The following is a 1,012,132-nucleotide window of genomic DNA, read 5'->3' as shown; positions in this document are numbered from 1 at the left end:
GGTAAGAAATAAAAAAAAAAAAAGAAATGTTAATGGGACTTCTTTAAGAAGAAGAAGAAAAAAGATTAAAAATATGACTAATAAACTGCAATAAATACATATCTATCAACAATTTAATTTTTTTCTTTCTTTATTATTCCATTTTTTATTTATTGGAGTGACACTGGTTAACAAAATTACACCGGTTTCAAGTGCAAAATTCTACAACACATCATCTGTACACTGTATTGTGTGTTCACTACCCCCAGTCAAGTCTTTATCACCATTTATGCTCCATATACTGTCCTCAACCTCCCCTCACTTCTTCCCCCTGCAATCACCACACTGTTGTCTACGTCCATAAATTTGTTCTTTTTTTTGCTAAATCCCTCATGCCCAATACACCCTCTGACAGCTGTAAAAACACAAGATCCTTACAAATACTGTATACAACAGTCTCACTTCATATTGAAAGACAGACACATACTATAAAGGGAGGGAAAATATATTTCATTAAAAGGCAATTTTTAAAAAGTTGGTGTAGCAACAATTATACCAGATAAAATAGACTTAAAACAAAGGCCAATACAAGAGACAAAGAAGGACCCAGCAATTCCAATAGAGCTGAAGAAACCCAAAACACTAATTAAAAAAGACAAATGCATCCATTTATTCACTGCATCATTATTTACAATAGCCAAGATATGGAAGCAACCTAAATGTTCATTGATAAATTAAAAAACCAGATAAAGACACTACAGAAAAGAAAACTGTAGGCCAATATGCCTGATGAACATAGATGCTAAAATCCTTAACAAAATATTAGTAAACCAAATCCAGCAATACATTAAAAAGATTATACAGCAAGATCTAGTATGATTTATTACTGAGATGCAAGGTTAGTACAATATCCACAAATCAATAAATGTGATACACCACATAAACAAAATGAAGGATAAAACTGATATTGTTGAATCTCAGAGGAAAGGTGGCAGTGGTTGGGTGGGAAAAGATCAATCAAAAACTTGTATATATATATTCATTCCATGGACACAGACAATAGTGTGATGAAGGCCTGAGGCAGGGCAGGGACAGGCTAGATGGGGTCAATGGGGGAAAAAGGGAACATATGTAATGTCAACAATAAAGATCTTTTGAAAAGGAAAAAAAATATTATCATATCAATAGATGCAGAAAAACATTTGACAAAATACAGTGCCCATTTATGATTAAAACTCTCATCAAAGTGGAAATAGGGGGAACATATCTTATATAATAAATCCCTAATATGCAAATCAACCGAATGGTGGAATGACTGGCAGAATGACCAGTGGCTATGATGTGCACTGACCACCAGGTAGCAGATGCTCAATGCAAGAGCTACCCTTGGTGGCCAGCGTGCTCCCACAGGGCGAGCACTGCTCAGCCAGAAGCCAGGTTCATGACTGCTGAGTGCAGCAGTAGTGGTAAGAGCCTCTCCTGCCTCTGCTGCAGGTGGGCAGAAAGGATCAAGGGGTCCCGGACTGCGACAGCTCTGGACCGTGAGAGGGATGTCTGACTGCTGGCTTAGGCCCAGACTGTGAAAGGGCGCAGGCTGGGCTGAGGGACCGCCCCCGCAGTGCAAGAATGTCATGCACCGGGCCTCTAGTCTATATATATGAAAGCCTAAGTGACCAGCCGACTGACTGACTGACTAGCCAACTTGTAGCTATGATGCACACTGACCACCAGGAGGCAGGCACTCAATGCAGGAGCTGCCAAGTTGAGGTGACTTGGCAGCTGCGGTTCTCAGGTGATGCACCCAGAATCAGAGAGGAGGGAGCTTGATTCCAGGGTGCATCACCCAAGAACTGCCCTCTCACAATCTGGGACCCCTTGGGGGATGTCAGAGAGCTAGTTTCGGCCTGATCCCTGCAGGCCAGGCTGAGGGACCCCACCAGTGTAGAATCCATGCACCGGGCCTCTAGTCAATAATAACCTTAAATGTAAATCACTTAAATGCTCCAATCAAAAGCCATAGGGTAGCTGAATGGATAAGAAAACATGACTCATATATGTGCTGTCTATAAGAGACCCACTAATGAAAGTGAAAGGATGGAAAAAATATTCCTGGCAAATTGAAATGAAAAAAAAAAAAAAAAAGAAAAAACACAGGATGGGAACACTCATATTCAACAAAATAGACTTCAAAGTGAAGGCCATAATGAGAGATAATGAAGGCCACTTCATAATACTAAAGTGATCGATACAACAAGGGGATATAACTCTGTTAAACATATATGTACCCAATACAGGAACATTCAAATATAAAAAGCACCTCTGGAGGATTTTAAGGGAGAGATAAACAGAAATACGATCATATTATAGAGTTTATCACTGTGCTTACATCACTATATAAATTGTCCAGACAAAAATCAACACGAAAACAGCAATCCTAAATGACACACCAAATCAGATGGAATGAATTGACATTTAAGAATATTTTACCCCAAAGATACAGAATATACATTCTTTTCAAGTGAACATGGGACATTTTCAAAGATAGATCACATTTTAGGACACAAACTAACTCTCCACAAGTTCAAAAAGATTGAAATCATATCTAGCATCTTCTCAGATCAAAATGCCACAAAATTGGAAATCAACTACAATAAAAATACTCAAAAACATTCAAACACATGGAGGTTAAATAGCATGTATTAAACAATGAATGGGTTACCAAAGATATCAAGGAAGAAATAAAAAAAATATTCTGGAAATATGGAAATGAACATACAACAACCCAAAATCTATGGAACACAGTGAAAGCAGTCCTTAGAGGGCTATCTCAAAACAAGAAAAACTTATAATAGGCTATCTAATTCTATAACTTATAGAATTTGAAATAGAATAACAAGAAAAGCCCAAAGTAGGAGGAAGGAAATAATAAAGATTAGAGTAGAAATAAATGACACAGAGTCTAAAAATATATATATAAAAGATCAATAAAACCAAGAGCTCATTCTTTGAAAAGATAAATAAGGTTGATGAACCTTTTGCTAGACTCATCATGAAACAAAGAGAGAGGACCCAAATAAACAAAATCAGAAATGGAAAATGTAAAGTAACTACTGATCCCACAGAAATACAAAGGATCATAAAAAAATGCTATGAATGACTATATTCCAAAAAACTGGATAACCTGGACAAAATGGCCATATTCATAGATAAATACAATCTTCCAAAACTCAGTCAGGAAGAATCAGAAAACCTGAATAGGATGATAGCAACTGAAGAAAATGAAGCAGTAATAAAAAACATTCCCAGCAGACAAAAGGCCTGGTCCTGATTTCTTCACAAGGGAGTTTTAACAAACTTTCAAAGGAGAACTAATACCTATCCTCCTCAAACTATTAAAAACATTTCAAGAGGAAGAAACACTTCCAAGCTCTTTTTATGATGCCAGCATTACCCTAATTCCAAAACCAGATAAAGACACTACAAAGCAAGAGAATTACAGGCTAATATCCCTGATGAACATAGATGCTAAAATCCTCAAAAAATATTAGCAAATCTATCCAGCAATGCATTAAAAAGATCATACACCACGACCACGTGGGATTTATTCCAGGGTGCAAGTCTGGTACAATATTCATAAAAAATAAATCTGATACAGCACATAAACACATTAGAAGACAAAAATCACATGATCTTATAATTGATGCAGAAAAAGCATTAGACAAAAGCCAACACCCTATTTTGATAAAAACTCTCAGCAAAGTGGAAGTAGAGGGATCATATCTCAACATCATAAAGGCTATATATGACAAACCTGCAGCCAACATCATACTCAATGGGCAAATGCTAAAACCATTTTCTTCTAAGAACAGGAACAAGATAGGGATATCTGCTTTTACCACTCTTATTCAACATAGTACTGGGAGTCCTAGCCATAGCTATCAGACAAGAAGAAACAATAAAAGCCATCCAAATTGGAAAGACAGAAGTAAAATTGTCATTATTCACAGATGTTATGATATTGTACACAGAAAACCCCAAAATCTCCATAAAAAACTACGAGATTTAATAAATCAATCTAGTAATGTAGCCAGATACTAAATTAACACCCAGAATTCCAAGGCATTTTTATACACCAATAATAAACTCTCAGAAAGAGAAACTAAAAGACAATCCTGTTTACCATTAGAACAAAAATATTGAGATATTTAGGAATAACCTTAACCAAGGAGGTAAAATACCTGTACTCAGAAAATTACAGAAAGTTGAAAAAATTGATAGAGAAACTAGTGTAAGAATATACCATGTTCACAGACTGGTAGAATCAACATCATTAAAATGTTCATGCTACCCAAAGCAGTCTGTGGATTCAATGCAATCCCTATTAAAATACCAAGGCATATTTCATAGTTCTAGAACAAACACTACAAAAACGTATATGGAATGAAAAGAGACCCCAAATAATTGCAGCAATCTTGAGAAAGAAGAACAAAGTTGGAGGAACCACAATACCAGATATAAAGTTATACTACATAGCCACTGTACTCAAAATATCCTGGTACTGGTACAAAAGCAGGCATATAGATCAATGGAACAGAACAGACAATCCAGAAATTGACCCAAGCCATTATGCTCAATTAATATTTGGCAATGAAGGCATAGACATACAATGTGGTAAAGGCAGCCTCTTCAGTAAATGGTATTGGGAATATTGGACAGATACATGGAAAAAAAAAAAAAAGAAAGAAAGAAAAAAAGAAAGAAAGAAAGAAAGAAAGAAAGAAAGAAACTAGACCACCACCTTGTACCATACATAATAATAAACTCAAAATTGATAAAAGCCTCAAATATAAGTTGTAAAACCATAAAAATCTGCCCTAACTGGTTTGGCTCAGTGGATAGAGCATCGGCCTGTGGACTGAAGGGTCCCAGGTTTGATTCTGGTCAAGGGCATGTACCTTGGTTGCAGGCACATCCCCCATAGGAGGTGTGCAAGAGGCAGCTGATCGATGTTTCTCTCTCATCGATGTTTCTAACTCTCTATCCCTCTCCCTTCCTCTCTGTAAAAAATAAAATATATATTTAAAAAAAAACAACATAAAAATCTTAGAAGAAATCATAGACAGCAAAATCTCAGACATCACTTGTAGAAATATGTTTGTAGATACATCTAGGGCAAGGGAAACTAAGGAGAAAATAAACAAATAGGACTAATGCTAATATATAAAAACCCAGGGTCCGTAACATCACAAAGACCAGAGGCTCAACCAACTGGAAGTCAGTGCTGGGTTGCCGTGGTGACCTAGCACTGACTGCCTTGGCTGCGGGAGCCTGGACCCAACACTGACTGCCAAGGGGGCTGCAGATCAGGCCCAGAAAGAGGCCTGGAAAGAGAGAAGCTGGGTCTGATCTGTAGCCTCCATGGCAGCTGTTGATCAGCACTTGCCTCTCCCTTTCACTCTGGGACTGGCCAGCAGCTGCACCTCTCTTTCTATCTGGCCTCCTCTCGGGCTGCTGATCAGCCCCACCTCTCTGATCAGGCCTGTTGATAGGCCTGAAGATGCTGACTGGCATAGAAACTGACCAATCATAACCAAATCTGGGTGTACTGCAAGGAGCCAATGGCTGCCTAAGAGGCGGAGCTTTTGACTCTGATTGGCATAGAAACCGACCAATCAGAACCTAATCTGGGTGAACTGCAAAGGCAGAACCTAAGGTGGGGGCTGAGGAGGGGTTTTAAAGGCAACAGCTGTTTGGTGTAAGGTATAAGAAAGCGGTTCAATTTTTTAATGACAGGTTTGGCAGTATACTTCATATGGCTGGCTATCAGTCCAGATATAGGGATTATGTAGTTTTGTCTGCCAAAAGCATCTCTTACTGATGAAAAAGGCTCTCCCCCATTTAAGCAATCCTATCCTATATAATCTATCTATACTACTAAAAGGGTAATATGCTAATTTGACCAGGTCGACCGCCCATCTTCCGGACATCCGACTTCCTTCCAAAGCCATGGTGGTAGGGGCCAAGGCAGAGGCTGTTAGGGGTGACCAGGCTGGCAGGGGAGGGCAGCTGGGGGCAAGATCAGGCCAGCAGGGGAGGGCAGTTGGGGGTGAGATCAAGTTGGCAGGGGAGGGCCATTGGTGGTGAGATCAGGCTAGCAAGGAGGGCATTTGGGGGCAACCAGACCACCAGGAGAGGGCCGTTGGGGGTGAGATCAGGCCAGCAGGGGAGGACAGTTGGGGGCAACCAGGCCAGCAGAGGAGGGCAGTTGGGGGCGAGATCAGGCCAGCAGGGGAGGGTAGTTGGGGGTGAGATCAGTCCAGAAATGGAGGGCAGTTGGGTGGGAGATTAGGCTGGCAGGGGAGAGCAGTTGGGGGCAAGATCAGGTCAGTAGGAGAGGGCAATTAGGAGCGATCAGGAAGGCAGGCAGAGGCAGTTAGGGGTGATCAGGCAGGCTGGCAGGTGAGTGGTTAAGAGCCAACAGTCCCAGATTGTAAAAGGGATGTCTGACTGCTGGTTTCAGGGTCCCCCATTGGGTCCCCAATTGGAGAAGGTGCAAGCTGGGCTATGAGAACCCCCCCCCCACACTGTGCATGAGTTTCATGCACCGGGGCACTAGTATCAATATAAAAAGCCTTTACACAGTAAAAGAAAACATCAATAAAATGGAAGGAGAGCCCACTGCATGGGAGGACATATTTGCCAATGATACATCTGATAAGGGATTTTTTTCCAAAATATAAGTAACTCACATAACTTAACAAAAACAAGACAAATAATCCAATTTAAAAATGGGCATATGACCTAAATAGACACTTCTCCAAAGTGGACATATAGAAGGTCAAGAGATATGAGAATGTTCAAAGTCACTAATTATCCTAGGAATGCAAATTAAAATGACAATGATGTATCACCTCACATCTGTCCAAATGGTTACCATCAACAAATCAACAAATGGCAAGTGTTGGTGAGGATGTGGAGAAAAGGGAACCCTACTACACTGCTGGTGGAAATGAAGACTGGTGCAGCAATTGTGGAAAACAGTATGGAGTTTCCTCAAAAAATTAAAAATGGAACTCCCATTTGACCCAGTAACCCCACTTCTAGGAATATATCATTAGAAACCCAAATCAGTAATCAGAAAGAATATATGCACCCCTATGTTCATAGCAGCGTAATTTACAATAGCTAAGAATTGGAAACAGTCAATGTGCCCATCAGTAGATGAGTGGATATAAAGTCTGTGGTATATTTACACAATGGAAAACTATGTGGCTATGAAAACAAAAGAACTCTTACCATTTGCAACAGCACAGATGGACCTGGAGAGCATTATGCTAAGTGAAATAAGCCATTCAGAGAAAGATAAGTATTACATGATCTCACTCATATATGAAATCTAATGAGCAAAATAAACTGATGAATAAAATAAACCCAGAAACATGGAACAGACTAAAGAATTTCAGAGGGAATGTGGGTGGGTGGGGTGGGTGGGGAGTGAATAATCAGGGAACTGATATGAACATATGCATAGCCCATGGACACAGACAATAGTTTGTTGAAGGCCTTGGAAGGACGATTGTGGGGTGAAGAGGGGGTCAGTGGTAAAACAAACAAACAAATAAACAAAGAAAGGGGATATCTTTAATGCTTTCAACAATGAAGAGAAATTTTAAAAAGAAATAAATCAGAGAAAGGCAAATACCATATGATTTCACTTATATGTATAATCTAAAGAACAAAAATAAAATATAAACAGATTCATAGATATAAACAACAGACTGATAGTTGACAAAGGGTAAGGTGTTTGGGAAAATGGATGAAAAGTTTAAGGGATCAAGAAGTACAAATTGGTAGCTACAGAATAGTCACAGTAATGTAAATTACAGCATAGAGACTATAGTCAATAATATAGTGATAACTATTTATGGGGCCAGGTGGATATTTGAAATATCAAGCAGATTATAAAGTATATAATTGTCTAACTAGTATCCTGTATACATGACACTAATACAGAACAGTATTGAATATAAACTATAATTGAAAAAATGTTAAAAGAAATCTTTATCAAGATATGAATGGATAAATAGTGATGCACAGAGATCCAATGTTGTGGTAGAGTAGGTGGAAGCTACACTCATCTCCTCCCAGCACCTATCTGGAATTACAACTAAAATATAGGGAAGTCAACCTGAATAACCAACTGAAGACTAGCTGAGGAGAATTCTTATAACCAAGTATTTTCAGAAGAAGCCACATTGAGACAGGTAAGAAGTGTTGAGAAGCCAAATGGGCTTTCCCCACTCCCACAAAGGCAAGTGAAATTCTGGAGGGATATCTCAGCTGTGGGGGATTCCCCTGGGAGGCACTGAGTCTCAACTCCAAGCCAGGCTCCTCAGCCCAGCACACCAGAACTGGGAAGAAGCACCCGTGTAACATCTGGCTATGAAAATCAGCTGGGATACCATTTGCCAGGAAGAGTTAACAGTCTGCTAGAGACACAGGGGCCATTTTAAAGGGACAATGAACAAAATTTTGTTCACAGCTACTCACCTTGGGCTCTGTCAGTGGGAGAGTGAACCAGGCTAGAGTTGCGCATGGAGAGTTTGAGGTTTGTGGATTTGTGAAGAAAATTAAGAAGAGAATTGTTGGGACCCCCTGTGCTGAGTCACTCTACCTCACTTCAGATGCCATCTTTCTTGGGTGGAGCATGCAACTCCGTAGAGCATCAGTCTAGGGGAAAACGATAGCCCTACCCTGTGGAGCTTTTACCCTGCTAAGGAGTCAGCTGCTTGAGCTGGGATATAGAGGTCTAGGCTGACTCAGGGGGTGTCAGTGACTGAGTTGTGAGGCTTAGGCATGGGGGCCATACCCCTACTTTCTTGTGAAACTGACTGGTGCAGCCCCCACATGGGAGATCCTCTAGCCCCACTCTCCTGTCTCAGGTAGCCTCACACTCTTGACTCTTGGTGTCTCTACCCTGATGAAATCTGAGCAGACTCCAGCACAGATTAAGTTATGTGCCTCTGGATGGGGTACCACACACTTAAATTCCCCCAAACCTGACCAGTACTTTCCTCTCTTCCAACTCCCAGTGGCCCCACCCTACTGAGATTGGGCTCCTGGCAGAATCTGGGACCATCTCTGTGGTATGGCTCTCAGTGGGGGAAATTTTTTCCTTATATGTCTGACAGATGCAGAGCCTTCCCTTCACACAGCCAAATCTTGGTCTTTTGGGGCCTGATAAACTGTTGGCCTCACACTGACGGATCCCAGAGTCCCCACCTTACACAAAAGTGTGTGAGAACCCATCCGGTGGTAGCTAGACATGGCATACCCTGGGACATTTGCTGAGTGATCTCAGACTCAGCACTGGCACCATTTAAACCTGTTTAGATCTGGTGAACACCTCTTTCCCCTACCTGCTAACTCACTAAGAATTTGTCACATGCAACACGAGTTCTACCAGAGGTTCTTTCAGTTACTTAGCCTAATAGGCAGCTGGCAGATAGAGGCAGGTAAAGGCAGACCTCAGGATTCCTAGGCACTTTTGGGGAACTGCCCCTGGATCCTGTACTGGTAAAAAGCCAATATTGATGTACAGCTTTACCCATCCCACACAAACTCAGGCCCAGCAGAGGCAGTCACAAATTGTAGATCCCTGTGTAGGTCCAAACAGGTTGCCCAGTGTCAGTCACAGGCAGCATCTGACATTGGCCGGCACTAGAGGCCCAGAACCAACACACTCAGTGGCCAGCTTCAAAAAACATCAGAGGAGGATCCAATTAGCTTCACAAATGGCATATCCAAAGGGATATATCATCAGGCACCAAATCCTGCTGAGGCAAATATTGCTTTGTGTGGTCAACACCCACACAGCAGTTTGTACACTGTGATCAGGGTTGATCTTCACAATCAGCCAGACTGAGGGCAGAATCCACACATGGATAGACCAGTAGCAATCAAGTCTCAATTACAACAAGAGAGTCAACAAAACCTACACAAGGGACATTTCTGGATCACCCAGCACAGATGATCAAGGAAACTGTAACACAGGGTCCCAGAGAACTCTTACTACATAAAGCCACCCTACCAAACCCTGGGTGTCTTAGAAGATCTATCTAATATGTAGAAACAAGCACAGAAAGGCAACCAAAATGGGGAGACAAAGAACAATACCTACAAGAAATGAACAAGAGAAATCTACATAAAAAGAGCTAAATAAAATGGAGGTAAGCAATTTTCCAGATATGGAGTTCAAAACAATGGTCAAAAAGATACACAAGAAACTTAAGGAAAGACTGGAAGAAATCAATGAGAATGAAAACAAAGAGATAATAAGCATAAAAAGGGACATAGACACCATAAAAAAGAACAAGTCAGAAATGAAGAATACAATATCTGAAATGAAGAATGCACTAGAAGGAATAAACAGTAGGTTGGATGAAGCAAAGGACTGAATCAACAATTAGGAATACAATGTAGAAGAAAACACCCAATCATAGCAGTAAAAGATGAGAATGGTTTAAGGGACCCTTTGGACAACATAAAGCATAACAACATCTACATCATAGGGGCACCAGAAGGAGAAGAGGGAGAACAAGGGATTGAGAACTTATTTGAAGAAATTATGACTGAAACTTCCTTAAACTGGTAATGGAAAAAAGCACAAGTCCAGGAATCACAGAGTCTCAAACAAGATGAGCCCAAAAGGGCCCACAACCAAGACACATAATTATTAAAATGACAAAGATAAAAGACAAAGAGAGAATTTTAAAAACATCAAGAGAAAGAGAGTCAGTCACCTGCAAGAGAGTTCCATAAGACTGTCAGTTGGCTTCTCAACATAAACTTTCAGGCCAGAAAGTATTTTGGCATAAAATATTCAATGTGATGAAAAGCAAGGACCTACAACCAAGCCTATGTTACCCAGCAAGGCTATCATTTAAAACTGATGGACAAATAAAGAGATTTCCAGTGAAGAAAAGGCTTAAATAGTTCCTTAACAACAAAACAGTATTATAAGAAATGTGAAAGGGTCTTCTTTAAGAAAAAGAAGAAGAGGAAGAAGAAGAAGAAGGATACAAAGAAAAGGAAGGAGCAAGACGAAGAGGAAGGAGAGGAATATAAAAAAATAAAATAGCAATAAATACATACCTATCAATGCAACTTTAAATGTAAATAGCTTAAATGCTCTAATAGAAAGAAACAGTATAGCCAAATAGATGAAAAAAAAACACACCGAACAAACACAAGGACTGTATATATGTTTTCTATAAGAGACCCATGTCAGAACAAAATATACACAGACCTGGTGAGGTGGCTTGGTTATTTAGAGCATCATCCCATACACCAAAAAGGTTGTGGGTTTGATTCCCAGTAAAAACACATGCCTAAGTTGTGGGTTCAATACCTGGTCAGGGTGTGTACAAGAGGCAATCTGATCAATGTTTCTCACATTGATCTCCCTCTCTCTCTAAAATCAATAAACATATCTTCAGGTAAGGATTTAAAAATAAAAAAGAAAGATACACACAGATTATATGTATACGGATGAAAAAATATATTCCATGCAATTGGGAATAAAAAAAGGTGGAGTAGCAATACTTATATTTGACAAAACAGATTATTAAACCAAGACCATAGTAAGAGACAAAGGAGAACACTACATAATGATAAAAGGGGCAATCCGACAAGAGGTATAAACCTTCATGCACCCAACATAGTATCACCTAAATATATAAAGCAAGTCTTGATGGACATAAAGGGAGAATTTGACAGTAATACAGTCATAGAAGATAATTTTAACATACCATTAACATAAATGAATAGATATGTCAGACAGAAAATCAACAAGGAAAGGGAAGGCTTAAATGACACACTAGATCAGGTGGATTTAATTGATATCATCAGAGCATTTCACCCAAAAGCAGTAGAATATACTTTCTTTTCAAGTGCACATGAAATAAATAAGGCTTAATAAATTCAAGAAGATGGAAATCATATCAAGCATCTTCTCTGAACAAAATGGTTTGAAGCTAGAAATCCTATCTAATAAAAGGGTAATATGAAAATTAACCATCACTCCGTCACAAAGATGGCAGTGCCCAGAGCCACAAGACGGCAGCGCCCAGTCCTCTCAGCCCCACAGGAGTCCTCCAGTCCTTGGAGGCAGCCGCTGAGAGCAGGCAGTGTGAGCAGCCTGGCGGAATGCTTGCTTTGTCATTGCCGCTGCAGAGACTCTGACAGTAGGGAGGAGGAAATCCCACCCCCACAGAATCAGCCAGAATACAGCTATCACTGGCCTGACAGCAAGAACTCTCATTCACCTGCATCTCAGACTGTGACAGCAGGGAGGTGGGACTATGTCTAAAGAGCAGCTATTGATACAATGTAGCTCTGCAGCCCAAAGAAGCCAGCATTATCGACGGAAAATGTCTGAAGAACAACGTGCGTCTGATCTTTAAAGAAGGAGGTGGCAACGACAGAATATGTCTAAAGAACAGTCATCAACAAGTACTACCAATACTGGTAGGAACTGCCTTCTCAGTGAAAATGGAGTACATGAGGATGCAATTCTCAAACATAGAATACCCGGCATATTTATTTATTTATTATTTATTTATTTATTTATTTATTTATTTATTTAATGTTGTTGGCTCTACTGTATTTAAAAAAAAAATCTTTATTGTTCAGATTATTACAGTTGTTACTCTTTTTCCCCCCCATACTTCCCCTACACCCTGTTCCCACCCCACACCCATGCCCTTACCCCTCCCACTGTCCTCATCCATAGGTGTATGATTTTTGTCCAGTCTATTCCTGCACCCCCAAATCCCTTTCTCCCCGAGGATTGTCAGTCCACTCCCTTTCTATACTCCTGATTCTATTATATTCACAAAATTATTCTGTTCATCAGATTTTTTATTCACTTGATTTTTAGATTCACTTGTTTATAGATATGTATTTGTTGTTCATAATTTTTATCTTTACCTTTTTGTTCTTCATCCTATTCTTAAAGAATACCTTTCAGCATTTCATATAATACTGGTTTGGCAGTGATGAACCCCTTTAACTTTTTCTTATCTGTGAAGCTCTTTATCTGACCTTCAATTCTGAATGATAGCTTTGCTGGGTAGAGTAGTCTTGGTTGTAGGTTCTTGCTATTTATCACTTTGAATATTTCTTGCCACTCCCGTCTGGCCTGCATAGTTTCTGTTGAGAAATCAGCTGACAATCATATGGGTACTCCCTTATAGGTAACTAACTGTTTTTCTCTTGCTGCTTTTAATATTCTCTCTTTGTCTTTTGCTCTTGGCATTTTAATTATGATGTGTCTTGGTGTGGTCCTCTTTGGATTCCTTTTGTTTGGGGTTCTGTGTGCTTCCTGGACTTGTAAGTCTATTTCTTTCACCAGGTGGGGGAAGTTTTCTGTCATTATTTCTTCAAATAGATTTTCAGTATCTTGCTCTCTCTCTTCTTCTGGCACCCCCATAATTCGGATGTTGCTATGCTTGAAGTTGTCCCAGAGGCTCCTTACACTGTCTTCATATTTTTGGATTCTTTTTTCTTTTTGCTTTTCTGGTTGGGTGTTTTTTTTTTGCTTCTTTGTATTTCAAATCTTTGACTTGATTCTTGCGATCCTCTAGTCTGCTATTGGATCTCTGTATATTATTTTTTATTTCAGTCAGTGTATGCTTAATTTCTAGTTGGTCCTTTTTCATATCCTTGAGGGTCTCACTAAATTTCTCGGAGGTTTCTAGAAAATTCTTGAAAAACCTTATAACTGTGGTTTTGAACTCTATATCCAGTCGTTTGCTTTCCTCCATTTCTTTCACCTGTTTCTTTGTCTCCACATTTTGGCTGCTTCCCTGAGTTGATAGAGTGGCTTTGTGTGCTAGGTGTCCTATAAGGCCCAGAGGCTCAGCCTCCCCAGTTACTTGAGGTGGACACTCTTGGTGCACCTATTTGTGGGCTGTGTGCACAGTCTTGTTGTAGTTAAGCCTTGATTGTTGTTGGTATCACTGGGAGGAATTGATCTCCAGGCCAATTGGCTGTGAGGATCAGCTGTGTCTACAATGGGAGAACTTCTGTGCTGGAGACACCCTTATGAGGCAAGACTTGCTTCAGTGGGGCTTTGGTGCTCACTGATTCTTCACTCTGAGTGTGTCCCTAGTGGATTTGAGGAGTTGTAATCTGGATGGTCCTACTCTGACCACTTGGTACACTGGCTCTTGGATCTCCAAGGAGGTGCTAATTTAGCCTCTGCCTGAGGCCACCCAGCAGGAGCTATGGAGAGATCTGCAGATTCCCCTTCTTTGTTTGAGTTTAGGAGGTTCCCAGATGAGGCCCAGCTGTGAGGCAATGCAAGCTGCTGTGGGGCCTTGGGCCTTCTTTTGGATGTTCTGGGTCTCTCTGACTCAGCTGCAGTTTTTTAGGTAAGTTTAGATTTGAAAGGACAAGGCCATTCATATGCAAAAGACTTTGTGCACAGCTTGGATGGGGTGGAGTCTTAGGGCAGAGCAAACAGCAATGGCTTCCCGTCAGCCCTTCCCTAAGAGGCCCTCAGGTCTCAGTGTCCCTTGGTAATCACTGCAAGCATCTCTGAGGGAAAGCCGCCCTTGAGTTCTGCTCACTGCCAGATAGTCCAGTTTCTCCCCGTATGAGTCTGGGTCCCCAGAGTTTCACCCAGATCTGGAGTTCAGAGCAGTTGGGAGCTTGTGTCTCCCTGTGGATTGAAAAAGCCAACCATGTACTCAGTGCCATTCCTCTCCACACATGCATGCCTCCGTACTTATGCACTTCCGCAGCTCCTCTGAGTTTCAGTGTGCTTTTCTCTTTTCTTCTAGTTGTAGAATTTCCACTTAGCCATCCCTCCTGTGGTTGTGGATGATGTCCGTTTTGTCTTTTAGTTGTAGTTTTGAAGTGGTTGTGTGAGGCAGCAAGTTCAGGTGTTTACCTATGCCACCATCTTGGTTTCTCATACCCGACATATTTAAAAAGATTAATGACGAAGATTCTAACAGTAAAAATTTCATGGAAAATATTCATTTCCTTAAGTAGTTCTTTTGCTTTTGCTTCCATGGGTGCAAATATTGCATCACCATCAGGATATGGGCCATACTGTTTTAGAATACACAGACAAGTTTATCACTGTACTGGAACTTTACATCCTTCAGATGGTATTTCTTGGAAGCAGGGGAGGGCAATTGGGGGGTACCAGGCCTGCAGGGGAAGCCAGTTGGGGGCAACTGGGCCAGCAGGGGAGGGCAGTTGTGGGCAATTGGTCTGGCAGGGGAGCAGTTAGGCATCTACCAGGCTGGCAAGGGAGTGGTTAGGGGGTGACCAGGCTGGCAGGCAGAAGTGGTTAGGGGCATTCAGGCAGGCAGGCAGGCAAGCGGTTGGGAGACAGCAGTCCTGGATTGGAGAGGTTGCAGGCTGGGCTGACGACACCCCCTCCCAGTGCATGAATTTTGTGCACTGGGCCTCTAGTCAATTATAAGAAAAGAACTGAAAAATACATGACAGTTAAATAACATGTTACTAAACAATAATAGGTCAATAATGATATCAAGGAAGAAATCAAGAGTTAAACTTGAGACAAGTGAAAATGAACAAACACAACCCCAAAATCTGTGAGACACATCAAAAGAAGTCAGAAGAAGAAAATTCATAGCAGTACAGGCCAACCTAAAGAGGCAATAATAATCCTAAATAAAGATTAAATAAACAATCTGACCTTACACTTAAAAGAACTAAAAAAAGAACAGCAAATATCATAGTTAGTATAAGGAGGTAAGTAATAAAGATTAGAGTGAAAATAAATGATACTGAGACTAAAAAAATTCAAAAGTTCAATGAAACCAAGAACTAGGTCTCTGAAATTATAAATAAGATTTAACTAGCTCATCTCGGGAGCAAACCAGGACACTACAGCCACCCTGGTAGAAGACCTGCCACCCCAGCTGCAGGCGAGAGGACCCTGAGACCTTCAGCTCCAAAAGCGTGCCGCTGAAAGCAGTAAGTACAACCTCCCCTCCCCAGCGCTGGAACTCAGGATTCGCCGCATTCCCAGCCTGTAGGCACCCAGGCACTCCACTACCCAGGCAGTGCTTGGGAACCACTGAGAGCCCCCGAGGGTGTGATTCTGCACAGACAAGGGAGTGCAGCCCTGCAGTAGAATTTCTGAACTGCCTCTTCCTAAATAACTGCCCATGGACACCCCGGCTGTGTAACTTCAGTGCCAGGGCCCCTCAGAGTGCATCAGAGCTCTGCACAGGCAAAAGCAACGCCAGTTCGCACGCACATTTCCAAAGCCTACAAACTCATGGCCACAGACAAGGGAAGGCACCCTGAGCCCATATATCCACAGGGTCCTCTGGGGAGCTGCTTTGAGCCCCTGCTGGGTGTGATTCTGTACAGACAAGGATGCGCTGCCCCACAGCAGAAACTCTGAACTCCTTTCTCCTGAATAACTTCCCACATACACCCTAGCTGTTTAACTTTAGTGCCAGGGCCCCTCAGAGTGTGTCAGAGCTCTGCGCAGGCAAACGCACCACCAGTTCATGCGCACACTTCCAAAGCTGGCAAACTCATGGCCACAGACAAGGGAAGGCACCCTGAGCCCATATATCCACAGGATCCTCTGGGGAGCTGCTTCAAGCCCCTGCTGGGTGTGATTCTGTACAGACAAGGTCGCACTGCCCTGCAGTAGAAATTCCGAAACCCCTCTTCCTGAATAATGGCCCACATTCACCCTAGCTGCTTAACCTCAGTGCCAGGACCCCTCAGAGCACATCAGAGCTCTGTGCCTGCAAACACACCTCCACAGAAGCGAATTTACAACAAGCAGGCACCCTGAGCCCATCTAAACACAGGGCGCTAGTGGGACCCACTGTGAGCTCTCCCAACAGATGGTTCCTGGGTGCCACTGTGAGTCCCCACTGGACACGCATGATTTCAACTAAGGGTGCAAGACAGCAAAAACTGGGACACTCCCCTCCATAGCTGCTGACTTCTAGACACCACAGTTGTGCCTCTCAAGCTTGCAGGCCTACATCAAGAGAACCCAAATAGCTCAAGTAGGGAGCTACACTAGATTACCAAGCCCAGAAGAACTGAGAGATTATACCAGTAGCACCATCACCAAAAGATCCTAGGTAGCAAAGCAATTGGAACTACAATTAAAAAATTACTTGTAGAACTACAAGGAAAACATGGGGAGACAGAAAGGAAATTCTCAAAGGAAGGAACAAGAAGAATCACCAGAAAGGGAGTTAAATGATATTAAGGCCAGCAGCTTATCAGAGAAAGAATTCAGAGTAATGGTTATAAGGATGTTTAAACGGATGGATGACAAATACAAACAACTCAATGACAAATACACACAACTCAATGAGAACTATAAGGAGCTGAATGAGAATGTCGCCAGTATGAAAAAGAACCAAGAGGAGATAAAGAACGACATAGCTGCAATAAAGAACACAGTGGAAGGCTTAAAAAGTAGAATAGAAGCAGCTGAGGACTGCATCAGTGAATTAGAAGAAAAAGTGGGGAAAAACTCACAAACACAGCAGCAACTGGAAAGAAGACTTAAAAAGCAAGAGGAGAGCCTAAGGGAGCTTTGGGACAACACAAAATGAAAAAATATTTGCTTAATTGGGATACCAGAAGAAAAGGAAGAGAAGCAAGCAATAGAAAACCTGTTTGAAGAAATAATGACAGAAAAATTTCCTGATATTGGCAAGAAAAAAACCATGCAAGTCCAAGAAGTGCATAGAGTCCCAAATAAGTTGAACCCCAAAAGACCGACACCAAGACACATCATAATTAAATTGGCGAACACCAATGACAAAGTAAGAATCTTAAAGGCTGCCAGAGAGAGACAGAAAGTTATCTACAAGGGATCTCCTATTAAAATATCAACCGATTTCTCAACAGAAACACACCAGGCCAGAAGGGAATGGAATGAAATATACAAAGTGATTCAAAGCAAGGGTCTGATTCCAAGAATACTATACCGAGCAAGGCTATCATTCAAAATTGAAGGTGGAATCAGGAGCTTCACAGACAAAAAAGGGCTAAGAGAGTTTACCAATACCAAGCCAGCAATGCAAGAAATGCTAAAGGGACTGCTGTAAAAAGAAGAAAGAGAAAGGCAAGAAGAAACACAAACACTAAGGAAAAATATGACAACAAACATGTACTTGTCAATAATAACATTAAATGTAAATGGATTAAATACACCAATCAAAAGACATAGGGTAGCTGAATGGATAAGACAACATGACCCATATATTTGCTGTCTACAAGAGACCCACCTCAGAGCAAAGGATTCACACAGACTGAGAGTGAAGGGATGGAAAAACATTTTTCAGGCAAATGGAAATGAGAAAAAAGCTGGGGTTGCGATACTTATTGCTGATAAAATAGACCTCAAAGTAAAGACCATAATAAGAGATAAGGAAGGCCACTACATAATACTAAAGGGAGTAATTCAACAAGAAGAAATAACTCTGGTAAACATATATGCACCCAATGCAGGAGAACCCAAACACATAAAAAAAACTCCTGGAGGATATCAAAGGAGAGAATAAAAGCAATACAATCATAATAGGGGACTTTAATACACCACTGACATCACTGGATAAATCATCTAGAAAAAAAATCAGCAAAGAAACAGCAATTCTAAATGACACACTAGATCAGTAGGTCCTAATTGACATCTTCAGAGCATTTCACCCCAAAGCCACGCAATATACATTCTTCTCAAGTGCACATGGGACATTTTAAAAAATAGACCACATATTGGGTCACAAGCAAAGTCTCCCCAAATTCAAAAAGATTGAAATCCTATTAAGCATTTTCTCAGACCACAATGGCATAATATTAGAAATAAACTACAATAAAAACATTCCAAACAAACAAAACACTTCGAGGCTGAATAGCATGCTACTAAAAAATGATTGGGTTATCAATGAGATCAGAGAAGAAATTAAAAACATCCTGGAGACTAATGACAATAATAACACAACATTGCAAATCCTGTGGAACACAATGAAAGCAGTCTTGAGAGGGAAGTTTATAGCTCTACAGGTCTACCTCAAAAAACAAGAAAAAATGATTATAAATAATCCAACTCAACAACTCAAAGAATTAGAGGGAGAGCCACAAGAAAAGCCCGCAGTGAGCAGAAGAAAGGAAATAATAAAGATCAGAGCAGAAATGAATGACATAGAGACTAAAAAACAATACACAAGATCAACAAAACCAAGAGCTTGTTCTTCGAAAGGATAAACAAGATTGATGAACCTCTAGCCAGGCTCACCAAGAAGCAAAGAGAGAAGACCCAAATAAATAAAATCAGAAATGAAAGAGGTGAAATAACAACAGACCCCAACTAAATACAAGAGATTGTTAAAAAATACTATGAAAAACTCTATTCTAACAAACTAGACAACACGGAGGAAATGGACATATTCCTAGAAAAATACAACCTTCCAAAACTCAATCAAGAAGATTCTATAAATCTCAATAGGCTGATAACTATGGAAGAAATTGAAGCAGTCATCAAAAAGCTTACAGCAAACAAAAGCCCGGGGCCAGACGGCTTCACAGGGGAATTTTACCAAACATTCAAAGAAGAACTAAAACCTATCCTCCTCAGACTATTCCAAAAAATTCAAGAGGAAGGAAAACTTCCAAGCTCCTTCTATAAAGCCAGCATCACCCTAATATCAAAACCAGATAAAGACAACACAATGAAAGAGAATTTCAGGCTAATATCCCTCATGAACATAGATGCCAAAATCTGCAACAAAATTCTAGCAGATCAGATCCAGCAGTACATCAGAAAGATCATACACCAGGACCAAGTAGGACTTATCCCAGGGATGCAAGGATGGTACAATATTTGCAAATTAATAAACGTGATACATCACATAAACAAACTGAGAGATAAAAATCATATAGTCATATCAATTGATGCAGAAAAAGCATTTGACAAAATCCAACACCCTCTCTTGATAAAAACTCTCAGAAAGGTGGGAATAGAAGGACCATACCTCAACATAATAAAAGCTATATATGATAACCCCACAGGTAACATCATACTCAATGGGCAAAAACTAAAACCATTTCCCCTAAGAACAGGAACAAGACAGGGACGCCCACTCTCACCACTCCTGTTCAACATAGTACTGGAAGTACTAGCCATTGCGATCAGACAAGAAGAAGAAATAAAACGCATCCAAATTTGAAAAGAAGAAGCTAAACTCTCCTTATTCGCAGATGATATGATACTATATTTAGAAAACCCTAAAGACTCCATCAACAAATTATTAGACTTACCATATTTTCCGGCATATAAGACGACTGGGCATATCAGATTTTCCTGGGTTAAAAAGTTGTCTTATACGCCAGAAAATATGGTAGATTGTTGAAAGAGAAATCTACCCTTCCCCCAAAAAAGAGCTTACAAAATACCATATTTTCCAGAGTATAAGATGACTTTTTAACCCAGGAAAATATTATACGCCCAGTCATCTTATATGCAGGAAAATACGGTAATAAATGAATTCAGCACTGTAGCAAGATACAAAATTAACGCCAAGGAATCTATGGCATTTCAATACACCAATAGTGAACTTACAGAAAGAGAGTCTAAAAAAGCAATCCCATTTACCATCATGCCAAAAAAATTAAGATACCTAGGAATAAACTTAACTAAGGAGGTAAAAACCTATAAGTGGAAAACTATGCGACACTGAAAAAAGAGATAGAGAAAAACATAAACAGATGGAAGAACATACCATGTTCATGGATTGATAGAATCAACATAATCAAAATGTCCATACTACCCAAAGCAATCTATAAATTCAATGCACTTCCCATTAAAATACCAATGGTATATTGCACAAACCTAGAATGACCTCTCCAAAAATTCATCTGGAATAAAAAAAGACCCCAAATAGCTGCAGCAATCCTGAGAAAGAAGAACAAAGTAGGAGGGATTTCAATACCAGATATCAAGCTGTATTACAAAGCCACTGTTCTTAAAACAGCCTGGTACTTGCATAAGAACAGACACATAGATCAATGGAATAGAATAGAGAACCCAGAAACTGACTCAAACCACTATGCCCAATTAATATTTGACAAAGGAGGCATGAACATAAAATGAAGTCAAGACAGTCTTTTCAACAAATGGTGTTGGGAAAATTGGACAGATACATGCAAAAAAATGAAACTAGACCACCAACTTACACCATACACAAAAATAAACTAAAAATGGATAAAGGACTTAAACATAAGACGGAAAACCATAAAAATCCTAGAGGAATCCACACGCAGAAGAATCTCAGACATATGCCAAAAGAACTTCTTCACTGATACTGCTCCTAAGGCAATGGAAACTAAAGGAAAAAGCAAATGGGACTACATCAAAATAAAAAGCTTTTGCACAGCAAAGGAAACCATCAATAAAACAACAAGAAAGCCCACTGCATGGGAGAACATATTTGCCAATGATATCAATGATAAGGGTTTAATCTCCAACATTTGCAGGGAACTCATACAACTTAACAAAAAGAAGATAAACAACCCAATCAATAAATGGGCAACTGATCTAAATAGACACTTTTCGAAAGAAGACAGAAGGAAGGCGAAGAGACATATGAAAACCTGCTCAAAGTCACTAATCATCAGAGAGATGCAAATCAAAACAACAATACGGTACCATCTCACACCTGTCAGAATGGCTATCATCAACAAATCAACAAACCACAAGTGTTGGAGAGGATGCGGAGAAAAAGGAACTCTTTAGCAATGCTGGTGGGAATGCAGACTGGTGCATCCACTGTGGAGAACAGTATGGAGTTTCCTCAAAAAACTAAAAATAGAACCCCCATTTGACCCAGTGATCCCACTCCTAGGAATATATCCCAATAAACTAGAAACACCAATTAGAAAGGATATATGCACCCCTATGTTCATAGCAGCACAATTCACCATAGCTAAGATTTGGAAACAGCCCAAAAGGCCATCAGCAGATGAGTGGATTAAAAAACTGTGGAATATCTACACAATGGAATATTATGCTGCAGTAAAAAAGAAGGAGCTTCTACCATTTGCAAAAACATGGATGGAGATGGAAAGCATTATGCTAAGTGAAATAAGCCAGGGAGAGAAAGATAAATATCACATGATCTCACTCATTTGTGGAATATAATGAGTGACATAGACTGATGAAGAAGAACAGATCTAGAGATTGAGAAACATCGATGAGAACCTCAAACATCAGGGAAGGAGGTGGTTGGTGGGAGAAAGGGGGAGAGATCAACCAAGGGACTTGTATACATGCAATAAACCTAATCAATGTGCAAGGACAACAGGGGGGTGGGGCACGAATTGGGGATGGGAGGTAATGGGGGGATAAGGACACATAAAAAATAATAAAAGTAAAAAATTTAAAATATAAAAATAAAAAAGAAATTGTGAGGCAACCAGAACCCCAAGGATGCCTGTGAACATCTTGCTTGCCTTGCTAGCAGTCATCAGCTGTACAGGAAGATTACCTGGGGCAAATGGGTAAGTATTTTGTACTTATGTTCCTGACTCTTCATGGGTAAGAGCCCTTACGAGGGCTGATCCCCCTCCTAATGTGGTCACCAATAATACCAAACACCTTGGTCATCCAGGAGGACCATGGGTGGGGCAAGAAAGTATAATTACACAGGGGTCTACACCCAGCTTCCCTTTTGTATGACACCAAATCAAACCATTGCTCCTTTGTATGTAAAATTAAAGAGAGGTTTTTGGCTTGTGTGGATACCAAAGAAAGGGACTATCACTACTTGCTCCTGGGAGAGGTATAGAAAATGTAGCTAAGACCTTGTCTATACAAAAAGAAACTGGCAGCCAGTTTGAAATAGAATTGCCATGGCCTAGAGCAAAGAATATCCTTACATGATATTATTCTACAATGTCATTATAATTTTTCCCAGATTTGTGTTACCCCCATTACCTATAATAGTACCTCGCACCCTTGGGGATCAATAAAAAATCATCTTTTTTGTGCTTGGAGACAAAAGTAACACATCTCTGGATATTTTAGAATTACAACAGCATAATATACAATTATCCCAAACAAACCTACAAACTAATTCTTTGAATGTCTGTCAGCAATTTAAAAAGGACATGAAAGGGTTTAATCCCTTCCAATGTGTAGAGGGCCCCCTGAGAAGGCATCTGAGCATTCTATATTGGTCCCTCTTGCCCTTTTGGCCAAGAGGGGCCCTCTTCTCACAATCCAATTGCCCACAGCTGTTGCCTGAGCTTTCTGTTCATGCCGAGGTTGAAGCCTCGTGATGACTGGTACCATGAATCTGTCTCTCGCCCAGTGGGGTGAGCTTGGCCTCCTTGGAGAAGAAATCTGGGTTCCACAAGATATGTGATCAGTGCTGGGACCCTGCCAGTAGGCAAGGGGATCCCAAAGCAGGTGCTGGGCGTGGAGGCCATGGCGGCATAGGCAACCAAGGAGACATAACTAAACCTCACATAACCCTGCTTGGCCCTGGAGGATGGCTGGTTAACCAGAGATGGGTAAGATTTCTCAGAGAAGGAACAACCTAATACAGGCACAGTCGCAGAGGGGTCATCAGGAGAGAACTTGGGGGTCAACAGGGGTGGGGCACAGACCTTCACCCCCCCAATTCTGCATGGGCCTGAACCCTCACCCCTGCTGAGGAAGGTCTCCTGCCCCCATGACTGCTTTGCTTCCCATGCCCAGCTCAAATCTGCACCCAGGTAACAGAGACTTGGTCAACAGCAGATCTGGACCCAGGTAACAGAGACTTGGTCAACAGCAGATGCCCTCTCACTGCAACAAGACTTGATGGGGATGTCTTGCACCCATGATGCGGGGAACTGGGGTCTTTGATATCTAAATCCAGCCTAGCACCAGGAATGCTCAGGGCCTACTCAAGAAGGCAAATAATCCTCTCCACTAATATTTACAGGGTAAAATAAGATGGTTGTTAGAGTATAAAATTTGACAGTAAAATAGTAGTCAAGTTTTCAGGCTAATTTAAATTGGCCAATTGAAATAAGCAAATATTCTAGAAAAATCAATTATACTGGAGAAAAAAGCTGTTCCTAAAGTTTTAACTAAAATTTTTATTGGTAGTTCATCTCATTGTAAAATTGTATAACATATAATGAACCTAAAGCAGTCACATTTTAGTGCAAAAAGGTAAAATTTAAAAGCTATCAAGATTACAAGATAGCATAAAATTTCCAAAAGCCTCCTAATATTTAAACCAAAAAAGGGGAGATAGTAGAAGAATATCATGTAAGGAAAATTATCCTGTAAATAAATTACATCTAGAAAATTTTTACTTTAGAAAGTTAACTTTCATATGTAATGCTAACAGCAAGACACCCATGTAAAACATACATGGTGTCAAAACAAGCCAAAGGAAAATTGTTTGGGCAAAAAATGAAAAAGGATCGCAAGTCAAATCTATAGAAAAGATTCCTTTATTAACTTTTGGTCGAGAATATGTTTGTATATTTTCAGAAAACAACTCTGAGACCATGTGGATTCCTGCAACAGAGAAGAATTGACAGGAGTCCTCCAGCCTTGAAGACAGAAGAGAAACAGTCCAGAGATGGAAGATGCTGACGATGCCTTGCCATACTAGCAGTCAGCAGATGTGCGTCACTGCAGATTGCCCAGGACCAAACCAGAGAGGGTTGGACCTGCATTACCACCATTTGTCCACCATCCAGAACTGAAATATCATTGCTGTTATGTACACATAAAGAACTGTTGGACATAGAAATTGGGACTCAAAAGAACTGTTGGCCCAGAAAGAAGCTCACTATAGACTGATTCATTTGCCTCTCAGCATAACCGTTATTGCTTGTTTCATTTTTGATTCCTTTAAGTGTATTCCTAGTATCACATGGGCTCATTCATCTAGGGGAAATGATGAACAACATAGACTGAAGAACAAGAACAGCATCGATCAGACTGTCAGACCTCAGAGGGAAGGTAGGGTAGGGTGGGGATAAGGGAGAAAGATCAACCAAAGGACTTGTGTGTTTGCATATGAGCCTAACCAATGATCACAGACAACAGGGGTGTGGGAGCATGTGTGTGGAGGGGTTTGGGATGGGAATGGGGGAGGGTTGAGGACAAATATGTGATACCACAATCAATAAAGTAATTTAAAAAAAGAAAAAAAATAAGATTTAACTAATTTAAGAAGTCTTTAAGAAGACTCATCAAGAAAAAATAGAGGACCCAAATAAATACAATAAAAAATGAAAGAGGAGAAGTAACAATGGACTCCACAGAAATACAAGGGATTGTAAGAAAATATTGCAAACTACTATGCACCAATAAATTGGACAATTTGGATGAAATGGATAAATTTCTAGAAAGATACAATCTTCCAAAACTCAATCAGGAAAAATCAGACAATCTGAATAGATTACAACTAGTGAAATTGAAGCAATAAAAAAACTCCCCTCCAAAAAATACTGGACCAGATATCTTCACAGATGAATTTTACCAAAGATTCAGAGAAGAACTAACACCTTTCCATCTCAAACTATTACAAAAAATTCAAGAGAAGGGAAGACTCCCAAGCTCTATTTATGAGGCCAACATTATTCTAATTCAAAAATCAGAAAAAGATACTATGAAGAAAAAAATACATAGGTCATTATTCCCAATGAATATACATGCTAAAATCCTCAACAAAATATTAGATGCAGCAATATACTGAAAATATTATACACCATGATCAAGTGGGATTTATTCCTGTGATGCACAGTTGGTACTATATCCACAAATCAATTAACATGATATACCACATTAAAAAATGAAGGATAAAAATTATATGATCATATCAATAGATGCAGTAAAAGCATTTGATAAAATTCAGTGTTCATTTATGATAAAAACTCTCAGAAAAGTGGGAAGAGATGGAACATATGTCAATATAATATAGGCCATATAGACAAATCCATAGCCAACATCATACTCAATGGGCAAAAACTAAAAGCATTCCCATTAAGATTGGGAACAAGACTGGGATGTCAACTTTCACCACTCTTATTCAACATAGTACTGGATTGTTAGCCACAGCAGTCAAACAAAAAGAAGAAATAAAAGGCATCCAAATTGGAAATGAAGTAAAAATATCATTATTTTGATATGACTACTATATACCCATAATTAGCTATCAGAAAGTGAAACTAAGAAATCAATTCCATTTACAATTCAAAAAAAATCTTCATTGTTGAGAGTATTACATATGTCCCCTTCCCCCCTAACTTCCTCCAGAATTTACAATTTATCAAAAAATAAAATATCAAAAAAAAATCTAGTAATAAATTTAACCAAATATTTAAAAAGACCTATGCTTGGAAAATTATAGGACAGTGAAGAAAGAAATTGAAGAAGATACAAATAAGTGGAAGCATATACCATGCTCATGGATAGGAAAAATTAACATCATCAAAATATCCATACTACCTAAAGCAATTTATAGTTTCAACATGATTCCAGTCATGGTACCAATAGTCACCCTGGCAGGTGTGGCTCAGTTGGAGCACTGTCTCATACACCAAAAGTTGGCTGGAACATCGACTCATACACCCAAAGTTGGTTGGTTGAATTCCAGGTCAGGGCACATATCTAGGTTGCTAGTTTGATCACCGGTTGGGGCATGTGTGGGAGGGAACAGATAGATGTTTCTCTGTCACCTCTCTCTCTCTCTCTCTCTCTCTCTCTCTCTCTCTCTCATCATTTAAAAAACAAAACAAGAATATTTAAAAGATACCAATGGCATATTTGACAGAAATAGAACAAATATGCCAAAAATTTATATGGAACTACAAAAGACCCCAAATAGCCTCACTCAGCAATCTTGAGAAAGATGAACAAAGTTGGAGGAACCAGGCTAGGTGATATCAAACTATACTACAGGCCATAGTGATCAAAAGAGCAAGGTACTGGCATAAAAACAGACATATAGATCAATGGAACAGAATAGAGAGCCCAGAAATAAACCAACACCTTTATGGTAAATTAATATTTTACAAAGGAAGTAAGAAAATACAATGGAGTGGGGGATAGTTTATTCAATATATGGCATTAGGAAAATTGGACAGGTACAGTATGTGCAAAAAATGAAACTAGACCAACTTCTTATACCATACACAAGAATAAACTCAAAATGGGCAAAGATGTAAATATTAGACTGAAAACCATCAATATCCTAAAGAAAACATAGACAGTAAAATCTAGGACATTTCTTTTAGCATTATTTTTTTGCTATGTTTGCCTTGTGCAAAAAAATAAAAATGAACAAATAAACAAAGAAATGGGACTACATCAAACTAAAATATTTATGCACAGCAAATGAAACCAACAAAATGAAATGACAACCCACTGAATGGGAGAACATATTCACCAATGATACATCTGATAAGGGGTTAATGTCCAAAATTTATAAAGAACTTACAAAAATCAACACCAAAAAAATAAATAAAAACCAAAACACCCCAATCCAATTTAGAAAATGGGCAAAGGACCTGAATACTGTATAAACTTCTCCAAAGAGGACATACATATGGACAATAGACATATAAGAATTGTTCAACATCACTAATCATCAGAGATATGCAAATTAAAACCACAATACGAGATCACCTAACACTTGTCTGAATGGCTACCATCAATAAATTTACAATTGACAAGTGTTGATGAAAAAAAAGGGAATCCCTGTGCACTTTTGGTGGGAATGCAGACTGGTGCATCCACTGTGGAAAGCTGTATGGAGTTTCCTCAAAAAATTAAAAGTTTAACTGTCTTATGACTCTGTGATTCCACTTCTGAAAATATATTGGAAGAATCCCAAAACACTAATTTGTAAGAATGTATGTACCCCTATGTTCATTGGCACATTACATAAATAGACATGATCTGGAAACAGTTTAAGTACCCATCAGTAGATGAGTGGATAAGAAAGATATGGCCCATCCAGGGGTGGGAAACATCTGGCCTGCAGGCCATATAATGCCTACAAAATCATTTGGTCTGGCCTTGCCAAGGCATTAGAGGTGAATTAATTAAATGTTTGACCAAATATAGCAGGCTAATATTTAAGTGAGTAATTTTGTATGGCCCACAAATGATATTATAAATATCCAAATGGCCCTTGGCAGAAAAAGGTTCCTCACCCCTGAATGGAATACTACTCAGCCATTAAAGGAAGAAAATCTTATCTTTTGTGACTGCTTAAATAAACCTTGAGAGCATTATGCTAAGTGTAATAAGCCAGTCAGAGAAAGATAAGTACCATATGATTTCATACAATAAAATAAACTAACAACCAAAATAGAAACAGATTCTTAGATACAGAGAACAGATTGATAGCTGTCTGAGGGGAGGGTGTGGGTGACTGGGTAAAAAAGGTGAAGTGATTAATAAAATAATAATAAAATAATAAAATAAATAAAACACCCCAAAACAACTTCATAGGCAGACAACAGTATGGTGATTACCAGTGGGAAAGGAGGATGCAGGAAGGTAAGAGAGGTTAAAGGGGGAGATGGAAGAAGACTTGACTTTTGGTGGTGAACACACATTACAGTATACAGTGATGTATTATATAATTTTATCCCTGAAACATATATAATTTTATTAACCAATTTCACCCCATAAATTCAATTTTAAAAGATGTGGTGCACATCCTATGTAATAGAAGGCTAATATGCAAATTGTTCCCTCTGGAGTTCCACCCACCAGGAGTTCCGTCAGCACACATCTTGCTAGGATGTGTGCTGACCACCAGGGGGCAGCAAAGAATGAAGGAAAGCCTCTGCCAGCAGCCAGAAGGCCCCCGATTAGCCATGATCTCAGGCCAGGCCTAGGGACCCTACCTGTGCATGAATTTCATGCACCAGGCCTCTAGTATATAATGAAATATGACCCAGTAAAAAAAATGAATGAAATCTTTCCATCTGTAACAAAATGGATGGCCTTAGAGGGCATTGTGCTGATTGAAATAAAAAAGACTGCAAAAAAAAAAAAAAAGTCATATAATGTCAATTATACTGTATGTGGAGCAAAAAACAAAACACCTAAAACATAATAAACAAACAAAACAGAAACAAACTCATAAATATAGAGAACATTTTGATGATTTCCAGATGGAAGGGACATTAAAATAAATGGTTGAGCCTTAGCTGGTTTGGCTCAGTGGATAGAGCATTGGCCTGTGGACTGAAGGGTCCCATTTCGATTCCAGTCAAGGGCACATGCCCGGGTTGTGGTCTCGGTCCCCAGTAGGGGGTGTGCAGGAGGCAGCCAATCAATGATTCTCTCTCATCATTGATGTTTCTATCTCTTTCTCTCCTCTCCCTTCCTCTCTGAAATCAATAAAAATATGTTTAAAAAATAAATGGTTGAAAAGGGGGAATGGATTAAGAAATGCAGATTGGTAATTACAAAATAGTAATGGGCATGTAAAATGTAGCATGGGAATATAGTCAATAATGTTGTAATAACTATGTATGGTGTCCGATGGGCACTAGATTTATCAGGTGATCTCAGTAAGTTATATAAATGTTTAATCACGATGTTTTGCACATGAAACTAATATAATATTGTATGTCAACTGTAATTAAAAATTATTTTAAAAAGAAAAAAATATGTGGAGTCTATTCCTCTTCCCCTTTAATCTGATGGGCCTTGTGACTAGGTTTGACTGTGTAATAATATAGCAGATATAACATTGTGGGCCTTCTAAGCCAGACCTTCAGAGGACTGGCAGTTTCTGTTTCATCTCTCTTGGAAGCCAGCTGCCTTTTAAGTCTAACTACTTTGAAACTACCATGCTGGGAGGAAGCCAAAGCTTGTCCCAAGGAAAAGGAGAGCTCAGCGGCTCCAAATCTCCAAATTGATGAACAAAGCCTGTTTGATCCTTCTGGTTCAGTTCAGATGCTGGTTGAATCCAGCTGAGTAACTACCAGATGATGATATGTGAAGCAGAACTACTAGTCAAGGCCCAACTAAATGCCTGACCCCCAGAATCATGAGAAATAAATCATTGTTGTTTTCAGCCACTAAAAAGAAAGAAGGAAGAAAAGAAAGAAGGAAAGGAAGGAAGGAAGGAAGGAAGGAAGGAAGGAAGGAAGGAAGGAAGGAAGGAAGGAAGGAAGGAAGGAGAAAAACAAGAAATGTGGAGGTAAATACCAATAGAGATTACCTAAACATTTGAAAGTTGTTCCCTTTGAGGAGGAATTTTGAAGGTTTGGGAATGGATTGGCCAATGGAACTATTACTTATTGCGTGTCTTTTAGCATTATTTGGCTTTAAAAATTATATTTACTTTCTACTTTGAAAAAATTAAACAAATTCACCTGGGCATTTAATTAAGTGCATATCCCTGAGCCCATTTCTGGATATTTGGATTCATTTCGTACAGGTGTAGGAATCTGCATTTTAAATAAACATCACAACTCTGAAAAACACATCATTGCATCCTTTTTTTGTTCTTATTCCAAATAACTTTTTTAAAGGGCATTTTTGTGGTTTTAAATTTTTCTACTAATTTCACAGTTCTCATCCCTTCCTTGGCTTCAACCTTCCTGATAGTGTATAAATAGGCATATATGTGCCATTTAAAAATATTTATTCTTTAATGTGGGTATTTTTCTATCTTTTGTGTGCCTCCTTTTATAATCTAAGCTTATCTGAAAAGTCACATCATCTTCTTTATATTCACTCCCCCCTTTCTTTTTCTTTTACTTTATATTATTTTTTAGTTTTTGAATTTACAGTTGCCATGCTTTATTAATTTCAGATGTACAACATTCATGGGGATGATGATGATGATGATGATGATTACTTTATGTTGTTTTTAATCCTCACCTGAGGATAGTTTTTCCATTGATGTTCAGAGAGAGTGGAAGGGAGGGGAGAGGGGCAGAGAGAGGAGAGAGAAAAACATGGATGTGAGAGAGAGACACATTGATGGCTGACTCCCACACGTGACCCACTGGGATCGAACCTGCAACCCAGATACCGCACTTGAACCTGTGACCCTTCAGTGCACTGGCCTGTTCTTACCATTGAGCCACACCGACCAGGGCACTTGGAGGTTATTTTTAGCTATACAATAAGAGTTTTTATTTTTGAGCACTTTCCACTCTCCTAATATAGTGTCTCTATCACCATCTTAGTTAATGGGTTCAGACCATCTTCTCTGAACTTAAATGCCTCAGGTTACTTAGACCAGGGGTCCTCAAACTACAGCCCGCGGGCCACATGCAGCCCGCCGAGGACATTTATCCGGCCCGCCTGGTGTTTTTGCCGCCACTGCCTGTCCTGCTTAGCAGCCGACTTAGCAGTGTGCATAGGAATTTGTTCATAGTTGTTTTTTTAAACTATAGTCCGGCCCTCCAACGGTCTGAGGGACAGTGAACAGGCCCCCTGTTTAAAAAGTTTGAGGACCCCTGACTTAGACAATCAGAGTTGCCTGATTTAAAATTTTTGTCTTTGTCTTAAATTTAAGAATTACCTTTTAGTGTAATTCTTGCCTTATGATGCTACAGGATACGATAATATCTAGGGTTTCACTGCTCTTCCAGAATGATACAACAAAATTTCCCACTTCAGAGTTTACACATGGGAGGTTTCCCTCTGATAAATTCCTGTAGCCTAACCCCTAACCTAAACACTGATTTTAAATAAGAAATGTTGAATAAATTAAAAACATGCATTTTAATTTGGAAGCAAAATAGCTCAGAACTGAAGGTGATAACATGCATATTTTGAGAAAGAAATATTTTCTTTAATTATTGTCCTTTAAATTTCTGCTAAAATATTCTCACTGATGATTTCTGGACAACCTGAAAAAAATGTTTTGTGTCTAACTAAAGCAAAATATTGCTTCTAGTTATTCCTCTTGCTGTATTAATATTTTAGAAAATGTTATTCTTCTTTAAAATTTAAGATTCCCATAATGCAGATGAAATAATAGACACTTAAAAAACCCAGCTGAGAAAATGTACTTCTGATGTTTGAGGTATCTGTACTTATTCAACTTAATCGTAATGTCCCATTATTTTCACATTAAGTATAAAAGAATTTGGGTTTTCCTACTGCTAAAACATCACAATTACTATTGCATAATTTATTTGCACACATTAAAGCAGTATTATATTATATCCAGGTTACAACAAGGGCACTCATTAATTATTTCTCGACTTAGATTCCACTTTTGGGGTAAAATCACGAATATGAAAACAGAGAAAGAAGACAGGAACAAAGACTACATTGCCTTTTAAATAAGAAATATAAATTTTTATAATTCTCAAATAAAAACATAATTGAATCAGCACTGTATGTATTTTTTCAAAATAATTTAAAACATACTCCAACCAAATATTCTGATCAATTATTAGATGTCTATTTCTTAGGCACCAGCTGATTTTTTAAATCATTACATTCCTAATATTATGACTCAGTAATACCACTATGACACTTCATGAATTAAATTCTGATATTAAATTATAGGAGAACTAAGCCTCAGAAATCTACTGTTATTTTTGTTTTCTATCTCAGAGAAACCATTATAACACACACATTTTAATATGACATTTATAACTTTTTACAAGACATAGATTAATGAGACTTGGTTTCAGTGACTCTGGGAAATGAAAGTGGTTGCTAACCTAGAGACTCAGAATCTACCCATTCATATTTAAGGATTTTTCTTACTGGCAGAGACAAAAGAACTGTCCTAAGCACCTCAGCAGTTCTTCAATGGAATAAAGTGATCAAATTGCCCATTTGGAGTAGTCACTATCCATTTTTTTCTGTTCCATAGGGAAAAGTGAATTAACTAAAACACATTAAATGTAATTCTTATATTTTTAAAACTCAAGACAGATTTTTAAAATAAGCACTATTTGACACTAATTACTAGTTATTTACAAAATTTAGCCATTTACATGGAAGTTGTCATTTGTAGTCAATAGGGCTGCATTTGATTCTTAAGAAGAGTGAACTAAAATTCTACAGTATTTCTGTGTTTTCTACTTTAAACACAAAGTCACGTTCCACCTTGAGTTTTCTAGTATGTGCATGATCCTAAAAAATGATAGGAGAGCACTATTTAATAAAAAATCTTTGTAACTCATACATGGATATACTTTTATAGATATATTTAGCATGTTATTTAATACCCTATTTCTAAAAGAATCCTAAAATATTTGGACAAAATGTTAATACATTTTTCCTTCCAGGCAATATTTATGTAGTCATGAATACAAGGAAATCATTTGTGACAACATCACAGGAATCTGCACTCACAGAAACTTCTTAAGATAAGAGCTACAGTTGTAAGCAAATAAAAATAGCAACTTATTATTGAAAATAATTGGTAAGTCAATGACAAAATATTTTTCAGCATGGAATTTCATTGAATTTAAGGTGGAGTTATATAAAGAAATACATAATTGTATAGTTCGCATTTTTATCACAAAGTAAAATGTTAACATCCTAAAAACCTGGACGAAGTTCACTTTATTTGAAAACAAAAATAATTACCTTAATTCACAATCAAACAATGTTGTAGCAGATATATTGTATACTGAAGAGTTCTTTACTTTCTTGTTTATTTTCACTTTATTTTACTTTTTAAAAAAATGCAGTTTACTTTTGAAAAGTAAAAGGATTAAATACCCCTACGTGCCACTAGATGGAGGTAACTCCTGGGTGGGTCTCTAGCAATAGAGCAGTAAAATGGAAATTTTTGTTTGCTTGCACCAAAGACAAAGATAGTAGTAACGCATGATTGATATTTTTGTGGTAGTGGTGGAATGATTGTGTGTTTGTGGGGGAAGGGAGTATGGAGTTGTGTGTGTAAGAGCAAATATTTTTATTTGTGTTGAAGACATTGTTCATGACTTACAAGAGAACTGAAACTATTCTAGATCCCTTTTTGCATATGTATGAATGGAAAAACAAAGAAAGAATTAGAAAAAGATAAAAATTTCATATGATGAAACACAGAACATTTTCATTTTCATACATTTAGAGGCTTGTTATTTGTATTCCAAACAGAATGATTTACAAGTCATTGTTAATGATAATAGTACCACTAATCCTCTCTAATAAAAGAGTAATATGCATATTAACCATCACACCACTACATAAGCCACGCCCACCAGCCAAGCCATGCCCACCAGCCAATCAGGGCGAGTATGCAAATTAACACCAACCAAGATGGCTACCAGAAGGGAGGCTTGGGTTTCCCCGGCAACAGAGGAAGCCAACCTTTCCACACACTCTGGCAGGCCCAGGCCTCCACTCAAGGATACAAAGTTTTAATTATAGAAGCTAAACAAATCCAAATGGTGGCAGCGACGGAGCTGGAAAGAGTGGGAGGCTTGGGTTTCCCAGGCAATGGAGGAAGCTAAGCTTTCTGCACACCCTGGCAGACCCAGACCTCTGCTTAAGGCTACAAAGTTTCAATTATAGAAGACACATTAATCCCAAGAGAAATGGCTGCCAGCCATGGAGCAAGCAGGAGGCTTGGCTCCGCTCCAGGCTACAAAGTTTCAATTGTAGAAGGTAAATAAATTCCAGATACCAGGGCCTCTGCTTGGGTCCCCAGGGGCGTGGCCGGCCTGCAAATCACCACAGGCCCCTCGCCCAGGCCTCTCCATGCCCCAAGGGAACCCCACCCTGATCCAGGACACCCTTTAGGGCAAACCAGCTGGCCCCTACCCATACACCAGGCCTCTATCCTATCTAATAAAAGAGTAATATGCAGATTTACCATCACTCCAACACACAAGATCAAGATAGCTGCCCCTATGTGGTCAAAGATCCTGCCCCCATGTGGACACAAGATGGCCACTACAAGATGGCCAGCAGGAGAGGGAAGTTGGGAGGGACCATGCCTGCAATGGAGGTCAGTTGGAGGTGATGGGTGACCAGGCCGGCAGAGGAGGGAACTTGGGGGCAAACAGGCTGGCAGGGGAGCAGTTAGACATCAATCAGGCTGGCATGGGAGTGGTTAGGGGGTGATCAGGCTGGCAGGCAGAAGTGGATAGGGGAAATCAGGAAGGCAAGCAGGCAAGCAGTTGGGAGCCAGCAGTCCTGGATTGTCAGAGGGATGTCTGGTGGGATCAGGCCTAAACGGGAAGTCGGACATCCCTCGAGGGGTCCCAGATTGTAGAGGGTGCAAGCTGGGCTGAGGGACACCCCCCCGCCCCATGCACGAATTTCGTGCACTGGGCCTCTAGTTTTGATATAAAAGCAAGTCTCATCTTCTACTTGAACTTTTCTTTCTTTTCAGACACTTAGGGCTCAAATTGTATCTAGTTAGCTCTATATTTTAAGTAGATTTTAGATAAATTATTTTAAAATGCATGACATTCATTTTGAAATGAATTTTTGAGACTCCTTATGATGAGTGATATCTATAGGAATTTATACTTTGTATGAATAACCCTTCAGGGCAATAGGAGTAAATATAATTTGCCACAGTAAAAGCCTCATATTGAGAGGTTCTAGTGAGTAACATGATGAACAGCAGTTTATGCCTAGAACAAAACTTTTCAGAAGTCAATATCCAAACAGCATACAAACATCAGTTTATATTAAAGGACATTTGGTTCTACCATCAACCATCAGTTATTGGTGAAAAAAAATTTTTTAGGAGCACTCAGATTTTCTACTCCAGCCCTAAAATTACATTGAGAGCTGCCAACCAGACAGGTGGAAACATAGAATGTGTAATGTGACATTTTCAAAGAAAAGAGAAATGATCAGATTTCTTACTGGAGAAAATCAAAGGCCGATTAGCTCTCACAGAGCAGGGTGAAACCTGTTGAAGTTTCTGAAAGACAAAGAATTTTGGACAGAGCAGAATTTTGTTTTCTTTTATGCAACCGTTTTATATAGCTGCTGCTGTGTTTACACCTGTCAGACTTCACTGTGAACTTGGAGAAAAGGGTTAGAGATTCAAGTAGAATAATGACCCTTTTATCTGTCATCATTGTGAAGTTAGAAGTTAATTTTGTAGATAAACTGAAGGGCTCACCCCTATTTTTTATCACTCTCTGACTCTCTCACACTCCTATCCTCCAGCCATACTGATCCCTCAACTATTTTATTCATGCCTCCTCAAATTCCTTTCTCAAGCCTTCTACACACTCTCACCTAGCTAACTTCAACTGATCCTTCACCATGGTTCAAGTACCACCTCACCCTGGAAGCCTTCTCTTATTCCTCATATGTAGGAGTTATTAGGTTATCAAATAAAGATACAGGAAACAGTTAAATTTGAATTTCAGATCAGTGATGAACATTTTTTTTTTTGTTTAAGTATGTCCCAAATATTGCATACTGTATTTGCATTTGCTAAATCTGGCAACCATACCTTGGTTAAAAGCTTTTTAATGACTTACAAAATGCAATGTTTCATTGACCTTATCAAACAATTCCAAATGAGAATTTCTTCATCATTGTTTGCTTTGTATAATAACGAAATACATGAGTATGGTTTTTGTGAAAGGACTGATTACAAAATATTACAAATTGGCCTTCAGCACAAAATTCTTTCTTTCTTTCTTTCTTTCTTTCTTTCTTTCTTCTTTCTTTCTTTCTTTCTTTCTTTCTTTCTTTCTTTCACTTGCCTGATTATACTATATCTCTACTCTGTAACTTCTAAGCGTGGTGGAGGAACAGCTTACCATTGCCAATTGATAAACTTTCAATGAGATAGAGCAATGTAACAAAAGGAGAGTTTCTCAATTAATTTCCATAGAAAGAAAGGGTTTAAGTCTGAGTATTGTTACTCAATAGATAATGGATTAAAAAATAGTTATCATAAGAAGTATAAATGCCTTTATTAGATCTCCTTAAAGATACCACCATAAATGCCCATCACTGAAAATATCTCTAGTAACTCCTTCTTTTACTTTATAAGGGATATACTATCTTTAAAACATTAAAAACAGATGTTACTGCATTACTTCACTGCTGATGTATGTAATAGAAATGACACACTAATTAATTTAATGCAGTATAAATGTACTATGGATCATGGCTGACAATAAAATTTTGAAAACATTCAATTATAATCAGTGGTAATTCATTATTTATTGATTTTACATTATGCACACATTAATACAATGCACTTAATTACACAGAAGAGGGGATCGTTTTTCTGTTGATATGCAGACATTTGAATTCATTAGTTTTATTTAAAAAACAAAAATAACTAAGTTTGAATAATAGGAGTCGATTCAAACTACAATAAGAATGCACTTGGGATATTAATAGTAAACTGATATTAAGTCTCCTTTTAAAGAATGCCTAAGAAATATGCACTTTCAAGCAAGATTGCATTAATTTTAATATGTTGCTCAATTATATATCTTGGAGGTGTTCAATGATTCTTCATTTTCTAGAACTGCACAGCTTTCAGCACTGAAACACATATCCTGCACAATGCCTAATGGGATGTCTTGGGCATAGTAGGAATGCAACAAATATCTGCTGTCTAAATGCTTATCTTAAAGAAAAAAATTTAAAAATTTATAATGGAAATGTATTCTATAGGTTTCTGGAAAAGGTAGTGCCATTTCTGCCTGTGGCAGTCAAGGAAGACTTTAAGATAGACTAAATACTTGGGAGATAGATTTTCATAAACTGAGATATAATATTTTAGGCAGAGGAATGGCATACACAAAGGCTTGGAAGCACAGAAGAGAAATGCAGGCTTAGAGGATATTGACTAACAGCTTGAATTGTAGGAAAGTAGTGAGAAAAAGGTATAATGATTCACTGGGGCAAGACTGGGAAGCAGGATGGAATAAGTGGGGTGTCTAGAAGATAGGAGTTCATAGTAGAATCAAGTTCCGTTACTTAGCATCATTACCCTAGATATTTGCTCTTCTTACTAGTACATTCCCATAGGCCCCAAAGCAGTCTCTTGCTTTGGTATGTAGCTCAACCTAGTATTTTATATATAAATACATTTTTAATACATTTTTACTGATTTCAGAGAGGAAGAGAGAGAGAGAGAGAGATAGAAACATCAATGGTGAGAGAGAATCATTGATTGGCTGCTTCCTGCATGCCCCCAACTGGGGATCTAGCTGCAACCCAGGCATGTGCCCTGACTGGGAATTGAACCATGACCTCCTGGTTCATAGGTCGATGCTCAATCACTGAGCCACGCTGGTTGGGCTATATAAATATATTTTTAAGCGCAAATAATTCTATTTGGTGTAGGCAATTAGAGATGGCAGGAGTCTTATTTTTTTCCTTACAATGTAAGATTATTTCTCCTACCTTTGTTTCCATTAAACTGAGTTTGATTTCAATAACATTAGCAAAGCCAAAATCATAGTGACACTGCTCCCAATATAATTACCTGAATTCCACACCACAAGCCATAGTTTCCTTTTTTTAATTCTGAGAGGAAATTATTTTCATAATCATTTTAAGAAAAAGAAAATGGATGGCTCTGAATGTAAGCAAAAAAGGAATCAGCATTCTAGTTGACAAAAGAAGGGAAGAAAATTACAGCCTCTCTTTCCTATATTTTTCCACTACTTTTGGAGGTATCACACTTAATTGTAAAGTTGTATTGTTCAGGTTTCCATTATTTGAACAATCTTTCTGAAGGCCTATTTCCTGTTAGTTTTCCATGTGTCTTATAATCTATATAAATTATTATCCATGGAAGTGCAGAAAATGTATGAATCTATAGAAAATTCTAATGGGTAATGTAATGTATATACCTTAGGATCTACTTGGTTTTCCAGTCCACTATCAATATTATCAGTTCTACTTCAGAGCTGGGGAAAATTTAGATGTTAAACAATATTTCATGTGCTACATTTAAATTGAGTTCTTTAATGGTCTGGGCATATATATGGCTTGTTTGTTTCTACAAATAGATTTATTCACTTGATAGAGATGAATGCAATATTAGAACTGGGTTAAGGAGAAGTAGTGTAATAGGTAAAAGCTCTCAAAATATGTCTCCTATCTCCTTTGTCAGCATCCTGGGCATCTCGAGGGTGGGTTAAGTATGTCTACAAGAAGAAATAGTAGAAATAGGAGCTGGTGAAAACTTATGTGTGAGTAGAGCTTCATAGATAAAATTGATCGTTCTATTATTGATATGAAATCAGCACAATTTTGATATCCAGACAGTATGGAGGAATACAGCAACAGGTAAGGCTTCCTCTTTATTTTCATGGATAGGGCCCTTTAAAATTAAGTAGTTGAATGGTAAACAGACAAGATGAAGCCCAGTCAGCCACCAAATGAAGCCCAGTCAATAACCAAATTCTGGATACATTTATTTTTTGATATAATGTATTCCTAGAGAATATATTATTTAAATTCTTTACCATAACTTAAACATCAAGAAACTTTGTAGTTTTCCCTGAATAAATATGTAGTACTACCATCATCTCATCTAACATCAGTGGAAATCACTGATAATTAAAGTAGGCAAGAAGTGTAATAGGTGGGTTCTTCCCCAACCATGAGGGGAAGGCTCCTCAAAATCTCTATAATAAATCATATTTGAAAAACTTACAATTTTAAACACCCAGATTTAGATAGATTGACCCCATGAGTGTACCTAAAAGCCCTTATAAATAGATTTTTAGCTGCACTAAACTGAGACGATGAGTCTGGCACATTAAGAGACAGAGTTACAAGGGCTTTTTCACATTGTAAATGACCAATGATGAAGACTGGAAAATTAGTGTTCATTTGTGATACTTTGCTCATTAGAAACTGCTCAGGGTTCCCTTTTTTCTCCTTTCCCCTCTTGTGGTTTCAAGGAGAAATTTATCAGCTTGTTTCACTTTCATGATGGTTGTATACACATTAGTAGATGGTAACAGTGTTCCTCTGTATCTAGTCCACCATCCAAATGCTCAAGGCTTTCCAGGTGTTATGATTCAGTGTTTTTTTTAAGTTGCAGATCCTAGAGAAGCATAGGCCCCTGAAATTTGAGATGAAGAAAATCTTTATGGGAATTTTCAAATGGTCCCATTTAGCTGAGTTAGTATGTTCTTCCCACAAAATATGCTGTCAGATCCTCTTGATTGTATCTCAATTCCCTCCTTCCTCAGATACCTGAATACAGTTCTAAAGCTTGGTTACTTTCCTTCCGCTTTTTGTATCTTCTCTAGCTTGCACTGCAGAAATGTATACAGTTGTATCTGTCCCTTGGTAACTAGAGGGGACTGGTTCCAGGACCCCCTGAAGATACCCAAATCTTTGGATGCCCTTAGCTAAAAGGTATAGTATTGGTATAGTATTTGCATATAGCCTACATAAATCCTCCAATATAGTTTAAATTGTCTCTAGTTACTTATAATTCCTAGTTACTTATAATACAACTAGAGGACCAATGCACGAAATTTGTGCAAGGGGCTTGGCCCTCACAGCTGTGACAGCTTGTTTCAACCTTCGCAGCCCTGGCTTCGTCTGGAAGGTCATCCGGAAGGACATCTTGTTTAATTAGCATATTATGCTTTTATTATTATAGAAGATATAAATGCTATGTAAGTAGTTGTTTTACTGTAATATTTAGGGTATAATGAGAAGATAAAAAGTCTGTACTTGTTCAGTGCAGACACAACCACTGTAGGCCTAACTACACGTCAGCAACAATGTAACCTTTTTTCTGAATATGTTTGTTCAACAGTTGATTAAATTTGTGGATATGTTTGTATGGATGCAGAACCCGTGGATATGGAAGGCTTACTGCACTTTGGCTTTGTTTCCTATTTTCCCTTTTCTATTACCACTAGTCAGCATCCCCATTCCCCCAACTTCTCTAATTATTCTCAGTTAGGGGAGTCAAGTTTGTATATGCTGAAACTGAAATTTTGGAGGAAAAATAGTTAAAAGATAAATGATAATAGTTAATAGGAATAACACTTATTCTGTGACAGGCACCATTCTAAGCATTTTACTTATGTTGTATATATTAACTCTTGCAATTTCACAAAAACCTATGAGGAAGTACTGTTGTTATTATTGTTATTTTTATTATTATTTTACAGATCAGGAAACTGAGGCGTGGCGAGGTTAAGTAATTTGCCTAACATCACCCAGCTGACTAAATTGTGGAACCAGAATTTGGACCCAGGCATTCTGGCTGCAGATTCCACTCCCTTAGCCACTCTGCTAGACTGCTTTCTCAAAGAGGAATAACTGAATTTTGGCCTGAACAGAACTAATGGTTGTGGAGGAATTACTGTACAGTTGAATGCTAACTAGGCAGCAATCAATGAATAAAGCAGTGAATTGTAAAGTAACAAATAGCAGTACTTCTCCTGTGGCAATGGGATGTCTTGGGTTTATATTCATTTTTTTATAAAGTATTCCTCTTCATTGGTAGAAAGTAAGGCAAAAATTGTAAATGTCGAAAGTTTCTCAATAGTTTGGAATATGAAAATATATTTTATGACTTTTTCTCTCACTGCAGAACTTAAAGATTTTAAATGTAAACTGTGAAAGTTCTTATATTAACACTAGAGGCCCAGTGCACGAAATTCGTGCACAGGGGGGGGGCGTGTCCCTCAGCCCAGCCTGCACCCTCTCCAATCTGGGACATCCCTCTCACAATCCAGGACTGCTGGCTCCCAATTGATCACCTGCCCGCCTTCCTGATTGCCCCTAACTGCTTCTGCCTGCCAGCCTGATCACCCCCTAACCACTCCGCTGCCAGCCTGATTGATGCCTAACTGCTCCCAGCCAGCCTGTTTGTCCCCAACTTCCCTCCTCTGCCAGCCTGGTCACCCCTAACTGCCCTCCCCTGCAGGGTTGATTGCCTCCAATTGCCCTCCCATGCTGGCCATCTTGTGGTGGCCATCTTGTGTCCACATGGGGGCAGGATCTTTGACCACATGGGGGCATCCATATTGTGTGTTGGAGGGATGGTCAATCTGCATATTACTCTTTTATTAGATAGGATAGAGGCCTGGTGCATGGGTGGGTGCTGACTGGTTTGCCTTGAAGGGTGGGGGTTCCCTTGGGATGTGGGGCAGCCTGAGAGAGGGACCTGTGGTGGTTTGCAGGCTGGCCACGCGCCCTGGCGACCCAAGAGGAGGCCCTGGTATCTGGAATTATTTACCTTCTACAATTGAAATTTTGTAGCCTTGAGTGAAGGCTTAGGCTGGCAACAGGATGGCTTCTTTTGTTACACGGAAACCCAAACCTCCCTCCCGCTCTCAGTGGCTGTAGCCATCTTGGTTGGGTTTATTTGCATATTTGCTCCTGATTGGCTGGTGGGCATGCCTTGGATGGTGGGCGTGGCTTAGGCGTAGCAAAGGTGCCGTCAATTTGCATATTACTCTATTATTAGGTAGGATTTCAAAGAAACTTAAAACTGCAAAGAGAGACAAAATGGCAAGAGAACAGACAGATGTGTCCCGAGCCTTGTCCTGGAGCAGATAGAAAGAACAGCTGAAATGAATAACATTCAATCTGAACTGGCAAAGGAGACTCAGTGGGTGAGACAGTTTGCAGTTGGGAAGGGTAGAGGATCCCTGGAAAAAGGTAAAATCAAGGAGCGAGGCAGGCAAGTCTGCCAGACCCCTGAGGGAACCCACACAGCACCAAGCCACATCCCTGGGGTCAGGCACAGCATCTGACTATGGAAAGAAGGTCCACGGGACTGCTGAACTGCAGGGGATTCTAGAACTGGGTCCACAGTTACAAAAGGCTGAACCCAGAGGGTGCAGCCTGAAGGGCTGGCCAGACCGGGCAGCACTTGCAGGAGAGGAGCATGCAGAGGCCCAGTCTTTCCCCTCTCTGTGGCCTGAGCCTTCCTTCACTGAACCTAGTTCATAGGACCTTTCGGATACAGACAATTACCCGTGACTGGGGTGAGGGAGAAGATGCAGACCCTTGGAGTCTGGGGAGAGTAGGGGGTTCAGGAGAAGTGGCAGCATGTATGGCACTGAGTCACACCTGAGCCCAGGACACGGGCAGCCATTTTGTCCTGAAGAGATAGCCCCTCCCTCTAGTTTCCAGTCAACCAATACAGCCACACCCAGATCCCACTCTGAATGGCACAAAGGATTAAAAAAACACATGAAATAGTGCCTGAGAGTCCAAAGGGACTTGCCTAAAGACAGTACAGAAGACTGGGATCTTAAGCCAGCCAAAGGAACGACACTTCACTTTTTCATTTTAATTTTTATTTATTATTTTATCTTTCTTCTTCTTTTTTTTTTGTTTCCCTGTTTTTATTTGTTGCTTTATTTTCTATTTCTTTTCCCATTATTTTTCCATCACTCTATTTTATTTTATTTTTATTTATTATTTTTTATACCAATTTTGAAATCATTCTTTTGTAAATTTATTATTATTATTATTTCTTCTCAATCTATTTCTTCTTATCCACCCATCCCCTTTCTACTTCCTCTACACTGAACTGAGGACTTCCCCATATTCATCCAATTCTTAATTTTATTTTCTGTATATAAGCTCAACCTCTGCAGATTCTGCCCCCACCCTCTTTGCTGGGTATTTGCTGTTTGTATTCTTTTGGTTTATCTATTGGTTCTGTGGTGTTTTCCATATATATATATATATAATGTATATGTATAAATATATTCTCCTTTTTCTTCCTTTTTCTTTTCTCTCCTATCTTTTTCTCTCTCTTGGATATCATTTGTGCTCTCTTTTCTCTCCCCTAATTCTCTTTTCTCAGGTGGTTACTTATAGCGGGGTCATTCGTGTTTTGAGTATATTCATGCTTTGTTCCCTTTGTGTTGTGTCTTGTTGAGGTGAATTTTATCCTGTCTGATCAGGAGCTAGAGAGCGAGCCACATTAACCAGACACCTGGAGAGGAAACTTCATCCATGAATGGGTCAATAACATCCCAGATGCAGCTACAGAGGCAGGAAGAAGGCGGCAGTGAGGGAGAGAGCATGAGTGAGTGAGGGAGCAAAAGAGGAGTGTGTGGTCATGTGGGGTGTGTATGTGTATGTGAGTAAGGCAGTTAGATCCCACAGGACCTTCTGGGGCAGGCTAACCAGCTCGCCTAAATAGACAGCCTCTGCTACCATTGCAAACAGTACTGGGAGGCTGGCTTGTCCTCAGAGCCCTAGCCTTTTCGAAGGGGAGAGCTGCTGTAACTGGGAGCCCTGCCTCACCTCCACCCAGGGTGCCCTCAGAGAACACCTGGGACTCTACAGCCACACTTGCCAGGGTCCTGCTACCTCGACTGTGGTCCCACAGTCAATGAGTATCCAGCTAACCCGGGTGCAGGCTCCTGTGAGTTCTGAAGCAAGCTACCCTCTGAACGGCCCAATGCTTTAGCCCAGAGCACTGCAACCACACGAGCAGCAGACACTTGAGCGGTGCACTCCTGTCCAAGGAACAGCAGCCCTGCAAGCAGCCTGCCCCAGGCCTAAGAGCAGCAGCCTCATGTGGCCTGCCCACATTTGAGGAGCAGCAGCCCTGTGCAGCCTGCCCCCATCCGAGGAGCAGCAGCTGTGTGCAGCCCGTACCCTGCACCTGTCCGAGGAGCACCAGCGGGCTGGTTCGACGTGAGCAACCTGCCCCCTTTTGAGGAACAGCAGCACCGCCAGCAGCCTGCACCCATTTGAGAAGCAGCAGCCGCGCAAGCAGCCCACCCACTTCCAAGCAACCCTGCGCAGCCCGCACTGGTTCAAGGAGCAGCAGCTGGGTGAACGGCCCACCCCCAGCCAAGGAGCAGCAGCCACACGTGCAGCTCTCTCCTGCCTGAAGAGCAGCAGCCACGCAAGCAGCCTATCCCCTGTCCAAGGAGTAGCAGCTGTGTGAGCAGCCCGCCCCTGTGTGAGGAACAACAGCACCACGAGCAGCTCACCCCCATTTGAGGAGCAGAAGCTGCCCAAGCAGCCTGCCGCTGTCCGAGGAGCAGCAGCCACACACAGCCTGCACCTAACCAATGAGAAGCAGCTGGGTGAGTGGCCTGCCTCTGTCCGACGTGCAGCTCACTCCCACCTGAGGAGCAACAGCCAAGCAAGTTGCCTGACCCCCATCCAAGGAGCAGCAGCTGCACAAGGAGCCTGCACTCATATGAGGAACACCACCCAGCAAGCAACCTGCTCCTGTCCAAGAAGCTGCAGCCTCATGAGCAGCCTGCCCCATCTGAGGAACAGCATCAGCGTGCAGCCAGCCCTGATCTGTGGAGCAACAGCCATGTGAGCAGTCCACCCCTATGTGAGGAGAAGCAGCCACATGAGCAGCCCACTCCCTGTCCAAGGAACAGCAGCTGTGCGAGCAGCCTTCCTCACCATCCAGAGGAGACACCACTGCTGTGAACAGCACCCACCGAAGGAGCCGCTGCCAACTGAGGACCAGCCACTTCAATGAGCACCTGAGGAGCAACCGCAGCCCAAGGAGCCACTGCCACCCAAGGAGCAGCCCTGCATGACTCAACATCTAGATCAGTTGGTGAGACCAAAAATAGGTAGACAAAGAAACCCCCAAAGGAAAGAAAAGGAGGAAGCGCCAGAAAAAGCAGCTAAGTGAAACAGAGGCAAGCAATATGTCAGAAAATAATACAGAATGAGGGTTATACAGTTCATAAAACAGATGGAGGAAAAAATCAACAAATTATGTAAAAATCAAGAAGAAATGGTTGAAAAAAATCAATAACTTATGTAAGAATCAAGAAGAAATGAAGAGTGACATAGCTGCAATAAAAACAACATGGAAAGTTTCAACAGTAGACTAGGAGAACCAGAGGACCAAATTAGTGAATTAGAAGACAGGGAAGCAAAACACACGCAAACTGAACTGCAATTGGAGAAAAAAAATAAAAGGCAGGAGGAGAGCCTAAGGGAGCTATAGGACAACATGAAACGAAGCAACATACGAATAATAGGGGTGCCAGAACAACAGGATGAGGAATACGGGTTAGAAAAGTTATTTGAAGAAACAATGTCAGAAAACTTCCCTGATGTGGGGAAGAAAAAAGTCACACAAGCACAGAGAGTCCCAAACAAGATGAACCCGAAAATACCCACACCAAGACCAATCATAATTACAATGACAAATGTTCAGGACAAAGAGAGAATCTTAAAGACTGCAAGAAAGAAACAGAAAGTTATATAAAAGGGAGCTCCCATTAGATTATCAAATGATTTCTTAACAGAAACACATCAGGCCAGAAAAGAATGGAAGGAAATTTACAAAGTGATGCAAAGCAAGGGACTGAATCCAAGAATACTCTATCCAGCAAGGCTATCATTCAAAATTGAAGGGGAAATAAGGAGCTTCACTGACAAAAAAAGGCTAAGGGATTTATCACTACCAAGCCATCAATGCAAGAAATGCTAAAGGAACTGGTGTAAAAAGAAGAAATGAGAAGATAAGAAAGAACACAGGCACAAAAAATAAAAATGGCTACAAACAATTACCTTTCAATAATAACATTAAACGTAAATGGACTAAATGCTCCAAACAAAAGACATTGAGTGGCTGAATGGATAATAAAACATGACCCATATATATACTGTCTACAAGAGACCCACCTTAGAACAAGGGACTCACACACACTGAAAGTGCAGGGATGGAAAAATGTCTTTCAGGCAAATGGAAATGAAAAAAAAGCTGGGGGAACAATATTTATATCTGACAAAATAGACCTCAAAGTGAAGGCCATAACAAGAGATATGGAAGGCCATTTCATAATACTAAAGGAATTGATACAACAAGAGGATATAACACTGATAAACATATGCACCCAATGCAGGAGCACCCAAATACATAAAAAAGATATCAAGGGAGAGATTGACAACAATACAATCATAGTAGGGGACTTTAATACACCACTGACATCATTGGATAAATCCTCTAGACAAAAAATCAGCAAATTAACAGCAATCCTAAATGACTCACTAGATCAAATGGACTTAATTGACATATTCAGAACATTTCACCCCAAAGCCATGGAATATATGTTCTTCTCAAGTGCACATGGGACATTTTAAAAAATAGACCACATATTGGGTCATAAGAAAAGTCTCCCCCAATTCAAGAAGATTGAAATCATATCAAGCATTTTATCAGACCACAATGGCATAATATTAGAAATAAACTACAATAAAAACAGCCCCCAAAATTCAAACCCTTGGAAGCTGAATAGCACGCTATTAAACAGTGATTGTATTACCAAGAGATAAAAGAAGACAGTAAAAATATCCTGGAAACTAATGACAATAAAAACACAACAATCCAAAATCTATGGGACACAATGAAAGCAGTCCTGAGAGGGAAGTTTATAGTGCTACAGGCCTACCTCAAAAAACAAGAAAAAATAGTAATAAATCATCTGATTCTACATCTCAAAGAATTAGAAAGAGAGCAACAAGAAAAGCCCAGAGTGAGTAGAAGGAAGGAGATAATAAAGATAAGAGCAGAAATAAATGACATATAGACCAAAAAACAATACAAAAGATCAAAGAAATCAAGAGCTGGTTCTTTAAAAGGATAAACAAGATTGACGAAATTCTAGCCAGGCTCACCAAGAAGCAAAGAGAGAGGACCCAAATAAACAAAATCAGAAAGGAAAGAGTAGAAATAGCAACAGACCCCAAAGAAATACAAAGAATTGTTAAAAATCAAACAAACCATGAACATCTCCATTCCAACAAACTAGACACCCTGGAGGAAATGGACATATTCCTAGAAAAATACAACCATCCAAAACTCAATCAGGAAGATTCTAAAAATCTTAATAGGCCAATAACTATGGAAGAAATTGAAGCAGTCATCAAAAAGCTTCCAGCAAACAAAAGCCTGGGGACAGACAATTTCACAGGAAAGTTTTACCAAACATTCAAGGAAGAACTAAAACCTATCCTCCTCAGACTATTCCAAAAAATTCAAGAGGAAGGAACACTTCTAAGCTCATTCTATGAAGTCAGCATCACCCTAATACCAAAACCAGATAAAGACAACACAATGAAAGGAATTACAGGCCAATATCCCTCATGAAAATAGATGCCAAAATCCTCAAGAAAATTCTAGCAAATCGGCTCCAGCAGTACATCAGAAAGATCATACACCAAGACCAAGTAGGATTTATCCCGGGGATGCAAGGATGGTACAATATCTGTAAATCAATAAACGTGATACATCACATAAACAAATTGAGAGTTAAAAATCACATAGTGATATGAATTGATACAGAAAAAGCATTTGACAAAATACAACACCCTTTTTCAATAAAATCTCTCAGCAAAGTTGGAATAGAAGGATCATACCTCAACATAATAAAAGCCATATATGACAAACCAACAGCCAACATCATACTCAATGAGCAAAAAGTAAAACCATTTCCAATAAGAACAGGAACAAGACAGGGATGCCCACTCTCACCACTCCTGTTCCACATAGTACTAGAAGTACTAGCCACTGTGATCAGACAAGAAGAAGAAATAAAAGGCACCCAAAATGGAAAAGAAGTAAAACTGTCCTTATTCGCAGATGACATGATAATGTACATAGAAAACTCTAAAGACTCCATCAAAAAATTATTACACTTAATAAATGAATTTGGCAATGTAGCAGGATACAAAATTAATGCCAAGAAGTCTATGGCATTTCTATACACCATTAATTAACTTACAGAAAGTGAGACTAAAAAAGCAATTCCATTTACCATTGCACCAAAAAATTAAGATACCTAGGAATAAACTTAACTAAGCAGGTAAAAGACATATATGCAGAAAACTATAGGACACTGAAAAAAGAGATAGAGAAAGATATAAATAGGTGGAAGAACATACCATGTTCATGGATTGGTGGAATCAACATCATTAAAATGTCCATACTACCCAAAGCAATCTATAGATTCCATGTACTCCCCATTAAAATACCAATGGCATATTTCGCAGACCTAGAATGAACTTCCCAAAAATTTATCTGGAATAAAAAAAGACCCCGAATAACTGCAGCAATCCTGAGAAAGAAGAACAAAGTAGGTGGGATCTCAATACCAGATATCAAGCTGTATTACAAAGCCACTGTTCTAAAAACAGCCTGCTACTGGCACAAGAACAGACATATAGATCAATGCAATAGAATAGAGAACCCAGAAATTGACCCTAACCATTATGCTCAATTAATATTCAACAAAGGAGGCATGAACATACAATGGAGTCAAGACAGTCTCATCAATAAAGGGTGTTGGGAAAATTTGACAGATACATACATAAAAATGAAACTAGAGCACCAACTTACACCATACACAAAAATAAACTCAAAATAGATAAAGGACTTAAACATATGATGTGAAACCATAAAAATACTAAAGGAATCCATAGGCAGCAAAATCTCAGACATATGCCGAAGCAATTTCTTCACTGATACTGCTCCTAGGGCAATGGAAACTAAAGAGAAAATAAACAAATGGGACTACATCAAAATAAAAAGCTTTTTCACAGCAAAAGAAACCATCAGCAAAACAACAAGAAAGCCCACTGCATGGGAGAACGTATTTGCCAATGTTATCATCGATAAGGGCTTAATCTCCAACATGTACAGGGAACTCATACAACTTAATAAAAGGAAGATAAACAACCCAATCAAAAAATGGGCAACGGACCTAAATAGATACCTTTCAAAAGAAGACAGAAGGAAGGACAAGAGGCATATGAAAACATGCTCAAATTCACTAATCGTCCAAGAGATGCAAATCAAAATGACAATGAGTTACCATCTCACACCTGTCAGAATGGCTATCATCAACAAATCAACAAATGACAAGTGTTGGTGAGGTGCAGAAAAAACCGGAAACCTTGTGCACTGCTCCTGGGAATGCAGACTGGTGCAGCCACTGTGGAGAACAGTATGGAGTTTCCTCAAAAAACTAAAAATGGAACTCCCATTTTACCCAGTGATCCCACTTCTAGGAATGTATCACAAGAAAACAGAAACACCAATCAGAAAGGATATATGCACCCCTATGTTCATAGCAGCACAATTCACCATAGCTAAGATTTGGAAACAGCCTAGGCGCCCTTTACAGATGAGTGGATTCAAAAACTGTGGTACATCTACAGAATGGAATACTGCATTGCGGTAAAAAAGGAGGAGTTCTTACCATTTGCAACAACATGGATGGAACCGGAGAGCATTATGCTAAGCGAAATAAGCCAGTCAGTGAAAGATAAATATCACATGATCTCACCTATTTATGGAATATAATGAACAACATAAACTGATGAACAAAAATAGATCCAGAGACAGAGAAGCATTGATCAGACCATCAAACTTCAGAGGGAAGGTAGGGCAGGGTGGGGAGAAGGGGGAGAGATCAACCAAAGGACTTGTATGCATGCATATAAGCCTAACCAATGGACACAGACAACAGGGGGGTGAGGGCATGAGGGGTGGATGGGGGTAATGGGGGAATCAGGACACATATGTAACACCATAATCAATAAATAAATTTAAAAAAGAAACTTAAAATTGCAATTTATGGTTTGTACCACCATATGGAGAATGGCTTAAAATCTGAGATAAAAGCCTTGTCTAAGACTCAGATGAGACTTTTTTTTCTAATACTACAACTCTCCCCCTAATTCTTAAAATATTTTCCTATCTTTTTTATTAAAGAAGCAACTGTATTTAAAACATCTGAACTTTAAATTGTATTTTACATTTAGTGTAGAGCAATATTTTTTAAAGAAAAATCTAAGAATATTGCAATGGTTAAGATTTGGGTTTCTAGGATAATACCTGAATTGTCTTTCCAGCTCAGACACTTCATGTTGGTATAACTTTGGACAAGTTAATCATTGTAACCATGGGTTTCCTCATCTGAGAAATGGGCATAATAATAGACTCTACTTCACAGAGCTGTCACAAAGATTAGATAAGATGATGCACAGACACTTTTCAGCACAGTGCTTTCATAAAGTAAGCATTCAAAAATGTTAATAACTTTATTATGAATATTTTACAGTTTATACAACTCACCCAAGCCTCAGATGGCATATATATATATATATATATATATATATATATATATATATATATACTGATCTCTGAACACATAATAATCTGGACACTCAGTGTATATCCTATATAATAAAAGGCTAATATGCAAATTGTCCCTTCCACCAGGAGTTCGACCAGCAGATAGGCCAGCTAACCGCCCATGTCCCCTCCCCCTGTCCAGGCTGGCCGGACCCCACCCATACACGAATTCATGCACCAGGCCTATATATATATATATATATCACACACACACTGAGTGGTCAGATTATTATGCTTTCAGAGATCATAATAATCTGGCCACTCAGTGTATATATATAAACAGGTGTGTGTGTATATATATATATATGTGTGTGTGTGTGTGTGTGTGTGTGTGTGTATGTGTGTGTGTATGTATATGTGTGTGTGTGTATATGTGTGTGTGTATATATATATATATATATATATATATATATATATACACACACACATATATATGTATATATATTACTGGGAGTTGATTGTTAACTTTTAGATTGGCTTGGTGAGAAAGTGCCTAGAGCTGCTTTTCTATATGAATTCAGTCAAACATGGTTCAGTTACTTTTGTCTGGTTTGTTCCAGCAAAATGCAGGGAAGGTCTTAACTCTGTTTTCAATAACACAGCACTTAGAGTTATTGCTTTCTTCTTTTTAAATTTATCTTTGTTGTTGAAAGTATTACAGATATCCCCTCTTTTCCCCCCTTGACCCCCTTCACCCCACACTTTGCTTTCTTATTCTTTAGAGAAGAAAAATAACAATGACAGAAGGCAGTAATTGCCTAGTGTTCTGAAGCTGCTGGGAGTATAAACACACTCAAGTTTATATTTTCCCCACATTAGCAAAAGATATCTATTTTTCTCTTATTCAAGGTGAAGAGGGGTATTTTCTCTCTTTTCTCTCAAGTCAGTACTTGTTATTTTTGCATATTTTGTAAATTTACTCATTAGCTCTGTATAGTTTTAATATATCTCAGCAATGATTTGAAATAGTCTCCTCAGTGACATGCTCACTCAGTTAAGGTACTCTTACATAAAACAAAATATGTAGAATAAAAATATTTAATAAGGTTTCAAACAGATTAAATTTTTATTATAATTTCATAGTACATTCATTACAAATGTATTACCAATAAATTTCTTAGTGTTCATAGAAGCAAACATAAAACAATATTAATTTATCACACTTAAAATAAGCTTTTGGTACAGAATTTCCTCAAAAAGTTAAAAGTGGAACTCCCATTTGACCCAGTAATCGCACTTCTAAGAACATATCCCAAGAAACCAGAAACACCAATCAGAAAGGACATATGCACCCCTATATTCATAGCAGCACAATTTACAATAGCTAAGATTTGGAAACAACCTAAGTGCCAATCAGCAGATGAGTGGATTCAAAAACTGAGGTACATCTACACAATGGAATTTTACGCTGCTATAAAGAAGGAACTTTTACCATTTGCAACAGCATGGATGGAACTGGAGAGCATTATGCTAAACGAAATAAACCAGTTAGAGAAAGATAAATATCACATGATCTCACTCATATGTGGGATATAATGAAAAACATAAACTGATTAACAAAAATAGATCCAGAGACAAGGTGACACTGAACAGACCATCCAACCTCAGAGAGAAGGCAGGGGAAGGGGGGCTGGGGTTAGAGATCAACCAAAGGAGTTGTATGCATGCATATTAGCATAACCAATGGACACAGACACTGGGGCGGTGGGGGCTTGTTCTGAGGGGTGGGAGTGGCGGGGGGGTCGATGGGGGGAATAGGAGACATATATAATACTTTAAACAATAAAAAATTAAAATAATTCCTAAGTAATCAGAGAAACCAGCCATCACTAAAAAGATCCAAAAATTACTAATGAGCAAAATCATCATTCTTTTTTTTTTTTTTTTAAATCTTAGCCGAGGACATGCTCATTGCTTTCAGAGAGAGGAAGGGAGAGAGAGAAACTTCAATCAGTTGCCTCTTGCCTACACCCCAATTAGGGACTGAACACAAAACTTAGGTAGATATGTGCCCTGATCTGGAATTGAATCTGAGACCTTTTGGTGCAAAAGAAAACACTCTAAACAACTGTGCCACACTGGCCAGGGCAAAATCATCATTCTTTTAACAAAAAATTTATTTGATGTATATCAATCCCTTGGATTCTGCGTCAGATTTGGTAATAATGAATATTTATATATCTTAATAGCTTATAGATGACTATTCTATAACCATTCATTTAATAAACATGTGTGAGCTAGGCGCCATGGTTGACACTTGAAATAACATATTGATTAAGATGCAGATGATCTCTGACCTTACTGAATTTATTTTAGGAGAGGACCAAAGATTATAACATAAGGCAACATGTTTTAATTGCATTAAAAAGAGGCCCAAAGTGCTATGAGAATTCAGAAGAGAAAGAATCCATTCCTGGCTGGGAAAAAGAGAATGATGCGGATCTTTGTGGAAGTTAATTGCAGTATAATCTTAGGATGGTTAGGAATTGGATGGGTGGAGATGACTAGGAGTGCAGCAACATATTCAATGTGGAAAGAATGACAGAAGTATTAGCACCAGGGTGAGAAGATATGAGAGGTTTGAGAGTAGTGCAAAATAATACTCATTTGCTAGTACACAGGCAAAATGTTAGACTATTGCAGGAAAGGATGAAGGATAAATAATAGAAGGAGTAAATGTCACTCTAAAGAGTTTAGCATTTATTTCCTAGCCAGAGGAGTAGTAATATAAAGATTTTTAAATAGTAGAGGGAAACTTTAGAAAAATTAACCTGACATACTAGCTAGATTGGAGAAAAAAATGCCTTAGATATATTAAGATGCAATTGTGGTAATAGTACAAACTGAATAATGGACAAAACTAAGGTAGCAACATTGAGAATGGAAAAGAATTAAAGTGAGAAATATTGCTGACAGAGATTTCACAAAATTTACTGACTAATTGGTTGGGGGTATAATGGGTACAGAGAAATAAAAAGGTGTCTCCCAAGTTTCTACATCAGGTGACTAGATGCATGAAGAAATAATTATGACATATCAAAAATGAAATAACAGAGAACAGATTTGAAGGGCATAATATAATCAGTTTTGGGCATGCTGAGTTTGAGGTGACTATGGGACATGCAAGTGGAAATGGTTAATTCTCCAGAATAGTTTTAAGAAAGTTAGAAATAAGATTTGGGGTAATTTGTAAAGTGGTGGTTGTTGAAACTGTAGAAAGTTGATGAAATTGCCACAAGTAAGAGTATAGACATTAGGAATTTTAATATTTCAGTTTCAAGAGCAAGGATATGAAAAGGAAAAAGTGTAGGAAAGAGGAGAAACATTGTTAGGGAGTCATGAAAGCCAAGGGATAGGTGTTCAAGAATGATGCTAGTAGTGTAAAAAGCTGCAGAACAGCAAAAGATGAGGATTTAGAAAAAGGCTTTGGATTTGGCATTTAAGAGATCAATGATTACCTCTGTTAAAGTAGTTTCAGCCAAGTACTCAACTTAAAAACCCAAATGCAAAAGTTATGGTAAGAAAGTTTGTTTGGTAAGGATAAAGAGAAACAATTGAAGATTTTCAGAGTGTGTGAAAGGTTGTTAACTGGGTCTGAAAATTTCACTCACATCAGAATCACCAGGGCTTGTTAAAATGCAGATTGCTGGGCCTCACTCCTAGAATTTCCAGTTCAGTAGGTTTTGGGACGGAGCCGCACAATTTGTATTTCTATTAAGTACTAAGGCAATGGTGGTATTGGTGATCCACACTCTGATAGCCACTGGTTAGGGTTGAGGAAAGTTTGTGTTTTTTTTTTGTCTCAAGAATTCTTAGCCTTGAGCATTTTCAATAATAAAAAAGGAAAGAGCAAGTAGAGAGGGAGAGATTTGAGATGCCAAAGACAGTGGTAGGAATAAAATTGCTAGATTACTGCCTTGGAGGAGGTGAGAGGGGTCAAGAGCATTAATGAAGGGAAGTAGGAGAAGATGAGAGAGGAAATGGAATAGGTTTTTGTAGGAGGAGAGAAAGGAGGTTGAGGGAGCTCCTGTTGAATAACTGTGGTAAAATCAGAGAAGTGAGAGGCAATAGCTGATGAGAGTGAGGGGCAGGGTGACTTGCAAAGAGTAGAAAAGAGTTAGAGTAGCTGCTGCAGAGAATTCAATGGGGAGTGAACAAAATGAATGAAAGGATAGCAGTGGGAGTCCAGCTAAAATTAGAATGGCTTGAATTTGAACAGTTAAAAGCCCAAGATTTAAAAGGGAACAATACATTGAAAGACATAGATGGAATTTAAAGTCTACATACCTCCTTTTCCCCTAGAACTGTGCATATTGGGGTATGATATATTAAGTGTTGGTATGTGCTTATATTTTATTAGGTGTTTTGAGTGTTTCTTTTAAAATATTTAATTAGTAAAAGTTCATTGTTCATTTAAGAATCTGACTTTAATGTTACTCCTTGGGTTTTGACAGTTTTTTCTCACTCCAGTGGTCCCACATTGGGTTTTAATGCAAAAGAGAATTTATTTTGTAGAAGGTCATTTTATACAGTTTCCTAAAATCCAAAACAAAAAACCCCACCCCTACACCATATATTCCATTGAGTGGGCTATATCTATAGGCTTTAGCCAGTTAAATTCTTGATTATGTGAATGCTTTTATTTCACATTTATTGCCTTGCCCAATTAATTTCCTTTTATTGTTTATCTAAAAATGAAGCTAAGAGGGCTCCTAAGAAGTACTGATTAGAGGCCATATTACAGGTTTTAACCTCAGTTGGCTGCTGGTTTCAAATAATTCTATTAATTACCTTGGGTTTTGCTTGAATGCCCATTCTGAAAACCAGCTCCTTCAAATGGTTCTGGATATTTTGTAATCCCCCATAAGATTGCCAATGTATTTATTTTTAATTAGAAGAGTATCTGTATTTAATTGACAATGCCAAACAGTGGAATATTTTGCCAAAAGTCACAAATGAGGACAACTCTCCATTCAAATTGAGTATGAATTAGGAGAATATGTCAATTGCTAATTAAATCCCGGAATATTACAATATTTCAGTGTATGAGAAGCTACACTTAGGCCCGAAATCACTCTGCCGGAATTGTGGCATCTAGAATTTCTTGTTTTGATGAGACATGATATCAACTTGTACTAATTTTGTTCTTATTTGCTGGGGTGCTTTGCTCTTATCTGGAAATAATTCACAAACCTCGAGTAGTTTCTAAGTTCTAGTGAAGTGCCTCTCTCCACTTATTTTTTATATTGCTTCATGCAATTCTAACTTACAGAGTGTTGGCACACAAGGCTTCCTCTGGCCTTGTAGAAACCCAATCTTATTTAGAAATATGTTTGGCTTATGGACGATATTTAAGTGAGAAGAGATATAAACAAATTCTCCATGTGTAATATGATTGTGTCAATCTCAAAGCATAGAAATCTCAAAGAGTAGAAATAGCAATAATAGAATTAACATAATCAAAATATGAAGAAAACCCAAAGAGGCAACACTCGACCTCTTAGATCTAAATGACTACACCTTTAAATTATAAGTATATCTTAAGACAATTACCAGGTTTATTTTGTAGAAGGCTGAAAATGGGAGGGAATTCAAATAATGAAACCAAAGGTCTTTTGTTTGCTGAATGCTTGAGCTTTAACATTCAATGATCAATTGCTAATTTTAGTCTCTAGTATTTCTACTAGAATTTGAACCTTAATCTCTGGTAATAATTAAAACATTACTACATCTCTGATAGATCATGTTAAATATATAAGACATCTAGTCCTACCCTTTTCTAAAGTTGTCAAAGTACATTTGTTTTTTCAGTAGAACAAATAATGATTGCAGCTAGAGATATTCTACCTTTCCTTTTTATATTTCAGAATTTCTTAAATTTGAAACATCAAAACATCTATTTAATGTCCTATTTCTGAAAGCTCCAAATCATGCTGCAAATAAAAAAGGATTTGATAATGTGAGCACAGCAATATACTGTTGTTTTTTTAAATGCAATCAATTTCAAGAAACAAACAACCCTTTTCCTTTAAAGTCAAACTTATTCACCTGGAAATTACAATAATAATAAATTATCAGAGGTAAGTTGCTTCAACACACAGCCTTATATACATTACTGTCAACACACCTGTTGAACACAATTTGGGATTTATCTTTAAAAAAACTGGTAAATACAAACATTGCTGTCAGAACTTTTCTATTCTCTTTTGAAAACCTCTACTTTTTGTTGAAGTTTTTCCTGCTATCTCTTCTCAATTGTGCCTTTTTTGCTCCTTCTTATTCTCTTCCCACAATAGTAGCAAACTAGCAAAAATGATTTAATACCTTTCAAAATATTTTTTGTTCCTGGCTGTATGTATTGCAGTCAGTTATGTTAGAGTTTCTTACCATTCTATTCTAAAAGCAACCATCATTACAATTTCTTAGCATTCAACTTCACACAACTAAGAATTTAAACAGTATGAAGGGTCTTAAAGGGTAGTGCTTACTATTTGGTTAATGAAATGTCAAAAGGAGGAAATATGTTGGAGAGAGAGACAGAAAAATCCAATTTTAATATTGATGTCTTATTAAGGGAGAAAAGAAAATCTCCTCACTCCTCTTTGATACTACTAAGTACAAGAAGAGCTGAATAAAATTTAATAATTTTTCTAAAATTATTTATATTCTGGAAGGATTGCTTTATCTATATCGTTGGTAATGTTTTGTAAAGAAATGAAGCATGGATTTAACTTTCTGAGTAACAGCTTCTAGAGGAGTGAAGCACCGGAAAGGAAACAACTTTATTGCAGAGAATCAAAGTTGGGCAAGGAGTATTAAAACAAATTTGCTACAGTGATCTAACCACCACATGCCATGTGGAAAAGACCATGCCTTTTCTCTGGAATGTACTTTTCCTAGACATTTTGCTTATTATCATCTCTTGTAGTGCTTTCAGGCACTTGACAAGTGAGAGGAATCTTGAGCTCAGGACAAGGATTTCTAATCATCATGAAAGCCCATAGTCTAGAGAAGAAAATTCAATATGAAAGAGCGCAAATTCTCCCCCTTTTATCATATTCTGTAGGGAGGGTCTTAACGTTATAAAGGAACTTTTCCTGTCAATTTTAGTCGGGGCAGGGCAATACTGAAATTAAGGGACGGTGACACAGAAAGCCATCTCTGTGCAGGACAGTGGCGGAAGTGCTGTACAATGAGGTGTCTGTCACCCACAAACCAAGTCTCTCTGCCTGCTTTCCAAAGTGTTCACAGGGTCACTACATCAGCTGAATATCAGTGCGTAGGGCCGAATTAGCAACCCGCAACACTGATTTTAGTGCGATCTTGAATGCTGGTTCCTCTGTGCGCTGGGTACGGGAGAATTTAACGCCAAACGCTCTAGATGGGCTAAACAAGGGCTGAACTGATTACTTCTGAAGTCACTGGAATCTTTCTCCTGGAAGCTGGGCGAAACCATCTCTTAAATTCCCGCGTTTGAGAATTAAATGTAAATGGAATTTACATATATAGGAGTTCCTATTTCCCTTTCCTCAACTGAACCAGGGTGCAGGGTGGTGCGGGGTTGTTGGGAGGCACGTTTTAAAGTGCTGCTTTGTGTTCCCACGTCAAGACACTAGTGGGGCTCGGAGGGGAGGGGTTCGTAGCCTAGGCCACTTTGAGAGTTCTATGTGAAAATTGTATTCTTTGGTCAGATTGCTAGGCAATAAGCAGAGGCACCACACCGCCCCCTTCTAAGGTTCCATCCCCACTCACCCCCAACCCTCAGGGCCTCAGGTAGCTAGGAGGCTGACCAGGGAGTCTCCACCTCCTCGAGGGCGACAGCCATTTGGCGCGCTCGGAAGCCGAGGGGCTGCAGCACATTGGCTGGGGAACGCTGCCAGTCTTGGGAGGGGGTGTGGCAGGGGTGGGGTCTCGGGCCGCTGTGGGTAGGGGTTGTTCACTGCTTGCTGGGTGGTGGGTGAGTTTGAGCGTGAGCGAGAGCGTGAGCCCTGCTACTGTAGACTTGCAAACAGTTCTGAGCGAGCTATAGCGAGCCTAAGAGAACGAGAGTGAAAGAGCGAGTGTGAGGGGACGGACCTAGAGGAGACAGGACGAGAAAGCGAGGGCCCGAGGACCTATAATTTGAGACTGAATGACCATGGCTGTCTCCGCACCTCCGGTGATCTCTGCAACTTCCAGTGGCGCCGGCGTCCCTGGGGGCCTTTTTCGGGCTGAACCAATGTGTTTGACTCCTGGAGAGCCTCCTCGTCTCACCCCCAATATGATCAACAGTTTTGTGGCCAATAACCACAGTGGCAGCGCAGGGGGTGGCGGGGTCGGTAGTGGCAGTGGAGGCAGCGGCAACACCAACGAGTGCAGGATGGTCGACATGCATGGGGTGAAGGTGGCTTCCTTCCTGATGGATGGCCAGGAACTGATCTGCCTCCCGCAAGTCTTTGATCTCTTCCTTAAGCACCTGGTGGGAGGGTTGCATACAGTGTACACCAAGCTGAAGAGACTGGACATATCTCCCGTGGTGTGTACTGTTGAACAGGTCCGGATCCTCCGTGGGCTGGGGGCCATCCAGCCCGGGGTGAACCGCTGTAAACTCATCACCAGGAAAGACTTCGAAACTTTGTTCACTGATTGCACCAATGCCAGGTGAGATTCTCCTTTCTCTGCTCGCTCTTCCCCTTTTGCCCACTTCTGCATGTTTCATCACCCTCATCCAACTTAGTAGAGAGTGAGTCTTAACTAGCTTGCCTCTACTTTTCACGCTGTAAGTCTTTGGGGAAAGAGGACTAGAAGGACTTTAATTAATTGTCAGTTCCTTCTAGTCTGTGCTCAGTGGTAGGGCTTGGGTCTAAGAAAGTCCCGCACAAACTTTAGTTTGCGGTTCTCTACTGAAACTTTCCAGACTTCCGCCCATATCTTGCATGGCTTTTTGGCTGCTTGTGGTTATTTGTTAATTCCTCTATTTGGTTTTCTTTCCTGCTCTTTTGTGGCCATACGGGTCAGAGAAGTTTTATCCTGAACAGGGGCACAAAGGGCTTTCTGGGATAGAGGGCTGGCTGAGCTGTACACTGGGCTTCTAAGCTAGCAAACCAAAACACAGCATTTGGGGGATGTGGAGGGTCAGAAGTCTAGAATCCATCCCAGAGGGTGATTCGTTTCCCATCCTGTGTGTTTGTTGTGAGAGTGCCTAGCCGTATGTGGTGGTGGTGGTAGTGGTGGTTTCTGTGTGTGTGTGTGTGTGTGTGTGTGTGTGTGTGTGTGTGTGTGTCGAGAGAGAGAGAGAGAGAGAGAGAGAGAGAGAGAGAGAGAGAGAGAGAATGGGTGCTCAAGCCAACTAAGCAAAGCTCCCTGTACAGGATACAAGAAAGTCTATGGATCCTATTTAAAACAAAACAAAGCAAACAAACATGACAGATGTCACTTTCCTGGGATCGGCCCTTTTGGGTCATCTGTAAAGGGCAATGTGGTCATAAAACGCTGGGGCTGGGACCCGGTTTGGGGGGTTGGGTAGAAGTTGGCAGGTTTTCTAGAGAGGATGCTTTTAGCTTTTTCCCCCAGGCAAACAGCTGGGAGGATCCCATTTCCCCAAAGAGAGGATTCCTTAAATTATGCTGGCCAGCTTCTCTGGTTGTAAGCGTACCTCCTTCACATCACAGTTTAGAAGTACATTATAGAACAAATGTCTATTTGTGTATGTGCATAAAATAAACTGTATTCAATATTTCTGAGTTTAAAAAGAAAAGTAAACTGTATTCAAGGTTATTTGACCATTTAAAAATTTAGTCTTTTTAGTGTTTATTCCATCTGTAGTCTACTAATATCTGTTCGGAAAGTACATATTTGGCAGATGTGGTTAGCATACAAACCAAGAAATCATCATCACCAGATTAAAGAGAGCAAAGGGTTTTGTTGTAAAGCAGCACTATTGTTGATTATTTTGCAGAAAACTTCTGCAGAGGTAGACTTTCTCATAACACAACTTTAAATAATAAGATCTCTGGGTTTATGAACTAAAACTAATTTAGTTGTCACATCTGTCATAAAATCCAAATTGCTCTGTATAGTTGAAGCACACTGACACCTTGCAGACAAACTGTTGCTGACTTCTCCAATAAGATAATGCTACAGAACTTACAAAGAAACCTTTTTTTTTTTCTTTTTTCCTTTGAGCACTGTTCTCCTGTGTTCTGGCAATTAAATGGAAACCTGTTCATATGAGAACTCCTTCCTGATTCATATCTGGGGCTTCCAAACCTGGTTTATTAGATTGGATTTTCTTAAGGAAGATAGGGGGCTTTAAAACACAAAGGATAACTGCCCCCTCAATAAAATAAGTAATTATAGGTTGTAGGCGTAGAAAGGACATTTTATTTTGATCAGAAAGCATTTTACTAATACACAAATTCAGAGGGTTACCAAGGACTTCACATGAGGGCCTTCTATGTCCTTTGTTGCCATTTGAAAAAATTAGCATTTAAACAATTGCAGATATGAAAACCCATCTTCTAGCTTTCTCTTTCCCCATCTCTCTTTACTCCTCCCCCTCTCCTCCTCTGTCCCTCTTCTCTCTCTTACAAACACTCATATCTAAAGTGGAACAATCATTACACATAGGAAATTCTTCTTTTCTTAACAATTAATTTTCACATCCTTGAGCAAAATCTATTATTTTCATTTAAAAACAAATATATTAATATTTTAATGTGATTTGACGCTTTCTTCTGTAAATAGAAACTTTTCTTTAATTAATTTTTATTAGAGCTACTTAGAAGGGAAAAGTGAAAATTACTCTGTATCCAGTAGCAGGTGTTCATATACTATTTTGGGGCCTTGTTATATGATGTATTTTTAAGTTATTATTTTAATTCAGTAAAGTTTTATTTACTCCTTATCACAGCATTTACAATCTAACTTTTTTTGGCTTAAATTGTTCTTGTGTATATGCATAAATGTGATAGAGAAATGTTAAAAATGTAAGAAGAAATACATCTGAGGTATGCTTCATGTGCCTCTTATTGAATTTTTTCTTTATGGGTATTTTATTTATTAAATGCATTTTATATAATTGTGTTATAAGTGTTATAATATTTAATTGTAAAAAATTATGAAATTCAGTCCATGAATGAAGATGAGGAAAACTAGAAACACAGCTATATTGCAATTTCTAGATAATTTTTTTAAAAAACTCACACTTTCTAGAAAAAAATATAACTAATAGTAAAGTAACATTACCAAATTTTACTGATGCAAATGCTCTCATAACCATGTTGTTAAAAACTATAAAATATGATAGTGTTTATAATGGATGCTTTATGACTTTAAGTAACATTATTTACAGAAATGTGTACCTTAAATCATTCCCAACATCTGAGTGATTTAATGAAATTGTGAAATTAGTATTTAGATCAACATAATTTCTAAGACTTTTCTATTCAACAAAAAGAAAAGAAAGGTGAGGGATGGGATGTAAACAAATATAGCCCAAGGAAAACAAAATAAGGTAGATGAGACATGAAGCCAGTAAGAGAAGACAGATGTAGGATGTATCAGAATGATGCCAAGAGAGTGAGTGAAAGATATATCAGAAGAGCTTATAGAGATGCCCCAAAAAGATGAGTGACTTGATGTACAAATGGAGAATTGGCTAAAGAGGATTGTCATTCAGGACCCATAATTTCTTAGCATTTCTAGGTAAAAGGTGGGGAAAGTACAAGGAAAAAGTATATATTCAATGAGTGGATACTCCTACATACTATTCTTATTTGAAAAAAAGAAATTCATCTTCATCTCCTGATAGATACATTTCCATAATCCATTTGAAGGCCTATTTGTAATGGTGTCATTCATAATTTTATTTTCATATATAATAAACATTATTTCCCCTCTCTGTCAGATAACTGGGGAAGAGTGTAAGTCCTGACTTTTAGGATATTTTAATTTGAAAAGCTTCCTACACTATTCCAAAACACATAAAAATGGACCGTTTTCAATTTGATAATTTTCAAAGACTAACATATTGGCATTAAGTGGCATTTTGATTTGGCTCAGAGCACATTTTATTAATGTCTACTGAAGAAAAATGAATAAGTAAAATACATACATGATTGTTTCTTTGACAGCACTAAAAGTCACAAGAACTCTATCAGTGTCGTATATTAACTATTTTATTTGCTAATTATCAAAATATTCAAAGATGTCTTTACAGAAAGAAGTTGGAAAATAATACTTTCCTCAGGCACCAGAGAATAGTAAGACTAAAACTCTTTGACTATTCATTGTTCTATTAAATAAGACAAGTTTTACACCATTTCAATTTCAAAGGGCTATACAATATTTTTCCTTGATGCCTTTTTTAGAAACTAATTTCAGATAAATTATTTTGAGGATTATTAAGAAAATGATGATAAAAGACCCAAAACAAATGGGAAAAGATGTTATCTTGTCTTGGATCTTTGTTTTTGCAGCTAAAGAGCTGTGATTATTTTTTATTTTTTGTATAAGAGAAGTCGGAGTTTTTAATATAAGAGCGAGAGGAGGCATATTCTGTAATACTTTCAACAATAAAGATAAATTAAAAAAATAAAAATGTCTAAAAGTAAAAAAAAAGTACCATTGTCAGATTTCATGATCAGCATTTAATTTCATTTGAGGAACAACTGATTAAATGTTACTTGGTCATTTACATATAGTTAAATGGATGCTTGAAATAACAAGAATGTATGACTAAGAAAACATTTTAAGTCATTTGGAGACATGATTCCACGTATATTCAAATGAATAAAATTCAGGTTTTTTTTTAAATTAAAGTTTTAAGTGGTTTAATTGTAGTTTATTGTTATTTTGACTGTGTTAAATGGAACATAAATGGGTTTCCATAGTAGAAAAACTTTATGTGAATTATCAAGACTTTTACAACAATTTAAAACTACTTTCAAATACTAGAAATACAATTATTGTAAGCACTCAATGGGTTTGGTTTTGCATTCACACTTGATAAATATATTTCACAATCCACACAGAATAACATAATTTACTTTGAAAATTGTTTGTATTCATAGTGAAGTTAAGCAAAATCAAAATTTAAAGAACTTGCATCACTTACCTTGGCTAATATTTTGTAGGACTTATATTTTTATTTTCAGAAATGATAAAAAGGTCTCAGAAATTAATGTAGGATATAAATACAGACATTTTATTTCATAGGGTAATAAGGAGTAGTCATATTGTCTACTAAAAGCAGTCACGTAGTCAACAATGTTGTGTCTTTTATTAGAAGAGTTATGTCAAGATTATAAATAAAACAATTTAGTCATGTACCAGTGCATAGAACTTCCACATGTACATCTATTTTAAATGTACACTTCTGAATAACCAACATTTTTGTATTTATCTAAATATTTTAGCTGGATTTTATATTTGTACCAATGCTCATTTATTAGGTGGTGGATATTACATTAAAGAAATGATGCATGACATGATGGAGAATATCCTTGGATATTTATGTATATTACCCTCCATGTATGCCAATAAAAAATTAGGAAGTGATAGTCTTCAGACATTAATGTTTTATATGGTTTCATACAGGAAATCCCTAATATCTGCAGAAAACATCAAGTCTGAATTATTTGATGCTTTCCTAATCCCTAGATGTTTTAAAAGTGCTTCTAACAGGCAAATATAATTGTGAGAAACCCTAATCATAATATATTATATTTCAATTGGCGATCTAGATCTCCAGTGGTACTTTATCTGGTGCATTTAAAGATACAAATGATGTAGGTTTATCCACTCTATATATTTCAAATATGTATAAAATCTATCCTAATTGACCCAAATTGTAAATACTCTGTTTTCAAAGAAAGGACATCAAACCTTTCCCCAAAAGAAAAACAATTCAGTATTAATGATATTCTTGTTGCATATTCAAAAGGTCTTTGGTAGCATTTTTTCCTTCCTTTTCTTCCCTTTCACCATCTCAACCTGCAAAACTCTTCACTGTCACTTCAGATCACACAATTCTAAAAAGATAAAACAACATTTAAACACATTTGCTTTGGAAGGGAAATTGAGCATTTGCACCCAATAAGCCTGATTGTGGAACTGCATGCAAATTGTGTTTTGATTTATCTCTTTTACACTTTTTTCCATTTGAATTGATCTTGCATTAATTTCACCAAGCGGCTCTGTGAGGCTGCAGATGTTGCCCTGTGTTTAATAAATCAATGAGACAGATCTGAATGAATCACTTCAGATGGATTCTCTGCTCGGTTTGATGTCTAGATGTTATTCTTAGCTTGTTATCATGACAGATGCATTAATGTTCCCATACACTGCCAGCAATGTCAAAGAGATTGAAGCTTTTAAAGTGGCGGCATCCCTTTTTCCATTTTCTGCTAGAACAAGAAATCAGAGAAAAATATCAAACCCATCATAAGTTTATTCATGGGCAAGACTCTTAATTTTCATGATATATTAACTATTCTAAAATGGTGAAAATCAATATAACAAAACCTAAATATAGTGTAGTACTTCATAGTGTCTACACATTAATATTTAATCATAGTAGTAAAAATGAGAATAAGTAATATATGATTGGGACACATTGAAAGTATCACTATAAATAGAGTAATGCTGTATCCAAATTGATTATAGAAAGGTGTTGGTTTTTAAATCCTTACTAATAAACTTCTTGTTGGCTTAATACAGCTGCAATATACTCTTACTAAGGGATTTAGAACTCCTACAGGATTTAATATTTCTTTTTAGCAGGGAAGGGACAGCCAGTCCATTGTGTATTTATCATTTCCTCACTTTATAATGCTGAAAATATTGGAAAAGTTTATTTTATTTTAGTATATTTCAGTTATTTATATTTTGGCTAATTATTGGTAAATCAAAAATAATTTAGTAACAATGAATGCTGCTTTTATAGTTTAATTTCTTAGACTATAGAAAAATATATACACACCAAAAGGAACTTTGTGATAACTAGTGAAATCAATTAACTACCTGCATAAGTACCATACTTCATTTCACCAATGATTTCAGTATGTTTGTTTTAGAACCGAAACGATTATGTCAACTGTGAAATATTTTGAATTTAATGTTGTAGGTGTTATAATTTTTTAGTTAAACTCTGATATTTGAAAACACAAATTTTAAAAAGGAGATTCAATTTTTCTCTTGTTCAACTTTCTGAGGGATATATTTTATTTAAATATCAGTTTTTAGAGGTAGGCCTTTACAGTATTCTTTCATCATAATTTTATTGTTACCTTTATTGGGATAGGAAAATAGGAAACACTGTTAATGGATACTGTTGAGGTCTCAAATTCTTCAGGAAATTTTTAATCTCTAGTGTTAGGCTAATCTTGAAAGTTTAGGGTACATGCTATGATCTACAGTAGAGTTTAAAAGGAAGTTTATAGTGAAGTTCAATAAAGTTATGGAGGAGTTAATTTTTTTCACATTTTGCTTAAAACATGCGATATCTTTTCACAGCCTTCTTTACAGCTAAATTTATATATTAGAATTGGTGAAATTATTATATTGAGAATGTGAATATAAGGTATAATCCACATTTTAATGCAAAATTGAATTTAATATAACTAAAGAACAAATTGATATATTTATCACTACCTATAATGATATCCTTAAAAGAGAACCAAATTTGTTACATAAATCAAAACCTCAGATTGTAATAATAATTTCTAAGGAGGAATTTTTAACTTATAATGTTCTAATTTATGTTCCAATGTTATGAATAAGCAGGTTTAATAAAACAAGCCTACTACCATAAAATGATACTCAGTTATTTAGACTGATACTACTAGATATCAGCATTAACCCTGGTGACAGTCAACTTTTGATTCTCATTCAAACAGTAAATGCATATTTATCCAAAATGAGTTGGTGAGAAAAGGGTTTTCCTCCTTTTATCTATAGCTTGTGAATAGAAACACAAATACTTAAGCTTAATTATTTACTATTTTCCTGGATAATATCAAGACCCATCCAACTGCAACATAAATTTGCATGAATTATTCTCCCCATCCATTTAAAGGACTAACTTAGGTTTTTGACTGTAATTAACTTTGAAAAGTAAAATTAACTTTCATCTAGGACCCCTGAGGTTGAAACTACTCAAATGTATGTACTATTTTGATCCATTACAATTATTTAGTTTATTAGAGCAAATTGTGGTGAAAACTTTGTAATTACACTACTGGAAAAAAATATAGTACAGGAAAGTTTAAAAAATAATGAACCACGGTATTTTTATTGCTATATAACCTTTTCATTTTTAAACAAGTTGACTCTTTAATCATGTGTAATGTAGTGTGTATATTAGGGTATAAAACATTCAATCGCAAGTGTGTCCAATAAACTTGTCAGGTTGCTGGCAACAGCTACCTGGTAACAGCATTTAGGCTACATTTAGTCTATCTTCTATTTATGTGATGGGCTAAAAAGAAAAAAGTAATATTGATCTGTCTCTGGATTAAAGTTTGAAATGGGTAACAGCCTGAACACAAAAGGTTTTTTTTTTTTTTATGATTTCTCAGCTTGCCATTGATCTCCTAGTTTTATTGCATTCATTATTTATTAAAAGAATTTGCAAGCTAAACATAACGTTAAGCTAGTTTGCACACAGGGACCGCACTTAGGAAATTGAATGGAAATTGCATTAGAGATGAACATCTGTGCTATTTTTCCACTCATGTGTTTATGGGTTTGTATAAAAGGTGTATTGGATTAACAGTTATAACGATTATAGCTTACAGCAATATGTTAGATTCTGAGCTTTCAGTTATTTGGAAGAAGTCTGTCTCTCATTTGTGTCTCTAAAAAGTATTATAATATCATCACAAGGAATATTTATATAAAATGATTTTTACCATTATATTTTTAAATTCATTATCTTCATTATGTATCAATTGTGAGATACCATGCTGTATTGGAGTAAAAACATTAAAAAAAACACATAGTTATATAAGAGCATACTGTCTCTTAATGGCTTTGGTACTAGGGTACATAGATGCAATTTACTCAGTACCTAATTTAAGAATGTTAAGTTTAATGCCATATTAAGGTACACCAAATTCACAGAAATTATATGAAAACTTTAATATGACCATTCATAAAAAGTTATTAGATATTTATGTTTGGCCTTGATCCTTCTGAAAAGATAATGAACATACAGACTCTGAAGACTAGCTCTAATAATACTATGGGCAGTAGGGTGGGGAGCTTTATGATATGGTTCTGCTCTTGAATTCAATCCAAAAAAGTTTAATTACAAAGACTCAAAAGGACCTCACCAAAAACAGTTCTCCAAAGGATGTAAGTTATACCCCAGTGAGTACCTTCTTTCCAGTATTGTCTTTAATCTGTAGATATTTGGAGAACTCAACCTATTCACTTAGTTATTGAAATTTCAATAAAATAAAAACCTCTTTACAATAATTTTGATCTCATGATTAGATTTGTTGATAGTGTGTGTGTTTGTAGAGTGTGTACTATGTGATGCCAGGTGTGTGAATAGAGTGAACAAAACAGTCTCTTCTCTCATGCAGATTACATTCTAGAATCACGCTGTCTTTAGCTTATTGTATATAAACCATATATCTCCTCTATAATATTTGTTAAATTGTGAAATCTTTGAGATTACAATTTTTGCCATATTCATTTTTTAATAATGTTTACACTTCCTTTCTCATATCTGCTTCATGTGTTATATCAGTAAACACTGGTTTTTTTTTGTGTGTGTGTCTTTAGAAATTATACCAGAAAGGTTCAACTAAAAATAGTCAGAGGCCCGTGTGGGTCAGTTGGTTGGGCATCCTCCTGTGCACTGAAAGGTTGCCAGTTCATTTCCTGGTCGGGGCACTGCCCAGGTTGCAAGCTCCATCCCCAGGGCCGGGGGGGGGGGGGCATGCAAGCAGCAGCCAATCAATGTTTGGCTCTCATATTGATGTTTCTCGCTCCCTCTCCCTTTCTCCCTCTCTCAAAATCAGTAAAAATTATTTTAAAAAGTCAGTTATTGAAATATAAAATATTTTAGTTTTATAAATGTAGAGAATTACTCATGTCATGAATAAAATACACATCAAGAGGATATTGGAATAAAACAGGTATTTCCCCTTAAGAATAGCTGTAGTTAATGGATTTCAGTATCTTTTCTCTGACATATACTCATTGCAAGGGATATGAGTCTTCAAAAATTTATAAAATTAGTTATTCTAAAGTACATATTAAAATGTGCAACTATGGATTTAAAAAGCGTGGGTTTTTTTTCATGAAAAATTTGCTCTCATTTGTGTTAGAGTTTTAAATAGGTCCTCGAGCTTAGCGTTTGATTTGCTTTGCATGTAGTTCTATATAATATTATATGGCAAAAAATAAAACAGAGACAAGAAAGAGTTGCTTGTTTTTATTTGTTCAGAATACATTGACCATTACATGTATTATATTTAGACCTTAAGTAACTTTGGAAAACAAGATTATTTGCAGACATGTATAATTACATGTTTAATGTTAAGCTTGCTGCTTTGAAAATAGCCTGTGATCTGTTAAACTTCTAAATTTATTTTGTGAAAAGATTTATGGGTACCCTCTAGGTATTTATTTGAAGAAGAAAAAAGGGAAGTTCATTCATAGAAAAAATTATGGAATAGTGCATTTCATACATAGTACACAAGTTTCAGGTCTCATTTTATAATCCAAGTAGAATATTCAGCTTGAATATCATATATATATATATATATAAACACCCACACACATACATTTGTCACTTCATTTCAACAAATCTCTATATATAAAAGCCTAAGCGACCAAATGACCAGTTGACTGGTTGCTATGACACGCACTGACCACCAGGGGACAGACGCTTAATGCAGAAACTGCCCCCTGGTGGTCAGTGTGCTCCCACAGCCAACGTCCCATGGTCCCTCCTCCCGGCCAGCCGGCCCCAGTCAGCCCCGATAGGGCTGGCTGGCCAACCTTCCACAGTCCCTCCCTCTAGCTGGCTGAACCTCCCGTGGTTTTTTCCCCTGGCTGGCCCCAATGGCCCCGATTGGGGTGGCTGGCCAACCTCCTTCAGCCCCTCCCCCTGGCTGGCCTATCTCCCGTGGCCCTTCCCCCTGGCCAGCCAACCTCCCTCGGCCCCTGCCCCTGGCCAACCTCCCGTGGCCCTGATCACTGGCCCTGATTGCTGGCCAGGCTGAGGGACCCACTCGTGCACGAACTCATGCACTGAGCCTCTAGTCTATATATATAAAAGCCTAAGCGACCATTCAACCATTCAACTGTTCCACCGGTAGCTATGATGCGCACTGACCACCACGGGGCAGATGCTCAACACACAAGCATGGAAACATGGAACAGACTGATGAATCTCAAAGGGAAACATGGAACAGACTGATAAATCTCAGAGAACAGGCAAAACCAGTTCTCAATCCCATAATTATAAATTAAGAATCCCAGAAGTAATCTCAGAGGGCGGGAAGAGATTAACAAAAGATCTTGTATGCATACTAGAGGCCTGGTGCACTCTGTGCTCCTGTGGGGTTCCTGTGCCTGGCCTGTGGGGATCAGGCCTAAACAGGCAGTCTGACATCCCGTGAGGGGTCCCGGATTGTGAGAGGGCACAGGCCAGGCCGAGGGACCCCACAGATGCATGAATTTGTGCACTGGGCCTCTAGTCCTATCTAATAAAGAGGTAATATGCAAATTGACCATCACTCCAACATACAAGATGGCCACCCCCATGTGGTCAAAGATGACCGCTCCCATGTGGACAAAAGATGGCTGCCACAAGATGGCCAGCAGGGGAGGGCAGTTGGGAAGGACCAGGCCTGAAAGGGAGGGCAGTTGGGGGTGATCAGGCCTGTAGGGGAGGGCAGTTAGGGGTGACCAGGCCAGCAGGGGAGCAGTAGGCATTGATCAGGCTGACAGGGGAGTGGTTAGGGGGTGATCAGGCAGGCAGGCAGGTGAGCGGTTGGGAGCCAGCAGTCCTGGATTGTGAAAGGGATGTCTGACTGCCTAAATGGGCAGTCCGACATCCCTCAAGAGGTCCCAGATTGGAGAGGGTGCAGGCTGGGCTGAAGAACACCTGCCCCCCTTGCAGGAATTTTGTGCACCAAGCCTCTAGTGATTAATAAGTACCTACTATAAGCCTGTAAAAGGGTAAAGTAGTGATCTTAATAACTATCCAAATTCTTATTTTTCTCATTTCCACATTACCTAGGTAATTGTTAACATGGTTAACTCTTAGCTAATCTACATTAATGCAAAAAAACAGCAAGTGACGTGTACAGTTCAAAATCATGGAACATTAATTAGGCTTTGCAGTGCATTATAAAATGTTTACGGCATACTTACCTGTCTAAATATATTTTGCTTATTCTACTATGAAATTGTGTTTACAGTTTATCAGTATTCACTGGTGGGAAGGAGAGATAGCCCAGAAAAATGCTAAGGTTGAATTAAATCTGAAATTAAATGCTTCATGTAGAAAATATCTGAAGCGAACAAAGCATAAGCAGGCATAGAGCTTATACAATATAGCTAATAACAGTGTATTGGAAGATGTTAGTTAGTGGTTAACTAAATTAGGATTTTGCTTAAATTTATTTTTATGTTGTCTATGAAAAGATGTATGTACTTAATGGATACAGTACTCATTAAAGCTGTTAGCAGATCAAAACCTGGCAAATTGCAAGAGCCCAGTTGTTGACTTCATTACACTTTCCTATGCTTGGGACCTCTAAATAGCCATCTTTCCTAAGTTAAACATTTGTTGATACCAGAGGAATTGTGGCTTTTGGGTTAAAACACATTGATGAGTATAGAAGTAAATGAGATTTTTGTGAAGCATTTCTACTCTATAACGGTAATATTTAATAGATTTTCAGCTTGCAGTTTAAAAATGCAACATTATATTCTTGAGCAAATCATGTACTGCAAGAGTGGCCATTTTGACAATGGGAACATGTACATTGTGAGCTATGAAATGGGTAGTAACTGCTCAAGAGCTTAATTGATACTAGTACATTTGGTATAGCTCCTTTCTTATATTTGCATTTGTCTTAGCTTGATCCTTGTCATACTAGAAGACTGACAGGTTTTTTGCTATTTTAAGGGCATGTTCTTTTTCATGAGGTTGTATGATGTTTACATAATCCCCATTCTGCCAGAGTCTAAAGTTCCTTGCAGCTTAGTCTCATTGTCCCATTGAATTGAATTCTGACCTTCTGAGTATCACTTTTCTTCAAGAGGGTTCTCAGTTTTTAAATGTATAGACAACCAAAGAAATACCTTTTTTAGATCTTTTTCTGTATTAGTGGGGAAAAATGTAAAAGTATTTTTCCACATAAATTTATGTTCCATCAAAGAAGGGGGAGTGGAGCTCAATAATTTACTTTTCTATCCAATTTGAAGCCTCTTTTAAAAAACTATTTTTTAGTATTTTTTATTGTTGACAGTATTTTTATTTTAAAGACAGAAGGACTATAATTTGGGTCATGTTAGCATTGATGTAGTTCCATTTGGGCATGGACAAAGGAATAAAGTTAAATAAGGGTGGAGAACACTTGAGAAAATAGTTCTCATGGAAATATTGAATGGACTAGAAACTAGCTGATAGATGAGAGGTAGACAGTATCCTGTGGGCTGATGAAAGGCTTTCCACAGAGCTTTTGAATGAATTATTTCCTTTAATGGAATTTATTTTATTTTTGTGGTTAATTTAAGCAGATTAATTAACAGGATCAGAAAGCATAAAAATATTAGCTGTAAATATGAACACTAATGGCAAAATGTGGAAATGTTATGTCATTTGAGATGAGCTGGTAGCAGTTGAAACTATAATAACACATTTGAATATGTGTTGTCAGTAAAATAGTATTTCTTTATTATGGTAGTAAATGTTAACTTCAATTTTCAAAATCTTTTATATGGTATCATTTACATTTCTTCTGTAAGTTTCCTTACTATTATTGGTCTGTTAGTCTGATTCTAGCTTGCCATAGCACATTTTAAAACTCATGTTGAGTATGAATTTTTTAAAAAGGGTTGTATTTTGTCTTTGGCTATGTGTGTCAAGTTTTTATTGTATTCAATAATAACTAAGTTTGCATTTTACAGAGTGGTTTGAACCACAGCCTTCAAGATTATTTAATGAACATTAAAATTTGAATTAAAGAACATCAAAGTGGCATTTTTGTCATTTTTGTATTTAATAAGTACAGTAAAGTTTAAATATTTCCTTCATGCCTTCTACCTGAAAATATGTCTGGAAATTTAAAATTACTACCTAGGTGTAATAGTAAAAACTTTATATGTATATACTGGGTTATATTTATATAGTGCTTCCACATATATTAGCTAATTTAATCTGATACTTAGGAAGGTATGCTTTTATTTTTTAAAAATATAATGTTTTAATTTTGTTGTAAAATTTCTAAATTTTTATAAACAGATGGCTGGCTTCTTTACAACATGTTTTTTCTGGGGATCACTTAATCTCATTTAGATTTTTTTCACTCATTGCTAAAGGAGCATCATCCATAATTATAATGAAACTTACAATGCTTCTAGAGAATAATAGTACCTTATGTTCATGCAGAAATTCACAGGCTGCAAAGCTTATTCATACAGTATCTCATAGCAACTCTAGGAGGAGGTCACTTGCCCAGGAATTTTAAGGAAGAAAATTGAAAGGTAGGCAAGTAAACAAATTGCTTCAGGCCATATAATCTAGTACAGGCAAACCAGTTCTTGAATACAAACCTTCTTGGGTACACTATATTCTCTATGCTGTCTCTGAAGTAGTAAGTCTTGATAACTAGATGAGCAAACAAGTTTAGTTAGATGGTGGATTGTTCCAGGTATTCAGGAAAGTTTGGAAAACCTAGTGGTGGGAAATAGAGATAAACTGGTAGGAGAGATAAGCACTACACAGGAAGGAGCTTTCATATAATGTCTCCAGGGTACATGCCCTGATAGAAAATATTGCTTTCTAATGATGATGTTTTCAGAAATATAGTAACTAAACTCCCTTGGTGCAGATTCAGTTCCATATGCATGTACAGATAGGTTTGGGGAATCAACAAAAACTTAACATTTTAAATGGAAAAGTGAAAGGAATAATAACTCAAGCAAGTGTGTAGAGATGGCAATAGTTCATCAAAGGGTAATATTGAAAGAATTTATGAAACTGGGACCTATTTATTAAAAAATATGAATTGTCTCTTCTGTCCAAAATACTATGCTAGGATATGTAGGTACCTCCAAAGAGCTTTAAATCTCACTGTAGAGACAAGGCATGCACACATAAAAAAATTACCAGTCATTCATTTATTCTGCAAATAGTTATTAGATGTCTATTCTATGTCAGGAACTCTTCTAGGTACTTGAGATACATCTGTTAAAAATAAACAAAGATTCCTGCTCTTGAAAAGGGAGTTATATTCCAAAGGATGGAGGAAGTGGGAATAGAGGAGGACAATAAACAATATGTATAATAAAGAAGTAGATTATCCTAATATATAAAAACCCAGGGTCTGTAACATCTGAAATGACTGAAGTCTCGACCAACCGGAAGTCAGTGCTGGAGTGCCCGCTGCTGCAGGCACCATGACCCAGCAATAACTGCTGAGGGAGCTGTGGATCAGGCCTGAAGAGAGGTCTGGAGATAGAAGCAGGGTCTGATCTGTAGCCTCCATGGCAGCTGTTGTTCAGCCCTTGCCTCTCTCTTTCTCTTGGGGCCTGGCCAGCAGCTGCCCCTCTCTTTCTCTTGGGCTTCTGCTGGGGCTGCTGATCAGCCCTGCCTCTCTGATCAGGCCCATTGATAGGCCCAGAGACACTGACTGGCATAGAAACTGACCAATCAGAACCAAATCTGGGTGAAGTGCAAGGAGCCAATGGCTGCCTAGGAGGTGGGGCTTTTGACGTTGACTGGCATAGAAACCAACCAATCAGAACCTAATCTGGGTGAACTTCAAAGGCAGAACCTAAGGTGGGGGCTGAGGAGGGGTTTTAAGGGCAACAGCTGTTTGGTGTAAAGTTTAAGAAAGCAGTTCAATTTTTTAATGACCGGTTTGGCAGTATAGCGCATATGGCTGCATATCAGTCCAGATATAGGGATTATGTATTTTTGTCTGCCAAGAGCATCTCCTCCTGATGAAAAAGGCTCCCCCCGACCCCATTTAAGCAATCCTATCCTATATAATCTATCTATACTACTAAAAGGGTAATATGCTAATTAGACCTGGTCGACCGCCCATCTTCCGGATGTCCAACTTCCTTCTGGATAAAGCCATGGTGGTGGGGGCCCAGGCAGAGGCTGTTAGGGGTGATCAGGCCAGCAGGGAAGGGCAGTTGGGTGTGAGATCAGGCTGGCAGGGGAAGGCATTTGGGAGCAACAAGGCCAGCAGGGGAGGGCAATTGAGGGCGAGATCAGGCCGTTGGGGAGGGCCATTGGGGGCGAGATCAGGCCGGCAGGAGAGGGAAGTTAGGAGCGATCAGGCAGGCAGGCAGAGAGGTTAGGGGCAAACAGGCAGAAAGGCAGAGGGGTTAGGGGCAATCAGGCAGGCAGACAGAGACAGTTAAGGGCAATCAGGCAGGCAGGCAGGTGAGCAGTTAGAAGCCAGTAGTCCCAGATTGCGAGAGGGATATCTGACTGCCGGTTTAGGCCCAATCCCCAAGGGGGTCTCCGATTGGAGAGGGTGCAGGCTGGGCTGAGGGACCCCCCACACCTGTGCACGAATTTTGTGCACCAGGCCACTGGTATTGTATAATAGAAGGTGGTAAGTGCTATGGGGAAAATGGAGTAAGTAGTCAAGGTAATGATATGGGGGAATTGCAGTTGGTTGCCATTTTAAATAGAATGGGTATTACAGGCCTTATTGAGAATGTGAGCTTTGTTTACAAACTTGAAAGGGAGGAGTCAGCCATGCCAAATCTGGGGAAAGAGTGTCACAGGCAGAGGAAATAATTTGACCAAAAGCCCTAAAGCAGGAACATGCCTAGCAGGTGTGTACAACAGTGAGAAGGCTAGTGTGCCTGGAGTGGAGTGAGTGAGGGGAAGAATAATAGGAATGAGATCATAATGGTAATATTGGGGGGATTATAGGGCCTTCTGGGCCATTTTGAGGACTTTGAGTTTTATATGAATGGAATGGGGAGTCATTGCAGAGTTTTGAACAAGGCTATAACAGGATTTGACTTAGGGTTTTTTAAAAATTGATTTTAGAGAAGGAGGAAGGGATATATCTATTTATCTCTATCTCTATCTATCTATCTATCTATCTATCTATCTATCTATCTATCTATCTATCTATCATCTATCTAACCTATCATCTATCTATATATCAGCTGCCTCCCATATGCACCCCAACCGGGGATGGAACCTGAAACCTAGCTATGTGCCCCAACCAGGAATTAAACCCGAGACCTTCCAGTGCATGGGACGGCACTCCAACCAACTGAGCCACACTGTCCAGAGCTTGACTTAGTTTTTTAAAGAATCACTCTGGTTGCTAGTATAATAGCCTTCAACTGGGGCAAGGGTAAAAGCAGTTAGGATGCTTGTTATTGTGGCAAACTTGGAGAGCAATGGTGGTGGCTTAGACCATAGTAGTAGAGTAGAGGTGGTGAGAATTGGTCAGATTATGAATATGTTTGATGATAAAACAAGTAGGACTTCCTGATAGATTAGACACTACATGTGAGAGAAAGAAAAGAGTAATGGACAAGTCCAAAATTTTTTGTATGAACAACTGGGAGGATGAATTTTCCATCATTTGAGAAGGGGAAGGATGTAGGTGGAACAGGTTTGGGGAAAAAGTTTTGGAGTTCTGTTTTATATGTATTAGTTTTCAGGTATCTTTTACCAGTAGCCTTTTCATCAGAAATGTAGAGTAGTCATTGGGTATACAAGTCAGGTGTTTAGGAGAGACATCTGGACAGGAGATAAAATTTTGGACAGGGGTGACTGCAAATATATAAAAGGAGAATTTTAAGGACTGAGTCCTGGTTCACACCAACATAAAGAAATTAGGGAGAAGTGGAGGAATCAGCAAAATTGACAAGGAATATTCAATAATGTAGGGGGGAAACCAAGAGAGAATGTTGTCCTGAAAGCTAAGCAAAAAACAAAACAAAACAAAACAAAAGTATCAAAAAGGAGGGAGAGATCAACTGTATCAAATGCTACGAATAAGCATAAAAACATGAGGACTGGGAATTAGCCATTGGATATGGTAATTGAAATCACTGGTGACCTTGATGAGAGCAGTTTTGGTGGAAGAATAGGAATTAAAAGTTTGAATGGCATGTATTGAAGAGAGGAAAAGAATTGGAGACAGTAAATATATACATGATACTTTTGATGGACTGGCTGCAAAGATAGCAAACAATGTGGGAGGGAGTATCTTGAGAGCAAGGAAAATGGATTATGAAGTTATTATACTTTATTAAGATGGAAGAAATAACAGCATGTGTTGTTAAAAATAATCCATTAACTTTTTTTTTTCAAATTGATGTAGGAAAGAGAGACAAGTATTGCTGAAGAGATATTCTTGAATAGGAGAGAGTAGATAGGATCCATTGAAACAAGTAGAGGCATCAGGTAGGAGTAAGTTAATAGATGGGAAACCTGAGTATGAAGGTAGAGATTCTGGTTGATCTGGTATCAGGACTCCATGGAAGTCCTCATCTGCCTGTTTCAATTTTCCAGAAAAGTGGAAAAAAAGTCATTAGATGAGAGTGAGGATTGGAAAACAGGTGTTGTAAGTTTGAAGAGAAAGAGAAAATGTAAAATAGCCACTTAGATGAATAGAAGAATAAACTATTTTTAAAAGTTTAGTATGATTGCCTGGTAACATTAAATATCCATTGGGTTTTATGATAATAAATTCAAAATAATCAGTGTGGTTGTGATTTTTAATTCCATCATGTAGAGCAGCTTTGGCACTGGTTATTTTCCTAAATGGCATAAATATAAAAAGACATAGGGGCAAGAGAGTTGAGGGTTTATGCAAAAAGTGATTACAATGAATGACAATGTGTTTTAAACTGGTAAGGAAAAAAAGGATATCAAAGATGAGAGATACAGTGAAAGAATGGTACTATCAATGAATTCAAGTTTTCAAGAAGAGGTCAAAAGACTGTTGGAGTGCTAGAAGGAGTAAACCAGAAGTAGTAGTGTTAGAGAGTAGGATGCACAAAATTAAGAGTATGAAAGAGTTGCAGTTACGGGTAAATACAAGGTTTAAGGCAGGCGTCTTCAAACTACGGCCTGCAGGCCACATGCGGGTGTTTTTGCCGTTTTGTTTTCTTACTTCAAAATAAGATATGTGCAGTTTGCATAGGAATTTGTTCATAGTTTTTTTTTTTAAACTATAGTCCGGCCCACCAACGGTCTGAGGGACAGTGAACTGGCCCCCTGTTTAAAAAGTTTGAGAACCCCTGGTTTAAGGTATGACCATGTGTGTGAGTGGCTGAAATCAAAAGGACAAGATCTGTGGGGGAAAGGAGTTCAAGAAATGAAAGAAAGGGTGTTGGTCTATCATCTATGTGTACATTGTTTGTTGAAATTGCTAAGGATTAAGAGAGGAGTCCTTCTCTTACCCTTTGGGACAGCATGGAGGGACTTGGAGAGTATTATGATAAACAAAATAAGCCAGTTAGATTAAGACAAGTATCACATGATCTCACTCAGATGTGGAATCTAATGAACAAAATCAGTTGGTGAACCAAATAGATCCAGAAACATAGAAGCATGGAACAGACTGATGAATTTCAGAGAGAAGGTGGGGATGGGAGCAGGGTAAGATTAACCAAAGAATTTGTATACACACTAGAGGCCCCATGCATGAAATTCCTGCAAGAGTAGGCCTTCCTTCCTCCAGCTGCCAGCACCGGCTTCCCTCTGGCACCTGGGACCCGGGCTTCCCTTGCAGCCCCAGTTTCATGCAGAATGTTGTCTGGAAGGACATCTGGAAAGACGTCCGGTATAATTAGCATATTACACTTTTATTATTATAGATGTGCATAACCCATGGACACAGGCAATAGTGTGGCGAAGGCCTGGCAGGGAGAGGGGCAGGTGCAAGATGGATAGGGCCAATGGGGATAATAAGGGAACACCTGTAATACTTTCAACAATAAAGATAAATTTAAAAAAAGAAAAAGAAAAAGGAGTCTTAATGCATCATATTTCAAATTTTGTAGTACATATTGTAATGCTATCAGTTGCATTTGTTAAAAAACTGTTAACTTGCCCTCACCAATTTGGCTCAGTGGATAGAGCATCAGCCTGTGGACTGAAAAGTCCCAGGTTCGATTTGGGTCAAGAGCATATACCGTGGTTGTGGGAACATCCCCAGTAGGAGGTGTGCAGGAGGCAGCTGATCAATGTTTCTCTCTCATCGATGTTTCTAACTATCCCTCTTCCTTCCTCTCCGTAAAAAATCAATAAAATAAAATGAAAATAAAAAAGACACCTCTTTTAAAAAAAACTATTCATTTAATTTCTAAAGACTTTAACGTTACTGGAATTAGGATCTCAGGGAAGTAAACTTGACCAAAGGTATTGTTTAAGAAATAATCCAGGGAGCACCCTTCTAGTTGCTAGATGGGATGCTGCCTGATTCATGAATTGCTTAATAAAGCCAATTAGATCATCAATTAAAAAGCACACATAATCCATTTATTATATTATGAAGGTTTGAAAATTTACTATAACCATCCCTGTTTTGCCATAGGCATGCTGTGCTTCTGTTAAGCTGTTTTGAAGTGTATAATCCTACCTAATAATAGACAAATATGCAAATTGACCACACCTTCGCTACTCCCAAGCCACGCCCACCAGCCAAGCCACACCCACCAATCAGGACGAGTATGCAAATTACCCCAACAAAGATGGCAGCTAATTTGCATATCAAGACAGCATAGAAATAAGCCAAGAGATGCTGAAGGGAGCAAAGCTTCAGAGAAGCAAGCAAGCCAGGGGCGGGGAGGAGAAGGGAGGATCGGAGGCGGGGCCGGGGGAGAAGACGGGCTGGGGGACAAGGGAGGAGCGGAGGCGGGGTGGGGTAGAGTGCAGCAGGAAACCCTATTGCAGGATTTTTCCTGCAACAGGAACGCTAGTAAAAAATAACTTTCTAAATAATTGAAATAATGTTTGGTTTATTTAATCTATTATTAACATTATTTTACAATATATGATGTGCTTCATTTTATTATGAACTGATCTTATACCAGGAACATTGTCTGTCTCAGGATGTGTGTTTGTTGATCTTATTAGTACATCATATATCCATGAAGAATAAATTAATTTCCTATTTTCATGTCAACACATGGGTATTTTATAGACAGAGTACTGCAAATATGCTAGACACAGTGCAGAACTAAGAAATAGTCAGTTTTTACCTATAGGTGGTTCATAATGCATTCCACGTGGGAGAAACCCAATCAATATATGTCTATTTTAACACCTGCTTTTCTGATTCATGCATTATTAACCTCAAATGGCAGCTACTTAAACAACTCTTGCTGTAGTCATCACATCTCCTAGCTACTCTTTGACTACTCTTGGGATTTCTGTGACCTTGGATGAAGAAATAGTTAAAGCTTTAAATAGGTTCTCAGGTGAAATCATTGCAGAGCAAAGCTAAGAGGCTGGTGGTTTCGATCTTAAGTCCTTGCTAATTACCTAAGTAGGACTGTCCTAAGAAATGAAGTTCTTCTGTCAGGTGTTGCCCAGCCATTCACCTGACATTTTAGTAGAATGGTTGGAAAGAAGGATTTGGTCAACATTTGCAAACCACCATTAGGTTCAATCACTTATTAAGACATATTTAATTTCTGCAGCTGGAGAATAGCAACAGAAGCCAAATGTAGTAACATCTGCTATTAAGACACTTCCTTTAGGGTGGGAAAAGTCAGTTGCATTGTTAAAATTTTATTTTAGCTCTGTTGGGTTTGTTGTAAAAAATCTTGTTTTTCTTTTTTATATAGCACTGAAAAGAGACATATGTATACACCAGACACTGGGTTATCTCAATCAGGCTACACTGTCCACTGTCCAAAGTGTTGTAGAAAGACTACTTTAGGCACTATAACCCTAGTATCTATTACACAGTATTTATCTGATGAGATTAGAACCTCAAATGAAGTTTTTATTCAAGTAGGAATCATCAGTAGGTTTGTTAAAACTGAATGAAAGGTACTGATGTAATGTAAACTGCCTAGGAAACTGATATCAGAAAATGATGAGAATTCTTCCCAGGAAGAATTTCCTCTGCTAAAATCTTGTTGAAAACAAGTTTCATTTCTAAAGATATAGCTGAATTTTTACATCCTCAATGAGGACTTACCTCATCACCTGCAGTGAACTCTTGATTCTCTGAACATTTATCTACAGACAACCTTTCTCTTTCAACTTCCTCTTCTTTTTCTTCTCTTGTTCCTCCGCCTCCTCCTTTTTTCTTCTCCTCCTCTTTCTTCTTCTCCTCCCTCTTCCATTTTCTTTTTTATAAATGTTAAGTTTTAAACTGAATATGTTTTTTTTTTTTTTAGGGATATACCACATTTTGTTTATTGATTCATTAGTTGAACATCTGGGTTAATTTTACTTTTTTTTAAATATTTTTTTATTGAGGTATTATATGTGTACATATCTTACCATTACCCCCCCTACCCCACACCCACACATGCCCTCCCCCCCCCAGAGTTTTGCGTCCATTGTTTATGCTTATATGCATGCATACAAGTCCTTCGTTTGATTTCATAACTCCCTCACCTCTTCCTAACTTTCTCCCTGTAATTTGAAAGTCTGTTTGATGCTTTACTGTCTCTGTATCTATCTTTTTGTTCATCACTTTATAATGATCTTTACTATCCCTAAATGAGTGAGATCATGTGGTATTTTTCTTTCATTGACTGGCTTATTTCACTTAGCATAATGTTCTCCAATTCCATCCAGGTTGCTGCAAATGATGAGAATTCCTTCCTTTTTATGGCAGCATAGTATTCCATTGTGTAGATGTACCACAGTTTTCCGATCCAGTCATCTGCTAATGGGCACCTAGGCTGTTTCCAAATCTTAGCTATTGTAAATTGTGCTGCTATGAACATAGTGGTGCATATATCCTTTCTGATTGGTGTTTCTAGTTTCTTCGGATATATTCCCAGGAGTGGGATTACTGGGTCAAATGGGAGCTCCATTTTCAGTTTTTTGAGGAAACTCCATACTGTTCTCCACTGTGGCTGCACCAGTCTGCATTCCCACCAGCAGTGCACGAGGGTTCCTTTTTCTCCGCATCCTCGCCAACACTTGTCGTTTGTTGATTTGTTGATGATAGCCATTCTGACAGGTGTGAGATGGTACCCATTGTTGTTTTGATTTGCATCTCTCGGATAATAAGTGACTTTGAACATGTTTTCATGTGTCTCTTGGCCTTCCTTCTGTCTTCTTTTGAAAATATTCTGTTTAGGTCTGTTGCCCATTTTTTTATTGGATCATTTATCTTCCTCTTACTAAGTTGCATAAGCTGCCTGTAGATGTTGGAGATTAAACCTTTATCAGTGATAGCATTTGCAAATATGTTTTCCCATGGAGTGGGCTTTCTTGTTGTTTTGTTGATGGTTTCTTTTGCTGTAAAAAAGCTTTTTATTTTGAGGTAGTCTCATTTGTTAATTTTCTCTTTAGCTTCCATTGCCCTAGGGGCAGTGTCAGTGAAGAAGTTCTTTTGGCATATGTCTGAGATTTTGTTGCCTGTGGATTCTTCTAGTATTTTTATGGTTTCCCGTCTTATGTTTAAGTCCTGTATCCATTTTGAGTTTATTTTTGTGTATGGTGTAAGTTGGTGATCTAGTTTCATTTTTTTGCATGTATCTGTCCAGTTTTTCCAACACCATTTATTGAAGAGACTGTCTTGACTCCATTGTATGTTCATGCCTCCTTTGTCAAATATTAATTGAGCAAAGTGGTTTGGGTCGATATCTGGGGTCTCTATTCTGTTCCATTGATCAATATGTCTGTTCTTGTGCCAGTACCAGGCTGTTTTGAGAACAGTGGCTTTGTAATACAGCTTGAAATCTGGTATTGAGATCCCACCTACTTTATTCTTCTTTCGCAGGATTGCTATGGCTATTCGGGGTCTTTTTTTTTTCCAGATGAATTTTTGGAGAGTTCTTTCTAGGTCTGTGAAATATGTTGTTGGTATTTTCATGGGAAGTGCATTGAATCTGTAGATTGCTTTGGGTAGTATGGACATTTTAATGATGTTGATTCTACCAATCCATGAACATGGTATGTTCTTCCATCTGTTTACGTCTTCCTCTATCTCTTTTTTCAGTGTCCTGTAGTTTTCTGAGTATAGGTCTTTTACCTCCTTAGTTAAGTTTATTCCTAGGTATCTTAATTTTTTTGGTGCGATGGTAAATGGGATTGCTTTTTTAGTCTCTCTTTCTGTAAGTTCACTATTGGTGTATAGAAATGCCATAGATTTCTTGGCATTAATTTTGTATCCCGCTACATTGCCGAATTCATTTATTAAGTCTATTAGTTTTTTGATGGAATCTTTTGGGTTTTTTATGTACAATATCATGTCATCTGCAAATAAGGAGAGCTCCACTTCTTCTTTTCCAATTTGGATGCCTCTTATTTCGTCATCTTGCCTAATTGCGACAGCTAATACTTCCAGTACTATGTCAAACAGGAGTGGTGGGAGTGGGCATCCCTGTCTTGTTCCTGTTCTTAGGGGAAATGGTTTTAGTTTTTGCCCATTGAGTATGATGTTTGCTGTGGGTTTATCATATATAGCTTTTATTATGTTGAGGTATGATCCTTCTATTCCCACCTTGTTGAGAGTTTTTATCAAGAAAGGGTGTTGGATTTTGTCAAATGCTTTTTCTGCATCTATTGATATGACTATGTGATTTTTATCTCTCAGTTTGTTTATGTGATGTATCACGTTTATTGATTTGCGGATATTGTACCATCCTTGCATTCCTGGGATAAGTCCTACTTGGTCATGGTGTATGATCTTTCTGATGTACTGCTGGAGCCGATTTGCTAGAATTTTCTTGAGGATTTTGGCATCTATGTTCATGAGGGATATTGGCCTGTAATTCTCTTTCATTGAGTTGTATTTATCTGGTTTTGGTATTAGGGTGATGCTGGCTTAATAGAAGGAGCCTGGGAGTGTTCCTTCCTCTTGAATTTTTTGGAATAGTCTGAGGAGGATAGGTTTTAGTTCTTCCTTGAAAGTTTGGTAAAACTCTCCTGTGAAGCCATCTGGCCCCGGGCTTTTGTTTGCCGGAAGCTTTTTGATGACTGCTTCAAATTCTTCCATAGTTACTGGCATGTTGAGCTGCTTAGATTCTTCCTGATTGAGTTTTGGAAGGTTGTATTTTTCTAGGAATATGTCGATTTCCTCTAGGTTGTCCAGTTTGTTGGAATAGAGTTGTTCGTAGTATTTTGTAACAATCCTTTGTATTTCGTCGGGGTATGTTGTTATTTTACCTCTTTCATTTCTGATTTTGTTTATTTGGGTCCTCTTTGCTTCTTGGTGAGCCTGGCTAGAGGTTCATCAATCTTGTTTATCCTTTCAAAGAACCAGCTCTTGGTTTTGTTGATCTTTTGTATTGTTTCTTTGGTCTCTATGTCGTTTATCTCCGCTCTGATCTTTATTATTTCTTTCCTTCTGCTTACACTGGGCTTATCTTGTTGCTCTCTCTCTAACTCTTTGAGTTGTTGAGTTAGGTAATTTATTACCATTGTTTCTTGTTTTTTGCAGTAGGCTTGTAGAGCTATGAACTTCCCTCTCAGGACTGCTTTCGCTGTTTCCCATAGATTTTGGATTGTTGTGTTTTCATTGTCATTTGTTGCCATGATGTTTTTTATTTCTTCCTTGATGTCTTTGGTAACCCAGTCATGGTTTAATAGCATGCTGTTTAGTCTCCAAGTCTTTCATTTCTATGGGTTGTTTTTATTGTAGTTGATTTCCAGTTTTATGCCACTGTGATCTGAGAAGATACTTGATATGATTTCTATCTTCTTGAATTTGGAGAGACTTTGCCTATGTCCTAACATATGGTCTATCTTTGAAAATGACCCATGTGCACTTGAGAAGAATGTATATTCTGTGGCTTTTGGGTGAAATGTTCTGAAGATGTCGATGAATTCCATCTGTTCTAGTGAGTCATTTAGGATTGATATTTCTTTGCTGATTTTTTGTTTAAAGGATTTGTCCAATGGTGATAGTAGGGTATTGAAGTCTCCTAGTATTATTGTATTGTTGTCAATCTCTCCTTTGATATCTTCCAGGAGTTTTTTAATGTATCTTGGTGCTCCTGTATTGGGTGCATATATGTTTACCAGAGTTATTTCTTCTTGTTGGATTTCTTCCTTTAGTATTATGAAGTGGCCTTCATTATCTCTTGTTATGTCCTTCACTTTGAGATCTAATTTGTCAGATATAAGTATTGCTACCCCAGCTTTTTTTCATTTCCATTCACCTGGAAAACCTTTTTCCATCCCTTTACTCTCAGTCTGTGTGCATCCTTTTTTTTTGAGGTGGGTTTCCTGTAGACAGCAGATATCTGGGTTTTGTTTTCTTATCCAATCTGTTACCCTGTGTCTTTTGATTGGGGCATTCAATCCATTTACATTTAAAGTTATTATTGATAGGTACTTATTTGACGCCATTTTTATTCTATACCCCTGTGCCCCTGTGTTCCTTCTTTGCTTCCTATTTCTTTCTCTCTCTTTTTTTTTTTTTTTTTTACAGCGGACCCTTTAGCATTTCTTTCATTGCTGGTGATAAACTCCCTTAGTCCTTTTTTGTCTGTGAAGCTCCTGATTTCACCTTCAATTTTGATTGATAGCCTTGCTGGGTACAGTATTCTTGGATTTAGACCCTTTCTTTGCATGACTTGGTATATTTCATTCCATTCCCTTCTGGCCTGATGAGTTTCTGTTGAGAAATCAGTTGCTAGTCTGATGGGGGTTCCTTTGTATATAACTGTCTGTCTCTCTCTGGTCGCTTTTAAGATTCTTACTTTGTCGTTGGTGTTTGCCAACTTAATTATAATGTGCCTTGGTGTCGGTTTTTTGGGGTTCATTTTGCTTGGAACTCTGTGAGCTTCTTGGATTTGTGTGGGTTTTTTCTTCCCTATATCAGGGAAGTTTTCTGTTATTATTTCTTCAAACAGGTTTTCTATTCCTTGCTCAGTTTCCTTTCCTTCTGGCACCCCTATTATCCTTATGTTGTTTTGTTTTGTGTTGTCCTGAAGTTCCCTTAGGCTCTCCTCAATCTTTCTAATTTTTGTTTCTAGAAGCTGTTGTAATTGGGTATTTTTTTCCATCTTGTCTTCTAGCTCACTTATGCGGTCCTCTGCTTCATCTAGTCTACTCTTGATGCTTTCTATTGAGTTCTTTACAGCAGCGATGTCATTTTTCATTTCTTCTTGGTTCTTCTTCATTTCTTCTTGGTTCTTACTCATATTGTCGAATTTGTCTTCCATCCTTTTCAGCCACTTTATGACCATTTCTCTGAATTCTTTCTCTGATAGGTTGTTTGCCTCTAAATCGTTTACTTCCATTTCTGGTGATGCCTGCTTCTCTTTCTGGGAGCTATTTCTTTGTCTCCTCATGGTCTCTCTTCTCCGGATGTCTGGTTATATAGATTTCTCTCTCTGGTGTTGATTTAAAGGTATAAAATACAACACAACCAGGCACAACAGACAAGGCACTGAACAGAATTGTATTCGTGATATTAATAATCTCCAATAAAGGTAACCACCAGAGAAAGACAAATTAGGGAATAGGAGTGGAAGAGGGTGAGTAAAAAGAAAGAACAACAACAACAAAAAAAACCAAAGAGTGTGAATCTGAACTTGGGAAAAGAGCAGAAAGAAAGAAAAGAAAAAGAAAAAAAAGGAAAAGAAAAAGAAAAGAAAAAAAAAGTAAGAGAGACAAGAACGATACTAAGAGAGAAAAGGGGAACGATCTATATATATGGGGAGTAAACTCCACTAGAACAACCACTATTCCCAGCAAATTCCAGCAACACGAGCCTGGAGATTAATACAAACTGCAACACCAGCTAATATCAAGTGAGGCAAGGGAAAACAAAAGTAAAAAACAAACAAAAACAAAGCAAACAAAAGAACCAACCAAACCAACAAAAAGAATAATCAAAACAATCTCATAAAAAAGCATAAAAATTCAATCTAATCAACATTCAAGCCAACAACAACATAAGGCCAAAGAGAAAAATAATTTTTTTAAGGTAGCGTAGAGAGAGGTTTGTATGGATTTGGAGCAGGGGGTGGGAATTAGATATATAAGTAGGGTGAAGTTTTAGCAGAGAGTAAACTGAAAAAGTAGGGAAAATCTAAAGCCAGAAAGGGTTAAGATAAACTGGGGACCGAAAGGGGAAAGGTTAGGAGGAGAGTGATGGCATAATGTTAGCTTTGAGATAGGGTAAAACGATTGTAAGGGAAAGATGCAAATCGAATGTAGGACACTAATCCAAAAATAAAAGAAAGAGAAAATCAAATGACATTAAAAAAAAAGTAAAATAATAGTAATAATAGTGCTGATTGAAAATAAAAATGTAATAATTAAAAAGGTGAAAATCAAGTGAGGAAAAAGAAAAAAAATAGTTTCTTAAGTAAAAGATGCAAATAATGAAAATAAAAAATATGAGAATAAAAAATTTAAAAAATTGAAAAAAGAATTGAAAATTAAAAAATAGGAAGACTAAAATGTGCAGTAGCGGCTGTCATTCACTTCCTCTATTATTCTGTTTGGTACGCCTTTTTCCCAGTCTGGGCGGTATTTCAGTTCAGCTTCATTCCAGGGCTCCTCAGTGTTGGAAGCCAGTCCTGCTTTTTAAGCCAGCCGTGTCTTAATTTCTCGTATTTATTTTTTATTACACCAGAGACAATTAGCGTTTCAGCCCCTGGGTGGCAGTGTTTCTGAATTGACTTCCGGGCCTCTCTAGCTCTTTTTTTTTTTTTTTCCCCTCTATGGCACTCACTACTGGTTTGTGGAGGTGTGTGCCTCAGAGCTTGTGGAGGTGTGCACCTCAGAGCTGCCTCTCTGATGGTCACACGCAGCTCTGGTCCCCAGGTTCCGAAAAAACACCTTCCCCCTGCAGTCTTTCAGGGCCCCTCCACCTGGGTTTTTCTATGTATTGGGCTTAGCAATCAGAGTCGGAAAGAGCCCAAGTGTGCGGACAGTGGGTCTGTGCGCCAGACTGAGGATACTGCACTCCTTTGAAAATTCTTAGTCTGACCCTCCTCTTCAGATTAAAATGACTTGCTTTCAAGAGGTCACTTCTGTTAGCAGCTCAGAAGACCTCATTCACGGACCACGGCAGTTCCAACTGCCACAGATTTTTCTAGGCACAGACCTCCAGGCTCCTGCAGGTCCTGTGGCTGCCGCGCTTCCCTCACCCAGCGCTTCCCTCACCCACCACGGGGATTAGAAACCACACCTTATTTCAGGCGAAATCTGACCTTTCCATGGTGCAGTGAAGAGTTTCTTTGAATCCGAATGTTTGCGCTGATAGGGGACCGGTGGTCTGGTGATCGCAGCAGTTCAGTGTTTGCAGTTGTCGCAGAAAGTCAGGTTTCCAATAAAATCCTCCTTTCCTTGCAAGATGGCGAGGCGCCCTGTGAGCCCGCAGCTCCGGGAGGGGACCCAGCCCCTGTTGGTGCTGCGTGGTCAGAGGAACACTTCCCAGCACTCCCCCGCCTTCTCCTGGAGTTTAGCTGTCCCTTGGCTTGCCCACATACACTCCCCCTGCGAACCTCTGCTGTTCCTACTCTCTGCCCCAGGAACAGACTCCAAACCCGACTCTATTCCGTTGCCATTTTTTTTTCCAGAACCTAAACTGTATATGTTTTATCACACCCCAAACTAGCTTCTGAATTAACTTCAGGAACATTCTGATGTGTTGTTTTATCACTCATAGTGCCTACCATAGTATATGAATGCAAGTACTCAAAATGTTTTCAGTTTGTTGGTTTGACAGTGTAAGCATGAATTAATACAATTCATTGTATTTACTTTGGGAAATGCTCATATTTTAAGGAAATTTTTTTCAATACGTAATTGGTGTATTATTCTGTTTTGATTGACAGCTCTTCTTAAACAACAGAATCCTAGAGAATTACTATTCCATCTCAGAAAGCCACATTTGTCCTGAGTCCAAAGCTTTCTAGAACATTTAATCCTCAGTTCTTTTTCATCTAAAAATGGGAATATTATTAGTTACCTAACTCGTGGGATTGTTCAAAAAGATTGAGATCATGTACATAATGTGTTTAGCACATAATAGGAACTCAGTCAATGTTAGCTCTTATCACTCCTGACAGTGGTATCACACTAATATGTGTGAACACACATGTATGCATACATTAAGAACATAAGAGAACAAATATAAAACAACATAAACCAGTTTTTGAAATTAACTGGTTGATTATAAGTGACACTATATGCACTTTATTTTCTAGGAAATTCCTATACATTGATTTTCTAGGTTGATAAGGCAGCTGGTAGGCCATTTATTACTAGTTCTATTTTGGTGGAAAATTCAGCATTGTGTGTCAGTTAGAGTTTGTGACACAAGTGCCCTCCCAAGGCTTAATGAGTTGTCTGCAGATGGGCTGTTATTTATTACAGTCATGTAGAATAAAATTGATTGTCTTCTAAAATTAATTTTTCATTTGCCTCCAGCCTTGCTTTAATAAAGGACACACAGTTGCCTGTTTGCAGAAATACTGTTTAATCACATTAATATCTCAGCCCCCCAGGCTGAAGAAGATAATTGTGCAAACGAACAACAAAATCTGTATCTTTAACTTTGTTTTATGATTATATTATGCAAATGACTTATCTCCTGCCCTTCCAAGCACTAATCATCTAATTAGGAATGATGTGTTAAAGGGATGGGTTTGAATCAGGAGAGAGACACATTCAGGAAGCAGAAAATGGGAACTGACAATGAAACAGTAATGTTTACTAGATGCATCTATGTATTTGCTACAAAAAAAGATAGGATGGCTCATATATACTATCTATAGATCTAACATGTATCACGTTTTGGCAAGAAATATAATTTCTTATCTCTGAGGTCATATTTTTCTTTTATTTTTTTGAGTTACATTAAACACTTTTTATTGAATTTATTGAGGTGGCATTGGTTCACAAAGCCATATAGGTTTCAAGTGTACAACTCAACAAAACATCATCTGCATACTGCATTGTGTACCCTTTGCCCAAAGCAAGGTTTCTTTCCATCTCCATTCCCCCCTCTTTGACCTCTCCCACATGCCCCAACCCCCCTTTACCTCATAATTCCATCACCTTCTTTCATCCAGCTCCCAAACCCCTTTCCCTTCAAACAGCTGTCATTCTGTTCCATTTATCCATATCTCTGTTTCTATTTTGTTTGTTTTTTCAGTTTATTTTGTTTATTAGATTCCAGATATAAGTGAAATCACTTGGTATTTGTCTCTCTCTGACTGTCTTATTTCACTTAGCATAATTATCTCCAGGTCCATCTGAGTTGTTGCAAAAATTAAGATTTCCTATTTTTAATGGCCGGGTTGTGTTCCATTGTGTAAATGTACCATAGCTTTTTTATCCATTTATCTACTGATGAGCATTTGGGCTATTTCCAAATCTTGGTCATTGTAAATAAAGCTGCAATGAATAGAGGGGTGCATATATTCTTTTCAAATTAGTGTTGTAGATTTCTTCAGATATATTCCCAGAAGTGGAATCCCTGGGTCCTAAAACAGTACCATTTTCATTTTTTTGAGGAAACTCCATACAGTTTTCCACAGTGGTTGCAAAAATCTGCATTCCCCCTCACAGTGCACTAGGGTTCATTCCTCTCCATATCTTCACCAGCACTTGTTCTTTGTTAATTTATTGATAGTAATTCTGACAGGTGTGAGGTGATATCACATTGTGGTTTTAATTTGCATTTCTCTATTATTATTAAGGATTATGCTGAATATCTTTTCACATGTCTATTGGCCATCTGTATGTCTTCTTTGGAGAAGTGTCTGTTCAGGTCCTTTGCCCATATTTTTAATTGGGTTGTTTGTCTTCTTGATGTTGAGTAGTATAAGTTCTTTATATATTTTGGAAATTAATCATTCATCAGCTGTATCATTGGCAAACATGTTCTCACATTTAGTGGGTTCCCTTTTCATATTGTTAATAGTTTCTTTTGCTATGCAAAAGCTTTTTAGTTTAATGTAGTCCCATTTGTTTATTTTTTTCCTTTTTTTCCCTTACCCAAGGAGATATATCGGCAAAAATATTTCTATGAGAAATGTCTGAAATTTTACTGCCTATGTTTCCATCTAGGACTTATATAGTTTCACAACTTACCTTTAAATCTTTAATCCACTTTGAGTTTATTTTTGTGTATGGTGTAAGTTGGTGGTTTAGTTTCATGTTTTGCATGCATCTGTTCAATTTTCCCAGAACCATTTATTGAAGAGACTGTCTTTACTCCATTGTATGCTCTTGTCTCCTTTGTCAAATATTAATTGACTATAAAGACATGGGTTTATTTCTGTGCTCTCTTTTCTGTTCCATTGATCAATATGCCTGTTATTGTGCCAATACCATGCTATTTTTATTACTATGGCCTTGTTTGGTATCAGGTAGTGTAATACCTCTAACTTTGTTTTTCTTTCTCAAGATTGCTAAGGCTCTTTGGGGTCCTTTTTGGTTCCATATAATTTTTTGGAATATTTGTTCTTGATCTGTGAGGTATGCCATTGGTATTTTAGTAAGAATTGCATTGAATCTGTACATTGTTTTGGGTGGTATGGACACTTTAATTATGCTAATTTTTCCTATCCAGGAACATGATATATGCTCCCATCTATTTGTATCTTTCTCACTTTCTTTCTTCAGTATCTTATAATTTTCCAAGTACAGGATTTTATCTCCTTGGTTAAATTTATTTCTAGGTACCTTATTTCTTTAGATTAACTTCAAATTCTTAGTAAGGCAATTGCTAAGTTTCCTGTATTCTTTTTATTTCAACAACATTGATTTGACATTTGTATACCTCATGAAGTGATCACCCTGATAAGACTAGTAAACATCTAACATCATACATAACTGTTATATTATTGACGAGGTTACTTATGTTGTACTTTATATCTCTGTGACTAGTTTTATAAATGAAAATTTGTAATTTTTAGATTGAATTTGTTGAACTGACATTGGTTAATAAAATTATACAGATTTCAGGTATACAATTCTATAATACATCATCTGCATATTGTATTGTGTGTTTACCATTCCAAGTCAAGTCTCTATCCATCACTATTTATCCAACCTTGACTTTCTTCTACCTCCCTCCAACACCCCTTAAACTCTGGCAATAATTCTTGAACACTAAAGGGACCTAGGATTTTTGTTATCTCACCCAATTAAGGAATTGGCTTCCTCTTAATCCATGGAGGATGATCCACAGCAAAGGAGTAGGGCTGTACCTTGATCATAAATATACACTATTTTTTCCAGACTATCTTTTTAACAAAAGCAGTTCCCTCTTCTCTAAAAAATTAAAGTCAGGACATGCAAACCCAGAAAAAATCTAGTCTTCCTACTGGGAAACTCTGGTTTAAATTTTAAGCAACATTCCAGATATGTATTTGCAAGATCTTACTTTAGTTTTGTGTTTCTCTTTCCAGACATTGATTGTGAAGAGTTTCTAGCATAATACTCCTACTTAGTTGTCACCATAATTATTCTATACAATATAGACATAGCTTCTTTATCAATAATACTTATTATGTTAATAATTAATAACTATAATAAGAAACTTTATTAATATTCCATAGCAACCAGGTCAAACTTCATGCATTATTATAGTTGTTAAAATAATATAAAACAAAACATGTAATAACTAAGGTCATAGAAATAAAATAAGTCTACTGTGGATATTTTATTTTATTTTATTTATTTATTTATATATTTTTAAATATATATTTTTATTGATTTCAGAGAGGAAGAGAGAGATAGAAACATCAATGAGAGAGAATCATTGATTGGCTGCCTCCTGCACACCCCCTCCTGGGGAGGATCGAGCCAACAACCCGGGCATGTGCCCTTGGCCAGAATAAAACCTGGGACCCTTCAGTCCTCAGGTCGACGCTCTATCCACTGAACCAAACCAGCTAGGGCTACTGTGGATATTTTAGAGTCTTCTAACATTCTTTCTCATAGATACATTTGTGGGAGTCAGAAATTATAATGTTTATGTCCTTAGTTTTTTATTAATTTGAATTCTGCTTTAACTATTACAGTGATATTTTCCTTATATACTACTAGTATAAAACATTTCCTAATGCACTTGATAATAAAATCTTAAGAACATAATTTCAATAGAACAATAAAAATTTGTGGATTATGCCAGATTAGTTTTCTCAAATTCTTGAGATTAGTGTTTTCATTCTGTTATGATTTCTCATTGAGCGTATTCTGCTGCATGTGCTAGTTCAGTTCACTAAGAAGATCCACTGGTCACCAGCAGCTGTTAATGTCTGTTGGAGTGTGACAGGTCCTTACTGTATTGATGCCAAATGGATATAGGCATTTATTTAACTTCTTTGCATCTGCTTTAATTGGGAAAATGTTTAAGCTATTTATTTGGACAATTGAAGCCAATGAGTCTTATTAGACTTTCCAAGGTTGACTTTTTAAAATTTTGTTCTGGAGATTTGACATGCATTCCTGTGGAGGACATCCATTCATAGGTTTTTTACAGTGAATAGACCACTGCCTCCAGGATTGCATCAAATTCTGAAGGGCCAAGTAAGCTTGTGGAAGTGAAGGGTGAATCCTTTAGAACTTATTCCAGTGTCATCCCATGAAGCTTTATTTCTCATTCCTCTTTAGAAACCAACAGGATTATTACCCCCCCCAAATGTGGTTCTTTACCATATCATATGATAAAAAATAAACTGTATATTCCCTTGTTAATACATTATTTTTTTGAGATTGGGTTAATCCTCAAAGTCATTACTGTGGTTTTCCAATAAGTCTAAATACATTTAACAGATATTTCTTTGGTTTTAAAGGAGCTAGAGAAGAATGGTTTGAATATTTTGGAAAAGTAGTAATAGATTTTATAATCTGGATTTTAGTAAGTTTTCACAACACTTCATTTGTACATGACACTAAACCAGTAATATTTAAACTAATTTTTAATAAAATACATATTTTATAATTAATCATTTTATTTTTTACATACGTTAACAAGAGATCTGCTTTAGTTGATTGAGAGAATTCCCACATCTTCACTCAGTCACAACATGAAGTGCTACCCATACCTCCTGGACTTTTTTTTTAAAAAACATGTATGGGACATGTTTTTTTTTTTTTAAGTATATTTTTATTGATTTCAGAGAGGAAGGGAGAGGGAGAGAAAGATAGAAACATCAATGATGAGAGAGAATCATTGATTGGCTGCCTCCAGCACGCCACCTACTGGGGATTGAGTCGGCAACCCCGGCATGTGCCCTTGACCAGAATCAAACCATTCAGGCCACAGGTCAATGCTCTATCCACTGAGCCAAACCAGCTAGGGCACCTCCTGGATTCTTAAAGCACCTCTAATAGAATTGTAGGGTTATTGAAAACAGATTTTAAAACATAGTATGGAGCAATTAAGTGCTTTTTAGGCATTATCAACAAAGTTAGAAAATAATTTGAATCTGTAACTCCACGATTTTTCTTCATTTAAGGGCTAGAATAAGGGATATATAAAGCAAGCTGATTATCCACCAAAAGGGAGATTAGGTACCCTTTACATAGGCAGCTTATCTTCTCTGAGAATTGGGGAAAAAACCTCAGAGAAGTTAATCATCTGCTATTGCATTATAGCCAGAATTATGAGAACACTTCCTTAAAGTTCCAAACTACACAGCTGGGCTTATAATATACTTCAGAAGAACTCAGAAACATAAGAAGTATTATATTCCGCCCCCCCCCCCCAACTGTGCTACTGTTTTATTTCTCCTATTCAATTACTGGGAATGGTGAGTGATCTTTTGAGAAACCTGATTGGCATGGTTTTCATGTATGGCAACTTTTTATATGAGAAATGTTAGTAAGTAATTTGGTGGGAAAGAATATATGACTCTAATGAACGCTACCTGTAAGAGGCAACCTTCTCAGCTTCCTAAGAATATAGGGAAGCACAGTCTAATGAACAAAATAAACTAACAAACAAAATAGAAACAGAATCATAGACACAAAGAACAGACTGATAGCTGTCAGAGGGGAGGGGTATTGAGGGGCTGGATAAAAAAAGTGAAGAGATTAAGCAAAAAACAAAAACAAAAACAACCCCCCCCCCCCGCAAACCATATATGTATATGACACATAGACCACAGACAACAGTACTAGGTATAGTGATAGTCAGAGGGAAAGGGGCATTGGAGGTAGGTGGAAGTGGGCAAAGTGGGGATAAATGGGGATGGAGAGAGACTTTATTTTGGGTGACGGGCACGCAATGCAGTGTGCAGATGATGTTTTATTAAGTTGTACACTTGAAACATGCATGGTTTTGTTAACCAATGTCACCCCAATAAATTCAATAAAAATATTTTTTCTCAGTGCTTCTCTCATTAATGTGACTTTTTCTTTTCTGCAACCCTTTATTCTGTGTAGTGATAAGGAATCTTAATGAGATAAGACAGGGTCTATCCCCAGGCTGTAATTTCTAGGTAATTAGTTTAAGAGGCTGAGGCAGGGGAAGAACACGTCTTTTGGTTTGCTAAAGGGCCCGATTCCTTCTCCAAAGCATGCTTAACCTTCTGGCATGTTCAGTTCTCAAGAATCTTGCCCTTAGTTGATACCAGTTTGGTAGTACTGGTTAATTTCTGTCTTTTTTTGTACGGGCTTTTGTAGTTTGCTAATTTTCATATCTCTAGTAAACTATCCAGAGTGACATTTGTCAGATATATAGCATTATATAACCTTATTTCATATATATTCTATATATAGTGGTTACTTAATATATTTTGAGTAACTTTCTAACTTCTCATAATAATATCTAGTTTAAAAGCCTGATTTATTAAATGGCATCCAATACCATGCATGTATCTATACATAAACACAGACATAGCTGCTACACTGTAATTAAATGAATATTCATCAATTAAAGTTTCTAGGAAAAAAGAAGCCTGTTATCTTTTTAGAAGGTTTGAAGTTACAATAATATCCAATTATTGACCATCATCTGTGAGCTAGACACTGTGCTTGGAATTTCCCACTCACTAACCAACTTAATCCTCACACTTTATGAGTTTGCTATTTCTAGTCTCTTTTTGCAGTTGAGAAAACTGAAAGTAAGGGAAATGAAAGAGCTATTCAATGTAGAGCCAGGAATTCCCTGACACCAGTCCATGCTCTTTTGACTGCACAATACTGTACTAACTAAAATAATGCATTAATTAAACATTTATAAATAAAGGCACCAACTGCATCAAGCTTGAGAAAAGGATATTTGAAATAAAAACACAAAATTGGAATGATGTATTTTGTTGCTTAAAATAAAGAACACATCTGTTTATTTTTGTTTTAATCTTTATTATTGAAAGTATTACATATGTCCCCCTTTTTCCCCAATGACTTTTCCTAGCCCAGCCACATTCCCCACCCTAGGTCTTTATCACCCTATTCTCTGTGTCCATGAGTTATGCATATATGCATACAAGTTCTTTGGTTGATCTCTTCCCACCCACCCCCACCTTCCCTCTGAGGTTTGACAGTCTGTTCCACGTTTCTATGTCTCTGGCTCTATTGTGTTCATCAGTTTATTTTGTTCATTAAATTCCACATATAAGTGAGATCATGTGATACTTGTCTTTTTCTGACTGGCTTATTTCCACATCCATTCATGCTGATGCAAATGGTAAGAGTTATTTCTTCTTTACAGCTGCATAGTATTCCATTGTGTAAATGTACCACAGTTTGATAATCCACTCATCTGCTGATGGGCACTTAGGCTGTTTCCAGATCTTAGCTATTGTAAATTGCGCTGCTATGAACATAGAGGTGAATATATCCTTTCTGATTGGTGTTTCTGATTTCTTAGGTTATATTCCTAGAAGTAGGATCACTGGGTCAAATATGAGTTCCATTTTTAATTTTTTGAGGAAACTCCATAATATTTTCTACAGTGGCTGCACCAGTCTGCATTCCTACCAGCAGTGTACTAGGTTTCCTTTTACTCCACAGTCTCAGCAACACTTGTCCTTTGTTGATTTGTTGTTCTGACAGGTGTGAGGTGATACTTCATTGTCATTTTGATTTGCATCTATTGGATGATTAGTGACTTTTACCATTTTTTTCATATATCTCTTGGCCCCTGTATGTCCACTATGCGGAATTATCTATTTAGGTCTTCTACCCATCATTTAATTGGATTGTTTGTCTTCCTTTTGTTAAGTTGTATGTTTCCTGCATATTTTGGAAATTAACCCCTTATCAGATGTGTCATTGGCAAATATGTTCTCCTATGCATTGGGCTCTCTTTTCACTTTGTTGATGGTTTCTTTTGCTGTGCAGATGCTTTTTATTTTTGATGTAGTCCCATTTGTTTATTTTCTCCTTAGAAAAATAATACATCTGCCTCAAAGATGTATCAGTAAACATATTACCACAGGAGATGTCTGAGATTTTGCTGCCTATGGTTTCTTCTAAGATTTTTATGGTTTCACTTCTTACAGTTAAGTCTTTTATCCATTTTTAGTTTATTCTTGTTTATGGTGTAAGTTGGTGGTCTACTTTCATTTTTTTGCATGTACCTTTCCAGTTTTCCCAACACCATATTGAAGAGACTGTGTTGACTCCATTGTATGCTCTTGCCTCCTTTGTCAAATATTAATTAAGCATAATGGCTTGGGTCGATTTCTGGGTTCTGTGTTCTGTTCCATTGATCGACATGCCTATTCTTGTGTCACTACCAGGCTGTTTTGAGTACAGTGCTTTGTCGTATAACTTGATAACAGGTATTGTGATTCCTCCAACTTTGTTCTTTCTCAAGATTGCTGTGGCTATTTGGTATCCTTTTTGTTTCATATAAATTTATGTAGTGTCATTTATGGACCTGTGAAATATACCGTTGGTATTTTAATAGGGATTGCATTGAATCTGTAGATTGTTTTGGGTAGACATTTTAATGATGTTGATTCTACCAATCCATGAACACAGTATGTTCTTCCACTTGTTTATATCTTCCTCTATCATTTTTTCAACATCCTGTAGTTTTCCAAGTACAGATCTTTTATATCCTTGGATAAGTTTATTCCTAAGCATCTTAATTTTTTTTGTTGCAATGGTAAATGGGATTTTTTTATTTTTTAGTTTCTCTTTCTGAAAGTTCATTATTGGTGTATAAAAATGCCATGGATTTTTGGGTGTCAATTTTGTATTCTGCTACGTTGCCAAATTTATTAATTAAATCTAGTAGTTGTTTTGATAGTCTTTAGGGTTTTCTATGTACAATATCATGTCATCTGTGAATAATAACAGTCTTACTCTTTTTCAATTTAGATACCTTTTATTTCTTCTTCTTGTTTGATCACTATGGCTAGGACTTCCAGCACTATGTTGTACCAGAGTGGTGAAAGTAGGCATCCCTATCTTGTTCCTGTTCTTAGGGGATATGGTTTTCATTTTTGCCCATTGAGTATTATGTTGGCTGTAGGTTTTTTATATATGATTTTTATTATGTTGAGGTATGAGCCCTCTATTCCCACTTTGCTAAGAGGTGGTTGTTTTTTTTTTTTTAATCAAAAAAGGGTGTTGGATTTTGTCAAATGCTTTTTCTGCATAAATTACTATGATCATGTGATTTTTGTCTTGCAATCTGTTATGTAATGTATCACATTTATTGTTTTGTGAATATTGTACCAGCCTTGCATCCCTGGAATAAATCCTACTTTGTCATGGTATCTGATCTTTTTAATGTATTGATGGATCTGATTTGCTATTATTTTGTTGAGGTTTTTAGCATCTATGTTCATTAGCGGTATTGGCCTGTAATTCTCTTTATTTGTAGAACTTATATCTGGTTTTGGAATTAGGGTAATGCTGCCCTCATAGAAGAAACTTGGAAGTGTTCCTTCCTTTTGAATTTTTTGGAATAGTTTGAGAAGGATAGGTGTTAGTTCTTCTTTAATGTATGGTAAAACTTCTCTGTGAAGCCATTTGGACAAAAAGCCAGGGCTTTTGTTTGGTGGAAGGTTTATTTATTTATTTACTTACTTACTTACTTATTTATTTATTTATTTATTTATTTATTTATTTTATTACTACAGCTTTAATTTCCTCAGTAGTTTTCAGTCTATTCAGGTTTTCAGTTTTTTTCTGAGTTTTGCAAGAATGTATTTTTTGCAAGTATATGTTCGTTTTATTCAGGTTGTACAGTTTGTTGAAATATGTTGTTCATAGTATTTTTTTTTACAATCCTTTGTATTTCTGTGGTGTCAGTTATTATTTCACCTCTTTCATTTCTAATTTTATGTATTTGGGTCCTCTCTCTTTCTTTTAAAATATTTTTATTGAATTCAGAGAGGAAGAGAGAACGAGAAAGGGAGAGAAAGATCAATGATAAGAGAGAATCATTGGTCAGCGGCCTCCTGCATGCCCCACACTGGGGTGGAGCCCAAAACCCAGGTGTGGGAATTGAACCATGACCTTCTGGTTCATAGGTCAATGCTCAATCACTGAGCCATGCCAGCTGGGTTCTCTTTGTTTCTTTTTTTAAATTAAGGTATTATATGTGTACATATCTTACCATTGTCCCTCCCCCACCCCACTCCCATACATGCTCTCACCCTCCAGAGTTTTACGGCCATTGGTTATGCTTATATACATGCACACAAGTCCTTAGGTTGATCTCTTATCTTCCCCACCTCTCCCTAACCTTATCGCTATAATTTGACAGTCTGTTTGATACTTTACTGTCTCTGTATCTATTTTTTTGTTCATCAGTTTATAATGTACTTTATTATCCATAAATGAGTGAGATCATGTGTTATTTTTCTTTCATTGACTGGCTTATTTCACTTAGCATAATGTTCTCCAATTCCATTCAGGTTGCTGCAAATGAAGAGAATTCCTTCTTTTTTATGGCAGCATAGTATTCCATTGTGTAGATGTACCATAGTTTTCTTATCCAGTCATCAGCGGACGGGCACCTAGGCTATTTCCAAATCTTAGCTATTGTAAATTGTGCTGCTATGAACATAGGGGTGCATATATCCTTTCTGATTGGTGTTTCTAGTTTCTTAGGATATATTCCTAGGAGTGGGATTACTGGGTCAAATGGGAGTTCCATTTTCAATTTTTAGAGGAAACTCCATACTGTTCTCCACAGTGGATGCACCAGTCTGCATTTCCACCAGCAGTGCACAAGTGTTCCTTTTTCTCTGCATCCTCACCAACACTTGTTGTTTGTTTATGATAGCCATTTAACAGGTGTGAGATGGTACCACATTGTCGTTTTGATTTGCATCTCTCTGATAATTAGTGACTTTGAGCATGTTTTCATGTGTCTCTTGGCATTCCTTCTGTCTTCTTTTGAAAAGATTCTATTTAGGTCCATTGACCATTTTTATTATTGGATCATTTATCTTCCTTTTATTAAGTTGCATAAGCTGCCTGTAGATGTTGGAGATTAAACCTTTATCAGTGATAGCATTTGGAAATATGTTGTCCCCTAGAGTGGGCTTTTTTGTTGTTTTGTTGATGGTTTCTTTTGCTGTAAAAAACTTTTTATTTTGATGTAGTCTCATTTGTTTATTTTCTCTTTAGCTTCCATTGTCCTAGGGGCAGTGTCAGTGAAGAAGTTCTTTTGGCATATGTCTGAGATTTTGCTGCCTGTGGATTCCTCTAGTACTTTTATGGTTTCCCGTCTTATGTTTAAGTCCTGTATCCATTTTGAGTTTATTTTTGTGTATGGTGTAAGTTGGTAATCTAGTTTAGTTTTTTTGCATGTATCTGTCCAATTTTCCCAACACCATTTATTGAAGAGACTGTCTTGACTCCATTGTATGTTCATGCCTCCTTTGACAAATATTAATTGAGCATAGTGGTTTGGGTCAATATCTGGATTCTCTATTCTGTTCCATTGAACTATTTGTCTGTTTTTGTGCCAGTACCATGCTATTTTGAGAACAGTGGCTTTGTAATACAGCTTGAAATCTGGTATTGAGATTCCTCCTTCTTTATTCTTCTTTCTCAGGATTGCTGTGGCTATTCGGGGTCTTTTTTTATTCCAGATGAATTTTTGGAGAGTTCTTTCTAGGTCTGTGAAATATGCTGTTGGTATTTTAATGGGGAGTGCATTGAATCTGTAGATTGCTTTGGGTAGTATGGACATTTTAATGATATTGATTCTACCAATCCATGAACATGGTATGTTCTTCCATCTGTTTACATCTTCCTCTATCTCTTTTTTCAGTGTCCTGTAGTTTTCCGTGTATAGGACTTTTACCTCCTTAGTTAAGTTTATTCCTAGGTATCTTAATTTTTTTAGTGTGATGGTAAATGGGATTGCTTTTTTAGTCTCTCTTTCTGTTAGTTCACTATTGGTATATAGCAATGCCATAGATTTCTTGGCGTTAATTTTGTATCCTGCTACATTGCCAAATTCATTTATTAAGTCTATTAGTTTTTTTATGGAGTCTTTTGGATTTTTTATGTACAATGTCATGTCATCTGCAAATAAGGACAGCTTTACTTCTTCTTTTCCAATTTGGGTGCCTTTTATTTCTTCTTCTTGTCTAATTGCAATGGCTAATACTTCCCGTACTATGTGGAACAGGAGTGGTGAGAACGGGCATCCCTGTCTTGTTCCTGTTCTAAGGGGAAATGGTTTTAGTTTTTGCTCATTGAGTATGATGTTTGCTATGGGTTTATCATATATAGCTTTTATTATGTTGAGGTATGATCCTTCTATTCTCACCTTGCTGAGAGTTTTTATCAAGAAAGGGTATTGGATTGTGTCAAATGCTTTTTCTGCATCAATTGATATGACTATGTGATTTTTATCTCTCAATTTGTTTATGTGGTGTATCACTTTTATTGATTTGTGGATATTGTACCATCCTTGCATTCCTGGGATTAATCCTACTTGGTCATGTTGTATGATCTTTCTGATGTATTGCTGGAGCCGATTTACTAGACTTTTGTTGAGGATTTTGGCATCTATGTTCATGAGGGATATTGGCTTGTAATTCTCTTTCATTGTGTTGTCTTCATCTGGTTTTGGTATTAGGGTGATGCTGGCTTCATAGAAGGAGCTTGTAACTATTCCTTCCTCTTGAATTTTTTGGAATAGTCTGAGGAGGATAGGTTTCAGTTCTTCCTTGAATGTTTGGTAAAACTCTCCTGTGAACCATCTGGCCCTGAGCTTTTGTTTGCTGGTATCTGTTTGATGACTGCTTCAATTTCTTCCATAGTTACTGGCCTGTTGAGCTGTTTAGATTCATCCTGATTGAGTTTTGGAAGGTTATATTTTTCTAGGAATGTGTCCATTTCCTCCACGTTGTCCAGTTTGTTGGAATAGAGTTGTTCGTAGTATTTTTTAACAATCCTTTGTATTTTGGTGGGGTATGTTGTTATTTCACCTCTTTCATTTCTGATTTTGTTTATTTGGGTCCTCTTTCTTTGCTTCTTGGTGAGCCTGGCTAGAGGTTCATCAACCTTGTTTATCTTTTCAAAGAAACAGCTCTTGGTTTTGTTGATCTTTTGTATTGTTTCTTTGGTCTCTATGTCGTTTATCTCCGCTTTGATCTTTATTATTTCCTTCCTTATTCTTACACTGGGTTTTTCTTGTTGCTCTCTTTCTAATTCTTTGAGTTGTGGGGTTAGGTAATTTATTATCATTGTTTCTTGTTTTTTTGCAGTAGGCTTGTAGAGCTATGAACTTCCTCTCAAGACTGTTTTCTCTGTGTCCCATAGAATTTGTATTGTTGTGTTTACATTGTCGTTTGTTGCCATGATGTTTTTTATTTCTTCCTTGATCTCTCTGGTAACCCACTCATTGTTTAATAGCATGCTGTTTAGTTTCCATGTGCTTGATTTCTTTGGATTATTTTTATTGTAGTTGATTTCCAGTTTTATGCCACTGTGATCTTAGCAGATGCTTGATATGATTTCTATCTTCTGGAATTTGAAGAGACTTTGCCTATGTCCCAACATATGGTCTATATTTGAAAATGACCCATGTGCACTTGAGAAGAATGTGTATTCTGTGGCTTTGGGGTAAAATGTTCTGAAGATGTCAATTAATTCCATCTGGTCTAGTGAGTCATTTAGGATTGATGTTTCTTTGCTGATTTTTTGTTTAGAGGATTTGTCCAATGGTGATAGTGGGGTATTAAAGTCTCCTAGTATTATTGTATTGCTGTCAATCTCTCGTTTGATATCCTCCAGGAGTTTTTTATGTATTTGGGTGCTCCTGTATTGGGTGTGTATATGTTTACCAGAGTTATTTCTTCTTGTTGGATTGCTCCATTTAGTATTATGAAGTGGCCTTCCTTATCTCTTGTTATGTCCTTAACTTTGAGATCTAATTTGTCAGATATAAATATTCCTACCCTAACTTTTTTTTTTCATTTCCATTTGCCTGGAAAACCTTTTTCCATCCCTTAACTCTCAATCTGTATGTGTCTTTTATTCTGATGTGGGTTTCTTGTAGACAGCAGATATATGGGTTTTGTTTTCTTATCCAATCTGTTACCCTATGTCTTTTGATTGGGGCATTCAATCCATTTACATTTAAAGTTATTATTGATAGGTACTTTTTTGTCGCCATGTTTATTCTACACCTCTGTGTTCCTTCTTCACTTCCTATTTCTTTTTTTTTTTACAGCAAACCCTTTAGCATTCTTGCATTGCTGGTTTGGAAGTGATAAATTCCCTTAGTCCTTTTTTTGTCTGTGAAGCTCCTGATTTCACCTTCAATTTCCATTGATAGCCATGCTGGGTACAGTATTCTTGGATTGAGACCCTTCCTTTGCATGACTTTGTATATTTCATTCCATTCCCTTCTGGCCTGGTGAGTTTCTGTTGAGAAATCAGTTGCTAGTCTCATAGGGATTCCTTTGTATGTAACTGTCTGTCTGTCTCTGGCCACTTTTAATATTCTTACTTTGTCGTTGGTGTTTGCCAATTTAATTATAATGTGACTTAACGTCGGTCTTTTGGGGTTCATTTTGCTTGGGACTCTGAGCTTCTTGTATTTGTGTGGGTGTTTTCTTCCCTATATCAGGGAAGTTTTCTGTCATTATTTCTTTAAACAGATTTTCTATTTCTTTCTCAGTATTTTTTTCCTTCTGGAACCCCTATTATTCAGATGTTGTTTTGTTTCATGTTGTCCCAAAGTTCCATTAGGCTCTCCTCCTGCTTTCTAATTTTTTTTTTCTAGAAGCTGCTCTACTTGGGTATTTTTTTCCATCTTGTCTTCTAGCTCACTTATGCAGTCCTCTGCTTTTTCTAGTCTACTCTTGATGCTTTCTATTGAGTTCTTTACAGCAGCGATGTCATTTTTCATTTCTTCTTGATTCTTCTTCATTTCCTCTTGGTTCTTACTCATATTGTTGAATTTGTCTTCCATTCTTTTCAGCCACCTTATGACCATTTCCCTGAATTTTTTCTTTGATAGGTTGCTTGCCTTTAATTCATTTACTTCCTTTTCTGGTGATGCCTGCTTTTCTTTCATATGCGGGCTGTTTCTTTTTCTCCCCATGGTCTCTGTTCTCTGGATGTCTGGTTATGTTTTCTCTCTCTCCTGCAGTGCTTTAAAGGCACAAAATACAGCACAACCAGGTACAACACACAAGGCACTGAACAGAATTGTATTCATGATATTAATAATCTCCAATAAGGGTGACCACCAGAGAAAGACAAATTAGGGGGTAGGAGAGGAAGAGTAAAAAGAAAGAACAAAAAAAAGAGTGTGAAAATGGACTTGGGAAAAGAAAAAAAAATTAAGAGAGACAAGAATGAGACTAATTGAGAAAAGGGGAGCAAACTATATATATGGGGAGCAAACTCCAATAGAACAACCACTAATCCCAGCAAATGCCAGCAACACGAACCTGGAGATTAATACAAACTACAACACCAACTAATATCAAGCGAGGCAAGGGAAAACAGAAGTAAAAAACAAACAAAAACAAAGCCAACAAAAAAAAACACACAAACAAATAAAGAATAAGAAAAACAATCTCATAAAAAAGCATAAAATTTCTATCTAATCAACATTCAAGCAAACAACAAAAGGATAGAGAGAAAAACAATTTTTTTTTTTTTAGTTAAGATAGCGTAGAGAGAGGTGTGTATGGACTTGGAGCTGGCGATTGGAAATTAGATATATAAGTAGGGTGAAATTTTAGCAGAGGGTAAACAGAAAGAGTAGGGAAAATCTAAAGCCGGCAAGGGTTAAGATAAACAGGAGACCAAAAGGGGAAAAGTTAGGAAGAGAGTGATGGCATAAAGGTAGCATTGAGATAAGGTAAAATGATGCTAAAGGAAAGATGCAAATAGAATGTAGGACACTAATCCCAAAGTAAAACAAAGAGAAAATCAAATGACACTTAAAAAAAAAAAAGGTAAAATAGTAGTAATAATAATGCTGATTGAAAATAAAAATGTAATAATTAAAAAGGTGAAAATCTAGTTTCTTAAATAAAAGATGCACAAAATGAAAATAAAAAATAAAAAAAATAAATAAAAATAAAAAATAAGAGAAATAAATGTGCAGTAGTGACGGTCATTCACTTCCTCTATTGTTCTGTTTGTTACGCCTGTTTCCCAGTCTGGACAGTATTGCAGTTCCCTGTGTTCCACTGCGCCTCAGTGTTGTAAGCCAGTCCTGATTTTTAAGCAGGTGGTGTCTTAATTTCTCATATTTATTTTTGCTTACACAAGAGACAATTTGTGATTAAGCTCCTGGTTGGCAGTGTTTCTGGATTGACTTCCGGGCCTCTCTAGGCTTTTTTCCCTGTGGCATTCACTACCGGTTTGTGGAGGTGTTCGCCTCAGAGCTGGCTCTCCGATGGTCACTCCCAGTTCCGATCCCCAGGTTCCAGAAAAACCACTTCCCCCTGCAGTCTCTCAGGGTATTCCCCACCTGGGTTTTCCTGTGTATTGGGCTTAGTAATCAGAATAGGAGAAAGCCCAAGTGTGCAGACAGTGGGACTGAGTGCAAGACTAAGCAGCCTGCACTCCTTTGAAATTCTTAGTCTGACCCTCCTCATCAGATCAAAATGGGTTGCTTTTTAGAGATCCCTTCTGTTAGCAGCTCTGAGTACTCCCTTACACATTCTTGCATCACGGCAGCCCCGACAGCCAGGGATTTTTCTAGGCACACACTTCCTTGGTCCTCCATCTCCTGCTGGGACAAGAAACCTCACCTTATCCCTGGTGAAATCTGACCTTTCCGTGGTGGAGTGAAAAGCTCCTTTGAATCCGCGTGTTTGCACCGATTGGGAACCCGTGTTCAGGGGCTCACAGCTGTTCAGTGGTCACTGCAGCTATGGGTTTTCAGGCCTCCAATAAAATCCTCTTTCCCTTGCAAGATGGCGAGGTTTTCCCCTCCGAGCCCGCAGCTCCAGGAGGGGACCCAGCCACTGTGGGTGCTGCCTGGTCAGGGGAACCCCGCCTAGCACTCCCCCACCTTCTCCTGGAGTTTAGCTGTCTCTTAGCTTGCTAACAAACACTCCCCGTGTGAACCTCAGCTGTTCTTTCTTTCTGCTCCGAGACAAGGCTCGGAACATGTCTCTATTCTGCCGCCATTTTCTCTTTTTTTTTCTTTTTTTTCTTTTCTCTCTCTGTTTTTTGATGAGTCTGGGTAGAGGTTCATCAATCTTGTTTATCTTTTCAAAGAACCAGCTCTTGTTTTTATTAATATTTTTAATTTTTAGTCTCTATATCGTTTATATCTGCTCCAATCTTTATTATTTTCTTCCTTCTACTTACTCTGAGATTTTCTTGTTTTTCTCTTTCTAATTCTTTAAGTTGTAGAGTTAGATAACTTATGAAAAGTTTTTCTTGATTTTTGAGGTAGGCCTCTAGTGCTATGAACTTCTCTCTCAGTGTTTTCCATAGATTTTGGGTTGTTGTGTGTTCATTTTCATTTGTTTCCAGGATGTTTTTTTATTTCTTCTTTGATCTCTTTGGTAACCCATTCATTGTTTAGTAGCATGCTATTTAGCTTCCATGTGTTTGAATGTTTTTGATTGTTTTTATTGTAGTTGATTCCTAATTCCATGCCATTGTGATCTGAGAAGATGCTTGATATAATTTCAATCTTCTTGGATTTGTAGAGACTTAGTTTGTGTCCTAACATGTGGTCTATCTTTGGAAATGTCCCATGTGCCCTTGAGAAGAATGTATATTATGTAATTTTGGGCTGAAAACTTCTGAAAATATCAATTAATTCTATGAAGAACTTACCTTGATCATTGGTATATACTAGTGCATTTTAGAGGGCTAATATTATTGGAAAATGCTAATTTAAAAAATATTTTTTATTGATTTCAGAGAGGAAAGAAGGAGAGAGAGATAGTAACATCAATGAATCAATGATGAGAGAGAATTGTTGATTGGCTGCCTTCTGCATGCACCCCTCCTCCCCAGGGGATCAAACCCACAACCTGGTCATGTGCCTTGACTGGGAATTGAACCATGACTTCTCCTTCATAGGTTGATGCTCAACCACTAAGCCACACTGGCCCGGCTTGGAAAAATGCTAGTTTTATTCAAATATACTTCCATCAAGCCCTGATTATAAATGGCTAGATATTTTAATGTGTATAATGAATATCTGTTTATTTTTTCACTTTACTTATTCATTGAACTTAAATAAACGTTTCAATAATAAAGAATATATTTTAGGGGAAAATTTAACCTACCATTGTTCTGTTTCTCTTGTCTACTGCCTTTAAATGATAAAATGGTGTTTTGAAGACAGGTAGTAAAAATCCTTTAAAAATAATTCAGGCTGTTGAATATTAGGTGGGATGTTTATAGGGAGCTATAAAGTGGAAAAGTCTTACATCTCTACTGCAAGGACTTAATTATGCAATTTACTATGACTTCAAGGGCAATGAAAGACCACATTTCATACAATAATGCAAAAGAAGCATATTGGTGAAAGAAATAATGAGAATCCACAGATACAGAGGTCCAGATGCCAAGGGTATAGAATATATAAGTCATTTAACATTTTCCTAATAATAGTGGTGATCTAAATTGTGGGACATGGGTGGACTTCATTTTTCATGCATATATTTTCATGACTCCTTTTTCAAGTTGGTACTACCTCATTTTGTGAATGACAGATCCAAGTCCCAGAAGGAGTAGGTGTATTATCAAAGCCAATCTGACAATGATGGAAAAGAAATGGCAATGTACTTACTTTGAATCCTCTGGTCAGTGGACAGTGTTTCCTATAATATCATTTTCATTGCCATATAACTCAACTTACTTAGGGATCTTGAAATAGCTTATTAACAGTAGTTAATGAAGTATTGTGGTTATATAGAATTACAGTAAAATTTAATTAAAGGCATTAAAAAAATCCCAAAAGGGCTGAGACTCAGAAGGGCATCGATGGAGAATTAGGAAAGATCACCCAGAGCAAAGATGTGTCATTAGAGACTGAAGCTAAAATTGTCCATACCCTCATAGTATCAATTACTATGTATGGATGTGAAATTTGGGCAGTGAAGAAGACTGATAGGAAAAATAAATAATTCATTTGATATATGGTGTTGGAGGAGAGCTCTATGAATACCCTATACCACCAGAAAAAACAAAAAACAAGTGGGTCCTAGAGCAAATTAAGTTTGAAATATCACTGGAGGCAAGATGACAACACTGAAACTGTCCTACTTCAGGCCCATAATGAGAAGGTAGGGTTTTTTGGAAAAGACAATAGTGTTGGGAAAAACTGAAAGCAGCAGAAAAAAGAGTAGGACCAAATATTAGATGGATTGACTCCATAAAAGAAGCCATAACTCTGGCTGAGTGGCTCAGTTGATTGGAGTATCCTCCCATATACTAATAGGTTGCAGGTTTGATTCCCAGTCAGGGCACATACCTAGGTTGTGGTTCAATCCCTGGTCAGGGCACATATGGGAGGCAACTTGATGTTTCTTTCTCACATTTATGATTCTCTCTCTCTCTCCCCATCCCTCTCTCTCTAAAATCAATAAAGACATATTCTTGGGTGATAATTTTTTTTTTAAAAAAAGGAGCCATAAACATGAGTCTACAGGAGATGAGCAGGGCTGCCGAGGACAGGACACTATGGACATCACTCATTCATAGGGTAATCAGGAGTTGGAGCCATTTCAATGGCACATAACACAGACATTTCATGAGCAGAGGGATAATTTTGACTGGATATTGTGAAAATACGGTCAGAGGTGTCAACTACCTGGAAATTATAATTGATGCCATCAGAGGAAAATTTCTCCTCAATTTTTGGCAAGGAATAAACAACTATAATAGTGTTTTAAAAAGGTTTAGTTTTGGTCCTAACTGTCAAATCTTGCCACATAAAGGAGAACCTGCAAGATATTTTAGTTGGCACGTAATTCTTTTTTTTTTTTTACTGTAAAAAATGAAAATTTAACAATAATAAGCAACAACAAAAGCAAAAAAACACCCCACATTCCATTCAAATGTTAATTGGCTCAGAGCACCCCATTACTGAATTGGCATGTAATTCTTATTCAATTGTAATGAATAAGGTAACTTGCTATCTGACTTACATGGTTTTTATGAAAAATAGTTTCACAAAAGTCTTATAATTTGAAGCTAAGAAGGACCCAGAATGAAATTACACTATGAGAAAGAAGGAAACTCTAGGACATAGAATGTCAAAAGGGTTATATAGTTAGAGGAAAGATATATCAAAAAGATATAAAGAGATTCCTGGGGACCCTGGGATGGTGACTGGCAGGAAGGGAAGGGGGGAGGGAGTGTGAGAGAGTGAAGGAGCGATAGAGGAGTGTGTGGACGTGTTTGGTGTGTGTGTGTATGAGCTAGGGATAGTTAGATTCTGCAGGTCTTCCAAGGAGCTGCCAGACCTGGCAGTCTTAGACAGTGGAGCCCCACTTCCACTGCGGACACTCCAGGGTGGCCAGCACGGGCACAGATACCACGCTATCTTGAGAAACAGAGCTGCTTGAGACTAGGATCCTGGCCTCAGCACCACCCTGTCTGGTCTCAGATGCAAACCAGGACCCTGCAGCCACTGGGGACAGAGACCTGCAACCACAGCTTCAGGCGCACAGACACCAAGAATCCAGACATCCCTGCCGCAGATTTCTGTTAGTCACAGAGCCTATCCCCCTCCCCACAGGCTCACGGGTAACGCTATAGTAACTGATAGGCCCTCCACTCTCGTGGGCCTCAGTGCCGCTACAGAGGAATTTGAGTCTGGAAGTGTGAACACTGGGAATCTGTTCCCTGCAACACAATCTGGTGACCAAACCCCATGCCCATGCAGGGCAGCAGTGCCACGTGACTTCGATTCTGGGAAAACACAACACACAAGTCTTTTTTTAACAGCGCAGGAGTGGACCTCCTGCTGACACAGTGCGATTGTGCAACCCAGATCCCCAAGCTGACCGGGACCCCTATTCTCCTGGCAGGAGGCAGCACTGAGCACCAGTGACTTGAATCTGTTTCTTATCACATGTGCCTGGGATCCCTGATTCCCAGTTCATTCACACTAAGAGCCAGTTACTCCAATTCTTGGTGCATGTGGACACAGGGACCCTGATTCTCAGCGCGAGGCCTCACAAAGCAACAGAGATTCTGATACTCAACTCTTGGTGCAGACACAGGGGAACTCTGACACACTGTAGGGGACTCTGATTTTTGTCACACATCAGTGGGGTATCTGTTTCAGTGCGGTGCAGGCGGGGTCCCTGATTCTAGGTGTGCACTCGAGGCCACACTGAGCGCTGGTAACACTTACCATGGGCAAGCCTGGTTCCCACCAACCCACAGCAGCCACATGTCTTGGTGTCAGAACTCTTCAGTGACACTTGGGTGGTGCGAAGCTCCCACTGTACATGGCCCAGGCCCATGCAACTCGACATTTGAATCTTCTAGTGATAGTAAGAATGGGGAGATGACACAATCCCCAGAGGAAAGAAATTGAGGAGTTGCCAAGAAAGGAAATTAGTGAAATTGAAGCATGCAACATGACAGAAAAAGAATTCAGAGTAATGGTCATACAATTCATACACCGGATGGATGAGAAAATCAACAACCTATGCAAGAATCAGGAAGAAATCAAAAGTGATATAGTTACAATCAAAAACACCATGGAATATTTCAACAGTAGACTAGAAGAAGCAGAGGACTGAATTAGCGAGTTAGAAGATAAGATAGAGAAACAAGCTCAATCTGAACAGCAACTAGAGAAAAAAATTCAAAAGCAGGAGGAGAGCCTAAGGGAGCTTTGGGACACCATGAAACAAAGTAACATACATATAATAGGACTGCCAGAAGGACAAGAAGAGCAGCAAGGATTAGAAAATCTATTTGAAGAAATAATGACAGAAAACTTTCCGGATATGGGGAAGAAAAAAGTTACACAAGTACAGAGAGTCCCAATCAAGATAAATCCCAAAGACCCACACTAAGACACATTATAATTACAATGGCAAATGTTAATGACAAAGAGAGACTCTTAAAGGCTGCAAGAGAGAGACAGAGAGTTACCTACAAAGGATCCCCCTTCATATTATCAAATAATTTATCAACAGAAACACATCAAGCTAGAAGGGAATGGAAGGAGGTATACAAAGTATTGCAAAACAAAGGACTGAATTCAAGAATACTCTTTCCAGCAAGATTATCAATCAAAATCAAAGGGGAAATCAGGACCTTCGCAGACAAAAAAGGATAAGGGAGTTTATCACTAGCAAGCCAGCAATGCAAAAAATGCTAAAGGGAATGCTGTAAAAAGAAGACATAAAAAGGTATGAAGGAACACAGGCAAAAAAAATAGAAATGACTACAAACAAGTACTTTTCAATAATAACTTTAAACGTAAAGGGACTAAATGCTCCAATCAAAAGACATCGAGTGGCTGAATGGATAAAAAAACACTACCCATATACATGCTGTCTACAAGAGACCCACCTCAGAACAAGGGACTCACACACACTGAAAGTGAAGGGATGGAAAAATATCTTTCAGGCAAATGAAAATGAAAAAAAAGAGAAGGGGTAACAATACTTATATCAGACAAAATAGACCTCAAAGTGAAGGCCATAACAAGAGATAAGGAATGCCACTTCATAATATTAAAGGGATCGATAGAACAAGAGGATATAATTCTGATAAACATATGTGCACCCAATGCAGGAGCACCCAAATACATAAAAAAAAAAACTCCTGAAAGATATCAAGGGAGAGATCAATAAAAATAAATTATCATAGTAGAGGACTTTAATACACCAATGACATCCCTGGATAAATCCTCTATACAAAAAATCAGCAAAGAAACAGCAATCCTAAATGACTCACTACATCAGATGGACTTGACATATTCAGAACATTTCACCCCAAAGCCACGGAATATACTTTCTTCTCAAGTCCACATGAGACATTTTCAAAAATAGACCACATATTGGGTCACAATCAAAGTCTCCCCAAATTCAAGAAGATTGAAATCATACCAAGCATCTTCTCAGACCACAATGGCATAATACTAGGAATAAACTACAAAAAAAAAAAAAACAATTTAAAAAACTCAAACCCTTGTAATCTGAACAGCTAGCTATTAAAAAATGACGGGGTTGCCAATAAGATCAAAGAAGAAATTAAAAATATCCTGGAAACTAATGACAATAAAAACACAACAATCCAAAATCTATGGGACACAATGAAAGCAACCCTGAGAGAGAAGTTTATAGATCTACAGGCCTACCTCAAAAAACAAGAAAAAAGTGGTAGTAAATCATCTAACTCTAACTCAAAGAATTAGAAAGAGAGCAACAAGAAAAGCCCAGAGTGAGCAGAAAGGAGATAATAAAGATCAGACAAGAAATAAATGACATAGAGACCAAAAAACAAAACAAACAAACAAACAAAAAAGATCAATGAAACAAAGAGCTGGTACTTTGAAAGGATAAACAAGATTGATGAACCTCTAGCCAGGCTCACCAAGAAGCAAAAAGAGAGGACCCAAATAAACAAAATCAGAAATGAAAGAGGCGAAATAACAAAAGAACACACAGAAATACAAAGGATAGTTAAAAAATACTATAAACAATTCTACTCCAACAAACAAGTAAACCTGGAGGAAATGGACATATTCCTAGAAAAATACAACCTTTCAAAACTCAATCAGGAAGATTCTACAAACCTCAATAGGCTGATAACTATGGAAGAAATTGAAGCAGTCATCAAAAAGCTTCCAGCAGCCGAGACCGGTTTGGCTCAGTGGATAGAGCGGACTGAAAGGTCGCGGGTTCGATTCCGGTCAAGGGCATGTACCCTGGTTGCGGGCACATCCCCAGTGGGGGTTGTGCAGGAGGCAGCTGATCGATGTTTCTCTATCATCGATGTTTCTAACTCTCTGTCCCTCTCTCTTCTACTGTGAAAAATCAATAAAATATATTAAAAAAAAAAAAAAGCTTCCAGCAAACAAAAGTCCGGGGCCAGATAGGTTCAAAAGGGAGTTTTACCAAACATTCAAGGAAGAACTAAAACATATCCTCCTCAGACTATTCCAAAAAACGTCAAGAGGAAGGAACACTTCCAAGCTCATTCTACGAAGCCAGCATCACCCTATAACCAAAACCAGATAAAGACAACATAATGAAAGAGAATTACAAGCCAATATCCCTCATGAACATAGATGCCAAAATCCTCAACAAAATTCTAGCAAATCTGCTCCAGCAGTACATCAGAAAGATTATACACCATGATCAAGTAGGATTTATCCCGGGGATGCAAGGATGGTACAATATCCACAAATCAATAAACGTGATACATCATATAAACAAATTGAGAGATAAAAATCACATAGTCATATCAATTGATGCAGAAAAAGCATTTGACAAAATCCAATACCCTTTCTTGATAAAAACTCTCAGCAATGTGGGAATAGAAGGATCATACCTCAACATAATAAAACCATATATGACAAACATACAGCCAACATCATACTCAATGGACAAAAACTAAAACTATTTTCCCTAAGAACAGGAAAAAGACAGGGATGCCCACTCTCACCACACCTGTTCTACATAGTACTGGAAGTACTAGCCATTGCGATCAGACAAGAAGGAAAAAATAAAAGGCTTCCAAACTGGAAAAGAAGAAGTAAAACTGTCCTTATTCTCAGAATACATAATATTGTACATAGGAAACCCTAAAGACTCTATCAAAAATTTATAAGAGTTAATAAAAGAATTCAGCAATGTAGCAGAACACAAAATTAATGCCAAGAAATGTATGGCATATATTTACACCAATAGTGAACTTACAGAAAGAGACTCTAAAAAAGCAATCCCATTTACCATCGCACCAGAAAAATTAAGATACCTAGGAATAAATTAAGGATGTAAAAGACCTATCAGTGTAAAACTACAGGCCACTGAAAAAAGAGATAGAGAAAGACATAAACAGAGGTAAGAAATACTGTGTTCATGGATTGGTAAACTCAACATCATTAAAATGTCCATACTACCCAAAGCAATATAGATTCAATGCACTCCCCATTAAAATACCAGCGGCATATTTCACAGACCTAGAATGAACTTTACAAAAATTCATCTGGAATAAAAAAAGACCCTGAATAGCTGCAGCAATCCTGAAAAAGAAGAACAAAGTAGGTGGGATCTGCATACCAGATATCAAGCTGTATTACAAAGCCATTGTTCTTAAAACAGCCGGGTACTGGCACAAGAACAGACATATAGATCAATGCAATAGAAGGCAGAACCCAGAAATCAACCCAAACCACTATTCTCAATTAATATTAGACAAAGGAGGCCTGAACTTACAATGGAGTCAAGACAGTCTCTTCAATAAATGGTGTTGGGAAAACTGGACAGATACATGCAAAAAAATGAAACTAGAACACCAACTTACACCATACACAAAAATAAACTCAAAATGGATAAGGGACTTAAACATAAGACGGGTAACCATAAAAATACTAGAGAAATCCACAGGCAGTGAAATCTCAGACATATGCCAAAACAATTTCTTCACTTGGTACTGCTCCTAGGGCAATGGAAGCTAAAGAGAAAATAAACAAATGGGACTACCTCAAAATAAAAAGCTTTTTTACAGCAAAGGAAACCATCAACAAAACAACAAGTAAGCCCACTGTATGGGAGAACATATTTGCCAATGTTATCACCGATAAGGGATTAATCTCCAATGTTTACAGGGAACTCATACAACTTAACAACGGGAATATAAAAAACCCAATCAAAAAATGGGCAATAGACCTAAATTGATACTTTTTGAAAGAAGACAGAAGGAAGGCCAAGAGACATATGAAAACATGCTCAAACTCACTAATTATCAGAGAGATGCAAATCAAGATGTCAATGCAGTGTCATCTCTCACCTGTCAGAATGGCTATCAACAAATCAACAAACAACAAGTGTTGACGAGGATGTGAAGAAAAAGAAACCCGTTTGCACTGCTGGTGGGTGTGCAGACTGGAGCAGCCACTGTGGAGAACAGTATGGAGTTTCCTCAAAAAACTAAAAATGGAACTCACATTTGACCCTGTGATCCCACTTCTAGGAATATATCCGAAGACGCTAGAAACACCAATCAGAAAGGATATATGCACCCCTATGTTCATAGCAGCACAATTCACCATAGCTAAGATTTGGAAACAGCGTTAAGTGCCCATTAGCTGGTGAGTGTATTAAAAAACTGTGGTACATCTACACAATGGAATACTATGCTGCAGTAAAAAGGAAGGAATTCTTACCATTTGCAACAGCATGGATGGAACTAGAGAGCATTATGCTGAGTGAAATAAGCCAGTTGGAGAAAGATAAATATCACATGATCTTACTCATTTATGGAATATAATGAACAACATGGAATAATGAACAAAAATAGATCCAGAGAGAGAAGCATCGATCAGATTGTCAAGCCTCAGAGGGAAGGTAGGGGAGGGTGGGGGTAAGGGGGAGATATCAACCAAAGGACTTGTATGCATGCATATAAGCCTATCCAATGGACACAGATAACAGGGGGGTGAGGGCATGAGTAGGGGGGGGTTGGGGGATAATGGGGGGATGAAGACACATATGTAATACCTTAATAAATAATTTAAAAATATATATAAACTGAATAATAATGGGCTCCTATGTTTGATTTATTGCCATATACTTGTACTATGATTTGCAGACATCTACTGACCTGTCCTCCAGTGACTGCTAATAAGTAATGCTGTGCTAGTAGTGAAAGAGGTTATTTTACTGGTTTGATAGTGTATTTAACCCAAGAGAAAAGGGACTATTAAAATTTTATGTGACCTGGTATATTTTAGGTATTTTTATCTATGCAATTGATAAAATAAAAGGTATCCTCCAATTCCTCAGCATTATGCTGAGCAAAACAAGCCAGTCAGAGAAAGATAAATATCACATGATCTCATCCATTTGTGGAATATAATGAACAACATAAACTGATGAACAAAATCAGATCCAGAGACAGAGAAGCATCGATCAGACTGTCAAACCTCGGAGGGAACATAGGGCAGGGCGGGGGTAAGGGGGAGAGATCAAACAAAGGACTTGTATGCATGCATATAAGCCTAACCAATGGACACAGACTACAGGGGGGTGAGAGCATGAGTGGGGCAGTGGGGGGATAAGGACACATATGTAATACCTTTATCAATAAAGAAAAAAAGGTATCTTCAATAATAACTCCACACCAACCAATTTCTGCTATGAGTGTAAATGGCTTGAGTTGTCAAGTCCATTTTCTTATCTCAGGTCTACTGTATAATTGCTATAAGTCAGCAAATAAGGGAAGATAGTGATTCAAAATCAGGGTGAGTAGTAGTTGGGAAGAGTTGTGTTGCCCTGTTCTCCCAGCTTTCAGTTTTGTTATAGGTAAGGAGCTGTTTTTTTATAATCTCTATGATAGAGTATTTTTTAAAAATCTTTATTGTTCAGATTATTACAGATGGTCCTCTTTTTTCCCCCCATAGGTCCCCTCTACCCAGTTCCCACCCCACCCCAGGCCCTCGACCACCACTGTCCTCATCCATAGGTGTACGATCTTTGTCCAATCTCTTCCTGCACCCCCATACCTCCTCGCCCTGAGAATTGTTAGTCCACTCCCTTTCCATGCCCCTGATTCTATTACATTCACCAGATTATTCTGTTCATCAGATTTTTTATTCATTTGATTTTTAGACTCACTTGTTGATAGATAAGAATTTATTGGCACTTTGTTGTTCATAATTTTTTATCTTTACCTCCTCCTCCTCCTCCTCCTCCTCCTCCTCCTCCTCCTCCTCTTCCTTCTTCTTCTTCTTCTTCTTCTTCTTCTTCTTCTTCTTCTTCTTCTTCTTCTTCTTCTTCTTCTTCTAGAATATCCTTCAGCATATCATATAATACTGGTTTGGTGGTGATGAACTCCTTTAGCTTTTTCTTGTCTGTGAAGCTCTTTATCTGACCTTCAATTCTAAATGATAGCTTTTATGGGTAGAGTAATCTTGATTGTAGGTTCTTGCTATTTATCACTTTGAATATTTCTTGCCACTCCCTTCTGGCCTGCATAGTTTCTGTTGAGAAATCAGCTGACAGTCATATGGGTACTCCCTTGTAGGTAATTAACTCTTTTTCTCTTGCTGCTTTCAAGATTCTCTCTTTGTCTTTTTCCCTTGGCATTTTAATTATGATGTGTCTTCGTGTGGTCCTCTTTGGATTCCTCTTGTTTGGGGTTCTCTGCACTTCCTGGTCTTGTAAGTCTATTTCTTTCACCAGGTAGAGGAAGTTTTCTGTCATTATTTCTTCAAATAGGTTTTCAATATCTTGCTCTCTCTCTTCTTCTTGTACCTCCATAATTTGGATGTTGGTACACTTGAAGTCCCAGAGGCTCCTTACACTATCTTCATATTTTTGGATTCTTTTTTCTTTTTGCTCTTCTGGTTGGGTGTTTCTTGCTTCTTATTTCAAATCTTTGACTTGTTTCTTGGGATACCCTATTCTACTGTTGAATCTCTGTATATTATTCTTTATTTCAGTCAGTGTATGCTTAATTAATGACTGGTCCTTTTCCATTTTTTTTTTTTTTGGCATTCTCACTAAGATCCTTGAAGGTCTCACTAAGTTCCTCGGAGATTTCTAGAAGATTTTTGAGTAACCTTATAACTGTGGTTTTGAATTCTATATCCAATGTTTTGCTTTCTTCCATTTCTTTCATTTGTGACATGTTTCTTTGTCTCCACATTTTGGCTGCTTCCCTGTGTTTGTTTCTATGTATTGGGTAGCTGCTAAGTCTCCTTGAGTTGATAGAGTGGCCTTGTGTGGTAAGTGTTCCATAGGGCCCAGTGGTTCAGTCTCCCCAATCACCCTAGACACTCTTGGTGCACCCCTTTGTGGGCTATGTGCAAAGTATTGTTGTAGTTAAGCCTTGATTGCTGTTGGTATCATTGGGAGGACTTGACCTCCAGGCCAATTGGCTGTGAGGACCAGCTGTGTTTACAATGTAAGAACTGCTATGCAGGAGACACCCTTATGGGGCAGGATTTGCTTCAGTGGGGCTTTGGTGCTCACTGAGTCTGCCCCCTGAGTGTATCACTTATGGATGTGAAGAGTTGTAATATGGTATGGTCTCACACTGACCACTGGGTACACTGGCTCTTGGATCTCCAAGGAGGTGCAAAGTCAGCCACTTCCTGGGGCAACCCTGCAGGAGCTACAGAGAGATCTGCAGGTTCTTCCTCTTTGTATTGGGTTTGGAAGTGCCCAGACGAGGCCCAGCTATGATGCAAGGCAGGCTGCTGCTGCAGGCCTTGGGCCTTCTTGATAGCTTTGGGGCTCCCTGATCCAGCTGCTGCCTGTTTGACAGGTTTTAGGCTGATAAAGGACAGGCCATTCATATGCAAAAGCTTTTGTGCATAGCTTGAGTGGGGTTGTAAATTGGGTAGGGAGGGGTCTCAGGGAATCTCCAGGGTGGAGCAAACAGCAATGGCTGCCAGTCATCCCTGCACTGGAGAGGTCCCAGCACAGGAACAATGACCACTGCAAGCACCTCCGTCTGGAATAAAGCTGCCCCCACATTCCTTCCCCTTGCCAGACAGTCCAGTTTCTCCCCGTATGTGTCTGGGTCCCCCAGAGTCTCGCTCATAACTGGAGTTCAGAGCAAGTGGGAACTTGTATCTTTCTCCCAATTAAAAAAGCAGTGCACCTAGGTGCCAGCCCGTCCGCTCCTCCACACCTCCTACCAGTCTCAATGCGCTTTCTTCTTTACCTCTCTGGTTGTAGTACTTCCACTCAGCCAGCTTTCCCACCATTCTGGATGATAGTTGTTCTGTCTTTTAGTTGAGATTTTGATGTGGTTGTGAGAGGCAACAAGTACAGGTGTTTACCTATGCTGCCATCTTGGTTCTCCTCGCTGATGGAGTATTCATGTGTGGCTACATCTCTGATCTTACCAGATGAGATATTTGACATCATTTTCTATCTTTTAAAAATGTTGTGCCCTGTGGTAGGTTGAATACTTGGTCCCCAAAGATGTCCACATTGTAATCCTTGGAACCTGTGAATGCTACTTACATGATAAAGGGATTTTGCTGATTTGATTAAGGTTAAGAACCTTAAAATGATATTCTGAATTATCTGAGTGGACTTGATGTAATCACAAGGGTCCTTATAAAACCGAAGTAGGACGATCAGAGCCAGTAGTAGGGGATGCAACAATAGAAGCAAGAGGCTTGTGTGATGTGAGGAAATAGCCATGAGAAGGCAGGTAACCTCTAGAAACTGAAAAAAGGCAAGGAAAAGGATTCTTCTTGCAAGGAACAAGATTTGCTGATATTTTTAGTTGAGATTTCTGCCCTCCAGAACCATAAGAAAATATGTTTGTGCTATTTTAAAGCACTAAGTTTGTGGTAATTTATTATAGCAACAATAGGAAACTAAAACATACCTAAAGCTCTGTTGTCTCCCTCAAACTATTTATCACATGACTTAGTACATGGTAGACAGCGAACATATTTTGCTTGATTATCTTACCAGAAAAAATAGGAAAATATTAAATAGAAATGACTCTGATAATCTTTATATGAACAGAGGTCAGTTGTTGAAAATAATTTGGAAAATCTTCAATGTTTCTATAAAATGCTGGGATTGGTACTGAGAATATTAAAAATTAATGTAGCTAAATTCTATGCAAAATACTATAAGTCTCCATAGTCATACACAAATCTTTATAAAGTATAAGAAGTTAAAAATAATTTGAAATTTTGATTTTTTTATCATTAACTAGCAGAAATGTCTGAGTGCGATAGGCCATTCCTATTGTTATTTTTATCACTGGAATTAAAATTTAATTATATTAAGTAAGAAGAAAGATAATTTGGGGTGCTTGGGAGACTGGTTGCATTCACCTTCATAAACCATCATAATAACCAAATGTCATTTATTTAATGGCTTATTAAGACTCCATCATATTGATAGGTTCAAGCAACAAACAAGAACACCACATAAACAGGCGTGTTTAAAATAACAATAGCCTCTATGGCTCTATAACAGCCTCAGAATGGGTTATATAAAGTGTTATGTTTGTTAATTCAGTTTGAAGGCCCTCAAGTAGGGTATGTTAGCCATCAAGCAGCAAACCAAAAGAATATAGATAAGACTTTTCTTAGGCTATGGTACCAAACTTCTTAGTAAAAATGTTATCTAGGTTATAGCTGGATAAAGAATACACAAAATATTTACATAAAAATATTCATTTTTGTATGTATTTTAAATGCCCTGATAGCATTGAAACATCATAAAATGAAATTTATCATTTTCTCATTATCAGATAGTCACTCTTTCTATTTTTTTCATCTTATTAATAGTGTCACTGGATCCCCTACACTGTTAATCCTATCCAATAAAAGAGTAATGTGCAAATTGACTGTACCTCCACTACACCCACAAGCCATGCCCGCCAGCCAATCAGGAGCGAGTATGCAAATTAACCCAACCAAGATGGCTGAGGCCATGGGGAAAGCAGGAGGCTTGGGTTTCCCTGGCAATGGAGGAAGCCAAGCTTTCTGCCTGCGCTGGCCTACCTTGGCCTCCACTTAAGGCTACAAAGTTTCAATTATAGAAGATAAATAAATCCCAACAAAAATGGCTGCAGCCAAGGAGCAAGCAGGAGGCTTGGCTCCGCTCAAGGCTACAAACTTTCATTTATAGAAGTTAAATAAATCCCAGATACCAGGGCCTCCACTTGGGTCGCCGGGGGGTGTGGCCAGCCTGCAAACCACCACAGGCCCCACACCCAGGCTGCCCCATGCCCCAAGGGAACCGCCACCCTGATCCGGGACACCCTTCAGGGCAAACCAGCCAGCCCGCACCCATGCACCAGACCTCTATCCTATCTAACCCTCCTATCCAATAAAAGAATAATGCAAATTGACCATCACTTCAACACACAAGATGTCTGCTCCCATGCGGTCAAAGATGACTGACCCCATGTGGACACAAGATGGCAAGCAGGGGAGGGCAGTTGGGAGGGACCAGGCCTGCAAGGGAGGGCAGTTGGGGGTGCCTGGGCCTGCAGGGAAGGGCAGTTGGGGGGTGCCCAGGCCTGTAGTGGAGAGCAGTTGGAGGGGACCTGGCCTGCAGGGGAGGGTAGTTAAGGGCAAACAGGCTGGCAGTGGAGCAATTAGGCATCAATCAGACTGGCAGGGGAGTGGTTATGGGATGATCAGGCTGGCAGGCAGAAGCGGTTAGGGGCAATCAGGAAGGCAGGCAGGTGATCAGTTGGGAGCCAGCAGTCCTGGATTATGAGAGGAATGTCCAACTTCCCGTTTAGGCCCGATCTTGCCTGGATTGAGCCTAAACGGGCAGTAGGACATCCCTCGAGGGCTCCCAGATTGGAGAGGGTGCAGGCTGGGCTGAGGGACACACCCCCTGTGCACGAATTTCATGCACCGGGCCTCTAGTCTTATAATAATTTTTTAAAATCTTCACATTTTTTATCTTTCATATTCAAAGTACCAAATCCTCTTGATTCTTTCTTCTTAATATCTCTGAGACCATCTTTTCTCTGGACTCTTATGCAAATCTCTCATTTCATTATTTTCATAATGTTATTGGTAGAAGTGTGGTCTTGGGGTACTGTTGGAATATGATTTTCTGGAGGCCCCCATGGGAAATATTGTAGAAAACTTTATTTCTGTGGAATCAAACTCTTGAGTTTCCAATGTCCCAGAAGTGTAGCTGTGGCTTCAGCAGAGCCAGAATCAGAGGCACTGTCCAGAGTTTCCATTCCATGTTGGGCCACAGTATAATCCAGCATTAGGCTAACTTAGTTTGTGTTGCCAGCTGCAGTTCGTTAGTCCATTGGGTGTGGGATTCACATGGCCACATGGCCATTAAGGCAACACAGGCAAATACAAAGAAGCAGGAACAAGAGAGTCCCACTAGCCAAGAAAGAGAACTCCTTTGGGGGATTATGTATCCCCAAATTTTCATGGGCTTGCAATGGCCCTCTGCCAACTCTACCCAACCCATGGTTCCCCAGGCTTGACTAACAGGCATTTTCATGGTGTCACCCTGATTTATTACCTATGTGCCCATCTTCCCCTTTTCTGGACCCCTTCCCTCAGTCACCTGTGAGGAATGGGCTGGTGGTTCCCTGGGGAATGTAAAATTGCAGCTTCCTGGTGAAACTGCCCAAATGGCATGCCTATAATGTCTGGCCTCCCTTTTGCTCCTTTCCTATTAACTAATTAGAATGGTATTAATAATACCATTAAATACTATATTAACTCCTTTTTTTTCATCCAGTGTATATTTATTTGACCAATTTCATTACTCATTATTCTCCATGATGAAGGGTCTTCTGCAGACATTTTATTTATTTATTTTATTATTTTGTTTTTAATTTCTTTATTTATTAAATTATTACTTATGTGTCCTATATCCCCATGGCCCCACCTCCCCACTCATGCCCTCACCCCCGTGTTGTCTGTGTCTATTGGTTAGGCTTATATGCATGCATCCAAGTCCGTTGGTTGACCTCTCCCCCTTACTGCCACCCTCCCCTACCTACACTCTGAGGTTTGATGGTCTGATAGATGCTTCTCTGTCTCTGGATCTGTTTTTTTATCACTTTATATTGTTCATTATATTCTATAAATGAGTGAGGTCATGTGATATTTCTCTTTCTCCAACTGGCTTATTTCGCTTAGCATAATGCTCTCCATCCATGCTGTTGCAAGTGGTAAGAATTCCTTTTATTTTATTGCAGCGTAGTATTCCATTGTGTAGATGTACCACAGTTTTTTAATCCACTCATCTGCTGATGGGCACTTAGGCTGTTTCCAAATCTTAGCTATGTTGAATTATGCCACTATGAACATAGGGGTGCATATATCCTTTCGATGGGTGTTTCTAGCTTCTTCAGATATATTCCTAGAAGTGGAATCACTGGGTCAAATGTGAGTTCCATTTTTAGTTTTTTGAGGAAACTCTATACTGTTCTCCACAGTGAGCTGCACCAGTCTGCACTCCCACCAGCAGTGCACATGGGTTCCTTTTTCTCCCCATCCTCACCAGCACTTGTCATTTCTTGATGATAGCCCTTCTGACAGGTGTGAGATGGTACCACATTGTCATTTTGATTTGTATCTCTCAGATAATTAGTGACTTTGAGCATGTTTTCCTATGTCTCTTGGCCTTCCTTCTGTCTTCTTTCAAAAAGTATCTATATAGGTACATTGCCCATTTTTTCATTGGGTTGTTTATTTTCCTTTTGTTAAGTTGTATGAGTTCCCTGTAAACGGTGGATATTAAAACCTTATCAGAGATAACATTGGCAAATATGTTCTCCCATGCAGTGGGCTTTCTTGATGTCTTGTTGATGAATTCTTTTGCTGTGTAAAAGCTTTTTATTTTGATGTAGTCCCATTTGTTCATTTTCTATTTAGTTTCCATTGCACTAGAAGCAGTATCGGTGAAGAAATTGCTTCTACATATGTCTGAGATTTTGCTGACAATGGCTTCCTCTAGTATTTTCATGGTTTCACATCGCATGTTTAAGTCCCTTATCTATTTTGAGTTTATTTTTGTGTATGGTGTAAGTTGGTGTTCTAGTTTCATTCTTTTTACATGTATCTGTCCAATTTTCCCAACATCATTTATTGATGAGACTGTCTTGACTCCATTGTATGTTCATGCCTCCTTTGTCAAATATTAATTGAACATAGTGGTTTGGTTCGATTGCTGGGTTCTGTCTTCTATTGCATTGATCTATATGTCTGTTATTGTGCCAGTAGCAGGCTGTTTTTAGAACAGTGGCTTTGTAACACAGCTTGATATCTGGTATTGGGATCCCACTTACTTTGTTATTCTTTCTCAGCATTGCTGCAGCTATTCAGGATCTTTTTTTATGCCAGATGAATTTTTGGAAAGTTTGTTCTAGGTCTGTAAGATATGCTGTTAGTATTTTAATGGGGAGTGCATTGAATCTATAGATTGCTTTGGGTAGTATGGACATTTTAATGATGTTGATTCTACCAATCCTTGAATATGGTATGTTCTTCCATCTGTTTACGTCTTCCACTATCTCTTTTTTCAGTGTCCTGTAGTTTTACACTTATAGGTCTTTTACCTCCTTATTTAAGTTTATTTCAAGCTATCTTAGTTTTTTTGGTGTGATTGTAAATGATATAGCATTTTTAGTCTCTCTTTCTGTAAGTTCACTATTGGTGTATAGAAATGCCATAGATTTCTTGGAGTTAATTTTGTATCCTGCTACATTGCCAAATTCATTTATTAAGTCTAATAATTTTCTCATGGAGTCTTTAGAGTTTTCTATGTACATTATCATGTCATCTGTGAATAAGGACAGTTTTACTTCTTCTTTTTCAATTTAGATGCCTTCTTCTTGTTTGATCGCAATGGCTAGTACTTCCAGTACTATGTGGAACAGGAGTGGTGAGAGTGGGCATCCCTGTCTTGTTCCTGTTCTTAGGTGAAATGGTTTTAGGTTTGCCCATTGAGTATGATGTTGGCTGTGGGTTTGTCATATATGGCTTTTATTATGTTGATGGATGGATGATCTTTCTATTCCCACCTTGCTGAGAGTTTTTTATCAAGAAAGGGTGTTGGATTTTGTCAAATGCTTTTTCTGTGTCACTTGATATGACTATGTGATTTTTATCTCTCAATTTGTTTATGTGACGTATCACGTTTATTGATTTGTGGATATTGTACCATCCTTTTATCCCATTGATAAATCCTACTTGAGTATGGTGTATGATCTTTCTGATGTACTGCTGGAGTCGATTTGCTAGAATTTTGTTGTGGATTTTGGCATCTATGTTCATGAGGGATATTGGCCTGTAATTCTCTTTCATTGTGTTGTCTTTATCTGGTTTTGGTATTAGGGTGATGCTGGCTTCTTAGAATGAGCTTGGAAGTGTTCCTTCCTCTTAACTCTTTTGTAATAGCCTGAGGAGGATAGGTTTTAGTTCTTCCTTGAATGTTTGGTAAAATTTCCCTTTGAAGCCATCTGGCCCCGGGCTTTTGTTTGCTGGAAGCATTTTGATGACTGTTTCAATTTCTTGCATAGTTATCGGCCTACTCAGATTTTTAGATTCTTCCCGATTGAGTTTTGGAAGTTTGTATTTTTCTAGGAATATGTCCGTTTCCTACATGTTGTCTAGTTTGTTGGAATAGAGTTGTTCAAAGTATTTTTTAAACAATCCTTTGTATTTCTGTGGTGTTTGTTGTTATTTTGCCTCTTTCCTTTCTGATTTTGTTTATTTGAATCCTCTCTCTTTGCTCTCGGGTGAGCCTTGCTAGAGGTCATCAATCTTGTTTATTCTTTCAAAGAATCTGCTCTTGGTTTCATTGATCTTTTGTATTGTTTTGTTTTGGTTTGGTTTCTATGTCATTTATTTCTTGTCTGATCTTTATTATCTCCTCTGTTCACTCTTGGCTTTTCCTGTTGCTCTCTTTCTAATTGTTTAAGTTGTAGAGTTAGATGATTTACTATCATTTTTCCTTGTTTTTTGAGTTTGGCCTGTAGAGCTATAAACTTACCTTTCAGGATTGTTTTCATTTTGTCCCATAGATCTTTGATTGTTGTGTTTTATTTATATTAGTTTCCAGGATGTTTTTAATTTTCCTTTGATCTCTTTGCCAACCCAATCATTTTTTAATAGCATGCTATTCAGTCTACATGTGTTTGAATTTTTTGGATTGTTTCTATTTTAGTTTATTTGTAATACTATTCCATTGTGGTCTGAGAAGATGCTTGATATGAATTTAATCTTCTTGAATTTGGGGAGGCTTTGCTTGTGACTCAATATGTGGTCTATTTTTGAAAATGTCCCATGTGCACTTGAGAAGAATGTATTTTCTGTGGCTTTGGGGTGAAATGTTCTGTATATGTCAATTAAGTCCATCTGATGTAGTGAGTCATTTAGGATTGCTGTTTCTTTGCTGATTTTCTATATAGAGGATTTATCCAGTGATGTCATTGGTGCATTAAATTCCCCTAATATGATTTTATTGTTGTCAATCTCTCCTTTGATATCTTCCAGGAGTTTTTGTTAATGTATTTGGATGCTCCTGCATTGGGTGCATAAGTTTTTCAGGGTTATATCCTCTTTTTGTATTGGTCCCTTTAGTATTATGATATGTCCTTCCTTATCTCTTGTCATGGCCTTCACTTTGAGGTTTATTTTGTCAGATATAAGTATTGCTACCCCATCTTTTTTTTTTTTTTCCATTTCTATTTTCCTGAAAGATATTTTTCCATCCCTTCACTTTCAGTCTGTGTGATTCCCTTGTTCTGAGGTGGGTTTCTTGTAGACAGCATATGTATGGGTCATGTTTTTTTATCCATTCAGCCACTCACTGTTTTTTGATTGGAACATTTAGTCCATTTACGTTTAAAGTTATTATTCATAACTACTTGTTTGAAGCCATTTTTATTTTTTTCCCCTGTTCCTCCCTCCTGCCCTTTTCCTCTTTTATTTGGAATAGTCCTTTTAGCATTTCTTGCATTGCTGGCTTGGTAGTGATAAACTCCCTTAGCCTTTTTTGTCTGTGAAGCTCCTTATTTTCCCTTCCATTCTGAATGATAATCATGCTGGTTAAAGTATTCTTGGATTTAGTCTCCTGCTTTGCATCACTTTGTAAATTTCCTTCTATTCTTTTCTGGCCTGATGTGTTTCTGTTGAGAAAATATTTGATAATCTAATGGGAGATCCCTAGTACATAACTTTCTGTCTCTCTCTTGCATCCTTTAAGATTCTTTCTTTGTCCTGAACATTTGCCATCATAATTATGATGTGTCTTGGTGTGGGTCTTTTTGGGTTCATCTTGTTTGGGACTCTCTGTGCTTGTTTGACTTCTTTCTTTCCCACATCAGTGATGTTTTCTGACATTATTTCTTCAAATAGGTTTTCTAACCCTTGTTCCTCTTTCTGTAGTTGTGGTACCCCTATTATTCATATGTTGCCTCATTTCATGTTGTCCCATAGCTCCCTTAGGCTCTCCTCCTGTCTTTTAATTTTTTTTCTCCATTTGCATTTCAGTTTGGGTGTGTTTTGCTTCAATGTCTTCTAATTTGCTAATTCAGTCCTCTGCTTCTCCCAGTCTACTGTTGAAACTTTCCATGGTGTTTTTTATTGCAGATATATCACTCTTCATTTCTTCTTGATTCTTACATAAGTTGTTGATTTTTTCATCCATCTGGTTTATGAACTGTCGGACCCTTATTCTGAATTCTTTTTCTGACATATTGCATGCCTCTGTTTCACTTAACTGCTTTTCTGGCAATTGCTCCTTTTCTTTCCTTTGGGGATGTCTTTGTCTACCCATTTTTGATCTTACCAATGGATCTAGATGTCGAGTCTTGCAAGGGCTGCTCCTTGGGTGGCAGTGGCTTCTTCAGATGTGGCTGCTCCTTGGGCGGTTGTGGCAGTGGCTGCTCCTCATTTGGCAGGGGCTCCTCTGGTGGGTGCTGTTCACAGCAGTGTTGACTTCTCTGGCTGGTGGGGGGAGGCTGCTTGCACAGCTGCTGCTCCTCGGACTGGGGTGAGCTGCTCACCTGTCTGCTGCTCAGGTGGTCCACAGTGCCCCGGGCTAATGTTTTGGGCTGGTCAGATGGTTGCACGTTTCAGAACTTGCAGTAGCCTGCATCTGGGGTGATTGGAGACTTGGTGACCATGGGAACACAGCCAAGGCAGCAGGTCCCTGGCAAGGGTGGCTGTAGAGTCCCATGTGTTATCTGAGGGAACCCTGGGTGAAGCTGAGGCTGGGCTCCCAGTTACAGCAGCTCTCCCCTTCAAAAAGGCGAGGCCTCTGAGGAAGAGCCAGCCTCCATGTAGAGTTTACAATGGTAGCAGAGGCTGCCTAGTTAGGCATGCCCGGTTAGCCTGCCCCCAAAGGTCCTGCGGGATCTACCTGTGCCTTACTCACATACACACACACACACACACACACACACACACACACACACCACACGACCACACACTCCTCTTTTGTTCCCTCCCTCACTCACGCCCTTTCCCTCACTGCCACCTTCTTCCTGCCTCTGTAGCTGTGTCTGGGGTGTTATTGACCCATTCGTGGATGGAGTTTCCTCTCTAGGTGTCTGGTTATGTGGCTCACTCTCTAGCACATTGGCCGGAAAGAATAAAATTCACCTTGACAAGACATGACACAAAGGGAACAAAACATGAATGTACTCACAACAACGGTAACCCCAATATAAGTGACCCCTTGAGAAAGAGAATTAGGAGAAAGAAAAGAGAACATAAATGACATCAAAGAGAGAAAAAAAAAAGATAAGAGAGTAAAGAAAAAGGAAGAAAAAGGAGAATATATATATATATATATATATATATGGAGAGAGAGAGAGAGAGAGAGAGAGAGAGAGAGAGAGAACACCACAGAACAAACAGATAAACAAAAAATAATGCATACACCAAACACCCAGCAAACAGAGTGGGGGTAGAATCTGTAGAGGCTGAGCTTATATACAGAAAATAAGGTTAAGAATTGGATGAATATGGGGAGGACCTCAGTTCAGTAGAGAGAATGTAGAAAAAGAATGAGTGGATAAGAAGAGAATGAGAAGAAAATAATAATAATAATAATAAATTACAAAAAATGATTTCAAAAATGGTATAAAATAAAAAAACAGCAAATAAAATAGAATTATTGAAAAAGAATGCAAAAATAGAAAATAAGTAACAAACAAAAAAGGAAAATAAAGAAAAAAGAAGAAAAAAAAGAGATTAAATAATAATAAAATAAAATTTAAAAAGTGAAGTGTCATTCCTTTAGCTGGCTTAAGATCCCAGTCTTCTGTACTGTCTGCAGTTTCTCAGTTTCCTGTTGCTTGGACCAAAGGCCTTTTTTTAGGCTAGTCCCTGTGGACTCTCAGGGACTATTCAGATTTTTTTAATCCTTTGTACCATTCAGGGCATATTCTAGGTGTGGCTGTATTAGTTGCCTGGACACTGGAGGGAAGGGCTATCTCTTCAGGAGAACGGCTGCCCAGGTCCCAGGCTCAGGTATGACTCAGCGCCAGACTCACTGCCACTTCGCCTGGACCCTCTCCTCTCCCCAGCCTCTCCCCAGTCTCCATAAGTCTGCACCTTTTCCTGCACCTCAGCCACGGGTGAGTGTCCATATCAGAAAGTCCTATGAACTAGGTTCAGTGAAGAAAAGCACAGGCCACAGAGAGGGGAAAGACTACCTCTGTGAGCTCCTCTCCTGATGGCACTGCGTGGTCTGTTCAGCCCTTCAGGCTGCCCCCTCTGGGCTCAGTCTTTTGTGACTGTGGACCCAGATCCCCTGCCATCAGCAATCCTGCAGACCTACTTTCCATAGCCAGATGCTGTGCCTGTCTCAGTGCTGTGCGGTTTCCCTCTGACCCTCTGGGCTTAGAGGTCTGGCAAATCTCTCCTGCCCAGATCCTTGATTTTACCTTTCTCCAGAGGTCGTCTGTCCTTCCTGGCTGCGAATTGTCTCCCAGACATTTTAATCTGCTTCAATTTTCCTCACTCAAGACACTCATTTCTGGAGAGAACTTCACAGTTTATTCCACTAATACATGTCTATTCCCCTTTCAAAATGACTTAAAAGCTTATGTTTTAAAACAATCTCTCTTAATTAGTCTTAATCAGTTTTGATTCTTTAGTTTTACTTTGGATTTCAACACTTAATAGCTCCCTGACCTCTTCTTTGTAGGTGAGGCAAGGTTGGTCCATATTCATTATGACACACTTATCACTAGGTGCTCACCTTTCCTCTGTCAATATCCCAGATGTGTATAATGTCTGTTCAGTGTACTTCAATGCAGTTTCAGATTTATACACAAGCACATTTTCATAGAAAAATATTTAAAAGGATTATTCCATCTTCCCAATAATATGAGTAGTGTTGAAATGAACAATTGTGTTTGGGAAAAATCTCCAAAAAAACCTAACTGTAGCTAAAGAAGAGAGCATGTTGTTCATTTAATTGCTGCTTTCTAGGTTTTCTCCTTGAAATCAGTAACAAGGCTTGAGTATTTCAATTTTCCACAAAAAAGAACCTTATAAATTGGAAGTGTTTAATTGAAACATAATGAATATTTTATTAAAGTTTGAAAGACCCAAATAGCTTCTTCTGGTTTTACTATTTAATCTGTTTGCATGACTTTAGGAGTGAGAAATTTTGTCCAAATCATGTGATATAGTGAAAAAAAAACCCACAGTATTTTTATAAAGTGTGTGTATGTGTTCATGTGTGTTATATGGCTTAGCACAGGGTCTGTCACACAGTTAATGCTCAGTTAATTCTAATTAACAAGACTAATATTTTAAAAAGATCCAGTCTTCCATTATGGGATATGAAATAGAGGTTTGGTGGATTGTCGTTCTAAGTTGTTATCATGGTTAACTCTATGTAACATTTTAAAATAAATTTAAGTAGTGTTCGAATATTTTCAGCACTAGGGCAGATGTGGTGGATTCCATGAAGTAAATGATCTATTTATTCATATTGGGTAAACAATATGTGCACACATGAAATAACAAAATCATATAATTTATTGTCAATACATGTAATACAGAATCTTTAGCTTCTGTAGATGTTTGGAAAAGGAAAGAGTCTGGATGTTTTTAGTACTTTAAAAAAAGTAAGTTTGTTTTCCATTTATTTTGGGATGGTGTGGAAAAATCATAGCCTCCTTATCTTTACACATTTAAACTATACACTGAATTTGGCTTATCTGTTTTTATGCAGTATGGTGCCCTCTGGTGAATGTTCACTCCAGCATAAGCATTCTATTCCACTGAGTTGTAAAATTATTTACTCTGCGAAACATTACTGGAAAGTACATTCTATTTGCTCATTAGTTTCTAGAAAATAATTACATGTAGAATAAAAGGAATATAATATTCTGATTTATAACTTAAAATTTAAAATTATTATAACTTAAACCCATGTAGATTTCTTTTACTCAGTACAACAAAACTTGGTCTTTTTCTCCATTACCCTCCTATGTGAGAACTAGGTTAGACTTTCTGCATTTATTAGAAGTGCTGCCAGTTATTACCTTTGCATTACTTTTAAAATGTTTTTCTTTATTGATTTTAGAGAGAGAGGAATAGGGGAAGAAAGAGAGTGAGAAACATTGATTTGCTGTTATACTCATTTAGGCACTCATTGGTGCTTGTATATGCCTTGACCTGGGATCAAACCTGCAACCTTGATATATCTGGACAACACTCTATCTAACCAACTGAGCTACCCAGCCAGGTCCTACTTTTGCATTTCTTAAAGATAAAGAGGTTGTACTAATACTAATAATTTAATATAATACAACAGAGTCAAGAATGGTGTTATTCTACAGGGGAAAACATTTGATCCAAAAGTTCAAATATCACAGGTCATACCTGAGTTGCATTAATTTTTCTCCTTATTTAAACTGTGAATTTTCTTAACCTTCTAAAAAACATGTTTGCTTAAAAAGGTAGAATCTACCTTTTTCTGGACATAACTAGAAGCTTTCATGTGTTTAAAGTGGTTTGTAACAATATAGCAAGTCAGGACTAATGGATCTTTTAGACATACGTATTTTAAGAATTTTCAATATCGGTTGTTTATGACTTCAGGCCAATTCTTGACTTTTATCAAGTAGTAAACTAAACTTCAACCAAAAAGAAAATGAAAGAAAAGAAAGGGAAAGAAAAGGAAAGAAGAGAAAAGAGTGAATATCTTTAAAAGACAGTAATTATACTTAACAATTATTTTTTCTAGATAATAAGAACTCCCTTAGACAGTGTATATAATAAGAGGTATGTGCTGTTAATCACAAGACAACTAAGTATAGATTCCATATACCATTTGTGAATGACTTTGTTGCTTTCTTTAGAGACCTGTGTATGGCATTGTGTCATAAAGATATTAATATATTTTTGTATTATTAAGTGGACATAGGTCAAAGAGAATACACTGTGAATTCTGCTAATTATTCATGTCACCTTTGCTGTTTATGACATTGTGATGTGATATTCCTGTCCCTCTAGTAACCTCTATGTATATCACTTGAAACTGCCAGATTGATGGAATTATTTAAAATTCTGTGTGACATAGAAAGACACCAGACAGCCAATTCAGCTAATTTGACTGAGGGTGACTAATTAGCATTGAGTTGATTTTTTTGTAAAAATAACAAAGCCATGGAGGTGTTGGTTAAAGTGAATACCCACCCATTTTATGTTGGGGAATTTAGTGCATCTTGGGAAAAACCCTGAATATTCTTCATGAACAAACCTAGAAACTCACTAAAATGTAGTCTCTTTTCAAGATATAGTAAAGTGGAAAAATTTGACAAATAGTCATTTTATGTGCTTCAAGTTATTTATTTCAGTTGGTTGTTCATTCTGAATACTTACCATGTTATTGTGGTTTCTTAAATGACTCTTCAATGGAACAGATATTAAATATTAAGTATTTAACATTTATAAGGTAAAAATGAAAAATTAATGAATTATTAATAAATAAGATATATAACTTATTCAGTAGTATTTTTTTTTTACTAGATTAAGGTATACTTTATTTGGGTAGGCTGAGATAGTACTTTTACTGTGATCCACATTAAATTCAGTCTAAATGCATACAATTTGGTCAAGTGATTGCTATGATTTTAACTTCTTCAGACTAGAAGTGTTTTTACTGTGAGTCAACTGACTGAGATTCCAGTATGGTTCACTCCCAATTTATTATTTTTTCAGTTTATTGAGGGGTAATTGACAAATAAAATTGAATATATTTAATGTGCACACCGTAATTTAATATATGTTTACAGTGTGAAATGATTACCACAATCAAGTTAATTAGCATCCATTCACCTCACATAGTTAACTATTTATTTATTCATTTTAATTTAATTTATTGTGACACTGGTTAACAGAATATTTACACAACAGAATACTACTTGGTCTTAAAAATAAGGAAATCTTACTCTTTGCGACAGCATGGGTGGACCTGGAGAGCATTTTGCTAAGTGAAATAAGCCAGTCAGAGAAAGACAAGTACCATATGATTTAAGTTTTTTATTTATTCCACATATAAATAATAACATAAAACACTTGTCTTTCTTTGATATATTTCACTTACCACAATGTCCTCCATGCTTATTCTCATTTTGTTTCAAATGGCAGGAATTCTTTCTTTTTGAAGGCTGATTAATATTCTAGTGTGGATATATATTTGTCTTTCTGTGTATATAATCACATATCCTTTATCTATTCATCTGTTGGCCAACACTAAGGTTGATTTCATATCTTGACAATTGTGAATAATGTTGCAATGAAAATGGGAGTGCAGGAATGAAAGATACAGATTTCATTTCCTTTGGATTCATATTGAGTAGTGGGATTGCTGGATAGTATGCTAGCTCTATTTTTTTAAAATATGATTTTATTTATTTACTAGAGGCCTGATGTATGAAATTTGTGCACGGGGGAGGGGGTAGGGGACCAGAGGGGGCGTCTCTCAACCTGGCCTGTGCCCTCTCGCCATTCGGGAACATTCGGGGTTGTCCAACTGCAGGTTTAGGCCTGATCAACTGGCAGTCAGACATCCCTCTCACAATCCGGGACCCCTCGCTCCTAACTGCTTGCCTGCTTGCGCCTAACCGCTTGTCTCTCCACTCCTTAGCACTGCAGAGGAGGTAGGATAGGCTCCCAACACCGCTGCTTTGCTCACCAGCCGTGAGCTCTGCTTCTGGCTGAGCGGTACTCCCACTGTGGGAGTGTACTGACCACCAGGGGGAAGCTCCTGTATTGAGCATCTTCCCCCTGGTGGTCAGTGCGTGTCATAGCGACTGGTTGTTCTGGTCTTTCAGGTTGTCCACCGTAACAGCCGTTGGGCTTTTATATATATAGATAGATTTTATTTACTGTCAGAAATTTATTTACTATGTATATTTTTATTTATTTATTTTTAAATCTTTATTGTTGAAAGTATTGCATAGGTCCTTCTTTATCCCCCATTAACCTCTTCCAGCTTACTCCTGTCCTTCCCACCCCCAGGCCCTCACCACCCCATTGTCTGTGTCCATGGGTTATGCATATATGCTTATAAGTACATTGGTTGGTCTCTTCCCACCCACCCTTCCCAGCTTTCCATCTGAGGTTCAATAGTCTGTTCATGCTTCTATGTTTCTGGCTCTATTTTTGTTCCTCAGTTTATTTTGTTCATTAGATTCTACATATGAGTGAGACCATGTGATACTTATCTTTCTCTGACTGGCTTATTTTGTCTAGCATAATGCTCTCCAGGTCCCTCCATGTTGTTCCAAGTGGTTAGAGTTCTTTCTTTTTTATAGCCATGTAGTATTCCATTCTGCAAATGTCCCAGGGCTTTTAAACCACTCATCTGCTGATGGGCACTTGGGCTGTTTCCAGATCTTAGCTATTGTAAATTGTGCTGCTTTGAACATAGGGGTGCATATATTCTTTCTGATTAGTGTTTCTGATTTCTTGGGATATATTCCTAGAAGTGGGATTACTGGGTCAAATGGGAGTTCCATTTTTAGTTTTTTGAGGAAACTCCATACTGTTTTCCACAGTGGCTGCATCAGTTTGCATTTCCACTAGAAGTGCACTATGATTCCATTTTTTCCATAACCTCACCAACTCTTGACATTTGTTGAGTTGTTGATAGCCATTCTGACAGGTATGAGGTGACATCTCATTGTCGTTTTGATTTGCATCTCTCAGATGATTAGTGACTTGAGCATTTTTTCATATGCCTCTTGGCCTTCTGTATGTCCACGTTAGAGAAGTGTCTATTTAGGTACTTTGCCCATTTTTTAATTGGATTGCTTTTCTCCCTTTTGTGAAGTTGTACAAGTTCCTTATATATTTTGGAGATTAACTCTTTATTGGATGTATTATAGGCAAATATGTTCTCCCATGCAGTGGGCTCCCTTTACACTTTGTTGAAGATTTCTTTTGCTGTGAAGAAGTTTTTATTTTAAATTAGTCCAATTTGTTTATTTTCTCCTGAGTTTCCATTGCCCTAGTAGATGTATTGGTAAACAATTTTCTACAAGAGATGCCTGATATTTTGCGGCCTCTGCTTTCTTCTAAGATTGTTATGCTTTCATGACTTACACTTGTCTTTTATCCATTTTGAGTTTATTCTTGTGTTTAGTGTAAGTTGGTGGTCTAGTTTTACTTTTGTGCATGTACCTGTCCAATTTTCCCAACACCATTTATTGAAGAAACTGTCTTGACTCCATTGTATGCTCTTGCCTCCTTTTTCAAATCTTAATTGAGCATAATGGCTTGGGTCAATTTCTGGGTTCTCTGTTAGGTTCCATTGATCTATATGCCTGTTCTTGTGCCAGTATCAGGCTGTTTTGAGTACAGTGGCTTTGTAGTATAACTTGATATAAGGTATTGTGATTCCTCCAACTTTGTGTTTCTTTCTCAGGATTGCTGTGGCTATTCCGGGTCTCTTTTGGTACCATATAAATTTTTGAAGTGCTTTTTCTAGATCTGTCAAATATGTTCTTAGTACTTGAAAAGGGATTACACTGAATCTATAGATTTCTTTGGGTAGTATGGACATTTTAGTGATGTTGATTCTATCAATCCATGAACATGGTATTTTCTTCCATTTGTTTATATCTTCCTCTATCTCTATTTCAATGTCCTGTAGTTTTCCTGATACAGGTCTTTTACCTCCTTGAATAAGTTTATTCCTAGGTATCTTAACTTTTTTTTTGCAATGCTAAATGGGATTATGTTTTAGTTTCTCATTCTGAGAGTTCATTTTTGTTGTATAAAAATGCCATAAACTTCTAGGTGTTAATTTTGTATTCTGCTACATTGCTGAATTCACTTATTAAATCTAGTAGTTTTTTTGATGAATTCTTTAAGGTTTTCTATGTACAATATCATGTCATCTTTGAAAAAGATCATTTTACGTTATCCTTTCCACATTGGATGCCTTTATTTCTTCTTATTGTCTGATCAGTATGGCTAGGAATTCCAGAACTATGTTGAACAAGAGTGGTGAAAGTTGGCATCCCTGTCTTGTTCCTGTTTTTAGTAAAAATTGTTTTAGATTTTCCCATTGAGTATGATGTTGACTGTAGGCTTTTCATGTATGGCTTTTATTATGTTGAGGTCTGATCCCTCCTTTCCCACTTTTCTGAGAGTTGTTGTTGTTGCTTTTAATTTCTTCTTTATTGATTAAGGTATTACATATGTGTCCTTATTGCCCCATTGCCCCCTAACCTCCCCTGCTCATGCCCTCACCCCCTGTTGTCTGTGTCCATTGGTTAGGCTTATATGCATGCATACAAGTCCTTTGATTGATCTATCCCCTTTACCCCACCCTCCCCTACCTTCCATCCGAGGTTTGACAGTCTGATCAATGTTTCTCTGTCTCTGTATCTGTTTTTGTTCATCAGTTTATATTGTTCATTATATTCCATAAATGAGTGAGATCATGTGATATTTATCTTTCTCTGGCAGGCTTATTTCGCTTAGCATAATGCTCTCCAGTTCCATCCATGCTACTGCAAATGGTAAAATGTCCTCCTTTTTAATAGTGGCATAGTATTCCATTGTGTACAGTTTTTTTAATCCACTCATCTGCTGATGGGCACTTAGGCTGTCTCCAAATCTTAGCTATTGTGAATTGTGCTGCTATGAACATAGACGTGAATATTTCCTTTCTGTCTAGTGTTTCTAGTTTCTTGGGATATATTCCTAGAAGTGAGGTCACTGGGTCAAATGGGAGTTCCATTGTTAATTTATTGAGGAAACTCCATACTATTCTCCAGAGTGGCTGCACCAGTCTGCATTCCCACCAGCAGTGCACAAGGGTTCTGTTTTCGACATATTCTCACTAGCACTTGCTGTTTGTTGATTTGTTGATGATAGCCATTCTGACAAGTGTGAGAAGATACCTCATTGTCATTTTGATTTGCACTTCTTGGATGATTAGTAACATTGAGCATGTTTTCATATGTCTCTTGGCCTTCTGTATGTCTTCTTTAAAAAGTGTCTATTTAGGTCCTTTACCCATTTTTTATTGGATTGTTTATCATCCTTTTGTTAAGTTGTATGAGTTCCCTATAAATTTTGGAGATTAAACCCTTATCGGACATAACATTGGCAAATATGTTCTCCCATGCAGTGGGCTTTCTTGTTTAGGTGATGGTTTCTTTTGCTGTGCAAAAGATATTGCTCTGATATATGTATGTTATTTTGCTGCCTGTGGATTCTTCTAAGACTTTTATGGTTTTCCACCTTACATTTAATCCTTTATCTATTTTGAGTTTATTTTTGTGTATTGTGTAAGTTGGTAGTCTAGTTTCATTTTTTGTATGTATCTATCCAATTTTCCCAGCACCATTTATTGAAGAGACTGTCTTGACTCCATAATATGCTCTTGCCTCCTTTATCAAATATTAATTGAGCATAATGGCTTGGTTTAATTTATGGGTTCTCTGTTCTATTCCATTGGTCTATATGTCTGTTCTTAAGACAGGTTGTTTTGAGAACTGTGGCTTTGTCATATAGCATATAATCTGGTATTGTGATCCCTCCAACTTTGTTCTCCTTTCTAAATATTGCTGCAGGTATCAGGGATTGTGTGTGTTTTTTTTGTATTCCAGATGAATTTTTGGACAGTTTGTTCTAAGTCTTTAAAATAAGCCATTGGTATATTAATGGGGATTTCATTGAATGTATTGATTGCTTTGTGTAGTATGGATATTTTAATGATGTTGATTCTACTAATCCATGAACACTGTATTTTCTTCCATTTGTTTATGTCTTCCTCTATCTCTTTTTTTCAGTGTCCTGTAATTTTCTGAGTACAGGTCCTTTGCCTCATCGATTAAATTTATTCCTAGATATCGTAATTTTTTGGTTGCAATGGTAAATGGGATTGTTTCTTTAGTTTCTCTTTCTGTGAGTTCATTATTGGTATATTAAAAAATCCATAGATTTCTGGATGTTAATTTTGTATCCTGCTACATTGCCAAATTTATTTATTAATTCTAGTAGTACTTTGATGGAGTCTTAATGGTTTTCTATGTACAATATCATGTCATCTGCAAATAATGACAATTTTACTTCTTTTCCAATTTAGATGCCTTTTATTTCTTCTTCTTGTCTGATCACTATGGCTAGCACTTCCAGTACTATGTCAAACAGGAGTGGAGAAAGTGGGCATCCCTGTCTTGTTCCTGTTCTTAAGGGAAATGATTTTAGCTTTTTCCTATTGAGTATGATATTGGCTGTAGGTTTCTCATATCAAGCTTTTGTTATTTTGAGGTATGATCTCTCTCTTTCCACTTGCTGAGAGATTTTATTAGGAAACAGTTTTGGGTTTTGTCAAATACCTTTTCTGCATCAATTGATATGATTATGTGATTTTTGTCTATCAGTTTATGTATGTGATGTATCACGTTTATTGATTTGTGGATATTGTACCAGTCTTGCATCCCTGGAATAAATTTCATTTGGTAATGGGGTATGCTCTTTCTAATGTAATGCTGGATCTAATTTTCTAGAATTTTGTTGAGGATTTAAGCATCTATGTTTATCAGGGATATTGGCCTATAATTCTCTTTCTTTGTAGTGTCTTTATCTGCTTTTGGGATTAGGGTAATGCTGACATCATAGAAAGGGCTTTCAAGTGTGCCTTCCTCTAGACTTTTTTGGAATAGTCTGAGAAGCATAGGTTTTAGTTGTTCTTTGAATGTTTGGTAAAATACTCCTGTGAAGCCCTCTGGTCTAGGGTTTTCGTTTGTTGGAATTTTTTTTTTATTGCTGTTTCAATTTCATCAGCCTCTTGAGATTTTTTGATTCTTCTTGATTGAGTTTTGGAAGGTCGTATTTTTCTAGGAATATGTCCATTTTGTCAAGGTTGTCCATTGTGTTGAGTAGAGTTGTTTGTAGTATTTTTTTTTTTTTACAATCTTTTGTATGTCTGTGGGGTTAGTTGTTACTTCACCTCTTTCATTTCTGATTTTATTTATTTGGGTCCTCTCTCTTTGTTCCTTGGTGAGTCTGGCAATAGGTTCATTAATCTTTTTTATCCTTTCAAAGACCCAGCTCTTGGTTTTATTGATCTTTTGTAGTTTTTTCTTTTTTTTCTCTATGTCATTTATTTCCACTTTGATCTTTATTATTTCCTTCCTTCTGCTTACTCTGGGCTTTTCTTGTTGCTCTCTTTCCAATTCTTTAAGTTGCAGGGTTAGATTATTTATTACCATTTTTCTTGTTTTTTTTGAGGTAGGTCTGTAAAGCTCTGAACTTACCTCTGAGGAGTGCTTTCACTATGTCCCATAGATTTTGGATTGTTGTGTTTCCATTGTCATTTGTTTCCATGATATTTTTTATTTCTTCTTTGATCTCTTTGGTAACTCAATAATTATTTAACAGCATGCTATTTGGCTTCCAAGTGTTTAGTTTTTAAAATTGTTTATATTGTAGTTGATTTCTAATTTTATGCCATTGTGATCTTAGAAGATGCAAGATATGATTTCTATCTTCTTGAATTTAAAAAGACTTTGCCTGTGTCCTAATATGTAATCTTTCTTTGCAAATGTCCTGTGTGCACTTAAGAAGAATGTATATTCTGTAGCTTTGGGGTGAAATGTTCTGAAGATGTCATTTAAGTCTATCTGATTTAGTGAATCATTTAGGTTTGATGTTTCTATGCTCATTTTTTGTTTAGAGGATTTCTCCAGTGGTGTCAATGGGGTATTAAAGTCCCCTACTATGATTTTATTGCTGTCAATCTCGCCCTTGATATTATCCAGAATTTTTTTTGTGTGTGTTTGGCTGCTCCTGTATTGGGTGCATATATATTTACCAGAGTTATATTCTCTTGTTGAATTGCTCCCTTTAGTATTATGAAGTGGCCCTCATCTCCTGCTATGACCTTCATTTTGAGGTCTATTTTGTGAAATATAAATATTGCTACCCAAGCTTTTTTCTCATTTCCATTTGCCTGAAAACTTTTTTCCATCCCTTCACTATCACTCTATGTGACTCCTATTTCTGTGATGGGTCTCTTGTAGACAGAAAATATATGGGTCATGGTATCTTATCTAGTCAGCTACCCTATGTCTTTTGATTGGGGAATTTAATCCATTTTCATTCAAAGTTATTATTCATAGGTACTTGTTGGTCACCATTTTTATTCTTTATGCCTGTATTCTTTCTTCCCTTTCTATTTCTTATTGTTAGAGCAGTCTCTTTAGCATTTCTTGCATTGCTAGCTTGGTGGTAATAAACTCACTTAGCCCTTTTTTGTCTGTGAAGCTCCTGATTCCACCTTCAATTTTGAATGATAGCCTTGCTGGCTATAGTATTCTTGGATTCAGTCCTTTGCTTTGCATCACTTTGTGTATTTTATTCCATTCCCTTCTGGCCTGATGTGTTTCTGTTAGGAAATCAGCTGATATTCTAATTAAAGATCCCTTGTAGGTAACTTTCTGTCCCTCTCTGGCAGCCTTTAATATTCTTACTTGGTCATTGAAGTTTGCTAACTTAATTATGATGTGTCTTGGAGTTGGTGTTTTAGGGTTCATCTTGTTTTGGACCAGTGATGGACAACCTTTTGAGCTTGGTGTGTCAAACTTCGCCAAAAAACTGAGCATAACTCTGGTAGTGTGTCACTTTGAGGAAAAAACATTATTTTGCAAATGTTTCATCCTCAGCGGCCGCGTGTCATCAGAAATGGCTACGCGTGTCAGTGCTGACACGCATGTCATAGGTTCGCCATCACTGTTTTGGACTCTATGTACTTCTTGGATTTGTGTGACTTTTCTCTTCCCAAAGTCAGGGAAGATTTTTGTCTTTATTTCTTCAAAAGGTTTTCTGTTTCTTACTCAGCTTCCTCTCCCTCTGACACCCTATTATGCAGATGTTGTTTCATTCTGTGTTGTCAAATAGGTCCCTTAGGCTCTCCTCCTGCTTTATAAGTTTTCTTTCCAGTTGCTGCTCTGCTTGGGAGGTTTTTTTTACCTTGTCTTCTAAATCACTGATGTGGTCCTCACCTTCTTCTAGTCTACTGTTGAAACTTCCCATTGTGTTCTTTATTGTGGCTATGTAGTTATTCATTTTCTTTTGATTCTGCTTCATTTCCTTTTGATAAATACACATGTTGTTCAATTTTTCTTCCATCCTTTTCAGTGTCCTTAAAACCATTGCACTGAATTCTTTCTTTGACAAATTGCTTGCCTCAGTTTTGTTTATTTCCTTTTCTGCTCATGCCTTCCTTTCTTTTGAATGGTGGTTGTTTCTTTGTCTTCCCATTTTTGCTTTTCGTTTGTGATTGTTTCTACATATCAGATCAAACTGCTATGTCACCCAGATTTTTTGAGTTTGTCTTATATAGTCAATATTTTGTGAGACCCAGTGGTGCAATCTCTCTGGTCTTCTGGGATGAGCAATCTAAAGATGCCTTCTACTTGGGGTATTTGGATTCTCTTGGTATAGTTGGGTCTTGAGTGTTATTGTCCTATTCGTGGATAGAGTCTCCTCTCAGGGTGCCTGGTTATGTGGCTTACTCTCTACCACATTGACCAAACAGCTCAAAATATAACTTGACAAGACACAACACAAAGGAAATAAAACATGAATCTACTTACCACACCTATAACCCTAATATAAATGACCACCAGAGAAAAGAGAGTTAGAGGAGAGAAAAGAGAGCAAAACTGATATAGAGGAAAGAAAAAATGGTAAGAGAGATAAGAAAAAAGAAGAAAAGGGGAGAAAAAGAAAAAAATTACATATATGGGGAGAAAACACTATAGAATAAACAGATAAACCTAAAAATGCAACAACAAATACCCAGAAAAGAGGGTGGGGGCAGAATCTATAGAGGCAGAACTTATAAGTAAGGTTAAGAACTTGAATTTTTATGTGGAGGACCTTGGTTCAGTATACAGGAGGTAGAAAGAGGAGGAGTGGATAAGAAGAAAAGAAAGAGAAATAAAAATAAGATAAAATAACAATAAAAATAAAAATAGAATGAAGAAATAATGTGAAAAAAATAAAAAAATTAAGAAATAAACAAAGAAAATAAAGAAAAATTTTAAATTAAAGATAAAAATAAATTTAAAAAAAGTGAAGTGTCATTTGTTTCAGCTGAGTTTTAATGCTCATGGGGGCTGGTTTAAGATCCCACTCTTCTTTTCTGTCTGCCACTTCTCAGTTTCCCGTTAGGCAGTGAGCACCCTGTTGAAGTTCCAAGCGATCCACCACGTCTCTGTTTGTGTCTATCTCCACAGCCTTGCCTGCCATCCAGCAGGACCAATCTGCCCACTCAGCCTGTCTGCCCACTGTCAATCTTAATTTCTCAAGCAGCTGTTTCTTACAAGGCTAGGGAGGTTGCTATAGCACTTTCTGACACTGAATGGCCTCTCTTCAACCCAGTCCCTGAGGGCTCTTTGGGGCTATTCAGTTTGTTTGTGTCCTTTGTTCCACTCAGGGTATAGTCTGAGTGTGGCTGTATTGGTTGTCTGGAGACTGCTGGGAGGGGCTAGCTCTTCACAAGAAAAAATGGCTGCTTAGATCTGGAGGGTCAGGAATGCCCCAGTACCAGACTCCTGGTCACCTCTCTCCAACCTGCTCTCCTCCAGTGCCTCTCCCCAAGTCTCCACAAGTCTGCACCTCCACCTGCACCTCAGCCATGGATGAGTGTTTGTATTTGAAAGGTCCTATGAACAGGGTTTAGCAAATAAAAGCAAAGATCAAAAAGAGGTGAGACAACCACACCCCTGTGAGTTTCTCTCCCCTGCCCGCACCATGTGGCTTGGGCAGTTCTTCAGGCTGTCCCTTCTGGGCTCAGCCTCTTGTGGCTGTGGACTTAGATCTAGAATCCCCTGCCATCAACATCCCTGTGGACTTCCTTTCCACAGTCAGTTGTTATGCCTGTCCCCAAAGGAAAAGGAATTCCTTCTGACTCTCTTGGCTCAGAGGTCTTGAAACTCTCTCCAGCCCAGATCCCCAATCCTACTGTTCTGCAGGTGTCTTTTGCCCTTACTTCCTGGCTACAAATTGTCTCATGAGCTGTGTCTACTTTGCTAATTCTGGATGGATGTTATTCAATTTAGTTGTTCTTTCTATCTGCTCCGGGAAAAGGCACAGGACATATCTGCCTATTTGACTGCCATTTTGTCTCTCCTAAATAGGTTTCTTATTAATGAGAGCAATTACAACCTCTAGCCCCTAAAATGCTAATGTTAATCACATTTATGCAAATCTAAGTGGAAAAATATAATAGAATTTTCTAAATTTTTCTAATTATAGAACACCTGTCTTTTCACAGAGCCTATCCTGATATTGGTATTTCTCAGTACTTACTTTGGGAAATGCTGTTTCTATTCTTTCATTTTTGTTGTTGTTGTTGTTAATCCTCACCCAAGGATATTTTTCCATTGATTTTTTTTTTTAGTAGAGTGGAAGAGAGAGGGAAAGACAGAGAGAAACATAGAAGTGAGAGAAGCACATCGATTGGTTGCCTCCTGCAAGAGCCCTGATCAGGGCCAGAGCCAGGGAGTAGCCTGCAACCAAGGTATGTGCCCTTGACTGGAATCCAACCCAGGACCCTTTGGTCCACAGGCCAATGATCTATACACTGAGCTAAACCAGCTATGGTGGAGAATGCTGTTTCATGGCCTTTTTCTCAGAGGGCTGTCAAACAAACAAACAAAAAGCATTGTCATGGTAGTTCAAGTTATTACTTCTCCTAGAGTTAGTTGACTTGTATTTTTACAGGAATTTTGAAGATTGAAGTATTCCGGGTCCAAAAGGAAAAAAATAAGTTTCTTAATGCAAGAGTTTTTAACAAAACCAAGAAGCTGGGGGAAGCATATGGGGAAAGAGGCATATCCTAAATACCCCTCAAAATATATTACATAAACAACTGCCTATACCATATACATTACAGACAGTACAGACAGTCCTTGGGTTATGTCATTGATCTGTTCCTATGGCGTGACGTAACTTGATTTTTGCCGTAAGTCGGAACCCATCTACATAAGCACCTGCATCATTCACATGGAGCATGTACACAGCAGTAATGAAATGAAACAGTAAAAAAAAATTAAAAGAAAGATAACAATTCCTGACCTTTACTTGTAAATAAATAATAAACAACATAAAGCACATATGTACATAAGTCGAAATGACGGAACTTTTTTTTATATATAAATACTGTAAATTGGCCGAAACCGGTTTGGCTCAGTGGATAGAGCTTCGGCCTCTGGACTGAAAGGTCCCAGGTTCGATTCCGGTCAAGGGCATGTACCTTGGTTGCGGGCACATCCCCAGTACGGGTTGTGCAAGAGGTAGCTGATCGATGTTTCTCTATCATCGATGTTTCTACCTCTTTATCCCTCTCTCTTCCTCTCTGTAAAAATTCAATAAAAAAAAAATACTGTAAATGGGAGATGGCGACATAACCACGAAATGGCATAAGTAGAGTCTGAGGTAACCCAAGGACTGCCTGTACTTGAATGGAAGCCCTATGTAGATGACCTTGCTAAAAAAAATAAGGCTTTTGCATAAGGATGACACATATTATAACATAGTTTTTCTTTTCCTCATTAATAAGGAAGACAGTCCATAAATGAAAGCAGAACTCTATATTCTAGTTCTTAGATACATTAAAAATAATTTGAAAATGATTTTAAAAGTACTAGAATGGTATCCCTGGGGAATAGAGAATGACTTTTCTTTTTGTATTTTATTTAATTCAACTTAGCATAATTTGTAATTAGAAAATACTATAGTTCCTAATACAAGGTCCAAAAATATCACCAAAATTTCCTGATTAAAAATAACAACTTTTTGAAATTGAGAACACCTCAGTGGGGTTTTGGTACTAGGGTTAATTTTCGTTGTTATTTGTAGGTTGTTATTTACAAAACTACTGGGTAGACAGTACAAATACACTGTAGAGGACTTTGAACTCCTACCAGGAAAAGTGTTATTAGCTTTATTATCATCACACAGGCATTATAACTGATACAATTGGTTGTATTAAGCATTGATAATCAGGGTTCACAGATTACATTGTCAATGTTGTCATAAACTTCCCATTTGACTGTGAACATCCAACTTCACACATTTTGCTCCTGAATTTACCTTCTGTAAAATGTGGATAATAATATTTAACTATATCATACAAGATGTTATGAAGCTTAACTTTACTTTTTTGAGATTGTCACATATAAAAGACCATAATAATTATTTGTACTGCTTTGTTCTGTCTGGCATCTTTGTGGACAGTCTTAGCATAACATGTATAAAAAATTGGAGAGATAAAATATCCTTCTCACTAGTATGTAATTAAAGAATTTTGATGTATATTTCTCCTATATTCCTTCTTCCCATTCATGAACTTGAAGGAGAGATCTTGAATTTGCTTGACTTTACTCACTAAACAAGTATCTTTTGAACAATTACTGTGTGTCAGGAATTGGGATTTGAGCTGGGAGTTAAAAAATGGTACTTCCCTACCCCTGTTTTTGGGAGGCTTACAAGTATAGATCACAAGTTTGTTTAGCTGCTACCTGCTGTTACTTCAGGGACAGCACACACAAAAAAAACCCAACAAGTTGCTGACAGGGCTCAAGAAAGCATGCTGGGCCGAAGCCGGTTTGGCTCAGTGGATAGAGCGTCGGCCTGCGGACTGGGGGGTCCCGGGTTCGATTCCGGTCAAGGGCATGTACATTGGTTGCGGGCACATCCCCGGTGGGGGGTGTGCAGGAGGCAGCTGGTCGATGTTTCTCTCTCATCGATGTTTCTGGCTCTCTGTCCCTCTCCCTTCCTCTCTGTAAGAAATCAATAAAATAAATTTAAAAAAAAAAAAAAAAAAAAAAAAAGAAAGCATGCTGGCTGAAACTATTAATGATCATGTCTATTATTTAATAGGACTGAAGCTCAGAGGTCTGGGCTCTTGAATTCCACCATTCATCTAATATCTAACTGTGTGACCTTGGGCTCTTCAGCTCAGCTTTTTTTTTTATCTCAGTTTTCTCATCTGTAATCTCTAAGACCTCATTTAGTTCTGCGTTTCTGTGGCTTCTGTCTTTCAGCTATAGGTAAGATGGCAGTTTACAAAGACAATGAAGTTTGTTTCTTTTGCTTGGCCTCAATAGCCAATGATGATTGGAAAACAGTGTCTGGGATGAAAGACCTCCTATCAACCCTTGAATAAATAAGACCTTTCTTGGTATGTTTAAAGGGAAATGATGAGACTGTTGATCTTATCTAGCCCATCATAAGCACAAATTCTCAGGACAGGCTTAGGGAGGAGGGACGCTTTAGGTGATTATTTCAAAACACAATATATTCAAACTTTGGCCTCTGAGAACAGAATAATGAGAACACAACACTGATAAATATGGAGTTTTCATAAAGGAAAAGAGTATATCCTCCTATTTTAAATCAAAGTTCAGAAAGTGATCACAGCATTCACACCCTACTATGTGCTTTAGTTTTATGCTTGTCAAGAAAAAAAGGAACAGACAAGAAGTTGGCAGTGTTACTTTCAAATATTATGTGTCATAAAGTAATGTTTAATATATGCCAAGAGTGAGCTCCACTAACATTGTGACATTAATTTAATGTGAGTCTCTCTGAGCCCTGCATAATTGCTGCCACAAAAGTTAATGTAACTCAGTGAAAAAATGGTTTGTGCAGAGCCACCCAGAATTTGTCAGCTGGAATAACACAACTGTTATGCAGGGGCCTGATGCGGCGGGGGCCAGACATGGCGGGGATCTCTCTTTTCTGCATCCAGCGCGGAAAGAGAGATGAATGAACCGGTCCTAAATGGAGGCGGCCAGGGATTGAGAAATAATAGAAATAAAGAAAACAAGACGCAAAAATAGATTCATGAAGCTGGGGCTGGGTGGGACGCCATCTTTCCTCTCTGATGGAGAGGTAGCATGACCATGACCCTCCAAAAATCCAGGAAGTAACACCAAAACTTAGGATCAAAGGAGCTTATTTGCATTCTTAACTAGGCCCCAGCATTACTGGATTTACATATCTAGACCCGCCCCTGCTGACACCTGGGCTGCTAAGAAGTCAGAACTGATTAACATGTCCAGCCTTATTGGGGAAGCATGTTTCCAGGGCGTGACTCGGCCTAAGCCCTGAGTTCAGCTGATGAATAATTAAGGAAATGCCCAGGTGGCTCCCAGGCGGCCCTCTACACTGTTACAATTTCTAGTTTTATTTTTCTTCAGAGTATTGGTTCATTTGTGAAGATAAAAAAGGGGGCTCTTTAAAAATGCCAATTTTGTTCAAAAGCATGATTACTATCTATGTTTTCCTCAAATTGCTTATTATACCATTTCACAAAAGCTTTTTGTATTAAAATGCATGAACTTTTGCATTTAGGTTGTATATAATTTTTTTCAGTGTGATTATAACTTTTTAAGAATAATAATTTAAAAAGCCTCCTTCTTCTAACCTTATGATGGTTTCTTCTTTTAAATATCAAAAAAGCAAATGAGTGAATTAGTAGTAGTTTTATTGTTTATATTCTATGGACTTTGGAGCTGCAACCTATGTTTCAGATTCCTTTGATAGAGAATTAAATTAATAGAAAATAAAAGAAAGACAAGAAACACTGACATCAGCTCAAAAGTTTTTTTTGCTGACTTTTAGTTAACAAAGCTCTAAATGGTTACTAGTCTTCCACCTGCAATCAAATGTAATAAACCTTCACAGCAGAAGTCAAATCTAGGGGAAAAAAGTTGGAAGCTCACACTTACACCATAAAACCTTGTTTATTGCAACCATCAGTCTTCTAAGATATGCCCCACAATGGGATTTGGTAAAGCCATTACAAGGTGCCATATGAGTTCCATTTGCCTACAGTAAATAGAATGTCAGAAGTGTCAGGGGGAAATAAATATCAGGCTGGTTAAAAGGGAGCAGAGATGGCTCAAAGCATCATTGAGAGGATTGATTTATCTGGTGTGCTGTAATGACTGCAGATGTGGATCTGTTATTCTAGATGAGCAATGAATTTGATGAGCTGATAACACAGGACCAGAGAGGACTGGTTTTAATTACTGATGTGGAATTTATTTGTGAAGTACAGTGATTTACTGAGGGTTTGTTCCATTATTGACAGGTGACCTTGGGGCTTTTCTCTTCTGATGATTCTAAAAAAAGGAGCTTTTAAGAGAAATATCAAACAAAAAGTATTTTATCTGTACTTAGAACATAATGAAGTCATTTGAGATAGTTGGGGTGGAAGCTACATTCTTGCTACACAAAAAGTGCTGTTCTGGTTATTTGCTGCTTATAAATTACTGTTGATTTTTACTCAAGTATATCTTTATGTTTTCCTTTTAAGTAAGCCTTAATTTTGTAACTAGAAGTTGGCATTCATTAATGTGCTTATGTATTTAAAATACACTATTGAGGCAGATTTGGATGGAATCCTGGGATGCCTAGATACTACTTCATTAAGTGATAGCTAATTTGTGTACTATGAATTGGGAATTAATGGGGAGTTTATGGGCCTGACATAGTTCTGATGGTGACCTGCAGTTTCTTGTTTTTATGAATGATACAGAATATTAAAGTTAAAGAAAGGTAGGTCAAAAGAACAGTGATCATTTGTACCACCCCCCTCTCCTTAAAGTTACAGAATTTTCCTCAAGGTAACTAAATGCCAAATTTTGAATATTTGTAGTGTTATCTGTATATATTTCATCTTGGTAAAGTAGTGTTGAGTATGGTAATTCTATGTATTTTTTAAAATAAAAATGTAGAACTTTTAGGCTTTTATCTAAATTACATTTTATAACTACAATAACTTACCTGCAATGATTAACCCAGTAATTTATATACATATATGCATAGCCCATGGACACAGACAATAGAGTAGTAAAGGCCTGGGAGGGGCAGGTGGAGGGTGGAGGGGGGCCAATGGGGAAAAAAAACAACAAACAAAGGGGTCATCTGTAATATTTTCAACAATAAAGACAAATAAAAAAGGAGGTTATCTTCAACAATAACAACAACAAAAACCCAGCAGTTTATCAAAGTGATTCTGTAGTGATTGTGTGGCAAATAATACCTGTTAGAATTCTTTGCCAAAAAAAACTTACCCTGTCCAGTTTATACAGTCAGTTGTTTATGGGCTATTTAAAAAGTGACTAAAGCAGGAAAACAGCTGGACTGAAAAATTTCCTAGATTTTCATTAAATGGTATTTATGCCTTTAAAACTGTTACTGGTTTGAGAGAAAGTCAAGAGTCAACTATTTTCTTTCAAACTTTATATCTTAATAGAGGCCCGGTACACAAAAATTCGTTCACTCGGGGGTGTTCCTCAGCCCGGCCTGCACCCTTTCACAATCTGGGACCCCTCGGGTAAGGTCCCTAGACCTGGCCTGAGATGAGGGTCTATCGGGGTTTTCCTTCCCCCAGCTGCAGGCAGCTGGTCCCACCCCCACCACTGCCACTGTTTGCCATCTATGCAGTGCTGTCCCCCCTCCCCTGCCACTGGTGGCCTCCCTCTGCAGGAGACAGGCTGGGTTGTGATGGCTTGGATGGCCTGGGACTCCCTCTTTTTTTTGCTGGGGTGCGGGGCCAGCCCAGGGAGGGGCTGCCTGCCTACCTGATCACCCCTAACTGCTTGCTGTGGGGCGGGGCCAGCCTGGTGAGGGGCCATCTGCCTACTTGATCCACTTGCCTGCCTACCTGATCACCCCTAACTGCTGGTCTGCCTACCTGATCACCCCTAACCACTGGTCTGCCTACCTGATTACCCCTAACCACTTTGCCTGCCTGCCTGATTGCCCCTAACTGCTTGCTTGGGGGTAGGGCCAGCCCACATGGGGGCGTGGTGGTCTGGTCTCTGGTCGTTCCAGTTGTGATGCCTCTGGCCTTCTATTATATAGAATTATTATTGTATCTCTTTATCATTTTGTGATTATTTTTGAAAAGTTAATAGGTATTGCAATATTTGTGAAGATTGCAATGATTTGTGTAAAAAATATACAATCCAGAATGTTGAAAATCTTTACATATATAAATAGGCTGAGGTTTATATGTCTTTATTTGCATGATTTTATAGATCAACAACCAATCAAACTATTTTATTTGTACTGGATTTTATTAACTAATCTCCTGAATGTTTTGGATGGGGGAATTTATAGTTAAATACAAATGTGACTATTTGGGAACGCATTTATGATTTAAACTAGAGGCCCAGTGCATGAAATTCATGAATGGGGGGGGTCCCCTCAGCCCAGCCTGCACCCTCTCCAATCCAGGACCCCTTGGGGGATGTCCGACTGCCTGTTTAGGCCCGGTCCTGTGGATACTGCCCCCCCCCCCTGCTGGCCTGTTTGCCCCTTAGTGTTCCCCCGCTGGCCTGGTCGCCCCTTACTGCATCCCCTGCTGGCGTGGTCACCCCCAACTGCCCCCCTGCCAATCTGATTGCCCCTCAATGCCCCCCTTTGCCAGCCTGGTCACCCTTCACTGCCCCCCCCCCTGCAGGTCTGGTCACCCCCAACAGCTCCCCCCTGCGGGCCTGAAAGCCACACGAAGACTGCTGCTCAGTTGTTTGGTCGCCCCTCACTAACAGGCCTGCAGGGGAGGGCAGTTAGGGGCGACCAGGTTGGCAGGGGAGGGCAGTTGGAGGCAATCGGGCTGGCAGGGGAGCAGTTAGGCATTGATCAGGTGGGCAGGGGAGTGGTTAGGGGATGATTATGCTGGCAGGCAGGTGATCGGTTGGGAGCCAGCAGTCCTGGATTGTGAGAGGGATGTCCGACTGCTGTTTTAGGCCGGATCCCACCAGCAGTTGGACATCCCCCGAGGTGTCCCAGATTGGAGACGGTACAAGCTCGGCTGAGGGACACTCCCCCAGTGCACAAATTTTGTGAACCGGGCCTCTAGTTAATATATAAGCTTTAAATTCGTTACTAATGATAAAACCACAGAAAATGTCGCTTCATCACACATAAATATTTACAATGGCAATGAGACATTAATAAATATTTAGAGAATGAAATCTCAGTTTATTTGAATAGTATACTACTATTTCAGAGAACATATCAACACATGCAAAATGCACAAAATATTAGTTCAGTCAATAATTAAATCTGACAGTGAACCATGGGACTGGATTTGATAATGGTGGATAATGTCAAAACTACAAAAATAGAAATATTGAGATTGTTAGCATACATAAAACTAATTAATTATTACTATTTATAATTTAAATTCTTTATTGTTTAAAGTATTATGAGTCTCCTTTTCCCCCCATTGACCTCTCCTGGACCACCCCCAACCCCAAGCACAAGGCCTCACTCCCCTACTGTCTGTGTCCATTGGTTATGCTTATATGCATGCATACAATTCCTTTGGTTGATCTCTTACCTCCTCAGCCCTCACCTTCCTTCATAGGTTGTACAGTCTGTTCAACACTTCTATGTCTCTGGTTCTATTTTTGTTCATCAGTTTATGTTGTTCATTATATTCCACAAATGAGTGAGAGCATGTAATAGTTATCTATCTCTGGTTTATTTTGTTTGGCATAATGCTTTCCAGTTCCATCCATGATGTTGCAAATGGTAAGAATTATTCGTATTTACAGCAGTGTAGTATTGCATTGTATAAATGTACTACAGTTTTTGAATCCACTCATCTGCTGATGGGCACTTAGGCTGTTTCCAAATCTTATCTGTGATAAATTGTGCTGCTATAAACATAAGGATGCATATAACCTTTCTGATTGGTGTTTCTAGTTTCTTGGGATATATTCCTAGAAATGGGATCACTGGGTCAAATGGGAGTTCCATTTTTAGTTTTTTGAGAAAACTCCATACTGTTCTCCACAGTGGATGCACCAGTCTGCATTCCCACCAGCAGTGCATGAGGGTTCCTTTTTCTCCTCATCCTTGCCAGAACTTGTCTGTTGATTTGTTGATGATAACCATCCTGATAGGTGTTAGATGGTACCGAATTGTCATTTTGATTTGCATCTCTTGGATGAATAGTGACTTTGAGCATGTTTTCATATGTCTCTTGGCCTTCCTTCTGTCTTCTTTCGAAAAGTATCTATTTAGGTCCCTTGCCCATTTTTTGATTGGGTTGTATATCTTCCTTTTGTTAAGTAGTATGAGTTCCCTGTAAATGTTGGAGATTAAATGGTTATCAGAGATAACATTGGCAAATATGTTCTCCCATGTAGTGGGCTTTCTTGTTGTTTTGTTGATGGTTTCTTTTGCTGTGCAACAGCTTTTTTATTTTGATGTAGTCCCATTTGTTTATTTTCTCTTTAGTTTCCATTGTCCTAGGAGCTGTATTGGTGAAGAAATTGCTTCAGCATATGTATGAGATTTTGCTGCCTGTGGATTCCTCTAGTATTTTTATGGTTTCCCAAGTTATGTTTAAGTCCTTTATCTTTTTTGAGTTTATTTTTGTGTATAGTGTAAGTTGGTGGTCTATGCCATTTATTTCTGTTCTGATCTTTATTATCTCTTTCCTTCTGCTCACTCTGGGATTTTCTTGTTGGTCTCTTTCTAAATTTTTAAGCTGTAGAGTTAGATAATTTATTAACATATTTTTGTTTGTTTGTTTGTTTGCTTGAAGTAGGCGTGTAGTGCTATCAACTTCTCTCTCAGGACTGCTTTCATTGTGTTCCATAGGATTTATATTGTTGTGTTTTTATTGTTGTTAGTTTCCAGGATGTTTTTAATTTCTTCTTTGATCTCTTTGGTAACCCAATAATTGTTTAGTAGCATGCTATTCAGCTTCCAAGTGTTTGAATTTTTTTGTTTGTTTTTATTGTAGTTTATTTCTAATATTATGCCATTGTGGTCTGAGTAGATGCTTGATATGATTTTAATCTTGATTTGGGAAGACTTTGCTTGTGACCCAATATGTGATCTATCTTTGAAAATGTCCCATGTGCACTTGGTAAAAATGAATATTCTGTAGCTTTGGGGTGAAATATTCTGAAGATGTCAATTAAGTCCATATGATCTAGTAAGTCATTTAGGATTGCTGTTTCTTTGCTAATTTTTTTGTCTAGAGGGTTTATACAGTGATGTCAGTGGGGTATTAAAGTCCCCTACTATGATTGTATTGCTGTCGATCTCTCCCTTGATATCTTCCAGAATTTTGTTATGTATTTGTGTCCTCCTGCATTGGGTGCATATATGTTTATAAGGGTTATATCCTCTTGTTGTATCAATGCCTTTGGTATTATGAAGTGGCCTTCCTTATCCCTTCTTATGGCCTTCACTCTGAAGTCTATTTTGTCAGATATAAGTATTGCTACCCCACTTTTTTTTTTTTTTTCATTTCCATTTGCCTGGAAGATATTGTTTCATTCCTTCACTTTCAGTCTTTGAGTCTCTTGTTCTGAGGTGGGTCTCTTGTAGACAGAAAATATATGAGTCATGTTTTCTTATCCTTTCAGCCACTTGATGTCCTTTGAGTGGAGCTTTTAGCCCATTTATGTTTAATTATTATTGACAGGTACTTGTTTTTAACCATTTTTATTTTTTTGCCTGTGTTACTCTTTCCCCTTTATTTTTCTTCTTTTTTTATAATAGTCCCTTTAGCATTTCTTTCATTGCTGGCTTGGTAGTGATAGATTCCCTTATCCTTTCTTTTTCTGTGAAGCTCCTGATTTTTTCTTCAATTTTGAATTATAGCCTTTCTGGATAGAGTATTCTTGGATTCAATCCCTTGCTTTGCATCACTTTTTATACTTCCTTCCATTCCTTTATGACCTGATGTGTTTCTGTCAATAAATCATTAATCTAATGGGATATCCCTTGTATGTAACTTTCTCTCTCTCTCTTGTAGCCTTTAAGAATCTCTCTTTGTTGTTAATGTTTGCCATTGTAATTATGACTTGTCTTTGTGTGGATCCTTTTTGTTTATCTTGTTTGGACTCCCTGTACTTGTGTGACGTTTTCTTCCCCATATCAGGGAAGTTTTCTAGCATTATGTCTTCAAATAGGTTTTCTAACCCTTGTTCCTCTTCTTGTCATTCTGGCACCCCTATTATACGTATGTTGCTTTGCTTTATCTTTTCCTAAAGCTCCCTCAGGCTCTCCTCCTGTCTTGATTTTTTTCTCCAATTGCATTTCAGATTGTGTGTGTTTTGCTTTCCTCTCTTCTAATTCGCTAGTTAGGTCCCCCGCTTCTAGTTTACTGTTGAAAACGTCCATAGTGTTTTTTATTGTAGCTGTATCACTCTTTATTTCTTCTTGATTCTTACATAGGCTATTGATTTTCTCATCCATCATGTTTATGAACTCTGACCCTTATTCTGAAAATTTTCTGACATATTGCATGCCTCTGTTTCATTTAGTTCCTTTTCTGGGGCTTACTCCTTTTCTTTCCTTTGGGGGTTGTTCTGTCTCACCATTTTTGCTCTCACTGAATAATCTAGGTGTCAAATTGCACAGGACCTATGGCTGTGATGGAGGGCCTGGTGGCAGGTCACATGGTTGCAGGTGGCGGCTGCTCCTCTTGTGGTCACGGGGTGGAAGCTGCTCCTTGGGCGGTCACAGGCTGTGACTGCTCTTCTGGCTGTTGCAGGTGGCAGCTGCTTCTCAGGTGATTACAGGGTAGCTGCTCCCTGAATGTGGGTGGTGGCTGCTCCCCACGTAGTCCCAGGCATAAGTTTCTCCCAGGAGGGTGGTGGTGGCAGCTGCTCCCCATGTGGTCGCAGGTGGTGACTGCTTGTTCCCAGTGTGGTCACAGGCAGTGGCTGCTTTTTCCCTTGGCTGCTTGCTCCTCACATGGTCCTAGGTGGTGGCTGCTTGCTCCACATGCAGTCACGGGCAACAGCTGTTCGCCTGGCTGCTGGTGCAGTCACAGTGCCCAGGGATAAAGCAACTGGCTGGTGAGAGGGGAGCACACTCCAGAACTCACAGTAGCCTTTAGCCGGGGAGGCTAGAGTCTGGGTGTTTATAGCTTCACACCTGAGGCAACAGTTCCCTGGCCGGTGTGGCTGTAGCGTACCAGGTGGTAACTGAAGGTCCCCTGGGTGGAGGTGAGGTGGACTTCCAGTCACCACTGCTCTCCCCTTTAAGATAGGGCAGGCTCTGTAGCAGATCCAAGTGCTCCAGGAGAGATTACTGCAGTAACAGAGGCTGCCTGGTTAGGAGAGCCCAGTCCACCAGCCCCCAAAGTTCCTGCTAGATCCAGCTACCTCTCACTCAGACACACACACACACACACACACACACACCACATCCACACACTCCCCTTTCACTTCATCATTCACTCACACTTTCTCCTTCACTGCTATCCTCCTGGCAGCCATCTTCATAATTTACAACACATAAAACTAATTTAAAAAAAGAAATAGTACCTTCAAACCTCAGAGGGAAGGCAGGGGATGGTAGGCAAGGGGTTTGGGAGGTAAGAGATCAACCAAAGGACTTGTATGCATATAAGCATAACCAATGGACACAGACTATGAGCGTTGGGTGGTGTATGCTGGGACTAGAGGGTGGGCACAGGCTGGGAGATGACAATGGGGGAAAAAGGGTACATATGTAATACTTTCAACAGTAAAGAATTAAAAATAGAAAAAAGAAATACTAGTGTTTAGGAAAAACAAAGACTTTCATATTAATAACATTATAGAAGAAATCAGGTAGATGAAGAAAAAATATATAGAAAGCAAAAGAAACAAAATGGTTAGAAATTTTAATCAGAGTGAATACAGGCAACAAATATAATATCATGAAAACTTTCAGGTTACATATACATAGGTGGACAGATCCAAAGTTTTTCCAACTGTGTTTCTTCAAATCCCAAGATCGTGTAGAGTTGCCTCAGGGCCATTAAGCAGGGTAGGGTCTGGTGGTTTTAAAGGGGCATCGATTAGAGCAGTTCTACTACATGTTGGACTTCCAAGTAAATTGTTTATAAAACAGACATATTTTCTCAAATTCTCTCTGCCTGCCTTTGTCTTCCACTTTTGCTTTGGGTGATTGCTCAAGTTTTCACAGTTAGTATGAGAAGCCATGAACATCATGCTGTATATTACAGCTAGGATAGTGTGTATATAAAATTCCAAGAAGAATATACAATTCATTGCACCTCAAAAACATTTAAGTCTTAAAAGTTACCTGATTTAAATATTGCTAATTTTATAGAAAAATGTTTATTAATATTTGTTTTGTTACATTGTATTATCTTTAGCAGTTATTATTCAAATGGTTTCCTCAAAATAACTGTTAAATTACCTATTAATTCCCTCCCAATTTTTGAAAATATTTATCCATTTGCTGATTTTCTAAAATCATACATCAACGACAAGTTTTCTTGCTATTCATGAGAATTAGTGAAATTCTACTGCATTGGTTAACTTTTAAATAATGGTTATCAGCACTATCACATTTATTGCATAGTTAATGCTTTCTGATTATTCTTGTATTAAAGCTTGATGGTTGATAGTAAAACTGGAGTGTATAATTACCTGAATTCTAAATAAGAATAAAGCACAATTCTATGGCTTATAAGCTACAGTTTACTTGGGAAACTAAAGTTTGTAAAGGCCTCCACCATCTCTCCCCTTTTATTTCTTTTGTGATTTCCCATTAGGATCTACACATTATATAAATTCAGAGATTTGACTACGGACAATTTAAAAAACATATATTTTTATTGATTTCAGAGAGGAAGGACGAGGGAGATATAGAAACATCAATGATGAGAGAGAATCATTGATTGGCTGCCTCCTGCACAACCCCCACTGGGGATCGAGCCCACAACCTGGACATATGTATGCCCTTGACCGGAATCAAACCTGGGACCCTTCAGTCTGCAGGTCGATGCTCTATCCATTGAGACAAACTGGGTAGGGCTAAGGACAATTATTTTAAGATTATTTATAGTCCATATAATATGATTTAAAATTTCATTTTATATAAATATGTGCTTGAAGGGAAATTATTCCCTAGTTCCACAAAGCCTGAATCCTTATCCCTGGATTGTAGTTATTGACAATATGATATAAAAATATTTAAAGAAATACATACCTGGTTGATCTGCTCTCATTTTTTCTTTGATATTCTGATAGAATTTGGGAAATAGTTTGAACATCAAATACATATTGATTTAGAAATAAAATAGCTGATCCATTTTTATATTTTTCCTTTAGTATGTGATTTTAGTAATAACTGGCACTATCATGAACTACTTAATATTAGTTTTCTAATGAAACATCTGTATAAAATCAGAATGTGAGATGATGTATTTAAAATGCATGCTCTGGGTTTATGCATAATTTTTCAGGGAGGACACTTCATGTAAATTCTCCTAGTAACAACTGCCACAAAGAGAGTTTATGACCCCTAGGGAACTTTCTATAAAATCATTTTTTATATTATGTTGTTTAGGGAAAATAGATTATAACCAAATTATTTTTAAATAAAAATATTTGTTAAGTTGAAACATGAATAGTGGAAATTACTATTTTAACACAACATTAAATCTTATATAATGGAATTTGTGGACCAAGTAAAGTTATAGAATATCATTATATTAAAATAAAAAGTTAAATGAGAGTATAGCACTGTACATATTTGTAGTTATTGTTTCATGGGGAAAACTGAATTTATGCTCACTGCTATCCAGTGGTTGGTGTATTTATATTCATATTTTAATATAAATAGTTATTAATATAAATAGCAAACTGGAGCAATACAAAGATGCATAAAGTCAGGTGTATTTATCTACCTAGGCTACTATAATAAAATACCACACACTGTGTAGCATCAACAAAATTACTTTTCTCACAATTCTGAAGGCTGGATGTCCAAGATCAAGGTGTTGGGAAGTTTGTTTGTTCTAAGGCCTCTCTCCTTGGCTTGCAGATGTTCACTTTATCTTGGTGTCCTCTCATGGCCTTTCTTTTCTGTATATGTACTGGTAAAAAGAGAGACCTCTGGTATCTTTTCATCTTTTTATATTTACATAAGTTATATTGGATTAGAATCTCTCCTTTATGATCTCATTTAACTTTAATTACATGTTTAAAGGCTCTATCTACAAATATAATCACATTGGTGGTTAGAGCTTCAATATATGAATTTTAGGGGCCACATTTAGTTCATAACATCAGGTAAACTCTTCTTCCTAGCTAAGACAGAATTTGCTGTGCATGTAAATTATGCATTAAATTGGGTTAAAATATGAGAGAAATATCAATAAATTATTACTTCATATCATAACAAGCTGGAATAATGGAATTGTTCTTTGTGTTATGAAGCATAAAAGTAAGGATCTGCACATATATTGAGAATATAATACTGGAAGTACAGGATGGGCAAGATCTACCTTACCAACAGCAAAGGAACAAATGACCTAAAAGCCAATGGTACAAGAAGGGAATCAAGGTTGATATCAGTTAGCAATGAGTAGATTCCTTTGGGAATTGGTTTCAAAATAACCATATTGACACTAGATGTTGAAGAGAGTTCTGGGGCATGGGATCCGTTATTGGGTGGGAGGGTTTAGGCAGTCAGGGATAAGAGAAAGACACTGGCACTAGTACTGGGAGGGAAACACTGTATAGTAAAATGGCAGTTGAATTTCTCAAAAGGCTGACTTAATTTCACAAGTTTACACAAGAGTGCTAAAAGGAAGTCTAATGAAGAGAATGCAGCATTATGAATGGGACACAAAACAAACTACTTAACCAAGAGAGATGGATGAAGGAAAATGGCTACCAACCAGGAGAGCATTGGAAGGGAGAGAAAAGTCTGAGAATATGACATGAAAGACAGGAGGGAAATTACATGGGTCCTGTATGAAGGTAGTCCAATTTATAAGGGCCAACGTTGTAAATGACAAGCAGGAGAAGAAAATGCATCAGAATGCACAATAAAAAAGTGATATGAGTGGGAGCAGGGAGAAAAGTTTAATGTCTGAAAAAGAGGGTACAAACTTTGTGTTATGATGCAATGTGAACTTGCCACAAAAATACCAACAAAATACCTACAGCTCCTGAATATAAAGTAGGGGATATACTCAAAGGCAGCATGTTATTAAATGGTCACAGTGTAACTCTGGATGAAATAGTAATTCATTGCTTTGTAAACAATAAGAACTCAATAATACCTAACTGACATTCAATCATAGGCCTTTGCACTCTAGCCATTTATCCTGTCCATAATAAGAAATTGAACTATAATCACATTGTTGAGCTTTATACTTTTTCATATACAATGTAATGTCCTTATTAGAAATCTTAGCTTCCCTTTACATCAATCCTCAAAGATAGGTTTTCTTTTCTTATCTCTAAATTTTGGTTTCTGTTGGTACCTATTAAAATTTTAGCCCCATACCCTTTTTGTTAAATCTCCTACATTAGCTAATGTTCAAGCAGTGAAGACTTCTCCCCACCTCCTGAGCTCAACTGTACTCTGCATTTTGGTTCCTACAATTAACCTTACATGATTATGTACATTATGTAAATAAAATGAAGATTTTTATGTATATAAAGAACATCTTTTTTTTCTTTTCATCATTTGTTTGGTGCCAGATAAAACAAAAAACTTTTTCTTATACCAGAAAATAGAATTGTGAGATGTCTTTATAATGACAACCTTACTATCAGCTCATGGATCATCCTGACAACTTTTGTTTCTATAAGAAGGTCCAAGCAGAAAGGGATATCACAGTTTGTCTCCCTGCCAAAGGAAAAGATAGACCTGAGCTTTAAGGAGAAATAGACTTTTTCTGTTCATTTGACTGTTAGTGTTGCAGTTATTTATCTTTCACTGTGCACACATTCTAAAGCATTGAATGCTGGACTAATGTTCCCATTTCTAGATGCTAACTCTCTCTTGAGAAGTAGGTCCTTGGTGTATCACTGTGTGGCTTGTGTGTGTTAATGACATGGAAAGGTGTTTCTTCATTTATCAAAGAGAGTTCATTTTGTAATTCTAGTTTCATAGCTTTCTCCATCAGTCTTTTCTCTGTTTGGAATATTGTGTCTGTTTTGTCATGGGGTTATTGATCTGGTCTTTGCCCTTTCCCGGAGGAAGGAAAGCTGTCATTTAGAAATAATGTAAGTTTATGGTGGTTTTTTTCCCCACTTGGGAATTGAAAATGGGCAGAGGTATATATACAGAGAGTTGAGTGTACTTCTATTATGTTATTTAAGAACATATACATTTTTGTGAAATTTTGTTCATTTATTTTTTAAAAAGCAAAAATATTGAGAAGTATCATGGAATTTATTTGATTCTTGTGCCTGTATTTGCTGGTGTGCTCACTATCTCTCGTCTGAGAAACATAGTCCACATATATCTGATGCTTAACACTGATGCATGTGCATTCTGTAACTTAATCACAGCCCTAACCGGTTTTGCTCAGTGGATAGAGCATCAGCCTACGGACTGAAAGGTCCCAGGTTTGATTCCAGTCAAGGGCATGTACCTTGGTTGCAGGCACATCCCCAGTAGGAGGTGTGCAGGAGGCAGCTGATTGATGTTTCTCTCTCATTGATGTTTCTAACTCTCTATTTCTCTCCCTTCCTCTCTGTAAAAAAAAATCAATAAAATATATTTAAAAAAAAAACACCCAGCACCTTCCACACTGAATTGTACAAATACTAATAGATGACCCCAAATTACCCAGAAATTTCTGAATAAGGTTCATAATCATACTTATTTTTCTACTTGAAATGGTTGTTAATAACTTATAAAGTGAGGTGGCTCATGACAAGTATTTTTTAAATTAGGGGTTTTCTTCCTACATTAAGTAATAAAAGATTTATAAGACGACACAATTTTCTCAAATGCTGAGAACAATTGGATTTCAATTAGTTCTGCATTCTGGTAATCATACTCCTGAAATGATTTAATATGCAACATTTTTTTAGTTTAAAAATAGAAAAATGCAGTCCTCAATAAAACCTAAAGAGTCCCTCTGTTATTGGCATAAAAATAATGTGTTTTCCAAAAAAAGCTGCTTTGTTGTTTTTAATGAAACCCCCAGCTCCATCGCCTCCCTCCACCCTCCACCTTATTCTTGGAGAGTCAGTTCCTGCATGTGGTACGTAGCCTTCAGTGAGGTTCTAAATGATGGGCTAGAGCTAACAGTACTGACAAGGAATGGAGATATTTTTTGTTAACAAATCAAGGATAACTTGCTTGTCATTTCATGGTGAGCTCCAGCCTTAATATTTCTCTAATAAAATTGTGAATTTCACATGCACTCTCTCTTAAAAAATCCATGGATACTCCAAAATCAAAGCTAAGTTGTATTTCCAAATATGTATGTTGATCACTTTCATTCAGAAGTGTAGTGAATTTAGATATACCATTCTGGATTTAAGTGCCAACAAATAATTTTATTGCAATTTTGTTTCAATTCAATATTGAAAATATTAAGTCTCCCTTATTGCCATATTAGGAGACTAGTGTTCTTAAAATCTTTTTTGAACTAGCTAATTTTCATGACTGGTGACTTGGGATGATTTTGTTTCCAATACATATACAGAGTTACCTAGTTTCAAATTTTACCAAATACGTTTCCCCCTGTTATTTCTTTTGTGCACAAAGGGAGTCTCAATTTACAAAATGTGATGCAAAATTCTTCTCAGTGGATATTATTTTGAACTTTCTGAATCTGAACTTGGTCTATCCTTTGCCTCACAAGGTTTGTCCTTTGAAAAACCAAGTCTGGAGCTATAACGTGGCTTATTTGTCCCAAAAATTATGAAAAAGGAAGGGGGAGGGAGTGTTGGGCCCATCTTGATAGCAAAAATCAGCCTTTGTAAGGTTTCACTCCAGGCTAATGGCTGGTGAAATTGTTCTGGATAGTTAAAATGAAATGAAATGAATTAAAGAACATGAAGGAAAGCAAGCAGAATGGTTTATTGCTTTTCTTTGAAGGCACAATAGCTATGCTCTGTCCCTTTTTGTTACTCATATCTATGTGGAGGATATTTGAAGCTAGGGTTTTGAATATCATGATGGGTAAATGAGAGCTATAAATCTAGAACTATGGTGCAAAATTCTACAACTAGTGGGTACTAAAACAGGATGCCAAAGACTCCAGTCCTCTAATTGTTTTAACTGATGAGTATTCATAGTTGAAGAAAGGAACCAGCATACTAGTAATTTTTCCCTCTCTCTAAGAAACATATACTAGAAGTGAAAGAACTGATGCCTGGCTTAAAAAATACAAGAAGACAAAGCCCTGGCAAAGTCAGAACTGGTGTTTCTTTCAGAACTGTTAAAAAAAATTTCCTGGAGCTTTTTAAAGATGAAGGTAGTTTCAAATGTATGAAACAATCAAGTGATATATTATTTATAACTCAATTAAGAATTAATCAGCTAGGTGACTTGGATCTCTCAATGAACAAAAATCGGGCTTTTAAATGTCTGGTAACTTGCTGCTATCAATACAAAAGTTCATGAATTGGTATAATGCAGCTTAAAAAGCACTTGCTTTTATGGTGTTGTTACACAGCTGAAAAAATAAAGTGTCATATCAGGTTGGGGTCATATTTATCTTAGAAAAATGAACAGGAGGTTTTCTTTTGTCAACACAGGAGATGAGCTGTATGATAAGGGAAATTATACTCTCTGATCTACCCGTCTCTTAGGGAAGTGACTAGAGATTAAAGTCTCAGTCTGGAGTTGCATTACTTTTATACATTTTTCATGTAAGGCAATTTTTGCAAGGGAAAATTGTGGGTAAAAAATGTCCAAATTTATTTACAAAATCAAGTCCATTTGGGATTATCATTTTTCTTTCTTTCTTTGGGGTTATGACAAAGGGACTTAGAAGAAAAGAAAATTCAAGTATTCTGAGTCAAGAAGTTGTTTGTATGCATATTATGTGTTTCTAACATGTCTGTATTCATCATAAGTTCAATGTGAAAAATAGCTTACTTATATTCATTAAAGTAATGGAATATATACATTAGTGATAATATAAATTGTCATTGGAAAATTATACTATTTTTTCATTAAACTATACTTTAAAATTGTATTTAATTTATTGGGGTGACATTGGTTAATAAAATTAAATAAGTTTCAAGTGTAACAATTTTATAATACATAGCCTGTATATTGTATTGTGTTCATCACCCATAGTCAAGCCTCCTTCTGTCACTATTTATCCCCCTTTACTCTCTTCAACCTGCCTGTACCTCCCTTTCCCTCTATAACCAAACTGTTTTCTGTGTCTATGGAGGTATTTTTGGTGTTAATTACCTTTTTCACCCAGTCTCCCAACGGCCCTTCCCTCTGAAAGCTGTCAGTCTGCTCTCTGTATCTATCAGTCTGTTTCTATTTGGTTTGTTTGTTTATTTTGCTCATTAGAGCCTACATATAAGTGAAATCACATGGTATTTGTCTTTCTCTGACTGACTTATTTCACTTAGCATAATAATCTCCAGTCTATCCATGATGCTGCAAAAGGTAATATTTCCTTATTTTTTATGGACAAGTAATATTCCATTGTGTAAGTGTACCCCAACTTTTTATCCACTCTTCTTCTGATGGGCACTTAGGCTGCTTCCAAATCTTGGCTGTTGTAAATAACTGCAATGTATTAGTGTTTTGGGTTTCTTCAACTATAGTCCTAGAAGTGGAATCACTGCATTATAAGGCAGTTCCATTTTTAATTTTTTAAGGAAACTTCATAGTTTTCAACATTGGCTGCACCAACCTACCAATAGTGCACGAGGGTTTCCTTTTCTTCACATCTTTTCCAACACTTGTTTGTTGATTTATTGGTGATAGTCATTCTGACAGGTGTGAGGTAATCTCTCATTGTGGCTTTAATTTGCATTTCTCTGATGATTGTGACAGTGAGTATCTTGTCATGTAAAACAACCCATTGAATGGGAGAACACATTCTCCCCTGATACATATGATAAGGGGACAATAGCCAAAATTTATAAATAATTTGTACAACTCAACACTGAAAGAACAAACAATCCAATTAAAAAATGGTCAAGGGACAGAAATAGACACTTTTTAATACTATATAATTTTATTGATTTCATAGAGGAAGGGAGAGGAAGAGAGAAATAGAAATATCAATGATGACAGAGAATCATTGATTGGCTGCCTCCTGCAGGCCTCACACTGTGGATCCAGCCAAAAACCTAAGTATCAAGCCCACAACCCAGGCATGTGCCCTTGACGGGTGACCGGATCGAACCTGGGACCCTTTAGTCTGCAGGCTGACACTCTATCCATTGAGCCAAACTGGAAGTTTTAATGTTAACTAGGTACAGATCTTGTTATAAAATATAAAACGATCTTATTTTTTGAGAATTTTGGCCCTTGTCTTTTGGTTATAGAGATAAACTTAGTCATTTAGTCTGTGAGAAAATCTATTCTACCCACTCTTTCAAATGCGGATATCAGTATTATTTCAAATATATGTCACTATTAAGATAATTTACTAGATGAAACTAGACACTTAAAACAATGGTTTGCATTTATTAAGCATGTATTATGAGCCCAATACCAATATTATAAGTCTAAGCTCAATCACCTGATTGGTTGGTAGGCGTGGCTTGGCCGGTGGGCGTGGCTTAGGTGTAGCAAAGGTGCGGTCAATTTGCATATTGTCTATTATTAGATTAGATGATAGTGAGCACTTCTTCATTGTAGGTATTTGTGATTCAGGAGAGTAGATTAACATCTCTGTATTTGACTTACCTAGGCAAGTATTTTTTAGGAAGATGAACTTAGGGGATATATACTTTGAATCAGGACATTTTTAAAAGATGGTAGAAATTGTATAATTTGAAACCTGTGGACAGTGACATGTGCATATAAAATAAGTGATGTGACCTGGTCAGGAAGATTGAGTATAATTTAATATGTTTTGAGAAATTTCAAGCTGGTTCAACACAGTTGGTATTTATTCTATATTTCCAGTTGCTGTTATTTCACAATATGAATTCTGCCTACAAATTAATTTGAAGTACTTAACATGTCCATAGATACATACAGCCTTCTACCAAATTTTTACTTTGGTCACCTACCCCCCTTTTTAAAAATAAACTTTAGTGTTTAGAACAGTTTCATATTTACAGAAAAATTAAGATGATAGTACAGAGAGTTCTCATATACACTGTACCTCACTTCCCCTAGTGTTAACCTATTATACTAGTACTGTATATTTGATACAATTAATGGACCAATATTTATGCACTAGAGTCCTGGTGCATGAAATCCATGCACAGGTAGGGTCCCTAGGCCTGGCCGGCAATCAGGACCGATCTGTGGGGTGACTGGCGGGGTGACTGGGGCCCCCGCTGGCATCCGCCTTGGCCAGCCTGGTGCTGCCCACTCACTGGCCCTACCCCCACCGCTGCTGCCAATTACCTTCCACAGAGGGCAATCGGGCCCTGCTCACCTGCTAGCCCTGTCCCCTGCTGCTGCTGGTTGTCTCCCTCTGCCAGGTGATTGGGGCGGGGGGCCTCCTGCTGGCAGCTTCCTTGGCTGGCCTGGGGCCTGTGGGCTGTGGGCAGCTCCTGCATTGAGCGTCTGCCCTCTGGTGGTCAGTGTGTGTCATAGTGACCAGTCATTCCACCGGTTGTTCCGCAGTTCCGTCGATTTTCATATTACGCTTTTTTTATATAGGATTGTTTTAAACTAAAGCCCACACTTTATTCAGAAATCCATGGTTTTTAACCTAGTGTACTTTTTCTGTTCTTTGATCCTATCCAGGATGCTACTTCACATTTAGTTGTCAGGTCTTTTTGAGATTCTCCTTGTTTGTGACAGTTTCTCAGAATTGCCTTATTTAATGACCTTGATAGCTTTGAGGAATATTGGCCATGTGTTTTGTAAAATGTCTTTAGTGAGATTTGCCTGATGTTTTTCTCATGATAAGCCAGGGTTATTAGTTAATGGGAAGAATACCACAGTGGTCAAGTTCCATTTTCTCATCACATTGTATCAAGGACACATAATATCAACATGATTTATAACTGTTAACATTGACCTTTTAGGAACAGTTTTAACTCATTGGTTTGACTTCATATATTGTTTTGTTTTCCCCCATTTTCTGTCACTAGCCATCACTGAAGCCATATTGAACTACATGTATTTCATGCTGTTTCACCTCTTCCGACATGCTATTCACAATTTTTACTTACTCATCTTCACCTAGGTCATTCATTTATATTTTTCAGAAATACTGCCTTTCTTGGAATGCCTCTGCTCAGTCAGATTTAGATGAACCTTTTTTCTGCTCATATAACACTGCCCATATTTGTATATAGCACTTACTAAGTATTTTGCAACTGTTTTTACTTGTTTGACTTTCCCACTGGATTTAAGTCCAGGATAACAACCATGTTTTATTTGAGTTGGTATTCTCAACCAACAAACAGCGTCTCATAATTTGTGGACACATAATAAACGAATACATAAATGCAGGAATGAGTGAAAGAACTATGAAGTTGAAAACACAGTTATTAATGTAAGCCCATATATTATATATCTCATATAATTATCTTCCCCTATAATCCATTATTAAAAGGAAGACTATTTAAAAGGAGAAAAAGTATATATCAGATATTTAATGGAAAGTTAGAACAAATAACTTTGATGGACTATCCTTTGGTAGTGCATATTTTGTCCTCTTTTTTTTTTTCTACATTTGATGTGATTATTGTTGTGCAAAATTATGATATTGTTGTCTTGTGAGATCCTTATTATCATTTTAGATTACTTTTGTTTAAGTTTTGAAACAAAAGCAATTTTTACATTAACCCCGAGGTACTCAGATTTTCCTAAAACAAAAAAAATCAATTTTCTGATCATTCTGGTTAGTTGAGGTTTTATTATATTTTTACTTGATAGATTTTAGCAGGATCATATTTACAATAATAAATATTTCTTAATTCCAATGATTTGTCCTCAAGCATTCTTTTTAACTCATTGGCCTCATTTTTTGTGACAGTATCTTTAGATGCAATTTGGCAGGTTTTCCTTCACAAATGGGATCAAGTTTCTCCTAACGATATGGAAAGCATTTATAATATGTTTCGGGCAATCCACGTTAGGGAAAAAAATAGATGGGGAGGAACATTAGACTTGATTTAACATTTAGCTCTGCTGACCAACTTAAAATATAGCTTTCCCCCCATCCTTTGAAAAACTTAAAATATTTTCATGACTATCTGGTAGCACGAGACACATGTGATATACAGTATTCTTGTAAGGAAATAATCAAGTCCTTAATAGCAAAGAAACAAATGCTGAACTAGCAGTTTTTTATGGTTATGAGACTTATTCTTAAACTTTGAAAATGATGTATATGTTGGTAAAAATACAATGCTTCAGCAAAAGTGATTGCCCATTTATTAAACTCTACAACAATACTGTATTTTCATAATGAAAACTCAATATTTGGATAGTATTTACTTTAATAAAATTGTTCACTGCTTCTCTCTGATTATATATGTACTTGGATAAAAGAACAATTCAGTTATAAGAATAGTTTGCATGGCATAATGAATGTGTATCCCTACAAGTACATAATTCAAGAATATGAAATTAATCAAAACATAAGGATATTTTAAAAGTATTCAATATTGGGTATCTTTTGTCATGCATTTAGTTGATTAGTAGGAAAACTGAATTTTATATTAAAATTCAATAAAGAGGGTTTTCATTCAAACATATTAGCATTGTTCTTTAAATAAAACAAGCAAATGTAAATCATGTTAAGACAATACAATTCAGCCATGGCAGGATGGCTTTAGTGTGTGTATATATATGAGGATTAATGGGGTGACTGTTAGAAAGTGAGAAGTACTAAAAACCAAAGGCAAGCAAAGATAAATCTTTAGGATTTGCATTTTTGTTGAAAACGAGCCACTACTCTGCTGATAAAAAAAAAACAAAAAACAGTAAGGTCACCAAATCTTATCTATCCTAGTTTATATCATAATTAATGCAATATTATTTTACATAAGAGTGTGGGATAAAATAGTTACTGGTGTGAACTTTGAATCAACTAATTTAGATTGTTAGTTTTTTTCCTTTTAATGAAATATACATATAGGGGAGTACCCAAATCATAAGTATTCAACCTGATTAATTTTCTTTTTTTAAATAAATCTTTATTGTTCAGATTATTACAATTGTTCCTCTTTTTTCCCCCCAAGCTCCCCTCCACCCAGTTCCCACCCCACCCTCTGCCCTTACTCCCCACACTGTCCTCATTCATAGGTGTATGAATTTTGTCCAGTCTCTTCCCTTACCCCCCACACCCCTTTCCCCCGAGAATTGTCAGTCCACTCTTTTTCTATGCCCCTGATTCTATTATATTCACCAGTTTATTCTGTTCATCAGATTTTTTATTCACTTGATTTTTAGGTTCACTTGTTGATAGATATGTATTTGTTGTTCATAATTTTTATCTTTACCTTTTTCTTTTTCTTCCTCTTCTTAAAGAATACCTTTCAGCATTTCACATAATACTGGTTTGGCAGTGATGAACTCCTTTAGCTTTTTCTTATCTGTGAAGCTCTTTATCTGACCTTCAATTCTGAATGATAGTTTTGCTGGGTAGAGTAATCTTGGTTGTAGGTTCTTGCTATTCATCACTTTGACTATTTCTTGCCACTCCCATCTGGCCTGCATAGTTTCTGTCAAAAATCAGCTGACAATCATATGGTTGTTCCCTTGTAGGTAACTAACTGTTTTTCTCTTGCTGCTTTTAATATTCTCTCTTTGTCTTTTGCTCTTGGCATTTTAATTATGATCTGTCTTGGTGTGGTCCTCTTTGGATTCCTTTTGTTTGGGGTTCTGTGTGCTTCCTGGACTTGTAAGCGTATTTCTTTCACCAGGTGGGGGAAGTTTTCTGTCATTATTTCTTCAAATAGGTTTTCACTATGTTGCTCTCTCTCTTCTTTTGGCACCCCCATAATTCTGATGTTGGTATGCTTGAAGTCCCAGAGGTTCCTTACACTATCTTCATATTTTTAGATTTTTTTTCTTTTTGCTTTTCCAGTTGGGTGTTTTTTGCTTCTTTGTATTTCAAATCTTTGACTTGATACTTGCGATCCTCTAGTTTGCTGTTGGATCTCTGTATATTATTTTTTATTTCAGTCCATGTATGCTTAATTTCTAGTTGGTCCTTTTTCATATCCTAGAGGGTCTCACTCAATTTATCGGCCTATTCTAGAAAATTCTTGAAAAACCTTATAACCGTGGTTTTGAACTCTATATCCAGTTGTTTGCTTTCCTCCATTTCCTTCATTTGTGACCTGTTTCTTTGTCTCTGCATTTTGGCTGCTTCCCTGATTTGATAGAGTGGCTTTGTGTACTAGGTGTCCTATAGGGCCCAGTGGCTCAGCCTCCCCAGTTACCTGAGGTGGACACTCTTGGTGCACCCCTTTGTGTCCTGTGTGCACAGTATTGTTGTAGTTAAGCCCTGATTGTTGTTGGTATCACTGGAAGGAATTGATCTCCAGGCCAATTGGCTGTGAGGATCAGCTGTGTCTATGATGGGAGAACTTCTGTGCTGGAGACACCCTTATGAGACAAGACTTGCTTCAGTGGGGCTTTGGTGGTCACTGAGTCTGCCCCCGATGTGTCCCTTATGGAGCTGAGGAGTTGTAATCTGGATGGTCCCACTCTGACCCCTGGTTACACTGGCTCTTGGATCTCCAAGGAGGTGCTAATTTAGCCTCTGCCTTAGGCCACCCAGCAGGAGCTATGGAGAGATCTGCAGATTCCTCTTCTTTGTTTGGGTTTTAGAGGTGCCCAGATGAGCCCCAGCTGTGAAGCAATGCAAGCTGCTGCGGGACCTTGGGCCTTCTTTTGGGTGTTCTGGGTCTCACTGACTCAGTTGCAGTTTGTTAGATAAGTTTAGAATTCAAAGGACCAGGCCATTCATATGCAAAAGCCTCTGTGCTCAGCTTGGATGGGGCGGAGTCTCAGTGTGGAGCAAACAGCAATGACTTCCTGTCAGCCCTGCCCTAAGAGGCCCCCGGGTCTCAGTGTCCCACAGTAATCACTGAAAGCACCTCTGAGAGAAAGCTGCCCTCGAGTTTCTCCCGCTGCCAGACAGTCGAGTTTCTCTCTGTTTGAGTCTGAGTCCCCAGAGTCTCTCCCGGAACTAGAGTTCAGAGCATTCGGGACCTTTGGTCTCCCTCCCAGTTGAGAAAACCTGCCGCATACTCAGTTGCCAGCCCTCCCCACGTGCGCCTCCGTACCTCTGCCTTCTGCAGCTCCTGTGAGTCTCAGTGTGCTTTTCTCTTTCCTTCAAGTTGTAGAATTTCCACTCACCCAGCCTTCCTGTGGTTCTGGATGATGTCCGTTTTGTCTTTTAGTTGTAGTTTTGAAATTGTTGTGCGAGGCAGCAGTTTAGATGTTTATCTATGCCACCATCTTGGTTTCCTCAACTTGATTAATTTTCACAAGGAAAGCACATCTGTACTTATAAACCTAGCACCCAGCTCAAGAAGTAGAACATGAACCTTTGCCCAGTTGCTCAGTTGGTTGGAGTGTTGTCTGTTATACCAAAAGGTTGCAGGCTCCATTCCAGGTTAGGACACATACCTAGGTTGCAAGTTTGATCTGATGTTGGGGTGCATATGGGAGGCAACATATCAATGTCTCTTCATCTGTAAAATGAGGAGACATAGTCATTGTTACCACCTTATATATTCATCAAAAGCACTGAAATGACTTGTAAATTTAAAGCACTCTGTAAGCATAGTACAATATTAGTAGGATTTTACAAATCTAAGATAGAGAGATTACCACTGAAAGTTGTTATTATAGAAAGAAAGGAAATCTTGGCTTCTATCAAGTACACATTATATATATTAACTGGTGAAATATTGAACATAAAATAGAAAAATACATTAACACCTTATATTATGTATATTATACAATCTTAATTATTGAATAAGGTTTTGTACTATCAGTAAGATACAGTCTGATAAAGCATTTAAGGCAGGGTTGTAAGAAAAATTAACATTATTATAGAAAATAATATAGATATCATTAATAAAACTAATAAAGCAAAGATATTGGTATAACTGTCTTACTTTGAGAAAACATTGAAAAAACTCACCGTGAATTCTTTACCACACATTCTTCCCACCGGTGTTAAAGAACTTAAAAGTAAATGTGAAAAGTCAAGATAATAATAAAAAAAAAACCTAATTAAAATGTCATCAGTGGGTTGGATCATGTATATGTACTGGCTGAGTATATTTGAAAACTGAGTCTTATTTTGGTAGTAGTTTAGGAAGAATATCAAATACTTGCCTATCCCTTGGATATTTCTAGCTCAATCATAGAATTTTTTTTCTTGGGCAATTGGTCCATCTTTTTTTTTTTAAATATATTTTATTGATTTTTTACAGAGAGGAAGAGAGAGGGATAGAGAGTTAGAAACATCGATGAGAGAGAAACATCAATCAGCCGCTTCCTGCACACCCCCACTGGGGATGCGCCTGTAACCAAGGCACATGCCCTTGACCGGAATCGAACCTGGGACCCCTCAGTCTGCAGGCTGACGCTCTATCCACTGAGCCAAACTGGCCTCGGCTGGTCCATCTTGTTTTATGGATGCATATAATGTTAGAGTTATAAAAATATATCAATAATACTACATATGTAATGACAATTTGTACTATTACAAAGTACTTTTTATATCATTACTCATCTTTTTCATGTTGTCATTATAAATTCTGAAAATCTTTTTAAGTTCTAAACATTCTTATTATGCACTGCCTTTGTAAGTAACTATGAAGTTCCAAGAGTAGGGAAATTAGGATATACCATTTTAAATAACATTTATTTGATTTTTAAGTTAATGTCACTGAAAACCCTCTGCTATATAATAATTCAATGAGTCCACAGTAATTTAACACCAAATAAAGAGCTTATAATATTGATCTTTCTGGGTTATTACATCTGCTTTTAAAGGTAAATGAAGCATTAACAACTGTGACTACAGCATTGATCATAACAGTGTCATTGTAAAAGCCTCACTGCTGTTGGTTTACTTCTAAGATAAAATAAAGTGAAGCCTACCTTTAAATCAAGAGATTAATTTACTGAGGCTGCACAGGGAGTTTTCAGTCAGTTTCAACAAAGCATGTTTCCCTGTAGGAGTTTTGACTTCTTCTTTTTTCTTCTTCTGAGAAGCCCGATAATAATCTAATGGCTTTCCTTTATAGATTACTTTCTTCTTTTCCTAATTTCTAATTTAGCTGCTCTGGACCTCAAATGTTTGATTTCCTTGTCTTTCTAGTAATATAATGTATCCCCATCTTCTCTGACTATTAAATAACTAGAGGCCCACTGCACAAAGATTTGTGCAATAGGCCTTCCTTCCTCTGGCTGCCAGCACTGGTTTTCCTTCGGCACCCGGGACCCAGGCCTTTGCTCTGGCCACAGCAGAGAAGCCAAGCCTCTTCTGTCTTCAGTCTTCAGTGGTTTTTAGTCTTCAGTCTTCAGTCTTCACTCAGTGCCTGCATATGCAAATTAACCCACCACCTTTGTTGGGTTAATTTGCATACTCACTCCTGATTGGCTGATGGGTGTTGTGGAGGTATGGTCAGTTTGCATATTTCTCTTTTATTAGTGTAGATATGTTCTTAGAATATATGTAAAGCAAAGTTGTCCATTAAAAATAGACATATACACGCCAAAACCGGCTTGGCTCAGTGGATAGAGCGTTGGCCTTTGGACTGAAAGGTCCCAGGTTCGATTCCAGTCAAGGGCATGTACCTTGGTTGTGGGCACATCCCCAGTAGGGGGTGTGCAGGAGGCAGCTGATCGATGTTTCTCTCTCATTGATGTTTCTAGCTCTCTATCCCTCTCCCTTCCTCTCTGTAAAAAATCAGTAAAATATACTTTAAAAAAAAAATAGGCATATACATTAAATGACCCTTGGGAATTGTCTGTCTTCACAGTCACATGGAAATATGAAAATGTAAAAGCAACAAATTTCATCTAAGTTTCATTAAATGAAGAAATACTTTAGCTGATTTGAAATTTCTTGGTCATTCATGACCTTCTTATTTCCTTTTAAATGGCTACTTTCTAAATTTCCTTCTATTATCTTGTCATTGCCCAAATGATGAACATGCATTGCCTTTTCACAAGTTGATGTGCAAATTCAATAATTTCTTTAAAAACTTTCAAACAAGACTAATCAGATTCAAATTTAATATCTAAATACTTCTGGAAAGAGAGTTCTAAACAAATTTTAACACAGGAGGTAAATAATAGACTTTTATGTCTTCAGATTTAAGAATTCTGAGGGGTCTTAGTATGCACACGTGACTCAGAGGAATATAGTACTTGTCTACAAAATTGTTTGGCTCTACCTTCTATTTTCATTTGTCTTTAAAGAAACATATGGGTTTTGAAAAACAGGAAGCTTGGGAACAGAAAAAGATGAAGAAAGACTAAGTGCATAAATGCCATATAAGGCATCCAGAGAGTTGGTTAGACTCTTCATGTTTATTGTATTAGGAGATGATACCAGAAAGGAGGTGACAGATATTTTCAGATTATGTTATCTGTACTTTTGACACTCCAGTTAATATGCCTTTCATATTTACATAGGAATATATTGAATCATAATAAATATTTTGTATGATTTATTGGATTGTAAAATGCTCTCCATGAAAACTATAAATTAGGGAATACCAAATTAAAAAGAATTAGTTGCAAGAACAATATCTGCATACAAGGGGGCATCAAATTGTCAGGTGAAAATTGGCTAATACTTTCTAATATGTTTAAATGAATTTCAGAATGTATTATAGATGTGTAACAGTGTCACTTTAATATTCTTGACAGAATATTGAACAGGAATGTATAACAGTGTCACTTAATATTCTTCCATCCACTGCAGAGCAAGGCAAATTTAATCTTCAGAGTTGGTGCTGGCTACCTAAACATATAATACTATTTATTAATCTTCCTTCTGTTTCTTTTATTCATTACCTTTTTGGAAACTTGAAAATATCATATGATGCTTTCTCCCTCTCTTTTGTTTGCTCTCAATTTTTTGTGAAGCAAAAAACACTTATTTCTATGTTGTCCCATAAATGAAAAAGTTGTGGGTTTGATCCCCAGTCAGGACAAGTATGGGAGGCAACCGATCCATGTTTCTTATCTCCCTCCCTCTCTCTCTCTCTCTCTCTCTCTCTCTCTCTCTCTCTCTCTCACACACACACACACACACACACACACACACACACACACACACACACACAATAAAAACATATCCTTGGGGGTGAGGACAAAAAAAAAGACAGCTAAGAATAGAATTCAGACCTAGCAAGGAGGCTTTTAACAAATGATCCATGCATCTACCACAGTGAGTTCCCAGTAGTAATGAAATCATTTTTGATTCACCATATCTGCAGTAGTCTGTAAACGAATCTTTCCTACCTACTTTTTGTTTTTATAAGAATTAAAGAAGCACTCATAAAAAAGGGAAGGAAGGAAAACAAGTACAATTTAAGATATATTGCCAAGTATGTGGTATGTCATTCAAATATATATGTGAGGGAGGTTTGTAAAACAAAAATTGTGAAAAGTATATTTTCAGTTTGTTTAAAAAAGAACCCACAAAAGAAGTTTTTATGAGATAAAAATGAAAAATGTACATTGGGGTAGGTGGTGCCATTAGCCCTGCTGTTAGTACTGACAGATCAGTACTGAGGTGGCATCAGGGCAGGGAGGTATCAGCTTCAGTAATGGAGAGATGTCAGGGGGAAAGATTGCTCTATCACAGTGATGAGTTCCTAGCATGTTATAAATCGAAGATTGTTCTCTCCTGCCACTGAGATGAGCAGCTCTTTCTCCTTTCCAGAATGAAACGTCTGACAGAGACAAGGAAGAGATGAAAACAAAAAAGTAGAAAGTTTTATCTCTTTAACATAAATCTCCAGGAGGGACAGAAAGTCAGTGTAATGCCAATCTCCAGCATAAATGTGAGGTGAAGAAAATGAACCCTTTGAGCAATTCCTTCTCAGGCAAGCATGCATCACTGGTAGATTATGATAACAATTCTCCCTTGGCTTGATGTAACTTGGTTTTTAATTATAAAAATTGTCTTTAAAATGGATTCACACTTTTGCTTTAGCCTGAAAACAAACATATTGAGCTGAGATGATATTCAGTTAGAAGATACAGTCTGTAGTAAAATATCTCTTGATTTCTGAACAACTGCAATTCTTTGTGAGTAACCCTGTGATTTTAAGCAAGATATTTACCTCTTTGAGTATAGGCCTCCACTTAAGTAAATTGTGAATAATAATATTGATCTCATAAGTTACTAGCAAAAGATATGGGATGATATATGAAAAGAAGTTAGCACAGTGCCTTGTGCACAATAAATAATTGAAAAATGTTAGTTTCTTTTCTTTCCAACCAGTCTATTGACTTACATAGGCAGCATTTGCCTTTTCTTAGAATTATTAAATGGGAACAAAAACTATTTTTCTTGATTATTTAAAAATATCACTGTCATCAAGATGATAGTACCAATGAGTTCGACCAGTAGGCAGGCTGGCCAACTGCCCATGTCCCCTCCCCCTGCATTATAGCTTTTGGTTAATATAATTTATCATGGGGCAAGCTAGATTCACTTTAAAAAAAAAGTATGAGAAAACTAAACTACAGTTAAAGAAACATACAGACTCAGATACCTCTTTTAAGGAAACTGTAAGAGCATCAGTGAAGACACTAATTGATCTACATACTAAATAATAATCACACTTGTCAGCAGTAAAATGCCAAATTCTAAATCCTTGAAAAGCATCATGTTATTCCATTACCTACTCTATTTTGACCAAAATAATAGAATTCTTCCCAAAGAGAGAGATACCACAATCTCCAAGATGAGAATTAAATAAGAGTATATAAACAATTCTCACAAAATAGGATGTTGATTAAAGGCAGCAGTTTTCAAAGTATGGTCTAAGAGGTATTACTCGGGGCCTCTAAGATATTCCCAAGCAGTCTGCAAGGTCTCTTCCTTTTCCAATTACACATTTGTATAAGGCTGGATTTTCTCCCTGTACTTCAACCTAAACAACATAGTGCATTAGATTGAATTCAGAAGTAGATAAGAGAATCCAACTGTTTTCCAGATTTATAAAAATGTGAAATAATGCCAGTCTTCAATGTTTTCTTTGTTTTTGAAGATAGTTTTTTTTTTTTCACAAAATGAGATATTTTTGTTACTATATAGTTGTTTTATTACTCTTTTAATGAATTAAATAACTTAGAATGGGATCTTGAGACCAAAACCCTTGAAAACTACTGGATTAGAATATAAGGATTTTTATTTGTGTTTAGAGATTAGGTCTTCATCACACACACACACACACACACACACACAGAGAGAGAGAGAGAGAGAGAGAGAGAGAGAGAGAGAGAGAGAGAGAGAGTCTGAATGTAAAATATGTGTTAGAGAACATTTGGGAATTTATATAAACATAAATATTAACCCCTTATATTCCACTCATAGAAATTCATTGAAACAGACATATAGATCAGTGGAACAGAATAGAGAATCCAGATATTGACCCAAACCACTATGCTCAATTAATATTTGACAAAGGAGGCATGAACATACAATGGAGTCAAGACAGTCTCTTCAATAAATGGTGTTGGGAAAATTGGACAGATACATGCAAAAAAATGAAGCTTGATCACCAACTTACGCCATACACAAAAATAAACTCAAAATGGATACAGGACTTAAACATAAGACGGGAAACCATAAAAATACTAGAGCAATCCACAGGTAGCAAAATCTCAGACATATGCCAAAAGAAATTCTTCACTGACACTGCCCCTAGGGCAATGGAAGCTAAAGAGAAAATTAACAAATGGGACTACATCAAAATAAAAAGCTTTTTCACAGCAAAAGAAACCATTAACAAAACAACAAGAAGGCCTACTGCATGGGAGAACATATTTGCAAATGGCATCACTGATAAAGGTTTGATCTCCAATATCTACAGGCAGCTTATACAACTTAATAAAAGGAAGATAAATGATCCAATAAAGAAATGGGCAACAGACCTAAATAGAAGCTTTTCAAAAGAAGACAGAAGGAAGGCCAAGAGTCACATGAAAACATGCTCAACGTCACTAATTATCCGAGAGATGCAAATCAAAACAACAATGCGGTACCATCTCACACCTGTCAGAATGGCTATCAACAACAAATCAACAAACGACAAGTGTTGGCGAGGATGCGGAGAAAAAGGAACCCTCGTGCACTGCTGGTGGGAATGCAGACTGGTGCAGCCACTGTGGAGAACAGTATGGAGCTTCCTCAAAAAACTGAAAATGGAACTCCCATTTGACCCAGTAATCCCACTCCTGGGAATATATCCAAAGAAACTAGAAACATCAATCAGAAAGGATATATGCACCCCTATGTTCATAGCAGCACAATTCACCATAGCTAAGGTTTGGAAACAGCCTAGGTGCCCGTCAGCAGATGACTGGATCAGAAAACTGTGGTACATCTACACAATGGAATACTATGCTGCCATAAAAAAGAAGGAATTCTCATCATTTGCAGCAACCTGGATGGAATTGGAGAACATTATGTTAAGTGAAATAAGTCAGTCAATGAAAGAAAAATATCACATGATCTCACTCATTTATGGGTAATAAAGAACATTATAAACTTGAACAAAAAGATAGATACAGAGACAGTAAAGCATCAAACAGACTGTCAAATTACAGGAGGAAAGTTAGGGAGAGGTGGGGGAGATAAGAGACCAATCAAAGGACTTGTATGCATGCATATAAGCATAACCAATGGATGCAAAACTCTGGGGGGTGAGGGCATATATGGGAGTGGGGTGGGGGGTGGCAATGGTAAAATATGTACACATATAATACCTTAATAAAAAAAATTAAAAAAAAATAAATTCATTGAATGATTTTCTTTCCCTTTTCTATGCATATGTCTACATATTTATTTAAACAAATTGAGATAAAAATATATACCACCCTTATTCTTTAATTTAGCTTTATATAATAATTTTTTGCAATGTTCTTTTAAATTATAAATGAAAGTAATTTTTTTTTGGTGAAATTATATTAAACCATTAAGCTGGAAGAAAAATAGAGGAAAGGAACAGAGGTAAGAAAAATACTTAAATGTTGACAGATCTAGAAGCATCCTTAAGAGTTTTTAAAATGTTAAAATTTACTTCAGTGGAATGTTGTTTTTAATTTTGAAAGAAAGTACCAACAATCTAAGGCCTGAGTGATGTGTTCATATTCTTCAGAAAAATGCTATTTAATGATTGTGTAATGATTCTTTATATTTAATTTTAAGCATTCTATTAAAGGGAATATAGATTATATTCTATTTTTAGACAGTTATTTGCATCTTAATCATCATCATCACTCTTGTCATTATATCTAACATTATTGGGTTCTATTTATGTTCTAGGCATTGTGCTAAACTCTTAGCATGCTTTAACACATTTAACCTACTTTTGGGGTATATAGCTATTTTCTCTGACATAGTCTTTCTCTTTCTTTGAACACTTTAATTCTTTCTATCATGGCATTTAGTTGACAAGATCATAACCTAAAAGCAATGAGATATATTGGACCATTGCCTGAATTTAATATATAAGAACCAAAGGAAACAGTGTCTAATTATTGCAATCTAATTTCTTCTAATGAACACTACATAAAAATATTGTGATTGTGTTTTTTTTTATTTCTTCTGTTTGATGTGATTAGCTAAGATCTCTCTTATTTGTATGTTCAGGATGCTTGGGGTGGGGGAATTTGCTCTAGTTATTTTGGATAGAAATGCCACAGATATGGGTCCAGATCTGATATTGGACCAGGTAGCTTTAAACTCAGAGAAATTATACCTCACAGATATGCAGTGTACTCTATATTGCAGTGTAATTCCAGTTGACTATGTTATTAATGTTTGCTACTGGTTATGAGGACATCAGGCAGGAGAACTTGGATAGATATCCATCAGGATGGTGAAGTTTTAATGATACTTCTTGCATATTAAACAAAAATATTTTCCAATATTAGATGCCCATGGAAGAATTATGAGTATTGATTACATCATTTTGTATCGCTCCAATTAAATTATTTTATCATAAAATTGTTTATATATTTTTAATGTTTTTTTCTTATTGATTAAGGAATTACATATATGTCCTTATCCTCACATTGCCCCACCCACCCCCCACTCATGCCCTCACGCCCCCTTGTGCCTGTGTCCATAGGTTAGGCTTATATGCATGCATACAAGTCCTTTGGTTGATCTCTCTCCCTTACCCCCACCCTCCCCTACCTTCCCTCTGAGGTTTGATGGTCTGATCGATGTATATATTTTTTAAGCATGGCTTTGTATATGATATGTTTTGAACCTATTGAGGCACATTCTAAATGGCCTGGACACAAGGGAAATGAATGTATGTGTATATTGAAATGTAAAACTATGGGAAATTGTTATCTTTAGCAGAATTTAAAATTTGTTCTATTCTGCCATTTGTAAATGTAACCAGTGTGTCTGATTAATTAGATAAGAAAATCAGGTTTTAAATCAGATTTTGCCTCTCATCTGCATGTGTAACACCAATGGAAATAAGTGATTATTTTTCATTACAATTAATATTATCTGTGCTCAACTGGAGTGGCTTATTTGGTTGAGCATCGTCCTGTGCATCTAAAGGTTGCTGGTTCGATTCTAGGTCAGGGCACATAGAGAAGGCCACCAATACATGTTTCTCTCTCATATATCAATTAATGTCTCTCTCTCTCTCTCTCTCTCTCTCTCTCTCTCTCTCTCTCTCTCTCTCTCTCTCTCTTTCAGCATATCCTCGGTCATGATTTTTAAAAAGATTATCTATTATAAATATTTTAAATGCCATATCCTAAAGTTTATGTATATATGCTTTTAAAATATAGCATTTTAATAGAAACTCAGGTTATAAGTACAGCAGCTAGCAGTGAGAATATAAATACATGAAGAGACAAGAATACTTAGTCTAATACATTTTCCTGTGTACATATTTATGTGCCTTGTTTTATTTCAAATTTGCATTCTTCAAATAACTTGTTATTTAAAGAACAAAAGAATTTTTCAGAAGGTACCCATGTTGATTGTGACAAGACTCATTAAATATTAAAATAGTGTTATTCAGTAAAATCATTAAAATACATGTAGAAATAGTTTATTTTAGGTTGTTCATCTGTATATACCCTGTATATAAAATGTTATTAATGTGCTGAATTGAGGAGGTTTTTGCTAATCTTTGAATGAATTTATTGTCATCTCACCTTTGAAAATATTTTCTTTAAGGAGACATATTAAAGGGAACTTTATTTCTATGGATGATTGTGACATGCACATGCAAAAAATGAAATGTTCAATGCAATTATGAATTAGTGAAAACAGATTCATCTGTCAAAAATTAAATAGCAGTGTTCTTTGACTAGTATCAAAATCTAATCTAAAATAGGTTAGCCATTTCATATAGGTGACATCTGTGCTTAAATATAATTTTCTCTCCCTGTTCTGGCATGACTATTAATTACTTACTCAATGTAGTTCAACATTTAGTTAATAAATATGTCAAGCTTTTACCATGGTGTTCTTTTTGCAGAGTTGTGAATTTGCAATTAGTTTTAGATTTACAACATGGTGACAGACAGTGCTGTATAAATAGAGGTTAAATACACAATTTACATATTAATTTCATGATTCATTTATTCAATGATTTATGTGGCTATAGATTGTATTTAATCTCTTTGCTGTAGTTGTTTCAGGCATGACGAACAGAATCACTATTCTAGCAGAGAACTAATGATGTCTGTATTGAACTCTACAGGAAGTTGAGAGGAAAATAAGAAAGGTTCTGAAACAATGATTCATTATCTTTAATACTCTCTCAGAGGCAAGTGCAGACAAATAATGGATTTTAAAAGGACCACATCTTATAATACAAAGAGGGGGATGAGAGAATTTAACAGGCTAGCACAGTGCCTTGCACATAGTAAGAACTGTAAGATTTGTTAAGTTCAAATTGACTTAAAGTTAGCATCATCATATATTTTTAAGTTTGGATAAAACTTAAACTTTGGGAAGTTTTAAGCAATTACCTTTAATAAACTTATATTAATTAAACTTGTATTATCATGACAAGCACCACCATATTTTTAAAAAACATTTATTTATTTATCATTATTTATTTTCAATTACAAATGACATACATTATTATATTAGTTTCAGGTGTACAACCCAGTGATTAGACATGGCATAGCTCATTATATGATGATCCCAATAAATCTTTTACCCATCTGACACCATACATAATTTTTAGAATATTATTAACTACTAGTATATACCTTATTCTGTACTTTACATCCCTTTCAGTATTCTGTAATTATCAATTTGTACTTCTTAATCCCTTCACCTTTTTCACCCATTCCCTACACCTCTCCATCTGGAAACTGTCAAAATGTTCTCTGTATCTATGATTCTGTTTCTGTTCTGCTTGTTCATTTAGTTTTTTTTAGATTCAATTTTTTATAGATACACTAGGGGCCTGATGCACGAAATTCGTGCACTGTGGGGGTTTCCTCAGCCCAGCCTGCCCCCTCTCACATACTGGAAGCCCATAGGGAGCAGGCCTAAGCCGTCAGTAGGACATCCCCTGAGGGCTCACAGTCTGGACTCCCTTTGTGAGAGACAAAGCCGCAGTCTGGCCTCCCTATGTGAGAGACAACCAGGCTGATCAGGGAAAGGCACCTGCCCCATCACCCCACTGCTGGAACCACTGCCAGTCACCGCAGCCACCAAGGTGTTTTCATCAACACCGACTCCAGTCCCTTCACCAAGAAAAAAATGACAACTTTCTTTAGGCATTTTCAAGATGTGTCTTTCATAGAATATGACATTTCTTTTTTTTATTTTTTTTTTTATCCTCATCTGAGTATATGTTTCCATTGACTTTTGGAGAATGTGAAAGAGAAAGGGAAAGACAGAGAGAAACATCAAAGTGAGAGGAATACTTTGATTGGTTGTCTCCTGCATGAGCCCTGACCTGGGCCCCAGCCAGGGAGGAGCCTGCAACTTAGGTACATGCCCTTGATCAGAATCTAACCTGGGCTCTGCAGTTGGCAAACCTAGGCATTATCCACTGAGCCAAACCGTGTAGGGCAGGTTATGACATTTCTTAGCCCTCTAGCAGCAGACCTTCATTTTTTTCCCCAGGAGTGTGGTGGAAAAGCCCTAGATCACCTTTTTGGATTCTTCTACCCAAGTTACTAAGAATATTACCAGTGGCATACAGGGAGCTTAGCCAATGAGCGGTCAGAAATGGTATTTCCTCTGTAGTTCACACCTATCTCCTCTGATCTCCGGCTCCGCCCCTGCAAAGGCCTAAAGCCTCCAGCCCTTGGCAGGGGACCCCCAGCTGGCTTGATCGCCAGGCTCTGCCCCTGGCCAAGGCCTAGAGCCTCTGTTTGAGGCTCGGGCCCTGGGAAGGGACCCCCAGCTGGCTCTGATCACCCGCAGGGACCCCCAGCTGGCTTTATCACCCGGCTCCATCCACGACCAAGGCCACAAGTTCTGGCCAAGGCTTGGGCTCTGGGCAGGGACCCCCAGCTGGCTCCAATCACCTGCAGGGGACCCCAGCTGGCTCCGGTGGCCTGCAGCGACCCCAGCTGGCTCTGATCGCCTGTGGGGGACCCCAGCTAGCTCCCATCTTCCCCTCTGATCTTCGGCTCCACTCTCCCAGTTCCAACCATGGCTGCTCTCCAAGGCTGCAGCCATCTTGATTGGGTGTATTTGCATATTCACTTTCTGATTGCCTGGTGGGCGTGGCTGGGGCATGGCTGGTGGGTGTGGCTTGTGAGTATAGTGGAGTGATGATTTGCATATTACTCTTTTATTAGATAGGATATTTATTGCCATTTTATTGTTCATATTTTTTCTCTTCTTAAAGAAGACCCTTTAACATTTCATATAATAGTGGTTTGGTGGTGATGAAATCCTTCACGTTATCTTGTCTAGAAAGTTTTTTTTAAAAATTAAAATCTTTATTATTTAACTAGAGGCCCCATGCGCAAAGATTTGTGCAAGAATGGGCCTTCCTTCCCCTGGCTGCCAGCACCACCTTAGCTCCGGCCTTTTTGCTCTGGCCTAGAGCCGCCTTTCAGCCTTCCCATGCTGCCCAGAGGCCCTGAGCAGCTGGGGCAGTGCAGAACACCTGCGTCGCCATGGCAACTCTGCAAGTGTCCCTGCCACTCGGCCTCTGTGTATGCAAATTAACCCTCCATCTTTATTGGGTTAATTTGCATACTCATTCCTGATCGACTGGTGGGCATCGTGAAGGTATGGTCAATTTGCATCTTACTGTTTTATTAGTGTAGATGTATTACATAATTCTCCTTTTCCCTTCATTGACCTCTCCCCGGCTGCCTCTAACCCCCAGTACATGCCCCAAGCCCCCATCCCCAGTCTCTGTCCATTGGTTATGCTCATATGCATGCATACAAGTCCTTTGGTTGATCACTTACCCCCTCACTCCCCGCTTTCCATCATAGGTTGGATAGTATGTTCCATGATTCTATGACTGGTTCTATTTTTGTTCTTCAGTTTATGTTGTTCATTATATTCCACAAATTAGTGAGATCATGTGATATTTATCTTTCACTGACTGGCTTATTTCACTTAGCATAATGCTCTCCAGTCCCATCCATACTGTCGCAAATGGTAAGAATTCCTTCTTTTTTTACAGCAGTATAGTATTCCATTGTATAGATGTATCACAGTTTTCTAATCTACTCATCTGCTGATGGGCACTTAGGCTGTTTCCAAATCTTAACTATTGTAAATTATGCTGCTATGAACATAGGGGTGCATATATCCTTTCTGATTGGTGTTTCTAGTTTCTTGGGATATATTCCTAGAAGTGGAATCACTGGGTTAAATTGGAGTTCCATTTTTGTTTTTTTGATGTTGAGGTATGATCCTTCTATTCCCACCTTGCTGAGAGTTTTTATCAAGAAAGGGTGTTGGATTTTGTCAAATGCTTTATCTGTGTCAATTGATATGACTATGTGATTTTTCTCCCTCAATTTGTTTATGTGATGTATCACATTTATTGATTTGCAAATATTGTACCATTCTTGCATCCCTGGGGATAAATCCTGCTTGGTCATGGTGTATGACCTTTCTGATGTAGTGTTGGATCCAATTTGCTAGAATTTTTTTGAGGATTTTGGCATCTATGTTCATGAGGGATATTGGCCTGTAATTCTCTTTCATTGTGTTGTCTTTATATGTCTTTGTTATTAGGGAGAGGCTGGCTTCATAGAATGAGCTTGGAAGTGTTCCTTCTTCTTGAATTTTTTGGAATAGTCTGAGGAGGATAGGTTTTAGTTCTTCCTTTAATGTTGGTATAACTCTACTGTGAAGCCGTCTGGCCCTGGGCTTTTGTTTGCTTGAAGCTTTTTGATGACTGCTTCAATTTCTCCCATAGTCATTGACCTATTGAGATTTTTAGAATCTTCCTGATTGAGTTTTGGAAGGTTGTATTTTTCTAGGAAAATGTCCATTTCCTCCAGGTTGTCTAATTTTTTGGAATAGAGTTGTTCATAGTATTTTTTAAAACAATCCTTTGTATTTCGGTGGGATCTGTTGTTATTTTGCCTCTTTCATTTCTGATTTTGTTTATTTGGGTCCTTTCTCTTTGCTTCTTGGTGAGCCTGGCTAGAGGTTCATCAATCTTGTTTATCCTTTCAAAGAACCAGCTCTTGGTTTCATTGATCTTTTGTATTTTTTTTTTATCTCTATGTCATTTATTTCTGCTCTAGTCTTTATTATCTCCTTTCTTCTGCTCACTCTGGGCTTTTCTTGTTGCTCTCTTTCTAATTCTTTGAGTTATAGCATTAGATGATTTACTACCATTTTTTTTCTTGTTTTTTGAGGTAGGCCTGTAGAGCTATAAACTTCCCTCTCAAGACTGCTTTCATTGTGTCCCATAGGTTTTTGATTGTTGTGTTTTTTTTGTTATTAGTTTCCAAGATGTTTTTAATTTCTTCTTTGATCTCATTGGTAACCCAATCAATATTTAATAACATGCTATTCAGCTTCCAAGTGTTTGAGTGTTTTGGATTGTTTTTATTTTAGTTTATTTCTAATATTATGCTATTGTGGTCTGAGAAGATGCTTGGTATGATTTCAATCTTCTGGAATTTGTGGAGACTTTGCTTGTGACTCAGTATGTGGTATATTTTTGAAAATGTCCCATGTGCATTTGAGAAGAAGGTATATTCCGCGGCATTGGGGTGAAATGTTCTGAAGATGTCAATTAAGTCCATCTGATGTAGTGAGTCATTTAGGATTGCTGTTTCTTTGCTGATTTTTTGAATAGAGGATTTATCCAGTGATATCAGTGGTGTATTAAAGTTCCCTACTATGATTGTATTGCTGTCGATCACTCTCTTGATATCTTCCAGGAGATTTTTTTATGTATTTTGGTGCTCCTGCATTGGGTGCATATATGTTAATCAGGGTTTTATCCTCTTATTGTATAGATCCCTTTAGTATTATGAAGTGGCCTTCCTTATCTCTTGTTATGGCCTTCATTTTGAGGTCTATTTTGTCAGATATATGTATTGCTTCCCCAGCTTTTTTTTTCATTTCCATTTGCCTGGAATATATTTTTCCATCCCTTCACTTTCAGTCTGTGTGAGTCCCTTGTTCTGAGGTGGGTCTCTTGTAGACAGCATATATATGGGTCGTGTTTTTTTTACCCATTCAGGCACTCGATGTCTTTTGATTGGAGCATTCAGTCCGTTTACATTTAAAGTTATTATTGAAAGGTACTTGTTTGTAGCCATTTTTATTTTTTGAGGTTGTGTTCCTTCTTACCTTTTTGTTTATTCTTTTTACAGCATTCCCTTTAGCATTTCTTGCATTGCTTGCTTGGTAGTGATAAACTCCCTTAGCCTTTTTTTGTTTGCGAAGCTCCTGATTTCCCCTTCAATTTTGATTGATAGTCTTGCTGTATAGAGTATTCTTGGATTCATTCCCTTGCTTTGCATCCCTTTGTATATCTCCTTCCATTCCCTTCTAGCTTGTTGTGTTTCTGTTGAGAAATCATTTGATAGTCTGATGGGGGATCCATTGTAGGTAACTCTCTTGCAGCCTTTAAAATTCTCTCTTTGTCAATAACATTTACCATTGTAATTATGGTGTGTCTTGGTGTGGGTCTTTTTGGATTAATCTTGCTTGGGACTCTCTGTACTTGTGTGACTTTTTTCTTCCCCATATCAGGGAAGTTTTCTGTCATTATTTCTTCAAATAGATTTTCTAATCCTTACTGCTCTTCTTGTACTTCTGGTAGCCCTATTATACGTATGTTATTTTGTTTTGCATTGTCCCAAAGCTCCCTTAGGCTCTCCTCCTGCTTTTTAATTTTTTTTCTCTAGTTGCTGTTCACATTGGACTTGTTTGTGTACTTTATCTTCTAACTCACTAATTCTGTCCTCTGCTTCTTCTAGTCTACTGTTGAAGCTTTCCATGGTGTTTTTGATTGTATCTATATCATTTTTCATTTCTTCCTGATTTTTGCATAGGTTGTTGATTTTCTCATCCATTTGGTGTATGAACTGTTTTACCATTACTCTGAATTCTTTTTCTTTCATGTAGCATGCTTCAGTTTCACTCATTTCCTTTCTTGGTGATTCCTCCTTTTCTTTCCTCTGGGGTTTGTTTTGTTGTCTCTGCATTCTATCACCAGAAGGTTCAAATGTCAACTTGCGGGGGCCTGGGCTGTGTGTAGTGGGAGTTTCTCACCCCCAAGTGTTACTGAAGAGCTCTGACACCAAGACATGCTTCTGCTGTGGGCTGGTGGTAGCCACGCTCACCCTTGGTCAGAGTCACAGGCACTTAGTGTGGCCTCATGTACGCACCTAGAATCAGGGACCCTGCCTGTGCCATGTTGAAACAGAACCCGCTGGCATGTGCCAAAAATCAAAGTCCCCTAGTGTGTGTCAGGGGTCAGAGCCTCCCTGTGTCCGCACCAAGAATCGAGTATCAGAGTCTCTGTTGCTTGGTGCTACCTCGCACTGAGAATCAGGGTCCCTGTGTGCACATGCACCAAGAATTGGAGTCACTGTCTCTTAGTGTGAATGTACTGGGAATCAGGGATCCCAGGCACACTCAATGAGGAACAGAGTCTAGTCACTGGTGCTCATTGCTGCCTCTTGCGTGGAGATTCAGTCCCCAATCTGCTTGGGAGACTGGGTTGCACAGTTGCACTGTTTTGGCAGGAGGTCCACTTCTGCCCTGCAGTAAACAGCCTTCTGTGTGCACTTGCCCTGAATCAATGTCAGGTGGCACTGCTGCTTAGTGTGGGGGGTCTGGTCACACGGGTGTGCACTGCGGAAAACAAACTCCCATGTCCGTGCACCCAAGCTCAAATTCAGTGCTGCCCTTCTGTGTGGGCACCGGGTCTGGTTGTGGGGAACAAACTCCCCGGGTTTGCACGTTCAGGTTCAAATTCAGCATAGTCTCCCTGCTTGGGTGCAGGGTCTTGTCATGGGAAACAAACTCCCTGGGTTTGCACCCCCAGTCTCAAATTCAGCGCTGTCTCCCCGTGTGGGGGTGGGATTTGGTCACGGAAAACAATGTCCCCAAGGTCACATACCTAGGCTCAAATTCAGCACAGCCTACTTGCCTGGGCATGGAGCCTGAGTGAAGAAACAAACTCCACGAGTTCGCACATCCAGGTTCAAATTCAGTGCAGCCTCTCTGCTAGGGTGCAGGGTCTGGTCATGGGAAACAAACTCCCCGGGTTTGCACCCACAAGCTCAAATTCAGCGCTGTCTCCCAGCCCTGTGTGGGCGTGGGATCTGGTCGCAGAAAACAATCTTCCCAGGGATGCACAGCTAGGCTCAAATTCAGCTCAGTCTCCCTGTCTGGGCATGGAGCCTAGTTGCAGGGAACAAATTCCCCAAGTTCACAAGTCCAGGCTCAAATTCAGTGCTGTCTCCATACCCTGCGTGGGTGTGGGATCTGGTCACAGAAAACAATCTCCCCAAAGATGTGCACTTAGGGTCAAATTTAGCAGTCTCCCTGCCTGGGTGCGGAGCCTGGTCGCAGAAAACAAAACTCCCATGTCCAACACCAAGGCTCAAAGTAAGGTCAAGCTGCGGCTGCTTTGTGTGTGCAGGAAGCCGTATTGTGTGGCCAGGGTCTGGCAGATCCTATGCCACTGCTGCCTGAGCAGCAGGGGAGGGGGATTGGCTTTGTGACTCACAGAAATCTGCAGCTGGGTGCCTGGAGTCTTGGTGTCCCTGGGTCTGCAGCTGTGGTGGCAGGTCTTCTACCAGAGCAGCTGTAGCGTCCTGGTTTGCTTCCGAGACCAGACTGGGTGGTGGCGAGGCTAGAATCCTAGTCTCAAGCAGTTCTGTTCTTCAAGATGGCGTGGTCTCTGTGCCACCGGTGTCCTCCCTGTAGTGTTTGCGGTGGCAACGGGGTTTTGCTGTCTAAGACTACCCGGATTGGCAGCCCCTTGGAAGACCTGCAGGATCTAACTGTCCTTATTTCACACCCACACACATCCACACACACCTCTATCGCTCCCTTACTCTCTCACACACTCTCTCTCTCTACCTTCCTGCCGGTCACCATCTAGCCTCCTCCCCAGGATCTTTTTTTTAATTCCAGATGAATTTTTGGAGAGTTTGTTCTGGGTGTTTGAAGTATGCCATTGGTATTTTAATGGGGATTGCATTGAAATTATAGATTGCTTTGGGTAGTATGGACATTTAATGATGTTGATTCTACCAATCCATGAACATGGCATATTCTTCCACTTGTTTATGTGTTCCTCTATCTCTTTTTTTCAGTGTACTGTAATTTTCTGAGTACAGGTGATTTACCTCCTTGGTTAAGTTTATTCCTATGTATCTCAAATTTTTTTGTTGTTGCAATGGTAAATGGGATTGTTTCTTTAATTTCTCTTTGGTGTATAAAAAAGCCGTAGATTTCTGGGTGTTAATTTTGTATCCTGCTACATTGCTGAATTTATTTATTAAGTCTAGTAGTTTTTTGATGGAGTCTTTAGGGTTTTCTAAGTACAATATTATGTCAATCTTACTTCTTTTTAATTTGGATGCCTTATTTCTTCTTCTTTGTCTGATCAATATGGCTAGCACTTCCAGTACTATGTCAAACAAGAGTGGTGAAAGTGGGCATCCCTGTTTCACTCCTGTTCTTAGGTGAAATGGTTTTAGTTTTTGCCCATTGAGTATCATGTTGGATGTAGGTTTGTCCTATAAGGCTTTTATTATGATTAGGTTTGATCCCTCTATTCCCACTTTGCTGAGAGTTTTTATCAGGAAAGGGTGTTGGATTTTGTCAAATGCCTTTTCTGTATCAATTGATATGATTATGTGATTTTTGTCTCTCAGTTTGTTTATGTGATTTATCATATTTAATGATTTGTGGATATTGTATCATCCTTGCATCCCTGGAATAAATCCCACTTGGTAATGGTGTATGATCTTTCTAATGTAATGTTGGATCTGATATGCTAGGATTTTAGCATCTACTAGTATGTTCATCAGGGATATTGTCCTGTAATTCTCATTCTTTGTAGTGTCTATATGGTTTTGGGATTATGGTAATTCTGGCTTCATAGAAAGAGCTAGGAAGTGTGCCTTCCTCTTGAATTTTTTTGGAATTGTCTGAGAAGTATAGGTTTCAGTTCTTCTTTGAATATTTGGTGAAACTCCCCTGTGAAGTCGTCTAGCCTTGGGCTTTTGTTTGCTGGCAGTTTTTTGATGACTTCTTCAATTTCCTCCTTAGTTATCAGCCTGTTGAGATTTTTTGATTCTTCTTGATTGAGTTTTGGAAGGTCATATTTTCTAGGAATATGTTCATTTCCTCTAGGTTGTTTCCTCTAGGTTGTTGGAATAGAGTTGTTCATAGTATTTTTTCTTTATAATCTGTTGTATTTCTGTAGGGTCTGTTGTTATTTTGCCTCTTTCCTTTCTGATTTTGTTTGTTTGGGTCCTCTCTCTTTGCTTTTTGGTGAGCCTGGCTAGGTTCATCAATCTTGTTTATCCTTTCAAAGAACCAGCTCTTGGTTTCATTGATCTTTTTTTTTTTTTTTTTTTTTGGTCTCTATGTCATTTATTTCTGGTCTGATCTTTATTATCTCCTTCCTTCGGCTCACTCTGAGATTTTCTTGTTTCTCTCTTTCTAATTTTTAAAGTTGTGGATTTAGATAATTTATTACCATTTTTCTTGTTTTTGAGGTAGGCCTGTAATGCTATGAACTTCCTTCCCAGGACTGCTTTCACTGTGTCCCAAGATATTGGATTGTTGTATTTTCTTTTCTTTTGTTTCCAGGATGTTTTTAATTTCTTTTGATCTTTTTGATAACTCAATCATTGTTTAATAGCATACTATTTAGCCTTCAATTGTTTGGATTTTTTAATTGTAGTTGATATCTAATATTATGTCATTGTGGTCTGAAAAGATGCTTGATATGATTTCAATCTTCTTGAATTTGTTGAGATTTTGCCTGTGACCCAATACATGGTCTATCTTTGAAAATGTCCCATGTGTACATAAGAAGGATGTATATTCTGAAATGTTCTTTAGAGTGAAATGTTCTGAAGATGTCAATTAAGTTCATGTGATCTAGTGAGTCATTTAAGATTGCTGTTTCTTTGCTAATTTTTTTTTTTTTTTTTTTGTCTAGAGGATTTATACAGTGATGTCAGTGGGGTATTAAAGTCCCCTACTATGATTGTATTGCTGTTGATCTCTCCCTGATATCTTCCAGAATTTTGTTATGTATTTGTGTCCTCCTGCATTGGGTGCATATATGTTTATCAGAATTATATCCTCTTGTTGTATCGATCCCTTTAGTATTATGAAGTGGCCTTCTTTCTCTGTTGTTATGGCCTTCACTCTGAGATCTATTTTGTCAGATATAAGTATTTCTAACCCAGCTGTTTTTTCATTTTCATTTGCCTCAAAGATATTTTTCCATCCCTTCACTTTCAGTCTGTGTGAGTCTCTTGTTCTAAGGTGGGTGTCTTGTAGATAGCATATATATGGATCATTTTTTTTTTCTTATCTATTCAGCCACTCAATGTCTTTTGATTAGAGCATTTAGTCCATTTACCTTTAAAGTTATTATTGATAGGTACCTGTTTGTAGCCATTTTTACGATGTGTCTTGGTGTGAGTTTTTTTTTTTGTTTATCTTGTTTGGGACTCTCTGTGCTTGTGTGATGTTTTCTTCCCCATATCAGGGAAGTTTTCTGGCATTAAGACTTCAAGTAGGTTTTCTAACCCTTGCTCCTCTTCTCATCATTCTTGTACCCCTATTATATGTATATTGCTTCATTTTATGTTGTCCCTAAGCTCCCTCAGACTCTCCTGCTGTCTTTTGAATTTTTTCTGCAATTGCCATTCTTTTTGGGTGTGTTTTGCTTCACTATCTTCTAATTTGCTAATTTTGTCCTCCCCTTCTCCTAGTTTACTGTTAAAAGCTTCCATAGTGTTTTTTATTGTAGCTATATCACTCTTCATTTCTTCTTGATTCTTACATAGGTTGTTGATTTTCTCAACCATCCAGTTTATGAACGGTCTGACCCTTATTCTGAATTTTTTTTCTGACATATTGCATGCCTTTCTTTCATTTAGTTCCTTTTCTGGAGATTCCTCCTTTTCTTTCCTTTGGGGGTTGTTCTTCTGTTTCCCCATTTTTGCTCTCACTGAAGTGTCTAGGTTTCAAATCATGTTGGCCTGTGACTGCAGTGGAGGGCCTGGTGGTGGGTCGCATGGTCGATGGCAGCGGCTGCTCCTTGGGTAGTTGCAGGCAGTGGCTGCTTGCTCCTCACACAGTCCCCGTCAGCAGCTGCTTGCTCCTCGCTTTGTTCCAGGCTGTGGCTGCACATGCGGTTGCAGGCATGGTCATGGTGCCCAGGAATAAAGTTTCTGGTTGGCAGCTGGGGAGCTTGCTCCAGTACTCACAGTAGCCCTCAGCCAGGTTGACTGGAGTCTCAGTGTTTGTGGGTTTGCAACTGACGCAGCAGATCTCTTGCCAGTGTGGCTCTAGTTTCCCAAGTGGTGTCTGAGAGCACCCTTGGTGGAGGTGAGGATGAGCTCCCAATCACAGAAGCTGTCCCCTTCAAGATGGCGTGGCCTCTGCGGCAGAGCCGGCACTCTGGGAGAGATTACTGTGGTAGTAGAGGCTGCCTGGCTAGGTGATCCCGGTCCTCCAGTCCCCAAAGATCCTGTGAGATCTAGTTGTCACACACACACACACACACACACACACACACACACACACACACACAGTGTCCACACACTCCCCTTTCACTCCCTCACTCATTCACACTTTCTCCCTCACTGCCATCCTTCTGGACACCATCTTGGAATGTGGGAAGCTTTTTTTTAATGTTCTTTTAATGATTCTTTTTGGCTTTGCTGCATAGAGTAATCTTGGTTGTAGGTCCTTGTTTTCATCATTTTGAATATTTCTTGCCAATCCCTCTTGGGATCACCTTATTTGGGACTCTCTGAACTTCTTCAACTTGTATGTTTATTTCCTTCACCAAGTTAAGGATACATTTTGTCATGATTTTTTTTCAAATAAACATCAATTTCTTGTTCTCTCTCTTCTCCTGTCACACCCATTATGTAAATGTTTGTATACTTGAAATTGTCTCAGAGGTTCTTTACACTATCATAATTTAAATTTGTCTTTTCTTTTGACTGTTCTGATTCAGTGTTTTTTGCTTCCGTATTTCCAAATCAATGATTTGATTCTCAGCTTCATCTACTCTACTGTTAATTACCTATAAATTATTATTTATTTCACTTAGTGTATCATTCATTTCTGACTGCTCCTTTTTTATTCTGTTGAGTTTCTCACTAAGTTCATTGAACATCCTTTTAACCAGTGTTTTGAACTCTGCATCTAGTAGGCTGCTTGTCTCCATTTTGTTTAATTCTTTTTCTGGAGTTTTGTTCTGTTTTTTTTTTGTTGTTGTTGTTGTTGTTGTTTTTTTTTTTTTCATTTGGGATATGTTTCTTTGCCTCCTAATTTTAACAGCTTTCCTGTGTTTGTTTCTACCATGTATTAGGTAGAAATGTTACATCTCTCAGGCTCAATAGAGTGGCCTAATGCAGTAGGTATCTTCTGAGGTCCAGTGTACACTCAATTACACAGGGTGGGCACTCAAGGTACGCCCCTGTATGGGCTGTGTACACCCTCCTTTTGTAGTTGAGCCTTGATTTCTGCTGGCTCATCAATGGGATAGAGTTACCCCTGCCAATCATTTGCAAGGACTGGTTGCAATCACTGACCACTGACCTCCGACCACTGTGGAGGATCAGCTGTTCAGGGGCTCACCCCACGTAGCAGTACTTATTTCAGCAGGGGTTTGGTGACCCATGAAGCTGCCTATTGAGTGTGTCACTTGTGGACATGGTTGGGTAGTGCTTCAATGTGATCTGAAGCTGTCCACTGGCTGCACTGTCTCTGAGGCCTCTGAGGAGGTGCAGGCCAATTTAGCTGCCACCTTTATTCTGCCAGGAGCTACCCAACATGAGTTACAAAGTGACCTGCCTATGGCTGGTACTTGTCCTGGGCTTGGAGGTGCTAAGGTGAGGCCATGCTGGGAACCAATGCTGGCTGAAGCTAGTGCTGGTCCTGATACCACCTAGTGAGAAGTACAGAGCTTGCTGAGGCCAGATGCTGCTTGTTTGAGAGATTTTAGAGAAATTTGAAGCATGAGCCAAGACAGGTTATTTGTATGCAAAAGCCACTGGAAACAGTTTTAGAGGGCCTAGAAATTGGGTGGGGCAGAGCCTCAGGGATATCTCCAAGGTGGGGCAAACAGTGTGAGTCAGGTTGTTAGAGCTTCAGATATGGTGCCTGGCTTGGGCTCTGTTGGGGAAGGGCTCATTAAAGGGGCAATGGTCTCTTCCAGCACTTATGTCTGGGAAAAAGCCCCCCCGCCCCTACCTCTGGCACTGATGATGGATAGTTCAGTCCCTCCTCATATGCCTCTTGTGCCTTTCAACCTGCTGTACCTGCACTGGAACTTAGAGGGAGATAGTCTGTGTTAGTGCATGGGCCCTTTAAGAGGAACTGTCTGGGACTCTTCTTAACCATCCATGTGTTTCATATTCTTGGTCATATTGATGCAAAGTTAAATATAGATTACAGTAAAAAAGAAATTTTTTTCACTTATTTGAATTTGAAATACTGAAATATCTGAAGGGTTTAAATAGATTATGTCACATTATGAAAAAAAACATAACTTAATTTTGTGGTGGACATAGGTCAGTTTTCAATTGATCTACTTAAATTTTTCAACATATTTCAAAAAAGATCTATTTAAGATAGAAACATTCTGTAATATATCTCTTTTTGTAATACTAAATCTTATGATTAAGCAGTTTAAACCAGATAAAACTTAGTAGTTTTGATGATATTCCTGGAGTAACTTGTGGTCTTCAAACTGATCTTATTTCACTCCTTTTAAATTGGAACCATATTATTGTGGATAATCCTTCACTTAATGTTCAAGATTGACCTTGTTTTGTTCTTGAAAAGGACATCATGCTTTACAAATCTGATACTCTCAACCCTCTCCTATGTGAAGGTACATACGTAAAACCCATTATTGCTCAGCAAGAATTGTGGAATGCTTTCACAGTCACTGAGTTATTCTCCCAATAAGTAAACTACTTTGGAAATTTTAGCATTAAGCATGTACTTTTTCAAGACACTAGTGTTAACATTTTGTGTAAGAATTAGAATTTTTGAAATGAAATTCTAGTGGCTTTAAGAAATAGCAAAACCAGGCAGCATTTAATTTAATAGAATAATTTATGCAATATGCATACTCAAAAAATATCATTTAATCTTTTCTCAATAAGGTATTATTAATGTCTCAATAAGGTATTATCGATTCATGTTTTCAGATTAAAAAGATGAGCCTCTGATAGATTATGTGGCTTGCTCCATGGTTAATTATGAGTATTCAAATCCAAATGTGGGCCCTGAAGACTTACTTTTTATTTTCACATCCTGCTGTTTCTTGTTTGCAAAGGTACCAAAAATATCCCAAGAATTAAAAATGGAGTATCTAACCTAGGGTGTTCATTCTTTACTCTTAGCAACATTGGTTGCACCCTTACTTAATGTTGCCCAATCTAAAGTGTCTATGATGATTCCAATAATTTTAGCTGGTTTACTTAGTAGACAAAAATGGCTACTTCTGTTTTCTGCATTGTCCTTTGTTGGTTCAATTACAGCTCTTTCTTTTGTTTGTACTTCCCATATACTTCAGAAACAAGGAGGCATGGATCAGACTGTCGGGCCTCAGGGGGAGGGTAGGGAAGGGTGGGGGTAAAGGGGGAGATCAACCAAAGGACTTGTGTGCAGGCATATGAACCTAACCGGCGGTTAAGGACAACAGAGGGGTAGGGGCATGTGTGGGGAGGGGGGTGGGATGGGAATGGGGGGACGAGGACAAATATGTGATACCTTAATCAATAAAGAAATTAAAAAAAATAAATAAATAAAATAAAAAAAAGAAAAAAAGAAAAGTTCTAAGAGCCAAATAGCTAAATGTTATCTCTTTTTTACTCAGTAATGTCTCAGCGGTTTTATTTTTTTTACATTTTATTTTATTGTTTAAAGTATTACATATAGTAGTAAATATATCTCCTTTCCCCCCCCATTGACCTTCCCCTAGCCTCTGCTACCCCTTGTCACATGCCCTCATCCCACAGCATTTTTCTTGATTGCAGAAGTTTCTTGTGATTTCACTCAAAAGAGATGAAATCTTGTTTTCATTAGAGATGTAACATACAGATCCATGGCATGTGTTCAGTCTCTGGGGTAATCCAATGACAATACAAGGAGATTTAGTGGAAAATAAAGCCATAGCATCAAAACAATTGGTGGTAAAGGAAACAGAAAATTTCACAAAAGTATTCTTTGGTTCCTTTTTCACAATGTTTCTTTCCTTTTTTTAAAATTGCAGTTTCTATTAAATATTATTTTGTATTAGTTTCAGGTGTACAGCATAGTGGTTAGATAATCATATAGCTTACAAAATATTCTCCCCAATATTTCTAGTAATCACCTGGTGCCATACATAATTATTACAATATTATTGACTATATAGTTCCTATGTCATACTTTATATTCCTATGACTATTATGTAATACTAATCTGTACTTCCTAACTCCTTCATCTTTTCCACCCAATTCCCCAACCCCTCTCCCCTCTGGCAATCATCAGTCTCTTTCAATTTTGTTTGTTTATTTTCTTTGGATTTCACAAATAAGTGAAATCATATGGTGTTTGTTTTTCTCTGACACTTATTTCACTTAGTATAATACCCTCTAGGTCTATCTATACTGTCACAAATGCTAAGATTTAATTCTTTTTTAAAGTGCTGTTACATATATACAGTGGAATATTATTACTTAGCTAATGGTTCTTATCTCCTTTCTTTTGCACTCCATTTTTTATAGTCATGATGCTTTCCAAAGATTGAGGTAGGGATTAAGATTTTATTTCAACTGAAGACATCTTCTGATTACTTAAAATTCACAGCCAATAGTGCTGAATAAAATTATCAAAACTGATTGATGGGAGTGAAGGATGGAGAGGAATTCCTGGAGGAAAGTGTTTAATGGAGTGTATTGCATTCTGTTACCTGTACTTGAAACAACAACTATTCTCATTTCCTGAGCACTTAATAGGAACTTCTGAACTTGAGAAAATGGAAGTGAATAAAATAATCCTCTTTTTATTACGATAAGTTTGTTTATTATAGCCTTCTGTTCTGCAAGCTATCTTCTCAGCCAATGAGCAATACCACCCAGAGCATGCATATGGAAGAAAAGTTAAGAAGTAGAATAAGTGAAGTGGTCATTTTCAACAGTGGAATGACAAAAAAGTCACTTTAATGAATGAACAGGCAGATATTCTTGGCAAGATTTCAAATATGATCTCAAAAATAAACATTTGAAAGCTAAGGGCAAGAAAGGGTGCCAAGGCTTAAATGTCCTTCCATATAAACCCACAAAACTGAATCCATTGCATTTCCATTTATTTAAATAATTTACATACTTAGCAGTGTACTCTCTTCTTGGTTTATAAATGAGTTTCTTTTTTCTTACTAGACATAGAGTTAAATATCACTTTTAAATCCCTTAAAAATGTAATGTGATGAGTAGCTGACTATAGGGAGCAGGTGTCAAACAATATTTAAATGACATTCTTAACAAAATAAATATTGAACCACCCTGTCACTTTGGTGAGGGAATAATTTTCTCAAAAATTCCATTCATTGTATACTGCCTCTGACATTTGTTCTTCAGGAATTATTTGTAGTTTGTTTTCTGAAATGGAGACTTTTATCAGCACAGCAGTTGAACTACAGTGTAAAAATCTGGTAATTGAGTGTTTTATCAAATGCTTCTAACAAAATGACTTTGCAAATTGTAAATGAAGATTAAAACTATTGCTTGCAGGGATGGACAAATTGGAATGATTTATTATCTAAAACATCAATATGTCACTGTTCAGAAATAAAAGAAACAAACAACCCTAGTTCCCCTACACATTAGCACTGTTCCCCAACACCCTCACAGAGATATACACTCTTAGTTGCTGCCAAAGCAGTGGAAGGTAAGTACATTTTAATTATTTGTGCTAGAGAGACCACTATAGAAAAAGGCAAAAAGGCATCATCATAATAGGCCAGCTGCTGCAGGACATTATGTTAAAAAAAAAAAAAGGACAGTAATAAAAGAACCATATCAAAGAATACCAACTGTGATTGTGTACTTCAGTGCTCCTGATTACAGAAAGATGATTAAATACAACAAATGGGCCAATTTAGAAAAGTGCATTTAAGGGCTTATGTTTAACACTTAGGTAGCCAATGCTTTTAAAATGGACTTTATCTCACTTATCTAAAATAGCTTTAAAGAATGATGTTAAAGAATATGCATTGTTGGAGCATTCTGTTTTAATTATTTTAATCTTGGGATAATTTAGATTGAATACAGCATGTCTGTGTATTCAGACAGCAGCCACAAAGTAGTGTAACAACAGGAAAATCATTTCTAGGAATGATATGTTTTTCTCAAATTTTACTAAGTTAAATATTAAGGTTTCCTTTTTCTTTTTTAAATAAAAGGTCAGAATTAAGCTGAGTAAAAGAAAAAAATCCCTTTTGTGTGATTGTTGAAGCTACTAAAAATGGTGTCATGACTTTGGGTATGTCATTGAATAAGAATGTTTAGCTTCCTTCAAGGCTGCCAGCAGGATATCATTGTCCTTGCTGTTCATTCTCTGTGTGAATCTAAGAGCTTACTACCCATGACTACTCACTAAGTCCAAATCAAGCTTACATCAGGTAGAAACCCAGGCTAGGATCTTTTTAAGGCATATGAAAAACAATTAGGTACAGCTCTTTTGGTTTGCATAAAGGAAGCTTTATTTTCTTCTCACATTTTCCCCAAACTTTCATCTCTTTCACATTTTTTGGATATAAAATTCAGGAGGCAATTGCTTGTTACACACAAGGCACAGGGTAATTTTATGTCCTAAGTGGTTGAATGATATTTTAAAAAGCAAAATATTTTTCTTCTCTCTTGCATTTCAGTCACAGGGAAACAAAACTATTTTCTGAATATGTGTGTGTGTGTGTGTGTGTGTGTGTGTGTGTGTGTGTGTGTGTGTTTAAAATATTTCTCTAATTTATATGTTGTAAGCAACTTGAAAAACTGGGTTCTTCTAGAGAGATGCACACACATTTGAGTAAAGCTAGCAAGTTTGTCAGCCCTTGGCCCTGTGGTTCAGTTGGTTGTTTTGTCATCCCATACACAAAAAGGTTGTAGGTTTGATTCCAGGCCACAGCATATATCTAGGTTTCGAGTTCAATGCCTCCTTATGGCATGTATGGGAGGCAACTGATGGATGTTTCTCACATTGATCTCTCTCTGTCTCTCTCCCTTCCTGTGCCTCTAAAACCAATAATAAAAACAAAACAAAACAGCAACCATATCCTCAGGTGAGGATTAAAAAAAAAACCCACAAACTACCAAGTTTGTAGAAAAAAAAGATAAAATCTGATGTACTGTTTAGCACCTGGGAGAGGACATTTTAAATGAATGAAAGTTTGATTCACAGGACATTTCTTAAAATTGTAATTATTGAAAAACAACAAAAAAGGACACAGGAGATTTTTGGAGGTGATGGGTAGATGTGTTTATTCCCTTGAATGTAGTTATAGGAGCACAAGCTTATATGTATGTCCAAACTTACCAAATTGTGTACATTAATTATGTGCAGTTTTTTATATAACAATAAAGCTGGGAGAAAAAAAAGAAACCATGTGCTTCAAATAGAAACAAGCAATAATATGTAAACCTATTGCAACTTGAGACTATATATATAAATAATACTAGTCAATTCACCATATTAATTTGTGATTATGACAATTTTGATATTTTCAAAGAAAATTTTTATCCATATAACCAAATGACAAGGCCAACAATTCTCAAAAATATATATTTTATATTTTATTACAAGATTTGTAACTAGTTAAGATTAAAAGTATATTTTGGGCCCTAGCTGGGATGGCTTAGTAGATAGAGCTTTGGCCTGCGGACTGAAGGGTCCCGGGCTCGATTCCAGTCAAGGGCACATGCCTGGGTTGCTGACTCAATTCCCAGTAGGGGGTGTGCAGGAGGCAGCCAAACAATGATTCTCTCTCATAATTGATATTTCTATCTCTCCCTGCCTCTCACTTCCTCTCTGAAATTAATATTTTGGGCCCTGGCAGGTGTAGCTCAGTGGTTTCATACATAGCCCTGATCAGAGCTTGTGGGGGAGGCAACCAATCAATATGTCTCTCTCATATCGATGCTTCTCTCTCTCTCTCTCTCTCTCCCTTTCTCTCTTTTTTTCTGCCTCTCTACGTCCCTCCCTCCCTTCCACTCTCTCTAAAAAAATAAATAAATGGAAAAAATATCCTCAGGTGAGTATTAACAACAACAACAAAAGTATGTTTGAGTTATCTGTATGTCTTCTTTGGAGAAGTGTCTGTTTAAGTCCTTTGACCATTTTTAATTGGATTTTTTGTTTTTTGGTGTTGAGTTGTATAAGTTCTTGATAAATTTTGAATATTATCTCCTTATCAGATATACCATGTACGAATATGTTCTCTCATTCAGTGTGTAGTCTTATATGACAAGATGCTCAATGTTACTAATCATCAGAGAAATGCAAATTAAAGCCACAATGAGATATTACCTTTCGGAATGGCTATCATTAATAAATTAACAAACAACAAGAGTTGGTGAGGATGTGGACAAAAGGGAACCCTTCTGCACTGTTGGTGGGGATGTAGACTGGTGAAGCCACTGTGAAAAAGTATGGAGTTTCCTCAAAAAATTAAAAATGGAACTCCCACTTCTGGGAACTTATCCAAAGAAACCCAAAACAGTAATTCGAAATAATATATGCACCCCTATGTTCCTTGCAGCATTATTTACAATAGCCATGATTTGGAAGCAGCCCAAGCTTATAAAAGCAAAAGCAATACATATATATATACACACATACACACTGAGTGGCCAGATTATTATGATCTCTGAAAGCATAATAATCTGGCCACTTAGTGTGTGTGTGTGTGTGTGTGTGTGTGTGTGTGTGTGTGTGTGTATCTTACCTAATAATAGGCAAACATGTAAATTGACCGTACCTCCACTATGCCCACAGCCAATCAGGAGTGAATATGCAAATTAACCTGACAAAGATGGTGGGTTAATTTGCATATGCAGGTGCGTAGCGGGAGGGAGCTACAGGAGAAGTGCTCTGGCCGGGAGCGAAGCCAGGGGAAGGAAGGCCTACTCTTGCACGAATATCATGCAATGGGCCTCTATTATATATATATTAGAGGCCCGGTGCATGAATTAGTGCATGGGTGGGGTCCGGCCAACCTGGCCAGGGGGAGGGAACATGGGCGGTTGGCCAGCCTGCCTGCTGGTTGAACTCCTGTTGAAGGGGACAATTTGCATAGTAGCCTTTTATTATATAGGATAGGATACACACTGAGTGGCCAGATTATTATGCATTCAGAGATCCTAATAATCTGGCCAATCAGTATATATATCCACTAAGTAGATGAATGGATAAAAAGGGTGTTACATTTACACAATGGAATACACTCATCCATAAAAAAGAAGGAAATCATAGAAATTTTGCATATGATTTTCCTTAAAGGCACAATACCAAAATTAGTTCTATTTCTGTTGAGGAAAAAATAGCTTGAAGATTTTAATGCTAGCTGCTCAACATTAGTAAGTCTGACTAAAAACTACATTCCAAAAATATTGGTAATAATGTCAAATGTGTTTTTAAAAGTTTCATCTGAAGTGATAATAGTTTTGTGGACACTGATTATTAAGTTATTTTATTGTAATAGTTTATCATGCTAAATAGACAAAAATAAAACCCATAGAATAGTGAAACAAAAAAAGGCATTTTTTTTTCCTGTACATTCAGTAACTTGAGTTTCTCATTTCTGGCAGTTATCACAGAATATTCTAATAAATAGATATTTGCATACATCTGGTGTGGGAATGTTCTGTATCTTGTTTTCTCAGATGGGTTAAATAAGCTCACCTATTACTTTATTTGCATCTTTAATGAGGTTTTTTAACCCCCAATTTTGTTTGATAGAACAATGATATATAGCATTTTGTCTGAAACTGCAAAATTAAATCCCCTGTAGTTCTAACTCATGAACTTTTATATATTTATTTTTAATTATGCTCTTTTTTTCTTTATGGTTGAAAGTATTACAGATGTCCACTTTGTTTGTTTGTTTTTCCCATTGACCCCCTCAACCCAGCATCCGCCCCTCCCAGGCCTTTACTACTCTATTGTCTGTGTCCATGGGTTATGCATATAAGCACATAAGTTCCCCAGTACCGTGGTTGGCAAACTGCGGCTCGCGAGCCACATGCAGCTCTTTGGCCCCTTGAGTGTGGCTCTTCCACAAAATACCACGGCCTGGGCGAGTCTATTTTGAAGAAGTGACGTTAGAAGAAGTTTAAGTTTAAAAAATTTGACTCTCAAAAGTAATTTCAATCTTTGTACTGTTGATACTTGGCTCTGTTGACTAATGAGTTTGCCGACCAGTGCCCCAGTATATCACTCTCCAGCCACTTTCCCACTCCTGTTTTCCCTCTGAAATTCCTCAGTCTGTTCTATGCTTCTATGTCTCTGGATCTACTTTGTTCATCAGATTCCCCATATGAGTGAGATCATGTGATACTTGTCTTTCTCTGACTGGCTTATTTCACTTAGCATAATACTCTCCAAGTTCATCCATGCTGTTTGAAATGGTAAGAGTTCCTTCTTTTACAGCAGCATAGTATTCCATTGTGTAGATGTACCACAGCTTTTTTACCTACTCATCTGCTGTTTACAAATCTTAGCTATTGTAAACTGTGCTGCTGTGAACATAGAGATGCATATATTCTTTCTGATTGGTGTTTCTGACTTCTTAGGATATATTCCTAAAAGTGGGATCACTGGGTCAAATGGCAGTTCCATTCTTAATTTTTTGAGGAAACTTCATACTGTTTTCCACAGTGGCTGCACTAGTTTGCATTCCCACCAGCATGGTAGTAGGGTTTCCTCTCCAACACTTGATTTTGTTTATTTGTTCATGATAGCCATTCACACAGGTGTGAGGTGATATGTCATTGTCATTTTAATTTGCATCTCTTGGATGATTAGTGACTTTGAGCATTTTATCATATGCCTCTGGGCCTTCTCTAAGTCCACTTTGGAGGAGTGTCTAAGTCTTTTGCCCATTTTATAATTGGATTGTTTGTCTTCCTTTTGTTAAGTTGTGTGAATTCCTTATGTATTTTAGATATTAACCCTTTATCAGATGTATAATTGGAAAATATGTTCTCCTATGCAGTGGGCTGTTTTTTCACTTTGTTGATGGTTTCCTTTGCTGTGCAGAAGCTTTTTAGTTCGATATAGTCCCATTCGTTAATTTTCTCCTTAGTTTCCTTTACATTTGCCCTAGGAGATGTATCTGCAAACATATTGCTATGAGAGATGTCTGGTATTTTTCTGTCTATGGTTTATTCTAAGACTTTTATGGTTTCACAACTTACATTTAGGTCTTCTATCCATTTTGATTTTATTCTTGTGTACATTGTAAATGGTGGTCTAGTTTCATTATTTTGTACAGTCCCATTTATTGGAGAGATTATATTGACTCCATTGTATGATCTTACCTCCTTTGCAAATATTAATTGAGCATAATGGCTTGGGTCAATTTCTGGATTCTTTGTTCTGCTCCATTGATCTATATCCCTATTCTTGTGGCAGTACCGATCTGTTTTGTGTACAGTGTCTTTGTAGCATAACTTGATATCTGGTATGCTGATTCCTCCAACTTTGTTATTTTTTCTCAAGATTTCTGTGGCTATTTGGGGTCTTTTTTTGTTTCCATATAAATATTTGAAGTGTTTGTTATAGATCCGTGAACTATGCCATTGGTATTTTTAATAGGGATTGCATTGAATCTATGGATTGCTTTAGGTAATATGGACATTATAATGATGTTGATTCTACCAATCCATGAACATGGAATATTCTTCCACTTGTCCATATCTTCCTCTACTCTTTTTTCAACATCCTGTAGTTTTCTGGTTAAGTTTATTCTTTTATTTATTTATTTATTTATTTATTTATTTATTTATTTATTTTTAAATAAATTAATTGATTAAGGAATCACATATTTGTCCTTGTCCCCCCATTTCCATCCCACCCCCCTACCCACACATACCCCACCCCCCTGTTGTCCTTAACCGCTGGTTGGGCTCATATGTCTGCACACAAGTCCTTTGGTTGATCTCCCCTTTTATCCCCACCCTTCCCTACCCTCCCCCTGAGGCCCGACAGTCTGATCCATGCCTCCTTATTTCTGGGTCTGTTCTTATTCATCAGTCTATGTTGTTCATTATTTCCCCTAGATGAGTGAGATCATGTGCTATTAGAAATACACTTATAAGAACCGAAAATGAGACAAGCAATAATGGTTATGGTGACAGGCAAATGAATCGGTCTGTAGTGAGTTTCTTTCTGGGCCAACAGTTCTTTTGAGACCCAATTTCAATGTCCAACAGTTCCTTATGTGTACATGTTAGCACTGACATTTCAGTTCTGAATGGTGGACAACTGGTGGTAATGCAGGTCTGACTCTGTCTGGTTTGGTCCTGGGCAATCTGCAGTGATGCACAGCTGCTAACTGCTAGTATGGGAAGGCTACATCAGCGTCTTCTGTCTCTGGACTGCTTCTCTTCTGTCTTCATGGCTGGAGTAGTCCTGTCGATTCTTCTCTTGCTAGAATCCACATGGTCTCGGAGTTGTTTTCTGAAAATATACAAACATATTCTCGACCAAAAGTTAATAAAGGAATATTTTCTATATATTTGACTGGGGATCCTTTTTCAATTTTTGCCCAAATGATTTTCCTCTGGCTTGTTTTATCACCTTGTGTGTTTTTCATGGGTGTCTTGCTTTTAGCCTTACAATTAATTTTCTAAAGTATTAATTTTCTAGATGTAATTTACTTACAGGATATTTTTCCTTACATGATATTCCTCTACTATCCCCTCCTTTTTTGATTTAAATGTTAGGAGGCTTTTGAAAATTTTATAATGTAGTCTTGATGGCTTTTAAATTTTAATTTTTTGTACTATAATATTACTGTTTTAGGTTCATTATATGGTACACAATTTTATCGTTAGATGAAGTACCAATAAAAATTTTAGTTGACACTTTAGGAACACCTTTTTGTCCAGTACAATTATTTTTTCTAGAATATTCACTTGTTTCAACTGGCCAATTTAAATTTGCCTGAAAACTTGACTGCTATTTTACTGTCAAATTTATTACTCTAACAATAATCTTGTTTTACCCTGTAAATATTGGTGGAAGGGATTATTTGCCTTCTTGAGTAGGTTCTGAGCATTCCTGGTGGTAGGCTGGATTTAGATATCATAAACCCACTTCCCCACAACATGAGTACAAGACAACTCAAACAATTCTTGTTGGAGTGAGAGAGCAGCTGCTGTCGGCCAAGTCTCTGTCGGTCACCTGGGTCCTGATCTGAGCTGGGCATGGGAAGCATGAAGCAGCCATGGGGGCAGGAGGCCTCCCTCAGAAGGGGCTAGGATTCAGGCCCCTGCAATGTTGGGGGGTGAGGGTCTATGCCCCACCTCTGTTGATCCCCAAATTCTCTCCTGATGGCCCCCCTGTGACTGTGCCTGTCTTAGGTTGGTCCTTCCTTGAGGAATCTTACCCGTCTCTGGCTAACCAGCCATCCTCCGGGGCCAAGCAGGGTGACGTGAGGTTCAGTTTTGTCTCCTTGGTAGCCAATGCCCCCGTGGCCTCCATGCCCAGCTCCTGTCTTGGGATCCCCTTGCCTGCTGGCGGGGCCCCAGCACTGATCACATATCTTTTGGAACCCGGGTTTCTTCTCCAGGGGGGCTCAGTTCGCCCTACTGGGTGAGAGACAGATCCATGGCACCAGCCATAACGAGACTTCAACCTCGACATGAACAGAGAGCTCATGCAACAGCTGTGAGCAATTGAATTGTGTCAAGAGGGTCTCTCTTGGCCTAAAGGGTAAGAGGGACCAATATAGAATGCTCAGGTGCCCTCCCAGGAGGCCCTCCACACAGCAAAAAGGGTTAAATCCTTAAATGTCCTTTTTAAATTGCTGCCAGACATTCCAAGAATTAGTTTGTACGTTTGCTTGGGATAATTGTATATTATGCTGTAGTAATTCTAAAGTATCAAGAGATGTGTTAAGTTTGTCTCCAAGCACCAAACAGATGACTTTTTTTTTTTATTCCCAAGGGTGCGAGGAACTATTATAAGTACTGGGGGTGATCCAAATCTGGGAATAAATTTTAATGATAGTGTAGAATAATATCATGTAAGGATATTCTTTGTTCTAGTCCATGGGAATTCCCTTTCAAACTGGCTGTCCATTTCTTTTTATATAGACAAGGTCTTAGTTACATTTTTTGCACCTCTACCGGGGGCACGTAGTGATAATAGTGACACCCTTTCTTTGGTATCCACACAAGCCAGAAACCTCTCTTTCATTGTACACACAAAGGGGCATTGTTTTGATTTTGTGTCATACAAAAGGGAAGCAGGGTGGAGACCCCTGTGTATTTATACTTTCTTGCCCCACCCATGGACCTCCTATATGTCTAGGGTGTTTGGTATTATTGGTAACTACATTAGTCAGGGGATCAGCCCACGTAAGGGGTCTTACCCATGAAGGGTCAGGAACATAAGATCAAAATACTTACCCTCTTGTCCCAGGTAAAATTACCGTACATCTGATGATTGCTAGCGTGGCTAGAAAGGCGTTCTCAGGCATTCTTGGTTTCTGGTTATCTCACAATTTCTTCCCTGAGGTTTGACATTCTGATTGATGTTTCTCTGTTTCTGGATCTATTTTCTCCCCATCAGTTTGTGTTGTTTATTATATTCCACAAATGAGTGAGATCATGTGATATTTATCTTTCTCTGCCTGGCTTATTTCACTTAGCATAATGTTCTCCATCTCCATCCATATTGCTGTAAATGGTAAGAGCTCCTTCTTTATTACCGCAGCATAGTATTCCATTGTGTAGATGTACCACAGTTTTTTAATCCACTCATCTGCTGATGGGCACTTAGGCTGTTTCCAAATCTTAGCTATGGTGAATTGTGCTGCTATGAACATAGGTGTGCATATATCCTTTCTGATTGATGTTTCCAGTTTCTTTGGATATATTCCTAGAAGTGGGATCACTGGGTCAAATGGGAGTTCTATTTTTAGTTTTTTAAGGAAACTCCATACTGTTCTCCACAGTGGCTGCACCAGTCTGCATTCCCACCAGCAGTGCACGAGGGTTCCTTTTTCTCCACATCCTCTCCAGCACTTGTCATTTGTTGACTTGTTGATAATGGCCATTCTGACAGGTGTGAGGTGGTACCGCATTGTTGTTTTGATTTGCATCTCTCTAATGATTAGTGATTTAGAGCAGGTTTTCATATGTCTCTTGGCCTTCCTTCTATCTTCTTTCGAAAAGTGTCTATATAGATCAGTTGCCCATTTTTTGATTGGGTTGTTTATCTTCTTTTTGTTAAGCTGCATGAGTTCCCTGTAAATGTTGGAGATTAAACCCTTATCATTGATATCATTGGCAAATATGTTCTCCCATGTAGTGGGCTTTATTGTTGTTTTATTGATGGTTTCCTTTGCTGTGCAAAAGCTTTTTATTTTGATGTAGTCCCATTTGTTTATTTTCTCTTTAGCTTCCATTGCCCTAGGAGCAGTATCAGCGAAGAAGTTCTTTTGGCATATTTCAGAGATTTTTCTGCCTGTAGATTCCTCTAGTATTTTTATGGTTTCCTGTCTTATGTTTAAGTCCTTGATCCATTTTGAGTTTATTTTTGTGTATGGTGTAAGTTGGTGGTCTAGTTTCATTTTTTTTGCATGTATCTGTCCAATTTTCCCAACACCATTTGTTGAAGAGACTGGCTTGACTCCATTGTATGTTCATGCCTCCTTTGTCAAATATTAATTGAGAATAGTGATTTGGATCTATTTCTGGGTTCTCTATTCTATTCCATTGATCTATATGTCTGTTCTTGTGCCAATACCAGGCAGTTTTGAGAACAGTGGCTTTGTAATACAGCTTGAAATCTGGTATGGAGATCCCAACTACTTTGTTCTTCTTTCTCAGGATTGCTGTGGCTATTCGGGGTCTTTTTTTATTCCAGAAGAATTTTTGGAAAGTTCGTTCTAGGTCTGTGAAGTATGCCGTTGGTATTTTCATGGGAAGTGCATTGAAATTATAGATTGCTTTGGGTAGTATGGACATTTTGATGATGTTGATTCTACCAATCCATGAACATGGTATGTTCTTCCATCTGTTTATGTCTTCTTCTATCTCTTTTTCAGTGTTGTGTAGTTTTCCGCGTATAGGTCTTTTACCTCCTTAGTTAAGTTTATTCCTAGGTATCTTAATTTTTTTGGTGTGATGGTAAATGGGATTGCTTTTTTAGTCTCTCTTTCTGTAAGTTCGTTATTGGTGTATAGAAATGCCATAGATTTCTTAGCATTTATTTTGTATCCTGCTACTCTGCCGAATTCATTTATTAAGTCTAGTAATTTTTTGATGGAGTCTTTAGGGTTTTCTATGTACAGTATCATGTCATCTGCAAATAAGGACACTTTTACTTCTTCTTTTCCAATTTGGATGCCTTTTATTTCTTCTCCTTGTCTGATTGCAATGGCTAGTATTTCCAACACTATGTTGAACAGGAGTGGTGAGAGTGGGCATCCCTGTCTTGTTCCTGTTCTTAGGGGAAATGGTATTAGTTTTTGCCCATTGAGTATGATGTTGGCTGTGGTTTTGTCATATATGGCTTTTATTATGTTGAGGTATGATCCTTCTATTCCCAGCTTGCTGAGAGTTTTTATCAAGAAAGGGTGTTGGATTTTGTCAAATGCTTTTTCTGCATCAATTGATATGACTATATGGTTTTTATCTCTCAATTTGTTTATGTGATGTATCACGTTTATTGATGTGCGAATATTGTACCATCCTTGCATCCCAGGGATAAATCCTACTTGGTCGTGGTGTATGATCTTTCTGATGTATTGCTGGATTCGATGTGCTAGAATTTTGTTGAGGATTTTGGCATCTATGTTCATGATGGATATTGGCCTGTAATTCTCCTTCATTGTGTTATCTTTACCTGGTTTTGGTATTAGGGTGATGCTGGCTTCATAGAAGGAGCTTGGAAGTGTTCCTTCTTCTTGAATTTTCTGGAATAGTCTGAGGAGGATAGGTTTTAGCTCTTCCTTGAATGTTTTATAAAACTCCCCTGTGAAGCCGTCTGGCCCCGGGCTTTTGTTTGCTGGAAGCTTTTTGATAACTTCTTTTGATAATTTCTTCCATAGTTATCAGCCTATTGAGATTTTTAGTCTCTTCCTGAGTCAGTTTTGGAAGGTTGTGTTTTTCTAGGAATGTGTCCATTTCCTCCAGGTTGTCTAGTTTGTTGGAGTAGAGTTGTTCATAGTTTTTTTTGACAATCCTTTGTATTTCTGTGGGGTCTGTTGTTATTTCACCTCTTTCATTTCTGATTTTGTTTATTTGGGTCCTCTCTCTTTGTTTTTTGGTGAGCTTGGCTAGAGGTTCATCAATCTTGTTTATCCTTTCAAAGAACCAGCTCTTGGTTTTGTTGATCTTGTGTATTGTTCTTTTGGTCTCTATGTCATTCATTTCTGCTCTGATCTTTATTATTTCCTTTCTTCTGCTCACTGTGGGCTTTTCTTGTTGCTCCCTTTCTAATTCTTTGAGTTGTTGAGATAGATGATCTATTACCATTTTTTCTTGTTTTTTGAGGTAGGCCTGTAGAGCTATACATTTGCCTCTCAGGACTGCTTTCATTGTGTCCCATAGGATTTGCAGTGTTGTATTTTTATTGTCATTAGTTTCCAGGATGTTTTTAATTTCTTCTTTGATCTCACTGATAACCCAATCATTGTTTAGTAGCATGCTATTCAGTTTCCAGGTTTTTGAATTTTTTGGAATGTTTTTATTGTAGTTTATTTCTAATATTATGCCATTGTGGTCTGAGAAAATGCTTGATATGATTTCAATCTTTTTGAATTTGTGGAGACTTTGCTTGTTACCCAATATGTGGTCTATTTTTGAGAATGTCCCATGTTCACTTGAGAAGAACGTATATTCCCTGGCTTTGGGGTGAAATACTCTGAAGATGTCAATTAGGTCCATCTGATCTAGTGTGTCATTTAGAATTGCTGTTTCTTTGCTGATTTTTTGTCCAGAGGATTTATCCATTTATGTCAGTGGTGTATTAAAGTCCTCTACTATGATTGTATTGATGTTGATCTCTCCCTTGATGTCTTCCGGCAGATTTTTTATGTATTTGGGCGCTCCTGCGTTGGGTGCATATACGTTTATCATAGTTATATCTTCTTGCTGGATTGCTCCCTTTAGTATTATGTAGTGGCCTTCCTTATCTCTTATTAAAACCTTTACTTTGAGGTCTATTTTATCTGATATAAGTATCGCAACCCCAGCTTTTTTCTCCTTTCCATTTGCCTGAAAAATGTTTTTCCATCCCTTCACTCTCAGTCTGTGTGAGTCTTTTGCTCTAAGGTGGGTCTCTTGTAGACAGCAAATATATGGGTCATGTTTTCTTATCCATTCAGCTACCCTATGTCTTTTGATTGGTGCATTTAATCCATTTACGTTTACTGTTATTATTGATAAGTACCTGTTTGTTGACATATTTTTCCTTAGTGTTTGTGTTTCTTCTTGCCTTTCTCTTTCTTGTTTTTACAGCAGCCCCTTTAGCATTTCTTGCATTGCTGGTTTGGTAGTGATGAACTCTCTTAGCCCTTTTTTGTCTGTGAAGCTTCTGATTCCACCTTCAATTTTGAATGATAGCCTTGCTGGGTATAGTATTCTTGGATTCAGTCCCTTGTTTTGCATCACTTTGTATATTTCATTCCATTCCCTTCTGGCCTGGTGTGTTTCTGTTGAGAAATAAGTTGATATTCTGATAGGAGACCCCTTGTAGGTAACTTTCTGTTTCTCTCTGGCAGCCTTTAAGATTCTTGCTTTGTCATTGGTGTTCGTCAGTTTAATTATGATGTGTCTTGGTGTCGGTCTTTTGGGGTTCAACTTGTTTGGGACTCTGTGTACTTCTTGGTCTTGGATAGTTTTTTTCTTGCCAATATCAGGGAAGTTTTCTGTCATTATTTCTTCTAATAGGTTTTCTATTCCTTGCTTCTCTTCCTCTCCTTCTTTTATCCCTATTATTCGAAGGTTGTTTCGTTTTGTGTTGTCTCGAAGCTCCCTTAGGCTCTCCTCTTGCTTTTTAAGTCTTCTTTCCAATTGCTGCTGTGTTTGTGTTTTTTTTCCTACCTTGTCTTCTAATTCGCTTATGCGGCCCTCAGCCTCTTCTACTCTACTCTTTAAGCCTTCCATTGTGTTCTTTATTGCAGCTGTGTTGTTCTTCATCTCCTCTTGGTTTCTTTTCATGTTGGTGACATTTTCATTCAGCTCCTTATAGCTCTCATTGAGTTTTGTGTATTTGTCATCCATTCGTTTAAACATCCTTATAACGAATACTCTGAATTCTTTCTCTGTTAAGCTGCTAGCCTCAAGTTCATTTAACTCCCTTTCTGGTGATTCTTCCTGTTCCTTCCTTGAGAATTTCCTTTCTGTCTCCCCATGTTTTCCTGTAATGTTTTAATTGTAGTTCCAATTGCTTTGCTACCCAGGATCTTTTGGTGATGGTGCTACTGGTAAAATCTCTCAGTTCTTCTGGGCTTGGTAATCTAGTGTAGCTCCCTACTTGAGCTACTTGGGTTCTCTTGATGTAGGCCTGGAAGCTTGAGAGGCACAACTGTGGTGTCTAAAAGTCAGCAGCTTTGGAGTGGAGTGTCCCAGTTTATGCTGTCTTGCACCCTTAGTTGAAATTGCGCTTGTCCAGTGGGAACTCACAGTGGCACCCAGGAACCGTCTGTTGGGAGATCTCCCAGTGGCTCCCACTAGCACCCTGTGTGTAGATGGGCTCAGGGTGCCTGCCTGTTGTATATTCCCTTCTGTGGAGATGTGTTTGCAGGCACACTGCTCTGACGCACTTTGAGGGACTCTGGCACTGAAGTTAGACAGCTAGGGTGTATGTGGGAAGTTATTCAGGAGAAAGGAGTTCAGATTTTCTGCTGTTGGGCAGCGCGCCCTTGCCTGTACAGAATCACACCCAGCAGGAGCCCAAAGCAGCTTTCCAGAGGACCCTGTGGATATATGGGCTCAGGGTGCCTTCCCCTGCTGTGGGCCTGAGTTTGCCAGCCCTGGAGTGTGCGTGAACTGGTGGCGAGCCCGCGGGTGCAAAGCTCTGAAGCCCCCTGGCACTGAAGTTGCACCGCAGGGGTGTCCTTGGGCAGTTATTTAGGAAGAGGCAGTTCAGAGATTCCACTGTAGGGCCGCACACCCTTGACTGTGCAGAATCACCCCCTCAGGGGCTCTCAGTGGTTCCCCAGCACTGCCTGGGTAGTGGAGTGCCCGGGTGCCTATGGGCTGGGGACTCGGCGAGTCCTGAGCTCTGGCACTGGGGAGGGGGAGGTTGCACTTACCGCTTTCAGCGGTGCACTTTTGCAGATGGAGGTCTCAGGGTTCGCGCTTCTGCTGCTGGGATGGCAGGTCTTCTACCAGAGTGGCTGTAGTGACCAGGTTTGCTTCCGAGACCAGACTAGGTGGTGGTAAGGTTAGGATTCTAGTCTCTAGCAGTTCCGTTCTTAAAGATGGCGGGGTCTCTGTGCCACTGGTGTCCTCCCTGGAGTGTTTCAAGTTTATTCTTAAGTATCTTAATTTTTTTTCTTACTATGATAAATGGGAATGTTTTTATAGCTTTTTTTTTTTTTCTGAGAATTCATTATTGGTGGATAAAAATGCCAGAGATTTCTGGGTGTTAATTTTGTATCCTGCCACATTGCCAAATTCATTTATTAAGTCTAATAGTTTTTTGGTAGTGTCTTTAGGATTTTCTATGTACAATATCATGTAATATGCAAATACTGAGATTTTTAGTTCCTCCTTTCCAATTTGGATGCCTTTTATTTTTTCTTCATGTCTGATCATTGTGTCTAGGACTTCCAGTACTATCCTATATAATAAAAGCCTAATATGCTAAGTGTCCAGCCGTCCAGTTGTCCGTTCAACCAATCAAAGCATAATATGCTAATGATATGCTAAGGCCGCTCAACTGATCACTATGATGTGCACTGACCACCAGGGGGCAGACACTCCGACTGGTAGGTTAGCTTGCTGCTGGGGTCCAACCAATTGGGACTGAGCCAGATGGGCTGGACATACCCTAGAGCCCTCCCAAGGTCCCTATCTGGCTGGCCGTCCTCCCATGTCCCTCTCCAGCCCTAATTGTGCACCAGTGGGGTCCCTCAGCCTGGCCTGCTTCCTCTCGGAATCCGGGATCCCTCGGGGGATGTCAGAGGGCAAGTTTTGGCCTGATCCCACTCAAAACAGGAGCTGGCCCCCTGGTGGTCAGTGCATTCCCACAGGGGAGTGCCACTCAGCCAGAAGCTGGGCTCATGGCTGGTGAGCTCTGCAGTGGTGGCAGGAGACTTTCCCACCTCCATGGCAGTCAGACATTGCGCAAGGGCTTCTGGACTGTGAGAGGGTGCAGGCTGGGCTGAGGGACCCCCTCCCCTAAGGGCACAAATTTTGTGCAGCGTGCCACTAGTGTTGAATAATAGTGGTGAAAGCAGACATTCTTGTGTTGTTCTTGTTCTTAGGGAAAATGGTTTTAGTGTATGTTTTTTTATTTAGTATATTTTATTGATGTCAGAGAGGAAGGCAGAGGGAAAGAGAGATAGAAACATCAATGATTAGAGAGAATCATTGATTGACTGCCTCTTGCATGCTCCACATTGGGGATTGAGCCCACAATCCGAGCATGTGCACTGACCGGTAATCAAACCATGACCTCCTGGTTTATAGGTTGATGCTCAACCACTGATCCATGTTAGCCGGGCTGTCTTTAATTTTTGCCCATTGATTTTAATTTTTGGCTGTAGGTTTATCATATAAGGTCTTTATTATGTTGAGATATGATCCCTCTATTCACACTTCGCTGATAGTTTTTACCAAGAAAGGTTTTTAGATTTTGTCAAATGTTTTTTCTGCATTAATTGATATGATCATATGATGTTTGTCTTGCAATCTGTTTATGTGATGTATCACATTTATTGATTTGAGAATATTGTATCAGCCTTGCATCCCCAGAATATAACCCATTTGGTCATTGTGTATGATGTTTGTAATGTATTGCTGGATCCTATTTGCTAATATTTTGTTGAGGATTTTAGCATCTATGTCATCAAAAATATTGGCCTGTAGGCCAAAACCGGTTTGGCTCAGTGGATAGAGCATCGGCCAGCGGACTGAAAGGTCCCAGGTTCGATTCCGGTCAAGGGCATGTACCTTGGTTGTGGGCACGTCCCCAGTGGGGGGGGGGGTGCAGGAGGCACCTGATCGATGTTTCTCTCTCATTGATGTTTCTAGCTCTCTATCCCTCTACCTTCCTCTCTGTAAAAAATCAATAAAATATATTAAAAAAAATATTGACCTGTAATTCTCATTCTTTGTAGTGTCTTTATCTGGTTTTGAAATTAAGCTAATACTAGCCTCATAAAAAGAGCTTGGAAGTATTCCTTACTCTTGGATTTTTTGGAGTAGTTTGAGGAATATAGGTGTTATTTGTTTTTGAATGTTTGGTAAAACTCCTATGTGAAGCCATCCAGACCAGGGCTTTTGTTTGCTGGGTTTATTTTATTTTTATTTTTTATTACTACTTCAATTTCATCAGTAGTTATTGTTCTATTTAAGTTTTCTGCTTCTTCCTGATTGAGTTTTGGAAGATTGTATTTTTCTAGGAATATGTCCATTTCATCCAGGTTGTCCATCTTGTTGGATATAGTTGTTCATAGTATTTTTAAAAAATATATTTTTATTGATTTCAGAGAGGAAGGGAGGGGAGAGAGAGAGGTAGAAGCATCAATGATGAAAAGGAATCATTGATTGGCTGCTTCCTGCATGCCTCCTACTGGTGATCGTAACCTTAATATGTGCCCTTGACTAGAATCAAACCCGGTACCCTTGAGTCTGCAGGTTGACACTCTATCCATTGAACCAAACCGGCTAGGGGTTGCTCATAGCATTTTTTAATGATTCTCTGTATTTCTGTGGGGTCAGTTGTTATTTTACCTGGGTCAGCTCCTATTGAGACCTTGCCATTCCTACTGATCTCCAGATGTTTTCTGTCCTTCCTTGATATAAGTCTCCTCCTTAGTTGGACTTCAGTTGTTATTTCTAGGTGAATTTTCTCCAATTTAGTTGTATTTCCAATGTGGCCCTGGGATGAGAAGGAGGATGGCAGGTCTGCCTATTAGTCTGCCATTTCTCCTCTCTTGCAAATTGTCTTCTAATTCATTGATTGTCAATTTTGCCAAATGTATTATTATATTTGGATAATGGGAAGATAGGGTGTAGACTCTACAGTATTTGAAATATAGTTTTCCATTTGATTTGCTGGTGTGAAGACTTTATCTATGATTCACTTTTAATGTGTAAATCATACAGATATTCTTTTTGGTTGCATATAAGTCCCACCAAAAGGGAGATAGGTCCTATTTAAAAAAAAAAATCAAATTAAATTAATATGTAGGCAAATGTTTATAAAACATTTTATATGAATCAATCAATCAATAAACTATTTCTTGAATGTTTTTGGAATGTTTTGTGTCCACTCCATAAAAAATATTGTAGGGGAAATTTACAAGAAATCTATAATAATAAAAGTGTAATATGCTAATTAGACCAGACATCATTCCGGATGTCCTTCTGGATGACCTTCCTGATGAAGCCAGGGCTGCGAGGGAAGCCCAGGTCCCAGGTGCCATAGGGAAGTTGGTGCCACCAACCAGGGGAAGGAAGGTCTACTCTTGCACGAATTTTGGGCATTGAGCCTCTAGTACATAATATTTTTGCACTTATATAGCTTACATTCTCCTGTTGGAGTCAAGGCATACCAAAAAGAATAAATGAGAGCTCTACAATAAGGAAATGCAAAATTGTATACGGTATAGAACCAGAGCTATAGGAGGTCAGGGAGAGACTGACATAAGATAATTCTATAAAGACACTTCAAAAAGTAGCTTGTTTGACTCTCTATGTTAACTCTGTTCTTTCAGCTTTATAATTTGGCTCCACAGTGTTCTCTGCCCCCCCACCTTCTCAAATTTCTACTTGTAAGATTTTAAGACTAATTCAAATTCTACCCTTTCCATGAGTCACTGGTTAGATTTGTTTTTTTCTCTTTTCTGTTCACAGAATATCATAACACAATATTTCTATTATTTTATTTGCCTCTAGTGCCTATCACAGTGCTTTGCTCATAACAAAACCTCAATATATGTTTATTCAGTGGAATTGTTATTAACAATTATAATTGTATAGAAGCTGAGCCATAAGAGACGAATAGAAATAGGTTAGGTGGAGAGAAGTACGGGAGTGCAAATAAATTTGGCAATGTTAGAAGCAGTAAGAAAAATGCAGTCTAAAATATGCACTTTGATTTTAATGTAATGAAGACATTTTTAAACTTTTCATTATATATTCCCCAGAAGCAGTATATATTAATGCAAGATTTTACCCTGTTACCTTACATTTTATCATGCTTTTGTTAAAATAGTTTTTTAATATATTTTATTAATTTTTTACAGAGAGGAAGGGAGAGGGATAGAAAGTTAGAAACATCGATAAGAGAGAAACATCGATCAGCTGCCTCTTGCACACCCCCCACTGTCAAGGGCACATGCCCTTGACCGGAATCGAACCCGGGACCCTTCAGTCCACAGGTCGACGCTCTATCCACTGAGCCAAACCGGTTTCGGCAAAATAGTTTTATAAAAAGGTTTGGTCTGTTTCCAATTATCCTTCTTAAAATAATGCTTACTATGTAAATATATTGTTTTAAAAATAAGGAATTTTGAGAAAAATGGGAAAAAATACAAAATAACATTTAACTCAGATTCAAAGAGAACTGAAGAGTAAATGGTAAGAATGTTATTAACTTACTGCAGAGGTCACTCTCTGAAAGTAGGTAAAGTTTAGAGATAGAAAAACAACCAAAAAATGAGGAAAACAGTTTTGTGTGAACATTAGTAATACAATTTGGATTGTGATAGATTGAGCATGATTAAAAGGTTGGAGAGATCTTTAGGTATTTCTCATGTAGTGTGAAATGATATAAATCAGCACCATTGAAGAGCAACTAGGTTTAGATTGTTATTGAGTTGAATTGTATGTATGAATTAATTCAGAAATCAACTCAAATGAAGTGGTATACATCACATAAAAGTCCCCACAAAGATTTACTTCATGATTCCATATCATAAAATTAGTGGAAATCCTTTATTGAATAAATAGAATATTTCCCTAACATTATAAATACTGAAAGAATCTTACTGGATAACATGGCTTTTATCAATATATCAGCAAGTCTATGGCTCTCTTGGTTTCATGTACCTGTTGATTTTGGTGCAATCATTTTTTTGGGTGGAGAGGACTAAAGTTTATTAATGCTGACAGGACTAGAAAAGAGCTTTGCTCTCTCTACGTGGTTGTCTCCCTCTGTAACAAAGATAATATTCAAATGGGGGGCATGCTGATAACCTCATGTCACTCAACAGACAAACCAATTATTTGATAATGGAGGTTTATTTTTTTTAATAATGCATTCATGTTTCTGTTACCATTCATAGATCTTTTCATAGTACTCCAGTTATCTATATGGGTATATTAGGAAAGCAAAACTGTAGAAATAAAAAGTTATATATGGTTTTTACAACAATATATAGATATGTCTTTCAGAAGATCTTACTCTACTTTTACTTTCAGCAAGCCTTTTACATTAATTCCCTATGTGTTTATAAAATAATGACAAATATTTTTGAAATCTCCTAATTTATTTGAATAGGATGCCCAGCCAATCTTCTTAAGATTTTCATTACTTATTGGTTATTAGTTACATTTTGATTTATTTTTTCAACCTTTAGTACACTTAAATTGTTATATATTAAGTGATGCTTTAGTTAGTGTTCTGAACGAATACACATATTCTTGTTGGTCCTTAATGAGAATGAGAACTATGGCTATTATGGGGGAAAAGGTATCCTTCAAAACAAATATTCCATCAGGTAAAATGGAGAATTACTAAAAAAGAATTTTAGCACATCACTATTTGGGTTTTCTCCAGATTAAAAACAACAGCATGTTTTTATATAAATTTAGTCAATAAAGGATGTGATGATTTTTTTAGAGATCTATGGTATTATAGTATTTTGGGAAATAAAATCAGATTAGTTCACCTGAAAACAATCCAGGCTCTTGATATCGTAACCTTTGGGAGTATCAGAAATACTTAGCATTTCCAAATTATATGATTCTGGTCTAATGGGATTATACCCAGATTCATATTGAAGAGAAACCCAGTGGGTCATGGAAATATTATGCTTATTGTTTTCAGAATTGATTTTAATGTTGAGAGTATTTTCTTTTGATATTTACAGAATGTACATTTTAGTTCTAGGTATCCTATTTCAGTATTTTTATATTTTTTCTTTAGGGAGCATTATTCGTGTGCACCCTGAGCTAGAAGTCTCAAGGTCAGCATTGCTTCCACAGTTGTAATAGTCCCAACAGAAAGATAAATATATATTTTCTGAGGCTGGAGTTCCAGTTCTTTCACTTGCTGAAGGTCAACAGCCCCTTAGAGATACTCTCCAACCTTCAAATGTCTATAGGTTAAATTACTGATGAATCACTGCACTTTTCTAAATGGAAGAAACCTATATTATACAAAGAAGCAGTCAGATGTATTCTGTCTTTTATCTGATGTAATTTTGAACAAGATGGGAAGCAATATCAATCCAGGCTCTGTTCCAGAACTTTATGGAAATGATTGTAAAATTGACCACTCAGGCTGAATGTACTGGCCAAAAAAGAATTAGGGGCACCATTTTTTTTCTTTTCAAACTTGACTTGTAACATTGTCTTAGGATTAATTTAGAATGAGCTGACACATTAAGTTTTCAATCATGTTAATATCTTAAACAATGTAGGTCCTGAAGACATACAGTGTTGAAAAAGCTGGGGGTGTTGGGAGAAGAATTAAAAACAATAAAGGGCATCTCAAAAGAAGATAAAATATGAAAATCATCTTCAATGACGATAAAATTGAGACTTGAGGTAATCATGTAGTACCGAGTACATATTAAAAGCAGCACAGCAGGACATTGTAAAACCAATGAGTTGACTTTGCACATTTCTACTGGAATATTTTAGAGACTGTGTTCCCTGCATGTCAGGGTTGAAAGAACTAAACAGACAGAATAAGGAAGAATGCATGGCATCTGCTATTTTTTTACATAGAATGAAGTGATATACCACAAAAGGTTTATACCACAAACTTTATTGTATAACTTAAAACTTCTTTGTAATTCAGTTAACTTTCTATTACAGATAATTAATATCATGTTTTGATATTGTCCTTGCAAAATTGATTTCATGTTTAATGACTTACATTTTAATTATAGTTTAATACGAATTTAAAATCCTTTAATTAAAATGTTGGATAGAATAATAATTTAAGATAATTTTAAAAAAAATTCATTGTAGAAGTTATATGTGAAATGTCCTAATACATGATGAATTTGACATAATTTGTGACAAATGTATTACCTCAATTATATAAGTTAATTTTAATTTTTACTATTAGTACATCATATGTGTTCAAGTTCGCCTATAAAATGTAAAAATTAATGGCAGTGTTTTATGTGCATTTATCAGAAGAATAATTTGCCTCTTTTATTATTAATCTTCTTGTTATTAGACCCTCTTTGTGATACGTTCTTTTGGTTTGTCTAGAAACTGAATAAAAATGGAATCCTTTTTATTTAAAAAGGGGGTTTTGAGATTTACAAATATATATCACATTGATTAAAATATTTTGTAAAGGGATCTTAATTACATATATACTGGAGTTATTACATTTTACTGAGTTTAGTAATTTTATTATACTGGATTATTCTTAAGAATTTAGGTTGTGGGGGATCTGTAGAGAGTGCACACAGAAGATAATAGGTGTTACTGTCAGTATCTTGTTGGAAGATAATGAACCAAGAAACAGGGATACAGCATATGTGTATACACACCCATTTACAAACATACTTTCTCTGGCTTCAGAGTTACATACAGAAACATAATCTGAGTTGTTAAGGCAATGAAAACCTTACAATTCTACTCACACGAGGTGTCGATCTGCTAACCTTATAATAGGGTGATAAGTAGCTCAATTTCCAGAATATTGAAGAGTTAAAGAAAAAAAAATTTCAACCGAGGGACAAACAAGACACAGTTCAGTCCATGGGTCACATCTGGCTCCCAATATGATTTCATACAACCTATATCACCACCCAGTGATAGCAAGTGCCTTTCTGCTTTGTGGTGTAAAATATTAACTTGTCAGTTGTATTGGTCTGTGAGCAGCTGCCTGAACACTGACACAAATAGCAACACTATCATAGGAGGTTAGTTGTACTAGGAATAGGTAGTCCTGTGATTGAATGCTTTCATTTTATGTAGAACTTTTCTGAAGCCTTCCAAATGAAATCTCTTTCTGACAAGAGTAATGACAAAAGGAGAATTTATTAGAATTCAGTCAGATTGTATGAGGCTGTTAAATTATTCTACTATAAGTGAATCAGGGGCTAAGTGTGGGAAATTGGTGGTAGCTGAATTGTGAGTGATAATACTCAGTGGTCACACCATATTTCATTGGCTTGGAAAATGTTTCATGCTCTGCTGTCAGAGATCAATCTCTGGTCAAAGGAAGAAAGTAAAGATATTTCCTCTAGTATATAATTCTATGTATTTATATAGGTCAATGGTATGTTAATAGGGAGACCTATAATTTATCTTCCAAATCAGATCATGTTTGAGGGTGGAAGGGGGGACTATTGAAAATTATTACATCGGAACTACTGGAATAAACCAAAAAGATATGTGGGATGCACAGGTAGCCTAAGAAAGTTATAAACTTTACAAGATAGTTTCACAGGTGACCCAGGACTGAGCCTCCAGTGAAACTTATTGTCATCTGCTTAGCACTGAAATGATGTTTGCGTAAATGAATGATTTTCATATAATAGCTAATCCATTTTATAACATGAGGATAAGTATGGCTCATGTGCATATTGTGTGTGTGAATTTTCCTTCTGAGCTCTAAAAAAGTTTAAAAGTGGTAGGGCATTGCAGCATCATTAAATAGAAATGCCTGATACAATGGCTGCCTAAAAAATGATATGATTTCATAATTTCCATTATTATTTTGACCTTTTTGGTCTACTTCCAGTTTATATCTCTTTCATAGAATTTTTGTTTGAGGCTGATTTGCAGTCTAACAAAACAGAGCATATTTTATTTATTTCCCCCTTAAACCCTATTTCTTTCAGCATATCTGACTAATATGAATATTGTAGTTAAAAGAGAGTCTTGAAAACCCTGGCTGGCTAGTGTTGCAAGGTAGTTAGAGTGTTGCCCAGTGCACTGAATGGTCTTGTGTTCAATTCCAGATCAAGGGCATGTACCTGGATTGCAGTTTCCATCCCTGGCCCTGGCCAGGGCCTGTGCAGGAGGAAACTAATCAATGTCTTTCTTTCTCCTCTCTCTCTCTCTCTCCCCATCCCCAATACCCATCCCCCTCTATCCTTTTCTTCCACTCTCTAAAAATCAATGGAAAAAAATCACTGGGAGTGAGAATCAAGAGAGAGAGAGAGAGAGAGAGAGAGAGAGAGAGAGAGAGAGAGAGAGAGAGAGAGAGAGGCTTGGGAAAAACACTCATGATTCTCTTGTTTGCTATGATGCTATTTTACTGTGGCCTCTTAGGTGAATGACCAAGTGATTTTGTTGATGTCTTTATGAAGTTTTATAATAAAATAAGCCATGTGAGTGCATTTTATGCAGCTTACTTAGGTTTTTAGCTGAAAGACAGTATAGCTATGTGGAATGGTGTTATCAAAACAGAACCATAAACTAAGTTCTTTGCAGGTGACACATTCATCCACGAGTCCCTAAATCCTGTTGAAAATGCTGTTGTAAAGAACATCTTTCCAATTTGGAAAAGGCCTTATTTGATAAATTGCTTCAGTGTCTCTGAATTATTGTCATAGAAAAATATTTCAAATTTCAGGTGCAACTTGCAAAATGATGGCAAACATTATTTTACCTGCTGAGTTGCTTGGTTAATTCATATTTGCTTCTGTACCTTTGATATCTAAACTAGATTTACTTAATTTTTTAAAAATATATTTTATTGATTTTTTACAGAGAGGAAGAGAGAGGGATAGAGAGCTAGAAACATCGATGAGAGAGAAACATCGATCAGCTGCCTCTTGCACACCCCTTACGGGGGATGTGCCCGCAACCAAGGTACATGCCCTTGACCGGAATCGAACCTGGGACCTTTCAGTCTGCAGGCCAATGCTCTATCCACTGAGCCAAACCGGTTTTGGTAGATTTACTTAATTTTTATACTATTTTGAGGAAAAACAGTTCAGTTTAAAATAGTTTTGTGATTGTGTAACTGTGCTGTTGAAAAATAAGTATACTTCACCCTTTTAATTGGCTGAGAGGAAATGAAATCATCAATGTATTCTCATTGTCAAGTTGCATTATTTCTTCATTTGTATCTTTAGAACTTAGATACGTTGAATTTAGAAAGTTCCTCTTTACTCTATAAACACCTTTCTTTCTTTTAAAATAATTTCCACTTTGTATTTTATTAGCCTTAAGCTTTACTTTTTGTAAGCTACACAATTGTTTTTCCTGAAAATGCAGTCTATTTTTTTTTTAAGGAGAATAGGAAATGCTGTTTGCATTTTATAATTAAGTTGCTCTGGATCAACCTTTCCATAATAAATAAGAAGAAGTTTTATTATGAGCCTTATGTTACATAGCAATGGAGTTCACCTCTCTCTATCTCACCCCACCATATACATGGAGATTTTTGTTTTATTTCTGCTTTTTAAAAAATATCCAGTGATATGTGCATATAATGATTATGTTCAGCTATGCTGTGACTATGAAAATGCTTAGCACAAAGTAGATGCTTAGTATTTCTTAGTTGAATATATTTGGGCATAAAATTTATTTTTGTAACCCACAAAGATTTCTATGTGATATATGATCACCTAAGGAATATTGAGGAAAACTGGGAATTATGATGGTCCCTTTAGGCTAGGTTTTGCCTATAGTGGGGGAAAAGGGTGACGACCTCTAAAAAAATTGTTTCACATTCTGAGAAATCAGGTTTTTTCATAAGTTGAAATAGATGTCATTGCTTGTTCAAATAAAGAAACAATTTTTTTTCCAAATAATATGCATCCATCTAGAGCTCATTTGTAGCACATCTCCCCATTTGTCTTCCTCCAGCCTTTTGAGAAAGGGTGTGTTTGCATATGAGCAGCCTTTCCATTAAATGATATTCTCATTCTGTATATTTTAATATACATTCATCCCAGATAGAACACTTAATGAAGAAACTTAAAGGAACTAAATTTAATTCCTATAGTAAAATAAACTTTTACTTTGTAAAAGAAAATTGCATCATGATGATTAAGAAAAAGGTATTTCTAATTCCGTACTGATAATGGTTTTTAATGGCATTTCGCTTTACTGGTATAATTTCTCAGTCTACGTTACTTTTATTTTAATCATGAAAGATCCTTATTTTAAAAAAAAGTTTCCTTTATAAATGCCATGTTTTTTAAAACTAAAATTTATATCACTATAATAAAAGTAACCAAAATAAATCCAAGTAGCTCATCTTAATTAACTTCTCAATGACTTTATACTTGAATATTTGACTGTACAATTTATAATAATCTTAGGATATGGTACATGAACATTCTTCTTTGCTAGCTTTGCTGCTCATTCAGTTCTTATGATTTAAAAATTATTAAAATGAAATATTTAGCCTCATCCAAGAAAAGTTTTATTTCAATCTGAAATAATGGAAATGTTAATGACAGTACTGTGAGCAATGTGATATGAAATGGATTCCTTTAGTGATCCATATATTAAGGAAGGTAACAGAAAGAAGGAGAAATAATACAATGTATGTTATATATGATATATCCTGTTCTTAAAATGTTGATCTAACATTAGATTCAAGAATGGTAATAGGAAAAATGATCATAAAGCACATACAAGCATCCATTACTGGTGACTTTTAATGAATTCAGTCATGGAAAATGTGGACATGGGATAGAAGAGCACTGAAATTATTTGATATGTCCCATAATATTAACAAAAAATCATATAAATTTCTTAAGGTTTCTATTGCAACACAATGAATTGGGCAACAGATAAACATAGCAGCATAATTTTCTTTGTTTTTATCAGTGACAAATATAGATTAATAAACATATTACTGAAGGCATTTTAATTTTTAAAACCTCATCTTCTTGCTTCTGTGCTAAAAAAATATTCTTGAACTCTAAAGATATTATTCTTGAAATATAAAGAAACTGCCCTGTGGTCAATGATAGTCTTAACTACCTGTCAATCAAAAGCAGAAGTTTGTTGAGACATTTAATTACAAGATAATATAGTCATCAAATGTCTTTGTGGTACATGACAGACTATTTTGTATTGAAAGCTTGCAACTATTTTCCCTGAGGTCAGAGATGTTCAGAGGTTAACTTAGTCATGACAAGTCCTTTATTATCATATTATAACATTGAAAAAGTTGCAATTATCCTAATAAATTAATAAAAGTAATAATTGCATAATATAATTGCATAATATACAAGTTGTCAACTGCATTTTTGTTACATGGTTGGAATTTTTATTTTACCAATATACCTGCACTATGTTAATTGTTCCCAATAAGGCCTAGACAAAGAAAGATTCTGAAATTTTTCAAAAGCCATGTCTGTACTTATATGAGGCCAGTGCTAAAATAAGTGGTCTCAATTATTTTTCTTCCCTCTTTCGCCTCTGCTGTTTTACAAAGCCTTAAAATAAATAAAGAGGATTACTATGTAGTTAACATCCTTATTACTTCACCAAGTTTTGTCTTTTGTCTTAAGTTTTGTTTTTGTTTTTTTTTTTTGGCTTAAATGTCTTCTACTTAATTCATTCAGATTAATGCAGAAAAAAGGACTTGGTTTTACTTTTTTTTTTTCTCTTTTCTTTTATTCTATAACCCTCTTCACATTCTGGGAGAACACATTATGTTTAGTCAAACATTTTGCACAATTTTGTTTTAGAATAGATCCACTTTTTATGTTAAAATGAATGATAATGTCAGTAATTACTTTTAAATAGCCAAAGATACAATTTTAGTATTTAGATTAAATAGCTATGGACACAACCTTTGATTTCCTAACTTTGCATAAATCTAGAAAATAGATCTATTTAGTATCCATCTTATTTTTGCTGCCAAATCTTCTAGCTAACCTAAGTTAATGAAGGATAGACATCTCCATGAGTAGATTAAACATCATTTTATTTGTAGAATGATCTGACCATGAGTTTGAACTTAGTGGTTGCCATTTATCTTCTATATACTAATAATAGAGGAATATACAAATTGTCCAGGATGCCGTCACAGTAACAACTGAACAGCAAGCTGCATGGGGTGACCAGGCCCGCAGGGTTTTAGTGAGGGACGACCAAAACAACTGAACAGCAGGCTGCGTGGGGCAACTAGGCCGGCAGTGGGGGCAGTGAGGGCAGTGGGGGGGGCAGTTAGGGGTGATCAGGCTGGCAGGTGGGCAGTTGGGGATGACCAGGCCAGCAGGGAGGGCAGTTGGGGGCAACCAGGCCAGTAGGGGAGCAGTTGGAGGCGACAGTTATAAAAGATGACTACATTAAAAATGGATTCAAAATTATTGTCCATGTAACTAAAACTTTATTAATTCAATATTCAATAAAAGCTGAGCCCTCCCAACATTAAATCACAATTCAGTAAGAGGATTTTCAAGGACAGTCAGATAATACTTTACAGGTACACTTTTGAGTCATCCAACTTGATATTTATTAAAATGGCATTGAAAGAACCTAGTTAATACATCCTCCTTTCTCTCTAAGTCTTTATCTATCATCTATCTTCTATCTATTTATCTTCTCTGTTTCACCCATTTCTCTTCAAATTTTGGTGGAATCTGTAGAATATTCAGTTAAGCATGAGCTCTCTGGCCAGTGCCTAGAGTACAGATAGTTAGTGTATACTGACGTGAAAGCCATATGATTTAAATACTAGATATTCCTGTAGTAATATCCTATATAATAAAGAGGTAATTGACCCTCACGCCCTCACATCACAAGATGGCCGCCCCCACATTGTCAAAAAATGGCTGGCCCCATGTCGTCACAAGATGGCCACCACAAGATGGCCACCCCTACATCATCACAAGATGGACGCCCCCACATCATTACAAGATGGCCACCACAAGATGGCCACCCCCACATCGTCACAAGATGGCTGCCCCCATGTTGGCACAAGATGGCTAAAAAGTTGTAGGAACTCATTGGTGTTATGGCTGTGAATTGACAGTGTTTTACAAGTTTGAAAAGGAAAGTAAGGATAAAAATAACCACCAATATTTACTGAGTAAAGTTTGCTATGTTCTTGGCACTGATTTAAGAACATCATATACACAAACACATTTAGTACACCCAAAATCATATGAGGGAGGTGCTACAATTACCTCCATTTTGTTGATGAAGTAACTTGCCTCATGTTACACAACTAGTGTGTTTAAAGGTGAAATTTAAACCCAGACAGGCTGACTCCAGGGTCTATGTTCTTAAACCACTAAGGATATCATAGAGCAGTGTACTATAAAGAGCAATTGTATGGGAATTAGAAGAGCTGGATACTGGTCTTAATTTATTGATAATAAGTAGTCCCATTATGTTGCACAAAGTTATTCACTGGTCCAAAGTTTCCTCATGCAAGAATTGGACAAATTCAAGCTTTACTAATCTGGGTTATGAGACCTACAAAAGGAGACTAATTCTTTTTGGTATTCACTCCTTGCCCACCATACTTTCTATTTCAATGTATTACATTTGCTATGTTGACTATAGAGGGTAAACTTAAAGGAAAAGAGATTTGGGTTCAAATGTGAAATAGGACTTAATAGTCTGAGTTGCCCAAAGGTAGAATAGGCTAATTTAAGCATATAGTGTAAGTACCATAAAATGAAGATGTTCAAGCAGAGATTGGATGACCGCTTGTTAAGGTGCTTAACAGAGCACTAAGGTATCAATTGTGCAGTACATAGGCTGGATGACTTACTTCTCCAGCTTTACTGAGGTATGATCGACAAATACAAATTGTATATATTTAGGTTGCACAATGTGATATTTTTAAGGCATATAACATGATTGAATATATGTATATACTGACATTTTTAAATAGTTTTATTTATGTTTATTATATTTATTTATTATTTTAATTTTCATTGTTGCCATTTGGTACTGTAATGTTGTTATGCAATCAACTTGGTGTCATTTTAATGATGTCAGTTAATACCCATCAATATTTTGTCATTTGCAACTGGAAGCTAGAAGTAAAATCTTTCACACAACATTTTCAACTCAGTGGAATTGTCCTTATTTTGAACTGATTGGGTAAAATCCTAGGTTTAAATAAATAAAATATTGTTGTGTTTAGGTAAATTATTTAAGTGAAACAGGTGACCAGAGTTTTTTGCCTTATAGAAAGACAATTACAGGATAGTGGGAAAATGGAAGCTTTGAAGTAAATAGATTTGGATCTAAACCTTGCTTAGACATTCACTCACTGCAATTTTGGATAAATTAGTTTTACTCAGCCTCAATTTTTTTATTTTTTATTTGTATTAAGAATATCTTCCCTACAGAGTTCGAGAATTTCACCACATAGAAAACTGTGGTACATCTACACAATGGAATACTATGCTGCTGTAAAAAGGAAGGAACTCCTACCATTTGCAACAGCATGGATGGAGCTGGAGAGCATTATGCTAAGTGAAATAAGTCAGTCAGAGAAAGATAAATATCACATGATCTCACTCATTTGCGGATTATGATGAACAACATAAACTGATTAACAAAAACAGATCCAGAGACAGAGAAGCATCGATCAGAACATCAAACCTCAGAGGGAAGGTAGGGGAGGGTGGGGGTAAGGGGGAGAGATCAACCAAAAGACTTTTATGCATACATATAAGCATAACCAATGGGCAGAGACAGCAGGGAGGTGAGGGCATGTATGGGAGTGAGGTGGGGGACAATGGGAGGATATGGACACATATGCAATACCTTAATCAATAAAAAATTGAAAAAAATAATACATGCAAAATATATATTGAGTGTTTGTATGTGGATGGCCATTTTTGAAGAATTTAATTCCCCACCTTGTCAGACTGCTCTCTCTCTTGAACTTTTCCAGGGGTCACTTTATGCAAAATGCAATGTGAACGGCATTCCCTGGAATTATGCACTCTTTGGCACTTGTTTAGATTTTAAAATTGTATTTCTTAAGGGTCTTTTACTTTCTAGATAATAAAGAGGTAAATTTCAGGTTTGATGCATTCAGAGCAATTCCAGTAGCACTACTTTTGTGAGCAGTGAAGAAGCCAAGTGAAGGAAATAACAATCAATCCATCTATCATTCATTCAACAGATATTTTTCAAGAGTTGGCTGTGTGCCAGATACCATGATAACCACTCAAATCTGTGTAAGTGCATGAAAATAAAGTACATATTTTAACTTAAATAAACACTCAGGGATAAAATTAAACAATTGCCTTTTAAAAATTAGGGCTTTCTGCAATTAAATACAAACTCAGTAAGAGACCTGGAAATCTTTGTTCCTTCCCTTCACTCAGGACATCTGCCCAATATTCCTTTAGTTGTCACTAAGAAATATTGAGCATTTTAAACATGGATGGTGAAACTTAAAAGGAAAGGAAATGTTAAACATAAATACCTTATTTCTAATCACTTGCAGAGTCTTGTAATTTCCCCACCTCTGGTTTTCCTTTTCACCAAGACACACATATCATTTCAACCAGTCTTTCACCCTATGCTTTGAGAGAAAAAAATGTTAGATTGATATTCCTATTTAATTTTCAACTGATTCGTAATTCTTAGTGAATCAATGTTATTTACTAAGTGACAATATCAAATAGTAGTGAAGTTGTCAAGAATGAATTACTTTTTCCTCTGCTGCTGTTACAGAATAAAACTATCATGAGTGTAAAAACAAGATAGGAAAAAAATCAGTATGCAAATATTAAAGATTTTCAGTGGTTTTGGTTATCTCAGAATATTTACTATTTAAGAGACAGAAGGGACATCATAGATAATTTAGTTTGACATTTCATTTTACAGATGAAGAAACAAAATCTAGAAAAATGAAATGACTTGCCTTTGGTAGCTCAGATATTTATTTATTTACTTATTTATTTTAATATATTTTATTGATTTTTTACAGAGAAGAAGGGAGAGGGATAGAGAGTTAGAAACATAGATGATAGAGAAACATCCATCAGCTGCCTCCTGCACACCCCCTACTGGGGATGTGCCAGCAACCAAGGTACATGCCCTTGACCAGAATTGAACCTGGGACCCTTCAGTCCGCAGGTCGACGCTCTATCCACTGAGCCAAACCAGTCAGGGCATAGCTCAGATATTTATTCATAGAACCTAGATTTTTGAAACTTAGCCCAGTATTCTTTCTGATGCATCAAGCTTATTCTCTTCAGTTTTCTATTTTATTAATTTATCTTCATGACTATAAGGGATAATGGGCACAAGTGTTTCTTTTTAAATCACATTAAATGATCATTTTAGTATTTTTTACTTTCCTTTCTACCTTTTTCTATTTCCCAATCTTCTTTATAATATACTGCCTTTTCCCATTCTTACAATACTTTTTTCTTCCTTCCTCCTTCATGACTTTATTCCTCAGTAGGTTTTCTTCTTTTTTTCTTTCCTCATTGAAAATATTTACAATAGCTATACATTAAAACAAAAATAATTTCATTCATGCCCAGCTATATTAACGTTGTCATTTTAATCTGTCTCTGTATTGAGTAGTATTTTCCTTTTGGGAATGGATGTTTACAAGGACTGAAGGGTAGAAATCCTGGTCCATTTATATCCTGTGTGTTAAGCTTCTTTGGAGAGAAGCATGCATTGCACTTGTGAGATTATTAATAATCTAATATGATATTAAGACTATCTCATTGGGAGTCATTTCCTTGAATAATTTCACTTTCATAAGTGACCATTAACCAGAAAGTGAAAATTGGAGGTAAAATAAGGAAAAGTGCTCAGTTAAAATAAAAATTTCAAGTAATTATAAGAAATCTATTAAAGTAACTCATGTGCAGATTTGTCTTTTTAAATCAGAAAAATCTTTGACCTTTTTTCTCTTTATCAAGATGAACAAAACTGTGTGAATGTGTCTATTTCAACTGAAGTTGGGAATAAAAAAGAAATTCAGAAAGAAAAATGGCCTTTGATTTTGAGGCCTTTGCTGTTCAGCTATTTCTTCAGGCTCTAAACATAGTGTGTTTTGTAGTCTGTTTCCATTTAATTTCAGAGGAGTTTGCTTATACTTAGCTTTCAAGTCATTTGCCTTTAATTCTTGAACTGAAATTACATATAAAATTTTTTCCCTTGCTGCCACTTCCTTTCTTGCATTTTAGAACAGCAATTAGGAAGGTTTCGGTGAATAGGTTACCATTTTCTCCATTTCTATTACTCTGACTGATAGAGCTATTAAATACTAGTAAAGGCAAACTGTAATTCTTTATTATCTGCTTACCTCATTTCTGCTCTTTGCCCTGAGAATAGCTGCATTAAAAATCAGTGTTATTGAAAACTACTGAAAAATAACAACTTGTTTAGCCACTCAAACAATGACACAATTCCTTAGAAAAACAGGTCTATTGTGTATGGATGGATGAGGAGGGGTATTCATCTTGAAGTATTGAAGTGGTGTGATGGGGGTGGAGAAATTATACAGAAATTATTGCTCTAACATAGTAGAAACAGTGGTATTCATAAAGAAACACCAAGAACATCTATATGGATAAATACACTTATAATTAGTGAGGTCATTAGCATGGACAAGGTATACTTTAATATACACGTAGAAGTCTTTAAACTAAGCAGTTAGCTACACTATGAAGGGAGTAAAAACAAAAAACAAAATGAGCTCTATACAGCTGAATAGGCTTTTCAGGGTCTTCAAGGAGGTGACTTGTCTGTTGATGGCCAGTGGGAGTAGACAAGTGAAATAATTACTTAACAGCATGTAAATAATGTGAGATGTGAAGAACGCTCCCCCCTTCTCCTCTGCCCCCTTTTTCATTGAGAGAGTTCCTTCTTGTGATGGCTCCAGTGGGACAGGCAGGAGAGAAATTTGATTAAATGGATGCCTGGGGTCATGACCCAGTCTAAACATGGTGCAGCTCTCAACATTAATCAAATAAATTTTTTCTTAGTTAAAAAAATTCTGACCTTGCTATATATGAATATTAGTGAGCTTTGGACTTGGTTGTGGTTGAGTAGGGAGGGGTCTGTGTAAGTCTGTGTAAATACTGTGTATAGAAAAACAATAGAAAAAGAGGCTGTCTTCAAGGAGAATAGAAATTATAATATTATCTTAGATCATGTTAAAGGACTTTCACTTGATGATAGCCTATCAATAGCCAGTGGGATTTGGAGCTCCGTTAGAATTCACTAAGACTCATTTATTGCAAATCACTGTTGACATTGATCTGAGTGTTTACAGGATATTTATAGTTTTGTAGTTGCTGTGGGATTCCTCTGTTCCAGAACACTCTTGGGATGATTTTATTTGAGACTAGTGTTTGAAAGCTGATTGGAAATAATTTTCTTGGAAAATAGAGAAAAGTACATGTTTTGTGAGAGCACAACTAAAATAGTGGTCATTGGTTACTCAGATAAGAATAAAAATATGGAACTTTGATAAGTAGGCACATGCCATTGTATTAAGGAGAATATTTGCTTCAATATTCTTGTTATTAATCTGTTTTAAGAAAGAGAACAAACTTGATACCATTTAGATTAGCTATTTCCCTCATAGGAATTGACTTAGAGTATATGACTGATTTTAGATAATCAATATCTTATTTGTTCCAAATAAGAATTCTTTTATGGAATGTGGACTTGCTTACATCAAAAATTTTTATTATCTAGAAAGATCAGGTAAGGAGTTTCCAGTTAACTGAAGTTACTAAAATATCTTGGCTGTCAATTCTTGTTGAACTGTTAAAAATAATATTGCCCTATTTTATTGCCTGTTTTAGTTAACATGATTCAGTGAACATAAATATAACATTATTTGGGTGATTGAACTCTTAAGGCTTCAGAATCATCATTCTACTCACCAATTTTTATTGTACAGCAATACAGATAAAGCTAGAGTGATTCTATATCCATATAGAAGCTTGCTCTTACTGTGTCTTGGAATATGGTTGAAAGTTAGTGATGTTTTACAAAACAATACTTTTACAATAACACTTCTTAATAATTTAAACATATTTTTCTCTTAATGGCAGGATATCCTATTTAATAAAAGTCTAATATGCAAATTGACTGAATGGGGGAATGACCTGTCACTATGATGCCCACTTACCACCAGGGGGCAGACGCTCAATGTAGGAGTTACCCCTGGTGGTCAGTGAATTTTAGTCAATGAAGATGTTTAATATGGGTTTTCTCTGGATGGCAGTTGATCAAGGATATCTTTACATGTTTTGATGAAGTAAGTAGACTTGTTACAGTACTTTTAGACAATAAACATATGGGAACTTAAGAAATACCCAAGCAGAAAGCACCCCTCCCTTCAGGTAAAAGTGTTAATTTAGTGGCTGGAGGTGAATTATTTAGATTGATTAGACCATGACCATGTGGATTTAATTTCTAGTTCATGAATGGAACATCTATGAAGAACATGATTTCAAATGTACAGAGATCATTCAAATTTAACATACTAATTACACATGATTTTTTACTAACAAAACCATGATTTCATGGTTACTCTGAGGGAAAGTGTATTTTTCCCTCTAGAATTATGATTCAACTGGTTGTATTGTGCAAAATAAAACAGCAGGATTGTATCTGAACTTGGAAAGCTCCTTTCAAAGCCTGTCCTTTCACCATGGAGTTTGCACAAATCAATGCAAACAGTTTCTGTTGTCATACATCATTGGATGAATGGTTTAGCAAGTAACAAGAGGCAAGGGATAGTTACAAGAGGCAAGGCTGTTGCTGTCAGTAAATGAAAGGTTCATCAACAAAAACTAACCAAATGCAGTTAATTGTACTGCTTGATGACATCTGGACTTTAAAATTACAGCAAGGTTACTTGCATAACATTGCAGACAAGAGTCCTTTTATAGAACCTTTATATTATCGCTAGCTTAAGAATATTATACCTGTATAATTTAAATGACAATGTAAATTCCTGAAGAAAAAAAATCCAAACAAACCAGAAACATCCCTAGCCGATTTGGCTCAGTGGATAGAGTGTCAGCCTGCGGACTGAAGGATCCTGGGTTCGATTCTGGTCAAGGACACATGCCCGGATTGTGGGCTTGATCCCCAGTAGGGGGCGTGCAGGAGGCAGCCAATCAATGGATTCTCTCTCATCATTGATGTTTCCCTCTCTCTCTCTCTCCCTCTCCCTTCCTCTCTGAAGTCATATATATATATATATATGTATATATATATATATATATATATACACACAAACAAGTTGGTCTGCAGTCTAATTATCACTGACTGATGCCTGCCCTCAAGGTTGACATTGTTATCGTATAGTAGATTTTTATCTGCACTCTACTTTTACATAAGTTTGTACATAACTTTATGTACTATCAAATGTCTACTTCCCCTCACAGTTAAAAGTCATAGATTAATATTCAAATATTACTATAATAGGTGTCAAATCTTTCAAATTCCCATGTGTGTGATGGGTGTGATTTGGAGAAGGAGGAATAGAGACATAACACAATTCCAGGATGTAATCCTTTCATTCACGAAGGTGCTTGCATTAGTGATGATACAGATGCAGAAAAAGCTCTCCAAAGCACCGGTAGGTCCTGAGCCACAGGAAAAAAGAGGTTTTGAAACACATTTCCATTTTGAGCTTATATGACTCCTTTTGAAAAAAATGTAATTGAATTTATTCAAGCAACATTGGTTCTCAAAAAGGTACAGGTTTCAAGTGTACAACTCAATAAAACATTATCTGCACACTACATCATGTTCCCATCGCTGCAAGCAAAGTCTATTTTCATCCTCATTCCCCCCACTTTGCTGTTCCTCCATATCCCCCACCCTCCCTTTCCCTTAGGCCCATGGTCGGCAAACTGGGTCTCGCAAGCCACATGTGGCTCTTTGGCCCCTTGAGTGTGGCTCTTCCACAAAATACCACGGCCTGGGTGAGTATATTTCGAAGAAATGGCGTTAGAAGTTTAAGTTTAAAAAATTTGGATCTCAAAAGAAATTTCAGTCCTACTGTTGATATTTGGCTCTGTTGACTAATGAGTTTGCCGACCACTGCCTTAGGCTATCACCATACCATTGTCTGTGTTTATGTATTATGTATATATTTTTTTCTGTTTAACACTTACTTAACTTGAAAATTAAGCTTAAGTGAAAATTTACATTTGCCTGAAAAATAAGGTAACTAAGATTTCAATTTAAAATGTTGATAAATTATTTTAAATGTATGCCTATATAGTTACTGAGTTTGAGAACTAGAAAACCATACAAGTGGTAGGTAAAATATTTATGATATTTTGGTATATGTACCTTACTACTCTGATCTATTTATTTCTCACCATTGTTTTTGTACAAGTAAAGTGATTTTATTTGGAAAATGCTTTGATTCTTCAAGATTAATGGTGTCTAGTTAATAAATATTTTTCAGGATATAAATTGTATCTAAAGATCATAATTGTTGGTATGGCCTCAGACTAACAGGTATTATATTTGTATCTGATTAGATATAGTACTTAGCAGTGCATTTTAGTACTTTAACCTCCAAAGAGTAAAATGAGGCAAGTTTTTATTGCAATTCCAACTTTACTAATGAACTCAATTTCTAAATGAGAGTTAGTCAGTCTGAAAATTAATGATTATTGTATATGTCTTCGGCAACTATTTTGCATATGTGTATTAAGGTAATAGATTAAAATCAGTTTAAGTTCTATAAGGAAATGTTAAAATAGACACATAGCACCAACATCTCTAAATATAAGTACCTAAGAAAACTGTTATCATCAGAGGTTTATCTATGATAGTAACAATTATGCTGAACTGAATGATTTTTAAAAATATGTAGATCTGAATTCTGTATAGTTTTCTATCTTTTGTGTTTAGGAGTAGAATACTAAAATTCCATAATGACAACTTAGATAATTCCATCAATGAAACATACCATACATAAACTATTTGTTTTATCCCATCAAATTTACAAGATTATATTACAGGAAAAAATACATTGAGATTAAGAAAAGCATCTGTGTGCTGATGCATGTGTTATATTTTGCTTAATGGTATCATTTTAAGCAAACTTTAAGTAATTTATGCTTATTAGTTTTTCATTGATGTGCTGTTATGACTAGTACTTTATAAATTAATATTATATCAACTTTTTTGCAACAGAAAGAAAACATTATACAGAAAGTAACATGATTTAGAATAGTCAAAATCCAGAGATAAACCACTCTATGATTTAATGACTCCAGTTGTATATTTCTAATATTTTTTATTTTTCTTCTTGTATTTTTATCTCTAATTTTTGAAGTATTTATATTTAGCAATGACCATTTAATCTCATTTCATGAATCGTCAAATGAAATAAAACTAAAAAATGAAGTAATTACATATTTTAAAATCATGTGCACTTAAGAAAACAGTGAGTTTGCTGGATAATTTCAAAAGGCTGTGTCATCAAAAGCCCGCATTTTATTGAAGGCAAAATGCAATGGAGGCTTACTCCCCATCATTGTGTGAATTCTCCAGTGAGTCTATGGGAAGGAATGACCTTCCTGACCTCACACTCTTAACAGTAGCAAGGGTGGCCATTTAGTCCAAACTGGAAGCAGAGTGGTAGTGAAGAGAGCCTGAAAGCTAACAATGAGAATTAGTAACTAGTGGACAAGTCTAAACATAGACAAAAAATGCCCTTTTTGACTTAAATCAAAGAAGCCTGACATTCCTTTATGTACCACTCTTTTCTTGATATTGATCAAAGTGTAACAGTTATTTGGGAGAAAATAATGAGATATACAATTCTGTAAGGTTAATATCGATAAACATTTTGCTCTTTGATAATTATTTTTAAATTAAATTGAAATAAATATAAATATGAATTTTATTAACTAGCATAATATGAAGCAAAACATATCTTTAAGTTTGGTACTATTTATCAAAGAACAATTACAGTGCCTGGTAGAATAAGAACTTATTCCTTATAACATTGTTTCACAAGAAATCAGAGCAAGGGAACTCACTGGCCCAGATTTTTAAACTTTGAAGTTTCATTTAGTAAATAAAGTAGGTTTTATAGACCTTTTATTCTCATATAGCAAATAAAACAAATCTCCTTTAATCTTATTGTAATGAGACTTGGTTTATCTGAATAATTATAGCAGATACTTACATCCCTTAGTATTTGCTAAACATTAACCTGAGAATGTGAATCTATTTTGAACTCATTGGATGAAGGAACAACCTTATGAAATAAATGCCATCATTATTTCTATTTTACATTTGGGGAAACTGAAACACAAGAAGGGTGAATTACTTGCTCAAATTGCTGCATATTAAGTAGTGGAATTTTCTAAATGAAGTTCCTAATTCTGGCTTCAAATTCCGTGCTCTTTATTGCTGTATCATAGTGCCTGTTAGGTTTGGGGCAAATTTGCCAGGAAATAAGAAAAAGGGAAGGAAATAGTCTGAAGATCTGCAATAGTTTAAAAAAAATTTTTCTGAAAGATTCTCTAAAATGCTATATGATGCAGATCCACTATGTGTACCTATTTTTCTTTCCTTCATGAGGTTAAATGAAATTCTAGAAAATAGGAAATAAAATACCCTGATAGTGCAATATTACATTTTTTCCACAGGGATTTCTGCATGCTAAATAAAAAACTTGTTGGCTATATAAAGTGCTTTAACAAATTTTGTAACCTTTTAAAAATCCTTTAAAAACAGATTTGAAATATTTTTATCACCTTATCACCTGCACAGTTCATATAAATCAGTAAAAACACTGATTGTTTTTGTGTTGTTTTTTATATTTATTTACCTTTTACCCAGCAAACATTTGTAGCTTGAGTGATGGTCCTAGGATGCCTTAGACTATTGTTGGATTTGGTTGCTGGCTTATTCTTTATCCAGGAAAGTAAATATCAACCAAGTATCCAATATTGGATGGAAAAACCAATATTGCTTCTGTTGGAAAGGTTATTTAATTTATAACTAACTGAAAGTAGTTGTGGGGGGAGTTGTTAGACATTTTTCTTCTACATCAGATAGTAAGTTTCTAAAAGAGTAGTTAACCTGGAAACAGGAGACTTAGTCCTAGCAACTGCTGGTGTGAGTATGTTTATAGCCTCAATTCCAATTTGTATCATTTGTGCCCAGAACTGCAGGGTGAGTTAGAGCCTAGTAAATTCCAAACATAGAAGCTTTGAATCATATCCAATGGAAGAAGTATCCATTTTTTAAAAGGCAGTATTTTGCTGTAGTCACCTATCATCTACAGGAAAAGAGAGAATGTAGTCCACGTAAAGGTCAAGAAAAACAACTAAAGTGACAATAGTACCCTTGGCATGTTAGGCATTGTAGTTTGGAGTTAAAGACTTCAAGAATATAGGTAGAGGCTTTAAAGATTTAGCTGTAGATTGAGAGTACATCGCAAGGATTAACAAATGAAATTATTTGTGAAATATTGTTCATTATATTGATGTCCTCTGAAGATACCATTTTTTAAAAATTCTGTAATCTATTATGTATAAGATAGTGGAAACTCATAATTATTATTTAAAATTCTAGAATTGGAAGAACATATTGGAAAGAAACAACAAACAGCAAGGTCTTAATGATATAAACCCATTCAAAAGATAATCAGGAGTATATATGTCTATTAAAATCTGCATCACATTGAAAATTGAGATTATCTTTGGTCCCCTTTCCCATTTTCCCTATATTATTAATTTTCTTGTTTTGTAGGTTGAAATAGTATCTTTACTCTCCTGTCTTTATTCTCAGGCAGTAAAAATCGACAAGATCTGCCAACTTTTTTTCTTCAATATGTTTTAGGGGAATCTTTTTTTAAAAATTTCTTTATTGATTAAGTTATTACATATGTGTCCTCATACCTCCTTTAACCCCCAACCCCCTCCCCCCATTCATGCCCTCACCCCCTTGGTGTTCATGTCCATTGGTTAGGCTTATATTCATACATACAAGTCCTTTGGTTGATCTCTCCTCCTTTCCTCCACCCTTCTCTACCTTCCCTCTGAGGTCTGGCAGTCTGATTGACGCTTCTCTGCCTCTGGATCTGTCCCTGTTCATCAGTTTATGTTGTTCATTATATTCCACAAATGAGTAAGATCATGTGATATTTGTCTTTCTCTGACTGGCTTATTTCACTTAGTATAATGCTCTCCAGTTCCATCCATGCTGTTGCAAATGGTAAGAACTCCTTCTTTTTACTGCAGCGTAGTATTCCATTGTGTAGATGTACCACAGTTTTTTAATCCACTCATCTGCTGATGGGCACTTAGGCTGTTTCCAAATCTTAGCTATGGTGAATTGTGCTGCTATGAACATAGGGGTGCATATATCCTTTCTGATTCGTGTTTCTAGTTTCTTGGGATATATTCCTAAAAGTGGAATCAATGGGTCAAATGGGAGTTCCATTTTTAGTTTTTTGAGGAAACTCCATACTGTTCTCCACAGTGGCTGCACCAGTCTGCATTCCTACCAGCAGTGAAAAGAGTTCCTTTTTCTCTGCATTCTCGCCAGCACTTGTCGTTTTTTGATTTGTTGATTGCCATTCTGACAGGTGTGAGATGATACCGCATTGTTGTTTTGATTTGCATCTCTCGGATAATTAGTGAAGGGGAATCTTTTTAAATTTAGCTTTTATTTAAGTATAGTTAGCATACAATATTATATTGGTTAGATTAGTTTTGTGTGTATAATATAGTAATTTGACATTTTTATACCTTACAAGGTGACCATCCCACTAATTATAGTAGTCATCTGTCACCATGAAAACTTATCACAATATTGTTGACTATATTCCCCTTCCCCTTTTCACCCATCCCACCACCCCTCCCTTTTAGAACCATCCCTTTGGTCTCTGTTTTTTAGTGTGCTTTTGTTTTGTTTTGTTTTGTTTTAGATTCCACATATAAATGACATCATATGGTATTTTCCTTCTATGTATGACTTATTTCACTTAGTATAATATCCTCTAGATCCATCTATGTTGTTGCAAATGGCAAGATTTCATTCTTTTTTGTTGCTGCATAATATTCCAATGTACATATCACATCTTTATCCATTCATCTAGTAATGGACCTTAGAGAAATCTGATCTTTTTATTTTCTACTTTTCATAATGACTTAGGCTTTTCCCCCTTTATATATGGAACTTCTTTTATCAATTGCTAGTCATGATTGTTCCTGTCCAGTCATTTTCCTTCCTAATCTGGTTGAAAGATACATTTGTGTGAACATCATTCCATCATATTGTTTCTATGTTTAAATACTTGTGGTGACAAGTCCAAAGGCTCCTTCCTGACCTTCAGGGCCTTCCCCTCCTTTTCTCATTGTTTCAAAGGAATGCACACATACACTTTGACAAACTTCCTCTCTGCTTAACTCCCTTTTATAGGCTTTCATTTCTGGGTCCGTAAATACTAATTAAATGCAACCATATTCAATGAATTTTGCATTTTATTTATTTATTTATTTTAAAAATCTTTATTGTTGAAAGTATTACATATGCCCACTTCTTTTCTCCCATTGACTCCTTCTAGCCCACCCCTGCCCAAATATTTTAAATACTTCTGTTCTGGATTTTATGTTACTAATGATGTCCTTTGGACACTCTAGAGTAATTATTGACCAGAATTCCAGAGACTTATCTGAGTGAGCAGTATTACATTACTTTTCCTTTCATCTTAAATCAGTAAGTCTTTTAAGCTATTCCATATTTTCCTATAAAATTTATTTTCCCTCTCTTTGAAAACATAATTCAGAGGCTAAATTCAACTTTAATTAACCAGTCAGGTTTGCTGAGGATCAATGTCCTTATTCCAATGAAGTTGATGTGTCAGGTGTGGTTTCTTTATCCTTATTGGTTTAGACCATGGGAATTGTTGTTGATGTGTAACATATTTTTTTTTCCATAGCCAATAATACTATATTTTAATAGCTCTGTGAGTTTGTTATGTCACACAAAAAATCATGAAGGTAACAATGTAGGCTTTTAAAATGTATAGATAGATTTCCTGAAAAGGATTAGATTGTGTTTTTAAAATTGTTGCAGAAGAAATAAATAAAGAAAGAAAGAGGAAAGGAAGGAAATAATAGAAAGAAAAAGTAGAGGAAAGGAGGGAATAAGGAATAAAGGAAAGAAAGAAGGAAAAGAGAAAAACAATCATTTAAGTAACAGAAGGAAGAAATTAATTATTTTGAATTAAAGTTGTCACTTTCTAGAGGTAAAGGCAATTCTTTATATTATTCAAGTTATATTCAGTATTACTTAAGAAATTAATCAAGTTTCTGAGAAAAATGAAATGGACCACATAGCCACAAGTTAACTGACTTACTGACAAGGTAAAGTGGGATTTATACAAGTCTCCTGTTTACCCAAGAATTCAGACATTTCTCTTATGAAATGAGACAATCTTATAATTATTATTCTAGTGAATTTTAGTTTACAGTTTGCTGTAAACAATATTTCATAAGCTTATTTCAAGAGTCCTATTTAATGAACAGGAAAAATAAGGCTCAGACTTGACAATTTCATATATTACATGATTGATATAAAATATTTCTGGATAACAGAAAAATAATTATCAAATAATAGTTCTGTTTTATTATGTCAAACCTATGTGAATAACAGAAGATAAATTGGACTGCTGAAAAAAATCTTGTATATATATATATATATATATAATTCAAATAGCACATGTATGCAATGAGTACTTATTATTTTTTAATGTATTGTTGATGCTATTAAAGATGTCCCCATTTTTCATGTCTTTGTCCACCTCCACCCAGCCCCCACTCCCTTCCCGATAGCCATCACAGCACTATTGTTCCTGTCCATGGACTATGAATATGTACTTTAGCTAATCTCTTCAACTTATTTCATCAAGACACCTCCCCTCTGACAGCGGTCAGTCTGTTCCATGTAGCCATGCCTCTGTTTCTATTTTGTTAGTCAGTTTATTTTGTTCATTAGGTTCCACATGTAAGTGAGATTATGTGGTATTTGTTTTTCTCTGACTGGCCTATTTCACTTAGCGTAATATTTTACAGGTATATCCATGCTGTTTTAAAGGTTAAAAGTTCCTTCTTTTTTATGGCCCCATACTATACCATTGTGTAAATGTACCACAGCTTTTTTATCCATTCATCTACTGATGGTACTTGGGCTGTTTCCAGATCTTGGCTATTGCAAATAATGTTGCAGTGAATATAGGGTGCATGTATTCTTTCGGATTGGTGTTTCTGGAAAGCTGCTGCACAGCAAAGTAAAGTACCAACAAAATAAAAAGGGAACCCACTTAATGGGAGAACATATTTGCCAATGATACATCTGATAAGGAGTTAATTTCCAAAATATATAAAAAACATATACAAGTCAACGCCAAGAAGACAAACAATCCAGTTAAAAATGGACAATGGACCTGAATAGACACTTCTCCATGGAGGACATCCAGATGGCCAATATACATATGAAAAAATTGTTTATATTTTTTAAAAATGCAAACTAGACTGAGATAACTTTGAAACTCTAATGCCCAGTAACATCAAAGAAGACACTCCTCATTCTTTAAACTAATATATGTCAAAGTTACTGTAATGGTAAAACATATTTACTTGAGTACTAGTATGCAGTGCGCAAAAATCTGCTCAACCTCTAGTCATGGCACAAATTCATCCTGTTCCTTTCTTGTGCAGACTGAAGGGCAGAATTTTATTTACTATATAAGCATTCCTTGGCCAAAAACAAAAAATCTAATTTTAATTGCACTCTCCTACCCCTGATACTCACAGGAAGTGTCAGTTCCATATCTCAGGTCAAATTTAGAGTCTCTCTGTTTATAGAAAACTATCCATTACATGTCATCTAAAAATACCATAAACTATAGCTGAGACTATTATTGGCTTTTAAAGATGAAATTCTATAAAATAAAGCAGTCATCATGGGTTGGAGTGGTATGTACTTCTTTCAACTTAAGATAAAACCCAATAAAATAAAACAGCTTATTTGAGCTGGAACAGGGTGTGCTATCTTTATACTGCAAATCTCTTATTTTTCTCTATATCTGAAACCTTAATTTGTAAAGTTTTTACAGTGTTCTCTTTTCCCCTTTCAAATAACATATTTCCCTTGGTAAAAGTTAATTAACTTTTAGATTCCCTATTGAATATTTTTGTGCTGGTTTGAGCTCTGAAAACTTATGGGAGAAATTTGACTGTATATAATTACTGGGGATGTAGGCTATTTCATTTTACAATTCAGGATATTATGTGTGCCTTACAAATAATCATTAGTTTTTCAGTATAACATAGGGTTATATAAATGAATACATATTTTTTTAAAAACATTTTTATTGATTTCAGAGAGGAAGGGAGGAGAAAGACAGAAACATCAATGATGAGAGAGAATTATTGATTAGCTGCCCCCTGCATGCCCCCTACATGGGATTGAGCCAGCAATCTGGGCGTGTGCCCTGACCAGGAATCAAACTGTGACCTCCTGGTTCATAGGTCAATGTTCAACTATGGAGCCACACCAGCAGGGCAAAATGAATATACTTTTATTTTATTTCACATTTTAATGTCTTCAGACATAATGTTTTCAGGGAGAACTTGTCCATGATTTCAAACACAGAGCTGCATTTGCCATTTTCTTTAAATAATAAAGAATTATCAGTGTGAAAATAATAATAGAAAATTTTGGATAGTTATTCTTTTGGTAGAAGTAGTTACTAGTCAGCCTCAAGGATTTTATTATGCTCAGTGTTAATTTTTTAATTTAAGAAATTCTAACTATTGAAATTGCTTAAAATAATAACAAGTGTGGGAAAATTATCAATATTTAAATAATCATTATTCCATTAGTATTGCTTATTATGTCCATTGAAGTATTTTATTGTGATTAAGCATAATTTTTAATTTCTGAGGCCATATAATAAGCAATGAATCACCCACAAAATTGTAGCTGAAATATTCAGAAAGGACAACTTCATCTCCCTATTCTCCACTCAGCAGGTGGGTACACTTGCACACACATATACACAAGGGCACACACATATACACAAGGGCACACACATACTGTTTCTTTAGTTTTATGATTCACTCATTCTGGTAAGTTTGTCCTTCCTAATTAGATACACAGAATCCATTCATCCCATTTGTAAAGCTCACAATTTGATTCCCTCTGGCTCTTTCTCTTGTCTTTGCAGTCTTCAACTAGACAACAAAAACAAAGATACAGTAAAACTCATTTTCTTGTTATTGATTTCATGCACCAGCTGCCAGCTGTTTTAGAGTGTTCATTTTTATAACCCTCTGGGAAACTTTTTCAAAGTACTTTTCATAGACCATCTGCTAAATACGGTTAGTTTAATAAGTAAAGACTCACCATCATCTTTAAAGAAACATAAATATTGCTCTTGCAGCTGAGATATCAGCATTTTGATTTAAATACACAGACACGTTTCTTTCTATGAATCAGTATCAAACATTTTGAGAGACTAGTACTGCATGCTTCCCCCACCCCTGGCACCTGCCTGCCATAACATAGTTTATTCTAAGGCGAAAATTTACAACTTGAGCTTTCTGTTTATGGTCTTCTTATTTTCCTCCTCATCGTTGTCTTCCAAATATTAGGGATTTATACATAAGCCTGTTGAACTATCATTTTTATGAATACACATGTAGTTTTTTAACATATATTTAGGAAGGCACTCCAGGCAGATGCACATATAAGACCACCTATTATAATGAATGCGAATACACTAATATTTCCACAGAGAATCAAGTTCATGGTATCTAATGTGGAAGCACTGTTTAAAAGTCAGGATTCCAACATCTGTCTTTTACTTAGTTGAAGACTATCTCATGTATAGGCATAATCTAGGAACAAACCTACTTAGACCCTTATCATTTTGGAATGTTAAAATTGACATGCTTTCTTAATGAGTGATATTATTATTTTTATTTACTTAACATGGTAGATCCACACTTTGTGATACTGATTTAAGATGTGAAGGTTTTTCAAGGAGGTAAAATACTTGTACTCAGAAAACTACAGAACATTGAAAAAAGAGAGAGGAAGATATATGTAAACAAGTGGAAGAATATACTGTGTTCATAGATTGGTAGAATTTACATCATTAAAATGTACACTCTACCTAAAGGAATGCAATCCCCATTAAATCACCAATGGCACATGTCACAAATATAGAACACATACACCAAAAATTTATATGGAATCAAAAAAGATACAGAATAGCTGCAGAAATTAACTCAAGCCATTACGCTCAATTAATATTTGACAAAGGAGGCAAGAGCATACAATGTAGTCAAGTCAGTCTCTTCAATAAATGGTATTGGGAAAGCTGGACAGCAACATGCAAAAAAAAAAAAAAAAAAGGAAAAAACTAGACCACCAACTTACACCATACCTAAGAATAAACTCAAAATGGATAAAATACTTAAATGTAAGACATGAAAACATAAAAATCCTAGAAGAAACCATAGGCAGCAAAATCTCAGATATCTCTTGTGGCAATATGTTTGTGGGTTCATCTCCTAGGGCAAAGGAAAGTGACAAAATAAACAAATGGGAATATACTAGTATAAATGAAATTTGTGCACAGGTAGGGTTCCTAGGCATGGCTGACGATCAGCACTGATCTGTGGAGTGACTGGTGGGGTGATGTGGGGGGCCGCTGGCACCTACCTTGGCCAGCCTGGCACTGTCCACTCGCTGCCCCCCTCACCCCGCCTTGCCGCCACTGTCAGTCACCTCCCTCTGAGGGGCGACCTGCAGGGTGATCAGGGGTCCCCCGCTGGGCTGGCCTGGGGCCTGAGGTCTGGGTGGGGGGCAGCTCCTGCATTGAGCATCTTCCCCCTGGTGGGCAGTGCACATCATAGCGCCTGGTCGTTCCATAGGTCATTCCACTTTTCAGTCGATTTGCATATTAGGCTTTCATTATATAGGATCTACACTAATAAAAGAGAAACATGCAAATTGGCCATACCTCCGCTATACCCACAAGCCAATCAGGAACGAGTATGCAAATTAACCCAACCAAGATGGCTGCAGCCATGGAGTGAGCAGGAGTCTTGGGTTTCCCTGGCAATGGAGGAAGCCAAGCTTCCTGGCTGGCCCTGGCCTCTGCTCAAGGCTACAAAGTTTCGATTATAGAAGATAAAGAAATCCCAACAAAAATGGTGGCACCCACAGAGCTTAAGCAAGCAGGAGGCTGGGGTTACTCCTGGCAATGGAGGAAGCCAAGCTTCCTGGCCGGCTCTGGCCTCTGCTCAAGGTTACAAAGTTTCAATTATAGAAGATAAATAAATTCCAGATACCAGGGCCTCTGTTTGGGTCACTGAGGGGCATGGTCTGCCTGCAAACAACCACAGGCCCCTCGCCCAGGCTGCTCCATGCCCCAAGGGAACCCCCACCCTGATCCGGAACACCCTTCAGGGCAAACCAGCTGGCCCCCACCCATGCACCAGGCCTCTATCCTATCTAATAAAAGAGTAATATGCAAATTGACCATCACTCCAACACACAAGATGGCTGCCCACATGTGGTCAAAGATGGCTGCCCCCATGTGGACACAAGATGGCCACCACAAGATGGCCAGCAGGGGAGGGCAACTGGGAGGGACCAGACCTGCAAGGGAGGGCAGTTGTGGGCAATCAGGCCTGCAGGGGAGGGCAGTTAGGGGTGACCAGGCCAGCAGAGGAGGGAAGTTGGGGCGACTGGGCTTTCAGGGAAGGGCAGTTGGGGGGGACCCAGGCCTCCAGGAGAGGGCAGTTGGGGGCAATCAGGATGGCAGGGGAGCAGTTAGGCATCAATCAGGCTGGCAGGGGAATGGTTAGGCAGTGATCAGGATGGCAGGCAGAAGCGGTTAGGGGCAATCAGGAAGGCAGGCAGGAGAGCAGTTGGGAGCCAGCAGTCCTGGATTGTGAAAGGGATGTCTGACTGCCCGTTTAGGCCAGATCCATTAAGGGGTCCCAGATTGGAGAGGGTGCAGGCTGGGCTGAGGGACACACAGCCTGTACATGAATTTCATGCACCGGGCCTCTAGTATATATATAAAGCTCCTGCACAGCAGAAAAAAAACATCAACAAAATCAAAGGGAACCCACTGCATGGGAGAACATATTTGGCAATGATACATCTGATAAAGGGTTAATGTCCAAAATATATATGAAACTCATACAACTGAACAAAAGAAAACAAGCAGTCCAATTAAAAAATGGACAAAGGACCTAAATAGGCACTTCTCCAAAGGGGAGATACAGATAGCCAAGAGACATGAAAAAATGCTCAGTCACTGATTATCAGAGAGATGCAAATCAAAACCACAGTGAGGTATCACTTTACACTTGTCAACAAATCAACAAATGGCAAGTCTTGGTGAGGATGTGGTGAAAAGGGAACCCTAGTACACTGCTGGTGGGAATGCAGACTAGTACAGCCACTGTGGAAAACAGTATAAAGTTTCCTCAAAAATTTGAATATGGTACTGCCATTTGGCCCAGTGATCCCACTTCTAAGAAACCAGAAACACCAATCAGAAAGAATGTATGCACCCCTATGTTCATAGCAGCATAATTTACAATAGCTAAGATCTGAAAACTTCCCAAGTGTCCATCAGCAGATGAGTGGATAAAAAAGCTGTGGGACATTTACAGTATGGTATACTATGCAGCAGTAAAAAAGAAGGATCCTGCACAGCAGAAGAAAACATCCTGAGACAACATGGGAGGATCTGGAGAGTATTAAGCTAAGCAAAATAAGCTAGTCAGAGAAAGACAAGTATCACATGATGTCACTCATATGTGGAATCTAATGAACAAAATAAATTGTTGAACAAAATAGATCCAGAGACATAGAAGCAGGGAATATACTGATGAATCTCAGAGGGAAGACAGGGGTGGGCGGGAAGAGATCAACCAAAGAACTTGCATGCATATATGCTTAAGCCATAGTCACAGATAATAGGGTGGTGAAGGACTAGGATGGGAGATGGGGGCAGGCTGGAAGGGGTCAGTGGGGGAATACAGGGGACATATTAATACATTCAATAAAAATTTAATAAATAAATAAATTAATTAATTAAAGATCCGAAGGTTTTTAGTCTTGAGTATTAGAAGTTTATTTATTGGGTATTAATAGAAGGACATCAAACCATTATTTTGAATGGCATCACCAGAGTTTAATGCATTTATGGAGATGTATGCATCCTCAGCTTGAATTTTTCCTTAAAGCTAAATATCCTAAGATATTTGCATTGCTTAAAATGTTCTTTTGAGACCTTTTGTTTATAAAAACATGTACCCTTTTTTTTCCAGTGTATCTTGGACCTGCCTGTAAAATGGTTGTGTAACTAGAGGCCTGTTGCACGAAATTTGTGCATTCGGAGGGGTCCCTCAGCAGTCCAGGAGCCCTCGGGGGATGTCCTACTGAAGGTTTAGGCCTGCTCTCTGTCTGTTGGACATCCTTAGCGCTGCCACAGAGGCGGGAGAGGCTCCCGCATTGCTGCTGCGCTTGCCACCTGTGAGTCCGGTTTCTGGCTGAGTGGCACTCCCCCTGTGGGAGCGCACTGACCAGCAGGGGGCAGCTCCTGCATTGAGTGTCTGCTCCCTGGTGGTCAGTGCACGTCATAATGACCAGTTGTTCTGCCCTTTGGTCGATTTGCATATTAGCCTTTTATTATATAGGAATAGGATCAAAAGTGTATTTCATTTTTATGCCACTTCTGTACTATTATCAATGTATTTAATGTTTTTATAGAATCATTTGTGCAGCTCTATACATTATTGCTTCAAAATTCATATATGTTAAATATTCATGTTTGTTAAATTTAGTAGAAGAAAAATTGTAGTACATTTTATATTTTTGAGGTAGAGGGAACTTTTCTTTTTGGGAAATCAAATGAAACCACCTTTTACAAAGTGGATAAAAGAAATGATTCCTTTATAAGATGAGCACAAGATATATTAGTTTCTGTGAACCTGAGAATTTGGACTTTGTTATTATAAAAAGCAATTCCATGTTTGATATTTTTGTCATTATAGACACAGTTCTGTTATAGTTAGCTTTGAAGTCTGGTCCTGTTAATTTTTGAAATGGAAAAGAGCCAGTTGACTTTTCCAAGATCCCTAGTTAAATATTCTTACACGTTAAATTGATTTTATTCAGATTAAGGTATTAAGTTTGAATGGGATGCATTTTTACAGTAATATTTGTTTTCTGGTGAATCTTCTCATCATGGTTCTTATGCATCTCATGCCCCATAATCATTTTTAGAAACATAACCAAAGTATAATGAACTATGGAAACTACTAGTAAGCTAAAGAGTGGTCCTCTCCGTTGATTTCCTCTTTGTTTTTCTTAGTTATATTAACTTGTTTTATTATGTTTAATAAATGAATCCATATTTATTAAAACCCCAAATTTATTATTTTTATTATGTACAATCAGGATTACAAATCATTTGGCACTTGGTTCTTTGTTTTACTTTTAGGGCATAGACAAAAAAATGCTCCCTGCCATTTACAGCTTTAAACTGGACACAAAATGTTTAAACATGTGAAGTAATCTTAGCTCTGTCTAAGGAAACATATACGTAGGTTAGTGTTCTCCATATAGAAGCCAGTATAACTTATAGGGTCAGGTCAAAAATAGTGTTCTTATCCTTTGAGTGAAATTATATTATGTGACAGTCTTCATATATTTACATAAATTGGAACAGTAATACCATGTTAACTAAGCCTTTTTATGGCTTTCCTAAACAAAGTCTTAATAATATAATGTTTTAGTATTACATCCATGTTTTAATTTTTAACTCATTCCTGCTTTCACCTGCAAACAAAGGGTGAAATTGAATTGCTACACAAATGTGTGCTTGATTGAACAAGTGAACTGATGAAAGGATAACAATAGAGATCCTGTTTATGTATTGCTATGTATTTTGCCTGCATACCCTTCAAGCAAAAGTATTGATAGCAATCTTCTTTTTTCAGTACAAAAAAGGGTTTAGGTCAGTCCTGTAAGTACAAAGGAGGTGACACTTGAGATGAGATTTTAAAGATGTTTAGGAGTTTGCTGGGCAGACTAGGGGTGTGTGTGTGTGTGTGTGTGTGTGTGTGTGTGTGTGTGTGTGTGGCGCGCGCATGTGTGGTGAGGGGATTAGAAGTAGTGAGGACACTTGGCTAATGGATTACTCTTCTTCTGCTCCTCACGCACCCTATTTTAACTTTCTTCAACATCTCTATCAACTCCCCCCTCCAATCCCCTGTTTTACATTTGCAGATTTTTGTTAATTTATAATTTAAGTAAACTCAAGTTAATATTTGCTTAACATCAATATTTCTACATATAAAATATATAATTGGGTCTAATAGTTTTTTGATGGAGTCTTTAGGGTTTTTTATGTACAATATGATGTCATCTGCAAATTAACACAGTTTTATTTCTTCTTATCCAATTTGGATGCTTTTATTTCTTCTTCTTGTCCAATCACAATGGCTAATGCTTCCAGTACTATGTCCAAGAGGATTGGTGAGAGTGGGCATCCCTGTCTTGTTCCTGTTCTTAGGGAAAATGGTTTTAGTTTTTGCCCATTGGGTATGATGTTTGTTGTGGGTTTGTCATATATGGGTTTTATTATGTTGAGGTATGATCCTTCTATTCCCACCTTGCTGAGAGTTTTTATCAAGAAAGGTGTTGGATTTTGTCAAATGCTTTTTCTGCATCAATTGATATGACTATGTGTTTTTTAATGTCTCAATTTAGGTTATTTATGAAATTTATTGATTTGCAGATATTGTAACATCCTTGCATCCCTGGGATAAATCCTACTTGGTCATGGTGTATGATCTTTCTGATGTACTGCTAGTCTGATTTGCTAGAATTTTGTTGAGGATTTTGGCATCTATATTCATGAGGGATATTGGTCTGTAATTCTCTTTCATTGTGTTGTCTTTATCTGGTTTTGGTATTAGGGTGATGCTGACTTCATAGAATGAGTTTGAAAGTGTTACTTCCTCTTGAATTTTTTGGAATAGTTTGAGGAGGATAGGTTTTAATTCTTCCTTGAATGTTTGGTAAAACTCCCCTGTGAAGCAGTCTGGCCCCAGGCTTTTGTTTGCTGGAAGCTTTTTGATGACTGCTTCAATTTCGTCCATAGTTATTGGCCTATTGAGATTTTTAGATTCTTCCTGATTGAGTTTTGGAAGGCTGTATTTTTCTAGGAATATGTCCATTTCCTAAAGGTTGTCCAGTTTGTTGGAATAGAGTTGTTCATAGTATTTTTTAACAATCCTTTGCATTTCTGTGGGGTCTGTTGTTATTTCTCCTCTTTCATTTCTCATTTTATTTATTTGGGTCCTCTCTCTTTGCTTCTGGTGAGCCTGGCTAGAAATTCATCAATCTAGTTTATCCTTTCAAAGAACCAGCTCTTGGTTTTGTTGATCTTTTTTTTGTTTTTGTTTTTGTTTTTTGGTCTCTATGTCATTTATCTGCACTCTGATCTTTATTATTTCCTTCCTTCTGCTTACACTGGGCTTTTCTTGTTGCTCTCTTTCTAACTCTTTGAGTTGTTTGGTTTGGTAATTTATTACCATTGTTTCTTGTTTTTTGCAGTAGACTTGCAGAGCTATGAACTTCCCTCTCAAGACTGCTTTTGCTGTGTCCCATAGATTTTAGATTGTTGTGTTTTCATTGTTGTTTGTTGCCATGATGTTTTTTATTTCTTCTTTGATCTCTCTGGTAATCCATTCATTGTTTAATAGCATGCTATTAAGCCTCCAGGTGTTTGTTTTTTTGGATTGTGTTTATTGTAGTTGATTTCAAGTTTTATGCCATTGTGATCTGAGAAGATGCTTGATATGATTTCTATATTCTTGAATTTGAAGACACTTTGCCTGTGACCCAATATATGGTCTATCTTTGAAAATGATCCATGTGCACTTGAGAAGAATGTATATTCTGTGGCTTTGGAGTGAAGTGTTCTGAAGATGTCAATTAATTCCATCTGATCTAGTGAGTCATTTAGGATTGATGTTTCTTTGCTGATTTTTTGTTTAGAGGATGTGTCCAATGGTGGTAGTGGGGTATTAAAATTCCCTACTATGATTGTATTGCTGTCAATCTCTCCCTTGATATCGTCCAGAAGTTTTTTTTTTTTTTTTTAATGTATTTGGGTGCTCCTGTATTGGGTGCATATATGTTTACTAGAGTTATTTCTCCTTGTTGGTTTGCTCCCTATAGTATTATGAAGTGGCCTTCCTTATCTCTTTTTATGTCCTTCACTTTGAGATCTAATTTGTCAGATATAAGTATTGTTACCCCAGCTTTTTTTTCCATTTTCAATCGCCTGAAAAACCTCTTTCCAGTCCTTCACCATGAGTCTGTGTGCATCTTTTTTTCTGTGGTGGGTTTCCTGTAGATAGCAGATATTTGGGTCATGTTTTCGTATCCACTCAGTTATCCCCTGTCTTATGATTGGGGCATTTAATCTATTTACATTTAAAGTTATTATTAATACCTACTTGTTTGTCACCATTTTTTTTTCTTTACCCCTGTGTTCCTTCTTTGCTTCCTATTTCTTCTTTTTATAGCAGACCCTTTAGCATTTCTTGCATTGCTGGTTTGGTGGTAATAAACTCCCTTAGTCCTTTTTTGTCTGTGAAGCTCCTGATTTCACCTTCAATTTTGATTGAGAGTCTTGCTGGGTACAGTATTCTTGGATTCAGACCCTTCCTTTGCATGACTTTGTATATTTTATTCCATTCCCTTCTTGCCTGATGTGTTTCTGTTGAGAAATCAGTCGTAGTCTGATGGGGGATCCTTAGGTAACATTTATGTCTCTCTCTGGCATCTTTTATGATTCTTATTTTGTCATTGGTGTTTGCCAATTTAATTATAATGTGCCTTAGGTTCGGTCTTCTGGGGGTCATTTTGTTTGGGACTCTGTGAGCTTCTTGGATTTGTGTGAGTTTTTTATTCCTAATGGTATTTATATACACCAATAGTGAACTTACAGAAAGAGAGACTAAAAAAGAAATCCCATTTACCATTGCATCAAAAAAATTAAGATATATAGGAATAAACTTAACTAAGGAGGTAAAAGACCTATATACGGAAAACTACAGGACAGTACAAAAAGAGATAGAGGAAGACATAAACAGATGGAAGAACAAACCATGTTCATGGATTGGTAGAATCAACATCATTAAAATGCCCATACTATCCAAAGTAATCTATAGATTCAATGAACTACCCATTAAAATACCAATGGCATATTTCACAGACCAAGAAAGAACTCTCCAAAAATTCATCTGGAATAAAAAAAAGACCCCGAATAGCCACAGCAATCCTGAGAAAGAAGAACAAAGTAGGTGGGATCCAAATACCAGCTTTCAAGCTGTATTACAAAGCAACTGTTCTCAAAATAGCCTGGTATTGGCACAAGAACAGACATATAGATCAATGGAATAGAATAGAGAACCCAGATATTGACCCAAACTACTAGGCTCAATTAATATTTGACAAAGGAGGCATGAACATACAATGGAGTCAAGACAGTCTCTTTAATAAATGGTGTTAGGAAAATTGGACAGATACATGCAAAAAAATGAAACTAGATCACCAACTTACACCATACACAAAACTAAAGTCAAAATGGATACAGGACTTAAACATAAGACGGGAAACCATAAAAGTACTAGAGGAATCCACAGGCAACAAAATCTCAGACATATGCCACAAGAACTTCTTCACTGACACTGCCCCTAGGGCAATGGAAGCTAAAGAGAAAATTAACAAATGGGACTACATCAAAATAAAAAATTTTTGCACAGCGAAAGAAACCATTAACAAAACAACAAGAAAGCCCACGGAATGGGAGAACATATTTGCCAATGTTATCACTGATAAAGGTTTAATCTCCAACATTTACAGGGAACTCATACAACTCAATAAAAGGAAGATAAATGATCCAATAAAAAATGTGCAATGGACCTAAATAGATACTTTTCAAAAGAAGACATAGGAAGGCCAAGAGACATATGAAAACATGCTCAAAGTCACTAATTATCCAAGAGATCCAAATCAAAATGACAATGTGGTACCATCTCACACCTGTCAGAATGGCAATCATCAATAAATCAACAAAGGACAAGTCCTGACAAGGATGTGGAGAAAAAGGAACCCTCATGCACTGCTGGTGGGAATGCAGACTAGTGCAGCCACTGTGGAAAATAGTATAGAGTTTCCTCAAAAAAACTAAAAATGGAACTCCCATTTGACCTAGTAATACCACTTCTTTGAATATATCCCAAGAAACTAGAAACACCAATCAGAAAGGATATATGCACCCCTATGTTCATAGCAACACAATTCACCATAACTAAGATTTGGAAACAGCCTAAATGCCCATCAGCAGATGAGTGGATTAGAAAACTATGGTACATCTACACAATTAAATATTATGCTGCTATAAAAAAGAAGGAATTCTTATCATTTGCAGCAGCATGGATGGAATTGGAGAGCGTTATGCTAAGTGAAATAAACTAGGCAATGAAAGAAAAATACCACATGATCTCACTCTTTTATGGAAAATAAAGAACATCATAACCTGATGAACAAAAAGATAGATACAGAGGCAGTAAAGCATTGAACAGACTGTCAAATTACAGTGGGAAGGCTGGAGAGTGTTGGGAAAGAGATCAACCGAAGGACTTGTATGCATGCATACAAGCACACTAATGGACACAGACACTGGACGGGGGGTGGGATGAGGGCATGCGACAGGGGGTAGGGGAGGCTGGGGGAAGGTCAATGGGGAAAAAAAAGGAGATATATGTACTACTATGTGTATTACTTTAAACCATAAAATAAAATTAAAAATATATATAATTGGAAATCATTCTATCTTCCAAACAAGTTGTAAGAGGTGAAGAAATTCACTTTAGAAGATCCCTATTACTAGTCAGGTTTCTCTATGTTTTGTTTATTCCAGTTTCTCCATTGATTAGACAGGCTTTTTTACAGTTCTAGTCAGAGATGACTTAGTTGAGACAGAAATGTGTTGTTCAAATTTTCCCCTCTGAGCCTCCCCAAACACACACACACACACACAACACACACACACACACACACACACACACACACCAGATCTGGGTAGCAATTATGGAGTTGTGGAAAGGCTCTTCCTATTCTTATAAATGGTAATCTTTTTTCTACCCTCTTATCATTTGGCTTCCTGAAAATTCTACTAAACAGACTCACTATGGGAATCTCAACCAGAAGGAATGCCTAGGGGGTTGGTAGCAATAAGTCCCTCTTAGGAGTTCTTTCTTCCTTTCAGTTCACTTTTGATTATTCTTGGTTGAAAAAAAAGAAAACAATTATAGTCTCAGTTTTGCAAATGACTTTTAAAGGTATGCTATGAAAGTACTGTGAAGACTGAACCTTAATGCAATTTCAATAGAAGGCCAGTTTTAATTGTTATATATCTGTTATGTGCTAGAAGCAATCAAATTAATGAAGGTTGGAAAGAACCTTGAACTCCTTGGATTAGTAGTTAGAATTGAAGAATATCTTTGAAGTTTTGAGTTTTAAAATTTTCAGATAAGATTTAAAAATGTTGAGCTGGTGTCACAGAGCATAGTTGCATAGCCAGGAGAAAGTGAGGCATGTTAATGTTCATATATGTGGATAAAGAATGTGCCATCAGAGAAAGGAAGAAACAGGTCCAATATATTTTGTCTTGTGCATGCTTGCTTAAAAACGATAACTTTAGCTTCTTACAGGTAATTTTATTATATTTAATGTACATTGATTCTAATTGTGAATATCAATACTATTATCACCATTAAAAATGACATGTAAAGCCAAATTAAAGTTAAGATGAAATATATTGCAATATTTGTCCCAAATGGAAATATCACCTTTGAGCTGAGCTACATTTTGATATACAATACATTAAAAATATCTACCCTCCATAATCTGTGACATTTTGTATTATTCTAGATAACAACGTTTCCTAATCTTACTAGACCAGGGAATGAAAGCATAAACTTGTATGGCTACATACAACACTAAGAGGAAGTTAAAAAAGTGATCAATTCTAATTTCAGCAGATGAGAACAATTCCTTCTGCCTGTTGAATGGGCATTATTTAATGCATTTGTTCATTTTAGATTTATGGTTTCTCTAAAATTGTTTTTCTCTAATTAAATATTCATTGTTGATATAGTATCCATGTATTGGTGTCCAATGTGTTATACATCTACTAGTATATGTATTCTGCTACTACAGGCACAATAAGCATTAATAGGATAATAATATAGAATCAGATATTTTCATATCATGATCATTGCCACCCTGCAGAATGATCTCTTTCCCAAGGGTGCTCCTCCTCTTCTGTACACTTCTATTCTATTGGCATCTTCCTATAAAATGTCAGAGGAGTGATAGATAGAGCAAACACACACACACACACACACACACACAAGCACACACACAAGCAAATGGATTAAATTGGATATTTCTTTTTTAAAAATAAATCTTTCTTGTTCAGATTATTACAGTTGTTCCTCTTTTTTCCCCCCCATAACTCCCCTCCACCTAGTTCCCAACCCACCCTCTTCCCTTACCTCCCCTCCACTGTCCTCATCCATAGGTATACGATTTTTGTCCAGGCTCTTCCCGCACCCCCACACCCTTTTCCCCCTGAGAGTTGTCAGTACACTCCCTTTCTATGCCCCTGATTCTATTATATTCACCAGTTTATTCTGTTCATCAAATTTTTAATTCACTTGAATTTTAGATTCACTTGTTGATAGATATGTATTTGTTGTTCATAATTTTTATCTTTTTCTTCTTCTTCCTCTTCTTAAAGACTACCTTTCAGCATTTCATATAATACTGGTTTGGTGTTGATGAACTCCTTTAGCTTTTTCTTATCTATGAAGCTCTTTAGCTGACCTTCAATTCTGAATGTTAGTTTGGCTGGGTAGAGTACTCTTGGTTGTAGGTTCTTGCTATGCATCATTTTGACTATTGCCACTCCCGTCTGGCCTGCATAGTTTCTGTTGAGAAATCAGCTGACAATCGTATGGGTGTTCCCTTGTAGGTAATTAACTGTTTTTCTCTTGCTGCTTTTAATATTCTCTCTTTGTCTTTTGCTCTTGGCATTTTAATTATGATGTGTCTTGGTGTGGTCCTCTTTGGATTCTTTTTGTTTGGGGTTCTGTGTGCTTCTTGGACTTGTAAGTGTATTTCTTTCACCAGGTGGGGGAAGTTTTCAGTTATTATTTCTTCAAATAGGTTTTCACTATGTTGCTCTCTCTCTTCTTCTGGTACCCCCATAATTCTGATGTTGGTATGCTTGAAGTTGACCCAGAGGCTTCTTACACTATCTTCAACTTTTTAAATTCTTTTTTCTTTTTGCTTTTCCAGTTGATTGTTCTTTGCTTCTTTGTATTTCAAATCTTTGACTTGATTCTTGTGTTCCTCTAGTCTGCTGTTGGGTCTCTGTATAATATTTTTTATTTCAGTCAGTGTATGTTTAATTTCTAGTTGGTCCTTTTTCATATCCTCAAGGGTTTCATTAAATTTATCAGCCTTTTCTAGGAAATTCTTTTAAAACCTTATAACCGTGGTTTTGAACTCTATAGCCAGTCACTTGTTCTCCTTCATTTCTTTCGTTTGTGATCTCTTTCCTTGTCTCCTCATTTTTGCTGCTTCCCTGAGTTGGTAGGGTGGCTTTGTGTGAGAGGTGTCCTATATGGTTCAATGGATCAGCCTCCCAGTTACCTGAGGTGAACACTCTTGGTGCACCCCTTTGTGGACTGTGTGTACAGCCTTGTTGTAGTTAAGTCTTGATTGTGGTTGGTATCAGTGGGAGGAGTTGATGTCCAGGCCAATTGGCTGTGAGGATCAGCTGTCTACGCCGGTTGACAGCCTTATTCGACTAGACTTGCTAAATTGCAAAAGCCTCTGTGCTCAGCTTGGATGGGGTGGAGTTTCAGGGTGAAGCCGACAGGCTTGGCTTCCCATCAGCCCTGCCCTATGAGGTTTCTGGGTCTCAGTCTCCCTCAGTACTTGCTGCATGCATCTCTGAGAGAAAGGCGCCTTTGAGTTTCTCCCGCTGCCAGACAGTCTAGTCTCTCCCCCAATGAATCTGGATTCCCAGATTCTCGCCCGGAACTGGGGTTCAGTGCAGTTGGAGCTGGGGTTCAGCACAGTCCAGAGCTTTTGTCTCCTTCCCACTAGGGCAATCCAGCAGCACAGTCAACAGTCCTTCTGCTGTGTGCATTCATGTGCATGCCTCTGGAGCTCTGCCTTTCGCTGCTCCCCTGAGTTTCTGCCTTACATCCCAGATTCCCCCCATATGAGCCTGTGTCCCCAGGGTTTCGCCTGGAACTGGGGTTCAGTGCAGTTGGAAATGGGGTTCAGCACAGTCTGAAGCTTTCATCTCCTTCCCGCTAGAGAATGCCAACTAGGCACTCAGCCGCCCCGTCCTCTCTGCAAGCGCGCCCGTGTCTCCGTACCTCAGGCTTTTACAGCTCCTCTGATTTTCCTTGTGGTTTTCTCTTTCCTTCTAGTTGTAGAAATTCCAGTCAGCCATCTTTCCTGTGGTTCTTGATGATGTCCATTTTGTCTTTTAGTTGTATTTTTGAAATTGTTGTGCGAGGCTGCAGTTTAGTTGTTTACCTATGCCGCCATCTCGGTTTGTCCTCTAAATTGGATATTTCTTACTAATATTTTTTCTTCTGTTGTTTTTTTTCCCAAGAAAATAAGATAAACAAATTTTTCAGCATTTGAGGAACCTATAAAAGTTTAAGGAAAAAGCACCCCTTTACATTTTATAGTATCAACAAAATGAATACTTTCAGCCTATCATTAATAGTTCAGTGTTCTAGTTTATGTGATTGTATGTCATTCTTCCAAAGGCCTGCAATTAGTGGATACTTTTTTTCTTTTTTAGCATCACTTGGGCATTGCTTTTATTTATTTATTTTTATTGAAGTGTAGTTAACATATAGTATTATATTATTTTCAGATGAAACAACATAGGTTTCACATTTTATATACCTTATGAAATGATAACCATGATAAGTCTATTAAACATATATCATCATAAAAGGTTATTACAATATTATTGACTATATTCCCTATGTTGTACTTTACATCATATTTATTTTATAATTAGAGTTTGTATCCCTTAATCCACTTTTACTTTGCCCATCTCCTTTGGGGACCATCACTTTGTTCTTTGTATTTATGAGTCTGGTTGATTTGTTTCTTTTGATTTTTAGATTTTACACATAAGTTAATTCTTATGGTAGTTGTCTTTCTCTGTCTGACTTATTTCACTTAGCATAATTCCCTCCTGGTCCATCCATGTTGTTGCAAATGGAAAAAAAAAATGTTTTTATGGCAGAGTAGTATTCTATTGTGTATATGTGGGAACCCTGTGCAGAGTACACCGGATGTTTAAGGCCAATTGGAGTGTGTGTGTAGGGGGTCCTGTCCAAATTACACTGGATGCTCAAAGCTAATTTTCCATACTTAGGTGCAAAAGCAAGGACACAGCGATTGCACTGTACAAATGCACAGGTGTACCTTTCTGTAGCCCAAATTGAGATGTCACTATTTGGCAAGAAGCCTCTTTTGTCTAAGTTGGTAAAAAAATGTGTTGTTGACTAGCTGGTGCATGGCTTCTTGGTATGGCTCCTGTGTTTGCTACTGTATTAGCAAGGCCAGCTTTGTGCGCTGCTTTGCTGGGCCAGTGAACGGCTACATTGTAATGCTACTTTGAAGAACTGTTTTGTCTCATGGCTCATTGTTACCAATTACTACTTGGTCTGCAATAAAGACTCTCTCCTATACACCTATGACTTCTCCTATCTTCTCTGTCCAATACCTGAAGTACATGAAGTTCCAGTTCCTAGCAGGGGAACCAAGTCCCTGTGTATCCCCACAGTATATATACCAAAACTTCATTATCCACTCATCTATAAATGGATACTTATGTTGACTTCATACTTTGACTATTCTATATAATAAAAGTGTAGTATGCAAATTGTCCCTTTGACCAGGAGTTGTCCAGGAATTTTACCAGGGGGAAGGACCAGCCGGGGGAAGGGAGGGAGGCCTTGGCCAGTAGCACTGGCTGCAGGAAGCCAGGGGAAGGGAGGGAGAACTCAGCTGGCAGCCACTAGGGACCCTACCAGTGGATGAATTTCGTGCACTGAGCCTCTAGTAGTGAATAATGATGCAATGAACATAGGAACATATATATCTTTTCAAATTAGTGCTTTTGTTTTCTTTGTATATCTACCCAGAAGTGAAATAGCTGTATCATATGGTAGTTCTTTATTTTTTTTAGTCTTTTAATTATTTTTATTATTTATTTATTTATTTATTATTTATTTATTTATTTATTTACTTTATTGTTTAAAGTATTACAGACAGTAGTACATTTGTCTCCTTTTATTTTTCCATTTGACCTTCCCCCAGCCTACTCTACTCCCCGGCACATGCCCTCACCCCCATCCCAGTGTCGCGTCCATTGGTTATGTTTATATGCATGCATACAAGTCCTTCTGTTGATGCCCCCCAACATTCCCCAGCCTTCCCGCTGTAGTTTGACAGTCTGTTCAATGCTTATCTGCCTCTGTATCTATTTTTGCTCATCAGTTTATCATTTTTTTATTATCCATAAATGAGTGAGATCATGTGGTATTTTTCTTTCACTGACTGGCATATTTCACTTAGCATAATGTTCACAAGTTCCATTCATGCTGTTGCAAATGGTAAGAATTCCTTCTTTTTATAGTAGCACAGTATTCCATTGTGTATATGTACCAGTTTCCTAATCCACTCATCTGCTGATGGGCATTTAGGCTGTTTACAAATCTTAGCTATGGTGAATTGTGCTGCTATGAACATAGGGGTGCATATATCCTTTCTGATTGGTGTTTCTAGTTTCTTGGGATATATTCATAGAAGTGGAATTACTGGGTAAAATGGCAGTTCCATTTTTAATTTTTTGAGGAAATGCCATACTATTTTCCACAGTGGCTGCATCAGTCTGCATTCCCACCAGCAGTGAAGGAGGGTTCCTTTTTCGCTGCATCCTCTCCAGCACTTGTAGTTTGTTGATGATAGCCATTCTGAGAGGTGTGAGGTGGTACCTCCTTGTTGTTTTGATTTGCATCTCTCAGATGATTAGTGACTTTGAGCATGTTTTCATATGTCTCTTGGCATTCTGAATATCCTCTTTCAAAAAGTGTCTATTTAGGTCATTTGCCCATTTTTTGATTGGGTTGTTTATCTTTCTTTTGTTAAGTTGTATGAGTTCCCTGTAAATGTTGGAGATTAAACCCTTATCATTGATAACATTGGCAAATATGTTGTCCCATTCCGTGGGCTTTCTTGTTATTTTTTTGATGGTTTCTTCTGTTGTGCAGAAGCTTTTTATTTAGATGTAGTTCCATTTGCTTATGTTCTCTTTAGTTTCCAAATATATTGCTATGACAAATGTTTGCTATTTTGCTGCCTTTGGCTTCTTCTAAGATTTTTATGGTTTCCCATCTCATGTTTAAGTCCTTTATCCATTTTAAGTTTAATTTTGTGTATGGTGTAAATAGATGTTCTAGTTTCATTTTTTGCAAGTATATGTCCAGTTTTCCCAACACCATTGATTAAAGAGACTGTCTTGACTGCATTATATGGTCTTGCTTCCTTTGTCAAATATTAATTGAGCATAATAGCTTGTGCTGATTTCTGTGTCCTCTGTTCTGTTTCACTGGTCTATACACTGAATGGCCAGATTATTATGCATTCAGAGACCATAATAATCTGGCCACTCACTGTATATGATGTCTACAGGAGATTCACCTCAGATCAAGGGACTCACACAGATTGAAAGTGAAGGGATGGAAACATATCTATCAGGCAAATGGAAATGAAAAAAAAGCTGGGGTAGCAAAACTTATATCTGAAAAAATAGACCTCAGATTGAAGACCATAACAAGAGATAAGTAAGGCCACTTCATTATTCTAAAGGGATAAATACAAAAAGAGGATATAACTCTGGTAAACATTTATGCACCCAATTCAGGAGCACTCAAATACATAAAACAACTTCTGGAAGATATCAGGGGTGAAATTGACAGCAACACAATCATAGTAGGAGACTTTAATGCCCCATTAACATCACTGGATAAATCATCTAAACAAAAAATTAGCAAATAAACATCAATCCTAAATGACTCACTAGATCAGATAGACTTAATTGACATCTTTAGAACATTCCACCCCAAAACTACAGAATATACATTCTTCTCAAGCACACATGGGAAATTTTCAAAGATAGACCACATATTGGGACACAGGCAAAGTCCAAATTCAAGAGGATTGAAATCATATCAAGCATCTTCTCAGATCACAATGGCATAAAATTAGAAATCAACTATAGTAGAAACAATCACAAAAAGTCAAACACTTGGAGGCTGAATAGCATTCTATTAAACAATGAGTGGGTTACCAAAGAGATCAAAGAAGAAATAAAACACATCCTGGAAACAAACGACAATGAAAACACAACAACCCCAAATCTTTGCTACACAATGAAAGCAGCACTGAGAGGGAAGGTCACTGCATTAAAGGCATACCTCAAAAAACAAGAAAAACTAATAATAAATCATCTAACTCTGCAACTTGAAGAACTGGAAAGAGAACAATAAGAAAAGCCCATAGTAAGCAGAAGGAAGTAAATAATAAAGATCAGAGCGGAAATAAATGACATAGAGACCAAAAAAAAAAAAAAATACAAAAGACCAGTGAAACGAAGAGCTGGTTCTTTGAAAGGATAAACAGGATTGATGAACCTCTAGCCAGGTTCACCCAGAAGCAAAGAGAGAGAACCCAAATAAACAAAATCAGAAACGAAAGAGGTGAAATAACAACAGACCCCACAAAAAATACTAAGAATTGTAAAAAAATACTATGTGCAACTCTACTCCAACAAACTGGTCAACCTAGAAGAAAAGGACGTATTTCTAAAAAATTATGACCTTCAAAAACTCAACCAGGAGGAATCAAAAAAATCTGAATAGGCTGATAATTATGGAGTAAACTGAAAGAGTAATCAAAAATCTTCCAACAAACAAAAGCTCTGGACCAGACAGCTTCACAGGAGAGATTTATAAAACATTCAAAGAAGAAATAAAACCTATTTTCCTCAGACTATTCCAAAGAATTCAAGAAGAAGGAGCACTTCCAAGCTCTTTCTACAAAGCCAGCATTACCCTAATCCCAAAACCATATAAAGAGAATACAAAGAAAGAGAACTACACACCAATATCCCTCATAAACACAAACGCCAAATTCCTCAGCAAAATTCCAGCAAATCAAATCCAGCATTACATAAGAAAGATCCTACACCATGCTTAAGTGGGATTTATTCTGTGGATGCAAGGATGGTACAATATCCACAAATCAATAAATGTGTATAAACAAACTGAGAAATTAAAACCATATCATCATATCCATTGATGCAGAAAATTCATTTGACAAAATCCAACACCCTTTCTTGAAAAAAACCTTCAGCAAGATGGGAATAGAAGGATCATACCTCAACATCATAATGGCCATTTATGACAAACCCACAGCCAACATCATACCCAATGGGCAAAAACTAAAACCATTTCCACTAAGAACAGGAACAAGACAGGGATGCCCACTCTCACCACTCCTGTTACACCTAGTACTGAAGGCACTAGCCATTGTGATCAGACAAGAAGAGTAAATAAAATGCATCCAAATTGAAAAAGAAGAAGTAAAACTTTCCTTATTTGTAGAAGACATGATATTGTACATAGAAAACCCCAAAGATTCCATCAAAAACTACTAGACTTAATAAATGAATTTGGCAATGTAGCAGGATACAAAATTAACACCCAGAAGTCTATGGCTTTTCTATGCTCCAATAATGAACTCACAGAAAGAAAATTTAAAAAGCAATCCCACTTACCATTGCAACAAAAAAACTAAGATACCTAAGAATAAACTTAACCAAGGAGATAAAGGACCTGTACTCAGAAAATTTCAGAATGCTGAAAAAAGAGATAGAGAAAGACATGAACAAATGGAAGAATATACCATGTTCATGGATTGGTAGAATCAACATCATTAAAATGTCCATACTACTGAAAGCAATCTATAAATTCAATGCAATCCCCATTAAAATACCAACAGCATACTTCAACGACCTAGAGCAAATTCTCCAAAAATTCATCTGGGATAAAAAAAGACCCCCAATAGCTGCCACAATCTTGAGAAATAAGAACAATGTTGGAGGGATTGCAATACAAGATATCAAGCTATACTACAAAGCCGTTGTTCTCAAAACTGCCTGGTACTAGCACAAGAACAGACATACACTGAGTGGCCAGATTATTATGCATTCAGAGATCATAATAATCTGGCCACTCAGTGTATATGGGTCATGTTTTCTTATCCATTCATTCACTGGATGTCTTTTGATTGGAGCATTTAATCCATTATGTTTAATGTTATTATTCATAGGTACTTGTTTGTAGCCATTTCTGTATTTTATGCCTGTCTTCCTTCCTCCCTTTCTATTTCTTCTTTTTAGAGCATTTCCTTTAGCATTTCTTGCATTGCTGGCTTGTTAGTGATAAACTCCCTTAGCCATTTTTTATCTGCGAAGCTCCTGATTTCCCCTTTGATTTTGATTGATAGTCTTGCTGGATAGAGTATTCTTGGATTCAGTCCTTTGCTTTGCATCACTTTGTATAACTCCTTCCATTCTCTTCTAGCTTGATGTGTTTCTGTTGATAAATCATTTGATAATATGATGGGGGATAATTTGTAGGTAACTCTCTGTCTCTCTCTTGCAGCCTTTAAGAGTCTCTCTTTGTCATTAACATTTGCCATTGTAATTTTGACATATCTTGGTGTGGGTCTTTTGGGATTCATCTTACTTGGGACTCTCTGTACTTGTGTAACTTTTTTCTTTCCCATATCAGGGAAGTTTTCTGTCATTATTTCTTCAAATAGATTTTCTAATCCTTGCTGCTCTTCTTGTTCTTCTGGCAGCCCTATGATATGTATTTTACTTCATTTTGCATTTTCCCAAAGCTCCCTTAGTCTCTCCTCCTGCTTTTTAATTTTTTTCTCTAGTTGCTGTTCACATTGGGCTTGTTTCTGTACCGTATCTTCTAACTCACTAATTTGGTCCTCTGCTTTTTCTAGTCTACTGTTGAAATCTTCCATGGTGTTTTTGATTGTAGCTATATAACTTTTGATTTCTTCCTGATTTTTGTGTAGGTTATTGATTTTCTTGTTTATCCGGTGTATGAACTGTATGACCACTACTCTGAATTATTTTTCTGTCATATTTCATGCTTCCATTTCACTTATTTCAGTTCTTGACAATTCCTCATATTTTTCCCCTCTGGGGATTGTTTCCTTATCTCCCCATTCTGACTATCACTCGAAGGTTCAAATGTCGAGTTGTGGGGGCCTGGGCCATGTGCAGTGGAAACTTCACACCCCAAGTGTCACTGAAGAGCTCCAACACCAAGACGTGTGGGTTCTGGGGTTTGGTGGGAGCCATGCTCGCCCAGGATCAGATTTACAGGCGCTCAGTGTGGCCTCATGTGCACACCTAGAATCAGGGACCTGGCCTGTGCCTCGGTGAAACAGAAACCCCACTGGTGTGTGCCAAAAATCAGAGTCCCCTAGCACGTGTCAGGAGTCAGAAACCCCCTGTGTCCACGCCAAGAATCGAGTATCAGAGTCTCTGTTGCTTGTTGCAGCCTTGCACCAAGAATCAGGGTCCCTGTGTGCGCATGTGCCAAGAATTGGAGTCACTGGCTCTTAGTGTGAATGCACTGGGGATCAGGGATCCCAGGTGCATGCGATGAGAGACAGAGTCAAGTCACTAGTGCTCAGTGCTGCCTCTTGAGCAGAGAATCAGGGTCCCTGGTCTGCTTGGGGGACCAGGTTGCACAATCACACTGTGTCCACAGGAGGTCCACTCCTGCCCTGCAGATAACAGCCTTCTGTGTGCTCTTGCCCTGAATCAAAGTCAGGTGACACTTGCCGTCCAGTGTGGGCATGGGGTCTTGTCCCAAAGGTGTGCACTGCAGGAAACAAACTCCATGTGTCTGTGCACCCAGGCTCAAATTCAGCGCAGCCCTTCTGTGTGAGCGCTGGGTCTGGTCAAGGGAAACAAACATCCCCTGTCCGCACACCTAGTATTAAATTCAGGTAGAGACACTGCTGCTGTGTGTGGGCAGGAGGCCTGTTGGTGCAGAGAGGGTCTGGCAGTTGTTATGCCACTGCTTCGGGCCAGCAGGTACGGGGATTGGCTGTGTGACTCAGAAATCTTTGGCCGGGGTGCCTGGGGTCTTGGTGTCCATGGGTCTGCAGCTGTGGTCGCAGGTCTTTTACCCAAGTGGCTGTAGGGTCCCAGTTTGTGACTAAGACCAGATTGGGTAGTGGCGAGGCTAAGATCCTAGTCTCAAGCAGTTCTGTTCTTCAAGATGGCATGGTCTCTGTGCTGGCGGTGTCCTCCCTGGAGTGTTTGTGGTGGCAGTGGGGTTTCACTGTCTAAGACTGCCTGGTTTGGCAACCCCTTGGAAGACCTGCAGGATCTAACTGTCCCTAGCTCTCACACACACCACACATGTCCACACATGCCTCTATTACTCCCTTACTCTCTCACACACTCTCTCCCTATCTTCTTGCTGGTCACCATCTTGGATCTCAGTAGCTCTTTTCGAATTGTTTTTCAGGATCCTTCAATACTATTTTCACCATGACTGTACCAATTTACATCCTACCAACAGTGCATGAGGGTTCCTTTTCTCCACATCACCTGTTATTTCTTCTCTTTTTTATAATAGCCATTCTGACATGTATGAGGTGATATTTCATTGTGTCTTTTTGTAAATTCCATTTATTTTTATTGAATTTATTGAGGTAACACTGGTTAACAAAATTATACAGGTTTCTGGTGCACAATTCTACAATATATTAGCTGTACACTGTATTGTGTGTTCACCACCCCAAGTCAAGGCTTCATCCATTATCATTTATCCCCCCTGTACCCTCTACCACTTCCCCTACCCCATTTCCCCTTGGCAACCACCACACTGTTGTCTGTGTTCATGAGTTTTATCTCCTTTTTGCTCAACCCCTCCTTCCCCACTCCCAAACCCCCCACCCAACAACTGTAAGCTTGCTCTCTATTTATGAATTTGTGTCTATTTTGTTTGATAGTTCATTTTGTTCATTAGATTCCACATATGAGTGAAAGCATATGGTACTTGTCTTTCTATGGTAGGTTTATTTCACTTGGCATAATACTCTCCAGGTTCATTCATGCTGTTGCAAAGGGTAAGATTTCCTTCTTTTTATGGCCAAGTGGTATTCCATTGTGTAAGTGTACTGCAGTCTTTTTATACACTCATCTACTGATGGATACTTGAGAAAGTTAAGGAGACCTTTAATATTAGATTTTCCTTTCCTTACTTTTCTATAATTTTCCTTTATGTATTCCCCTTTGGTTTTCCAAGCCAAACATTTTGTGGGGTTCATCTTTCTTATACAGGTTTCTAAGGGTCAGCATCCCTGATGTGGAGCTCAAATTTCTTGTTCCTCAGGGAAAAAAAGTTCTATACCTTTGAGTATGCTAAGGGTAGATACTCTCTGTATCACGAAACACTGTGGTTGGAGTGTGTTGTTTTTTCTTTTTTCATTTTTTTCTTAAGGGGTCTTTATCTCTGCCTCTTCTACCCTTCTTGATGTTTTCCTTGTTGTGGAGGCTTTCTTCATTCAGTTTCCAGGTATTTTAAAAAAAAGAATTATTCCATATGTAGTTGTAGATTTGTTGTATCCATGGGAGGTGGTGAGCTCAAGATCTACTCAAGCCATGACCACTGTTCTGGGCTTAAAAAGCTCTATATATTGCTTTTTTATTAAAATGCATCTCCCACCTTTTCCTGAGAATAGATTGAATCTCTTTTTGGTAATAAAAACTTTTTCACAAGTGAATTATAAATGATTTTCTAAACAAAATATTTGAACTCAGATATATGACCAATACAGGATGTCCCAAAAACATGCATACACATACTAACAGCTGATAGTTCAATTGATATTTCTTTACTAGAGGCCCGGTGCATGAGACTCATGCACTAAGGGGGTCGCTCAGCCTGGCCTGCACCCTCTCGCAGTCCAGGACCCCTTGAGGATATCCTATTGCCGGTTTAGGTCCAATCCTCCCTCTTCCAGTCTGGGGCTCTTGCTGTCTGGGACCCCTCACTCCTTATGGCCCACCTCATGTGCTCTCCAGCTGTGAGCATGGCTTTTGGCTGAGCAGCACTACCCCTGTGGGAGCACACTGACCACCCGGGGCAGCTCCTGTGTTCTTCCCTTTGGTCGATTTGCATATCAGGCTTTCATTATATAGGATTTTCAGCCAAACTAAGCTTTGAACAAAGGGAATTTATACTAAAATGCCACTGGAAGTGTGAAAACGCAGTTGAAGTACAAACACTGCCTTTATAATTATTCAAAGTGTGTATACATTTTTTGGTGCCCCCCCCCCAAAAATATATACACACTTTAACAGCTGATAACTCACTTAATTTTCACTCCTTTTCAGGTTTCATTGATTTGAAATACTAGTAATGGGTGAAGCAAGACTAAGCTTTGAACAAAGAAAATTTATCCACTAGACTTTTTTATGGAGATACATAAAAGATAAAGTTTACAGTACAAAGCCACAACAGTTCACAAATTGAGGCTGCACAAATACCAAATGAAATGATTCTTGATGTGTGCAAATCCATTACTTTGTGTGGACCAGCACGGTCATCAGTTTGAAAACAGGTATTGGCAAAGAAAAAAAAAATTCACTTCTGTAGATTCCTTTTTATATATAAATTTTTTCTTTATTGATTAAGTTATTACATATATGTCCATATCCCCCCATTGCCACCCAAACCCCCACTCATGCCCTCACCCCCTTGGTGTCTGTGTCCATTGGTTAGGCTTATATGCATGCATACAAGTCCTTTGGTTGATCTCTCCCTTACCCCCACCCTCCCCTACCTTCCCTCTGAGGTTTGAGGGTCTGATCTATGCTTCTCTGTCTCTGGATCTGTTTTTATTCATCAGTTTATGGTGTTCATTATATTCTACAAATGAGTGAGATCATGTGATATTTATCTTTCTCTGACTGGCTTATTTAGCTTAGCATAATGCTCTCCAGTTCCATCCATGCTGCTGCAAATGGTAAGAATTCCTTCTTTTTTACAGCAGTGCAGCATTCCATTGTGTAGATGTACCACAGTTTTTTGATCCACTCATCCGCTGATGGGAACTTAGGCTGTTTCCAAATCTTAGCTATGTTAAGTTGTGCTGCTATGAACATGGGGGTGCATATATCTTTTCTGGTTGGTGTTTCTGTTTTCTTGGGATATATTCTTAGAAGTGGTATTACTGGGTCAAATAGGAGTTCCATTTTTAGTGTTTTGAGGAAACTCCATATTGTTCTCCACAGTGGCTGCATCAGTCTGCATTCCCACCAGTAGTGAAGGAGGGTTCCTTTTTCTCTGCATCCTCGCCAGCACTTGTTTCTTGATTTGTTGATGATAGCCATTCTGACAGGTGTGCGATGGTACCACATTGTCATTTTGATTTGCATCTCTTGGATGATTAGTGACTTTGAGCATGTTTTCATTTCTCTTGGCCTTCTTTATGTCTTCTTTCGAAAAGTATCACCAACTTACACCATACACAAAGATAAACTCAACATGGATAAAGGAGCTAAACATAAGATGGGAAACCATAAAAGTCTTAGAGGAATCCACAGGCAGCAAAATCTCAGACATATGCCAAAGCAATTTCTTCACTGATATAGCTCCTAGGTTAGTGGAAATTAAAGAGAAAATAAACAAATGGGATTTCATCAAAATAAAAAGCTTTTTCACAGCAAAAGAAACCATCAACAAAATAACAAGAAAGCCCACTGCATGGGAGAACATATTTGCCAATGTTATCAATGATAAGGGTTTAATCTCCAACATTTACAGGGAATTCATATAACTTAACAAAAGGAAGATAAACAACCCAATCAAAAAATGGGCAATGGACTTAAATAGATATTTATTGAAAGAAGACATAAGAAAGGCCAAGAGACATATGAAAACATGCTCAAAGTCACTTCTGTAGATTCTTTTAAATTTTGAAAGTGAACTGTATGTTAATAAACACTGACTTTATAATCATTCAAAGTGTGTATACATTTTGGGGAACACGCTATATATAACATTTAAAAAAAAACACCACTTTTACCCCAATAGCATGAAAAGAAACATAATTTTAAAACTAAATAGTATTTTACTGGTACTTTAATATGTTTTTCTGAATGATGATACTGAATGTGCATTCTTTTGTTAATGGGCATAATCTGAATTACAATATACACTTCATTAGTCTGAAGGACCTTGTAAATTCCATAATTAATCCTAATATTATTAAGTGAAAACACATATAAAATTTGAAATAATATTTCAGAAATGAAAGAGCAGTTTGTCTTTTATTCTGCCCCATCTGGCAATTTGCTAAAAATTTAAAAACCCTTATGGCATATCTGCTTTTTAAATATTTTTTAGCAAAAAAATTGGTAAAATTGTACCTACTGTTATTGTTTTGTGGGTAGACATACTGTTGTTGCTTTTTTATTTGATATGTTAGATTGCTAGAGGCAAATTGTGAACTTAGAATTATAATTTAAAAAATGTGATTGATATCTAAGGATGGTGGTTATTGAAATAATATGTTTTTCAGTTTACGCATGATTTTTTTCTGTTGGATAATTATTTCATTATTCAATTCCAATGTTTCAAAAAGAGAACTGAAATGGTTTTCTTGATATTTTTTAACAGAATCTCACCTTCAAGAGATTTATGGCATCTGAGTTTGTATAATCACAGCAGGATTATTATTTATTTTGGTAAAAATTCCCTTCAATGTAAATTAAGATAGTTTTATAATTAAGTACAGTATTATTTGTAAGGTGGTGATACAGAGTGAACTCAATTGGTGTACTAAGGATTTATAATTTTTTATTTAGTATATATAAGCATACTTGTGCTATTTCAAAAAGATATGAGCTTAATAAAATGCTCCCTTTTAGTAAAATATTTGCAACAGTGTTGAAGTAATATCCTTTGACAGAAAAATAAATATATTAAAAAAATCTTTATTGTTGAGAGTATTACAGATGTCCCCCATTTTTCCTCCCATTACCCCCCTGAACCTGGTTCCCGCCCTTTCCCAGGCCTTTATTGTCCATAGGAATGTATATATGCATATAAGTTCTTTAGTTAATATCTTCCTGCCATCCCTCCCTGCTTCCCTCTGAGTTTCATCAGTCTCTTCCATGTTTCCATGCTTCTGGTTCTATTTTATTCATCAATTTACTTTGTTCATTAGATTTATTGTTTCTTTATTGTAATTTTTAGATTAAATTATTGATAGATATGTATTTATTGTCATTTTATTATTCATACTAGGTGTACCAGTTAATTATACATATTTTTTTCATTAGATGGAGTTACACATGTGATGATATATATGCGATTTGATATGTATGCTTTTTTTTGTATTGACAACAAACTTCAAAACTTCATAGTCAAATTTGCTGAAGGTGTTAATATAGATATTTTTACACTTAAAAATGTCAAATTTCATGCCCCCAAAAAAGAGCATTTGTGGGAAGTTACAATTCATTACTTTATTTTGAAAAAAAGTGCTGCTGAATACTTTGGGAAGCTTATGATGAACATGCACCATCTCAAGATACTTGTGAATGCTGGTTTAAATGCTTTAAAAGTGATGACTTCAGTGTGAGAGACAAAGAACGTCCAGGTCAACCGAAAAAGTTTGAAGACCAACAATTACAAGCATTATTGGATGAAAATGCATGTCAAACTCAAAAATAACTTGCAGAAATATTAAACGTTGCTCAACAAATAATTTGTGATAGTTTACAAGCAGTGAGAAAGATTTTAAAGGAAGAAAAATGGGTGCCATATCAATTGAACGAAAGACAAATGGAAAACCGAAAAGTCATCAGTAAAATGTTGCTTCAATGGCATGAAAGAAATTCTTTTTGCATCGAATTGTGACTGGCGATGAAAAGTGGATTTATTTTGAGAATCCCAAATGCACAAAATCATGGGTTGATCCAGGTCAACCATCAACATCAACTGCAAGGCCAAATCGCTTCAGAAAGAAGACAATGCTCTGCGTTTGGTGGGATCTGGAAGTTGTGGTGTATTATGAGCTTCTAAAACCAGGTGAAACCATTAATACTGATCACTACTAACAACAAATAATCAATTTGAACCATGCTTTGATCATGAAACTTCCAGAATGTTCCAGAAGACACAGCAAAGTAATTTTTCTTCATGATGACACACCATCACACACTTCAAAACCAGTTAAAGACACGTTAAAAGATCTTGCCTGGGAACTATTAACCCACACATGGTATTCACCAGACCTTGCTCCTTCAGATTACCACTTGTTTGGATCGATGGCACACGCACTTTCTGAGCAGCACTTCAAAATGTACATGGGGATTGAGGGGGGGGAGTAATGGGGGGAATAAGGACACATATGTAATACCTTAATCAATAATAATAATAATAATAATAATAATAATAATAATAAACTTACGAAGAAGTGGAAAATTGGGTCCTCGAATGGTTTGCCTCAAAATAAGAAAAGTTCTATTGAGACAGTATCCACAAATTACCTGAAAGATGGGGAAATGTGTAGATAGCGATGAACATTACTTTGAATAAAGCACTTTTGATATTTCGCTTGAAATTATCATGTTTTCTTTGATTACAAAATCTGCATTATTAACCGGTACACCTGGTATTTTAAAACTTTTTTCCTTATTATTAACTACTTTTCTCTTGTTGCTTTTAAGATTCTCTTTGTCTTTAACCTTTGACATTTTAATTATGATGTGTCTGGTGTGGGCCTCTTGGGTTCCACTTGATTGGAATTCTCTGTGCTTCCTGGATTTGTAAGTCTATTTCTTTCACCAGGTAGGGGAAATTTTCTGTCATTATTTCTTCAAATAGGTTCTCAATATCTTGCTCTCTCTCTTCTTCTTCTGGTACCTCCATAATGCAAATGTTGGTACGCTTGAAGTTGTCCTAGAGGCTCCTTATAGTATCTTCATATTTTTGGATTATTTTTCCTTTTTGCTCTTCTGATTGGATGTTTTTTGTTTCCTCATATTCCAAATCACTGATTTGATTCTCAGAATTCTCTATTCTACTGTTGCATCCCTGTAAATTATTTTTTATTTCAGTTAATGTATGCTTAATTTCTTACTGGTCCTTTTTCATGTCTTTGAAATTCTCACTAAGGTCCTTGAAAGACTCACTAAGTCCCTTGAAGCTCTCATCAAGACCCTTGAGTATCCTTATAACCATTGTTTTCAACACTGTATCTAGTAGTTTGCTTGCTTCCATTTCATTTAGTTCTTTTTCTGGAAATTTCTCCTATTCTTTTATTTGTAACTTGCTACTTTGTCTTCCCATTTTGTCTGTTTCCCTGTGCTTGTTTCTATGTATTAGATAGAGCTGCTATGTATCCAGGAGTTGGTAGAGTGGCCTTTTGTAGTAGGTGTCTCTTAGGGCCCATTGGCTCAGCCTCCCCAGTCACCTGAGCTGATCACTCTAGGTTCACCCCTATGTGATCTGTGTGCACAGTCCTGTTGTAGTTGTGCCTTGATTTCTGTTGGTGTCACTGGGAGGAATTGACCTCCAAGCCAATTTGCTGTAAGGACCAGCTGCAACTACAGTGGAAGAGCTGTTGTGCAGGAGATATCCCTATGAAGCACAGGGCTTGCTTCAGTGGGGCTTTTGTGCTCACTGAGTGTGCCCCTTGAATGTGTTGCATGTGGATATGTAAAGTTGTAATCTGGTATGGTCTGAAGCTGTCCAATATGAGGAGGGGGTGGCGGGAGGGAATGGCTTGTGGACCTCCCAGAAGATGCAAAGTCAGCCACTTCCTGGAGCCACCATTCTGCAGATAGTTGCTACATGTGTTGGGCTTGGAGGTGCCCAGGCAATGCTTAGTTCTCTTGGGCATCTTATTGATAGGTATGGGGAATGCTGATGCCAACTACTATTTGTTTGAGAGATTTTAGGAAAGTCTGAAGCCTGAGCCAGGACAGGCCATTTAAACAGCTTGGGTGGAGCTACAGATTGGATGGGGCATGGTCTCAGGGAACCACCAGGGTGGAGCAAACAGTGTGAGTCAGACTGATGGAAATTCAGATATGGCTGCCAGTCAGCTCTGCCATGGGGGAGACCTCAGCATAGGAACAATGACCCCTGTGAGCATCCCTGTCTGGGAGAAAGACACCCCTGAGTTCTTGCTCTGATGCCAGACAATCCAGTTCCTCCCTGTATGTCCCTGAATCCCCACAAGCTATTGACCCAGTGCTGGAACTCAGAGGAAGCAAGTCCATGTAAGTTCATGTGCTGGCTCTTTAAGAGGAAATGCCTGGGTCTCCAGCAGCCTCTGTGTCACTTAGCCACAATCCCTGCTGCTTTGTATAGCCCAAAGATATGAGGACTTCTCTTTCCAGTTCTGGAACCCTGGACTGGGAGTTTGGTGTGGAGCTGGACCCTTGCTCTTCACAGGAGGCCTCCATAGCCAAGATATACCTCTGGATTAAAAAAATGCCACATGTTGCCGAAACCGGTTTGGCTCAGTAGATAGAGCGTCGGCCTGCGGACTGAAAGGTCCCAGGTTCGATTCTGGTCAAGGGCATGTACCTTGGTTGTGGGCACAACCCCAGTAAGGGGTGTGCAGGAGGCAGCTGATCGATGTTTCTCTCTCATCGATGTTTCTAACTCTCTATCCCTCTCCCTTCCTCTCTGTAAAAACTCAATAAAATATATTTTTAAAAAAATGCCACATGTGGGTGTCACACCAACCCATTCTGTGCTTCTGACCCTCTTATTAGTCTCATTTGCTTTATTCTTTACTTTTCTCATTGTAGGACTTATATTCAGCCGGCTTTTGGGTGGTTCTGAACGATGGCTAATGATGGTCATTCTGTATGTTAGTTGTGATTTTGATATGGTGGTGAGTATTATGTTTACCTACACCGCCATCTTGGTTCTTCTCAGAAAAATCAATATTTTGTAGTGAAAATTCAGTTAAACAGAAAAATACAGAATACATTATATCCATTTTTCTCCTTTAGGTATTGAGTTAAATATGACAGATTCAAAAAGATTTATTTTGCAGCATTAAAAAATAATAGAGAACCCTATTTAATTATTAAACATTTATCTTTATTGTTATATTACAGATGTCCCCTTTCCCCCTCCACCACCTTTACCCTGAATCCACCACCCCCAGACCTACCAAAATATTGTCTATGCCCATGGGTTATGCATATATGCATATAAGTTCTTTGGTTCATCTCTTAAATTCAGAAATGAGAAAATTAACTTACTAGATGTTATCTGGATGGATACAATTGTAATACTTATGGAAGAATAAATAACCATTTAATTCATATTAGTAAATCCCTTTAATACCTACAAATGATTATACCTGCAGCAAAACATACTGAGATTATATCAGAAAAATCCTTAGGTAACTCTTGAGTTTTATTAAGCAAATGCTTATTTTGTATTTAACAAATGCTAGTCTTTAGAACAATGCTAGATACTGTCTAAACCTAAATGTTCAAATAAGAACCCCACTCATAGTCTTACACAGAAGTCTTAATGACCCAAGGCTAAGATATATGTAGAATTTAGAGTCCAGGATTTCAGTTATACTGTGAGGTATACATTCAGAGAGAGAGAAATATAGCATTCTTATCACATTAATTTAAATAAAAAAATTATTAAATTACATAAATTTGTGTACTTACATATACATATATATATTTTTTTGACAGAAAAATGCAGATAGCCAAAAAGTATACTTAAAAATTGGCCAAAGTGTAAAGGTGGTAAATTTAAACCAAAACCTTTAAAATTATTTAAAATAAATTTAAGATAACATACTAAATAAAAAGTTTAAAAAGAAAAGTTGTTTTGAAAAAAATATTAATAAGAAAGGCACAGTTAAAACAAATGGGTAACCTGGGAGAATTTATTTGTGAAAGACAGAAAAGCCCCTAATTTCTTGATATTCCCTTTATGCTAATAACTGTCTTTAGTGATAGGAAAACATACTTACATGTTTTCTAAGACACTTTATTCATTTTCTAGAGCCAGTGCAAACAGAACTGTTTATCATTCAGTGTCACCAAGTTACTGAAATTTGGAAAAAAAAAAGAATTCTAAAATATTGAAGATTTGCCCATTGCTAAATAGATTTTTTTCAGTACTACATTGTAGTTTTAACAGTTGGGCTTAATTTTAGTTGTGATAATACTTGTATTCTAAAATCCACAATAATAGTTTAGGAACAGTTTATCAGTGTTTAGCAAGAATCTTTTGGTAAATTGGCATAGACTTGACACTTGGAGGTTCAATTCTGTTTTCTGGCACTTTGGCTACTTCAAATGTAGGAAAATAAGACCAGAAGCTAGTATATGATACTGGTCAATTTTCAATCCAAAAGAAAACTGGTTAAAGAGAAAAATTATTTGTCAAGAAATTCAGATTTTTTTTCAGAATTTATTCCTATAACATTATTTCCTTAATTAAAACTGTACATTTAGACATATATGTTTAGATTATATTTTAAGTCTAGTAAGTCTCCACTTAATATCATCAACACATTCTGTTATTTGACGTGAAAAGACTTATAATGAAATCAATTTTACCATAGGCTAATTGATGAGAGATAAGTTTCTAAGGCATTTCATCAACACATTATAATGAAATTGAAAAAAAAAACACCCCACAAACAGTGTTATTAAAGGACCTGCTGTATATGAAATAATCTAGGGTTTCAAAGTCAAATTTAGGTGCTTTATTCAGAATTAGATTTTCTTAAGGGTTTTTGTTTGTTTGTTTGTTTTGTTTTTTGATAGTGATTAGAGAAGAAGAAATTGACTTTGGGACTATTTCTCCTTTTTAGAGGTGTTTTTGATGCTTCAAATAAATTTAAAAAAATTTTATTTCATGGTGATCATTCTCCTTACAACTTCATATCCTTTAAAATTTTGTATTAACATATGATATGGTTAGCATTTTAAAACACTTTGATCATGTAAACATCCTGTTTATATTGTCATGTTACAATATGGTGAGGTAAATTTCTATATGCTGTGGCAATGTACTTTTCTTAACCACAGCTTACTCCTAACATTTAAGCAGTTGTCAAAACTATATTATAACTGATTTTTAAAACTCTTGTATGAAGATAGCTTGCTTCTATTTCATTGTAAATGTACATTGTTGCTTTCACTAGTCTATTTTTCCTTTTAGCTAGACATCAAAGTTGAAATTTAAACAATGGTATTTAAACATAAAATTATCTTTTTCCCCTGAAAAATAGTTTGGAAAAATGATGTGATTTGGTATTTAATATTTTGTTTATCTGGGTGGAAAACATATACATTTATATGTAGGTTTATATTCTATACACATATTATGGTCAGCAGAAGAAATGTTAGAATTACAATAGTATTTGAAGGATCTAAAGAAACTCTTTGATTAGCAGGCTTTTAAAGTTTACAAATGAATGTTATTTTCTACAATTAAGACACATTTATCCTTTTGTTACACATGATTTTTATTTTATTATTTTAGCACTCAAAGATTATTGAAGTAGGACATTAGTTTCTTTCCTATTAAAATATTTAAATAAAATGATGCTTTTAAAAGAGTCAAGGCTTTGACCATCTTTGAGTTTCCCTCCATGCCTAAAATGCTCTACAATTTGTATATAAAAAATTTAGACCTGTCTGCTTATTTTGTGTGACATCCTATTGATTTTTTTCAGTTTTGTTTTCTGAAGAGTGTAATAAGTAAATGATTAGGGTGAGGTAATAAGGACATGGTATTTTTGAGTAAGGCAAAAATGTATTGTTTTCAAATACGAAGTCACCTTCAGGAATAACTGGGTGGTATTTCATTGCCACTTGTGATTTTTAGGGGGGAACATTCACAGATACAAAGACATTCTTCAAGATGTGATTGCTATAAGACCAAGAGGTTTACACGCAAGCATCGTAAAGGTCTAAAGATCTCATATAGGAGGATTGCTACAATAGTATGAAGGGGAAAAAAAGAAAGTCCAATAGTCCTGGAGAGATGAAGAGGCAGTCTGAAATCTTTAAATTTTCAGTGTGAAAACATTAACATTTTCTACAGCTTGGAAGAGAACAAATGTAATGATAAGGAGTCCTAATACAGACATCACTATAGAGACAATGGGAGATGCATGATGGGATGGGTAAGAAGGATCTACACATGCTGGGGAATATTGAATCATTTCCATTAGTGATGATTTCTATTCACATAAGAGGAGAGGAGAGTTCTTTTCTTATTTTCATTTTTCATTCTTTTTAAATTTTGTTTTACTCAAGAGATAGTGATAGGAAGAGTTTTATCCAAAAACCTGGGGCAGAAAAACAACAACAACAACAACAACAACAACAACAACAACAACAAAAAACCTGGGGCAGGATTGTTGAAGAACCTTTAGGAAAAAAATGCATGCCTGGTAAAGTTTTAGACTTAAGAGGGCATGTTTTCTAAAAAATGGATATACATATAGCTATGTTTGAATAAAGGAAATGCTTATGCATTATTTGAGAAGACAGTTATGGGAGTAACCTTTAGTAATTGATAAAGTGAAAAGGGTAAATATACAAAAGGAATAATACAGACAGCTCCTGAAAAGAAGAAAAAACAACAACACACTAAACACTTAAAGAAAACAGAATGGCCAAAAAATATATTAGGTCAGAAAATAGCTAAAAGCTTTCATGGGCACTCATTTAATGCTAATCATAACCCTTGTGTAAACTTAGCTAAGAGATTTATATTTTAATAAGTCACCTGGATAACCATGCATTGGAAATTTTATTTAGAGACTTGTTGGTGGGCCTGTTTGGTTTTGCTAAAATATTAAAATTGACACTTAAAATCGAAGACAATGTCAATATGTTGATTTTCACCAAGGGGATTTTATTATTTTATTTGATTGGGATCAAGAGACAAAGACCAAAACTTGGAGAAAAAACCCTGAAGTGGGATGATATTGAACACTTTTGAGACAACAAAAAACTAACTATAGAAACTATATAAGGAATACCCCAATAATCCATAGGGAAGGAAATTTCAGTTGGAGGAGGAAATGTTCTTTTTTTAAAAAAATTATCTTTTTTGTTGAAAATATTACAGATGTCCCCTTTGTTTGTTTTTTTCCCAATTGACCCCCTCCACCTCACACCTGCCCCTCCCAGGCCTTCACCATTCTATTGTCTGTGTCCATAGGGTATGTATATATATATACATGAAGTTCCTCAGTAAATCATTCTCCACCCACCCCATTGATCCCCACCTTCCCTCTGAAATTTGTCAGTCTGTTCCATGCTTCTATGTCTCTGGATCTATTTTGTTCATTAGATTCCACATATGAGTGAGATCATGTGATACTTATCTTTCACTTAGCATAATACTTTCCAGGTCCATCCATGCTATTGCAAATGGTAAAAGTTCTTTCTTTTTTACCGCTGCATAGTAATCCATAGTATAAATGTACCATAGCTTTTTTATCCATTCATCTGCTGATGGGCACTTGGGCTGTTTCCAAATCTTAGCTATTGTAAATGAAACTGCTATGAACATAGGGGTACATACATTCTTTCTGATTGGTGTTTCTGGTTTCTTAGGATATATTACTAGAAGTGAGATCACTGGATCAAATGGAAGTTCCATTTTTAATTTTTTTGAGGAAACTTGATACTGTTTTCCAAAGTGGCTGTACCAGTCTGCATTCCCACCAGCAGTGCATGAGGGTTTCTTTTTCTCCACATCCTCACCAAGACTTGACATTTGTTGATTTGTTGATGGTAGCCATTCTGACAACTGTAAGTTGATACCTCATTGTGGTATTAATTTACATCTCTCTGATGATCAGTGACTGAGCATTTTTTTCATGTTTCTTGGCCATGTGTATGCCCCCTTTGGAGAAATGCCTATTTAGGTCCTTTGCACACTCATAATTGGATTGCTTGTCTTCCTTTAGTTAAGCTGTATGAGTTCCTTGTATAGTTTGGAAATTAACCCCTTATGGGATGTATCGCTGGTAAATACGTTCTTCCATGCCATACCGTGGGCTCTCTTTTCATTTTGTTGATGGTTTCTTTTGCTGTGCAGAAGCTTTTTATTTTGACCTAGTCCCATTTGTTTATTTTTTCCTTAGTTTTCTTTGCCCTGGGAGATGTATCAATAAACATATTGCTATGAGAAATGTCTGAGATTTTGCTGCCAGCAGAGCATCACAGCCCTTTTAAATGTTCATTGTAGCCATTTTGTAAATAACTGCTTTTTTGTACCTGGTCTTTTGCTAGACACTTCAAAGAGATACCCATTAGTTATGGTTCTTGCTTCTAGTTGTTTAATTCCTAGAAATATACAATCTTCCAAGACTGATTCATGAAGAAATAGGAATTCTGGGTAGAGTGATTACTAGTAAGGAGATTGAATCAGTAATAACAAACCTCCCAAAAAAATAAAGGTCCAGGACCAGAAGGCTTCACTGGTGAATTTTAATACCAATTTTTCTCAAACACTTCCAAAAAATTGAAGAGGAAGAAACACTTTTAAATACATTTTATGAGGCCAGCATTACCTACCATGTTTGCATATTAAATGATAAAATAAAGGACACTCATGTTCTTTCAGTTTTATCTATGGAGGATGAAGTGGCTGTTACACATCAGTCAGGAGTAACATGTTTTTCTCTGTGCAACTGTTAGGCACACTATGTAATTCATTCTCTCTATTTATAGGAATTTTCCAATCAGGAAGCCTAAAATAAAGCTAACTGCACAGAAGAGAAATGAAAGTAACAGTGACTTTCTTGACAAATGACAGCTTATTTTTACCTGCATACATGTTATAAAAAAGATCTAAAAATCTACTGGCTATATAATGAGACCACAACATTCCTATAAACCCACTTAGAATATTATGTTTAGTTCCAGTTACCATATTTTAAAAAAATAATGTGGCATTTGAAAGGGAGAATTAGATTGACCTTAGGACTACAAAGTATGAGCTGTGAAGACAGGATAGAATCCTGAATTTCTGTAACATTTAAAGAGCATGGTTAAAGAAGATTTAATTGGAAATAAACTCACTTTGATATACATATACTAGATAGATAAAGTCAAATTTGTTTTTATTATAATAGAGATTGTTGTAAAAGAGATGTATAAATGTCAATGGAAGTGAAACTTGCTGTAATAAACATCTACACTCCAAATCTATCATTCTGTAGCATGCAAACAGAATAATGCCCTACTATTTTTTCTGTGAAGTAAAATGTCTGAAGAATTTTCAGAGTCCTTTTCTGAAACAGGAAGGATATGCCCCTTAGCTGAATACTACTTACAGACATTGCAATAAGTATTTATAAATCAACGGAATAAGAGTATGCCTCAGGAATGTGAACTAAGCTGCACTAACCACTCATTTATCAAAAGGAATTTAATCTACCTGTATTTTTGCTATGTAGTTGGCAATTTAGGAACCAGAGAACCATACGATATTTGAGTTATCATTGATTAGAGAGGTCAGTTTATCTAATCCTTGTTTTACAAATGAGTATACTGGGATCTAGAGAGGGGAAGACATTTGCTCATGGTCACACAGCTAATTAGTTGTGTAGTTCGGGACTAATACCCAAGTCCCCTTATGCCTTATTCAGGTGTTTTTGTTTTGTTTTGTTTTGTTTTGTTTTCTGAAGAGGTTACTGTTTGAAAATTCATTTATAAATTAGTTTTATGAAACTTGGAAAATAATGTTTCATGGACAAAGTCGTAAGGTCAGAGTTCTCCTTTGCTCCATTCTATACTTTGTTTCCATGTTAATTTAAGCTTTAATTTATACTAATACTAACTTTATACTTTCCATTGTACATGTTCCTTCCTTTTGATCCTCATCTCTATCAATCTGGTGATATGCTGAGGATATTGCAGTAATTTCCTACCTGGTCTTACCTACAAACTTTCTGGTAGCAATTCAATCTGTCCATCCTGTGAGTATCTCAATCATTCTTGTTCTCTTTCTGTCTTTGTTCTTCAAAACCTATCTATCCTTCAAGACTTAAATTTCATCTCTTTCATAATGACTTCACTGTTCACTCTAGGTAAAAGTGATACTTTCATCTAAATTCTTATAACAGTTCATTTATATTACTCATGCATTCAACATTTATTTATCAGATATTTTTGAGTGCCACCATGATGCCAGGAAACCATGTGGAGTTTATCACTCAAAGCCTTTCAATGTAACAACGTGCAACAATAATATTTTTCATTTTATAGATAGTAATATTCTGATATCAGGGGCCATGCCTGAAGATCTTTGTATTCTCCATGGTTCATAGCAAAGAACCTTTTGTACATAGTTGAGAATCAGTAAGTATTTGTAGAATAAATGTTGAATTAATACGCAGTTATGGTAGAATGAGGAGAAAAATGTGGTCTCTATAGGATCAGTATACAAACTACTAGTATCAGTTATATAATACTAGTAGCCTGGTGCACAGATTCATGCACATTGAAAGGAAGTTAATTAGAAAGTGGACGGTGGGGCAGGACTGGGAGAGACAGGCTGGACACGCCCTGGAGTCAATCTCCTGCTGTCCCTCCCCATCCTACAGCACCTGGGGTGGTGCCACAGTTCAAAGGGTGTCTGGGGAGTGAGCGGGGTCCCTCCAGCAGGTGGGGTCCCTCGCCTGGCCTGCAAGGTTAGGGCTGAAACTGGCTCGCCAACATCCCCCAAAGGGTCCTGGAGTGCGAGAGGGCACTCTGCAAAGTTTTTGTCGTACAGGGTGTGGAATGCAAATGCAAGTGTATAGTAAACCAGATTCAGGTTTGACAGTGCCCCAGCAACAATATAATTCAGGACCAAAGGTGAAATCAGGCTCCCTCCTATCTGGTTCCAGTGTGTGTCACCCAAGGACTGACAACCACTGCTGCCCTGTCACCTTAGCTCTGCAGCTCCTGCGTTGAGTGTTTGCCCCCTAGTGGTCAGTGCACGTCATACCTACCAGCCAGTCAGATGGTCACTTAGCCTTTTATATATATACTAGAGGCTCGGTGCACGAAATTCGTGCACGGAATGGGGGTGTCCCTCAGTCCAGCCTGCACCCTCTCCAATCTGGGACACCTCGAGGGATGTCCGACTGCCTGTTTAACTGGCAGTCGGACATCCCTCTCACAACCCAGGACTGCTGGCTCCCAACTGCTCACCTGCCTGTCTTCCTGATTGCCCCAAACCGCTTCTGCCTGCCAGCCTGATCACCCCCTAACCACTCCCCTGCCATCCTGATTGATACCTAACTGCTCACCTGCCAGCCTGTTTTCCCCCAACTTCCCTCCTCTGCTGGCCTAGTCACCCCTAACTGCCCTCCCCTGCTGGCTTGATCACCCCCAACTGCCCTCCCTTGCAGGTCTGGTGCCTCCCAACTGCCCTCCCCTGCTGGCCATCTTGTGCTAGCCATCTTGTGTCCACATGGGGGCAGCCATATTGTGTGTTGGAGTGTTGGACAATCTGCATATTACTCTTTTATTAGATAGGATAGAGGCCTGGTGCACGGGTGGGGGCCAGCTAGTTTGCCCTCAAGGGTGTCCCGGATCAGGATGGGGGTTCCCTTGGGGTGTGGGGCGGCCTGAGCAAGGAGCCTGTGGTGGTTTGCAGGCCAGCCACGCCCCCTGGCGACCCAAGCAGAGGCCCTGGTATCTAGAATTTATTTACCTTCTACAATTTAAACTTTGTATCCTGGAGCGGAGCCAAGCCTCCTGCTTGCTCCGTGGCTGACAGCCATTTCTGTTGGGGTTAATTCACCTTCTATAATTGAAACTTTGTAGCCTGGAGTGGAGGCCTAGGCCGGTCAGGGCTCTGCAGCTTTGTTTTCTCTGTTGCCAGGGACAAACCTGGCCTGCTCATTCCAGCTCCGTGGCTGCCGCCATTTCTGTTTTGATTTGTTTACCTTCTATAATTGAAACTTTGTAGCTTGAGTGGAGGCTTAGGCCAGGCAAGGGCAGCTGGAAAGCTTGGATTCCTCTGTTGCCTGGGAAACCTTGCTTTCTCTGGCTGTAGCCATCTTGATTGGGTTTATTTGCATACTCGCTCAGATTGGCTGGTGGGCGTGGCTTGTGGGTGTAGCGAAGATACGGCCAATTTGCATATTACTGTATTATAAGGTAGGATAGACTAGGGGCCTGGTGCACGAAATTCGTGCACTGGGGGGGTCTCCTCAGCCCAGCCTCCCCCCTCTCACATACTGGAAGCCCTCAGGGGATGTCCTACTGACGGCTTAGGCCTGCTCCCTGAGGGCTCCCAGTCTGGCCTCCCTTTGTGAGAGACAAAGCTGCAGTCTGGCCTCCCTTTGTGAGAGACAACCAGGTTGATCAGGGAAAGGCACCAGCCCCATCACCCCGCTGCTGGAGCCACTGCCAGTCATCGAAGCCACCAAGGTGTTTTCATCAACATCGACTCCAGTCCCTTCACCAAGAAAAAAATGACAACTTTCTTTAGGCATTTTCCAGATGTGTCTTTCATAGAATATGATATTTCTTTTTTTTTTTTATCCTCATCTGAGTATATGTTTCCATTGACTTTTGGAGAATGTGAAAGAGAAAGGGAAAGACAGAGAGAAACATCAAATTGAGAGGAATACTTTGATTGGTTGCCTCCTGCATGAGCCCTGACCTGGGCCCCAGCCAGGGAGGAGCCTGCAACTTAGGTACATGCCCTTGATCAGAATCTAACCTGGACTCTGCAGTTGGCAAACCTAGGCATTATCCACTGAGCCAAACCGTGTAGGGCAGGTTATGACATTTCTTAGCCCTCCAGCAGCAGACCTTCATTTTTTTCCCCAGGAGTGTGGTGGAAAAGCCCTAGATCACATTTTTGGATTCTTATACCCAAGTTACTAAGAATATTACCAATGGCATACAGGGAGCGTAGCCAATGAGCGGTCAGAAAAGGTGTTTCCTCTGTAGTCCACATCTATCTCCTCCGATCTCCGGCTCCACCCCTGCAAAGGCCTAAAGCCTCCAGCCCTTGGCAGGGGACCCCCAGCTGGCTTGATTGCCAGGCTCCGCCCCTGGCCAAGGCCTAAAGCCTCTGTTTGTGGCTCGGGCCCTGGGCAGGGACCCCCAGCTGGCTCTATCACCCGGCTCCATCCACGACCAAGGCCGTAAGCCTCTGGCCAAGGCTTGGGCTCTGGGCAGGGATCCCCAGCTGGCTCCAATTGCCAGGCTCCACTCCAGTGGCCAAGGCTGCAAACCTCTGGCCGAGGCTTGGGCTCTGGGCAGGGACCTTCAGCTGGCTCTGATCGCCCTGCTCTGCCCCAGCCAAGGCTTCAAGCTTCTGGCCAAGGCTCAGGCTCTGGGCAGGGACCCCCTAGCTGGCTCTGATGGCCTGCAGGGGACCCCAGCTGGCTCTGATGGCCTGCAGCCACCCCAGCTGACTCTGATCACCTGTGCGGGACCCCAGCTGGCTCCCATATTCCCCTCTGATATTCGGCTCCAATCGCCCAGTTCCAACCATGGCCGCTCTCCAAGGCTGCAGCCATCTTGATTGGGTGTATTTGCACATTCACTTTCTGATTGGCTGGTGGGCGTGGCTGGGGCATGGCTGGTGGGTGTGGCTTGTGAGTGTAGCGAAGTGATGATTTGCATATTACTCTTTTATTAGATAGGATGTCTGAAGAGCTTCCTTTAATTCTTAAAGAAGTTGTTTTTTTACATGTCATAAAAGTGGCAAGATGATCACGAAAAAAAACCATCAAGGAAAATGGGTATTTAGTCATATTTGGATAGATAAATATTATAAACAATAAGAAGTAGAAGAACACTGAAGCAGATTAAAAATGTTTTAGTTCCAGTATCTCTCTCTATAAAAGTGGTACAGTGTTTCAAACCCACTTTTGTAGACAAAATATTGTACTTTATTAGTTAACAAAGAAAAATGCCGTTCAGTGTAAAACTGTAACGGTAAGGTGTTATCATTTAACATGATATTTTGGACATGTAAATGAATTATATGTAGTGTTTCAAAAAGTAATCATTTGTAATTTTAATTATCTGCCTCTGGTATCTTAATCGATAAAAAACATGCTTTTTTATTTTATTTTACTTTATTTTATTTTATTTATAATAATAGAGTAGTTCTTGTCAGGGATTAACTCAAGGGATGAACATATGGATTTAACAGACTTTCAAATAAATAATCCTCTTCATTCTCACTCCTGCCTCTTATTAATACATTGAGAGTGTGTCCAGCTCAGGATTCCTTTGCTCTGACCTTGCTTAATTGTCTTCATCTGTAGCTAGACTAAGCCAGATAGGATTACCAGAATGATCAATTGCCAGATGAACTCATTTTCTTAGAAACAGCTTAGCTGAGTTGTGCTTACAGATCTGTGTTACTCATCCGACTTCACTAAACCAATGTTAGAAAAAGGGAAGGTATAATTAAAATAAATTTTAGAATATTCTTTCTCTACATGAATAATTTTATAATGGAACTACATTTTTATATACATCAGAAATTCAGTTTATTTGTTGCCATCAACTAAGTTTGGCCTTATAATGTTTCTAATCAACTTTAGCTACTCAGTGAAAGTTTACTCAGATTCTAAAACACCATGGCTGTCCTTATATAAACTAAGCGCCATCATCAATGATGCAAAACAGTGCTGCATAGTAGAAACAGGTTCTTAAAACATGTTATATGTAAATGAACTTGAAGACTGAATAGTGATGCATATGAACGAGTAAAGTGCACCTTCACATATTTAATGGTCACTTTATCTGACAGATATTCACTGAGCATCCACTCCATGCCATCTCTGTTTTGGAGTGAAACAATGAACAAGAAACCTAAACCTATTATTTCACAGAGATTGCATTTTTGGAGGAGAGATAGATCTAAAACAAGTAAATAGATAAAATATTCACACATTGTTTTAAATGTTATGAAGGAAACACTATTTTAATTAACCATTCAGAATTGGAGGCTGCCACTAGTTCTCTTCATAAGCAGCATACTATTTAGGAAGTAGGCCAATATCCTATCATTTGAGTGTGATATCAAACCCAAAGGTAACTAAAAGCTGATAAAGCAGCAATTGTGCCCATTGCCTCAAGGGCTTTAATGTATATCTACCATAAATGACTCATTTGATCTGGCACATTTTCTTAGTGGTTTCTGTGAGTCATTCTGAGCATATATCAGCAAGACATGATCATCAATGGGAAGACTTGAAATATAAGGTGTGTAATAAGTGTTTTAAAAATTCCCTTATAAAAGGCTGGCTAAACCCCCAACCCCCATAGAGATCAAAGGATGAGATTCCACGGGTAACTCATGTGTCTTTGGCCAAACCTAAGAACTGTTAGAGACACATTCCCAACAGAAATATTGTGGCCAAAGATTCCCACAGCATTAAGTGATTTAACTTTTATGAAGGTTTTGTGAGATTTTAATGTTTAAAGCTTTAAATAATATAAATGATTTCATGTAGGTTATTTAATAATCAGAGTTTACTTATGTGTCTGTTATTTAGTGAGTTTGAATATACAGAAGGATATTATTGAAAAAATATTTGGGATAGATTGATAATATGACTATTTAATGGTCCTCATCCTTGTTGAAACTTATATTCATATTGTACATACTGAAATAATTATTGTTGTGTTGTGAGAACAAGTTATTCTAATTTTTTATTATCATTGCCTTGAAAAACACATTTGATGCTGTGAACCATAATCCTATCTCTGAGATTTTTTTGTTATTATAGGACATATGAGAAATACCATTGAACCACTGAGGTTCCTCAGACTGGACTGACAAAGTACTGTTTGTATAAAGGATCATCTGTCAGAGATAATTGGCATAGAGTCTTGCATTCTTTAAGTTATATTGACAGCCTATGTTAAATATATACATGTATACTGAAGCCCCTCTTTTAAAAACAAGTGTAAAAATTGCCATAGACTTATTTATCTTTATTATCACCCCATGCCATTTTCAATTTTCCTTTACATTTCTCTCTGGACTCTGACTTTAAATATTCCTGACCTTTTAAATAATCAAGCTTATGCACAAATGCCTTTCAGAAGAAACAGATATTTAATGTAACCAAAGTTTTTTTTATTCCCAAATAATTCTAAGAAAAATAAATTTCCAAAAGAAAGAAAATGATAGTTTTAATTGTTTGAGCCTTGAACCCAAAAATCATGTTTTTGAAGACTCAAGTGATTAATAGTTTGTTTGGATGCCCTCTGAAAACTTAAATAGACCTAAAATATTATGGCCTTTATTTTTATAGTTTTATAATGAAATATATTTTCATTCCCTTTTGACATACTGAGCTTATCGAAGAAATTCCAGGATTCCTAACATATGCTGTGGAGCAAGAGGTGACATATAAAATGAATAAACTTATTAGCAAAGAGTAGGGAAAGCTCCCTAAAAGCTCCAACAGTGGAAATGCCACAGTTAGCATGATTTAATAAAGCCTCCAAAGATAACCTAAACCCAGTTTTACTAACACCTGTTTACTGGCCATTTATCCTTTACATGCAAAGTTGGGGGAGGGCAGGACATTGCTTGACTTATGTGTTATATATTTATTAAATATTTGTTCTCAAAATGAACACTTCGTTTATTGTATTGGATCACAGACACAAATTACACGATTAAAAAGAATAGTGTAAGTAAGAAACAACTAAAGCCCAACTTAGCAGTTCCTGAAATATGGTAGTATATGTCAGGTTAACAGTTGACTCTAATTTCAAAGCATAGGAAACATCTTTTCCACCTTTATGGAGGTATAATTGACAAATAACAGTTATATATATTTAAGGTGTGCAATCACTTGACAATTTTTTCATCTATCAAAGCATAGGAAACATTTTATAATTTTTTGACTTTTTAAAAAATATAATGAACAACATAAACTGATGAACAAAAACAGATCCAGAGACAGAGAAGCATCGATCAGACCATCAAACCTCAGAGGGAAGGTAGGGGAGGGTGAGGGTAAGGGAGAGATCCATCAAAGGACTTGTATGCATGCATATAAGCCTAACCAATAGACACAGACAACAGGGGGGTGAGGGTATGAGTGAGGGGGGGAGGGGGGGCGGTGGGGGGATAAGGACACATATGTAATACCTTAATCAATAAATAAAAAGAGACATAAGAGGTGTAATGAAAATAGCATTAAAATAAAATATATTTTTATTGACTTCAGAGAGAAAGAGAGATAGATAGAAACATCAATGATGAGAGAATCATTGATTGGCTTCCAGGATCCTGCACGCCCCTTACTGGGGATCGAGCCTGCAACTTAGGCATGTGCCCTTGACTGGAATCAAACCCAGGACCTCCAGTCTGCAGGCCAACACTCTAGCTACTGAGCCAAACCAGCTAGGGCTCAATCTTTTGGTATCTTAAATTTATTGCTACTACACTGATTGAATAACAATGTTTCTCTGAGTGTAATCAGAATTCATTTTGTATTGAATCTATTTTCATCTAACACAATTTTCTTTAGATGCTTTTCTGTACGTAAATATATATATATATATAGTAAAGTGGCATCTACTTCAAGGGTCAAAGGCTTGTCTTTCCTATTAAAGAAAGTGCATATGACCTTTCAGGTAAACAGTCTAGCACTTTTAGCTTAAGTTTCTTTGGGTAAATTGACTAATATTTGAGTAAATTATACCCATAAACTTTAAAATAATGGTCATAAAACTCAAATTCCTACTAGACCCAAGGAGATAACAGAAATTCATTTAAAGGGTCAGGCATAAGATCAGAGTAAATTATGGGATCTGTAGGGAACATAAGAGTGTACATATATACTGTCTATGGGTAAACATTGCTCCTCTACTTCCTCTAGTTGTGCTGTGTCAGTAAATATGTGGGACCAGATTTTCAAAGTTCTGGGCAGACCACATTATATTTGGCAGGTCTTATTTGCCAGTTTGTAGCATCTGTCTTAAAAGATCACATCACAAGCATTTAAATGTTGAATTACTATGTTGTGCACCTGAAACTAATATACTATTTTATCAACTGTATTTTAATAAAAACAAAATAAATGAAAACAGTGTAAAAAGAGCAATGGCCTAGAGACCAAGGTAGCCATGGATCTTGTCTTGTCTCTTCTACTTTCTAAATGTGTAGCATGCCTATTGACCTTATTGTTTCCATGAAGATAAAGCAAATATTATAATCTTTGGGGGGTGGTTCAAAAAGTGGTCCCTAACATGCAGTAGAGAAAGCAGGGTGGCAAATTCAGGGGCAGCAGCATAAATTAGGTGTAAGGAGACTTCTGAACACTAAACTTGGCCAAACATTTGAACACATAAGGGGCTACTTTTCTCATCTGATAAATGGTGGTGGTGGGTTGTAAACTAGAGCAGTTCTGACAATACATCACATAGGAAAAAGACAGCTTCACTAATTAAAGGGATGAAAAAGAGTGGCTCCTTCTTGTCTTTCCTTCTACCACCCATCAGCACTTCAAGTTCTTTAGAGTAAAAGTTTGAAATCCATCTCAAAGGTTGACTGTATCTTTGAAATGCTCTGTTTTAAGTAAATTCCCCTGCATGAAGAATTAATAAAAGTAGCATTCTAGTAACCTTCAGTTCAGAGGTATGACTATGTGATATTTGATAGTGAATTTTTAATTTATCTTCAAAATGACTAAAATACTTAAATCCAATGAGTCTGTGAGTTCTTAACTGGACTCCTTACTCTGTGATATTTTGTTTTCTCTTGGCATGTGATCTGTATGCTATTTCTCTATTATTAAATGTGATTTTATGGTCTACGTTTAGGTTTCAAATGTAAAAATTCCATATCTCTGATTCTTCTGCTGAATTTCCTCCAATCAGAGAAGAGCATGCTGGGCAACAACCATTGCCATTAACTTTGTGGGTTTGCATTAACACATTACAACTTAGAAAAATCTAAGTATGAAAATTCTTTTATAAGTGGTACAGGATAAAAATGATATTGAAAAATTAAAATATAGCCTGCTCTGCCTGAGTCCTTGGGTCTCAGCAAGAGCAGAATTACCTTCCAGGTATACCCTGTATGTTGGAGGAAAGTATCCTTATTATAAGGATAACCAGTGTCTTAATGTAGTGCAGCAATGATTATTAGAACTGGCGAGCTGAGTAGAGACCCTAACTACTTACCACAATTTGTTGTAGGGCTTCTGTTGGTAATAGATCTATTGGCTGTCATGGTATTTTGAGAATAGTATTTGACCCACTGTTCTTGAATATATGTAACCCCTTTTGTGAATCACTTTGTAAGAATGTAGAAATAGGTATATTTCAGCCACAAAATTAAATTTTAGTTCCTATGTTCATCACTTTAATTTCATACCCATACTTAGAAGTGGGAAGAGGTAGCAAAATGTAACTTCAGGAGACAAAGAGGAATTTTAGGGGATATAAAACATTCTAGGCCAACTTGAGGAAATTCAGATGAAAGCTGCTCTATACTGAGCTGATAATAATTGTAGCATCTGCTTGTCCAGCAAAAATTACCAAAATATTGATTATTTGGCAAAGTGTAAAGAAATCTAAAATAAGTTAGTTGACATCACAGAAGGAACAAATTCAGAAGTGTAGAAGTCATATTATATTTTGAATATAAAAAATAAAGTATGTGTATTTAACATGTAGCCCTTGAAGTTCTAGAGTTACAGTTATAAACAGTACTATAAAATACATCTTACATTTGATATTTTTTCAAAAGTCAAGGTAAACTCCTGAGAAAGTTTTAAATCCTTAATTAAATAATAGTTAGCTCATGGACACATATTTATTGGATACTACTAGCAAGAATGTTTCAATACTTGGTAATTTTGAAGTCCTAAACTTAAATAATCTATGAGTCTATGAAGACCTTAGAAGATTTAAATGGTTTTATTTGTTTGAACTTAGTATAATTATGTACATATGGTGACAGCCAAAAATGTTCTGGTGAGTTTAGAAAGTTTTATAAGAAAAAACATTGGGATCGATGGTAAAAGGGAAAAAAAAAAGTCTGGTGATGTATAGCCCATTGGTTTAAGAAAGTATGGACAGACATTGACTTGGTATGTAATACTTTCAACAATAAAGACAAATAAAAAAATAAAAAAAACTGGGGGAAAGGGAATGTATGGATAAACATTGACTTGGTATGTATGAGTATATTCTACTTTAAGAAAGTGTCATTTCAAATCAGGGTGGGTGAGTGAACTATAAAGCAAAATCAAATTGTTCTGTCAGTCAAGTGACAGAATACCAAAGTAGGTGAAGTAAAGGCTCACTTTCTTTCACTCCTACTTTCTTTCCCCAGCAGCCCTATATGCTTGCATTTGTGGTTTATTTAGAAACTACAGGCAGGTGACCCGGTGATCAGGGAAAGGTGATGCCCTCATCACACCTCTGTTGCTGCTACTGCTGGCAGCACAAGCCTCAAACAGCCCTGGTTACCTGAGCCTTGGGCAGCCACCATCCAAGGCTTGCCTGCACCTCGGGCTGGCCCTGGGCGGCTGGGGAGCTGAGGGGATTGGGGAACTCAGGAGGCAGGCCTGGGGGTGGGTCCAGCCATGCCATGCACCTGCTGCCCCAGAGTGGCTGAGGGGACTGGGCCCCACCATCTTGTGGCTGTGGGCACTGTCATCTTTGAGGGTGTGACAGTCAATTAGCATATTCCCTTCTTATTGGCTGTGGGCGCTGCCATCTTTGTGATGGTCAATTAGCATATTCCCTCTTTATTAGATAGGATCTTCTACAGACCTTTAAGCAGGAAAGCAGTTGCCTTTCAAAAACAAACAAACAAAAAATACATGAAGGGAAACTTTTAACAAAAAGGCTATTAGAAGGAAAGATTCTAAAGGGGTGATGAACAACCCATATATATTTGTACTGGATGTTATAGAGAGGTTCCTGTTTCTGTACTAATAAGTGCACTAAGGCTCAAAAGGGCCCAAGTTACAGTCCTTATAGTGTTTTTTTTTTTTTTTTTTAGCATGGAATTTTAGATTTTATTGTTCTTCATTAAAGGTCATGGGAATGCTGGGAATCATAATACTGGAAAGAATGGTTATATTATTAATGCATTTAATTATTTTTTATTGATTTTTTTTGTATGTGCTTAACTTATTTTGTTTTGATGTGTGTATGATTGTATGTTTGTGAGTGAGTGATAGTGTGTGTGCACATGTGCATGTGTAACCCTTTGGAGGAAGATGTAAGATAGTTACATGTTTCTACAGAAATAAGTATAGAGTGAACTGAGTGATTAATGGCTCCATGTTTGGGAAATTAAGGCATAACATTTATATTGGCTTATTTTCATCACCCTGTTGGCAAAATAAAAAATGTGAAAAAATTGGAAGGGGATTTTTCTATAAAAAGTATTGGAATACCCGATGGGATGGGAAGAAAGCTCTTGAGAGAAAGGGGAAAGACACAATATTGCTGAAGCCTTTTTGGAATTGTTATGACCCGAGGCCATTTTCTTCAAGAGAAATCTATAACTTTATTTCCTTGCCTTCATATATGGAAAAGCCCTAAACCACATCACATTTCACATTATTCTTTACTCAATGGGGATTAGACCAAAAGTTTAATAACATTATCCATATATTTAAAATACTATCGAATAGCAATTAAGGCTTTCCTACCTTCTTTGTGCTCTTCCCTGCTGCTGTTTCATTGTGTGTAACTTATCTAAAATTTCTACAGATTTTGAGAAGATTTTTTTTGTAAAATATAATAAAGGCTTGATTAATTGGAAGCTAACTAACCAGAATTCTCAATTAACCGGTTTTATTTATTTATTTTTTGCTACACTCTCCTTTTAGAAGGAAGAGGCAAATGACAAGAAAACAAGCTGTTAACAGGTATTTATGTATTTATTTTTTAAAAATCAACTTCCTGGGAATGTCCTGGAACCTGTACAGATTCAGCCCAACTTCAATAATTTTGTTACCTATACTATACTTACTAAGGTAGGAAAGCAGAGCCATTTAAAAATTTCAGCAGCAAACATTGAATTTTGCTTAACCATTAGTTAATAATAAAATAAGAAATCGAAATAGCTAATTAGAGCTAGTCTGCACATTTGAGGGTTCTAGTTAATTGGAGTCCCCATGATTTCACTAGTGTTAGTTTGTGACCATTCATATTTGTTAACTGGGAGTAGATATCAGAAACATGCAGTGGAGAGATGACTTCTAGCCACAAGAAGCAACTTCCCTGGTAATTGAAGAAGTTAGAGAAAGGCTGTAAAATTGATGGGGTTTGAGTGAGGGTCTCTGACATAAAAACATTGACACCTATGTAAAATAATGGGAAAGTAATTCATCTACCTTGCCCCATGACTCTGAATGCTTAGGAAGGTACATTCACTTTTGCAGGGCAGCAAAGGTTATTAAGTGTGCTACAGCAACAATTTGGGGGGAAAAACCCACAATTCTAATATTTTGGAGTTCTAAGCATTAGACATAGATATATTTTGTAGGCATGTCAGTAGTTCTAAAATTTTTGTTCTTCTGAAAATACATTCTTTAAGTATTTGGAAATCTAAGAAGATTCATACTTGAAACTTCCTAAAATGTCTATGACAATTTTAGTTAAATTGCAATGAGAGATACCATGTTGCTTCAGGCTTTATATCTTTTAGGTTGTAATGGGGAAAAACTGGCAGTTACTCAGAGAGGCAAAAGAGAAGGAGAGCAACCCATGATACTAAAGTAGGTTTTGCTATTGCCTGCAATAGTGCTCTCTCTTCTCTTCCAAACAACCATCTCAGGTTAAATCACCCTGTGCTGACTTTTCCCCTTCCTTCTAGTCTGTAGGGGAGATTGGGATCACTCTAAGTGATTTATCCTGAGTTTTCAACATGGAAAATGAAAATTGTTATGGCAGTGTTTCTAATATCTGGGATATATTCTATCTATCTATCTATCTATCTATCTATCTATCTATCATCTATCTATTACCTATCTATCTATCTATCTATCTATATCTATCATCTATCTATCTATCTATCTATCTATCTATCTATCTATCTATCTATCTATCTATCTATTATCTATCTAATCTATCTATCATCAAAGCCCAGTGACTGAAAGGTGGAATGACCAGAGCGACCAGTCAACCAGTTGTTATGATGTGCACTGACACCCAGGGGGTAGACTCTCAATGCAGGAGCTGCCCTCTAGTGGTTAGTGCGCTCCCACAGAGGGAGCAGACGCTCGGCTGACTGGGATGAGCAGCGCTCCCACAGTGGGCCGATCCCCTAAGGCCATGCCCCCCACCAGTGCACGAATCCGTACACCGTGCCTCTAGTTTTAAATATTACTCTTAAATATCATGCACACTAAATAATACCCTAGTGACCTGAAGCTGTGGATGTGCCTCCTTAAGTGTCAAACTTTTTTGTTAGACTGTGACTTCAATGCTGAAGAGACTGAAACCCATGAAATTTCATTAATGAATTTTTTTAACTAAAAGACTTTAAATGGATTGAGTTTTGAGTTTTAGATTTGGGATATTGAAAGTAAGTGTTTTTTATTGTATATGAATGAAATTGAATTCAGGCATTGAAAATAACGTACATTTTATTTTTATTTTCTGAATGAAGTGCTATGCAAATTAATGTTAACCTTTCACTTTTAATTAAGTACACAATAGTTTAATACTGTGTGTATTTATTTCTAGATTAATCATAACACACATTACTTATGTACATATATACATAATGAGTTTTTACATTTACTGTAATCTGAGGTAAACCATGAAATGTTTTCAAAAGTATATGTACCTATTAATTCCCAGAAACTACAGAAAAACAGGAGCATCACAAATTCTAATGCTTACTGAGTCAAGGCTTAGAAAGTATAAGAAAGAACATAAGCAATAAGGAGTAGAGGGGATACTCTGCTGAATTAGAGAGTATATATTCTTTCCAAAGGTGGCAGCTATTACTAGGCTCAGCTGATTGGAATGCAGGCCCAGTGTTGTTAAGATCTGACTTTTAAGAGAAGCCAGAATATCAGATTTTTATGTGAAATTTACCTAATTCTTAACTGTTGGTAACTAATTGAAAAAAAAAAAAAAGCAAAAAGCTACATTATGCAGGTAAAAAACAAAACAAAACAAAAAACTAACAAACAAAAGAAACACGCAAAAACAACCATTTGTGGTCTGGATCTAGCCCAAGGGCTGTCAGTTTGTTACCTCTGCTTTAAATTGTAAATCCTCTACATACTGCAATTAAAAAAAAAAATCATAGTATGTTAGAAATGCACCTGAAGATCTTGATGACGGCAAATTCATGTAAAGTAAATAAATTATAAGTGGAGTGCTTATAAATAATTCTCCTGGTACTCAAAATAATGATTATGCAGTTTGTGATTTTTTTTATTACTGCATGGAAATAACCAAGACAATTTTCCCTTAATGTGGTTTGAAAATTAAGACAAAATTATGAATTTGGGGCTTTCATATTTACCAATAAAACACAGTATGAAAACTAATTACTGCCATGTCCAAAAGAGAATATTTAAGTATAGGTTTTGTCACATAACATAATTAAGGCTTCTATTTAAAGCCCAATTAATGGTGCTTTAATCGGAAGAAAGCCATGCATATATTGTTTTATTTTAGATTGGCTTGCCTTTAAATGCATTTCTAATTTTATCTAGTGAAATTCCTTTATTTTTACAAATAGTTAAAATAAGAAATAAGAGAAATGTAAGTAGTTAACACAACAAAACTTCATTTGAACTTTTGATAGGCATTGGCAAAGGTAAAACAAGATTTGGTCATCTGAGATTTTATTAAGAGTTAACTGTTTGACTGATCTGAGACTTTGCTTGTTTGTCTGTCCTTCCCTGGACCTTAGCACATAATCCCACTGTGCTACAATGCTTTTGACATATGTATGCCCTTTTCATTGCCGGCAATCCAAAAGCATATTTGTCTAGCAAGGAAACAATTAAATTTCAATCTCTCTAGGAAAAAAAGAAAGAAAAGTAAAACACCCCACTGCTAAATGTGCTTTAATGACCTGTAGGATCTGCACCATAAATCCTTAGTCAGGATGGTAAGTTAACATTGTCATTTCTGCTGAGAAACTTACGAAAGACTTCTTTAAAAAGAAAAAAAAAACTGAAAAAGAAAGAGAAAGGAAATAATGCACAATCTCAAATCCTAAATTAACTTAAAAAATGCCCACCCTCATCTTTTTTATTTTATTTTTTCCATCACCATTTATCCCCTCTATTCCCTCTTCCACATTCCCCCTCTCATTATTCTAGCTGCAGATTTAACACAGATATATGAAAGATGATAAATTGTTGGACAACTTGTTAATACATATGACAGCGTGCAAAACAATTGATGTCTACTTGAATGAAATTTGGATAAAAGAAATTTAGATAGACAGGGCTGCCCTTAGATCATCAGATAGATCTGATCACAAGTAATCTGTTATATGATAGGGATGAACTATATTTAAATGTACTAATAAATTAACTGTTCCCTAAAAACTCTAACAATTGGAGATTCTTAATTGGTTAATCCTCAAAGGAGAGAATTTAAAAAATGAGTTATTTGATGCATTTGACCAGTGCAGACATATAAATAAGGTAATTAAGGGTAAACTTTGATGAATAGTTAATACTATTTTTGTCAGAACATTATAATATCTAACATTTTTCAAACATGATATCCCAGGTGATTTTCCATGTATTAGTTAATTAAATCATCATAACAACTCTACAAGGTAGGTGCTGTTATTGTGATCCTTGTTTTACAGATGATGATACTGAGACACAGAGAAGGTTAAGTTACTTATTATGGCCATATAGTCTACAGTACCAGAGCCAGCAGTTGAATCAAGGCAATCTGATTTCAAAGCTCATATACTAGTACTTTGGATCAATACATTTTAATACCCTGACAACTGGAATTATACTATATACTAGTACTTTGGATCAATACATTTTAATACCCTAACAACTGGAATTATACTTATTACCAAAACCTCATATTTAAATATATATGACTGAAAATGACATTTCTATTCTGAAATCAATTTGGTAACATGATTTCTATCATGTAATAAATTAGCAAGATTAATTATAATGTAGTTCAAATAGAAAGAGTAGAAAATAATGAGATAACTGTTGACTAATAATATGTCTATGTTTTGCTACATTTGATTCATGAATCAATTAAAAAAAAGATGTATCTGTAAAGCATTAATGATATGACTAATACTAATCTCCTTTCAACTCACCCTCCACTAGAGGTAACCACTATCTTAAAATTGGTGTGTAGTGCTGCTGTATGTTTCTTTTATTATATGTGTAAATATGCAGTATTAATTTTTATATTTGTAAAAGTGTACCTAAAATGGTTTGAAACTATAATATGTTTTTATAATTATTTTCACATTACATTTTAGAGATATATCTAGGTGGATATATGTAGATCTAGTTCATTTATTTTTTAATTTCCACTGTATTATTTCAGTGTTTGAGTATACAGTTTGATAATTCTTTACTATATTGATTGACATTTAGGTTGTTTTCAATTTTTTGTTGTTACAGTGTTGTAACAGACACCATATTTTCTTGTGCCCATGTGGGAGAGCTTCTCTAGGATATAAACCTAGAAGTGAAATTGTCAAATTGTGGGCTATGTGCATCGTCAACTTTAATAGTTGTTACCAAATTGCTCTCTAAATAGCTTCTGATTTATACTCTCACTAGCATTATACAAACACTCCAGTTTTCACACATTCTATCTTGCCAGTATAGTAGTTAACTTTAACAAATAATTCCCTTGAATAAAAATATAATTCTTTTAATTTATTATCTTTCATGATTATACATACAATTTAAAGATTGGTTCCCATCACTTAATACTGATACTATTTGTGTCATCATTCATTTAAAAACATATCTAGTTTAGATAAGCATAAGGATACTACTTAAAATTTGTATTTTCCTTGGTTATAAGTCATATTTTCATAAAGCCTCATTTGATATGAGATAGTGGGACAGGAAAAATTCTGGAAAAAAGTCAGAAGTCCATGACTTAAAACAGTGCTGTAAATAACTGTGGGTTGAGACCTCAGTTTCTGTATCTGTAAAATTAGGATTTTGGACTAAGCAAGTTCTTAAAAGCATGCTATAACCTTTTATCTGTGACACATATATTCACTTTACCTTGAATCTATAATTTACTTATTGTGCATAAAATATAAAGACAAAATTGAATTTTATCAACTTGTGAAAACTGTTATAACACCTTCTAGCTTAGTTAAGATAATAAATTTTACTATTTATCTTTGTGTTTCTCATAATTCAAGGACAATTGGGGGGTGGGAGATTGGGTAGAAGAAGGGAGCAGGATCTCAGCATTAGAAGAACTAGGCAATGGCAGCACACAATCTTGAATTCATCTTCAATGTTTCCCACTCTGAAGCATCACATCACAAATGCTGAAATACAGTGGGAACTCAACTACTCTTTGTTATGGCTTTGTGTGTGTGTTTTTCAAGATATTTTTATGCACATTTCAGATTCAGAGAAGAGACTATTCAGTATTTTCAGCTCACTTAAGATTTGATTCCAACAGTGCTTTGATGCCACTGCATATAGTTACTTGAAAAGGAGGGAGGACTCAGGTTGACTTTTCTGTATAGTTTTGTATTTCTTTTTGGACGATGGGGCAAAGTAATTGGATATTCTTTTTGCACGTATTTTTTTATTAGAAAGATCTGGATCTTTACCCTGAGGTTTAACAAAGAGCTTATAGGTTTTGTTATATTCTATGTGCACTGGAAAAAAACATTCAATTAGAAACTTGTTCAATATTGTAAGAAATTAGAGTATAATACAGAGTCAGTTGAAACTGATTTTTATTTAAACTCCCATAATTGCAAATATATGACACAAACACACTCACATACACTCACACATTCGCACACACAAGTATATCCTATCTCTAGTACAGAGTACCTATTATTTTAAATGACTTTAAAAAAGAAAATTGCTTATCTATGAGTATATTGAACATAGTTATATTTTTAATATAGCCTCTACTATGGAAGATGACAATTCTAGCAAACAAAATAGAAATCAGTTAATCTCTTGTGATGAAGACATTTTTAGGGGCTTCTCTTTTTAAAAATATTTTTATTTATTTAAGAGAGGAAGGGAGATGGAGGGAGAGATACAAACATCAATGATAAGAGAATCATTGATCAGCTGCCTCCTGCACACTCCCTACTGAGGATTGGGCCCATAATCTGGGCATGTGCCCTGACCTGGAATCCAACCAGTGAATTCTTGGTTCATGGGTTGATGCTCAACCACTGAGACACGCTGGCCAAGCAGGGCTTTCTCTTTTTATAAGTAGCCCTGGAAAAACTTTTTTACTATGGCACTTCTAGAAAGTGAATTGACCTCAAATAGAGTTTCAACATCAGAAAACACAAGAAAATTGTGGTTCACACACTTTGTTCAGATGATCTCCAGATTAATACAGTTCACATATGTATACCTCATTTATCCAAATGTGATAATGGGCCTAGAGAATCCCACATAAGTGCTTTTGAGGGTTTTTACCCACTTTGATCTATTTGTGAACTGACCGTGAGACACATATTTAAGAAGTTCCATTGCTACCTTTGTTAATTGGCACTATGTTTCACAGTTTAATCATATTCTAAAAATCACCATTTTGCTTTTTGTATCACTTCACTAGTTCAGTGAAGAAGAACTTGTGAGCAGTTAATTTAGATTATTTTTGGCTAGATCCTACTTATCCTTATGTGGAGATTTCATCAAGTTTTCTAACATTATGAACAAGCACTATAAATCACTTAAAATACAAGGTATCTCAGTCTTTGAGCTAGTTTTTATAGGTCAGAAAATTTTCAAGATAGCACTTCTTAGACATGATATACTAAGTGGCTGACAATAATATTAAGAAATTAGTATTCTACTTAAAAAATAAATATTATGGTTGCTGAGTACAAAAAAAAGGAAAGGAGGAAGATAAGGATTGTTGTATTGCCTTTATCATCTGCTTTTCTAAAAATCATCATTTTCATTTGAGATATTAATGAATCTTTATTTACAAAACCATTTGCAGTTGTTCTATGTACTACTCCTTACTGAGTATCTATACTTTTGTTAGCCTGAACGAAGCCTTAGCAAAGAACATTTATCCACAAAACATCAAAATAATGGACATTTCATCATTATCATTGCCTCCAAGAATACCCATGTGCTTTGCCATGGATGCCCAACATGCATTAATATTATATGTGCACAGAAAGTATTCTTTTTTGTTTACTGAAAATCCAATTTGAAACTTGAGCAAATAATTTACATTATGTTTCCTTGGGATTACTTACATTATTGTCCACTCTGGTGTAGTAATTTTGCTCACAGTTGGAAATGTAATGCAGAGTGACTAAGATAATGTTGTTTACATAGACTTTAAGTGGAGTGACATTACAGTCAAGCAAGTGTCACATCACCCAAAGAAAATGAAAACTTAATTACCATAATCCCGTGAATACTAAAATTTATTGGCCATGTGTAGCATAGTAATGTAAGGTTCTGCATGTTACATTTAATGATGTGAAGGTGCAATACATTAGGTCTCAGGTTGTGTGTTTCATTAATATAAATGAAAGAAAACTGACTTTTGTAGTAGGGTACCTGTCTGAATGTTCAGGTGAAATTTGTTCTTTCTTTTAAACTTAGAACAGTTGCCTAGTGATGTAAAAATTAAGGGACTGTTAAAATATTTGTACATCTAGATACCAGTGAGTAGGATGACAGACCATGAATTTCTCTGGAGAACTCAGTGTAGAGTTAGTTAAATGGCTGAGACAGGATGAAGAGGAAAGGCTGATAAACTACCTACTATTGTGCAATGGGGAACATATCATTAATTTACAAAGGGAGTGGTGACATTTTCTAAAATTGCATAGCCCTATTCTTAAAAGTTTATTAGTGTAACTAATTAGTTGCTAAAATGGAGTTGATTTGAAGATCCAATATGAATGCATTTGAAAAGGCAGCGCATGGTCCCTAAATTGGGAGGGTTTGCAATACATCTTGATGAATGCAACAAAATGTTAATAAATGGAATTATTTTGCCAAATGGCTGTTCTTTTATTTGTAGTTCTTAAAGGAACTATGTTTCATGGCAACATGCTCTAAAGTCCTGAAGATATATGTGAAGTGCTCTAAAGACATGTCCTGCTTCTGTTTTTGATAACACCAAATTTTCAATACAAATAATAAACTTGCTCAAAGGGTTCTCCTCCTCCCAGCATATTAGGACTCCAAAGATGTGCTTACTTTAGATTGTCCTTTAGAATTTTTATTTTCTAACTGGAGGCCCAATGCATGAAATTTGTGCAAGAGCAGGCCTTCCTTCCCCCGGCTGCCAGTACCAGCTTCCTTCTGGCACCTGAGACCCGGGCTTCTCTCTGGCCGCAGGCAGGCACCCAGGACCTGGGCTTCCCTCTCAGCCCCGGCTTCGTAAGGAAGGTCGTCCAGTCTAATTAACATATTATGCTTTTATTATTATAGATTCTAATGCTCAAAAGGGGGCAAGTATAAAAATGGTCTAGCTATGAAACGTAAAAATGTTTAAAAATAAATCCATTAGAAAACAGAGATATAAAAATATGTTCTTGAATCAATAGATTTATATCAGTGATATCTTATTCATAATTTTTGATAGAAAGTGCTGGATCATCTGATAAATACAGTGATCCACATTTCTTTAAATGTGTAATGTAAAAGCTGCTAAAACATATAAGATACTGAAGCCTGGTCATAACAGCAGCCATGCTTTGATTTGTTGCAATAAGGAGAATTTAAAGCATTTTGTAATGATTTACCATTACAAAGTACTCTACTGATAGACAATATTCTATTTAAATATATAAACAAAATTATTATTTGATAAAATCAAATGATTTACACATTTTTATTAAAAATGGCTAGTTCTAGCCATATTGCTGTAATATAGTTGTTCAACAGATCTGTATGGTTATGCTGCATGAAATAAAATTAGCCTAAATAACAAAAAGAGTGATTTTATATTCTTTGTGCTGTAAGAGTTTTACAAATACCCATTAAATCACAAATTGATATATCTAAAATGTTAAGTATAAAAAAGATAGTGGTACTTGTCTTTCTCTGACTGGCTTATTTTGCTGTCTCAAAGAGTAAGAGAGCCTTCCTTTTTATACCTGCATAGTATTCCATTCTATAAATGTACAACAGCTTTTTTATCTACTCATCTACTGATGTGCACTTGGGCTGTTTCCAGATCTTAGCTATTGTAAATAGCACGGCTATTAACATAGGTGTGCATGTGTTCTTTCTGATTGGTACTTCAGGATTCTTAGTATATACTCTTAGAAGTGAGATCACTGGGTCAAATGGCATCTCCATTTTTAATTTTTTGAGGAAACTCCATACTGTTTTCCATAGTGGCTGAACCAGTCTGCATTCCCATTAGCAGTGTACTAGGGTTCCCTTTTCTCCACATCCTCACCAGCACTTGTCATTTGTTGATTTGTTGATGGTAACCATTCTGAAAGGTGTGAAGTGATGCCTCTTTGTTGTTTCATTTGCATCTCTTTGATGATTAGTAACTGAGCATTTTTTCAAGTTTCTCACTCATATGTAGAATCTAATGAACAAAATAAATGGATCAACAATATAGATCTAGAGACACAGAAGCATGAAACAGACTGAGGAATCTTAGAGGGACGGTGGGGGTGAGTGGATGGAGAAAGATTAACCAGAGAACTTATATATGTAACCCAAGGATGCAGATAATAGTGTGGTGAAGGCCTGGGAGGCCTGGGGCAGGGTAGAGGGGTCAATGGTTAAAAAAAGGCGACATCTGTATTATTTTCAACAATAAAGATATATTTTTTTTTAAAAAAAAAGAAAATGCAAAAGTAAAAAAGTGATTTCATTTTTTTCCACTTAGTATAATGACTTCCAGATTTATCTATATTGTCACAAAGGACAGTATTTCCTTATTTTTATTATTATTTTTTTACTTTAAATATTTTTTTTATTTTCAATTACAATTGTCATTCAACATTATATGTTTCAGGTGTGCAACTCAGTGATTAGACATTATATAACTTACTAAGTGGTCACCTGATAAATCTAGTACCCATCTGATACCATACATAGTTATTATAATATTATTGACTCTATTCCCTATGCTGTATTTTACATCCCCATGACTATTCTGTAACTACTAATTTGTACTTCTTAACCTTTCACCTTTCTCACCCAGTCCCCCAATCCTCCTCCCATCTGACAGCTATTGGCTTGTTCTCTGTATCTATGAGTCTGTTTCTGTTTGTTCATTTATATTGTTCTTAAAATTCCACATATAAGTGAAATCATATAGCATTTGTCTTCCATTGTCTCAGTTATTTCACTCAGTACAGTACCCTGTAGGTCTATCCATTATGTTGCAGATGGTAAGATTTCATTATTTTTTATAGCTGAGTCATATTCCACTGTATATATGTACCACTTCTTTATCTATTCATCTACCAATGGACACTTAGGTTGCTTTCATATATTTTCTGTTGTAAATAGCACTGCAATGAACATATGGATGCATATGTCTTTTAGATTTAGTGTTTTACATTTCTTTGAATAAATACCCAGAGTGTAATTTCTTGTTCCTTTTTTGTCTTGTATATAGCCTTTGTTTTAAAGTTTATTAGGTTCAGTATAAATATTGGTACCCCAGATTTTCCTTTGTTTGCTTGTTTCAATTTTCACAAAATATCTTTTTCTGTCCTTTTACTTTCAGTCTGTGTGTGTCTTTCAATCTGAAGTGCTTCTCTTGTAGACAGTATATTATGTAGGTGTCTTGTTTTGTTATCTATTCAGCCTCCATATGTCTTTTTATTGGAGCATTTTATCCATTTGTATTTAAAGTAATTGTTGATAGATATGTAGTTATTGCCATTTTATTATTCACATTTTTCTCCTCCTCCTCCTCCTCCTCCTCCTCCTCCTTCTTCTTCTTGAAGATGCTTTAAAATTTCAGGCAATACTGGTTTGGTGGTGATGAGCTCCTTTAGACAGGTTTATGGAGACATGGATGGTGTCTGCCTGCTGCCTATATGTGTGTGTGTGTGTGTGTGTGTGTGTGTGTGTGTGTGTGTGTGTGTGTGTGTTGTGGGGGGGGGCTCAGAAAAGGAACAATGGACTCTGCCAGCACTTCTGTCTGGGAGAAAGATGCACTTCCAGCCTTCTACTTGAAGCCAGACAATTAAGTTTTTCCCCTTATGTCCCTACTGTCTTTTAAGCTGCTGGTCCAGCAATGGAGCTCAGAGTGAGTGAGTCAGAATAACTACATGTGCTAATTCTTTAAGAAGAACTGCCTGGTACTCCAGCATCCCTTTATCTCATTCAGCCTTAATCCCTGCTGATTTTTTTGGGACTTCTCTTTCTGGCATTGGAACTCTGGGCTGGGTAACCTGGCATGGGGTTAAGACCCCTCACTTCTCATGGGGGACCTCCACAGCCAAGATATCTCTTTCAATGGGTATAGGACCAGCTTGTTCTATGTTTCTGCCCCTTTACCAGTGTCAATGTAGCTTTTTCTTTATATCCTTAATTTTAAGGCTTCTTTTCAGCTAGATTTCAGGCAGTTCCGAGTGATGGTTGTTCTTTAATTTAGTTGTAATTTTGATGTGTTTGTGGGAGGATTTGAGTGTGACATTTATCTACACCAACATCTTGACCGACTCCCTGTGGTTTTATTTTTTAACTAGAGGCCTGGTGCATGAAAATTAATGCACTCGGGGCAGTGGAGGGGGGTTCCTCAGCCCAGCCTGTGCCCTCTCGCAGGCCAGGATCCCTCCGGGGATGTCCACCTGCCCCTTAGGCTCACTCCCAGGGAGATTGGGTCTAAGCTTACAGTCAGACATCCCTCTGGAAACCCAGGAGCCCTCGGGGCATGTCCACCTGATGGCTTAGGCCCACTTCCTGTGGAGAGCAGGTCTAAGCTGCAGTCAGACATCCTTAGCACTGCCGTGGAGGCAGGAGAGGCTCCCGCCATCACCACTGTGCTTGCAACCATCAGCCAGGCTTGTGGCAGAGTGGAACTCCCTTTGTGGGAGTGCACTGACCACCAGGGGGCAGATCCTGTGTTGAGCATCTGTACCCTGGTGGCCAGTGCGCATCATAGCACTGGTCACTCCCCTATTAGGATCAATTTGCATATTACCCTTTTATTATATAGGACAATGATTTACACTTGGCAATAAAGCTCCCACTGTATTACATGAAGGGATTTGGGACATCTGTTTGAGGCAGCCCATTTAAAAATTGTATATACACGTTTTACTCTTTTGTTGCATTAAAAATTGTGCTTTCCTTATTTTGTCTAAATATCCTTTTCAAAAATCATTGCTTGTGATTTTTGTAACTAAGTTGCACTCCAATTTATGTAGAGATAAAGCAGTTTTTGTAAAAGTGGGCTTGGCACAAAGATTATTAGAGGCAATGGTTTTGACTAGCGAACTTATTTTAGAAAGAGCTTTAGCTTTACAGAAAAAAATGCAAAAGTAGTACAGAAACTTCCCATGTACACTGTAGCCACTTTCCCTGTTGGTAACATACAATTAATGAATCTATTTGTCACAATTAATGACACAATGTTGATATACTTCTATTAACTAAAGTTTATACTTTGCTCAGACTTCCTCAGTTTTTCCCTAATACCCTTTTTATTTTTCCAGGATATAGAATACCACCTTATATATAGTCATAATGTCTCCTTAGACTTCTTTTCACTATGACAGTTTTTAAGATTTTCCTTGTTTTGAATGATCTTGAGAGTTTTGGGGAGCACAGGTCAGCTATTTGTAGAATGTCCCTCAACTGGGATTTGTCTGGTATTTTTATTATTATTAAATTGGGTTTTTTGGAGGAAAACTACAGAGGTAAAGTGCTATTTTCATCAAATCTTATTAAGGATACACCTTATCATGACTTATCATTCTTGATGTTGACCTTGATCACATGTGTCCTGTAGTGTTTGTCAGTTTTCTCCACTATGAAGTGACTCCCCACTTCTATCTATAATATGTTTTTTGGAAGATTTTGGAAGGAAGTCACTATGTGCACCGCACAATTAAGTGGTGGAGAGTTATGCTTCATATTCTTAAGGGCAGAGTATCTTAGTATCTTCAGAAATTAGTTGGAATTTTTCTACACAGTAGATTTATCTCTTCTCCATTTGTTTATTTATTTAATCATTTATTTCAGTATGTAGTAAGTATTTGTTTTATACTTTGTTTTATACTTTATACACAACATAAGTATTTCTTTTATACTTTGAGTTATAATCCAGTAGTACAATATTTATTTTACTGCTTAAAATTTCCCAGCTTTGCCTATTAGGAAATCTTTCAGTTGGCCCCTTTATACCTTTACATGACTCCATGATTGTGGATTTTTTAAAGCACTTTCTTACTTTTTAGCACTATAAGGTGCTCCAGGTTCATCTTCTGTAATTTCTACCCTAGTCCTAGAATCAGCCATTAGGTGAAGTTTTGGTTAGAGCAAGCTTTGATCTTCTCAATGCTGAGCAAGTGTTACAGGTGGCTGAGAAAGGGGGTCAAAGGAATTATCTCAGTTCCATTTGTTTGTTGGCATCCTAAATTTTTCATCATCTTGATAATGTACATAGGCCTTATTCTCTCCAAACACATCTGCCCATTTCTATAATAACATCTAGTGAGAAGAGAATAAAAAGCCTCTTGGTCTTCTACAGACACACACATTCATGGTCATGCATAGATTTAGAAATGTACTATGCAACTCTCCAACATATATCCTTTCTGTAGCCTCCACACCCCCTACCCTGCAGCCAATGTACTAGTTTGTCACAATTTCCTGAAGACCCTGTATTCACTTTTCCACCCACAGAGATGATTTGGGGTAGAAAAGTTTTGGGAAACATAAGGTTAATAAAAAATTGTTCATCAAATTTAAGCAAATTTGTCTTATAGCCTATAAAGTTTAAATTGGCTCTATAAATCTAGAAGGAAAGATATTTCTCTGTCTTTTTTGATTAAAGAAAACGTTTTGTTCAGAGAACTGGTAGTCCATGCAACACACTTTTGGAAATGCTGCTATGGTGGTAAGAGTTCTGAATCTGTAGTCAGAAATCTTGTGCTTAATCCCTCAGTGAAGCAACAAATAGCTCTAAGATTATAAGCAAATTACTTCACATCTATAAGTCTCTTTTTTCATCCATAAAGTGGAATTATGAATGTCTCTCACAAGGTTGTTGTGAAGAACAAAAAAATGAGCAAAAGTATGTAAGAATTTTTTGGAAATGCTAAAATGCTGTGGTAATTTAATAAGCATGATGTAGGTGGGGCACCATGCCTTTGTTTTGCTGACCACTGTTGTCTCTTATATCTAGCATGTATTACTGTCGTTTAGTATTCAATAACTATTTATTGAGCAATGGAATTATATTATTACTACTTACATTATGTTTTATTTCTCTTCAAGTGCTGTATAGCAGCTTATGGCATTTTATGAATTGTTTATGAAATTAGGAGCGTGTGCTCCCTGCCAATGACTGGCTGCGTTCAGATTAGTTTTTATTGCTTCAAGCTGACCAGATTTCCTTTTGAAATAAGGGCACTGGAGCTTTCACCCAGACACTGCGGTGAGGTAAAATTCCTGCTGCAGAGTCACTGAGTTGGTGCTTGAAAAAGAGGAACACCTGTGAACCCAGGCTGTCAGAAGGCCTATGGCGTCTTTAGAGTGTAAGGCTACAGCTGCTAGATTGAGAAGCAGTTGGAAGCACTTTGTCATTCCTTCTTGTGCAACCACAGGAGACCAGAACCACAGGGTTTTTATTTTATTTGGACTTATAATTTGTGTTGATTAACAGGAGTTATGGGTAGAGCTGTGATGAGCGTGGTAAGGCAGGCCCTGTTAAGCAATTTATTTTGGTGGGAATAGTAGTGTCCAGATAGTAGCAGGAACAGAGACCTCACATCATCCATTTTGCTTAATCCCGTACAAAACAATGCATTCTGTAGGCATTCCCAGAGGTAAACTTTCTGTGTTCCAGCTTATTTTTAGAGAATCAACTGGAGCATGTTTATTATATTTGATTTTGATAAATTGACAACCTCCCTAAAAATGCTACGTGATTATTTGAAGTCTAGGAAGAAACCATTCAGCTTTGGAAATTGTAAAAATATTTATGTCAAATTCTACTCTTGTGGGTTAGTTGATGAGAAAATAGGCAAGGTCAGTTTAGGGGTCTTTCCTTTCTTAATATTTAAATCATAATGATACCCACTAGCAAAGCTTTTTCCATCATGTACTAGGTAATGCATTAACCTGGAAAATAGAAGTGCTTTAATTAAAACACACACACACACAGACACACATATACACACACAGACACACACACACATACACACAATAACCTCTGTATGTGATAATGGTATCCTAACATTTTTCACAGGTGTTGGTTAGAGGTACACATTTTTTGAAGATAGTTTAACAATTTGTAGCTCTTGATCACACTCTGGGATAGTTAGAAATTCTCCCCATCTCCATGAACTCAAAAGATGAAGTATAGGCTTCACCTTCTCCTCCCACTCAAAAGATGAAGTATAGGCTTTAAGGCTTGTATAAAATGTGTGTGTGTGTGGAGAAGGGGAAGGGAAAGCTTAATGTTAGAGTATACAATAGTACTATAGCTGTATTGCCTGATGGATTTACTATTTCCCCCTGAACCTTCTGCTTTTTTTGAAAAAATAGATTTCCCATTTAGAGTATCAACTGGTACCTTCACTAAATCATTTATTGCAGGTTGTAACCAAATATATTACTTCTTTATTTAATTGAAATGAATAGATTGTGAGAGAATACATTATTCCACACATGTTCTTAAAAATTTTGCAACTTATATCTTAATCAATAAAGAAATTTAAAAAAAAATTGCAACTTTCCTAGGATACATATAATCATCTTTAAAATAGGCATTTCGGCCGAGACCAAACCAGAGGGAGTCGGACCTCCGTTACCGCCATTTGTCCACCATCCAGAGCTGGGGGGTCAGTGCTGACATGTACACATAAGGAACTACTGGACATTGAAATTGAGTCTCAAAAGAACTGTTGGTCCAGGGGGAAGCTCGCTACAGACTGATTCATTTGCCTGTCAGCATAACTATTATTGCTCGTCTCACATTCAGTGCTTATTAGTATATATCTAGTGACATATGATCTCGCTCATCTAGGGGAAATGATGAACAACATAGACTGAGGAACAAGAACAGAACCAGAAGCAAGGAGGCATCGATCGGACTATCGGGCCTCAGAGGGAGGATAGGGGAGGGTAGGGGGAGGGTGGGGGGGAGGGGGAGAGTTCAACCAAAGGACCTGTATGCATGCATATAAGCCTATCCAACGGTTAAGTTCAACAGGGGATTGGGGCATGCGTGGGGAGAGGGGTGGGATGGGAATGGGGGGATGAGGACAAATATGTGACACCTTAATCAATAAAGAAATTAAAAAAAAAAAAAAAAAAGAAAAGATTTCAAACTTAATTCAGAAATTACATTTATGAATTTTTCCTTGCACTTTGCAAATCCTTTGAGTTTATAGAATTTGTAGCAAGTGCAGCTAAATTCCAGCAACTGCAAAAATAATTAGTGAAATTACGTTGGAAAATTTTGTAAGCAAGTGAAGTTATTATTCATTCTTTACCACACTACACATGTGGGAGGACATGTTAAATGATAAATTAGGCATGAAGTGCTTTAATCTGCAAACTGAACATGTTAGCAAACGGCTTGTGTTTGTAATTAGTATTTAGGGCCACGTGAGAGTGCCTCTTTTAAAACAGTGACAGGAAATTATTCAGTTTAGGTTGTCATACCAATCAAAAGAGTTCCATTGCTTCTGTTGGGTTGAGCCTATTATGCTATATACTTATGTTTGTGAACTATAAAAATAAACTATTTAATAATGCAAAGGAGGTTGGGATGCTGAAATGCCGAACTGACAAAGTCCAAATGAATGCTTGAAAACTCCATAACAAGCTTAAAATGTTCCAACGTTGTCATGACATTTCTTTTACAAAGCAATTGATGTCTGGAAAAAAATTCTTAAAACTAGATGAAAATGCAAATCCCTTTATGACAGTATGTGGCTGTCACATTCATAATAACAGACAATAATTGATGATTTATGAGATGACACCATGGCAACAAAGTCTTTCATCATTGGCACCCCTTGGCTACTTTTATATCAGGGGCTTTCCAATGCTTGTGAAAGGTTTCCAACATGACATACAAGAAAGACTACTTGTATCTTAATCCATTAGATCTCATTTAATGCAGGTTGGAAGTGTTGCAGAGATTTTCAAATCACCTGACAAAGTGAAAGCTAACAATGTCTTTAGTAAAAAAAAAAAAAAAAAAAAAATCCCTGTTAAACTAGTGAGCATATTCAGGAGCTGAAAATGGACAGATTTCTTTCTGTCACTTAAAATTTCAAAGAAAACCCATAATCCCTCTCTCTAGTTTGAGTGCAAGCTGTTAGGTTGTTTAAAGTTATGGTGTCTGATATCTGATAATATTCTTATATAAGAAAGTGGGATAAGAAGAATGGAAGTACCCTGTGCATTGACTTGCTTTGAACACAGAGCAAATATTTCTTTTTCTATTTTATTTTAACATTGAAGTTGTTATAAAAATGGAATAAATGTATAATTGGATATTCCAGAATGATGCTTATATGATTACTAGACTGTGGAATAACATGTTATCATTACTTAGAGGAAATCATCGATCAGTTTTTTATTGTAAATTATTTAAAATATTTAAAATATAAATCTCCTGCCTTTTTTATTGTCAATTTCTAAAAAGTAAAATTCTTTGATATTTGGACCTCTAAAAAGTTTCTTGAGATATTTAGCCATCTATTTTATTGAAACAGAGGATAAATCAGATGATTATTTTGAGGTTCTTTCCAGTGGAATTAGTCTAGGATTTATAAGGAGTTGTAGAAACATCAATTGGAATTTTGAATGTAAAATACTGAAACTATCCAATTTAAATGAGATAAATACAACATAAGCATGCATATCAGATTGAACTTAGCCTTTATACATGAGGTTTTAAATAATATGGATGTAATGAATTTTCCAAACACTTATATCTTCTCTAATTTAAGCCTTTGTAAGGATAAAAATTAATAATACCAGTACACACCTTTCCTTAGGAGGATCAGTTAAGCCAGTTATATAAAGTAGTATCTCTGGCATATATTCATTAATACTTCTTATTTATATGTTTTCTACAAGGCTGTGGAAGGGATATAAAATCTTTAATTAAATGACTTTGCTCAGAGTTAGTAATTTTAGTCCCAATTAATAGGTAAGAACATGGAATTTACCATTCAATGTCATAATGATTTATTTCAGTTAATATAAGAAAATAAGTTAATTTTAATTCTGAATATTTTTATGGCATCTTTAGGGTGTCTCAAAAATGTATACACAAACTTTGAATAATTATAAAGGCAGTGTTTATCAAAATACATTTTATTTTCAAAATTGAGCCATCTTCTGTTAAAGTGTGTCTACATTTCTGGGGGACATCCAGTATCTAATTTCATTGTTGAGATTATATAATACATATGGCTAATATCTTTTTTCTTTTTTCTTTTTCAATTACAGTTGACATACCATATCATATTAGTTTCAGGTGTATACCCAATGTGATTAGACATTGTATAACTTACTAAGTGATCATACCAATAAATCTTATACCCATCTGACACCATATGTAGTTATATTATTGACTATATTCCCTATGCTGTATTTTACATACTTGTGACTATTTTGTAACAACCAATTTGTACTTCTTAATCCTTTCACCTTTTTTACCCATCTCCTGATACCCCTCCTATCTGGCAACCATCAAAATGTTCTCTGTATCCATGAGTCTGTTTATGTTTTGCTTGTGCGTTTGTTTGGTTCTTTTAGGTTCAATTGTTGATAGATTTGCATTTATTGCCATTTTATTGTTCATATTTTTTATCGTTTTATTCCTCTTCTTCTTAAAGAAGACCCTTTAACATTTCCTGTAATACTGGTTTGGTGGTGATGAACTCCTTTATCTTTTTCTTGTCTGGGAAGCTCTTCATCTGTCCTCTTATTAGAGCAATCTTGGTTGCAGGTCCTTGCTTATCATCACTTTGAGTATTTCTTGCCACTCCCTTCTGGCCTGAAAAGTTTCTGTTGAGAAATCAGCTGCCAGTCTTATGGGCACTCCCTTGTAGGCACCTAACTCCTTTTCTCTTGATGCTTTTAAGATTCCCTCTTTGTCTTTAATCTTTTATTTATTTATTTATTTATTTATTTATTTATTTATTGTGGTGACATTGTTCAACATGAACATATAGGTTTCAGGCGTGGGTTTCTATATTACAAGATCTGAATATTGTCTTTAATCTTTTGCATTTTAATTATGATGTGTCTTGGTGTGGGTGACTTTGGGTTCACCTTGTTTGAGGCTCTTTACACTTCCTGGACTTGTATGCTTGTTTCCTTCACCAGGTTAGGGACATTTTCTGCCATTATTTTTTCAAATAGGTTTTCAATTTCTTCCTTTCTCTTTTCTCCTTCTAGCACCCCCTTGATGCAAATGTTGGTACATTTAAAATTGTCTCAGAGCCTCTTTACACTATCTTCATTGTTTTAAAATTAATTTTTCTTTTTGTTGTTCTGATTGGGTGTTTTTTGCTTCCTTATATTCCAAGTCGCTGTTTTGATTCTCAGCTTCATCTTCTCAACTGTTGATTCCCTGTACATCATTCTTCATTTCAGTTAGTATAACCTTCATTTCTGTCTAGTTCTTTTTTATGGTTTGCATGTCCTTTTTATGCTGATGAAGTTCTCTCTAAGTCCATCTGCTCTATCCCTAAGTTCATTGAATATCATTATAACCAGTGTTTTGAACTCTGCATCTAGCAGTTTGTCTTCATTTTGCTTAGTTATCTTTCTGGAGTTTTGTTTTCTTTCATTTTGGACATGCTTCTTTGTCTCCTCATTATGGCAACCTCTTTGTGTTTGCTTCTATGTATTAGGAAGAACTGCTTTATGTCTCTGTCTTGGTCGAGTGGCCTAATGCAGCAGGTGTTCTGTAGGATTCAGTGGCACAGCTTCCCCAATTCACCTGAGCTTGGCATTCAAGGTGCATCCCTTATGTGGCCTGTTTACACCCTCCTATTATAGTTAAGCCTTGATTGGTATTGGTATATCAAGGGAAGGGATTTACCCCAAGGTTGATTAACTGCAAGAACTTGCTTCTACCACACTGGAGTATCAGCTGTGCAGGGGCCCACACCCCATGGAGCAGGACTTACTTCAGCAGGGCTCTGGTACCTGCTGATCCCACATCTAAGTACTACCCAACCACCTCCTCTACAAGTGACACTTGTAGAGGAGGTGGTTGGGTAGTACTTAGATGTGGTCTGAAGCTGTTCATTGGGTGTATTCTGGTTCTGGGGCTACATAGTATGACCTATAAAGTGATCTGCAGATGGCTGCTACTTGTACTTGGAAGTGCCTAGGAGTGGCCAAGGTGTGAACCAAGGCAGGCTACATCTAGTTCTGGGCCTGGGGCCACTTAGCAAGAGGTATGGGGCATGCGAAAGCCAGATGCTTCTTGTTTGAGGGACTTTAGGAAAGGCTGAAGCATGAGCCAAGTCAGGCTATTCCTATGAAAAAGCCACTGGAAACAGCTTGGGTGAGCCAGCAAGTTGGGTGGGACAGGTTGCAGGGAATCATCTGGGAAGATCAAACAGTGATAGCCAAATTGATAGAGACTCAGATATGGTGCCTGCCTTCCAGCTCTGTGGGGGAAGGGTTCAGAAAAGGAACAAAGGCCTCTGCCAGCACTTCCGTCTGGCAGAAAGCTGGGTTTTTAGCTCTTGCTTTGATGCTAGATAGTTCTGTTCCTTCCTATATGTCCCTAATTCCTTTCAAGCTCCTGCCCCAATGTTAGAATTCAGAGGGAGTGAGTCCGCGTAAATTTGTGTGTGGGCCCTTTAAAAGGAAATGACTGGGACTCCAGCAGCCCTCCTTCACTCAGCCACTATCCTTGCTGGTTTTTACAGCTATAAATTATGGGGACTTATCTTCCTGGCACTGGATACATGGGCTGGGGGTCTGATGTGGGCCTCTAACCCTTAGATCCTCAGAGGTGACCTCTGCAGCCAGGATGTCTCTAGATTTTTAACCATCACACGTGGGTATGGGACCAGTCTGTTTTGCCCCTCTTACCAGTCTCAATCGGTTCTCTTTATATTATTAATTTTAAGGTTTCCATTCAGTTAGATTTCAGGCAGTTCTGAATGATGGTTGTTCTGAGTTTAGTTGTAATTCTTATGTGGTTTTGGGAGGATGTGAGTACCACATTTACCTACTCTGCCATCTTGACCAGTAGTTTATTCTGAATCTTCTTCTAGATGGTAGTTATAGCACACAAGAGAACATGATTCTTAATTTAACTAAAATGACACTGACTCTTGTCTCCAAGATTTTACTCTGTGATCTTGAATATATATGATGTAGAACAGACTGTCTCTTTTTTCTAGGCATTCATAATTTACTTGACCAAGATACTAGTTTTGATCATGAATAAACCAGAAAATAAACCCAAAGAGCTAAATTAAGAAAGTTTAAACCACAGGCATAAGAATTAAAGTTACTTATAAGAGAAAATGTCTGAAATTATTTCATACAGAATAATCAGTCAGAGATAAGATTGTTTCAACTCAGACAGTAAATGAGTTTGAATTGTCAGAAAAGTGTTACTTTAAGTTTTGGTAATCCATATGAACAAAGGCACAGAGATATAAATAATTATGGCAAATGATGGAAACATTGCAGAACTCTGTCCCACTTACACTGAAGCAATAGCACTGGTAACAAGTAAGAACAACACTTAGATATTGAATAGTCATCTTGTTTGCTTCTTTACCTCCACTTATTTCCTTTATAAAATATTTTTATTGATTTTAGAGAGGAAGGCAGAATCATTGATTGACGGCCTCCTGTACGCCTCCTACTGGGGATCAAGCCCGCAACCTGGGCATGTTCCCTGACCTGGAATTGAACCATGACCTCCTGAGCCACATCGGCCAGGGCTTTACCTCCATTTTTGACTGCTCTTGAAGAGTTAGTTCCTCCTCCACACTGCAGCACACCACTGCTCTCCTTTATCTTAGAATAAAATTCAAAAATCTAATTTGACTTTCAAGGGCTTATATCTGTGGTTTCGAACTGGAGGTGATTTTGCTCCCATGCTACATTTTGCAATATTTTAAGACATTTTCAGTTGTCACACTGGGTGGTGTTGGAGATGCTGGTATCTAGTGGGTAAAGCCAGGAATGCTGCTATAATGCTACAATGTACAGGGAAGCTCCATAAATACAAAAGATTATCCAGATAAGATATCAATAGTGCTGAGGTGGAGAAATGAGAAATGCTACCTTACATGAATTAACCATGGCCACCTTTTAAATCTCATTTCAAGCGATTTAACCCTTACTATCAGTTCAATCACTCTGCTGTCCGTGAATATTCCATTTTCTCTTTCATTTTTATAAATGCTGTTTTCTCTACCTGGAACACTCATTTGTTTCCATTCTCCCCATACCTCAACCCTTAATCCTGCTAAACTTACTTAATTTCTATGTATAAGAGTGAGCAAAAGTAGGTTAAATTACATCATTATTACCTAAAAGATAAATTGTAAGTAAGGATATGAAATGCAACACTAGTAATAATAAGAAGACAGATAATACACATAAATAATACAATAATTAAGAAATAATAATACAGCAATAAACTGTGTTTTGTGTACTCACAAGTGTAAACTACTTTTAACCACCCTATACGCCTATCAATTTGATTCTTTGAGTGCAAGAAGCATGTTTAATTCATCTTATATCTCCAATTGTTCAGCATGTTTTTGGAGACACAATAAATGCTTGTTAAAGAAATACATAGATTGGTGTAAGGTTTGATACTAAGCTAAAAACAAGACACTAAGGATTTGGATTATTATCTATAATGGCTATGGAAGTGAAGAGGAAGTATTAAATTTAAGAAAGATGGCAAAAGAAGAATTCTCACAGATTGGTAAATGATTCTATGTGGATTGTGACAGAAGAGTCAATGATTTCTCCAAAGCAGGTATACTGGAGGAATGGGGAAAGAAATGGGGGAGTTAGTAATGAAGCTTAACCTTGAGTCAGATAATGAGAATCTATTTTTACTGACTTAGTGATGCCTATAAGCAACTGGAAATAGACTTCAGTATGGGTGAACTTACTAGTTCTATGCGCATTTAACCTCAGCTTTATCTGTAAAATGGGGAAAGTATGGTACCTACCTGATAAGGGTTTGTAAGGATTAAATGAGTTAATACATGTAAAGCAATTATCCCAGTATTAGACATATAGTTAACACTTAATAAATGTGAGATATTATTATTATTCCCATTGATACATATGCCTTTTCTTTCTTTCTTTTTTGTTTTTGGTTTCTTCATTTTAAAATTAAGCCTTAGGTAGGTACACTACTGCCTTTTTCCATGAAACCTTTCATGATGACTCAAAGGGAAGAGGATCATTTTCCTCCTGTAAACTCTTTTAGCATTTTACTTTAGCCACTTTTTTATGCACTTCTACCATAGTATCCAGTCCTTCAATTGCATATGCATTTACCCTGTAAGTTCCTTAAGGGTAAGACTGTGACTTACTCATCTATTCTTGGATAATATAAAGTGATAAGTAAATATTAGATTATGATAATTAGGTATTATGATTATAATAATTATCATTGGGCAATCATCCACAAAGTTGTGATAGTGGACTCTTAGAATTAATGTGACCTCCCATTTATATTGAGTATTAGTGCTCCTAATATTTTCAAAGAATATCAATTGTTTTTGAAATAAAATAACATTTAAAATTAAGTAAGTGGTAATTAATTTGAATAACTTAAAATGTATTTAGTTGATGCTAGTTAAGTTTTATTATAGGTAATACTACTTCATTAAAGAGCATTTTTACTTTTTAGAGTATTTTTAAAAATAGATATTTTCAATTTGTTAATAGTGAAAGGTCTTTTGTTTATAAGGTATGAAGGAATATTTTTGCTTTCAATGTCACAATGTTAAAAAAATAAATGTATTAAAAGGCCTCATAAAAGACAATGGCGATGATAAAAACGGAAATAACCAATATCTATCAATTTCCAAACAGACACATATCTTGTGACTTCCCTTGAGATGTAAGATCTTATATAATAAAAGCCTAATATGCAAATTGACCAAACTGTGGAACGACTAGTCACTATGATGCTCACTGACCACCAGGGGGCAGACGCTCAATGAAGGAGCTGCTCCCAGCCCATAGGCCCCAGACCTGCCAAGGCGGGTGTCAGCGTGGGGGCCCGATTGCCCAGTTGGTCACCCCGCAGATCGCCGGCAAGGCCTAGGGACCCTACCCATGTACAAATTTTGTGCACTGGGCCTCTAGTATGAAATATGTAGAGAAGTATTCAGAACTAAGTTCAGAAAACACAGCTCTGGGATGTCTGGAAACTTTGGTATGTAACTTAAGAACTTCAGCATGAGATGTTCTTTTATGTCTTTTGCAAAGAATTTTCTTAAGTTCAGTGATTCAATAAACTGCTCTGTGTTTAGGGAAGTGTTTTATATTTGTAATTTATTTATTATACATAAGCATGATCCCTAGTTGGACCAGCCTTTTTTAAACTATAGATGCAAGTGCAACTGCCATTGGAGTCAACTGGGACTTCAAGTGCACATCTTAAGGATAAACTTTGCCTTTGGTCTGCTGTGTAAGCAAGGCAGTGTAATAAATGAATCTTAACTGTAAGGTAACTTGAGCATGCTCTCTGATTTATAATGACCAACTCTAACATCAAATCACTAGGTGAAACCCCATTTGGAAGACATAATTTTAAATATATTACAGTATTTCCTCCGAAGCAATTTCAATCTAATCTTATAAAAGCAGAACCTTTCCAAGTGTTCAGTAGCCTTAGTTAAGGTGTACATAATTAATCAATTTATTTTTGACATTTGGGATAAATTTTTGATGTGATTAGTTTAGCTAATAGTCATATGTACATTATTTACATGAAGTTGACAGCTGCTTCAAAGAAGGAATGTGTGTAGTTACCTGGCTGCTGCATGAATAGATAAAAATTGCATGAGAAAATATCAATATTTATTGCACCATTCATGAACATGCATCAATAGGCTGGCCAAAGGGTAATTGAAAGGGATAAACTAGTGAGGTAGTATTATTCTATAAATATCTATCAATATCTGGTGGACTTCCCCAGAACAGATAAGAGAAAAGCACTAAAAATAGATGCAATTTTGTAAAAACAAAAAATATACACAAAAAAATCCTATTATTGAATTTTTAAAATTTATTTATTTAATTTTATTAAAATATATTTTATTGATTTTTTACAGAGAGGAAGAGAGAGGATAGAGAGTCAGAAACATCGATGAGAGAGAAACATCGATCAGCTGCCTCCTGCACACTCCCTACTGGAGATGTGCCCACAACCAAGGTACATGCCCTTGACCGGAATCGAACCTGGGACCCTTCAGTCCACAGGCCGACACTCTATCCACTGAGCCAAACCAGTTTTGACCTATTATTGAATTTTTATTTAAGCAGCTCAAGTGATATTTAAACATAGTTAAATTCAACTTCTTGTATTATAAAGGGAAAGTACCTTTTATTGTAATTATCTTTTACCCTGCCTCCCCCGTCTTTTAAGGCTTAGATTTTGTCAACTTCTCCATGTACCCATTTTTGAAGGGAAGGGAACACACACACAAAAAAAAATTTCCTCTTTTCTTAACTCCTATTATACTTTTTGTTGTGCATCCATCAGACTTATTCTTTATTTTATTAAAAACATTTATTGAATATCTACATATGGCAGGTACTGTTCTAGGTACTCAACATATAGTTATGACCAAAATAGACAGAAAAAAAAAAACCTGGTCAAAAGGAACTTATGCTCTAATGAGTGGACATGGACAACAGACAATATAAATTAATAAAATATATAGTGTATTAAATAATTCCTAAAGAGAAAAATACAAGTGGAAAGGGAGATGTGAAATTTGATGATGGGGGGTGAATTGAAATTTTGAATAAGGTGATCAAGGAAGCTTGTACTGAGGTGATTTTAAGGGAAGACCTGAAGCACATAAGGAATAGTAAGAGCTTTGACTGACTTCTTCAAAGACGAGCAAGAAGGCCAGTGTGGAGCAGAGTAAATGAGTGGTAGGATACAAGATGAAAGAGGTGACAAGGGACCAGAACATTAGAGTATTGCTTTTACTTTTAAGGAAACGATAAGCCTTTGGAGGGTTTTGAACCATGAATTATATTAAACCACGGATTATAATAGGATTAGTTATAGAGTCAGAGAATAATCTCGGTGACTAAAATTTTCAAGGAGTTAGAATGACCTGCAAATAAGCGGATGACTCTTAAAAGGAGGAATATTTGATGATACATTTTGGAACATGGGATCCAAATCTGAGTGTTTTATGGAGAGGGTAAAAAAGATCTGGAAGCAATAATGAGGAGCATGAAAGACACTTCACTTCTAGCCCAGTAGTATGATGGGTATGGGAGAGTAAAGAGCCAACACTTGAGTAGACTTATATATTTTAACCATGTAATAATGTATTTAACTGTGGTCTATATAGGTATTATTCACTCAACTAAATGGCAAGAGCTATGAGTAAGACTGAATGAGAGTGTGGGAATGTAGAACTCTCCAGATTATGTATATATTTGTCTTATTGTATTTGTAAAACCCCGGTGACAAGAACAAGTTCTTTGTATAGAAAACAAAACTTCAAAAATAGTCATTATGAAAAATAATACTAAAACTAAAATATGGTATCAGCAGTATTGTAAATTAAATTAAGAAGTCTGGTAGAAGTATTGGTAAAGAAATTGACATGGTTTTAGCTTATATCAACATGACTTAAGACATAGACATAACTCATGTTAGCTCAGAAATGCTAAAATATTGCCAGAATATATGAGAGAATAATAAATCCCTATTATAAACTTTGAGTCAAATGCTGTGAAAAAGATAGTCTAGATTTTCACTGTATTCTTTTTTAAAAAAAAATTATCTTTATTGTTGAAAGTAATGCAGATATACCCTTTTTATCCCCATTAACCCCTTCTAGCATGCCCCCTTCCCCTGCCCCAGGCCTTCAACACACTATTGTCTGTGTCCATAGGTTAGGCATATATGCATATAAGTTCTTTGGTTAATCTCTTCCAACTCACCCCTACCTCCCCTCTGAAATTCATCAGTTTGTTCCATGTTTCTATGTCTCTGGATCTATTTTGTTCAGTAGTTTATTTTGTTCATTAGATTCCACATATGAGTGAGATCATGTGATATTTGTCTTTCTCTGACTGGCTTATTTCACTTTGCATAATATTCTTCAGGTCCCTCTATACCAGGGGTTCTCAACCTTTCTAATGCTGAGACCGTTTAATACAGTTCCTCATGTTGTGGTGACTGCCAACCATAAAATTATTTTCATTGCTACTTCATAACTGTAATTTTGCTACTGTTAACGAATCGTGATGTAAATATCTGTGTTTTCTGATGGTCTTAGGCTCTACAGCTGCGGTTCTCAACCTGTGGGTCGCGACCCACAGATTGAGAACCACTAGCAGGGTCGCCTAAGACCATCAGAAAACAGATATTTACATTACAATTCATTAACAGTAGTAAAATTACAGCTATGAAGTAGTAACGAAAATAATTTTATGGCTGGGGGTCATCACAACATGAGGAACTGTATTAAAGGGTCGCAGCATTAGAAAGGTTGAGAACCACTGCTCTATACTGTCTCAAAGGGTAAGAGATCCTTCTTTTTTATAGGTGCATAGGATTTCATGGTGTAAATGTACCACTGTTTCCAGATCTTAGCTATTATAAATTGTGCTGCTATGGACATAGGGGTGCATGCATTCTTTCTGATTGGTATTTCAGGTTTCTTAGGATAGTCCTAGAAGTGGAATCACTGGATCAAATGGCAGTTCCATATTTAATTTTTGGAGGAAACTCCAGACTCTTTACCACAGTGGCTACGCCAGTTTGCATTCCCAACATCAGTGTTCTAGGGTTCCCTTTTCTCCACATCCTTACCAGCACTTGTCATTTGTTGGTGATGACCATTCTGACAGGTGTGAGATGGTACCTCATTGTTGTTTTGATTTTCATATCTCTGATGATTAGTGATGTTGAGCATCCTATCTAATAAAAGAGTAATATGCAAATTGACTATCATTCCAACACAAGATGGCTGCCCCCATGTGGACACAAGATGGCTGTCACAAGATGGCTAGCAGGGGAGGGCAGTTAGGGGTGACCAGGCCTGCAGGGGAGGACAGTTGGGGGGATCAGGCCTGCAGGGGAGGGCAGTTGGGGGGGGACCAGTCTGGCAGAGGAGGTAAGTTGGGGGCAACAGGGCCTGCAGGGAAGGGCAGTTGTGGGGGACCCAGGCTTGCAGGGGAGAGCAGTTAGGGGTGATGAGGCTGGTTGGGGAGGGCAGTCAGGGGCAATCGGGCTGGCAGGGGAGCATTTAGGCATCAATCAGGCTGGCAGGGGAGTGGTTAGGGGGTGATCTGGCTGGCAGGCAGAAGTGGTTAGGGGCAATCAGGAAGGCAGGCAGGCGAGCAGTTAGGAGCCAGCAGTCCTGGATTGTGAGAGGGATGTCCAACTGCCCGTTTAGGCCCGATCCCAGTAGGACATCCCTCAGGGGATGATTATAGAGGGTGCAGGCTCAGATTAGAGAGGGTGCAGGCTGGGCTGAGGGTCACATCCCCCATGCTCCAATTTCATGCACTGGGCATCTAGTTTTTTCATATGTCTCTTGGCCATCTATATGTATTCTAACATCTCCATTTTCACAGTTTCTGTGGAGATTAGAATGTGTCTGATTCATGGTCTAAAGAATAGTTTTAGATCCGAATTAAAATAAAAAAAAAAACATTAAAGTTACTCTAATATTTTTAACTGAAAACTTTGTATCTTAAGAATTTTCAAGATGCCCTAGCCGGTTTGGCTCAGTGGATAGAGTGTCGACCTGCAGACTGAAAGTTTCTGCATTTGATTCCCATCAAGGGCACATGCCTGGGTTGTGGCCTCAATCCCCAGTAGGGGGCATGCAGGAGGCAGCTGATCAATGATTCTCTCTCATCATTGTTGTTTCTCTCTCTCTGTCTCTCTCCTTCTCCCTTCCTCTTTGAAATAAATAAAAATGTATTAAAAAAAATAATTGTAAAGACCTAAAAGGAAAATATAAATGGGGTGATGCATGTGAATCAACTCATTTAAAAAATTAGGATTAGTGTCAAACTGGATTAATTTCTTTTCTGGCCACTTATAGCAAGGTTACTTGAACACAGAGACTTGAACTAACATGATTTAGCCTGAAAAGTTTTACTTCAGATAATAATGTGATAAGCAAATAAAACTGTGGGTTCAGTGACAGTACTGAGAACCAATAGTGCTATTCTAAGTGCAAGAAATAAATCTTAAAATTTTGGAAATCTAGTTGGGAAAACAACATAGCATAATTGAATGAGCATGATAGACCTGAACTCATATCCCTAGCTCTGCTACTTGCTTTGTGACATTTTGCCAATTATATAATCTTGTTGAGCCTCTATTTTCTTATTTATAGAAAAGTATAATAATAATCTCTAATGTGGAGAATTGAGCACACTATAATCAGACATTACTTTGTTATAAGAAGATATAATGCATATAAAGTACCTATCATCCAGCAAAGGGTGGCTTATTATTATTACTAGTAGCCCATTTGCAGGAAGAATCCTGCAAGTGGCTGCATGTGCTGCCACAGCCACCGCCGTTGCGGCCACCGCGCCTGCACCACACACCGCTGCCGCCCGCCCCACTCCGCCTCACCCCGCCCTGCCCGGGCTTTCCCTCTGGCAGCCACCTTGCTTTCCGCTTTTCCTCCCTCTTCTTCTAAGTTGTCTTCAGTCTTCACTCCTGCCTCCCTCAGCGTATGCAAATTAACCGCCATCTTGTTTGGGTAATTTGCATACTTGCCCTGATTGGCTGGTGGGCGTGGCTTTGGATGGTGGGCGTGGCTTGGGCGTAGCGAAGGTGCGGTCAATTTGCATATCACTGTTTTATTAGGTAGGATTACTTGATGCCCAGTGCATAAATTTGTGTAAAGGTGAGGTCTGGCTGGCCCACCCTGATGGAGGCTGATCAGGATTTGTCCAGCGGGGGGGGGAGGGGACAAGGATGGTTGGCCAGCATCCCCACCCCCAATTAGGTTGGGGGGGCCAATTGGGGGCAGGGACCATGGGTCTTTGGCAGGCTGGCCCAACCCCTAATTGGAGTGGGGGGACCAATCTGGGGTCAGGATGGTCAGGGCGGAGGGGCCATGGACAGTTGGCCAGGCAGCCCCACCACAATCAGGGTGAGGGTGCCCACTTGGGGTGGGGGGTCCAATCGGGTACTGGGATGGTCATGGGGAGGGGCTGCAGGAGGTTGGAGGGTCTGAACGGGGCTACAGTCGGGCTGGTTGGCTGCTGTAGTGCACGTCATAGCAACTGGTTGTTCTGGTCATTCTGTCATTCTGGTTGCTTGGCTTTTATATATATAGACTAGAAGCCCGTTGCACGAAGATTCGTGCAATAGACCTTCATTCACCTGGCTGCCTGCACCAGTTTTCTGCTGGCACCAGGAACCCAGGCCTTGGCTCTGGCCACTGCCTTCCGCCTTCTTTCAGGGTTGGGGCTTGGACCCGGGTGGCAGCGGCGGTGTGGGGCGGGCGCTGCCCGCCCCATGCCACCAGCTGCTATCTGGGTGCCTCCCACTGGCCCAAGTCCGTCAGCGGCGATCCATCCGAATGGCGGGAGGCATGGGGCGGGACTCAGTGAGACCCGCCCCGCGCCTCTCACAGGTCCGGGTCCGTCAGAGGCTCAGTGGCTCATCAATCGGAGTGGCGGGAGGTGCGGGGCAGGACCCGTCAGCAGTTCAGCAATTGATCGGATCGGCGGTAGGTCCCACACCTTTCGCTAGCCTGGGTCTGTCAGCAGCTCAGCGATTGGAGCGGCGGGCGGCATGGGGCGGGACTCAGCATGTTCTGCCCTGCGCCTCCTGTTTGGGTCCCTTAGCGGCTCAGTGATGGGGGGCGGGCGGGGCAGCGCATGGGGGCCGCCATCTTTACTGGGTTAATTTGCATAGTGCCCTGATTGGCTGTGGGCATAGCAAAGGTACGGTCAATTAGCATATTACTCTTTTATTAGGTAGAATTATGACACAAAATTTTTAAATTTCAATAGATTGTCTGTGATTACAAACTTGACCTGATTAGTATAAATAAAAGTGATGAGGAGGAAGAGATTGCAGTGGCCTAGAATACTTTGTGATTCCATGAATAAGGGAATGGCATTCAGCTTTGTAGAATGTTGGGTTGTGTTCAATTGCTAATGGATGGAGAAGAGCTTCTACATAGGGGTACACCATACCCAAAGATTCAGGGGAAGAATGGAAACAAATTTTAATACAACAGTTTAGGCAATTTTTCTAGGGCCTTGAGGCCAAAAGTCTAAGAGCATGGGTATTACATATGAAAAGAATAGGCAAAATATTCAATCTCAAGGATGGATGAAGATTTTGCAGCAGAATCAATCAGTTCTTCAGAATTGGTTGAATAATGGAAAACGATGATTATTTGACTTCATTTTGTACTTTACAAAGCATTCTGACACTCTCATTCTATTTGTTTCTCAGGCCATCCATGTGAAAAAGGCAATGATAGATATTACTTTTCTCTTTTTTTTGGTGATGAAGCAAACATAATTAGTAACTGATATGTCATTTGACTAAAACAAAGTACCCCTTTCACTGTACTGTGCAGCTGGAGTGCTGGTCAAAGTCACAGGTTCAAAGCAAAATTATTCTATTAAGACTATTCACAGTTAAATAGTGATGGATTATCAATTGCACCAGTTAGAAACTGTAAAGTCTAGTCTACGATAGCATTTGAATACACTATAATCAGATTTTGCAATGAGTGACAAAGATTTAATAAGCATCTATGATATATCTGAGATTGTATTCAGCATAAGGGATACAAAATTGAATGAAACTTGCTCTCTACTCTCAAGTAGCTCAGTGTGTTTTGGATGTTAAATTCAGATATCTGAAAGAGTGGGTAGTTCTGAGAAATCCCATATAATAAAAGGCTAATATGCAAATAGACCCAACAGCGGAATGATCAGCCACTATGGAGCGCACTGACCACCAGGGGGAAGACGCTCAATGCAGAAGCTGCTCCCTGGTGGTCAGTGCACCATAAGTTGGGCTCATGGCTGGCGAGTGCTGTGGTGGTTGTGGGAGCCTGTCCTGCCTCCGTGGCAGTGCTAAGGATGTCAACTGATGGCTTGAGTGGGTCTAAGCTGTCAGTTGGACATCCTCCGATGGTTCTGAGACTGTGAGAGGACACTGGCGGGGCTGAGGGACCCCCCTAGTGTATGAATTTCATGCACCGGGCCTCTAGTCTTATCTAATAAAGAGTGAATATGCTAATTGACCTTCACACCATTGCAATGATGGTGGCACCCACAGCCAATAAGGAGGGAATATGCTAATTGACTGTCCCACCCTCAAAGATGGTAGTGCCCGCAGCCAACAAGGAAGGAATATGCTAATTGACTGCCCTGCCCTCAATGATGGCAGTGCTCACAGCCACAAGATGGCAACGCCCAGTCCATTCAGCCCTGCCTTGGTGCATGTCTGCCTCCGGAGTCCCCCAGTCCCCTCAGTACCCCAGCCACCCAGGGCCACCCAAGGCTCAGGTAACCAGGCCAGTCAAGGCTTGCACTGCCGGCAGTGGCAGCAACAGAAGTGTGTTTGGGGCATTGCCTTCCCCTGATTGCTGGGTCGCCTCCCGCCCCTGAGGGCTCCCAGACTGTGAGAGGGGGCAGGCCGGGCTGAGGGATCCCCCACTCCAGTGCATGAACTTTCATGCACTGAGCCTCTAGTATTTTTTATAAGTATGTTAAATGTCACACTGGTGGTGTAATTCAAGTGCTATGAGAACATATGAAAGGATTACTCTCCCTACCTTAAAGTTATAACAAACCCTCAAAGATGAAGTAAATAACACTGCTGATTCTCTAAAATTATTATCCTTATAAAAATGCTTTCTTTTAGACCAAAAATGGCATATTAGATGTTTCCATTAGAAATTAGTTATGCTAACTTTATGAGTAAACCAGCTCCATTTGTGTGAGGATCTTGGGATTTGAGAAGTAGGAGTTTCATTGAAGTGGAGTAGAAAGAAAATATCTGGGAAGAGCTCTTCTGGGATGTGCACTTTATAGCTCTTTCTGTTAGGACCTGGACACAAGACAGCCCTGAAACTGCTATAGTCACATACACAATATATGCCTGCCCTCTCCCCAACTATGTCTTAAACTTCTAGAGTACAGGTGTCAAAAAATTGTTTTGATACCCTAGATCCAATATGGTGCATCTTAGTTGATACTCAATATAAACTAAAATAAATAGGAGAATCCTCAAATAAATATGAATTGAGTAAATGGAATGGTTGAACTAAGCCAGAAAGTGATATTTAATTAAATAGAAATATGTTAAACTTTTACCCCAAGTCCCCAAAATTCTACCTTCTTTTATCCTTCCAGGATATTCCACACCAGTAGTTTTTTTTTTCTTTCTTGAGGATAGTAAAGGGAAAGAAATATTTAGCTAATTATATATTTATCTTTTTCTTGCTGATGGTTTTTCAAGTTACTAATAGAAAGCTGAACAATTTTTAGTTATTTTTACAGGCCACTACATATCCTATTATCCTTCTCAGGTAACGTAATGTGTGAGGCAATTATTTAAAGACTATTCATGCCCCAGTCAGTGTGACTCACTGGTTGAAGCATCACTCTATGCATATAAGTTTTGCTGGTTCAATTTCTGGTTAGGGCACATACCCAGGTTGTGGATTCAATCCCCGTTTTATCTGAGGCTGGGGTGCATATAAGAAGCAACTGATTGGTGTTTCTCTCACACATCGATGTGTTATTCTCTCTCTCTCCCTTTCTCTCTCTCTAAAAATCTCAATAAAGATAAAAACATATTCTCAGGTGAGGAATAAAAAAAGTAATAAAAGTAATTAAAAATAAAATAAAAGAGTATTCATAATTAAGCTACCAATGATGACTGAAGCACTAGGAGTAATAACTGGGCAGAGTGGCACTTGATATTGATATACAAAAAGTAATATAGCAAATATGAGAAAAGTAGTAAAATTTATATTTTTCACATAATTTACCTAACACTTATTTCAAATTGATAAGTGTCATCCATCAAAACAGAAGACTAAACCAAAGTTTGCTCTGAAGTAACCAGGTAAGCAGTATGTTAGACAAGGCAGTTTCCCAAAGGCATTCTTAGTACATGGTCATTATTTAACATTAGACTGGAAATAAACAATGCTGACAGAATGTGTTGGGGAGCTATGACATATGAACAGTGTCAATGTTGTAGGCTGATAACCTATAGCTCGACATCCTTATCTATAAACTTTGACAGATACATCACTTTGTTATTGTCGATTTATTAACTTGCTTCTTTGATAGCAAAAGATAATCTTTCCACTGTCTAAAAGAGCAGTAGTTTACTAAGTGAAATATTTGCAAAGCTGTAAGTGAAATTCAGTTTTTACTGAGGAATATCCCTTTACATTTGGATTCATATTAAGTAGCTACTTCTCAATATGGGGTAAATTTGTTTGCATATCAATAGCAGACAATAAACTGTTTTATCATATTAAATTATTTATGTAAAATCATCATGACAACTTCCTTATAAAAATAATGCTTTGCTAGAAAATGTTGCTCTGGTTGCTTAAATTAAGCATTGTTGCCTAATAAATTAATATTTCGGTCTTGTGAATTTTAATTAGAAAATAACAGCTATTCCTACTTGGAACTGACCACTTGTTTTTCTAGTAGTTTAGTACTCTGTGGATAGACAAGCCTTCACAAAAACATGGGAAACATAAGTCAGTTTCATACCATTGTGTCTGAGATTACAAAAATAATCTTCTAGTGACACTTTTTCAACAGTTTGGTTTTTTGCTTGATAGATTTCCTGTCATTGACTTGATATCAGTCACCTGATATTAGATTAACTAGAGGCCTGGTGCATGAAAATTCATGCACTCATGGGGGGGCCCTCAGCCCGGCCTGCCCCCTCTCACAGTCCAGGAGCCCTCAGGGCTTGGAGGCAACCCAGAGATCAGGGGAAGGCAACACCTCATGACACCTCTGCTGCTGCCACTGCTGGTAGTGCAAGCCTCTGCCAGTCCTGGTTACCTGAGCCTCGGGTAGCCCTGGGTGGCTGGGCAGCTGCCATCCAAGGCTTGTCTGTGCCTCGGGCCCACCCTGGGCATCTGGAGGGCTGAGGGGACTTGGCGCCGCCATCTTGTGGCTGTGGGTGTGGCAGTCAATTAGCATATTCCCTTCTTATTGGCTGTGGGCACCACCATCTTTGAGGGCAGAACAGACAATTAGCATATTCCCTTCTTAGTGGCTATGGGCACCACCATCTTTGAGGGCAGGGCAGTCAATTAGCATATTCCTTCCTTATTGGCTGTGGGTGCTTCCATGTTTGCGATGGTGTGAGGGTCAATTAGCATATTCCCTCTTTATTAGATAGGTTTCCTGATGTTGATTTGAAATTAATTGCCTCAAATCTTAAACTCAATGTGTTTGATGCAGATCCTGATTGTGCTTATTTTTCTTACCTTTTCCTTTCCCAAGAATGCAATGATTTAGCCTATTTTCACTGAAGAATATCTTCATTATCCTGACATTCACAGTGTCCTTGTTGTGTCCCATTTCTGAGCATCTTTAATTGATGATACAGCCTCGCTTTCTGCCACATTGCTGGGTATGTCCATTCATATTAACCATAGAGTTTATTGTCAAAGTTGTGCTTAGGAAATGAGAATGGTTTCATGAGCAATAAAGCTTTGGCAAGTGTATCAAGAGTTAGTCTACAGGAAAATGATGTTCTCCTTGTTTAGGTATATTTTAAATATGTTCTGTGATGTGTCCTGTTAAATAGAACAGCATTGAAAGAAAAAATGAGACTTAAAGCAGATTGAGGTTATCACAGCTGGGATCCTTTTTATTTCAAATTATGCTCCATTTATGGAGAAAATGGTTAAAAGTGCCAAGCCAAGGTCATGTAGTTTTCTCATTGCTCTCTGTGGTGCACATCAGCACTGGAGAACAGAGCTCCATTGAAAGCAAACTAGTCACATTTGTTTTCATTTTGCTTAATTCTACATATTTTCCTTTATTTTTTTCTGTGATAAGAAAAAGATAATTATGATTTTCCTGTATATTTTTATTCTATTTCTGTAACATTTTAATGGTAGGATACCATCATGAATTTTTAAGAAGTCTTTGTTGAAACTATTACATATGCCCCCTTTCTTCCCCCATTGACCTCTTCTAGCCCACACCTAACCCCCAGGCCTTCAACACCCCATTGTCTGTGTGCATTGTCTGTGAAAATGAGCTCTTTAGTTTTATTCCCATTTTATGAATATATGCATACAAGTTCTTTGGTTGATCTCTTACCACCCACCCACCTTCCCTCACCTTCCTTCTGAGATTCCACAGTCTGTTCCATGCTTCTAGATCTCTGGATCTATTTTGTTCATCAGTTTATTTTGTTCATTAGATATCATGTATGAGTGAGATCATATTATATTTCCCTTTCTCTGATTGGCTTATTTCGTTTAGCATAATACTCTCCAGGTCCCTCCATGCTGTCTAAAAGTGTGAGAGCTCTTTCTTTTTACTGCTGCATAGTATTCCATGGTGTAAATGTACCATAGCTTTTTTATCCACTCATCTACTGATGGGAACTTGGGCAGTTTCCAGATCTTAGCTATTGTAAATAGTGCTGCTATGAACACAGAGGTACGTACATTCTTTCTGATTGGTGTTTTGGCTTTCAAATGAGTAAAGGCAGTCTCTGCAATAAATGTTGGGAAAATTGGACAGGTACATGCAAAAAAATGAAACTAGACCACCAACTTAAACCATACAGAGGAATAAACTCAAAATCCTATCTAATAAAAGAGTAATATGCAAATTGACCATCACTCCAACACACAAGATAGCTTCCCCCATGTGGTCAAAGATGGCTGCCTCCATGTGGACACAAGATGGCCACCACAAGATGGCCAGCAGGGGAGGGCAGTTAGGGGTGACCAGGCTGACAGAGCAGGGAAATTGGGGGTGACTGGGCCTGCAGGGAAGGGCGGTTGGGGGGACAAGGCCTGTAGGGGAGGGCAGTTAGGGGTGACCAGGCCTGCAGGGGAGGGCAGTTAGGGGCAAACAGGCTGGCAGGGTAGCAGTTAAGCATCAATCAGGCTAGTAGGGGAGTGGTTAGGGGGTGATCAGGTTGGCAGGCAGAAGTCATTAGGGGCAATCAGGAAGGCAGGTAGGTGAGCAGTTGGGAGCCAGCAGTCCTGGATTGTGAGATGGATGTCCAACTGCCCGTTTAGGCCTGATCCCAGTAGAATCGGGCCTAAACGGGCAGTCGGACATCCCAGATTAGAGAGGGTGCAGGCTGGGCTGAGGGACACACACCCCCGTGCACGAATTTCGTGCACCGGACCTCTAGTACTGTATATAAAAGACTTAAATGTAAGACATGAAACCATAAAAATCCTAGAAAGAACCATAGGCAGCAATATCTCAGACATCTCTCATAGCAATATGTTTACAGATACATCTCTTAGGACAAAGGAAACTAAGGAGAAATTAAACAAATGGGACTACATCAAAATAAAAGCTTCTGCACAGCAAAACAAACCATCAACAAAATGAAAAGGGAGCCCACTCTATGGAAGAGTGTATTTAGCAATGATAGATCTGATAAAGGGTTACTATCCAAAATATATTATAAGGAACTCATAAAACTTAAAAAAAGGAAGTTTTTTTTTTAATTTTAATTTGGGAGACCATCTTGCTTTTGAGTTTGGTTTAGTGTAGCTTTTCTTAAAGTGATTCCTTATTTGCTGTTTAATTTGATGTCTCCTCCTCCAATATTTGTATTGACATTCAATTTTCTGCACCATATAAAAACATTTAAGAAGATTTCTATCAAATTTATAAAAAATAAAATTAAAATGTCAAAGGAGTGATTTGTCCTCATCACAAAACTCCATCTTGAGAAAATACGTGGCTCCCACTGTATATTGGATCTAGACCAGATTTTCCAGCGAGAGGGAAATTACAATGTTTTCTCTAACTAGGAGGAATTTGTCAGTCAGAGGATTTCTGGGAGAGTTATCCATCTGCTGCACTGAAAAACTACTAAAATATTTCGTATTTATAAGGAGATTCCACCAGGTTTCTGAGGGGAAGGAAGAAAATGAGCTCATTAGTTTTATTCCCATTTTAGAGTAAATATTATGGATCCCTTTCTGCTTATATCTCTGATTTGCAATCCAGCAAGTTTGCTGGCCCTTATTGAGAAGTAGGTGTACCAAAATGAGGGTAATAACTGGGAAATAGAGAAAAAAATCAACAAAATGTGGAGAGTTTAAAGTACATAGGTTTTGAAATATAACAAGACAGTATATACAGAAAACTCTCTTTTTAAACCTGAAATGAAATTCCACAGAAGGATGAAGATAAATGTGACTTTGTATTTATTTGAAGAAATGAGTGGTCAGTTTAAGTTCTGGAGAGATTGACTGGTAGGGTAGGAGGATTTCAGATAATTGAATTCAATAGTGAATGGATTCAAGTCACTTACTTCTGGTTATAGTAACTCCAATGCCTTAATTGGATTTATTGTATGCATTTCTATGCTTTCTCACTGCAGTTTATATATGATATTTTATAAAAGAAAATACTGCCCAAGGGTTGTACATGTGTGTATGCATTTATTATAAAAGAACTGGTATTTAACAGAGCCTTGAGTCTTTTAAAATTGAAAATTGTATTTCTACTTATAGTAGCAAAAAGATACAGAAATATCTCTTAATCTGGAATGTGGGAATGAAGAGCTCTAGATATACTTAATTGTTTAAAAGGCAACTGTCTCATGTTTAATTTATGCAAAGTGGAATGGGAATTTCGTGAAAGTGTAGCTGTTGGGGGGTCTTAGAAAATTATGTGGAATGGCAACACCACTAAGTAGTTGCTTTTATAGGTGATCTGATTCTTGGATTAAGACTAGGCAGCTATAAAATCATACAGGTGATACCCAGTTTCAGGAAGCTGCATGGTGTAATGGAAAGTGCATAGACTTTGGCATCAGAGAAATCTTAGTTCACTGTCAGGAGCCAAGAGTTGGTCAAAGGATTAACTCTGACCTTACTTCAGTAAGTTACTGAAACAGAAACTCACGGAAACTAGGCCCACTTCCTCTTGCCTGAGGACAAAGCATTCCTTCTGTAGCCGCCCTTCAACCGACACACCCTTTATCTATAGTCAGCACCCTTTACGACTTTAGCCGATTATCTAAGTCCACATGACCCGTTCAGCCCCCACACCTCCTAGGCATCTCCCCTTCTAGAAACCACATATAAGGAACACTGTAAGAATAAAATTTCGAGGCTTGATCAGAAACCCTTTTGTCCTGCCTCCATTCTTCTGCGTCCCTTGTCTGTCTCTCATTCTCTTAGGTGCGCCGCCTCGGTACCCTCGTTAGAAGACCCCGCTGGCCGGGGCAGTTCACATCCATGCATTTTTTCTAGCTATTATGACGTGGGGCAAGGTTCTCAAATTTCAGTTCAGTGTCCTCAGCTGCAAAATGAAAATGATGTGTATCTTGAAGGGTTATTTTGTGGAGATTAAGTGAGACCTAACACATATCAGTGGCAGTCTCACCTGTAGTGAGCATTCCTAGTTATTCAGCTTTTCTGTTGGTTTCAGTTCCTGGTAGAGAACCAAAAAAGTTAAGCAATAAAGCAAAGCAGCTAGTCAGTCATATTTACCTCAGTGATAGGAAGGTATGCCAGTAAACGCATGATGTCAGTGCCATATGCCTGTTAAATATGAAACTGCACTTTCTGTATGTCTATATTTTATTATGATCTAGGTCTCTGAATAAGATATTTTCCTTTTGACCAGAAATAAATATCACTGATGACTTTATTGTCTTGTGATGCATAAATGAGGAGGCAGACTGTTAATAAATTTTTGTGACAGATGCAGACATGCACACTTTCTTTTCTTTATAGAATTATAAATTAGCATGTTTAGAGAGGGCTTCCTTAAAATATTCCATAGACTTTATGCCTTGTCTAATAAAATCACAAGTACTGTACATGAATTTGTGCCCAAGCATTTTACTTTTTGTAATAGAACACATTTACATGAACAAAAAACAGAACCTGTCACATTTTCCCAGCAGCTTATTTTTTATGGTATAATTGTGTTACAGAAAATTTGCCCTCTGTCTAATCCTTAATCATATTCGCATGCACCTAAAGTGTATTGCTTAATGTCAGAAGTTAATAATAATATTGCTAATTTACATTTATATAAATTTGGAAAAATATAAGAAATTGTAAATGTTTATATTTATTTGCTTCATTAGACATAAGTTAATAAAGGGTTTGAGTCTGTGAATTCTGTCTCTTAGATTTCAGTAATTTTGATCATATTTTTATTTTTTAACTAAAACCATTTTGAACAGATTTAATGAAGGTTAGTATATTATATGCTGCCCATAAATATTTAATTACTTTTTATGTAATGAATAAAACCCAAAGAAAAATGTAAATAATTGTATATTATGTAGGGATTTTAGAAACTGATGGTGGAAGCTAGTTTCATCCACTTATACAAGCATAAAATGTATTTATCTCCTAAATTTTTCCTTCCTCTTCATTCATCATGCACCAATTAACAGAATACTTCATAATGTACTTTTACACACAGATTTTCAGTATAAGTAAATTACAATTTATGAATGTAAATTTTATGGCACATCCTTATATGAGGATTACAGACATATTTTATGGTTATAAACAGATTCTTTCATTCATGACTCAGTATATTCAGAGTCCTTGTATAGTGAGTGCTTCATCATTTAATAAGTGGCTTAACACATGTTATCTCATAGATTCTTAAAGCTGTCCCATGAGCTAGGTGATGTTAAGTAAAGTTTATTTTTTATTTTTAAATTTTTCTCATGAAAAAGTTTAAAATTTTTTAAATTAAATTTATTGGGGTGACATTTGTTACTAATATTATATAGGTTTCAATGGGGAATGGGGAACCAGGGGTGGGTAGTGGTGGATGCGGGTGGCTCGAGGACAAGGCGGGTGTGAGCAAGCAGGGTCCTGATCACCTCACAGGTTGCCCCACACAGAGGGTGACTGGCATCAGCAGGTGAGGCCGGCTGTTGGCAGCTGGAGAAGATCAGTCCCTGATCATAGGCCAGGCCTAGGGATCCTACCCGTGCATGAATTTTATGTGCTGGACCTCTAGTTTCTTAATAATATTATATAGGTTTCAAGTATACATTTCTATGATACATCATCTGTATATTGCATTGTGTGCTCACCATCCAAAGGCAAATAATCTCATGTCACCACATATTTGGCTCTCTTTGCCCTTTACCACCCCCTACCCCCTTCCCTTTGGTAAATACCATACTATTGCTAGTGTCTATGAGCTTCAATTTTATATCTCCCATATGAGAGAAATCATATGGTTCTTAGCTTTTTCCAACTGACTTATTTCACTTAGCATAATATTCTCGAGGTCCATCCATGTTGTTGAAAATGGCAATATTTCATATTTTCTTATGGATGGATAGCATTCCATAGTACATATGTACCATATCTTCTTTATCCAATCATCTAGCCAAGGAACTTAAGTTGTTTTCATGTCTTGACCACCATGAATAATGCTACAATGAACATAGGTGTGCATATATCTGTGAATAAATGTTTTTAAATTTTTTGAATAGATACACAGAAGAGGGATTGTTGGGTCGTATGGTAACTCTATTCCCTTTAGATCAAGGATGCTGGGATTATTAATGGCTTAAAGGATAGTTAAGCTATGGTATTTGAGTGATACCTTAAAGGATGATTGATTTAAATGGGTGTAGATTAGGATTAAGGAAATTCCATGTGGAGAGGATTGCTCAAGCAAGAGTGAAGTGGTGAGAAAGTATAAGTTGTGTCTAGGAAATTTATAACAATTCTGTTTGGGTAGAAAGAGAAACAGGTTAAAAGTTATTGAGTGAGGCCAAAACCGGTTTGGCTCAGTGGACAGAGCATCAGCCTGCGGACTGAAAGGTCCCAGGTTCGATTCCGGTCAAGGGCATGTACATTGGTTGCAGGCACATCCCCAGTAGGGGTTGTGTAGGAGGCAGCTGGTCGATGTTTCTCTCTCATCGGTGTTTCTAGCTCTATCCCTCTCCTTTCCTCTCTGTAAAAAATCAATAAAATATGTATTTTTTAAAAAGTTATTGAGTGAGGACATGGCAAAATAATTTTCTTTTCCTCTATAAACTCTAAAGATAAATCTAAATTCCCAGGACAGAAATTAGATCTGGCTAGTGGCCATTTTTCATCGAGTATTGATTCTTACAACTAATTTATGAATTAATGACTAAAACTTTTGTAGTAAGAATGTATTGGTATCACCTTCCTTTGTTAAATCAACTTCTATTATAAACATAATCATATTTTTGTAATGCTACTTAACTTTTAGCTGGAAATGGAAGCATTCTTAGACATATAGAATAATTACTTAAACTTTGCTTATTCCAGCTGATTGTACTAGAAACAAAACTTGCCTAGTCATTTCGGATATCATTTATAATACCTTAATTCTTACACCATTGAAATTACAGCTATGTAAATAGTATTGTAATTTCATGGAAAAAAATTAGGGAAACACCCTGAAGGGAGTTGAGGCAATAGGCCAGAATAAAGCTGAATATTGTAAATTAATGCCAATAATGTGCATGAAGAAATTATAGTAAAAATTGAAAAGAAAAAGAAAAGAAAATTAGAGGGAAAATGTGCACTGTGTAAATGTAGTTAATTGTTAGTACTGAAGAATATGGCAGCCTTACAATTAAGAGACTTTTTCTCTTTTTTTTCTTATTTTTTGTTTAATATATTTTATTGATTTTTCACAGAGAGGAAGGAAGAGGGATAGAGAGCTAGAAACATCGATGAGAGAGAGACATCAACCAGCTGCCTCCTGTACATCCCCCACCGGGGGATGTGCCCGCAACCAATGTACATGCCCTTGACCGGAATCGAACCTGGGACCTTTTAGTCCGCAGACCGACGCTCCATCCACTGAACCAAACCGGCTTCGGCAAGAGACTTTTTCTTAACAGTGAAAAGCAGAAAGGAACTGACACATACAGAATGCATGGTGAAATTAGTCAAACAAATATTCTATGGTAGGGGGAGAGTTTCTATTTTATCTTTTTTTTTTTGTCTTTTCCATGTATTAGCTGACAGGAGTTTTAAAAGATTATTTTGTCCTTGGTTTGTTTTATATTCTGAATCCATTAATTACATTCTTTAGCTATAATTTTCCTTCTTTTTTCTAGAGGAAGTTGATAATGAAAATAATATCACTGTATTTAGAAACTTGTATGATATTTATGAAGGCCACCCTATAATTGATTGTCCCTCAGACATGAAAATTACCCTTTTAGTTATGCTTTCAATTTAAAAAAATATATTATTCTGTTTTGTTTTAGTTCAGTTTATGTTATCTCATCTATGCCCCCATTTGTTTTCAACAGTGTGCCTTTGTAGGAAGCTGGCCAGCATTAAGAGACAGTCTGTGATTGTTGGCCTATACAGGAATCAAAACCTTAGCTTCGGCTTAGCTCAGTGTTATAACTGGTCTGTATTCATGATGAGTCAAATGATAAATTGGAAATAACATTTTTAAATCATCAACCAACCATTATTATACTTGAGTAGTTACTTGTACTACCCTACCAATGACAGAGAGTTCATGCAAACTTCAGAAATAATTTCATACTCTAAGAATAGTGTGTAATAGAAAACAATTATAATGATCAGGTTTATCATCTTTATCATGTCAAATACTATCCAAAAAGCATGTATTTGCCATCATTCCATCCTAGGTAGTAGTTGTGCAGATGATGTGAATATAATGATGTCTTCCTGAAGGACTTTAAAATTGAAGACAAGTCTGATGTATATCAACACCTAAATAATATATTGCAGGATAAAAACATTGAAGAAATATGCAAATAAGTAAAATATATTTACATGACATACATGGGAGGGCTAAATGTATCTTAGGTGTGATGACATCAGATAAATTATTTTTGGGAATAGAAAGAGGTACAGTTGTCTTCTCTTATGTGTAGGGAATATGTTCCAGGACCCCCAGTGGATTCCTAAAAGAACAGATAGTACCGAACTTTCATCTTTCCACTTAAAGGAAGACATATCAGGCTTCTCTTCAGCATATCCAAATTGCCAACATCATTATACTCGTGTTTTGGGAACAATATTAAGTAAAATAAAGGTTACTTGAACACAATCTTTGTGATATTGTGACAGTGGATCTGATAACCAAGATAATTACTAAGTGACTAGTGGGTAGTAGTATATACTTTGTGGACACCCTGGACAAAAAGATGATTCACAACCTGGGTGGGTCTGAGTGGGGAAGGGAGGATATTTTATCATGCTACTTAGAATGGCATGGAATTTAAAACTTACGAATTATTTATTTCTTGAATTTTCTATTTAATAATTTCAGGCCATGGTTGACCACGGGTAACTCAAAACATGGAAAGATAAATCACAAATGAGGGGGAGGGGCTACTGTACAATTAGTTTTGACAGTTCTATATGTTGATTGTATCTGTATACAGGAAAATTATCTCTCCTTCCTTGATTGTTCTAGAAAGTTTCAAGAAAGGGAAAATATTTTGGTTATCAGTAAGAATAACAATGAAATGGTTTGGAAATCTTTGGAATACTACTAGGAGGAAATTTTTCTTGTGCAGTTTGAGGGAAACCCTTGAAAGAAAGGAAAGGAATTTGTCACACTTGACCTAAGTTATATTTAGGTATGTAGGGCTAAAAAAAATCAGCTTTACTTAATCTAAAGAGTTCTATGAAGCACAAATTATTAAGTGAAGTGATAAACTAGGGTGAGGTTAGCTTTATGGTGCAGTATGACCCAGATGATGGCCCAGAATGACAGCAGCAAAGAACTATGCTTAGTGGTATTACAGGTTGTAAGAGCAAGTTGGAAATTATAAGAGCTGATATCAGCAGTTGGTGGACTGGTTTAAGATCAAAGAGTAAATTGATACAATGGAATGCTTGTACAACCGAAAGTACATGCTTATCAGACTGATATATTGGAACAATCCTATATAATAAAAGCCTAATATACTAAGTGTTCGACCGTTCATTCAACCATTCAACCAGTCACTATGACATGCACTGACCACTAGGGGAGGCATTCTGACTGATAGGTTAGCTTGCTGCTGGGGTCCAGCTGATAGGGAGATGGACTGGACATGCCCTGGAGCCCTCTCACAGTCCCTACCCTGCCAGCTAACCTCTCATGGTCCCTCCCCAGCCTCTGAAATATTTCTTCTAATTCATTTCCTTTCAATGTGCACAAATTCATGCACTGGATCTCTAGTTATGTAATAACACTGTAATTTTAAAGTAGCAAACATTTTCGTCATGGAATTGAATGATGAATATGAGGCTATTCTTTCCTCTTCTCTGTATGGACTTGTGTGCATAAAGTTAGTTAAGCAAAAGCATATACTACTGCAGTTTCCATTTGTTGATAGGGGTGGCATTATTTACATATGTATATGGGATGTTTGTGTGCATTTGTGTGTGTGTGTGTGTGTGCATGTAACATGCACCTAGCAGTCCCCCCTGCCACTTCATGTATGCACTCTTTCTCCTATGTTAGTTAGCTAGTTATTCCCTTAAACTCTGACTTGTTTTCTCTTTTCAAAAAAGTACAAGTCACACCAAAAAAAGGTGAAGAGGAATAAGAGGTAAAAACTTCCAGTTATAAAACAAATAAGGCATGGGAATGTTATGAATATAGCCAATAATACTGTAATAAATTTGAATGGTGACAGATGGTTACTAGACTTATCATGGTGACCACATTGGAGGTATGTAAATGTCAAATCACTAGATTATACACCTAAAACTAATATAATAGTGTATACCAATCATATGTTAATAAAAGTAAATTTAAAGAAGAACAATTCACACCAGTTCTGAGGATTGATTTGGTTATGTAATCTAGGGGTTTTCTCCATAAACTTATTTTGTTAATCATCAGAAGGAATATTTTAAATCCATAATTACTAAAGAAAAGCTTTTTGTAGAGGATTCATAAGATAACTTTGAAATGTATTGCTAACCTTCAAGAACATTGTTAAATTTATACAGTTATATAACCCACCTATTTCTAGATGCTTATTTGCAGAATTAAAATAAATTGTGCCTTTGTATCTCTTTCTGCATTCAGCTTTCTCTTTCAAACAGTGAAAGGATCATTTCTTGTTATCATGGTTAAAATATTTCAATATGCTTACCAGAATGCTGGCTTGGAGAACTAGCATTCTCAGTCTAGCCCTCATTCCTCAGACTAACCTTAAAGAGGCAATCTACATCTTCCCAAGGTATTTATGTACTTTGGATAATTTCATTTGCCTTTGTTTATAAAATAGGATAAAAACAAATAAAAAATTAGCAGAAATATGCAAATAAGAAACTAGAAAAAACTTTTAACATAAATTAAATCCAATTTAGACCCTCTAGAAGAGCTGATGTATTTTATTTTTTACAGAGTTCATTTACAGAATGCCCATCAAACAAAATTCAGAAGCAACATTAAAATATTTAGAATACATTCTTTTTTGTCAGTTTTCTTTTATTTCTTTATCCTGATAATTCCATTTATATCAGTCAAATGAATTCAATCCAGATAATAGGAACTCTTTGTTACATTTAATAACTTACAAGAGTAATTTGCTCTTATCTTAATGAGTATGCCCTTTATCTTCAGAGATAGGCTGTATTGCAGATTGAAATCTATACTTGGTTATATATTGGACATGGGTCATACCTTTTAATTGGTTCCCAAAGTATTGTCTTATGTTTGAGGGCAAGATGTAGGTTTTAGATTTTTTTCCAGAAATAATGCTAGAAATTGGCCAAACTTTTTTTGTAAATTTATGACTTGGGGTTCTGATTAGTAAAAAAAAAATAGTTGAGGATTAGTTTTCCTACTCTAGGGAAAGATTTTTGCTATTTTTTCTCATCAGTAACTTATTTATGTAAAGTAAATTTGGTTTCAGTAACTTATTTATGTGAAGTAAATTTGGTTTCCTTATGTGATGGGTTATCTGTGGAAAACAAGTCCATTCTGGGACTTGAAATGCTAGCAACATTAGCTGTTCTGCAGTCTCTTGGAAGTTACTTTCACAGGTTCAGTGACTGGCTGGCTTGTTATTTGGAAATGCTCTAAGCTTTAGGTTTTTCTTTGCAGAAACTAAAGCTGATTCTAAATTCCTAAGGACAATTTGTTTATAAAAAGAAATGTTCTTCTAACCATGGTTGTCACAAAATAACCGAAAATCTTTCAAATAAATGAAAAGTCTTCAATATATCATCTGTAAGAAGTAAGTACCATTAAATATTTACTAACTTGGTTCATGAAATGAAAACAAAAAACAAACAAACAAAAAAAACAAAATAAAGCCTAGAGAAATCTGAGTCAAATTACCTGGTTGACATTATAAAGGACATTTTTATGTATATGTTTAGATTAAGTTTTCTTATAGTACTGCTAGAAAAGATAATGGTTGGAAGTTTATGTTAGAAAGCAGAAGACCGAAGTGTTGCTTTAATTTCAGAAACTGACCTTGAAAGCTTTTTAGGTTGAGTGATGAAAAGATTTGGAGGGTTCTTCAAATCCTAATTCACCTAAATATAAGTTTGTACATTATTCAAAAATTAAAAGACTACTTGTTTATTTAAAAACTGTGATGAAATGTATACCTACTGCAGTGAGAGATTTTTAAGATCAGAAGATTCCAAAGATTTAGCAAGAGAAATAAAATAGAACTGTTAGATCATATATTATACAAGTTACAAGTTAATATGATAGTCGCTTAAATATAATGTAGACATACTGTATAAAATCCCAAATAAATGTAGAAAATTTAACATTAAATACACTGAGTGGCCAGATTATTATGATCTCTGAACGCATAATAACCTGGCCACTCAGTGTGTGTGTGTGTGCGTGTGTGTGTGTGTGTGTGTGTGTGTGTGTATTAGAGGCCCAGTGCATGAATTTATGCATGGGTGGAATCCAGCCAGCCTGGCCAGGGGGAGGGCACATGGACGGTTGGCCGGCCGGCCTGCTGGTCGAACTCCTGGTTGAGGGGACAATTTGCATATTAGCCTTTTATTATATAGAATATACATTGAGTGGCCAGATTATTATGCATTCAGAGATCATAATTGTCACTGAAGTTGATGTCATGCATAGTCACTTCAAGAAATGTCTGTACAAAATTCAAATAAAAGAATGAACCTAAATACATATTATTATATTTATGATCATTTTAATTGCATATTTTAATAAGGTTACTGAATTCTGGTTTTTTGTTTGTTTGTTTGTTTGTTTTTACAAAAGCCACCACCACTAATGCTTTGATGGTTGGCTTGCTTGAGATGAATGACTATTATTGATGATGTTATGACTTTGTGAGATGTTCTAATTCTGCAAATATAATTTCTTCAGCCAACTGAAAATGTCTATCATTAGACTGGAAAATAGTCAAATGAGTGGCCTACAGTGAAAGGCTATCTTAGCACTATCCTCTCTAGCTATTTAAAAACCTTTTAAAAAAATATCTAATTTAGTTAATATAGAATTGTCATACCAGACAAGAATATCCAACATATTCTTTTAATTTCTATTTTTAACTTGCTTATTTACTTTTTTTGAAAAATATATCAAAATCTCTAATAACCTGAGACATTCATGTATCAATATTATGGGAGCTGGTCCCTAAAAGTGTTATTTTTTATGTATTTTATTAGAGGCCCAGTGCACGAATTTATGCACTAGTGGGGTCCCTCGGCCTGGCCTGTGGAATCGAGCCAAAACTGTTTCTCTAACATCCCCTGAGGGGTCCCGGATTGAGAGAGTGTGCAGGCCAGACCAGCTGAGGAACCCCACTGGTGCACAATTGGGGTGTGGGGGGGAGACACGAGAGGTTGGCCAGCTGGGGAAGGACCACAGGAGGATTCCAGGGCATGTCTGGCCTGTCTCACTCAGGCCCAATTGGCCAGACCCCAGCAGCAAGCTAACCTACCAGTTGCAGTGTCTGCCCCCTGGTGGTCAGTGCACGTCATAGCGAGCATTTGAGCTGCCTTAGCATATCATTAGCATATTACACTTTGATTGATTGACCGGATGACTGGATGACCAGACACATAGCATATTAGGCTTTTATTATATAGCATACTTTTCAGATAATATTGAGTCCTAATACTCACCTTTTATAAAAATGAAGGGTAGGTTGGAGACTTAAAAGCCAAGTATGTAGCTACAGCTCCATTAATTCAGGGCCAGATCTACCTTGTTTTTAATTATATCTTTATCACCTGGCATAGTACATTTAACATAAAAGATGTTGACTATATAAATAAAGGTCAGCTTAGATTTTCTCTAAATCCCTTCCTTATAAAGTTGTACATGTGGATTTGGGAAAATGTAGAGAAAACATTTACACTAGTTTATGATGAACACAAAAATTGAGATACTAACAAAGCTATATAGAGTGGAGAACCTCTCTCTCAGAATTCATTTTCACTGGTTCTATGAATTTTTCTTGTATCCATTGCATTTCCCCCATACTTTCTATAAATTATGTCCACTAAGGTTCAAGTACACAAAATCTTACCTTGATTTGGGAAAAGAAAAACACTTGGGGAATTGTAATAAAGACTGATTTCAAATGTAACCTACAGGTGTTTTGGAGGATTGAAGTTCTATTTTTCAATAATATAATTGAAAGAAAAAGACAATGCTCCTATATGGTCTTCACATTGTTGTCAATAAAATGACTGTTTTAAATTTTATAATATATAATTTATTGATTTTTTTTTACAGAGAGGAAGGGAGAGGGATAAAGGTTTAGAAACATAGATGAGAGAGAAACATTGATCAGCTGCCTCCTGCACACCCCCCACTGGGGATGTGCCTGCAACCAAGGTACAGGCCCTTGACTGGAATTGAACCCTGGACCCCGCAGTCCACATTATAGTATGTGCAACTAAAATAATGTCCATTGTTAAGAAAAATAACAGGTAATTTTAAATAATTTAGGGGCTGCTTATAACATTTTTTTAAAAATTACCCTTCTATATACCAGGTAGTGTGCTATGTATTTAGAACTTTCATTATAGAATGGGTAGATAAAATAAAAGGAGATGGAGCTCCATTTTACAAGTTATTGATAGCTCTGTTTCATTATTTGGCTGGAGGAAACATTCAGGTTACAATTGTGGTAACAAATGCATGATTTAATTTCACTTTTTATGTCTTTATTTTGGAATTCTGTACCTAGATAGTTGAACAGTTCTGTAAAATTAAGGTAGGAAGTTAATTCTTTATTAAATTTTTCAATGGTGGCAGATAACCAGGATTTATTGTACTAAGAATGAAGAACAAGGTCTCATAGCAGTATTTTTATGATAATATCTGTCCAGGTAAGGGAAACAAAAGAACAATTAAATAAATGGGACTACATTAAACTAAAAGCCATTTGCACAGCAAAGGAAATCATCAACAAAATAAAAAGGCAACACACTAAATGGAAGTACATATTTGCCAATGATAGATCTGACAAGGGGTTATTATCCAAAATATATAAAGAACTTATACAAATCAACACCAAAAAAAAAAAAATCAAGTTAAAATATGGGCAAAGGACATGAATCAACACTCCTACACAGAGGACATACAGATGACCAATAGACATATGAAAAGATGCTCATCAGAAACATACAAATTAAAATGATAATGAGAGATCACCTCACACCTGCCAGAATGGCTACCATCAATAAATCAACAAACAACAAGTGCTGGCGAAAAGGGAACCCTTGTGCACTGTTGGTGGGATTGCAGATTGGTGCAGCCACTGTTGAAAGCAGTATGGAGTTTCCTCAAAAATTAAAAATGGTACTGCCTTTTGACCAAGAGATTCCACTTCTGGGAATATATCTTAGAATACTGAAACACTAAGTTGAAAGAATATATGCACTCTTGTGTTCAGTGCAGTGTTATTTACAATAGCCAAGATTTGGAAGCAGCATAAGTGACCATCAGTAGGTTAGTGGATAAAAAAGCAGTGGTACATTTACACAATGGAATACTACTTGGTAGTAAAAACAAACAAACAAGGAAATCTTACATTTTGTGGCAGCATGGATGGATCTAACAAACATTATGCTAAGTGAAACAAGCCAGTCAGAGAAAGGCAAGTACCATATTATTTCTTTTTTTTTTTTTTTAATTGATTTAACATTTATTTTTTAGTGGAAAACATCCTATTTCTCAGTGTTTTTGATCAAATGAATAATAGGTAAGTTAAACACTCTGTTAGAAAATACATTTTGTACATATACAATTTTTCAACTAAACCTCATTCAAAAAATAGAAAAGACTATTATTTTAAAAATCTGCTCTATTAGGTTAGAATCAATAATTACAATACCAAGCATAAATTCCAGGAAGTTATTTTCAAGCAATATTTCAAGAGGATTTTCAGGCCATAACCTTTCTTTTTCTTTTTTTAAAAAAATTCCAGATACTGGATAAATCTCTGCTTGGCTGCCAGTTATTAAATTCAAAAACACTTAATATAAATTTAAATTCATATCGGGAAAACAATATCCTAAAGACAAAGATCGGCATTGTGAATTGACAAGATTACCATTGACCTCACGGTATTTTCCTTAATTATAGCATTCCTTTCCAGTTTGGGCTTATGATGCCTATTCTCAGTCTTTTTTTTTTTAATATTTTTATTGAGGTATTATATGTGTACATATCTTACTATTACCCCCCCCGACCCCACACCCACACATGCCCTCCCCCCCCAGAGTTTTGCGTCCATTGTTTATGCTTATATGCATGCATACAAGTCCTTCGTTTGATTTCATAACTCCCCCACCTTTCCCTAACTTTCCCCCTGTACTTTGAAAGTCTGTTTGATGCTTTACTGTCTCTGTATCTATCTTTTTGTTCACCACTTTATAATGTTCTTTACTATCCCTAAATGAGTGAGATCATGTGGTATTTTTCTTTCATTGACTGGCTTATTTCACTTAGCATAATGTTCTCCAATTCCATCCAGGTTGCTGCAAATGATGAGAATTCCTTCTTTTTTATGGCAGCATAGTATTCCATTGTGTAGATGTACCACAGTTTTCCGATCCAGTCATCTGCTGACGGGCACCTAGGCTGTTTCCAAATCTTAGCTATTGTAAATTGTGCTGCTATGAACATAGGGGTGCATATATCCTTTCTGATTGGTGTTTCTAGTTTCTTCGGATATATTCCCAGGAGTGGGATTACTGGGTCAAATGGGAGTTCCATTTTCAGTTTTTTGAGGAAACTCCATACTGTTCTCCACAGTGGCTGCACCAGTCTGCATTCCCACCAGCAGTGCACGAGGGTTCCTTTTTCTCCGCATCCTCGCCAACACTTGTCGTTTCTTGATTTGTTGATGATAGCCATTCTGACAGGTGTGAGATGGTACCTCATTGTTGTTTTGATTTGCATCTCTCGGATAATAAGTGACTTTGAACATGTTTTCATGTGTCTCTTGGCCTTCCTTCTGTCTTCTTTTGAAAATATTCTGTTTAGGTCTGTTGCCCATTTTTTTATTGGTTCATTTATCTTCCTTTTATTAAGTTGCATAAGCTGCCTGTAGATGTTGGAGATTAACCCTTTATCAGTGATAGCATTTGCAAATATGTTCTCCCATGCAGTGGGCTTTCTTGTTGTTTTGTTGATTGTTTCTTTTGCTGTAAAAAAGCTTTTTATTTTGATGTAGTCCCATTTGTTAATTTTCTCTTTAGCTTCCATTGCCCTAGGGGCAGTGTCAGTGAAGAAGTTCTTTTGGCATATGTCTGAGATTTTGTTGCCTGTGGATTCCTCTAGTATTTTATGGTTTCCCGTCTTATGTTTAAGTCCTGTATCCATTTTGAGTTTATTTTTGTGTATGGTGTAAGTTGATGATCTAGTTTCATTTTTTTGCAAGTATTTGTCCAATTTTCCCAACATCATTTATTGAAGAGACTGTCTTGACTCCATTGTATGTTCATGCCTCCTTTGTCAAATATTAATTGAGCATAGTGGTTTGGGTCAATATCTGGGTTCTCTATTCTGTTCCATTGATCAATATGTCTGTTCTTGTGCCAGTACCAGGCTGTTTTGAGAACAGTGGCTTTGTAATACAGCTTGAAATCTGGTATTGAGATCCCACCTACTTTATTCTTCCTTCTCAGGATTGCTGTGGCTAGTCGGGGTCTTTTTTTATTCCAGATGAATTTTTGGAGAGTTCTTTCTAGGTCTGTGAAATATGCTGTTGGTATTTTGATGGGGAGGGCATTGAATCGGTAGATTGCTTTGGGTAGTATGGACATTTTAATGATGTTGATTCTACCAATCCATGAACATGGTATGTTCTTCCATCTGTTTACCTCTTCCTCTATCTCTTTTTTCAGTGTCCTGTAGTTTTCTGCGTATAGGTCTTTTACCTCCTTAGTTAAGTTTATACCTAGGTATCTTAATTTTTTTGGTGCGATGGTAAATGGGATTGCTTTTTTAGTCTCTCTTTCTGTAAGTTCATTATTGGTGTATAGAAAAGCCAAAGATTTCTTGGCGTTAATTTTGTATCCCGCTACATTGCCGAATTCATTTATTAAGTCTATTAGTTTTTTTATGGAATCTTTTGGGTTTTTTATGTACAATATCATGTCATCTGCAAATAAGGGACAACTTCACTTCTTCTTTTCCAATTTGGATGCCTCTTATTTCTTCTTCTTGCCTAATTGCGATAGCTAATACTTCCAGTACTATGTCAAACAGGAGTGGTGAGTGTGGGCATCCCTGTCTTGTTCCTGTTCTTAGGGGAAATGGTTTTAGTTTTTGCCCATTGAGTATGATGTTTGCTGTGGGTTTATCATATATAGCTTTTATTATGTTGAGGTATGATCCTTCTATTCCCACCTTGTTGAGAGTTTTTATCAAGAAAGGGTTTTGGATTTTGTCAAATGCTTTTTCTGCATCTATTGATATGACTATGTGATTTCTATCTCTCAATTTGTTCATGTGATGTATCACGTTTATTGATTTGCGGATATTGTACCATCCTTGCATTCCTGGGATAAATCCTACTTGGTCATGGTGTATGATCTTTCTGATGTACAGCTGGAGCCGATTTGCTAGAATTTTGTTGAGGATTTTGGCATCAATGTTCATGAGGGATATTGGCCTGTAATTCTCTTTCATTGAGTTGTCTTTATCTGGTTTTGGTATTAGGGTGATGCTGGCTTCATAGAAGGAGCCTGGAAGTGTTCCTTCCTCTTGAATTTTTTGAATAGTCTGAGGAGGATAGGTTTTAGTTCTTCCTTGAAAGTTTGGTAAAACTCTCCTGTGAAGTCGTCTGGCCCCAGGCTTTTGTTTGCTGGAAGCTTTTTGATGACTGCTTCAATTTCTTCCATAGTTACTGGCATGTTGAGCTGTTTAGATTCTTCCTGATTGAGTTTTGGAAGGTTGTATTTTTCTAGGAATATGTCGATTTCCTCGAGGTTGTCCAGTGTGTTGGAATAGAGTTGTTCGTAGTATTTTGTAACAATCCTTTGTATTTCGTCGGAGTCTGTTGTTATTTCACCTCTTTCATTTCTGATTTTGTTTATTTGGGTCCTCTCTCTTTGCTTCTTGGTGAGCCTGGCTAGAGGTTCATCAATCTTGTTTATCCTTTCAAAGAACCAGCTCTTGGTTTTGTTGATCTTTTGTATTGTTTCTTTGGTCTCTATGTCGTTTATCTCCGCTCTGATCTTTATTATTTCTTTCCTTCTGCTTACACTGGGCTTATCTTGTTGCTCTCTCTCTAACTCTTTGAGTTGTTGGGTTAGGTAATTTATTACCATTGTTTCTTGTTTTTTTGCAGTAGGCTTGTAGAGCTATGAACTTCCCTCTCAGGACTGCTTTCATTGTGTCCCATAGATTTTGGATTGTTGTGTTTTCATTGTCATTTGTTGCCATGATGTTTTTTATTTCTTCCTTGATGTCTTTGGTAACCCAGTCATGGTTTAATAGCATGCTGTTTAGTCTCCATGTGTTTGATTTCTTTGGGTTGTTTGTATTGTAGTTGATTTCCAGTTTTATGCCACTGTGATCTGAGAAGATACTTGATATGATTTCTATCTTCTTGAATTTGGAGAGACTTTGCCTATGTCCTAACATATGGTCTATCTTTGAAAATGACCCATGTGCACTTGAGAAGAATGTATATTCTGTGGCTTTGGGGTGAAATGTTCTGAAGATGTCGATTAATTCCATCTGTTCTAGTGAGTCATTTAGGACTGATGTTTCTTTGCTGATTTTTTGTTTAGAGGATTTGTCCAATGGTGATAGTGGGGTATTGAAATATCCTATTATGATTGTATTGCTGTCAATCTCTCCTTTGATATCTTCCAGGAGTTTTTTAATGTATCTTGGTGCTCCTGTATTGGGTGCATATATGTTTACCAGAGTTATTTCTTCTTGTTGGATTTCTCCCTTTAGTATTATGAAGTGGCCTGCATTATCTCTAGTTATGTCCTTCACTTTGAGATCTAATTTGTCAGATATAAGTATTGCTACCCCAGCTTTTTTTTCATTTCCATTCGCCTGGAAAAACTTTTTCCAGCCCTTTACTCTCAGTCTGTATGCGTCCTTTTTTTTGAGGTGGGTTTCCTGTAGACAGCAGATATCTGGGTTTTGTTTTCTTATCCAGTCTGTTACCCTGTGTCTTTTGATTGGGGCATTCAATACATTTACATTTAAAGTTATTATTGATAGGTATTTATTTGACGCCATTTTTATTCTATACCCCTGTGTTCCTTCTTTGCTTCTTATTTCTTTCTTTCTTTTCTTTTTTTTTTACAGCAGACCCTTTAGCATTTCTTTCATTGCTGGTTTGGTGGTGATAAACTCCCTTAGTCCTTTTTTGTCTGTGAAGCTCCTGATTTCACCTTCAATTTTGACTGATAGCCTTGCTGGGTACAGTATTCTTGGATTTAGACCCTTCCTTTGCATGACTTTGTATATTTCATTCCATTCCCTTCTGGCCTGATGAGTTTCTGTTGAGAAATCAGTTGCTAGTCTGATGGGGGTTCCTTTGTGTGTAACTGTCTGTCTCTCTCTGGTCATTTTTAAGATTCTTACTTTGTCGTTGGTGTTTGCCAACTTAATTATAATGTGCCTTGGCGTCGGTCTTTTGGGGTTCATTTTGCTTGGAACTCTGTGAGCTTCTTGGATTTGTGTGGGTTTTTTCTTCCCTATATCAGGGAAGTTTTCTGTTATTATTTCTTCAAACAGGTTTTCTATTCCTTGCTCAGTTTTCTTTCCTTATGGCACCCCTATTATCCTGATGCTGTTTTGTTTTGTGTTGTCCCGAAGTTCCCTTAGGCTCTCCTCATGCTTTCTAATTTTTGTTTCTAGAAGCTGTTGTAATTGGGTATTTTTTTCCATCTTGTCTTCTAGCTCACTTATGCGGTCCTTTGCTTCTTCTAGTCTACTCTTGATGCTTTCTATTGAGTTCTTTACAGCAGCGATGTCATTTTTCATTTCTTCTTGGTTCTTCTTCATTTCCTCTTGGTTCTTACTCATATTGTCGAATTTGTCTTCCATCCTTTTCAGCCACTTTATGACCATTTCTCTGAATTCTTTCTCTGATAGGTTGTTTGCCTCTAAATCGTTTACTTCCTTTTCTGGTGATGCCTGCTTTTCTTTTCTGTGGGGGCTATTTCTTTGTCTCCTCATGGTCTCTCTTCTCCAGATGTCTGGTTATATAGATATCTCTCTCCGGTGTTGATTTAAAGGTACAAAATACAACACAACCAGGCACAACAGACAAGGCACTGAACAGAATTGTATTCACGATATTAATAACCTCCAATAAAGGTAACCACCAGAGAAAGACAAATTAGGGAATAGGATTGGAAGAGGGAGAGTAAAAAGAAAGAGCAACAACAAAAAGAAAAAAAAAAGAGTGTGAATCTGAACTTGGGAAAAGAGTAGAAAGAAAGAAAGAAAAAAATAAATAAAAGAAAAAGAAAAGAAAAAAAAGTAAGAGAGACAAGAATGATACTAAGAGAGAAAAGGGGAACAAACTATATATATGGGGAGTAAACTCCACTCGAACAACCACTATTCCCAGCAAATTCCAGCAACATGAGCCTGGAGATTAATACAAACTGCAACACCAGCTAATATCAAGTGAGGCAAGGGAAAACAAAAGTAAAAAACAAACAAAAACAAAGCAAACAAAAGAACCAACCAAACCAACAAAAAGAATAATCAAAACAATCTCATAAAAAAAACATAAAAATTCAATCTAATCAACATTCAAGCAAACAACAACAAAAGGCCAGTGAGAAAAATAATTTTTTTAAGGTAGCGTAGAGAGAGGTTTGTATGGATTTGGAGCAGGGTGTTGGGAATTAGATATATAAGTAGTGTGAAGTTTTAGCAGAGAGTAAACTGGAAAAGTAGGGAAAATCTAAAGCCAGAAAGGGTTAAGATAAACAGGAGACCAAAAGGGGAAAGGTTAGGAGGAGAGTGATGGCATAATGTTAGCTTTGAGATAGGGTAAAACGATTGTAAGGGAAAGATGCAAATCGAATGTAGGACACTAATCCAAATATAAAAGAAAGAGAAAATCAAATGACATTTAAAAAAAAGTAAAATAATAGTAATAATAATGCTGATTGAAAATAAAAATGTAGTAATTAAAAAGGTGAAAATCGAGTGAGGAAAAAGAAAAAAAATAGTTTCTTAGGTAAAAGATGCAAAAAAATGAAAATAAAAAAAATGAGAATAAAATATTAAAAAATTTGAAAAAAGAATTTAAAATTAAAAAATAGGGAGACTAAAATGTGCAGTAGCGGCTGTCATTCACTTCCTCTATTCTTCTGTTTGGTACGCCTGTTTCCCAGTCTTGGCGGTATTTCAGTTCGGCTTCATTCCAGGGCTCCTCAGTGTTGGAAGCCAGTCCTGCTTTTTAAGCTGGCCGTGTCTTAATTTCTCATATTTATTTTTGATTACACCTGAGACAATTAGCGTTTCAGCCCCTGGGTGGCAGTGTTTCTGAATTGACTTCCAGGCCTCTCTACCTTTTTTTTTTTTTTTCCCCTCTATGGCACTCACTACCGGTTTGTGGAGGTGTGCGCTTCAGAGCTGCCTCTCTGATGGTCACACCCAGCTCTGCTCCCCAGGTTCCGAAAAAACAACTTCCCCCTGCAGTCTTTCAGGGCCTTTCCACCTGGGTTTTTCTATGTGTTGGGCTTAGCAATCAGAGTCGGAAAGAGCCCAAGTGTGCGGACAGTGGGTCTGTGTGCCAGACTAAGGATCCTGCACTCCTTTGAAAATTCTTAGTCTGACCCTCCTAGTCAGATTAAAATGAGTTGCTTTCAAGAGGTCACTTCTGTTAGCAGCTCAGAAGACCCCCCTCCACATTCACGGATCACGGCAGTTCCAACTGCCGCCGATTTTTCTAGGCACAGACCTCCCGGTTCCTGCCGGTCCTGTGGCTGCCGCGCTTCCCTCACCCAGTGCTTCCGTCACCCACCATAGGGATTAGAAACCACACCTTATTTCAGGCGAAATCTGACCTTTCCGTTTTGCAGTGAAGAGTTCCTTTGAATCCGAATGTTTGCGCCAATAGGGGACCGGTGGTCTGGTGATCGCAGCAGTTCAGTGTTTGCAGTTGTCGCGGAAAGTCAGGTTTCCAATAAAATCCTCCTTTCCTTGCAAGATGGCGAGGTGCCCAGTGAGCCCGCAGCTCCGGGAGGGGACCCAGCCCCTGTGGGTGCTGCACGGTCAGGGGAACACTGCCCAGCACTCCCCCGCCTTCTCCTGGAGTTTAGCTGTCCCTTGGCTTGCCCACATACACTCCCTCTGCGAGCCTCTGCTTCTCCCACTCTCCGCCCTAGGACCAGACTCCAAACCCGACTCTATTCCGTCGCCATTTTTTCCCATCTTCTATGGTTTTAATTGAATCTTTGTATCATTCCATTTTCTCTTTCTTTACATATCATTTATTTATTTTTTAAATTTCTTTATTGATTAAGGTATCACATATTTGTCCTCATCCCCCCATTCCCATCCCACCCCCCTCCCCACACATACCCCCACCCCCTTGTTGTCCTTAACTGCCGGTTAGGCTCATATGCCTGCATGCAAGTCCTTTGGTTGATCTCCCGCTTTACCCCCACCCTTCCCTACCCTCCCCCCGAGGCCCGACAGTCTGATCCATGCCTCCTTCTTTCTGGGTCTGTTCTTGTTCATCAGTCTATGTTGTTCATTATTTCCCCTAGATGAGTGAGATCATGTGGTATTAGAAATACCCTTATAAGGACCGAAAATGAGACAAGCAATAATGGTTATGGTGACAGTCAAATGAATCGGTCTGTAGTAAGTTTCTTTCTGGGCCAACAGTTCTTTTGAGACCCAATTTCAATATCCAACAGTTCCTTATGTGTACATGTCAGCACTGACATTTCAGTTCTGGATGGTGGACAAATGGTGGTAATGCAGGTCTGACTCTCTCTGGTTTGGTCCTGGGCAATCTGCAGTGATGCACAGCTGCTAACTGCTAGTATGGGAAGGCCACATCAGCGTCATCTGTCTCTGGACTGCTTCTCTTCTGTCTTCATGGCTGGAGTAGTCCTGTCGATTCCTCTCTTGCTGGAATCCACATGGTCTCGGAGTTGTTTTCTGAAAATATACAAACATATTCTCGACCAAAAGTTAATAAAGGAATATTTTCTATAAATTTGACTCGGGATCCTTTTTCAATTTTTTCCCAAATGATTTTCCTCTGGCTTGTTTTGTTACCTTGTGTGTTTTTCATGGGTGTCTTGCTTTTAGCCTTACAATTAATTTTCTAAAGTATTAATTTTCTAGATGTAATTTACTTACAGGATATTTTTCCTTACATGATATTCCTCTACTATCCCCTCCTTTTTTGATTTAAATGTTAGGAGGCTTTTGAAAATTTTATAATGTAGTCTTGATGACTTTTAAATTTTAATTTTTTGTACTATAATATTACTGTTTTAGGTTCATTATATGGTACACAATTTTATCGTGAGATGAAGAACCAATAAAAATTTTAGTTGACACTTTAGGAACACCTTTTTGTCCAGTACAATTATTTTTTCTAGAATATTCACTTGTTTCAACTAGCCAATTTAAATTTGCCTGACGACTTGACTACTATTTTACTGTCAAATTTATTACTCTAACAATAATCTTGTTTTACCCTGTAAATATTGGTGGAAGGGATTATTTGCCTTCTTGAGTAGGTCCTAAGCATTACTGGTGATAGGCTGGATTTAGATATCATAAACCCACTTCCCCACAACATGAGTACAAGACAACTCAAACAATTCTTGTTGGAGTGAGAGGGCAGCTGCTGTTGGCCAAGTCTCTGTTGGTCACCTGGGTTCTGATCTGAGCTGGGCATGGGATGCACGGAGTAGCCATGGGGGCAGGAGACTTCCCTCAGAAGGGGCTAGGATTCAGGCCCCTGCAATGTTGCGGGGGTGAGGGTCTATGCCCCACCTCTGTTGATCCCCAAATTCTCTCCTGATGGCCCCTCTGCGACTGTGCCTGTCTTAGGTTGTTCCTTCCTTGAGGAATCTTACCCGTCTCTGGCTAACCAGACATCCTCCAGGGCCAAGCAGGGTGACATGAGGTTCAGTTTTGTCTCCTTGGTAGCCTATGCCCCCATGGCCTCCATGCCCAGCACCTGCCTTGGGATCCCCTCGCCTGCTGGCGTGGCCCCAGCACTGATCACATATCTTTTGGAACCCGGGTTTCTTCTCCAGGGAGGGTTCAGTTCGCACCACTGGGTGAGAGACAGATCCATGGCACCAGCCATCACGAGACTTCAACCTCGACATGAACAGAGAGCTCATGCAAGAGCTGTGAGCAATTGAATTGTGTCAAGAGGGTCTCTCTTGGCCTAAAGGGTAAGAGGGACCAATATAGAATGCTCAGGTGCCCTCCCAGGAGGCCCTCCACACAACGAAAAGGTTAAAAGGTTTAAATCCTTACATGTCCTTTTTAAATTGCTGCCAGACATTCAAAGAATTAGTTTGTACGTTTGCTTGGGATAATTGTATATTATGCTGTTGTAATTCTAAAGTATCAAGAGATGTGTTAAGTTTGTCTCCAAGCACCAAACAGATGACTTTTTTTTTTTTTTTATCCCCAAGGGTGCGAGGAACTATTATAAGTACTGGGGGTGATCCAAATCTGGGAATAAATTTTAATGATAGTGTAGAATAATATCATGTAAGGATATTCTTTGTTCTCATGCATGGGAATTCCCTTTCAAACTGGCTGTTCATTTCTTTTTATGTAGACAAGGTCTTAGTTACATTTTCTGCACCTCTACCGGGGGCATGTAGTGATAGTAGTGACACCCTTTCTTTGGTGTCCACACAAGCCAGAAACCTCTCTTTAATTGTACACACAAAGGGGCATTGTTTTGATTTTTGTGTCATACAAAAGGGAAGCTGGGTGGAGACTCCTGTGTATTTATACTTTCTTGCCCCACCCATGGACCTCCTGTATGTCCAGGGTGTTTGGTATTATTGGTAACTACATTAGTCAGGGGATCAGCCCACGTAAGGGATCTTACCCATGAAGGGTCAGGAGCATAAGATCAAAATACTTACCCTCTTGTCCCAGGTAAAATTACCATACATCTGATGATTGCTAGCGTGGCTAGAAAGGCGTTCTCAGGCATTCTGGGTTTCTGGTTATCTCATAATTTCTTCCCTGAGGTTTGACGTTCTGATTGATGTTTCTCTGTTTCTGGATCTATTTTCTCCCCATCAGTTTATGTTGTTCATTATATTCCACAAATGAGTGAGATCATGTGATATTTATCTTTCTCTGCCTGGCTTATTTCACTAAGCATAATGTTCTCCAACTCCATCCATATTGTTGCAAATGGTAAGAGCTCCTTCTTTTTTACCACAGCGTAGTATTCCATTGTGTAGATGTACCACAGTTTTTCAATCCACTCATCTGCTGATGGGCACTTAGGCTGTTTCCAAATCTTAGCTATGGTGAATTGTGCTGCTATGAACATAGGTGTGCATATATCCTTTCTGATTGATGTTTCCAGTTTCTTGGGATATATTCCTAGAAGTGGGATCACTGGGTCAAATGGGAGTTCTATTTTTAGTTTTTTAAGGAAACTCCATACTGTTCTCCACAGTGGCTGCACCAGTCTGCATTCCCACCAGCAGTGCACGAGGGTTCCTTTTTCTCCACATCCTCTCCAGCACTTGTCATTTTTACATATCATTTATACTTTAAAATTTTTTTAGTGGTTACCCTAGTGCAGTGGTCAGCAAACTCATTAGTCAACAGAGCCAAATATCAACGGTACAACGATTGAAATTTCTTTTGAGAGCCAATTTTTTAAAACTTAAACTTCTTCAAACGCCACTTCTTCAAAATAGACTTGCCCAGGCCGTGGTATTTTGTGGAAGAGCCACACTCAAGGGGCCAAAGAGCTGCATTTGGCTCGTGAGCCGCAGTTTGCCGACCACAGCCCTAGTGTATGCCAAATACATTTAAAACTAGTGCAAATCTACTATCAAGCAACATTATACTACTCGGCTAGGACAACTACCATATGATAAACAAAATATTTCCAATTTTCCCTTCCCCCCTTATATCACTGCTGCCATTCATTTCATTATACATAAGCTATAATCATTAAATACATTGTGATTATTTTTAAAATATCTGTTAGATAAATTAAGAATAAGAAACATTAAGATTTTTATTTACCTCCACTTATTCCTTTTTTAATGCTCATCCTTCTTTATGTCGATTGAGTTTCTGACATATAATTTTCCTTCTCTCTTAATAACTTATTTTAATTTTTTTGCAAGGCAGGTCTACTGGCAACCAATTCCCTCAATATATGCTTATCTGAGAAAGCTTAATTCTCTTTCACTTTTGAAGGAGAATTTCTTAGACTACAGAATTCTAGGATGGTGTGGGATTTTCTCACAACACTTCAAATATTTCATGCAACTCTTCTTTCTTACATTATTTTTTATCAAAAGTCTGATGTAACTCTTATCTTTGCTCCTCTATAGGCTAAGTTTCTTTAAAAAAATAAATTTATTGGGGTGACATTGGTTAATAGGATCAAATAGGTTTCAGATGATACAAGATGTGTATATTGCACAGAGTGCCCACCACCCAAAATAAAATTTTATTTTGTCACCATATATTAGGCTAAGTTTTTAAAATCTGACTTTTATGAAGATATTTTATTTTTTTATTTTCTGCAGTTAAAATGTGATATGTATAGTTATAGTCAAATGTAGTTATAATACCACTGTCTTCTGATTCCCAACACTTAAAGAATAGAAGATGAGGGTTAGGACTTAAGAGTTGTCTCAATAATTACATCAAAATTCAGCCTTAAGTTTATGGCAAAAAAAAAAGGAAGGAATAGGATGAATGGGTCATCTCAGCAGCCTGTGGTACTCAGGGAATTCTGGATCAGTAGGACATATTACAATTCTGTGGGTAACAGCAATGTCAGGCACCAGAGTACTACAATGGCAAGACAGGGAGAAAGAATTATGAGACACAGCTTTTTACAGTACTAAGTGTGCTTAGTTATGACTGATTGATAGCAGCTAGACATTCAGGGGCAAGGTCACCCACATGCAAGAATCCTACTAATCAACGTAACATATTGTTGCATAAATTTAAATTCAGTGGATACCTAAGTACAACCTACTAAATTCAAGTTTGCTTATCAATTACAATATTAATTGATGACATGTGAATAATACAAATGACAATGAACAAAACAAAATAACAATTACAATTGCAGGAGATAGATTATAAACAAGTAAACAAACATAATTTATTTAAGATTGGGAAAAATAAAGTAGAGAAACAAATGAAAATGACTTTAGAATGTTCTTTCAGTTAGGGTGGTCAGGGAAGTTTTTTATGGTAAGGTGGCGTTGGAGCCTATGTGAAATGATAGGTATAAAACCTAAATATTGGGTAAGAATGTTTTAGGCAAACAGAGCAGAAAGTGCAAAGATTCTGAAGCTAGCACTTTAAGGACTAGTCTGGAGAGAGAAGGGTGAAAGTTTTCTACCCATTCTTATTTGTTTTGGGGTTGGCAGATCCCCAAATTAAATTGCCTCTGGCAATACCAAAATATTTATGAAATATTAAACAGCACATTGGTCAAATTTAAATAAAACACTTCACTTAATGTACACTATGTTTTCTAGTTTCCTCTTGAAAATTATGAATGGCAAATTACATGTTAAGACAAATTTTGTTTTTGAACCTCTTTCTTGCTCATTGCTTTTATCACCATCTCTGTGTCCAAATTTATAATTGAACCATCCAATCTCTTCTTACTTTCAGGCATATTTTATAGTTTGTGCTCTTTTTGCATCATATTTTACATAATGAAATTTTCATTAAAATGCTAAATATTGGGCAAAGCTCCAACTCAAAAAAGATTCTTCAATTTGACATTCATGATAGAAAATTTAGGTCTTTCAATAAGACTAGATTAAGACCCTGTGAGAAATGTGAAATGATAACACACAATCTGGAAATAAAGCTGCTCACCCAGTGTCGGCGCCTAATAGAATGTGATTAATGAAGGAGATAATGGACTGGGGAAATATAGCAACAGAGTTCACTTGTCTTGCTTGTGACATTTTTTGAATGCATGCTAAATAATACAGTTTTATTCCTAAGAGGAAACTAATAGTAGGTTATCTTAGGACTTCTGACAGTGAAAATTGTGGTCATGAAATAATATAGCATTTTTGTTTTCAATAAATATTCACTTTGTGTTAATAAGAATATTTATAATTAGTTTTGTATTTGAGTGCATACCAAAGAATTTACAACAAAAAGAGGCAGATATAGTATAATTGGAAAAATTATGCAGATTTCCTTGAAGAAAAAGGCTTAAGCATGTAAGGCAAATTTTACCATACAGAGGCATTACTTATGATGTAAGGGTTTGAACTACTTTATTTTATATATATTTTGCCTGATTTTTAAAAATTTATCTTCTCTCCCCCCCCCCACCATTGACCTCTTCTAGCCTGTACCCATGCCACACACCAGGCCTTCACCACACTATTGTATATGTCCATGGGTTATGCACATATGCATATAAATTATTTCGTTAATCTCTTCCCACCAAGCCACCCCACTTTCCCAGGGCTTAAACTACTTTAAAATAGAAGAAACAAGAGGGATGATTTTAATCATAAACAATTGGTTTCAAATCATGTAAATATTCCAAAGAAAAACATTTTCAACTCAAACATGAAAATAACATGCAATTTTGTTCTTCCAATTGTTTTCTAACACACCTTTTACCCATGTAAAATTGGTTTCTATATGAAAGTAAACTTGCAGATTGGAAGAGATTTTTATAGAAGCTGTACAAACTTTTAAAGACCATTAGAATGCATTTGGATGCTTTTTGAATACAATTTATAAAAGAGTTAATTATACTTTTGCAAGAATTTTAACTGTTTCTTTAAAATACTTTCTGAGAGAATCATTTCAGTTATTTAAAAACAACCTTTACACATGCACTATGATTTCATAAGAAATTAAGAGTTGGTTATTTAAAAATAAGAGCATAATAAGTTTAAAATCTCAGCTTGCTATTACTTGTAAAACAAGGTGATAGAGATCACTGTGGTTTCTTCATGAAATGCAAGAAAAATATATTTTGATATTAAAACATGTAGGAATATTTTATATATATATATTATCAAAGGAGTAATTTGGCCTTTGAAATAGAAAAATATTTCCACAATTATCTCTATATAGAATATGATTTTATCACTATAAGAGTACTACCTTTCAAACTGTTATGTGTGAATGAATTATGAATGCTAGGTTTAAAATATAAGTTTTCTCTGGGCTTTCTTTTATAAAGAATTAGAGGCCCATTGCACAAAATTCGTGCATGGAGGGGGGGTTCCCTCAGCCCAGCCTGCACCCTCTCCAATTGGGGACCCCTTGGGGGATGTCTGATTGCTGGTTTAGGCCCCATCCCTGTGGGTTCAGACCTAAACCGACAGTTGGACATCCCTCTCGCAGTCTGGGACTGCTGGCTCCTAACTGCTCACCTGCCTGCCTGATTGCCCCTAACTGCCCTCCCCTGCTAGCCTGATCTTGCCTCCAATGGCCCTCCCCTGCTGGCCAATTTGGTTCTGATTGGTCAGTTTCTATGCCAGTCAGCATCAGAAGCTCTGCCTCCTAGGCAGCCATTGGTTCTTCACAGCATCCACATTTGGTTCTGATTGGTCAGTTCCTATGCCAGTCAGTGTCTCTGGGCCTATCAACAGGGCCTGATGAGAAAGGCGGGGCTGATCAGCAGCCCCAGTGGAGGCCTGGAGAGAAATGGAGGCTCAGCTGCTGGCCTGACTGGGATAGAAAGAGAGAAGCAAGTGCTGATCAAAGGTTGCCAGAGAGGCAAAGGGTCAGTCCGTGCTTCTCTCTTCAGGCCTCTCTCTGACCCTGATTTTCAGCCACCTCAGCAGGACTGACTTCTGGTTGGTTGAGCCTTGGTCATTACTGGTCATTGCGACCCAGGGTTTTTATATATATTAGGATGCTTTGTATACTCTATCCATTTGTGGTGTTAAATTTTATTATAGCAGAGCTCATTTTTAAAACATGTATTTGGCCAAATTTCATCTTTAGAAATATAACCAATTATTTCCTTTATATTGAATAAATAATATGCACTTAACTTATGCAAGATATTGTCCTATGTACTTATATTCTTAGTTTCTAGCATATATAGTTTGCTCTTTTAAATGTAAGAGTCACAAATTTTAGATAATAAACTATTAACTACCAGGATGTATCCTTGTATAACAGGCAACATAACTCACTGATTTGAAAGATTTTAAAATTTTCTTGAAAACTCATAGCAATGGGAATAGCCTAGGTCTTTCAGCAAGTAGAGCACTAAGCAAGGAAACTTTACAAGGGGGACTATAATGGTGCCACAATTCAGAAAATTATATTCAAATTTAGTACTTTTCAACAAAGCCACATGTAAACTGAAAACAAAATGAGACCCATGATATTATAAAAATCCTATTGCCTACTCTCCCACAAGATATGTAATTGTGAACATGATTGTAATATGTCCTCATTATTGCTTGCCTTGCCCAAATTGCTAGAGACTGAGTGATTCTTTACAAATCTAGTTCAAAGTAACACCTATTTTTAATTTCATGGGAAAACAAACAACATAAATAACTACCCAGGTGCTTATGGCAGCTGCTAGCTTAAGATTGAATTTAAATAGTCTAATACCATAATTACCCACATTTAAAAAATCTATGAATTCCACTGTAGCTTTTTAGTAACCCTCTTCCACTTGAATACCTCAACTATGTGTGAGGAATAATTGTGTCATCTTTGTCATCATATACTACCCTATTCAGAACACAAAGACTCAGGTGTTTGTGGGAAGCACTTGTTTGCATAAATGGATTAAGGACTCATTTATTTAATTATTCTAGTGAATAAACTCTGAATGCTATTGACTTACATGTAATGATTCTTAAAATGGGATCAATGCACAACCATTAAATTCAAGGAGCATTGAATTGGTGGTGGTAGTGGCGCAGGGAGTTCTACTTTCCTTGCTTACCTCCTATGTTTGCAGGAGGAGAACGTTATGCAAATACAAGTGTGGAAGAAAGGGATTTTTCTTCCTTTACTTATTGCTAGTAAAGCTTAATGGCGTTTTAGAAGTGATATTACACTTCAGAAAAGGGGTAATGCATCTTTAAAAGCTAAACTACATCTTCTTTACTTTTATCAAATTCTCTATAAATCTTTCATGACAGTTTATTTAACAAAGTGTCATTGAAACTGTATAGATGATTGATGTGACCCATGTAAGACCAACATGAAATGTTTGTAAATGTCAGCAAAATGTGACCATCTAAAAGTATATAAGGATGGAATTTCTGTGAAAGTGAAAAACAAACAGAAAAATGTTTACCTTATACTTTGCTTTCTGGCATGCAATTACAAATTCATAGAAGTATTATATTTGATTTTTCTTGGAGTTCAAGTCATCAGAGGTCTAATTTGCTTTTGACACTTACCCTTTAAAAGCTTTGGTCTCTTATTTATTGGATAAATTTTTTTTTTCACCTATGGAAAAATAATATGAAATCAGATCTTCTTGGAAAAAAGATAATTGTTTTGGAGGGTATTAACAAAAATACCACAGCACCCATATTTGAGCAAAGCATTATGTACAAATTATAGGAATCAATCAACATAGAAATGTCATTTAATAAGATAATAAAGAGGAGGAAAAAATAACAGATTAAACTATAAACATACAAGAAGAGTACCTCAGTAGCTCACCAGTTTATTTTTCTCTTTGATGTATTCTTGTATAAAACAAATAGTATCCTTAGAATAGAGCAACCTCTTCCTTGGGAGTGATGTTTTGGTTGTTACATTTTTGCATTGCATTGACACAAAAGCAGAACAAATAGAGTAAAACCAATGCACATGATGAATGGAAAATACATAATAGAGAATACAAAACTGAAATTTGAAAATCAGTTGCAATTGTGAGATTTTCCCATTGAAATAACATTTTTGAAGGAGGGGGATTACTCAGGATCATTCACCTAACTAATACATTCTTTATTCCACTTTGCAAATAAATGCACAAGTTCACAATTGCCATGAATTGTAGAGTGCTTATCCATCATTATAAGCTGTTTCTGATCACAGTAGACATGGTATTTGTCTACCTCCTTCTGTAGAGCTTATAGAAAATGTTTGGTTATGGTATAGCCAAACCAAGATTAACTGAAAAATGACTATTTTTTATGTTTTAAAGATTTTAAAAATTGACTTTTAGAGGGAGAGGAAGGGAGAGGGAGAGAGAAAAATGATGTGAGAAAATGAAACATCCATCAGCTGCCTTATGCACATCCCCTACTGGGAATTGAACCCAGAACCCAGGCATGTGCTTTGACCGGGAATCAAACCAACAAGTTTTCAGTGCATGTGATGATGCCCCCAACTGAGACACACTGGCCAGAGCACAACTACTTTAAATTCTCAATTAAGCAAATTTCTCTGGGGAATTGTGCTTAGCTTTGAGGGAGACATGGAAAATAAGACAATTCAAGCAGTATTTGGATACCTGTAAACATTTCATTTTAAAGTTATTTGATCTCTACATCTCTAGTATCCTATCTACTAATAGACAAATATGCAAATTGACCATACCTCCGACACACCCACAAGCCACGCCCACAAGCCACGCCCACCATCCAATCAGAGCGAGTATGCAAATTAACCCAAACCAAGATGGCTACAGCCACAGAGAGCAAGGTTTCCTAGGTAACAGAGGAAGCCAAGCTTTCTGCCTGCCCTTGCCAGGCCTAAGCCTCCACTCAAGCTACAAAGTTTCAATTATAGAAGGTAAACAAATTCAAACAAATGGCGGCAGAATGGAGCTTGAGAGAGCAGGCCAGGGTTGCCAGCGGCAACAGGGGAAGCAAAGCTTTCCACACACCCTGGCCAGGCCCACCCACTTAAGGCAACAAAGTTTCAATTATAACCCCAACACAAATGGCTGCCAGCCTTGGAGGGAGCCCCAGGCTTGGCTTGGCTCCGCTCCAGGCTACAAAGTTTCAATTGTCGAAGGAAAATAAATTCCAGATACCAGGGCCTCTGCTTGGGTCGCCAGGGGGAGTGGCCGGCCTGTAAACCACCACAGGCCCCTTTCTCAGGCTGCCCCACACCCCAAGGGAACCCCCACCTGATCCGGGACACCCTTCAGGGCAAACCAGCTGGCCCCCACCCCTGTACCAGGCCTCTATCCTATCTAATAAAAGAGTAATATGCAGATTGATCATCACTGCAACACACAATATAGCTGCCCCCATGTGGTCAAAGATCCTGCCCCCATGTGGACACAAGATGACCACCACAAGATGGCCAGCAGGAGAGGGCAGTTGGGAGGCACCTGGCCTGCAAGGGAGGGCAGTTGAGAGGGACCAAGCCTGTAAGGGAGTGCAGTTGGAGGTGATCAACCCTGCAGGAGAGGGCAGTTAGGGGTGACCAGGCCGGCAGAGGAGGGAAGTTGGGGGCAAACAGGCTGGCAGCAGAGTGGTTAGGGGGTGATCAGGCTGGCAGGCAGAAGCAGTTAGGGGCAATCAGGAAGGCAGGTAGGCAAGCAGTTGGGAGCCAGCAGTCCTGGATTGGAGAGGGTACAGGCTGGGCTGAGAGACAACCCTCCTCCATGCACGAATTTCGTGCACCGGGCCTCTAGTATCATAATGGTTAGTTATGCTCACAGTTATGATCCTAAGCTATAGCAACAATATAAGCATAATTTGAATTGCAATTCTTTAGTACATACTGATGTAAAGTTCTATGATAGACCCTAACCATAATATCCTATTCCCTGAGCAATGCTGTTACTGAGTGTATTTTGAAAAAACATGTTAACAATATATATTTTCATAATATATATTATAATATTAAAAACTACTGAACATTATAGGGGTATATGTAGTTTTGGAATTAGTACCTGCCTACCCCTCAATCAATCTACTTGGAGATATAATTCAAGTTTTATTTGCATTAATTACTTAAATAAAAGTTAAGAAGTGTAAATGCCTTGAGACAAGTATAGAAAAAGATCAGGGATATCAGGTAGAGAGGTCATTGAAGGGTGAATAGCTCTTGGCTGCTGAGAATAGGAAGGCTTACGATGAATAAAAATGAGTGAAAGTCAAAGTCTCTTCGTAAAAACATAGTCTATCATCAAGAAAAGAACAGGACTGAACTCAATATTACATTTTTTCTTAACTCTTAAACTTCTACAAACTGTAATTTAAAATTAAATGTTTATAAACTTACCGCTGTTTATTTTCTGTAAGAAAAAAATATGGATAGTTTTCTTAGGGGTTTTCCATGAAAATATTTTAACTTTTTACTGTAATAAAAATATAAAACTTGAAATATAGTTTAGTTTTAAATTCAGAGCAAGATATAAATAACAAAGTAATTGATAAAGAACTAGTGTTCCACTAAATCAGAATTCACTTGAAACTATTCTATCCTTCCAAGAAAAGAAGTAGGGACAGATATTTATTTGTATGGGTGCTCATGTTCAAAAAAGAGGTGAACTGCATTTGCTGACTTTTCAAACATTGTGTCTTGATACTGTCCGGAATACTTGCATGTTCCCAGAAACTCAGTTTTGAAAGGAGCCCGGATGTCCATCAGGTCATGTTTAAATACTCAGAGTAACCAACTTATAGTTTGAACTTGTGACATTCCTAAATATCGCAGTTTACATCCAGATATCATAGTTTATGACAAATAACTATAGGCCCTATGAAGTAAGGGGCACCAGTTCCAATGAAAATGGCCTAAATTTTGACAACCTGGAAGAGATGTGTACACAATAATGTGGGATATCAAGTTGATGCCTCAGCTTTTCATGCCCTGATTTGACTTTTACTAGCTTTTAAAGATGGTTTGTGTTAGTTATTACCTCAAAAAGAGTTTCCTATTTTTAAATATATTTTTATTTATTTGAGAGAGGAAGGGATGGAGAAAGAGAGAGAGAGAGAGAGAGAGAGAGAGAGAGAGAGAGAGAGAGAGAAACATCAATGATGACAGAGAATCATTGATCAGCTGTCTCTTGCATACCCTATACTGGTGATCAAGCCCACAACCTGGGCATGTACCCCAACTGGGAATCAAATCAAGGCTTCCTGGTTTATAGGTCAATGCTCAACCACTGAGCCATGCCAGCTGGGCTAGTTTCCTATTTTTAATCTCAATAGAAGTGAGCTTTTTAAAATTTATATTTTATTTAAGTGTAGTTGGTATACAATCTTATATTGGTTACTAGAGGCCTGGTGCACAAAATTCATGCACATAGGGGGTGGTTCCCTCAGCTCAGCCTGCACCCTCTCCAATCGGGGACATCTCTCTTGCAATCTGGGACCGCTGACTCCTAACTGCTAACCTGCCTGCCTGCCTGATCGCCCCTAACTGCATCTGCCTGCCAGCCTGATTGCCCCTCACTGCCCTCCCCTGCCAAGCTGATCTCGCCCCCAATGGCTCTCCCCTGCCAGCCTGATCTTGCCCCCAACTGACCTCCCCTCCTGGCCTGGTTGCCCCCAACTGCTCTCTTCTGCTGGCCAATTTTATTCTGATTGGTTTGTTTCTATGCCAGTCAGAGTCAAAAGCTCTGCCTCCTAGGCAGCCATTAGCTCCCCACAGAACCCACATTTGGTTCTGATTGGTCAGTTCCAATGCCAATCAACATCAAAAGCTCTGCTTCCTAGGCATCCATTGGTTCTTCATAGCACCCACATTTGGTTTTGATTGGTCAGTTCCTATGCCAGTCAAGCGTCAAAAGCTCTGCCTCCTAGGCAGCCATTAGCTCCCCACAGCACCCACATTTGGTTCTGATTGGTTGGTTTCAATGCCAGTCAGCGTCAAAAGCTCGGCCTGCTAGGGACTCATTGACTCCTGGCACTTCACCCAGATTTGGTTCTGATTGGTCAGTGTCTATGCCAGTCAGTGTCAAAATCTCCACCTGTGAGGCAGTCATTGGCTCCCCTCAACACCCATATTTGGTTCTGATTGATCAGTGTCTATGCCAGTCAGTGTGAGAAGCTCTGCCTCCCAGGCAGCCATTGATTCTTCACAGCACCCTCATTTAGTTCTGATTGGTCAGTTCCAATGCCAATCAACATCAAAAGCTCTGCTTCCTAGGCATCCATTGGTTCTTCATAGCACCCTCATTTGGTTTTGATTGGTCGGTTCCTATGCCAGTCAAGCGTCAAAAACTCTGCCTCCTAGACAACCATTGGTTCTTCACAGCACCCACATTTGGTTCTGATTGGTCGATTGATATGCCAGTCAGCATCTCCAGACCTATCTCCAGGCCTGATCAGAGAGGTGGGGCTGAACAGCAGCCCCTGTGGAGGTTGGGAGAGAAAGAAAGGCCTGGCTGCTGGCAAAGCCTGGAAAGAAAGAGGGAGAGAACGAGAGAGGCAAGTACTGATCAACAGCTGCCACTGAGGTTTCATATCAGACCCTGCCTCTCTCTCTGGTTCTCAGCCCCCTGGGCAGTCAGTGCTGGGTCGCCATGGAAACCCAGCACTGAATGATGGACTTCCAGGTTGGTCAGCTTCAGTCAGTCATTACAACCCTGGGCTTTTATATATTAGGATATTAGTTACAGGTGTATGATATAGTGTTTCAATATTTATATTCTTTACAATGTGATCACTCCACTAATTCTAGAATTAGAATGGGAAGGTGTGCATTAAGATATTCTTTTTCGATGCATTTTCACAATGGATGAACTGAAGAGCTTTGCAATTGGGGCTCTCTGTGTAATAAAATACAAATATGGAATAATGTATTAACTTTGCCTATATAACATTGATTTCTTATATCATGGCCCTTGTAAGTAGCCATAAAAACCTGAGAGACTCATTTTATTTTGCCAATTTTGGGCAAGAAGTTTGGAGGAATGCAATACTATGCTATGTGGTTCCCCAAAGCTGCACAATCTAAATGCAAATCTAACATTGCAGATGAAAATAGTAGGCTACATAGATGCATTGTTGGATGGTAGAAGTGGATAGGTACTTTACAATGATAGAATATGGTTGGTGAGCCTTCTTCAAGCTCATATAGCTGTATGTTGGGGCAACTGGCTTCAAACACTTAATTTTGTACTTTAGAAAAATGGTTTAAGGGTAAAATCATGTTGACAGTGAAATGATGCACTACTCTCTTTTCTTTTTTTCTAAGTATCTTATTGTTTCATATTATCAGCAACTAGAAGTGATTAGAAAATGCCAATTCTGCTTAAGAATGGAAAATGTGAAAAAATTACAAGTGCCACCCTTGGTTACTGCATTCTTCATTGGACAATATCTTCAATGTAGAAATGCATAGTAACTGTCAAATGGTTATGGTTCAAGTTCATTAATGCTTGGATAATGAAATAGAATAATGTATAAGCAAAATGCCAGAAAATATATAAAGACACTGATTTAAATTTTGGCATTAGACTATTGCTGACTACAGTAATCATTTAGGGAGCTCTCCACTTTGTTTGGCTATAATTGTGACTTTGTAAGTGTTAATTAAATCACTTTATTCTTTTCTTGTTATTCTTTCTTGGTGTATCATCTACCATTTATCCTTATTCCATTTTTAACTGAGCATGTTTCTACTTATTTAGCTTAAACTTTTAAAAAAAAATCCTCACCCAAGGATATGTTTAGAGAGAGGGGGAGAGAGAGAGAGAGAAAGAGAGAGAGAGAGAGAGAGAGAGAGAGAGAGAGAGAGAGAGATCTATTGCCTACCGTTACGTGACCCAAACAGGGATTGAAGAAAACTGCAACCCATGTATGTGGGAATGGAACCAGTGACCCATTGGTGTATGGGACCACACCCCATCCAACTGAGCCACAGTGGTCAGGGCTAACTTCAACTATTTTTAAGGTGTTAAGGACTCTGTTCATCTTTATGTCAGTTGAAAGCTAGTAGGCATATTCTCAATTATTTTTGAGAGTTTTGCTAAAGATATAATTCATCTCATTTCTAGTGAAGACATCTGTAAAATATCATTCTACTAGTACATACCAATCCAAAGCTTGTTACTCTCAGAAAGTTAATGCACCCATCAAGCAAGGTAAGGGACTGTATATTCTCAGCATGTGAAAATTTTATAGTTAAAGTCTAACAAAACCCCAAAAGCAGTTATAATGTGATGCTGCCTAATATGTTAGAAATTAAAGATTTGCCTCTTTATTTAGCATATGTGATTTAAGAAGAAAAGGGTGGGAACAAAATGATAAGGACCAGCAGTTGGAAGAAGACATATTTTACTGTACTTCATTTTAAAACCAGTCCCTGATGAGCCTCACAAAGATAACATTACTGGTAGACGGGATATGATAATAAATTTTAGGGCATTACCTGTGGAAAATTAAAGTGGAGTAAATCATTAAGTCATTCAATAAACAGTCATTAAGAGTTTACCATGTGGCATACATACATATTATTTGCATGTATTGAGTGTGGGTGTAAAGATTTTAAATTTACTACATCTATAATTAATGCTAATCAACAGCAGATGTTAATAACGCAATAAGTATTTGCCATATCAAACTGAATGAATTGAGATTGTTATTGCCTTAATATCCAACACGAGAATGGGAACTTAATATTTCCTTCCTAAACTCTGTCTCTTTCTTTCCTGACAGATGCTCTCAATAAGTTAGAGTTTTCATTTATATCCTTCTATGGCAATGTTAATCTTATTTTGATTGAAAAAGGGTTCTGGACAGCAAAATTGATGTATTTTTATGGTACGTCTGTTGTGAGACTGTTGCAAAAGGTGGTAAAAAGGCTTCATATTTGGTATGCCTGGGTCAAGAATTATAACTTTCTTTAAAGTTATAATTAAGAAAATACTTGGCTTACTGTGTTTCTTTTAGAACACTATAGATTATTAATCTATGCATTTAAGCACATTTAATATCTATATTTTGATTGACATACCTCTTGTCATTTTCAATGATTTTCTTGCCTTAACAACACAGAATAGAATTTCACAATGGACAGAGCATTTATCTTTTTCGTTAGATGTTGCCTTTTTATTGAATTTATTGGGGTGACATTGGCTAATAAATAATATTACATAGATTTCAGGTGCACATTTATACAACACATCATCTGTATGTTGAACTGTTTGTTCTCCACCCAAAGATGAGTCTCCTTCTGTCACCATTTATCCCTAACTTTACTCTTTTCTAACTCTCTCCACTCCCTTTTTCCTCTGGTAAACACCATACTGTTGTCTGTGTCTATGAGTTGTTGCTGGTGTGGTTGTTTGGCTTAATCCTTTCACCTTTTTCATCCAGTTCCCCAGTGTTGCCTTTTTCAACACATAAGTTGTACAGCCAGTTGTATGCCATATACTAGTAATAAAGTCATCAGATTCTTGAAGACAAATATCATGAGGCATAATTATTGCATGTGTTAATTTTAAGGCAGTTTTGTTAGACATAACATCTAAAGAGGAAATAAAATGAAAATACAGAGTGGAAGGATGATGTTATGTTTAATTTAAAATACACATTATAGATCAAAAGATATTTTGCACAGTGCTATTATTTAGTCGCTAGAGGCCTGGTGCATGAATTTGTGCACAGGTGGGGTCCAGCCGGCCTGCCCCAATTAGGGCCCATCAGGGCTGGGCCGCCTGGGGGGAGGGGCCACGGGAGGTTGGCAGGCCGACCCTGTACCCAATCAGGCTGGTTGACCAGCCACAGTTCTTGTCATAGCTTGGCTTTCATATATATAGATTGGTGTAATTCTTATAAGGATTTGAACTAAACCAAATTATTTTTCTTTTTTATTGAATTGGTTGTGGTTACATTGGTCAATAAAATTATATAGGTTTCAGGTACACAATTCTATGATACATCATCTGCACATCCCATTGTGCCCTCACCATCTAAAGTCTAGTCTCCTTCAGTTACCATTTATGCCCCCATTTGTCCTCTTCCACCTGCCCCAACCCCCTTTTCCCTCTGGCAATCACCATACAGTTGTCTGTGTATATGAGATTTTTTTTTTTTGTTGCTTAATCCCTTCTAAAAATTCAGTAAGCCTAATTTGTAGAATCCAACTTTCCAAATTATTATCGTTATTATTTTTACTAAACCACAAGCTTAGGTTTAAAGATTTTTTAACCCAATGATGCAGTTAGAAATGGAGTTTAATTTATAGATTTTTCCATAAGTATTGCACTAGAACAAAAGCAGTAGATCAAAATATTCTTTAAACAGTTCAGTTCACAGATTTCTAGCAGAATCTATTTTTATACTATCCCTGTCCTTAAGATATGTTTAAAAATAAACTTGGAACACAGACAATGTTGTGAATTTTATCACCTCAATTCAGGGGTGGGAGAAAGTAGGTTCATATGGAAAATAATACAATAATACAATAATTAATAATAAATAATAATACAAGAATAAACTGTCTCATGTACTCTTAACTGTAAACCTACTTTTGCCCACCTTGTATTTTATTTATAGTAAATGTTTAAGAGACTTTTTTTCCCTTTTTACTTCTGGCTTACATAAGCTTTTAATTCATTAGTTAATTTTAATTAAATGTTTAAGATAGTGAGTAACTTAGAATAAATTGGTCTATATCTGGTAAAATGTCAGTCTTCTTATTTGGATTTACAGCAGTCTTATTTATTAGAACTTGAATTCCCTTTGGTTTGTATTTTGCTATGATTTTTCACCTAGGAAACATTCTCCTTCCTTTATGAAATTATGAATTTACCACAGTAAGCATAAAAAATGAAGATCTGTTTTCTAATCATTCATTCTTCAATATTAGGGCTGTGTGCTTCTAAGGGAAAAAACGTAATGGGAGGGGTATAGTGTTAAACTTTTTAACTTTGTTTTCCTGAAAGAGGGGGAAATGTCTTTCTTGAAGAGACAGTTGGCAGGTATGATATGTTACTCTTCATTTGGGGGGAAATATTGTAATAAAACAATGTTTAATTATAAATAGCAGTTATGATTTAAGTAAAGACCTGTTTCCTATAAGACAAAAACATTATAATGATAAATGATCACTGACTGTTCAGGTATAACAACCTTACATTATACATACATATCCCTGGTATGTAAAATAAACTACTTCAGACATTATTTAATTAGTTGAATTGTTACAATGAATAATTACTCTAAAAATCTGTCCATATAGATATTTTTCTGACTGCAATACAGCTACAATTAGCTTCTTTATCATAATTAAAACCCATGTAGGTTAAATAGGCTTTAGAGCTGGAGGATTTGAAGGAAGCTTCAAAAACTAATGCTGAATGCTGGAGCATAGGATACATTGAATATCAATTGTTAACTTTGTTAACTGAACCTGATATCCTGTGAGAGATTCTTTTGTCCACAACCAAACTCAAACATTTTTTCCCCAGGGTTAAATTATAGCTAAAGAAAATAATAATATATACACATACTTATATTTTGTTCTACACTGCCATTCACCCCCATTCCAGATAGTAAAAATACTGCTTCTTATAAGAATGTTTTACATTACATTTAATGACAAAAGTAATACATGCATCTTACTATTGTCTTTGGGGAGAAATCAGAATTTTAAAAATTGAAGAGCATGGTAGGAATAAAAGGCACATATTTTTTTCTGATAGAATAAATCCACTATTATTGCTATTTTTGTATTCCAACTAATGTTCAAAAAAGGCAATGACCCAATGGCAGTAGACTTTAAGATCAGCTAATGGTCAATATTTGATATATGTCAAAGCACAGTTTATGCTAAATCATCTGTATTAAACCATGGGAAACAGTAGGTATCTAGAAAATACAATGCTTATCTCACATATTCTTATAGTTTTTTTTTTCTGCTTTGAACCAATTCTCAAGTTGTTTCTATGTGTTTTTAACAGCAACACATGTACTAAAATTGGAATGATACAGAGAAAGATTAGCATGGCCCCTCTACAAGGCCTGTACATTTATGAAACAGTTTTTTATATTTATCCTACTCATCCTTAAAAACTAGATCAAATGCCACCTCCTTTGATCTTCTCAGGCTGAATATTTCTCTCTTTTGTGCCCCACATGCATTGTTTATGTCAATTTTAGTCATTAGTATACGTTTACATATTTCTCATTAGATTGTGAGTTCTGGCCAAGTATAATGTATCTTTATCTTCCCTACAACACTGAACACAATGTCTTGTACATAGTGGGTACTGTAAACTTCCACATGGAGTTGTATTTCTATGAGTCATTGCTGAACATTAGCTGCAGTATACACTCACAAAAATACACAGGCTTGTAACCTATATAAAATAAATGAGAGAAAATAATTTAAATTTTCCAGTTGGTTTAAGGTTTTTTTTGTGTTTTCGGGATGTCCAAATGATAAAATAATTGGTGACAAATTTTAGAAAGATAGAGGAAAGGATATGCGAAGAGAAAAGTTCCCATTTCGAGCATCGCTTTTTATAGCCAGTGGTTGTTTTCAATTCTAAAACAAATATATTGAACATTAATATAGAGACTAATGAAAAATATTGTGCCAGTTGTTCATATATGTTGGAAGTAGCTTACCCCATTATGTCATGTGGATTGCTTCTTTTTGTTATATGTGGTGCTTTGGGTTGACTGCAGTTACCTGTCTTCTCAGTGTGCATAAAAGATTAAAGATTGTAATAGCTCATGGAGAAAATGTGTCTTTGCATCTGTTTGCTTGTACACATGCTGCTATTAAAAACTTGCCTTTCCCCCCAAAATATAGTCTGCGGAAAAAATGCATGTGGGAGGCATCCAATTGATGTGTCTCTTTCACATCGATGTTTCTCTTTCTTCTGCCCTCCCTCCCTCTGTTTTCCCCTCCCACTCTCTCTAAAAACCAATGGATATTAGCATAACCAATGGACACACTGGGGTGGTGGGGGCTTGCCGAAGGTGGGAATGGCGGGGGGGGGGATCAATCAGGGAAAAAGAGACATATGTAAAACTTTAGACAATAAATAAATAAATAAATAAATAAATAAATATCAATGGAAAGAATATCCTCGAATGAGGATTAACAACAACAACAAAAAAAGTAAAAATGCAGTCTGGAAAAGTTATGGGCATCTTATATTTTCCACATCTAAAGCTTTCCAAGTGTTCAAAATGAGCCACTGAATGCTTTGATATTTTTACCTCTCTCTTTTCCTTTTTATATGTATTTTGCATGTGTGTGTATATATGTATGTATTTGTGTATATGTATTATTTAAATATATACAGATACCTTTTTCCTTTTTTTTTTTTTTACCTTAGTCAAATATGCCATAATAAACAAATGGTTGACTTTTATCAACTTGAAGAGATTTTTTTTACTTAACTGCTTTGTCTGGCTATGCTGAAGCTCAGCAGTAATTCTGTATATTTACTATAATTTTAAAACTTGCCATGAATAGAAGGGCTGTTAAATTGCCACTACTATACATTTGTACCACAATAAAGTAAAATGTTCATTTCTGTCAAACTAACTCATCTGAGTAAAATCCACCAAACTATTGTCATAGTTTTCTAAATAAGCGTGCTTAGAGCTCTGCGATAGTACAAATGAAGGACCATATGGAAGTGGCTTTCTCCAAGGTACCAGTGGGTCTGGTTTTATGGGTTGCATGTGCCTGTTGGCACTGCTGGCAGTTCAGCACCCTGGGAAAGGCGTTGCTTTCAAACATGAGTAATTGATGAATTGTATGTAATATGCAAATGTGAATGCATAAATCTCCTGAATGACAGCTTAATTTATGTGAGCTTTTAAGAATGTGGGATTAGATTTTAATTAAACATTTTCAAAGGCACCCTGACTTATTCAGTTTTTTGGCTGCTATCTTTAGATAGAAGTGGGGGAAGGTTTAAATAATAATTTACACATAGTATCCGCATTTTTCTACTAAGTGGTCATTGTTTCATAAAAAATTCAAGGTATTTAAAGAAGAAAGGCATTTATCTTTAGTTATAAAAACACTGTCATGTTACAATAGATGCAGTTTGTCATATATAACAGATAGATATAGAAAATATATATGTGGTTTGAAAGTTAATGTCTTAAACTTCAAACATAATTTTGGAACATACTTCAGATTCTACCATATATTCTAGTATGCCCAATTGACCGATGGTAAATGAAGATGGCATTTCAAAGCATAGGTTGTTGGAATATTAATACTACATATTAGTTTCTATATATTATTATCTTTAAAATTGCAAAAATAAGCAGTTGATGGAGATAGAGCAGTCTACTCCTTTTTGCTCTTAAATATGTAGTGTACACAGATATACCTGTGTGTGTAAAGTTTTTTAATTAAAGTTATTGTGGTGAAATTGGTTAATACAATTATATAGGTATCAAGTATATAATTCTATAACATATCATTTGTATATATTGCATTGTGTGTTTACCGCCCCAAATCAAATCTTCCTTCACCATATATTTGACTCCCTTTACCCTTTACTCTACAACCCTTCCCCACTGTATAGTTTTAACTCCTCTTTGATAATAGTATTTTGAATTTACATAATGTGCAGATTAAAATTAAGTAGAGGCTAATTAAAATATTTGAACTTTATGAACACTTTTTCCATTTATCTATCTATGAGATTTCATTAGAAATTAAAAGGATATACATTTAATAGATCCACTTAAAGTGTGTTGTAAATGCTATTAATTCTTTTAAAATATATTCAATTTATTTATAGTTTATAGTAAATCACAGTCCCCATAAGTAATAAATATTTTTAAAATTTTGAACAGTTAGAAGGTTATTCCTAGTTTTTATCTGTTTTTTTACCTACATATTTTCTTTCTTTTAATTTTCATTGAAAATTTTAATTTTTTATTATCTCTTCACTTGAATATGTTTTTCCTCTAATGTAACATTGTAGCTGTTAATTGCACAAACCCTGGAAAGGTACTTCATAGGTTCTAAATCCCAGTTCTGTCCCTACTTGTTGTGTGACCTTGGGCATAATTTACTATGCCTAAGTTTCAGAGTTTTTGCCAAAATGAGATGACAATATAAAAGCACTTGGAAGTGTGCTTAGCCCTTGATAAACCCTATGCAATTCATTGTTACTTATTTCCATTGTTGCCATCATTCCCTCATATTTACTTGATAGACATGTCTCCTCTCTGGCCACAAGACAGCTTCATTCCCATATTTATGATTTAGTCTGGAATGTGTCTACCATGCATATTCTTCCTGCCCAGGTACCATCCGACCTTGCAACCTGGCTCTTTTCCTCCATAAAGTCTTCACTAACTCTTTCCTATGAACCAGCTCTATTTTTCCTTATTTTTTTTTCTATTACAACCTTTAAGTCATTTGTTCAATCATTCCTTATTTATTTTGTTTACACCAGGCTTATTGTTTTGAAACTCACAGTCCACTTATTTGCTTTCTGCCATGTAGCTTAAAATTTACTCCAAGTGTGAAGTCGTAGCTCCCTTTAACTGATTTGCCTTTATCCAAGTTTGGTGAATCATGGAGACATAAGATATTTCAAACCCCAAGTGAGATTCCCATGCACAATTCCTTCCTTCAGCTCCCTGCTTATTTTGTTCTGTTATGGTTGAGTTTGTTTATTCCAATCTGAGGAGGTGCTCTTCTATTTGTTAGAAATTAAAGAAAGAAAAGTAGTTTGTCTTACACTAGGTTAATAAATAAATGCATAAGGTGTAGTGGATTTTGAGTCAGAAAGAAGAGGGCTTCAGTCTGGATCTGCTGGTGGGTCTTCAGCAGATTAACCTCTCAGGCTTAGTTTTTCATTTTAACATAGGGATAATAGTATCCACTCATAAAATTATTTAGAGAATTAAATGAAGTTGATGTGAACCTTAGTGTAATGCTCAACACATAGTAGGTACTAATTTGACAATACTTTCTTTGCTTTTCATCATCCAAAACAGTAATAAACTCATAATAATGTGCTATACAATGGAATCAAAGGCCTTCCTTAACTGAGCTCTGAAACAGAAGAATTTGTCCAGGAACAAGCTGTATGGGGCTAAATTTTCTAATTTATTTTCTGCAGAGCTCAGAATGTATAGATACCTAATTTCAACACAAACTTACATGTTTTAAAATAAATGAAAAGGACTGAGATCAGAATGCATCTGTTTTGTTTTTTTCAATCATAACATGGAAATTAGCTAAGCCTAAACTCTTAAGATTTTGCAGCTTTTACAAAAGACAAACTGTTCCACTGTGGGCTCATTGGATTTTGACTCACTTTAAATGTAATTGTTCTGACTATAGCCATTTCAATGCCAACAACTCTAGCAATGGCATATTATATACACTTTCCTGTTTGACTTTGTGAACTGGGTCTAACTTTTTCTATAACCTAACTCAACCTACATTTGAGATAAAGGGCTATGTCAGGAACTGTGGTGAGCTCAAGGATGAATTTGGTAAGTCCCACCCAGAATGGGCCATATGGGCCTAATGTGGTAAGGAGATCTTGCAGAACACTTCGCACAGCTAGGTTCTCACTAAATATTTAATTTGATTTTTCAATTCCTAGAGAATACAGCTCTTTCATATAGCATACATGTAACACTATTTGCATTCATTTTTCAAGCTAAACTTTAAAAAAGTCTTTACTGTTTAAAGTATTACATAATTCTCTTTCCGCCCCCCCCCCCGCCCTTAACCACGCCCTGGCCACTCCTAACCTCAGCACATGCCCTCATCTCTCCTACTGTCTGTGTCCATTGGTTAAGCTTATATGCAGGCATACAAATCCTTTGGTTGATCTCTAACCCCCTCACCCCCAGTGTTCCCTCATAGGTAGGACAGTCTGTTTAATGCTTCTATGACTCTGGTTCTATTTTTGTTCATCAGTTTATGTTGTTCATTATATTCCACAAATGAGTGAGATCATGTGATATTTATCTCTCTGACTGGCTTATTTTGCTTAGCATAATGCTTTCCAGTTCCTTCCATGCTGTTGCAAATGATAATAATTCCTTCTTTTTTACAGCAGCTTAGTATTCCATTATGTAGATACTAGAAGCCCAATGCATGAAGATTCGTGCAAGAATAGGCCTTCCTTTCCCTGTCTGCTGGCTTGCAGCAGGCTCGCTCTGGAAGCCTGTGCAGCAGCTGCTGCGGTGGCAAGCCCTGTGTGCTCTAGCGTCTCTTCCTCTTTGTCCTCCTTCTCCTGAGAGTTCCTCTGTGCAGTGCTGTCGATCCCGGGGAGGTGCGGAGGGGAAGAGGTGGGGGGAGCCAGGCAGGCAGGGAGGACTGGAGAGGTTGGGTGTGCTAGTGCGTTTCACTTTCCCATTGTGAAAGTGGGTTGCAACTGGCCCCTTCCTCATCCTCTTCCTCCTCCGCCCTCTGCCTCCTGCCTGCTCACCCTCCAGTCAAGCCCATCGCCCCTCCCTCTTGATTTGATGAGATAGGGAGGAGGGAGGTCTGATAATTTGGATTACTGTGTAGGTGGCCTCTTTCATCTATTCAAAACAAAGCTGAGCCGCGTGCCACTGTGGCCACGGCCACCACCATCACCCCTTGGCTGACCCAGGGCTCCCAGGTGCACTAACTGTGCACCAAGCAAGCACCTGTGCACGTCCGTGACCAGGGGATGCTCCAATGTTACTAGGGTTTTGTTTACCAGAGCAGTGGGGCAGGGGTGGGGTAGAGGGAGATTCCAGACACCAGGAGCTATGACCTCAGGCACCAGAGGGTTGCCTCTGAGGTAGGGTGCTGGGCCACAGGGAGGCTGCAAGGATGGTTGACAGGTATGGAGTGCGGTAGGGAGGCCCTGAAGAGGCTCACTGCCCAGAGGCCTGGAGCGGCCGGGGGTGGGGCCGCTGTGATCTTTGTCTGGTTAATTTGCATACTCACTCCTTATTGGCTGTGGGTGTTGTGAAGTGATGGTCAATTTACATATTTCTCTTTTTTTAGTAATAAAGATACCACAGTATTTTAATCTACTCATCTGCTGATGGACACTTAGGCTGTTTCCAAATCTTAGTTATTGTAAATTGTGCTGCTATGAACATAGGGTGCATATATCCTATCTGATTGGTGTTCCTAGTTTCTTGGGATATATTCCTAGAAGTGGGATCACTGGGTCAAATGGAAGTCATTTTTAATTTTTTGAGGAAACGCCATATTGTTTTCCACAATGGCTGCACCAGTCTTCATTCTCACCAGCAGTGCAAGAGGGTTCCTTTTTCTCTGCATCCTCACCAGCACTTGTTATTTGTTGATTTGTTGATAATAGCCATTCTGACAGGTGTGAGATGGTACCTCATTGTCATTTTGATTTGCATCTTTCCCATAATTAGTGACTTTGAGCTTGTTTTCAAATGTCTCTTGGTCCCTAGTATGTCCTTTTTCAAAAAGTGTCTTTTAGGTCCTTTGCCCATTTTTTGGTTGGATTGTTTATCTTCCTTTTGTTAAGTTATATGAGTTTCCTATACATTTTGGAGATTAAACCTTTATTGGTGATAACATTGGCAAATATGTTCTTCCATGCAGTAGGCTTTCTTGTTGTTTTGTTGATGGTTTCTTTTGTTGTACAGAAGGTTTTTATTTTGATGCAGTCCCATTTGTTTACTTTCTCCTTAGTTTCCTTTGTCCTAGGAGCTGTATCAGTGAAGATATTGCTAAGACAAATGTCTGTTATTTTGTTGCCGATGGCTTCTTTTAAGATTTTTATGGTTTCTCACCTTACCTTTAAGTCCTTTATCCATTTTGAGTTTATTTTTGTGTATGGTGTAAGTTGGTGGTCTAGTTTCAATTTTTTTTTTTTGCATGTATCTGTCCAATTTTCCCAACACCATTTAGTGAAGAGACTGTCTTTACTCCATTGTATGCTCTTGCCTCCTTTGTCAAATATTAATTGAGCATAATGGCTTGGGTAGATTTCTGGTTTCTCCTTTCTGTTCCATTGGTCTATATGTCTGTTCTTGTGCCAGTACCAGGCATTTTTTTTAAAATTAAGACTATTTATTAGAGCAGTTTCAGGTTCACAGCAAAACTGAGAGAAAAGTACAGAGATGTCTTATATACCTGTTGCCCCCACACATGCATAACCTCCCTTTATCAACATCTCCCACAAGAGTGGTGCATTTTTAGTTAGATCTAGGCATCAAGTCGCACTGGACCTATGATTGCAGGCCCGGGGTTGATGCATCAGGCTTGGTGGTGATTTTCACCGTCATGGCGCCCGGGGTAGCTCCATGAGGCAATGGTGTTGCTGTGTAGTGCTTGGCTGCTCATGCTCGGTTGCAGTGTCTGTAGTTGCTGTAGTTGTCTGTAGTTGCTTGGTGGCTGCTTGCTTCTGGGGTTGCACTGTGAGGCACCTGGGGTTGCTGTGTCATGCTTAGTGGCATCTAGCGTGGTTTTCTGGCTGTTCATGTGTGGACAGGGTGCCAGGTGTTGCTGCAAAAGGCTTGGCTGTTCAGGCGTGGTCACAGAGCCTGGGGTTGCTGAGTCAGGCTAGGCTGTTCATGTGTGGTCATTGAGCCTGGGGCAAGCTAATCTTTTAAAAAATTAACAGACCTATATTGTAAAATACTCGATGAGAGTTTAGGTTTAACAGTTTGTCTCTTGTTTCAGAACTACATTTTAGTGAAAAAATACTTTTGAAAAATAATTAAATGTTCAACGATAAATTAATTCTTAACTATAACATTTATCACCAACCACACACAAATTAAAAAATTAAATTATCTTTGTTAAAAAATCACAAAAATATTTCTCCTTGAAGTAAAAGTTATAAAATATTTTTAAATTGTAAACTTAGAGCCTAGCAGACATGATTTTGAATTTTGTTGCTAGCTGTGTGACTTTAGGTTACTTATCTAATCTTCGTGAACCTCATATTACTATTTGTATATTGAGAAGAATAAATATTACTCGCAGCATTTTGGTGGGTATTATATATACATATAAATCTTACCTATATCTATATCTGTTTCTCTGTCATCTATCACACTTTATATAACACACTTTATACCTCAGTGTCTTCATTTACTTTTGCTTGTACACAAACAAATTCAACATAATTTTCAATAGCTTATATTGAAAAAATGAAGCAAAGGAGAGATGTTTAAAATGGATTATGGCCATTATGGAAGGAGCCATGGTTAGAAATCAATAAACATTGGTTGCAATCATGGTCTCTCTCCAACCAGCTGTGTGATCATAAATAGGCAAGCCACTTCACCTCCTTGGGCTTTAGTTACCCTATGTGTACAGGGGGAAATTTTCATTAACTGTACTCTAAGGTTCCTTACAACTTTAACTTCCTAGGATTCCTTAGATTCTGTGATTCCGGAGATAGCCTAGCATAGTGATTCCATGTGCTGGACGTAGATTTACATTGCCTGGGCTATAATCTCAGTCCCCCCCCCAAAAAAAAAAAAAGTAATAGCTGTAAGCTTTGGAAAGCCACTTATGTATTTTGAGCCATTTTTGTGCTCTTTAAAATGATAATACAATTAATAGTACACACTTAATAACATTATTAAAAATATTAGAGTCAACATATATAAACAACTTAGAAGAATTTCTAGTATCAGTAAGTATTCACTACAAATTACATATTATCATTACAGAGAGCTGCAGAGGACAGAATTCATGTCTTATACTTCTTATAGTCCTTCATTCAAATCACCTGACATTGGACTTTGCCTCTAGTAAATGCTTGTAAATAGTTGATTGATGATACAGATTTTAATTCTTCCCAGAGTAGCTGCATTAAAAAAACTCCAAAGTTCTCATTTTTAAGTTTAATAAGACTCTAGATACATATTTATGGAAGAATTCAGCCTGAATCGTAATGAGCAAATAATGATATTGGACAATATGGGTAATAAAGATTATATATGACCTCACTTCATAAATTACATTTTAATCTAACCTGCTTTCACTGTCATGTTTTTTACTGATTTCTCCCCTAAAGTAATGTATCCTTATATATTATCTTCCTAGATGTAAGATGCTCATTGTTGTACAACAAAGTTGGGAAAATATTTTCTTGTTAGAAAAAGAAAATTCTTCTGTTGATGGAACTTGAAAGTCTTTTAAAATATACTCTTTATAATTATTTATGGAATGTTTACTTAGTATGGTTTGCATGAGGCCTTAAAGAAAATAGATTAGAAAATTACTGAAAAATAACCTCCTTGGACAAGAAGGATAGTTATATTGTAATTAATGTTTCCATAAGAAAAAAACTAAGTAATCCATCCCAGGAAGTCACAGTATACTTTAGAAAGAATCTTACACTTGTTTTTCCTGCCACCATTTGAACATAGTTGTAGAGTACAACCATGTATCCTCTTGTTCATTTTGCAATTTGTTTTAATTTCATAATACCCATATTATGTACATAGTAAAATGGATACAAGTTGTTTTTACCCATATTTCCTAAATCTAAAAATAAGAAGTACATATATCTTCCTTCTGTCTTGTTGGGTCAACATCCAACTCATTGCAAGTAAAATATTGTACAGGGTGGGGCAAAAGTGGGTTTACAATTGTGACTATGCAGAACACAATGTTTATTCTTGTATTATTGTTTATTAACTATTGTATTATTTTTCATCTGAACAACTACAAACCTGCTTTTGCTCCAGACTTTCTCTATGTCTCATTACAAAAAGAAACTAAACTCAGGCTAATATTGCAGAATGTCATAAAGAAGGAAAAATGGTAAACTTCAATTACTGACCTCTGTATTGGGGGCAGTTATAGATTTTAGAGCTATCACTATAGTACTAATAAATAGAAGTATTATGATAGTCTGACTATATCTGAATAATAATGCCAAGAAATGTAATGCTGGCAACCAGCAGTTGACTTTGGTCAAGTTTGCTTATTTCTAGTAGAATCCAATCAAAGCCAGAGACTTCAGTTCCTTTGAGTTGTCTAAGTTCAAGGTGGGTATGTGCTAGTTACATCCTACAGTGATATCCTGTGGGATAAAATCCACCTTCCTTTATTCAGTAGGTCTGGAATAAGATTTGGCAATTGTAATTATTAAAATCCCCACAGGTAATTCTCATGTGTTGCTAAAATTGAGAATCACCAGGTTACTCTTTTCTATGATAAAAGTGTCTCCTTTATCCATTTTCTTCAGGATGAATTGCTTTCTCAGTAAGGCTATAAATTTAGTGAACAGTGGTATGCTGTAAACATTAAAATCTTAAGCTTTGGTGAATTTTTTTAGGGAGAGAGTTGTAGCCCATGTTTTATAGACATAAGAAGGTCTTTTCATTGATGCATGTGTGGATTCATGAGTTTAATTTTATGTGACTGGATTTGGATAATTGGAGTTGAGGACCATTAACCAAAATGGTAACATGAACTACATTAAAACCAGCCTAGTCATTAGAAATAAACTCCAGGTAGACAAAAATTGAGTTTCTTAGTATGTATTATTCACTCAGTAGATAGAAATTATTAGAATAATTCCACAAGAAAAGAAAACTGCAGCCTAAAATGTGAGAAGTTCAGTAATCCAGGCTGTCTTCTGGTCTTTGGGTGTACACAATGCCTTTTAACCTAGGTGTTTCAATTGGATGGGTATTATATTGTACAGGACAACCTTCTCTTAACAGGATGATGGAATTTTTCATTACTCATTTCGGTCATCTGTTAAAATGCAATTTCCACCTTAAATGTTAAATCTGTATAGGAAGGGCAGTTTAGGAATACAAGAATCCCTAATATTTTTTTTACAAAACACTCTGTATGCATGATATCACTAAAAGTGACCATAATATTCAATTAATAATTTATACCAAAAAACTAATTTATTCAACAAAATGTTTGCTTATATATAGAAAAATAAAGAAACCTTTATTTTGGCAACAAACATTTCCAAAGGAAGCAAATGTTTTAGTCATTGTGGCCAAAATAAATGTTTTCTTTAAGGCTGTTAAGGCAGCCAAACGTTTTCATACCATTTTCAAAATGTTTCCACCCTTTATTTTCACAGAGAGAGTCTCTCTTATTCTCATCCATCATCCTATGGAAATATTTTGAAAATGTATTTAGATCGTGAAAACATTTTGAAAATGTTGTCTTTATAAGTGTTAATAGGATGCTTTCAAAGTTTAAGAAAGACTAAGCAAAAATGACTGTCAGTGTGGTACAGTTGAAAGACACCAGAAGCGATAGAACAAAGCCCTATCTTTGACTCTGTAGCTTACTTGCTGGATGTCCTTAACTGATCACCTTATCTCTCTTGATTTTCAGTTTATTACTCAGCAAGATGAGGAATTTTTATTAAATGTCACTTAATCTACATTTCATATTGCAATAAAATATCTTGACTACATGTGCCTTTAGCCATCAAAGTATCCTCTATATTTTTAAATAAAAATGACCTGCATAATATTTTTTATAATGGCAAATTCTCTTACCTTTGTGTTTTATGTAAAGAAATAAAGACAACTACATAATTGAAACAAACAGTATTCTAAAACCTGAATTAAGTATTACCAGCAAAGTGTACTGAATTCCTAGCAGTTATGGATTGATTTGAATTTTATCTGTACAACAAAATTGTCTCTAAAACCAGTTTAAATGAGTTCTTCAAGTTCCAAAATGGTGGTGAAGTATGTGGAAGCTACACTAAGACTGTCTGAAAGCAGAGACCACATACAGACTGGTAGGAAGTGCAGAGACACAAAAGGGCTGGCCAGGCTCCCACAGACAGCAGCTGAACTTCTGCAGGAATATCTCAACTATAGGCAGTTCCCACTGAGAAGTCTGGGTTCTAAACCCCCAGCATGATAGCCCTTCCAAGAGCACCAGAACTGAGAAAGTTGCCCACAGAACACCTGACTACAAAAAGCAGCAGGGTTGCTCTCTACCAGGAAGAGACCGTTGGAAATGCAGGTACACTCTTAAAGGTCCAATGCACAAAATTTTGTGTGCATCCACTCAACTTGAGCTCTTCTAGAGGAAGGGCAGAGTGGACTAGAGCTGTGTGAGGAGAACCCAGGGTTAGGGGCCTGGGGTGAGAGCACTAAAGACAGCCAACCCAATTTCCTGTGCTGAGTCATTCCATCATACTGCAGAGGACATCATTCTCAAGCAGACTTTACCATCCAGGTAGCTTTGTCTGGGGGGAAGCAACAGCTCCATCCTGTTGGAAAACCTCTTGTCCAAACCTGTGGAGTCTAAGTCTTGCTGTGGTCCATAGCCTGAGGCTAGTTAAGAATGAGAATACAATCAGCCTGCAGGCAGAGGAAGATCTCTGGAGGCTTTGAGTCTTTGCCTGATCTGCTTTTGGACCCAGGGATAGGAAAAGCAGACCTTGGTGCACATCTTGGTCCTTCCCAAAGGCATCCAGCCCCAGCAGAGGGAGCCACAAGCTGTGGATTGCTGATAGCTTCAAATGGTACTCAGGGCCAGTTACAAATAGCATCTGATATTGTCCTGCCCTAGAGACTGGGAGTCGGAGCAGGTCAACCTAATATATACACACAAACCCAAATAGGCAGCCAAAATGAAGAAAAAAAACTAAACAAGCCCCAAATGAAAGAATAAGAGATTTATCCAGAACAAGAGATAAATGAAATGAAGATAAGAAATTTATCAGATATAGAGTTCAGAGTAATTATTTTAAGGATGGTCAAAAGCATGAGAAAAGATAGTAACTATGAAAAAAGTCCAGTCAGAAATGGAGAATGACATAGTACAAATAAAGAACACAATGGAAGGGTTACACAGCAAATTAGCAGAAACCAAGGATCAGTGAATTAGTAGACAGGGTATTAAAAAAGTCATTCAGATAACCAAAAAGAAAAAAAAAAAGTAGAAAACAGCAGGGTAGCTTAAGGGAGCAGTGGGACAACATGAAAGGTAACAATATTAGTATCATAGAAGTGCCAGACAGTGAAGAAAATGAGCAAGGGGTAGAAAACCTAGGTGAAGAAATAATGCATAAAATTAATCTCACCTGATTAAAGAAAAAGTCACACAATTTCAGGAGGCACAGAGAGTCCTAAACAGGCCCACGCCCAGACTCATCACAATTAAAATGCCAAAAATTAAAGACAAAGAGAGAACCTTAAAGGCAGCAAGAGAAAAGCAATTTGTTAGCTACAAAAGAGCTCCCATAATGCTGTCAGCTGGTTTTTCATCAGAAACTCTACAGGCCAGAAGGGAATGGCATGAAGAATTCAAGGTAATGAAAAGCAAGGATCTGAATCCAGCAAAGCCATCATTCAAAATAGAAAGACCTTCTTAGACCAAAGAAAAGTCTAAAGAGTGTATTACTAACAAACCAGAATTGCAAGAAATGCTAAAGGAACTGCTGTAATGACAAGAAGAAATGAGAGAGAGAAATGTAGCATAAAGAATTAAAATGGCAATAAATGAGTACCTTTCAAGAATAACCTTGAATGTAAATAGATTAAATGCTTCAATAAAAAAAAGATAAGGTGACTGAATGGATGAAAAAACATGACCCAAATATATGCTGTCTGTAGGAGACCCACCTCAGAACAAAAGAACCACACAGGATGAGAGTGAAGGGATGCAAAAAAATTTCCATGTAAAAGGAAACAAACAAACAAAAAAGCTGGAGTAGCAACACTCATATCTGATAAAGTAGACTTCAAAATGTAGGCCATCACAAGAGACAATAAAGTTCACTAAATAATACTGAAGGGATTGATGCAACAAGAAGATATAACCATGGCAAACGTATATGCACCCAATATAAGAGCACCTAAATATATAAAAAATTATTGAGGACTTTAAGGAAGAAATTGACAGCAATACAGTCATAGTAGGGGAATTTAGAACACCGCTAACTTCACTGGACAGATCTTACAGACAAAAAAATTAACAAAGAAACAGTGACTCTAAATTACACACTGTATCACATGGAATTAATTAAAATTTACAGAACATTTCACCCTAAAGCTATAAAATATACATTCTTCTCAAGTGCACATGTGTCATTCTCAAATACAGACCACATGTTAGGACACAGAACAAGTCCCTACAAGTTAAAGAAGATTGAAATAATATAAAGCAGTTTCTCAGATCACAGTGGCATCAAATTAGAAAGCAACAATAGTAAAAACACTCAAAAATATTCAAATACATGAAGGCTAAATAGCAGGTTATTAAACAACTAAGCACAAAATTTTGCAAGGGGCTCAGCCCCTGCAGCCATGGTGGTGGCCTCTGCCTCAGCCCCTGCTGCTGCAGCTTCATGGAAGGTCATCCAGAAGGTCGTCTGGTCTGATTAGCATATTACGTTTTTATTATATAGATGAATGGGTTAACAATGAGACCAAGAAATAAATAAATCAAAACTCCTGGAATCAGATGAAAATGAACATAGAGCAACTAAAAATCTCTGGGACACAGCAAAAGCAGTCCTGAGAGGGGAGTTCATAGCACTACAGGCCTACCTAAGAAAACAAGAAAAATTAGTAACAATAAACTATTTAATCCTAAAACTTAAAGAATAAGAAAGAGAACTAAAAAGCCCAGAATAAGTAGAAGGAATGAAATAATAAAGATCCAAGCAGAAATAAAATATATAGAGACAAAAAAAAAAAAATAACAAAGATCAATGAAACCAAGGGCTGGTTCTTAGAAAAGATAAACAAGATGGATGAACCTTTAGCCTCAATCATCAAGAGACAAAGAGAGAGGATCCAAATAAATAAAATCTGAAATGAAAGTGATAAAGTAACAACTGACACCACAGAAATACAAGGCATTATAAGAAAATACCATGAACAACTATATGCCAGCAAGCTAGACAATGTGGATTAAATGGAAAAATTCCTAGAAAAATACAATCTTCAAAAATTGAATCAGGAAGAATAAAAAAACCTGAATAGGCCAAAAAAACTAATAAAATTGAAACAGCAATAATAAAAAAAAAACTTCCAGCAAACTATATACTATGCTTCAGTGAGAGCAAAATATTAGACCAATTAAATAAATTGTATTGACTTACCAGTTCTAAGAATCTTAAGTACATCACTACTACCCATAATAGTTGTCAAATTATTTAGCACTATTATTCATGGCTATGTACCAGGCATTGCTCTACAGGCATATTTTGTCTTTCTAGTGTGGATAGTCTGTTCAAAGCTTCTATGACTCTGGTTGTATTTTTGTTCATCAGTTTATGTTGTTCATTATATCCCACAAATTAGTGAGATCATGTGATATTTATCTTTCTCTGACTGGCTTATTTCGCTTAGCATAATGCTCTCCAGTTCCATCCATGCTGTTGCAAATGGTAAGAATTCCTTCTTTTTTATAGCAGTGTAGTATTCCATTGTATAGATGTACCACAGTTTTTCAATCCACTCATCTGCTGATGGGCACTTAGGCTGTTTCCAAATCTTAGCTACTGTAAATTGTGCTGCTATGAACATAGGGGTGCATATATACTTTCTAATTGGTGTTTCCAGTTTCTTTGGATATATTCCTAGAAGTGGGATCACTAGGTCAAATGGGAATTCCATTTTTAGTTTTTTGAGGAAACTCCATACTGTTCTCCACAGTGGCTGCACCAGTCTGCATTCCCACCAGCAGTGCAGGAGGGTTCCCTTTTCTCCGCATCCTCACCAGCACTTGTCATTTGTTGATTTGTTGATGATAGCCATTCTGACAGGTGTGAGATGGTATCTCATTGTGGTTTTGATTTGCATCTCTCGGGTGACTAGTGACTTTGAGCATGTTTTCATATGCCTCTTGGCCTTCCTTCAATCTTCTTTCAAAAAGGATCTATTTAGGTTCCTTTGCCCATTTTTTGATTGGGTTATCTTCCTTCTGTTAAGTTGTATGAGTTCCCTGTAAATGTTGGAGATTAAACCCTTATCGGTGATAACATTGGCAAATATGTTCTCCCATGCAGTGGGCTTTCTTGTTTTGTTGATGGTTTCTTTTGCTGTGAAAAAGATTTTTATTTTGATGTAGTCCCATTTGTTTATTTTCTCTTTAGTTTCCATTGCCCTAGGAGCAGTAACAGTGAAGAAATTGCTTCAGCATTTGTGTGCGATTTTGCCGCCTGTGGATTCCTCAAGTATTTTTATGGTTTCCCGTCTTATGTTCAAGTCCATTATCTATTTTGAGTTTATTTTTGTGTATGGTGTAAATTGGTGGTCTAGTTTAATTTTTTATGCATATATCTGTCCAATTTTCCCAACACCATTTATTGAACAGACTGTCTTAACTCCATTATATGTTCATGCCTCATTTGTTGAATATTAATTGAGCATAGTGGCTTAAGTCGATTTCTGGGTTCTCTATTCTATTCCATTGATCCACACTGAGTGGTCAGATTATTATGATCTCTGAACGCATAATAATCTGTCCACCCAGTATAAATATATATATATTAGAGGCCCAGTGCATGAATTTGTGCATGGGTGGGGTCCGGCCAGCCTGGCCAGGGGGAGGGGACACGGGAAGTTGACCTGCCTTCTGCTGGTCGAACTCCTGGTCAAGGGGACAATTAGCATATTAGCCTTTTATTATATAGGATATATACTGAGTGGCCAGATTATTATGTTTTCATAGATCATAATAATCTGGCCACTCAGTGTATATGTCTCTTTTTGTGCCAGTACCAGGCTGATTTGTGAACAACAGCTTTGTCAAACATTAATTGAGCATAGTGGTTTGGGTCGATTTCTGGTTTCTCTATTCTATTCCATTGATCTATATGTCTGTTGTGCCAGTACCTGGCAGTTTTGAGAATGGTGACTTTGTAATACAGCTTGATATCTGGTATTGAGATCGCACCTACTTTGTTCTTCTTTCTCAGGATTGTTGTAGCTATTCAGTTTATTTTTTTATTCCAGATGAAATTTTGGAAAGTTCGTTCTAGGTCTGCGAAATATGCCATTGGTATTTTAATGGGGAGTGCATGGAATCTATAGATTGCTTTGGGTAGTATGGACATTTTAATGATGTTGATTCTAACAATCCATGAACATGGTATGTTCTTCCATCTGTTTATGTCTTCCTCTATCTCTTTTTTCAGTGTCCTGTACTTTTCCGCATATAAGTATTTTACCTCCTTAGTTGAGTTTATTCCTAGGTATCTTAATTTTTTTGGTGTGATGGTAAATGGGATTGCTTTTTTAGTATCTCTTTCTGTAAGTTCAGTATTGGTGTATAGAAATGCCATAGATTTCTTGGCGTTAATTTTGTGTCCTACTACATTTCCGAATTTATTTAGTAAGTCTAATAGTTTTTTTTATGAAATCTTGAGGGTTTTCTATGTACAGCATCCTGTCATCTGAGAATAAGGACAGTTTTACTTCTTCTTTTCCAATTTGGATGCCTTTTATTTTTGATTCTTGTCTGGTCCCAATGGCTAGTCCTTCCAGTACGATGTCGAACAGGAGTGGTGAGAGTGGGCAGTCCTGTCTTGTTCCTGTGCTTAGGGGAAATGATTTTAGTTTTTGCTCATTGAATATGATGTTGGCTGTGGATTTGTTATATATGGCTTTTATTATACTGAGGTATGATCCTTCTACTCCCACCTTGCTGAGAGTTTTGATCAAGAAAGTGTGTTGGATTGTGTCAAATGCTTTTTCTGTGTCAATTGATATGACTATGTGATTTCTATCTCTCAATTTGTTCATGTGATGTATCACATTTATTGATTTGCCAGTATTGTACCATCCTTACATCCCCGGATAAATCCTACTTGGTCATGGTGTATGATCTTTCTGATATACTGCTGAGTCTGATTTGCTAGAATTTTGTTGAGGATTTTGGGATCTATGTTCATGAGGGATATTGGCCTGTAATACTCTTTCATTGTGTTGCCTTTATCTGGTTTTGGTATTAGGGTGCTGCTGGCTTCATAGAATGAGCTTGGAAGTCTGCCTTCCTCTTGAATTTTTTGGAATAGTCTGAGGAGGATAGGTTTTAGTTCTTCCTTGAATGTTCGGTAAACTCCCTTGTGAAGCCATCTGGCCCTGGGCTTTTGTTTGCTGGAAGCTTTTTGATGACTGCTTCAATTTCTTCCATAGTTACTGGTCTATTGAGATTTTTAGAATCTTCCTGATTGAGTTTTGGAAGATTGTATTTTTCTAGGAATTTGTCCATTTCCTCAAGCTTGTCTAGTTTGTTAGAATAGAGTTGTTCATAGTATTTTTTAATAATCCTTTGTATTTCTGTGGGGTCTGTTATTTCGCCTCTTTAATTTCTGATTTTCTTTATTTGAGTCCTCTTTCTTTGCTTCTTGGTGAGCCTGGCTAGAGGTTCATCAATCTTGTTTATCTTTTCAAAGAACCAGCACTTGGATTCATTGATCTCTTGTATTGTTTTTTTGGTCTCTATGTCATTTATTTCTTGTCTGATCTTTATTATCTCCTTTCTGCTTACTCTGGGCTTTTCTTGTTTCACTCTTTCTAATTCTATAACTAAGTTGTAGTGTTAGATAATTTATTATCATTTTTTTTTGAGGTAGGCATGTTGCGCTATACACTTCCCTCTCAGGACTGCTTTCATTGTGTCCCATAGATTTTGGATTGTTGTGTTTTCATTGTCATTAGTTTCCAGGATGTTTTTAATTTCTTCTTTGATCTCTTTGGTAACCCAATCACTGTTTAATAGCATGCTATTCAGCTTCCAAGTTTTTGCATGTTTTGAGCTGTTTTTATTGTAGTTTATTTCTAATATTATGCCATTGTGGTCTGAGAAAATGCTTGATATGATTTCAATCTTCTTGAATTTGTGGAGATTGAATATGTGGTCTATTTTTGAAAATGTCCCATGTGCACTTGAGAAGAACCTATATTCTGTGGCTTTGGGGTGAAATGTTCTGAAGATGTCAATTAAGTCCATCTGATCTAGTGAGTCATTTAGGATTGCTGTTTCTTTGCTGATTTTTTGTCTAGAGAATTTATCCAGTGATGTCAGTGGTGTATTAAAGTCCCCTGCTATGATTGTATTGTTGTCAATCTTTCCCTTGATATCTTCCAGGAATTTTTTTATGTATTTGGGTGCTCCTGCATTGGGTGCATACATGTTTATCAGGGTTATATCCTCTTGTTGTATCAATGCCTTTATTATTATGAAATGTCCTTCCATATATCTTTTTACAGCCTTCACTTTGAGGTCTATTTTGTCAAATATAAGTATTTCTACCCCAGCTTTTTTTTCATTTCCATTTGCCTGAAAGATATTTTTCCATCCCTTCACTTTCAGTCTGTGTGAGTCCCTGGTTCTGAGGTGGGTATCTTGTAGACAGCATATATATCGATCATGTTTTTGTTTTTCTTTAATGCATTCACTCACTTGATATCTTTTGATTGGAGCATTTAGTCCAATTACATTTAAAGTTATTATTGAAAGGTAATTGTTTGTAGCCATTTTTATTTTTTGTGCCTGTGTTCTTTCTTACCTTTTTATTTCTTCCTTTCATACCAGTCCCTTTATTATTTCTTGTATTGCTGGCTTGGTAGAGGTAAATTCCCTTAGCATTTTTTTGTCTGTGAAACTCCTTATTTCTCCTTCAATTTTGAATGATAGTTTTGCTGGATAGAGTATTCTTGTTTTCAGTCCCATGCTTTGCATCTTTTTGTAAATTCCATTCCATTCTTTTCTGGCCTGATGTGTTTCTGTTGATAAATAATTTGATAATCTAATGGGAGCTCCCTTGTATGTAACTGTCTCTCTCTTGTAGCCTTGAAGATTCTCTCTTTTTCCTGTACATTTGCCATAGTAATTATAATTTGTCTTGGTGTGGGTCTTTTTGTGTTCATCTTGTTTTGGACTCTCTGTGCTTGTGTGACTTTGTTATTCCCCACATCAGGGAAGTTTTCTGACATTATTTCTTCAAATAGGTTTTCTAACCTTTGTTCCTCTTCCTGTTGTTCTGGCACCCCTATTATTCTTATGTTGCTTTGTTTCATGTTTCCCATAGCTCCCTTAGGTTCTCCTCATGTCTTTTAATTTTTTTTCTCCAATTGCAGTTAAGCTTGAATGTGTTTTGCTTCCCTGTCTTCTATTCACTAATTCGGTCCTCCGCTTCTCCTAGTCCAGTGTGGTTGGCAAACTGCGGCTCGCGAGCCACATGCCTCAATCAGATTGAGGACATTTTTAGCAAAGGCCAGCTTAGGAGTACCCTAAATAAGTTAATAACAATGTACCTATCTATATAGTTGAAGTTTAAAAATTTGGCTCTCAAAAGAAATTTCAATCCTTGTACTGTTGATATTTGGCTCTGTTGATTAATGAGTTTGCAGACCACTCTCCTAGTCTACTGTTGCAACTTTCCAGGGTGTTTTTTTTATTGCAGCTATATAACTCTTCACTTCTTGATTCTTACATAAGTTGTTGATTTCTTCATCCTTTTCTTCTTGATTCTTACATAAGGTGTTGATTTTTTTCTTCCATCCAGTTTATGAACTCTATGACCCTTATTCTTTAATTCTTTTTCTGACACATTTCATGCCTCTGTTTCACTTAGTTGCTTTTCTGGCGATTCCTCCTTTTCTTTCCTTTGGGGATTTCTTTGTCTACCCATGTTTGACCTCACCGAGTGATCTAGATGCCTAGTATGCAGGGGCTTCTCCTTGGGTGGCAGTGGCTCCTCGGGCTGCAGTTGCTCCTCAGGAAGTTGCTGAAGTGGCACATCCTCAGTTGGCAGCAGCTCCTCTGGTGGGTGCTGTTCGCAGCAGTGGTGTCTCCTCTGGCTGCTGGGGGATGCTGCTTGCACAGCTGCTGCTCCTTGGACAGGGGTGGGCTGATCACACAGCTGCTGCTCCTTGGATAGAGGATGGACTGCTTGTGCGGCTGCTGCTCCTCGTGCAGGAGTGAGGTGCACGTGCGGGTGCTGCTCTTTGGATGGGGGCTGGCCACTCACCCAGCTGCTTCTTTTCAGACAGGTGCAGGCTGTGTGTGCTGCTGCTCCTCGGACCAGTGCGGGCTGTGCAGGGCTGCCACTCCTCAGACATGGGTGGTCTGCTCGTGTGGCTGCTGCTCCTCAGTCCAGGGCAGGCTACTCAGGTGGCTGTTGCTCCTCGAATGGGGGTGGGATGCTTGTGGTGCTGCTGTTCCTCGTATGGGGGCGGGTTGCTCACATAGCTGTTGCTCCTTGGATGGGACAGCTGCGCGGGGCTGCCGCTCCTCAATTGTGGGTGACCTGCTCTTGCAGTTGCTGCTCCTCAGATGCAGCGGGCTGCTCACATCATTGCTGCTCCTCCAACCCGGGAGTAGGCCATTTATACAGCTGCTGCTCCTTGGACAGGTGCAGACCACGTGAGGCTCCTGCTCTTAGGCCTGCGGCAGTCTGCTCGCGGGGCTGATGCTTCTTGGACAGGAGCGGGCTGCTTATGTGTCTGCTGCTTGCATGATTGCAGTGCCCTGGGCTTTTTCCAGGGATCCTATGCCCTCCCCAGCTGAAAACTGTCTCACCCACTGAGTCTCCTTCACCAATTCAGGTTGGATGTTATTTGTTTCAGCTGTTCATTCTATCTGCTCCAGGACAAGACTTGGGACACGTCTGTCTATTCCACTGCCATTTTGTCTCTCCTTGGTCTATTTTATATTAAAATAATTTAAAATGTTTATGTTTCTGTGTCACACAACTATAGCAAGTAATAGATAGGTGAAGGGTATGAGCTGGACACTTTCATCAATTCCTAGAGAACTTTTCACTTGGATTTTAGAATGTGAATAAGATAGAAGCAATCTTGATTGCCCTGACAAATGATTTTTCCAGAGCAAGGCCACAGCGTCAAACTGTGATCATAATTATTGAAGGTCTTTTCCATGCCTTTAGACTTAGAAGGCCACAAGATTCTCTCAGCCCATTAGTATGGTCTAAATGGAAAGAGCGCTGGCCTTGCTCTAGCCTGACCTTGGATGTTGATCGCTGTCTAGTTCTGAATGTCAGTGAAACCCTTATGACTGAATGTGAGAAAATAGTATAACAAAGTTACAGAAAGATATAGCTGTGACATTTTGCATACATGGAACAAGGCTTTAGAAAATTAAGAAAGGTATCAGGGAGTGAAAAAAAATTTATGGGCTACTCTTGATTTGTAATTGCTTCTAAATTACAAGTTTTCCTTTCTGGGTCAGCTTTCAAAACTCAGAAATAGTTAATGAGGGCCTACCAAAAGCTCAACATGTTTTTTAGTATCAGTGATGTATGCAAGTAAATATAAAGATGCAGGCATCCTCCATATAGGAATATAAAACATTTATTAAAATTTAAATCTGATATTTACTTAAGAATATCAGACTACTGTATAAGTTATGGCATATTTTTATGTATAAATAAACTTCTATAATTCATTTATAACTATTATTTTAATAAAAGTAAAGTTTAAATGAAATAAGTGGAATTCTTATCAAAGTTAGAAATATGATAAACTATTTTATTAGTACCTAAATCTATCCATATTAAACAGAAAAATAAAATTGAGTCATGACAGTATTAGCATATGGCTGAACCATGATATTGCAAATATATTTGCATCACAGGTAGTTGATTTACAATAATATAATGCCCAGTTAATGTTGTTCAGTGGTTGAGCGTCATGAACCAGGAGGTCATGGTTCGATTCCTGGTAAGGGCACATGTCCAGGTTGTGGGCTCATTCCCAAGTAGGGGGTGTTCAGAAGGCAGCTGATCAATTATTCTCACTCATTATTGATGTTCTAACTCTCCCTCTTCCTTCCTCTCTGAAAACAATAAACAATAAAAATATATTTAAAAAATAGTATTAATAGCTTATTTCTTGGCATAGGCAGGGTATTAGCATGTTCATGTTTTGGGGATGCTTTTTATTTCTGCACATCACATTATCTGTATTTTCCAATGTGGGAATAAGCATACTGTGAATCATTCCTTAGAATTGTTCTTGCTTAGGAAACTGGCGGTTACTTAGCAGTCATTTTTTACTTTAGATTTTTAATTTATGTTTTACAGTTATGAATTGCCATAAATTTTAATGAATTGTAACAAATTATAGAAATGGCCTAAACAAATTTATTCATATGTCAATATTTTCTCTTTAGCACTTGTAAATTTAATTTTTGCATGCCTGTTCAATAGCATTCTTCTTACAAGTATGTGATCTTAAACTCTGAAATATTTAAATCAATTAATTCTTGTTTTTGTCACTCCAAATCTAGTCAGTTTTTATTTATATACTAGAGGCCCGATGCATGAAATTTGTGCACAGGGGCGTGTCCCTCAGCACAGCCTGCACCCTCTCACAATCTGGGTCCTCTTGCTCCTTACCACCTGCCTGCTCACTCTTGTCTGCCTGCTTGTTCCTTACCACCCACCTGCTTTCTCCTAACCTCTCACCTGATCACTCCTTACTGTCTGCCTGCTTGCTTCTTACCACTTGGCCCACTGCGCCTTAGCGCTGCCACTGAGGTGGGAGAGGCTCCCACCACTGCTGCTGCACTCACCAGCTGTGAGCCTGGCTTCTGGCAGAGCAGTGCTCCCGCTGAGGGAGTGCACTGACCACCAGGGGAAGCTCCTGCAATGAGCATCTGCCCCCTGGCGGTCAGCGTGCATCATAGTGACTGGTTGTTTCAGTTGTTCTGTTGTAACAGTAGCTGGGCTTTTATACACACACACACACACACACACACACACACACACACACACACTAGTGTCCCGGTGCATGAAATTTGTGCATGGGGGGTGTCCCTTAGCCTGGCCTGCACTCTAAACTGGCAGACGGACATCCCTCATGCAATCCAAGACCACTGGCTCCTAACTGCTCACCTGCTTGCCTGCCTGATCGCCCCTAACCACTCTGCATGCAAGCCTGCTCGCTCCCAATTGCCCCCCCTGCTGGCTTTCTTTCCCCTATTGGCCCCCCACCAGCCTGCTCACCCCCAACTGCCCCCCCACCAGCATGCCCACCCCTAACTGCCCCCTGCCAGCCTGATCGCCCCTAACCACTCTGCCTGCCAGCCTGCTCACCCCAAACTGCTCCCCACTGGCCTTCTCACCCCCAATGGCCCCCCTTCCAGCCTGCTCACCCCCAACTTCCCCACCCTGCTGGCCTGATTGCTCTCAAATGCCCCCCTGCTGGCCTGCTTGATCCTAACTGCTCCCCCGCAGGCCTGCTCGCCCCCCAACTGACCCCTGCCAGCCTGATCACCCCCAACTGCCCCCCACCAGCCTGATTTCCCCCAACTGCCCCTCCCTGTTGACTTGATCACCCCCAACTGACCTCCCCTCCTGGCCTGTTCGCCCCTAACCACCTCTGCTTTGGCCCCGTCACCATGGCTTTGTCTGGAAGGATGTCTGGAATGTCTCCCGGTCTAATTAGCATATTACCCTTTTATTAGTATAGATAAATTACTTTTAAATATTTGTTTCTGGTTATTGAGGCTGATAACTTACACTTTTTGTATTTCTTTAATAAAATATACTGAGAGAGCTTTAAAATTTGGTCAACATTTTAAATGTTTGCATCATATCAAAAATCTTATCCAGAAATATTGTGCATTAACTACCAGTGTGTGATAGGCTGTTTATTTATTTTGAAATACCCAACTTAATTATAAGAAACTATTTCAAATTTAAAATACCTCATACTAACTGTAAGTTAAGGATATTGTTGCTCAGAATATAATTGGTTTAGTATGCTGTCCATTGTGAATAGTTAATGTATAAATGTGCCATGCTCAGTATGGCCAGGGGTGAACCTGAGGGTGGTGGTGGTGAAGGATTAAAGAGGACAGACAGGAGAATAAAGCTGAGCCTAGATGGGACACTGTTTTCAGACGGAGAGACAGTGCCACAGCCTGCAAGCCGACTCTTTATTTTATATCCAGATTCCACGAGGCAAAGTAAGAGCGTGGTCAAGATATTTACAACGTTCTCACGGGTTTCAAATCTACTCAATTACATGCACCTGAACTCTATCAAGCTTTGTTTTGGCAGCACCTCTTGCACCTCCCACAGCCTATATCACTTAGCTACCTGGGACCACAGGTTTGGACCATAAGGTCAAGCTTACAACTATAGCCTTTGGCTATAATTGTGCTGGGAGGGCTTTGCCCTCTAAGCTGGGACTTGCATGTGGCTTTGCCAGGAGACGACCGTGCCCTCTCATTAGTCGAGGCTTGAATCTGTCCAAACATTGTAGCTGCTCTCCACATTCCCCCCCCCCTTTTTTCTGTTTTTAAACACTTCCATTTTACATAATCAAAAGTTTTAGGCAAATTATGCAGCATAACCAAAACATCAAGAACAAAACTTTGGCTATTAACAAAACAACAAATACAGTAACAAGAGAGATATGTTAAAGTTTCTTTTGCTGCTGGTGTATATCTACTCAGTCATTGGACTTTACAGAAGTCTGGCAGCTAACCAATGCTAGCATGGCCAGAAATATGGTTGAGGGAGTAGCTTCCACTTCTTGCTTTTTTTACCATTTGCTGGGCCTCAGTCGTTAACTTCTTCAGCTGACCCCATGTTGGCACCTTGGCCCCTTGCTTAGCCTTCATTTTCTTCTTCTGCATCACAACTCTCAGTCTTTTGAATGGAGGGACAAGGAGATTCTCTGGGTCCACTGTGGGGATGCACATAATGCTCTGGCACCAAAATAGGCTGCTCTGCTTCCTCTGGAAAGATACAAACATAACCACTGCCCCATGTAACTGTTTCATTACAGCCTCAGGGTCAGCCACAACCCTGCCAATGGCTTGGATATCTTATTTTCTATTTTCTACTTAATCTGTATCTTATTTTCTATCTTCTATATCTTATTTTCTATCTTACACTTTTCTACTTATTTTCTGTATCTCCTATTTTCTATCTCTTATTTTCTCTTATTTCCTATCTTCTTATCTTATTTTCTATCTGCTTACCTTATTTTATATCTTATCTTATTTTATATCTTCTACACTTTCTATCTTTTAGTTTTGTACTTGTTATTGTCTCATTTTCTACCTTCTAGTTTCTAATCTTTCTCTAAAATTTTATCCTATGACTTCCAAATTAACAATTGCCCATCTTGAGGTAATAATGCCATTAAGAGTAATTCAGCTTCAAATGATGCAATCTTTCCTGCTCCATGTATTTGAAGGTTTCTCTTAAATCACCTTCAATTTTCTCTTTTAAATATGGCACTTAATATATAGTTTAACTATCTCTAATTTTCTTTAAATGACAATTATGTTCTACTTATGTCACCTACGGTTTCTTTGTTATAAAGATTAAAATACTAATGCTAAACAATATCTCAGTTACTACCTTTGCTATTTACATTTCAGTTCTTTTGACTTCCACTTTGAGCTTTACAGTCCTTAGCAAAATTCCCTGGCTTAGCTTTAACCATCCTGCTGACCAGGACTTCCATTTTTTGCTTTCCAGTCTTTAGCAAAACTTAAGAAATTAAGAATTTGACTATGCTTTTTTGAGCATTGTTTTAGAGGTCCCTTTCCTGAGATCCTGAATTTCCCATGTTTTACACCCAGCTACTACTAAACTTTGCTCCTTACTTCACTTTTGCTTTCTGTGTGCACTTCACTGGAGCGTCCTTTCACTTTACAATTGTAGTTCCCTGGTATTCAGGCCCCACATTGGGTGTCATATGTGCTGTGCTCAGCATGGCCAGGGGTGAACCTGAGGTGGGGGGGGGGTAGTGAAAGATTAAAGAATACAGAAAAGAGGATAAAGCTGGGGATAAATGGGACACTGTTTTCGGATGGAGAGACAGTGCCACAACCTGAAAGCTGACTATTTTATAGCCAGATTCCACGAGGCAAAGTAAGAGCATGGTCAAGATGTTTACAATGTTCTCACGGGTTTCAAATCTACTCAATTGCATGTACCTGAACTCTATCAGGCTTTGTTTTGGCAGCACTTCCTGCACTTCCCACAGCCTATATCACTTAGCCACCTAGGACCACAGGTTTGGACCATAAGGTCAAGCTTACAACTATAGCCTTTGGCTATAATTGTGCTGGGAGGGCTTTGCCCTCTAAGCTGGGACTTGCATGTGGCTTTGCCATGAGAGGACTATGCCCTCTCATTAGTCCAAGGCTTGAACCTGTCCAAATGCTGAAGTTATGCTCTCTCGCTCTCCATATATATATATATATATATATATATATATATATATATATATATATGATAATTCTTGATAATGTAGTAAGATCGAATAAGGAAACTGAGATTTCAAAAGGGTGAGAGTTAATATTAAATTCAAAATAAGCCTAGAAGTGGGATCACTGGGTCAAATGGTAGTTTCATTTTTAAATTCTTGAGGACACTCCATACTGTCTTCCACAGTGGCTGCACCAGTCTGCATTCCCACCAGCAGTGCAAGAGGGTTCCTTTTTCTCCGCATCCTTGCCAGCACTTGTTGTTTGTTGATTTGTTGATGATAGCCATTCTGACAGGTGTGAGATGGTACCTCATTGCCATTTTGATTTACATCTCTCCCATGATTAGTGACTTTGAACATGTTTTTATAAGTCTCTTGGCCTTCGGTATGCCCTCTTTCAAAAATTGTCTATTTAGGTCCTTTGCCCATTTTTTTTTACTGATTGTTTATCTTCCTTTTGTTAAGTTGTATGAGTTCCCTGTAAATGTTGGAGATGAAACCCTTTTCGGTGATAACATTGACAAATATGGTCTTGCATGAAGTGGACTTTCTTGTTGTTTTGTTGATGGTTTCTTTTGCTGTGCAGAAGGTTTTTATTTTGATGTAGTCCCATTTGTTTATTTTCTCCTTAGTTTCCATTGTCCTAGGAGCTGTATCTAAAAAGATATTGCTATGAAAAATGTCTGCTATTTTTTTGCCTATGGCTTCTTCTAAGATTTTCATGGTTTCCCATCTTACATTTAAGTCCTTTATCCATTTTGAGTTTACTTTTGTGTATGGTGTAAGTTGGTGGTCCAGTTTCATTTGTTTGCATGTATCTGTCCAATTTTCCCAACACCATTTATTGAAGAGACTGTTTTGACTCCTTGTATGTTTTTGCCTCCTTTGTCAAATATTAGTTGATCATAATGGCTTGGGTTGATTTCTGGGTTCTTTGTTCTGTTCTCTTCATCTAAATGTCTGTTCTTGTGCCAGTACCAGACAGTATTGAGAACAGTGGCTCTATAATATAGCTTGATATCTGGTATTGTGATCAGAAACGTCAATCAAAAAGGATACATGCACCCCTATGTTCATAGCAGCACAATTTACAATAGCTTAGATTTGGAAACTGCCTAAGTGCCCATCAGCAGATGAGTGGGTTAAAAAAAACTGTGGTACATCTACTCAATGGAATACTACTCTCCTGTAAAAATGAAGGAACTCCTACTATTCTCAACAGCATGGACGGACCTGGAGAGCATTATGCTAAGTGAAATAAGCTGGTCAGACAAAGATAAATATCACATGATCTCACTCATTTATGGAATATAATAAACAACATAAACTGATGAACAAAAATAGAGCCAGAGGAAAAAATATTTTAGAATATAATAGAAGTTACTCTGTTTTGTGCAGATTTTTAATGTTTCCTATAATTTTTGTGATATATGATATTAGTACATTTTTGGTTATATTATAATATTTTTTTCTTGAAATGTTAATGTTTATTGCATGATAATGGATAATTATTTTGTATCTATAATCTGGTAATAGATTTATTTTGTATATTGTAAAAATATATATTAAAACTAACTAACTAACTAACTAACTAAATAAATAAATTTCACGTAAACCATCCTCACTGTTATTTTCTCCCATAAAAAGGGAAAATTGAAGTTACCATGAAATTATCACAAAAATCCTATATTATCAAATATAAAGACTAGAAGAAGTCATTCAAGCTAACATTTTCAGTGTACAAATATAGAGGAACTTGAGGACCAGTGCACAGATTCATGCATGGGTGGGGTCCCTCAGCCTGGCCTGCACCCTCTCGCAATCCAGGACCCCTCAGGGGGATGTCAGACTGCCAGTGTTTGGCCCGAGGGATGTAGCATTGCCAAAGCGGCAGGTGGCCAGGGAGGAGTCCCAGCCGGGGCAGGGCGCAGCTCCACTGCTGCTCATCCTGGCCCTGCTGTGCCTGCTACTGCTGCCACTGCCGCCCAGTAGCACTACTTCAGAGGTGGGAGAGGCTCCCGCCACCACAGCTGTGCTTGTCAGCAGTGAGCCTGGCTTCTGGCTGAGTGGTACTCCCTCTGTGGGAACGCCCTGACCACCAGGGTCAGCTCCTGCATTGAGTGTCTGCCCCCTGATGGTCAGTGCATGTCATAGCGAACGGTTGACCGGTCATTCCGGTCATTCCAGTCATTTGGTAATAAAGGTCACTTAGGCTTTTATATATATAAATGGAGTCCAGAAGGTTTAGGTGACTTGCCCAAGACCCTAGAAATAATAATGGCAGTTCCAAATCTGTTGTAATGTTTTCATGCCTCTAATGATGCTCTTTTTCGTTACTACTAAATATTTAGAACAGGCTTTCCATATGTTTTGGAACACATATATGTATCCCATACTTAAGTTTTGTTAATATCAAAGATTTTACAATGTCTTTCTTCGTGCTTTTAAAAAAATTACTTATTGATTTTAGAGAGAGAGAAACATCAAATTTTGTTGTTTCACTTATTTATGCATCCATTAGTTGACTCTTGTATGTGACTGGGGATCGAACACACAACCTTGGCATATCAGGACAAAGCTCTAACCAACTGAGTTACTAGCCAGGGCCTTCATGATTTTTCATTGCAGACATAATGATTTTATTTTAAATTATATAAACAATTAAAATTGCAAGGTGAAATGAAGAATTATTTGATTTAGAAATCATGGCCACAATGCTTTCTTTTCAGACAGTTGTGTGCTGGTAAATATTTAACTGGCTGGGCCTTAGGCTGGGAGTGGATCTCTGATCTGTAGTTTTTGCTGATTTCCATTGTGTAAACACTCCCACCATGGCTTATTTCAAGCCACCAACATGAGATCTTCAATGTGAAGTTAGGAGTTGACACACACAGTTCCTGCTTAGAAGCTGGTACAAGTTATTTCAAGCACATCACTGCTTTCAGATCCCAAAAATATATATTAAAACTAACTAACTAATTAAATGATAGACTGGGGATCCAATTCAGGATATTTTTATCTCACTTGGGTCCTGATTTTCATTTTATGTACTTGTACACACACTCACACATACATTTGACTCCTGAATTTCATGTTTTTATCTGTATTCTCTTTAAACCCATATCCTTTTGTACTACTTGAAGTTATAGATGTTGCTCATAGGAGGATACAAACCTTAACATTAACCAGTACATTTCAGGAGAAAAATAAAAGGAATTTTCTGACAACATGTAGAAGATTTGGGTAAAATTCGCCTGCCTTTAACCTTGACTTGAGGTCCTAAATGATATGACATACTTCCTTTAGGGACATCCTTTATCCATATATCACACTCCTACTCACTCCTTCAAGGAATGAAGTTGTAGCAAAACAATGCCATTTAAAGTAGAAATCTTGAAATATAAATTATAAACTTCTGGTGTAATGTTTTAGAGGACGGAAACATCTTGTATTTATTTAAATTTTTTCTGGAACACAATTTAGACTTTCTGCAATCTTCCTAGTCAGAGGTGATTAACAACCAATTTTAGAACACCAACAATTGCACAATGTTAATGTTTAATTAGCAAAAGGGAAGCACCTGTAGTGTGGAGGAAGAGACTCCAAGATTAGACTATACACATTCAGGTTGTAACAAAAGAGAAATTAAGTGAACATACTATTTATCTTCAGGGAAAATATAGTTGCTAAATTGTTAGCCCCAACTCCTGGGAAGTACAAGCAATAAGTAATATTTTGCATGTAATTTTCATTGCTGGCTTTTAACCAATAAATTCCAATGGGGAATGTGTGAGTTTTCCTGTCCTTTCAGCACAAAGGCAGGCTTGTTTGTGCTTGGGACGATTAGACAGATCTAGCACACCTTCAGTTTAATGTCATGCTTTGTACTTGGCATGTTAGCTCTCACTCCCTTCCCAAAAATGATTTGCCCCTTACCCTCAACAATTTCTGTCCTTCATCAGCCTTCCTGTGTTCAAATGAAAGATATTATTCTAAATTATTTTTAACACCTTTCTTTTGCTGCTACTTTCAGATTTATAATTATCATTTTACTAAAGGATAAAAAGACTTAATATGATAATTCTTGGCAGGAAGCCTAAGGTGAAACCTTGTTGTATTTAATGTATAAATTATAATGTGTGCAGTTGTGAAAATGGGTTTGCAAAATGCTCGTGTATCCACATAATTTAAAGGAAACTGTAAGAGAGTTTGTACTCTTCAGAGACTAATATTCATTGAAAAACCTCATAATATGTTATATCTGAAGGATAAATGAATAGTGTAAGTTAAATGCAACCAGTAACTTTCTGGAAGACAGGAAGAGAAAGGATACAATAGCCTCTCAGCAAGGGCTTAGGAAAATGCAAAACCCCTTCCTTCCTCACTTACTTTGAAGCTTATTTAGAATGATTAATTTTCCTGTAGTTTAATGTAAATTGAGAATTAAATAGAAACTGTGTTACCTTGCTGACCTCGCTTCCCCAGGTTTCAAACTAAACTTGTGGATAGCTTTCCTAACCAAGTGCATTTCAATTAGAATCAATCCATTCATTTAAATAGGAAACTAAAGGAAAATATTTTTCAGTTTTTATATCTTCCTAATTTTCAAAAAAAGTTTTATTTCTAAATTTAGATTGCAAGAATATTCAGTGTGCTTCCTTCCTTCCTGTTGCACTAATTGGTAACCCTGTCACCTGTTAATTTTGGTATTTTAAACAAGTTATGGGAGACTTCAGGAGAAAATCAATATATTTGGGTCTTTTTTCTACCTCTAAAATGCCAAAGGAATCTTACAAAAGTGCACCTTATGAGTATCCTGGCAAAAATGTTCAAAATAATTATCTTAACCTTCCCTTCCTCTTTCCCTCCCTCCCTTCCTCCCTCCTTCCCTTCCTTTCTTCCTTCCTTCCTTCCTTCCTTCCTTCCTTCCTTCCTTCCTTCCTTCCTTCCTTCCTTCCTTCCTTCCTTCCTTCCTTCTTGATGTTTTGTTTGTACCAAGAACTGTTAGTCACATTAAATAAGATATAGTCCCTGCCAACAAGAAATTGAGAGTCTGGACATATAGCTATATTCTATTTACATTTAGTTTTTGCAATAGGCAGAATAGGGCACACTGCTTCCTTTACCATGGTGCTGAGATGGATTTCATTTACATTTTTACAATACCTAAAAGGATGAAAGTGCTGTGCACATGTAGAAAATGCCTTGTTGCTCTGAAGCTGGAAGGAGGGTTAGAGTAGGGTCATCCCTAGCTCTATCATGAGGTGGATTTTTCATTGCTTTCAGTACACTCCATCAATGGGGTTAAACTACCAAAAGTGTTTAAGAACTTCAAATACTCTGTCATTTTGACCTCGCTAAATATTATTTTGTCTCAAAAAGGAGATATGCAAATTACATTGACTGTATTTTTTACCATTAAAGAAAATATACTAGTATGTTATAGTTATGGGGGAATGTGCCATTATTTTAGGAAAATATTCTTTTTTTATAGGAAGAGTTTATTCACATTGGGTGAGGGGAAGATAGAGGGAAATAGGAAAATAATCTTTGTCAGATGTTTACTTAAATACAGTAAAGTGAAAAAATGTTTTTGATTAATTGAATGTTGGAAGTAATAGTGTTTTTTATTTGGAACAGCTAAAAAGGGTAATAAAAGAGCTTTAGGGACACCTCTGTAAAAAACATTATCAAAGAAATTGTATGGTGCAACACACCATTACTATACAAATTGAAAATCTATTTAAAATTGGAAAATTCTGCTCAAAGATGCTTACAAATTGGTTGTTTCTTTCTCCTTCTTTTTATTTATTTATTTTTTAAAATATATTTTATTGATTTTTTACAGAGAGGAAGGGAGAGGGATAGAGAGCTAGAAGCATCGATGAGAGAGAAACATCGATCAGCTGCCTCCTGCACACCCCCTACCGGGGATGTGCCCGCAACCAATGTACATGCCCTTGACCGGAATAGAACCTGGGACCCCTCAGTCCGCAGGCCGACTCTCTATCCACTGAGCCAAACCGGTTTTGGCTCTTTCTCCTTCTTGTACATTATTTTATTATGGAGGATTTTAGAAAGATGAGTTTGCAATTTCTCATAATTTCTTGAATCAAATAACTTTGGTGCTCATTTAGCATATGATGAAACTGAAGCATAGAGAGGTTGAGTTTCATATCACAGATGAAATCAATGATACAGATAAATTCAGAGTTTCTGAGTTCACAGTCCCTGATGGCCTTTTGAATTGTGTGGCCTTGTGGAAACCATTAATTTAGGAAGAAAAATAACTTTTTGGAAAATCATGCTAATATGTATCAATGCTCCAGTGCAAACATGTCAAACTTGTGGCCCGTGTGTCACATGCGGACCACAATGAATATTTTTGTGGCCCAGCCAATATAACGGTATATAAGAAAAATTTTAATAAAAATTTTGTAACTTAATTTTTACAATATCCTGTTATACATATTATTAATAATGAACTACAATGTTCACTAATGACTGATTACTGTAATTGTGTTGCATTCATTTCCTTTACAAGCCTTACGCGCAGGCGCACCATTTCTGTCCACTAATACTATCAGCGAATATTTTAGCAACTGATTGCCACATCATTAGTCTTGTACTGACTTGTTTGGTGTGTGCAGCAGGAAATATTTCACTTTTGGAGAAAAAGAAAAATAGGTTTATCTGTGTTACACTTATTTGTGCAATTATTCAGTGTCTGGTAAGTTAATGTTCAAGAAAAATATGAATTTTTATTAAAATGTTCTATTATTTTATGTTAATGATGACTCATTTATTTCAGCCCTTTGTCTCTATTGAAATAAATCTACGTTTCTATGAAAATTGAAGCTTTTGTTTTTTTGTGGCCCACATAAACTTAAACCTTGTTTATATGGCCTGTGTTAGCCTTTGAGTTTGACATGCTTGCTCCAGTGTCTCAAGTTTTACCTGTGATACATGAATCTACCCAAATTTACCTGACTTCAAAATGAAAGTGAGGGAGACCTGGGATCCTTGTGAAACTATCCAGTTGCTCATAAACATATCTACTGCCATGGCAATCTTAAAGATATTCATGCTCACTTGTTAAAGTCTAGCAACTTATTCATGATTATGCCACAATCAGTGACAAAAACATTAGAATTTAGTTCTCTATTTCCTAGTCAACTGCTATGATCTATTCTGACTTGGATGAAAATTATCTTTATTATTAAAAAGCAGGAAAGAAATGTGGGGCAAAGTTTTTTATTTTTTTGGGGGGGGAGTGTTGCCTAAAAATTGTTTTGCAGGTAAAGTAAGGAATGGAGAAGGGAAAATGAGAAAGAAATCTGTATGTAAAAATGTATTGCTTGTATATGGTTATGTTCAGAAAAAATAGAATTTTAAAATTAAAATGTAAAGTTTCAACTCTTGAATTCAGCCTTAGAAGTAAGGACTTCTCAGGTTATAAATTAGGTATATAGTAGGAGATGGTTAGGAGAGTTGATAATTCTTTTAGTACTAACATCCAAATGAATGCAACCGTGCACATGTAAACTATAGGATCTATCTCTGATATATAGTGACATTCAAAATGGTTTCAAACAAAATAGAAACAGACTCATAGATACAGAGATAAGACTGGGTGGGTGTTGCAGGGCTGTGTAAAAAAGGTGAAGGAACTAAGCAAGAAAAAACAACATTAACACAAACAGTATGGTAATTACCAGAAAGAAAGGGGCAGTAGGGTTAGGTAGAAGAGGGTAAAGGGGGAAATATATGATGATGGAAGGAGACTTGACTTTGGGTGGAGAATACAATACAATATACGGGTGATGTATTATGGAATTGTACACTTGAAACCTATATAATTTTATTAACCAATATCACCCCAATAAATTCAATAAAAATTAAAAAAAAATCATTTGAGTGGAAATTATAATTCTATTAATAACTGTAACCACAGTAACAATACTCTCTTACATTTGTGAAGTAATTTTATAGGATTGTGGTAAAACACATATAACATAAAATGTACCATCTTAACCATTTAAGTAATTTATTTTTTAATTGTGTTAAAATACATGTAACAAAATTTATCATCTACCATTTAAAACCTATATGATTTTATTAACCAATGTCACCCCAACTAATTTAAAAAATTAGAATCTATATCATTTTTAAAATATATTTTTATTGATTTCAAAGAGGAAGGGAGAGCGAGATAGAAACATCAATGATGAGAGAGAATCATTGATTGGCTGTTCTTGTATGGCCCACACTGGAGATTGAGCCCGCAACTGGAGCCCACAACCTGGTCATATGTCTTGACCAGGAATGGAATGTCACCTCCTGGTTCATAGGTCAACTGTCAACCACTGAGGCAAACAGGCGGGCAGAACTTATACCATTTTATTTTTTTTTAATTTCTTTATTGATTAAGGTATTACATATGTGTCCTTATACCCCCATTATCCCCCCAAACCCCCACCTCCACTCATGCCCTCACCCCCCTGTTGTCTGTATCGATTGGTTAGGCTTATATGCATGCATACAAGTCCTTTGGTTGATCTCTCCCCTTTACCCCCACCCTCCCCTACCTTCAACAAAAACAGATCCAGAGAAGCATCGATCAGACAGTCAAACCTCAGAGGGAAGGCAGAATCTATACCATTTTAAGTGTATAGTTCATTAATGTTAATTATATTCACATTGTTTTTCAACAGATTTCCAGACCTTGTTATCTTGTAAAACTGAAACTATACCCACTGAAAAACTAACCATTTTCCCTTGCCCCAGCCCCTGGTAAACACATCTCTACTTTCTATGAGTTTCTATGAGTTTAACTACTCTAAATACATTATATAAGTAGAATCATATAGTATTTCTATTTTTGTGACTGCCTTATTTCATTTAGCATAATGTCCTTAAGATTCATCCATGTTCTAGTATGTGTCATAATTTCCTTCCTTTTAAGCTATATAACACTTTACCTTTCAAACCAGTGTTCATATATATAGACAAATAATCTATATACAACTACAGATGAGACTAGTGCTATGATATTATGCACTCATTTTGATTTTTAGGGTGATTTTCCATGGAACTAATGTAGCAATTTAACTTAAAAGATAAGCTAAAATTGATAGATGAGAAATTGGAAAATTATATATACTTTGAAGTAAATGAATTACCTACATTTGGCCACAAATGTAACCTAGTTATAATTACCAGATTCATATATTATTTCATTTACATCTCTAATATTAAAGTGAGAAAACACATCTAGAATATGTTATATAATTTGCCTGACATCACACAGATCAACAATGGCAAAAGTACTATACTAGTTTTCTATTGTGCAACCAATTGCCTCAAATTTAGCAACTTAAAACAACACCCATTTCTTTTCCCACAGTTCTATAAATTAGAAGTCTGTAGGGGCTTGACTGGGTTCTCAGAGTCTTACAAGACTAATGTCAAGGTACAAGTCAGGCTGGACTTTGATCTGAAAGCTCTATGGAAGACTGCTCAGAAGCTCATTAAAGTTGTTGGCAGAACCTAGTTTATTTCAGTTGTAGGTCTTATATCAGCACAGAGTTGCTTTTGGTTTCTAGAAACCACCTGTATCCTTGACACACATTCCCTTCCATTTTAAATCAGCAATGATGCACACCAAATATCTAAGATTGTTTCTTTTTTTTATTGTCTAAAGTTTTACATATATCTCTTTTTTCTCCAATTGACCCCCCCCCCAGCTATTCCCACCCCAGGCAAACCACCACCACCCCAGTGTCTGTGTCCATTAGTTATGCTAATATGCATGCATACAAGTCCTTTGGTTGCTCTCTAACCACCCACCCTACCATTTGTCTCTAGATCGATCTATTCTTGTTCATCAAATTATGTTGATCATTATATCCCACATATGAGTGAGATCATGTGATATTTATCTTTCTTTAACTGGCTTATTTCACTTAGCATAAAGTTCTCCAGGTCCATCCATCATGCTGTTGCAAATGATAAAAATTGTTTAAAGTGGTTTTATTTTAATATTAGTTGCTACTATTTATCCATGTAGAGCAAAACTTTTAAAAAAGATCTTAAGTCAGCATGGAAAATGTCTTCTGTATTTTTTAAATTTATATTTTATTGTTGACTGTATTACACAAATCCCCAATTAAACCTCCCTTTGCACCTCGACCCAGACCTTGCCCCACCCCAGACCTTCATCTCACCAATTGAATGTGTGCTCTCAGACTGTATCCCTAAACATAGAGGTTAATAGTGATTGATTTCCTAAATGTCTTGCTTAACTACTAAGCTCTCTTGAGTTATAATATTAATACCCTGCTCCTGCGTTTTCTGATTGACATTCAAACTTGAACTGTTAACTATAGAGATCATTATGGGACTATATACAGACTGACAATTATCAATGGGACTTCATTTGCCATACACGAAAAGCAGTATTTAAGCTAGTTGTAACAAGCTCCCTAATGCTTGTACTAAAATGCCCTTTGTGCTAAAGAAAGCTTTTGCTATGATACAAAGCAGAAGTCAGTGGCCTTACGGAAAAATAGCATCAGTTTCAGCAGGTTATACTGAAGCCTTCCTAAGGCAGGAAACTTAGCAAGATGTTTCCCCAGGAACCCTAATACCTTAAATATATTTCATGAAGAAAATGGTCTAGGGTCAAATATCATGGATAGCAGATAATGAATTGACTCACCTAGCTGGAGTAGAAGACTCATTTAAGAAATAATTGGAGAAAAGGGAAGAAATGTATTAAGGCAGATATCTAGACTAAGGCATTTAGATTTTATTGTATAATATGCAGTCAGGAAATATTGAAGGTTCTAGAGCAAAAGATGACATAATGAAAGAATTTTTTCTCCAAAATTCATAGCACAGTTTACATAGAATGGATTGGAACAATGAAGCCACCTTTTTAAAATAACTTGGATATGAAGTGATGAGGACCTGAATTAGGGTGCTAGACAGAAGGATAAAGATGGAAATTTACAACATATATCACACGAACAAAAACATTAAAGATGAAGATGAAAAGAGAGAATGAGGGAGAATCAAAATTATCCTCAAGTTTATAGTTTTGGTAACTGAAAGCATGTCTGTATTGCTGGCAAAGCAAGAGAAGGGAGGTGTGGAGAGTGGGATTTGGGAAGGCATATGTTGAATTTGAGATGTCAGTAGGCTACATCCAAAATAATGGATAACTTCTTATCCATTCCCTTAACATTAGAAGTTTTGCACGGTGATATACTCTTTGAATTTAAGAATGCCTTTATTTTCAAACATGTGTCTGACAGTAATATGATACACCTTAGAATGGCAAATATTTATTTAATTTGATTTATGTAAGATTTACTAAAGTGCATTAATTAACTGATGCTAATACAAATTACACAAGCAGAGCAAAAAGAGGCTGCTAAGAATCCCACTCATTGGTCAGCATGTCTTTTATATAATCTGTTAATTATACTAGGAATTGTATTAGAATTCAATTTATGACAAGGAGAGATCTTGTTTAAAGGTCCTAACACCAGCCTAGAGCACATTTAATTTAAATAGGGAGCAGAGTCAAGTAAATGAAGTGTAAAATTGCTTCACAGTTATACTTTCTATCAAGTGAGTAGTCAACCCTTAAATTGTTTATTATATCAGATTTCTTTTTTATTGAAGGAAAAACAGAAATTCAGTGTTAGCAAGGAAATTAAACATGACAATTTAAAATAATAGCTCTACTATTTTTATATGTGATAAAATACATACTAAGAAAATATTAAAATTATCAGTTAACATGTTACTGGAAAGTTTCAATTTTTCAAAGAGATGTAACTTTTAAATATGTGTTCACTAGATGATAATAAAATAAAACTAATAAAATAAGAATATTAAAACCAAAATAAAATCTATAAATAATTCAATTCATTACAATTATAATATTAGTGCATAAAACTGAATTGTTCTACATGATCCTTGACATTGTAATGTGTGACCCATTAATAAGTAGAGGATTATCTTCATCCTCTGAACACCCTATGTTAAAGATAATCTCCTTAACTTCCCTAGCTGTAAGTGAATGCTGGTGTTGATACTTTTAATATATCCAAATTTAAGTTTTGGATGTGCATATAGGGACTGAAGTATGGAGTAAATAGTAATGGAAAATAATGACCTTGCCTCCAGTGTGTTTTTTGTTCCTTGTATTGATAGCTACTAGAGACATGATGAACCACATTTTAAGTTCACATGAACCAAGGGCTGATTGACGCCCAGTTTAACATAAGCACCATTTTATGAGAGTTTCCATAGTGACCAAGTTCCAGTTATCAGCTTGAACAATTTCATATATGATTAATGTTAATTGCCCATTTTGCATGGATGACTTCTGGGTTTCTGAATTGGTTGCTACTGCCTTTGATCTGGTTGGGAATACAATCCAGTGCAATAGTTAGAAAAGTGATCAGTTTTCCAACACTGAGAGAAGATGGATTCAGGTTGCTGTGAGGTCAGAGTTTCTTTCTCTTTATAAACACTAAAAGGTCAAGTAGAGTTTAACTACCATTGGCATCCTTGAAATGTTGTAATAAATGCCAGACCTAAGAGGTTATTATTAATCCACGATGCAATTAAGAGATTTACCATTCTTTCAAAAAGATTCTCATTTAACTTAACAACACATTTAAAGTGTAGCATTTTTACAGTCAAGTAAACAATTCCTTCAAAGCTAGTGTTATTTGTTATTTTCATGGCTTTTAATGTAATCCAAAAAATGACACATTCAGGGACCATCCCAAGGGATTTTAAATATCAGTGATAGCTCTGAAAAGTAAACCCAAGGTCATTATTAACAGCCCACTTCAGAAATCCAACTGCAGTGGTCTTTACAAGTTGTTGCTAATATCCATTTAACTGCCACTATATCTTCAGCAATTTGTTTAGTTTGTCCCAGAATGTTACAAGTGTTTCTTTAAAGAATTTTAAGCCAACCTTTCATTAAAGAGGATGGCATGACTTGTGATTCCTCACTAAATCATGTGTGACCATATGATTTATATTAACTATCTTGAAGCCTCATGACATCATTAATGAATTTACTAACAATATATTTTTCTTTAAAACAACAAAATCACTCACCTTACTAAATTATTTACTCCTTAATTCATATATAAATGACTAATGACAGGAAATAAAATTTCCAACAGTCAAATGTCATAATATTAATGAGCAAAATATCAGCTATTACAGCTTCAAATAAATATATCATAGAATGTGTCATATCCTATTGACAAGAGAAGACCCACTGAATTTCCCTCTTAGGGAACTGCCAACTCTACAAAGTGTATAAATGGCAAGGTAGCACTTTATAATTCACGTCAACTGCGTAAATATGAAATGCTATGGATATACTATATTTCAAGTTGGATTATTCTTTAATCTCAGGAAACTGAGCTATTTCATTTCTTCTAAAGAAGTTTGCAGAAAGAAGGGTAAAATACATACCAAAGTAAATTTTGTTAAAAGATAACCTGGACCCAGAGAAAATAATGATTCTTTGGAAGAATATTTAACTAAACTACCCATAAATGTTACACACAGTGTTGATTCTATAAAGCTGAATGTCTCAAAGATTTAGCTGAATTATTTAATTAAAATTTTGCTATTTCATGGGGTTGTGTTTTTCTTGTACTTTAACAATTTTTGTTTGTGGTGTTATGGGTGATACATCCACTGAGCCATTTGGGTGGCAAATTTTAAAAAGAGGCCTATTTTATTTTACAGAGTACAAATAACCTTGTAATTAAACTGAAAACAAATAATTGCCAACAAGCAATTATCATTTAATTAAAGAGTAATTACATGGCTATTTATACTCTATAAAATAAAACATTACTGAAATCAGTAATGCAATCAATATTTTAGCAGAAACAGGATGCTGCAATGATGGAGTTTTCAGCCCATGCTAATTAAATTGTCATCTAAAAAACAGTTTTCTGGTTAAATCACCACATGTTTATTTGTCTTGATTAATATGTAAATATATGCCTAATGTTAATAGAGCTCTTAAAGATAGGAAGTATGGCAGGATTATCAATCAAGAAGACCTTTACCAACATTCTATGGAGCTCTTTTTTTTTATTCAAACACAGTAAATTCTTTAATGATATACAGTTCATAATATTCGTCTTGTCAGCTACAGAGGTTTTATTTATTTTTATTTTATTAATAAATATTTATTGTTCAGATTATTACAGGTGTTCCTCTTTTCCCCCCCATACTTCACCTCCACCTGATTTCCCACCCCACCCATGCCCTCACCCCCCACCACTGTCTTTATCCATAGGTGTAAGACCTTTGTCCATTCTCTTCTCACACCCTTCAGACCCCCTTCTGAGAGTTGTCAGTCCACTCCCTTTCTAGGTCCCTAATTCCATTATATTCACCAGTCCATTCTGTTCTTCAGAATTTTTATTCACTTGATTTTTAGATTCACTCATTGGTAGGTATGTATTTGATGTCTTTTTGTTGTTCATAATTTTTATCTTTACCTTTTTATTCTTCTTCCTATTCTTAAAGAATACCCTTCAGCATTTCATGTAATCCTGGTTTGGTGGTGATGAACTCCTTTAGCTTTTTCTTATCTGTGAAGCTCTTTATCTGACCTTCAATTCTGAATGATAGCTTTGCTGGGTAGAGTAATCTTGGTTGTAGGTTCTTGCTGTTCATCACTTTGAATATTTCTTGCCACTCCCTTCTGGCCTGCATAGTTTCTGTTGAGAAATTAGCTGACAGTCATATGGGTGCTCCTTTGTAGGTAACTAACTGTTTTTCTCTTGCTGCTTTCAAGATTCTCTCTTTGTCTTTTGCCCTTGGCATTTTGATTATGATGTGTCTTGGTGTGGTCCTCTTTGGATTCCTCTTGTTTGGGGTTCTGTGCGCTTCCTGAACCTGTAAGTCTATTTCTTTCACCAGGTGGGGAAAGTTTTCTGTCATTATTTCTTCTAATAGGTTTTCAATATTCTGCTCTCTCTCTTCTTCTGGCACCCCCAAAATTCGGATGTTGGTATGCTTAAAGTTGTCCCAGAGGCTCCTTACATTATCTTCATATTTTTGGATTTTTTTTCTTTTTGGTTGGGTGTTTTTGGTTTCCTCATATTTTTTGTTTTCTCTGGTTGGGTGTCTTTGTTTCCTCATATTTCAGATCTTTGGTTTGTTTCTTGGGGTATATTGATCTACAGTTGAGTTTCTGTATATTCTTTATTTCAGACAGTGTATGCTTAATTTCTGACTGGTCCTTTTCCACTTTTTTGTCATTCTCATTGAGTTCCTTGAAGTCCTCATCAAGTTTCTCTGCAGTTTTTAGAAGATTCTTGAGTAACCTTATAAATGTGGTTTTGAACTCTATATCATCCCGTAGTTTACTTTCCTCCATTTTTTTCATTCGTGACATGTTTCTGTGCCTCCACATTTTGGTTGCTTCCCTGTGTTGATGGAGCAGCTTTGTGTTGTAGATGAACTATAGGGCCAGTAGCTCATCCTCCCCAATCACCTGAGGTGGACGGTCTTGGTGTACCCCTTTCTGAGCTGAGTGCAAAGTCTTGGTGTAGTTAAGCCTTGGTTGCTGTTGGTACCCTGGGAGGAATTGTCCTCCAGGCCAATTGGCTGTGGGGACCCGCTGTGTTTATAACTGCTGCACTGGAGACATGCTTCTGGTGCAGGACTTGTTTCAATGGGGCTTTGGTGCTCTCTGAGTCTGCCTCCTGACTGTGTCACTTATGGATGTGAGGAGTTGAGATCTGTGTCTCACACTGACCACTAGGTTCACCGGCTTCTGCATCTCCAATGGGGTGCAGGTCAACTACTGTCTGAGGCCACCCTGTAGGAGCTACAGGATAATTCCAGTCTTCTCCTCCCTGCTTGGGATTTGGAGATTTTGGAGCTGTCTGTACTGGTTGCTAGGTTAAGCGGCACTCCATTCATATGCAAAAGCCGCTGCTTGGAGTTTGGGTGAGTTTGTAGGTTTTGCGGGGCTGGGTCTCAGGGCATCACGAGGCTAGGGCATGGTAAACAGCAATGGCTGGGAGCCAGCCTTCCCGCATTTCCAACTGCGACCCAGCGTCTCACACCCCAGCGCTGCAAACAATTATTCCTCCGCACAGCTCTGCAAGCAAGCCACCCTCACTTTCCAACCGGATGGCAAACAGTCCAGAGACAGAGAGGCATCGAGGATGCTTCTCCCTGTAGGAGTTTGGGTCCTGCGCGTTTCCCTTTCGGTTTGAAGAAAGCAACGCCCCCTGCCAGCTGGGATCCGCCACCAGCCCGTATCTCACATGCGCACCCTGGTACCTCAGCTTTTCAGCATTTGTGTACTGAACGCTCTTCTCTGTTTCCATCTAGTTGTGGAGCTTCCTTTCAGCCAGCCCTCCTGTGGCTCTGGGTGATAGAGGTTTTGTCTTTTAGTTGTAGCTTTGAAATTGTTGTGCATGGCCGCAGGTTAGGTGTTTACATACGCCGCCATTTTGGGTTCTCTCTCTATGCAGCTCTTTATAGTCTTGTGTTCTTTGAAAGGAAATGCAAGAAATGTAGTGCTAGGAATATCTTACTACAGAGGATCATTATGTCTAAAAGTAAAAATAAAACCATCTTACATTAGTATGGAGCTCTTTCACAAACTTGATTCTAATTAACTTATTCTAGAGGCCCGAGTCTTCTTGTAAACATGGAGGCATCCGAATGTGAATTTTGCTCACTAATAAATTTAAACAAGTTTGGAAGTGTATATCACACAATCATACTCACTAAAGAGTTAATCATACATTTTAAAGAACAGGTCAAACACAAATCTTTATCACTAGACGATAAGCTCCTCAAAGGCAGAAGCTGTTCTATATCCTTACAATATATCAAACAACAGACCAAATCCCTTAACCTTGTCAAGCTTACATTTTAACCTTTGTGACCTTCATACCTAGTCCTAACACCGGACTCATACTGAATGGGTACCTAGTGCATGTTCATTTACTGGATGATTGAATTAGTAATGTTATTACTGTATATGTGTAACTCCAAGGATTTTTAGTCCTTGAGCAGGTGTTGAAGCTTGTGGGACCTCTCACACATGAGATAGTGGTATCTACCCTTTAAACTTGTATATAGTCACATTTGAGTGGATCATATTTTGAAGGTTTTATAATGGCTATAGAATCCAAGACTTAAAAGTGGTTATTTGATGAGTATATAATGCAACTAGCTTGAGATTCATGTGGTCAAAGAGAGTAGAGCAATGTAACGAATATTTGGAAGTTGTAGCAGCAGTGAGATAATATTTCCTGTCATTATTAATGAACTGATTTAATTAACCATTTACTGGATCCTACTGTGTGCTAGCATTATAAAAATTGCTCAGGATACAGTGACAAAACCAGAAATATGTGCTGCCTTCATGGGACTTACATTCTAGTTGGGAAGGCTCACAATTGTACCAACATAAAAAAAATTATACACTAAGAAGAATGTTAAGATGGAGAATATGGTTAATGGCATATACAGTAAATACAATGAAGCCATTTGTGACCTAACTCATGAATTTTCCAATATATATCTGCTGGTGGAAAGTTTGACCAATTTTTTCAAATATGGATATGTAAGGTAGAACCACCAAACTAAGGGGCCTCCAATGCTTCTCAAGCCTGTCAGCTTAATGGAAATGAGTAATGTCAAACAGTGGACCAAGAAATTTGGAAGAGAACGATTTAAACCGTATAGCTTTCAAAGTGTACTGTCAATGGCTGGATCAAAATGTGGACGTAGAGGGAGCACCAGGCTGCTTACTTCTGGATATAGCCCAACTGAAAGTGATCATGAGCATGAAGACAGCACTGAAATGTTTACAGTGAAAGAGAAACTAGCTGGACTTGAATGAATTTAGTAGGTTCAAGTTCTGACAAGTAGAAAGACACAAAAAAGAACTTAAAAAGTGCAGATTTGGTGAAGATTATTTAAAAACCTAACATGCCTTCTTCTAATGACTGGATGTTCCCTGATTAATATTGTTGAGTGATTTTGGAATTCTTTAGGGTACTTTAAGTAAATAGCATATTCCTCTCATCACTAGTCTCTAAAAGAGTTAGGGAACCATAAAACAGAGCAAGGGCAAACAAGATAACAACACTGAATTAAAGAAAATAAATTATGGCCCAAAATCAAATAGAAAGAGGGAGAAGAGAGTCAGTTTATAAAATTGAAACATTAAATGAGAAAAACAGACTCTTTTGCTATACTTGTATACAATATTGATGTACAATGAAAGAAAATAACACCAGCAGTATATGAAAAATGAACTGGGTAATAGTACGTCTGTGTAAGGTTTCTAGAAGTTGTCTTCATTTAAAATCAGAGTTTGTCTTACATTGATTGAGTATTTTGCTACTGCAAAATTGATAGAATGAGATTCAAATTAAAATTCTTTATGAACCAAAAGTCATTTTTGGAAATGCTCTCTATCTGAACCTCATACGTTTTTGTGACTTGGGTTATTTAATGTAATATTTTGTGGCATTTTATCAAAAGAGCTCTTATTCAGTGTTGCAAACTGAATTTCTACTAAAAAACTACAGCAATATCTTAGGCAACATTAGAAAGTAATATTTGAAATATATTGGGTGACTTGAGAATGACTTGATCCTATGAAGAAACTTATGTGTCTCTTCATTATAGTGACAGCTTCCAAATGATGTAATCAGTATACTGACTGTATTAGGGTACGAGATGAAGGCCAGGTACTGATTTTCTATTTCGTTATTTTATGGATTAACATTTGCTACTGCAATTCCTGAACTGTTCACACAGGGTGAAGAATGTGCAAATGGAATAGATTAGGTTAATGTTATAAGTTTAGCCTCAACTCATCAGTTAAAACCACCAATCAACTTGTGAAAGAAGACAGCCTAGATTGCAAAGGTGGTAGCTTTTGCTAGTACAGCCACTCTAAGAGAGTGCACTGCTAGTTATACAGCCTGGTTTAAAAAGTTGAGGGGAAAACACTCTACTGAGAGTGGGGGTCTTTTGTTCCTTGTGTGCTCTGGCAGCTGTGGAAATGCTAATAAACATCAGTTCTTATTCTATATTTATCAACTCTTTACCCCTCACCTCTGGCATGCTGGACAGAGACTTAATCACTTCACATTCTGTACAATTTTAATTCTGTGAGTTACTAGCTCAGATCTCAGTACCATGTATTAATACCAGGGATCAAGTGTAGATTTAACAGCAGGGGGTAACTGGGTTTCTCATAACAGGTAAACTGTATTGCAAAGTGCTAACTTATAAATGGATTCTAAAATAGAAATTGGTCTTTTATAGTTTAAATGTTTGCCATATGTTGGGAAATTTAGAGAAGGAAAATACTGGTCTTTTTGTAATCAATGAACATAGTCTTTAATATAAAATTCTATCAATCTCACCAATTAAGATTTAGGAGTCAAATGTAGTAAGCAATTGTATTTGCAAAAAGTGGACATTTTACAACTGATCTTTGTTTGTCTGTTTTTCAACAGTTCAAGGCCTGGCAGGCCTCCTAAACGTTCTTTGGGAGTGTTGCAGGACAATGCTCGTCTTCTGCCACATTCAGTTCCAGGACTCTTATCACCAGGACTTATCAGTCCCACAGGTAATAAAATCCATCCTATGATCTGCCTTGTCTCTTTATGCTGTTCAACATTTGAAATAAACTAATATTGATCTAACCACTTTGTCTTTCGGAGCTATTCAAGATTTACTAAAGGTTATGTTATTGAATTTTTTTGAGTATTCATGTAAACAGTTTTGTTACTCTAGTGACTCAAATCAAATGGATATAACTTTAAAAAAACTAATTATTTCACTGCAGAAAATCACTTTTAAAACTTTATTTTGTGTATGCATGATTATGCGTGTTGGAGAAGTAGTTTAGGGGAGGTACACTGGCCAAACTAGCATTGTCTCAAATCCTCCTAGGATTTGATGCAGCACACATGCTTACTTATATGTCTCAGTAAAATTCTTTGTTTGCTTGTTTTCAAGGGTTCTGAGCATGTGAATCTTGTACAAGATATTACTCCAGGTTAAAAAGTAGAAAGAAATGCATCTCTGGTATAGAAACCTTATGGTTAGAAAAGAAGAAAGTGCAAGGTGTCATTGTCTTAAATCATAATCCAATGTTTTTCATTTAACACTGCGCTAAACAGTGCTCCCATAAAAATATCTCATAAATTAGCATTGAACTTTTTTGATTTTCTAAACAATAACCTAAAAGTATACAAAACACATAAGCTTAATATTTATTTAATTGAAACTTTAAAATTATTAAAGTTGTGTGGTAGAAACTGAATTTAATAACAACGAGATCTTTATAAATTAAATGATACAATTTTTTTTAATTTAATAAATCTTTCTTGTTCAGATTATTACAATTGTTCCTCTTTTCCCCCCCAAAGCTCCGCTCCACCTGGTTCTCACCCCACCCTCTGCCCTTCCCCCCCTCCACTGTCCTCATCCATAGGTGTACGCTTTTTGTCCAGTCTCTTCCTGAAACCCCCACACCCCTTTTCCCCCCGAGAATTGTTAGTACACTCCCTTTCTATGCCCCTGATTCTATTATATTCACCCATTTATTCTGTTCATCAGATTTTTTATTCACTTGATTTTTAGATTCACTTGTTGATAGACATGTATTTGTTGTTCATACTTTTTATCTTTACCTTTTTCTTCTTCTTCCTCTTCTTAAAGAATACCTTTCAGCATTTCATATAATACTGGTTTGGTGGTGATGAACTCCTTTAGCTTTTTCTTATCTGTGAAGCTCTTTATCTGACCTTCAATTCTGTATGATAGCTTTGTTGGGTAGAGTAATCTTGGTTGTAGGTTCTTGCTATTCATCACTTTGAATAATCTTGCCACTCCCATCTGGCCTGCATAGTTTCTGTTGAGAAATCAGCTGACAGTCGTATGGGTACTCCCTTGTAGGTAATTAACTGTTTTTCTCTTGCTGCTTTTAATATTCTCTCTTTGTCTTTTGCTCTTGGCATTTTAATTATGATGTGTCTTGTTGTGGTCCTCTTTGGATTCTTTTTGTTTGGGGTTCTGTGTGCTTCCTGGACTTGTAAGTCTATTTCTTTCACCAGGTGGGGGAAGTTTTTGGTCATTATTTCTTCAAATAGGTTTTCAGTATCTTGCTCTTTCTCTTCTTCTGGCACCCCCATAATTCTGATGTTGGTACGCTTGAGGTTGTTCCAGTGGCTTCTTACACTATCTTCAACTTTTTGGATTCCTTTTTCATTTTGCTTTTCTGGCTGAGTGTTTTTTGCTTCTTTGTATTTCAAATCTTTGACTTGATTCTTGTGGTCCTCTAGTCTGCTATTAGGTCTCTTTATATTTTTTATTTCAGTCAGTGTACGTTTAATTTCTAGTTGGTCCTTTTTCATATCCTTGAGGGTCTCACTAAATTTATCGACCTTTTCTAGGAAATTCTTGAAAAACCTTATAACCATGGTTTTGAACTCTATATCCAGTTGTTTGTTTCCCTCCATTTCTTTCATTTGTGATCTGTTTCTTTGTCTCCGCATTTTTGCTGCTTCCTGAGTTGGTAGAGTCGCTTTGTGTGGTAGGTGTCCTATAGGGCCCAGTGGCTCAGCCTCCCCAGTTACCTGAGTTGGACACTCTTAGTGCACCCCTTTGTGGACTGTGTGCTCAGCCTTGTTGTAGTTAAGTCTTGATTGTTGTTGGTATCACTGGGGGGAATTGACCTCCAGGCCAATTGGCTATGAGGATTAGCTGTGTCTACACTGGGAGAACTTCTGTGCTGGAGACACTCTTATGAGACAAGACTTGCAAAATTGCAAAAACCTCTGTGCTCAGCTTGGATGGGGCGGAGTTTCAGGTTGGAGTGGACAGCCTTGGCTTCCCATCAGCCCTGCCCTATGAGGCCCCTGGGTCTCAGTGTCCCTCAGTAATCGCTGCAAGCACGTCTGAGAAAAAGCCGCCTTTGTGTTTCACCTGCTGCCAAACAGTCCAGTTTCTCCCCGAATGAGTTGGGGTTCCCAGAAACTTGCCCGGAACTGGAGTTCAGCGCTGTTGGGAGCTTTTGCTTCCCTTCCATTTTAGAAAGCCAGCCGCACACTCAGCTTCTCTGCGCACACACGTCTCCAGACCTCTGCCTTCCGCAGCTCCCGAGTCTCAGTGTGCTTTCCCTTTACCTGACAGTCCAGATTCCCCCCAGAATTAGTCTGGTTTCCTAGTGTCTCACCCGGGACTGGAGTTCAGTGCAGTCGGGAGCTTCTGTCTCCCTCCCACTTTAGAAAGCCAGCCGCACACTCAGCTGCCCATGCACACAGCTGCCCATCCTCTCTGTGTGCGTGTCTTTGTACCTCAGCATTTTGCAGCTCCTCTGAGTCTCAATGTGCTTTCCTCTTTTCTTCTAGTTTTAGAATTTCCATTCAGCCAGCTTTCCTGTGGTTCTGGATGGTGTCCGTTTGTCTTTTAGTTGTAGTTTTGATATTGTTGTATGAGGCAGCAGTTTAGGTGTTTACCTATGCCACCATCTTGGTTTCCTGATACAAAAATTTATAAAGCACTTACTGTATTTTGGGTATTAGGTACTAGATAATGCACATTTATGAGTAACAGTCTTTGTCACAATAAATTACGGAGAAGGACATTTAAACTAATGATTTCTTTAAAGTATGGTAGGGACTATAATGCAAGTACTATATACAAGGTACTATAAGATCACAGATATGGGAGCAACTAAATCAATTTGGTAAATTGGGTAATACTCAGAGGGGTTAGGAACTTTGGAGCTATCTCTTATAGAATGAGTTTTAGACAAGTGGAGAATCAAGGGGGAAACATTCTAAGCAGAGAGAATAATATAGACAGATATAAATTGATGAGAAATAGCTTGATGTGCTAGGGCAGTGTTCGGCAAACAGTGGCTCGCGTGCCACATGCGGCTCTTTGGCCCCTTGAGTGTGGCTCAGCGTTAGAACCATTTCTTCAAAGTAGACTTGCCCAGACCAAAAACCCACTTCTGTGCATGAGCCACGAAGTTTCAATTGCACTGTACATGAGCGCCCACACGTGGTATTTTGTGGAAGAGCCACACTCAAGGGGCCAAAGAGCCGCATGTGGCTCACGAGCTGCGGTTTGCCGACCACTGTGCTAGGAGAAATAACAATTAAGTTGAAGATACTGGAGCAGAGATTTGAGGTTAGAGACTCATAGGTGATATGGTTGGAATAGAAAGGGTTGGAAAAGACAATTTGTGAAGTTAGCCTTTTATTTATTGTGTTTAGCCTTCTAAGGTTTTTCCTTTAGACTACTGGTTTCTAAAGTGTCTTTCAAGGACTTTCCTTACTGGCTGACATGAAATTGGGGAAGTACTATTTTTCAGGTTTCCCACCTCTGCCTCTATTAAAATTTTACATGTTTTAATTCACTAGGACTTCCTTTAAGTAAATAAAAAAGTTGGTCTAAGTAAAAGGAACCACTGCTAAAGTAACTGAGTAAATATTCTAAAAACAATTAGTATACTGGGTTAATTGCAATGAAGGCAATAATGGGAAGGGGGTCAGTTGCTATAGTTAAAGGCAGAAATACTGAAGACCTGAACTAAGGTAATTCAATTTAGTGGAAAAAGGTTTCAGGTTGGTTTAGTAATTAGTATTAATCACACTTGGTAATTGATTAAAATATAGGGTGAAAAGAGGAAATCTAGGATAATTCATGTCTAGTCTGGGTGGAAAGCTGGATAATGGTGACATTAGCTAAGAAAATTTAGGAAGAGACTCAGGTAATGGGGGTTAGATAATGATTTTTTTATACTTTAATTACTTATAAACAAAGTCTAATACAAGAAGAAAGTGTATATAAATTAATATAGAGGGGATAACATGCCAAGAATGCATCTTGGTGTTTAATAAATGATTATCTATTTTTGAAAGTGCCTAGAAATAATACCCTGTAAATAATCATATATGTGTCCAGATTTTGAGGGAGTACATACATGAAAGAAAAAAGAATTTAAAAATTGCCTTGAAGCTAATATATTATTGAGTAACTTTAGTACCCTATCTGTTAAGTAAAACTTGTTAAGTTATATTGAGTTCCTATTATGTACCAGGCATGGGTGCTAAGTGTTTTGTGCATATTTTATGGAATCTCATAGTAGCCTATGAATAGTATCTTTATTATTCAAGTAAAAATTTATGGCTCATAGAATTTGTTTATGGTCACAAAACAATTGAGTGGCAGAACTGAGTTTCAAACCCAGGTCTTTTAACTCCAGAGCCAATACTATTTCATCATCATCATGATGTCATATAGAGCATGTAAAAATCCAGTGTGAGGTTTTCATCTCCTCTTACTTTACTTGGCCATATATGCTTCACCCCCTAACAGACAGTGGAGCCTTCTTCCTTGGATTATAGCTTTCCCTCCTACAATTTGGATTTACCACAAAGAGAGCCATTGGAAAAAAAATTATTTTTAACCTATGCTTGTGCCCAGAAAGAAATTATAAAGATAATGTGGGGTAGGGGGGTGAGAAGAGATTAACCAAAGAATTTATATGCACACATGCATAATCCATGGACACAGACAAAAGTGCAGTGAATGCCTGATGGGTGCAGGTGCAGGATGGAGGGGGTCAATGGGGGAAAAAAGGGACATCTGTAATATTTTCAATAATAAAGATAAATTTTAAAAAATGAAAATGAATTCAGGCATATCTAAGTATCAAAATATTGCAGTGATGAAATATCCACATGATAGGTTAAATTATTTCACTTTCATTCATGTGTTTAAATAGTTTATTAAAATGAAAGCAATGTGATAGAAGATGAGATACATAATCAATTGTGAGATAATAGGACATTTATTTGAAATTACTATGAAGTATATTCTTATCCTATGCAAATTCTCATTTATAAATATACTCCATGATTTTAATAAAGTATTACAAAAGTAACATTAAGGTTTTAAATATGTTACTGAGAGAAAATTTAACTGTTAGAAAAAAGAAAACACTAAAATGTGTTGAAATTTCTCTCAGATAGAAAGACAAGTGTCAGAAATAAGAATAATAATGACCAAGGGTGGTAAACAAATATAAACCAGAGTTGTAACATGTCTATTTAGCACTAGTAAAAAGTGTAAGTAAATGCCATATTTTTCTTTTCTTTTTTTATGTTTTGTTTTTCTGATCTTGATTTTTTTTAAAAAAATCTTTATAGTTTAAAGTATTACATAAGTCACACTTTTCCCCCCATTGACCACTTCTAGGCTGCCCCAGGTCTTCATCACCCTATTGTCAGTGTCCATGCGTTATGCATATATGCAAACAGGTACTTTGGTTGATCACTTCCTAACATCCATCCAACCCACGTTGGGTCTGAGATTCACAAGTCTGTTGCATGCTTGAATGTCTCTGGATCTATTTTGTTCATCAGTTAATTTTGTGCATTAAATTCCTCATATGAAAGAAATCATGTGATACTTCTCTTTCTATGGTGGGCTTATTGTGCTTAGCATAATACTCTCTAGGTCCCCCCATGCTGTCTCAAAGGGTAAGAGATCATTCTTTTTTACAGCTGCATAGTATTCCACATTGGAAATACACCACAATGTCTTTATCCACTCATCTAATGATGGACACTTGGGCTATTTCCAGATCTTAGCTATTGTAAATTGAATTGCTATGGACATAAGGGTGCATACATTCTTTCTGATTGGTGTTTCTGGTTTCTTAGGATATATTCCTAGAGTGGTATCACTGGATCAAATGGCATTTCCATTTTACTTTTTTGAGGAAACTCCATACTATTTTTCATTATGGCTGCACCAGTCTGCATTTCCACTAGCAGTGTACTAGGGTTCTCTTTTCTGTACATCCTCACCAGCACTTGCCAGGTGTACCAGTTAATAATATGGATTTTATAATCAAAGAAAACATGATAATTTCAAGAGAAACATCAAAAGTGCTTTATTCAAAGTAATGCCCATCGCTAGCTACACATTTCCTCCACCTTTCAGGTAATTTGTGGATACCATCCCAATAGAACTTTTCTTGTTTTGAGGCAAACCATTCAGAGACCCAATTTCCCACTTCTTCGTACATTTTGAAGGCTGCTCAGAAAGTGTGTGTGCCATCGATCCAAACAAGTGGTAATCTGAAGGAGCAAGGTCTGTTGAATACCATGTGTGGGTTAATACTTTTATCCTCTTATTTTCTGGGAAGCTCTTTATTTCATTATCTATTTTGAATGATAGACTTGCTGGATATAGTAATATTGGTTTCAGATACTTCCTTTTTACTACCTTGAATACTTCATGCTATTCCCTTCTGGCCTGTAGAGTTTCAGATGAGAAATCAACTGACAGCCTTATGGGAGCTTCTTTGTAGTTAACAAATTGCTTTCCTCTTGCTGCTTTGAAGGTTCCCCCAGTGTCTTTAATTTTGGGCATTTTCATTGTGATGTGTCTAGGCATGGGTCTGTTCGGGTTTTTCTATCTTGGGACTCTCTGTGCCTCCTGAACTTGTGTGACATTTTCCTTCACTAGGTTAGGAAAGTTTTCTGCCATTTTTTCTTCACATCGGTTCTCTATCCCTTGCTCACTTTCTTCTCCTTCTTGTACTTCTATGATATGACTATTTTGTTTCATGTTGTCCCATTGCTCCCTTAAGTTTCCTCCTGTTTTCTAATTGTGTTTTTTTTTTTCTTTTTGGTTCTCTGATTGAGTGATTTTTTTCCTACCTTGTCTTCTAAATCACTAATTTAATCATTGGCTTCTTCTAATCTGCTGTGTTTTCTCTCCAATGTATTCTTTATTGGTGCTATGTCATTCTTTATTTTTGATGGGTCCTTTTTCATAATTACTATATATTTTCTCATGCTGTTAACTATCCTTGTCATCATTATTCTGAACTCTATATCTGATAAATTTCTTATTTCCATTTCATTTAGCTTTTCTTCTGGAGAATTATCTTGTTCTTTCATTTGCATTTTTTTTTTTTGTTTGTTCGTGTTTGTTTCCCCATTTTGGCTGCCTGTTTGTGTTTTTGTCTTTGTATTAGGTAGATCTGCTAATGCAGGACGATATCAGATGCTGTTTGTAACTGGCCCTGAGTACCCTGTTTGGAGCTATCAGTAATCCACAGTTTGTGGCTATCTCTACTGGTGGTGGGTGCCTTTGGAAAGGACCAAGATGTGCACCAAGGTCTGCTTTTCCTATCCCTAGGCCCAGAATTAAATCAGGCAGTCTTAAAGCCTCAAGAGACCTGCCTCTGCCTGCAGTCTGATTGTTATTCAGTCTTGATTAGCCTCAGGCTATCAATCACATGGGGGGCAGAAGTTTCCCAACAGAGTGGAGCAATTGCTTCTGCCTGCAGGCAGATTGTTATTCTCAGTCTCTTAATTCTCAGTCTCTTCAGAAACTCCACAGGTTGGGGTGAGGGATTTTACAATAAGGTGGTGCAATTGCTCCCCTCTCCACACACACACCCTCCCCTAGGCAAAAGCTGCCTGGATGGTAAAGGTTTGCTGGAGAAAGATGTGCTCTGCAGTATGAATGAATGACTCAGCACAGGAAACCCAGGTGTCTGCCTTCCAAGCTCTAACCCCAGAGCCACCAACCCTCTTCACACAGCTCTAATCCACTCTGCCCTCCCTCTGCCAGAGGCCAATGTGAATGGCTGCACATTAAATTATGTGTTGTCCCTTTAAGAGAGTGCCTGCATTTCCAGCCATCTCTCCCTGGCAGATTGCAACCACATTATTTTTACAGCCAGATGTTCTGTGAGCACCTTTCTCAGTTCTGGTGCTCTGGTTTGGGGAGCACAGCTTAGGTTTAGACCCAATAGTTCTCAGTGGGAACCCCCCATAGCTGAGATATCCCTCTGGAAATTCAGCTGCTGTCTGTGGGAGCCTGGACAACCCTCTTGCACCTCCACACTTCCTACTAGTCTCTATGTGGTCTTCACTTTCCATCCTTGTTTATCAAGGTTCTCTTCAGCTAGTCTTCAGTTGATTATTCAGGATGAGTTTTCTTTATTTTAGTTATAATTCCAGTTTGATCCTGGGACCCCATCAGTGTAGCTTCCACTTATTCCACTGCCATTTTTGAATCCCCAAATACTATATTTTTAATACTTCAAAAAAATAAAGATAAGTAAAGGATTGAATGGGTAAATACATGAACACTTTTGTTTAAATGGGAGAAGGTAGAAAAAAAAATTATCAGGGATAAGAGGAGGAGTCTGCCCAGCTCTACAGTAATTCTTCCCCTTAGCTTACTTGAATTTATTTTATATGCCAAAGAATATCCTACTTAAATATAGTGAGAAAAATGCTCTGTAAAACAAAGTAGAAATAATTCTGGGATTACACATTATTTTGGATTAGACATACCATTTAACTCCTCAATTAGCAAAGATAGAGATAAAATAAATTATTCATTTAGCTGTTAGCACATTTCATATTTGACATGATATTTACTATGCATTACAAACTTAACTTACTTTAATTTTATTTAAAATATTTTTGAAAAGTTCAGTTGATTTTTTGTTGTTGTTAAGTTATTAATCATCACCCTAGGATTTTTTTTCATTGATGTTATTAGAGAGAGTGAAAGGGAGTGGGAGAGACACAGAGAGAGAACCATTAATGTAAGAGAGAGACATTGGTTGGTTGCCTACTGCGTGTACCCTGACAGGTGCCAGGGATCTAGCCTGCAACTGAGATATGTGCCCTTGACATGAATCAAATCCAAGACCCAACAATCAGTGGGCTGATGCTTTAACCACTGAGAAAAACTGGCTAGGGCTCAGTTAGCATTTTTAATATGGTTTGTTACAGGTTGGGAATTATGATTTTCCCCCAAAATGATTATTTACATGTTTTACAATAATTTCTGGTTGTAGGTCCTTACATTTCAAAATATTTTTTTGTAAACAAGGAGATAATGTTATACAGCTGTGTATTATTTAACATAAAACTGGCAAATCAACTATTGTAAAGAGTCAGCTGTCTTTTTTTTTTTCATTGTTGTATGTGTGAAGAAGCCCCTTTGAACCCTGCTAAGATTGCCTACATAGTGGAACTTGTTCTATATGTGTTTATATTATTTCTTTCCATTTATAACTTAAAAGTGGAGTCTAAAGGTTACAAAATAAAATGATCATGGTGTCTCTTTTAAAATATTGTGATGTTATTTTGTACATTATATTGACCTTTAAATTGTTATTTTTCTCCCCAGCAATTTCAAACAAAAAATGCAAGTGAAAAGATTTAGATATTATTACACTATCATTCTTATATTTATTTAAGAATAGTTCTCAGTTTATTCACATAGCTGTCATGTAAATCTTTTAAATTCAGAATGTTTTCTGGTATGCTATATTGTTTTACCTGCTTAGCATACATGTTTATTTTAATTTCTATTTTATATTATTTTACTTCCTTTTTTGATTTGTATTTTTTAATTCAAAAATGTTTATTTTCTTCTTGGTTATATTCCCCATATAAAATGAAACCTGATTAATTCAAACTTCACTTATTCAGAATTTGAGATGATTCAGACAACAGCTATGCTAAGATTTCTGATATTAATAAAAATGTATTTTTAGCAAATTAAAATGACAAGAAATGCCTCTCTCTCTCTCTCTCTCTCTCTCTCTCTCTGTGTGTGTGTGTGTGTGTGTGTGTGTGTGTGTGTGTATGTTTTAATGTTTGCATGGCTGTAGAGCCATTAAAACCCTTGGTTTGATTAAATGTACTTAGGTGTCTAAAGCTTGTTTTAACAAGATCTGTTTCTATATAACTAATCAGCATAATAATTACTGGTGATAGCTCTTTATTCACTAAGACATAACTCATAGAATCTATTCTTGACAATATTGTTTGATATTCATTTAAATATTATATCTATATAACTCTAGAATCTATCTCTATCCTCTATATCTATAAAATATATGTCCATTCATTCTTTTCATTTAACATATGTTTTGAACATCTATTCTGCACCAAATACATAAGAAAAATTTGCAACACATTAAAATAATATTTATTTTTTGAGTCAGAGTTTTCCCAAATTCTATTCAGACTTTTCCTTGGTTATTACAAAATGATGAAGTTTGACTGTGTTTTGCCTTATTGTATTAAAGTACTGATTTTCTCATCTCATTTTGTACCTCTGTTCCTGTTGTATAATCAATATCTTAATTCTGTACATTAATACATAATAATCCCATTACATAGTATTTTCTGTAAAATCTTTTAGGCTATAGAGGAAGAAAGAAGAGGGAATATCTTCCCCCTCTTCTTTGCAGCTCTGCAGAAGTGGTAATATTCCTGGATCACACAGAAAGGATGGATTAGTCGTGTGTGTCTTTGAATTTCTCCAAAATGGCTGCTCCCCTTTCCTCAGCCTATGAAGCATTGCAAATAGACAGATGTGCAATTTGGCCTGAGATAGATTTAAACTGACAGTTTACAAGGAAGTAATAAAGTGCTTCAGGTGAAATTCCTGTAGTGTTCATTTCTTAAAAGGTAGCAGATTCTCTAGCTATTTTTTCCTTTGAGCTCTATTGTGGCAAAATATTTTTAGGAATTTCAGCTCTTATCCAAGTTCCTGAGTAAATGAACCCATAAAGATCCAATCCAGTATTAGTAGATACAGCACTCAATTCAGTATTGGTAGAGCCATAAGTAGAGTCCTGCCAAGTCTTGGCAGCATGATATCAACTTCATGATAAGATACAATGCCAATTAGCCTGATGGCATCATTGGAATTAGTGTCCCCTTCTTTGTGTGATGCATTTCATTTTCTCACTCAATGAGTTTTGATGCTAAGATGTGGTTAAAAGGAGGACAGAGAGGTCCCAGGCCATTCTTGTGTGATTCTAAAAAGGAGATAGCACCCTAGAAAAATAAAACCAAACTTTTTTGATGGTTGACTTAGAACATCTATCTCTCTATGAATACCTTTGGGTTTTTCAGTGAGTAATGTTATAAATCATGCTTCATGTTACCCAAATGGAAACTGCTTTCATGTCATTACATTTTCTTTAATTTATTTCTTTTGTGCACAGGAAGAAGTATTGGCCTAACAGGACCCAGAAGTTGAATTACTAATATTTTCTAACATAGAGTGAAGTTAGACTAACATGTGGTTACAGTTTATCTACTAAATAAAAAGCTTAACTATATCAGTTTATTAACAAGAACTCCATTCCTTATATTAATTGAATCTGAGTTTCACAAATATTGATTTCTGTGGTAATGTCTGTCAGTGAGTTTTAAATATGTATAATAATTATTTCAAACTAAAAATGTCTCCACCCAATTTTTTAGACTCCTGCCAATCATTTTTGTCTTGCATGAGTTGCTTGTAGAGCAGAAATCATTGTTTATTTCCAATATAGGTGAAGGGGTAAGCTTGGAATGTAAGCAAACCTCAGGTTGATAATGGTGATGCTGATCATTTCTCTAGTGCTTTATAAAGCATTTCCACATATACAATGAGTGTCTAAGGATATGCATTAGATTTAAGTTTAAATAGAATGATTTTCAAATTTTTCCTCATTTTACACTCTCAGTAATCCTGTCAGTTTAGCATTAATATTTCTGATTAATAGATGAAGAAAGTGAGTTTTCAAGAAGTTAAATGAGTAATGCCAAATCTCAGAAACAGTAAAGGGTAGAGCCAGAATTTCCAAACTCAGGTCTCTTGTTCATCAATACTATATTTTTTCAAATGCTCTGTACTACACCTTTTATGCAAAAACTTAGTATTAAAAATGTGGGCTATAAATCTTCAGGAGCATATGCTTAAGTTAAATATGAGAGATAATATATCTGGTGTTTCAGAAATAGGAAATTCTTGAAGTAATCCATGTAGTTGACTGTTAGTGATAACAACTTAAAAAGAAACTTTGAACTTTTCCTTTACTTTTTTGATCATTCTTAGAGAGTTTACTGTGTGTGGCAGCTAGTACAATTAGATGTGGCTATACTTTTTCTAAGAAGTTTAAAAACAATCTTCTGAGTGATTGAATCTTACTTTTCCTGTAGAGAAAGGTAAAAGTGCCAAGTCTTGAGTGAATTACTTTGATATATGTGACTAATGAATTAATATGATTAAGTTAATGAGAAATACAATGTTGCCAAACTCCACTAGTCCGGCTGTAATACTGTGCCACATTTACAGTTCTAGCTTCCTCCTGTGTTGAGAGGATCACTGATGACTACACACTGACATTGTGATAAATGATATATCCCACAGTGCCCTGATTTCCATCTGGTCAATCCTCAAACCATCCCCAAATGAGAGATCTCATAAAAATCACCGACTCTCAAGCCAACTCTAGTGGATTATAGAAAGACACTTTTGCATCTCCCAGGCCCATCACCCAACCTCATTTTCCCCATCATACACACAATGAAATATACAACTCTTCACCACTACAAGTGTCACTCATTCAGTATATACTATTTATACTGACTTGCTTTAACCCAGGGGAGAAGGAGTACATTTAAACAGTACAATAAAACATTTCATTGTACAGAATGCTTGGGGGATGATGAGCTGCCTAGTCACTATTCTTTTGGAGGCAGTGGGTGGCTTCATTTAAATAGCACATTATATTAAAGCATGTAGTTAGGTTAATTAAAAATATTCTGTATAGTGATTTAAAAATACACTGAGTGTCAATCATTCAAGAAACCTTATATAGCAAAATATGTTTCCTATCATTTTCTATCAAAAAGTTAAAGAGTAATAAGATTTAGCATTTGCAGGTATTACCTTCATGTTGTGATCAAAATGAGTAACAAAAAGTAGCCTTAATGCATAGTTCTCACCTTTAAAAAAAAATCTGTAAACAATAAGATATCCTGACATTTTAATCAACAAAAAGTTAGGGGTAGAGATTGTTTACTGTGTTGTTGGTGGTGGTGAAATATATTGAGTGACTTCTTTGCTTTCATTTTATCAGTGTATAAATTCGGGATCATGTTTTAAATTAATTTTGTTTATATTTAATGTAGGAAAAATTCTGAGAGTTCTCAAGATGGCAGAATTTTAATTGTACACTTATACACATACCTGAGTCAATGTAGATAGTGCCCAAATATAGAGTTTAAGAATGTTATTAATGTACACTTTTCCTCTCTGAGGAATCTCATTTTAATCTTTATAATTTACACCTGAAAGTGGCAGGTGAGAGTTGTTTTTTTTTTTAAATATTTCCGTAAAACAAAGTTTGGACCCTGACTGGTGTGGCTGGCTCAGTTGGTAGGGCATTGTCCTGTGCACAGAAAGGTTGTCAATTAAATTCTTGGTAAGGACACATGCCCAGGGTTGCAGGCTTGGTAGGGGGTGTGCAGGAGGCAGCTGATATATGTTTTCCTCTCACATAAATGTTCCTCTCTCTCCTTCTCCATTCCTCTCTCTCCAAAAATCAACAAAATATTAAACAAATAAATCTGGGTGAGTACCGTATTTTCCGGCGTATAAGACTACTGGGCGTATAGAAGATTTTCCTGGGTTAAAAAGTCATCTTATATGCCGGAAAATACGGTAAATCATGATATACTTCTTATATGCACACCAGAAATAAAAATTAAAATTCTGACTTTAAAAACAGTCAATTCAACTTTGACTTAGTTATTTTTCTGTGAATTCTCTCTTTAACAAAAGGAAAAAATAATAAACAGGCAACGGACCTGAATAGTGACTTCTCCAAAGACGGCCAATAGACATATGAATAAAATGCTCAGTGTCACTAATCATCAGAGAGGTGCAAATTAAAGTTACAATGAGATATCACCTCATGCCTGTCAGATGATTATCATCAATAAATCAAAGGATGTGAAAAAAAGGGAACCCTTGTGCACCATTGTTCAGAATGTAGACTGGTACAAACACTGGGGAGAACAGTATGGAGTTTCCTGAGTTTCCTCAAAAAATTAAAAATGAAACTGTCTTTTGACCCAGTGATCCCACTTCTAGTAATATGTCCGCCTCACCTTCTCCTTCTCCTCCAGCCCGCCCGCGTTTCCCTTTGCTCCACCATTGTCGCCCGCCTCCGCCCCGCCCTTGCCGCCCGCCTCGCCTTCTCCTCCAGCCCGCCTTCGTTTCCCTCCGCCCCCGGCCCCGCCTCCGCCCCGCCCTTGTCCCCCGCCCCGCCTTCTCCTCCAGCCCGCCCGCGTTTCCCTTTGGCCCCGGCCCCGCCTCCGGCCCGCCCTTGCCACCGGCCCCGCCTTCTCCTCCAGCCCGCCCGCGTTTCCCTTCGCCCCGGCCCCGCCTCCGCCCCGCCCTTGCCACCCCCCTAGCCTTCTCCTCCAGCCCGCCCGCGTTTCCCTTCGGCCCTGGCCCCGCCTCCGCCCCGCCCTTGCCGCCCACCTCGCCTTCTCCTCCAGCCCGCCCGCGTTTCCCTTCGGCCCCGGCCCCGCCTCCGCCCCGCCCTTGCCGCCCACCTCGCCTTCTCCTCCAGCCCGCCTTCGTTTCCCTTCGCCCCCGGCCCCGCCTCCGCCCCGCCCTTGTCCCCCGCCCCGCCTTCTCCTCCAGCCCGCCCGCGTTTCCCTTCGGCCCCGGCCCCGCCTCCGCCCCGCCCTTGTCACCGGCCCCGCCTTCTCCTCCAGCCCGCCCACGTTTCCCTTCGCCCACGGCCCTGAATTCGCTCCTCCCTTCTCCTCCCCCGCCCCCCCGCAGAAAATGAGCAGCATTATTTATTTACAATAGCCAAAATCTGGAAACAGCCCAAGTGCCCTTCAGTAGATAAGTGGATAAAAAAGCTGTGGTACATTTACACCATGGAATACTATGCAGCTGTAAAAAAAGAAGGATCTCTTACCCTTTGAGACAGCATGGATGTACCTGAAGTTTATTATGCTAAGTGAAATAAGCCAGTCAGAGAAAGATTAATATCACATGATCTCACTCATTTATGGAATATAATGAACAACATAAACTGATAAACAAAAACAGATCCAGAGACAGAGAAGCATCAATCCAACTATCAAACCTCAGATTACTATGCTGAGTGAAATTTGCAAGTTAGAGAAAGACAGATACTATACTGTATGTTCTCACTAATATATGGGATTTAATGAACAAAATAAACTGGTGAACAAAATAGAAACAGAGGCATGGATACATGAAACAGATTTACAGCTGTCAAAGGGAGCAGTTTAAGCAGCTCAATGAAAGGTCATGAGATTAAGCATAATCACATATACACAGACAACAGTGTGGTGGTAGCCAGAGGGAAAGTTGTGGGGGCTAGGTGGAATCAGCAAAGGCAGGGGAAATTCACACAGAAATTGACTTTGCTTGGGGTGATGGGTGCACAATGCAGTGTGCAGATGATGTTTTGTGGAGTTGTGCTCTTAAAATCTGTATGATTTTGTGAACCAATGTCACTCCAATAAATTCAATAATGGACACAGATGATACTGATGTGAAGGCCTGGCATTGGAGGGTGAGGGTGGGGTGGGGAGTGTCAAAGGGAAAAAAAGGGACATCATGATACTTTAAAGAATAAAGATAAATTTAAAAAAAGAAAACAAAATAAAAGGGGCAGTTTTGACCAGTAATTAATAATCTTATATAACAAAAGCCCAATATGCTAAGTGTCTGGTCGTCCTATCGGCCATTCAACCAATCAAAGTGTAATATGCTAATGATATGCTAAGGCCACTCAACCTCTCATTATGACGTGCACTGACCACCAGTGGGCAGACGCTCTGACCAGTAGGTTAGCTTGCTGCTGGGGTCAGGCTGATCGGGACTGAGTGACATGGGCTGGACACACCCTGAACCTCTCCCACAGTCCCTCCCCAGCAGGCAAACCTCCTGCATTCTTCCCTGGCCCCAATCCTGCACCAGTGGGGTCCCTCAGCCTGGCCTGCATCTTCTCGTAATCTGGACTGAGAGACCCCTCACCCCAAGTGCACAAATTTTATGCACTGGGCCTCTAGTCCTTTAATAACTTACATAATTCACATTTATTGTATATTAATTTTATATTAGTAATTTGTAACAAATATTAACTGAAAATTTAAGATCGCTTCTACTGATATTTGTATTTTTTTCTAAAAATTAAACATAAATATTAACTGAAGATAAAACACATACTTCCATAAATGTGTCCTTGTTAAAATCCAAAAGAAACATTACTTTAACATTAAACTATTTGTAGTCAACAGATCAGCCCTCCTCTAACACTTTTGAACTTTCAAAACTAGAGTATTTCCTATTATCCTTTGCTTGAAACTCTTCTGTGCCTTTTCATTGACAGCAAAATAAAGTTCAAATTTTGTTAACATTGAAAAAGAGTATGCTCCTGCTTCAGCTTAAATTTCTATTATCAACTTCGACAACTCCTTCCTCAAATGCCATGTACTATATAACCTCAATAGTCTTCTCTCTATTCTTCAGATACCCCATGTTCTTTCACATATCCATAACTTTGTGTATGTTCCTTCTGATTTTCTCTATTTATGAAGGTGAGCCAAAGATTATTATCAATACAGAATCTCTTTTGGCATGGGAACTCATGAATTAATATGCCAGGATATTAATTATATACATTATTTTATTATCTTTAAAATGAAAACAAAATACTTGAATACAGTGACCATTTCTGTGAATTTACTGTGAGTAGCTACTAATTTCAACAAAATTATTTAATAAGATGGAAGTATTAAATTCAACCTTGTAATGTCTTGCTTATTCAATTCCTTCAATTAGAATTTTCTCAATGTCTGTTATATACTTAGAAATAGGGATTCAAAGTTTAATATAACATGAACCCTGCCTTCAAAGAACTCAGTCTCCAGGTTGGCAGAGTGTTCCAATAAGTAAGTTGTTATGAGAAAATTTTATATAAGTGTCTTTGTATAGTATATGAAAAAGAGGACCCATAAAAGAGAGACTGAGAATGTTTCAGATGATAGAAATAATTATATTTATTTTATAATGAATTAAAACTCATTATTTTCCATTTTTTATTGATTTAGAGATGAGAGAGAGAGAGAGAGAGAGAGAGAGAGAGAGAGAGAGAGAGAGAAATGAAAAAGAAACATTGATCGGCTGACATCTGGTCAACTCCTTGACCAGTTGCTATGACGTGCACTGACCACCAGGGAGCAGATGCTCTGACCGGTAGGTTAGCTTGCTGCTGGGGTCTGGCTGATCAGGACTGCGTGAGAGGGCTGGACACACCCTGGAGCCCTCCTGCAGTCCCTCCCCAGCTGGCCAACCTCCCGCTGTTTCTTCCCAGCTGCTGGCCCCCATCAGCCCCAATCGCGACTGGATAATACTGCCCCATTCAGCCCTGATTATAGTATGCCCTGTTCAGGCTGCTAAATATTGACATGTGCTGCCTGTTCTTGATTTTCAGCAAATTCATAATGACACAATTGAGAGGTATCTAAGACTGTCTAAAAATTAGCAGGTCAGACACTTAGCATATTATGCTTTTATATAGGATAATGCTGCTATGAACATAGGGGTGCATATATTCTTTCTGATTGGTGTTTTTGGATTCTTAGGATCTATTCCCAGAAATAGGATCACTGGGTCAAAAGGCAGTTCCTTTTTTAAGAAAACTCCATACTGTTTCTTACAGTGGCTGCACCAGTCTGCATTCGCACCAACAGTACAGGAGGTTTCTTTTTTCTTCACATCCTTGCCAACATTTATTTGCTGATTTATTGATGATAACAATTCTGACAGGTTGAGGTGATATCTCATTGTGGGTTTTGTTGTGTGTTTTTTTGGGGGTGAAGAAGTGAAGAAAAGTTTATTCAGTGCAAAAGAGTTCAATTGTGATACACCACAGCTGTGTAACAGCTCAATATTATTATGGCTCAATTATGAAGCAGCATGGCTGCGAAACAGCATAGCTGTAAAGAGGATCTTGAGCAAGGAGGTCCCAGAGGGAGTAATTCCTGGGAGCCTCTCTTCAGTTTGCAGCTCTAGTCTGCTTCACCTGCTCCATTTTGCTCCACTCTGTGCAGGTCTGCCTCACTCTGACCCTTTGCTCCCTGGAGAGGTTTGTGGTGTTTCATCTCCAGCTGGCGAAATGCAGTCTTCAGTCTTAGGTAGAAAGAGAACTTGCACTCAGGGGAGCTGGCTTAAATAGACAGAAGTCCATGCCCCTGGTCCCTGATTGGTCATTGGGGTTTTAATTTTAATTTTCCCAATGATTGGTGACTTTGAGCATCTTTTCCTATGTCTATTGATCATCTGTAGGTCCTTTTTTGGAGAATTGTTTATTCAGGTCCTTTGATCCTTTTTAAATTGGATTGTGGTTTTTGTCTGTTTATTTTTGGTGTTGAATTGTATGAGTTCTTTATAAATTTTATATATTAACCCCTTATTGAACGTATCATTGGCAAATACCTTCTTCCATATAGTAGGTTGTCTTTTTGATGGTTTCATTTGCTGTGAAAAATTTTTTCAGTTCACCTTAGCTAGTTTTTCTCAGTGGTTAGAGTGGCAGCCTGCAGAATGAAGGGTCCTAGGTTTGATTCCAGTCAAGAACACATGCCCAGGTTGTGGGCTTGATCCCCAGTAGGGGATGCGCTGGAGTCAGCCAATCAATTATTCTCTCTCATCATTGATATTTCTATCTATCTCTCCCTCTCCCTTTCTCTCTGAAGTAAATATATATATATATATATATATATATATATATATATATATATATATTACTATGTTGAATGAAAGCAGTGAATGTGGATATCTTGTCTTGTTCCTTGATCTTAAGTAAAATGCTTTTAGGTTTTCTTCATTCAATATGATGTTAGCTGTGGGTTTGTTATATGTGTGTGCCTGACTTTCTTCATGTGAAAAATAAAGATAATAATAGTGTTGGCCTTATAAGTGTTTTGTAAAGGTTATAGAACATTATGCATGTAAATAACTTAGTGTGGTGTTTTGCATAATAAGCATTCAATAATGGTCAACTATTACTATCTAATATCACAAAATAAATAAATAAATCATGTTTTAGGGGGATATCTGACTTAAAATCATGTAGCTATGACATTAAGATACTATATTAAATTTGACCCATCTGAAAGGGGAACTTTCCATCTACCAGTTGATTTAGGAGGTTTAAAAATCAGTGAAATTATTTATTTAAAAAGGTGTTCAATTGCAATAGTATGGTCATAAAGCAGTCTTTTTATTTCTCAACCTAAAATAAGTTTTAAAAGAATGTTACAGTTAGCTTTGATGGACTCAATACATTTTTTTAAATCTATGTTTGAACATAACATTAATTTTTAAAAATCTGAACATTTTAGAGAATCTGCTTGGTTCATGATTTTTCTGCTACCTGCTAATTTTTAGACAGTCCTAGATACCTCTCAATTGTGTCATTATGAATTTGCTGAAAATCAAGAACAGGCAGCACATGTCAATATTTAGCAGCCTGAACAGGGAATACTATCTAAAATAAAATGCCATACCTTGATGTGGGGTTGGGGAGATGAGAAGAGATAAATCAAACAACTTATATACTTATATGCATAGCCCATGGACATGGACAATAGGGTGGTGAAGACCTGGGGGGTGGGTAGGGGCTGGGAGGAAGGGGATAAAGGGGGAAGGACAGAAGACATCTGTAATACTATGAACAATAAAACATACTAAAATAAAATGTCATAACGATCACAAACTGAGAAACCAAATGTTAAATATGAAAGACCTTAAGGACCAAAGCTATAACTGTGATGCAATGAAAATATGCATCCCCATGTGAGATACATTACTAGCTTCAAATCCATTTTTGTAACTGCATCTGCATGCATAAGAAGTAGCCTAATCAGCAGAGTCATTGTCACAAATGAAGAACAACAACATGTGAAGAAAAAAGGACAACATATGTCATGATCTCTTCTGCTGGCATATTCAGTAGCGTCACATCTTTTGGGGAATATCCAAATTGTGGCTGCTGACTTGAAAATTAAATAAATTAAATTGCTAGAATGATAGCTGTTCCTCAGTTGAAATCTAGGAAGATTATTTATTTATTTATTTATTTATTTATTTATTTATTTATTATAGAGCTGATTTACTCAGTCTCTAAATTACAAACTTATAATTAGCTAAATATTTGCTTTATGTTAATAAATTTTAGTGCTATGATTGCTATATTTTTTCTGCACTGACAGGCTGTGAAAAAGCTGTATGTCCTCATTACATAAAAATACAATAAATTAATGGAAACTACTGTGCTTGAGAAATAATAGTCCATATGTTTATGAATGCTAATGGGATGCCTGCTTGGCATCCAGGAATGTTAGGACTAGAGAAAGTTTCAATCCAACAATGAATATCATCTCTCTTTAGTCCTTAGGAGCTAAGAGACTGAAATATTTATGACCAAATGCTTACCTGTGAAAAACCATGTATTGAAAGAATGTGGGTGCTAACATAATGATACCAGTGTTTGGTTAAACCTATAAATCAGAAACACTTTGGTATACAAAATAGACTTTCTTTCTTGCTTTAAAATTAAGTTTTGACTGAAGACATATCAGGTTTTCATTTCTATTGAATTTAATTTGCAAAATCTAAGATAATTAATGGTATTACAATATGTGCTCCATACTACATAGTTGTGTCCTTGATGATAGTGCTTTTTTTATACGTATACTGAATAATGTTTGCTATCCTCTTATAGGCTCATTGTGTTTGGAATGTGTTTTGTTCTCTCCCAATACCCCCTTTCCTCCAGCATGTAGCACTGTATATTACCTTTAATAAGTGATGAATATGTGTTTGTTAAATTGAAATCTAACAATTTAACATATAAAGATAAGTCATTCAATAGGCCAAACTAAAAAGAGAGAGAGAGAGAGAGAGAGAGAGAGAGAACACTTTGTTATTATTTGTCCTTGATAGAAAGATAACCCAGACCTTTTTTATTAACATTTGTACATCTCAGTGTGAAAAATGGAAAAAGGAAAATATCTGATTTTAGTTTGAGTTATTAAAAAGTAGCACTAAGAGATCAATAATATTAAATATATTTATAATTGTATTAAAGAGAAATAAGTAATAGTTAATATTTATTGAATACTCTGTATGTTCAGAATTGGGTTGCAGACACATTATCTCATTTAATCATAACAACAACTGTATGTGATAGGAACCCTTATTAGTCTGATGTTATAAAGAAATTGTGCCATGGGACTGGGGTAGGGGTGATGTGACTGTTCCAAGAATCAACCTCCCATAAATGTTAGCCATATGGTTTTGGCCCAAGTGTCCTGATCCAGAGCTTGTATTTCTTAATTCATAAGTGGTTAATTTTTTTAAATGAGCATTAAGGGACAATTAATAACTGAAGAATTTGGAAGTATTTACACTTTAGAATAAAATCCCCATTTAAAACCAATATTTGATCCATTATTTCACTTTGAACAATTTGTTTATTTATAGAGACAGTGATGCAAAAATGTATACCATTCTGTCACTGTATTTTCCCTCTTATTTAACAGTTCTTTGTCTATTTTTCTGCTTGTTTGGTTATCTACCAGACAGCTAAAGACAGTAAAAGAAAGTGAAATCACCTGGAGCAAAAATAAAGTGCCAGATTTATCTTGGCATTTCAATAACCCTTCTACTCAGTAGCACAGATAACCTAGAATTTAATATAATCCCTTCAGTCTTAAAAACACACACACACATAACTAAGGAGCAGCAGCCTTGTGAGCAGCCCACCTTCATCTGAGAATCAGCATCTGCGTGAACAGCCTCCCTCCACAAGCCAGAGGAACCACCACTGCTGCAAATAGCACCTACCAGAGGAGCCACTACCAACTGAGGAGCAGCTGCTGCTGCCACCACACGATGAGCAGCTGCTGCCTGAGGAGACACTGCCACCCAAGGAGCAGCCCCTGCATGACTTGACACCTAGATTCTTCAGTGAGAACAGAAATGGGTAGACAAAGAAATCCCCAAAGGAAAGAAAGGGAGGAATCTCCAGAGAAGCAGCTAACTGAAACAGAGACATGCAATATGTCAAAAAATAATTCAGAATAAGGATCCTACAGTTCATAAAACGGATGAAGGAAAAAATCAACAACTTATGTAAGAATCAAGAAGAAATGAAGAGTGATATAGCTGCAATAAAGAACACCATGGAATGTTTCAACAGTAGACTACGCGAAGCGCGGGACCAAATTAGTGAATTAGAAGACAGGGAAGCAAAACACACCTACACTGAACTACAATTGAAGAAAAAAATTAAAAGACACGAGGAGAGCCTAAGGGAGCTATGGGACAACATGAAACGAAGCAACACACGAATAATGGGGGTACCAGAATGACAGGAAAAGGAACACGGGTTAGAAAACCTATTTGAAGAAATAATATCAGAAAACTTCCCTGATATGGGGAATAAAAAAAGTGACACAAGCATAGAGAGTCCAAAACAAGATGAATCTGAAAAGACTGACACCAAGACATGTCATAATTATGATGGCAAATGTTCAGGACAGAGAGAGAATCTTAAAGACTTCAAGAGAGACACAGAATGTTATGGATAAGGGATCTCCCATTAGATTATCAAATAATTTCTCAATAGAAACACACCAGGCCAGAAAATAATGGAAAGAAATTTACAAAGTGATGCAAAGCAAGGGACTGAATCCAAGAATACTCTATCCAGCAAAACTATCATTCAAAATTGAAGGGGAAATAAGGAGCTTCACAGACAAAAAAAAAAGACTAAGGGAATTTATCACTACCAAGCCAGCAATGCAAGAAATAATAAAGGGACTGGTGTAAAAAGAAGAAAAAAAAGGTAAGAAAGAACACAGGCACAAAAAATAAAAATGGCTACAAACAAGTATCTTTCAATAATAACTTTAAACATATACAGACTAAATGCTCCAAACAAAAGACATTGAGTGGTTGAATGGATAAAAAACCATGACCCATATATATGTTGTCTACAAGAGACCCACCTCAGAACAAGGGACTCACACAGATTAAAAGTGAAGGGATGGGAAAATATCTTTCAGGCAAATGGAAATGAAAAAAAAAAAAAAAGCTGGGTAGCAATATTTATATCTGAAAAAATAGACCTCAAAGTGAAGGCCATAACAAGAGATAAGGAGGACCACTTCATAATACTAAAGGGATCAATACAACAAGAGGATATAACCCTAATAAACATATATGCACCCAATGCAGAAGCACCCAAATGCATAAAACATTTCCTGGAAGATATAAAGGGAGAGATCGACAACAATACAATCATAGTAGGGGAATTTAATATATCACTGACATCACTGGATAAATCCTCTAGACAAAAAATCAGCAAAGAAACAGCAATCCTAAATGGCTCACTAGGTCAGATGGACTTAATTGACATCTTCAGAACCTTTCATAACACAGCCATGGAATATACTTACTTCTCAAGTGCATATGTGACATTTTCAAAGATAGATCACATATTGGGTCACAAGCAAAGTCTCTCCAAATTCAAGAAGATTGAAATCATATCAAACATCTTCTCAGACCACAATGGCATAATATTAGAAATAAACTACAATAAAAACAGCCCAAAAAATTCAAACACTTGGAAGCTGAATAGCATGCTATTAAACAGTGATTGGGTTACCAAAGAGATCAAAGAAGAAATTAAAAACATACTGGAAATGAATGACAATGAAAACACAACAATCCAAAATGTATGGGACACAATGAAAGCAGTTCTCAGAGAGAGGTTTATAGCTCTACAGGCCTCCCTCAAAAAAACAAGAAAAAAATGGTAGTAAATCATCTAGCTGTACAACTTAAAGAATTAGAAACAGAGCAACAAGAAAGCCCAGAATGAGCAGAAGGAAGGAGATAATAAAGAACAGAGCAGAAATAAATGACATAGAGACAAAAAACAAACAGACAGACAAACAAAAAATATCACAAAAGATCAATGAAACCAAGAGCTGGTTCTTTGAAAGGATAAACAAGATTGATGAACCTCTAGCCAGTCTCACCAAGAAGCAAAGAGAGTGGACCCAAATAAACAAAATCAGCAATGAAAGAGGTGAAATAACAATAGACCACACAGAAATACAAAAGGTTTGTTAAAAAATACTATGAACAACTCTATTCCAACAAGCTAGAAAACATGGAGGAAATGGACATATTCCTAGAAAAATACCTTTCAATACTCAACCAGGAAGAATCTAAAAATATCAATAGGCCGATAACTATGGAAGAAATTGAAGCAGTCATCAAAAAGCATCCAGCATACAAAAGCCTGGGGCCAGACGGCTTCACAGGGGAGTATTTCCAAATATTCAAGGAAGAACTAAAACCTATCCTCCTCAGACTAATAAAAAAAGTCAAGAGGAAGGAACACTTCCAAGCTCATTCTATGAAGCCAGCATCACCCTAATACCAAAACCAGATAAAAATAACACAATGAAAGAGAATTACAGGCCAATGTCCCTCATGAACATAGATGCCACAATTCTCAACAAAATTCTAGCAAATAAGATCTAGCATTACATCATAAATATCATAAACCATGACCAAGTAGGATTTATCCTTGGGATGCAAGGATGGTACAATATCTGCAAATCAATAAACGTGATACATCACATAAACAAATTGAGAGGTAAAAATCACATAGTCATATCAATTGACGCAGAAAAAGCATTTGAGAAAATCCAACACCCTTTCTTGATAAAAACTCTCAACAAGGTAGGAATAGAAGGATCATCCCTCATCATAATAAAAGCCTCAAAGAAAAACAAGAAAAAATGGTACTAAATCATCTAACTCTACAAACCCACAGCCAACATCATACTCAATGGGCAAAAACTAAAATAATTTCCCTTAAGAACAGGAACAAGCCAGGGATGCCCACTCTCACCACTCCTGTTCGACATTGTACTGGAAGTACTAGCCATTGTGATCAGACAAGAAGAAGAAATAAAAGGAATCCAAATTGGAAAATAAGTAAAACTCTCCTTTTGCACAGATGACATGATACTGTATATAGAAAGCCCTAAAGACTCCATCAAAAAATTAGCAGACTTAATAAATGAGTTCGGCCATGTAGCAGGATACAAAATGAACACCAAGTAATCTATGGCATTTCTATACACCAATAGTGAACTTACAGGAAGAGAGACTAAAAAAAACTCCCATTTACCATCATACTAAAAAAATTAAAATACCTAGGATTAAACTTAACTAAGCAGGTAACAGACCTGTACTTGGAAAACTACAGGACACTGAAAAAAGAGATAGAGGAAGACATGTACAGATGGAAGAACATACCATGTTCATGGATTGTTAGAATCAACATCATTGAAATGTCCATACTACCCAAAGGAATCTGTAGATTGAATACACTCCTCATTAAATTACCAATGGCATATTTCACAGACCTAGAACCAACTCTCTAAAAATTCATCTGGAATAAAAAAAGACCCCGAATAGCTGCAGCAATCCTGAGAAAGAAAAACAAAGTAGGTGGGATCTCAATACCAGATATCAAGCTGTATTACAAAGCCACTGTTCTGAAAACTGCCTGCTACTTGCATAAGAACAGACATATAGATCAATGGAATAGAATAGAGAACCCAGAAATTGACCCAAACCATTATGCTCAATTACTATCTGACAAAGGAGGCACGAACATACAATGGAGTCAAGATAGTCTCTTCCATAAATGGTGTTGGGAAAATCGGACAGATTCATGCAAAAAAATGAAACTAGACCACCAACTTAGACCATACAAAAAAATAAAATCAAAATGGATAAAGGACTTAAAGATAAGACGGGAAACCATAAAAATACTAGAGGAACCAAGAGCCAGCAAAATTTCAGACATATGCCAAAGCAATTTCTTCACCGACACAGCTCCTAGGGCAATGGAAACTAAAGAGAAAATAAACATATGGGACAACGTCAAAATAAAAAGATTTTGTACAGCAAAAGAAACCATCTACAAAACAACAAGAAAGCCCATTGCATGGGAGAACATAGTTGCTATTGTTATCACCGATAAGGGTTTAATTTCCAACATTTACAGGGAATTCATAGAACTTAACAAAAGGAAAATAAACAAATCAAAAATGGGCAACAGACCTAAATAGATACTTTTTGAAAGAATATAGAAGGAAGGCCAAGAGACATATAAAAACATGGTCAAAGTCACTAATCATCCTAGAGATGCAAATCAAAATGACAATGAGGTACCATCTCACACCTGTCAGAATGGCTATCATCAACAAATTAACAAATGACAAGTGCTGGTGAGGATGCAGAGAAAAGGGAACCCTTGTGCACTACTGGTGGGAATACAGACTGGTGCAGCCACTGTGGAGAACAGTATGGAGTTTCTTCAAAAAACTAAAAATGGAACTCCCATTTGACCCAGTGATCCCACTTCTAAGAATATATCCCAAGAGACTAGAAACACTAATCATAAAGGATATATGCACCCCTATGTTCATAGTGGCACAATTTACCATAGCTAAGATTTGGAAATAGCCTAAGTGTCCATCAGCAGATGAGTGGATTAAAAAACTGTGGTACATCTACACAATGGAATACTATGCTGTGGTAAAAAAGAAGAAATCTTTACCATTTGCAACAGCATGGATGGAACTGGAGAGCATTGTGCTAAGTGAAATCAGCCAGTAAGAGAAAGATAAATATCACATGATCTCACTCATTTATGTTATATAATGAACAACATAAATTGAAGAACAAAAGCAGATCCAGAGTCAGAGAATCATTGATCAGACCGTCAAACCTCAGAGGGAAGGTAGGGGAGGCTGGAGGTAAGGGGAAGAGATCAACCAAAGGACTTGTATGCATACATATAATCCTAACCAATGGACACAGACAACATGGGGGTGAGTGCATGAGTGGGGTCAATGGGGCAATAATGAAACATATGTAATACTTTAATCAATAAAGAAAAAACATTATTAAAAAAGATAACTAAAGGTAAATATTTGAAAGTGATCTAGAGCCCATGGTTGTTTTTGTAAACATCAAAATTTTCTTTCAACTGTCAGTCTATTCTAGAACATAGATACACAATGTTACTGTTATTTTCATACCTTAATTTAAATTAAAAATGATACATTTATTAGGAAGAAACTATTAAGAGTAGATCAGCCGAAACCGGTTTGGCTCAGTGGATAGAGCGTCGGCCTGCGGACTGAAGGGTCCCGGGTTCGATTCCGGTCAAGGGCATGTACATTAGTTGCGGGCACATCCCCGGTGGCGGGTGTGCAGGAGGCAGCTGGTCGATATTTCTCTCTCATCGATGTTTCTAGCTCTCTGTCCCTCTCCTTTCCTCTCTGTAAAAAATCAATAAAATATATTTAAAAAAAAAAAAAAAAAAAAAAGAGTAGATCACATCACATAATATTTTTGTAACTGACAAATATGGAGAGATTGAAAAGTAAGCCATGAAGGAAAGAATAATCTCAAGAAATGAAAGATAATCATCTATTATAAGTCTTAGCATTTTAAAAGAATATTTCTACACAAGCTTTTATGCTCAATTAATATTTGACAAACCAGGCAAGAGCATACATTGGAATCAAGACAGTCTCTTCAATCAATGGTGTTGGAAAAATTAGAGAGGCACATTCAAAAAAATGAAACTAGACCACCAATTTATACCATACACACAGACACATAAAAAAAAAACTCAAAATGAATAAAAGACTTAAATGTAAGTCATGAAACCATAAAAATCCTAGAAGAAACCATAGGCAGAAAAATCTGAGTCATCTCTCATAGCAATATGTTTCTGGATACACCTCTTAGGGCAAGAAAAACTAAAGAGAAAATAAACAAATGGGACTACATCAAAATAAAAAGCTTCTGCATGGCAAAAGAAACCATCAACAAAATGAAAAGGAAGTCCACTGTATGGGAGAACATATGTGCCAATGATAGATCTGATAAAGGATTAATATTCAAAATATACAAGGAACTCATACAACTTAACAAAAGGAAGACAAACAATCTAGTTAACAAATGTGAAAAGGACCTAAATAGATACTTCTCCAAACTGGACATACAAATGGCCAAGAGACATATGGAAAAATGATGAAAGTCACTGATTATCAGAGAGATACAAATCAAAATGAGAATGAGGTACCACCTCACACCTATCAGAAAGGCTACCATCAACAAATCAACAAATGACAAGTACTGGTGAGGGTGAGGAGAAAAGGACATCCGATTACACTGCTGGTGGGAATGCAGACTGGTGCAACCATTATGGAAAACAGTATGGAGTTTCCTCAAAAATTTAAAAATGGAACTGCCTTTTGACCCAGTGATCCCACTTCTAGGAATATATCCTAAGAAAACTGAAATACCAATCAGAAAGAACGTATATACCCCTATGTTCATAGCAGTGTAATTTACAATAGCTAAGATATGGAAACAGCCCAAGTGCCCATCAGTAGATGACTTGACAAAAAAGCTGTGGTACATTTACACCATGGAATATACAGTAAAACACATTATTGACATGGTTCAATTTCAAGGTGTCACTTTTCATGTTTTCCTTTATACTTTTTTGTGATTCATTTTAAATGTGTATTTTGAAATATATTAGTAAAAGAATGAATATACCATTAGCACTGATTAGAATGGGTCATTCCTTGAGGAAGTAAGGTGGCTAACTACCTTTCACATTACATATTACATGGAGAGGAAAGCACAATAATGCATTAGGAACAGTTAATTCCCACTATCAAGAAGGCTCAATAGTTCTAACATATATGCAGAAAGCTGTTCTTGTTATACCTGACATACACTCTGTGCTCAGTGAAGTGCAATTGACCTGGCCCCAGCAATCGCTGAGCAGGTGACTTGATTACACTGAAATCGGGCAGAAAATATCCTCTTCTGGCCATTCAAGTGCATCAGTCAAATTATCAAGTGGCAAAACTAATTCTATGCCTTGGGCCATCAGAGCTGCCACTTTCTATAAGTCAAGCCTTCACTTAGAGTGAAATTGTTTTTTATTTTATTCCCTTTCATTTATTATGCTTATTTAAGCTAACTCACTTAGTGAATGTGAATCAGCCAGTGTGCTTGGGCAGGTTTAGATATGCAACCTCCTGATCTAGTAGTGCTGAAATACTTTAGAGTTGCAAGCCATTTCGGAAGCATTCAAAAATTTATTATGATTCATATAGTTAGCAGATAAAAAGCAATGCTTATGATTTAAAAATGAGACACAATGGGGAAGAAAATATTAAATAAAATGATCTTTAATGAAACTTCATTCCTACTATAATTTTTAAATAGAAGTACAGATACTTGAGTTTTAGAAAAAGGCACATACTTTTGGTTAAATATAGATTCTTAAATGAGAGATAAAGTGCACAATAGAATCACTATATAGACATCAACTTCTTCAATTTGTCATTAGAATAGGACAAAATATTTGTATTATCTTAAAATGTTTAACAAAGATTTTGTGTAATACACAGTTTTCTGTCCATTATTGATTGTTGCTTGTACATAATAGTAAAATGTATTATTTTTTTCTAGCAATCAAAAACCTGAATATGAGACAAACTTTTTAAAGAATAGCCAGTACTCTATTTGCATATATTTCTGTGACTCAAAGTATTTTTTAGTGACCTGGTAAATTCTGAAGATTTGTTCTCCTAAAATTTTGTTGGTAAATGTCAGTTGAACTGTTGAGGATTTTCTGCCTACACTTATTCATCTAATGAGATTAGATTGTATTTACAGAAGTGAATGAGCTATAATGTAGGATATTAGATGTCAAACATATGGATTTCTTTAGGTTGGTAGCTAGGTACCAAAATCCCATGTTCTACAAATTTTGTTTGACATCTTAAGAGGTATTTGTGTGCTTTGGGATATATAGTTATGAGTCTTTTCTCTTGGAACAGTGTATACAAATTATACATGAAATTTTTATAATAATAATGATCCTAATTTTTCCTTTGAGATAGTACAGTCAAAACCCATAATGTATATATTGTTCCTGGTAAAATTTTTTAAATTTCTGCAAGGCTGTTACTAAGAAAAATTCTGTGATATCTTTAATAGTGTTTCCCACAAATTAGAAGTATAGTTTTATGGAATTCTAATAACATGCAAGAGGAATATTTGGAATCCCATTTAAAGTGTATGAATACTATTTACAGTATGTCTTGAATTAAAAATCACTTAAAATTTTAATTGACTTCTTTAGATTTACAGTGAATGAATTAAAATTTTATTTATATGTAAAAAAATCAGAAGTCAAGATAAAAAGCTTTTTTTTCCTTTATATTCTTTCAGGATTAAGTTGAAAACACTAAATTTTTCTTCCAAACAATTTTAGGGTTATGAAGGCTTTTTTAACTTAGAAAATCCTAAAAGTATATTCAGAACTACCACTTACTTTTTATTAAATTTAAATCTGACATTACTGGTATATTCTTAAGAACAGTCAGTTGGAATAAAATATATTTGTATATTATAGTTGGCCCTTGAACAGGTTTGAACTTCGTGGGTCCATTTATATGATGATTTTTTCCAATAAATACTGTAAATGTATTATATCTTATGATTTTTTTGCATTTTATTTTCTTTAACCTATTTCATTGTAAGAATATAATAAATATAACATAAAATATGTGTAAATCAATTCTTAATGTTATCAGTAAGGCTTCCTGTTAACAGTAGGCTATTAATAGTTAAATTTTTTGGGAGTCAGAAGTTATACATGGAATTTTGACTGCACAGAGGGTCACAATGCCATTAACCTCTGTGTTATCTGATGTTCAACTGTAATATTTTTAATTTAACTTCCCATGTTTCAACTTAATTTCCATGAATAACTTTTAAAGTTAAGTATTACATTATTTAAAATTGCTTTTTAATCAGTCAGCATTTACCTTTAGTGACTAGATTTTTACTGACAATATAAATAGTCCTCAAACATTAGTTTCTTTAAATATTGTAACATAAATAAAATATGTCTTGTTTTTTGACTAATAAAAGTTTAGATCTGCCCTGACCGGTTTGGCTCAGTGGATAGAACGTCAGCCTGTGGGCTCAAGGGTCCCAGGTTCGATTCTAGTCAAGGACATGTACCTTGGTTGCGGGCATATCCCCAGTGGGGAGTGTGCAGGAGGCAGCTGATCGATGTTTCTCTTTCATTGATGTTTCTAATTCTCTATCCCTCTCCCTTCCTCTCTGTAAAAATCAATAATATATATATATATATATTTTAAAAGTTTAGATCTATGAAGAATTACAATAATCTTTATATTGAAAGTTGAAATCTCTGGTGTCAAATGGAGGTCACCTTTGAGTGCAAAATTGTATACCTTAGTGAAATTAGAACTTGAGTGTTGCAAATTTCTTAATGATAATGAGAAACTCATATTAAAATATGTATCTGGATCTTTTCTAAACTTAAATGAACCATATGAAGGCTACTGAAAATAATTCAAAACACAATAGAAACTATAATTTTGAGTTAATTGGTTTGTGTGCGTGTGTCTGTGTGTGTGTATAAAGGAGGGAGGCCTAAGAATGATTATTTATGTATTTATATTTATTTTTATTTTTAAAATTATAGTTAACATAAAACATTATATTAGTTTCAGGTGTACAAAATAATGATTAGACATTTATAAAAATTATGAAGTGATCACAACAATAAGTCTAGTACCCATCTGCCACCATACATAATTATGATATTGTTGACTATGTTCTCTATACTGTATGTTACGACCTTGTGACTAATTTTATAACTGGCCATTTTTACTTCTTAATCCCCTTCACCTTTTTACCTATCCCCCATCCTCTCCCCTCTGGCAACCACCAGTCTGTTTTCTGAATCTATGAATTTTGTTTTGTTCATTTATTATCAATATTATTATTATTTTAGATTCTACATATAAGTTAAATTGAATGATATTGGTCTTATTCTGTCAGACTTATTTTACTTACCATAATATCCTCAAGGCCCATACATGTTGTTGCATAGGGCGATATTTCTTTTCCTTATATAGCTTAGTAGTATTCCATTGTATACATATACCACATCTTCTTTATCCTTCTTCCACCAATGCATATTTAGGTTGCTTCTATACCTTAGCTATCATAAATAATGCTGCAGTGAACATAAGGGTACACATATATTTTTGAATTATTGTTTTCATTTTCTTTGGATAAATACCCAGAAATGGAATTGATGGATCATTTTGTAGTTCTATTTTTAATTTTCTGAGGAGCCTCCAATAATTGTTTTCCACAGTGGTTGCACCAATTTACATTCTCATCAAGAGTCCTGAGGGTTTCTTTTTCATGACATCCTTGCCAACCCTATTCTTTGTTTTCTTTTTTATAGTAGTTATTTTGGCAGAACACAGTTGGAGGTATCAAGTTCACTGATTTAAAACAATACAACAAAGATGATAATCAAAACAGTACGAAACTGGAAATAAAACAGACATATAGGTAAAAAGAATAGAATAGTAAGCCCAGAAATAAACCCATGTTTGTATGGTCAATAAATCTATGACAAACCAATCAAGAATATCCAATGGGGTGAATACATTCTCTGAAAAAAATTGATGTTTAGAAAACTGGACAGATACATGCAAAAAAATGAAACCACCACTTTCTTATATCATATACAAAAATAAACTCAAAATAGATTACCATAAAGAGTAAAATGTAAGACTGAAACAATAAAACTTCTAGAAGAAAACAGGCAATAAACTCTTTGACACTGGTTTTAGCAGTATTATTCTGGATATGCCTTCTAGGGCAAAGACAATAAAAGCAAACAAATAGTACTATATCAAACTAAAAAGTTTTGTCACTGAGTAGAAAACCATCAATAAAATTAAAAGGCAACCTACTAAGTGGGTGAAAATATTCACAAATGATATATATCATATATGATAAGTGGTTAATATTTAAAATATATAAAAACGCAGACAAGTCAACATTAGAAAAGAGCAATCTGAATAAAAAATAGGCATAAGACATGAATAGGCTTTCTTTTTCTAAGAAGATATACAAACAGCTAACAGACACATTATAAGATGCTCAACATCACTAATCATCAGTGAAATGAAGATCAGAACCACAATGAGATGTCACCTTACACCTGTTTGAATGATTTGATACTAAATTTTTGAAATTTTTTAATATTTTGTAAAAGAAAATTGAATTTGATCTATGGAATAATTTTATTTCAAATGAATATTTTTTTTCTCCATGGCAAGGTGGGGAAAATGTTTGTGTAGCTTAAATGTAGAATAAAAGCTTCTAGTAGTAACCTATTAGATAGATGAAATAAAGTATTCTGTAGCATGTTGGTACTTATTTCACAGTGTAACTTATCAATGAAAACCTTGATTGAATGCAAAGAAAAAAAATTAAAGTCTGTCATTTTTCTTCTTCAAACCAGAGCCACATTGTGATGTCCCTGTGCCATTCTCAGGTTCCAACAGCCTGATGATGGCCTTTTGGGAGAGAAAATAAATCCTTGATGCAGAGATTTTTATGGGTATAAAGCAGGCTGTGTACAATGATATTTGCTTTCACTTTATCAAAATTACAAGAAGAAAGTGCATCATGAGGAGGTCAATGGTGAATACTCTCATAAAATGTTTGGGTTTTGCCACTCAACAACTAATTAAAACGTAGATCACTGTTGTGAAAACTATTAAGTACTATGTTGGGAAAAATTATGTAGTTATTGTGTATCTGCTAAAATTAATTTCCAGAGGTTTGTTTTAAATGGAAAATACGACTCTTGCTAAAAGCTTTCAAAAAGTGAAGGGGTGAATTGGGAGGTGGAAGTATTGTTTCAACATCCTCTCAGTGGCAACAAATGAAAGATTTGTCCCTCATTAAAACATTTCTTGATGTTTCCCAATAGATTTTGAGCTGAACACTTGTTAATCCCAAAGCTTTGACAAGTGAGGCCTGCAGAATTAGGCCAACCACTGCTACAAATAGCCAGTGTACATGAAACAGTAATCATTGCTTTCCAGTCTATTATTAGATTAACTTCATAGGGATTGCTTTTTTCTCCTGTGAGTTGATGCATAAATGACATCCTTTACCCTCCAATAAATCTAATAGCTAAGTGGCTATGACATGATGTTCATAGCCCTTGGGCCCATGACAGATTATCTTTGATTGCTACAGGAGTTTGGAGCAGCTTGGAAACCATTAGAATTTAAAGGCATCATTGAAATGTTACAGCATACCTGACTCACACAGAATATTGCTGATTCTCAGTTATATTCACAGCTTTTTGCCCCGTGATCTCGAATATCACTCTCTGACTAATTTAGGAAACTGATTACAAATCATCAATTGAGTTGATAGATAATTTTAAAGCAAGGAATAAAAGAGATGGCTCTGTCCCTTGACGATTTCTAGCATTACTTAATGTCACCAGGGAGAGTTTGTCAATAATTTTTATCTAACTACATTAAAATTTCCTTTCGCTCTTAAGAGCTACATTAGAAAGACATAATAGTAGATGCCAAGCCTTCTTACAGGCAATTCTAAATTCCTTTTTTTTTTTTTCTGTAGCAGAACAAATTTATTGTTTCAGCAAATAAGTAACTTGTGTTTTGTGATGATATTCCTCCACACATCAATATACAAGTTTGTTTTTCCCTCTGATAACACAAATGCAATCTATTTATTATTTCTTATCTTTTGAAAATGGCTTAGATAAGTGCTTAGTAGAAAATGTGATTGCGTGTATTTTTCCAGGTTGCAAAATCTTAAGGCTTTCAACTTTTGCAGGCCTGGTTTCAAGTGCTTCTGATTCCCTTTCAATTTAATTTTAGTAAGATATCTGATATCTATGGGTTAAAAATAATTCATTTCCCTGGAATATTCTTGGTCTATGCTTATTCTGGTGCCCTGCCCAGTTTAACATTTTATTACTCTCAAAAGTGTCTTTGTTTGAAAGATTAATTATATACTTGTCTTAGTTATTAAAGCATCTAATCTTTAGGTAAGTTTATGTTAATGTTTTTTGGAGTTTAACATGTATAGAAATGAATTCTAACATTATTTATTGTTACTTTCCCTTCCCTAACCAAAAATCTCTCACTTAACACTCTTTGACTAGAAGAAATTAAAGAGGCATATCATGCATAACAGACTATCTCATTTCAAATACTCTTGTATGGAGACATTTGGAATGTTAAATTGGGTTTAAAAAGTTTAAAATTGTTGTACCCACCATTGATCTTCACCCTTTCCATGGTAAACTAGCTGTAAACTAGCACTTTAAGTGGCCCATTTTTTCTCTGTATCATCATAATGTAAAGCACTAAGACAATTTAATGATATGTCCCTATTCACTGTATTAGGCATTGGCATTATTGCAAAACACCCCAGGCAGCACAACTAATGAGGGAGCTAAGGATAGGTCTCTTCTTAGGAAAGATTAAAATGCAAAGCAACTTTAAATTGCTTTAATCAGAAATTTTGAATATTTAAAAAATTACAAGTAACAATGCAATTTATGCTATGAAAATTCATGCTATGCTTTATTATAGCTACATATGAAGTAAAATGTACTATAATTTCATTGAGAAATGCCTTCATTAATTTTATAGCAAGATTTGTTACACACAGAATCTAAAGCTAATGTGAATCTAATCTAATCCAATGGTTGTTAATTCTTTTTGTACATAATAGACTTTCCTGGCTTCTATATTCAGTATATAGTAGCAGTTTGACAACATTGAAAGTCCAGTAGAAAAACAAAATGTTCCTAAAATAATGATGTTTATTGTGATTTATATAGTACATTTTAACAACTAAATATACATCACATGATAGACTGTATAGTATATAACCAGGGACCAAGCAATAGAAACATTTAGGGAAGAGTTTACTTCAAAGAGAGAAAAAATAAATATGTATAGCAATTATAAATAAGTAGGTGAATATAAGCATTTAGTAGATAGATAGGAAAGTATAATAGGTAGGTAGGTAAGTTTAAAAGTCAAATGAATTTGAAATGATTTATTTCACACAATCCATTGTAAAGGCCAAATTCAATGAACCACTGATTACTAATTTCAAGTTGGTTACATCTCTCTAGTGGCAAATAGCCTTTTTTGACCATCAGTTAAAGAAGACGTCTAGCCTGCCAGAGTGGCTCAGTGGTTGAGTGTCGACCCATGAACTAGAGGTCACAAGTTCAGTTGCTCAGGTTTAGGGCTCGATCCCCAGTATGGGGCGTGGAAGATGGATGTTTCTCTCCCATCGATGTTTCTCTCTATCCCTCACCCTTCCTCTCTCTCTCTAAAAAATCAATAAAAACATATTTAAGAAACTCTTCTAATCATATTTTCCAAGTACAAATGACTCATGGATAACAATAGAAGAAAAAACACATGTCTGAGTAATGAGGCTAGAATACTTCATTCAGTGACAACTCAGGACAATTGTTTTTGTTTAACAAGGTTTGTTGACACAGGTTTCATGTATGTATGTGGGGGTGGGGACTGTATGTGTGTTTATTTGATTTCTCGAATGCAGCAAATTTAGAAACACTTCATGATTGATATATCATAAATTTTTTATAAGAAGGTTTAATGAGAAATTAATGAAATTTTTTTTTTATAATTTAGTTGGGTATATTATTGTTTTCATAAGTATCAAGTGGAATGGTGTAACAGTATCACCCAGAGGTAGTCTGTGTGTAGTAATGATAATGATGATAATAATTATAATAAAACTAGGGGCCCAGTGCACAAATTTGTGCACCTTGAAAGGAATTGTGGGCCACTAGGCTGCAGTGGGCACAGGGGTAGATCTTGGCCCCTCCTGCTGCAGCCCTCAGTCCCCTGTCTGCTGGCAGCCCCTCTCCCGCTGCCACCACTCCCATGGGCTGAAGGTGCTGGCTCCACTCACACCTGCTGACAGCGTGGAGCTGAAAGGTTTGCGACGCAGGAAACAAGACACAGAGTCCAGGCCATGGAAAAGGGGGGCAGGTTTTAATCTTGTGCTCCCGGGCGAAACTCACCGGTCTGAGAGTGGGCCAGGGGAGTTCGCGCCAAAACAGGGGCTTAGGTATTTCCTTTATACAGCCGTTTGGTGAGGGGAGGGTGGAGAGCATGAGAAATGTGGAATTCCTGCCTCGGGCAGGGGTCTGGGAAGGCGCCAGTTATCTTTGTCACCATCTACCTTGCGGGTGCTTGCATGGCTGTGGTCTTTCCCCCATGCCTCGACCTAACAGGAGCAATTGGGGATCGTGCCAGAAGTGGGTGCAAGCAGGGCTGGCACCATCAGTGGGTGCAAGTATCGGCTGCTGTCACGATTGCCACTCAGGAACAGGGGAGGTGGAGAATCCCTCAGAGGCAATCAGGGCCGGCAGTGCTACTCCTACCCACTGACGGCGCCAACAGTCAGGATTGGCGCCAGGTGCCAGCAGCGGGTGCCAGCGGCAGCTCTGGTGCCAGAAGTGGGTGTGAGAGGTGGCTGCCGGCCCAATCACCCCTCAGGAGCAGGGGGAGGTAGAGAAGCCCTGAGGGGCGATCAGGGCCTGTGCTGGGTGCTGGCAATGGGTGCGAGTGGTGGCTCTGGCACCGGCAGCGGGTGTGAGCGCCAGGCAGGAGCATAGAGCAAAGAATTTTCAGTAACCACCAGGAGCTTGCCCCAATGACAGAGACCAGTACCCCACCTTGGTCTGGCACACCCGCTCATCAGCTCCACCATCCTGCCATGTTCCGTGCACCCCCTGGTAGTCAGCATACATCATAGCGACCAGTTGTTCGGTTGTTCTGCCATTCGGTCTATTTGCATATTAGCCTTTTATTATATAGGACTAGAGGCCCAGTGCACAAAATTTGTGCACGGGTGTGTGTGTAGCTGAGCCCAGCCTGCACCCTCTCCAATCTGGGACCCCTCGAGGGATGTCCAACTGCCCATTTAGGCCCAATCCTGGGCCTAAATGGGCAGTCGGACATCCCTCTCACAATCCAAGACTGCTGGCTCCCAACTGCTCGCCTGCCTTCCTGATTGCCCCTAACCGCTTCTGCCTGCCTGCCTGATCACCCCCTAACCACTCCCCTGCCAGCCTGATTGATGCCTAACTGCTCCCCTGCCAGCCTATTTGCCCCTAACTGCCCTCCCCTACAGGCCTTGTCCCCCACAACTGCTCTCCTCTGCAGGCCTGGGTCCCTCCCAACTGCCCTTCCCTGCAGGCCTAGTCACCCCCAACTTCCCTCCTCTGCTGGCTTGTTCACTTCTAACTGCCCTCCCCTGCAGGCCTGGTCCCTCCCAACTGCCCTCCCCTGCTGGCCATCTTGTGGTGGCCATCTTGTGTCCACATGGAGGCAGCCATCTTTGACCACATGGGGGCAGCCATCTTGTGTGTTGGAGTGATGGTCAATTTGCATATCACTCTTTTATTAGGTAGGATTATGGCATAGCCCAAGCCTATTTTGCTCAGTGGATAGAGTGTCAGTCTGTGGACTGAAGGGTCCCAGGTTTGATTCTGGTCAAGGACACATACCTCAGTTGCAGGCTCCCAGCCCTGGTCAGGGGTATGCGGGAGGCAACCAATCGATGTGTCTCTCTCATATTGGTGTTTCTCTCTGTCTCTCCCTTCCATTCTCATTAAAAATCAATGGAAAAAATATCCTCAGGTGAGGATTAAAAAAGAAAACAAAAAAGAAATTATGGCATATAATATTTTATTTATAAATTATAGATTTGGATGGAGCTGAACAAGAAGAAATAGTTATGGTAGCTTCTATTATAACTTAGAGAATATCATAATATTTGTTTTCTTCTGTCTCTGTTAGGCAATCTGATGTTATAGAATGAGACTTGATTGGGTCCTAGCTACTGAACAATTAAGTGTCATTTTAGTACATCATATTTTCTCCAATAAATATTTTTCTCATCTGTAATATGTAGATGGTTATTATTGCCCTATTTCTTTCTTAGGTTATTAGAAGGTGCAAATGAATGTGTAAATTGTATGTGAGGGTACTTAAATGATGCAATATATTGGGTTTGGGATTGTTTTTATTGTACTGTTGTTTTCTTCATTTTTTGTCAATGTTTTAATATTAATGTATGCTATAAAATGGAATTAGGGCATAGGATTCTTGTAACCTTACTTTTTTTTTTTTTTTTGATTTTGTGTTTATAGACTAACTCATGAGCTGAATGATATTTCCCTGATCTACGAAAAGTATTTCATTACTACCAAAAGTGTATTATTCAATTACTGTTTATAGCCCAGATGTTTAACAACATATGGAATAAATTTTCTGCACACCTGCCATGTAACAGGTCCCTCATGCTATAGAATAATACCTTAAGTAGTACCACAGCATACTTCTAACGACTTCAAAGCTATCCAAAATCACATTCATGCTGAAAACATTTTATTATTTGTAATTTTGGAGTTTGACTATATTAAATGTAAAATAAATGAGCTTTGTAGAAAGGTATGCCTTTCCATATGTGAGAAACATATTTTGTTTTTTGTTTTGTTTTGTTTTTTTAAATAAATCTTTATTGTTCAGATTATTACAGGTGTTCCTCTTTCCCCTCCCCCCCATAGCTCTCCTCCACCTGATTCCCCATCCCCCCATGCCCTTACCCCCTGCCACTGCCTTCATCCATAGGTGTAAGATTTTTGTCCAATCTCTTCCAGCACCCCTCAGACCCACTTGCCCCTGATAATTGTCCATACCCTCCCTTTCTATGTCCCTGATTCTATTGTATTCATCAGTCCATTCTGTTCTTCAGATTTTTTATTCACTTGATTTTTAGATTCACTTGTTGGTAGGTATGTATTTGATGTCTTTTTGTTGTTCATAATTTTTACCTTTACCTTTTTTTTTTTGTCTTCCTCTTCTTAAAGAATACCCTTCAGCATTTTATGTAATCCTGGTTTGGTGGTGATGAACTCCTTTAGCTTTTTCTTGTCTGTGAATCTCTTCGTCTGACCTTCAATTCTGAATGATAGCTTTGCTGGGTAGAGTAATCTTGGTTGTAGGTTCTTGCTATTCATCACTTTGAATATTTCTTGCCACTCCCGTCTGGCCTGCATAGTTTCTGTTGAGAAATCAGCTGACAGTAGTATGGGTACTTCCTTGTAGGTAACTATTTTTCTCTTGCTGCTTTCAAGATTCTCTCTTTGTCTTTTGGCCTTGGCATTTTAATTATGATGTGTCTTGGTGTGGTCCTCTTTGGATTCCTTTTGTTTGGGGTTCTGTACACTTCCTGAACTTGTAAGTCTATTTCTTTCACCAGGTGGGGGAAGTTTTCTGTCATTATTTCTTCAAATAGGTTTTCAGTATCTTGCTCTCTCTCTTCTTCTGGCACCCCAAAAATTCGGATTTTGATATGCTTAAAGCCATCCCAGAGGCTCCTTACACTATCCTCACACTTTTGTATTCTTCTTTCTTTCCACTTCTCTGGTTGGGTGTTTTTTGCTTCCTCATATTCCAGATCTTTGGTTTGTCTCTTCGGGTATGGTGGTCTACAGTTGAGTTTCTGTATATTCTTTATTTCAGACAGTGTATGCATAATTTCTGACTAGTCCTTTTCCATTTTTTTTTTTTTGTTATTCTCGTTAAGGTCCTTGAAGGGCTCTTCAAGTTTCTCAGCAGTTTTTAGAAGATTCTTGAGTAACCTTATAAATGTGGTTCTGAACACTGTGTTGTCCAGTAGTTTGCTTTCCTCCATCTCTCCTACTCGTAACATACTTCAGTGTTTCTGCATTTTGGCTGCCTCCCTGTGTTGATGGAGTGGCTTTGTTTGGTCAGTGACCTATAGGGGCCGGTAGCTCAGCTTCCCCAATCACCCTAGGTGGTTGCTCTTGGTACACCCCTTTGTGGGCTGAGTGGAAAGTCTTGGTGTAGTTAAAAGTCTTGATTGCTGTTGGTACACTGGGAGGAATTGACCTCCAGGCCAATTGGCTGTGAGGACCCGCTGTGTCTATAATGGAAGCTCTGCTGTGCTGGAGACACGCTTGTGGTACAGTGCTTGTTTGAGTGGGGCTTTGGTGCTCACTGAATGTGTCACTTATAGATGTGAGGAGTTCAAATCTGGTGTCGCACGCTGACCACTAGGTGCATTGGCTAGTTCAGCTGCTGTCTGAGGCTACCCTGCAGGAGCTACAGTGAGAACTGCCGTCCTCTCCTCCCTGCTTGGAGTTTGGAGGCCTTGGAGCTGTCTGTACTGGGTTGTAAGTTTACTTGTTTAAACTGCAATAGAGAAGGCCATTCATATGCAAAAGCCGCTGCTAGGAGCTTGGGTGTGTTTGTAGATTGTGTGGGGCAGAGTCTCAGGGCGTCACTAGGCTAGGGCATGGCCAAAAGCAATGGCTGGCAGTGATCCGCCTCCAACTGTGTCCCCACAACCAAGTCCCCGCATCTCGTGCCCTGGCGCAGCCAACAATTCTACCTCCACACAGCTCTGCTAGTAAGCCACCCTCACTCTCCGACCCACTGGCAGACAGCCCAGTCTCTCCCCAGAAACTGGATTTCAGAGAGATTGGGGGCTTGTCTCTCTTCGAATTGAAGAAAGCAACGCCTGCCTCCAGCTGGGTTCTGCCGCCAGTTTGTATCACGCGTGCACTCACCTGTACCTCAGTTTTTCAGCGTTTGTGCCCTGATTGCTCCAGTCTCTTTCGGTCTAGTTGTAGAGGTTCCGCTCAGCCAGCTTTCCCGTGGTTCTGGGTGATAGATGTTCTGTCTTTTAGTTGTAGTTTTGGAAATTGTTGTGGGCAGCAGCAGCCCAGATGTTTATCTATGCCACCATCTTGGATCCTCCGAGAAAGATATTTTGAAGTTCAGAAATTCTCTCAGGAGTTAATGCTTTCAATATTTATAAGAGCAAATAATTTCTAGAAACTGTAAGAGCTATATGCATGCTGGGCAATCAGCCACCATTTGGAAAATGTCTTACTTTTATTTCTACCATCCTATAATTTACTCCAATAAAAATTAAAGCATAATTTGTATGTTTGAAAAAAACACTAATTGAAGCCATGCTATAAAAGCGCAATTTAACAAAACTATTGGTCTTTTTAAAATATTTATTACAATTTTAAGCCTACCCTTTTGAAAAATTACTTTCATATTGAAAGATTATAAAATTGTGCTGGATGTCAGCACATAGTGTCCTCAAACACATTTTAATTCCCATTTTCCTTTGCTTAAATAATAAAAACTTCATAAATTAAAAACTAAAATTAATTGAATAAATTCCAATGAAATGTTTTTGTGCTTTTATTTATTTTTATTTTTTTAAATTTAATAAACTTTATTGTTCAGATTACAATTGTTTCTCCTTTTTTTTCCCCCATATCTCCCCACCACACGGTCCCTACCCCCACTCTGCCCTTACCTCCCCCATACTGTCCTTATCCACAGGTGTATGATTTTTGTCCAGTCTCTTCCTGTACCCCCCACACAGACACCCCTTTCCCCCTGAGAATTATCAATCCACTCCCATTCTATGCCTCTGATTCTATTATGTTCATCAGTTTATTCTGTTCCTCAGATTTTTAATTCACTTGACTTTTAGATTCTCTTGTTGATAGATATGTATTTGTTGTTTATAATTTTTATCTTTACTTTTTTATTCTTTTTCCCCTTTTTAAAGAACACCTTTCAGCATTTCATATAATACTGGTTTGGTGGTGATGAACTCCTTTAGCTTTTCTTTATCTGTGAAGCTCTTTATCTGCCCTTCAATTCTGAATGATAACTTTGCTGGGTAGAGTAGTCTTGGTTGTAGGTTCTTACTATTCACCACTTTGAATATTTCTTGCCACTCCCATCTGACCTGCATAGTTTCTGTTGAGAAATCAGCTGATAATCGTATGGGTGTTCCCTTGTAGGTAACTAACTATTTTTCTCTTGCTGCTTATAAGATTCTCTCTTTGTCTTTTGGCCTTGGCATTTTAATTATGATATGTCTTGGTGTGGTCCTCTTTGGATTCCTTTTGTTTGGGGTTCTGTGTGCTTCCTGGACTTGTAAGTCTATTTCTTTCATTAGGTGGAGGAAGTTTTCTGTCATTATTTCTTCAAATAGGTTTTCAGTATCTTGCTCTCTCTCTTCTTCTGGTACCCCCATAATTTTGATGTTGGTACGCTTGGAGTTGTCCCAGAGCCTTCTTACACTATCTTCAACTTTCTGAATTCTCTTTTCTTCTTGCTTCTCTGGAGGAGTGTCCTTTGCCTCTTTGTATTCCAAATCTTTGAGTTGATTCTTAGATTCCTCTAGTCTGCTGTTGGGTCTCTGTATAATATTTTTTTATTTCAGTCAGTGTATGTTTAATTTCTAGTTGGTTCTTTTTCATATCCTCAAGGGTCTCATTAAATTTATCGGCCTTTTCCATGAAATTCTTGAAATACATTATAACTATGGATTTAAACTCTATGTCCATTAATTTGTTCTCCATTTCTTTCGTTTGGGATCTGTTTCCTTGCCTCCTCATTTTTGCTGCTTCCCTGAGTTGGTTGGGTAGCTTTGTGTACTAGGTGTCTTATTGGTTCAACGGGTCAGCCTCCCAGTTACCTGACGTGGACACTTTTGGTGTACCCCTTTGTGTACTGTGTGTATAGCCTTGTTGTAGTTAAGTCTTGATTGTTGTTGGTGTCACTGAGAGGAATTGATCTCCAGGCCAATTGGCTGTGACGACCCGCTGTGTCTATAATGGGAGAATTGCTGTGCTGGAGACATGTTTATGGGGCAGGACTTGTTCCAGTAGGGCTTTGGTGCTCACTGAGTCTGCCTCTTGAATGTGTCCCTTATGAGAGTGGTTGAAATCTGGTGTCGTCTCACACCGACCACCAGATACATTAGTGTCTGGATCTCCAATGGGTTGCAGGTCAGCTACTGTCTGAGGCCCCCCAGCAGGAGCTACAGCAAGAACTAGTTTTCTCCTCTTTGCTTGGGCAGTTTTGGAGCAGTCTGACTGGAGCTTCAGTTAATTTGGTTAAGCTGCCACAGAACAGCCCATTTATATGCAAAAGCTGTTGTGTGGAGCCTGGGCGGGTTTGTGGAATGTGCGGGGCAGGGTCTCAGAGCATCACTAGGCTAGGGCATGGCAAACGGCAATGGCTGCCATCAGTCATCTCTGCCTTTCCACATTTCCAAGTCCCTGCGTCCCATGCTCCAGCGCAGTAAACACTGATTGCTGGGCTCACCTCTGCAAAAAAGTCACTCTCACTTTCCGACCCAATGGCCAAGAATCCAGTTTCTCCCCGTAGGCGTCTGGGTCCCCCGCATGTCCCCAGAAACTGGATTTCAAAGTGATCGGGAGCTTGTCTCCCTTTGGGTTGAAGAAAAGCCGCGCGTCCAGACGCCCGCCACCAGTCCGATTCACGTGCCTCTGTACCTCAGCTTTTCAGCGTTTGTGCTCCTTTCTCTCCTTAGTTGTAAATCTACCACTCAGCCAGCTTTCCCATGGTTCTGGGTGGTAGACGTTTTGTCTTTTAGTTGTATTTTTGAAATGGTTGTGCGAGGCAGAAGTTTAGTTGTTTAACTTTGCCACCATCTTGGTTCCTCTGTCATTTTTGTGCTTTTATATTTATTTTAAAAAGTGCATTACAATCTATTCAGAGTTGGTGACAGTGGCTAATGTGGCCACCCATCCCAAAATTAATACAGTGTAAGGGAAAATAATGTTGATGTCATTTGAAGCACCGCTTATTTTCAGTTTTCAAACACAATATGTTTACTAAATTAATATACATTTTAATCCAGCAACTATGATATCTAAATTAGATTTGACTAGCATGATTTTCAACCAACGCAGAAACTATTATTTGTGCAGTAGCTATTTCATCCCGCAGGTCCCCCAAATAACTTAAATGTGAATAAGTAAAATTGAGGTATTGGCCAATTTAAGGCATCATTTCTATATGCTAAGGATGCTTCTATTCAATAATAGAACTCTTATAGAATAGTAGAAGTCAAGTGTTTGCAATCACTTATGTGGTACACAATGTCAAAATCCATCAGTGGAGGATGGGGGCATGGACGCTCACAATAAAGGAAGTGCTCCTGTTTTTCTCACAAGGGGCAGGTAAGAGTGGGGAAAGAGCACACAGAAATGGCCTAATAGCAAATTTTTGCCTGCTCAGTAGTGGAACTAGGTACAATTCTTTTTAATTAAAATTATATTAACAGTCATTGTCTTAGTTTGGATTTCTATAACAAAAATATCACAAACTGGGTGGCTTAAACAGCAAGCATCTATTATCCAGAGTTCTGGAGGCTGGAAGTCAAAGATCAAAGTTCCAGCAGATCCAGTTTTTGGTGAGGACTCCATGGCTTACAGACAGCTGCTTTCTCCTTGTATTCTTATATGGCTGAGGGAGATAGAGAGATGGCAATGGAGAGCGAGAGAGAGAGAAATGAAAATGAGAAAGAGGTGGATCTTTTCCTCTTCTTATATTCTTCAAATTACATTAATCTCATCATATGGCTCCACCTTCATCATATAATTAACTCCCAAAGGCCCCATCTCCAAATACTATCACATTAGGGCTTCATCACATGCAGTTTGGTGTGATGGGGGTACAAATATGAAGTCCATAGCAGTCATCTATTAATAATAGAAAGAGCTTCACAAGTGCTCACTCTATGTCAGGAATTGTGCAGGGTACTTTATGTCCATTATCTTATTTAACTTGCACAGGAACTTTATAAAGTGGACATTTCTTCATTTTATAGATGAGGAAACAGAGATTTAGAGAATCCAACTTGCTAGTGAATCAATGCCAAGTATATCTAGCTTTTCCAAGAACATATCCATAACTATTGGGTAGGGTTACCTTTCTCAAGTTCTAAGTCCCAGGAATGGGGTCTCATCCCCAAGCCAGGTAAGCTATCTGCCAGTCAGTATGTAATACTGAAATAGCAGAAAGAGCATGGACTATCTCTAGTCAATGTTATACCTACAGCCAGATTTTTGATTGGGATAATATTGCTTAATATCATTGTGCCTCATTTCTCATCTATCAAATAGGGATGATAGTCTCTTTATATAGGTCATTGGGAAAACAAAATTAGGTGATAGATGTCAGTGGATTTTGAAAAATATTTTGAAGACACTAGATAAATTAATTTATATTAAAAAGACAAGCCTTCTCAAAAGCACATACTTCCCTTATTTTTCTGATTTTTCAATACTCAAAAGTGATGTGGTATTTTACTACTTTTCTGTTACTGGGGAGGTCTAAGTGATTAAAGTAACTATTACATTGCTTCCTCTCTTAAAGTTTAAGTTTTCAAGAAGAAGACACATTTCTTTAACTGTAATACTTGTTTTGGTTATTTTCTTCTCTTAATTTATCTGTGACAATGAAACTGTTTCACTGTGAAAGGATGACACAATCTCAATTTGTTTGAAATAATTTAGGGTGCATTTCCTAGTTATGTGGTTCTTATGAATGCCGATTGGCTTTAAAAAGAAGGGTTAGGAAGATTGAAACAGTGAAGTACTTTACCTTTTCTTATTATAACCAGACAGCATATCTAATTATATCAATGTTTCTCTTAACATAAATGGCTTCTATTTCATATATGATTAGTCAAAATTATAAATACAAATAATAATACACACATATATATATATATATATATATATATATATATATATATATATATACTAGAGGCCCGGTGCACAGTTTTCATGCACGAGGGTGTGTGTGTGTCCCTCAGCCCAGTCTGCACCCTCTCCAATCTGGGACCCCTCAAGGGATGTCCAACTGCCCGTTTAGGCCCAATCCTAAATGGGCAGTCAGACATTCCTCTCACATTCCAGGACTGCTGGCTCCCAACTGCTCGCCTGCCTGCCTTCCTGATTGCCCCTAACCACTTCTGCCTGCCAACCTGATCACCCTTTAACCACTCCCCTTCCATCCTGATTGCCCCTAACTGACCTCCCCTGCAGGCCTGGTCATCCCTAACTGCCCTCCCTTGAAGTCCTGGTCTCCCCCAACTGCCATACCCTGCAGGCCTGGTCCCCCCCCAACTGCCCTTCCCTACAGGCCCGGTCACCCCCAACTTCCCTCCTCTGCCGGCCTGGTCCTTCCTAACTGTCCTCCCCTGCTAGCCATCTTGTGGTGGCCATCTTGTGTCCACATGGGGGCAGTAATCTTGTGTGTTGGAGTGATGGTAAATTTGCATATTACTCTTTTATTAGATGTACTGAGTGGTCAGATTATTATGATATCTGAACACATAATAATCTGGCCACTCAGTGTGTATATGTATTAGAGGCCTGGTGCATGATTTAATGCATGTGTGGGGTCTGGACAGCCTGGCCAGGGGGAGGGGACAATTTGCATATTAGCCTTTTATTATATAGGATATACACTGAATGGCCAGATTATTATGCGTTCAGAGATCATAATCTCGTAACTCACTGTGTGTGTGTGTGTGTGTGTGTGTGTGTGTCACCAAATTAATACAATAGGCTTCCATTGTATTGATTTGGAAGTCTATTGTATTAATTTGGTCACTTGTTTTCTAATTTTTAATCCATATGTCTAAGTTTGAACAGTAGCCTAAGAGCTAAGAGGTTTTTCTTTGATCAAAGGTCATTAATATGCAGTTAAAAAAAGACACATGGTCTTCCAGAACATTTCTTTTATAAGCTATTATTCCTAATTACTACAGGATTTTTGTGATATCATACTGTACTGCATCATTAATGCATTTTTCTCATTTTTAATTTTCTTACTCAAAACCCAATATTTATTGGGAAAGTAAGTACATAAATTCGTTAAGAGAGATTTAAGATGGTAGTACAGTAAGTGGAAGCTACACTCACCTCTGCCCAGGACCAAACTGGAATTACAAATAAGTTATAGAACAGTCATTCTGAATAACCAACTGAAGACTAGTTGAATAGAAGTTTTATAACCAAGTATATATAGAAGCCACATTAAGACTGGTAGAAAGGGCAGAGATGCCAAAGTGTGGCCCCTCTCATGGGCAGCAGCTGAGAATCTGGAGGGATATCTAATCTGTGGGGGTTCCCCCTGAGAAAAGTGGTGTCTCAACCCCAAGCCCGGCTCCCCAGCCCAAAGCTGAGAAGAGATGCCCACATAGCATCTGGCTGTTAAAATCAGCAGGGATTCTGTCCATTAGGGAGAGACATGAGTCTGCTAGAGACAGGGGTGCCCTCTTAAAGGACCAATACACAAAATTTCAGTTGCATTCACTCTCCCTGGGCTCCAGCAGAGGAATGGCGGGCCAAACTAGAATTGCATGAGGAGATTCTGAGTTTGTGGTTCTGGAGAGAGAGCTGAAGGGACAGCCACCAGTACCTCTGTGCTGAGTCATTCTCCCTACTAGAGATGACATCTCTCTTAAGTGGAGCACTCCCCTTCATAAGGCATCAGCCTGGGAGAAAGCAATAGCCACACCTTCTGGACACCATCTTCCCCCACAATTGTGGAGCTTACATCCTGCAGAGGAGTCACTTGCCTTGGCTGGGGTGTAGAGGTCTGGGAAGACTCAGGGTGTGTAGGTAACTGAGTGGTTTTGGGATGGGAGCCATTCCCTGTAATTTCCTAATTGGTGCTTCAACCTCATGGAAGATCCACTAGCCCTATCCTCCAGGCTCCCAGTGGACCCACCCTCTAGACTCCCTGCAGCCCGTACTGCCTGACTCTTATTGGCTCTGCCTTGCTTAGGGCTGGGCAAAATTCAAGGCACACTGTGTTTTGTGGCACTGTGGTGAGGGCCACACCTTCACTTTACCCAAAGCCTGACTGGCATCTCTCCTTCACAGGAGATCCACTAGATCCATCCTCCCAACTACTGAGCTCCAGCTCCTCCTGGTGAAATCTGGACAGACTGAGGTGTGTGGCTCTAGAACAGGGGCCATTTTGCCCTTGCATGCCTGAAAAGTGAAGAGCCCTCCCTTCACATAGCCAAATCTTGGTCTGTTTGGGTCTGATAAACTCTGCTGGACTCACCCTGACAACCCCCTGAGGTATGTGAGCACACAGCAGGTGACAGCTAGCCTTGATATACCTGGGGACTTTTGATGAGTGGCCTCAGACACAGTACTGGTACCAAATTTGAATCTGTATCAATCTGGCGAACACCATTGGCCTCTAGCTGGTGATTCACTGAGAACCTACCTTATGCAACTTGAGTACAACCAGAGGCTCTTTCAGTGACTGAACCTAACAGGAAGCCAACAGGCATCGACAGGCTGAAGTAAAACTAGGGGTGCCTTGGGACTTTTGCTGACCAGCCTCTGGCCCTGGTGCTGGAAACACCCAGACTTGGTATGAAGCTTGGTCCTTCCTGCACACATCCAGGCCCAACAGAGGCAGCCACAAACTGTGCATAATTTTGTAGCTCCAAACAGATAGCCCAGGCACAGTCACAGGCAACATCTAACATTGGCCTGCACCAGAGTCTTTCCCAAAGGGACCAATACAACAAGTGGCCAGCATCAGACAAAATCAGAGCAGGATCCAATAAGCTTCACAAACATCATATCCAAAGAAAGATCTTGGCAGGCACCAAGCCCTGCTGAGGCTAATTCTACATTGTATAACTACCACTTGCATAGCAGCTAGCACACTATGGTCAGGATTGAAACTCACAGTCAGTCAACCTGAGGGTTGACGCGATGCATGATCAGGTTTATACCAAGCAAGACTTAATTAAAATAGGGAGACCCACATACATCACACAAGGGATATTCCTAGAGCACCCAGTTCAAGTGGTTAAGAAGATGACACCACTGCACCCCACAGGACACTCACTGCATAAAGCCACCCCATGAAAACTGGGAGTCATTGCAGATGTATGTAATACAGAAACACAAACAAAAAGAAGCAGTCTCCAAAAATTGGGAGAAAAGGAAATATTCTCCAAATGAAAGAAGAGAAATCTTCTGAAAAAGGGTTAAATGAAATGGAGGCAGGCAATTTTCCAGATATATATTTTAAAGTAATGGTTATAAGAATGCTCAGCAGCATGAAAAACAACATAGAAAGCATTAAAAAAAGGACCAATCAGTAATGAAGGATACACTGGGAGGAATACACAGTAGAATGGATGAAGCAGAGGATTGAATCAGCGGTTTGGAAGACAAGGTTGAATAAAACACCCAGAACAGCCAAAAGGAAAAATAATTAAAAAGAATGAAGATACAACCAGCTGGTGTGGCTCAGTTGTTGATGTCAACCCATGAACGAGGAGGTCATGGTTCTATTCCTGATCAGGGCACATGCCCAAGTTGCAGGCCTGATCCCTATTGTGGGGTGTGTAGGAGCCAGCCAATCAATGATTCTCTCATCATTGGTGTTTCTATCTCTCTCTTTCCCTTCCTCTCTGAAAGAAAGAAAGAAAGAAAGAAAGAAAGAAAGAAAGAAAGAAAGAAAGAAAGAAAGAAAGTCGTTTTAGGGATCTTTGGGACAACATGAAGCATAACAACATTCATATCATGGGGCTACCAGAAGAAGAAGAGAGAGAGCACAAGGGATAGAGAACTTATTTGAAGAAATAATGACCAAAAGCTTTCCTAACCTGATGAAGGAAAAAGATACACAAGTCCAGGAAGTGTGGAGTGTCCCAAATAAGACAAACCCAATGAGATCTACACCAAGCCACATCATAATTAAATGGCAAAGTTTCAAGACAAAGAAAAAATATTAAAAATCACAAGAGATAGACAGTTACATACAAGAAATCTCCCATAAGACTGTCAGCTGATTTCTCAAGCCAGAAAGGATTGGCATGAAATATTCAAAGTGATGAAAAACAAGGACCTAAAACTAGGACTACTTTACCCAGCAAGGCTATCATTTAAAATTGAAGGAGACATATGGAGCTTTCCAGACAGGACTAAGCTAAAGGAATTGTTACTACCAAACCAGTGTTACAAGAAATATTGAAGAGCATGCTTTAAGAAGGAAAGAACAATAAGAGGGGAAAAACACACCCAGAAAATCATAGTTAAAAGGATAAAATGGCAATATACAGTATATCTATCAATAATCATTTTAAATGTAAATGGCTTAATTGTTCCAATCAAAACCCATAGGGTAGCTGAATGGTTAAGAAACAAGACCCATATATATATACTGTCTACAAGAAATGCAACTCAGAACAAAAGATACACACAGCCTAAAATTAAGGGAATGAAAAACTTATTTTATGAAAAATGGAAAGAAAAAAATGGGGTAGCAATATTTATCTCTGACAAAATAGACTTTAAAATAAAGGCTATAGTAAGATACAAATAAGGGCATTACACAATGATAAAGGGAGCAATCCCACAAGAAGATATAACCTTTGTGAACATTTATGCACCCAACATAGGAGCACCTAAATATGTAAAGCAAATTTTGAAGGGCACAAAAGGAGAGAATGACAGTCATACAGTCATAATAGGATATTTTAGTACCCCACTGACATCAATGGATCGATCTTCAAGATGGAAAATCAATAAGGAAACTGTGACTTTAAGTGACAAATAGATCAGCCCTAGCCAGTATGGCTTGGATGGATTGAAGCATTGTACTGTACACAGAAGGGTGGTGGGTTCGATTCCTGGTCAGGGTGCAGATGGGAGGCAACCAATTGATGTTTCTCTCTCATATCTCTCTCTCTCTCTCTCTCTCTCTCTCTCTCTCTCTCTCTCTCTCTCTCTCTTTCTCTGTCTCTTCCTTCCTCTTTCTTAAATCAATGAAAAACATGGCCTCAGGTGAGGATTAAAAAAATGACACATGCGATCAGATTAATTTAGCTGATATCTTTAGAAAATGTCACCACAAAACAGCAGAATGTATATTCTTTTCAAGAGCACATGGAACATTTTTTAGAATAGAGAATGTCAGGACACACAAAACAAGTCTTAATAAAGTTAAGAAGATTGAAATTACATCAAGCATTTTCCCTGGCCATAATGGTATGAAATTAGAAATCAATCACAAGAAAAAAAAAGAAAAAAACACACACACACACCTGAAAAACACACAAAGACATGGAGGCTAAATAATATGCTACTAAGCAATTAATGTGTCAACAATGAGATCAAGGAAGAAATAAAAAGACACCTTTAAGCAAATGAAAATGAGAAAACAACCACCCAAATTTTAGGGGACCCAGTGAAAGCAGTCCTAAGACAGAAATTCAAAGCATTATAGGCCTGTCTCAAGAAAGAAGAAAAAGGTCAAATAAACAATCTAATTTTACACTTAAAGGAACTTGAAAAAAAAAATCAACAAAGCCCAAATTGAGTAGAATAAAGGAAATGATAAAGGTCAAAGCAGAAATAAACAGAATCTAAAAAATCCTATATACTAAAAGGCTAATATGCAAATAGACCAAACAGCGGAACAACTGGAACAACTGAACAACTGAACAACTGGTCACTATGACATGTGCTGACCACCAGGGGACATGTGCAGAACATGGCGGGTGTTGGCTGTGGCAAGATCATGGAGCAGGTGAGCAGGGGCACCAGACCAAGGCGAGGTCCTGGTCGCTGTCATCAGGGAGAGCCTCTGATCAGTTACTGGAAATTGTTTGCTCCCACATGCCATGGTCTCGCCTGGCGCTTGCACCCACTGCCAATGCCAGCCCCACTAACAGCCGCATTCAGCACCAGAGCCACTTCTTGCACCTGCTGCCAGTGCCTGGCATCGTTCCCAATCACTCGGCACCATCAGCAGGTGAAAGTGGCAGCTACTGGCCCGGATCTCCCCTGAGGGTTTCTCCACCACCCCCCCCCTGCTCCTGAGGGATGATCGGGGCAGCAGCTGCCACTCATACCCACTGCTGGCGCTGGCCCCATTCTCTCCATGCTGTCAGCAGGTGCAAGTGGGGCAGGTGCCATCAGTATGTTGGAGTGGCAGCAGTGTAGAAGATGGGCCAATACCCACCCATGTGCCTACCACAGCCTTGTAGCCCACAGTTCCTTTCAAGGTGCACACATTTGTGCACTGGGCCCCTAGTAATCCTATATAATAAAGAGGTAATATGCAAATTGATCCCCATGCCCTCACAAGATGGCTGCCTACAACCATGCTGGCAGGGGGGTTAGTGAGGGAAAACCAAACAACTGAACAAGCGGGCTATGTGGGGTGATCAGGCTAGCAGGGGGGCAGTTGGAGGTTACTAGGACAGCAGGGGGTGCAGTTGGAGGTGACCAGGCTGGTGGGGAGGCAGTTAGGGGCAATCAGGCTGGCAGAGGAGTGCAGTTGAGGGTGACCAGGACAGCAGGGAGGGCAGTAAGGGGTGACCAGGCTGGCAGGGAGTCAGTTAGGAGTGACCAGGCTGGCAGGGAGGGGGCAGTTGGGGGCGACCTGGTTGGCAGGGGGGGCGGTTAGGGATGACCAGGCAGGCAGGCAGGTGAGTGATTAGGAGCTAGTGGTCCAGGATTGTGAGAGAGATGTCCGACTGCCAGTCTAGACCAGCAGTCAGACATCCACTGAGGGGTCCCAGATTGGGCTGAGGGGATATTCGCCCCCCGCCCCACCCTGTGCACAAATTTCATGCACCAAGCCTCTAGTAATAATAATAATACAAAAGATGAATGAAAATAAGTGCTGAGTCTTTGAAAAGATAAAAAAAGATTCAGAAACATTATCCAGACTCTTAAAGAAAAAAAGAGAGGATCTAAACAAATAAAATCAGAAAGGAAAGAGAAGTAATAACTAACAGCAAATAAATACAAAGGATTGTAATAAAATATTATGAACAACTATATATCAACAAATTGGGCCATCTGAAAGAAATGGATAAATTTCTAGAAATGTACAATCTTCCAAAACTGAATCAGGAAAAATCAGAAAATCTGAATAGACAGATTACAATTATTAAAATTGAAGCAGTAATTAAAAAAAAAAAAAAACTCCCAACAAACAAAGGCCTGGATTGTAAGACTGAACAGGAGAATTTTACCAAACATTAAAAAGAGAATTATTATCTATCTTTTTCAAACTATTCCAAAAAATTCAAGAAGAGGAAAGACTCCCAAGTTTTTTACAAGACCAGCATTATTCTAATTCCAAAACCAGGTGAAGACACTACAAAGAAAGAAAATTGTATGCCAAAATACCCTATGAACATAGATGGTAAAATTCTAAAAAAAAAAATTCTAGCAAATTGGATCAAGCCATACATTAAATAAAAGCTTACACAATAAGCAAGTGAGATTTATTCCAGGGATGCAATGTTGGTATAATAAATGTGAAATACCACATAATCAAAATGAAGGATAAAAATCAAAGAATCATATCAATAGATGCAGAAAAAGCATTTGATAAAATCCAGTGCCCATTTATGATAAAAACAACCAGCAAAGTGGGAATAGAGGGAACATACTTCAACGTAATAAAAGCCATATATGACAAACCCACAACCAACATCATAGTCAATGGGCAAAAGCTACAAATATTTTACTTAAGATTGAGAATAAGAAAGCTATGTCCGCTTTTACCACTCTCATTCAACATACTACTGGAAATCCTAGCTATAGCAATCAGATAAGAATAAGAAATAAAAGATATCCAAATTGGAAAGGAGGAAATAAAATCATCGTTATTTGCAAATGACATGATGCTGTACACAGAGAGCACTTCCCATTCCATCAAAAAACTACTAGCACTGATAAATGAATTCAGTAAAGTAGCATGATACAAAATAAATATCCATAAATCAGTTGCCTTTTTATACACCAATAATCAACTACCCGAGAGGGAAACTGAGAAAACATTCCCATTCATAATTGCTTCAAAAATATTAAAATACCTAGGAATAAATTTAACCAAGGATATAAAAGACCTTTACTTGGAAAAATCTAAGTCACTGAAGATGATACAAATAAATGGAAGCCTATAACATGTTCATTGATTGGAAGAATTAGCACCTTTAAAATGTCCATACTACCCAAAGCAATCTATAGATTCAAAACAATTTCTATCCAGATACCAATGGCATATTTCACAGAACTAGAAAAAAACATGCCAAAACTTTATATGGAACCACAAAAGAACCTGAATAGTTACAGCAATCTTGCAAAAGAACAAAGTTAAAGCAATCATGCTACCTGTATCAAGCTATACTGTGATTCCATAGTAAACACAACAGCATGGTACTGGTATAAAAACAGACACACAGATCAATGGAAAAGACTAGAGAGCCCAGAATAAAACACGCCCATATGGTCAATTAATAGATGACAGAGAATGTAAGAATATTCAATAGGACAAAGATGGCATCTTCAATAAGTGATGAAAAATGGGACAGATACAAGTAAAAAAAATAAAACTAGACTAACTTCTTACACCATACAATAAAATAAAATCAAAATTGATTAAATAATTATATGTTAGACTCCAATCCATATAAATTCTAGAATGAAACAGACAGTAAAATCTCGAACATTTCCCATAGCAATATTTTTTTCTGACAAGAGAAACATGAAAAAAGTAAACAAATGGGACTACTTCAAACTAAAAAGTTTTTGCACAGCAAAGGAAATCACCAACAAAATGAAAAGACAACTCTCTGAATGGGAGAACATATTCACCAATACATCTCACAAAGGTTTAATATCCACAATTTAGAAATAACTTATAAATCTCAATACCAAAGAAACATCAATCCAATTTAAAAAATGGGCAAAGGACCTGAATAGACACTTTTCCAAAGAGGGCATATAAATGGCCAATAGACATATGAAAAGATATGCATCATAACTAATCAACAGAGAAATGCAAATTAAAACCACAATGAGGTACCACTTCACACCTGTCAGAATAACTATCATCAATATATCAACAAACAAGTGCTGGTGAGGATGTGGAGAAAAGGGAACATTGGTACACTGTTGGTGAAGCCCTTGTGGAAAGCAGTATGTAGTTACTCCCAAAATTAAAAAAGGGACTTCCTGCCGAAACCAGTTTGGCTCAGTGGATAGAGCGTCGGTCTGCGGACTGAAGGGTCCCAGGTTCGATTCTAGTCAAGGGCATGTACATTGGTTGCGGGCACATCCCCGGTGGGGGGTGTGCAAGAGGCAGCTGGTCAATGTTTCTCTCTAATCAATGTTTCTAGCTCTCTGTCCCTCTCCTTTCCTCTCTGTAAAAAGTCAATTAAATATATTTTTAAAAAAATTAAAAAAAGGGACTTCCTTATGACCCAGAGATTCCACTTCTGGGAATTTATTCAAAGAAACCCAAAACATTAATTCAAAATAATATATGCACTCCTATGTTCATTGCAGCGTTATTTACAATAACCAAGATTTGGAAGCAGCCCAAGTACCCATCAGTAGATGATTGTATAAAAAAGGGTGGTACATTTACACAATGGAAAACTACTTGGCCTTTAACAAAAGGAAATCTTACCCTTTGTGACAACATGGATGGACCTGGAGAGCATTTACTAAGTGAAATAAGCCATTTAGAGGAAGATACATACCATATGATTTCACTTATATGGGGAATCTAATGAACAAAATGGACTACCAAGCAAAGAAGAGAGACCCATTGATAGACAGCAGCCTGACAGCTGTGGAAAGGGGTATTGGGGGGCTAGGTGGGAGTGGGTGGAGGGATTGAACAGAAAGGGAAAAAAAAACTAATGGACACTGACAACAGTGTGGTGTTTGCAGGGGAGGAAGGTGATGGGCTTTGGAGGCTGGTATAGGTGTGATAAAATGTGATGGAAGGAGACTTGACTTGGAGTGATGAAAGTACAATACAGTGTACAGATGTGTTGTAGAGTTTTAACATGAAACGTGTTTAATTTTATTAACCAGCATCACCCCAATAAATTTAGTAAAAAGGAAAAAAAATTCAGTAACAAAATTATGATTGTATTCTCATTTGTAAATATTCAAATATAGAAATTATAAATGGCCAAATAATAATTTGAAAGGCATATGCAAACTTTGGAATTTAAGACTATATTTTGTTGTACAAAGTTTTGATTAATCTAGGTATTTTCATCTAGATTTAAAAAATCTAGAGTTGTATCATGTCAGCTTTATTTAGGAGAGTAACTGCACAGTAGATTACTGCAAAATAGTAGATAATTTTATGTAGCCAAAGTCAGTGACCTAATTTTATGGAAATTTTAATATTCCATGTATGCTCACTGTGCCAATTTAAAAATAGCACCACAATTATTTCTGGATTAAAAATAAATGTTTTAGAAACATACTATATGAATTTTATAGTCTTGACCATTTCAGTATATATTTTTATCTTGAAAGTTCTACTACTAAAGTGCTTGGCTATAAAATAACAGTTGTGTATGAATCAGGAAACTGTATTATTGATAACAAGTGTAATATTAATTTGGAAGTATAAAATTACAAGTATCACAGCAAAATATTTCAGACTTATTTGGGGAATAAAATTCCACATATGATAAAATGTGATTTACAAAAAGAGCCAACACAAATTGGGAAAGAAGTGAAATACCAATTTTGGACCAAGAGACCATATATGGTCATGTAAAAAGCCCTATGGTTTGTATTATTTCAGTAACTAGCTGTGTGACCTTGGGCAAGTCTTTTATTTTCTTTAGAACTCAGTTTGCAATATGCACTGCTATGTCTCAAGTTTCTCATAAGTTCATTTTTCCATTGGTCCACTTCTTTTTTTTTAAATATAACTTTATTGATTTCGGAGAGGAAGGGAGAGGGAAAGAGAGATAGAAACATCAATGATGAGAGAGAATCATTGATTGGCTGCCTCCTGCAAGTCCCCTGATGGGGATCAAGCCTGCAACCTAGGCATGTGCCCTTGACCGTAATCGAACCTGGGACCCTTCAGTCCTCAGGCTGATGCTCTATCCACTGAGCCAAACCAGCCAGGGTGGTCCAATTCTTAAAACACCATGCAAGTATAATATATGATTATTATTGGTGTTATAAGACAAATGTAATTACCAGCATTATAACCAAAAATAAATTATGCAAACTATATTGATTATCTAAGTAAATGGTGTTTTTTTTTTTTATTTTCACATGTTTGTTTTACCTTATAGGAATCTGCACCTCGTAGTTTAGAATTTTATCAGTTAATACTTCACATGTATTGCATTATACATACTGGTTACAGCAGACAGTGATATTCAGGAGCAGTCAATAAACCTTAAGATAATTGAAGGAAGAACATTTAGATAATTTTCCATTTTCCTTCCTGAACTATGGTACAAAATCCAAGTCAATGCTATATTGACATAGGTTTTCTATTTGCCAACAGTTATAAATGCTGGGATTACCTAAGTGATTGTTTTCTCAGAAAGCCATAATGTAATCTCAAAATTAATACTCCAACAACCCTGCACTAATTAAAACTGCAATTATATTTTTGCTCAAACAGAACGACTTAATAAACATTATCACAAACTGTTTACCCTTCCCCAAAACAATTTATGCTCACTAATACAATTTCCCATTAAAACTGCTGCCAGGTAAATTAAAAACTCTTGAAATAGTAAGTAAGTGGGAAATTAATTCAACAGTTTAATCTAGACCTAATAACAGTTGCGAGCTCAGAAAAAGATTGCTACAGCGGGGAGTTAATTAACAACTTATTCCCCATATGATAAAAGTAATCCACTCTAATTCCAGTGTAATTTACCTCAATGTAATATAAAACTGCAAGCTGCTTCTAGTGCTGGTAATTATTAGCTTTGTCCTGTGGCCACATTGACAATAAAAGTCAGCAGTACCTTAATAATAAGAGCCTGTCTGCTAAATGCCGATAATTAAAGATGTAATATGAAATCTTACAGCAGCAGCAACCATGTATATTGCCACACAAGCAGGGGTTGCAGCTTAGATTTAAACTGCGTTTAATTGCTCCACCTAGTTCTAGAAAACAGGTGTGCTGTGTGAAAAGCATGCATTTTATTGGCTTCATATAGGGAAGCTTAGGGAAGATAGGTGATGAATCCATCCTACTGCCACTGACTTACTAAAGCTATCATCGCTTTTTACTTGAACTATTGCATAAATAGATGTAGTTTCTCTACTCTCCCCCACTATAGCTCATCCCCTTTGTAGCCACCTGCACAAATCTCATCTTTTAACTTCCTTGGATATACTGGTAAACCTTCATTTACTAACTATTGTCCACAAGATGAAGTTGAAACTCCGTAGCATGACATAAAACTCCTTTCATGTTCTGGCTCTAATCCACTGTTCAAACTTTATCAACTTGGAATATAAATGAAGATGACAAATTCTGCTGCAGCCTGTAGTACCTTTTCCTGATTTATCAACCCTTGCTTATCTACCACCTCCTATGTTAAGTTCTCTTTGACACTGCCCATGAAAATTTAGTTACTCCTTTTTTTCCCTATTATATTACACTTTAGATTCCTCAATCATTTCACTTATTGTGTTGCCTTTTATTTTTGTTCACATGTTTATCTCTATCTACTATCAGTTTTCAAAGTGTGGACCAGCAGTAACAGGATCAACTGGCGACTTGTTAGAAATGCGAATTCTCAAGCTTCTCACCATATCTACTGAATCAGAAACTCCAGGGGTGAGGCCCAGCAATTTGTATTTTAACAAGCCCTGTTACTATTTAGATGGACAGTGAACTTTGAGAAACATATAGATTGTGAGCATCTTGAGGCATAGGCAAAAGCTTAATAATTAAAAAAAAATCTTCACATGACATCACAGCACATAGTAAATACTAAACTGTATTTTTCAATGGAAGTGTTATGGGAAAATGGAATAAATGGTATGCAAAAATAGCAAATCTTAGAGAAAATGCACGTAACTTTCAAGTTGCACTTTATCCAACTAAAATGCAAAATATATTTTCCCAATTGAGTATTTTCTTTGCATTAAATAGAGAAACAGTCAAAAATCATAAATTATTAATATGTCAGGGTTCCTTCTGTGCAGCAAAAGTTAAATCCCACAGAAGTATGTTTATATGATTACTATTATACTCTAAAGGTTGATATAGTTTATTTTCTCTTTGGAAGTAAAGTTTTAGGTTATAAAAACTTTGACTATCTTATGCAGTCAAGATAGTCTAACTCTTTTAAATATTAAAATTAATACTCATTTAAACTCATTACTTTTGGTGATACCTGAGCATTACATGCAATCACAGATATTGTATGTTCCTTGAATTTTGGCTGTGAGTGCTAAGCTTCTATATAATTTATATGATATTGTTAATGCATTAACCCTTTGCACTCGTTTGCTTTTTTCTCGATTCCTTTATTCTAATGCTAACCGTGTCAAGTCACACTCGACATCTGAGTGCAAAAGGTTAATATATATGAGTAATGTATAGATAAATAGGACAAGTACAAATAATAGGCATTCTCAAACTACAATGAACTCATTGAAAAGTACATTTGCTCTTAAAAGTACATGAATCTCAACTGTACAAATAAGTAATGTATGTTATTATCCCACTACATTAGATATCAACTAAGGTGGTTTTTTACTCCCAATTATTATATACTAGAGGCCCAGTGCATGAAAACTCATGCACTGGAGGGTGGGTGTCCCTCAGTGCAGCCTGCCCCCTCTCACAGTCTGGGAGCACTCAGGGGCGGGAGGCAACCTGGCTATCAGGGGATGGTGATGCCCCCATCAACCTCTGCTGCTGCCACTGCCGACAGTGAAAGCCTCAGCCAGCACTGGTTACCTGAGCCTCGGGCAGCCCTGGGCAGCTGGGCAACTGCCATCTGAGGCTTTCCTGTGCCTCGGGATGGCCCTGGGCACCTGGGGGGGCTGATGGGACTGGGGGACTCTGGAGGTAGGCGCACAAAGCAGGGTTGAGGGGACTGGGTGCCACCATCTTGTGGCTGTGGGTGCTGCTATTTTTGGGACAGTGGCAGTCAATTAGCATCCTTCCTCCTTATTGACTGTGAGCACCACCATCTTTGATGGTGTGGCAGTCAATTAGCATATTCCCTCCTTATTGGCTGTGGGATCCACCATCTTCGCTATGGTGTGAGGGGCAATTAGCATATTCCCTCTTTATTTGATAGGATAACATTTGTTTATAACATAAATCAACCTGAATAAACTCTTTATGGATTTTGAACATGTGTCTTAGAAATAGAATGTATTTTGGGAGCAGCTCTATCAGAAAAAAAGGACAAATTCAAATGATATTATTATAATTACTAGAGGCCTGGTTCACGAAATTCGTGCACGGGGTGTGTCCCTCAGCCCAGCCTGCACCCTCTCTAATCTGGGTCCCCTCGAGGGATGTCCGACTGCCCGTTTAGGCCCAAAGCCTATGGGATCAGGCCTAAATGGGCAGTTGGACATCCCTCTCACAATCCAAGACTGCTGGCTTCCAACGGCTCGCTTGCCTGCCTTCCTGATGGCCCCTAACCACTTCTGCCTGCCAGCCTGATCACCCCCTAACCCCACCCCTTCCAGCCTGATTGATGCCTAACTGCTCCTCTGCCAACCTATTTTCCCCTAACTGCCCTCCCCTGCAGGCCTGGTCACCCCTAACTGCCCTCCCCTACAGGCCTTGTCCCCTCCAACTGCTCTCCCCTGCAGGCCTGGGTCCCTCCCAACTGCCCTTCCCTGCAGGCCTGGTCACACCCAACTGCCCTTCCTTGCAGGACTGGTCCCTCCTAACTGCTCTCCCCTGCTGGCCTGATCACCCACAACTGCCCTCTCTTGCAGGCCTGGTCCCTCCCAACTGCCCTCCCCTGCTGGCCATTTTGTGGTGGCCATCTTGTGTCCACATGGGGGCAGCCATCTTTGAACACATGGGGCAGCCATCTTGTGTGTTGGAGTGATGGTCAATCTGCATATTACTCTTTTATTAGATAGGATAGAGGCCTGGTGCACGGGTGGGGGCCAGCTGGTTTGCCCTGAAGGGTGTCCTGGATCAGGGTGGGGCTCCCTTGGGGTGTGGGGAAGCCTGGGTGAGGGGCCTGTGGTGGTTTGCAGGCTGGCCACACCCCCTGGCGATCCAAGTGGAGGCCCTGGTATCTGGGGTTTATTTATCTTCTACAATTGAAACTTTGTAGCCTGGAGTGGAGGCAAGCCTTTTGCTTGCTCTGTGGCGGCAGCCATTTCTGTTGGGATGTATGTATATTCTATAATTGAAACTTTGTAGCCTTAAGCGGAGGACTGGGCTGGCCAGGATGTGTGGAAAGCTTGGCTTTCTTCATCGCCGGGGGTAACCCTAGCCTCCTGCTCTTTCCATCTCCATGGCTGCCGCCATTTCTGTTTGGATTTATGTATCTTCTATCATTGAAACTTTGTAGCCTTGAGTGGAGTACTAGGCCAGCTAGGCCAGGCAGAAAGCTTGGCTTCCTCCATTGCCAGGGAAACCCAAGCCTCCCTCCTGCTCTCTGTGGCCATAGCCATCTTGGTTGGGTTTATTTGCATATTCACTCCTGATTGGCTTGTGGGCGTGGCTTGTGGGTGTAGTGGAGTGATGGTTAATTTGCACATCACTCTTTTATTAGATAGGATTATTTTTAAATCTTTATTGTTTAAAGGATTACATATGTCCCTTTTTCCTCCTAATTGACCCCTTCTAGCTTTCTGTATGGGTATCCTGGTCTTGACTTGGATGGTTTGCTCAGACTCGTGTTGGGAGTGTTGTCAGTAGCATGTATGAGAGGACATTGGGCCCTTCCTCTTCTAATCCTCAGCTCTGCCTGGTTTGCTGCCACCTCCTCTCTGTCACTTTCAGGGGCACAGATTTCCTGCCCTGGGCTGTTTCCCTGTGCCTCAAGTCACTCTAGGTTGGGTCAGAAGCAGCTGTTTTGCAAGTGGGAAAGAGGGACTTCCCTTGTGTTCCAGATGGGCAGGGCTGTTCCTCCCTCCTGGACTTACTGACCAGTCTTCTTTCTGCTCACCAGCATGAGATCCTCTAAGAAATAGAGGCCCCCCAGATTCAATGTTGGATGTGTCCTTCAGGCCCCTCCAGTGTAGTCTGGCCCTGAGATCAGTTACATGGCCCTTCCCACTGATGACGGGGAGCTTCCCAGGCTGCACGATGGTGGGGTGCTAGTGCTACTCTATCCAGGGTCTCCAGCCCCAGTATTCCACTGCTTCAATCACTGCCCAGTCTCCACATCCAGTGCTCTCAGGACCTCCTCTCTCATACCCAGGCACTCCCATCTCACCTACACACCTGCAGCCTCTTCAGTCTCCTCAGGACCTTGGTTCTAATAGATCCATGTCAGAGGATGCTGCATTCACCTCTGTGCTTTCAGCGCACCTCCTGTCCACTGGACCTGGCAATGGAATGGAGCAGCTGGGCTCTAGGGTGGCAGTGGCAGCACGGTGGCAGTGGCAGCCCAGTAGCAGTGGCAGTGGATGAGTACACAGCAGGGGCAAGAGTCCTGCTGGGTTAGTGGTGGTCCCACAGTGGTGGCATAGAGGCCAGGTTGAGTCCCCCGTCAGGTACAAGTGATCAGGCTTGGTGTCTGTTAGGCTCATGGAGGTCTTTCCTGTGTCTTCTGCAGGTGTGTGAGGCCCAAGCTTCAGTGAGTTTGAGTGGTGGCAAGGCTTGGCACCTAGCTGCTGCCTCTCTCTGCAGCCTCCCCAAAAGGAGGTCCTTGTAAACCCAAATGATGCTGTGTCCTCCAGGTTGTAGCTCTGCCCAGAGAGTGGCTAGAGCTGTAGCAATAGTTCCTTGTAGTGATAGTGTGGAGTCACATGTGTCGGCTGCAGGTGCACAGGTCCCACTGGTCCAGGCAATGTCTGTAGTGGGCACACACAATATCTGGGGTGTGTCCTTGTGGTAAACACTCGCTTGGGCAGAGTCTGTGGCAGGGTGCCCCTGGGTTTGGGCCATATCTGGGGCTAGTCCAGGTGATGGTGAGGCTGGGTGTCTAGCAGTTGCTGCTTCCTGCAGCCTCCTCCCAAGGAGGACCTTGTAAATCTGTCAAGATGGTGTGGTCTCTGAGCCAGAGCAGCACCTGGGGAATGCCTATGGCAGTAGGGGCTCTTTGGCCAGGATAGCCTGAACTGCCAGCCCCTGAGAATCCATGTGTGGTCAGACTGTACACCAAGCATGCCAAACTCATGGCTGTGGGCCTCATGCAGCCCACAAAGAATATTTTTGTGGTCCAGCCAATATAATGGTATGTAGGAAATGTTTTAATAACAATTTCATAACTTAATTTTTACAATATCCTGTTATACATAGTTATTAATAACAAACTACAATATTCGCTAATGTCTGATTACTATAATCGTGTTGCATTCATTTCCCTTAGTGCCTTATGTGCAGGCACACCATTTCTCTCCACTAATACTAGCAGCAAATATTTTAGCAGCCGATTGCCAAGTCATTAGTCTTATACTGATTTGTTTAGTGCGCACAACAGGAAATATTTCACTTTCAGAGAACAAGAAAAATAGGTTTATTTGCATTATGCTTATTAATTTGTGCAGTTGTTCAGTGTTTGGTGAGTTAATGTTCAAGAAAAATATTAATTTTTATTAAAATGTTCTATTATTTTATGTTAATGATTACTGATTTACTTCAGCCCTTTGTATTCAGCATGTCTCTATCTAAACAAACCTATGTTTGTATGAAAATTGAAGCTTTTGGTTTTTTGCAGCCCACATAAACTTAAACCTTGTTTATTTGGCCCGTGTTAGTCTTTGAGTTTGACATGCTTGCTATACACACACACACACACACACACACACACACACACACACACACTCACGTCCACACACACACCCTCTCACTCCCTCCCTCACTCACACTCTCTCCCTCACTCCAGACCTGCTGGCCGCCATGCTGGAATCTTGCTAAATTTGCTATTTTAATTCTTTATGCCTATGTTTCTCTCTATATATATTTCTTCTCATTACAGCATTCCATTTAGCATTTCTTGCAGTGCTCGTGCTCGTTTGGTGATGATTAATTATTTTAGCCTTTTTATTTGTCTGGGAAACTTTATTTCATCATCTATTTTGAATGATAGACTGGCTGTATATAATCTTGGTTTCAGATCCTTGCTTTTCATTACCTTAAAAACTTCATGCCATTCCCTTCTGGCCTGTAGAGTTTCTGATGCAACATCAGCTGACAGCCTTATGGAAGCTCCTTTGTAGGTAACAAATTGCTGCCCTTAAGATTCTATCTTTGTCTTCAATTTTTGGCATTTTAATTATGATGTGTCTGGTGTGGGTCTGTTTGGGTTCTTCTTGCTAGGGACTCTCTGTGCCTCCTGAACTTGTGTGACTTTTTACTTCCCCAGGTTAGGGAAGTTTTCTGCTTTTATTTCTTCACACAGGTTCTCTATTACTTATTCACTTTCTTCCCCTTCTGGTAGAATATCCAAAGATATGAATATTGTTATTATTTTTTATTGTCCCACAGCTCTCTTGAGCTGTACTCCTGTTTTTTAATTGTTTTTTTTTTTCTTTTTGATTCTCTACCCCGTCTTCTAATTCACTGATCTGATCCTCAGTTTCCCCTAATCTGATGTTTATTCCTTCCAATGTGTTCTTTATTGGTGATATGTTATTCTTTTATTTCCGACTGTCTTTTTTCCCAATTACTATATATTTTCTCACAATGTTGAGCATCCTTACCATCATTATCCTGAACTCTGTATCTGATAAATTTCTTATTTCCATTTCATTTAGCTCTTCTCTGGATAATTCTCTTGATCTTTCATTTGGGGCTTGTTTTTGTGTCTCCCCATTTTGGCTACCTGTTTGTGTTTGTGTTTATGTATTATGTTGATCTGCTACAACTCCCAATCTCTAGGGCAGGACAATGTCAGATGCTATTTGTGACTGGCCCTCAGTACCCTGTTTGGAGCTATAAGCAATCCACAGTTTTTGGCTCCCTCTGCTGGGGCTGGGTGCTAAGATGTGCACCAAGGTCTTCTTTTCCTAGCCCCAGGCCCAGAATTAGATCATGCAAAGATTCAAAACCTCAAGAGACCGCCTATGCCTGTAGTCAGATTGTTATTGTCTTGATTAGTATCAGGCCATAGATAGTTTCACCAACATGGCTCAGCAATTCCTTCTGCCTGCAAGCTGATTGCTATTCTCAGTCTCTTAATGGGCCTAAGAAACTCCATGGGGGGAGGGGGGGGGGCAAGGGTTTTTTCCAATAGGGTGGGGCAATTGCTTTCCACACCATGCAAAAGTTGCCTGGATGGTAAAGGTCTGCTGGAGAAAGATATCCTCTGCTGTATGAATGAATGTCTCAGCACAGGAACTGAGGGTGTCTGCCTTTGGAGCTCTAACCCCAGAGCAACCAACCCTGGCTTCTGCTCAAATAGTTTCAGTCCACTCTTCCCTCACTCTGCCATAGTTCAAGGTTAGTGGCTGCACATGAAATTTTAGTCTTGTCTTTTAATGAAGGTGCCTGCTTTTCTAGTCATCTCTCCCTGGAAGACATCAACCCTCCTGCTTTTCACAGCCAGATGTTCTGTGTGAACCATCATAGGTCTGGTACACTGGGATGGGGAGCCAAGTTTGGGGATTAGACCCCAGACTTCTCAGTGGAAACACCTCTTACTAAGATATCCCTCTGGTATCTAAGCTGCTGTGTGTGGGAACCCAACCAGCCCTTTCACACCTCTGCTCATCCTATCAGTCTCTGTACAGTCTATACAGTCTCCACTTTCTGTTCTTGGTTATCAGGGTTTTCTCCAGCAAGTCTTCAGTTGATTATTCAGGATAGTTTTTCTGTATTTTGTTTTCCAGTTTGGTTCTAGGATCATGTCAATGTAGCTTCCATTTGCTCCACTGCCATTTTGTAATTCTCCTCAAATGATATTATAATGCAACCTTTTTGTTATTTCATCTAGAGAATGTACAGCAGTGAGTAAAAGTAGGTTTACAGTTGTTCATATGGAAAAATAAATGCAAGCTATTATTATTACAATAGCTTTATTATTATAAGTAACTAGAGTTCTGGTGCACAGAATCTGCGCACTCAGAGGAGTGGGTAGTCCCTCAGCCTGGCCTGCACCCTCTTGCAGTCTTGGAGCCCTCAGGGGGTGTCCAACTGATAGCTTAGGCCTGCCTAAGCTGGCAGTTGGTCATCCTTAGTGCTGCTGCAGAGGTGGGAGAGGCTCCCACCACCACCCCTGTGCTCACCAGCTATGAGCCTGGCTTAGGGCTTCTGGCTGAGCAGCGCTTCCCCTGTGGGAGTGCACTGACCACCAGGGGGCAGCTCCTGCATTGAGCATCTGTCCCCTGGTGGTCAATGTGCATCATAGCGACCAGTTGTTCTGCAATTCGGTCAATTTGCATATTAGCCTTTTATTATATAGGATAATACAAGAATAAACTGTGTCTGACATACTCACAACTGTAAGCCTACTTTTGCCCACCCCTGTATGTGCTTTTCAGGAGCATAAAATAAGCCTTGTGAGATTAAAATGTGTTAGCAATTTTGTATATGATCAATATGATGTATTTTGTGGATATAAATATATGTTCATGTCCATACCATGTGGTTACATTTACTGTGACTTTTAATGGGGGTCATTTTAAAAATAGACAACTCTGTATATGTATGTGATAATTATCATTTTATATATATATATATATATATATATATATCCATATATATACATATATGTGTGTGTGTGTGTGTGTGTATATATATATATATATATATATATATATATATGATAATATGCAAATTAGGCCGGGACACCATAACAGGTCATGACCGGACAGGAGGAAGTTGAGTGCGCAGGCAAGGCCCAGAGTGGAGACAGAGACAGAGACAGGGGGGCTGGCGAGCCACCATGCCCTGGCTCAATCTGGCCCCCCAGAGCCATAGCGGACACAGATAGGGACAAGGGGGCCAGCTCACTGCCTCTGCAGCTGAGCACAGGCCCAGAGAGGAGATGGCAGGCCTGCCTCTTGCAGAAGCAGCGCAGCTCCCTCCCACCTCCCGTGGAATTGTCATGGGTCCCTCCAGGCTCCCGTGGAAGTGGCACAGCTCATTTCCGCCTCCTGCAGAAGCTGCATGGCTCCTGTGGCAGCAACAAGGCTCCTGGCAGCATGCTGCAGTTTCTTTCGGCTCCCATGGAAGTGACGGGTGGCCTACTGCACGCAATATCATGCAATGAGCTACTAGTGTCATAATAAAACCTTTATGTTTTTCAAAATAGTTTTATATTTTATTTCTTATATAATTCTCACATTACCTTGTAAGGCAGTCAAAGCAGATGCTATTCTTATTTTACAGATAAAGAAACCAAGACCCATATAAATGAGTTGATAAAGCCAGAATTAGAATTCAGGTTGCCTGAGTATGAGTCAAGTGCTCATTCCACTTTATTATAATTCTTCCACATTTGAACAAATTCAATTCCATTCACTAAACATGTATGACAATGTATTGATGGATTTGCAATATTTGGATAGTTGTTAAGTACAAAGCATACAACTCTAGGATGGAGTGATAACAACAAAAACAGATGTGTTTTAAGCCAAAGCATATTGAACAATGTGTAATGAATGAATAATTCACTTTGGAGAGGACAGGAGTTTGAACTTTACTCGGTAGGAAGCTAATTAATATTTTTTGAGCAAATGATGTTGGATTAGGAATTTTAAGCAGGTTTTTCTGTCATCTAATAGGTGGTTATATTGGAGCAGAGAGTTAGGTCAGAGGAGTGTATGGAATTTGTGCTCTAATTAGAGTTTGACATAATCCAAGTTTGAGGAGGTAAGGCCTGAACTAGAATATCAGCAGTGACAATAAAAAAAGAATGATGTAAGTGTCTTGCCCCAATAGCTCAGGAGTTTGGAATGTCATACTGTACACCAAAATGTTACATTTTAATCCCTGGTCAAGGCGAGTTCAGGAGGCAACTGATAGATATTTCTCTCTCTCTCTCTCTCTCTCTCTCTCTCTCTCTCTCTCTCTCTCTTTTCCTCTCTGTCTAGAATCAACAAAAACATATCCTCAGATGAGGATTTTTAAAAAGGTGTGATGTATGCATTCTTCATCTGTACATAAATGGAATACTGACTCTCTGCCTTGTTTATAAGATCCTTGGTAATTCCTATGTGCAGTTTTAAAAATTTCTAAATATCTCCCACAGAGCTTGGCAAATAAAGTGCATTTATTATTGTAGGTACCTGATAGATATTTTTAACTGGCCAACTATCTGAAATGTTCATGGTATTTAAAGTAGATGAGGTTATAATGGCATTTATTTTTTTTTTAACTTTAGGGTTGGATTTTGTGGTTCAGTTTTTTAAAAATCCATTTGTTATTAAAACTTTCAGTGGTTCATTTTAGTTAACATATGAATCAAGGAATGGAAAGATTAGACTGGAATGTTACACTGAGTGTTTGAGTTACCTGCTTTTAGAGAAGCTTCCTAGCTATTCCATAGTTTATATAGATGAAAATGTAATGTGTAATATGTTATATTTTGCACAGTGCTCATGTTTCATTCTTATTTGATGTCCTTGTTCTAGATTCCTGATGGATCAGAGCTGTTGTGTAGATCTATAGTTAGGTGACCAGACGTCCCGCTTTTGGCGGGACAGTCCCGATTTTTAACAATTTGTCCCGCGTCCCACAGCGTTTTAAAAAAGTCCCGATTTTTGGAAAGAATGCACGACAAGCTAGGGAACGGCGAGAGAACAGGAAGGGAATATACGGTTTTTGGCAGCCAAGTCGCTATTTAGCCAGGATATGAGTTTTATATTATTTTTGTTAATTTTATAATGTTAAACTTCAACAATAACAAATAATTATTGAGAACTGATTATTGAGAACTGCTTATTAAAGTTCGCATTGTTGATCAGTTGTTAGAATTCGACCACCATTGTTTGGACTTAATGAACAATGGCATTTTTGGGGATTGGCAATGACGAAAACATTTTGTAACTGTCTCTCAGACGCTACACATCATACTGCGTGCTAGTAAGCTAGTTAAACAAGTGATGTCATTACAAATCAGCTATTCAGATAATTTAGGTAAGTAATTTATTTATTTATTTCATAAATACATAAATTTTCTTGAATTTAGCAGACAGTACTCGTATTATTTATATTTTTATAGTGGCGGCAAAAAGTCTAGCGCTGGCCTTGAAAGTGACACGACTTACGTTACGGCAAATTCATGACCTTTTAAACAACGACAGCAATCTACTAAAAAAAATTCACTCAAATGAGAAATATGCCAAAGAATAAAATAATACTATACATAATTTTTTATTTATTATATTTGTAAATTGTACTTATGTTGAAATTAAAAAAAATATATTACAATACTATTTTTGCGTTCTACGAAAATTTTTGTTGCTCCATATAGACCAAATTTTTAATCAAGAACAGCCCCCCCCCCCCCCCCGGTCAATGGTGTCCCACTTTACCAATGTTAAAATCTGGTCACCTTAATCTATAGTCTAGATACTGTCTGATTACTACTTAATGGATATGATGATTTTGTCCTTAATAGAGGTTCAAAAGTGTGGGTAGGAAAATAAATACAGAAATGAAATGCCAAAAATCCAAAATTATTGAGATATAGATTTGGGAATAAGTTAGTTATGTCAGTCATGATCAATCCCAATTTCACCTTCTGGATCTTTTCCCCTGTCTTTAGTGCATAAGCTTCTATATACTTGAATAGATTTAAAACTCATAACATTTTACATAAATGCATTTGTTTTTAAGTCCAATGTAATAGAGAGGTTTAGCTCAGTCTTAGGATACATTACTATCAAATGGTACTGTGAGATGATTCTTCAGAGCTTTGATCAGGCAGTCTTCTCTTCCTGGTTGGCATTCATTCAGCCATGCACATTTTGTCCACAGTATACTAGGTTTGGTTTATGATGATAGTACACTAAGGCTTGTAACTCTCATTTTTTATAAGCTCCACAATTGTATTAGGGAACTGTAGCATCTCACTTTAATGTACAGATCTATAGGCTTTGAACTTAGGGAATCATCCATGGCTTATGAAAAAAGTATAATCTGAGGTACTGTCACCTTGGTTACTTTTAAGTTCTTAATCATTTGCACTACCAAAAACAAACTAACCAAACTAAAATGAAATGAAAGTTCACCATTACTAAAAATGTAGTAGGAAGTAACTGTAAACCAACCTAGACCTCTCATCTGAACTCCAGACTATGTTTACTCCCTTACTGGGTACATACATGTCCAAAATGCCACTTAAAATCAACACATTCAAAGCAAAGTTCCTTGTATTCACTTTAAATATTTTATCATCCTCCATATGCTACAACCTTAGTACAACCTTGGCCAAACCAGAAATCTGTAAGTCATCATTAACTTCTCACTCAAGTAAACAGTCAACTTATAGATTTTACCTTTGAACCCTTTTATGTCTATTTCTTCCCTTCTTTTCATAACACCAATATCCTAAAATACCCTTTATTATCTTCATAGGCAATAACTTAAGCCATTTCAATGGATTTCAGTTGTTCTCTATACAACATCCCCCCCCTTATTGGGGTATAATTTACAAACAATAAATCTTTCTAACTTGATATGTACCACATGATTTAGGCTATTTTATGTGGTTATAATCACCACAATTAAGATATAAACCATTTCCTATCCTTTTGCAGCCAGTCCCCTCCCTTGATCTCAGCCCCAGGGAACCACTATTTTGCTCTTAATTATTAAATTTTTGTCCTAGAATCAGGACTACAATATGTAGTCCTTTGCCTCTAGCTTCTTTTACTCACCATAATCATTTGTTGATTTACCCATGACATTGCCTCCATCAGTGATTCATCAAATTTTGTTGTATGGATATACCAAAATTTGTTTATCCATTCATTAGTTGATAATTGGCTTGTTATCATTTTTTTGCTATTATGAATAATGGTGTCATGAGTTTATACTGCTATACATACAAGTCTTTTGTACATACGTTCTTTTTATTCCTCAGAAAAAACTAGGAGTAGGATTGTTGGGTCATATGGTAAGCATATGTAACTTTAGAAGAAAACTGCCAAATTGCCTAAGTGGCTCACCTAATTTGCATTCCTACCAGTAATATAGGAGTTCCAGTTTCTCTACTGGATTGCTATTATTTATTTTTAAATGTTTAATAAATTCACCAGTGAAGCTATCTGGGCCTGGCATTTTGATTAAGTTTTAAATTCAAATTTAACTTAGTTCTCTTTCTTTTCTTTTCTTTTTTTTTAACCAATAACACTATTTCTTTTTTAAATATATTTTTATTGATTTCAGAGAAGAAGAGAGAGGGAGCGAGAGATAGAAACATCAATGATAAGACAGAATCATTGATCAGCTGCCTCTTGCACGCCCCCACTGGTGATCGAGCCCGCAACCCAGGTGGTTGCCCTGACCTGGATTCAAATCGTGACCTCCTGGTTCATAGGTCAATGCTCAACTACTGAGCCATGCCAGCTGGGCCTTTCTCTTTCTTCTTAGGTTAATTAAGGTCCTTCTTGATCTGACTTCATGATTTTTTAAAAAAAGTTATCACACATTTATTACTGAACCAACCTATTAATGCAGAAGAAAATCAATAGACCAAAATCACGAGTCCAATAATTTTCCAAATAAAATGCCCAACTATCCAGACAGCAGTGATCTTTTCAGTCATTTAAGGGTGCAGGCAACCTGGATACTGCATAAATATGTGAACCATCTCTCATGTGTGATTCCTCATAGACCGAATTTGGTTCTTTTCCAATGTCTTCTCTTCTCATTGTATCTGATTTTATTACCAGTTTTCATTCAAATCCATTGGGAAATGGATCAATTCTGCTTTTTTTTCTTGGCCAGGAACATTTATTTTTATTTTTTGCATGGCAATGGGAAGACATTTATTCTTGCAATGAAAATGCAAAAGATGTTGGCCAAGTAAATTTAACAACTCTACACAACAATTTCCAGGGATCTTCCAAATATAAATCACATGCATGCCCTCCCCAGTCTCATTTATTTGCCACACCTAACTTAAAGTCCCAAACTTCTGAGTCATATGAACTCCTCTTCATCAGGTCCAGTTGTGGCTTCTTGTGATACAGCAAATTAAAACTAAAAATAAGTTATCTGACCCTATATTTCCGAGTTATCCGACCTTATATTTCTCCCCCTTCCCATACACACACACATAAAACATTTGTTATACAACAGTAAAACAGGGACAAGGTATTTGCAATAAAAAGCTTCCATTCAAGAGTAGAATGGTAAACTAGCAGCCTCTAGTCTTCAGCAAAGACAAAACCATGACCTGGATGTAAAGGAAGTTTCTAAATTTGATCCTGGATATATGATTTAGGATCTTGATCTTGTGGGAAGAAATGGCAAAGAGAATCAAATGCAGCACCTTGTTGCAGAAAGAGAGCTCTTCATGATTTTTTTTTAAATCTTCATTGTTGAAAGTATTATATATGGCCTCTTTTCCCCCCATTGACCTCTCCCACCCCACCCTGGCTCCCACCCCAGGCTTTCACCACCCTATTGTCTGTGTCCATGGGTTATGCATATGCACATATGAGTTCATTGGTTGATATCCCCCTCCCCCCACCTTCCCTATGAGGTTTAACAGTCTGATCAGTGCTTCTGTGTTTCTGGGTCTATTTTTGTTCATCAGTTTATGTTGTTCATTAGATTCCACATATGAGTGAGATCATGTGATACTTAACTTTATCTGGCTTATTTCGCTTAGCTTAATACTCTCCAGGTCCATCCATGCTGTTGCAAATGCTAAGAGTTCTTTCTTTTTATAGCTGCATAGTATTCCATTGTATACTAGTAAGATGTACCACAGTTTTTTAATCCACTCATCTGGTGATGGTCACTTAGGCTGTTTCCAAATCTTAGCTATTGTAAATTGTGCTGCTATGAACATACGGGTGCATATATCCTTTCTGATGGGTATTTCTAGTTTCTTGGGATATATTCCTAGAAGTGGGATCACTAGTTCAAATGGGAGTTCCATTTTTAATTTTTTGAGGAAACTCCATACTGTTTTCCACAGAGGCTATACCAGTCTGCATTCCCACCAGCAGTGTACGTGATTTTTTTATTCTCATCTTTCACATTTCTTCTTCACAATTCTATGCTTGTGGTTCTCCTGAACATTCCATACTGCTTCAAACCTCCTTTACTTTACACAAATTGATATTTTTGTTTGAAGTATAGCACACCTAGCTTCACATAGATAATTATAAATTATTTAGTGCTCATTCCAGGAAGCTCCCCTTTCAGGGAAAGCTTTAGTGATTTCACTTGATGTTTATTTTTCCCATGCATCTTTCCATGCCTCACTGCCAGCTGTCCTAAATGTTCTGCCTTCATCCTCACTCAGTACCATGTGTAGCCCTTCTTATATGTGATAATTACCTTTTCCTTTTTTCTTATTAGAATTAGGTTACTGGGGTCAGAGAACTTGAGTTTTGTGTGTGTGTTTTTGTTGTTGTTGTTGTTTTTTGGGGTCAAGCACATGGAAGGGTTCAACTATCATTTGAATAAAAGAAGGTGAGGAAGGCCTGAAGAGGGAAGGAAGTAAAAAGGAAATAAGGGAGGGGGAAAAGAAGAGAATAATGAAGGGCAAAAGATAAAGATGTTTTCAGTAGTGATTTTAATTGGAGACAAGTGAGCAGAAAAGTGTTTGCTCCTAGAAAATGCCTGGATCTGATTCACTTCTAAACACTCATATCTGGAACTGGAAGCATAATTCTTTGAAAAAAGCTTCCATTATCATTAATCATTTGGGGCCCTCTCATGTATTAGGAATAATTATAAATGGAATTGGTTGAAGGATTCATGGGGCTAGCTTTTTGGATATGAGTGCTCTAACTCCCAGAAGCCATAGAATTACTTGCTTGGCCTAGACCCATGTTATGACACTCAGTTTAGGATTGTTTTGCCAACTCCTAAAATAACAGAATATATGAATTCACTAGTCTCCACCTGTGTGGATATAGGAAGAGCCCTGAAGGTATTTCCCTCATAGGACTCATTGCTCTAAAAAAAAATAGCTCTGTTGCCAGAATCTACAAATATACAGAAAATATTATATGTCTGCTATGTGCAAAGCTCCATGCTACTATTCAAAGTGTTCCTGTCTAGCTTTATTTATGCTCTCATTCTACTTTTCTTTACACCATATTAACCTTATTTTAGTTACAAATACTTTTATCACTTTTTAGTAAAGCCATATAATAGGTGCATACTTTAAACAGCTTCTTCTCCTCATAGGAGATTTTAGTAATGTCTCTTCTTCCCCTCCTCATCTAAGAACAAAATTCAGCATTTGGTAAGCAAAGTGGAAGACAAGAATACAATTGAAAAAATCTGATTTTCCATTTTCGTATATGTAGAATATGTACATATGACCCATGTGTCCAGGAAGTGTGACCTAGTGCCTATTCCAATGCTACCTCTTTAATTAGGGCATAATCCTATATTGTGTCATGATGAGATTTAGTTCATTCTAAAGAGTGTAGTACAGTGACACCTCACATTGGGTCATACACAAAATTTATATTACCCCCTCTAGTAATCTAAACATATCAAAGACATTTCAGGCATCTGTTACCAAAATAAGTCTTCTTAAATAGCTCTACAAAAAAAATCTCTCACAATTGCTCTAATTTTTACCATCCAATTTTAAAATATGAACTATTGCTTAGTGTGATGACATTTAATTGGTAAGGCCTGCCTTCTCCACTACCATTATTATCATGTCCTACAACTAGGGAATAAAAGAAGTCACACTGAGACTGGTAGGAGGGGAAGAGATTTGGAATGGGCTGATTCCACACCCACATGTTGTGGACAAAAATTGGGAGGGCTATCTTGGCTCTGAAGACCCCTACTGAGGAGTGAGATGTCCCAACCCCACAACAGATCCCCTACCCAGGATTCCAATGCCAGGAAGAGAAGTCCCCATATTCTGGCTGTAAGAGCCAGTGGGGTTTGTGTCTGAATGAGATGAGGGCTCTGGAGCCCTAGGCATTCCTCTTAAAGGATCTGCACATAGACATACTTAGACTCATTTTGAGCTCCAGTGCTGGGGCAACAGCTTGAAAGGCACAAGGGGCATAGGGGGAGAAAATGAAATGTGGCATCAGGATGAGAGCTGGAGGGCAGCTTTCCCAGATAGAGAAGTACTGGCAGAGGCAATTGTTGCTTTGTTGAGCACTCCCTCCACATAGCCAGCAGGCAGGCACCACATGTGAGTCTCCACCAACCAGGCTAATACTGTTTACCCAAACCTAGTGATTATCTGAGACTCCATATATACCACCCCACTGCACCCAACTTTGGGTCCTCCTAATCTGTTTCCAGTGGCTTTTCCATAGGAATAGCCAATCTTGGATAATGGTTCCCATTTTCCAAAAAAAAAAAAAAGCTTTCAAACAAGCAGCATCTAGCTTTGGCTTGCCCCACATGTCTCATTAAGTGGCCTCAGGTCTGGCACTAGCGGAAGCCAGGCTGAGTTGGCAACTTGGCCTCTCCTGGGTACCTCCAAGCCCAGCAAAAGTAGCAACCATCTGTAAATTTTGTGTAGCTCATGCCAGGTGGCACTGGGTAGAACACAGGTGATGGCTGATATTTGCCTGCATCTCCCAAGAGGCTCCAGAACCAGTGCACCCAGTGAACAGCTTCAGACCATATGGATGTACCACATAATCACCTCCACAAGTTAATTTTCATGAGATACCTGCTGAAAAAATTCCTGCTCTGTCTGTGCAGTGAGTCCTTGCTGAGCTGGTCATCCATAGTGGTTGCAGCCAGTCGTTGCAACTGATTGACCTGGGAGTAAATCTCTCCTATTGAGGTGCCAACAGCAATCAAGGCTCAAATACAACAGGAAGGTGTTGATGGTTTCATTTGCTGTATAGAATCTTTTTAGTTTGATATAATCCCCCCTAGTTTTGCTTTTGCAGTCAGATCCAAAAATTCAATGCCAAGACGGATGTCAGGGAAATTACTGCCTATGTTTTATTCTAGATGTTTTATGATTTCAGGTCTTACATTCAAGTTTTATATCCATTTTGAATTAATTTTTGCATATGGTATAAGGATAGTGGTTAAGTTTCATTCTTTTGCATGTGGCTGTCCAGTTTTCCCAACATCATTTATTGAAGAGGCTATCCTTTTTCTGTGTATATTCTTGGCTTCTTTGTTATAAATTAATTGACCATATATGTATGAGTTTTTTTCTGGATTATCTATTCTGTTCCATTGATCTATGTGTCTATTTTTATGCCAATGCCATACTGTTTTGATTACTCTAGCTTTGTTTTATAGTTTGAGGTCCAGGAGGATGATAAGTCCAGCTTTGTTTTTTCTCAACATCACTTTGGCTATTCAGGGTGTTTTGTGATTATGTACAATTTTTAGAATTACTTGTTTTAGTGTTGTGAAAAATGCCATTGGAATGTTAATAGGGATTTCATTGAATCTGTAGATTGCTTTGGGTAGCATTCTTATTTTAAATATATTGATTTTTCCAATTTGTGAACACAAATATCATTCCTGTTTTCTCCAATTTCTTTCATCTATGTGTTATAGTTTTCAGTGTCCAGGTCTTTCACCTCCTTGGTTAACTTTATTTGAAAAATAAATGCAATTGATGCAATTGTAAATGAGATCGTTTTATTATTTTCTCTTTCTGATAGTTTTTTATAAGTATATAGACACACAACAGGTTTTGTTTATTGATTTTATATATTGGAACTTCACTGAATTCATTTAGTAGTTCTAACAGTTTTTCAGTGGAATCCTTATGTTTTTCTATATATAGTATCAAGTCATATGCAAATAGTGACAGTTTTACTTCTTCCTTTCCAATTTGGGTGCCTTTTATTCCTTTTTCCCCCCCTAATTACTGTGGTTAGGACTTGCAATACAATGCTGAATAAAAAGTGGCAAATCTGGGCATCTTTGTCTTATTCCAATCTAAAAGGAAAGCGTTCAGCTCTGAACCATTTAGTAGGGTGGATGCTATGGGTTTGTCATATATCAGTGATGGGCAACCTTTTGAGCTTCGTGTGTCAAACTTCGCCAAAAAATTGAGCATAACTCGGGTAGTGTGTCACTTTGAGGAAAAAACATTATTTCGCAAATGTTTCATCCTCAGGAGCAGCAAATGTTTCATCCTCAGCATGTGGCCGCCTCAGTGGCCACGTGTCATCAGAAATGGCTACGCGTGTCAGTGCTGACACGCATGTCATAGGTTCGCCATCACTGTCATATATAGTTCTTATTATATTGAGGTACAGTTTCTTTCTAACCAATTTGTTAAAAAATTATCATAATTGGTTATTGAATTTTGTCAAATTATTTTTCTGCATCTATTAAGATGAGCATATGATTTTTATTCTGTATTTTGTTAATGTAGTGTATTACATTGATTGATTTGCAGATGTTAAACCATTCTTGCATCTCTGGAATACATCCCATTTGATCACTGTCTATCCTATATAATAAAAGCTTAATATGCTAAGTGTCTGGTCAACTGGTCGGCCGTTCAACCAATCAAAGTGTAATATGCTAATGATATGCTAAGGCTGCTCAACCACTCACTATGACGTGCACTGACCACTAAGGGGAAGATAGTTGACTGGTCGACCAGTTGCTATGATGTGCACTGACCAGTAGGGGACAGGCTCTCTGACAGGTAGGTTAGCTTGCTGCTGGGGTCTGGCTGATCAGGACTGAGCAAGATGGGCCGGACACTCCCTGGAGCCCTCCCACAGTCCCTCCCTGTCTGGCCAACCTCCCACATACCTCCCTGGCCCCGATTGTGCACTGATGGGGTCCCTTGGCCTGGCCTGCACCCTCTCGCAATCCAGGATTTCACAGGGGATGTTGGAGAGCTGATTTCAGCCAGATCCTGCAGGCCAAGCTGAGGGACCCCACTGGTGCATGAATTCGTGCACTGAGCCTTTAGTGGTTTCTATAATATATTGGTGAATTTGCAGTGCCCTTTTGTCCTTTTGGTATCAGCATAATGGTAACCTTCATTTATCTTTTTTTATTTATTTAATAGACTAAAAGCTCCAGTACTATGTTAAATAGGATTGGGGATATTCCATAACTTTGCTTTGGTCATTATTAAGGGAAAGTGTCCATTCTTTGGTTGTCAGAGGTGATATTAACTGGAATTTTTGTACTGATCTTCCCAGAGAGAGGAAATTACTTTCTATTCCTATTTTTCTGAGGCATTTTTTTTTACCACATTTAAATATTGGTATTATCAATTTTTTTGTTGCATTAGTCAATAAGATCATGTGGTTTTTATTCATTAGACTGTTGATGTGATGGAGTACATTGACTGATGTGCAAATATTGAAATGGACCTATGTTCCTAAAATAAACTCTACTTGGACCTTATTTTATTATATTATTGATTGTTTATATTATTTTTATATAGTTGAATCCTATTTGTCAGTATTTTGTTAAGGATTTATGTGTCTATATTGATGGATATTCATCTGGATTTTTTTTCCTGTGTAATGTTTTCTAGTTTTGGTATCAGGATAATGTTTGCTTTCAAAAATGAAATACTACATGTTTCCTTCTCTTCTCAAAGCATTGTGTAAAATTGTTTCTAGTTCTACTTTAAATATTTGATCAAATTCTCCTGTGAAACCATATGGGTTAGGAAACATCTTTTTAGAAAGTCTCAACTATTAATTTAATTTATTTAATCTTTAGAGGAATATACTATGTATAATCTATTTCTTTCAGTTTGGGTGAATTTTAGTGGTTTGTGGTTTTCAAAATATTGGTCAATTTTTAATGAATTGTTGAATTAATGAGCATACCTTTTAAAAAATTTTCCCATTAACATTTTTTGAGGTCTCCAAGTGTATAAGATATTCCCTTTTTCATTCTTAATATTTGTGTTTTCTCTCATTCTTTACTTTTATTTCATGTTTTTCCCTTTAATTCATCCTTAAAAATAAAAAAAAAGCTTTCACTGATTTTCTCTATTAGTTTTATTTTTGTGATTCTACTCTTATTTATATAGATCTTTCCTTCTGCTTTACTTTTCTCTTATTTTTCTAGATTCTAAAGTTTGAATCTTAGGCCATTAATTTGAGATTTTTTTGTTTCTTAATATTAGAATTTAAGGCAATAATTTTCTATCAGCATCCTTTTAGCATAGTCTTACAAACTTTGGTATGTTATATTTTAATTTTTTATTTAGTTTTAAATGTTTTGTATTTTCTCTTGATATTTCTTATTTGGTCCATGGATTACTTAGACATGTGTTGTTTAATCCAAGTAATTAGAGATTTTCCTATAATCACTGTTTTTTTTTTTATTTCTAGTTTAAATACATTATGCCAAGACTATACATGTATGATTTTATTTTTTAAATTTATTTGTGTTTGTTTTATGGCCCAGAATGAACTCCTTATTGGTTTATGTTCCATTTGCACATTATTCATATACTTTCTGCTGTTATAGATTGGGAGTTCTATGAATGTCAATCAGATCCAGTAATTTGATAGCATTTTAAAGTTTTCCGAATCCTTCCTGATTTCCTTCTTCTTGTCCTATTAATTATTAAAAATAATTGTTGGAGTCTTCAAAGATAGAAATTTTTCACTATATAGTTTTCTATTACATATATATACACAGAAAAGCCCATGAAACAATGCAACAATTTTTACTTTAATTTGTTAAAGCTACTGAAAGACTCAAGATAAGAATAATTATTATATTTACCCAAATATTTAGCATTTTTGTTATTTTTCCTTCATTCTTTAAAAATATTTATTGTTTAAAGTATTATATATGTCACCCTTTTATTACCCATTGACCTCTTGTAGCACAATCTCGGTTCACGGGGCTCATGCTCTACCACTAAGCAACTCCAGCCAGGGATGTTCCTTCATTCTTGATATTCCAAGTTTATTTATGTTAAAATTTCCATGAAGAATTTTCATTAACAATTCTTTTGGAGTATGCTTACCAGCAATATTTTCTCTTAATTTGTGTCTATCTGAAAATATTTTTTATTTCAACTTCAGTAAAGGATATTTTCAGTGGATATAGAATTATGGGTTGAGAGGATTACTTTTCCTTTTCACCATTTATAAATCTTATGCTTCTTCATTAAACTCTTCACAATTTTTTATAAGAAATCGATGGTCCTCCCCCCCCCCCATTAACCTCTTTTATCCTGCACCCAGACCTCCCAGGCCTCCACCACACTATTGCTGTGTCCATGGTTTATGCATATATGCATATAAGTTCCCCGGTTAATCTCTCCCCATGCGCCCCCCCTTCCCTATGAGATTCCACGTATGAGTGAGATCATGTGATATTTTCTTTCTCTAACTGACTTATTTGGCTTAATATAATACAAAACAGGTACTCCATGCTGTCTCAAATGGTAGGAGTTCCTTCTTTTTTTACAGCTACATAGTATTCTATGGTTTAAGCATACCACAGCTTTTTTACCCAATCATCTACTCATGGGCACTTGGGCTGTATCCAGATCCTAGCTATTATAAATTGCATTGCTATGAACATAGGGGTTCATACATTTTTTTCAGGTTGGTGTTAGATTATAATCCAAAAAGTGGAATCACTGGGTCAAATGGCAGTTCCATATTTAATTTTTTGAGGAAATTACATACTGTTTTACATAATGGCTGTCCCAATCTGCATTATGACCAGCAGTGTACTAGGGTTCCTTTTTCTCCATATCCTTGCCAGTAGTTGTTGTTTGTTGAATTGTTGATGGTAGCCATTCTGACAAGTGTGAGCTGATATCTCATTGTCGCTTTAATTTGCATTTCTCTGATGATTAGTGACTTTGCAAATGTTTCATATGTCCCTTGGCCATCCATATGTCCCCTTTAGAGAAGTGTCTATTTAGGTCATTTGCCCATTTTTTAATTGGATTGTCTGTCTTCCTTTTATTAAGTTGTATGAGATCCTTATATATTTTGGATATAAACTCTTTATCAGGTGTATCATAGCGAAATATGTTTTCCCATATAGTGGACAGCCTCTTCATTTTGTTGATGGTTTACTTTGCTGTGCAGGAGTTTTATTTTTATGTAGTCCCACTTGTTTATTTTCTCCTTAGTTTGCTTTACCTTAGATCTAGCCATAAACATATTGTTATACAAGATGTCTCAGGTTTTGCAGTGTATGGATTCTTTTAGGATTTTTAAGCTTTCACTACTTATATTTAAGTCTTTTATCCATTTTGAGTTTATTCTTGTATATGGTGTAAGTTGGTGGTCTAGTTTCATTTTTTTAAATGTATCTCTCCAATTTTCCCAGCACCAATTATTGAAGTGACTGTCTTAACTCCATTTTATGCTCTTGCCTCCTTTGTCAATATCAATTGAATGTAATGGCTTAGAGCGATTTCTGGATTCTCTGTTTTTTTCCCATTGCTCCATTTGCCTGTTTTTGCATCAGTACCAGACTGTTTTGATTACAGTGGCTTTCTAGTATAACTTGATATCTGGTATTGTGAGTTCTCCAACTTTATTCTATTTTCTCAAGACTGCTGCAGCTATTTAGGTTCTTTTTTTGGTTCCATATAAATTGTTGGACTATTTGTTCTAGGTCCGTGAAATATACTTTTGGTACTTTAATAGGGATTGCAATGGATCTATAAATTGCCGTGGGTAGTATGGCTATTTTAATGATGTTGATTCTACCAATCCATGAACACTGTATATTCTTCCACTTGTTTATATCTTTCTCTGTGTCTTTTATCAATGTCCGTAGTTTTCTGAGTACAAGTCTTTTACCTCCTAGGTTAAGTTTACTCCTAAGTATCTTAATTTTATTGTTGTAATAGTAAATGGGATCATTTGTTTAGTTTCTCTTTCTCAGAATTCATTATTGATGTATAAAAAGCCATTTATTTTGGGTGTTGATATTGTATCCTACTACATTGCTGAACTCATTTATTAAATCTAGTAATATTTTGGTGGAGTCTTTAGGGTTTTCTATGTATACTCTCATGCCATCTGTGAATAATGAGAGTTTTACTTCCTCCTTTCCAACTTGAATGCCTTTTATTTCTTCTTGTTGTCTGATTTCTATGGCTAGCACTTCCAGTACTATGTTGAATAAGAGTGGTGAAATTCAACATCCCTGTCTTGTTCCTGTTCTTAGTGAATGGTTTGTTTTTGCCCAATGAGTATGATATTGGCTGTGTAGGTTTGTCATATATAAACCTTGATTATGTTGTGGTATTATCCCTCTATTCCCACTAAGTTTAGAGTTTTTTTCAAAAATGGGTGTTGGATCTTGTAGAATGCTTTTTCTGCATCTATTGTTATGATCATGTGACCTTCGTCTTTCAATTTGTTTATGTGATGTATCTTGTTAATTGGTTTTCAAATATTGTATCAGCCTTGCATCTCTGAAATAAATCCCACTTGGTCACGGTGTATGATATTTCTAATATGTTGGTAGATACAATTTGCTAATATTTTGTTGAGGAATTTCGCATCTATGTTCATTAGGGATATTGGCTTGTAATTCTCTTTCTTAGTAGTGTCTTTACCTGGTTTTGGAATTAAGATAATGCTTTCCTCATAAAAAGAGCTTGGAAGTGTATCTTCCTCTTGGATTTTTTTGAATAGTTTGAGGAGTATAGGTATTAGGACTTCTTTGAATGTTTGGCAAAACTCCCATGTGAAGCTTTCTGGACCAGAGCTTTTGTTTGCTGGGAGGTATTTTTTTTTTTATTACTACTGCTTCTATTTCATTAGTTGTTAATGGCCTAGTCAGGTTTTTGGATTCTTCCTGATTAAGTTTTAGGAGGTTGTATTTTTCCAGGAATTTGTCCATTTCATCCACATTGTCCAGCTTGTTGGGATATAGGAGTTCATAATATTTTCTTATAATTCTTTGTATTTCTGTGGTGTTAGTGGTTACTTCACTGCATTTGTTTCTGATTTTATTTATTTGGGTCCTCTTTCTTTGTTTCTTGATGAGTCTGGCTAGTGGTTCACCCTCTTGTTTATCTTTTCAAAGAACCAGCTCTTGGTTTCATTGATTTTTGTATTATATTTTTTGTCTCTATATCTTTTATTTCTGCTCTAATCTTTACTATTTCCTTTCTTCTACTTACTATTGATTTTCTTGTTGTTCTCTTCATAATACTTTAAGTTGTAGGGTTAGTTTAGTACTAATTTTTCGTGTGTGTGTGTGTGTGTGTGTGTGTGTGTGTGTGTGTGTGTGTGTGTGTTTTAAGGTAGGCCTGTAGTGCTATGAACTTCCCTCTGAGGGCTTTTGTTGATGTGTTCCAGATATTTGGGGTTGATGTGTTTTCATTTTCACTTGTTTCCAGGAAGATTTTTATTCCTTTTTGACCTCATTGTTAACTCTTTCATTATTTAATAATGATCCCATGTGTTTAGACCCCATGTGTTTGAATGTTTTGGAGTGTTTTCACTATATTTGATTTCTAATTTCATTCCACTGTGATCTGAGAAGGTGCTTGATATAATTTCAATCTTCTTGAACTTGTAGAGACTTGTTTTGTGTCCTAACATGTGGTCTATCTTTGTAAGTGACCCATGTGCACTTGAGACAAATGTATATTCTGAATATTTGTGGTGAAATGTTCTATAAATGTCAATTAAACTCATCTGATCCATTGTGTCCTGTAGAGTCACTGTTTCCTTGTTAATTTTTGTCTGGAAGATCTATCCATTGATGTCAGTAGGATGTTAAAGTCCCATACTATGCCTGTATTATTGTTGATCTCTCCCTTAAAGTCCTGTAGAAGTTTATATATATGTATATATTTAGGTATTCCATATTAGATGCATATACATTTATTAGTATTAAATCCTTTTGTTGGATCGATCCTTTTTGTCTTATGTAGTGACCTCTGTTATCTCTTGTGATGGCCTTAATTTTAAGTCTATTTTGTCAGATATGACTATTGCTACCCCAGCTTTATTTTCATTTCCATTTGCATGGAAACACTTTTTTTTTCATCTTTTCACTCTCATCCTTTGTGAGTCTTTTGTTCTGAGGCAGGTCTCTTGTAGACAGCATATAGTTGGGTCATGTTTTTGTATCCATTCAACTACCTATGTCTTGTGATGGAAGCATTTAATTCATTTACATTTAATGTTATTATTGATAGGTACTTATTTATTTCCATTTTAATTCTGTAAAAATTATTATGCCTAAATTTCTCTATTTCTTCTCATTTCAGCAGTCCCTTTAGCACTTCTTACAATGCTTGTGTGGTGGGGAATTACTTCTGCTGGGAGGATAATTGTTATTCTCAGTTTCTTAATGGGCCTCATAACTCCACATCATGGGTTAAAGGGTTTTCCAATAGGGTGGGTCAACTGCATTCTCCTCACACAAAAACTACCTGGATAGCAAAGGTCTGCTTGAGAAAGATGACCTCTGCAATGTGAGTGGATGACTCAGTAAAGGAAACAGGGATGTCTTCCTTCACAGCTCTAACCCTAAAACCCCCAAATGTGGCTTCTTCTTACACAGCTCTAGTGCACCCTGCCCTTTCTCTGCCAGAGCCGAAGGGGAGTGGCTACACACAAAATTTTGTGTGTTGGCCTCTTAAGAGGTTGCCTACATTTCCAGCCATCTTTCCCTGGCCGACAGCAAGCCTGCTGCTTTTTATAGCCACATATTCTCTGGGCACCTTTCTCAGTTGTGTTGCTCTCTCCTGGGAGGCCCAGGTTGGGGATTAGAACACAGAGTTCTCAATGGCAACCCCCCACAGCTGAGATATATCTCAGGATTTTCAGTTTGTGTCTGTGAGAACTCAATCAGTCCTTTTGTGCTTCCTCCCCTCCTACCAGTTTCTATGCAATCTGTACTTTCCATCCTCAGTTATCAGGGTTCCCTCCAGTGAGTCTTCCATTGATTATTCCAGACATTTTTCTGTATTTTAGTTGCAATTACAGTTAGGTCCTGGGAGTGTGTCTATGTAGCATCTACTTACTCCACTGCCATTTTTAATTTCCAGGCAAAAGAGACCAATTTTTCTTGCTTTTTTAGGTAGGCCTTTAGTGCTATGAACTTCCCTCTCAAGACTGCTTTTCCTGTGTAACATAGATTTTGTGTTCTTTTCCCATTTTAATTTTGTTCCAGAAAGTTTTTTATTTCTTTTTTAATGTTGTTGTTCACCCATTCATTAATAACATACTATTTATTCTCTATCTGTTTGAACATTTTGGTGTATTTTCCTTGTTGATTTCTAGTTTCATGCAATTGTGATCCCAGAACACACTTGATATTACTTCAATCCTCTTGAACTTGTAGAGACATATTTGTGTCCTAACTTGTGGTCTAACTTTGAGCATGTCCCATGCGCACTTGAGAAGAAAGTATATTCTGCAGCGTTGTGGTGGAGTGTTCTATAAATGTCAATAAAATCTGTCTTTTGTAGTTTGACATATAGAGTGTTTCCTTGTTGAATTTTTTATCTGGAAAGTCTATCCAGTGATGTCCGTAGGGTGTTGAAGTCTCATACTATGACTGATGTCCGTGGGGTGTTAAAGTCCCATACTATGCTTTTTATCTTTTCCTCAAAGTCCTCCAGAAGTTTTTCTATGCATTTAGGTGTCCCTATATTGGGTGCATACATGTTTACCAGGATTATATCCTCTTGTTAGATTGATCACTTAAGTATTATGTAGTGACTTTTATATCTTTTTATGATGAGCTTCATTTTGAAGTCTATTTTTGTCAGATATGAATACCCCAAGCAGCCTTTTGTTTGTTTCCATTTGCATGAAAATTTTTTTCCATCTCTTCACTTTCATTCTCGTCCTGTGTGAGTCTTTTGTTCTGAGGTTGGTCTATTGTAAACAGCTTATATTTGAGTCATGTTTTCATATCCATTTAGATACCCAATGTGTTTTGAATGCAGCATTTAATCCATTTACATTTATGGTTATTATTGATGTGTATATTGCCATGTTAATACTTTATGCTTATGTTAACTTCTCTCTATTTCTTCTTCTTACAATAGTCCCTTTAGCATTTCTTTCAGTGTCAGTTTGTTGGCAATAAACTCCTTTGTGTGTGTGTGTGTTTGTCTGGGAAGCTCTTTATTTTACCATCTATCCTATATAATAAAAGGTTAATATGCAAATAGACTTGCAGAACAACAGGAACAACCAAACAACTCAACAACTGAACAAACGGTTGCTATGACATGTGCTGACCACCAGGGGGTGTGGCAGAACATGGTGAGCATTGGCCGCAGTGAGATAGTGGAGCAGGTGAGCAGGGGCACTAGAACAAGGTGGGGCACCAGTCGCTGTCATTGGGGTGAGCCTCTGGTGGTTACTAAAAATTCTTTGCTCCCGTGTACCATGATCCCACCTGGCACTCACATCTGCTGCTGGTGCCAGCCCTGCTTACACCCGCAGCTGGTGCCAGAGCCACCATTCATGACCACTGCTGATACCAAGTGCTGGTCCCCATCGTTCCGAGCCATCAGCGAGTGCGAGTGGGGCCAGCGACATCAGCGTGTGGGAGCAGCAGCAGGAGTGGGGCTCCTGGCAGAAAGGGGGCCAGGGGCTGTGGAGGGAGGGGTCAGGTAGGGGCGTGGAGGATGGGCCAAAACCCACCCCTGTGCCTACAGCAGCCCTGTGGCCCACAGTTCCTTTCAAGGTGCACGAATTCATTCACTGGGCCCCAAGTTTTGAATAATAGCTTTCCTGGTTAGAGCAATCTTGATTTCAGATTCTTGCTTCTTGAAAACTTTATGGCATTCCCTTTTGGCCTGTAGAATTTCTGATGAAAAAATCATCAGACAACCTAATGGAAGCTTCTTTATAGGAAACAAATTGCTTTTCTCTTGCTGCCTTTAAGATTGTCTCTTGGTGTTCAATTTTTGGCATTTTAATTATGATGTGTCTGGACATGTGCCTGTTTGGTTTCTTCTTGCTTGGGACTCACTGTGCCTCCTGAACTGTTGTGGTTTTTTCTTCACTAGTTTAGGGAAGTTTTCTGCCATTATTTCTTCACAAAAGTTCTCTATCTCTCACTCACTTTATTCCCCTTATGGCAATCCTATGATGCTATTACTGTTATGTTTCATGTTGTCACACAGCTCCCTTAAGCTGTACTCCTCTTTTCTAATTGTTCTTTCTTTTTATTTTCCTTATTGGGTGATTTTTTCCTACACTTTCTTCTAATTTACCAATCTTATTCTTGGCTTCCCTTAATCTGCTGTTTATTCCTTCCAATGTGTTCTTTATTAATGCCATTTCATTCTTTATTCCTTACTGGTATTTTAAAATAGCTTCTATATATTTTGTTATGCTGTTCAACATCCTTGCCACCATTATTCTAAACTCTGTATCTGATAAATTCCTTATCTCCATTTTATTTAGTTCTTTAATTTGTGCCTTTTTTCTCTTTCCATTTAGGCTGCCTGTTTTGATTTGTGTGTATGTATTAGGTAGATCTGCTAGGACTCCCTGTCTATAGTGCATAACAATGTCAGAAGATGTTTGTGACTGGCCCTGAGTGCTATGTTTGGAGCTATCAGCCATCCACAGATTTTGGCTCCCTCTGATAAGGCTAGATGCCTTTGGAAAGAACTAGGACAGTGATGGGCAACCTTTTGAGCTTGGTGTGTCAAACTTCGCCAAAAAACTGAGCATAACTCGGGTAGTGTGTCACTTTGAGGAAAAAACATTATTTCACTATATTTATAGTTTAAATAACATAAATGTATAATTGCTATATATAATTGTATTTAATAAACCAAAAACTAAATATTTAACTTACCTGCTTAGTGACTTCTTTGTTCATCCGTCAGTTGGTTTCTTTTGTTGGTCTTGATATTATTTAGCTTGTGTGGGGTGCCGTGAACTAAGATAAGTGAGGGGGAGGGGGAATTCTTTAACTAACCTTCCTATTAGTGACTTTTTTGTTGCTGAATTTCATTGGCTAAATCTTCAATTGAAGGTTGGTATTTTGTACACTTCAGGCCCAAGCAAGCACTACTAATTTTATCTTTCAATCTATTTCTTTTGTTGGTTTTGATATTATTTAACACTGAGAATAAGGCCTCACAAAAGTATGTAGAGGGAAAAATTGTGAGTAAAGCCATTGTTATATTTTTCAGGGTGCTAAAAGTGTCTGGTAGTCGGTTCCAGGCACTCCAAATTTCCTGTTCGTAGTGGCACTCCTCTTGATACTCCAAGTGGCACCTTTCCAGATTCTCAAGCTTTGACCTCAAGTTAACAAACACCTCAGCCCAGATACAGTCTTGAAATTCTGCAAGTTGCATCTCCAAATAATCAATCTGAATCCATTGGAAACCATTTAATTCCAAACTACTGTAGACTACTACATCAGGATACTTAATTATTTTCATGGTCTGTTCTAGACTTCTAAATTGACTAAATCTATCACTAAACTGGTCAAGTAACAAGTCTAAAACATGCTGGTACTTCATATGCAAGAGTTCCATTTCATTTTGTACAGCTGCACTGGCCTTCTCAAAATACTTTGTTACTCGAGGAAAATACTTATAAGTTTTAGTTTCTACATCTCGCTTGAAAATTTTAACTTTACTTTCAAAAGCTTTTATGTATCTAAACATAATGTCAATACTTTTGCCAAAACCTTGTAACTTTAAGTTCAGTTCATTAATATGAACAGAGAGATCTGTAAAAAACATCAGGGTGTTGACCCACTTATCATCATTAAGCTGAGGAAAGTTTCCCAGATCTTTATCATCAAGAAATACCTTAATTTCTTCAAAGCACTCCACAAAGCACTCAAGAACTTTGCCTCAGCTCAGCCATCTTACATTATTGTATATCAGCAGTCCACTGTAGGTGGAATCAACCTCCAGTAAAAGTGCCAAAAATTCTCGCTTGTGAAGGGGGCGAGCAGCTATTAAATTAACTATTTTTGTAACAACTGACATTAAGTCATTTAAGTCGGTGAATCCTGCCTTGGCACATAAAGCCTCCTGATGGATAATACAATGAAAAGGCACAATTGGATGTCCAATAGCTTCTGTAAACAATTTGACAAATCGGACTTTTTCTCCCACCATATTTGGTGCCCCATCTGTCGTCACTGACACAACTTTAGAGATATCAATTCTTAGGTCACGAAATGTTTGTATAACAACCTTACATATTTAGCTTCCTGATTTACTTGTTGACACTGATACTAACTTTATCAACTCTTCTCTCATTGTGAGACCATCCGAATATCGACCAATAATGGCCAACTGAGCATTTGATGTGACATCAGTAGCTTCATCAAGAGAGATAGAAAAATATTTACACTTCCTTATGTATCTCTTTAATTGATGTATGTTTGTGTTCAGTCTCATTATTCTGTCTTTTATGATATTTCTACTGAGTGGTAACTCAGATATTCTCTTAATAATTGCATCTTTATTCTGCCTATCATGAAATAGAACTGGTGCACATCTTAGGAGAGTTTCTTTAATAAATTCTCCCTCACTGAGTGCTTTTCCATGCTGAGCTATAGAGTGAGCAATGCTCAAACTTGCAGATGTTAAATTTGTAGAGCCTTTCATAAATTTAAGGATGGAATTAGATTGGCTCTTATAAAGGTGTAGTGTCTGGAAATGTATTCCTTCCTTTCATCCTCACTTTTTTCCAAGAGCTGGCAATGATTAGTTTCAAAATGTCTATTTATATTCCACGTTTTGTTTACTACCGTTTCAGTACATAGAATGCAAAATGATCTGCCATTTTTTTCCATAAAACCATACTTCTCGGTCCATGTCTCTTGAAAGGGTCGGCCTCTGCTACTACCACTTCCTTTACTTAACCTTAGTTTTTTTTTTTATTTTTTGGGTTCTCCATCAGGGGGGCAGTGACAGAAGATAGACTTATAGATAGCTTGTTAGGCCTGCAGGAAATTAGGGGTTAACTAGCCTAATTAACCACAAAATGGTGCATATAACTGTCTTTTAGGAAAGGGCAGGGTTAATAAGCAGAAATAGGGGTTAATAAAGATGCACAACAGTAATAGTGGTGAAATGGAATCTGCACTATGGAGCAAGATGGTGTTCCTTATATGAGTTAAAATGGCTGCCACTATTTCCAATGGCGGGAAATGGCACCCATAGCACGCCACAAACCCTCACCTCTCCCAGCTTCCCCCTCACTTATCTCAGTAATGTTGGATTAGAAATCCATGACACCCCAGAACAGTAGATAATGGTTTCTGTGGTTAAATGTTATTTGGTTACTGATAATGGCAGGGGCCCCAGAGATGCGTCCCCCGCTGTATTACGCTGCTCCTTGCTCTGCCAGAGGAAGTGAGGGCAAAGATCCCGGCTTAACCGGAAGTCCCAGAACTAGATGCTCTGTGCCAGACTTCTGTTGTTTTGGCCTTCAGACCTCCGGCACAGAGTGTCTAATAGGGGAGGATGAAACATTTGCTGCTCCTGAGGGTGAAACATTTGGAGTTTCTAACTACAAGACTCTAGTCGCAAATGTTTCATCCTCGGCATGCGGCCGCCTCAGCGGCTGCGTGTCATCAGAAATGGCTATGCATGCCAGTGCTGGCACGCCTGTCATAGGTTCGCCATCACTGAACTAGAATGTGCACCAAAGCCTGCTTTTCCTAGCCCTCATTCCAGAAGAAGATCAGGAAAAGACTCAAAGCTTCTAGAGATCTGCCTCTGTCTGCTGGCTGATTGTTAGTCTCAGTCTTAACCTCAGGCTATCAAACACAGCAAGGCATAGAACCCATAGTGTGGGTGGACAGGTTTTCTAACAGTGTGGGACAATTGTTTCCCTTCACTTGTAAAAGCTGTAAGGATGGTAAAGGTCTGCTTGGGAAAGAAGACCTCTGTATTATGAGGGAATGACTCAGCGTAGGAAATAAGAATGTCTGTATTTAGAGCTCTAACCCCCAACCCTGGATTCTCTCCACACAGCTCTATTCCACTGTTCCCTTCCTGTGCATGAGCCCAAGGTGAGTGGATGCACAAGAAACATTGTGCATTGACCCTTTAAAATGGTGCCTGCATTTCCAGCCATCTCTCCCTGGAAGACAGCAAACCTGCTACTTTTCACAGCCAGATGTTATGTGGACAATTTTCTCAGTTCTGGTGCTCTAGGCAGGGGTGCCATGCTTGTGGTTTAGGCCCCAGACTTTTTTATGGGAACTCCTCACAGCTGAGCTATCCCTCTGGAACTTCAGCTGCTATCTGTAGGAGCCTTCTTACCCCTCTATAGTTCCTACCAGTCTCTATGCTGGCTTGACTTTCCAGCATTGGTAATCATGGTTCTCGCCAGGTAATATTCAGGATATATATATATTGGTTCAAATTGTATTTAATTGCAACTAATATATATATATATATATATATATATATATATATATATATATATATACTTTTCTTTAATTTGGGGGTTGATTCTTTTTTTTCCCTTTCTTGCTGGCCTTTTGACTTTATTTCTATGTATTATATCAAACGATTATGACTTCCAGATTTTGTAGGGTGGTCTTATGTAGTAAGTGTTTTGTGGGACTCAGTGGTGCAGTCTTTTCAATCTCCTGAGCTGGGTGCTTAACGAAAGCCCTTTGTTTGTGTTATTTTGGTTCTCCTGTGATTTGGTCTTAAATATTGTTGTCCTGGTTGTGCATGGACTCTCCTCTCAGACTGGCTGACTATGAGGCTCACCCCTGACCATCTTTTGCAAGATATTGTGGAGGTGCTGACAGAACAGAACAAAATACAACACAAGAAAACACTAAACAAAAGAAATAAAACAGAAACATATACAATACCCCTACAGCAACAACAAAAGCAACAATCAGAGAAGAGAGGATTAGGAAAGAGAAAAGAGAGCAAGAATGATAGAAGAAAAGAAAGAAAAAAATATGACCAGAGGGGAAGAAACAAAATGAACAAAGAAATAAAAGAACAGAAACAAAAAAGGTGGTGGAGAAAAATAATCTACACTAATAAAAGAGAAACATGCAAATTGAAAGTACCTCTGTGACACCCCCAGCCAATCAGGAGTGGATATGCTAATTAACCCAACAAAGATGGCAGGTTAATTTGCATACACAGGCGCCCAGCAGCCTGGGTCCCAGGAACATCCTCAGGACCCAGGCCACTCCAAGCCTATAGGCCATGCACATAGGCCCTGAGCTGCCGGGGTCCCAGAACGCTCCCAGCCACTCTTGGCCTGTGGGCCTTGGTGCTGAGTGCAGAGTGGCAGAGGCTTGAGCAGGGCCTCAGCAGAGCTGTGCGTCCCTGCCCAAGCTCAGAAGAGGCTTGATCAGAGCCAGAGGGCCCTGCCCAAGCTGTGGCAGAGGCTTGAACAGGGCTGGAGTGGAGCCAGGGGCTGCAGAGGAAACACCATTTCTGACTGCTCATTGGTTAAGCTCCCTGTACACCACTGGTAATGTTCTTGGTAACTGGGTAATAAGAATACAAAAAAGTGATCTAGGGTTTTTCCACCACACTCCTGGAGAAAAAAACGAAGGTCCACAGCTGGAGTGCTAAGAAATGTCATATCCTGCCCTAGCTGGTTTGGCTAAGTGAATGATGCCTGGGCATGCCAATCACAGGGTCCAGGTTTGATTCTGATCAAGGGCATGTACCTAGGTTGCAGGATCCTCCCAGGCCGGGGCCCAGGTCAGGGTTCATGCAGGAGGCAACCAATCAAAGTGTCCCTCTCACATTGATGTTTCTCTCTGTCTTTCCCTCTCTCATCTACACTCTCTAAAAATCAATGGAAACATATCCTCATGTGAGGATTCAAAAAGAGAGAGAGAGAAATGTCATATCCTATGAAAGACACATCTTGAAAATGCCTAAAGAAAGTTGTCATTTTTTTCATGGTGAAGGGAGAGGAGTCCATGCTGATGGAAACACCTTGGTGGCTGTGGTGGCTGGCAGTGGGTGCAGCAGCAGGTGATAGGGTTGGTGCCTTGCCCTGATCAGCCAGGTCACCTCCCACAGAGGGAGGCCAGACTGCAGGGACTGGGCCTTAGCCGTCAGTAGTACATCTCCAGAGGGCTCCCAGTCTATGAAAGGAGGCAGGCTGGGCTGAGGGACACCCCCCAAGTGCACAAATTTTGTGCACCAGACCCCTAGTATAAATATAATAATATAATATGATATAATATAATATAACAATATAATCCTATCTAATAAAATATAATTATGCAAATTGACCATCATTCCAACACAAGATGGCTTCCCCCATGTGGACACAAGATGGCTGGCCACAAGATGGCCAGCAGAGGAGGGCAGTTGCGGGAGACTAGGCCTGTAAGGGAGGGCAGTTGGGGAGGATCCAGGCCTGCAGAGTAGGGGAGTTGGGAGGGGATAAGTCCTGCAGAAGAGAGCATTTAGAGGTGGCTGGGCCAGCAGGGGAGGGCAGTTAGAGGAGACCAGGCCAGCAGGGGAAGGCAGTTAGGGGTGATCAGGCCAGCATGGGAGGGCAGTTGTGGGAGACCAGGCCAGCAGAGGAGGGCAGTTGGGGGAGACCAGGCCTGAAAGGGAGGACAGCTGGGGGACCCAGGCCTATAGGGGAGGGCAGTTGTGGGGGACCAGGCCTACAGGAGTGAGCAGTTGGGGGGGACCAAGCCTGCAGATGAGGGCAGTTGTGGGCAATCAGGTGAGCAGTTGAGGGCAGTTGAGGGGGACCAGGGGGCAGAGGAGGGCAGTTGGGGGTGACCAGGCAAGCAGGGTAGACAGTAGTGGGCAACCAGGCCTGCAGGGGTGGGCAGTTGGGGGGAACCAGGCCTGTAGGGGTGGGCAGTTGGGGGGGGGAACAGGCCTGCTGTGGAGGGCAGTTGGGGGCAACCAGGCTGGCAGGGGAGGGAAGTTAGTAGCAATTGGGCTGGTAGGGTATCAGTTAGGCGTCGATCAAGCTGGCAGGGGAGTGGTTAGAGGGTGATCAGACTGGCAGGCAGAAGCGGTTAGGGACAATGATGCGGGCAGGCAGGCGAGCGTTGGGAGCCAGCAGTCCTGGATTGTGAGAGGCAGTTGGACATCCCTTGAGGGGTCCCAGATTGGATAGGGTGCAGGCTGGGCTGAGGGACACTCCCCCTTCGTGCACGAATTTCGTGTACCGGGCCTCTAATATAATATAATCTTATGTAATAAAAGGCTAAAATGAAAATTGACCAAACGGCAGAATGACTGGTCGCTATGACATGCACTGACCACCATGGGGCAGATTCTCAATGCAGGAGCTACCCCCTGGTGGTCAGTGTGCTCCCACAGGGGGAGCACTGCTCAGCCAGAAGTTGGTCTCATTGCTGGCAAACACAGTGGTGGTGGCGGGAGCCTCTTCTGCCACTGCAGCAGTGCTAAAGACCCCTTGGGGGATGTCTGACTGCTGGATTAGGCCCATTCCCCAGGGGATTTCGCCTAAGTCGGACATTCCCCTGAGAGGTCCTAGACTGCTAGAGGTTGCAGGCTGGGCTGAGGAACACCCCCTCCCCCATTGCATGAATGTCATGCACTGGGCCTCTAGTATAATATAATAGAGGCAGAGCTGAAATCAAGAAAATAAGAATAATATGGATCAACCAAAGGACTTGTGTGCTTGCATATGAGCCTAACCAGTGATCATGTACAACAGGGGGATGGGGGCATGCGTGTGGCGGGGTTTGGGATGGGAATGGGGGGGTTGATGACAAATATGTGATACTTTAATCAATAAAGTAATTTTTTAAAAAGAGAACCTTACTATAATATAAAAAAAAAGAAAAAGAAAATAAGAATAAAATATTAGGGGAATAAGGGAAGGAAAGCAGTGTAAAATAAAGGAGGTAGAAAAAAAAATATTGGAAAGAAAAATAGAAGAGAAAGCAGATAGAACCAACATAGGAAAAGGAATAAACGTGAGAAAGCAAGAGAAAAAAATTGAGTAGGGAAAAGGAAGAGGAAAATTAGATCTATGAAAGAAACAATAGATACTAAAATAAGAACAAATCAAAAAAGCAGATAGATAAAGAAGATAAATTTTTAAAGGAAAACAAAAGGAAGAGATAAAATAAAAAGAATAAAAGAAAATAAATAAGAGAGAAAAACAAGAAAGAAAAATGGGAAAAAAGTTAATTTGCATTTGTTTCAGCAGAGTTTAGTGCCACATGGGAGCTCCCTTTGGATGCTGTTCTTCTGATGATTGTTACTGACTATTCTGTCTGCCAATTCTGAGCTTCTCTAGAGGTACTTAGGTGTTAACCACTATCAGAAAATGTCCTCCTTTGGCTTTCAGCAACCTGCTTGAAGCTCCAAGTGATCCACAGTTTGTGTCTGTCTCCACAGGACTTGGCTGAAAGCAGGAGGTGCCAATCTGCCCTCTAAAGCAGGGTTTTTAACAGCATGGAGCCCAGAGCTGGATTGGCAAAGTTCCCCAGGTTCCTCAGGCTCTGCCTCTGTCCACCTTGGCCTGCTAACCAGCTGTCAATCTTAAATCACTCAAAAGTCGGTTTCTGAAAGGGCCATAGTTGGCAGAGATGTTCAGATTCCAGGGAATGTGATAGGTGTGTTTCCCTGTCATAGGGCTACTCCCCTTCAAGTGGCCCAAAATATTACTCTGCCTTAGGCTGGGCTTAGATCCTTATTGCAGTCCAGTGGGATTGGCTGGAATCTGGAGTTTCTATCAGTTTTTATGTGTGGGGAAAGTACCAGTCAGGTTCTTAAGATAGTGGGGAAGATGTCCCTTTCTTCAATCCAGTCGCTGAAGCTCCCTGAGACTATTCAAACACATAGACTTGGCCTCTGCTTTTGTTTCCTCAAAAACAAAGGTTCAAATGTAGGGTGTGGCAGGCAGTGCTCCTGCTCCGGAAAGTGGGCGCTATCAGCTAGGGTGGTTCCCCACCCACTTTTCCTGGGCTCTTGCTACTGGGAGTGATTATCTCTTCTCAGGAAAAATTACCATTTCATTTTTGGGGAATCAGACTGAATGCAGGATGCCTGGCTGCTGCTTTTCCACATATCACCAGAATGCTTCCCACCCAAGCCTCTCCTTAGGCACCTGGAGTCCCCACCACCCTCCCTGTATCAAAGCTTCAGGTGAGTAATTGCAAACAAAACTTCTGTTCTCTAAATTAAAAAAGAAAAAAATAGAAACTGAAGCTTTCTATCAGACCAGATCCAGTCTATGGGCTCCAGACTCCCCCAAGGCGAGCTGCCTGCCCTGTCTCCTTTCAAGATTGGATGTTATGGTGAGCCATTGGTCTCAGCTCTGGTGCTCCAGGCTCTGGATCCCAGCCTGTTCCGAGCCTCAATCTTATGAGGGCACAGATCTTCCTGTAGCCCAGAGCTTCCTCCTCACTCTTGCCCTGCTGCCCCTGGAAGCTGGGTCAGCTCCTCTCATGACCTCACCCTTCCTACCAGTTGTCAGGTGTTTTATTTCCTTCCTTGATGTCTCCTCCTCATCTGGACCTCAGTTGGTAATTCCAGGTCTATGTTTCCCACTCTAGTTTTATTTCCAGTCTGACCTGGGGAGGAGGTGCAGGAAAGGTCTGCATATTCAGCCACCATTTTCTCGATCTCCTTAGCACAATATTCTCAACAATTACTCTTGTTATAGCAAACTAGAGGCCTGGTGCACGAAATTTGTGCACTGGGGGAGTGTCCCTCAGCCCACCCTGCACCCTCTCCAATCTAGGACCCCTTGGGGAATGTCCAACTGCCAGATCAGGCCTAAACCGGCAGTCGGAGATCCCTCTTGCAATCAGGGACCACTGGCTCCTAACTGCTCACCTGCCTGCCTGCCTGATTGCCCCTAAACACTGCCTGCTGGCCTGATCACCCCTAACCACTCCCCTGCCAGCCTGATTGAGGCCTAACTGCTTCCCTGCCAGACTGATCACCCCCAACTGCCTCCCCTGTTGTCCTGGTCCCCCCCAACTGCCCTCTCCTGCAGGCCTGGTCACCCCCAACTGCCCTCCCCTACAGGCCTGGTCACACCTAACTGCCCTCCCCTGCTAGCCTGGTCGCCCCTAACTGCCCTCACCTGCTGGCCTGATCACCCACAACTGCCCTCCCCTGCTAGCCATCTTGTGACCACATGGGTGCGGCCATCTTGTGACCACATAGTGGTGGCCATCTTGTGCAAAGACATGACAGTCAATTTGCATATCACCTATTTATTATATAGGATATAACTACATTATTTTATTGCCAAAATACATTCTGTTTTTATTGATACAGTAAATTTTGTTTATTCATTCATTAGTTGATAGACATTAGGGTATTTTCTCACTTTTTGGTCATTAAGAATTAAGATGCTATGAACATTCATGTACTAATTAATTAACTGTTGTTTTGCTTTGATTATATCCATCCTGGTGGTGTTGTATCACTGTCTTTTTTTTATCTTTTGACTCTTTTTAGGCCAATTTTAGGTTTACAGAGACTGAATAAAAAACTTTAAAAAGTTCTCAGATTCCACTTTCCCATCACTCACAGTTTCCCCTTTAATTAACATTTAGCATTAGTTTAGTACACTTGTTGTATTTGATTAGCCAAATTCAATATTCACACATACTATATAATAAAGAGGTAATATGCAGATTCACCCTCATGCCATCACAAAGATGGCTGACTATGACCAGGATGGCAGGGGGTTTAGTGAGGGATGACCAAAGGACTGAACAAGCAGGCTGCATGGGGCGACCAGGCTGGCAGGGAGATTAGTGAGGGACTACCAAATGACTGAACAGCAGGCTGCGTGGAGCGACCAGGCCAGCAGGGGGGTTAGTGAGGGATGACCAAACGACTGAACAAGCAGGCTGCATGGGGCGACCAGGCTGGCAGGGAGATTAGTGAGGGACTACCAAATGACTGAATAGCAGGCTGTGTGGGGCGACCATGCCGTTCGGAGGGGCAGTTAGGGGCGACCAGGTTGGCATGGGGGGCAGTAAAGGGTGACCAGTTGGGCAAGGTTGTCAGTTAAAAGCAACCAGGCCAGCAGGGAGGGGGCAGTTTGGGGTGACCTGGCCAGCAGGGGGGCCAGTTAGGGGTGACCAGGGAGGCAGGCAGGTGAGTGATTAGGAGCCAGCAGTCCAGGATTGTGAGAGGGATATCTGACTGCCGGTTTAGTCCCTATCCTCGGGATCGGGCTTAAACCAGCAGTGGGACATCCCCTGATGAGTCCTGGATTGGAGATGGTACAGGCTGGGCTGAGGGGACACCGCTCTCGTGCATGAATTTCATGAACCTGGTCTCTAGTTATTAAGTAAAATCCATAATTTACATTCAGGTTCACTCTTTGTATAATTACATTTCTTTGATTTTTTTCTCAAATGTATAATATGAATACATTAGTACAGTGTCACAGAATAACTTTGCTGACCTAATAATCTTCGGTGCTCTGCCTATTCATCCCTCCTTTACTTCCTCCAAACCTTTGTCAACCACTGATCTTTTTACTGTCTCCATAGTTTTGTCTGTTTGAGAATATTATATAGCTGGAATAATGTAATATGCAGTGTTTTGAGGTTGGATTTTTTTAACGTAACAATATGTATGTACGATGTCTTTACATCTTTTCATAGATTGATAGTTAATTCTCTTTATTGACTAAGACTAGAGGCCCGGTGCATGAAATTTGTGCATGGGGTCGGGGGGTGTCCCTCAGCCCAGGCTGCACCCTCTCCAATCTGGGACACCTCGGGGGTAGTTGGACATCCCTCTCACAATCCAGGACTGCTGGCTCTCAACTGCTCACCTGCCTGCCTTTCTGATTGCCCCTAACCGCTTCTGCCTGCCAGTCTGATCACCCCCTAACCACTCCCCTGCCAGCCTGATTGATGCCTAACTGCTCCCCTGCCAGCCTGTTTTCCCCTAACTGCCCTCTCCTGCAGGCCTGGTCACCCCTAACTGCCCTCTCCTGCAGGCCTGGTCACCCTTAACTGCTCTTCCCTGTAGGCCTGGTCCCCCCCAACTGCTCTCTCCTGCAGGCCTGGGTCCCCCCCAACTGCCCTGCCCTGCAGGCCTGGTCACTCCTAACTGCTCTTCCCTGCAGGTCTGGTCCCCCCCAACTGCTCTCTTCTGCAAGCCTGGGTCCCCCCCAACTGCCCTTCCCTGCATGCTCAGTCACCCCCAACTTCCCTCCTCTGCCAGCCTGGTCACCCCTAACTGTCCTCCCCTGCTGGCCTGATCACCCACAACTGCCCTCCCTTGCAGGTCTGGTCCCTCTCAACTTCCCTCCCCTGCTGGCCATCTTGTGGTGGCCATCTTGTGTCCAATGGGGGCAGGATCTTTGACCCCACGGGGGCAGCCATCTTGTGTGTTGGAGTTATGGTCAATCTGCATATTACTCTTTTATTAGATAGGATAGAGGCCTGGTTCATGGGTGGGGGCCAGCTGGTTTGCCCTTAAGGGTGTCCTGGATCAGGGTGGGGGTTCCCTTTGGGCATGGCGTGGCCTGGGTGAGGGGCCTGTGGTGGTTTGCAAGCTGGCCATGTCTCCCAGCGATCCAAGTGGAGACCCTGGTATCTGGGGTTAATTTATCTTCTATAATTGAAACTTTGTAACCTAGAGCAGAGCCAAGCCTCCTGCTCACTCCATGGCTGCTGCCATTTCTGTTGGAATTTATTTATCTTCTATAATTGAAACTTTGTATCCTTGAGTGGAGGCCTGGGCTGGCCAGGGTGTGTGAAAAGCTTGGCTTCCTCCATTGCCAGGGAAACCCAAGCCTCCCTGCTGCTCTCTGTGGCAGCAGCCATCTTGGTTGTGGTTAATTTGCATACTCACTCTGATTGGCTGGTGGGTGGCTGGTGGGTGTGGCTTGTGGGCATAGCAGAGTGATGGTTAATTTGCATATTACTCTTTTATTAGGTAGGATTCCATTGTATGGATGTTTGTTTATCTATAATTATTGAAGGACATCTTGGTAGCCTCTACATTCTAGCAATTAGGAATGAAACTGCTATAAATATTCTTATGTAAGGAGCATAATTGTTGGATCATATAATAAGAGTATATTTAGCCGAAACCGGTTTGGCTCAGTGGATAGAGTGTTGGCCTGCGGACTGAAGGGTCCCGGGTTTGATTCCGGTGAGGGGCATGTACCTTGGTTGTGGGCACATCCCCAGTGGGGGGTGTGCAGGAGGCAGCTGATCGATGTTTCTAACTGTTTATTCCTCTCTCTTCCTCTCTGTAAAAATCAATAAAATATATTAAAAAAAAAGAGTATATTTAGTTTTGTAAGCAACTACCAGTCTTCCAAAGTGACTGTACCATTTGGATTCCCACCAGCAGTGAATATGAGTTCCTGTTTCTTCACATCTTTGCCACTGTTTAGTGTTGTGTTTTAGATGTTGGCCATTCTAACATATATCACAGGTATATAATTGTTGGTTTTTTTTTTTTTAATATATTTTATTGATTTTTTACAGAGAGGAAGAGAGAGGGATAGAGAGTTAGAAACATCGATGATAGAGAAACATCGATCAGCTGCCTCTTGCACACCCCCTACTGGGGATGTGCCCGCAACCAAGGTACATGCCCTTGACCGGAATCGAACCTGGGACCCTTGAGTCCACAGGCCGACGCTCTATCCACTGAGCCAAACCGGTTTTGGCTATAATTGTTGTTTTAATTTGCAGTTCCTTAATAATATATAATGTTCAACATGTTTTCATATGCTTATTTGCCATCTGTGTATCTTTGGTTAGTTGTCCGCTCAGGTCTCTTGTTAAATTTTAATTGGTTTGTGTGTTTTCTTTTTGTTGAATTTTAATAATTCTTTGTGTATTTTGGAACAAGTCCTTTGCAAGATTTCCCCCCAAAATCTGAAAGAAATCCCAAAATTTGACTTTGAGAATAAGTTTTTAACTTGAAGTACAAATTATCATTTTTTTCTTTTGTAGGTTGTGTCTAAAATGTCACCACCAAATCTGAGATAACCTAGATTTTCTCCCATGTTACCTTCTAGGAATTTTATAAGTTCATATTTTGCCCTTTGGTCTACTATCTATGTCTAGTGAAATTTTTGTGAGTTGTGTAAGGTCTGTACCTAGAGTAATTTACTTTGCATGTGGATGTCCAACTGTTCCAATACCACTTGTTGAAAACACTATAATTTTTCCATTTAATTACCTTTGCTCCTTCATCAAAGATTAGTTGACTATATATGTGTGAGTCTATTTCTAGGCTCTCAACTCTGTTCCATTGATCTATTTGCCTATCCTTTCACCAATATTATACTGTCCAGATTACTGTAATTTTTCAGTAAGTCTTTAAATAGTGTAACTCCTTTGACTTTGTTCTACTTTTTCAGTATCAAGTTGCCTATTCTGGGGATTTTGCATTTTTTTATAATATTTAGAGTAAGTTTGTTTATTTGTGAGTACTTGATTGGGATTGTGTTGATTGCATAAAGCTGGGAGAACTAACATTTTAAATTATTGAGTTTTAAGATTTATCAACATGGAATAGCTCTTCATTTATTTAGATTTACTTTGATTTGTATCTTCAAAGTTTTATAGTGTTTGTCCTATATTTCTTATACATACTTTGTTAGGTTTATACTAAGTATTTTATTTTTTGGTGCTAGGTTTTTTTTTTTTATCTCAAATTGCAATTGTTCATTGCTGGTATGTAGGAAAGCAATTTACTTTTGTATACTAACTTTGTGTTCTGCAACCTTGCTATAATCACTTATTAGTACAGAGCATTCTTCTATTGGTAATTTGGGCTTTTTCACATAGAATTATATTATCTACAAGCAAAGACAGTTTTATTTCTTCCTTCCTAGTATGTATACTTTGTATTTCCTTTCCTTGTCTTTTTGCATTAGTTAGGACTTCCAGTATGATGTTGAACAGGAGTGGTAATAGAAGACATAATTATCTTAGTCTTGATTTTAGCAGAGAAATATTGAGTTTGTCATCATTAAGTATAATGTTAGCTGTAGGAGTTTTATGGATGTTCTTTATCAAGTTGAGGAAGTTTCTATCAAGTTTCTATCTCAAGTTATTGAGTATTTCTATTATAAATGTATTTTTAATTTTGCCAAATGCTTTTTGCATTTATTTATATGACTAGAGGCCAAGTGCATGAAATTTGTGCACTCGGGGGAGGGGAACCCTCAGCCCAGCCTGTGCCCTCTTGCAGTCCAGGAGCCCTTGGGGATGTCTGACTGATGGCAATTGGACATCCTTAGTGCTGCTGCAGAGGCTGGAGAGGCTCCCACCACCACCACTGCACTTGCCAGCCATGAGCCCGACTTCTGGCTGAGTGGCGCTCCCCCTGTGGGAGCGCACTGACCACCAGGGGGCAGTTCCTGCATTGACTGTCTGCCCCCAGGTGGTCAGTGTGCATCATAATGACTGGTCATTTTTCTGTTCAATTGATTTGCATATCAGCCTTTTATTATATAGGATTATATAATTTTCTTGTTTATCCGCTTGATGTGACAGATTATAATAAGTGATTTTTATATGTTGAACCAAACTTGAATATCTGGAATAAGTCTTACTTGATTGTGGTGTATAATGTTTTTAATGCATTGTTGGATTCCGTTTGCTAATACTTTGTTAAGGACTTTTGCATCTAGCTTTATGAGACATATGCATCTTTAGTTTTTTTATTTCTTTCAATGTTTTGCCTGGTTTGGGTATTAGTATAATTCTAGTTTTATAAAACGAGTCAGAAAAAATTCCCCCTGCTTGTATTTTCTTTAGTTACTTGTGAAAATTGGTATAATTTCTTCCTTAAAAGTTTGGTATTATTCATCAGTGGACCCATTAGAGCCTGGAGTTTTCTGCTTTGGGAGGTTATTAATATTGATTTATTTCTTTAGCAGATATGTGCCTATTAAGGTTATTTGTTGCTTTTGTATAGGTTTTATTAATTTTTTTAGGAATTTTTCCAATTCACCTATGTTATCAGATTTGTGTGCAAAATTATTTCTGATATTCCTTTATTAATTTTTAATTTTTATAGCATATGTTGTGATGATTTCTCTTTCATTTCCAATATTAGCAATTTATGTCTTCTCTCTTTTTTCTTAGTAAACCTGTTTAGAAGTTTATACATATTATTGGTCTTCAATAAGTCATTTTATATCATTCTTCTTTGTAATATATACATGCAATTCTATAGACTTTCTTCTAAGCCCTTCATTAATCACATTCCACCAATTTTGATAAATGTTATATTCATTTTTATTTGGTTAAATAATTTAAATTTGTCTAGCACATCTTTGTGACCTATATGTTCTGTAGAAGTATGCTATTTATTCTGTATGTATTGTGGGTTTTCAGGTATCTTTCTGTTATTGATTTCTAGTTTACTTTCATTGGGATCTGAGAGTATACTTTGTATGATTTCTATTCTTTTAAATTTGGAGAATGATAAAAGTAGTTTGAGAAGAATGTGTATTCTGTTTTTATTGGATAAAGAATTTATAAATGTCAATTAGAACCAGTTGATTGATGGTGCTATTCGGTTTAACTCTGTACTTACTCATTTTCTGCTTGCTGGATCTGTCAATTACTGATAGATGGGTGTTGAAGTCTCCAAATACTAAAGTGAATTAGTTTTTTTCTGCCTGTAGTTCTATCACTTTTTGCCTCTTATGTTGATGCTTTGTTGTTACGCAAATTCACCTTAGGGAATGCTAGGTCTTTTTGGAGAATTGACCCCTTTATTATTATTTACTATGGGCCCAGTGCACAAATTTGTGCACCTTGAAAGGAACTGTGGGCCTCAAGGCTGTGGTGGGCACAAGGGTGGGTCTTTGCCCATCCTCTGCACCCCCACCTGGCCCCTCCTGCCATGGCCACTTGTCCCCTGTCTGTCGGCATGCCTGATCCCATGTGCTGATGGTGCTGGCCCCACTTGCACCCACTGACAGCACAGAGCGATCGGGGCCAGGGCTCGGCGCTGGCAGTGGGTGCTAATGGGGCTTGCGCCAGCAGCAGTTGCAAGCGCCAGGCAGGACCCTGGCTCGTGGGAGCAAAGAATTTTCAGTAACCACCAAAGGCTTGCTCCGATGACAGTGACCACTGCCCCACCTTGGTCTGGCATCCCTGCTCACCTGCTCCACCATCCTGCTGCAGCTAATATCCGCCATGTTCCACGCTCTGCCACCTGCTGCCGATGCCCGCCATGTTTTGTGCATGCCCCCCTGGTGGTCAGCGCACATCATAGCAACCAGTTGTTTGGTTGTTCAGTTGTTCGGTTGTTCTGCCAGTCGGTCTATTTGCATATTAGGGTTTTATATATATAGATAATGACATTCTTTATCCCTGATCATTTTTATTGCTCTGAAGTTAGGTTTGTCTGAAATCAATACAAATCCAGCTTTCTTTTGGTTAGCATACTCTGTCTTTTTCAATCCCTTTACTTTAAAGCCATCTCCCTTTATATTTAAATATAGTTTCTTATAAATTAGATATAATTGGGTATTTTTATCCAATCTGATAGTGTTTTGTCTTTTAATTTAGATGTATGTAGACCATGACATTAAAGTAATTATTTAAATGGTTGGATTAATATCTATCACATTTGTAACTATTTTCTGTTCAATGCCCTGTACTTGGTATCTACTTTCTTCCCTGCCCCCCCCCCTCTATTACTACCTTTCTGATTTTAACTGAGCATTGCATATAATTTCATTTTACCTTATCTTTTAGCATTACAATTATACTTCTTACTAGAGGCCCAGTGCATGAAATTCGTGCATGGGGTGGGGGAGTCCCTCAGCCGGCCTGCAACACTGCCAGCATCCAGCACCCTGGCCACTATGGGCGCCACCATATTTGTGATGGAGTGACAGTTAATTTGCATATTACCATTTTATTAGATAGGATTTTGTTATTTTTGTGGCTGAACTAGAGTTTTCAACATACATTTATGACAAATCCAATTATGTTTTCAAATAATACTATGTCCAATACCTTATGGTTAGTGCAGTTACTAAAAACAGTGTTACTAATTCCTCTCTGTTGGCCCTTATAATTTTTCTGTCATTTATTTTACTTATTCTTTTTTTTTTAAGTTGCCAAATTTATTGTTGCTATTACTATTTTGAACATACTGTTAAGTGCTACATCCATTAAGAATAAGGAAAAGAAAACATTTTATTTTATCTTCATTTATTCCTTTTCTAATCCTCCTCCTTTCTTTATAAAAATCCAAATTGAATACCTATATAATTCTCCTTCTGAAGAACTCATTTTAACATTTTTTATTTTGCTTGACTAGTCTGCTGGTAATATTCTTTCCTAAATTTTTGTTTGTATGACAAAATTTTTTCTTTCTCTTTTACCTTTGAAACATAATATCACTGAGTAAAGAATTGTGGACGGGATGTTTATTTTCTTCTTTCAACATGTTACATATTGCACTCCTTTCTTGCGTTCCCTGTAAATGTTGGAGATTAAACCCTTATCGGTGATAACATTGGCAAATATGTTCTCCCATGCAGTGGGTTTTCTTATTGTTTTGTTGATGCTTTTTTTTACTGTACAGAAAATTTTTATTTTGATGTAATCCCATTTGCTTATTTTCTCTTTAGTTTCCATTGCCCTAGGAGCAGTATCAGTGAAGAAATTGCTTTGGCATATGTCTGAGATTTTGCTGCCTGTGGATTCCTCTAGTATTTTTATGGTTTCCCATCTTATGTTTAAGTCCTTCATCCAGTTTGAGTTTATTCTTGTATATGGTGTAAGTTGGTGGTCTATTTTTATATTTTTGCATGTATCTGTCCAATTTTCCTAACACCATTTATTGAAGAGACTAACTTGTCTCCATTGTGTGTTCTTGTATCCTTTGTCAGATATTAATTGAGCATAGTGGTTTGGGTCGATTTCTGGGTTCTCTATTCTATTTCATTGGTCTATATATCTGTTCTTGTGCCAGTACCAGGCAGTTTTGAGAACAGTGGCTTTATAATACAGCCTGATATCTGGTATTGAGACCCCTCCTACTTTGTTCTTCTTTCTCAGGATTGTTGCAGCTATTCAGGGTCTTTTTTTTTTATCCAGATGAATTTTTGGAGAGTTTGTTCAAGGTCTGTGAAGTATTCTGTTGGTAGTTTAATGGGGAGAGTATTGAATCTATATATTGCTTTGAGTAGTATAGATATTTTAATGATGTTGATTCTACCAATCCATGAACATGGCATGTTCTTCCATATCTTTATATCTTCCTCTACCTCTTCTTTCTGTGTCCTGTAGTTTTCTGAGTACAGGTCTTTTACCTCCTTAGTTAAGTTTATTCCTGGGAATCTTAAATTTTTTGTTGCTCTGGTAAAGGATATTGCTTTTTTAGTCTCTTTCTATAAGTTCACTATTGGTGTATGAAAATGCCATAGATTTCTGGGCATTAACTTTGTACCCTGCTACATTACTGAATTCATTTATTAATTCTAATATATTTTGATGGAGTCCTTAGGGTTTTCTATGTACAGTATCATGTCATTTGTGAATAATGACAGTTTTGCATCTTCTTTTCCAATTTGGATATCATTTATTTCTTCTTCTTGTCTAATTGCTATGGCTAGCACTTCCAGTACTATGTCAACAGGCGTGGTGAAAGTGGGCATTCCTTTCTTATTCCTGTTCTTAGTTGACATGGTTTTAGTTTTTGCCCATTGGGTATGATGTTGGCTGTAGGTTTGTAGTATTGGACTTTAATCGTCTTGAGGTATGATCATCCTATTCCCATTTTGTTAAGTGTTTTTATCAAGAAAGGGTGTTGGATTTTGTGAAATTCTTTTTCTGCATAAATTGATATGACTATGTGATTTTTATCTTTCAATTTGTTTAGTGATGTATCACATTTATTGATTTTCGGATATTTTACCATCCTTGCATCCACGGGATAAATCCTACTTGGTCATGGTATATGATCTTTATGATGTAATAATGGATCTGATTTGTTAGAATTTTGTTGAGGATTTTGGCATCTATCTTCATGACAGATATTGGCCTGTAATTTTCTTTCATTGTGTGGTCTCTATCTGGTTTTGGTATTAGAGTAATGCTGGCTTCATAGAATGAGCTTGGAAGTGTTCCTTCCTCTTGAATTTTTTAAATAGTCTGAGGTGGATAGGTTTTAGTTCTTTGAATGTTTGATAAAACTCCCATGTGAAGCCATTTGGCCCCCAGATTTTTGTTTGCTGGAAGCTTTTTGATGACGGCTACAATTTCCTCCATAGTTATTGGCTTATTTAGATTTTTTGATTCTTACTGATTGAGTTTTTGAAGGTTGCATTTTTCTTGGAATATGTCCATTTCCTCTAGGTTGTCTGGTTTGTTGGAATAGAGTTGTTCATGGTATTTTTGAACAATCCTTTGTATTTCTGTGGGATCTGTTGTTATTTCAGTTCTTTCATTTCTGATTTTGTTTATATGGGTCCTTTCTTTGCTTCTTGATGAGCCTGGCTAGTGGTTCATCAATCTTGTTTATCCTTTCAAAGAACCAGTTCTTAGTTTCATTGATCTTTTGTATTTTTTTTTTGTCTCTATGTCATTTATTTCTGCTCTTATCTTTATTTTCTCCTTCCTTCTGCTCACTCTAGACTTTTCTTGTTGCTATCTTTCTAATTCTTTACGTTGTAAAGTTAGATGATTTATTACCATTTTTTATTGTTGTTTTTTTTTTTTTTTTGTTTGTTTGTTTTAATTTTTTTTAATGTAGGCCTTTAGAGCTATAAACTTTCCTCTCAGGACTGCTTTCACTGTGTCCCATATATTTTGTATTGTTGTGTTTTTATTGTCATGAGTTTCCAGGATGTTTTTAATTTCTTCTTTGATCTCTTTGGTAATCCAATCATTGTTTAATAACATGCTATTCAGCTTCCAAGTGTTTGAATTTTTTGATGGGTTTCATTGTAGTTTATTTCTAATATTATGCCATTGTGGTCTGAGAAGACGCTTGATATGATTTCCATCTTCTTGAATTTGGAGAGACTTTGCCTGTGACCCAATATGTGGTCTATCTTTGAAAATGTCCCATGTGCACTTGAGAAGAACATATATTCCATGGATTTTGTATCAAATGTTCTATAGATGTCAATTAAGTCCATCTGATGTAGTGAGTCATTTAGGATTTATCAGCAGTTTCTTTTGGATTTTTTGTCTAGAGGATTTATCCAGTGATGTCAGTAGGGTTTCAAAGTCCCCTACTAGGGTTGTATTGTTGTCAATATCTCCCTTGATATCTTCCAGGAGTTGTTTTTTTTTAATTTTCCCATTGATTCTTTTTTTTTTTTAATGAATCTTTATTGTTCAGATTACAATTGTTTCTCCTTTTTCCTCCCATATCTCCCCAATACCCAGTTCCCACCCCTCCTTTGCCCTTACCTCCCCCCCACTGTCCTTATCCATAGGTGTATGATTTTTGTCCAGTCTCTTCCCATACTCCCCACACAGACACCCCTTTCCCCCTGAGAATTATCAATCCACTCCCATTCTATGCCTCTGATTCTATTAAGTTCACCAGTTTATTCTGTTCCTCAGATTTTTAATTCACTTGACTTTTAGATTCACTTGTTGATAGATATTTATTTGTTGTTCATAATTTTTATCTTTCTTCTTCTTTTTCCTCTTTTTAAAGAATACCTTTCAGCATTTCATATAATACTGGTTTGGTGGTGATGAACTCCTTTAGCTTTTTCTTATCTGTGAAGCTCTTTATCTGCCCTTCAATTCTGAATGATAACTTTGCTGGGTAGAGTAGTCTTGGTTGTAGGTTCCTGCTATTCATCACTTTGAATATTTCTTGCCACTCCCGTCTGGCCTGCATGGTTTCTGTTGAGAAATTAGCTGATAATCGTATGGGAGCTCCCTTGTAGGTAACTATCTGTTTTTCTCTTGCTGCTTGTAAGATTCTCTCTTTGTCTTTTGCTCTTGGCATTTTAATTATGATGTGTCTTGGTGTGGTCCTCTTTGGATTCCTTTTGTTTGGGGTTCTGTGCGCTTCCTGGACTTGTAAATCTATTTCTTTCATCAGGTGGGGGAAGTTTTCGTTCATTATTTCTTCAAACAGGTTTTCAGCATCTTGCTCTCTCTCTTCTTCTGGTACCCCCATAATTCTGATGTTGGTTCGCTTGAAGTTGTCCCAGAGGCTTCTTACACTATCTTCAACTTTCTGAATTCTCTTCTCTTCATGCTTCTCTGGAGGAGTGTCCTTGGCCTCTTTGTATTCCAAATCTTTGAGTTGATTCTTGTGATCCTCTAGTCTGCTGTTGGGTCTCTGTATAATATTTTTTTTATTTCAGTCAGTGTATGTTTAATTTCTAGTTGGTCCTTTTTCATATCCTCGAGGGTCTCATTGAATTTATCGGCCTTTTCCATGAAATTCTTGAAAAACCTTATAACTGTGGTTTTGAACTCTATGTCCAGTCGCTTGTTCTCCATTTCTTTGGTTTGTGATCTGTTTCCTTGCCTTCTCATTTTCTCTGCTTCCCTGAGTTGGTAGGGTAGCTTTGTGTACTAGGTGTCCTATTGGTTCAATGGGTCAGCCTCCCAGTTACTTGAGGTGGACACTCTTGGTGTACCCTTGTGTACTGTGTGTCCCCCAGCAGGAGCTACAGCAAGAACTAGTTTTCTCCTCCTTTGCTTGGGCGGTTTTGGAGCAGTCTGACTGGAGCTGCAGTTAATTTGGTTAAGCTGCCACAGAACAGGCCATTTATATGCAGAAGTCGCTGTGTGGAGCCTAGGTGGGTTTGTAGAATGTGCGGGGTGGGGTCTCAGGGCTGGGCGGGGTCTCAGGGCGTCACTAGGCTAGGGCGTGGCCAACGGCGATGGCTGGGGTCAGCTGTCTCTGCCTTTCCAAGTTTCCAAATCCCTGCTCCCCGCGCTCCAGCGCAGTAAAACAATGATTGCTGGGCGCACCTCTGCAAAACAGTCACTCTCACTTTCCCACCCAATGGCCGAGAGTCCAGCTTCTCCCTGTAGGCGTCTGGGTCCCCCGCGTGTCCCCAGAAACTGGATTTCAGAGTGATCAGGAGCTTGTCTCCCTTTGGGTTGAAGAAAAGCTGCGCACCCAGTCACCTGCCGCCAGCCCGATTCGCGCGCCTCCGTACCTCACTCAGCTTTTCAGCGTTTGTGCTCCTTTCTCTCCTTAGTTGTAAATCTACCACTCAGCCAGCTTTCCCGTGGTTCTGGGTGGTAGACGTTTTGTCTTTTAGTTGTATTTTTGAAATTGTTGTGTGAGGCAGCAGATTAGTTGTTTAACTATGCCGCCATCTTGGTTCAGGAGTTTTTCTTATTTATTTGGTGCTCCTGCATTGGGTGCATATATGTTTATCAGGGTTTTATCCTCTTGTTGTATTGATCCCTTTAGTACTATGAAGTGGCCTTCCTTATCTCTTATTATAGCCTTTACTTTGAGCTCTAATTTCACAGATATAAGTATTGCTACCTCAGCTTTTTTTTCATTTCCATTTCACTTTAAGTCCGTGTGAGTCCCTTGTTCTGAGGTGAGTCTCTTGTAGACAGCATATATATAGGTCATAGGTCATGTGTTTTTTTTTTTGTTTTGTTTTGTTTTGTTTTTGTTTTTGTTTTTCATTTAGCCACTTGATGTCTTTTGATTGGAGCATTTAGTCCATTTACTTTTAAAGATTTTATTGATAGGTACTTGTTTGTAGCCATTTTTGTTTTTTGAGCCCTTGTTCCTTCTTACCTTTTTATTTCTTCTTTTTACACCAGTCCCTTTAGCATTTCATGCATTGCTGGCTTGGTAGTGATAAAATCCCTTAGCTTTTTTTTTTTTTTTTTTTTTTTTTTTTTTTTTTTTTTTTTTTTTTTTGTCAGTGAAGCTCCTTATTTCCCCTTCAATTTTGAATGACAGCTTTGCTGAATAGAGTATTCTTGGATTTAGTCCCTTGCTTTGCATCACTTTGTAAATTTCCTTTCATTCCTTTCTGGCCTGATGTTTTTCTTTTGAGAAATCATTTGATAATCTAATGGGAGATCCCTTGTATGTAAAGTTCTGTGTCTTTCTTGCAGCCTTTAAGATTCTCTCTTTGTCCTGAACATTTGCCATCATAATTATGATGTTTCTTGATGTGGGTCTTTCCTGGTTCACCTTGTTTGGGACTTTGTGCTTGTGTGTATTTTTTCTTCCCCACATCAGGGAAGTTTTCTGACATTATTTCTTCCAATAGGTTTTCTAACCCTTCTTCCTCTTTCTGTTGTTCTGGCACCTCTATTATTCATATGTTGCTTTGTTTCATGTTGTCCTAAAGCTCTCTTAGGCTCCTCCTGTCTTTTAATATTTTTCTCAAATTGCAGTTTAGTTTGGGTGTGTTTTGCTTCCCTATTTTCTAATTTGGTCCTCATCTTCTCCTAGTCTACTGTTGAAACTTTCCAAGGTGGTTTTTATTGCAGCTATATCACTCTTTATTTCTTCTTGATTCTTACATAAGTTGTTGATTTTTTCCAACCATCTGGGGTATGAACTCTATGACCCTTATTCGGAATTAATTTTCTGACATTTTGCATGCTTCTGTTTCACTTATTGGGTTTTCTGGCGATTCCTCCTTTTCTTTTCTCTGGTAGTTTGTCTCCCCATTTTCTCTCCCTGAAGGATCTGGGTGTCAAGTTGTGCAGGGGTTGCTCCTTAGGCAACACCAGCTCCTCGGGGGTCAGCTGCTCCTTGGGCAGTTGTGGCCACAGCTGCTCCTCTATTGGCAGAAGCTCCTCTGGTGTGCTCTGCTCACAGCAGTGGTGGCTCCTCTGGCTGGCAGGAGCAGGCTGCTCACACAGCTGCTGATCCATGGATGGGGGTGGGCTGCTTACATTACTTTTGCTCCTTAGACTTAGGCGGGCTGCTTGCAGGGCTGCTGCTATTCAAATGGGGGTGGGCTACTCACGTGGCTGCTGCTCCTCAGATGGAGGCAGACTGCTCACGTGGCTGCTGCTCCTTGGATAAGGGTAGGCTGTGTGTGGCTGCCATTCCTCGGACATGGGTGGGCTGCTCGTGCAGCTGCTGTTCCTTGGGCAGGGATGGGTTCCTTGCAGGGCTTCTGGTCCTGGGACTGGGGCAGGCTGCTCGCGGAGCTGCTGTTCTTTGGATGGGGGCAGGCTGCTCATGTGGCTGCTGCTTGCATGGTTATGGTGCCCTGGGCTAAAGTGTTAGGCTGGACAGAGGGGAGCATGCTTTGGAACTCACAGGAGCCTCCCCTGGGGTGGCTGTGGTCTCAGTAACCATGGGACTGCAACCGAGGCAGCAGGACTCTGGTGGGCATGGCTTTAGAGTCCTTAGTGTTATCTGAGGACACCTTGGGTGGAGGTGAGGTTGGGCTCCCAGTCACAGCAGCTCTCCCCTTCAAAAGGCATAGCCTCTGTGAAAGAGCCAGCCACTCTGGGACTGTTTGCAATGGAACAGAGGCTGCCTGGTTTGGCAAGCTCAGTCAGCCTCCCCTCAAAGGTCCAGCAGTATATAACTGCTCCTCACTTACACACACACACACACACACACACACACACACACACACACCCCATGTCCACACACTCATCTTTTGCTCCCTCACTTCCTCACTCTCTCTCCTTCTTTGCTGCCCTCTTCCTGCTTCTTTAGTTGAGTCTGGAGTGTTATTGACCCATTTGTGGGTGGAGTCTCCTCTCCCCATGTCTGGTTATGTGGCCTGCTCTCTACCACATTGGCTCAACAGGATAAAATTCACCTCGACAAAATATGACACAAAGAGAACAAAACATGAATGTACACATGACACCAATAACCCCAATATAAGTGACAACCAGAGAAAAGAGAATTAGAGGAGAGAAAAGAGAACACAGATGATATTGAGGAGAGAAAAAATGGTATTAGAGAAATGAAAAGAAGAAAAAGGAAGGAAAAGGGAAAAAAATATATATATATATGGGAAAAAACACCAGAGAACAAACATAAACCAAAACATATAAAAACCAAATACCCAGTAAAAAGGGTGAGGGCAGAATCTTAAATACAGAAAATAAGGTTAACAAATTGGATGAATATGAGGAGGACCTCAGTTCAGTATAGAGGAAGTAGAAAGAGGATGTGTGGATAAGAAGAAAGAGAAGAAAAATAATTTAAAAATAGGTTAAAATAAAAAAAAAATAGAATGATGAAAAAATAATGTGAAGAAAATAGAAAACAAAGAAACAAAGGAAAACAAAGAAAAAAGAGATAACAAAATAATAATAAAATAAAATAAAAATATAAATGAAAAAGTGAAGTGTTGTTCCTTTCTGCCAATTTTTTAATTCCCCATGAGAGCTGGTTTAAGATCCCACTCTTCTGTGCTGTCTACCACTTCTCAGATTCCTGTTGCTGGGACTGAAAGCCTCTCTTTAGACCAGTCCCTGAGGGCTCTCAAGGACTATTTAGATTTTTTTTTTGTATCCTCTGTATCACTCAGGGTGCAGTCTGGATGTGGATGAATTGGTTGCCTGGAGACTGCGGGGGTGGGGTAGGGTGGCTGTCTCTTCAAGAGAGCATGGCTGCCTAGGTCCGGCACGTCAGGTATGACTCAGCACCAGACTCTTGGCCACCTCCCCAACATTCCTCTCTCCCTGGCCTCTCTCCAGACTCCACAAGTCCGCATATCCACCTGTACCTCAGCCACAGGTGAGTGCCTGTATTTGAAAGGTACTATGTACTAGGTTCAGCGAACCAAAGCAAAGACCAAAAAGAGGGGAAAGAGCTGCACTACTGTGAGCCCCTCTCCCCCTGGCACAGCGTGTCCTGGATAGCTATCCAGGCTGCCCCCTCTGGGCTCAGTCTCTCATGACTGTGGACCCAGATCTAGAATCCCCTGCCACCAGCAGTTCCTGTGGACCTCCTTTCCACAGTCAGACTCTACACCTGTCCCAAGGCATGCAGTGTTGGTGCCGTAGGTTTTCCTCTGACCCTCTGGGCTAGGTGGTCTCACAGTTCTCTCCAGTCCAGATACTTGATATTGCTGTTCTCCAAGTGTCCTCTGCCCTTCCCGGCTGTGAATTTCTCACCAGCTGTGTCTACTTTGCCAATTGAGGGTGGATATTATTTGATTTAGTTGTTCATTCTACCTGATCCGGGACAAGGCTCGGGACATGTCCATCTATTCTGCTATCATTTTGTCACCCCACTCAATTAGTTATTTTTAATTTTCAGTTTGATAATTCCAAAATCTCTTCTATATCTGAGTCTGGTCTTTAAACTGTGGTGGATTTTTGGAGTTTAGTTTGCCTTGTAACTTTTGTTACAATCTGGACAAGATGTACTGAATAAAAAAGCTCAGGTAAATAGACCTTTTTAGTATGAGGTTTTATTTTCATTTGGCTAGGCATTAGACTTTGTTTTTATACTATTATTATAAGCATCAGAAGCTAAAATTTTATCTTTTCCTTATTTTTATCTCCCGTGTAGGCCTTGAGTTTCCCTAGAGATTATTTATTAAACATTGTCTCAACATGGAGCCTTTATGGGTGACTAGAGTTGAGTATAGTTTCTGGTGAAACCACAGCTATATAGTTTATTTGAGAACATTTTTATTAGAAAAACAGAATATTCTGGGCATATTCCAAAATGATTACCTTTCCCCTTATGCCCAAACCACTAAGGGTTTTTTCTCTGATCTTCTCTATGAACACCTGGTAGGTCTCTTGAAGGTAAAACTCCTGAAAGTGTGGGCCCCCCGAAGTCTGACCCTCACTGGAGTTATTAACTCTCAAGCTTGTCTACACTGCCCCTTTGGCAATTTGTCATTTATATTTTACGTTTTGTAGCTTGGTATTGGCTCCAATAGTAAACTTATTTTCCTAGGTTTCTATTCTCATAAGCTATGATTCTGTGTAGTCACCTGTCTTTACAATTTTTGAGGATCAAGTTTCACCATATGATCTCAATTCTCTGATGGATCTAAATTGAAATCTTGATTTTCAGTTGAGTTTTTTTCCCCTTGTGGAAATGGAAAAAATGATTTACCAAAAATATCTCATTGTGTTTTCAATTTGTATATCCCCTCATGGATATTCATGTAAAACATGTTTTTATGTGTATATTGGCCATTTGTACATAATTCATTGGAGAAATGTCTATTCAGATCCTTTGACCAGTTTTTATTTAGGCTGTCTTTCAATTATTGACTTGTAGAGCTTTAGTTTTCACAGTTTACATTTTTCGCATCTTTTGTTAAATTGATTCTTTAAAAATTTATTCCTTTTGATGTTATTAAAAATGAATTCTCTCCATTTCCTTGTGTTGTTCTTTTTAAGTATTTAGAGAAATAGAATTATTTTATATATCAATTTTGTATTCTACAACCTTGTCAATCGACTTTATTAATTAATAGTTTTAAATTTTTAATTTCTTATAATTTTCTATATAAAAGATTATGCCATTCACAAATAGAGATAGTTTTATGTCTTCTTTACTAGTCTGGTTGCTAGAATCTTCAGTACATTTCTGAACAAAGGTGACAATAATAAACATCCTTTTCTTTTTGCTGATCACAGGGGGAAAGCATTCAGTTTTTCACCATTAATTATGATATTCTGTGAGCTTCTGTATATGCCCTTTCTTTAGATTGAATACATTCCCTCTATTCCTAGTTATGGAGTGGAATGATTTTTACTAAAGAGGGTATTATATTTTATCACATACTGTTTGCTTCTATTGTTATGACGATATGATTTCCTCCTTTATTCTATTGATATGGTGAATTATATTAATTAATTTCCTTTGTGAAGTCATTCTTATACTTCTGAGATAAATTTTAATTGGTCAAGATATATAAGGCTTTTTATATATTGCTGGATTTGGTTTGTTAGTATTTTGCTGATTATTTTTTTGTTGGGAATCATAAGATATATTGTTTTATAGTTTTCTTGTGATATTTTTGTTTGATTTTAGTATAGAATAATACCAGCCTCATAGAATGAGCTATATGGGATGTATTTCCTCCTTTTCTATTTTTGGAAAAAAAGCTTGTGAAAGTTTGGTGTTAATTCTTCTTTCAAGGGCTTGATAGAATTCTCTAGGGAAACTATCTGAGCATTTTTTGTGTGTGTGTGTGTGGAAAATTTATTCCACATTGTTATAGATCTATTTACATTTTCTATTTCTTCTTGAGTCAATTTGGTAGTTTGTATCTAGGAATTTCTTCATTCCATCTAAGTTTATAATCCTTTTATTTTTGTAAGGTTTTTAGTAATGTCTTCTCTCTCTCTCTTTCTCTCTCTCTCTCTCTCTCTCTCTCTCTCTCTCTCTCTCTGATTTAAGAAATTGAATCTTCTCACTTTGTCAATCTATCTAAAATATTGTCAATTTTATTTACCTTTCAAAGAATCAATGTTTGGTTTATTTGATTTTATATATTGTTTTTCTATTTTCACTGTAAGTTTTATCATTTTCCATTTGCATTGAGTTTAGTTTGCTTTTATTTTATTATTATTATTTTTGGTTTCATAAAGTGGAAGTTTAGGTTATTGTTTTGAGACTTTTTTATGGCAAATACATATAACATTATTTACCATTTCAACCATTTTAAAGTGTATAATTCAGAAACATTAAGTATAGTCACAGTGTTGTACATTCATTATGTGGCTCCAGAATTTTTCCTCATCCCATAGTGTAACCCATACCTATTAAAAACTCCCTATTCATACACCATCTCCCAGCCCCTGCCTACCACTAATCTGTTTTCAGTCTTTATGGATTTGCCTGTTCTGGATATTTCATATAAATAAAATCATAAAATATGTGGCCTTTTGCATCTGGCTTCTTTCACTAGCATAATGTTTACAAGGTCCATCTATGGCATAACATGTATCATTATTCATTATTTTCTATGCCTAAATAATATTCCATTGTATAGCTGTACCACATTTTATTTATCTATCAGTTGATGGACATTTAGGTTATTCTCATCTTTGACTATTGTGAATAGTGTTACTATAAACATTAGTGTACACATTTTACTTTAACACCTGTTTTCAATTTGGGTATATGCTTAGCAGTGAAACTGTATCATATGATAATTCTATGTTTAACTTTACTGGGAACCGCCAAACTGTTTTTCACAGTGATTGCACCATCTTACACTCCTACCAGCAATATATGTGGTTTCAAATTTCTCCATATACTTGCCCATGATTATTTATTATTATTCTTTTAAAAAATATGTCCATACTCATGGGTGTGAAGTGGTATCTCTCTGTGGTTTTGATTTATATTTCACTAATGACATTGAGCATCTTTTCATGTGCTCATTGGCTGTTTGTATATCTTCTTTGGAGAAATATCCATACAACTCTTATTCCTATTATTTAATTGTCTATCAGTTGTGAGTTCTTTACATATTCTGGATTCTAGACTCATATCACATATATAATTTGTAAGTATTTTCTCCTGTTCTATGTGTTGTGTTTCCACGCTCTTGATAGTGTTAATTGATGAACAAAAACATTTACTATGAGGAATTCCTACTTTTATCTCTTTCCTTTTGTTGCTTGTGCTTTTAGTGTTGTATATATGAAACCATTGCCAATTCCAAGATCAAGATTTACCCCTATAAGATTTCTTCTAAAAGTTCTACAGTTAGTTTCTATTGTCCCAGCATTATTTGTTGTAGAGCCTATTCTTGTGCCATTGAATGGTCTTGTCACCCTTATTGAAAAATCAGTTTATTAGACATGTATGAGTTTTTTTCTAGATTCTTAATTCTATTTCATTCATCAAGATATCTACCCTTATGGAAGTATTACACTGTCTGGCTTACTTGAGTCTTTCAATTTTGTCAGTAGTTTTCAAGATTGTTTTGCTTATTCAAAGCCCTGTGAAATTCCATATGAATTTTAGGGTTGCATTTTTAATTTCTGCAAAAAAGGGCTGTGGAAATATTAGTAGGGGTTGAATTGAATCTGTAGACTGTGTGGGGGAATATTGTCATCTTAATGATATCAACTCTTCTAATCCATGAAAGAAGACATATTTCCATTTTAATATTGTTTAGTCATTTACAGTTATAAATTTCCATTTAAACACTTATTTAGCTGTATTAAGTAAGTTGTATTATCTTGTGTTTTTATTTTCATTCATCTCTAGCTACTTTCTAATTTCCATTGTGATCTTGTCTTACACTCATTGATAACTTAGGAGTACATTTTCAAGTTTCCTCATATTTTTAAATTCCCCAAATTTCTTCATTTTATTAATTTATAATTCAATTATATTGTGATCAGAGAATATACTTTGCATATTTTCAATTCCTTTAACTTGTTTTATTGCTAAGTAAATGAACTATCTTGGAGAATATTCCATGTACTTGCAAATAATGTTTTCTTGTAGCTTTGGGTAGAGTATTCAATAGATGTCTGTTTTATAGCACTGTTCAAATCCTATATTTCCTTCTACAATTTCTGCCTATTTGTTCTGCCATTGTAAGTGGATTATTGAATGTAATCATACGTTTGAACTGAATAGGTTGTTAAGTAAACATGATGCTGGCTCACTGTATACTTGGATTTCACAAACATGGATGCAACAAACTGCAGATCAAATTATTCTATTCACAGTTGGGAATCCATGGATTTAGAAGGCTGACAGCATATGCTTTTTTTACACCATTTTATGAGGTACTTGAACATCTGTGGATTTCAGTATCAGCAAAGGACCATGAAACAATTCTCCCCATGAAAACCAAGGGACATATCTAGTTAAGTTTTTGAAGAATTGAAAGTTATACAAGGATATTTGACTGTGTGGGGGTCAGTGTCCCAACTCCCATTGTTTAAAGGTCAACTATATTCAAATATCATTTGTATTGCCTATTTTCATAATTATCTCAGGCTTTGCATCATGCATTTTGGAGCTCTATTTGTAGATATACATATATTTTTAATCATTATGTCCTACTGATATATTGATCACTATCATTATAAAATGCAATTCATTACTGCTAGTAACATTTCTAAAATGTCTATTTTGCCCCTCATTAGAGGAAATAACCTTAGGCATAAGTTCAATCACCATGGGATAACAAGGTTTTAGCATAGTTGTCTTTCAGTGTCACTTTCTATGATACCTCTGTCAAGCTCTTTTCTTCTGTGAATATCACACACTTCCTTTAGCCCTGAGTCACAGTCACCTGATTGTTTTCTTATTTTTGATAATACATTGGCTCAGGAATGAATCAGATTCAATTACAATCTGGCCCCTTTACAGGGGTTGTTTTTATTGGCTAGTTTTTGAGATTTGTTCTAACCTCATGAGAGATCTCTTTAATTGTCTCTTTTCATTATTTTCCCTGGTTAAGTAGTTGACCTATGGTTTCGCTGGTTGCTCTCATGGAGTTACTAACTTTTTACTTATCATTTACATCTAAAATGTCCATTATATTCAACAAAACCCTTAAATTTGAACTTTCTAGAACTCTTTGAAATAAAATCAGTTCCCTTAGGGAGAACTTCTTAGATTTCTGTTATTATGGTTCACCTCTCTCTCTCTCAGGAAAAACAAACCAAAACAAAATAACAACAATAAAAACTCTACATCATTGCAACTTGATTTGAGAGCAGGGAAGTGGCTTACTTCTCTCAGAATGATACCTCTGATTCACTGGGTAGCAGCCTCTGCTCTTCCTGGCTTGCCTTTCTCATGATGGTTCTTCCATCTTTTGAATGAGCTTGGATCAGAATGATCTGGGCCCCACTATTGTTATATTATTGTATCTATGTTAAAACTTCTGCTTTATGAGTTGAGCCTAGGTGAAGAAAAGAACCCCAGAAACTCTATCACTCTTGCTTGGAATAAAGCTTTTGCAACATGACCTGGCTTGGATGAGAAGTAGCCTGTCTCTCCTCAGCAATATTGTAGCCCTAAATTGGTATCTGTGGGATAAAAGAACACTTTGTAAAAGGCATCCAAATTGGAAAAGAAGAATTAAAACTGTCCTTATTTGCAGATGACATGATACTGTACATAGAAAACCCTAAAAACTCCATCAAAATTATTAGACTTAATAAATGAATTCGGCAGAGTAGCAGGATACAAAATAAATTCTAAGAAATCTATGGCATTTCTATACACCAATAATTAACTTACAGAAAGAGAGACTAAAAAAGCAATCCCATTTACCATCACACCAAAAAAAATAAGATACCTAAGAATAAACTTAATTAAAGAGGTAAAAGACCTATGCGTGGAAAACTACACAACACTGAAAAAAGAGATAGAGGAAGACATAAACAGATGGAAGAACATACCATGTTCATGGATTGGTAGAATCAACATCATAAAAATGTCCATACTACCCAAAGCAATCTATAATTTCAATGCACTTCCCATTAAAATACCAATGGCATACTTCACAGACCTAGAACCAACTTTCCCAAAATTCATCTGGAATAAAAAAAGACCCCGAATAGCCACAGCAATGCTGAGAAAGAAAAACAAAGTAGGAGGGATCTCAATACCATATTTCAAGCTATATTACAAATCCACTGTTCTCAAAACTGCCTGGTATTGGCACAAGAACAGACATATAGATCAATGGAATAGAATAGAGAACCCAGAAATAGATCCAAATCACTATGCTCAATTAATATTTGACAAAGGAGGCATGAACATACAATGGAGTCAAGACAGTCTCTTCAATAAATGGTGTTGGGAAAATTGGACAGATACATGCAAAAAAATGAAACTAGACCACCAACTTACACCACACACAAAAATAAACTCAAAATGGATCAAGGACTTAAACATAAGATAGGAAACCATAAAAATACTAGAGGAATTTACAGGCAGAAAAATCTCTGACATATGCCAAAAGAACTTCTTCGCTGATACTGCTCCTAGGGCAATGGAAGCTAAAGAGAAAATAAACAAATGGGCCTACATCAAAATAAAAAGCTTTTTTTACAGCAAAAGAAACTATCAACAAAACAACAAGAAAGCCCACTGCATGGGAGAACATATTTGCCAATGATGTCAACGATAAGGGTTTAATCTCCAACATTTACAGGGAACTCATGCAGCTTAACAAAAAGAAGATAAATAACCCAATCAAAAAATGGGCAACTGATCTAAATAGACACTTTTCAAAAGAAGACAGAAGGAAGGCCAAGAGACATATGAAAACCTGCTCTAAATCACTAATCATTAGAGAGATGCAAATCAAAACAACAATGCGGTACCATCTCACACCTGTCAGAATGGGCATTATCAACAAGTCAACAAATGACAAGTGCTGGCGAGGATGTGAAGAAAAAGGAACCCTCGTGCACTGCTGGTGGGAATGCAGTCTGGTGCAGCCACTGTGGAAAACAGTATGGAGTTTCCTTAAAAAACTAAAAATAGAACTCCCATTTGACCCAGTGATCCCACTTCTAGGAATATATCCCAAGAAACTGGAAACATCAATCAGAAAGGATATATGCACCCATATGTTCATAGCAGCACAATTCACCATAGTTAAGATTTGGAAACAGCCTAAGTGCCCATCAGCAGATGAGTGGATTAAAAAACTGTGGTACATCTATACAATGGAATACTATGCTGCAGTAAAAAAGGAGCTCTTACCATTTGCAACAATATGGATGGAGTTGGAGAACATTATGCTTAGTGAAATAAGCCAGGCAGAGAAAGATAAATATCACATGATCTCACGCATTTGTGGAATATAATGAACAACATAAACTGATGGGGGACAAAAATAAATCCAGAAACAGAGAAACATCAATCAGAACGTCAAACCTCAGGGAAGAAATTGTGAGGTAACCAGAAACCCAAGCATGCCTGAGAATGCCTTTCTAGCCACGCTAGCAATCATCAGATGTACGGTAATTTTACCTGGGACAAGAGGAAAACAACTCCGAGACCATGTGGATTCCAGCAACAGAGAGGAATCGACAGGACTACTCCAGCCATGAAGACAGAAGAGAAGCAGTCCAGAGATGGAAGACGCTGATGTGGTCTATTCCCATATTAGCAGTTAGCAGCTGTGCATCACTGCAGGTTGCCCAGGACCAAACCAGAGAGAGTCGGACCTGCATTACCACCATTTGTCCACCATCCAGAACTGAAATGTAATTGCTGACATGTACACATAAGGAACTGTTTGACATTGAAATTGGGTCTCAAAAGGACTCTTGGCCCAGAAAGAAACTCACTACAGACTGATTCATTTGCCTGTCAGCATAACCATTATTGCTTTTCTCATTTTCGGTTCTTATAAGTGTATTTCTAATAGCACATGATCTCACTCTTCTAGGGGAAATAATGAACAACATAGACTGATGAACAAGAACATACCCAGAAACAAGGAGGCATGGATCAGACTGTCAGCCTCAGAGGGAGGGTAGGGGAGGGTGGGGGTAAAGGGGAGAGATCAACCACAGGACTTGTGTGCATGCATATGAGCCTAACCAGTGGTTAAGGACAACAGGGGGGTGGGGGCATGCGTGGGGAGGGGTGTGGGCTGGGAATGGGGGGATGAAGACAAATATGTGATACCTTAATCAATAAAGAAATTTAAATAAAAAAAGAGAACACTGTGTTTTTGGTCACACCTGCTCAGAGTGGAGCTTGTCTCTTGATAAATTGAAGCAGTAAAGAGGGAGTGTGTTTCCTGGCTCCATTATCACAGATTCTTACTATTCTTATTGGGATTTAGTAGATTTTTCTGACAAATGTGTGGTTTTTTTTTTGTGTGTTTTTTTTTTGCTGTATTTCATTGACTATTTCCAGAGACCTTAATTTTATTATTTAAAAAAAAAGTATTTTTATTGATTTTAGAGAGGAAAGGAGAAGGAGAGATAGAAACATCAATGATGAGAGAGAATCATTGGTAAGCTGCCTCCTGCACATCCTCCACTGGCAATCGAGCCCACAACTTGGGCATGTGCTCAAACCATGAGCTCCAGGTTCATAGGCCTACTCTCATCCATTGAGCCACACTGGTCAGGCTAATTTTTAATGATTCTCATCAATTATGTTCCCCCTCTCCAGTGAGCAGCACTGCAGAACTCTTTTTAAAATATATATATATATATATATATATATTTTATTGACTTTTTACAGAGAGGAAGGGAGAGGGATAGAGATTTAGAAACATCGATGATAGAGAAACATTGATCAGCTGCCTCCTGCACACCTCCTACTGGGGCTGTGCCCACAACCAAGGTATGTGCCCTTGACCAGGATCTAACCTGAAACCTTTCAGTCCGCAGGCCGACACTCTATCCACTGAGTCAAACCAGTTAGGGAGCGCTGCAGAGCTCTTACTAGTAATGTCATCATTCTGGTACTTTTCCCCTATGAGAGTTCAGTCAATCTTTTTTGGTTCTTTGTATATTTAATAAGTTTAAATTGTATTCTTTATATTTCAAAAATTATGTTAGCAGACTCCAGGCCTTCTTTGAAGTCTATGCATAATTCTGCTTGTGTAGAATGTTGATATTTTTGCTTTTTCAAGGAATGAGCTTATTTATGTTAAGGGCATGATTACTCATCCACATTGTGTGTTTGCTTTCAATATACACAATTATCAAAGACTTTGAACTGATTTTCAGATCTACCTTTTGTGTGCACTACCTAGGACATTCTGGTACTTGGCAGAGTTTTAATGTAGTTTAATTTAGTTCTCAAGATCTTTGGTATGCAGATTAGGATCAGATAACCATGCATGCACAGTTTAATATTGATACCAGGATTGCATAAATAACTTTATATGCTCATTGTCTCAGTGCTTCCCTCTTTCTGAGCTCTCCTGTGATTTCCAATTCTCTGGGCCTTCTCTTTTCAGACCTTTAAACAGATACTTGGGAGTTAGGTATTCCACTATATTGTACACTTCCATTCTTTTGCCTGTGGCCAAGTTCAAGTGGTGGGAACTCAGAGAGAAAAATATAGCTTTAGGGTTGGCATGATCTTCTTGGTATCAGACCTCCTCTGATCAGAGGGATAAATTTCTATTCCCTTGTTTGTACATTACAGATTTTGTTTTTGAAAGCTAGAGCATGAGGGATTGGAGAAAGGAAAAACAAACAAAACAGAAACAAAAAACAAATGAAGATTTTCACAATCTGAATGGTAGGCTTCCCTTTCCGACTCTTTGAGACAGAACTTGAGGACTTCTCATCTTTTCCTCTGGGTCTGCACCAGAGCTCATTTATAGTTTTGAGCTATGTTGAGTTTAAGCTAGGACATACTGAAGGGAAATTTATTCAAACTCTCTTCTGGGATCAGTGGTACATTGAATTCTAATCTTCTCCCTCTATACCCCTGTTGTGTACTTTTCAGAATTCTCAAATAGCTACATCATGCATTCTGTCCAGGTATCATTTTTTTGTTTGTTTTGTTTGTTTGTTTGAAAGAAAAGGTTGTATGTGTTTACTTAATTTTACCTGGAACCACTATCGAATTTGTTACGACAACTTTTCAGCCTTTCCCTGTATGCTGAGGTACACAGTTTCTATACCACTAATCACACAGGTGGCTCATGATATAGTATTTCAGAGTCCTTGCTGTAGTCTGTAACAAAGCCTCTGAGTTTTGATAAACTTTCTTTAGGGTTATCCATTAATCTACTAAAGGCATACAACTATGAAGTCCAATTAAACTCATTGCCTTAAGCTTTGTGATATAAGCTCTCTTGAAAATTATTTCAAATTTACCTATCATGCGACTTTAATATTGCTATTAGATTTTAGTATCATAGAATAATACTCTAAAGATGATATAGTTTTTATTTACTTTTCAAAGTAATAATTAACAATATGTCAAAAAGCCAGCAGACATCTTTGCCTTCTCTTCAAATTGGCCAAATAGAAAATACAGAAATGGAGGTCAATATGCTGTCATCTATGAATGAATGCAATCGGAAGTTATAATTGAGGATAATAAAAACTCAGACATACAGAAATTACGTACCTCTTAATTAAAAAAAAATCTTAAAATTAAAAAAAAATCGATTTGTTATTTTTACTTCAATATACAATATAGTTTCTTCCTATTATTGAGGATCATTATATTGAGTTCTTTCAAATGGGAAAGATAGTTTATTTCCTTGAGAGAATGTGATATTGTGCTGTTTTTCCATCTCAAGGACAGAATGATCCTTTTGTCTTTTGAACAAGCATTTTATATGAAAAACAAATTGCAACAAGGGAAATATTAATCTAGAGATACAGTGCTTATTTCAAAATGAATGGGTAAAATAAAATGTACCTTGGTTCTTTTGTGTTTATAAAATTATAGAACTCTATTGTTGTGAACATCTCTGGTCCACATTTGTCTTACTTTAATGTTTTTCCATCCTCTTCCTCCTCTTCATTTGTTCCATAAACACTTATTGCATGTAAGTGCTTAAAGTATATATAGAAACTATAATTGAAACATTTTTTAAATTAAAAATTTAAGCTTGTTTTTTGCAATCCTAAGGTGTCATTTTCCTGGCTTAGAATTGTAGCTCTCTGCATCTGGAAGAACAGAAATAAGATTTGCTGCCTTGAATTACATTTGTAAAAGGGTGAATTTTAAATAAAGAAAACATATCTTAATGAGAAAAATGCAAAGATGGTATTCTCAATGTAGTTCTTAAACTACATTGATATATAAATAAAGCTTTTATTCCTGAAATTTGAGGAAATTATTAGCTATTACAGAAGTTTTTCCTGGCTTTATATTGAAACAAATATTGGTTTAATAAATGTAATAACTATGTATGGCACCAGGTGGGTACTGGAAATATTAGGAAGAAAATTTTTAAACCATGTGATTGTGTAACCACTATCCATACACCTGAAATAAATACAAAATAATAGTGAGTGTAAACTCTAATAGAAAAAACAAAAATAAAAAATTAATAAAAAAGCAAAAAAAACAAACAAAAACCCAAATGAACTTAAGAAAACATAATAAAATATAAACTGAAACTAATTCAGAATTCTGGAGTAGGTTTTTAAAAAAGTATTATTGGTTATAAGAATGAAAAAATATTGCCTTGATTTCAATTTTTATTGTGTTCAGCAAGCACACCTAGTATTGTAAAAATATTCTTCTAGTTCAGCATTGTACACTAGAACTTTTTTATGATGGAGATGTATTGTATACGTGCAGATCAATACACTAGGCACTAGTCATATGCAGCTATTGATCACTTGAAATGTGGCATGTGTAACTGAGCTAGAGACTATAATATTATACAGTATAGTTCTAGACATTGTTGCACACACAAATATAATTGCTAATGATTAATATTTATTGTATTAACATTTCATATTTATTTATATAATACTAGAGGCCTGGTGCATGGATTCTTGCACTAGCAGGGTCTCTTGGCCTGGCCTTCAGGTATCGGGGCCTGGGAGGGACCGTGGGAGGGGTCCAGGGTGTGTCTGGCCTGTCTTGCCCAGTCCTGATTAGTGCCGATCAGGGCCAGGCTGCCAGGGAGGGACCAAGGGAGGTTGGCCAGCCAGGAAGCGACCACGGGAGGGCTCCAGGGTATATCCGGCCTGTCATGCCCAGTCCCAATATGCCTGATCCCAGCAACAAGCTAACCTACCAGTTGGAGGGGCTGCCCCCTGGTGGTCATTGTGCATGATAGTGACTGGTTGAATGGTCCAAAGAACAGTCGGACACTTAGCATATTAGGCTTTTATTATATAGGATTTATATTTATTTCAACCTCATTCTTATTATACTGTTTATAGTGGAAGAAAAAAAGATTGAGAAGTAAATTAATTTGCAATGACAATTTTGTTAGTGAATAACAAAATTTGGCTTCATACTCAGGTATTAGCAATTATGAATACATTTTCTATCAACATCTATCTATATACAGGTATTTTTGTGAATATCTTTGTACTCTTTAGATGAATACCCATCAGTAGAATTCTGGGTTATATGGTAAATGCATGTTTAATTTTATTAGAAAATGTCAAACTTTTTTCCTCCGTAGCTGTATAATTTCACTTTTCCACTGCCAATGAGTGAGAGTTCCACTTGATTCAAATCTTTCCAGAAATTGGTGGTGTCAGTTTGGGGGTTTTGTTTCTTTGCTTGTTTGTTTCTTTTTCCTAATGGATATATTCTGCTATCTAATTATAGTATTATTTTTCATTTAATGGATGACTAAGGATGCTGAGCATCTATTTTTATTGTTTAAAGTATTACATGTCTCCTTTTTCCCCAATTGACCCTCCCGGCCACTCCTACTCCCGAGGGCAAGCCCCACTGCCCCAGTGTCTGTGTCCATAGGTTATGCTAATATGTATGCATAAAAGTCTTTGGTTGATCTCTAACCCCCCACTTCCCTGCCTTCTCTCTGAGGTTGGATGGTTTGTTCAAAACTACCTTGTCTCTGGATCTGTTTTTGTTCATCAGTTTATGTTGATCATTACATCCCACATATGAGTGAGATTATGTGATATTTATCTTTCTCCGACAGCCTTATTTTGCTTAGCATAATGCTCTTCAGTTCAACCCATTCTGTTGCAAATGGTGAAAGTACCTTCTTTTTTATAGCAGTGTAGTATTCCATTCTGTAGATGTACCAAAATTTTTAAATTCACTCATTTGCTGATGGGCATTAGGCTGTTTCCAAATCTTAGCTATTGTAAATTGTGCTGCTATGAACATAGGGGTGCATATATCCTTTCTTATTGGTGTTTCTGGTTTCTTGGGATATATTCCTAGAAGTGGGATTCCTGGGTTAAATAGGAATTCCATTTTTAACTTTTTGAGGAAACTCCATACTATTTTCTACAGTGGCATTCCCACTAGCAGTGCAGGAGGGTTTCTTTTCCTCCACATCCTTGTCAGCACTTGTCATTTGTTGATTTGTTGATGATAATCATTCTGGCAGGTATGAGTTGGTACCACATTTCTATTCTGATTTGCATCTCTCCAAAGATTAGTGACTTTGAGCATGTATTCATATGTATCTCTGCCTACTGTATGTCCTCTTTTGAAAAGTGTCTATTCAGGTCCTTTGCCCACTTTTTGATTGGATTGTTTATCCTCCTTTGGTTAAGTTGTTTGAGTTCCCTGTAAATTTTGGAGATTAAACCCTTATCTGATATAGCATAAGCAAATATATTCTCCATGAAGTGGGCTTTCTTGTTGTTTTGTTATGGTTTCTTTTGCTGTGCAGAAGCTCTTTATTTTGTTTATTTTATCCTTAGTTTCCATTGCCCTCCGAACTGTATCAGTAAAGATACTGCTACGACAAATGTCTGATATTTTGCTGCCTATGGGGTCTTCTAACATTTTTATGATTTCCCATCTTACATTTAAGTAATTTAACCATTTTGAGTTTGTTTATGTGTATGGTGTAAGTTGGTGATCCAGTTTCATTTTTTTTTTGCATGTATCTGACCAAAATTTCCAGCACCATTTATTGAAGAGACTGTATTGACTCCATTGTATGCTCTTGCCTTCTTTGACAAATATTAATTGAGCATAATGACGTGGGTTGATTTCTGAGTTCTCTGTTCGGTTCCAGGGGTCTATATGTCTGTTCTTATGCCAGTACCAGGCAGTTTTGAGAACCGTGGCTTTGTAGTATAGCTTGATATCTGGTATTGTGATCCCTCCAACTTTGTTTTTCTTTCTCAGGATTGCTGTGGCTATTTGGGGTCTTTTTTTTTTTTTATCCCCGATGAAGTTTTGGAGAGTTTGTTCTAGGTCTGTGATATCTGCATTGGTGTTTAATGTAGATTGCATTGAATCTATACATTGCTTTGAGTACTATGGACATTTTAATGATGTTGATTCTACCAATCCATGAACATGGTATGTTCTTCCATTTATTTATATCTTCCTCTACATCGTTTTTCTTTTATTTTTTTTAAATTTTACTTTATTTATTTATTTATTTATTTATTTATTTATTTATGTTTTATTGTTTAAAGTATTACAAATAGTAGTATATATGTACATATATCTCCTTTTTTTTTGCCATTGACCTTCCCCCAGCCTCTCCTACCCCTTTTCGCATATCCTCATCCCACCCCCCACCCCAGTGTCCTGTGTTCATTGGTTGTGCTTATATGCATGAATACAAGTCCTTCGGTTGATGTCTTCCCCATCCTCCCCAACACTCCCCAGCCTTCCTGCTGTAATTTGACTGTCTGTTTGATACTTTACTGCCTCTGTATCTATCTTTTTGTTCATCAGGTTATAATGTTCTTTATTTTCCATAAATGAGTGAGATCATGTGGTATTTTTCATTCATTGCCTGGCTTATTTTACTTAGCATAATGCTCTCCAATTCCATCCATGCTGCTGCAAATGGTAAAATTCCTTCTTTTTTATAGCAGCGTAGTATTCCATTGTGTAGATATACCATAGTTTTCTAATCCACTCACCTCCTGGTGGGCATATAGGCTGTTTCCAAATCTTAACTATGGTGAATTGTGCTGCTATGAACATAGGGGTGCATATATCCTTTCTGACTGCTGTTTCTAGTTTCTTGGGATATATTCCTAGAAGTGGGACTACTGGGTCAAATGGGAGTTCCATTTTTAGTTTTTTGAGGAAACTCCATACTGTTCTCCACAGTGGCTGCACCAGTCTACATTCCCACCAGCAGTACACGAGGGTTCCTTCTCTCCACATCTTCTCCAGCACTTGTCATTTGTTGATTTGTTGATGATAGCCATTCTGATAGGTGTGAGATGATACCATATTGTCATTTTGATTTGCACCTCTTGGATGATTAGTGACTTTGAGCATATTTTCATATGTCTCTTGGCCTTCCTTCTGTCTTCTTTAGAAAAGTATCTATTTAGGTCCATTGCCCATTTTTTGATTGGGGTGTTTACCTTCCTTTTGTTAAGTTGTATGAGTTCCCTGTAAATGTTGGAGATAAAACCCTTATCAGAGATAACATTGGCAAATATGTTCTTCCATGCAGTGGGCTTACTTGTTGTTTTGCTGATAGTTTATTTTGCTGTACAACAGCTTTTTATTTTGATGTAGTCCCTTTTGTTTATTTTCTCTTTAGTTTCCATTGCCCTAGGAGCAGTATCGGTGAAGAAATTGCTTTGGCATATGTCTGAGATTTCTTTGCCTGTGGATTCCTCTAGTATTTTTATGGTTTCTTATCTTATGTTTAAGCACTTTATTCATTTTGAGTTTATTTTTATATATGGTGTAAGTTGGTGGTTTAGTTTCATTTTTTTTGCATGTATCTATCCAATTTTCCCAACAACATTTATTGAATAGACTGTCTTGATTCCATTGTATGTTCATGCCTCCTTTGTCAAATATTAATTGAGTATAGTAGTTTGGGTAGATTTTTGGGTTCTCTGTTCTATTTTATTGGTCTATATGTCTGTTCTTGTTCCAGTATCAGGCTGTTTTGAGAACAGTGGCTTTGTAATACAGCTTTATATATGGTATTGAGATGCCACCTACTTTGTTCTTCTTTCTGAGGTTTGCTGCAGCTATTCGGGGACTTTTTTTATACCAGAAGAATTTTTGGAGAGTTCTTTCTAGTTCTGTGAAATATGTCATTGGTATTTTAATGGGGAGTGCATTGCATCTATAGATTGCTTTTGGTACTATGGACATTTTAATGATGTTGATTCTACCAATCCATGAACATGGTATGTTCTTCCATCTGTTTATGTCTTCCTCTATCTCTTTTTTCAACGTCCTGTAGTTTTCCGAGTATAGGTCTTTTACCTCCTTAGTTAAGTTTATTCCTAGATATTTAACTTTTTTTGGTGCGATGGTAAATGCGATTGCTTTTTTAGTCTCTCTTTCTGTAAGTTCACTATTGGTGTATATAAATGCCATAGATTTCTTGGCATTAATTTTGTATCCTGCTACATGGCCAAATTCATTTATTAAGTCTAATAATTTTTTGGTGGAGTCTTTAGGGTTTTCTATGTATAGTATCATGTCATCTGCAAATAAGGACAGTTTTACTTCTTCTTTTCCAATTTGGATGCCTTTTATTTCTTCTTCTCGTCTAATCGCAATGGCTAATCCTTCCAGTACTATGTCGAACAGAAGTGGAGAGAGTGGACATCCCTGTCTTGTTTCTGTTCTTAGGGGAAATGGTTTTAGTTTTTTGCCCATGGGGTATGATGTTGGCTGTGGGTTTGTTATATATGGTTTTTATTATGTTGAGGTATGATCCTTCTATTCCCACCTTGCTGACAGTTTTTATCAAGAAAGGGTGTTGTGTCAAATGCTTTTTCTGCATCAATTGACATGACTACGTGGTTTTTATCTCTCAATTTGTTTATGTGATTTATCACGTTTATTGATTTGCAGATATTGTACCATGCTTGCATCCCTGGGATAAATACTACTTGGTCATGGTGCATGACCTTTCTGATGTACTGCTGGATCTGCTTTGCTAGAATTTTGTTGAGGATTTTGGCATCTATGTTCATGAAGGATATTGGCATGTAATTCTCTTTCATTGTGTTGTCTTTATCTGGTTTTGGTATTAGGCTAATGCTGGCTTCACAGAATGAGCTAGGAATTGTTTCTTCCTCTTGAATTTTTTTGAATAGTCTGAGGTGGATAGGTTTTAGTTCATCCTTGAATGTTTGAGAGAACTTCCCTGTGTAGCTGTCTGGCCCCGGGCTTTTGTTTGTTGGAAGCTTTTTGATGATTGCTTCAATTTCTTCCATAGTTATTGGCCTATTGAGTTTTTTAATTCTTCCTGATTGATTTTTGGAAGGTTGTATTTTTCTAGGAATGTGTCCATTTCCTCTAGGTTGTCGATTTTGTTGGAATAGAGTTGTTCATAGTATGTTTTAACAATCCTTTATATTTCTATGGGGTCTGCTATTATTTCTCCTCTTTCATTTCTGATTTTGTTTATTTGGGTCCTGTCTCTTTGCTTCTTGGTGAGCCTGGCTAGAGGTTCATCAATCTTGTTTATCCTTTCAAAGAACCAGCTCTTGGTTTTGTTGATTTTTTGTATGTTTTGGTATTTTTGTTTTGTTTTGTTTTGGTCTCTATGTCGTTTATCTCCACTCTGATCTTTATTATTTTCTTCCTTCTGGTTACACTGGGCTTTTCTTGTTGCTCTCTTTCTAACTCTTTGAGTTGTAAGGTTAGATAATTTATTACCATTGTTTCTTGTTTCTTGCAGTAAGCTTATAGAACTATGAACTTCCCTCTCAAGACTGCTTTTGCTGTGTCCCATATATTTTGGATTGTTGTGTTTTCATTGTCATTTGTTGCCATGATGTTTTTTATTTCTCCTTTGATCTCTCTGGTAACCCAGTCATTGTTTCATAGCATGCTATTAAGTCTCCAGGTGTTTGCTTTTTTTGGATTGTTCTTATTGTAGTTGATTTCCAGTTTTATGCCATTGTGATCTGAGAAGATGCTTGATATGATTCCTATCTTCTTGAATTTGAAGAGACTTTGCCTGTGACCCAATATAGTCTATCTTTGAAAATGACCCATGTGCACTTGCGAAGAGTGTATATTCTTTGGCTTTGGGGTGAAATGTTCTGAAGATGTCAATTAATTCTATCTGATCTAGTGAGTCATTTAGGATTGATGTTTCTTTGCTGATTTTTTGTTTAAAGTATTTGTCCAATGGTGATAGTGGAGTATTAAAGTCTCCTACTATGATTTTATTGCTGTCAATCTCTCCTTTGATATCCTCCAGTAATTTTTATGTATTTTGGTGTTCCTATATTGGGTGTGTATATGTTTACCAGAATTATTTCTTCTTGTTGGATTTCTCCCTTTAGTATTATGAAGTGGACTTAATTTTTTCTTGTTATGTCCTTCACTTTGAGATCTAATTCGTCGGATATAAGTATTGCTACCCCAGATTTTCTTTTCATTTCCTTTCGCCTGAAAAACCTTTTTCCATCCTTTTACCATCAGTCTGTGTGCATCTTTTTAATCTGAGGTGGGTTTCCTGTAGACAGCAGATATATGGATCATGCTTTCTTATTCACTCAGCTACCCTATGTCTTTTGATTGGGACATTTAATCCATTTACATTTAAAGTTATTATTGATAGGTACTTGTTTGTCGCTATTTTTATTCTTTACCCCCATGTTCCTTCTTTGTTTCCTATTTCTTCTTTTTACAGCAGACATAAACCGATGAACGAAAAACAGATCAAGAGACAGAGAAACATTGATCAGATCACCAAACCTCAGAGGGTAGATAGGGAAGGGTGAGAGTAATGGGGAGAGATCAACCAAAGGACTTGTATGCATATATATAAACCTGAGCAATGGATACAGACAATAGGGGGTGGTTAAGGCATGAATGGGGGAGATGGAGGGGTAATAGGTCGATAAGGACACTTATGTAATACCTTAACCAATAAAGAAATTACAAAAAAAACACTCTAAGGAACAGTAACACGAGGCCTATATTGCTTTGCTTATATTAAATATAGAGGACCGATGCATGAAGATTCATGCAAGAATGGGCCTTCCTTCTCCTGGCTGCCGGCAGCACCTTCATTCTGACCTGAGCCACCTTTCCACCTTCCCACATGGCCCAGAGGCCTGGTGCAGCCGAGGCGGTGCAGAACGCCTGCATTGTAGCCATGGTGACAACAGAAACGTCCCGCCCTGCCCCTGGCCACTTGGCGCCTGTGTATGCAAATTAACCCACCATCTTTGTTGGTTTTTTTTGCATACTCACTCCTGATTGGCTGGTGGGTGCCACGAAGGTACAGTCAATTTGCATCTTACTCTTTTATTAGTGTAGATATGCAATGTTCTTATTTAAATATGAATAAATAAATAAAAATAGAATGTAAAACATGAATCCAAAAAATTAAAAATAATAATAATAAATAAAATAATAAAATAAAGGGAAAACAACTTCTTCCTTTTTTTAATTACTTTATTGATTAAGTTATCACATATTTGTCCTCAACCGCCCCCCCCCCATTCCCATCCCAAACCCCTCCACATGCATACCACCAACCCCTTGTCCGTGATCACTGGTTAGGCTCATATGCAAGCACACAAGTCCTTTGGTTGATCTATCTCCCTTATCCCCACCCTCCCCTACCTTCCCTCTGAGGTCTGACAGTCTAATCGATGCTGTTCTTGTTCTTCAGTCTATGTTGTTCATCATTTCCCCTAGATGAGTGAGCTCATGTGATACTAGGAATACACTTATAGGAACTGAAAATGAGACAAACAATAATGTTTATGCTGAGAGGCAAATGAATCAGTCTATGGTGAGTTTCTTTCTGGGCCAACAGGTCTTTTGAGTCCCAATTTCTATGTCCAACAGTTCTTTATGTGTACATAACAGCAATTATATTTCAGTTCTGGATGGTGGACAGATGGTGGTAATGCAGGTCCGACCCTCTCTGGTTTGGTCCTGGGCAATCTGCAGTGACGCACATCTGCTGACTGCTAGTATCGCAAGGCATCATCAGCATCTTCCATCTCTGGACTGTTTCTCTTCTGTCTTCATGGCTGGAGCACTCCTGTCAATTCCTCTCTGTTGCAGGAATCCACAAGGTCTCTGAATTGTTTTCTAAAAATATACAAACATATTCTTGGCCAAAAGTTAATAAAGGAATATTTTCTATAAATTTAACTTGGGATCCTTTTTCATTTTTTGCCCAAATGATTTTCCTTTGGCTTGTTTTGACACCATGTATCTTTTACCTGGGTGTCTTGCTGTTAGCATTACAAATGAAAGTTAATTTTCTAAAGTAAAAATTTTCTAGATGTAATTTATTTACAGCATATTTTTCCTTACATGATATTCTTCTACTATCCCCCCTTTTCTGGGTTAACTATTAGGAGGCTTTTGGAAATTTTATGCTGTAATCTTCATAGCTTTTAAATTTTACTTTTTTGCACTAAAATGTGACTGCTTTATGTTCATTATATGTTACACAATTTTACCATGAGATGAACTACCAATAAAAATTTTAGTTAACACTTTAGGAACAGCTTTGTTGTCTACTACAATTGATTTTTCTAGAATATTTGCTTATTTCAATTGACCAATTTAAATTAGTCTGAAAACTTGACTACTATTTTACTGTCAAATTTAATACTCTAACAACCATCTTATTTTACCCTGTAAATATTAGTGGAGAGGATTATTTGCCTTCTTGAGTAGGCCCTGAGCATTCCTGGTGCTAGGCTGGATTTAGACATCAAAGATCTCAGTTCCCCGCATCATGGGTGCAAAACATCTCCATCAAGTCTTGTTGCAGTGAGAGGGCATCTGCTGTCAGCCAAGTCTCTGTTACCTGGTTCCCGATTTGAGCTGGACATAGGAAGCAAAGCAGCCATGGAGGCAGGAGACCTCCCTCAGCAGAGGTGAGGGTTCAGGCCCTTGCAAACTTAAGGGGGTGAAGGTCTGTGCCCCACCTCTGTTGACCCCCAAGTTCTTTCCTAATGGCCTCTTTGCAACTGTGCCTGTCTTAGGTTGTTCCTTCCTTGAGGAATCTTACCCGTCTCTGGCTAACCAGCCATCCTCCGGGGCCAAGCAGTGTGATGTGAGGTTTAGTTATATATAAAAAATTAAAAATGTCAAGTAGTAAAGTTTGTTCACTTCAGCTGAGTTTTTTTTTTTTTTTTTTTTTTACAGAGGGGAAGGGAGAGGGTTAGGGTTAGAAACATCGATGAGAGAGAAACATGGATCAGCTGCCTCCTGCAACCCCCTACTGGGGATGTGCCCGCAACCAAGGTATATGCCTTTGACCGGAATCGAACCTGGGACCCTTTGTCCACTGAGCCAAACCGGTTTTCAGCTGAGTTTTAATGTTCAATGGGGGCTAGTTTAAGTCCCCACTTTACTGTTCTGTTTGCCACGTCTGTTTCCTGTTAGGTAGTTGGCACTGTGTTGAAGTTTCCAGTGATCCACCACTCTTCTGTGTCAGAAGCCACAGCCTTGGTTTCAGGCAGGGAGGATCAACCTGCCTACTTTGTTTTTCTTCCTGCTTTCAGTTGTATTTACACAAGCATCTATTTCTGATATGGCCTCTTGGTGGCGGTATTTCTGTATTAGTTTCAGGACCAAATGGCCCCTCAACCCAGTCCCCAAGGCCTCCCTGGGGGTATTTTGTATCTTTGTTTCCCTGTGGAGCTTAAGGCTGGGTGTGGCTGCACTGCTAGGACGGGCCTAGTCTCCAGGAGAAAAATCTCTGTTCAGGGTTGAATGGATCATACAGTCCCAGAGCTGGCTTACTGATCTCCTCTCCCTATTTTGCTCCCCAGCTTCCATCAAACCACCTTCCCCTGCACCACAGCCTTGGTGAGTGTTTGTAATTAAAAGATCCTATGTACTGAGTTTAGAGAGTAAAAGCAAGGCAATTATAAAGACAAAGCAACACTACATCTGTGTGTCTTTCTCCCCCGGGACTGCATGGCTGGTGCAGAACTTCTGGCTGCCTTTCTGGGTGCAGTCTCCTATGGCTGTGGGCTTATATCTAGAGTACCTCATTGCCAGCAGTCCTGTGGACCCCCTTCCATCATCAAGCGCTACATGTGTCCCCAAGAGACACAGAATTGCTGCAGCACAGTCTCCCTCTGACCCTCTAGTCCCTACTCTGCATGTTTCTCCCTCCAGCCTGGATCCCAGGTCTCACCTCTCTCTAGGCCAGGGGTCCTCAAACTTTTTAAACAGGGGGCCAGTTCACTGTCCCTCAGACCGTTGGAAGGCTGGACTATAGTTTAAAAAAAAACTATGAACAAATTCTTATGCACACTGCACATATCTTATTTTGAAGTAAAAAAAACAAAATGGCAAAAACACCTGCAAGTGGCCCACGGGCCGTAGTTTGAGGACACCTGCTCTAGGCAATCTCTGACCTTTCTGACCATGGATTGCCTCACCAGCTGTGTTTAATTCACCAATTACTGGTGGATGTTATTCAATTCAGCTGTTTCTTCTATCTGTTCCATGAGACAGCACAGGACCCATCTGCCTATTCAGCCGCCATTTTGTCTCCCCCTGGACAAACTTTTTAGGATCCCACAGTCGCGGAGTCTGGAGTCTTGGTGTTCATGGGTTCACGACTGACACAGCTGGTCCTTGGCTAGTGTGGCTGTAGGGTCGATGGTGGTGTCCAAGGTCTCCCCAGGTGGAAGCGCTCTCCCCTTCAAGATGGCACTGTCTTTGCGGAACAGCTGGCTGCCCTGGGAGAGATCGCAGTGGTAGTATTGGCTGCCTGGCCATGGGAGCCTGGTCCGCCAGCCTCCAACAGTGCTGTGGAATGTAACTGTCCCTCACTCACAAATACAGACACTCCCTACACATCCACACACTCTCCTTTCGCTCTCTCACTCACTCACTCACAGTCTCTTCCTCACTGCCATCCTGTCGGCCACCATCTGGGATCTCCCTGAGCATCATTTTATGTATTTGTTTGACATCCTTGTATATTTGGGAAACTATCCAGATCCTTTGTCATTTTTTATTGTGTTAATTTTTCTCATTATTAAGTTTTTACACTGAGTGGTCAGATTATTATGATCTCTGAATGCATAATAATCTGGCCACTCAGTATATATATATATATATATATATATATATATATATATATATATATATATATATATATATTAGAGGCCTGGTGCATGAATTTGTGCATGGGTGGAGTCCAGCCAGCCTGGTCAGAGGGAGGGGACATGGGTGGTTGGCCAGCCTGCCTGCTGATTAAAACTCCTGGTCAAGGGGACAATTTGGCCAGATTATTATATGTTCAGAGATCATAATAATCTGGCCACTCATTGTATATGCTTAATACAGTTATTTTTTGAATATTTTCTGTCCGTTTTTGAATTGTCTTTTCATTTTTAAAATAGTGTCTTTCTAAGAATCAAAGTTTTTGTTTTGATGAAACCCAATTTATAATTTTTAAAGAATTATGGTTTTTCATTTTATCTAAAAAATCTTTACCTAATCCAGGGTTACAAGATTTTCTATGTGTTGCTCTAAAATATTTTATAATGTTCAGTTTTACTGTATGTCTATTATATTACTTTGTTATGGCTGCCATACCAAAGTACCACAAACTGGCTGTTTCAAAGAGAAGAACTTAATGTTTTGACAGTTCTGGAGGTTGGAAGTCTAAAATCCAGGTGTCAACACAGTTCATTCCTTTTGAAGGCTATGAGGGAATAAGATAATTTCATGTTTGTCTTTTTGTCATGTAGATGTCCTTCTCTGTATGTCTCTTCACATTGTCTTACCTCTGTACATGTTTCCATGTTCAACTTCCCCCCTTTTATAGGATACCAGTCATATTGAGTGAGAGGCCACTCTAATTACCTTATTTTAACTAAATTACCTCTATAAAGACCTCTTCTCCAAACAAGATAATTATTTTAAGGTACTGTAGATTTGGACTTCAACACATGAATTGTGAAGGGACAATTACTAGTAAATACATAACACTCTGCCTTCTCCTTTCCCTGAATTCATGTCCTTCTAACATGGAAAGCACATTCACTCTCATCCCAACATCCCCAAACTCTAACTCCCATATCACATCTAAATCACATCTAAATTGGCTATGGGTGAGACTGTGAGAATGATTCATCTTGTGCATCAAAATTCCTCTCCAGCCATGACCATATGAAACCAGACATCAAGTTATCTGCTTCCAAATACAAAGGTGGGATAGGCATATGGTGGACATTCTTTCCCATTACAAAAGGGAGAAATCAAAGGAAGAAAGAGTTCAGTGGTTCACAAGCAAGTCAGAAATGTAACAGGGGCAATGCAATTAGATTTTAAGGCTTGAGAATAATCATTTTTAGCTCTATCCTCTGTCCCCTCAGCCCAAAGGTTGGTGACCCCACCCCTTGTTCTTGGATAATGGTCACAATCCCTCAACCTGCACCCTATTAGCATGAGGTGGTAGTATTTGAATTTATATATTATTTTTTTAAATGTTGCACCTAAAGATTCCCCACCCCCCAAGATTCCTGTCTCCTGGTTGTTCAAACACAAGTTTAGGTACTACCCTGAAAGTATTTGAAAATGCAAGCAAGGTTACTAATTAGCTGAGTTTAAAATAGGGAGATTATTCTGGATTATCTTGATGAGCCTAATGAAATCATATTATTCATTAAAAGCATATTGGGAAAGCAGAATTGTCAGAGAGCTTTAGAGGAAGTGAAAGACAAAAGAGATAACACAGAAGGGGAAGTCAGAGATATCCCAAGCATGAGAAGTATTGGAAATTCTGGTGCTAATTTTGAGATATAGGAAACCCTGTGTAAGGACTGAAGATAAGACTTTAGGAGCTAAGGGTAACCACTGACTGACAGCAAAGCAAAAATAAAGGGGAGGGGGGACTCAGTTTTATAACTTTAAAACCTTAATTTAAATAATAACCTAAATAATCTTGGAAGTTAATTCTTCCCCAGAGCCTTAAGTAATAAATTAAATTCTCTGACATCCTTATTCTAGCCTGATAAGTCTGGTGTCAGACTACTGACCTACAGAAACTGGGAAATAATAAATTTGTGTCATTTTAGGATGCTAAATCTATTCAATTTGTTACAGTAGCAATATAAAATTAATGCATTTCTGCCCTGGCCGGCTTGGCTCAGTGGATAGAGCGTCGGCCTACGGACTGAAAGGTCCCGGGTTCGATTCTGGCCAAGGGCACATGCCCGGGTTGCGGGCTCGATCCCCAGTAGGGGGCGTGCAGGAGGCCACCGGTAAGTGATTCTCTCTCATCATGGATGTTTCTACCTCTCTCTCCCTCTCCCTTCCTCTCTGAAATCAATAAAGAAATATATTTAAAAAAAAAAAAATTAATGCATTTCTGTTTTAATCATTTCCATTTTCTTTAATTAGTTATTGTTCATTTAATGGTATGTTGAAGGTCACAAAATGATTAGCAGAGTGTTGTTATATTTTTAGAAAAGTTTATGAGTAAATTCAAACAATTTAATACGTTATTTAGTAAAGTAAAATATATATATTTCTAAACCTGAAAACTGGTCTAAACTCCTGACAGCTTAATTAACTAAGACGTAAAAATTTCAGAGACTCAGTGACAAACAAATAATCAGATAGTGGGAAAGCCAACTTTACAATATAAGGTCTTTCTCCCTGCATCTTAGTTAAGGAAAAAAAAACTGCTATTTTGTGCAAAATGTTCATAAGGTATTCATAAAAGAATGTAGGATGAAGTTGTTGAGAATAACTTCATGGAACAAGACTGAAGCAGTTACTAAATGATGGGTATGATTTATGTAGTCCAACAAAAATGTAAAAATTTTATACAGAAATGAGCCTGGCACATTAGAAGAAGTATAATAACTGAATTTGGACAGTGGATTAAGAATTATAGAGGTAAAACATGAATAATAATTTTGAATGTCAGGAAGGTTTGTAGTTTATTCTGAAGGCTATAAGAGTATCTGAAAATAAGTCATTTCTGATAATAGAACCATTGATTATAAGTATTTTACTACCTTGGCAGATAATAATATGGATGAGAAAATAATATTTACAGAAGCATTATTTTATACAAATTGTGCTTAAAGTCAATTTAAATTTAAACCCTTTAAGGAGAATATTCATGGACACCTGAATTGTAATGTGTACTACTCATGCTCTAAATGATTTTATTGGAAAGATTTGAAGTTGAGAGAATTTGCTTGTCAGCTATTTGTGATAACAGAGCTCGGGTTCTATAATAAAAGTAAAATAGTATTATCTGCAATATCTTGGAGCTGGAAGGCCATTTTGGAAACTATTTAATTCACCCCTCTTATATTTCAGATTGGGTACCAAGGCACATATGTGGAATTGTGACTTGACTAAGTTTACAGAAAGAATCAGTGTCAAAGCCAGGACTAGCATTCATGTGTTCTGACTGGCAGGCAAATGTATGTTGTTCTATACCATTCCATGTGTTATTGCTGGGAAAATGTTAGTAGTTCACAAAATTCTAATTCTCAAATTAGTGATCACATGACAGATTACTTCCTCATAGATAGAGGCCAGTCAAATTCTCCCAGTGCATATTATTTCTCAGACACTTCTCAAAGGTCTTTGATTCTGTTTTTCTTTTGGAAATAATTCACTATTAAATGATCTATAGGTACATAGAAGAATTAGCATATTATTTAAATACTCCAACTTATCCTTAAGAAACATATTTTCCCTTTGAAGGAAGAATAGAAGAAACAAAGAAACTATTAATTTGGAACTTGCTCTATTATCAGTCTCTATGTAGCAGTGTTAGAGCTTATGTTATCCCAGTTAGTTTTAAAAGATAGGCATATTTTTACTCATTGTTCTGGGACTTGAACTCATTTCTTAAAGATTCATAATACAATCAGGAAATTCAACTTTATAACTGATATACATTTTTTTCAATGTTGTTTTCCTTACTAACCATCTAGGTTTATGTATTGGGATTTGAATGTACTAGTATGTTCACATGACTAAGTAGTGTAATATATTTTGTTATATAAAATCTTTCCAATTTGCAAGCTCTTTAATTTTTAATTCAGATATTTCATGGTCATTTGTCAGCTAAATTATAAGCTTTATCTTTTGTTTTCTGTTTTAAGTAATCTATATTTTATTTGTAAAAATATGCGGTGGAAAGCCTTCAGGAAGGTCTTTTCTACTTTTCAGCTTTTGTCAGTGCTGGTGTTCCTCTTACTCTCAGCTTTCTCTTTTCTCTCCAACTGGGTGTCTCTTATATGTATTATATATTGACTACTGCTTCTGCCACCTTTGTATTTCAGTGCTTGAATGTAAATAAATACTCTCATCTTTACACCATTTCTCTTGAAATCATCATCCTATTACTATCTACTATAAAACTTATTATTACTTTTTTCATGTAAGAATAAAATATCATCTTGTTTGGTAAACTCCATAGGCAATGACTTCCCAGTGGAGTATAAAAATTGCTCAGTGGGTAACTTCTTGGATTTGGGAAGATGAAATAAATTACTTCCAGTTTTTAGTTTTATGTGCCTTGGCAGTTCCTCATAATTTTTAAAAATGATTACTTATTGAGTTATCTGGATTCTAGTGCTTACTGACAATAAGATATTATCACTGATGCCTTTTTGCCAGATGGTGTGGTCCCTTGATAGCTCTTATAAAATATAATATGTAAGCATATGTATCAATAATTTAGGACCCATGGCATGAATCTGTCACATGGCCTGTTCCATCTGGGGCAGATCCTTCTATTTTCATACTTAAAACCTAATTCATAAAATGTTGCTCAGCCTATTTCTCCCGAATTCTCATATAATTAATAAAGGAAAGGTGTAGAATATACTTTTGGGTATAAATTAATATGTCTTACGACAAACATTATAGTACACATGTGCATTCAAATATTAAAATGAGGTAACTGTATTATACAGTACAGCATTCTACTCAAAGACAAACTACAATATAGTAATGTAATTTTCTTAAAGAAACCTGTTTACTTTTTCAAGTGAGAAATTTGATGCTGGAGGAAAAAATCTATTATTGTTTTTTTCAGGATCCTTAACCAAATAACTACAGTATATGGTTTAGATGATTAGATGAATATTCATCACTATCTTACCTAATAATAGACAAATATGCAAATTGACCGCACCTTTGCTATGCCCAAGCCACTCCCACCAGTCAAGCCACGCCCACCAACCAATCAGGGCGAGTATGCAAATTACACAACAAAGATGGTGGCTAATTTGCATATCAAGACAGCATAGAAAGAAGCCAGGAGCTGCAGAAGGGAACAAAGCTGCAGAGAAGCAAGCAAGCGAGGGGGGGGGGGAGGAGAAGGGACGAGTGGAGGCGGGGCCAGGGGAGAAGAGAAAAGCAGGCGGGCTGGAGGAGAAGGCGGGGCGGGGGAGAAGGGAGGAGTGCAGGTGGGGTAAAGAATTCTTGGTAAAGAATTCAAAGAAATGGAAATGGCGACGGAATAGAGTCGGGTTTGGAGTCTGTTCCTGGGGCGGAGAGTCGGAGAGGCAGATGCTCGCAGAGGGAGTGTATGTGGGCAAGCCAAGGGATAGCTAAACTCCAGGAGAAGGCGGGGGAGTGCTGGGCAGTGTTCCCCTGACCATGCAGCACCCACAGGGGCTGGGTCCCCTCCCGGAGCTGCGGGCTCACCTGGCGCCTCGCCATCTTGCAAGGAAAGGAGGATTTTATTGGAAACCTGACTTTCCGCAACAACTGCAAACACTGAACTGCTGCGAGCACCAGACCACCGGTCCCCTATCAGCGCAAACATTCAGATTCAAAGGAACTCTTCACTGCACCACGGAAAGGTCAGATTTCACCTGAAATAAGGTGTGGTTTCTAATCCCCGCGGTGGGTGAGGGAAGCGCTGGGTGAGGGAAGCGCAGCAGCCGCAGGACCGGCAGGAACCGGAAGGTCTGTGCCTAGAAAAATCAGCGGCAGTTGGAACTGCTGTGATCCGTGAATGTGGAGGGGGGTCTTCTGAGCTGCTAACAGAAGTGACCTCTTGAAAGCAACTCATTTTAATCTGACGAGGAGGGTCAGACTAAGAATTTTCAAAGGAGTGCAGGATCCTTAGTCTGGCGCACAGACCCACTCTCCGCACACTTGGGCTCTTTCCGACTCTGATTGCTAAGCCCAATACATAGAAAAACCCAGGTGGAGGGGCCCTGAAAGACTGCAGGGGGAAGTTGTTTTTTCGGAACCTGGGGACCAGAGCTGGGTGTGACCATCTGAGAGGCAGCTCTGAGGCGCACACCTCCACAAACAGGTAGTGAGTGCCATAGAGGGGAAAAAAAAAAAAAAGCTAGAGAGGCCCGGAAGTCAATTCAGAAACAACGCCACCCAGGGGCTGAAACGCTAATTCTCTCTGGTGTAATCAAAAATAAATATGAGAAATTAAGACACGGCTGGCTTAAAAAGCAGGACTGGCTTCCAACACTGAGGAGCCCTGGAATGAAGCTGAACTGAAATATCGCCCAGACTGGGAAACAGGCGTACCAAACAGAATAATAGAGGAAGTGAATGACAGCCGCTACTGCACATTTTAGTCTTCCTATTTTTTAATTTTCAATTCTTTTTTCAATTTTTTAAATTTTTTATTCTCATTTTTTTATTTTCATTTTTTGCATCTTTCACTTAAGAAACTAAATTTTTTCTTTTTCCTCACTCAATTTTCACCTTTTTAATTATTACATTTTTATTTTCAATCAGCATTATTATTACTATTATTTTACTTTTTTTTTTAATGTCATTTGATTTTCTCTTTCTTTTATTTTGGGATTAGTGTCCTACATTCTATTTGCATCTTTCCCTTACAATCGTTTTACCCTATCTCAAAGCTAACATTATGCCATCACTCTCCTCCTAACATTTCCCCTTTTGGTCTCCAGTTTATCTTAACCCTTTCTGGCCTTAGATTTTCCCTACTTTTTCAGTTTACTCTCTGCTAAAACTTCACCCTACTTATATATCTAATTCCCAACCCCCTGCTCCAAATCCATACAAACCTCTCTCTACGCTACCTTAAAACAATTATTTTTCTCTCTGGCCTTTTGTTGTTGTTTGCTTGAATGTTGATTAGATTGAATTTTTATGCTTTTTTATGAGATTGTTTTGATTATTCTTTTTGTTGGTTTGGTTGGTTCTTTTGTTTGCTTTGTTTTTGTTTGTTTTTTACTTTTGTTTTCCCTTGCCTCACTTGATATTAGCTGGTGTTGCAGTTTGTATTAATCTCCAGGCTCGTGTTGCTGGAATTTGCTGGGAATAGTGGTTGTTCTAGTGGAGTTTACTCCCCATATATATAGTTTGTTCCCCTTTTCTCTCTTAGTATCGTTCTTGCCTCTCTTACTTTTTTTTTCTTTTCTTTTTCTTTCTTTTTTTTTCTTTTCTTTCTTTCTGCTCTTTTCCCAAGTTCAGATTCACACTCTTTTTTTTTTCTTTTTGTTGTTGTTCTTTCTTTTTACTCTCCCTCTTCCACTCCTATTCCCTAATTTGTCTTTCTCTGGTGGTTACCTTTATTGGAGGTTATTAATATCGTGAATACAATTCTGTTCAGTGCCTTGTCTGTTGTGCCTGGTTGTGTTGTATTTTGTACCTTTAAATCAATGCCGGAGAGAGAGATCTATATAACCAGACATCCGGAGAAGAGAGACCATGAGGAGACAAAGAAATAGCCCCCACAGGAAAGAGAAGCAGGCATCACCAGAAAAGGAAGTAAACGATTTAGAGGCAAACAACCTATCAGAGAAAGAATTCAGAGAAATGGTCATAAAGTGGCTGAAAAGGATGGAAGACAAATTCGACAATATGAGTAAGAACCAAGAAGAAATGAAGAAGAACCAAGAAGAAATGAAAAATGACATCGCTGCTGTAAAGAACTCAATAGAAAGCATCAAGAGTAGACTAGACGAAGCAGAGGACCGCATAAGTGAGCTAGAAGACAAGATGGAAAAAAATACCCAATTACAACAGCTTCTAGAAACAAAAATTAGAAAGATTGAGGAGAACCTAAGGGAACTTCGGGACAACACAAAACAAAACAACATCAGGATAATAGGGGTGCCAGAAGGAAAGGAAACTGAGCAAGGAATAGAAAACCTGTTTGAAGAAATAATAACAGAAAACTTCCCTGATATAGGGAAGAAAAAACCCACACAAATTCAAAAAGCTCACAGATTTCCAAGCAAAATGATCCCCAAAAGACCGACACCAAGGCACATTATAATTAAGTTGGCAAACACCAACGACAAAGTAAGAATCTTAAAAGGGGCCAGAGAGAGACAGACAGTTACATACAAAGGAATCCCCATCAGACTAGCAACTGATTTCTCAACAGAAACTCATCAGGCCAGAAGGGAATGGAATGAAATATACAAAGTCATGCAAAGGAAGGGTCTAAATCCAAGAATACTGTACCCAGCAAGGCTATCAATCAAAATTGAAGGTGAAATCAGGAGCTTCACAGACAAAAAAGGACTAAGGGAGTTTATCACCACCAAACCAGCACTGAAAGAAATGCTAAAGGGTCTGCTGTAAAAAAAAAAAAAAAAAAAAAAAAAAAAAAGAGAGAGAAAGAAATAGGAAGCAAAGAAGGAACACAGGGGTATAGAATAAAAATGGCATCAAATAAGAATCTATCAATAATAACTTTAAATGTAAATGGATTGAATGTACCAATCAAAAGACACAGGGTAACAGATTGGATAAGAAAACAAAACCCATATATCTGCTGTCTACAGGAAACCCACCTCAAAAAAAAGGACGCATACAGACTGAGAGTAAAGGGCTGGAAAAAGGTTTTCCAGGCGAATGGAAATGAAAAAAAAGCTGGGGTAGCAATACTTATATCTGACAAATTAGATCTCAAAGTGAAGGACATAACTAGAGATAATGCAGGCCACTTAATAATACTAAAGGGAGAAATCCAACAAGAAGAAATAACTCTGGTAAACATATATGCACCCAATACAGGAGCACCAAGATACATTAAAAAACTCCTGGAAGATATCAAAGGAGAGATCGACAGCAATACAATCATAGTAGGAGACTTCAATACCCCACTATCACCATTGGACAAATCCTCTAAACAAAAAATCAGCAAAGAAACATCAATCCTAAATGACTCACTAGAACAGTTGGAATTAATCGACATCTTCAGAACATTTCACCCCAAAGCCACAGAATATACATTCTTCTCAAGTGCACATGGGTCATTTTCATGGATAGACCATATGTTAGGACATAGGCAAAGTCTCTCCAAATTCAAGAAGATAGAAATCATATCAAGTATCTTCTCAGATCACAGTGGCATAAAACTGGAAATCAACTACAATAAAAAAAAAACAAAGAAATCAAACACTTGGAGACTAAACAGCATGCTATTAAACCATGACTGGGTTACCAAAGACATCAAGGAAGAAATAAAAAAACATCATGACAACAAATGACAATGAAAACACAACAATCCAAAATCTATGGGACAGACACAGCGAAAGCAGTTCTGAGAGGGAAGTTCATAGCTCTCCAAGCCTACTGAAAAAAACAAGAAACAATGGTAATAAATTCCCTAACCCAACAACTCAAAGAGTTAGAGAGAGATCAACAAGATAAGCCCAGTGTAAGCAGAAGGAAAGAAATAATAAAGATCAGAGCGAAGATAAACGACATAGAGACCAAAGAAACAATACAAAAGATCAACAAAACCAAGAGCTGGTTCTTTGAAAGGATAAACAAGATTAATGAACCTCTAGCCAGGCTCACCAAGAAGCAAAGAGAGAGGACCCAAATAAACAAAATCAGAAATGAAAGAGGTGAAATAACAACAGACCCCGACGAAATACAAAGGATTGTTACAAAATACTATGAACAACTCTATTCCAACAAACTGGACAACCTAGATGAAATGGACATATTCCTAGAAAAATAAAACCTTCCAAAACTCAATCAGGAAGAATCTAAACAGCTCAACATGCCAGTAACTATGGAAGAAATTGAAGCAGTCATCAAAAAGCTTCCGGCAAACAAAAGCCCGGAGCCAGACGGCTTCACAGGAGAGTTTTACCAAACTTTCAAGGAAGAACTAAAACCTATCCCCCTCAGACTATTCCAAAAAATTCAAGAGGAAGGAACACTTCCAGGCTCCTTCTATGAAGCCAGCATCACCCTAATACCAAAACCAGATAAAGACAACTCAATGAAAGAGAATTACAGGCCAATATCTCTCATGAACATAGATGCCAAAATCCTCAACAAAATTCTAGCAAATCGGCTCCAGCAGTACATAAGAAAGATCATACACCATGACCAAGTAGGATTTATACCAGGGATGCAAGGATGGTACAATATCCACAAATCAATAAACATGATACATCACATAAATTGAGAGGTAAAAATCACATAGTCATATCAATTGATGCAGAAAAAGCATTTGACAAAATCCAACACCCTTTCTTGATAAAAACCCTCAACAAGGTGGGAATAGAAGAATCATACCTCAACATAATAAAAGCTATATATGATAAACCCACAGCAAACATCATACTCAATGGGCAAAAACTAAAACCATTTCCCCTAAGAACAGGAACAAGACAGGGATGCCCACTCTCACCACTCCTGTTTGACATAGTATTGGAAGTATTAGCTATCGCAATTAGGCAAGAAGAAGAAATAAGAGGCATCCAAATTGGAAAAGAAGAAGTGAAGCTGTCCTTATTTGCAGATGACATGATATTGTACATAAAAAACCCAAAAGATTCCATAAAAAAACTAATAGACTTAATAAATGAATTCGGCAATGTAGCAGGATACAAAATTAACCCAAGAAATCTATGGCTTTTCTATACACCAATAGTGAACTTACAGAAAGAGAGACTAAAAATGCAATCCCATTTACCATCGCACCAAACAAATTAGGATACCTAGGAATAAACTTAACTAAGGAGGTAAAAGACCTATACGCAGAAAACTACAGGACACTGAAAAAAGAGATAGAGGAAGACGTAAACAGATGGAAGAACATACCATGTTCATGGATTGGTAGAATCAACATCATTAAAATGTCCATACTACCCAAAGCAATCTACAGATTCAATGCACTCCCCATCAAAATACCAACAGCATATTTCACAGACCTAGAAAGAACTCTCCAAAAATTCATCTGGAATGAAAAAAGACCCCGAATAGCCACAGCAATACTGAGAAAGAAGAATAAAGTAGGTGGGATCTCAATACCAGATTTCAAGCTGTATTACAAAGCCACTGTTCTCAAAACAGCCTGGTACTGGCACAAGAACAGACATATTGATCAATGGAACAGAATAGAGAACCTAGATATCGACCCAAACCACTATGCTCAATTAATATTTGACAAAGGAGGCATGAACATACAATGGAGTCAAGACAGTCTTTTCAATAAATGGTGTTGGGAAAACTGGACAGATACATGCAAAAAAATGAAACTAGATCACCTACTTACACCATACACAAAAATAAACTCAAAATGGATACAGGACTTAAACATAAGACAGGAAACCATAAAAATACTAGAGGAATCCACAGGCAACAAAATCTCAGACATATGCCAAAAGAACTTCTTCACTGACACTGCCCCTAGGGCAGTGGAAGCTAAAGAGAAAATTAACAAATGGGACTACATCAAAATAAAAAGCTTTTTTACAGCAAAAGAAACAATCAACAAAACAACAAGAAAGCCCCCTGCATGGGAGAACATATTTGCAAATGTTATCACTGATAAAGGTTTAATCTCCAACATCTACAGGCAGCTTATGCAACTTAATAAGAGGAAGATAAATGATCCAATAAAAAAATGGGCAAGAGACCTAAACAGAATATTTTCAAAAGAAGACAGAAGGAAGGCCAAGAGACACATGAAAACATGTTCAAAGTCACTTATTATCCGAGAGATGCAAATCAAAACAACAATGAGGTACCATCTCACACCTGTCAGAATGGCTATCATCAACAAATCAACAAACGACAAGTGTTGGCGAGGATGCGGAGAAAAAGGAACCCTCGTGCACTGCTGGTGGGAATGCAGACTGGTGCAGCCACTGTGGAGAACAGTATGGAGTTTCCTCAAAAAACTGAAAATGGAACTCCCATTTGACCCAGTAATCCCACTCCTGGGAATATATCCGAAGAAACTAGAAACACCAATCAGAAAGGATATATGCACCACTATGTTCATAGCAGCACAATTTACAATAGCTAAGATTTGGAAACAGCCTAGGTGCCCATCAGCAGATGACTGGATCGGAAAACTGTGGTACATCTACACAATGGAATACTATGCTGCCATAAAAAAGAAAGTATTCTCATCATTTGCAGCAACCTGGATGGAATTGGAGAACATTATGCTAAGTGAAATAAGCCAGTCAATGAAAGAAAAATACCACATGATCTCACTCATTTAGGGATAGTAAAGAACATTATAAAGTGATGAACAAAAAGATAGATACAGAGACAGTAAAGCATCAAACAGATTTTCAAATTACAGGGGGAAAGTTAGGGAGAGGTGGGGGAGTTATGAAATCAAACGAAGGACTTGTATGCATGCATATAAGCATAAACAATGTACGCAAAACTCTGGGGGGTGAGGGCATGTATGGGTTTGGGGTGGGGGGTAATGGTAAGATATATACACATATAATACCTCAATAGAAAAAATTAAAAAAAATTCAAAGAAATGGTCATAAGGATGGTCACCAAATTTAAGTGTGGAATATAGAGACTTAGGAATAATTTCAAGAAACAGTTAGAAAGTATAGTAAAGATCCAAGCACACAAGAAGATTACAATAACCAAAATGAAAACTACATTAGAAAGAATCAACAGCATGTTAGCTAACATAGAAAAAAATGTATCAAAGACCTGGAATACAGAATAGTGTACATGAATCAAAGAGAACATTAGAAAGAAAAAATGATTTTAAAAATTAGGGTAATTTAAGGGACCTCTGGGATACCATCAAGTACGCAAGTAGTTGCATCGATGGATCCCAGAAGGAAAAGAAGAGAGAAGGGAACAGAAATATTATTTAAAGAAATAATGACTAAAAATGTTCCTAACCTTGGAAATAAAACAGACATCCAGATATAGGAAGCACAGAGAGTTTAAACAAAGAGGAACCCAATGAGTCCACACCAAGAAATATTGTAGGTTAAATGGCAAAAGTTGAAGATAATGAGACAATTTTGAAGGAAGCAAGAGAAAAATGAGTTAGATACCTATGGGGCTCTCATCTGATTTCTTATGAGCAACTGTAAAGGCCAGAAGGAGAGGGCAGGACATCTCTAAAGTGCTGAAATCCAGGAACCTATCACCTAGAATAATTTATCTAGCAAAGTTATTATTCAGAAATTAAGGAGAGATAGAGTTTCCTGGACAAGCAAACATTACAGAACTTCATCACCATTAAACCAGCTTTATAAGAAATGTAAAGGGTGTTCTTGAAGTAGAAGAAAGAGGGCCATAACCAGAAATAATGAAATAGAAGAAAGAGAAAAACATCACAGATAAAGCCAAAAACTCAATAAATATTTAAAAAACTGATGTTTACAAAGCTACTGCAGTATTTGCTTTTCTCTGCCCAACTTATTTCACTTAGCATAACACCATCTAGATCAGTGGTTCCCAATATGGAGCACATGCCCCACAGGGGGGCAATTTGATTTTAAGGGGGGACATTTGAGAATGAGTTATTAACAGTGAATTTTTTGCATTTCTTATGGTTATAAGGGCCTTATAAACAGTATATAAATATATTGTGACATATTTATACATTTCAGTTCTCTATTATATGGTTTGAAACTTTATTTCCTATTTTTTCATATCACTTCATATTATTATTTTTTAACAATTTCTTAGTGATTTATTCCTCAGTACTTCAATTGTCCTTTCATTCTTTTATTTTTCTCTATCATGGATAACATCCATGTTCTTTGGAAGCTTGTTTAGACCAAGTTAATGGCCTTTTAGGCTTCCTCCTCATGAATAGGAGTCCACTTTTTGAATAATAAGAATTATATGTCATCAGGATTTTAGAGATGTTTAGGTTGGGTCATAGCCAAAAAAAGGTTGGGAACCACTGATCTAGATTCATCCATGTAGTCACAAATAGCAATATATTGCCCTGCCCCATGTGGCTCCCTTTGTTGTAACATCATCCCATGCATTGAAGGGGCACAGATTCTATTTCTGGTCAGGGCACATACCTAGATTACAGATTTGATCACCATTTGGGGTACATGCATGAGGGAGTCGATTGATATTTCTCTCTCTCATCAATGTCTCTCTCTCTCTCTCTCTCTCTCTCTCTCTCTCTCTCTCTAGCTCTTTCCCTCTCTCTTCTTTTCTCTCTAAAATCAATAAAAAACATATCCTCAGATGCAGATAAAATGTCAAGATTTCATTATTTTCTATTGCTACATAATATTCCATTGTATGTAACAAAAAAATATCAATGAAACCCAAACCTTGTCCTTTTAAAATACACGGTAAACAAGATTGATGAACCTCTAGCCCGACTCATCAAGAAACAAAAAAAGAGCCTGGCCAGCGTGGCTTGGTGGTGGAATATCGACCTATGAACCAGAAGGTCACAGTTCAATTCCCAGTCAGGGCACATGCCTGAGTTGTGGGCTCTATCCCTCTCCCTCTATGAAATCAATAAAAATGTTTTAAAAAAGAAACAAAGAGAGAGGACCCAAATAAATAAAATAAAAAATGAAAGAGGCAACATAACAACTGACACCACAGAAATACAAGTAATTGTAAGAAAATACTATGAGCAACTATATACCAACAAACTGGACAACCTGGATAAAATGGACACATTTCTAGAAACATACAATCTTCCAAAACTTAGGCAGAAACAGAAAAAGTGAATAGGCCAGTAACAACCAATGAAATTGAAAGAGTAATAAAACAAAGCCAAACAAAAACTCCAAGCAAACAAAAGCCCTGGTCTGGATAGCTTCACAAGGGAGTTTTACCAAACATTCAAAGAAGAATTAACACCTATACTCTTCAAAATATCCCAAAAAATCCAAGAGGAAGGAACATTTCCAAGCTCTTTTTATCAGACCAACATTTTCCTAATTCCAAAACCAGATAAAAGCACTACAAAGAAAGAGAATCATAGGCCAATATCCCTGATGAACATAGACACTAAAATTCTCAACAAAATTTTAGCAAATTGAATCCAGAAACATATTAAAAAGATCATATACCATGACCAAGTGGGATATATTCCAGGCATACAAGGCTGGTACAAATATTTACAAATCAATAAATGTGATGCATCACATAAACAAACTGAAAGACAAAAATCACATGATCATATCAGTAGTTGCAGAAAAAGCATTTGACAAAATCCAACACCCATTTTTCATAAAAACTCTTAGCAAAGTGGAACTAGAGGGATCATACCTCAACATAATAAAGGCCATGTATGACAAACTTGCAGCCAATATCGTACTCAGCGGGCAAAACAAACCATTTCCCCTAAGAACAGGAACAAGACAGGGATGTCCTCTTTCACCACTCTAATTCAATATAGTACTGGAAGTACTAGCTACAATGATCAGAAAAGAAGAAAAAATAAAAGACATACAAATTGAAAAGAAGGAAGTAGAACCTGTCATTATTCATAGATGACAAGATATTGTATATAGAAAACCTTAAAGATTCCACAAAAAAACTTCTAGATGTAATAAATGAAATTGGCAAGGTAGCAGGATACAATATTAACATCTGAAAACATGACATTTTTATACACCCATAATGAACTCTCAGAAAGTGGAACTAAAACAACAATCCCATTTACCATTGCAAAAAACAAAAACAAAAAATTAATATGCCTATGCATAAACTTAACCAAGGAGTTATAAGACCTGTACTTGGAAAACTACAGGACATTGAAAAAACAAATAGTGGCCCAGCCAGAGTTGCTCAGTGGTTGAGAATTGATCCATGAACCTATGAATGGTTCAATTCCTGATCAGGGCACATGCTCGGGTTTGCAGGCTAGATCCCTGGCGGAACTACTTTCTCTCATTATTGATGTTTCTCTCTCTCTCTCCCTCTCCCTTCCTCTTTCTGAAATCAATAAAAATATATTTTAAAAAATATTAAAAAAAAACAAATAATAGAAGATACAGACAAGTAGAAGAATATACCATGTTCATGGATTGGAAGAATTAACATAATTAAAATGTCCATACTACAAAAAGCTAGCAATAGATTCAATGCAATCCCCATTAAAATACCAACAACATTTTTCACAGATCTAAAACAAATATTCCAACACTTCATATGGAACAAAGAAAGGCCCCAAATAGCCACAGAAATCTTAAGAAAAAACAAAATTGTAGGGATCACATTACTGGATATCAAATTATATTACAAAGCCATTGTAATAAAATCAGATTGGCACTGGCACAAGTGCAAGCATATAGATCAATAGAACAGAACAATGACACCAGAAATCACGTCACACCATTATGGCCAATTAATATTTGACAATGGAGACAAGAATATTCAATGAAGTAATGACAATCTCTTCAATAAATGGTGTTGGGAGAATTGGACAGGTACAGACAAAAAATGAAACTAGACCACCAACTTACACCACACACAAGAATAAACTCAAAATGGATAAAAGACTTAAACGTAAGCCATGAAATCATAAGAATCTTAGAAGAAAACAAAGGCAGTAAAATCTCAGACATATCTCATAGCAGAATTTTTGCCAATACATTTTCAAATAAAAAATAAACAAATGGGACTAACATAAAACAAAAATGCTTTTGAACAGCAAAAGAAACTATCCTCAAATGCAAAGGGGACCCATGGTATGCAAAAACATATTTTTTAGTGATACATCTGATAAGGCCTTAATTCCAAAATATATAAATAACTCATACTACTGAACAAGAGGAAGACAAACAATCCAATTAAGGAATGGGCAGAAGGCCCAGCTGGCATGGTTCAGTGGTTGATCATTGACCTATGAACCAGGAGGTCATGGTTCGATTCCTGGTCAAGGCACATATTGAGGTTGTAGGGTTGGTCCTTAGTAGGAGGCAGCCTATCAATGATTCTCTAACATCATTGATGTTTTTATCTCTTTCTCCCACTTCTTTCCTCTCTGAAATCAATAAAAATATATTTTTACAAATGGGCAGATGACCTAAATAGACACTTCCTTAAAGAGGACATATAGACAAACAAAAGCCATATGAAAAGTGGTCAAAACAACTAATAATCAGAGAATAAAATAAAATAAAATAAATATACCCTCAGGTGCAGATTAAAAAGAAATTCAAGTAAGATTTCATTATTTTTAGTGCTATATAATTCTATTGTGTGTGTATATATGCTAGGGGTCTTGTCCAGCATCTAGAAGGGTTAAGAAATCTGAAGAAGGGGCTGCTGTAAATTATTAAAGAGTCTAAAGACAAAACATAATTTTGGAAGACAATTTGGGGAGCCAGAGGAGCTTGGCTGTAGGGAATAAGTTCTGCTTGTCTCAGGACCCCTTGCTTTTTATTAACACAAATTGTCCTAAGGCAAAGTAGATATACAGATCAAAGGCAAGGTTTAGTATAAAGAATCCATTGTCAGATTGGTGGAACTGCCTATGGCTGTTTAGGTGTTTGGCCAGTAGGAGGTAATAACATGTAGATTAAAATGCCCTCAGCTGTCTGGAAGCAAGTAATCATCTATGCAAATCTTTAGGTTTGGGGAAATGCCCTTAGCCATTTCCAGCAGGCAATCCTCAAGGTTCCATCAACCTTTTGATGAAACTTCTTGCATTTATGACATTCTGGAATTAGCTTCCAGCATATATATATACATATACTTACATACACACACACACACACACACACACACACACACACACACACACACACATATATATATATATATATATATATATATATATATACACACACATCTTTATAAATTCATGTATCTATGAACCCCTAGGTTGCTTCCATATCTAAGTTATTATAAATCCTGTACAGTTTCACTTTTATGTGAAATGTAAAACAGACAAACATACAAAGCAACAACAATAACAAGAAACAGATTCATAGAAACAGAGACCAAAAGGATAGTTACCAGAAGGGAGAGCATGGAAGGATGGGTAAAAAAAAGGAAACAAAATATAGTCCATAATATTGTGATAAGTATACATAGTGACAGATGATTACTTGAATTAGTGGGGTGATCATATTTTAAGGTATAAAAATATTGAATCGCTATGTTGTACATGTGAGACTAATATAACCAATGTAAGATTGCATACCAACTATCTATATATATAAAAGCCAAGCAACTGGAATGCCAGAACGACTAGAACGACCAGAACAACCAGTCGCTATGACATGCACTGTGGCTGGCCAACTGGCCCAATTGGAGGGGGGGCTCCCCCAAGCCGGTGCAGTCCCTGATTGGCTCCCCAAACCCCGATCGGGGGCAGGGCCAGCCAGCCAACCTCCTGCGTCCCCTCCCAACCCCCACCAGCCCCCAATGGGGTGGGTTGGCTGGGCCCCAACCATGCATGAATTTGTGCACTGGGCTTCTAGTACTTAAATAAAAATTAAATTAAAAACAAAATAAAAAAGCTACTATGAAGGTTAAGAAAAAAAAGTATTAAACTCCCCTAAAATGACAATAAGTATTTAAGAGATATTCAACACCAAAATATCTAATTTTTGACACCAAATCAAAGGTTGTACTGAGGAATAAAATGTACTTCCTATAAAATACACTCAAGTTTTAATGCTTATCAGTTTAAAATAGACTGCTGTAGATAATAATAATATGCATAGACCTCATGGTAACCACAAATCAATAACCTACAAAAGAGCTACAAAGAACAAAGAGAAAGATAGCCAAACAAAATAGTGAAGAATAAGAGAAAACCACAAGGGGAAGACATCAAAAGAAGAAGAAAAATCAGAGGACAATTTTAAAAGAAATCTAAAAACAATTCACAAAATGGCAATAATAATATACTTATCAATAAAAGGTAAATGGATAAAATGCTCCATTAAAAAGACATAGTGTAGCTAAATGTGTAAAAAAAACAAGCAAATATGTCTAATCTATATGCTTCCTGCAAGAGATTGACTTCGAATTAAAGCAAACATACAGACTAAATGTAAAGAGATGGGAAAATATATTCCATGCAAATTGAAACTAAAAGAAAGCTGGAGTAGCAATACTTATATCAGACAAAATAAACTTTAAAATAAAAATGTAAAAAATTACAAAGAAGAATATTATATCATTATAAATGGGTTAGTCAAAGAGTAGGATATAACAATCATAAATATCTGTGCATTCAATATAGGAGAACTCCAATATAGAGAGCAAGTATAAACGGATATAAAGAGAAAAATACAGATGGCCAAGAGACAAATGAACAAATGCTAAAAGTCACTATTCACCAGAGAGATGCAATTTAAAACAACAATGAGGTATCACCTCACATCTGTCAGAATGGCTACCATCAACAAATCAACAAATGGCAAATGCTGACAAGGATTTGGAGAAAGGGGTACCCTAGTACAATGCTGGTGGGAATGCAGACTTGTGCAGCCAATATGGAAAACAGTATGAAGTTTATTCAAAAATTAAATATGGAACTGTGATTTGACCCAGTGATCCCACTTCTAGAAATGTATCCTAAGAAGCCCAAAATACCAATTAGAAAGAATGTATGCACCCCTATATTCATAGCAGCACATTTTACAATAGCTAAGATTTGGAAAAAGCTCAAATGCCCACCTGTAGATGAGTGGATAAAAAGGCTGTGGTACATTTATACTATGGAATACTATGCAGCAGTAAAAAAGAAGAATATCTTACCCTTTGAGACAGCATGGAAGGGCCTGGAGAGTAGCATTCTTAGTGAAATAAGTCAGTTAGAGAAAGACAAGTATCACATGACATCACTCATATGTGGAATCTAAGTAACAAAATAAATTGATGAACGGAGTGGATCCAGAGTCTTGGAAGCATGGAACAGAGAGCAGAATCTTGGAGCGAAGTCAGGGGAGAGTGGGTGGATGGGAAGAGATTAACCAAAGAGATTATATGCATATATGGATAACCCATGGACACAGACAATAATGTGGTGAAGGCCTACTTATAGACTAATAATAATTGTAATATATATATATATATATATATATATATATATACACACACACTGGGATATTAGCAATAAAAATGAATGAAATCTTGCCATTTGTGACATGGATGGATCTTGAGAATATTAAGCTAAGTGAAATAAGTCAGATAGGGAAAGAAATAACATATTATCTCAATTATATGTGAATGATGGATATTGTTAGCCCTATTTACCTCTGAGGAAACTGGAGTTCTGACAAGTAAAGTTAATTGGCCAAAGTAAAGTGTTAGAGCTAAAATTTGAAGCCAGATTTATATGTCTCCAGATCACTATGGTGTGGTGGTAGAAACTGGACTTCATATTTTATAGACTAATAATAATTGTAATCTGTTATACATATTTTACTTCCCACTGTATACAGATATTTTATTTTCATAATGGATCTTAATCTTCACAGCAAATTCACAAGTTGTAAAGAAAGTTTTATTTTCTTTATATTATAAGTAAGAATACTGAGAATTTCTACAAGGTCATACATCCAGGAAGTAACTAAAACAGTATTTGAATGCAAATTTTTCTTTCGTCAGAGCATATGATTTTTCCTCTGTAGCACATTGACTTTATAGAAGGACAGCTGCCATTTAACTGCCTAAAGTTTTATCATAGTAAGTTTGTTTTCTACAAACATTGATAATAGTTTATTTTCTACAAATACTAGTAAACATTTATATAAAGCCTCATATGGTACATGTTAAGCACACATAAAGTAGTGAAATATGATTAGAAGTATTTTTCTAACATCAAAAGTATCTCAAATAAAAACATCATAAAATCATGATTTCTCAACAGAATAATTTTAGATTAAAATTCAATTTTTAAACAGTGCATCCTGTAGTAGACTGTTGTATTAAAATATTAGCTTATAATGAAAACCATGTATTGAATTTGGGTCCCACAATCATTTAGCTATGTGAATGGGCCAAGATTTTAACTTCCCTTTGTTTCACTTTTCTACCTTCAAAACAAGATAACCATTTTCAATTCCTTGTTTTAATTAAAACATTAATTATAGTTGGCATTCACTATATTAGTTTCAGGTGTACAACATAGTGATTAGACATTTATATAACTTATAAAGTGATCCCCCGATAAGCATAGTACCCCCTTGACACCATACATAGTTAATACAGTATTATTGACTATATTTTCTATGCTGTACTTTAAATCCCTGTGACTATTTTGTAACTGAAAATTTGTACTTTTTTTTTTTTTTTAAATATATTTTATTGATTTTTTACAGAGAGGAAGAGAGAGGGATAGAGAGTTAGAAACATCGATGAGAGAGAATCATCGATCAGCTGCCTCTTGCACACCCCCTACTGGGGATGTGCCCGCAACCAAGGTACATGCCCTTGACCGGAATCGAACCTGGGACCCTTGAGTCCACAGGCCGACGCTCTATCCACTGAGCCAAACCGGTTTCGGCTGAAAATTTGTACTTTTAATCCCTTTACTTTTTCACCCATTCTCCAAGACCCCTTATATCTGGCAACCACCAGTTTGTTCTTTGTATGAGTGAGTTTGCTTCTGTTTGGTTGGTGTTTGTTTCTTTATTTATTTTAAATATGCTCTTATTGGATTTTAGGTAGAGTGCAAAGGAGGGGGAGAGATAAAAACATTGATGAGAGAGAAACATCTATCAGCTGTGTCCTGCATGCCCCCCAGTGGGGATTGAGCCCACAACCTGGGCATGTGCCCTGACCAGAAATTGAACCTGGGATCTCTTGATCCATGGGATGACACTCAATCCATAAGCCACACCAGCCAGACTTTTGTTTTGTTTTGTTTTTAGATTCCACATACGAATGAAACCATATGGTATTTGTCTTTCTCTGCCTGACTTATTTTACTTAGCCTAATACCCTCCAGATCCATCTGGCTGGCCAAGATTTTGTTTTGATTTTTTTTTTATAGCTCAGTAATATCTCAGCACATATGTGTATCACTTCTTCTTTATCCATTTATCTTTTGAGTGGATCACTTAATCCATTTACATTTAAAGTAGGTATGGATGAGTATGCAGATATTGCCATTTTATTGTTTTTGTATTTTTTTCTCTGCTCCTTTTTTATTCTCTTCCTTTCTACTCTTATATATTGGTGATTTTCTATAATGTTGTGTTTGGATTCCTTCTTCTTTATTTCTTGTGTATCTTTTGTACATTTTTGGTTTTGGTGACCAGGTGTTTCATATACATCAAGCTATGTTATTAGCAGGCTATTTAAGTTAATGGTCACTTAAGTCTGAACACATTCTAAAATAACTACTATATTTCTTCACCCCATCCTCATTTATGATTTTGTCATTATTTTTTCCTTCTTTTGCCTGTGTGTGCTTGTGTGTATCCCTTCATTTACTGTTATAATTACACATGACTTTCCTTTTTTTGCCTTTTAAGCTTTATACCAGCTTTAGTCTTGGTACAACTACTGCTTTTATTATGTGTTTGCCTTTGTCAGTGAGAATTTTTTTCTCTATGATATTTTCTTATTCTTTTTTTGGTATTTTGTCCTTCTTTTTCTTACTATTGCTTGTAATACTTGTTTGGTGGGGATGAACTACTTTTGCTTTTTCTTGTCTCAGAAGGTCTTAATTTGTCCTTTGATTCTAAATGATAGCTTTGCTGGGTAGAATAATCTTGGTTGTAGGTCTTTGCTTTTCATCACATTGAATATTTCATGCCAATTCCATCTGGCCTGCAAAGTTTCTGTTGACAGTTTAATCAAAGTTCCCTTGAAGGTAACTAACTGTTTTTCTTTTGCTACTTTTATGATTCTCTCTTTGTCTTTAACCTTTGGCATTTTTATTATGATGTGTCTTGGTGTGGGCCTCTTTGAGGTCATCTTGTTTGGGACTCTGAACTTCCTGGATTGCATATCTTTTTCCTTCACCAGGTTAGGGAAGTTTTCGGTCATTATTTCTTCAAATAAATTTTTAATCCCTTGCACTCTCTCTTCTCCTTCTGGTACTCCTATCATGCAAATGTTCATATATTTGATGCTGTAACAGAGGTCCCTTAAACTATCTTTATTTTCTTTTTGCTGTTCTGTTGTGTGTTTTCTACTACCTTCTCTTACAAATTAAACCTCTGCTTCACCTAATCTGCTGTTGCTTCCATATAATGTTTTCTTCATTTCAGTTATTGTAGTCCTCATAACTGACTGGTTCTTTTTATGTTTCCTATCTCCTTTTCATATTTGCTATCTCTTTGCTGAAGTTCTCAATTAGATAATTTATTCTTCTCCTAAATTCATTGAGCATTCTTATAACCTATATTTTTAACTCTGTCTCCTTTTTGTTTAGTTTTTTTTTCCTGGAGTTTTCTTTCTTTTATTTGTGACATCCCATTTTGGCTGCCTCCCTGTATTTGTTTATTGCAGATCTTCAATGTCTCATAGTCTTGGCAAAGTGGCCTTATGTAGGTGTTTTGTTGAGACTAGTGGCACAGTCCCCAGTTCACTTGAACTGTGTGCTTTATGGGTGTCCCTTATGTTAGTTATGTGTGCTCACCTGTTATAGATGAACCTTGACTGCTGTTGGCATGTTACTGGGTGGGACTGACCCACAGGCTAATGGCTATGAGGAATGGCTGTGACAAAGCTGTTATGGAGGGGCTGAACTTATGGAGTATATTCACTTTAATGGGGCTCTGATGCCTGATATGTCCACTCTTTGCGTCCGGCAGTAAGTGGATGGTGCTCTGGTGCAGTCTGAAGCAGGCACTATATATGTTGGCTCTGAGGTCTCTTTGGAGGTACTCCAGTGCAGGCCAATTTCAGCAGCTGCCTGTGTCTGGTGCAGAGCCACCTGGTAGAAGCTCAAAGTGATCTGCCTGTAGTGGACTTGGGGGTGCCTGGGCATTGTTGTGCTATGAACTCAGGCCAGCTGCCTGCTATTACTGGGATTTGAGTCATTTGCAAGAAGTACAGGGTTCCCTGAGACCAGCTGGTGTTTGTTTATGGTTTGTAGATTCTTGAGAGATTTTAGGAAAGTGTGCAGTTCAGGCCCAGGCAAGCAGCTTCTGTGGTTAGCCTCTAAAAGAAGTTCACACTCACCAAAACCGGTTTGGCTCAGTGGATAGAGCGTCGGCCCACGGACTGAAAGGTCCCAGGTTCTATTCCGGTCAAGGGCATGCACATTGGTTGCGGGCACATCCCCAGTAGAGGGTGTGCAGGAAGCAGCTGGTTGATGTTTCTCTCTCATCGATGTTTCTAGCTTTCTATCCCTCTCCCTTCCTCTCTGTAAAAAAAAAAAATCAATAAAATATATTTTTAAAAGAAGTTCACACTCGATGTGAACTGAGTGGATCTGATTCTCAGAGAATCACCAAGGTGAGGTGAGAGAGGTGTTAGCCAGATTAATGGGAATGCAGATTTGTGGCCCACCTGTGCCTGTAGGCTTGGTGTGGTCAAGGCTCAGCAAAGGAACAATAGTGCCTTCAGCATGTTAGTTAGGGAGAACTGCCCCTCCAGCCTTCTATCTGAAGCCAGACAACTCATTTGCTCTTGGAGTATCGAGATAAAGCTCTAACCAATTGAACTATCCATCCAAGACCAATATTTACCTTTTATATAACTAAATAGATATATATATATATATAGATGTTAATATGCGAAGTTAAAAAGCAATATTTTGAAATTCAGATTTTATATAGGTAGTCTTATGTTTTTGTACGTTATATTAGATTTCTTATAACTAACTGGTTAATGTTTCATTTAAATCTCAGTTGTACTTCAGTTACTTGGAAATATATGTGTTATAAATCCAAAGTTTTTGCTATTGGGAAAGGAAGAAGAATTTATACTTGCTCATTTATACATTTCTATAAAGTACACAGAATTTCACTGTAGATTTGGCTTACCTGCTATGTTTTTTAGTTTACTTACAACATCTATTTGCTCAATTTTTAGTGTATACACTATTGTCGCTCATGATGACTTAGGTTCAATTCTCACTTTTAAAATATCATCCTTTGTCATATATTTTCTCCCATGTTCTCCAGCTATTCATATCATTTGCAATTTTTATGAATATATACTTGATAGTCTAAAATTAATTTCAACTGGAAATGTTTTTGTCAATACTGGGAAATAAACTTGATGATCAAATATAACTGGGACATTTAAAATATTTCTGTAAAAAATAAGAGAAGATGAAATATTAAAATACTTGTTTGAATAGGTCTTTTAGGAACCCTACCTCATAAAGACACATAATAATCCTATGTGGAAATTTCCTTCAAATATCCCATGACTTTTTAGTTGAATATCTATGATTTAGACTTGAGTAATTGACTTGTGTAATATTTTGTCTTCTCTACATTTAACCAAATGTTCCTGAAAACCAGAAGAACATCCCTAGGCAAATATTATTCTGTGTAAGTTTTTTAAATAAAAAATCAGCAAGAATAAGGCAAGATATGGGGAGAAATGTTTTTAACATAGTGTCCTAAATACCTGTAAAATACTTAATCCTATTTATCTCAAGATTATCTATAAAGAATAAACTATTTTGAAAATCATCCTATGCTGTCTGTCCCATTAACCATAAATTCTTGAGATTTATTCAAGACATAATTTCTGACTGACATTGCTATTAAATAAACTGTGGTCCTTATGATTTGAGATGTTGCATAATACCCACCTATCATCTTTTCTCTAAAAAGCTGTGCAAGTCAATTGCTGAATGAACAGGAAGATACAATATCAGTTGTCCCTGGGCAGATTATACAATATGTTGCCTTAGTAATTTTACCATGAATTGTTGCATTATAATCATTTTGATAGTTCAATAACATTTTAAAAAATGAAAATGCTTAGAGTATGCTAATGTAGGCATGCATTAAATACTTACAATACCAACTCATTATAAATAAAGAAATTACAGCCTTAGTCGGTTTTGCTCAGTGGATAGAGCATCAGCCTGTGGACTGAAGGGTCCCAGGTTCGAGTCTGACCAAGGGCACATGCCTGGGTTGCAGGCTCGATCCCCAGTAGGGAGCATGCAAGAGGCAACTGATCAATGATTCCCTCATCATTAATGTTTCTCTCTCTCCCTTTCCCTTCCTCTCTGAAATCAATAAAGAAATATAGTTAAAAAATAATAAAAAATAAATAAATAAATAAATAAATAAATAAATTACAATGCAGTTGGAAGGTAGATATGAGGAGAAATCTTATTCTATTTGCTAAGACTCTAGTAGCTAAAATATAAAATGTTCCAATAAAATGGTCAAAAGATAAAAAATGCTTTTATTAGTCACATTTTAACAATTTTAATATTAATAAATATTTTAAATGAAAATGTACTTATGTCAATCTTTGAGATATATATATATATATATATATATATATATATATATATATATAAACTATGGAGCTTTCTCATGACTAGATTTTATGGGGAAAATGCAGCAAAATTAAAATATTTCTTTTATTCGCTGATTGTATTATATAAGTAATTTTAATTTTCACAACTTATATTGTATATAAGTTGTGAAAATTAAATCAATTCTGATTAGTAGGGGAGATATAGCCAAATTTGTTAAAGGATGATTTTTCAAACTTATTCTATTACAAGTATCCATAGAATTAAAGTGGTTGAATTTTATTTAGGCCTTCAATTATTGAAATGTACCATTTCCCTTCCTCTACTTCCACCCTTTGACAATAAAAGTAATATGATTCCAGGCCTGGCCAGTATGGCTCAGCAGTTGTAAAATACAGAAAATATACAGTTAACATTTTATACATAAATACAGTTTTCCCTTTGAAACTGGAATGCCAAACATAATGTAAATCCTGAGTCTCAAATGTGTTTTAATCTGGGCCTTCTCTCTTCAGACATTTAAATTTTGATTTCTTCCAGAGAACAGTTACAAAGTTCTTTTACTATTTTCTCCACTATGACTTCTGTTTGTGATTTAGATGAACTGTGAAAGAGCTAGGGTGCAGGACAAAGGAGTGGCAGCAATGCAAGAGGGTAAGAAATACCACTACACAATCTTTTGACATGCAAGCAATAAATAAATACATACATGGATGCATGCATACATACATGCAAACATGACATAACATAACATAACATAACATAACATAACATAACATAACATAACAAACATAACTAACATAACATAACTTAGAGAAAAGATATCCTAATCTGCCCTATGCTTTTCAAAGACAAGTCGATTTGAGGGAGATCTTCAAGTCTGGGTAGCTGTCAGTTTTCAGTACAGAGGACACTTAACCTTTTTGATTGACATCCCCTTTTTAGAGGCTAGTGTGACATAAGAACAATGGGTCTATCTACACTAATAAAAGAGAAAGATGCAAATTGACCATACCTCTGTGATGCCCACCAGCCAATCAGGAGTGAGTATGCAAATTAATCCATAAAACGATGACTGGTTAATTTGCATACACAGGCACGGAGCGAAGACTGAAGGCTCTGGCCCGAGCGAAGACTGAAGACTGAAGACTGAAGAGGCTTGGCTTCTCCGCTGTTGCCAGAGTGGAGAAGCCAAGCCTCGCTGCAGCCAGAGTGGAGAAGCTTAGCCTCGATGCTTGGCTTCTCCGCTGTGACTGGAGTGAAGGCCTGGGTTCCGGGTGCCAGAGGAAAACTGGTGCCAGCAGCTAGGGGAAGGAAGGCGTATTGCACAAATCTTCATGCAACGGGCCTCTAGTCTTTTAATAAAGGTGAAATGTTTAAGATCTGTTAAGCAGGGGCTGTTATACATGATGTTTTGTGACCATTTTTCCTTTCTAAAATGATTTGCTAATCTATTAATTTGGAAACTCAAGCTTCTCATTAGAATACTGAACTTTATAATGGTCATTTTCTTTAAAAAAAATCTACCAGTAAAAGACTTGTAGATGATGAGAGGCTGTCATTTAGAAAGCTTTTGTTACATTTTTTTCAAAACATTTCAAGATGTACATATTATAGACAGCTTGCACCTGCTAAGAGAAGTGGCACATTGAGACAATTATTAGGATAATTCAAGAAATAAAAACATAATACCCTAAACTTTCACAGTGATAATCTGTAAGTATTTACAAAAGTTAATTTGAGGGAGGGCACCTATTATCTAGATAAGTGCTTAATAAATTCAGTAGTATAGTTCATCCCCAACATCTCAAACAATGATCCATATTGTGTGCTTAAGCCTATTTAAATTATTGCTATAGTTTGGAGAATCACTTAATTAACATAACTTAAAATAAAAGAACTCTTGTTTGTTCTAGCATTTTAATAATTCAAAAGCAGCATAGAAAAAAATAGAATTTTGAAGTTAGATAAAGCCTGGTTCAAAGCACTTCCTTCTTATTTATTCACTATGTGATCTTGCCTGAGCTAATCAATCTCTTCCACTCTCACTTTCCTCCTCTGTATAATTGGCATAATAGTCCCTGCATTTTCATAGAGTAGTTTTGATGATTGAGATAACATATTAAATGAGATAATGTGTATAACATTATCTTATCTGAATGGTGCTTGAAATATACTAGTAGGTATTCAATAATAGTTCTTTTCTTTCCTCTTACATTAGCTTTGTCCAATACTGAACTACAAAGTAGTAAGTAGTTGTAGTTCATGGGAAATGTACATTAAAAATAGTGCAGTCTAAAATTAATAAGACCCTTTGCTATTTAAAAATGTGTAGTGATTTTAATGATGACTTTCTTTGAAGAGCATTTTATAGGAAAATTTTGCTTTTTGACCTCCCTTTTACATTTTTAAAAAATATGCCATAGACATTATATGATAGATATACTTATAGATTAAGAAAAGCTGTTTACAACTACTATTGCAATACAAGCTAAGAAAGTAAGAATATGTTTTACCTAACTTCGCTAAATACCAAAGTAATACAGAGCTATTAGATCCTCAAGAAGAAAGCCAATTCATTTCAAGTCATGATATCCCCTAAAACTGAAGTATTATATATAAAAGCTAAACAATGCCAAATGGATTTGGCTGAAATCAAAAGCCAAACCTATTTCTTTTCTTTCATCTTCAACGTTCCATTTCCTAGGAGTATGACCTTAGTCAAACATCTATTAAAGTCAGCTTTTGATCTCAACCCCTTTTTGGGGTTAAAAAAAAAAAGTCAATCCTTAAATTTTTCTTCTAGACACAATCACTCTATTGTGTTTTAATGTTCTGGTAGTATGTGAGTAAATAGGATTCTCTGATATATGTGATAGAAGACTGGTTAAATGAGACCATCATTTTTTGTGTCACAGACAAGCATCAAAAGGAAGCATTCTTCAGAAGCTATTAACTGGAAAAAAATCCCTCCAGGTTAGTGGAAACATGTTAACTGGTCAGTCTGCTGCCTTTTAGGTCCTTTGATGAAAGTACCTTGTAATTTTATAACAGGTAGCTGCTCATTTGTAATGTAATTTTATCTTCACCAGTCATAACTATTCTATGATTACTCAGGGACAAACCTGTTTTACTCCATTGATTTTTTAAAAATTTAAAACTTTGTTTTAAAAATATCTTGAAACCTCTAGGAAGGATTATGCATTTTTATTATTTCTTATATATTAAACTAGAGGCCCGATGCACAAAATTTGTGCATAGGGGGGGGCAGCTGTGTCCCTCAGCCCAGCCTGAACCCTCTCCAATCTGGGACCACTCAGGGGATGTCTGACTGCCTGTGGGATTGGGCCTAAACTAGCAGTCAGACATCCCTCTTACAATCCGGGACTGCTGGCTCCCAACCACTTGCCTGCATGCCTGCCTGATTGCTCCTAACTACTTCTGCCTGCCAGCCTGATCAACCCCTAACCACTCCCCTGCCAGCCTGATTGACACCTAACTGCTCCCCTGCCTGCCTGATCGCCCCCAACTGCCTTCCCTGCTGGCCCAGTTGCCCCCAACTGCCCTCCCCTGAAGGCCTGGTTCCTCCCAACTGCTCTCCCCTGCAGGTATGGTCCCCCCCAACTGCCCTCCCCTGCCAGCCTGGTCACCCCTAACTGCCCTCCCCTCCCCTGCCAGCATGGTCCCACCCAACTGCCCTCCCCTGCTGGCCTGATCGCCCACAACTGCCCTCCTCTGCCAGCCATCTTGTGGTGGCCATCTTGTGACCACATGGGGGCTGCCATCTTGTGTGAGGGCGTGATGGTCAATTTTCATATTACCTCTTTATTGTATAGGATACATTATAGGGAAATTGTCATGATGTATTAAACATACAAGAAACATGACAAAACATGATTATTAGTTGAATTAAAAAGAAAATGGTATTTGATATCTGTGTATGGATAGGTATGTGACTACTGTTTACCCATATGTATGACTATATTTTAAGTATTGAAAATCTTTATACCTCACTTTATAAATATTCTATAAAATGGTAAATTCATTATAACACATTTATTAAGTACTGTATACCTGTAAGACAACATTTTAGATCCTGTTATGAGAATAAAAATGAATAAGACATAGTTGGTACTCTATAGAAGCTTTCAGAGCCTTCATTTTAAGTGGGAAACTGAGACCTACTTATAGACATAATCATAGGAAAAGTGCAGAAAGTGATAAATATGTTCATATAAACATATTTAAGTGGAGTATTGGGGAAATTTTAAAAAAGATAATTATTTCCAGTTGTGAGAATTAAAGAAGGCCTTTTGGAGTTGATGGCATTTAAGGTGTGCTTTAAAGATTGGTTAGGCTGCAATTGGTAAGACAGGGATAAAAGCATTCCAGGCAAAAGGGACAGTCTGCAAAGGTGTGAAGATGAACTAGTACTGAGTGTGCCTATGTAACAAAATATTCAGTCTGGTTAGAGTAGTAGGGCTATGATGGAAAAGAGTAGGAGCTCTGCCTCTAAAGATGGGTGGGTGTAGATTGTGGGAGTTTATAAATATCAGATTTAGAGTTCTGGACTTTATTCTATAGGCAGTGGTGAACCACTAACCATATTTGTGTGAGTGAGGAATGTGAAAATACTGCTTTTTACCAAAATATCCCTGATAACAGAGAATGAGATAGATTCAAGAGGGACAGAATTAGGGGCAGGGAGATCACTTAGGAAGTCCTTCAAGTAGAATAGCTGAGAAGGAAGAACCTCTTAAGAAGTGATTGTGAAATTCTTAGTTCATTTTAAAGAGTCAAGATATCCTTTTTAGATTCATAATGTATGACTCTGAAATAATACAATTTAAAATCTGCTATGGAAAATTGTTGTTGTATTCAAAATTACTGGTAGAGGAATTCAAACTAAAAAGTAAAATCCACTTTATCTATGTATAATCTGATTATTTCATATGGAACTTTCTTTTTTTATGTTAAGCTACCCCCTTTTATGTGTTTTTATTTAATAGATCCAGACATAGAAGCATAGAACAGATTGAGGAATCTTAGAGGGAAGGCAGGGGTGTGTGTGGGCAGGGAGAGATTAAGCAGGGAATTTATATGCATATATGCATAGCCCATGGACACAGACAATAGTGTGGTAAAGGCCTGGGGGAATGAAGGATGGAGGGGGTAGGGGGTCAATGGAAAAAAAGGGGGGCATCTGTAATACTTTCAACAATAAAGATAATTTTTAAAAAAAATTCACATGGAACTTTCTAAAATTCCTGTGCTCCCAAGTAAAATGCCACCAGCCAGAGCAAACATTTGTTTTAAAATGCATCAATCCTACCTGAGATACATGGCAATTATTTAAAAAACAGCACGTATAACAAAACTAAGATCCAGTGTTCTTTTCTTTAAAAAATAGAGTAATAACTGGTTAAGAGGAAGTTGAATTTGACAGAGTTGAAGAAGTTTTATTACCAGTATCACCAACATGAAGAATGGTGATATGTATCACCTTGAAATTATACCTTTGAATTGGGAAAGACCATGATTTATGCCAATATTTTGTGCAAATACTATAGTCTTTATGAAAACACAGCCTTCCTGCAATATCAAAGTCCTAGCAGAATAACAAAGGGAAAGGAACAAAATGATTGAAATGAAAGGGAATAATCAGAACATAGTTTGTTGAACTAGAATCTGAGATAATGTTTCTGTTCTCATTTTATTGGTTTTGTACATACTATCTTATTCACATAAACAATAGCCATTGAAATTTACAAAGCCACAAAAGATCTATTTCCTTGAGTCATCATTAAGATGGTGTAGTGTTCCTAACATTGTGCTGGGCTATTCCATCCTCATCTATGTCACAGCTGCTTGTGTTTGTTTACCTCTAGCTATGACAGTTTTGAGATCACACATTTTATGATCAAAATATTTGTAATTCTTAGTGAAAAAAAGATTAAGAAATATATAATTGTCTTTGTGGCTCCTGTTTCATTTGATCCATTTGAGTTAGTGTGCCCCTTTAGCAACCTCAACTTACTGGTTGCAAGTAGAAAAAAATGTTATGTATCCTTTATGAATTTATTGTTATTAGGACTATGACAGAATTCAGGAAACCAGAAAGAATATGCCATCTTATAAAACATCCATTAGCCCCCAGCTCCATGCAGAATCCTTTTTATTGTGTGTGTGTGTGTGTGTGTGTGTGTGTGTGTGTGTGTGTGTGTTTATCTCCTCTATTAATAATATGGCCTAATTATTTGATTAAGAATTATTTTTATATTATTCAAGCACTAACTCGTATATATCAGATAGTAACACGGGCATGCTGGATAAGGTCAAAATTCTCCTGTTCTATTCTACTGGGCCATAATAAAATACTTGATGCCTATAGTTCAAACATGTCAACTTAGTATCTTAACTGAGGATACATTTTTCACCACAATTTTAGGAGAAAACCATGCCCATTAGATTTTTTTTTTTTTAGTGTTGTATATCAATACGTCATAATTCCCTAAACTCTGTACATCCTGGTAGTGATACTTCTCTAAGAAGAAAGACTATTTAACTAAAACAGCATGTGATGTAAAAGAATTATTGGCTATGCCACTCTGGCAGCAAGGTTTTTCTGGTCCTAGAAATTTAGTATATTTTTAATATGAAAATGACACTAACAAACTTTAGTTATATTTGATTATTAAAAATGCAATAGACTGGTGAGTTTAAAAAACGATGAAAGTGTTATCGCACTGTATTTTATGAGGAAAATAATGTAAGCTTTGAAAAATAATCTTGCCGATTTCTTGTCTGTTGAAGATTCAAGGATAAGAGCCATGTTCTCATAATATTTATTTACTCTCCCTATAACTTATATAATAAATATTCATGTTGATGGTTGTTTCAGGTATCTTTAAGTGATTATACATACAGATAGCTAATAGAGACATAGTTATCACTATTCATATCTCAAAGCATAGAGTTTAATATAATTATTAGCAGTGGGCATAATTAAGACTTTCTACCTTATCTCTTGTTTTCTGAAGGTTTAGAATTAATCTCTTAAAAGTTTTAGATTTAATAGAATAAGCAGTCCCATTTCCTTAAATATTATACAAATGGAAATCTCTGATAAGTGACCATAAGTTAATTCCTACCTTCATATCAATACAAGTACTGCTAACTTCATGTGCTTCTTAAACTGAAAAGACAAGCTCTGTTGCAAAATTTTTCACATAATTATGTTCAATATAACATATTGGTTTGCTTTCTAAAACAGATGCTTGATGAATACTGTAAGCATAAGCAGTTGATAAAGAATGACACCATCACAGTGAAAAAACATAACAAAAACAGAACTATTGGTACCATCAGTGTTTTGGTGAACCATCTCTGTCTTTGCCCAGTTCTTACATTTGTTGTTATATCTTGGCAGGAAGTTCAGGCAGAATGTGATTGTGAAGATAATGCATAACATACCTACTACTAGAAAGTCATGCACAATTACTAGTATTGGGGAGGTAGCCTTTTTTCTTCACCCTGGTGGCATCCATTCACAGCATCCATTTGGTTATTCTATAGTCATTCCCTGGGCACCACAACCCATTACTGTGGCAGACACCAATGAAAGCAAAATTTAAGAGTAATACATATGTGTCCTTATTCCCCCATTCCCCCCCACATGCCCTGCTCGTGCCTTCACCCCCCTAGTGTCTATGTCCATTGGTTATGCTTGTATGTAAGCAAACAAGTCCTTTGGTTAATTTTTTCCCCTTCCCCGCACCCTCCCCTGCCTTCCCTCTGAGGTTTATGTAGTACCTTAATCAATAAAGAAGAAAAAAAAAAAAGACAGAGAGAAACATAAATGTGAGAGAAACACATTGACTGGTTGCTTCCTGCATATGCCCCGACCAGGGTCCAGGCCAGAGAGGACCTTTCAACCCAGGTATGTGCTCTTGACCAGAATTGAACCCTTGACCAGAATCGAACACGAGACCCTTTGGTCTGCAGGCCGATGCTCTATCCACTGAGCTAAACAGCTAGGGCTTTATTTATTCAGTACATTGATAGGGGTGACAATGGTCACCATGAACATATAGGTTTTGTGTGTGGATTTCTATGTTACAAGATCTGTTATATTGCACTGTGCCTCATTTCTTTTTAGTGCTAAATAATATTCCATTGTTTGGATGTACTACGGTTTATTTATTTATTCACCTACTGAAGGATATCTTGATTGCTTCCTTGAACCTCATTTTAAAGAAAATAAAATTGATTCTGAGAGGAGATAAAATGATTAAAACGGGAATATAATTAGCTATAAATAAATCAGTTTTTAATATCTAGTCCTTCTGATTCCTTGTGCAATATTTTTTTCCAAAACAATTTGGACCAAACACTATCCTTACAATTTTCTGAGATTCTTCCTGATATTCTATACTACTAGAGGCCTGGTGCAAGAAATTCGTGCATGGCGGGGGGGGGGTGTCCCTCAGCCCAGTCTGCACCCTCTCCAATCTGGAAACCCTCTTACAATCCAGGACTGCTGGCTCCCAACTGCTCACCTGCCTGCCTTCCTGATTGTCCCTAACCGCTTCTGCCTGCCAGCCTGATCACCCCCTAACCACTCCCCTGCCAGCCTGATTGATGCCTAACTGCATGGTTGGCCCTAACTGCCCTCCCCTGCAGGCCTGGTCCCCCCAAACTGCTCTCCCCTGCAGGCCTGAGTCCTCCCCAACTGCCCTTTCCTGCAGGCCCAGTCACCCCAACTTCCCTCCTCTGCTGGCCTGGTCACCATAACTGCCCTCCCCTGAAGGCTTGATTGCCCCCCCAACTTCCATCCCTTGCAGGCCTGGTCCCTCCCAACTGACCTCCCCTGCTAGCCATCTTGTGGCAGCCATCTTGTGTCCATATGGGGGCAGCCATCTTTGACCACATGGGGGCAGCCATCTTGTGTGTTGGAGTGATGGTCAATTTGCATATTACTCTTTTATTAGATAGGCTAGAGGCCTGGTGCACAGGTGGGGGCCGGCTGGTTTGCCCTGAAGGGTGTCCCGGATCAGGGTGGGGGTTCCCTTGGGGCATGGGGCGGCCTGGGCAAGCATCCTGTGGTGGTTTGCAGACCGGCCACGCCTCTTGGTAACCCAAGCAGAGGCCCTGATATCTGGGATTTATTTATCTTCTATAATTGAAACTTTGTAGCCTTGAGCAGAGGCCAGGGCCAGCCAGGGCGGGCGGGAAGCTTGGCTTCCTTCATTGCCGGGGAAACCCAAGCCTCCTGCTCACTCCGTGGCCACTGCCATCCTGTTTGTGTTAATTTGCAAACTCGCTCCTGATTGGCTGGTGGGTGTGGCTTGTGGGTGTAGTGGAGGTAGAGTCAATTTGCATGTTTCTCTTATTAGTGTAGATTAGAGGTAAACTTACCTTTGCTTATGCTGTGTAGCATAGGCCTGATAAAGAAACATATAAAGCTTTCTATTACATTAAGTTGTCCTAATTTTAAAAGGGATAATTCTGGTTTTAGGTATAACAGCTGCAGCAATGGCTGAGGCAATGAAGCTACAGAAGATGAAGCTTATAGCTGTGAACACTCTTCAGGGAAATGGAAGTCAAAATGGGGCAGAATCAGAACCTGATGATCTTAATTATAATACAGGTAAGTGTCTTCAGATATCCAAGGCAGGTGACTCATTGATTTATTCTGTGATAGGAGAGAGGAGGGCTGAGGGGAGCAGGATAATAATATGTACACTTCAATTTTAAGCAGTTACTAATGAAGTATGCTTAATCCTATCTCTAACTTGTACATTGAAACTAGACAACCATTACAGGTCAGAATCCCATTTGAGGAAACACTGAATTATGTCCATTGTTTTGTTGTAGAGGAATTAAATACTAATTTTTATCTTGCTAGCTATTTCATCTTTTGCCTGCTAAGAGCTGCCCCCTTCTGCTTCATATCAGGCTTTTTTTACTTCAACTTTCTCTAAGTAATTTACCACTGAATGGTAGTTCTGAGAATTCACCTTGGGTGGGCTGCAGTCTCTTTAGTTGGTGTACCACCTTTTTAGCTAAGTGAAGGCGCTGGCAGACTCCTGGTATTGTCAGCAGTGGCTAAAGAAAAGAGGAAGAACAAGGAGTCAGCAAGGAGAAAAAGATGAAAGGAAGAGAAAGATGCCTGTGGATTGAAATATCCCCTTCCTTTTCGTACTAGTTTTCTCTCCTTTACCTGTGATAATTATTCCTTATCTTTGATCACAAGACCACCCCTCACATCTCTTTTGGAATTAGGTGGGATTATAACTCTCAACATTTATGAATGTCTACATAAATAAATAAATAAATAAATAAATAAATAAATAAATACAGCTTAATTTTAGTGGGGAGTAAAAGGGGCAACAAAAGATGGTCTGAGAGGCCATAGGTTTCCAACCTAACATTTCAGGCAAATTCAATATAATATAATAGGCAGATTGGTAGCAGCCTCTTCTCTCTTCTTATAGACTCCTAGATGTTCAAGTATTGTGCGTCCTTATCTTGGAGGAAAAAGCAAAGGGGAAATTCTTGAATTAAATCAGTATGATGAAGTTAGTCTGAATTTAATGTAGTGTAGCTCTCCTCATCCTCCTCATCTAAAATTGAAAAGTTCATGGTGATTTATGAAAATTAGTCTTTAATCAATGCTCACAGTAGGTAATAATGGAAAAATGCATACTTTTGTGGATTCATCTAACTAGAAGCAAAACATAGATAAGATTAAAATTAACATTAAGCAAAAGAATAATAATAGTAAGAAATTACCTGTTACTATGTATTAAGTATCTCCCATGATTTTCCCTGTAGTTTACTTTTTAAAATGTAGATATTATTTACATATAATATTGTATAAGTTTAAGGTGCACAATGTATTGATTTGATACACTTATATATTGTAATATTATAATATTATTACCACCGTAGCATTATCTAACATCTTCACAATGTCACATCATTGTTTCTTTTTTTGTGAACATTTAAGATCTAGTCTTTTAATCAGTTTTAGTATATAATAAAGATATTGTTAACTATAATCACAATATCATATATTAGATATTGAGAACTTATTCATCTTCTACCTCCTGTGTTAACTCAGTTAATTCTTACCATATTCCCAGGTGGGGAGAGCATTTTCAATACTCACATTTTGCAAATCAGGAAACAGAGACACAAAGTTAGTAATTAGCAGAGATGTTTCAATCCCATGTCTGGTTAAGTGCAAAGTATTTGCCCTTTCCATGATCTTCCTTCTCTTCAGCACTGTTTTGTAACATGATTTTAATTTTATCAACCCTCTTGAATAAAAGTTGTTTTTATGATGAAGATACAATGATGAACTGATGATCCGTTTCCACAACTTAACATCTCTTAACTCATACTGGGTTCAAATCTTGGTGTCTTGGAAGTAACCAACAGTTGACAGGAATTCTCTTGTAAATAAAAATATTTTTGTACCAATAAATATTAGTGTGAGCTTAAGAAGTAACTCTGTCATTATTTTCTCAGATATACCAGTTTCTGAAAAAGACTTTGTACAAATATTTATGTTGTTACTTTATAATAAGATAGCATTAAACGTTTTGAGATCTATACTGGTGACCTAATTTCTAACATAGTAAATATTTAATTTTCTTAGTTATATATAATCTGGCTTAACACAAGATATCCATCATTATGATAAAAGAAAGTATTAGGTTTCCATATGTGTATAATGTTATACTTGATGTTATAGAAATGGAATTAGAGTAGTAACTGTGATCATGCAAAAATTATAGTTTATCCTTGTCTTGATGTAATGAAGGTAAGCAGATATAAAATAATGATGATAACAATAATACTAATAATAAATAGATGAAGTCTGTGAGGTTTTTATAGTTTATAAATGAACACTGCTGCCATGACCACACCTGTAAACCAGGTTCTGTTACCAATAGGGATTTTCTAAGCTATAACTTTATCTTGTGAGGGAAGAGGAGAGCAAGTAGACCTTAGCAGCAGCCTTTACCACTGAGGACGCCAGCAGCCCTCATGGCCACCATGGGTACCCAGAAACTTGCCTACTAAATGTCCTCAGAATCTTTGGCAATGGTTACTTCAGCTTATGGAGCAGTTCAAAGGCAACAATTCTGTTTCTTCCCGAGCCCCTAGATATGGGGTTTCTACTGTAACAGCTAGAGCCAGAGCCACTGCACCCCACCAGCCAACATACTAGTACTTATACCCACCCACAGATGGAGATATTTCCCCACTGATGTAAGTCCATAAAGGGTGAAATAGCTGCCTGCTGCTTCAAATGTGCAGACAGTAATGCAAGGCTATGGGACATAACAAGTCAAGAAAAATATTTCCACCAAATGACCACTATAATTGACCCCAAATAAATAGAGATCTATAAATTTCCTGACAAATAATTCAAATAATTGTTTTAAGGAAACTCAGAAAACTACAAGAGAACACAAATAATTCAATGAAATCAGGAAAATAGTACATGAACAAATGAGAAGTTTCACAAAAAGATAGGAATCATAAAAAAGAACCAAGCAGAAATTTTGGAGCTGAAGTATATAGTGACAAAAATGAAAAGCACAGTAGAGAGCTTCAATAACAATTCATTTAATCAGAAGGAAGAATCTACAAATTGAATATTTAGGTCATTTGAAATATTCTAGTCAGAGGAAGAGGAGAAAGAATGGAAAAGTAGAAAGAACACTTTGAAGATATATAGGATACCCTCAAAGGAACAGTATATGAATTTGAGGAAACCCAGAAAGAGAAGAGAGAGAAAAGGAGAAAAAAAGCTAATTTAAATAAATAATGGTTGAAAGTTTCTGAAATCTAGGGAGAAAAATTGACATCAACATTAATAAAGTTCAAAAATGTCCAAATAGAATCAACCCAAATAAGACTACACCGAGAAACATTACAGTAATATGTTGTTTAAATACACAGCTAGGTTTTGAGAATTGCATCCTTAAGTGATTTTATTCATTGTGCAAATAACTTAGCACAAACCTAGATAATGTAGCCTATTACACCTAGGCTATATGGTATAGCCTTTTGCTTCTAGGTTACAAACCTGTGCAGCATGTTACTTTACAGAATACTGAAGACAGTTGTTATACAATGATATTTATGTATCTAAACAAACATATCTAAACATAGAAAAATGTACAGTAAAAATACAGTTTAACAGATAAAAATGGTACACCTATTTAGGGCACTTACCATGAGTGAAGCTTGCAGGACTAGAAGATGCTTTAGATGAGTCAGTAAGTGAGTGATGAATGAACATGAAGACCTAAGATATTACTGTATTGTGATGTATTGTCCTATGGCATTACAAAGGCTATGATGTCACTGGATGATAGTTTTTCAGCTCTGTTATAAATTATGGGACCACAGTCATATGTATATGTAGTCCATAATTGACTGACATATCATTATGTGGCAAATGACTGTATAATTAAATTGTCAAAAGTCAATGACAGAGAGAAATTTGAAAGCAACATGATAAAAGTGATTTGTTACATATGAAGAAGCCATCATATGACTACAAGCATATTTCTCAGCAGTAGATTTGCAGAATAGGATATACTGGAACAAGATATTTAAAGATTTGGCAAAAGCAAACAGATGTAGCATAAATCTTATTGGCAAATGTAAATATATAGACAAATACAGATTAATGCAATGCAATGTTGTGCATAAATTACTTTTAACCCTAATACAAAACTTTAGGTAAAATATTATTAATTGATACTAAGTATGAAAAGAAGAAAACTCTGAATACAGTAATACAAAATGAGTGGGGGAGAGTAAAAGTGTAGTTTTTGTATGCAATAGAAGTTAAGTTATAAGCTTAAAATTAAGGTTTAAAGTATATGTTTTGTATAAGTCTTGAGTGAAATAACAAGTAAAAAACTATGATAGATACACAAAAGAAGAAGGAAAGCAAATTTGTACCAAAATAAACCAATAAAAAAGGAAGATAGCAAGAAAAGGAAAGAGGGGCAAATTAACTCCAAAATAGAAAACAATTCACAAAATGGCAACAATATATCTTTACTTATCATTAGTTCCTTTAAGTATAAGTAAATTAAAGTCACTAATGAAAATGCACTGAGTGGCTGGTGTGGCTCAGTTGGTTGAGCATTGTCCCATTACACCAAAAGGTTTCCATTTCCATTACCAGTCAGGCCACAGACAGCAGCTGAAGTCACAGAGAGATATCTCAACTGTTGGGGGTGCCACTGAAAACTCTGGGACCTAATTCCTTAGTTGGGCCCCCCAGCAGAGAGCACCAAAACTGAGGAGGGTACCCACATAACATCTGACTGCAAAAAGCAGTGGGGTGCTGTCTGCCAGGGAGTAACAGGTGAAAATTCAGGCACCCTCCCAACTCACAAAATTCCCTGTGGAGCCACGCACCCTGTGCTCTGACAGAGGGAGAGTGAAGTGGGCTGGGGCTGTGAGAACAGAAACCAGGACTGGGGACTTGGGAGATAGAGCTCAGAAGGCAGACACAGACACCCCAAGTAAAATATATGGTTGTCTAATCACTATGCTATACACCTGAAACTATTACAAAATAATATTGAATGTAAAATGTAATTGAAACAAAATTAAATAAATAAACATTCATTTATAATTAATTTTCTGAATAAATTAGATAGAAAAGAAACTTAACTCACAACATAAGGGCCACATATGAAAAGCCCACAGCCAACATCATAATCCATGCAGGGAAAATAAAGCTCTCCATCTACCTTTTGGTACAAAGCAAGGATGACCACTCTTATTTTTATTAATCTTTATTGATTAAGTGTTCTTGTCCTCCCATTGCCCCCCCCTCCACTCGTGCCCTCACCCCCCTAGTGTCTGTGTCCATTGGCTATGCTTATACGCATGCATGCAAGTCATTTGGTTGATCTCTCCCTCTTCCCGCCATCATCTCCTGCATCTGTTCAACATACTACTTAAGTCTCTCTCCAGAACAATTATGTAAAAGAAAGAAATAAAATACTTTTAAAGCCCTAGCCGGTTTTGTTCAGTGGATAGAGCATTGGCCCACAAACTGGTCTGGGTTAGATTCAGGTCAAGGGCACATACCTCAGTTGCAGCCTCAATCCCCAGCCCTGATAGCATGTGGGAGGCAACCATTCTATGTGTCTCATATTGATGTTTCTCTCTCTCTGTCTCTCTCCTTACCTTCCACTCTCTCTAAAAACCAATGGAAAAATATCCTTGGGTAAGGATTAACAAAAGAAAAGTTTTTTTGTTTTTTTTTTTAATTAGCAATGGGCCTGAATAGCCACTTCTCAAGTTAAGACATACAAATAACCAACAGTTATTTGAAATGGTGCTGTACTACACTAATCATTATGGAAATGCAAATTAAAGCCATGAGATATCACCTGGCACCTGTTAGAATTGCTATTATAAGAAAGACAAAAAAGATAAATATATTGGCATGGATGTGGAGAGGACTGAACAGTTGTATACTATTGGCAGTAATGTAAGTTGGCCAAACATTATGGAGGTTCTTCCAAATGCGGAGAGTAGAATGGTGCTTACCAGGGGCTAGAAGGTGGGGAAAATGGGGAGATGTTGGTCAAGGTGTACAAAGTTTCAGTTATACAAGATGAGTAAGTTTGGGAAATTTAATGTATGATAATGTGATTACAGTTGACAGCACTGTATTGAATATTTAAAGTGTTCTCAACACAAAAAAGAAAAAAAAAATGCTAACGTATGTGAGGTGATGGATATGTTAATTCACTTGATATTTTGATTATCTCACAATATATATCTATATTAAATAATTAAATTTATACCTTAAGTGTGTACAATTTTTATTTGTCAATTACACTTCAATAAATGTGGGGAAAAGTCTGGATAAATGGAACATCTGCTCATTGGAAATTAAGCTACAGTTCCTCAAGTGATCACTTGCAAATAGAGATTCCTATCAATAACTTTAAATATTAATTTTTTAAATAACCCAGGGACTGGTATGTCTTTGATCCCCTTTGGGTATCTTACTTCAGGATTTGAATTGTTTATGGTCTTTAACTTGTTTGAAATTAAAGACTGATTGATTTTTCTCTCTCTTTTTTTTAATGTTCATGGCTTTAATCTTTGATTTATTTTAGTGCCTTCCAAGAAGAGAAAAAAAAAAAAAGCATATGGATTGACAAGGGAGATGTCAGTTAACAATGTGTATGGTCTGATTAATGTTTATGGGCATGGTCTTCCTGAATGTTTATGGTTCAAGTAGAAATGGTAAATCAGACATTCTAACCAAAGGAAAGCTTGTTATTGGAGAATCACTCAGGTTATGTTTGCAAGATACATGTTACATTCAATCAGCCAAAGGAAAATCAGTCAATGCAGTAATAATATTCTATAAGTGGGTTATGAAGTATCATATGTGGAAAATATATTGAATATTTCATATAATTTGTGTGGTGACCTAGAGTCTGAGCATTAAATTGTGATCTAATGTAGTTATTTTCAGCTTTGGTTGCACAGAATTCCTATGGTAGAGTTGAAGTGAGTAGCAAATAATAGAGATTCCCTAAACTTCCAGTAGGTGAATGAAATCAGCAGTGTGACTAGTGATCATTAATAAGTCACTCCATAAGGGGTTAGAGTAATTCTTGAATATGATTCTTAAATAAATTGAATTTGTATTCACAATGTACACTATTCTAACAGTGAAAAAGTTAATATGTTGACACTATGGGAAAAAAGGCAAAAATTACTTGATTTCAAATGCTTATGATGTAAGAGAAGACATTTTTAAAAATCAAACAATATATAAATTACTATACTCTTAAATGGAATGTGATAAAAAGCAAAGAGAGGAACAAAGTACTGTGAGAATATAGAGAAAGAGGGACTTTCTTCTGAATAAGAAAACTAGGAAGGAATTTCAAGTGTAGGATGTGACATTGGAACTAGTCTTTGAAGAATGTGAAAGTGAAAATATGGATGGCATTGAATGATGTGTTAAGGAGACTGTACAATTGATTTTCCAGGGCAGTTATTTTCAAATAGTAGTTCTCGGAGCCTTCAGCCTATGTCTTGAAATTGGGTAAGAGTTGAGAATTTGGCTTGAAGAAATATTATGTTTGATAACTAGAAAACTTAATTGCATTCTTTGGTTAAATAACTGTAAAGCTTCTGTTGTTTACAATCATACTGGCAAGTATTTCTAAAATTAAAATTTAGAGGGCTAAGTGACTTAAATAATTAACTACAACCCTTCATACTACAGATGATGCTTGGAGGGTGAGAAATTTTCTTATTTTTGGTCAAACAGTTAGGGAATAAAAGCATTGGCACTAATCTTTCTGCTATAAAATTATGCCTCTGATATTTGCATTGATTTTCCACTATAATCTAAGGTACATAATGAAATTTATTTTCTTATTATTGGGTCTCAATGAATAAGCCTAAATATGGAGGTGCAGTTGATAGTGAGACTGTCATTAATTTGTCTTGCCCAAGGTTCTTTCTGTGTACAAGGTAGATATCAGACTTCAAGTTAGACGTACTTAGACCTCAGAAACTAATGTGGGCATTACTATTATGACTGATAGATTTTTTTCTTGATATCCTATTCTTTCCCCTAAATTAAGTGTGGTATGGAAAAAAGTGCTTGGAATTTTAAAACTGGATCCAATTAATCAAACTTTAAAAATATGCAAGCCCCACAAATATTCCAAATGATGAAAAAGGATTTAAGATTTTTCATCATCTTTAAGTATAAACTCAATGACTTTGATCCCAGGTCACAAATTAATCTGAGTGAATGTTTCTTAATTTTCCCTCAAGGGCAACATTTGTTTCTAAGAGGAAAATTATAAATAGAAATGGATAATATATCTTTATCCTGTTTATTCGTGGCCATGTGACCATTTTACCTTAGAGAATGTTTTTTGGCTGTTACAAGCCATTTCACAATGAACTATACAACCAGAAAACTCAAAGAAGAGGTTTTTTTTCTTTAATTTTAGAAGAAGCATAATCTATTTTAAATGTCATATTGTGGCAGGATTGTTATTCAATTTCATCATTGTTATTAGTTGCTAAATTCCCAGAAGTCAAATTATGGCAGCTTAAAAAACATATCAAATATTGAATTAAAATTTTGTGTTGGTCTGAATATATTTGCCATTTTAAAAAGAATCACATTTTATTTTCTATGAACATTTCTCATAACTTTGTCTTTCAATCTTCCATTACTCTCAACTATTTTTACTTAATTGTGCAAGTTCTAGCTTTTATTTGTTTATGATAGGCTTTATTTATATATGGAGTGAAACATCATCTTGTCCATATTTAAATTCAACAGGAAAATATGCAGAAATGTAACATTTTCCTAGAGGGTATTATGAGATCAGCTATTGCACATTTTTATTCCTTAAAAAAACAAGTAGAGTAGTCACAGAGTATATATATATATATATTTATTATAGGCTAATATGCTAAGTGTCCAGCCATCTGACCAGACGCTATAGCATCCACTGACCAGCAGGGGGCAGTCACTCAACGCAGGAGCTGCCCAGCTGCAGTGACTTGGCAGTGACCCTACTCTGGTGACAGACCCCGAAACCAGAGATGAGGGAGCCTGATTCCTCGTGAGGCCACATGGTTCCACCTTCCACCATGGGTTATATTGTTGCTGGGGCACTGTTGGCCCTGAATCTGGTTTACTGCAAGCTTGCTGTTTGTGTTCCATACCCTGTATGACAGCAACTTTGAAGCATGCCTTCTCCCACTCCGGGACCTCTCGGGGGATGTGAGAGAGCCAGTTTTGGCCTGATCCCTGCAGGCCAGGCCAAGAGACCCCACCTGCCAGAGGGACCCTGCTCACTGCACAGATGCTGGGGAGGGACCACAGGAGGTTGGCTTCAGGGCGTGTCTGGCCCGTCTCGCCCAGTCCCACCTCACTGGCCACCTTCTAATTAATTTCCTTTCAATGTGCATGAATCCATGCACTGGGACACTATTATATTATACTAGCTTTCCCGTTGCAGGAAAATTCCTGCAATGGGATTTCCTGCTGCATTCTACCCCGCCTCCGTTCCTCCCTTGCCGCCCGCCTCGCCTTCTCCTCCGGCCCGCCCGCGTTTCCCTTCGCCCCCGGCCCCGCCTCTGCCCCCGGCCCCGCCTCCGCCCCGCCCTTGTCACCGGCCCCGCCTTCTCCTCCAGCCCGCCCGCGTTTCCCTTCGCCCCCGGCCCCGCCTCCGCCCCGCCTTTATCACCCGCCTAACCTTCTCCTCCGGCCCGCCTGCTTTTCCCTTCACCCCCGGCCCCACCTCCGCCCCGCCCTTGTCACCGGCCCCGCCTTCTCCTCCAGCCCGCCCACGTTTCCCTTCGCCCCCGGCCCCGCCTCCGCCCCGCCCTTGCTGCCCACCTCGCCTTCTCCTCCAGCCTGCCCGCGTTTCCCTTTGCCCCTGGCCACGCCTCCGCCCCGCCCTTGTCACCGGCCCCGCCTTCTCCTCCAGCCCGCCTTCATTTCCCTTCGCCCACGGCCCTGACTTCGCTCCTCCCTTCTCCTCCCCCCGCCACCCTGGCTTGCTTGCTTCTTCGAAGCTTTACTCCCCTTTGCAGCTCTTGGCTTCTTTCGACACTGTCTTGATATGCAAATCAGCCGCCATCTTTGTTGGGGCAATTTGCATACTCATCCTGATTGGTTGGTGGGCGTGGCTTGGCTGGTGGGCGTGGCTTAGGTGTAGCGAAGGTGCGGTCAATTTGCATATTTGTCTATTATTAGATTAGATGACTGAAGATCATTTCTAAATCTTTTGAAATAACCTGGAATAAGCAAGACAGGAAGCTTGTATTTAGTTGAGATGTTTGAATGACAGTGACTAAGAATTTTCCTTCTATGAATTCTTATATATCCTCCAGTTTGGTTAAAACTGATATTTTTTTATGACTATAAAGCTAGAGGCAGGAAAGAACGAAAATAGAATTAATAACATTAGACTTAAAAGGAAACACAAACATAGAAGTTAGAAGATTCTTAAGCAAGAGCAGCATTTTCTTTTTTGAAGACAGACCTATAGTTTCTTTGATTTGATGTTTTGTTTAATAGCTTCTATAATGGCTATACCATGACTCTGCATCAAGATTTCAGCATGAATAACAACTTGTCCATGTTTCATTTAGCTTCAAATGAGAAATTCTGTCTTTTATTGTTTTAGGAAATTAGTTTGTGTACCATTGCTCCTGGAGCTTTACAATTAATCACTAAAGGTTATAGCTATGGAGAGTTTGTGGGAAATAGATGCCTAAACAATTACAATTGTAGCTGTCAGATCAGAAATACAGTTTTACAGCAGCCCCTCCCCCCTTTTTAATATAACAAAGACTTTGAGGATAGTCTTCTTATTTGTAGAAATAAATGCAGTATTTTTAAAAATTGCATTACTGTCCATAGTGACTTCCTCTGAAGAATCCAAGATGGTAACCATGTAAATCTTTATCCTCAGAATACCTGCTTATTCTGACTTTAGTGTTAGTTTAACTTCTGAGCAGATGTTGAGTATTTTATCTTTTAGAAAATATAGTTCTTAGTGAAAAAGATAAAGGTATATGTGGTTGATTACCTTACAAAATTGAATTAGAAAATCTCAATGCTACCTTCTTTCTTTATGCTATTCAAATAACTCATTAGATATGGCGCAAGATGTTTCTAATCTAGAGAATCAAATGAGGCATGCTTGTTTTTATTAGAACCTGATACCAAGAACTCTTTTTAAATGGCTTTTCTCATAGAATTGTAAACTTTTTAGCACTCCTTTCATCTTTCCTCCATGCCTATGGACTCTTAAAAAGGAATGTAAGTCAGGAGACCCATTGTACTTTTAAAGATCATTCTAAAAACTTATTCCAAGAGTAATCATACTTCACTATTGGGGAATTATTTACTAGGTCTACCTTTAATAACTCATCTGGTGGAATAAGAATTTCTTATTTTATCAGTGTTAAAGCAGTTTGTATAAAAACACATCCATATTAATACTAAGAATTATCTCTTCTTTTTCTTCACAATAAATAATTTGAAATGATGTGATAGTTCCTTATAGATCTTATGGCCAATGTAAAATCATTCTGAATTTTTTTTTCTTAATCCTTCACCTTCTTCCTGCATCCAACTAGACTATCATTATTTTTTTTTTCCTATTTCAATTTCTTTATTGATTAAGGTGTCACATATTTGTCCTCATCCCCCCATTCCCATCCCACCCCTCTCCCCACGCATGCCCCAATCCCCTGTTGAACTTAACCGTTGGATAGGCTTATATGCATGCATACAGGTCCTTTGGTTGAACTCTCCCCCTCCCCCCACCCTCCCCCTACCCTCCCCTATCCTCCCTCTGAGGCCCGATAGTCCGATCGATGCCTCCTTGCTTCTGGTTCTGTTCTTGTTCCTCAGTCTATGTTGTTCATCATTTCCTCTAGATGAACGAGATCATATGTCACTAGATATATACTAATAAGAACTGAATGTGAGACGAGCAATAATATTTATGCTGACAGGCAAATGAATCAATCTGTAGCGAGCTTCCCCCTGGACCAACAGTTCTTTTGAGACCCAATTTCGATGTCCAGTAGTTCCTTATGTGTACATGTCAGCACTGACCCCTCAGCTCTGGATGGTGGACAAATGGTGGTAACGGAGGTCCGACTCCCTCTGGTTTGGTCTCGGCCGAACCCAGGGGCACGGCGTCACCTAGACTAAGGGGCACGTGGCCTCACCCATACCCAAGGGGCGCGTGGTCTCACCCGGGCCTGGGACCCAGCCTCACCCGGATGGATCCAGGGGCGCACGGCCTCACCCGGACCCAGGATCTGGCTTCACCCGTACCCAGGGACGCTTGGCCTCTCCCAAACCCAGGGCCACTTGGGCTCACCCGGGCCTAGGTGCACGAGGCCTCACCCGGATCCTGGGACACATGGTCTCACCCGGACCCAGGGATGCTTGGCCTCTCCCAGACCCAGGGCCACTTGGGCTCACCCGGACCTAGGTGCACGAGGCCTCACCCGGATCCTGGGACACATGGTCTCACCCGGACCCAGGGATGCTTGGCCTCTCCCAGACCCAGGGCCACTTGGGCTCACCCGGGCCTAGGTGCACGAGGCCTCACCCAGATCCAGGGACACATGGTCTCACCCGGACCCAGGGACGCTTGGCCTCTCCCAGACCCAGGGCCACTTGGGCTCACCCGGGCCTAGGTGAACGAGGCCTCATCCGGATCCAGGGACGCATGGTCTCACCCGGACCCAGGGACGCTTGGCCTCTCCCAGACCCAGGGCCACTTGGGCTCACCCGGGCCTAGGTGCACGAGGCCTCATCGTGATACAGGGACACATGGTCTCACCCGGACCCAGGGACGCTTGGCCTCTCCCAGACCCAGGGGCACGTGGCCTCACCCGGGCCTAGGTTCACGAGGCCTCACCCGGATCCAGGGACTCATGGTCTCACCCGGACCCAGGGAGGCTTGGCCTCTCCCAGACCCAGGGCCACTTGGGCTCACCCGGGCCTAGGTGCACGAGGCCTCACCCAGATCCTGGGACACATGGTCTCACCCGGACCCAGGGACGCTTGGCCTCTCCCAGACCCAGGGCCACTTGGGCTCACCCGGGCCTAGGTGCACGAGGCCTCATCCGGATCCAGGGACGCATGGTCTCACCCGGACCCAGGGACGCTTGGCCTCTCCCAGACCCAGGGCCACTTGGGCTCACCCGGGCCTAGGTGCACGAGGCCTCACCCGGATCCAGGGACACATGGTCTCACCCGGACCCAGGGACGCTTGGCCTCTCCCAGACCCAGGGCCACTTGGGCTCACCCGGGCCTAGGTGCACGAGGCCTCACCCGGATCCAGGGACACATGGTCTCACCCAGACCCAGGAACGTTTGGCCACTCCCCGACCCAGGGCCACTTGGGCTCACCTGGGCCTAGGTGCACGAGGCCTCACCCGGATCCAGGGACACATGGTCTCACCCGGACCCAGGGATGCTTGGCCTCTCCCAGACCCAGGGCCACTTGGGCTCACCCGGACCTAGGTGCACGAGGCCTCACCCGGATCCTGGGACACATGGTCTCACCCGGACCCAGGGATGCTTGGCCTCTCCCAGACCCAGGGCCACTTGGGCTCACCCGGGCCTAGGTGCACGAGGCCTCACCCGGATCCTGGGACACATGGTCTCACCCGGACCCAGGGACGCTTGGCCTCTCCCAGACCCAGGGCCACTTGGGCTCACCCGGGCCTAGGTGCACGAGGCCTCACCCGGATCCTGGGACACATGGTCTCACCCAGACCCAGGGATACTTGGCCTCTCCCAGACCCGGGGCCACTTGGGCTCACCCGGGCCTAGGTGCACGAGGCCTCACCTGGATCCAGGGACACACGGTCTCACCCGGACCCAGGGACGCTTGGCCTCTCCCAGACCCAGGGCCACTTGGGCTCACCCGGGCCTAGGTACACGAGGCCTCACCCGGATCCAGGGACACATGGTCTCACCCAGACCCAGGGATGCTTGGCCACTCCCAGACCCAGGGCCACTTGGGCTCACCCGGGCCTAGGTGCACGAGGCCTCCCCCAGATCCTGGGACACATGGTCTCACCCGGACCCAGGGATGCTTGGCCTCTCCCAGACCCAGGGCCACTTGGGCTCACCCGGGCCTAGGTGCACGAGGCCTCATCCGGATCCAGGGACGCATGGTCTCACCCGGACCCAGGGACGCTTGGCCTCTCCCAGACCCAGGGCCACTTGGGCTCACCCGGGCCTAGGTGCACGAGGCCTCACCCGGATCCAGGGACACATGGTCTCACCCGGACCCAGGAACGCTTGGCCTCTCCCAGACCCAGGGCCACTTGGGCTCACCCGGGCCTAGGTGCACGAGGCCTCACCCAGATCCTGGGACACATGGTCTCACCCGGACCCAGGGACGCTTGGCCTCTCCCAGACCCAGGGCCACTTGGGCTCACCCGGGCCTAGGTGCACGAGGCCTCATCCGGATCCAGGGACGCATGGTCTCTCCCGGACCCAGGGACGCTTGGCCTCTCCCAGACCCAGGGCCACTTGGGCTCACCCGGGCCTAGGTGCACGAGGCCTCACCCGGATCCATGGACACATGGTCTCACCCGGACCCAGGGACGCTTGGCCTCTCCCAGACCCAGGGCCACTTGGGCTCACCCGGGCCTAGGTGCACAAGGCCTCACCCGGATCCAGGGACACATGGTCTCACCCGGACCCAGGGACGCTTGGCCTCTCCCAGACCCAGGGCCACTTGGGCTCACCCGGACCTAGGTGCACGAGGCCTCATCCGGATCCAGGGACGCATGGTCTCGCCTGGACCCAGGGGTGTGTGGGATCTCCCAGACCCAGGGGCGCTTGGCCTCGCCCGGGCACGGGATCCAGCATCATCCGGGTCCAGGGGCACTTGGCCTCACCTGGACCCGGAGTCCGGCCTCACCTGGACCCAGGGGCATGTGGCCTCATCTAGACCCAGGGACTTGAGACCTCACTTATACCCAGAGGCGTATGACCACACCCGAGCCCAGAGGCGCGCAACCCCGCCCGCACCCGGGTCTCAGCGGGGCCCCGTCTTCCCGATCCCAATTCCTGCCGGTCAATCCCCCCTCAGTAATTCCCCTGGCCATCCTTCCAGAGCTCCAGTATGGCTGCTGCAGAACTCGTCGGGCGGCGGCTCGGCGAAGCTCCGGTGCACCCGGTGCATGGCGGTGGGCCAGTCTGGCGTCGCTGCGTTGGCCCTTGGGTCTGCATCGGTGGCCGGTCGCCGAGCATGCGCACCTGGCCGCTTCCGGGGCGTTGAGATTCTTGACGGACTCAGAGGTCAGCAAGCGCGGAGTCTCCCACCCCATGTCTCATAGGGGCTCGTCTGTCCATGCTTGGCTGCCAGTGGAGCCGTCCCCTCAGCCGGAGACCGCCGGGGGAACTGCGCCGAGCACGTTCCAGTCCGCTGTTGTATCGCCTGAGCCATAGTTCTTTTGTGTCGCCCAAGCCGTAGTTCTTAAAGTGTGGTCTTTGGGTCACTGGCATCAGCATCATCCCACATACCCCTCTTTTATTCTAGTTGTAGAGCATCTACTCAGCCAGCCCTATGGTGGTCTTGGATGGTGTCTGCTCTGCTCTCTTGTCGTAGTCTCAAAGTTGTTGTGGTAGGCAACAATCAGGCTTCCGCCCTATGCCTCCATCTTGGTCCTCCTTTGTATAGTTAAGTCTTGATTGTTGTTGGTGTCACTGGGGGGGCTCTCTTTGTCTATAAAGGAAGATTTGCTGTGCAGGAGACACGTTTATGGGCCGGGTCTTGGTGCAGCAAAGCTTTGGCGCTCACTGAATATTCCCGTTGAATGTGTCCCTTATGGACGCGGTTGAAATCTGGTGTCATCTCCCACAGACCACTAGATGCCCTCATTTCTGGGTCTCCAATGGGGTGTAGATCAGCTACTGCCTTAGGCACTCAGCAAGGATTACAGCAAAAACTGTAGTTTCTTCCTCCTGTCTGAGTGTCCCTGGAGCAGTCCGACTAGAACAGCAGATCATCTGGTCCGCTGCCAGAGGGCAGGCCACCCACATGCATAAGCCGTCACTTGGGGCGCAGGTGTGCCTGCAAGACTTGCGGGGCGGGTCTTCAAAACGTGCGGGGCGGGTCCCAGGGCGGGGCGGGGTCTCAGGGCGCCAACAGGCCATGGTGCGGCGAGCCTCGATGGCTGTGAGTCTGGTCCTTCTGCCTTCCACGTATCTAAGTCCCCTCGTTCCGCACTCCAGCGCAGCAAACACTGATTGCTGGGCGCACCTCCGCAAAAGTCCCGCCTCTCCCCGCAGGCATCTGGGTCTCCCGGGGTTCGCCAGAAGATGGGTTTCAGGGTGATGGAGAGCTAATCTCCCTTAGGTTTGGAACAAAAGCCCCTTTCCCCCGCCACCAGCCAGACCCACGCACCTCCACACCTCATCCCCTCCGATTTCGCTGGGTGCGAGGCAACAGAACAGCCTTTAACCTCCGCCGCCATCTTTTTCAAACTTCTCAATTTGTGCTTCTTAATCCCTTCATTTCAGTCAACTCTACTGAAGTCTAGCGCCGCCGGGAGGTGCACGGAAAGGGCGCCGGGCCTCCGTCAGGTGCGCGGTGCGCGCGTCCCGGGGAACCAGGCGCGCGAGGGCCGCGCGGCTGGGACGGGCGCTGGGCGGCCGCCGAGCTCCAGGCACCGCCATCGCCGCGTTCCGGACGTCGCCGCCGCGGCGTCCCCCCAATTTATACTTCTTAATCCCTTGAATTCAGTCAACTCTACTGAAGTCTAGCGCCGCCGGGAGGTGCACAGAGAGGGCGCCCGGGCCTCCTTCCGGTGTGCGGGGCTTGCGGCCCGCAGCACCAGGCGCGCAGGGGCTGCGTGGCTGGGACGGGTGCTGGGAGGCCGCCGGGCTCCGGGCGCCGCAGCTGCGGCAGCCCCAGCGTCCCAGGCCGGGCGGCCTGCGGGGGCGGCGGAGTTGCGAAAGTGAGTGAGTTTCCCAGGGTTTCGCCCAGAATGGGGTTCAGTGCAATCGGAGCCGGCGCTCAGCGCACTCCGGAGCCTTTATCTCCTTCCTGCCAGTGAACTCCGGCCAGGTCATCAGCCGCCCCCTCCTCTCCGGTTCCATCCTCCCCGCAGGCGCGTGTGCTCGTGTCTCCGCCCGTTTCTCCATACCTCAGGCTTTTACGGCTTCCCCGACTGTCCCCGTGGCCTTCTCCTTCCCCCAAGCTGTGGGCATTTTAGTCCACCAACTTTCCTGTGATTCTGGATGATGTCCGTTCTGACCTCTAGTTGTATTTTTGAAATTGTTGTGCCCGGCTGCAGGTTAGGTGTTTAACCTATGCCGCCATCTTGGTTTCTCCCTAGACTATCATTAGATCAAACAGCAGAACTCCACTTCTGAGGAAGTATTTAACCAGTATTGGACCTGTCTTGGTCCCTACATGTTAAAATCCTTAAGTCAGTGATGGGCAACCTTTTGAGCTTGGTGTGTCAAACTTCGCCAAAAAAATGAGCATAACTCGGGTAGTGTGTCACTTTGAGGAAAAAACTAACTCCAAGACTCTAGTCGCAAATGTTTCATCCTCAGGAGCAGCAAATGTTTCATCCTCGGCATGCGGTCGCGTGTCATCAGAAATGGCTACACGTGTCAGTGCTGACACGCGTGTCATAGGTTCGCCATCACTGCCGTAAGTGTTACTGTGTTTTGTATATTGATGCTAAATAACTACCTCTGCTGCAGTTTTATTCTGTGATTTTGAATAAGTTGCCTCCTCTCTTTGTGCTTTAGTTAGAATGAAGGGGTTTGTGATAATCAGTATAGCCTTTGAATTCTTATCTTCATTTCTATGATTCTTGAACATAGACATTTATTCATGGGTGACTACTGTTTGGGTGTTTTTTTCCTGCCTCTTGGGAACTCTCTCTAGATAACTGCCTGGATTTTCACAGTTTATTAATGAACCATTGTTTAGACTGGTCTCAAAAACCTTGATAAAGTAAAAATAAATTACATCTATTGCTTCCCTCTATCTCTCAGGCTGTCATTCTGTCACAGAAGGAGATTAGATTGGTCTGACAAGACTTGATCTTTAGGAAGCCATGTTGAGTTTTACCCAGTATACTGCTCTCTTCAAGGTGTTTGCAAATTGATTTGTAGTATCTTCTAGGAAACACATGTTTTCCTTAGAGATTAAATGCAAACAGGTGAAAAATAATAGAAAAGGAAAATGTGAGCAAGGGTTCTTAAACTGGACCTAGAAAAATAGAATTTTAATTCCATTCTATAAAACTTTTGGAGAAATTATTGCAAATGAGTTGTTATATATGTTACTTAGGAGATTGTATTCACAAATAGAGTTTATAATAGCTGACTATTACTATATTTTATCATTCTAGAAAAGGTCATTTGTGAATTAAGTGGAACATGACAAAAATTTAATAGTAATTTAAGAAAATTACAGAGCCAGATTTCAAAAGCTGATTTAGAGCATATATCTGCCTCTTATGAGTATTTGTATATCTAAAAATTAAAGTAATATTCATTATGCACTATCATGATTGTTCCTATTTCCTTTATAAAAGGCAGTTTACTATAGAGTTGGGCATATTAAACATTTTTCCACATTTAAATAGTTTTCATATTTAGTGAACATATTAGTGTAAGGGAATTGGATTGGAAATAATCACTACTTTTTTTCTAAACTCTAATTCTCTATGGTTCTATGACAATTGGATATTAACATTATTGCAGTAATAATATGACTAGTGTATACAATGAACCTATTGTATGTGTTGAACCTAAATTCAAAAAATATATGTGTCTTTATTGGAAAGTTTTAAAGTTTTCTAGAATCCAAAGTGATTTTAAAATATATATATATATATATATTTTTATTGCTTTCAGGGAGAAAGGGAGATGTATATAGAGAGAAAAACATCCATGATGAGAGAGAATCATTGATTGGCTGCCTCTTGCATGCCCCACATTGGGAATCCATCCGGCAAACACAGGCATATGCCCTGACTGGGAATTGAACCATGACCTCTTGGTTCATAGGTTGACACTCAACCACTGAGCCACGCTGGCTGGGCCAAAGTGATTTTCTTGTTCTTTTATTATTTTTTAGTCTCTCAAGCAAAGTTTTTAGTATACAGACACAATTTTGAAAGCAATTGTTTAGAAGTTTTCTTTCACTTTGTAGCTCAATTTAGTATTAGTTTATCACCCACAAATACTCTTTTATGCTCTTTTGTACTAGAAAACAGAATAATCTAACCTTTTTAATTGAAGTATAATTGACATGTAACATCATATTAATTTCAAGTGCATAGCATAGTGACTCAATATTTGTATGTATTGCAAAATGATCACCACAATAAATCTAGTCAATATTCATCACCATACCTATTGACAACATTGTTTTCTTGTTATGAGAAAATTTTAAAATATATACATTTCATTGATTTCAGAGAGGAAGGGAGAGAGAGAGAGAGAGATAGAAACATCAATGATGAGAGAGAATCATTGATTGGCTGCCTCCTGCATGCCCCTCTTCTCCCACTGAGGATTGAGCCCAAAGACCAGGGATCAAACTGTGACCTCCTGGTTCATAGGTCTATGCTCAACCAGTGAGCCATGTCAGCCAGGCATGATGAGAACTTTTAAGATTTATTTTCTTATTCAAATATGCAATACAGTATTATCCTATATAATAAAAGGCTAATATGCAAATTGTTCCCTCAACCGGGAGTTTGACCAGGGGGTGAGGTGGGACAGCCAACTGCCCATGGCCCCTCCCTTGGCTGACCCCACCCCTTATTGCCCCCCCACCCTGATTGGGGGTAAGGCCAGCCAGCAAACCTCCCATGTCCCCTCCCCACGGCTGGACCAGCCCGATTGGCCCCTATCTGGGTGACCAGGCCAGACCCCACCCATGCACGAATTCATGCACCAGGCCTCTAGTTAACCATGATCACCATGCTGTGCATTGCATCTTCATGACTGATTTATTGTATAAAGAATGTTTGTACCTTTTGACTCCTTTCACCCATTTTGCCCCTCTCCCCTGACTCTGGAATCCACCAATCTGTTCTCAGTATTTATGAGCTTATGTTTTTGTTTCCTATTTTTAAAATCTACATAAAATTGAGATCATATGGTATTTGTCTTATCTATGTCTTACTTCACTTATCATAATGCCATCAAGATTCATCTATGTTGGCACAAAATGAATTTGTTATGAGTTTTACTAAAGTATAATTCATATATAAAATTTACTTAAAGTGTGTAATTCAGTGGTTTTAGTATATTGACACATTTGTGCAACTATCACCATTATCTAATTTCAGAAATTTTTCATTACACCCAAAAGAAACTCTATTCATTAGGAGTAACTCCCCATTTCCTCCGAATTCCCTGGCAACCACTAATCTGCTAATGCTTTATGTTGTTTCTATGGATGTACTTATTTTAGATCTTTCATATAAATGGAATTATACAATATGTGATCCTTTACATCTGGCTTCTGTAATTTGACATGTTTTCAAGGTTCATCCATATTGTAGCATTCATCAGTACTTCGTTCCTTTTAATGCCCAAATAATGTTCTATCATATGAATATACTATATGAATATACTACATTTTGTTTCCCCATTCATCTGTTGATACACATTTGGGTTGTTGCTACTTTTTGCCTATTATAAATAATGCTGCTATCAGTGTTCAATGTGCAAATTGTTAGGTGGGCATGTGTTTTTATTTCTCTTGGATACATACCTGGAAGTAGAAATTTTGGGTAAACTGGTAACTGTGTTTTACAAAGTGGCTGCCACATTTTATATTTCCAGTATGAACTTTGTGCATTACATATCCCACAGATTGGATTACAAAATTAGGTGTTAATTTGTCATGCATTTCCTGGGTACTCTGCACTCTATAGTTTTGTTATACATATTTCATGACATTCCAATATTAGAATTCCCCTTTTCAGAGGCAAGTTGATCTTGCTGAGTAGCAAAAACTTCAGTGTCCCAAGAATGTTAAGAAGAGCAAAGGTTGTGACTTTAAAGAAATTTAAGAAGTGAAATATGATAGTTGGGTTGATATAGGGAGAGAGGGATTAACCTATAACTTCTCTAAAGTTTATGGTATACCGATACACAACAGGAATATAAATGGTACCACAAAGTGCTCATCATAACAGTATTTTCATTAAAACCAATGCTCTTGTAGATGCAATCTTTCTAAAAGTAGCCTGGCATTTTAAACTTTGGCTACTGGTCAAAGATGGAGGTAAGATTGTTCAGAGATAACAAGGTTAAATAAGAATGAGAAGAGCGTTGTTAGCAGGAATATAGGCCTGCATATTTGACTCCAGGGATGGGGGAATGTTTGTGAAAAACATTCCTGCCAAAATAACATGAACATGAACACCAGGTAAGAATAAATAATATATTGGAGTGTTTATCACTGACTGAAATATCTTAATATTCATTATTCATGGATTTGGGTATATTCTCAAGAGAGCTAATATATTCTTTTCGGACTTTTTCTTTCTCTACTGGCCAATTATGGAAAGTTAAGCCTGAATATTAAAACATATAAAAGTTAAATAAGAGCTCTATCAAGGGAATTATCCCACCAAAAACTAAACACACATTTATATTTGTATATCACACACACATATAGTCTTTATCTTTATATAATTATATATATCATGCTAATGATAAATGGATAATGCTTATATATAAGATGACTAATTTCAAAATATCCTCAATATATTTCTATTTAAATTTTATTAACAAACTAGAGGCCCAGTGCATGGATTCATGCACCAGTGGGTCCCTCGGCCTGGCCTGTGCCCTCTCACAATCTGAGGTTTGGCCCGATCCCCGCAGGCCATACAAGATCTTTGGTTAATCTCTTCCCATTCTCCTCCCTTCCCTCTGAGATTCATCCGTGTGTTCCATGTTTCCATGCCTGTGCATTGAGCATCTTCCCCCTGGTGGTCAGTGTGTGTCATAGCTACTGGTCAATGATCGAATGGTTGAATGGTCACTTAGGCTTTTATATATAGAGATAGTTAAGCAGTAAAATATAGAGCAAAGGAACAAACAAACAAAACCTAAGTACACACAATGAAAATCAGTAGTTCTCCAGCAATAAAAGAAGAGTAAAGTTGGATAAACGTTCTAGAAATCTCAGTTAAGGCCACTGGCTCTCAGGGTAGAAACTCTATATAGTAACTTAATGTAGACATCCACTGTGTAGGAAATATTTTTCACTTTGTGAGAGTTTTAGTTTCTGACTACATAAGGGACATTGATTGGGCATAGATTATTGATGGGCATGTTTCATTTAACAAAATTGGATTTAATTCATCAAGTAATATAAGGCACTTCATCAGAACTGGCCTTATCATAAGTAAGATGATTTCATGGACTCTGGGAATTCAGTGTTTCTGCCATTGCCAACTGTCCTACTACCTGCATAACTTGAAGTATAAAGTTAATTTCAAAGCTCCCCGGGGTATTATAATTTTCACACCTGTCAGTTGTTTATATCTCAGTGTAAATGAAAGTTTGAAAGTTGGTGCTGATGAAAGGTAGATGTTCTCTGGACAAAGCTTAATGAATAAAGATTGTGTACAACCAGGAGTAAAGAGAATTGAAGGTTAGGGGCCCAAACACTTACTCTGCCTGATTCACAGTTTACCTCATTCTTTTCTGAATCCACACTTCACAAGGAAGGTTTTTTTCATAAATTTTATTTAAGACACTTAACTTCTCTTGTCAAAAGGAAAAAAAAATGAAAGTCACTTCACAAGGATTATTCGCCATTTGCAAATAGAGTTCTTGTGTACTTAACCTAATGCATTCCTAGACCAAATTTTTTTTTTCTATATGAATCTAATTGTCAAACCTTTCTAGCTGGGTCATGAATGTTTACAAGTACCTCCTATAAGTGATCATTATAAGATCCCAATATTTATCTTAAATAGCTGGCAGAAATTATCAAAGAAACCTATAGGACTTATTTGCATCTAAATCAGTTTTAACCAGGAGGCAAAAGTCTTTGTTTCCAAATGCTCAACTTTTGCATTTTATGGGGCAGCAGCTTCTATGAAAAATATATGACTTATAAAAATAGAGCACAAGTGTTCTTTTCTTCAAACTTCCTGGCTTTTAGCCAGCTTTGTCCTGCTGGGACATAATCAATAGAACATCAGTGAATTTTGCTGGAGACTATACCTGCTTCCATAAAGAACTGACAATGGAACAAAGCATTTGTTTTCTTTATGTAGGTTCTGAAGTTAACACGCATGATTTAATAAAAAGGGGTTTTGCTTTCCCAAGATAGATATCAAGGAGTACTAAATATGTAAATGATATTTCCTTAGGAAGTTCAAATGTTTGAGTATAGACCTTTGTGTGTGTGTGTATGTTGGAGGGAAAAGGTTGATGTTTCAGGAATTAAGAGAATGGAGAACAGTGTTCTGTTGTAAAGTTCTATTGCACCTTTTTTTTCTAACTGTACCTGCCATGGAGTTTTCTCAGAAATGCAAACATCCTTCACAATCTGTTTTAAACACAACAAATACATCACTCAGAGGAATATTTAAGGAACCATCAGGAGGGAAAAAACTCATTGGTTTAATGGAATGCTGTCAAGTCAAATCAGCATCACGAACAACACTGGGGTTGAATTGATACTTTTGCACTGACATGTTAAAAGAAAAGCCCATGCATTATTTAGAAAACCAGAAATCTGTCAGCTGTATGATTGCCGAGTTAGCAGAAGCAGGAGGATGCTTCTCAAGTTGAAAAGAAACGCGTAGGCACAGATCCATATTGTAACCTTTCATGTTCTACACCCACCATGAATAGTCAGCTATTACCCGGTCAGCATTTTTTAGATTTTCTCTTTTAAATTTTCAAGTGCTTTAAAAGGCAAAAGAGATAGGTATTTTATTCTAAAAAAGCAAAATGTCTAGAGTGTTATTTTAGTGTTAGAATAAAGATGACAAGACCAAAGAAAGACTGCTTTTCTTCTCTGTGAGTGCTGTGCAGGTTTTCCAGGAGTGTTTTAGGGTTGTTAAGGTAGGTATTATATTTATACATTTATCCCATAAATAAAGTATTTCTGACCCATTTTGCTTTCAACAAACAGGAGGAAATACTTTTTTAGTGCTTTTACCACATTATTTATAAACATGAAAAGTTTTATTTTTTGCTAATATAAAAATGAGCATATAGATACTATACATATCAGCATTTAAAATAATTATTTTAAGTACACAATGGCTTCATCTCTAGTATCTTAGTGCCAAAATATTGTACTTGACCTCCTCATGCCCTTATATCACCCCTGTGAAGCAAGTAAGAAACTAATATTCTTCCTGTTATCATAGAAAAGAATGCCACAAACATATCCAGTACTTTCCTTAAGGTTACACAGTCTTACAACAGGAGAAAGCTACTGGTAATAGAGACAAAACCTTATGTTTTCAGTCTAGTAAGCCTAATGTGTTTTCTATGCTACTTTACACCCCGACTTTTCTACATAAGTAGCTATGTATTTACAACTGTTTAATTGTTTTTATGACAGAAAACAATAAATACCTTCTATTCCATATTAGCTAATTTACAGTCAATGAAAGAAAAAGCACATAACTAACTAAAGAGGAGTAATGACCAGAATTGGAAATTAAGATTTTTGTTGTCATTTGTACTCTAGAAAAGTCTGTACAGATCTCTTTTAGGGTTGTACTTATAATGCAGTGTTCCAATTTAAAATTGCATATTACTTTGTTAGAAAATTATAATCATTCTGGCAATAATGAATAGAGGTAATGTATAGAAAAGATGTTTTCTGCCTATTTTCCAGGTTCCTAAGTTTTCTATGAAGAGAGATGTGCATACTTTGGCATATAGATGGTTAAAAGTTCTTTTCCTAAGTTCTTGTGGGTTTCACATAACAATACAGGATTCCCTTGGGAGGAGCACCAACTTACACTTTTTTATTTTCAAAAAAAAAAGAAAAACCATCATCATCACCATTATCTCCTATTTCTACTAACAAAATCATAATAAGTGTAACACTCAGGAAGCTAAATTAATATTTTCAGTTTACTTATGATATTGTCTGAGGTCTAAATGACTACTTTTGGCTAACTGCTCTGTCTTTTTTCATTATTTCTTTTTTAACTTTATTTTTATTGTTGACACTATTACACATGTCCTCATTTCCTCCCCTTTTGCCCATCTCCCTTTGTCCCTTGCTGTTTTCCAATTCTATCCCCTCCTTTTCCTCTTTACTAAAGTTTTTTTTTTCATTCCCCATCTGAGTTGTGTCTACCTTTTTAATGACCTACCAGATATATTAACAAGGGCATTTCATATACTGTAGTAATGTTTCTCGAGTTCTGTGAGAGAGAGAGAGAGAAGAGAGAAGAGGGTGAGAAAGATGTCCCTCCTAGGCAGGCTTCCTGATTATTTTTCTATTTTGGATTCTCTCATTGTCTGTTATAGTTATTTATGAAAATGAATTTGGTACATGCTGCACTTTATGAAATAGTTGTGTTGATTGCAGATAATTGATAAGGCTGAAACCCTGCCCTCAAGCAAAAACAACAACAACAACAACAAAAAAAACTGCCAAGATTGTTTGGGAATGAGGTAAAATAAGAGGGCGCATTTGAGATTTAATGGGAAAGTTGCAGAGGAATCCAGCTGATTGTTAGATGTTAGGAGATCCAGTTTCTAGAACCACTTCTGCCTAGAATTATCTATGAGACCTTAAGCAGTTCTCTTCTTCTACCTCTTTTTGATGTATAAAATTAGGAAGTGGAATCAGCTGACTTTTAAGAAAATTTCCAGCTGTGGTAATTGACCTTGGTGCACAGGATAAGTGATTAGTCCTAGCACTCTAATTTTAGAAGGGGGCTAGACATGTGTTCCATATATAGGTAAGGGTGGCTATTTAGTTCAGAGATGGCCTGTAAATTAATTTTAGGAAACAAGTAATCCAAATATGGTTTTATTGTCAACTCTCCCCCCTCCCATGCCAGGCTTCTAGTGTAACTAGAATACATCTTCTTTATATGTATTAGATAATACTGAATTGCTATGTAATACATCTCAACAGTACACACTGAAAGTGGCCCTTGTTCAAAACCCTCTACCCACAATAAAAGGGTAAAATTAATAATCTAATATATATTGGAAGAAGAATTGGGCTCATCATTATTCTTGAAAAAGCTAAAACTCAAATGAGAAGCATTCTCTCTATTTTGTCTGTAGGACCAGGTCAATTATATTTATCTACCTTCAGTTTAGAATAGCTCCAATTTCCATTAGTTACATGACTCAATATACTATGAACAAAAACACTTTGAAGCTCTCTTCAGTCTACCTGAGCAGATTTTCCATAAGAAAAGTTATAACTAAATAAAGTGGAATACATTGTATACCTCAGTCATTCAGCAGTGCTTTAGGGTACAGTCTTCCCTAGATGCATTAATATTAATCAGAAATTCATCATTAAAGGAAAACATACACGTCATAGTTTGTATATCAGCAATTTAGGCATATTACATGATCTACTTTACTTGATTTATCTAGTCTGTAATCTTCCTTCCATTCTAAGAACTAGTGCTGTGTTTTCATAACAAAAAGTAATTTTGTCTCATTGAATCAAAATTGCCTACTTACTTGCAAGTAACCCATTTTCATATATAAGCTTTTTTGTACCAAATTTACTTTAAAGTATAAGGAACATGTCTTTTTAGAGCACAAGGGAAATACCTCCAGGCACCTGCCAAGTAATAGCGAAGGGACATTTTAGTTTTGTGCTATATTTACTATAAGAATTAAAGACAGTGCAACAAATTTAATGACAAAATGTAAACACCACAGACAAACTGTTTAGAATGAAGCATTTTCACATATCTAACATCTTGCTGATCTTTTAAAATTTATAGTCTTTAAGTGCATAGATCTAAATCTTCAAAGCTTGAGAAACAGAGATGCAACATGAACTAATCTTCATTTTTTCCCCCTATCTTCTTACAGCAGCACTAATGGAAATGTATTTTGTTTAATGACTCTGAAATCCTGTTTGTAATTAGATGTGGGAATTGGTCTTACTTTGTAACAGATGATACTGGAATAATAATATGAAAGATGCTACACTGAGACCACTATCTTTCTAAATCTATATAATTTTTCATGGTATCGACAGGATATATGTGCAAGGAACAAAGAAATCGATTTTAAAAAGGAGAAAAATAATATTTAATAAAAACTTCCAATATTTTAGTGTTACTGTCAATATATTGCAGTGAGGGAAAGAAAGTGCATGCACTTTGTTTTTAATTTTAGGAAACAAGTGTTTTAGATTTTTTAATTTATTCCTGATAATGATTTTTGAATATTATTGCAAAGTTTGGGTAGAGAAGTTTAATTAAGTGATGGAGATCCTATCATTGAAACCTATATTATATGTTAGTTTGATTATACCAAATAATTATTACTGTTACAAGAACAATTTTATATTCAAACAAGTAATTTAAATGGTGAACAGACTGAATGCAAGAGCTATTCAGTACATCATATTCTTCATTGTCATTAAATGCTAGTCACAGATTATTTTTGTCACTAAACTTTAGTAATGTTTACAGGTATTAGGTATTTTAAATATAATGCTAATGGACTCTAAGAGCCACACAAAGACTTGCAAAGAAATTAAATGTATTATGGCTAGTTTTCATATTCCCTTCAAAACTCATGCATTATTGCCATTTATGATAGTAAGAATGCTTGGACACTTCCTTGGAGATTTTGATTAATAGTACATGATGATAAATTTAGGTATTACTACAATTCTTTGCTTCTTAATTCATATATCCTACTCTTTTTAGTAGATCTAAGACTTGTCAAAAGAGAAAAAAATTGGGGTTATTTCTTAGTTAGCTCAAATCTGTTTAGCAATTTAGTTTCCAAAACAGTTTCACACCTATTTATTGCCTTTGATTATCACAAAAATCCTGTAAACTAAGTAGCACAGGTACTATCATTATCCCTTTTTGGTAGTTGAAGAAACCAAAGCTCAAAGAGGCTCAGAGATCTGGTAAAGTTCAAACAGATAGTATATGGTCAAATATATTACTTTTAACTCCAAAACCAACATTCTTCCATGGCAAAATAGCTCATTTTGTAAAAAATTAAATAGAGAATGCATATGGTTCCATCAATATACAGGTTAATAAATTTTGGTGACTTCATAATGGGTAAGAACACAATGTAATTAGAATGGAAATTTCCCCAAACTCTGGGTTCCTGACTTTGGTCACATTGTAAAACAATGGAGTAGGTTTCAATTCAGAGAGAGTGAACAGAATAATTTATTTACTATGCTTACTAGAATTATTTTTCATTAAACATAGGACTGTCACTTTATTTCTTGCAAAATAAATCAAAGATCATATCAGTGACAAAGCAACAATTATAAAATCCTTCTTTCTTAAGATTAAAAACAAGGCATGTGCACTTTACCTTCCCTGTAACAATATATTGCAAACACCACCATATTTGTATTGTAGGTTTTCATTATATTTTCTTTACCTGCTTTTTAAAATTAATGTCTTTGTTATTTTTATACATAATCTGTTAGCTATATGGGTGAATAAAATGACTTACATAAGCTCCAGTGCACCATTAGCTGAGAGATTGTAGCTGCTTCATTATGAAATATTAGAAACTACCTTATAATTATGCATCAACATGCTAATTGTCTAGTATCCTTGTTTATGTTCCTTAGCCTAAAATACTGTCTTACATAAAGTTGGCATGAAAAATATATAAAAAATAGATCAGTTATGTAAACTTCAATGGATGTTCCTGGCACATAGTAGTAGGTTCTCCATAAATATTTACTGAATGCTGATTATGTAAAGTGCCATTGTATTCTATACTTTACATTGAGAGTCCTATGGATTATTCTAATATAGGACATATTGCAAATATAGCTGTCTTATTTTTTTTAGAAATTAAAATTTTACTTTATTGATTACAGTATGTTTGTTTTACCCATATATTGATTTACATTTATATTTGCCACTTACAGTGTTGAGAGATGTGAGAAGCACAAAATGTCTTGAATAAAGGGAATTCACAGAGTAGTTGGAAAATTTAGCTATCTCTTAACATGACACATGTTATTGCCAGAAATAACAATAATATGCCTTAAATACCTACTAGCTATTGGTAATATGATTTAGTTATTTAAAATATTTCATAATATAATGGAAAATTGTTAACCATTTTATATGCCTGATCAGCCCATTGCCAATTTTTTCTAATTACTTAAAACAGTTGACATTCATTTATTTATTTTAATTATAGTTGGCGTACAATATTATGTTTCAGGTGTACAACACAGTGAATCAACATTTATGTTCGTTACAAAGTGATCACCACAATTAGTCCAGTAACCATCTGTCATGTTACATAGTTATTGTGATATTATTGATTATATTTCTTATACTGTACATTACATTCCTGTGACATTTTCAATCTGAAAATTTGTACTTCTTAATCTCCTTTAGATTTTCTGATTCCCCTCACCCTCATTTCCATCAATTTATTCTATCTATGAGTGTGTTTCTATTTTATTTTGCTTGTTTGTTTGTTTTGTTTTACAGATTCAACATATAAGTAAAATCATACAGTATTTGTCTTTCTCAGTCCAACTAATTTCACTTAGCATAATACTCTGTAGGTCCATCCATGGTTTTTCTTGGAGTTGGAACTTGAATTTTTTTTATTGTCTAAAGTTTTACATATGTCTCCTTTTTCCCCAATTGACCCCGCTTCCCAGCCATTCCCACCTCGGGAGGTCCATCCATGTTGTTGTAAATGTCAAGAATTCAATTTTTTTTTATGGCTGAGCAATATCCCATTGTACAGGTGTGGGCAAAAGTAGGTTAAATTACTGACCACCATTACTTAAAAGATAAATAATAATTAAGGATATGATATAATAACAACAACAATAATAATAATACAACAACAAACAATATAAATAAATACAATAATAAATAAATAATAATACAAGAATAAACCCTGTGTTTCATGTGCTCATGACTGTAAACCTACTTTTGCTAATTCCTGTATATATATGCAAATTCTTTAGCCATTATCAGTGAACACTTATGTTGCTTCCATATCTTGGCTATTGCCAACAATGCTGCAGTGAAAATAGAAGGGCATATATCTTTTTAAATTTGCACTTTTTATATTTTGGATAAGTATTCAGAAGTGGAAATTCTGGGTCATGTAGTAGTTCTATCTTAAAAGGTTTGAGGAATCTTCATACTGTTTTCTATAATGGTTGTACTAGTTTACAATCCCATCAACAGTGCACAACGTTTCCCTTTCTTCTACATCCTCGCCAACACATGTTCTTTGTTGTTTTTTCTTCTTTTTTATTGTTTAAAGTATTACAAATAGTAGTACATATGTCTCCTTTCATCCCCCCCAATTGATCTTCTGTGTTTTTTGTTTGTTTGTTTTTCGTTTTTTAAAAAATATATTTTATTGATTTTTTACAGAGAGGAAGAGAGAGGGATAGAGAGTTAGAAAATCAATCAGCTGCCTCCTGCACACGTCCTACTGGGTATGTGCCTACAACCAAGGTACATGCCCTTGACCGGAATCAAACCTGGGGCCTTTCATTCCGCAGGCCAACGCTCTATCCATGGAGCCAAACCAGTTAGGGCTATGTTAATTCTTTTTTTTTTATAATAAATCTTTATTGTTCAGATTATTACAGTTGTTCCTCTTCTGCCCCCCATAGCTCCCCTCCACCTGATTCCCCACCCCACCCCATACCCTTAACCCCCACAACTGTCTTCATCCATAGGTGTAAGATTTTTGTCCAATCTCTTCCTGCACCCCTCAAACCCCTTCCACCTGAGAATTGTCTGTCCCCTCCCTTTCTATGTCCCTGATTCTATTATATTCACCAGTCCATTCTGTTCTTCAGATTTTTTATTAACTTGATTTTTAGATTCACTTGTTGGTAGGTATGTATTTGATGTCTTTTTGTTGTTCATAATTTTACCTTTACCTTTTTTTATCTTCTTCCTCTTCTTAAAGAATACCCTTCAGCATTTCATGTAATCCTGGTTTGGTGGTGATGAACTCCTTTAGCTTTTTCTTGTCTGTGAAGCTCTTTGCCTGACCTTCAATTCTGAATGATAGCTTTGCTGGGTAGAGTAATCTTGTTGTAGGTTCTTACTGTTCATCACTTTGAATATTTCTTGCCACTCCCATCTGGCCTGCATAGTTTCTGTTGAGAAATCAGCTGACAGTTGTATGGGTACTCCCTTGTAGGTAACTAACCGTTTTTCTCTTGCTGCTTTCAAGATTCTCTCTTTGTCTTTTGTCCTTGGCATTTTAATTATGATGTGTCTTTGTGAGGTCCTCTTTGGATTCATCTTGTTTGGGGTTCTGTGAGCTTCCTGAACTTGTAAGTCTATTTCTTTCACCAGGTGGGGGAAGTTTTCTGTCATTATTTCTTCAAATAGGTTTGTTTGCCACACCCTAGCGTAGTGATGCCCTGAGACTCTGCCCCGCACAATCTACAAACACACCTAAGCTCCTAGCAGCGGCTTTTGCATATGAATGGCCTTCTCTAGTGCAGTTTAAACTAGTAAACTTGCAACCTGGTACAGACAGCTCCAAAGCCTCCAAGCTCCAAGCAGGGAGGAGAGGATGGCAGTTTTTGCTGTAGCTCCTGCAGGGTGGCCTCAGACAGCAGCTGAACTGTACCCCATTGGAGATACAGAAGCCAGTATACCTAGTGGTCAATGTGAGACACCAGATTTCAACTCCTCACATCCATAAGTGACACATTCGGGAGGCAGACTCAGTGAGCACCAAAGCCCCACTGAAACAAGCCCTGTACCATAAGCGTGTCTCCAGCGCAGCATGCTTCCATTATAGATACAGTGGGTCCTCACAGCCAATTGGCCTAGAGGTCAGTTCTTCACAGTGTACCAATAGCAATCAAGGCTTAACTACAACAAGACTTTGCACTCAGCCCACAAAGGGGTGTACCAAGAGCGACCACCTATGGTGATTGGGGAAGCTGAGCTACTGGCCCCTATAGGTCACTGACCACACAAAGCCACTCCATCAACACAGGGAGGCAGCCAAAATGTGGAGACACTGAAGCATGTCACGAATAGAAGTGATGAAGCAAAGTAAACTAATGGATGACACAGTGTTCAGAACCACATTTATAAGGTTACTCAAGAATCTTCTAAAAACTGCTGAGAAACCTGAAGAACCCTTCAAGGACCTTAATGAGAATAACAAAAAAATGGAAAAGGACCAGTCAGAAATTATGCATACACTGTCTGAAATAAAGAATATACAGAAACTCAACTGTAGACCACCATACCCGAAGACTCAAACCAAAGATCTGGAATATGAGGAAGCAAAAAAGACCCAACCAGAGAGGTGGAAAGAAAGAAGAATCCAAAAGTGTGAGGATAGTGTAAGGAGCCTCTGGGACGGCTTTAAGCGTACCAACATCCGAGTTTTTGGGGTGCCACAAGAAGAGAGAGAGCAAGATACTGATCTTCTGTTTTTTTATGGTAGCCATTCTGACAGGTGTGAGGTGATATCTCATTGTGATTTTGATTTGCATTTCAAATAAAAAGATGATTAAAGATGTCTAGAATTTTTTTATGTGCCTGTTGGCTATCTGTGTGTTCTTTTTGTAGCAATATGTATTCAGGTCCTCTGCTTTTTTTTTTTTTTAATTTCATCATTGATTTCTTGATGTTCAGTTGTATAAGTTTTTTATATACTTTGGATATTAACCCTTATTGGATATATCACTAGAAACTATTTTCCCCTCTTCAGTAGTTGATTTTCCATTTTTTAAATTAAATTTATTGGGGTGACATTTGTTAATAAGATTATGTAGGTTACAATTGTACAATTCCATAATACATCATCTTGCTTTGTATGCCCACCACCCAAAGTCAAATCTTCTTTTGTCAGCATGTATTTGACCCCTTTTACCCTTTCCTTATACCTTGCACCCTTCTTTGTGGTAACCACCATACTATTACCTGTGTCTATGAGTTTTGTTTGTTTTATTTGTTTATTTGTTGCATTCAATTTTATATCCCACATATGAGGGAAATAATAGTTCTTGACTTTCTGACATTTTGCTTAGTGTGATATTTTAAAGATCCATCCATGTTGCTACAAATGGCAGTATTTCATCTTTTAGTATGACTGAATAGTATTTCATTGCATATATATATACCACATCTTCTTTATCCAGTCATCTATTGAAGGGTGTTTTAGTTGTTTGCATGTTGGCCTCCATGAATAATGTTGCAATGAGCAAAGGGGGTGCATATATCCTTCTCAATGAATGTTTTCAAATTTTTAGGGTCGATATACAAAAGAGGGATTGCTGGGTCATATGGTAACTCTATTCTTAATTTTTTGAGGAACCTCCATACTGTTTATTTATTTATTTGAATATATTGGGGTGACATCCTATATAATAAAAGCCTAATATGCTAAGTGTCCAGTCGTCTGGTCGGCTGTTCAAGCAATCAAAGTGTAATATGCTAATGATATGCTAAGGCTGCTCAACTGATCGCTATGACATGCACTGACCACAAGGGGAAAGACGGTCAACTGGTTGACCAGTCACTATGATGTGCACTGCTCACCAGGGGGCAGACACTCCGACTGGTAGGTTAGCTTGCTCCTGAGGTCTGGCTGATCGGGACTGAGTGAGATGGGTTGGACACACCCTGGAACCCTCCCACGGCCCCTCCCCTCAGCTGGCCCCACCTCCAATGGGTCCCCATCAGGGTGGGCCAGCTGGACACTACCTGTGCACAAATTCATGCACTGAGCCTAGTTGTTTAATAAAACCATACAGGTTTTAAGTGTACAACTCTGTGATACATCATCTCCATACTGTATGGTGTGCTCACAAATCAAAGTCAGTTCTCATTCCGCAAATTTTTATCTCCTATTTGCCCTCTTCCACTTCCAACACCTCCTTTCCACCTGATAATCACCATTGATCAGCTGCCTCCTACATACCCCACACTGGGGACTGAGCCTGCAACCCGGACATGTGTCCTGACCAGAAATCAAATCCTGACCTTCTGGTTCTTATGTAAACACTCAACCACTGAGCCACTCCAGCCAGTCCGTTTCTTTTCTTAATACCTTCAACTTTTTCACCTAGCCCCCCACAAAACCCTCCATTCTAACAGCTGTCAGTCTTTTCCATTTATCTATGAGTCTGTTTCTATTTTGTTTATTTTGTTCATTACATTCCACATATAAGTGAAATCATATGTTACTTGTCTTTCTCTGACTGGCTTATTTCACTTGTCATAATACCCTCAAGGTCCATCCTTGCTGTCACAAAAGGTAAGATTTCCTTTTTTTTTTTCCTTTTACCTTTGAATAGTATTCATTTGTGTAAATGTACCACAGTTTTTTAATCCAGTCATCTCCTGATGGGCACTTGGGCTGCTTCCAAATCTTGGCTTTTGTAAATTACACTGTAATGAGTGTAGGGTGCTATGTTCTTTAGAATTAATGTTTCAGGTTTCTTCTGATACATTCCAAGAAATGGAATTGCTGGATCATTAGGCAGTTACATTTTCCGTTTTTATTTTTTGAGAAAATTCTATATTGTTTTCCACAATGGCTACAACAATTTTCATTCCCACAAACAGTGCAAGAGGATTGCCTTTACTCCAGGTGCTATCCAACAATTGTTTGGTGATTTATTGATGATTGCCATTCTGACAGGCATGGAGTGATATCTCATTGTGTTTTTTAAAATGTATCTTTATCATTGAAAGTATTACAGATGTACCCTTTTTTTCCCATTAGAGGCCCGGTGCACAAAATTCGTGCACTGAGGGGGGGTGTCCCTCAGCCCAGCCTGCACCCTCTCCAATCTGGGATCCCTCTAACAATCCAGGACTGCTGGCTCCCAATTGCCCTCCCCTGCAGGCCTGGTCCCCCTCAACTGCCCTCCTCTGCAGACCAGGGTCCCCCCCAACTGTCCTCCCCTGCAGTCATTGTCCTCCCACAAACTGCCCTCCCCTACAGGCCTGCCCCCCCAACTGCCCTTCCCTGCAGGCCTGGTCCCCTCCAACTGCCCTCCCCTGCAGGCCTGGTTCCCCCTAATTGCCCTCCCATGCAGGCCTAGATTCCCCCCAACTGCCCTCCACTGCAAGACTGGTCCCCGCAACTGCCCTCCCCTGTAGGCCTGGTCCTCCACAACTGCCCTCCCCTGCTGACCTGGTCACCCCTAACTGCCCTCCTTGCTGGCCTGATCAACCACAACTGCCCTCCCCTGCAAGCCTGGTCCCGCTCAACAGCTCTACCCTGCAGGCCTGGTCCCCCTCAACTGCCCTCCCCTGCGGGCCTGGGTCTCCCCCACCTGTCTTCCTCTGCTGGCCTGGTCACTCCTAACTTCCCACAAATGCCTTCTGCTGCAGGCCATCTTGTGGTGGCCATCTTGTGTTTACATGGGGGCAGCCATCTTTGACCACATAGGGGTGGCCATCTTGTATCTTGGTATTATGGTCAATTTGCATATTACTCTTTTATTAGATAGGATTGTCCTCCTCCACCCTACATTCCTCCCCCCCAGGCCTTCACCACACTATTGTCTGTATCCATGGGCTACACATATATGCATATAAGTTACCCAGTTAATCTCTCCCCACCCACCACCCACTCACACCTCCCCTCTGAGATTCATCAGTCTGTTCCATGCTTCTGTCTCTTCTTTCATCAGTTTATTTTGTTCATTAGATTTCATATATGAGTGATATCATGTGATACTTATCTTTCTCTGACTGACTTATTAGGCTTAGCATAATACTCTCCAGGTCCCTCATGCTGTCTCAAAGGTTAAGAAATCCTTTTTTAAAAATATATTTTTACTAAGGGCCCAGTGTACAAATTTATGCACCTTAAAAGGAATTGTGGGTCACAAGGCTGTGGTGGGCATAGGGGTGGATCTCAGCCCATTCTCCCTGAACCCCCCGGCCCCTCTCACCGTGGCCCCTAGTCCCCTGTCTGCCGGTAGCCCCGCTCCTGTTGCAGCCGCTCCCACATGCTGATGGTGCTGGCCCTGCTCACACCCGCTAATGGCACGGAGAAATTGGGACTGAAGCCAACAGCAGGTGCGAGCAGGGCCATGGCTGTCAGCTGGCAGGAGCAGCAGCTTTGCTGCTGGCAGTGGGTGCAAGCAGACTGTTGCTGGCAGCTGGTGTGGGAGGAAGCTGCCAGCCCCAATCGCCCCTCAGGAGCAGGGGGAGGTGGAGAAACCCTGAGGGGCAATTGGGGCTGGTAGCCACTGCTCGCACCCGCTGACAGTGCCAAGTGATCAGGGCCGGCACCAGGCATCGGCAGTGGGTGCAAGCAACTGGCTGTTTGGTTGTTTCACCGATCAGTCTATTTGAATATTAGCCTTTTATTATATAGGATTTGTTTCAAAGAGGAAGGGAGAGGGAGAGAGAGAAACATTAACAATGAGAGAGAACCACTTATCAGCTGCCTCCCACATGCCCCCCGCTGGGTATTGAGCCCACAACCCGGGCATGCACCCTTAACCAGAATCAAACCTGGGACCCTTCAGTCCCCAGGCTGAGGCTCCATCCACTGAGACAAACCAGCCAGGGCAAGAGATCCTTCTTTTTTATAGCTGCATATTTCATGGTGTAAATAAAGTACTACTTTATTAACCACTCATCTACTGATGGGCATTTGGGCTGTTTCTAGATCTTGTAATTGCATTGGCTCTATGGCATACTTTGAGTAGTATGGACATTTTAATAATGTTTATTCTTTCTATGAACATGGTATATGCTTACACTTATTTGCATTTTCCTCAATTTCTTTCTTCATTATCCTATAATTTTCTGAGTACATATCTTTTACTTCCTTGGTTAAATTTTTAAGAAAATTATTTCTAGGTACCTTGTGTTTTTGTTGTTGTAATTGTATATAGAATTGTTTATTTAGCTTCTCTTTCTGATAATTTATTATTGGTATATAAAAATGCAACTGAGAGAATTCTAAGTTGGCTACAGAATATGTGGAAGCTGCACCCACCTTCTCCAGGCCCCAAACTGGATTTACAGTTAAATTACAGAGCAATCAATCTTAACAACCAACTGAAGGTTAGCTGAACTGAAATAGTATAAACAAGGATTACAGAAGAAGCCACATGGAGACTGGTAAGAAGGGCAGAGATGCAGAAAGGTACCCTTTCCACATGCAGGTAGGCTGTGGCTGAGAAGCTCAAGGGATATTGTGGATACAAAACTCCTTTCATCTCAAACCCATGCACAGATCCCCAACCTAGAGCAACAGAGATGAGAGGAGGAGTCCTGTAACATCTGGCAGTGAAAATAAGTGTGGATTCATTCTTCCTGGGAGACTCAGACCACGTTCTCTCAGAGAAAAGCACTCCTATTGTTACAGCACCAGCCTGGGGAGTCTGGACTATGACCGATGGTGAGACCACACTGCCATATTCCAGTCCTATGGAGTTGTCTGCTGGTTATGCGCAGCAGTGACTTTAAGGGATCCTCTGTTTCCCAGGGAAGATCTTGGTAGAAACTCAGATGGTGACTAAACTTTGTGGCTTGGGATAAAGGACTGGTGTCCCCAATCTTTAGCTCACAGCAGGCACCATCCACCACAAATGTTGAGCCACTGGGCCCTGCCCTCCTTTCCTGCTGAGTTTGGCAGTGTGGAGCTTGGGACTTTCAGCCCTGCCATGCTTAGACTGGCCACAAAGAGATCAGAGTGCTGCACAGATTGGGACATTCGGCCCATCTTGCTTAGTTCAGAAGCCCAGGGGAAACTAGGAGCTTCATAGAGCTGGAATTTTCCCTGGGATGCTTCTGTCCAGGAGTCAGATGGGCAAGTTCTGGGCTGTGTGGCTACATTGCAGGGAGGCAAATCCTATCTCCTCTGTGAGTTCAGCCCATGCTAACCTGGGAAGGGGAAGAAGTGCCCACTCTCCTTCTATAGGCTTCTAGGCACCACCCCCCCCCCCCCCGCAATGGGAGTCTGTTTGGATAAGCCCTACCAAGTCCTGGATAACACCACTGGATCCAGTTCCATGGGGGCAAGGCAGAGAGGTTCATAGTGGGAACATTCAAATTCTGAGACCCTCAGAGGCTATTGTGTGGTACTAGGATGAAGTGCTTAGCTCACTCATGTGGGCTGGGCTGGCATCATCCCCAATGGGAGATTCTTTTGATCTATCCCCCCTGAGCCTTGGGCAGCTGTGTTTATTCCTGCAGAGTGAAAGGTTCTCAGTACCCAAACTTAAACTGAAGCAAACCTTCCTAGGGGGAGCTAGAGTTGAAGATTCTGGAAGAGATTGAGGGGTTTGGCTTTTAAACAGGGGCTGACTTTTGCCATCTCTTTACTTTCAGTCTTTGCACACCTTTTGTTCTGAGGTGGGTCTCTTTTGGGCAACATATGTAGATTGGTCATGTTTTCTTATCCATTCAGGTAACCTATGTCTTTACATTTTTTTAATCCTCATTTGAGGACATTTTTTTACTGATTTTAGAGAGAGAATATGGGGGCCCTGTCCAGAGTACACCAGATGTTCAAGGCCACTCTGAGTGTGAGAATCCTAATCAGGGTGTTCAAGGCTAATTTTCTATACACAAGTGCAAAAGCAAGGACACAGATACTGTGAAGGCATGCCCTTCTATAACCCAAAATATTGAGTTCAATATTTGGCATAAAGCCTCTTTTGTTTGAGTGTGTTTGCACTTATATAAGTTGCCACTGACCAGACTGTGGCTGGCTTCTTTATAGCACCTATATTGGGGGATGCACTGTGGGGAAGATGTATTATTGACCAGCCAGTGCTGGCTATTTTTTTCTAGAATGGCTCCTGTGTTTGCTACTGTATTAGCAAGGCCTACTTTAGTGGACTGCTTTGTCTAATGGCTCCTTAGTATCAGTGGCTACTTGGGCTACAATAAAGACTCTTTTATATACCCTCAACTTCTCATGTCTTCTAAGACCCAGTGTCCAAGGAGGTCCAGTTCTTGGCAGAGGGACTCAGACCCAATAGTTATCATAGTGGAGCATGATTCAAGGAGTGAGTACTCCAACAATTGGTGAAATGAGTAGGGTCAAGGAGAAACTTAATCCAATAAAGAGGGAGGGAAGTGGAGAGAGAGAAACATATATATGAGAGAGAAACATTGATCAGTTGCCTCTCATAATCACCCTGACTAGGGACTAGGGATTGAATCCCCTCCCAGGTATGTGCCCTGATGGAGAATCGAATCTGTGACCCTTCAATGCATGGGATGACACTCCAACTAACTGAGCAACACCAGCCAGGGTTATGCTATGTCTTTTAATTGGACCATTTAATAATTGACTTAGAAAGCTACTTTGATGGATATTTATTTATTACCAATTTAATTTTTAAACCTGTTACTTGCTCTATACATTTTTTTTTTTACTTTCTTCTTAAAAAAGGCCCTTTAACATTTCTTGCCTATTGGTTTGGTGGTAATGAACTCCTTTATTTTATATATATTTTTTTTGGCTGGGGAGCTCTTTATTTCTTCTTCAATTTTATGGTAGCCTTGCTAGTTAAAGTAGTCTTGGTTGTACATCCTTGCGTTTTATCACTTTGAATATTTCATACCAATCCCTTCTGGCTTAAAGAGTTTATGTTGAAAAGTAAGCTGTTAGCCTTATGGGACCCCCATTGTAGGTAACAAACTGCCTTTCTCTTGTGGCTTTTAAGATTTTTTCTTTAACCTTTGCTATTTTAATTATGCTGTCTTTTGTTATGGGACTCTTTAGGTTCATTAATACTGGGACTCTCTGTGCTTCCTGGACTTGTGTAATTTTTTCTATCTTCTTTCTTCACCAGGTTAGGAAAGCTTTTAGCCATTATTTCTTCAAACAGGTTCCCAACCCTTTGTTCACTCTCTTCTCCTGATACCCTTATGATGCTTTTGTTACACTTGATGTTATCCCAGAGGCCCTTTAGACTTTCCTCATTTTTTAAAATTCTCTTTTATTTTTAAAAGAGGGGTCCTTTGCTTGTGTGCTTACTGTTATATTTTCCTCTAAATCTCTGATAAGATCCTCTGTTTCATCTAACCTGCTGTTGATTCCTTCCAGTGTATGACCCATTTCAGATCTTGTTCCTCATTTCTCACTGGTTCTTTTATGGTTTCTATGTCATTTTTAATGCTTACTTTCTCATTGTTTAAGTTCTCTCTGAGATCATCCATTCTTCCTTAAGCATCCTTATAGCCATTGTTTTAAACTCTGCATCTGGTATCTTTGTTGCTTCCATTTCATTTCATTTTTTCCCTGGGTATTTCTCTTGTGTTTTTTTGTTTGTTTGTTTGTTTTTCATTTGGGGCATATTTCTTTGTCCCTTATTTTGTCTGCTTTTTTATTTGTTTTTCTCTGTGTATTAGGTAGATCTGCTATGACTCACAGAATTGTTGTGATAGGTTTATGATGGTGTCTTGTTTGGTTTAGTGGCCCAATCTTCCGGATCACCAGGAATGTTTTTTTGTGGGTTATGTGCATCCCTTATCATAGTTGAGTCTTGAATGTTATTGTCCCTTTTGTAGATGGACTTAACCCTTCAGGCTGTGTGACTATAAGGATAAACCCCTGTGTATGAAACTGTTCAGGGGCTGCCACTGGAGGCAGATTTTGTTCCCAGTGGGTCTGGTGCCTGTTGCAATCCCTCTTTGGGAGTCCTGCTCATATGGCTAATTCGGTTGAGCTCTGGTGTGGTCTGAAGCTCACTATTGGTTATGTGGGTTCTGGGTCCACATGGGCAGACCTCCATTGCAGGTCGATGTAAGAAGTTGTGTGTAACCAGCTTTGGGCTACCTGTGTGGTGCTACTATACTATTCACTGTGTGTGGTTGCATCTACTGGGCTTTAGGTGTGCATGGGCGGAGCTAAGCTATGTACAAGGTTGGAATTCCTCCAGCTCTAAACTAAGCACAGATCAACAAAATGTTGAAGGATCCCTGAGTTATGTCTCCACATGCTGGTTACTCCACCATGCCCTGATGTTGCCTGGTCTTCTTCTAGAACCCTTTGAAAAAAGATGAAAGAAAGGAAGGAAGGAAGGAAGGAAGGAAGGAAGGAAGGAAGGAAGGAAGGAAGGAAGGCTATAGAATGGGCCAGGCTGGCTGCAACCCACATACCCTTCCACAAAGTACAAACTTGGTAGTGTGGGGCCACTTGAGTCAGGAAGATGGGGCTACTGGTTCTCTTACTGGGCACTCAGTGGCGGGGAGGGAAGTGGCCCCTACTACAGAGCCATACCACTTAGTCTCTGCCAGATTATCCAATACTAGCTCCCCCAGAAGAAATGCAATACAAGTTCAGGTTGGGTGCCAGCAGCCATTCCCACTGCAACAGCAAGCTCAGCAGGGCGGGGCCACCAAGGCTCAGGAAGACAGATGAAAATAGTCTACCACTGGTGATAGTGCCACTTGAGTTTGCAGTAGTGGGGCAAGCACATCGCCTCAAGCTCTGCTTCACAGCCTCACAACCCAACACCCATCTGAGTCCAGGACAGAATCCTCTGAAGGAGACACTCTCCAAAGGACCCAGCTCTGAGGAGCACTCCTTTTTTCCTAGGGAACTGAGCTCAGCAGGGATGGGCCACTGGGACTTTGGAGGACAGATAAAAATATTCCTCCATTGGGGGTGATGCTGGCCAAGCATGCAGGAGGCGGGGGGGGGGGCGGCGGGGGAGCGGGAGGCGCACAAATACTTTGCTTCTTCTTTACTCTGCAGCTGCACAACCCAGTATTGGTTTGAGTCCAATACAAGAGCCATTGATGGATACAACTTTGAAGTTCCCAGCTATGAGCACCCGCTAAGCCCTGCAGAACTGAGCTCAGTAAGATGAGGCCACCAGGACTTGGGAGGACATATCAAGACAAACTTCCATTCAGGTTGGTACCAGTCAAGCCTGTAGGAGGGGTGCAAGACTGGTACCTGTTCCAAAAGCCACACAGCTCTGTGCTTTATGACTGTCTGAATGTCTACCTAGAGCAGTGATGGCTAACCTATGACACGCGTGTCAGCACTGACACGCGTAGCCATTTCTGATGACACGCGGCCGCTGAGGCGGCCGCATGCTGAGGATGAAACATTTGCTGCTCCTGAGGATGAAACATTTGCGAAATAATGTTTTTTCCTCAAAGTGATACACTACCCAAGTTATGCTCAGTTTTTTGGTGAAGTTTGACACACCAAGCTCAAAAGGTTGCCCATCGCTGACCTAGAGCATCTCCAGAAAAAGGGCACACCAAAGGTCCCTGTGGAGTGAAGTCAATATACCTTTCTGTGGGACTCAAACTTGGCAGGGTAGTGTTGCCAATAGTTGGAAGTCCGGGTTAGTGCAGTCCCCAGGCTGGTATTGTAAGAATAGGAGTTTCAGCTCTGGGAAGATGGCACCTGAGGGCAGCGCAGGATTTAGGAATGGGACCTTAGTGGCTGACCCTCCAGATCTCTCCTCAGGGCCACACCACCCAGATCTTCTCTTTATTACTCCTATATGCCCTGAGTTACCTTCCTTCTACCAGAGCCCTAAGTTAGTGTCCAAGAGCAAGATCCTGTGCTTTTGTCTTGTAAGAGAGCACTTGGATTTCTAGCAGTCTCCCTCCTCTTCTAGGTGAACAGACTACTCGCAGGTTTTTGCTGCCAGGTGCTATGCAGGCTCCTATTACCAGCACTGGTGCTCTAGATTGGGATTCTTGGAATGAGGTTCAGACCCCACAACCTTATGGGGGATTTTGCAGCCAAGATATTTCTCCTGCTTCTCAGCTGCTGTACATGGGTGTAGAAACCAGCCCTCTCAGTCTCTCTGCCATTGTTACCAGTCTGTTTGTGGTATATCACAATTCAATAATTGCCCATAGTCAACCATCTTTGCATCCTTAAAATAAATACCACTTGATCATGATGTATGGTCTTTTCATGTGTTGTTGAATTGCTTGCTAATACTTTGTTGAGGATTTTTGTATCTGTGTTCATTAATAATATAGTCAATTATTTTTTTAGTAGTAGCACTACATGGTTTTGGTATCAGTTCAATGGTGGCCTTATATAATTAGTTTGGAAGCTTTCCCTCCTTTTCTGTTTTATTTTTAATAGTTTGAGAGGGATAGGTATTAATTCTTTAACTGTTTTTTTGTTATTCACCTGTGAAGCTGTATGGTCCTGGGTTTTTGAATGTTGAAAGCTTTTTGGTTATTGATTCCATTTCAGTACTAGTAATTGGTCTGTTCATATTTTTCGTTTCTGGATCAGTCTTAGAAAATTGCATGTTTATAGGAATTTATCTATTTGTTCTAGGTTGTCTAGTATGTTGACATACAATTGTTCAAGTATTCTCTTAAAATCCTTCATATTTCTGGGTTGGTTGTTACCTGTCCCAGATTTTATTTATTTGGGCCCTCTCTTTTTTTTCTTGATGAGCCTGGCTAAATTTTTATCAATTTTGTTTGTCTATTACCAAAACTTTATCATTCTTTAAAGAATGAGATTTTTGGTCCATTAATGTTTTGATTTACTTAGTCTTCATTTCATTTGTTTTTCCACTGGTCTTTGTTATTTCTTTCCTTCTACTCACTTAGCTTTTTCATTCTTCTTTTTCCAGCTTTTCTAGGTTTAATTTCAGGCATTTTATTTGATATTTTTCTTTTTAGAGGCAGGTCTGTATTGCTATAAATTTCCTTATTCAAACTGCTTTTGATGTGTCTCATAGATGATGGATTGTTGTGTTTCTATTTTCATTTTTCAAGATATTTTTAAATGTCCTCCATGATATCCCTTTTAACCCATTGATTGTTAATTGCATGTTGCTTTGACTCCATATTTTTGTGTGTTTTTTCTTCCAGTTTTCCTCTTGAATTGATTTCTGGTTTCATACCATTGTGATCAGTGAAAATGCTTGATATGATTTTGTAGCTGGAGGTTTGGGTGGGTGGAATTCCTCCATTGCTAGTGGGACTGAGATTCTGCGGTACTGGTGGAATGAGAATTTACAGAGGCCCCAAAAAATATTTGCATGGAATTATATTCCTTGGTTGCAAAGTCCCATGTCCCTTAAACCAGTCCTACAAAATATGAAGCTGGGAGTTCAGTAGAGCTAAAGGCAGGCCCAGTATCCAGTTTCCATTTCATGATGGAATTGAGTCTGATGTAGCATCAGGCTAGATTCAGTCCATTAATTCAGTGTGTGGGTCCCACATGGCTTTGAGCCACGTGAGTGAGTATGTATGTTCTGCAGGTCAGGAGTCAGGTGTGAGCAGCAAGAGAGCAAGAGGGAACTCCCTTTCTTTAGGAGTTAAGTATCTTAGATTTTGTGCCCTTGCAGTGGTCATGCTTATTCTGGACACTGACTCACTCCCAGGTGTGATTGACAGGTAGGCATCTTCCCAAGTCACCCATACCTTACTGAGCATGTGTCTATTGTTCTGCCCCTTCCTACATTGATCTGTGGAAAATAGACTTGGAGATGTTAACTGAAGCTTCCTGGCAAAGCTGTATAAATGTCATGCTTATGTTATCTAGTATCTCCTTTGCTCCCTTCCTGTTACATAATAAGCAGGTTATTATAATGGCACCAACTTCACTCTTAAATGTTTTGAGACTTGTTATGTGGTCAAACATTGGTCTATCCTAGAAAATGTTCCATGTGTGCTTGAAATGAATGTGTATTCTATTTTGGGGTTGAATCATCTGTTAATATGACTTTGAATATATTGTGCATTTCCCTTCTGCAAATTAAGTTCCCTTCTGTATATTAAGTTCATCTGTACTAATATGTCACTTAAGGCCACTATTTCCTTGATTGTTTTCTGTCTCGATAATCCATTCATTGATGTAAGTGGAGTGTTGAAGTCCCCTATTGCTATTGCAATACTGTTTATCTCTCCCTTTATATATTCCAATATTTTTTTTTATGGCCCAGGGCATGGCTCAGTGGTTGAGCATCAACCTATAAACCAGGAGGTCAGGTTCAATACCAAGTCAGGGCACATGCCTGGGTTGGGAGCTTGATTTCCAGTGTGGGGCATGCAAGAGGCATCCGATCAGTGATTCTGCTCATCATTGATGTTTCTATCTCTCTCTCCCGCTCCCTTCCTCTCTGAAATCAATAAAAATATATTTTAAAAAATGTTTTCTTTATGTAGTTAGGTGTTCCTATTTATTTAGTGCATAGATGTTTAAATGTTATATACTCTTGTTAGCTTGATCCTTTTATCATTATGTAATGCCCTCCTTTAGCTCTTGATAGTCTCTGTTTTAACGTCTATTTTGTTTGATATAACTGTCACTACTTTAAATTTCTTTTCATTTCCATTTTCCTGAAATGTCTTTTTTCCATAACCTCACTTTTAGTCTGTGTGTATCATTCAATCTGAGGTGAGTCCCTTGTATGCAACATATGCATGGATCTTATTTTTTATCAATTCATCCACCCTATGTTTTTTTTATTGAAACAGTCCTTTAAATTTAAACTAATTATTGGTAAGTGTAAAATATTTCCATTTTATTAATTGTTTTCTGAATGTTTTTTTGTAGTTTTTCTTTGTTCATTTCCTTTTCTCTTGCTGTCTTTTCTTGTATATTGAGGCTTTTTTTAGTTATTTGTTTGAGTTCCATTTTCTTTATTATTTTTTGTTTTTGGTTTGTGGTTACCATGAGACTCACATATAACAATGTGTATAGCAGTTTATTTTAAGTGGATGTTCAAAAAAAATAATTTTGAACATATTCTAAAAGTACTTCAAACTACTCATTTCCCATGTTTGTGTTTTTGACATCATATTTTACACCTTTTATATGTGTTGAATCCCTTAATTTAAAATTGTAGTTTCACATGTTCTTAGACTTTTTGTATTTTAACTTTCAAACTAACTTTGTAATTGGTTGATCTACTTATTTTACTAAATATTTGCCTTTATCAACGAGATTTTTTTTCTTTCTTATAATTTTTATTTTTAGTTTTGGAATTTTCTTTTTCACTTAAAGAAGTATCTTTAACATTTTTTTGTAGTGTTGGTTTAGTGGTGTTTAACTCTTTTAACTTTTGCTTGTATGAGAAATTATCTCCCCTTTAATTCCGAATGATAATATTGCTGGGTAGACAATTCTTATATATAGTTTTTCTCTTTTTATGACTTTGAATATATTGTGCCTTTCCCTTCTGCTAAGTTTCTGCTGAAAAAAAAATCATCTGTACTCATTATTCATAAAAAAATTTTGTCAATAAAAATAAGGAATTGTGTTTTCCTTCAAAGTACAAAATAAACACATAAATGAAAATTTTATAACTAGCGTTTTTTCTTCTAAACAGTCTATACTTTACCTTATTACTTAAAGGTAAATTAATTATAATGGAAGATTCTGTAACAAGTTTCAACTTAGATACTTGAAAGGAAACTATTAATTTTTTGCTGTAATTTAATACTGTAAACAAAGTCCTTATTAATAGATTATTAATATATTATTTTGGGTTATTTCCAATTTGAAAAATAAACTTTTTCTTACCTGATGAGAGCATTAGTAAAAGAATATTCAGGTTTCAGGCATAACAGATAACACAAAAATGATATAAAGGTTTTCGAGAAAACTCAAACAACTGAGAGTGTTTCTGCTTTAAATGGGGTCCTTCCACAAAATCACAAGAAAAGCATTTTGGGGACCCACAAATATAAGTATTTAATATAATGGTAAGATTTATTGGAATAGATATGAAAGATTGTCCTAGTTTCCCAATGTCTCATCTCCACCCACCCTGCTGTGGAAAAAGTTCAGCCTTGTTTTTATCAAGCCCAGAAGCAGGACTGGAGTCCAGAAATTCTGTGCTATTGGTTCAGTCCATGCCAAAGCTTAGTCCAATTCTCTCCTCTCAGCTGCACTCAGTCCAGTGCTGCATGTCAGTTCCCAGTACCAAAGCTGGTGCCATGTGTGGAGCCAGTGCAGCTGCCAGATCCAAACTTAAGGCCCTGCTTGGGGCCCATGCAAATACTGGGCCCCCTTTGGTTGATATGGAGAGAGAATGTGCAAATGATTGGGCAATTAAACCCATGTTACAGGGTGAGAGAGAGAACAAGAGAGAGAGAGCATGAGAGCACTTTAAGTTTTGATTATATTACCCTGGGCTTGGGAGGGACCAGTTCTCTTTCAAACTAACCAATCAATTTCGTAATTCTTCCTGGACTTGTGCTGAGCCCTTGCCCTAACTAGTCCATTTCCTTTGACCTTCCAGGATTGTGTCCCTTATCCAATCTGATATTTTTCCCAGGCTAGACACTTCCCCCTTACCGTTGTCATCTTGGCTTCTACTGGACATATACCAAGCAGAAGAATTTCTGCTGCTGTTTTTATTGCTTCCTCAGTAATCCTGATTAATTACTGCCTTCTTTGGGATTAGATCCCAAGGGGAGAGCTCATGAATGCTTCAATTTCCTAGTGAAGCAGGCTTATTTTTCAAATCTGCTTCCTAGTTTATTTTGTTTAATATCTGCTTACCTTTGTTCCTTTCCTTTATTAATACTAACTAGCTACCTACACTAACAAGAACACTAGAGTATAAGATAATTTGATGTGTTGTTGATAATTTTTTATCCCCCCAGCTTTATTGAGATGTAATTGATACATAACATTATATAAATTTAAGGTATACAAATGATGATTTGATACACATATGTATTACCAAATATCCACCACAATAGGGCTAACATGGACATCACCTCACATAGTTACCTGTTTTTGGTGTGGTGAGAACATTTAAGGAATATTCTCTAGCATCTCTCAGGTATAGTACAGTATTGTTAACTATATTCATCATATTGCATATTAGGCCCCGAGAAATTATTCATCTTATAACTGGAAGTTGGTACCCTTTAACCAACATCATCCCACTTCCTCAGCCCCTGGCAACCACCATTTTACTCTCTATTTCTAGGAATTTGGCTTTCTTAAATTTTACATATAAGTGATATCTTATAGTATTTGTCTTTCTCTGTCTGATTTATCTCTTAGCATAATGCAGCTGCTGATGGTTTGGATAGCATGTGTCAGAGTAAATTGAAGAGAGCATTAGTAGGTATTGGTCGGTAGATATAAAACTAGAAGGAATTGGAATGACATAAACCAAATCAGTGGAGCCTTATCTCAAAAGCAAAATTCAGTGGTTGAAATGGAGTCACTGAAATCTGTAAAAAATCATGATATTTAATATAAAATAGGCTCAAATAAAATAAATTCTAGGAATGCTATTAGAATGGTAAATCAAATAGACAAAGGAAAAAATATACAAAAAGTATAAGCATATCTACATTCTTCACTTATTTGTGAAAGCACTCAGAGAATCTTATCATGTCTGAGTTGAATTCAGTTATACAATAAAAATATTCCTAAAGATAGGAATGCAATTTAAGACAGAAAGGAAATTGCCCTGAAATTACAATACTCAAGCAAAATAAGGGCCAGGGGAAGCGGAAGATTAAGAGAGGTGGGTGAGGGGGTACAAAGGGAATAAATGGTGATGGATGGGGAGGACTTGTGGTGGTGAACACACAATACAATGTATAGATGATGTATTATAGAATTACTAGAGGCCCGGTGCACAAAACTCATGCACTCGGCAGGGGGAGGTCCCTTAGCCCAGCCTGCGCCCTCTCACAGTCTGGGACCCCTCAGGGGATATCCAACTGATGGCTTAAGCCCACTCCCCACGGCAGTTGGACATCCTTAGCTCTGCCATGGAGGCGGGAGAGGCTCCCGCAACCACCACTGTGCTCACCAGCCATGAGCCCGGCTTCTGGCTGAGCAGCATTCCCCCTATGTGCACTGACCGCCAGGGGGCAGCTCCTGCATTGAGCGTCTGCCCCCTGGTGGTCAATGCCCATTGTAGCGACCAGTCGTTCCACTGTTTGGTTGATTCGCATATTAGCCTTTTATTATATAGGACTAGAAGGAATACCCCTGAAACCTATATATTTTTGTTAATTGATCAGTGTTAAATAAAAAGGAAAAATTAAGGGCAAGATTATATACACTTAGCCATCTAAAACATCATACAGAGCCCTGGCCAAGTAGCTCAGTTGGTTAGTGCATCGACCGCATATGCCAAGGTTGTGAGTTTGATCTCTGGTCAAGGCACATACAATAAACAATCCATGAATGCATAAATAAGTGGAACAACAAAAAGAAAAAAACAAAAAAAGTAAAACATCATTACAAATATAAATTAGAGAGATGGATTACAAATATATTGCCAAAATAAACCCTAAAATAAAACAATAAACTACTTGTGTTTTTATCATTCATTTACACATCTACCCAATCAATTTCTTCTACTTTTTCCTAATTCACGTTAATTCAATAAATATTTATTGATTGCCTATACTGTGCCATTAATGTAGAGGGCAATAAGACATAGTCCATTCTCTGGGGATGCTTATAGAATTGTTGTAAAGAATGGATCTGAAAATGGCTTTCAAAAGTAAAAGTACTTTACAAATATCAAACATTTTTATTGCAAACTGCCAGTATGTGTGACGATTATTTTATAAATTTGGATAGTGTATACAAAGTTATTTGAATAATCTAGGACTCATGACCACATTTTTCCTTAATTTTAAATTAATTCTGGGAAACATATGTTGGAGGAAATGTGGTTAATAAGATTTTATGTATAATTGCAATAACATATTATAGTTATATAGGACTTTTTGTTCCAAATCATTTTTATATCCATCATAGTTTTATGTTATGAAAATCTGATGACATGATGGATGTGAAATGTAGTTTGTAAATTCTAATGGTAAAACAAATGTAGGATTATTTACTTATTTTAAGAATGGGGGAATTTTTTCTTCCCAGAGGACAGGTGCCTCCTTCATACCCCCTATGCAATCTACCCCAGTTCCCAGCCTAAGCTTGATCCCTCTCCTATTTTAGTGCTGACACACCACTCTACCTTTTTGACTGATTAAGAGAAACAATTTTTAGTAATAAATTAATGGTTCAAACATTAAGTGACAGTGTGATCTTCACCTACATCTCAGTTTACCCCATCTAAAATAGATCATTTTAAAAGGGTTTTCCAGCTGAAATATATTGTTATTATAAATATAAATAAGAATTTGTTGCCCTACCTGGTTTGGCTCAGGGGACAGAGCATAGGCCCATGAACTGAAGGGTCCTGGGTTCTATTCTGGTCAAGGGCATATGCCTAGGTTGCAGAATCCTCCCTGACTTGGGCCGTGGTCAAGGCTCGAGCAGAAGGCAACCAATCGATGTGTTTCTCTCACATTGATATTTCTTTCTGTTTTTCACTCTCTCTAAATATCAATGAAAAAAATATCCTCTGGTGAGGATTAAAAAAAAAAAGAGGAATTTGTTGTTTCTCTTCTTATCTATAATATGAATGAATAGGATATGGACAATGTTATTGTGACCAAGCCAACCAACACATAATTTACCCCTTAATGTGCCTCAGATGTTTGTTTGTTTTTTCTGAATAGTCAGTACTATGTAGACATTTGGTGCAAATGGTGTTACTAGTGAGAGAAATAAATAGCAATAGGGTGTTTTCAAAAAGATATATTATAGATGTCAATAGTAATGGCCCCATAGTCCAAATTCTTAATATGTATTCACTTGCATTGAATTGTTCCCTTGATTGTAGTGACATAACAATTGCATTTTATTTGATACAGTGACAAAAACCTCTGTAAATAATATCTACTCTATCAGAATAAAACATATTAAATGAAGCTAGAAATAAATTACTTTCTAGTAGTGCAGTTCTCAGTGATCCTAAGCATATATATGTGAATGATAATAAGATCAGCTATATTCAACATTAACTTGTCTCTTAAAATTCATGCATTGTACTACAAAAAAGCATTATTTAGTAATATCAGTTAAACTAGTTTTAACATATTAACTTTGACACCAACATATTATAGAGGAAAAAAACTTTTGATACTTTTGTTCTCTATATAATTCCCTTGAACTCTAAAGACTTGTTGCAAACCTTTGCTCTTATCTTTGTTCTGTCATCCAGAGCCAAATTCATCATCGTTTCATTTTTCCATGTGCATGCAGAGAGTATTGTTTATTACTCTTGTTTAGAAGTCACCTTTCAAGACAACTTTGGAAGTCAAAATTCATTGTATTTTACTAGCCTCTAGGTTCAGGAAATATGTGGTGATTGAAAATTTAGAAACCATAAATGTCCAAGTGTCATCAAAGAAAAGAAGACTGTAAAAGCTCCACTGTTGAGCTTTTTCTATTTTGAATTGATTTTATTGGTGTATCCTTATAGCTGGGTTTGAACTTCTGCAGCTGAATGGTCAAAAGAACAGATTAGACTGGTTTGCTATATATCAATACCTGCTCATTAAGGTATTTAACTTAAAAGGATAAGTAACATCATTGTGGATATAAATTTTGGAGTTATCCAGTGCTTATCTTTTCTGGATTAGAATGACTTATTGTACAAATTACAAATCAGTAATCTTTTGCATTTTGGTTAGCCTTATTTGAAAACGAATGAAAATATGAGATTTCTACCTCATAAGGAAATGACAGGTATTTCAAGCTAGTTTTGTGCACTCTAGACAATCTGGAAACATCAACTACTCCTCTCCTATCAGTATTCGCTTAAAAGAAGTTTTGCCCCACACATTTATGTAGCACATGCTAATATTAAATAATTTTATTCTTAGACCCAAATGGAGTAGAGGTCATTGTAGGTATTTCCCCTTTATTATGTATTTTTAAATGTTTGAAAAAAACATTGGTAACATGTATGTAAAAATCCTATATAACAAAAGCCTAATATGCAAATTGACTGTCACTCCAACACTCAAGATGGCTGCCCACATGTGGACACAAGATGGCCAGCAGAGGAGGGCAGTTGTGGGCAATCAGGCCAGCAGGGTAAGGCAGTTAGGGGTGATTGGGCTGGCATAGGAGAGCAGCTGGGGGCAACCAGGCCAGCAGGGGAGGGCACTTAAGGATGACCAGGCTGGCAAGGGAGGGAGGTTAGGGGTGACCAGGCCAATAGGGGAGGGCAGTAGGGGGTGATCAGGCCTGCAGGGGAGGACAGTTAGGGGTGATCAGGCTGGCAAGGGAGGGCATTTAGAGGTGACTGGACCAGCAGGGGAGGGCAGTTAGGGGCAATCGGGCTGGCAGGGGAGCAGTTAGACATCAATCAGGCTGGCAGGGGAGTGGTTAGGGGGTGATCAGACTGGCAGGCAAAAGCAGTTAGGGGCAATCAGGCAGGCAGGCAGGAGAGCGGTTGGGAGCCAGCAGTCCTGGTTTGTGAGAGGGATGTCCGACTGCCCATTTAGGCCTAAACTAACTGGGATTAAGCCTAAACGGGCAGTCGGACATCCCTCGTGGGGTCCCAGATTGTAGAGGGTGCAGGCTGGGCTGAGGGACACCCCCTCCCATGTGCACGAATTTCATGCATTGGGCCTCTAGTTAAAAAATAATAATATACTAGTAAATGCCAGTGAACTCACCATGCATCTCAAGAACTAAAACATAATTAAAAATTTGCATCCTTTTTCCTGTTCTTCTACCTCCCCATAAAAGGTAACCACTCACCAAATTTTTGTTTTGCTTTTCATTGTATTTTTATATTACTTGTTTTAAGGTAAATATTTATTTACAGAAACATTAAATGCCAAGACTGGAATGCACCTTTGAGATTGTCTAGCTCAACTCAATCATTTATATAAGAGAAACTGAAACTCATAGAAGACAGAATGAAGATCTCTAGCCTTTTAGTGAAAATTTAATCATTTGGAAGTTTGAAAAAAATGCTAAAATTTTATGAATTTACTCTTTGTTTATTGATAACTCCAACAGTAATAATTGATTTTAAAATACTTAAGAAAACTTGGTGCTTTTCTTCTCAAATTAAGGTTATTTATAACTTAAAAATACAAAAGAAGAAAAATAAATCAGGGTACTTTGAAGTGTAATGGTAAAGGGTTGAATTAATGAAGGCTAAGCAAGAAACCCAGGCCCTTAAATTGCATTCCTGTAGAGATGTGATCTTTTTGATTTCTTTAAAAATGTTAGGATGTCAAGTTGCTATTTTTTCTCAATAATTTTATTTCAAAATAAAATGATGCTTTTTTCTCCTCCTAAAAATAATATATATATATGTGTGTGTGTGTGTGTGTGTGTGTGTGTGTGTGTGTGTGTTTATATATATGAAAGTACTTACAGAAAAGTTGCTTATAGATCAAAATTATATGTATTATATATTAGTATCTGAACTACATTATAAATCCAGAGTCTCAGTCCCATTAGAAAGTAACAAACTTTAAAAATGGGGAGTAAATTCTTTAAAAAAATCAATTCAATGAAAAATTATTCCTGATGGAAATATTAATCTGCTATCATTTTTTAATAATTATACTATAGGCCTGGTGCACAAAATTCATGCACTGGGGGGGATGTCCTTTAGCCCAGTCTCTGCACCCTCTCCAATCTGGGATCCCTCGGGGGATATCTGACTGCCGGTTTAGTCCCTCTCACAATCCAGACTGCTGGCTCCTAACTGCTTGCCTGCCTGCCTTCCTGATTGCCCCTAACCGCTTCTGCCTGTCAGCCTGATCACCCCCTAACCACTCCCCTGCCAGCCTGATTGACACCTAACTGCTCCCTTGCCAGCCCGATTGCCCCCAACTGTCCTCCCCTGCAGGCCTGATCCCCCCCAAGTGCCCTCCCCTGCTGGCCTGGTTATCCCTAACTGCCCTTCTCTGCTGGCCTGATCACCCACAACTGCCCTCCCCTGCCAGCCATCTTGTGGTGGCCATCTTGTGAGAGGGTATGATGGTCAATTTACATATTACCTCTTTATTATATAGGATTGTTGCACACATTAATCTAGTATGTGGAACTAGTCAGCTAATGTGATAAGTTCAAGTCTGTGTGTATTTTCAGACCAGGTAAGTACAGTATTAATTTCCAAAACAGTCCCCAGAAATTGTATCATATTAGTCCTCTGCTATCACAATCATCTCCTTATATAATTGATAACCTGAGATTTCTTTTTGATAGCTTCTCATGCTTACACTTCATATTTTGGCTACTGGATTTGTGTAAGGGGCAATTTGGGTAAAATGGTACTAATTTACCTAAAGAATAACCAGTACTAAAGTTTTCCAAAGTTTTAAAAAGACACGGGTGCTTTGTAAACTCACCATGATGTATTTCTAATTGTTTATCAACTGAGGCTATTTAAACTGGAGCATTTTGCCCTCCTACTCAGAAAATTGAAGGAATTCTGAATCAACCCTTTTGTAAATTGAAAACTCGGTATTTTATTTATTTGTTCTTCAATTCATAGATTTGCCCACAGTTCAATCTTACTAATTTGTATTAATGGGGAGATAGTAAGTCTGAAATATGGGCTAGCAGTGACTAATAAAACTTTCTGTGACTATGGATATGTTTTTCCATGCTATTCAATATGATAGCCTCTAGCCATATGTGATCACATATCACTTGAAATGTGGCTGCTATGCTTGAGGAATTTAATTTTTAATTTTATTTAAATAATTGATATAGCAACATGTTTCTAATGGACAGCTCACACAAATAATTAATAAAAGTTTAATTTTCTGCTTTTCAAGAAACAAGGATGTAACCACAGAGTCATCATACTGGACACATTTGCCTGAGTTGATAAGCATTTGTAATTAGTATACTGATTGTTTTGAAATAACCAATTTTAGCTTAGTTTCTTTTGTGAGTGAAAAAAAATGAAAAATTTTCTATCTTCTTGACACATAATTTTTATAGAATGGTGAATCTATCATTCCACACTTTATTACTTCAGTAATATATTCTAAATTTATTAGTGTATATTTTCTGTTTTCTCATTAGGAGTAACAACAGAGGCACACAATGACATGATTTTCATTAAACATAGGCATAATAATAGTAATTTTAATTACAAATAGAGGAAAAGCTATCAGTAGAAATACTGGACCTTAAAATATTTAGTTCCTGGGATAGCATTCTTAACTAAATACCCAGCATAACCATTTCTGTGGTAGAAAAAGGGATCTGAGAATTAAGTTAATCAGTGCTTAAACATTTTAGTAGTTAAAGTTTTACTGAGTTTCCATTTTCATTTAGAAAGCATAATTATGACAATAAGGACCTTCTATAAATATGTAAATTTTATCCTTGAAAATACTGATTTTGCCAATGTCTAGAGATTTCTTACAACTTGTTTGCAAAGTCAGCCCTGCCTTTTCATGGAAAATTATAAAAAAGAATGCTATTTTCAGATTGTTTTCCTAAAATTAAAATAAAGCTTCTTTTCACTGATTCTGAAGAGTTTGCTTGGCTTCTAATCATGCAAAACTGAAAACATAGCCAAACTGTCCTAAATAGTAGGCCGTAATTAAGATAAAAGAGGCTTTTAATATACTCAGGTTGTAAATAGTAGCCCTATATCAACTGAAAATGTGGAAATGGTGTGTGTAAGGGGGACGAGGGGATTATTCCTGATTGTTCCAGGTGCAGTAATCCTATGTGATAAGGCATTAGGAGACCATGTTGAAATAACTTTATCAAACAACTAACTCAGTTATCAGGAGTAAAAAGTGAATTCTCAAGTTTTATAGAGTACAAGAGCTTTGGGACAAGTGTGTTTGTCATTATGGTTAATTTGAACATACCTCACTAAAGAAAAGGCCAGGGGAACTAGGCTGAGAACACAGCTGTACAGGAAGCTCAACTAATTGCCTCTCCATCCTCAGCCTCATTTATCTTCATTTCTTCCCAATTATATCAAATTATCAATAGTCTCTGTTGCATCAGAGTCTTAATCCCCTTTATTCAGGCAGCATCAGATAGTGGCAGATGAATTCTTGGAGGGAGTCAGGGTAAACAGCCATGAAATGCCACCTCTGGCAGATGGCATTGTTTACAAGAAATGTGACAAAACATTTGGAATTTGTAGCTGGGCATTGATATGAGGATGCAAGCTGTTAATATTTTTTAAAGATAATCAAGGTGGCACATGGTAAAAATGAAACCCATATTTTATTTTATCTTTAAAATATATTTTATTGATTTCAGAGAGGAAGGGAGAGAGATAGAAACATCAATTATAAGAAAGAATCATTGATTGGCTGCCTTCTGCATGCCCTACACTGGGGATCAAGCCTGTAACCCAGGCATGTGCCCTGACCTGGAATCGAACTACAACCTCCTGGTTCATAGGTCAATGCTCAACCTCTGAGACACACTGGCTAGGCTTAAACACATATTTTAAAGAAAAAATACAAATGTGGAGTTGTTCACATATCAAAATATTAATACATTTTTAGATGGTATATTCCCAATGAGTATTGTAGCTTTGAAATCCTTTTAGGCCATGATATTTTATGACAATAAATGGAATATTTTCATTTGAAGCAAGGTTCTGTATGCAAAGACAAAATATCATTTATTTTTCTTCCCAAATAACAGACTGTACAATATTTATTTTGTCTACTGCCAAATTGAAAATATGCTTCAAAATTGGAAAACAAACTAAACATCAAAAAATAGAAACACATTAGTAAGAAAATGTTTGGAAATATTTATTTTTTTTTACTTGGAAAAAATGTAATAATAAATTTTTGTGTTATTTACAAAATACCAGTAGTAGAAATGTAAATAATTTATTTTCATTTGATCAACAAACTTGTTTATTTGTAGGAATAATTGCATAACAAGTATATTTTTATGAATTTAACTTTCAGAAGCATATGATCTGCAGGCATTTTTACAAAGATGTAGCAGGCTCAATAAGTAAATAAATAAGAGTGACCTCTGAAATGAAATGGAAAATAACAAAATAGGCCACCTTAGTATATTTTATTATCTGGTCAAAGATATTTTTACAAGATTCGGTGGACTTGTCTTTTTTTTCAATTTATCTTTATAGTTGAAAGTAATACAGATGTACCCTTTTTTCCCCATTGACCCCTTCTAGCCTTCACCTGCCCCCAACCCCAGGCTTTCACCACATGTTGTCTGTGTTCATGAGTTACCCATATATGCATGTAAGTTATTTGCTTAATCTCTTACTCCCCTCTGAGATTCATCAGTCTGTTCCATGTTACTATGTTTCTGGATCTATTTTGTTCATCAGTTTATTTATTTTTTATTCCACATATGAATGAGATTATGTGATACTTGTCTTTCGTTGTCTGGCTTATTTCACTTAACAAAATATTTTACAGGTCCCTCCACACTGTCTAAAAGGGTAAGATACCCTTCTTTTTTACTGCTGCATAGTATTCTATGGTATAAATATACCACAGCTTTTTCATCCACTCATCTACTGATAGGCATTTGGGGTGATTCCAGATCTTAGCTATTGTAAATTGAACTGCTATGAAAATAGAGGTGCATACATACTTTCTGATTGGTGTTTCGGGTTTCTTAGGATATATTCCTAGAAGTGGGGTCACTGGGTCAAATGCCAGTTCCATTTTTAATTTTTTGAGGAAACTCCACACTGTTTTCCATAGTGGCTGCACCAGTCTGCGTTTCCACCAACATTGTACTAGGGTTCCTTTTCCTTCACATCCTCACCAGCACTTGTCATTTGTTAATTTGTTAGTTATGGACATTCTGACAGGTGTGAAGTGATGTCTTCTTGTCTTTTAATTGGCATCTGTCTGACTTTAAGCATTTTTTCTTATGTCTCTTGGCCATCTGTATGTCTACTTTGGAGAAGTGTCTACGTCCTTTGCCCATTTTTTTAATTTCATTGTTTGTCATCCTTTTGTTAAATTATATGAGTTCCTTATTTTTTTGTATATTAATTCCTTATCAGATAAATCATTGGCAAATATATTCTTGCTGTGCAGAAGCTTTATATTTTGATGTAGTCACATTTTTTAATTTTCTCCTTAGTTTCCCTTGCCTTACGATATGTATCACTAATCATATTGTTATGAGAGATGTCTGAGATTTTGCTGCCTATGTTTTCTTCTATGATTTTTATGGTTTCACAACTTACATTTAAGTCTTTTATCCATTTTGAGTTTATTTTTGTGTATGGTGTAAGTTGGTGGTGTAGTTTAATTTTTTGCATGTACCTGTCCAATTTTCCCAATACTATTTATTGAAGAGACTGTCTTGATTCTATTGTATGCTCTTGCCTCCTTTGTCAAATATTAATTGAGCATAATGGCTTGGGTTGATTTCTGGTGTCTCTGTTCTCTTCCATTGCTGAATAGATTTATCTTTGACCTTTTATATAATAGAGCACTACTTAAGGAGTGGGTTTCTCTTTCATCTTTGTTACCTACATACTAAGTGCTGAATTTTAATTTAATGAGTGCAAATTACATACCTTTGGTCAGTGACAGAAAAGGAGGAAAGTGGACAAAACTATGGAGCTATCTACTCCGTCGCTTTCCAAGTTCCAGATCTCCATGTCTTTTTCCGCTTCTTAGGCTACTCCTGGGCTACTTAATCTTACATTATTCTCTATTTCCTGCACAGTCCTAGCTAATTTATGTCCCAGAAATGTTCCTTTTCATCTCAGTTTCTACATTAATTTAGATTTTTCAAACTTTTGAAAATATGTCTGAACTATCGAGACTGCATGAAATGAACTTATATAAATAGAGTTGCTAATTGAACATGGAACATAACCTCTAGTCTCCTTTTCAAACTTGCTCTTGAGGCTCCTTGATTTGAAAGCAATTTCCAAGGCCACTTATATTGTGCAGTGCTAGGTTGGAAGGCTAGGAAATTTGTATAAATGCATAAGGTTATTTCCCATACAGATCTGTCAAGGGTTAATTCCACTTTTCATTTAGAACACTGGTCTCTGCTGTTTTCTATTCTAAAAAGTGGGAAAATTATACATTACACCTATTGACAACTTAATACCAAAAAACTGTAAACAAATAAAAACTTTTATGGTGTCTATAGTTTTATAATGTCAATAATTTTAAAGCTAACATTATTTTATGAAACTTCAAAAGACTAGTTTTAAAATTTTAAATACAACTCTGCTTTTAATGCCAGGATGTGTTCCCCCACCCTCCAAATGCATTCGTCATGCCAGATTTTCAGCCTTGGAAATGAAAGTCTGTAAATTGGCCAAAAGCACCAGACATTCTTTGGCTATAAGTCTGCTACCTTTGCTGCACTGACAGCCCTAATTAGCTGATCCTGTGTGGTGTGCCAGTGCATATTGATCTTTCACCCTTATGTGAATGAGTCTAAGCTTAATGGTGGTTATATGTTTGGATTTAGTAACCTATAGACAATACCAGTAAATAGAGAGCCTCAAACTAAATTATATTATACAACTGAATCAGGGCTTGTATGCCAAAGAATATGTAGTCTATTAATAATTCATAACATTAAAAATACATATTGAGGCAAAATAAAATCATTTGTTTAAATTCTACTCACTCTTTTTTCTACCACACATACCATGGAGAGTCCATTCAAATAATTTAATTAAGATAAGCTAATTTTTTTAAGTTTAAAAGTCCCAAATATATTAAATTGTATTATTTCTATTTTAAGGTCAATTTTGCTTCTCCAAATCTTGCTGAACTTTGAAAATGAATATTGAACCATAACTGAATGATTCTAAAACATGTCTAACTATTGCACTGCTCCTGAGAAACTAAAACTTATTAAAGATAACTAAGGAATATTTAGCCATTGGTGCAGAATATCCTCTCTAATAAAATGGTAATATGCAAATTAACCATCACTCTGCTACATAAGCCACACCCACCAGCCAAGCCACGCCCACCAGCCAATCAGGGCGAGTATCCAAATTAACCCCAATCCAAGATGGCTACAGCCACAGAGAGCAAGGTTTCCCAGGTAACAGAGTAAGCCAAGCTTTCCATAGCCATTGCAGGCTTAAGCCTCCACTCAAGCTACAAAGTTTCAATTATAGAAGGTAAACAAATTCAAACAAATGGCGGCAGAATGGAGCTTGAGAGAGCAGGCCAGGGTTGCTGGCGGCAACAAGGGAAGCAAAGCTTTCCACACACCCTGGCCGGGCTCACCCGCTTAAGGCTACAAAGTTTCAATTGTAGAAGGTGAATTAACTGCCACAGAAATGGCTGCCGCCCCGGAGGGAGCAACAGGCTTGGCTCCGCTCCAGGCTACAAAGTTTCAATTGTAGAAGGAAAATAAATTCCAGATACCAGGGCTTCTGCTTGGGTTTCCAGGGGGCGTGGCCGGCCTGCAAACCACCACAGGCTCCTTGCTCAGGCCGCCCCACGCCCCAAGGGAACCCCACCCTGATCCGGGACACCCTTCAGGGCAAACCAGCTGGCCCCCACCCGTGCACCAGACCTCTATCCTATCTAATAAAAGAGTAATATACAGATTGATCATCACTGCAACACACAATATAGCTGCCCCCATGTGGTCAAAGATCCTGCCCTCATGTGGACACAAGATGGCCACCACAAGATGGCCAGCAGGAGAGGGCAGTTGGGAGGCACCTGGCCTGCAAGGGAGGGCAGTTGGAGGTGATCAACCCTGCAGGAGAGGGCAGTTAGGGGTGACCAGGCTGGCAGAGGAGGGAAGTTGGGGGCAAACAGGCTGGCAGCGGAGTGGTTAGGGGGTGATCAGGATGGCAGGCAGAAGCGGTTAGGGGCAATCAGGAAGGCAGGCAGGCAATCACTTGGGAGCCAGCAGTCCTGGATTGTGAGAGGGATGTCCGACTGCCCGTTTAGGCCCAATCCCGGTGGGATCAGGCCTAAACGGGCAGTCGGACATCCCTCCAGGAGTCCCAGATTGGAGAGGGTACAGGCTGGGCTGAGGGACAACCCCCCGCCGTGCACGAATTTCGTGCACCGAGCTTCTAGTATTATTATATTTTGAAACATCTGCCTGTTATATATGTGTATGTCTATTTAAAAATTGCAGCTAAATTTTTAATATATTGAGTATTTTTATGCAATGTTTTATATCCTTCTTTGAAAAATACATTCAAAGGAATGAACTGTAATCAGAACTAAATAGCAGATACTTTTTTGTTTTGTTACTATCGTTCTATGGTGCATTAAATGGCCATTTGGAAAGCAAATTAGTAATGCTTCTCCTTGATCACTTGAAAATTTAGTGTACATCTTAACTACACTTAACCATACTTTGTTTAAAAAAAATAGTGGCTTTTTCAACCAATAAATTTATTTTAATTATTTATCCACAATGACTCTTTTTACTTGATTTTAAAATTGGACACTTCTTTATCTAGCACTCAGTCATAGAGTTGAGACCATATGTTTCACACTCAGAAATCTCTATGTATGTCTGACTCCATTCTGTCATGCCTAATATTGTTCTCTTGCATTCATTTTTTTATGATATGATAAACATTTAATACTAAAAACGTAGCTATTAAAATGATGGGTTCTTTTCTTTCTTCAGGAAAAAAGAAGAGCTTTATTTCTAATGTACTACTTGAAAAATTGTTCCAGCTGGTTAAATAGAGGTTGGAAATTGAGGTGTAAAAAAATGACCTAAGAAGTTGTCTTTAATTGTGGCATTTTCCTTGTATTTTGAATTAGGATATTTTCATTGCCATAAGCCCATTGCTTTTAGCATCTTTTTTTCTGAAAATTAAACAAGTGTTGGCAATTATATTGGATGCAGTAAGTCTGCCTTTTCCACTAGAATTGTTATTTTCAGTTGTGGTATTAGGCCTTATATGTTCGGTCCTCTTTTCAGTGATTGGCTTCCAATATAGGACATTATTTTTCCACTCTTTTCTGTTCAGTCATCAATTTGGCCTTTTTCTTCCTTTGCTTTTCAGCCTCACCCTCACTTTCAAAAGACAGAGGAAAAAAAAAAAAAAAAAAAAAACACTACCAGAGTTAACCTCTAGGATTTATATTTTTTAAAGACCTGATTTTATTTATTATTTTTACTATAAAAAATAGTAAATGCATTTACTTTTAAGTAGTTTTTACTGATTATTTCTTTTTTATTTCTTTTTTTCCTTTTGTTTTTAATTTCTTTATTGATTAAGGTATCACATATTTGTCCTCGTCCCCCCATTCCCATCCCACCCCCTCCCCACACATGCCCCCACCCCCCTGTTGTCCTTAACTGCCGGTTAAGCTCATATGCCTGCACACAAGTCCTTTGGTTGATCTCCCCCTTTACGCCCACCCTTCCCTACCCTCCCCCCGAGGCCCGACAGTCTGATCCATGCCTCCTTGTTTCTGGGTCTGTTCTTGTTCATCAGTCTATGTTGTTCATTATTTCCTCTAGATGAGTGAGATCATGTGCTATTAGAAATACACTTATAAGAACCGAAAATGAGACAAGCAATAATGGTTATGGTTATTGATTACAGTATTACATATGTGTCCTTATTCCCCCATTGCCCCCTCAACCCCCACTCATGCCCTCACCCCTCTCCCTGTTGTCTGTGTCCATTGGCTAGGCTTACATGCATATATACAAGTCCTTTGGTTGATCTCTCCCCCTTACCCCCACCCTCCCTTACCTTCCCTCTGAGGTTTGACAGTCTGATTGATGCTTCTCTGTCTCTGGGTCTGTTTTTGTTCATCAGTTTATAATGTTCATTATATTCCATAAATGAGTGAGATCATGTGATATTTATCTTTCTCTGACTGGCTTGTTTCACTTAGCATAAGACTTGCTTTTAAAAAAGGAACCTAAATACAAAGGTGGCTTTCCTGTCTAATTGTAACTGAAAGATTTTCTTTGAAGGCTTTCCTACTTCATGACTAACACAGGTCGCTCACTACAGATGTTGGCCAGTTTAGTAAGCTTGACTTTGAAATGACTACTTTCTCAGTTCTTTTCATGAACTGCCACATTCTGTTCACCATAGTCAAAACAGTGTGCACATTCACAATAAAAACTTCAGTTAAAAATATTCACATTAAAACAAAGGCTATATAACAAAAGACAAAGTCAGACCCAGCAATCCCCTTTCTGGGTATTTATCCAAAGAAATCCAAAACTCTAATTCAAAAAGACTTATGCACTCCTATGTTCAGTGCAGCACTATTTACAGTATCCAAGACATGGAAGCAACTCAAGTGTCCATTGATAGAAGGATGGATAAAAAGATGTGGTTGTATATACAATGGACTATTACTCAGCCATAAAAAGAATGAAATCTTGCCATTTGCTACAACCAGAGGGTATTATGTTAAGGGATATAAGTCAGATGGAGAAAGACAAATACCATATTATTTCACTTATATGTGTAATCTAAAAAACAAAATAAATGAAGAAACAAAAGAGAAACAAACTTATATATACAAAGAACCTTTTGATGGTTCCATATGGGATGGGGATTGGAGAATGGGTGAAAAAGGGGAAGACTTTAAGCTGTGCAAATTTCTAGTTATATAAAAAAGTTGCAGGGTATAAAGTACAGCCCAATGAATTTAGTGATTAATGCAATAACTATGTACAGTGCCAGATGGGGTATTAGTCTTATCAGGGTGATCACTTCATAAGTTATATAAATGTATAAACTTTGGAGTTACCTCACAAAAATAAAAATGGAACTTCCTTATAACCCAGTGATTCCACTTCTGGGAATTTATATGAAGAAACCCAAAACACTAATTCAAAAGAATATATGCACCCTTATGTTCATTGCAGCATTGTTTACAATAGTCAAGATTTGGAAGCAACCCAAATGCCCATCAGTAGATGAGTGGACAAAACACCTATGATACATTTACACAATGCAATACTACTTGGCCATAAAAAAGAAGAAAATTTTACTCTGCAACAGCATGGATGGTTCTAGAGAACATTATGCTAAGTGCAATAAGCCAGTCAGAGAAAGACAAGTACCATGTGATTTCACTCATATGTGGAATCTAATGAACAAACTGAACTAACAAGCAAAATAGAGACAGACTCAGATATAAAGCAGGCTGAAAGCTCTGCGGTGGTGGGGGAAAGTTAGGAGGCATAGAGGGGGCTAAATTGCAGATAGAAAAAAATAAAATGAAATGCATTTGTAAAAAAAAAGTAAAAATATAAATGTTTAATCACTATGTTGTACACCTGAAACTAATATAATTTTGTATGTAAACTAATTAAAAATAAAAATTATTTTAAAAGTATATCATATGCCTTGTATAAGCAAGAGTTGATGATATTGGTTTATTGTGTAAATTCTGAAGCATGTTTTGGTTTAATTCTTTACTGGATGTATGAACTTGAGCAAATTACTTAAACATTTTGAACCCATATTTTCTCTATGAAATATGACTTACTATAGTATCTACAATACTATAGTAAGTGTTGTCAAGAGGATTAGATGAATAGTTTCTGGCACATATCAAGAGTTCAATGTGCTTTGAACATTTTTTCTGGCACATAGTAAGTGTTCAATAAATGTAATTCCCATAGATACTAAAACTTGTATATTGTAATTTTTTCTAAGTAGTAAACATAAGTGCTAGTTGTAGTTTTAATTACTCAACATAGTGACAAAGTCCATTTATGAACCTCTTTGATACTATAAATGGTAACTCACAAGTCTTCCCATAATAGAATTGAAAATTAATTCCATTCATTTATAGGTACTAAGAAATCAGAACTACGAAATGTTTCTTATTAAATTTATAATTGCCATGTATTGTTATTGTTAATTTGATTTTATAATTACTGATTTCCCTTCGCCTACTTCATATCCCTCTTTCTATTTATTTTCATTTTTTAAAACCTATGTTTCTCTACATTCTCTCTTTTTCCATCTAAAATAGATTTTGGTGATGTGTTTGGGAAATGGCACTAATTGGATTTCTTCTATCTGTCTCCCTGAGTAGGGTGATTTAAGCTTTTATCCTCTTGTTGGGGAGAAGTGCAAACCATGTAATCACAAATGTCCTTTGTTTAGGGAAGATAGGATTTACTAGATGGCTGCAAACTTTATTTATCTATCTGCCTCATTCTCTATTCAACTTGGCCTGGCTTAGTGGCCTATCTCATTACACCCTCAGAGACTTCAATCCTTGAAATCTTTTAAGGGCGATGAGGAAGGATGGTCTGTCTCTAGTGCCCACTTCCTTCTGATAAGGGCTATGATCCCTGCCTATATATGGCATGGATTTCTCTCCCTGCCTGATCTAAGGGGGTCAAAGAAATGGGATCAGAGACTGGAATAGAGAGGCTGTTAGCTGATTCTTCCAAAGTAGGGATAATCTAGAATCCCTGAAGCATAATCATCTTGATATCCTATATAATAAAAACCTAATATGCTAGTGTTTGGTTGTCTATTCAACCAATCAAAGCATAATATGCTAATGATATGCTAAGGCTGCTCAACCACTCACTATGACGTGCACTGACCACCAGGGGACAGATGCTCTGACCAGTAAGTTAGCTTGCTGCTGGGGTCTGGCAGATCGGGACTGAGTGAGATGGGCTGGACACACCCTGGAGCCCTCCTGGGGTCCCTCCCTGACCCCAATCATGCATTGGTGGGGTCCCTCTGCCTGGCCTGTGCCCTCTTGCAATCCGGGCTGAGGGACCACCCCCCGCCCCTGAGTGCATGAATTTTGTGCACCGGGCCTCTAGTGGAATTATATCATCCCTGAAGTGAAGTTGGCAGATGCCTCATATTTTATTGACTGAATCATTTAGTCCTGAAAATAAGTCAGTTCAGTGAAATTGTTGAGTCTCAATTAAGGAGGCAGTGATGCAGATGGGCTTCCAAAGTGAGACCTATGTTGCATAAACAAGCAATCAGGTAATTAATGAAGTCACAGGTATATACCCTATGAAAACAGAAAGAAGAACACAAAGGTTAATGAACACAGCAAATCACAAGCCTGTCTGTTGAGACTTCTAGATTTTAAGGCTTTTGGTGGGATGAAATTAAGAGTGACAATTTGATAGATCCTTTTTGTCTGTAGTTTGAGAATCTCTGGTTATGTCATCAGGTGCTAAGGTAAATTCTATATAGTATACACAGACATAGCCTTAGGAAAAAAATTAGTTCCCAATAACTCTTAGTCCAAATATGGGAGAAAAATGATACATTAGCTTAGAGGGTTGAAGAAAACTAGAAGAATTTAGGAACCAGTTCAGTTCACAGGTAAGAACAAAACTTTAAACTTTGAAGACAATCAACTGCATTAGAGTGCAATATCCACAATTGAGCATTGTGATTTTCATTGAAACACAGTTTTATTTCCTCTAAAATTACCATCATTTTCATTAAAGGGACTTTATTATGTCAGGTTTCAATTTGGCCTGATTATTTGCATAAATACAACAAAATAACAATTGGTTATATAGGCTCTTTCAAATCTGTTTGGTTGGCTGCATAGTATTCCATTGTGTAAATGTACCACCGTATTTTAATCTATTCATCTACTTATGGGCACTTGGATTGTTTCCAGATCTCAGCTATTGTAAAAACACTGCTACAAACATAGTGGTGTGTATACTGGTATTCTTTCTGATTGCTATTTGAGGAAGCTCCACACTGTTTTCCATAGTGTGTACTCCCACCAACAGTGTACTAGGATTCCTTTTTCTCCATATCCTTGCCAGCACTTGTATAAAAGAAGTATCTCTTACCTTTTGAGGTAGCATGGAGGAACCTGAAGATTATTGTGCTAAATGAAATAAGCCAGTCTGAGAAAGATAAGTATCACATGATCTCACTTATATGTGGGATCTAGTGAACAAAATAAATTGATTAAATAAAAAGATCCAGAGACATTGAAGCATGCAACAGTCTGATATACACTGAGTGGCCAGATTATTATGATCTCTGACCACATAATAATCTGGCCACTCAGTGTGTGTGTGTGTGTGTGTGTGTGTGTGTGTGTGTGTATGTATACATATATATATATTAGAGGCCTGGCGAATGAATTCGTGCATGAGTGGGGTCCGGCCAGCCTTGCCAGGGGGAGGGGACATGGGCGGTTAGCCAGCCTGCCTGCTGGTCGAACTCCTGGTCGAGGGGACAATTTACATTTTAGCTTTTTATTATATAGGACATACACTGAGTGGCCAGATTATTATGTGTTCAGAGATCATAATATCTGGCCACTCAGTGTATTTCAGAGGGAAGTGGGGAGTGAGTGGGAAGAGATTAACCAATGAATTTATATGTAAATATGCATAGCTCATGGGAAGGCCTGTGGAGGGGAAGGGAGCCGGGTAGAGGGTATCAATTGGGGAAGAGGAAAGGAGACATCTGTAATACTTTCAACAATAAAGATAAATTTTTAAAAATTATGCTTTCCTGGAATTTCATTTACAGGGTGATCTTCAGATTGAGCTTTAGTTAGATCCTCAGGGCACAGAAGCCAAGCCACAGAGTGGCCATCTGGCTTTGTTTACAATATCTATAGGTTTGGATGGATTCCTCAACTTTTTGAGGTTCCCAAAAAGCCTTGAGATACTTTCTTTGTCATTTTCCAGGGAAGTAACCTTCACTCCTTATCTGGAAATATTGCCATGAACTACGAATGAATAAACAAGGTATCAGGCCACTTTTCCAAGGGGCTTTTAGCTTCAAAGTCAATCTTTATTCCTTAGGTCTTTCTGGTGACATTCAGAGGTTAGGCATTTCTCTCTTGACCATGAAAATCCAATCAAAGACCGCAATTGGAAACTGGTTTTATGTGTCCTATTATAAAGAGAACAGATTATTACTAGATTTATGCAAACAAACATATAGTCATGTTCCCAATTCTGGAGCAATTAGGTAGGGAGAAAAATATAAATGCTTCAGTATTGCTTATGAAGGTATAATTTACAAAATTGCTTTACTGAAAAAAGTGTCCTTATATTTGGAAAACAAATTTTAAAAAAATCAGCAATATTTTGAACAAAGTTATAAGAATAATAATTTTATCAGTTAATTCAGTCTCATATAGCCAATTTTTGTCCTAATTATTCACAAATACTTCCATGAATCCAGTTATTCTCTATAAATCATTATATACTTCAAAAAGATGACCTGTTTAGAAACCTGTAATTTAGATTGTCAGAGTCCTTTTCATGAACCTTTCTAAAGATATAACATATTTTCAAATGCATCAGAGTAAAACAATGACTGTCTATAAAGAACAAAACTTAAAATGACATGGTTATTCACATAATTACAGTGTGATAAGAAAATGTTGCTTTTCTGTAAGATATAACATTCCAAGATAACAATTCCCTGGTAAATAACAATAATTATAAAATAACGAAAAACAATAATGCAAAAGCAAATTTTTAGATTTAATACACAATTTCAATATATAAGATCAAATAATATGCAAGATTTTAAAATGCTGCACATGGCTCATTGGAAGTGTGCATTGAGCACTATAAATAATTCATAAATGCCCCAATGTGTGAACCACAAATGCTTGGAATACTACTGCCCCAACAGGGAACCATCACTCTTAGCTTGCTCAGTGTCACTGACAGGACACCCACTACCTCTGAGAGCTCCCTGTTTGAACTTGGCTCTGAATCTTTGTAAGTTCCTTCCTAGAGCAGACTGAAATTTCTAGAACATCCGTTTTAATAAAAATATATGTATACAAATAGACCAGAGTTATTATTATTTTACTAGTGGCCTGGTGCACGAAATTTGTGCATGGAGGGAGGGCTCCCTCATCCCAGCTTGCGCCCTCTCCAATTAGGGACCCCTAAACCTGGCTCCTAACCACTCACCTGCCTGCCTGCCTGCCTGATCGCCCCTAACTGCCTCTGCCTGTCTGATTGCCCCTAACAGCCCTCCCCTGCTGGCCTCATCTCACCCCCAACTGGTCTCCCCTGCTGGCCTGATCTCACCCCCAACTGCCTCTGCCTGCCTGATCTTGCCCCCAATGGCCCTCCCCTGCCATCCTGATCTTGCCCCCAACTGCCTTCCCCTGCAGGCCTGATCTCGCCCCCAACTACCCTCCTCTGTCAGCCAATTTGGTTCTGATTGATTGGTTTCTATGCCAATCAACGTCAAAAGCTCCACCTCCTAGGCAGCCATTGGCTCCTCACAGTTGACCCAGATTTGGTTCTGATTGGTCAGTTTCTATGCCATTGAAATGCCTGATATTTTCAGTATCTTCTTATATGTGATTCTGAGACAAAGTTTATTTAGCTAATATGATGTTTTTTTTATGAAAAAAAGTTTAGAGTATGCCTTTAAATATTCAGATTTTATTTGTAACTAGTGATCTGGTGCACAAAATTTGTGCACATTAAAAGGGAATTAATTAGAGGAAATATTTTAATATTGCTATTTGCCCTTTCTTTATAACAGAAGTGTCAGAGATGAAATAAAATTAGTAAAATGTATATAAAAATTTGCCTCCTGTCAGAGTCTGGGGTGCACCACGGGAACCAGAGTCAAGTTCCCGCCCACCCACATGTGCCTTGAAATAGCACGAACCTATACCCGGCTGGCCCCAATCCCACTGGGCTAAACCCAGACCCGGCCAGCCCCACCCCTGTCAAGCCCCACCAGGTGGGGGGCACAGCCTCAGGTCCCCAGGCCTGGTGCTGGGGTGGGGTGCATGGCCTGAGGTCCCTCAGCCCAGGCTGTGGCAGGGAGCATGCCTTTAGGTCCCTGTCAAGCCCCACTAGGCAAGGGGCATGGCTTGAGGTCCCCCCTCAAGCCCCGCATGGCAGGGGGCATGACCTCAGGTTCCATAGCCCGGCACTGGGGCATGGGGTGTGGTCTCAGGTCCCCTGGCCTGGTGCTGGGGAGGGGAGCATAGCCTGAGGTCCCCCGTCAAGCCCTGCTGGGTGGGGGTCACTGCCTGAGGTCTCCCAGCCTGGCTCCAGGGCAGGGGGCGCGAACTGAGGTCCCCGGGCCTGGCACTGGGATGGGACAGTGTGGCCTGAGGTCCCCTGTCAAGCCCCACCAGGCAGGGGGCACAGCCTCAGGTCCCCTGCCCTTGCCCAGTGCCAAGCAGCCTCAGGTCCCTGCTGATTGTTGTTAAGGATCGTTATAGGAACTTGGCCTCCTCTCTGGGCGCAGCCATCTTGTGTTACAGGATCCCCACCTCTGCTTTGGGCACAGCCATCTTGTGTTACAGAATTCCTGCCTCTGCTGTAGGCGCAGCCATTTTGTTATCGTGTGATGGTCAATTTGCATATTCCCTCTTTATTAGATAGGATTATCAATAAATTCATTCATCCAGACAGTGACAGGCATATTTTAAGTGTGACTGACTGATGTACAGATTGGGAATTGCTGAATTAATGGGCATATTTCAAATTCTTGGCAAGGCTTGGCAGTAATTACATCTGCTGAACCACTTGATATATTGTTGGAAGTAGCCCAGTAAAGTCACAATTGGCATTCTTGCTTTTCAGTACATTCCTAACTATATGTTTTAATGATACTATGTTAAAATATATATGGCCATACAAATAAATGTACTACCTGCAAAAATAATGGATTTTTACCATTGTGGGCTATTTACTTAATTACTGGGGTCACTTGAGGTAGTATCATTAAAATAATGTATTCAATAGACAAGTTAATAATGTTAATATCTAAAATATTTATTTTGTCTTTCATATTCCAAAAACTTAAATGATATTTAGTGCTTAATATTGCCCAATTTTGTGTTAAGTGTTTTACATGTTCTTTCTCAGTTAATCTTTACAGCAACCACAAAGTAGGTAGATATTATAATATCCACTAGAGGTCCGGTGCACAAAATTCGTGCATGGGTAGGATCCCTAGGCCTGGCTGGTGATCAGAGCCGGCCGGGGCCTTCCTTCCCTGGCTGCTGGCTATGGGCTGGAGTCTTCCTTCCCCAGTTGCCAGCTGCTGGCCAGGACCTCCCTTCCCTGGCTGCTGGCTGCCAGCGGGGGTGTCTTCCTTTCCCAGCAACCTGCCGGGGCCTTTCTTCCTTCCACACCGCCCTCTGGAGGTCAGTGCATGTCATAACGAGCGATCAAACTCCCAGTCTCCTCGTCGAACTCCCAAGGGGACACTGCTTATTAGCCTTTTATATATATAGATATTAAATACTAGAGGCCCGGTGCATGAAATTTGTACACATGGGGGTGTCCTTCAGCCCAGCCTGCACCATCTCCAATCTGGGACCCCTTGAGGGATGTTCAACTGCCCGTTTACAGGAATCAGGCCATGGGGGTGTGGCCAGCCTGGGTGAGGGGTTGAGGGCTGTTTTCAGGCTGGCAACAGCCCCTTCAGTGTGGGGGTCCCTGCTGGGGTGTCTGGCCAGCCTGGGGGAGGGGCTGATGGCTGTTTGCAGGCTGACAACAGCCCCTTCATGGTGGGGGATCCCACTGGGGTGCCTGGCCAACCGGGGTGAGGGCTGAAGGCTATTTGAATGTTGGCTAAGCCCCCCAGCGGGGACCCTCACCCCAAGGGGGTGTGGCCAGCCTCAGTAAGGGGCTTTTTTTCTTTTTCTTTTTTCAGTGCCTAATTGAGCAGAGGCCAGGGCCAGCTGGAAGCAAGTATCTGGGATTTATTTATCTTCTACAATTGAAACTTTGTAGCCTTGAGTGGAGGCCAGGGCCGGCCAGGGAAGGCGGGAAGCTTGGCTTCCTCCATCGCCAGGGGCAACCCAAGCCTCCTGCTCACTCCAGCTCCGTGGTGGCCACCATCTTAGTTGGGTTAATTTGCATACTCTCTACTGATTGGCTTGTGGGTGTAGCGGAGTGATGATTAATTTGCATGTTTCTCTTTTATTAGTGTAGATCAGGAAACTTAGACTCAAAGAGCTTTAGTATCCTTTCCAAAACCTAGATCTATTAATTGGTGGAGCCAAGATGCAACCTCAGGTCTGTCTGATTCTATTTCTACTATACTATCAATTTTGGGAGGATATATTCTTTCCCTCTCTATTTTGCATCTGTCTCTATCTGCCACTATTTTTTTAGAACTTTGCCAATTGACAATTGTCTCCTAAGTAAGATCACTCTAACTTCACCACTCCATGGAATACAGACAGATGAAATCCAAACAAGAAATGTTGTATGAGTAATAATTACCTCTACTCATTTGCTGCAAAATTCATTTTAAGTTTCTGGACAAAATGAATTCTATTGCCTACAGACCACTTTATGGTTCTCCACAGTAATTTTTACACTTGAAAAGACTACTATGACAGGTAATATTAATACTTGTAGGGATGATCCTACCTTATAATAGAGAAACATGCAAATTGACCACACCTCCGCTACGCACACGATTGGGCGGGCAGGAGGCTGTGGGGAGGGACTCCAGGGGGCTTATCCGGCCGTTGAGAAGATCAAGATGGCGGCGCCCAGTCCTCTTAGTTCCGGGGGTCGCTGGGAAGATCGCTGCCCCAGGGAGGCGAGGCCGGGCTGCCCAGCTGCTCCTGGGGGTCCCTGGGGAGACCAGCAAAATGGGGGGCATGGCCAGGCTGGCCCAGCCTCTCCCAGAGGTCCCTGGGGAGATCGTCAACCTGGGGGGGGTGTGGCCGGGCCCGCCCAGCCTCTCCCGGGGGTCCCTGGGGAGATCAGCAAAATGGGGGGCATGGCCGGGCCCTCCCAGCCGCTCCCCAGGAGCCCTGGGGAGATTTTCAACCTGGGGGGGCATGGCCGGGCCCGCCCAGCCTCTTCCGGGGGGCCCTGGAGAGATCGGCAACCCGAGGTGCGTGGCTGGGTCCGCGCAGCCACTCCCGGGGTCCCTGGGAACATTGCAGGCATGTAGTTGCTGAGACCCAGACCAGGCCTCTGGCCACAGATTCATAGCTTTGCAGAGACCTAGGGCAGGGATCTGCCTCATCTGCAGAGAGACAGAGGTTCTGCAGTGCCCCCAAGACGTAGGTGGGCCCAGCCAGGGATCAAGGAGCATGGAAGGACTCCTGGCAGAGGCGCAAGGACCCTCACCCCTGAGGCGGGGGTTGAGGGGCGGTGCCACCTCAGTGGAGGGGTGCTGCACTGCAGGGTACTGGACTGACTGATGTGATTCAGAGAAGCTCCCAGTGCTAACCGGCCACGCTCAGGCGGCCCTCACACTTCAGAGGCAGTGACTCCTGCTCCTGCCTTGACCCAAAAGCAAGCTCTCGACACCCTGCCCCATGGCAGAGCATGCCTAGGCAGTGAGTGGGAAGCCTTCCACCTGCTTCGGAGAAGGGGGGGCAGTAAAGAATGGGGGAAGAGGAAAGAATGTGGAGCATCCGCAATGAAGAGGTGCTTGAGAAAGAGGCTCGGAAGCCTGACTGGAAGGTTTGTTCTGTTTGCTGGGCGGGTGACCCTTAGGAAGCACAAAGAGCATGGGTCTGAGGGCTTCCTGTGTGCTGAGTCAAGTTCCACAGCCAACTGGAATTGGCCTCAGTTTCCTGGTCTGTAAAATGGATTAAACGTGGCCCAGTGCCTTCACTGAGATTTGATGGCCAAATGAGATACTATATAAAGAAAATGAGGGAAGAAGTGAGAAAGAAAAGGAAGGACAAAAAACACAAAAGAAAGACTGAAAGGAACCTGTAAACCCATTGTCACTTAAATAGGGAATATAGTCAATAGTGTTGTAATGATGGTATGATGCCAGGTGGGTACTAGAAATATTGGGGAACACTTTGTAAAGTATATGATTGTCTAACCACTATTCTGTAACTAATATAAAACCTGAAACCAATACAAAATATTGTTGAATGTAAAGAAATGAAAATTGGAGTGAAATTTTTATAAATTTCAAAGTTTAAATAAAAGCTGTAAAGGAAGGAAGGGGAGAATAAAAAGTGTTTTTCATTTTACCACTTCATTAAAAAGACAGTTGTCTTTATATGGTGCTTTTATACTTTTCTAAGTCATTATCTCATTTTAATTTCTGGGCAACTTAAAGACAAGGTAAGTATTCCCTCCACTATTCAAAGAAAGGAAATCTTGGTGTCTGGTCCTAATGATTCAATCGTCAAGCCCTTATTGTAAAGCAGGGTTAGTAAAATTTTCTGTGCAGGGTCATATCTATACTAATAAAAGCCTTGGGGGTGATAAGGCCAGCAGGGGAGGGTATTTGGGGGCAATCAGGTCCGCAGAGGAGCAGTTAGGGGGCAATCAGGCAGGTAGGAGAGCGGTTAGGAGCCAGTGGTCCTGGATTGTGAGAGGGATGTCCAACTGCAGGTTGTCCATAGGGATCGGGCCTAAACCTGCAGTTGGACATCCCCCGAGGGGTCCCATATTAGAGAGGATGCAAGCTGGGCTGAGGGACACCCTCCCCAGTGCATGAATTTCGTGCACCGAGCCTCTAGTGTTAATATATGGAATTGTAAAATAATATCAGGAAAAACCCCATTTTCTTCCAATGTCTACAGCAAAATTGGTTTTAATCTGAATATTTTTCAAGTTATGCAAAACTAACAGTTTATAAACATTTCCTCAACCCTGTCATCACACTCAGCAGATCACATAAGAGAGCACTGTACTTTCATTACATGTGATTTAATTCTCTATGTTACTGAATTAATCTTTGAATATCAATACTGTAATGTTCAGGTTTTACCAACTGTGCTTTAAAGTGTCACACAGGAAATATGTACATCTTGTAGCATTTTAATTTAGAAACAAAGGTACTGAGACTTTGACTTTTACATTTTCTTTTTTATATATATTTTTATTGATTGCAGAGAGGAAGGGAGAGGGAGAGAGAAATAGAAACATCAATGATGAGATTTAATCATTGATTGGCTGCCTCCTGCATGCCCCACACTAGGAATCAAACCCACAACTGGCTCAGGTGCCCTGACTGGGAATCGAACCATGAACTCTTAGTTCATAGATTGACACTCAACCACTGAGCCACACTGGCCAAGCTTACATTTTTTTTTTGCTGAAACATGATAGCCTAATTCTACGAAGATTATAAGAGTTAGGTATAATTTATTTGGGTAAGCCTGTGGTGAATACTTAAGTTTTTATTATTAAGTATACTATTAAGCAACAGTTTCCATGAAATCCAAATTATAAACTATTACAGTAACTATTCTTTTTTAAAACTGTTGGACTTGACTCTATATCCTTTAGAGTGATGATGGTGATGATGATCATAATGATGATCTATAATAATAAAAGCATAATATGCTAATTAGACTGTATGATGTTCCAGACGAAGCCAGGCTGCCAGGGAAGCCCAGGTCCCGGGTGCCAAAGGGAAGCCAGTGCCAGCAGCCTGGGGAAGGAAGGGCTACTCTTGCAAGAATTTCATGCATCAGGCCTCTAGTGGTATTAATAAAAGTGTAGAGATTGTTATTTTCTCTTAATTAGAGTGATGTTGATACATTGATAGAACAGTGGTAGAACATGCTGGTCTATATTCATTCCCCACTACTAGTGTTTATTGCATGTACACTTTATGAGAATGGAAACAAGATATTCCTGCTTTCTGTATACTGCTCTGCTTAGTCCACCCCCCCCCCACCTCCCTGACAACACACACACCTATTCACCTATTTTTCCAATTTTCCTTCCTGATAATCCACCTTTTTATTTTTATTTTTTGTCCATTTTTAAATTTATTCAGCAAACATTTGAGTTGACTAATGTACACATAACTCTACATTAGTAACATTACCAGCACTAGGAATGTAAAGATGAGCAAAAGCTAGCCTCTGTTCTTTTTTAAAAAATAATTCTTTATTGTTGAAAGTAGTACATGTCTCCTTTTTAACCCCATTGACCCCCTCCAGCCTGCCCCCACCTCCCATCCCAGGCCCTCATCATCCAATTCTCTGTGTCCTTGGGCCATGCATATATGCATACAAAGTCCTTGGTTAATTACCTCCCACCTACCCACCCTCCCCCATAGTGACAAGGGTCACTAGGAGAAGAGCCTAGAAGTAGGAAAAATCAGTTAAAGGGGCTCTTGAGATAGTGCAAATGAAAGAGGAATGAGGGTACAAATGAAGGCAGTGGCAGTGTGAATGGAAATAAAAGCAATGCAAAATATATTCCAGGAATTGGGCAATTTTAGCAGGGAATGAAAAGATAGAGAGATGGCAGTGATACTTATTAGGCAGAATAGCACATGACACATTAGGAATGCAAAATTTTCCAATTTAAACAAATTTTACAACTTCCAGATATAGAGAATAAAAGAGCTATATCTCTTTAATTGATTAATGGTCTATTTATTATTGGATATGTTGAACTGAAGATGTTATAGTAAATTGTTTTACTAAAAACTAACCGGTGACTCCTTATAATCTAGAATAGCACTATCTAATTTTCTGCAATGAAGAAAATTTTCCATATATGTGCTCCCCAGTATGGTAGTTACTATCCATATGTGAGTTTTGAACACTTGAAATGAGAATAGTGCAACTGAGGAGCTGGATTTTTCATTTTATTCCATTTAATTATGAAAATTTAACTTTAAATAGCCACATGTACAAAGTGGCTACTGTATTGGAGAGTGAATCACTAGAGGCCCATCAATGAACCATTATTTTACCTCTGAAGAAACTTGAAACTCCTAGCCCACATAGACCTAAGATGGGGCTTGTTAAAAGACAAATTGTTTTTTTTTTTTAATAAAAAAAAAAGACGTCTTCAACAGTTTTATATGAATACTTGCTATGTATTTTCTACAAATATCAGTTTATTTATTTTTTTTTCCCAATTTTTTTATTAAGGTGTTATATGTGTACATATTTTACCATTGCCACCCCCCACCCCACTCCCATATATGCCCTCACTCCCCAGAGTTTTGCATCCATTGGTTATGCTTATATGCATGCATACAAGTCCTTTGATTGATCTCTTATCTCCCCCACCTCTCCCTAACTTTCCCCCTGTAATTTGACAGTCTGTTTGATGCTTTACTGTCTCTGTATCTATCTTTTTGTTCAAGTTTATAATGTTCTTTATTACCCATAAATGAGTGAGATCATGTGATATTTTTCTTTCATTGACTGACTTATTTCACTTAACATAGTGTTCTCCAATTCCATCCAGGTTGCTGCAAATGATGAGAATTCCTCCTTTTTTATGGCAGCATAGTATTCCATTGTGTAGATGTACCACAGTTTTCCGATCCAGTCATCTGCTGACGGGCACCTAGGCTGTTTCCAAATCTTAGCTATGGTGAATTGTGCTGCTATGAACATAGGGGTGCATATATCCTTTCTGATTGGTGTTTCTAGTTTCTTCGGATATATTCCCAGGAGCGGGATTACTGGGTCAAATGGGAGTTCCATTTTCAGTTTTTTGAGGAAGCTCCATACTGTTCTCCACAGTGGCTGCACCAGTCTGCATTCCCACCAGCAGTGCACGAGGGTTCCTTTTTCTCCGCATCCTCGCCAACACTTGTCGTTTGTTGATTTGTTGATGATAGCCATTCTGACAGGTGTGAGATGGTACCGCATTGTTGTTTTGATTTGCATCTCTCGGATAATTAGTGACGTTGAGCATGTTTTCATGTGTCTCTTGGCCTTCCTTCTGTCTTCTTTTGAAAAGCTTCTATTTAGGTCTGTTGCCCATTTCTTTATTGGATCATTTATCTTCCTTTTATTAAGTTGTATAAGCTGCATGTAGATGTTGGAGATCAAACCTTTATCAGTGATGCCATTTTCAAATATGTTCTCCCATGCAGTAGGCCTTCTTGTTGTTTTGTTAATGGTTTCTTTTGCTGTGAAAAAGCTTTTTATTTTGATGTAGTCCCATTTGTTAATTTTCTCTTTAGCTTCCATTGCCCTAGGTGCAGTGTCAGTGAAGAATTTCTTTTGGCATATGTCTGAGATTTTGCTACCTGTGGATTGCTCTAGTATTTTTATGGTTTCCCGTCTTATGTTTAAGTCCTGTATCCATTTTGAGTTTATTTTTGTGTATGGCATAAGTTGGTGATCAAGCTTCATTTTTTTGCATGTATCTGTCCAATTTTCCCAACACCATTTATTGAAGAGACTGTCTTGACTCCATTGTATGTTCATGCCTCCTTTGTCAAATATTAATTGAGCATAGTGGTTTGGGTCAATATCTGGATTCTCTGTTCTGTTCCACTGATCTATATGTCTGTTCTTATTCCAGTACCAGGCTGTTTTGAGAACAGTGGCTTTGTAATACAGCTTGAAATCTGGTATTGACATCCCTCCTACTTTATTCTTCTTTCGCAGGATTGCTGTGGCTATTCGGGGTCTTTTTTTATTCCACATGAATTTTTGGAGAGTTCTTTCAAGGTCTGTGAAATATGCCATTGGTATTTTAATGGGGAGTGCATTGAATCTATAGATTGCTTTGGGTAGTATGGACATTTTAATGATGTTGATTCTACCAATCCATGAACATGGTATGTTCTTCCATCTGTTTACGTCTTCCTCTATCTCTTTTTTCAGTGTCCTGTAGTTTTCCGTGTATAGGTCTTTTACCTCCTTAGTTAAGTTTATTCCTAGGTATCTTAATTTTTTTGGTTCGATGGTAAATGGAATTGCCTTTTTAGTCTCTCTGTCTGTAAGTTCACTATTGGTGTATAGAAAGGCCATAGATTTCTTGGCGTTAATTTTGTATCCTGCTACATTGCCAAATTCATTTATTAAGTCTATTAGTTTTTTGACGGAGTCTTTCGGATTTTTTATGTACAATATCATGTCGTCTGCAAATAAAGACAGCTTTACTTGTTCTTTTCCAATTTGGATGCCTTTTATTTCTTCTTCTTGTCTAATTGCAATGGCTAATACTTCCAGTACTATGTCAAACAGGAGTGGTGAGAGTGGGCATCCCTGTCTTGTTCCTGTTCTTAGGTGAAATGTTTTTAGTTTTTGTCCATTGAGTATGATGTTTGCTGTGGGTTTATCATATATAGCTTTTATTATGTTGAGGTATGAGCCTTCTATTCCCACCTTGTTGAGAGTTTTTATCAAGAAAGGGTGTTGGATTTTGTCAAATGCTTTTTCTGCATCAATTGATATGACTATGTGATTTTTATCTCTCAATTTGTTTATGTGATGTATCACGTTTATTGATTTGCGGATATTATACCATCCTTGCATTCCTGGGATAAATCCTACTTGGTCATGGTGTATGATCTTTCTGATGTACTGCTGGAGCCGATTTGCTAGAATTTTGTTGAGGATTTTGGCATCTATGTTCATGAGGGATATTGGTCTGTAATTCTCTTTCATTGTGTTGTCTTTATCTGGTTTTGGTATTAGGGTGATGCTGGCTTCATAGAAGGAGCTTGGAAGTGTTCCTTCCTCTTGAATTTTTTGGAATAGTCTGAGGAGGATAGGTATTAGTTCTTCCTTGAATATTTGGTAAAACTCTCCTGTGAAGCCATCAGGCCCCGGGCTTTTGTTTGCCGGAAGCTTCTTGATGACTGCTTCAATTTCGTCCATAGTTATTGGCTTATTGAGCTGTTTAGATTCTTCCTGATTGAGTTTTGGAAGGTTATATTTTTCTAGGAATATGTCCATTTCCTCCAGGTTGTCCAGTTTGTTGGAATAGAGTTGTTCGTAGTATTTTGTAACAATCCTTTGTATCTCAGCGGGGTCTGTTGTTATTTCACCTCTTTCATTTCTGATTTTGTTTATTTGGGTCCTCTCTCTTTGCTTCTTGGTGAGCCTGGCTAGAGGTCCATCAATCTTGTTTATCCTTTCAAAGAACCAGCTCTTGGTTTTGTTGATCTTTTGTATTATTTCTTTGGTCTCTATGTCATTTATCTCCGCTCTGATCTTTGTTATTTCCTTCCTTCTGGTTACACTGGGCTTTTCTTGCTGCTCTTTTTCTAGCTCTTTGAGTTGTAGGGTTAAGTAATTTATTACCATTGATTCTTGTTTTTTGCAATAGGCTTGTAGAGCTATGAACTTCCCTCTCAAGACTGCTTTCACTGTGTCCCATAGATTTTGGATTGTTGTGTTTTCATTGTCATTTGTTGCCATGATGTTTTTTATTTCTTCCTTGATCTCTCTGGTGACCCAGTCATGGTTTAATAGCATGCTGTTTAGTCTCCAAGTGTTTGATTTCTTTGGATTGTATTTATTATAGTTGATTTCCAGTTTTATGCCACTGTGATCTGAGAAGACACTTGATATAATTTCTATCTTCTTGAATTTGAAGAGACTTTGCCTGTGACCCAGCATATGGTCTATCTTTGAAAATGACCCATGTGCACTTGAGAAGAATGTATATTCTGTGGCTTTGGGGTGAAATGTTCTAAAGATGTCAATTAATTCCTTCTGGTCTAGTGATTCATTTAGGATTGCTGTTTCTTTGCTGATTTTTTGTTTAGAGGATTTGTCCAGTGGTGATAGTGGGGTATTAAGTCTCCTACTATGATTGTATTGCTATTAATCTCTCCCTTGAAATCTTCCAGGAGTTTTTTTATGTATTTGGGTGCTCCTATATTGGGAGCGTATATGTTTACCAGAATTATTTCTTCTTGTTGGATTTCTCCCTTTAGTATTATGAAGTGGCCTTCTTTATCTCTTGTTATGGCATTTACTTTGAGGTCTATTTTGTCAGATATAAGTATTGCTACCCCAGCTTTTTTTTCATTTCCATTTGCCTGAAAGATATTTTTCCATCCCTTCACTTTCAATCTGTGTGAGTCTCTTGTTCTGAGGTGGGTCTCTTGTAGACAGCATATATATGGGTCGTGTTTTTTTATCCATTCAGCTACTCGATATCTTTTGATTGGAGCATTTAGTCCATTTACATTTAAAGATATTACTGAAAGGTATCTGTTTGTGGTCATATCTATTTTTGTGTCTATATTCCTTCTTACCTGTTTATTTCTTCTTTTTACAGTATTCCCTTTAGCAATTCTTGCATTGCTGCTTTGGTGGTGATAAACTCCTTAAGCCTTTTTTTATCTGCAAAGCTCCTGATTTCCCCTTCAATTTTGATTGATAGTCTTGCTGGATATAGTATTCTTGGATTCAGTCCTTTGCTTTGCAACACTTTGTATACCTCTGTCCATTCACTTCTAGCTTGTTGTGTTTCTGTTGAGTAATCATTTGACAATCTGATGGGTGTTCCTTTGTAGGTAACTCTCTGTCTCTCTCTTGCCGCCTTTAAGATTCTCTCTTTATCATTTATATTTGCCATTGAAATTATGACATGTCTTGGTGTGGGTCTTTTGGGGTTGATCCTGCTTGGGACTCTCTGTACTTGCGTAAGTTTTATCTTTCCCATATCCGGGAAGTTTTCTGTCATTATTTCTTCAAATAGATTTTCTAATCCCTGCTGCTCTTCTTGTCCTTCTGGCAGCCCTATTATACGCATGTTACTTCGTTTCATGTTGTCCCGAAGCTCCCTTAGGCTTTCCTCCTGCTTTTTAATTTTTTTCTCCAATTGCTGTTGAGATTGAGCTTGTTTCTGTACCTGATCTTCTAACTCACTAATTCGGTCCTCTGCTTCTTGTAGTCTACTGTTGAAACTTTCCATGGTGTTTTTGATTGTAGCTATATCACTTCTCATTTCTTCCTGATTCTTGCATAAGTTGTTTATTTTCTCATCCACCCGATGTATAAATTCCACGACCATTACTCTAAACTCCTTTTCGGTCATGTTGCAAGCTTCAGTTTCACTGATTTCCTTTCTTGGCGACTCCACATTTTCTTTCCTCTGTGAGTTATTTCGTTTCCCCATTCTGGCTATCACCAGAAAGCTCAAGCTTCCGTTTGCGTGGACCTGGGCCGTGTGCTGTGGGGACTTCACTCCACCCGAGTTTCACTGAAGTGCTCTGACACTAGGACGTGTGGCTGCCTTTGGTTGGTGGGAACCAGACTTGCCCAGGGTCAGTGTCCCCAGTGTTCCGTGTGGTCTCGTGTGCACACTTAGATTCAGGGGCCCTGTCTGCACCACACTGTTGGTATGTGCCGAAAATGAGATCCTTAGCATGTGCCAGGAGTCAGAGTTTCCCTGTGTCTGCACCAAGACTAGAGTGTCAGAGTCTCTGTTGCCTTGTGCGGTTTCTCGTTGAGACTCAGGGTCCCTATGTGTGCATGCACCAACAATTGGGGTCGCTGGCTCTTAGTGTGAATGCGCTGTGAGTCAGGGATCCCAGGCAGCTGTGTCCGGCGTGCCAAATTCCCTGAAGTGGAGCTGCGACCTGTGTGTGCTCTCTCTACTGAGCCAAACCGGCTAGGGCGCACACCCTTGATTTCCTGAAGGTGAGCTGGCTCTGTGCACTCTACCGGAGTCCCTGGAAGGGGGGCGGAGTCTGTCCTGCGCGCCAAATTCCCCAAAGGGAAAGTCCCTCTGTGCAAGCACTAAGATTCCCTGAAGGGAGAGCTGTGACCCGCAAGCCAAACTCCCCCAAATTCTCCGAAGGGGTGCCCTCTGTGCGCACTGACAGATTTCCCCAACAGGGAGCTGATTCTCTCCTGTGCGCTCGCAGTGCGCGCCAAATTCCCTGAGGGGGAGCGAGTCCCTGCGCAAAGCTCTGCGGCTTGGGCGAGAGCCACCTCTCTATCAGTTAAAATGGCGCTGTCTGCACGCCTGCGCCTGCGGGGAGGGGGTAGGCTCTTTGACTCACGGAATTCTGCCGGGACGTCTGGATTCTTGTTGTTTGTTGGTCTGAAGCTGTGATAGCAGTTCTCTGTCCCCAGTGGCTGCAGGGTCCTGGTTTGTGTCAGAAGCCAGGATCCGAGTCTCAGGCAGCTCTGTTTCTCAAGATGGCGTGGTCTCCGCGGTCCGCAACAGCCGAGGAGATGTGTCCGCTTTGTGCGCGGGGCTCCGCTGTCTAGGACTGCCCGGTTAGGCAGCCCCTTGGAAGACCTGCAGAATCTAACTGACCCTAGCTTATACACCCACACACCACACACGTCTACACTCTCCTCTATGGGTTCCTCACTCACACTCTCTCTCTCCCTACCTTCCTGCCGGTCGCCATCTTTAATCTCTACAAATATCAGTTTAAATTCCAGCTACAGTACGTGTTTTCATTACCAATCTGCATCAATCTAGAAAATTATAATTCAAAGTATAATATGACAAGGTTTGTAATTTTAACACCTCTGAACACGTATTCTTAGTTCTCTATTCATATATTAGTACTTTGGAATGTTCTAAACCGTAAATTAGTTTTCTCTGTTTCTGTTTCTGTTCTGTCTGTCTGTCTGTCTGTCTGTCTGTCTGTCTCTTTCTCTCTCTACACACACTATTTTATTATTGTTTAGAGAAAGCAATGAAGCACTTACTGGTTTAATTGCGACTTAATTTTTTTACTACCAAAGATTACATGCTATTTAGTTTCATCAAGCAATGTGTATTTAGCTAGGACATTAGTTAAACAAAATATTCTATGAGTGAGAAAACAAGCTTGACTTAGGCCATATGTTACATAGAAGTTGATTACTTCCCATTTGGCTGCTTGCACTGTGCCTTATGTATATAAGATTAGTGAGAAAAAGATCAATTTAGGTCCATATTTTCAAATAATCTGAATAATGTGTTTTGTTGTAGCTACAGAAGGCAGAAAATAAGGACAGCTGTTATGGACATTTATACCTTCCACAGCCAAGACCATTTTTTTTTTTTTTGTATTTAATAATTAACTTACATTTTCTCATAATAGATAACTTTTATATTTGTGCTTTTCAATTTATAATAGCAACTCCTACTATATTGTTCCTCATAAACATCAAAAGATAATACCCTGCTGGAATCTGAAGACAGTGATCTAATAAGAGAATGCTTACTATGGTCAGATTTGTGAAACTATGAAACCCTTGCATATGACTCATTTATATTTTTGTATATGACTCATTTAAACTCAGTAGTCTTAGAAACTCAAACCCACAGAATGAGTAGTTTATACATTTTATAGATGAATAGAGGCCCGTTGCAAGAAGAAATTCGTGCAATAGGCCTTCCTTCCCTTGGCTTCCAGCACCGGTTTTCCTCTGGCACTAGGGACCCAGGCCTTTGCTCTGGCCGGAGTCTGTTGCCTTTGCTGCAGACTCTGGCCAGTGTCTGCCACCTTCGTCTTGCTGCAGACTCCGGCCAGAGTCTGCTATCTTTGTCTTCACTGCAAACTCAAGCAGGAGTCTGCCGTCTTCCATCTTTATCTTTGCTGCAGACTCCGGAGTCCGCAGTCTTCATCTTCACTGTAGCTGGAATGCTTGTGTAGATCCCTTCACCCCCGCCTTCCTCTCATTGCAGGTGTCCTGCCCCGCCCGGCCGGCCACTCTGTGCTTGGAGCAGCTGGGCGGCTGCCATCTTTGTCCTTCTAATTTGCATATTCCCTCCTGATTGGCTGGTTGACGTAGCGGTGATGGTCAATTTGCATGTTTCTCTTTTATTAGTGTAAATTACCAACCATAAGGAAGGATGATGAACACTCATTATAAAATTATTCTGATACCCTTCATTGTGATATCAATGTTTTATCAGCTCCCTTTACTTATTCTTAACAGCAAAGCACATTAAGAAAGTGAGGACCAGTCTGACAATATGAAAGTATTAAGGTTAAGCATGGTGTTTGGTATTTGTATGTAGAGTCTTAATAATTGATTTATTTTTTATCCATTTTAAATACTTTTAGGTTTTGGCCTGTTAGTCCTATGGTCATTTTTTAAACACACAATATTTTCCGAACTTTTTACAAACCTGACCCTAGTAAGCATTCTGTTACTAGAATGGGTGTTAGAAGAGTAATAGGAAGGCAAAAATTTGGCAAATTAAAATACTGCATTAGATACTACTCATCTTATGCTCCTGCTCCTTTAAAAAAATATTATTTTACGTAGATGGATATAAAGGTCCTTACCATCTATGAAATTCTGTCTATTGTAAAGATCCCATGATTTAGAGGTATCTGCCCTCTGGCCATATCTCCCACAAAGAAAAAGCAGCAAACATAAACAATCCTCTGAGAAACTTAGTATTTTAAAATGGTTTTAAAGAAAAAACATTAAAATTTCATAGTTAAGAATTTTTAACTCAGACAATGGACATTTATCAAATGCATTGTCAAATTAATATTTCCCAATAAATGCATCACTTTGTTATTCTTACACTGATTCTAATTAGGAATATACACTGAGTGTCCAGATTATCATGACCACCTGACATTTGTAGGCAAATTAGCCATACACTGCATCGTATGGGATATGGAAGCCGAAGGCCTGTTCGAACACCTTTGCTGTCTGCAGTTACCAAGATAAAATTTGCACAGGAACACAAGGATTGGACAGTCGAGCATTGGAAAAAAGTCATGTGGTCCAATGAATCATGTTTCCAGTTGCATCATGCAGATGGCAGAGTGAGAATTTCACGGAAACAGCATGAAAGCATGCACCCCACATGCATGAGTACAACCCTTCAAGCTTGTGGGGGCAGTGTTATGGTTTGGGGCATGTTTTCCTGGCATTATTTGGGCCCTTTAATTCGTGTGGAACAACGTCCGAATAGCACAACATACCTAAGTATCGTTGCTGATTAGGTTCACCCTATCATGTTGATGGTGTATCCTAATGGAGATGGCTTCTTCCAACAAGACAATGCACCATGCCATGGTGCTCGTATTGTGCAGGAGTGGTTTCAAGAACATGAGGGAGACTTTACCTTGCTTAGGTGGCCCCCACAATCACCAGATCTCAATCCAATTGAGCATTTGTGGGACGAAGTCAAAAGAGCCATTAGGCAGCTGGTTCTACAACCATCAAATATCACAGAACTGGACAGTGGTATTCACCAGGCATGGTGTCAGATTCCTCGCATCACCTTTCAACATCTCGTGGAGTCAATGCCAAGAAGAATCGCCACAGTATTGAAGGCTGCCCAACAAAGTACTGATGGGGTGGTCATAATAACCTGGCCACTCAGTGTATATTTCTACTAGGTGGGGGCTTATAAAAATGTAGTTCTCTCTAGTTTTCTCATTGGAAAAGTTGAGATTAAATTAATTAATTATCTATAGCATTAATGCAGTGACAGTCTCTATACTGTTTATTTCATAGCTTTAGTTTTACAAAACATTGAGTAAAAACAGTGATAAGTAGTTAATGTAGAATGGCTGAAATAATTCAATTCTTTAGAATATATTGCTCTTTTTACATTAGTATCTTTATTTATAACTGTATTGGGTTAGATTTATACCTAATACAGTTTCTTGAAATAAAGATGAAGATTTTGATGAGGTTTCTCTATTTTCCCTAACCCACTGCTTACTTAGTTTCCTAAATATGCCTTGTTGAAATGCTATGCAGTTCTATCCTCTTTACTAGATGGATTCCCTCACAAAGCTAGTATGATCTGGTTCAGTAAAAGGTGTATACTCTAGTGGTATGGGCTAAATTGTTTCCCCCCAAATTGATATGTTGAAGCCATAACCTTCAGCACCTCATAATGTGATCACACATTATTTCGATAAGTATTTAAGTTAAAATGAAGCCAAATAGTAGGCCCTAATCCAGTTTAACTGGTGTCCTTATAAGAAGTTGAAATTTAGACATGCGAATGGACACCAGGTATGTGCACACACTGATCAAAGACTATGTAAGTACATAGGGAGAAGGTGGCTATCTGAAAGTCAACAAAAATGGTCTCAGGAGGAGGAACCAAGATGGCGGCATAGTTAAACAACTAATCTGCTGCCTCACACAACAATTTCAAAAATACAACTAAAAGACAAAACGTCTACCACCCAGAAACACGGGAAAGCTGGCTGAGTGGAAGATTTACAACTAAGAAGAGAAAGGGGCACAAACGCTGAAAAGCTGAGGTAGGGAGGCGCGCGCGCACGCGCGCGAATCGGGCCGGCGGCAGGCGGCTGGGTGCACGGCTTTTCTTCAACCCAAAGGGAGACAAGCTCCCGATCACTCTGAAATCCAGTTTCTGGGGACACTCGGGGGACCCAGACACCTACGGGGAGAAGCTGGACTCTTGGCCATCGGGTCGGAAAGTGAGAGTGACTTTTTTGCAGAGGTGCGCCCAACAATCATTGTTTTGCTGCGCTGGAGCACGGGGCGCAGGGACTTGGAAACGTGGAAAGGCAGAGAAGGCTGACGCCAGCCATCGCCGTTGGCCACGCCCCAGCCTAGTGACGCCCTGAGACCCCGCCCAGCCCTGAGGCCCCGCCCCACACATTCTACAAACCCGCCCAGGCTCCACACAGAGGCTTTTGCATATAAATGGCATGTTCTGTGGCAGCTTAACCAACTGCAGCTCCAGACTGCTCCAAAACCGCCCAAGCAAAGGAGGAGAAAACTAGTTCTTGCTGTAGCTCCTGCTGGGGGACACACAGTACACAAGGGTACACCAAGAGTGTCCACCTCAAGTAACTGGGAGGTTGACCCATTGAACCAATAGGACATCTAGTACACAAAACTACCCTACCAATTCAGGGAAGCAGTGAAAATGAGAAGGCAAGGAAACAGATCACAAACCAAAGAAATGGAGGAAAACAAGTGACTGGACATAGAGTTCAAAACCACGGTTATAAGGTTTTTCAAGAATTTCATGGAAAAGGCCGATAAATTCAATGAGACCCTCGAGGATATAAAAAAGGACCAACTAGAAATTAAACATACACTGACTGAGATAAAAAATATTATACAGAGACCCAACAGCAGACTAGAGGATCGCAAGAATCAACTCAAAGATTTGGAATACAAAGAGGCCAAGGACACTCCTCCAGAGAAGCATGAAGAGAAGAGAATTCAGAAAGTTGAAGATAGTGTAAGAAGCCTCTGGGACAACTTCAAGCATACCAACATCAGAATTATGGGGGTACCAGAAGAAGAGAGAGAGCAAGATGCTGAAAACCTATTTGAAGAAATAATGAACGAAAACTTCCCCCACCTGATGAAAGAAATAGACTTACAAGTCCAGGAAGCGTACAGAACCCCAAACAAAAGGAATCCAAAGAGGACCACACCAAGACACATCATAATTAAAATGCCAAGGGCAAAAGACAAAGAGAGAATCTTACAAGCAGCAAGAGAAAAACAGTTAGTTACCTACAAGGGAGCTCCCATACGATTATCAGCTAATTTCTCAACAGAAACCATGCAGGCCAGACGGGAGTGGCAAGAAATATTCAAAGTGATGAATAGCAGGAACCTACAACCAAGACTACTCTACCCAGCAAAGTTATCATTCAGAATTGAAGGGCAGATAAAGAGCTTCACAGATAAGAAAAAGCTAAAGGAGTTCATCACCACCAAACCAGTATTATATGAAATGCTGAAAGGTATTCTTTAAGAAGAGGAAGAAGAAAAAAGTAAAGATAAAAATTATGAACAACAAATACATACCTATCAACAAGTGAATCTAAAAGTCAAGTGAATTAAAAATCTGAGGAACAGAATAAACTGGTGAACTTAATAGAATCAGAGGCATAGAATGGGAGTGGATTGATAATTCTCAGGGGGAAAGGGGTGTCTGTGTGGGGAGTATGGGAAGAGACTGGACAAAAATAATACACCTATGGATAAGGACAACGGGGGCGGGGGAGAGGTAAGGGCAGAGGGGAGGTGGGAACTGGGTGGTGGGGAGATATGGGGGGGAAAAGGAGAAACAATTGTAATCTGAACAATAAAGTTTCATTAAAAATAAAAATCAATAAAAACGTATTTAAAAAAAATAATAAAAAAATAAATAAAATAGAACCTGGAAAAAAAAAATGGTCTCAGGAGAAACTCAACCTGTTTCCACCTTGATAATGGACTTCTACTCTCTAGAACCACTAGAAAATAAAGTTTTTCCATTTAATCTACCCAGTCTGTGGTGTCCTAGTCCATTTAGGCTGCCAAAAATACCATACATTAGGTAGCTTATAAAAACCATAAATGTATTTCTTACCATTCTGGAGGCTAGAAACTCAAGATCAACATGCTGACAGATTCATTGCCTAGTGAGGACCCCCTTCTTAGTTCATAGACATTCATGTTTTTTCTGTGTCCTCATATGGCAAAAGGGGCTCAAAAGCTCTTTGTGTCTTTTTTATAAAGGCACTTATCTATTCATGACCCAGTCAACTTGCAAATAGCCCACCTCCGAATACTATCACATCATGGATGAAGATTTAACATATGAATGGGGGGGCACAAACATTTAGTCTATGGTATATGGTATTTTGTTATTGCAGTCTGAACAAACTAACACATCTAGAAATGATAGATAGATATAGATAGATAGATGATAGATAGATAGATGACAGATGATAGATGATAGGTAGATAGATACCTAGATAGTAAAAAGACAGTGGATACCCAAACCCAAACCTTTCACATAGTGGTGAAAAAAAAGTATTGACACTAGATTGGTAAAATATTTTTGAAATATTTTGATAGAATTAAGTGCAATGCATATTATTACAAACTGAAAAAGAGGCATAGGGCAATGTATAGTTTATGACTACAGAAACTTCCAAACTAAGTCATAAGTCAGTTTGCATAAACTGAAAACTGGTAATAATTTTAGGTCAAAAGACAAAAATATGTCCAGAAATTTAATGCCATTGTGATGCAAATATCAAGTATGTCCCATATTATTCAGTTGCCTTCAGAGTATATGATGATTTCTTATATCCATACTCACTAGAAATGGCTACAGCCTCTAACTACCCTCTATAACTTTCAACACAGTAGTTAAAGAGAAGAGAATTCAGATAAATTAATCTAAAGCTCTCATCAAAGCACACAGAAAAACACTTTGGAATCCTTTCATGATTAAAAATATTTATATTCCAGTTTATTTGGAATATCCTATATAATAAAGAGGGAATATGCTAATTGACCATCACACCCTCACAAAGATGGTGGCACCCACAGCCAATAAGGAGAGAATATGCTAATTGACTGCCATGCCCTCAAAGATGGCGGTGTCCACAGCCACAAGATAGCGGTGCCCAGGGCCGGCCCAACATGCAGGCAAGCCTCGGATGGCGATTGCTCAGCCAATGCCTGAAACACAGGAAAGCCTTGGATGGCGGCTGCTCAGCCATCCAGGGCCTGCCCGAGGCATAGGCAAGCCTCAGATGGTGGCTACCCAGCTGCCCAGGGCTGGCCTGAGACACAGGCAAGCCTAGGATGGTGGCTGCCCAGCCGCCCAGGGCTGCCCAAGGCTCAGGTAACCAGGGCTGGCTGAGGCTTGTGCTGCCAGCGGTGGCAGCAACAGAGGTGTGATGGGGGCGTCACCTTTCCCTGATCGTTGGGTCGCCTCCCATGCCTGAGGGCTCCCAGACTGTGAGAGGGGGCAAGCCAGGCTGAGGGACCCCCCTCCAGTGCATTAATTTTCATGCACCGGGCCTCTAGTATGATTATAAAACATTAGACTAATACAGAAACCACCCTTAAATACTGAATGAGGTCTAAAAGTTTCTCAATTTATAAAATAAATATGGACATAGTCTCAGTCTGAGTATTTCTGTATGCATTGCTGCTGTGATGGTGCAATACCATTTTAATATTTGTGGTATAATTTAGTATTGTCCAAATGTCTTTCTTTGTTAATATTTTACTTATATTACAAATTACAGTTCTGTAATGGTAAGGCAATTCATATCTTAGACATAGTGCTAAAATGATGGAGTGGTTCCATTTTGCTCAATAATTTTTTTTGTTGTTTTTTTAATCTTTGTATGATCTGATAATAATCATGTTTATTGCCCAATCCTACCTAATAAAATGGTAATATGTAAATTACCATCACTCCGCTATGCCCACGATTGGGCCAGAGGGAGGCACAGGGGGCGGGACTCAGGGTGGCCGGGGTAGCCGATTGGGCCAGCAGGACGCTGAGCTCATGTCGCCAGTGGCAGCAGGAGCTCAGCGTCTGCACCATGGCTGTGCTGCGGAACAAAAGGGGCCTCTGGGGCAGCGAGCTCACATCCCGCCATAGACCATCAAAAGCTTGGGAACTGGGTGCCTGTCCACTCCGGCACCAGCGGACAGGCACCCAGCTCCACCGCGATTGAAAGCGAAAGCGTGTAGGGGACCCTACACGTGCATGATTCAATCATGTACTGGGCCTCTAGTGTTACTATAAAGTATTCTCAGCATTGCAATGTGGTTACTTTCATCATTTATTAAAACATGCTCCTTACCACACCATTCCTGCTCATTACAGCATAACAATATCTTATTGATTTTAATTGGAATTTCAAATTTGTGAATGCTGATTTCTGTCAATGCACTAAATATAAGTTGCCTCCCTGCTCTTAGCCAATAACTATACAACAAAATACATCTGGAAAAAAATAGAGAACAATTGGTGTAATCATAGGGAGTTGCCTGTTTTGAAAGAACACACCAAATCTCCTCATGATTAAGGTAAAAGATTTCTGGTCCATTAAGCCAGTATATCCAATTAAACCAAATTTCCTACCTTCTAAGCTTCCATGCATGGAATCTGAATGGCTTATAGCAAGAACTGAACAGTTAGCTACTTATTACTTAGCCACTTGATTGGAAAATCTTTTTCCATACAGGCAGGAGCAGGTACCCCTCAGCCCTTACATATGATGCTACAAAATCTGGTGTTTCCTTGTCTGAAACTCATCTGGTTGAAGACTGGAAAAGACCTCCATTTTTGAAAAATCTTTATTGTTGAGAGTGTTATAGATGTCTCCCTTTTTCTCCCCATTGTCCCCCTCCACTCAGTTCCTGCCCCACCCCAGGCCTTCACCACCCTATTGTCTGTATCCATAGGTAATGCATATATGCATATAAGATCTTTAATTAATCTCTCCCTTCCCCCCCTCCTACCTCTGAGATTTGTCAGTGTGTTTCATGTTTCCATACCTCTGATTTTATTTATTTTATTCATCAGTTTATTTTGTTCATTAGATTCTTTGTTCATTTATTTTGATTTTTAAATTCAATAATTGATAGATATGTACTTATTGGCATTTTATTGTTCATTTTTTTTTCTTCTTCTTCTTCTTCTTCTTCTTCTTCTTCTTCTTCTTCTTCTTCTTCTTCTTCTTCTTCTTCTTCTTTCTCTTGTTCTTCCTCTTCTTAAAAAATGCCCTTCAACATTTCATGTAATACTGCTTGGGTGATGATGCACTCCTTTAGCTTTTTATTGTCTGTGAAGCTCTTTATCTGACCTTTAATTCTAAATGATAGCTCTCCTGGGTAGAGAAATATTGGTTGTAGGTCCTTGTTTTTCATCACATTGAATATTTCTTCATACTCCCTTCTGACCTGCAAAGTTTCTGTTGAGAAATCAGCTGACTGTAGTATGGGTGCTCCCCTGTAGGTAAGTAACTAACTGCTTTTCTCTTCCTGCTTTTACTAGTAAGATTCTCTCTTTGTCTTTAACCCTTGATGTATGCCTCTTTGGGTTCATATTGTTTGGGACTCTCTGCAATTCCTGGACTTGCAAGTCTATTTCTTTCACCAGGTAGGGGAAGTTCCTTGTCATTATTTCTTCAAATACACTTTCAATTTCATGCTCCCTCTCTTCTCCTTCTAGCAACCCCATGATGTGAATGTTGACATGCTTAAAGTTGTCCAAGAGGCTCTTTACACTATCTTCATATTTTTGGATTATTTCTTTTTCTTTTTGCTGTTCTGATTGGGTGTTTTTTGCTTCCTCATATTCTAAATTATTGTTTTGATTCTCAGAATTCTCTACTGTTGAATGCTTGTAAATTATTTTTTCAGTTAGTGTATGCTCAATTTATGACTGCTCTTTTTTCATGTATAAAATTCTCACTAAGATCTGTGAAAGTCTCACTTATTCCCTTGAAGCTCTCTTTGAGTCCCTTGAAGCTCTCATTAAAATCCTTGAGCAACCATATTTTCTGTTGTTGTTGTTGTTAATCCCTCTCTAAAGACATTTTGCCATTGATTTTCAGAGAGAGTAGAAAGGGGAGAGAGAGAGAGAGAGAGAGAGAGAGAGAGAGAGAGAGAGAGAGAGAGAGAGAGAGAGAGAGAGAGAGAGAGAGAGAGAGAGAGAGAGAGAGAGAGAGAGAAACATCAATGTGAGGGAGACATATCAATTGGTTGCCTCCTGCATGTGCCCCCTGACCAGGGCTGGGGACTGAGTCTGCAACTGAGGTATGTGCCCTTGACCTGAATCAAACTTGAGACCCTTCAGTCTGAAGGCTGATACTCTATCCACTGAGACAAACTGGCTAGGGCCTTAAGGAACCTTATAACCATTGTTTTGAACTATGTATCTAGTAGTTTGCTTGCTTCCATTTCATTTAGTTTTCTTTCTGGAGATTTCTTCAATTATTTAATTTGTGACATGTTTCTTTGTCTTTGCATTTTGGCTGCTTCCCTGTCTTTCTTTATATATGTTATGTAGAGCTGCTAGGTCTCCTGGACTTGATAGAGTGGCCTTGTATAGTAGGTGTCCTGTAGAGCCCAGTGGCTCAACCTCCCCTGTTACTTGAGCTGGGCACTCCAGGTGCAACCCTGTGTGGGATGTATACACAGTCTTGTTGTAGTTGAGCCTTGATTGCTGTTGGCTTCACTGGGAGGAATTGACCTCCAGGCCAATTGGCTGAGAGGACCAGCTGTAACTACAATGGAAGAGCTTCTGTGCAGCTGACACCCTATGGTGCAGGACTTGCTTTAGTGGGACTTTGGTGATTACTGAGTCTTCCCCTGAATGTGTTGCTTGTGTATGTATACAGTTGTAATCTGGTGTGGTCTGAAGCTCTCTATCAGGTGCACTGATTCTGGGGCCTCCCAGGATGTGCAAAGTCATCTACTAACTGGGCCACTCAGGAGAAGCTACCCAGCAATCTGCAGATGGTTGCTATTTGTATTAGGCTTGGAAGTGCCCAAACTAGGCCAAGCTGTGAAGCAAGGCAGGCTGGTGCTAGTTCCAGGATTTGGGCCTCTTATTGATAGGTGTGGGGAACAGTGATGCCAGCTGCTGCTTGTTTAAGAGATTTTAGGAAAGGCTGAAGCCTGAGCCAGGACAGGCCATTCATACGGAAAAACTGCTGCAAACAACTTAGTTGGGGCTTCACGTTGGCTGGGGCATGGTCTCAAGAAATCACTACAATGGAGCTAACAGTGTGGGGCACACTGATGGAAACTCAGATATAGATGCAGTCAGCTCTGAGATGGGGAGGTCCCAACATAGGAACAATGAGCCCCTTGAGCAACCCTGGCTAGAAGAAAGCCGCCCCCGAGTTCCTGCCCCAATGCCAGACAATCCAGTTCCTCCCCAAATGTCCTTGGTTCCCCCAATGCCTCCACCTAGTGCTGGAGCACAGAGCAAGCAAGACCAAGTAAGTACGTGCTCTGGCCCTTTAAGAGGAATTACTTGCGTCTCCAGTAGCCTCAATGTCACTGAATCACAATTCCCGCTGGTTTTTACAGCCCATAGTTGTAAGGATTTCTCTTCTCAACCCTGGAACCCTGGGCTAGTGGTCTGGTATGGGGCTGGGACCTCTTGCTCCTCATGGGAGGCCTCTGAAGCCAAGATATCTCTATCAATTAAAAACACACCACAAGTGGGTTCCAGACCAGAGCATTCCATGCCTCTGTCCCTCCTACCAGTTTTACTTCTTTAGTTGTAGAACTTCCATTCAGCTAGATTTCAGGCAGTTCTGGATGATGATTGCTCTGATTTTTTATTGTAATTTTAATGTAGTGTGGGAGGCAGCGGCAGCGAGTACCAGCATTTACCTATGCTGCCATCTTGGTTCTTGCCAAGACCCCCATTTTTGGATTAGAGATTGACTTTGACACAAGGGGTATTGAAATAGTGCTTAGGAGGATGTAGATTCTCAGAGCTGGCATAGGAGTCAATGAGTAGGTATAAAGGTGGCAGAGATTCTAGTAGGTAGTTTTCTTAAATAAATTTTAAATCTTCAGGAAGAATATCAATTGGCCCTGAAAATGCTTCCTTAAAAATGTTCAGCTCTAGAAACTGTTTGGGTAAATGTGGCACTTGAGAGCAAAAGTATAAAAATATTCAAGCTTTTTGACTCATAAATTAATTGACTTTAAGGAAATAGTTCAAATGAATGTTGTTGTTATGGTGTAATAATAGTAAAAATATTGAAATTAACTCAATGTCCGATGTTTAATACATTTTAGTACATTAAACTCACTAGACTACTAAGTAGCCATTCCACTTAGTAAATATGATACCTGAAGCAACATGACAGAGTTTTTACAATGTTAAAATAAGTATCTCCATGAACAAAGCCTGGAAGGGAACTCAAGGAATTGAAAATAAGTACAATGTTTAATGTTAAGAATATGAGCCTGATTTCTTTTTACTTTTTTGTTTGTTTGTTTTTTGTTTGTTTGTTTCAGTAAATGCACATATTCTACAGAGTGCCCAAGATTCCCAGGCTAAAACTTCGCCACAAAACAGCATCAATGTTTCAGGCAGTATATGGGATAGTCAACCAGGTAGAGATGTTAATGTCACAATACCAGCATGGGAATGAGAGCTGAACCACTGACCCCTAGATGAATGAGCCAAATCAAGCATATAGATGGAACTGTCCACACAACCACTTTGTTTTCTAAAGCCAGACTATCTGCAACCAAAGAGACTAGAATTAAACCCAGTACCCCTCTGTTTAAAGACATTTCCTTAAAAGTATGTGAGGGGAAATAATTCTGTGATTGTTTTCTATATGGTTTAAGCAATGGTTCCATCCTCATAGTATGCTAAGTGCCAAGTGAAATATCTATACCACTGTAGATCACTGCCATAATATAGTAGTCTGCATAATATAGTAGTCTGCACATTATTTCACTCTCTAGCATGGATGAGTAAAGGAAAGTACAATTTTAAATTGGGGGCCATGGTTTTATATTTTATCCAGATTATTCTGTACAAAAGCCTGATATGTGTGAAGAGATTAGCCTTTTGAGGGCTGGACCTGAGTACAAAATAACTGATCATTTTGTCTCTTAAATATTTTTGAATTTTATCATGCTCTTAAAAATGAGTGTATTCTGTTTGAATGAACAGCAACTGTTCTTCATTAAAACATAGCACATGTATTTCAGAGGGTTGAAGCCAGTAGTGTTCAGTTAATGGCCTTCAACAGATAAATGCTTTCAAAAGCTATTCATTATGATTCCAGATTTGTTTAGACTACCTGTAAGACAAGTGCCCCTACATTATTAGTGAGAGTTATTTAGTCTTTTCCGAAGCAGCTTAAATCCAAGACTATTGAAAGCTTTGAAAATCATCATGACTTACAATGCTTAATAATATTTTAATAAGTAATATTAATAATTATAATCCTAAAAAGGAATTTTAACCAGCCTTTTCATGTAATGTTGTCAAATTACAGTCTATTCATATGAATGTTTTTTTAGGTGGAAGTGAATGCTCATGGGATAAGGATAAGATGCAGTCTCCTCTTGCTGCTCCTGGTCCTCAACATGGAATTACTCATGCAGCTCTGGTTAGCCAGCCAGGCCTTGGGGGTGCTCCTACCCTCAATCCACTGCAGCAGAACCATCTGCTGACCAATAGTAAGTATACTATCCTCCAAAAACTTGGTGTATTGAAAAAAATGGAAACCTTGGGCCAGTAGGGCTAGTCTATTTCTCTTCAATAGGGTTTTTAAATTTTAAGTCAGAAGGGTAGACAAAGACGAATTTATTTGGAAAAGGGTAAGGTTTAGCAATGCTTTTGTGGTACCATAGTGAGCATTCTGGATCCTTAACCCAGTGAAAGTGTAGGGTTTATAGAGTTGAGACAGATTGAATGGTCATGTAATAGAGTAAAATACGTGCTACGTGTAGCAGAGTGGTTAAGAATGTTGTCTATGGTCATGTAAACTTGGGTTTAAATTCCACATATTTTGAATTCCACATCACTTTTTTATTTTGGAGAAGTCAGCTAACTTTTCCAAGTGTAATTGTCCACAATTTAAAAGTAGAAATAAAAATTTACCCACTCATTAGAAGATTTTTATGAGGCTAACAATAATAAAGGAAGTGCTGCTGGCAGTAAAGTACTGTATTACTATTATTATTACTCAGTAATCAAACTATTGCTTATGTATACAAATTCTGCTTTAGATGCTGTTTTTAGAAATGTCAGAGACAGAATTATTGCTGTAGGAAAGCAGGTCGTATGTACATTGCTTGACTAAAATCCTACACTTTTTACAAATAGGAAATTTGCGAGAAGGGGTCCATTAATTTTTCCCTAAGACTTGTGTTCTCTCACTAAAACCTAGGATTAAGACAATGAAGGAATTATGAGATATTTTAATATGCACCAAATCTTAATGAAATTCATCAGCTATTAAGCATAATAAAAGTTATGGTGTCTTACTATAAAAAAGGGAGAATCTCAAGACTGAAATCTCCCATAAAAATGGAACGTTAATTAAGCAAAGGAAAACAAAATTAATGCCAGGAAAGTTATAAATATGTTACAAGAAGTCAAAAAAGGACTGACTAAGGTAGACATGTCATAAAGGAGAGAAGTTTAGAGGGCTTCTGGTTTATGGTTTGACATGTAGAGCTTAGAAGTTGTCACTCCTGTCCTCATAACAATAAAAAAAATGGAATCAACAACTCTTAAATCCATCTCAGGTTGAGTTCACAGGGCCTAGCTATCCCCCAAACAGGAAATATAGGCAGATGCAGAGAATGATAGCATATAGGGAACAATAGCAGCAGCTGGACATGTTAGAGCATTTAAAGAGTAATTGAGTGATTCCTGGAGACTCAATGTGAAAATAGCTTGAAAGGTACTTAGGGAGTCCCTACACTTTCATGATTTATACCTCCAGGAGGGGAATCCCATCAGGTTTTCAAAGTGAAGACCTGAGAAAATCCCCTTTATGATTCTGGCAGCGGGTGCGGGGGGGCCAGGAGGAGGCGGGGGAGAAGGGGAGGAAAATTAACTATATCAAAGTATTCCCAGTGTGTTATCTACTTCTTAAAAAAGGCCTACCCTCAAAGGAAATAATTTTATCCAGACTAATTGGTATTATCAGAGCCTTGCTGACCTAGGGAAATGGATATACTAAACTCCAGAATCCTGTAGCAATTGATGTGAGGGGAGGGAATTACACAGCCCCAACCCCTGTAGCCTTCCACATGTGAAAAGAGAATCACACAACTCTAGGTCCGTCTAGCCTTTCTGTATCACCTAAAAAGGAAAATGTTGAATAGCACTTGTGAAAGTTATAGCGTTAAGGACACAGACTCTCTAAGAGACTGAGACTAATAATAAAATTATAAAATGCTTATCCTCCCTACACATTTTACCATCTCCACAATATGACTCTGTATAATAATAGTGAATTAAAATGGAAACCTCAGGTTCTATTTAATATGGATTCTCTATGGAAAATGAAAAACAGTGGTGGGGGAAGGCTATTACAGCTATTAATACAACAGCTACAGCAAACAGGAAACACAGACTATCAGCCAGATAACCATAAAACCTTACACTAAAGGCCTGTATATCTCAGTTACCTTTCCTCACTACATCATTATTGGCTGTAAACAAAAAAATTAAAAATTATAGAAAGGCAAAAAAATCACACAGTCTGAAGAGATAAAGCAATCATTTAAACCAAAATTAGAGCAGATATTCAAATTATCAAACCTAGAATTTAATTTAACAATAATAAATATACCGATAGAATGAAAAAAAAACTAGGAAATATACAAAAACAGATGAAATTTAAAGGTGGAAATTCCAAGAATAAAAAGAACATTTTGTAAATAAAAAATTGTCCAACAGCTTTCTCAAGATAACAGCGTTGGATAATCGCTGCCTAACAAAACCACACCAAAATTTATAACTAAAATATAGAATAAAAATCATTCAAAACTACCTGAAATCTAGCTGAACGGAAGTCCTACAACTAGGGAACTAAAGAAGAAGCACGTGGAGACTGATAGGAGGGAAGGCGACGTGGGACATAATTTTGAACTGGCTGATCCCACACCCACATGTGGCAGTTTAAAATCAGGAGGGATATCTTAGCTGTGGAGACTTCCTGTGAAGAGCAAGGGTTCCCTACCCCACACCACCCCCCCATCCCAGGTTTCTAGTGCCAGGAAGTGAACTCCTCACAGCTTTGGTTTCTAAAAAACAGTGAGGATTGTGGCTGAGTGACACAGAGGCTGCAGGAGTCCCAGGCAGTTCATCTTACACAAAACCACTCCCTCTGAGTTCCAGTGCTTGAGCAGCAGCTTGAAAGGAACCTGGGACATTCAGGGAGGAACTAGCTTGCCTGGAGTCAAGGCAAGAGCTGGAGGGGCAGCTTTCCCCCAGACAGAAGTGCTAGCAGAGGCTAGTGTTCCTTTGCTGAGTCCTTCCCCCCACAGAGCCGATAGGCTGCCATATCTTAATCTCCATCAACCTGGCTCACACTTTTCAACCCACCCTGATGATGTCCTGAAATTCCACCCCTGCCTAATTATAGGCTCATTTAAGCCATTTCCAGTGGCTTTTCCATACAACTGGTCTCTCTTGTTGGACTTTCCTAAAATCTCCAAAACAAGCATCATGTGGTGTCAGCATGCTTCTTATATCCCAACAAGTTGCCCCGGGCCCAGCACTGGTGGCAGCACAGCCAGGTTCAGAGCTTGTTCTCTCCTGGGTACTTCCAAGATCAATATAAGCAGCAGCCAATTGCATATTACCTTGTAATTCATGCTGGGTGGCCCCAGTCAGGGCACAAACAGAAGCTTACTTTGCACCTTCCAGGAGGCCCCAGAGACAGTCCACCTAGTGGTCAACTTCAACCTGAGTTCATTTGCCAGATTACAAATGATCAAAGTCCAGGAGTAACACACTCAAGGGGAAGACTCAGTGAGCACCAAGGCGCAACTGAAGCAAATTCTGTACCACAGGATCGGCTCCTGCACAGCATCTCTTCTGCTGTAATCATACCCAATCCCTACAACCAATTGGCCTGTATGTCAACCCCTCCCAGTAGTCCAAATTCAATCAAGGCTCAACTATAATAAGACAGTGCACACACCTCACACTGGGGCACACACTGGAGTGCCCAGCTCAGGTGACTGGGGAGGCTGAGCCACAAGTCCTATAGGATACCCACTACACAAGGTGACTGTACAAAGTCTAGGAGACATAGAAAATGTACATAACATATAGTAACAAACACTGGTAAGTAGCCAAAATTTGGAGAGAAAAAAATGTCACAAATGAGAGAAAAGGAGAAATCTCCAGAAAAAAAGAACTAAATGGAATGGAAGCAAGAAAACTACCAGATAGAGAGTTCAAAACAATAGTTATAAGAATTCTAAAGGAACCTAACGATACCTTCAAGGAACTTAGTGAGAATGTCAAGGAACTCAGTGAGAATATTAAAAACATAAACAAGGACCAGTCAGAAATGAAGCTAATTGAAAAAATAATAATTTACAGGTACTCAATAGTAGAATACAGGACTTCAAGAATTTGAAATATGAGGAAACAAAATACACCCAATCAGGAGAGAGAGAAAAAAAAAGAATCCCAAAATATAAACATAGTATAAGGAGCCTCTGGGAAAACTTCAAGTGTTCCAACATTTGCATCAAAGGCGTGCTGGAAGGAGAAGATAGGGAGCATGAAATTGAAAACCTAGTTGAAGAAATAATGACAGAAAACTTCCCTTACCTGGTGAAATAAATAGTCCTACAAGTCCAGGAAGCACAGAGAATCCCAAACAAGATGAACCCAAAGAGGCCCATACCAAGATACATCATAATTAAAATGCCAAAGTTTAAAGACAAAGATAAAATCTTAAAAGTAGCAAGAAAAAAGCAGTTAGTTACCTATAAGGGAGCGCCCATACAACTATCAGCTGATTTCTCAACAGAAACTTTGCAGGCCAGAAGGGAGTACCAGCAAATATATATTCCAAGTGATAGAAGGCAAAGACCTACAACCAAGATTACTCTTCCCAGCAAAGCTATCATTTAGAATTGAAGGTCAGATAAATAATTTCACAGACAAGAAAAAGCTAAAAGAGTTTTCATGACCAAACTAGTATTATATGCAATGTTAAAGGGTCTTCTTTAAGAAGAAGATTAAGAAGAAAAAAAGATTTAAAAATATTAATAATACAATGGCAATAAATACATAACTATCAGCAATTGAATCTAACAATAAAAATAAATGAACACAGAATCTAATGAACAAAATAAATAAAGTAGAGCCAGAGGCAGGGAAAAGACTGATGAATCGAATCTCAGAGGGAAGGGGGAGGGGCGAGGACAGATTAACCAAAAATTTACATACATACATGCATTATCCATGCACACAAACAATAAATAGAATGGTGAAGGCCTATGGCAGGGTGGGATCTGGGTGGAAGGAGGCAATGGGGGACAAAAGGAGGGACATCTATAATACTCTCACAATTAAGAGTTAAAAAATAAATATAATATTTCTGAAAAAAAATTGCCCAAAAAATGATCAATGCTTTTTATGTGCCCATCAGTACACTGGACATGTTTTAGCAAATAATTTTTAACTTTGTAGATATGTCAATCAAAAGTCCCAACTGAAAAACCAAGCAAAAAATATGAATGAAAACAAAAAAAAAAGAACAGAATATCCAAGAACTATGTGGCAATTACAAAAGGTGTAGTATAAAATATGTAATGGGGATACCAGAACAAGAATAAGAATATGTAACAGAAAAACTATTTAAAGTAATAATGACTTACCCTTGCTGGTGTGGCTCAATTGGATGGGCATCGTCCCATGCACAGAATGGTTGCGAGTTTGATTCCCTGTCAGGGCACATGCCCCAGTTACAGGCTTGATCCCTGGTGGAAGACTTGCAGGAGGCAGCCAATTGATATTCTGCTCTCACATTATGTTTCTCTCTCTCTCTGTCCCTTTCCCTTCTCTCTCTAAAAAATCAATTTAAAAATCTTTTTTTAAAAATAAAGTAACAATAACTCAAAATTTCCCCAAAATTAACAAGATATATTAAATCACAGATACAGGAGACTCAGAAAACATTAACATATATCCATAGCTATAGCTATATGGATGGATAGATAGACATAGATCTATCTATCTTTATATAGATTATAGTCAAACTGGGAAATGAAAAACAAGGAGAATATCTTGAAAGAAGACAGAGAGAGAAAAACCTTCCTTACCCATATAGGAACAAAGATAATAATCACATTGTACTTATCTTCAGAAACCAAGTAAGCAAGAATAGAGTGATATGAAATATGTAGTGTTGAAAGAAAAAATACCCACCAACCTATAATTCTGTATCCAGTGAAATTTATTTTTTAAAGTAAATAAGAAATATATTTTCAGTCAAATAAAAGCTGAGGAAATTTGTAACTGTACCAGTTGATCTGCCCTGTACTAAATGTTAAAAGAATGTCTTCAGAGAGAAGGACAATGATATAGGTCAGAAACTTAGATATACATAAAGAGAGGAAGAGTGTTACAGAATGAATACATTAAAGTAAAACTACAACTCAAAAAGTCTGAATCAGAAAGAAAAAAAATATGAATAAACCAATTACTGGTAAGGAAATTTAATCAATAATAAAAAACATCTCAAATGAGAAAAGCCCAGGAACATATGGCTTCAATAGTGAATTTTACCATATATTTAAAAAATAATTAACACCAATAATTCTCAAACTCTTCAAAAAATTGAAAGGAGGGGACATTCCCAAACTCATTTTATGAAGCAAGCATTATCCTGATATTAATATCAGAAAAAGATACAACTGGAAAAAAATAAACCAATATTCCTGAAAAATACACATATAATTTTTTTAATAAAATACCAGCAAATTGAATTCAGCAGCACATTAAAAATTTATCCAAGGAATGCAAGGATGGTTCAGCATATGCAAATCAATGTGATACTTTACATTAACTGAATGAAAGAAAAGAATCATTTGATCATTTCAATAAACACATAAAAGTCATTTGACAAAGTTCAACATCTATTCTTGATTATAACTCTTTACAAATTAGTCATAGAAGGAACAAATTTCAACATAATGAAGACCATATGTGACAAACCCACAGCTAATGTATTCAATGGTGAAATGTGGAAAGATTTTTCTCTAAGGTCAGGAACAAGACAAAGGTGCCCACTCTTATCACTGCTATTCAATGTAGTACTGGAAGTCCTAGCTAGAGCAATTAGACAAGAAAGTATTATAATTGAAAAGGTAGAAGTGAAATTATTTTATATTGCAGATGACATGATTTTCTTTTTTTTAAATTATCTTTATTGTTGAAAGTATTACAGATGTCCCTGTTTTCCCCTTGGTTTTTTTTTTTGTTATTTTTATTTATTTATTTTTTATTTTATTTTTTTTATTGAGGTATTATATGTGTACATATCTTACCATTACCCTCCCCCACCCCACACCCATTCATGCCCTCACCCCCCAGAGTTTTGAGTCCATTGTTTATGCTTATATGCATGCATACAAGTCCTTCGTTTGATTTCATAACTCCCCCACCTCTCCCTAACTTTCCCCCTGTAGTTTGAAAGTCTGTTTGATGCTTTACTGTCTCTGTATCTATCTTTTTGTTCATCACTTTATAATGTTCTTTACTATCCATAAATGAGTGAGATCATGTGGTATTTTTCTTTCATTGACTGGCTTATTTCACTTAGCATTATGTTCTCCAATGTTTTCCCCCTGTTGACTCCCTGCACCCTATCCTGCCCCCTCCTCAGCCCTTCAGTGCATATATGCACATAAATTCTTTGGCTAATCTCTTCCAGCCTCCTCCACTTCCCTCTGAAATACTTCCATTTCTTGCATGTTTCAATGTCTCTGAGTCTATTCATCAGTTTATTTTGTTCATTAGATTTCACATATAAGTGAGATCATGTGATACTTGTCTTTCTCTGACTGGCTTACTTCACTTAGCATAATACTTTCCAGGTCCCTCTATGCTGTCTGAAAGGGTAAGATATTCTTATTTTTTACAGCTGCATAGCAATTCATTATGTAAATGCACCACAGTTTGTTTGTTTTTTATCCATTCATTTATTGGTTGGCACTTGGTCTGTTTCCAGATCTTAGCTATTGTAAATAAGTCTGCTATGAGCATAGGAGTGCATATAACATAATGACATGATTTTAAAAAATGATTTTCTATATTTTCTACATTGAGCTTACCAAGGGATTCAATAAAATTATAGTATACAAAATTAACATACAAAAATCAATAGTTTCTATATGCTAATAACAAATTATCTGAAAAATATATTACAGAAATTAATTCCATTTATAATAGCACCAAAATAATAAAATACTTAGGAATAAATTTAGCTAAAGAGGTGAAATATCTCTACCCTGAAAACTGTAAATCACTGATGAAACAAAATGAAAAAGACAAATAAGTGGAAAAGTATCCCGTATACATTGATTGGAAAAGTTAGTATGATTAAAATGTCAATACTACCTGAAGCCATCTATAGATTCAATGCACTCTCTATCAAGATTTTAATGGCATTTATTACAGAATTAGAAAAAAACACTCCTGAAATATATATGGAATCACAAAGACCTTGAATAGACAAATATATACTGAGAAATAAGAGCAAAGTAGGACGCATCACATTTCCTGATTTCAAGTTACACTCTTAAGCAATAGTCATCAAAAGAGTATGGTACTAGCATATAAACAGACAAATAGACAAGTGGAATAGAATCAAGAGTCCAGAAATAAATACAGGCAAATATGTTCAACTGATATTTGACAAGGAAGCTAAGAATACTCAATGGAGAAAATATCTCTTTAATAACTGGTGTTAGAAATATTGAATATTCACATATGAAAGAATAAAAATTGATCCCAATTTCACACCACTCATATAATTTATCTCAAAATGGATCAAAAATTTAAATATTACACCTAATATCATGGAACTCCTAGAAGAAAACATAGAGGCAAAAATATCCTTGACATAGATCTTGGAAATAACATTTTGGAAATCACACCTAAAGCACAAGCTACAAAATAAACAATGGGCCTACATCAAACTAAAAATCTCCTGCACAACAAAAGAAACCATCAACAAAATGAAAGGACAATCTATGGAATGTGGAAAAATATTGACAAGACATATTTTTTATAAGGACTTAATATCCAAAAATGTATAAAGAACTCATATAACTCAATATCCTCATTTTAAAATTGTCAAAGAACTGAATAGACATTTCTCCAAAAATTATATATGAAAGTCCAAGTACATGAAGAGATACTCCACATCACTAGTAATTAAGATTATGCAAATTTAAAAAGAATGAGATATTATCTCAATTTGTTAAATGGCCATCATCAAAAAGACAAGGGATACCAAATGCTGGCATGGATGTGGAGAATGGGAAACCTTGTGCACTGTTGATGGGATTGAAAATTGGTACAGCCACTATGAAAAACAATGTGGAGAATCCTCAAAAAATTAAAATAATACAACCAGATGATCGAGCAATTCTATTTCTGGGACTATATCCAAAGGTAACAAAAACATTAACTCAAAAACATATCTGCACCTTCATGTTCATATAAGCATTATTTACAAAAGCTCAGACATGGAAAAACCCTAATTGTTCATCAATGATTCAATGGATAAAGAGGTCATAGCACACCCCCGCCACACACACACACACACACACACACACACACACACACACACACACTGGAATATTATTCAGCCATTAAAAAACAGGGAGATATTACCATTTGTAATAACAGGAATGGACATTGAAAGCATTATGATAAGTGAAATAAGAAAGAAAAATACTGTATGATCTATATGACATCACTTATATATGGAATCTGAAAAAATATTATATAAAAAGACATCAGAATTGTGGTTACCAGAAGTGGAGGTAAAAGAGGAGGAATTGGAGGAAGGTGGTCAAAAGGTACAAACTTCCAGTTATAAAATGAATAAGTAAGGATGTAATGTACAATTTGATGACTATTGTTTACAGTGCTGTATAATATATATGGGAAAGTTGTTAAGAGAGTAAATGCTAAGTGTTCTCATCACAAGGACAACTTTTTTCCTCTTTTCTTCTTTCTTTTCTTTTTACTGTATTTATATGAGTAGGTGGATGTTAGCTGAACTGATTTTGGTAATCATTTCACAATATATATAAACCAAACCATCATGTTGTATGCCTTAAACTTACAGAGTGATGTATGCCAATTATTTCTTAATAAAACTGGGGAGAAATTTTTTTATATATATATACGAGAGGCCTGATGCACAAAATTTGTGCAAGGGGCTCGGCCCTCACAGGCCCAGCTGCCTCGGACCTCGTGGCCCCGGCTGCCTCATAGCCCCATGATCCTGCCCCCCGCCCACTGGTCATTCCAGAAGGTAGTTACGAAAGTTCATTCCAGAAGGTCATTTCTGAAGGTTGTTCTGCTGTCTGGTCTAATTAGCATATTAGCTCTTTATTATATAAGATTTTTATTGATGTCAGAGAGGAAGAGAGAGGGAGAGAGTGATAGAAACATCAATGATGAGTGAGAGACATCAATTTGTTGCCTCCTGCATGCATCGCAACCAGGGACATGGATGGAGCCTGCAACCTAGGTACATGCCCTGGGCCAGAATAGAACGTGGGACCCTTCAGTCCCAAGGCAGATGCTCTATCCACTGAGATAAACCAGCTAAGGTGGGGGGAAAGTTTTCAAAATTAAAAACAATTAAGGTATATCCTATCTAATAAAAGAGTAATATGCAAATTAACCCAACCAAGATGTCTGCAGCCACAGAGCAAGCAGGAGGCTTGGGTTTCCCCGGCAATGGAGGAAGCCAAGCTTCCTGCACACCCTGGACCTCCCAGGCCTCTGCTCAAGGCTACAAAGTTTCAATTATAGAAGATAAATAAATCCCAACAAAAATGGCTGTGGTCATGGAGCGAACAGGAGGTTTGGGTTTCCCCAGCAATGGAGGAAGCCAAGCTTCCTGCACACCCTCGCCAGCCCAGGCCTCTGCTCAAGGCTACAAAGTTTCAATTATAGAAGATAAGTAAATCCCAGATACCAGGGCCTCTGCTTGGGTCACCGGGGGCCATGGCCGGCCTGCAAACCACCACAGGCCCCTCGTCCAGGCCACTCCACACCCCAAGGGAACCCCCACCCTGATCCAGGACACCCTTCAGGGCAAACCAACTGGCCCCCACCTGTGCACCAGGCCTATATCCTATCTAATAAAAGAGTAATGTGCAAATTGACCATCATTCCAACACACAAGATGGCTACTGCCATGTGGACACAAGATGGCCACCACAAGATTGCCAGCAGGGGAGGGCAGTTGGGAGGGATCAGGCCTGCAGAGGAGGGAAGTTTGGAGGGACCAGGCCTGCAAGGGAGGGCAATTGGGGGCAATCAAGCATGCAGGGGAGAGCACTTGGGGAGGGGACCAGGCCTGTAGGGAGGGCAGTTAGGGGCAAACAGGCTGGCAGGGGAGCAGTTAGGCATCAATAAGGCTGGCAGGGGAATGGTTAGGGGGTGATCAGGCTGGCAGGCAGAAGCAGTTAGGGGCAATCAGGAAGGCAGGCAGGTGAGCAGTTGGGAGCCAGCAGACCTGGATTGTGAGAGGGATGTCCAACTGCCCATTTAGGCCCAATCTTACCGGGATGAGGCCTAAATGGGCAGTCGGACATTCCTCGAGGGGTCCCAGATTGTAGAGAGTGCAGGCTGAGCTGAGGGACACACACCCCCGTGCACAAATTTCATGCACCAGGCCTCTAGTAATATATATTTTTCTTATTCTAAATTAATCTAACAAATACAATTCTGTCCAAAATAATAATAACAACAATGTATTGAATGATTGTACCTTATTGATGAATGGTATGACAGCAACATTATAAGGAACAGGAGGGAAGAATTAGAAAATACTCTGCTCTAAGGCACTTGAACTGCACATGAAGGGGTATAATGTTATTTAAAAGTGGGTTTACATAAGTTGTAAATGTATACTGACAACTCCAGGAAAACCACTTAAATATTTTAAAGGAAGCATAATTAATATGATAAGAGACAACAGAAAAAGGAATCATATAAAATGCTCACTTAACACTAGAGAAAGTAACAAAGGTGTGGAAGACAATATTTTTTTAAGAAGGACAGTGAATAGGAAACAATAACAATTATGATAGTTCCTTATCCAATTATAAGTAATCACTTTAAATATGATGGTACTAAATATACCAACTAAAAGCATAGATTGTCCCATGTGCTCAAGTGACCTGTGATGTTGATGTCTCTGCCATTATTTAAATGCAACATACAGGCCTGCAAGTGTGGTTCAGTAGTTGGGAATTGACCTGTGAACTAGGAGCTCACAGTTCTAGCCCTGGTTGCTGGCTCAATCCCCAGTGTGGGGCATGCAGGAGGCAGCTGATCAATGATTTTATCTCATCATTGATGTTTATATCTCTTTCGCTCCCTTTCTCTTTGAGATCAGTAAAAAATATTAAATAAATAAATAAGTGCAACATACATCTTTCTATATAATAAAAGGCTAATATGCAAATAGACCAAACTGAGGAACAACTGAACAACAGGTTGCTATGATGTGTGCTGACCACTAGGGAGCACACGCATAACATGGCAGGTGTTGGCAACGGGTGGCAGAGCGTAGAATATGGTGGGCGTCAGCTATGGTGGGATGGTAGATCAGGTGTGCAGGGGCTCCAGACCAAGGTGGGGCACTGCTTGCTGTCATCAGGGTGAACCTCTGGTGGTTACTGAAAATTCTTTGCTCCCATGTGCCACGGTCCCGCCCGGTGCTTGCACCTGCTGCTGGTGCCTGCCCCGCTTGCACCCACTGCCGGCACAGGAGCCACCACGTGTACCTGCTGATGGCGCCAAGCGATCAGCACCAGTGCTGGGCAGAGGTGCGAGTGGAAGCTGCCAGCTCGATCACCCCTGAGGGATTCTCCACTTTCCCCTGCTCCTGAGGGCCAATTGGGGAAGCAGCTGCTGCTTGCACCGACTGCCAGCGCCAGCCCTGCTCACACCTGCTGCTGGCGCCGACCCAATAGCTCTATGCTATCAGTGGGTGTGAGCGGAGCCAGTGCTGTCAGAGCGTGGGAGTGGGGATAGGGCTGCCTGCAGATAGGGGACTGGGAGCCACAGCGGAAGGGGCCAGATGGGGGTAGAGAGGATATGCCAAGACCCACCCCTATGTCCACTGTTCCTTTCAAGGTGCACAAATTTGTGCACTGGGCCCATTCTATATAATAAAGAGGGTATATGCAAATTGACCATCACAGCATCACAAAGATGGTGGCCCTCACAGCAAAGGCGGGGGTTTCTGTAACACAAGATGGCAGCACCCACTGTGGAGGCAGGGTTTCCATAACACAAGATGGCTGCACCCAGAGTGGAGGCCGAATTCCCATAATGAGCCTTAACGAGCAATCAGCAGGGACCTGAGGCTGCGTAGCGCTGGGCCGGGACAGAGGATCTGCGGTTACACCCACTACCCGGTGGGGCTTGACAGGGGACCTCAGGCCACACTTCCTGCCTAGCAGGGTTTGACCAGGGACCTCAGGCAGTGCCCCCCCCCCCCAGCACCGGGCTGGGGAACCTGACGTTGTGTCCCCTGCCCAGTGCCAGGCAGGGGGACCTCAAGCCACGCCCCCTACCCAGCAGGGCTTGACAGGAGACCTCAGGCCATGCCTCCTGCCCCAGCACTGGGCCAGGGGACCTGAGGCTGCATCCCTACTCAGCACCAGGATGGGGGCCTGAGGCTGCGCCCCCCACCTGGCGGGGCTTGACAAGGGTAGGGCCAGCCGAGTCTGGATCTAGCCCAATGGGGGTGTGGCTGGCTGGGTCTGGGTCTCCAATGATTTTGAGTTGCCATGGTTGGGTGGGGACTTTACTCTGGGTCCTGTGACACGCCCCAGACTCTGACAGGAGGAAGATTTTCATATACATTTTACTAATTTTCTTTCATCTCTGACACTTCTATTATAGAGAAAGGGCAAATAGCAATATTAAAATATTTTCTCTAATTAATCCCCTTTGAATATGCATGAATTTCATGCACTAGTCCACTAGTCCTATCTAATAAAGAGGGGATATGCTAATTGACAATCACACCCTCACAAAGATGGTGGCACCAACAGCCAATAAGGAGGGAATATACTAATTGCCTGCCACGCCCTCAAAAATGGTGGCGTCCACAGCCACAAGATAGCAGCACTGAGTCCCCTCAGCTCTGCATGCATGCCTCCGGTGTCCCCAAGTCCTCTCAGCCCCCCAGCCACCCAGGGTCGGCCCAGGGTACAGGCAAGCCTCAGATGGCAGCTTCCCAGCCAACATCCGAGGTGCATGCAAGCCTTGGATGGTGGCTTCCCAGCTGCCCAAGGCTGCCCAAGGCTCAGGTAACCAGGGCCGGCCGAGGCTTGCGCTGCCGGCAGTGGCAGCAGCAGAGGTATGATGGGGCGTTGCCTTCCCCTGACGGCTGGGCTGCCTCACGCCCCTGAGGGCTCCCAGACTGTGAGAGGGGGCAAGCCGGGCTGAGGGACCCCCTGCTCCAGTGCATAAATTTTCATGCACCAGGCCTCCTCTAGTAGTATATATATAAAAGCCTAAGCAACCTTTATGACTGAACGACCAGAATGACTGGTCACTGTGACACACACTGACCACCAGGGGGCAGACATTCAATACAGGAGATGCCCCCCGGTGGTCAGTGCACTCCTATGACCAACCTCCCGTAGCTCCTCCCTCCCACAGCCAGCCAACCTCCCACAGCTCCTCCCCCCAGGCCAACCAACCTCCTGCAGCCCCTCCCCTTGGCTAGCCAACCTCCTGCGGCACCTCCCCACATCTGGCTAGTCCCCCAATCAGCCCTGATCATTGAACCTCAGAAGGAAGGCAGGGTAAGGTGAGGGGTGGGGTAAGAGATCAAAGCAAAAGGACTTGTATGCATGCATATAAGCATAACCAATGGACACATACAGTAAGCTGGTGATGGCTTGTGCTGGGGGGAAGGAGCTGGCAGGGAGAGGTCAATGGGGGAAAAGGAAACCTATGTAATACTTTCAACAATAAAGAATATAAATAAATAAAAAAGAAAGAAAATGAAATAGAGAAGCAACAGCATGGGAGAAAATTTTTGTGAAACATATATTTGATAAAGGACTGATAATAAAATTGCAAAACCTCTTAAAAGTCAACACTAAGAAATAATAAATAAATAAAAATTAGCCAAATTTATAAATTGAAATTATAAATAGATACCTCTTCAAATAAGATACACAGATGGCAAGTAATCATATGAAAATATGCTCATCATATGTCATTAATTAACTGAAAAGAAAAACAACTTACCCCTACACCTATTGGAGTAGTGAATATTCAAAAATCCTTCAACATCAATTGCTGGTAAAGATTAAGAGCAACAGGACTCTCACTTATTGCTGGTGGGAATGCAAAAATGGTACAGCCTCATTGTAAACTTCTTGGCCGTTTCTCACAAAGCAGAAATAGTTTCCCCTATTTATTCAAATGAGTTGAAAACTTATGTCCACACAAAAATTTACGTACCAAAGTTTACAGCAACATTATTCAAAATTGCTAAAAGTTTAAAGCAACAAATATGTTTTTCAAAGGCAAATGAGTTAACAAATTGTGGTACGTTCATACTATGGAACACTAGTTAGTAAAAAAATCAAATTAGCTATAAAGATTTGAAAAGGCTTGGATTAAACTTTATTGCATTTTGTTAAGTGAAACAAAGCCAGACTGAAAAGACTAAATAGTGTATGATTCCACCTATATGGCATTCAAGAAAAGGCAAATGCAGAGTGACAGTAAAAGCCAAGGGTAAGAAAGGAGGGATGAATAGGTGGAGCATCTAGGATTTTAGAGCATTGGAATTATTCTATGTGATACTGTAATATATATAAGTACTTTAGGTATATACATGATATTATGCATTTGAAAAAAGCTGTAGAATCTGAAATGCAAAGAATGAACCATAATGCAAACTATGAACTGTATTTAATAATCTATCAATGTTCAGACCTCAATTGTAGGAAATATAGCACACTGTTACAGATATTAATAAGAGGGGAAACTGCTGGTGGAGAGGAAATAGTTTCTGTAATTTCTGATTTTGGGGGGTAATTCTAAAACTGCTCTACAAAGAAAGTCTATATTTTTTTAAGGTGGCAAACATTTACCATATCCCCCCAAATAGGGTTAGAGAGGTAGATTCCAGAGATAGGCATGGACAGACAAGAATGAATGTTAAGGCAAATTAAAACTGTAAAGAGCTGCACATAGGAGAGTGAGGCCAGAGTGTAGTATACATAGATAAATAAATTGAGATATAAAAGCTAGAAAAGTAATTTAACATGAAACTAAAGTACTTATATATTTTATTCTGGAGACAGCAAGTAGCCACTGAAAGTCTTAAAATTGACTTGGAAAGGCAAATGAAACAGCATAGGAAAACCAACCAGGAAGACAGAGTACCAATCAGGTATGATGGAATTGGTGCCTGACTGTAGGAATGGCAAGATATTACACAGGTCAACATGACTTGGAAATTGAATTAATGTGGTATTTTAGAGGAAGGATTAGAGCATTACTGAAGTTTTTAGCCTTTATGGCTAGGAAGAAGTGATGTGATGAACTTACATAAAAGTTATAGGAGTTGTTGACAGGAAAAAGATGAGATATTTTGGTAATTTTAAAAAAGAATTTATTTTCATTACCATACTAAAAAAAAGTATGTATATTTATGCCATTTGACTAAATGAGCCAGATTTCTGGAATGTTGTGTACTATTGATGGCTCTCAATTTAATGTTTTCATCTTTGGGGAAAAGGTTGACTTACATAACTCAATATTTGCATATGCTTTGCATGTGCAAATCAAGTGGGGTCACTGCTCAAGTGTACTGTAATGTAAATATTATCTTAGAGTAGTGGTCGGCAAACTCCTTAGTCAACAGAGTCAACAGAGCCAAATATCAACAGTACAACGATTGAAATTTCTTTTGAGAGCCAAATTTTTTAAACTTAAACTTCTTCTAACACCACTTCTTCAAAATAGACTCACCCAGGCCATGGTATTTTGTGGAAGATCCACACTCAAGGGGCCAAAAAGCCACATGTGGCTCGCTAGCCACAGTTTGCCGACCACGGTCTTAGAGTACAGGGTAGTAAAGTCAAATGACGGTTAGTTATTGCAGGTCATGATCTGAAAGTGTGACTTTTAAGTCCTTCATGGTCATTTGAATTGTTGGATGAATTAGATTTTAAAAGTGTCAATGGGCTATTATAATTGTAGTTTGCATTTAGTTTGCCTGTCAATTGGACTTTAAGTAGACTTATGCCTTAATACAGCCAGATGGTGTCTGGATGATGCTGAAAATATTTACAGAATAAGGAAAAATTATTACACTGTTAAGGAAAGTGTAAATTGAATAAAGGTTTATTTAAACACTAGAGGCCCGGTGCACGAAATTCATGCACTGGGTGGGGGGGGGTCCCTCAGCCCGGCCTGTGCCCTCTCGCAGTCTGGGACCCCTCAGGGGATGTCCACCTGCCGACTTGTGGCTGGATGGCCTTCTGCTGCTGCACAGCCTGCTGCTTGAGCTTCAGCAGCTGCTACACATGCACAGGCTGGACCACTATAGTCTGTCCTGTGAACACCATCAATTGGGAGAGTCAAGTGGGGAGGCAGGCTCACCCTGAGTTCCCTGCACTTCCCTGAGTCACTGAGTTGTTCAGACTGACTGCCTTCTACAGAGAATGGCACTGGGATTGGGCCTAAGCCGGCAGCTGGACAACCCTCTCGCATTCTGGGACCCCTTGGGGGATGTAGCAGTGCGCCAAGTGGCAGGCAACCTGGGAGGAGCTCAAATCGGGGCCAGGCACTGCTCCACTTACACTCATCCTGGCCTGCTGTGCCTGCTGCCATGTCTTGGTAGTGCTGCCGCAGAGTGGGGCGAGGCTCCTGCAGTGGCAGCTGCACTTGCCAGCCATGAGCCTGGCTTCTGGCTAAGAGGCGCTTCCCCTGTGGGAGCACACTGACCACCAGGGGGCAGCTCCTGTGTTGAACATCTGCCCCCTGGTGGTCAGTGCACATCATAGCAACCGGTTGTTCTGGTCATTATGCCATAATGGTTATTTAGGCTTTTATATATATACTAGAGGCCCGATACATGAAGATTCATGCAAGAATGGGTCTTCCTTCCCCTGGCTGCCGGCACCGCCTTCACTCCGGCCCAGAGCTGCCTTTCCACCTTCCCACACTGCCCAGAGGCCCGGAGCGGCTGGGCAGTGTAGGTTGCCTGAATCCTACCCCACCCCTGGCTGCTTGGTGCCTTCGTATGCAAATTAACTCACTATCTTTGTTGGGTTAATTTGCATACTCACTCCTGATTGGCTTGTGAGTGTCGAAAAGAGCATGGTCAATTAGCATCTTTCTCTTATATTAGTGTAGATAGGTTTGAGTGGTTAAAGGAGGCACAGTTGGCTACTTTTCATCTAGAGTTTCATCAATTTGCTACTAAAACACTGAGTACATGTAGAATTTAAGTTTATAATTATCTTGAGTTTATGGTGAATGAGAGACTTATCTAGAAATCTATTTCAGTCATTGATAGTTGCTTATGTTGAGCATGAAGTGAAGGTTTTAGGGGAAAGATAAAGAGTGATTAATGTATTGTATATTATGGGATGTGCAATTATTATAGCAAAGCTGTATGATGGGTAAGGTATAAAATGCATATGCATTTTGGAAGGCTAACTGAAAATAAACTTCTAGTTTAAAAGGGGGTGCAGAAGGGCATTTTGAATTCAGTGTTTACACAGTTTTGAGGCTGCTCTAATAAATTAATAATCACAGGAGAAATGTTTCATAATTAAAAAGTTTGGTTTGATAGATTGCTTCTGAAAAAAGATTTATAGTTTTATAGATAGTAAGTCATAAGTGAAGTGATAGGGTAAAAATTTAAAATACTTTTTAAAAATATTCTTTGGGACCTTGAACCCATAGGGAATACGGAGTATGCTCCCCTTCTTTTATTCCATGCAGAAATTAAGTTTCTAGCTATTTTTTAATCTTTGTGTAATTCTGATAGCAGTTCATTTTGTTGCTATATCTAGCAGAAATATTGATGACTGTTTTAATTTATTAAGATGCTCACATTAGTGTTGTATGAAACCTGTCATATCTAAAAGCATCTTTTTTTTTTCATTGTTCTGCCCTTGAATTATTTTTGTTAATGTCTTTAATTCAGCCATGATTGCTTAACCTAGGAGATGTATCTCAAGTCAATTAACATTATTTCTCCCTTCTAGCCTCCTTTTTGTCCCAAGTATGTGAGTTTTGAATGTTTGTCTGTATTACTGTTACTGTTGATTGAGGAATGCGACTTAGGGGGCCTCTGAATATACTTCCTATGGATTCATTGTTGTTCACTTGCTGTTGTGATATGGGAGGCAAAAAATTAGGGAATAGCAAAGAGGAAAAAAGGATGTTATTAATAGTTTATTATTGTGTGTAGAACCAACATAAATATTGCCAATAATAGAATTTATATAATCTGTAATAGTTTAGAAAAAATTATAAGCAAGGATGTTTTAGAACATATGTTAAAGATTACTGGTTTCTAGGCTTCTGTCCAAAAGAATGCAAGATTACTGTCAGAACAATAGTTTAAAATACATTGTAAAGTCCTATGGTTTCCTTACTGTAGTCATGTTAACATGCATTATGTCAAACTAACTTTCCCTAGCCTCTGGTCAAAAGTGTTTCTTCACAAATCTCAAAGACATAAGTTGTAACTAGACAACTCTTTTAATGTGTTATGTTTTTCATTATGACACATTTGTGGTTACCACTAGTGTAAATGTGACTCATACTTGAGAAATATTCTTTAAAAATTTTAAAATGTATGAAATTATTTTACCTTGCATAAGAAAACAAAAAGAATTTTAGACACTGCTCAAAATATTTTAAATTTATATTAAACTGGAAAACAAGTTGACGTTTGATAGGGGAGTTATTCCTTATTGACAAAGGCTTCAAATTTGAGCTATAGGCATTCATGTTAAAGATTTATAACTACAGGGTAGAACGTATTCCAAGTCTTAATTTCTTCAATAATTCTGAGTCTAGAGAATCTACATCTTGTCTTACCAGGACCACTATTATGTTTTCTGAAGAAAGTATTAAGCTAGAAACTGTGAACACATCAATATATTATAATGATTTAAGAGGTAGTTGTTTCTTTTAGCTAAATAAGAAATAAGGCTTGGCTTAAAGATTTTTGTTTGTGTTTATGGGTAAACAGATTGCATCTTATAAATACTTTGGGAGTGAGAGCAAGAACAATAAATATTAATAAATAGTAGTATGGCCCTAGCTGGTTTGGCTCAGTGGATAGAACCTTGGCCTGCAGACTGAAGGGTCCCAGGTTCAATTCCAGTCAAGGGCACATGCCCAGGTTTTGGGCTCAATCCCCAGTAGGGGGCTGTAGGAGGCAGCCGATCAATGATTCTCTTTTCATCATTGATGTTTCTATCTCTCTTTCACTTTGTTTTCCTCTCTGAAATCAATAAAAATATATTTAAAAAAATAAATAGTAGTATGTGGAATAGGTAGATTTAAAAACTATAAACAATATTCAATCTCATAAGTAATATTAATTGCTCAAAGAGACACTAAAATATAATAAAAGTTGATTTTTAAGAAATCCAACAAGGTAACTTTATTTTTTTGCATCAATTTTGCATATGATTTTGATGTGATTTCCCCTTGTCAAAAATAATTTTACAAATATAATAATTTAGCATGCACTGTCTCTTTTAGGGCTAGATCTGCCATTTATGATGATGCCTCATCCTCTACTTCCAGTCAGCTTACCTCCTGCATCAGTTGCCATGGCAATGAATCAGATGAACCATCTAAATACTATTGCCAACATGGCTGCTGCAGCCCAGATTCACAGCCCACTCTCTAGAGCTGGGGCCTCTGTTATAAAGGTAAGAATCATGATTTAGAAGAGGACAAAGGCATTAATTACATATACATTTTGATAAAATATTAACAATACTACTGAATCTTCAGTAAAAACAAAACTCATTGACTCAGTTGCTTAGCATACAGTATTGATGGGTCTGATTTATGATTAGGCTTGCTGAGGTGTTTGTTTTTTGTTTTATTGTTGCTGTTTGTTTTCATTCCATGATCACAAATCTCACCTTCAATTCAGGATTCCTGTCTTTCAATAATGAGCACAGTGTTTGGGAGGCCTGGCCAGACTAATGACAGAGAAAAGTATGCAAAAACAATTCACATTGCTGGGGTGAAATAAAGTACACTATATATATATATATATATATATATATATATATATATATATATATATATATATATATTGGTATTTTAAAGACAGTTGTGTGGTAGTACATACCATACAGGCCTTGTCGTCAGACAAACTGGAATTTCAATTCTGATTCTGTCTCTTAAGAGCTGAATGACCTTGTATAGACATTTAACCTGCTTGAAAATTTTCCTCAACTGCAAAAATAAAAAAAAAGGTCATAGTATTAATCTGTTCTTCTTATGTAATTGGCTATCTGGAGATAATGTGAGTAAAATATTGACTAAAGCCCAGCCAGCCTGGCTCAGTGGTTGAGGGGAGACCTATGAACCAGAAGGTCACGGTTCGATTCCCAGTTAGGGCACATGCGTGGGTTTTGGGCTGGATCCCCAGTGTGGGGCATGCAGAAGGCAGCCCATCAATGATTCTCTCTCATCATTGATGTTTCTGTCTCTCTCCCTCATCTCTGAAATCAATAAAAAATATTTAAAAATATATATACATATGTTAAAAACTGTGAAACATTAAGCAAATATTTGTGATAATTTAGAACATTATCACAATGATAATGCTGTTTTTCAAAATTTCATAACCACCAGGTAATGAAAATAATCATATTTCATAATCCCTCTTTATGTCTCCTATTAATTTGGCACATGCCCTCTCTCCATGTATCATGTAAACTAGCCTTTTTTTTTTTTAAACTAGCCTTTGTAATATATTTTTTTCTTTATGTGAGCAGATAATGTAAGGGTATATAAGAGCAAAGTTATAGTTAATCAGAGCAACTCATTTATTCTTTATTACGTTATGTATTCTACTTGTAAATTTGTAAATGTCATATTGGGCAATATGGGAAATAGATAAATAAGACATAGTGCCTGACTTCCAGGAATCACAAACTGAATTTGAGACAAACAACAAATACTCATGTAAATTGCACTAACAAAACAAGTATATAGGAATTTGAAGGCGGAAAGAGTATACCTAGTTTGGAGAAGAGAAGGGGCTGGGGGTCACAAAAGGCATTACATTTGATAGATTTGCATTGGGCTTTGCATTATTAATATGTTGTAATAGATGCACATGGGGATAGGAGAGGTGAAGGCAGAAGAAATTTGAGATTCTGGAGATTTTTCTTCAATGTTAAATTAGCTTCCAGTGTTGGGAACTTCTAAAACAATGAATAAATTTTACAACATAAACTTCATAAGAAAGGAAAATAATGATAAATTTATATCAAACTCTCTATATTTCTATGGCTAAGTATTAGTGTGATTCCTATCCTCAGTCTATCCTAACTAATCAGAGCTGTGCTGTTTGAATATTTGATCAGTGCGTAAACCAGGAATCAGAGTTGTCTTCGAGGAAAAAAATCCCCCACAAACATTATTTAAAAGACAAAATAAGTTTCCTATGATTTTGAAACCAGCTGTCTACTAAGTATGTGTGATCCCACACAAAGTAGGAAACTATTAAGTAACAAAGCATGGTTTAATGGAATTGTCATACCTGTTTTGAAATGATGAAAAAATACACTCAATAGAGCCATATTTATGGTTCTTCAAAAGTACATTCAATTAGTTTTCTTAATGACTATTAACTCAGACTGAATCAGCTACGTTTTGGTTGAATATTTGGGACTTTTGACAGCTTTGAGAATTTAATGCAAAGAGGCACTTGGGGTTGCCACTCATGACTTGGATAACCATTGGTGCTGATGATGATGGAAAGGGAAAAGATAATTGTCTTCTCCTTAAATAATCCAAATATTGTTAGTGTATTAAAGCAGTATAACTATAGTTTTGTTTATTGCTGATTTTTTATTTTATATGCAATCTTTATAAAAGGAAAGACAGAACACTTATAAACATAAAATTGGATGCCACTTTTTAAAAGTTGGCATTTGATCACATGCTTAAGTCCTGCAATTACACATATGCTCAAGAAAATTGAATTTTATTTCATATACTTATTTTTAATAAAATCAGTTGAAAACAATATATTTATTTTGCATTCCTTTTGATAAAATTTCTCTTCAAATCTATAGAAGTAGATTTTTATCAGCGGATGGTAGGGAAGTAAAGAAAATTTTTTTTAGCTCAGCCAGCGTAGCTCAGTGGTTGAGCATCGACCTATGAACAAGGAGATCATGGTTCCATTCCAGGTGAGGGCACATGCCCTGGTTGCGGGCTTTATCTCCAGTGTGGGGCATACCGATCAATGATTCTTTCTCATCATTGCTGTTTCAATCTCTCCCTCTCCCTTCCTCTCTGAAATCAATGAAAATATATTTTAAAAAAAAAGAAAAGAAAAAATATTTTTAAAATAGTTATTCAGTGAATAGTGAGAGGCTTGTATCATAGTTACCAAGTTTTGTTTGTTTTTGCTAGGGCGCTATTGTATAATGGTAACATTATTAGTTTTAAAATAATAATTCACAGGAAATACTATGATAAAAATCTAATTGACAAATGGGTGTTAATATGTTAAAAGTTTCACTCTTTCTTTCAAGAACAGTTAACATGATAGTAGTTATATGACACCCAACTGTAAGGGCAGAAATTTCACACTTCTGTTGATGTATATTTCAAAAGAAATTTGTTTTGGTGTGCTTATTCATGAATCACAGTTTTAAAGTTCAATCTATTAGAATCCCACAGGCATTAGGCAAAACTATGTATTGAATCTTTGTCATACACTACTATTTGTAGGATAAAAAAACATTCAAACAAAAACACTTTTTTATTCTATTTACATTTACAGATTGTTTTTGATACTATCAATTTGGCATTAAAAAAAAAACCCCAGGTACTTAAATTAGTATTAGGCATTGTTTTACAAAAATATTTTAATTGAAGTCACCGGATATTTTATATTTACTATTTGAAGATAAACTATTCTTCTAAAATATGAATGTTCAGAAGTTTACCATTTGATATTTAGAAGGAAATGTCATAATTATGAAATTTTACTTATTTCTGATGAACCTACTGTGGAAATTTCTCTTGTTTAAGCCATCTAGTTTATGGTATTTTGTTAACATCCCCCTGAGTCACCATAATTTTAGAGGCTGGGAAGTCCAAGATCAAGGTGCCTGCTAATTCCGTTCCTGTTGAGAGCTCTCTTGTTGGTTTGTGGATGGCTACCTTCTCACCATGTCTTCACATGACAAAGAGAAAAGGGGAGGAACAAATCACTTTCTTGCCTCTTCTTATAAAGACACTAATTCTGTCATGAGGGCTCCACCATCATGACGAATTACCACTCAAAAGCCTCATCATCAAATACTATCACATTAAGTATCAGGGTTTCAACATACAAATTTTGGGGAGACAGACATTCTGTCCATTGCATATACAATCCAATGTGATTATAGTGTCACCTGGGCCAACATTTCTATAGTGAAAGGGCTGTTCATATTTCCATTATATATCTCTATTTTCCTCAATTTAAAACAGCTACAGAAAAACAAATCTACATCAAAAACTTGAAATACACAGTAAGAGATTAGGACACATTATCAAAAAATTCCAAAAATATGTCTTTAGTTTTATTAAAATTTATGAAATTTCACCAAAGGTTATACCAAACTTTTTATTAAATTCTTATTGTCTGCATACCTTTTATTTTTTAAAATATATTTTTATTGATTTCAGAGAGAAAGAGAGATTGAAACACCAATGATGAGAAATAATCATTGATCAGCTGCCTCCTACATGCCCCACACTTGGGATTGAGCCTGCAACTTGGGCATGTGCTCTGATGAGGAATCTAACTGTGACCTTCTACTTGATAGGTCGATGCTCAACCAGTGAGCCACACTGGCCAGGCCCTTTTATTTATTTTTTGAACTTTGAAGTAAACTTTTCCTCATTTTCATATCATTTTAAACAGTCCCTAGCAATAAAAAAACAACAACAAAACACTCTGATACTGAAACAAGATTTCAGAATCCATCTAAACACCTTCTCCTCTTCGTTAGCATAGTTTGATGCCTTTGCTTTGTCACTGATCATGAGACTGTGACCACAATTCCTTTTGAAGCTGGTCTTGCAGTATGTGCTTTAAATATTAGGACTATATGATAGAGGATATCAAGTTAGTGAATGACTGGCTATATAAGTCATAATTAATTTCCAGCATTGAGCATTTCTCATCAAATGAACTGGGAGCAACTGTTTTGATATTTTATTTTCTGCAAAATTGATCTCACTTTCTTTATACTTTATTCTATGTTTGCATTTATTTGAATTAATTCTATATCAGAAAACTGGTCTGGCCAGTATGGTTCAGTGGTTGAGCATCAAACTACAAATCAGGAGGTTGCAGTTCGATTCCTGGCTAGGGCACGTGCCTGAGTTGTGGGGTCAATCCTCGGTGTGGAGTGTGCAGGAGGCAGTCAGGCAGAGGGTTTAGGGGCAATCAGGCAGGCAGGCAGAAGGAGTTAGGGGTGATCAGGCAGGCAGACAGAGTGGTTAGGGGCAATCAGGCAGGCAGGCAGAGGGGTTAGGGGCGATCAAGCAGGCAGGTGAGCAGTTAGGGGCATCAGGCAGGCAAATGAGCAGTTAGGGGCATCAGACAGGCAGGCAAGTGGTTAGGGACAATCAGGCAAGCAGGCAGGTGAGCAGTTAGGATCCAGCAGTCCCAGATTGCGAGAGGGATGTCCGACTGCCAGTTTAAGCCCAATCTCGGCAGTCAGACATTCCCTGAGGGGTCCTGGATTGCGAGAGGGTGCAGGTGAGGTCCCGGTGTCTGCCGGTATTTGATCCTGGTTTCACCACTCTTTGTTATGTGACTTTAGGCAGGTTTTTTAATCTACCTATAATTCAGTTTGCCTCATTTCCCAATAAAATGGTGATAATAATTGTGCCTACCTTATAGTGTTAACAAGAATTTAAATGAGAGCACTATTTAGCATCTAGTATATACTCAGTGTATATTAACTAATATTATTTTATGTTTGACACTCAAGAATCCACATAGAAATAGTAATAAGTAGAAACCAATATCATAGTCAAGAGTTAGCCTGAGAAAGTAATAACTTCCCCTATATACATTCCTCTGTGTAACCTTTTAGTACCAGGACCAAGAGTTCCCCCACCATTAGATGCATATACAGGTTTTGAGCCAGCCCTCTAGAGTGTTCATTTACCTGTAATGGCTGCTTTGATCTCATTGCCTCTAAAGAAGGATTAGGGTTCTGGAGGAGACTGAAAATGGGTGACTATTCTATTACCAAAATTGATCTGTTTTGAATTTTATTTTAAATTATCTTTGAATGTTTACATGTGGATTATTTTGTCTTTAGTTTGAACTATAAGAATCTAAATGCCATACAAAAACGATAAGCTCTCCTGCCATCTCCAATGAGTACATTAAGCATTCAATATGTATTTGTTGCATGAATGAATGAAAACCAATGATTCATTGGATATTAAACGTTTGGGAGTGTTTCCAACATAAATGATCATTAATGATGCAGACTTTAATTTAAAAACGTGAAAAGACATTACAAGTTGTGAACAAAAAAAAATTTTTTTGTTCTTGTTGCTGTCATTGTTTGTTTTTGTTTTTTTAGCAGAAGCTAGGTTGGGAATATTGTTACACCAGGCACATAGTCTTTAGGTCTGGCTCAGATCCCTCTATTGTTGGCTCAGCTATTAGCATTTGTAGCTAATAACTAATATAGCTATAACATGAATTGAAAATTGCATTATTATTAATTTGGCAATAATACTGAGAGCAAAATAGTTAAAATACCTCACTGGTATGAAACCTATTTCTTATTCAACTTTTAAGTATTTTACAAAACATTTTTTCTGTATTTGTGGAAAACTTTGTAATATCATTGTGCCATAGTTTTCTCTGGTAACAAATTTAAGAAATTTAACTAGGAAGTAGTTATTTGGCTGTTTCCCAATACCATCTGATTAGCTGTGTTTTTTTGTTTGCCCGAGCAGCTGGCAATTAATGAATTGATAGGAAATGGTCACAAGGCAGTGGCATTAGCATGTGAACATCTGGTATTAAAATTAGTCAATGCAGAGAGGTTTTTTGTGATAATTTAAATTCACTGAAAAATCACTAGTTGAGTATTATTCTAAATGTTCTCTGGAAAGACAAAACTATTATTATCTTTTAGAACATGAGAAACATGAGATGAAGATACACTGAGTGAAAACATAAGGTCATGTGTGTGTGTGTGTGTGTGTGTGTGTGTGTGTGTGTGTGTGTGTGTTTGGGTGGGTGGCAGAGGTCCAAGCCCACATTGTAATTTGAAAGCCATGCATTTTCCCAATGAAACTATTCATCTATTCATTCTTCCCTTTGAGGGCATTTACATGCTATGAGCAGAAACTCTGCTTGATTCCTTTATTCCTCTTCAAGAACAAGTTGATCACCCTCAAGAGGTGAGAGGGTCCTTTCTCCAAATATCCATAGGTCACAGATAGGGTATGCTTATGATTTTGGGCTCTTTCATGGTTACATGTTCCAGATGCATCCCTAATCTGCCTGTTTCTTCTAAATTAATGGAAACACTGCCATATCCATATATGTTAACTTAAATACAATTGTAAATTGGTGATTGTGGAACACAGACTAATTCTTAAACTGATTCAGAAATATCTATAAAGTGTCATGGTTCCAATAGTATTCAGAGGTACTAAAATTGGACATCAAATTCTTCCCCAGCTTTAATAGTAAACCAAGTCAGCAGGAACAATAAATAAACTTTTAGTTTTTGTGTCTCTGATTTTATGATTAAAGTCTGTCAAGTTGCAATGTGTTGTTTCTGCAGAACTCTGATGATAGTACAGAAGGAACACATTAATTAAATATGAAATATCAAGACAAATGCATGAATAAAATATCTAGCATTCAGATAAACTTCCAAAAGCTACTCCTCAGCAACGAAATGTCATTAAATCCTTTAGGAACTCATTAATACATTAACATCTGGAAGAGTAATTACTGCGAGAGTTGAATCCTAATTAAATAAAAATAAAAAGACAAATTATATATTGCATAATCTTACTGAATGCTTGGAAAATCAATATAATAAAATATCAGAGGCAACAATTTATTATTGTGATGATAGCTATTGAAAGACAACTACATACGTATACATACATATAAACACATGTTTAATATGCGTAAACCAGAACTTTATAAGTACTGTGTTTATTACCATAGTTCCATGGATATAAAGGAATGCACTGAGTTGAAATAAAGGATCTTGATGAGTTGATACCTTAGTGCCAGTAAACTTAGTCTTAAACCAAATTGATTCTGAAAAACCTTGCATAAAACTACATTTTCCTTTTTTAATATATATATATATATATATATATATATATATATATATATGATTCATAGAGGAAGGGAAAGGGGGAGAGAGATAGAAACATCAATGATGAAAGAGAATCATTGACCAGCTGCTTCCTGCATGCCTCCTACTGGGGATCAAGCCCACAACCCAGGCATGTGCCCTGACTGGGAATCGAACCTGGGACCCTTCAGTCTGTAGTCTGATGTTCTATCCACCCAGCCAATTCAGCTAGGGCTAAAACTACATTTTGTAAGCATTGACCTTGCTCTTTATTAAGGTCTGAATGTATTTTCAAATCATTTGATATGATGAACATTTCCTTTGACCACTTGTGATATCCCCTAAAAAGGAAACAATATGACAGAAGATGGAATATCATGTACTAATTAGTAATAACTTCTATAATATATTTCTTTTTAAGCATGAACTTTGAACTATATAAGTATATGCAGATAATTTTATTAATCTCAGAGGAAAAATGGGGATTTCATTGAGTAAGTGTGTATTAATCTTGGAAATCTCCCTCCTCCACTACTTGAATATGGAGAAGACATCTGCTATTTTTCAGAAGAGCTACAGCTTTTTTTGATGGAGTGTGGATAAAATACATGAAGATTAACAAAGTTGTAAAAGTCATAAATTCCAAATAAAATGAAGTCATCAATGAGCAAAAATGATTGGGATTTTATACAAGAATAGGCAAAGTTAGGTTTACAGTTGTGAATACACAAGTTTGTTCTTGTATTCTTATTTATTAATTATTGTATTATTTTCATATGAACAACTTTAAGCTTACTTTTGCACATCCCTATATTTGCAATATTCCCTTTTAAATTCTGTTATTGATTTGTTGCAAATGGTGAGTATCTTATCACTTGTGTTCTCATTTGTAATAAAACAGATTAACTTGCTGTGAAATTTTAACTAGGCTGAGACACAACAGTAGCCACCTAATGAACCGAAGCACATTGCAGTTAAGTAGCTAAATAGATGCAGTCTGATTACAGGGCTAAAAAATGGATCTGTTTACTTGCAAAGAAGAAAATGTTCATAGAACTATTCATTATTTTGGGAGAGATTACACATTACTAGATCCACATAGAATTTTCAAAACCCACCTAATTCATAACCAGTATAAGGCACTGGAATCATTTAATATGGTTTATATGACAAAAAAAGGTCTGACCATTGTGATGACTTAGGAAAACAATAACCATGAACTGAACCTTGATTGAATTTGGAAAAATGTAGACCACAAAATCTTAAAGCAGAAAGATTACTTCGTGCAAAATGTTACGACCACTCTAAATCATGTTTTCAAAGGTAGTTTATTGTTTTGCCTAATATGCTATTGAAAATGTCAAATAAGGAGCTTATTTGTATTCATATTATTTTATCACATGATAATTTTAAATATTTTTGGGATCTGTCTTTATAGCATTGTATTTTTTCTCATTCATAGAACTTTTAGTTTGTGTAGATATTCTTTAAATTTTTAAAAATAGTATATTAATTTTTAGAGTGAAAGGGAGAGGGAGAAACATCTATGTGAGAGTGCAACATCCATCCATCCGCTGCCTTCTGCATGCCCCCCACCATGGATCAAGCCCAAACCCTGGAAATGTGTCCTGACTGGGAATGGAACCAGCAACCATTTGGTAAACAGGACAATGCCCAACCAACTGAGCAACACTGGCCAGGGCCTTCCAATTTTTTTAAACATTTAAAATGCGCTTTCATTTTTTAATTACACTTAGTGAGCAAGAGCAAGTATCACTGTCAGCTGGATTATCTTGATTTTCCAAACCTTCAACTCTATAGTATGAATCACTCAAAAGTTTTCTATTGTTATTATGGCAGCATATACTGTATTGCTGCATGTGTGATTCCTGTTTGCCACTACACATTGATTTTGTTTGTTCAATTATATTTTTGCTCAGTAACTGCTATACTCTGTCCCTATACATTCATTCTGAGGTCCATTAGAGATAAATGTAGTTCAGAGAATTACATATTTTTTCAGCAAATTACCAATGTTATAATTCAAAGACAAATACTAAATGTTCTACAATTTATGCACATATTTTGGCATAGAATAATTGAAACTATACAAATGTTAAATACAAAAAAAGTATTTTATTTTATATATAAAATTACTTGCATTTGTGTGTGTATGTTCATGTGTACCCATACTATTTAGAGAATATATTTTTAATCATGGCAGTTTATTTTTATTTTATTTTATTTTTTATGTTTCTTTTTTTCATTTTTTTATTAAGGTATTATATGTGTACATATTTTACCATTGTCCGTCCCCCCCCCAACCCACTCCCATACATGCCCTCACCCTAATCATGGCAGTTTAGGTTGAAATTCACAACTGGTGAACTGGTCTTTTCAAAAAGTAAAAGGATGTTCAATAATGGCTGTCTACATCTTGCTGTGCATCCCCTACCATCCCTCCAAAATACAAATATAATTATTTTAAAAAAGAATTTTATTCTTTTCTTCTGCTTTGCTTATATGTTTCTTTTGATTTTTACCCTGTACGCATGGTGTTACACCTAGATATTTATCTGTATACTAAGAATAAGTTAAATGTATATTTCTCTGTCCTTAAAAATGGTTTTTGGAGCATGACAAGTTATAGAGCCTTTAAAGTTTTCTAATTTATCTTTATTGTTGTATTACAGATGTTCCCTTTGTTTTTTATTTCATTGACCCCCTCCACCCTGCACCTACACCTGCCCCTCCCAAGCCTTCACCACACTATTGTCTGTGTCCATGCGCTAAGCATATATGCATATAAACTTCCAGGTTAATCTCTCACCCCCGCCCTCCCTTTAAAATTTGTCAGTCTGTTCCATAGTTCTATGTCTCTGGATCTATTTTGTTCATTGGTTTATTTATTTATTTATTTATTATTTTTATTGATTTCTGAGAAGAAGGGAGAGGAAGAGCAAGATAGAAACATCAGTGATGTTTGAGACTCATTGATTGGTTGCCTCTTGCACGCCTCCTACTCGGGATCGAGCCCGCAACGCAGGCATGTGCTCCTGACCAGGATCGGACCTCGGACTCTTCAGTCTGCAGGCCAACGCTTTATCCACTGAGCCAAACCAGCCAGGGCTCATTGGTTTATTTTTTTCATTAGATTCCACATATGAGTGAGATTGTGTGATAATATACATTTACAATTATTGTAGTTCCCCCTTATCCCTGGGACTCCTGAGTTTTTTTTCCCCAAGACCCCCCAGAGGATGCCTGAAATCTCAGATAGTACTGGACCCTATATATAATTTTCTCCTATACATAAATTCATATGATAAAGTTCATTTCATAAATTAGGTACTATAAGAGATTAATAACAATAATTATAATATACTAGTAGATCAATTATTACAAGAGTAGAGGCCCGGTGCATGGATTCATGCACTGGTGGGGTCCCTCCGCCTGGCCTGTGCCCTCTTGCAATCTGAGACCACTTGGGGGATGTAAGACTGCCAGTTTTGGCCCAATCCCTGCAGGCCAGGTGGAGGGACCCCACCTGTGCACGTATCTGTGCACTGGGCCTCTAGTGTGCATATAAGATCTTTGGTTAATCTCTTCCCACTCTCCTCCCTCTCCCCTTCCCTCTGAGATTCATCTATCTGTTCCACTTTCCCATGCCTATGTGTTGAGTGTCTGCCCCTTAGAGGTCATTATGCATCATAGCTACTGGTTGAATGGTCGCTTAGGCTTTTATATATATAGATACCATATGAAAGTTATGTAAATGTGGCCATATTAACTAAAATACGTTTCTTGAACACAAGCACTGTGATACAATGACAGTTGATATGATAACTTAGATGGCTGCTAAGTGACTAACAGCTGAGTATCATATACAATACGTATACACTGGACAAAGGCATGATTCAATTCTCAGGAAGGACAGAATGAGACATTGAGATGTCATCATACTACTCAGAATGGCATACAATATAAAACAATGTTTATTTCTGGAATTTTTTTTATTTAATAGTTTTGGACCGCAGTTGCCTGTGTGTAACTAAAACCTCAGAAAGTGAAATTAAGGAAAATGAGGGTTTACTGTATCAGTACTTAATTAGTATATACTATGCAGCTAATACACTCAAAGTCTACTACTCATTTCATTAAAAGTATCAAATGTTAAACAATAATATAAAAAGATTTAAAAATAAACATACTACACTGACAACTGTATTAGTTTTTTTATTACTGCTATAAAATTATGCCAAATTTAATGGCTTAAAACAATGCATTTATCTTACAGCTCTGTAGGTCAGATTTCTGATACTTGTATCACTGAGCTAAAATCAGGTTGCTGGCAGAGCTGCATTTCTTTCTGGAGCTTCCAGGAAAAAAATCTGTTTCCTTGTTTTTTCCAACCTTTCTAGAAGTCAAGCACATTTCTTGGCTCCTGGTTCCTTTCCTCCATCTTCAAAGTCAGCAATGTTGCATCTCTCTGATCATTCTTCCATAATCATATCACCTCTGACCTTCCCTTTCTGCCTCCAAGATAACTCAGCGTAATTTGCCTACCTCAAGGTTTTCAATCGCATCTAAAAAGTTCATTTTGCCAAGAAAGTTATAGGGTTTGGGTTGATAATATATTCACCTGTTCCAGCTACTAGGATGTAAACAATATTGAGGGGAGGCATTATTCTGCCTGCTAAAATGACAGACATTGAAAAATGTTAACTTCTACTAATGAAGTAATAACTTTTAACCCTCATGCCATTACTTTTGCATTAAACAAACAGTTTTTCTTTTTTCTGTTTTTTTATTAAACTTGTTGGGGTGACATTGGTTAATAGGATCATATAGGCTTCAAGGGTACATTTCTATGATACAAGATCTGTATATTGCACTGTGTGCCTACCACCCAAGTCAATCCATCTTTTGTCACTATATATTAAGCCCCTACCACACCCTACTCTTCCCTCTGGTAACCACCACACTGTTTTGTGTATCCATGAGTTTTAGTTTTATATTCCAGATATGAATGAAATCATGTGGTTCTTAGCTTTTTCTGAGTGACTTATTTCACTTAGGATAATATTCTCAAGGTCCACCTATGTTACCCCAAGTGGCTGTATTTCATCTTTTCTTATGGCTGAGTAGTATTCCATTGTATATATGTACTACATCTTTATTCAATCCTCTATGATGGACACCGTGGTTATTTCCATGTCTTGGCCACCGTGAATAATTCTGCAATGAAAACAGGGGTGCATATATCTTTGGGAATACATGTTTTTTAGGTTTTTGGGTATATACCTAGGAGAGGAATTGCTGGGTCATATGATAACTCTATTATTCATTTTTTGAGGAACCATCAGACTGTTTTCCATTGTGGCTGTACTAGTCTACAATCCCACCAGCGGTGAATGAGTTTTCCTTTTACTCCATAACATCTCCAACACTTGTTATTACTTTTCTTGATAATAGTATCCATTCTAACAGGTTTGAAGTAGTAGCTCATTGTAGTTTTAATTTGCATTTCCCTAATAGCTAGTAAAGTCGAACATCTTTTGATATATCTGCTGGCCATTTATATGTCTTCTTGGGAGAGGTGTCTGTTTAGGTTCTCTGCCCATTTCTGAATTGGATTGTATATTTGATTTTGAGTTGTATGTGGTCTTTATATATTTTGGATATTAACCTTCTGTCAGAGCTGTTGTTTATAAATAGCATCTCCTATATGGTCAGTTGCCTTTTTGTTTTGTTGGCGGTTTTTATTGTGCAGAAGCTTTTTAGTTTAATATAGTCCCATTCATTTATTTTTGCCTTTTACTTCCCTTGCCTTTGGGGTCAAATTCATAAAATGTTCTCTATGATCAAGGTACATTAAGTTTTGTACCTTTGTTTTCTTCTATGTAATTTATTATTTCAGATATTATATTTAGGTTTTTGATCCATTTTGAATTAATTTTTGTACATGTGGACAAACTAATCTGGTTTCATTCTTTTGCATGTGGCTTTCCAATTTTCCCAGCACCATTTATTAAAGACGCTTTCTTTTTTCCATTGTGTGTTTTTGGTTCCTTTGTTTAAAATTACCTGCCATATACATGTGGTTTTATTTCTGGGCTCTCAATTCTGTTACATTGACCTGTGTGTCTGTTTTTCTGTCAATACTATGCTGTTTTAATTATCATAGCTCTATAGTATAATTTTTAAATTTAGTTTTCCATCATCATTTATCCCCTCTATTGCCCTCTTCCATGTACACACCTCCCAATCACCACACTGTTTTCCATGGCCATGAGTGTTCTCTATGGCCATGAGTGTTCTCTCTCTCTCTCTCTCTCTCTCTCTCTCTCTCTCTCTCTCTCTCTCTCTCTTTCTTTCTCAATCCCTCCAACCTCCACAACACCCACTCCACCAGAACTTTCTGCCTGCTCTCTTTGTATAACTTTGTCTCTATTTTGATTGGTAGTTCGGTTTGCTCATTAAATTCCATATATGAGTGAAATCACGTGGTACTTGTCTTTCTCTGAATGCCTTAATTTTTTTTATTGATTTTGGAGAGGGAGGAAGGAGGGAGAGAGTGAGAGAGAGAAACTTCGATGTGAGAGAGATACATAGATTGGTTGCCTTGCCTATGCTCCCTGAGTGAGGATTGAACACTCAACCTAGGTAAGTGCTCTATCCCAGAGTCAAACCCATGAACTCCTGATGTATCAGATGTTCCTCCAACCAACAGAGCCACACCATCCAGGGCTCTGTAGAATAATTTGAAGTCAGGTAGTGTGATACCTCCAGCTTCATTCTTTTTTTTTTTAATTTAATAAATCTTTATTGTTCAGATTATTACAAAAGTTTCTTCTTCCCCCCCCCCCATAGCTCCCCTCCACCTGGTTCCCACCCCAACCTCTGCCCTTACCTCCCCCCACTGTCCTCATCCATAGGTGTACAATTTTTGTCCAGTTTCTTCCTGCACCCCCATACACCTTTCCCCTGAGAATTATCAGTCCACTCCCTTTCTATGCCCCTGATTCTATTATATTCACCAGTTTATTCTGTTCCTCAGATTTTTAATTCACTTGATTTTGGGGTTCACTTGTTGATAGATATGTATTTATTGATCATAATTTTTATCTTTACCTTTTTCTTCTTCTTCCTCTTCTTAAAGAATACCTTTCAGCATTTCATATAATACTGGTTTGGTGGTGATGAACTCCTTTAGGTTTTTGTTATCTGTGAAGCACTTTATCTGACCTTCCATTCTGAATGATAACTTTGCTGTATAGAGTAAACTTGGTTGTAGGTTTTTGCTATTCATCACTTTGAATATTTCTTGCCACTCCCATCTGGCCTGCATAGTTTCTGTTGAGAAATCAGTTGACATTCGTATGGGTGCTCCCTTGTAGGTAATTAACTGTTTTTCTCTTGCTGCTTTTAATATTCTCTCTTTGTCTTTTGCTCTTGGCACTTTAATTATGATGTGTCTTGGTGTGGTCCTCTTTGGATTCCTTTTGTTTGGGGTTCTGTGCGCTTCCTGGACTTGTAAGTCTATTTCTTTCACCAGGTGGGGGAAGTTTTCTGTCATTATTTCTTCAAATAGGTTTTCAATATCTTGCTCTCTCTCCTCTTCTGGCACCCTCATAATTCTGATGTTGGTATGCTTGAAGTTGTCTCAGAGGCTTCTTACACTATCTCCAACTTTTTGGATTCTTTTTTCTTTTTGCTTTTCCGGTTGAGTGTTTTTTGCTTCTTTGAATTTCAAATCTTTGACTTGATTCTTGCATTCCTCTAGTCTGCTGTTGGGTCTCTGTATAATATATTTTTTTTTATTTCAGTCAGTGTATGTTTAATTTCTAGTTGGTCCTTTTTCATGTCCTCGAGGGTCTGGCTAAATTTATTGGCCTTTTCTAGGAAATTCTTGAAAAACCTTATAACCATGGCTTTGAATTCTATATCCAGATGTTTGTTTTCCTCCATTTCTTTGGTTTGTGATCTGTTTCTTTGTCTCCTCATTTTCACTGCTTCCCTGAGTTGGTAAGGGTAGCTTTGTGTGCTAGGTTTCCTATATGGCCCAGTGGGTCAGCCTCCCCAGTTACCTGAGGTGGACACTCTTGGTACACCCCTTTTTGGTCTATGTGTACAGCCTTGTTGTAGTTAAGTCTTGATTGTTGTTGGTATCACTGGGAGGAATTGACCTCTAAGCCAATTGGCTATGTGTATCAGCTGTGTCTACGCCAGGAGACCTGTGCTGGAGACAGACTTATAGGACCAGACTTGCAAAATTGCAAAAGCCTCTGTGCTCAGCTTGGATGGTGCGGGGTCTCAGGGCTGAGTGGACGGTCTTGGCTTCCCGTCAGCCCTGCCCTTGCGCGCATGCCTCCAGACCTCTGCCTTCCACGGCTACCCTGAGTTTCCGCCTGACAGTCCAAATTCCTCCAGGCTCGCCCAGAACTGGGGTTCAATGCAGTTGGAACTGGGGTTCAGTGCAGTCAGGAGCTTCCGACTCCCTTCCACTAGGGACAGCAAGTGGCAACCTCAGCAGTCTTCTCTGCGTGAGCCTCCAGACCCCTGCCCGCTGTGGCTTTCCTGAGTCTCCGAGTCTCCGTGTGCCTTTCTCTCTACCTGACAGTCCAGAATCCGTCTGTATGAGCCTGGGTCCATGGAGTTTCACCCAGAACTGGGGTTCAGTGCAGTTGGGGGCTTCCTTCCCTCTCCTGCCAGAGAAAGCCAGCCCTTCCTCTCCGCGCATGTCTCCGTACCTCAGTCCTTTGCAGCTCCTCCTCTGATTCTCCGTGTGCTTTCCTCTTTCCTTCTAGTTGTAGAATTTCCACTCAGCCAGCTTTCCTGTGGTTCTGGATGATGTCCATTCTGTCTTTTAGTTGTAGTTTTGAAATAGTAGTGTGAGGTAGCAGTTTAGATGCTTACCTATGCCGCCATCTTGGTTTCTCCAAGCAGCTTCATTCTTCTTTATCAGGATTGCTTTGGCTACTTGTTTTGTGTGTGTGTGTGTGTGTGTGTGTGTGTGTGTGTGTGTGTGTTTCCATGAAAATTTGATGATTTTTTGTTCTATTTTTTTAATGACATTGGGATTTTGATGGGTATTGCATTAAATCTGTATAATGCTTTGGGTAATAGGGCCATTTTAAACATGCTGATTCTTCCAGTCCATGAACATGGAATATCTTTTCATTTCATTGTGTCTTTTCCAATCACTTTTAATAATGCTTTGTAGTTTTCAGTGTATAACTCTTTCACATTCTTTATTAAGTTTAAGTCTAGGTGATTTATTATTTTGTTTGCAACTGAAAAATAAATTGTGTTTTATTCCATTTAATTTTCTAAAGTTTTGTTGTTAGTATATAGGAAAGTGGTGAATATTTGTACATCAGTTTTGTATCTGGCAACTTTACTGTTTTAGTTTATTGTTTCTAATAGTTTTTGGTGGAGTCTTTAGGGTTTTCTATATACAGAATCATATCATCGGCAAAAAGTGACACTTTTACTTCTTCCTTTCCAATTTGTATGCCTTTTATTTATTTACTTTGCCTGATTACTCTGCCTAGGACTTCCAGAACTATGTTGAATAAGAGTGGTGAATGTGGGCATCCTTTTCTTGTTTCTGATTTTAGAGAAAAAGCTTTCAGTTTTTTGCCACTGAGTAAGATATTGACTGAGGGGTTTTGACACATGGCCTTTATTACACTTAGGTAATTTCCTTCTATGCCTAGTTTAATGAGTGTTTTAATCATAAATGGATGTTATTATCTTACCAAATGCTTTTCCTGTATCTATTGATAATATCATATGACTTTTATCCTTTCTTTTGTTAATGCAATGTATTACATTGCTTGATTTGCATGTGTTCAAGTAAATTTGTGCCTCTGGAATGAACTACACTTTAGTATAGTATATTATTTTTTAAATATATTTTTATTGATTTCAGAGAGGAAGGGAGAGGAAGAAAGAACTAGAAACATCAGTGATGAGAGAGAATCATTGATAGGCTGTCTCCTGCACGTCCCCTACTGGGGATCAAGCCAACAACCTGGGCATATGCCCTGAGCTGGAATTGTACCATGACCTCCTGGTTCATAGATTGATGTTCAACCTACTGAGCCATGCCAGACGGGCCACAGTGTATTACTTTTTAATGTAGTATTATAATCTATTTGGTAGTATTTTGCTTAAGAGTTTTTGCATTTCATATTCATCAGAGACATTTGTCTATAGTTTCCTTTTTTTGTGTGTTATCCTTGCCAGGTTTTGGTATCAGGATTATATTGGCCTCATAAAATGTGTTAGAAAGTTTTGACTCTTCTTCAATTTTTTGGAAATTTGAGAAGGATAGGTTTCAGATATTCTTTGAATGTTTGGTAGAATTCATTAGTGAACCTATCTGGTTCTGGAATTTTTTGGGGGGAGTTTTTTGAAAGTTGTTTCAATTTCCACACTCCTGATTCGTCTATTTATTAAGATTTTCTAATTTGACATGATTCAGTCTAGGAAGGTTATTCATCTATAGGAACTTATACTTTTCTTCTAGGTTATTAAATTTCATAGCATATAGTCTTTCATAGTATTCTATTATGACCTTTTCTTATCTATGATGTCTGTGGTAACTTCGCTTTCATTTCTGATTTTTTTCCCCCCTATGGGTCTTTTATCCTTTTTCCTTAGTGAGTCTAGCCTGGGTCTTATCAGTTGTATTATTATTTTTTAAAGAAACAGCTATTTGTTGCATTAATTTTATAGATATTTTGTTCTCTATTTCATACAATTCTGCACTAATTTTTATTTCCTGTCTTCTACTGACTTTGTGTTGGTCTGTTCTTTTTCTAGTTCTTTTGTTTATCTCTAATGTTGAGAATATTACAGATCCCCTCCTTCCCCACAACCATGCTCCTCCACCCAGATCCCACCTTACCCCAGGCCTTCACCACCCTATTTTCTGTGTCCATAGGTAATACATATATGTAAATACGATCTTTAATTAATCTTTTACAACCCCCCCCCCCCCACACACACACACACACATTCCTTTCCTTCTGAGATTTCTCAATCTTTTTCATGTTTCCATGCCTCTGGTTCTATTTTAGTCATCAGTTCATTTTGGTATTTAGACTCCTTGTTTAATGATTTTTATTTTAGATTCAATTAATGATAGATATGTATTCATTGCCATTTTATTTTTTGTGTTTTTGATCTTTTCTTTTCTTCTTCTTCTTAAAGAAGACCCTTCAACTTTTTATGTAATACTGGTTTGCTGTTGCTGAACTACTATAGCTTTTTCTTGACTGTGAAGTTCTTTATATGACTTTCAATTATAAAAGATACTTTGCTGGGTAGAGTAATCTTGGTTGCAGGTCCTTGTTTTTCATCACTTTAAATATTTCTTGCCTCTCTTTTCTAGACCTCAAAGTTTCTGTTGAGAGATAAGCTGACAGTCATATGGTCACTACCTTATAGGTAACTAACTGCTTTTCTCTTGTTGCTTTTAAGATTCTCTCTTGTCTTCAACCCTTGGCATTTTAATTATGATGTGTCTTGGTGTGGGACTCTTTGGGGTCATCTTGTTTGGGGTTCTCTGCACTTCCTGGACTTGTAAGTCTATTTCTTTCAGCAGGTTGGGGAAGTTTCATGTCATTTCTTCAAATAAGTTTTCAATTTCATGTTCCCTCTCTTCTCCTTCCAGCACCCCCATGACGTGCATGTTAGTATGCATGAAGTTATGAAGTTATCTCAGAGGCTCCTTACACTATGTTCATATTTTTGGATTTTTTTTCTCTTCTGATTGGGTGTTTTTTCTTCTTCATATTTCATATTGTTGATTTTATTCTCTGCATCCTCTACTCTACTGTTGATTCCCTGTAAATTATTCTTCATTTCAGTTAGTGTATCCTTAATTTCTGACTGGTCCATTTTCATGTCTTTGATGTTTTCATTACTTTCTTTGAAATTCTCACTAAGTTCCTTGACATTCTCACTAAGTCCCTTGATTCTCTTATAAAGTTCCTTGAACATCATTATGACCATTGCTTTGAACTCAATATCTAGTAGTTTGCTTGCATACATTTAATTTAGTTCTTTTTCTGAAGATTTCTTCTGTTCTTTCATTTGTGACATGTTGGTTTTTTGTTTTTGTGTGTGTGTGTCTTTTTGTTTGTTTCCACACTTAACTGCTTCCCTGTGTTTGTTTCTATGTATTAGGTAGAGCTGCAGTATCCTCTGGAATTGGTATACTCACCCAGTTTAGTAGGTGTCCTTTAGTGCCCAGTGGCTCAGCTTTCCCAAGTCACCTGAGCTGGATACTCTAGGGGTGCCCCTATGTGGGCAGTGCTCATTGTCCTGTTGTAATTGAGCCTTGATTACAGTTGATATCACTGGGATAAATTGGCTGTGAGGACCAGCTGTGACTACAGGGGAAGAACTGCTATGTAGGAGACATGCTTATTGAGTAAGACTTGCTTCAGTGGGGCTTTTGTGCTCTCTAAGTCTGACCCTTGAGTGTGTTACTCTCAGATGTAGTAGGATTGGAATCTGGTGTGGTCTGAAGCTGTACACCAAGTGCACTGGCTCCAGGGCCTCCCAGGAGCTACAAGGACAGCTACTGCCTTTGCCCTGCTATAGGGGGCTCTGCAGATGGCTGCTACTTGTGTTGGGCTTAGAAGTGCCCAGGAGAGGCAAAGCTGTAAACCTTGGCAAGTTTCTGTTAGTGCTGGGCCTGAGGCCATTTATCAAGATGTATGTGGCACACTGAGTCCAGCAGCTTCTTGTTTGAGAGGGTTTAGGAAAGTCTAAAGCCTACGCCAGAATAGGCCACTCATATGCAAAAGGCACACTGCAAACAGCTTGGCTGTGGCTGAAAACTGGGTGGAGATCTCAGGGAATCACCAGGTTGGGACAAATAGCGTGGGCCAGGTATATGGAGACTCAGATATGGTACCTGCCAGTTAATTCTATGTGTGTGTGAGGTGGGGGTGGAGGGGGAAGTTCCCAGAACTTTTTTTCTGGGAGAAAAATGCCCAGGAGTTCTTGCCCTGATGACAATTTAGTTTCTTTCCATGTGTCCCTGGATCCTTTCAAGCTGCTGCCCCATTGCAGGAGCTCAAAGGGAGTGAGTTCAAATAATTCCATGCTTGGGATCTTTAGGAGGAACTGCCTGGATCTCAGGCTGCATCCTTGTCACTCTTTTAGATAGGAAGTTAAACATGAGGGAAAGGGGTGGGGCCTGCTCTGGAGTCCTGAGCAGGGGTTGGACCAACATTGCCTTCAGACTGCTTCTCTATGGGTGGCCCAGCATCCAGCAGATCACCAGTGGGCAAGTTCAAAACCAGCCCGTTCTTGATGCAAGCTCAGAGAAAAATAACATGACCTCAATGGGAACTTACTAGCACCCTGGACTAATTATAATAAAATTTGCATTGCAGTTTTGACCTCCCCACCCCCATGGGTTTTTCTGTTTGCATTATGGGTAAGGGCATGTGCAGAAGAAATATGTTTATATTACATTTTTTTGTCAATCATCCTTGAATGCAAATGAAAGCATCCACCCAGAAAATGCCTCATTTAAACCATATAACCCAGAACTTCAGGGCAATTGTTCTTCTTGACTGCCTGCTCCTCGTTTAGAGTGTATCTTCAATAAATCCCACTGTGCTTTACCTTCATTTTTTTCCATTTATATGTATTTTTTTTCTTTATTGATTAAAGTGTTACATATGTGTCCTTATTCTCCCATTACTCCCCCATCCCACTCACTCATGACCTCACCCCCCTGTTGTCTGTGTTCATTGGTTAGGCTTATATGCATGCATACAAGTCCTTTGGTTGATCTCTCCCCCTTACCCCCACTCTCCCCTACCTTCCCTCTGAGGTTTGACAGTCTGATCAATGGTTCTCTGTCTCTGGATCTATTTTTCTTCATCAGTTTATGTTGTTCATTATATTCCACAAATGAATGAGATCATGTGATATTTATCTTTCTCTGACTGGCTTATTACCTTCATTTTTGTTGACCTTATAATCTTTTTGTGTTGATGAGAAGAACCGAGGCCCCAGCCATTAACCCCAAATAGTAACAGCATTTTGACAGCACCCCTTGGATTGCATAAACTGTAAGTCCTCTGGCCACAAGGCCAGAGAAAGGGCTGCTTTACTTATCCTACTTGTCTAGGATCAAGAGGACAAGGCAGTAATTCTGGTTAATAGGAGATGACTGCCTGTGCGTGGAAACCTAAATTAACCCTGAGTGCATGGTGATGAACTGGCACATTGATCCCTAAAAAGTCACTTGCAGTCATGACTCCCCCATGCCCACATTCTCAGGGTATAATCTTGTCATCCATGCATTGTTAAGATTTAATACACCTCACCTGCCCAACCAGACTGCTTGACCTAAACTCTAGCTTGCCTCTTAGCTACTACTGCATCTAGGAAATCTATCTGTCCTCTTCCAGCCAGACCTATTGGGTAAATCTTTTTGTCTATCACCTATAAAATCTCTCAGGTTTACTGGTTCAAGTCTCTACAGCACTTCACTCGAAGTACTCTGGTAGAATTTCTGCAGTATAATGGGTTATAACAGGCACAGCATTCCCACAATCTGGAATTCTCAGAGTAGGGGTCCACCCTATCAGAGTGGATCCTAGAGGGATTCAGAGAAAATGGTGTAGACATCATCAAAGGAATGGGAGACACACAAACCAGAAGATATTATGCAGAAGTCCAATGTACAATTCAACTAGGAGGTAAATGGCACCCTAAATGTACCTCACCATTAGTCATTCCATTTATGGGTTACTACCTTTTTTATCCTTTTAGCAAAACCCTCCTCTATCTATAAAACTCCTTTACTCTGTTTTCTCCTATGGACACACTAGCTCTATTTTTCTTTTCTGCTCTTTTGCCCTGGTTGAGCAGACTTGACTGCTCCCAGATTCCTAGATCTATCCCACTCCAACAAGGTCTGCAGAGCAGCCTATCACTTGGTAAAGTTTGACCTTCCATCTTGTACAGAATATGGTGAGATTACATGGTCTCATCCCTGCTAGAATCCTGAGACATCAGACTCTAGCCCTCAAGGGTTGGGACACCAGGCTTCGGAATTGACACCAGGATGCTGGGCTCTCAAATTGCTAACTTCCAAATAGAGATTCAACCTCTATATGCAGGATAGGAGCTTCCTGGTCTGTATTTTGGCTAACTGATCACAATTCAACCACCCAGATCTTTAAAAAAAGAAAGACTTTCTACTGTAATTCAGTCTGGCCACAATATAAACTCCAAGATTGGTAGTCATGGACTTAAAATAGTAGCATTAATCACAACACCATGCTTCAATTAGTTCTTTTCTGCAAGTAACAGGGAAAATGGTCAGAAATTCCTTATATCCAGACATTTTTTTTTTCTGTTATGAGAACAGAAGGATCTCCTCCAGAAATACAAATTGACTACTCTGTGTTAACATAAGAAACATTCGAACATGTAAAGAAATTTTGTGAATTTATTTGAGACAAACTGATGCCAATCACCAAGAAGCAAAATCTCAATGTATTGAGATAATGCTCCAGAGAATGGTGTTTTTTCACCTATATTTATAAATTAACATCAAAGGAGGAGATGTAAGTGGGTTACATGAAATCCATTGGTAATAGATTAGGAGATTGGAGAAAGCAAAGCAGGGAAACCTTTGGGATTGGATAAAAAGTAAAATTATAGACACATGCTTCTTTTACACAGATGAGTACAGGGTAGTTAATAGTCAACAATTAATAGGATAACAATAACAATTATGGAATTTATGGTCTCTGCTCTGGTGCCTGGACCCATTGGTTGTGCCCTGAGGGGTCCAGAAAAAGGGAAGTAACAAGTTACTCTGACATTCCAAAGGAATGTTATCTAAATGCAAAAATACAATAGTCTCAGTTAAGATCAAAGTTGATCTTTGTTAGGAAAAATACCAGCCTAGGACATGACTATCCACTAAAAACTGATTTTTAATTAAATTTTTTAAATTTCAGACCATCCCTTGTGGTTACTTTAGGTCTCTGAGTTTGCAAGGCCACCACCCAGGCCTTCCCTGACTTAGGTTAGCATGTGTTCCCCTTTTGTCCATATTTGGCTGTATTTCAGCCAAACAAAGACCTTATCTCACAGTCCTGTGCTAATGGCGCACAGAATTCCCCCAGCTGCATCCCGATTCCATTGCCTAAACCCTCTCTCTATCAGACCCTGCCTCCATAACCTAGAAAAAAAAAACAAAAAACAAAACTCCCAGTCATAGGAACCAGAAAGGCGAAAACAGCCCATACCTTTCCCTGCCAGGGTTTGACTCTTGGTGTGGCCCACAGCTTATCCATAAACCCTTTTCACTTGTAAAATTAAAACAAATTAAGGCTCATCTTGGGAGTTACTCTGAAAACCAAGATAACTATATCAATGCTTTCCAACATATATCTTTGGCCTATGAAATAACATGGAAGTATGTAATAAACATCTTGGGCCACACTTTTTTAGATACTGAACTCTTCTGAAACTAATAAATGCCTATAACCAATTCCTCTCCCTTCTATAGCTTCTCTACTATATCCTTTGCTCTGAGATTCCTTGTCTGGACTTACCCTTCCACTTCCTTCTCCTTCGTCCTTCCCCTTCTATCTTTACTACTACTCCCTACTGATTTAAGGGAAAATAAGAGTAGGAATTCTAACAATTCCTTTTGGAAAAAGCTTATTTCAGCCAAAGAATAACCAGAAAATGTACCCGATTTTCTCAGGGACTCTGATGGGTTCCCAAAGAAATTTAATTATGAAAACATGTAATCCTAATTATTATAACCTATTCCAATTAGTATGCCTACTGGTTTCTGAGAGCAAGGAAACAGAACTGCTAAATAGGGTCTGTAAGGAAACTGTAGAAGAGTCTGTTTCTATTGTATAAAACCAGATCACCTTAAAAAGAATTGTAGAAAACTGAAATGGGACTTAGAAAGGGAAAAGAAACCAGAAGAAAGCATAGATTTGCTCCAAGGTTGTTTCCCTTTTTCCATAACAGTTTGGGAGAAGTTAAAATTATCATAAAAAAAGGAAGCCACAAAGGCCTTTATAAATACTGGGGCTACTTTATCTGTTCCTAATCACACCCAACTTAAGTTGTCTCTTCCTTCAAAGTAGAGCTTCTATACAAATGGCAAAAATATTTAATCAGTCTGACTTTAAATCAGATCCTGTTCCCTTCCAAATAGGAAATCTTGCACCTAGGACAAGTTTTACTCTTCCCAAGGGAAATGGACAGAGAGGTTTCATATATCTAAGCCTTTATGGAGGCTACCCTAAGCTATGTGATGTCTGTAACTAGAAAAATATACCCAAATGGAAAGAAATATTCTAAAAATGGATAGTTAAATTTTTCAGTCGATTGCCAACACTTGGGTGGCAATCCAATTCTTGATATATTGAAAACCACTGTCTTTGTTTTACAAACGAATTCTTCACAGGGCCAGAGGTGTGGCTCCAGAAACAATTCAAAGCCCACCAAATCCTCTTACCTTCCCAAAACCTCCTCTATCCATCTCAAGAGGCCTATAGATAATAGGATTTTTTTTCATTTTTAATAAATCTATATTGTTCAGATTGTTACAATTGTTCCTCTTCCCCCCCCCCATAGCTCCTCTCCACCCGGTTCCCACCCCACCCTCTACCCTTACCCCCCCAATGTTCTCATCCATAGGTGTACGATTTTTGTCCAGTCTCCTCCCACACCCCCCACACCCCTTTCCCTCTGAGAATTGTCAGTCTACTCCCATTCTATGCCCCTGATTCTATTATATTCACCAATTTATTCTGTTCATCAGATTTTTTATTCACTTGACTTTTAGATTTACATGTTGATAGATATGTATTTGTTGTTCATAATTTTTATCTTTACCTTTCTTCTTCTTCTTCTTCTTCTTCTTCTTCTTCTTCTTCTTCTTCTTCTTCTTCTTCTTAAGGAATACCTTTCAACATTTCATATAATACTGGGTTGGCGGTGATGAACTCCTTTAGCTTTTTCTTATCTGTGAAGCTCTTTAGCTGACCTTCAATTCTGTAAGATAGTTTTTCTGGGTAGAGTAACCTTGGTTGTAGGTTCTTGCTATGCATCACTTTGAATATTTCTTGCCACTCCCATCTGGCCTGCATAGTTTCTGTTGAGAAATCAGCTGACAGTCGTATGGGTGCTCCCTTGTAGGTAACTGTTTTTCTCTTGCTGCTTTTAATATTCTCTCTTTGTCTTTTGCCCTTGGCACTTTAATTATGATGTGTCTTGGTGTGGTCCTCTTTGGATTCCTTTTGTTTGGGGTTCTCTGCACTTCCTGGACTTGTAAGTCTATTTCTTTCACCAGGTGGGGGAAGTTTTCTGTCATTATTTCTTCAAATAGGTTTTCAGTGTCTTGCTCTCTCTCTTCTTCTGGCACCCCCATAATTCGGATGTTGGTATGCTTGAAATTGTCCCAGAGGCTCCTTACACTATCTTCATATTTTTGGATTCTTTTTGCTTTTTGCTTTTCCGGTTGGGTAGGATTTATAAAACCAAAGTCCCAGGACCTTTGAAATGAAAATACCTGGACTTCACCATAAACTCCTGTCTGGGTCATTGTTGTTTTTTTTTAAATACAAAGCTCTGGAAGGTAAATATCCCCGTATAATAAAAGCCTAATATGCAAATCAACCAAACAGCAGAAAGACCAGTGGAATGACAGGTCACTATGACATTCACTGACCACCAGGGGGCAGATGGTCAACGCAGGAGCTGCCCCCTGGTGGTCAGTGAGCTCCCACAGGTGGAGCACCACTCAGCCAAAAGCCAGGCTCATGGCTGGTGAGCACAGCAGCTGTGGCAGGAGCCTCTCCAGCCTCCACAGCAGCCTCTCAGGCCTTCTTGGCAGTGCTAAGGATCAGCCAGCCAAGCAGTAAGGAGCAGCAAGCAGGTGGGCAGTAAGGAGTGAGGGCTCCTGGACTATGAGAGGGCCCAGGCTGGGCTGAGCACCCCTCCCCCCCCCGCAAGAATTTTGTGCATTGGGCTTCTAGTCAAAATATAAAAAAATCTTAGCCACCTAAACAAACCACTTTAACTTATTTCAACTATTCCTTTCTAAATAAGTGGATTTTAATTGAAGTTATTGAGTATCTAAATAACATGAAATACTGAAATATTGAGTTCTAGACAAGTCTTAAGTTTGATTTTGGCTTTTTATTACAGAGAATCTGTAAGGTGGATTTGGAGCTGATGAATGTCTTGTGCTTTTTGGAGATTGTTTCTTGAAAGTGAGTGTGTTTGCCAATTGAGTTTATGAAATGTGTTCATTAATGCCAATCTAAGGAATGCTGGTTTCTTACTTTTTAGTTAATCTTGTTTTGTTTTCCCTTTAAGTATTTTGATAAAATATACCCTCATAAGCAATATTAAGACATGTTATGTTTTTCTCTCTACCTAATACCTCCAGAACTTGACAACTCTCAATAAGTAAATATTTTCATGACAATATGTTTGTTTGCATAAATCCAATAAAAATTTGTTCTCTTTATAATAGGACACATAAAACCAGGTTCCGATTGTGGTTCTGATAACTGAAACAATTAGCCAATGTTTTTCCTCAGGGTCATGTCTTGCGACACCAAAGAATGAGCTCCTCAGACCAGAAGATTTGAGCAAAAGTGTGGAAAATTTATTTCAAGCAGATTCAGACTCCCCACATGGGGAGGGGAGCCCAATAATGAGTTGCCACATGGAGCCTTGTAGTCCAGGGATATATATTTACTACAAACCTGCTTCTACATCTATCCATGTCATCACCTGATTGATTCCCTCAATTGTTCTTGCTCAGCAACAGACCTGAACTTTCCCTGTTTCTATATGTTCTTTCTTTGTTCCTGTGCTGAACTTTCTCTGTTTCTATGTGTCAGTACACCTCATTGTTGCAGGCCTTCCCTTGGTTTCCCATGCCTCCCTCTTTGAGTCCAGAAACATTTTATTACTTCTGCTTGGTTGGTTCCTGTGATTAAGCTGGCTCAAACTGCCATGTCTGCCCTTGTCCATTTTCCACCTGCCTTTGTTTTCCACTGGACCTTGCCCTATCTGCCTGCTTTTCAAGTTAACCCTCACAGTTTTAATAACCAAATCTTTGACTAGAATGTCATGATCAACAGAGGCATACATTGATCAGACTGTCAAACCTCAGAGGGAAGGTAAGGGAGGGTGGAGGTAAGGGGGAGAGATCAACCAAAGGACTTGTATGCATGCATATAGGCATAGCCAAGGGGCACAGACACTAGGGGGGTGAGGACATGAGCAGGGGGAGGATGGGGGGTAAGGACACATATGTAATACCTTAATCAATAAAGAAAAAAGAAGAAAAAAAGAGAGAGAGATACCAGAACCCTGGATGTCACCGGAAAGACAAGGAATTGAGATTGACTTTGAAGCCAGTAAATGCCCTTTGGGGAAAATGGCCTGGTGCCTTGCTTATTCACATGGTTCATAGTAGTCTTTCCAGATAAGGAAGGAAGTCTGCTTTCCTGGGAGATGGCAAAGAAAGAATTTTAGACATTTTGGGGACCCCAAGAACTTGAGAAATCCACCCAAATCTATAGGCATTACAGACAAAACTAGATGGGAACTGTGTGGCTTGGCTTCTGTGCCCCCAAGTGGCTGACTATAGTACAGTCTGAAGATTTCTTGTGAATGAAATTCCAGCAAAGCAGATTTTAAAAAGCTTATGTAATTAGTTGCTATTCTTATTGTGTTTATACAAATAATCAGGTCAAATTAAAACTGGATCAAATGTAGTCTCTTTGATAAAAATGAGGGTGATAGGGAGAAAAATTCTGTTTCAATGGAAAACACAATGCCCAAATGTGGATATTGGACTCTAGTGTAGTAGGTTGCCTCTAAATTATTATATTTACCTATAAATAACTAATTACTGAATTCTTCTAGTTGTCTTCACCCTCCAAGCTAATGCTTTATTTCCCACCCCCCACCCTTTGACTTAGAATTATTAAGACCTGCTGATATCATTTCAACCCTACAGAATTTACCTGAGCATCAGATGCTACCAAATAGTCATTGCTTGTTTTCATTCCATCAAAAGAAACCTTAAGCTCTCTTTTCTGACATTCTTACAGACGTACAAACTGGCTTATATTTTGCTGTGATCATTAACCTTTGTTTTTCATGCTTTTTTCATAGGCATATTCCTTATTTTTTAAATTAGATCTTTATTGTTGAAAGTGTTACATATGCCCTCCCCCTTTATATCCATTCACTCCTTCTAGCCTGCCCCCACTCCCTGCCCCAGGCCTTCACCATACTATTATCTGTGTCCATGGATTATGCATATATGCATACAAGTTCTTTGGTTGATCTCTTCACACCCACTCATCCTCCCCAGCCTTCTCTCTGGGATTCCTCAGTCTGTTCCATACTGATATGTCTCTGGATCGATTTTATTCATCAATTTATTTTATTCATTAGATCCCACATATTAGTGAGGTTGTGTGATATTTGTCTTTCTCTGACTGGCTTATTACACTTAGCCTAATACTCTCCAGGTACCTCCATGCTATCTCAAAGGGTAAGAGATCCTTCTTTTTTTTTACAGCTGCATAGTACAGTATTCCAGGTGTAAGTGTACCAGAGCTTTTTGATCCACTCATCTACTAATGGCATTTGGGCTATTTCCAGATCTTAGCTATTGTAAAATGTGCTGCTATGAACATAGGGGTGCATACATTCTTTCTGATTGATGTTTCTGGTTTCTTAGGATATATTCCTAGAAGTGGATCACTAGGTCAAATGGCAGTTCTACATTTAATTTATTTAGGAAACTCCATACTGTTTTCCATAATGGCTAAACCAGTCTGCATTCTCACCAGCAGTGTACCAGGCAGGGTTCCCCTTTTCTCCACATACTTGCCAAAACTTGTCACTTGTTGATTTGTTGATGGTAGCCATTCTGACAGGTGTGAGGTGTTACCTCATTGTCATTTTAATTTGTATCTCTCTGATGATTAGTGGCTTTGAGCATTTTTTCATATGTCTCTTGGCCATCTGTATGTCTGTTTTGGAAAAGTGTCTATTTAGGTCCTTTGCCAATTTTTTAATCGGATTGTTTGTCTTCCTTTGGTTACATTATATGAGTTCCTTATATATTTTGGATATTAACTCTTTATCAGATGTATCATTGGCAAATATGTTCTCCCATACTTGGGCTTCCTTTTCATTTGTTGATACTAGAGGCCTGGTGCACAAATTCGTTCACGGATGGGGTCTGGCCAGCCTGCCCCAATCGGCCGATTGGGCCGGGCTAGCTGGGGGGAGGGGATGTGGGTGGTTGGCCGGCTGGCCCCACCCCCTGGTCGAACTCCTGGTCAAACTCCCAGTTGAGGGGATAATTTGCATATTAGCCTTTTATTATATAGGATTTTCTTTTGCTATGCAGAAGCTTTTTATTTTGATGTAGTCCCATTTGTTTATGTTTTCCTTAGATTCCATTGTCCTAGGAGATGTATCCATAAACATGTTGTAATGAGAGATGTCTGAGATTTTGCTGCCTATGGTTTCTTCTAGGATTTTTATGGCTTCATGACTTACATTTAAGTTTTTTATTCATTTTGAATTCATTCTTGCATATAGTATAAGTTGGTGGGCTAGTTTCATTTTTTGCATGTATTTGTCCAGTTTTACCAACACCATTTATTGAAGAGACTGTCTTGACTCCATTATATGCTCTTGCCTTTTATGTCAAATGTTAATTGAGCTCAATGGCTTGGGTTGATTTCTGGGGTCTCTGTTCTGTTCCATTTATCTATATGCCTGTTCTTGTGCCAGTACCAGGCTGTTTTGATTACAGTGGCTTTATAGTACAACCTGATATCTGGTATTGTGACACCTCCAACTTTGTTCTTCTTTCTCATTATTGCTGCAGCTATTTTAGTGTTTTTTATTTTTATATTTATTTTTTGGGGTTCCATATAATTTTTGGAGCATTTGTTCTAGACATTTGAAATTTTCTGTTGGTATTTTAATAGGGTTTGCATTGAATCTGTAGATTTGCTGAAGTGAGACTCCATGTAGAAATGATGACACTTCAGGAATTTCTGTCCATCCCTACTTTAGAAGAATCAACCAAGGGCCTCTCTATTCCAGTCTCAAATCCCATTTTGTTGTCACCCTTAGATCAGACAGGGAGAGAGACTTTCATACACTAATGTAGACAGGGACTATAACAATTTCCAGCACAAAGCAATTACTGAAGACAGACAACCCTCCCTCATCACTGCTAAAATATTTTAGAGGTAGAAGTCTCTGAGTAGGGATGTTATAGAATATTAGAATGTAATAAAATTCCATGACAAGAGGAATAGAGAAACTAAGACAGGAGGTGCAGCACCAGTTTGCAAGTACCTAGTATATCCTATCTTCCCTAAACTAAAGACACTTCAGAGTAAGTGGTTTGTACTTCTTCACAAGCAGAGAGTATATAGCTTAAATCACCCTACTCAGGGAGGCAGGTAACAGAAATCCAATTAAGTGTCATTTGCCAGCCACACCCAAGGACAGCCATATTAAGAGAATAAATCTCATTTTGGTACATCAGCATAAAACTGATAAATATTCTATTGATCTGCTCCTAAGACCTCCCCTAAATGCCCAGCCTTTAAAACTCCTCAGAAGGTCCCAGCATGCTGTCCCTTCAAGAAATATACCCGTGCCATTCCCTACCCCCTCTCCTTCTACCCCATGTATCCCATAACCTCTAATGGATCCCATGATACTTGCAACCAGGGGAGCAAAGCCCCCCCACCCCATCCTTTAACTGCCCAGAGCTTATGAAGCCCAGCCTAGACTCTCCTGTTGCTTCTTCTATGCCCTTCTTGTTTTACTTTCCTAAATATATTTTTGCTGAGGTCAATAAATTCTTGCTTGGTTTTCTATATTTTGTCTCTTGATTGAAATCTTTCCCTTTGAAGACAAAAACCAAGGGCTCCTCATCTCCTCCTCTCACCAGTGACAACTCAGGCACAATGCCCACTGGTTTTTACACCCCAAAGTTACAGGGACTTCTCTTCTTGGCACTTTAACCTTGGGCTGGGGGTTGGTGTTGTTGGGCTGGGATCTCTTGCTCCTCATGGGAGACCTCCTCAGCCATGATATCCTTCCCAATTAAAAACACGCCACACATAAAAAGAAAAAGTAAGTAAGTAAATAAATAAATGAAAACACACCACACATGGGTGTCAGAATAGCCTGCTCTGTACCTCCACACTTCTACCAGTTTCAATGTGCTTTTTTTCTTTAATTCTCTGGTTGTAGGACTTCCATTCAGCCACATTTCATGTGGTTTCTGAATGATGGTTGGCCTGTGTTTTAGTTGTAATTTTGATGTGGTTATAAGAGGATACAAGTATCGGCATTTACCTATGCTGCAATCTTAGTTCCTCTATTCTTTTTCTAGTTCTTTAAAATATACTGTTTGGCTGTTTAGTTGGGATTTCTCTTGTTTCTTGAGATAGGCTTGTAATGAGACAAATATCCCTCTTATTATTGCTTTCCCTACATCCCAGAAGTTTTGGATATGTCATATTGTCATTCTCATTTGTCTCTATATATCTGCTGATCTCACTTTTTCTTTTTTTGACCCATCATACAGTAGTATGCTGTTTAATCTCCACATATCTGTGTGTGTGTGTGTGTGTGTGTGTGTGTGTGTGTGTGTGTGTGTGTTGTTTTTTTTGAACTTCCTTTTTGCAGTTGATTTCCAATTTCAAAGCATTGTGGTCAGACAATATGCCTGGTATGATTTCAATGTTCTTAAATTTATTGAGGCTGGTTTTGTGACCCAACATATGGTCTATACTTGAGAATGTTCCATGTTCACTGGAGAAGAATGTATAGTCTAATTCTCTGGAATGAAAGGCTTTGTTAATATCAATTATGTCCATTTGGTCTAATGTGTCATTTAAGACAATAATTTTATTGATTTTCTTTTTAGATGATCTATCTAGAGCTGTTAATGGAGTATTTAGGTCCCTTAGTATGATTATTTTTGTCAGTTTCTCAATTTAATTCTGTTAGTAGTTGCTTTATATTTTCAGTGCTCACTGCTTTGGTACATACAGTATATATTAAATGGTGTTATGTTTCTTGATGTAGTGTCCTCTTTATCATTATAGAATATCCATCTTTGTCTCTTGTTACTTTTGTTATCTTGAGATATTTTTGTCAGATATAAGTATGGCTACATCAGGTTTTCTGTGGATGTTATTTGTTTAGAGAATCATTTTCTAGCTTTTCACTTTGAATCTACATTTGTCTTTGCAGCTTAAACATGTATCTTATAGGCATAATACGGTTGGATTATTTTTTTTCATTTTTTTATTACGTTATTATATGTGTACATATCTTACCATTGCCCCCCCAACCCCACTTCCATACATGCCTTCACCCCCCAGTGCTTTGCATCCATTGGTTATGCTTATATGCATGCATACAAGTCCTTCGGTTGATATCTTATCTCCCCCACCTCTCCCTAACCCTCCCACTGTAATTTGACAGTCTATTTGATGCTTTAGTGTCTCTGTATCTATCTTTTTGTTTATCAGTTTATAATGTTCTTTATTATCCACAAATGAGTGAGATCATGTGATATTTTTATTTCATTGACTGGCTTATTTCACTTAGCATAATGTCCTCCAGTTCCATCCAGGTTGCTGCAAATGGTAAGAATTCCTTCTTTTTATGGCAGCATAGTATTCCATTGTGTAGATGTACCACAGTTTTCTGATCCAGTCATCTGCTGAAGGGCACCTAGGCTGTTTCCAAATCTTAGCTATGGTGAATTGTGCCACTATGAACATAGGGATGCATATATCCTTTCTGATTGGTGTTTCTAGTTTTTTAGGATATATTCCTAGGAGTGGGATTACTGGGTCAAAAGGGAGTTCCATTTTCAGTTTTTTGAGGAAACTCCATACTGTTCTCCACAGTGGCTGCACCAGTCTGCATTCCCACCAGTAATGCATGAGGGCTCCTTTTTCTCCGCATTCTCACCAACACTTGTCGTTTATTGATTTGTTGATGATAGCCATTCTGACAGGTGTGAGATGGTACCGCATTGTCGTTTTGATTTGCATCTCTCAGATAATTAGTGACATTGAGCATGTATTCATGTGTCTCTTGGCCTTCCTTCTGTCTTCTTTTGAAAAGGTTCTATTTAGGTCTGTTGCCCATTTTTTTTATTGGATCATTTATCTTCATTTTATTAAGTTGTATAAGTTGCCTGTAGATGTTGGAGATTAAACCTTTATCAGTGATAACATTTGCAAATATGTTCTCCCATACAGTGGGCTGTCTTGTTGTTTTGTTGATTGTTTCTTTTGCTATGAAAAAGCTTTTTATTTTGATGTAGTCCCATTTGTTTATTTTCTCTTTAACTTCCATTGTCCTAGGAGCAGTATCAGTGAAGAAGTTCTTGTGGCATATGTCTGAGATTTTGCTGCCTGTGGATTCCTCTAGTATTTTTACGGATTCCTATCTTATGTTTAAGTCCTGTATCCATTTTGAGTTTATTTTTGTGTATGGTGTAAGATGTTGATCTAGTTTCATTTTTTTCCATATATCTTTCCAATTTACACAACATCATTTATTGAAGAGACTGTCTTGATTTCATTGTATGTTCGTGCCTCCTTTGTCAAATATTAATTGAGCATAGTGGTTTGGGACGATATCTGGATTCTCTATTCTATTCTATTGGTCTATATGTCTGTTCTTGTGCCAGTACCAGGCTGTTTTGAGAACAGTGACTTTGTAATACAGCTTTAAAGCTGTATTACAAAGTCACGATCCCTCCTACGTTATTTTTCTTTCTCAGGATTGCTGTGGCTAGTCAGGGTCTTTTTTTATTCCAGATAAATTGTTGGAGAGTTCTTTCTAGGTCTGTGAAATAAGCCATTGGTATTTTAATAGGGAGTGCATTGAATCTATAAGTTGCTTTGGGTAGTATGGACATTTTAATGATGTTGATTCTACCAATCCATGAACATGGTATGTTCTTCCATCTGTTTACGTCTTCCTCTATCTCTTTTTTCAGTGTCCTGTAGTTTTCTGAGTATAGGTCTTTTACCTCCTGAGTTAAGTTTATTCCTAGGTATCTTAATTTTTTTAGTGCGATGGTAAATTGGATTGCCTTTTTAGTTTCTCTTTCTGTAGGTTCACTATTGGTGTATAGAAATGCCATAGATTTTTTGGCGTTACTTTCGTATCCTGCTATATTGCCGAATTCATTTATTAAGTATATTAGTTTTTTGATAGAGTCTTTAGGGTATTTTATGTACAATATCATGTCATCTGAAAATAAAGACAGCTTTACTTCTTCTTTTTTAATTTGGATGCCATTTATTTCTTCTTCTTGTCTAATTGCAATGGCTAATACTTCCAGTACTATGTCAAACAGGAGTGGTGAGAATAGACATCCCTGTCTTGTACCTGTTCTTAGGGAAAATGGTTTTAGTTTTTTCCCATTGAGTATGATGTTAGCTGTAGGTTTATCATATATGGCTTTTATTATGTTGAGGTACAATCTTTCTATTCCCACATTGCTGAGCATTTTTATCAAGAAAGGGTGTTGGATTTTGTCAAATGCTTTTTCTGCATCAATTGATATGACTATGTGATTTTTATCTCTCAATTTGTTTATGTGATGTATCACGTTTATTGATTTGCAGATATTGTACCATCCTTGCATTCCTGGGATAAATCCTACTTGGTCATGGTGTATGATCTTTCTGATATACTGCTGGATCTGATTTACTAGAATTTTGTTGAGGATTTTGGCATCTATGTTCATGAGGGATATTGGCCTGTAATTCTCTTTCATTGTGTTGTCTTTATCTGGTGTTGGTATTAGGGTGAAGCTGGCTTCATAGAAGGAGCTTGGAAGTGTTCCTTCCTCTTGAATTTTTTGCAATAGTCTGAGAAGGATAGGTTTTAGTTCTTCCTTGAATGTTTGGTAAAACTCCCCTGTGAAGCCATCTGGCCCGGGCTTTTGTTTGCCTGAAGCTTTTTGATGACTGCTTCAATTTCTTCCATAGTTATTGGCCTATTGAGCTGTTCAGATTCTTCCTGATTGAGTTTTGGAAGGTTATATTTTTCTAGGAATATGTCCATTTTCTCCTGGTTGTCCTGTTTATTGGAATAGAGTTGTTCATAGTATTTTTTAATAATCCATTGTATTTCGGTGGCGTCTGTTGTTATTTCACCTATTTCATTTCTGATTTTGTTTATTTTGGTCCTCTCTCTTTGCTTCTTGGTGATCCTTGGTTCATCAATCTTGTTTATCATTTCATAGAACCATCATTTGGTTTTGTTGATCTTTTGTATTGTTTTTTTGGTCTCTGTCATTTATCTCTGCTCTGATCTTTATTATTTCCTTCCTTTGCTTACACTCTGCTTTTCTTGTTACTCTCTTTCTAACTTTTTCAGGTGTAGGGTTAGGTAATTTATTACCATTGTTTCTTGTTTTTTGCAGTAGGCTTGTAGAGGTATGAACTTCCCTCTCAAGACTGTTTTCTCTGTGTCCCATAGATTTTGGATTGTTGTGTTTTCATTGTCATTTGTTGCTATGATGTTTTTTATTTCTTCGTTGATATCTCTGGTAACCCAGTCATTGTTTAATAGCATGCTGTTTAGTCTCCATGTGTTTGATTTCTTTGGATTGTATTTATTGTAGTTGATTTCCAGTTTTATACCTCCGTGATCTGAGAAGATGCTTGATATGATTTCTATCTTCTTGAATTTGAAGAGACTTTGCCTATGTCCCAACGTATGGTCTATCTTTGAAAATGACCCATGTGCACTTGAGAAGAATGTATATTCTGTGGCTTTGGGGTGAAATGTTCTGAAGATGTCAATTAATTCCATCTGGCCTAGTGAGTCATTTAGGATTGATGTTTCTTTGATGATTTTTTGTTGAGAGGATTTGTCCAATGGTGATAGTGGGGTATTAAATCTCCTACTATGATTGTATTGCTGTCAATCTCTCCCTTGATATCCTCCCGGAGTTTTTTTATGTATTTGAGTGCTCCTGTATTGGGTGCCTATATGTTTACCAGAGTTATTTCTTCTTGTTGGATTGCTCCCTTTAATATTATGAAGTGGCCATCCTTATCCCTTGTTATGTCCTTCACTTTGAGATCTAATTTGTCAGATATAAGTATTGCTACCCCATTTTTTTTTTCATTTCCATTCTCCTGGACAACCTTTTTCCATCCCTTCACCCTCAGTCTGTGTGCTTCTTTTTTTCTGAGGTGGGTTTCTTGTAGACAGCAGATATATGGGTTTTGTTTTCTTATCCAATCCGTTAACCTATGTCTTTTGATTGGGGCATTTAATCCATTTACATTTAAAGTTGTTATTGATAAGTACTTATTTGTCACCATTTTTATTCTTTACCCCTGTGTTCCTTCTTCACTTCTTTTTTTTTTTTTTTTTTTTTTACAGCAGAACCTTTAGCATTTCTTGCATTGCTGGCTTGGTAGTGATGAACTCTCTTAGCTCTTTTTTGTCTGTGAATCTCCTGATTTCACCTTCAATTTTGATTGATAGCCTTGCTGGGTACAGTATTCTTGGATTCAGACCCTTCCTTTGCATGACTTTGTATATTTCATTCCATTCCCTTCTGGCCTGATATGTTTCTGTTGAGAAATCAGTTGCTAATCTGATAGGGGTTCCTTTGTAGGTAAATTTCTGTCTCTTTCTGGCCACTTTTAAGACTCTTACTTTGTCGTTGGTGTTGTCCAGTTTAATTTTAATGTGCCTTGGCGTCAGTCTTTTGGGATTCAGTTTGCTTGGGACTCTGTGAGCTTCTTGGATTTCTGTGGGTTTTTTCTTCCCTATATCAGGGAAGTTCTCTGTCATTATTTCTTCAAATAGGTTTTCTATTCCTTGCTCAGTTTCTTCTCCTTCTGGTACCCCTATAATGCGGATGTTGTTTTGTTTCCTGTTTTTTTTTTTGTTTTTTTTAAAATATATTTTATTGATTTTTCACAGAGAGAAAGGGAGAAGGATAGAGAGCCAGAAACATCGATGAGAGAGAAACATCGACCAGCTGCCTCCTGCACACCCCCCACCGGGGATGTGCCAGCAACCAATGTACATGCCCTTGACCGGAATCGAACCTGGGACCTTTCAGTCCGCAGACCGATGCTCTATCCACTGAGCCAAACCGGTCTCGGCTGTTTTGTTTCCTGTTGTCCCAAAGTTCCCTTAGGCTCTCCTCCTGCTGTTTAATTTTTTTTTTCTAGAAGCTGCTCTACTTGGCTATATTTTCCCACCTTGTCTTCTATCTCACTGATGCCGTCCGTCCTCTGCTTCTTCTAGTCTACTCTTGATGCTTTCTATTGAATTCTTTACAGCAGCGATGTCATTTTTCATTTCTTCTTGGTTCTTCTTCATTTCCTCTTGGTTCTTACTCATATTGTCGAATTTGTCTTCCATTCTTTTCAGCCACCTTATGACCATTTCTATGAATTCTTTCTCTGACAGGTTGCTTGCCTCCATTTCGTTTACTTCCTTTTCTGGTGATGCCTGCTTTTCCTTCATATGCGGGCTGTTTCTTTGTCTCCCCATGGTCTCTCTTCTCCAGATGTCTGGTTATGCAGTTCTCTCTCTCCTTATCCCAGGTGAAATCTAACCTTTCTTTGGTGGAGTGTAGAGCTCCTCTCAATCCGCATGTTTGCGCCAATTGGGGACCAGTGTTCTGGGGTTCACAGCTGTTTGGTGGTTGCCGCAGTTGTAGATTTTCACACTTCCAATAAGATCCACTTTCCCCTTCAAGATGGCATGGTCTCTGCGTCTGAGCTCATAGCTCTGGGAGGGGACCCAGAAGCAGTGGGGGCTGCCCGGTCAGGGGAACCCCGTCCAGCAGTCCCCCACCTTCTCCTGGAGTATAGCTGTCCCTTAACTCACCAACAAATACTCCCAGTGCGACCCTCAGCTATTATTTTTTTCTGCTCTGGGATAAGGCTCAGAACCCGTCTGTCTATTCCGTCACCATTTTTCTTCTTATATTTGGATTATTTTTTGATCCAATCTCCTACTCTTGAACTCTCTATTGGTGAATTCAGGCCTTTTACATTGAGGGTAATTATTGATGTATGATGTATTTCCTTTTGCCATTTTATCTATTATTTTCTGGTACCTCTGTGCCTCCATTGGTTCTTTTCCTTTGTGTTTCTATATGATGTTTTTATTTGCTGATATTCCATACTTCTTTTTTCTGTTTTGTCTTTTTTTGAACAATGTGTCTCAGTGTTTATTTGTGGTAATCTTTAGGTTTATAAAAAAGAAAGTTTCATATATAGAGTAGGTTTTTCTTTTTCTTTTGAATGCATCTGATCTCCATCTTTCTTGCAAATTGAGACCCTTTACCTCTCCCTTTTTATGTTTTTGTGGTCACAAATTATCCCTGTTTGTGCTGTAAGTTTGTTGGTGAACTTACTAGTAGTGTGGTGACCTTTTGTTTTTTTGTTTCAGGTAGAATCACCCCCTTGAGTATTTCCTGCAATGGAGGTCTTCTGGTGATAAATTCCCTCAGCTTCTGTATGTCTGGAAAATACTTATCTTTCCTTCATATTTAAAAGATAACATTGCTGGATACATTATCCTTGGCTAGTAATTTGTCTCCTCCAGTAGTTTGCCTATTTGGTTCCACCCTATTCTGGCTTATAGAGTTTCTGCTGAGAAGTCCAATGATAACCTGATGGGCTTTCCTTTATAGGTCACTTCCATCTTTTCCCTGGATGCCTTGATAATTCTTTCTTTGTCATTAACTTTTGACAGTTTTAATACAATATGCCTTGTAGATGGCCTCTTTGGATTGAAGTAATCAGGTATTCTGTTTGCTTCTTTTTTGTTTTAATTTCTTTATTGATTAAGGTATTACATATGTGTCCTTATTCCCCCATTATCCTCAATCCCCTATTCATGCCCTTACCCCCCTGTTGTCTCTGTCCATTGATTAGGCTTATGAGCATGCATATAAGTCTTTTGGTTGATCTCTCCCCCTTGCTCCCACCATCCCCTACCTTCCCTGAGGTTTGACATTCTGATAGACGTTTCTCTGTCTCTGGATCTGTTTTTGTTCATCAGTTTATGTTGTTCATTATATTCCATAAATGAGTGAGATCATCATGTGATATTTATCTTTCTCTGCTGGGCTTATTTCACTTAGCATAATACTCTCCAGCTCCATCCATGTTGTTACAAATGGTAAGAACTCCTTTTTTACTGCAGCATAGTATTCCATTGTGTAGATGTAGCACAGTTTTTTAATCCACTCATCTGCTGATGGGCACTTAGGATGTTTGCTTCTTGAACTCAAGGATCTAGCTCTTTCCATATGTTCTGAAAGTCCTCATTAACTATTTGTGCTAATAGGTTTCCGTTCCCTTCTTCCTCTCTTCTTCTTCTGGTATGTCCATTATTCTTTTATTACTTTTTGTGATTTAGGTAGTTTTATAGAGTTCTTTATATTTATTTATTTATTTATTTATTTATCCCATCTCTCTCATCTTCCCTCTGTGTCATTTCTAGAATTCTATCTTTGATATCAGTAATTCTTTCATCCATCTGATTGGCTCTATTTCTTATGCTTGCAAGTTCATTTCTGACCTCTTTTATTGAATTCTTCATATCTAGGATTTCTGTTTGGTTCTTTTTAAAAAATTCAATCTCTTTGGTAAAGTACTTATTTTGTTTGTTAATTAATTTTCTGAGTGCATTAAATTGCCTCTGTATTTTCTCACATCTCATTAAGTATTTTAAGAAATGCAATCTTGAATTCTCTGCTATTTATATCACATATTTCCATATGTTCAAGCTTGTTTACTGAAGATTCTTTATTTTCTTTCTGAGCTTCCTTGCTACCATGGTTATTCATGGTGTTTGATGGGTTCCTTCTCTGTCTAAGCATGTATGTATGAGTGACAATTAGATATCAATTATGTCAACTATGAAGAGTTCTTTCTATTATTTTCAATAGGTGGTGCTGAATCACAAATTTTTTAGCTCTGTGAAAACCCATAGCTAATGCCCATGGATGCTGTCAGTGCAGCTGCTGTACTTGGGCTTGGTGTTGTCTGGGGGTATTTGGCTGCCTTTTTTGTTTCGCCTTCTTGGTAATTGTGACCTTGAAACTCTCCCAGTGTGCCACAACTGGGAATAAGTCATAGAGTGTACACTTTGCTGAGGAGAAATAGTGATTCTGTAGAAAAAGTTCTCGACTTTACAGATAATGTGCTCAGCCACTTGGTATAAAAAGCTCTATGGCTTTCTTTCTTTGTCTGGAGTGTCAACCACCCAAGAGCTGTGGCAGAGCCTCTGTGCTCTGCCCTTGCCCAGTTCTCTTGGCTCAGTTGCAACTTGCATTGCTCACTCCCACAAGAGTTCCCACCCAGTCTCTCTGCTTCTCCCAGCTGAAGGAAGAATGAGCCACAACTGGCTTCCTCCCCTGTCTAGGATGAGCCTTGCTTTGGGATCCTCACTGCAGGGCTGCATCCACTGCTATTCTAAGCCCTCCTTCCTTCTTGTCTCACCTGTTTCATATTAGTTCCCCACCTTTTGATGCTTCAATATGTGGATCTCTCAGTGTGTCTGTATGTTGAGCAGGGAGTCCTTTGTTGAGTTTTAGCTGCTCAAATTGTTGAAATTTCAGGGGGAGAGTCCAAGGGAATCTCACATGCTACAATTCCTTGATATCACTCAACAAACAGTTTTTCTTTATGGGATTTATATAAATTTTGGGCAACTCATGCAAAATCAATGTGAAAATATACAAGCACATATTTAACAAATTAACTTTAATATTATTATGATTAGAATACTGTTGTTGTTATTATAAATGGACACATTTAAGAAATTTATTATGAATGAATTAAATATTTTATAGAAAAAATATTCTCCATCCCAGCATATATATCTCCCAGTCACATTGATTACATATATGCATAAAAAACACAATTTGGTTCTTTTATTGATCAAATTAACTAAATAGTTGCTAGATTTATTCATCAATTTATGGTGCATAAATATAGTAAACAACTTAAGAGTTTTATAGCAATATTCATAATTACAGAAATATTGAAAGCCATAGCAGTTACTGTTCAAGTATGTAAAATAGATATTTCGTTTTTGTTCAAATTTATTATTTCAAACTAAAAACACTCAAAAATACTAAGGAATTGATATTGATAGGTCTTAATGTTACTGTGGAAAACCAATTATTGTATCCTGTGACAACTAAACCATTTTGTTTTAAGAATTTAACATAAATTCTTAAGGTCTGATAGATTGCAGGTATATTAAGTCCATATTGTTTGTCTGTGCAGAAAGGCTAAACATGTACTAGTTGCCATATTTGCAACTTTCATTCCAGAGTTCTCAAATGTTTACTTTTGAGATATCTCCTTCTTACTTAGAGAGTAGGATCACTCTCCAGACCTTGGCATGAAGTTTATGTCAATGGAAGTACTTACAATAACAATAAACATTCACCATGCCCCCAGATTTATAATCTTTTTGAATTTTCTAGGAAAACAAATGGAAACAAACTTTTATTGAGCCTCTACTATGTATCTGACATGGAATAGAGTCCTTTTACTTTCTTCTCTTATTGAACTTTCATTATATTCCATTAATTTTATAAGAAAAATAAGCTTTTATTTAAAGATATGTTTTTAAGACCAGGTATTGTGGATGAGCATGCTTTCAGGATAAGTGAGAGATCAAAATTTCAAATGTTATGAATTCAACCAATATGAAAATCTTGGTGCACAGATGGAATTTCCCTTTGTGCTTTCTTTTGTGTCAGGAAAGGATCCCAGAGAGTCCTTCTCCTGCTCCCTCTCTGGAAGAGAGTCATCGCCCTGGGAGCCAGACCTCCTCCCACCCCAGCAGCAGTGTATCCAGCTCTCCCTCTCAGATGGATCACCATTCAGACAGAATGGGTGAGTATTTCACCTGATGAAAGGATTTTAAAGATATTATTTCAAGAAATCCTTCATTAGGTAATATAGAGGGGGAAAGGAAGCTGGAGGGGCTGATGCTGCCTTAGTATAAATGGCTTTTTGAAGTGGTCATTTTTTTATTGCTGAAGCAATATGAATAACAAAATGAAACTTAAAATATTGAAAGTTTGTTTTCTGGTAGGGCTTTAATTTACTGTATCACTGGATCTCATGGAAATAATATCATGGTAATTTTGTAGAGTATTTGTTAGTTTAATATGTTGGTTTTTTAACAGCTAGTATGATACAATAAATTTGTTATATTCACAACATCCTTTAATATTTAAGTTAAAATGTCCTTTAGGCAGTTTATTGTTTCAGTGTTTAAAAAGTCAATCAGTGTATAGTTTACTACAATTTCAAATCTTGGATCACAACTATTTGATATGCTTTTTATTACAATTTTTCATTGTCTTAGACATCTTACACCATAGACACAATTTCAGAATACTGTTACTGTTAGTGATGTGGCATATTAAAGATTTCAATCTAGCCATAGTTCTGGCACTAACTAGGTAGGAAATCTTGATTATGTCACTTAACCACCACCACTTTATCTAATATGAAAATAATTACTGTCCTGCCTAATAGAGTCAATTTTTGTGAGGTCAAATGAAATAATGTGTGGAAAAACAGAATTTTAGAGTGATAAGAAAAAGTGAGAAATAAGCACTATTTTTTAATGTGTGTGTTTACCTTGTTTATCATCTCCTTCTGTCTGATCTTACTAGGGTATACAGACATTACTAAGTGCATTCATCAATTGTAACAAATTCTCATTTAGTATATAATCATGAGCTAGGTAAAATATTTGTTAATCTTCTGAACCTACATAATCCAATTCCCTAAGTATCTATTTTCTTCAGAGAAAAATGAATTCTGAGCTTCTTTTAGTTTTACTATAGGGGCATTGTTTATTTGAACTCTAAATTTTTAGAATTCCTAATAATGATTTCTTCAAGCCCTTCCAAAATAATGCTTTTTCTACCCAGGGGTGGGGTGGGTTTGGGAGGAGAAGAATTGAGGGATTAGGGAAGGTGTTAGGTTCTGAATTTGTGTTGGAGAAGAATGAATATGATTTCTCTCTTGTGGAAATTCATCCAAGTCTTGCTTAGCTTGTCAACATTACATCTTGTTTATGGTTTTTTTTAGCTTTACAGTGGGCACAGTGGGTCTCAAATCTAGATCCTCATTATAACCACCTGTGGAGCACTTACAAATCTGAAGATCTAGGCCACATGCTAAGAGTTTGATTTACCTGAGCTGGAATAGAACCTGGACTCAGTGTTTTGTTTTGCTTTTCAGTATCACCTTAGAAGATTTTAATGTGCAGCCAGAGTTAAGAACCACTAAGCTAGAATGTGAGGCTAATGTTCCTAAGGGAGTAAGTTTAATTCCTAGAAGAGTTGACAGTGATCTCCTAGCTTTACTGTTCTATGGAACCAGACTGTTTGCTACGACATTGTGTGCAACTGGTAGGAGGGAGTCTGTGTAAGATTAGCAGATTCAGATGAATCAAAAAACCAAGACACACTTTCTTCTATGGAGATAATATTTGTTTTAATGAGTAACTGAGAAGAGAGGAAAGGGAGATATTTAGTTAGTTAGTTAGATAGTTAGTTAGTTAGTTAGTTATGTGCGGGGAAGATAATTATGTATGGAGTTCTGGCTAAAAGCAGAGCACATAGGGAAATGTACTCTGTGGTGGATATATCATAAAAGAATCAAAGTAAAATCAAATATTTCCAAAAGAATATAATACTCTAAAAAAAATTCTGACAACATAAAACATTTCTAATTTCTCTGGCAGTAATTAGGCTACATTCCAAATCATCCAAGCAGATAGGTTGTCTATCAATGAAAAAAAAAAAGCTTTGAAGATTTTAATTTAAAGTGACCATATATTATTTATAGAACTATATAATGTTTTAATAAAACATAATTAAAGAAAATTAAATGATAACCTATGAAAATTGGCATGATTTCCCTCTTTAAATATAAAATTTTGTGCAGAAACACATAATAATTAATGGAAAGTTATATTTTATCTATTAATTTTACTGCATATATGTTCAAGGCTCTATAGAGTGACACAATGCATAATTATTTTAAATTCATGAACTTAAGTGGTAAATTTTATTCAGAAGCATTTTGGGAAGTATTAATTACAGAGTTAAATAGCTAATTTGCATACACATTTTAAAAAAGAAATATTTAAAATGATTTAAAGGATTTATGTTGGCCCTAGCTGGCTTGGCTCAGTGGATACAGAGTCAGCCTGAGGATTGAAGGGTCCTGGGTTCAATTTTGGTTAAGGGCACATGCCCAGGTTTAGGACTCGATCCCCAGTAGGGGGCATGCAGGAGGCAGCCAATCAATGATTCTCTCTCATCATTAATGTTTCTATCTCTCACACTCCCTCTTCCCTTCCTCTCTGAAATCAATAAAAATATATTTTTAAAAAAGGATTTATGTTGGCAGTTATATATCTAATATATTAATTTTATTTTTAAAATCACATAATTAAGCAGTTAATTGATTTGTAAATTATATTATCAGATCAACACAAATGTTTTTATTGTTTTAAAAGAAGTACATAAAATTAATGTTAGTTGTTATTGAAATAAAGTATCCATTTATATAATGCTTTTTTGCTTTTCTTTTGAGTGATTTGCAAGAAAATCACTCAGTTATATCTCTTATTTACAGTTATGATGTCGAATAATAGAGAGGAAGTTATTCTTGATCAGGAAAATGGACCAACCATAAAAAAATTCCAAAGAGATAATAAAGGTAAAATGATTTTTGTTTATTTGATGTACATGTAAAGGTCAGATACTAACTCAATTAACATCCCAGTACTGTATATTGCATCCACATTTCCTCAAGTCAGAATAGATTCATATTGGCTTTAAGTTACTTTTATAGTAAAAAATAATGCTTACCTGAAGCTTGTTTATTTGATGTTATAAATTACATAATCCGCCTGAAATATGTCTGTGCCTGTGGCTGGGAACATAATCCTGAAGCCCTTTTATTATGCTTGATTAGAGACATCTGACCTTTTATTTATTTATTTTATAATTTTGCATGCACTTTGTTAATTATTTTTAAATGACTCACCATTTGATGCTTATGTTTGAAAAACTGAGTTGCTGTCATGAAAGAGAGATATTCCCATCAATCCTCAAAAGTAATTTTAAGAATGTTTACTAGATCATTCCATTTGAGGAACCAAGATGGCAATGTAGGTAAAGGGTGGTACTTGCATCCTCACAAAATCACATCAAACTTACAACTAAAATACAGAACAACTATCATTCAGAACCACCAGAAATCTGACTGAATGGAAGTATTACAACTAGAGAGTTAAAGAAGAAAAGCACATACAGACTGGGCAGGAGCGACTGAGGCATGGAACAGGCTGGTCTGACACCCACATATGTGTGTTTTTAATCAGAAGAGATATCTTGGCTTAGGAGGCTTCCCATGAGGAGCAACAGATCCCAGCTCCACACCAGACCCCTAACCCAGGATTTCAGAACCAGGAAGCGGCATGCCCATAAGTCTGGGCTGTAAAAACCAGCAGAGAATGTGGCTGAGTGACACAGAGGATGCAAGAGTACCAGGCAGTTTCTCTTAAAAGGGCTTGCACATAGACTTACTTGGACTCATTTCCTCTGAGCTCCAGCACTGTGGCAGCAGCTTAAAGAGTCCAGGGACATAAGGGGATGAACTAAATTGTGTGGCATCAGCACAAGAACTCAGGGACAGCTTTCTCCCAGTTAAAGTGCTGGGAACTTCCCTCACAGAGCTGACTGGCAGGTACCATATCTGAGACTCCATCTACCTGGCTCATACTATTTGTCCCAACCTGGTGATTCCATGAGTTTCTTCCCCACCCAATTTGCAGCCACACCCAAGTTGTTTGCAGTGTCTTTTCCATATGAATGGCCTATTCTGGCTCAGGATTTAGGCTTTCCTAAAATCGCTGAAACAAACAGCAGCTGGACTCAGTGTGCCACAGGCCTGACACTAGCAGTGGCTGGCCAAGGTTCACAGCTTGGCTTCTCCTGAACATATCTAAACCCAATACAATAGCAGCCATCTGCAGATCCTCTGGAGGTCATGCTGGCTGGCCCCAGACAAAGCAAAGGCAGTGGCTGACTATGCACCTCTGTAGAGGCCCCAAAGCCAGTGCACCTGATGGACAGCTTCGGATGATACCAGATTCCAACTCTACCGTGTGCATGAGCAATACACTCAAGGGACAGACACATACCAGGCGTACAGGTTAATAATGCGGATTTGTAATCCAAGAAAACACAGTAATTTTAAGAGAAACATCAAAAGTGCTTTATTCAAAGCAGTGGTTCTTAACCTTCCTAATGCCACGACCCTTTAATACAGTTCCTCATGGAGTGGTGACTCCCAACCATAAAATTATTTTCATTGCTACTTCATAACTGTAATTTTGCTACTGTTAGTGAATCGTAATGTAAATATCTGTGTTTTCCGATGGTCTTAGGTTCTGCAGCAACGGTTCTCAGGTTGAGAACCTCTAGCAGGGTCACCTAAGACCATCGGAAAAGACAGATATTTACATTATAATTCATAACAGTAGGAAAATTAGAGTTATGAAGTAGCAATGAAAATAATTTTATGGTTGGGGGTCACCACAACATGAGGAACTATATTAAAGGGTCACGGCATTAGGAAGGTTGAGGACCACTGACTCAAAGTAATTCCATCGCTAGCTACACATTTACCCCATCTTTCAGGTAATTTGTGGATTTGTCCCAATAGAACTTTTCTTGTTTTGAGGCAAACCATTCAGAGACCCAATTTCCCACTTCTTCTTATGTTTTGAAGTGCTGCTCAGAAAGTGTGTGTGCCATCCATTGGAACGAGTGGTAATCTGAAGGATCAAGGTCTGGTGAATATAGTGGGTGGGTTAATACTTCCCAGGCAAGATCTTTTAAAATGCCTTTAACTGGTTTTAAAGTGTGTGCATCATCATGAAGCAAAATTACTTTGCCGTGTCTTCTGGCACATTCTGGTCATTTCACAATCAAAGTGTGGTTCAAATTGATTATTTGTTGTCAGTAGCAATCAGTATTAACGGTTTCATCTGGTTTCAGAAGCTCAATACACCACACCTTCATGATCCCACCAAATACAGAGCAATATCTTCTTTCCGAAGTGATTTGGCCTTGCAGTTGATGTTGATGGTTGACCTGGATCAATCCATGATTTTGTGCATTTGGGATTCTCAAAATAAATCCACTTTTCATCACCAGTCACAATTCGATGCAAAAAAGACTTTCTTTCATGACTTTGAAGCAACATTTTATTGATGACTTTTTGGTTTTCCATTTGTCTTTCATTCAGTTGATGTGACACCCATTTTCCTTTCTTTGAAATCTTTCCCATTGCTTGTAAATGATCAGAAATTGTTTGCTGAGCAACATTTAATCTTTCTGCAAGTTGTTTTTGAGTTTGACATACATCTTCATCCAATAATGTTTGTAATTGTTGGTCTTCAAACTTTTTCAGTAGACCTGGATGTTCTTTGTCTTTCACATCAAAATCATCACTTTTTTTAAATGTATTTTTCTTTTTTTTTTAATTTAATAAATCTTTATTATTCAGATTATTACAGTTGTTCCTCTTTCCCCCCCCAATAGCTCCCCTCCACCTGGTTCCCATCCCACCCTCTTTCCTTACCCCCCCCCACTGTCCTCATCCATAGGTGTACGATTTTTGTCCAGTCTCTTCCCGCACCCCTCACACCCCTTTACACCTGAGAGTTGTCAGTCCACGCCCTTTCTATGCACATCATTCTATTATATTCACCAGTTTATTCTGTACATCAGATTTTTAATTCACTTGGTTTTTAAATTCATTTGTTGATAGATAATGTATTTGTTGTTCATAATTTTTATCTTTACCTTTTTCTTCTTCTTCCTCTTCTTAGAGAATACCTGTCAGCATTTCATATAATACTGGTTTGGCGGTGATGAACGCCTTTAGCTTTTTCTTATCCGTGAAGCTCTTTAGCTGGCCTTCATTTCTGAATGTCAGCTTGGCTGGGTAGAGTACTCTTGGTTGTAGGTTCCTGCTATTCATCACTTTGACTATTTCTTGCCACTCCCGTCTGGCCTACATAGTTTCTGTAGAGAAATCAGCTGACAATCGTATGGGTGCTCCCTTGTAGGTAATTACTGTTTTTCTCTTGCTGCTTTTAATATTCTCTCTTTGTCTTTTGTTCTTGGCATTTTAATTATGATGTGTCTTGGTGTGGTCCTCTTTGGATTCCTCTTGTTTGGGGTTCTGTGTGCTTCCTGGACTTGTAAGTCTATTTCTTTCACCAGGTGGGGGAAGTTTTTAGTCATTATTCTTCAAATATTCTTTTAAGTATCTTGCTCTCTCTCTTCTTCTGGCACCCCCATAATTCCGATATTGGTACGTTTCAAGTTGTCCCAGAGGCTTCTTACACTGTCTTCAGATTTTTGGATTCTTTTTTCTTTTAGCTTTTTCAGTTGAGTGATTTTTGCTTCTTTGTATTTCAAATCTTTGACTTGATTCTTGCGTTCCTCTAGTTTGCTGTTGAGTGTCTGTATAATATTTTTTATTTCAGTCAGTGTATGTTTAATTTCTAGTTCGTCCTTTTCCATATCCTTGAGAGTCTCTTGCATATCCTCGAGGGTCTCACTAAATTTATCGGCCTTTTCTAGCAAATTCTTGAAAAACTTTATAACCGTGGTTTTGAACTCTATCTCCAGTCGTTTGTTTTCCTCCATTTCATTGGTTTTTTATCTGTTTCTTTGTCTCTGCATTTTCACTGCTTCCCTGAGTTGGTAGGGTAGCTTTGTGTGCTAGCTATATGAGCCAGTGGCTCAGCCTCCCCAGTTACCTGAGGTGGACACTCTTCGTGCCCCCCTTTGTGGACTGTGTGTACAGCCTTGTTGTAGTTAAGTCTTGATTGTTGTTGGTACCAGTGGGAGGAGTTGACCTCCAGGCCAATTGGCTGTGATGATCAGCTGTGTGTACGCTGGGAGACAGCCTTATTCGACTAGACTTGCAAAATTGTAAAAGCCTCTGTGCTCAGCTTGGATGGGGAAGAGTTTCAGGTTGGAGCTTCTGGGTGGAGCCTACAGCCTTGACTTCCCATTGGCCCCACCCTATGAGGTTCCTGGGTCTCAGTGTCCCTCGGGTACTCGCTGTAAGCACCTCTAAGAGAAAGGTGCCCTCGAGTTTTACCTGCTGCCAAACAGTCTAGTCTCTCCCCCAATGAATCTGGATTTCCAGATTCTCGCCCGGACCTGGGGTTCAGTGCAGTTGGAACTGGGGTTCAGCGCAGTCTGGAGCTTTTGTGTCCTTCCTGCTAGAGCAATCCTGCGGCACACTCAACAGTCCATCCTCTGCGTGCATTCACGTGTGTGCCTCCGAAGCTCTGCCTTTCGCTGCTCCCCTGAGTTTCCGCCTTACAGTCCAGATTCCCCCATTATGAGCCTGGGTCCCCAGGGTCTCGCCCAGTACTGGGGTTCAGCGCAGTCCGGAGCTTTTATCTCCTTCCTGCTAGAGAGTGCCAGCCCAGCACTCAGCCACCCGTCCTCTCAGGCTCCGTCCTCTCCGCACGCGCACACCCATGTCTCTGTACCTCAGTCTTTTACAGCTCCTCTGATTTTCCTTATGGTTTTCTCTTTCCTTCTAATTGTAGGATTTCCAGTCAGCCAGCTTTTCTGTGGTTCTGGATGATGTCCATTTTGTCTTTTACTTGTATTTTTGAAATTGTTGTGCGAGGCTGCAGTTTAGGTGTTTATCTATGCCGCCATCTTGGTTTCTCTCAAAATCATAACTTTTAAAGCATTTAAACCAGCATTCACAAGTATCTTGAGATGGAGCATGTTCACCATAAGCTTCCCGAAGTATTCAGCAGCACTTTTCTTCAAAATAATGAATTTAAACTTCCTGCAAATGCTCTTTTTTTTGCAAGAAATTTGACATTTTTTTAAAAATAAATCTTTATTGTTCAGATTATTATAATTGTTTCTCCTTTTTTCCCCTATATCTCCCCATCACCCGGTTCCCTCCCCACTGTTGTTCTTATCCATAGGTGTATGATTTTTGTCCAATCTCTTCCCATACCCCCCACACAGACACCCCTTTCCCCCTGAGATTTATTAATCCACTCCCATTCTATGCCTCTGATTCTATTATGTTCACAGTTTATTCTGTTCCTCAGATTTTTAATTCACTTGATTTTTAGAATCACTTGTTGATAGATATGTATTTGTTATTCATAATTTTTATCTTTACTTTTTTCTTCTTTTTCCTCTTTTTAAAGAATACCTTTCAGCATTCCATATAATACTGGTTTGGTGGTGATGAACTCCTTCAGCTTTTTCTTATCTGTGAAGCTCTTTATCTGCCCTTCAATTCTGAATGATAACTTTGCTGGGTAGAGTAGTCTTGGTTGTAGGTTCTTGCTATTCATCACTTTGAATATTTCTTGCCACTCCCATCTGGCCTGCATAGTTTCTGTTGAGAAATCAGCTGACAGTCGTATGGGTGCTCCCTTGTAGGTAACTAACTGGTTTTCTCTTGCTGCTTGTAAGATTCTCTCTTTGTCTTTTGCCCTTGGCATTTTAATTATGATGTGTCTTGGTGTGGTCCTCTTTGGATTCCTCTTGTTTGGGGTTCTGTGCGCTTCCTGAACCTGTAAGTCTATTTCTTTCACCAGGTGGGGGAAGTTTTCTGTCATTATTTCTTCAAATAGGTTTTCAGTATCTTGCTCTCTCTCTTCTGGCACCCCAAAAATTCAGATGTTGGTACGCTTAAAGCCATCCCGGAGGCTCCTTATGCTATCCTCACACTTTTGGATTCTTCTTTCTTTCCGCCTCTCTGGTTGGGTGTTTTTTTTCTTTCTCATATTCCAGATCTTTGGTTTGACTCTTCGGGTGCGGTGGTCTACTCTGTATATTCTTTATTTCAGACAGTGTATGCATAATTTCTGACTGGTCCTTTTCCATTTTTTTTTTTTTTTTTGGTATTCTCATTTAGGTCCTTGAAGGTCTCTTCAAGTTTCTCAGCGGTTTTTAGAAGATTCTTGAGTAACCTTATAAATATGGTTCTGAACACTGTGTCATCCATTAGTTTGCTTTCATCTATCTCTCCTACTTGTGACATACTTCAATGTCTCCACATTTTGGCTGCCTCCCTGTGTTGATGGAGTGGCTTTGTGTGGTCAGTGACCTATAGGGGCCAGTAGCTCAGTTTCCCCAATCACCCTAGGTGGTCACTCTTGGTATTCCCCTTTGTGGGCTGAGTGGAAAGTCTTGGTGAAGTTAAAAGCCCTGATTGCTTTTGGTACACTGGGAGGAATTGACCTCCATTCCAATTGGTTGTGAGGGCCTGCTGTGTCTATAATGGAAGAATTGCTGTGCTGGAGACACAGTAGGGGTTTGCTGCTCACTGAGTCTGCCTCTTGAATGTGTCCCTTATGAGAATGGTTGAAATCTGGTGTCGTCCACACCAAGAGAAAAGTCACTCTCATTCTCCGACCGATGGCCGAGAGTCCCATAGGCGTCTGGGTCCCCCGCGTGTCCCTAGAAACTGGAGTTCAGAGTGGTTGGGATTGTTGGTATCACTGGTGGGAGTTGATCTCCAAGCTAGTTGGCTGTGAGGATCAGCAGTGTCTCCACTGGGAGAGCTTCTGTGCTCAGCTTGGATGGGGCGGAGTCTCAGGGTGACGCAGACAAGCTTTGGTTTCTCGTCTGCTCCGCCCTAAGAGGGGCGGTTTCTCCGTGCCCAAATTAAGGGCTGCACACCTCTGAGAGAAGGCAGCTTTCGAGCCTCTCCCGCTGCCTAACAGAGCAGTTTCTCCCCAGCTGGGGCTGGATTTCAGTGCAGACCGGAGGTTTTGTTTTTCTCCTGAACGAGAAATCCAGTCACTGGGAGGGCTGTGCTCAGCTTGGATGGGGTGGAGTCTCAGAATGGCGCAGACAAACTTAGTTTCCGTCCGAGCTGCCCTAAGAGGGGCGGTCTCTCTGTGCCCAAATTAATGGCTGCATGCCTCTGAGAGAAGGCTGCTCTCAAGCCTTGCCTGCTGCCAAACAGCCCAGTTTCTCCCTGACTGCAGCTGGATTTCAGAGCAGTCGGGAGGTTTTGTTTTTCTCCCAAACAGGAAAGCTAGCCATGCAGCGTCTGCTGCCCTCCCTCTGTGAGCGCTGCGAGCAAGCCTGCCGCGTATTCAGCCACCCGCCCTTTCCATGCTCACTGATCTCCGCACCTCCATAGCTCCTGAGGCTCAGCGTCCCCCTCTCTTTTTCTCTCTAGTTGTAGGTTTTCCACTCTGCCAGCTTGCCGGTGGTTCTGGATGGTGTGTGCTCTGTTTTCCAGTTGTAGTTTCAAAATTGTTGTGGCAGGCAACAATTAGGTGTTTACCTTATGCCGCCATCTTGGTTTCTTTCAAATTTGACATTTTTAAGTGTAAAAATATCTATAATGTTAACACCTTCAGCAAATTTGACATTTGAAGTTTTGAAGCTTGTTGTCAATACAACAAAATAGCATACATATCAAATCTAATATATATCAACTTATATGTAACTCCATCTATTGAAAAAAAATCCACATTATTAATCGGTATACCTGGTAGAGCACCAAAGCCCCACTGAATCAAGTCCTGCTCCATACATATGTGTCTTGCGCAGCAGATCTTCCACTGTAGATGCAGCAGGTCCTCACAGCCAATTGGCCTGAGGGTCAATTTCTCTTAGTGATACCCACAGAAATCAAGGCCCAACTACAACAGGACAGTGCACACAGCCCACACAGGCATGCACCTAGAGTGCCTAGCTCAGATGACTGGGGAGGTTGAGCCACTGGGACCTACAGGACAACCACTATGTAAGTGACTCTACAAACTCCAGGAGACAAAGCAGCTCTATCTAATACATAGAAACAAACACAGGGAAGCACCCAAAATGTGGAGACAAAGAAACATGTCCAAAAAGATAAAACAGAAGAAATCTCCAAAAATAGAACTAAATGAAATGGAAGCAAGCATACTACTAGATACAGAGTTTAAAACAATAGTTGTATAGATGCTCAAGGAACTTAATGAGAACTTCAAGAAACAGTGAAAATATCAAGGAATTTAGTGAGAATTTCAAGGGAATTAGTGAGAATGTCAAAGACATGAAAAAGGACCATTCAAAAGTGAATTATACACTAACTGAAATGAAGAATAATTTACAGGGAATCAACAGTAGAGTAGAGGATGCCAAGAATCAAATCAACAATTTGGAATATGAGGAAGCAAAAAAAACACCTAATCAGAAGAGAAAAAAAAAGATAACAATCCAAAAATATGAAGATAGCACAAGGAGTCTCTGAGACAACTTCATGCATACCAGCATTCATATCATGGTGGTGCTGGAAGTAGATGAGAGGAACTATGAAATTGAAAACGTATTTGAAGAAATAATGACAAGAAACTTCCCCTACCTGGTGAAAGAAACAGACTTACAAGTCCAGGAAGTGCAGAGTCCCAAAAATATGAACACAAAATAGCCCACACCAAATCACATCATAATTAAAAGTTTAAATACAAAGAGAAAGTCTTAAAAGCTGCAAGAGAAAAGCTGTTAGTTACCTACAATGGAGTGCCCATATGACTGTCAGCTGATCTCTCAACAGAAACTTTGCAGGCCAGAAGGGAGTGGCAAGAAATATTCAAAGTGATGAAAAGTAAGGAACAATATTACCCTACCCTGCAAAGCTATCATTTATAATTGAAGGTCCTACAACAAAGAGCTTCACAGATAAGAAAAAGCTAAAGGAGTTCATCACCAGCAAACCAGTATTACATGAAATGTGGAAAGGTCTTTAAGAAGAAGAAGAAAGACAAAAGGTAAATATATGAACAATAAAATAACAATAAATACATATCTATCAACAATTGAATCTAAAAATAAAAATAAATGATCAAAGAATCTGATGAGCAAAATAAATTGATGAATTCAATAGTACCAGAGACATGGACATATGGAACTGATTGACAAATCTCAGAGGGAACGGGGGAGGATGGGTGGGAAGAGATTAACCAAAGAACTTATATGCATATATGCATTACACATAGACACAGACAATAGAGTGATGAAGCCCTGCAGTGGGTCGGGATCTAGTTGGAGGAGGGTAAGAGGAGGGGAAAAGTGAAGTATACACTAACTGAAAGGGGGAAGACCATCTGTAATACTCTCAATTAAGATATATACAAATAACAATAAATAAATAACAAAGAACGGGGAGAGATCTGTAATACTCTCAACAATAAAGATATATATATATATATATATATATATATATATATATAATAATTAAACAAAAAATATTTATGCTAATTTGGACACTTCAAATGAAAGCTAAGCAAGGTACTCCAATCAAGTATTCACCTGGAATGTTGGTAGATATGACACCATTCTAGCTTTTGAGCAACTGAAGTGCATTGATCACATCTGCACAGTAGGCAGTTTTTTCTTAGGATATCTATTAAAAAATGTAGGGAGAGTAACAATTTCATAAAGCTTTGTACAACCTTGCTTAAAAGGCTGCAAAGGTAAGAAAAAGATAAAATATATCAACATATTTCAAAATATTTTGGGAAATATATCATCAACCTCAAATGGTTATAAGCATATTTTATAAGTTATGCATTATTACTGTCACCATGAGTTAGACAGTAACTGTAAGCTGAAGAACATAAACTAACATGTAATCTATCCAATCATCAGATGATTTGTTGGTACTTCACAATAGGGTGAATTTTTTCTTTCTCTACTATAAATGCTCTTAATATATAGAAAAAAGAGTTCATGAACTGAAGAGTTAATGGATACATTTTTCTTTCTTCTCTTCATTGAACTTCCTAAAACGTACATGAGTATTTTGGTTAGAATTTGGAATAATGTATGATTTTAATTTCATTGATTCATGGTTGTTTTCCTTGCCACATGTTTAGTATTTCTCATCCAAGCACTGAATGGCTATACCCTCTGAGATGTAAATGATTGATTTCAGAATAGTCCAAAAGGAAGAAATCAAGTTCAGCATAGTAAACTACCCAAAACTTTTACACTGGTAATGAACTTCTAGTTAAAGATGAACTTCATTCATAACCCCATAACAGTTTGTTCCTGAGACCTCTTTCCCACCAACCAAGTCATAACTATTTAAAGAACAGTTTGGTAGTAAAACAGCTTTTCTAGGAAAATATCAACCTGCACCTGATTGCATTGGAACTGCAAACCTCTTAAGTCAAAATGGCATTTAGGAGTGGCCTGAGTGCGTCATGTACATACTTCTGTGTCTAATGAGAAATCAGCTGGAACACTTGCACAGATAGATGCACAGGTCACTGATTTTCATAAAATACACAGTGGTATCTACTGGCACTTTTGAATCTCTTGCTATAGAATGGCACAGTTTTACTCAATTCAGAGGTTTGTCACACATAGTGATGAAGACATTAATAGACAAGAATGGCATACTAATGTGAATCTAGGTTATTATAGAAAGCTTTCTTTTAATTGAGGTGGCCTATGTCTAGTACTGCCACTTAGAGTTGTGATATTAAGACGAACTATATTTTCCTCAAATAAATTTTGTTATTAAAATAGAATGTAGTTAAAGTAGAAGCCTCAACATTTATTAAATATGACAAGTAAGCAGTTTATACAACTATGGCAGACATATGTTTTCACATCTGTTTTGAGTAATATCATCATGATTCTAAAAATGATTTATAGCTTTGGAAATTATAAAATGCCAGCTTTGCTATTATGTGGAAATTTTTAGAAAATGAAGAAATATTATGTAGTCTGTCTCTTATTGCACCTTGTAAAATTGGGTGACAGTTCGATACATGTCTCAAATGATAATTTGAATTTTGTCTTAAAATTTTATATGCATACTATTCAAGTTTTTATTATCTGGCCTTTCCTGACAGTAATGTCCATCTAGACTGAGTAAAAAATGACTTACCAAAATAGCTATTAAATTTTGACTCAAAACTCTAGTTTGACTCAAGTTCTTTATTTTGACTACACCAACTGGTCAGTTAAGTGAAGCCTTTGATTTTTGTTTCCACAGACTTTGTCAAACTAATTGACTAAGTCAATTTGCGTATTACAACATTGTGTTACATGGTTTTCAAGAACTCTGGTATTCTTAGAGTTAGAATAGTTGGGATAATCCTCCTTAGTTTATCCATGTAAAAGCAAAGACACAAACCAAGAACCTCTTCCCTTGACAGTCTTTGGTCTCTCAAACCACTAGCAAAAATAGGGGCTTTTGATATTTTACATTTTGTATTTAATATATTTATTGAAAACTATGTACGTGCAAGAAACACTGATGATCAAATCTTAAATACTATGGAAACAGTGGAGTAATAAATTTATCATCTAGCCCAAAACTTGAGTCCTCTGAACATTTAAAATCAATACACAAACTACAGATGAAAAGCTTACCAGTTTTAACATCTTTCAATCATAAGAATTTAAAGCATATCTCATCTTGAATAAAAGTATTATCTTTGTTCATATGCAGATAGGCTAATTTTATGTTAGAGAAGGTTTTGGGATACATATTGACACTATAATAGTCTAAATATTCTGTATTTTATAAGATGCCTCTATCTATTCCTGAGAAAACTTAGTGCTACACTAAATCTTTAAGACCTAGTGGCACTAATCAGTGCTTGGAAATGATTATTGACCATCATTAAATGGGAAATATATCTTTTGAATATTATTTTTTGAATAAGATAGACTGATGCACTGGTGCAACTAAAATATATACATCATTGCAAATGTACTTTATTTATTTTATTTTATTATTATTATTATTTTAATTTAAATTTCTTTATTGATTAAGGTGTCACATATTTGTCCTCATCCCCCCATTCCCACCCCCCACCCCTTCCCACGGATGCCCCCACCCCCCTGTTGTCCTTAACCATTGGTTAGGCTCGTATGCATGCACACAAGTCCTTTGGTTGATCTCTCTGCAAATGTACTTTATGATGAAGTTAAAATACATAATGGTGATTTCATTATATGTGGAATCTAAGGAACAAAATAAACAAACAAACAAAAGAGAAACAGACTCATAGATACAGAGAAAAAATTGACCATTGTCAGAGGGGAGGGGGTTTGGGGGACTGCATGAAAAAGGTAAAAGGATTAAGCAGCATAATTTGGTAGTTTCAGAACAGTCACAGATATATAAATTATATCATAGGGAATATAATCAATAATATTGTGATAATTATATATAGGATCAGGTGGGTGCTTAAAGCATTGGGGGGATCACTGACAGCCCCAGCCCTGCTCACACCCACTGCTTATGACGGCCTCAATTGCTCCATGCCATCATTGGGTGCAAGCGGGGCCGGCACCATCAGCATGTGGGAGTGGTGGTGGTAGGAGTAGGACTGTCTGTAGAGAGGGGACTGGGGGCCATGGCAGGAGGGGCCGGGCAGGGGTATGGAGGATGGGCTGAGACCCATCCCTGTGCCCACCACAGCCTCATGGCCCATAGTTCCTTTCAAGGTGCACGAATTTGTGCACTGGGCCCCTAGTCTATATATATATAAAAAGCTAATATGCAAAGTGTCCCCTCGGGAGTTCAATCACTCACTATGACATGTGTTGACCACCAGGAGGCGGCACAGAACATGGCGAGTGAACAGTGGTGGAGGCGGGCCACTGAGGGAGTGAGGGAAGGAGGAGGCAGGGAGGCGGGGAATCTGATTGGCCCTGATCGCTGTGCATAAGTTTCATGCACTGGGCCTCTTGTAAGTATATAAGTTCTTTGGTTTATCTCTCTTCATCTCCCCACACCCACATGGAGGTACGTCAGTCTGTTCCATACCTCCACGATTCGTGTCTTATTTTGTTGGTCAATTTGTCTTGTTTGTTAGATTCCACAAATAAGTGAGATCAATTATTAAAAAATCTCATTACAGAAAAAACACCAACATTGTGTAGTGATGGATGGTGGCTTTACTTATTGTAGCAATCACTTTGTAGTGTATATAAATGTCGAATTGTTATGTTGTACACCTGAAACTAATGTAATGTTGTATCTCAATTATACTTCAATAAAAATACAGGACTGTTCAAGGACCACAGGGTGTCTTTCCTACTATTCCTTTATTAGCCCCCTCTCCACCTTGATTCCTAACTCCTGATAACCAATATTCTGCTCTCCAGCTCTATAATTCCATTGTCCTAAGAATGTTCTAATGAAATCATACAGCATTTGATTTTTTTTGAGATTATTTTTTTTCACACAGCATAATTTCCTTGATATTATCCAAATTCTTATATATGTCAATAATTTTTGCCCGTTTTATTGCACAGTAGTATTCCACAATATGTAGGTACCACATTTTGTGTAATCATTCATCCATTGTAGGTATCTCACTTCCAGTCTTTATTATTATTAAAGCTTCTATGAACATTTATGTACAGGTTTTTATGTAGGTATAACTTTTTGTTTCTCTGGGATATATGACCAAGAGTGCAATTTCTGGGTCATATGGTAAAAGTATGTATAGTTTTATGATAAGTTGCCAAAATATTTCCCAGAGTGGCTGCACCATTTGTATATTCCTATCTGCAATATATGAATGGTTTAAGTTGTCCACAACCTTATTAGTATTTTGTGTTGTACTTTTAAAAATTTAGTTTTTCTCATGGGTGTATATAGTGATATGTCATTGTGGTTTTAATTTATATATCTCTAACTACAGGCCTGGTGCAAGAAACGTGTGCACTGGGTGGGGGGAGGCGTCCCTCAGCCTACCCTGCCCCCTCTCACAGTCTGGGAGCCCTCAGGGGATGTCCTACTGATGGCTTAGGCCCAGTCCCCATGGCCCTAAGCCATCGGTAAGCCTCCCTCTGCAGGAGGCAACCTGGCTGATCAGGGGAAGGCGCCGCCCCCATCACCTCGCTACAGCTGCCACTGCTGGCCACCACAGCTGCCAAGGTGTTTTCATCAACATGGACTCCAGTCCCTTCATCACGAAAAAATGACAACTTTCTTTAGGCATTTTCAAGATGTTTCCTTCATAGGATATGACATTTCTTTCTTTCTTTTTTTATCCTCACCTGAGGATATTTTCCATTGATTTTTAGAGAGCGTGGAAGAGAGAGGGAGAGACAGAGAGAAACATCAATGTGAGAGGGACACTGCGATTGGCTGCCTCCTGTATGAGCCCTGACCTGGGCCCCAGCCAGGGAGGAGCCTGCAACCTAGGTACATGCCCTTGACCAGAATTGAACCTGGACCCTGCAGTCCTCAGGCTGAGGTTCTATCCACTGAGCCAAATGGGCTAGGGCAGGATATGACATTTCTGAGCCCCTCCAGCAGTGGACCTTAGTTTTTTCCTCCAGGAGTGAGGTGGAAAAACCCTAGATCACCTTCTTAGACTCTTCTTAGGCAAGTTATCAAGAACACTGCGAGTAGCGTATGAGGAGCTTAGCCAATGAGTGGTCAGAAAAGGTGTTTCCTCTGCAGCTCATGCACAGAGGCAGGACTGCTGGCTCTCCCTTTCCCTCTCCCTCTCTTCTATGTTTTCCGGTCCACACTCTCTCCCTTTCCCTTTCCCTCTCCCTCTCCCTCTCTTCTATGTTTTCCGGTCCACACTCTCTAAAAAGCAGTGAAAAAATATCCTCTGGTGAGTATTAAAAAACAAAACAAAACACAGAATAACAGGCCTCCTCCTTGGAGATGCTGAATATATAGGCCTGAAAGAGAGAATCCTTGGCTCTTTGAAGATCCCTACATGAATTTTATTAGCAATATTTGGAAAATTAGCCTAAGCCACACCAATGATTCAAGTTTTTGCTTTTCTGTGTTCCAGGGAAGAATCAAATGATCTTTTATTTTATTGTGTCAAAGCAAAATTTTGCATGTGTTAAATACATAATTCTTATTCAAATACATAATAGCAGATGCAAAAGTTCTGTTTAACTCAGTGAAGGGACTGGCAGGATGATAATGCTGTTCAAAGGAGATTGCCAAAGATGAAAGCCTGAAGTTAAACTGCTAAATTAGATGCAATCTGGCTAATGTCCTATAGGACAATAAAACCATCACTTTTTGAATTGGTTTGTCTTCTAGACATAAATTAGTATATCTTTAAAAGCCTAAAAATTATTTTCATCTTCTCACTTTGCTGATAATTATATGTAACCTTCCAGGGCTGTAAAATGTCCAAGTATATGGAACTTATTTAATTGTAAATAGTGTGTCAGAGTTATGGGTTTCATAGAAAAGGAAATGATTATTCTGTGGGCCTCCAATGCCCGAATTATACTGAAAGGACTTGCTGTCAACATTTTACTCCGGGCCTGTGCTTGGCCATGGAGGCTGCAGGTGAGCCTGCCCTTTTCCCTCTTTGCCTGCGATCGGCTAGGGAGGCTTCAAGCGGCCTGCCTTTTCCTCTCTTGGCTTGCAATTGGGGAGGCTGTGGGCGGGTTTGCCCTCTCCTTTCCCAGCCTGCACTGGGCCATGGAGGCTGCAGGCCGGACCCCTGTCTGTGTCTGCTCTGGCTCCAGGGGCCCTACCCAGGCTGCGGCTGGGCAGCTACGGCTGGCCCCCGTGTCCCTGTCTGTGTCTGCTCCAGCTCTGGGGGGCTGGCCCAAGTGGCTGTACAGTGGCTAGGCTGCCCCCCCGTCTCTGTCTCCATCTCTGCTCAGGGCCTCACCTGTGCACGCAACCTCCTCCTGTCTGGTTGTGAACCATTATGGTGTCCAGGCCTAATTTGCATATTACCTCTTCATATATATATATATATATATATATATATATATATATATATATGGCTAGTGATACTGAATCCCTTATCTGTATATTCTTTTTGTGAATTGTCTTTTCATGTCTCCTCTATTATCTAATTGGTTTTGTTGTTTACATATTGTTGAATTTGAGAAAATTTTAATATATTCTAGATGTAAGTTCTCTGTTAAATATGTGGTTTGAAAATATTTTCATCACTCTATAACTTGTTTATATATCCTCTTAAAAGGATATTATGCAAAGCAATTTTTAAAAAATGATGAAATCAAATTTGTCATTCTTTTCTTTTATGGTGATTTTGGTGTCAAGTCTGAAATCTCTTTGCCTAGCCCTACGTCCTGAAAACTTTCTTCTATGTTTTCTTCTATAAGTTTTATTTTATATTTCACATTTATGATCGTGATATCAGGTCAAGGATGATTTTCTCTGCTCCAGCACTATTTGTTTTAAATTTTATTTTTTTAATTACAGTTGACATTCAATATCACTTTATATTAGTTTCAGGTGTACAGCATAGTGGTTAGACAATTATATAATTTACAAAGTGAACCCCCAACAATTCAAATACTGTATTATCGACTGTATTCCCTATGCTGAAATTTACATCCAATGACTAACTTGTAATGACCAAATTTTACTTCTTAATCCCTTCACTTCTTTCACCCATTATCCCAACCCCCCTCCCCACTAGCAACCATCAGTTTGTTCTCTGCATCTATAAGTCTGATTCTGTTTTGTTTGTTCATTTATTTTGTTCTTTAGATTACACATATAAATGAAATCATATGGTATTTGCCTTTGACTTATTTCACTTAACATGGTATGCTTTAAGTTCATCCATGTTGTCATAAATGATAAGTTCATTCTTTACTAGTATATGACCAAATAATATTCCATTGTATAAATGTATCACTACTGTTTTTTTAAATGAGGCTGTAATTTTTTATTGATGTGTGTGAAACATTACATTTCATTTTTTTCTTCCAATTTTAGTTTGCATTGGTTTCCGTGTACTGTTTAGTGGTTTGACAATTATATACTTAACATAGTGTTTCCCTGTATAAGTCTAGTACCCCAACTGTCCCTATACATAGTTATTGCAATATTATTATGTTCCCTATACCTTTACATACCCATGACTATTTTGTAACTGCCAATTTGTGCTTCTAAATCCAATCATAAATTTCACCCAGTCCCCAAACCCTTTCCCCTCTGGCAAACACCAGTTCACTATGTCTATGAGTATGTTTCAGTTTTGACTGTTCATTTTCTTTGTTCTTTGGATTCCACATATAAGTGAAATAATATGCTATTTGTCATTCTTTAACTGAATTATTTCAGTGAGCATAATACACTCGGGGTCCATCAATCCATCACAAATGGAAAGATTACATTCTTTATAATGGTTAAGTAATATTCCATTGTAAATATATACCACTTTTTTATCAACTCATCTATTGATGGGCAATTTGGCTGCTTAAATAGCTTGGGTGTTTTAAATAATGCTGCAATGAACATAGGGGTGCATATGTTCTTTCAAGTTACTGTTTTGAGTTTCTTTGGATAAATCCCCAGAAGTGTAATCATTGGATCATAAGGCAGACCCACTTTTACTTTTTATTTTTGTGAAACTCCATACTGTTTTCCATAGTGGCTGTACCAATCTACATTCCTACCAGCAGTGCACGAGGGTTCCCATTTTTCAATATCCTCACCAATACCTGTCATTTGTTGATAAATTTAAGACAGCCCTTCTGACAGGTGTAAAGTTATAACTAATTATGGTATTAATGTGAATTTCATGACAATTAGTGACCTTGAGCATCCTTTCATATGTCCATTGGTCTGCTGTATATCCTCTTTGCAGAAATGTCTCTTCAGGTCTCCTGCCCATTTTTTAATTGGATTGTATGTTTTATAGCTTTTTTTATTTCTGTATTGATTAAGGTGTCACATATTTGTCCTCATCCCCCCATTCCCATCCCCCACCCCTCCCCACGGATGCCCACACCACCCTGTTGTCCTTAACCATTGGTTAGGCTCGTATGCATGCACACAAGTCCCTTGGTTGATCTCTCCCCCCTACCCCCACCCTCTCCTACCCTCCCTCTGAGGTCCGACAGTCTGATCAATGCCTCCTTGTTTCTGGGTCTGTTCTTGTTCATCAGTCTATGTTGTTCATCATTTCCTCTAGATGAGTGAGATCATGTGTTACTAGAAATATACTTATAAGAACCGAATGTGAGATGAGCAATAATAGTTATGCTGACAGGCAAATGAATCAGTCTGTAGTAAGTTTCTTTCTGGACCAACAGTTCTTTTGAGACCCAATTTCAATGCCCACCAGTTCCTTATGTGTACATGTCAGCACTGACTTTTCAGCTCTGGATGGTGGACAAATGGTGGTAATGCAGGCCCGACTCCCTCTGGTTTGGTCTCGCCCGAATGCAGGGGCGCGGCTTCACCCAGACTCAGGGGCGCGTGGCCAACCCGGACCTGGGACCCAGCATCACCCAGGCCCCGGGGCATGTGGCCTCACCCGGACCCAGGGGCGCGGCCTCACCCGGACCCAGGACCCAGCCTCACCCAGATCCAAGAGTGCACGGCCTCACCCGGACCCGGGATCCAGCTTCACCCGGATCCAGGGGCACGTGGCCTCACCCGGACCCAGGTGTGTGCGGCCTCACCCAGTCCCGGGATCCAGCCTCACCCGGACCAAGGGGCGCGTGGCCTCTCCCGGACCCAGGGGCGCAGCCTCACCCGGACCTGGGACCCAGCCTCACCTGGATCCAGGGGCGCACGGCCTCACCTGGACCCGGGGTCCAGCTTCACCTGGACCCGGGTGTTTTATAGCTTTTGAGTAGTATGAATTCTTTATAAATTTTGGAAATTAACTCCTTACCAGATGTATCATTGGTGAATATTCTCTCCCATTTAGTAAGTTGTCTCTTCATTTTCTTTATTTGTTTTTTGTTTTTGTTTTTTAATTTTATTTAACTGTTGGCAGCATTACAGATGTCTGCCATCCACCCCCTCCCCTTTTACTTCCCTCTGCCCAGCCACTATCCAACCCCACAGGTCTTTACCACCCTATTCTTCATGTCCATGGGCTATGCATATATGTATATAAATCTTTGGTTTATCTCTACTTGTCCCCCCACCTCCATTTGGAGGGATGTAAAACTATTCCATGCATCCATGCTTTGGGTCTTACTTGTTGGTCAATTTGTTTTGTTCATTAGATTCAACAAATAGAAATAATGTGATATTTGTCTTTCTCAGATTGACTTATATCACTTAGCATAATAGTTTCCAGGTTCATCTATGCTGTCCAACAGGGTAAGAAATCCATCTTTTTATTGCTGCATAGTATTCCATTGTGTAAATGTCCCACAGTTTTTTATCCATTCATTCACTGATTGGCACTTGTTTCCAGTTCTTAGTTATTATAAGTAATGCTACTATGGACATAGGATGCATATATACTTATTGATTGGTGTTTCAAGGATTTCAGTATACTGTATATTTCCACAGTTTTTGTGAGTGGATTTATTAATGATAGCCATTCTGACAGGTGTGAGGTGTTATCTCATTGTGGTTTTGATTTGCAACACTCTGATGACTAGTGACTTTGGACATTTTTTTATATTTCTCTTTTTCCATTTGTACGTCCTCTTTGGAGTAGTGTCTATTCAGTTCCCTTGCCCATTTTTTAATTGGATTGTTTGCCTTCTTTTTTTTGAGTTGTATGAGTACTTTATATATTTTGGAGATTAACCACTTATCAGATGTATCATCAGCAAATATGTACCCCCATACAGTGGATACCCTTTGCATTTAAAAAATATACACACACACACACACACACACACACACACACACACACACTGAGTGGCCAGATTATTATGATCTCTGAACGTATAATAACCTGGCCACTCAGTATATATATATATATATATATATATATATATATATATATATATATATATACTGTCCAGGGGGAGGGGGACATGGGCGGTTGGCTCTCCTGCCTGCTGGTAGAACTCCTGGTCGAGTGGACAATTTGCATAGTAGCCTTTTATTATATAGGATATACACTGAGTGGCCAGATTATTATGCGTTCAGAGATCATAATAATGTGGCCACTCAGTGTATATATATATTTATTGATTTCAGAGAGGAAGGGAGAGGACGAGAGAGATAGAAACATCTATGATGAGAGAGAATCATTGATCGGTTGCATCCTGCATGCCCCCAACTGGGGATCAAGCCCTCAACCTGGGCATGTGCCTTTCACAGGAATTGAACATGGGACTCTTCAGTCCACAGGCTGACATTCTATCTACTGAGCCAAACCATCTAGGACTCCCTTTGCATTTTGATGGTGGTTACTTTTGCTGTGCAAAAATGTTTATTTTGATATAGTGCCATTTGTTTATTTTGTCCTTTGTTTCTCTTACTCTAGGAGATATATCCGCAAAAGTTCTGGTACATGAGATGTCTGAGATTTTACTTCCTATTTTTTTCTAGGTTTATTATGGTTTCATGGCTACATTTAAGACTTTTATCTAATTTGAGTTTCTTCTTGTGTATGGTGTAAGTTGGTGTTCTAGTTTCATCTTTTTACATATGTCTGTTAGTTTTCCCAAGACCATTTGAAAAGACTGTTTACACTCCATTGTATGTGATTGCCTCCTTTGTCAAATACTAATTTACCATAAGGGTGTGAGTCAATTTCTGGGGTCCCTGTTCTGTTTCATTGATCTATATGCATGTTCTTGTACCAGTACCAGGCTATTTTGATTACAGTGGCTTTGTAGTATAGTTTGATATCTGGTATTGTGATCCCAACAACTTTGTTCTTCTTTCTCATGATTGCTGCACTATTTATGGTCTTTTATGTTGCCATATAAAGTTTTTGGAGTATTTGTTCTAGTTCTGTGAAATATGCCATTGGTATTTTAATAGATATTGCATTGAAACTATAGATTGCTTTGGGTAGTATGGACATTTTAATTATGCTAATTCTTTCAACCCATGGTATACTGTTCCATTTGTTTTTATCTTCTTCTATTTCTTTTTTCAAAGTCCTATAGTTTCCCAAGTACATGTCTTTTACCTCCTTGGTGAAGTTTATTCCTAGGTATCTTATTTTTGTTGTTGTTGCAATGGTAAATGGTATTTACCATTGCAACAAGTTTCTCTTTCTGTGGATTCACTATTGGTACATAAAAATGCCATCAATATCTGGATGTTGATTTTGTATCCTGCCTCCTTGCCAAATTCATTTATTAAGTCTAGTAATTTTGTGATGGAGACTTTAGGGTTTTCTATGTATAATATAATGTCATCTGCAAATACTGTATTTTACTTTCTCCTTTCCAATTTAGATGTCTTTTATCTCTTCTTGTCTGAACATCATGGGTATGACAACCAGTACTATGTTGAAAAAGAGTGGTAAAAGCGGACATCTTTGTCTTTTTCCTGTTTAGGTCTTAATGGGAACACTTTTAGTTTTGCCCATTGAGTATTATGTTGGATGTAGGTTTGTCATATATGGCCTTTATTATGTTTAGATGTGATCAATCTATTCCCATTTTGCTGAGTTTTTATCAAAAACGGTTGTCTGGTTTTGCCAATTTTTTTTCTTCATCTATTGATATGATCATGTGATTTTTATCTTTCAGTTTGTTTATGTGATGTGTCACATTTATTGATTTGTGAATATTTTACCAGCCTTGCATCCCTGGAATAAAACCCACTTGATAATATATATGATATTTTTAATATATTGCTAGATCATTTTGCTAACATTTTGTTGAGGATTTTAGCATCTATGTTCATCAGTGATATTGGCATGTAATTTTCTTTCTTTGTAGTGCCTTTATCTGGTTTTGGAATTAGGATAATGCTGGCTTTGTAAAAAGAGCTTGTAAGTGTTCCTTCCTCTTGAATTTTCAGAAAGAGTTAGAATAGAACAAGTGTTAGTTCTCTGAATGTTTGGTACAATTCTCCTGTAAATTTATCCAGTTCAGGACTTTGTATGCTGGGAGTTTTTAAAATTTCTGCTTCAATTTAATCAGTTGTTATTGGCCTACTCAGCTCTTCTGATTCTTCCTCTTTGAGTTTTGGAAGATTGTATTTTTTCGGGAATTTGTTCATTTTCCCTATGTTGTCCAGTTTGATGTCATATAGTCATTCAAAATATTTGATAACAATCCTTTGTATGTATGTTTGTGTCCATTGTGATATCATTTCTTTCATATTTGATTTTATTTATTTGGGTCCTCCTCTTTGTTTCTTGATGAGTTTGGCTAAGGCTTGATCAATCTTGTTTATCTTTTCAAAGAACCAGCTCTTGTTTTCATTGATCTTTTGTACTGTGTTGTTTGTTTGTTTTTTCATTTCTATGTCATTTATTTACACTTTGGTCTTTATTATTTTCTTCCCTCTACTTCCAATGGGCTTTCCTTGCTATTCTCTTTTCAACTTGTTTAGTTGTAGGGTTAGATAATTTATTAGTGCTTTTTCTTGTTTCTTGAGGTAGACATGTAATGCTATGAACTTCCCTTTCAGGACTGCTTTTGCTGTGTCTTACAGGTTTTGGGTGGTTGTTCATTTATTTTCATTAGTTTCCAGGAAGTTTTTAATTTCTTGCTTGATCTCATTGGTACCCCAGTCATCTATATATATAAAAGGTTAAGTGACCATCCAGCTGTCTGACCATCCAACCAGTCAGTAGGAATGACGCACACTAACCACCAGGGGACAGATGCTCAACGCAGGAGCTGCCAAGCTGTGGTGACTTGGCAGCGGCGGTTTTCTGGTGATGTACCCCAGAACCAGAGAGGAGGGAGCCCAATCCTCAAGGGGCCGTGCGATTCCACCTTCGACTGTGGGTTATGTTGTTGCTGGGGCATTGTCGGCCCCGAGTCTGGTTTACTTGCATTTACATTTCACACCCTCTACTATAGCAACTTTGCAGAGTGCCCTCTCACACTCTGGGACACCTCAGGGGGTGTCAGAGAGCCGGTTTCAGACCAATTCCCACAGGCCAAGCCAAGGGACCCCACCTCCTGGAGGGAGCCCCACTCACTCCTTAAATGCCCTTTGAGCCGCAGCTCCGCTCCAAGTGTGTCCTGCCAGAAAGGACCACAGGAGGTTGGCTCCAGGGCGTATCTGGCCAGTCTCGCCCAGTCCCTCCCCACCCTGCCACTTTCTAATAAATTTCCTTTCAATGTGCATGAATCTGTGCACTGGGTCACTGGTTATTTAATAGCGTCCTATTTAACCTCCATGTCTTTGAGTGTTTTTGAGGTTTTTATTGTATTTGATTTCTAACTTCATGCCATTGTGATCCAAGAAGATGCTTGGTATTATATCAATCTTCTTGAATTTGTATAGACTTGTTTTATGCCTAACATGTGGTGTATCTTTGAGAATGTTCCATGTGCACTTTAGAAGAATGTATATTTTGTTGCTTTGGGTTGAAATGATCTGTAAATACCAGTTAGAGTCATCTGATCCACTGTGTAATTTAAGGTCTATTTTCTTGTTGAATTTATGTCTGTAAGATTTATCCAGTGATGTCAGTGAGGTGTTAAATTTCCCTGCTGTTACTCTGTTACTGTATTGCTGTGGATCTTTCTTTGAAAGTCCATCAAAAGTGTATATATATATATATATATATATATATATATATATATATTTGGGTGCTCCTTTATTGGGTGCATATATGTTTAAAAGGGTTATATTTTGTAGTGGGCTTCTTTGTCTCTTGTTTTGACCTCTCTTTTGAAGTCTATTTTTCAGGTATAAGTATTACTTCCCCAGCTTTTTTTTCCTTCCCATGTGTGTGAAAATTATTTCTCCATTCTTTCACTTTCAGTCTGTGTATATCTTTTGTTCTGAGGTGGGTCTCTTGTAGACAGCATATATTTGTGTCATGTTTTCTTATCCATTAATTCACCCGTATGTCTTTTCATTGGAGCACTTGATCCTTCTACATTTAATGTTTTTATTGATAGGCATTTTTATTTCACCTTCCATTTTAAATGATAGGCTTGCTGTATACCGTAGTCTTGGAATTAGTCCCTCACTTTTCATTACTTTGAATACTTCATGCCATTCCCTTCTAGCCTGAAGTCAGCTGACATTCAAATAGGAACTCCTTTGTAGGTAATTTTCTATCTCTCTCTTGCTGCCTTTAAAATTGTTCATTTGTCTTTAACCCTTTGCATTTGCTTGCTTTTTCTCGATTCCTTTATTCTAATGCTAACTGTGTTGAGTCACACTCGACATTCGAGTGCAAAAGGTTAACATTTGCTATTTTAATTATGATGTGTTTATGTGTGGGTCTCTTTGGGTTCATCTTATTTGGGCTATGCCTCCTGAAAATGTGTGACTATTTCCTTCACCAGGTTGGGGAAGTTTTCTGTAATTATCTCTTCATACAGGTAGTCTGTTCCTTGCTCACAATCTTCCCCTTCTGGTATTCCTATGATGTGATAGTTGTTATATTTTGTTTTGTCCCAGAGCTCCCTTAAACTATCTTCCTGCTTTTTAACTATTTTTTTTCAATTTGCTGCTCTAATTGGGTATTTATTTCTTCTGGTCTTCCAAATTGCTGATTTGATTATCTCGCTTGATCCAATCAACTTTAAATTCCTTCTGGTTTGTTCTTGATGTCAGATATGTTATTCTTCATTTCTGTCTGGTTCTTGCTCATGATTTCTATTTCTTTTTTCATGTTGATGTAATTCGCACTAAGTTCCTTAAGCATCTTTACCATTGCTTTGAACTCTAGGTCTGATAGGTAGTTTGCCTCTATTTCATTTAGTGCTTTTTCTGAAGACTCCTCCTTTTTCTTCATTTGGGGGTTCTTTTGTTTCCCCATTTTAGCTTTCTCTTTGTATTTGTTTCTATGTATTAGATTGAACTGTTATGCTTCCTGTCTCTGTGGGATACCCTTTTGTAGAAAGTTTCTTGAGGCATCCTTGGTGCATTCTCTTTGATTTCCTGGGCCTGATTCTCTAGGATTTCCCCTTTTTTGCATTGTTTTGGCTCTCCTGCTGTACTTAGAGCTTGATTATTTATGTTCCATTCATGGGAGAGATCTCCATTCTGATTTGCTGACAGTGAGGCTCAACACCATCCTCATCAAGCCAGCTATTTTACAGGTGGTGACAGAACAGACCAAGACACACTAGGACTGAACCAAAAACACCATGAAAATCAAGCTGCACAAAGCAACATCAGGAAAGACTAATAATGAAAAATAACAGAAAGCAGAGCAAAGAAAAAATAAAAAGAATGCTGAAAGGTAAAAGATCAAAGACTTAGATAGGCTATAAAGAAAAAAGGGATGAAGAAGAAAATGGCAACATGAGAGCAAGAAGGAAGCTAAAAGAACTAGTAGAGCAATGAAAAATAAGGACACAGAAAATAAATTAATAAATAATAAGGAATTTAAAATGTAACAATGGATACATTAAGATATAGATAGGGAGGAGAGAAAAGATGGCGACTGGCAGGAACGTAGGGAGAGAGAGTGTGTGTGAGTGAGGAACCCATAGAGGAGAGTGTAGACATCTGTGGAGTGTGTGTGTGTATGATCTAGGGTCAGTTAGATTCTGCAGGTCTTCCAAGGGGCTGCCGAATTGGGCAGTCCTAGACGGCAGAGCCCCACGCACAAAGCGGACACTTCTCAGCGGCTGGTGCTGATGTGCAGACCATGCCATCTTGAGAAACAGAGCTGCCTGGGACTGGGATCCTGGCTCCAGACACAAACCAGGACCCTGCAGCCACTGGGGACAGAGAACTGCTATCACACCTTCAGACCAACAGACAACAAGAATCCAGACTTCCCGGCAGCAGATTTCCATGAGTCAAAGAGCCTACCCCCCTCCCTGCAGACTCGCGAATAGCGCCATAGTAACTGATAGACCCGCCCCTCGCTCAAGCTGCAGAGCGCCCTGGCACGGACATTCTCCCCTTTAGGGAATTTGGCACATGGGACAGACGCAGCTCCCCTTCAGGGAAATCTGACAGTGATCACAGAGGGCTCTCCTTAGGGGAATTTGGGGGAATTTGGCTTGCGGGACACAGCTCCCCTTTGGGGAATCTTAGAGCATGCACAGCGGGGCTCCACTTTGGGGAATTTTGCATGCAGGACAGACTCCGCCCCCCATCGGGGAATCTGGGAGAGTGCAAGGAGGCAGCTCCCCTTCAGGAACTTGAGAGTGTCCGAAGCCCTAGCCGGTTTAGCTCAGTAGAGAGAGAACTCACAGGACGCAGCTCCACTTCAGGGAATTTGGCACGCTGGACACAGCTGCCTGGGAAGCCTGACTCAGAGCGCATTCACACTAAGAGCCAGTGACTCCAATTGTGGTGCATGCACACACAGGGACCCTGATTCTCAATGAGAAACTGCACGAGGCAACAGAGACTCTGACACTCGATTCTTGGTGCAGACACAGGGAAACTCTGACTCCTGGCACATGCTAAGGATCTCATTTTCGGCACATACCAACAGAGTGGTGCAGACAGGGCCCCTGATTCTAAGTGTGCACACGAGACCACATGGAACACCAGGGACACTGACCCTGGGCAAGCCTGGTTCCCACCAACCAACGTCAGCCACACTTCCTAGTGTCAGAGCACTTCAGTGAAACTCGGGTGGAGCGAAGTCCCCACAGCACATGGCCCAGGTCCAAGCAAACTGAAGCTTGAGCTATCTGGTGATAGTGAGAATGGGGAGACGAAACAATTCACAGAAGAAGGAAAATGAGGAGTCACCAAGAAAGGAAATTAGTGAAATGGAAGCTTGCAACATGACCGAAAAAGAGTTCAGAGTAATGGTCATGGAATTTATACATTGGATGGATGAGAAAATCAACAACTTATGCAAGAATCAAGAAGAAATGAAAAGTGATATAGCTACAATAAAAAACATCATGGAAAGTTTCAACAGTAGACTAGAAGAAGCAGAGGACCGAATTAGTGAGTTGGAAGATCAGGTACAGAAACAAGCTCAATCTAAACAGCAATTGGAGAAAAAAATTAAAAAGCAGGAGGAAAGCCTAAGGGAGTTTCAGGACAACATGAAACGAAGTAACATGCGTATAATAGGGCTGCCAGAAGGACAAGAAGAGTAGCAGGGATTAGAAAATCTATTTGAAGAAATAATGAGAGAAAACTTCCTGGATATGGGAAAGATAAAAGTTACACAAGTACAGAGAGTCCCAAGCAGGATCAACCCCAAAAGACCCACACCAAGACATGTCATAATTTCAATGGCAAATATAAATGATAAAGAATCTTAAAGGTGGCAAGAGAGAAACAGAGAGTTACCTACAAAGGAACACCCATCAGATTGTCAAATGAATACTCACAGAAACACAAAAAGCTAGAAGAGAATGGAAAGAGGTATACAAAGTGTTGCAAAGCAAAGGACTGAATCCAAACATACTATATCCAGCAAGACTATCAATCAAAATTGAAGAGGAAATCAGGTGCTTCGAAGACAAAAAGAGGCTCAGGGAGTTTATCACCACCAAACCAGCAATGCAAGAAATGCTAAAGAGAATACTGTAAAAAGAAGAAATAAACAGGTAAGAAGGAATACAGACACAAAAAATAGATATGACTACAAACAAATACCTTTCAGTAATAACTTTAAATGTAAACAGACTAAATGCTCCAATCAAAAGACATCGAGTGGCTGAATGGATGAAAAAACATGACCCATATATATGCTGTCTACAAGAGACCCACCTCAGAACAAGAGACTCACACAGATTGAAAGTGAAGGGATGGAAAAATACCTTTCAGGCAAATGGAAATGAAAAAAAAGCTGGGGTAGCAATACTTATATCTAACAAAATAGACCTCAAAGTAAATGCCATAACAAGAGATAAGGAAGGCCACTTAATAATATTAAAGGGAGAAATCCAACAAGAAGAAATAATTCTGGTAAAGATATACGCACCCAATATAGGAGCACCCAAATACATAAAACATCTCCTGGAGGATATCAAGGGAGAGATTAATAGCAATATAATCATAGTAAGAGACTTTAATACCCCACTATCACCATTGGACAAATCCTCTAAGCAAAAAATCAGCAAAGAAACATCAATCCTAAATGACTCACTAGGCCAGATGGAATTAATTGACATCTTCAGAACATTTCACCCCAAAGCCACAGAATATACATTCTTCTCAAGTGCACATGGGTCATTTTCAAAGATAGACCGTATGCTGGGTCACAGGCAAAGTCTCTTCAAATTCAAGAAGGTAGAAATTATATCAAGCATGTTCTCAGATCACAGTGGCAAAAAACTGGAAATCAACTACAATAAATACAATCCAAAGAAATCAAACACATGGAGACTAAACAGCATGCTATTAAACAATGACTGGGTTACCAGAGATATCAAGGAAGAAATAAAAAAAAATCATGGCACCAAATGACAATGAAAACACAGCAATCCAAAATCTATGGGACACAGCAAAAGCATTCTTCAGAGGGAAGTACATAGCTCTACAAGTCTATTGCAAAAAAAAACAAAAAAAAAAAACAAGAAACAATGGTAATAAATTACCTAACCCACCAACTCAAAGAGTTAGAAAAAAAGCAGCAAGAAAAGCCCAGTGTAACCAGACAGAAGGAAATAACAAAGATCAGAGCAGAGATAAACGACATAGAGACCAAAGAAACAATACAAAAGATCAACAAAACCAAGAGCTGGTACTTTGAAAGGATAAACAAGATTGATGAACCTATAGCCAGGCTCACCAAGAAGCAAATATAGAGGTCCCAAATAAACAAAATCAGAAATGAAAAGAGGTGAAATAACAACAGACCCTGCTAAGATACAAAGAATTATTACAAAATACTATGAACAACTCTATTCCAACAAATTGGACAACCTGGAGAAAATGGACATATTCCTAGAAAAATATAACCTTTCAAAACTCAATCAGGAAGAATCTAAACAGCTCAATAGGCCAGTAACTATGGAAGAAATTGAAGCAGTCATCAAAAAGCTTCCAGCAAACAAAACCCCCGGGCCTGACGGCTTCACAGGAGAATTTTACCAGACATTCAAGGAAGAACTAAAACCTATCCTCCTCAGACTATTCCAAAAATTTCAAGAGAAGTAACACTTCCAAGCTCCTTCTATGAAGCCAGCATCACTCTAATACCAAAACCAGATAAAGACAACACAATGAAAGAGAATTACAGACCAATATCCCTCATGAACATAGATGCCAAAATCCTCAACAAAATTCTAGCAAATTGGCTCCAGCAGTACATCAGAAAGATCATACATCATGACCAAGTAGGATTTATCCCAGGAATGCAAGGATGGTACAATCTCTGCAAATCAATAAACGTGATACATCACATAAACAAATTGAGAGATAAAAATAATATAGTCATATCAATTGATACAGAAAAAGCATTTGACAAAATCCAACACCCTGTTTTGATAAAAACTCTCAGCAAGGTGGGAATAGAAGGATCATACCTCAACATAATAAAAGTGATACATAATAAACCCACAGCAAACATCATACTCAATGGACAAAAACTAAAAACATTTCCCCTAAGAACAGGAACAAGACAGGAATGCCCACTCTCACCACTCCTGTTTGACATAGTACTGGAAGTATTAGCCATTTCAATTAGACAAAAAGAAGAAATAAAAGGCATCCAAATTAGAAAAGAACAAGTAAAGCTGTCTTTATTTGCAGACGACATGATATTGTACATAAAAAATCCAAAAGACTCCGTCAAAAAACTCATAGACTTAATAAATGAATTTGGCAATGTAGCAGGATACAAAATTAATGCCAAGAAATCTATGGCCTTTCTCTACACCAATAGTGAACTTTCAGACAGAGAGACTAAAAAGGCAATCCCATTTACCATCACACCAAAAAAATTAAGATACCTAGGAATAAACCTAACTAAGGAGGTAAAAGACCTATACACGGAAAACTACAGGACACTGAAAAAAGAGATAGAGGAAGACATAAACAGATGGAAGAACCTACCATGTTCATGGATTGGTAGAATCAACATCATCAAAATGTCCATACTACCCAAAGCAATCTATAATTTCAATGCACTTCCCATTAAAATACCAACGGAATATTTCACAGACCTTGAACGAACTCTCCAAAAATTCATCTGGAATAAAAAAAGACCCTGAATAGCCACAGCAATCCTGAGAAAGAAGAATAAAGTAGGAGGGATCTCAGTACCAGATTTCAAGCTGTATTACAATGCCACTATTCTCAAAACATCCTGGTACTGGCACAAGAACAGACATATAGATCAATGGAATAGAATAGAGAATCCAGATATTGACCAAAACCACTATGCTCAATTAATATTTGACAAAGGAGGCATGAACATACAATGGAATCAAGACAGTCTCTTCCATAAATGGTGTTGGGAAAATTGGACAGATGCATGCAAAAAAATGAAGCTAGATCACCAACTTACACCATACACAAAAATAAACTCAAAATGGATACAGGACTTAAACATAAGACGGGAAACCATAAAAATACTAGAGGAATCCACAGGCAGCAAAATCTCAAACATATGCCAAAAGAACTTCTTCACCGAAACTGCCCCTAAGGCAATGGAAGCTAAAGAGAAAATGAACCCTTGGGAATACATCAAAATAAAAAGCTTTTTTACAGCAAAAGAAACTATCAACAAAACAACAAGAAAGCCCACTGTATGGGAGAACATATTTGCAAATGGTATCAGTGATAAAGATTTAATCTCCAACATCTACAGGTAGCTTATACAACTTAATAAAAGGAAGATAAATGATTCAATAAAAAAATGGGCACTGGACCTAAATAGAATCTTTTCAAAAGAAGAGAGAAGGAAGGCCAAGAGACACATGAAAACATGCTCAACGTCACTAATTATCTGAGAGATGCAAAACAACAATGCGGTACCATCTCACACCTGTCAAAATGGCTATCATCAACAAATCAACAAACGACAAGTGTTGGCGAGGATGCGGAGAAAAGGGAACCCTCGTGCACTGCTGGTGGGAATGCAGACTGGTGCAGCCACTGTGGAGAACAGTATGGAGTTTCCTCAAAAAACTGAAAATGGAACTTGCATTTGACCCAGTAATCCCACTCCTAGGAATATATCCTAAGAAACTAGAAACACCAATCAGAAAGGATATATGCACCCCTATGTTCATAGTGGCACAATTTACAATAGCTAAGATCTAGAAACAGCCTAGGTGCCCTTCAGCAGATGACTGGATCAGAAAACTGTGGTACATCTACACAATGGAATACTGTGCTGCCATAAAAAAGAAGGCATTCTTACCATTTGCAGCAAACTGGATGGAATTGGAGAACATTATGCTGAGTGAAATAAGCCAATCAATGAAAGAAAAATACCACATGACCTCACTCATTTATGGATAATAAATAACCTTACAAACTGTTGGACAAAAAGATAGATACAGAGGCAGTAAAGCATCAAACAGTCTGTCAAATTACAGCAGGAAGGTTAGGGATAGGTGGGGAAGATAAGAGATCAATCGAAGGACTTGTATGCATGCATATAAGCATAACCAATGGACGCAAAACTCTGGGTGGTTAGGGCATATATGGGAGTGGGGTGGGGGGGCAATGTTAAGATATGTACACATATAATACCTTAATAAAAAAATAATAATAAAAAAATTAAAATAAAAATAAGAAGCCATAAAAAACATACAGATAGGAAAACTTAAATGGAAAAAGAAAAGATTAAAGAATAGAAAAATAAAATAAAATCAGAAAAGTTGATAAGAACAACAAAAAGAGACAAAGGAATAGAATCAAAGGAAAGAAATTAGAGATATGCAAGAAAAAGGAAAAGAAAGAAAAAAGGGGGGGAAAAAAACAGACAACAATACAAAAACAAAAATCAACCCCCCCACACACAAAACAAACAAACAACAAAAACACACACACACACACACACACACACACACACACACAGTAACCAACTCAAAAACTTTTGGGTCTGCTATTTGGGGCCTCACTGAATTTTGCTCTGATGTTGATTTTGGTCCTTTGGTATGTATACCTTGGCCTCCAGGGAGCTTCTCTGGTTCAGGCCAATATGAGTCACTATCCCTTTCTGGCCCTGGTCAAACTGATTGAGGCTCAATAAATTGAAGCCCCTAGTAGTCCATCAGGGGAAGGGGGGCCCTCCTCCTTGAGTCTGCCTTGAGTCTCACATCTTTAGTGTCCCTGTTCTGAACTGTTCTCCCTTATCCCACATATGTGGGTTCTGAGAGGGTATCCTGGTCTTGGCTGGGATGGTTTGATCAGACTAGTGTTAGGAATAGAGCCAGTACCTTGTAGGAAGCGGGGTGGGCTATTCATCTCCTTCCAATAGCTCAGCCCTGTCTGGATTGCTGGCTCCTCCTTGCTGCCACTTGCAGGGGCATAGATTTTCTGCCCTGGACTTTTCCCCCTTACCTCAGTCACTGCAGGTCAGGTCAGAAGCAGCTGTTTTGGCTTGGCCAGCATGGGTCGCTTTAATATGTTGGCTATTGTAAATAATGCTGCAATGAACATAGGGGTGCATATATATTTTTAATTTATTTTGGGTTTCTTTGAATATATGTACACAGAAGTGGAATTGCTAAGTCATAAGGCAGTAAATCAAGTGCTTTAGCACCATTTGTTGAAAAGGTTATTCTTTCTCCATTGAATTGCCTTTGTACTTTTGACAAAAATCAGTAATCTGGCCCTCACCAGTTTGGCCCAGTGGATAGAGCAGTGGCTTGTGGACTGAAGGGTCCTCAGTTTGATTCTGGTCAAGGGCATGTACCTTGGTTGCAGGCTCTTCCCCGGCCAGGGCCCTGGTTGGGAGCTTGTGCAGGAGGCAAACAGTCATTGTGTTTTTCTCACATCCATGTTTCTCTCTGTCTTTTATTCTCTCTTTCACTCTCCCTAAAAATCAATGGAAAAATATCTTCGGGTGAGGATTAACAACAAAAATATCAGTAATCTGTACTTGTTCATTCTTAACTGTGTCCTTTATATATATTTTAAATATATTTCATTGATTTTTAACAGAGAGGAAGGGAGAAGGGATAGAGAGCTAGAAACATTGATGAGAGAGGAATATCGACCAGCTGCCTCCTGCACGCCCAGCACTGGGGATGTGCCCGCAACCAATGTACATGCCCTTGACCGGAATCGAACCTGGGACCTTTCAGTCCACAGACCCACACTCTATCCACTGAGCCAGACCAGTTTCGGCTGTCCTTTATATATTTATTCTTCTGCCAGTTCCATGGTCTTATTTATTCAAACTTCATAGGAAGCTGTAATATCATATAGAATTATTCCTTGTATTTTATTCTTTTTTAAAATAGATCATATGTTACTTTTAATAATATTACTTTCTGATTTTTTTCATCCTTCAAATATTTAAACCCATTAATTGAGGGACGAGGGAAAATGCCCTGATTTGTAGTGTTTGCCAATATCTGTGGTGGAAATCTTCCCATTGTGGCAGATTTCAACCTACTAACATGAGGTCACTGAACCCAGAGCTGAGAAGAGGTGGTAACCATAGTCTCACATGGCCAGTGGCTAGGAATATCAGCTGTTTGCCAAAACGCCATACAAATCTATTGCCAAGGGTTTCTTTTTATTTTTCTTTTTTTAAATTTAATAAATCTTTATTGTTCAGATTATTACAGTTGTTCCTCTTTCCCCACCCCCCATAGCTCCCCTTCACCTGGTTCCCATCCCACCCTCTTCCCTTACCTCCCCTGCATTGTTCTCATCCATAGGTGTATGATTTTTATCCAATCTCTTCCCGCACCCCCCACACCTCTTTACCCCTGAGAGTTGTCAATCCACACCCTTTCTATGCCCCTGATTCTATTATATTCACCAGTTTATTCTGTACATCAGATTTTTAATTCACTTGAGTTTTATATTCACTTGTTGATAGATATGTATTTGTTGTTCATAATTTTTATCTTTACCATTTTCTTCTTCTTCCTCTTCTTAGAGAATACCTGTCAGCATTTCATATAATACTGGTTTGGTATTGATGAACTCCTTTAGGTTTTTCTTATCTGTGAAGCTATTTAGCTGACCTTCAATTCTGAATGTCAGCTTGGCTGGGTAGAGTACTCTTGGTTGTAGGTTCCTGCTATTCATCACTTTGACTATTTCTTGCCAATCCCATCTGGCCTCCAGTTTCTGTTGATAAATCAGCTGACAATTGTATGAGTGCTCCCTTGTAGGTAACTAACTGTTTTTCTCTTGTTGCTTTTAATATTCTCTCTTTGTCTTTTGTTCTTGGCATTTTAATTATGATGTGTCTTGGTGTGGTCCTCTTTGGATTCCTTTTGTTTGGGGTTCTCTGCACTTCCTGGACTTGTAAGTCTATTTCTTTCACCAGGTGGGGGAAGTTTTCAGTCATTATTTCTTCTGCTCTTTCTCTTCTCCTGGCATCCCCATAATTCAGATGTTGGTACACTTGAAGTTGTCCCAGAGGCTTCTTACACTATCTTCAGATTTTTGCATTTTTTTTTTTCTGTTAGCTTTTCCAGTTGAGTGATTTTTGCTTCTTTGTATTTCAAATCTTTGACTTGATTCTTGTGTTCCTCTAGTTTGCTGTTGGGTGTCTGTATAATATTTTTTTTATTTCAGTCAGTGCATGTTTAATTTCTAGTTGGTCCTTTTCCATAGCCTCGAGGGTCTCTCTCATATCCTCAAGGGTCTCGCTAAATTTATCGGCCTTTTCTAAGAAATTCTTGAAAAACCTTATAACCGTGGTTTTGAACTCTATCTCCAGTCGTTTGTTTTCCTCCATTTCTTTTTTTTTTTATCTGTTTCTTTGTCTCCGCATTTTCACTGCTTCCCTGAGTTGGTAGGATAGCTTTGTGTGCTAGTTGTCCTATATGGGCCAGTGGCTCGGCCTCCCCAGTTACCTGAGGTGGACACTCTTCGTGCCCTCCTTTGTTGCCTGTGTGTACAGCCTTGTTGTAGTTAAGTCTTGATTGTTGTTGGTATCAGTGGGAGGAGTTGACCTCCAGGCCAATTGGCTGTGAGGATCAGCTGTGTGTACGTCGGGAGACAGCCTTATTGGACTAGACTTGCAAAATTGTAAAAGCCTCTGTGCTCAGCTTGGATGGGGCAGAATTTCAGGGTGGAGCCTACAGCCTTGGCTTCCCATCATCCCTGCCCTATGAGGTTCCTTGGTCTCAGTGTCCCTCAGTATCCCTCGGTACTCGCTGCAAGCACCTCTGAGAGAAAGATGTCCTGGAGTTTCACCCACTGTCAAACAGTCTAGTCTCTCCCCCAATGAATCTGGATTCCCAGATTCTTGCCTGGAACTGGGGTTCAGTGCAGTCAGAACTGGTGTTCAGCGCAGTCTGGAGCTTTTGTCTCCTTCCCGCTAGGGCAATTCAGCGGCACAGTCAACAGTCCGTCCTCTGCACGCATTCACGTGTGTGCCTCCGGAGCTCTGCCTTTCGCTGCTCCCCTGAGTTTCCGCCTTACAACCCAGATTCCCCCAGTATGAGCCTGGGTCCTCAGGGTCTTGCCTGGAACTGGGATTCAGTGCAGTCGTAGCTGGGGTTCAGAGCAGTCTGGAGATTTTATCTCCTTCCTTCTAGAGAACGCCAGCCAAGCACTCAGCCGCCCTGTCCTCTCCAGCTCTGTCCTCTCTGCACGTGCGCTCCCATGTCTCCGTACCTCAGGCTTTTACAGCTCCTCTGATTTTCCTTATGGTTTTCTCTTTCCTTCTAGTTGTAGGATTTCCAGTCAGCCAGCTTTCCTGTGGTTCTGGATGATGTCCATTTTGTCTTTTACTTGTATTTTTGAAATTGTTGTGCGAGGCTGCAGTTTAGGTGTTTAACTATGCCGCCATCTTGGTTTCTCCCTCCTTGTACTTTATCCTTTTCAAAATTGTCATGACTATTAATAAAAGCTAGTCTTTGTCCATAAAAATCCTTGCTGGGATTTTGATAGATATTGCATTAAAACTATAGAGTAATTTGGAAGAAAATATATACATCTTTAATATTTTGAGTTTTTTAATCCAAGTTCACAATATGTGTTTCCATTCATTTTGTTTCTTTTGATTTGTTTTATCAGAAAATTTTGATTTTGACATAAAAATAATATGCAAGATGTGTTACATGTATACTTACATATCCCATTATTTCAACAATTATAAATGGTTTTATATTTTCAAATTCAATTTTCACGCCATCTCTTTCATTGTGTGTAGAGATACTGTTCATTTTTATATGTTGCTCCTATTTTCTGCAATTTTACTTAACCTTACTTATTATCTCTCAATGTTTTTTGGTGTGTATTAATCTTTGGCATTTTCTACATAGTCAGCCCATGCCATCTGCAGATAAAGACAGTTTCAGTTCTGCATTTTTTATTTTTATGGCTTCTATTTTCTTTTTTTTTTCCTTATTGTAATGGCTATGACTTTCCATACTACATTGAATATTAAATGGTAAAAGCAGACATTCTTGACTTCTTTTTAGCAGAAAAAGCATTGAGCTTGTCTATGTTATTTATGATGTTATCTGTAGATTTCTTTGTACATACTCCTTATGAAGTTGAGGCAATTTCTCTCTATTGCCATCTTGTTGAGAGTTTTTTTCATAAATGGTATTGGATTATGTCAAATACATTTTCTTAATATAATTTTTCATGTTCAGCCTGTTGATATAAATACAGTGATTTCCCAATGCTAAATCACTTTTGCACACCTGAAATAAATCACACTTCATCATAGTTTATAATGCATTTTTAACATTGTTGATTTGTTTTGCTAATTTTTTGTTAAGAATTGTGCATCTATGTTCAGAAGGGGCTTGGCTTGTGGTCTGGTTTTTGTAATGGCTTTGTATCAGAGTAACACTTGTCTTATTAATTGAATTAGAAAATGTTCAGTGTTATCTTATTTTCTGGAAGAAATTATGTAGAATGGTGTTAATTCTTTTTTTTAAATGCTTGGTAAAATTATAAAATGAAACCATTTGTTTCTAGAGTTTTGATTTTGGGAAGTTATAAAATTTAAAAATCTCATTTTATGATCCCACAGACCTTTGCTGCTCTCTCTCTCATTATCTCCCTCTTGTTCAAATTAGATAATTTATATTTTCCCTATCTTCAGAATTTTTTTCTCTGCCTTCTCTACTCTATGCATTGAATTTTAAAATTTTGGTTATAGTTTTTAGTTCTAACATGTTCATCTGCTTCTTAAATTTTTTATTTTCAATTTTGTTTTGCTATAACTTTCCAATCCTTTCCTGGTATTTTTTATTCTTTCATTTGTTTCACATATATTTATAACTGTTCATTGAAGGGCTTTTATAATGACTGCTTTAAAATCCTTTTTAGATAATTATATTTATGAAATATTAGTGTTAGTAACTTTTCATTTCTTTCATAATTCAAATCTAGATATTCCAGGTTCTTGGTTTGACACATGAACTTTTTTAAAAAAATTAAAACCTGGACATTTCAGGTATTATGAGACTCTGGATAAAACTTACTTTTTCTCATACAGCTGTGGTTTTAAGGGAGGCAATACTATCTATTTTAAGGGAGGCAATACTATCTCATTTCTACTAACTGTAGATGGGCATATAAATTCTGCACTTTTCTTCCATTGATATCCTGGGTGCTGCATTACTTCTGGGTGGAGGTAAAATTAAGGTTACTCCTTCTGTTGATATTGCTCTGTCTGGAATGGTTTACCATTCTCTCATGTCCTTCCCTTATATTGTCGCATTCCCAATGATCAGTGGTGAAAGTCTTGACTTTCCAGTACTTCTTCTCTGATACTACCTCAGGTATAAATGAAGGGTCCTGGATAGAGAGTGTTAGTCTAGGCCAGTGGTCGGCAAACTCATTAGTCAACAGAGCCAAATATCAACAGTACAACGATTGAAATGTCTTTTGAGAGCCAAATTTTTTAAACTTAAACTTCTTCTAACGCCACTTCTTCAAAATAGAATTGCCCAGGCTGTGGTATTTTGTGGAAGAGCCACACTCAAGGGACCAAAGAGCTGCATGTGGCTCACAAGCCACAGTTTGCCGACCACGGGTCTAGGCTATCCAGGTAGTCTCTATTGACACTGGGTGTGATGGGGTTGGCCTCATTGCTACTAACACTGAATAAAGTTTTGAATCTCCAATAAGTCTTCATCTATGATACCACTCTTGTGTGTGTGGGGGGGTGCAGTTGAAGGGCATGGGCACACCTCATTATAGTCTGGCAAGAGGGAAGATTAGATTTCCCAGTCAGTTTTGTTATTGGGGTAGTGGTGGGGCTGCAGATTTTTCTGGGTATTTGACTGAAGTGGAGCATTTATTGTTCCGTATTACAAGGCTACACATTCCTGGTCCTTTGGTTAGAGAGAATACATTTTTCTGGTTTGTTTGTATGTCTGTGTCCATTGGTTTGTCTAGATTGCCAGCATTTTGTGTATTCAGTCAGTGATATATGTTACAAAAAGAAATCCCAGGGAATTCACTGCCATGCTATTTTTCAATTTCCGGTGTCCTTAACTGTCTACCTTTCTCTCAACACTTTCAAACTCCTATGTTGTTTTATATACAATTTCCAGAGATTTTGCTGTACTTAGAGGTACTCATATGTACTCCATCTTTTGGAGGCAGAAGTGTCTCCACTTCTCCTTTGTTGTTTTTAATTGAGATGTACCACAGATATAATAAAACTTACCCAAAGTGTACAGTTCAATGTTTTTTATTATATCCTCAAGGTTGTGAACATATCACTACTACATAACTTCATAACATTTTCATAAACCTAAAAAGAAACCCTTGTACCCATTCCCCAGCCACTGAAAACCACTAATCTAATTTTATAGCTCTACTAGAGGCCCAGTGCATGAAATTCATGCCTGGGTAGAGTCCCTAGGCCTGGCTGGTCATCAGGGCTAATCTTTGGGGATACTGGCAGGGTGATTGGGGGGCCACCATTGGCATCTGCCTTGGCCAGCCTGGCACCGCCCGCTTGCAGGCCCTGCGCCCCCACTGCTGCCAGCACCAGTTGCCTCTGTACGACGCAACCAGTGGGGTGATAAGAGGCAGTGCTAGCCCACTTGCTGGCTGGCCCTGCCCCCCCATTGCCCCGCCACTTTCGGTTGCCTCCCTCTTTGGGGCAGCTGGCAGGGCCATGGGTGGGGGGTGGGGGGCGGCTGCCACCTGCCTAGGCTGGCCTGGGGTCTGTGGGCTGAGGGCAGCTCCTGTGTTTAGCAACTGCCCCCTGGTGGTCAGTGTTATTATGAGACTGGTATTATGAGACTGGTTATTCCACCAGTTGTTCTGCCATTCAGTTGATTTGCATATTAGGCTTTTATTATATAGGATGGATTTGACTAGTTTGAATGTTTTAAATGAATGGAATCATACAATATGTTTCCCTTGTATCTGGCTTCTTTTACCTACTATAATATAAATTTCAATGTTCATCCATGTTGTACAATGAATTGATACTTCATTTCCTTTTTATATCTGTCAAATGATAGTCATTGGTTCAACACCAACAGGATTCCCCAATTTGGGTCACATTGAAGAAGGAAACATTATTCAGTATGAAATAGCTCAATTATGATATAGCATAACTGTTAAAACAGCATGGCTGTGAGGCGAAACTCTGACTAGACAGATCAGCTCAATGGTATGTTCTGCTCCCATCTGCTCTGTGCTGTGCTGGACTGGTCCACTGTGCTTTTGGTCTGCTCCATTCTGTGCCAGTCTGTTCAGGCCTACACTGGTCTACTCTGCTCTGCTCAGGTGGAAATCCTTGTTGTTTCAGCTCAGCCAGGGAAATGAAGTCATCAATCTTTGGTGCAAAGGGAAAGTGTACTCTCAGAGCCTAAAGTACCCACCCATAGTCCCTGATTGGTCTGTCCTCATGCAAATGAAGACTCAAAATACTCAAAGTTTAATTGGTCCAAAAGGCATTGTCCTGATTTGTCAGAATACAGCTACTCTGGTTGGTCAGAGCTATGCAAATCTGATTGGATGTCGAAGGCCTCAGTTCTATTGGTTGAAATACAATTCCAAAAACTCCTTTATAAGGGATGGCTTAGATAGCAAAAACAGTGCAGGCAGGCAGTTAAGTGCAGGCTTCTTCTCCAAGTGCAGTTTGCCAGTAAGACTCCTGTGTAGGCTCATTTAAAAAATTTAGCCCATTTAGCCACCAGGAGTCCTTTCTTAGTAGGCGTCTTCTTTATTAGGGTTCATACATCTAAGTATTACTCTATTGTATTTTGATTATTCATTCATCAGTTGATGGACATTTGGGATATTTCACTTTTTGGCTATTGTACATAATGCTGCTATGACCATTTATGCACAATTTTTGAGTTCAGTTATGTTTTCATTTCTCTTGTTTGTATATCTTGGATGGAATTACTGGGTTATATGGTAACTCTACCTTTAACTTCTTGAAGAACTGCCACACTGTTTGCCAAAGTGGCTACAGAATTTTACATTCCCAACAGCAATGTATGAGGCTCACAATTTGTCCCCATTCTTTCCAACACTTATTATCTGCCTTTTTATTAAAGCTATTTTACTGTGCATGAAGTGTCATCTTGTGATTTATTTGCATTCACTGTTGAATAATGATGTTAGGCATATTTTCATGTGCTTATTGTCCATTTGTTTATTTTCTTTTGAGAGATACCATATTTAAGTCATTTTCCGTTTTTACGTTTGTTTGTTTTTGTTAATCCTCACCCAAGGTTATTTTTCCATTGATTTTTAGAGAGAGTGGAGGGGAGGGAGGGAGAAAGAGAAACTATGATGTGAGAGAGACACATCGACTGCTTGCCTCCTGCACATGCCCCAGCGGAGGCCATGGATCAAGCCTGCAACTGCGGTACATGCCCCTGACCAGGGAATCAAACCCATGACCCTTCAGTCCACAGGCTGATGCTCTATCCACTGAGCAAAACTAGCTAAGACCTTTTTCCTTTTTATGATTGTCTTTTTGTTTTCAAGTTTTAAGATTTTTTTATTTATTCTGGGTACAACATCCTTACCAAATATATGATTTTCAAATATTTCAATCTCATTCTGTGAATTTTCTTTTACTTTCTTCACTGTATTCATTGATGAACAAATATTTTAAATTTTAGTGAAGTTCAATTTATCTATTTCTTTTGCCATGTAAGTATTTGTTGTTATATTTAAGAGTCATTTGCCAAAACCAGAAGATGCTTCTTGAAAACACAGTTATACTTGTTGACTGAAGAGTGTTAATATTTTAGCTCTTATACTTAACTCTATGATCTCTTTTGAGTAAGTTTTTGTTTGGTGTTAAATAGGGAACAAATTTCATTGTTTTGAATGTGGATATCTAATTGTCCTAGCACCATTATAAAAACACTATTATTTATTCATTGAATTGAGTCAGCACCCTTGTCAAAATTCACTTGAGCATAAAAATAAAGCTTTATTTCTGTATTCTCAATTTTATTCTATGATCTGTATGTCTATCTTTATGTTAGTATCAAGTGTCTTGATTATTGTAACCTTGCAGTGAGGTTTTTTGAAATGTGGAAATGAATTTGGGAGTGCAAATATCTGTACAAGTATCTGATTTCAATTATTTGTAAATATAACCAGAAGTGGGATTGATAGATCATATGATAGTTAGATTTTAATTTTTTAGGTATCTCCATATGGTATCCTTTAGTGGCTGCAGTGATTTACATTTCCACCAAGAGTGTACAAAGATCTGTTATTTTTATCCTCACAAACTTGCGTAAAGTTATATCTGATTGTAGTTTTGATTGAAATTTTCATAATATTAGCAATGTTGATCATACTTCATAAACCTGTTGGCCATTTATGTGTCTTCTTTGAAGAAATGTCTATTTAAGTACCTTTGCATTTAAAAAAATCAGATGTGTTTTTTTTTCTATTTAATTGTAGAAGTTCCTTATAAACTTTGGATATGAACTCTTTATCAGATTTATAGTTTTCAAAAATGTTCTTTAATTTCATAGGTTGCCTTTTCACTATGTTAATTGTTTTTCTTCACTGTACAGAAGTTTTTAGTTTGATACAGTCCCACTTGCCTTTAGTGCTTTTGGTGCTTGTGTTTTGGGTGGTATCTAAGAAATAAAGACCAAACCAAGCATGTCAAACACACAGCCCATGGGCTGCATGGGGCCCACAACGAATATTTTTGCGGTCCAGCCAATATAACAGTATGTAAGAAACATATTAAGAGACATATGAAAACATACTCAAAGTCATTAATCATCTGAGAGATGCAGCTCAAAACGACATCTCACACCTGTCAGAATGGCTATCATCAACAAATCAACAAATGACAAGTGCTGGCAAGGATGTGGAGAAAAAAGAACCCTTGTGCACTCCTAGTGGGAATGCAGACTGGTGCAGCCACTGTGGAGAACAGTATAGAGTTTCCTCAAAAAGCTAAAAACGGAACTCCCATTTGACCCAGTGATTCCACTTCTAGGAGTATATCCCAAGAAAACAGAAACACCAATCAGAAAGGATATATGCACCCCTATGTTCATAGCAGCACAATTTATTATAGCTAAGATTTGGAAACAGCCTAAGTGCCCATCAGCAGATGAGTGGATTGGAAAACTGTGGTACATCTACACAATGGAATACTATGCTGTGGTAAAAAAGAAAGAATTCTTACCATTTGCAACAGCATGGATGGAACTGGAGAGCATTATGCTAAGCGAAATAAGCCAGTCAGAGAAAGATAAATATCACATGATCTCACTCATTTGTGGAATATAATAAACTACATAAACTGATGAACAAAAACAAATCCAGAGACAGAGAAACATTGATCAGACCGTCAAACCTCAGAGGGAAGGTAGGGGAGGGCGGAGGTAAGGGGGAGAGATCAACCAAAAGACTTGTATTTATGCATATAAGCCTAACCAATGGACACAGACCCCAGGGGGGTGAGGGCATGAGTGGGGGGTGTGGGGCAATGGGGGGATAAGGACACATATGTAATATCTTAATCAATAAAGGAAAAAAATCCAAAAAAATTTGTAACTAAATTTTTACAATATCCTGTTATACATAATTATTAATTAGGAACTACAATATTCGCTAATGACTGATTACTATAAGCGTGTTGCATTCATTTCCCTTATGCGCCTTATGCTCAGGCACACCATTTCTCTTCACTAATACTAGCAGCAAATATTTTAGCAGCTGATTGCTATGTCATTAGTCTTGTACTGACTTGTTTGGTGTGCGCATCAGGAAATATTTTGCTTTCGGAGAACAAGAAAAATAGGTTTATTTGCATTACACTTATTAATTTGTGTAGTTATTCAGTGTCTGGTAAGTTAATAATCAAGAAAAATATTAATTTTTATTAAAATGTTCTATTATTTTATGTTAATGATTACTCATTTATGTCAGCCCTTTGTATTCAGCATGTTTCTATAGAAATAAACCTACATTTCTATGAAAATTGAAGATTTTGGTTTTTTTTGCGGCCCACATAAACTTAAACCTTTTTTTTTTGCCTGTGTTAAGTCTTTGAGTTTGACATGCTTGGGCAAGACCAAAGTCATCAAGGTTTTCCTCTCTGTTTACATCTTGAAGTTTTACAATCTCAGGTCTTGTGGTTAAGTTTTTAATCCTTTTAGAATCTTTTGTTGTTGTTGTTGTTGTTACAGTATAAAATAAGGGTCTAATTTCATTATTCCTTGTGTGAATGTCTAGTTTCCCCAAAACCATTTGTTGAGTAGACCATCTTTTGCCCATTGTGTATTTTTAGTATCTTTGTCAAAGATTGGTTGACTGCATATGCATGGCTTTATTTCTGGGATTTCTATTGTGTTCCATTGATCTAAATGGCTGTTTTTATGCCAGCGACATGCTGTTTTGATGAACGTATCTTTGTAATATGATTTTGTGGTCTTTATTTTTTTTGGTTCCATTTGTATTTTAGGATTGTTTTTTCTAGTTATGTAAAAAATGTCATTGGGATTTTAATAAGGATTGCATTGAACTTGTAGATTGCTTTGTGAGATATATACAGTTTAGCTATGTCAAGTCTTCCACTTCATGAACATGAGCTTTCTTTCCATTTATTTGTGTCTTTTTAAATTCCTTTCATCAATATTTTGTAGTTTCAGTACACGTCTTATATCTCCTTGGTTACATTTATTCCTAGATATTTTATTCTTTTTAAGTCAATTATAGTTGGGGTTGTTTTCTTATTTTAAAAACTTACCTTTATTTTTGAAAGTATAATAGATGTCCCCTTGACCCCCCAATTGACCCCCTCCAAACTGTTCCTGCCCCTTTCCTGGCCTATACCACACTATTGCCTTGCATAAAAACACCACTTAGTTTTTTACACTAATTTTGTATCCTACAACTTTAATGAATTTGTTTATTAGTTCTAATAGTATTTATGTGGAGTTTTTAGAGTGTCCTGCATATTAGTGTATGTCATATGAAAAAGAGATAATATTATTGTGTTTTGTTTTGTATATCGAACTAAACTTTGTCCTTGGTTAAAACCCTCCTGGTCATGTGTATAATAATTTTTATGTGTTTCTGAAATTTGATCTTATCTAATAATAGACAAATATGCAAATTGACCATACCTCCGACACACCCACAAGCCACATCCACCATCCAATCAGAGCGAGTATGTAAATTAACCCCAACCAAGATGGCTACAGGCACAGAGAGCAAGGTTTCCTAGGTAACAGAGGAAGCCAAGCTTCCCGCCTGCCCTTGCCAGGTCTAAGCCTCCAATCAAGATACAAAGTTTCAATTATAGAAGGAAAACAAATTCAAACAAATGGCAGCAGAATGGAGATTGAGAGAGCAGGCCAGGGGTGCCGCCGGCAACAGGGGAAGCAAAGCTTTCCACACACCCTGGCCGGGCCCACCCGCTTAAGGCAACAAAGTTTCAATTATAACCCCAACACAAATGGCTACCGGCCTCGGACAGAGCCCCAGACTTGGCTCTGCTCCAGGCTACAAAGTTTCAATTGTAGAAGGAAAATAAATTCCAGATACCAGGGCCTCCACTTGTGTTGCCAGGGGGCGTGGCCCGCCTGCAAACCACCACAGGCCCCTCGCTCAGGCTGCTCCACACCCCAAGGGAACCCCCACCTGATCCGGGACGCCCTTCAGGGCAAACCAGCTGGCCCCCACCCCTGTACCAGGCCTCTATCCTATCTAATAAAAGAGTAATCTGCAGATTGATCATCACTGCAACACACAATATAGCTGTCCCCATGTGGTCAAAGATCCTGCCCCCATGTGGACACAAGATGGCCACCACAAGATGGCCAGCAGGAGAGGGCAGTTGGGAGGCACCTGGCCTGCAAAGGAGGGCAGTTGAGAGGGACCAGGCCTGCAAGGGAGGGAAGTTGGAGGTGATCAACCCTGCAGGAGAGGGCAGTTAGGGGTGACCAGGCCGGCAGAGGAGGGAAGTTGGGGGCAAACAGGCTGGCAGCAGAGTGGTTAGGGGGTGATAGGCTGGCAGGCAGAAGCGGTTAGGGGCAATCAGGAAGGCAGGCAGGCAAGCAGTTGGGAGCCAGCAGTCCAGGATTGTGAGAGGGCAGTCGGACATCCCTCGAGGGGTCCCAGATTGGAGAGGGTACAGGCTGGGCTGAGGGACAACCACCTCCGTGCACGAATTTTGTGCACCAGGCCTCTAGTTGTTTATAATTTGTTAAACATTTTTTTGCATATATATTCCTACCTGATATTTTTTTCTGTAGTTTTTTCCCCTTTTCTTTGATATGTTTGTTTGGTTTTGGCATCAGGGAATTACTGCCTCATAGGATGAGTTGGAAGGCTGGCCTTACAGAATTAGTTGGAAAGTATTCTCTACCTTCATTTTAAGCTAACAGATATCATTAGTGGTAAAATATATTGTACAATTTGAGGTATTACTTTGACAACAGAGAATTAATTTTTTATCGTAATGAAAGAAGGATAGGTGAAACAGGTGCACAACACCTGAAACAATAGACAAATGTGACATGGGAATTAGTTCTCCAGAAGTTTTCTTACAATTAAACTAAAAGCATCCAGATGGGGTGAACAAGCCACAAGCAATGAGCTAAGAAACCAAGATGCACATTAAACTGAAAGATTTAAAAATGCAATGATATTTTCAACACCTGCAAATGTTTGCCCTATTATTTATTTTGGATGGTTTTGATCTGTGAACTAAACTTTGTTTTCATGCCATTTTTCAGATAAATAGTTCAAGACATGCTTTTATATATATCCTCAATGATGTCTTTGCTGGTAAATATATATCTATAAAACTATTTATATCTCCAGATTAAAGCACCCATTTCCCATTTTGTAAGGTCATCACAAAATATAGCCTTGAATATAAATAAGTTAACATTGCAAATTAAAAGGACAAGGAGTTTGAAATAATTTTAACTTTACCTCAATTTCTATTACCTTATCTGAAATTCATGTTAAAACGTAGTCTGATGCTATTTATAAAATGTGGTTACCATGAAGCCTACTTCTGGGAATAATTTGACAATCTCTCATGCGACAGATTAAGCAACTAGTTTACAACTTTTAGAAACCACTTTGTGTGTCTTTTATCCCCTTTGTATCAAAATCTTTCAGTATCACTGCAACACTTTTGACACTATCTGACCTGTTTTGATCAATATGACAGGCTTTCAATTTTTAAAAACTATTTGCACCTGATGTATAAATTTGTTATAATTTCAACCCTCCATATTTAGACCACTAGCTTAAAAATAGTAATAACATGTAAAACAAACTGGACATAACCAGAGTATATTTCTGTTCATTCAACCAAAAGCCATTCTTTTTTCTATTCTTTTTCTAAAATAAATCTTTCTTGTTCAGATTATAACAGTTGCTCCTCTTTTTCCCCGCATAGCTCCACTCCACCAGGTTTTCCCCCAACCCCATGCCCTTACCCCCCGCCACTGTCCTCATCCATAGGTGTAAGATTTTTGTCCAATCTCTTTCTGCACCCCCACACACCCGTCCCCCTTGAGAATTGTCAGTTCACTCCCTTTCTATGCCCCTGATTCTATTATATTCACAAGTTTATCCTGTTCATCAGATTTTTTATTCACTTGATTTTTAGATTCACTTGTTGATAGATATGTATTTGTTGTCACTTTGTTGTTCATAATTTTTATCTTTACCTTTTTCTTCTTCCTCTTCTTAAAGAATACCCTTCAGCATTTCTTATAATCCTGGTTTGGCGGTGATGAACTCCTTTAGCTTTTTCTTGTCTGTGAAGCACTTTATCTGACCTTCAATTCTAAATGATATCTTTGCTGGGTAGAGTAATTTGGTTGTAGGTTCTTGCTATTCATCACTTTGAATATTTCTTGCCACTCCCTTCTGGCCTGCATAGTTTCTGTTGAGAAATCAACTGACAGTCATATGGGTACTCCCTTGTAGGTAACTACCTGTTTTTCACTTGGTGCTTTAAAGATTCTCTCTTTGTCTTTTGCCCTTGGCATTTTAATTATGATGTGTCTTGATCTGGTCCCCTTTGGATTCCTCTTGTTTGGGGTTCTCTGCACTTCCTTGACTTGTAAGTCTATTTCTTTCACCAGGTAGGGGAAGTTTTCTGTCATTATTTCTTAAATAGGTTTTCAATATCTTTCTCTCTCTCTTCTTCTGGAACCCCCATAATTCAGATGTTGGTACACTGGAAGTTGTCCCAGAGGCTCCTTACACTATCTTCATATTTTTGGATTCTTTTTTCTTTTTGCTTTTCCAGTTGGGTGTTTTTTTGCTTCTTCATATTTCAAATCTTTGACATGATTCTTGGGATCCTCTAGTCTGCTGTTGGTTCTCTGTATATTATTCTTTATTTCAGTCAGTGTATGCTTAATTTCCAGTTGCTCCTTTTTCATATCCTTGAGGGTCTCACTAAATTTCTCGGAGGTTTCTAGAATATTCTTGAGTAACCTTATAGCCGTGGTTTTGAACTCCATATTCAGTAGTTTGCTTTCATCCATTTCTTTCATTTGTGACATGTTTCTTTGTCTGTGCATTTTGGCTGCTTCCCTGAGTTGATAGCGTGGCTTTGTGTTGTAGGTGTCCTATAGGGCCCAGTGGCTTAGCCTTCCCAATCACCTGAGGTGGACACTCTTGGTGCACCCCTTTGTGGGCTGTGTGCACAGTGTTGTTGTAGTTAATCCTTGATTGCTGTTGGTATCACTGGAATGAATTGACCTCCAGGCCAATTGGCTGTGAGGACTAGCTGTGTCTACAATGGAAGGACTGCTGTGCTGGAGACACTATGATGGGGCAGGACTTGCTTCAGTGGGGGCTTTGGTGCTCACTGAGTCTTCCCTTTTTGTGTGTCTCTTATGGATGTGAAGAGTTGTAGTCTGGTATGGTCTCACACTGACCACTGAGTACACTGGCTTTTGGATCTCCAAGGAGGTGCATCCACTGCCTGAGGCTACCAAACAGGAGCTACAGAGAGATCTGCAGATTCCTCCTCTATGTTTGGGGTTTGGAAGTGACCAGATGAAGCCCATCTGTGAAGCAAGGTGGGCTGCTGCTGATGGGCCTTGGGCCTTCTTTTGGAAGCTTTGGAGCTCTCTGACTCAGCTGCAGTTTGTTAGGTTTTAGGCTGCAAAATAACAGGCCATTTATATGCAAAAGCTGCTGTGCACAGCTTGGGTGGAGTTGTAAATTGGGTGGGGTGGGGTTTCAGGGAATCACCAGGGTGGATCAAACAGCAATGGCTGCCAGTCAGCCCTGCACCGGAGAGGTCCCCGGGTCTTTGTGTCCTGTGGCCCAGTGCAGAAACAACGATCACTGCAAGCACCTCTGAGAGAAACTTGCCCTTGCTTTCCAGCCCGATCCCAGACAGTCTAGTTTCTCCCCGTATGAGTCTGGGTCCCCAGAGTCTCGCCAAGAAATGGAGTTCAGAGCAATCAGGAGTTTGTATCTCCCCCCTGATTGAAAAAACAACAACAGAGCACCCAGTTGCCAGCCTGTTTCACAAGTGCCTCCGTACTTCTGCACCTCTGCACCTCCTACCAGTCTCAATGCTCTTTTCTCTTTCCTTCTAGTTGTAGAACTTCCACTCAGCCAGCTTTTCCATGTTTCTGGATGATATTTGTTTTGTCTTTTAGTTGTAGTTTTGATGTGGTTGTGAGAGGCAGCAAGTACAGGTGTTTACCTATGCTGCCATTTTGGTTGTCTCCAAAACATAGCACTTTAAATATACAGTTTACTCCATTTTTTTCCCTAGGACTTCCATAGTTACCCATTGATCTAATAAGATTTATTATTCAAGGATAAAATCTAGAATTAGTATTTAGAAAAGTGCTATATTCTGAGCCAAAACAGTCTAAAGTTTAGTGACAAATCAAATAGTCAGTTAATGCATTTCCAATTATTTAATTTTAGTTTTCCTGGTTGTTTAAATCTCTTCATTGAGTTAAAAGCATCACATATTAATTTCTATAAACATAAAATCACATTTTAAAAACTCAAACCATCAACTTATATATTTAATCTTCTAATATTTTAAGATTTTTATCTGTTAAAAATTTAATCCCAAGGATATGTCTCCGAGAGAGAGAGAGAGAGAGAGAGAGAGAGAGAGAGAGAGAGAGAGAGAGAAAGACATCAATGTGAGAAACATTAATCTGCTACCTCTTATATGTACCCCACCTGGGGATCAAACATACAACCTAGGTATGTGCCCTTACCAGGAAGCCAACTTGCAATCTTTTTGGTGTGTGTAGATGACACTCCAATCAACTCAGTCACCCATACAGGGCTAGGTAAAATTTTTAAAAATATTTAATATTATTTCTTATGAATAAAATTGTAATTAGAAATATTTATTTACTATGTAGATTTCAATAAACAGAGGAAGCTTTATTATTTCAATGGTGACAATAGATCACAACCTGATCTTGTCAAAATACTATAATAGTGAATGTTATCAAAATTTAATTTATATTTGATATGACAGTGATAGAATAGCCAAAAAAATAGTTTATGCATGTACAGTTTTCTCAAGGTCATAATTTGGGTGTTTATTATTTCAATTAATTATTTTTGTAAGTAATGTTTTCTGTGCCCCACATTATTTCAGGTATTGGAAATATGATAATGAAGGACATTGTTCCTGTCATCAAGTAGTTCACTAATAATGATATAATTCTATTGAAATAAGTTCAGTGTTATGTTTTTAAGTAGAGATTGTTTTTAGTTTTAGCATAAGGGTCTGTGCATTACATGGATATTTTAATAGATATATTCAATAAAGCTTATTTTTAGAGTATTTAAAACTTTCCACAGCATTTTGGTATGTGTGTTATAAAGTAATATTTTGTATATATGTGTTATGATGTACAGTGAATTAGAACACAGTGACAAATATTTCATTCATTGTAGACATATATTAAGAATTCTTTTTTCAACAATATATCAAACCAGATACACTGAATGTCTCTGCTGCTACAATATAATTACATATTCATTTGAATGCATTATTGGACTCACAATAGGTAAATTCCAGTGAATGAGAGAGGGGGGGAGGGAAGGAAGTAAAAGGCAGAAAGGAAGGAAGAAAAGAATGAAGAAAGAAAAAAAGAAAGTATGCATGGAATTGAAAGCCAAGAGATCAATTAAGTTGCTGTAAACAGTAATAAAATTAATAGAAAAGTAAAAAACCTGGATTGTCATAGATATAGATATCCACATGGTAGTGAAATCAATAGACAAAGCCTTGAGCCAACAGTAAGGTGCCAATGCTGAATTTGAGACTCCTGCATTAATCCAGGATCCTCCCTGGCTGCTAACATGGACAAATATAGTTTTTCTATGAAGAAAAACATCCCCATTTTAGGCTTTTGGGATTCTCACAATTAAGCCAAACATGAGAACAAAAGAAAAATGTCTTCAAACAGTGAAGAAATTAAACTGCCATAAGAGAGTTACAGAGACAACAAACTACACTTCGACCCCCCTCCCCCCAAAAAAAAACAACAACTGTGGTATATCTATACAATGGAATACTATGCTGTGGTAAAAAAAAAGAAGGAATTCTTACCATTTGCAACAGCATGGATGGAACTGGAGAGCATTATGCTAAGTGAAATAAGACAGTCAGAGAGAGATAAATATCACATGATCTCACTCATTTGTGGAATATAATAAACAACATAAACTGATGGACAAAAACAGATCCAGAAACAGAGAAGCATCGATCAGACTGTCAAACCTCAGAGGGAAGGTAGGGGAGGGGAGGGGTAAGGGGGAGAGATCAACCAAAGAACTTGTATGCATGCATATAAGCGTAACCAATGGACACAGACACCAGGGGGGTGAGGGCATGAGTGGGAGGCCAATAGGGGGATTAGGACACATAGTAATACCTTAATCAATAAAGAAAAAAAATTAAAAATGTTTTAAAAATCTTTACATGTATAGTTATTTTGTACTTTGTATTAACTGCCTAAATTAAAAGTGAAGTTAAATTAATAAGAATATCCACTTTCAGCCAGAATATTTTTAAAGTACAAAATAGAATTTTTATAAAATGTAATCTTTGAAAATAAAATCTTAATGTAATATTTGAAAATAAAATCTTGATGAATGGGTTAACCAGCAGATTAGACTAACCTGAAGAGTGAAATAGTGAATTGAAGATCTGAAGAAATTATTTAGGATGCAGTATAGATAGACAATGAAATGGAAAATATTAGAGTTTAAGAACATGGGCTAGGGTAAAATGTTCCAAAATCTATCTAGGTGGATTCATAAAAGAAGGTAATATAGATTATAGAAGAGATGAAATATACAGAGAGAAAATAGCTAAGAAATTTTCATAACTCTGGAGCCAGAATTAATCTCATTGAATAACTGTGTTGAGTGCAATTAGAAACAGCATAGGCTAACTTTTAAAAAGTTTAACAGTCATGGCAAGGAGAGAATGATAGTGGCATTAGGCAGAAACAGACTTCAGATAATGCTTTTATTTTAATGTTGTTGATTCAGGGTTAGACACCATTGTGAAGAAATTGTATGTTAAATAATCTATCTAATGTAATGGTGCACAGTAAATGTTTATGGAAACCAAATGAGGGTAGGAAAGACACATCCCACAATTTATAAATAGCCTAATTTGATTAGACTATATTAAGTGGGAATGTGATATTTTTATATTCAAGCATTAACCGTTCTTTGCATTTAGAATTTTTATCTTGGTTGAATTCAGTCATTTGCTATGATTCTAGATTTATATCTGCGAATAGATAAAACCTGTTAGACATCTATTCTATTGGATTTATGAATTGAAATCTTCACAAAATACTAGTAGACACTACAGAAAGAGATACAAAAATGGGAAAAATATGAAAAGTTAATATACTATTCTGAATAATATGTAGAAATTAAGATCCATTAAAGAGAGAAGTTAAATTATCAATTAAGGTTTCAACTAGTTGTATTTTATTTATTTTTTATTGAGTATATTGGGGTGACATTGGTTAACAAAACAGTACAGGTTTCAAGTGCACATCATATGCACACAGCATCATGTGTCCATCACCCCAAGCTTTGCTCACCTTCACCTAACCCCCACCCCAATTTCCCACTTGCTATCATCACATAGTTGTCTGTGTCTATGTGTTATATATATATTAGAGGCCCAGTGCACAAAATTTGTGTGCACAGTAGGGGGGGGGCGGGTTTCCTAAGCCCAGCCTGCACCCTCTCCAATCAGGAACCCCTTAGGGGATGTCCGACTGCTGGTTTAGACCTGATCCCAGGGATTGGGCCTAAACCGGCATTTGGACATTCCTTTCACAATACGGTACTGCTGGCTCCTAACTGTTCGCCTGCCTGCCTGATTGTCCCTAACTGCTTCTGCCTGCCTGCCTGATTGCCCACAACTGCCCCTCTGCTCACCTGGTTTCCCCTCACTGGCCCCCTGCCAGCCTGGTCGCCCCACAGAGCCTGCTGTTCAGTCGTTTGGTCGTCCCTCACTAAGCCCCTGCTGGCCTGGTAGCCCCACACAGCTTGCTGTTTGGTTGTTACTGTGAAGGCGTCCTGACCAATTTGCATGTTACCCTTTCATTAGTATATACATACTAATATATATATATATTCCAACCAGTCCCCAACACCCACTCCCCTCTGACAGCTGTCAGTTTGTTCCATGTATCCATGCTTCTGTTTCTATTTTGTTTGTTTTGTAATTTTCCCTCATTCCATTCTACATAAAGTGAGATCATATGGTATTTGTCTTTCTCTGACTGGCTTATTTCACTTAGCATAATACCAAGGTCAATCCATGATGTCATAAAAGGTAAGATTTCCTTATTTTTTATAGCCATGTAGTATTCCATTGTGTAAATGTACCACAGCTTTTTATTGTTTTATTTTTTCAATATTTTTTATTTTAATCAAGAAATAAGTGTCCATATCCTCCCATTGTCTCCCCACCCAACTCCCATACATGCCCTCACCCCCCGTGTCTTGTGTCCATTGGTTATGCTTATATGCATGCATACAAGTCCTTAGGTTGATCTCTTCCCTCCCCCCGCTCCCCAGTCTGTTCGATGCTTCTCTGCATCTGTATCTATCTTTTTGTTCATCAGGTTATAATGTACTTTATTATCCATAAATGAGTTATATCATGTGGTATTTTTATTTTACTGACTGGCTTTTTCACTTAGCATAATGCTTTCCAGTTCCATCCATGCTGTTGCATATGGTAAGAATTCCTTTTTTATAGCAGCATAGTATACCATTGTGTAGATGTACCATAGTTTTCTAATCCTCTCATCTGCTGAAGGGCATCTAGGCTGCTTCCAAATCTTAGCTATGGTGAATTGTGCTGCTATGAACATAGGGGTGCATATATCCTTTTTGATTTGTGTTTCTGTTTTCTTGGGATATATTCCTAGGAGTGGGATTACTGGGTCAAATGGGAGTTCTATTTTTAGTTTTTTAAGGAAACTCCATACTGTTCTCCACAATGGCTGCACCAGTCTGCATTCCCACCAGTAGTGAAGGAGAATTCCTTTTTCTCCGCATCCTCTCCAGTACTTGTCCTTTGTTGATTTGTTGATGATAGCCATTCTGACAGGTGGGAGGTGGTACCTCATTGTTGTTTTGATTTGCATCTCTCGGATGATTAGTGACTTTGAGCATGTTTTCATATGCCTCTTGGCTTTCTGAATGTCCTCTTTCAAAAAGTGTCTATATAGGTCCATTGCCCATTTTTTTATTGGATTGTTTATCTTCCTTTTGTTAAGTTGTATGAGTTCCCTGTAAATGTTGGAGATTAAACCCTTATCAGATATAACATTGGCAAATATGTTATCCCATGCAGTGAGCTTTCTTGTTGTTTTGTTGATGGTTTCTTTTGCTCTGCAGAAGCTTTTAATTTTGATGTAGTTCCATTTGTTTATTTTCTCTTTAGTTTCCATTGCCCTAGAAGCTGTATCATTAAATATATTGCTACAACAAATGTCTTCTATTTTGCTGCCTATGGCTTCTTCTAAGATTTTTATGGTTTCCCATCTTATGTTTAAGTCCTTTATCCATTTTGAGTTTAGTTTTGTGTATGGTGTAAGTTGGTGGTCTAGTTTCATTTTTTTTGCAAGTGTCTGTCCAGTTTTTCCAACAGCATTTATTGAAGAGACTGTCTTGACTGCATTGTATGTTCTTGCCTCATTTGCCAAATATTAATTGTGCTTAATGGCTTGAGTCAATTTCTGGAGTCACTGTTCTGTTTCATTGGTCTATATGCCTGTTCTTGTGCCAGTACCAGGCTGTTTTGATTACAGTGGCTTTGAAATACATCTTGATATCTGGTATTGTGATCCCTCCAATTTTGTTCTTCTTTCTCAAGATTGCTACTACTGTCCCGGACTCTTTTTGGTTTCACATAAATTTTTTAAATATTTCTTCTTGATCTGTGAAATATGCCCTTGTTATTTTAATAAGTATTACATTGAATCTGTAGATTTCTTTAGGTAGTATGGACATTTTAATGATGTTCATTCTATCAATCCATGAACACAATATGTTCTTCCACTTGTTTAGATCTTCCTCTATCTCATTTTTCAACATCCTATAGTGTTCCAAGTCCAACTCTTTTGCCTCCTTGGATAAGTTTATTCTGAAGTATCTTTACATTTTGTTGCAATAGTAAATGTGATTGCTTGTTTAGTTTCTCTTTCTGATAATTCATTATTGGTATATAAAAATGCTATTGATTTCTCGGTGTTAATTTTGTATCCACTTTCAATGCCAAATTTCTTTATTAAATCTAGTAGTTTTTTATTGAGTCTTTAGGGTTTTCCATGTACAATATCATGTCGTCTGTGAATAATGACAGTTTTACTTCCTCCTTTCCTATTTGGATGTCTTTTATTTCCTCTTTTCTGATCACTGTGGCTAAGTCTTCCTGTATCATGTTGAATAAGAGTGGTGAAAGCAGACATCCCTATCTTGTTCCTATTTTACAGGAAATGGTTTTAGTTTTGGCCCATTAAGTATGATGTTGGCTGTATGGCCTTTATTATGTTGAGATATGATCCCTCTATTCCCCCTTTACTGAGACTTTTTATTTAAAAAATGGTGTTGGATTTTGTCAAATGCTTTCTCTGTATCTATTGATATGATTTTGTCATTTTTGTCTTTCAATTTGTTTATGTGATATATCCCATTCATTGACTTGCAAATACTAGCATTGTACCATCCTGCATCCCTGGATTAAATCCCACTTGGTCATGGTGTGTTATCTTTGCAATATATTGTTGGATTCAATTTGCTATTATTTCGTTGAGGATTTTAGCATCTATGTTTATCAGGGATATTGGCCTATAGTTCTCTTTCTTTGTCTGGTTTTGAAAATAGGATAATGTTGGCCTCATAAAAATAGCTTGGAAGTGTTCTTTCCTCTTGGATTGTTTGGAATATTGTGTGAAGAATAGGTATTTGTAAAAGAACTGTTGGCCCAGAAAGAAACTCACTATAGACTGATTCATTTGCCTCTCAGCATAACCATTACTGCTTGTCTCATTTTCGGTTCTTATAAGTGTATTACTAGTATCACATGAGCTCACTCATCTAGGGGAAATGATGAACAACATAGACTGAAGAACAAGAACAGCATTGATCAGACTGTCAGAACTCAGAGGGAAGGTAGGGGAGGGTGGGGACAAGGAAGATAGAACAACCAAAGGACTTGTGTGCTTGCATATGAGCCTAACCAGTGATCACGGACAACAGGGGCATGGAGGCATGCGTGTGGGGGGGTTTGGGATGGAGATGGGATGGGGTTGATGACAAATATGTGATACCTTAATCAATAAAGTATTTTTTTAAAAAAAAGAATAGGTATTTGTTGTTCGTTGAAGGTTTGTTGAAAAAAAAATCCCTTGTGAAGCCATCTAGACCTGGGTTTATTTAGTTTTTTATTATTTTATCACTGTTTCTATTTCAACATCTGTTATCAGCCCATTTAGGTTTTCTGATTCTTACTGATTCAGTTTTGGAAGATTGTATTTTTTTAATTTAATAAATCTTTATTGTTCAGATTATTACAATAGTTTCTCCTTTATCCACCAATAGCTCCCCTCCACCTGGTTCTCACCCCACCCTCTTCCCTTACCTCCCCCACACTGTCCTTATCCATAGGTGTATGATTTTTGTCCAGTCTTTTTATACATCCCCATACCCAGTTCCCCCTGAGAATTATCAGTCCACTTTCTTTCTATGCCCGTGATTCCATTATATTCACCAGTTTATTCTGTTCCTCAGATTTTTAATTCACTTGATTTTTTAGTTCATTGTTGATAGATATGTATTTGTTGTTCATAATTTTTATCTTTACTTTTTTCTTCTTCCTCTTCTTAAAGAATACCTTTCAGCATTTCATATAATACTGTTTTGGTGGTGATGAAATCCTTTAACTTTTTCTTATCTGTGAAGCTGTTTATCTGACCTTCCATTCTGAATGATAACTTTGCTGGGTAGAGTAGTCTTGGTTGTAGGTTCTTGCTATTCATCACTTTTAATATTTCTTTCCACTCCCTTCTGGCCTGCATAGTTTCTGTTGAGAAATCAGCTGACAATTGTATGGGTGCTCCCTTATAGGTAATTAATTGTTTTTCTCTTGCTGCTTTTAACCCTTTGCACTCGCTTGCTTTTTTCTCGATTCCTTTATTCTAATGCTAACCATGTCTAGTCACACTCAACATCCGAGTGCAAAAGGTTAATATTCTCTCTTTGTCTTTTGCTCTTAGCATTTTAATTGTGATGTGTCTTGGTGTGGTCCTCTTTGGATTTCTTTTGTTTGGGGTTCTCTGTGCTTCCTGGACTTGTAAGAATAATTCTTTCACCAGGTGGGGGAAATTTTCTGTCATTATTTCTTCAAATAGGTTTTCAGTATCTTGCTCTCTTTCTTCTTCTGGCACCCCCATAATTCTGATGTTTGTATGCTTGAAGTTGTCCCAGAGGCTTCTTACACTATCTTCAACTTTTTGGATTCTTTTTTCTTTTTGCTTTTCAAGTTGAGTGTTTTTTGCTTCTTTGTATTTCAAATCTTTGACTTGATTCTTGCGTTCCTCTAGTCTGCTGTTGGGTCTCTGTATAATATATATTTTTTTTTATTTCACTTAGTGTATGTTTAATTTCTAGTTGGTCCTTTTTCATATCCTCAAGGATCTGGCTAACTTTATTGGCCTTTCCTAGGAAATTCTTGAAAAACCTTATAACTGTGGCTTTGAATTCTATATCCAGTCATTTATTGTCCTCCATTTCTTTTGTTTGTGATATGTTACTATTTCTCCGCATTTTTGCTGTTTCCCTGAGTTGGTAGGGTAGCTTTGTGTGCTAGGTGTCCTATGGGGCCCAGTGGGTCAGCCTCCCCAGTCACCTGAGGTGGACACTCTTGGTGCACCCCTTTGTGGTCTGTGTGTACAGCCTTGTTGTAGTTAAGTCTTGATTGTTTTTGGTGTTACTGGGAGGAATTGACCTCCAGGCCAATTGGCTATGTGTATCAGCTTTGTCTACGCCAGGAGACCTGTGCTGGAGACAGCCTTATAGGACCAGATTTGCAAAATTGCAAAAGCCTCTGTGCTCAGCTTGGATGGGGCGGAGTCTCAGGGCTGAGCAGACAGTCTTGGCTTCCTGTCAGCCCTGCAATTGCACACGCACCTCCAGTCCTCTGCCTTCCGCGGCTCCCCTGAGTTTCCACCTGACAGTCCAGATTCCCCCAGGGCTCGTCCGGAACTCGGGTTCAGTGCAGTCGGAACTGGGGTTCAGTTCAGTCAGGAACTTCCAGGTCCCTTCTGCTAGGGAGAGCTAGCGGCAACCTCAGCAGTCAGACTTCTCTGCGCACGCGTGCCTCCTGACTCCTGCCCACTGCGGCTTCCCTGAGTCTCGGTTTGCCTTTCTCTCTACCTGACAGTCCAGACTCCCCCCATATAAGCCTGGGTCCATGGGGTTTCACCCAGAACTGGGGTTCAGTGCAGTCGGAACTGGGGTTCAGTGCAGTCGGGGGCTTCCTTCCCTCTCCCGCCAGAGAAGGCCAGCTAGGCACTCAGCCGCCCTTCCTCTCTGCGCACGTGTCTCTGTACCTCAGTCTTTTGCAGCTCCTCTGATTCTCCGTGTGCTTTCCTCTTTCCTTCTAATTGTAGAATTTCCACTCAGCCAGCTTTCCTGTGGTTCTGGATGATGTCCGTTCTGTCTTTTAGTTGTAGTTTTGAAATTATTGTGCAAGGCAGCAGTTTAGGTGTTTACCTATGCCGCCATCTTGGTTTCTCTCCTGGAAGATTGTATTTTTTTATGAATTTGTTCATTTCATCCACATTGTCCAGCTTGTTAGCACATAGTTGTTCACAGTATTTTCTTAAAATCATTTGTATTTCTATGGTGTCAGCTCTTATTTTACCACCTTCATTTCTGATTTAATTTATTCTGGACCTTTCTCTTTCTTTCTTGATGAGTCTGGCAAATGGTTCATCAATTTTGTTTATCTTTTCAAAGAATCAGCTCTTGGATTTATTGATCTTTTTTTTTTTTGTACTTTTGTCGTCGTTGTTGTTATTTGTCTCTATGTTACTTATTTCAGCTCTCATTTTTATTATTTCCTTCCTTCTACATCCTATGCACTTTTCTTTCTGTTCCCCTTCTAATTCATTTAGTTTTAGGGTTAGTTTATTAGTCCTTTTTCATATTTCTTGAGGTAGGCCTGTCATGCTATGAACTTCCCTCTCAGGATTGCTTTTGCTGTGTGTGGTTGTGTGCTCATTTTCATTTGTTACCAGGAAGTTTTTAATTTCTTTCTTGATCTCATTGGTAACCCATTCATTGTTTTAAAACATTCTATTTAGCCTCCATGTATTTGAATGTCTTTGAGGTTTATTTTTATTGTAGACGGTTTCTTACTTCATTTCATTGTCATCTGAGAAGATGCTTGGTATTATATCAATTCTCTTGAATTTGTATAGACTTCTTTTGTGCCCTAACATGTCATCTATCTTTGAGCTTGTTGCATGTGCACTGGAGAAGAATGTATATTCTGTTCCTTTGGGGTGGAATGTTCTGTAAATATTGGTTAGGTCCATCTGATGTAGTATGTCCTGTAAGGCCTTTGGTTCCCTGTTAATTTTTTCTGGAAGATCTATCCAGTGATGTCAGTGGGGTGTTAAAGTCCCCCACTATGACTGTATTACCTTCAATCTCTCCCTTAAGGTCCATCAAGAGTTTCTTATTGTACTTGGGTGCTCCAATATTGGGTGCATATATGTTTGCAAGGGGTATATTTTTTTGGATCATTCCCTTTAGTATTATGAAGTGGCCTTCTTTGTCTCTTGTTATGGTCTTTGTTTTGAAGTCTGTTTTGCCTGATATGAGTATTGCTACTCAAGCTTTTTTTTCCTTTCCATTTGCATGGGATATATTTTTTCCATCCCTTTACTCTCAGCCTGTGTGTATCTTTGGTTCTGAGGTGGGTCTCCTGTAGATAGCATATACACTGAGTGGCCAGATTATTATGATCTCTGATTGCATAATAATCTGCCACTCAGTATATATATATATATATATATACCATACTTTCCAGCATATAAGACGACTGGGTGTATAAGATTTTCCTGGGTTAAAAAGTCGTTTTATGAGCTGGAAAATATGGTATATTGGATTATATTGATGTGATTAGATATCATGGATTAGATATATTGGACTACTGTATTTTCCGGCGTATAAAACAACTTTTTAACCCGGGAAAATCTTATATGCCTAGCCGTCTTATACCCCAGAAAATACGGTATATTAGAGGCCCGGTGCATGAATTCATGCATGGGTGGGGTCCGGCCAGCCTGGCCAGGGGGAGGGGACATGGGCGGTTGGCCGGCCTGCCTGCTGGTCGAACTCCTGGTCGAGGGGACAATTTGCATATTAGCCTTTTATTATATAGGATATACACTGAGGGGCCAGATTATTATGCATTCAGAATTCATAATAATCTGGCTACTCAGTGTATATGAGTCATGTTTTCTTATCCGTTCATTCACTCTGTATTTTTTGACTGGAGCATTTATTCCATTTACATTTAAGGTTATTATAGATATGTATTTATTTATTGCCTTTTTATGCCTATGATCCTCTCCTCTCCATTTCTTCTACTTAAAGCAGTCCCTTTAAAATTTCTTGTAGTGCTGGTTTAGTGGTGATAAACTCCTTTCGTCTCTCTCTTTATTTATTTATTTATTTATTTTGGCCTGGGGAGCTCTTTATTTCACCATTTATTTTGAATGATAGCTTTACTGCATATAGTAATCTTGGTTTCAGATCTTTGCTTTTCATTACCTTGAATACTTTATGCCATTCCCTCTGGCCTGAAGAGTTTCTGATGAGAAATCAGCTGACAGCCTTATAGGAGCTCCTTTGTAGGTAACATATTGCTTATCTCTTGCTGCCTTTAAAGTTATCTCTTTGTTTTTAATTTTTAGCATTTTAATTATGATGTGTCTAGGTGTGGACCTGTTTTGTTTTTTTTGCTTGAGACTCTCTGTTCCTCCTAAACTTGTGTGACATTTTCCTTCACCAGGTTAGTGAAGTTTTCTGCCATTATTTGTTTAAACATGTTCTCTATCCCTTGCTCACTTTCTTCCCATTCTGGCAAACCTATTATGTGAATATTGTTATATTTCATGTGGTACCACAGATCCCTTAAGCTGTCCTCCTGGTTTTTTATTGTTTTTCTTTGTTTGTTTGTTTGTGTATTTTTGGTTCTCTGATTGATTTTTTTTTCTACCCTGTCTTCTAATTCACTGATTCAATCCTCAGCTTTCTCTAATCTACTGTGTATTTCTTCCAATGTGTTCTCTATTAGTGCTATGTCATTCTTCATTTCCAACTGGCCTTTTTTTGTAGTTTTTATATATTTTCTTATACTGCTGTGCATCCTTGTAATCATTATTCTGACCTCTGTATCTGATAAATTTCTTATCTCCATTTCATTTAGCTCTTCTTCTGGAGAATTATCTAGTTCTTTAGTTTGGGGCTTTTGTTTTGCTTTGTAATGTTTTTGTTTCCCCATTTTGGCTGCCTGTTTGGGCTTGTATCTGTGTAGGTAGATCTGATATGATTCCCCATCTCAAGTGAAGTACAATGTCAGACACTGTTTGTAATTGACCCTGAGTACCCTGTTTGGAGCTATTAGCAATCCACAACTCGTGGCTCCCTCTGCTGTGGCTAGGTGCCTTTGGAAAGGGCCAAGATGTGCACCAGAATCTGATTTTTCTAGCCCTGGGCCAGGATTAGATCAAGCAACTACTCAAAGCCTCCAGAGACCTGCTTCAGCCTGCAGTTCCATTGACACTCAGACTTTTTTTTTTATTAAATATATTTTATTGACTTTTTACAGAGAGGAAGAGAGAGGGATAGAGAGTTAGAAACATCGATCAGCTGCCTCTTGCACACCCCCTACTGGGGATGTGCCCACAACCAAGGTACATGCCCTTGACCGGATTCGAACCTGGGGCCCTTGAGTCTGCAGGCTGACGCTCTATCCACTGAGCCAAACCGGTTTCGGCAGACACTCAGACTTGATTAGCCTCAGTCTATCAACCACAGTTTGGGGTGAAAGGTTTTCCAACAGTGTGTGACAATTGCCTTCTCCCCAGGCAAAAACTAGCAAAGTTCACTGCTGGGGAAATATTTTCTCCACAGCTTGAGGGAATGACTCAGCACAGGTAACCAGTGTAGTTGCCCTCTGAGCTCCAACCCCAGATCCCCAAATCCTGGTTTCTGATCACACAGCTCCAGTCCACTCTTCCCTCCCTTTGCCAGAGCTCAAGTTGTGTAGCTGAGCACAAAATTTTGTGTGTTGGCCCTTTAAGAGAGTGCCTGCATTTCCAGCAGTCTCTTGCTGGCAAATAGCAACCCTGCTGCTTTTTACAGCCAGGTGTTATGCAGGTACCTTTCTTGGTTCTGTTGCTCTGTGCTTGGGAGCCCAGCTTGGGGTTTAAGATCCCAAAGTTCTCAGTGTGAACCCTACAGAGCTGAGATATCCCTCTGGAACTTTAGCTGCTGTCTGTGGGAGCCCAGCCAGCCCTTTCATGCCTCTGCATTTCCTATCAGCCTCTGTGCAGTTTCCACTTTCCATCCTCAGTTATCAGGGTTCTCTCCAGCTAGTCTACAGTTGATTTTCATGGTGGTTCTTCTGTACTTTAGTTGTAATTCCAATTTGGTCCTGGGAGAGTGTCAGTGTACCTTTCACTTACTCTGCCACCATTTTTCCATTGATGGTTTCTTTTGCTGTGCAAAAGTTTTTTTAGTTTTATGTAGTCCTAGTTGTTTTTGCTTATTTCTATTGTTGAAAGTAATATATTGACAAAAATATTACTATGAGAGATGTCTCAGATTTTACTGCCTAAATTTTCTTGTAGGACTTTTTATGGTTTTGCCACTTATATCTAGGTCTTTTATCCATTTTGAATATACTCTTGTGTATGGTATAAGTTGGTGGTCTAGTTTCAATTTTTTAATATGCACCTGTCCAGTTTTCCGAACACTATTTATTAATAAGAGACTGTCTTTATTTCATTGTATGCTACTTTTCATCTCTAACACCATTTTTGATCAAAATTGTATGCAGCAGAACCATTTTAAAATTATTAATTTGCTTAGTTATTTTGCTCTTTGGTCATATACTGAATTTTAACCACAGTTTCCTGTCTGAAAGAGTACATTTCTTCCCATGGGAAAAAAATGGCAGTTTAATAAATGAAAAGTAAAGACATGAAAGCCTTTCAACATAAAATCCACTAAGTTACTCTATTTGAAGATATAGAATGTTATCAGAAAACAATGTTCATATAAATGCATTTTGTTACATACATATATAAATCTGTTTTAAGTGTGATATTCTATCTATATTTATACACATTTATCTAATATCCTGCCTTCCAAGCTAAAGAAAAGGAATACTTATTAAAAGATAAATGTAAGTGGCTGTTCATCTTTTGACATAATGTCATAATGTCTCAGGCATTTTAAATTAAAAGGTTTTTCATAGAAGGGAAGCAAACAAAATTATTTTAAAGTTGTTTCTAAAAAACAAACAAACACATTTTAAAGTAAAAACAAATTAACAAACAAAAGTTTCCAACCATCATGGGTTTAAACCGTCATTTAATTTCAAATGAATCAAAAGTGAGATGTAACTATGTCACCTCATGAACTCACTGCAAAAGCTCCCTCAAACAACTATAAGCTTAAAGCCATTACTTAGATCATTGGGAAAATAATGATCTGAAGATTTTATATCCCTAAATTAGTATCTAAGAGCAGTTATTTTAAAATAAATATTTTTATAAATTCTCATGCATCTTGTGCTACTGTATGGATGTAGAAATTATAAAAATATTTATTTTAAAATAACTGCTCTTAGATACTAATTTAGGAATATAAAATCTTTAGATCATTATATTCTTTTTTGAGGGCCTTCCATTTGTAAGTTGTTTTGTTAGTCCCTGAAATTGGGAAGAAAGCTAGGTAATTGGGAAAATTGAGTATTTTTTATTCTCTAGAATGGTTAAAAGGATTAGATATCTGTCTGCATGTTGCTAATTCAGGAAAAGAAAGGCACAATTATTGTTAAGATGCCAAACTTCCACTTAAAATATAATATTAGAATCAAACTAGTATAATGGGAAACTTACATTTGGAATTAAAACTTGTAAGTCCTTGTCACAGCTTTCCCACATACTGCCTATTGTATCTAGGATATAATTGGCCCTTGATAATATAGAATAAATTATTTAAGTAATTAATGACACATTGGACAAATTAATCTTTCTAAACCTTAGTTTCCTTATCTGTAAAATGGGAATAATATGTGGCTTCTAAGTGTTGGTCTGAAAATGATTTCATATTGATTGATATGAGACTGTTTTTTACATTGTCAATGTAAAGTTACTTATATGTAAGGTAGTATTAGATTTTGCTTTAAAAATAAAAGTGTTAAAGATAGAATTTCTCCATAATTATTATTAGGATTCTTTTATTTATGTGCTTTAATTTTGTTTTCCTTTTCTCTTAATCCTTCCATCCTTCTCCCACCTCAAGAGCTGTCATTCTGCTCTCTGTCTATGGGTCTCTGTTTTGCTCGATAGTTCATTTTGTTAATTAGATTCCACTATGAGTACAATCATATGGAATTTGTCTTTCTCTGACTGGCTTATTTCACTTAGCATCGTATTCTACAGGTCCATCCATGTGGTCACAAAGGATAATATTCCCTACTTTTTTATGGCTGAGTAGTATTCCATTATGTTAAAGTACCACAACTTTTCTATCCACTTGTTTGCTGATGGTCATTTGAGCTGCTTACAAATATTAGCTATTGTAAACAATGCTGCAATGAATATAGGTGTGTTTATTCTTTCGAATTAGTGTTTTGGATTTTTTCAGATAAATTCCAAGAAGTAGGATCACTGGGTCTAAAGAAAGTTCAATTTTTAATTTTTGAGGAACCTCCATACTGTTTACCATAGTGGCTGCACCAATCTGCATTCCCACCAATAGTACACAAGAATTCTATTTTCTCTACATCCTCCACAACACTTGTTGCTTGTCGATTTATTGCTGATAGACATTCTGACAGGTGTGAGGTGATATATCATTATGTTTTAATTTGCATTTCTCAGATGATTAGTGATGTTGAGCATATTTTATTTTTATTTATTTAAGTTTTATATTTTAATTAAATTTATTAGGTTACATTGTTTATTAAGATTATATAGGTTTCAAGCGCACAATTCTATGATACATCATCTTTATATTGCATTGTGTGCCCAACACCCAAAGTAAAATAATTTTTCACCATCATATATTTTACCCTTTTTACCCTTTACTACATCCCACCCCCCTTCCCTCTGATAACCATCTTACTATTGTCTGTCTCTATGAGTTTGTGTCTGTTTGCTCATTTGTTGCTTTCATTTTTATATCCCACATTTGAGTGAAATCATATGTTTCTTAGCTTTTTCTGACTGATTTATTTCACTTACCATATCATTCTCAAGGTCTATCCATGTTGTCGCAAATGGCAGTATTTCATCTTTTCTTATGGCTGAGGAATATTCCATTGTGTATATGTACCACATCTTCTTTCTCCAATCCTCTATTGAAGGACAATTCAGTTGTTTCCATGTCTTGGCCACCATGAATAATACTGCAATGAACATAAGGATATATCCTTACATTTGGAATTAAAACTTATAAGTCTTTGGGAGTACATGTGTTTTTTAAAATATATTTTTATTGATTTTAGAGAGGAAGGGAGATAGATAGATAGATAGATGATAGATAGATAGATAGATAGATAGATAGATAGAGATAGAAAGATAAGAGATAAATGATGAGAGAGAAATCATTAATCGGCTACCTCCTGCACATCCCCCACTGGGGATCAAGCCTGGAACCCGGGTATGTGATGTGACTGGGAATCAAACTGTGATCTCCTGGTTCTTTGGTCGATGCTCAACCACTGAGTCATGTTGACTGGGCATGAATATATGTTTTAAAATTTTGGGATAGCTACCCAGAAGGGTTGCTGGGTCATATGGTAACTCTCTTCTTGAGGAGCCTCCATACTGTTTTCCATACTAGCTGATTTCATAATTATTAGTAAAATAAACCATTAAAATCAGATTTTTGAGCCCTATAAAACACAATACAAAGAGGTTCATACTTATTAAGGTCTTCTTTCTATCTCTCATGTGACTTACATCTGTACCGTTAAATATCCCCAATGTCTTGTCAGTGTACAGTAGTCTCACCCTTATCTATGCAGAGCATATTTCAAAACCCTCAGTGGATTCCTGAGACTGCAGGTGGTACTTTCTAGTACTTGCCATCAATCCAGAAACATCTAAGCTCCACACTACAAAAACACTGTCAAGTGTCAGCAAGTGGCCTTTGCCTTCCACAATACAGTCATCAAAGTAGATAGTATTTATTAAGTATTTACTATGTGCCATGCATTGTTCTAAGTACTTTTCATACTGGTAGACTATTTCATTTAATCCTCACATTACATTTCTTATCTATATATGAGATAACAGAAACCCAGAGAGATAATATTGTTTTGTTTTATTCTTCTGATTCAGAGATGTAAATCTTCTTACCCAAAGTTGCACAAAAGAAGAACTAGGTTTCATTGCAACATTACTCAAATTGACCAAGATATGGAAACAACCACTGTCCTTTGATAGATGATTGGATAAAGAAGATGTGGTACATACTACTCAGTGGAATACTACTCAGCCATAAGAAAATACAAAATACTACTATTTGTGACACCATGGATCTTGAAAAAATCATGCTAAGAAAAATAAGTCAGATAGGAAAAGTCAAGAACTATATGATTTCACTTATAAGTAATATGTAAAACTGAAAGCAGCTAATGAACAAACAAGACAAACAAAAACTCATAGAGACAGACAACAGTATGGTGGTTACAACAGGGAAAGGGTGGGTGAAGGTAGTAAAGGGTAAAGGAGGTCAAACATATGGCAATGTAAGGAGATTTGAATTTGGGTGTCAAGCACACAGTGCAATTTACAGATAATGCAGCAGAATTGTACACTTAAAAACATAATTTTATTAACCAATGTCACCCTAATAAATTTAATAAAACATAGAATAAAAAGGTTTTATATGCAGGTCATTAGACACATTCTTATCCACTATGTCTCGGTCACCCCTAATATATCAGGAAACTATACCAAATCAATAAGTTTAGGTATTAATTAGATTAAGGAGCATGGCCCATCAGTTTAATAAGCACTATGACAAGAGGAAGATGTGAAATAGTATATTGTAGAAAAAATGATTCTAGACTTGAAATCAGAAGCCTTGGTTCTAGTTCCACACTCTTTACTTGGCAGATACATGATGTTGGATAAATTACTTAATATTTCTCAGCCTTGGTTACCTTATTGGTAAAATGGGAATACTACTTCATTGTATTACTTATCAAGAAGTTTAAATTATATATACATGAAAGTACTTTTCACAGTACACATGTTAGCTATCAATTATCATTGACAGTAGCAGAGCATGTGATACTCAGAATTATTCCAGGATAAACCTACAGTAATATCAAAATTAATGCATGCTATTTCACATGGTGGCACTGAATCATTAAGTTTTTACTCTCATCTTCCCTTTCCCTTTTTTTTAATATGTGAACTAGAGGCACTGGTTTCGTGCACTGTGGTGGGGGTTCCCTCAGCCCGGCCTGCGCCCTCTCGCAGTCTGGGACCCCTCCGGGAATGTACACCTGCCAGGTTAGGCCCACTCCCCTCAGCGGACATCCCTCTTGTAGTCCCGGACCCCTCACTCCTTACCACCTGCCTGCTCACTGCTCCTTACCACTTGGTTCGCTGCTCATTAGCACTCCTGTGGAGGTGGGAAAGGCTCCCACCACTGCTGCTGCACTCGTCAGCAGTGAGCCCGGCTTCTGGCTGAGCAACATTCCCCCTGTGGGAGTGCACTGACCACCAGGGGGCAGCTCCTGTGTTGAGCATCTGAGCATCTGTCCCCTGGTGGTAAGTGTGCATCATAGCGACCAGTTGTTCTGCCATAAAGGTTTCTTAGGCTTTTATTATATAGACTAGGGGCTCCAGTGCACGAATCTGTGCATGTTGAAAGGAACTGTAGGACTTGAGGCTTCAGTGGGTACAAGGGCGGGTCTTGGCCCATCCTCTGTGCCCCCGCCCGGCCCCTCCTGCCATGGCCCCCAGTCCCCTGTCTGCTGGCAGCCCCACTCCCATGCGCTGATGGCACTGGCCCTGCTCACACCCACTGAGGGTGCAGAGTGATTGGGGCCGGTGCCAGCTGCGGGTGTGAGCATGGCTGGTGCTGTCCATGAGTGCGAGTGGTGGCTGCTGCCAAGATTGCCCCTCAGAAGCAGGGGGAGGTGGAGAAGCCCTCAGGGGTGATTGAAGCTGGCAGCCGCCACTTGCACCTGCTGACAGTGCCCAGCATTCGGAACTGGCACCAAGTGCCAGCAGCAGGTGTGAGCGGCAGCTCCAGCACTGGCTGCAGGTGTGAGCAGGACCAGCACCAGCAGTGGGTGCAAGAGGTGGCTGCCGGCCCTGATTGCCCCTCAGGAGCAAGGGGGAGGTGGAGAAGCCCTGAGGGGTGATCAGGGCCAGCAGCCACTGCTGGTATCCACTGATGGCACCAAGCAATCACGGCCAGTGCCGGGTGCCAGCAGCAGGTACGAGCATCGGGCGGGACCACAGAGCGCAGGAGTAAAGAATTTTCAGTAACCACCAGAGGCTTACCCCAGTGACAGTGACTGGTGCCCCACCTTGGTCTGGTGTCCCCAATCACCTGCTCTACCATTCCACTGTGGCTGACACCCACCATGTTCCACGCACGCCCCCTAGTGGTCAGCGTACATCATAGTGACTGGTTGTTAGGTTGTTCGGTTGTTCTGCCGTTCAGTCTATTTGTATATTAGCCTTTTATTATATAGGATTATTATGTAAAATGAGGTTATTCTAGCCCAGTTGGCATAGCTCAGTGGTTGAGCATTGACCTATGAACCAGGAGGTCATGGTTCAATTCTTGGTCAGGGCACATGCCCGAGTTGTGGGCTTGATTTCCAGTGTGGGGCACGCAGGAGGCAGCCTATCAATGATTCTCTCTCATCATTGATGTATCTATCTCTCTCCCTCTCCCTTTTTCTCTAAAATAAGTAAAAATATATTTTAAAAAATAAGATAAAATGAAATTATTCTAGACCTTAATCACAGTCTAGGGAAACACATTCTACACTTGATGCAGAGTGATCTTTTGTTTCTCAATATGTAAAGTACTTGTATAAGGTATAATACTTGTGTAGTAAATATACATAAACCTAATAGTCTATGGGACCCCTAGCATATCCCTTTGCTTATTATTTTTCTTGAAGGCCTTTTGTAAACTAAATTAATTGATACATGATTGCTAATTTCTTTCACTGCTAGCAGTCCATTCTTTTTTTTTTTGGGGGGGGGGGGTAATATTGTGTTATCATTTAGTTCTCACATTAGAAATATGAAACCAGAGGTCCTCTAGGTCTCTATAGCAATCATTTCTATTTATATGATAAATAGCACATTTCACTCCAGATGTTGGGAAAGTACTTGAAACATATATATATATATATATTCACAAATAGTATCAGGTGTTTTGACTAGAAATTCAATCATTGATTATTTTGCATTATAATAAGAAGGTGTGACATAAACTCTGATAACTTTTGGTTTTCTAACTTGAGTGCTTGTCTGTGGAAACATAGAACTATTTTATTTGTTGCAATGAATTTTCAAATGGTGCACCCTAATAAATATATAGTAAACTCTCATGAGAAAATAAAAAATGTTTTGTAACAATCTGGTGAGGAGATGGAAAAAGTTTTGAGGTCTGATTGATAATATATCAGTCCACATGTGGAAAACTTGTATTAAATGAGTTTTTATGCATTTGTTCTCAGTTACTTTTCTGAAAATTCAAACTGTTCAACTAAAAGAAACGTTTTTGTTTTTGTTTTTGTACAGTATCTAGAGTACTACCTGCCATATTATAGGCATAAGTAAGTATTGGTTGAATAAGTAAATTAAAAATATTTTTATTTGTAGTTGGTTTTGAAAATTCAGTTTATGTTTTATTTAAAAAGAACAGTTTCTTTTCCACTAACCTGTAGTATCTGACAACCACTGATATGTTTCTTGTCCTGCAGTTTTGCCTTTTGCAAAAGTGTCATTAAGTAGAATCATATAGTATTTAGTCTTTTATGTTTTCTTCTACTTAAATAAATCTTTTGAGATTCATCTAGATTATTGGTGTATCAGTAGTTTATTGCTTTGGTTCTGAGTAGTAATATGTTGAATGGATGGATATACTACTCTTTCTGTTGTACATTCACCCATTGATGGACATTTGGGTTATTTACATTTATGGCTGTTATATATGGAGGTGCTGTATAATCCATGGTCTTTGTGTGGGCATATATTTTTATTTCTCCTGGATAAGTGCCTTGCAGTGTTATTACTGGCTCATAGTTTAAGTACGTTTCACTTTATCAGAAATTGCCAAATTGTTTTTTAAAGTGTATATGCAATTTTGGATTCCCACCAGCAATATGTGAGAGTTGCATTTATTTAATATTCTTTCCAGCATTTTATATTGCCCATCTTTTTCACGGTTGCCTTTCTAGTGGATTCATAGTACCTTCTCCTTGTGGATTTATTTACATTTTTCTGATGACTAGTGTTGTTGAACAGTTCATGTGTCTGTGGCCATTCATGAAGCTTCCTTTGTTAAGTCCGTTTAAGATTTTGCTATTTTTTATTGGGTTTTCTGCTAAATAGTAAGAGTTCTGGATGTAGGTTCCTTTATTGGATGTGTGTTGTGTAAATATTTTTTCCAAGTCTGTAGCTTTGTGCTACGTTTCATGTATTTTCAGTTGACTCTTTTTATATCTTTCTCATCTCACTGGTAAATTCCTCTCCCTACAAATGCAAGTGTTGATCAATTTTTTTTTTCAGTCAGACCCTTATCATATTTTTAATTATTTTAAACTAGGGGCCCAGTGCACGAAATTCGTGCACTGGGGGGGAGCAGTCTCCTCAGCCCAGCCTGCCCCCTCTCACATACTGGGAACCCTCAGGGGATGTCCTACTGATGTCTTAGGCCAGCTCCCATAAGGAGTGGGCCTAAGCCGCAGTCTGGCCTCCCTTTGTGAGAGACAACCAGGCTGATCAGGGAAAGGCACCAGCCCCATCACCCCGCTGCTGGAGCCACTGCAAGTCACCGCAGCCACCAAGGTGTTTTCATCAACATGGACTCCAGTCCCTTCACCAAGAAAAAATGACAACTTTCTTTAGGCATTTTCAAGATGTGTCTTTCATAGACTATGACATTTCTTTCTTTTTTTTTTTTTTTTATTCTCACCTGAGTATATGTTTCCATTGACTTTTAGAGAATGTGAAAGAGAAAGGGCAAGACAGAGAGAAACACCAAAGTGAGAGGAATACTTAGATTGCTTGCCTCCCTAATGAGCCCTGACCTGGGCCCCAGCCAGGGAGGAGCCTGCAACTTAGGTACATGTCCTTGATTAGAATCTAACCTGGACTCTGCGGTTGGCAAACCTAGGCATTATCCACTGAGCCAAACCGTGTAGGGCAGGTTATGATATTTCTTAGCCCTCCAGCAGCAGACCTTCATTTTTTTTTTTTTCTCCAGGAGTGTGGTGGAAAAGCCCTAGATCACCTTTTTGGATTCTTATACCCAAGTTACTAAGAATATTACCAGTGGCATACAGGGAGCTTAGCCAATGAGAGGTCAGAAAAGGTATTTCCTCTGTAGTTCACAACTATCTCCTGTGGTCTCCGGCTCCGCCCCTGCCAAGGCCTAAAGCCTCCAGCCCTGGGCAGGGACCCCCAGCTGGCTCCACCCCCAGACAAGGCTGCAAGCCTCTGTTTGAGGCTCAGGCCCTGGGCAAGGACCCCCAGCTGGCTCCGATCACCCTGCTCTATCCCCAGCCAAGGCCGCAAGCCTCTGTTTGAGGCTTGGGCTCTGGGCAGGGACCCCCAGCTGGCTCCGATCACCCGCAGGGGATCCCAGCTTGCTCTGATTGCCAGGCTCCGCCCCAGCAGCAGAGGCTTGTGCTCTGGGCAGGGACCCCCAGCTGGCTCTGATCGCCTGCAGGGACCCCCAGCTGGCTCTATCGCCCGGCTCTATCCAAGGCCAAGGCAATGGGCTTGGGCTCATCTGGCCAAGGCTTGGGCTCTGGGCAGGGACCCCCAGCTGTCTTTGATGGCCAGCAGGGGACCCTAGCTGGCTCTGATCACCTGTGGGGGACCCCCGCTGGCTCCGATCTTCCCCTCTGATCTTTGGCTCCAATATCCCAGTTCCAACAACCACTGCTCTCCGAGGCTGCAGCCATCATGGTTAGGTGTATTTGCATATTTGCTTTCTGATTGGCTGGTGGGCATGGCTTGTGAGTGTAGCGGAGTGATGATTTGCATATTACTGTTTTATTAGATAGGATGTCTTGTCTGCGCTTTATAATATCTGGGCTATCTTGGAATCTAGTTCTGTTTACTGTACCATTTATTAGAAATTACTTTTTTCCTTTTTGTGTCTGGTAATTTTTAAATGGAATGTCAGGTCTGGAGTGCTAAATAATAATAGGGACTGAGGTAAATAATATTAAAATCCACAAATGGTCACTTTAGTTTTTCCTTCAGGCCCTAAATACAGGTAATTGTGTCAGTATTGTCAGTAGTTGAACTGAATTTGAATTTTGTTGTTGCTGTAGTTACTTTGAGCATGTTTAGTGACTTTGAGCATCCTATCTAATAATAGACAATATGCAAATTGACCATACCTCCGACACACCCGCAAGCCACGCCAACCATCCAATCAGAGCAGGTATGCAAATTAACCCAAACCAAAATGGCTACAGCCAGAGAGCAAGGTTTCCTAGGTAACAGGAAGCCAAGCTTTCTGCCTGCCCTTGCCAGGCCTAAGCCTCCACTCAAGCTACAAAGTTTTAATTATAGAAGGTAAACAAATTCAAACAAATGGCAGCAGAATGGAGCTTGAGAGAGCAGGCCAGGGTTGCCGCTGGCAACAGGGGAAGCAAAGCTTTCCACACACCCTGGCTGGGCCCACCCACTTAAGGCAACAAAGTTTCAATTATAATCCCAACACAAATGGCTACCAGCCGGCCTCAGAGGGAGCCCCAGGCTTGGCTCCGCTCCAGGCTACAAAGTTTCAGTTGTAGAAGGAAAATAAATTCCAGATACCAGGGCCTGTGCTTGGGTTGCCAGGGGGCGTGGCCAGCCTGCAAACCACCACAGGCCCCTCGTTCAGGCCGCCCCACACCCCAAGGGAACCTCCACCTGATCCGGGACACCCTTCAGGGCAAACCAGCTGGCCCCCACCCTGTACCAGGCCTCTATCCTATCTAATAAAAGAGTAATATGCAGATTGATCATCACTGCAACACACAATATAGCTGCCCCCATGTGGTCAAAGATCCTGCCCCCATGTGGACACAAGATGGCCACCACAAGATGGCCAGCAGGAGAGGGCAGTTGGGAGGCACCCGGCCTGCAAGGGAGGGCAGTTGAGAGGGACCAGGCCTGCAAGGGAGGGCAGTTGGAGGTGATCAACCCTGCAGGAGAGGGCAGTTAGGGGTGACCAGGCCGGCAGAGGAGGGAAGTTGGGGGCAAACAGGCTGGCAGCAGAGTGGTTAGGGGGTGATAGGCTGGCAGGCAGAAGCGGTTAGGGGCAATCAGGAAGGCAAGCAGGCAAGCAGTTGGGAGCTAGCAGTCCTGGGTTGTGAGAGGGGTGTCCGACTGCCCATTTAGGCCCAATCTGGTGGGATCGGGCCTAAACGGGCAGTCGGATATATCTCAAGGGGTCCCATATTGGAGAGGGTACAGGCTGGGCTGAGGGACAACCTCCCTCCGTGCACGAATTTCGTGCACCGGGCCTCTAGTATTTTCATATGTCTCTTAGCCTTCTGTATGATTACACCAGAAACTTCCAATTTCTCCAATGGTGGACTGCTGCTATCTTGATAGAGGAGAGCAAGAGGGCTTTCTCATGTTCCTGGTCCACTCTCAGTGTATAATCAGTGTTGCATACCTGGGCCCCGGGCACTATGTTACCCAGGGTAGACAGACTACTGCTGGTTGTTATTTCCTGAAAGGTTCATGGTGGGTAGAAGCTGGGTTGCTATTTTCCCTTCCTCCCCCAGCCTCAGCTTTAGGCAGGCTCTGTGTGCATGAGAAAAGGGACTTTCTCAGTGTTTCTGCCCCTCTCTTAATTATCTTAGAAATGTGCATAATGGATTTTAATAGTATCTTGTTCTTTCAACATACTTTTGATAACTTCTTTTATACATTTAAACATAAATATGCTATATCATATAATATCTGCATTGTTTGTAGCTTATTTTTTCTATTGAATCTCACTACTCATAGCTTTTCCCTTCATATCTTCAGTGATTATTTTAACACTTTATTATTCAAAGTATTATATATGTCTCCTTTATCTCTCATTGACCTCTCCCTGGCCATTCCCACCCCCTAGCACATGCCTTCACTGCCCCCCCCCCGAGTGTCTGTGTCCATTGGTTATGCTTATATACTTAGTGGCCAGATTATTATGATCTCTGAATGCATAATAATCTGGCCACTCAGTGTATATCCTATAAAATAAAAGGCTAATATGCAAATTGTCCCCTTGACCAGGAGTTCGACCAGCAGGCAGGCAGGCCAACCACCCATGTCCCCAACCCCTGGCCAGGCTGGCTGGACCCCACCCATGCACAAATTCATGCACAGGGCCTCCAATATATATATACAGAGTGGCCAGATTATTATGCATTCAGAGATCATAATAATCTGGCCACTCAGTTTATGCATGCATACAAGTCCTTTGGTTGGTCTCTTATCCCCTCAATCTTCCCCTGCCTTCCCCCTAAAGTTTGTCAGTCTGTTCAATGCTTCTTTGTATCTGTATCTATTTTTGTTCATCTGTTTATAGTGTTCTTTATAGTCCACAAATGAGTGAGATCATTGATATATATCTTTCTCTGACTGGCTTATTTGACTTAGCATAATGCTCTCCAATTCCATCATTGATGTTGCAAATGGTGAGAATTCCTTCTTTTTAACAGCAGCTTAGTATTCCATGGCATAGATGTACCACAGTTTTTTAATCCACTCATCTGCTGATGGGCACTTAGGCTGTTCCCAAATCTTAGCTATTGTAAATTGTGCTAAGATTGAACATAGGGATGCATATATCCTTTCTGATTGGTGTTTCTGGTTTCTTTGGATATATTACTAGAAGTGGGATTACTGGGTCAAATGGCAGTTCCATTTTTAATTTTTTGAGGAAATGCCATACTGTTCTCCACAGTGGCTGCACCAACCTGCATTCCCACCAGCAGTGCAAGAGGGTTCGTTTTTCTCCACATCCTTGCCAACACTTGTCATTTGTAGATTTGTTGATGATAGCCATTCTGACAGGTGTGAGATGGTTCCTCACTGTTGCTTTGCTTTGTATCTCTTGATGATTAATGACTTTGAGCATGTTTTCATATGTCTCTTGGCCTTCTGTATGTCCTTATTTGAATGTATCTATTTAGGTCCTTTGCCCATTTTTGATTGGATTGTTTAACTTCCTTTTGTTAAGATGTATGAGTTCCCTATAAATTTTGGAGATTAGACCATTATTAGATACTAAAGGCCCGGTGCATGAAAATTCATGAACTGGAAGGGGTGGTCCCTATCCCAGCCTTCCCCCTCTCCAAGTCTGGAAGCCCTCAGGGGTGGGAGGTGACCGGGCAATCAGGGGAAGGCTACACCCCCATCACACCTCTGCTGCTACTACTGCCGGCAGCGCAAGCCTCAGCCAGCCCTGATTACTTGAGCCTCGGTCAGCCCTGGGCGGCTGGGCAGCTGACATCCAAGGCTTGCCTGAGCCTCAGGCCAGCCCTAGGTGGCTGGGCATCCACCATCCAAGGCTTGCCTGCACCTTGGGCTTCATCTGGGCAGCCACTATCCGAGGCTTGCCTATTCTTTGGGCCGGCCCTGGGCAGCTGGGGGCTGAGAGCGTGTCCAGCTGCACCGCATGCTTGCCACCCCCCTGGCAGGGTTGAAAGGACTGGGGGACTCCACCAGGGCTGAGAGGACTGGGCGCTGCCATCTTGAGGCTATGGGCACCACCATCTTTTTGATGGTGTGACAGTCAATTTGCATATTCCCTCTTTATTACATAGGATAACATTGGCAAATATGTTCTCTCATGCAGTGGCCTTTCTTGTAGTTTTGTTGATTGTTTCTTTTGCTGTGCTAAAGGTTTATATTTTTATGTTGTCCCATTTGTTTATTTTCTCCTTAGTTTCCATTGTCCTAGGAGCTGTACCAGTAAAGATATTGCTACGACATACGTCTGATATTTTGTTGCTTGTGGATTCTTCTCAGATTTTTATGGTTCCTACTTAAATTTAAGTCCTTTACCCATTTTTATTTTATTTTTGTGTATGGTGTAAATTGTTGATCTAGTTTCATTTTTTTGCATGTATCTGTCCAATGTTCCCAGCACCATTTATTGAAAAGACTATCTTGACTCCTTTGTATGCTCTTGCCTCTTTTGTCAAATATTAATTGAGCATAATGGCGTGGGTCAATTTCTGGGTTCTCTGCTCTGTTCCATTGGTCTAGAGGTCTGTTCTTGTGCCAGTACCAGGCAGTTTTAAGAACAGTGGATTTGTAATATAGCTTGATATCTGATATTGTGATTCCCTCCAACTATGTCCTTCTTTCTCAGGATTGCTGCAGCTATTCTGGGTCATTTTTATTCCAGATGAATTTTTGGATAGTTTGTTCTAGGTATGTGAAATATGCCATTGGTATGTAAATGAGAATTTCATTGAATCTATAGATTTCTTTGGGTAGTATGGACATTTTAATGATGTTGATCTACCAATCCATGAACACGGTATATCCTTCCATTTGTTAGTGTCTTCCTCTATTTCTTTTTTCAACGTCCTATAGTTTTCTGAATATAGGCCTTTTACCTTTTAAGTTAGTTTATTCTTAGGTATCTTAATTTTTTCTGTTGCAATGGTAAGCGGGATTATTTTTTAAGTTTCTCTTTCTAAGAGTTCATTATTGGTATAAAAAAGCCATAGATTTCTGGGTGTTAATTTTGTATCCTGCTACATTGCCAAATACATTTATTAAGTCTAGTAGTTGTTTGATGGAAACTCTAGGGTTTTCTATGTACACTATCATGTCATCTTTGAATAATGACAGTTTTATTTCTTTTCCAATTTGGATGCCTTTTATTTATTCTTTTTGTCTGATTGCTATGGCTAGTACTTCCAGTATGTCAAACAGGATTGGTGACAGTGGGCATACCTGTTTGTTTTTCCTGTTCTTAGGGGAAATAGTTTTAGTTTTTGCCCATTGAGTATGATGTTGGCTGTAGGTTTGTCATGTAAGGCTTTTATTATGTTGAGGTATGATCCCTCTATTCTCACTTTGCTGAGAGTTTTTATCAAGACAGTGTGTCAGATTTTGTTACGTTTTTTTCTGCATCAATTGGTATGATTATGTGATTTTTGTCTCTCAATGAGTTTATGTGGTGTATCACATTTAGTGATTTATGGATATTGTACCATCCTTGTATCCCCAGGATAAATCCCACTTGGTCATGGTGTATGATCTTTCTAATGTAATGCTGCATCCAATTTTCTAGAATTTTGTTGAGGATATTAGCATCTGTACTCACCCGGGATATTGGCCTGTAATTCTCTTTCTTTGTAGTGTGTTATCAGGATTTTGGATTAGGTTAATGCTGTATTCATAAAAAGAGCCTGGAAGTGTTCTTTCCTCTTGAATTTTTTAGAATAGACTGAAGAGGGTATGTTTTAGTTCTTCTTTAAATGTTTGATGAAACTCCCCTGTGAAGCTGTCTGGCCTGGGGGTTTTATTTCCTGGAAGCTTTTTGATTACTGCTTGAATTTCCTCCATAGTTTTGGTTTATTCAGATTATTTGATTCTTCCTGATTGATTTTTGGAAGGTCATATTCTTCCAAGATTATGTCTATTAGTTCTAGATTGACCAGTTTGTTGGAATAAAGTTGTTCATAGAATTTATTTAGAATCTTTGTATTTCTGTGTGGTCTGTTGCTATTTTGCCTCTTTCATTTATTATTTTGTTTATTTGGGTCCTCACTCTTTGCTTCTTGGTGATCCTGGCTAGAGGTTCATTAATCCTCTTTATCCTTTCAAATAACCAGCTCTTGGTTTCATTGATCTTTGGTATTGATTTTTTTGGTCTCTATGTTATTAATTTCCTCTCCAACCTTCATTATTTCCTTCTGTTCTCTCTAGGCTTTTCTTGTTGCTCTCTTTCTAATTCTTTAAATTGTAGATTTAAGTAATTTATTACCAGCTTTTCTTGTTTTTTGAGGTAAACCTGTAATGCTATGAACTTCTCTATCAGGACTGCTTTCACTGTGTCCCATAGATTTTGGTTTGTTGCGTTTTCTTTGTCATTTGTTTCCAGGATGTTTTTTATTTCTTATTTGATCTCTTTAGTAACCCAACTGTTGTTGAATAACATTCTATTTAGTCTCCAAAAAGTTTGAATTATTTTGATTGTTTTTATTGAAGTTGATTTCTAATATTATGTTATTGTGATCTGAGAAGATGCTTGATATGATTTCATTTTTCTTGAATTTGGAGAGACTTTGCCTGGGTACCAATATGTGTACTTGAGAAGAATGTACATCCCATAGTTTTGGTGACATGTTCTGAAGATCTCAATTAAGTCCATCTGATCTAGTGAGTCATTTAGGATTGCTGTTTCTTTGTTTATTTTTAATACAGAATTTATCCAGTGATGTCAATGGGGTACTAAAGTCCACTACTATGGGAGCATTGCTGTTGATATCTCCTGTGATGTCTTCCAGAAGATTTCTTTACATATTTGGGTGCTCCAGTATTGGGTGCATATATGTTTACCAAAGTTATATTCTCTTGTTGTATTGATCCCTTTAGTATTATGAAGTGGCCTTCCTTAACTCTTATTATGGCTTTCACTTTAAAGTCTATTTTGTCATATAGAAATATTGCTACTCCAGCTTTATTTTTCATTTCCATTTGCCTGAAAATTTTTTTTCCATCCCTTCACCTTAAATCTTTGTGAGTCCCTTGTTCTGAGGTGGGTCTCTTGCAGACAACATATATATGGTTCATGTTTTCTTATCCATTCAGCCATTCAATGTCTTTTGATTGTAGCATTTAATCCATTTATATTTAAGGTTATTATTGATAGGTATATGTTTGTAGCCATTTTTATTATTTATGCTTGTGTTCCTTCTTCCCTTTCAATTTCTTCTTTTTACAACACTCCCTATACCATTTCTTTCAGTGCTGGCATGGTAGTGATAAACTCCCTTAGCCTTTTTTTTTTCTGAGAAGCTCTTGATTTCCTCTTCAATTTTGAATATTAGCTTTGCTGGATACAGTTTCTTGAATTCAGTCCCTTGTTTTGCATCACTTTTTATACATCATTCCATTCCCTTATTGGCTGATGTGTTACTGTTGAGAAATCATTTGATAATGTAATGGGAGATCCCTGGTAGGTAATTCTCTGTCTCTCTCTTGCAACCTTTAAGATTCTCTCTTTGTCATTATTATTTGCCATTATAATTACTACATGTCCTGGTGTGGGTCTTTTTGGGTTCATCTTGTTGGGGACTCTGTGCTTTTGTGACTTTTTGATTCCTCAAATCAGGGAAGTTTTCTGTCATTATTTTGTCAAATAGGTTTTCTAATCCTTGCTCCTCTTCTTGGCCTTTTGGCACCCCTATTATATAGAAGTTACTTCATTTCTTGTTGTTCCAACGCTCCCTTAGGCTCTCCTCCTTCTTTCTAATTTTTTCCCAATTGCTATTCATATTAGGTGTGTTTTTCTGCCCTGTCTTCTAACTCGTTAATTTGGTCCTCAGCCTCTTGTAGTCTACTGTTGAAACCTTCCATTGTGTTTTTTATTATAGTTATATCATTCTTGGTATCCTCTTGATTCTTACCTATGTTGTTGATTTTTCTCACCCAGCCTGTTTAGGAACTGTACGACCCTTACTCTGAATTCTTTTTCTGACATATTGCATGTCTCCATTTCATTTAGTGCTTTCTCTGGTGATGCCTCTTGTTTTCTCTTTGGGTGTTGTTTCTTTGTCTCTCCATTTTTGCTGTCATAGAAGGGTCCAGGGGGCCAAGTCACATGGCACCTGTGGCTGAAGTGGTAGGCTTGGTGAGAGGGTCTGCACTCTGGGACTCACAGGAACCTGCAGCTGGGGAGGCTGGAGTCCCAGAACCTGTGGGTCTGCAGATAAGGTATCAGGTCTTTGGCCTGAGTGGTTGTACAGTCAGTATGTTGTTTGAAGCCAATCTGGGTGGTGGTGAGGCTGTGCTCCTAATCACAGCAGTGCTCCTCTTCAAGATGGTGTGGGTTGTTCTACCATAGCTGGCCACCTCGGGAGTACTTGCAGCAGTAGCAGGGACTCCCCGTCTAGTAGAGCCCAGTCTGCTAGCCCAGAGACTCCTGGAGGATCTAACTGTCTCACACACACACACACACACACACACACACACACACACACACCACTTTCAAACACTCCCCTTTTGCTGCCTCATTCACTCATACTCTCTCCCTCACTGTTGTCCTGCTGGCCACCATTTTGTCTCTCACTAGCAGTTCATTCTTGAAACATTTATTTCTTCTATAACTTGGCTCTATACTGTTCTTCCTCTTTCCTTTCTGGCTTCTTTTTTTTTCAGTATTTCATTGGTAAGCTTCTTTCCCTCCTCCAACTTAGATGTTCTAAAACATTCTTTCCTCAAAACTTCCTTTCTCTAAATACTTTCCTCTTGATAATCCTGCTCTAGAGAAATGAATGCCAAATCATATAATTTCTCTGCTGAAATATCCAATACCACAATCTTATGCCTTAAGATAAGTATTTACCTGACGCTGGCATTCAAATTCTAAACACAGCAGTATCATAAATGTGTCCATCAACTGGCTCCAAACAAAGTTAATAAATGAATAAACCTGATTTATAGCATTTACCAAATTCTGTCATTGAAATTCTCTTACTGTGACCAGCTGCCACTTAATGCAGACAGGAGAAGAGATGCTAATAGTCACCCCTCTTGCATTGGTGTGAGCTGGTTCCAATACACCACTGCCTTTACTGCATGTCTTTATATTTTATCTCTAGCCTTATCTTATCTTTCTTTACCAAATTAGACTAAAATTATTTGCTGACTATAAATCACACATTTCTACCTATTTGCTTTATGCATTACTAATTTGTTTATGCTAGTGACTAAATTTGGAAAAGTCACAGTCCACCTTTTCCTATTAAAATGCTAATCAGTTTTTCTTTTTTAAAAATCTTTATTGTTGAAAGTATTAATATGTCCCTCTTTTTTCCCCATTGACCTCTTCCATCCCATCCCCTGCCCCCCAACCCAGGCCTTCACTACCCTATTGTCTGTGTTTATGGGTTATGCATATATGCATAAAAAGTTCTTTGGTTGATCTCTTCCCACCCACCTACCCTCCCCTGCCTTCCCTCTGAGCTTTTCAAGGCCCAATTCCTTGAAGATTTTCCTGGTATCCTCTCTCAGTTACTGGATGCTATGTTGCTCTGAGTTAATTTTTACTAATTCTAAACCTCCCTATCTTTTTATATCATAAAGATGCTAAATGTAATAAGTCCAGTAATTTGTTATTCTTCTGAGCAGTACTAAGCCCAGAGTCTTGCTTATAGCCTTAATACCTGCAATTGAAACAAACTGATAGCTGATAGGCAGCCTGATCTATCACTTGCAACTGTTCAATATCATTTGATATATTCTAGTGGTATATTTACATTCTCTTGCTCCCTATCTTTAAAGTAATAGAACCATGTTTTTTCTGAAACAGATCACCCATATGCTCAAAAATACATTTGTTTAATCTTGTGTAGACTTGACCTACATCCAATGAATTTTTGCAGTGAACAATTGTCTTTTGTAATTACTTTAACATTATGGATTCAATTAACCATAAAATGTTGCTTTTGTGGGAAAATTTATAGCAACAAACCCTTGTTCTTTTTCTGCTTTGGGGATGAATAAGATAGGAAAGGAGGTTAATCCATTAACTACAACCTCTGAAGCAAAATTTGTTCCCTATAATGCTGCTAATTTGTCTTTTGGCCTATTTTTTTATATTTTATTGATTTTATTACAGAGAGGAAGAGAGAGGGATAGAGAGTTAGAAACATCAATGAGAGAGAAACATCAATCAGCTGCCTCTTGCACACCCCCTACTGGGGATGTGCCCGCAACCAAGGTACATGCCCTTGACCAGAATCGAACCTGGGACCTTTCAGTCCGCAGGCTGATGCTCTATCCACTGAGCCAAACCGGTTTCGGCATGTTAATTTGTCTTTTACTTGTGGCATTATTTAAACATATATCTTTCCTTCTTTGCTTGGTTTAAGCAAATATATTAAAGAAAGAAATGCCCCTTAATTATTAAAATGATATTTTCATTTTCCCTAGAACACATCAAGGAAAGAGGGCACCTGCCAAAAATGTGGGTGAATGGGTACTCTGATAATGTATTTGTGTAACTAATTAGAGTGCAGACTTTTAGAGATTTCTCTCCCCCGCCCCAATACTATTAATGGAATTATAGAGTAATGCACAGTGTCAGCTCTAAATTTGGCCTTTTCTTTGCCATTCTGTGAATTTTCTTTTGCAAATTTAAATCATATGCTAACTCAAGTGGTCTAGGCTATATTTATCTACATTGAATAAACTCAACAATCAAGAAATACACACAAGACATAATAGATATATTCTATTAAAAAACTAGGTAAGAAAATTTTGGAACAGAAAAATTCATCAATTTGGCTACTTTGATACAGCTATTAAGTGTTACACTAGAATATGACCTCAAGTGTGCAATATTCTTTGCCCAATAACACACTGCCTGACCATCCTCATAAAATATGTTTTGGACATTCACCTTGTTGTTTGTTTCCTGTGGGGGAAAACAAAAAGGTTTATTCATTAGAGACTTGTAGTTGAAATGGCAGGAAAAGTCCTTGGGATCCAGCTGTAGAATGTCAGGATTTTCAGGTTAAGGGGTTTAATATTCTATCTTAGACATCTTCCAGTGTGATCAAACTCTCTTTTTGAAAGGTAAATCTGTTGCTCATTTGAAAGATGGATTGGAAGAGGAAAAACTAGGACTGAGTTTGATCAGAAAATTGAGATTTTGAAGCATTCTGTAGTTTAAGAGAAGCAATTAGGAAAATTCCCTTAAAATCATAAACTTCACAATCAGAATGCACTGCTTTGAATTATTCCCCATGTGAGATTTTTCTTTCTTTGGCACCATCCCTTTGTACTGATAATTAAGTATTGCTATATTATCTCACAATAAATATATTCCTTATAAGGTAGTATATAAAATAACATTTCTAAGTAACAGATCATTCACTGTTTCAAGCCAAACTTAAACATGAATTATCTTATAACATTTGATATTTCTATAGTAATTATTGGATTTTTTGTAATACCAATAAATTATCAATATAAACAATAAAGAAAAAGATAGTATGTTTGGCAGAATTTCATGATTAGTAATGTCATCTTTCAAAAGTAATTATATCAATATTTCCTATTTAAGGCTGCAAGTTTTAAAAATCATTCTAGATAAAACTCTAAAAACTGTCATTTGTGTTTAAATTATAATCCATATTTTTCTAATTGTCGTTTCCTATTTGGGGGAAAAAACAGCAGAATCTAGAAAGAGTTTGCTTGCAATTATTTGAAAATAATTCATCTTGCAAAGGATTTAGTAATCTTATGATTAAAGTGGACTTAAGTGATAAATCTATATAACATATAATAAAATTGTTTTCAAACTAATTTTTAGAAAAATGCCAGGAAAAAAAATATATATCATCTTCACATTTTGCCAAATACATATATAATTAGAAAAAATATAGATTGTTATAATATTATTTTGTGATTTTAAAAAATTCTAGGAGCATATATTGATAATCAGGTTGGCATATAGACATATAATCATATAGGAATCAAAGACATAGACATTTCCAAGCTTGACACATTTCATTCTCTGAATTCTAAATTCACAGTAGGTTGGGGTAAAGTAAGAATCATATTTATTTTTTAATGCCAAGATGCTGTTATTGATTTTGACACCCAAAACGATACCATAAGGTCTGTGAGATTCCTTGATATTCCAGTAGTAGAAAATTGTAATTACAATGACCCTTTAGTCTGCCCTCATTTTATGTGGGGGTTGCTCAGTGAAGTCAACAGTAATTTTAAAGCACACATACACACAACAACACACATTCATCAGTGACTATATATTAACCCCTACTTATTTTTCATTCAAGCACTAATATGCTCATATGTTCATGTGGGTGGCAACATCTTTATAGTGAATTTTTTATTGTGAAACATCCATGGTTCTAAGAAAACTAGGGAGCCCAAAGAAGAATCCTAAATTCAAGGCATCAAAGAATTCTTAAATACAATGCTTCCTTAGCTTCAGAATATCTTTTGAAGAGTCGTGGAGAACGCTTGGCTGCTTTTGACTTTAGGTAGTTGTAAGAAATTATCTTTAGTTTCCTTGCATAAGATTAACATATATCATTTGGTCAATTGTAAACATAAAATAAAACTGCGTTTTCTTCCTACTCAGCTCTTATCCCTAAGGATAAATGATGTACCATTTATAAATCCATCAATTTCTTTATTCAGAGATAGTTAGAGATTGTGTCTTTCTTTTTTAAATACCGTACTTTCCGGCGTATAAGACAACTGGGCGTATAAGATTTTCCTGGGTTAAAAAGTCATTTTATACACCGGAAAATACGGTATATTGGACTATATTGATGGGATTAGATATAATGGATTAGATATATTGGACTACTGTATTTTCCAGCGTATAAGATGACTTTTTAACCCAGGAAAATCTTATATGCCCAGTCGTCTTATACGCCGGAAAATATAGTATATGTTTATTTATTTCAGAGAGAAAGGGAGAGTGAGAGAGAAATATCAGTGATGAGAGAAAATCATTGATCGGCTGCCTCCTGCATGCCCTATACTGGGGATCAAGCCCACAACCTGGGCATGTGCTCTGACTGGGAATTGAATCATGACCTACTGGTTCATAGGTCAATGTTCAACCACTGAACCACATTGATCAGGCTAGAGACTGTATCTTAGATGATGGTTTTTATCACCTCTTAGTCAGGTGGAAGATTAAACTCCCAAATGTGGCCAAATATCTTATTTTTCAGATAAAAATAACACATTTTTGGGCATAATTTAATGGTCACCAAAGAATAGATTCAAAATTGTTTTAGTTCTGGAATGTTCTAGGGTCCCTAATAATAAGAACAACTAAAATACAAAGCATTCCATAAGGACCAGGTCATCATTTTCAGTTAATGTGTCAATGCCCAAAACAGCACCAGATATCCCCATATCCTTGACAATACTTATCAAATATTAGTTAAATATAAAGAAATTTGTGAATCGCTCAGTGCATAGTTCACTGGAAAAGGCTAATATTCTTAATAATTGATCTCTTAATATATAGCTTCGGTGAATGCTTACATCCCATATAAGCTTTTTAATTGTTGTAGATTTTTGAGTTTATAGTCACATTTACCAGGTGACACTTTTGAGAAGCAGAACAAAATTAGTCATGGTCTTTTAATCTCAGCCTCATAAAAATGTAATATGCCTGGCTGAAAACTGAGGCTCATAGTGACATAGAATCCTGGCTTAGTTTTGTTTACAAGTCAACTTTATGATGAAGCTGCCAATATTGTATTACTACTGCTTTTGTTTGATAAATTTATTTGCTTATTAAATTGATTTTTTATGCCTTTCATTTGTGATTGGTCTAAAGTGGAAATTAAAATGATATTCATGTTTAACTATAGTATGTCTTATTGCCAAACAAAATATACAAAATCCTTGAAGATAAATGCTTAAAAAGGTTTTTCTACATTATAGTTTCTCAAAAATATAAATTCAAGCTACTGTTTCACAAATATCTTAAGTAGACCTAGAAATTATGGTTTCCGTGGGCAAGAGAGATACTAAAGTTCTTACTATTTTGTTTGCATTGAAAGAATAGTTTGGAGTTAATATTGATGCTATAGTATAAAAGTGTTTAAATGGAAGATAATGTTAACTCAGCAGTATCATTGCTTTGATTTTTGTTTAAAGTCTTATAAAACTAGATTGCTATTTGATTGACAACCTTGTCAAAGAGTGAATGAAGACTGACACTGTAATATTGAAAGTGCAGCATTTACAAAAGTTGAAACCCAAGTTTTCTCATGACACTGCTTCTTTTATGGAAGATTGTATTTTATATTGTTTTGAAATAAATATGTACATTGATAGATACAGCTAAACCTGATGTTTTTTTATATTGGCTTCCTGAATTTTATTCAGCTATTTAAAGATATATTTTAAGCATGTCCCTATTAGCAAACATGACTGAGAATCTTTGATATAAGGAAAACTCAAAAACCAAAGCATGATTGTCCCAGCAGCTGTCCTTTTCAGAATATAAATATACGGTTTTGTGAAATCCTATCTAATAAAAGAGTAATATGCAAATTGAACATCACTCCAACACACAAGATCACCCACAACTGCCCTCCCCTGCCGGCCATTTTGTAGTGGCCATCTTGTGTTCACCTGGGGGCAGCTATCTTTACCACATAATGGCCTACAGGGGAGGGCAGTTAGGGGTGACCAGGCTGGCAGGGAAGGGCAGTTGAGGGGAATCAGACCAGGAGGGGAAAGCAGTTAGGGGCGACCAGGCTGGCAGGGGAGGGCAGTTAGGGGCGACCAGGCTGGCAATGGAGGGCAGTTAGGGGCAATCGGGCCAGCAGGGGAGCAGTTAGGCATCAATCAGGCTGGCAGGGGAGTGGTTAGGGGGTGATCAGGCTGGCAGGCAGAAGCGGTTAGGGGCAATCAGGCAGGCAGGCGAGTGGTTGGGAGCCAGCAGTCCTGGATTGTGAGAGGGATGTCCAAATGCCCGTTTAGGCCCAACCCCAGTGGGGTTCCAGATTAGAGAGGGTGCAGGCTGGGATGAGGAACACACACACACACACACACACACACACACACACACACCCGTGCACGAATTTTGTGCACTGGGCCTCTAGTGTTGATATAATAGTGCAATGTACCATGAGCCAAGCATTATGTTTAGTAGTTAAGAGACAATTGTTAAAAGGTCAGACTCTAGAGCCAGAACTGAGTTTACTTCTGAGATTTGCTGTGTGATTTGGGTAAGCATCTTTTAAATTCTCAAAACCTGTTAACTCAGCTAAAAAATGGGGAAATAAATAATACCAAACCTATGCTATTGTAATGAGCATTAAATGAGATAATAAATGTAAAATTATTCACATGGTACTTAGCACTTAGGTAATTATTACTATTACTATAGAGTCTAGTATGATATTGTGCTCACTAAAAAGAAAGAAAAAAAAGAATGCTTAAATATTAAATTAGTAGAGGAAACAACTATTTGTCTTAAGCCATTTAGTTTTCCTGCTAACAAGAAGCTAGAAGTCAGTCTTACCTCTTCTGGGTTTAAAAACCTAGTTTATTTTTTGTTTTGTCTAATATCAACCTTAAAGAAGTATACAGACAGAACCCAAAGTACCCATTCAACTTCATGATATATATTTGGCAAAATTGAGAAAACATGGAGATTGTTAAATCATTATAAAAATAAAGCATGGGTGTTTTGTTTTCCCTATATCTGCAAATAATGGTGATAGAATACTGTACAGTTGACCCTGGAACAACATGGGTTTGAACTCTGTGGGTTCCACTTATGTATTTTTCATATTTATTTATTGTATTTTTCTTCCTTATGATTTTCTTTTTTTTTTATTGTCTAAAGTTTTACATATGTCTCCTTTCCACCCAATTGACCCCCCCCCCCCCGCAGCCATTCCCACCCCGGGCAAGCTCCCACCGCCCCAGTGTCTGTGTCCACTGGTTATGCTAATATGCATGCATACAAGTTCTTTGGTTGCTCTCTAAACCCTTCCACATTGGAGGGCTACACTGACCCCAACAGACGCGGATTTTGTGTGGTGCAGTCTTCCTCTGAGGCTCTAGTCCCCACTGTGCGCATTTCTCTCTCCAGCCTGGATCCCAGATTTCACCTCACTCTAGGAGTCTAGGGGATATCTGACCTTTCCATCCAAGGATTGCCTCACCAGCTGTGTTTAATTCTCCAATTCTGGATGGGTGTTGTTAGATTCAGCTGTTCCTTCTATCTGCTCTGTGAGAAGGAACAGGGCCCATCCACGTATTCTGTGCCGCTTTGTCTCCTGGTCAGACTTTTTAGGTTCCCGTGGTTGGGGAGGCTAGAGTCCCGGTGTTTGTGGGTTTGCAGCTGAGGCAGCTGGTCTCTAGGCGTTGTGGTTGTAGGGTCCTGGGTGGTATCCGAGGTCTCCCCGGTTGAAGGTAAGGCTGGGCTTCTGATCACAGCCGGTCTCCCCTTCAAGATGGCACGGTCTCTGCAGCAGAGCCTGCTGCTCCTGGAGAGATTTCAGCAGCAGTAGAGGCTACCCAACCAGGGGAGCTGGGTCCCCCAGTCCCCAACAGTCCTATGTGATATAGCTGTACCTCTCTCACAAATACCCTTATGATTTTCTTAATATTTTTTTCTCTTCTCTAGCTTACTTTATTGTAAAAATACAGTATATAATACATCTAACATTACAAAATATGTGTTAATTGACTATATTACCAGTAAGACTTCAGGTCAACAGTAGGCTATTTGGAATTAAGTTTTGAGGGAGTGAAAAGTTATATGAGGCCCAATCTACATGGCTCAGTGGTTGAGCATCAGTCTATGAAGTAGGAGGTCACGGTTAGTTTCCTGGTCAAGGCACATGGCCCGGGTTGCAGGCTCAATCCCCAGTGTGGGGCGTTCAGGAGGCATCTGATCAATCAATGATTCTCTCTCATCATTGATGTTCCTATCTCTCTCTCCCTCTGCCTTCCTCTTTGAAATCACTAAAAATATATTTTTTAAAAATTATATGAGGGTTTTGACAGCTCAGGGGGTCTTCGCTCCTTATCTTTGTGCTGTTCAAGGGTCAACTGTATTTGGAAAGATGAGAGACATATAGGAAAAAAGAAATTGTCACAGTTGTTATTCCTTTTTTTAAAATATATTTTATTGATTTTTTACAGAGAGGAAGAGAGAGGGATAGAGAGTTAGAAACATCGATGATAGAGGAACATCGATCAGCTGCCTCCTGCACAACCCCTACTGGGGATGTGCCCGCAACCAAGGTACATGCCCCTGACTGGAATCGAACCTGGGACCCTTCAGTCCGCAGGCCAACGCTCTATCCACTGAGCCAAACCGGTTTCGGCTGTTATTCCTTTTTTTAATTGCCAGAAATACACCAGAGTATATTTCTACTCTCATTGCACAAAATCAGTGTTCTGAAATGGCTTCACTAAATATACAATGTGAAAAGAAATCCTAGTCCAAATTTCCTTAAAGGAGTCACATCATCATCAGTAAAGTATATTGATAGAATCCCTAAGGATAGATTTTCTTGCCTACTATATGAGGCAGATATATTTGTGTTACTGCTGTTTAAGGAAATCATCCTATAAGTCCACATACATTACATTTTTAATCTAATGTTTCTGTGAAGTACAAGAACTACACAGGTCTATCTCATTCTTACCAGGAATGGAAAAATCTAAGATAAGTAAAATTTCCTCTAGCAAACCAACCTTAAAATATTTTTAACTATGGTAATGATTCTTCCTAATGCAAAGGACCAATCTATGTGGGTAAACAGCTCACATCATTTGTAATTTTAAAAAAATCCCCACCTAAGGACATGCTTACACAGAGAGAGAGAGAGAGAGAGAGAGAGAGAGAGAGAGAGAGAGAGAGATTGTTTGCCTGCCTTCTGTAGGTTCCCTGACTGGGGATCGAACCCACAACCTGCGTATATGCCCTGAACGGGAATTGAACCAGCTACCTTTTGGTGCATGGGACGACCTTCAAACAACTGAGCCATTTCAGCCATGCTAATTTTTATTTTTTTAAGCCCCTAGAACCCATTTAATATCTGAAAAATATTCCAGGTTTTACTCAAACTTAGTAGGACCTGAAAAAGTTTCTCACTGTTTTTAATAAAGAATCATGAATCTTGTCTAGAAATATGAATGCATAAGATCCAAGAACACCTAGGTAATTGACTTAGTTTTCAGTTTGAATTTCTATATAGAATTTTCAGAATAAAATTTAGGTATTGGTTTTATTGCAACATAATTACATTGTTTCTGAAGGAAAAAATCTTATGGAATGAAGTGCTAAAATTATTTTGTTTATATATAATGCATAAGCTTTAGACTTGGTTTACTACAAATATTATTTTAGCCCAAATATTTTATTGGCAAATAAGTCTTCCGTTTCTTTCAAAGTATTTTTAATATTATGATTTGATTATTTTTCCACACTTGTTATTTAAATTTACATCTTGAACTCTCCACTTGTAAATATCAATAGAGCAGTAATGAGAACAATTCCAAGAAAGTGATATTTGTTTAATATTTCAACACATTCTCAATCACCTATTGGTGGTATTGGGAAGAAGCAGTAAAACTCATTAGACTTTTATATCTCACTGTCAGCACCTCTACCTCCACATATCAGAGCTTTTTAGCATACAATTTTGTAACTTTTCCCTTTCTGATCCTGCCCATTTATTTCTTTGTGGTTTATTCCTTTTTCTCATCACTGTGGAAAGTGTCTAAATTAGGTATTTAAAATCTAATTAAGTTCCACTTTGAAAAGAAATATTCCTATGGTGTTTCACTAAATAACTCAAATTTAGAGAAGCTATTAATTTTCCCCCTGCAAATTGTATTTGCAAATGAAAGTTATTCCTATGTAAATAACAGCTTAAATATCTCCATGGTGTTTTGACTTTAGGACATTTCCTTAAAAAGAGATGTTACTGCCACCCTTGTAAAATATGAGCCTTCATTTACTGTTTCCTTTCATCTGTTGAAATAATTACTTTTCTTTTCTGCCTTCAATAGTTTGTTCTGGTCATTAACATTTCTGTAAAATTAAGTTTGAAAGGTGCTTTTAATATTCAGAGAGACTGCAGTGCACATTTGGCTGTTAAAATCAACCTACTTAAGTCTGAACTAATGTTTAACACTCACAGCTATTTGAAATAGTTCACTGCTCAGTTGAATGGTGTTGTCAAGGGCAATGATCATATTACTTTGTATTATGTTTTTTTTGGGGGGGTTGTTATTTCAGTAATAAAGATAATCAATGGCGTTTCTGAACACAGTGGTTCAAATCCTTTACATAGTATTTTCCCTCTAACAAGCTGCAAACTATGATTTCAGTGGAAATGGTAAGTAGGAGGAATTAGCTTAGTTCATTTTATGGAACTATTAGCTAAGTTCTATTTTTTTTCATTGAGAAAAGAAACTATATTCATGATATTATTATTTACAAGTGTGTATGTATGTGTCCGTGCATATGTACATACAAATGACGATACGTTTATGTGTATGTGATGAGTATAAGCTCATGAAACAGGGATGTTTTGTATATGAAATTTAGAGAAATCATTCTTATTATATAATTAATTTGTACAAAATAAAATGGAGTAAAACATTGTCAATAAATAATCATTGTGGCCCGGACGGTGTGGCTAAGTGGTTGAGCATCAACTCATGAACCAAGAGGTCATCAGTTCAATTCCTGGCCAGAGCACATGCTTGGTTGCGAGTTTGATCCTCAGCAGGGGGCATGCAGTCAACCAACTGAGCCATACCAGCTGAGCAGGAGCAAAAGCTTAAATGAAGTATGTTCACAAAAGAATCAAAGATAGCAAACATAGACAACTGTTTCAATGATATCTACTATAGAAGTTAAGAAAAGTAGTGGGATAATTGGGGGATACGGTTTAATGAAAGGTCCTTTCAAAGATGAGAAAACTTTAGAAGCTCACTTCATAATAGGAGACAAGAGTTGAAATTGTGGAGAGCTAGAGTTTGAAGAATTGAGAATCCTAAAGACATTTCTTTATTTATGCCACATACATACCATGTGTGCTTCATGTATATTTCTCCAAGTAATAATTCAGAAAATCTTCTCATAATTTTCAAGAAAAGTATAAGCTAAGATAGCTAGGTCCATACATGGCTATGTACAAGAGTAAGTAATTTGTATCTCAGAATTTGATAGTCATATCATAAGAAGAAAAACTTTATAGGCATATACAGGAGACTTTATAGTAATATACAGGAGAAACCATGAAGAGAAGAAATTGGAATTCCTCTCCTTCCTTCTATAATCCCAAAAACATACCACTAACTACTTTCTAACATTATGCTACCATATAAAGCTTGGTCATGGGCTTTTGGGGAAGGGTAGAAGAGAGGAAAGCAGAAGGGAAAAGAGGCAGATAAATTAACCACTTATAAGTTAGATTAAAGAATTGAAATAAATAAAATATGCATCTTGTCTCTCTTTCCTCTTCCACGAAACTGGAGAACAGAGAGCAATACCCAGAGTTCCTTGAATAGTAAGTAGGAGAGTAGAGATGCACATGCACGTATGGACTTAAATAGCAAGCTGCTGCCCATTAGGTTGTGAGTGTTTGGTAATGATTATATCACAGCTGATACATCTGCAACCTGCAGGGACCAAGCCACGAGCAGTCAGTGCTGGTGTCATGGTTATCATCATGATAAAAAGGCAGCCAAACTAATTACTTTAAGTGATGGATGAGGATGTAGATGGAAACAGCATGTCCAAATTAGTCTGATGAAAATTATAAATGATTTTATGATAAAAGAAAAGCATCTAAAGTGCTCACAGTAGTCTTGGTTAAGTGTTTACATTCCTCTTATAAATACTTGTAAGTAACATTTTTTTAGTATCTCATGTGCCAATTGTGACACACCATGGTGGCTATTGGATTGGGAAACCCTTTTTATTTAGTGAACAGGAGCTGAGGACAAATTTGCTAGTAAGAATAATAATTAAATATTTTCCTCCAGAAATAATTTTTTTAACATTTGTATTGATTTCAGAGAGAAAGGGAGAGGGAGAGAGAAAGAGAGACATCAGTGATGAAAGACAATCATTAATCAGCTGCCTCCTGCTGGCCCTGACCAGGAATTGAATCCCAACCTTCTGGTCGATATAGGTTGACACTCAACCACTGAGCCATGCCAGCCAGGCCAGAAATAATTTGTTTTCAGCATCCTTGCCATTAATGAGGGGGTGAAAAAAAAATTTTTTTCAGACAATGTCACCAAAATCTAGTACCAACATAGAAACATTTCTCTGGAAGTTTAAATGGAAATATATTTGTGTGCTTTGACACGTTTAAATGAAAATTAAAAGATTCAAATAAACTAACGAAGTGGAGACACTCATGGATACAAAGAACAGACTGACAGCTCTCAGAGGAGAGGGGGTTGGAGGCTTGATGAGAAGGGTGAAGGGATTAAGCAAATAAAGAAAAAGGAAGATCATGGACACAGGCCAAAGTATGGAGATTGCCAGAGGGAAAGGGGAGTTGGGGGAGGTAGAAGTGGGTAAAGGGGAGATAATTGGTGATGGAAAGAGACTTAACTTGGGGTGGTGAACACATAGTACAATATACGAATGATATATTATAGAATTGTATATCTGAAACCTATATAATTTTTTAACCAATGTCACCCCAATAAATTAAAAAAATATTCATTTTATTTACTTATTATTTATTTATTTATTTATTTTTGTTAATCCTCACCCCAGAATATTTTTCTGTTGATCTTTTAGAGAGAGTGGAAGAGAGTGGGAAAGACAGAGAGAAACATCAATGTGAGAGAAACACATCTATTGGTTGCCTCCTGCATGCCCCCTGACCAGGGCCCCGGCCGGGGAGGAGCTTGCAACCAAGGTACATGCCCTTGGCTGGAATTAAACCCAAGACGCTTCAGTCCACAAGCCAATGCTCTATCTACTGAGCCAAACCGGCTAGGGCAAAAGACTCATTTTACTCTGCTGGAGCTAGAGGAGGTGTTAAAGTTTATTTTACTAAGTAAAATAAATGGAGATACACTGGCTAGAATGTGACATATAACAAATAATATTTTTTGTTCTTAAGCATATAACTTTCATGGACCATAATACTTGAGAGCCCACTAAATGAAGTTGAATTTGCTTTTACGTACATGCCTTGTCACAATTGTTGAACTACAATGATTCACAAATTTGTAATTATATTACCTTTTTATCTTTATATTCTCCACGTTGATTTCTTTTTAAAAAAATGTTTATTGTTGAACGTATTAAATATGTTCCCTTTACCCCCATTGACCTCTTCTAGCCCACCTCCAGATTTCTTTATTTTAGTTGATAATGCCCACACTTCAAGTTAATGAGGATTTTCCTTTCTCTTACTTTTATTTAAAGGAAAGTTGAGGTGAGATGATAACTCAGAAACAAGTAGAGTAAAAGGAAACTTACTTATGTTTATATAACACAGAAGGCACCTTTAGGTCACTGGAAACTCAAAAATTTACTTTTATTCCCCTCTTGATAAAATATATTATTTAATTAAAGTTGAATGAGGCTCTAAGAATATGAGGAGTTATTCATTTTTATTGAATTTATTGGGTTCAATTATACAACTCAGCAACACATCATCTGCACATTCATCATGTGCTCATTGCACAAAGCAAAGTATTTTTCCATCCCCATTGATACCCCCTTTGCCCACTTCCACCTCCTCCACTCCTTTCCCTCTGGCTATCACCACACTATTGTCTGTGTCTATGTGTCCATTTTTTTACACAGTTTGACTCTACTCCCAAAGTATGTCTAATTTGCCTTTCTGATTTGTACTTACATGTGGGGCTAGTTTTCCCACTTATTAGAATTTCAAGATGTCTTTTTGAAAAGTAATTCATATATTTACATTTGGGGATTTATATTTAAGATTTTAGGGCAAATCTTTATTCCAAATTTCTGTAACTCTAGATAATTTTTACCATGCAAGTAAAAATATGTGAAACCATGATTAATAATTCATGAAACAAGTTGTTATTGTTATTGCAAATGGTTACATTTTAGAAGCATCTCTATGGTTTTAATAATGGAAAAGGACAGTAGCTCCTGTGAGGTAATTTAATCTTCCCCATCAAAGGTGAGAATCACCCTTGACTATGATGGAAATTTCTGCATGGCTTTTCATTTTCAAGTATTTAATACTAGGTTGGTCTTAAAAGAGTAATTGACTCTTTGGGTTGTACACCATTTGCATAGCTAACACAGATTCATTTCCCTTAACTTTTAGATTGTAACAACCCCTTAAAAACCGTTGAAGCCCAGTTACATCTGGTATCAATAATGCTTTTAATTGCAAAAGTAATAGATTGAGCCAATTTAAAATGTTATGTACAATTTGGAAAACATATCTATCCCTGCCTTTTATCTTCAATACAATGTTAAAAATACTGTGTTTATTCAAAAGGTCTAAAAAACAGCCTAATTATTAAACCCTAAAGGACAGCATACAAGTTGATCTATTCTGGTACTTCTAAAGAATTTGAGCAAGCATTAACCCTTTGCACTCGCTTGCTTTTTCTCGATTCCTGCTACCGATGCTAATTGTGTCGAGTCACACTCGATATCCGAGTGCAAAAGGTTAAGATATTTCTATATACATAGCACTGAAAATAGATAAGAGACAAAAGGCAGGTAAATACATTTATATGTAAACTAGAGGCCCAGCACGTGATTGAAATCAAATGAGGAGGCGCCCCACCTCCCATTGTGCAAGGAGGCACCCCGCGGGCCACGGCAAGAGTCAGGCCAGACTGGCACTGCAGGCGGCCGGGACCTTGCCTGACTTCCGCCCCAGGCCCCCCTGCCTGTGTCTGCTCCAGGCTGCCAGAGCCACCACACCGGCTTAGGCAGGCCCCCCTGTCTCTGCTCTGGGCCTCACCTGCGCACACAAACTCCTCCTGTCTGGTCATGACCTGTTATGGCGTCCTGACCTAATTTGCATATTACCATATATATATATATATATATATATATATATATATATATATATATATATATATTGCCTTGTATGTATACAGAGATACTGCTGCATAGAATTACAATTTTTTTCTACATATAAAGTACAATGTCTAAAGGATTCATAATTTTCATAAGGTACCAGGAATATATGTCACCTATTTTCCAAATTTTGTACAATTTGACAAAGGTGGAAGAGTGGAATCAACAAAAATAAAACAATAATTGACTTTTCCAGTTGTAATTCAATTTAGAATAATACTTTAGTGCTACAGGAATTCTTTCATTTTGCATAGGAAAAATATACCACATTTGTACTATACTTCTTTGTAGAAGTGATGAAGATGGCATCAAGTTTTATATGCATTTGACTCACTCATGCACATGTTCACAAAGAGGGTGGTCATTAAAATTGAATTGGACAATCAATTTAATCTGAAAACATGTCAGCTCTGTAAGATAACTGTTTTGGTTTCTTTTTCTCTGAATTTACTAAATGTTTTATACCAAATTCATTCAGAAAAAAGGATCAAAATAGTTTTATGTGTAGACACAGCTCAAGTTGAATATAACTATGGTTAGCCTCTTTTGAAAGTGTAGCATTCAAGATTAAATCATTCTTACTTACATATGATAATAAAGAACAAGTACATAAAAGCTGGAAATCCACAAATTTAAATTTTACTTTTTTAAAATGTTAAAAGTTTAATTGAAGAATAACTATAGTTTAAACTGCCAATAGTATGTTGTTATAAAAAGGATGAAAAATACTTTAGGAATCAACTGTCAGAGAACAGAACCTAGTTGCCACCAAGCATAGAATGCTGCTATAAAGACATGTTCTCAAGTAATGCTAGAAAAATCATTTGTTTTCTTTTCCATGTATAAAAACCTATTTGGGCTCTAACCAGTTTGGCTCAGTGGATAGAGCATCAGCCTGTGGGCTGAAGGGTCCCAGGTTCGATTCCAGTCAAGGGCATGGACTTTGGTTGTGGGTACATCGCCAGTAGAGGGTGTGCAGGAGGCAGCTGATGGATGTTTCTCTTTCATCGATGTTTCTAACTCTCTATCCCTCTCCCTTCCTCTCTGTAAAAAAATCAATAAAATATATTAAAATAAACAAACAAACAAAAACTTATTTGGTTTGGGATTTGTTCCAGGGTGATACAATACCTCAAAATTCTATTCTCATTTATAATTTTTGAACCGCTAGACATGTCCACAGTTTTTAACAATACCAATTCAACCACAAAAGAGATGTTGAGTGCACTTTTTTAAAATTGGGGGGTCATAGGGGATTTTCCAAAGATTCAGAATCTAAGAATCCATTTATCTTTATGCTAAGTTTTGTGCTCTTTAGATAGTCTTAACCCCAAAGATTCTTAGGTTTTCCCATTCTGTAAAACTTAAAATTCAAACTACACACATGTGTTGAATATAGATAGTGTATATAGAAAAATGGTAGCCTCTGAAAGTGAACAAAGAACAATAAGTAGGAAATACCCCCCCTTAAATAATTTAATGTATAAATAGGGATTTAAGGCATTAACATGTGAATATTTAATTTCTCACAAAATATTTAGTAAATACCATTATGAGAGACATATTTTAGTACATGGTACAAGTTTTTGTATGCATGGTACAAAAATTTAATCTGTATAAGAATTAAGAGAAGTAGAAAGTTATTATGGTCTGAGATAGTCAGGAAAAGTTTTAATGGAGGACATTAATTGAAGATGAAATTTAGAAATGTGTAGGGGATGGGAAAATATTCCAGACATGTGTGTTGAAGAAAAATTATAGAAATGAGAAAGCTTTATGAATAGCAGGTAATAGGCAGTCAAACATGTTGATGACTTCTGAATTTTTGTAGGAAAGTATTTGTGAATGAAGCACGGAAGTTGGGGTAGAAGTATGGAGGTTTTTGGGGGCCTATTAGTTTGTTCAGAAGGAATGAAATCAATTTGGGGCAATTTAATATAGTATTTTCTCCAAAATATAATAGTGTAGGGAAACACTAAAGTTACGGTTACTATGTCTTTTCTCAGGCTGTTGAACATCATTATTCTGAACTCTGTATCAGATAAATTTGTTATCTCCATTTCATTTATCTCTTCTTCTGGAGAATTATCTTGTTCTTTCATTTGGGGGTTGTTTCTTTGCCTCCTCATTTTGGCTGCCTGTTTGAGTTTGTGACTATTTATTAAGTAAATCTGCTATGCCTCTCAATGACTAGTACAGGACAGTGTCAAACACTTTCTGACTTATTAGATCAGGCAACAATTCACAACCTCCAAAGACTGCCTCTGTCTACAGACTGATAGGATTTTGTTTTGAATTGCCCTCAAACAATTGTCCACTGGTGTGGCAAGAGTTTTTTGTGTTTTTTCTTTCAACCAGGTGGGGCAATTGCTTCTGCTTGGAGGCTAATTGTTAATCTCAGTCTCTTAATGGGCCTGAGCAACTCTGCACTGCGCTATGGGGCAAGGTGTTGTCCAATAGGGTGGGTCAACTGTCTTCCCCCCAGGCAAGGTTGCCTGTATAGCAAATGTCTGCATGGCAAAGATGACCTCCACTGCCTGAGGGAATGATTCAACACAGAAAACCAGAGTGTCTGCCTTCTGAGCTCTAACCTCAGAGCCCCTGATTCTGACTTCTGCTCACACAGCTCCAGTCTACTCTGTCCTCCCTCTGCTGGAGCACAAGTTGGGTGGATCCACACAGGGAATTTTGTATGTTGGCCCTTTCAGAGGGTGCCTGAATTTCCAGCCTTCTCACCAGTCAGACAGCAACTCTGCTGCTTTTCACAGCCCGGTGTTATGTGGGTGCCCTTCTCAGTTCTCGTGCTCTCTGCTGGGGGTCCCAGCAGCTCTCAGTGGCAATGCTCCACAGCTGAGCTATTCCTCTGTAATTTCAGTTGCTGTGTGTGGGAGCCCGGCCAGCCCTTTCCCACCTCTGCTGATCCTACCAGTCTCTATGTGGTTTCCACTTTCTCTCCATGGTTATCAGGGTTCTCTCCAGTGAGTCTTTTGTTGATTATTCAGGAAGTTTTTCTGTATTTTAGTTGTAATTCCAGTTTGGTTCTGGGAGCATGTCCATGAAGCATCCACTTACTCCACTGCCATTTTTAACCTCCACTACTAAAGTTATGGACTCCAGCTAACTATCCAAGTGTAAGATGGTTGGAACAGGAGATATTTTAAATATAGTATTAAGAAGAATTGTCTACAAATTATATATGAGAGAAGAAAAAGTGAGGGAAAAGTCAAAGTGATTAGGAGGGTCAAGCCTTGGTAAGTGATGGTAAAAATTACAAAAATAAGAATCACAATATGAAGCCATATTTGGTTGAGGCCTGTGGTTAGATTATGTGACCTTAATAAAATGATAAGCTTACTTATGCAATAGTTTCATGCACAAATGGAATATTCCAGTGAAAGTATCCAGTAGGATGTGTAAAGTGCAAGAATGGAATTCAGAGTAAAAATAATTGCTAAAATCACAGATTAGGGTAGACTCTACTTATTTTTTCTCTTTCAAAGGAAAACAAATATGTTACTATACCTTTTCTTTCTGCAATATTGTGTACATTTTTAATAGGGAGGAATGATTAATATTTATGAGAATTTTAAGAGGTTCCAACATTTTGACAGACATTTAACATAACAACAAAATATCAATATAACAGACTAATTCAGTTGAAGGGTTGTCCATTATGTAATAAAGTAGGTTTTCCTAATGCATATGCTAACAAATTGACAAATTAGTTTACCTATTTTTACTTATGTAGACACATTTATGTAATTAAAATTAAGTATGTATAAAAAGTTCAATTTCACAGAAATGTTTTCTGTATCTATTACTGTGATTTTAAATTTATACTGAATAGGTCTAGTAAATGCATGTATTTACCACTCACTGCAAGTAAACAAATGCAAAAGGCTGGGGTGTGGCTCAGCACAGGTGGGATCACCTATTGGCACATGTTAAAACTGCTGCACAGCCCTGGCCAGTTTTTCTCAGTGGTTAGAGGGTTGTCTCAGGTTTGATTCCTGGTCTAGAGCACATACCTAAGTTGTCTCTCTCACATCAATGTCTCTCTCTCTCCTTCCTCCCTCTCTTCCACTCTGTCTAAAAAATCAATGGGGAAAAATATCCTAGGCAAGGATGAAAAAAAAAACAAACAAACTGCTGCAGAAAGTCATGCCCTGGGATAACAGAACCAATTACTGAGAGCCATGTGTTGTGATCACATGCTAATTATTCACTGAACATTGTTTAGGAGTGGTGACTCTTAGATTTAAATATGTAGACTATAGTTTAGATATGTAATATTATTTATTTATGTTGAAGAAATTACTACAGTGTTTTTTTCCCAACATGTGGCCTATTCATTAAAACTTGTTAAAAAAAAAAAAACTTGTTAAAATAGCAGTGAATTAATAACAAAAATTAATCTTCTAATTTAATTATAATCAAATCTTGATTAAAAGCATTTTAAAATTAACAATGTGTTAATTTTAACACATAACATATGGACCAGAAGCCATTAAATCTGAAGTTTTTACATCAAGGTTTGCAAAGTCAAGGGTTTACTGAATTGAAAAAATAAAAGCAGCTGGATAAGAAGTAGTTGTAAGAGGTTTTATATTTCATAACCATACCTGTATTACTTAAAATATAACAATTGTGAACCTCTAGTAAATTTGAGGAAAGGTGCCAGTTAGGGAGAAACCAAGATGGCAGCACAGGTAAACACCTAAACTGCTGCCTCGCACAACAATTTCAAAACTACAGCTAAAAGACACAATGGACATAATTCAGAACCACAGGAAGGCTGGCTGAGTGGACATTCTACAACTAGAAGGAAAAAGAAAAGCACACTGAGGCTCACAGGAGCTGCAGACGGCAGAGGTATGGAGACATGCACGCAATGAGAGGGCTGGCAACTGAGTACACAGCTGGCTTTCTCAATCGGGAGGGAGAAAAAAGCTCCCAACTGCTCCGAACTCCAGTTCCAGGTGAGACTCTGGGAACCCAGACTCATTCGGGGAGAAACTGGACTCTCTGGCAGCGGGCAATACTCAAGGCTGGCTTTCTCTCAGAGGTGCTTGCAGCAATTACTGCAGGACACTGAGAACCAGGGGCCTCTTAGGGCAGGGCTGATGGGAAGCCATCACTGTTTGCTCTGCCCTGAGATCCCACCCCATGAAGCCATCACTATTTGCTCTGCCCTGAGACTCCGCCCCATCCAAGCTGGGTGCAGAGGCTTTTGCAAGTCTTGTCTCATAAGAGTGTCTCCAGCACAGAAGTTCTCCCAGCGTAGACACAGCTGATCCTCACAGCCAATTGGCCTGGAGGTCAATTCCTCCCAGTGATACCAGCAACAATCAAGGCTTAGCTACAACAACACTGTGCACACAGCCCACAAAGGGGTGCACTATGAGTGTCCACCTCAGGTAACTGGGGAGGCCAAGCCACTGGTCCATATAGGACAACTAGCACACAAAGCTACTCTACCAACTCAGGGAAGCAGCCAAAATGTGGAGACAAAAAAAAAAAAAAAAAAAAAAAAAAAAAAAAAAAAAAACAGGTCACAAATGAAAGAAATGGAGGAAAGCAAATGACTGGATATAGAGTTCAAAACCACAGTTATAAGGTTTATCAAGTATTTTCTAGAAAAGGCCGATAAATTTAGCAAGACCTTCGAGGATATGAAAAAGGACCAACTAAAAATTAAGCATACACTGACTGATAAAAAAAAAATAATATACAGAGATCCAACAGCAGACTAGAGGATCACAAGAATCAAGTCAAAGATTTGAAATACAAAGAAGCAAAAAACACCCAACCAAAAAAGAAAAAAGAATCCAAAAATATGAAGATAGTGTAAGGAGCCTCTGGGACAATTTCAAGCATACCAACATCCGAATTATGGGGGTGCCAGAAAAAGAGAGAGACCAAGATACTGAAAACCTATTTGAAGAAATAATGACAGAAAATTTCCCCCACCTGGTGAAAGAAATAGACTTACAAGTCCAGGAAGCTCAGAGAACCCCAAACAAAAGGAATCCAAAGAGGACCATACCAAGACACATCATAATTAAAATGCCAAGAGCAAAAGACAAAGAGAGAATATTAAAATCAGCAAGAGAAAAACAGTTAGTTACCTACAAGGGAGCACCCATACGATTTTCAGCTGATTTCTCAACAGAAACTATGCAGGCCAGACGGGAGTGGCAAGAAATATTCGAATTGATGAAGACCAAGAACCTACAACCAAGATTATTCTACCCAGCAAAGCTATCATTCAGAATTGAAGGGCAGATAAAGAGCTTCACAGATAAGAAAAAGCTAAAGGAGTTCATCACCACCAAACCAGTATTATATGAAATGCTGAAAGGTATTCTTTAAGAAGAGGAAGAAGAAGAAAACGGTAAAGATAAAAATTATGAACAACAAATACACATCTATCAACAAGTGAATCTAAAAATCAAGTGAATAAAAAAATCTGATGAACAGAATAAACTGGTGAATATAATAGAATCAGGGGCATAGAAAGGGAGTGGACTGACAATTCTCGGGGGGAAAGGGGTGTGGGGGGTGCAGGAAGAGACTGGGCAAAAATAGTACACCTATGGATGAGGACCATGGGCCGGGGGGTGGGGTAAGGGCAGAGGGTGGTGTGGGAACCGGGTGAAGGGGAGCTATGGGGGAAAAAAGGAGGAATAATTGTAATAATCTGAGCAATAAAGATTTATTAAAAAAATTAAAAAATGGTGCCAGTTAATAAAATTGATTTTTGAAATGCATTTAAGAGAATAAACTCTGGGTTAAAGAAAGGACAAAGAAGCTACCCTTTAACTTTATCTTAAACTAGAGGCCCAGTGCACAGCATTCATGCACTTGGTGGGGGTGGAGAGGGGCTCAGCCCAGACTATGCCCTTTCTCAGTATGGGAGCCTTCAGGGAGTGGGCCTAAGATAGCAGTAGGACATTCTTAGTGCTGCTGTGGAAGCGGGAGAAGCTCTTGCCACCACTGCTGTACTCGCCAGCCTTGTCAGCTGTTAGCCTGGCTTTTGCCTGAGCAGTGCTCCCCCTGTGGGAGTGCACTGATCAGCAGGGGGCACCTCCTGTGTTAGGCGTCTGCCCCTGATGGTCAGTGCACATCATAGTGACCGGTTGTTTTACTGTGCAGTCTATTTGCATATTACCCTTTTATTATATTGGATGGTAAAAGACAAAACACACACATGCACACACATACTTCCTGTACACAAATATGGAAATAAAATTTATCAGGACTGAATAGAAGGTAGCAGATAACGGTGAGAAATTTAATTTGTATTTATTCCTAAGATTTTTCAAAATATTGAAGAAGCCTAAAAACAAAAGCATATGTTCCCAAATTTCAACTCAAAAATACTGAATTTAGGATGCAACTGTCTTGGATTCTAATTTAAACCCTAATTTTCTCTACCATGAGGAATGCATAGGACATTTTTTCCTATTTTGGCTCATTAGAACCTTGCATAAACATATATAGAACATTCAGTATGTAAAATGTTAATTTTCTTAGCTAAATTATCATCATCAAACAATACCCTATACAGAAAGAGTTAAATGTTGAAGGGAAAATGCATTTACTAGCCTCATTTTGATAAACATAATAATATTGCCAATTGGCAGCCAGATTATTCATGATCACACTAGCATAAAGATTACATTGCACATAAAATCTTGTTTACAAAAAAAATTACTATATTTTTATTTTTCAATTTTTATTGAATTTATTGGGGTGACATTGCTTAATAAAATTATATAATTATATTACAAAAAGAATTCCTATGAAAAATCAAGGAAATAAAAAAAATGAGCTTTGATGTACAAGAACTATTATGATTCTAGCTCTTAAAGTTATTTAAATAAGTGCTGTGGGAAGCCATTGCCTTTATAAGGCTTTTAAGATGCTTACAGCAAAACATTTTTCCCTGTGATTGAATTTTTTAAAGTGCTAAAATATCATGGAGAAATATTTTCCACCAATTTTATGGCTCCCTAGATGCATTTTCTACAAACCTTGTATCTGCTTGTACACAAACAGTATTGCAAAAAGATACCATGCATTTCAAACAGTATATACAGCTTTGACAAGTTATATAGAATGTGCCAATGGGAATGTCATTATCATAAGTGTAATGCAATTTTAAGGTCACTGTTTTATTAAAGTGGACCTCAGCAATTTGTTTTTGTTTTATATATCTATTTTATTAAGGGTTTTTTTAGATCTATGTAAAAATACCACTCTTGTGTCTATACTTTTTCACTTTAGTGGGTGACATGGGGCACGTTTATGCAGTCAAAGCAGGGAAAGACATAATAGCAGAAATGTTCTTTATGACATGTTTTATTCCATTGAAAAGTAAATAAGAAATTATTATGTGGGACTTGAAAATGCAGTCTCTATATACATTAGGTTTTGGAAGGGCTTACAAAGTTTACAAAGCTATGATGTGTCATTAATAAAATTTTACTAACCACGGAGTCCATATTTAGGCAAATGGGAGAAGATATAGCACATGTTATAAGTATACAGATAAGAAAGTATCTTCTGGGAAATTTTATCTGAGGCTATAAGGCAACATACAACCCTGTCCGATATTGTCTAGTGTCCACTATCTTTTAACTAAAGATAAGATGGAATCTATTGTCAGTAATCAGGAACAGGATGTAATTTCAATGGTGTATAAAAAATTATGATACTTTCACATGGCAACTGAATAATGGCTGGGAGATGACAATGGAAAGAGAAGTAGTGAGCAAAGTAATTTTCCCTAATGATCAATTCAGATTAGGAAAATGACAATCTCTAAGGGAAGTGCTATATACAGTTGCTGAAAGGATGGAGGCATATTATTTCAATCATCTAAAGCAAACATGAAGACAGGTACAAACAAATGCAGAAATGGCTAATATATTTTACTAAACTGAATATATCTTAATTGGAATCAAATGTTATAATATTGATCCTTAAAACACTCTATCCAAGTAAGTGAATCATAAAAATAAAACAATTTCATTGAATTAGAATCTAGGACAGCAAGTTTGGGGGATTTTGGTCAAATCCAATTACAAGATTTCAGCATTGCAAGATATTAGATAATAGTACTTAATTTTCTCATTATTTCCATTTTTCCCAATACAATGTTTCTCTGACTTGCCTCATAATATTTAATCATTCATAGAAGTAGAACATATTAGACAACTGCATTTAATATTAGTTGTTGATTTTTGTTGGGTTTTGTGCAAAGTAAATCTGAAAAAGTTTTTCCCCTAAAGTAATATCATTGACTATAAGTATGTATAAAGATAGGAACAGATAGGGAAAGAAAAGGGGAGAAAATCAGAAACAACTAATCACTGAAAGTTAAAAACTGAGAAGTTACCTGTGTAGTTCTGATAGGTATGGGCTGTTAGAGTAATTTAGACAATCCAAGTAATATTTTCTTTCTTGTTTAAATCTTTGAAATTATATAGATAGATAGATATATAGATATAGATATAGATATAGACATATATAGATATATAGATACATATAGATACATAGATATAGACAAATAGATATTAATTCTTACTTTTATTCAGTGAATATATTAGATTCTTCATTCCAACTAAAGCTCTTAGGATATGGAAAATGAAAATGAAAAAAAAAATCAAGTACTAGAGTTATTAGTAAAAGTGAAAAATATCTGCAGTGCCTTTGCTTCAACATTTGCCATTCCATATGGATCCATAAATATTGGTAACAAATAGTAGGTGAACAAATTTCAACATTAATAAAATAAGCAAATTTGAGATAGATTTTCCTGTGTTGTTGTGTTGTTGTTTTTTATCTCAGTAAAAAACAGACTTATCTTGAATGTGCAGTTCTCAACGGGAATAAAAATGTAACCTAAATTAAATTTAAGGAGAAAAGTGTGACTGAAATAACATAAGCCTAAAGACTTCTAACTACCTTGAAAGTAAATAGAAATTTCAGGTACAAAATTGTAGGTTTTTTTGTGTGTGTGTTTTTTTGTGTGTGTGTGTGGTTTTTTTTGTCTGATTATCAGGAAAACAAAATACAATACTATAAAAACCTTACTTCATATTTGGTGCATTAATCAAATCCTTTCCATTAATTTAACATAATATATTAGAAGAAGAAAAAAAGAAATTCTCCCAGGCCAATTTGCCCAGTGGTTAGTGTCAGCCCAAGGACTGAAGGGTCTTGGGTTTAATTCCCAGTCAAGTGCACATATCTCGGTTGTAGGTTCCCTAGCCACAGGGGGGAGAAGGGGAAGGGGGCCATGCAGGAGACAGACAGTTAATGTGTCTCTCTCACATTGATGTTTTTCTCTTTCACTCTTTCTCTCTCCCTCCTCCCTCGCTTCCACTCTTTCTAGAAATCAATGGAAAAAAATATCCTTGGGTGAGGTTTTAAAATTTAAAAATAAAGAAATTTCATAGGCAAATCTTCAAATTAGTTTATAGTCAATGAAATACTCTGTCTAAAACACTGCATTCCTAGAAAACTAGCATAACTTCAGATTCAATTTTTATTGAGGGTCTACTAAGGACAGTGATATGAGCTTCAACATTATTTTTCTCATTTAAACCTGCCACAAACACTTTGAGGTAATTTTTCCTATTCTTCAAATAGGGACATTGAAGTTTAAAGATGTAATATCCCAAGACACAGGGATATTCAGTCCTGTTCAGACTCATCTTTTCAGGGGGAAAATCCTATATCATAAAAGCCTACGTGGAGTCACGACCTCGCGCAATCCCCTGGTGCGATGCCGTCACAAGATTGCTGTCACAAGATGGCCGCCACAAGATGGCTGCATGCACAGTGGAGCTAGGGCCCGGTGGCTGCTCCACACGGTGAGGCCTGGGGGTCCCGCGTCTCCACGCAGCGCCAAGAAGGCCGGTCCCGCATCTCCACTGCCTCACGCAGAGGAGGTGGGTCCCGATGGAGGAGGTGGGTCGCAGCAGGGGAGGGCAGTTGGGGGTGATCAGGCCAGCAGGGTAGCGGTTAGGGGGCAATCAAGCTAGCAGGCAGGCAAGTGGTTAGGAGCCAGCACTCCTGGATTGTGAGAGGGATGTCCCAGATTGGAGAGGGTGCAGGCTGAGCTGAGGGAAACCGTCCCCCATGCACAATTTTTTTGCACTGGACCTCTAGTATTGAAATAAGAAATTGGGTGTATTTGGTGATTAACTCTTGAATAATTATTGAAGTTAAACTGAATGATACATTCAGGAGAACTTTATAATTGACAGACTTTTTGAAATTGTTTCTTTTTGTCATATACACAAACTGTATTTGTCTAATCTAATTATGAGAGGAAATCACTACCTGTATAAACTCATGTGTGTTAATATTTTGTTTTCTAATTCTGTGTTACAAATAGGTTCCATTACAAATTTTTTCCTGATGCAATGTAAATTGATTTTCAGAATCTCTAGGTATGTAGAACAGGTTAGTTGATGTGTCTCTTTAATGTTATGCAATTTATTAAAGTGGTGAAGATATATACTTAAAATTAGATATAATTTTAATTTATTTTGAATTTGTAAAGACAACTAGTTAAAAAATATATTGTTATAAGAATGAATATTAAAATTTGACTTTTATGTAATAGCTCAGTGGTTTCTCAAACTGTGGTCCTCACACCAGCAACATCAACCATCAATTTGGCACTTAAAAATTCCAGTTTCCAAGTCCTACCCTAGTCCTATTGAATCACACAAACTTTGGAAGTTGAGGATATCCTATATAATAAAACCCTAATATGCAAATTGACCAAACTGTGGTACAAACGGTCACTATGACATGCACTGACCACCAGGGGGCAGACAATCAACACAGGAGCTGCCCCCTGGTGGTCAGTGCACTCCTACAGGGGGAGCCTTGCTCAGCCAGAAGCCGGGCTCAAGGCTGGCAAGTGCAGCAGTGATGGCAGGAGCCTCTCCCACCTTCACAGCAGTGCTAAGGACCCCTCGGGGGATGTCCTGGACTGCGAGAGGGCACATGCTGGGCTGAGGGACTGCCCCCCCCCCCAGTGCATGAATGTCATGCACCGGGCCTCTAGTTTTTTATAAAAGACCTACATCACATTCTGATGCATAACAAAATTAAGAACCATTGCTGTTAAGATGATGGATTAGTAATTTGTTCCTTTGTACCTTACATTGATCTTCTCTATTAAGATATGTTAATTAAGCAAAGAAGCAGTTATTTTAAAGTTAGCACCTGAATTTCCCAGTCAAAGCAGTAATATTTTCTTCCTGATTTGAGCCAGATTAAGGAAAAGGTTTCGTCCCTGGTTGATGGAATGGATTGCATATTTCCTGGCAGGGAAGCAAAATGAAAAATCTGCTTTACAGCCTCTGCAGTCAGCCAAATGACTAAACCCCTAAGAAATTTAAAAGCAGGGTTATATTGGCACCCTGAGGACATTTTACAGATAAGTCAGGGTAACAAAACATTATCACCTGGAAGGGTCAGGTAATTGATGTAAATGTGTGCCCTCCCCTCCCATCATTCCTAGACACATCTCTTTAAAGATCAGCATCTTTCCCACTTTTACTTCTGTGCCTCTTGTTTCCCAGTTTCTGAAGAGAGTTACATTATTACTCTCCACTCATATAATGTTCTCTTCTCTACTACCTTTTTCAGAGGTAGGCAGGCTGGTGTTCTGAAGAAGAGACTTTTACATGCCTTTAGTATTATTTGGCTTTTTATATTAGAAATTCTTGTCTGTCTTGCAGTTTTAAGATCAACTTATGCTCTCTGTAGGAAACATTTATATTCTAGATCCTCAGCTTTTTTCTACTTCAATTCTCTGGAAAATATAGTGTACTTCAAAAATAATCAGTCAAATTTGCTTTATCTTCTATATACATGACCTCAAAGATGTTGGAAAAGTGTGTGTGCGAGCCAGAAAGATTTATAGCTTACTATTTTTTTTTCACTCAAAATACTTTTGATACCATTGTAATTTAACCCAGTTATTAATTTAATGAGAGAAAAGGGAAGGCCAAATATTCTAGTTATTTGTACAGCTTTGCCAGGAAGCTGCAGTATAGATGCAGGCCCAGTAAAATCTGGGTGAAATAGGGAAGGTATTTGTCAGTCACACCAGGGAACAGATAATTGGCTAGAGTAGGTGTGGCCACTGTGGGGAGATTTGAGATACTTAACCTCTTAAACAAAGGAGTTTACTCTCTTTGCTCTTGGCTCTCTTGCCTCTTGCTTGCTCCTGATTTCTGGCTTGTAGGACTCTCAGACTCCTGCATTTACCCACATGGTCCACAGCTGTGTGGACCCCACACAATAGACTGATGGAATGCAACTAGCCTAATGCTAAACGGGACCCAGCTCCACCATGGAATGGAAACATTGGATGCTGTCTTTGCTTCTAGCTCCACTAAATCCCTAGCTGCACCTCTTCCAGAACTGAATTAAGGGAAATGGGACTTTGGAAACTGAAGGATATAATTCCATGCAAGTAAAAATCACTCATCCTTCCATGCAAGTCTCAGATAATTCTTTTTCTCAAGACATTGTAAGTACCCCACTCCTAACAGAAACAGAGAAAGACAATCCACATATTTCTCTGATAACACTATGATATGTAGACAAGTTCAATAAATATACAGTAGGCATGCTCTGACAATGATATCAACTATTTTTCCAATTTTAAAATTTTAGTATGTCACAATAGCTATAGACAATAGTAATCACTGATATTATTGAAAAGGCTGAGTTAACCAGAAACTCTTTACCTCCATCCCCTCTTTCTTCCTTCTTCTCACCACATAATTGTAAAAACTTTTAAAATTTTATATTCATGTACAATCTTTTCATTTTTAATACAGTGAAATAATGGAATCAATATGATGATCAGAAATCTTACCTCAAGCCTTAAGAATAACAATCTACCTATTTAAAGTTATTATAATTTTTGTGGTCCCAAGATAGTTAGTATTCTTGATACCAAGGAGACAGCAGTAGTAAAATAAAAAACAGACAAAGGTTCCTGCTCTCATGTATAGTATATAGTAGTGAAATTAAATATGTAATTAAGTTACATTGTATGTTAAATGGTGATACATTTTTATATATTTTTTTTATTAATTTCAGAGAGGAAGGGAGAGGGAGAGAGAGATAGAAACATCAATGATGAGAGAGAATCATCAATCAGCTGCCTCCTGCAGGCCTCCCCGCACCTGGGGATCAAGCCCACAACCTGGGCATATGCCCTGACTGGGAATTGAACCATGACCTTGGTTTGATAGGTTGATGCTCAACCACTGAACCACACAGGCTGGGCTGGTGATACATTTTATAGGAAAACTGATTTTTTAGATAAGGGGGTGGGAATATGGGTGCAGATTACAATCCTATCTAATAAAGAGGTAATATGCTAATTGACTGCCATACTTTCAAAGATGGCGGCACCCACAGCCACAAGATGGTGGTGCCCAGTCCCCTCAGCCCCGTCAGGGTGGCAGGCATGCGGCACGGCCGGGTCCGCCCCCAGGTGGGTCTGGCCTCTCTGTGCGCCTGCTTCCAGAGTCCCCCAGTCCCCTCAGCCCCCCAGCTGCTCAGGGCCGGCCCAAGGTGCAGGAAAGCCTCGAATGGTGGCTGCTCAGCCCCCCAGGGCCACCCAAGGCTCAGGTGACCAGGGCCAGCCAAGGCTTGCACTGCAGGCAGTGGCAGCAGCAGAGGTGTGATGGGGGTGTTGCCTTCCCCTGATAGCTGGGGCACCTCCAGCCCCTGAGGGCTTCCGGGCTGTGAGAGGGGACAGGCCGGGCTGAGGGACCCTCCCTCCAGTGCATGAATTTTCATGCACCAGGCCTCTAGTTTTATATAGGATGCTCAGTATAAGTTTCACTAATAAGGTTGACATTTGAGCAAAAAACTGAAATTGGGAAGCCAGAATCAAATGCATCAGAACTCTAAAACATACCTTGCAGAGTACAGTGTTAGTTCTAAATTATTGATTTGACCTTATTGTCTCTTTAAGTTAAGCTTATTAAAGTCTCTAGTAGAAGTTCAGTGTAGAAAGGGAGATCCAATTAACTGTCCATTTGTTGAAATTCTCCTATTTACTCTGGAACAATGTTTTTCAACCACTGTTGACATTTGGGCTAAATAATTCTTTGTTGGGGATGAAAGAAGTGGGAGGGGGGTGAGGGAAATCCCTGTCTCTACTACTATATGCCAGTGACACACACCCTCATCTCCTCAGTTTCAACAGTGTTATCAGCCATTGCCAAATGTCCTCTAGGCTGCAAAATTACCCAGTTGAGAATCGCTGATGTTGACTTAAGAAGTCTTCTCAGACCTTTGATAACTTAGGGTGTAAACAGGCTCATTCATTTATCACCTAGAAAAGGATCTTTCCAAATATGTTGTTTCAGGAGGTATTAGTGGTCAAATATATTGTTCTCTCCCACTCCTAGTTTTCAATTGCCATTTAATTTATTTAGAAAACACTCATATTGCATATACTTTTGGCCAGACATTGTTCTATGAAATTTGCAAATAGTAGCTCATTAATCTTTATAACAACCCTATGAGATTAGGCATTTATTATTATTAATAATTATTATTATCCTCACTTTACAGATATGGAAATTGAGGCACAGAAAGGTTAATTTACCTAGGGGCTTGCAAATCATAGAGCAGAGTTTTAAACCTAAACAGTCAGGCTCCATCATCTTTTGCTCTTCATCAATATGTTCTCAGTTGCCTAAATTAATATGTAGCTTGTGTTAATATTTAGCATTAACATTTTAAAGACCCTAAGATGTTCTGCTTGAATAGATTCAGCAAATTAAAAAAAAAGAATAGAAAACAAATAATCATTTTTTTGTATAAGATTATCTGGTGGAATATTTTGGACATAGTCATGTTAAAAAATCATTTGCTTTTTATCTGAAATTCGAACTTCACTGAGCACCCTATAATTAATCCACCAAACTTTGCTTTAAGGAAAACTGTTTAAATGTTTTTAACCCATTTTTGTTTTTGTTTTTAACACTAGTTTGAACAAGGAATATTTTCTTCTTGGCACACCTAATATCTTATGGAAGTTTCATGGAATTTTCTTCTAATGTCAGTGTGAATACTTTTCAGCTAGGTTAGTTAGTTTGAATGCTTACTGCAGACAACAGTGATCTCTCCTTCTTTTAACTCTTAAAGATGCTTAACAATCTATGCCGCATGATTTCACACCTAATTTTCCACTTCTGTAACTTGTTGACTTTTTTTCCAAAATAATGTGTCTGGGTATCATACATCCTCCAGATTTTCATGGATATAATATTTGTTATCAGCATGACATTTTTTTTATCTGAAAGAAGATTTATTTTAATTCATAATTTATAAGGAACTTGTTTTTGCCAAAACGCTAATATAAGGATCCAGAGTAAAACAGGGCCATAATTGGTTATTGAAGTGTTCTGTCTCACATTCTCAGACTGGTGACCCTTCATTTCGTAGCTATTAACTTTCTATTTTCATTTATCAGCATCATTTATTGTTCTGTCTCCCTAAAAATAGGTAAGAATTTTTTTAATAAAATGTTTCTTTTCCACATTTGATGATGGCAACACGATTCATTGTTCCACTCAGAACATGTATACTTCCTTATATTCATGCAGGTCAGTTCATTATACAGCACTTGGTTGTTTTGTTTTTGTTGTTCCTCAGTTTGGAAGAGGGAAGCAGGAGTCTTGCTTGTGCTGAATTTAATCTTAATGACACCAACAAAGGAGGGTCCCTTGAGCCAGCTGTATTTAGGGCAAAACTCTCAAATCAATTAATAAAGTATAAATTGTTTGTTAAAAAATAAAAACTAATGACCTGGTAGGTGGCTGCATTTTTCCACTACTGAGTGAGTCAGCTGGGTTCAGTTTCTATTTCACCATCATCAAAGCCCAGAGGAAAGGGGAAATACTTAACCCAAGAAAAAGTGGGAAAGTAAGCACTGGAGTCATATAGAAAGTCTCTAGCAGCCTTGACTTTAATTTTTAGGAGGATTTTTATATTCTGAGCATTTACCTTATGTTTATCTCATTTTTTCTACCAATAAAGTTCTTGTCAACTTTTATATGTAGTCATCTGGGCTCTAAGCAAGAAGTTAAAATTAAGAGCTTGTTTTCTAAATGGATTCCCAAATGCTTTTACAAAGTATGGTAGGTTTAACAAATTTAATAAAAGCAGTCTCCACTTTGCTTAAATAAATGAAGAAGTTGTTCATTTCCTCAGTTAGATAGAAGTTACCCTATCTTTAATGTTTAGTTTATATTATTGCATCATATGTGTTGATTAATGTTTTGAAATGTACATTCAAACGCCAACCTTTAAAATAAAATAAAATAAAAACACTCAAAACCCTTTCTCTGTGGATTATAAAGGGATGCTCTTATTTAACTGACAAGCTATGTTTCTAGTACTTGCCCATATTCAATTCCATTGCCAATTAGAATTTTGTAAGCCTACGTAATAAATTCCCACAAACTCTGAGCAAAATCTAGGTGTCATTTAGATGTGAGGAACTATTACAGGATTGAAACAGATTTCTAATGCATTTATCATTCATTTTGTAGCATGTGATTAAAAAAAAAAAGATGAATGATTTGACAGTTCCCACTCATATACAATGAAACATAATACACTTGTACTAGTTTGGGGCTATTATGGACCTTAACATGCAATGTGACCTTGGTCTGAAAAAACATGTTTGGTTAGCACAGAAACTTAATCATAAGAAGTCATTAGTAGAATCCTTCTTCTTTACTGCCCTTTTCTAGGACTAGGAAATTTATTGCTTGTGGGACAGGTAGGATATGAACAATGGGCCAAATAGAGTCCAGGGTTATCTCATCTGTGTGAAAACTGCTGCTGAAAATCAATGTGACCTCTGCTACACTGTCATCGCAATTCCCACCCTCCGTGTCCTATTTGTCTTTTGGTAGAAGCTTAGATCTGTGTGCCTGTCTCTATGTGTCTCTCTTGGGCCAGATTATCAAAATGAATCATTGCCTGCATACCTCTTATATTTCTATTTATTTTCCTGGTGTTGACTAGGTCTGATGAAATATGATTCTTCTTGCATTTGATCCTCACTGCAGCCAGTAACACCTAATTCAACCATGTCTATATCTTTAAAGAAGAGTAATACTATTTTGAAACTTCAATCTACTGTACAGCAACACAAACCATAGACCATGCAACCTGTCTTCATAGACAATAGTAATTTTCCTTTTAGCCAATTTAGTGGCATTTCTTTCATCTCCAAATAGAAGACTTTGTGCAATTTTAAGGTGGTTATAATTTTGTTTTATCCATACTGAATGTATTGCTTCTTTTTCAGGTATCTTGTTTGTAAAATACTCCTCAGATTGTTACCACTGAGTTAAATGTGTGTGTAGTGTAATACATAACAAGAAATCCACTAATTTTAAGAATTCTGCCACTAATAAAAAATATTTATTCAGGGGAAATATTAAAATCTTTAAATTAGCAGGAAGTGAATGTTCTAAGTTTGTAGCAGTTCATTTTTAAAAAATAGATCTTTCAGGCTACATAAAATTTTACTTTAAGATTTATAAACATCAAAAATGTACAGAACATCTTCAGTTATTATTAATTTTGGTAGAACACTATGAAGTCACTCTACCATTTAATGTACTCATGTACAAAAGAAAAAATACTAGATAATACAGAATTCAAACAATACAAATAAAACGTAATATCTATTGGTTAGCTATTGAGAAATGTACTTTAAAAACATTAGATCTGTTGCCTAAGACATATTTTAATATTTAGGGTGTGTTTTTTTGTTTTTGCTTTTTTGAGATATTTCAAGTGTTCAAATCTTGTAGTAGAAATAGATCACAAAATTTGTGATAATGCTCATTTCCTCTGAATTTCTTCACCTCTTACAAAACTGCCATGGACAGAAAGGAAAGAAGAGAAGAAGGAAGGGAGCAAGAAAGAAAATAAGGAAGAAAAAGAAAGACAGAAACTAAGACAGAAAGGGAGGGAGAGAGAGAAAGAGGAAAAAAAAGAAAGGGGGAAGGAGAAGTAAGGACAGAGAGGAAAGGAAGGAGACACGTTATATAAAATGTTAGAGTTAAGAAGAAACCAAGATGGCGGCATAATTGTTGCCTGCCACAACAATTTTGAAACTACAACTGGAAAACAGAGCGCACACCCTCCAGAACCACTGGAAAGCTGGCAGAGTGGAAAACCTACAACTAGAGAAAAAAAGAGAGGGGGACGCTGAGCCTCAGGAGCTGTGGAGGTGTGGAGATCCGTGAGCACGGAAAGGGCAGGCGGCTGAATACGCAGCAGGCTTGCTCGCAGCGCTCAGAGAGGGAGGGCAGCAATCGCTGCATGGCTAGCTTTCTCGTTTGGGAGAAAAACAAAACCTCCGGTCTGCACTGAAATCCAGCCCCAGCTGGGGAGAAACTGGTCTGTTAGGCAGCGGGAGAGGCTCGAAAGCTGCCTTCTCTCAGAGGCGCACAGCCATTAATTCAGGCACTGAGAAACCGCCCCTCTTAGGGCGGAGCAGACGGGAAACCAAAGCTTGTCTGCCCCACCCTGAGACTCCGCCCCATCCAAGCTGAGCACAGAAGCTCTCCCAGCGGAGACACTGCTGACCCTCACAGCCAACTGGCTTGGAGATCAACTCCCGCCAGTTATACCAACAATCCCAACCATTCTGAACTCATTTCTGGGGACACGCGGGGGACCCAGACACCTACGGGACTCTCGGCCATTGGTCGGAGAGTGAGAGTGACTTTTCTCTTGGTGTGGACGACACCAGATTTCAACCACTCTCATAGGGGACACATTCAAGAGGCAGACTCAGTGAGCACCAAAGCCCTACTGTGTCTCCAGCACAGCAATTCTTCCGGTATAGACACAGCAGGCCCTCACAACCAATTGGACCGGAGGTCAATTCCTCCCAGTGTACCAACAGCAATCAGGGCTTTTAACTTCACCAAGACTTTCCACTTAGCCCACAAAGGGGAGTACCAAGACCGACCACCTAGGGTAATTGGGGAAGCTGAGCTACCGGCCCCTATAGGTCACCGACCACACAAAGCCACTCCATCAACACAGGGAGGCAGCCAAAATGTGGAGACACCGAAGTATGTCACAAGTAGGAGAGATAGATGAAAGCAAACTAATGGACGACACAGTGTTCAGAACCATATTTATAAGGTTACTCAAGAATCTTCTAAAAACTGCTGAGAAACTTGAAGAGACCTTCAAGGACCTAAATGAGAATACCAAAAAAATGGAAAAGGACCAGTCAGAAATTATGCATACACTGTCTGAAATAAAGAATATACAGAGTAGGCCACCGCACCCGAAGAGTCAAACCAAAGATCTGGAATATGAGGAAGAAAAAAACACCCAACCAGAGAGGCAGAAAGAAAGAAGAATCCAAAAGTGTGAGGATAGCATAAGGAGCCTCTGGGATGGCTTTAAGCGTACCAACATCCGAATTTTTGGGGTGCCAGAAGAGAGAGAGCAAGATACTGAAAACCTATTTGAAGAAATAATGACAGAAAACTTCCCCCACCTGGTGAAAGAAATAGACTTACAGGTTCAGGAAGTGCACAGAACCCCAAACAAAAGGAATCCAAAGAGGACCACACCAAGACACAACATAATTAAAATGCCAAGGGCAAAAGACAAAGAGGGAATCTTACAAGCAGCAAGAGAAAAACAGTTAGTTATCTACAAGGGAGCACCCATACGACTGTCAGCTGATTTCTCAACAGAAACTATGCAGGCCAGACGGGAATGGCAAGAAATATTCAAAGTGATGAATAGCAAGAACCTACAACCAAGACTACTCTACCCAGCAAAGTTATCATTCAGAATTGAAGGGCAGATAAAGAGCTTCACAGATAAGAAAAAGCTAAACGAGTTCATCACCACCAAACCAGTATTATATGAAATGCTGAAAGGTATTCTTTAAAAAGAGGAAAAAGAAAAAAAAAGTAAATATAAAAATTATGAACAACAAATACATATCTATCAACAAGTGATTCTGAAAATCAAGTGAATTAAAAATCTGAGGAACAGAATAAACTGGTGAACATAATAGAATCAGAGGCATAGAATGGGAGTGGATTGATAATTCTCAGGGGGAAAGGGGTGTCGGTGTGGGGTGTATGGGAAGAGACTGGACAAAAATTATACACCTATGGATAAGGACAATGGGGTGGAGGGAACCAGGTGATGGGGAGATATGGGGGGACAAAGGAGAAACAATTGTAATAATCTGAACAATAAAGATTTATTTAAAAATAAAAAATAAAAAATAAAATGTTAGAGTTAGTATTACAAGACAGTTATAGAAAATACTTTCATAAATTTATGATTAAAATTTATTATTATGTTAAACATCAGCTTTTAAAAAATGAATTTATTGGCATGACATTGGTTAATAAACTTATACAGGTTTTAGGTATACAATTATATAATACATCAGAATTTTATTTTTAAGATTTACTAGAAAAGCATTCCAAAAATATGTTCATTGTAGCTTCCTGTGTTAAAAGAAAATTAATAGGTAAATTTATGCTTTAATAGAATTAAGACTGATAAACAAATACTCTTTATAACATTTTGGATATAAATAATATGAAGCTTTAGTGAAAATAATTTTTATTCTCTAAAAATAGTTGATGAGTATTTTTATCCTTATAGGTTTTAAAACATTGAAAGTTGTAAAGGTTATATTAAAAGCATTTTATTCAGAGATAATGCTATCCCATCTGACAGAAGGTTCTCACAATTCTATGTATGCCACAGCTTCCCACAGAAGAAGTCCCACACACACACAAACACACACACACACACACACACACACACACACACACACACACACACATGTTGACTGTGAAGTAAATGGGGTTTAAGACTCTGCACACTATATATATAGAATGCTTACAATTGAAACATGAGGTCTAACTGTATGACAAATCCGTATTCGTTACAGGAACCAGAACCAATAGCTAGGTTTGTGTTTTCAAACCTTGTGAAAATTGGTTAGTCTGGATACAAGCCTAGTTTTTGGTGTGTGTTTTTTTCTTGTATTAGTCTCATAACATGGAGTTACTGAAAATTCTTTTGACTAGAGACAAGCATATTTTCCAAACTTTGCTTATGCCCAGTTACTGAAATAAAGAGACTAGTGAGTAGAGTAATTTTGTTTGAGCTGCTATGATTCACACCATCATGCAGTGTTGTTGAAACTATTTAAGAATACCAGGGTTTGTTTGGTTACATTCCAAAAATGCCTCTTTGAATCACTTTCCTTTTACATATGTCAAAAAATCCCAATTCCTAATTGCAGAGGAAATTTTGCTATGTGGTTCATACATCTCACATAAAATATTTTCAACCAGAATTCAAGTGGATAGACAAACAGTTGGCTTCTTAAAGTAAAAGGAGATTCCTTTCATAATTTGATATATGTATCCAAAATCATTTTGAAACATCTTATTTTATCTCTTTATCTGAGACTAAGATAAAAATCTTATTAAAATAAAAAGAATATGGGAGAAGAAAAAAATAAAAGGGGAAAATGATACAACATCTCATTTTACAAGACAAATGATTTTTTTTCATGAGAAATATTATTGGAAATGAAAGGTAACACTAAAAGCAATACATCCATGCAATGGAATAATTTTCAACAATAAAGAAGAAACCAATGACTCATGCTATAACATGGATGAACCTCAAAACATTATGCTGTACTTTATATCCCTTTGACTATTTTGTAACTACCAATCTGTACTTCTCAATCCCTTCACTTTTTTCACTGTTAAAAAAACACACAAAACATGCTAAGTGTAAGAAACCATTCACAAAAGACCATGCATTATACCATTCTATTTATGGAAAATATGCAAATAAGGCAACCCTCTAGAGACAGAAAGTAGATTAGTGGTTGCTAGGAGCCAGGTGTGGGAAAAGAGATGAACTATAAATGAGCATGGGTATTTTGGATTGATTGAAATGTTCTAAAATAGATTTGTGGTGATGGTTTCACAACTCTGTAAATTTAATAAAAAGTCATTGAAGCATACATTTAAAATAGGTGAATTTTACTGTATATGAAGTATCTCTCAATAAAGTTGTTAAAATGAATAGATAGATGATGATATAGATCGATAGATGATAGATAGATACATGATAAATAGATAGCTAGATGATAGGTAGATAGATGATAGATAGATAAATAGATAGATAGATAGACAGATAGATAGATAGATGAAAGATAGATTTGAAGAGAAATAATTAAAAAGCAGTTTAAAGTCTACCAGGAAATTGCCAAAACCGGTTTGGCTCAGTGGATAGAGCGTCGGCCTGCGGACTCAAGGGTCCCAGGTTTGATTCCGGTCAAGGGCATGTGCCTTGGTTGTGGGCACATCCCCGGTGGGGGGTGTGCAAGAGTCAGCTGGTCGATGTTTCTCTCTCATCGATGTTTCTAACTCTCTATCCCTCTCTCTTCCTCTCTGTAAAAAATCAATAAAATATATTAAAAAAAATAAAGTCTACCAGGAAATTATCTGATTGTTTAATTTATAGGTATTAATAAATATATCTTAAATGTGTTTCTCCAAATTTCATTACTCTTTAGCAGTAAATGTTTTATTTCTAATGATTCTTTTTCTGAAACATTTATTTTGAGAAATCAGAGTGAGCTGGGGAATATATGTGCACAACTTTCAATTAGGAGTTTTTATCATTTAGTTTTAGAAACAAAATCTTTATAGATGCTATTAGAAGTGAATGAAACTGAACATTTTTAACAAGTTGTTAATTTGTGAATCTTCTGATTTTAATTTTGTATTTTGCAGAAGAGGTACCAGTTCAAATCCCAATGATGAAGTCAACATTGGACAAGATCCATCTCACTCCTGGGCAGGCATTGCCTCCTGGATTCCCTGGACCATTCATTTTTGCTGATAGTCTGTCCTCTGTGGAAACTCTGTTGACCAACATTCAGGTCAACAATATTTCTATAAACAAAATAAATGTAATACAAGACATTAGCACCTACATATATTATGTCATATTTGAGAACTAAAACATATCAGATGAACCGCATTCCATTTGCTATACTTTGGCAGGGTCTACTGAAAGTGGCTTTGGATAATGCTCGCATCCAGGAGAAGCAGATTCAACAAGAAAAAAAGGAACTGCGAATGGAGCTCTATAGAGAAAGAGAAATTAGAGAAAACATTGAAAGACAACTTGCAGTTGAGCTTCAAAGCAGAAGTAAGTTTAACAAGATCAATTATGGAGTGAATATTGTGTTGGTGATATTTTCAATAATAATAGAAATATTTTTAGGGATAGCTTAGAAATGCTGAAAACAAATTACAAGCTAGGAATCAAATACTGTTTGTAATCCACAAGGTAAGATATTTAGTCTATTTTTCATAATAAAAAAATGAATTAGATATGCATTTCATTCCAGCTGGAGATTTGGAAACATGAATATTCCTAGTTTTCTCTACAATTTTATAAAATACACCTACCTGCATGTAGATAATCTAACAAATCTAGATTCTGGGGTTATAAATTAAATAAAAATTCAGCTCCTGTCCTTGAGAGAATTACATTTTAGAGGGCTAGCTCAACCAACCAGTTAATTTAAAGAAAAAGTGGCAAGAGCAATGAAGTACAGTATATATGGTTATGTAGAGAGAGGCTAGTTAGTATAGCTTGGTGGTGGTGAGTGGGTAGATAGTTGAGGAAGGCTTCCTGATGCTCACACCTGAAGCTGTATCTTGAAGACTCAGTAAGCCATAAAAGGGCATGAGAGTTTCTGAGTTATTTTAATACTCTAAACCAGGGATGAGGAACACTTTTTCTGCCAAAGGCCATTTGGATATATATTTTTTAATATATTTTTATTGATTTCAGAGAGGAAGTGAGAGGGAGAGAGAAAAAAAACATCAATGATGAGAGAGAATCATTGCTTGACTGCCTCCTGCATGCCCCCCCCCCCCCCCATATGGATCAAGCCCACAATCCGGGCATGTGCCCTGACTGGGAATTGAACCTCGACCTTCTGGTTCATAGATCAATGCTCAACCACTGAGCTATGCCAGTTGGGATGTTTCTAGGTAACTTTTTATTTCTTCTTTGATCTCTTTGTTAACACACCCATTGTTTAAAAACATGTTATTTAGTCTCCATGTGTTTGAATGATTTTTAGTTCTTTTATTGTAATTGATTACTATTTTCATATCATATAATTTCAATCATATTGAACTTATTAAGACTTATTTGTGTCCTACCATGTGCTCTATCTTTGAAAATATTCAATGTGCACTTGAGAAGATTTTATATTCTATTGTTTTTGGATGAATTGTTCTGTAAATATCAAATAAAGCCATCTGATCCAGTGTGTTATTTAAGGTGGCTGTTGCCTTGTTGACTTTTTGTCTGGAATGCTTATCCAATTATGTCATTGGGGTGTTGAATCCTGTATTATGGCTGTATTTCTGTCAATCACTTCCTTAATGTCCAAGAAAAATTTCTTTATATGCTTAGGGTGCACATATATTTACAAGGGTTACATCCTCTTGTAGGACACATTCCTTTAGTATTATGTAGTGACCTTCCTTGTCTCTTGTTATGGCCTTTCTTTTGAAGTCTATATTGTCTGATATGAGTATTATTATTGCAGGTATTTTATTGTTTGTTCCATTTGCATGGAATTTTCTTTTCATCACTTCACATTCATTCTTTGTGTATCATTTGCTCTGATATGGGTCTCTTGTAGATAGCATATAAATGGGTCATCTTTTCTTATCCATTTAGCTAACCTGTGTCTTGATCAGAACATTTAAACCATTTACATTCAAATTTATTATTTATAGGTACTTATCTATTTTTATACCTATATTCTTCTCTGTATATATTCTTTTTCTTCTTCATAAAGCAGGATCATTAACATTTCTTGCAATACTGGTTTGGTGATAATGAACTCCTTTAGATTTTTTTTTTTTTTTGGTCTGGGAAGCTCTTTATTTTGCCTTAAATTTTTAAATGGGAAACTTACTGGGTAGAGTAGTAGTGGTTGTAACTCCTAGCTTTTCATTACTTTGAATATTTCATGCTAATTCCTTCTGGCCTGCAAAGCTTCTGTTGAGAAATCAGCTGGCAGTCTTTTGGGAGCTTCCTTGTAGATAACTAACTGATTTTCTATTGTTGCTTTTAAGATTCTCTCTTTGTCTTTAATATTGGCCATTTGATTTATGATGTGTCTTAGTGTGGGCCTCTTTGGGTTCATCTTTTTTATTGTTTAAAGCATTACAAATAGTAGTACATATGTCTCCTTTTTCCCCCATTGACCTCCCTCAGGCCTCCCCCACACCCTGGCACATGCCTTCACCCCTCTAGTGTCTGTGTCCACTGCTTTTGCTTATATGCATGCGTACAAGTCCTTTGGTTGATCTCTTAATTGGGACTCTCTGTGCTTCCTGAACTTGTGTGACTTTTTCCTTCACCAGGTGAGGGAATTTTGCAGCCATTATTTTTCTAACAAGTTCCCTATTCTTAGCTCACTCTCTTCTTCTTGTATTCCTATGATGCAGTTGTTGTTATGCTTGATGTTGTCCGAAAAGTTTCTTAGACTTTTCTCATTTTTTAAAAATTATCTTTTCTTTTTGATGCTCTGTGTACCTGCTTACTGTTATCTTGTCTTCTAAATTGCTGATTCTATCCTCTGCTTCATCTAACCTGATGATGATTCCTTCTAGTATATTCATTTCAGATATTGTACTCTCCATTTCTGATTTATTCTTTTTATAGTTTCTATGTCCTTTTTAATGCTTAATATCTCTATGTTTAAGTCCTCACTGAGATTATCCATTCTGCCACTATGGTCCTTGAGCATTCTTATAAGCATTATTTTAAACTCTATGTCTGGTATTTTTGTTGCTTTCATTTCATTTTTTTTTTCTGGGGAATTTTCTTGTTATTTCATTTAGGACATATTTTTTGTCTCTCCATTCTGTTTCTGTGTATTAGGTATATCTGTTATGACTCCTAAACTTCTTTTTTTATTTTTTTATTTTTTAATATATTTTATTGATTTTTCACAGAGAGGAAGGGAGAGGGATAGAGAGCTAGAAACATCAATGAGAGAGAAACATCGACCAGCTGCCTCCTGCACACCTCCTACCAGGGATGTGCCAGCAACCAATGTACATGCCCTTGACCGGAATCGAACCTGGGACATTTCAGTCCGCAGACCGACACTCTATCCACTGAGCCAAACCGGTTTCGGCCCAAAACTTCTTATAATGGGTTTATGATGAAGGTATCTTGTTAGGCTCAGTGGCACTATCTTCCAGATCACCTGAGCCTAATGCTCCAGGAATGTTTTTTGTGGGTTATGGGTTCCCTCCTGTAGTAATCACGGCTTGAGTATTGTTGGCCTTTTGTGGGTGGAGTTAACCCTTCTGGCTGGCTGACTATGAGGATAAATCTAGATCATCATATAAGAGACACTATAAAGTGGCTGCGCCCCAAGGCAGAGTTGTTCCCAGCAGGGTCTGGTGCCTGCTGGAATCCCTCTTTGGGTGTGCTGCTTGTGTGGCTGGTTGGATGCAGCTCTGGTATGTGCTGAAGTCCACCACAGGTTGTATTGGTTCTGGGTCCACTTGGGTGGGGTTCAGGTACAGGTTAATGTCAAATATTGTATGTAATCGCCTTGAGCTACCTGTCTGGAGCTACCACGTTATTTACTACTAGAGGCCTGGTACACGAAATTCATGCACGGAGAGGGGTTGTCCCTCAGCCCAGCCTGTACCCTCTCCAATATGGGACCCCTGGAGGGATGTCCGACTGCCCGTTTAGGCCCGATCCCAGCGGATCGGGCCTAAACGGGCAGTCGGACATCCCTCTCACAACCCAGGACTGCTGGCTCCCAACTGCTTGCCTGCTTGCCTTCCTGATTGCCCCTAACCGCTTCTGCCTGCCAGCCTGATCACTCCCTAACCACTCTGCTGCCAGCCTGTTTGCCCCCAACTTCCCTCCTCTGCCAGCCTGGTCACCCCTAACTGCCCTCTCCTGCAGGGTTGATCACCTCCAACTGCCTTCCCTTGCAGGCTTGGTCCCTCTCAACTGCCCTCCCTTGTAGGCCGGGTGCCTCCCAACTGCCCTCTCCTGCTGGCCATCTTGTGGTGGCCATCTTATGTCCACATGGGGGCAGGATCTTTGACCACATGGGGGCAACTATATTGTGTGTTGCAGTGATGATCAATCTGCATATTACTCTTTTGTTAGATAGGATAGAGGCCTGGTACAGGGGTGGGGGCCAGCTGGTTTGCCCTGAAGGGCATCCTGGATCAGGCGGGGGTTCCCTTGGGGTGTGGGGCGGCTTGAGCGAGGGGCCTGTGGTGGTTTTCAGGCCAGCCACATCCCCTGGCAACCCAAGCAGAGGCCCTGGTATCTGGAATTTATTTTCCTTCTACAATTGAAACTTTGTAGCCTGGAGCAGAGCCAAGCCTGGGGCTCCCTCTGAGGCCAAGGCCAGCAGCCATTTGTGTTGGGGTTATAATTGAAACTTTGTTGCCTTAAGTGGGTGGGCCTGGCCAGGGTGTGCGCAAAGCTTTGCTTACCCTGTTGCCAGCGGCACCCCTGGCCTGCTCTCTCAAGCTCCATTCTGCTGCCATTTGTTTGAATTTGTTTACCTTCTATAATTGAAACTTTGTAGCTTGAGTGGAGGCTTAGGCCTGGCAAGGGCAGGCGGAAAGCTTGGCTTCCTCTGTTACCTAGGAAACCTTGCTCTCTGTGGCTGTAGCCATCTTGGTTTGGGTTAATTTGCATACTTGCTCTGATTGGATGGTGGGTGTGGCTTGTGGGTGTGGCTTGCGAGTGTGTCATAGGTATGGTCAATTTGCATATTTGTCTATTATTAGATAGGATGGCTGCATCTACTGGGACTGGGCGTGTGTGGGAGGGTCCAATTTGTGTAAAAGTGTTGGCTTCTACCAGCTTAGTGCTGGGAGCAGATCTATAAATTGTCTGAGGCTCTCTGACGTTCACCTCCATTTGTCAGCTATTCCACCTTACCCTGTGGTTACATGATCCTCCCCCAGAGCCTTCCAAAGAAAGAATGTAGAGTGGATCCAGTCTGACCACAACTCACTGACCCTTCAATAAGTTACAAGCTTGGTAGTATAGTGTGACTGAGGTCAGAAGGATGTGGCTATTGTGTCTCATACATGGGGGCCACATGATCAGACACTCAATGAGGAGAACGTGGCCCTTACTCCAGAACCATATTTCTCAGTCTCTGCCAGTGTTTTCAAATATAGTTCAAACAGGAGGAGCGAGCAGCAGGTTCAGGTTGGGTGCAGCCAGCTGTCCCCTCTACAGAATCAAGCTCAGGAAATGGCTGCTAGGCTCTTATTATCCATAAAATTGGGTCATTGGTTGACCATGGGTAGTCCATCTCACCATATAAATTTCTTCTTGGGATTCACATAAAATGATTCTTTCTTCTTAAGTTCCAAAATATAAAGCATTGCAAGTTAAGGTAGAGCTTTTCTTTCACTTTCATTACCCTTTCTGCTAACAAAAAATGCTGTTGTGCTTTTACAGGTTGCCAAAAGTCGTTCTCTTTAAAATGGATGGATAGATAGATAGGTAGATAGATAGATAGAAAAATATACTTGAAACTTTAAATTAAAAAAAAATACAAGTTTTACATTTTAAAATATGAATAGCAATATAATGATAAATAATAAGAATGTCTTTCTTAAGAGATTTCTAAAATATTTAATGCTATTATTAAATGCATGTTGTTAGTCAAAATAGAAAACAAGTTTCCAGCACTACTACCACCACCATACAAAAGTGTGTGTGCTAAAGAGCATACACATTAGAAAGACAAAAGCAAAAAGAAGTCTGTGTTATGATTCAGCACTACTTGCTTGAGCTAATGAGAAGAGGAATCAAAGGCAGCTAATCGTATTTCGACTGATACATTTATATATCTTTCTGTATCAATAGTTTATAATCCATCAAAATTGACAACTCTCTTTCATTTACCAATGCTTTGTAAGTTGTTTAGCTTTTCACATTTTAGCTACCATGCAAAAGCGCCTGAAGAAGGAGAAAAAATCCAAGAGAAAACTGCAGGAAGCTTTGGAATTTGAATCAAAGCGTCGGGAGCAAGTGGAGCAAGCCCTTAAACAAGCCACTACTAATGACAGTGGCCTGAGAATGTTGAAAGGTAATGTCTGATTTGGACTTAAACATATTCAAGTTACACAAAGCAAACCTCCACTTAAAAAACAGGGAAGGAAGAAAGAAGGATGGAAGGAAAGAAGGAAAATACTTTGTACATGAATTATTAAAAATCAATGTGAGGCCAAGTGATTTAGATTATTAATTAAATCTGTCAAAATAATCTGTATTCTGGGAGATAAATAGTTTAGGAATAACAAGGAATCCTATTGGCTTTTGCAGTAGAAGAAAAAAGTATTACTAATAACTTCCCTGAACCTAAAATGTAAGTGTTATAGGTCCATTAATGTTAAAATATGCTAATGTTTAGTGTACTCTATTTTAATGAGCTAAACAATGCTGGTACCTTTAAGGCAGATTGCATCAGTGTTGAGGGTTTAAGGAGCATCTGGTTGAAAAAGGATGTTCTAAGTAAATCCCAGGAGATCCTTTGAGAAGAGGTGCTTTTGTCATGAAATCTCTTAATTCCAAACTTTTCTGTTTCCATTTTTTTAAATCCTCACCCAAGGATATTTTTTTCCATTGATCTTTTAGATAGAGTGGAAGAGATAGAGGTAGGGAGGAAGAGAGAGAGAGAGAGAGAGAGAGAGAGAGAGAGAGAGAGAGAGAGAGAGAGAGAGAAACATTGATATGAGAGACAAAACTATTGGTTGCCTCAAGCAAGCACCCCAACCAGGGCCAAGGATCTAACCTAGAACCCAGATACATGCCCTTGAGTGGGAATCAAACCCGCAACCCTTTGGTACAGGGGGCGATGCTCTAACTACTTAGCAACACTGGCCAGTGCTTTGTTTCTAGTTTTTAACATGTTGTTATTGATTTCAGAGAGGAAGACAGAGGGAGAGATAGATAGAAACATCAATGATGAGAGAAAATAATTGATTGGCTGCCTCCTGAATGCCCTACAATGGAGATCAAGCCTGCAACCCAGGCATGTTCCCTGACTGAGAATCAAACCATGACCTCCTGGTTCATAGGTCAAAGCTCAACCACTGAGCCACAGCGGCTGGGCTTGTTTCAATTTTTAATTATGAAACTCACCAACATCATTTCATCTCATAGAATAGTCAGGTTCTCCTCTCATGGCACATTGACCATTCCTATATTTAACTAATATGTGTGTATAACAAGGATGAGCTTAAGGATTTTATGTACATATTTATACATACCCCTTACAGACGTATTACATACACATTAACTGAAAGGGGCGTACTTCAGTGTCTTATACTAAGAATGAATAAAGGATTTTTAAAACTGTTTAATTGTATTCTTTCCTTTCCAAAAGTTCAATTCGTTCTTTTGCTATGACTCTCTTGGACCATTCTGCTCACAATCAATAGATATACGGTGCTAGATTATTAGCTCATATCAACCATGCCTCATTGAGACAAAGAAGAAAGAAAGTAAATAATATTACTACATTAATATTTCACACAATGGGATATTTTAGCAGTGGGAACCAGCATCTTTGCTTACTCAAGGTCTTAAAAATAATTTCTGACCAGAAATAAAAGAAATTTTCTGTGCAGTCTTATTATTTGAGGTCCTAAACTTGTAATTCTGAGGCAGTTTGGCTTTTTTTTTTTAAACATTTTAAAAATCCACACATAAATGATCTCCACTCTAGCTCCAGTATTCTCTACTGTAATGGAAAAGAAGCTGTTTATAAGTATGACTAGAGGCCTGGTGTCCCTCAGCCCAGCCTGCACCATCTCCAATCTGGGACCCCTTGAGGGATGTCTGACTGCCCTCTCAAAATCCAGGACTGCTGACTCTCAACCACTCGCCTGCCTGCCTGCCCGATTGCCCCTAACTGCTTCTGCCTTCCAGCCTGATCACCACCTAACCACTCCCCTGCCAGCCTGATCGACGCCTAACTGCTCCCCTGCTGGCCTGATTGCCCTTAACTGCCCTCCCCTGCCGACCTGGTCACCCCTAATTGCCCTCCCCTGCCAGCCTGGTCGCCCCTAACTGTCCTCTCCTGCAGGTCTGGTGGCCCCCAGCTGCCTTCCCTTGCCGGCCTGGTGACCCCTAACTGCCCTCCCTTGCCAGCCTGATTGCCCCTAACTGTCCCCCCCTGCAGGCATGGTCACCCCCAACTGCCCTCCCCTGCCAGCCTGGACGCCCCTAACTGTCCTCTCCTGAAGGCCTGGTGGCCCCCAACTGCCTTCCCTTGCCAGCCTGGTAACCCCTAACTGCCCTCCCTTGCCAGCCTGATCGCCCCTAACTGTCCTCCCCTGCAGGCATGTTCACCCCCAACTGTCCTCCCCTGCAGGCCTGGTTGCCCCCCAACTGCCCTTCCTTGCAGACCTGATTCCTCCCAACTGCCTTCCCCTGTTTGCCTGATCGTCCACAACTGCCCTCACCTGCCGGCCATCTTGTGGCAGCCTTCTTGTGTCCATATGGGGGCAGCCATCTTTGACCACATGGGGGTGGACATCTTGTATGTTGGAGTGATGGTCAATTTGCATATTACTCTTTTATTAGATAGGATGGGTACCTTGTATTCAGATAATTTCCTTGTCAAGTTCATCCTTTATGGTAATGGGTGATACACTGGCATTGTTATCACATTACCAAAATGTGTCTGAGCAAATGTCTATATGCAGAAATGCCCATATTGAGCACTACTTCATGTATATGAATAATTTAAGATAATTACTTTTTATATTTAAAATTGAAAATAAAAATCCACTTCTTGTTTCTTTTCTTCAGGTTATTTTTAAACAATTAATGTATTCCTTTGCCATTAGAGCCTATACTAAATCAAGACCACAAGCTGTAAATTGTGTTGTGGTGTTCATGAGTGCTTAGCATAGAGATAATCTCGTCATCTATCACATTTTACAAAAGAAAAATATACTATCAGGATGAAGCACTTCCACTTATGCAATTGTATGCATCTTTTATATATTCCACAGTCAAGGCATGTTACCTGATAGTCTGAGAAGATTTTTTGGATAGATTAATTTTCTGAGATTTATCTCTAGAGAATGAAATTCATAAAGAAGTATTTACTATAGAGCTGAAAATATATGCCCAATTGTAGAATTCATCTACAGTTTATAACCCTCCTTCCTAACATAAAAACAAATATACATCTAGAAAAGAAAAAACAAAAATGCCATTCAAGTTTTTTGTGTTATGTATAGCACCAAAGTACTGACTTACTGATTGTTTGCACTTTAAAACGAATCAGAAGAAAACAGAATTGTACCTTAATCTTGAATGTCACTTTTTCCAGATACTGGGATTGCAGATATTGAAATAGAAAACAATGGGGCTCCTCATGACAGTACTGCTATGCAAGGTACAGTAAATGGCACATTTCTCTCTATAACTGCTTAATAGGTGACCCCTAGAGGTGGGTCAGGGATGAGCTCCTAATGTTCATACTCTTCATATAAGTAAAATGAATAAGCTTAACTCTTCTTACTTTATGACAGAGGAAGAAGATTATTTACATATAATCATACATGTGCGTATATAAACCAATATTTTACATATATAATGTATGAGCTAATTTATTGCATGTTTAACTATTAAAATGATGTACATTTATATGTTAAGGCATATTCTAAAAATGCATAAATGTTAATATAATTTACCTTTTAGTAGTATACACTAGAGGTCCAGTGCACGAAATTCATGCACTGGGGGGGTTGTGTGTCCCTCAGCCTAGCCTTCACCCTCTCCAAAATGGGACACTTCTTACAATCCAGGACTGTTCACTCCCAACCGCTCACTTGCCTGCTTGCTGATTGCCCCTAACTGCTTCTGCCTGCCAGCCTGATCACCCCCTAACCACTCCCCTGCCAGCCTGATCGATGCCTAACTGCTCCCCTGCCAGCCCGATTGGCCCTAACTGCCCCCCCTTCAGGCCTGGTTCCCCACAACTACCCTCCTCTGCAGGCCTGGTCCCCCCCAACTGCCCTTCCCTGCAGACCTGGTCCCCCCAACTGTCCTCCCCTGCTGGCCTGGTCACCCCTAACTGCTCTCCCCTGCTGGCCTGGTTGGCCCCCAACTGCCCTCCCCTGCAGTCCCGGTCCCCCCAACTGTCCTTCCCTGCTGACCTGATTGCCCACAACTGCCCTCCCCTGCTGGCCATCTTGTGGCGGCTATCTTGTGTCCACATGGAGGTGGCCATCTTTGACCACATGGGGGCGGCCATCTTGTGTGTTGGAGTGATGGTCAATTTGCATATTCCCTATTTATTATATTATATAGGATAATAAATAGGGAATATGCAAATTGTCACAACATAACAAGATGCTGCTCCCACGGAAGAGGCAGGGATTCTGTAACACAAGATGGCTGTGCCCACAGCAGAGGCGGGGATCTCATAACAGAAGATGGCTGCACCCACAGCAGAGTCCAAGTTCCCATAATGAGCCTTAATGAGCAATCAGCAGGGACTTGAGGCTGCATGGCATTCGGCCGGGGCAGGGGACCTGAGGCTGCATCCCCCGCTTGTTGGGGCTTGACAGGGAACCTCAGGCCATACCCCCAACTCCAGCACCAGGACAGGGGACCTCAGGCCATGCTGCCCGCCCAGTGGGGCTTGACGGGGGACCTCAGGCCACACCCCACGCCCCGGTGCCAGGCTGGGGGACATCAGGCCATGCCCTCCATCCGGCAGGGCTTGACAGGGAACCTCAGGCCACATCCTCCGTCTGGTGGAGCTTGACGGGGGACCTCAGGCTGCACCCCCCACCCCAGCGCCAGGCTGGGGGACCTCAGGCTATGCCACTCACCCTGGCACCAGGCCAGGGGACCTGAGGCCATGCTCCATGCCCCGGCACCGGGCCATAGGACCTGAGACTGTGCCCCCCCACCCAGAGAGGCTTGATGGGGGTGGGGCCGGCCGAGTCCAGATCTAGCCCAATGCGGGTGGGGCCAGCTGGGTCTGGGTCTCGCATGATTTCAAGGTGCACATGGGTGGGCAGGTACTTGACTCTGGTTCCCGTGGCATGCCCCAGACTCTGACAGGAGGAAGATTTTCATATACATTTTACTAATTTTCTTTCATCTCTGACACTTCTATTGAAGAGAAAGGGCAAATAGCAATATTAAAATATTTCCTCTAATTAATTCCCTTTTAATGTGCACAAATTTTGTGCACTGGGTTACTAGTATAGGATAATATGCTTTTAAAAATAGCACTAACATTTTTAAAAGCCACAGGTACCATAATCATAACCTGTTGATATTTTAAAAGCATTCTTGATAACATTTTTATCAACCTTTAAATTTTGATGCTAAATTTCAATAATTTTAGAAACTGCCATTATATGCAATAAAGAGCACAACTTGTTAATTGTTATTTGCAAGATTCCAGTAAATGCTTAGATGATTTAAATATGAATATTTAGTAGTAAGAAAATACATGAAACAAATCAATATACAGTCTCACTAGAGTATAAAAGCACCTAAAACATTTTGACCACTGGAGTTTTTCCAGTGTGATTTTAATGCAGTTTTCTAGCCCCTTGTATGCTGATTATATTTATTTTCACATTTGTTATGAAAAAATGTCTTACTCTAATAAAAAAAAAAAGGCATCCCCTTTTTTTTAAGAGAAAATGGCTTCCTAATGTTCAAAAAGGAAGCTGACTATGAATATATTACTTGCTGTAGGTTTGAGTAATCAGTGCCTTTACACTGTCTGGTGAAAGCAACATCCTGGATGTGACCAAAAGTTCTATTTGGGTTAATCTAGATTTACCGTTTTATGGGGCAGGTTCACGAAATTAGAAACCCTCATTAATGTAGTTTTGCATGTCATCTTTACAAAATCAGGAGTGTCAGAGCTTATGGATCTTCTGATAATGTAGCTGGCTAGACATAACTAATGCATTAACTAGGTGCATTAGTAGGTGTAAGAGCATGTAGGCTTAGTTCATTCAATAAAGCTTTTCTGTCTCTTATCCCACTTTTGCTTGCCTGCTTTCTTCCCTCAACTAAAAGGCTTTGTCTATGTGACCAAAGTCAATTTGGATGGGACTCAGTGTTTGTCCAATCAATTCACCACAGTGTAATTTATGAAGGAAATCCCACTAGTTGTGGGCTACTACTAGTTGAGGTTACCACCACATATAAGGGCCAAGGCAGGATGGAATAAACATGAATCATTTTGATCACTTTTGAATGTGTGACACACAAATATAGACCAAGTCTTAAAGGAGCACTGAATTTGTTTTTTTATTTCTTTATTGATTAAGGTGTTACATATGTGTCCTTATTCCCCCATTACTCCCCATCCCTCCCACTCATGCCCTCACCCTCCTGTTGTCTGTGTTCATTGGTTAGGCTTATATGCATGCATACAAGTCTTTTGGTTCATCCCTCCCCCTTACCTCCACCTTTCCCTACCTTCCCTCTGAGGTTTGATTGTCTGATCAATGTTTCTCTGTCTCTGGATCTATTTTTGTTCATCAGTGATTGTGCCTCTCATTGGAGTGAAATGTAAGGTCAGCTTTGGAACTGGGTGGTATAAACCAAACTTACAATCAATGGGTTATGTCTTTATTAAGCTTTATTCTATACTAGAGGCCCAGTGCATGAAATTCATACATAGTGGGGTGGGGGCGTCCTCAGCCCAGCCTGCACCTTCTCGAAATCTGGGACCGCTGGCTCCTAACCGCTTGCCTGCCTGCCTGATTGCCCCTAACTGCTTGCCTGCCTGCCTGATTGCCCCTAATCACCTCTGCCTGCCTACCTAATTGCCCCTAACTGCTGGCTTGCCTGCCCAAATACCCCTAACCGCTTCTGCCTTGGCCCCCACCACAGCGGCTTCATCTGGAAGGACATCCAGAATGACATCCGGAAGGTCGTTCAGCTGTCCATTCTAATTAGCATATTATGCTTTTATTATTATATATTCCCAATTCATCGCTATGTGTTTAATTTATATGATGTCTTTAGTACACAGTAGCACCATCTTTCCCCACTATAAGATAAATACAAGCTTTTGAACTGTCCTAAAGGTTTTCATTTCCATGCACCAAACACCAGATACTTATTCATAGGAGGTAAATTATGTGATATAAGCAAAAGGGACATTCACTATCTATTTGGCATACTTTTAAAATTTTAATGGAGCCTATAAAAATGTTTTTGCATATTAACTTGTGATTAAGGGAGGCCACATTTAATAATTGTTTTCTGTGGGAACCCCTTTCACGTCCTGCGTGGTTCAGGGTTCGGGTTCTGGAGAAGGGCCGCACACAAATGAAAAGAGACCAGAAGACATTTAATTTGGTGATATGGGGGGGCCACATCTTCTTCAGAAAGTTTAAAAAGGACTTGGAAGAATGTTGCTTGACCATCCTGAGAAGGAATAAAGTTATATACAGTTTCTTATTATTTCCACTTGGATTTCAGTACAGGTAAACTGCCCATGTACTAGTATTAATACATCTATTTGAAATCGAATTAGCTTAGTTATCTAATGTCTTTTATGCTTTGGATGTTGTTTGACAGTCAAGATATCATATATAGACCACAGTCTGATAAAAGGATTTCTATATCTTTTGTATTTTAGCAGTCTATTATAGCAACTCTTCCTAAATATTTTAAAGTGATCAAGCAATGAATACATACATACTCTGATTGCTGTGTTTACTATTGCTGGAGGTAAAGGATTTTGTGAAATATATATACTAATATCCTCCCACCTAGATTTCCATAGCTCAGTTGGGGACCTGCAAAACAGCACATCAACCATCTTATCAACCAATCTCCATTTCACATAAAATAAACATACTAGATATCAGTAGGTGCACCTTCAGATCAATGATTTTTTGTAGATGACATTCAAGTACCATTTGAGTAGTGCATTTTTGCTGATAAAAGCAAATTAAATTAACACAACTACAAATGCGCTGATAAAAATCTCAAACTAAACAGCAGTGCCATTAGCTAACAAAGTAATATTTTCTCTTTACTGTGTTCTGCCATTTAGTTATTATCCTATTGAAAATCTAATTATAATCCTTTTACTCCCTAGTCCAACTTCACTGTTTTTGCAAGCTTAGCACTGACAAGTGATTTCATTACATTTGATTGCCCGTGCCCAGATTGACTTAACTTCACTTGGAAACGTAAAAGCCCTCTCAGTTTCTCAGATTCCCTGTTTGCACATTACAGCAACAGCTCCTTTAATTAATTAGTATGAACAGCAGTAACATGAATTGCTGAACAGAAAATAACATCATTTTATGATCGCAGGGAGACTTCCCTTTTGCATGTTTATACCTTAGCTAACTTTTGTATAACTATATTTCATTATTAGAGGCTATTGGTATAGTTGATAGTAAATGTTTATTAAATTTTTGAAAATTGACATCTTTGTCTTAATAATAATAGATAAAACAAACCCAGTATATGGAGTTTGTAAATTTTAGAAAACAGACATCAGCCTTCACAAAATTCCTAATAATAAAATAAAATAAAATAAAAGTTCAGGGGGGACAACATCATAAAGCACAAGGACACAGTGACACATTGCTCTTGTTTCTGCTACTGTATTTGCTGGGGAAACAAAACTAGACAAAAAGCTAAGAACTGCTTTGTCAAGAGTAATGTCAATCTCTGTGATTAATTTTTAAAATTGCTTTTTTGCCTACATATTTGACATAGAATATACATTTAACATGGATTATACATTTAACACTGGGATATACATTTCCTCTAACATTTTCCCATAAATATGGTGGAATCTTAAGTATTTTTTTTCTTTTTTTGCTGCTAACATTCCATAAGTTGATATTAAATCCAATCTACATGTCAAAAGTAACTACAATTTGATGTAAAAGATAAACCTACTTAAACTATTTCCCTCTGAATCACTTGTTTAAAAAAATGTGGGAGCTTATTCAGCAATTATAGACTGAGCATTCCAAAATATAACATGCATGATCTTATCTATGCAGAACTTTGTTAAGGTACCAATAAAGAATTCAAAGCAAAGTGACTAAAGTATCATTTGACTCTAAAAGTAGCAGACACAATTTTAAAAACACACATATTATATTTTAAAGCATAATTTAATATACATATGTTAATAATATACTAGGGGCCCAGTGTACGAATTCATGTACCTTGAAAGGAACTGTGGGCCATGAGGCTGTGGTAGGCACAGGGGGCAGACCTCAGCCCATCTTCTGTGTCCCCGCCTGGCTCCTCCCACCACAGCCCCTGTCCCCTCTCTGCCAACAGCCCCGCTCCCGCCACCACCACTCCCATGTGCTCATGGCGCTGGCCCCACTCGCACCTGCTGACATCATGGAGTGATTGGGGCCAGCACCAGCAGCAGGTGTGAGTGAGGCTGGTGCTGTCAGTGGGTACGAGTGGCAGCTGCTGCCCCAATCACCCTTCAGGAACAGGCAGAGGTGGAGAATCCCTCAGGGGTGATTGGGGCCAGCAGCCACTGCTCACACCCGCTGACGGTGCCAAGTGATCGGGACTGGAGCTGGCACTGGCAGCGAGTGCAAGCAGTGGCTCTGATGCTGGCTGAGGGTGTGAGCAGGGCCGGCGCTGGCAGCAGGTGCAAGCACCTGGCAGGACCACGGTGCATGGGAGCAAAGAATTTTTAATAACCACCAGAGGCTCGCCCCAATGACAGTGACTGGCACCCCACCTTGGTCTGGTGCGCCCCCTCACCTGCTCAACCATCCTGATGCAGCTGATGCCTGCCATGTTCCACACTCTGACACCTGCTGCTGATGGCCGCCATGTTCTGCGCGCACCCCCTGGTGGTCAGTGTACGTCATAGCAACTGATTGTTCCACCATTCAGTCTATTTGCATATGAAGGTTTTATATACAGAGATAATAATTAATATATACTTATACTATAAAATCTATATGAATATGTATATTCTTGCCTATTATCTCAGAATCAATCTGAACAGCATACACTCTTCCTTGATTTGCAACATCCTTATTATTTTCTCTCTTTGCTGCTTGCTTGGAAACCTAGAAAAACACTCCTCCAAAAAATCTTAAGATGCCATGCCAAAACCTATTGCAAACTATTACCATTGGGCTAACACTGCCATTGCAGAATTTGATAAAATAGCAATGAAATTAATGGTAGGAGCAAGAAAGGGGACTAGAAATTATAAATTACATATGATTTCTTTCTATGTATGTGATATGACAGGAAAAACTAAAAAGGGAGCAGATAGACTTTCTCTATAGGAATTTCTCCTAACTCCCACAAACTAGTTCTTGCCCTACTCTCATTAATCATTTATTTTCCTCTCCTTTGATGTCTCTTAGTGTGTTGGACGATATACATAGGCACTCTAATATTCCCATTTAAAAGTGGAAATGTTCTCTTGTAAATTATATAGCATGTCAGACATTAGAGAATTTGTGAGAAGTGGGTTATTTTCCTTCCTAAATGTTTCTTGTAAGAGCAGGAGCCTTTTAATGCCCAGAAGAAAACTTATTTTATATATATTTTTTTATTTATTTCAGAGAGGAAGGAAGAGGGAGAGCGAGATAGAAACATCAATGATGAGAGAGAATCATTGATGGGCTGCCTCCTGCACGCCCCTGACCGGGGATGGAGCCCACAACCCAGGCATGTGCCCTTGGCCGGAAGTGAACCTGGGACCCTTTAGTCCACAGGCCGATGCTCTATCCACTGAGCCAAACTAGCCAGGGCCAGAAAAAACTTTTATTGCAAACACCATCATAGAGTAGGAAAGGCTCTAACATACCCTTTACACAGAATATTTTATCTCTAAAGCAGCAGATATTTTTCCCCCTATAAGATTCATTAGGTAGCCTCTTTTCACTTTCCTCCCCAGAAAATATTTGTCTCTCATTTTCTTCATCCCCTACAGGTGTTTTGTTTTGTTTTTAAATCTTGATTGATGCTATCTCTTAACCATACCTTTTTCTGTGAAATACCTATCAGATTATAGCATACAATATTCTCTTAGTTCTTTCTTAGAAGAATGTGAAAAGCTTACATTATGCCATAATTTAGGCCCTGATTGTCATGGGGTTGCTTGCAGAACTTATCACTATATTGTTAATAGAATATTTGCAATGACTGAAATTCTGTCACACTAATTTTAATGATAGCATAAAATCTCATCTACAGATCTAAGAGTTACAATTCTAGTTATATCTCATTCACATAATTGATGAAATTAGAGTTGTAGTGATAGCAATATAGGAAGATTGAAAGCCAAAATATGTTGTTCTGCTAGTCAGCATTTTGGAATCTACAAAATGAATTTATTAATTAAAATGCCTTTCTGACTATCACATAGAAAGTGTTGTTTACCTCAACACTGATAACTGCTTAACCACTTACTTTATGCCTCATCCTCTTTACATATGCAATACAATTTTTAATCTTAGGATTCAACCTATCCCAGATATATCTGATGAGAAACATGGAAAAGGAAAGCCTTTTACTGATTAAAAGTTTAAGTCTTATTATTCACTTTCACACTTGTATTTTAATTGAGAAAACATACAGCATTTTCATAGAAGACTGTAATCTTATGCCATTGTTGTCACACCACTTTAAAAATCAGAATTATTATGTTGCTGCCACATACAGTATATATTGCGGCTGTGTGGTAGTTCTATACCAAGTTACTCATTGTACTTGGAATGAGGAACTAATAGTCTAAAATTGGAATATTCAGGGGATAGATAATACCTCTTATTTGGGTAGCCTGGTGAACTTTGTGCCTTTCTTTTATTTCGTGGGGGATGTACTTTTAAAAAGGTAACTTTTAAGGGTATGGGAGCCCCTTTCACGTCCCTCGTGGTTCAGGGTTCCAGTTCAGGGTTCGGGTTCTGGAGAAGGGCCACACACAAATGAAAAGAGACTAGAAAAGTATTAATTTGGCGATATGGGGGGCCAGGCAGGAGCCCACCTCCAGTGGGAGGACTACCCCTAGGCTCTGGCCTTGCTATCCCTTTTATTGAGACTATAAGATACACATTACCCTTAAGCAGGTTTGGGATACACCCATAGCCCTTAGGCAGGTAATAAGTGGATTATCATATCAGTAATGATTTACATGATTATTTGATGGAGAAGTTACCTCAGTTACCATTGTCTCAATTAGATAGGGAGTGGTTGGCTCTGACCTTTCAGAGCTTCAAGGTTGACCAGCCTTTTACATCTTTCTATTAGTGAGATAATGATCGGTTTCCAGCATAAGGGGACTTAAGTGAAACTTTCATATATAGATTCAATAATGCCTGGATATAAGCCAATTAAAAATCCATTTAAGATGCCTCCCTTCCCATTACTCTCCAGTTTCCCTTCCTTTTGAAGACTTGGATATATATTTTTTTTTTTTTAGATTTGGCTAAGTTTTCCTGTTCCACTGCACAAAATGTGACAAGCACTGACTTATTGTTAGGTATCTCATTGGTAACAATTCCTTCAGAAAGAGGAGCTTGTCTTTGTGCCATTCTTAACACACACATCCTCTAGCACAGTGGTTCTCAACCTTTCTAATGCCGTGACCTTTTAATACAGTTCCTCATGTGGTGACCCCCAACCATAAAATTATTTTCGTTGCTACTTCATAACTCTAATTTTGCTACTGTTATGAATCGTAATGTGAATATCTGTGTTTTCTGATGGTCTTAGGTGACCCTCAGGTTGAGAACCACTGCTGTAGAGCCTAAGACCATCGTAAAACACAGATATTTACATTACTATTCATAGCAGTAGCAAAATTACAGCTATGAAGTAGCAATGAAAATAATTTTATGGTTGGGGTCACCACAACATGAGGAACTGTATTAAAGGGTCTTGGCATTAGAAAGGTTGAGAACCACTGCTCTAGCAGGATTATTTCTATGTGATAGCTCAGAAAGATATCATAACCCTTATTTTGTAAGTAGGGAAATAAGAGATGTTAGTTGGCTTGCTATTGACAGTGGGTCCTGAAACACAGGAATCTTAATTCCCTCTCCCATTGTTCTCACCATCATTCCATATTTATAATGTTACTTTCAATTCATACATTTAAAAATCTCTCACAGTTAGCAGGATATATTTAATAAGACTATATAATATTATCCAAGCAAAACAACACATCAGGGCTAGGGTGGGGGAAGCCTTCTCCAGTTTGTAGTTAATTAACCAAAACAGTCTAAAACCAAGTATTCTATATAATAAAAGCCAGGCGATTGAATGGCAGAATGACCAGAATGACTGGTCGACCAGTTGCTATGATGCGAACTGACCACCAAGGGGCAGATGCTCAATGCAGGAGCTGCCCCCTGGTGGTCAGTGCACTACCACAGTGGAAGTACCACTAGGTTGACTGGGATGAACAGCTGCTCCCGCTTCGAACCCCAGTCCGACAGGCAGGAACCTGGGCTGTGATCATTGCCAACTCATCCCAGGGTCCTCCTTCTCGCTCTCTGCCACCTCCTCCAGATGCCCACAAGCAGCATAGCACTACCACTGTGCTCGCAGAGCTGACCCTGGAGGCTGGGAGGCGGGTTTGTGGCTGCTGTGGAACTGAGGCCTACTCCGCCACCTCTCAGTGCTATTGTCCCTGGGCCTGGCCCAGACGGGGTCCCCTGAAGAGGCAAGTGCTCCGGCTCCACAGAAGTTGCCAGACCAGGAAGCAGCCACTCAAAGGGCAGGTCCACAGTCGCTCGGCTGACTGGGATGTGGCACTCCCACAGTGGGCCAATCCCAGCAGGCCACACCCCCCACCAGTACACGATTCTTGTGCACTGGGCTTCTAGTAATTTAATAATCACTAATGCCTTAAAATTTTTCAGAGATTGGGGTTGATACTTAGAAAAATTACACAAATGCTATGCATCTCTTTTTTCTATTTAAAACTGCATAGAAAAGTTGAAATAGTAATAGAAAATTTTATATTTGTGTGTAAACTCATATCACTATATCAGAACTAGACCTCAATAGATCCTCAGCTATATAATTTTAGGCCAGGATTTCATGCAGTGAGTAATTAACATAATTTTTTATTTGTTCACCCTAGGGAACTCTTTCTCATAATAGCTACATAACATTCCATTTTGAAAATTAAAGTGATTTAAGAAAAAAAATTCTTTAGAATTTTATACATACTTCCTTCCTCTTTCAAGTCCCCCAATCTATTAGTTGTCAGAGTTTATGATTTATTTGTTTAATGTTTGAACATTAACATTGGCAATAACCACATACTTAAGATGGCATCTACTTTATCTTAGTAATGTAAATCGTTATTTGGTTAACATTTTTACCAAATCCTCTATGTACACATATTTTATGTGTTCCTTTTCTATTTCCCTATTCTTCTGTAAATATTTGAGGGCTCTTATTTTCTTGAAAACAATACAAATGAATGTCATTGATCTCAGCATTGGTGAGTAATCATTTAAGATGAATGAGGCAAAATCTGCAATTCAAAATTTACAATATCCTGGTAATGTTTATCGGAGAATTGCAGGTGGAATTTCTTTCTTACTACTAAGAGTGAGGTTTTTGGTGCACTCCTGGAATAAGAATTTCTGGAGGCCCCCATAGGAGGATTGATATGGTAGAAAGCTTTATTTCCAGGAGTTATATCACTCATTTTTCAAAGTCCCATTTCCTTTAAAGCAGTCCTGGAAAAGGTATTGCTGGATCTTCAGTAGAGTTAGAAGCAAAGTTGGTGTCCAAAGTTTCTGTTCTATGGTGGAATTAAATCTGGCCTAGCATCATCCTAATTTTATTTTATTTTTTAAAAATGTTTTTATTGATTTCAGAGAGAGCAAGGGAGGGGGAGAGAGACATAGAAACATCAATGATGAGAGAATCATTGATCAGCTTCCTCCTGCACCACTGTGCTGGGGATTGAGCCTGTATCCCAGGCATGCGCCCTGACCAGGAATCAAACCATGACTTCCTGGTTCACAGGTCAACACTCAACCACTAAGCCACACCAGCCAGCCCATCGTGCTAATTTTAGTCCATCAGTCCATTGTATGTGGGGTCCACTTAGCTGTGGGCCATGTCAGCGAGTGCAGAGTAAGAGAGTCACCCAAGTCAGGCAGGAGCAGCAAGAGAGAACAGAAGGGACTCCTTCGTTCTGGAGCTTATGTATCTGAGATTTTATTCTCTTGCAGTAGTCGAGCCTATTCTGGCCAATGACCTGCTCCCAGGTGTGACTGATAAACAAGCACCCTTTGTAAGTTATTTAGACTTTACAGAACATGTGTCTAAATTGCAGCTTCTCTTTGCACCTTTCCTGTTATCAACCTATATAATAAAAGCCTAATATACTTAGTGTCCAGTCATCCAGTTGGCTGTTCAACCAATCAAAGTGTAATATGCTAATGATATGCTCAGGCTGCTCAACTGCTTGCTATGATGTGCACTGACCACCATGGGGCAGACAGTCGACTGGTCGGCCAATCACTATGACATGCACTGACCACCAGGGGGCAGATGCTCCGACTGGTAGGTTATCTTGCTGCTGGGGTCCAGCCAATCTGGATTGAGCGAGATGGGTCAGACACACCCTGGAGTCCTCTCTCAGTCCCTCCCTGGCTGGCCAACCTCTTGCATCCCTCCCTGGCCCCAATTGTGCACCAGTGGGGTCCCTTGGCCTAGCCTGCACCCTTTTGCAATCTGGGACCCCTCGGTGGATGTCAGAGAGCTGGTTTGAGCCTGACGGTGGAATGACTGGTCGCCATGATGCGCACTGACAGCCAGGGGGATGACACTCAATGCAGGAGCTGCCCCCTGGTGGTCAGAAGCTGGGCTCATGGCAGTGCTAAGGATGTCAGCTGGACAACCTGCGAGGGCTCCTGGACTGTGAGAGGGTGCAGGCCGCGCTCAGGGATGCACCCCCATCCTCGAGTGCAAGCATTTCATGCACCAGGCCTCTAGTATATAATAAAAGCCTAATATGCTAAGTGTCCAGTCATCCGGTCATCTGTTCAACCAATCAAAGTGTAATATGCTAATGATATGCTAAGATGTGCATATGATGTGCACTGACCACCGCTCACTATGATGTGCACTGACCACCAGGGGGAAGATGCTCTGACTGGTAGGTTAGCTTACTGCTGGGGTCTGGCCAATCAGGACTGAGCAAGACACACCAGACATGCCCTGGAGCCCTCCCACGGTCCCTCCCCAGCTGGGCAACCTCCCTTGACCAGCATCCCTCCCTGGCCCTGATCATGCACTGGTGGGGTCCCTCAGCCTGGCCTGCACCCTCTCACAATCCAGGACACCTCAGGGGATGTCAGAGAGCCAGTTTTAGCCTGATTCTGCAGGCCAAACCAAGGAACCCCACTTGTGCAAGAATTCATGCACTGGGCCTCTAGTTAATTAATAACTGGGTTAATTATAACAGTATCAGTAACTGCATTCAAACTTCAATGACTGTGTTGGATATGGTCATTTTTAATATTGATTAAGTAAACATTTAATGTTTTTCATTTTCCTTCATATTTTGAATCCTTTGAAATAAGAATTTCTAGTGTTTTTTCTATTAGTTTGGCATTCAAAAGGAGTAAAGAAGTATAAAGAGAATTTATTGTGCTTTTAAATCTTACATAAAAATATTTACAATATGCATCCTATACAAAACCCAAATAAATTTGACCTTTATAAAACATTTGTAACTTACTTCTTAAAGGTGGGTGATATGACCTTTGATTTTTTAGAAATTTGGCATAGAAATACAAGTAGCTTTCTACTGTTCACCATGACATTATCAATAAGAAGCTGTGAAAGAATTCATTTCACATGTGGCATAAGTGCTTAGAATGGCTAAGTATATGTACCTACTAACATAGTGTTCCATAAATATTCGTTTTTATTTCTTCTCCTTTCCAGCCTTTATCTTCCCTGCTGGAAAGTAGAATTCAAGTACTTCTAGGTTCAAAAGTTGCCTATAGCCCACAATTTACAATAGCTAAGATTTGGAAACAGCCTAAGTGCCCATCAGCAAATGAGTGGATTAAAAACTGTGGTGCATCTACACAATGAAATACTATGCTGCTGTAAAAAAGAAGGAACTCTTACCATTTGCAACAGCATGGATGGACCTGGAGAGCATTTTGCGAAGCGAAATAAGCCAGTTGGAGAAAGATAAATATCACATGATCTCACTCATTTGTGGAATATAATGAACAACATAAACTGATAAACAAAAACAGATCCAGAGACATAGAAGCATCGAACAGATCATCAAACCTCAGAGGGAAGGCAGAGGAGGGTGAGGGGTGGGGTAAGAGGTCAACCAAAGGACTTGTATCCATGCATATGAGCATGACCAATGAACACAGAAAATAGGGGAGTGGGGACATGTGCTGGGAGTTGGGAGTGGGCAGGCAGAGGTCAATGGGGGAAAAAGGAGGCATATGTAAAAGTTACAACAATAAAGAATTAATATATTTATTAAAAAGTTGCAGGTCGGTTTACTGGACACATGCACTTTTATTGTCATTTTATAACTAGTCTATGGGAAGCACAATGAAGTGGTTGGAAAAGCAGTGGTCCTTTAGTCACAGTTTCTCAGTTACTAACAGGCTAACTCAATCACTAACCTTGAGAAATTAAACCTCTCTCTAACTTAATTTTAGTAAAATAGTAATAATAAAATTTGCTTAAGCTTCCTCATCAATAAGTTAGATTGATACTCTGATAAGTGTGACAGTTGAAATATATTATTATTACTATGTCCTGTAAAATACATATGACATAACGTGTAGATTTTAGTAGGGGTGATATATTTGGCATATAATTAATGTAACATATACTCTTCAGTATATAGTTATGATAAATATATATTTAATTTTATTAATTTAAAATATTTATTGTTGAGAGCATTACAGATGTGCCCCCTTTCCCCCCCATTATCCCCCGCCACCTGGTTCCCACTCTGCTACAAGCCTTCACCACCATATTGTCTGTGACTATAAGGTACTGTATATCATATATAATAAAAGCCTAGTTGGTGCCTCGTGACATTGTCATAAGATGGCTGCCATGACACCATCACAAGATGGCCACCACAAGATGGCCTTCACAAGATGGCCACCACAAAATGGCCACCAAAAGATGGCCATCACAAGATGGTCACCATAAGATGGCAGGAAGGGGAGGGCAGTTGGGGACAACCCAGCCTGCAGTGGAGGGCAATTGGGTGTGACCAGGCTGGCAGGGAGGGCAGTTGGGGGTGACCAGGCCTGCAGGGAGGGCAGTTGGGGGTGATCAGGCAGGCAGGGGAGCAGTTAGGTGTCAATCAGGACAGCAGGGGAGTGGTTAAGGGGCAATCAGGCTGGCAGGCAGGTGAGCAGTTTGGAGCCAGCTGTCCCGGATTGTGAGAGGGATCTCCGACTGCCAGTTTAGGCACAATCCCACAGCAGTCAGACATCCTCCAAGGGGTCCCAGATTGGAGAGGGTGTAGGCCGGACTGAGGGACACACACACACACACACCCTTTCATGAATTTCATGCACCGGACCTCTAGTATGAATATAAGATCTTTGGTTAATCTCTCCCCACCCTTTCTCGCCCCTTCTCTTTGAGATTCATTAGTCTGTTTCATGTTTCCATGCTTCTGGTTCCATTTTATTCTTCAGTTTATTTTGTGCATTAGATTCCTTGCTTGTTTATTTTAATTTTTACATTCAATTGTTGATAGATATCTATATATTGCCATTTTATTGTTCATATTGTTATTTCTTCTTCTTTTCTTTTTCTCCTTCTTCTTCCCTCCTCCTCCTCCTCCTCCTCCTTCTTCTTCTTCTTCTTCAAGAATGCCTATCATCATTTCATGTAATACTGGTTTGGTGGTGATGAACTCTTTTAGCTTTTTCTTGTCTGTGAAGCTCTTTATTTGACCTTCAATTCTAAATTATAGCTTTACTGGACAGAATAATCTTGGTTGTAGGTCCTTGCTATTCATCACTTTGAATATTTCTTGCCACTCCCTTTTGGCCTGCAAAGTTTCTGTTGAGAAATCAGCTGCAGTCATATGGGCACTCCCTTGTAGGTAACTAACTGCTTTTCTCTTGCTGCTTTTAAGATCCTCTCTTTGTCTTTAACCCTTGGCATTTTAATTATGATGTGTCTTGGTATGGGCCTCTTTGGGTTATATTTTATCCCCATATTATAGAATATGGGTATCAATGCTCTGTTTTCAGGGTGGGTCTTACAAGAACTAGAGATTAAATAACGGGAAAGGGTATATTAAATAATTCACAAAAGCAAAATGTTCAAAAGCAAGTAAGAGAGTTTCATAATTCATTATGATAGAATTAATAAAGAACAGATGATCTGTACTTCTATTTGTTTTGATTAAAATATGTAAGAAAAATTTAAGGATAAAAAGGCAAGTGGGCCGAAACCGGTTTGGCTCAGTGGATAGAGAGTCGGCCTGTGGACTGAAAGGTCCCAGGTTCGATTCCGGTCAGGGGCATGTATCTTGGTTGTGGGCACATCTCTGGTAGGGGGTGTGCAGGAGGCAACTGGTCGATGTTTCTCTGTCATCATCGATGTTTCTAGCTCTCTATCACTCTCCCTTCCTCTCTGTAAAAAATCAATAAAATAGATTTAAAAAAAAGGCAAATGGTTATTATTCTCAAGAAACCTTGATTTTTCATTATTTTTAAAGAATCCATATATATATATATATATATATATATATATATATATATACACACACACACACACACTCTAATAAAAGATGCAAATTGGCCATACCTTCACAACACCCATCAGCCAATCAGGTGTGAGTATGCAAATTAACTCAACAAATATGGGGTTAATTTGCATACACAGGTGCTGAGTGGCCGGGGCAGGACATTTGCATCATCATGGTGATGATGCAGGCATTCCGCAATGCCTCAGCCGCTCTGGGCCTCTGGGCAGTGTGGGAAGGCAGAAAGGCAGCTCCAGGCCAGAGCAAAAAGGCGGCGCCGGCTGAAGTGAAGCAGTGCTGGCAGCCAGGGGAAGGAAGGCCCATTCTTGCATGAATCTTCGTGCATCAGGCCTCTAGTGTGTGTGTGTGTGTGTGTGTATATATATATATATATCTTTATTGATTTCAGAGAGGAAAGGAGAGGGAAAGAGAGATAGAAATATCAATGATGTGAGAGAATCATTGATTAGCTGCCTGTTGCAGGTCCCCTACTGGGGATCAAGCCCGCAACCCAGGCATGTGACCTTGACCAGAATCAAACCTGGGATCCTTCAGTCCACAGTCTGATGCTCGATCCACTGAGCCTAACCAGCTAGGGCAAGAAACCTTGTTATTTTTCAAAGGATCCACATTATAAAATAAGCACTAGACCAGCCCTTCTAAAAAATGACTTTAAATCCATGCTTTTCTCTGGACAAAGAGAAATCAAATACTATTTTATTTTATTATCTGCCCCTATCTTGCAATGGTCTACTTTTCCTATTCTCAGATTGGTAACTTTATATTTATACTACCTCAAACTAATCTCACTACGTTTGTTCATTTGTTCTGAGAATGTCACATTCTGAAAATGTTTCCACAATGGAAGTAGAGTTTATGCAATTAATTGCATGTTTAATTGGGATTGAACCTAAGATTGAAGTAGAGCATTAACCAGCACATTGTTTTAGCTCTCTTTTTTCAGGTTGGAAAACATGATTTTTCTAGTGTTTTCTTGTTTAATGCCAAATAATATAGTATCCACTTGAAAATTAAAATACACCACTAATTAAGCAACTTAAAAAAACACAAAATGCAATACTTAGCTGGGTTGGGATACTGGGTGAAAAAGATGAACACATCTGCCAAATGTATATATTTTACAACTGTTGCATAATTTAAATCCTGGGAAAATTTGATTCATGTTACTCACCGTTTCCTCCACTGGAACTACATCTAATAGAGAAACCATATATCTAAAACTTTTATAGGGAAAACGCTGACCTATTTTTGCTCATATGTGGAATCTAATGAACCAAATTAACAAACAAAACAAAAATAAACTCAGATTTGGAAGAGAGTGACAGTTGTCAGGGGGGAAGAGGGTTGGGGAGCTGGGTGAAAAAGGTAAAGAAATTAAGCATAAAAAAAAAAAGCCCACCAGTGTGGTTTAGCAGTTGAGCATCAGCCAGAAATGAGGAGGTCTCCAGTATTATTCTTGATTAAGGCAGTGTCCAGGTTGCAGGCTCAATCCCCCATAGAGGGCATGCAGGAGGCAGCCGATCAATGATCTTCCCTCTCTCATTGATGTTTCTATCTCTCCCTTCCTCTCTCCCAAAAATCAATCAAAATATTTAGAAAACAAAACTCATAGACACAGACAATAGTATGGTGATTACCAGAGGGAAGGGGACATGGGTGGAAGTAGGAGAAGGTAAAGGGGGATAAATGGTGATGGGAGGAGACTTGACTTGGGATGGTAAACACACGATACAATATACAGACAATGTATTATAGGATTGTACACCTGAAATATGTATAATTTTATTAACAAATGTCATCTTAATACATTCAATTAAAATAAATAAATACATAAATTAATAAATACTTCTCCATAATACAGATGATATTTCATCTTCTTTGGCCTTATTCCTTTATGTTTTTCTCAATTGAGTCAGGATTCAGGTAGAGAAGAAGAGTGGTATTTTAAAAAAATAGTGAGGATGCTTGATTGACCTGAGCTAGGTCAATAGGATTATATTTCCTGGGATTTTGAGTCTTTACAAACAGAGGGGCCAAATTTGGTTTGAGCAGGGTTATCTGTAAGCTGTGCCCTGGAGAGAAAGATGGAGAAATTACCAGAAAAAAAAATCACGTATAAAATATTGCTACTAGTTCATGAATAAGTTAGCTACCTCAAAAGAAAGTTTTGGTAGTCCAAAGTATGCTTGTGATAAGAAAATTGTGTTGTTTATAAAAGTGAATAAGAGGTTATTAAACACTTGGGAGGGGGAGCAAAAAATAAAACACATAAAAATAAAACCACAGTCCTGGGTAGGGAAAATAATTTTTTTCTAAACATAAGTTTAAACCTTCAAAAAACATTATAAACACATTTATTGGTAGTTTTAAAAAGTAGTAAGAAGTTACTTTTAAATAACCATTCTGTCAGGGAAGAAAATTGCATCCTGAGGGGAAATTGCAATTATTAACAAAGATTTTGACTCAGAGAAAATGGTGTGGATCTATACTCATGTTTCAGTCTGTGAAGGGAAAAAAAAAATTAAAAAAAACCTTTCCAGATGCCTTGCTTATTAAGCTAGTTATGTATTTCACTGCAGGTTGTAAAGTAGTAGAACATGCACAAGGGGCTCATAAGCATATTTTTGAGTGAGGGAATATCATTTACACCGTTTTTATATTGTCAATATCACTCCAGAGATTAAGGTTAAGTTTAAACTACTATAAATCTATAGTTTGCTCGCCTTTGTATAATTTCATTTTTAATTGAATGAGACTCACATCAATGAATATATGATTAAGAAATAAGCCTAATAAAATAATACTTTTATTGCACACAGATTTATTAAAATCTTGGACATACATGGCACAGCAACATACTATAAAGCTAGTTTGTGGTTTACAGTGAAGTTCATTGAGTAGATATTAGATTTGCTTTTTGTTGGAATGAAATTTTGATACAGTATTTTTTATTTTTTTCTTTGCAGCCTGAACACTGATGCCAGAACTCCAACTAATCATAGGCGCTAATAGGGTGCTGTAGCAGTTACTTGCTTTTCTAGTGTAATTCTTTAGAATTCATACTCAAATTCTTAAAATATGGAAGGAACTGCCAATTATTGTTTGTTCATTACCAGTAAATAGAACTTTGCACGTACAGGAAAAATGTGCTAGAGAATGGGCTTTACACATTTTTAGCAGATAATCATAATGATGATTAATTATGATATTTTACACTTCTATAATCCCTTTCTTCTATGGAATTCATAGTGCTTCAAAAGATTATCATGTTAATCCACACAATATCTTAGTGCAGTGGTCGGCAAACTCATTAGTCAACAGAGCCAAATATCAACAGTACAACAATTGAAATTTCTTTTGAGAGCCAAATTTTTTAAACTTAAACTTCTTCTAACGCCACTTCTTCAAAATAGACTCGCCCAGGCCGTGGTATTTTGTGGAAGAGTCACACTCAAGGGGCCAAAGAGCCACATGTGGCTTGCGAGCCGCAGTTTGCCAACCACGGTCTTAGTGAGTTAAGAAAGTGAAATAATTTTTAAGACAGAAAATGCTATTTCTAAATGACATGGCAGAAATGAAAAATGTAGATATAACCACTTCAAGTTCTGATTACTATAAAATAGTTTTATATTTGGCTGACCTGGAATTTAACAAGAATTATGTGAGGAGGTAATTCATTTGTGCAAATGATGAATATATGTTATGATTGCTTTAGCGCTCACCTTTCTAAAAGATGCACATTGCTTGTAGTGCTCTCTAAGGGAATATAGAGAGCTCTAGTTTGTAGTTATTACCATGCCTAGTTTTTCCTTTAATCTGTTGGTGGTGGAGCAACTCAAACAATCCCTTTCTACCAGCACATTCCTAATCTGTAAAGAAGGCAATGATATAACCACATACCCGAGCTACTAAAAATACCCCTTTAATTATTTTCTGATCTCATCCCATATTCAATTCTTCTTCATCTGTATTAAGCTATCATCAAGCAAACAGTTGAAAAATATATAGGCATAAGAAAGGAGAAAGGCAAATATGATGGGTCAGTCTCATCATAGATATTTTCCATTTTTCACCCTCTGCTCTACACATGGCAAGGTGCCTAAAATGTTCCAGTGATTAGAACCAAATGGGTTGTTTGGCTTGAATTATCCAGGAAATGGCCTCACATATTTTTTAAGTGTTTATTTAATGGAGACTTGGCCAAAGGCTGGTTGCTAATACCTGTTCTCATCATTTTTATGTTTCCTAAGAATCTAATAGAATAGTATTACAATGTGTTAAATGTTACTCTAGTGATTAAAAAGATTCAATGCCCCTCCTAAAGTTCCCTCCTTACACAAGCAAAATGTAATCCATTGTTATTTTTATATCTGCCTGAGAATTAAGTTGTTGTAACAGAAGCACCACTTATCTTATGTAAAAGGGCAACAATAATCAGTTCTCTGTAGCACTACATGCAGTTTCTGCTGAGATGGCCACCTACCCTACACACTTCTAAATATTACATTAATTTATATCAATATGATATTCCAGTTGTTCCATGATCTGAAGGAATTTCTTCTATGGCACAGGCATTTGGCTTCAGGTGCTCTCTACAGACTGTAGAAGGTCTACTTGTGTAGAGTAGGTGGACTGTTTGAACTGAAATCAGTGTAATAATGCAAATTAGAAATAAACCATGAAGGACTGATGCAAATAAGTTTTTAATTTAATTTTTTAAAAAAAATATATTAATACCAAATATCTGAAGTGAATAATACAGATGCATGGTTAAAAATATAACATCCATATATGTCTCATTACTTGATAAGCAAGCAACATATATTGAACTATAGGGGAAATTGAACAGAATTTTCAAATTAAGTCACTTAAAAACAAACTAGTGTCTTTTTATAAATAGGTATGTTTAATTGACTTTGGTTGAACTATAAGAAATACTCATGTGTTTTCTTCTGGCCTTTATGACACCTGATTTTAGCATTTTCCTTTTCATTAGCTTCAGATATATACCACAGAAGGCAAGTCTCACACTTATTTAAATGTGGTACTGTCAGGTGTGGCCCCTTGGAGATAACTCAACTGATCAGCAGAGGCTCATCTCCTGTGTCATGGGGTTTGCCTATGTCAGGCAGTACTGTGCTAAGGGAAGGACTGTTTGGGCTTTCATTTTTACTTTTACAATGGTCACATTAATGTGTATCAAATTTCTCCTTTTACTTATCTAATAAATTTTAAAGCAATAAACTGTCAGTTCTCCACAAATATCAGTGTGTGTCACTCCTTGTAAGTTCCCAAGCTCCCTAACATTCTCCAGAGAGGCTTTGTCCTTGCTCCTCCTGATCTTTAATCTTGTTTACATGGAAAATGCATATTAGATCATCTCTGTTTAGAGCTCAAGTACAAACCCTCTTAAAAACATGAAACATTTAACTACTAACTAGCTGTTTTCTAATGAAATGAGCATGCGGGGTTTGGATTGATATTCAGCCATAGCTCTTCTTTGTTTATGTTTCAAGATGTTTTTGTTTTATCTAGGAGTTTACTTTGACAGCTACTACTAAATGATAAATCACTCATATTATAGCTGAAATGCATTTTGAAATTGAAATGTGGTAAACTTAGAGATTGCTCCAAGATTCAGTGTCAGTTAGCAGGTCAATATTGGCTCCTCCCTATGATCACTCTGCTTTGGTATATGTAAAACAATAACAGAATCTGTGTCAACATTATACAGCATGCTACACAAAAGTCTATTTTGCAACTATTCTCTAAGTTAAGAGAAAAAGTTTTGTTACTATGAAATCTCAATTTAATTGTATTCTGAGTAGAAAAATTCATTCATATTAATACTGTCTTCTTTTTGCTGGCCTAGTTTTTGTTTGGACTTTTGAGCTGCTGTGGAAAGAGTTTCTGATAAGCCTTATAAACTGGCACATTTAATGAAGGATGTGGACAGAAATGTTTGTCTTTTTTTATAAGAAGTATAATTAAAAATAAAAAGGAGGGATATTTTAAGAAATTTTTCTAAAGGACAAATGATGATTGCTTTTTGACATTTGTTCTACATTTATGTACCTTTTTTACAGGATATATTTTTGTTTTTTCATTGCTTTCAAGTTTGTAATGTTCACAATTTGTATGGCATGATTTAAGTTTTAGCTACATTGTATACCTTTCAATCATGGTAAAATGACTGTCTGCCATTTGATGTTGAAGAACTTTCCTTTGACATTTAGGCTTTGTATGCAGAAGATGATGTAGACTGGAAAACTGAGCAACTATCCAGTGAATTTTATCAAAATGAATATTCTTAGATGCCACACAGGAGTCTGAACATTCTCCAGCTGTGGCTGATGACTAGACAGTTTCCAAAACTTCAAGTTTTGTTTTCTTCTGGTCACTGGAAAAGTTCAGATGAATTCCATCGGTTCTTTGTCTGGTTGCCCTCTAATGAAGTCTGACCCTCCAGGTCATCTGACCAACATAAACACAAATTCCTTTATTCTTCTATTCCTTACCACATCTTTATTTTTGGCTCAGTGGTACTCTCCACAGAATTCCCCTGACACTCCATAATACCTTCTACACAAAAGAATAACTATTTTAAAGATAGTATATACAAGGCTTAAAAAGGATAGATTTTCCTCCTGACAATGCTAAGTTTTGACAAGAGTGAACTTAATATTTTAGAGTAGACATATCAGTTCAACAATGATAATGCAAATCTCCTTTATAGGTGAAGATGATACATTTAACCCACAAAAATAGACTTTTAGTGTTTCTTAAGCATGAGTGATGGATTTGTACTGATCATCCACAGTTTCTTTTCTGTTTCTTTTTTTTTTTTTTGACCAATTTTTATGAGGTTGTTCGCTAGAAAGTCAGGCCATAACCCATGACTATGGAAGAGAGCAAGGTTAGACAAAAAGGGGTAGAATCATTTTTTGAAAAATTTTCCAATTATAGTTTTACCCACACCATCAAATATTTTCTAACTCTAGAATGGTATGCATTCTTTTGATTACCAACATTTAAATAGATACTGACTTGACCAAACACTGATTAAAATAATAATCAGAACTATTCTCCCTTCATGCAGTATGCACAGTTTTTAGGGTTAACCTGGGGAGAGGAAATTCTAAATGTACGAATCAGACATTACCTTACATCATGAGTGGATACTCCTTTCTCTCTGTTTTGGTAAAGCCTAGGGATCTCAAATATACCATTATGTACAAAAGCCAAAGTAATGCAGAGGCAACACAATTTATGAAAAATCCCATCAGTCTTCAATGTCTCCAGTGCTGTGGAAAGAAGAGAAGCTGTATCATGAAACTTGAGGCATCTTTGAAAACTGGCATATTGACATATAGAAATGTTAAGCAATTTAAAATTTTACCAGTAATAAACCAAGCCAGTTACATCAGATCATTTAGGTTTCTAAAGGTAGAAATTGTGTTTTTAAGCACGTATCAGAATTATTCCTCAGAAGAACTAACTTGTTTTCTTTCTTTTTTTTAAGGAGGTAACTGTTACTGTTTAGCAATGTCACAACTGTTTTATTCAGCCTGAAATGTCCTCACTGGATTTACATTAATGAAGATGCTTGTGATTACAGTTTATCTCTGGAACTCCACAACTTGGAGTTATTTCAGTTATGTTTATCAGCAAAATTTTGTTTACTAAAACAGCTATTCAGTCTAAATTGATTTATAAAAAAGGAATGTGTGTGCATTTTAAAAGTAATGATGTGAACTTGTCCTCGCATTAGATTGACCAGTTTAAAAATATGAGCTAAATTCTTATGGTTTAAGTAATCTGACCATATTTGATGCTTTTCTATGTTCACTTCAGCTTGGCCTTTTGTCTTTAAAAGAAAAAATGTGGTATTGTGTTAGAGACTAGAAATTTATATGTATGTTTCTCTGTTCTATGATATATTAAGTTAAAAGTACAACTTCTTTGTTTAAAAAAAATGTACTTGCTAAACTTCAGTATAAATAAAAGCATTTTGACTTTGTTGATTGTCATTGAGTTTTTATTTTCAAGTTGCCAACTGCAGTCATTGAAGAAAAGCCATAGAACAAATCAAAATATAAGAACTAGGAAAGCATTTGGAAAGCTTCCTCTGATTTGGTTATTTTCAAACAAATATGAACTTACATCTTATTTTCAGTTCACCTGTTTAAATAAGCCAATAGTATTGTCCTCAATTGTTCTGTTGAATCACACTAGATTTCCTATTTCTGGCTGTATACTTAGTGAACCTACTTCTAGGAGGAAGGGTTGTACAGAGAAGCAGGAAAAACATGGTTAATCAAGACTAAAAACTCTTCTGAATATCTGTTTTTTACTAAAATGTTTCTTCTCGAACCAACTTCAGTGAAGAAAATTATATAAGTAAATAAATACATAAATAAATAAATAAATAAATAAATAAATAAATAAATAAAAACAGGAAGGATCATATATCTACTCTGACCCAAAAAAGTTTCAGGTCTCCCTGTATATCACAATTATCTATTATATCTAATGAAAAATCAAAGCTAGATATTTTTTAAATGCCTAATGCAATAGCCCTGCCTCATAATTTACCTAATCGGTCTGCACCACTTCTTTGGTTCATTTCCACTAAAATTCTGAAGCCCACCCAAGTTCTGGTTCACCAAGGAGCCTCTCAGTTTTTCCTATACAGTAGCATTTCCACTCCTCACATTATCTTGTGAAAGATACTAGTATATTGTATCTCACAGTGCTTCTAGCTAGTCAGGCAAAAATTTTGAGTCTTCTAGTTTGGAACTATGTTGCTTAATTCCACAGATGTTCCCCACACAATATTTTTTCACCATCCTCATTTATGGAAATTTTAAGAGTCCTGAGAAGATCACAAGCTATTGTTGTTGGCTAAGCAAGCCTGCTCTAGTAGTATGCCCTCCACAACCTTAGCACAATAAGCAGGGTACCAAATAGTCAAGCATATGATAAGTAAGCTTACTTTATTGAATGCTTAAAGTAATAACCAGAGGAAGCCTGTGTCATTAGTTTCCCAATTCTCAGGGATTTACTGTCTGTGGTTTAGCCTCATCTGGTAGTAGTTATCCACACTATATTAACATTTATGGGGGTGACTTGATTCTGGGTCAAATGATGGCTAGGACTTTTTGGAAATGGAAGCAACTAGTTGTTTGGAGCCCAGTTCATTGGGCCATCTAGAAAAACAACAAGGAAAATACTGGGAGTGAAGCCTGCTCTGCACTACCATGTTTCCTGTTATAGGATTGTTGCCATTTCAATGCAAAACTTGGACCACACTTCCACATCCTCCTCCTCACCACTTCCTGCCTCCTCCAACACAATAATAATACTCTTAGCCTTAAGAAAGCAGTCTGGGTAGGATAGAAATATATTCATTACAAGGCAGTGGTTTCACTGTTAATCAATTCTTTCTCAGGTATAAACCTTATTTAAGGGTAGGGAGGACCAATGTTACACCATTTCCCTTGCATTATCTTTGGGGAACATAGTTAATATTCATCCTGCAAATGTGGCTAGATCAGCCTCATGCAAACTTCAGGGACTCTAATCTTAAGTTCACTGCTTATGAAGTAGTGGGTGAACACAACTGCTCCCACCTTCAGACATACTCATATTATCTTCATCTATAATTATAATTGTAGTTTAAGGAAGTCTTCCCATACCAAATGAAAGCACCTAACCATTTTGGGGATTCAATTATCACTCTTTTCAATAAACTACTATATATATCCCAAGGGATTTGGCAATAAAAGCCCCACTCTACCAACAAACTTCCAATTGTGCCTTCTTACTCAAGGAAAAGTGTCTCTGTGGATGGTATTCCAAAAATAACTTGTAATTGAATTTTAGATTAGGGAGTGTGTGGGAGGGTCTATGAAGACCATCAGTAGTCTTTTATCTCAAAGGTTGGCACACAATTATTATTCTAACTAGAGGCCCAGTGCACGAAATTCGTGCACGGAGGGGGGTTGTCCCTCAGCCCAGCCTATACCCTCTCCAATATGGGACCCCTTTGAGGGCAGTCGGACATCCCTCTCACAATCCAGCACTGCTGGATCCCAACTGCTTGCCTGCCTGCCTTCCTGATTGCCCCTAACCGCTTCTGCCTGCCAGCCTGATCACCCCCTAACCACTCTGCTGCCAGCCTGTTTGCCCCCAACTTCCCTCTTCTGCTGGCCTGGTCACCCCTAACTGCCCTCTCCTGCAGGGTTGATCACCTCCAACTGCCCTCCTCTGTCGGCCTGGTCACCCCTAACTGCCCTCTCCTGCAGGGTTGATCACCTCCAACTGCCCTCCCTTGCAAGCCTGGTCCCTCTCAACTGCCCTCCCTTGCATGCCGGGTGCCTCCCAACTGCCCTCCCCTGCTGGCCATCTTGTGGTGGCCATCTTGTGTCCACATGGGGGCAAGATCTTTGACCACATGGGGGCAGCTATATTGTGTGTTGCAGTGATGATCAATCTGCATATTACTCTTTTATTAGATAGGATAGAGGCCTGGTACAGGGGTGGGGGCCAACTGGTTTGCCCTGAAGGGCGTCCCGGATCAGGTGGGGGTTCCCTTGGGGTGTGGGGCGGCCTGAGCGAGGGGCCTGTAGTGGTTTGCAGGCTGGCCACACCCCCTGGCAATCCAAGCAGAGGCCCTGGTATCTGGAATTTATTTTCCTTCTACAACTGAAACTTTGTAGCCTGGAGCGGAGCCAAGCCTGGGGCTCCCTCCGAGGCCGGCCGGCAGCCATTTGTGTTGGGGTTATAATTGAAACTTTGTTGCCTTAAGCGGATGGGCCCGGCCAGGGTGTGTGGAAAGCTTTGCTTCCCCTGTTGCCAGCAGCAACCCTGGCCTGCTCTCTCAAGCTCCATTCTGCCACCATTTGTTTGAATTTATTTACCTTCTATAATTGAAACTTTGTAGCTTGAGTGGAGGCTTAGGCCTGGCTAGGGCAGGCAGAAAGCTTGGCTTCCTCTGTTACCTAGGAAACCTTGCTCTCTGTGGCTGTAGCCATCTTGGTTTGGGTTAATTTGCATACTCGCTCTGATTGGATGGTGGGCGTGACTTGTGGGCGTGTCGGAGGTATGGTCAATTTGCATATTTGTCTATTATTAGAGAGGATGATTATAATGACAAGGAGCTACTTCTTTTGCTAGATAGCTCTCAATATTGCAAAGGTCAGAATTGATATTGAACCACCAAAGTTTTGCCACTTCAACATGAACTTGATGGAGGAAAACCCCAAATCACACACATATAAGCAGCTCCTTATTTAAAATGATAAAAATCCTTCATATGTCACAGGTAATATAAAATGAATCAGCAGAGTTTTATGCCTATTAGCACTCTGGTGTATACATGTGTCATGAACCCAGTATATACACACAAAATACATCTTCTTTTATTTATTGATGAATTACTGAATCAAATCTGAACATTTTAAAAAATTCACTTGAATTCTTTAATGATTTAAACAATAAGTACTCTTTATCAACCTCATCCTGGCCATATAAGAGTTTGCCTTTTTTATACCTTATCTGAGTTGCATTTCAATCCTTCTCTAAAGTTTCTAGTTTTAAACTGAAGGATAGAAGAACTGAGAATACAGATCTGGAACCCTGTTTTAAGTCCTGATACATTAAAAGTAAGCTAGGCAGAAATTCCAGTAAGGCAAATGTGCTGATTTATCAATGGTAATGCTGCCTAAGTTATCAAGCATATTTATTAAAATCTTTGCAATTTCTCTATGCTCAACAACTTCCCTCACTTAATTGAATCAGAAAGTGTGGAGACCAGTACGCACTACAATAAGCACAAATGCAGTTGAAGTTAACTAATAAACTTTTCAGGCCATGGCATGATATTTCATTATGTTATGATTGAGGGAATATTTCTTCACCTTTGAATGACTTTTTTCAAAACCGAGTTCAACCTATAATACTTTGGGTAAAATTTATTCTAAAAAATATGATAGATATTGGTTCATGGATTGCCATGCCATTTGAAGTTAATAGGATGTGAAGATTTTTAAAATTCCAGAGCAACAGGAACATACCAAAAAAAATCTGTCTTAATTAGTCAAAGGGTACAATTCAATGTGTAACATTGAAAATAATTCTTTATATACCAAGAAAATTCCAATGCAGTTGAAGCAACGGGGTTTATTATATAAACAATTGGAAATCACTATAAATGTTAAATAATTAATTCCAAATATGTATGGTGCAAAGGGTAAAAGACAAAGAACATGTTATATGGACGAATAATGGGTCAGCATTATTTATCTTGACTAGTAATCTAGTGAACAAGTAGGACTTAGGACTAAAAAGTGAAGATAAGAGATCAGCACTAGCTAACACACTAAGAGTAAGAAATTAGATTAGTGTGTACTGTCCTTGGAACAGTAAAGAATACACTATAAAGAAGCAAAAATTATTGTCCTGATATAATGGGAGGTAATATTTGATTACTTAAGATAGGAATAAATTATAGGGAAGTTTGAATAAAAAGCAATGAGAGTATAACAGGAACCCACCATCCAATATTTCTACATCTAAGAGATTAATCAAAGAGCAGTGGGATATGGACAGAGATATGTCCTATAGTAACACTTTCTTATTTTGCTCTACATATTTCTAATTTAAAAGCAATATTTCTTGTAAATAAGGAAACATGTTTGCTATTAATTTTCAGAAACATGTTTAAAGCACCAGTTAACTATGAAAATGAGAGTTTTTCTGTAAGTCAATTAAAAGGAAGAACTTGTTCTTAGCAAAGTTTAATATTTGGATTTAAGCTTCAAAAAACATCAACATAGTCATAAACCATAAACTGAATTTTTTTAAACAAAGTATTTTAGCTAATGACACAGTTAACCCAATTCTTTCACACTTACCAATAGTGGCAAGCCTTGAATTCTAAATAGCTTGACACAGAAACATCTTTTATGCGTGTATCATGGTTCCAAATTTATCTCAACTCTCTTCCTAACATCCAAGGTTTCATTCTTTTTGCTACTTTTATTTATTTTTATGTTTTCTTTTATTCTTTTTAAATTTTTATTTATTTTTATTGAACTTATTGGGGTGACATTATTTAGTAAAACCATACAGATTTCAAGTGCAAAACTCAAGAAAACATCATCTGCATACTTCATCATACACCTGTCACCCAAAAGCAGTCTCTTTCCAGCCCCATTTGCCCACCTCCATATACCCCATCCCACTTTCCCTCTAGCTATCATTGCACTGTTGTCTGTGTTTATGTGAGATATAGATATATATACAATAGAGGCCTGATGCACAAAATTTATGCAAGAGTAGGCCTTCCTTCCCCAGCTGCTAGCACTGGCTTCCCTCTGGCACCCGGGACCCGGGCTTCCCTCGCAGCCCTGGCTTCATTTGGAATGTCATCTGGAAAGATATCCAGTCTAATTAGCATATTACGCTTTTATTATTATAGACATGTGTGTGTGTGTGTGTGTGTGTGTGTGTGTGTGTGTGTGTAATGAATCCCTTCACATTCTTTCACCCAGTTCTCCAACACCCCTGTTCTCTGACAGTTGTCAGTCTGCTCTATGTATCTATGAATCTGTTTCTATTTTGTTTGTTAGTTTGTTCATTGATTCAACATATAAGTGAAATCCTATGGTACTTGTCTTTCTCTGACTGGATTATTTCACTTATTATCATAATACTCTCCAGGTATCATGCTAAGTGAAATAAGTAATATTTCCTTCTTTATTATGGCCATGTAGTATCCACTGTGTAAATGTACCTCAGCTTTTTTTTATCCACTAATCTGATGGGAACTTGGGCTGTTTCCAGATCTTGGCTATTGTAAACAACACTGCAATGAACATAGGGATGCATACATTCTTTCAAATAAGTGTTTCAGGTTTCTTTGGATATATTCCCAGAAATGGGATCTTTGTATCATAAGGAAGTTCCATTTTTAGTTTTTGAGGAAACTCCATACTATTTTTCACAGTAGCAGCATTAGTCTGCAGTCCCACCAACAGTATATGAGGGTTCCCATTTCTCCACATCCTTGCCAGCACTTGTTTGTTGATTTATTGATGATAGCCATTCTAGCAGGTGTGAGGTGATATCACACTCTGCTTTTCATTTGCATATCTCTGAGGGTTAATGATATTGAGCAATTTTTCATATGTCTATTGGCCATCTATATGTCCTCTTTGGAAAAGTGCCTATTCAGGTTATTTGCCCTTTTGAAAAATTGGGTTGCATGTCTTTCTGGTGTTGAGTTGAATAAGTTATATATATATACATTTTGGAAATTAACCCCTTATCAGATGTATCATTGGCAAATATATTTTCCCATTCAGTGGGTCCCCTTTTCATTTTATTGATGTTTTCTTTTGCTGTGCAAAAGCTTTTTAGTTTGGGCCGGCCAGCATGGCTCAGTAATTGAGCATCGACCTATGAACCAGAAGGTCATGGGTTGATTCCCGGTCAGCGCACATGCCCAGGTTGCAGGGTCAATACCCAATGTGGGGCATGCAGGAGGCAGCTGATCAATGATCCTCTCTCATTATTGGTGTTTTGTCTCTCTCTCCTCTCCCTTTCTCTCTGAAATCAATAAAAAATATTTTTAAAAAAAGTTTTTTAGTGTGATGTTCCATTTGTTTATTTCATTCTTTGTTTCCTTTGCCCATCCTATATAATAAAAGCCTAATATGCAAATTGTCCCCTCGACCTGGAGTCCTGTTGGGAGTTCGACTGCTTGCTATGATGTGAACTGATCACCGGGGGCGGCGCGGAACATAGCGGATATTGGCGATGCAGTGCTGGCAGCAGGTGGCAGTGGAGGTGCTGCAGGTCCTGATGGGCCCCAATGAGAGCAGGACCAGGGTGGGATGGTGGAGCAGGTGAGTGAGTGGTGCCATGCCAGGGCAGGTGTGAGCTACTGGTCCCTGGGTGGAGACCTAATCGACCCGCTGATCGGATCCCAGGGCCACCAGCAGTGGTGGTGCCACCCGGCTCCCTCAGCACCTGGGAGCTGGACTGCAGCAGGGCAATTGGCGATTGGCTGGGCGATTGGGCCCCCACAGGCAGCGACCAGCAGTGTCAGTGGGGCCTCTGCCTTGCTCCCTCAGCACCTGGGAGCCAGGGCAGCATCGGGGGCAATAGTCACTGGCAGCGACCAGCCGGAGTGGTGGGTGGTGGGTGGTGGGGCCAGGCTCCCAGGTGCTGAGGGAGAAAGGTCAAATAGCAATATTAAAATATTTCTTCTAATTTTTTTTCCTTTCAATGTGCATGAATCTGTGCACCGGGCCACTTATATTGGCAAAAATATTGCTTTGAGAGATGTTTGAGATTTTGCTGCCTATATTTTTCTCTAGGATTTTTTATGGTTTCTCAACGTACATTTAATTCTTACCCTTTTGAGTTTATTCTTGAGTTATGGTGTAAGTTCATGTTCAAGTTTCATTTTGGGGGGCATATATCTGTAATTTTACAAACAACATTTATTAAAGAGACTGTCTTTATCCAATTGCATATTCTTGTCTCCTTTGTGAAATATTAATTGACCATAAAGGCATGGGTTTATTTCAGGGTCTCTGTTCTGTGCCATTTATCTGTTCTTACACCAGTACCAGGTTGTTTGATTATAATGGCTTTGTAGTATAGTTTGATATCAGGTAGCATGATATATCTAACTTTGTTCTTCTTTATCAAGCTTGCTGTGGCTATGCAAGGTCTTTTGTGATTCCATATAAATTTTTGGAATATTTGTTCTAGATCTGTGAAATATGCCATTGGTATTTTAATAGGAATTGTGTTGAATCTACACAATGTTTTGGGTAGTATGGATATTTTAATGATGTTAATTCTTTCTATCCTTGAACTCAAAATATGCTTCCACTTATTTGTATCTTCCTCAGTTACATTCTTCAGTATCCTATAACTTTTTTGAGTTCAGGTCTTACCACCTTGGTGTAATTTATTCCTAGGTACCATTTTTTTGTGTGGTTGCAGTAGTAAATGGGATTGTTTTCTTAATTGCTCTTTCTTGTAATTCATTATTGATGTATAAAAATGCCAATGGCCTATGAATATTAATTTTGTATCCTGCTACATTACTAAATTCAATACATTTTTCAGTTCTTATACTTTTTGGTGGAATCTTTTAGGGTTTTCTATGTGCAGTACCATGTCATCTGTGAGTAACGACAATTTTACTTCCTCTTTTCCAATTTGGATGTCTTTTATTTCTTCTTTTTGTCAGATGGCTGTGGCTAGAACTTCCAGTCCTATGTTGAACAAGAGTGATAAAAGCAGCCCTCACTGTCTTGCTCCTGATCTGAAAGAAAAAAGTTTTAGTTTTTGCCCATTGAGTATGATGTTGGTTGTAGGATTGTCATACATGGCCTTTATAATGTGAAGGTATGATTCCTCTACCCACTTTGCTGAGAGTTTTTATCATAAACGTGGGGATAGATTTTATAAAACCTTTTCTACTTCTATTGATATTATCTTGTGATTTTTTAGCCTTCACTTTGTTTATGTGATTTGTGACTATTTTACCAACCTTTCATCTTCTGAATGAATCCCAGTTGATCATGGTGTACGTTCCTTTTAATGTACTGTTGGATTAGTTTTGGTAATATTTTGTTGTGGATTTTAGCATAGCTATTCATCAGAGATATTGGCCTTTAATATTTTTTTTTTATTGTGGTGTCTTCATCTGGTTGTGGAAATAGGATAATGCTGGACTCCTAAAATGAGCTTAGGAGTCTTCCTTCTTCTTGGAATTTTTGGAATAGTTTGAGGAGGATATATATTAGTTCCTCTTTGACTGTTTGGTAAAATTCACTTGTGAAACCATCTGATTCAGGAATTTTTTGCTGGCAATTTTTTTATTACTGCTTTGATTTAATTAGTTGTAATTGGTCTATTCAGATTTTATGATTCTTCCTGATATAGTTTTGAAGATTGTATGTTTCTAGGAATTTATTCATTTCAACTAGGTTGTCCAATTTGTTGACATATAGTTCATATTATTTTCTTAAAATCCATTGTATTTCTGTGGTGTCAGTTGTTACTTCTCCTTTTTCATTTCTGATTTTATTTATTCAGGTCTTTTCTCTTTTTTTCTTGATGAGTCAGATTAAAAGTTTTTCAATCTTATTTATCTTTCAAAGAATCAGGTCTTGGTTTCATTGATCTTTTGTATTGGTTTTCAGTTTCTATGCCATTTATTTTCACTATAATCTTTATTATAACCTTACCTCTACATACTCTGGGTTTTGTTTCTTTTTCTTTTTCTAGGTGTTTAAGGTGTATTATTATATTATTTACTTGAAATTTTTCTTCTTTTTGAGATAAGCCTGTAATGCTATGAATTTCCCTCTCAACCCTTCTTTTCTGTGTACCATCAGTTTGGGTTTGTTATGTGTTCATTTTTATTTTTCTCCAGGTAGCTATTGATTTCCTTCTTTATTTCCTTGATCTGTTTGAGTGTTTTTCAATTGTTTTTGTTGTAATTTCTACTTTCATACCCTTGTGGTTATAAAATATGCTTGATATAATTTTAATTTTGAATTTATTAAGACTTATGTTCTAACATATGATCTCTTAGAGAATGATTCGTGCCCTAACCAGTTTGGCTCAGTGGATAGAGCGTTGGCTTGTGGACTGAAGGGTCCCAGGTTCAATTCTGGTCAAGGGCATGTACCTTGGTTGCGGGCACATCCCCAGTAGGAGATGTGCAGGAGGCAGCTGATCAATGTTTCTCTCTCATCGATGTTTCTGACTCTCTATCCCTCTCCCTTTCTGTAAAAAAAATCAATAAAATATATTTATAAAAAAAAGAGAATGATTCTTGTGTACTTAAAAAGAAAGTAATTTCTTCTTCTTTGGAATAAAATGTTCTATTAATATTTATTAAGTCTATCCATTCTAGTGTATCATTTAAAGCCACTGTTGCCTTATTGGTATTTTTTTCTGGAAGACAGATTCATTGAAGACAGTGGAGTGTTAGGATCCCCTACTATGACTGTGTTGCTGTCAGTCTCTTCCATAATGTACAGAGGTTAGTTATATCCTCTTTTTTAATTGATTCCATTAAGTATTATGTGATGTCCTTCTTTGTCTCTTATTGTGGCTTTTGTTTTAAAGTCTATTTTGTCTGATAAAATTATCTTTATCCCAGGTGTTATTTTTTCCATTTCATTTGCATGGAGTATTTTTTCCATTCCATCACTTTCATTCTGTGTATATTTTGTTTTGAGGTGGGTCTCTTGTAGAAGCATATATATATAGGTCATGCTTCCTTATCCTATGTCTTTTGATTGGAGCATTTAATCCATTACATTTAAGGTTAATATTGATAGGTCTGTATTTATTGTCATCTTATTGTTTATACCATGTTCCCCTCTTTCTATTCTTTGGGGATTTTTCTTCTTCTTAAAGCAGAACCTTTAACATTTCTTGCAATACTTGTTTGTTGCTTATGAATAACTTGTATGTCTGGGAAGTTCTTCATTTCATCTTCAAGTTTAAATTATAGCCTTGCTGGATAGAGTAGACTTAGTTGCAGGTCCTTGATCTTCATCACTTTGAATATTTTATGCCAATACCTTCTGGCCTAAAATGTTGCTGTTGAGAAATCAGCCCATAGCCTTATTGGAGCACCCTTGTAAGTTACTGTTTTTCTCTTGCTGCTGTTAAGATTCTCTCTATGTCTTTAACCTTTGCCATTTGAATTATGATGTCTTGGTATGGGCCTGTTTGGGTACAACCTGATTGTAAATCTCTGAGCTTCCTGAACCTGTGTGAATTTTTCCTTCACCAGATTAGGGAAGTTTTCAGGCATTATTTCTTCAAACACGTTCTGTATCTCTTGCTTACTCTCATCTCCTGGCACCCCTATAATGTGAATGTCATTTCACTTGTTGTCCCAAAGGTCCCTTAAACTTTCCTCATTATTTTATTCACTTTTTTTTGTTGCACTGCTTGGGTGCTAACTTTTACCTTGTCATCTAAATTGCTGATTAAATTATCTCCTTCATCTAACTTTTTGATTCTTTCTAGTGTGTTCTTCATTTCAGATATTGTATTCTTCATTTCTGAGTTGCTTTTTTATGATTTCTATGTCACTTTTAATGCTTACTATCTCTTTGTTTAGCATCTCACTAAGATTGTCCATTCTTCTCCTAAGGTCTTTGAATATCCTTATAACCATTGTTTTACACTCTGCATCTGGTAGCTTGGTTGCTTCCATTTCATTTAATTCTTTTTCTTGGGATTTCTTTTTTTTTTTTTTTTTCATTTGGGACATATTTCTTTGCCTTTCCATTTTGTCTGCCCTTTTGTGTTTGTCTCTGTGCATTAGATAAATCTGCTATGATTTCCAAGCTCATTTTGAGGACTTTCTGTTGTAGGTGCATTGTGGGTCTCAGTGGCTCAATCTTCTGATCATCTGAGCTAGGTGCTCCAGGAATATTTCTTTTGTGGATTATGTGTCAACTGTCTCTTGTAGTTGAAACTTTAATGGTATTGGCCCATTTGAGGTTAGAGTTAACCCTCAGGGTGGCTGTCTATAAGAACAGACTTTGTTCACAGTGTATGAGTCACTGTTCAGGGGCTGTCACTCCACCCCCAAGTTAGAGTTGTTCCCAGCAGTTTCTGGTTCCTACTTTGGTTCCCATTTGGCTGTACCATTTGTGTGGGTATTTGGGTCAAGTTCTGGTGAGATTTGAATCCCCCCACTGGCTGTGTTCGTTCTGGACCCACTTGGCTAGGGCTCTGCTTCAGGTCAATGTCAGATGTTGTGTGTAGTCAGCCTTGGTATACTGGTATGGACCCTCCAGATTATTGACTGATTGTAGCTATGCCTACTGTGCCTGGGTGTGGGGGGGATGGGCCACACTGTGTATAGGAATCAGTTTCCTGAAGCTCTGATCTGCAGAGCAGATCAATAAAAGTTTAAGTCTCCCTGAGGTTATAATCCACCTTTTGGCTAATCCACCACCCCCTGCAGTTGTTTGGACTTCCTCCAGAGTCTTATGAGGAAATACTGTAGAGTGGGGTCCAAGCTACCCCTACCCACTAACCCTTCCTCTGGCTCAAGCTTGGTAGTGTGGAACATCCATGTCAAGAGGATGAAGCTAGAGGGTCCTAAAATTGGGGGAAGCAAGGTCATGCTCTCAATGGGGTAAATATGGCCCCTACTCTAGAGCCATACCACCCTGTCTCTGCCAGATTATCTTACTCTTTCTCCCCCAAGAGGAGTGCACCATTGATTCTGGTTGGGTGCAGCCAGATGTCTATACAGCAGGAGCAAACTCAGCAGGGTGGGACCACTGGGACTTGGGAAAACAAATTAAAAATGTTTTCCATTGGAGGTGGCTCTGAGTGATCTTATGGGGGGGGGAGGTGAGCTCCATACCTCTCCTCAGTTGCATAGTGTGCCTACTTGATCTCTGAGGAATAGCAACTCTAGAAGTTCCAGCTCTGAGCACGATTCCCTTCCTCCCACTGAGCTAAGCTCAGCAAAGTGGGTCCACTGAGTCTTGGGAAAACAAATCAAGGCAGTCTTCTGTTGGGGGTGGTGCCAGCTGACCCTGTTGAAGGGGGCAAGCTCTTCTCTCCTTTGCTCCACAGCTGCACCATCAGAGACCCAGACATTTGCAGAAGATCCCATCTCTCAGTGGGGTTCTCTCCCTGCTGCATAACTGAGCTCATCAGGATGGGGACACCTTGACTTAGGAAAACAGAACAGAAAGCCTTCTGTTAGGGGTGATATTGGCTTCACTCTTCCCCTCAACTCTGTACCTGTGCCTGCTTGAGCCCCAGACCAGAGCCTCTGAGGAAGAAGTGCTCTGAAGGTCCCAGCTCTGAACAGTGTCCCTTGGCCCCCACTGAAACAGCATAACAGAATGGGGCCAGCTGGACTTGTAAAAACATATCAAGGCAATCTTCTGTTGGCCGTGGTGCTGGCCTTCTGGAGGGGAGTGAGCTGTACATCTTCCCTTAGCTCCACAGCCATGCCACAGGAGACTCTGAGCAAGATGTACTTCAAAAGTCTAAGTTCTGAGCAGAATTTCCTTCCTCTTGCAGAACCGAACTCAGCCAGTGGGACTTGGGAAAACAGATCAATGGAGTCTTTTGGGGTGGTAACTGCTGAACTGGCATGAGGGGACATTTTTGGCTCCTGTCCCAAAACCAGACAGTTCAATGACTGTCTGAGGTGTCTGGCTATACTTTCTCCAGAAAAAGAGATCACCATAAGTCCCTGCTGGGTTCAGCAAACAGTCTTTTCTGCTGAAGTCAAGCTTGGCAGGGTGGTGCCATCAGTATTTGGAAGACTTGGTTGGTACACTCCACAGGATGGTTTTGTAAGAGTAGGAGTGCCTGACCCTGGGATATTGTGGCCATGGGAGGTGTGGTATGTTAATTCAGGACCAGGACCTTAGTAGCCAACACTCCAGATCTCTCTCTGGGGACACTCCACCCAAATCCTCTCTTTATGACATCCATATGCCCTGAGTCACCTCCCCTCTATGGGAGTCTGCTGCAGTCTTTTCCCAGCTAGGGCTCAGAAATCTGGAGAAGGGCTGCACATAAATGAATAGAGACTAGACAAGAAATATAAATTTAGAAGGCATTTGGGGGAACAAGGCAGAAACTTAGCTCTAGTGACTAAGCTCTCTGAATCTCCAGACCCACGGCTTTTTATTTATTGGAAAACACATTAGACCTTTAGGAAAGCAGATATACATATCAAAGGTAAGGTTTGATAAACAGGAAAAGATCATGTTAGGGGAAATGCCTACAGCTGTTCAGCAGCAGGTAATAATATGCAGATTTTCAGTCCTGCTGGTCCATCAGCCTTCTGATGAACTTCTTGCATAATTATGACCTGCTGGAGTTTGCTTCCAGCAAGACCCCTGAATAAGTTCCCTAGAGCAATCTCCTGTGCATTAGTCCCTTAAGAGAGCACAAGGGATTCTAGCAGACTCCCTCCTCTTCCTAGCAGAGTCCCCACTAATTTTCTGCCAAATGCTATGCAGACTCCTCTTCCTGATTCTTGTGGTCTGGTTTGGGGGTCATGGTGTTGCATTCAGACCCCACACATCTCAGGGAGACCTTTATTTTCTTTCTTTATTGATTAAAGTATTACATATGTGTCCTTATCCCCATTTAGGATTGTTGTTTCTTTGCTGATTTTTTGTTTAGAGGATTTATCAGTGGTGTCAGTGGGGTATTAAAGTCCCCTATTATGATTGTACCACTGTTGATCTCTCCCTTGATATATTCCAGAAGTTGTTTTATGTTTTTGGGTGCCCCTGTATTGGGTGCATATATGTTTACCAGAGTTATATCCTCTTGTTGAATTGCTCCCTTTAGTATTATGAATTGGCCGTCCTTATCTCTTGTTATGGCCTTTACTTTGATGTCTATATTTTATCAGATATAAGTATTGCAACCCCAGCTTTTTTTCTCATTTCCATTTGCCTGAATTTTTTTTCCATTCCTTCACTATTAGTCTGTGTGAATCTTTTGTTCTGAAGTGAGTCATTTGCAGACAGCAAATATATGGGTCATATTTTCTTATCTATTCAGCTACCCTATGTCTTTTGATTGGTATATTTAACCAATTTATATTTAATATTATTGAAAAATACTTCTTTGTCCCCATTTTTATACTTTACGTTTGTGTTCCTTCTTGCCTTTCTGTTTCTTCTTTTTACAGCAGTCCCTTTAGCATTTCTTGCATTGCTGGCTTGGTGGTAATAAACTCTCTTATCCCTTTTTTGTCTGTGAAGCTCCTGATTCCACTTTCAATTTTGAATGATAGCCTTGCTGGCTATGGTATGCCTGGATTCAGTCCTTTGCTTTGCATTACTTTGTATACTTCATTCCCTTCCCTTCTGGCCTGGTGTGTTTCTGTTGAAAAATCAGTTGATATTCTAATGGGAGATCCCCTATAGCAGTGATGGCGAACCTATGACATGCATGTCAGCACTGACACACGTAGCCATTTTTGATGACACGCGGCTGCTGAGGCGGCTGCATGCTGAGGATGAAACATTTGCTGCTCCTGAGGATGAAACATTTGCGAAATAATGTTTTTTCCTCAAAGTGACACACTACCCGAGTTATGCTCAGTTTTTTGGTGAAGTTTGACACACCAAGCTCAAAAGGTTGCCCATCACTGCCCTATAGGTAACTTTCTGTCTCTGGCAGCCTTTAAGATTCTTACTTTGTCATTGATGTTTGCCAATTTAATTATGATGTGTCTTGGTATTGATCTTTTTGAGTTCATCTTGTTTCAGACTCTATGTGCTTCTTGGACTTGTGTGGGTTTTTCTTGCCAACATCAGAGAAGTTTTCTGTCATTATTTCTTTGAACAGGTTTTCTATTCCTAGTTCCACTTCCTCTCCTTCTGGTACCCCTATTATGCAGATGTAGTTTCATTTCATGTTACTCCAAAGCTCCCTTAGGCTCTCCTCCTGCTAAGTTTTCTTTCCAGTTGCTGCTGTGTTTGTGTTTTTTTCCTACCTTGTCTTCTAATTCGCTGATACCGTCCTCAGCCTCCTCTAGTCTACTGTTTAAGCCTTCCATTGTGTTCTTTATTGCAGCTATGTCATTCTTCATTTACTCTTGGTTCCTTTTCATGTTGGTGACATTTTCATTCAGCTCCTTATAATTCTCATTGAGTTGTGTGTATTTGTCATCCAGCCATTTGAGCATCCTTATAACCATTACTCTGAATTCTTTCTCTGAAATTCAGGGGTTCATTTGCAGCTAGATTGTAACTGGGTACAGAGGCACACCCTCTCCACATCTGTGCCCTTCTTACCAGTCTCTATGTAGTTTCTTCTATAAATCCTTAGACATAATACTCCTGTTCAGCTGACCTTCAGTTTGGTCATTCAGGTTGATTGCTCTATAATTTACTTGTATATCCTGTTTGGCTCTGGGAATAGCAGTGTGGAATAGTTGTGTGTAGCTTCAACCTACTCCACAGCCATCTTGGATATCCCCTTTTGCTACTTTTAGATGTAGATTGTTCTGCCATCTGAGAAGATAAGTTGCCACTGAACCCTGTCTCACCCCCTACCAATTCTATTCTACTCTACAGGCTAACCCCAAAGTCAAAGCCTCTAAGACCTTTATAGGCCCATGCAATTTCCTGGTGCCATCACTCAGTAGGCTGAAAAAGGGGAGAAATACTTCAATATCCTGCTAATAAGAATACACTGATTGCTATATATTTTGGGTCTAATATGGAGCTCAAAATAGGGTCAATTTTTTTTCCTATTGGAAAGATTGTTAGATAGATAGCTGAAGGTTTTCTTTATATTCTTTCTTTATTGATTAAGGTATTACATATGTGTTATTAACCCCCATTGCCCTCCCACCCCCTGCTCATGCCTTCACCCCTTTGATGTCTGTGTCCATTAGTTATGCTTATATGCAAGCATACAAGTCCTTTGGTTGATCATTGCCCCTTATCCCCACCCTCCCCTACATTCCTCTGAGGTTTGAGCATCTGATTGATGCTTCTCTGTCTCTGCATCTGTTTTTGTTAATCAGTTTAAGTTGTTCATTACAATCCACAAATTAGTGAGATCATGTGATATTTATCTTTCTCTGACTTATTTCGCTTAGCATAATGCTCTCCAGTTCCATCCATGCTGTTGCAAATAGTAAGAATTCCTTCTTTTTTACTGCAGCATAGTATTCCATAGTGTATCACAATTTTTTAATCCACCCATCTGCTGATGGGCACTTAGGCTGTTTCCAAATCTTAGCTATGGTGAATTGTGCTGCTATGAACATAGGGGTGCATATATCCTTTCTGATTGGTGTTTCTAGTTTCTTGGAATATATTCCTAGAAGTGGAATCACTGGGTCAAATGGGAGTTCCATTTTTAGTTTTTTTTTTCTTTTATCCTTTTTCCCCCCATTTTTTTAAATTAAGGTATTATATGTGTACATATCTTACAATTGCCCCCCACCCCACTCCCATAAATGCCTTCACCCCCCAGAATTTTGCGTCCATTGGTTATGCTTATATGCATGCATACAAGTCCTTCGGTTGATCTCTTATCTCCCCCACCTTTCCCTAACCTTCCTGCTGTAATTTGACAGTCTGTTTGATGCTTTACTGTCTCTGTATCTATCTTTTTGTTCATCAGCTTATAATGTTCTTTATTATCCATAAATGAGTGAGATCATGTGGAATTTTTCTTTCATTGACTGGCTTATTTCACTTAGCATAATGTTCTCCAATTCCATCCATGTTGCTGCAAATGGTAAGAATTCCTTCTTTTTATGGCAGCTTAGTATTCTATTGTGTAGATGTATCATAGTTTTCTGATCCAGTCATCTGCTTACGGGCACCTAGGCTGTTTCCAAATCTTTGCTATTGTAAATTGTGCTGCTATGAACATAGGGTGCATATATCCTTTCTGATTGGTGTTTCTAGTTTCTTAGGATATATTCCTAGGAGTGGGATAATTGGGTCAAAAGGGAGTTCCATTTTCAGTTGTTTGAGGAAACTCCATACTGTTCTCCACAGTGGCTGCACCACTCTGTATTCTTACCAGCAGTGCACAAGGGTTCTTTTTTCCCCACATCCTTGCAAGGACTTGTCATTTGTTGATTTATTGATGATAGCCATACTGATGGGTGTGAGTTGTTACCTCATAGTCGTTTTGATTTGCATCTCTCAGATTATTAGTAACTTTGAGCATATTTTCATGTCTCTTGGACTTCCTTATATCCTCTTTTGAAAAAAAAATCTATTTAAGTCCATTGCACAATTTTTGATTGAGTTGTTTATCTTTCTTTTCTTAAGTTATATGAGTTACCTGTAAATTTTGGAGATTAAACCCTTATTGGAGATAACATTGGCAAACATGTTCTCCCATGAGGGAGGTTTACTTGTTTTTTTTTGTTCATTTTTTAAAATTTCTTTATTGATTAAGGTATCACATATTTGTCCTCATCTCCCCATTCCCCTCCCACACCCTCTCCATGCATGCTCCCACCCCCCTGTTGTCCTTCACCACTAGTTAGGCTCATATGCATGCACACAAGTCCTTTGGTTGATCTCTCCCTTTTACCCCCACCCTCCCCTACCCTCCCTCTGAGGCCCGACAGTCTGATCCATGCCTCCTTGTTTCTGGGTCTGTTCTTGTTCATCCGTCTATGTTGTTCATTATTTCCCCTAGATGAGTGAGATCATGTGCTAATAGAAATACACTTATAAGAACCGAAAATGAGAAAAGCAATAATGGTTATGCTGAGAGGCAAATGAGTCAGTCTGTAGTGAGTTTCTTTCTGGGCCAACAGTTTTTTGAGACACAACTTCAATGTCAAACCATTCCTTATGTGTACATGTCAGCAATGACATATCAGTTCTGGATGGTGGACAAATGGTGGTAATGCAGGTCCGACTCTCTCTGGCTTGGCCCTGGGCAACCTGCAGTGATGCACAGCTGCTAACTGCTAGTATGGCAAGGCGACGTCAGAGTCTTCTATCTCTGGACTGTTTCTCTTCTGTATTCATGGCTGGAGTAGTCCTGTGGATTCCTCCCTGTTGCTGGAATCCACATGGTCTCGGAATTGTTTTCTGAAAATACACAAACATATTCTCGACCAAAAGTTAATAAAGGAATATTTTCTATAAATTTGACTTGGGATCCTATTTCATTTTTTGCCCAAATGATTTTCCTCTGGCTTGTTTTGACACCTTGTGTGTTTTTCATGGGTGTCTTGCTTTTAGCCTTACAATTAATTTTCTAAAGTATTAATTTTCTAGATGTAATTACTTACAAGATATTTTTCCTTACATGATATTCTTCTACTACCCCCCTTTCTTGATTTAAATATTAGGATGCTTTTGAAAATTTTATAATATAGTCTTGATGGCTTTTAAATTTTATTTTTTTGCACTATAATATCACTGTTTTAGGTTCATTATATGGTGCACAATTTTATCATGAGATGAAGTACCAATAAAAATTTTAGTTAACACTTTAGGAACAACTTTTTGTCCAGTACAATTAATTTTTCTAGCATATTCGCTTGTTTCAACTAGACAATTTAAATTTGCCTGAAAACTTGACTACTATTTTACTGTCAAATTTAATACTCTAACAACAATCTTATTTTACCCTGTAAATATTAGTGGAAAGGATTATTTGCCTTCTTGAGTAGGTCCTGAACATTCCTGGTAGTAGGCTGGATTTAGATATCATAAACCCACTTCCACACACCATGGGTACAAGACAACTCAAACAATTCTTGTTGGAGTGAGAGGGCAGCTGCTGTTGGCCAAGTCTCTGTTGGTCACCTGAGTCCTCATCTGGGCTGGGCATGGGAAGAACAAAGCAGACATGGGGGCAGGAGACCTCCCTTAGAAGGGGCTAGGGTTCAGGCCCATGCAATGTTGGTGGGGGGTGAGGGTCTGTGCCCCACCTCTGTTGACCCTCAAATTCTCTCCTGATGGTCCCTCTGCGACTGTGCCTATCTTAGTTTGTTCCTTCCCTGAGGAATCTTACCTGTCTCTGGCTAACCAGCCATCTTCCGGGTCCAAGCAGGGTGAAGTGAGGTTCAGTTTGTCTCCTTGGTAGCCTATGCCCCCGTGGCCTCCATGCCCAGCACCTGCCTTGGGATCCCCTCGCCTACTAGCAGGGCCCCAGCACTGATCACATATCTTGGGAAACCTGGATTTCTACTCCAGGGAGGGCTCAGTTCGCCCCACTGGGTGAGAGACAGATCAATGATACCCGTCATCATGAAACTTCAACCTCGACATGAACAGAGAGCTCATGCAACAGCTGTGAGCAATTGAATTGTGAGAAGACGGTCCCTCTTGGCTTAGAGGGTAAGAGGGACCAATATAGAATGGTCAGGTGCCTACTCAGGAGGCCCTCTACACAATGAAAGGGATTAAATCCTTACATGTCTTTTTTAAATTGCTGCCAGATATTCAAAGAATCATTTTGTAAGTTTTCCTGGGATAATTGTATATTATGCTGTTGTAATTCTAAAATATCAAGAGATGTGTTACGTTTGTCTCCAAGCACCAAACAGATGATTTTTTTTTTTATCCCCAAGGGTGCAAGGAACTATTATAAGTACTGGGGGTGATCCAAATCTGGGAAAAATTTTAATGACAGTGTAGAATAATATCATGTAAGGATATTCTTTGTTCTAGTCCATGGCAATTCCCTTTCAAACTGGCTGTACATTTCTTTTTATATAGACAAGGTCTTAGTTACATTTTCTGCACTTCTAATGGGGGCAAGTAGTGATAGTAGTGACACCCTTTCTTTGGTGTCCACACAAGCCAGAAACCTCTCTTTAATTGAAGGGGCATTGTTTTGATTTCGTATCATACAAAAGGGAAGCTGGGTGGAGACCCCTGTGTATTTATACTTCCTTGCCCCACCCATGGACCTCCTGGATGACCAAGGTGTTTGGTATTATTGGTAACTACATTAGTCAGGGGATCAGCCCACGTAAGGGGCCTTATCCATGAAGGGTCAGGAGCATAAGTCCAAAATACTTACCCTCTTGTCCCAGGTAAAATTACGTACTTCTGATGATTGCTAGCATGGCTAGAAAGGTGTTCTCAGGCATTCTTGGGTTTCTGGTTACCTCACAATTTCTTCCCTGAGCTTTGATTTTCTGATAGATATTTCTCTGTTTCTGTATCTATTTCTCCTGCCATCAGTTTGTTGTTCATTATATTCCACAAATGAGTAAGATCATGTGATATTTATCTTTCTCTGCCTGATATTTATCTTTCTCTGATATTTATATTCCACAAATGAGTAAGATCATGTGATATTTATCTTTCTCTGCCTGATATTTATCTTTCTCTGATATTTATATTCCACAAATGAGTAAGATCATGTGATATTTATCTTTCTCTGTCCCTCTTTCTCACTAAGCATAATTTTCTCCATCTCCATCCATATTGTTGCAAATGGTAAGAGCTCCTTCTTTTTTACGGCAACATAGTATTCAATTGTGTAGATGTACCACAGTTTTTCAATCCACTCATCTGCTAATGGGCACTTATGCTGTTTCCAAATCTTAGCTATGGTGAATTGTGCTGCTATGAACATAGGGGTGCATATATCCTTTCTGATTGATGTTTCCAGTCTCTTGGGATATATTCCTAGAAGTGGGATCACTGGGTCAAATGGGAGTTCTATTTTTAGTTTTTTAAGGAAACTCCAAACTGTTCTCCACAGTGGCTGAACCAGTCTTCATTCCCACCAGCAGTGCACGAGGGTTCCTTTTTCTCCACATCCTCGCCAGCACTTGTCATTTGTTGACTTGTTGATAATGGCCATTCTGACAGGTGTGAGATGGTACTGCATTGTTGTTTTGATTTGCATCTCTCTAATGATTAGTGACTTAGAGCAGGTTTTCATATTGTCTCTTGGCCTTCCTTCTGTCTTCTTTTGAAAAGTGTCTATTTAAATCAGTTGCCCATTTTTTGATAGGATTGTTTATCTTCTTTTTGTTAAGCTGCATGAGTTCCCTGTAAATGTTGGAGATTAAACCCTTACCATTGACATCATTGGCAAATATGTTCCCCCATGAAGTGGGCTTTCTTGTTGTTTTGTTGATGGTTTCTTTTGCTATAAAAAAGCTTTTTATTTTGATGTAGTCCCATTTGTTTATTTTCTCTTTAGCTTCCATTGCCCTAGGAGCAGTAACAGTGAAGAAGTTCTTTTGGCATATGTCAGAGATTTTTCTGCCTGTAGATTCCTCTAGTATTTTTATGGTTTCCTGTCTTATGTTTAAGTCCTTGATCCATTTTGAGTTTATTTTTGTGTATGGTGTAAGTTGGTGGTCTAGTTTCATTTTTTTTCATGTATCTGTCCAATTTTCCCATCACCATTTATTGAAGAGACTGTCTTGACTCCATTGTATGTTCATGCCGCCTTTGTCAAATATTAATTGAGCATAGTGATTTGGATCAATTTCTGGGTTCTGTATTCTATTCCATCTATCTATATGTCTGTTCTTGTGCCAATACCAGGCAGTTTTGAGAACAGTGGCTTTGTAATACAGCTTGAAATCTGGTATTGAGATCCCTCCTACTTTGTTCTTCTTTCTCAGGATTGCTGTAGCTATTCGCGGTCTTTTTTTATTCCAGATGAATTTTGGAAAAGTTGGTTCTAGGTCTGTGAAGTATGCCGTTGGTATTTTAATGGGAAGTGCATTGAAATTATAGATTGCTTTGGGTAGTATGGATATTTTGATGATGTTGATTCTACCAATCCATGAACATGGTAAGTTCTTCCATCTGTTTATGTCTTCCTCTATCTCTTTTTTCATTGTTCTGTAGTCTTCCGCGTATAGGTCTTTTACCTCCTTAGTAAAGTTTATTCCTAGGTATCTTAATTTTTGTGGTGTGATGGTAAATGGGAATGATTTTTTAGTCTCTTTTTCTGTAAGTTCATTATTGGTGTATAGAAATGCCATAGATTTCTTAGCATTTATTTTGTATCCTGCTACTCTGCCGAATTCATTTATTAAGTTTAGTAATTTTTTGATGGAGTCTTTAGGGTTTTCTATGTACAGTATCATGTCATCTGCAAATAAGGACACTTTTACTTCTTCTTTTCCAATTTGGATGCATTTTATTTCATCTTCTTGTCTGATTGCAATGGCTAGTATTTCCAAACTATGTTGAACAGGAGTGATGAGAGTGGGCATCCCTATCTTGTTCCTATTCTTAGGGGAAATGGTTTTAGTTTTTGCCCATTGAGTGTGATGTTCGCTCTGGGTTTGTCATATATGGCTTTTACTATGTTGAGGTATGATCCTTCTATTGCCAGCATGCTGAGAGTATTTTTCAAGAAAGGGTTTTGGATTTTGTCAAGTGCTTTTTCTGCATCAATTGATATGACTATATGGCAGTGATAGGCAACCTTTTGAGCTTGGTGTGTCAAACTTCACCAAAAAAACTGAGCGTAACTAGAGTAGTGTGTCACTTTGAGGAAAAAACATTATTTCGCAAATGTTTCATCCTCAGGAGCAGCAAATGTTTCATCCTCGGCATGCGGCCGCCTCAGCTGCTACATGGTTTTTATCTCTGAATTTGTTTATGTGATGTATCATGTTTATCGATTTGCGAATATTGTACCATCCTTGCATCACAGGGATAAATCCTACTTGGTCATGGTGTATGATCTTTCTGATGTACTGCTGGATTCGATTTGCTAGAATTTTGTTGAGGATTTTGGCATCTATGTTCATGAGGGTTATTGGCCTGTAATTCTCTTTCATTGTGTTATCTTTATCAGGTTTTGGTATTAGGGTGATGCTGGCTACATAGAAGGAGCTTGGAAGTGTTCCTTCTTCTTGTATTTTTTGGAATAGTCTGAAGAGAATAGGTTTTAGTTCTTCCTTGAATGTTTTGTAAAACTCCCCTGTGAAGCCGTTTGGCCCCGGGCTTTTGTTTGCTGGAAGCTTTTTGATGACTGCTTCAATTTCTTCCATAGTTATCAGCCTACTGAGATTTTTAGTCTCTTCCTGAGTAAGTTTTGGAAGGTTGTGTTTTTCTGGGAATGTGTCCATTTCCTCCAGGTTGTCTAGTTTGTTGGAATAGAGTTGTTCATAGTATTTTTTGACAATCCTTTGTATTTCTGTGGGGTCTGTTTTTAATTTGCGTCTTTCATTTCTGATTTTGTTTATTTGGGTCCTCTTTCTGCTTCTTGGTGAGCTTGGCTAGAGGTTCATCAATCTTGTTTATCGTTTCAAAGAACCAGTTCTTGGTTTTGTTGATATTGTGTATTTTTTTTTTTTTTTTGGTCTCTATGTCATTCATTTCTGCTCTGATCTTTATTATTTCCTTTCTTCTGCTCACTGTGGACTTTTCTTGTTGCTCCCTTTCTAATTCTTTGAGTTGTTGAGTTAGATGATCTATTATCCTTTTTTCTTGTTTTTTTTTGAGGTAGGCCTGTAGAGCTCTACACTTCCCTCTCAGGACTGCTTTCATTGTGCCCCATAGGATTTGCAATGTTGTGTTTTTATTGTCATTACTCTCCAGGTTGTTTTTAATATCTTCTTTGATCTCATTCATAACCCAATCATTGTTTAGTTGCATGCTATTCAGTTTCCCATGTGCACTTGAGAAGAATGTATATTCCATGGCTTTGGGGTGAAATACTCTGAAGATGTCAATTAGGTCCATCTGATCTAGTGTGTCATTTAGAATTTCTGTTTCTTTGCTGATTTTTTGTCCAGAGGTTGTATCCATTGATGTCAGTGGTGTATTAAAGTCCCCTACTATGATTGTATTGATGTCGATCTCTCCCTTGATATCTTCCAGGAGATTTTTTATGTATTTGGGCACTCCTGCGTTGGGTGCATATACGTTTACCAGAGTTATATCTTCTTGCTGGATTGCTCCCTTTAGTATTATGTAGTGGCCTTCCTTATCTCTTATTATGGCCTTTACTTTGAGGTCTATTTTATCTGATATAAGTATCACAACCCCAGCTTTTTTCTCATTTCCATTTGCCTGAAACATGTTTTTCCATCCCTTCACTCTCAGTCTGTGTGAATCTTTTGCTCTAAGGTGGTCTCTTGTAGACAGCAAATGTATGGGTCATGTTTTCTTATCCATTCAGCTGCCCTATGTATTTTGATTGGTGCATTTAATCCATTTACATTTAATGTTATTATTGATAAGTACCTGTTTGTTGACATATTTTTCCTTAGTGTTTGTGTTTCTTCTTGCCTTTCTCTTTCTTCTTTTTATAGCAGCCCCTTTAGCATTTCTTGCATTGCTGGCTTGGTAGTGATGAACTCTCTTAGCCCTTTTTTGTCTGTGAAGCTTCTGATTCCACCTTCAATTTTGAATGATAGCCTTGCTGGGTATAGTATTCTTGGATTCAGTCCCTTGTTTGCATCACTTTGTATATTTAATTCCATTCCCTTCTGGCCTGGTGTGTTTCTGTTGAGAAATCAGTTGATATTCTGATAGGAGATTCCTTGTACGTAACTTTCTGTTTCTCTCTGGCAGCCTTTAAAATTCTTGCTTTGTTGTTGGTGTTCGTCAATTTAATTATGATGCGTCTTGTTGTTGGTCTTTTCGGGTTCAACTTGTTTGGGACTCTGTTTACTTCTTGGAATTGGATAGTTTTTTTCTTGCCAATATCAGGGACGGTTTCTGTCATTATTTCTTCTAACAGGTTTTCTATTCCTTGCTTCTCTTCCTCTCCTTCTTTTATCTCTATTATTCAAAGGTTGTTTCGTTTTGTGTTGTCCCAAAGCTCCCTTAGGCTCTCCTCTTGCTTTTTAAGTCTTCTTTCCAGTTGCTGCTGTGTTTGTGTGTTTTTCCCCACCTTGTCTTCTAATTTGCTGATGCGGTCCTCAGCCTCTTCTACTCTACTCTTTAAGCCTTCCATTGTGTTCTTTATTGCAGCTATGTTGTTCTTCATCTCCTCTTGGTTTTTTTCATGTTGGTGACATTTTCATTCAGCTCCTTATAGTTCTCATTGAGTTGTGTGTATTTGTCATCCATCCATTTAAACATCCTTATAACGAATACTCTGAATTCTTTTTCTGTTAAGCTGCTAGCCTCAAGTTCATTTAACTCTCTTTCTGGTGATTCCTCTTTTTCTTTCCTTTGGAAATTACCTTTTTATCTCCTCATGTTTTCCTGTAATGTTTTAATTGTAGATCCAATTGCTTTGCTACCCAGGTTCTTTTGGTGATGGTGCTACTGGTGTAATCTCTCAGTTCTCCTGGGCTTGCTAATCTAGTGTAGTTCCCTCCTTGAACTATTTGGGTTCCCTTGATGTAGGCCTGCAAGTTTGAGAGGCACAGCTGTGGTGTCTAGAGGTCAGCAGTCATGGAGGTTAGTATCCCATTTTTTCTGTCTTGCACCATAAATTGAAATTATGCTTGCCCAGTGGGGACTCACAGTGGCTCAAAGGAACCGTCTGTTGGGGTGATGTGGTTCAGGAGGCCTACACCCTGAAAAGTCATGACTGTGTTGCCCAGAATTCTGTAGTTGTGGGGTGGGCAGGCTCAACTTTTGCTGCTGTACCTGTGGTGGATAGGGGCTTACTCCCAGTGGCGGCTCACAGGAGCACCAGCGGTAAGTTTGCCTGCCAGGCACACTGAAGTACTCTGGAGAGCACTGGCAGTGTAACTGCATAATTGAGGTGCCTAGCTGCTAAAGGTTTTTCTTTTGGGCAGTTCCTCTGGCCTCAGGGAGTATTCAGGTTTTATGGTGATAATCAGGTTGGAATCAGGGTGTGGCTATATAGGTTGTCTGGAGACTGGAGGGAGGGGCTATTTCTCAGGAGGAAATGGCGACCATGGATCCAATGTGAGTCAGCACCAGACATGCTTCTACTTCTCCTGGACCTGTTTGCTGCCTTCTCTCCCTAGATTCCACAACTCCACCCCTTCTTCTCACCTCAGCCATGGGTAAGTGAAAGGTCCTATGAACTAAGTTCAGTGGAGAAAGACGCAGGCCCCGGCGCGAGGAGGAACTGTGTCTTTACCAACTCCTCTCTTTCTGGCACTGCTCGGTCAGGCAGTTAGCTCTTCAGGGCTGCCTTTGAGCTCAGATCCCAAATCAGACTCCAAGGTCTAAAATCTACTACCTCCCGCAGTCCCTTGGACCCTTTTTCTCACAGTCAGATGCTTTGCCTGTCCTCACGGATGCGGCTTGGCGCTGTGTAGTTTTCCCCTGACCTTCTGGGCTTAGAGATCCGGCAGATTCTATTGCCCATATCCTTGTTTTACCTTTTACCAGGAGATCTCTGCCCTTACCAGCTGCAAACTGTCTCACTAGCTGCTTCTCCTTCGCCAATTCGGGCTGGATTCCTCTCCTTTCAGCTGCTCCCTCTATTTCCTCCTGGACAAGGATCAGGACACATCTGCCTATTCCGCCGCCATTTTGTTCTTCCTTTTTTTTTGTTGATTTTTATTTTTCTGTGCAGAAGCTTTTTATTTTGATGTAGCCCCTTTTTTATTTTATTTTCTCTTTAGTTTCCATTGCCCTAGGAGCTGTATTGGTAAAGATATTGCTTGGGCATATGTCTGAGATTTTGCTGCCTGTCGATTCCTTTAATATTTTTAGGGTTTCCAGTCTTATGTTTAAGTCCTTTATCCAGTCTGAGATTATTTTGTGTATGGTGTAAATTGGTGGTCTAGTTTCATTTTTTTGCCTGTATCTGTCCAATTTTCCCAACACCATATATTGAAGAGACTGTCTTGACTCCATTGTATGCTCTTGCCTCTTTTGTCAAATATTAATTGAGCATAGTGGTTTGGATTTATTTATGAGTTCTCTATTCTCTTCCATTGGTCTATATATCTGCTCTTGTGACAGTACCAGGCAGTTTTGAGAACAGTGACTTTGTAATACAGCTTGATATCTCATATTGAGATCCCTCCTACTTTGTTCTTCTTTCTTAGGATTGCTGCAACTATTTGGGGTCTTTATTTATTCCAGATGAATTTTTGGAGAGTTTGTTCTAGGTCTGTGAAATATGCCATTGGTATTTTAATAGGGAGTGCATTGAATCTATAGATTGCTTTGGGTTTTATGGACATTTTAGTGATGTTGATTCTACCAATTCATGAACACGGTATGTTCTTCCATCTGTTCATGTCTTCATTAATCTCTTTTTTTTTTTTCAGTGTCCTATAGTTTTCTGAGTATAGGTCTTTTACATCCTTAGTTAAATTTATTCTTTGGTATCTTAATTTTTTTGATGTGATTGCAAATGTTTTTTTTTTTTTTTTTTTTTTTTTTTTTTAGTGTCTCTTTCTGTAAGTTCACTATTGGTGGATAGAAATGCCATAGATTTCTTGGTGTTAATTTTGTAACCTGCTACATTGACAAATTCACTTATTAAGTCTAATAATTTTTTTATGGAATCTTTAGGGATTTCTAGGTATAGTATCACATCATCTGTGAATAATGACACTTTTATGTCTTCTTTTACAATTTGTATACCTTTTGTTTCTTCTGTTTGTCTAATTTCTATGGATAGCACTTCCAGAACTATGTCAAACAGGAGTGTTGAAAGTGGGCATCTCTGTCTCATTCCTGTTCTTAATTGAAATGGTTTTTATCATTTTTTCTTGTTTTTTGAGGTAGGCCTCTAGAGCTATCAACTTCCATCTCAGGACTGCTTTCATTGTGTCCCATAGATTTTATATTGTTGTGTTTTCATTGTCATTCATTTCTAGGATGTTTTTCCCATTGAGTATGATGTTGGCTGTAGGTTTGTCATATAAGGCTTTTATTATGTTGAGGTATGATCCCTCTATTCCCACTTTGCTGTGGGTTCTTATTAAGAAAAAGTGTTGGATTTTGTCAAATGCTTTTTCTGCATCAATTGATATGGCTATGTGATTTTTATCTCTCAGTTTGTTTATGTGATGTATCATGTTTATTGATTTGCGGATATTGTACCATCCTTGTATTCCTGGGATAAATCCTACTTGGTCATGGTGTATGATCTTTCTGATGTACTACTGGAGCCGATTTGGTAGAATTTTGTTGAGCATTTTGGTATCTATGTTCATGAGGGATATTGGTCTGTAATTCTCTTTCATTGTGTTGTCTTTATCAGGTTTTGGTATTAGGGTGATGCTGGCTTCATATAAGGAGCTTGGAAGTGTTCCTTCTTCTTGTATTTTTTGGAATAGTCTGAAGAGAATAGGTTTTAGTTCTTCCTTGAATGTTTGGTAAATCTCCCCTGTGAAGCCATCTGGCCCCGGGCTTTTGTTTGCTGGAAACTTTTTGATAACTGCTTCAATTTCTTCCATTGTTATGTGTCTATTGACATTTTTAGATTCTTCCTGATTGAGTTATGGAAAGTTGTACTTTTCTAGGAGTATGTCAATTTCTTCTAGGTTGTCTAGTTTGTTGGAATAGAGTTGTTCATAGTATTTCTTAACAATCCTTTGTATTTCTGTGGGGTATGTTGTTAATTTGCGTCTTTCATTTCTGATTTTGCTTATTTGGGTCTTCTCTCTTTGTTTCTTGGTGAGCCTGGCTAGAGGTTCATCAATCATGTTTAACCTTTCAAAGAACCAGCTCTTGGTTTCATTGGTCTTTTGTATTGTTTTTGTTTGTTTGTTTTTGGTCTCTATGTCATTTCTTTCTGCTCTGATCTTTATTATCCCCTTCCTTCTGCTCACTATGAGCTTATCTAGTTGGTCTCTTTCTAATTCTTTAATTTGTAGAGTCAGATGATTTATTATCATTTTTTCTTGTTTTTTGAGGTAGGCCTGTAGAGCTATCAACTTCCCTCTCAGGACTGCTTTCATTGTGTCCCATAGATTTGGTATTGTTGTGTTTTCATTGTCATTCATTTCCAGGATGTTTTTAATTTCTTCTTTGACCTTTTTGGTAACCCAATCATTGGTTGATCACATGCTATTCAGCTTCCAACTGTTAGAATTTTTTATTGTTTTTATTGTAGTTTATCTCTAATATTATGCCACTGTGGTCTGAGAAGATGCTTGATATGATTTGAATATTCCTGAATTTGAAGAGACTTTTCCTGTGACCCAATATGTGGTCTATATTTGAAAATGTCCCATGAGCACTTGAGAAAAATATATATTCTGTGGGTTTGGGGTGACATTTTCTGAAGATGTCAATTAAGTGTATCTGATTGAGTGAGTCATTTAAGATTGCTGTTTCTTTGCTGATTTTTTGTCTAGAGGATTTATCCAGTGATGTTAGTGGGGTATTGAAGTCCCCTACTGTGATTGTATTGTTATCAGTCTCTCCCTTGATATCTTCCAGGAGTTGTTTTATGTATTTGGGTCCTCCTACAGTGGGTGCATATATTTTTACCAGGGTTATATCCTCTTGTTGTATCCATCTCTTTAGTATTATGAAATGCCCTTCCTTATATCTTGTTATAGCCTTCACTTTGAGGTCTATTTTGTCAGATATAAGTATTGCTATCCCAGGTTTTTTGTGTTTTGTTTTTTTTTTCATTTCAATTTGCCTGAAATATATTTTTCCATCCCTTCATTTTCAGTCTACTGTATGTGAATCCCTTGTTCTGAGGTGGATCTCCTGAAGACAGCATATATATGGGTCATTTTCTTTTTTTTTTTTTTATCCATTCACCCACTCGATGTCTTTTGATTGGAGCATTCAGTCCATTTACGTTCAAAGTTCAAAGTTATTATATATAGGTACTTGTTTGTAGCTATTTTAATTTTTTGTGCCCGTGTTCCTTCTTCCCTTTTTATTTCTTCTTTTTACACCAAACCCTTTAGCATTTCTTGCATTGCTGGTTTGGTAGTGATAAACTCCCTTAGTCTTTTTTTTTTTTTTGGGGGGGGGGTCTGTGAAGCTCCTTATTTCCTCTTCAATTTTAAATTAGATCCTTGCTGGATAGAGTATTCTTGGATTAAGTTCCTTGCTTTGTATCACTTTGTAAATTTCCTTCCATTCTTTTCTGGCTTGATTTGTTTCTGTTGAGAAGTCATTTGATAATCTAATGGGAAATCCCTTGTACATAATTTTCCATCTCTCTCTTGCAGCCTTTAAGATTCTCTCTTTGTCCTGAACATTTGCCAGCATAATTATGACATGTCTTGGTGTGGGTGTTTTCGGATTCATCTTGTTTGGGACTCTCTGTTCTTGTGTGACTATTTTTCTTCCCCACATCAGGGAAGTTTTCTGACAGTATTTCTTCAATAAGTTTTCTAACCCTTGTTCCTCTTCCTGTAATTCTGGCATCCCTATTTTTTGTATGTTGCTTCGCTTTTTCTTGTCCCAAAGTTCCCTTAGGCTCTCTTCCTGTCTTTTAATTTTTTTTCTCCAATTGCAGTTCAGTTTGGGTGTGCTTTGTTTCTCTGTCTTCTAATTCGCTAATTTGGTCCCCAGCTTCTCCTTGTCTACTGTTGAAACTTTCCTTAGTGTTTTTTATTTCAGCTATATCACTCTTTATTTATTCTTGATCCTTACATAAATTGTTGATTTTTTCATCCATCCAGTTTATGAACTGTGTGACCCTTATTCTGAATTCTTTTTATGACATATTGCATGCCTCCGTTTCAGTTAGCTGCTTTTCTGGTGATTCCTCCTTTCCTTTCCTTTGGGGGTTTATTTGTCTATACCATTTTTGCTCTCACCAAAGGATCTAGGTGTCAAGTCATGCAGGGGCTGTTCCTTGGGTGGCAGTGACTCCTGAGGCAGTTGCAACAGTGACTGCTCCTCAGTTGGCAGAGGCTCCTCTGGTGGGTGCTACTCCTTGGATGGGGCAGGCTGCTCATGGGGCTGTTGCTCCTCTTATGGAGGTGGGCTGCTTATGGGGCTGCTGCTCCTGGGACAGGGGTGGGCTGCTTGAGAACTGCTACTTTTCAGACAGGGGCAGTAGCTGAAGGTTTTTAAATGATGATGGTTTTATCTATAGATCAGATATCCCATTAGTTTAATTGTATTTTTGTTGGTTTATCTTAAACCATTTCAAATGACAAGATTAATAAGAAAAACATATTTTTCATTTTTAATAACCAAATTACTAATGAAACTCTTGAACATATTACATTTGGAAATCAAGAGTTGACTAATAGTATTACCACAGACTTAGACTTTGGCAGGGAACAAGATGGAGTACATATATATTTTTTCCAACAACTAAACTTATTTGTTTTATAGTCTCCCTGCTGTAAATTGCATCCCCAGGACTTATTTATCTTGCTGGTATAACTGTAACGTTTTACCTTTTGACCATGTTTACCCATTTTGTCCACCCTCAAACTCCTGCCTCTGGTAACCAAAATTCTGTAGCAGTATTTTTTGTGTTTTTTTTTTTTGTTTATATATTTTATATCTTAATGAGACCATACAGTATTATTTTTCTGTCTGACTTATATCACCTAACACAGTGTCCATCTGAGTTGTGGCAAATGGCAGGATTTCCTTTTTTATGGCAACATTTTATATGTATACGATCTGCTGATGGATACTTAGGTTGTTTCCCTGTCCTGACTATTGTAAATAATGATTCAATGAACCTAGGGATGCAGATTTCTTCAAAGATATTTTTTTTTGTTAGTTTGTTTTCTTTGGGTAAATATTCAAATGTGGAATTTCTAAATGATATGGTAGTTCTATTTTCAGTTTTGTGTGGTACCTTTACAATGGTTTTCATAATGACTGAACCAATTTACATTCCCATCAACAATATGCAAGGTTTTAATTTTCTTCACATCTTCTCCAACACTTGTTACTTCTTACCTTTTTGATAATAGATGTCCTAATAGGAATGAAGTAATATTTCATTGTGGTTTTTAGTTGCACTTACCTGATGATTAGTGATGTTAAGCCCCTTTACATGTACCTGTTAGCCATTAGGTATATTTTTGGAAAGATGTATATTCACTTCCTGTGTCCATTTTTAATCAGATTTTCTTGTTGTTATTGAGATATATAAGTTCTTTATGTATTTTGTATGTTAATCTCTTATCAGATATTTAATTTGAAATAATCTTCTTAATCTTATGGTTTCAAATATTTAATCCATTTTGAGTTGTTTTTTGTGAATAGTGGAAGATAATGGTTCAGTTTCTTTCCTTCTTTTTTTTTTTTTTTTTTTTGCATGTTGCTATCCAGTTTCCCCACCATATAATGAAGAAACTATTCTTGCCACATTGTGTATTCTTGGGTCTTTTACTGTAAATTAATTGATCATATACCCAGTATCTGTAGGTTTATTTTTGTTCTCTTTATTCTGTTTCATTGATCTAGGTGTCTGTTTTTTATTCTACTACCACATTATTTTGATTACTAAATTATTCCTTTAAACACTAATATAATTGGGGGAGAAGACTACTTAAGATATAAATTAGCCGAAACCGGTTTGGCTCAGTGGATAGAGCGTCGGCCTGTGGACTGAAAAGGTCCCAGGTTCGATTCCGGTCAAGGGCATGTACATCGGTTGCGGGCACATCCCCGGTGGGGGGTTGTGCAGGAGGCAGCTGGTCGATGTTTCTCTATCATCGACGTTTCTAGCTCTCTATCCCTCTCCCTTCCTCTCTGTAAAAAATCAATAAAATATATATAAAAAAAAGATACAAATTAATCACATTTATCATATATGATTTACTTCCCCAACTTCTAAAGCCTAAATTCATTTTCTTTATGATTTAGTATCATAATTATGATTTTTTTCTTATGGTATACTATGCTGGGAGGTCTGCTTTTCAGCATACTTGACTCCTTCTTGTATGTCCAGTAGACAATTGTAGCTTCTGCTGTCTTGGTGACTACTTCTAATAATGCCGATTGTTTTCCACCAACTTGTTTTCTGTTTGCAAGCTCCTGTTCATCCAGAATCTCCTGATGACATTGTATAACCCTCTTATATGTCCACTCATGCAAAGATGCAGATTCATCCCAAATAATTTATTTATTCCATTCATCTATTTTTTCATACAACATATATTTACTTATCACTATGTTATATGTATGTTGGGATATAGGAATGGATAAGACAGGAATGGACCTTGTCTTCGGGGACCTCACAGGCCTTACAGATAACTACATTATTTTGTGTGATATCACAGGGGAAATAAAGGTTTCTGTGTGAGCACAGAGGGGTAACACTTAACTAAGACCTGTGGGTCAAGGAACATTTTCTGTAGAAAATTTCATAGCTTAAGGATGAATATAGCTAGCTAAGAGAACAGAGGTTAGGCCACCTTCAAACAAGGATACAATTTCTTTTCAAAAACACCTCTGATACCAAAAATCCTTCCTTTCTTAGTATTTTGGTACTCTAGGAAGAAATAAATCTAAAGTATCCTTTTATCTCCATTTCTCCCTTGCTTTTCTCTTCTCTGTGAACCACAATTTTTCAAAATTAGAGGTGGCCCCCAAATACATAATCTATAGGGCTTGAGGGTTCTGAAGCTGCTAAAAGACTCCAGTGTCTCAAGAACTCAAACTTCTTTCCCTGGTAAAGCCACTCACAGTTTGTATGATACCTGAAACTATGAGAAGGGAAAATGTTTGTTATTCTCTTGGTCACTGATGATGAACAATCTTATTTTGAGTGACTAAAACCACAGTTGATATACAGTCTGTATAGACATTTGACAAATTGTCTTTCCATGAATCATTTCAGTTAATGATAATTATTCAACATGCTTTTAAGGTGATATATTTTCCTTTATTCTTATATATTTCTTCACTGTTTGCCCAGTTGGTATTGCTGAGTGGGTGAATGTCGAGCACCAGCAGGTTGTTGGTTTGATTCCTGCTCAGGGCACATGCCCAGGTTGCAGACTTGATCCCCATTAGGAGGCACAAGAGAGGCAACTGTTCGATGTTTCTCTCTCATCAATGTTTTTCTCTCTCTCTCCCTCGCCCTTCTCTCTCTAAAATCAATAAAAAAACATTTTTTAAGTTTTTTATTTCTTCCACGCTCTATCTTATCCACTCATGGTATTTTTAATTTTCTATTTAACATCATTGTATGAAAAATTAAAATTATTTCTCTGAAATTTAACATTCAGTTTTATTATGTGTCTTACCAGTTTCAAATACAAAAACCAGCCATGCTTACACCTCTTTCTCCATCTAGCTAACTCCTGCCTCATCCTTTGGAACTCAGCACAATTATCATCCTCTCTGTGAATTCTTCTCAAAACCTGTTTTTATCTGCTTCATAACACTTTGCACTTTTCCTTATAAAGATACATAGGCTTTGGAACCAGACAAACAGGTTTGAATCCAAACTATCTCTGTGACATCAGGCAAAATATTTAATCATGCTGAGCCTTCATATTCTTATCTGAAATGTAGATAATAATACCTATATCAAAGGATTGATATGAGGCTTAAAAGCATTTGAATAATTCAGACAGCGCCTACCACATAGAAAGCAACTAATAAATGACAGATATTATTGTCATTATTAACAAGTGTCAATACATTATTATTATTATTATTATTATTATTATTATTATTATTATTACTAGAGGCCTGGTGCATGAAAATTCATGCACTGGGGGGGGATCCCCTAAGCCCAGCCTACCCTCTCTCACAGTCCAGGAGCCCTCAGGGGATGTAGGGGATGTAGGGGATGTCCTACTGATGGCTTAATCCCACTCCCCATGGGGAGCAGGCCTAAGCCACAGCCTGGCCTCCCTCTGTGGGAGGCAACTGGGTTGATCAGGGGAAGTCACCACCCCCATCACCCCACTGCTGCTGCCACTGCCAGCCGTGGCAGCTGTGAGGCCTGAGCCCTGGGCCTTGCAGCCACAGGGGATCACGGTTTCCTGAGGCCATAGCTCCCTGAGCCCCGGACCTTGGCTTTGTCTGGATTGATATCCAAATGGACATCTGGGAGATGTCCACCCTAATTAGCATATTACCTTTTTATTAGTATAGATTATTATTATTTTAATTTTTATTTTTAATCCTCACCAATGATATGTTTTTTTTCATTGATTCTAGAGAGAGAGGAAGGGAGAGAGAGAGAAGAGAGAGAGAGAGAGAGAGAGAGAGAGAGAGAGAGAGAGACATTGATGTGAGAGAGAAACATCGATTGGTTGCCTCCTGTTAAAGTTCCAACTGGGGATGGAACCCGCATTGAAAGTAGGTGCCCTGACAGGGAATCTAACTTATGACCCTTTGGTGTGGGAGGTGGTGCTCTAACCACTGAAAGACACTGGCCATGACTATTATTATTTTTTGTTGTATTCATCTCCCCACTAGACCAGAGATCATCTATACACTAACTTCCCCAATATCTACCGTAGCACTCAGAAAACACAATAAAACTATGCTGAATGAATAAACTAATGCTTTTATTGATCACTTAGCACAGCGCCTGACAGCATTCTTTTAATGTTTGTTGTATTATGTGTGAAGGAATATTTTAACCATTTTGACATGCATTCCAGCTGAACTTGACATTGACTGCTACAAATATATAGTAAACTCCAATTGTGTTTCTTGATAAAAACAAATAGTTGTTCTAGAACTCATACAAACAGTTATTCATGTACTTCCCTGATTCAGGTAAAATCACATTTCTCAGTTGTAGCCAAAATTAGGAAGCACGGGCTATAGGTGAAGGTATTGAGAGAGAGAAATTTTCCTTCACACCCCAATTTTAAAAGGAAAATACTGGGGAGAGGTGACACTCTGTTAAATATTTTTAGTCATTCCTGTCTTAGACCTTGAGATTGATGGGATTTTTAAGTATTCCTAACTTGGGCCAAGATGTTTTGTGTTCTCTGTGTGTTTTGTGTGTGTGTGTGGGGAGGGGGGGGGTCGGGTTGTTTTTTTGTCTGTTGTTGTTTTACATTGTTATGTGATATGTGTGTTTCCTTTTCATTTTTTCCAATTCTTTATTGTTGAAAGTATTACATGTCTCTATTTTTCCCTCCAGCTCGCCCCTGCTCCCCACCCCAGGACCTCACCACCCCATTGTCTTTGTCCATAGGCCATGCATATATACATACAGGTCCTTGGTTGATTACCTGCCACCCACCCACCCTCCCTGACCTTCCCTCTGAGATTCTGCACTCTGTTCCATGCTTCGAGTCTCTGGATCCACTCCATTCATCAGTTTATATTGTTACTTAGATTCCACATATGAGTGAGATTATGTGATACTTGTCTTTCTCTGACTGACTTAGTTCACTTAGCATGATATTCTCCAGGTCCCTCCATGCTGTCTCAAAGGGTAAGATAGTCTTCTTTTTTTTACTGCTGCATAGTATTCCATTGTGTAAATGCACCACAGCTTTTTTTTTAAATCTACTCATCTACTGAGGGGCACTTGGGCTGTTTCCAGGTCTTAGCTGTTGTAAATTGTGCTGCTATCAGCATAGGGGTGCACACATTCTTTCTGATATGTATTTCGGGTTTCTTAGGATATATTCCTAGAAGTGGTATCACTGGGTCAAATGGCAGTTCCATATTTAATTTTTTGAGGAAACTCCATACTGTTTTACATAATGGCTGCATTCCCACCAGCAGTGTACCAGGATTACCTCTTCTCTACATCCTCACCAGCACTTGTCATTTGTTGATTTGTTGATGGTAGCCATTCTGATAGATGTGAAGTGATACCTCATTATTGTTTTAATTTGCATCTCTCTGATGATCAGTGATTTTGAAGATTTTTTCATGTCTGGTGACTATCTGCATGTTCCTTTTGGAGAAATGTTTAATACCATACAACAAGATGCCTTATAGAAAGTTTTGTTTTTCTTTTCTTGTTCAGGCTACCTTTTAGAGTTCCACTGTAAAATAAACAGAGTACAAACCATCCTTCTGAATTTCAAGTTATCAGTGTTCCTGCTAGCTCTAGTGGTAATGTAAAATGTTAGTGGAATGACATCTGATGTTCTATAACAGCACAGCCAACTTTTCAACACACCTAGAATGTCAGTTCAGGCCCATCTGTATTATTAACATTTTGTGAGCTCTTAGCATGAAGCCTCTGGGCATATGTCTAGCAATTCTCAGTGCTGTTTATTAGAAGGGTCAATACTATTTCCTCTTATGATTAAACTTGCAGTTATTTTACACTGGCATAATCTAAGGATTAAAAGTAAAATTTAATGGTAGACATTTCATAGAGAATTTGAAGAGCCAACTGTTTTCATTTTCTTTAACATCCTACAACTGTAGTCTTAGTACTTTCCCTCAATATCTGCTTTATGTTTCTTTAAACTTGACTGATACTAGCTTGTTGATTATGTCACTGATTTCTAACTTACCATTCCAAGAAGAATGGTAAGCATCAAACTACTGGCAAATGACATTTAGGGAGTTAATAAGCTTTACAGAAAAAAATATGTTGTTAATTTTGTATTAGCTTGCTACTGATAAATATTGGCAGGCCAGACTATGAAATACAAATATTGCAGCCTTACCTAATCAAATGGCTTGGAACTAACAATTTGTTTTGCTAAGTTTTTATACTCTCAGTATGAGAAAATTGGAATTATCAATGAGCAACCATTGGTTCCTAAGTCTGAAGTTCAAATTAATCCTATATAATAAAGAGGTAATATGCAAATTGACCATCATTCCAATCTACAATATGGCCGCCCCCATGTGATCAAAGATGGCTGCCCCCATGTGGCCACAAGAAGGCCACCACAAGATGGTGAGGGCAGTTGTGGGCAATCAGGCCAGCAGGGAAGGGCAGTTGGGGGGCGGCCAAGCCTGGAGGGGAGGGCAGTTGGGGGTGACCAGGCTGGCAGGGGAGGGCAGTTGTGGGGGACCAGGCCTAGAGGGGAGGGAAGTTGGGGGTGATCAGGCCAGCAGGGGAGGGCATTTAGAGGCAATCAGACTGGCAGGGGAGCGTTTAGGCATCGATCAGGCTGGCAGGGAAGTGGTTAGGGGGTGATCAGGCTGGTAGGAAGAAGTGATAAGGGGTAATCAGGCAGGAAGGCAGGCAAGCAGTTGGGATCCAGAAGTCCTGGATTGTGAGAGGGATATCTGACTGCACGAGGGGTCCCAGATTGGAGAGGGTGCAGGCTGAGCTGAGGGACACCCCCCCACATGCACGGATTTTGTGCACACAGACTCTAGTCGTACCTAATAATAGACAAATATGCAAATTGACCATACCTCTGACACACCACAAGCCACACCCACTATCCAATCAGAGCGAGTATGCAAATTAACCCAACCAAGATGGCTACAGCTACAGAGAGCAAGGTTTCCTAGGTAACAGAGGAAGCCAAGCTTTCCGCCTGCCCTTGCCAGGCCTAAGCCTCCACTCAAGCTACAAAGTTTCAATTATAGAAGGTAAACAAATTCAAACAGAAATGGAGGCAGAATGGAGCTTGAGAGAACAGGCCAGGTTTGCCCCCAGCAACAGGGGAAGCAAAGCTTTCCACACACCTGGCCAGGCCCACCCACTAAAGGCAAGAAAGTTTCAATTATAACCCCAACAGAAATGGCTGTTGGCTACGGCGGGAACCCCAGGCTTGGCTCCGCTCCAGGCTACAAAGTTTCAATTGTACAAGGAAAATAAATTCCAGATACCAGGGCCTCTGCTTGGGTTGCCAGGGGGTGTGGTTGGCCTGCAAACCACCACAGGCCCCTCGCTCAGGCCGCCCCACTCCCCAAGGGAACCCCACCCTGATCAGGGACACCCTTCAGGGCTAACCAGCTGGCCCCCACCACTGTACCAGGCCTCTATCCTATCTAATAAAAGAGTAATATGCAGATTGATCATCACTGAAACACACAATATAGCTGCCTCCATGTGGTCAAAGATCGTGCCCCTATGTGGACACAAGATGGCCATCACAAGATGGCCAGCAGGAGAGGGCAGTTTGGAGGCACCTGGCCTGCAAGGGAGGGCAGTTGAGAAGGACAAGGACTGCAAGGGAGGCCAGTTGGAGGTGGGCAGTTAGGGGTGACCAGGGGAGGGTAGTTGGAGGTGGGCAGTTAGGGGTGACCAGGCCGGCAGAGGAGGGAATTTGGGGGCAAACAGGCTGGCAGCAGAGTGGTTAGGGGCAATCAGGAAGGCAGGCAGGCAAGCAGTTGGGAGCCAGCAGTCCTGGACTGTGAGAGGGATGTTCAACTGCCCATTTAGGCCCGAAACCACAGGGATTGGGCCTAAATGGGCAGTCGGACATCCATCGAGGGATCCCAGATTAGAGAGGGTACAGGCTGGGCTGAGGGACAACCCCCCTCTGTGCATGAATTTTGTGCACCAGGACTCTAGTTAATTAATAAGAACACAAACGTTGTTTTGGGTAACTCCCATATGAATCAGGCTGCCAGAAAACATAATGAACAATATTTCTATATCAAGGATACCAAAGAGCTCCATAAAATCATGTTTCTCAGTGAGAGTTCTTTCTAGGTGACTGTTTTCCTATATCTGATGAGGCCCCCATTGATGGATATATAAAAAAGTAAAGTGAATATCTGTTATTGCAGACAAGACAGATTATTTGTAGAGAATTTAAGGCACTACAGCAACTTTCGTGCCATTAAAAAATAACTCCATAATGGCCATTGGCACAGACTCGCTTATTATGCAATTTAATTTTAAACATATTCATCTGGGAGAGAAGATGGCAACCTGCAGGAAGGTAGGGAGGGAGAGTGTGTAATCGAGTGAAGGAGTGACAAAGGTGTGTGTGGACGTGTGTGGGTGTGTGTGTAAGTGAAATAGGGACAGTTAGACCCTGCAGTTCTTCCAGGGGGCTTCCAATCCTAGCAGTCTTGGTTGGCAAAACCCCGTGGACACTGCAAACACTCCAGGGAGGACACCAGTGGCACAGAGATCCCGCCATCTTTAAGAACGGAACTGCTAGAGACTAGAATCCTCACCTTACCACCACCCAGTCTGGTCTCTGAAGCAAACCTGGACACTACAGCCACTCTGGTAGAAGACCTGCCACCCCAGCTGCAGACACGCGAACCCTGAGACCTCCACCTTCAAAAGTGTGCTGCTGAAAGCAGTAAGTACAAACTCCCCCTCCCCAGTGCCGGAACTCAGGATTTACCTAGTCCCCAGCCCATAGGCACCCAGGCACTCCACTACCCAGGCAGTGCTTGGGAACCACTGAGAGCCCCAGAGGGGGTGATTCTGCACAGTCAAGGGTGCGCAGCTCTGCAGTAGAATCTCTGAACTGCCTCTTCCTAAATGACTGCCCACGGACACCCCTGAGGTGAAACTTCAGTGCCAGGGTCCCTCAGAGTGCAGCAGACCTCTGTGCAGGCGGGAGCACCACCAGTTCGTGCACACTCAAGGGCAGGCAAACTCATGGCCACAGCAAGGGAAGGCGCCCTGAGCCCATATATCCACAGGGTCCTCTGGGGAGCTGCTTTGAGCCCCTGCTGGGTGTGATTCTGTACAGCCAAGGACGCGCGACCCCACAGCAGAAACTGAACTCCTTTCTCCTGAATAACTTCCAACATACACCCTAGCTGTTTAACTTCAGTGCCAGCATCCCTCAGAGTGCATCAGAGTTTTGCCCTGGCAGGCACGCCACCAGTTCACATGCACTCCACAGCAGGCAACCTCACGGCCACAGCAAGGGAAGGCGCCCTGAGACCATATATCCACAGGGTCCTCTGGGGAGATGCTTTGAGCCCATGCTGGGTGTGATTCTGTACAGCCAAGGACGCGCTGTCCCACAGCAGAAACTCTGAACTCCTTTCTCCCGAATAACTTCCCACATACACCATAGCTGTTTAACTTCAGTGCCAGGGCCCCTCAGAGTGCATTAGAGCTCTGCGCCTGCAAACACACCACAACAGAAGCGAATTTACAACAGGCAGGCACCCTGAGCCCATCTACACACAGGGTGCCAGTGGGAGCCACTGGGAGCTCTCCCAACAGACAGTTCCTGGGTGCCACTGTGAGTCCCCACTGGACACGCGCGATTTCAACTAAGGGTGCAAGACAGCAAAAACTGGGACACTCCACTCCATAGCTGCTGACTTCTAGACACCACAGTTGTGCCTCTCAAGCTTGCAGGCCTACATCAAGAGAACCCAAGTAGCTCAAGTAGGGAGCTACACTTGATTACCAAACCCAGGAGAACTGAAAAATTACACCAGTAGCACCATCCTGAAAAGAACCTGGGTAGCAAAGCAAGCGGATCTACAATTAAAACATTACAGGAAAACATGGGGAGAAAAACAGAAAATTCCCAAAGGGAGGAAAAAGAGGAATCACCAGAAAGGGAGTTAAATGAACTTGAGGCTAGCAGCTTAACACAGAAAGAATTCAAAGTATTCGTTATAAGGATGTTTACATGGAGGGATGACAAATGCACACAACTCAATGAGAACTATAAGGAGCTGAATGAAAATGTCACCAACATGAAAAGAAACCAAGAGGATATGAGGAACGACATAGCTGCAATAAAGAACACAATGGAAGGCTTAAAGAGTAGAGTAGAAGAGGCTGAGGACCGCATCAGCAAATTAGAAGACAAGGTGGGGAAAAACACACAAACACAGCAGCAACTGGAAAGAAGACTTAAAAAGCAAGAGGAGAGCCTAAGGGAGCTTTGGGACAACACAAAACGAAACAACCTTCGAATAATAAGGATAAAAGAAGGAGAGGAAGAGAAGCAAGGAATAGAAAACCTGTTAGAAGAAATAATGACAGAAAACTTCCCTGATATTGGCAAGAAAAAAACTATCCAAGTCCAAGAAGTAAACAGAGTCCCAAACAAGTTGAACCCCAAAAGACCGACACCAAGACGCATCATAATTAAATTGATGAACACCAACGACAAAGCAAGAATCTTAAAAGCTGCCAGAGAGAAACAGAAAGTTACCTACAAGGGATCTGCTATCAGAATATCAACCGATTTCTCAACAGAAACACACCAGGCCAGAAGGAAATGGAATGAAATATACAAAGTGATGCAAAACAAGGGACTGAATCCAAGAATACTATACCCAGCAAGGCTATCATTCAAAATTGAAGGTGGAATCAGAAGCTTCACAGACAAAAAAGGGCTAAGAGAGTTCATCACTACCAAGCCAGCAATGCAAGAAATGCTAAAGGGGCTGCTGTAAAAAGAAGAAAGAGAAAGGCAAGAAGAAACACAAACAGAGCATTGAAGACTTCCGGGAAGATGGCGACCGGCAGGAAGGTAGGGAGAGAGAGAGTGTGAGTGAGGAACCCATAGAGGAGAGTGTAGACGTGTGGTGTGTGTGTGTGTGTGTGTGTGTGTGTGTGTGTGAGCTAGGGTCAGTTAGATTCTGCAGGTCTTCCAAGGGGCTGCCTAACCGGGCAGTCCTAGATGGCAGAGCCCCGCGCACAAAGCGGACACATCTCCGCGCCTGGTGCGGACGTGGAGACCACGCCATCTTGAGAAACAGAGCTGCCTGAGACTCGGATCCTGGCTTCTGAAACAAACCAGGACCCTGCAGCCACTGGGGACAGAGAACTGCTATCACAGCTTCAGACCAACAGACAACAAGAATCCAGACTTCCTGGCAGAATTCCGTGAGTCAAAGAGCCTATCCCCCTTCCCGCAGGCACGCAGTCAGCGCCATTTTAACTAAAAGACGCGCCCCTTGCCCAAGCCGCAGAACTTTGCACAGGGACTCGCTCCCCCTCAGGGAATTTGGCGTGCGGGGGGACAGAAGCAGCTCCCTGTTGGGGAAATCTGTCAGTGTGCACAGAGAGCTTCCCTTCAAAGAATTTGGGGGAATTTGGCTTGCGGGTCACAGATCCCCCTTCGGGGAATCTTGGTGCTTGCACAGAGGGCCTTCTCCTTTGGGGAATTTGCTGTGCAGGACAGACTCCGCCCCCCTTCCGGGACTCCAGGAGAGTGCATGGAGCCAGCTCACCTTCAGGAAATTAAGAGTGTGCGCCCTACCCGGTTTGGCTCAGTAGAGAGAGCACACACAGGAAGCAGCTCCACTTCAGGAAATTTGGCACGCCAGACACAGCTTCCTGGGATCCCTGACTCACAGCACGTTCACACTAAGAGCCAGCGATCCCAATTGTTGGTGCATGCACACACAGGGACCCTGATTCTCAATGAGAAACCGCACAAGGCAACAGAGACTCTGACACTCGAGTCTTGGTGCAGAAACAGGGAAACTCTGACTCCTGGCACATGCTAAGGATCTCATTTTCGGCACATACCAACAGTGTGGTGCAGACAGGGCCCCTGATTCTAAGTGTGCACACGAGACCACACGGAACACTGAGGACACTGACCCTGGGCAAGTCTGGTTCCCACCAACCAAAGGCAGCCACACGTCCTAGTGTCAGAGCACTTCAGTGAAACTCGGGTGGAGCGAAGTCACCACAGCACACGGCCCAGGTCCACGCAAATGGAAGCTTGAGCTTTCTGGTGATAGCCAGAATGGGGAAACGAAATAACTCACAGAGGAAAGAAAATGTGGAGTCGCCAAGAAAGGAAATCAGTGAAACTGAAGCTTGCAACATGACCGAAAAGGAGTTTAGAGTAATGGTCGTGGAATTTATACATCGGATGGATGAGAAAATCAACAATTTATGCAAGAATCAGGAAGAAATGAAAAGTGATATAGCTACAATCAAAAACACCATGGAAAGTTTCAACAGTAGACTACAAGAAGCAGAGGACCGAATTAGTGAGTTAGAAGATCAGGTACAGAAACAAGCTCAATCTGAACAGCAATTGGAGAAAAGAATTAAAAAGCAGGAGGAAAGCCTAAGGGAGCTTCGGGACAACATGAAACGAAGTAACATACGAGTAATAGGGCTGCCAGAAGGACAAGAAGAGCAGCAGGGATTAGAAAATCTATTTGAAGAAATAATGACAGAAAACTTCCCGGATATGGGAAAGATAAAAGTTACGCAAGTACAGAGAGTCCCAAGCAAGATCAACCCCAAAAGACCCACACCAAGACATGTCATAATTTCAATGGCAAATATGAATGATAAAGAGAGAATCTTAAAGGCGTCAAGAGAGAGACAGAGAGTTACCTACAAAGGAACACCCATCAGATTGTCAAATGATTACTCAACAGAAACACAACAAGCTAGAAGTGAATGGAAGGAGGTATACAAAGTGTTACAAAGCAAAGGACTGAATCCAAGAATATTATATCCAGCAAGACTATCAATCAAAATTGAAGGGGAAATCAGGAGCTTTGCCGACAAAAAAAGGCTTAAGGAGTTTATCACCACCAAACCAGCAATGCAAGAATTGCTAAAGGGAATACTGTAAAAAGACGTAATAAACAGGTAAGAAGGAATACAGACACAAAAATAGGTATGACTACAAACAAATACCTTTCAGTAATAACTTTAAATGTAAACGGACTAAATGCTCCAATCAAAAGATATCGAGTAGCTGAATGGATAAAAAAACACGACCCATATATATGCTGTCTACAAGAGACCCACCTCAGAACAAGAGACTCACACAGATTGAAAGTGAAGGGATGGAAAAATATCTTTCAGGCAAATGGAAATGAAAAAAAAGCTGGGGTAGCAATACTTATATCTGACAAAATACACATCAAGGTAAATGCCATAACAAGAGATAAAGAAGTCCACTTCATAATACTAAAGGGAGAAATCCAACAAGAAGAAATAATTCTGGTAAACATATATGCTCCCAATATAGGAGCACCCAAATACATAAAAAAACTCCTGGAGGATTTCAAGGGAGAGATTAATAGCAATACAATCATAGTAGGAGATTTTAATACCCCACTATCACCACTGGACAAATCCTCTAAACAAAAAATCAGCAAAGAAACAGCAATCCTAAATGAATCACTAGACCAGATGGAATTAATTGACATCTTTAGAACATTTCACCCCAAAGCCACAGAATATACATTCTTCTCAAGTGCACATGGGTCATTTTCAAGGATAGACCATATGCTGGGTCACAGGCAAAGTCTCTTCAAATTCAAGAAGATAGAAATTACATCAAGCATCTTCTCAGATCACAGTGGCATAAAACTGGAAATCAACTATAATAAATACAATCCAAAGAAATCAAACACATGGAGACTAAACAGCATGCTATTAAACCATGACTGGGTCATCAGAGAGATCAAGGAAGAAATAAAAAACATCATGGCAACAAATGACAATGAAAACACAACAATCCAAAATCTATGGGACACAGCGAAAGCAGTCTTGAGAGGGAAGTTCATAGCTCTACAAGCTTATTGCAAAAAACAAGAAGCAATGGTAATAAATTACTTAACCCTACAACTCAAAGAGCTAGAAAAAGAGCAGCAAGAAAAGCCCACTGTAACCAGAAGGAAGGAAATAACAAAGATCAGAGCAGAGATAAATGACGTAGAGACCAAAGAAACAATACAAAAGATCAACAAAACCAAGAGCTGGTTCTTTGAAAGGATAAACAAGATTGATGGACCTCTAGCCAGGCTCACCACGAAGCAAAGAGAGAGGACCCAAATAAACAAAATCAGAAATGAAAGAGGTGAAATAACAACAGACCCCGCTGAGATACAAAGGATTGTTACAAAATACTACGAACAACTCTATTCCAACAAACTGGACAACCTGGAGGAAATGGACATATTCCTAGAAAAATATAACATTCCAAAAATCAATCAAGAAGAATCTAAAGAGCTCAATAGGCCAATAACTATGGAAGAAATTGAAGCAGTCATCAAAAAGCTTCCGGCAAACAAAAGCCCGGGGCCTGATGGCTTCACAGGAGAGTTTACCAAACATTCAAGGAAGAACTAAAACCTATCTTCCTCAGACTATTCCAAAAAATTCAAGAGGAAGGAACACTTCCAAGCTCCTTCTATGAAGCCAGCATCACCTTAATACCAAAACCAGATAAAGACAACACAATGAAAGAGAATTACAAACCAATATCCCTCATGAACATAGATGCCAAAATCCTCAACAAAATTCTAGCAAATCGGCTCCAGCAGTACATCAGAAAGATCATACACCATGACCAAGTAGGATTTATCCCAGGAATGCAAGGATGGTACAATATCCGCAAATCAATAAACATGATACATCACATAAACAAATTGAGAGATAAAAATCACATAGTCATATCAATAGATGCAGAAAAAACATTTGACAAAATCCAACACCCTTTCTTGATAAAAACTCTGAACAAGGTGGGAATAGAAGGCTCATACCTCAACATAATAAAAGCTATATATGATAAACCCACAGCAAACATCATACTCAATGGACAAAAACTAAAAACATTTCCCCTAAGAACAGGAACAAGACAGGGATGCCCACGCTCACCACTCCTGTTTGACATAGTACTGGAAGTATTAGCCATTGCAATTAGACAAGAAGAAGAAATAAAAGGCATCCAAATTGGAAAAGAGCAAGTAAAGCTGTCTTTATTTGCAGACGACATGACATTGTACATAAAAAATCCGAAAGACTCCGTCAAAAAACTAATAGACTTAATAAATGAATTCGGCAATGTAGCAGGATACAAAATTAATGCCAAGAAATCTATGGCCTTTCTATACACCAATAGTGAACTTACAGACAGAGAGACTAAAAAGGCAATCCCATTTACCATCGCACCAAAAAAATTAAGATACCTAGGAATAAACTTTACTAAGGAGGTAAAAGACCTATACGCAGAAAACTACAGGACACTGAAAAAAGAGATAGAGGAAGACGTAAACAGATGGAAGAACATACCATGTTCATGGGTTGGTAGAATCAACATCATTAAAATGTCCATACTACACAAAGCAATCTATAGATTCAATGCACTCCCCATTAAAATACCAATGGTATATTTCACAGACCTTGAAAGAATTCTCCAAAAATTCATCTGGAATAAAAAAAGACCCCGAATAGCCACAGCAATCCTGAGAAAGAAGAATAAAGTAGGCGGGATCTCAATACCAGATTTCAAGCTGTATTACAAAGCCACTGTTCTCAAAACAGCCTGGTACTGGCACAAGAACAGAGATATAGATCAATGGAACAGAATAGAGAATCCAGATATCAACCCAAACCACTATGCTCAATTAATATTTGACAAAGGAGCCATGAACATACAATGGAGTCATGACAGTCTCTTCAATAAATGGTGTTGTGAAATTTGGATAGATACATGCAAAAAAAATGAAGCTTGATCACCAACTTATGCCATACACAAAAATAAACTCAAAATGGATTAAGGACTTAAACATAAGATGGGAAACCATAAAAATACTAGAGCAATCCATAGGCAGCAAAATCTCAGACATATGCCAAAAGAAATTCTTCACTGACACTGCCCCTAGGGCAATGGAAGCTAAAGAGAAAATTAACAATTGGGACTACATCAAAATAAAAAGCTTTTTCACAGCAAAAGAAAGCATCAACAAAACAACAAGAAGGCCTACTGCATGGGAGAACATATTTGCAAATGGCATCACTAATAAAGGTTTAATCTCCAACATCTACAGGCAGCTTATACAACTTAATAAAAGGAAGATAAATGATCCAATAAAAAAATGGGCAACAGACCTAAATAGAATCTTTTCAAAAGAAGTCAGAAGCAAGGCCAAGAGACACATGAAAACATGCTCAACGTCACTAATTATCCGAGAGATGCAAATCAAAACAACAATGCGGTACCATCTCACACCTGTCAGAATGGCTATCATCAACAAATCAACAAACGACAAGTGCTGGCGAGGATGCGGAGAAAAAGGAAACCTTGTACACTGCTGGTGGGAATGCAGACTGGTGCAGCCACTGTGGAGAACAGTATGGAGTTTCCTCAAAAAACTGAAAATGGAACTCCCATTTGACCCAGTAATCCCACTCCTGGGAATATATCCGAAGAACCTAGAAACACCAATCAGAAAGGATATATGCATCCCTATGTTCATAGCAGCACAATTCACCATAGCTAAGATTTGGAAACAGCCTAGGTGCCCGTCAGCAGATGACTGGATCAGAAAACTGTGGTACATCTACACAATGGAATACTATGCTGCCATAAAAAAGGAGGAATTCTCATCATTTGCAGCAACCTGGATGGAATTGGAGAACATTATGTTAAGTGAAATGAAAGAAAAATACCACATGATCTCACTCATTTATGGATGATAAAGAACATTATAAACTTGAACAAAAAGACAGATACAGAGACAGTAAAGCATCAAACAGACTGTCAAATTACAGGGGGAAAGTTAGGGAGAGGTGCGGGAGATAAGAGATCAATCAAAGGACTTGTATGCATGCATATAAGCATAACCAATGGATGCAAAACTCTGGGGGGTGAGGGCATATATGGGAGTGGGGTAGGGGGTGGCAATGGTAAGATATGTACACGTATAATACCTTAATTAAAAAAATTGAAAAATAAATAAATAAATAAAAAATAAATAAATAAAGTTGGAGTTGAATGGAAAAAAAAAAAGATACACAAACACTAAGGAAAAATATGGCAACAAACAGGTGCTTATCAATAATAACATTAAATGTAAATGGATTAAATGCACCAATCAAAAGACATAGGGTAGCTGAATGGATAGGAAAACATGACCCATATATTTGCTGTCTACAAGAGACCCACCTTAGAGCAAAAGATTCACACAGACTGAGAGTGAAGGGATGGAAAAACATGTTTCAGGCAAATGGAAATAAGAAAAAAGCTGGGGTTGCGATACTTATATCAGATAAAATAGACCTCAAAGTAAAGGCCTTAATAAGAGATAAGGAAGGCCACTACATAATACTAAAGGGAGCAATCCAGCAATAAGATATAACTCTGGTAAACGTATATGCACCCAACGCAGGAGTGCCCAAATACATAAAAAAATCTGCTGGAAGATATCAAGGGAGAGATCGACATCAATACAATCATAGTAGGGGACTTTAATACACCACTGACATCAATGGATGCATCCTCTGGACAAAAAATCAGCAAAGAAAGAGCAATTCTAAATGACACACTAGATCAGATGGACCTAATTGACATCTTCACAGTATTTCACCCCAAAGCCATGGAATATACATTCCTCTCAAGTGCACATGGGGCATTCTCAAAAATAGACCACATATTGGTTAAAAAGCAAAGTCTCCCCAAATTCAAAAAGATTGAAATCATATCAAGCATTTTCTCAGACCAGAATGGCAAAATATTAGAAATGAACTATGATAAAAACATTCCAAAAAATTTAAACTCTTGGAAACTGAATAGCATGCTACTAAACAATGATTGGATTATCAATGAGATCAAAGAAGAAATTAAAAAATCCTGGAGACTAGTGACAATAAAAACACAACATTGCAGATCCTATGGGGCACAATGAAAGCAGTCCTGAGAGGGAAGTGTAGAGCTCTACAGGCCTATCTCAAAAAACAAGAAAAAATGGTAATAGATCATCTAACTCAACAACTCAAAGAATTAGAAAGGGAGCAACAAGAAAAGTCCACAATGAGCAGAAGAATGGAAATAATAAAGATCAGAGCAGAAATGAATGACATAGAGACCAAAAAAACAATACACAAGATCAACAAAACCAAGAGCTGGTTCTCTGAAAGGATAAACAAGATTGATGAATCTCTAGCCAGGCTCACCAAGAAGCAAAGAGAGAGGACCCAAATAAACAAAATCAGAAATGAACGAGGTGAAATAACAACAGACTCCACAGAAATACAAAGGATTGTCAAAAAATACTATTAACAACTCTACTCCAACAAACTAGACAACCTGGAAAAAATGGACACATTCCTAGAAAAACACAACCTTCCAAAACTTACTCAGGAAGAGACTAAAAATCTCAATAGGCTGATTGACAACTATGTAAGAAATTGAAGGAGTCATCAAAAACCTTCCAGCAAACAAAAGCCCGGGGCCAGCTGGCTTCACAGGCGAGTTTTATAAAACATTCAAGGAAAAGCTAAAACCTATCCTACTCAGACTATTCCAGAAAATTCAAGAAGAAGGAACACTTCCAAGCTCCTTCTATGAAGCCAGCATCACCCTAATACCACAATAAGATAAAGATAACACAATGAAAGAGAATTACAGGTCAATATCCCTCATGAACATAGATACCAAAATCCTCAACAAAATTCTAGCAAATCGAATCCAGCAGTACATCAGAAAGATCTTACACCACGACCAAGTAGGATTTATTCCTGGGATGCAAGGATGGTACAATATCCGCAAATCAATAAATGTAATACATCACATAAACAAATTGAGAGATAAAAATCACATAGTCACATCAATTGATGCAGAAAAAGCATTTGACAAAATCCAACACCATTTCCTGATAAAAACTCTCAGCAAGCTGGGAATAAAAGGATCATACCTCAACATAATAAAATCCATATATGACAAACCCACAGCCAACATCATACTCAATGGGCAAAAACTAAAACCATTTCCCCTAAGAACAGGAACAAGATAGAGATGCCCACTGTCACCACTCCTGTTCAACATAGTGTTGGAAATACTAGCCATTGCATTCAGACAATAAGAAGAAATAAAAGGCATCCAAATTGGAAAAGAAGTAAAACTGTCCTTATTTGCAGATGACATGATACTTTACATAGAAAACGCTATAGACTCCATAAAAAAATTACTAGACTTAATAAATGAATTCGGCAGAGTAGTAGGATACAAAATAAATGCTAAGAAATCTATGGCATTTCTATACACCAACAGTGAACTTACAGAAAGAGAGACTAAAAAAGCAATCCCATTTACCATCACACCACAAAAATTAAGATACCTAGGAATAAACTTAACTAAGGAGGTAAAAGACCTATACGCGGAAAACTACAGGACACTGAAAAAAGAGATAGAGGAAGACGTAAACAGATGGAAGAACATACCATGTTCATGGATTGGTAGAATCAACATCATCAAAATATCCATACTACCCAAAGCAATCTATAATTTCAATGCACTTCCCATTAAAATACCAAAGGCATACTTCACAGACCTACAACGAACTTTCCAAAAATTCATCTGGAATAAAAAAAGACCCCAAATAGCTACAGCAATCCTGAGAAAGAAGAACAAAGTAGGAGGGATCTCCATACCAGATTTCAAGCTATATTACAAAACCACTATTATCAAAACTGCCTGGTATTGGTACAAGAACAGACATATAGATCAATGGAATAGAATAGAGATACCAGATATTGATCCAAATCACTATGTTCAATTAATATTTGACCAAGGAGGCAAGAGCATACAATGGAGTCAAGACAGTCTCTTCAATAAATGGTGTTGGGAAAATTGGACAGATACATGAAAAAAATGAAACTAGACCACCAACTTACACCATACACAAAAATAAACTCAAAATGGATTAAGGACTTAAACATAAGACAGGAAACCATAAAAATACTAGAGGAATCTACAGGCAGAAAAATCTCTGACATATGCCAAAAGAACTTCTTCACTGTTACTGCTCCTAGGGCAATGGAAGCTAAAGAGAAAATAAACAAATGGGACTACATCAAAATAAAAAGCTTTTGCACAGCAAAACATAAAACAGAAACCATAAATAAAACAACAAGAAAGCCCACTGCATGGGAGAACGTATCGGCCAATGATGTCAATGATAAGGGTTTAATCTCCAACATTTGCAGGGAACTCATGCAGCTTAACAAAAGGAAGGTAAACAATCCTATCAAAAAATGGGCAACTGATCTAAATAGACACTTTTTGAAAGAAGACAGAAGGAAGGCCAAGAGACATATGAAAACCTGCTCTAAATGACTAATCATTAGAGAGATGCAAATCAAAACAACAATGCAGTACCATCTCACACCTGTCAGAATGGCCATTATCAACAAGTCAACAAATGACAAGTGCTGGCGAGGATGTGGAGAAAAAGGAACCCTCATGCACTGCTGGTGGGAATGAAGACTGGTTCAGCCACTGTGGAGAACAGTTTGGAGTTTCCTTCAAATACTAAAAATAGAACTCCCATTTGACCCAATGATCCCACTTCTAGGAATATATCCCAAGAGACTGGAAACATCAATCAAAAAGGATATATGCACCCCTATGTACATAGCAGCACAATTCACCATAGCTAAGATTTGGAAACAGCCTAAGTGCCCATTAGCAGATGAGTGGATTAGAAAACTGTGGTACATCTACACAATGGAATACTATGCTGCCGTAAAAAAGAAGGAGCTCTTACCATTTGCAACAATATGGATGGAGATGGAGAACATTATGTTTAGTGAAATAAGCCAGGCAGAGAAAGATAAATATCACATGATCTCACTCATTTGGGGAATATAATGAACAATATAAACTGATGGCGGGAAAAATAGATGCAGAAACAGAGAAATATCTATCAGAAAATCAAAGCTCAGGGAAGAAATTGTGAGGTAACCAGAAACCCAAGAATGCCTGAGAACGCCTTTCTAGCCACCCTAGCAATCATCAGAAGTACAGTAATTTTACCTGGGACAAGAGGGTAAGTATTTTGGACTTATGCTCCTGACCCTTCATGGGTAAGACCCCTTACGTGGGCTGATCCCCTGACTAATGTAGTCACCAATAATACCAAACACCCTGGACATCAAGGAGGTCCATGGGTGGGGCAAGAAAGTATAAATACACAGGGGTCTCCACCCAGCTTCCCTTTTGTATGACACGAAATCAAAACAATGCCCCTTTGTATGTACAATTAAAGAGAGGTTTCTGGCTTGTGTGGACACCAAAGAAAGGGTGTCACTACTATCACTACTTGCCCCCATTAGAAGTGCAGAAAATGTAACTAAGACCTTGTCTATATAAAAAGAAATGCACAGCCAGTTTGAAAGGGAATTGCCATGGACTAGAACAAAGAATATCCTTACATGATATTGTTCTACACTATCATTAAAATTTTTCCCAGATTTGGATCACCCCCAGTACTTATAATAGTTCCTCGCACCCTTGGGGATAAAAAAAAAATCATCTGTTTGGTGCTTGGAGACAAACGTAACACATCTCTTGATATTTTAGAATTACAACAGCATAATGTACAATTATCCCAAGCAAAATTACAAACTAATTCCTTGAATGGCTGCAATTTAAAACGGACATGTAAGGATTCAATCCTTTTCATTATGTAGAGGGCCTCCTAGGAAGGCACCTGAGCATTCTATATTGGTCCCTCTTACCCTTTAGGCCAAGAGAGACCCTCTTCTCACAATTCAATTGCTCACAGCTGTTGCATGAGCTCTCTGTTCATGTCGAGGTTGAAGTTTCGTGATGACTGGTGCCATGGATCTCTCTCACCCAGTGGGGCGAACTGAGCCCTCCCTGGAGAAGAAACCCGGGTTCCACTAGATATGTGATCAGTGCTGGGACCCCACCAGCAGGCGAGGGGATCCCAAGGCAGGTGCTGGGCATGGAGGCCATGGGGGCATAATCTTCCAAGAAGACAAAACTGAATCTCACATCACCCTGCTTGGCTCCGGAGGATGGCTGGTTAACCAGAGATGGGTAAGATTCCTCAGGGAAGGAATAACCTAAGACAGGCACAGTGGCAGAGGGGCCATCAGGAGAGAATTTGGGGATCAACAGAGGTGGGGCACAGACCCTCTCCCCCCAATATTGCAGGGGCCTGAACGCTAGCCCCTTCTAAGGGAGGTCCACTGCCCCCATGGTTGCTTTGTGCTTTCCATGCCTAGCCCAGATGAGGACTCAGGTGACCAACAGAGACTTGGTCGACAGCAGATGCCCTCTCACTCAAACAAGAATTTTTTGAGCTGTGTTGTACCCATGGTGTGGGGAAGTGGGTTTATGATATCTAAATCCAGTCTACCACCAGGAATGCTTAGGACCTACTCAAGAAGGCAAATAATCCTTTCCACTAATATTTACAGGGTAAAATAAGATTGTTGTCAGAGTAATAAATTTGACAGTAAAATAGTAGTCAAGTTTTCAGGCAAATTTAAATTGTCTAGTTGAAACAAGCGAATATTCTAGAAAAACTAATTGTACTGGATAAAAAGGTGTTCCTAAAGTGTTAACTAAAATTTTTATTGGTACTTTATCTCATGATAAAAATGCATACCATGTAATGAACCTAAAACAGTAATATTATAATGCTAAAAATTAAAATTTAAAAGCCATCAAGACTACATTATAAAATTTTCAAAAGCATCCTAATATTTAAATCAAAAGGGGGGTAGTAGAAGAATATCATGTAAGGAAAAATATCCTGTAAGTAATTACATCTAGAAAATTAATACTTTAGAAAATTAATTGTAAGGCTAAAAGCAAGACACCCATGAAAAACACACAAGGTGTCAAAACAAGCCAGAGGAAAATCATTTGGGCAAAAAATGAAATAGGATCCCAAGTCAAATTTATAGAAAATATTCCTTTATTAACTTTTGGTTGAGAATATGTTTGTATATTTTCGGAAAACAACTCCGAGACCATGTGGATTCCAGCAACAGAGAAGAATCGACAGGACTACTCCATCCATGAAGACAGAAGAGCAGCAGTCCAGAGATGGAAGACGCTGACGTCGCCTTGCCATACTAGCAGTTAACAGCTGTGTGTCACTACAGGTTGCCCAGGATCACACCAGAGAGGGTCAGACCAGCATTACCACCATTTGTCCACCATCCAGAACTGAAATGTCATGGCTGACATGTACACATAAGGAACTGTGTGACATTGAAATTGGGTCTCAAAAGAACTGTTGTCCTAGAAAGAAACTCACTACAGACTGACTCATTTGCTTGTCAGCATAACCATTATTGCTTGTTTCATTTTCGGTTCTTATAAGTGTATTTCTAATGGCACATGATCTCACTCATATAGGAGAAATAATGAACAACATAGACTGATAAACTAGAACAGACCCAGAAACAAGGAGGCATGGGTCAGACTGTCGGACCTCAGAGGGAGCGTGGGGGTAAAGGGGAGACATCAACCAAAGGACTTGTGTGCAAGTATGTGAGCCTAACCAGTAGTTAAGGACAATAGGGGGGTGGGGGCATGTGTGGGGAGGGGTGTGGTCTGGGAATGGGAGGATGAGGACAAATATGTGATACCTTGATCAATAAAGAAATTTTAAAAATAATAAAAAAATACAGAACAGGCACAGAAAACAAAACAAAACAAAACAAAAAACACAAAACTGTGGGACATCTACACAATGGAATACTACGCTGCAGTAAAAAAGAAAGAGTTCTTACCATTTGCAACAGCATGGATGGAACTGCAGAGCATTATGCTAAGTGAAATAAGCCAGTCAGAGAAAGACAAATACCACATGATCTCACTCATTTGTGGAATATAATGAGCAACATAAACTGATGAACACGGACAAATCCAGAGGCAGAGAAGCATCTATCAGACTGCCAGACCTCACAGGGAAGGTAGAGAAGGGTGGAGGAAAGGAGGAGAGATCAACCAAAGGATTTGTATGCATGAATATAAGCCTAACCAATGGACATGAACACCAGGGGGGTAAGGGCATGAATGAGGGGAGGGAGTTGATGGGTTAAAGGAGGGATGAGGACACATATGGAATACCTTAATCAATAAAGAAATTTTTAAAAAATTAAAAATAAAGACCACAAAAAATAAAATAAATAAAATAAAATATTCATTTGTAACATGGTCTGTCTTATAAGGCCTAAAGACAAATTGCAGCTATGAATCTCTCTGAAATTCATTTAGATTTATTTTTCTATAAAGTAGTTACTAAAGGAAATTTTGTTAGGTAATTGGTAGAAGATGCTTGGCATCTCACATGAGTACACCCTCCAAATACCTGTTCTATTTGGACTGAATGGGATAGAACAAATATATATGATTCTTCATAAATAAATTCTTTTTTTCTCTAGCTAATTTTTATTCTTTCTGTATTTGTTGTTTATCTGGCCAATATTGAGATTTCTTATGCATGAACAAGAACCGTCTACTTAGTACTTTTTTATTTCATCAGAGTTTTTAGATATCCTCATATAGATCTTGCATATATTTGTTATATTTATATTTCAGTATTTTCAGTACTAATGTAAATTTGTTTTTAATTTTATATTTCAGTGTCCCTTCCCTGTTATAGGAAAGCAATTGATTTTTTTTCCATTGATTTTTTTTAATGAATCTTTATTGTTCAGATTACAATTGTTTCTCCTTTTTCCCCACATATCTCCCCACCACCCAGTTCCCACACCCCTCTGCCCCTACCTCCCCCCCCTGCTGTCCTTATCCATAGGTGTATGATTTTTGTCCAGTCTCTTCCCATACTCTCCACACAGACACCCCTTTCCCCATGAGAATTATCAATCCACTCCCATTCTATGCCTCTGATTCTATTAAGTTCACCAGTTTATTATGTTCCTCAGATTTTTAATTCACTTGACTTTTAGATTCACTTGTTGATAGATATGTATTTGTTGTTCATAATTTTTATCTTTCTTCTTTTTCCTCTTTTTAAAGAATACCTTTCAGCATTTCATATAATACTGGTTTGGTGGTGATGAACTCCTTTAGCTTTTTCTTATCTGTGAAGCTCTTTATCTGCCCTTCAATTCTGAATGATAACTTTGCTGGGTAGAGTAGTCTTGGTTGTAGGTTCCTGCTATTCATCACTTTGAATATTTCTTGCCACTCCCGTCTGGCCTGCATGGTTTCTGTTGAGAAATTAGCTGATAATCGTATGGGAGCTCCCTTTTAGGTAACAAACTGTTTTTCTCTTGCTGCTTGTAAGATTCTCTCTTTGTCTTTTGCCCTTGGAATTTTAATTATGATGTGTCTTGGTGTGGTCCTCTTTGGATTCCTTTTGTTTGGGGTTCTGTGCGCTTCCTGGACTTGTAAGTCTATTTCTTTCATCAGGTGGGGGAAGTTTTCGTTCATTATTTCTTCAAATAGGTTTTCAGCATCTTGCTCTCTCTCTTCTTCTGGTACCCCCATAATTCTGATGTTGGTTCACTTGAAGTTGTCCCAGAGGCATCTTACACTATCTTCAACTTTCTGAATTCTCTTCTCTTCATGCTTCTCTGGAGAAGTGTCCTTGGCCTCTTTGTATTCCAAATCTTTGAGTTGATTCTTGCAATCCTCTAGTCTGCTTTTGGGTCTCTGTATAATATTTTTTATCTCAGTCAGTGTATGTTTAATTTCTAGTTGGTCCTTTTTCATATCCTCGAGGGTCTCATTGAATTTATCGGCCTTTTCCATGAAATTCTTGAAAAACCTTATAACTGTGGTTTTGAACTCTATGTCCAGTCGCTTGTTCTCCTCCATTTCTTTGGTTTGTGATCTGTTTCCTTGCCTTCTCATATTCTCTGCTTTCCTGAGCTGGTAGGGTAGCTTTGTGTACTAGGTGTCCTATTGGTTCAACGGGTCAGCCTCCCAGTTACCTGAGGTGGACACTCTTGGTGTACCCTTGTGTACTGTGTGTCCCTCAGCAGGAGCTACAGCAAGAACTAGTTTTCTCCTCCTTTGCTTGGGCGGTTTTGGAGCAGTCTGACTGGAGCTGTAGTTAATTTTGGTTAAGCTGCCACAGAACAGGCCATTTATATGCAAAAGCCGCTGTGTGGAGCCTGGATTGGTTTGTAGAATGTGCGGGGCGGGGCCTCAGGGCGGGACGGGGCCTCAGGGCGTCACTAGGCTGGGGCGTGGCCAAAGGAGATGGCTGCCGTCAGCCGTCTCTGCCTTTCCTGTTTCAAGTCCCTGCGCCCAGAGCTCCAGCGCAGTAAACAATGATTGCTGGGCGCACCACTGCAAAAAAGTCACTCTCACTTTCCGACCCGATGGCCGAGAGTCCAGCTTCTCCCTGTAGGCGTCTGGGTCCCCCGCGTGTCCCCAGAAACTGGATTTCAGAGCGATCGGGAGCTTGTCTCCCTGCGGATTGAAGAAAAACCGCGTGCCCAGTGGCCCGCTGCCAGCCTGATTTGCGCGCCTCCTTACCTCAGCTCCCCAGCGTTTGTGTTCCTTTCTTTTCCTAGTTGTAAATCTTCCACTCAGCCAGCTTTCCCATGGTTCTGGGTGGTAGACGCTCTGTCCCTTAGTTGTACCCTCGAAATTGTTGTGTGAGGCAGCAGATTAGCTGCTTAACTATGCCGCCATCTTGGTTCCTCCCCAGGGTAGCAATTGATTTTTATACTAATCTTATATCCTCCATCCTTCATATAATTGATTATTAATTCCAGAAGGTTTTTTTACTTATATTTTCTACATAATCATATATCTGCAAAGAAAGACAATTTTTCTTCTTTCCTAATTGGTATATATTTTGTTTCTTTTCCCTGCATTTGCTAGGATTTCCAGAGCAATGTTGAAAAGCAGTGGTGTTCAACATTGTTTTGGAAGTCCTAGCAAATGCAGTAAAAGAAGAAAAAAAATAAAATATATAACAATTGGGAAAGACAAAAAACTGTCTTTGTTTGCAGATATATGATGACCTATGGAGAAAATCAGAATATATGCACCTGTATGTTCATAGAAGTGTTATATACAACAGCTAAGATTTGGAAACAGCCCAAGTGCCCATCAATAGATGAGTGGATAAAAGAGCTATGGTATATTTACACAATGGCATGTGTAAAAAATACAGGTCTATTACCCTTTGAGACAACATGTAAGGACCTGGAGATTATTATGCTAAGGGAAATAAGTCAGCCAGAGAAAGATAAATATCACATGATCTCACTTATATGTGGAATCTAATGAACAAAATTAACTAACAAGCAAAATAGTACCTTAGACATGGAAGGGTGGAACAGACTGATGTATCTCGAAAGAAAGTGGGGAGTGGGGTAGGAAGAGATTAACCAAAAACTTGTATGCATATATGCATAGCCCATGAACACAAATAATAGTGTGGTATAATTATATATATATATATATATCTCCTATATAATAAAAGCCTAATATGCTAAGTATCCAGTTGGCCATTCAACTAATCAAAGTGTAATATGCTAATGATATGCTAAGGCTGCTCAAACACTTGCTATGATGTGCACTGACCACCAGGGAACAGACAGTCGACCTGTTGACCAGTTGCTATGACATGCACTGACCACCAGGGGGCAGACGCTCCAACCAATAGGTTAGCTTGCTGCTTGGGTCCAGCCGATTGGGACTGAGTAAGATGGACCAAACATGCCCTGGATCCCTCCCGCAGTCCCTTCCCACCTGGCCAACCTCCTGCATCCCTCCCTGGCCCCAATTGTGTACCAGTGGGGTCCCTCAGCCTGGCCTGCACCCTCTTGCAATCCAGACTGAGGGACCCCCCCCTCTAGTGCACAGTTTTCATGCACCAGGCCTCTAGTGTGTGTGTGTGTGTGTGTGTGTGTGTGTGTGTGTGTGTGTGTGTGTATATATATATATATATATATATATATTTATATATATTAGTGGTTAGTGGCCTGGTGCACAAAATTTGTGCATGGAGCAGGTGTCCCTCAGCCCAGCCTGCACCCTCTCCGATATGGGACCCCTTGGGGACTGGTCCTTGTAGGATCGGGCCTAAACTGGCAGTTGGACATCTTTCTCGCAATCCGGGACAGCTGGCTCCTAACCATTCACCTGCCTGCCTGCCTGATCACCCCTAACCACTCTGCCTGACAGCCTGCTCTCCCCTCACTGCCCACACCACCAGCCTTCTTGACCCCAACTGCTCCCGCGTCACCCTGCTCACCCTCCACTGCTGCCCTACCAGCCTGCTCACCACCAACTGCCCCCCCTGCTGGCCTGCTCACTGCCAACTGCCCCCCCCTGCTGGCCTGCTTGCCCCCAACTGACCCCCCCTGCTGGCCTGCTTGCCCCCAACTGACCCCCTCGCTGGCCTGATCACCCCCAAATGCCCTCCCCTCCTGGCATGATCACCCCTAATCACCTCTGCCTCGGCCCCACCACAATGGCTTTGTCTGGAAGGACATCCAGAAGGTCTCCCAGTCTAATTAGCATATTACCCTTTTAATAGTATAGAATAGAGGCCTGGTGCACAGGTGAGGGCTGGCTGGTCTGCCCTGAAGGGGGTCCTGGATCAGGGTGGCTGTCCTCTTGGAGGGTGGGGCCGGCCTGGTTGAGGGTTCTGGGGCAGTTTGCAGGCTGGCCACAACCCCATCAGGATGCGAGTCCCCACTGGGAGCGGTGCTGGCCTGAGCGAGGGGCTGGGGCAGTTTGTAGGCTGACCACTCCCCCATCAGGTGAGCATTCCCTCTGGGGGGAATGGCCTGCCTGGGTGAGGGGTTGAGGGCCATTTGGGGGCAGTTTGCAGGCCAGCCAAGCCCCCAGCTTTGTCCGAAAAGGACGTCTGGAAGGTCTCCGGAAGGTCTCCCAGTCTAATTGGCATATTGCTATTTTATTAGTATAGGTGTGTGTGTGTGTGTGTATGTGTGTGTGTGTGTGTGTGTGTGTGTGTGTGTGTGTGTGTGTGTGTGTTTAAAGCAGTGGTGAGGCAACATATTTGCCTTGTTCCTGATATTAGTGAGAAATTTTGGTGTTTCTCATCATTAAGTATGATATTAGCTGTTTTTTGTTTGTTTGTTTTTTGTAGATGTCTTTTATCAAGTTGAGGAAGTTCCTCTATTCCTAGAATGCTTAAGAGGTTTTTGTTTTATTTGTGTGTGTTTTATCATAATGGTGTTGAATTTTGTCAAATGACATAATGATGTAATTTTTCTTCTTTAGTCTGTTGATATGTAGGATCACATTAATTGAGTTTTGAATGTTGTCTATTTTGATTGTTAGTTCATTTTGCTCATTAGATTCTACATAGGGGTGGAGGGATTGAGCGAGAAAACTCGTGGTTATGGACAACAGTTGTGGTAATTGCAGAGGGGAGCAGAGTTGGGGGGAGGTGGAGGAGGGTATGGGGGGATAAATGGTGATGGACAGATACCTGACTTGGGATGGTGAACACACAATACAGTATAGAGATGATGTGCTGCAGAATTGTGCACCTGAAACCTGTATAATTTTGTTAACCAGTGTCACCCAATAAACTCAATAAAAAAGAAAAAAATTTTTTGTGAATGTTCAACCATTCTTGAATACCTGTGATAAGTCCTACTTGGTAGTGGTGTGTAATTTTTTTTCACATTGTTGGATTTGATTTGTTAATATTTAGTTGAAGATTTTTTTACATCTATGTTCCTAAGAGATAGTTGTGTGCAGTTTACTTTCCCTATAATATCTTTGTCCAATTTTGGTATAGGTAGGGGTGGAAGAGGGCATAGAGGGAATAAATGGTGATAGAAAAATTCAATTATTATTATTTTTAATCTATATCTTTTACACCTTTATTGTTGAAAGTATTACAGATGTTCCATTTTTCCCCATTGACCTCTTCTAGCCTGTACCTGCTCCCCGCCCAGGTCTTCTCCACACTATTATATGTGTCCATGGATTACGCATATATGCATGTAATTTTTTTGGTTAATATCTTCTCACCCACCCACCGACCCGTTGAAGTATTACCTCTGCTTCTATCTTTCAAAATCAGATTGTAGAGAATTGGTATAATTTCTTCTTTAATAGATTTATTGAATTTACCAATTAATTAACTTGGCCTGTTTTTTGTGTGATTTGTAGTTATTGATTATTAATTGTGTCTTGAATATATATAGATCTATTCAGATTTTCTATTTGATCCTATGTGAGTTTTGGAAGATTATTTCTTTCAAAAATTTTGGTCCATTTTATCTATGATATCAAATTTTTGGGCATAGACTTGTTCATAATATTCTTTTATTCTCCTTTTTCATTATTTTTAAAAAAAACTTTATTGTTGAAAGTATTACATATACCTTCTCTTTTTCCCACATTTACCCCATCTAGCCCACCCTTTTAATGTTATTTGGCTCTGCAGTGATTTCCTTTGTTTCAATTCTAAGGTTAGTAAATTATATATTTTCTTCATAGTTAACCTTTGCTAGAAGCTTTTCAATTGATGGACCTTTTCAAAGAAGCAGCTTTCGGTTTTGTTTATTTTTTTCACTCATTTCTTATTTTCTGATTTCTCTTTTAATAGTTATTATTTCTTTCCTTCTTATTAATTTGGATTTAATTATATTTTCTAATTTTTAAAGGTAAAACCTTAGATAATTGATTTTACATATTTCTTTCTAATATATGCATTTAATGCTATATTTTTTTAAATCGTCACCCAAGGATATTTTTCCATTGATTTTTAGAGAGAGTGGAAGAGAGAGGAAGAGACAGAGAGAAATATTTATGTGAGTGAAACACATTGATTGGTTGCTTCTTGCACATACCCTGACCAGGGTCCGAGTCAGCGAAAGCCTACAACCGAGGTATGTGCTCTTGACTGGAATTGAACCTGATACCCTTTGGTCCACAGGCCGATGTTCTATCCACTGAGCCAAACAGGTTAGGGCTAATGCTATGATTTTTTTTTTTAACCATGAATCTGACGTAATGGTAATAATTTTCTTACTTTTTTTATTTTTTATATTTTATTGATTTTTTACAGAGAGGAAGAGAGAGGGATAGAGAGCTAGAAACATCGATGAGAGAGGAACATTGATCAGCTGCCTCCTGCACACCCCCTACTGGGGATGTGCCCGCAACCAAGGTACATGCCCTTGACCGGAGTCGAACCTGGGACCTTTAAGTCCGCAGGCCGACGCTCTATCCACTGAGCCAAACCGGTTAGGGCTAATGCTATGATTTTTTTTTTAACAAAATATTGCATTTGCTGTATTTCCATTTTAATTTAGTTCAAAATATATTTCAACTTCTTTTGAGAGTTTTTCTTTAACCCATGTGTTTTCAGAAATATGCTTTTAAATCTCCAAGTATTTTGTCATTTTCCAGTTATCTTTTTGTTACTCATTTCTGGTTAAATTCCATTATGTTATGAAAGCCGACATTGTATATATTTTTTTCTTTTACAATTGTGAAAGCGTGTTTTCTTGTGCAGAATGTGTTCAATGTTGCTTAATGACCCATGTGAACTTGAGAAGAATGTGTAATCTGCTGTCATTGGGTAAAGTAGTGCATAGATGTCAATTCTATCCAGTTGATTGATAGTGCTATTGATTTCAACTATATTCTCACTGACTTTCTGCCTGCTGGATCAGTCCATTTCTAATAGAGCAGTGTTCAAGTCCTCAACTATAGTAGTAGATTAATCTATTTCTCCTTGCAGTTTTTTCATTTTTGCCTCACATATATTGACACTCTTTTGTTGGGCACATACACATTAAGGATTGTAAAGTGTGTAGGTTTTTGCTTGTACGTTTGTTTGTTTGTTTAGTATTGACTTCTTAGTAATTATGTAATGTCCTGTTTAATCCCTGAAAACATTCCTTGCTCTGAAGTTCTGATCTGTCGAATATTGACATAGATACTCCCACTTTCTTGATATACTTTTGCTATTCCTTTACTTTAATCAATCTGTCTTTATATTTAAATTGTGTTTATAGTAAACATTATAGAGTTAGTTTTTTTAAAAAAATTCATTATAATCTCTATCTTTTAATTGGTATATTTAGTCCACTGTCATTTAACATGATCATTGATATAGTTAGATTAATGTCTATCATATTTCTTACTGTTTTTTGTTTACATTGTACTTTGTTCCTATTTAGCCATCCAAACTTTTTCTGCATTTTGCAGCTATAATTGAGTATTTTATTCATTTCAGTTTTTATTCATTTTTAGGATATCTATTGTACTTTTTAAAAAATAACTTAATAAAATATTGCTCTCCCTTAGTGTCTTTTGATGAATGAATGTATAAAAATATGTATACAAACACACACACATATACACACAGGATATCATACAGCCTTTAAAAAGAAGAAATACTGCCATTTGCAATGACATAGATAGCATTATATTAAGTGAAATGTCAGGCAGAGAAATACAAATGCCATATGCATATGACCTCGTTCATATGTGGAATCTAGAAAAAAAAGTTCTCTTAGATACAGAGAAGAAGTTGATCGTTGCCAGAGGTGGGGGTTGAGGGAAGTAATTGGTGAAGATGGTAAAAATTACAAATTTTGAGTTCTAAAATAAGTTAAGTCCTGGAGATGTAATTAATATAGAACATGGTAATTATAGTTAATAACCCTGTGTTGTATATTTGAAATTGCTGGGATGATAAATCTTAAAATTTTTCATCATAAGAAAAAATATTTATTTCCTGAGTGCAAAACCCTGATCTGCAGTTTTGTTTTCCACAGTTTCAGTTAACCACAGTCAAATGCAGTCTGAAAATATTAAAAGCAAAATTCCAGAAATAAACAATACATAAATTTTAGATTGCATGCTGCTCTCTGAGCAGTGTGATGAAATTTTTCACTGCCCTTCTCTGTCCTGCACAGAACATGAATCATCACTTTTTTCAGTGTACCCAGGATGCATATGCTACCTGCCCATTATTATTTAGTAGTCACTTGATTATCAGATTGACTTTCCTGGTATCACAGTGCTTGTATTCAAGTACCCTTTATTTTACTTAATAATGGCCCCAGAGCACGAGGGCAGTGTTGCTGGCAATTGAGATAAAACAAAAGGATGCTATAAAGTGCTTTCTTTAAGTAAAAAGGTGATAGTTATTGATATAAATAAGGAAAGAAACAAAATCATATGCTGAGGTTGCTAAGATCTGGGATAAAAACAAATCTATCTGTGAAAATATAGGGAGAAAAAATAGTGCTAGCTTTGTTTATGTAAAATGTATGGCCACAGTGCATTATAAGTGCTTAGTTAAGTCGGGAAGGACACTAAGTTTGTGGGTGGAAGGTATGTTCTGATGGACAGCACTGTGTTGCACCAGAAAGCATTGAGCCTATATAAATACTTCAGCAAGGGATCCCCCATATGTGTGATCCCAAGCCATTTATTGCAGTAAGGGATAGTTACACAAATTCAGGAATATATTTAGACTGAAACATAAAAATTCCTGGAGAGTGTTGTTATAATTGTTTTATTTTATCATTTGTCATTGTTGATAATCTCTTACTGTGCCTAATTTGTAAATTAAATTTTATCATAGGTATGCATTTAGAGGAAGAAAATATTGCATATGCAGGCATATCTTGTATTATTGAGCTTCACTTTATTGTGCTTCACAAATGTCACATTTTTTACAAATTGAAGGCAAGACTCTCCATCAGCAAAAATATTATGACTCACTTTATTACAATACTCGCATTATTGTGGTGGTATGGAACCCAACCAGCAATATACCCAAATTATAACTATATAGGGTTTGGTACTATTCAGGAATTCAGGCATCCATTATAGCCTTGTAACATATCACCCAGGATTTAAGGGGGATGACTGTCCATGTGATGACGGATGTTAGTTGGACTTATTGTGCTAATCACTTTTGTAATAAATATGTATATCAAATCATTATTTAGTACATTTGAAAGTAATACAGTGTTACATGTCAAATATATCTCAATGAAAATATATTATTTCAATCATCTACTTCTGAAATCTTAATTTAAAATGGTAGAAATTATTATTCTACTTTCCAGGTCTCTCCATGCTATCTCAAAGGGTCCGTGAGCTATGCATATCTATATACATAAAATCTATCTATATATAAAAGGGTAATATGCAAAGTGTCCCCTCGAGAGTTTGACCAGGAGACTGGGAGTTTGATCGCTTGCTATGATGTGCGCTGACCACCAGGCAGCAGTGCATAACAAAGGAAAGCCCAGGCCAGCAGCCAGCAGCTGGGGAAGGAAGGTCCTGGCCAATAGCCCTGATAGCTGGCCAGGACTAGGGACCCTACCTGTGCATTAATTTTGTGCATCGGGACTCTAGTATGCATATAAGTTCATTGGTTAATCTCTTCTCATCCATCCACCTCTTCCCTCTGAAATTCATCAGTCTATTGCAGGCTTTAGTGTTTCTGGATCTATTTTGTTCACCTGTTTGTTTTCTTCATTAGATTCCACATATAACTGATATCATGTGATACTTGTCTTTCTCTGACTGGCTTATTTCACTTAGCATAAGAGTAAAGGTTAGGGTTAGGTTTAGGTTTAAGAGATTAACCAATGAAATCATATGCATATATTCATAGCCTATGGACAGACAATAGTATGGGAAAGGCCTGGGGAGGGGGCAGGAGTCGGGTGTAGGGGTCAATGGGGGTAAAAGGGGACATCTGTAATACTTTCAACAATAAAGATAAATTAACAGAAAACAAAAAATGAAATTATTATTCTAACACCCATAACTTTTAACATATTTTTCATATTTTCTATTGACTTAACACTTATAGATGTATTCTGCATAATTACTTTTGTTCTGTCTTTCCCTCTACTGGATTTATTCTTTAAAATACTCAATTGGTTTTTAAAAAATAGTTACAAGATTTTTATGTCTAGACTAGAGGCCCAGTACACAGATTTGTGCACCGGTGGAGTCCCTTGGCCTGGCCTGCATAAATCAGGCCTAAACCAGCTCTCCAATATCCTCTGAGGGGTCCTGGATTGTGAGAGGGTGCATACCAGGCCAAAGGACCCCACCAGTGCATGATCGGGGTGGAGGAGGGACTGTGGGAGGATCTCCAAGCTGTGTCCAGCCTGTCTCACCCAGTCCCAAGCGGGGCCATCTTGCCCAGTCCCAATCAGGGCTGATGAGGGCTGGCCTGCTGGGGAGGAACCACAGGAGGTTGGCTGGCTGGGAAGGGACCACGGGAGGGCTCCAGGGCATGTCCGGCCCATCTCGCCCAGTCCCTATCGGCTGAACCCCAGCAGCAAGCTAACCTACTGGTCAGAGCATCTCCCCGCTGGTGTGCATCACAGCGACTGGTCGAACAGTTGGAGGGACAATTAGCATATTAGGCTTTTATATAGAGATAGATAGATAGATAGATAGATAGATAGATAGATGATGATAGATAGATAGATAGATAGATAGATAGATAGATATTGTTTTCCCTTAAATGTTTTGTCTTATTAGTGTAGTCTCTTTTTGCTTATTCATTGTGAGAATTTATTACTTATTTAAACACTAAATGTATAGTTATTTTATGTTGTTTGTCTAATAAATTCAATAAATGAAGCCTTTATGGTATACATGTGTGGCTTGTTTGCCTTTATGTTTAGTGATTTTTTTATTGATAAGTACATATTTAATTATTTTTAATCTGTAGAATTCTTCATTTGGAGGAATCATTTTTTTTTTTTTTTACTGGGATGCTAAAAGATTGTGGATGGTACAGATTTGGAGCTACTTTACCTTCCTTCATATACCAGCTTTTATGGATGCATTTTTTCATTTTCCTAAGATTGGCTAATAATTTCTTTTTTATTAATTGAGATATAATTGACATATAACAGTGTGTAAGTTTAAGGTATACAACCTGTTGATTTGATATATTGTATTTTGCATTATAATTACCACTACAGAATTAGATAACATATCTATCATGTCACATAATTATTATTTACTAGAGTCCCAGTGCACAAATTCATGCACCATTGGGTCCTTCGGCCTGACATGTGGGATCGGGCTAAAACCAGCTCTTTGACATCCCCCGAGGGGTCCTGGATTACAAGAGGGCTCAGGCCAGGCCGAGGGACCCCACAGGTGCACGATCGGGGCCGGGGAGAGATGCCGGAGGTTGGCCAGCCGAGGAGGGACTCAAGGGCATGTCCAGGACGTCTTGCTCAGTCCCGATTGGCTGGGCCTCAGCAGCAAGCTAACTTACCCGTCAAAGCATCTGCCCCCTGGTGGTCAGTGCACATCATAGCGACTGGATGACCAGTTGACTGTCTGTCCCCTGGTGGTCAGTGCACGTCATAGCAAGTGGTTGAGCGGCCTTAGCATATCATTAGCATGTTACGTTTTGATTGGTTGAATGACTGACCGGTCAACTGGACACTTAGAGTCTTAGGTTTTTATTATATAGGATATTTTGTGGTAAGAACATTTAATATCTTGATTTTCAGCAACTTCTAAGTATAGTACAACCTCGGTTCTCAAACTTAATTCATTCCAGAAGGTTGTTTGAGAAGTGATTTGTTTGAATATGGAATCATTTTTTTCCCATTAGAAATAATGTAAGTTGAGTTAATTCATTCCAGAACCCCAAATGATTCCTTGTTTTAACCTTTCTTATATACAGTACATGTCTAATGTATTGTTTTATCTATAAACAAACACTTATTTTCCTAAATGTAATTAACTAACCCCTACTAGCCTTAAAAGAATAATTTTCAGCACTCGTTCCAGGGGTGTCTTTCATGAGGTCAAGGTGTAGCATCTTCACTTTTTCACATGCTGGCAATGGCTAACTGCTTTTCATTTATCCAAATCAATAACAAGTTTCCCTACCTTTTCAATTGCCTATGTTCATTGCTTCATGAGCACTTTTACATCCTTCTCAATATCAGCACTCTTGAGGGCCTGTTTCTGATTTAAAATTGTGCTGATAGTACATTTCATGAGCAACCAAAGAAAAAGAAAACAAAAATATTCAGATCACAAATTCCTAAGTTGTAAACAACGGGAGGTTTAGCTGTAACCTGACTCATACTGACACATTATTTCCTTTGTTTGTGGCCTGAGAGACACTTTTTTTCATGCTAATATATTAGCATGAAAGGGTTGTCAGGTTGAGAACCAAAATTCTGTTCATAATGGAGACATTCTTTTATGAAGAACTTGTTTGAGAACTGTATTGTTTGAGATGGGAGAGGTTTGAGAACTGTGGTTTGATTGCAAATAATACAGTATAGGCCGAGAAGGAACTGCGGGGGAGCTCGAGGCTGTGTCCAGCCCATCTCACCCAGTCCCAAAATACAATGTTGTGGTTTAAATCTCCAGGGAGTATTTATCTTTTAGTTGCAAATTTCTACTTATTGACTGATAACTTCTTAACCCTCCTCCCCCCATCACTGACAACCATCATTCCACTCTGTTTCTTAGTTCAAGTTCTTTATATTTTATATATAATTTATATCAGATGATGCATATCTTTCTCTGTCTGACTTATCTCAGCATAATGCCCTCAAAGTCCATCAAGTGGTTGCAAATAGCAGGATATCCTTCTTTCTCATGGCTAAAAGATCTGTGCAGGCTACAAGACTTTGATTAAAGAAATGGAAGAAGATACAAAAAATGGAAAGATATCTAATTTTCATTAATCAGAAAGTTAATTTTGTCTCTATCATACCCTAAGACATCTGTAAATTTAATGGTATTCCTATCAAAATTCAAAAGAGTTTTTGCACACAAATAGAAGAAACAATCAAAGTTTGTATGGCACCACATAAAACCCTGAATAGACAAACAATCCTGAGAAAGAAGAATAAAGCTGTAGACATCACAGTTTCTGATTCTAAACACTACTACAAAGCTATAGTAATCAGAACAGTATGGTATTAGGGTTCTTTTCTTTCCACGTCTTTGCCAGTACTTATTCTTTGTTGATTTATTGATGCTAATCAACCTGGAAGATGTGAGGTGATACCTCATTGTCATGTTGATTAGCATCTCTCTGGTGATTAGTGACATTGAGCATTTATTTCACACTAGAGGCCCAGTGCATGAAATTCGTGCACTGGTCGGGTCGCTAGCGGCTGCTTGCTGCCAGCCAGGGCCTTCCTCCCTTCTCCCAACCAGCCCCATCCCCTGGTTGAAATTCTGGACAAACTCCTGGTGAGGGGACAATTTGCATATTATGCTTTTATTATATAGGATGTATCTTGTCCATTTGTATGTCCTCTTGGGAGAATTGTCTATTCAGGTCTTCTGCCCAGTTTTTAAAAAATTACCTTTTTGTTGAAAGTATTACAGATGTTTGCTTTCTCTCCCAACCCCTGCCCCCTCTCCCTGTTGACCTCCTCCACTCTGCACCCACCCTTCCCAGGCCTTTACCACACTATTATCTGTGTCCATGGGATATGCATATAAGTTCCCTGGTTAATCTCTCCCCACCCACCCCCACCCCCACTTTCCTTATGAGATTCTTCATTCTGTTACATGCTTCTATGTCTCTGCATCTGTTTTGTTCATCAATTTATTTTGGTTCATTAGATTCCACATATGAGTGAGATAGCTATTTTTTAATTAGATTGTCTTCCCTTTGTTGAGTTGTATGAGGACTTATATATTTTTGGAAATTAATTCCTTATCAGATGTGTCATTGGCAAATATGTTCCCCCATACAGTGGGTTCCTTTTCATTTTGATGCAGGTTGATTTTGCTGTGAAGAAGGTTTTTGTTTGTTTGTTTTTTTAGTTTGATGTAGTTCCATTTGTTTATTTTTTTCTTTTGATTCTCTTGCCCTAAGTTATGTATCAGTGAAAATTCTGCTATGTGAGATGTCTGAGATTTTGCTGCCTACATATTCTTCTAGGATTTTTATGGTTTCATAACTTACATTTAAGTCTTTTATCTATTTTGAGTTTATTCTTGTATGTGGTGTAAGCTACTGGTCTAGTTTCTTTCTTTCTTTCTTTCTTTCTTTCTTTCTTTCTTTCTTTCTTTCTTTCTTTCTTTCTTTCTTTCTTTCTTCTTTCTTTCTTTTTTTGGCATGTACCTGTCTAATTTTCCCAACACTACTTATTGAAGAGACTGTCTTTATTCTCATGTATGTGTTAGTACACTACTGGTAGGAATGCAGACTGGTGTAACCACTTGAAAAACAGTATGAAGTTTCCTCAAAAAATAAAAAAATGGAACTTCCATTTGAGACAGTGATTCCACTTCTAAGACTATATCCTAAGAATCCTGAAACACAACCCAGAAAGTATATATTCACCTTTACGTTCATAGCAGCACTATTTACAATAGCTGAGAACTAGAAATAGCCCAAGTGCCCATCAGTAGATGAGTGGATAAAATGTTGTGGTACATCTACACAATGGAATTCTATGCAGATATAAAAAGAAGTATCTATCACCCTTTGAGACAGCATGGAGGATAGAGCAGATGGTGTGGAGGCATGGAATAGACTGACAAATCATAGAGGGGAGGTAGAGGGGGAACAGTAAGAGATTGGCCAAAGTATTCATATGCATATATATAGTGACCATGGACACATACAATAGAATAGTGAAGGACTAGGATAGGGTGGGAACTGGGTGAAGGGGGGGCAATAGGGGAAAAAAGGGGACATCTGTCATACTTTCAACAATAAAGATAAAACAAAAAACAAACAAACAAACAAAAGACCAGTGTGGCACTGGCATTAAAATGGACAATTAGAACAATGGGACAATTTAGAGAGCTCAGAAGTAAACTTCTGCATTGAAGGTCAATTAATATTTGTCAAGGGAGTGAAGAATACTCAATGGGTAAAGAATAGTTTCTTCTTTAAATAGTTTTAAGAAAACTGGATAGCCACAGGCATAACAATGATTTTGGATCTTTATATTATACTAGAGGCCCGGTGCATGAAATTTGTGCACAGGGATGGGAGGGGTCCCTCAGCCTGGCCTGCACCTTGTCCAATCGGGACCCCTCAGGGGATGTCCAACTGCCTCTAGCAATCTGGGACCGCTGGCTCCTAACCGCTCGCCTGCCTGCCTGCCTGATCGCCTCTAACCCCTCTGCTTGTCTTCCTGATCACCCCTATCCACCTCTGCCTGCCTCATCGCCCCTAACCACCTCTGCCTGCCTGCCTGATTGCCCCTAACTGATCCCCTGCTGGCCTGATCACCCCTAACTGCCTCTGCCTCACCCTGCACCCAGGACCCAAGATTCCCTCCTCCGGCCAGTCGCAGGCACCCAGGACCTGGACTGACTTCGCCTGGGCCACAGCCACAGGAACCCAGGACCATGGGGCGGGTGGCTTGTCCCTCTCCTGGGGCACAACCACAGGCGCTGGTGCCTGGGACCATGGGGCTGGCGGCTTGTCCCTCTCCTGGGCCACAGGCACAGGCGCTGGTGCCCAGGACCACAGGGTGGGCACCTTGTCCCTTTCCTGGATTGCAGCCTGGCTGGTCCCCTTTCCTCTCTCACGAGCTCATTTGTGCCTGGCTGGTCCCCATTCCTCTCTCCCCAGTGTTGAGTGTCTGAGCTGTTATGTCATGACAGCGTGAGGGCGTGACAACCATTTGTATATTATCTCTTTATTAGATAGGATATAGTGTTTTATACTACTTACAAAAAATCATTAAAAAGGGGATTATAGACATAAACATATGACCTGAAATTTTAACACTTCTAGGAGAAAAAAAAAAAAAAAAAACAGGAAAAAAGATTCTTGACACTGGTTTTGGCAAATATCTTTTTTGGATATAAAAACAAAACACAAGCAACAAAATAAAAAGTGGACTACATCAAACAAAAAAAGTCTGCACACAAAAATAAACTATCAACAAAATACAAAGGCAACCTATGAAATGGGAGATAATATGTCAACCAATTAGTCTCTTCATCATCCACAGTATTGAATTGAATAGCCTATCAGGGAAATACTACCTGTTGTAATTTCTTTCTGCTTCCTGATCTGATTTGATCTCAGCATGGCAGAGAATTCTGAAAATTCTAGAAAAATATTAGATATTATTTCATTCAATGTTTCGTTGCTTTGCAGATGTAGGGTTAACATGATCTTTTCTTCCATATTTTCAAAAACATAATTTATCTTGACTCAAGGTTCATGTCTTTATGGACATTTTTTTATTACTTGTAACTTATTAGTTATTAAAATGTTTATTGCAGTTTCTTATTTTAATACTCTCTGCTGTATGTTTCTTTTTCATTCTTAATATTACTTGTGTCCTTTTCCTTTTAGTCTTCATAAGTTTGACATATGTGTCTATTTTATAATTCATGCAATGAACCAGCTTTCAGTGTTTTTATTATCTTTACTAGAGGCCCAGTGCATGAAATTCGTGCACGGGGGGTGAGTGGTGTCCCTCAGCCCAGCCTGCACCCTCTCCAATCTGGGACCCCTCAAGGGCTGTCCAACTGCCCATTTAGGCCCGATCCTACCTCTGCAAGAAAGCCACCCTCACTTTCTGACCTGATGGCAGACAGTCCATCTTCTCCACGTAGGAGTTTGGGTCCCTAGCATCTCCCCAGAAACTGGAGTTCAGAGTAATTGAGAGATTGTCTCCCTTTGGGTTGAAAAAAGCAGCGCACCCAGTCACCTGCTTCCAGCCCCATTCGCACACCTCCATACTTCAGCTTTTCAGTGCTTGTGCACGTCTCAATGCTCTTTTCTCTTTCCTTCTAGTTGTAGAACTTCCACTAAGCCACCTTTCCCATGGTTCTGGGTGATAGACGTTTTGTCTTTTAGTTGCAGTTTTGAAATTGTTGTGTGAGGCAGCAGTTTAGGTGCTTACCTATGCCGTCATCTTGGTTTCCCCCCTGTACAACCTTTTTTTAGCATACCACTATTTCCTGCATCCTAACATATCCTCTAGGCACAAATTCCACAAATTCTACCTTACTGATGTATATCTTTTTACTTACTCACTCCCATGTGCCTCTTTCTCTTATATATACATACATATATACACTGTAACAGAAAGCCAGAGAAGACCCAAGCAATGCTTAGAGAGATGGAGTTACATTTATTATTATTATTATTATTATTATTATTATTAATTATTATGCGCTGGTCCAGAGGAAAATGTCTCTCAAATTCTGGGCCCCAACATGAAGAAACTTTCCCTATTTATATGTTTTTACCTTCTTTGTCTCCCACATATGGGGTGTTTCCAGCTCCCTTTGCAAGTTCTTAAAAAACCCCTATATGCTGGGGCCTTGAGACCTCAACCAAAGGCCTGGCCTGGTGCCAGCACTGATAACTTTGTCTGGGGAAGGTTTAATGGCCTCTCTGAAGTGGGAGTAGTCTTCTTTTACTTATTATTTAAGCAAGCAAGCATTTACAGAAGCCAAATAGCAGGGTTAAAATTTCAAACAGCAGTTTTTATATAAGATGGATGCTTCAATACTAGTATACATATACACATACGTAAACAAGGTGTCCCCCCAAAAAATGTATACACACTTTAACAGTTAATAGCTCAATTTTAAAAATGAAATTTATTTTAATAAACACTGCCTTTATAATTACCCAAAGTGTGTTTATACATTTTGAGACAATATATATATATATATATATATATATATATATATATATATATATTCGAGGTCTGGTGCACAAAATTTGTGCACGGAGGGTATGTGTGTTCCTCAGACAAGCCTGGACCCTCTCCAATCTGGGACCCCTCAAGGGATGTCCAACTGCCCATTTAGACCCAATCCCACTGGGATCGGGCCTAATTGGGCAGTTGGACATCCCTCTCACAATCCAAGACTGCTGATTCCCAACTGCTCGCCTGCCTGCCTGCCTTATTGCCCCTAACTGCTTCTGCCTGCCAGCCTGATCACCCCCTAACCACTCCCCTGCCAACCTGATAGACACCTAACTGCTCCCCTGCTGGCCCGATTGCCCCTAACTGCCCTCCCCTGCAGGCCTTGTCACCCCCAACTGCCCTCCCCTGCTGGCCCGGTCACACTTAACAGCCCTCCCTTACCAGCCTGGTTGCTTCTAACTGCCCTCTGCTGCCAGCCTGGTCACCCCCAACTGGCCTCCCCTACAGCCCTATTTGCCCCTAACTGTCCTCCCCTGCAGGCCTGGTCACCACCAACTGCCCTCCCCTGCTGGTCTGGTCACCCCTAACTTCCCTCCCTTGCCAGCCTGGTCACCCCTAACTGCCCTCCCTTGCAGGCCTGATCACTCCTAACTTCACTCCCTTGCCAACCTGGTCACCCCTAACTGCTCTCCTGCCATCCCAATTGCCCCTTACTGCTCTCCACTGCTGGCCTGGTCTCCCCTAACTTCTCTCCTACAGGCTTGGTCACCCCCAACTGCCCTCCCCTGCTGGCTCAGTCACCCATAACTGCCCTCTCCTGCAGGCCTGGTTGCCCCCAACTGTCCTCCCCTACAGGCCTGGTTCCCTCAAACTGACCTCCTCTGCCAGCCTGGTCACCCCTAACTGCCATCCCCTGCTGCCCTGATTGCCCACAACTGCCCTTTCCTGCTGGCCATCTTTTGGTGGCCATCTTTTGTCCACATGGGGGCGGCCATCTTTGACCACATAAGGGTGGCCATCTTGTGTGTTGGAGTGATGGTCAATTTGCATATTACATCTTTATTAGATAGGATGTGTGTGTGTATGTGTGTGTATGTGCATGTATATGAAAAATTATACATATAAATGTCTACTAGAGCCCCGGTGCACAGATTCATGCACCAGTGAGGTCCCATGGCCTGGCCTGGGGTGATCGGGTCAAAACTGGCTCTCCGACATTTGCCAAGGGGTCCTGGATTGTGAGAGGGCACAGGCAAGGCCAGGGACCCCACTGGTGCACAAATCTGTACACCAGGCCTCTAGTATGCACATAAGATCTTTGGTTAATCTCTTCCTGCCCCCCCTCCCCTTCCCCCTGAGATTCATCAGTCTAGTCCAGTGATGGGGAACCTATGACACGCGTGTCAGCACTGACACACTTGGCCATTTCTGATGACATTTGGCCGCTGAGGCAGCTGCATGCCGAGGATGAAACATTTGCCAAATAATGATTTTTCCTCAAAGTGACACACTACCCGAGTTATGCTCAGTTTTTTGGCGAAGTTTGACACACCAAGCTCAAAAGGTTGCCCATCACTGGTCTAGTCCATGTTTCCATGTGGTTACAGGCAGAGGGAAAGGAGGGTGGGGGAGGGTAGGTGAAGGTGGGAAAAATGGTGGAAATGGCAATGGAAAGAGACTGTGCTTGGGGCAATGGGCACAGGATGCAGTGTGCAGATGATGTTTTATTGAGTTGTACACTTTAAACCTGTATGATTTTGTGAAAGAAAGTCACCCTGATAAATTCCATAAGAAGTAAAAAACACACAACCAGAAAAGAAAAAAGAATCCAAAATATGAAGATAGTGTAAGGAGCCTCTGGGACAACTTCAAGCATACCAACATCCGAATTATTGGGGTGCCAGAAGAAGAGAGAGAGCAAGATACTGAAAACCTATTTGAAGAAATAATGACAGAAAACTTCCCCCACCTGGTGAAAGAAATAGACTTACAAGTCCAGAAAGTGCACAGAACCCCAAACAAAAGGAATCCAAAGAGGATCACCCAAGACACATCATAATTAAAATGGCAAGAGCAAAAGATGAAGAGAGAATATTAAAAGCAGCAAGAGAAAAACAGTTAGTTACCTACAAGGGAGCACCCATAAGACTGTCAGCTGATTTCTCAACAGAAACTATGCAGGCCAGATGGGAGTGGCAAGAAATAGTCAAAGTGATGCATAGCAAGAACCTACAACCAAGAGTACTCTACCCAGCAAAGCTATCATTCAGAATTAAAGGTCAGATAAAGAGGTTCAAAGATAAAAATATAAAGGAGTTCATCACCACCAAACCAGTATTATATGAAATGCTGAAAGGTATTCTGTAAGAAGAGGAAGAAGAAGAAAAAGGTAAAGATAAAACTTATGAACAACAAAGACATACCTATCAACAAGTGAATCTAAAAATCAAGTGAATAAAAAATCTGATGAACAGAATTAACTGGTGAATATAATAGAATCAGGGGCATATAAAGGGAGTGGACTGACAATTCTCAGGGGTAAAGGGGTGTGGGGGGTGTGTGAAGAGACTGGACAAAAATCGTACACCTATGGATGAGGACAGTGGGGGGAGGTGTAAGGGCAGAGGCTGTGGTGGGAACCGTGTGGAGGGGAGTTATGGGGGGGGGAAGAGGAACAATTGTAATAATCTGAACAATAAAGATTTACTTTAAAAAATAAAAATTAAATATAATAGAATTGAAAACACTGGACCAAAAAAGTCTTACCAAAAATACTTTAAAATATTAAAATAGTTGAAAATAGCTATCTGGGGCTGCAAATGTGTTAGAAAAAGCCAATAGAAATGAAATTATCTACTTTTAAAACCTGAACTGATATCTCCTGTTCACATGGTTTGACCAGCTTGCTCACACATATAATGAAGTTTAATGATAATTTTATGAAATTGAGTTATGTGATTCTGCATTTATCTTTGAAGTCTTTGATTTAAAGGAACAAATTCAATCTTTATCTCTAGGTAATATACTTTTCTTTTCCTTAAATATATTTTTATTGACTTCAGAAAGGAAGAGAGAGGGAGGGAGTTATAGAAACATCAATGATGAGAGAGAATCATTGATAGGCTGCTTCCTGCATGCCCCCTACTGGGGATCAAGCCTGAAAGATCAAAACACAAGAACAAGTGTTAGCAAGGATATGAACAAAAGGGAACATTTGTTCACTCTTGGTGGGAATGTAAATTGCTGCAGTCACTATACAAAGCAGTATGAAATTTCCTTAAGAAAATAAAAATAGAACTACCATATGATGCACCAATCCCAATTCTGGACACTTATTTGTAGAAAACATACACACTAATTCATAAAGATATATGAATCCCTTTGTTCATTGCAGCCTTGTTTAAAATAGCCAAAATATGAAAACAATCTACGTGTCCATCCTATATAATAAAAAGCTGATATGCAAATTGACTGAACAGCAGAACAACTGGTCGCTATGATGCACACTGACCAGGGGGCAGATGCTCAACACAGGAGCTGCCCTCTGGTGCTCAGTGCACTCCCACAGGGGGAGTACTGCTCAGCCAGAATCCCTGAGCCGGGCAGAGCGATCCTGTCAGTCAGACATGCTCAGAGGGCTCCTGGACTGTGAAAGGGCACAGGCTGGGCTGAGGGACCCCACTGAGTGCACAAATTTTGTGCACCACGCCTCTAGTTGATAAATAAATATGTAAAGAATATGTGAGATATATACACTGAGTGGCCAGATTATTATGATCTCTTTTTTTAAATTAATAAATCTTTATTGTTCAGATTATTACAGTTGTTACTTTCCCCCCCTATAGCTCTCCTCCACCTGGTTCCCATCCCACCCTCTTCCCTTACCTCCACCCCACTGTCCTCATCCATAGGTGTACAATTTTTGTCCAGTCTCTTCCTGCACCCCCACACCCCTTTCCCCCTGAGAGTTGTCAATACACTCCCTTTCTATGCCCCTAATTCTATCTTATTCACCAGTTTATTCTGTACATCAGATTTTTAATTCACTTGATTTTTAGATTCACTTGTTGATAGGTATGTTTTTGTTGTTCACAATTTTTATCTTTACCTTTTTTCTTCTTCTTCCTCTTCTTACAGAATACCTTTCAGTATTTCATATAATACTGGTTTGGTGGTGATGAACTCCTTTAGCTTTTTCTTATCTGTGAAGCTCTTTATCTGACCTTCAATTCTGAATGTCAGCTTGGCTGGGTAGAGTACTCTTGGTTGTAGGTTCTTGCTATGCATCACTTTGACTCTTTCTTGCCACTCCCGTCTGGCCTGCATAGTATCTGTTGAGAAATCAGCTGAAAATCGTACGGGTGCTCCCTTGTAGGTAATTAACTGTTTTTCTCTTGCTGCTTTTAATATTCTCTCTTTGTCTTTTGCTCTTGGCATTTTAATTATGATGTGTCTTGGTGTGGTCCTCTTTGGATTCCTTTTGTTTGGGGTTCTCTGCACTTCCTGGACTTGTAAGTCTATTTCTTTCACCAGGTGGGGGAAGTTTTCAGTCATTATTTCTTCTGCTCTTTCTCTTCTCCTGGCATCCCCATAATTCTGATGTTGGTACGCTTGAAGTTGTCCCAGAGGCTTCTTACACTATTTCAAATTTTTGGATTCTTTTTTCTTTTAGCTTTTTGAGTTGAGTGACTTTTGCTTCTTTATATTTCAAATCTTTGACTTGATTCTTGCGTTCCTCTTGTTTGCTGTTGGGTGTTTGTATAATATTTTTTATTTCAGTCAGTGTATGTTTAATTTCTAGTTGGTCCTTTTCCATATTGTTGAGGGTCTCTCTCATATCCTCAAGGGTTTCACTAAATTAATGGCCTTTTCTAGGAAATTCTTGAAAAACCTTATAACCGTGGTTTTGAACTCTATCTCTAGTCATTTGTTTTCCTCCATTTCTTTGGTTTTTGATCTGTTTCTTTGTCTCCACATTTTTGCTGCTTCCCTAAGTAGGTAGGGTAGCTTTGTGTGCTAGGTGTCCTAAAATGACCAGTAGCTCGGCCTCCCCAGTTACCTGAGGTGGACACTCTTGGTGCACCCCTTTGTGGACTGTGTGTATAGCCTTGTTGTAGTTAAGTCTTGATTTTTGTTTGTATCACTGGGAGGAGTTGACCTCCAGGCCAATTGGCTGTGAGGATCAGCTGTGTCTATGCTGGGAAACAGCCTTATTCGACTAGACTTGCAAAATTGCAAAAGCCTCTGTGCTCACATGGGATGGGATGGAGTTTCAGGGTGGTGCCTACAGACTTGGCTTCCCATCTCCTGCCCTATGAGGTTCCTGGGTCTCAGTGTCCCTCAGTGTCCCTTGGTACTTGCTGCAAGCTCCTCTGAGAAATAGGCGTCCTCAAGTTTTGTCCGCTCCCAGACAGTCTAGTCTCTCCCCCAATGAATCTGAATTCCCAGATTCTCGCCCAGAACTGGGGTTCAGTGAAGTCGGAACTGAGGTTCAGCGCAGTCCGGAGCTTTTGTCTCCTTCCTGCTAGGACAATTCAGCGACACAGTCAACACTCCGTCCTCTGCGCGCATTCACGTGCTTGCCTCCGGAGCTCTGCCTTTTGCTGCTCCCCTGAGTTTCAGCCTTACAGCCCAGATTCCCCCAGTATTTGCCTGGGTCCCCAGGGTCTTGCCCGGAACTGAGATTCAGTACAGTTGGAACTGGGGTTCAGCGCAGTCCAGGGCTTTTATCTCCTTCCCGCTAGAGAACGCCAGCCAGGCATTCAGCCACCCTGTCCTCTTTGGCTCCGTCCTCTCCACACACGCGCACCCGTGTCTACATACCTCAGGCTTTTACAGCTCCTCTGATTTTCCTTGTGGTTTTCTCTTTCCTTCTAGTTGTAGAATTTCCAATCAGTCAGCTTTCCTGTGGTTCTGGATGATGTCCATTTTGTTTTTAGTTGTATTTTTGAAATTGTTGTGCGAGGCTGCAGATTAGGTGTTTACCTATGCCGCCATCTTGGTTTCTCTCCTATTATGATCTCTTAACACATAATAATTTTGCCACTCAGTGTATAGCCTATATAATAAAAGGCTAGTATGGAAATTGTCCCTTCAACCATGAGTTCGACCAGCAGGCAAGCTGGCCAACTGCCGATGTCCCCTCCCTTGGTCAGGCTGGCGGCCCCCATCCATGCATGAATTCATGCACCAGGCCTCTAATATATATATATATATATATATATATATATATATATATATATGCACACACACACACACACACACACACACACACACACACACTGAGTGGTGAGATTATTATGCATTCAGAGGTCATAATGGAATACTACTCAACCTTAAAAAATAAACTTGCCATCTGCAACAGGATAGATGGAACTTTAGGGTATTGTGCTAAGTGGAATAAATCAGAGAAAGATAACTGCTATATAATCTCCCTTATATGTGGAATCTAAAATAACAAACAAACAAACAAAAGAACAGCATTACACACACAAACACAAAACTCATAGACACAGAAAGCAGAATGGTGGTTTCCAGAATGGAAGGGAATTGGGAAGTGGGCAAAATGGGTAAAATGGTTCAAGAGTTACAGCCTTCCAATTATAAAATAGACTAGAGGCCTGATGCATGTAATTCATGCATGGGAGTCAGGTCCCTCAGCCTGGGCTGTACTCTCTCCAATCTGGGACCCTTTGGGGGATGTCCAAATGCTGGATGGACATTCCTCTCACAATATGGGACCACTGACTCCTAACCACTCACCTGCCTGACTGCCTGGTCACCCCTAACCCCTCTGCTTGCTGGCCTGATTGCCCCTACCTTGCACCCCTGCCAGCCTGATCAACCCTAACTTGCCCCCCTGATGGCCTGATCACCCCTAACTTGCTCCCCTGCCAGCCTTATCACCCCTGACCACCTCTGCTTCTGTTCCCAGCCTAAGCCGCAGTCTGGCCTCCCTCTGAGAAACGTAACCTGGTGGATCAGGGGAAGGTGCTGCCCCCATTACCCCACTGCTGCTGCTGCCAGTGCCAGCCTGAGCCTGGGTCCTTCGCAGCTGTGCTTTGGCCCTTCACAGCCACTTGCGGCTGCCTGAGCCTGGGCCCTTTGCAGCTCCACCTTGGCCCTTCACAGCCACCTGCTGCTGCCTGAGCCTGGGACCTTCGCAGCCCCGCCTTGGCACTTCGCAACTACCCATAGCTGTCTGAGCCTGGGACCTTTGCAGCCCCACCTTGGCCCATTCACAGCCATCTGCAGCTGCCTGAGGCTGGGCCCTTTGCTGCTGCACCTTGGCCTTATGCAGCCACCAGCGGCTGCCTGCGCCTTGGCCCTTCACAGCCTCACTTCTGCTGCCACCCACCCTCAGGTCGCCAGTCTTGGTGCAATCGGAGCCTGTGGGCCATGGGGGAGGGCCTGAGAGGTGCTCCATGCACCTCATGGTGACCGGTTGTTTGGTCATTTTGGTTGTCACCTTTGGTCGTCCCTCACTGGTCCCCCTGCTGGCCTGGTTGCCCCATGTAGCCTGCCTGTTCAGTAGTCTGTCCGGTCGTGATGGCCCCTGGCTCTTTATATATATGGATAAGTCATGGGGATGTAATGTACATCTTGATGATTATAGTCAAGTCAATAATATTATAGTGCACATTTGAAGGTTGCCAAGAGAGTAATTTTAAAATATTTTATTAAAAGAAAATATTTTTTGTAATTTGTGTGGTTATAAATGGTAACTAGACTTATTATTGGGATAATTTCATAGTTTATACAAATATCAAATTATAATGTTGTACACCTGAAAATAATATAATGGTATATGTCAGTTTTTACTCAATAATAATAATTTTAAAAACCTCACTGGCATTTCTCACAGAAACACAAAAAACAATCCTAAAATTTGTGTAGAATCACAGAAGAACCCTAATAGCCAAACAATCTTGAGAAAGTAGAACAACAAACTATACAACAAAGCTATAATCATTAAAACAGTATGGCACTGGCATAAAAGTAGACAAATTGATGGAACAGATTAGAGAGCTCAGATATATCCCTGTATATAAGCTACATGGATATCTGACAAGGGAGCCAAGAAAAGCAGGGAAGTATAAATACATCAATAAATGGTGTTGGGAAAATTGGGTAACCATATACAGAGAAATGAAATTAGACTCTTATTTTACACCACTCACAAAAATTAACTTAAAATTGATTAAAGGCTTAAACATAAGGTCTGATATCCTGAAACTTCTAGAAGATGACAGACAGAAAAATGTCTTTGACAATGGTCTCTGCAATGGCACCAAAAGCACAAGCAACAAAAGCAAAAATGAACAAGTGAGACTATATCAAAGTAAAATGCTTCTGCACAGCAAAAGAAACAATGAACAAAATGAAAAGTTAACCTACAAAATTGGAGAAAATATGTGGAAACTATTTATTGTATAATGAGTTAACAACTTCATACACAAGCAGTCCAATAAAAAATGAGCAGAGAAACTCAATAGACCTTAAGAATGGCTATCATCAAGAAGACAGGAGGGAGGAGAAGATTTCAGTGGAGTAGGTGCATGTTACACTTACATCCTCCCAAACCCAAAATGGAATTACAACTAAATTATAGAAAATCAACCTGAATAACCAACTGAAGACTATTTGAACAGAAGTTTTATAACCAAGGATTTACAGAAGAAGCCACATTGACACTGGAAGGAAGGGTGGAGATCGGAAATAAGTTGGCAAAAGTGTCCCCTGAGGAATGTGGGGTCTCAACCCCATGACAGACTCCTTGGCCCAGAGCACCATAGCTGGGAAAAGAAGTCTGCATAATATCTGGCTGTAAAAATCAGGAGGCACTCTTTCTGCCAGGATGAGAAAGGAGTCGGCTAGAAACCCATGTACCCTCTTAAAAGGCCAATGAACAAAATCTCATTTGCAACCAGTCACCCTGGGCACCCAAAGAGGGATGGTGGCTTGTAGAAGAATAGAGCCTTGTTAGGACAGATTGTGCTGTGGCTCCTGGAAAAGAGATGAAGGAAGGACTGCTGGGGTGCCTGTGCTGTCTCCCTCTCCCACATGCCCACAGATGCTATCTTTCCTGGGTCAAGCACTCCTCTCCAATCTGAATCAGCCTGTGGGGCTTGCACAAGACCCATGTTCCAAGCCCCTCAGTTGCCCTGCCCAGTCTTGCTCAAAGCCTGCAGAAGAGTCTGCAGCCTGAGCTGTGGTATAGACTTTCTTGAGAGGATCATGAGTATGAAGTCAGGGAAAATCAGAGACAGAGTTGTGTAGCTCTGGGGCAGAGACAATTTCCACAATCTTCCCCACCCGCTCCCAGAATGCAAGAGTAGCTGTGCTGGTGTTAGCCATAGCATTTCCCCACCCCTCAAAAGTAGCCACTTCACAGGCCCTCTAAAGGTGGCCCAACCACATCAGGCCCAAGTACCTGCCATGTGTGCCCGGAGTGCCTGAGAAGCCATGCCCCATACCCTGCCAGCCAGAGCAGCTGCACAGGTGTGCCCCAAATGGCCTATCCCCTGCGGTCCAGAGTAATGGCATCCAAACCCACTATGGGTAATTCACTAGACCCACCAGATGCAACTTTAGCTCCAACCTCATGACTCTGGGTGGCTGCACCTTGGTGGGCTTGTACTCCACAGTACTGTCAGCTATTCAGGTACAACCTGGTCCTCCAGTGCAAAGGAGTTTCTAGTAGATCAGAGCAGACTCTTGGAAGAACTGACTTGTGTGGCTCATGGGTGGGGGCGATTTTTCTCTGTAAACTCCAGTCCAGTGCAACCGTTTCTTTGCAAAGCCCCCCATTCATACAGCCAAATCTTGGTCTGTTTGGGCATGATGAATACTTCTGGATTCACTTTGATGAATCCCTGAGACTCAGTGCCACCACAAAGGTTTGCAGGCAAACAGTGGGTGGTGGCTGACCATGGTGTATCATGAGACTATTGTGAGTGGCCTGAAACCCAATACTGGAGCTGAGTTTGAATCTACTAGTATATCAATCTGGTGAACAACACTCACCCCTACTAGTGACTCACAATACTCACCCCTCCCTCAAGCAACCCTTATACCTTCAGAGGTTCTGTCAGTGACTGAGCCTAATAGGCAGCTAACAAATGAGGGCAGATCTGGGGAAGCCTTGGGCCTTTTGCTGACCTGCTATGAGCTTGATGCTGGTGAAAATCTGCCTTGGTGCTCAGCTAGGTTTTTCCCATGCACATCCAGGCCTAGTAGAGGCACCCACAAAGTGTGGGTCAATTTATAGCTCCAAACAGGTAGCCCAGGACCCATCACTGGCAGCACCTGACATTGAACAGCACTGAATACCATCCTAAGGGGTCCCGGAATCAACACAACCAGTGATTTAGACAACATCAGAGCACAACCCAATTAGCTCCATTAGTTGGCACAAATTCAGCTTTGTGGAGCCAGCTCCCATACAACAACTCATACATTGTGCTCAGTATTGATCCTCAAGGCCAGCTGGAGGAACAACCCCACCCAAAGATGGACCAACAGCTATCAAGGCACAACTACAACAGGAGGGCTCATAATATCTACACAAGGGACAGTTCTGGACCACCTAGCTCAGGCAATCTGGGAGACTGCACCTCTAAGCCTCACAACACACCTACTACACAAGGCCGCCTTACCAAACACTAGCAGATCTACAAAATACATAGAAACAAATACAAAAAGGCTGCCAAAATGGGGAGACAAAGAGATATGCCTCAAATGAAAACATAGGAGAAATCCCCTTAAAAAGAACTAAATGAAATGGAAGCAAGCAAGCCACAAAATGCAATATTAAAAACAATGGTTATCAGGGAACTGGGGTCTATGATATCTAAATCCAGCCTAGCACCAGGAATGCTCAGGGTCTACTCAAGAAGGCAAATAATCCTCTCCACTAATATTTACAGGGTAAAACAAGATGGTTGTTAGAGTATTAAATTTGACAGTAAATTAGTAGTCAAGTTTTCAGACTAATTTAAATTGACCAATCAAAATAAGCAAATACTCTAGAAAAATCAATTGTACTGAACAAAAAAGCTGTTCCTAAAGTGTTAACTAAAATTTTTATTGCTAGTTCATCTCATGGTAAAATTGCATAACATATAATGAACCTAAAGCAGTCACATTTTAGTGCAAAAAAGTAAAATTTAAAAGCTATCAAGATTACAGCATAAAATTTCCAAAAGCCTCCCAATATTTAAACCAAAAAAGGGGGGATAGTAGAAGAATATCATGTAAGGAAAAATATGCTGTAAATAAATTACATCTAGAAAATTTTTACTTTAGAAAATTAACTTTCATTTGTAATGCTAACAGAAAGACACCCAGGTAAAACATACATGGTGTCAAAACAAGCCAAAGGAAAATCGTTTGGGCAAAAAAATGAAAAAGGATCGCAAGTCAAATTTGTAGAAAATATTCCTTTATTAACTTTTGGTTGAGAATATGTTTGTATATTTTCAGAAAAAAACTCCGAGACCATGTGGATTCCTGCAACAGAGAGGAATAGACAGGAGTGCTCCAGCCATGAAGACAGGAGAGAAACAGTCCTGAGACGGAAGACGCTGACCATGCCTTGCCATACTAGCAGTCAGCATTGTGTGTCACTGCAGATTGCCCAGGACCAAACCAGAGAGGGTCGGACCTGCATTACCACCATTTGTCCACCATCCAGAACTGAAATATCATTGCTGTTATGTACACATAAACAACTGTTGGACATAGAAATCGGGACTCAAAAGAACTGTTGGCCCAGAAAGAAACTCACCATAGACTGATTCATTTGCCTCTCAGCATAACCATTATTGCTTGTCTCATTTTCAGTTCCTATAAGTGTATTCCTAGTATCACATGAGCTCACTCATCTAGGGGAAATGATGAACAACATAGACTGAAGAACAAGAACAGCATTGATCAGACTGTCAGACCTCAGAGGGAAGGTAGGGGAGGGTGGGACAAGGGAGATAGATCAACCAAAGGACTTGTGTGTTTGCATATGAGCCTAACCAGTGATCATGGACAACAGGGGTATGGGGGCATGAGTGTGGGGGGATTTGGGATGGGAATGGGGGGGTTGATGATAAATATGTGATACCTTAATCAATAAAGTAATTAAAAATAATAATAGTAATAAATATAAAATAAAAACAATGGTTATAAAGATGCTCAAGGAACTTAGTGATAACTTCAACATCATGACACAGTACATAAAACCATAAAAAAAGTCATAATCGAAAAATAGAATATCAGAAATTAAAAATATATATATATTAGGAAGAATGAACAGCAAGCTAGATAAAGCAGAGGATCAAATCAGTGGTTTGGAAGACAAAGTAGCAGAAAACACCCAATCAGAGCAAGCAACAACAAAAAATAATTTAAAAAATGAGGACATCTGGGATAATATTAAGTGTGACAGCGTTCACATCATAGAGATACCAGAAAGAAAAGAGTGAGAACAAAGATTTGAGAAACAATTTAAAGAAATAATTACTGAAATTTTTCAAAACCTGGGTGTCCTACTATTTAGGACTAACCTCACCAGTTCTAGTAATTTTTTTGGTGGAGTCTTTAGGGTTCTGTATAAACTGTATCATGTCATCTGCAAATAATGAGAGATTTATCTTCTCTTTATTTCTTAATCTTGTCTGATTGCTGTGGCTAGTACTTTGTTAATAAGAGGGTGAAAGGGAGCATTCCTGTCTTGTTTCTGATCTTAAGGAAAACATTTTCAGTTTTCCCATTGAGTATGTGTTAGCTATGGGATTGAAATATATGGCCTTTATATGTTTCTTCTATTCCCACTTTGCTAAGATGTCATGATAAATTGGTGCTGGGTTATATCATGTACTTTTTCTGCATCTCTTGATATAACAATGTGATATTTATCCTTAATTTTTATATCATGCATCATGTTAATTGATTTGCAGACATTGTACCAAACTTGCATCCCAGGAATAAATCACACTTGATAATGGTACATAATTTCTTAATATATTGCTGGATTTGGTTTGCTAATATTTTGTTGAGGACTTTTGTATAAATATCAGAGACATTGGCCTATATATTTTTTGGAGAGTCTTAATTTAGTTTTGGAATTAGAATAATGCTGGCCTCAGAAAATGAGCTTGGGAGTCTTCCCTCCTCTTAAAATTTTTGGCATAGTTTGAAAAGGATAGTTATTCATTATTCTTTGAATGTTTGGTAAAATTCACCTGTGAAACCATTTGGTCAAAACATTTTGTTTCTTGCTAGTTTTTTTTTTAATTAATACTTCAATTTAATTAGTTGTAATCAGTCTACTCAGATTTTCTGGTTCTCCCTGATTCAGAAGATTGTATGTTTCTAGGAATTTATCCATTTCGCCCAGATTGTCCAATTTGTCAGCATATAGTTTTTCATTATATTTTCTTAAAATTTTGTATCTCTGTGGTATCATTTGTTACTTCTCTTTCATTTTTTATTTTATTTATTTGGGTAATCTCTCTTTTTATTTTGAAGAGTATGGTTAAATACTTGTCAATTTTGTTTATCTTTTTAAAGATCCAGCTCTTAGTTTTATTGATCTTTTGTATTATTTGTTTAATCTCTATGTCATATATTTTCATGCTAATCTGTATTATCTCCTTCCTTCTACTTACTTTTGGCTTTGTTTGTTGTTTTGCTTTTGTTCTCAGATTTCTGGAATTGCTTCTCTAATCTGATTAGATTTGAAGGCACTAATAACTCTACTTCCATTAGTAAAAATATCACTGATAGTCTATGTCATGATGTGGCAGTTGAAATATACAAAATAGTACAATTAATACTCCTAATAAAATACTTAGAAGAGAGAAGGTTTGGGGTGACCTTACATTGACATTTTATAACATTTTTATCAACCTTGTAAATATTCTAATTTCCACCTCAGCTGCACCATAGGTGACATGCGAGTTTCTGTGTTTGTCCAAAAGAAACCCTAATTTCTCTAAAGACAGCTCTGAGATTGCTGAAAACCAGACCCAGATTCATATCTTGTGAGTGGCTCTATTATAACACAAATTTAATTCCCCCATTCTTGAGTTATCTATTGTTAAGCTGAGGGCATTTACTGGGAAGAAATAAGATCCTTAAAAAGTGAAATGGGAATGTGTGGGAAGTTCCTGATGAAGCTGAGAACAATGAATTCTTAAATTTTAATTAATCTTCTTAGCGAGTAGAAGCAGCTGTTTCCACCCTGTCTGAGAAGAAGAATAACCCTGCTTTACCTGAGGAAACTGTATTGAACTCTACTGAGGTAGTTGTCCTACAACACAATGAGGATTTTTCTCCTGACCCATTCTCAACATTCCTCTTTGTTTCTGGATCTATAACTATATTCAAGTCCCATAAGACTCCAAAATGTGAGGTAAAAAACATGGTACCCATGAGAAGGTACATTACACTTCAAAAAAACTACATAATTTTTACTGTATATTAACAGAAATCTGGGGAATATGTGGAGGAATGGATATTAAGAGTGTGGATAATGGTGAAAAGAATATAAAATTGTAACAAATTTATTAAAATGGATTTAATGAGCAGAGATCCTGGATTTAATGTTGCAGCACAAGGGCTTAGAAGGGGCCCTCACAGTCTGATTGGACATGAGTCAAAGCAGCAATCAGAATATTCTGACATTGGCTAGTTGATGGTGGTATTACTAGAAGTAAAATAAATGGAAAGTTACCTAAGTTGTTACTTAATCTATATAGTGGAAGTATCAAGGTCAAGTGAGAAAAGTCTAACTTGAATCATAAAAGTAGAGGAGCATGACTCCTCAATTGATTTCCACATTGAGTCAGTTAATATACCCCAAACCCCCTGAATAAAAAGGAAAACTGGGTCACCTTGAGGAAAGGCTTTATAATGTTAATCTTTTCCATAGTATTCATGAAAAGGACATACAGTCAGCATAATAACTGTGAATTGGGATAAAGGAAATAATCAGACTTTGGGAAAGTTATTGAATACTGGCTCTGAACTGATTGATAATAATTCAGGAGATCCACAATGTTACTGTGGTTCACCAGTCTGAGTAAGGCCTTATGGAGGTCAAGTGATCAAAGGAGTTTTAGTTTAGGTGTATCTCACAGTGGTCCAAGTGTGTCCCTGAATATATCCTGTGGTTATTCTCTATTTCCAGAATGTATAATTGAAATAGGCATATTTAGCAATATTGGTTTCCTAACATGTGGAATGGTGTTATAACAGCATGAAAGGTCAAGTAAAAGCTGTTATAAATGCCTCTATCTAGGAAAATGTAAACTGAAAGCAATACTGCATTCCTGAATGGATTACAGAGATCAAAGACTCAAAAAGGCAGAGTTGGTTCTCACCACATCCTCATTTGACTTGCCTATTTGGCTTTACAGATATCAGATGGATCTTGGAGAATGACAGTGGATAATCATAAGCTTAATTGCAGCTCCCATACCAGATGTGGTCTCATTGCTTGAAGTGAATAAATACATCCCCTGGTACCAATTTTGCAGCTATTGATCTGGTAAATGCATGTTCTCCATTCGTGTAAGTAAAGACCACCAGCAACATTTTTCAACTCTCTATAGCTATGTCATAATATAGTCTGCTTGGATCTTGATCATCATTCCCTTTCACAAGATATCACAGTGGTCCATTACATTTATGACATGCTTAATGGACCTACTGATCAAGAAGTAGCAACTTTCTTTTTTTTAAAATATATTTCATTGATTTTTTTACAGAGAGGAAGGGAGAGGGATAGAGAGTTAGAAACATCGATGAGAGAGAAACAACAATCAGCTGCCTCCTGCACACCTCCTACTGGGGATGTGCCCACAACCAAGGTACATGCCCTTGACCAGAATCGAACCTGGGACCTTTCAGTCCACAGGCCAATGCTCTATCCACTGAGCCAAACTGGCTAGGGCAAGAAGTAGCAACTTTCTAAATTTACTAGTAAGACATTTGTGTATAAAAGGATGGGAGTTAAATATGAGAAAATGTTAGAGGCTTTCTACCTCAGTGAAATTTCTAGAGGTCCAGTGCAGTGGGCCTCTGAATTTTGGAGGCAATGTATTCCTCAGTTGGATCTCTTACTCCAACCCATTAACTGAGTGATCTGAAAAGCTGCCAGTATCAGTAGGGCCCAGAGTAAGATAAGGTTCTCTAATAAGTACAAGCTACCTATCAATCTTCTCTGCCAACTGGGCCATATGTTTCAGTAGATCCAATGGTGCTTAAAGTGTGAGTAGCAGAGAAGCATGCTGTTTGGAAGCTTTGATGACCCCCTATCAGTGAATCACAACACAAACTCAGTATTTTTTTTAACAAAAACTTGTCATTCTTTGTAGTTAGCTACTCTCTTTTGAGAGATAGCTCTTGGCCTGCTACTGAACCTTAACAGAGACTGAATATTTAACTATGAGTCATTAATTTCCCAAGCAATCTGACCTGCTCACCTTGGTACTCTCTTTCTCACCAATCCATAAAGTGGTTCATAAACATCATACTTGATCAGGCTCCAGCAAGCCCTTTAGACACAAGTAAGTAAAATGAAGGAGTGGCCCAGATGTTCAAAGTCCTCACTTCAGCTATACTACTTGACCTCTCTCACCCTGTACTGTGTTCTCTTGGGGAATTCCTTATGTTCAGTTAACAGAGGAAGAAAGACCCTGTAACTAGTTTACAGATTATAAACCGTCCACTAAAGTGGACAGCTACAGCACTATAGCTTCTTTCTGGGACATTCCTGAGGGTAATGATAAAGGTAAATTCTCCAAATGGAAAAAAAAACAAAAAAACAACCATACAGTGCACCTGGCTGCTCAATATATTTGGAAGGAAAATTGTCCTCATGTGCAATTTTATACTGTCTCTTAGGTTATGGCTAATAGTTTGGCCGGATGGTCATGCAATTTCTGGGAACATTATTGAAAAAAATTGTGACAAGGGAATTAGGGAGAGATATATGTGGATAGATATATTTAAATGGAAAAATATGAAGATATTTGTATCTCATGTGAATGATCACCAAAGGATAACCTTAGTCGAGGAGGATTTTAATAATCAAATAGATAGTATGACCTATTCTGTGGATATTGGTCAGCTTCTTTTCCCAGACACACCTGCCATTAGCCTGTGGGTTCACAAAGTCACTGTAGTGATAGGGGTGGAGTTTAGGCATTTTCTCAGCAACATGGGGTTTTATTCACCAAGGCTGACTTATCTATGGCCACTGTTGATTGTCCAATCTCCAGTAGCAGAGAAAAACACTAAATTATTATAATGGCAACATTGTATTATTTCTTGAGGATGATCAGCCAGTTACTTGGAGGTGGGTTGATTACATTGAACTGCTTCCCTCATGGAACAGACAATGTTTTGTTTTCACCGGAATAGACACTTACCTTGGATACAAATTTGTCTTCCTTTCATGCAATGCTTCTTCCAAAACTACCTTTCATGGACTTACACAATGCCTTACCCACTACCATGATTTTCAGCATGGCATTGCTTCTGTTCAAATAACTCACTCAACAGCAAATGAAATGCTGCAATGGGCCCATTCTCATAGAGTTCACTGGCCTTACTAAGTTCCCCACCATCATAAAGAATCTGGCTTGATACAGTGGTGGAATGGCCTTTTGAAGATTCAGTTAAAATGCGATGAGGTGGGGATATCTTGCAGGGTTGGAGCAATGTTCTCCATAAAGTTATACATGCTCTGAGTCAGCATCTATTTTGTGATGCTGTATCTCCCATAGCTAGAATTCATGGATTCAGGAATCAAGGGCTGAAAATGTTAATTGTACTTATATTACCTTGAGGAACCATCAGTAAAAATTTTGTTTCCTATTCTTGTGACCTTATCCTCTGCTGGCCTATTGATCCTAGTTCCAATGGAAGGAATGTTTCTATCAGGAGACCCCACAATAACTCCCTTGAATTGGAATTTAACATTGCCATTGGGCCTTTTTGGAATTCTCATCACTCTGAATCAATAGACAAGGAAAGGAGTGACCATATTGGCTGGGTCAATTGACCCTGAGCACCAAGGGAAATTAAACTATTACCCCACAGTGGAGATAAGAAAGCATATACCTGAAACACAGGAGATCCCATAGGGTATCTCTTATTATTACCATGCCCTGTGATTAAGGTCAATGGAAAACTACAATGATTCAATTCAGGCAGGACTACTACTGGCCCTTATCCTTTGGAGATGTTTTGGGTCACCTCAATCATACCATCTGGTAAAGAATTGTGACCAACTGAGGAGCTTGCTGAAAGCATGGGAAATACCAAATGGGTAGTGGGAGAAAGTAGCTATAAATACCAGCCATGACAATGTGACCAGATAACAAAATGAAGGCTGTAACTGTCATGAGTATCTCCTCATAATTTTCTTATGAATATGTTTGTGTGTGCATGTAGAAATATTTTTCTTCCTTTTTATCACCTTATCAAGGGATATATGATGTCTTAACTTTATATCTTAATATTTGAATTATTATCTTTATGTGTTTGTATGTATGTTAAGAAGAATAAACACCACTCAAGTACTTTATCTTCTCTTCTGGGGAAGAGGTTATTACATTATCAGTTGTACACAGGATTATTTTATCATGTTAGGTAGAATCATCACCTCGTTACTGTATAGATTTGAAAATTAAGTATGGCTTAAGGAAATTAATATGGATGTGAAATTAACAAGGATAAACTTATGATGGTTAATTTTATGCATTAACTTGACTGGGCCATGCCATGTCCAGATATTTGGTCAAACATTTATTGTAGATGTTTTTGTGAGGGTAGTTTTGGGTGAGATTAATATTTAAATCACTAGACTGAGTAAAGAAGGTTGTTGTCCCTAATGATGAGTGGGCCTCAATGAATCAGTTGAAGGAATGAATAGAACAAAAATGATCACCCTCCTGCAAATAAAGATTTTTTTTTCCTGCTTGATTGCCTTCAAACAGAAACATCTGCTGGCCTTCAAATGTGAACTATATGGTTAGGTCTCCCATCCTCAGTACTTAGACTTCAGACCAATACATTCTATTGGTTTTGTTTCTTTGGAATAACCTGAAAAATGCATCAGCATATAATTTGAATTGTACAATATGTAACTTTTTAAGAATGACTTCCTTAACTCAAAATAATGTCATTAATTTTCAACCAAGTGGTTGCATTATGTCAGTAGTTCATTCTTTTTTTTTTTATTATTTCTAAATGGTATTCCATTGTATGAAAGGACACTTCTGCTGTTTCTAGTTTTAGACAAACATGAATAACTGCTATTATCATTCATGTACAGCTTTTTGTATTAATTTATGCTTCACTTAGGGTAAGTATTTAAGATAGAGGTTAATTACTGTGAATGGTTAACTTCACAAGAAACTGACCAGTTATTTTACAGATACAGGGGTTGAGGGGTTTGCCACTTTGCATTCCCATCACTAATGAATGAAACTTCAACTTCTTTTGTGTCCTTAGTAGCACATGATATTGTCTATTTTTTTTAGTCATTTTAATAAGTGTGTAGAGGTATTTGGTAATGGTTTTAACAACTAATAATATTGAACATAGTTTCATGTGCTTATGTGTCATCCTTATTTCCTCTTTGGTGAAGTGTGTGTTCAAATTCTTTGTCCATTTTCAACTGGATTGTCTTTTTTCTTATTGTTGAATTTTGAATTTTAAAAATATATTCTGGATAGATATTTTTTGTTGGATAAGTAATTTGTAAAACTCTCTCCTATAAATGTGACTTGTCTTTTGCTCTTTACAGTGTACTTTGCCAAGCAAAGATTTTATGTTTTTTAAAACTTTATCATTTTTTTCTTTTAGAGATTGTGACTTTTGCCTCATAAAGATTTTCACCTATATTTTCTTCTAAAAGTTTTAAAATCATATATATATATATTACATTTTAATCGATACTCCATTTTGTTTCAATTTTATAAGATATGAAGATTAGAGGGAAGTTCTTTGTTTTAAGCATTTATTAAAATACTATCCTTCATTGAGTTCATTTTGTAAAAAATAATAATTTTAAGCTTTGTGATTAGGTATATACACATATTTGGTTGTCATATCTTCTTGGAGAATTAACTCATCATTTTTAATGTTGCTCATTATCACTGGCATTTTTTTATGTTTTGAAACTTAATATTTCTGTTATTAATATAACTATCTCAAATTTCTTTAATAAATGTTTGTGTAGTATATCTTTTGCTCATCTTTTAATTTTAACATTTTTCTATTATATTTGAAGTAAGTTTATTGTGGAGAGCACACAATTTGTTCATGTTTATTCTGGTAATCTGTAATTTCATTGGTTTGGTACATTTTCATATAATTGATATGCTTAGATTTTGTTTTACCATTTTTAAATGTTTTCTCTTTGCTACTTTCTTTGTTTTCCTTTTTCCTCTTCCATTTTGTTTATTTGAATATGTTTTTAATATTAAATTTTTCTTTATCTGTTGTGTTTCTGTTTCTTTGTATATATTTTAGTGGTTGTTTAGAGAATAAATATAAACATATATGTTTCATTTTCATAGTCTAATTTGAATCAACATCTTAACATTTCCATTAAACTATCAAAGTCTTAACATCACATAGTTTCCTCTATACTCTCCTTTTATGTTGTAGCTGCCTTATACATTATCCATGTATTCAGGAAATTTTAGTAGACAGTGTTATACTTTTTGCTTGTAATTGAAAATCTATTTTAAGGAAATCAAGATGAAAATAATAGTTTATTATATTCACCCAGATATTGAAAATTTCTGTTGTTCCTCCTCATAATGAAAGGAATGTTAGAGACAAAACAGGCATATTTAGAGAATGAAGAGGGCCTATGGGAAAGGAATGCATATTTGAAGGGCAGAAATAACTCCAAGATGCCAAAATGCTTATCTTACTTGTACAGAGGATAGAGAAATGCCACAGGATAAGTGGGGAGGCAGACATACATTCATAGAGGATAAAGAAAAGTCACAGAATACTGGGAAGAGGGAAAAGATATTTTCACAGAGGATAGAAGAATGTTATAAACTAAGGGGGACAAAGGGTGTACCACATGGGCTTTGGACTTTGAAACTGATACTATGTATTAGAGTGACCAATGAGGAAAACATGGGGGTCCTAAACTAAGGAAGGGTGCAATTAGAAAAGGTCATGTCCAGACAAAGAGATACAGCATATATAAAACAGAAACAGAGACACCAGACAGATTTTTTATTTTTGTTTTTTCCCATTAGAGAGGGAGAGAGCCGGCTTTTCCCCTTTGGGGACCCCCTTGCCCAGATGCAGTTTGTATATGCTTCCAATAAATTTCCACATTTTTGGTTAAAGAAGCCTTTTGCCCATTAATTTATTCTTCAACTTTGACAGACAAGAACCCATGAGAAAATCTGCACCTAGAAACCCCATGTTTCACTAATGTTGTAAATATCCTGGTTTTTGTTATTATTGTTTGCTTTGTTTGTTTTTTCTCTGTATAAAAAAGTTCCTTTAGTAATTCTTTAGAGCAGATATGCTGGCAACAAATTGTGTTAGTTTTTCTTCATTTGAATCATTCTCTCATTCTTACTTTAAAGGCTGATTTCCTTGGAAATAAAATTTTGAGTTGACAGTTCCTAAATCAGTTAAAAATATTTTGCCTCTTGCATATCGCCTTTGGTTTTAGGTAAAAAAAAATTTTCTGTCATTCACATCACCATTTCCATATTGGTAATGAACCTTTTTCCCCTTTGACTTTATTCAATAATTTAATTGACCTTTGTTTTCAGCAATTAGTTTATGATATGTCTCTGCATTAATTTTGGGGGAAGAATATCCTCTTTGAGATTTGCTTAGCTCTTTTAATATGTAGATTTATATCTTTTGTCAAACTTAGTATTTTACCAGCTATTTTTTCTTCAAATAACTTTTCAGCAATATTCTTTTTCTGCTCACTTTCTGGGAACCTGATTAACGCAATATATTTTTATTTGGTTGTTGTTTTACAGATCCCTGAACCTCAGTAACTATTTTAACATTTTTTTTTCTGTTGTTCATACTGGATCTCTTCATTCATTCATTCATTCATTCATTCATTTTGAGAGAGAGAGAGCAAGGAAGAGTGAGAGAGATAGAAACATCAGAGATTCGAGAGAAATTATTTTAGTAATACATTAGAGTAGTTCTGCTGGCAACAAATATGTGTGTGTATCATATCAATCAGCTGCCTCTTGCATGTCCCCTCCTGGGGATCAAGCTTGCCACCCAGGCATGTGACCTGAACAGGAATTGAACTGGCAACCTTTTGGTGGACATGATGATGACCAACCAACTGAGCCACAACAGCCAGGGCTTCATATTTTCTATTGCTTTTAAGATGACCAGATCATCACGCTTTTGTTGGGACAGTCCCGATTTTTAACCATTTGTCCCACGTCCCATGGCGTTTTAAAAAAGTCCCTATTTTTGGAAAGAACAAATGGTTAAAAATTGGGACTGTAAGTTCATATATGGCTTCATCTCATCTATAGTCTTCTAAGTCCACCTAGTGTCTTTTTTAGTTATTGTATTTTTTAATTCTAAATTTCCATTTGGTTCTTTTTTTTATATTCATAACTAGAGCCCCAATGCATGAAGATTCATGCAAGAATGGGCCTTCCTTCCCCTCTCTGCCGGCACCGCCTTCGCTCCGGCCAGAGCCACCTTTTCACTCTGGCCCGGAGCCGCCTTTCTGCCTTCCCACGCTGCCCAGAGGCCCGGAGTGGCTGGGGCAGTGCGGAATGCCTGCATCCCACCCCACCACCAGCTGATTGGTGCCTGTGTATGCAAATTAACCTTCCATCTTTGTCAAGTTAATTTGCATACTCACTCCTGATTGGCTGGTGGGCATCGTGAACGTTCAGTCAATTTGCATCTTACTTTTTATCAGTGTTGATATTTTCTTGAAACTTTCTATTTTACCATTTGTCTCTAGAATTTTTTTCTTTATTTTTTGGCTGACATTGGTTAATAAAATTATACAGGTTTCAGGTATACAATTCTACAATACATCATCTGTTTATTGTAGTGTGTGTTTATCACTATGCCAAGTCTCGTTCCATCACCATTTATTCCAACTCTACAAGAATCTTTATGATTATCCATTTGAACATTTAAACAATAGTTGCTTTAAAGTTGTGGTCAGATAATTTCAACATGTTTTATGTTATTGTTGGTCTCTTTTCTCCTCATGGAAACTGGTATCTTCCAATTGTTTATATGCTGAGTAATTATGGATTGTACCTTGGGCATTTTGGATATTACATTATGTTAATCTGGGTCTTGCTTAAATGCTGTGAAGTTGATATTATTGTTTATTAAATAAACAATTGACCTGTTTTACTCAGGCTACAAGTTCCAAACTGCCTTTTGTGGGCTGTGATTTATTATTTTGTTTTAATTTAAATTCTTTATTGTTGAAAGTATTGCATATGTCTCCTTTTCCACCCATTGACTTCTCCCCACTGTTCCCAGATCCCAGCACATGTCCTCACCCACTTATTATCTGTGTCAATTGGTTATGCTTATATGCATACATGTAAGTCCTTTGGTTGATCTCTTGCACCCCCTTCCACTCTCCTCTAACTTCCCTCAGAGGTTTGATGGTTGGTTCAATGTTTCTATGTCTCTGGATCTATTTTTGTTCATCAGTTTATGTTGTTCATTATATTCCACAAATGAGAGAGGTAATGTGATATTTATCCTTCTCTGACTGGCCTATTTCACTTAGCATAATGCTCTCCAGGTCCATCCATGCTGTTGTGAATGGTAAGAGTTCTTTCATTTTACAGCAGCATAGAATTCCACTGTGTAGACGTGCCATGTTTTGTTTTGTTTTTCTTTATTGACTAAGGTATTATACATGTCTCCTTATTGCCCCATTGCCCCCCATGCCCTCACTCATGGCCTCAAACCCTGTTGTTTGTGTCCATTGGTTAGGCTTATATGCATGCATACAAATCCTTTGTTTGATCTTCCCCCCTTACCCCCACCCTCCCCTACCTTCTTACCACAGATTCAGAGACAGGTAAGCATTGATCATATCATGGTTTTTTAATCCACTCATCTATTGATGGGCACTTAGGCTGTTTCCAAATCTTAGCTACCATAAATTGTGCTGCTATGAACATAGTGGGGCATATATCCTTTCTGATGGGTGTTTCTGATTTCTTGGGATGTATTCCTAGAAGTGTGATTACTGGGTCAAATGTAAGTTACATTTTTAATTTTTTGAGGAAACTCCATACTGTTTTTCACAGTGGCTGCACCAGTCTTCATTCCCACCAGCAGTGCATGAGGACTCCTTTTTCTTCACGTAATTGCCAGCACTTGTCATTTATTGATTTGTGGAAGATAGCCATTCTAACAGGTGTGAGATGATACCTCATTGTCATTTTGATTTGCATCTCTCAAATGATTAGTGGCTTTGAGCATTTTTTCATATGTCTCTTGGCCTTCTGTATGTCCACTTTCAAGAAGTGTCTATTCACTAGTAGGTCCTTTGCCCATTTTTGATTGGATTGTTTATCTTCCTATTGTTAAGTTGTATGGTTTCACTATACATTTTGGAGAGTAAACATTTTATCAGATATCACATTGGCAAATATGTTCTCCTATGGAGTGGGATTGTTATTTTTTTGATGGTTTCTTTTTCTGTGGAGAAGTTTTATATTTTGATGTAGTCCCATTGGTTTATTTTCCCCTTAGTTTCCATTATCTTAGGAGATGTGTCGGTAACGTATTGCTATGAGATATGTCTGATATTTTGCTGAGTAAGGATTCTTCTAAGATTTTTAGGGTTCCCCATCTTACATTTAAGTCTTTTATCCATTTTGACTTCATTTTTATGAATGGTGTAAGTTG

The 1,012,132-nt window shown here is 38.2% G+C and overlaps 1 protein-coding gene and 1 non-coding gene across 2 annotated transcripts; both read left to right on the top strand.

Annotated features, from left to right (window-relative positions):
* The first annotated feature begins 59,229 nt into the window (after positions 1-59,229).
* On the top strand, positions 59,230-888,405 carry DACH2 (dachshund family transcription factor 2). Its single transcript, XM_054720954.1, has 12 exons — positions 59,230-59,738; positions 294,548-294,586; positions 420,714-420,826; positions 595,572-595,703; positions 691,970-692,128; positions 712,461-712,633; positions 755,208-755,343; positions 758,113-758,196; positions 878,643-878,821; positions 878,916-879,063; positions 884,897-885,043; positions 888,302-888,405. Exons 1-12 carry the CDS (start codon positions 59,230-59,232, stop codon positions 888,403-888,405), a joined length of 1,923 nt encoding a protein of 640 aa, XP_054576929.1.
* LOC114228986 (U6 spliceosomal RNA) lies at positions 373,949-374,055 on the top strand. The gene has a single exon (XR_003615088.1). It is a non-coding gene; the product is annotated as a U6 spliceosomal RNA (small nuclear RNA).
* Positions 888,406-1,012,132: the final 123,727 nt, after the last annotated feature.

This window comes from Eptesicus fuscus, chromosome 1 (assembly GCF_027574615.1).
Source record: "Eptesicus fuscus isolate TK198812 chromosome 1, DD_ASM_mEF_20220401, whole genome shotgun sequence".
Lineage (NCBI taxonomy): Eukaryota > Metazoa > Chordata > Mammalia > Chiroptera > Vespertilionidae > Eptesicus > Eptesicus fuscus.
The sequence above is the reverse complement of the archived record's forward strand: the minus strand, read 5'-3'. Positions and strand labels throughout refer to the sequence as shown.

What these genes read in the sequence shown, in the direction of transcription:
- DACH2 (XM_054720954.1), top strand. Translation starts at nt 59,230, where the DNA reads ATGACCATGGCTGTCTCCGCACCTCCGGTGATCTCTGCAACTTCCAGT. An exon ending in ACTGATTGCACCAATGCCAG is followed by an intron (nt 59,739 to 294,547) that starts GTGAGATTCTCC and finishes CTCTCCTTTTAG; the next exon opens with AAGGAAGAGGCAAATGACAA. An exon ending in GAACCATCTGCTGACCAATA is followed by an intron (nt 692,129 to 712,460) that starts GTAAGTATACTA and finishes TGTCTCTTTTAG; the next exon opens with GGCTAGATCTGCCATTTATG.